General features: G+C 42.0%; 10 protein-coding genes, 1 long non-coding RNA gene, 2 other non-coding genes and 3 pseudogenes across 34 annotated transcripts; 2 read left to right on the top strand and 14 right to left on the bottom strand.

Moving 5' to 3' along the window:
• Positions 1-225,435: 225,435 nt before the first annotated feature.
• On the bottom strand, positions 225,436-242,649 carry ZNF621 (zinc finger protein 621). Of its 6 annotated transcripts, none has more exons than XM_012770214.3 (5): positions 242,271-242,591; positions 241,693-241,770; positions 235,832-235,985; positions 235,170-235,277; positions 225,436-233,467 (listed from the first exon to the last, which is right to left on the bottom strand). In XM_012770214.3, exons 2-5 carry the CDS (start codon positions 241,714-241,716, stop codon positions 232,410-232,412), a joined length of 1,344 nt encoding a protein of 447 aa, XP_012625668.2. In that variant the 5' UTR covers positions 241,717-241,770; positions 242,271-242,591; the 3' UTR covers positions 225,436-232,409. The 6 variants fall into 6 exon arrangements, with proteins under 6 accessions (XP_012625668.2, XP_012625669.2, XP_012625672.2 ...); XM_012770215.3 differs by having other exon boundaries at positions 231,225-233,467; positions 242,538-242,649; XM_012770218.3 differs by having other exon boundaries at positions 231,225-233,467; positions 235,832-235,958; positions 242,538-242,649.
• Positions 242,650-242,704: 55 nt separating this feature from the next.
• LOC105874410 (uncharacterized) lies at positions 242,705-270,567 on the top strand. Its single transcript, XR_001155471.3, has 3 exons — positions 242,705-242,830; positions 251,378-251,581; positions 270,026-270,567. It is a non-coding gene; the product is annotated as an uncharacterized LOC105874410 (long non-coding RNA).
• ZNF620 (zinc finger protein 620) lies at positions 245,071-250,450 on the bottom strand. The gene is made up of 3 exons (XM_012770225.3): positions 250,329-250,450; positions 249,706-249,819; positions 245,071-247,924 (listed from the first exon to the last, which is right to left on the bottom strand). The coding sequence occupies exons 1-3, from the start codon at positions 250,360-250,362 to the stop codon at positions 246,921-246,923; spliced, it is 1,152 nt and encodes a 383-aa protein (XP_012625679.2). The 5' UTR covers positions 250,363-250,450; the 3' UTR covers positions 245,071-246,920.
• On the bottom strand, positions 252,901-268,189 carry ZNF619 (zinc finger protein 619). Of its 3 annotated transcripts, none has more exons than XM_012770207.2 (5): positions 267,732-268,189; positions 267,291-267,375; positions 263,582-263,708; positions 262,900-263,016; positions 252,901-259,653 (listed from the first exon to the last, which is right to left on the bottom strand). In XM_012770207.2, exons 2-5 carry the CDS (start codon positions 267,312-267,314, stop codon positions 258,212-258,214), a joined length of 1,710 nt encoding a protein of 569 aa, XP_012625661.2. In that variant the 5' UTR covers positions 267,315-267,375; positions 267,732-268,189; the 3' UTR covers positions 252,901-258,211. The 3 variants fall into 3 exon arrangements, with proteins under 3 accessions (XP_012625661.2, XP_075862702.1, XP_075862692.1); XM_076006587.1 differs by having other exon boundaries at positions 262,900-263,013; XM_076006577.1 differs by lacking the exon at positions 267,732-268,189 and having other exon boundaries at positions 267,291-267,713.
• Positions 270,568-271,033: 466 nt separating the features above from the next.
• RPL14 (ribosomal protein L14) lies at positions 271,034-572,356 on the bottom strand. 2 transcript variants are annotated; one of them, XM_012770229.3, is made up of 7 exons: positions 572,353-572,356; positions 274,774-274,798; positions 274,150-274,251; positions 273,300-273,394; positions 271,693-271,792; positions 271,538-271,591; positions 271,034-271,363 (listed from the first exon to the last, which is right to left on the bottom strand). In XM_012770229.3, exons 2-7 carry the CDS (start codon positions 274,774-274,776, stop codon positions 271,079-271,081), a joined length of 639 nt encoding a protein of 212 aa, XP_012625683.1. In that variant the 5' UTR covers positions 274,777-274,798; positions 572,353-572,356; the 3' UTR covers positions 271,034-271,078. The 2 variants fall into 2 exon arrangements, with proteins under 2 accessions (XP_012625683.1, XP_075862719.1); XM_076006604.1 differs by lacking the exon at positions 572,353-572,356 and adding an exon at positions 503,243-503,247.
• Positions 296,515-335,545, bottom strand: ENTPD3 (ectonucleoside triphosphate diphosphohydrolase 3). Its single transcript, XM_076006553.1, has 11 exons — positions 335,435-335,545; positions 334,582-334,633; positions 331,010-331,137; positions 322,457-322,574; positions 311,067-311,217; positions 308,459-308,618; positions 307,247-307,474; positions 301,764-302,042; positions 301,473-301,583; positions 300,911-301,048; positions 296,515-297,846 (listed from the first exon to the last, which is right to left on the bottom strand). The coding sequence occupies exons 2-11, from the start codon at positions 334,619-334,621 to the stop codon at positions 297,610-297,612; spliced, it is 1,590 nt and encodes a 529-aa protein (XP_075862668.1). The 5' UTR covers positions 334,622-334,633; positions 335,435-335,545; the 3' UTR covers positions 296,515-297,609.
• Positions 345,305-346,138, bottom strand: LOC105858762 (vesicle transport protein SFT2A-like; annotated as a pseudogene).
• EIF1B (eukaryotic translation initiation factor 1B) lies at positions 402,177-408,388 on the bottom strand. Of its 2 annotated transcripts, XM_076006549.1 has the most exons (5): positions 408,285-408,388; positions 404,637-404,738; positions 403,566-403,729; positions 403,025-403,126; positions 402,177-402,627 (listed from the first exon to the last, which is right to left on the bottom strand). In XM_076006549.1, the coding sequence occupies exons 2-5, from the start codon at positions 404,665-404,667 to the stop codon at positions 402,583-402,585; spliced, it is 342 nt and encodes a 113-aa protein (XP_075862664.1). In that variant the 5' UTR covers positions 404,668-404,738; positions 408,285-408,388; the 3' UTR covers positions 402,177-402,582. The 2 variants fall into 2 exon arrangements, with proteins under 2 accessions (XP_075862664.1, XP_012625657.1); XM_012770203.3 differs by lacking the exon at positions 408,285-408,388 and having other exon boundaries at positions 404,637-404,955.
• MYRIP (myosin VIIA and Rab interacting protein) lies at positions 437,514-772,311 on the bottom strand. 5 transcript variants are annotated; one of them, XM_076006566.1, is made up of 19 exons: positions 771,311-771,542; positions 715,705-715,731; positions 715,410-715,553; positions 625,489-625,710; positions 535,748-535,884; positions 529,869-529,949; positions 525,776-525,873; positions 525,476-525,556; positions 520,743-520,886; positions 507,909-508,062; positions 500,269-500,903; positions 487,724-487,963; positions 482,183-482,245; positions 459,156-459,350; positions 450,265-450,426; positions 445,741-445,845; positions 445,568-445,628; positions 443,504-443,622; positions 437,543-439,682 (listed from the first exon to the last, which is right to left on the bottom strand). In XM_076006566.1, the coding sequence occupies exons 3-19, from the start codon at positions 715,517-715,519 to the stop codon at positions 439,650-439,652; spliced, it is 2,640 nt and encodes an 879-aa protein (XP_075862681.1). In that variant the 5' UTR covers positions 715,520-715,553; positions 715,705-715,731; positions 771,311-771,542; the 3' UTR covers positions 437,543-439,649. The 5 variants fall into 5 exon arrangements, with proteins under 5 accessions (XP_020140717.2, XP_012625655.3, XP_075862681.1 ...); XM_020285059.2 differs by lacking the exons at positions 715,705-715,731; positions 771,311-771,542 and adding an exon at positions 772,015-772,305; XM_012770198.3 differs by lacking the exon at positions 715,705-715,731.
• A 202,600-nt stretch (positions 772,312-974,911) lies between these two features.
• On the bottom strand, positions 974,912-1,073,294 carry MOBP (myelin associated oligodendrocyte basic protein). 6 transcript variants are annotated; one of them, XR_012921019.1, is made up of 7 exons: positions 1,073,190-1,073,294; positions 1,062,701-1,062,778; positions 1,036,833-1,037,042; positions 1,036,289-1,036,579; positions 1,024,807-1,025,029; positions 1,012,974-1,013,057; positions 974,912-976,006 (listed from the first exon to the last, which is right to left on the bottom strand). XR_012921019.1 is itself a non-coding variant. In XM_076006527.1 (5 exons), exons 3-4 carry the CDS (start codon positions 1,037,036-1,037,038, stop codon positions 1,036,324-1,036,326), a joined length of 462 nt encoding a protein of 153 aa, XP_075862642.1. In that variant the 5' UTR covers positions 1,037,039-1,037,042; positions 1,062,701-1,062,778; positions 1,073,190-1,073,294; the 3' UTR covers positions 1,024,750-1,025,029; positions 1,036,289-1,036,323. The 6 variants fall into 6 exon arrangements, 1 of the variants encoding a protein (XP_075862642.1); XR_002223059.2 differs by lacking the exon at positions 974,912-976,006 and adding an exon at positions 1,006,702-1,012,867; XR_002223071.2 differs by lacking the exon at positions 974,912-976,006 and adding an exon at positions 1,006,702-1,012,867 and having other exon boundaries at positions 1,036,328-1,036,579.
• LOC142872924 (large ribosomal subunit protein eL6 pseudogene) lies at positions 993,052-993,983 on the top strand (annotated as a pseudogene).
• A 32,382-nt stretch (positions 1,073,295-1,105,676) lies between the features above and the next one.
• On the bottom strand, positions 1,105,677-1,113,286 carry LOC109730276 (band 4.1-like protein 2; annotated as a pseudogene).
• A 9,330-nt stretch (positions 1,113,287-1,122,616) lies between these two features.
• On the bottom strand, positions 1,122,617-1,128,077 carry RPSA (ribosomal protein SA). The gene is made up of 7 exons (XM_012770192.3): positions 1,127,951-1,128,077; positions 1,126,905-1,127,070; positions 1,125,531-1,125,649; positions 1,124,247-1,124,492; positions 1,123,354-1,123,482; positions 1,123,050-1,123,215; positions 1,122,617-1,122,760 (listed from the first exon to the last, which is right to left on the bottom strand). Exons 2-7 carry the CDS (start codon positions 1,127,035-1,127,037, stop codon positions 1,122,666-1,122,668), a joined length of 888 nt encoding a protein of 295 aa, XP_012625646.1. The 5' UTR covers positions 1,127,038-1,127,070; positions 1,127,951-1,128,077; the 3' UTR covers positions 1,122,617-1,122,665.
• LOC142875412 (small nucleolar RNA SNORA62/SNORA6 family) lies at positions 1,124,036-1,124,188 on the bottom strand. The gene has a single exon (XR_012922768.1). It is a non-coding gene; the product is annotated as a small nucleolar RNA SNORA62/SNORA6 family (small nucleolar RNA).
• On the bottom strand, positions 1,125,724-1,125,874 carry LOC142875413 (small nucleolar RNA SNORA62/SNORA6 family). The gene has a single exon (XR_012922770.1). It is a non-coding gene; the product is annotated as a small nucleolar RNA SNORA62/SNORA6 family (small nucleolar RNA).
• An 11,597-nt stretch (positions 1,128,078-1,139,674) lies between the features above and the next one.
• Positions 1,139,675-1,152,203, bottom strand: SLC25A38 (solute carrier family 25 member 38). 4 transcript variants are annotated; one of them, XM_012770190.3, is made up of 7 exons: positions 1,151,549-1,152,201; positions 1,146,180-1,146,301; positions 1,145,319-1,145,403; positions 1,144,401-1,144,580; positions 1,143,953-1,144,121; positions 1,142,200-1,142,366; positions 1,139,675-1,141,014 (listed from the first exon to the last, which is right to left on the bottom strand). In XM_012770190.3, the coding sequence occupies exons 1-7, from the start codon at positions 1,151,615-1,151,617 to the stop codon at positions 1,140,892-1,140,894; spliced, it is 915 nt and encodes a 304-aa protein (XP_012625644.2). In that variant the 5' UTR covers positions 1,151,618-1,152,201; the 3' UTR covers positions 1,139,675-1,140,891. The 4 variants fall into 4 exon arrangements, with proteins under 4 accessions (XP_012625644.2, XP_075862626.1, XP_012625645.2 ...); XM_076006511.1 differs by lacking the exon at positions 1,151,549-1,152,201 and adding an exon at positions 1,147,850-1,147,976; XM_012770191.3 differs by lacking the exon at positions 1,151,549-1,152,201 and adding an exon at positions 1,146,408-1,146,931.
• Between the last annotated feature and the right edge of the window lie 1,230 nt (positions 1,152,204-1,153,433).

The raw sequence follows: 1,153,433 nt of genomic DNA, 5'->3' as shown, positions 1-1,153,433 counted from the left end.
ATAAGGAGTCATTTGGATAAATTACAGAATTCCACATGAGTATATTTAATAATCCCTAAAAATCAGCATCTTGGATATCATTTAAGGATATGAAAATAAATTTACTATATAATCTTAAATTTTAAAAAGGAGGCAAAACTTTATGTGCAGAATAATCCCAGTTTTGCTGCATCTCTGTACATACATGGAAAATAAGATGAAAGAAATCCTAAAATGTTAGTAATGGTTATATCTGCCCCACGAGATTGATATTGACTTTCCCCCTCATTTTACTTCTCTCTAGCTTCATAATTATCTGTAATATACAAGTATTATAATTTAAAAAGTGTGAACAATCAATAAATTAAAATAACATACAAATTTATTTTTAACATTCCTTGAACATGAAGAACTACCAAAAAAGCAGAATAGTGAAGCTCATGAAATATTCGGAGTGCTTTTGAATGTAAACATATGCCGCATACAGTTATTTTGTCAAAACCATTTTGCTTATTTCTAACTAATTCATCTTTAACAAGATAAACAGGATTTCGGGAGGATCTAGCAATGATCCATCTGCAAAAATCACTGGATGGTTGGTTCATGTCTGCAATTTTCTATACTTATCTTACTCTTCTCAAAGCACTGTCGGTGTTTGGGAAAATGATTTTGTGAAACTTGGTAAATTGCTAGGTAAAATATTTCCTTGGATAATGGTGTGTCTGACACTTTAAACATCTGAAAACTCTCGGAGTTATTAGATCTCAGGTAGAGGAGGTCAGATGATGTCTCCAGAGATGTCTCCCATTAGCAGAGCTTTGAGTGATGTAAAATACGAGGCAGGGGGCGGAGAGAAAATGGTCGGCTGCAACTGCAGAATTCTAAACAGATATTTAGAAGGAATTTCCAAAGCAGAAGCTTAGTTCCTGCTTCTATAGAAGTGAAGGGAAGCAAATTGATTCTGCAAGGGAATAGTCCACCCTTTGTGAGGAGATTTCTAATGAACCCAAATTCTATTTCTCAACTTCTTTTTTTTTGCTTAAATTGATTTTAAAGGTTTAATTTTAGCATTTTTGAGTCAAATGCATTTAGAAGTTAATGTATGGTTTTTTTAAAAAAAATTGTTAGACTCATTTGGAATGTAGTGATGGTTTTTTACATGTACTTCTTCAATTCACCCGGAATGTACTTCCTCTTTTTTATGTAAAATCTTTAATACATCTAGAGTGAATATTAATGATTTTATTAATAATCATCCCCACTACCATTTATCAGCACTTGCTACATGCCTGGAATTGCACTAACTCCCTTTACACACATCAGCATACATCACTGGCTTTAAACCTCACAACGCTATTCAGATTTGGGATCTGAGCCTCAGAGAGTTTGAGCAGGGACACAGCCAGGGACGTAGACTTTCTGCCTCCCGAATAGTTCATTCCCTTAAAACACCCTGTTATAATGCCACCTGCACTACGGGCCAAATTGCTACATTGGACACGGTTCCTTTCTCCCATTTTTGTTTGGTTTATTGATCCGCCTGTCTGGTCTTGCATCTTACTACTTCAGCAGCTGATATGACAAGTCTCCCCGATGATTCTACATAATCAAAACTAACCTTGCTTATTCTTCCAGAAGATTTTTAAAATCACATTTATGTTTTAATTATCCAGGTAATATATACTTCTTATTGGCTATTTAGGAAGCGCACATAAGCAAGAATAGGAAAAATTAAAACCACTTATGAACCTACCCATCCAGAGATGATCACTGTGATAGCATTTTCGCGTGAATCCTGTTTATTTATTGTCTGTCTCCCTTCATTAGAATGTAATCTCTTGTGATCCCTGTTGCACCCCTGGGATCTATGTAAAGGATGACATGGTTCACTGTCCAGATCACTTGTTCAGGACCGAGATACTCATTACTCAACCTGATCAGAGAGCTGGCTCACAGATGAGTCCTCCTCTAGGAATAGCCTTCAGCCAAAGGGAGTTATTCTTCCAAGGTTACATCTCCTCCACGGGGGTAGTCCACATCCAATTACCTGTCGGTCTGGGACTACAAAGGCCCAGGCCCCTCACCCCAATTTGGAGCAACTCCAAAGGACCATTTCGACTCTGTGGGATTGACTGATGCCCATGATGTCCTGCTTCCCTAACTCCCCTACAGATGCTATTCCTGGGACTGCTCCCCAGTAAACTTCCTGCAGACTGACACCTGCCTCACAGCCTATTTCGGGGAATAGGACGTAAGGTAATACGGAACAGTGCCTGACATGTGGTTGGCTAAATAGTATTTGTTGAATGAATGTACATAAGATTCCCCAGGGGCTCCTTCTTCATTCTTGGTGCCTTTAACTCTTCAGCAGTGAAGGAGAAACTCCACTGGGCTCCCATGAAGTCAGAAGAAGTCAACCATTCGCGTGCAACCATGAACATTGCTTCAACGTCTTCCCATCGTTGCCTCTTCTACCCCTGATGAAGCCAGGAGTCCCGTCCACTGCTTGTTAACAGCCCAACAGTGCCCAGAGACAAGATCCCAACTTGGCTACCATTTCTAGGTGTCTCTGGATCCTACCTCCACTAGTCTCCACAAATGTTGAGGCTTATGATCCCTACATACTGGACCTAGGGAATTTACAGAAATGCAAATCCTGCTGATCTTGCATTTCCTGGTCTCTGCCCCTGCGGCATGGGCCCTGGATGGGTGGGGAGAGTGCTCCCACCTCAGTGTTTTGAACAGATAAAGGCACTCCATGATGAAAAGGGCCTGGAATCTCAACCTTCAGATCTCAGGTTCATCCACATGGCCACTCTGGAGAGCATGGCCTGAAAACAGGATGGTTGTGTTGGGGCAGGAGTAGGACAACCTGGAAGCCAACACATGCCCCAGTTCTTGGTCAAGTCTTCACCTACTCTCCTAATGAAATGGCGCTCTGGTTCATCCGAGGTTAGGATACCTATGAACAGAACATGAAATTGGAGATTCTGGATCTATTAATGTATGGAAGCGTGTTCTCAGGGGAAGAGAATAAAGGAAACAGGGCAGGGCAGGAGGAGGAGCTAAATGAAGATGTGTTTTCAGTGGGAGTCAGCTTCAGCCTGAGCAGGGAGCTCTGGGGCATGAATTGCATCACAGAGCTATCCCCACTAGAGGTAAAGCCTTTCAACCCTCATGCCACCTGGTCACTGGCTATGGACTATGCCCAGGAGAGAAGTAGGAAGCCTAAGCTCCTAGACAAGGCAGCTACTGGTCAGTCAAAGGCAGTTCTCTGGAGAAGGGGTAGCTGTGAGCCACTAGCAGCCAATATTCTCAACAGCTGGGAACAGGTGCACCAACAGGGTTCACTACAGGGGCCTTTGCCCCCCTCATAACAGGTGGCTTCCATCACAGTGATCCCTGTCTTTCAGACATATTTTAATAATTTTGCCCGAAAAGGGAAAATGTTAGGCCTCCATCACATTTCCCTAGACAGCTCCTCTACTCTTGTATACATGCAAGATACAGGATAAATAAGCAGATGGAGGCTCTCCGCCCACCCTCCCTCTCATCCTCTTCCCCCTGACAGTATCCAAACTCCAAATGCTCATGGCAAATCTGCTTACAAAACCTGGGTCCTTAGCAAAGAAGACTGGGTAAATTTTTAACAACTGGCTCTCCAAAGAGAAAAGCACTGGTTTGTAGCATTTGCTGCTTTCTGTGGTGCAAATACTCCCACATGGCCAATTTCAAGCTTTCATCGTAAGATACAATGCATATAAATAATCTCATGAGCATAGAAATAGTAAAATGTGGTAAAATAGGTAAGTGATGAATTTAGAATATGTATTATATTTTTCGTTTTTTATTATTTTTAAAAAATCTATGTACCATATAATGGACAGTTTAATGAATTTAAAAACATATATAGATTTGTGTAACCATCACCATAATCAAGATTCACAATATCTGACCTGAGCCAGCTCTGGCATGCCATTGCCTATTCCCCAGTTTACTGAAAACTGTTGTATAACATGTGCACGTGTGCGTTCTCTCAAAACATTTTTGTTCATTCATTCAAGAATACGTTGCATGCTAGGATACAATAATGAGAACAAAACTAATCTCTGCTTTTATGGAAACAGGCATTAATAATATAATCACACAAATAAATATATAATTAAAAACTGATTTTAAAAAAAGAGTAGGGAAGTGCTATGAAGGAAAAGCACAAGAAAAAATTTCTAGAAGTGGAATTACTGGGTCAAAGAGTATGCATACTTGCAAGGCACTGGCGTATGTTGCCAAATTGCCCTGCAGGCAAATCATTCCAATTTACATTTCTACAAACATTGCATAAGCAATGTACATTTTCTCTTACTCTTGCCAAGGCTATATAGTATCTTTTCCTTAGGTCTTTTTATTTTGATAGGTTAAAAATATTTGTTTTTTTTATTTTGCATTTTTAATTATATTTTTATCTTCCTTTTTGGCTAGTCTTTCCATTTTTTTTATTTTAGCATATTATGAGGGTACAAATCTTAAGGTTTCAAATAATGCCCTTGCCCCCCTTCCCCCACAAGTCTGAGCTTCAAGTGTGACCATCCCCCAGACGGTGCACATCTCACTCATTATATATGTATATACTCGCCCCCTTCTCCCCCTCCCACCTGCCCAATACCCAATAAGTGTAATTCCTATATGTCCACTTAGGTGCTGATCAGTTAACACCAATTCACTGGTGAGTATATGTGGTGCTTGTTTTTACATTCTTGGGATACTTCACCTAGTAGTATGGAAAATACTATCCAGGAAAATACAAGATGTGCTATATTACCATTGTTTCTTAGAGCTGAATAGTATTCATGGTATACATATACCACATTTTATTAATCCACTCATGTATTGATGGGCACTTGGGTTGTTTCCACAGCTTTGCAATTGTGAATTGTGCTGCTATAAACATTCGAGTGCTAGTGTCCCTTTTGTAGAGTGTCATTGGATCTTTTCGATAGATGCCCAGTAGTGGGATTGCTGGATCAAATGGTAGATCTACTTGTATTGCTTTAAGGTATCCCCATATTGCTTTCCACAGAGGTTGAACTAGTTTGCAGTCCCACCAGCAATGCAGGAGTGTTCCTCTCTCTCCGCATCCACACCAACATTTATTGTTTGGGGACTTTTTGATAAAGGCCATTCTTACTAGAGATAAGTGATATCTCATTGTGGTTTTGATTTGCATTTCCCTGATGATTAGAGATGTTGAGCATTTTTTCATATGTTTGTTAGCCATTATTCTGTCGTCTTTTGAAAAGTTTCTGTTCATGTCCTTTGCTCACTTTTTGATAGGGTTGTTTGATTTTTTTCTTGCTGATTTTCGTGAGTTCTAAGTAGATTCTAGTTACCAGCCCCTTATCAGATGTATAGGATGTGAAAATTTTCTCCCATTCTGTAGGTTGTCTGTTTGCTCTCATGACTGTTTCTTTGGCTGTGCAGAAGCTTTTTAGTTTGATCAGGTTCCATTTATTTATTTTTGTTGCTGCTGTGATTGCCTTTAGAGTCTTCTTCATAAATTCTTCATTTTGTTTTTAGATATTTTCTATTAGATTATTCACCTTTATCTTAAAGAATTGGGAAGCTTTGTATAATTTGAGATAGGGATCTCTTTTACGTTATCTGTATAATAGGCTTTTGAAGAAGTTATATGTACTTCTCAAAAAGGAAGAAGTTAAAAAATATGTGCATGACCTATAGGGTCTGCAGGACATGACCCAAATATACCTATCCAGCCTCATACCCCCCCTACCATGTATTCCTTACCCTCCTCACTCTACCCACACTGACTGTATTTTAGTTCCTCAAAAGCCCCATGGAGTTATTCAGTTTTAAAATTTGTGTACATCAATAATTTAGTTTCAACTCAATTCAAACTAGTGTTATACTTGAGCTCCTAACTTTTCATCTTCTCCCATTTGGTTGAACTAATAGTTTCTATAAGAATACATGGATTGGAGATATTTTGAAGAGTTTATTTATCTTATAAAGTCATATATGCCTTTGCATTTGGGAGGCACTTTATTGGATATGAAATTCAGAGATCACTTTTTCCCAAAGCCTCTAGACATGATGTTCCAGAAGTTTCTGACACTTAGCCTTGAAGAAATGAGGCCTGCTAGGATTTCTTGTTGTTGTTCCACATGACATCATGTAGGATTCTTTTTACTCTTATAATTCAAAAATTATAATTTAGATGTTGTCTTTATCCAACTGGTAGAGTTTTATCCTTATTGGTTTTGCCAAATAAAGAATGGGTGCTTGCAAGTTCCATGCAGAGATCTTCCTTCAACTCACTAAAGTTTTCTTCTGTTTATATCATTAATGGCATATCTTTAATTATTGTTTTGTTTTCTTCTGTTATATCATTAATTATTGTTTTGCTTTCCTCTATAACACTTACCCAAATCTGAAAGTACATATCTGTGTATTTGCTTCTCTAATATTTGTTTAATTTGACAGCAACTTACACGGACAAAGTAATCACATTTAATATGTTCATCACAGTCTATGTGGCACCTAGCACAGTGCATAGCAGTTCGTTGATTGCACAATAAATATATTTTGAATAAATGAGTGTACTAATGTTGTTTTCATTCTATTAGTCCTTGAATCCTTTTTAAGCAAAACAATTTTCTTTGTATTCATTATTCCATATTTATCATTTTTCCTTTCCTTCCATGTCACTTTTTAGTCCATTTCTCTGCATTCTGGGAGAGTATTTCCAGTTTATCCTACACGTTACTTATATTTTCCTTGATATAACTTCTTTATACATAACATAACTTCTGATTTCAGTGGAAGTATTGGTTTTGTTATTGAAATTTTGGTTTCCGACTAGCACCTCTTTCTCACCAATTCCTCTTTTATTTCATTTTCTTTTCTTCTCTTCCTGTTGCCTTCTCATCTTAGCCTCTTACCTCTATGACTTTATGCTGTGGATTCCCAGAGACTCCATGCTTAGCACTCCACTAAAAATGCAAACTAATTTCTCACTTTTTTTTCTTCTAGGTCCTATAACAGATAATTTTCAGAGGGGTGCTATTTCCCTGAACCTTGTAGATACAATTCCGTTTCCTCATTCTTCAGTATGTCTTTCAAGAGTTTATATGCTGGTATTTTTCTCTCTATCCCCAAACAGGATACATCCATTGACATGGGGGTGAATATATCCCATTGTTTTCTCTCAAATCTCTGTCTGAAAGGCAAGTTAATGTCAACACCAGCCACTGCATTTTCCAGTTTGGGAAAGCCTTTCATACAGGGTTCTACATGGCCAGTTCTCTGTGTTCTAAATAATGTATCCCATGAAAAACAATTCTTGGTGTAAACTTGTGTTAGGTTTGTTTTTTGTTCTCTGTACATCAAATGGTGTTTCTCTGGTGGGTATGACACCCCTCAGAATTGATTATATCATTTCCATTATGAACTTTATCACCACTGTCATCAACTCAACCATCAACATGACATATTCAGTTAGTGTCTGGGGTTTGCATTCTCTGCCTGGATGTGGAAAGATGGGGTCACAGAAGCAAGGTGGGCACAGAGAGGAGGGATTGGAAAATGAAGATTAAAAAAGGAAGATAATTCTTCTTGCTTCATGGAAAAGCACACAAGGAGGCCAGTGGGCAATGGCCCTGGAACTCTGGTATATTTGTTATTAAGTATTTACTCATTTACTCATTCTCAGGCTGTCTCTGTTTTATCAGAAAAGTAGGGAAATTATCTTTAGGGTACTGAAATCAGAAAGGATTTATTGGTCCTGATGTGGTGGATCACACCTGTAATCCTAGCACTCTGGGAGGCCGAGGCGGGAGGATCCCTTGAGGTCAGGAGTTCAAGACCAGCCTGAGCAAGAGTGAGACCCCTGTCTCTACTAAAAATAGAAAGAAATTAGCCAGACAACTGAAAATATATAGTAAAACATTAGCTGGGCATGGTGGTGCATGCCTGTAGGCCCAGTTACTCAGGAGGCTGGGGCAGAAGGATTGCTTGAGCCCAGGAGTTTGAGGTTGCTGTGAGCTAGGCTGATACCATGGCACTCTAGCCCAGGCAACAGAGTGAGATTCTGTCTCCAAAAAGAAAGAAAGGATTTGTTGAAGATGACTTCCCCCACCCAAATAAAGCATAAACTAGAAGAAAAATAGAAAAAAAAAGAATGATAAATTTTATTACTACACAGAAAGTAAAACTTACATATAATTATAATCACTTTAATTAAAGTAAATAGACAAGCCACAGACTGGGAAAAGATATTTTCAATACCTATGCCTGAGTACCTAAAAAACTTGCCTTTTTCTTAGAATGAGATTATCAATGCAATAGAAAAATGGACAAAAAATTTGAGCAGGTAATTCACAGAAGAAAAAAACCAAATGGTTGAAAAACCTAGGATAAGGTGTTTAGCTTCACTAGTTATCAAATAAATGCAAACAAAAATGATGAAGTACTTATTTTACATCTATCATTTTGACATTTTAAGTCTTATAATACCAAGTGTTTGCAAGACTTCAGATAGCCAAAAATCCTATTACACTGCTGATCAAAATATAAATTGTCACAGCTCTCAAGAAAGCATATTAGCAATATGCTATAAAAACCAAGTTGTACTTAAGCCTCAACAGGTATATACTCTAGCTATATGCTCTGGAGCTGTGCTTCATTCACAAACTAGAGCATGCATCAGAATCACCTGGAAGGCTTGTTAAAACACAGAGTGCCAAGACCAATCTTAGAGTTTCTGATTCAGTAAGTCGGAGTGGGGTCTGAGAATTACATCGCTGACCAGTTCCCAGATGATGCTGATACTGCTGGTCCAAGGACCACACTTTCAGAATCGCTGCCTTTGCAAAACTCTCACACATATGCACAAGGTATATGTACAACAATGTTCACTGTAGTATTACTGGTTACAGCAAAACAAAACAGGAAACAATCTCAATATCCATCAATAAAACAGATAAATATAATGCAATATATTCACATACTGGAAAGAATTCTACAGTTTAAATGACAAAGCTAGATCTCCATATAGATTCAGAGTCACAGACTTCCTAACCAGTTTTAGAATCATTTTGTTAAAAGTCATTTTGGTTGCATCATTTAGTCCCTCATAATTTCATGGATTTGTGTTGTCTCTCTTTTGTTTTCATTAAAAGGGTCAGAATATTTTCTTTTTTCTTGTTTTTCTTTTTTCAGAGAACCAGCTTTTAAAGGTATTTATCAGTTCTTCTGCTTTTCTACTTTCTAATTAATTAATTTCTGCATTTTATCATCATTAATTTCTTCTCTCCATTTGATGTTCTTTTTAGAACTTATTGAATGGAATCAGGAGCGCAATTATTTTCATTGTGTTGTTTATTAATGACAGAATTTAGGGCTACTGATTTCCCATTTGGTAAAGCTTTGGGGCCCATTCCACAAATATTGCTACATTCTTTAATTATTCCTATTGTCCTAATTATCATTTGAATTTTCTCTTTGACTCGAGTTATTTAGAATAGCATTTTTTAAATTCCCATGTGTGTAGAGGTTTTTGTTATTCCTTTCAAGTTGTGGCATTGTGAACAAAGAGTGTGGAATGTTGTGTGTGTGTGTGTGTGTGTATTTTATATGCAGTAAAAATAATAATATATTCTGTGTTTAGAGAACACAGAGATCCTTGGATACTTAGCAAATAAACTTTATTAATTTTATTATTCAAATTCTCTGTATCATAATTAATGGTTTGCCCAATCTTTCAAAGACTGAGAGACATTTATTAAAGTTTTCCACTGTGTAGAAAAAAATATATATTTATATATATTTGACTATACCTAGTATGAATATTAAAGTTTCCTTTTAGTCCCTCTTGGTATTTTTTTTTTATCTACAATGATATTTTTCTGAGATCAGTGTAGTGACTGGTTTTTTCTTATTTGCAGTTGGATGACATATGTGTACTGATTCTTTTAATTTTAAACTTTTACTGTGTTTCTTGTAGACAGTTTATAGCTGGGTTTTGCTTCAGACTGACTCTGAGCATTTGTATAATTAAACAGGAGAGTGTAACTAGTGTTGACATTTCTCAAAGTGGTCTCCTTTCTTCTTTGATCTCATTCCTATTTTCTGCTTTATGGGCTCTGCCTGTCCAGGGTGCCACAGAGGGTCATTGCTTTGGACTGAACTGTGTTCCTCTAAAATTCATATGTTGAACCCCTAACCCTCAATATGACTATATTTGCAGATAGGGCCTACCAGGAGGTAATTAGGGTAAATGAGGTTGCAAGAGTAGAGTCTTAATCCAATAGGACTGTGGCCTTATAAGAAGAAAAAGAGATACCAGAGCTCTACCTCCACAGCCATACGTGTGAGGAGGCCACGTGGGGACACAGCGAGAAGGGGGCCATTTGCAAGCCAGGAAGAGAAACCTCAGGAGCAACCAACCCTTCTGGCCCCTTGATCTTGAACTTCCAGCTCTCAGAACTGAGAGAAAAGGAACTTCTATTGTTTACGCCATCTAGCCTATGGCGTTTTGTTATGGCAGCCCAAGCTGACTAATACAGCCACACTAACATTAACACTAACATTAATGACCCAAATTCATGAGCACTTGACCATGGTAAAACTTAATATAGTCAACATCAAAGTTACTTTGATTTACAGTTCTGCTCTTATCAAATGCGTGTTACACTGATTCTTGGTATCAGTTCAATGTGATGACATCAAGCTAAATATACCCTCAAGTCTCAAAAAAAGTATTTGACATAGAATTTTACTTACTAATCTGCCTAATCTTTCAAAGATTACTGCCTAATCTTTCAAAGACTGAGAGTCATTTATTAGAGTTTTCTTATGCCATCTAGCCTATGGCGTTTTGTTATGGCAGCCCAAGCGGACTAATACAGCCACACTAACATTAATGACCCAAGTTTATGAGCACTTGATCACACCTATTCACGGAAGACTGTGGTTTCCCCTCCAAAGACCTCCTCCTCCCCCAGTATTTGTAACAGTCACCAGGGAGCATCTCATGGGCTTGTTCTGCAGGTACTATGCAACCCCACAATCTCTCCCTGGGCACAGGTATTTCCCACCAACTTCTGCGGCTGCCCCAGCCTTTTCGATGAACACTGCAGGCTCTTGGCAGAGACTGGCAGGGTGACTGTCTTTTTTCCACCAATGGCCCCAGGACACAGGAGACTCTAAAATGACTAGGACTTTGTGTAGCTTGTAGATTTTATCCACTTTGCAGAGAACCAACTCAGAACATAGCCAAAAGAAATTAATAATAATAATGTATATAATAAATAATCATACATATGTTTTACTATTTTAATATAAAAATATGAATACATGCTTATTTGAAATTATATATTATTCTGTATTATGCACCTTGTGTAAAATAATGCTATTATTTAAACAAAACAACAATGGAACTAGCTAACCGTGGCAATTAGCAAATAACCATAAGACAAATAAAATAAATAAGTTAGCAAATATAATATTTTTATAACATTTCTTTTTTTCTTCTGACAGAGCAACTTATTGAAACTCCTTTTTTAAAAAACTTTTTAATTGATATTTACATTTTGTATGTTGTGTATTCTTAAGATACAAATGCAAGACTTTTGAAAAGGAAAACATAATACAGCAGTACTAATTAAACAGATATTATCTATATTTAATAAGTGATAACAATGAGGTTTTTCTAACAATTATCACTTATATTTAATAAGTAATAACAATGAGGTCCCATGATACAGTAGGATATTTTTACTTTTGCTCTTTCTTTCCCCATAATACTTCTCTGAACTCCCTGCAATCTTTAAGATAACTTTCTTTTCTTTTACCTAGTGGTAAAACTTAATATAGTCAACATCAAAGTTACTGTGACTTACAGTTCTGCTCTTATCAAATGTGTGTTACACTGATTCTTGGTATCAGCTCAATGTGATGACATCAAGCTAAATATACCCTCAAGTCTCAAAAAAAGTATTTTACATGGAATACATAGAATTTTACTTACTAGCAACAGCAGGTTTTTAATATTTTTTTGGCATATTATGGGGGTACAGATTTTAAGGTTTCAATAAATGCCCATCCCCCCCACAAGTCTGAGTCTCCAGCATGACCATCCCCCAGATGGTGCACATCTCACTCATTATATATGTATATACCCGCCCTCCTCCCCCCTCCCACCTGTCCAATACCCTATTACTGTACTACCTATGTGTCCACTTATGTGCTGCTCAGTTAATACCAATTTGAACAGCAGGCTTTTAGATTTATAGGAATTAGTTTCCAGCTCTCCAAAACAGACCTGTAGTTACTAAGTGGATGGACGGACATTTGTGGAGAGCTGGAAACCAATTCCTACAAGTTGTTCTTGCTCTTTTTGATGATAAAATGTATCACTTGATGCATGGTAGAAAGTACAACCATTTGTTAAGACCTGAAAAAATTTGTACTACGTTATAATGGGTCGACACATCTGTTACCAAAATTTCCCATTTGTTTCACCCACAAGACATTTTAACTGTATTTAATTACAACTTTAATCAAGGAAACCACGCAATTTTATATAGCAATCAAGAGAATGAAATGATAATGCATGTTTGTTTGTGTGGTTTGCCCAAGTTAATTAAGCAGGTCTTATTTTCAGCTAAGCTTTATTGTAATTGGAGATGAAAAATCATTTGATTGATTTAGAAGTACTTGTCTATCTCATCCCATACTTGGAAGACTCAGTCTCCATCTGTGTTTTCACTTCTTCTCCATCATGCTCAATCTAAAATTCTTTCTACATATCATGTAGCATGCTATGTTTTGATTCTTATCTCCCTCATTCAGTTATATATGTTTTTGCATCTTTCATTAAAATTACACAGTCAATGTGCCTTTTTCTTTCCAGTCTGCGTTATGCTTGCATTTGTATTATAATCATTCACATTTTTATTATCTGAATTCTTAGAAAACATGGTCATACAATTCATGATGTTAAAAAATTAAACTAGGTCAGACACCCAGACTGCCAAAATAAGCACCTCCATCAATTTTCTCCTCCAAAACACAATTAAAATGGTGGCCAAAAAAAATGCTAAAATCCAAGTTTTCAGAACACTACAGATTAATCAAAACCTTGCAACAACGTGAAGATATTTACTTATGAAAAACTGCTTACCTCAGTAAGAATAGCAGAGTTCATGGCATTTTAACTTAACTTACTTCTGTTCTTGTCTTCTCAGCTCTGCAGTAGCCTTGAAAATCAGCAGCTTTGGGACCATGAAAGCTGTGAAAACCAGCAGCCATGAAGTCAACATGTGCTGGGTTTAGAGCTCCTCCAAAAGTCCCACCCTAGAGCATTGTCACAATTTCATCTACCTTATAGCTCCTTGTAGAAACCTCATTTTGCAGAGTGTTGTCATTACTTGACTTCATTCAGAGCTCACTCCACAGGGAAAGCTCTATCCCCAGAAGGTTTGTCAAAACAATCAGCAATAATTGTTTAACATCACCATTGCCGATGGCCATAATACCAGTTGGGGTAAACAAAAGATTGCCTCAAAATTAAAAGGAAAATCTTAAGAACAAGATGTCTATAGGGGCCTTGAAAATCTCTAACATATTCCTGGTGATCTAAAAAGATGCACGCATATGCCGGGTTGTGTGTACGTCAAGAAAAGACTTCAGAATGCCCCAGTCTCTCCCCTCTGGTGAACTTGAGGCCCTGAACTAGTAAGAGTTAAATTCTAGGGCAGATCTGTGAACTCCCTAAGTGTTTAAAGGCATGACTCTACACACACAGAGTCCCTCAAAAAAAAAAAAATGAGAAAATGCATTGGCTCAAGGCATGTAAGAAAATCTCTGACCAAATATTAGCTGACCATGAAGTTAACTGAGCAGAAACTTTACATACTACAGAAATATAGACAATAGCAACAACAACAAACCCTTGGGAAGGGAAGGAACTAATTTACAAATTTGCCACATTATATTATTTAAAATGTCCAATTTTAAATAAATATGAGACAAACAAAGAAGCAGAAAAGTGTGATCTATACAAAGGAAAAAAACCAATAAATATAAATTACCCCTGAGGAAGGCCAGATGTTTTACTTACTAGCTAATGACTTTAAATCAATAATATAAACATGTTCAAATAACTATTTGAAGAAATATTTCTAAATAAGAAGTGTTCAAGAAACTATTTCTAAATAATTAAATGAAAGTATGACAGCAATGACTCATCAAATAGGTGATATCAACAAATGAAGAGAAAGTGTTTTTAAAAGTATCAAAATACAAATCAAATGAAAAATCACTATCAGCATTCAACAGCAGACTTGAGCCGTAAGAGTAGTCAACAAACTTGAAGAGAGGTCAGTGAAGATTACCTCATCTGAAGAATAGTAAGAAAAGAAGAAAATGAACAGAGGCTCAGATACCTGGAGGGCATCATAAAGTATACTAATGTATGTAGGATGAGAATTCCAGAAAAGAAGAGAAAGAGAAACATATGGAAAGAATATATGAAGACATGAACCAAAACTTTCTACATTTGATGAAATCTTTAATCTATACATCCAAGCAGCTGAACAAACACCAAGTAAAATAACCTCAAGGAAATCTCATAGCCCAACTGTTAAAAGCCAAAGTAAAAAAAAAAAAAAAGAATCTTGAAAACAGCAAGAGAAAAACACCGCATCACATAAAAGGAATCCTCAATAAGATTAACAGCTGACTGCTCAACAGAAACAATGGAGGCCAGAGGGCAGTGTAATGACATATTCAAAGTCCTGGGGAAAAAAAAGTCTGTCAACCAAGAATTCCACTTTCAAGAAAACTATCATTAGAAAGGGAAAGAAATTAAAACATTTCCAAACAACCTACAACAGAGAAAATTCATCAATAACAGATCTGCTCTACAAAAATAACAAAGGGAATTCTTCAGGCTGGAATGAATGACCATGAGATTGTAACTCAAATCAACACAAAGAAATAAAGAGAACCAGTAAATGTAATTACATAGGCAATTATAAACAGCAGTATAAACACATTTTAAAAATCTTTTCTTGCGTTACCTGATTTAAAAGACAATTTCACAAAGCAATTATACAACTGTGTGGGTGGGCTTACAATGTATAAACATTTAATTTGTAATAATAACACAAAGGAAAGTAGATAGAACAGAGTTATATTGATGCAAAGTTTATACATATTAGTGAAATTAAGTTAGTAATTTAATTCAAACTGGATTGTTTTAAGCTAAGATGCTAATGGCAATTCTCAGGGCAACCACTAAAAAGAAACTCAAAAGGATATATTTAAAAATAAATTAAAATCCTATATTAGGAAATATCTCTTTAAAACAAAAGAATGCAGTAATGGAAGAATAGAGGGAAAAAGTTATAAAATATATGGAAAACAAATAGCAGCTATAAATCCTAACTTAATAATTATATAAAACATAAGTGGATTAACCCCTCCAATTAAAAGTCAGGATTTAGCAAAATGAATTTTTAAAAAGCATGAGCCAACTACATGTTGGCTACAAAGGTCCCACTTTATATTGAAACACATAAGTAGACTGAAAGGAAAACGATGGGAAAAGATAAACCATGCAAATAGCAACAAAAAGAGAGCAGAAGTGTTTATACTAATATCAGACAAAATACATTTATGTCAGAAATTGTTACTAGAGACAAAGAATAAATTTTATAATGATAAATTTTTAATGTATCTGGTAGACATAACAATTATAAACATATATGCACCTAACAACAGAGCTCAAAAGTATAGGGAAAGAAACTGACCAAAAGGAAGGCAGAAATAAATAATTCAACTATAATAATTGGAGACTTTAATACTTTATTTTAAATACTGGTTGCAACAACTTAGGCAAAAGACCAATAAGAAAATAGAAGGTTTGAACAAGCTATAAACCAACTAGATCTAACAGAAGTGTGTGTGTGTGTGTCTTTCCACCCGAAAACAGCAGAATACACATTCTCCTCAAGCACACATGGAAATTTTTCCAGGATAGACAATAAATGTAAAGCAAACATCAATAAATTTTAAAGAACCTATGCAAAATATATTAACCAACCATAATGAAATACAATTAGAAATTAATAACAGAATGAAATTTGAAAAATTTACCAATATGTACAAATTTAAAAACATGCTCCAAAATAACAAATGAGCCAAACAAAATAACAAGGAATTAGAAAATACTTTGATATGAACGTAACAACAAAACACAACAAATGAAAGCTTATGTAATGCAGTGAAAGCAGTGCTCAGAGGGAAATTTATAGCTGTAAACACACACACAAAAAAAAGAGAGAATGATCTCTAATAAATAACATTACCTTTCACCTTAAGAACCTAAAAAAGGAAGATCAAATTTAACTTAAAGCAAGCAGAGGGAAGGAAATGACAAATATTAGAGTAGAAATAAATAAAATAGGTAAGATAAAAATAATAGAGGCCAGGAGCAGTGGCTCATGCCTATAATCCCAGCACTTTGGGAGGCCAACACAGGAGATTTGCTTGAGGCCAGGAGTTTGAGACCAGCCTGGGCAACATAGTAAGACCCCATCTCAAAAAAAAAAAAAAAGGAAAGAAATTAGCTGGGCATGGTGGTGTGTGCCTACAGTCCCAGCTTCTTAGGAGGCTGAGGTGGGAGGATGGTTTGACTATAGAAGTTAGAGGCTGCAGTGAGCTATAACCATGCCACTGCACGTCAGCCTGGGTGGCAGAGTGAAACAATCCTTTAGCTAGATTGACCAAGAGAAAAGGGAAAATTCATGTTACTAAAATCAAGAATGAAAGAGGGAACATTACTACTGAGGGGACCTTAGAGTAATAAAAAGGATTATAAGAGAATATTATGTACAATTGTACACCAATAAATTAGGTAACAGAGATAAATGGACAAATCTCTAGAAAGACACAAATACCAAAACTGACTCAAAAAGAAATAGAATATCTGAATAAACCTAGAACAAGTAAGGAGATTGAATTAGTAACTTAAAATTTTTCCACAAAGGGAAGTTCAGACCCAAATGACTTCATTAGTAAATTCTACCAAACATTAGAAGAAGAATTAATACCAGTCCTTTAAAAACTCTTCCCGCCCCCCCCCCAAAAAAAGAAGAGGAAGGAACACTTCCCTAATCATTCTATGGGGCAATATTTGACTGACACCAAAACAAGGCAAAGATAAAAAATAAAATTACATCCCAATCTCCTTCATAAATGTAGATACAAAATTTCATAACAAAATATCAGCAAACAGACTCCTGCAACATATAAAAGTGACCAAGTAGAATTTATCTCAGAAATGTAAAGTTGTTTTAGCATCCAAAAACCAATGTAATTAATTAATGTATACATTATAGAATAAGGGACAAAAAAATCACACGATAATCTCAATAAATACATAAAAGAATTTGATAAAATCCAATATCATTTCATGATTTAAAAAAAAAAAAAATTCATTTCTAAGGTACTGAGAAAAAAAAAAAAAAAAGAAAAAAAACAGAAAAAAAAAAAAAAAACAGTCACCAAAGTTTAAATAAAAGAGAACTTCCTCAACCTGACAAAGGCCAACTACAAAAAACCCACAGGTAACATCACACTTAATGGTAAAAGACTGAATTATTTTCACCTAGGATCTACAGCAAGACAAAGATATCCACTCATGCCACTAATAGTTAACATTGCACTGGAGGCTTCAGCCAGGGCAATTAGGCAAGAAAATAAAAGAAAAAATATCCAGATTGGAAAGGAAGAAGCTAAACTATTTCTATTTGTAGATGACATCTTGTATATAGAAAATCCTAAGGAATCCACAAAACACTACTAGAACTAATAAAAAATAGTTTAGTAAGATTGCAGGATATTAGAACAGTATACAAAAAAATCAATTGCATTTGTATATATTCCCAATAAACAAAAATAAAATTAAGAATATAATTCCATAGCATCAAAGAGAATAAAATACTTGTGAAAAACTTTAATAGAAGAAGTGTAAGACCTATCCACTGAGAACTGTAAAGTATTGTTGAAAGAAATTAAAGAACTAAATAAATGAAAATGCATTCATGTTCATGTGGCAGAAGACTAAATGTTGTTAATATGGCAATACTTACAAAATTGGTCTAAAGATTTAATGTATTCCTTATCAAAATCTCAGATGACTTTTTTACAGAAATTGACAAGTTGATTACAAAATTCACATGAAAATGCAATCGATCCATAATGGCCAAAACAATCTTGAAAAGGAAGAACAAAGTTGACGAACCCATATTGTACTTTCTAAGCTTACAATAAAGCTATAGTAATTAAGAAAGATTGGTACTGATATAAGAGTAGACATACAGATCAATGGAATAGAATTGAGAGTCCATAAATAAACTCTTACATTTATAATCAATTGATTTTAAACAAGGGTGCCAAAGTAATTCAATGAGGAAGGAATAGTCTTTTCAACAAATGGTACTGGAACAACTGGATATCCACATGCACAAAATGAAATTGGGCTTCTACCTCACATCATACACAAAAAATTAACTCAAAATAGATCATAGGCCTAAATGTAGTAGTTAAAATTATAAAACTCTTACAAGAAAAATAGGAGCAAATCTTTGTGACTTGAGTTAGATGATGGTTTTTTATATATGACACCAAAAGCATAAGCAACAAAAGAAAAGATAAATTGGACTTATCAAAATTTAAAACTTTTTTTCAAAGAATACTGTCAAGAAAGTATTAAAAGGCAATTCATAAAATGAGACAAATATTTGCAAACCATATGTCTGATAAGGTACTTGTATCTAAAATATATAAAGAACTCTTAATGAAACTCAGTAAAAAAAAGACAAATAACCCAATCAAAAAATGGCAAAGGATATGCATAAACATTTCTCCAAGAAAAATATACAAAAAATGGCCAATAAGCACATGAGAAGATGTTCAGACTTATTAGCCATCGTGGAAATGCAAATCAGACTAAAATGAGATATCACTTCATACTCACTAGGATGGCTGTAATCAAAAAGTCAGAAAATAGTATTACAAGGATATGGAAGAAGCAGAATACTCATACAATGCTGGTGGGAATTTAAAATGTTGCATCTGCTTTGAAAAACAGTCTGACATTCCCTTAAAAGATTAAACATATTGCCATATGACCAAGTAGTTCCTCTGTTAGCTATAATATCCAAGAGAAATTAAGACATATGTCCACACAAAAATTTGTACACAAATAGCAGTATTCATAGCAGCATTATTCATAATGGCCAAAAAGTGGAAACAACCCAACTATCCATCCACTGATGAATGAGTACATAAAGTATTTCCATACAATGAAATATTATTTAGCATAAAAAGGAATGAAGTACTGATAAATGCCACAACATGAATGAACCTTGAAAACATGATGCTAAGAGACAGAAGCCAGCCACAAAATACCACGTATTGTATGATTCTATTTATATGAAATGTCCAGAACAGGCAAATGAATAAAGATAGAAAGTACGTTAGTGGTTGCCTAGGGTATGTATTGTGGGCTGAGGGTAGGGGAATTGACGTCTAATAAGTATGGATTTTCTTCTGGGGTGATGAAAGTGTTCCAAAATGAGTTTGTGATAATGGTTGCATAACTCTACGAATATACCCAAAAGTAGTGAAGTGTACACTTTAAATGGGTGAATTTTATGATATGTGAATTATATATCTATAAAACTGTTTCAATAAAACTAGCACTATTTCCATACAAGGCCCAAGAATTAATCCAAATGCAAATTAAAGACAAACTGTTAATGCTCACAATTACAATGCACTTAAATCGCACATTAAGCCCCATCACTTGGGTTGAGGCAACAGGAAATGACCCGTTGTTGTGAACAGCAAATCATGGCTGCCAAAATCATCGAAGGGAAAAACCTGACAGCACACATGAAAAGTATCAATTGATACTCAATACCGTTTTGTTATTACCTACAAAGCTGAGCAAAAAAAAAAAAAAAAAAAAAAAATACCGTTTTGCTTTCAGCCCCTATTTTTGGGACTGCTGTATAGATTTTGTATTTCTTCCAACTTTTGCCCCTGTTGACTAAATCAAGACTTTTCCTACTTTATGGAGGGGTTTCCTGCTAAATCAGGATGGTCCCGGGCAAACTAGGATGGTTGGCCCCTCTACCTGGGATGAGTAAAGTAGAAAAAGGTCTTTCTTTTCCTGTGTCATGCTCTGGGTGAGGGCATCAAACTGGCCCTTAGACCTTAGTGTGTCTTGCAGAATCTTTATCCCTAAGGTATCCCATCTTCTTTGTCGCTCTCATAAAAGAGGCTTTTCCTTCTGTGTTATCTCTTTATTCTAGTTGCTCATTTTTATTACAATTTTTATGTCAATATTCCTAAATGAGTTTGATCATCTTCAAAAAATTTCAAAATAACGTTTTCAAGTTTTATTTTGAAATTATTTACCTGAGAAATCACCTGGGCTTGGTGATTAGGAAATGTTTTACTCTTAATTTGTTTTCTGATTATTGGTTTGTTTAGAATTCTTATCTTTTCTGGGGTGAATTTTGCTAATTTCTATGCCTTATAAGACACTTAATCATTTCATCCAGGCTTCAATTTAATTTGCTCCTAGGTTTGCCAAGCATTCCCTGAAACTTTTTTAATGTCCTCTTTAGCTCTTGTTAATTTCCCTTTCTAATGTTTTCTTCATCTCTAATGTAAGTGGTTTCTGTTTTTTATTTATTGTTTCCTCTTTTTATTGCCTTGAAATTTATTGATGTTAGCTTTTTTCTTTATTATTTTTATGCTTTTCATATGTTACCCTTGATATTTTTTCCTAACTTCTGGAATACATTTGTTAATCATTTGTAGTTTATAATATATATGTTTATGGCTTTATTTTCCTGTGAAATCAGTTTTGGTCATCTTCCATTCATTTTGAAATGCTGTGTTTTATTATTGCTAAGTTCTAGAGTTTGTAATTTTAGCTTCAATGTTCTCATTGACCCAAAAACCATCTCAGAGGAAAATATAGGGTTTTCCCCCTAATAGTACATTATCAGATAACTTAACTACTCTAATAAATATGATGCTGTTTATTGGTCTGTAATAAATAGTATTCATCACGTTCAATGTATTTGTGAAGATCCTGGCAGGAAGACAGTGTGCTGAAAAAGATTTAACTGAACAGAATTGAAGGAGGAAACCATGTATAGAGGTGTGGGCTGGTTTAAGGGAACAGGAAAAGGTGCTGATATGTCCAGGAACTAGCAGCAGTGGAGTTACCACCCCCAAGCCTGAAAGGGACAGGGGTTTGGGAGGAATGTATCTGGATCCTGTGAAAGACAGAGCCATGCAGGAGGGACCACCTAGAGAAGCTGCCACTTTGAAACAGCAGGAATGGAAAGAAAAGGAGGGAATAATTACTCCACGCCCTCCACCTTCCACCCTCTGCCCACTCCCAGTGGCTGAACACAGTCTGAAGGCAGAAGACTCGAGAACCCAGGAGATATGGTCTGTAGAGATCATCCACAAAAGGACACAAAACGTGGTTGAAAAGAGAGGAGAAAAAAATCTGGGAGCAAAAACTGGGAATAACCAGCACCTCAAGTAATTATCATTCTACTCACACTTAAACATCAGGAATAGATGTAGACTGTATTAATGCTCTTGTGGTGTACCAATGTGATGAATTCTTTTTATAGCTTTCCTGATTTCAAAACATTTTTGCATTCCTAGAACCCTGAAACCTGCTTAGTCACAATGCATATTCTTTTCACTATACTTTTTGAGTTGTAACCTATTTATTTAGAATTTTTATATCTGTACTCATAAATGAGATTGATCTATGACTTTATTTTGGAATGCAATTGTCATAGTTGAGTACTAGGATTAAACATACTCTGTGAAATGAATCAGAGGAGATTTTCATGTTTTTGTGTTCTGAAATAATTTATACAGCAAAAAAAAAAAAATTGATTCCTTAAAAGTTTTTTACAAAATTACTCAATCATGTTCTTACTGGGAACTGGGAACTTTTCTCTCAGGTAATTCTTGGATAACTTTTTAGGGTCTTCCATAAATATTGGTCTGAACAGGTTTTCTACTCTTGAGCCAATTTTGATCATTTATAAATTTCCTAGGAAACAGATCCTTTTCCTGGAGATTCATTTTTCCCCTGGTAGATTCATGTTTTATTTGCCCAAACTTAGGGGGTTAAATGGTCTTGGTAAAGGGTTTTCATGTCTCCCAGGGTGGCCCATAGGGCTCCTGTGATCACAGCATGGAGCAATATCCTCAAAGGCTTGGTTAAAACAGTTAACACACTTAAAGGGGGTTTTATCCTGCAGATAGAATTGTTCAGGCATCTCTGCAGCTGTTGACAAATGTGGCACCCCTGCAGAGCTGACCACATGAGAATGTGCTGGAGCTGTCCTTCCAGAGAGATTCACCATGTGGTTGCATAACCTCAGCACCTGCCTGCCTTGGAAACTGACCTCTGGAAACGAGCTGTGATTTAGCCTTTCTGCTAAGCAAAAGCTATAAGGAAGTAAGTGTGTGAGAGGAGGAGAAAGAAAGGGAAGGAGGGAGTACCTGCACACGTGAGCCTTGATCGAAGAATGATGTGCCTTCCTTGATGATCCTTTCCTGCCAGCCTTGGTTCTGCCACTTTGGATGTGTCATTGTGAGTGACCTTGCTGGGCTTCAGGTATTGGACTGTGAAATGAGAGGTTCTGAGGCCTTCTTAGATTTATGTCTCTATTAACAGATCCCCCCAGGAGTAAGCTGAGCACAAACAGGTTTGTACCTTACCTTCGGCATTCTCTCTCTCTCTCATGAAAAACTGATGCAACTGCATTAGTGACAGTGTCTGAGATCTGAGATCTAGTTCAGGAGAGACCAAAAGGTCCTTTTCTGTTTTCCATGTGTCTCCCCACCAGCCTGCCTTGGACTCAAATTTCTCCCATGCAGGATTTAAGGCATCAGCAGCCTGAGCAAGAATCTTGTCCCGAAGGAAACACCTTTTGAGTATTTAACACCTTCATGTGTCCTAATGCATCCAACTGGCAAAGTTCTTAGGTGACAGGATGTTTTTGACGGGGAGGGAGAGGTCTAGTGCATGGACCACTGGAGAGAGCAAGCCTGGAATGACAATAACCACAGTTGCAGGGGATGGGAGGGGAGGTGTGCAATTGGCAGGCAGGTGACAACATGATGTATACTGGGCTCCTAGCCCAAGATGGAGATAAACTACAACACTGTCTTAGCTCAGGAAGCTAGAACAAATGATCACAGGCTGGGTTGCTTAAAAAACAGATATGTATTTGTCATGGTTCTGGAGGCTGGGAAGTCCAAGAAGGTGCTGGTACATTTGGTTCCTGATGAGGGCTCTCTTCCTGGCTTATAAACAGCTGCCTTCTCATTGTGTCCTCATGTGGTCTTTCTTCCATGTGTGAGTGTAGAAAGAGAGAGAGAGAGATCTATCTTCCTCTTCCCCCCAGGGCACTCATCCCATCATAAGGACCTTACCAGCATGACCTACTCTAAACCTAATCACTTCCCAAAGGCCCCATCTCCAAAAACCTCCACACTGGAGGTTAGAGCAGTAATATATGAGTTTGGGGGTAGGGGCAGAAACATTCAGCTCATAACAAACACAGATTAGCCTTACAAGAGTTTAAGGATTGTTAAGCATCAAAGACTCTAGCAATGTAGCACAAATAACATGGTCTTTAGAAGCCAACAGAGCTAGGTTTCTTTCCTAGCTCTGCCACTCACTAGTAAGTTATTAAACCCCTGTGAACCTCTTTCCTCAATTACAAAACAGTAATAATAATGCCTATCTTTAGGGCTGATAGGAGAGTTAAATGAGATATCATTTAAAAAGTACTCAAGCACAGTGACTGGTGTGAGTGAGAACTTTATCAATATATCTATTATTATTAATATAATAAATCCCAGTTTGCCACCATCCCTCTCTAGAAGCCATTTTCAAGAATTTAATTAATTACAAGAATGTTTGTGTTCCCGCTGTGCTGGTCACTCTGGAGTCACAAGGAAGGATAGTCCCTGCCCTCAAACAGCTTCCCATCCAGTGGAGAAGACAGTTTATACACAAGCAAGTAAAATATAAAGCAAAACAAGCATAAGAACCAAATAGAGGGGTGCCAGCATATTGTGGGAACGCCTAGGAGGGAACAATGGGCTGTCAGGGTGGGAGTGGATGAATGGGCTGGGGAAGGATTCTTGGAAGAGGCAGCATGTGAATTAGGCTGCACAATCTGATACGGTCATCTAGTCTAACACCCTTGCTTTACAATTAGGGGCCCAGACAGGTTAAATACTCTCCAGCTCAACACTCACTCCCACACTGAGCACAGACCATGTGTCAGTCCCGGGAAAGCTTGACTGCTGAGACCCCACAGTAACCCCAGAAGATGAGGATTCTTGCCATCCGCATTTTACAGATGAAGAAACCAAGGCACAAAGCAACTTGTCCAAGGTCGCATAGCCTGTGGGTGGTACAACAAGAATTCAACCCCATGCGGTCCCCTCCACAGGTGCCACTGCTGCCTGTCTTAGTGACAGAGCCGGAGCGTGGGCGCCCAGCTCGTGACTGAAACCCTGAGCTTTCTCTTTCTTTTACACGGCCGCTCGTCAGGAGACGAGAAGTATCTCAGGAGGTGAAGGGTTCTGGGAGAGTTCTCCAGGCTGAGGACAGAGCAGGAGCAACAGCGCGGAGACCTGAGGGGTCAAGTTTTTGGAAGAGGGCGGGGACAAAGGTCAGAACAAAGTTCATTGACGACAGGCAGCGGCGTGGGTGCCTGCGCCATCACAGTCTGACAGCTCGGGAGGGGAAGAAGAAGCCAGGGACAGCCACCTGTTTACACTTCCTCGAGTAAGGAAAGGCAGAGAGTGATCCCTCCGGCATCAGAGGCTCCCCGTCATCCTGGAGACCACAGAGCTATGAAGAAACCCCCAAGAAACTCTCAACCTGCTCCTTACCTGAGTTTCCTCTCTGTGTGAACCTCTCAACTCCCCACACTCCTGCTGGTCAGGAACGCGGGAGTCACAAAGGCTCAAACTTCGCCCCCATTCCTTTGTTAATTCTATTTGTAAAATTATTTTTGAGATTGTCCCCTGTGTTAGTGCAGCTTCTCCAAGAAGCAGACAGCGAGAACTTTTAGTAAGGGAAACACCTACGAAAGTCAATGCAGGGAAGCCAGGAAAGCCGAAAGAGCTCTCAGGGCAGGACGCAGGGTGGCCCTGAGGGAAGGAAGGAGGGAAGGAAGGTTGGGAGGAAGAGCCCTCCACTGCTGTGTGGTGTAAGAAAGGTTCTGCAAAGCCAGGGGGTGGGCAGGGGGGAGCCAACAGCACCAGGAGAGGAGCTCAGGGTCTTCCAGGAACATTCCTGCACTTGTATTACTGCCACCATCAGTGACCGGCTGACAGAGCCCCTGGGAAGCACAACCTCAACACAAACACAAGGTTGGATTTTTAGATCATGGCAACAGTGCACCTGGTCAATTACGCTCCCTGTAATTGGAGATCTGTGAGTCTAGACTCATGGCCTCCACCATGTGAGGCCAGACACATAGGTCCTCAGCAAGTCCTGGCCCAGCTCAGACCCTCCCAGTCTCTGGACAATCACAGTAGATGCCCAACCGGTCTCCCTGCTGCTAATCTTTATCCTTCCAAACCTATTTCCACACCGCAGTCAGAAAGACCTTTCTAAAACACAAATCTAACGTGTCAATCCTCTGCTTAAAGCCTTCAATAATGATTTTACCAATTCCCTTGAAATCTATAAATGGAGCTCTTGCTTTGAATAAGAGATTGATTGAACATTTAATCAAACAAGATGTCCTTGAACTAGTAACACGTACTTTATCCCAGCGCTCTGGTCTGGGTGAAATAAGACTCTATCGAGACTGAAAAATACAATTTAACTGAGACACTTAGGCATTGCCTTTACTGAGAGTCATCAGACTTCTTGCTAATCTCGTTGAGGAATTAAAATCTTTGTAAAATGTGACTTAGTTAAGCTTATCAGCAGCTGGCGATATTACAGCAAAAACACAATCAAACTGAATACTACATTCTCAGTTCTTAATTTGGAATTTTGTTGACCTTGGGATTTTCTTATACTTTATGAACATCCTGCCATCTGGGATTCAACAGGGTAGCATCTTTTGGAAATGCTATTAACTGACTCCACCTATTCATGTGGTAAACCAATAGTTGGCTCACAGCAAGACTGCAGGAAGGTCTTGCCGCAAAGCATGAGAATGACAACGTGGCCTCCATTATTCACTCCTCTCCTCGGGAACACAGTGGAAACCTCTATTCTCATCTGGGTAGTTAGAAACATCTGTAATTTTTGGGACAGTTGGAGCCTTACACTAATCACAAGCTTTTATCTAAAGATGAGACCATAGTTTTAATTTTTGCTCTGGTCTATGCAATGCCGAAATCCTTTGACTTAGTGACACACCTAGAAGGAGCAATTTTTAATATGAAAATTGGAATGCCACAGTAGGTCCCAAATCTAGACATCCTCAGGGTGATTATTTTGCACCGTTAATTGTGTGAAATACAAAATGGGTTCATAATGTAAACCGAATATCATTTCTAATACAAAGGATGTTTTGAGTCGTTCTTCAGTATCAAGACCAGTTCATATTGGTTCCCAGAGATATCACAGTTTCTCCAAAAGATACACACCATATTAGTCTAGTCATCATACAAGTGCTTCTTCTAGGAAATGTCCACATGGAAGCTTGAAGAAATCCTAGGTTTGATGGCCCATTATTAATCCCAATATTGCAAACATTCACAAGAATATGTCAATGAGCTTATGATACTGGTTTCTAATATTTTCCATGATCAGGAACTCATAAAAGCTATTTCAGACAAAGAACTTGCTGACTGTGATAGATTCTTATTTAAAACTCTCCAATCTACTTAAGATTGAAAAAGAGAGGACTGAGATTCCTAATCCCCTACTCCTTGGCCACCTGCGTGCATACACCTGCTGCAGGTTCCTAGAGGATAAACAAGGCAGAGGCCAGTGTGAGGAAAATGTAAGCTTTCTCTTACTTTGGCCCCAAAACTGCATAGGAAGAGTCCAACCGTGGTGGCTGTGCTGGACCACAGGAGGGTGACAAGGACAAACTTTCTGTCTCTGGCCAAGGGCTATACTGAAAGCAGGCTGTGATCATTTTATGTGTTGACTTGGCTGGGCCACGGCGCCCAGATATTTGATCAAACGTTATTCTGTATGTTTCTGTGACGTTGTTTTGGATGAGATTAACATTAAACCGGTGGACTTTGAGTAAATCACATTGCCCTCTATGATGTGGGTGGACCCCTTCCAATCAATTTAAGGCCTGAATGAAAGAAAAGACTGAGCTCCCCCAGGCAAGCAAGAATTCTGCCAGTACGCAGACTTCAGACTTGAACTGCAGCGTCAGCTTTCCTGGGTCTCCAGTCTTCCAGCCCACCCTGCAGAGTTTCAACTTGCCAGCCTCCAGATACTTGCTTGCATGTTCTCTCTCTCTCTCTCTCTCTCTCTCTCTCTCTCTCTCTCTCTCTCTCTCACACACACACACACACACACACACACACACACACACACACACACGCAGGTTCTATTTCTCTGGAGAGCCCTGACGAATATGTAGGCCAAGAGGCTTTCTTGAACTTTCTCTCAGGCCCACATCTGAGAGGGGAAGAGTAAATCCAAGGAAAACAGAGCCCTGGAGGGGAGTTTTTCTCTCACTAGGGGCAGAGCCTATTTGGCCTGAGCTCACACTTCGGGGGTCCCAGGGCAGAGGGCGACTTCCCAAGCAGGCGTTTGACAGTGCAGTGTCTCCACTCCAGGGTGCTGTGGCCTAATTAGGTACTAGATCCACGTCGTCTCAATGCCAGGGCCACCAAGATGCCTTGTGCTGGATGCTTTTCATTCGCCCCGTCAGATCCAATCTCCACTTGTCTACACAGCGTCTGCCAAGGAAGCTGACCGGTGTGAGCTATGTCAGCAGGTTCTCTCGCCCCCCAGACCACCAGCTGGGCTCAGCCTCTCACCCAGCGGCCACTGCCCCTGCCAGGCAGTCCTCCCCAGGGAGCCTCCCTGTCCTCGGATTCTGAAGGTCTCTCCCTCTCCTTGACCCTCCAGGGACAGCAATGATGCCCTGCTGTGTCTAACACCAGCTACTGCACCAGCCCTTGTGCCTTCCTGGGACCATCTACACCTTTGTAAGTCATCTCTTTTCAAAACTCTCCTCAAAGTACCCAATTTGAGTGTTTTATCTCTTTTCTGGAAAGACCTTGACTAATACCCTGCCCCTATGAGGATGATCAGATTTAGCAAAATAAAAATACAGGATGCCCAGTTAAAATTGAATTGCAGATAAACGACAAACATTTTTTTTTAATATAGACAGGTCCCAGTAGTCACTGATTATCTGAAACTCAAATTTAACTGGGCATCCTGTATTTTATCTGGCAACTCTAGGCTCACCATCAACTCTGAAAATATTTTGGGAATCTTGGTGAACTTCAGCTGATCCCTGAAATACATAAGGTTAAGAACAGCCACAGAATATTAGTCCCCGTGATGGTTCTAATTTGCAGAACTGTTCTCTCAACTGTACAACTCTCCCTTTCTGTGTGTGTGTGTGTGTGTGTGTGTGTGTGTGTGTGTGTACATGTGTGAATATATGAAGAGAAAAAGGAAGGATGTGAGGGAACATGACAGCAAGAGGAAATAAGGAGAGACAACCTAGAAAGGAAGGTTGGTGCTGGCTCATCAAGAATCTTGACTCCAGGGAGGAGAAGAAGCTTCTTCACTCTGTATGATGTTCCCAAACTCTTGGGTACCAGTAAGAGCTCTGCTCCCCTCCGAGTCATGCATACTACCTTCCATCTTTCATGGTTAATTCTGATGAATTTGGCTATCGAAGGTTGTTTTGTCTTAAAAAAAAATCTCCTGAGATTTATATCAAAGGATAAAATTGGACTCTGGGAATTGGGCTATTTCTACTAACTGTAAACCACATTTGGATATTATTAATATTTCATGTTATATTTGGAGAACATATTCTTGATAATAAGATGAGCTAAAAAGACTCAATTTAATTCTCCTTTTCTTACTTTTTTCTTGCAAAGACAAAAATGAAAGAGAGGAAGGGAGGGAGGGAGGGAAGGAGGAAAGAGGCAAAGAAGGAAGGAAGAAGAATTAGAAAGCATGTATAATGAATTTGGGTAACTCACATACGTATGCTGGAAAAAATTTAAAAGTTTTAGCTCTTGTAATCTGTACTGAAAAAAATCAAAACATATAATCATCAGAATAAGTTATTATTTTTTGCAGCCTCCAGCTATTATAATTTCACTGGATACTTTATAAGCAGTTGTTGTTCTGGGAGATATTCCAAGCCACCCTCCAAGATTTCACAAAGAAAAATTTGCTACAAGTCTAGAGAGTGTTTGATGAAGTACTACCGTGACTATCTTTTCAGTCTTTGACCCACAGGCCCCTGCGTGGGTCTGTGAAAAAAGGGAGAGTGGGCTGTCACGTGGGCAAGGAGGATAAGCAGCCCTTTGTGCCTTCTGAGTTGGATTTGAAAAGAAATAGCTTAATTTTCCCGCCTTCCATGGTTCTCAAACCGACTTCAGAGATAGTTTTGGGCAGTGTGTTCAGGCAACGACTTCTGGTTTCGGTGACTGGGCAAACGCCACACTCTGCCCCTCCTAAGCCATACCCTAGAAATGATAGAAAATGTTAAAATAATTTGTTACATATCTACATAAACACATTCAAAACTAAGAGGAGGGGGTTGCAATGGACAAAAAGCTCTGAGAAACTCGTGGACAATAGAAAGCAGAGTTGCAAAGGAAGACAGGAAAGAGGAGCACGCAAGACAGTGGCCCCAGGAAGAGCAGGTAGCAATGAGGTGGAATCCAAGATCACGTGAGCCCTGGGCCCCAATAGCACTCTTAGCAGGGTACTGCAATGGCGCCAGTGCATGGTGTGCCCGGGCTCTCCTCACCACCAGCCAGACCTAAGGGACCCCGTCAGAAATGTGAGTGCTGGAGCTCCAGGCAGATGGTCAGAGCCCCAGGCCTTCCTGGGACTGGCCACAGCACCCTGACAGTTCGTGAGATTTGTGATTACCTGGCCCCACCACAAACCACCCTAGAAATGTCCCCAGAGGTCCCCTTAATCTGTGCATAGACACCAGTTTGCCTTTGTCTGAGAAGTCCAACTCCTTGAATCGTTATGTATCAAAGTTCCTCCTGTGTGCCTCCTGGCTTTACGCAATCTATAACACTTCAGGGTCATTCCTTAAAACGTTAGCCAAAACCGTGCAAAAGGCAGAGCCCACTGGTGACTACTAGAAGCATTTCTCCAGGTTCATGAGTCGTCTTCGAGCACTGGTTGGAGCATCTGTAAATCATTTCCCTTGCAAACATTTTTGTTTAGCCAATTTACTAGCTGTGTGAGCTGCACCATCATTTAGTCACGCTGAGCCTCAGTTTCTTCTTCCTACCTCATAGCATTGGTGTGAGGATCAAATAGGATAATATGCTTTGCACAGTGATTGGAATATAAGAGTTCAATGAATGTTCAGTTATTATTATTATTTTAAGCATTTGGGGTAGTCAATGGTTTTCCTGGGATTTAGTCTTCCTGAACACCTCCAAGCTCATGTCTTATTTTCTCATACTCCTTGGCTGTACGCCCTCCGGCTATCTTTTCCTTATATCCTGCAAAGGAGAATATATATGAGAACCTCGTGTATGGGCACATGTCTCTCTGGAGGTGCCTTATTCTTGAATTGTAATAATTTTATTTTTACAGACTCCATTTTTTTCTCATGTCATGTCACCATTGAGATCCTCTAGCCACAGGATTAGACTCCTTTTTTTAGGTGTTTCAGAAATCTGTCTTCTGATGTCTAGCAACCATTTTTTCTTACCATCCTCAGTGTTTTGCTTATGAATCCCAAGTATAAAACGATCACATTATACAAAGCTTTTATCGCTTCCATTCTGCCACCTAGCTTTTCTTTGGTGGCCACAATCAATTCCAGGATAACTTTTCTCCCCTCGAGGCTCCCCCTTGCCTGGCTGGGAGTTGAAGTGGTCAGAGGGCACTGCAGGAATGTTCTCTGTTCCCAGCAGAGTGGGGCTCACTGCAGCAGGCTGGAGAACTGACACTCCAGTCCACCCCCAGCACCAAAACCCCTCACACAACATGTTCTTCCCACCTCTTAGTCTCACCAGAGTGATCTCCACCATGCCTCTCCACTTGGATCTGCGAGTTTCTGGGTCACCTTCTTCTACAGTGTGACCCTGTGTGCCATCCTTCTGTATACAGCACCCTTCCAGCTGTATTTCAGATCACTTATTTATCAGACCTGGATGTATTGTCAAACCTGAATGTTCCCTCTTTATGTTAAAATGTTAGGTCGCCTTGATTTTCCCTGAGCGTTAGTGCTCTTCCTTTGGTCAAGACCCAGTCTAGCTTCCTTTTTATCAGGTAAGCAAGTCCTCATGGAGCACCTTTCCCCTTTTCTTCACGAAATGCCTTCCATCCCTAGCCAGGAACTCCCCACTCTGCCCTCAAAGGCCACAGTCCAGGGAAGAAAGGCCGTCCCCTTGCTGATGTCAGCTGTCCACAGCCCACACCCTCCAGGTATTCCTTGGGTGTGACCAGTGAAAGAAGTGGAAGTGGTAGTCTCCAATCCTTCAGTCCTTTAGCCGGGCTTTTGGACTCCAAGGTATATGCCAATTAACCCCGAAAGAATCCACGTGCCTCTGTAGAATGGGGAGCAGCCTGTCTTTTTCCATCAGACCCCCCAGGAAATCAGCCCAGAAGACCCTAACAGGCCCACCACGTTGCCTGGATGCTTGGCATTCCCCTACACACCAATACGTCCTACTGTGAGCACCTGCCACTCTCAGCCTGAGGATGTGGATCAGTCCACGTGGGAACAAGCTAGAAGTGTTGGGGCCCTCAAGAGCAACCATCAACCAACAGCAGAGAAAACCCCTGCTTCCTGCCTCCCTTGTGGGCCAACTGTGAGCCCGCTCCACACTGTTTTCCAAAGCTCCCCAGCCAGACTCACCCCAGTGACCCATCGTGGCAACTTGCTCAGAAAGAACTTTCCTTGCCTCCCTGTCTTCCTCAGTTCTTTGCAATACCATTCCCAAATAAACTACATGCACTCACATCAGTTTCAGGATCTCCTTCCGATGAACCCAGATAAAGACGGGCGCCTGCGTGGGGCATCTGTTCTCGTCAGCCTTGTTACATACCAAGCAAGTTTGCACCACAGCTGTACACTGTATTTGTTTCTCATTGTGCTGTAACAAATTGCCATAAACTTACTGGCTTAAAACAACACAAATGCATTGTTCTGTAGGTCGGAGGTCTCACCGGGCTAAGCTCAAGGGGTTGGCAGGGCTGTTTTTTTCTGGAGGCCTCAGGAAAGAATCCATTTCTTTGCCTTTTCCAGCTTTTAAATGCCACCTGGATTCCTTGGCTGTGGTCCCTTCCTCCGTCTTCAAAGCCAGCAGCATGGCATATTCAAACCAATCAGCATCTCTCTCTCTCCTCTCTCTCTCGCTCTCTCTCTCTCTCTCTCTCTCTCTCTCTCTCTCTCACCCTTGCCTCCTTTCTGTAAGGAGTCTTGTGATTACATTGGACCCATCCAGGTAATCCAGGATCATTTTCTCATCTACAGATTCTCGACTTAATCTGCAAAGTCTCCTTTGCCATAGAAGGTAACAGATTTGCAGATTTGGGGGATTAGGATGTGGATGTCGGGTGGGGGTGGGGGGTTGTTATTTTGCCTATCACAGATATTCAGAAGCCCAAATTACAGCTGTGAATAAGGAACTGTTACCACCGTTTACCCTGCAGGGTCTATGTGAACTATGGATGAGCGCCCCAGACTCCGGTCTCTCCCAAATCCCCCTCCACAAGCAGCAGGTGGGCATTGTATTCCAGCTTGCCCAGAATAAGGCAGGCTAGCCTGCTGAGAGCATGCTGATTTCTCTAGCCTTCTCAGGGTCGATTTTCCCACCTCTAAAACAGAAATAATTTCATCTATTTTGCAAGGTTGTTAAACGGTTTAAATGAGATAATGTACCGTGTTTCCCCGAAAATAAGATCTTCCCATAAAATAAGCCCTAGCAGGATTTCTAAACATTTGCGCAATAGAAGCCCTACCCTGAAAATAAGACCTAGAGATGGGCGTGGCTGTGCAGCTATCTGCACAACCCATGCATTTCGTCACGGAGCAGTAAAAAAGATGATCAGCCCTTCTCATCTTCCCCATGAGAGCTCTATTGCTCGACATGAGAGATTGGGGGCAATAGTTCTAAAGGAAATAGAGTCACAAGAAATTCAGGATGGAATTCGGGGTTTGGAGAGTTATGATGATGTTCCAGAAGAAGACAACATAACTGTATTTGAATAAATGTAGATTGTTCTACCGTACTTAAAAAAAAATAACACATCCCCTGAAAATAAGCCCTAGGGTGTCTTCTTGAGGAGATGACCCTGTCTTATTTTCGGGGAAACACGGTAGTTAAAATTGCTTGTTAAGTTATTTTTGTCTCTTGAGGCTATATGTTTATTTTAACTAAGTCTACACTTATTATGTAATGGTGGAAAAAAAATTAAGCATCTACTTGAGGCCCAGGAAATTTGCCTTTGCCTCAGTTGGTTGTCTTAGGCTTTAGGGATACCAAGATCACCCGTCTAATGACTGCATTTTCTGTTGTGCAGCTGCCTTTCCAGAGGATTCTAAAACAATTCCCTCTTCCTGGTGGGGTAACCTCCTGTCTCTCCTTCCAGGGGGAATTAACTCTATTGTCTGAGTAAGGAACTTAGGGCAATGGGGACTAGTGTGCAGCTAGTCATATGGCAAGGAAGAGAGATTCAATCAGGGTCTTTAAGCACACGAGGGGATGTTATCCAGAAGATTAAAAAGATTGCTCCCCCTCAGAGTCTTAGGGTCTTCTCCAGTGACTGTCTGGCAGAGGACACAGATTTTGCCCCTCCGCCTGGCCCAGGGCACAGAACTGGGACTAACAGGTGGAAACTCTGGGAAGGCGAGTTTCAGATCAGTCCAAGGAAGGATTTTCCAGCATCTAGAGCTGTTTTGTAACAAAGAGCTTCCTTTGGAAAGTAGAGCTCAGCCATGCACGTTGCTAGAACTGTTGGCTCTGCGATGGTTTGAACATCCAAGCTTTGTCTGCCCACTCACAACTTTTTCTAGGGGGTGCTGTCCTACCCAGCCCTCCCACGTTTCGGTTCTTATTTTAAGCCACTAAGTTTTGGGGTTGTTTGAAATGCACCGAAATCCAAGTGATAGGATTTTCTAACAATAATTCCAGCCACGTTTACTTGCCTCCAGGTCAACAACCCAATCCCTGTCCCTGCTCAGGACTTTAGGAATTTTAACCTTGATTACGTTCATTTCTGAGCACAGCGCCTCTCCTCCAAGCTTTTGAACTTACACGGAATTATACCTGTTCTTTTTTGGCATTGGGAACACCTGTGTGCTTTCCCATCTTTTCTCTCTCACCCTGGGCATGATCTGGCCTCCTTCTCTGTGCAGCCTGGACCTGATGCTGGTTGCTAGTGACACTCTTTTGACAGTATCCTCAATATGCTTCAGGCCTACCTGCCTATTCCACCAGCTTCTGTCTTGGGTCACCCAACCTTCCACGCTCTCTGCCCCTTTGTGGCACATGATCATGCTGATTGGAGTCATAATAAAACAACGGTTTCTAATGTCAATGCCATTAGTGCTTGTATGCTTTTTTTCTTTTCTTTTCTTTCTTTCTTTCCTTCTTTTTTTTTTTTTTTTTTTTGAGACAGAGTCTCACTCTGTTGCCCTGGCTAGAGTGCCGTGGCGTCAGCCTAGCTCACAGCAACCTCCAACTCCTGGCCTCAAGCGATCCTCCTGCCTCAGCCTCCTGAGTAGCTGGAACTACAGGCATGTGTCACCATGTCCGGCTAATTTTTTCTATATATGTTTAGTTGGCCAATTAATTTCTTTCTATTCTTAGTAGAGGTGGGGTCTCACTCTTGTTCAGGCTGGTTTCGAACTCCTGACCTTGAGCGATCCGCCCACCTTGGACTCCCGGAGTGCTAGGATTACAGGCGTGACGAGCCACCGCGCCCAGCCTATGCTTTTTTTCTGATCCTCTAGCAATAGTGTTCCTCTCTCAGCAGAAAAGTATATGTGTTTTTTTTTTTAATATATATATATATATATAGCAATCTTGAAGCTATCTGACTTTAACTTCCTCAACTTTCTTCACTCATGCCTAGGAACTGACCTTATCTCTAACAACCTGAAGACTGTGAGGAACAGGTGTTCCTTCTGCTGCGCACAGATAATCCCTACACTTAGGCTCTTGTAAAAATATAACTTTAATTGTTCTTTTTCCTGATTATAAAAGAAACCCACGTGCTTGTAGCAGTAACCCTGCTCCTCAAAACAGCATGTCAAAACGCACAGTGAGGAGCCCTGATGTTTTAGGAATAGCATGGAATCCATTCTCATTTGGACCAAAAAAGTAAATTGTGTACAAACTTGAAGATTTTAATTATTATCCATGATACGTTATTTGTGACACTTCACGAATGACTGTGACGCCTGAGTTCATCTGGAGGATCAGTTCTTCACGTGCACCTTGTTTTTTCACAGCAGCCCACAGGAGGATCTGCTAGTTGCGGAATGGCGGCCACACTCTCTCACACTCTGCTGCTGGGATGTGGTTTTGGAAACTCCCAAACCCTCCTTCTATTTTGGGATTCTACTTTTAACAACTTATTCCAAGGAAATCGGCAGGTGTACACAGATATACATATAAGTACACTCTCCATAGGCTCATTCATACAGGTGAAATACTGGAAACAACTTTAACGCCCATCGGTAGAGTCTTGAATAGCAACACCAACAACCGTAATGACCGATAACTTTTGAGGTCCAACTACTTCCCATTGATAGGAACGATTTTAGAACCAAAAAGTTTAAAGTAAAAGAATATATGACTACTATTTATTTACAAAAAGATTATATTTATATGGAAAAGGCAAACTCACCATTTCCAAAACAAAGTTACCTCTGAGCTTGCCATTCTTCATTTGGTTTCAGGGTGGCCTTAATGAATAGGGGGCTAGTGGCAAGTCACATGCAGAGAGTGGAATTTCCAGCCTTCGGTTTTAATTAATTCTGACCTATTGTCTATATAATGACTTCTACTGTGCAGAACCAAGGTAACGGTAGAGCGGAGAGAAAGCCAATTGTGCTGAATAAGAACATTTGCTAAGGAATAGTGATCACTGAGGGCGAATGATGCAAAAAAAAAAGGAAGAAGAAGAAGAAAAAGAAAACTTTTGAGCAGCTCCTACATGCCAATCCCTGTGCCCTGACCCCTTTACAAACTTATTTAATTCTCACAAACATTCTTTAAAGGAGGGACAATTATTATCTCCATTTTGCAGGTGAGAACATTGAGGAACAGAAGGGATAAGTCAATGGGGCTAGAGCTGGTAAGGACTTGAGCAATCTAGCTCCAGAGCCCCTGTTCTTCAGTAAGTGCAATAAATATTATGCAGTCATTTAACAAGGCATGAGAAGATGAAATAAGCACTAGATACTAATCAGTACATACATTATGATTCCAATTTATTTAAGTCTATATGTACTTACACAAGTATATTCATGCAGGGGGCGTGTATGTGTGTTTGAAGCATGTGTATATGCACACAGAGAATAGTTAAGCACAAAGAATGGAAGGATCTATGGACAGAATATTTTAAAGTGGCTATTTCCATGCACATGCAGAAAGCAGTCATAATTCCCAAGGACTTGTTTGCTGGGCTTCCCACAATATTCCTGCTGGGCTAGGGTACACATTTCCAGAGGCTAAGGAACATTTCCAGAGGCTAGAGTACATTTCCAACTGCCTGACACCCAGGAACCCACATCTCATTGCAGGGTCAGAAAAGGTTGTCGTAGCCAACACCAGCCAAGGTAGAAGCCAAACACTATGGACCAAAAGAAAGAAATGAGAAACCAAAGGTGGTGGCAGAATTCTAAGGTGTCCCCACAAATTCTCACCCCCAGGGTATACGCCCTGTCTTAATAAGATGGGGTATCATTCCTGTGACTAGGTTGTGTTAAATGACACAGTGGGCTTTCAGAAAGGAAGATTATTCTAGTGGGTCTGACCTAATCTCATGAGCCCTTAAAATCTGGGTTTAGAGATCAGAAAGAGGGGAAGTAAGAGACTTGGTGTGTAAGAAGGAATCAGCGCAAGGAAGATTCTCCATTGCTGACTTGAAGACAGGGACCGTGTGGCACACAGTGGCAGCTGGCGGCAGGAGCAGAGAGCAAATTCTGGTCATCAGCTAGCGAGAAGATGGAAGCCTCAGTCCTGCAACAGCCAGGAACTGGATTCCGCCAACAACATGAGTGAGCCTGGATTTTCCTCCCAGAACCTCTAGGTAAGAAGAACACCTTTAATGTGAGGCCCTGAACAGAAAAGCCAGTCCAAGATGTGCTGGGATTTCTGACCTGCAGAACCATGAGGGAACAAATGGACATTGTTTTAAGCTGCTCAATTTGTGGTGATTTTTTATAGAGCATAGTGAACTAGTTATATCAACCCACAGAGCAAGTCCAGAACCATCAGTGGGTGCCAGCTCTTGCTATGGTGCTCAGTGACTCTCAGTGACTCTCAGTGAGCAGCCACTGCCACCATGGGGACACCAGGGTAAGAGGGAAGGCCCTGGGTATGAGGCAAGGTAGGGGAATTAAAGTGAAAAGGAAAGGGAGGCAAAGCAGGGTTGCATCGACTGAGCAAGGAGAGGGACAGAACCCAAAGTTGTCATTGGGACTCTTGGCAGGAAAGGGGGCTTCTTCCTTAAGAGCAGGCAAAATGCTTGAGATCATTATCTGAAGGAAGAGAAGTGACTACCGTGGGTTTTATGAGAACATATATGCATTGGAGCTGAAATTTTTTAGATGAGTATCTCAATAGGAAGGTGGTGTTAATAGCTAACATGAGGGAGAGAGAGAGAGAAAGAAGAGGAGGAAGATGAAAGCAGGGAGCTAAAAGGAAAACAATAAAGAAAGTGTCCCCAGTATAAATGCCTGTACCATAGTCTTTAAGCCATTTCCATTAATGTGTGTGTTTGGGAAGCAATTCAAAATAACACAAATACATTCTTTTTTTTCCTAACCCAATTGTCACTGTGCAAATTTTTATCAGTGCATACTAAATTAAAACCTTCCTTAACACCGAAAAAACCCCACATATTTCTACTTTAAGTTAATTAACTTTGTAGAGCAGAAGTTATGTTATTCTTTAACAGTCTTGATAGATCCGCCATGACAGTGGCTTAACACGTTTTCCTTTTATTAGAATGGAAGATCCCAAAGACATAAAAGAAACAGGTATAAAAAAGGTGGTGTCCCCAGAATCTCCAAAACACAAACCTTTCCCAATATTAAGCAACAAAACATCACTTAGGTCGGGACCTTTAGAAGCGAAGCCTGAGACAGGAATTCAAAGGTCTCCAGGAAAAGGAGCAGGATGGAGTGAGAAAGGAGCTAAGCTAGGATGTGGTCTCAGCCTGGCACTAGCCTCAGGCTGATTCCAGAGGTGTGCCCTGAAGGATTAATTGCAGTATAAAGTTGGTCCAACCTTAAACCCCAGAGCTGGCCTTTTGTATCCCTATATAAATTAGTCAGGGGCTGCCTTTTGTGGGTGAGATGCATAACCTCAGGTTTAGCCAAGGGCAATTCTCTGGAGAAGAGAAAAGCCCTCAGCAGCCAAGTTCACAGCAGCTGGGGACAGTGCACCAACAGGGAAGGGAATCTGGGTGGGGCCTCCTTCCAACTGGGAGTAGAGTTTGAATCTTTTTCCCAGGGCACCAGCCTCAAGGTAAATCAGAAGCAATTAGGAACACCTAATTCCATATGCCAGAAGCATGCAGATGTCCAAGCCTGCCAGGACACTCTGTGCACCTGCAGTAGACCTGGCATTTGATTGTCCCCCCCCTTTCCTAAGGGTCACAGTCATCACAGTTCTGGCCCTGATTTTTCTGCATTCCTGTTGAGGCCCAGTCCTTGTAAAGTTTTCGGAGGCAGTGAAAAGAAAAGACAGACAGAGAGAGAGAGAGAGAGTGGGGCCAAACATTGTGGCTTTATTGAGTGCTCCCGGGCGAGGTTCATGGGTCCCAAGAGAGGGGGGCCTGAGAAGTCGCATCCATTTGGAGGGGGTTAGGGCTTTTATACAGTTTGAGGCAGGCCGGGGACTTTTGGTGGGAAGAGCTGGGGGTTTTCCACTGTGACCTTCGGTAGTTATTGAGAAATAGGAGGGGTTGGCGCTATTTGCAGAATCCAGGAACCGAAAACTTTCTTATCTGGGTGGACATCCAGGTGTTATTGTTTTCAGTGGGGCCTGGCAGTTGTCTTTGGAGGGTCTGGTTTTGTGAGCCTTTTCTTTTTGATCTAGGGAGGGGAGGGGGGCCCTGCCACCAGCCTACAGTCCTCTCCCCACCTTAACCCTGGCTTAGGGTCTCTGGCCACCAGCCTGCTCCAATGTAGGTGCTGTGTCCTGGTGAGTCCTCATCCCTGCTGGGATCTGGGAGACTGTAGGAGTCTTTAGACTTAGGAAATAAATCAGAACCTTAGAGCCTGAGGGACCTTCAGAGACTCATGTAGTACAACTTGTTGTTTATAGTGGGAAAGGACCTCGCCACATGGCTGGTTCAGTCTGTTGCCATAGAACCCAAGAATTTTGTAAGCACCAACTGGCTCAGATGTCCACTCCTAGTCCAAGTACATGTGGTCAGGGTTTTAAGGGACTGTGAATAGAGCAGGCAATGAACACATCCCCATCTGAATCAAAGGCAGCCTATCCATTCTTGGCCCTTCTGGCCAAGAGCTAATCAAATTTTCTTCCTCAAACATGTGAGCTGAGATGTACAGAGATAAGGTTAGCAAGGATGGGTATTCCCAGCACTCCAAAAAAAGATGATGGCATAGAGAGAGACCAGTGGCGGTCACGTTGTATTTCAGCAATATTTACAAGTTGGGTATATTTATGGCTTAAGGGGTATTCATATAAGGACATTTATAATTATGAAGGCAACTGTGAAAAATGTATACAAGTGTCTGTTTGCTATTACTGATCTGGGCAGCAGAAAACCTGGTTCCTAGTCCCCCATACTGACATTTTGGTAAGGTCTTTTAAATACCCGGCTACTTCCACATGACAATTAAGCAGTTTCTCAATTTCAAAAAAATCTAGCCTGCCTGTGAATTGAGTGAGGAATGGTGGAATTTGTCTAAGGAACTCAACGGTTTAATGCATTTTGCCATGGAGATTATAGCTGCTGCAGCGTGGGGACAGTGCTGGCCTGAAAGAAGACAGGCACTCCTTGAGCATTCTGTTCAGGCAGCCACCCATTATCCAGGGGGTGGATGATCCAGTTTGGGGATTTTTCATGCCTCTGGCTTCTCCTCCCTTCCACTGTCTGCCCTTTGGCCACATTACAGATCAAATTAGCATGTCTTTGAGAGGATTGAAGGGGAAGGGACAGGTAGAATTCAAATTGGTCAATTTTGTAGCTTGTTCACTGCTCTAATACACGAGATCAAAACCAAAGGCTAACGTGGGGTTTGGGATTATCAGTGGATTATATTCAATCTATACCAGACCTCCCCTCCATTACTAGAGAAATTGGAGTCTGATTTGGACTCACTGCATTTCACATGGGTGCCTGAGCTCAGCACACGGAGGCTCGTCCAGAATCTCAAACACATATATGTTAGAAGTTTGGAGCTGGAAGGGGCCGTAGAGATGATCCAGCCTTGGAAAATTAAGGCTCAGAAATCTGAAGCCCACGAGATGGTTGCCAGTAGCAAGTGAACCACTTGAAAGAGGATCTGAAACCAGTTAACTTTAAAATCATGTAACTGTGGCAGGTTGATATGAGAAATATTAATTAAGTGCACCCCTTCTCGATCTTCTGTGGCTTCTCGCTGGGATCCCCCAACTGGAAACCAAAATCAAGATCATCTATGGCTGCAAAGATGCCCCAGCACTGAGAGCAAATGATCCCTGACCCTAAAGCTGCTAAAGAACACAGTTCAGAGTGCGGGACTGGACAGACTCCATGCAAAAAGATGGCAGGAGACAAAACCAGGTTTTCCCTCTGCCTGACTTGAAAAGAGCAGAGTTCAATGTCAAAAATGAGAGGTCAAAAACAAAAAAAAAAAAAAAAGGAGAGAGAGAGAAGCCATATATTCCATGGTATACACACAGAGGTTGTCATCGTCATCATTGTCATCATCATCATCACCATTATAAGGGAGGAGCAAGAAATAGGAGAGGATTTTTTTTCATGCCTCATGGGATTTGGGGAGAGCCGAAAAAGAAGAAAAAGGCCTTTTGCTTCTCCCCTGGAGGTTTCTGATGGTGGCGGTCTCACCAAAGTCCCCAGCGGGAGCCTGCAGCATGTCAGGGCGCTGCTGCGGGGAGGGACAGGAGGCAGGCAGCAGTCGTTCCCCAGCCGCAGAGTGGTGGGCAGCTGACTTTGCAGGACCCGCAGCCATCAGTGGAAAGAGTCAGCAGTTGCCGGGGGAGCGAGGTAACTCAAGGAGGTGCACGTCCAAAAAGGGCGCAGTTAACATGGGGGTGGGGGAAGGGAGGCATGGCTGATCTGATTCTAACTGAGCTCTTTGAAGACAAGATCACCCACTGGCCACACCCAGGGAATGACATGAGCAATGTGTCACAGCAGGGCTGCCGGTGTCCAGCCCACCTGCCTGGGAGAGCTGGCCACCACCCTGGCACCCAAGGCAGAGAGGAGCCAGCCTCTCCCTCCCGGCGCACAGCCAGCCGCCACAGACCCGCACCCACTGCCCGCTCCTGAGAGCCCACGTTAGCTCAGAACCAGGAGAAGAGGCAAGAAATCCTACAGTGTCATTTTGGGCTGGACTGTGAACAAATTACAAGTTGTGCATCCTAAGTTGACCCTAGGACTAACTGGAGCCATTACATCGATTGCAGGAAGTTTCCTGCTGCCCAGTAGAACTGGGGCTTATTCCTTGGGGAGCTGTCTCTCCTCGGTCTCCTGAAAACCAAGCAAGAGAATTTGGCCTCAAACTGTAGCTGAAGAGACAGATCCCCTACCCACCCCCACCCCCGGGCCTCTAAGGACAAACTGGGGGGGCGGGCGAGAGGGGTCTGGTATTCAGTACGCACCTGTTACGTCCCTGCCCCGTAGTGAGCACCTTCAATATCCTTAGTGCCCTCGCTCCTCGAAGTGTCTCTGCAAGGAGGCGGCTGTCATCCTTGTTTTAGGGACATGCAACCAGGACCTCTGCAGCTACATGGGATTGACATATGTGCCTTGGTGATGCCAAAGCCCTTTCCTCTTCCACCAAGCTGTCTGGAGACAGAATTTATCAGAAAGGCTGAGAAACACCCTCAACCCGAGCCTCATCCCTCCCACCCACCCCCCGAACACACACACGCCCTGGGTGCTTTAAGAGTAGGACAGTCGGCAGCTGAGCACACAAACGCAGCCCTGTCTGGGAACAGGGAACCCGAGGGGATGCAGCAGTGGCCCTTGGAGGGGTCAGTGACAGCTGTGTAATCGGGGAAGTGCCTTGTCCAATCGAAAGCCCACCCTCCCTTTGAACTATGCACAATCTCCCCCAGGGTCTGGGTTGAGTTTTTTTTCCTTGGCAAATGATACCGCCCTGTTGGGAGGGCAGCTTGCTGCGCTTGGCAGTGTTGACACAGCAGTCCCTGGACACGTTCCGGGAAAGCAGGCTGGAGCATGTGAGATGAATTTTCTCCTGAACTGTGTGGTTTCCAAAGTGTCAGAAAAACAAACTCGTAGAAGTCTGTTTGGCTGGTGTGCATGTGTAGACCCCCCGCCTTCCGGAGTTGCAAATGCTGTTGGCCTTCACCCCTGTTGCTTTAAAACCAAAATAAAAAAAAAAAAAAAATCCAAGTCCTCTGGTGTCTGGTTCCCTGAAACCTGAGGCAGCGTGGACAATGGGAGCCCTTTCAAGTCGCAGCTCCAGCTGCCACGTGACCGTGCCTTTGTGCGGGGAGGGGAGGCGAGTGGAGGCTGCCTCTGTGTCTGGACACTGGGCCGTTTCAGTGTCGCTGCGCTGCCAGGCCGCTCCTCTCCGCCGCCTGCCTCCAGGCCCTTGGCTACCCCTCTTCCTCCCAAACATCCAGTTCCTGTTCCCAAAATAACTGCCCACAGGAAACCGCCTTGACGCGAGGCCTGTGTAGTGCATGAATTCCTCGCGACCCCTGCAGAAATGGAGAGGCTGGCAGGGCTGCTGGAGGGAGCAGGAAGAGCCACAGCCCTGCTCAATTTGCAAGCTGGGATGCCAGGAGGGCCATCAACGCCCACTCCTCATGCTCCTCCCTCGAGATAACTTCTGTTTTTCCCATAAAAGCAAGGCCAGGCAGCAGCCCAAGTCTAACTCCTTTCATTGCTTTTCCATCCTTCGGGAAAGGAGCTCCAGTGTGTTTGACCTGCAGATGAACTGTCTGGTCATGCCTTTGTTCTCACCAGGGACTGTGACTACCTGGCCACGGGGCAATGGAAGCGCCCCAGCTGCAACCTCCTGCTCCCCCACATCCCCACTTCCCATGAAATGATGCCAACGAGACCTCTTTCTTGCACAAGAGAGAGGTCTCTGCTCCTCCTGGCCAGGGAGCGAGCAAGAGGGGCTGACTCTTGAGTCAGAGTCCTGGGAGGGAGTCACCCTCAGCACTCTTTGTGACAGGACACCTGCAAGTGGGCCACTCCTGTAGGTTTCCATCTGTGTAGCTAAGGTAAGGGTTATCCAATTCTCTCAGCCAGTGGTTCTCAGCCCCAGCTGCACATTGGGATCATATGGCATCTGGGTACCTTTCAATACTCCTTCTTCCAAACCAAGGAAGTAAGAATCTGCAGAAGGTAGGGCCAGGCATTGGTATTTTTTTAAATTCCCCAGATGGGTCCAGCGTGCAGCCAAGCCTGAGAACCACTGGCTGAGCGGTCCTCAAACTCTGATGTATATAAGAACCACCCAGATTCTTGTTGAAAATAAGTTCTGATTCAGCAGATGTGAGCAGGGCCTGAGATCCTGGAGGCCCAACCACGGGTGCTGAGCCTGAGGGTCTTGGCCCACACCTTGAGCAGCCAAGCTGCAGGGGACCTTAAGAGTCCCAGATGCCACCCTGCACCTCTCCCTGGTTGGATGGGCAGAACCCATGAAGAGATGAGATGGGAGAGTCCATAGAGGACCTGCAGACTTCTGGGTCTTGAAGGGATGGCTGAGACGGAAGTCACATCCATGCATTTCAGAAATCTTGTCAATGGTGCAGAGACCTGACGGTCAGTGCGACCTGGACAAAATGCAGGGGTGGAGTAGAGTGTAAAGATAAACCTCACCCTTCAGAGCTGGAGTGAGAGAAATGGCATGGTGAGGGATCACCTCCTGCCTGCCAGCTCTTCACCTGAGGCTAAGCATGGTGACAATCTTCTGCTGACACAGCTGAGTGACATACAGCTCTGTTTGGGGTTGTCAAAAGCCATCTGGTCTGAATAGGGTCGTGGGATCCCAGGGAGCTTTTCCAATGAAGAATGAGGCAGAGGTGTTCCCTTGTCTCAGGGAGTCTCAGGGTCGCACGCATGGGTGACGTGCTCTGCCGACAACAGGGAAATTCTTTCTGCTGCCTATTTCCTTTCTGATTCAGAGTCAGTCACTGCCTTAGAAAATAAAAATAGCACCAAATAGCCTCCTAACAGGTTTCCCAAAGATAACAGCCACAATACCCAGACAGAGCCTTTGAAACACAATAACCAAGCATTCACTAGCTCAACCCTTGCGTCAGAAGGACCAGAGCAAGAGGCACTGACGTGAGTGGGATCTAGAAATCAGGACTCTCCCCCAGCCCCATTTTCTCACTGTTAAGATGGGAGTAACAAAAGCAACTACCTCGTTAGATTATTGTGAAAATTAGACAGTGTGTGTAAATAGCACAACACCTGGTAAATAGTAAATGCTAAATAAATGCTAGCTGCTATTATAATTACAATCATTATTATAATCAAAATAATAACTCTCATCTCATAGGATATGGAAACTAACATAATGCTTAGCACATAAAAGATGTGCAATAAACACTTGCTAAATCTAAGCAAAAGATAGGTTAAGTTTTTCTTCTATGCCCTCTTTTCCTTTTTTAGGGTATTTATTTGCCTTCGGTTGGTTTTCATCTACCTGCTTCTCCCCAAACCCAATCACCCTGAAAATGCAGAGAGAAGGTTTCAGATGGAAATTCCCCTTGGGAGAACTGCAACCAGCAGACCTGCCTGCTTTATAGAGATGAGATCTTCCTGGTGGGCAGGAGGAGGAAAGAACATGACGTGGGTGGGAGGGTAGCACTTATTTACAGAGATCCTGCAAGTGAAAAGCTCAGTACCAGGTGCTTTGTAGGTGCTATATACTCAGTCAATCCCAGCATTCAGGAAAGAGCAGCATGGATTCATCTGCTCCTTAAGATGAAATACCTCCCTTTTGCACCATAGCACCCTTTACACACATCCGTGCTCTCAGAGTATGGTTTGAGGAATCATTTCTTCATTGCTGGAAGTGCCTGCCTTTACTGGAAAACACATCTTTCCCTCTTAGGTCTCAGAGGAGTAAGTCTGGATGGACTTCAGGGGCCAGCAGGCTCAGAGCATCTCCTTGAATCTAAACACAGAAGAAGACTCCTAGGGAAAGGATGGGGCTAAGGGGTGCCATGGCCCTGAATGTGACGGCACAGGGCACAAGGGCTGTGGTCTGTCCACTCAGAGTTCTCCTCCTTCCTGGGAACTGTGTGTAGGAGGGTTCTGCTTTCTGCCAAGCTAAGTCTGTGTGGCTTGAGACATTTGGGAGTGAGAGGTAGTGGGCAGGACTTCTGAGACCACAGAACTTCAAGGGAAGAGAGCTATCTGTGAGGGTTAATTTTAGTCAACTTGACTGGGTTAAGGGATGCCCAGATAGCTGGTAGAACATCATTTCTGGGGGTGTCTGTGTGAGTGTTTCTGGGCACTATTAGCATTTGAATCTGTAGACTGAGTGAAGAAGACTGCCCTCCCCAAGGTGCCATCATCCAATCCATTGAGGCCCAGATAGAAAAAAAAAGACAGAGGAAGGCTGAACTAGCTCTTTGCTTGAGCTGGTACTTCCATTTTCTCTTGCCTTCGGACATCAGTGCTCCTAGATTTTGAGCGTTCAGACTCAGACTCAGACTTATGCCGTTGGCTCCCCTGGTTCTCAGGCCCTTGGGTTTGGACTGAACCTACATGACTTGGGCTTCCAAATTGCAGACGGCAGACTGTGGGACTTCACAGCCTCCATGATCTCATGAGATAATCCCTCATAATAGGCTTCTATCTATATATACTCTACCGGTTCTGTTGCTCTGCACCACCCTGACTGATACTCCACCTGAAGGGCATGGTGTGCTTGGCCTTGGTTATCAGAGGGCGAGTGATGCTGAGCACGGTGTGATGGCTGTTCCCAGGATTTGCCCGCAGCCCCAGGGATTCATGTGTGTGCTGGAAGAGAGGGCGCCATGAATGAAAATGGAAAGGGCCGTTGAGTGAAGAGTTGAGGCTCTGGAGCACAAGGAGCCCAGCTCTAGCTCTCCCCACCTCCACGTGGGTCAGAGTGGAGGGCTCCCTTGATCTCCTCCATGGTACCACAGACCAGTGTGCACTTTGTCACGTGGAGGGTGGTAGCACTATCTTTGGCCGTGGGGGAACAGGTATCAGTGTGGGGTGGAAGCAAAACCTGGCAGAGGTGGCAATGTCCAGCAGGTGTGGCTGTGCCCAGGAAAGGCCACGGTGACCAGTAGGAGGGGAGGATGGAGGTGCCCACGATGCATAAAAGTACCCAGTGGAGGTGGGAGCAGTGACCAGGAGAAACCCCAATGACCAGTGAGTGGAAAGGACAGAGGCACCTCACAGAGGCAACTCTCTGGGCCAAGGGCCAGAGAGAGAGGCAAGGGAGCCTGGGAGACGTTGTGTGGTAGCTGGATGCACTTGGGCTTGGGCTCCCAAAGGACCCCCAAAGACATAATACGGGGAGGCTTTGCCAGGAGCTGAGCTCCTGTCTTGGCTGGTGGTGGGTGGAGTGATTTCTGTCCAAGTTATCTCATTATTAACCCCAGCCTGGCTGGCACAACAAATGCTGGAATATTCATCAACCCTCCAACATCACTGGGATGAAGACTGCTTTTTGTACATGGCCTTGAACACAGCACTCACCCCTCTGTTCTCTCTCTCTCTGGCCCCCTTCTCTCTCTCTATCCTCCCTCCCTTTATCTCTTTAGACTTTTATCTGCCTCCATCTTTGTCTCCATCCCTTCATTCCCACTCCCATCTCTCTCGTCCCTGTCTCTGTCTCGTTCACCCTCTCGTCCATTCCCCACACAATGCCTGACTCATGGTAGGCATTCAACAAATATTTTTTAACTTCATATTATGGAAAATTTCAAACATACACAAAAGTGGCAGAATAATATAAGAAACATCCATGCGCCCATCACCTAGTTTCTATAAACTTTCCCTGACATCCTCACCAACTTCTCCTCCCAGGTTATTGGAAAGCCAGCCCAGACATCCCATCATTTCACCCATAAATATTTCAGAAGTTGTCTCTATAAGAGCGCTGTAAAAACATAACCAAAATCCCATAAACACATGCAAAAGTTAGCAGGAATTCCTTAGTATTATCAAGCATCAAGTCAGTACTTCAAATTCTCCCAATTAATTACATTATTTTTTACAGTTTGTTCATTCAAATCAGTATCTAAATAAGATCCATTCATTGTGTTCTGTTAATAATTCTCACAATTCTCTCAGGTCCCTTTTAAGCTATTGGCAACAAATATTTTTTGGCTGGCCTCATCTCTTTTTGTTTCTCTGTGTCTTATTTGTTTCTCTGTATCTTACTGTCTCTCTCTCTGCCTCGTTCCCAGGCTCACATGCAGGCTCACACTCCAAAAGAGTTGGTAAGGGGGTCTCAGGGAGTCCTGCACACACCTGTGGCTGAAAATGTATGAACTTGGATCTGAAGGAATAAACAAGGTGCCTAGCTTAAATGTTAGTGCAGCTTTTCCAAAGCACCTTCTGCTTTCTTTGTGCCCATTCAGCTGGCTTACTTGAGACCCTCTGGTTATTGAGTAGTGATTCTGGAGGTTTCAAGTCCCAGAAACCTACACATAGGAGACAGCTAGGACCAAAGCCAATTAACGAACATGAAGACTGAAAAGTACTGCACAGATGTCCATGGTGTTCGTTACTTTATCTGTTGTTCCAAGTAAAATTTCCAAAGGCTCGCCCATCAGTGAGTTCCTAAAACAGTGTCTATAAAGAAAGCTGTGGCGTGCTTGTCAGCCAAGTGCTACTTCACGTCAATCATAGGGACAGCACTCAGTTTTGAAAGAAATCTTGTACAAAGTCTTAAATTGCTTGTCAGAGCTGGAGGCAGCAAACCCGGTTTCTTTCCATTCTTTTTAGCAGTGAAATTCTTCTTTGAATAAAATCTTAATGCAAAACTCAACTAAATAAGGCGAATAAAAACAGAACTTAGTATGTATGGGGTGGAGGGTGAAATACGAGAAAATAACTTAAAGCAGAACAACAAACACTGACCTGACCAGAGTCATTTTGCAAAGGAGTGAACTGTATCCCAGAGTGGAACCCAAACCAAGGCCCCAAAAGAGCCTCTACCCAATCCCACTTACCTGGTGAGAGTCCCGGGTGAACAGATCTTCGCTTGACTCCTGGTCCACACGTTTTTCTACCACGCCCTGCTGACTCTTGCCTTCTCCCGTTGGATAAATGAGAACACGGAGGCTGAGAAACATTGCATTAGAAAACAGCCAAGGTTCAAATTCATAAAGGAAAAATGCAATCCACTAGGAGGTCTTGCTGTGCATTCGTCATGGAACAAAGGGCAGAATTCATCTCCACCCACCTTATTCCTTACAGGCAAGTTCAGAATTTCTCAGAGACCCTGGGTCTAGGGCTTTTATTTATTTATTTTTTTCTCAAGTAATCCCTTTGGAAAGTGGTCAGAGTTAAACAGTGATTTTGGAGGTTTCAGATCCCAGAAACCTTGAGCTGTGGCTCTTTTGTTTCTCAGGAAAGAACCTGTTGGTTGACTCTTTGGCAAATGACTAATGGCAGAATGACTTTAGAGTCCAGTTATCAAGGTCAGAATCGTTAGGACGTGAGTCTGCCTTTCATGGGAGTTGCCCGAGCTTGTGGGAAGGTGAGTCCGGTGTGTCTGGCTACCGGAGTGGAGAGTCAAAGGTGGGAACAGTGCCCACCCTTGGTGGAAAACAGTTGCCATGGACCAACTGGAAATGGAAATGCTGAGTGATGAGGAGAAGCTTGCTGGATGAGAGGCACCTTGGATGCCTGGTTCACAGCTACACACCTGGGACCTTAGAAAGCCCCCACGCAGCGTAATTGTGAACCTAGAAGAGACTCAAGGTTCTTGCTGGCCACACACGTGCATCTCCAGGGGTGCTGCCAGTGAAAGCTGCAGAGGAGGCAAAAATCCTCTGGTTCACACTGAAGGTTGACTGTAGGTAAGCTTGGTGGAGAGTTATTCTGTGCAGCTGAGGGCCTTGAGAAAAGCACCTGACTCAGCTCAATATTGGATTCAGTTTTGAGGACCCGGGAGCCATACTAGAGACCTGAGCATCAGGGCCACCAACACTGAGTATATATCCAGATCCATCACTCTCTAGCTGAGGGACATTGGGACCATTATGGACTTCACCTGCTAAGCCTCAGTTGCTTCAAATCTGTAAAAATCAGGACAATGCCACCTACCTACTTCACGGCATGTTTTCATAGTTCTCTCTCAGCAACCTTGCTAAGCTGGTCTTGTGTTGCCTATTTGATCAATGAAAGAACCAAGACCCAAAAGGGTCTACCCAATCCCACTTACCTGGTGAACAGATCTTCGCTTGGATCCTGATCTATATTTTTTATACCACCCCCTTCTGACTTTTGTCTAATATCCAGTTGGACAAATGAGAACACAGCGACTGAGAAATAGTGAATTAAAGAACAGCCAAGATTCAAATTTATAGACAAAGAAAGTAGACTAGTAGTTCCCTGGGGCTGGGGTAGGAATGGACATTAATTATAAACTGACACAAGGGATCTTATTGGGGGGCTGAAAGTGTTGTAAAACTGATTTATAGTGATTATTGTCCAAGTCTATAAATTTACTAAAAATTCCTGAATTGTACACTTGAAATGGGTGAATTTTATGAAACGTAAAATATACTTCAATAATGCTACTTAAAAAGCCAAGATTATAAAATATCTATTTGCTCAGAAAGAATTATCTATTTTACCAGTCATATTTGGAAGCAATTAGTATCAGTCTTTTCAATATTGTAATTATTGACTTAAAAAAATGGACATGTCCACTTTCCCCTACAGTAACCATTAGCAACACAGTTAATATTGGCTTCATTTGGTTTTCCTCACTGTGAGACCAAAGGTTGGCAGCCATGAGATTGGTCAATATTAGAAGCATCACATGTAGACAGCTGGAACAGGGTGGCACTCTGTGGGCTCTCACTAATGGCAGGGTTAGAGACCTGGGAACTGCTATGTACCCTAGGATCACAAGACAAGTAATTACTATTAGCAGTCTGCAAGGCTGTTGTGACAACGAGCAATGCCGTACGAAAGCACAGACCACCGTGCCTGGCACTCGATAAATTAAGGTCATTAGCATTTTATACCCCAAAGCTACTGATTTAAGTTGTGCAGCAGAAACCCTCACCCTGACCCCACATCCCCAGTCTGGCTAGAAAAATGCTGGCCTTTTAGGGGGCTGCCTTCCCATCGGTAACATGTGGGAGAGAATATTCCATCACTAATTCTTGCCTGTGAAGGCAAAAGAGAAGGGGAAAACTCCAAGCAAGGCTGTGTTTTGCAGAGAGGCCGTGCTTGCCGCACTGCAAATGTGCCGTTTGCGGTTAGTGATTTCTGATGGTGGATTCCGCCCCTCCGTTTGATTAGAACTGAAAAAATTGAAAGAGCCACTCTTTGTTGTGGTTGTTTAAAGGAAGTGATTTTTGCGGTTTGGTGACCCTGGTTCATTTTTCAGAGTGGCTCGGCCGCACATCGGCGCTGGTCGGAGCCTTGGTAGGAACTGCCGGTTTACATGTTGCTATGTGGCATGGCGCAGTACTCCGGCTCTGAAAGATATTAAGTGTATCTTCAGGGTCTCAGAGGCTGACACTGTTTGAAAAGCTATAAGCTTTTCTTCCTCTTGGCTTTGATAGCAATGACCGTTGACCTAACACCAGGAATCCTGTGTCTCCCTTGCAGACTGAAATCAGGATTAAAGTGGGAAAGCTTGGGGGCCCAAGTGGCCAACCACATGCACACTCCAGGGGTGCCATTCACATTCCTGTCTCTGTGAATGGAGCCTGCAATGCTGACCCTGGACGCCCTGGCAGAGGGAGAGGGGGGCCAAGAGCTCAGAAATGGCTGATTGGACTTCTCTGCTCCAGAGTCCTGTATCCATGGGTCTGGGACATTCTTGTTCCTCACTGTACTCCATGCGGCTGCTCCCCTGCCACTATGGGGATACTCCTGACATGTTTTAAGAATAGCCCTCCTAAAGCGCTCTTGTGGGTTTTTTTTTTTTTTTTTTGAGGTGTCTTTATTGAGTGTCTACTGTATGCCAGGCACTATATCGAGCAGGCGCACTACTGTTAGCTTATCCAGTTTCACAACAGCCAGCTGTGGTTTGTACTCCTTCCTATCCATTGCAGGTCTCAACAGGGCTGAGTATGTACATATGCAAATATATGTGTGTATATGAATTTATATACATGCATATATACATACCGTGTGTATCTGTGTGTATGAATATCCCAAATTGTAACAACTTTATTAGCAGAAATTATTATAAATTTTTCTCTAAAATACAGACTCAACCCTCACTGCTATTGCCTATGGAAGAGCTGGGCGGCAGAAGCCTTTCGGAAGTGGAGCTCAGCAACCACTGGCTCCCGGCATCCTCTCCAGCCTCTGGCTCCAGCTGCTTCCGTGTCTGCCAAGCTGCCAGGGGGGAGGGGAGAGCCAGAGATCTGCGGTGCTTCTGAAAGTTCTGGTAAGATCGTAGTAATTTGGTTTTTGCCAAACCATGCACTCCCACGGGCACTGGGATCTCACTCCCTTTTCTGCAATCGCTACTGAGCTGCCCATTTCTAGAAGCTCCAGTGAGTGGCGACGGATCTTTCTTGTCCTGGTGATTCCATGTGGTGAGAAACAGGACGCTCGTCCCTCCGTGTTGTCCTCGGTGAGGGGTGCTCCATGGCAAACTGCCTGGGCCCCTGGTGGCCAGGCTCACCACAGGTTACAGCACTCACAGCACCCTCGAGGGGGTTGGGCCTGGCACTTGCCCTCAGGGTGGTGGATCTGGGTGTCTACTGTGTCTGGGAGCAGCAACCCTTTCTAATGAGTCCTTGAGAGAATCCAGCTCCCTGGCGCAGGTGCCCCCCAGCCCTCGGGGAGCCTGCTGCCCTCTCCTGTATTTCCTTTCCTCTAACTCAATTCACCTTCGAAACTTGATGACAAGTAGGTGACTGGCATTCCAATCCCTTTTCTCCCAGAGTTTTTATGGCTTCTGGGAAATTTTTGGCCCCAGTGTGTTAGCAAAGGGGATCTGCCCAGCTTCTCTGGGCATCGTCTGGGCCCCAAATACTAATGGACATGTTGGGAGACAGTTAATGCTGGCCTCCACTTACCTCCATGTTCTGACTCCTAGGCTTTACGTCCAAAGAATTTGGTCTCTCAGAAAACTAAGGCTCCAAGAGGTTAAGTCGTTGGCTCAAGACAGCATGAGTTTATCCAGGGCTTTGCATCACCTGACATTGTTTTTAGAACTGACTGTGACTATAAGAGAATGACCTCAGATGTGTTTGGGGCCCTGGGTACCACCTGGGTTCCTGCACAAGCAGGGGAACAAGGATCTGAAGACAAGTCGTGTATCTGGAAGGTGACCTCAGAAAGCAGCAGTCGAGGGAACAGCGTGTAAGACAGAGAAGCAGAGGCCGAGCGGGGTGCATTGATAAGCCCGTTACCATGGGAGCAACCAGGGCTCGGGGGAAGCTCTGGGACTGTGGAGAGAGGTTCTCAAACTGGTGTGTGCATCGGACTCTCCTGGAAAGGACATGAAAACACTGAACTGCTGGTCCCCCCAACCTCAGAGCTTCTGATTCAGCAGGTCTGAAATGGGCAGGCCTGAGAATTTGCGTTCCCAGGTGATGCTTACTCTGCTGGCCCTGGGACCACACTCCCAGAGGAACAGGGAAGAACATGCCTCAGGGCGGTCCCATGGGAGTAAGGAGCTGGGTATCCACATGCCAGTTCTCCTCTCTCTTTGGCTGAAGGCTGCTCCTGGGAGACTGACTCCCTGGTGCCTTGAGTACCAGCCGCAAGGCCCTGCAGCCAGGGAGCCCTCAGGCTGAGAGTACCCGCTGGGCTGTAGGGAGCCACAGGGCACACAGGCATAGAGAGTGCTGGGAAATGGGGGGACAGGGGGAGGACAGCCACACCACCTGAAGGAGCAGTGTATCGCTGTGCTAAAATCACAGTTCTGCTGGAAGATTTCCAAAGTCATGCCTGTCTTGAAAATCTCCTAGTTCTCTGTCCAGAAAAGCCCTGCAGGCTGACCATTAAATCCAAGTTACCACATTCAGTCACAGCCTATGGAAACATTGAGCCCCGGGAGCAGAGCTCTGAGAAAGCGCTGATGTTCACATTTGTCTCCCCTGCCCAGTTCTTCCCTGCAGGATGCTACTTTGCTCAGGCAAGTGCTGCACCCAGAGTGCCAGGCATTGTGCTCCAGTCTGCTCAGGTTCCCCAGGATAGGAGTCCTGGGTGGGGCCCTCATCCCACTGGTCCCAGGCACCAGGCTCATTGCCTTCCTTTGCTTCCTTGGCAGGTGTATCAAGCATTAATGAACCACTTAGTCTCAATCAAGGAGGACTATAAAACTATGCATTTTCTTTTAATGAGCTATACGGTTAAGATAATAAGCTGTTTAATCTTTTCATTTGGGGTAGAATGATGTATTAGGGCAGACTCAATTGTTCTCCTACCTTCTACCCTTTCCCTGAGCAGCCTGGCAGTGATCACTGACTGCTTGAGCTTTCAGAGCACCTGGGCATAAAAGACAAGCCTCAGTTCCCCCACAGTCCCGAGTGTCAGAGATGTGGAGGCTCCTGCAACTCATATAGAGGAAACACAGGGGACTAAGATTCAGATAAATAGATCTAGTGGGCATCTACACGTTTGTCTTCCAAAAAGCCAGACCCCACCCCTTTTGTTGGAAACACTTCCCCAGTTTGCTTTGGTAATCTCACACCTCTCCATTCTTAATCCCAGTGGTTTGGAACAATGAGTTCCACCTGGTCCCCGGAGAGCCTAATCAGCATATTTCATAACACTGCTCCAGTGATTGGCTCAGAGATGAGTGCATGAACTAAGTCATCCAATCAGAGTTTATCCTGGGACTTCTGCTGAGTCAACCAGGAAAGGGACATTTTTTTTTTTTTTTTTTTTTGAGACAGAGTCTCGCTTTGTTGCCCAGGCTAGAGTGAGTGCCGTGGCGTCAGCCTCGCTCACAGCAACCTCAAACTCCTGGGCTCGAGTGATCCTTCTGCCTCAGCCTCCCGAGTAGCTGGGACTACAGGCATGCGCCACCATGCCCGGCTAATTTTTTTATATATATATCAGTTGGCCAATTAATTTATTTCTATTTTATAGTAGAGACGGGGTCTCGCTCTTGCTCAGGCTGGTTTTGAACTCCTGACCTTGAGCAATCCGCCCGCCTCGGCCTCCCAAGAGCTAGGATTACAGGCGTGAGCCACAGCGCCCGGCCTAGGAAAGGGACATTTTATGCTGAACTTGGAGCTTTGAGGATCAACATCTGAAGTTACCAGGGGCCACCACGAGGGAGATCCCACCTGAGAACGAAGGCAATCTGAGGGGAAACAGGGCCAAGAGGTGGAAAGAGGCAGCTTCTCAGGGGTGTTAATCAAGAGCCAGGGTCCATTGTACTCGGTAACTGTGCCTACCCCTAGACTTTTCAGCAATAGAAGCCAATAAATTCCCTTTTTTCCCTCAAGACATCCTGTGTCTTGTTTCCAAAAGAGTTGAGTCTATCACATCTGTGTTCACATTACACCTTGCTCCTGCCATAGCTAGCTGCATAGCCTTAAGTAAAATCCTGCCCTCCACCCTGCAACCAAGACCTCCACTCCTGCTGTGCCTCTCAGGGTCACTGGCCAGTGGGGACACTTCACAATTTGAGTTCCAGTGCTATGCCATCCTGCTGAAAAGTAGCAGAAAGTCCTAAGACCAAGATTCTGGATCTGTTAATTCACTTGGTACAGCCCTTATCTCTGCAAGGGCCACACTATGATTACAATTGACCCATAAACTCAATGGTGCTTTGGGAAAGCTCATAGCGAACTCTTTCATTGTCAAATTTTCCCTAATATCTATGGGTACGAAGTCTCATGCTGGCATAAATAACTGTTATCGTTTAACTTGTCTTCAAATCATGGTGTGGAGGGTCAGAGCAGTAGCAGAACCTGAGAATATATTTTCGAGTGAATCATTGGAGGGCCCACACCTTCACTAACCATTGCTTTAAGAGAAGAGCAGGGGACTTGGGCTTTTTCTATGCCCATCTCCCTGCAGGGACCATCTCTCCTGCTCCTCCAAGTAGCAATAGCTTCTCCTCCTTCGAGTGTCACTCCCAGGTAGCCCCGTTTCTGAAGCCCGTCCACACCCTTCTAGGCAAGACCAGATGTTTTCTTTGTTGGAGCTCCTCTTCTTCTTCCCTAGGAATCCAGAGAGTGAGTAGGGAAACCAAAGTCATGGGCCCAACCCTTCCAGGTCACCCTGTGGCCTACCCTGCCATCTTTGTGTTTCCTTTGTCCCAAGGAAGACCTGGCCTACTTCAAAGAAGGCTGTGTGTGTGTATGTACAAGCACACATACATGTATGTGGTTCCTCTTGCTCACAGTGCCTGCAGACCTCCCCACACTGTCAGAGGGTTAGGAATGAAGGTATAAGTTGGGGCCATGCTTCTCATAAAAGTGTCAGTCACTTACAGATCTGCTATTTGTTGCCACTGGGATAAAAATTTACTTTGTTCCTCCTGCCCTGCAGGAATGGCTGAAGGTTCTTTGCCTGACACCTGACCAACCACCCAAGTTTTGTGACGACAAATCTCAGAGCCAGGTCACCGTTGTCCATTCCCTATCCTTGCAAACAGGAATGTATCCAAGGTCACACTTCCTTCTTCAAAATATGCATCCACCTAATCAGATGGAACACTGCTGGATATCAGGTTTGATCACATTTTTACATCCAAGTCCTAATTGCTTTCAAATCTTAATTAAGGAGTCACTAATGTATGGAGACTTGGGGACCCTCAACATCACATTTTCCCTCTTTTGTAATTTGAACCCTCAGTCTCTTCCAAAATCTTATTTCCTCTAAGCCAGGGGTCCTCAAACCTTTTAAACAGGGGGCCAGTTCACTGTCCCTCAGACCGTTGGAGGGCCGTTGAGAGTGTGGTGCACATTCCACACATGCGCACTGTGGGCCTGGGATGAGATGGCTGCTGCTAAGCAGGACAGGCAGCGGCAGCAAAAACACCCGGCGGGCCGGATAAATGTCCTCGGTGGGCCGTATGTGGCCCTTGGGCCATAGTTTGAGGACCCCTCCTCTAAGCCTTGAAAAGATCTGATAAGTTCATAGTAACTTAATTTAACATGTTTAATAACTATAAGCCCTTCTTCCCTTTTTCAGGGGGGGAGGAAACTACCAAGTATCCCAACTTCATTGTCCTATGTTTAGGGTCCTCCCATGAACCTTGTCTCCCACCATAGAAGCCAATGAAACCATGCAGGTAGGGCACAGGCAGGTGCTCCAGTCTTGGCCACTCACACACCCCCACTCCCCACTTCTGACTTCCAGTTGGAAGTTAGTGACTCAAAGAAGCAGAGGCAGAGGATAATTTCTTCTGATGATGGTGGGTGGATATGATATAGACGCAGAATCCAGCAATCAGTTACCAGTAGCAAAGGCATCCCCAGCAGTCTCCTTCTGTGGCTCAAGATTGGCTGTGACTCTGTCAGTGCAGCCTCTGTCTATCCACATCCCACCCCCAAGCCTGATTCTCTAGACCTCTCAGGAATCCTGTGAGCTCCCCAACATCCCTTGACAAAATCCTTTTCCTGATTATGCCATCCAGAATCCATTTCTGTCACATGCAACAAAGAACCCCAGGAGTGAGCCTGCTAGCTGCTATCTCTTCCTGCCTCCCTCAACGGAAGCCCCCCCTCTGTCCCTTGCTGTCGTAGCCCCTGGGGATCTGCCCATCTCTCCTAAGACAGCCAGCACATGTGTCCCCAGCATTACTTGCTAGATATCACATCACACTCAATGAGGTGCACTTACCTGTTTATTTTTTTTTGCCAAAAATGTCGCCCAAGCAGGTCACTGAGAGAGAAGAGAGGATGCCTCTTGCCCCAGGCTGTCCCACACACTCAACCTACCCTGCCACGACTTTCTCTATGAGACTGGGTCAGGGGCAGCTGGACATTTGTCTCCAGGTCCGTCGAGTGAGCTGTTCTGTGTCACTGCAAAGAGAGGCAGTGATGGCTTGGCGTACAGACCTGAGAACTCTGCCCGAAGGCCTCGCATGCTGAAATGGGTCCAGCTTACTCACAACCCAGCAGTGTTCAAGCCAAAAGGGGCCCAGGAGATCCTCTCATTACGTTTTTGGGCAAAGTGAGGCCTCCAGGGAAAGTGGTTTACTCTGAGTCACATGTCAAGTTAGCAGCTGCTAATGCTAGACCCCTAGAATCCCTCAGCCCAATTGATCAAGCATTTGTAAGACCCTATCAACCCACTAAAATCCTTTTCTTCTTCATCAAGCTTTTATTTTCCTCCATTTAAACAGATCTATCAATTAAATTCTCTTCTTTCCAGGGGCCAAACACATCTGTCTTCATAAAAATAATTTCTTAATTTAAAAAATGTTTAGCAGAGATGATTATACATGATTTTCTTTCTTTCCAGTCTTTACTTGTTTTTCTAGGATCCTATCAAAAGCTTCAATTTTTGCAAGGGAGGAACAAGAATACATCTTCTAGCTTAATTGCTTGGACACTCTGGAAAGAAAGTCCACTGATAAGGGATACTTAGCCAGTGCAGAAGCTTGGGTGCTCTGCTAATCCCCAAGTTTCACCAACCCAGAGACCTAGCAAGCATTTGGATGCATTTGATAATTCAAGCCAAGAACCACCCACTCTGGGTCTAGGACTCTCTGAGAGCAATAACTCCTTCTGATTCTTTAGAGAAATTGCAGGAGGATGCTAAGGGTAAGAACAGATAGGAAAGAAGGAGGGAATGAAGAGTCAGGCTATACCCACTTGGCTTGCTTTTTGGCATCTGGTAAGCACTCTACAGCAGTGGCTTTCTGTGAGATAAGAGCTGGGACACAAATGAGAATCTCAGGTGGGACAGGGCAGGGACCCCTAAATGCTTCTCATGCATAGGCATGCCACCCTACCAATAAGAACCACCACTCTATGGTATTGGTCATATCTGCCAGTCAAAATCCTTCATCCTCTTCTTGAACTTATCTCATGAACATAGGAGCCCAGGGAAGAGTGTCCAGGACTGTGAATCAATTTGCTGTCTCAGAAGAAGAGTCAAAAGATACAGGCTCCTTCCATCCACCCAACTTTGCAGTTGGTCTTTCCAACCAACTCCAATCTTTGGAGATCTTTGGCAATTCGGCAGGAAACTAAGTGCGACAATTACTGATTAACTTATTATTTGTGTCCTACTTACTGCCACAAAGAACTCAGAAGAACTCACAATAAAAGCACACATGGCAGTTTGGGAAGACTGCAATAAAGATAAGAAAGGGATGGGGTATTATGTGGAGAAAGAAGACCATTGTTCCATTTACTAAGGAAAAAAGTTGCTTCAGCTGAGTGGTAATTTATCTTTGAGCTTCCTGGGATCAAGGGTAAAAGGGAAACTTGATGTGTTCTTTATAGGCTTGTTGATCAAAAGATGTTTTATCAATGGAGATCAATAAATATACATACAACTGATTCTTTTAAATAGTAGTACAATCCATAGTATGGATGCCCCATAATCTATTCATCCAGTCACCTATTGATGGATTGCAAGTTGTTTCAAGTTTTGATTTTTTTTTTCTTTTTGTAGCATTTCCAGAAATACTTCGATATCTACAATGCATTTTCACAAGAGAAAAGCTAAAAGGAGAGACATCTATTGATTCCACTTTTAAACAGCGAGCACAAAAAATTGACATATATGTATGTGTCTGTACATGGCTGTGTGGCCTGGAGAAATATGTGGAAGGAATCGTCAACATTGCCCGTGTTTGTTGTCAGGTAGAATTAGGGTTGATGGTAAGCAACAGAGACTGGAAAGAAAGGTGAGATGTAAATAAGACAAACGCTCATTTCTCCATAAGGAAAAGAAGCCGAGGCATTCCAGTAGGGTGGCTCCACAAAGCCTCCGGGGACATAGCCTCCTTCTGGGTCACCGTTCCACTGTCCCATGATATGGCCCTCTTCTTTATGGTCTGACCTTTGTCCTCGTGGTCCAAGATGATTGCTAGAGCTCCAGCCATCGTATTGACATTCAAGGAAGCAAGAAATAAGAAGAGAGAAAGGATTGCTTTTAAAGGAGGCCTCTCAGAAATCCCATGTGACAAGTCCACTTACATTTCATCAGGCACCATTCAGAAACACAACCGCATGTAGTTGCAAAGGAAGCTGAGAAATGTAGCCTTATCTGGGAAGCACCGTACCAGCTAAAATGTGGGGTTTGTTGAACTAAGATGAAGAGACAATAGGTGCCGAGGCATCTTCAGCAGTCTCCACAATAGCCAACCAGTGAGGAAGGCAGCGTATCCAAGAAGGGAGGGTATCAAGGAAGGGAGGAACCAAGAGGCAAACATGGAAATCGTTAAACTTTCTCTCTCTCTGCGTGTTACTTTCCATTCCTTCGTTAGTTGCAGTGTAAATTTCTTAAAAGTCATTTTGGAAAAGTGTAAAAACATTGTTAAGGAGCAATTTCTCCATAGGTCTTTACATAAAATTCACGGAACCGCCTAATGAGCCGACAGCTTCACCGGATTCGAAAAGGCTGGGAAAGGCCCAAACGCGGGACCGTCATGGGCAGTGCAGAGTCCCCAGGGGGACCTTCCATGGAGGCACGAACGCAGGCTGCCTGGGGGACCTGGTCTGAAGGGGGCTGAAGCTTGCAGCAGAATGGGACGCAGGGAGGGAAAGACTGGCCGCTCAGACTCTGAACTCAGGATTTCCTGGGACTCATCTGACTTTCCTCACCGAGATAGGTCCACCGAGCCTGCCCAGGGCAAGAGCAGTGCTTAAAGGCTGATAGAGAATATGGGATGGGGAAAGTAACAGTACCAGGTTTGGAGTCCATCGTCAAAACCACTGATGCCCCAGAGAAAACGAGTTATATGGGCATGTCTGATCCAATCCCTCATTTATACGTGAGGAGCACCCGCAGTCTAGGGGGTAAAGGGCTTCACCATAGTCCCCAGCTGCTGCTGGTAGAAACACATTAGAACTCAGACAACTCGATTCACAGATAGTACCCTCATCACTTTGCGCCATGGCCCTTTCCTTTCCCCAAGAACATCTCCATGGGGAGCAGCGGGAACTTCGTCCATTCTTGGGTTCTTGCCGTGGAAATCCTGACTCCCGTATGGATGCCCGGACCCCAAAGTGAAACGAACTGCTCCCTGGCTTTCTCCTGCTGGGTCCCTTTCATACCCTTCATCCCCCAAAAGATACATGGCAATTTGGGATCTGGAAACAAATCTATGTTAATTTCCTACGGCTGCCAAGACAAAGTATCACAAACTGGGCACCTCAAAGCCATGGAAGTCCTTTCTGTCACAGCTCTGCAGTAGCAGCCTGAAGTCGAGGTGTCACTGGGCCGTGCTCCCTCTGAGACACTGGGTAGAATCTGTCCCTGCTTTGTCCTGGCTGCTGGTGCTGGCTGCCAGTCCTGGGCATTCCTTGCTTTGCCTCTGTTGTCACATGGTATTCTCCTTGTGTGTCTCTTCTCTCTTGTAAGGACACCGGTCATACTGGATCAAAGACCTGCCCTACTTTAGCATGATCACACTATCATTTATGTCTTAATTACATCTGCGAAGACCCCAGTTCCAAATAAGGCCACATTTACAGGAACCAGGGTTAAGACTTCAACATACTGTGTTTCCCTGAAAATAAGACCTACCCTAGCAAGATTTCTAAACATTTGCACAATATAAGCCCTACCCCGAAAATAAGACCTAGCGATGGGCGTGGCTACGCAGCATATCTGCACAACCCATGCATTTTGTCCCAGAGCGGTAAACAAAACGAGCAGCCCTTCTCATCTGCCCCATGAGAGCTCTATTGCTCGACATGAGAGATTGGGGCCAATGGTTCTAAAGGAAATAGAGTCACAAGAAATTCAGGATGGAATTCGGGGTTTGGAGAGTTATGATGATGTTCCAGAAGAAGACAACTTAACTATATTTGAATAAATGTAGATTGTTGTACCGCACTTAAAAAAAATAACACATCCCCTGAAAATAAGCCCTACGGTGTCTTCTTGAGGAGAAATAAATATAAGACCCTGTCTTATTTTCAGGGAAACACGGTACCTCTTGGAGGGTCACAATTCAACCCCTACCAAACCCTCTGAGGGTCTTCCCTAAAAGCTTTGTGTGCCTGCTGCACCTCAGGCAGGCTGGGGCCACCAAGAGGATCACACTTGATGGAAGGCCACAAAGGACATAATTAGAAACTGAAATAATTTGAAATTAGATATTAATGCTGAGAGAAAAAGGAAGGGAGAGTGTTCTGAGGTGCCTCCCATTCCCAAGCAGGCAACAGTCGCCCAGGGGTGGGCCTGACCCCTTCCTCAAGGTTGTGAGAGACACAGCCTGACAGTGGGCACAGGATCCTTTCTGCAGATGGAGACAGGACAGGAACGGTGAGGACAGAATCCCTCTAACTGTCTTGGTACAGAGGTTGGAGCTTCCCAGCCCTGGCAGCCGTGGGGGTAAGGAAGAGGATGAGGTGAGATCAGGGGGTGAAGGGACTCCCCCAAGTCCACAGCAGAAGGCTTCCTGGGGCAGAGTGAGAACTCTCACGCCAGGAGCACTCAAGCAGTTGCCAAATTGAATTCAGCCAGTGTGAGCTGTCCCCCTAAACTGCATATATCCTGCCCCGATCCTGGGCCTCAGTTTCCCTGACTTCTAAGTAACAGATTTTGATCTCTAAGGTCCCTTCCCAGTTGGGAATTTCTGAGCTCAGAGTGAGAGCAGAAGAATCTCGGGGGGCGGGGGGGATGTCTTTAGTGGATTTCCATGGACACACAGCCCAAGAGGGGGATTAGGGTGGATGGGAGGGAGAGAATCAAGCCAGGAAGGGGAGGAACCAAACATGTCTGGTCTCAATAAATCTAGCCTTAGCCTAGATGTACTGAGGGCAGCTCTGTAGCATAAATCCCACCACGGAGAGAGTTAAGGAAGGGCTTTGTACCCCTTTATCAGTAAGTCATTCTCTGTGGGCTGCCTTGGAGGGCGTGTGCATGCCTGCCGGGTAGGGTGGCTCTGAGGGCAAGCCTCCAGAGAAGGGGGCTGCAGGGAGCCACCCCAACCCCTTACCCCAGCAGGGGATGGTGAACCGCCAGCCACCAATGCCAAGGAAATGCAAACATGCATTTTCTTGGACCTCTGCATAGAAAATACCTGCTGAGAACAGAAGAGTGATTCTGCATGCTGGGAAGCCCTCCCTGTTCAGCCAACTTATATTACTGAGCCCCTGCCACCTGCCAGGCACCGTTCTGGAATATGACACTTGGTTTCCCGAAAATCACAGCAAACAGCCTCATATGGTTCCCCCCCGCCCCCGGTCCCTGGCCAAAAACAGCTGAGTCCCTGCCCCAGGGAGACCCTGCTCACAGAGGAGCTACCACCAGCTCTCAGTAAGCATCTCAAGGGCTGCAGAGGACGAGACGAAGAGCAGCTCAGACCTGCACACATTGAGTTTTGAAATGCCTGCAGCACATTTGAGCAAAGATGCTGTCGCCATGCTGGTACAATTTGGAGGCAAGTCTGGCTACACTGTCCAGGAGTTCCTGGCCAGGAAGCCTGCTGTGCAGCCAACTGTAGCCTCCATATGCTTGAGCAAATTCCACTTGGCAGGTGGAGAGGGAATGCTCGCTGGGCAGGCAGTCCTTTGCCTTCAAAGCCGGGTGCGCCTTCCCTCTCACCTTTTAACTTGCGTCTCTGCTCATATCTGCAGTCCGACTTCTGTGGGATCCATTCCAAAGGGCCTGGGTGCTCGCGCCTGGCCAGCCCAGAACCAGCTTTTGTGTCCCCAGAGGTCAGAGAAGGGGTGACGTGGGTGGGGGACGAGAGCCTCAGAAGCAGGGCCAGATCAGGGTCCAGCCAGGAGGGAGGGGCTGCGTCCGGCAGGGAGGGAGGGGCCGCAAGAGATGGGGGACCACCGCAGCCCTGTGAAGCCAGGAGGAAGTTAAAACAGATTGTTTAATGTTTCTTTTTCAAAGCTCAAAGTCCTTCCTGCTCATGGAACAATAAAGGGGACGCTTTCAGAAGCAGGGAAAGTGGCCCGAAGCCAGCGCCGTGCTAGTGAGAGGTGGGCAGGCTTGGGGCTCCCGGAACAGATGTCGCTCACAAAGCACCCACTGACATGAAAACGAGATGCCCTCGCTGGGGAAACCAGACGTTATCTGGTGGGTTCGTGCATGGCAACAATTTCAACTGCAAACTCAACGTGTTGGTGGCTCCCTGACAAAGATCAGCCTCAGCCCACGATCATGTGCTCACAGTTCTCTGTCTCTCTGCCCTATGCCCCCACACATAAACACACACACGCACATATAGGTACCCCAAATCTAAATGCATATATGTGTATATATTTTTTTTTCTCTAAAATATGGACCAGACCACTTGCTGTCTTAAAGAGAAAAAGGCCCAATAGCAAGACATCTAGATGGCCATTAGTGTGTATTTTAGGATGGTTTTGTCATCCCAGGGAAAAAATAAGAGACAAGACAGAAAAAGACAATAATATTGGCCCCACCATTAACAATTTTTGAGCAATTAAAATGTTCCAGGTACTGTACCAAGCCTCTCCCTTTGCATAATCTCAGTTCCCCACAGCAACCCCCTGATAGAAGGATTGCTAGTATTTTGCCTTTTACAGATTGAAGGACCCAGAGCACAGAGGAGGGAACTCACTTTTCGAAGCATCACACAGCTAATCCACGTGGGATTCCAGGGCCAGTTCCGGCCACTATATACTATAGGCGCAGACACCAACATAGCTCTGCTTCATGCAAAAAGTCTTTAAAAGCAGTGTCAGAAAACAACTCTTACAGGCAAAGCCCAGAAATAAATGGAAGAAAAGGGCCAGGATAGAGAGGGGCTAAGGATGGAGAGAGTGGAGAGAGAAAATAATTTTGTAGCAAAAGGAAGCTGAAGTGAGGGACGGCGTCTGGCCAGACGAATTAGCCCGAAGCTTCCTGGGAACCGATGCCAAGGAGGACAGGCAGGGAGTGGCCCAGCTCCACCTAATAGGAGCATCTTAATCCAATCTGCCAGAAAAGGAACTTTCCCAGCCTTAATTCCTGAGATGGATTTTTCCTGGAGTCTTTCTTATTTAAGGAGGCTGATTCAGATCTGTTGTTATTGTTGCAGCTGTTGAGGAGGAGGAGGAGAATGGTGATGCTTGTTGTGGTGGGTGCCTTAGTCCCTTTGGGCTACTGTGACAAATTACCATAGGCTGGGTGGCTTAGACAACACACATTTACTTCTCGAACTTCGGGAGGCTGAGAAGTCCAAGATCAAGGTGAGGGCTCGCTTCTTGGTTTGCAGACGGCATCATCTCATCGCGTCCTCACAGGGCAGAGACCAGAGAGGAAGGGCAAGCTCCTGTGTCCCTTCCGATAAGGGTGCTAACCCCCATTCGTGCGGGCTCTGCTCTCATGACCTAACTGCCTGGCAAAGGCCTCGCCTCCTAGAACCATCACATTGGAAGTCAGGATCTCAACATATGAGGTTGGTGGGGGATGGGAGGGATACAAACAGTCCATACCAGTTGGCATTTGTTAAGAAAGGCCTTTGTGAAAGATTGGCCCTAACATTTTCGGGCCACAGTGTTATGGGCGTACGGTGTAGGTCATCACTTATCCGGGCAGTCATAAACAGGACTGGGTTACTTGTTCTCCTTCACTCCCTCCACCCTCCTTGCTTCCTCTTGGAGGAGATCTTCTCATGTCTCCTCGGGAAGGGACTTCACGTAGTATGTGTCTGAGGCTGTGTCTCTCTGGGAATGTCTGTTTCCCTATTCGCATTTAAATGATCACTTAGATACACACAAAATCCAGATGTGCAGCTATTTTCCTTCCAGACTCTGCAGACAGTACTCCATTGTCTTCCTGCATGCCAGGTGGCAGGTGAGAAGTTTGATGTCTGTTTAAAGTGGACTCTTTTGTAGGGATCTGTTTTCTGTCTCTGGAAACTCCTATGTCTTGGCCGTGTTTAAATGTCAGTGTACTATGTCTACGTGTATGTGCATGTGTGTGAATCTAGCCTGTTTGGTGCACCGTGCAGCCATTTAATCAGAGGCCTCAAGTGTTTCATTAAATCTGGAAAATCCTCAGTCATTAATTCTTCAAATATTCATTTTCTCCCCTCCATGTACTCTTTCTGGGAGTCTTAGAAAAAATGTCAACATCTCTGATTCAAGGCTCCATACGGTTTTCTCTCTTCTTTTCATGTCTTTCTCCTTTTCTGATCCTGTCCATAAGATGAGTGACCCGAATGTCACTCTCTCTAATTCATTCTGCTGCTGAGCTCAGTGTTCTTCCATCAGTCCATTAAGTGCTTTATTTTAACAATTATGTTTTTTGTACCTGTTACCTCTACTTAGTTTTCTTTATACCGTTTATTCCTACTTTCTGACCTCCCTGAGGATATTTATTATGCATATTTTAAATTATTCTTTTATTTGTCCCATTAGTTCTGCTCCTCCTGCACAAGTTGCTCCTTTTGTTGGGTTTCTTAATAGCACACCTATTCCTCAGTTGTCTTATAACTTCTCCTTGAGAGTACTCACCCCACCCTAGGGATTGTCACCTGGCATAGCTGGGACTGTCCACCTGGCCTGGGACAGAGAGCTCTCATTTGTGCTCCTCCAGGCACCTCTTCATGGCAGAGTCCTTCCTGTCTTCTGGAACAAGGACCCAGTGGGGAATCATCTACCCCAGGCAATGCAGGAGGGAAGAGACACTGCTGCAAAACCACCAGTGTCTCTTGCCACTGTCACCCCACCCTGGAACCCTACCTCATTCACTGTCCTGGGGTTTCCTCCTGCAGTCTGTGTTGGTTTCTGAGATCCAGCCACCTGTGATCTGCTTCTGTGCAGTTTCTAGGTTTGGGCATAAAAACACAGCAGCCCATTCTGGTTGCCACCCCTAAGTATGAGCCTGCCCTCCAGGCCTGGAACAGTCTCCAGCTGCCAGTGCTGCCCAGCCTGCACCTGGAACCTTCCAGAACAGGAGGCATTTATGGAAGCAAGCCAGAGTTTCTCCAGGGCTCTGATACCTTTGAATGAACCAGGACACCAGGGGGGCTGATCTTGTCCCTACCGTCCCCTGACATTGGCCTCCAGAGAATTGCTCTGGGAAGCTACTGTCCCGCTTGGCAGTGAGTGATGCCCTGGAATCTATTACCTGAGAAATTTCTTTCAGAGTCAAGCACACAAATCTTTACTTTTCCTAAGAAACAGATATGTTGTGTTCTCTCTGATAATAAGAAATATATGACTGATTCCTTCCCTCTTTCTACTTTGGCCGTTCTAAGGGTCAGAGCCAGAACTAAGGCATGATTCCAGCACTTACACGGAGACTCATGGCCTGCGTGTTTGGGTTTCTTTCCTTTCTATTCCTGACTTCTTATTATCAGGTCTTGCTGACCTTTCTGCCTGTCTATTTTATTTATACCCCGATTGTCCAAAAAATTAAGCTCACTTTTAGAGAGCCACAAAACAGGAAAGAAAAAGGCAAAAGAGGTGATTGTTTCTATTCCCTAGACCTGAATTTTTATTCTAAGCTATATCTTACCACTTTATTGTATGTGTTTCTGTTGCATGTTAACTCAATTCCACTGTGGAATGAGGCTGAGAATATAAAACATACACACAAAATAAGAATACATAAAGTCTGTGGAGCATGTCTTTGCAAGCAATCCTATAAAATACCGAGGCGTTCCCCATGCGTCCGTCTATCACATTCAGCCTTGATGAAAGTCAAGGTCTGCCACTCCGCGGAGTGCCCCTGATCTGCAGCCGATCACAAAGCTTGCAGAAGAGCAGTAATGATGCCCACCCCAGCCTGGTCTGGTGCTCGAGCAGATACATCTCACAGGGCAGAGAGTGTCACTGCTCACACTTGTTCCTACCCCAGAACTAATTTCTTATTCAATAGGGACGCTACCAAGCCTTTGTGAACAAGGTATGTGCTTGTTAGGGGAAGAATTTGCACTGAGGCTCATGCTCTTTCAGCCCATTCGCCTGCCAGCAATAGCTACACGGGGTGCAGGGTGCCAGGGAGGACATAAACTCATCCAGGGGGCCACTCATGCACGGATGGGGAGCCGCTCTCAAAGCCACATGAGAAGTCCAGGCACTAGTTGGAGTGCTGTGATTTTTCCCAGGTGTAGGACCCATTGAGATGCCAGGCTGGCCCCCAGCTGGCCCCCACGGGCTAGATTTCTCCTGCAGGTAAGCATGCAAAGCACCCATGGGCTGCCTGGGAGCTCGCTGCATCCCGGCCTCTTTTCAAAGCTCCCTGGACATGCGAGTAGGTGGAAGGCTGTGTGGATCCCGGTTGGAAACACATGCCCCTGAGCACTAGAAAAATCACTGCTTGGGGAGTTTAATAGGAACAGACAGCTGCTCCACACTGGCCATGCAGACTCTCCAGGAACCTTTTCGGGTGAGATGTCTTCCTCCTCAAGGCGTAGGTCAGGGAAGGGAGCCAGCAAGAGTCCTGGATGCTCAGGAAGAGGTGCGGGGGCTGTGTTCTAGGCCCAGATTTGCCCCCATGCACTGTCATCGGTTTGGGCCTTTCGTGTCTTGGTGTCTCCTTTCCCCCATGTGTGAAGCAAGGGCGGCAACTCCCGAGTGCAAGGTTTGAAGACTCGGGGAGAAACATTGAAGGAGTCCGCATTTCTCAAAACAGATCCATATTTATAAATCAGTCTCATTGCTTTAAATGAGTAATAGGGGAGATAGAAATATTAATCAAATCCCATGGAAACAGAACCGCACATCAGATTCTGAACTTGGTGCACAAGGAACCCTTCCTATTTGTGGGAAATAATCCATAAGCTGGAGAATCCTTTTGAAAAACACGTGTCCACTCTTTATTGATCTGTTATTTTGGTTTATAATTTGGCACTCTGTTTCTCCTTAAAGAGAGGCAGATAGTACGGGGTGTGGTGGTTCACACCTCTAATCCTAGCACTCTGGGAGGCCGAGGCGGGAGGATGGCTCAAGGTCAGGAGTTCGAGACCAGCCTGAGCAAGAGTGAGTCCCTGTCTCTACTAAAAATAGAAAGAAATTACCTGGACAACTAAATATATATATATATGTGTGTGTGTGTGTGTGTATACATATACATATATATATATATGTACATATATATATATAAAATTAGCCAGGCATGGTGGTGCATGCCTGTAGACCCAGCTACTCGGGAGGCTGAGGCAGAAGGATTGCTTGAGCCCAGGAGTTTGAGGTTGCTGTGAGCTAGGCTAATGCCACGGCACTCTAGCCTGGGCAATAGAACTAGACTCTGTCTCAAAAAAAAAAAAAAAAAAAAAAAAGGAGAGGCAGATGGATTGTACCTTGTGTGAGAACCTGGACCAACAGTTTCACAGAAACAATGTTCTGTCAGTCTGTGTGCTTTGGAGGTTAAGCACTCAGGATCTGGCAGCAGATAGATCTAGGCTCAACCCCAATTTCATCTCCTTCTAGCTGAGCCTTAGTTTTCATATCTGTAAAATGGGAATAATATCCACTACATAGGGTTATTATGACAGTTCAGGAAAATAATGCAAGAAAAGCACTTCAGACAGGGTCAGGCCCGTAGTAAATACTCTGAAAATTGTAGCAATAAGAATTCTTGTTAGAGCAGAAGGTCCTGCTACTACCACTATCTCTCTCTGTCTCTCTCTGTCTCTCTCTGTCTCTCTCTCTCTCTCTCGTGCACACACACACTCACACATGCACACACACACAATCACATACACACCTGCACATCAAATAAGAAAACTGAGGAATTTGAGGAAACTGGATCTCACTGCTCATGCATGGCAACACTGGAGATTCCAAGCTAGAATCTTCTCCTCTCTTCTCCCATGCCGCTCCATCCTCCCAGGTCTGAGTGTGGAGATTCAAGAAAAAAGCATCAATTCTAGATAATTGGAGTCTGTTCCTGTAATCATGCCTATAATTTTCAGAGGAGAGAAGTGGCAGCTTTCTATGTACCTAGAGAGCTTTATGCCGTACAAATTCTTCTCTTCACAATGCCTCTGAGATCTCCCACTCTGCAGTGTCAAACCCCAAATCCCCTATAGCTCCAGTGCCCTTCCACCTCTCCCAGAGAAGGCATCTGCCCACAGGTTGACCTTTGGAAAATCCAGCATCCTGGGCACATGGTGCCACCCATCACCTCTCCCTGCCTTTCCAGCTCTGCTCAGCACAAGGCCTGCAGGTCCCATTACCAGCTCCAAAGTGAGCCCGGATCCAGGCGGGGGCATGTCAGGAACTCCAGGCCACCAGCTGGTGGCATCAGAAAATAGTCTTGCTGCCCTGAGGTCAACAAAATGCAACCTTTCCTTGCCCCAAACCATGACTACCCAGTCCCTAGCTGGGCTTCAGCCTTAGTTTCCTAAGAATACACCCATCACCAGGCTTTCTCCTCCCTACTGGACACATACAGAGTCCCAGCTCTTGGCAGCTTCCTTTCCTAGAGACTGGACTTGATTTCAGACCCTCTGGGTGCATCAACTCCAAACTGGATGTTTTGCTTTGGTTATTTCCAAAGGCGACCCTGAGACAAAGACCTGTGGGAAGGTGGTTTGTTTAGGAGATAATGCCTGGAAACCCTGGGAGAGGAGGGGAAGGAGGCAAGAAGAGAAGAACAGTCTAGAAAGCGTGGGCTAATGAGCAGGTTCCGATTGTAGGCACCTGGAACTCAATCTGGCCAAGAACCCTTGGCAAGACAGTGGAGAGCATGTCCCTCAAAACTAGGCCACCAGGAGGTGAAGAGGCTGAGATATGCATTTACCAGCTCCCAGCTCGCATCAGTTGAGGGTTGACCTTCGGAGAATGAACTCCAACCTTTCCACCCTCTTTGCATGCTGGCAGGTAACTTCTGTGGCCACGAAAGGCCCCAGGCAAAGAGAGGTTAGGGGACCGGAGAAAGGAAGGCATCGGGCTGTCAGAACTGTCACCTGAAGTTGCAGTTGACCTCCAGGGTGATGTATGTCCAGAATTGGCAGCATCTGCCATCATGAACAAACTTCCTGGAATGATAAGGTTTTTCCCTGAGCTGGGAAGAGCCCTTTCTACCGTAAGCTTTTATCATGCCAAGGTTTCCCCTCTACTACCCTGGCCTTGATTTTTGTCTCTGAGAGAGAAAGTGAGAAGTTGAAAAAGGAAAAAGTAAGAAAGGCGACACCATCGTAGTTTGCAGACAGACCCCCTCTCGAATTCCACTCCACTTTGATGTGTCGGGCTTCTGTCTCAGGCTAGCTCCCCAGAAGAGACCCTGAGATGACCAAGTGTACGCGCTAGTGGTTTATGAAGGGAATGTTCCCAAGGGAGACTTATAAGGAAGCTGGGGAAGCCAAGGAAAGGTGTTATCTCAGGCACAGTCCCTCTGGGGGTGGCCTCTGCCTGACCCTGTGGGGGAACGCTGAGTGAGGCAAGGGAAGTGGGCTATTGTCTTCCTGCACTGTTGAGTCACAGGCCAGGCCACTCCACAGGGGCATAAATTCCCAGCCCCTTCCACTTTCCACTAGTGCAGGCAAAGTGAGTGTCACCAGCCCGGCCTCAGGTGCTGACCACAGGAAATCAAAGTGCACCTAAACGAGAGCCAGGGGATTTGAGGGGAGCAGGATGGGGCACCACCATTGCCTGCTATAGGTTGCAGACAAAATGGCATCTGAACAACAGGTCTTGCTGCTTGGAAAAGGTTTGGAAACTGCTGGATGAGATGATCTCTGAAGGGTTTCTGTTTGGTCCTTGTCTAACTCCAAGCTCTGAAAGTCTGTAATTCTTCAACATGGAACTACACACCACATGGTTTTGGAAACCGAATGCTAAATTATCCCATCAGGACGGGAAATAGTTCCTAAATCACACCCTAAGAGTGCCTGAAGCAAAGGTCCAAACATAGCTGGTAGCAGCAATTTTCAGAAATCTAGTCACAAACATATAAGAATTATTGAATCTACCCATCAGAGACGACACTCAGAAAAGTAGACATTGCGGCTGGTTCCCACACTCTCCTCAGCCCTCTCTCTTTCTCCTTTAGAGATTTTGGCTAATAATAGAAAGTGAGTAGGTGCTGGTTCCCATGGTGCAAATTTTTCTTTGTTGATGGTATATATTTTTATTTCATTTCCATTCAGTAATTCTTCAGAATCAACCTTAAGATATGCAAAAATGAGAAATGAAGATGAAGTTGTTAGATGTTAAAAGTATCTTGGAAATGATATTTCTAATCCTGTCTTATTCTGGGTACAACTTGGAGGTTGGGGTAAATTTTCTTGATCCTTAAAAAAGATAAAGGGACTGTGTGGAAGTATCCCCTAAACTATCAAAATATTTACCTTAAATTTTAAAATATTTAGTGAGTTCACCATCCCATGCGTGTTTATTCCTGACATACTGTTATAGTACATGACATAGTCAAGCTTCCTCAGAAAACGAGGGATTTTAAAGCCTACATTGGAAATGTCTTCTGTTTTTAGTTTTCTGGAAACATTTTATCATTGGCAAATAGAACGATGTTAAAGGAGTTTGTTCATTTTGACTGTGCATAAGAAAATAAACCTGCTCTTTCTTAATTGCCAACAGGAAAAAATTCATGAAACACATAATGGAATGTCAAAACAAATTAAATTCCCGCTCCCACTCCTAACTACAGTACTTTGTTTAAGCAACAGCTAAAACTTGTGAAAAGTGAGAACTTAGTGATAGTAATTCCACTCATCCATTTAGCCAGCAATGACTGAGGGTCTTCCATGTGCCATCATTGTCCTGGGTGCTGGGAACACAACAGAGAACCAATCTCCAAACCTCCTTCAAACCTTGCAATATTAGTCCCGTTATTTTCTGAATTTGGCATACATATTGGAAAGATGTTTCCATTTTTAAATCTCTGCCTGCTGTTCTGATGAATAACGTTCTCCCAGGTTCCCAAAAGGAGAATTAATTTGGTGAAACAAATCAGTAGTTGTTTCACTCATTGTTATGGTAATAGAGAAATTAGGTTTTTAATTAAGGCTGAGGAAGCCTGGAAGAGTAGTAGACAAATAAACACCCACATGATTTGATGCGGAAGCGACATGACAAGTCCTCTTTTTTGTTGTGGTGTCTAAAATCCTTTCCATTAGATCATTCTGTAGGTTAAGGCAATTTATTCAGGAGGTCCCACCTACATGCATTTCCTGCCTTTGGAAATATATTAACATCCACAGACTTGGCATGAATGAGGTTTTAGTATCAGCCATTTTTAGGGAGGTCCACTGCAGATATTGCTGTTTTGCAAATGAGTGGACATGCTCTGGTCACGCAGTGTGAGCTGGTGGCAGGACTCAAATTCAGGCAGTTTGATTCCAGAACGCTCTGACACTTTAACCTGTATTAACTTTTGCAACACAGAGAAAGGGGCCGGAAGTGTCCAGTACATTTATCACCCATTTTATTTTTTGAAATCACTACAATATTTGGAATTACATGAGGAATGCATGTTATTTGGCATTAGAAGACAAGGAAGAAAGAGGAAGAGAGGAACAATAAGAAATAAGAAAAGAAAAGAAAGAAAAATGCAAAAAAAATCATAAAACCTGCTCTATTTCCACTACCCATGCACCATACATCCTCAGTGGGGGTGATGTATTCCCTGAGAGGACAAAAATTGGTCCCCATGGGGAGAAAAAAATTACTCTTTATATATATAAAACACAGATATTCATACAGTACATAGATAGATTTACAGTGTATCTGTGGTAAAAAAAAATCATTGAGGAGTAAAATTAGGGGAAAATATGTAAAAAGGCTCCTTGAAGGGGGTGATAATTATTTTTAAAAAGGTTGAGAAATACTACTATAGCTATAAATTGTAATATATTGGTAGCTATCTGTACAAATTTTTCAATGCATGCTATGGTTTTTTATACAAAAATGGGATTATGTGTATACAACCGTACCTTTCCATGTCAACAAACATCCTTCATAATGATAATTTGTACCACTTACAAACTTTGTATATAGTATCTATCTATAAATATATATCAATCTTTACATATAGTGCCTCTAAGTACTATATGCACAAGAATCTCATTTGATTCTTTAATAACTGTGTGAACATAGATATTTTTATTATTATATCCATTTTACAGTTGAGGAAGCTGAGGTTCAGAGAGGTGAATTAACTTGCCCAAAAGTCTCTTAGCCAATGTAAACAGTGAAGCCAAGATTTGAATTCTATGTCTTAAAATCTAAGGTTATTGTGCTATTTTTTTCTAACCTCTTGAACAGAAAGCTTAGTTCATTTATTTTTAAGTCTTTTTAAATTTTCTAATAAAAATACAAATTTTCCTCACTCATCACTTGGCCTTCATCCCAAAGTTTGTATAGTTTCTCCATCAAACAGTTACAAGAAGACCTTCCCTGCCCTTGCGAACTTGTTACCAGGTTCAAATAAGATACTATTAGGAGAAAGGACCTTGCAAAACTTAAAGAGGTTTCTTTATCACCTGACCTTGTAGCTTCTTAAATGTTGTTGATTCTCTATCCCTAAAGAGACCCAAATAAATTTTGCCACGGTCCAGGCATGAGGAAGGAGGTTGTGGCACACGTGACCTCCCAGGTGAACTCCTTTTCCTTATTCTAGACCCTGTCCCCAGCCTCCAAATCCCAGGCTCCAGTTTACAGCATGAATGTGGTGGGAATTGACTGTTGATTTAAATCAGCAATAGGCAACTGACAGCAAAAAGGCCTTGAGACAAAATGACAATAAGAAACATTAGTCCGTTTTGACCATGAGTTTTATTAGAGATTTTTTGTTTTGTTTGTTTAGACTGTTTGGTTTGGTTTGGTTTTTTGAGAAGGAGGAGGTGAAGGTTTTCTGTTCAGCTCAAGCCCTGCAGCCATAAGGCAGGAGGAGAGAACCTGTTTGCAGACAAAATCTTGGGTCCACAGAGCCATCCTCCCTTTCTTGAACCCTGAGTCCTGCGGAGTGTCTAAGAGAAGGGCTGGATGTGTAATTTGACTCTTCCCAGGCAAGTCACTCCAGATGCAATGGCAGCCTTCATCCCTGTGGCCACACTTGAAGTCAGTGTGGTGACTTTGGGGGGCCTTCCCCACTGCCCTCACCACAGGTCATTCTTGCATCCATCTCAGCCCAGTTCAGTGAGAGCAGTGCAAGAAAACATTCTGGTATCTTGTGAAACTTGTTCAGCTGTGAATTTGGCTACAAGGGTTGCCATGGCAACCTGAGCAGCTACATTGGGGAGGAGATGTATTTCCTGCTGGAGTGTGGCATGTGTGTTTGTGTGTGCACATGAGTGTGTGTGTGTAGCACAGAGGAAAGAAATAGCATTACTATCCAGAAGGCGCTAGTGACTCCACATAGAGCCCTGGGGTAGTCCCACAAGCCATGTCCCTTGTGTCCACTCGAGTGTACCACAAACTCAATTGCAATTGCAATCTCAAGACAGCATGAAGCCAATCTTTTTCAAATTGTCTAGATTAACTCTGTGCATCTGGAAATCTTCTCCTTGAAGTATGTTTCTTCCAAGTTTTATTAGAGTATAGTTTCCTCATAATCTCTCAGGCCAATGAACCTGCAGGTATCCATGGATGTATGGACACCATGCCTGTTTACTTGGAAATGTTGTTAGTGGCAGGTGGCAGGTATGCCATGACTGCTTATAAGAATTGCATGTGTCTTTGAATGGTTAGAATTTCTACAGAGTGTATCATCAAACACGCTTTATGGACTCTAGATTTCATGCAGTGCACTTAGTGTGTAAGGATTTCTGCATTCTCAGAGCTTCTTTATGTAATTAAAGAATGTTATACACCTTGAATAGCATTTACTTAACAATACTTTAAACTCTCAAGTGCAAAAAGTCTGAATCATATGTAACTGCAAAAATGTGGAAGAAAGGCTAGATAGTAGAGATCTTAAAAATTAGAGATAAAATAAAACTCTACACAGATCCCTTTTCTCTCAAGATTTTAATAACAAGAAATTCATTAGGTGCTTATGATGTACCAGCCTCTGTTCTGAGCAGTTTATATAAACTCCCTCACTGAACCCTCACAATAACAACATAAAGTAGATATTATCAGTGCTATTATCTCAATCTTAGAGAATAGAAAATGCAAACACCAATGGAAGTTGCCCAAGTCACAAGGATAATAAATGGTGAAACTGGGATTCAAACCAGGTGGTCTGGCTCTACCATCCAGTCTGACAACCCCACCCGGGGTTCCTCCCCAGACCAGGGCTCTGCCCCGGGCACTGTCCTCTGTTGCCCTCTCTCTAGCTCCCTGGCTCTCTCCTCCTCACCCCTCCTACAGATCCTACTTCCCTTTGGGTAGGAAAACAATTTCTTTCATCATCACGCACTCCTTCAGAAATTATTGTTTAGGGCATATGCTTCGGGCTTCCAGTATTTGAGCAATCTAGAACTTTAAAAGTCTTATCTCTCAAAGTTACTGCATCTGCCATGAGCTTCCAAAGTCTGTTTCAAAACCCAAAGCTGAGCACTGGCTCATCTCTATCTCCACGTTCCAGCCCGCTCCGGAGGAGATAAGCCTTAGCCTCTCGCTCTGACTGTAGCGGAGGGAGGAGGCACCCTAGATTAAAATGAATTGGCTAGAATGAAGGTAGTGCAATTAAAATTTCAAATGTTACTCCTCTCCATGTTGCATCTGAGAATAGCGAAACTGCTAATTGCATTCGTGAGAAATGCAGGAATAAGTAAACGGCATGTGTTAGTATTTTAACTATTCAGATGTGCTGCAATGGCAGACGTTATTTGAAGTAAAGCTAATAGATTTACAAGCCCTCTCTCTCGACATCCACTCTTCCTTTTAGAACTAAGTTACCCCCAATTTTAGCCACAAAGCCACAGACAACATTTCCCAGCCTCCCTTGAGCTCGGCGTGGCCATCTGCCAAATTCTAGTCCAGAAATGATTAGTGTGACTAACTTCCAAGTCACATCCTTAAAAAGGGAGCTGCTTGCTCTCCACTTCTTCTTTCCCACTATCTGAGGGTCAGATGCCACAATCTCAATCTCAGGGACATGTCAGTTTGACCACGCCAACAAGACCCACACAGCTTGATGGGACAATGATAAAAGGACCTTGGGTCCTTGGTTACCCTCAGGCAGGACAGCTGCTCTGGGCCACCCACCAGTTAAACCTGCTGCTTATCTTTAATGACAGAGAGTTAAAATGTCTCCTTGTGGAAGCCACTGTTATTTTGGCCTCTCTTAGTAGCCAAACCAAAATCTTGGTTAATAAACCATCCGAGATTGGAAACATTTCTAAAGCATCTGTGCTTTAGGCTGCTGCACAGCCCTGTGCTAGCCACTGGGGCGTGACAGAAACAGGGCACAAATTCCTACCATATGTTGTCGAATGGAGAAAACTAGACCCCCACGCAGACAGTTGTGTGAAAAGACGATGCAATAAATAGCATGACAAAGGAAAGGCAATGACAGGAGGGTGCAAGGGGTTCAGACAAATGCAGGACATCTGAAGGACAGATGATTAAAAAAAAAGACCTGGGATAAAAGGTGGGACCTGACTCGAGCTTCAAGGATTGGGTGGAGCCAGGCCATGCACAAAGGAGAGAGCAGGGGACATTTGGGCAAACAAAGGAAAGTGGAGACAGAGTCTGTGCAAGGCTGTGGGCAACGAGGGGACTGGGGAGAACAGGCCAAAGGAGCGTGGTAGGGCATGGGAGGCCAAGTTGTGCTGGCTGGTCTTGAGTGTCAGTCTGTGCAGTGAGGACAATTGCTCTCCAGGGACAGGAAGGGTCTCCTCTGCCGGGTGCTGCTGCTCCTGTCAACGCTGACGTCCCTGTAGTTCTTTGTAGCTTCCAGAGAGGGAATCACCGAAGCCTTCTATGGAACCTGCCTCACCCGCCTACCCTCACTTTTTATCATTCCATTCATGCCAGCCCCTGTGTCTCTTTGCCTAAAGGCTCCCTCTGGCCACCAGAGCCAGCGATGCCCACAGGGTCCCCATAGCTGGTGCCCTGTTGGAGCACCAGTGGGAGGTGGTGGTTAAATACCGCAGCCCCCTCATCCCGGGATGGAATAACGGAGGCGCGTGTTCTACACCGGCTCCCAGAATTCCCCAGGCCGATGAAGCCCCAGATACCCACAGAGGTGAGCGGCTTGAAAATGTACCTTTGATTGGCTTCCTTCCCTTCCCTACATAATCATGTCCCTGCTGTCCCTGGGTGTGTCCCAGCATATCGTCTTCCAGATAAACTACCTTCCTTAGAATCCTGATCTCAAGATCTGCTGCCGGGAGAGCCTGGCCCTGAACCTGAAGGCTGTCCTGTGTTGGCTTCACTCAGACAGCACAGAGGCCAAGACAGTGTGAGACTGACCCTGCGGGCCTCACAAACACAATGCAGAGAGCCAGTGAAACCAACCACTGGGCTCAGGTCACACTGGTGACACCCAGTCACCACCCTGTCCTTTCCCTCCAGACAAGCGGTGGCCTGTCAGGGAGACTGGCCTAGCACTAAAAGGCCATCTTCAGATCCATGTTTAATTGCCTCTTCTTCCTCCATCAGGTAACATCCCTTGGTTACAAGAAAGCATCATCCCCTTCTACCTGCATCTTCTCAGGAGAGGAATTAAAGAATCCTTGGGGCAGAGACTAAAGGCTGTGGGGGTTGGCCTTTCAGCCCCCTCTGTCCAGGATTTCAGCCCTGAACAAATAACAGGGAGTCCTGGGGGTCCCTCAGGACAGGAGTTCATGGCAAGGGTGCCCGTGACTTCAGGAGACTCAAACCAACACACTTCCTTATTTTGCCCCTCAGTGACTGCTTGAACTTAGGAGTAGAAGGAGTCAGTTAGACGTGCATCCAAGGGGTCAATGTGGGCATCATACTGGCTAAACAAAACAGGGAAATGGGCCCATCTATGTTCCTCAAATGAGGCCATGGAGTCTCTTATTTTAAAATGCAGAGCAGATGTTTCGCAACAGAGTGGGAAGTGCCATGACCTGGGAGATCAAGGTTACTACTTCCCACTTGGTGGCCTCGTGACCTAGAACGGGTCACAGATTCTCAGCCACAGGACGTGGCACCAGAGAGAACCATGGAGAGAAGCCACCCAAAGGCAGGGGAGGATGAAAGACCACAGGGGTGAAGTGAGGCTCCCAGCCTCCCCCAGCAGCCTCCGGCAGGGCTGGGACTTGAACCCAGTTGTCTGCCAGCTAATGTTCTTTACACACCCCACGGCTTCTTCTCCCTTCTCTTCCTGAAGCTTCAGCTGCTTCTTCTGTGGTGTGAGGATAATGACAGCACATGACTTTGTGAATGACCCCTCCAAATTCCATTCCACCCTTCCTCTGTTGAGCAGTTCCAATATGATTTGAAAAATTGATCCTTGCTCTAGAGGTAAGCCCGGGTTGGTCTCAGCCAAGCATAATAACCCCATCCCCTTGCCAGTGGTTGATTCAGCAACCCAGGCCTAAGCTAATCGGCACTGGCGTTCCCTTGGTACACAGTTACTGAATAAAGCTTGGGCACACAGTCTTATTGGATAAGGTTGGACCGAACGGGGTTCTGTTTCTTTCTCTCTTCCCCTCTCCAAATATAAGGAAGAAAGCCTGCAGTGCTGACCAAGATCAGTACCCATCCTGCAGCCTAAATTACTCTTTTCTGGATAATTGTGAGATTAAATGAAGCAATGCAAGTGCAGAACTCAGCACAGTGCATGGCCCATCATAAGTGATCAGACAACAGCAGCCAACCATACAGTGGCACTCGGTCTACTGCTGCCTTGGCACATAAGGAAATTACCAGACAGTTCCATTCCACTCTATCTCGGTCAAGGTATAAGATTCACCTGTATTGCTCATGCCATGCAAACAGTTCAAATTCACCAGGCTCTGTTCAGAGGGGCTGCAGAGGGCTCTGGCGGATTGGCTTCCAGCCCCAGACGGTGGGCTGGGGGGTTCCACACTTAAGGGGAAGTGTGTACAGCTCCTTCCACCATTCCTCACCCTAAATACATGGGGCCCTTCTTCTCTCCCTCGCTCTGAGCATCCACAGTCCCCACTGCACCTGCCTCCCCAGTCTGCCTTTTCCTCTCCTGCCCACCAGCCCCAGCCTTACCTGGTTTGGGGAACAGAACATTACTCTGCAGCGTGTGTCCTAACTTTCCTGTTGGTCACTGTGGCCTACAGCTTCCTCCAGTCTCTGTTGCTGTCTCATTGGGGGAAAGAAAAGCAGCTTTCAGAGCATCTATGAGAGAAGAGGAGCAGCTGGCAAAAAAAAAAAAAAGAATACACACCGTTAGATTCCCCACCCTTTTGAGGTGTTCAAACATTTAAAGTATCTAATCACATTGTTTGGCTCATTACAAGGACCTAAGTCATAGTAACTATTATTGTTTGTGATAGATTTATTGCAAAAATAGCCCTGATTCCATGTTTCTTCCTGTATCCATGCCCTTCTGTAGCTCCTTCCATTAAGAGGTGGAGACTACTGCCCCTCCCATTGGATCTGGGACAGCTTGAGACTTGCTTGGGCCAACAGCATGTAGAAGTGATAGAACACCGGTGCTGAGTGAGCCTTCAAGTGGCCCCGCATGCTTTTCTCTCTCAGGACACTGCCCAGCTGCCACGACGATCAGCCAGCCCAAACTGGCCTCCTGGAGGATGAGAGATCGTGCGGGGCCAAGACAAGTGACAGTAGATGCATAAGCTGAAATCAACAGAGCCTGGGCAAGATGAACAGAACTGTCCAGCCAACCCACAGATTGATAACCTGAAATAAGTATTTATTGTTGCATGCCACTGAGGTTTTCCAGTTATTTTTTCATGCAATATAATTGTGGCAATAGCTAGCTGATGTGCTATTTGCTTCTTATTATTAATATTATTGACAGGCAGTTGACTAAAGAAGAAAAAGTAATTTTGTGTGCAGGCTGGCTGGAGACTGCTCAGGCAGACGCAGAGCATCCTGTCCAGTTGGCCTGGGACTGGGAAGGGGGTCGGGAGGGGCCCAGGAAGGAGAGGGCAGCACCTCCTGTCTGCAACTGTGGCCTTCCCAAAGTTCAGTGCTCTGCAAAGTTTTGCTTACATGAACATCTCAAAAAGAATCTTGAAAAACTGTACACCCTTGCATATTTTTAAGTTCATGAGTAAAAGTTTTCATTATAAGTTTAAGTGATTGCAAGGGATATAATTTTCATTTTACTGCAAATATTGACATTTAAAAATAACACTATCTGTCTTAAATTATTAAAGGGAATCTGGCGCTCATAATGACTTCATATCCATCAGCATCCAATTTAAAATATATAAATAAGCTCATCTTTACTGTTGAGAAATGTTTACATTTTCCCCTTTTCTCCTTGAATTCATATTTCTTTTATATTTCCTCCACAAACCTTTACCATAATTTAATATACTTTTAAACTTTGAAAATATTTTATTGATCACCCTATCATACATTAAAAATATATTAGATATGTACATTTCATACATTAAAAATGTATTTTATTCTTGTGACCTTAAGGTTCTTCATGCTTAAAAAATTGCTTCTGGATTTGAATTATCACACAACTGATCAAAACTGCATTAAAATGCTACCAATTTCGATCATTTTTTAAACATAAAAAGTTAAAGATAATTAGAAATGCATCTCCTAATGAGATGAAATATGATCTAACTTTTCATATGCACTCAATGAAAGAGAAAGGTATATTCTGCTAAAAATTAATCAGTCTGAAGCTAGAATAATATTATTCTTGTTAATAGGAAGTAGAAAATATTAAATATTTTATATGGCAAAATACAATGAGCAATAGCTATCACTGGATTATTTCATGATATGATTTCATAAAATGGATTTTAAATTACCTTTTTGAATAACATGCACTGCATCTGAAACAAGTCACCTACCATTTTTATCTGCCTGTTTCATTTGATGTATCTTGAAAATTGCAAACGTCTTGGAAAACCTTACAGTTACATTTAAATTAGTCAGTGTCAGTAACCTATATGCCTGGGCTATACTTTGGTGCTCTTCCTTTGAGCTAAAGACCTGGCCTAGGATCAGTGCTGAGTGTAGTGGAAAAGTTCTGCTTACATTTAAGTACATTTGAAAGGGCTGTGTCCTTTTTTCCCCCTAGCATTCAATGTTTCTGATTGACGCTCCCTTTGCTTTGCTGTCATTGGACTCAACTTCGAGAAAGAAAATGTCTTGCCTCTCACCACTCTGACTACCATACGTGTATATTCAGAACATCCTAATGTTTGTCAAAATGCTGTTTTCTAGGCCATCTTCTCCCTTAACATAAAGTACACAAGATGGGGAAATACAGAATCTTGGCTAAACTATAAAGAACTCTTTCTCTTATTTTCCCCCCATTCTCCCTGATGTTTGCACACCATGTGGCAATACTGCCACAGTCAGATTCAGAGTGAGTAAGGAGTGTGTGTGCCTGTTTTGCTTCTTTTTAAAAAACAATAAAGTGAGACAACAGATGTTATAATCTCAGAGGTGCTCTCAGGCAAAGCAAACCAGAGAAATATGTGGATGGAAATTAAGGATCTGTAAATTGGTTCCCTTAATATAACCCATGCTCAATACCCCTTGGAACTTTTTCACAGGACTCTACAGTGGCTGCCCGCCTTCAGTGGGTGCTTTCCTCTCTTTACAAAAGACTCTTCCACTCATTGTCTCATTTGATCCTGCCACACTATGTTAAGGGGAAAGGCAAAGACTGCCATATCTATTTTACAGTTGCGTAGACAGAGCTAGGGCATATTGGGTGACTATTCTGGGGCCATGGGGCCTTGGCCAAAATTAAAATAATATTGATGAACTATTCAGAAAGAAATGTATCTAGATAGGTAGATAGATAATAAGTAATTAAGTAATTCTTGTTAGGAATAAAATTTTCAGCATAGGAAAAAAGAAAGAAATATAAAATTAAAAGATTTAGTAGAAAGCCACATAATCCTAAATTTAGAAATGAGAAAAAACAATATGAACTCACGACATATTTTTCTTTCTAAAACATGCCTGTTTCCTATCTCTGTCCTTTGGAAGGGTCTAGAAGCAGTGACAACTCAGTAGCAGTGAGCACCCCTACTGCCTCCCTAACTACTGGTTTACAATAAGCACAGAGGATAGAGGAACATGCTAAACAACACAATGAAAATGCAACCAGCTAAGACAAGAATATGGAAATTCTACAGGCCCAATGCTCTGATTTCTTTAACAAATAAATGACATAAGAAAGTGAGGGGAAGGGTGTTAGAGATGAATGGTAAATCAAATACAAGGTGTAGACCTTGTTTGAATCCTCCCTTAAACAAAATACCAATAAAAAGACACTTTTGACACAGTCTGGGAAATTTAAATACAGACTGCTTAATAATAGTATTGGGATTATGAAAAATATCTTAAACTATTCAAGATAAGTGCTTAAGTATTTACAGACAAAATACTATGATGTTTGGGATTTGCTTTGAACTAATGCAGCTCTGTGAGTGGGAGGCAGGGAAGGATAGGCTGGAAGAAATAGCAACTAAGTAAATGTCATCTTATAGGGCTCAGAAGGAAGTGCTCCCCCAAAGAGACTCAACCAAGCCAACACTGCACACTGTGGGTGCCTCTTCCAGATCCCCTACTGGGCAGGTACACCCATCCGCCAGCAGCCGTGAGCATTGGCCCCTGCCCCTTCTCTGGAAAACTGTCCTGGGCCAGCCAAAGAGCAGCCATCTTGCCACCGCCATCAACCAATGACTTATTTGCACAGCGATACAAACACAGGCGCCCTTGCCTCAAAGTGGGAACAACTCTGGTGCAGTCCATACCCCAAAGCTCCCAGCAGGATCAGGCTGAAGCCAACTCCAGCCCTGACGACATCCATTTTAGTTCTGTCACCTGCCCCATCCTACTTCCTTCCCTCCCTTCCTCCTGAGAGCTCTCCCCCACTAAGTCACATGCAGGAAAACCCCATCTCATGATCTGCTTAGGACAGACGTGGTCTGGAGCAGAAGGCGAGGTTGTTCTACATGGGAAAGTAAAGGATAAAGCCAAGAACCAAAACCAAGTAAGACTGGAAGTATTGTAAAGAAAAGACTAGGTGTGTGTGGTTGGGGCATGGTGGGACCAGTTACACTAGTAAAATAGGAGGGCCTGAGGATAAGGATGTCAACAACAGAAGGAGACTCCCTGTACCTTCAAAGTCCCCTTAGAGCTCCCCGATGCAAGCAGAAAAGGAGCTTCTACCAGTGACCTTTAATTCCAGGGGACTAGACAGGCAAGGGGAGGGGAGGCCAATAGAATTGCTAAGCAGCATTGTGGCAGGACTTCACCTCGGGCTCCAAAGATCTTTCCTCAGTGCCCAGAAAGTGTCCCCAGACCACCTTGGACCTCACCTTCGGGATTCTCCTGACCCTGCTACCTGACTATAGGAGGCAGTTTTAGTTTTATCTGCTCAGAACAGTACTCCTCTTCTCCTCAGAAACGTTCCTTCAACCTCTTCTAGTGGAGGCTGCCAAAAATAGTACCGCACCCCAGACATAGTCAATTGGTTCAGACAGAGACAAGCACATTCTTAAGCCAAGACAATCAGGGCTAAAATTTTTAACTTAAAAAAAAAAATGAAAGTATTTACTATTTTAACTAGGTAATACGTTCAAAAAATCAAACTGTCAAAAAGAGAAGGTATACAGTAAAAAGTCTCGTTCTCTCTCTTTCCCTAGTTCTCCCATAACCAGGCACTTCTTAGGGCAAACTTCCATAGTTCTTTGTGCATATACGAGCAAGTACAAATTTATTATCCTTCTTTTGTCACACAAATGGTGGCTTAAGGTGCACATTTTCTGCTCCTGGATTTTTTTTTTCTTTTAACATTGTATCTTGATGGGATCTTTCCATATCATTGGATGAAGTACTTCCTCACCTGTATTTTTTAATAGGAAAGCTACAGAGTATTCCATTGAATATATGTACTATATGCTATTTAATTGGTGCCGTTTAGATGGACATTTATGTTGTTTCTTGTCTTTGCTATTTCAACCGTCATTGCAGTGATAACGTTGAACATGCATTGTTTTGCATGTCTGAGAATATTTGTATGATAAATTCCTAGAAGTGGGATTACTTGTCCTGATGCATAGTGCTAATTTCCCTTTCTATGGGTTGGACCAATTTTTCACTCTCACGTGCAATGTGTGCAACTGCCATTTCCCATAGCTATGTCAATAGACAGTGCTATCATACTTTGAGATTTTGCCAAATCTGACAAGTTAAAAAATGGCATCTTAGGATAGTTTTAATTCTCAGCATCTTTTATCTTCGGGCCGGACGACTCCAAATGCTTGCAAAGCCGTAAGGAGGGAACCCCATATCTCAGCTGTGTGGAAAAGGCCAGTTTGGAAGAAGGCCAATTGCAGACAGAGAGGAGCAGAATTGAGAGACAGGATGGCGGGTCCCTGGTTCAAGATGCCTGGGCCTCCCCACAATGGGCTACAGTAGCCAGTGACACCTCCTCTTTTAATTTAAATTGGTTCAAGCCGGGATTCTGTTGACCCACATCCAGACTGAGGGTGCACAAGCAAACCCATCAGGCTACTGTGATCTTGTTACCAGGTAGACCTGCCAACTGCTTGGCCAAGGAACCAGGACCTTGTAAGATGTTGCTATAGGTACAGTACAGCCACTTTGGAAAAACATTTGATGGTTTCTAATAAAGTTAAACATACACCTACCCTACAGACCAGCAATTCCACTCATAGGTATGTACCCTAGAGAAATGCCTACATATGACCCCCAAAGAACATAACTGCTTTGGTCATAATAGGCAAACATTGAAAGTTGTTACCCAAAGGCCCATCAAGAAGGCATGACAAAAAAAGTGAACTGAGCTACTTCTTTTAATGGGAGAATGAATTACCGATACAACAAAAGAGAATCTCACAAACATAATGTCAAGCAGAAGTCAGACATAAAAAAAAAAAAATGCATCCTACATGATCAGATTTTTATGAAGTTCAAGAAAAGGCATAATTATATAATCTATAGTGATGAGGTTAGAATGGTTTTTGTCCCTGCAAGAAGCATTACCTGGAAGAAGGTATGAGGGTACTTTCTGGGGTAATGGAAATGTTCTATATCTTGATTGGGGTAATGGTTACACAGGGAGATTTGCAGCTGTCAAAATTTATCAAAGTGTACTTTTTTAAATGATATCTCAATTTTTTTTTTAAAGTAAAAGAATATTATCAACAAGAAAACAAGCCTTTGTAGGGAACAGAAGTGGAACATCTCAGAGATCACCATTTCTAGCAGCTGTAGGTAACACTGAATCTGTCCTCTTTGGAGACAAAAGCCCCTATGGGTAGAAGTCTCTGTCCTTATAATCTGCACACACTTTGCCATGGATACTCAGTGGCTGCACAGCTCTCTGGGAGCCTCCCCCAAACCAGCCTTTCTCACATGGTTTTGCTGCTCAGACATCTGTCCTCATCTGCCAGACAGCTGAGGTCCCCAAGAGGGACTGGTGTCCAGGCCAGCCCTGGCTCTGGTCACACAGACTCACATCCCCATCCTGGCTGCGCCCTCGGAGTCCACGTGAATGGGATGACAATGGGCTCCCTTGTTGGATCATTCTGGGGATTACAGAAGCCAGGGTATGAGGTCTGACATTATCCATGCTGTACACATCGCAGCTATTTTACTATTTGTAAACTCGTGCTGACTGAGTTCTGAGGCCTTGGCTTGCCAGGGTGAGCAAGGGCAAGGGAGGGGCTGAGGGAGAGAGGGCAGGGAGTTTTCGTGGTCACCAGGCTGAGTCCTTGAACATTATACCCCCGGATTAAGTAAAAGCTCCAGAGCAGAATTCATTGCACTTGGTTCCCACCCTCTTCCAGTAATTAGAGGGTAATTTGGGATAGGAGATTTGTATCAAGCCTCATTTACACCTCCCTGCAAATGCCTTTAATCCACCTTCTTCCCTTCCAAGAGGGAGGTTGGAGGAACACCAAGGAGAGCTTGGGGAGAAGGAAGGCTGGGAGGATGACAGTTCTGAGGGGCTGGGAGGGTGAGAGGGAGAAGGAAAGCAGTGGAGAGAGGTTCTAAAGGGAGATGAGAAAGCAGCAGAGACAGGGCACCCTCTATGCAGCTGGGAAAAGCGGGGTGCAGCAGCAGAGCCCTAGGACTGCGTTGCACGGTGTAGGAGCCACTAGCCCATGTGACTACGGAGCACTTAAAAAAATGTGGCTAGTGTGGCGTAACTCTATTTTTAATATTATTTCATTTGGATTGATTTAAGTATAAACTGAAAACCTAAAGTAGGGTAAAACTATTTTCCTTTGAGCACAGCTTTATTATTACCTATTTGATATTTTTTAAGTTAATTGTTAAATTTTATTTTACCTGATTATTTTTTTTTCTTTATTTTAGCGTATTATGGGGGTACAAGTGTTAAGGTTACATATATTGCCCATGCCCCCCTCCCCCCACGAGTAAGAGCTTTTTAACGTGGCCACTACAAAATCGTAAATGACATAACAGGCTCATCATGTCCTATTTCCGTTAAACAGCACTGTCCTAAGACACCAATGTACCTGGCTCCCTTCTGTCCCACCCCCTTCCAGCAGACGGCATGGGGTTGCGCAACTTGGAGGTCGTTCTTCTATATGCATCAACACTAACCCTGTTCAAGTGAGCTCTGCTCTTATAGTTTGCTCATCTAACCAAGTCATCCACTCAGAAGTTGAAGGAAATAAACAAACAGATAAACAAGCCCAAGAAGGAAGCAGGACCCTGGGGGCGTGTTACCTCTGTGTGCCTTCCCCTAAGTGCAGTAGGAAATCAGTCTTAACCTTTACTGAGAGGAGTGAGGGGGGCTGATTTGCATTTTAAAACATCACTCAGGCTGCCCCAGGGACAATGAACTGCTGGAGAGAGAGTGACAGTGTGGCCCCATGGGTAGGCCTCTGCAGCAACCTAGGCAGCAGCTAGTATTGGTTGCTATAAGTTGACCCTGAATAGAACTTTGCATTAAACAAAACAAAGCAATGGGAAAGCAACTATAAATAAGTGTCATCTTCCCCCAGCCTCAGTGGTAACTTTTTCTGGTACATTTTTCAAAAAAGGTGGCATGTCCAATATCCCTTCTGTGTTGTCCTCTCTGCCGCAGGCACCTTCACACTTACTGGTCAGCCCTGGGATGGGCACCAGCCTCCTCTGTCACTGTCCCTGAGCAAGCCCCCTCGGGGAAGGGTTGTCCTGACTGCTCAGCTCTTCATTCCTGTGACTCCACCAGCCCCTGTTCATCAAAGTCTCAGCCTCCTTCCCCTATGCCCAGCCTCTGGTTTCCAGGCAGGATTTGCTGCATACATAAGGTTAATTTCAAAGCAATTCATTGATAGCTGCATAGATATCCAGCCAGACTACACTGGGAGGGAAGAAGAGGGATTCTTGCACCATGTGTGCCATTGTTTCTATAACATAATATAAAAAGCTGGTGGGAATTCCATTTGGCCACTTCAGCACTTCTCAGTCAATGGTTCTCAAATATAATGTGCGTGAGAAACACCTGGATGTTTCATAAAATGCACATGCCTAGGAAACAGCTGGCAAAGTCATATGGGGTAATTAGGGAGCATTTAATATAGAACTATTTACAAAAGTGTGAGAATGATTAAAGGAAACCGAGGACAGTACAAAAGTGGGAGCTGTTGCCATCCCTACATCTCAAGGACCAAATAAGGGAGCCAGAAGAGAAGCCTTGCTGGAGAGACCCACCTGGAAAAGCTGTGGGCTCGAGCAGAGGGGCAGAGCAGAAAGGACTCAGGGGAATAAAGACCAGAACCTCACTCTCTTCCCACCCTCTGAGTCTCTTTTGAGCCTTTCATTGGCCAAATCCTACCAGAAGGCAGCCAGCGAGGGAGCCCCTGGATAGAGCCCATTCAGGTCACACCAGCCCACCTTCCAGGCCCAGACCAGCAGGGAGAAGTTTGGAAAGTGGACCTGAAAAGACAAACAGGAAATATCCACCCCGTACTGTACCCAGAGCAGGAGTGATTTGCAATCTGCTAACTGCATTGGATTACCTGGTAAATTCTAGATGCCATGGCTTAATGGCAATATTGGCAGACTGGAGATGAGCTAGATAAGGGTGAAGAGGGCACTGAAAATCATTTTAAGAATGATTTTATAAAAACAGGAATATTTAGTTTGGAGACAATAAGATTTGGGAGGGATAACTAGTAGCTATGTGGTTTAAATGGTTTGACCTGAATTGACCTGCTTTGACAGGTTTTACTGGTTTGAACTGCTCTACAAATGCATGTCAGGTCTCTACTTCTTCTGATTAATTACTTAAGTAGACTCAAACCTTATTAACAGTTAATTCACTATGCTCCCCTTGCGGCTTCCCAGCCACCCAAACTGGATTGTCCAAGAATCCCAGGGGGTGACTCGGTCACAAAGGAGTCAGCCTTCCCTGATGCTGCATAGAGGGACCTGGAGTCTGGGTGCCCCATGACAACCACTGTTTCTCACTGCCACAGACTGGCTGTGGGGGCTTAGACTCCCACTACCCCTTGCATGCTCATCTGCAGATAAGGTTCCTGTGCAAGTATATGGGCTTACAAGCTTGGGCACCAAGGTAGTCATTCTTTCAGTCCACATGCACATCCTCCATCTCTTCCCCAGGGTGCAAACAGGACACAGGGTGGTTCTAGCCCCTGCCTCATGCAGGCTCAGAAGCACCATCTCTACTTCTTCTCCTTCCCACTGCCCACCTGTCCAACTCCCTCTGAGCCAGGGGGCCTTATTTCCAAACCTTTACTATGCAAAACATCTCGAAAAAAAAAATGCTTCTCTTTTGAACACTGAGGCTACTTTCCCTACACTTAGCCTTTGGAGAGAGCTGCCCTCAGAGGCAGCAAGGTGGTTTCTAACCCAGCCAGTCTGTGATGTGGAAGATAACTTCCTCCCACTGAGGAAGGCAGAGAAAGTATAGTCTCTAGAAGGCGCTTTATTGGTGACATATCACGGAGCCTTCCAACACACGTTAACAGAATGACATCACAGGGCTCCTCGTGTATCAGGGCCACAAGGGCAGAAGGTCCAAGAAGTAAAAGGTGACAGATTTCAGTTCAGCCCCAGGAAGAAATGTATAAAGAAAGCTGTTCCAAGGAAACTGGCCCTTAGTGTGTTTGGGAATCTTGCATGTTGATCACTAACTAAAGGGTAGAACTGGATTATCAAACAAAATGGTGTTGTGGACAATGGCTGCTTTTGAAGGAGAAAAACGTTGCATTTAATCTAGGCTTAAAAATAAATAAAAATCCAGAAGTGTGAAAAATGCACTAAATATTTTTAAAAGAATATAAAAGTCTAGTTTAAAAATTAATTTTTAAGTTATTTCACAATGGAGAAGGAGTTTCTATGAATAAATACAATGTAAGATTGTAGATCTTAGATAGGAAGATTTAATTAACTATGTAAAAATTTTAAAGATCTGTTCATCAAAATCCAACAATAACAAAATGAGAAGTCATAAACTGGGAAAGAAATATAAAAATAAACGTGAAAAACAAAGGCTGTAATTTAAGTCATACAAAACTCTTATAAATTGACCTGAAACACAATATCACACCAATAGAAAAAAAAAATGAGCAAAGGAAACATAGAGTTCAATCACAGAAGAACGAATATAAACGACCATTATAAGCATAGAAAAAAAGACATTCAACTCGTGTGTATCAAAGACATATAAAACAAAATAGTGGTGAGATATTATTTTTCAATTAGGAAATTGACAAGTTTTTAAAAATGAGAAAGTAGGCCAAGTTTCAATAAGAGAGGGCTCTCCTATTTAAGAAAAAGGGGTTAGTTTTGCTAAGTTCCCTGACCCTGGAAGAGATTGAAGACAAGCTGGCTACCAGCCATCAGCGATGTGGCAGGGAGGGTTCTCAGCTGCCTGGAGGTCAGGGCTGGTACCTGCAAGCTCCCCTCTGCGTGCGTGTGTGCGTGCGAGTGTGTGTGTGTGTGTGTGTGTGTGTGTGTGTGTGTGTGTGTGTGTGGCTTCCAGTGTTGCGTCCCAGGGCTGGATTTCCACATAGCTGACTTGAGGGTATAGACTTTCTAGAAAAACAGGCTCTCCTGGACCTCACTTTCTACCCTTTCTAATGCTAATGACTCTCGTGCTTATAGGTAGAAACTTGTCCTCTAAGCACTAGCATATGGAGGCATTGACGATCTAATTAAGGACTGGGCCCAGTGGTTAGAGATACTATGATATAATACACGCCAAAAAAAGAAAGAAAGAAAAAAGTCTGCCTGTATTCCCGTATTCTCTCTGCCCAGCCCTGAGTAGCAAGTGGTGAGTCAGCACACGAAGCCGAGCAAGAGGGTGCTCAGAAGTGTGCCCAGTCAACCTGGCGTGGCCTGAGCAGCTTCCTGCATTCTTCCAGGGAGGCAGATTCAGTAAGCAGCAGCTACAGCTGCAAACCAGACTTAATTCATCTTTCCTTAAACAGTAAAATGAGTCTCTCTGTCTTCTCCACTTCTTCCCTCTCTCACCTTCCTCCTCCACCCTACCCCCTTTCTCTCTCTGTCAATATGCACCGATATCTATCCTATACACAAGTACCTGTGTCAGGGTGGAAATACTCCAATGTGTGCAGCTCTCTCATTGATTCCCCTCTAGGCTGTCATTGAACTGCAGAGGCCGGCCCCATTCACTCCTGTGCTCATCCCCAATAACGTTAATCTTTTCTCTTCCACCTCAAGGTCAACTCCACTCTTTGACTGCATCTAAACATATTGCATTTTAAATATCCTAGGTATTAGTTGCCATTTTTGCTAAGGTACTAACGTGTTTCCCCGAAAATAAGACCTACCCATAAAATAAGCCCTAGCAGGATTTCTAAGCATTTGCACAATAGAAGCCCTACCCTGAAAATAAGACCTAGTGATGGGCGTGGCTACGAAGCACATCTGCACAACCCATGCATTTCATTGCAGAGCAGTAAAGAAGACTAGCAGCCCTTCTCATTTGCCCCATTGTGACAGCCACTATCCCAGAGGTGACCAGAAAGGTGCGGGCAGCCCCACAAACAAGGTCGGCTCCCCGTCAGGTCTGGGCCATCCTGTTTGTGCTGCAAGCTGAGGCTTTGAGGGGAAGATAACACATCCCCTGAAAATAAGCCCTAGGGTCTTCTTGAGGAAAAATATATATAAGACCCTGTTTTATTTTTGGGGAAACATGGTAGTACCAGCCCCTACAGGATCCACCCCTAACCCCAACCTCAAGAAGCAGGGCACACTTTTCTTGGAATTCCAGGACAAGTCCAAACCCTGAAGAGTGCTGCAGAACTCAGCTGGGAAGGGGAATGTTCTGGTTATCCCCTGCTGAGAACACCAGGGACCTTGACCAGCTCTCTTTTTCTCTCTCACAAACTCAGCCTCCCGGTTCACCTGTGCTCAAACATGTGTCAATCAACAGAGCCCAGGAGCCCCACACTACGCAGCCAGTTTGCAGGTTACTCAACTTCTGGCTCAATCAAGACCTGGTTAAGATGTTCAGAAGCCCTATCCACTGAACTATTTAAAATGTCACTTCAGGACATGTGTCAAAGAAAAATAATAAACATACAATACATGTTAGAAAATTGAATGAAGTTCTGATTTTTCCACGTAACTTCTTTAATTTTTTTAAAAGAATAACAAAAAAGATGTCCTAGTTTTATGTTAAACCACCCTAAGAAGTCATTCTTATTATTAAATTGTTAGTATGTTGTTGGACTAAACTCAACTTGGTTATGGTATATTTTTGTATTAATGTGCTCTTGGATTTACTGTGTTTAGGCTTTTTTGTGTCAGTGTGACTTTAATTAAATGGTGTTTGTGTGTGTGTGTGTGTGTGTGTGTGTGTGTGTGTACAACTTTGTGGGGATTGACCTTGACAATGAAAAAGCCAAATTCTGTAAAATAATTTAAAGAGGTGTAGTCTCAGTCAAATTTGAGGACCATGACCCGGAGCCACACCCAACGAAGCCTTGAGCAAGTGGACTCACTGGGGTTGGGATGCAGTTTGGTTTTATACATTTCAGGGAGACAGGAATTACATGTAAAGTCATGAATCAATACATGGAAGGTATACATTGGTTTGGCCTGAAAAGGTGGGACATCTCAAATGAGTGGGGGAGAGGGCTTACAGGTTACAGATGGGTTTAAAGACTCTTGTAATTGGTTAAAAATGAAGCTTTGTCTAAAGGCTTGGAATGTTTAAAGATAAGGAGGTCCGTTAATCAGCGACAAGCCATTGTTATGTAAATTGAGGACCTGAAGGGTGCTTTTTGTCTTGAATAGCCTTAGGTCTGTTTTGGGGTTACTAAGGATACCTACAAGTAGGGAAGAGGGCATGATGAGGCATGTCTGACCTCCCTCTCTTGGCCAGCAACTCAGTTTTAGGGTACCCTCTTGGCCAGGAGAGGGTCCGTTCAGTCAACTGGTGTCGGGGAAACCTTAACATTTTATTTTATTTTATTTTATTTTATTTTATTTTATTTTATTTTATTTTAGTTCACAACATCAATATTATGTTTGCTTCACGAAAATAATTTGGAAGTTTTTCTTTCTTTTCTCTGTCTTGAAACAGTTTAAATGACATTGAAATGATCTCTTCTTGAAAGGTTTTGGACAATTTCTCTTGAAACCATCGGAGCATGAATACTTTTTGGAGGGCAGCTCTTTAACAACTTTCTCCATTTCTTTCATAGTATTTGGTTTGTTATGATTTCTGTCTTTTCTCAAGTCAATTTTGGTAAAGTGTATTTTCCTAGAAGATTATCCATTTCCTCTAAGTGTTCAGATACACTTACACAGAGTTGAGCAAAGTACTCCCTTGTGATTCTTTTAATTTCCTCTATATCTGTTTTATTTTCACTTTTTAAATTTTGTATATTTTGCATTCTCTTATTTTCTTTTTCTGTATTAAGATAGGTAATGATTTATCTCCCTCATTAGTGCTGTCAAAGAATTTGAACCTAGGTATATAATTTGTTTTATCATTTTTTTGTTTTACAATTCATTATTTCTCCTCTTATATTATTCATTCCTTCCTTCTAATTGTCTTAGGTTTATCTTGTTATTTCTTTCAAACTTACTGAGTTAGATGCTTAATTCATTTATTTTAATCCTCTCTTATTTTATTGATACACATTTATTTAAGTAGAGAATTTTATTCTGTATACTACTTTAGCTATTGCCCATAAATGATGATATGCAATATTTTCACTTCTGATACTCTTTATTTTATTTTATTTTGAGACAGAATCTCACTTTGTTGCCCAGGCTAGAGTGAGTGCTGTGGCATCAGCCTAGCTCACAGCAACCTCAAACTCCTGGGCTCAAGCAATCCTTCTGCCTCAGCCTCCCGAGTAGCTGGGACTACAGGCATGCACCACCATGCCCGGCTAATTTTTTCTATATATATTAGTTGACCAATTAATTTCTTTCTATTTATAGTAGAGACGGGATCTCGCTCTTGCTCAGGCTGGTTTCGAACTCCTGACCTCGAGCAATCCACCCGCCTCGGCCTCCCAGAGTGCTAGGATTACAGGCGAGAGCCACTGCGCCTGGCCTGTGATACTCTTTAAATTTTCTAAAATTTCAGTTTGGAAAGAAAAAGAGAAAGAAATCTTTATGATGCTATCTTCAAACTTTTTTTTGGTATTACATTATGCATTTCCACTACATCATTTCCTTGAATCTGTCTGGAACAGACATCAAGAAAGAAGGGTCTAAAACCATCACACTGTTTCCATCTTAATCTTCTAATGATGGTAAATAGAACATTGAGGCAGACCCTAGATGGGCAGCTATGTGAGACTGTCCCTCTCTCTCTCTCTTCCCTGCCTTCCCTCCCTTGCTCCTTCCCTCCCTTCCTCCTTCCCTTCTTTCTCCAGGATATCTTGGTGAACAAGGGAATGTGGACCGGCCCAGAGCCTGACCTTGGGAGTGAACTAGTTATGTGTTAGGACCTGTCTCTTCTTAAAGCCATTTTGTGGCTTCTGGTATATTCATTCTCTCCCTTTTGTTCTCTCTGATATTCAATGCGTTCTCAAAACTCCAGCCAGCATCAGTTACTGTAAGGAAATCAATCCGTCTAGTTACCCAGTCAATAAATGTTTATTGAGTACCCACCACAGTGCAGCCCTGCGCTGACACTGGTGCCCAGGGCCGGGCAGGACAGGTGGGCAGTGTCTCCCCCCAGAGCAGGCAGCCTAGGGGACTGCTGCGGCAGGGACTTCTCCAAAGCAGAATGGTGGGTGTGTAGCAGGAGCACTCTGCTTAATGGGCTGCATGATTATCTGGGGGGGTAGACTGCCAGTGACTACACGGAGAACGAGGCCCCCTAACGCCACCAGAGAAGCCCCCCTTGGCACAGCGTGTGATTTTGACAGAGGAAGTTCCAGAAGCAGGGAAAGTGGATGGGAGAGGTGTTTACCCGACCTGTGGTAGCTGGGGCCTCGGAGGGCTTCCGGAGGAAGTGCCTTTTAAGATGAGGCTTGAAGGATGATTGGGAACGAGTGCCCAGAGTGACTGACGGGAAAGGGTGACCCAGGAGGGGGGAGCCCCACGTGAGAAAGCCCAGGAGTAAAAGAGGGACAGTATGGCGACTGTGAAGAAATGGAAGATTTTCAGGGGATGTGACCATGAGGAACAAGGTGGGAGCTTACGAAGTTCCTCCAACAAGTCAGGTCTCCTCAGTGGGGGAGCAGGGAGTGTGGGGGCCGCTGGCTGTGGGAGGGAGAGGAAGGAAGGGAGAGAGGCATTCCCAAGAGGGAATGGGAGCTCAAGGAGGAGGGAGGAAAATGTCCCCTGAGTGTGGAACCATGCTTCATATTCAGAACGAGGAAGTGCAAAGAAAACAAGAAGACTGAGAAAAAGCAAAATAAAATATGTGGAGTCCTGACGCCACCTCTTTGTGGAGGCATCTCAGCTGCTGGTGATGCCAGAGCCTACGACTAAAACACAACAGCCCAGCCTGGGAGACCGGGCACATTTCCCAGCAGACCTGAAGGCGGAAGCAGGATACCTGAGGCTTGGATTGTTATTTTTTTTTTTTTCACCTCCTTCTCTCTTCTTCATCTGACTCAGCTGAGGTGGTGTCAGAAGTCTCGTTTGGCCAGAACTTGTGTTTCTGCCGCAGCCTGCGGAAGAGAAAATCCCTGAGGTTCCCGGCCCACCTGGCAGGTCTCTGACAAATGGCCATGGCCTGCCACTGAGCTGGTCTGGGCCATGCCGGTTGGCTGGGGCCTTTTCAGAGTCATGGAGTTATATAGAGGGAAAATACCAGGTGGCACAACCCCCAGGGAAGGAGCCAAGCTACTCCAACACTCAGATGCCCAGCACTTCAGTTCTCAATTGTGAATCTGAAATCTCAAGCCCTTGAAACTCTGGCTCTGCAAATCCAGGGGGTCGGGCAGGGAGGAGCTGCTGGGAAACAGTGGTTCTGTTGTGAGGTGGCAACGCGCTGGGCGTGAGGAACAGCAGTGGGCAAACCCACTGGGGTACAGCCACGTTCCTGAGAGAGAGAATGTGTCCACTTGAGATCAACGTGATGATTTTTAGGTAACATACTGAAAAAAAATGTGAAATAGGTATTGGTTTCACTGTGTGTTTAGAAAAAATTTAGCATATAAATTCTCTAACATCACTTCTTTAGGGTAAGGCTAAAGAATTCAAGTTAGAATGCGGGTCAATTTAAAGAGAAATTTTTTTTTTTTAAATTTCAGAATATTACAGGGGTGCAAATGTTTTGGTTACATAAATCGTTTTGTACCGTTTGAGTGAAAGGTCCCTTATCTACTTTTCCCTGCTCAGGCACCCGTATTTCAAGATGGAACTCTATAGCCAAGCTTGCCAAGCAGTCCAGGCCAACAAGGTCAACACCTTAAGTAGTCTTCTCCCCTCCCTATCTGATCCGTGACTGTGGTGTCCAGAGGACCCTGCTACAGTCCCCTACAGGCCTCGGCAGCCTATGGGGGAGCCCACTCCTCCGGCTTTCCTGGGTGCAGCCTGTGTGGCCATTCATATGGGTTGGATCTCAGTGTCTGAAGCTTTCCCAGGCGGGTGTTGCATGCTGCTGACAACTCCACAGTTCTGGGGTCCCAGGGATGGTTTTGCTCCCACAGCTCCAGCTCCACTAGACATTGCCCTGGTGGGGGCTCTTCCTGACAGCTCCAAACCCACATTTCCCCTAGGGATTGCTATAGTGGGGGATCCCTGCGGTAGTATGTCCCTGGGGCAAGTCTCTGCCTGGTCCCTCAGGATTTCTTCTAGCAACTGGAAGCTGCCCTGCCTCCATAGCTCTTGCATCCTATGGGTCTACAGAATCAACACGGTGTGAATGCTTCCATGGTTTACAGCTTCTACCTTTCAGAGCGGGGGGGGGGGGGTGCTTGAGTCACGGCAGGGGCAGCTGTGCAGCACTGTGCTAGAACCAGAGAGCAGAGGCTGGGGGCCCTAGGCAGCAAGCCGTGGAGGCCACCCTTAGTCTGATCCCTAACACTATTCTGCCTTTCTAGGCCTATGCGCCTGTGATAAGAGGGACAGCCTCAAAGATCTCTGAAATGCCTTTGAAGTCCTTCTTCCATTCTCCTGATGATTCTTTCTCTCTGTGCTAATCTCCTTAGCAGAAGGTCGCTGAGCCACACCCGTGGTTTCCTCTCCCACATCTGCTTTTTCACTCTTCATGTGGACAGGCTTAGAGTTTTCCAAATCTTTCCACTTTGCTACCCTTTTGATTAGAAATTCCATCTTTAAGTCATTTCCCCCCCTCCCAAGTTAATGTAAGAGGTTAAAAGTAGCCATGCAGTAGCCTGAATGCTTTGCTACTTAGATATTTCTCACCAGATCTCCTAATTCATTGCTCTTAAGTTCTGCATTTCATAAAGCCCTAGGGCCTGGACACAATGCAGACAAGTTCTTTGCCAGTTTATAACAAGGATGACCTTTACTCCAATCTCTAATACTCTGTCCCTCAGTTCCATCTGAAACCTCCTCAGAATGGCCTTTGCAGTCCATATTTCTACCAGCATTTGGGTCAGGACCACTTCACCAGTCTCTAGGGAGTGCCAAACTGTCCCCACAGCCTTCTTGTCTTCTAAGCCCTCACCAGATCTAGACTTTTTCTAGCCTCCTCCTATGAATTCTTCCAGGTTCTGCCCATTACCCAGTTCCAAAGCCACTTGTACATTTTCAGATAGTTGTCATCAGCAACAACCCCACTTCTCAGTACCAATTTTCTGTCTTAGTCTGTTTTTTGTTGCTTATAACATAATACCTGAAACTGGATAATTTATAAGAAAGGAAATTTATTTCTTACAGTTCTGGAGGCTGGACAGTTCAAGATCAACAGGGCACATTGGGTGAGAGCCTTTTTGCTGGTGGGGACTTTACGGAGTCCTGAGGTGGCACAGAGCATCACATGGTGAGGGGGCTGAGCATGCTGGCTCAGATCTCTCTTCCTCTTCTTATAAAGCCTCCCTTCCCATTCCTGTGACAACCCATAAGTCCATTAACCTATTAATCCATTAACCTATAAATGGATGAATCCATTCATGAGGAAAGAGCCCTCATAACCCTATTGCCTCTTAAAGGACCCATCTCTCAATTACTGCCACATGGGGATTAACTTTCAACATGAGTTTTGGAAGAGGCAAACATTCAAACTATAGCATCATCCTGGCTTTTGTGGGACTGAGGGATTCCCTGGGACACAAGACTTTCATTGTTAAAACCAGGAAAGCCGAGTGGGTGTGGTGGCTCATGCCTGTAATCCTAACACTCTGGGAGGCTGAGGCAGAAGGATTGCTTGAGCTCAGGAGTTCGATCCCAGCCTGAGCCCTGAGCAAGAATGAGACCCTGTTTCTTCTAAAACTTGGAAAAATTAGCTAAGTGTGGTGGCATACACTTACTACTCAGGAGGCTGAGGCAAGAGGATCACTTGAGCCCAGGAGTTTGAGGTTGCCATGAGCTGGGCTGATGCCAGGACACTGGCAGGACACTAGCCTGGGCAGCAGAGTGAGACCCTGTCTCAAAAAATAAATATAAAATAAAATGTAAAAAAACTAGGAAAACCCTGGGCAAACTGGGATGAGTTGGTCACCCTACCAAATGATGAGGGTGGATGTCATGCCCTAAGAAACTCCAGCCACAGAACAGCAAAGTCACCTGAGGCAGAGATTAGACCAGAGGGAATGTGCTGAGGGAGGGAATGGCTGGAGGGAAGACCCTCTCCAAAGAAACAGAGCATCTTCTCCAAGATGAATTGCCATGTTAAGAAAAAAAAAAAGGATGTTGGAAATTAACTTGGGACTTCCTTGAGGGGTTGAAGATTGTAGGGAAATAGACAAGGTTGAGGATTCCCAGCACCCAAGCTAAAATCAGGAGATAATCTCCGAGGCAGTGAACTGGGAAATTCTCAAGAATTAAATGAAGATCAGAGTAGTCTAAAATTTCCAGTGACTGAGGGATGCCCTAAAAAGATTTCTGGTTGATTAAAGCTCAAATTGGCAGGAGAACCACAGAGCCAGCCTCGGAACTATCCCATTGATGGGTCCCTTGCCTTAGTTATTGTGGCTTCTAAGATTTCTCAGTTCCATGCCCAAAACATTGTATATCCACTCCCATCCCAGTTTTCTTTATTTTTACTTGAAAAATATCCTATTTTAAAATAGCATTATTTTTTTGCCCGTAAAACTCACTTGAAAATAAAATATAACTAAAATACACTATATTATAGTTCAAGCTTTTGTCAATGTTAGAAAATCAAATAATAGCCTGCCCCCAGGACCTGGTACAAGAAGCTCTCATTCCCCCAATCTCTCACTATTTTCACCTTCAAACAGTTGTAGGGAAGGTGGTGGCCCACAGGCCTACCAGACTGGAACAGGGCTTCCCATTGCAGAGTCAGGATGGGACCTGCCTTTTCTGCTAAAATTTCATGGAAATAATAATAGCAACATTAACTATTATTTATCGAGAATGCACCACCTGTACCTGGCCCTGGGCAAGTAAATTAACTCAAGTCTTAGATGTCAGATATTTCATGGAGATAAATTAATACCGTCGTGTGCTGCATAACCATGTTTCCATCAGTGATGGATCACATGGGAAGACAGTGAGACCTCAAGTCATCACCTGAACACTAAGTGGTAAAGTCAACAACTACAACTCTCTCTGTAGCACTCCCTATCTAGAAGGAGGACAATTCCCACAATCCCACTGGAAATTGCTTTCAGAATGCTGACTACAGTTGTGAAATCCCTGTTGCCCATCAGTGAGGGAGCAGAAATTATTTGGGGGAGCCTCAGGGAAAGGCCCACTGGGGCATGGGGCCAGTGACCAGAGGTGAGTGCTACTCTCCAGGGGCAGAGGCACAACCACATGTCATGCCCTGCAAACTCTAAGGCTGCATCTCCAAGGTAGGAAGAGTCCCCAGCAGATGGATGGGATCACATGCCTTCCAAAACTCAGGTTATCGACACAGCCATGCATGTGTTGTCGATATCTGTGTTAGAAAGGAACACTAGCTATGTTTGCTTCCACTAGAGATGGAAAAAAATACTTTTTTAAAATAGTTTTTTTTCTTATCATAAAATTATATGGCAAAATTATCTTTCTATATGTGAAAGATACAGAAAAATAGAAGGACCTATCAAAACATGTAGGTAGCATGCAATCACCATGATGAGTACAACTATAAGGAATGTATGACTAGAGAGTATTTTTTATAGTTTTACAATTATATAAAACTATATAATATGTTGACACTTATACATTTAAATATGTTAATACTGTTAAAAATTCAATCAATTCATATAAAGTAAAACCTGCCATGACCATTGGAGAATCACTTCTCTGTCTAGACCTCTCCCACGAGGTAACCTCTATTACAAGCTTAGTCAGCAACCTACCAGAATTTTTGCTTATATTTTTTATGTTTGTCTTGTGTGTGTTTGAAAATAATAATAGTTCTACCAACAGCAGCATTATACAATTTGATGTTTTTAACTTACCATGTCCTGCAAATCTTGCCATGTCAATTTATACAGATCGACCTCATTTATGTAATAGAAATGCCATAGTTTTAATAACCATTTCATAATTTTCCCAAATAGTGCAGCAATGAGTATCATGCAGGTATGTGTCTGTACCCAGGTGGTAGTCTTTCTCTAAACAAGGTACCATGAAATAGAATTGCTTAGACAAATTGCACATACATTTTGAATATGAATATGTACTACCAAGTATCAACCAAAAAGGCTACATAAACTGACATGCAAGAATAAGTGTATGTATTTTCCCTCATCATCACCAACACTGAATATTATTGATCTTGTTCATGTCTGCCAATCCAATAGGTAAAAGTATGGATGTATAGATACAAATGCAGATTTTTTTACGTTAGTTGTTGTTTTAGTCACTGTTCAATTGGGAAAACAGAAACCACACTAGTTATGCTAGCAGAAAGAATTTGATATAGGTAATTGGGTAAACAGATGTTGGAGGCATATGAAAGTCAGGAAGCATGGCCTGCACAACTGCAGGAAGCAGGTCCACCCCCAAGGCTAAGGAAACAAAAGGGAATATCTGTGGCTCTAGAAAGCCAGAAACTTTGAGAGCCAGGCTTAGGCTACAGAATGAGGTTCATTGTCTGGAATATGCAGACGGCTCAGGAGTTTGGAGAAGAGGACTCCAAAGCCAGAATTTCAAAGGCAGAGCGAGAATCCTTACCTGGCTGCGGCAGGTACTGCTCAGGGGTGCAAGGAGGTTGGCTCTGGGAGTGTGGAAAGAATCTTGGGAATGAGCCTCATGTTCCTGCAGTGCCACAGGGAGAAGCAGGAGATGTAGAATAAAGGGAAGATCCCTTCTTCCTTCCAGTCCTTCTGGCAGAACCTAACGGGAATCCAGCTAGCAAAAGAGAAATGCAGTTTACAGAATCCCAGCTCCAGCATCACGAGCAGAGTAGAGTGGATTTGCAGCTCGGATAGCATCTTAAATTCACAGCACACTGGTGGAGCTGAGCATATTTTCACACTTTTATTAGCTATTAATATTTCTTCCATGAATTTCCTGTTTCTATGCAACCGCCAATTTTCTTAAGTGTAGCAACACATTGACTTGTACGAATCTTCCATCCATGGTGATAATCCTTGTTTTATATATATACACACACACAGTATATGCATAGATATACACTATATACAAACACACTGTGTATATACACACATATGTATGCATATATGCATATATAGAGATTAGTAAGGTACACTTGTATATATATGGTGTATATATAATATTAATATATACATATATAGGAAGATATGTGTAGGATAAACACTAACCAGGAAAATAAGAGAAGGGACAACAAGAATGCTAATACGTTTGTCTTTCTGTCATCCTCCAGATCAGTATTTGCAGAATTTCTTCTGCTTGATTCACCTCCAATTTCTGTTCTGGGCAGCTAACGTCTGCCATGGAAATCACAAAAAGCAGTAGTAGCCTTGATTTATAAATAAAAAAGTGGCTATTTGAAAATACTACTAATTTATTTAAAAGCAACTCTCACAAAGCAGGTGGGAGGTTGATGCATGGCTGGTGGAAATCCAGGGCGTCCAGTCCCTCACCCTGGCCCCACTGCAAGTCCTGCTCTGCCTTTGCTCTGACCTTGGCAATGGGACTCCAGAGGAAAGTGTGGGAAACCCAGAGTCACCTGCCCAGCCAGAGGGGAGTGTTTCTGCGTAGACATTTGAACCAATCCCGACCCTGGAATGTTTATATGGGAGAAATTCTGAAAAAGACAAGTGAGGTTCAACCACTCCCAGTTGGGTGTTTCTTCTCTGGGAAAATGAAGCTGCAACTAATGCTAAAGAAATAATCATATTTAAATTTGAGGAATTAAAGAGAGAAAAGAAGCAGAAGCAGTAAGAAGTTATCTTCCGGCTCAAAAAAACAAGGTCAGAATTTCTTGGAATAAAGCTAATTAAGGGATCTAGAAACCTGACTTAAGCCATGATAACTGGCACTGGAGGCCTCAGCCCGGAGCAGGGCCCGGGACAGCCACGCACAAGTCACCCACATGCTGGAAGGAGTGAGCTTGGATAGGAACATTCTAGATGTCCTCTGGTAAGGTGTATTCTTCATGAGGCACTTGTGGAAAACGTCATGTCAGGGCTCAGAAATATTCAAGGGAATTCCCGCAGTTTGCCAAGAATCCTTTCACTCCCTCCAAGAATTGTATCTGGGTCCTTCGCCAGAGGGAAACGGGAAAGACAAAAAGCACAGAAAATGCAGTTCCTCCTGCTTTGGGTCATAAGAGCCAAACTTCTGTCCACAAGGAGCCAAGGACTCCAGAAGTTCCGCCTCAGATGAGTTAAGTAGCGAAATAGCTGAAGAAAGAAAAATGAAAGTGGTGGAAGTGAGGAGGGACCCTTAGAGTAACTATAGAAGAAACAGATCACCCAGAACCAAGCCAGGATAGAGCTGCTAAGCAGGGAGACTCAGGGAGAAGAGCCACGCCAATGCACGGAACTCGGAACAGATGGAACAGCAAGTAACCCACACGTCGAGGAAGGGACATCTACTTCTGACAATAGTGAGGAGGGAGGAAACCATAATGACCAGTGAAAATACTGGCAATCTAAGCACCAGTTCCTATGATGGCACTCTGTTACAGAGTGTCAAAATATTTAGGCAAATCTGAGTTAAGAGGGAAAAAAACTACTGTACAATTTATCCCCTAAGAACAAAATGAGGTCAAATTCTAAAGTACAAAGTTGACCATCTTTTTGAGACTTCTGTTGGAAATATTTTGTTGTTTTTGTGTGTTTTTTGTTTTAGATGACAAGTATTTGATCAAAAGTCTAAAGACAAAACCCAATACATGAATGTATTAAATAGTGCTTTAAAAAAAAAAAAAAAGGACCAAGGAACTCTGGGAGGAAGAGAGGTCTGAAGGGGAAAGCCCCACCATAAACATGACTTATTTCCTGAGAGTCCAGGACCAAAGCCTGGGCCAGAGCTCAGGGGAGGTTGAAGAGACCACAGTGGCAGGGTTCCAGCATGGTCTTCCAAACACAGTGATTCACAGGAGTGTAGGAAGAAAATGGTAGAGCTTCCATTTCTGTCTATGTCCAAAAAAAAGGACAGAAATTAATACTGTGAATTATTAATTCATACATGTCACCACAGCTCTATGGCTTGACTCATTCTCCTGCACAGAGATCAACAGGAGAACCCATCACTGTCATTGCCCTGCAGTGTGACCGGTCAAGTGGATAGACAGAGTATACTGTCTAGTTTCAAATACTTATGAAATAGGCAAGTGACTTAAAAACCATTCCTGTAAAGAAACAACTATTAAAGATAATTTTAAGTATAGAAATACAAGTGAATAAGAAAATGGCCCGGCTGATACTTTTTGTCCCTTACTCTCCCGTCTGCTAACCACAGCTGTCGTTGGATATTAAGCATTTGAAATGTTGCTAGTGCGGCCGAGGAACTGAAGTTTAAATTTTTTATTCATTTTAATTAATTTAAATTCATGTTTAAAAGCTGACATGCAATTCCATTATTATAAAAACCTTTAAGTACATTTGGAACCGCTTGAGTATGTGAATCTATTCTGGCAACTATAGAGTTAGCGAAACCAAAATACAGATTGAGAATTTCCAATGATTTTTTTTTTTTTTAGCATTGGAATTGAGATGTGCTATAAGTCATTAAAGATGGTAAATTCCAAAGACTTGGTGTGAAAAATAATATAAGATGTCTTATGAATAATTTTAATATTGGTTATATGTTGAAATGATCATGTTTTTAATATTAATACATAAAAATTAATTTTGCCCTTTAAAATTTTTTTTTGATGTAGCTACAAGAAAATTTAAAATTATATATGCAGCTCCCATTCTATGCCTATTGGACAGCACTCATGGAGAGGATGGGTTGTTTACCCTAAACCAGATTACTCACCCCTGGCGGCCCTAAAAGGTCTTGGAAAACGTACAACCTTGTTGACCTCCATTGGAGCTCTTTGTTGCATAGCAAGATAACCAGACAAACAGAAAACATACCCAACATGGGTAAAAAAAACTTCTGGGGTCATTTCCTCTGTGCCAGATGTAGGCTGCTAATTACTATCATTTCTATCGGCAAAGCCCTTCAAACTTTAAAAAAAAAAATGTAATTACTTTTACCCTGCCCTTCCCCTTCCTATCCTATGGGACTATTATGAATCTAAAGTGAGAAAACAATGATAAGTGAAAGTGCTGTGACTTCTGAACCAGGGATGATTAAATATCAGCCAAGTATCATCTGCCAGGCCGGGCGCAGTGGCTCACGCCTGTAATCCCAGCACTCTGGGAGGCTGAGGTGGGCGGATTACTCAAGGTCAGGAGTTCGAAACCAGCCTGAGCAAGAGTGAGACGCTGTCTCTACGATAAATAGAAAGAAATTAATTGGCCAACTAATATATATAGAAAAAATTAGCCGGGCATGGTGGCGCATGCCTGTAGTTCCAGCTACTTGGGAGGCTGAGGCAGGAGGATTGCTTGAGCCCAGGAGATTGAGGTTGCTGTGAGCTAGGCTGACACCATAGCACTCACGCTAGCCTGGGCAACAAAGTGAGACTCTGTCTCAAAAAAAAAAAAAAAGTATCATCAGCCAAGCAAGCTCTTTCCCACACGTTACGTCCTCTGACCTTCACGACACTCATGTGATAGGCGATGTCCCCATTTCATAGGGGAGGAAACTGCAGCACACAGAGAGAGGTCACGTCCCTTCCCCAAGGCCCACAGCGATAGCCAGTAGGTGGTAGGGTTGTCATCCAGCCTTCTGTGGTGACGTTTCAGGGAGCCGTTGACACTGAGGGAGTGGACAAGGGACAATTTTCAAATGAGAAGCTGAGTCTGGAGGTTTCTCTGCCCCTCTGATCTGCAGGCTGCCCTCTCCAGGCCTTGGGGGGCTCAACAGATCCCATGACGGCTGGGGAAGAACAGCGGGAAGAGTAAGAAAAACTTCCTGAATATATTCATTGTCCTTCCAGACCTTTCTGTTGGGAGGGCTGGCTCTTGGGAAACAAGACCTCTTATTCCCAAGCTGGCTCTGCACACTCAGGTGTGCACCCAGGTGGCACCAGCACAGCCAGCAGCCACTTATTTGTCCAAAGCAACAGTTGGCCCTCTAGGGCTGCTTGAACCTCTGGCTGTGGAGCCACCCTCATTCTTGCTGCCCACAAGAACGAGCCGCCTCAGGTTACCTTCAGCCCCAGATGCCTGTTTCTTCCCTTCCCCGGGCTTGACCAGTGGGAAGCCTGGCAGGAGTGGTGGAGCAGGACAATATTCACTTCCAACAGCCAGTGGTTGTACACAGGGCCCTTCCCAAGCTGTGGATTCCAGGGCCAGCCCTCCCCTTCTGAAAGGTAGTAGTTTGACTTGGAATGAGGTGCACCTACACCTGCCAAGTTCAACACGCAGTGGAGACAAACACAGCTCTGTCCCCAAAGGCCCTGCCTAAGGCAAGGCACAGACAGGGCAGTTCATCTGGCGAACAAGGCCGTGTGGGCCAGGCTCCAGCTCAGCTGGACGGAGGTAGGAGAGGGATGGGGAGGGCAGGAGGGGCTGGGAGGGAGGAGAGGGTTCAAGTTTCCACTGCTGCCTACCCCCTTTTTCCATCTAGATACTTTTTTCTTTGGCCTTAAAATAACCCCATAAGTTTTGATTGATTTTTTTTTTTTTTTAACTCATCCTCCTCAGGGAGGGATTTCAGAAAAAGAGGCAGGTTTCCAGGAGCTGGAAGGCCTGGGAGTGGAGCAAGCTCGCCCACGCCCACTCCCTTCCTCACCAGGCACCCGCAGCTCAGCCAAGGACTTCCTTCCCCTCCCCGGACTTCCTCCCCTCTCTCCCACCATTTCACCCAGGGGGAAAAGACACCAAGTTTAAAAGAGATTCAGCTGAAACCAGCGTCATCCCTGGAATGTAAGAAGAAAGTCCTGCTAGAATGTCCTACATCTCTGATTTGTGTGACCTGGGGGCAGAGAGAGAGAGGACAGAGCAGACAACAGACAGGCCACTTCTGGGTGGCTCCTGCCCCGCTAGTATAACCAATGGCTTTGGTCTCCTCCAAGAGCTGGTTAAAAGCTTTCATATCAGCTGACTTGACTTTCAGCCCCTGCTCTCTAATAGAGATGAATAAAAGACCCCAGGTAATCACCCACTCACCTAGATAGCAGCCACCTTTATAACAAAAAGTGTCTGTAGGGCCATTTCTGGATTTGGCAGAAGCTGATCTGGGACACTAAGTGGCTTTATAGTAATAGTTACTGCTGATCTTCATTAATTATTAGATAGTTACTAGTTAAACCAGTCCTCGCACTTCTAATAGCAACTTAATGGTTATTTATTAAACTCCCTCCAATTATGACTGCTTAGCATGTCAGAAAGCTGGGGGGAAAAAACCCTAGATAAACCTGGGAAGAGAAGTCAGGCACTAGTATAATGGGTGACTTTGCTGAGCTTAACAAAGATCTCAGGCAGAAAGCAAATTTAACTGAAGGAACAAGGCATCCTTTAAATAAACCATAGATTGAAATAAATGCTAAATATACAGAGAAGACCATTGCACAATTCAACAACTCCCTCTTCTAAGTAATTTAAAATATTACAATAGGCATGTTTTGCACTTGGACTAAGTATCACATAATTCCCATTGTGTGGACAAGTAAACTCTCATATGTACATATTATTTATAAGGCTGTCAACACAAAAACCTGTATACTGTACCCTCCAGGCAAGTTAAGTGATTTTAATCCCTAATATTCACCAATCTTAATTTTCACCTTATGCTGTCTTTAGAATTTAACGGCTAAATAGAGATGAGGTCCCACTGTGCTACCAGGAATACCTGCCCTGAGATTTTACTGCATGCCGGACACCTTACAAACATATTCATTTAATCCTTAGAACAGCGCTTGAGTTTTGTTATTATCTTGATTTTACAGATGAGGCACTGAGGTTGCAAGAGGCTTAGGGAACAAGTCAAGTTCATAGGGCTAAAAAGTGCCAAAAACCAACACTTAACCAATGAACATCAAACTCCAGATTCCATGGCTTAATTTCTGTGCTACCCTTTCCTAGTTTGACAATCAACTAACTTGTTGACTACTGATGTAAAGTTTTAGCTCTCCGATCAAGTTTTCTGATTTAGGGGAGCAGGTATTGTTGGGGCACCACCCAGTTCCCCTCAGATTCCATTGACTGATTCTTTGTTCACCTCCCCTGGCTTCAGTGAGCCTTTGCCTTTGCGTTAGTCCTATTGCTTCTGTAACAAATTGCCACCAACTTAGTGACCTAAAACAACGTAAATGTGTTATCTTACAATTATGGAAGCTGGAAATCCAAAATGGGTCTCACGAGGCTAAAGTCAGGGTATCAGCACGGCTCCATTCCTTCCAGAGGCTCTAAGGGAGAATCCCTTTCTCGCCTTTTCCAGCTCCTAGAGGCTACTGCATTCCTTGGCTTATGGTCCCTTTCCATCTCCACAGCCAGCAATCAAATCACTCTGGTGTCTGCTTCTGTTGTCACATCTCCTTCTCTGACTCTCCTGCATTTGTCTTTCACTTATAAGGACTCTTGTGATTACACTGGGCCCAACTGGGCAATCCACAATAATCTCTCCAGCTCAAGATTCTATAAAACATCTGCAAAGTCTCTTTTGCCATTGAAAACAAGGTATCCACAGGTTCCAGGCATTAGGATGTGGACAATTTTGGGGGCCATTATTCTTCCTGCCACAGCTTCTAATGGCTGCAACTCTTTCTCTCTCTTCCAAGGACTTCCTTTGGGCTACTGACACCACTGTTCTTATAGGGATGGAAAGCTAGAAGTCCCTGTTAAAGCTACCAAATGTCCTGGGTTGTCCCACACTGAGAGGCTTCCTGGAACATGGGACTTTCAATGCTAAAACCAGAATAGTCTTGGGCCAGCTAGGGTGGTTGGTTCCTCTATCCCAGAATGGATCTTAGCCAGTGACTGACAGTGGTGGGTTATGAAAACCCAGCTCCCTTTGCCTAAAGTGTGGACAAACTCTGAGGAATAATTTACACTTCAGAGTTCCCCTACAGGCTTAGGCTTTAGCTGCCAACTTTGCTTAAAATGATACCCTTGCTGGCTTCTCTCCCTTCTCTGTCCTGCTTTCCCACTTTATTACTAGATTCTACTGGGAGCAATTCCTTAAGGAATCACCTGCATACTAATGTTCATCTCAAGGTACGCTTCTGGGGTGACCAGTCAAAGGAGAAAGGGGTAGAGTAGCTTTGTTATCTTTTATTCAACAAATGTTATTGAGCTTCTGTAAGGTAACAAGCACTAAAACCAGAAATGAAATGTCAAACAGAAGCTAGTCTCAGCTCTCAGGAAACTCACAAAGTAAGGAGACAATAATGCAGGGTGCTAAGCACCAAGAGAGGCATTCAAAAGACACCAAGGAAAAGCAAAGGAAGGGCACGGATTACAAGGGGAGAGGCGGGGGTTAATGGTTAAGAAGCTTAGACTTTCTCTAGAAAGCCGTATAGTGCCATTACATGAGACACAGATATCAACAAATTTCTGCAAGTCAGAAAACAGGTAGAGGAGGAGTGACGGAGAGTCGTGTGTCTACCTAAGGGTCTACCCAAGTTAACATTCTAAAATCTGATGATGCCACTTACCTGCTTAGTGTCATCCAGAAAGATCGCTCTTCTGGTAGGACACCTCAGTTTAACTCAGAGCATTTATCACATATGTTTACCTCCTCTTCCTTCTTTTACTTTTACTGCGCAAATTCACAGAACAAAGAGAAATAGAGACGTCGGCAGAATATCAACCAATTGTTGGTCGTCATTACAGGAATGGTAACTGAGTTGGCATTCCAAAGGAAACTACCAGATAAGTTGTCTGCAGAGGAAGACTCTAAAAACAGGAGAAATCTGTATTAAATATAGTTATTCTTCTAGCCCTGTATCCCATTCAAAGAAAATGAGGTTTGGTCCCTGAATGAATTGAAGCCAAGAGTTTTAGGACTCAAGATCTCAAGCTTGGGGAGGCTCAGAAATGTGATACAGGGCTACAAAGAGGTGGATAATAAAAAAAACCTATGTTCTGAAAACTCTATTTCCCATTCCCAGTTCCCCTCACACAACCCTCTCAATAAATCAACTATAAAGCACAGACAGGAGATGGATAATACTTGTCTTGAGAAATTGAATGTCTCGAAGGAAAAGACCTCTATCTAGATACTGACATTTAAGAGTTTCCTACCTAACAATAAAGCTTGACCATCAACAAGCCCCATACATGGACCAGAACATTCAATCAGTTCTTTCATCCCTTTGATGTCTTAAGTATATACTAACCCCCAAGGATCACAAAATGTTTGCAAGAAATTCCACAACATGAAAGAGAATAAAACCAAACAGAAAAATAGGTGTTAAGAGGAAACAGAAATAGTTTGGGAAACTAAATACTCATTTAAAAACCTCTCTGAAGGTAGAATAGAAAAACCAAGATGGAAAATAGAAGAGAAAAGAAAATTAGGGAATCATACTAGAAGGGCCAACATTTGAGTAACAGGAGTTACAGACAGAGAACATAGAAAAGAGAAAGAAATTTTCAAAGACATAATTAAAGAAGTTCCCAGAACTAAAAAATAAGCCAACATAATGAAAGGTCCACCAACAGCCTAAAGCAATGAATGAAAAAGGATTCATTTCAAGAGGCATTATGATAAAAATTTCACAGTCTCAAGGACAACGTGTAGATTCCAAAGCTTTCAGAGAATTTAAACAGGTATGTATTACAAAGACCACACTGAAACATAGGAGACATAGGAGGACTATGCTGCAAATATTTGAAGAGAAATTATTCTCAACCTAGAATTCTATGCCTAGGCAAACTATCAATCATGTGTGAATATAAATATATATATTCATGTATGCAGGCAACCTAATGACTTATATCCCCCATGCCTTTTCTAAGAAAGCTACTCCAGATGTGCTTCAAAAAAAAAAAAAATTAAGCAAAAGAATAAATTAGAAAAGAGGAAAAGGAATTAAAAAAAAGAAAATTAAGCAAAAAGAAAATATGGAACTCAAGAAAGAGAGTATCCAAAGAAGAATGACCATTATGCAGCAGTTTAGAGAGTGACCATTTAAGGACAAGCATGCAAGTGGAACTACTGTTCTTTGGTTGTTTTCCTTATGCATTCCACTATCTGGAAAATCCTGTTCATACACTGACAGATACGATGAAGTATTTGAGAAAAACGTTAAGGATAGGTATACAGAAAAGTTAGCAAATGGAAAATGGGACAATATTAACTCTGGGAAAAAATAAGAATGGAAATATAATTATAATACCCTACTATACTCTGCAATAAACAATTATTTCACAACCCTAATCATGTAAACCTTGACTATTGAATAAAGCAGACAAGCGTGACATATAGACCGAATAGGGAGAGGTATATTTGGTGTTGTGGATTGAATTATGTCCAAAATCCATACATTGAAGTCCTAACCCCTCGTACCTCAGAGTGTGACTGCATTTGCAGATACAGTTTTTAAAGAAGTAATTAAGGTTACATGAAGTCATGAGGGTAGGTCCTATCCAATGACTGGTGCCCTTGTACAAAGAGGAGAATAGGACACAGACTCACATAGGGGAAGCCCATGTGAAGACTCAGAAGAAGATGTCCATCTACAAGCCAAGGAGAGAGGCCTCAGAATGAAACCAACCCCACTGACACCTTGATCTTGGGTCTCCAGACTTCAGAACTTTGAGAAAATAAATTTCTGTCATTTAAGGATTAAGCCACCCAGTCTGTGGTACTTTGTTACGGCAGACCTAGCCGACTAATGCAGTTGGGAAAGTATAAGACAGTCACATCTTCATAAATTATAATACAAAGTCAATATGCTAAAATGTCCAAAATTGATAAATCAAGAAATGTAAAGCTAAGCACATTATTTTAAATAAATAAATATAATTTTTAAAAGCTAATAGAATTTAAAGAGTTATCTCTGGGGAGACAGATGGCGGCTGAGGGTTCACACTACAGTCCCACAATCCACAATCTTAAACTCATAGAGCCAGTTGTATTTTAGAATTCAGATATTTTGTGATTTTTAAAAAGCAGTATCATGTACGTGGTTATGGTACTTCCTTCCATCAGAGTATGGAGAAGCACGCCATAATCAACACAATATTTTTGCAATGAGACTAAATTTAGGTCAGATTTTGACACCAGTATGAGCTTTGGTGCCCAAAGTAGCAAAAAAAAACAAAAAACAAAAAACAAAAAAAACAACAAAAAAAAAAGTTTTCAAAGCTTTTATTTTTAATTTAAAAAAGAAATGCACCCCAGTGACTGTAGACTTGTGTTTGACATTTTTAACTGTATATAGTACTTTGATAAATATCAAAACCAGTGGGGCGTGGTGGCTCACGCCTGTAATCCTAGCACTCTGGGAGGCCAAGGTGGGCGGATTGCTCAAGGTCAGGAGTTCAAAACCAGGCTGAGCAAGAGCGAGACCCCGTCTCTACTATAAATAGAAAGAAATTAATTGGCCAACTAAAAATAAATAGAAAAAAATAGCTGGCGTCACGGCACTGACTCTAGCCAAGGAAACAGAGTGAGACTCTGTCTCAAAAAAAAAAAAAAAATCATCTTTCAAAAGATTATTCTAGTAGAAGAGAAGAGGGAGACTTGGCAGTGGGAGCTCACCTGGGAATAAGACCAGAGTCAGAGACAAATGACAAGGCTGATGGGATCATGAGGTGCCCAGATGGAAGGACCTGAACTAAGGCAGTGGTGATTGGTAGAGAGAGAAAGAAATGGATTTGAGAGATATTGAGAAATAGCATCACAGCCTTTGTCAACAAATCGAACAGGACAGGTGAGGAAGAAGGAAAAGTTCAGGACAAAGCTTGGGTTCTTGGCTTGGGAAATTGAATAGGTGGAGCTGCCTTTTGGACAGGGTTCCTAGGGGAGTGAGCAGGGAGAGCAAAGTAGGGATGGGGTTTAGGGATCCAGCCCTTTGCTTTCTCTTCTCAAGGACATCTTGTCTGAAGGGATAAAATGGCCAGGCTCCTGGAGTCAGTCCCCAAGACCCGAGAGGCAGCTAGCCTGGCTGGAGATGCCCCTGGACGTCCTCTCATAAGAAAAGGAAATAGCTTCCCAGAAAAGCCAATTCTAGGGTTCAGTTAATGGCTCAAGTGATAATTGACAACTCCCTTTGATAAGACAAGCTGAAAATGATTCATTTTCTCCTATCTGCACAGATCAAAATTGAGGAAATTGTCAGAAAGAAACTACCACTCAAAACAGTGCCAGTGTTAAATTGTTTCAGGGGTGAGTTCTTTCCAAATCAAAATGCTATTTAGGATATATCAGACAATAAGGAAAAGAGGAAAACATCTTCACTCTTTTAAGGACACGCTGACATAGTGCTGCTATCAGAACTCATCCAGGATATTTTTTTAAATACTCCAATTTTGGTAAATATCCATGAAAAGTCTAAATATAGTAATAGTGATAGAATCTAAGAGTATCTTTTTAATTAATTTAAAATCAAGAAATCTAGTAATATATTTCTTCACATTAATTAATAAAAGGAGGAAACTATGTAGTCTTCTTAAGAGAGCTCCAAAAAGCATAACAATCTCATTTTTAATTCAATAAAATTAATAATATATACATATACAAAGTCAATAACTTATGACTTTCTTAATGATAACACATAGCATTGGTTAAAGTTCCAAACAATATAAACAGGCTAAACAATAAAATAACTAAAAAGTAAAATAAGTAGCATTAATATTCTAAATGAGAAGGCAATTTTACCATTATTTGCAGATATTGTCATTGCATTCCTCAAAAACTAAAGACAACCAACTGAAAAACTATTGGAAATAATAATCAAATTGAATAAAGTGATCAATTACAAAACAAATGAAGAAAATCAGTAGGTTTCTTACATACCAAGAATAAAATTCCAATTCACTTAGAAAATGCAATACAAAACCAGATCCTACTCACATTAATATATGATATTAATTATATAAGGAAAATCCAACAAATATGTACATGATCTGTAAGACAAAAACTATAAAATTGTGTGCTAAGTAATCTAAAGGAACATAGGACTATATGGAGGGGAATGCCATGTTCTCAAACAGGAAGAGTAAAAGATGTCACTTTTTCCTAAATCTGTAAATTGAACCGCTGTCAATCAAAATTCCGAGACAAATTTTTTAGAAACTTGACAAAATGATTCTAAAGTTGACCTGGGAAAAGAAATGTGTAAGAAGAACCAGAATATTCAGAAAAGGAGACTTGAAGAGGATTTGCTCTATCAAATGTTAAATGTTCTTTGATCTAGAGTTATTAAACAATGATGAAGGAATGGGTAGACTAACTAACGGAACAAAATAGAGGGCTGTGAATTTTAAGGGTGGACTTTCAAATCAGTGTGTCATTGAGAAAAATTAATGTATATAATTACCTTTCTTCTTATATAAAAACAAAATCCTTAAGTTTGCTTCCTAATCAAGAACTTTCTCTTAAATCTTCAAATGCTACCTAGAAAACCCAATGTAAGCTATATTATTTTATTTAATTTTCAAATACAAACCTATGGAGGTAAGTGTTATTATATTTTCTACTTAACAAACAAAGAAACTGGAGACTGAAAAGTTAAAGAAACTTGCTCAAGTGGTAGGTCTGGGAATAAAAGCCCGGTTGGGACGTCTCCAAAGCTCATTCCTGCAATCACTTAGAGGCCTGTTCCTAACCCAGTCCCTCATTGACCTCACAAGGTAGAGACCAGGTATACCCCTTCCAAGAGGTTATCCTTGGTGAGTCATGTCTATAATGCTGGCACGTCATGACAAAAGCTAATCTTTCCTTAACCAATGCAAGATAATTACAGATAAAAATACCTGACACGTGCATGGGTTCTGCTAACTATAAAACATTTTATCACTGTATCACACCATTTTTAGAAAATGCCAATTTTGAAATTCTATCTCTGACCACACGTGCTGCACCAGAGGATGTTAGGTAAGTTATTCAACTGAAAGTGGTTCATATTGCCCTGCCTGCCTACCTGCAACCACCCAGTGAGTCGCCATTAAGCAAATGGGGCAAGTCTGGAGTTCTCAACTTCACCCAACAGCCCCAGCAGATCGATTAATCTCTTTCCATGAAGTCTTTAAAGATTATACCACCAGGCCCTCTCATGTGTACACAGCCCTAACAGTGCATTTGTCACCAGACTCTAAGGATCTTTCTGCTTCTCAACTTACGGAATCTCTGAGAGCAAAAACTAATATTTACATTCTTGAAGCCTGTTGAAGCTGCCTGGCACTTAGTAGGTATTTAATATTTGTTGAAAGAAGGAGTAAGAAGATAAATGACTGATAGACAAATGGATAAAGGAGTTACTTCCTCAGACTAGAACAGAACAGGAGACAAATCCCAGAGAGGACGCGAGCTGACTGTGAGAATGGCCACTTGCCTGTGGCATCTTCTCATTCATGGAGCAGGACTGGGGCGCTCCCCTGCTCCCCTGTTACATGCCTTTATCATTGTAACACGCTATGCCACAGATACTTTTTTACGTGTCTGTTTTTCACGCTTTGACCTTTTGCTCCTTCTCAGAAGGGACTGAATCTTCTTGCACACTTGTATCTCTAGCAGTGACATCAAAGTCGACAGCAAAGTAGGAACTCGGTGCTTACTGCATCAATGCATGAATGAATGATGGAATGAGTTTTGCTCTCCTACTTTATCAAAAGTCCAAGCACAAGACCCAGGATGACAGCCCTCTGACAGGGCAATGATCAGGGGCCCATGCATTTTCTGCAGTTGACTTGGCCTGAGGCTCCCTCCTTCTCCCCTTTGGGAGGTCCAGGAACACTAGACAGGGGCTGACAGCACTGGGGAGGACCTTGACTCCACTGGCTAAAAAGTGAGGTAGCCATGGTGGATCTGGCCCAGGTGGCAAACACTGAACATCCTTCAGGTCCCCTTGGTCATTCAGAGTTGTGGCCAACAAAGGAAAAACTGTGCTGAGATTAAAAAACAAATTAAAAAGAAACAAAGCTTAAGCATGCAGCTTAGCTGCAAGCCAAGAACTCTTCCCTCTTAAACAGAAGTTGGGGCAATGGGCATCACCCCAACCTTCAGAGACTGCAGCTGCTAAGTCAGAGTGGCCATCTGGAAGGAGAGTTCTTCATTTCTAGCTCTGCTATCAGTCAGAGGAGGCTAGACAGCTCAACTAGAAGCTGGGGGAGAATTGTTATTGAGTGTTTTAGAAAATTTTAATATTATTATAATTATAGTAAGTATTTCTATTACTTAATCTTAAAGGGCCTAAACTTCTCCTATGCCATTGTTAGTCTTTGCTTTGCCAATAGTGGTCTTCCATCACTAGTGATAACCTAGGACATTTGTGGAATCAATTTGCAGCTGTATTCTGTTCCGTATTTTAACTGCATTAAAAGTCCCCAAGAAATGTATTAACCAGGATTTTTTTAATAGCAAAAAACCTCTTATATATCAAAAAAATAAATTCAAGTAGAGGCTACCACTAGCCCTTTCTCTATAACCTAGGAAGAAAGCAACAGTTCAAGATGCTCTCCAAAGACCCTTCTTTATAACTGATTTAAATCCCTTATATCAAACCTAAAGCACCAGACTACTAAGTACCCCAGACTACCACTTTGTCTGTGGTAGGAGTTAAGAGGAATCTATACCCAAATCAATATGAATGGAATTTGGGATGTATAAAACTATTCTTTGTGCATGCATGCAAACACAATTTTTCCATCATCTTAGTAATATTTCAAATTGCTCTACAGCTCTTTTCTTCTAATATCAGCTAGTACTGGATCTTTTACTTCTTTTCCAGTATTTTTTAATTCACTGATCAGCTTAAGTCTTCCATAAACTAAGGACAAATTCTACTTAAACCTATAACTACAAAGACTGATACTAAAGAAGATACCAAACCTCTCACTATAACCACAAATATAAAGGGAGACGCAAGATCACTGGACATTTACCCAAACAGGATTTTTTTTATCAAACCTTTGGAAGTATGCAGAACATTTACTCACACCTTCTAGAAACAGTGTCCTGTTCTATCTCTATGTCCCAGAGCATGAGGCGTAGCCATAAAATGCATCCTTGTCTTAATTTCTTGCCTAACGTAAGTACTGTTTCATTTGCTTTTTCTACTATTTTAGTACTTCCATACACCAAACACCAATTCTGGTCTATACTAGTTCCTGGAGACATAAAAATGAGTAAGATGCAGTCCTGGCTCTCTAAAACACAGTCAAACAGGAAAGATAAGATGCATGCAAATAAGATAAAAAAAAAAAAAAGCTGCACTCAGAGAAGAACGCTAGTTTTCCACAAGCTGGCCATGGAAGCCAGCACGTCTCCTGCGGCTGGTCCTATCACACAGACCCTGTGATTATCCCCATCTTTCAGATAAGGGGACTGCTGCCTGGAGAAACCATGTCAGTTTCTCAGGGCCCTAGAACCGGGAAGTGATAAGAGTATGTCACAACAGGGAGAGAAGAATCAGCTCAGTCTGGGTAATGCAGGAAAGACTTTAAGGAGTGGGAAGTCGTTGGGCTGAGTCTTGAAGGATGAGCAGGAGGCTTCGGGGTCAACATTTGCCTGGCTGGGAATAGACAATGTTGTGGGAGGTCAAATATCTAAAAGAGCTTCTTTTTAAATTAATTAATTAATTTTTTAGTTCAGCAGATTATGGGGGTACAAATGCAATATGCAAAGGTAGCGTATATTGCCCTTGTTCCCCCTCCCCCCTCAAGTCAGAGCTTCATGCGTGTCCATCCCCCAGTTGGTGCGCATCACACTCATTACATATGTATATACCCATCCCCTACCCCACCCCTCCCACCTGCCCGACACCTGATAAATGTTATTCCTAAATGTCCACTTTGGTGTTGATCAGTGAAACCAATTTGCTGGTGAGTACATGTGCTGCTTATTTTTCCATTCTTGGGATACTTGACTTAGCAGAATGGGTTCCAGCTCTAACCAGAAAAATACAAGAGGTGCTATATCACCATTGTTTCTTATAGCTGAATAGTACTCCATGGTGTGTGTGTATATATATATATATATATATATATATATATATATATACCACATTTTATTAATCCACTCATGTATTGATGGGCACTTGGGTTGTTTCCACATCTTTGCGATTATGAATTGTGCTGCTATAAACATTTGAGTGCAGGTGTCTTTTTTATAGCATGTCTTTTGTTCTTTTTGGTGTTTGTTTCCCCATTTAGCCAAAACAAAGAAAAAAGATCACTAAAGAATTAAATGTTTTGAAATAAGGTATACATGGAAGATTCTCTTCTAACACCCTTTCACCTCACTGGATCATCCTCTTTTCTGAAAATATAAGCATTAGGGATTTATTCTTTTGGGCTAAGGTAAATTGTTTGGTCTCTGGCAGTTGCCTATTAAATGCCCAGAATGAGACGCATGTTACTTATTATTAACACTAGCATGAATCGGTGTATCAGCTCAATGCCAGCCCTGGACATTGACTGCCAGTTTCTATCTGGCTGACCTCAGACAGCTCCTTAAACTGTAAAGTGGGGATGATAATCACAGTACCTGATAGGATTGGTGCAAGGATTAGAGAGAATACATGCAAAGCGCTTAGCACAGTGCCTGGCACTTTGTACGCATTCAGTAAATGTTAGCTAATCTGATAGTTAACAAGACCCTGAAGAAGGGGAAATTAGAGGGAAAGTGAATGAGGGGAAATCATTAAGGGCTTATTGGGGGAGACCATTACTGTCTCTCTGGAACTGGGAGTCAGATACAAGGACACAGGGGTCAAGAAAGCAGAGATTGGGCAAGGGGAGACAAGAGGGTCCCATCCATAGTATGGTACTGGGTATATTTCACATGGTTACATGTTGGTTTTCCCAAGAAACTTATCAGTCTTATTCATTATTGTATCCCCAGCACTCGGTATCCACTAGGTGCTCAGTAAGTATTTGTTGAATGATTGAATAAATGAGGGATTACCTTGTGTATTGAAAGATAATACACATGCATGCATAGAACAAAGATAGGAAGGACACACCCTACAATGTTAATCACAGTTACCTTGGGTTCACAAGATTACAGATGATTATTTTTTTCTTTGCAATTCTCTATTTTTTTTTTCAAGTCTTCTGCACCAGTCTTCAATTACTCATATAATTAACAGTAGGAAATTACCGGACAGTTCTTAGTTTTCTGCACTATCCGAGGTTAGATTGTTCTAAGTTTTCCTCAAGCAGGGTACTTTAGGAAACTGAGCTTCTCAAATTCTATTGTGCTTACAAAGCATTCGGGGGATCTGGTTAAAATGCAGATCCTAATTCAGCAGGTCCGGGGCAAGGGCAGGGGCATGGGCAGGGGCAGGGGCAGAGAATCTGCATTTCTAACAAGCTCCCTATAGACTAATGTAAATCAACCCCAAGCCAAACATACATGCAAGAGAGCAAAAGTAGGAAGAGGAAGTGTGCTTTTGGGCAGACGGCATCTCATCCCAAGGCCAACGTGACGGATTCTCTTTTGCTCGCTTTGTCTATTGGGAGCCCAAATTGTTCAAGAGAAAGGATTAGAGTCAATTAAAGCCCTGGGGATACTCATATTTTCTCAACAAAAGGAAGGGCTGTCACGGACCTGGCTCATTTTGTTTTACTCTGTCTTCCATTAAACACCACCGCTGTTGCTGTCAGTCGAGTTCTCTTTAGATTAATGTCTCCTAAATTAATTTTGTGTTCAATAAGCCTCCACAAATATGTTTGTTCAGCAGACCAAATTGGACCCTTCGATTTAACTAAGGATGGACGCGCAGCTACACAATACCCGTCCGCGGTCACATGCTGTCGGCGGGGCTCGTTCATTAGTCACTGTCACCGGTGGTGGCCACTGGTCCCTGCTAAGCTCCTCCAGATAATCAAATGTTGCTCCTATTGAAACATAATCCTCCCCGGAGCATAGAGGGGCATTTTCTAAATTGGCTGAAGAGGATTACAAAGCACTGGAGAAGAAAATAAGTAAAAGTGAAAGCAGTGCTTAATTTAAGCATTTTTCTGACAGCAGCAAACCTTCGCTTTCTGTAGCCCTCATTTTTGTACAGAATGTTTAATACACATGCCTCTCACCCACCTTGGCCCACCTCATTCTCATAGTCTATTCCAACGCTGCTAAATCCTATTACAGAATTTGGAGTTGGCCCCGAATTCTCATTTTGCAGATAAGGAATCTGAGGCCAAGAGAGGCTGGACAACTTTCCCAGAGCCCCTCATGTTTTGCCCTCGACACCAGGGTTTCTTCCACAACCTCTAACTCTCTTGCTTAGTTTAATTGCTTGAGAGAACAGCCTTGGGAGTGGACAGACCAGGTTTCTCTTTATGCCGCCATCAAAGCATTCCTTGTTAACAGCTTCAAACATCAAATGGTGCTTTAACAATAATAATAATTAAAAACAGTAGCCTTTGCTTTTTTACGTTACCTTTCCTAAGCATTCACGTCCTAGCGTGGGTAGATTGAATGAGCACGATGCCTGGGACACATAGGAGATGTGACATGAGAGATACACAAAGGGCTGCACCAGAGGCGGGGCTGGGACCTCCCAGGGACGTTGGGAAGCAGAGCAGCTCCCAGGGATGACTTGGGGTCTTGCTTGGCAGCACCACAGGGATTCACTTGCATTGCTCATGTAGCTCGGTGTCCAAAGGCCATCCAGGGGCTGGGGGTCAGGCAGAGGCGCTCTCCTTCCAAACCTCCACAGTGACCATCCCTGTGGTCCACAACATAGGGTAGAACAGAGCGGGTCAAAATTCATGGTCATCCTCACAGAATTGATATTCTGCATTCCACTGTGGTGTTTTTCTTTTTTAACAAATCAACAGTGATCCATATATCTATAAAAATTATTCTTCGATCCAGCAATCCCACTTCTAGGAATCTATTCCAAAAGTACACTGGCAAAATAAGAAAAGATATGTGCAAATAACTATTAGCTGCAGCCTATTTATAGCTGCAGAAACCTGGAAACAATATAAATGCCTGTCAATAGAAAAAGTATTGAATAAAATATGGTATATCCACATAGTGGAGTGTTGTGCACCTGTCAACGAGGAATAGTTCTAGAGAGTGTAAGGAAGTGGTTGCCAGGTTAAATGTTTATGTGACAATTTCACTGTAGTAAAGTTTTCATAGTTCCTAAAATGTGGTAGATATAAAGACATACATATCTTTATGATATGCATATTTTTAAATGGAACATGGAGAGAAAAGGGATAAAGTTTAGGCTTCTCTGAATATATCCAGTTTTGAGGATCTGAATTCAAGTCATGTGAAAATTTACATAATTATAAAACAAAACTAAATTTTGAAAAAGCTATTCTTAAAATCAAAAGCAAAATTAAACAGATGAATGTAGATGTATAACCATCGGTAACATGACCCCCAAAGAGAAACTATTCTAATTGATTTTAAATTATCTGTACACCCCTAGCAGTATATTTCTTAAAGTCAGAAAGAAATTGCAAAATAATTTTTCAATTGTGTTCAGTAATCACCTTGTTGGTGAGGGTATTGGTATTATTACTGTTAGTCTATCAGATATATATTGTAACCGAAAGAGGATGGAGGAAGTGGGAAGGGAGAGGGAGAGAGAGAAAAAAAGAGAAAGAAAGAAGGAAAGAAAATGAGTATTTAGGACAGTGTCATTGAGAATCAGGTTGTTTGGTATGGGGGAAAGGAGATCCAGTTGTCAGATCAGTGAGATTTACTCTGTAATCCTAAATTTGAGTTGATAGTATCAATGTAAACTCATAAAGTATAGTATTTTACTTCTTAACTTTTTTTTTAACTTTTTTATTTTGAAGTAATTATAGATCCACAGGAAGTTGCAAAAATAATGCAGAGATGTCTTAGGAACCCTTCACCCAATTTCTCCTAGTGGTTAGTTGCTACATAACTACAGTGCGACATCAAGCCAGGAAACTGACATTGGTACAATGCATGTATATATAGTTCTATGTCATTTTATCAGGTGTATGAATTTTTGTAACCACCGTCACAATCAGCATACAGGACTATTTCATCGCCACAGAAATCTCCCTCACGCTAACCCTTCATAATCTCATACCTACCTCCTCCCACTCAGCATCCCCAACCCCTGGCAACCACTAATCTGTTCTCCATCTCTGTAATTTTGTCATCTCAAGGATGCTGTATAAATGGAATCGTACGATATGTGACCTTTTGAGATTGACTTTTCCCACTCAGCATAACGCTCTGGAAATGCATCCAAGTTATGTGTGTCAATAGTTTGTTCCTTTTTATTGATGGTTAGTATTTCCTGGCATGGTTGTACCACCGTTTGTTAAGCCATTCACACGTTAAAGGATATTTTGGCTGTTTCCTGGTTTTGGCTATTACAAATAAAGCTGCAGTGAACATTCATGTTCTGGTTTTTGTATGGACACATAAGTCTCATTCCTCTGGGGTCAATGCCCACGAATGTGATTGCTGGGTACTTCTGTAAGTGTATGTTTAGTTTTTAAGAAACTGCCAAGCTGTTTTCCAGAGTGGCTGTACCATTTTACATTCCCATCAGCAATTTATGAGTTTCTTTGCATCCTTTCTTTGCCAGTGTTTGGGATAGTCACTATTTTTTATTTTAGCTGTTCTAATAGTCCTATAATGATATCTCATCGTGGTCTTAATTTGCATTTCCCTAATGACTAGTGGCATCGAATATCTTTTCATGTGCTTATTTGCCATCTGTATATCTTTCCCAGAGAAATGTCTCTTCGTGTCTTTTGCCCATTTTCTAATCGAATTGTTTGTGATTTTACTGTTGAGTTTTGAGAGTTCTTTATATATTTTATATGAGTCTTATGTAGTTTGGAAATATTTTCTCCGTATTGCTATCTTTTCATCTTCTTAACAAGGTCTTTCACAGAGCAGAAGTTAAAATTTTGACCAAGTGCAATTTATCTAATTTTTCTTTTATAGACCATATTTTAGGTATTGTGTTTAAGAATTATTCACCAAGTTATCGGTCCCAAATACTTTCCCCTATGTTTTCTTCTAAAAGTTTTATAGTTTCATGTTTTGTATCTAAATCTATGACCATTTTGACATACTTTTTAATGGACTTTATTTTTAGAGAAGTTTTAGGCTCACAGCAAAATTGAGTGGAAGATACAGAGATTTCTCCCATACTCCCTGCCCCTACAAAAGCACATGCAAGTTCTGATATATGCTCTGGTATCAGCACTATGTCAGTGTCTTTAGAAGAATGTAGATGCATTTCTTCTTTCTGTATTCTCTGATATGTCTTAAAATAACATAGGAAGTTTAATTTTGAAATAACTCACCCCCGAAATGATTTAAAACTGGCACTTATTAATAGACTTTTTTTTGAGTAGTTTCAGGTTCACAGCAAAATTGAATGAAAAGTGCAGAGATTCCCCTATCCCCACAAATACATAGGCTCCCCTATTATCAACATCTTCCACCAGAGTCGTACATTTGTTACAATTGATGGACCTGCATTGACACATCATTTTCATACCAAAGTCCTCAGTTTACATTAGGGCTTATTCTTGGTGTTGTGCAATCTACAGGGTTGGATAAATATATAATGACATGTATCCACCATTATAGTATCATACAGAATAGTTTCACTGCCTTAAAAATCCTCTGTGCTCTACCTATTCATCCCTCCATCCCTGCTAACTCCTGGCAACCACAGATCTCTTTACTATCTCCATGGTTTTGCCTTTTCCAGAATGTCATATAGCTGGAATCATACCATATGTTGTAGCCTTTTCAGATTGGCCTCTTTCTCTCAGTGATATGCATTTGTTTCCTCCATGTCTCTTCATGGCTGGATAACTCATTTCTTCTTAGTACTGAATAATATTCCACTGTCTGGATGTACTACAGTTTACTTATCCATTCACCAATGAAGGACACCTTGGTTGCTTCTAAGTTTCGGCAATAATGAATAAAGCTTTAATAAACATCCATGTGCAGGTTTTTGTGTGGACATAAGTTTTCAACTTCTTTAGGTAAATACCAAGAAGTACAATTGCTGGATCATATGGTAAGAGAATTTTTAGTTTTGTGAGAAACTGCCAAACGGTCTTCCAAAGTGGCTATACCATTTTGTATTCCCAGCAGCAATTATTAGGAGTCCTGATTTTTCCTCCACATCCTCACCTGCATTTGGTGTTTTCAGTATTTTGGATTTTGGCCATTCTAACATGTGTGTAGTGGTAACTCATTTTTTATTTAATTTGCTTTTCTCTGATGACATATGACGTGGACCACCTTTTCACATGTTTATTTGTCATCTATATATCTTCTTTGGTGAATTGTCTGTTAAGGTCTGTGGCCATTTTTAAATCAGGTTGTTTTCTTATTGTTGCATTTTAAGAATTCTTTGTGTATTTTGGATAACAGTTAATTATCAGATATATCTTCTGCAAATATATTCTCCTAGTTTGTGGCTTGTGTTTTTATTACATTGACAGTGTGTTAAGCAGAACAGACTTTTTTTTCATGATGTCCAGCTTGTCAATTCTTTCTTTCATGGATCATTGCCCTTGGTGTTGTATTGATTAATAAAAAGTCATTGTAAAACCCCAAATCATCTAGCTTATTTCCTATACTAACTTCTAGGGGTTTTATAGTTTTGTGTTTTACATTTAGGCCTGCGATCCCTGAATTAGTTTTTAGATAAGGTATGATGTTTAGGTCAAGGTTTGCAGACTTTTGTGGTCCCAGCGTTATGTTGAGGCCTTATACGAGACAGCCACCCCCCAGGAGGGGCCCCGGCCCTGTCAGCCGGTCACTGTGCCCCTGTGACCATCAGGGTCTGTGTGTTCGCGGGGAAAAATCCTGAGTGAACACCAGTTTTGGTGTTTGCTGAACCCCTTTTGGTTCCTACTTCAGTGCTGCATTGGCCTTTGAAGAACCCGGCTTTCTGGGCCAGCTCAACAATGCACATCAATACATGCTCTGAACCCTTTCTCCTACGTTCAAGATGTTTAGTAAGGAAGGCTGTTCAGGGTACTGGTGTCCTACTGCCTGGAACAAGAGTCCCCACCCCTTTTTGATATGTTTTATATTCCATCCTGTGTTCCTGCGAAACCCCACTCCTATGAAAATCCTCAGCTTCCTGTAATGCTAACTCACCGTGAGACCACGTGACCACTTCCCCGCCAAAGGCAGTACTTGTGGCCCTGAGCTCAGTTGGTTTTTCCTCACTGTCTTTGTGCCCTACACCTCTTCCCAGCCTCTCTCTCCCTCTCTCTCTTTTCTGATGACTTCTTTGTTAGTTTGCCAAAATAATTTGACTTAATAAGAATAATTACATTCAGTGATTTGGATGTGTGGGATAATAGAGGGTTGCCACAAAGGAACTGACAGAGCCAGGCAAAGCTCTCAGTCCAGTGATCTCTAATCAATGGACACAAATTCACAGGCCGAATGGTTAAACATGCAGCCCTTAGGCTGCATGTTTAACCCATAGGGTGGCCATGTGTATCTGTGTGAGTGTGAATGTCAGGGTTACTGTATCACAAGTGCAGTTGGGTTGAGCCTCCCAGAAACCACTGGAGTTCACAGAGTGATCATTTTATCATTAATACTGTGTTTCCCCAAAAATAAGACAGGGTCTTATATTTATTTTTCCTCAAGAAGACACCCTAGGGCTTATTTTTCAGGGGATGTGTTATTTTTTTTAAGTACAGTACAACAATCTACATTTATTCAAACATAGTTAAGTCGTCTTCTTCTGGAACATCATCATAACTCTCCAAACCCCCAGATTCCAAATTTCAGGAATTCCAAGAAATTCCTGAATTTCTTGCAACTCTATTTCCTTTAGAACCATCAGCCCCAATCTCTCATGTGGAGCAATAGAGCTCTCATGGAGCAGATGAGAAGGGCTGCCCGTCTTCTTTACCTCTCTGAGATGAAATGCATGGGTTGTGCAGATATGCTGCGTAGCCACGCCCATCACTAGGTCTTATTTTTGGGGTAGGGCTTATATTGCGCAAATGCTTAGAAATTCTGCTAGGGCTTATTTTATGGGTAGGTCTTATTTTCAGAGAAACACGGTACGTTAATCAAAGGACAGCCTGACTTCCACCAGAGTGTTTACCTCTGCAAACATCTTGCTGGGCACATTGTGAAGAGGGGTAACTGAAGGTAAGAGCAGCCTGGACTTTGGTCTCTCACCCAGCAGGCTCCCAGGCTTTCATGACTCCACCTTGCTCCCAGCCACAGCTCCCAGCTCAGGAACCATGGCTTTGTCTCACAACCAGACAGACGCCCATCATCAGGGTGGAGGGGAATAACTAATGAGTGTCTGTGAGTGGGAAGTGAATGCAGTTCCCGGTCCAGCTCATTTCTGCTATATGGTGAACCCAACAAGAAAAGTTGGGTGATCTCCAAGGGCCACAGGAATCCAGAGCAAGTTTCTTATACTTCATGAATCCATTTTTTTCACTGCTACATTATAAAATGTTCCAAAAGCCAACAGATGCCTAATAGGGGCTGTGTTGCCTCACACAAGATTTTATTCCAATACCAGCTTCAGCAAGTCCAAAATTTGAATCCAATCCCAGCTCTGCCTCAGCTTTCTTTCTTTTTTTTTTTTAATTTCAGCGTATTATGGGGGTACAAATGTTAAGGTTATATATATTGCCTTTGCCCCACCTGAGTCAGAGCTTCAAGCATGTCCATCTTCCAGACAGTGCACACCACACCCATTAGGTATGAATATACCCATCCCTTCCTCCCCCTCTCACCTGCCCGACACCTGATAAATGTTACTACTATATGTGCACATAAATGTTGATCAGTTGAAACCAATTTACACGTGGTGCTTGTTTTTCCATTCTAGGGATACTTCCCTTAGTAGAATGGGCTCCAGCTCTATCCAGGATAATACAAGTGGTGCTAGATCACCATTGTTTTTTGTGGCTGGGTAGTATTTGATCCAGCAATCCCATTATGCTGGGCGTCTACCCAAAGGGAAAAAAAAGACATTCTATAAAAAAGACATCTGCACTAGAGTGTTTATAGCAGTACAATTCACAATTGCAAAGATGTGGAAACAACCCCAGTGCCCAGCAATACGTGAATGGATTAATAAAATGTGGTATATGTATACCATGGAGTTCTACTCAGCCTCAGCTTTCTTACCTGTAAAACAGAACCATGACAAGATAATGTGCTTGAAAGGGCTTCATATGTAAGGCGCTCCACAAATGATCATTGTGCTTCATTATTAATTATTGCCATGACATCAACATAAGATTTGTACCCTGGAAACCAAATCCAGTACTTTTAGAAGAACCTGTGAACAGGGACTCTTGAACTTTAGTGAGAGTCAGAATCATCTGGAAGGTTCGTTTCTAGACACTCCCCCCCCACACACACACACACACCCCAGAGTTTCTGATTCAGCAGATTTGGGAAAGGGCCCCAAAATTTGCATTTCTAATAAGTTCCAAGGTGAATTCATTTTCTATTGCTGAGTAATAGATTACCACAAATTTAGCAGCTTGAAAAACTCACATCAGTGTCTCACATTGGTGTGGATGAGAAGTCCAGGCACAAGTTAGCGGGTCCTTTGCTCAGGTTCTCACTGGGCTGGAATCAAGGTGGCAGCCGGACTGTGTTCCATTCTGGAACCAGGGTCCTCTCCCAAGTTCATGTGGGGCTGTTGACAGAATTAAGCTCCCGGTGTAGGATATAGGGCTCTGATTTCCTGCTGGCTGTTAACCAGGGAATAGAGGTCACCTTCATGTCCTTGCCATGCAGCCCCACCAAAGGCCTCTAACAACATGAGGATTTTCTTTATCTTGAGGCCAGCAGATGAAATTTCTTTCACGCTTTGAGTTTGTTCTTTTAGGAAGGGTGCAGCTCAAATAATCTCCCTTTTGATCAACTCAAAGCCAATTTATTAGGGATCTTAATTATATTTGCAAAATTCCTTCTTCTTATAATCATGGAAGTGATATCCCATCATATTCACAAGTCCCACTCACATTCAAAGGAAGGGGATGACACAGGGCATGTCCACCAGGGAGTCAGCAATTTTGGGGTATCTTAGAATTCTGCCAACCGTATCAGGTGACCCTGATGATTCTGGTCCAAGAACCACACTTGAGACCACTGCTTTAAAGAAACATCTAAATAAATACACATTTACGTGATGATGATAACAGTGAGTTTACAAAAACAATGATTATATAGTTCTGGATAAAGATTCCTAATCAAAATGACAGAGTTTAAGTAGAAATTCATCCAGTACACTAAACACTTATACAATTCTTTTAATTATGAAAATATCTTTAAGCTCAAAAAAGATAAGCAGGACCAGAAACTGGCTATAAATATGCAGCAGCAAGTGGTGGCTCAAATCGTTGGCAGCTAGACTATGGGGTCATAGATAGGCATGGAGGATTGAGTTCAGCCTCTCTGGGGACCCCCCCCTGCCTGAGCTCTGGGAAGCACTCGAAGCTGTCAGCTGGGCCTCAGTTCCATTACATGTTTCCCTAAGCTTAGGTTGTACCTGTGCTTCCTGGTTTCCCTCCAGAGCTACTCTGATCACCCCTTTTCAGTAGCCTTTGCGTATTCCTCTCCTTCCAACCTCAGGAAGTTTCTCAGGGCTCTATCCTGAGGCTTCTCTTCTCATGTGCCATGTTCTTCTAGCATATTCCAACAGAACCCGTAGCTCCAAAGATCTTCTTTGTGTTGAAATTCTTCGGTCTTTATCCCCCCCTCCAAGCCTCTTTTCCTAAAGGACAGATGCATATATGCAACCACCTCCAAGACAGCACCATCTTCATGTCTTCTAGACCTTCAAACTCATCATGTCCAAATTGGAACTCATCACCTTTCCTCCCACCAAAATGTTTCTCTTCCCATATTTCTCATCTCAGTGAATGGCACCATCATCCACCAAGATGTTTCAAGCAAACCTGGCATTTTCCCTTGGCCCATCCCTCCTCCACACCCCCTCATCTAACTGATCACCACCACCTATCAGTTCCACCTCCTAAACATCTCTCCATCCATCCACTTCTCTCCCTTCCATGGCCACTCCCATAGTCCAGACCATCATCTGCTCTTGCCTGCATCATGAAAATGCTCTCCTCACCATTGTCTCTGCCTCCATTGTTAATTTCTTCCCATCCAGGCTCCATTTCTTAGCCAGAAAGATCCTATTAAAATGCAAATCTCATCACCTCATTCCTCTATTAAAACTTTCACTGGCTTCGCACTGCTCCTCATGGTAAAGTTCAAATTCCTTACCAAGGCTACCAGATCTCCATTACCTGGCCCCTCCCTAGCTCTCCAGTCCTGCTCTTGCCAATCCCCACCCCACCCTCTCTAAGGCAGCCATGCTGAACTCTTGTTTATTCCTTCCACGTACGACCCTCCCTTCCTTTAACTCCTACTCAGTTATCAGGTCTTGGTTTACATATTCTGTCCTCCAGAGGCCTTTTCTGACTTCCAGACATGGCAAGGAGCCCCACCAAATATATCACAGCATCCTGTACTTCCCCATCAAATATTATCATATATTACCATGTTTCCCTGAAAATAAGACCTACCCATAAAATAAGCCCTACCAGGATTTCTAAGCATTTGCACAATATAAGCCCTACCCCAAAATTAAGATCTAGTGATGGGCGTGGCTACGCAGCGTTTCTGCACACCCCATGCATTTCGTCCTGGAGCAGTAAAGAAGACAAGCAGCCCTTCTCATCTGCCCCATGACAGCTCTATTGCTCGGCATGAGAGACTGGGGCCAATGGTTCTAAAGGAAATAGAGTCGCAAGAAATTCAGGATGGAATTCAGGGTTTGGAGAGTTATGATGATGTTCCAGAAGAAGATGACTTAACTATATTTGAATAAATGTAGATTGTTGTACTGTGCTTTAAAAAAAAATTAACACATCACCTGAAAATAAGCCCTAGGGTGTCTTCTTGAGGAAAAATAAATATAAGACCCTGTCTTATTTTTGGGGAAACACAATATATTGCTGCAGGTGCTGAAAGCTCCTTGATCTAAGACACAAGGCCATCATCTGATACTCTTCTGTGTCCTCAGTGCAGCCACTGAAACAGTGGGTAAACTATGTCCTTCTGGAAGTTAGTAAGTGGCTCAACGTCCCAGAAGCAGTTCTTTGCTATATCCACCATGAGAGGTGTCACAAGTACTGAATTCCTTTAGGAATAAGGACACAGTCACTAGAACTCAAGCAAGCAGAGAGGTTTTTCCTTGAGTGAAATATGATTTTAATTTGCACAATATGCACATTTATAATAATAATAGCTACATAAGACATGCAATAATAAGTCCTTAATGCTAACCTGGGGCAAAATATCTAATACAAATTAAATTGGCTCTGTTCCTAGGAATTTTAGTATATTGCATTGTGGATTTTTAGCCAGAATTGTACAGAGTATAGCTGATTAATATTCTAATTAAAATCAGAATGGGACCATAGGAAATTGTTGGTTTTCCCCAGTAATGAATAAATAAAAGCCTTCCCAATAAAAGTAAGCTCCCAACAGACATCTGATGGACTGTAGGAACTATATAGCAGGCCTACCCAGAAGATCACAAGGCTTTGAAATGCTGATGTCTTCCAATCCACCCTATGAAGCCCTCTTAACCATGGAGGTATTTTTGGTCTTTGGAAGATGCTAGATGCATGCAATTGTTTTCTTTTCTTCTATCCTCCAACATGAAGAAACCATCCCACTCATATTCTTGAAGGGGCAGCTCAATACACAATATTATTTTGGCTAGCTTTTAGCCATGGATGTTTGGAACAGGCATGTGTACTTGTACCAAAATGGGCCGATCCAAAGGGTACGTGAACACAGGAAGCTGAGCTAGAAGGCCAAATGGCCTTCAAGCCTGAGGGGACTCCGTGAGAGCAGCCTTAGTAAATAAGCAGGGGAAGGCAAACGTAGCAGTTGTCACAGCAGAGATAAGAAACCACGAGGACCCAAATGTCGGAGTGAAATCGGACTGCACAAAATTGCTCAGAGTGCTTAAAATAAACTCTGTTTCGCTTCAGCTACCTTGAACAGTTCTCTGTTTCGTTGCTATCCAACACCTCCTAAGGTAAAGGGAAGTCGTGGCACAGGCTGTGTGATTTCCTGCCCAGGTTCTCGGCGCGTCACCCCTGCCTGGCAGAGAACTGTACCAGCGCCTTGCACGAGGACAGAGGTGATGTCCCAGGGGAAACTGGGAAGGATTGTGCAGCTGAGCAGAGCAGCAAGAGTGAGGCGACAGAATCAGTAACAAAAGGACCTCAGTGACTGCAAATACGAGTAAATCCAACAAGAAAAAGGTCAATATAAAGATACATAAAAGATCAATATAAAGTGTGTAAAGATCCACACTTGCACTGGGGTAAAAAAAAAAATCAACGAGACACTTTAGGAAGAAGGGAGGAAATGGAGAACCAATGTGGCAATGACGCATGTGGAAATGGCTGAGGGGGTTAGTTGGAAAATATGTGTGACTTGGGGCACCAAACTCTTGAATTCAGCAACGTCTCTGTGCACCTACTATGTGCTGGGCCCTCTGTTAGGTGCTATCTATCCACATGTCAGAATTTCAATATGGCCTCTGAAAATCTAAAAAACACAGAAAGCCTCATTTTCAGCAAAGTGGTTGAGAAAAAAGAAGGGTTTAAGAAAGTCCCAAACTTAGCAGGTTCAGCCCTTGCCCCTGTAACTTTGCATCCTCAGTCTCTTTCATAGCTATCAAGACCATCAATTTCTGCTTCTTCTGGAGCTTCCTTTTTTTTTTTTCACATTTTTATTTTATTTCAAGAAAATATGAAAGTACGAAAATTTTGGTTGCATTTTATATCTTTGCCTCTCCCTAGCAAGGGTTAGAGGTATACCCTTCCCCTCCACAATGCTCACCACATCCCTCAGATGTGGGTCTACCCCCCAACCCCCGAATCCCTGGTGAACACCACCACCATTTGAGCACCATAGTGTTAATCGGTCAGTACCAGTTCGATGGCGAGTACCTGTGGAGCCCATTTTTCTGATCTTGTGTCACTTCACTTTGAATAATGGGCTTAAGCTCAATCCAGGATAATATAAGTGGTGCTAGCTCACTGTCGTTTCTTAGAATTGAGTAATATCCCATTGTAAACATACACCAAATTTTAATAATACACTCATGAATTGACGGGCACTTGGGTTGTTTCCACATCCTTGCAATAGTGAATTGTGCTGCCATAAACATTCGGGTGCAGATGTCTTTATAATAGAATGTCTTATGCTTTTTTGGATAGATGCCTAATAATGCTATTGCTGGATTGAAAGGTATTTCTATTTTTTGGAGCTTCCTTTTTTTATCCTTTCAGCAGATGTCTTGGTTTGGGTTCCCTTAAAAGCAGATGCCGAGGCAAGGATTTCAGTGCATGCGGTTGATCTGGAAGGTGATCCGGGAAATGCTAGTAGAGTGGGCAAGTGGAACAGCAAAAGAAAGGCAGCCATAGTGTCATCAAACAATCTACTGCTGGGACAACTAGAGCTCAGTCTCAGTGGGGAACTCTGGGAGCTGGTGCAGGACATGCATCTCAGAGTTCCCCTGATTAAGGAGTGAGGACTCTGGGCATTTATCCACCAACTCAAGGGTTGCTTCCAGAACATTGATTTTCTGGCTTGCCTTGCATTTAGGCTATGTGTTCAGGGCCAGATAAAAAGCCCTCAGACAGAGATTCACAAATGTCACAGGAGCAGCCTTTGCCTTACAGAGGTAAATTCTGAGGGAATGGGTCGGGGCACTGATAACTACAGAACCTAAGTTTTCTTCAGGATTAATCATCCTCTCCACAGCTGCGCTCTGTGGCCTAGGATGTGGATCAGAAGATGGGCTGATTCGTTTACAGCAAGCAGAAGATGGCAGAATTAGGAGTATGAGAAAGAAGAAGTTAGAGAGTGGGTTGTGCAAAGTTCTCACTGCCATGTTGCGGGAGAAACACATCTGGCAAGCTTGTAAGGTCCATTTATTCGCCAGAAGCACAAGTGTCCCAGGGTCTCGGCATCTAGAGTCTCCACCTAAGCAGGCTGTTCATTTTATAATGTGATTTAATGAGCCCACAGGGCCCTGAGATCCCGAATGAATTGACTAAAAGCAAAATTCTTCTTTCCTGTTTCTTCATAGAGTCCTTGACTTAGCTCTCTTTTGCACATGAAATTAAAAATACACGTGGATTTTCAAAAAAAAAAAAAAGTTGATTTTTACTTGAGCTAGAGGAAAAGGAATGTGGTGATTACAGGAAAAAAAATATATATATACATATAAAAAAATAAAAATCTTCCTAGTGTGTATATTTTTAAAAATCACTTGTGGGCAATAAAAATGGGCAACAATCCAATTTTTTTTTTTTTGAATAATTGTCTTCATGTCTAAAGAAATGCTCCGTTGGAATTTTTTTTTTAATATGGAAGTAAAAATTCTTAGAAAAAGTCTTTTTCCTCTTTCCCTTCATTCCTGTTCCTGATCCCAGCCCGACTGGCAGCTTCCCTTCAGCATGAATTAGTTCATACACACAGGCCTCTTTCGTGACACCTTTCCGTTGAAGGCCATGTGACAGCCTTCAATTTCATCCTACCCAAATTCGAAACACCAGTCTCTGCTGTGCATCTTTTCCACATATTCTAGTCCAGCACTCCATGGATGTGGCTGCCACATTTCCTTAGTTATCCATATGTCCTTTCCAAGTCTCCATCACCGTCCCAGGCATTAAGCCCCCCGAGGAAAGACTGTCTTACTGCCTCACCCACCAAGAACAGTGGTTCACGCCACCTGAGGACTACGGTGTGCTCCACCCCGGCAGGTGCTGTTCACGTGGAATACCATGAAAACAGAGCCCTGAAGTTGTAAACAGAGCCCTGGAGTTGTATCAGTGCTGAGCAATATCAACCCAAGATTGCCACTCAACGGTGACCTTGATGGTGAAGTCACTTTTCAGTAGCAAGTATGACAAACCCAGTCACAAGGAGGAAAGCATACGGTTTTCCAGGGGAGGCAAGATCTAGGAAAAGCTCAGAATGAGATGGAAATTCATAGATCAACTAGTGCAGCTCCTTCATGTGACCCCCGAGTGGTCCAAACTCAAAATGGCTCACACTTCATAACATCCTTCAATTAAGCTTGGAATTGTGGACCTGGCTGCTGAATATTCTAGAACATGTCTTCTGCCTCATCAGTCTTCAACCCCACACCCCTACCATCTACTCCATCACCCCTACCCCATACCACACACCTTGCCATGATTCGTAAGCCAACTGTTACCCTGTAGGTGTGCAGGCCTACTGTGGCCAGAAATTCTTCAAGAGAAGCCTGAGGCTTCTCTTGATGTTTTTGTGAAATTTCCCGACTTTAAAATGTAGTGACCTAGGCTAGGCGCTGTGGCTCACGCCTATAATCCTAGCACTCCAGGAGGCCGAGGCGTGTCGCTCAAGGTCAGGAGTTCGAAACCAGCCTGAGCAAGAGTGAGACCCCGTCTCTACTAAAAATAGAAAGAAACTAATTGGCCAACTAAAAATATATAGAAAAAATTAGCCGGGCATGGTGGTGCACCTGTAGTCCCAGCTACTCGGGAGGCTGAGGTAGGAGGATCGCCTGAGCCCAGGAGTTTGAGGTTGCTGTGAGCTAGGCTGACGCCACGGCACTCTAGCTTGGGCAACAGAGTAAGACTCTGTCTCAAAATAAATAAATAAATAAAATGTAGTAACCTAACCTGGGTGGCCTTTAAACATTGTGTATACCAAGCAAAGCCAGCTCTGGCCAACAGTTTGCAGTCTCTGCCTTGGATGGGAGACCCCACGAAAGAACCAACCCTTCCCTGTCACTCAGCAGCTGGGTGGTCTCTTATGAGTAAGCATCTCTGAGCTTTGATTTCTCCATTTATAAAGTGAGAAAATGGCATCTTTTTTGAAGGATTTTGTTAGAACTGAGCTACTACAGATAAATCATATAGTGTAATGGCTGGCACTGCCCATTCTCAATAAGGGGGCTCACTCTCCTTTGCAACTGAGACATAGGGGTGCTGGTAGAAGACATTCTCCCCAGAAGACTTTCCACTCATTCCTTTCCCTATTACTAGAGGAACATGGAGTTGTCTTTAAGCAGTCATCCTTACCCTAAATCAGGGCTTTTATAAATCAGAAAATTTGGTTTTGCGTGCTTTCTGGTATAGGACAGCAAGAATAAACAAATAAGCAATAAAAATAAAAGGGGACATGTCCTTACTGGTAGCATTTAAACAGAAAGCATAACAGTTATGAAGATGAAGGCAGTGTGCTTATGTCAGGCCAGGTTTACAAGAAGGTCACACCATAATAAGTGTGCTCACATACAATTTACCAAGCCCTCCTAAGTGGCCAAGGTCAGAAGTCAGCTGGCAGCTGAGAACACACACATGTTTTCCCTCCAAAGGAGAGTGGGTCTCTGCCTTCAAAAGGATGGAGCTGGGCTGTGTTTAACTGTTGACAACATAATAGCAGGAAGTGGGGCTAGGGCTTAGGGTCAGGGCAGAGGCTGCTGGGACTCGTGAAATCCCCCTTCATTGACCCCCTTCCTGTCTCCCTTCTCACCAGGGATGTGGGATGTCTGGCAGCCGTGGGACATTTGAGCTCAGATTCAGGCCTGGGTTACCCGTCGACCCCCCTGTGCCCCATTCTCTTGCCTATTTGGTGATGATTTTCATACCTGGATCGTCATGGGCAGAAAACACTCAAAGCTGCATTTTCTAAAGTCAGCTGGCATTCTGGAGCACAATTGTCATAGGGTCAAACAGCCTGTGACATCTCAGTCCCTGCCAGGCTAACATGTTTTCTAATTTAAAATTAAATGACATAGAGAATTGGTGACCCCTGTGTGCCCACCAGCCCCTAACACTCGGCCTTCTCACAGTGAGCACTCAATAAATCATGGTTATTGGATAAAGCCAACTCTTGGCCAGAGGAAATGATGGCTTATGAAGAGAAGTAAAGCCAACATAGAACAGAAACTGGTCTTCCCCCAAAGCATGAATTTACTCCTTTTTTTTATTTTGTATTTCTTACTCACTAACAGAGTCTCTCTCCATTGGTTTGCTCATTCATTCATTCAATAAATATGTTTTGAGCACCTACTATATATCAAACATGCTGCCAAATTCTGAGGTTCGAAAGAGGGTCCTCAGTTAAGGCTGTATCTACCCTGTGGCCCCCAGAACCATAACTTCAGCCAGATCATCTGTCGTGGACACCAATCTATGAGGCTTGTCTGTCTAAATCAGCCAGATGTGCTAGAAACAGTTTTGTTCTCAATTTCACTCCGTGCCGTGCTGACACAGTGTGAATGTCACTTGGTTTGGCCAAATTGAAAGCAACTTCAAAAAGGAATGGGGCATTTTTTCATGAATTTATCATTCTTTGGGGCTATGAGTTTATTTCATTTTGAGCTGCCAACTCTGGAGCCCGAAGCCTCCACTTGAGATATGCCATTACTGTCCTAGGCCAGTCTGTCACTGAGGAGAGGTGATCAGTGGAGTAAATGTGACAAAAGCTAGGAACTTGCTGGTGGCCCATAAGCATCATTTAACCACAGTCTGAAGCATGAAGAGCATGAAGAGAGTGCTAAGGCCAGGTATAAAGCCAATCAGAGAAGCATAATTCTTGCAGACAGTCTTTATCGCTCACTTATATCCTGGGCACTTACTTTGTGCCATTCACTGTGCTAAGTGTTTTACAACTGCATTATCTTCTACAAACATCGCAATAACTCTATGGTTGTCTTTCCCGTTTTATAGCTAAAGAAGCTAAGACCTTCTCAAGAGGTTAAACACCTGCCCATGGTCACAGAATTAAGAAAAGATGGACCCAGGAATCAAACTCGAATTGCCTGAGTCCTGAGCCCTGGCTCTGAGCCACTCAGCTTCTGCAGCTCTCCCAAACATGTCACCTCACTTGGCAGCCAGAGATGGGAACTACAGCTCAGATCTCACAGGTCCAATGGGCACCATGTTACAAGAGAACAGAGCACAGACACACAACCCCTGGTTAGCAGAGACACAGGGAATCTGGAAGGACCACAGCTCCTACCTTGGAGTGCTCCAAGGTACTGCATCATGACTCAGATCTGCCCACACTTCCTCAGCTCTGCTGAGCACTTCGACTAGAGATAGGAGCCTCTAGAGAAATGAAATCCCAAGTGCTGAGTCTGAACATGCCCTGGACCCTCCTGGGAACTAGCTTCATAGGGGAGGAGCAAATACTCATGAAACTTCCAAATGCATTTGCCCGATAATTCCATTTGTGTCCTCCTGATATTCCCGCAATCATGAGAAGGTTATTCTTTGCTACACTGTCTGTAACAATAAAAGAGTGGAAACAATTCAAGTGTTCATCAAAAAGGGACTGGCTAAATTAATTATGATAGCCATTTAATGAAATACTACATAGCTGTGAAAAAGAATAAAGAAGCTCTCTATGGCGTCTAAGATTTCTTGTTAAAGAACATGTAGAAGAGCATTTTAGTATGCTATCTTTTTTGCAAGGAAAAAATGTATACATGCAGACACACACACAGTCAGCCCTCCATATCAGAGGGTTTCACATCCACAGATTCAACTAACCATGGATGAAAAATATCTTTTTAAAAAGCAAAAAAATATATAGTACGATAATAAAAATAATGCAATGTTTTAAAACCTATACAATATAACAATTATTTGCATAGCATTTATATTGCATTAGTCATTATATAAGTAATCTGGAGATGATTTAAAGTACATGGGAGGATTATGCAGTTTATATGCAAATATGACACTATTTTATATAAGGGACTAGAGCATCTTCAGATTATGATATCTGCAGGGGGACTAGAACCAATCTCCCTCAGATACTGAGAGACATCTGTACATGATATACATAAATATGCTTATATTTACATTAACTCTATAGAAGGATATAAGAGAAGCCAATAGACATGGTGCCCCTTTGTGTATTAGGGGAGTGAGTAGCGGAACTGGGGGCTGGGGTAGAGTGGGCACTAAATATCTTTTCATAACGTTTCGATATTTGAACCATGTGAATGAATTATTATACCTATTCAAAAAAGGATGGCCATCTTGAGCCCCACTAAAGATGGTTTAGTGGGGCTGAACCTTTTTGAGGAGTCAGCCACATCTGGTCGTAAACAAGTGTGTGGCAGACTATATGTACACAGATTTGGGGAACATCTTCTCTGCCCTCCCCTCTCCATTGGCTCAGATTGGAATATTCCATCTGTTCTGGACTGAATGTTTATGTCCCCCCAAAATGCATATGCTGAAGCTCTAATCCCTAAGGCGATGGTGTTTGGAGATGAGGCCTTTGGGAGGTGATTACGATTAGATGAGGTCGTGAGAGTGGGGGCCTCGGGATGGAATGAGTGTCCTTATAAGAAGAAGTACCAGAGAGGTTGTGCTCAGACTCTCTCTCTCTCTCTGTCTTTCTGTCTCTCTCCCCCCACACAAAGAAGAGATCATGTGAGCATACCAAAATAGTGTCCAGCTACAAGCCAAGAGAAGAGGCCTCAGAATGAATCCAACATTACCTGCATCCTGATCTTGGACTTCCCAGATTCCAGAACTATGAGAAATAAATTTCTGTTATTGAACCCACCAAGTTTCTGGTGTTTTGTTGCAGCAGCCCAACCAAACTAATACAGCATCTGTATTATTCAGCGTGGGCCAAGCAACTATGAATAACAGACCCAAACATGTAATGGCCTCACATAGTAAAAGTTTGCTTCTTGCTCACATACCTGGTAGGATATTCAAGTCAGCAGGTGGCTCCCCTCCCCACGGTCACTCAGAGACCGGGATCCTTCCATCTAGTCCCCTCCACTCCCATTCCCTAAGGCCTAGATGTCATCTGTACCCAACTGGCAGGAGAAGAATGAGTGCAGAGATGACACACATGCTCACATGCTTCCTAAAAGCCTTGGCCCGGAAGTGGCACAAGCACTTCCTCTCACATTCTATTGGTGACAGCAAGTCACGTGACCACACCAAGTGTGAGTGACAGGGGCTGGGAAATGCAGTTGTTGGCTAGGCAACTGGAGAGGAAAAGAGACATCTACCCATCTCTGCTACCATCTCTTTCTCCATTACTAAAGGAATTCTGGGAGGGTTACCAGGCATCAGTCACCCAGGTTCCGAGGAGCCTTTAAGCAGTCCCTGAGGATATAAAGGAGACTTTGATGCAGTTTGGCCCTGAAGAAGCTCATCTCCAACTGGAATGAGGAAAGCAGAGTTCAGAGCCACGGGGCTAGCGGGAGACCTCTCTTACCCTGAGCCTCCACGTGGCCCAGTGTAGAAGATCAGAATCACTACCTTTTCCCATCACCCATCTCTGATTTTTTTCATTAAAGCTTTCTTATTCCCCTCAGACTTTCTCTGTTTAGTTTGTCTTCTATTTTAACAGGAAGAAGGCCATTCAATGACTGTGTGCATGTGTGCATGTGTGCATGTGTGTGTGTGTCTTCGTGAGTCACCTGACTCCAATGCCAGCACTCATTTCCACAGGCATGGCTTCCTTACACCCCAGTGGACAAATGCAGATCATCCTCCTACCCCGGCTGTCCAGTGCCTTCACATGTGCTTACACGCATATGCACATACATGCACTTGCACGCATGTCTACGTGCATCCATGTGTGTGCCCTGAGCTGTGATGTGGTCATCGCTGTGTCCGAACCCAAGGGAGCACAAGCAGGATGGTGCAAGGGACAACTCGTCCACGGCCATGCTTATGTGCAGGAAGGAAGAGAGAAATGCCTCAACGAGTACCTGAGGGGCAACAATCGGGTAGATTTTGAGCTATCTCTGCCAACAACCTAAAGCAACACAGCTGTGATCTAGTCCATGGAATTCAGCAGGTGGAAGCAACAGATGCAAATTCTGAAGGTTGCTACATTAAACTAGAGCAAACGAAAGCTAAATTCAACCAGACTGTGAAACTCAAGAGTTACTTGCTTTTTCACCACCAAGGGCCCATTTAATTATTTATAAACATCACATGGACTCATGTTGGCAAAAAATTTTTGCCTCCCAGAGAAATTACATTTGTTAGATAGCAATGTCTTTATTTCCCCTGTGTCTTATTAAGCAAAGACATATGCAGCTGCCAAGCAGGGTATCTGATCACTCATTTGTTCATTCAACAAACATTTACTGAACCCTTACTGTGTGCCAGGCACTGGGGATAAAGCAGAAAACGTGGCAGACAAAGTCCCTGTCCTCCCATTCTTACCGCAGAGGAGACAAATGTTAATCAAATGATCTTAGACATGTAAGTGCAAATTTGAAAGGAGAATAAAGGCAGCCGTAAGAGTGTCACAGGTGATGGGGCTTCAGGGAATGTGTCTTGGCCTAAGGGACACCTGAGCTGGGACAAGATCCTCAAGAGGTGTGACTGTCCTATGTTTAGTAATTTCCTCTAAAAGAGATGGCAATGATGCTGGTAATGCCCACATGTCTACTCTGTGGCAGATACTAGGCTGGGCCATTTCTCTGCACTATCTCAGCTCCTCCTCTCTCCCTGCTTCCAGGTGGGTGACCTGCTCCCTGATTATTACAGATTAGGAACCAAGGCTCCAAAAGTTTCAGTAGCCCGATTGCATCTTATGGTTAGTAAGAGGCAGATCAGGGAGCCAAGCCTGGATCTTAAGATCCTAAGGGGCCCTTGCTCCAAGACTGGAAGGAAAGCCAGGAAGGAACAGGCACTGGCTCTCGCCGTGAAGGAAGGGTGGATGCACCCAGGTGGTGTTCAGAGGCTTAAACCCCCAGAGAGAAGGGCATGTCTGAAAACCATAACCACACAGGCCCCGGCATCACTCGAGCAACCACATGTGTTTCCCAGGCTGCAAACAGGTAGCACGTGGGAACAGCCCGGCCGAGGAAAGGGAGGTGTCTTTTTGTACAGATTTCTGTAAAGCGAAATCTGTGATTTGACAGAATTTGACCTTTCATGCTGAGTCCTTTGCTGGTCCCATCATCGTTTCTGGCAGGACTCTCAACCTCCCATAAAAAGGAAAGTGTGACCTATTTTAAAATTCCTCCAGGGAAAGAGTCAGCATGTTGCCATGGCAACCGATGTGGGCTCTTTTAGGAGCCCTGCTTGGTTCTTCCTTCGGTCTAACCTACTTCCGCCCTGATGTAATTCAAAGCTCGTGTGCTGGGCTCCCAGGGGTGGAGGAGCATACAGAAATGGTTCCCCGCAACCACACCCTCCCGCTGGTCCCCTGCTCCAGGAGAGCTTTCAAGAATGGAGAAAGGATAGGAGAAGAGACGAGAATGTAGGTTGAAAAGGAGGAGGCAAGGGAACAACAGAAGGACCTTTTCACCCAAAAATGGAGGCATGGCTTAAAAGGGTTGGGCACTCCCTAGTCTTGCAAATTTGATTCTAATAGGTGTAACCTTTGCTGACACCGTCCCTCCACCTTCCCCTCTCCTGACCACTCTGCCTCCCTGACCCACCTCTCTACTCGTCCCTCTACCCTCCAGGAACTCCTACAGCCCTGACCGAGCTGGGTTTCCTAGTTTGTCTTTAGCTTCTACTATACATGCTTCCTGTCACCTTTTCTCAACACCAGGATTCCTGGAGTTAAGAGCCCAAGACTGATGTTTCCCTTTGGCCACCATATCCATGCACTGGAAGGCACACATTTCTTCTGATTTCAAAGACAGTTTCAAGTCTTCTTTCCCCTTCTCCATGCTATTGAGTGCCTACCCACTCCCCCTTCACCTCCTCTCCCTGCAGAGAAGAAATATTTGCACCAGTGGGTATCACAGCCTTAATGGAAGCACCAGGAGGCAAATTCCTTCTATACTGGACCTATCCAAAAGGTGGGAAGAAGATCTCTGGGGGAAGTAAGGGGTTGACGCAATTGCTTTCCAGAACTATTTGACTTCAGATGACCAAGCACAAGTCAAATCGGCTTAAGTGAAATAAAGGGGGAGAGAGGAAATGTATGGCCTCATTTAACTAGAAAGCCTGGCTCCAGCGGCTCCAACAATGTGGTCTCCATCTTTTAACTTGATTCTATTTTGGATCCATTCTTGGCAGGCCCTCCTACATGGTAGCAAAGATGACCACCAGGTGTCTACCCTACCCTGCCAGGGCTGCAACTCCAGCAGGAAGAAAACACCACCTGTCCCAGAGTTCCAGCCAGGCCCCAGGGCTGACTCTCCTGGGACCAGCGTGAGTCACACGTCAAGCCCTGAACCATTCCCTTGGCCAGGCCTGTGTCATGTGTCTGCTCCCTGGGGCCGAGTAGGTAGAGTCACCCCTGCAAACTTTGTGACCTGGAAGAGATTAAGAGGTGACATCCCAGTGCAAAATCAAAGGCTGTTAGCAGAAGGAGGCGGCATGGAGGCTGGGCTAACAAATACAACAGATGGCCACTGCCATGCCGAATCCTCTCTTCCCTCCCTTGTTCTCCTTCAGAATAGTAGGACATGGAGTTGGAAGTGTCTCCCCCTCGAGAAATATCTTTAGTCCTGAAGGACTGAGCAGAGCCAGAGTAGAACCTGTGCTGGGAAAAAAAAAAAAGATGTGAGTCACCTAAAATTGGCACTGACCCTAAGTTTACAAAGGGAGGAGTGAATGGGGTCTCATTTATTCATTTTCTCATTGAAATCCTCAGCTCTGTTCCACCTTGAGGGCTTTCTCACTAGCTGGTCGTTGCCAGCCAGACTTTGCAGACATCAGAATGTTTTCCTTAATTATATGTCTGTATTTAAAAAAAATAAATAGTGGTGCTTATCACTCAGCCTGCACATGGGGACCTGGATGAGCCCGCTGACGCAAAGCAGTTTCCAAGCAACTTGCGGAGGCTGGCGCCTAATGCGGCAGCTGTGAGATTTGGGGGGAAAATAAAATAAAACCCATGGAAACTCAATGTGGAACCAATTTTGATTGGTTCATAAAGGCAGCCCAGGGTCCTTTGGGAGGTTAATTCCATCTCGAGCTGATCGGAAGGGGCTTGTTTCCAGACAGCCAAGGCCTCTCTGGTGTGGGATGCTTGATAAGTGGGTTTCTGGAGGATTCCAATAAGCACTTTGTCCCGGGGAGACCCGGCACTGATGACGAGCGATAGCAGAAATGCTGACGTTCAGAAGCAGGAGAGGCTCAGGAGGTGTCAGCAGGCAACTCCAGGGGAGACGGGAGGGGGGGATGGGCAGGGCGAGGTCCCCTTGTGCTCCCCTGTCACAGCGTCACTCTGCCCAAGAGGAGGGGAAGGCATTCTGAGCTGGGAGGATTAATCATTCATACCCATAGGGCAGACCTCACCGTGCAGAGAGAGGGAAACTGATGTAATGAAAAAGTGCATGGGCTTTGCCTTCAACGAGAACAGCATGTGCGTCCTGCCCGTGACTCTCACCATCTGTGTGACTCAGAGAGTCATTTAACCTCTCTTTGCCGACATTTGTTAGGGGGAAATAGTAGGAAATATTAGGGGGAAATATTAACAGGGTCTTTATGAGTATTAGATGAGATAATGACTATAAAGCTCCTCTTCCCTAGTAGGTGCTCAGCAAATACTTATTTGTTCCCTTTGCCTCAAAATACCTCTACTTGCCAGCCTCAATGCCTTTTCTGACACTTTCTCTCCATCATCGAAATTCTCATATCTGTTCAACAGGCAGCCTGCTTAAGGGCTGCTACATGCCAGGCACCAGGGGCCCAGCCCTGGGCCTGGAGGTGCTCACAGCAGTGGGAGCACCAGAGGAGGCAGGGCAGGGCAGGGCAGGAGAACAATCAGGTGGACAATCGCAGGGTGTTGACATGAGTGCAGGAGGGAGCACGGTGGCATATAGGGTGCTGGCCAACCACAGGCATCTCCAGCTGGAACCCTGCAGGGCAAGGGGTAAGCTGTGAGGGCCTGCTAAGGAGTTCGTGCTTTATCTTAAGTGCAGGAAAGTGAAAGAATCAACATTCACTTTAGAAAAATCACTCTGGCTGCTGGGAAAAAATATGGGTAGGGTCAAACTGGAGACCAGGCTATAGTATAAGGAACTTGGACTGGAGCAGAAGATGTCAAGGCCAGACTCATCTCCCTTCACCCCCCAATCCGCTCACCAACTGTATTCTCTCACCTCCTGTATCCCTGCACCACCTGTATCCCCTCACCTGGACCATTGAAGGGCCTGTTGGCCTGTCTGTCAGCTGCCAGTGCTGGCATCTCTTTGCCTGAGGGCCACCTCCTGCCCTAGCTTTGCTACCCACATACCAGGCCAGAGCAAGGCTTGATTGCAATAAGTGCATAAATACTCTTACTTTCTCACCCTGGGGTGGGATGACTCTGAGACACATGTCTGCCCTGGCTTCCAGAGCCCCTCCCCTGGGATTAAGAGCCAGCTACTCACAGCAGTGGCTGAAGAGCCAGTGCACTGACTGGGGCTCCTTCCCCTTCTGTGACTCACTTTCCCCCTTGCCCACTGGAATTCTCTTCACTTCCCAAATAAACTACTTATACACACATTCTTGACTCAGGTTCAACTGCTAGAGTAATCCAAACCAACCAGGTTACTGAAGCTTTCCTAAGAGTGATTTGGTGTTAGGGAGGAGACAGAGGGCACTGGGGTTCACAGGAGAACAGACCTTGGGGAGGAGTTCACCTGTGTCTCCTGCTTCACTCTGTTCTGCTATAGTGATGTGAAGGACCAAGTGGGAACTGGGAAAATCCATCTCAGGCTCCACACATGTCACCATTTGGCTCTACAGAACCCCCTAGAGCAGTGGTCCCCAACCTATCTGGCATCAGGGACTGGTTTCATGGAAGACAGTTTTACCACAGACTAAGGGAAGAGGGGGCTGTGGGTCAGAGCTCAGGTGGTGATGCAAGCAACGGGAGCGGCTCTAAATAGAGATGAAGTTCACTCACTGTGTTTACCTGCCTGCTGTGCAGCCCACCCCCTTACCTACGTTTCATGGAAGACGATTTTTCCATGGATAGGGGTGAGGGTAGAAGATGATGAGGGGACAGTGGAGCTCCACAGCCTGGTCCCTAACAGGCCAGGGACCAGTACCCATCCACAGCCCAGCAGCCCTGGAGCCTTGGGATTACAGGTGGATCTTTGGGGCACAAGGCCCTGCCTTAAGCATCTTCTGACATTCTCTTCCAGCTGATGTAGCAGAAGAACACTGAGTTCCTGGATTACCAGCTCCCAAGATCCTCCCATGGAGCCATTTGCAAGGACAAGAACCAAGTTCTGGAAGGAATTTAGTGTCAAAAAAAATTTTTTTTCAAGCTCCATCATTTGGCCCTCACTCATTTGCTAATTCGGAATTCAGTAAATATTTATTGAGTGCTTCCTGTGTGCCAGGCCTCATGGTAGGCCCAGTGGATATCACCTCCAACAAAGCCAGAGGTTCCTTTGCTCCCCTCCCATCCAAATGAACAGCTGTGGTTACTTTCCCCTCTGGGTTTTCTGGGCCATCTGTCCAGTTGAAAGTAGTAAAGGCAAACCCCCTCGGCTCCTCAACATGAGCTTTATCTATTCCTATGGCTCAAAGAAAAAGGTCAATCCTCCAATATCATTGAAAAATTGGCAAATGACAGTTCACCAAAAGAAAATCAATGACTCTTAAACATATGAAAAGATTCACAATGTACTTATAATAGAAAAGTTATCATCAGCTCATCAAAGATCAAAGCACTGATTATCACACTGTAATGTGGAGGGTGTAGAAAAACAGGTACTTTCATATATGGCTGAAAGAAGTGTAAATTGTAAAATCTCTGTGAGGGAAATTTGGAAACCTCCTTCAATAATACAAATACATAATGCCACTTGATTCCAATTCTAGTAATTTTTCTTTAAGGGCCAACTCACACTTGTGAACAATGATATACGTATAAGGATGGGGTCATTGCAACATGGTATGTCTTAGCAAGAGAATGGAAACAAGCCAAATGGTAATCAACTTGGAGATGGTTCAATTAATTGTATGTCCATCAAAAGTTATAGTATGCAGCTGAAAAAAATAAAGGAGGTATTTATGTACTATAAGGAAAGATCTCCAAAATTTAGCATTAAATGTTTTATGGTACACTACAATATGTAAAACATGTTACCATTTGTTATATGTATATTCATTTGTTTGCCTATGCACAAAATATTTCTACACAGGAAATATCTAACATTGCCTTCAGAAAAAGATCTGGATGGCTAGATATAAGAAAGATTTTTTATTGTTCTAAATCCTTCTTTATCTTTTGAATTTTTGAAGCATGTGAATGTATTGTCTAATTTTAAAGTTAGAAATAAATAATAAAATTAAAATTAAATAAGTTTAATCTCTTGAAAATAAATTCCCTCAGATTCCTACGACATTAACTAGGAATTAGGGTAGTAAATGCTAGCTGTTGTAACAACCAATTCTAAATCTCAGTAGCTTAATATGACATAAACAGCTCACTTTCAAGGTGGATACAGGTGGATACAGATGGGGTACTCCCTTCGGGTCTGATTCAGTCTTGTGGCTCTGCCATCATGGCCTCAGAGGTCACTGTGGTTTCACTCAGCTGGCGGATGAAGTAAAAAGAGAGTTTGAGAAAGCATACTGAATACTTAACCACCCCAGTGCAAAAATGACACTCATCATTTCTGCTCACATTACACCTGTCCAGAATTGGTGATATGGCCTTATCTCAATACAAGAAGGCCGAGAAATGTGGTATTCCTGTACGCTCAAGAAGAAAATGAAAGGGTTTGTGGAACACATAGCATGGATACTGCCACTAAGGATCATACTGGGCCTCCACGATGACCATACTACCATTTTGGAGATTCTGTTGGTCTTTTCCTTAATTGACTCCTTATATCCGTTAACTTTTACTGAATAACAAATTACCCAACACTTGGTGACTAAAAGCAACAACGATTTGTTTAGCTCATGATTCTGTGGGTTGACAATTTGTGCTGTGCTCAGATGGAGGGTTCTTCTGATCTCGGCCCACTTGTGCCTCTGTAGCCAGCTGCCAGGACAGCCGGAAACCAATGGATGTAGGTTAGCCTCATAGGATGGCTGGTCTCTAGGTAACATGATCTCCACTGTCTCGCTTGCTGACCTGGGCTTGTCACGTGGTGGCCGGTTAGTGTTCCAAATGGGTGAAAGCAAGAGCTACAAGGTCTCCTGAGGCCTATGCTCAGAACAGGCACAGTGTCACTCCTACCACATTCTATCGGTCAGCTTAAGCCAGGGGTCCTCAAACTTTTTAAACAGGGGGCCAGTTCACTGTCCCTCAGACTGTTGGAGGGCCGGACTATAGTTTAAAAAAAAAAGCTATGAACAAATTCCTATGCACACCGCACATATCTTATTTTGAAGTAAAAAAACAAACGGGCAAAAACACCCACATGTGGCCTGAGGGCCGTAGTTTGAGGATGCCTGGCTTAAGCCTACAGGGCCATCCCTGACTCAAAGGGGGAGGAAATAGACTCTGTGCTTTCAGGAGAGGATCTGCAAAGTCATATTGTAAGGGGGTGTGAATACAGGGAAAGAAATAATCATGGCCATGTTTCTCATCTACCATAGTTCTGTTCAAAGGTCTTTGGGTGGGGGGGATGACTTACATCCATGCCTAGGCCTTCCTGGATATAGTTTCTGGTGAAATTGGTAATCAAAGACATCCTTCTGCTAGAAATGGACGGATGGGACTACCCTCACTCTTCCTGATATCCAAGTGCAGTATCCACGCAGATATCTTATAGATAAGTTTGATAATAATAAGCTAATAATAAAAATCATCGACTCTTAGAATTGTCCTTAGAGATCATTTAACCTACTGGTTTTTATCTTATGCTACAAGGAACAATGTAGATTCCAAGAAGGTGGCTCATGGGTTCCCTGAGGGGGAAAGCAGATAGCAAATAGCAGTGCAGAGGAACCCTGGGGCTCCCCACCCAGATCATCCTCATGTTTTAATAACAAAGAAGCTATTAGCCACCTTATTGCAAAGATCCTGCTTCTCCTTATACAATTGTTCCCCTAGAACTGCTTGTAGTTATTTGGACTCATTCAACTTTGACCACCCAACATCTCTGGGGAAACCAATATATGTTGAATGCCTACTAAACACCAGATTCTGCCCTTCAATACAGAGCCCGACTTTCTCTGCCATTAGTTTTAAGGGTCTTTCAAATTTCCTCTCCATATCTACCTTTATCTTGTATACCTACTTGCCAATGCCCAAGTTCCAAGTCTTCATCCCTGCCCCATTCAAGATCCTTTCCTGCTATAGTGAACATCAACCTTCTTTCTAAAGCTAGGTGCCATCCAGTTCTATACTGCCTCAGTCAACTCTCAGTCTGAGTAGTAGACATTCCCCAGTAAGTCCCCAATATTCCCACTGTCCATCTACAATCATATCTTTTATTTGCTAACACCTACCCCAGGCCAACCTATTTACAACATAAACTCCAGCCAGGAATCAGGGCCATTTCTCTTCAAGCCTGGTCCTCTTTCGCTCACATGATATAATCTCATTTCTGCAAAGTCCACTGCTAGATGAGAAATTATAAAAAGATTAATAGGAAGTGACTGAAATCTTTATTTTGAAACAAAATTCCCACAATGCAACATGAGGTCAGTTGCTATGAGACAAATCTGTACCATCTGATCATCTGAAATTCTATTCTGGGCTCTGCCATCGACCCAGCCAGAAGCATTTATTGAGTCACTTTGTCTCTCTGGGCCTTTTATTCCTTCTCTATTTCCTATGGGAGTGGGCTGCCAGTTGCCCACCACCTCTCTAGACTTCTAACTCCCAGGCAAGCTGATCCGAAATGCTGGAGAACAGAGATGCTAAGGGTCTATATAAATTTCTCCATCCCAAGAGAATGTTGGGACTGCCTGGCTAATTCTAAGGTGACTGACTGATACTTCTTATCCATTGGGGCTCTATAAAGGTCAGATGTTGGTTCTCAGCCCTAATTAGCAGGCAATGGGGCAGACTATCTAGCTGGTCAATCCAATGAGGTTCCTATATACATTAATAATATCTACCTCCTACCTCCTTATCACTGGGTGTTAAGATATTTAATGTGAAAATGGTTTGGAAATAGTTCAAGTGCTATACAAATGTAAGGAATTATCACTCTGATTATTATGATGCCTCATCTCATTTTTTCTCCTATTTCAGAAGTAATATTATCCACTAATTGAGTCTAAATAGGAAGAAGAGACAATATTTTATACTGGAGACCTTCCAAATAGTCCTCTGGAGGCCAAAGACCAAAGCAGGTATCCGCATAGATGAGCCTAAGCAGGCAGGACTTCTTAACCACAAACAGAGAGGTGCTTATGGTGGGAAGCTAAGAAAGCACTGCCTCATGAAGCTTTTTCCTGACAGTCAATTCTAGTCAAAGCCAGTCAGGACCAGTCAAGACTGGCCAAGACTGGTCAAAGCCAGTCACATCCAGTCATGGCTAGTCAAGACTGGTCAGAGGCAGTCATAGCTGGTCAAAGCCAGTCATAACCAGTCAAGACCAAACAAAACCAGTCACTCTAGTCAAGGCTGGTTAGGGCCAGTCAAGGCAAGTCAAAGCTGGTCAATTCCAGCCAAAGCTCATCATGGCTGGTCACAGGCAGTCAAGACCAGTCAAAGGGAATCTTGGCCAGTTTAGACCAGGTAAAGCTAGTCAAAGCTGGTTAGGGCCAGTCAGGCTAGTCAAGGCAGGTCAAAGGTAGTCAATTCTGGTCAAATCTGGTCACAGTAAGCCAAGGCAGTAAAGACCAATCAAAGACAGTCTTGGCCAGTCAAGTCTGGTTAAGGCTGGTCAGGGCCAGTCAAAGATGGTCAAGACTGGTTAGGGTTAGGGTTAGGGTTAGGGTTAGAGTTAGGGCTTAGGGTTAGGGGTTAGAGTTTAGGCTTGGGATTTGGGTTGGGGTTGGGGTTAAGAGTTGGGGATTAGGAATTAGAGGTTGGGGTTAGGGTTTAGGGTTAATGTTAGGTTAGGGTTTGGCTTGGGATTAGGGTTGGGTTTAGGATTGCAGTTAAGTGTTAGGGCTGGGAGTTAGGGTTAAGTTTAGACTTTTCTATTGCCCCTTTCCATTAACACCCCCTCTCACTTCCTGCTCCCTTGCCAGCCACTATTCTGACCTTTGTCACTGTATCTCAGCTTCTTCTGTTCTTTCACTGTGTAAAAATGGAATCATAGGGTATTTCTTTTGTGTCTTGCTTCTCTAACTCAACAAAATGTGTTTGAAATTAATCCATGTTATTGTGAGTAGCAGTAGTTCATTTCTTTTGGTCCTGTGGAAGATATTCAAAAGGCCATATAATATATAAAAATATGCTTGTGGTCATCAATCATCAGGGAAATGCAAATTAAAACCACAATGGGCCGGGCGTGGTGGCTCACGCCTGTAATCCTAGCTCTCTGGGAGGCCGAGGTGGGCGGATTGCTCAAGGTCAGGAGTTCAAAACCAGCCTGAGCAAGAGCGAGACCCCGTCTCTACTATAAATAGAAAAAAATTAATTGGCCAACTGATATGTATATAAAAAATTAGCCGGGCATGGTGGCGCATTCCTGTAGTCCCAGCTGCTCGGGAGGCTGAGGCAGAAGGATCGCTTGAGCCCAGGAGTTTGAGGTTGCTGTGAGCTAGCCTGACGCCACGGCACTCACTCTAGCCTGGACAACAAAGCGAGACTCTGTCTCAAAAAAAAAAAAAAAAAAAAAAAATTAAAAAAAAAAAAAAACCCACAATGATATATTCTTGAACACTAACAAGAATAGGTACAGCCAAAGACTGACAATACCATATGTTTATGAGAATGTGGAGTATGCATTAATAGAACTCTTAGATACCATTTGTGGCCCTGTAAACTGGTAAAACCACTATGGAAAACAATTTCTAATAAACTTAAACATTCACCTATTCTGTGAACCTGGAAATTCCATTCCTAGGTATTTGCTCAAGAGAAATGAAAACACAAATGCACAAAAAGACGTGTACATGAATGTTCATAGTAACTTTATTTATAAATGTCTCAAAGTAGAAACAGCTTAAATGTCCATAAATAAAAGAACAGATAAATAAATTGTATATCTAAACAATGGACAAGTCACTTGATCTCAACTGGGCTTCGCTTTATGTTAAGAATAATATTTATGCCACATAGATGGTTATTAGATGAACAGTATGGGTAAAGGCTTACAAATATAGGATTTATATTTTTTGTTGCTGCATAAATAAGAGAAAGACTAAGAAAAGTTAGGTTAAAAAAAGACACAAACTAACATGCTATAGGCTGCCAACTCTTAAACCTGCTCAAAGTTCTCATCTCCAGATCCCATTTCTCTGACTTACTGCAAGCAAGAAGCAGCAACAGCAAATAAAACCATTTTCCCCCCTTCTAATAAAACATGGTAACCAAGAGGGTTTGCTTTAGAGTCTTAACTTTGAGGAAACAGCCAAATTGCCTGCATATGTTTAATCTGCTTAATGCAGATATCTTAAAGTATCTACTTCTGCATCCTTTGTCTTCTGTTTTATTATGAAATGGCTCATCTTCTGTTTCAGTCAGCAATCCACCTCAAAACTCTTTAGAAACAAGCAGGAAAAGAATCTCATGAACCCACACACGCACATACACACATGCACACACACATACTTATGTACATATGTTGCCTTCTCCACCTCTGAATACATGGAAATCTACATATTTTCTATATCTATGTACAATAAGCACCATATTAGGAGATATGTCACTTGATAGCAAGCATCCAAGTGAGGTTCCCCCAAGTGGGGAGCTTCTTTCCTTATTCTGACAATGCTGTTCTTGCTCCAAACATTGTTTGGATCTTTGGAAACCATGTGCTGTGAAGAACTGTGAGAGGAACAGAGTCTGTGGAATCTGGAAGAGAAAAGCCTGCTCTTAAATATTTCTAGAGTCATTATGTGAAAGAAAGAATACATTTACTGTCCCCATTTTACAGATGGGGAAAAGGAGTCACTTGAGCTCAGGCAGTCTGCCCATGACCCGCTTTACCCTTGGCCCTCTGAGAATAGAATGGGACAGACAAATGAGGAAGAATAGTAATGTGCTCCCTCTCCCCCCGGTGTTCTGGTGGATAAGTCCTGGCATGCAGTGGATACCCAAGGAAAGAGTGCTCAATCGGGTCCAGGGTGGGGATCAGGGAGTGGTAGGTATCAGAAAGGACATCATGGAAGAGCTGCCTTGCACAAGGAAGGGACTTTAGAAGCTGATTCAGCTCTTTGCAGATCATGGGCTCTTATTTTCTTTTTCCAAGGTAGGTTCAGAAAAAACCGGGTAGGATTTGTAACATCCTCTTCCTCAGTCGCTATCAGTACCTTTGTCTGGTCCTCAAAGGTCATTTTAATTCTCTTATGGTAGATGGGGGTATTGGGCACAGCCTCGGAAAATGGGACCAATACAGGGATATAAGTGGGCTACCAATGCCTTCTTCCCTCTGCCTCCCAGACTCCCAAAATCTACCGTCAGATCTTTCTTTCTGTAGCAGTCAGGAGGCCGGCCAAGGGGAGAGAGAGTATGTGTGTGTGTGTGCTAGAAAGAAGACGGGGAGGGAGACCGAGGCCCGGGAGCCCCTCTCTCCCCCAGCCTCGGAGCATCCAGCCCGAGCACACAGGACCAAAGCTGCCTGGCCCCTTTGATCGGGACCCCATGCTGTGCCTTGTTCGGGGAATTTTTAAATTCTCTTTCATATTATTGAGCGGCTCCCCTCCCCGCCTCCCATCCCCGAGTCACGTTTTAGGATTATTGGGTCCTTCTCCTCATTGATTTGTTTTTCTGACCTTTGTAGTAGATACAGAAATATATGGATGGAACAAGAAAGGAAGGAAGAAAGGCGAGGAGGGGGCAGCCTGAGCAGCCTCCCTCTGGAAGGGAGGGCGCACGGTGAGGGACTTGGGTCTGGCCACATTTTACAGCAAAAAAGGCAGGTGGATGGCAGGTGCTTGGTACCCAGTAAGGGAAGCCGGGCTGGGAAGGAAAGGCCCCTGGCCACTGGTGGACAGCATAAGGCTATCCCTCACATGCATTCCTCACGAGCACCAGAGGGTGGCGCTATGGACACCTGGGCCTCTATGCATTTGCTTTCCATCAAAAAGACTCCTATATCGGCTTTGTTTTTCATTCTTTCAGGGACTACCTACAGCACCCGCTCCATGCTAGGCTCAGTGCTACAGGCCAGGAGTGCATGAGCTCTTCCCCCTCTCTCCAAGCCTATTGTATTAAACCCCATGTCTTCAAGCCAACCACACCTGTGCATGCTCCACTGTCAACACTGAGAAGAGAGAGGAAACGAACATTTGTGGAGTGCCCACTGCCCAGCACTGGGAAAGGCATTTTATTTGTGTTATAGGATGCTGAGCAAGACTTTTCGTATTGTTCCAAAAACAGAAGGAAGGACCCACAGCTGAATCACCAACTGGAAGGCAGTGCTGTTGTGAGCAGTGATTCCTCCAGAGAGGTGTGAGTCTGTTCCCACCTGGAAGCCAAGTGAGAAAGCTCCAAGATCTGGGATTGCTGTAAGACACAGAGTCTGGCCCCTCAACCCCTAGGGATGTCTTGGGTTCACCCTGGCAGGAAATACACCTGGAGAGGAGGCACATGGCAGAGGAGAGTCCAGAAGAGCCCACACCTCATCTGTTTGACAAGGTGGATGATGAGAATCCACCAAAGGTCAAGTAACATCGTGGAAGGTGGCTAGACTGGACCTGTCTTTCCTGTGGACCCACCCGGGCAAAGGGAGGCGGTAGTGACAGCAGTGACAACTGAGTGGAGGTGGAAGAGGGGAGTATCCATCAGGGAGTTACCCAAGTCCCCTTGCCTTTACCTTTCAGCACACAATGCCTGACCTCCAACTGCCAGCACCTGTGTCTCTTTGTCCGCAGGCTTCCTCTGGCCACTGAAGCCCACTGTGCCCACAAAGAAATGCTGGGAAATGAGCAACCCCAAGAAGCAGCCCCTATTCATTGACAGGTGGGTATTGGCATATAAATACCCCAGCTCCTTCATTTGGATAGAATAACTCCGAGTCTCTTCCTCTACACTGTATTAGTTACCTTTTGCTGCGTAACAGTCTACCTCCCAAACATAGCAACTTAATACAACAATAAATATTTATGTCACAGTTTCTGTGGGTCAGGAATTCAGGAGCAACTTAACTGGGTGGGTCTGGCTCCAGACCACTCATGAGACTGTAGTCAAGACGTCATCTGGGGCCGCAGTCAACCGAGGGCTTGACTGGGACTGAATGATCCGCTTCCAAGATGTCTCATTCGCCATCTAGCAAGTGCGGCTGTTGGCAGGAGGCCTAGGTCCGTCATCGCATAGACCTCTCCATAGGACTTCTCCAGCCTCCTCAAGATGTGTGACTGGCTTCCCCCAGGGCTAGTAATCCAAGAGAAAGAGAGATCAAAGGGGGAACAGCAAAGTCTTTTATGGCCTTGGCTCAATAGTCAGATGCTGTGTTAATTATCTCTTGCTACCAAACAAACTACCCCAAGGCTTTGCCATTAACTCACAGTTTCTATGGGTCAGGAATCTGGGCACAGCTTTCCTGGGTGCCTCTGACTCAGGGTCTCTCTCAAGGCGACAGTCAAGGTGTTGGCCCAACCTGCAGGCATCTCAAAGCTCAACTGGAGGAGCATCTACTGCAGGCTGGCTCACTGGGTGTTGGCACCCTCAGTTCCTCACCCTGTGCCACTCCAAAGGGCAGTTCACAACACGGTGGCTGGTTTTTCCTCAGAGCCAGTGAGAAAACGAGCAACAGAGCACAAGTGAGAAGAAAGACAGGGTCTTTCTGTAACCTAATCTCAGAAATGACGTTCATCGCCTTAGCCATATTCTACTGGTCAGGAATGAGTCATTCCTATTGCTAACCAGTGGCCCACACTGGAGGAAGGGACTGTCCAGGGGTAGGACCACAGCAGGTAGAGATATCTGGGTCATCTCAGAGGCTGCCTGCCACAGATAGCACGTTCTATTGGACACACAGGCCACGCATGTTTTTCGCTGCTGGGCAGAAAATTACACAAGGGCATGACCACCAGGATTTGAGGAGCGCTGGGGGCCAACTTGAGCACTGGCTCCCACAAAACTGTTCCACGCTCTTCCCCAGTGAGATTAAGCAGCTGTTGATAATGCATCCTTGAGTGTCTGCCTTACCTTTCCTGGTTCACCTCCCCACTCGCCTACCGGTCTTTTGTGGAGTCACCTCCCAAATAAACCACTTGCACGTGAATTCTTGTCTCAGAGTCTACTTCTGGAGGAACCCAGACTAAGACAGAGAGTGAGACGTTAAACCAGAACTACATAAAAGTGCTTGTGTATGAATGTGTGTGTATGTGTGTTAGGAACTGATGCACAAAATTCATTTCTTACTCCAGAATGCAGCAAAAATGCGAAAGCTATTGTAGTAAGCACTACAGCATTTCACGGCAAGAGTGTTTTCATTTGACCTGATGAAATCTAGAAAGACAAGGCCTTAAAGGAGATTCGGAAATATGAAAAGTTGCAGAGTGTGATATACAGCCAAAGCCAACAATGTTCAAAATTGGGGCTATTAGTCCTCCAATGAATTCCCCACTTGTCTTCTGGAACTACAATTTTATTTCTACCTGCTCGTCGCCTTACTCAAGGCGCCCATATACTGCCTGGACTCCAGCCAAGCCTCATGCCCAGCAAGCGTTTCTTACTTTTGTTGGGGAGAATTGCTCTGTGACCAAATTGTAGAAATGAAATGCAAAAAAACTTCATAGCATTGTGGGGGGGTGGGGGTTTCGCGGAGCAACCCAAGTCAGTTGAAACAATTGTACATTTTCAAAACTTTGCATTTTCCAAAACTCACTTTGAGACTGACTTTAGATAGGCAGGTACCAAATGACTCTTGACCTCTAAGCACCCCCAAAATGCCCAGGAGACATCAAGGCCTTCCAATGCACTCCATCGTGAGTCTGTCAAGGCTGGCTAGAGGAGCTTAAATCCAAATTAATTGCTCCGATATCTCTAGCTCAGAAGTTGGGCCACAGACACACTCATCAGCATGCGACAGTAGCACTGTTCCCACAGTGAGAAGAAAAGGAACCGGGATAATGAGGACAGTAGATAAAAGGGACACCATGGAGGAAGATCTTAATTGTATCTTAATTGAGTCACACACTTTCTCCTTTATGCAGATGCCAGCCTTAAAGTCAAAAAGAGAGTGGCCTATCTACTGGGGTGCTTCCTGTGTCCCAGCCATGGCTGGTGTCCGAGGTCAATACACCATGGCAATTGACTGACAAACCAGCGTATCAGTTAACTGTTGCTGCAATAATGCTGTATTACAAACCACCCCAAATCTTAGTACTAATACCTCGTTTGCACTCGTGCATCTGCAGGTCTGTGAGCCTATGGATCTGCAGGTCGGCTGGGGCTTGGCTGACCAGGCTGGGGTTTGGCTGAGTTGCTCTGCCTCGAGCTTACAGATGTAGCTTGCCTTGGCTCTCACGGAAGCTTGGCTTGTATCTCCTCCACGTGCATTCCTTCCAGGGACCAAAAGGAGATGTAGCTTCCAAGGGGGGAATGCCTCTCTGAGAAAAAGCAGGAATAGCTGAGGCCTCTGAAGGCCTGGGCTTGGAACTGGCACACCTCACTCTGCCCACGTATCACGGGCCAAGCCCAACGTCGAAGAGTGGGGACCTACATCCTCTCAGTGAGGCCACGGCAAGGGTGAGGGTGTAAGGCAAAGTAAAGGACTCAGGGCCAGTAATCTCATTGACCAAAGCCTGGGTCTTGCCCCAAACTCAAACCAAAGTCATGCTGACAGTCACTACGGAGTTCCCACCTATTTGATGCATTTTTGGTAACTGGGAAGTACGGAGGTGAGAATGATGCGTTCACATGCCTGGCCACCACAGACACAGGGAGACGGCAGTGGCACACGCCACCCACTCACTGCCTGTGCACGGCAGAATCAATCCACATAGAGCATTGCACTCGGGGCCTGTATGATCAAGTCGGTTATTACTGTTGTCTGAAGAGGCGTGGCGTTTCCTCTGACGTTGGAATGCAAGGGCGATTGTGGGTTATGTGGTCATTCCCAGGGAAAGAAGAGAAAGGCCTTTCTTCAAAGACACATGTGCGACTCTACGATCATGAATGTTTCCTAGCCAGCCCATTGCTTTTACTTTGGCTTTGGCCTGTGTGGTTGGCTGGAAAGGCTACTTCTGGAAAGGAAAAAGTCCTCATTTCTTTACTGACAGTGGAGTAAAATATCCCAAAAATAATAATAATAATAATAAAAGCCTTTGACTCAGATTGCCAGAAACATAAAACTATCCCAGACCGCTCCAACCTGCATAACTTGGAGTCCGTCGTTACAAATGTACTTTCCCAGGCCCCACGAGCCGCTGGCTGGGTGTGCACAGGGTCACAGCACACAGACTGCAGGTGGTCCCCGGCACTGGGGGACCCACCCAAGGAGCAAGTGGGCGCTGAATTCCGGGCTGTCCTCTGCTTTCCAAGCCAAGCACCCAGGCTAGGGGGCTGTGTTATGCCAAAGGAAGGGGCACCTTTGACAATTAATCTGCCCACAAGGGGCACCTTTTGGTAATTCACAGGAAGATGACTCATGAAAGGGAAGTTTATCGCCTTGAGAGTCAGATGTTTGACACTCCCAGATTTCCCAGAGGGCCTGGCGCGATGTGGTACATTGGATTATTCTTCCGACTCTTCACTACCCTACCATAGCGTTATGCATCCATGTCCTTTGCTACGTGACCCCACAGCACCCCCCAATGACGAGGCAGGATGTATACCCATGCCCCACTGACAATGGCTTGGTCATGTGACTTGCTTTGCGCAGTGGAACGTGGGTGGATATGAAGTGAGCAGAGGCATTAGATGCACTTGCTTTGTCTGGCTTGGTCTCTCGAGCCTCTGCCGTCTGACGCGAGAAGGGCGAGCTCCCAAGGAGCCTCTGGCGTCAGAAGGCAGAGCCCCACGGCAACCCACACTCGGAAGCAGAGCCACATTCACTGCCCCCCCCTCCCCAACAAGCGAAAACAATAAATGTGTGCAGTTCGTTATGCTGAATCCTTGCAATAAAAACTGCCTGGTGCACGTGGCCATTCAGGGAGTGGGATAGACTCTTCCCTCAAAGGAACCTGGGTAGTCCAGCTAAGAGAAGGCATCCAGGGCTGAAAACAAAACATAATAGCCAAATAGATATTCTGCCAGAGGACAGATTGAAACTGCAGACATCAGACCAGAGTGAGTGGGCCCAGAAGAGAAGTTGGAAATGATTCCTAGCCAGGTGCTGGAGCTGAGTTTCCAGGGCTTTCCAGGCCTGAGGCTGGCTGCGAGTGAGGAGGGCAGTTGAGAGCCCTGAGCGTGCTCAGACTCTGCCATACCAACCTAGGTGGCCCCAAAGTGGGTGCAGCCCACTGGAGCAAAGGCCACCATGCTGGGAACCATGGAGGGACAAAGAAGGTTAGAGCAGGGCTGTTGCTCTATAGCCCTCACCTTGCTTTCAGCATGGAGCACTGCGATGAACTCCAGCACAGTGGGAGTATTTCCACGAAGTCAGCCTGTTTTTAATGACGGCTGCACGCCGGGCAGTGCTGCCACCTCCCTGCCTTGTACGATGTCGATGGCAGCTCTGTCCAGCTGCAGTTGATTTGGCCCTTGCAAATACAAATGCATTTCTCACCACTTGTAGCAATGAGCTGAAAAACATTCAGGCTTCATTGGCATTGGAAATGAGAAAGAAAGGGAATTCCTCTACGATACTGCTTCCAACCCCAGATGAAATGCCAAAATAAAATGCTTAATTCCCAAAGGTCAGTTGGGGAAATAAGCCCATGTGCAGTCTGTACCACGCTTGGAAAGAAAGAAGCACACGATGCCCAATCTATGAGTGACCTCCTTTGCAGGCACGGCTGTCCCAGACTCCAGGGCCAAGGACAATGACATCCGGGTTCACCCCATCTGAATCTGTTTACCACAGAAGGAATTTCTTTACTAAGAACTTTGTGAATGAAAAGATTCTGTTAACAGGAAGCGGACCAAGCCAGGTGCTGTAGTTTGTGGCTATAATCCCAGCTATTTGGGAAGTTGAGGCAGGAGGATCACTGGAGCCCAGGAGTTTGTGACCTGCCTGGGCAACATAGCAAGATCCCATCTCAACAAGGACAAAAAAAAAAAAAAAAAGAGTAAGTGGGCCAACACCATGAAAAAGAAACTTACTACGGTCTAGTAAAATGATGCATATGAAGAACCCATCACTGGGGTTTTCACATGAGTCACTGTGAATCCCTAAGCAATGCCTATCCCTTTGAGATAGGTGTCACCATTCCTGGTTTAGCGTGTGCAGGAACAGAAAATCAGAGAGGTGACATGATTAACCCTACAGCTAGTAAGTGAGAGGGTCTGAATTCAAATCTAATGCTAGTCCGACTCCAAAATTTATATTTATCCTGTTATGCCAGACTGACATTAGTCTTAGTGTTTTATATAAATACATGTAAAACCTCAGTCTACAAACACAGGTGTGCAACAAATAAAACTTTCTTCAGTTTTCTGTTACTCAGATTGATTTCTCTTGCAAGCTCATTCCACCAGAGTGATGATGACTAAAATTCAGGCGATCGCTTGCCCCAGCCCTTCCTAGGGTCGTAAGAAGGCCACTGGGATGCGCCACACCAGGTCCCCGAAAGCACCTGGCTGGTTTCAGCCCAGCTGTGGAGGACATGCATGCTGCCAGCGCCCAAGTCAAGCACGCACTGCCATGTACCTGTTCTCTGCTGCATTGGTGGCAAGGTGCCCCAGCTTCCCAGCCCTCTGGGAAGGCAATTTTGAGGCTCATCCTTCAAGGGGTCCCCAGAGAAACGGAGCTCCAGTTGCTCACAGCGGTAACTCGCTCATTAATGCCTCGTTTATTGGCTTTTCCTCCTTCCCTGACTCACTTGTCTCACTGCTCACTTCTGCTTCCCCGGATTGCTCCCCAAATAAGCTCCTGGCACATGCATCCTTGTCTCGCGCTCTGCCTTCAGGGAAACTCAAACTGAGACAGTTGTCTAAGTTCCTGGGAACATCCCAAGGGCCAAGCCATAGCAAGGTCAGGATGGGATGGAACACCTGATCAGCAAGTCACCTGTCCCCTTCCATATCAGCTAAGAAACCCTCACCCCATCATCTGGGCTGCACAAGTTGCTATTGAGTTGTCATTTGTCGCAGCCCTATGGCTTCCTCAGGCCCAATAGCCTATTTCTGGGCCATGCTATATGGAGAAGGGGGGAAGACGACAGAATCTCTCTGCCAGGCTGTCTAAACACAGAATGGCCACATGGCATTCCCACCTCCTCAGGACTCTACCGAGGAAACAGAACATAGCACTCATCTGCCTGTGTTGGCTTCAGCTGCCTCCCCGATGCTCCACGGAGAAACAGAACTGGGGTTTCTCTCTCTAAGACTACAGGAGCCTGTGCTTTCTTCACTTCCTTCTGGCCCTCTTCCTCCCCACCTCTGGGAGAAGACTTCTCACCTCAAACACTCCACTCTCCCTGGTGGTGGGTCTCCTGAGCATTTTGTCTATGCCCAGAGGCCCTTTCATCCCCTGAGAGCTCCAGTGTGGGGAGCGCAAAGTCAGGAAGAAGTTATCAAGCTGCATTCTGCTTTCTGCTTGTCACTTTTGTCTCCTGAAACAATGAACTCAGAATGGCCTTCCAGGTTCTTGAAGAAGTAATACAGCAGGAGAAAGACTACAGTAAAAATGAGGGAGCCGAAAATATAAACATCAGTTTATATTTTCTTAAATATCACCCATCTACATTTATGCAACACAGTAAAAATAATCCATAGTATATTGTGGTCCTCGTGTGAAATCCCAGTTTTCCTGCACCAGGTAATTGGACACCCTCCAGGCATCTCTAGTGTTCCCCACCGTCCTGGGCTAGCTTCACCCTTTTCTATGTTGGAGGAGAAGCACAAAGAAAAAAGGGAAGGAGCAATAATCTGAGGTAGCAGTTCAGGCTCACTGATGTCCCCGGGTTGCATTGTTCCATATATCTTTCTACTTTTCCCTCCGCCCCACTTAGATTGGTGATTTATTGTCTCTTGGTCACAATATAGTTGCTGCAGCTACAGGTATTATTATCCCCATTCAAGGGAGGAAGAACATAGAAGTGAGGGCCTCCTTTGGGCCTCTCTGCCCCCTCTCTGTGTGCTTGGCAAGCACACAGAGTCTTGCCCACTGGTTCCCATAGCACAGAAAAGATGAATTAGGTTAGAGTTGTCCCTGGATTAATTTTTCTCTTGACTTATTAAAAGACTCTTCTATTTTACAGGCCAACTAGGCTTCTTTCCCCTTGCATCACTTCCTCAGCCTGCCTAGACCCCGTGTCCTGCCTCCCATACTGCCCACCCAGGCCGTAGCCATGACCTCACTCTGGGATGTCTCCTTCAACAGCAAAACTTCTCTTTTTGCTTTGTCTTGATGTTTTTAACACACACACACACACACACACTCGCACATAGGCAGGTACGCCTACAGTGCCACACATGCACACAAGCAGATGTGCACAGATACGCACCTAGGCAAACACACACACAAACACACACACGAAACCCTGGAGCTCTCAAGGAGAATAAGACATTCCCATCTCTTCCCCCCATATCCCTGGTGGGCCCTTCCCTGTGTGCCTTCCTGTCCCTGCATCCTCTTCCATGGTAGTATTTATGCATTTTCGTTGCCCTGCCTGGGGACAGTCACTTGTGCCAACCCACAGACATCAGCCAATGCCAGATAAATGTGGTACACAATAATCCTCTCTAATAACATCCATGCACCACAGAGAATCCACGAGGGTGTTGGGAAGAAGCAACAATCCACACTTGGTTTTATTTTTCCAGGTTTCCCATCCAATGCTGGGGTCCAACCGTCTTCACTTCTGCTGCTCACTGCTCAAAGCAGAGGCCCCGCTGATCTCACTTTGCCATTCCTGGGTGGCCCTTTTCAATGACAGCTCCTGCCAGATTGGGACACTGTTAGAGAGTGCTGTGATGCCCCAACTGGTGACGCCACCTTAGTTGGCAAGTTGGGCCAGCCCAACACATGCAAGAAGAGAAGATGTGATCATTTTCCCCTTTTCTACACAGATCCATTGCCCTCCTATTTAGAGAAATGGGGCTTTCTCTCTCCCCTGTCTTTCTCTTTATTGTGAGATTTCAGAATTGCTAAGGGCCAGTGACTGCTATGCGCCTCCTGTTCCTCCTCCTTTGTAAGTAGGGGTGCCAGTTGTGACCATCTTGTTCCTGTGCCCCCAGCCTGAGCCCAGGGCCTAGCATTTTTGTTATTGCTGTGCTGTTGTAGTCATCCTGGGCAAGATGCACCTGGCATCTGAAACATCCCTGCTACCCTATCTTTCCCAACATCCCAGCGAGACCATGACTCTACCTTTCAGCAGCAACCACACTCTGTGTCTGTATGAGGCTTCCCACAAGAGCCCTCGGCAGCATCCAGTAAGTCTTCTCATTTGCTCAGGATCCAACTTCCAAAAATATGTCTGCAGCATGCACCAAAATAATCTATGCAAGGACAGGGAATGGAGATACAAAAGAGCTAACACGAACAAGCCAGATTTGCCCCTTTTTAATCCCTTGAGAAGCAGAATCATGTTTCTACCTCCAAAAAGCAGCCAGCAGCCAACCTGTCCTGCAGCAGAACTCAGATGAAGAATTTCACATGGCTTCCAACAACTGTCTATGGTTCAGTTGACAAGGAGACTGGCCTTGATTTGGGAGTGGCAGCACCAAAGGGGTGACCTCATACTCCAGGGGGGAAGGCTTTGAGGGGAGCCAAGCAGGAAGGGCTGATTGAGAGGCTTCCTACACTATGGGCAGACAGTGAAGGGAAGCTGTTTACAGCCAACACCTACATGCCATGTGGTTCATTTCTCCACCAGATGGCCATTGGTCTCTTGCTGGCCACCTCATTGCCCCTGTGAGCCAGAGGAACAACCGGCCTGTGTATGTATCCAGGTTTTGCACCATATGTGGGAGCCAGAGAGGAGAGGGGCAACCCAGCAGACGGAAAGGGACAGACAGGAAATTGAGCACCTACTGTACACCAAGTTAACCTATAAGCCGAACTTTCCCACCAGGTATTGGGAAACAGAATGTTTTTAATGATCCTGGTATCTCCCACATCATGGGTATTTTAAAAGTATTAGTGAAATTGAATATTTGTTAAAGTAGGTAAAATCTTTGATCTAGGCCTAGGAATCATTTTACTTAATCATCACAGCCATTTTTTTTAACAGATGAGAAAAAAGATCCAGAGAGGTTAGAAATACTGGTTGAAGTCACACAGCTAGAAAGTGGCAGCCCTGGCATTTGAATTTGGATCTTCCTGACTCCCAAAAACTCCATGGGAGAAGGTATTGTGGGGCCTGGGTTCTATATTTGACAAGGTAGGATATGATCAAAAGCAGCTAGCATGAGTAGCCCATGGAAAGATCTAGTCATAAAGAAAGTCAGGAAGCCAAAGTCCAGAGGTCATCAGGACAGCAAGGGATCAATAGTTTACGAGGCAGTAGCACACTCTGAACTTGTGCCTCCCTGATTGAAATCTTCACCGGCCACCCTCGGGATAAAGTCTAAACTCCTTAGCCCCACATTAGACCCCTTACGTCATCTTCCCAAATGCCATCTCACCCCACCCGTCCCTCCCTATGGCCAGCCACATTTGAGTCAGGGAATGGTTGCTGTCCCTAAATGTGCCACACCTGTCCACCCCTGTGCCACACCTGTCCACCCCTGTGCCGCTGCCTGAATTATCCAATGCCCAAGGGGCACAGCCTCAAATGCTGCACAGGGCCCAGTGTTGAGCATGTGTGCCTGGAATTGAAAGGTAGAATCTAGGCTGTGGCACAGAACACCTGTGTGCTCGGTCCCCGCCCCGGCGGGGCATGGGTGAGCCTAGCAGCGGGCTCCTGCAGAAAACACTCTGGGGACAAGTTAGCCAGGACTGGCAGCCTCGGGTCCAGTTGGGATGGTGCCAGCAGGGGTCAGGCAGCTCTCAGGCCCCACAGCCTGCCTGGGCCATTTAGCCAGGACCTCTAGTCCCTGCCTCCCTCTCTGCTAGGTTGGGAGGCCTCAACCTTCTATAGTCTTTCTTTTTTGTGTTTTTTTTGTTATTTTTTTGAGACAGAGTTTCACTCTGTTGCCCGGGCTACAGTGCCATAGCGTCAGCCTAGCTCACAGCAACCTCAAACTCCTGGGCTCAAGCAATCCTTTTACCTCAGCCTCCCGAGTAGCTGGGACTACAGGCGTGTGCCACCATGCCCGGCTAATTTTTTCTATATATTTTTAGTTGGCCAATTAATTTCTTTCTATTTATAGTAGAGACGGGGCCTCGCTCTTGCTCAGGCTGGTTTTGAACTCCTGACCTTGAGTGATCCTCCTGCCTCGGCCTCCTAGAGTGCTAGGATTACAGGCGTGAGCCACCGTGCCCAGCCAACCTTCCATAATCTCTCTACATCCTCTCTCAGCCTTCCTCCTACTGCTGCCCAAGTGGCTGTGTGTGTTAGTCTGGGTTCCCTGGAAACCAGTCCCCAGAACAAGGACTCGGGCACAAGGAATTTACTTGGGAGAAGACCTCCGGGAAGTAGGAATGAGGGAGGAAAGGGAAAGTGAGATGGGGAAGGGAGAAAGCCAGTAAAGTGTGCATTGATGAGCAGGTTACGAGGGCTTGATGCCGCCAAGGAACATTCGAGGTAGCGAGGGGGACATGCTCAGAGTCTTCCCACTGGAGCATGGGAAGCTTGCTGTCAGTGGGGCATTCATCCACCCACTACCATCCCCACTGCTGGTGGGCATGAAGGAACAGCTCTTTGGACAGGGCAGGGTTCCCAGAGAGAGAAGCAAGTACATTCAGTACTCCACGCCAGGCTCCCTGTGAGGTTGGAGTTCAGCCTTAGAGAAATTACACCTCCACAGCCATCAGCAGGTACAACAATAAAATAATCACTTCCAGTTTTGTGGCCTTTCCTGTTTCCAAAGTGCTTTGAATGACATATGTCATTCTATGTAGCTTTTGAAGCAACTCAAGGAAGAAGGTATCACAATCTCAGTTTCACAGATGGGGAAACTGAGGCCCAGAGGGTCCACCTGCTGGGAAGTGGCAGTTACAGCAGGAAGATCAACACTGTTCTTACAAACCCATATGACAATGCCCAATCCTGTTTCCATTCATTCCTCCTGGGGGAGGGGAGAGATGTGCCTAGTAGTAACCAAGAATGTGCCCTTCTCTGGTGGCATTTGGCTGGTTGCTGGATTAGTGACAGGGCCTCCCAGAGGAGGCTGATCTGGGAAAGGACAAAGGTAAAGCAGGTGATGCCTGAAAACTACTGGGAATCGCAGGGGCTTACAGACCAGTTTGGCCACACTAGGCAAGTCCCTTCATCTCTCTGGGAATTCCATCCTCCTCCTAAGCAGAAGGCCTGGCAGGAGGGAGGTGGGCCCAGCAGGACAGTCACTAGGTGCCAGGCAGGAAGCAGGAATCTCAGTCAGTCTACATGCCTGAGAGCAGAGTGGTGGGGCAAAGCCCACTGAGCTAGATAGCAGATGAGCTGACCATGCACCTGGGGGCAGAATGGAAGCCTAGAGGAGGGGTCAGAGGGCTTCACAGGAGAAGGGACCCAAGAACTTATCCTTAAAGCACAGAATCAGAGCCAAGGGGTGGAAGTCCTGATCTCTCCAAGATCAGGGTCTTACAGCCCTGACTGGGTTTTTCTAGCCTCCCACAGTGCCTTAGCCTGGGGTTCCCTGGATGCATTTAAAGAGGCCCCAGGATGAAATGAAAATGGGCCCTATCTCTTCCTCTGATCATTGAAAATGGATGTACCTGACCAGTTGGTTTTCAAACTGAACCTGAGGAGGGAGTGGCAGAACCTGAGGGAGGACTGGGTTCCCACCCTAGAAGCCCTCTACTTTTGTTTGGCAAGGCTTTCTCGTATCATTCTGTAAAGCTGAGCTCCCCACCCCCAGACTGTTATCCTTCCGGGCCTCACAGCAGGAGGGGAGCATCGGGCCAGGGAAGCTTCATCTGTTTTTACAGTCTGAGCTGTGCCTCCTGCCCATTCAGTGTGGGCACTAGATTCTCGTAGGAGCACGAGCCCTACTGTAAACTGCGCATGCGAGGGATGGATCTAGGTTGCACACTCCTTATGAGAATCTTATGCCTGAAGATCTGAGGGGGAGCTGAGGCGGTGATACTAGTGCTGGGGAGCAGCTGCAAATACAGATTATCATTAGCAGAGAAGCTTGGACTGCACAATAAACATAATGCTCTTGAATCATCCCACGGCCAACCCCTTCCCTACCCTCCCTTCCATGGAACAATTGTCTTCCGTGAAACCGGTCCCTGGTGCCAAAAAGGTTGGGGACCGCTGCTGTAAAGAATGGGTTGCAAGGCTAAGAATGCTTGGAACCAATGAGCTAAACAACCTTGAAGAATCTTTGACTCTAAAATCTAGGCTGTTTTAGAAAAGCAAACATGGCGTTCCTGTGGGATGAAAGAGTATTCCTTGGAAGCATTTTGCTCCTCTCGTTGTTGGCGTCCTGGTGCCATTTAGATTGGTCTAAATTTGACTTCTGGCATTCTTGGAGAATAACTTGCATGACTGCAGGGAATGGGGGCTCTGAACTCACCAAATGTGGTGATCCTGGGCAGGTTCTGAGGGACATTAATGGCTCTCTTTTCTGCCTCCAGTACAGGAAAGTGGTAGCAGTCATCAACAGCACTCAGAACTCTGAAGCCCTTTTTCCCAAACTGGAAATCCTCATTTCATCCGCAGAGTCACCCTGAGAAGCAAGTGCTGCTCACCCCACTTTCTAGACGAGGAAGGTAAACCTCCAAAAGCTTGAGTGGCTTGACTCACCCGAGGTCACCAACCAACAGGAGAAGAGCAAGGAGAATAGAATGTGTGTTGCTGGCACCACGTCCATGTCCACTGCTCTTCTTGAATATGTAGGTGAATATGAAAGCTTTGGCCTCCAGCTGTGTAGCAGCTGCTGTGGGTCCACACAAGCCCTACCCCTCACCCCTACCATTTCAGTGCACGACTGCCCAACTCCCAGCTGCTGGCACTTGCATCTCATTGGTTGAGGGCTTTCTCTAGCCCCTGGAGCCCCTTGCCCCATGAGGCAGGCAGAAGTGCAGGGGAATTTATCACCTCCACTCCCATGAGCAACCAGTCAGTCACCAGTGGCCAGCTCCCCTACCCTTCAGGTGTACCATCTTGAAGGCATGTCCTACATCTTACACTGTCTCCCAGAGTCGCCCGGCCGGGTTAAACCCCAGTTGTGCACAGTGAAAACTTGCTTGATAACATGCCCTTTATTGTCTCCTTCCCTCTTATCTCACATCCCCACTCTCCTACAGGTGTTTCCTGTGATCACCTCCCAGCTAAACCATCCCCACTGGAATCCTGGTCTCAGGATCTGCCTTTGGAGAACTCAAACCAAGGTACGCTACCCTATGGTTAAAAGGAGGGCTAAAAAAAAAAAAAAATCAGCTGTCTCTCTTTTCCCAAGGTTTGCTGCAGATTTATGAGACCATAAAGCCTGAGAAAAGAAAGGAACCTGATTAGAAGCATATACCAGCTTTATTCAAAACCCATAAAACATGCTGCACCCCATGCAAAGTGTACTGTGCAGCCATTTTTAAAAATGAGGAAGATCTCAATATGCTGATATGAAACCATAGCCAAGATATATTGCATAGCGAAGAAAGCAAGTGACAGGACAGTGTGTTTAGGAAGCTGCCATTTGTGGATTTTAAAGGAATTTATATACATATGTATGCAAAGAATATCTCTGGAAAGATATACCAAAAAAAAAAAACCTGAAAAATGTAGGCAGCCCCAAGGAGACACTGGACCAATACTAATCCCTTTTCATTGTTTATGCCAGCTTTACCACATCTCCATATTACTTTTTTAAAAAAGGAAAAAAGATAAGGAAAAACACTAATAAATGAAACAAAAGTGCTCATGAAAAAGAAATCTATGTGCATCATATTTAGCTGAGGAACAGTTGGTCAGGAGACCCTAAAATCTGCACTTCGAATTAGTCCCCAGGTAACTCCAATGTCAGTGGACTGTGCTTTGGGAAAATCTACCATAAAATGCTGGCCCCTCGTTGGACTGCCAGAGACGGGCAGTGCTGGGAGTGTCTGCACATCACCAAGGGCTGTCGCTGGGAGGGCAGCATGTTTGCTCAGCATGACACTTAATGACACAGGTACAAACCACTTCCTTTTCCTGACTCACCTCTCAGGCCCATGGCCACTATCTCTCTGGATGATGTACCTTGGTAGCAGGTTATTTGGTTTGTTTTTTGTTTTTGTTTAGGTTTTTGTTTTTGTTTTGAGACAGGGTCTCACTCTGTCACCTAGGCTAGAGTACAGTGCCTGGATCACAGTTCACTGCAACCTCAAACTCCTTGGCTCAAGCAATCCTCTCAATTCAGTCTCCCGAGTAACCTCCAGGACTACAGGTGTGCACCACTATGCCTGGAAAATTTATTATTATTATTATTTTTTTTTTTTTGAGACAGAGTCTCACTTTGTTGCCCAGGCTAGAGTGAGTGCCGTGGCGTCAGCCTAGCTCACAGCAACCTCAAACTCCTGGCTCAAGCAATCCTCCTGCCTCAGCCTCCCAAGTAGCTGGGACTACAGGCATGCGCCACCATGCCCGGCTAATTTTTTGTATATATATATTAGTTGGCCAATTAATTTCTTTTTATTTATAGTAGAGACGGGGTCTCGCTCTTGCTCAGGCTGGTTTCGAACTCCTGACCTCGAGCAATCCGCCCGCCTCGGCCTCCCAGAGAGCTAGGATTACAGGCGTGAGCCACTGCTCCAGGCAGATTGTTTTGTTTGCTTTCTCCTTTTCCTCTGCGAAGGATGCTCCACTGATACAAACATTGAGCAAAATTAGAAGCAGCTTAATTTTAAAAAACAGGGGAAGAATGAAAATCACAGGCAGCATGAAATCTAAACTAGAGCCCAATAGACCTTTGCAGCAACCTATACAAAAAACAAACAAACAAACAAACAAAACCCAAGTGGAGACAAAGAAAGCAATGACAATTTCCAAGTGGATTTAAAATTACCTGGACATCGGTTCATAAAGTGAAACCACCACTAGGCACCCAAACTTGAGGTGATGGGCGAGCTATTAATGAATCTTGGGATTCACAAAATTGCAGTGAACACTGGGAAATAAGAAGCCCTCAGTAAATTTGATGCAAAAAGTACGATTTGGTCCATAAGGTTGGTTTCCTGGAACTGAGCAGGGAAAAGAAACAGGCGCAGAGGAAAGCAGAGGAGCTGCTTGGGAGCCAAGCTGCAGTGTTCGCTCACACAGGTCCCAGTTGCCTGGAACAGCACAGTTCTCCAGCGCTGTTTCATGAGCTGTAGCAGGCACCCTGCTACAGGACATTCACTAGGTGAAGGCACCAGGAGCTCAATCAGCCCTGCCCTCTTTTATCTGCCCCCCCCCCCCCAGAAGAGAAGAGCAGGGAAGGAAGATGGGGTAATCAAATAAAAGATGGATGCTCAGAGTCAGTGATCCAGCTCGGAGCTGGAGCCGGGACCCCACTGGACCCCAGGCCCACAGCAGAAAGAAGAGCAAAAGCCAACTTTGCCTCAACCTGGTAATGAGCCAACCTCATTATAAGATTAGCTGCCAGGATGAACAACACTCTCTTAATAATGCAGACATCGCTATGACAACCACCCACTTTGCTACCTAAAGATAACTTCATTAGGTGGCCATATTTCCTTGTTTGAAAAGAACTGCTGTTTACTGTGAGTTCCGCCATTCTGCTGCTCTGTGACACTTTTGGTTTCGTGCGGTGTGTGCTCCCCGCACGTGTGTGCCAGCAGGCGCGGTGCGTGCACGTGTGCACGTGTGTGAGTGCTAGTGTGCCGCAGGGCTCTGCAAAGAGCCGGGGCCCCCAGGACAGTCCTGGCTTCAGGGATATCATCAGCCAGTTCTCAGGGTTGGTCAAATTTCTGCCACCCAGGCGTGCTGACAAAATTATTCAGGAAGACAGGCTTGGCCAGGATTAATACTGTGATTAATTATGGTGGGAGTTTCAACACGCGAGTGCATGCTCCGGAGAGAGTCGGGAGGGACGCGACAGCCCCCCCGGCCCGCCTGTCTGCCGGCTGGACAGGCCCGGCGAGGAGGATTTTGAGCCGGGAGCCGCATGGGCCTGACGGTAATGAGAAATGAGAAAAGTGCTGAAAAATTGATGGCGCCTGCAGATTGCGCAGGCTGGCGCACAGCAGGGGGCCCCCTGCAGCCGGCGCGCGGGGTGCGGGTATGCTAATGCAGGGCGCCTGGGCCTGGGGAAAGGGAGGAAGAAAAGCCGGCACAAAAGAGAGAAATGCAAATGACAGGCACAGAGATCAGTGCTGAGAATCCGGGATTAACTGCGCCGCAGAGCTGGTGTTTGCCCGAGTTTAACCCTTTCCCGACCATGGCAGGGCTGCAGTGCGGGGTGCGGCAGGGGGAGCTCTGGTCTGGATCTGGGCCCAGGACGGAGTGTGCGTGGGAGGGAACTGGAACTGGGAAGAACCAAGAAGCTGAAGGAAAGAAGCGGATCCCTGTCTGGGTAGTGACTTCTTTGAAAAGGGGGGGGGGGTGGGGGGGGGAAGCGATGTCTGGGGTTGGAAGGGAGTAGAAACTGCAGTGGCCCAGCTGACAGTGGTGGCCCAACAAGCACTCAGCAGAGCTTCTACAGAGTGGACCAGTGGGAGAGGAGGCCAGGAAGAGGTCGTCCACAGGGCAGGAAGGCCCGTCCTTGATCCGGGTGGCCACTGGCTTGAGCCGTAATCCCAAGTATTGAAATCCAGCAAGATCAAACTCCCTAGTGTCTAAAATCAGTGCCAGATGGCTACGATGTCATTTACATTGTGGTGTAAACATAAGATGTGTGCATTTTACTGAATCTCGGTTACATTTCAATCAAAAATGAAAAGAAGGGGGGAAAAAATGAGGCTGGAGCAGAGAGCCGGTGGAGAGCCTTTCAGACCTCACCTTCCCGGGGAGAGAAGCGCTTGCAGGGTGTTTCATGAACAGCGGCTGGAATCCCGAAACACAAATCAAGGTCTTGGTGCTATGCTTTAGAGTGTGCACTCTCTCTCTCAGAAGGTCGCCAGGGTTTGTACTCCCAGAGAGGAAAACACTTGCTAAAACATACGTCCACCCATCCTCGGCCCTCCTTCCGGGGAAGCGTGTTGGGATGAGAGGTCAGTGGTCACCCCCCAAGGAGCCCCAGCCGGTGGTGTGGGGTGCTGGTGCTTGCTCCAGCAAGGAGGAAGAAGGGGGCTGGGAAACTCAAGCTGGCAGAATCCCACGTACATGTGGGCATACCCGGAAAGATGCTAGTGCCACACAAGGGTCACACTGACAAAGGGTAAAAACCATATATGTATGTCAGAGGAGAGAGAGAACAGAATCAAAGAGATTCCATTTGGGTAGTAAAGTTCAAGTTATTCGGGTGTCTGTATATTCATTTTTTATGTCTGAACAACTGTATATCCAGCTATTAACAATATTCCCCTCCATGGGATGGAAGAACTTGAACTTTCTCAGTAGTCTTTGAATATTTTTTAATAATATTCAAGTCTTAGGAAAGAATAGCTCCATTTTGAAGGGAAAAATAAAGCAGCAAAGTAAACGCAAGTCAGGGGAAGACTGAATCCGGGAAGCAGAAGCCAGGGAGGGCAAGGAGACCAGCGCTCCGGGACTCTGCACGCTCCTCTCCGAGAGTCTCTGGAAGACTTGCAGCCCCTGTGGCCACTTCAACCCCCAGCCCCAGCTCTGCCCTTCTGGTGCCCTCCTTCCCCTGGATAAGAAGAAAAGGGCCGACTGCAGTGGCTCACACCTGTAATCCCAGCACTTTGGGAGGCTGAGGCAAGAGGATCGCTGGAGCCCAGGAGTTGGAGGTTGCAGTGAGCTATGATGGTGCCACGGGTGACAGCGTGAAATGCTGTCTCTAAAAAAATAATAATAAATAAATAAGAAGCAAATGTCCTTAACCTGGCAGGGAGAGCAAAGAGTTCTGGGCGAAGAGTCTTCTCCAAGGGTTTTCTTGCTTATAAATGGCACTATGACATTCCTGCCTGTGAGCACAGAGGTTGCCCAGCCACCTCCATGGAAGCATTCCACTCGGTCCCATTATCAATCCGTTTTTCGGGTGGAGGCCTGGAACTACAGATCTGGAGGAGACTGTGGAGATTGCCTGTGTTGGGAGCAGAGTGGGTGTGGAGGTATTTATGGAGGGAGTATTTATAGACCACCTGCTCTGTGCCACGCTGTGCAGGACTGTTTGTGCACAGGACTTCTGCCCAGTTCCACCTCATCGTTTTCCTGATAAGGAAACTCTTGTGAGCGTCACAGGCAACCTGCCTGCAGAAACCCACTGGAGGGACTGTGGGGAAATGGCTCTCCGCCCCGGGATGTGGTCACACCCTCTGCATCCCATCTGCGCGGGTGCCGTGCCTAGCACAGGATCCAGAACAGAAGCGGAGGTTGTATTGCTGTCGTATTTTTTTCCCCTTGGGACAAACAAAATAAGGCAGATTGTTTATGCTACAGTTCCTTTGAACCAGAAATTGCAGTCTTTGCTCCAAGAGACAAGAGGATTAGAAAACATTTTAAACGTCCTCCTTTTCTCCTTTTACTGCAAAGCTCCGATGAACTCCAAACCCAGGGGTATTCACTGTAGCACAACAGATTAACCAAATAGGACTGGGGGAGTCTTTGGGGATCTTTTTCCTTTGCCCAAGCCTCCCCCCGTGAGGACAGGGCTTGGGGGGAGCTCGGGGAAGAGGCTGCTGTAGCCGAGGCGAGCATGGCTTCGCTAGGCACAGCAATTATTTTAAAAACATCTGGAGCATGAAATTTTAAAACAGCGGAATTACAGCGGGTCGAGTTGGTGCCTAGGATATTTCTCGTGCGGGGCCATGAGAAAGGCCTGCTGGGAGGGCTTCCGGCTGGTGGGATCTGTCCTGTTCCTCCACCCGTGCTCAGGCAATGGCCTGGCAACTCAATCCAATGGGTGCCACTCCCTCCGCCCTTCCCTGTCCTTCTGACTCCCAAACGGGAAGAGATCCAGCAAAATCACAGAGGATTGCTGATGGGTCGGCCCCATGGAACACCAGCCCAACTTTTGTTTTCAGTTTCACATATATGTTCAATTGACATTAAAAAAACAAAAAAAACTACGGTTTGTGACACTTTTCACTAACTCCTTACAATGAAAATTGGAAAAAGAAAAGGATTAAGCAATTCCCAGCTTTTCAGGAGTAAAGGTTTACACCTCGCTGGGAATGGAAAAAAATCATTTTTACAGAAGAATCGGCTAATAAATACGAGCGGAATGAAGGAATTAGGAAATTCACCAGTTTGCAGCCCTAAATGGAGTAAAAGATTCAGACAAAGACCATCAGTGAAAGTTAAAGCCTTTAGATATTAGAGTAGAATAAAGTCATTTTTAGTTATATAAAAGTGAGAAAAATCACCTCCCATCTGTCTTTTTTTTTTTAGAAAGTCACTAGGATATGAGCTCAGACACAGTAAGGGAAGAGACAGAGGCTGTGGGAAACAGCAGAGCCAACCACGAGAGAGCAAAGTCTTGGAGAAAGGCAGTTGGCCCAAACCAAAGCCTACTTTGGAGGCTGAGGCTGGAGAGATTTTAATGCTTCCCATGACAATTCGGACTTAAGGAGACAATGAAGGCAAACAATGGAAAAGCAAAAGAATAGATCAGTTTTTTTTTACTCCAGGAAAAGAAAAAAGCAAAAAATTGTTCCAGGAAGTTAGTGCACTAGCTGTCTCTGCAGGCAACAGTGTTTCCATAGTCACAACAATGGAATCCCTTTTGCTGATTTTCAACTTTTAAAATTGACCAAGAACAAACAAGAAGACGGTAGGGTGAAAGAACACAATACAAACATCCTCCACCTTGACAATGTAGACATCTAAGCACAGATAATGGGAGTGGAAAGGGGTAGAAAATTGTAGGGATGTTAACACCTTCGTCTTACAAAATGAGGAGTCAGAAGACGCTGTTATTGACCTAACAAGAAATAAAGTGCAAACAAATCACTGAAAGTAACAAATGTAAGGCATAGAAAAAAATGAGTGATATTATGTCGGGCCATCGGGGAGAGATGGGGAGGAGGTGGAAGGGAACTAAATCTTCATCTGTCATAGCGGAAGGACAGTAATTAATGCTCAGAATCGATCAATCTATAAATTACAACGAAACATATCTTAAAATACAGAAGTAACATTCAGAATAAATAGCTAAAAGTGTTATTATAATAAAGGTTGTCTATGAAGATGGGGGTTGCGGATGGGAAGGAGGAAACAAAAAAGAGTTGTTTCTCTTTATAAGCCTTTTTGTACAATTTGATTTTTTAACCAAGCACATGTATTACCTCAGTGTTTTAAACCCATAGTAAAAAATGTAGTTAAAAGAAATACATCAAACAATTAACTTGGGGATTATTGTCATCCTATGGATGTGTATTATCTTGATTTTAACTCTATTGACACAGAATTAACAAAATTGCAACCCAACAATGAATATGGGCATTATTGATACCCATATGTATTGGGTCTTCCCACTCTCAAATCAGCATGTCTCTTAAATTATTCATGTTTTCTTTTATGTCTCTCAGTAGAATTTTTGTTGTCTGTTTATATATTGCTTCTGTATATTTTTTGTTGAGTTTATCCCTAAGGCCTTTATATTTGTATTCCTACTTCGAGTGGGATTTTTAAAGTAAGATTTATAAGTGATTATTGCTGACAAGGAAAAACCATTGATTTTGCTATTTTTAAAATCCCCCTCATACTGTAATCTTACATTATTATAAATAGTCTTTTAGTTGAATCTCTTATTTTGTTTTGTTTTGTTGATAATATCATCTATGAGTAATGATTAGCCCAGCCCTAATTCTACTTATTCCTTTGCTCTATTCACTCCATTTTTTTCATTGTTAAATAACAGCAGCAATGGAGAGCATGCGTGTTTCCTCCTTGATGTTAATGAAAGTACGACTAAAGTTCCACACGAGCAGGTTTTGAGCTAGCTGCTGTCAGAAGGTGACAATCTGCAGTGGTCACTGCAAGAGGGAGCGCTTTCAGATCAGACTGCCTGGTCCTGGGTCAGACAGATCCACCATTCACTTAGCAGGATGCCCTTGACCGATTACCTAGCATGTCTACACCACAGTTTCCTTGTCTATAAAATGGGATGACAGTGCCTACGTCATAGGGCAGTTGTGCCCATTAAATGAGATTACATGTACAAAGCACCTATAACAATGCGTGGGCAGGTCTAATCCATGGTACTTTCAAGAACCTGACTAATATATAACACTCGTTTCGTATCATCTTGTTAGAGTTGGCCTTTTATCAGCACCTTGAGGCCATTTAGGATCCTGACTCTGTCCTCCATTTTCATGGTTTCTATTAGTCCAGCAGAGCTTTGCAGATTCCCTGGGCATTGGGTAGAACGTTGAGGTGTTGCATTCATTCTACATAGGAGTCATAATTGCCACCCTCGTTCCCTGTGGCTCCTCTCTTCTCTCTTCTTTGTATCCTATTGAGAAAGGAACAGGCGCTTTAAAATTAGACAGCCCTGGGGTGAAATCAGAGCTTTAGGACTCACTGTGTGGTCTTAGGCAAGCTCTTAGCTTCTCTTGGCTTCCAGCTCCTCCTCTCTGAGTAGAATGAGAATGTCTCCCTCACGAGGCTGTTGTAGAAACTAGAGGGTGAACAGGAGTGCATGCCTAGCCTGGCACCTGTACCACACCTTCTTCATTTCTTTCCACATCTCCACCCAGGGCTCCTTTGTCCAAAATGAGAAGTAAGGAGGGGCCTGCAGGTGGGAGAAAACCATGCCCCTGTGATTAAGCACAGCTCCACTGCAGGTAGATGCGATTTGGTCTTCTTTCCAGGCTTAGTTTGGCAGAGAGTCAGGTATGTTGGCTCCCAGTCCTGGAACAGCAGCTGAGCCATCTTGGGAAATGCTATCACCTCCGAAAAGACAGCAAGAGTACTATTCCCTTCACCACAAACAGCTCTGAGTCTTCAGCTGGGGAACTCAGTATGTAACACAGAGAAATAGCTTCCTCCCCTGCAGAGATCAATTCTTTCTCAGCCAGAGCTGTTCAAAGCCCTTAGACCTTCCAGAAAGGCACCCACAGCTCTATGTAAAATATTTTTATTAATATTTGGACAAGACAAAGGAATGCATTACCATGCAGCCCCATCTGCAAGCGGCAAAGAGACACTGAAATCACTCTGAGTCACACCAAGCAAATGCCACAAAAACACAGACAAAAGCCCTCCTGCTGCCTGTCTTGGTTGACAGAATACCAATTATCAGCATCCATGGACCCATCCACTCGGGACACATATGAGCCTCTGCTTTGTCCTGCTTGCCAAGCCATATTCACTAAGGACACAGAGAGGAGTGTGGACATTCTGACCAACAGTGAAGCTTCAGCCCCAGATCCAGATGTTCATGCCAGCCATCCTTGCCAGGTTTTCCTAAGTGGCTTCTGGAGCCATTAGATCCCTCTTGCTCCATGTACAGCAGCATCCTTTAGCTGCCTCCCCCTCCTGCCTCCTCCTCCTCCTCTCTGATTGGCCTCAACAACTCACCCAAGCCAGAGACCTGGTAAGACCTTCAGATCCTTTCTGTCAGCCCTTTATCCAATCAGTCACCAAAGCCTTTTTGGTTTGGCTTCTTAACTCCCACCCAAATATGTTTATTTCTTTTGCCTTCTTCTTCAATGCTTCCTGAATTACTGCAACAGCCTCCTGGCTGGTCTCACTGCTCCAGCGTCTCTCTCTCTCCAATCCATATCCACAAAGCAGCTAAAATGATTGTGAGTTTTTACGCTACCACAAAGGACTTGCCTTCCGGGTGAACTCCAAGTCCTTAGCATGGCCTATGAGGCCCTGAGTGATCTTCCACTGTCCACCTTTCCCTGCCCTCTGTATTCCCCCATTGCCCCACTGCATATAGGCTGATTCTGCACCCATCATCTTGCTCCCAAGTGTTCCCACTGCCCCCAGCCACTGTCTCCGGGCTAACTCCAGTTCATCCTCAGACTCAACTTGAGTGTCATATCCTGGAAACACTCACACCAAATTTGCTGCGCTGCTCTGGGCTCCCAGAGAGCCCTGGGCTGACCTCAACAGTAGCATTTACTGTAATTCCTTGGCCATTTCTCTGGTCTTAGCTAGACTGTGAGCCCCTTGCTGGCCAAGAATTGATCTTATTCCACATTGCACCTCCAACACAGAGTTCTGCAATAGCGAATACTCAATTAACATTTATTGAAAATACTCATTTCATTCCTCAAAGCAAGGCACTGGCAAAGCAACCTGCTGCTACTCACATTTGAAGAATACATTACTGTTTACAAAGCACATCCACTGCCTTTGTTCATCTGAGCCACAAAGTAACCCAATTAAGGTGGGGCAAGATGGCTCTGTTTCCATTTTATAGGTAAGAACAATCGAACTCCTTGATATGAAATTTGAAGCTCAAAGAATTTAAGTGACCTGCCCAAGATCATGAGCTGGTAAACAGACCAGTTTGTCTGTTTGTATGTCTATATGTTTGTATGTCTATTACCGGAAGTAATAATGGAGATGACAGCAGCCATCATTCTTCAGCACCTGCTTATGTGCCAGGCTCTGGCTAGGTGCTTTACAGGTGTCATTTTGTTTATTCTTCTGAACCTTAGTCTAGTCTTCTTCCTGCAAGGCTGCTGAGTTTGTTTTGACCACCAGGGACATCAGGAGGCTTTATTTCCAAAGATAATTTTCCCACTGCAATAGTATCCAGGGCCCACCCGTGGTTCCCATTCAAATTGAAACCATAGAAGTTCCATGTCAAAACAGATGGCAGCTCACCGTTCTACCCCACCCACTAGAGCCATCTACTTACCTCCAGTTAGTTGCCTAGTGGGTCCCAAGAGAACAGGGCCAGGAGGAGAAGGAGGAAGGGGTAATACTGCTGGGCCGGGGAGCAGACCAGGTTGGAGACAGGACAGTCACAGCAGATGCTGCCATCTTCAAGGACAGCTGAGCCCATGGAGAAGAGGTGAGTAGGCACCAGAGACTGGGACACCAGTGTCACAACTTTACCAAAGACAGGTCCTGCTGAGAGTCAACATGTTGACCATGGGGAGAGAGAAAAAAAGCTGTTCTGTCCAGGATAACAGAGGCATGAGTGGGTGCCAAAAATAAATAAATAAATAAAACTCAAAAAATAAATTCAGTGATCATCCCTGTAGTGGAAATTGTGTTTTGTCTTCCCAACATTTTTTTCATCCCATATCTATGGTGCAGTTTCCAGGTTGTTTGGGGGAAAATTTTATCCCAATCTAGAATTTGGGCAGGGACATGCTCTCATTGTTTTTAACCCAACCAGCTTAATCCTATACCTCTAACAAAAGTATAGTTTCAGTGTTTCCATGCCTAAGCCAACCAGCTCATGGCATTTCCTTGGTCTGAGGAATTGGTTCGGGAATGTGCAGATGATCCAGTTCAGGCCATTAAGACACGAGTGCAGGACTTTGAAGGTTTCCACCAAGGACATTTGCTCACTGTAAAAAGGTGCACTCGTGGCAGTCAGTGCCTTCTTCTCCTCTGGAGTACAATCGCAAAACCCGGGGCAGCTGCAGGCACACGTGCACCATGAGGGAAGCCCACGTGAGGATGAAGCCTCCACACAGGGGAAGATCCAGCTGTAATGATTTTGGAGGAGGCACAGTTCCAAAGCCACCGTGATGACACTCTTTCTGATGCCCACCTCCCTGTGGACCATTTTTCAGTAACGTGAGGTGACATATTTCCTGACACTTTAATAGATAGACACCAGATAGAGACATGTACTCAGATATTTGCCACAGAAAACATCCAACAGATATAATCCTTTTACCAATAAAAGGGTAGAGATCCTTGCAGGAATGTCATGGCATCCCAAAAGTAAGAGAGGCATAATAAAATATTGGCATCGTGGGAGGTGATGGTTAAGGACAGGGACTCAAACTGTATTCAAATTCCAGCTATATGCCAGGACACACATGTTAAAAAAAAAAAAAAAAAAAAGAAGAAGTAAAAACAAATAAAATAATAATAAGAAATTCCAGCTATGACATTCACTAACTCTGCTACTGGGCATGTTACTTAACCTTTTGAAATTTCAACTGCTTCACTGTGAAATAGAAAGAATTCTTACTTCATAGGATGGCTATGAAGATTAAATGAAATCATGCCTGAAAAGACCTTTGCACAGAGCCTGGTGCATAGTGGCAGTAGTTGCTGTTGTTTAGTAATGGCAGTAGCGATGGCAGTGGTGGTGACAGTAGTTAATAGTCATAATTATTTTACCTCCATAAAACCTTCAAAGTCATCCCATGTGTTGCTCTGGAGGTGTTGATGGAATTTAGAGTCATCTGTGACTCAGAGTTTGAGCTCATTGCACCTAACGGTTGAAACTTCAGCTTTTTGCAAATAGATGTAAATCTCAAATGAAATATTGGACAGCTTTAATTAAGGTGATCAGGCTGATTAATGATTCCCTCTGGGCAAGTGCTGAGGCACCCAGAAGTGGAGCAAGGGCTTTCTAAAACACACACAAGGTAGGCTGGGTGAGGTGGCTCATGCCTGTAATCCTAGCACTCTGCGAGGCCGAGGCGGGTGGATTGCTCGAGGTCAGGAGTTCGAAACCAGCCTGAGCAAGAGCAAGACCCCGTCTCTACTAAAAATAGAAAGAAATTAATTGACAAACTAAAAATATATATACAAAAATTTAGCCAGGCATGGTGGCACGTGCCTATAGTCCCAGCTACTTGGGAGGCTGAGGCAGTAGGATGGCTGGAGCCCAGGAGATTGAGGTTGCTGTGAGCTAGGCTGACACCACGGCACTCACTCTAGCCTGGGCAACAAAGTGAGACTCTGTCTCAAAAAAAAAATAAAAAAATAAAACACATGCAAGGCGATCCATCCACCAGTTTACCAATGACACCAGCTCCTCCCAGGAAGTTGGCTCTCTAGGCTGTCCCCCATCCAGGATCGCCTGGGCTCCTTTGCACCCACAAATACATCCACCTATCAAAAGGGAAGACTGGGCCACCAGACCTTGGTGATTTCTTTATTCTGACTCAATTCTTCCTCTGCAAGAATTGAGTGAATGGATTGGGAATAGAAGTGGCTGCAGGGCTTTGGGGTAAGGAATTCAGATTCTCACTCTGTTTCACTGTAAACTTGAGTTAGATAAAGCCCCAGGACTGAAAGTTTCCCGCTAAATCCTGTGGAACGTAAATCCTCTCCCAGACCTGATCTTGCCCTCGGCAGCCCTCTCCCAACCCTTCCAGATGGGAAAAGGAGCAAAATGTATATTTCTTGAGGATCACCACCTTGGGCGAGGCCTTGTGCTGGGTATAGGGACTCCAAGACTGGGAATCAGAATTTGAACCAAAGAATTGCTTTAAGGATTAGACGAGTTACTTTGTATGCTTAGAGCAGTGCTTCTCAGACTGTAGTGTGCATACAAATTACGTGGGGATTGTGTAGAAGTGCAGATTCTGATCCAGCAGGTCTGAGGCGGGGCCTGAAAACTTGCCTTTCTTATAAGCTCCTGGGTGACGCCAAAAATTCTGGTCCAAGGACCACACTGTGAGTGGTGAGACTTCGAAGGCTGCCTCACTTAGTGAGCTTTATGTGTGGGAGCTATCATTGTATGTGCCCAGTAATTGTTTGATGAACAGAATTAAACTGGAATTTTTAGTCTGATAATAGAATATTCAGCATTCTCATTCTCTCATCTTCTTTAATTCTCATGACTCAACACAGTAGAGATTCTTGTCTCCACGTACAGTTAAGAGACTTGAGGCTCAGAGGGTAACCTAAGGTGAACAACTCTCCCAGTTTGCTTGGGATTTTCCTGGTGTTAGCACTGAAAGTCTTGCGTCCCCGGGAGCCCCTCAGCCCCGTGCAAACTGAAAGGGTTGGTCACCCTAGAACTCGCAAGCAGTGTACTTGCATTCAAAGCCTGGTCCCTGAATTCCAAAGGTGTGCTCTTTGCTAAGGACTGGCACTGCCTTGGGTGTGTGTATGTGTGGGGGAAGGGTGCAGATGAGGAGCTTCTAGATTCTGAGTGTACTTCCCCTGGCTTTTCAAAAACTTTACCTTTTGTAAAATAAAACAAGTATACACAAAAACCCATAAAACAAAAGAATAACATAATGAATTACTATAAGCCACACACTCCTGTAATTACCTATGTCAAGAACTAGAACTTGACTGGGCACGGTGGCTCAGGCCTGTAATCCTAGCACTCCGGGAGGCCGAGGCGGGAGGATTGCTTGAGCTCAGGAGTTCAAGACCAGCCTGAGCAAGAGCGAGACCCCGTCTCTACTATAAATAGAAAGAAATGAGCCAAACAACTAAAAAATAGAAAAAAATTAGCTGGGCATGGTGGCACGTGCCTGTAGTCCCAGCTACTCTGGAGGCTGAGGCAGGAGGATTGCTTAAGCCCAGGAGTATGAGGTTGCTGTGAGCTAGGCTAATGCCACGGCACTCTAGCCTGGCAAACACAGTGAGACTCTGTCTCAAAAAAAAATAAAGAAAGAAATAGAACTTGCATCTACATGAGAAGTCTCCCTACGTGCCCCATCTCAATCCCTATGTTTGTCTCTCTCTAACAGCAACCATTATTCAGACCTTTCAAATAACCTCTTCCTTGCATTTCTTTAGTTTTATCACCCAGGATGAATCCCTAAACAGTATAATTTAACTTTACCTGTTCTTTAATTTATTTTACACATCCTTTAAGTCTTTTATAATAGTTTGTAGGTTTCTTCTCCATCCCCTCTTTGTTCCCTTCTCAGTTTGTTTGTTAAAGAAAGTTGTATGACACATAGAGTTTCCCAAAAGCTGGTTTGCTCTTGTTTTTGTTTTTGCATCCTCTTGGTATAGTGCAAAATGTGCCTCTATTGTCTGTACTTCCTGTAAATGGGCACCTGAGTGCGGAGACATGACCAAGTTTGATTTTGAGGGGCTGGAGTGTGCTCTTTCATCAGGGGGTGTGTCGTGTCTAGTTGGCTCCATCTCTCGAAAATCATAAGTAAAGGAAAGAATCGATCTTTTATCCTGTCTTTCTATAGAACTATTCCACTAGGAATAGTAGTAGACAAAAGGAAGTGTCTCTTCAGAGAAGTACTCCAGCTAACAAATTGAAAAATAAATGATAGAACTAGAATATCATCATTTTTCTACCCTCAATTAATCATTAATGTATCATTATGTCATAATGAAATTCAGTGACTAGGAGGGGATCTGGTCTCCCCAGCTCCCATTCAGTGACATATTATACCAAGGGAGGGCAGTGACAGTCCAAAGTCACTTGGCTTAGAGAGAAGACTGAACAAAATCCCAACAGTTCATCCCAGAGTTCTGGGTCCTGTATACAGACTTTGTGTGCAGATCCATGTCAGGGTACCTACAGATGTTGTCTCTAGCCTCCACTCTCCACATCCAGTGATATGCTCATACACTGTAAGAGATGGTCTCCAAAGATGTTCCCCCACAAGCCAGTGAGCAATGCCTCCCAGTCAGTATTCATGTTCTTATATAGTCACAAACACACACACACACACACACACACACACACACACACATTGAATCTAGTCTGAGTCTGTGTAACCAACAGAATGTGGCAGAAGAAACACTGCCTGACTTCCAAGGCCAGGTGATGAGAAGCCTTGCAACTTCAACCCTGTTATCTGGGAACACTCATTCTGGGGAAATCCTGGGCCACATCATAAATCTAACTGTGCTGAGACCGCCATGCTGTGAGGAAGCCCAAGTTTAGCCGTGCGGAGAGAGGCTGTGCAGAAAGATGTCCAGCCAACTCTCAGCTAGTTTAGCTCTACCAACCCAGGAGTTAAGTATGTGAGTGAAAACATTTTAGACATTTATGCCCCAACTGATGCCACATGGAGAAAGACCAGGGAACCCAGCTACTATTTAGAATCTAAGCCCTAGATATATGGCCCTAGTCAAATTTTCTCAGCCACCTCCACCCGCTTGAGCTACCCCAGCTGAAGCCTCATACCACATTGGAGCAGAGATAAGCCAACCCTGCTGTACCCTGCCCAAATTCTTGACCCACAGATCTGTGAGCAGAATTGTTTTACACTATTAAGTTTTGAGATCATCTGGTACAGCAATAATAACCAGAACATACACATAGAGTTTACACATCCATAGGCATAAATTAGTTTCCTTCTGTTATCACAGGACATAAGTGTAAATAACCTCTTGGAACTAGAAATCCCTTGATTCCTTGTTGGACAAGCTTCCAAATGTCAGAGACCAGGTCTTTTTCTGGCTCTCCATTGCTTTCCCCACCCCCTGTGCCCCAGTCTATCTCTAAAATCTCTCTGGGCTGATTTACCTTTGGGGGTCCTAGTCTCTTATCATCTCTTTATCATTTATACTTTTTCATTTATCTCTTCTCTGTCTACCACAGGTAATCTTAAGTTCCTTAATAGTGTGAATACTATCATATTTTTATTATGAAATATTCCATATATACTAAAATATATAATGTATATGTAAACTCTAATGCATTATAATGAAACAAACACTCTTGAATCTACCTGCTACGAACTTAAAAAATGAAATAGGAACAACAGAATCGAAGCTCCCTGGAACCCTGATGGCAGCTCCCACCTTCCCATAGAGGTATCTGCTTTCATGATCTTTGTGTTTGGGATTCCCTGACTTTTCTTCACAGCTCTGGTATTTCAGTGTGTGAATATCCCATTCTCCTGTAATGGCCATATGTATTTTTTACTATTAAACAGTACTTCTATGGACTGTCTCCTGCTGAGTCTGTCCCCTGGTACATGTACTTCTGCAAGCCAATCAGTTTTTCACTGTTATTTCTCTAGTGCCTTGAACAGTGCCTGAAATTATAGGTATCCAATAAAATATCAGATGAATGAATGAGTGACTATGTCTTCCAGGCTTTCAATATTCTTACAGATTTTCTTTTCTGAACTAATGATTATCTAGAGAAATATGTTAAAATGTCCTACTATGATAGGGATTTTGCAGTTCTGTTGAGTTTTGTTTAACATATCTCAGAGCTATATTATTAAGTACCTAATGGATTAGAAATATTATGCCCTCCTAGTGGAACTAAAACTTTTATCATTACATAAGAACTCTCAATCTCTAGAAATGCTTTTTTGATCACAATGTATTTTGTGTGGTATTAGTATTATTAAATCTGCTTTTTGTTACTATTTGCCTACTATAGTTTTTACTACTATTTATTTTCAAACTTCCACTCTTTTTCTTTATAATTAGTATATACTTGAGTTTCTTTTATGCTAGTCTGGTAATCTATGTCTTTTAAAGAGTTTAGTCTATTTACATTACTGCGATTACAAATGTATTTGGATACATTTCTACCGTCTTATTTTTTGCTTGCTATCTGTCCCATTTTGTGCCTTGTGTGTAGATATGAGTGTATGTGTGTGTTTTCTCTTTTGAGCTCTTATTTCTAGTTGATTCAAAGTCTCACTCTGCTTATTTTCAAACCTTGCAAATAATGGCATTCAGGCACCAAGCCCACTGGAGGGCCAATCCGTGTCCACAGATTCACACAAGATATATTTTCTCTTTTACCCAGAATAAAGTTAGGCGGAGATAGACGTGTTTTCTTGCATTTTGCCTCTACAAGAGAGTTTTTCCTGGTTTAATTTTTACTAAAAGTGTAGCCCTTCATATGGAGTGGAGGAAAGACCCTAAGCCAACTCCCCTCAGGCTTGGCACCTGTCTTCCTCCACGTCTGTGGCTACAGATGCCTCCAGACGGACGGCCAGTGACATCAGAGCTCACTCGTTCCCACTCTCACTGCATCTTCTGGACTCTGACAACTTCCTTCATTTTCTTGCAAGGTCCTCCATGCATTTAAAATCACGTTTCTTATATTTTATCTAGCCTTTTAGTCCTGCGGTAATAGAAGGGTTTCAGATCTTCTAATCTTCCATTTTACCAGGAACAGAAATCTTTTTCTCTAAACTCTTCTAAAGATGATAAATTGTTACCTACGCTTTATAGCAAGCAAACTACCAAGACTGTTTGCCATTTTAAAGGGAATAAGAGGTTGGATATTAGCCACCTTGAGGTGTGTGGAGGCTAATATTGCTCCAGGGACTTCACCAGCAAACACTTAGAGGAAAATGGCACCATCAGGAAATGATTCCAGGAAGGTACATTCCTAGGAGAATTTTCTTCTTGGAACAGTGACAAAGACTCGCTTCCAAATATCAGGGGGAGATTTCTCTATACCCCATGTGTGATAAATAAAATCACTCCACTAAAGATCAATGTAATGATAATAGTGGTTACAACAGCTTAATGTTTCATAAATGTCACTGTTTACAAAGCACTTCTATTACGCTTATTTTATGTCCCTTTTAACAAAAGGACCCCTGGGTTGGGGGCTACGGGCAGGAGCACCCGGGCACCATCCATGGAGTCAGGAGAGCCAGCACCAACAGCAATAACTTAGCAGCTTTTTTTGAAGAAGGCTTTTGACAAGCCACCTGGACTCCAAACCTCTGTTTTCTCCTTTCTTTACAAGTTTATTGTCATCACACTGGGTTCTGTGAGGACACTGGAGCTCTTTCTGGGTCACCGTTTTTTGCTAAACTCAGAGTTCCCATGGTCCTGGCCTTCCAGTGTATTTTACCATAGATTCAACCCAAGTCCATCAAAGTTTATATCCAGTAGGCTCCTTTCCTCATTAGCAGCCCACTTCCCAGGCTTTTAAAGCAGAAGAGGATTACTGGGAGACAGTCCAGCAGTGAACTCTGTGACCCCTCCCCTCCCATCCCTTCGTCCTTCCATCCCTTGTCAAACCACAGGCTCGCCAAGTTCTCAGGACGCCTCTGGTGCAGGGACAATGGCCTTGTTGGATGAAACTCTAGCTTAAGCAGACCGACCCTAGGCACCTACCCATCAATGGCCCCCACTCTTGCTCTTTTTGAGCAGGACAAACATAGAAAAGCAGGGGTTGGGTTGGACTGATATTTCCAGAATTGTCAAGAATCACCCATTGTCATGCTCCACATTCCACATGGCTGGCGTAGGCTCTTTATTCTTTCAACGATCTAATTCTTGACATTAAAAATGAGGGACATTCACTTGTCTTTCCCTATCCAGAAATCTTCAATTCCTCTCAATCTTACCCCACCTAGAACCTCACTAAATGTTTGGACTTTTCCCTGATACCCTGACATGACTCAGAATATTCCAAGGCATGATTATTACATAATCACCTAACGTGTCAATATTGATGTTCAGTATTTACTCGCCCTCAAAACATACCACAATTCCAGTTTCAATCAGAACACAAATATTGCCCCCCCTCCAAAAAAGTTAGATGCATAGAAAATGTGAGGAAACCAAGATCATTTACACATATAAAGAAACTTAGGCTCAAAGCGGGTAAGTAATTTACTCCAGGTCACATGGCCCCAGGGTTACAGGACTATGACACAAACTCAGGCCATCCAGTGATGGCCTGAGTTCTTAAAAAAAAACAAAACTCCACTTTATGGAGAAAATTGACTCTGATAATATGAAAAGGCCAAGGTTTTACCATGCTGCCACAAGCTGGGTGAGCATCAATTTTGTCAAAACAATGGAGAGAATAAAGGAAGGGGGCAGGGGGGAAAGTCTCCTTGTTAAGTGATTATTGTCTTTGATTTATTTTCAGTATGGGGCTTTTCACCTTTCAGACCCCCCATTCATCTGAATTAGAGCCAACACATATATACACCTGAATAATCCAAGAGCAATGAATGTATCCTAAGAGGGCCGGAGAAGTCACTCTACATAGAAATGCACCATCCCAAGGGTGCACCATCCCAAGGGTGCAGTGCTCTCTCCTGAAGTGTGTGTAGGAGGAACACAAGCCAGCCTGCTGAGGACTCTGTCCAGAAAAACTCAAGGCCCAGATAAGCAGAGACTGCCCGGTGCCCAGCCTCCTCTCTCTGGGCAAGGTGGCCTAGGTCAGAGAACAAAACATGCACCTGTCCCAGGGCTGGGTTGGTTCCTCCAGTCATTTAGGCAATGGCTTATCAAGAATCTGGCACCTTTAATTAGACTGAGCCATGAACCAGGAGTCAAGAACTCAACCTTCAGCCCCACCCTACCACTGACTCACCAGCCAGTGCCTTTGCCCTCATCTCCTGTCCCCCCCACCTCACAGAAGGTGGAAATGGCTGCCTGCCCATTGGCATATGATAAAAAATAACAGCAACGCCAACTAGCATTTACAAATACCCTCTATGTGCCATGTATGTACTTCGCATACATGAACTTAATTTGCCAACAGCTCTATGAGGTGCTGATACTCTCACTGTCCAGATTAGAAAACCAAGGCTCAGGGAGTTGGACGACTTGGCCCAGGCCATGCAGCTGGCTGTAGGACTTGGATTTGAACTCAGATATATCTGGCACTAAAACTGCGCTTCTTGCACTATGCCATGGTGCACTCACTGTCGCTCTCACCTTAATCACAACAGTCTCCTTCCCCAGAGAAGAGCAGTGGCCCTGTTGGAAGACTGGCATTACCACTTTTTCTTCCCTGTCTTTTCTTCCTCCATTCACCAGCCATCTCCCTCTAGTGGACTTCAGTGTTGGAATCTGGGGCTCGAGACCCACATTTGGGGAGTGAAGCCCATCAGTCCATCTTCATCTCATTGTGGGTTGGGAAGACCATGTGCTTATTTATTTTCCAGGTGATGCCCCTGTTCTCTTCATAGGCACAGATTGAAAAGGATTCAAAGGAGGAATTTCAGAGCATGTGTCTGTTACATGTTTTGTTCTGTCTACAGCATGTAGAATTTACACGCATTTAAAACAATCACCTCCAACTGCAGAGCACCTTCAGTTAGTTCTCCCAGCTGCAGGTTGCCATGATGCAAGGTTGCCTCCCACCCAGTCAAATGATATTTAGAACAAACACTCCTTGGGATATTTGCAAAATAATGTGATGGGAAGAAGAGCTCCCTGGCCTCAGCTGCTATGAGACACTGGAGTCTAGAGTGCCTGACACAGCTGCAGCCCATTGCCCTCGCTCATGCTCTCCCCCTGTCCACGTCTGGCCACTGAGACCTTCTTCACCTGCTCCCAGGGATCCCCAAGGTGGAGGCAAGAGCTATACGTCAGTGGTGCCATTTGCACAAAACTCAGCATTTCCAGGACACACCAAGCTGCCCACTTCAGAGTCCCAAAGACTTGACGGTAAATTCTGGTAGGCTAAATGAGGCAAAATGGCGCCACATATCCTTGTGTAGGGAGCATCACCCTTACTGGGTCTGGCCTGAACCAAACCAGCCCCAGAGCCAGAGCACAGTCTCTGAGAGTAAATGGTACTTAGGGAAGGTGTAAATATTTGGGGGGCACTAACCACAAAGAGCCTGTAAAAGTTTGTGGCAGGGTGAAAAGACTTCTTTTTATCCTATTCCCTCTGCCTTCTCTCTACTCCCATTCAACTCAGCTTTGCAAGAGAATAACCTAGGAGTGACAGCGTGCTTAACTGGAGCCAGGACCCTGCCTTATCAGTTCATCCCAGAAATCTCTGTAGTGCAACTCAGAACAAGAAGGAAGTAAACCATAAAAAGAGAGTTATAATGGACGTGAAATAAAGTCAACATATTGTTTATGTGAGGAGTAGTCACCCTTTCAGATAAACCTGAAGGAAATTAATTCTTATCGTGGTGAGATGTATTTAAGGTAAAATAAGCAACAATTCGGGTTGGAAGCCCTTGCCCACCAACAGTCCATATTAGTCAGGGTTTTCCAGAGATGCAGAACCAACAGGGTGTGTGTGTGTGTGTGTGTGTGTGTGTGTGTGCGCGCGCACAAGGAGAGAGAAAGGGATTTTGAGAAATTGCCTCACGTGATTGCGGAGGCTTAGCAAGTCCAAAATCATCAGGTTAAGGCAGCAGACGGCAGACCCAGAGGAGAGTTGCCACTTGAGCCCAAAGGCAAAGTGCTGGCAGAATCCCGCAAGGGACATTCTTTTCCTATTAAGGCCAACATTGCTGCTTCCATTCCTCTCCCTCTACCCCATCCCTCACACGGAACCAGAATACATTCCCATCTTTGACAGAGCCAAATAACCCAGGTAGAGGGGAAAATCCTACTGATGTGGAGAAGATACCTGAGACTAAAGTGCCAGGCATGTGTTAAAATTGGCCGGGTGTGGTGGCTCACGCCTGTAATCCTAGCATTCTGGGAGGCCAAGATGCGGGGATCACTCAAGGTCAGGGGTTCGAAACCAGCCTGAGCAAGAGCGAGACCCCATCTCTATTGAAAATAGAAAGAAATTAATTGCCCAACTAAAAATATATAGAAAAAATTAGCCAGGCATGGTGTTGCATGCCTTTAGTCCCAGCTACTTGGAAGGCTGAGGCAGAAGGATTGCTTGAGTCCAAGAGTTTGAGATTGCTGTGAGCTAGGCTGACACCCAGGTAACAGAGTGAGACTCTGTCTAAAAAAAGGGTTGGGGGAATTAAGGAATGAGGGAGCACTGAGGAACAATAGGACACAGAGGTCTAAATGGGACATAGGCCCCACTCAAACACCAAGGCAGTGAAGGCTCATGCCTTGATCTAGACAAGAAGCACACCATCCAATACACATGATGTATTTACACACATGGGATCACAGTATTCATATGGCTCTATAACCATATAGCCAAGAACAATCTAGATTGGATGACAGCTAACTGAACCCCTACATTCAAATACGTGAACGAGCCCAGCCAACATCAGCAGAGCCACCTAGCTACCCCACATGCAAGAGCAATAAATGCTCAGCGCATAGGCACCTGCAGTCTTCCAATTGTTACGCAGCATGTGTGTGTCCACAGATAACTGCTATACCTACATTCCAAGTCAAGGACTGGATGACAAATGCAAATGCCGACAGGGAAAAGCAGGCAATGTAACCCAGTGAAGAGGTAAAGTGGAGTCTACATTGAACTGGAAAACACATGTGCGTGCTCAGTTCAGTGCTGCCAAATGAATTTTTCAAGAGAGATGCAGATTTCAGTTTTTATAAGGGATGTATTGTTTTACATGTTGCCAATACATTTTGTTTTCCTTGGAAAGTTAGGCAATAATAACAGAAATGCAAATGAAAACTGCACTGAGATACAATTTCTCACCTATCCAAAAATTAGCAAAATACAGATGTTATAATATATTCTTTTGGTGAAGCTGTGGAAAACAGGCACTTTCATATACCTGTATTGCTAGAAGGAATGAAAAATGGTCTAACTCCTATGAAGGAAAATTTGGAGATATCTAGTAAAATCATACAGTCATTTGCCCTTTGACCCAGTAATCAGATTTCCAGAAATGTATCCCATATATGGACTGACAAAACTACCAAACTGGTATATGCACAAGGCCACGTGCAGCACTAATTATAATAGCTAAGACAGACAACAATCAAAATGTCACAACTGGGGACTGGTTGAATAAATTATGGTAAATCCATATGATAGAGTACTATATAACTATAGTAAGGAATAAGTAATATATCCATATTCTACTATGGCATAATCTCCAAGATACATTGTTAAAGTTATTTTAAAAAACTAGGCTTAGAAAAATGTGTATCATATTCTACTATTTCTGTAAGAAAAGGGGAAATACATAGATAAAAATATTCAAATTTAATTTTTTTTTTTGAGACAGAGTCTCGCTTGTTGACCAGGCTAGAGTGAGTGCCGTGGCTCAGCCTAGCTCACAGCAACCTCAAACTCCTGGGCTCAAGCAATCCTTCTGCCTCAGCCTCCCGAGTAGCTGGGACTACAGGCATGCGCCACCATGCCTGGCTAATTTTTATATATATATATATATATATATATATATATATATATTAGTTGGCCAATTAATTTCTTTCTCTTTATAGTAGAGACAGGGTCTTGCTCTTGCTCAGGCTGGTTTCGAACTCCTGACCTTGAACAATCCGCCCGCCTCAGCCTCCCAGAGTGCTAGGATTACAGGCGTGAGCAAATTTAATTTTTTTTAATGGAAGAATGAACCATAGGATTTTAAAGAGGAAAGGAAAGTATAGAGTAGATGAGACAAGAATAGAAGCTAGACTTAGTTGAATATGTTTTAGTTTTTAGATATGACTTTGCTGCTATGTAATTATTTTACAAAATTTTAAGACAAAATTAAATTTTAAAATATTAATCCCAAAGTATTTTTAAAAATCAGATAAATGTGTATCTATTTTGGTGGTATAACAACACAGAGAGAAGCCATACAGATTTGACTGCATGCCTCTAATGGAATGCATCCTAAACACAAAAAATACTGCAAAAGCAACAACAAAAAGAAGAACTGTTTTCAGTAATAATATTGTTGGTCACAGAGTGTGGTTTGCTATTCTGAAACTGTTGTAGGCCGGGCGCGGGGCTCACGCCTGTAATCCTAGCATTCTTGGAGGCGGAGGCGGATGGATTGCTCGAGGTCAGGAGTTCAGAACCAGCCTGAGCAAGAGCAAGACATTGTCTCTACTGTAAATAGAAAGAAATTAATTGGCCAACTAATATATATAGAAAAAATTAGCCAGCCATGGTGGCACATGCCTGTAGTCCCAGCTACTTGGGAGGCTGAGGCAGCAGGATTGCTTGAGCTCAGGAGTTTGAGGTTGCTGTGAGCCAGGCTGACACCACGGCACTCACTCTAGCCTGGGCAACAAAGGAAGACTCTGTCTCAAAAATTAATTAATTAATTAATTAATTTAATTTAATTAAACTGTTGTAATGGTGATGTGGGGTACAACTACTAATTAATTACATGCTATTCTAATTCTATCATCCATGCTGGTGTTAGGAACAAAGATTCTGGTTGTGGGAAGAAGGAAATACAGATCAAGACAGAAGAGGTTACATAAAACCAGGTAATCTTGAAACTGAAAAGGAAGCATTGGTTCAAATTCATAACGTACGTAATCTCACAAAGATAGAGAGATACTCCTTATATTTCCTAGTTCTATCCACTCCAGAGGACTAGAAACAGTGGCAATGTCAATAACAATGAGCACCCCTTAGCACTCACATTGGGATGTCTATATGGCATTTTTCACTAAAAAGAACCAAAGCTGCTTGAGAAACAGCAATTTCAAATCTAGCATGTGAAATATACAAGAGGAGCTTGAAACATCTAATGGTGTCAGAAAGCAAGACAATTATCAAAGATACCAGGGTTATGCCAACTTGGAAGAGCTCCTACTGGCCAAAGGTGAGACAATGTGAGCACCAGTGATAATATTAATTATATTAATAATAAATAATAAAAATTCATAATCATCATTGTGATGAAGTAAAATACATCAAATGCGCTTAAGCCATGAATTCACAATGATTTTTAATAAGACAATTGGGAAAATTTGAACTTCGGGTATTCAATAATATTAAGGAATCTAGGAGTAATAACTGTAATTGAGGTATGCTTCTAAAAGAGTCCCTATATTTCAGGGATAATAAATACAGTCGATTCTCATTATTCACAGATTCTGTATTTGCAAGTTCACCTGCTCGCTAAAATTTATTTGTAACCCCAAAATCAATTCTCCTGGGGCTTCACGGTCATTTGTGGACAAGCGCAGAGTGGCAAAAAACTGAGTTGCCCAATGCGCATGTTCCCACTGCCCTATTGTTTCAGCTGACATGCCATAAGCAAGTGGTGGATTTAATGCCACATTTTTCACATCTCCGTGGTTTTTGTTGGTGGCTTCACTGTTTGAAACGGCCCCCAAGCATAGTGCTGAAGGGCTGTCTAGGGTTTCTAAGAGCAAGAGTGCTGTAACGCCCCTTACGTTCAGGCATGAGTTATAGTGCTCTTGGGTGAGTTCACTGTTAATGCACCAACAATATACACTAGATAAGGAATCTTTAAGCAGAAACATAAAGCAAGGATTGATTGATTAGCAAAAATGTGACCAGAGGCTCACGAGAATCCAACCCTGTATTTCCCGTAGGAGGAATGGTTCAGTATTCACTGATTTCATGTTTGCAGTGACTTAAAGCATAACCACGACAAGTAAAAGAATAGACTTTGCTAAAAGAATAGACTTTTGCTAAAACCGTCGTAGAATTTATGGAAACACCATGCAAAGTGAGCAACATATTTCTGGTGGCCTGGATCTGGCCCTCAGGACCCCAGGGGGTTTTTTGCCTCAGGTCTACTTCATGCTCCTCAACTACTGCACAGTGCAGAATTTTCTCAGACTTTCCAATTACTCCCCTATCGATAGACATTTGGGCATCCCCCCCACCCCCAGTTTTTCACTATTATGATCAGTGCTGAGCGAACATCTATCTGCACTTGTGCAAAAGTTTCTCTGGGGAAGACCTGGAGAAGTGCAATTGCTGAATCACGGGGTACACGCATTTTACATTCTAATGGGTGCTGCCAAATTGCCCTCGAAGTGGCTGTACCAATGCATGCCCCCATCAGCAATGTGTGCAAGGCTGGGTTTCCCACACTCTTGCCAACCCATAATTCTGCAAGTGTTTTTGGAACCGGAATCCTCCGTGTGAGAGACACTAATGAGGTGCTGGGGGTGGGGAGCAGGCAACGCAAGATGTAAACCGCATGAGACACGCAGCACCGGTCCAAAGACAAGCGACTCAACTCTCCAGAGGTTCACCAAAGACTCGTGGAACAGCACCATGGAAATAAAAGCAAGCAAGAGATTTTCAAATCTCACCCAGTGGCTCATTTATGTTAATGTAATCCATAAAAAAAATCAGTTAATTCGCTTTGGAGTACTAATATGTACTAAGATAGGACTGACAGGTCTAGCCCAAGACTATGATGAGGAGAAACCCTGTTTGTTTAGTTTTAAAACAAATTACAGTTTTCCTTATTATATACGCATATATATTCAACCACATGTACCTAAAAACAAAAAAAAAGTGCTTTAAAACATTCATACCATTTAGCAAAGCAACTCTTTTCTGCATGTATCCTAGAGAAATTATCCGAAAATTTCTAAAAATTTAAGTGCAAGGATGTTTATTCATAGCATTGCTTACTATCCTCCCAAAATGTAAACTACTCAACTCTCCAAAAAAAACCAAGAGAGGCCGGGCGCTGTGGCTCACGCCTGTAATCCTAGCTCTTGGGAGGCCAAGGCGGGCGGATTGCTCAAGGTCAGGAGTTCAAAACCAGCCTGAGCAAGAGCGAGACCCCGTCTCTACTATAAATAGAAAGAAATTAATTGGCCAACTGATATATATATAAAAAAAAAAAAATTAGCCGGGCATGGTGGCGCATGCCTGTAGTCCCAGCTACCCGGGAGGCTGAGGCAGAAGGATCACTCGAGCCCAGGAGTTTGAGGTTGCTGTGAGCTAGGCTGACGCCACGGCACTCACTCTAGCCTAGGCAAGAAAGCGAGACTCTGTCTCAAAAAAAAAAAAAAAAAAAAAAAAAAAAACCAAGAGAATTAGTTTTAGTTAAATATAATAGTAAACTATTAATTCAATAAACTGTTAAATAAATTGAACTATTAGAACCATCATGAAATGATTTATTTGTTGCCATAGAAAAACATTTGGAAGGTAGTATTGTTAGGAAAAAAAACTACTGGGGGGCAAGAGCATTGTTTGAAACCTTAAAATTTGTACCCCCTTAATATGCTGAAATAAAAATAAAACAAAAAATAAATAAATTAAATTAAATACCATAGCCCCAAGCAAAAAAGAAAAAAGAAAAAAAAAACTACTAATGTGTATCCATTTGTTTATTCACTCACTAAATACATACTAAGCACCCACTGTGTGTCAGGCACTTTACCAGGCTCGAGGGACCAAGACATAACAATTGTAGGCAAAGTCCTGCCTTCAGAGAGCTAAGCTGTCTTTTGTTCTTCTTGCCTGCTTTGTGGACTATAGACAGGTTTCTCCAGCATGGATCTGAGCAAACTACTATTTTTTTTTTTTCTTAAGCTCTTTGTGATTTCACAAGCACTGGTATAGATTGCTTCTACTTCTTAGACTATGTATGACTGTAAGTTCCACTCCATTAAAGTGTCTCCTTTCTAATATCACAGTATTTAGACTAGCGGGAAAAGAGTTTATCTCATCCGCAGAACGAGCAGAGCAGAATTCCTTCTCCCAGCGCCATTGTCTGAGGGAAGGCATCTAGAATAGTGGAAATACCATGGCGGAGGGGTCGGACAATCCCAGCTCAGAGTCCTTCTCGGGCACCTGATTTAACATCACCCAGCTTCAGTGTGACCATCTCTGAGATGAGCACTGTGGGATTCGTGCCAAATGAAATCACAACTATACGGTGCCAAGACAATGACTGGCACCTAGTAGGAACTCTCTAGATGCTACTTTCCTTCCCATCTTCTGTTTTTCTTGTCAAACATTGGTCTCTTTGACAGAAATCATATGAAAAGGAGTGGGATGAATGACTTCAACTGGGATGTTCATTTTCTATTTCTGTTTCTTTAACTTTGAGGAAAAGAGTAGTCTGGCTTTACCCACAGACTCTCCGAAAATATTCCTCAATACTGTGTGGTGGTTGGCAAGTGATCAGATTCTACACAAATAGATGTCAGCACAGCACTTATCGTGTGTCGGCCCTTATCTACTTCCAAAATACAAGTCCCTCATTTCCTGCTTCCAGTTTCTCTTCAGTGTATGCAACTAGAGTGTGTAGGGAAAGCACAGTGGGGGTGTAAAGGAGAGGACCTGAAAGGGAACCACAGGCACACGACTCATACTGACCAATCAGACTATTCCATCCACCTGGCCCCAGTGATGGGCTCAGAGGCGTGCAAATCAGTCCAGTGGTTTGCAATTCTAAGATTTTTCTGGCCAAAACCAAATTCTGTTCTTTCTTCTAGGGTTGTTCAGTTTGAAGAATATAAGCCTGGAACTGCTGGGAGCTACTGCGTTGAGACAGTCTGCCTGAGAAGAAAGCAGAGCCAAGTGATCGCTCTAACGATGTCTGACTCCTCTGGGTCCAGCCATACCTGAAGCCTAATCCATGCCTGGACTCCAGTTGTATGAGATTTAAACCTCTCTCTCTCTCTCTCTCTCTCTGTTGAGGTCCTCATTAAAGAAGACCCTGAAATAAAGATTTATATGCAAAGAGTTTATTTGAGACATGATGTCAGAAAACACCAGTAGGGGGATGGAAAAGTAGACAGTGAGAAGGCAGCCAACACCACTGCATAACTGAGCAAGTAAGAGCTAAAGGGCAGCATGGGCCCAGCCCACATGGGAATTCTGGGGAACCTCATGGAACACACATTTCAGAGCCATCCCACCCAAGAGGCAAGAGAACTGGGGTAGTAATGCCTGTCTCCTACCCGTCCTCGTGTCAGGCTGCTCCCAGGGCTCATTGGTACCCTCCCTTCCTGGCTGCTGTGAGAACGAACAGAGCAGAGTCCTCCAGCAGAGAGACAGGGACTGGCAGTCAGCAGTCAAGCCGGTGTGCACAGTGTCAACGAGAAATTGGTGGGATACTCTTGTTTTGTATTCTTTTTTTTCCAGGAGGAAGAGGAGCATTAAACAAGACTATTTGCCATTTGCAAAGGAAAAACATCTGGACTAACATACACGATACTTCACCCAAGTTAGGGGTCAGCCTAGGTGAGCCTACAATGTTTCTGGGGTAAAATAGCCCTGGGTTTCTTCTTTAATCTAACACCATCCCAGATATGACACCATCCTGGTTACAGGAGAAACCCTTACCAATATCGTTTGTGTCCCTGCCCCCACACTGGCTGTGATGGCAGCCAGCTTGATCCCAAGACATCCCAGAGTGGTGGAAATGGTCAATCTTGCAGCCTTCCAGAGTCGCCCAGTGCTCAGGAAGCCAGCACTACCTCTCTGGGTCCCTGCTCCATTTAATGCCCCATGACCCAGGCCCTGCCCTGGACTAGGGTGACACCCGCAATAACCTCAGTGGGCCACCAGCAGGCCCAGGGGCCTCTTGGTAGCCAGCTGCCCAGAGCCCCTATCTTCAACATGCCTCGGAAGAAGCAGAAACCTCCCACCAAGGGAGCCCGGAAAACAGTGGCCCCAATCCTCCTGTGGCACAGGTCTGAGGGGTAGGGGCCAGGAATCCAGACTGCAGCCCTGACAATTCTCTCTCTCCCACCAAAGAAGGATGCCTGGGATGGAGGCAGGAAGTACAGCACATGTGTCTTCTTCTATAAGCTTGCTTCCAGCTAATAAATATCTTTTGTTTGGATTGTGAACGAGATCTTTCTTTTCCATTATTTTTTCTAAGTGGTTACTGTTGGAAATAGGAAAGCTATTGATTTTTGTACATTTATTTTGTAACTGGCTGCCTTACTGAACTCTCATTATTTCTAATAGTTTTTCAGGTCAGTTCTCCCACGGGGGGGGGGGGGGGGAGTTTAGGTGATGTGACAAAACTGATAAAAGCGCATGAAATCAGCCACTGCCATTCAATTTGTCCTAAGATGTGTATAAAATCAAGGTAGAGGCCGGGTGCGCTGGCTCATGCCTGTAATCCTAGCACTCTGGGAGGCCGAGTCGGGAGGATCACTCAAGGTCAGGAGTTCGAAACCAGCCTGAGCAAGAGCAAGACCCTGTCTCTACTAAAAATAGAAAGAAATTAATTGGCCAACTAAAAACATATATAGAAAAAAATTAGCCAGGCATGGTGGCGCATGCCTGTAGTCCCAGCTACTCAGGAGGCTGAGGCAGGAGAATCGCTTGAGCCCAGGAGATTGAGGTTGCTGTGAGCTAGGCTGACCCCACGGCACTCTAGCCCAGGCAACACAGTGAGACTCTGTCTCAAAAAAATAAATAAATCAATAAATCAAGTTAGAAACAAAATTCCACCTTTACTACATGTGAGCCATCTGTCCCCACACACCTCACTTCCAATATCTCAGTGTCCCTCCGCCTCACACCAGCTCTGGGGAAAGGCCACTCCCCTGTGTGGGTGAGAGAGTGTTTGTGACCAGACTCAGAGGTGACCAGCCAATGTCCAGCCTTCCTGGAGGGTCAGGCCTGGGCCAGGTTCCTAGCTGTGAAGAGAGGCGCAAGGCTGGGGCTGGCCCCTCTAAACCTGACCCCAACCTGTCCTCCACCACCCCAGCCCTTCCACAGGCATCCAGTCCTCCACTTCCCAAGCAGTCCTCAAGTCTCCCTGAGCACCAACCGTGTGCCAGGTTTGGGAATTTGATTATACAAAAGGTCTAGTATCGTTCCTTCCTCAGACGACTTCCAATTATACTCTCACGGGTGTTTCAAATTTCATTTTACCAAAATGGGCCTAGACATTCTTCCATATACACTTTGTCATGGATTCAGACTTTTCTCTTTGGAAAGTGGCGATGCAGTCAACACACTGCCCAGACAACCTCCCATCCCTTTTGCAGTTGCTGCACAACCCTCCCCTGGCTTCCGGGCGCTCTTGCTCCTGCCGTCTGCACCTGCTTCTCCCGTGGGAGGCTCGAGCTGCTTTGCCTGCAGCTGCAGAGACTGGAAGTGCCTGGGAGCCACTGCCCACCTAAGGCCACTGACGACAGATGGGTTGCATCAGACCCTGAGATGGAACTCATGCTCCAGAGCAGGGGTCCTCAAACTTTTTAAACAGGGGGCCAGCTCACTGTCCCTCAGACTGTTGGAAAGTGCGGCGCACATTCCACACATGCGCACTGTGGGCCCGGAACGAGTCGGCTGCTAAGCAGGACAGGCAGCGGTGGCAAAAACACCCGGCAGGCCGGATAAATGTCCTCAGTGGGCTGCATGTGGCCCTTGGGCCGTAGTTTGAGGACGCCTGCTCCAGAGCTTCCCTGAAGGATCAGGATGGGGATGCCCCTGCAGGGCTTTGCCTAGCTCTGGCCCTGTCCTTCCTGACCCCCTTACCAATCCCCAGGGAGCACTTCCTCCGTGCATCACTTGCACATAAATCCTCCGTTCAGGTTTGCTTCTGAAGAACTCGACCTAAGACACAGAGCAAACATCTGACCTTCACTGCCATAGTTTCCCACCCAGCAGGTTGGAATAATTAGAAAGTCTCTTGAGAAAAAAAAAAAAAAAAGATAAGGATTCTGGATTGAATTGTGCTCCCCACAAATTCATATGTTAAAGCCCTACCCACCCCCTCCCCAGTGTGATTATATCTGGAGACATGACCCATAAGGAAGTAATTTAGGCTAAGTGAGGTCACAAGACAGGGGCCCTGCTCCAATGGAATCAGTGTCCTTATAAGAAGAAGCACCAAGAACTGACTTCTATCTCTCACTCGCTCACTCTGTGCACACAGAAAGAAGTCACGTGAGGATACAGCGAGATGATGTCCACTTGTGACCCAAGAGAAGAGGCCTAAGAATGAAACCTACCTTGCTGGCACCTTGACCATGGACTTCTGGCCTCTAGAAGGCTAAGAGACACATTTCTGTTGTTTAAGCCACTTGGTCTATAGTATTTTGTGTGGCAGCCCAAGCGAACAGATACAGACTCCTGCACCTGCTGTCTGGCTGGAATCCTGGAACCACCTTCTCAGCCTCATTCAAGTGACTGGTCACCAGGATCTTGTCCCACGTAACAAAATTACTGTGGTTCAGGAACAATTCTGCCTCACTCCCTGGAAAATAAAATAAATCAAAGCCGTAGACCAGGGGTTGGCAAACTTTCTCTGTAAAGGGCCAGATAGTGAATATCTTAGGCTTTCTATGCCATAGAGTCTCTATTTTAACTATTAATACTCAGCTCCGCCACTGCAGTGCAAAAGCAGCCGTGGACCATATGTAAAGAAATGAGTGTGGCTGGGTTCCAATAAAACTTTATTTAGAAAATCAGACCTCAGCAGGTAATAGTTTGCTGACCCCTACTACAAACTTTTTGAGCTGAAAAGGAGGTTAGCAAACCTTTGGATCCACCCCAGATTGTGAAGACAAGGACAAGCACAGAGGTGGCAGGGACTCACCTGAGGTCTCTCAGGGAGTTAGTGGCAGTCAGATGAGAAATGGACATCCCCACTCCTCACTTCTGTTGTTCATAATGGTAGTTTCAGTGGGCAGGGCTCAATCATACACATGTATGCATGTTGGCAATAGAGGGTGACACGATGCCCCAGGAGGGGAAGGGTAGGACAAAAATCAGCAAGAAGCCAGGCATTGAGACAGCCAGCAGCATTTCTACCTGGGATCAGTCTCCAAGCTGAGCTGGCACAGGCAGGGGCAGAGCCCTGCTCAGAGACTCTGACATAGTGACGATGATGCAGATCCAGGAGCTCCAGGACCCTGTTGTTCTTCTAAGGAAGATGCCAAGCTGGCCTCCAGCTGCCAAAGACCACAGAAAGGGGCCCCAGGTGCTGCGGAGCAAGGGGTAAGGAGGGAGCCTCGGTTCAACACCGACATCATGACTGTAATGCTCACCTGCACAGGTGTGACTCGGTTCATTCTCTCCCAGGCCTTTGCTTTAGGCATAAAGCTGTGGGTTTATTTTGAGACACCAGCTGCGTAAACTCGACCTGTCGGGATCTGTGGCCTCTCTCTCTCTCCCCCCATCTGCTCTCATTGCCACAGACCACGGGGCTCAGAGAAGAGCCTCTTGGCAGATGCAGGGAAGGGAGCAGCTATTCTATTCACGGCAATGACCGTCCTGGCGCTTCAAGACCCGTTAAAACCCCCAGGAGTTGCCTAGGGCCCCTCACAAGTCTGGGCCCAACGAGTACTAAAATCCCCCAAGTCCTAGCCTCAAGTTTCAAAGAAAGAAATTTACAGATGTGGGAAGGGAAGAGTAAGGGGAAGGACACATTCTGTTTGGGACTCTGTTCGGCCACCTCAACACCGAGGGAAAATGAAACAAACATACCACCAGCACCCTAGAAACAGATTTTCTTTTAGATCTTCGTATCAACAAGATTCCGGTCTTCAATCATCTCAAATTAAATAAAACCTAAGCAGCAGGAGTTATTGTAGATATGTAGGGGAAAGAAAGGAGAAGGGAGAAAAAAAAAGAGAGAGCTTTGTACCACGTGACTTTTATGCTGCAGAAACTTAATGAGAAACACACCACATTTCCAGAACCCTCTTTCTAGTCAGGGCTCCTGCTGAGATAAAAGGTCACAAGAAGAGAAGGAGGGAGAGGGCGGGAGCTTGGGCTTGGAGCAGGGAGGCACTTTTATTGCAAAGTCGAGCCCAAATTTCATACAAGCTGCTATCGGGCCTGATAGTCTAGACTGATTATTTTCTTTGAATGCCAGATGTGAAGGGCTTTCATAAAGGAACCTCAAACATCACCCATTTAAAAACAAATCGACCCAAGCTGCATTCACTGCGCAAAGGAGAACTTTCTATCCCAGACTCTGCCGAGCCCGGCCGCCAGAGGCCTGGCCTGGGCAGCACGTCCCGCTGCTGCCCCCTACAGGCCAAGAGCCACAAAGCGGCCGGGAAGCAAGCCCAGGCCTCTGCAAATCAGGGGAGACTTCCTGTCCATCCTGCCCAGGGTGGCAGGAGAAGGCTCCTCTGCAAGGTGCCAGACTGCAGCTGGAAGGACTGAGCTGGGTCTGAGCCTCAGCATTACATGTATTGTCTCGTTTAGTCTTTAACCCTGCAAGCTGGAGACCTCAGTCCCTTTCCCAGACAAGAAATCACAGGTCCTGAGAAGTTGAGTGATTTGCCTGCTGGATGCAACTGGTTTATCCAGTATTGGCATTTGACAACAGTGCCCCTTCCATGACCTTATGTGCTGTAGCCGTCAACACCAAGATTCCCATCTCAGGGAAGAAGGAATGATATAACCAGAGCTCCCATACCCAAACTGGACCAGACCAGCAAGGAGGATGGTCACAGGACCAGGCCTGGGGAGTGGGTGGGAGTGGATGGAAGTGGGGGAGGAGTCTTTGCATCCCTGTTGCCTCAGGCTGGGTGTAGTCCTGCTTCGGGGGATGGTACCCCAGCTGGGTTGTGGGGAGACTCCTTGATCCCAGGCCCCTGCCCTGGCTGTTTTGGCCTGTGCCCCATAACACAGGGACCAACTCTGTAAACACCAGTGTGACCTCTGCCCAGACACTTCCCATTTGGCCGCAGCTACAAATCACAGTGTCGGACACTGAGGATCAGTGACCTTCAGAAGGGCTGGGCATACAAGGGCCTTCCAATTGATTCATGTTTAATCTAGTGTAAAGGACCTCTGTCCCTGTGGCCTTCGTAGTCCCGGCTGTCACCGGAACAAGACCAGACGCTCCGGAGAGCATTTGGCTTTCTGCCAGTGGTATTGGTTTAAGACTCCGTAGCGTCCCCTTGGGTATTCCTTCCTCTTCTGAACCTTCCTACATGGCCCACTCTCCTCTCTGCCCTCATCTCTCAACAGGGCTCCTTCTCCAGCAAGGCAGGGCTGCTTGCCACGCCTGGTGTATGCCACACTCTTCCACTGAGTGCCTTTTGCATGAGCTGCTCCTCTGCCTGGAAGACCTTCTGCCCCTTCCTCACTTGGCTGACTCCAACTAGTCAGACAATTCTTCCGACCTCCCCTTTCCAGCATGGGCTGAGTGTCCCTGCTCTGAGCTCCCACCTCACCCCGACCTGGGCATCCCTATGACATTGACTCCCCCATGCAGTCACTTTACCACTGGGCCGTCTTCCTGCATAGAGCCTGGCTGGAAAGCACTTAGCAGATACCGGACTGGTTCCCTAATCGCTCCGCATCTGCACGTGACTGCCCATGTTCAGGAACTGCACCTGCTGCATCGGAAACTGGGACTTGAGACCTGACCACGGAACTAAATACTTGCCTTTGAGATTGTCCCCAGAGAAAGAGAAGAAGTTTTCTTCTGGCCCCGCCCCCTCCCTGGGGCACCCAGGGAAAGGGGCCAAATTTATCATTTCAGTATGATTTGGCCAGAGGCACCTGTGGGGCCCAGGGGGGTGGCCGACATAGAGAGATGTCACTGAGCTATGGCTCCAGGTCCACCCTGGCCTGTCTGACCCACCAGAGCTACCTCCTCCTGGAAGAGTTGGCCAGGGTCATTCATATGCACAGCTGGGCTCTGGAAGAGGGCTCCTTATAGAGGCTCAGTTCCTTTTGTTTTCTCCTGGAGAATCCTGCTGAGTGATGCTTTGTGTATCTGTATATTGTTCCTGTGTAAAATGGAAGGATATAGCAGTGCAATGTATTAATATCAGTCATTTACACCTTAATGAAGGCAAATGATTAGAATCCAGTCTTTGAATCCCAGATCTTAGGACCAAAGGGGACCTTAACAACAAGTGCCCTTTCTGTCTGTCTGGCTTCCTTTCTTGCATTTGGTGCTGGTGCTGTAGCTTGATACATTTACAAAATATACCCCCTGCTCATCACCCTTTTCATACCTCCCCACCCTTTCCTGATCAATTTAAAATTCGAAGACTAACCATGAACCTTGTAAAAATAGGCATCCCTCCAAGAAATTACAAAAACTGAAAAGTACCATATCCAATGCCCCTCTGGTATATGCCCACCTCCTGGATGAAGCTCTTGACCCTGGGAAGCTCCCAGACCCCCTTAGGCTCTTTGAGACAGGAGAAAATGGGAGGTGACACCTCTCAAGTGGTGAGGACGCTGCCACCTGAAGAAAAGTGTCTTGTATTTTCTAATTCTGTATGCCTAGCATGCTTCCAGTCAACAGGCCCGAACAGGGCAACAACACATACACCCTGGAACTGTCACTGTCCCCAGCAGAAGCCAAATGGTACCAGGGGTAGAGGACACCCTCACCTATTCCTCATTCCTGCAAAGGCAACTCCAACCCTACCTGCAGTAGGACACACTGAGTGCAGGGCACCCCCATCCCGCTCATCCAGCTCCCCCTCCATCCTCTCCCTCTCTTCTCCTCCATCCCAAGAGAGTGGGGAACAGCTGGGCCCTAGCAAAAGCCTGGAGGCTGGAGGCGAGTACAAAGAGAAGTGAGAACCACCGGGAGGACCACTTTTAAGCCTCCATCTGGTAGCAAATGAAAACGTGGAAAGTAAGGCACGTGGTTTTCCACGGCAGCAATTTGTCTTTGATCAGGAAAGGCCAGTTGGGGTAGTAGCGAGCCCTAGATTTCAAAGTTTTGAAGCCACAAACTTGAGTTTGAAGTCCCCTTCTGGTAGGGCTCCAGAGCTCCTGCCTTACAGGGGGTGAGGAGCCTTTTGAATGATGAAGCACTTGGAACCATGCCTGGCTCAGTACACGTGCCATCTAGGAGGAGGAGGCATAAAAAGCGTAACAGAACACTTGACGCCGTAAGTAGAGCCACAGTGAGTATATAGAGCACTTTACAGTTTGCAAAGCTCTCTTGGTACTGTTATTTCATGTGATGCTCACAGCAGCCCTAGGAGGCACCAGCCATCCCATGTCACAGATAAGAAAGCTGAAGTTTCAAAGTGGCAAGAGATTTGCTTGTCATCCACATGGATTTCCCAGTGGCCATCAAAACGGTGCACCCGGAAATAAAAAAAAGAATAGGTCTGATGAGCTCAACTAGAATTTGGCCATCGGAAAAATCTAGAAAGACACCCCTTGCAGGTTGGCACTAAGCACATATGGGGTCTTGTGGGCACAAGACATACAAGGAAGGCAAAGGGTGCCATAATCTTTCCATGGCCCTAATATAGCTGTTTGGGGGCCCCCACAGGTAAACGCGGGCAGAGCAAGCATGAGAGCCCCGGCCCCTACTTCCAGCTTTCCTGCTGGTTTCAGGGCACACACAACTCATGAGGCCAACAGTGATATTCAGCCCGAGATTTGCAAAAGACCTAGGCAGATCTCAGCAGGCCTGCAAGTGGCGATTGTCATCCTGCATGTGTCCAAGGCTTCCTGCCTCTGTCACAGTTTCCGTCAGAGATACCAGCACAATCAATCACCTATGCCCTGTCCTAGCGCAGCCTCAGCAAAACCCTCAAACCGCCGGTTTACGCCTGCATCTGAGCCCCACCTACTGGCGAGTGTTGGGCATGGCGTCCAAGTGTGCATTTTCTTCCAGGACCACCTCCCTACATTTAGAGGCATTTAATGCAAAATGGACACTTGACTCAGCACACCTGTGACCCTGATTCTTTGTGATCCTGTCCATATAACCTGCCCTGTTCCAGTCCCTTAGCTTTATGTGTGCCTGGAAGCTGGAAAGCACTAACCTGGCTAATTGTAAACCTGGCCAGACGCTGCTTGAGGCATCCTTCCTCTTTCCCTTAAAAACTCAGCTCTGTGATGTTCCAAAGGCTTGGTTTAGGCTAAATTAGCAGCCAGATGGCATAACGTAAAGAAAGGAAAAGTAGGTATCCAAAGACCTGGGTTCTAATTTCACCGTCTCTACCAGAGAGCTAGATGGAATTGGATAGGTCATCCAAGCACCCCAAATCCCTGCCTGTAAAACGAGGATAGCAATTCCTGCCTTTGACATCACATCATGCTGTGGTGTATGTGCTAAGCAAACACGTGGTACTGCTCAGCAAGAAGCCAGAAAATCAGCCAAGAGAATCTCTGCATTAAGAAATGAGCAGCAATCCGTGTGCCCTGCTCTTCTTTGCTGCTGGTTGCACGTGCTGGTTTCTCTGCCTGCCGTGCCCTGCTCCCTGCTCCTGGCTAACTCCTCCCTCACGTATTGCCTCCTCCAGAAAGCCTTCCCTCACTGCACCCCAAGGCTGAAATGGGGACCCCCACCTCTGGGCTCCCATCACTGTTAGGGATCTCGTCACACTTTGTTGTAATCATTTGTTTCTTGTCTCTTTCCCTAACTAAGCTGTGTGTTCTTCGAGGGAAAAGAGTATGTCTTTTTCACTCTCGTATCCCTGCTGCCCAGCACAGAGCCCAGTGTGTGACAAGCTCTCAATCCTACTTTGTGTCGAGTGAGTAAAAAAAATGAACTAAATAAACAAAGTCTACTCCAGGATCTCCAAAATGTTCTCCTATGTATTGTTCTAGAGGCCTGCTTGTTTCAGATCTGTAATCCACCTGAAATTGATTTTGGCGTATGTGAGACATACAGGGAAAGATAGGCTTTTCTCTATATAGATATACAATTGACCCAGCACTTTTGTTCAAAAGAGCAACTTTCCCCTCACTCCACTGTAGCGTCACCTTTGACATAAATCAGGCGACTGCATATCATGTGGATCAGTTTCTGAACTTTTTTTTTGTCTTCATTGGTCCAGTTCATCATCCAGCTTTCTAAGACAAAGATTCTATTACATACTTAATCTGTGCGGATAAATAACAAAATTTAAGCCCATAGCAACTGGAAGCTATGCCATGCCTACTTGAGAGCCTGCATTGTGACAGTCGAGGAGGTGGCCAGGCTATGAGCTGAGGATGCAGGTGAGCAGGAAGCCTGGGGTCCCAACCAGGAGAGGGCTGTCAAGGAAGGGAAGGTTGTAGCCAGCGCTGAGAGTCTGTCACTGTAATAGGGCCCAAGCAGAAAGGGAAGCTGGGGAGGCAAGTCAGGAGGAGCTCAGGCATTGCCTGAAATCGTTGACACAGCCACGGGAACCATGCACCACCCAAGGCTGAATTCACTAGTGCCGACTATTTTGGCACCTGGTGCTTAGCCCCACAGGGAGCTTTTAGGGAAGCTCCCTACTGAGCAGCTCAGGGCATCAAGGGTCTTCTGACAGCTGGGGCTGGGAAAACTTCATGAATTAGGGAGAAAGAGATGCTGAGAAATGCTTCAGTTTCTCGGTGCCCTCTCTAGGAAACTCAAATGAGTAAAGAAGTCCCAGGTGGGGACTGTAGGGATCGAGATGACACATGGCCCTCCTAAAGGGGCAGCTGTCACTCAACATCAGCCAAGTACTGCCACATAGAAATGGGGCCCTGAGTCGTCAGCTCTTCCAGTTTTACAAGTGAAGCCGCAAATCCAAACTTGTATGCTAGATTTTTAAGTATTTCCAGCTAATTTTTTTAAATTGCAAGCTCTGTGTGAGCCAAGTAAAACATATCTGCATATCATATCTGACCCTATCCAATTTACTATTTAATTGATATCTTTGAAACCAATAGAGGAAGAAATGAATTCTTGAATTCTTGAGTCCTGGATGAACCTACAGTATTGTTCGGGTATTAGGAAAACAATGTGGAGGAGGTGTCCACTCGACCCTGAGACAATTTATTGTGAAAATGATTGGGAAAAAAATAAACAGAGACCCCTGCTGGGCTACTTCTCTGAGTCTAATTGCATTTTAATAATCTGAGGCTGATTCTGGAGGTAATAATTGTTTGGTTCTCACATTGGGTTTGTGTTGATTATTTTGGAAAATGTGTCGAAGCTTATTTTATTTTCCAATCTTGTACTACTTTAATGAAAATTCATTACCCACAGAGCTTTCTGAACTGGAAATGAAATTGAAAATATGCACCTGTGTATAAACAGGTATGCTAAATAAACTCTTTTTACATGAAATATTGGCTCATTTTGATGAAAAATGAATTAGAAAATATTCGGCCTTAGAAATAGAACAAAAGCCCATGGAAACCATAAGTAAATAAAACCACATGATTTTAAGGGTCATTTGGGACACCTGTGGTGTAGGGGGAAAGCATCAGGTTCAGAATTAGAAGATCTGGCTTAAGTCTAGATTCTGCCCTTTGAGGGAAATTACATAACCTCTGGATGATAGGATTCTATTTCTCTGCCCCACTGGAGTCATTCATTTGTCCAGTAAAAATGAGCAGAAGTGAATGTGTCAGTCTTGGGTGAAGTTTCCAGAGCCTATGCAAGCTTTTGCTATGCTCTCTTTTCCTTCAGCCACAGCAATCAGCAAATTCCAGGTGGTGGATACTCTGTCAACCAGAGTTCTAGAATGAAAATAACAAAGATGCAGAACAGAGTTCCAGACCAACCCATGATGCACATGCATATGAACAAGAAATAAACCTGCACTGTTCTAAGCCACTGAAATATGGTGAGGTGTTTGTTACTGCAGCACGGCCTAGCCCATTTCAACTGACAACAGTCTGTAACGTTCAGATTCCTTATTGTAAAATGAAACTTACAAATGCCTACCTTATGGCATAGTGGTACTCATTACTTCACCTAGCAATGAGTACACTGGATTACTCATTTTTCTACATATGGAATGTATCTCATGCCCTCTATTTCCCATTTTATATTTTAGATATAAGAGTGTGTTGATATGTTCATTATATTATGAGTTTGCTTAAGACAGGAATCCTGTCTTTTTATCTGTCTACCTCAAATAGCAAAGACAAAAAATGAAGCCAGCAAATAAGCTGTATTTCTCTTGGAAGGAAAACAAATTTGAACAGGTTGTACAACTGGTTAAAACAGGTTTATTGCTCATGAGTCACCAAGTAAATGCAAACTAAAAACCTCAATGAGATATAATTCCATGCCAATCAGAATGGAAAATCAGGAGTATTGGCAACACAAAATGTTGTCGAGAATGTGGAGCACGTGGAATTCTCATACACGGCTGGTGGGGGTGCAAAAATACACACCCACTTGAACACCACTTTGGCAGTTCCTTCAAAAGTTAAATGTACACTTACCATATGATCCAGTCATTCCACTCTTAGATGTGCATCCAAGAGAAACCAAAACATGTGCCTGCTGTTTTAACCTATTGCTGTGTAACATTACCACAAACCTAGCAGCTTAAAAGAGCATGCATTTACTATCTCACAGTTTCCGTGGGTAAGGAGTCTGGTGTGGCTTAGCTGGGTCCTCTGCTTCAGCATCTCTCACGAGACTCCCATCAAGGTATTGGATGGGGCTCACGTTCCATCTGAGGCTTAGCTAGAGAAAAAATACACTTCCAAGCTCACAGATTGCCGGCAGGATTTAGTTCCTCAAAGACTCTCAACTGAGGGCTCAGTTCTTTGCTGGCTATTGACCAGAGGCCACCCCCAGTTCCTTGCCATGTGGGTCTCTCCAAAGGGCAGCTTAGGTCATAAAAGCCAGCAAAAGAATCAACAGCATCTACTAGCAAGATGGAAGTTACAATCTTATGTAACACAATCATGGAAGTGACATGGCGTCACCTTCACCATATTCTATTGGTTAAAAGGAAGTCACAGGTCCCGCCTGCACTGAAGAAGAGAGGATTGCACAGGGCACAAGAAATTGAAAGCAGGAACCATTGGGGACATCTTACAGTCTCTTGCCACACCCACACAAAGACTTATACACAAACGCTCATAGCAACCTTATTCAAAACAGCCCCAAACCGGAAACAGCCCGAATGGTCATCAACAGGTACCTAGAAAAACAAGTTGTGTGAATACACAACAGAACATCACTCAGCAGCAAAAGGGAATGGACTATGGTACACACAACAACACGAATGAATCTCAACACATGAATGAATCACAACAACATGAATGAATAGACACGATAATAAGTTTTTTTAAAAGTCAGACATAAAATAAAAGAATGCTCATAATATATTTATGCATTGTTCAAGAACAGGCAAAACTATTCTGCGGTGATAGAAATCAGAATAGTGGCTGCTTCTGAGTGGTGGGTATTGACTGGAAGGGGAAAGGAGAGAGCATTCTGGGGTGATGGACATATCTTGTTTTGGCGGTGGTACACAAGTGTATACAATTTTTAAAACTCGTCAAATTCATAAGATATGTGGACTTCAGTGTATGCAAATTATATGTCAATAAAAACTAGGCTTTAGTCCCTTGCCATGATAGTAGGTTTTTTGTTTTTTGGGTTTTTTGCTTGAAGAATATTTATTCTGGCCATAAGCTACAACAATTCTAATTTTCAAATATTTACTTCTATTGAGAGGGAAACATGACACAATTTATAACAGCACAGGGAAAAATGTTAGCAGAACAAAACATTCATGAAGACATTTTGCAATATAACCTATAGACTTTTAAAAATATTATTGAAAGATAACAGCCAAAAAGGAGGCCTCTGCTCAAAGATGGCTCTAAAAGTGTGAGGCTTTTTCTATGATTTTTATTAATAATATTCTTATTAAATACAGAGCACAGACAGCATTTTAAGTTAGTGTGGGCTTTTGCACCCAAAGCAAAATACATCATTCCAAACGCCATAAGAAAGACATCCTAGGCTCAGCTTCCTGCTACAAAAAGAGACAGCATTTGGTGGGGGCTGGAGAGGGTCCAATCGCTGGACGGCCCAACCGTGGCGCAGAACCGCAGCCCAGCTTGAAGGGCCAGATGCGAAGGGGAGACTAAAATGAAAGCTATCAACAGAATAAAGGAACACACAGGCAGGAAAACAGCAGGAGGGCTGCAGAAATAGAGGCAAGCACAGGGAAATATACCAAGAACATGAAATGTGCTGTTACTGATTTGCATGCCGGGTTGGGTCAATAGACATTATTTTTTGGAATAGAAAATTAAAATGGGGGAAAAAAATTTTAATGAACACGAAAAGATGGCATGCAGGCATATTCATGCTAACCTGGGAATGAGACCAATCTCTTCTAGTGAGAATTAAATTCCAGCAAAAAGACAGGGTGGTATGTGAATAAAGATGCATTTTGAACAAAGAGAAGAAATGGTATTTTGCATTGAGAGATATTATGTGTCCTAAGAAAGCTAGTGGAATCTTCAAGCATGATAAACACACATAAGGAAAATAGGTGCCTCTTAATGTTCATGGGCTGGAAACCCAGGATTAAAAGACAGAAAGCATGGAAAGTGGTATTTTTCACCCAAGGTCCCTGATGTAGTCACTCTTTTATTCCACACACATTTACCAATCCTGAACAAGTACCTCCCCACCCACTCTCTGTGCTTTTCCCTTCCCCAGCAGCCCACTACAGGTTCATAAATGCTCTCCCCCAACTCCTCACCCCTCCGACACAGGCAGGCCCCAAACCCCCGGTGTTCCTGACTCAACCTGGGCCACAACCCCCAGCAACCCCACTGGACTGAGGATCAGAATATGTCAGAGCATAATACATGCTGATTTCTTTTAGATGTGACAATATAGGGTCTTTTTAGACCCCTTGTATTTTAGAGTCACCTACTGGAATATTTATAAATGAAATAATATGGTATCTGAGTTATGCTTACAAATAATACTAGGGAATACTACATAGTAATAAAAAGTTATGACCACACAAATGAATCTCACAGACAACACTGAGCAAATAAACTGGACCCCAAAAAGAGTATGTACTGTATGATTCCATTTATATGAAGATCAAAAGCAGGCAAAACTAGCCTTTTTAGATATAAGTGAGAATACAGGCCACCTTGCAAGGAAAGACAGTGAGAGAAATCAAAACACTGGCTATCTCTGAGTGACAGGTGTTGACTGGAAGGGGACAAAGGGAACTTTCTGGGCTGATGAAAATGTTCTATATCTTGCTTTGGTGGTGGTACATGGTATATGTAATTGTCGAAACTCATCAAATGCTCAAGATATGTGCATTTCATTGTATCCTAATTATATTTCAATAAAAACCAGATTTAGTAATTATTTTTTTATCTTGCAGAACAGTTATTCCAGTTATCAGTTTTCTTTATGACTAATGCTATGGAAATTCTCCTTGTGCATTAATCTTTGTGTAAGCCCATAGGCATCAACTCTCTTTGCCAGGGAATAAATGAGTGAAAATAATTATACCGTTATTTGGCTGTGAGAATGATTCCATCCTGATGCTTAGAAAGTCACAGATACTTAGAAAAGCCCAGCGGAACTTTGTCACTGACAAACCACCCAATTTGAAATCTTTCTGAATCACCTTTTCATATGATATATGTCAAGGAAAATACCACACAGAACCAATGAATATAAAACAAATGATCACCCCGGAGAGTAGTGCAAATGTATCATGTGTAATGAGCCAGGGAAAGCCCAAATCCAGCCATCTCCAGAAAGCCAGAGACCTCTATGCCCTTCATTGCCAGGCACTGGACAGGTACAGGGTAGGTATGACCTGTACACTTCGTTTACAAGTCTGAGGACTCTGAGAATGAACAAGGAAATCGTGTCCCCAGAAAAAACCTCAGCCTTGGAAACTAAGTACATTTTGAAAATAAACATTCAGTAACACAACAGAGAAACTGAAAAGTTTCCCAGTCCAGAGATTAACGGCGGATTGCCTAGAGGGTCATCCTACTCAAAGTTTACCTGGCTCTGAGTAGCAGGAGAATGTAACCTGAGATTTACCAGGCTCCAGCCTCAGCCTGAATTTATTCTTTCTCTCCCTGGTGTTGTTTATAGCTCTATTGGAAAATACCTAGTAGCTTTCACCTGACTGCTTTGTCAATCTACTGAATAAATAGAAGTTTGCTGGCATTCTGCAGCTATTTCACCTGCCAAGGGTAATTTAGTAGAATTATAAAACTTGATTCAGTTTCTGTCTCGTGTTCCACTAATTATACAGATATCATCTATATTTAAAACTCAGGGTGATGACTCAGGCAAGAATCGTTGAAAGTTCAGTGAGGAACAGGATATTTACATATACCTAAAATATCTCCCACAAAAGTGAACATGAATGACAAAAAAAAAAAAAAAAGTAATTTAGTGGTGGAGAAACCTGGTAGACACCACCTTAACCAAATAATCAACATTCATATCATCAGTAATGGATGCACTGAGAGACAGTGTAACTTCTGGGATATTCTGGCCAAAATATATAACCCAAATCCCAAAATGAGAGAACCTCAGGCAAATTCAGGCTAAACAATGTCCGCCATGAGAGACAAAGAAAGGCTAGAGAAGTATTCCAAATTAAAGGAGACTAGAGAGACGTGAAAGCTAAATGCAATGTGTGATCCTGACTTAGGACTAAAAATAGCTACACAAGACATTAATGAGACAATTCGTGAAACTGGAATATAGACTGTAAATTAGAAAATAATACTATTAACACATCAATGTTAAATTTCTAAAATGTGATAACTATATTGAGATTACATAAATAAGAAAATGTTCTTATTCTTCAGATATACCCATGGAAGTATTGAGGGGTGAAGGGACATGATGTCTGTAATTTACTTTCTTTCTTTTTTTTTTTTTTTTTTTGAGACAGAGTCTCCCTTTGTTGCCCAGGCTAGAGTGAGTGCCTTGGCATCAGCCTAGCTCACAGCAACCTCAAACTCCTGGGCTCAAGCGATCCTGCTGCCTCAGCCTCCCAAGTAGCTAGGACTACAGGCATGTGCCACCATGCCCGGATAATTTTTTCTATATACATTAGTTGGCCAATTAATTTCTTTCTATTTATAGTAGAGACGGGGTATCGCTCTTGCTCAGGCTGGTTTCGAACTCCTGACCTCGAGCAATCCACATGCCTCGGCCTCCCAGAGTGCTAGGATTACAGGAGTGAGCCACCGCGCCCGGCCTGCAATTTACTTTCAAATGGTTCAGAAAAAAAATGTGTGTGTGCATATATATATATATAGAGAGAGAGAACCAAATATGAAAATTGTTAATAAATGGTGAATCTGTGTGAATCTTTTTTCAAAGGAGGTGAAAATGAGGGTGGAGACCTAACCAGATCTCAGTCCCCTCTCCAGGTTACTAGCGTATCAGAAAAGTCAGAAGACTTCTTGGCTGGTCCCCATAGGATAGGAACAAATTGAACTATGCTGTGGGCCCCTGTGTGTCCAGCTAGATGAACTGAAACAACCCAAACCATCTTTGTCTTTTCCCTTTGTTCCCATGACTGATGCTGTTCTCTCTCACCTAACTGTCAATGGAGGGATAAAAGCTACTCTAGTTCATTATCACCTTTCTTATAAAGGCAATTTCTCAAAATCTGTGCAAAGGTAAAATAAAGGGGTAAGCAACATCTAGTTTTGCCCCCTTCTCCACTAAAGAGGAAAGACTAAATTAACTGATTCTCACACTATTCACTTCCCTTTTGGTAAGGACATTTACCTACCAATATACATGTGGTTAATTTTTAAGGCATTTTTTTGCTGCATGTCCTTAAAGTAATCATATAATTATAGGAGTAGTTTCTCCAATTTATAAACAAACTAGCATCTGTAGGAATTATTTGTCTGTATTTTAATCTACAGTGAGGTCTACTTTATAATTTATAGCTCGTGACTCTCTATATTTACTGTTTAATCTTCCAGTGACATCAAGCTACAGCATGAATTATGATGAAGGCAATAAACTATTTATACAAAGATGTTTTAGTAATTTATTTATTTAAAAAGCACTTATTGAAAGCCTTCAAAATGCCAAGCACTGTTACTTATTTGGAAATCAGCTGTATAAATTAGACATGTCAGCCAATCACAAACTATTTACTTTTGGCTGATGGCTATTTACTGATGGCTACAGGTTCAAATGAGAACCAACAGTCAATGGACCTTGGTCACCACCTTTCAGCATCAAGATCACAGAGATCTATCTCGTTATTCTGTTTGGGTTTCCACATGAAGCTAGAATTGGAGAGAGAAAGAAAAGTCCAACAGCCCACACTCAAGAACTATACTGACTGTATCAAATCCCAGCCACGAATAATCCATGTTCAACGTAACACAGATCTAGTTCCTAGTTTATTAATATAGTTCCAAGTGCGGCCCCTCAACCAAAACCATACTTCAAAGAACAAATCCCTTTCATTAAGTCGGGTGCAGCAGAGAAAGATGAAGCTTTTCTTGCCTCCTTTGGTGCTTAAAAAAGAGCAATCTTGAAATCAGAAGGTCGCAGGTTCCCTACCCAAACATAAGGCAGAGGCTTGCAGAATGGATATTTTTAAATGATCAAACTATGTCCTGTCTTAAGAGACACAATTTGGAATCAAAGGCATAATTATACTGAAAGTAAAATCATGCCAAAAAGGTATGCAATGCAAACAGTAACTATAAGAGAGCTGAAGCAAAGAGACTTCAAGACAAAAAGAAATATTGATTCTGTGGTGTAAATACTCCAAAAGAAAAAAGAAAAAAAAATTGAGATAAAGTAAAACATTTTATAACATTAAAAACTCAATTCAGAGTGGAGAAATAATAATGATAAACATATATGCACTTAACAACAAAGGCCCAAAATATATAAACCTAAAACTGACAGAATTGAATAGAGAAAGAGATCATTCAATAATAATAGTTGGAAACATCAATACTCAACTCTAAATAATTAATAGAAATCTAGACAATCAGCAAGAATATAGAGGAATTCAACAATGCTATCAACACAATCTAACTGTCTGTTAGATATCTATATCTAACAGATGGTTCAATGAACGACAGCACAATACACATTCTTTTAAAGCCCACAGGGAACATTCTCCACAATAGATCATATGCTAGACCATAAAACAAATCTTAATGAATTCAAAATGGTTGAACTCACACAAAGTATGTCCTCTGACCACAATGGAGTTAAAATAGAAATTTAGCATCAGAAAGAAATTTCAGAAATCCAAAAGTATTTTGAAATTAAAGGACACATTTCTAAATAATCCATGGGTTAAAGAAGAAATTGCAATGAAATTAGGGAGTATTTTGATCCAAGTGAAAATAAAAACACAACATATAAAAATGTATGAGATGCAGCTAAAGTGGTGTTTAGAGAGAAATGGTTGTAAGTGCCTATATTAGAAAAGAATAAAGGTCTCAAATCAGTGATCTAAGCTTTCACTTTAAAATTCTAGAATAATCAGAATAAACCAAACTGAAAGCAAGTATATGAAAGAAGGTAATAAATATTGGCACAAAAATTAGTTAAATAGAAAAAACAATAGAGAAAATCAATAAAACCAACATTGATTCTTTTGTACCCCCTTAATATTTTGAAATTAAAAAATGCCCATCAGAAATGACAATTTAGTAGTTTAAAAATCAAAAGAGACAAAACCAAATCTATGGATCAGGTTTTGAATTAGGGGGAAAAAAACAGCTTAAAAAAAGGACATTTTGGGGAAATTTTTTAAAAAACTGTAAGTTAGATGATATTTTCAAATTACCAAATTGCTAGTACATTTTCTTGGGTGTGAGAATGGTAATGTACTTATGTAAGAAAATGTCCTTAAAATTCTCAGGAGATAAAGCTGAAGAAGTTAGGGGCGAAGTGATATATGCAACTTACTTTCAAATGATTTAGGAAAAGATATATACATATATACATGCATACGAAGATAGCACAAAAGTGGAAAAATGTTAATAGTTATTGAATCTAGCTGGAGGGTATGCAGGTATGCATTGTACCATTCCTTCAACTTTTCCGTAGGTTTGACAATTTTCAAAATAAAATGTTTGGTTAAAAATATTCCAAGGACCACATCTATTTGCTTTAAAATGGATCTTGAAGAATCTCTACTTAACAAGCGAGTTGCACCAGTAAAATAATGCTATGCTATCCTTTTTATTTTCTCCATACCTCACTCCAGTGCCCCAGCACACTAGATTTCCTTCAGTATTTCAAATAAGCCATGTGCCTGCCCATCCCAGACCTTTGCTTTTTTCCCTCAGTTTCTCCTCTTCGCTGGCTTCTCTCACAATACTCCATACCTTTCCTTCAAGTGCTTTATCAAAACTGTTAACAACGTGTTCAGTTATGTGTTTCACCATCTGCCTCCCTCTAAAGATTATAAGATCAAAGAGGGTGAGGACTTGTTCACCACCAAATCCCTAGTCCTAGTGCAGTGCTGGCACATAGTAGGCACCCAATAAATATTTTTAAGAGAACGAATCAATGAGTTTGCTTAGTGGGTCCACCAATGTGTCCTCCACTATCGCGAATCTCACTATTGCTAGGAAAGCACCACTTTATCTTAGAGGAAGTTTGTCTCTAAGGAACAGTTACTATTTTAGATTCAGGTCTGCTGGTGATCCCTGGAGGACTCTGCCAGCCTATTTCTCCATATCTCCACAAGGGACCTGGGTTTTGGGGTAAGGAGAAAATCAGACAGAAGGAGCATACAGTCATTTAGGGGGGAAATATGTGAACAGCATGGTAAATCAGTCAAGGATAAGGCAGAAAACATACCGAAAAGGCTCATCCGATGGATCATACTAATGCTTACTGCAGCATCTGGCATACTGTGGATGTGCCAGGGTGATTAAGAAAATAACTTAGGATTTGTTTTCCTGATTTTGCTGCTGTCAATCATATCGAGGAGTGAAAGTTATTTTTTTTCCTCTCCCAGGGAGGTAGCCAGATATCTCAGATACTAAAATCTAGACCTTTTCATTTCATGGAACAGTTAATAAGTGTTTGCATTTCTAAAAAAAAAAAAAAAGAAACTGCAAATTGGAATCTACTGACATGAAAACAATCCCTAAAAATAGGCATTTTCTGTTAAAAGGATAGGTTTATTGGGGAAATTAACTGGACTCGGGAGAGGATGCAATGCAGGCTTTGTGCTTTTCTGGTTGAGGAAGGAAATCTAGAATGGAAATGTTCCCTCAGGGCGGGAGAGCGGTGGGAGGGAGGGAGGGAGGGAGGGGGGCATGAGTCACACATGTGCAGAGGGTCTGAGTGGCAGCCTCCAGATGAGTCTGCCCACTAGTACTTGGGAGGACAGAGCTGTGAGCCCTGCAGTGTGGCAATTCTGTGGATAGGACCTAGTAATCTTAAGAAGCAGTCCAGATAACTCTTAAGCACATTCAAGTTTGAGAAGCACTAGTCTTTAGTATGCTTCCCATTGGGGATTTTAAAGAATTGTGTCTGTGTGCACTATTTTTTTTTTTTTTACTTTGCATTTATTTTATATTGATTTTACCTTTTAAAGCTATGTCCAAGAGAAAATACAAGATGCAGTGTGATCAGAGCTCCACTTCTCTGAGACACTCTGGGCGCCGCCCTCTGCCATCGTGGCTAGCTCCCAGGCTCCCGGGATGGCTGCGGCAGCTCTAAACACCACATCCAGATATGACAGTCCCTAAAGGCAACTTCCAAAGTGTCTCTCTTGTAAGAGTAAAAATGTGTCTCCCTGAAGCCTCTAAGAATCCCTCCCTTGTATGTTATTGGCCAGAGCTGCAGCACATTGCCATATCCTATGAGGCGTCCTCAAACTATGGCCCCGCTGGCCACATGTGGCCTGCCGAGGACATTTATCCCACCCGCTGGGTGTTTTTGCCACCGCTGCCTGTCCTGCTTAGCAGCCGACTGGTCCAGGGCCCACAGTGCGCATGTGTGGAATGTGCGCCGCACTCTCCAACGGCCTCCAACGGTCTGAGGGACAGTGAACTGGCCCCCTGTTTAAAAAGTTTGAAGACTTCTGTAGCTGGTCAGAAAGAGAGAGAGGAACCGCATGAGGCTTGGACCACGTGGCATTTGGCCCTTGGAGATGCCTCTTGCTCTGCATGGCTAATGAAGGGAGGGAATGCTGAACAAAACTCGGGTAGAAGGAAGAAAGAGACTGGATGTTTTGTAGACAACCAATTGTGGTTGCCACATGTTTGTACCGCTCTTTATAGAGTGAGCTATCAATTTTAGATGGAATTTGCTGGATTTTTATTGTGATTGTTGAGGATTTAGCTTTATTACATCTCACCACATTCTACCCCTCTCCCAATATTATTAAATCATAAATTTTGGTTATAATAAAATGTAGAGTTTACATTATGATGACTGTGTAAATATTAGTTTCCAAGCTAGATTGTACTTTATAATTACATTTTCTTTCTCATGCAACTTTTTGCTTTTCCTGTAATGCATAGTTGCCTGAATTTTTTTTGTAATTCGCTTTGTTTTTTATGACCCCTTTCTCCCACAGACCTGTCAAACAATAATTTTTCCCAACACTTACTGAAATGAGTCAAGCAATCTATCAGTTTACACTTTTTCTTTTCGTTTTCTTTTTTTTTTTCATGTCTCCCTCCCCCAATCCTTTATCCTTCTATCACTCTCTGGACTGGCTGCTCCCTAACCCCAGTATGGTATTGCCTTCTTGGGACTGCCTTTCTTCTCTTGTGCTGAAGCCCCAGTTTCCTTAATCCCGTTTGTTTTTTATTATTTCTTCATTTTTCTGAAGCACATATTCTTATGATGATTAAATTATTTAGTGCCTGAATGCCTGAAATATCTTTATATTGCTTTTTTATGTTTTATCTGGACAAATTTCAAATTTTTAGAAGAGTTGTAAGAATAATATATGAAACATGTGTTACCCTTTACCCAGATTTACTTAACTAACATTTTGCTCCCTTTCCTTAGCATTTGCTTTCTTCTTCCCTTCTTTCTCTCTCATGAATGGATGGATAGATGATACAAGACAGTTGATCAATTTTTTTTTCTAAAATATTTAGAAGTTACACACATTATGGCCCATTACCCATAAAATACTTCAGTGTATATATTTCCACAGAACATTCTCTTACATAATCGCAATACAGTTATCAACTTTAGTAAATTTAACATTGATCCAATGATTTTATCTATTGTCTAGATTCTAATGTTATAAATTGGCCCAATTTATGTCTTGCCTGGACAAATTTCAAATTTTCAGAAGAGTTGTAAGAATAATACATGAAACATGTATTATATGGCAATTTATTTTTCCTCTAGTAGAAGATCCAGTCAGATCAAGTATTGCATTTAGTTGTCATATCTTTTTAGTTACCCTAAATCTGGAATAATTTTCTCAATCTTTGTCTTTTATGACATTCACATTTTTTAATACAGAAACTTCTTTTTTAATAGAACGTACTCCATTTTGGGTTTTTCTGGTACATCCCATGGTTAGATCAGATATTCATCTCTAGTTAGAACGAGTGTAAGTGACATGATTTTCTGAGGTCATCACATATGGAGGACACAATTTCCACCTATCCCTCATTGGTGTTTAATTTTGATCATCCAGTCAAGATGCTGCACCATTTCTAGATAGTAACTGTGCTTTCTCTTGTATCTAATGCACTTTCCATGGGTAGACATTTAAGACTATACAGATTTTTTTTTCTCATTAAATTTCCCTCTAGACAGAGCCTACATTGATGATTCTTAACTGAAACAAGCTTTATTATAATGGTTGCTAAATGATGATTTTTCTGACTCTAGCACCCCCAGTACATTTATCAGTCAGCACATGGCATTCTACTTGCATTAATTTACTTTCGATGGATAATTTGTCTAGGGATAGAATTCTAGATTGAAAATAGTTGTCTTCAGAATTTTGAAGGCGTTGCTCCACTATCTTCTCAGCACCCCATGTTGCTCTTGAGAAGTCTGATGCCATTGTAAATCCAGTTCCTTGATGTGTGATCTTTCCTTTATCCTTAGTGTTCTGACATTGTATAATAATGTGACGGGATAAGAAAAACCGTTGTCCTTTTCTCCTGGAGGACCTCATCCCAGTTTTTCATCGTCCGACTCCAATTCGAACTGGTTGTTGCCAAGGACAGGTGCACAACTGTCTTCTGTGTCCGACTCCAATTCGAACTGGTTGTTGCCAAGGACAGGTGCACAACTGTCTTCTTGCCCCTTTACTATTCTGTGAATATTGGATTTTCCATTTCCTAGACACCAAACCTTTCTCTTTTTTGGTTTACTCCCTCATTTTAATGGCCCACACATTCTGTAGTACTGTGTCTCAAGCATAATGTTAATACAAAAAAAAAAAAAAAGTTGCTAAATGATACACAGAGACTATTTACAATCACCATACATGGCTATCTCCAGTGTCACTGGTAAAATAGCATCTACATAAACTTTTTTAATGTAAAAAGCAATACCATATATAATTTATATACTAACTCTGGAAAAAAATGGAGGGAAACAGAGAGGAGAACAACAAAAGAAAGCCCTGCTTTATCTGAAATACGTTATTTCTTTCATCTTTAAAAAATCTGTAGAAATATACTTTCTAAAAAATCACGATTGTACAAGGTATACATCAAAGTATTTTAAAGAGATTTAAAATGGAAATTTCCTAAATGTTCAATAATGAGACTGCTTATATAAACATTAATATAAATAAACCCACGCAATGTAATATTATGTAGCCATTTAACATGATATTATAGATTATTTGTTGACTGGGATATGTGAATGATATTCTTCTAATTGAAAAAAGGATTTTGTGATAGAATACGCATACAATTTGTATATGCGTTTGTGTGTGTGACTTGTGAGAGTGTATTCATATGGGCAGTGACCAAAGTATTAAAAATGGTGAACTTCAGGCACAGGTACTTTCCTAGGGAAGTTTTTTGCTCTAAGTATTTATTCCTTTCATAATTAGAAAATAACTTTTAAATTTATTATAATTTTTTTAAATTTTTTTTTATTTCAATAGATTTAGAAAGTGCCAGTGTTTTTTGTTACATAGATGGATTGCATAATGCTGAAGTTAGGGCTTTTAGTGTACCCATCACTAGAATAGTGTACATTATACCTGATATGTGATTTTTTTATCCCTCACCCCCCCCTTCAATTTAAAAGCCTCTTTATACAATCAAGAGGTTGAAAATGGGCAATCTATGCAAATGATGTAGACACCTCTTCTAAGGTGTTTATAAAACAACTAAGCATCTTGTTTATGGAAAACGAGAGATTTGAGAAGTACAAGAAAACTGCTCTGTTCCTAGCACATGGCAGCTATAAAGAGAAATTTCTTTCCCAGTAACAGGCATCATTTGGCTTCAGATTTCTGCTGCCTATATATTTGACACTCATTATTTACACTTTTACAATCTGACAGACATCACTCCTTCCTCAGTTAACCAATTTGCTAGTAGTCACTGAAGAACGAATACCAACTAAACTGCTAAGCCTGCCTGCAAAACAAGAGCAAGGAAAGAAAAAAAACCTACTCCAAGTAATTATTTGAGACACCGAATAACTCCTGCTATTCTTGAGACTGTAACTGTTAGAAAGCTAACATCAGAGCTGAGAGTAGGCATCAAAATACCTCTGTCCCTAACCACTGCAGCCGTCATTTCATATCTCTGAAGTCTCATTTCTGAAACAAAAAAAAAAATCTAACCTGCAATGCCCTGTGCTTAAATATCAAATGGGAAATGGTATCGGGGAAGTATACATTTTTATCCTTATTAAAATCCAAGGTGACAAAATAAAAAAGAAAAAATAATTAAAAAACAAAAACCAATAAATAAATAAAATTTAAAAAGGAAGAAAGAGAAAAAAAAAATCCAAGGTGATTTTGTGGAGGTGGCAAATGGAGTAGATTGAAAATTTTGGGCCAACTGACATTTCCTATAACACCTGACAAATCCATTGCCACTAGTAAGTAAATCAGTAGAAATGAAATGTAACATTGGTTACTGGGTCACTTAATAGAAAGGCATGAGCCCTCCTTACAATTGGTCTCCATGTAATAAAGTTGTCGGAATGTTTTCTTTAAGCAATATAGTTAATCATCTGGCTTTTAACACGATATGACTTTTACATTAAAGCGAGCTGTATAACTTTTCTTGACAGCCATGAAATAAGATATTAATACTAATGTAATTTATGGAGATGTTAAGAGACCAAATTTTGTAAAGAACAGACATAACCCAGATATTGCAGGCTCAGTCCCAGACCACCGAAATAGAGCAAATACCATAATACAGGGAGTCACACAGAATTTGTGGCCTACCAGTGCATATCAAAGTTCTATTACATTATACTGTAATCTATTGAGTGTGCAATAGCATATCTTTAAAAAAGGTACACATCTTAATGTAAAAATACTTTATTACTAAAAAATGCTAACGATCACCTGAGCCTTCAGCAAGTCTTAATCTTGTTGCTGGTGGAGGGTCTTGCCTCTGGGTTGACAGCTGCTGACTGATCAGGATAGTGGTGGCTCCAGGTTGGGGAGGCTCTCGTAGTTTCTTAAAATATAACAACAATTTAGTTTGCCAAATTGATTGACTCTACCTTTCATGAAAAATTTCTCTGTACCATACAATGCTGTTTGACAGCCCAGTCTACACCCAGTAGAACTTCTTTCAAAGTTGGAGACATTCCTCTCAAACTCTGCCACTGCTTTATCAACTAAGTTTATGACATATTCTAAATCCTTCGTTGTCATTCCAACAATGTTCACCACATCATCACCAGGAATAGATTCCACCCCAGGAAACCACTTTCTTTGCTCATCTGTAATAAGCAACTCCTCATCCATTCAAGTTTGATCATCGTGATTGTAGCAATTCAGTCACATCTTCAGGCTACACTTGTTATTTCTACCATGTCTGCAGTGACTTCCTCAACTGAAATCTTGAACCCCTCAAAGTCATCCATGAGGGCTGGAATCCATTTCTTCCAAACCCTGGTTAATGTTGATATTTTGACCTCCTCCCATGAATCATGAATGTTCATAATGGCATCTAAAATAGAAAATCCAGGCCAGGTGATCATGCCTATAATCCCAGCACATTGGGAGGCTGAGGTAGGAGGATCACTTTAGCCCAGGAGTTCAAGACCAGACTGGGCAACATATCGAGAACCCCATCTCTACAAAAAAATCAGGAAAATTAGCCAGGCATGGTGGTGTATGCCCTGTAGGCCCAGCTACTCAGGAGGCTGAGGTGGGAGGATCACTTGAGTTCTGCAGTTTGAGGTTGCAGTGAGCTGTAATTGTGCCATTGCACTCCAGCCTGGACAACAAGCAAGACCCAGTCTCTAAAAAAACTAATAAAATAATAAAATAAAATGGTAAATGCTTTCCAAGTTTTCAATTTACTTTGTCCAGGTCAATCAGAAGAATCACTATCTATGGCAGCTATAGCAATATGAAATTTATTTCTTAAATAAGATTTGAAAGTCAAAATTACTCCTTGATCCATGGCTGGTTTTGTTAGCAGCATGAAAACATTATTCTCGGCCAGGTGCGGTGGCTCATGCCTGTAACCCTAACACTCTGGGAGGCCAAGGTGGGTGGATCGCTCAAGGTCAGGAGTTTGAAACTAGCCTGAGCAAGAATGAGACCCCCATCTCTACTAAAATAATAGAAAGAAATTAATTGGTCAACTAAAAATATATAGAAAAAATTAGTCGGGCTTGGTGGTGTGTACCTGTAGTCCCAGCTGAGGCAGAAGGATTGCTTGAGCCTAGGAGTTTGAGGTTGCTGTGAGCTAAGCTGACACCACGGCACTCTAGCCTCAGCAACAAAGTGAGACTTTGTCTCAAAAAAAAAAAAAAAAACAAAAAAAAACCATTATTCTCTTTGTACAACTCTACCAGAGCTCTTGGATGACCAGGTGTGCTGTCAATGAACAGGAGTATTTTGAAAGAAATCTTTTTTTTTCTGAGCAATAAGTCTCAACAATGGGCTTAAAAGATTCAGTAAACCATGCTATAAACAGATGTGCTGTCATCTAGGCTTTGTTGTTCCATTTATAGAGCTCAGGAAGAGTAGAATTAGCATAATTCTTAAGGTCCCAAGGATTTTCAGAATGGTAAATGAACATTGGCTTCAATTTAAAGTCACCAGCTATAAGAGAGTCAGCTTGTCCTTTGAAGGTTTGAAGCCAGGCCTTGACTTCTCCTATCTAGATATTAAAGTCCTGGATGGCATCTTCTTTCAAAAGAAGACTGTTTCGTCTCCATTGAAAATCTCATTTTAGTGTAGCCACTTTCACCCATTATCTTAGCTAGATCTTCTGGAGAACTTACTGCAGCTTCAATATCAGCACTTGCTGCTTCACTCTGTACTTTTATGTTATGGAGATGGTGTCTTTCCTTAAACCTCATGAATCAACCTCTGCTAGCTTCCAACTTCTCTTCTGCAGCTTCCTCACTTCTCAGCCTTCACAGAACTGAAGAGAGTTAGGGCCTTGCCCCAGATCAGGCTTTGGCTTAAGAAAATGTGACTGGTTTGATCTTCTATCCACATCACTAAACCTTTATCCCTATCAACAATAAGGCTGTTTCACTTTCTTGTCATTCATGTGTTCACTGGAGTAGCACTTTTAATTTCCTTGAAGAACATTTCCTTTGCATTCACAACTTGGCTAATTGTTTGGTACAAGAGGACTAACTTTCAGCCTGTCTCAGCTTTCAACATGCCTTCCTTACTAAGCTTAATCATGTCTAGCTTTTGCTTTAAAGTTGAGAGATGTGCAACACTCCTTTTACTTAAACACTTAGAAGCCATTGTAGAGTTATGAATTGGCCTAACTTCAACATTGTTGTGTTTCAGGGAACAAGGAGGTCCAAGAAGAGGAGCATATACTACATTTATCAATTAAGTTCACCATCTTATATGGGTGCAGTTTGTGACACCCCAAAACAATTACAATAGTAACATCAAAGATCACTGATCACAGAAGACCATAGCAGATATAATAATGAAAAAGTATGAAATATTGCAAGAATTACCAAAATGTGACACAGAGACATGAATTGAGCACATGCTGTTAGAAAAATGACACTGATAAACTTGTTCAATGCAGGGTTGCCACAAACCTTCAATTTGTAAAAACACAGTGCCTGTGAAGTGCAATAAAGTAAAGCACAATAAAATAAGGTATGCTTTGATAATCATTAATTCAAGATATTTTAGAAACAAATACCTGTCTTCAGACCAGAAGTAGATGGCAAAGGTGGAGGGTGTTGGAAAATTTGTGGGCACTATTTGGGAGTGAGTTCCTAGGATTTGGTACAGGATGAGAGAAGTAGCAGGAAAGAGAAATACCTTTTATATTTTCTCAACTATGCCACTACTTGATCTTTCTATACCTTCTCTCTAATTTTGTATAAAATGTGTATATTCCTACACAGTGTATTGTTTTAGATTTTTTAAATTTCTACAAATCATATTACAGCATTTTCTTTTTCTTTTTTGAAACTTAGGGGGTTTTTTTGTTTGGAATTTTTTTGATCTTTGCTTTGCTTTGCTCATTTTGATGATTATATATAATCTCTGGTAGCACAAAATCCTCCACCTTGACCTTCAAAATTATCTTAGCTATTCTTTGTCCTTTATCCTTCTATATAAATTTTAGAATCAGTTTGTTAAGTCTCTCTCTCACACATCACATCACACACACACACACACACACACACACACACAGGCACACACACAAACCCCTATGGAACTTTGGACATTGCTTTTAATTTATAAATTCATTAGACAAAAATTAAAATCTTGATATAGATCTTCCCTATCCATGAATATAGTGCATCTTTCAGTCATTTAGGTCATCTTCAATGCCTATGATAGATATCTGATCATTTGTATCTATCCAAAATATCTTGAAATCCCTTCCTAACTTTAGGACCTCTCTACATTACAACTCACTTTTCTAGCTAACATCCAAACACTGTATTTCCCAGAAGCCCCTGCCAATTGGACATACACATATAACTAACTTTCACTAAACAGGTACACCCTTGCAGAAGATAGAAGTAAAGATCATAAGATCCTAGAGTCTCCTGCCAAAATGATTGTGGGGGTATTTTCTTTTTCTCCAGAATATGAAGCAAACCTCCTGGCGGTCCAGTCCCTCTTCAGTGGGGGTGGCAGTCCAGTGGCAGGCACCATCAGCTACTGGGTTTCCACTGGTACTATGGCTGGTCATTTTTCCTGGCTTCCACCTATGTGGCATCCCAGCTTAGTCCCCTCTTAGAAATTTTGTAAGACAATTAATAGTAGGTGGAAAATCCCCTTCAGCTTAAACCAAAGTGAATTCTGCTGTCACAAGTTAATACTCACACAGAATTGGGAACCAGAAGTGGGTTACTGAGTGTGACAGAATCTTTAAAAGGTGGACTTGCTTAGTGGAACTGACTGAGAATATAGTGGTGAAGGATCCGATATTGCAAGCTGAAAAGTAGATGAGTGAGACAAAGTGGCCACAGCACTTGGGGGCCCAAATTGGCTCCATGTGTCTTCTCATTCCGGCACTGGGCTGAAGGCACAGCCACTTTCGGAAGCTTGCTGTTCTCCAGGAGAGGGCAGAAACATAATCATCAGCTGAGTATGAGAACCGAGGAGGAGGTGTTGGAGGTTTAGGAAGGAAGAAGGTATAAAGTAGTAGCCTAGGAAACGGGAAAGTTAAGTGGACTCCAGACATGCAGTATGACCGCCAGGAAGCATTAAGGGCCTACTTGGAGTTACTGGTCGTGAATTTAAAGTGAGACAACTCAGCATGGTATTAATAGCATGTCTTTTCCTGATCACCTTCGGTGGCAAGGGTGCAGCAACAGAGAGGGCAAAGAATTGAATGTAGTCAGAGACGGGGTTTTGTCAAGTGAGCATGACAAAGCAAAAGAGCAAAGGAGTTAAGGGAGACTGTGTGGGAATCACTTAAGAATTGACCATGGAATTTAAGCTGGATGGACAGATGGAAGAAGGACAGATGGGCGTGACAGAGGCAAAGGACAAGCACATGGGAAGTGAAAGCAAAAAAGGAGGAACAATGGAAGTGAAGGACTTTTAGCATCAGGACTCTAAGGGAATAAATTGGAAAGACAGGTCATAGAGCAAGATATTTAAAGTGGTGACATTACAGAGGGGGTGAAGTGTTTGGCAATAACAAGACCCAGGATATGATCAAAGGAGTGAGAGGTTGAGGTAATATGAAAGACCAAAAATAAATAACAGTGATATTGGACAGATCATCTATTGAAATCACCAAGAAGACAGAAGTGTTATGTTGAATATATACAATTTTAAGTTAATTACATCTCAGTAAAGGTAAGGGGGAGCTTTATCTTTTTCTTATAAATTTGAACCATCTTTTCAGATGGTATTGGTTTTAACCTATTTTAATTGTTGATAAAAATGCTGCCAAATCTGGTTTTATATTTTTTTTCAGATTTAATAAAAAAGGATAATAAAAAAACAAGAACAGGAGCAAAGCTCATATTTAGTTATAGTGAAAGAGATGTAAACTGCAGCAATTCTGAAGTATACCTTATAAGACAGAAAAAAAAATTTTAAATATTATTACTCAAGCCAGTGTCAAGATAAACTGGGAATTTTATCTGTACTGTCAGTAAAATTACAGATGGTTACCACTTGGGGGAAATTTATTATAGTTCTGTGTCTTCTATGTATTATAAGTCTTAAAAGTGCCTTGTGTTAAAATCATTTCCCTTTTTGTTACAATTCATTAAAAAAGAAGATACTGACATTATTAAGGTATCAATGAACACTGTCAAAATAGAGAAATGATTAAAAACATGATTCTCTAAGTAATTATATTAGGTATCGATTAAACTATTATTCCATGTATAAACATAAGCCAATGTTTCTCATATAATATTAAATAAAAAAGCAAAATATGGAGTTGTTTAAAAATAAAAGGTAAGAAGGAAATGACGAGATTGACAGTCGGCCTAAGGGGAAATCTTCAAGGAATGAGGGGTGTGACCCAAAGGTTAGGTAGGACAGCCTGATGGTATGAAGATTCCAAAGAAAAACAAAGAGGATTCAAGACGTCTGATATTTAGGAGTGTGAAGAAAAATAACCACCATTTCAAAGGGTTCCAGGAAAGCGGTATCCTCAAGGGACGGCGGGTTTTGGTTAGAGGAAGAAGGTATGGGCAACGATCAGAGATGTTGAGGATACAAGGAATTTTGTTAGCAATGGATTGTCAGTGGCACAGAGCTGAATAAAAAGTGGCCAGGAGTTGGAGACAGGTAACAGATGAAGACAGAAAGGAGAATGGACAGAGATGCAGGGGATTAAATTCACAGGAGGTGGGGGTCATCCTGGGAATTCAGGGCTCCTTGTGGTACCTGAGATGAACAAAAAGGGCATGTTGACTCTGTCCTGATAGTCTCAATGATGGGAAGGCTGAGACTGGAGGATAATATGAAGAGGCATGGTTTGGAGCTTTCCTCTTCATTTCTGCCAGTAGAGGCCCGAGGAGAGGTAGCTTTACTCCAAGCACCTGGGGCTTCCTCTTTACCCGTGCTGATGAAGGCATGGAGCCCTTGCCTTCAATTCTGGGAAATCTCCTTGAACGGTTACTTTGATGATTTCCTCCTCTCCAATTTCTACGTTTTTCTCTTTTTAATACCCATCCCACTGTCACACCACATATACTAGACCTCTTTTTGCTTTCACTTCTTTTTGTTACACTTTCTGGGTGATTCCCTTGACTTTGTTTTCCAATGTTTATACTGAGTGTCTCATTTCTGATATGAAACTTTAGATTTTTAGAATTCTTTTTCTCCTCTGAATTTTCCTTTTTTATAACATGGTATTGTTACATGGATGCAAATATCTTCACTAATTCTAGGATTTTTAAGTTTTCTTTTTACATAGCCTGTTTCCTTCAAGTAGGTTTTTTTTGTTTTGTTTTGTTTTTTTGCTTGCTTCAGCCTCTTTCATATCCTCAGCTATTTGTTCATATCTAAGAATGGCATTTAAAGCTTTTAAAAGCTTCCTGGAAGCTCTGTGTGCACAGCTAGAACTTCTTGATAAAACCATTTCTTTGGAGGAATCTGAGATTTTAGTATCATTGGTCTTTTCTTTTGACTTGATCAGATTCCTCAAAGAAAGTTTTTCTGATTTCCAGCCTAGAAGAAGTCTAAGTCTAGTTGGCAGTGTTCTGGATAGATGTAGGGCTAGAAGGTTAGAGAGTGAGGGAGAAGGACCTAAGATTCAGTGTGGTACCCCGACTTTCAAAATTCCTATTTTACTGCTCCAGAGAATGGAGACAAAGGAAGCAACTTGAGAATCTAAGTGACTTCTAAAGACTTTTAGCCAAGTCTCCTGTTCTTAGCCTCTCTAGTACCCCCTACTTCCAGAGGTACCTGAATCCACACTATTAAGCCTTTTTGGGAATTCTGCCATATACGATGGCTGCTCACCATCCTCCAATATAGCTTAGGCTTCATCGTTCTCAGGTCTGCTGACAGTTTGAACTCTTTGATCTGCTTCCTAGCTTCCAAAGTATTATCATCATCTTACTTTTGCTGTCCTCGTGAGTTTATTTCTTTTACTCTTTAACTGTTTTAGTGAGGTTTCAGGAGGACATGAAGGCTAATCCACAAGTTCAACCAGCATCTTCCCCAAAAGCCCTATTGTGTATCTTATTTCTGCTAAGTTTATTTTAGGATTTGGGGTTTTGTTTCTTTGCCTTCATTTTTGCTTAATTTTTATTTTGTTTCCCACCATCAAGCACTACCTCCAGCTTCCCAAATTAAGCTTTCAAACTCTTATTTTCTAAAGAATGCATCTAAGATTGTAAATATTGCTCTGAAGACCACCTTTTGCCACACCCCATAGACTCTGTTATGTCCTATTCTTACTGTTGTTCGGTTCTAAATCATCTCTAGCATCTATTTTGTACTCTTTAACCCAAGAGTTATTTTGAAGTGTACTAACTTTATAGTGGAAAAAAAAAATCCTGATTACTTCAGCCAACAAGCAACAGGTAGCCAATGTCAACCCCTACAAACCTTCTAACAGTGGATACACCTCAAGAAATCTTCACAAGTCACATCAGATTTCTGCCCCTTTCCTGACATGCCATATTTCACTTGGTTTTCTCTCTTTTTCTAAATTGATACTACCCAAACTACTTTTTTTTTTTTTTTTGAGACAGAGTCTCCCTTTGTTGCCCAGGCTGGAGTGAGTGCCGTGGCGTCAGCCTAGCTCACAGCAACCTCAAACTCCTGGGCTCAAACAATCCTGCTGCCTCAGCCTCCCGAGTAGCTGGGACTACAGGCATGCGCCACCATGCCCGGCTAATTTTTTCTATATATATATTAGTTGGCCAATTAATTTCTTTCTATTTATACTAGAGACAGGGGTCTCGCTGTTGCTCAGGCTGGTTTCGAACTCCTGACCTTGAGCAATCCGCCCACCTCGGCCTCCCAGAGTGCTAGGATTACAGGTGTGAGTCACCGCGCCCGGCCTCAAACTACTTTTAGAGGTCTCTCTCCTGAAGATCCACAGTCCCTCCCAAATCGTTTATCAATGTGTGCTTCCCAACAGTTCATAGCCCTTTTCTGTTTAAGGCATTATCTCTCAAAGTATGATCCACACTTAAGATCTGGCCATCACCACAGATAGCCAAAATCAGAATTTCCAGAAGTTAGGCCAGAAAACTATTTTGTAAGCATACCAGGTAACTTGGACATATGGTAAAATTTAAAAAACAAGAATGTAAAGGTTTTTTTATTAATTGCTATAGAGAAACATCTAGATAGCAACAGCAGCACAAGAGAAAAAAATGTATGGACGCTTCCATCAATGTTTAAGACTTACATTTATATTAGTGCTAATAAATGCATAGTTCAAGTTTCTTCTAGTAACTCCTTCACATCATCTTTTGCACAGTTGTAAAGGATTCTCATCAAGGCCAATATCAAGAGCAACCCAAAAATTCCCCTTCACTAACCCACCACATAAGCCTAACCACTGTCCCACTTTATTTCTAAAAATCAATTTGGAGGCTTATTCATATTTCCCCCAACTTGGCTTTATACCATTGCTTTTCTTTGTTTAGTAATTCACCAAATTCATGTTTACAATTCAGGCTATCTGAAGAAAATAAAATATAAAAGTCAGTGCTCCCAAAAAGAAAAGCAGAATGCCCACGAAGAAAAATTTACACAACAGATGCAACAAAGATAAATACCTTTGTGTATATTTACTTAGGAAACAAAAGTTAAAGGCAACATCGCGATATCAAGAACAAAACTCAAGAAAAAAACCCTTTCATGGTTAAAGATGTGACTGAACACGATTGCTATCAATCATGTAAATGATTGCTATCGACGCATACTTTTTTCTTTTACTGTTTATTTCACATTATCTTTTGCATAGATGTTTGGGATCCTCAATGACCCATGCCAAGGACAATACAACTTTAACATACCACCTAACCATTGACTCACTAAACAATCTGCACTAATTTCTAAAGTCCACTGCTGGAAACTTATTCCAATTCTCTGCTCCCACAGGTCTTGCTGTTTCTCCCAGGTTGCTTCTCTCTAATCACCATGTCCTAGTCCAAGGATATCCTCCTTCCCAAACTTCACTAACACATTAAAGTGTCTTCTCAGCACTTCTAACACCAGCAACCCTACGATGCAGACACAGCCCCTGTTGCTCAAGCCTGAAAGGGACCAATTCAAAGGTTAAGTATTTCCATTTTCTACCCAGAAGAAGAGAATATATTATATAAACACAATCTTTAAACATATATAGATTACAATGCTGTCTATGCTGAAAAAGTTGCAACGAATTTAAGGTGGGGGAAAAATACAAATGAAACTCAAATTAGGTTGAAGATTTGTTGGGTAGGAGCCATGGGAGTCCCAAGATAAAGCTCATGAGGGGTGAAAAGGGGTCAGAATAATCGGGGCAGGCTTCACAGTGGGAGTATAACTCTGGAAGACATGTACTATTTGGGCAGGGGAAGAAGGTATTCCAGATGTAGGCAGCAGCATGAACAAAGGCCCAGAGGTAGGAATGAGCACAGCATGTGGAAAGGTGAGAGAAGGCACAGCCATGGCTGGAGCAGAGCATGACCCCTGGAGAAGAACAGGAGATAAGGCTGAAGAGGGGCACTGCGGACTGGCCAGAGATGGCCCAAGAACCTTGACAGGCTTCTTCTCCATGGGGTGCAATTTCTGATGTTGAACAAAACTTCCATACCACTTGAAGGCTTTCCCACACACCTTACATTCATAAGGCTTCTCCCCAGTGTGGACTCTCTGGTGCTGTATGGAGGCTATTTTCTGAGTGAAGGCTTTGCCACACTCCTTACATTGGTAGGGCTTCTCTCCAGTATGTATTCTCTGATGGACAATAAAAAGTGACCTACAACCAAAAGCCTTCCAACATTCCTTACATTTATAGAGTTTCTCCCCGGTGTGTAATCTCTGATGCTGAAGGTATGCCGCACTCCTACGGAAAGCCTTTCCACACTCCTTACATTCATAGGGTTTCTCTCCAGTGTGGATCCTCTGATGCTGAGTCAACGCTGTGTTGGAGCTCAAGCCTTTGCCACACTCCTTACATTCGTAAGGCCCTTCTCCGATGTGGTTTTTCTCGTGTACAATACAGTCGTAGCTGGACTTGAAGGCTTTGCCGCATTCCTTACATTTAAAGGGCTTTTCTCTAGTATGACTCATCTGGTGCCGAATAAGCTTTGAGTTATATCTGAAGATTTTCCCACATTCTTTACATTCATAGAACTTCATTCCACCTCGAAGTATCAGATTTGGATTTAGACTGAAAGTCTGCCTCACTGCCTTGCTTTTAAAATCAAAGTGCTGAGAACCATTTCTGCGAAGTCCTCTTACTGGCGTTCTGTGCAACTCTGTTTCTTCAGAGGCTTCCTGCTTTATAACTGGCTCTTCCTTCATGATCCAGGACATGTCACCTGACCAGAGAAACCACAAATATTCCTAGTTACTGAACTAAAAGGAAAACAACAGAGTTTAGTGGTCCTAATTTTCTGTTGTAGAATGTGATTTTTAAATATATGCCCATGAAATGGCTACAAACATCCATAAAGGAGGATCAGAGAGACAAAGAAAAATAATGACATACAACTGGAGAAGTGAAGACACAGAAACAGACCAGGAAAGACAGCCAGGAGTGCCCCTGTAAGGAAAGCTGGGAAATGAACTAAGACAGCTGAGATGGGAAAAAGGAGAACCTCAAGAATGAGAAGGAAATGAGGGAGGAAGAAGAAAGAATGAGTGAGATGGCCGGGCGCAGTGGTTCACGCCTGTAATCCTAGCACTCTGGGAGGCCGAGGTGGGCGGATTGCTCAAGGTCAGGAGTTCAAAACCAGCCTGAGCAACAGCGAGACTCCATCTCTACTATAAATAGAAAAAAATTAATTGGCCAACTAATATATATAGAAAAAATTAGCCGGGCATGGTGGCGCATGCCTGTAGTCCCAGCTACTGAGGCAGCAGGATCGCTTTAGCCCAGGAGTTTGAGGTTGCTGTGAGCTACGCTAACACCACGGCACTCACTCTAGCCTGGGCAACAAAGTGAGACTCTGTCTCAAAAAAAAAAAAAAAAAAAAAAAGAAAGAAAGAAAGAAAGAATGAGTGAGGTAAGAAAGATTAGCAAGAAATAGAAAAAATTTTAAAAGAGACAGAGACCCATAAAAGGAAAAAGAGATAAGAGACTGGGAAGAGTAGAGGAATAGCTCTAGCATTATAAGAGGTCTCACAGACTAAGAAACACAAACCAGAAAAAAAAATGGATCCCAATGCCTGTGATCCAGGAAACCACCCTAAATTCAAAATACTGTCCTAATCAATCTATTTTTAAATATTCCACATGATAAAAAATGACTTTTCAGAGAGTCAGCTGGAACAGAAGTTGGCCAGAGAACTGTAGGCCACTGTGGTACCAGTGCTAAAGAAATCATGACATACAAAATCACAGCGTGTGTGAGAAGAAAGGCTTGGAAACTTTCTTCCAAGAGAAATGAAAATCTAAGTAATCAAAATCTTCCAAAACTGGTAAGCCAGTTCAGGTTAATTTTAGGTGCTGTGTGTGTGTGTGTGTGTGTGTGTGTGTGTGTGTGTTGGGAGAATATTCCTAGCCTTTTCCTCTACAGTCCCATCTACGACAAATACAATGCAGATATAAACACTATGGCAAATGGAACATTTCAGTGACTTAGATCCCAAAAGGGCAAATTAAAGTCACTCTTTTTGTTGCTGAAGGCCTAAAAGTCAAATTCATAGCTGTGGCACAAATAAATCAGTTTAACTCACATACTTAAAGTTGGCTGAAATCCCATTTCTTTGCAATGAAAAATGGCACAAAATTAATTTTCCACTGGCAAGTGAGAAGAGAAGTGGTGGTTTAGGAGCTACTGAGTCATAGTTTCCTGCTTAGGAGGGCAGTGACATGACTGTGAGGACAGTGTGGGGACATGCACACCTATAAGTGCTTTTTCCAGGATTAGGGTAGGAACGCAGTGGGAGGTCAGAGAGTGCACCCAGTATTGCCTTATAAATGACGGGGAGTTTGGTTCCCTGTGGCAGAAGAAATAACTTCTTACATAGTACAGGAAGACAAAAGAAGAAACACAATGGCTGGATCCTTTTACTCACCTGGACTGATGCTGCTCAGAACCTCTGTGTCCCAGGGATCTGGACCCAATGGTGCTTCCCCTTTCTCCAGCTGGGAGATCAGAACAGGTTTGAGAAATGGAAATGCTACTTCAGGAAGAAAAAAAGACAGACAAATTGAGGGGAGACATCCAGGGCTGTTCTGAGACCTCTCTCAGCCCACCCTCCACTGGGCTAGTTGAGAGGAAAACAGAACACCCAGGAGACCAAGTGAACTACCGAGAGTGTTCTAAGGAAAGGGTCCAAACTGTTGGTCCACAATGAAGCCAGGGAGATAGGATTCTCCTCAGAAAGAAACCTTACAATCTGCCCCTGATTTACAAGAGGGAAACTCCCTCAGGAACAAGGTATGTACAGCTCCCCTGGAAGACCCCTCCCCAAAGAGGAGGACCAACATCCCCAGAAAACTGGAAGGGCTCACCTACAGGGGCAGTAAGAGTCCTTTCCCTCAGGATCCAGAACCATACCCTTCCCTGGGGTGCATGGAAGTCCAGGTTTGAAACCAAAGGGAACCAGGGATTTCCCTACCTAGCATCTCCCCAAGCTGGTGATTACAGAACTCTCCTCTGGAGGCATCAAACCTAAGGGTTACTAGAATCCCCAAAACATCTGAGGAAGACATTAAACTATCAGAGAGACCTTACCCAAGGAAGCCACATTTGCATAATTCTCCAGCATCACCTCCCTGTACAGGGCCCTCTGCGCAGAGTCCAGACTGGCCCATTGATTCTGGGTGAAGTACACAGCCACGTCCTCAAAGGTCACTGGCTCCTGAAACAACAGGTTTCTGCTCAAGCCCTGAGTGAGAAGCAGAAGAGGCCAGCCTAAGCTGCAGGGAAGGGATAAACCTGCCTGGGTCTGCAACTCTGAGCCCCACGGAAAGTGTCTTCCAGCAAGAACAGCACCTAGTACCCCAGCCAGGGGTCAGCACTCAGCCAGTGTTCCCACTTTCAAATGGGGAACCCTAGTATTCTCCCATATGCACACCTAGGGGGCCCCAAACTGCTATCCCAAACTCACAGACAGACTGGCCTCTGGGTACTCTTTCCCTGGTAACTTCATCAACATCTATGTTTCTGGCTTCACAGATCTGTCCCTCTGGAACCTCCTACCCTCATGTATACTCCCTAATTCTATCACCTTATTTTCTATGCCCCAATTGCATCAGACAGCTGCCACACACCCTGTCTCCACACATCCAAAGTGCACACAACACACACAGGCCCCATTCGTTCCCTGCACCTATCTTCTCTTTGATCTTCCTCAACATCACCCATGACATGCAGAGGAGCACTCAGAAACATCCCCAGTATTTTGCAAATTTCTCTTTTCCATCTTTCTGCCTTACAGAAAGCTGGCTCTCTTGAAAGAACCCTGCAGCCTGCCTATTCTGGCCCTCCTCTCTGAACCACCTGCCTTCAGAGACAGGTTGACAGTGCCCTGTCCCTGGGCACAGATCCATCCCCCAGTCTTCTGAGCTCCATCACACCTACCAAGGCCATCTTCTTCCCTAAGTATGGCCCTCTCTGACTTCCCCTGGGCCCATCTCCATCTTCCCAAGAGTAAAGGCAACTAATACTTATAGATTAGCCCCTGTGCACCAGGCTCTTAGGGGGAAATTTTAAATCTTGTATTTCATTGAATCGTTACATCACATATGTGAAATAGGAATTATTACTCCCATTTTCCAAATGATACAACTAAGGCTCAAAAGATTAATTGGGCCAGGCACAGTGGCTCATGCCCATAAGCCCAGCGCTTTGGGAGGCCAAGGAAGGACGACTGAAACCAGCCTGGGCAACACAGTAAGACCCTGTCTCTACAAAAACTTAAAATAAAAAAATTAGCCAGCATGCCTATAGTCCCAACTACTCAAGAAGCTGAGGCGGGAAGATCACTTGAGCCCAGGAGTTCAGTGAGCTGTGATCACACCACTGCACCTCCAACCTGGGTGACAGAGCAAGATCTTGTCTCAAAAAAAAAAAAAAAAAAAAAAGATTAATTACTTTGCCAAAGATTACACAGCCAGAAAGTGGTAGAGTTGGGACTTCAACCCAGATCTGTCCAACAACAAACCTGGGCTCCATTCACATACCAAGCTGTCTCCCACAGTGGGCTCACAAACTTCTCCAGAAACATGGCTAACCCTGAACTTCATCATAAATTGGTGTTGCCCCAACTCTGGAGAACAGCTTCTCAAACTCCCCAACTCCCCATTCACTCCATCTTTACCATACTTCCTCCAGGCCACATGGGACCCCTCCCCCAATTTGGACTGGTGGTCAGCTCTTTCAAAACTGTGCACACCATGCTGCAAACCAGAGCCTCTGAATCTGAATCCATGAGGCCCCAGAGCAGTCCCAGATGGTGTCCGCTGGCTACTTTCTCTGTTTCTACAGTCAGGATAGTGCACACCGCAGAGACCAGGTTCTCACCTTAGAGGGGGTTTCACGACCTGTGCACCTTCTTACCTTGATACCCCCACAGATGCTTCCACCTCCATGGAGATTCCCACTACCCTATGCAGTCAGCCTTGTTCTTTTCAGCCACTGAAAATGAAATTACTTACCAACAGGGGCTACAAGCAAGCACCTAACTCTAGCATGTCACATTCTGACTTCCAGTAACCCCTAAAGCAGCCTGTGTCCTAGAGTTAGTACAGGGGAACAGGGAGAAGAGAAAGTGGCTATAACGACTATTGAAGGAAGGAGGGAAGAAACATACATACACCAAGGATAAATTCTGGCACCCCAAACAGCTCACAGCAGCTCCAATGGCTCTACACATAGGTCCTCATGAGAGGAGTTCCTTCAAATCAAGAGCAACTTGAGAACTAAGATTTAAAGGAGAGATTGAAAGGGAAAGATCAAATTTAGTTACTCCTAAAGGGAGAGCTAGAATTTAAACTGGGCAATAATGAGGTCTAGAGGCCCCCCAAAATAGTGTGAGCAAAAATCCAAACAGCAGACTGAACCATGTTGCCCTGTAATTACTGCTTCAACAACAAGCATTAAGGGCTTCTGAAGACAGCAGCCACAGGCTCACAGGTAAAACCAAATGTCACCTGCTCTTACAGCAAGTCCAACCTCACTCCCTAACATCTCCAGAGCTTCTCTTACAACTTTCTTCTCCCAGCCTACCACCATCAATCTCTTCCTCCCCAAACTGTCCTTGCCTATCATCAAATGTCCTCAAGTTTCATGAGTCCTAAAAAATGCATAATATTAAAGGATAAATTGACTGTTTTAAGGCAGTTAGGTTTTGGATATCTTTTTGTTCCTTCTGTGGCTGGCCCCTATGTACCTTACCATATTGTATTTTTCTCCATAGTATTACTCATCAGTGTGTATTACTACACATAGTCTATCTCCCTCCAAAATGTAAGTCCATGAGGCAAGGATTCTGTTTGCTCATGACTGGTTTACTAGCACACAGTACAGTGCCTGACACATACTAAATGCTTAATATACATTTGCTAAAAGAATTAATTTCGAAAATGGTTTGACCATAAACAAAATTTTTTAAAATTTATGAGGAGGGTAAGAAACCAACAACAAACACCACCTTAACAATAAAATGCCAAAGCATATCCATTAAAGTTGATGGCTGATAATTTATCATAAGCTGAGGTTCTACTTTCTGCAAAAGACAGGAAAAAGAGCATAAATATAGGAAAAGAATGAACAGAAATATCTTTGCTTGAAGATGAAATTACTATCTGCCTGTGGCTGGGCATGGTGGGTCACGCCTGTAATACTAGCACTCTGGGAGGCCGAAGGAGGGGAGGAGGGCGGATCGCTCACGGTTGGGAGTTTGAAACCAAGCTGAGCAAGAGCGAGAGCCCCCATCTCTACTAAAAATAGAAAGGAATTAATTGGCCAACTAAAAATATATAGAAAAAATTAGCCAGGCATGGGGGCGCATGCCTGTAGGCCCAGCTACTCGGGAGCCTAAGACAGGAGGATTGCTTGAGCCAAGGAGTTTAGGTTGCTATGAGCTAGGCTGATGCCATGGTACTCTAGTCCAGGCAACAGAGTGAGACTGTCTCAAAAAAAAAAAAAAGAGAAAACTATCTGCCTAAAGATGTCTATGAGCCAAGAAAATAAATAGAAAACATTTACAACTGACAAAATTCACTAAGTTATCTAGATATATGAAGAAGTAAACCAAAAGTATTAGCTTTCCTAAATACTATCATAAATAATTGGAAAATATAATGAGAAAAAATAAGATGTTATTCATACAAAAATAGCTACAAATAGGCCTAACAGAAATGTGTAAAACCAGGATGGAAGAAAATTAAATGGTTACTAAGATACATAAATAAAGAACTGAATATATTGGAACATACAGTGTTTCTGAATGGGAAGAATCAAATTTGTAAAGAAGTCAATTATCTCCAAATTTACCTGTGAATTCGATAAAATCCACCACTCTCATTTATTGCTAGTAGAAATACAAAATGGTACAGCCACTTTGAAAGACAGTTTGGGGCAATTTCTTACAAAACTAAACATACTCTTACCGTACAATCCAGCAATCACGCTCCTTGGTATTTAACCAAAGGAGTTGAAAATTTTTGTCTGCCCAAAAATCTGCACAGAGACATTTATAGTAGCCCAGTGCCAAAACTTGCAAGCAACCAAGATGTCCTTCAGCAGGTGAATGGATAAATAAACTGTGGTACATCCAAATAGTAATGGAATACTATTCAACACTAAAACAAAATGAGCTATCAAGCCATGAAAAGATACGAAGGAAACTTTAATGCGTACAACTAAGAGAAAAAAGCCAATCTGAAAAGGCTACACACTGTATAATTCCAACTATTATGGCATTCTGCTAAAGGCAAAACTACAGGGAGAGTAAAAAGATCAAGCGATGGTTGTCAGCAGTTAAGGAGGAGGGAGGGATGAACAGGAGGAGCACAAGAGATTCTTAGGGCAGTGAAACTATTCTGTATGGTACTATATAGTTCAGTGGGAAGGCACTGAAAATTTTAAGCAGGGGGGACGTGGTTGAATTTATATTATTAAAGAGATTTTTCCAGCCCTTCATGGCAAATTGGTTTGGGTGTGAGTCAGTTAAGAGAATATTGCAGTCCAGGTAAGATATTAATTACTATTTTAATTATTTGTTTTTAATAGTCTTTATTTTTTAGAACAGTTTTAGGTTCACAGCAAAATTGAGTGGAAGATACAGAGATTTCTGATATACTCCCTGCCCCTACATACACATATACAAATTCTGATATAAGTTCAGATACAAGTTCTGGTATCAGCAGTATGCCAGATACATGTCATTACACATTTGTCCAAACCCATAGAATGGATAACACCAAGAGAGAACCCTAATGTAAACTACGGACTTTAGATCAGACGATGACATGTCAATGTAGGTTCATTCCTTGTAATAAATGTACCACAATAGTGCAGTATCTTCACAGTGGGGGAGGCTCTGCATTGTGTGATGTATATGGGAGGTATATGGGAAGTAACTCTTTGTGCTTTCTGCCCAATTTTGCTATGAACCTAAAATTGCTCTAAAAATAAAATCTATTTTTTAAAAAGTGCCAGTTTTAAATTGTTTCAAGGGTCAGTTATTTCAAATTCAAACCTCATGTGCTATTTAGGACATATCAAAGAATATGGAAAAAAGGAAAGCATCTCCATTCTTCTAAAGACACTGGCATACTGCTGATACCAGAACTTATATCTGAACTTATATCAGAATTTGTACATGTGTATGTAGTATATCAGAAATCTCTGTATCTTCCACTCAGTTTTGCTGTGAACCTAAAACTGTTCTAAAAAATAAAGACTATTAAAACAAATAATTAAAATAATACTTAATATCTTACCTGGACTGCAATATTCTCTTAACTGACTCACACCCTTCCAAACCAATTTGCCATGAAGGGCTGGAAAAATCTTTTTAATATATTAATATAAATCCAACCACGTCCCCCCTGCTTAAAACTTTCAGTGCCTTCCCACTGAACTAGAACAGAAACCAAAGTCTTCACCATGACCTACAATACCTGTGCTTACTTATCCCATCGCATGCTGACCACTTTCTCTGACCTCTTCCTGTTTCTGGAGCATACCCAGCTTTCTCCCTCACTTCAGGGCCTTTGCATCTAGCATTTAGAATATACTGAAAGAACAATGTTGGTCTCACTGGGATACATCCACAATTTGCGGGACAATCTCTTCAATGAAGAATTTCTCTGGCTTCAGCAGGTGACTTTTTAGAATATGATCTGGATTTCCACATTCAGGAAGAATTTCTTGACTTGGGCTCCCTTTCTTCCACTTAAATCTACACATCCAAGGTCACTACTCTCCATGCACAAAACTTTTGTTACCCCTACCATATACTTACATCAGTCATAATCCTAGGGATAGACTCAAAGGAGAAACCACAGCTTGGTCAAGTTAGGCCTCCTTCGGCCTTTCCTGTTAGCCAATGTAAGTAAAAAAGACTGAAAGGAAGCTCAGCTCACCTGAGGCCAAGTTGTTTGAAGCATGATTGAAGTCCCCTGGCTTCATACACTGTCTTCTGGGTTTAGAAAAGCAAGATCCTTAAGAGATAACAGAAGAAGAGCCATAAGTGCTATGGACCCTGCCCTGCGTCACCAAAGCAACCTCCCTGTGTCCACATTTCCAGCACTGGACGGAGATTCTTTAGGCCCCCTCTGGCTGTTCCCACACTGACAGACCCCAATCTCCTTTGCAATTGTTCTGCCTGCTCAGCCCCAAGGGCATTCTGACCCCCGTTCAAACAGAGGAAATTGAGGGATAAAAGTACCCTGACCCTAATGTCTTGGGTCTGTACAAATGTAAAGAGTTTTTACAGAATGCTTACAGGGACCATAGCATTGGCCCCAGAAAGAGTGCCTCTGGAGAGGAGGCAATGAATATACCGCATTCAGAGGTAGCTGAATGCAGATTAAGGGTAAAAGACTCAGTGTCTCAGTGGGTGATGCTGACCAGAGACTCAACCCAAAAGGGGTCTTAACAAACACTGCATCAAGGGAAGCAGGAGACCCCAAACATCAGAAACGTCCACAAACGTCAATACCGGGCGCCGCAGGAGGCTGTCGCGACAGTTCTTTAGGGCAGAAAAGAAGATCACGCCGCGGTGGCCAGGGGCTGGACCTCAGCTCTAGAAGGCCGCATAGCCACCTCGGGCGGCTTCGGCGAGGCCCAGATACCCAAGTTCCGGGCGAGGGAGGGGCGGGCCGCCATCAGGACCAAGTTCAGGGGACGGGGAGGTTGACCAGCCTCCAGAGACCGCGAAGAACCCGGCACCAGGCGAACCTAGCACGCAGAACTCACTGATACCCACGCTCTTCCTCTCAGAACACCGAAAAGCTGGGTATCTACACGCCGATCCGGAAGGACGGGCGCGCGACCGGGGGCTCTCTAGGCCCCCCGGAGGCCACCCATCTCGGTCGTCCCCGCGGTCCAGCCCCACGTGACTCGCCCCACCGGGCGGAAGTGGCCGGGCTGCTACGGCGGCCTCTGGGTTGCGGCGCTCTCTTTGCTCGTGTTTCCTCCTGCGACAGCGGATGGTACAGCTTCGGGCTGGGAAGTCACAGCACTGATACAGCCTGGCTCTACCCAGACCTCGGCCTCTAGGTAAGAGTGGGGTCCCAGTTAACGCACGGCCCCTCAGCTGTCGGCCGCCTGTACTTCGCGGGTCACCTGAGGCTGTGCAGGTGTGGGAGAATGGCGCCTGTGTGTCATCTCTAAGAAGCCCAAACCAGGAATCCTGCCTGGTCTTGAAGAAAACCATGGTTTCTTGCCCTTTTAGCCCTCTCCCTTCCTAGGACTTAGACGTGCGTGGACCTTTTAGGCCAGATTCATTTAGCAAACAAAATAACGGTGAATACGGTTGCCAGGCATTCTCTGTACACAGGATGTGTGCTATATTAAAGGATTTTGTCCTGTATTGACTTTGACAGGACACCCTAAATGTCCTGTACTTAGCTTTTTCCAATAAATTACAAAAATTCATAGAGCTATTTTTCTGCCTAGTAACGGGCGCTTAAATAAACTTAAATGGTAACACTGGCTTTAAAAAAAAAAAATCATACTTCCACAAATAAAGATCTGAACAATTCCTTATAGTCTCTCCAGTAAGTTTAACTACAGGAAGACAAAAACGGTGAGGAAGAGAGGCTGAGACTTAAAAGAATTTATTTTTTATATTCAGAAAAAGAAAAGACTGTTCTTTGCCCAAAGTCCCAAGTCCCAACAAACAAGAAAAGAACAGTCTTTTCCTTTCCTGAATATAAAAAAGTTGTTCTTTTAATGCTCAGCCTCCCTTCCTCATGGGTCAAAAAACAATATGGTTATCAGTTCTCCACCAAATATCTATAGATTAAATGCAATCAAAATCAAAATCCCAGGAGTTTTTTGTGGTTTTTTGAGACAGTCTCACTCTGTTGTCCAGCCTAGAGTTCCGTGGTGTCAGCCCAGCTCACAGCAACCTCCAACTCTTGGGCCCAAACAATCCTTCTGCCTCAGCCTCCCGAGTAGCTGGTACTACAGGCATGCGCCACCATGCCCGACTAATTTTTTCTATATATTTTTAGTTGTCCAATTAATTTCTTTCTACTTTCAGTAGAGATGGGGTCTCACTCTTGCTCAGGCTGGTTTCAAACTCCTGACCTTGAGAGATCCTCCTGCTCAGCCTCCCAGAGTGCTAGGATTACAGGCGTGAGTCACCTAGGCTGGCCCTCCAGGTGTTTTGTAGAAGCTGAAAAGCTGATTCTAAAATTCATATGGAAATGTAAAGGACCTAGAATGGTCAAAATACTTTGACAAAAAACAAAGTTGGGGACTAACATTATATGACTACAACACAGTAGGAAATAACAGTAATTAAGTCAATGCCTTAATGGCGTCAAGACAGACAAACAGATCAATGGAATGGAATAGAATCTAGAAACAGACCTACACATATATGGACATCTGATTTGCAACAGTGGTACAAAAGCAATTCAGTGGAGAATGAATTACTTTCAGAAAATGGTGCTACAGGCTGGGCACAGAGGCTCATGCCTATAGTCCCAGCTACTCAGGAAGTTGAGGCAAGAGGATCACCTGAGTCTAGGAGTTCAAGGGTGCAGTGCACTTTGAACACATCTGTGAATAACCACTGTAATCCAGCCTGGGCAACATGGTGCTACAATAGGATATCCATGTGAAAAAAAAGAACAGTACTTAGATCTATACCTCACACTCTATACAAAAATTAACTCAAAATGGAATGTAAAGAATATGTAAAAACCTAAATCTATAAAACTTCCAGAAGGAAAAACAGCAAAAAATCTTTGTAAACTTGGGTAAGGCAAATATTTCTCAGATATTATACTGAAAACATGATGCATAAAAATACATACTGATAAATTGGACTTCATCAACACTAACATCTGCTTCTCAAAAGGCACTGTTAAGAGAATGAAAAGACAAACCACAGGCTAGAAGAAAATATTTAGAAATCACATATCTGAAAAGGATATGCATCTCAAACATATAAAGACCTCCCAAAGATTAATAAAAAGAAAACCACCCAATAAAAACAAAGGCCAAAGATATAAACAGACACTTCATCAAAGATACATGGAAAATAAATAAGCACATGAAAGTATGCTCAACATCATCAATCATTAGAGAAATGCAAATTCAAACCACAACAGGTTAGCATTAAACAATTGGAATAGCTAAAATTTTTTAAACTGACAATATCAAGTATAGACAAAGATATATTAGAAGTGATGAAACTCTCATACAGTGCTGGTGGAAACGTACAATGGCACAATCTTTTTTGTAGAACAGTTTTGACGATTCTCAAAAAGTTAAATATACACCTGGCCTGCCTAACGAACTACCCATTCCACTCCGGGTATCTATCTAAGACAACTGAAAACATATATTCTTACAAAGACTTGTTCACAAATGTTCATAGCAGCTTTATTTATAATAGCAAAAAACTGGAAACAACCCACATAGCCATAAACAGGTCAACAGATAAACAAATTGTGGAAATACCAATACAGTAGACTACTACTCAGCAATAAAAAAGGAATGAACTATTGATATATGCAACAACATGGGTGAATCTAAAAATAATTACCCTGAGTGAAAGACATCACGCCAAAAAATAAAGGAAAACTAATCTAAAGTGACAGAAAAAATTAATCCAAAGTGACAGAAAGCAGATGAATGGCTGTCTGTAGAAGGCCAAATGGAATGGATTACAGAGGGACACAAGCAAATTCTGGGGGAGATGGCTGTTTATATCTCGATTGTGATTGTTGCGCTGATATATTAATAAGTCAAATCTTATCAATAGCATTATAATAATAGGTCACACTTTATTATGCACCAGTCACTATTTGAAGAACTTCTTCATATATTAATGCATTTAAGCCTCAACACAAATCTATGAGGTAGATTGACTGTCATCCCCATTTCACAGACAAGGAAATTAATACACAGAGTTTCTGTAACTTAACCAAGGTCACACACTTGGGTTCAAAGTCTGCCTGGCTCTGTATTATTAACCACTACCTTGTGCTTCCTGCAATGGTCAAAATCAGGCTGCCTGCAAAATCAAGCTGATGCTAAAACAAAACACATTTACACCCTCCTTCATGTCCTTAGGTAAGAGAAATAATGGTAGGTTCTCTCATGATCATAAAAAATATCTAGATGGAGTTGCAAGAAAATGTTTCCTTCTTTGAGGTCACTTGGAACAGCAATGAGATGAATAAATTTAAGACAAATAGGGCCTTGCATCTGACTCAAAGGGTATATACACCCTGACTTTTGCAAAGGCACAGACTGCAATTGAGTAGTGAAGGCTAACTGTAGAGTAAGTAGGGTGAGTGAATACTGCACCAGAGGTAGGCCTCTGAAGTCTGCACCCTCGTAGGGATGTCCTCCAAGATGCATATGGCTCCACAAGGACTGGGCCCTTCTGTTTTTGAATTTAGGAGAATTCAGATATATAGATTGTAATAGGGTGTCCACATATCTGTCTTTTCATTTCTTGGTTTATCTCTTGTTTAGTGTTGCACATCTGAGAAAGGATGCATGGGAGATAAAGGTTTGAAATCTAAAGGGTAGGAAACGCCTTTATTCTTTACTACACTCGAGGGCATAGAATTCTAGGGGGAAATCATTTTCCACTAGAATTTTGAAGGAATACACCATTTTCATCTAACTTTAAGGTTGCTGTTGAGAAATCTAATGCCATTCTCATTTCTGATCTTTTGGTTTTTTCTCTCTAGAAATTTTTTACGATCTCTTCTTCAAACCTGGTGTTTTCATAATTTACAGTGATGTTCTTTATGTAGGTTTCCCCCCAATCTATCTTGCATATCCTTTAAATCTGGAAACTTACATTTCCTTTTATGTTTGTAAATTTGGGAGTTGTTTTTTTTAGTTTTTTCGTTTTTTTCTAACTGTAAAGAGAGTTCATGGTGGGGAGACAAGGGCTTACAGAATTTGAGGAACATTTCATGATGGAAGCCAAGAGTCTGGATTAAACATATGACTGACTGGACAGGTGGAAAAGTGGACATTAAAGATATGCAGTCATGTGAACAAAAGCATATGGTTGAGAATCAGCACAGTCCAGGAAAGATGGTGAGAACACTAATAAACAGCATGAAAACAGAAACAAGGAGAGGCACAGTGAGCCTAACTGTGAAGAGTGCTATGCTTGTACAGATGCTTTCTTTGTGTGTAGTTTCTGATGCAGAATGAATCTTCCACACCAGCTGAAGGTTTTCCCACACACCTTACACTCATAAGGTTTCTCACCAGTGTGAATTCGCTCATGCTGAACCAGGGTTATTTTCTGATTGAATGCCTTCCCACACTCCTTACATTCAAAGGGCTTCTCCCCAGTGTGAATTCGCAGATGCTGAGTCAAGGCGGTGTTGGAGCTTAATCGTTTCCCACACTCTTTACATTCATAGGGTTTCTCCCCGGTGTGCATTCGCTGATGGACAGTGAAGCTTGAGCTACAACTGAAAGTTTTCCAACATTCGTTACATTCATAGAGTTTCTCCCCAGTGTGGAACCTCTGGTGCTGGAGGAAGACCGAGCTGCTACTGAAGGCCTTGCCACACTCCTTACATTCATAGGGCTTTTCTCCAGTGTGGATTCTCTGATGCTGAATCAAAGCTGTGTCTGAACTTAAACCTTTTCCACATTCTTTACATTTAAATGGTTTCTTTCCAGTGTGAATTATCTGATGCCGAATAAGTAAGGAGTTATATCTGAATTCTTTTCCACATTCTTTGCATTCAAAAGACTTTTCACAAGTGTGACATTTCTGATGTCGGTGGAAGTCTGCCATTTGACTGAAATATCTGTCACATTTTCCACATTCATAAGATATCTGACCACTAGGAATTGTTTGATTCATAGTGAGTTGTGTGCCAACACTAACATTTTTCCCTAATTTCTCACACTTGTCTCCACTCTTGATGGCACAGGTATCACGAAACCTGGTTGATCCATCTGTGAACCCTCTCCTCTTTGTCTTTGTCTTAATTATCCAATGACCCTGGGGCTGCTCTAGGCTGCTCCCAAAGTCAAGGTACTGGGGACCATTCCCTGGCAGTCCTCCCAATGTCAGTCTGAGGGACTCGGTTTCTTTGGACGTGTGTTCCTTTGGAGCTAATCCTTCCTTCTCGGTCCTGGTCTGATCCCCTGATATCACAAAGAGAAAATACAGTGTCAGCCCCTGATATTACAAAAAGAAAATACCTGTGCTGAAGGGGAAACAGGATCATGTGGTTCTAACATGACCTGAGTATATGGATATTTTCTAATATGCCCGCAAAATGACTACCTAAGATCACCACATAACAGAGCCCCATGAGTGACATGAAGACTCTATCAGAGGCCGGCAAGCAAGGCCAGGAGGCATTCCCATAAAGAGTGTGAATGCTGGAAAACAGCAAAGACTGTTAACTAGGGCAGAAAAACTGAGAGAAAAGTGAATGGTGTGGGTAAAAGTGCAGACAAAAAGAAGTGACAACTAGAGAGACCCTTAGGTGGAAGGAAGACCACTGAGACGGGAGAAGGGGCAGGTCAAGCAGCTCAAGCACTTCCAACAGTCTCCCAGGCTGAAATTCCTTAACAGCTGCTTTCTAAAAAATATTATCCATGTCATATAATCTTTGAAAGGAGAAGTGATCTCTACCATCAAGCCAGCTCTGGTAAAGTAGCTGGCCGATGCTGTGGCGGAGGGACCATGCCTGGCAAACACCACAGCGTCCAGAAGGAAAGGAGAAGGCTTGGAGGCTTGCCTCTAAAATAAGAGAACTGGAAATACGAAGAACTCTTCCAAGAATAGACACAAATGCCAGAGAGGACCAGGTAATGATTCTTGCCAGTTTTCCTAAAAGGTCATATGGGACATGCATTTGTTTAACACATCAGTATGAAATGTGAAATACTAAACTAACATCATAATAAGGGAAAACTAAAAGCTATTTTCCCTCCACTATTGAGGATTTCTGCAGACTAACAAAATCTTCAGCACTGGGCCAGGGCAGAACCTCATGTGTTCCTAAGCAAATTGTTCAGAAAATATATTTTATCCAGATAGCCTAAAGCCCTGAGGTCATATCCAGAAAGGCACAACTTTAACACAAGACTGAGGGGTGCGTCAGTAATGGGCATTCTCTGCAAAGAGTCTAAAGAGCACAGGGAATTGTAACAGGCAGAAAAGGATTCAAGCAGAGTAAGATAAGAAAATACAGTATGTTTTATTTTTAATCCATGTATCAATAGCTGTCAAAATGGGAAAGCTATTCACCTTTAATTTACAATAAATTTTGCTTTGAAAGTTCAGCTTTTAAAAGAATTTTTTTTTAAGTGTCTGTGGGGGAAAGATGAAACAAGAATGGCAAGACACTGGCGTATGTTGAGGCTAGGTAAGGGATACTTGGAGTGCATTATGCTGGTGTCTGCATATGTTTGAAATTTTCCTTTATAAAAATGACATTTTTATTATGTGTTAAGTCAGTGCTTAGAAACTCATAATTCGGTTTTCACAGAATTAATGTACTCTATGATATACAGAAGGCTAGATAGGCTGCCAGAGGCCCATTTTCCCCATAAGGTGGCTGACATCCTCATGACTACAAAAGCAATTTGGTGGAAAAAAATAAGATGTTTCCACATGACCAAGAAGGAAACAGCTGGTTTAAGTGCTGTTCAGTCAGACAGTCTACCTTGGCAGGTTGTGAGGAGAAGGGGCAAAGATGATCATGCAAAGAAATCTTGTCATCATGCCTGTCTTGGAAGAGACTGTGGCCCTTCTGCATTTGAGGTAGGCTACCACCATGAACTCACAGAATCACATGTAATGATTCCATAGGAATGAAAAATCTCCCAAGAGAAGAAACACTCTAACACATTGAAATGTGAAAACAAGAATGGAGGCTAAGCAAAAAAGGCAGCTGATAGGTTACCATGCTCACCTGGACAGACACCTCTGAGGACCTCCCTGCCTACAGGTTCCCGGGGATCGAGGGTCCATGGCAGTTCCCCTTGCTCCAGCTGGGAGACCAGTACAGGTCTGTTGAATGGAAAAGCTGCTCAGGGAGAAAGAAACAGATACAAAAAGGTAAAGGGAATCATGAAGCAGGGTCCCCTCTCAGCCCTCTTTATCTTTCTCTGCTGAGCCAGGCAGTGAGGGATAAAGTGAAATTAGGGAGAAACTTAACAGTCTGTGCTCTTAGATGTCAGAAAATTCCCCAAAAGGGCAGCAGAGTCCCAGAATAATCCCATATTCACATGAGGGAGTCCTAAGTGGTCTTCAGAAATCTTGGGAGACACAGGCACAAGAGGCTTTGCTGAGCTCCCAAGAGCTCCTAATTTCCCTCCTTGATTGGGGTACAGCCCCTCCCAGGGTTGGAGGGACAGCTGATTTCAAAACCTGGGAACACCGGGCTCTTCACACCTAGTAACGTCTAAGGGGCTCACCCCTCAAGGCAACTTCCCCTGAGGGTTATTAGAGACCCCTTTCTTCTAAGGAAGAAGGAAGCCAGGAAGCTCAAAGGGCAGAGGCTTACAAAAGCAAGGAGAAGAGATGTCTTCTTACCCAGGGAGGCCACATTTGCATAATTTTCCAGCATCACCTCCCTGTACAGGGCCCTCTGCACAGAGTCCAGGCTGGTCCATTCATTCTGGGTGAAGTACACAGCCACGTCCTCAAAGGTCACTGGTTCCTGAAACAACAGGTTCCTGCTGAAGCTCTGTATGAGGGCAGAGGACAGAATAAGTAGTAGGGTAAAGACCTACTGGGTCTAGTGGTATTGCCAAGAACAGCTATTCAGTACCCTGCCAGGGGCAAGCCCTCAGCCAGCACTGCCCCCACCAACAGGGGAGCCCAACAGTCACTGTACCCCTTTGTGATCATCCCCAGCAAACAGCTCTGCCTTCTCCTGGTGATCTCTTTGTCAACTCCGCTCTGCCTTGCTGTGTGCCCATGTGTCCCTTTGGGCTCCTTTCCCCAGTGTGGTTTGAGGTGTAATTCACCATATTAAAAAAGTAAAAAAGAAAAATCATATGATCATCTAAATAGAAAAAGCATTTGTCAAAATGCAACATCCTATTCTCTCAAAAACTCTTGCAAACTAGGAATAGTAGGAATAGAACTTCCTTCACCTGATAAAGGGCATTTATTTAAAAAAAAAAAAAAAGTCTACAGTGAATATCAGACTTAACAGTGAAAGACTGCTTTCCACCCTTTAATCATGAATAAAACAAGGATATCTGCTCTCACCTATTCTATATTGAAATGAAGGATCTAACCCGTGCAATGAGGCAAGAAAAAATAAATGGCATCCAGACTGGAAAGAAGTAAAACTGTCTTACTCATAGATAACCTGTCTATGTAGAAAATCCAATGGATACTACAAAATAATTATTAGACTTGCTGTACCCAAGTAAAGCCTTCTCCAACTTTGTGTATAGGGGTGAAAGGGGTCTTCATGGTACGCAGTGATATCGATTTCCACATTTCAGGAGAATTATTTTTGGCTGGCTACAATCGCCAAACCAGTCCCCATCAATCCGCACGCTCACTAGTTTTCCCCATCCCAGGCATGTCTTAATAGGGGCACTCTCACCTCTCCGCCCCCCTCACAGTGACGGAGGCACACGGGAAGCCACAGGCCTAGACAACTGAAGAGCTGAACGCAGAGGATGGAGGGTCGGAAAGGAAGGCAACAGAGGCCGAGAGGATGCTCGCTCACCTGGCGCCAAGGCGTCTGGGGCATGGCTGGCGGCCCCGCTCCTCACACTCCCTCGGGGTTCCGAGAAGCGAGACTGCTGAGAAAGTAAGAGGCACAGGTGAGACTGATGCTGCCTCGCACCCGCAAACGCCCTCTGCCCGACCTGGGTCCCTCTCCGTCCGGCCACCCCCTCGCTCCAAAAGCACAGAGGTTGGAGAACCAGGTAGAACACGCCCGGGAGAAGAGAATCCGTTACCCGGACCCCGACCCCCTTCCGCGGCCGCCGCTAACCCGCGCGGCTCAGGAGCAGAGAAGGCGCGGGAACCGCCACCTGCCGCCGGCTCTCGGCCGGAAGTGCGCTTTACCATTCCCTTCCCCTCTAGGAACCTGGGCAGTTGCCCGTCTCTGTGATTCCCTACCCACCACTACCCCCCGCGGCTCCCGCAACCGCCAGTGCCCCTCCGCCTGGCGACAGTACTGGCCACTCTCCTGCCTGGGGTCCTGCAACACCCCCACCTAGGAGCTCCTTCGGGGGGTGCCGTCCGGCCAGCTCAGGCCACAGAACGGTTACAGTCCTGAGTTTTCTGGCGCTTGTCGCTCTGGCTGCCCTTCTAGGTACTGAGGTGGCCATTGCGCCACATGTGTGGAAGCCGCCTGGGTTCTGTGGCTGCGCTGCAGCAGGGGGAAGAGTGGGCGTTGAAAAGTAGGGCCCAGCACTCAAAAGGCCAAATGTCCAAATGTGCATTGACCACCTAGGTCCAGAAACCTAGCAGCACTCCTCTGCCAGTCTTCAAAACCATCCCATGCTCAAAGATTTCTCAAGGCCCCTCAGAGCTAGACCTGTCAGCGGGATAACTTGATAGTTGCGTGACCTGCAGCAAGTTTCTTTGCCTCTGTTTCTTTGTGGATTAAATGGGTGTGATGGTGGTACCAACCTCAAGAGGCTGTTCATGGTTAATTAATTAAATGAGTCAATGGATTGGCTGAGTATTTACAGTAGTGCCTGGCACATAAGAAGTGCATGTAAGTTTGTTTTGTTTTCTAATTGTGTTATCTGCTTTTGAAGACACAAAACAGGTGCTGCTGAGGCTCCAACATGTGGCACGGTTTAGGGAAAGGGCTGTTAATGTTTGACCTATCTTATCCTAAAGCCCTTTCTTACCCTATACCCAGATGTCTGTTCAGGCCCAGCCTGGAGACAGATGTCAGTCAATGATCCAATGGCCTGCCCTGTGAATACTGGAGCCTTGGTATTAGATTACATTTCTCATACCTTGGGATGAATACTGTTCAGGCTCTGCCTCTGCCAGTCTTCAAAACCACTCCATCCTCAAAGACTTGTCAGGGCACCCTACTGCAGAGCTAGACCTGTCAATTTAATAACCAGCATGATTTGCCCTCATTACATATTTGTAAACCAAGTAAGTGTCTCCACTCTCACCCAAGACATTTTTATTGGAGGGTGAGTCAAGGCAACTTTGGAACTTAAGTTTTTTCCACACTGTGTCCGTTCGTACAGCTGCCCTCCACCATCAACTTTTCTGACACTGAAGAAGGTGGGTGTTTTGATTGAAAACTTGTCCACTTCTTACATGAGTATGATTTCTCCGCATGTGGCTTATCTGGTGCTGTGCAAGTTCTCAGTTGTATACAAAGGCTTTTCCACATTCTTTATAATTGTATGGCTTTCTTCTAGTGTGAATTATTCAATGTTGGTAAAGGACTGACCTTAGATTGAAACATGTGCCACATGAAAACCAGGGAGAACTATTAACCAGAATTGAACCAGTTGGGGAGCTATAGCCAGATAGCCAACCTTGCAATTCCTGAGCTCTCTACACACATATATCCCAAAGAGAAAGATCCAAGAGCCACAGAGAGTCACCCTCACTAATCCACAGCAAGAAGTGCCTGTTTACCCCAAAGAAAAAGTCCAAAAGAAATCAGGGGAGACCACATCCCCACTTCCCATAACCCCACCAGCTCTTCCACCGATGCCTGGCTGTCACAAGCCATCAATAAAGGAAGAGCTGAATGTACAGAGCTGAATGCAGGGACCTCACTTTGACATTTGAGCCAAAAAACATTAATGGAGTATGATAAACGCCAAGGCATAACTATCAAAGATAAGTTTCTAAAAGCCTCCAGAGAGGAGAGAAAAACATATCCTGAAGCTTTGGTTATCTTAGTTGTCAGGAGGCATGGAACAACAGAAGGGAAGAGGTTGTGATATAAGAACTTAGCAGCTAGCTACACCTTCTGAGTGTCTGATCAGCCTGGTTAACCACCCTTTCACCAACAGCACAAGCCCTGGAATCCCCATTTATATTACTTGACCCAGGCCCCCTGGCCATAGGAGTAGACCAGAAGTAAACACCTAACCTAAACTGGGCAAATCATATTCTCTCTCCTGCCAATTTTTAATTAAGTCTAGGAGATTCTAACTCAGTTTGGGCTGGTCTCTGGAATGGAGGTGTAAACTTGGGACCTCTGGCAAATTCTACCTGTGCTTAAGAACAGAGAAAGCAGGAAAGCGAAGGAGGGAGGGGGGATCAGAAGTGAGGAAAGAGCTGAGCCGGAGCCTGAGTATGCTGACTATTGTTCTTCACTGCTTGGATTTTCCAGGCTCCAGACCTGGCTGCATTCTTGCCTTTTGGTGGCCAGGTACACACAGGAATCCTTACAGTAAATCAAGTGTGCTTATGTTAATTCAAGTAGATTTCTGCCATTTTAAAACAGATTCCTAACATACTTAGCTAAGTCACTGGTAAAGGCAAAAGTCTGAAAACTTCACAACTCAGGTAATATGATACCCATACACCTTTTCTAATGTATGAGTTTATTTTACACATTTTTTCCCATCATAAACCACTCATCGCCCTTGTCAGAAAATTCCTGAGTATTAAGTGCCAGACAACCTGGCAACACTAGTCCCTGCATTAAAAAGAATGATACCGTATTCCTCTATTTTTAACACCTAAAGTACCACAGAGGTTATGTACTAACATAATATGCCTTTGGGGTTTTCTGTCATCATCCTGATGAATAGCCTCTATCTTCGTTTTATCCATACCAATCTTCTTATCAATTGGTCAGTTGTTCACACCCTTGGTATCCTCTGCTAAAAATGCTTTTTTATTCTGTACTACAAGGCCAGTCTGAGAATTTTCCAAATCTTTTCACTCGGCTTCTCTTTTAATTATAAATTCTGTCTTTAAATCAGCTTTCCTCTCTCATTTTACTATAAAAGTAGCCATGCAGCAGTCTAAATAAATGGGCAGTCATGCAAAATGGGCAGTCATGCAAATCTTAAACTAGCAGTAGAGGAGGATATGAACTGTTTTTACTCACATTCACTTCATATTACTGGCTTATTATAAAGAAAACAACTTAGGAACAGCCAAATGGAAGAGACACATAGGGAAAGGGTTGGAAGGACAGGGGAAGACCTGTCATGCTCTCTCCAGATGCACCACCTTCCCAGCCCTTCAATGTGTTCACAAATGTGGAAGGTCTCTGAATCCCCTTGTTTAGGGTTTTTACAAAGGTTTTATTCCATAGGCATGATTGATTACATCACTGACCACTGATTAACTCAGTCTCCAGCCCCTCTCCCCTTCCCAGAAGTTGGGGGTGGGGCTGAAAGTTTGAACCCTTTAATCGTGCCTTGGTCTTTCTAGCAACCACACCCCATTCTTAAACTATCTAGAAAACCTCAACCACCAGTCATCTCATTCGCCTACAGAAAGACACTTATCACTGTGGAGATCCCAAGGATCTTAGAAGCTCTTGTGTCAGGAACCAGGAACTAAGACCATATATTATAACAAAGGATGCTCCTATCACTCAGGAAATTACAACGATTTTAGGAGCTCTGTGCCAGAAACTGGGAACAAGGACCAAATATATCTTTCTTATTGTATCACAGTTTCACAGGGGTAAAGGTCAGTATATTTGGATAGAACCATTTCACTTTCACAGAAAATAGAAACTCCTTGAAAGAATACCATGTTGGAATTTAAATTAATGTATGAGTTTATTTTTACACATTTTTCCCCATTATAAACCACTCATCGCCCTTGTCAGAAAATTCCTGAGTATTAAGTGCCAGACAACCTGGCAACACTAGTCCCTGCATTAAAAAGAATGATACCGTATTCCTCTATTTTTAACACCTAAAGTACCACAGAGGTTATGTACTAACATAATATGCCTTTGGGGTTTTCTGTCATCATCCTGATGAATAGCCTCTATCTTCGTTTTATCCATACCAATCTTCTTATCAATTGGTCAGTTGTTCACACCCTTGGTATCCTCTGCTAAAAATGCTTTTTTATTCTGTACTACAAGGCCAGTCTGAGAATTTTCCAAATCTTTTCACTCGGCTTCTCTTTTAATTATAAATTCTGTCTTTAAATCAGCTTTCCTCTCTCATTTTACTATAAAAGTAGCCATGCAGCAGTCTAAATGCTTTGCTGCATAGATATTTCTTCTGCCACATATCCTAGTTCATCATTCTTAAATTCCACCTTACATAAAGTTCTTGGCACGCAGACACAGGTCAACCAAGTTCTTTGCTACTTTTTAACAAGGATAGCATTTGCTCCAGTTTCCAATACCTTGTTCTTCAGTTCCATCTGAGAATGGCTCTTTATTGCCTATATTTCTATCAATATTCTGGTCACTACCATTTAAGTACAGTTGACCCTTGAACAATTTGGGGCTTGGGGTGCCAACCCTTGTGTCATCAAAAATCTGTGTATAAGTTTTGACTCTCCAAAAACTTAACTATTAACAGCCTACTGTTGACCTTACTAATAGTCAATTAACACATATTGTATGCTGTATGTGTTATATATACACTGTATTCTTATAATAACGTAAGCTAGAGAAAAGAAAATGTTATTAAGAAAGTCATAAGGAAGAGAAAATATATTTACTGGTCATTAAGTGAAAGTGGATTATCACAAAGGTCTTCATCCTCATCATCTTCATGTTGAATAGGCTGAGGAGATAGAAGAGGGGTTGGTCCTGCTGTCGCAGAAGTGGCAGAGGAGAAAGAAGTGGAGGAGGTGAAAGGAGAGGCAGGCACACTTGGTATAACTTTTGTTGAAAATAATACACATATTAGTGGACCTGTGCAGTTTAGACTCATGTTGTTCAAGGGTCAACTGTAATTTCTAAGAAGTTCCAGACCTGCTCCCCAATCTTCACTTCTTCCAAGCCCTCACCAGAACCACCCTTAATGCTCCATTCAGACAATACAGGCTTTTTCTGGTCTGCTCCTCCAAATTCTTCCAACCTTTACCCATTATTCAGTTCCAAAACAACTTCCACATTTTCAGGTATCCGTTAGAGCAACAACCCTACCTACTTCTTGCTATCAATTTTCTGTCTTAGATTCTGTTTTGTGTTGCTATAACTGAATACCACTGGGTAATTTATAAAGAATATAGGTTTATTTAGCTCACAGGTTTGGAGGAAGGGAAGTCCAATTATCAAGGTGCAAGCATCTGGTGAGGGGTTTTTTGCTGTCATGACATGATGGGAGACATCACGTGGTGAGACAGAGCAAGTGCATCTCAGTTCAGAATGCTCTTCCTCTCTTTATAAAGCCACCAGCCCCAGGATGGGCGCCCTACCCTGAGGACCTTATCTAATCCTAGTCACCTCTTATAGGCCCCTCTCTTAAAACTGTTACAATGGGATTGAGTTTCAGCATGAGTTTTGGTGGGGACAATCAAAACAAAGCAATTAGCATGCTTAAAATACTTCTTGGTGTTCCCAAAACAGTTCGTTATGAAGTTCATTTAAAAGCACCACCAATCACAAATTGAGATTTAATCCTAGGGGATCTGGAGTAGATGTGAGAACATATCCAAGTGCCTGTACAATAATTCATCAGGAATGGACTCCCTGCTGAGGCAGGAGCTACAGAGAGTCACAGTGAGGTTTCTCCTCTTTGCCTCTGGTCCTCACCAGCGTGATCCCAACAAGGTCAGTCTATGTATAATGATAGAGATTACTATACTCAGATGCCTACCCAAAACTGCACAAGCCCAAGTCACTTTTTAACTTATATATTTGAGTGGGCACTGAAATTGAAAAAAAGATATGAATGGGAATAGAAAAGGAACCCAAACTGAAAAACCACATCCCATTCCAATCAAGTTTAAAGACATGGTTTTACGTTATTACTATCTGTGCCAACTCATCACTTCATTTTCTTTTCACGTAGTTATACAGGGCCCTCATAATAGTCACTATCAGGATAATAAAACTCCAAGGCTCAGATTCTCCCCACAGTGAATGTTATCACTGGTCCACCAAATGGCCCTCCTTAAATCCTAAAAGCAATCACTGCATACTTTCTCTGATTACCTCCCTCCACAGGCTTTGTATTTCTTCTATATTTCTAATTATTATACAATGGCCCATCCCATCATAATGCCATATCCCCTAAAACCTAAGGTGTTCTGCAAACTCATCCAACTCCAGTAGCCCCAGAAGGCAGATGCAGACTCATAGCATAAACCAAAACTGTATACTGTAAATAGCAAATATTGCCATTTCCTACCCAGGGGATAAAAGAGAGTAATCAAGCATGGTCCTTCAGTCTGAGAACTTAAAATGAAGTTGGGAAAATAATAATGACTTATATAAGACAAGACCAATACAGACATGATCAAGAGCCCAGTGGAAACCCTGATAACTTGAGATGCAATGGGAGTTGAGCACATGAGGGAACTCACGGGGAGTGAGACAAAAGATTCAGCCTATAAGGAGATGACTTCACAGATGAAACGAGATCCTGAAAGAAATGTACTATTTGGACGGGTGAAGAGTTGGCCATTGCAGGTGAAGAGAGCAGCAGGAAGAGAGGCACAGAGGGAGGAAGTAGTTCGGCATGTGGAGAAGATGGGGGAGGCCCCGGTAGGGCTGAGGCAGAGCACACACTCTGGTGAGGCAAAGGGGAGAGCACTGGAGAGGGGCAGTGGAGCTTAACTGCAGATGGCCCTGTACCCTGGACAAGTTTCTTCCTGATATGCAACTTCTGATGCTGAATGAAACTTGCACTCCATTTGAAGGCTTTCCCACACTCCTTACACTCATAAGGTTTCTCCCCTGTGTGAACTCGCTGGTGCTGAACCAGGGTGATTTTCTGATTAAATGTCTTCCCACACTCCTGGCATTCATAAGGTCTCTCCCCAGTGTGGATTCTCTGATGCACTATGAAGCGGGAGCTACAACTAAAAGTTTTCCAACATTCATTACACTTGTAAAGTTTTTCCCCAGTGTGGAACCTCTGATGCTGAAGAAATACTGAACTGCGGCGAAAGGCCTTGCCACACTCTTTACATTCATAAGGTTTCTCCCCAGTATGGATTCTCTGATGCTGAATCAGGACTGAATTAGAACTGAAACCTTTCCCACACTCCATACATTCATAGGGTTTCTCCCCAGTGTGAATTCGCTCGTGGATGATGCAGTCATAGCCACATCTGAATGCCTTCCCACACTCCTTACATTTAAAGGGCTTCTCCCCAGTGTGGATTTTCTGATGCCGAATCAGTTTTGAATTGTAGCTGAAGGTTTTCCCACACTCTGTACACTCATAGGGCCTCTCTCCACCATGGAGTTTCTGATGTTGAAGAAGGTGGGAATTTTGACTGAAGGCTTGCCCACATTCCTCACACGAATATGGTTTTTCCCCACTGTGAATTTTCTGATGCCGTGACAGTTTTGAGTTATATCTGAAGGTTTTCCCACATTCTTTGCATTTGTAGGGCTTTTTGTCAGTATGAATTCTCTGATGCTGGTGAAGGTCTGACTGGGGGTTGTAGTAACTACCGCACTCACTGCATTTATAAAACACCTGTTCTCTAGGAAGGCCCTGCTTTGTAATGAGATGTGTGCTGACACTACTGCTTTCTTCCAATTTCTTGGCTATCCCCTCTCTTTTAATAGTGGAGGAATTAGGATCCTGGACTGTCAAACCTGTGCAATCTCCTTTCTTTAAGTTTGTTTTCTTCTCTGTGTCATATAACTGTGACTTCTCTAACCTGTCCTTGAAGTGAGGGTACTGGGGACTGTCCATCAGCCCCTCCGCTGGCAGTCCATGAGACTCTGATCCTTTAGAAATGTTCAGTTTGGGAGCTTGTTCTTCCTTCTTCGTCTTGGTTTTACCACCTAACATGATAAAAAGGAAACATAACGGTCCCTTATTCTTTATGTCAGAAGGAAAAGGGAGAAAGCATTATCAGATTGTGTTAGACACATGTACTTCTGGAGAAAGACAGAGCTACCTAATGGTGCCCCAAAGAGAGAATAAAAACACTGGAGGGCCGGGCACGGTGGCTCACACCTGTAATCCTAGCACTCTGGGAGGCCAAGGCAGGTGGATTGCTCGAGGTCAGGAGTTCAAAACCAGCCTGAGCAAGAGCAAGACCCCGTCTCTACTATAAAAAAAAAAAAAAAAGAAATTAATTGGCCAACTAATATATATAGAAAAAATTACCCAGGCATGGTGGCACATGCCTGTAGTACCAGCTACTCAGGAGGCTGAGGCAGCAGGATTGCTTCAGCCCAGGAGTTTGAGGTTGCTGTGAGCTAGGCTGACGCCACGGCACTCACTCTAGCCTGGGTAACAAAGCAAGACTCTGTCTCAAAAAATAAATAAATAAAAATAAATTTTAAAAAAAACACTGGAGGAGGAGAAGGTAAGCAATGCTGTAAGGATGACAAAAAGAGTAAGGACTGCAAAAGCTGTTACTTAAGGAAAATAGATAAAGGCAAATGGGGATGGGGTACAGAAGTCCCAGGAAGCGGAAGCAATGAAAAAAAGCAGAGGAAGCTGAAGGTGAAGAAAGAGATCTCTAAACTGAAGCAGAGAGAGCTGGATAGGCAACTCTAGCACCACATGGTACCCAGAGGGCTGGGAGATGCTGTCTATAACAGTGGATCCCAAGGCTCAATCAAGGCATGAAACCTGTCAAAAATAATTGAAAATATTCTGTAATCTTTATTTTTTATGTACTTTTTTAAATTATTTTTTGTAAATCTCTTACATTTAACATTTACAAAGGGATTTCATATTCGCTATCTTATTCTTACTTTACTTCCTACAAGAACCTTGTGAGGAAAACACAGGTATTACTTTTATTTTATTTTATTCATTTATTGTAGAGATGGATTTTGCTATGTTGCCTGGCTGGTCTCGAACTCCCTAGCTCAAGTGATCTCCCACCTCAGGGTCTTAAAGTGCTAGGAATACAGGCATGAACCACCACACCTGATTCAATATTCTGTCATTTTTTTTTTTTTTTTCTTGTGGACGAGGTTCTGGGGTCCAAAGACAGGGGGGGCCCCAGAAGTCGCCCAATATTCTGTCATTTTTAAAGAGATATACTATATCACAAGCCTGACTAGAGAGAAAGTAGTTTGTAACACTGCTGGTTACAAAGGATTCATAAGAGGACCACAATTTCAAAACCCAAATGCTGTCCTCTGGGATACTGACCTCTGAAAGGGGAAAAGACAGGCCCAGTCAAGAACTCTGCCCAGACTGGACATGGCAACTGGGGCAGGGTGGGGAGCTCATGCTCTCCCTGTTGGCACTACAATATAAAAAGGTTTTTTGCCCTTTCAAGCACCAACAGTCTGACAAGTAAAACTTCTACCTTAGTGTTTCACAATACTTGTTGACTATGACTCACATTTTAGATTCTAATCCAGTACAGACTTGCTTACATAAGCACACAACTAAAACAGAAATAAGTTTCATAAAACACTATCCTTAATAAGAGTGATGCATTCATGACAGATTTTATACTATTTTGGTTTATTTTATTTACACCTAGTACAGTCTAATTTTTTTCTTTCTTTCTTTCTTTCTTTTTGAGACAGGGTTTTGCTCTTTTGCCAGTCTGGAGTGCAGTGGCATGATCATAGCTCACTGCAGTCTTGAACTCCTAGGTGCAAGCAATCCTGTTACCTCAGCCTCCCAAGTAGCTGGGACTACAGGTTCATATCACCATACACCATACCTGGCTATTTTTTTATAGGCATGTGGTCTTGTTATATTGCCCAGGCTAGTCTCAAACTCCTGGCCTCAAGTGAACCTCCCACGTTGGCCTCCCAAAATGCTGGGATTACAAGCATGAGCCCTTGTGCCTGGTCCAGTCTATTTTTAAAATGCTGATCACAACTCACAGATGAGTTGCAACCCAGAGTTTAAGGAACATAGCTCTAGATTCTCAAGAACAGTGGTCTCAAATTGTGGTCCTGGGACCAGCACCATCTGGAAACTTGTTAGAAATGCAAATTCTCAGGCCCACCCCAGTCTACTGAAATAGAATCTCTGGAGGTGGCACCTAGCAATCTGTATTTTAACAAGCTTCACAAGTAATTGTGATACACACCGGAGTTTGAAACTTATTGAACTGAAAATAAAAGAGGCAGATTGAGGTTATTCTTTTAATTACTTAAGGCTGCATAGTCCCATGTGGCTACCAGCCACACATGTGGCTATCTAAATTTTAATTAAATTAATTTAAATGAAATAAAATTAAAAATTCAGTTCCTTGGTTGCACTAGCCACATGCATATGGCTAATGCCTACCACATTGAACAGTGCAGATATCTAACAATCCATACTATAGAAAGTTCTATTGAATTAATGCTGGGTTAAAGCCTTTGGCAAGCTAAACAGACAACAAGTGGATGTGGCAAAGGGAAATACTGAGAACTGCAGGAAGGCTACCAGGAAAGGCTCTTCATCAAGATACCGGAAGTGCTAAAGTCAACTTAAAGGCACTGATTAAGATAGAAGTGGCAGGAAACCAGAAAGGAGCATTGGTTTACAGAGGCTCTGAACAGTATAAAGGATTGAGAGTATAAGAGGAGGGCAACTGAATGAGAAAGGCTATAAACCAAATTTCTGAATGGTTCTTTACATTTACCTCAATCTAGTATCTTTCAAAAAAGGAAACCATTCATTTCCAATACATAAACAAGCCTTCTTTCAAAAACTAATTTATAATTTAGTGTTTAAGAATTCAGAAAAAGTTCAGTTTAGGAATTCAGAAAAATTCTATTCTCATGTACAGTTTCATACATACACGTAAAAATGTTACAGAAACAAGTTTTTACAGTATTGTGTTTATATTCCTAAGATGACCAACAGAAGCCTATTTTCACGACAGGAGTTTGAAACTCTTTAGCTTTACAAAGAAAAACAACAGAAAATGAAATGGCTGGACTAATCTTCTCCAGTTTGGGGTTGAAGCTCTAGTGAGCAACTCTTCTCTGAATAAGAGTGACTATTTTCATCCCTACAACAGCCATGTGACAGGAGAAAAACCTCTTTTGTGTTAAATAATTGAAAGAAAGGAGGAGGCAAAGCTGGAATGAAAGATGGTAGGTTCTCCTGCTCACCTGTGCACATGCCTCTCAAGACCTCTCCCCCAGCAGATGTCCAGGGGTCCAGGCCCCATGGTGCTTCTCCTTGTTCCAGCTGGAAAATCAGATCTGGCTTGAGAAGTGGAAATGCTGCTAGAGGAGAAAACAAAAAGGAACAGGAAGCTGAGGAGAATCACCACTGGCCTCCCTCAGACTACCCTCTGCTTTGTCAGGTAAAAAAAAAAAGAAGTGGATGCCCCAGGAGACTAAGTGAGGTCAGTGAGGAGAGAATGTGGGGAATCTAAGGAAGGGCTCAAAGCTTATTCTGGCCTCTAAGAGGACAGAAGCTCCACAGTCACTGGAGGTGTGTACATGGGGGTCCTAGGAGACTCTCACGCATAGCAGATGGGGCCAAGGTCTCCTCTGGAGAACTGGAAGACTGGAGATGGTGCACCAGGAACCTTCTCGGTTCTCTCTGTGCCCAGAGGAAAGCCCCTTGAAGTGGAGTCCCCACTAGGAATCAGAAAGAGGGGGGTCCTGTTAAAAACCAAAGTGAACCCAGCCCTTTCTCCATCCAGCTATGCCTAAAACTGGGGATTAGGGAGTTCAGCTCAAAGGACATCATTCCTGGTGGCATTAGAGATCCCAGGGCTATTAAGGAGGAATCTAGGAGCCTCTAAGGGCAGAAGCCGAGTTTCAAAGAGGAAGGAGGACTTACACAAGGAAGCTGCATTTGCATAATTCTCCAGCATCACCTCCCTGTACAGGGCCCTCTGCACAGGGTCCAGGCTGGCCCATTCATTCTGGGTGAAGTACACAGCCACGTCCTCAAAGGTCACTGGCTCCTGAAACAACAGGTTCCTGCTCAAGCCCTGCATATGAGCAGGGGGAAGGACCTGAATTGCAGGGAAGGGATAAATCTAATAGACTCCATGGCTCTGAGCCCCAAGGAAGGTTTATACTGGTGGGGAGAGACACACAGCACCCTAGTCAAGGGAAGCCCTCAGCTACTTTCCCACTTTCATGTCCACACCTCTGGGGCTCCAATAATAATCAATAAGCACACAGTCCAGCACCTGCTGTTCTCTGCTTGGTGATCATCTCAACCTATGTCTGGTTCCACAAGCCAGGTATATTTTTCTGGCATGTTTTTTAAATCAACCACAGCGGGTACCTGTCTTTTTCAACCTGCCTCCATCCATCCTGAAGTACCTGTCAGGACCTTCCACTCAGCTTCTCTCTGGTTTTCCTCCTCCACATCTTCTCCTACAGACAGAGGAGTAATTCCAAGGGGGATATTCATTCTGGATATTTCTCCCTCTTTCTACCACCTTGCTGTATCAGAAAATGCTGGTTCTCCCTTGAAGGCAATGTACAGTGTCACTCCCTCATCTCCTAGCACACTTGACTCCAGGGACAGGATGGCAGTCTCCCATCTTTGTGCCGAGATCTGTCCCCTGATCATCTAAGCTCTGCCAGACTTGCCAATGCTGTCCTCTTCACCATCTGTATCTCTCTCTGCCTCCCACTAGAACCATCTCCAACTTCTCAAGGAAGAAGGAAACCATCACGGGTTGTTTAGGGCTGTGTGCCTGTGTCAGTTACTTTTACATCAAGTTGTTCAATCACAATAATACATCTGTGAAGTAAGAATTATTATTCCCCTTTTCAGATGAGGATTTTATTCCCCTTTTCAGATTAAGTCCTTTTTATCTAAGTATCTATTACAGGGTTGTACAAGGAAGCAAAAACTTCAAAATGAACTAACCACTTTTATGTAAATTAGTCCTACTATAACATTTCTCTCTGACTCACACTGTACTCTATCCCAGTTCATCATGTTAGCAAGCTTCTCTTTGTGCTTAGTCTCTTCTGGGTGGAAGAAAGATATCTCCGGAAGTACTAGAAAATCCATAGTCATCATTGTAAAGATTGGTTTGCCCAAAAATCATCAGTGGATGCTAAATCTAGGAAGAAATTTGGATGAGAAGCACAATATTTGCATGACCTTAAATGTCTCCCCATAAATTACTTATTAGTTGCAAAAGGAAAACAGTAACTATACAGTAAAGAAATCAGATAACACATAGACAAGGAAGTTCATATATGGCTAGTGTGACTGAGGAACTGAATTTTTCATTTTAATTGATTTTAATTTAAATAGACACATGTAGCTCGGGGGTAGTTTATTGGACAGTACAGAACAGATACTTCACTGACCCCAAATGTTAATGCTCTTACTTCCTTCAGAGTCAACAGCTGGGAACATGGACCTCACCTTTCCTCACATTATGCTCTACCCCCCACACCTCTGAGACAACTCTCTAATTATCAATGCATTCTTTGGTTCTTTGTTTCCTAAAACATTTAGCTTCTCAACATCCTGTTCCATCCATGATCACTCTGCTTCTCTCCATTGCTTGCACTTACTCCTTTCTCCATTATTAGGTGCGGCTGTTGATTCCCCTGTATTGGAAGCAGGTTACAGAGGCAGCACAGCATAATGACAAACAGCATAGACATTTAGAACTCTGTGGTTCTCAATATGGGGGTAATTTTGCCCCCCAGGGGCTATGTGGCAATGTCTGGAGTTGCCACAACTGCAGCATGGTGGTGGTGGAAGTGGTACTAGCATCTAATAGATAGTGGCCAGAAATGTTGATCAACATGCTACAATGTATACCCAAAATAAAGAATTGCCTGGCATGAAAAGTAAATAGCACCAAGGTTGAAAACCCTGCTCTAGGGCCAGACTCCCTAGGATCAAATCCCATCCCTGATACTCATTAACTATGTGACCCTGGATGAGATACTTAACCTTTTTGTGCCTCAGTTGCCCCATTTGTAAAACTGGGATAACAGAAGTAACTATCTGATAGGGCTCTTATAAGGGTAAAATGAGTTAATATGTACAAAGCACTAAAACATCACCTGGCACATGATGTCATATAACCTCAGCACTTATTACAACCACAGATAAGACTGGGGGAATTTCCTAGAAGATTCTAAATGACAAGTATTCCTCATAGAAATTAGATCAAAGATGAACAGGTGTGTGCATCTGTTTGCGTGTGTGTATATACTCCCTTTCTTCCTTAGTAATAGAACCCTAATTTTACTTGAGGTTGCACTCAGCCCTGGCAACTAAGTGAGGCCAATGAAATGCAAGTATATTATCAGTGACTTCTAGAAGCTTCCTAAAAAAGAAAGGTTCAACTTTTCTGGCATCTCCTCTTCTAGCTGGAATGCACACGTGATGGCTAGAGATCAGTGGCCATCTTGAACCATAAAGTGGCCTAGAGCATGTGAGACAGTGCTAGGATGGTAGAGCAGAAAGATAGAAAGAGCCCGAGACCAGGATAATAGTGGAGCTGCTACACTAGTCCTGGACTGACTCTTATAGACTTCTTTGGCATGACAGAGAAGGCTCTACCTTATTTAAGCCACTGTCACTTGGGATTTTCTTAGTAGAACCTAATCCTAAGTAACTACTGTACTTCAGACAAAGCACTAGGAGAGCAGCCTACTCCATCCAGATGTTTAAACATTTCCTGACTTATAGGAACTAATTTTGGCTGAAGTGCTCAAACAGACGTAGGTGGTCCAATATCCAATATCCACAAAAAGGAGCACATACACATTGCTGTTAAGTCTTTGGGATGGAGCTTTCTCATTACATATGTTCATTACATGATACACTCAGCTTCTCATTACATGATCTAGAACACTGGAGAAAAATCCAGTGACATCATCCACTATCACACAGAAAACTCTGGAGGGACACTGCTCTCACTGCTGCATGAATTTGTGTCAACAAAGGATACAGGCTCTCATAGAGTTTATGCTGCCATCTTTGCAATGGGCTAAAGGCACTGACTTCAGCTCCAAACTGAGCGTTCCTCCAAGAATACACCTCCCTCATCAATCTACACCTTCCGAATGCTCCCAGTTACAACTGGGTGGTCTGCAGGGCAAACTCCTCCCCTGGGAGTGCCTGTTAAATATCAGAAGATGGCTTTCCTCTGTGTACTGTGATGCAGACAAGCACTCCTCAAATTTTAACTTGCTGATTAACTCCCTAGATCTTGTAAAAAACGTAGATTCTGATTTAAGAAATTGGGAATGGGACCTGAAATTCTGCGTACCAAGCGCCCTGGTGATGCAGAAGCTGCTCATCTATGAACCACATTTTGAGTTTTCATGGATGCTGATTCTCATTTTCTAGAATTCTTTCCTTCTTTCTGAATCAACTCAATCCTCCCAAATTTACCTACTCTTCTTCATCAACGCTCCTAGCATACTCCTTTGCCATACTCTATCGATGGATGCAAAGCTCAGCACGGGACTGGCCAAGTCAGGCTATTGAAGCTGTAGTGACCTTTCACATCTGTTCTGAATATGGAAAGCTGGAAAAAAGCTCAGCTCACCTGGAACCATACTGTCTGGAGCATGGCTGATGACCCCTGGCTTCATGCACTGCCCTCTTGTTTGTAAAAACAAGAATCTTCAGAGCTAAGAGGAAAGAGAACCACAATGAGATTGATTCCGTCTTGTTTCCCACACTCTCCACTTCTTCCTCTCAGTCTCCTGCCACTATCAATGGAAACAGATATTCTTAGGACACTTTGCCTGTTCTCAACCACCCTCTCCACTGATTCGTAGGATCCTGCAAATTCTCCCTTTGTACATTCTCCTATAGATCTGCCTTGTGAAGATGGAAATTCCTAGAAAGAATATCTGTGAAGCAAGAGTCAAGAGCTGCAATGGATTCATGACTTTTAAGAAAATCCTTTGCCCTATTATGAATACATTACTAAGTAGATTATGCTGAATGCTTCTAGTGATCGTGGCAAAGACCCAAAACGAGCCTCTAGAGAGAAAACAGGATAACGGGTACTCTTGAACCAACCACGGGCTGCAGGACAAAATGCAAGTGGTGATCTGGCTCCAGGTGACAACGGTAAGACGTGAAAGCTGCAGTCAGGGAAGCAGGCGACCCTATAGTCATGGGCCCTCCGCCCTGAGTACCGCGAGCCAGACAGGACATCAGGCCAGCTCTTCGGGGCAGGAAGGTCGATTGCGCCTTTGAGGGCAGGGAGGTGGGCCCGGGCTCTGGTCGGCCACGCGGGCCCCGAGGGCAGTGTCTGCGCGGTCGCAACGCTGGACCTCCAGGACACGGAGCCGGGTCAGGAAACGCCTGGTCAGGGAACCCGGAGTCACTCACCCCGAACGCCCGCAGCGAAGGCGGAAGCATGAGTGGGCTGCGGTCCCTAGCGCCTCTCTAGGAAGTCGGGAGGCTGGCCCTTCTCTATGGTTTCCAGCCCCCAGCCAGACTCCCACCCCTCCCTTCCCCACGACTCCTAGGCACTTGGTATTTTATTAATTATTTTCGCTTATGTCTTGGCACTCCAACCAGAAGACAAATTCCTCAAGGACAGAGTCCACATTATTCTTGTTATGCTCTGAATTCTGGCTGTAGCGTTTACTAGCAGTAACTTAACCTTCTGATGGGTTTATAGCCCCTGTCTCCCACTTAATGGCTGATTTACTGGACTGTGTGACCTAAGACCGATGGGTCTGGGGTCTCATTGTCTGCCTTCCTGGCTCCTGGCTCCACCGTTTATTAACCGTATGGACTTGCTCAAGTTATACTTAAGTCTTTGCTTCAATTACTCAAGGGAGAATGGTACTAGTTTTGAATTTATAAATTCAGTGGAGTCAGTTCATGTAAAACACAACATTTTTTTAATACCATATCTAAGTCAAAATAAATGCTAAATTATTGCTGACATTATTACTCCTGTGTGTCATCGCCACTCTCCTGTAAGACACTTATCTCTTTCTCTAGCCAAGATAAAATAATCATGGCAATAGAGCCTCCTATTGGCCAGGCACTATGCAGATAGATCCGAAATGGAGACCTGTTTCAAATTGCCTATTGTTTATTTCTGCTTGACTACTCCACAAGAGCCTGAATTCAAACTGTTCCAAACTAATCTTATCATCCTTCCCGTTCCTCTTCCTCCTTCCTGTTCCTTCATCCCGCTGAGAGGCACAAGTTTGCATCAAACCAACCAAGTCAATCATCTGGGATGACTCCCTCTTCTGCATCTTCTCTGCCCTGGAGAAGCTACTGAGACAGCCTAACCATTTCCCTGGTCTCCAGTCTAGCCCCCTCCAATCCTTCCTTCCACACTGCAGCCGGATGATTTGAGATGCAAATCTAGTCATGACACTGTTTGCTTCTTAAAACCCTTCTGGCTCTTTCAGATAGCGTCCCTAAACTTTTCAGAAATTTCTGAAATGGGAAGTGGAAATAATCAAAGGGTCCTTCACTTTCAACTATTGTGTTTCATTATGATGTATAAGTGTTCATAATTTAGTCCAGATTTTTTAAAAATCAGCTAACTAGTAGAATGAGGTAACCTTTTAGGTACTAAAGGATAAACAGTATTTCAACCAACAGATGAGAGGGAAATAAGTAACATGAATTAGAGGACATGCCAACTACCTGAATACCAGAGGCTATTGAAGTACAAGCTAGTAGAGGTTCCCTGAAAATCAAACTAACTTCCTAATTTTGTCTATAGAGCCAGTGTAGCTCGACACAATTCAACCTAAATTACTGAATACTTAATGTGTGGGAATAATTGTGGCAGAGGTTGAGGATATGGACCCCACTTTCCCAAGCATCTCATTTGACTCATCTGATCCTTGCCATAATATAAGGCAGGTATCAGGGTCCTTATTTTTCAGATGATGCCCATGAAGGTATTAATACAAGAATGATTGGGGGCTGAATGACAGGATTTAAACCTAGATACGACTTTGAAATCAGTATTCTTTCCCTTTGCCATCCTCCCTCTCTAATGAGGCTAACCAGACAAGTGTGCAGTTTTCTATAATCAAAGTGAACTTTTATGTACCTGGGTATTTTAATAATTTTCCAATCTCTTTTCCCATCTTTCAACCCAATCCAGATTATGCTGCTAGACTGACCTTCATGAAGATTACTCCCTTGCTCAAAAATCTATCATATGGCTGCACCTTATTAATTTTACTTTCTAACCTTTTTCAGGCATCTTATGCCTCAATACTTTCCTAGAAGTTGCTTAGACTGGAATTTCCAATTTCCATTGTTCCATATTATACTATGTTCTAGGTGGTTTGAATGCTGCATCTACTCTGAAGCTTTCTCATCCTCTGAGCACCTCATGGACTAGAGCCAAAGGACCTTCAATACCACTGGCAATCTGACAGAAGTGCTCTCACCTTTCCCTATTATAGAGGCTATTACATCATTATCACTTGCCTATTATCAATGAAGCAAATTAATGTTGTGTACTTATCTCAGTGGAGGTCGGAAGCTACCTTTTGTTTAGAAAATGATCTTCATTTTAAATTTATCACTAAATTTCCAAGATGTATAGCCTTATAGTATTTAAATCCATCCAGGATGCTTCAATGTCCAAAATTACTAAAATCTTATAGAGGTAAAGAATCAAAAACCCCACTTACCATAGAGGTCAAGTGAAATGCTTAAGACCAAAATTGTTTCAGATTTTGGAATATTTGCATATACATAACATCCCTGGGGATGGGATCTAAGACTAACCATGAAATTTGTTTTATATATTACCTTATATACAAAACTTTAACTATTTCTTTCCTTGGGGACACTGAATAAATTATATTGTGTGCCTGCATTTTGTGTTCAACCTGCCATGAGGTCAGACGTGGAATGTTCCACTTGTGGCACCACGTTGGTGCTTAGTTTCAGATTTTGGATCATCTCAGATTAGAGATCCTCAAACTGCGTAATTTATATACTTGTCTTGTTCTCCTACAGTTTATTTTTATGAGAAAATATCCTAGGACTCTTGAGCATCAAGAGGCTGGAAACTTTATGCCTTTATGAGTTTTATAGTTTAAAAAAGGCTAGAATTTTACCTATTTACAGGAGAAAAAAAATGTCACTTCGTGTTCTAATCAGCGATTTCCCATAAAAATATTCACCAGTTACAACTTTGTGATGGCCTTGTACTACATCTCCAAGTCTGGACAGAGACAGACTCAGGAATGGATATTCTAATGATGCTAACAATTCTATCAGTCTGCCTTCTAACCCCCAGCCTCAGCAAGAGGCTTTTAATTCACAAACTTAAGTAGATTTGCCAACATGTCAAAAAGAACCTTTATTACTTTTATAATACTCTTATGCTTTCTTGCCAGATGCCTTTGGAGCAGGGGCTTTCTGGGCTGGAGCTTTTTGACCCTTTTGAGCTTTCGCAGGAGGTGCTGCCTTCTGGCCTGTGGCTTTCTGGGCAGGAACCTTCTGGGCGGGAGCCTTCTTGCCTGCAGTGGTCATCTTTTTTGCTGGAACTTTAGCAGCAGCCGCTGCAACTGCAGCAGCACCCTTAGCAGGTGCTTTTTTGGGAGAAGCTTTTAGGAGAGCTGCCTTCTGAAGCTTCTTAACTTCATTCTTGATTATTCTGTTCCTCTGAAAATTGTTAATAAGAAAGCATTTATTGTACATACATTAAAAAAAAAACTCTAAATTCTCCCTTTTCACATGAAGCACCCCAAAGACCAGCAGTTTAAAATGGGATTTAGCTACTGGCTCCCTTCTCATCCTGAAGCTAAGTTGCACAAAAATACAGATCTTAAAACTTACCATTTTCTTGGCCTTCATAACTTTAAAACGATCAAAGTCCGTCATCTTAGCTTTCTATTTAAAAAAAAAAAAGTTAAAATTATCCCTTTTGTACTATACTGAATCCTCTTTAAAAAAAAAAAAGGCCCAATATTCAAATGACCCCAAGTCATTACCCTTTCTCTGGCTTCAATCTTCTTGGCCCATCTTGTGGCTGCCCATTTTGTATTTATATCTGCCTTCTGCCAGGCTTGTCGGACATACTTCTGGCGGGCACTATAAAGAGCAAAGACCAAAGATTAAGGAATCAGCTTTGAAGACACACAATCAAGGACAGCTTTTTATCTTGAGCCAAACACCCTTTGTGTTACACTTCTAGTTTTAACTGTCTACATAACATACAACACCTGGCACACTAAGTCTTTTAACTATTTGAATAGTATTCACTAAGCCAGGATAGATTATGATTACAAGCACAATTTTAACCAAAACTGCAATCCAGTCCATTTTATGGAATCAGAAATGACCTCCAACCATATGTAATTCCACTTAGGGTAGTACACATGTAGAAAACCATTTCCTTTTCATAATTAACAAGGCAAGTTAATCCTTAGGCCTGTTTTTATCTTTTACAGTCATGATTTGTGGCCAAACATCCTTAAAAAATAAAACAAAACAAAAAAACCCCTGGTGCATCATTCAAGGATCTAAGACAGAGAGCAAGAGCACCCGGAGAAAACAGTCACTAGAAAGTCCAGAAAATAAGTCACGTGAAATCCCTCTACACCAGGTGTCCTCAAACTACGGCCTGCAGGCCACATTCGGGTGTTTTTGCCTGTTTGTTTTTTTTTTTTTATTTCAAAACAAGGTATGTGCAGTGTACATAGGAATTTGTTCATAGTTTTCTTTAAACTATAGTCCGGCCCTCCAACGGTCTGAGGACAGTGAACTGGCCCCCTATTTAAAAAGTTTGAGGAACCCTGCTACACAATGAACTTTGACAAACATCCTCAAGATTCATCCTTAATTGTGCCTCAATGTGACAGTTGTAATACCACAGCACAGACGTGTTCACTCCAGGTTGTTCAAGTGGGAAGTTTTCAACAACCAATACTGGAAAGTCTCTTATCATGCACATACCAGTACTATTTGAAGTGCATGGCATACTTTTCATCCTGCTGTTTATATGTATGCAAAATCAGTTCAGGGCTATCTTATCTGTAAATAGCCATGTTATACTATATACTCCATTTCAACCAACTGTCACTGTAGATTGAGATAACTTTATAGCAACACATCAGTGTTTTAATTTCCATATTAAAAAAGAATGACTGCTCAATGTTCCAATTCCCTAAATGTAAGCTGAGAACAGAAGCTCTTAAGTTAAATACCTTATACCTAACACACACTTAAAGGTCACTTAATGATAGCCAGAATCAGAAGACATAAGACTTAGTATTTGTTTTAAAGCTAAAAGTTACTATGTTCAGTGGAGAACACAATTTCTTATTTTTATTATGTGAAAATACTAAAGAAAGGGGGACCACATGAAAAGAGGATGGCAAGCCTGAATAAAGGCAAAGCCAGAAAATTACCAGGGTGGAAAAGTGACTATATGGCATTTTAAAAATAAATGCCTGTTTACTTCTATAATGTAAATCCCTTTTCTGAATCTTCTGTAGTGTTTACTATATTCTCAACGTAACAAAACTTTTTGAATTAAGACAACTTTTACTATTATAAACAATAGCTTGGATAGGAGTGATGATTGGTGGATAGTTACCTGTGTGGAAACTTGAGGATGAAGTCAGTGAGCTGCATGCATTTGAAAGGCATGGCCTGTCTTCTTACCTGAGTGCAAGGTCCATCAACCAAAGCCTACAGAACATAAAGATCAAGGATCTCAGTGCAAAAATATAAAACAGCAATTAAAATGGACAGATATGCTATATGATTATTATTCTTTTCAAGGCCATCAAATCCACATTATTATTTAAACAAATTCCTCAGAAAAAACAAAGATTGCCCTACTTTACAGTAATCTTATTTAAAATCTATTTGAATCATACAGCTTTACTTTTATACCATTAAATGCTTCTTTTTTTTTTTTTTTTTTTTGTTTCTTTTAAACTCCTAGCCTCGAGAGATAAATGCTTCTTTAAAAAGTTATGAACTACCACCACTAGTAGTACACCGTGGAAATCAACCACATGTAATTTGCCAGGCAACTTTAGATCTTTAATCCCTACATTTCCAACAACTTTACGTTCGTTCATAAGCATTATTCAAGTCCTTAATTTGCTGCTCTCAAATACTGACAACAGCAAACGCAAAAGGGCTTTCTATGTGTCTGGACCTGTTCTAAACCTACTTCATACATAGTAACTCATTTAAACCTCAAAACGTTTCAGCCTATCATTGGCTAAAAGCTCTGACCAATTTAAGTAGCTGAGGTAATACCAAAAATCCAGTAATAGCTAACTTAAATCTGTGCTTGAAACCCCTAACCTACCCTGCCTGTTTCCCCAATAATAAAATAAAGCTACCACTCATAGCATTCTCATCTCGATTACCATCTATAGTGCTACCGTTCACTGCTATGTTTAGTAAAAAGTTGTGATAATTTCACTTACCCTATTTTGATCAATAACGTCTACAATCGCGACCAGCTTTCCGGCATGAGGCCCAAAGGAGACATAGGCCACTCGGCCAACCTCCACGAAGCGCCTGAACACCTAACGTGAGGGAAGAAAAAGACAGCGAGGCTTACTTAAAAACACCCATCAGTTTACATAACTTTCTGCAGCTTAAAGACCACATGGCTAATTGCAGCGAAAGAGTGTTGAATGGGAATACGCCTGAACACCACGGGCCAACCTGGATAGACCAAATCTGCAAACCCGGCGGCGGCGAAAGCCCGGCTCCTGCCACCTCCTGGACTTTGGGGGCTGCACGACACCCGCCCGCCCCCCAGGTTCCGCCTAGGCCAGGCCACTGACCGCCTCATCCGTCCAGCTCTGGCGGCGCCGGCGGCACGCACGCGTGGCCCAAGGCGACCCGGGCCTGCCGGGCCCTACACGCGCTCACCAGCTCCCAGTCCGGGAAGGGCCCGAACCCCGTGCACGGACTTCCCGTGCACCCTCACCACGCGCTGCCCAGGACCCTCTGGGCGCCATTGCGCGCCTCAGCTCGCCCGCCGAGGTGGAGGTCTAGCGGCGTGGTAAAGCAGACCCGGAGCCCGCGGCAGCAAGACTCACCATGGCGGCGGCGTTCGGCGAGAAGGAAGAAGGCCCGCCCAGCCGTGCGCATGTGTAGACGGTCGCCCCGCCCTTACGCTAACGAGCCTGCGACGTCGGCACCGATTGGTTGGTGCGTGCGTGCTTATGCGCGCGCAAGCTGAGTGACAGAACATGGCGGAGCCGGCTGGGGCAGGGTTTTTTTGCTCAGACCTGTGCGGCGAGGTTGGCTTTAGTGACTGGGACAGGACAGTTGCCGGAAAGTCATCTCTTAGTAATTTAGGGTAAAGAAGAGCACAGACGCTATACCTTTCTTTCAAACTCTGTCCGCATCCCACTGGACTTCCTTTTTACTCTTCTGATTTTTGCTTAAATGTGTTAGTAATTCGTGTCTTAGCGCTAGGTTTGTTCGCTCCTCACGTTTTCTCCCTAAGTAATCCCAGTAATTTTGTTAATCTTTAAAGTAATTAAAGAAACGTTGCTAAACTAGTACAAATAATTCCCGTAAACCTTTCTAGATTCTCCAGGTTAACATTTTACGTTTGCGTTACCATTCTGTCATTTTTATCTGAACCATTTGAGGGGAAATTGCATACAAGATGTACCTTTATCACTACATTCTTTTTTTTTTCTGAGACAGTCTCTGTTGCATGTGCTAGCGTGCTGTGGCGTCAGCCTAGCTCACAGCAACCTCAAACTTCTGGGCTCAAGTGATCCTCCTGCCTTAGCCTCCCTAGTAGCTGGGACTACAGGCGTGCGCCCGGCTAATTTTTTCTATTTTTAGTTATTTGACTAATTTCTTTGTATTTATAGTAGAGGCGGGTCTTGCTCTTGCTCAGGTGGTCTCCAACTCCTGCGCTCAAGCAGTCCTCCGATCTCAACCTCCCAAAGTGCTAGGATTATAGGCGTGAGGCACCGCGCCTGGCCTATCACTACGTTCTTAAATGTGTGTTTCCTAACAACAGAAGACAGTTTCTTACATCATCAGTACATTTATCAAAATCAGGAAATTAATATTACTACAGTACTATAATCAACAGCCCTTATTCAAATGTTATCATTTGTCCTTCTTATGTCCTTTGGAGCGAATGGGAAAAGAAAATTTTTCTCCTGGTCCATGATCTAATGAAAGATTACAAATTGGCATTTAGTTATCAGGTCTGTAGTTTTTAACTGGTAGTTTTAGATTTACCTGTTAAATCTGTAACAGTTCCTAAGCCTTTCTGGGTCTTTTATGATACTGACATTTTTTGTTTTGAGACAGAGCCTTGCTCTGTTGCCTGGGCCACAAAGCCATGGTGTCAGCCTAGCTCACAGCAACCTGAAACTCCTGGGCTCAAGCAATCCTCCTGCCTCAGCCTCTGGAGTAGCTGGGACTACAGGCATGCGCCACCATGCCCGGCTAACCTTTTCTATATATTTTTAGTTGTCCAACTAATTTCTTTCTATTTTTAGTAGAGACAGGGTCTCACTCTTGCTCAGGCTGGTCTCAAACTCCTGACCTTGAGCAATCCTCCCTCCTGGACCTCCCAGAGTGCTAGGATTATAGGTATGAGCCACCACGCCCAGGCGATACTGACATTTTTTTTTACAAGTACAGGCTTGTTTTGTGGACTGTCACAATATGGGTTTGTTGGAGTTTTCCTCGTGATTAAATTCAGATCATTAATTTTTGGTAGAAATGCTGTGTCCTTGGTGCATCACATCAGCATGTTCATATATGTTTTTTTATATATATATATATTTATTTTTATTATTATTATTTTTGAGACAGAGTCTCGCTCTGTTGCCCAGGCTAGAGTGCCGTGGCATCAGCCTAGCTCACATCAACCTCAAACTCCTAGGCTCAAGAGAGCCTCCCATCTCAGCCTCCCAGAGTGCTAGGATTCCAGGCATGAGCCACGAAGCCCAGCCTTTTTTTTTTTTTAAAGAGAATGATCTGGCCCCGTTACCCTGACTGGAGTGCAATGGCTATTCACAGGCCGGATCATAGATCCAAAATCTCACTCCAAGACACCGTCCTAGCTTTTCTCTCCTGCCATTCTGCGTGTCTCACCCCTACCTAGCTACAGCTACAGGTCCCGCAGCTTTTCATGCAGCTGAGCCCCTTCCTCTGCTGGAATGTGCTCCTCACAAGCATCTCAAGACCCTTCCTAAGCATCCCCAAGGAGTTTTCAGTGTCTCCCAAGCTCCATTATAATGGTAAGATAACTTCCTCCAACCAAGACTTGTTTGCCTCCGCAGGTTGCGGACATACAGGAATGAACAAAATAACTGTTAGAGGCCACAGATGACAGAAATCAGATGACCAGACCCGGAAAGCGCAGAGCTGTACTACGTGACTTCCAGAAGGTCCTCCCTGCCCGTCGGATCACGGAGAGGGCAAGATGAGGACGAGGCCAGGAATCACGGTGGCGCCCAGGGCTTGCTCCCTGTACCTGTGGCCTCCAGCTGAAGAGCCACGCCCCTTGCGTTAGACCCCCATCGGTTCTCCCAATTACCGAGAGGAAGGGCAACTCGAGGATGACGCCAGGCATCAAGAAGGTTCTCTGGACGTGCTCTGTAGTTTATTAGGCCTCTACTCACGCCCCAGTCGAGCGTCTGATCCCCAAGAGGAAGAGCGAGGCGGGTTCGTTCCTATGGCAAATGTGGAGGCCAGGAGGCACTCCGCCTGCAATGGGAAACTGCACCCCCTCAATCCCTGAAACCGCGCCCTCCTGCTCTTGGGTATGAGTGGCAGGGTGGGTGCCGAGCTTGGGGTCCTGCCTTGGAGCGTAGAGCAGAGGGCTAGCACCGGTCCTTGAGTCCGGATGGGAGACACAAGGAAAAGTAGCCTCATGCCGCCCACTTCCCCGCCGTGTCCTGGAGTCTCTGTGGGTGTCCACGAGGCCGGGACGGTCTGTCTACCTGTAACCAGATCCACTCTAGTATTTCTGTCAGCCTGAGCTGAGTAGATGTGTCTTGTGTTTTTTCCTCAGTCACTGGAGATGGAGGCTTTGGTTTAGCAGACAGAATGTCCAAAGAGAAAGTAAATCAGCCCGTTCAAGAAGTGAACCCCCCCAAAAAATAACAAAAAAAGTGAACTTTAGCCACCTACAACCCTGACTTACGTTCTTGATCCTATAACCTTCCTGAAATGTGAACCAACTCTAGTTATGACCAAATTGGCATGGTAGCCATGTACATGATTACCTGGCAGAGTGAGCAAGTGCATGTATATTTAGGAGTGAAAAAAATATGTGTTGTATCTCTGTTTTCAAAATTTGCAATCTTGGGAACCCTGAAGCTGAGAAAGACAGTGTCCATGCCAGGTAGCCTAAGACCACCAGGAACAAACCAGTCAACAAAATCAGATCTGTTGCTCTATTGCAGTCAGGGAGACTGTGCACCAGAAACACCATGGGGCATTTAACCAAAGGAATGAAAAAATAACTTTACAGGATTTTTAAGAAGTGTGAGGTTTAGATGGAACTTAAATGAAATAGTTTTGATAGTCTCAAAAGAAAGCAAGACTGTAAAAAGGGGTCAACATCAGGCCTAGACTGCAAAGTGGACCCACGATCCTATTTCTATGAAAGTTTCCAGAAACTCCTTTTCTGAAACTTTTTTTTTGCAGCTGGTTTGTAAATCGAAGCTGCTTCTCTGTTAAAGTGGCTTAGATCCTCCAAACAAGAGTAAGGTGTTTTTATTCTTACTGACAAAATGTCAAACAGCAAGTTTCTCAAAGTCTTTGATTTTAGAGAGCAAAGTTTCTTGGTGAGTGAGAAAGCAGTAGTCAGTCAAAGAGAGTTATCATGATACTTTATAGATGTAGCACATCCATGGCGGAAATATTTTTCTTAAGTTTGAGCAGCTGTCTTTATTTGTATTTGTTTATCTTGTCTAATGAATAACTATGCAGATTTTTCTTTCTCAGACTGAGCTAATTTTTACTTACTCCCTAGAAATACTGATGGCATAGCAGGAAGATATTCTGAGGATTATATCAATGGGTAAGTTCTAGGTCTTTCCTGTTGCAAAGCAGGAGGTAAACTCAAACCACAGGTGATGACACACTCTAGGATGAGAAAGATGTCCATAATGAGGGAGACATTAGCCAATTAAATCACAGAAACCTGAGTGACATGCAAATGAAGGTCATTTTAGCAACTCCAAGGTTGCCCACTTCCAACTTCCAGTTCCAGGAGAGGCTGATGGGCTCTAGAACAGGTCAGGACTCTTGGGATGCAGTGCTCAACACCTCAGTAACACAAGTTTATCCAGTACTTCAAATGCCTGGATGAGTTTTTTTTCTGGTCTGTACTTTGTATTTAACAGCCAAAGTGGTAGTGTTGGTTTCTGTGTCTTTGAAAAATTGGTCCAGTGTCAAGAAAATACTTGAGAAACAACAAATCTAAGGATCATGGAAAAGTGGTAGCAAAGATGGAGGTTTTTGTTGCCTTTGAGCATAAGAAGCTGTGGATAGAAGTTGTCATATCCTAAAGAGATCATTAAAATCCCTATTATGTTTTATGTCTGTCACTCAAAAGACATGAAGTTATCTATGTTTTTCCTCTCCTTGGCACAGGACAGATAGCCAGCCAGAGTTGGCTGTTTTTAATGAGTACAGCCTCTAGGACTAATGACTTGTTATTTAACCATGATCCTGAGAACTTAGGGTTTTTGTTTGTTTGTTTGTTTGTTTGTTTGTTTGGTAAGCAGAGGAATGGTGTTTTTTACTGTACATATTTTTGTGTCAATGGGCTTCGAGAACAGGAGCCAGAGATCAGCAAGCAAAATCAAGATCTTTGACATTCTTCACATCATCAACAATAGGTTGGGTAATTTATGGTAAAACTGGGTACCCAAGGTGGAGTCACTGGTGTATGCCACATGCCTAAAACAGTGCCTAGAGTAGAATAGGCCTTCCACAAATATTTTCTGAGGGAATGAATGAATAGCCAGAGTCTTTAAACATACTAAATATCCATCAAAAGAGATCTGCTTAAATAAACTAGCCTACACAACTGCTGAAAATCAGCAGGCAAATCACCTACTAACTATACTGATAGAGAAGGCTCTCCAGGTTAGGAATGGAAAGTTCTGTGTGTGCTGGAGTCTTAACAGCACTAGAAATAGAACCTTGCTGCAAAGAGCTTTCTGAGAGTCCTGCTAAGTAGGGGGAAAGCTCCTGCATCACCATGGAAACACCTCTGCCCAAAGGAATGGCATTACCATAAGGACAGATGCTGGGTAATGCAGTGTAAACAAGGATACAGAATGAGTGACAAGCGCATTCGGGGAGAAGAGATGCAGACACAGTGCCATTTGGAAGGAATCAATATGTATTAATTCAGCAAATACTGAATGCCTCCTGTGTTCCAGAAACTGTGCAAGGCATTGAGGACATAGCAGTGAACAAAAGAGGCAAAAGTTCTGCCCTCGTGGAGTTTTCATTCTATTGGGTAGATACAGACAATAAACAAATATACAGTGTTGCATATGGTGGTAAGTGCCACTGAGAAAAAGCAGAAGGATAGAGAGTGCTAGGGTGAAATTAATGTAGGAGAAAAGGGTAGCTATTTTATTTTATTTTTTTTAGACAGAATCTCACTCTGTTGCCTGGGCTAGAGTGCTGTGGCATCAGCCTACCTCACAGCAACCTCAAATTCCTGTTCTCAAGTGATCCTACTGCCTCAGCCTCCCAAGTAGCTGGGACTACAGGCATGCTCCACCATGCCCAGCTAATTTTTTCTATATATTTTTAGCTGTCCAATTAACTTCTTTCTATTTTTGGTAGAGACTGGGTCTCACTCTTGCTCAAGCTGGTCTCGAACTCCTGAGGTCAAACAATCCTCGGCCTCCCAGAGTGCTAGGATTACAGGCGTGAGCCACTGCGCCCAGCCCATAGGATGCACTTCTGAGATTAAGTTATAAAAGACTAACACCTCTCTTTCTCTGTCTCTGCCTTTCTCTCTTTCTCTCTCCCAACCCCTCTTCTCTGCTTGGTTGCTCTGATGAAGCAAGCTCCATGGTGTGAGCTGCCCTGTGCAGAGGACCATGCAGCAATGAGGGCAGCTGGCCAGACAAGAACAGAGTCAGCCCGTGGTACAACAGCCCTAAAGAAACCAAATCCTGCTGGCAACTGCCCAAGTGAAGTTGGAAGCAGATCCTTCCCCAATCGAGCCTTGAGATGACTGTAGCCCTGGCTGACACTTGGACTGTAGCCTGTGAGGGACCCTGAGCTAGAGGAACCAGCTAAGCTGTGCCCAGGCTCTTGACCCACAGAAGCAGTGAGATGATGCTGTTATTTGAGGCCACTAGGTTTTAGGGTATTTGTTAACACAGCAACAGATAACTAATACAGCTTCCTGCATGGTCTTCCTCCTTCCAGTCTTAATGCTACAGTCTGCTGTCCATATCACAGCTAAACACATCCTTTCAAAACATGAGTCGGGGTGGCTCATTCCTGTAATCCTAGCACTCTGGGAGGCCAAGGCAGGAGGATTGCTTGAGCTCAGGAGTTCGAAACCTGAGCAAGAGCAAGACGCTCATCTCTACTAAAAGTAGAAAATTTAGCTGGGCATTGTGGCACACTCCTATACTCCCAGCTACTCAGGAGGCTGAGGCAAGAGGATCACTTAAGCCCAGGTGTCTGAGGTTGCAGTGAGCTGTGATGACACCACTACACTCTACCCAGGGAGACAGAGCAAGATTCTGTCTTAAAAAAAAAAAAAAAGTCAGATCATGGCAGATCTCTGCTCAGTGGCCTGCAAAGGCCTTCACAATCTGTTCCCTTTACCCACTCTCTTTCCTCATCTGCTATCACTGTACCCCTTGCTCGTTTTTCTCCAGTCCACTGGCCTCCTTGCTGTCCTGCAGGCATGACAAGCAAGCTTCTGCCCAGGAGCCTATGCACTGTTTGTCTCCTCTGCTAGGACACTCTTCCCTTAGACATTTGCAGGGCTGGTTCCTTCAGCTCCTTCCAGTCTGCTAAATGTCACCTTCTCAGTGAGGTCTATCCTGGCCAAACTATCTAAGGTCTAAAACAAAATAATTTACTCCTTTATTACATAATTATTTTATTGTCTGCTTCCCCTTTTGTCCCCACTAAAATTTAATCAAAATTTGATCGCTGGGAAAGCAAAAAACATTGTTTTGATCTTTAATTGCACCCAAGCGTCTCAAACATTGCCTCATTCAATTCCATGCCCTCAGTAAATACTTGTTGAATAAATGATTCAATAATTTATTATTTGTGAAACTAAATCCTGCCTGAGGGGTTTGGGAGCACCTTGTTGAAATAGCAAACACAAAGTTCTATGTTTTTAGTTGTGGCTGGTGCAGAATTATCCATGATGTATTTGGAACCAGGTCCTGTGTCTTGGACTCAAATATCTGACCTGCAGATAATTATTTTGCTGTCCTACACCTTTGACTTATTTCATCTCAGCTCTCCTGTAATCTAGTCTGTATTACTAAGGTTGAGTGAGAGATTCTACAATCCAAGGAAGACGTATAACCATGATTAAGTAAATCAAACCCATAATAATATTTCGTGTTAAATGTAGCCAATATCTAAGTATTTGTTATTAAAGTAGCTTTAATGTTTAAGAGCATCTAATAGATTCATCATGTCATTTCAAATTAAAATGTGTAACTGATATTAAACTTTGGATTTTAAGTTGAAAAGTTTATGAGAATTTGGTTAAATATGTCGATCATTTTGGGATGTTTAAAAGAATTTAATTTACTACGTTATAAGTTTGATGTTTTTGTTTTTTCTATGAATTTCTTTAGTGCTTATAAAGGTTTGTTAGGTTTGTAACTCTGTCCTGTCAGGCACATGAAGTGCTTGAAAAATTAAAATAAATGACATTTATGAAGGAAATTTAAACATTGCTGGGAATTTACTAATGATTTTAGGTGGTACCAATGTTTCTGGAATTTTAATCTCTTAGACTTGATTAAACAATCATAGAGCAAGCTAAAGTTATTGTTTCTAATTTATATAAAAATTACTGTATGTAAAGTAGAATAGTATGATTTATAAGTTAAAATAAAAAGTTTAAGAAAATCTATGTTTTTAAACATAAAGCTTTAAAAAATGGAATATTATTTTAATGGCTAGTAACTCTCCAAATCCATTTTTTGCACAAAAACCCTCCTTGGACATTTGAAGGAAAAAAAAAAAAAACCCTCTCTACTGACTACTTTGAAAGCATGAATTTGAAGATACATCCACAGACAGGAGCTTGAGAAGGGTAAAGACATTGAGAGCCCGGAAGACTTCAACAAAGACATAGGGTGCCATCTGAATGAGAAGTTGATTGCACTCAATTCTGGTCACCTGGGCATCAGAGGTGGCATCAGGCTCAGGAAAGACATCTGGAGGGCAACGGCAATGACTGCAGTGGTGAGGTAATTTGCACTGATTTTTTAGCTATGAGTTATAGAGTCTCTCAATAACTGTGGCTTAAACTAGTCAAGCATCTATTTCTTAAAAACCAGACATTCTAGTATTAGTACTATGGAAAGAGGCAAAAGCAAATATCAGGAAATAGATACTTAATACCCCACACCTGTGATGTAGGCAGCAGTGAGCTAATGAAGATGAAATTGGATATCTTACAACTGTAATCTGGAATGGCACAGTTGAGAGGTGTGGAAGTGACAGTCGTAAACAATCACTGAAGTGTATATGGGCAAATATGGGCTTGTTCCTTAAACGTCACCAAACTCTATCTGGGGTTTATGTTCAAAATCCAAAAAAGGTCATTTAGCGCAGATAAGTATATTTTAGACTCAGCATGTAAAAAAAAAAACCTGAAAATCCCAAAAACTTCAGAATAAATTAACCTAAGAGGAGGTATGCACAGAAAATATATATTTGAGTCTAAAATTTTTTTGTAATTCCACCAATGGCATATTCCTAGAAGTTATTAACAAGAAAAACCATATAACATTGAAATAAATGGCTTTGCTTACATAGAAAGCAATTTTCATGTACAAAATCCTAGCCTGGAAGTTCTTGTCCACATAGTTACCATTCTATTTTTTTAAACTTATTCTCTCTCTCTCTCTCTCTCTCTCTCTCTCTCCCTCCCACCCTCCCTCTCCCTCTCTCTCTCCCTCTCCCTCTCTCTCATATACCTGAAATAAAATCCATAGATCTTAAGTGTACAGTTTAATGAGTTTTTACAAATGTATATGTCCTTGTCACCATCATCCAGACCAACATAGGACACATTCCATCACCGTATTAAGTTCCCTCTTCGCCTAACCCACTGGGATCAATCACTATTGTGCCTTCTGTCAGTATAGATTCGTCTTGCCTGTTCTTGAACTTCACATAGATGGAATCATACAGTGTGTATTCTTTTGGGTCCGGCTTCTTTAATTATGTCTGTGAGAGTTGTTTTAGGTATTAGGAGTTCAACCCTTTTTATTGCTGAGTAGTAGTATTCCACTGCATGAATACGTCACCATTGTTTATTCATTCTATTATTAGACATTTGGGGTTTTCCAGTTTGGGGCTGTAACAAATAAAGCTGCTATGAAATTTCTTATAAAAGTCTTTGTACAAATGGATATAACTCCATTGTCATTTTTCAAAAGTTTTGTCTATTCTGGGTCCTTCGCATTTCCATATAAAGTTTAGAATCGACTTGTTAACTTCTATTAAAGAAAGACTGCAGGATTTTGATTGTATGGACTCTATAGACCAATGTGGGGAATTTCCTAGGTTAGGATCTCTGTTAGACTCTAAGACAAAGAATTACATGCAGAAGGTTTACTGGGAAAAGCTTGTAGAACTGTATCTGTAATGAATGGAGTGAGGGACGCAGAATTGAGTATAAGGAGAAGTTAAACTGCAATGCAGTTGCAACGGAGTTCTCAGCCAGCTTCTCAGGGAGCTCTGCAACTAGGATGGCCCTTCAGAGTCGTCCTTTATAAGCCCCCCCCACCCCCAGCCATGCCCAAATCACTGACATCATTAAATGCAGGATTCCCCTGTGGAGGAGGTGTAACCTTGGGCCAGGCAGCTCTCAGACCAGACAAGGACAGGGACTCTCATGTGAGCCATTTGCAGTCAGTGTTCTCATGTGAGCTGTCTTGCAGTCAGTGTTCTCATGTGAGCGGTTTGCAGTTAGTGTTCTCATGTGAGCTGTCCCGCAGTCAGTGTTCTCATGTGAGCGGTTTGCAGTCAGTGACTCATGTGAGCTGTCTTGCCGTCAGTGTTCTCAGCAGCTAGGAAACGAATGAGCAGACACTGGGCCTGATGCTACAGCACCTACTGCTTGGAGAATTGACAATAGTGACAATTAATTATTGTTAATTGACAAGTCACAGTGGCTCTTGCAATCCACAAAAAATTATTGCTCTGTCTGTTTTTAGTAGATCTCCTTTAATTTCTATCAATTCATTCAGTATCACAAACTACACTTTTTGTTGCTTTTTAAAAGAAATTTTCAGAGAAAAAGCTTTTTTACCTCCCACAACTCGTAAGTTTCTTGACCAATATGGCATTTCATTATAAATTTTTCTTTTTAAATTTTTTTCTTTACACACAAAGACCCTCAGTAAATAAATTTTTATTTTTAAATCAAAGGTATGCATGTACATAAAGGATCAAATATTAATAGTGTGTCTCCAAAAACTGCAGTTTCCCCTCTTTCTTCTCCCTAGACCTCTTCCAGAGAGGCAATCACTTTCACCTCATTGAGCTGATTATTTTTGTATCTACCTACATGTCTTTAAACTGCATGCTTGTGTGGCTTCTTCATTTATGAGTTTCAACCGTTATCTATTGCTTCTCCACTGTGGAAGATGAATATCTATCTATCTCTCCTCACTCTAGCCACATCACACACACTTGCTCTTTGAATATAGTCATATTAGAATCTTGGTTAGAGCAATATGAACTATTTACATTCAAATGTCTGTGTAAAGCTACTCCCTGATAAGCATAATAAACCATGTGTTTACCGCACAACTTTTTGTTTTATCTTTAAAATTCTTTTTGTTTTCATTTGCTTTGTATCTGTGATCTTTTTTTTTTTCTTGAGACACAGTCTCACTCTGTTGCCTGGGCTAGAGTGCCGTGGCGTCAGCTGTAGCTCACAGCAACCTCAAACTCCTGAACTCAAGCGATCCTTCTACCTCAGCCTCCCGAGTAGCTGAGACTACAGGCATGCACCACCATGCCCGGCTAATTTTTTCTATATATTTTTTAGTTGTCCAGCTAATTTCTTTCTATTTTTAGCAGAGATGGGGTCTCACTCTTCCTCAGGCTGGTCTCGAACTCCAGAGCTCAAACGATCCTCCCGCCTCAGCCTCCCAGAGTGGTAGGATTACAGGCATGAGCCACTGCACCCGGTCTTGTATCTGTGATCTTAATTATTTAATCTCAAACTCTTCTCCAATTATTTACATCTCTTCTCAAAATATTCATTTACATCAAATGTAAAACTTTTAACAATTTCGTCTTTGCAAAGGTGCTTCTCTCAGAGTAGACTGAGTTGCTTCATTCTGTGCTGGTTCCTTCTACACCTTCATCACCATCCTGGAGATTTCCTTCCCCTCTCCTCCCATATTGGATCTGCTCTTTCCTAGAGCCCAGCCTTACTTTTTCTTGGTTTACTCCCCTTTTTTGGGGGAATACATCTCAGTTAGCTTCCTCTGAAAGGAAGCTATCTGAAAACGTCTCTCTTCTATTCTCACACTTCATCGATGGTTTTGCTGGGTACAAAATTTTAGTTTGGAAATAATTTTCCTTCAGAATTTGTTCCATTGTCTTCTTGCTTCCAACGTTATTGTTGAGAAAATTAAGTCTGTTCTCATCTTGTATGTGGCCTATCTTTCCTCCCCTCTGGAAGTTTATAAGGCCTATTCTTATTCTGCTAATGTTCTGAAATTGTATAGTATTTTTGTTTTGTGTTGTTTTGTTTCATTTGAGACAAATTCTCACTCTGTTGCCCAGGCTAGGGTACAGTGGGGCATAGCCTACTGCAGCCTCCAACTCCTGGGCTCAAGCTATTCTCCTGCCTTAACCTCCAAAAGTGCTGGGACTACAAATGTGTGCCACCAAGCCCAGCTAATTTTTAAAGAAATTTTTGTACAGATGAGGTCTAGCTATGTTGTCCAGGTTGGTCTAGAACTCCTGACATCAAGCAATCCTCCCTCCTGCAGCCTCCCAAAGTGCTAGGATTATAGGTGTGAGCCACCTTGCCTGGCCTGAAGTTTTATAGTATTGTGCATTGATGTGAAGTGATTTTTATCCATTGGCCTGGGTCCTTTCAATCATTTCTTTCCATTCAGGTTAAAACTCTTTATGTATTTCAAGGGTGATTCTTTCCTGTTTTTTTTTCTGAAACTTGTGTTATCTAGTTGGAGGTTTTTATGGGCTGGTCTTAGTATTTTGACTTCTCACTCTTTTTTCTGTTTCTTTGTCTTTTTTTCTCTACTTTCTGAAGGTTTTTCTCAATGATATCTTTCAACCCTTCTTGTGAATTTTTAATGTCTGCTATTCTGTTTTTAACTTCCAAGAGCTGTTTCTTTGTTCTGAATATTCAACCTGCACTTTAAAAAAATTGTTTGTAAGATAGAGAGGGTGGCATGCACCTATAGTCCCAGCTATTCGAGAGACTAAGGCAGGAGGACTGCTTTAGCCCAAGAGTTAGAAACCAGGCAATAGGACCTGTCTATTAAAAACACAATTGTTTCTGTTTCATAGATGCAATATCTTTTCTTATTTCTCTTATGATATTAATGAGTTTCCTCTTTTGTTTAAAATTTTTTTCTCCATGCATAATTTCTGTTTTTTTCCAGTTTTCTTTTTCCTGTTATTTATAGTTGGTTTGGCTCTTCATCTATATAATCTAGCTAATAGGTATTGATTGGCAAGCTATTGAATATATAAATCTGGAGTTAAGAGGACAGGCTAGAGGATAAAAATTTTATACAACTAATAAAGCTGAAAATTAAATGATGTAATTTGCTTAGCACAGAGTCTGGAAAAGAATCATCATTCAAATGTTAAATGTCATTTTATTTTATTATTTAATGACTGCATACAATATATATTAATAACTGAGCATATAAATGAACATAATTTACCTACCCATTCTTCTACTGCTATTGAACATTGGGTTTGCTTTTTACTTTTTACTATTATATAAATAGGATGATCATGTTTGTGAAAACAGCTTTAGTCATATATTTTTAAACTTTCATTATGGAAAATTTCAGTGGATTCCCTTTGAAAGAAAAAAATCTCTTTTATGATCATTTGGTTTCAATAATTACCTATATGTGGTCAATTGTCCAAACATATTCATGTTTAATGGACAACCTTGTTTTTATCTATATTGTGGATATAGATTCTATACCAGTGCTATCCAATAGAAATATAATGTAAACACAAATGCAAGCCATGTTTGTAATTTAAATTGTAACTTAATGTAGTCTAAAATTTTCTAGTAGCTATATTTTAAAAAGATTAAAGAAACAGGTGAAATTAATTTTAATAATTTATTTTATCCAATATATTCAGAATATTACCTCAATATATAACCAATTTCCAATAATTTCCAAGTTATTAATGGTAGATTTTGCTTTTTTGGTATTAAGTTTTTGAAATCCAGTGAATGTGTACTTTTATTTATTATTATTATTATTTATTTCAGCATATTATGGGGGTACAAATGTTAAGGTTATATATATTGCTCTCCGCCCCCCCCCAGTCAGACCTTCAAGTGTGTCCATCCCCTAGACAGTGCGCATGGCACTCATTATGTATATATATACCCGTCCCCTCCTCCCCCCATCTGCCCACTGCCCCATGAATGTTACTCCTATACGTCCACTTAGGTGTTGATCAGTGAAACCAATTTGCTGGTGAGTACATGTGGTACTTATTTTTCTGTTCTTGGGATACTTAGTAGAAATTTTTTATTTTTTATTATTATGAATACATAATAGTTATATATCTTTATAGGATACATGTGATATTTTGATTCGGGCATACATTGTGAATTAATCAGGGTAATTGGGGTATCCATCATCTTCACACATTTATCATTTCTTTGTATTAGGAACTTACCAATTCCACTCCTTTAGTATACCTTATTAATTATAGTCACTTTGTTGTGCTGTCAAATATTATTCATTCTATCTATCCGTTTAACTATATTTTTGCACCCATTAACCATCCCCACTTTATCTCCCCCTCCCCAATACACTTCCCAGTCTCTGGTAACTGTTATTCTACTATCTGTCTCCATGAGATCAATTGTTTTTAATATTTATCTCCCACATATGAGTGAGAACTTGAAAGAGTTGTCTTTCTGTGCTTGGCTTATTTCACTTAACATAATGTTCTCCAGTTCCATCCATGTTGTTGCAATGGTAGGACTTCATTCTTTTTGTGGCTATATAATATTCCACTGTGTATATATACCATAATTTTTTTATCCATTCATCCCTTGATGGACACTTAGGTTGATTCCATATCTTGGCTATTGTTAATAGTGCTACAATAAACATGGGAGTGCAGGTATCTTTTCAATATATTGAATTCTCTCCTTTGGATATATAACCAGCAATGGGATTGCTGGGTCATATGGTACTTCTATTTTTAGTTTTTCGAGGATCCTCCGTGATGTTCTCCATAGAGGTTGCACTAATTTACATTCCCATCAACAGTGTATGAGGATTCCCCTTTTCTCCACATCCTCGCCAGCATTCATTATTGCCTGTCTTTCTGATAAAAGCCATTTTAACTGGGCTGAGATGCTATCTCATTGCAGTTTTGGTTTCCAGCATATATTTTACATTTACAGCATATCTCAATTGGACTAGCTAAGTAGCCGTCTCTACTAAAAATAGAAAAATTAGCCAGTTGCAGTGGGCACGCCTGTTCTCCCAGTTTCTAGGGAGGCTGAGGCAGGAGGATCACTTGAGCCCAGGAGTTTGAGGTTGCAGTGAGCTATGATGACACCACTGCACTCTAGCGGGGCAACAGAGTGAGACTCTGTCTTAAACAAACAATAAATAAATATAAAAAAGATTTCCTTAGAATAAATTTCTAGATATGAAATTGTTGGGTTGAAATATATGCTTTTTAAAACCTTGCAGCATATTACCAACTACTTTTTCAGAAAGTTTATACTAATTTACACTCTCATCAGGAGTATGTGATGGAGCCCATGTCAACCCCATAAAGAGTGTATTTTGATTCCTGACCATGGTTCTGAAATTCAGAGAAAGGCAATGAGACTTTCCCCCTGTGGTGAGAGGTCAAGTTCCAGTGATGATTCAGAGTTAAGTTTTAGGTAGGCAAGAGCAAAGGAACAAAAGCAGGGGTCATCTGGGTACAGTGGCATGAGCCTGTAGCTGAGGGCAGGAGATTCCCTTGAGCCTAGGACTTTGAGTCCAACCTGGGCAACATAGTGAGACCATGTCTCTGAAATAAATAAATAAATAGCAAAGACCTCTTGGGACACCACTTCCATTTAGAAAAGAAGAAAGCAGATGACAGGCAGTAGAGGGGAAGTAAGAATAGTAAGAATACCAACATACAGAGACACAGACTTCTGGCTAAAGATAGCTGGTAGAACACAAACATCTAATGGCATTCCTTCCTGACATCCTACTAAAACTATGATGGGACTTGCCTTAGCTGCTTGGCTTGTTTATCTTTTCATATTTAAGGCGACGTGATAAAAAGCTGATTGGAGGTTTTGAGTTACTGATTCAAGCTTCACTGTCGGATGAAGTACTGGGGAAACTCCAAATGTCAGCACACCTGTGTTCTTTCTCCTGGGCTGCTTGGATTGCCCATAAAAGAAAAATCATTCAAAGTCCTGCCCAGACAGTAGTCTGCCCAGAGTTAGTCTAGAACCTGGGCGCTGATGGGATTAGCGGGATTGGGGTCTAAACACTGAATATGCCCTAATTCTCCTAATCCTGCTGTTTTGGTCTGACTCCTCTACCCTCAACTGTGCCTTGTACCTTCCAATTTCTCCGCCTGAGTTGGGAAGAGGCAGTCACTCATCAGCATTGAGTGGGAGAAGCGATCTAGGAACTAGTGCTTCTTAGGCAGCTTTCAACTAATCGTCTGTATTTTGTGCTTACTAACCCAACTTTTGGCTGGACCCAAAGCCACAGATTCTTGAGCTTTTTAAGAACACTGCTGTTTAAACTGGTTGATTCTTGATTTTCCCCTTGATTTAGGATTATGCTTTCTTGGATCTGCTAAGGCAATTACCCCTGGTCTACTGGGTTTTCAGGTGCCAGAATGTTACTGCTGTTGTCTTTTCTTCCTCTGCTTGTGGATCTGTGCTTGTGTGAACAGTTTTTTCCTTTTGAAAGAAAGTAGTCTGGATCCCAGCCTTCCTCCTACTAAACCCCCTCCTCCTGCTGTATTCACATCTCCCTTAGTAGTAACTCCAGTCTTCCAGTTCAGGCAAAAATTTTGGAATAATCTTTGACGACCCCTTTTTTTTCCTCTCCCATTCCACATACATCCATCAGCAAATGTTGTGAGCTCCACTGTCACATAGATGCAGGGTCTGACCACTGCTCACAGCCTCCACTGCTACCTGTCTGGTTCAAGCATTTCTCACCTGGATCATCATAATTGCCTACTAATTGTTTTTCCTATTTCTGCCCTTGCCTCCTTCATTTTTCTTTCTGCAACTAGAGAGTGAACCCTCAAAACAGGAGCTAGACATCACTCCTTTGTTCAAAACTCTCCAGTGGCACCCCCTGCAAAGTCTACTCCTTGTTAATTCTCTGACCTCGTCTCCTACATCTTCCAGTTATTCATTCTGCTCTAATCACACTGGCCTCCTCCATGTGGCCAGAACCTTGAACACGCTACTGCCCTGGGGGCCTTGGCACATGTGGTCTCCTTTGTCTGCAATGCTCTTCCACTAGATATTCAGATGCTGCCTCCTACCTGTTCTTCCTGTCTTTGTTCAAATGTCACCTTATCAGAAAAGACTTTCCTGACCTAATAGCAATCCTCTTCATCTGCTCCTGGCACTCCCAACCCCCTTGCTCTGCTTTATTTTTCTCCAGATGAGTTATAATCCCCTGTCAGGTGCATATTTAGTTGTCAGTGTCTGTCTCTCCCAGTGGAATGTCAGCTCTGGGAAGGCAAGGACTTTGTCTGCTTTGTGCATTGGTGGAGTCACCTAGGCAGGATCCGACTCAGAGGATGAACTCAATCAATATTAGTAGAATGATGAATGAATGAATGAATTGAATTAAACGACTATGTTAAAGGAAAACGAGGTCTAAGAAGCTTAGGCCAAGGCCACACAGCAGTGTACAGCAGAACTAGGATTTGAACCCACGTTTGTGATGTCTGAGCTTTAGCACTTAATCATTTTGTTTGATGTTTGGGAATAATGTTTATGGAGGTCTGAAAGTGCTAATGGTATAAATGCTATGAAAGAAGTAAAATATAAAATTGTAACTGCAGCATGATCTTAACTACGTCAAAATGTGTGGAGAAAAAGGTGCCAAAAGAAAAATACCAACCATAAGGCAGTGAGATTCTGAGTTTTTTTAAAAGCATATTTTAAAACTCCTTATTGTAGAAAACTGTGAACGTATGCAAAGGAGTCTTGAAAACAAAATCCACAATACCACTATCCAATCTAAACAAAAATTAACTGGAATACTTGATATCATCCACTGTTCAGATTTCTAATTATCCCCTTATTTTATAACAATAAAAATATATTTGAACTAATGATTTCTTTTCAGAATCTTTAATTAGAAAAATAAAAATGGCTTGACCTGAGAAGAATATTCTCCATGTCCAGCAGAGGGCCTTCAAGGCTCATGTGTTTCAAGAGGAGAGACGTTTGTCTCATTTTTGTTACAGTCTCAGTCATTTAGCTCAGTGCTTAGCACATACCGGACTTTTGGTGAAAGTATGATGAGTGAATGAATGAATAAGTAAATGGGTAAAATAAATACTTTTTAAAACTTGTATTTATTGGCCACACTATATGCTAGGCATTGGCTAAGTGCTCTATTTTCTCTTAACTATCCCGTGAGGTAGGTTTTATACCTATTTTATATATGAGGAAATGAAGGCTCAAAGAGATTGAAAGACATTATGAAGATCATAGAGCTAGCAAATAGTAAATCCTTGAGTTAACCCAGATCTGTAAGTTTGTTTTTAAAGTGTCATATAGGACATACAGAAAATGTGTTAAAGGTTGAAGAAGGGAACAGCTGTAACCACTTACCTAGTTATAGAACATGGCCATTGCTGTTATAGAAGGAGTGTTTGTGTCCCTTGAAATTCACATGTCAAAGCCCTAACCCCCTCTCCACTCCCACTGCTCCACTTGACCAGAAAAAAAAAAAAGTCCTAACCCCCAGTGTGATATTTGGAAGTAGAGCCTTGGGGAGATGATTAGGGTTAAATGAGGTAATGATGGTGGGGACTTTGTGATGAGGTTCATGCCCTTGCTAAAAGAGGTACCAGAGAGCTCCCTCTCTCTATCTCTTCCTGTCTCTCTCTTTCCCTGAGAGCTCAGAGAAAAGGCCATGTGAGGATACAATGAGAAGCCGGCCCTCTGCAAAGCCAGGAAGAAGGCCCTCACCAGGAACCGAACTGGCTGGTGCCTTGATCTTGGACTTCTTGGCCTCCAGAACAGTGAGAAAATTAATGTTCTGTTTTTTAAACCACACAGTTTATGGTATTTTGTTATGGCAGTCCAAGCAGGTTAAGACTCCGATTTCTCCCTTTCCAAACACAACCTCCGTCTTCCCCTAAATATAAGAGTAATAATTTCCTTGCTTTTCTTTAGAGTTTACCTTCTATGTTTAGTTTTGCCTGTTTTTGAACTTCATATCAGTGGAATTATGCCACGTATTTTTTGTGACTTGCTTTTCACCCTCAACATGATGTTTGTAAGATCCATTTATACTGAGCATATATTTGTAGTTATTTTGTTTTCATTGATGTATGGTATTTTCTAGTACAGATATATCACTGTTTATTCACCTGTTTCATGGGATGGGCATCTTGATTGTTGCTAAAAACATTCTTGGATGTGTATCCTGGTATACCTTAGTTAAATACCTTGTACTGGAATTTCTGGGTCATTTGGTATGTATATTTTCAATTTTATTAGACAATACCACAGTTTTCCAGAGTGGTTGCATTAATTTTCATTCCTACCAGCAGTGTATGAGAGTTTCAGTTGTTCTGCAGCCTCACTAACACTTGTTATTGTCAGAACTTTTAATTTTTGCCAAACTATAGCCATACACTGTTATTTTATTGTAGTTTTAATTTGCATTACCTCAATCTATTAATGAGATTGAGCACCTTTTCATATGTTTGTTAGACATTTAGAGCTTTCCTTTAGTAAAGTGTCTTTTCAAGACTTTTGCTTATTTAAAAAAAATTGGATCATCTGCTTTTCTCTCACTATTGTGTGAAAGTTCATATAATTTGGAAACTAGTTCTTTATCAGCTATATATGTTGCAAATATCTTCTTCCACTCTGTGGCTTGTCTTTTTACTCTTTTAATGGTGTTTTTTGATAACAGAAGTTCTTAATCTTAATGTGATCCAAATGTATCAAGTATTCTCTTATGGTTAATGCCTTTAGTGTTTAAGAAACCCTTCCCTTTACCCAAAATCCTAAAAATGTTCTTCAACATTCTTTTCTAAAACCTTTATAGGTTTATCTTTCACATTTAGGTTTTTAATCTACCAGGAAATGGTTTTTGCAAATGGTGTGAGGAAGGGATCAAATTTAATTTGTCTCCATAAATATATCCTATTGTCCCACATGTTTTCTCACTGCTTTGATGTGACAGCTCTGTTATAAATCAGGTGTCCACATGTGAATGGGTATGTTGGAGTACAAAATTCTAAAGCCAAACTCCTAACTACTACATGCTGCTGCCCTTCTATGTGAAAGGAAACATGATGCAAAGAGTTTTAGACTCAACTAGGCCAGAATCTCGACCCCCGACCTCCATCTCCAAAAACACCCATTAGCTGAGTGGTACTGGCATGTTCTTTCACCTCCAAGCCTATGCCTTTCTTACATGGTTGTTGTAAGTAAGAGACATGATTTGTGAGACCTCATCACTTTATCTTTACCACATATTTCAAATGTAAGCACTTGCTCTGGCTGGAGCTTTGGGGCTTGGGATTCCATAGTTGTATTAGTTTTCTGTGACTATGTAACAAATTGCCACAAACTTATTGGCTTAAAACAATGTCCTTTACCTGGCAGTGCCACAGTTCTGTAGGTCAGAAGTCAGGGTGGGCTCAACTGGGTTCTCTGCTTGGGATCTCAGAAGGCTGAAATCAAGATATCAACTGGGCTGGACCCGTATCTGAAGGCTCTGGGGGAAAATTTGCATCCAAGTTCATTCAGGTTGTTGGCAGAATCCAGTTCCTTGCAATTTCAAAGACTGAGAGATTCCTGTTTTCTTGCTGACTGCCAGCCAGGAATTGCTCTCACTTTCTAGAGGCTGCCTGCAGGCCCTTTGCACGTGGCGTCTTTCCATCTTCAAGCTGGCAACGGCATGTCCAATTCTTCCCAAGCTTTGGATCTCTCTGACTTCCTGGCCTGGAGAAAATTCTTTGCCTTTAAAGAGCTCAGGTGATGAGCCTAGGCCTACCTAGATAAGCTATCCATTTTAAGGAAAACTAATTAATAATGACTTTTGTAAATCCCTTTTGCCATGTGCTAATGTAATCACGTAATCAATCTCAGGAGTAACACCAGAGGGTGAAGGTGCTGGGGACCATCTTAGAAAGTCCTCTCACCATGGTAACTAGATATATTACTCGGACTGCAGGTTTCATGATGATCCACCTGGTTAATATTTTGATTTGTGTCATAAAACCTAAAATACTTCATCAACTTATTCCAATTTCCTAAATGTATCAGCAATGTTGACTAGGACTTGCCTTCATAAAGGCTTGGCCCTCTTTCCTGCACAGACATGTTTTTTTTCTTGCAAACTCTTGGTGATTTGGATGTTATTTTTATCTACCTCTATAGTTTATTGCCCATTTCTCAGTCATTTATGGAAACAACCTCAATCAACAAATATGAGTAAATACTACATTCATAGCACTTACCCAAATCCAAAATCATACCTGGAAAGGTGTTAAGCCCATAATAGTTGTTTCTTAGATGTTTGTTGAATGAATGAGTGATGTATGACAGGCTTTGCCCTTAAGTAGACTACTGTCTACTTTAGAAATAAGCCATATATATACACACTCAAAGATGAATAACAATCTATGAATTTATGTGACCAGCTTTGAAAAAGTGATCCAGGCGCTAGATCCTAGTGTGTATGTGCAAGGAAAGCTTTGTGGAAGACATAGAGCTAGAAATGGACCTTGAGAAATATGCATTATTTGGGTGGGTGGAAGGATGATCCACAGTCCGGAAAGGGAGGACGGTGTGGGCAAAGGTGCAGTTTGGGATGGGAGCAGCCATTTTAGGTGAGGCTCGAGATCTGAGTGGCAGGTTATCAAACAAGGTACAGAAATGTTTGAGTCAGTTATCTTAAGTACCCAAAGGTTTATCAAAGCAAAGGAAGTTTGAACTCTCTGGAATAAAGATAATATTAATGGATAGTGTTCTTTATTTGCTGGGAAAGTTTTAAAGAAAATTCTGTTAATTAAAACGAATTCCTCTGATAAATGCTATGTTGGGTTCTTAGGAGAAAGAGTACCATATGCAAGTTAACAAACACACACACTGCAAGTCAAAATAAAATATGAGTTCTTTATTCCATATTCAGCTAACAAACAGCTATCTGAAATCATGTTGAGTTTTAGTTTGTAGCCATTGGATTTGCTGGGGTTCTTTCTCGTCCCACTTTGAAGGTAATCCTGCAGCTTCCTTTTCTATCCCCAAAGTCAAGAACTATGGCTACTATGCAGAGAGCTCTATGCTCTAGGAAAGTAATAGGTGAGCAAATCATAGAATAGGATGTCTTATGACAGTACCAAGTTTACCTGTGGGAATGGTGGGAAAAATATATACACCATGAGAACAATGGAAGGCAGCCCTTTGCTAAGCAAAAGTCTAGCAAAGGCAATCAGATCTGGAATGCAATAACTTCGCTAGGTGTAAACGTGTTTTGTAGCAGGGCACACAGATATAATGGTGAGGTGAGGATGATGACACACACACAGGCTCCAATCTAGTGACCAGAGCCCTGAGTGGGGATTCTACTTTTAGAATGGCCTGCAGTTTTCTTGGAGACCTTGTGTGTGTCTGTGTGCTTCAGGTCCTACCTGCATGACAGAAGCCTGGCCACCGTCCTTGGGGAAAGGATCCTTTTCCCCCAGCTACCATCTTCTACCAGTCTGAGGGCACTCAGTGCTTATGGGCTTGCTAGAAGAAAGTCTTAATTAAGGCCCAATGGGAGGAAGCCATGAAATGCGATATTTGCCTGGACCAAATGCTTACTGGGTGTCTTGCTGGGAGCGATACTGAGGGAGGAAGATGGAAACCAGCTCTGACGTCAATTATTCAACATTAAACTGTATATTCTCAACTTACTCTTTCTCTGGGGGACTTGAAATAAAGGGCCTGACCTTGATGGCCTGTCTCTTCTCTGTTCCTCAATAGATCAGCAAGTGGGTCGGGGGTGGGGGGGTCTCTGGAAGAGCAATGTGCACAGAGCAGCTGGGGGATTCCCCAACAGGTGCTTTGGCAGAAATCATTATCCAAGAGGCACATGTTCTAGGTGTTTGATTTTTAGCTGTATTTCCTAAAGGCAGCCACTTTACTTGCATTGCCTGGTGCCACTCAGGCTGGTTCTGAGTAGCCCTTGGGCTCCGGGAGCTGCTTTGAAGGCTCAATCAGAATCTACCCCATGGTCGAAGGCATGCTCAGAGTGCCTCTTTTTCCTGGACACCAAACACAGGTATGCAAGAAATACCAGACACAGCAAGGCTGCTGCGGTGAAGAGGGCGAGGATGCCTACAAAGACAGGCGGCTGTATGGGCAGGCGGATCAGGGGGCTTTCAGCTGGGATCTGGTTGGTCAGGTTGAGCATGTATCCCAGAGACCAGCCTATGCTGCTGTTCCCCACCTGTGGAGTAGAGGAGAAGACGGCTCAGTTCTCAGAGCAAGCCTCCGGCCTGCAATTACATACTCAGCACACCACCATCAACCTCACAAAGCTCCTGCAGGAAACTGTGGCCCAAGGAGGTGAAAGGACTTGTCCAAGTTCAGACAGCACACCCTGTGGCCACAAAGGCTTGGGGGTCTCGCCTCCAGCAACGGAGAGAAGACAGTCAAAAAGAATGAATCCTCACAAGCTTGCCACAGCCAGGCATGAGGAAGGCACAGTTAATGACAATGAAAGTATCCCTGTTTTCCAGGGCTATCTCCCTGTTGTCCAGTGTTTGTGGCTAGAGAAAGAGGGTAATGAGTGGTTTACTAAACCCAGGACCAGTTTCTCAGAACAGGGAATCAGTCCAAATGGGAAGCAGACTTTGTCGATTTCTTGTTAGTTCCACCCATTTTTGCTTTACATGTTTTTAGGCTGGTTTATTAGGCATATAAATGTTCTGAATTTGCAATCTTTGTAGTGAGTTGAACTTTTTATCATTATGTTGTAACCATGTCTATCTCAAATGAGGTTCTTTGTCTGAAAGGCTATTTTGTCAGATATCAAATAATTACATCATCTTTCTTTTAGGTGGTGGTTGACTGATAATTTAAATATATTTTTTTAAACTTTCTATCTTCCACATCCTTATGCTTGAAGTACAAGTGTTTCTCTTATGAGTGGAAGCTACTTGGTTTTTAAAAATCCAATCTGGCAATGTCTGTCTTTTAATTGGTAGGTCTAGTCCATTTATGATTATTGTGATTATTGGTATATTTGAACTTCTTTCTAACATGTTACTTTAAAATTTTTTTTTTTTAAATAGAGTTTCACTCTGTTGCCTGGGCTAGAGTGCTGTAGCATCAGTCTAGCTCACAGCAACCTCAAACTCCTGGGCTCAAGCAATCCTTCTGCCTGAGTCTCCCAAGTAGCTGAGACTACAGGCATGTGCCGCCATGCCCGGCTAATTTTTTTCTATATATTTTTAGTTGGCCAATTAATTTCTTTCTATTTTTAGTAGAGATGGAGTCTCAATCTTGCTCAGGCTGGTTTTGAACTTCTGATCCTGAGCGATCCTCCCACTTTGGCCTCCCAGAATGCTAGGATTACAGGCATGAGCCACCACGCCAGGCCTAAATTTTTAATTAGTGCTATTTTTCAATATATTTTTTCCCTTTCTTGCCTTAAAAATGATAGCTGTATGTCCACGTTGACATTTTTAGTTTGCGCTTATTTATGTCCCTGTATCTTATGACCCCCCTACCATACCGCTTTCATGTTGGGTATTTTCTATACTTGGGCTATATGGATGGATTTTTCTCTTTTATTTAGTGTTAGTTTTCTTTTTTAATATAAGCTTTAAGCCACAACATCATTTATTCTTACTTCCCGTATTTTTGTAATATCTCCTGGATTTAATTGTCTTCTGGATTTAATAGTCTTCTTATTTGACTGCTTCCTCTAAAAATATTTTCAATATAAGTTTTATGTGGCAAATCTTCTGAAGTCTTTTTACACCCTTACGTATAATTACTAATTCGACTGGATGTAAAATTCTTTATGATTAAAGGAAAGAAACTTTAAACCTAGGAGGTTCTATCACTCCAAATCCGTATTCAATGGGAAGTCATTCTCCCTTCTTATTCTGCATTTTACTGGTAATTAGATTCATTAGAAGCTAAGCTTAGAGACTACATGCCACCAATAGTCCTTATGTCTCCAGACATCCTTATTTTTTATAGATGACTCAATTTTATTTAGTAAAAATAGACAGTCGGAGGCCTAAGGCAGGATATTGATTGGTTTAATCTAATTATTGCCAAAGCTAGTATTGAACAGGCTGACTCCAGACATCCTTCAGGCTTCACATCTGCTATTCCTGAAATGAGAAAATCTTCCCAGAATCTGGGGAATGCAGCGCTGGCTGAACATATTTGCAAGGCTGAGTCCTGCCTGAAAACAAGGTCTGAAGGTCCCTTCACTGTCACCTGGTGACAGCTGTGATTCCAACTTCTGACCATTCTGGTTACTTGATAATCATTTATATCTATAAGTGATATAATACATCTATATATTTTATGGATTTATAAAACACTGAGCTAATAAGATCATCCCCATTTCCCAAGTCTTTGTCAGTAAATACAGTGACCTCAGGCTCATTCAAAGACAAAATTTTTGTTTAACGCTAATGTAAATCTCTTATGCTCTAAAGCCTGCATCTTACTCTGACATCTCTGTAAAATGAAGAATAATTAGGTACTATCCTCTTGACAAAGTTAAGTTATATTAATATTTCAAGCTTTTATTCAGCATGAAAAGTCTCAGACCCTTAACATATTTATCTATGAACTCAACAGACATTTACCAAGCACCTACTAAGTTCTGGCTCTTGTGTTGAATGTTGGGAATATGAAGTTAGTAAGACAAGTCCCTGCCCTTGAGGACCTCCCTGATCACTGGCCCTGGGCTTCCAGTCCTTTTCTCACCTGGAATGGTCTCCTGTGAGCAACCTCTCTAAATTCCCCAGGGGCACTTCTCTTGGGAAGGACTCAATGTGATCAGCTTCTGCCCATCAAGTTTTGTTGTTGTTTTTTGTTTTTTTTTCTGTGAGACAGAGTCTCACTCCGTTGCCCGGGCTACAGTGCCGTGGTGTCAGCCTACCTCACAGCAACCTCGAACTCCTGGGCTCAAGCAATCCTTCTGCCTCAGCCTCCCAAGTAGCTGGGACTACAGGCATGCGCCACCATGCCTGGCTAATTTTTTCTATATATTTTTAGTTGGCCAATTCATTGCTTTCTATTTTTAGTAGAGACAGGGGTCTTGCTCTTGCTCAGGCTGGTTTCGAACTCCTGCCTCGAGCAATCCGCCCACCTTGGCCTCCCAGAGTGCTAGGATTACAGGCGTGAGCCACTGCACCTGGCCCTACCCATCAAGTTTAAATCACCAATACCTTTTTACTTTCTACCTTTCTGGCACATGCATACATACATACAAACCTCTCTTTTGGGAGGAAAAGGAGAAAAAGATTTGTGCTTTGACTTACTTCTTTTTTAAAATGTATCTGGGACCAGGTATCCTCTGTGAATTTGTATACATTCACAAACAGGTGGTAGATATAGTTGGCGGAGAAACAGTAGGAGCGGGCGTACACCTCATCAAATTTGGGGAGCAGGAGAGGAAGCTGAAAAGGGGATTTAAAACATCTGAGAGGCAGGGAAGGCAGCTATGTTTTTAAATGAGCACCTTAGATCAGCGGTCATATTTTAAAGAATCTTATCACTCAGAATTTCATAATAAAATGGCCAAACAATACAATTATGTAATATAATAATTAAAATATCCCTATACAATATCACGGAATAATCACCTCTAAATTCACTGAGTGCTTGTTGTGTGCCGAACACTGTTCCAAGCATTGTGCGTGTGTCTATAACACTGATGCACACTGCATGCGTGACATAGATGTCCTTATGACCCCATTTCATGGATGTGCTAGAAGGAGCACGAAGGCCAAGTTCAGAATATACACACACATGCACACACATGGAGTAGATTCTGCTATACTTTTTTGTACTGACACTGATCATTTCTCTTTAAATACTGACCTGACTCCAATCCTGTGAGCAGAAACTCCAGGTGCTTGAGTTGAAGGTATCAAGGGAAAAGCTACCTGAAAGATTTAAAGCACTGGCTGTGTAGTAGAATCCTGCAAAAGCCTGTAAATAAATAGTACAGAAGGAAATCAGTCCTCAGATTGGGGTATACTATGGAGGTTTTGGGGTGAGGAATAAGAAAGTGGGTAACGGGTCAGCAGAAGAGAAACAGAAAGGCAAGAAATAAATATTTGATGGGGGGTGGGGGGGAGAAAAGAATCTTCCAGTGGGCTTTGCTCTTACCACAAATTTCCCTTTAACCTTTGGCTGATAAATCCCATCAGAGGAACAGGTTTCTCGATCGTGGCAAGTTTTAAAGTCAAATATGGAAGCCATCTTTTCCCTACAGAGCGATGGGTCTCCAGTTCCTTCAAAAGTGATGATCTGGTCAGGGTTGTAACTTGCTGGCCTCTGGTTCACTGTACACAGGCTGTCAAATAGGTGGCCCATGGTGAAGTTGGTGCTATAATTCCGGGGGTAACAAGGGTTGGTGAGAGGGCTTTTGGTGGTAGAGTTCTGTAGGTAGAAGAGTGAGGTGTTAGAAACCACTCTTTTGTGGAAGACCAAGTATTCCCCTTTTGCAAATTCTCACTATGACGACCTTCCAATGCTAAGAGAGGAACTGAAAAAATAACACTCTGCACCAGCGTGTACCTGATCCTAGGTTGTCTGGATAACTCAAGTAAGGGCAGGAAAGGGGTATGTGTGTAAGAGATGGTTACCCTGTATCAGGCACAGTACTAGGCTCTCTCTCACATTATGTGATCCAGCCCTCTGATAGCCCTATGAAGCAGGTTTTATAAACTCCATTTTGGTGAGAAAACAGGTATCTTAAGATTATTGCATCACTTTAAATAGAATATTGTCTATCCATGTAGTAAAATAACCCAAAAGGTACAAATAAACGTATGAAAATGAAGTCTCCCTCTTACCCACTTCCACACACAAGACCCCTCTCTGGAAACAATTACTATTATCAGTTTTGGTGTGTCCTTCCAGAGATCTTATATGTACATGCAAATATATTTCCTTCTCTCACCTCTTTTCTTTTTTTAGAACCATAAATTGTAGCACTTAATATATCCTGTTCTGTTCCTTGCTCTTCTTATGTAAAAATATATCTTTGAAGCTCTCTGGGAGGCCGAGGCGGGCGGATTGCTCGAGGTCAGGAGTTCGAAACCAGCCTGAGCAAGAGCGAGACCCCGTCTCTACTATAAATAGAAAGAAATTAATTGGCCAACTAATATATATAGAAAAATGAGCCAGGCATGGTGGCGCATGCCTGTAGTCCCAGCTACTTGGGAGGCTGAGGCAGAAGGATTGCTTGAGCCCAGGAGTTTGAGGTTGCTGTGAGCTAGGCTAACGCCACGGCACTCACTCTAGCCTAGGCAACAAAGCGAGACTGTGTCTCAAAAAAAAAAAAAAAAAAAAATATATCTTTGCGATCTTTCCATTCATTGTACATGTAGAGTGGCTTCTTTTTTTTTTAGTGATTGCATAACATCCTACTGTACAAATAAACCATAAGTTACTTAAGGAACACCCTCTAAATGAACATTGAGGTAGTTTCCAATCATTTTGCCATTGCAAACAAATATCCTTGTCACATATAAATCTTTGATCCATTTACAATTTGTTTGATATAAAGACTGAGGTAGGGACATGGCTTTACTTTTTCCAGATGACTATTCAATCTTTAATCTACTGGTGCAAAATACTCTCTTTATCTTATGCTAAAGTCCTAAATGTATTTGGTTCTATTTTATGAACTCTCTTTTCTAAGGAATTGGATTTGAACTCTGTTCAATTTCAAAGCCACTAAGGCATACAGTTTCCCCTACAGTAAAATTTTGACTCAGACATTTAGCCTAACTCTTTCATTTTACTGATGAGGAAATTGAGATATACATAAAAATAATGAAATTATTTGACAATGGTCAGTGACAGGATTCTGCACAGAATCCTATAAAAAATTCAACACTCATCCAATACAACTCACATGAATGTCTTCCAGAAAGATCTTCATATAACTGGGGAGGAGGTGAACAGTCCCCTTTCTGCCTCCATGGTGTGAAAAAACAGTCTATGATTTTAAAAAATTATTATATCTAATTTGTAGCATATCATATCTGGGTTACCCAATGGCTGAAATATTGGTTGGAAGAAAAAAAATCAAATCAATCAACTGCTTATTTAGTATCTACCCCCAAATCTGACTTATACTTTTTCAATGATCAAGAATAGTATAAATTATTTCTGGCTTACCACATAGATGAAGCTCTGTAAATATCAGTTCTCTTTTTTCCTCTTTTGTGTTTGAATTATTTGTTAAGGCTTTTTTTTTTTTTTCTTTTGAGATAGAGTCTCGCTTTGTTGCCCTGGCTAGAATGAGTGCCGTGGCATCAGCCTAGCTCGAAGCAACTTCAAACTCCTGGACTCAAGCAATCCTCCTGCCTCAGCCTCCCGGGTAGCTGGGACTACAGGCATGGGCCACCATGCCCGGCTAATTTTTTCTATATGTATTAGTTGGCCAATTAATTTCTTTCTATTTATAGTAGAGACAGGGTCTCGCTCTTGCTCAGGCTGCTTTCAAACTCCTGACCTTGAGTGATCCTCCCACCTTGGCCTCCCAGAGTGCTAGGATTACAGGTGTGAGCCACCACGCCCGGCCTAAGGCATTCTTTAAATATAGTTTGCCAGTGTGCCAAGTTCAGGTACTCAACATTCAACAATCTTCACCAATCTTAGTGTTTGCAGGGAGGGCACTGTTATGAAAAAGTAAATCTGAGAGTAAAGGTGCACTAGAAAACTACAGCACAATCTGATCTTAGAGTAAAATCAGCTAAAATTGGAAAAAAGTGATAGAAACTATTCTCAATAGTGATAGAAAGTGTTAAAAACATACAAAAAGAAACTACATTTAACAACAATGGATCAAGAAAGACAAGTAGTAGCAATTCCTTTGCCCCATGAATGAAGTCAGGAACAATGCTGTATACTTTGTATATGTATTTTTTAGAAATTAATAAAAAGAGAAGTGCTAATATAAATATAAAAACAAATGAAACAACAGTACAGGACCAATGATGTTATCTGCAAATTTTATTGAAGGATATAAGGTAAGAACTAAATAAATGGAAAGATATTTTATAGTTCTGGATAGAAATTCTTAATATCAATAAGCCAAATTTTACCAAATTAATGTATACATTCATGCAATTGTAATCACAATCTCAACAGAAAAACTTTTTGGGGGCTACTATTTAAAATTATTTTGAAGTTCAAAATAAATGCCTGAGGCCGGGCGTAGTGGCTCATGCCTGTAATCCTAGCACTCTGGGAGGCCAAGGCGTGAGGATTGCTCAAGGTCAGGAGTTGGAAACCAGCCTGAGCAAGAGCGAGACCCCATTTCTACTAAAAAAAAATAGAAAGAAATTAGCCGGACAACTAAAAATATATATAGAAAAAATTAGCCAGGCATGGTGGTGCATTCCTGTAGGCCCAGCTACTTGGGAGGCTGAGGCAGAAGGATTGCTTGAGCCCAGGAGTTTGAGGTTGCTATGAGCTAGGCTGACACCATAGCACTCTTAGCCTGGGCAACAGAGTGAGATTCTGTCTCAATAAATAAATAAATATATGAAAGGGAAAGAAAGAAAGTGAATGCATGCCCCTAATGTCTAACATGCTGTCAGAGTGAGACTTGAGCCATAAGGCGACTGGAAACTCATTAATAAGAAAATAATCTGCAGATTATATCTCTAGGTGTCATTCTCACCACACTATGTAGTTCCTTATATTACAGGAAATGCGACCCAGACTGGTGGAGTTTACTCAGCCAGTGTTCGTGACGCAATAATTTTTGTGAACCTTCCTGAGTCAGGGTTTGGAAACACATATTTGACCCATGAAAGCATTGGTCAGGCAGGTCTGGGCATGCATTTGTAGGTAAGCCCTATCACAGCTGGATCCCTCTCCTTAGATGAGTCAGAAGTCTCCAAGGGAAGAGCCACCCTATCGAGCATCTAGATGTTACCAGGCAAATTGGAGACCTCACAGTCCCCGTGACTGTGACAGCCTGGGGGCTCACTCCTCTGAGTCCTGAATTCTCAAACCTACATGAGACCTCAGAAAGATGGAGTATTTACTTCTCTACTAAGGACCACTGGATACATAGACATCACTCTTTAGTAACTGTTGTAGGAGCACACGTATAGACAGACAGATAGGCAGACACACACGCACTGCTCAGGGCCAGCCAAATTTAAGAGGTTAGCCTCTCTGGCCCTCACTCACCCTGGGAAAAGAATGATTTCACCTTAGCCTCCACCTTCCACCCCTGCCAGGGCCAGAGCTGGAAGAAGGGACATTAAGTATTGTGGAAATAAAGGAGTTGGAGAAAAGAGGACTCTCCAGGGTTTCTTTCCTAGAAGGGAGCGTGTTGGCTGAACTACTTCAATGAGCAAGTGAGGATAAGTGGTGATTACTGAGACCCCCACTGGGGAGGGTTGACGGGGTTGCCTGTGGGTTGGATTTGGCCGAGTGGGGCAAGGAGTGAGAGTTGGCAGGAATCATGCCAGAGTAGCGAGGGCTGTCTGCAGGGTTCTCATGTCTGTCTTTCCTAGGCAGTGCTCAGACTCTCCTGATAATCAATGTCTCGTGCATGTATGACGAGGTGCCTGCCTTTCCTGGGAGACTCGGAGAGAAGTTTTGAGGAGTGGCCAGAAGGGGAGGGTGAGTTCCCACAACCCACCCTGCATGAACACTGAGTAAATGCAGGGGTCTGAAGACGTGAGTTCTGCTGTGGACGACACTTCCGTGAGCCAGCTCCATTCTTCTGCAGGCTAGTGTCTGGGAAACACTGCCCCTGTCCTCAGTTACCAAGGTAGATTGCAGGAATGGGGGTGAACATACTGATGCCGTGTCCAGTCTGTTCACAGGCTGACCCAGCCCTTGTCCCCCAGCCCAGGTCCCATCAGAAGCCAGGATCTGTGCCTTCCGGTTGTCCTCATATCCCACTAGTCAAGGCCCCTCTCGTCCATCTCAGCAGCCCAGCCATGGCGGAGACGGATGTACCCTAAACACCGGAGCAGCTAGTCCCTCACTGATGCACACTGTGTAATGTGGAGTTTACATTAGCAACAGCTCTCCAGCTGGTGCTGGAAGCAGCCTTCTGGGCCCCAGAGCACTTACCATATGAATTACTGACCAACATGATGGAATTCGGTTGCTGTAAAGTTCCACTATCTAAAGGGCGTGTGGCTTGCCTAATATAGACCCATCTAAAAGGAAGCTGGGCCTGGGAATGGCTCTACCCTCTCCCTTTTCAGCAGGCATTTCTCTTGTGACCACTAAAAGTATTTTGTCTGCACCCAGGGGAGTCTCGAAATTCTCAGGCTTATTTAGCAACTGGTTTAAAACAGTTTGTGCTCATAAAGGGAAGGGATCTCAGGTCCTGAATTATTTACAAAACATGTGGAGCTCTGGAAAGTCCCTGACTTCTTACTCAAGTTTGCTGGAAGTGGTCAAACAAATATATGTAGAGAGAGAGAGAGTGCGTAAGAGCGAGCGAGTACACTTGGACCCCCAGGAGTAAATTGGAAAATGCTATTATTTCCATCCACCTTCCATTTGGACAATTGGAGTGGAAAGGACAGACTCCAGGGCTCCCTCCCCTCGGCTCAGACCCTTGTGGGAACACCTGCCGCCTCCAGCTGAGGTACCTGTAGGAGCATTGCCAGAAACCTCTTCTCGGCCTCGTTCCGGCCGTAGCACTGGAAGCTGTGTGTGTAGAGCGCATACGCGTAGCCGTACAGGGACACCTGTGTGATGTCACTGGTGTTCAGATCCACCTTCTCTTCTGCCACGAAGGATATTTGAGTGGAGGCACCGCCTAAATCCAGGGCCCCTGTGGTTTCCACGCCATGCGGGTGCACCCACATATGCCAAAGGTTCTTCTGCACAGTGGGGAAAGGAAGTGAGAAAAAAGGCCAAAGGCACCATCTCCATTTGCCCAGGGTTCTCCACCCAAGGCCCATCTCCTATTACCAGGAAGTGTGACGGGGAAGCATTGGGGGCCAATCCTCTCCTTTTCTTTCAGGGTGGCGAATTCGAATGCTATGGGAGCTGGGCAGGTAACATAGACGAGTACTAAATGAGGGAAGATTGGGTGTCTAGAATAGGGACTGGTAGGAACTGTGACAAAACTGGTGAGTCCCAAAGGTACACTGTGTTCCCACTGGTTGTTAGCATGCAGGAATGTGAGCCCATTGTGACCAGTCCCTCCAATTTTGGTTCCACAGTTCTGGGTAAGGTGGTCAGAATTAGCTAGAAATGTGGATTTTTGTGTGAAATTTCCCAAGTGTTAACTGTGGGTAATTAATTTAAAATTTTAAAATACATTTTAGGGGGAACAAAATAGGTGTTGGGCAGGACGTGGTCTGGATGCCCTCGTTTGTGCCCTCTGTAATATGGTGGTTGTCTCCTGGAGTTGACTTTGCACCTAACGAATGTGGGGGTTGTGTGTGCAGAGACTGAACTGTAGGAAGGCCTGAGGACACAGAGGGAAGACTTCCCTCTGTCTCTGGGGACTCAGGGAAGCCCACTGCGGGCTCTATAAATTCCACGGCTATGGAGCCTCTTGGAAGGGTCATTCCCCAACTGCCCTTCAAAATACCCATAGCCCAGTGTTAAATTTAGAACCCACCCCTTCCAATTTCATACAAGCTAGTAAAGTGATGATATTCCCTCTCCCCTATGCATTTGGTCCTGTTTATGACCCATGTTTTTTTCTCCAGCTATTCGCATCTTTTCTTATCTATTGTCTCATAGGTGTTTCCCTAACACATTACATAATAGGAACGATACAGGACAGATGTCTACCACTCACAGGGGATGGGATAAATAGTAAGGTTAAAAACCATGCATTTGTTTCCACACACCTCCAGGAAATTTCCCATTAAATAGTTGGCTGTAATCCATCCATATACCCCTTCCTCTTGCCCAGAAATGATTTGAGCACCCCTAAAATCAAAGGGCTGGGACTTGAAGTAGCTTTGGATGCTCGCAAGGACTTCATTAGCTGCTGTTTCATTTTGCAACCTATGCAAGGCACAGAACACAAAAGGCTGAGTGCCCAGACAACACAGTCTCAAAATCCGTAAGTCTCGCTCAGGTGCAAATGTAAACCTCCCCACCTTCCTGCTGGCAGGGACGATTTTCCAGATGTGTGCAGTACATAGCAACCCCTTTTGCAGGCTGAAGACTTCCAGGGCAACCGCAAAACTGGGATGCACTTGTTACCTGTCAGACTGCCAAGCAGGAAAATAGCTTTCTGTAAAAGAACAATGTGTTCTTCCCACCCCTACCTGTTCCTGTTCCACTCTCCAGTGATCAGCTAATCATAAGAGCCTCCTACTTAATTGCCATTGCTCTGTGTCAGATCAGCAGAGGAAAGGAGATTGGTGAAGGCATAGAAGTGGCATAAGTAATCTCTTGGAGGCACCATATAAAGGAGCCCTCCCTCATCCAGCCAGAAGGAAGAGGAGCTTAGGAGGAATGGGGAAAGGAAGAGGGTTGAGTTTTCTGCTATTCCTGTGTCATCATGACGGGATATGATGGTCACCATGGCAGTCGGTGAACTGAAAAACCATTGGTGTGGTGACTCACAGAGGAGTGTCAGCAGAGCATTATTATATTCCCCATGACACAGTGTTAAGGCATCCATCTGCTGCCATTCCACCCTAGGAAAGAAAGCTCATTTGGGAGATTACTTCCCCTTTCATCAGTGGATTAAGAAAGCCCAGGAGCACTGGATCACTCTTGGCTCAGGAAGAAGAGCATTGTGAAATTGAGACAAGTGGAATTGATGCCAGTTCGGTGGCAAATTATCACTGCTTGGAAGATAAGTTAGAGTCTTCCCAGTTTTATCAATTCCCATCACAGCTGATTCTCATTAACTTTTTTTTTTTAATTTTAATTTTCTAGTAATTAAAATATCAGGCCAGGTGTGGTGGCTCACGCCTGTAACCCTACCAGTTTGAAAGGCCAAGGCAGGAGGATTGCTTGAGCTCAGGAGTTCGAGACCAGCCTGAGCCAGAGCAAGACTCATCTCTACTAAAAATAGAAAAATTAGCTGGGTGTCATGGTGTGTGCCTGTAGTTCCAGCTACTTGGGAAGCTGAGGCAGGAGAATTGCTTGCGCCCAGGAGTGTGAGGTTGCAGTGAGCTACGATGACACCACTGTACTCTACCTGGGACAACACAGCAAGACTCTGTCTCAAAAAAAAACCCCAAAACCGAAAAAACCCAGCTAGTTCCTCAGAAGAATAGATCATCATCAGAAAACAGTTTTACAAGAAGGAGTTAATACTTAATCCTAGTCAAAGGAGACATCCATTTTTCCCTGAGGTGGTAACCTTTCTGTTCCATGGTTTTTGTCATGGGCTATAAACTGCAGAGTCTTTTAATTACTTCTCACTGAGAGATTAGGGGGAAAACAACTAAGAAAGTGTCAGGTTCTTAAGAACTGTTTTTATAAGGAAGAAAAGGCAGAAGGAAGGAATTCATAGATCATTTCTATTATAGGTAAACTGAATAATTTTGAAATATATTCCAATGAGCAAAGAAATCTGACTAATGTCCACACTCTATGTGGTTGGCCAGGACATGCAGGATATGAAGACAGAAACAAGGGTAGGGAATCCCAAGGAAAAGACCCAATCCACTGGGGAGTGCTTCATGATTTCTTTTTATGATCATATAAAAGTGGCTCTGTTTGTTGTTCCTTTATATTTTCTTCATGCCCAGACTTACACAACTTTACATGATCGGAATCGTAGATAGAGCGCCTTTGAAACAGAATGAGTGTCATCTGCTTGTGACAAAGCCTTATTTCAATGCTTACAGTGGCCTCTACCCTGAGCAGATTTAAGCTTGGTATTTCTTTTTGGAATAATTTCTCTTTTATTTCAAGGTCAAGGAAATATTATAATGGAGAAAAGACATTCAAAAACAAAGCAACGGGGCTAAAAGTCATGGCTTTTAGAAGGAACTAATTGATTGAATGAAATGAGATCTTTGTTTTGAGGCAACTCCAAAGGCTTTGATTGACATGAGACACAGACATTCCATTGCTTTAAAGCAGAATTCAGTGACATTTTATATATGGGCAGAAGGTACATAGCTGTGGGTTGCACTTACAACGGAACTTAGCTGGTTGTTCACAGATGTCAAAATCCCAAGTGTCAAAAACAACTACTTTTCTAAAGAACCAGAGGTAACCCCCATGAGAAGATTTCACATTACCTCATTTTCCCCAGTGTTTTCGGTAAAATCACCAAGGAGATTTTAGAACTATTTCCTTACTTGTTTCCTTCTGGGTATTAAAGACTCAAAGTTTCCCAACCTTTAAAGCCCAAGCTTAGGGCATAATATGGGTTTCTTTCTCTCAGGTTTGTTCCCCAAAATAGAGTTACATTCTTGGCAAGGCTCTACACATTCTTGGCTATTAATAGGTCAAATGGGCTCCTTTGTGGCGTTTCGCCTTTACCTTAGCAAGCGCATCCCAGCCGTGGCTCCCAGGTGAATGCGAGTGGATCCGTGGAGGTGGGCTGGAACCTGCTCCTTGACTCTGTGCATGCACTCCTCAAAGGCTTTGGGGGTGTCCTGGGGGTTTTTCCCATAGCTGGAGATCCCAGCGCCTGCAGAGCAAGCAGGCAGCACTTTGTCAGCATTCCCAAGAACCAACAATAGGAATACAGCTTTTAAATAAAAAACAAATTGGCGTTGGAAATTATTAACCCAATGATTTGTTAGGGGATTGAAAACAGGTGGATGTACTAAGTCCCGTGTGGTCACACTGATCAGTCCATTCCCAACCTCTGGAAGGAATGAATGACAAAGGTGAAAAAAGTAAACCAGAGCCTATTTTAAAAGGATGTGTTCATTGTGGAAATTTTAAATATAAATAAAAGTAGAGAGAATTGTATATCGAACCTCATGCACCCCTCTCCCCGCTTCAACAACAGGCAACTCTTGACTTCAGCTATGCTCTTTCCTGCTCACTCCACAAAGCAAATTGCAGACATCGTACCACTTCATTCCAGTATTTTAGTATGTGTCACAGAAGGTAAGAATTCTTTGAAAAAATCATAACTAGAGTTCCATCATTATGTTTTTAAAAATTAAAAATAATTTCCTAGTATCATCAACTATCTAGTTATGGTTCATATTGACTCCATATTCATTCTTATCCTGTCTTTCAGTCCTCCTCTCCCTCCCTTCCTCCCTCTTTCTCTCTCTCTCCCCACTCTCTCTTCTGTATGAATCAGGGTCCCAACAAATTCCATACATCGTAAGCTCACGTCTCTTTTAATCTATTGGTTCTGCCCTCCCTTTCTATTTTTTCCTTGTAATTATTAAAAATGTCCTGGCAATTTCTTTGTCCTGCAGAGTTTCCACAGTCTAGAACTTGCTGATTGTACCACACAGTCCAATTAACATCTTACTTGGCCCCTGGTATTTCCTATACATTGTTAATTGAATGTTAAGGCTTGATCAAATTCAGGTTTTAATTTTTTCAACAATCATACTTTATAGGGATTAATGTGGACTTATAGTAGGAGGCCCCATAGTGTCTGATTGTCTCTCTTTATGTGCTGTTAGCAGTCATCACTTAGCATGGCTTAGAGCCATGATTGCAATAGCAGTTGCAAAATGATGAAACTTTAATCTTATCTTTTGTTTTTCATTTATTACCTAAAATACTTTCATACGAGAAAAACCTTCCCATAATTAACTGTTTAGTTACTCTATGGTATGGTTTATACAGGGAAGGCAGGATAAGTACTTGATTATTTTACTTTGTTTACCAGCTTTAAAAGTATGCCTCATCTCTTCAGCATGCCCTAATTTTATTTATTTATTTATTTATTTTGAGTCAGAGTCTCACTCTGTTGCCCAGGCTATGGCATCAGCCTAGCTCACAGAAACCTCAAACTCCTGGGCTCAAACAATCCTCCTGCCTCAGCCTCCCTAGTAGCCGGGACTACAGGCATGCGCCACCATGCCCGGCTAATTTTTTCTATATATTTTTAGTTGGGCAATTAATTTGTTTCTATTTTTAGTAGAGACAGGGTCTCGCTCTTGCTCAGGCTGGTTTCAAACTCCTGACCTTGAGCGATCCACTGGCCTTGGCCTCCCAGAGTGCTAGGGTTACAGGCGAGAGCCACCGCGCCCAGCCAGCATCCTTTAATTTTATCAATGAAAGATTTTGTTTGTTTTTGTGGATCTTTAGGAACATATGACTTTTAAAGACATTTGATGTGTGTTGATTGACTGCAGTTATTTTTATTGAGGGTCTCATCTCTGGCCAGTGGGGTCCTCTTCAACAAGACCCCAGAAGCTTTGGGGGCTTCTTTGCTTTCTGAGCAACTGAATGTATCAGATGACTTTGTACATTTCCTGCCCCAGGTCTGAAATCGGCTATTTCTCTGAGGAGCCCTGGTTCCTTTTATTGAAAAGTGGTATTTGGTGTTCAAATCTTGGAAGCTAGAGTGCTTGTTGCAAATCTTTTCAGAAGACAGGCCTAGGAAAACTTTATTTAAGAGAATACATACACCATGCACTCTGGGAGGCTGAGGCGGGTGGATCGTTTGAGCTCAGGAGTTCGAGACCAGCCTGAGCAAAAGTGAGACCCCTGTCTCTACTAAAAATAGAAAGAAATTATCTGGACAACTAAAAATACATAGAAAAAATTAGCCAGGCGTGGTGGCCCATGCTTTGTAGTCCCAGCTACTTGGGAGGCTGAGGCGGTAGGATCACTTGAACCCAGGAGTTTGAGGTTGCTGTGAGCTAGGCTGACACCACGGCACTCTAGCCCAGGCAACAGAGTGAGACTCTGTCTCAAAAATAAATAAATAAATAAATAAATAAATAAATAAGAGAATATACACCATGAACTCTTATCAATAACTTCCAATTCAAATTCAAGACTACAGGATTACTTTAGTTAACCTCTTTGATCTTACATCTTTACCTTCTTTTTCCTATGCTAAAAATCATGATTCCCAGCAAAACTAACATAATTCATTTGCTTTATTTCACAGTCTACACACAACAGTGTCAGTATAACAATACCAGCACTGCCACCAACAGTGTGATTATTTAAAACAGTTTGAGAATTTTTTAACAAGTTCTTTTTGTCCTTAGGGTATATCCCACTAGGGAAATACAGTCGAATTACCATATTTAATCATTTAAAAATATTCTTTCTATATGGTTATGCCAACAACTTTTTAAAATTTTTTATTTATTTTTTGTTCTTTTATGAATTATCATTATGTAATATGCTAACAACTTGACATAATTTGTTTCATTTTGCTTTTGAATTTTAGGAATTGTTTCTTTAAAAATTATTTAGTTTTATAGTCATCAAAATAGTTACATAGTTCTAAAATCAAATCTACAAAACTAGGTATAATCAGAGACATCAAGCTCCTAGCCTTGTCTCCTCTTCCTATAAGTAGTTTTTTGTGTGCTCTTTTTTTTGAGACAGAGTGTCACTGTTGCCTGGGCTAGAGTGCCGTGGTGTCAGCCTAGCTCACAGCAACCTCAAATCCCTGGGCTCAAGGGATCCTCCTGCCTCAGCCTCCCGAGTAGCTGGGGCTACAGACATGTACCATCATGCCCAGCTAATTTTTTCTATATATTTTTAGTTTTCCAGCTAATTTCTTTCTATTTTTTAGTAGAGATTGGGTCTCACTCTTGCTCAGGCTGGTCTCGAACTCCTGAGCTCAAACAAGATTTGCCAGCCTCAGCCTCCGAGAGTGCTAGGATTACAGGCATAAGCCACCACACCCAGCCCCCTGTAAGTAGTTTTTTAAATGTTTATCTAATGTGTGTTTAATATAAGCAAATAGACATATATTTTGTATCACCCCACCTTTTAAAACTTACTATATATACCTTTCTCCGCTTTGCTTTTTTGCATTTAACAATATTTCCTAGCGACCATTCCACAGCAGTATGTAAATGTTCCTCATCCCTTATATAGTTGCATTGCATGCTGTTGTGCGAATGTAACTTAATTTATTCTACCAGTCCAGGATCTGAGTTTAAATAAGTCCTAGTTTAGCAGAGAAAAAATATAGGACAGATAAGGAAGATGGAGAGAGTGTAATCCCTCTGGAAACTTTCTTGGTCTGTTTGGAATTGTTAGAGCCACTGTCTCCTTCCACTGCCCTTTCTCAACCTTTTCCACTCATCTTTCAACGACCACAAACCATTAAAAAAAAAAAAGCCAATGACTCTGATTACAAGTTTTGCTTGGATGTGTCCATTAAGACGCACAGACATGTGGATTTCATCCGCAGTGCTAGAGAAGCAAGGACAGGCTTTCCCAACCTTGGCCAAGGACAGAGCCTCTGATGCTGTCATCCCTCCTGGGGGAACAGCCTCCCACAACAGACAGATGACAGCAAAATAAACCAGGGGCTTGAGGAGCATGGCAGCTTCATCTCAGGAGTTCAGAACTGAAGGAGCTAGTAAGAAACTCTAATAATAATAACAACAATCAAATAAATATGTGTGCATATATGTATTTATGTATATATTTTTCTTTTTTTTCTTTTGAGACGGAGTCTCACTCTGTTGCCCAGACGAGAGTGCAGTGGCATGAGCCTAGCTCACGGCAACCTCAACTCCTGGGCTCAAGCAATCCTCCTGTCTCAGCCTCCTGAATAGCTGAGACTACAGGCATGTGCCACCATGCCCGGCTAATTTATATATATATATATATATATTCTTTTTTTTAGTTTTCCAGCTAATTTCTTTCTGTTTCTTTTAGTGGAGACGGGGTCTTGCTCTTGCTCAGGCTGGTCTCAAACTCCTGAGCTCAAATGATTTGCCTGCCTCGGCCTCCCAGAGTGCTAGGATTATGAGTGTGAGCCACCATGGCCAGCCTAATTTTTAATGTAAAAATATACTTTAGAAAAAGAAATTTTTCCCCTCTGGAGGGGAAAATTGTGTATGATTTACTTCCATTTTATTTATCTATATTTTCTGATTTTCACACAATGAAAATTATTATTTTGTAATTAGAAAGTTATTTAAAACAAGACATACAACTTTCTCAGTAGCATAAAATGTGAGATTAAGTTCTCTGTATTAACACGTAAGTCAGGTAAATTCCTATGCGATAGATTACTTAATGGGGTTTTCTTTATTTTCTTTCCAAAATGTCAATAAATCCAACAAAAGCAACAAAACTATGCTGGACATCATGACAGTGTTCATGTTACTCTAATTCTTTCCTGTGAAACTTGTAAAATGAATCCCCATACACTGATCATTCAGCTTGACCAGTTAATCAATATATAGCTAATCTTATTTTCATTGACACTCTCCTTTTTGTTCCATCCTCACTAGATTATTGTAAAGAAAATCCCAGGCATTTTATCAATTCATCTGCAAATATTTTAGTATATATTTCTAAGTGATAAGAACTGTTAAAAATATAACCATGATACCTAAGAAATTATTACACTTTAAAAAAAGTCCTTAATATCATTAAAGAGACAGTGTTCAAATTTCCCAGAATACAGCCTGAGCAACATAGCAAGACCTTGTCTCTAAAGAGATAAAAATAAAAATAAATAGCTGGGCATGGTGCCCTGTGCCTATACTCCCAGCTACTCAGGAGGCTGAGGTGGGAAGATCACTTGAACCCAGGAGTTTGAAGAGTTCAAGGCTGCAGTGAGCTACAGTTGCATCACTGCACTTCACCCTGGGCAACAGAGCAAGAAACCATCTCTAAAAAAGCCAAAACAAAACAAAACAAAAAACTTTTCTGTATAGCTCCTTTGAAACCGATACCAAAGTCCATACTTCGCATGTGGATGATAAGTCTTTTAAGATTCTCTAATCTATAACAGTTTTCCCACCCTCTTTTGCTTCCTTGGCAGTTATTTATTAAAGAAACCATATCACTTGTCATGGAGATTATCTCTTCATTCTGGATTTCACCGATTGTATCCTTGAGATGTCATTTGACATGTTCCTCTATGTCCTATATTTTTTATTGAGTGGGAGTCATGTTTAGAAATGTGATTATATTCAGATTTGATTTGTTTGGCAAGAGCATGTAGGTGTACTAGATTTTTCACCATCCTGGGAACATATCAAGTCTGTCTAACTTCCTCGGTTATAACCTGCCCATCAGCCTTTCACTTAATGGCTCACTTCTTCCTTCAAATACCATGGATTTGACTTCTGAATTTCCTCTCCCCTGGCTACCATTCCTTCTAAGTTCCTTTGCTGGATCCACTGATGATCAAGGCCATTGATGCTCATGCATCATCAGCCTACATGCTTCCTATCAAATTCGGCATAAAATCATGTTGACCTTCAAAACACCTTTCAAATCTAAGTACTTCTCAGCCCCTTCCCCAGAGCCTTCCTAGACCAAGGCTTCTCAACCTTGGCACTACTGATCATTCTTTGATGCGGGGGCTGTGCTGTGCATTGTACAATGTTTAGCAGCATCCCTGGCCTTTACCTATTGGAAGCAAGCACCATCGCTGGTCATCCCAGTCATGACAATCAAAAAGGTCTTGAGGGGTGAGGGGGGCATGGACAATATAAGTAACCTTAACTCTTATACCCCCATAATATGCTAAAATAAAAAATAATAATAATAAAAACAAAACAACAACAAAAAAAGGTCTTGAGACATTGCCAGATGTTCCCAGGGGGGCAAAATCTCACCATGTTGAGAAACACTGGGTCAAGGCCAAAATGACCATCACGTCTTTCACTTGTACTGCTTTAATAGCTGTTAACTGGTTTCCCTCCTTCTAATCTCAGCCCCTGACTATGTGCTCTATGTCAACAGAGTGATCTGTTACAATTGCAAGTCACATCGCATTAGTCCCCTGGTCAGAATCTTCCAGTAGCTCCCCAATACACGCTGAAGAAACTTCGTTTGAGTCAAAGTCTAATCCCTTGCTACATCCCAAGGCCCTGTCCTTGGCTATAGCTTCAGTCTCGTTTCTCACCTTTCTTCCAGCCACACTGGCCCCTTGGCTTTTCCTAGAACATGCTGAGCAGCGTCCCCCCTTGGCCTTTCCCTCGCCATGTCTTCTGCTCGGCGTGTTCTTCCCCCAGACATTTATTAATACTTGGCTCACCCTCTCATCTCACTTTTGTCTCTGCTCAACTGTCATCTTCTTTGTCATTCCCTGAGACTCCTGTCTAAGATAGCATGACAGCTCTCTATTCTCCACCCTGCTTCATTTCTCTTCACAGCACATCTCCCTTACGTCTTAGACACACGTCTATTTTTTGTCTGTTTGTAATTGGAATATAAATTCCATCCTATCAAACAGCAGATATTTTGTAAATTTTGTTTATTTCTGAACTCCCAGTGCCAAGAACAGTTCTTGGCAAACAGTGGGCACCTAAATACATGTGTATTAAATGAATGAATGAATGAATCAATCGATCCATGAGACTTTTCAGCCAACGCATACCTCTATAGTAATTATCATGTAGTCCAATCTGGGGCAAACAAAATGCAATCTGCTACAGCTGGGCTCTGGAGAGTAGCTGGCGAGGAGCAAGATAAACCTTGGGGTATGTCACCAGAAGGCCTATTTGCATAAGATCCCTCAAGCCTGCTAAGGGAAAAAGGAGATCGGGCTCACAAGCTCCTGGGATACTGGGATTTACAACCCCATGAAAGGAGCATTGAGATTATCATTTCAATACAGGGAGAGAGGTTTGAACAGACGGCACAAAACTTACTCAAGGCAGGACAGAAGCAAAAGACATGTGCCTCCGCTGGGGCTCTGGCCAACTATTGGCAAAGGATGCTTTTCCATGCTATGGTGACCTGTTCCCTGAAGCAACTCTTCCAGGCATTTCAATGGAAGAAATAGTTAAGTTTAGGCTTCAGTGGAGCTTAAAGGATTTTTAATCACTGGTTTAAAGGAAAGACATTGTGAACATCCCTTGGGGGTAAAGGCAGCAGCAGGCATGAGCACTGCAAAAGAGAGGCATGCAGGGAACTAGGCTCCCCAAGAGGAAGGCTTCACCACAAGAAGCCAAAGCTGCAGACACAGCACAGGGAGCACCAGCAATGAACTCATGGAAAACAGCAGCAACTGAGGGTTGATACCTATCAGGGACCCCCAGAGAAAGAAATTTCTGAGCGCCTCGGCCTCTGGGAATCACTACTGGGTAAGCAAGCATTCACCACCCCGTCTGTCTGCCCAAGGCAGGGGGGTCCTGGGAAATTTGCAACTGAGAAACCAGAAATCCAAATTATCCTTGGAGAAGCCACATGTCTTGGAGGGGATGACACTTGCTGAACTTCAACTCTGTAATTTAGGCTTTAGTTAGTGGTCTTCTGTTCATTCAGAGTATATATGGATCCCTGAGGCTACTGTGATCAAAGAAGGGAAGATCCATTTATGGATGTGCTGTGGGTTCCATGACTCTGTGGGCCCAGGAACCCTTCCCTGAGGGACTGCCTGTGACCCTTCCCCATCAAAGTCCCACCTCTCCCTCCAGAGCCATCAGGACTGACTTAGCTGAATTGCTCTTATAAGTCTAAAGACAGAAATCTTGTAACTATGGGACAGAGTAGCCATTGGCAAGAGGATCAACAAGGAGATCTGGATTAAAGTGTCCCATGAATAATAACAGCTAATACTTATTAAGCACTTACTGTAGGCCAGGTATTTGCTACCTGCTTTACATATATTTTGTCATTTAATTTTTAAATCACTCCTATAGGGGTAGGTAATACTATTATTATCTGTTGGGTTTTTGTTTGTTTGTTTGTTTTTTCATTTTAGAGGGTTAAGCCTCAGAGAGGTTAAATACCTTTCCTGAGTTCACATAGTAGGGATGAGGTGAAGTCTTAATCACTATCCTCGACTATTCTCTCTTTTCTTGGAGTGGATGGTCTCTCTTTTCAAAAGAAGCATCCTGTTGCCCTCTTTCATGCTTTGTGGTAAGGAAATGGCTCAGACGTTAGCTGAACAGACCTGGGATCGCTGGATGAGGTCAGAGCAAGGCTACTGCTGCCTGTGTCTTGTGGATCACAGTGAAAGCAATACTGAGAAAACATCCCCTGTTGCGGTAACCCAAAGACGTGCTAGGCAGATGCCCCTTCAAATAAAAACATTGTGCCAGCTGTAAGCTCCTTCAGGGTTTGCCTCAGTTGCAGAGAGCTGCCTTGCTCAAGATCTTGCTCTTCCCAGAGTAGTAAACACCCAGTGAGTGATGGCAACAGAGGTATTGCAGGCCAGCCACTTCACGCCATTTCAACCCAGCACAGAGTAACTGATTGCTGAAGATTCATCAGGCCTGCATTGAAGTTTGACTTTTTTTTTGGTCCAATCCTTCTTCTGCCACCCTTCCTGCTGCAAGAGTGGGTCTCTAATAACTAACCTGCATCCCAAACTCTGTCTCACTATCTGCTTCTAGATAACCTAACCTGCAATACCTAGGGAGCATCTCCTGGCTGCCCACCTGGTTATCCAAACTCAAAGAAGTTTGCAAAGAAGACTCTTGGTCTCTCTATGGACAAGGCTAACCCTGCCTTCCAACTTTTTCAGTCCCATGTATCCCATGAACTTACAGTATTCAGGCAGCTCACTGAAGGAAATGAAGGAGGCTTTTGGGGGCTAGGAGGATAGGTCCAGAGTCTTGAACCTGCTGTCCTGTGGGCTAAAGAACACCCTGAGCACATTCAGGACATGCTGGTTGGGAGGCTCCAGGCCAATTCAAAGATCCTAATGCTCTAAAGAGGAAGAGGGTGGCTTTAAAAAAGGCCTACACATATACATACTCACTAACTGGGCTTGATTATGTGGACTGAAGGATTAATCGTAAAGGGCAAAATTATAATATTTTTGTTTTTTGAGACAGAGTCTCACTTTGTTGCCCAGGCTAGAGTGAGCGCCATGGCATCAGCCTAGCTCACAGCAACCTCAAACTCCTGGGCTCAAGCGATCCTACTACCTCAGCCTCCCGAGTAGCTGGGACTACAGGCATGCATCACCATGCCCGGCTAATTTTTTCTATATATATTAGTTGGCCAATTAATTTCTTTCTATTTATAGTAGAGACAGGGTCTCACTCTTGCTCAGGCTGGTTTCGAACTCCTGACCTTGAGCAATCCACCTGCCTCGGCCTCCCAGAGTGCTAGGATTACAGGCGTGAGCCACTGCGCCCGGCCTATAATACTTTTGATAGAAGAATATCTTTATGACCTCAGGATAGGAAAGGATCCCTTAAATAAAACATACAAAAGAGAAAACCCAAAGGAGAAGATTGATAGTTGTACCTACATAAAAATTAAGAACTTCTATTCAGCAAAAGACATCACAAAGAAACTAAAAAGACAAACTATAAAATAACTATAAGAAGATATGAACATTAATATATTAGCAAAGTATTCATATTCAGAATATTTATGAGGAATTTCAATGAATCAATAAGAAAAAAAATCAAGCAATTCAGTAGAAAAATGATCAGAAGACATGAACAGACATTTCACAGAACACAAAAAAGGCCATAAATGCATGGAAAGATATTCAGTCTTATTAGTAACCAAGGAAATACGAATGTCCATCAACAAGGAAAAACGAATACGCTATAGCTACTAATATCAACGCAGATGATAAAGTCCAATGTTAGTGAACAAAGCAAATTACGGAAAAATTTATGTTTGATCCCATTTATATAAATATGTTGGATTTTATTTTCAAAAACAGGAAAAACTAAATAGATGAGACAAAACTATAAAGAAGAACAAGGAAACAGTTAACATCAAATTCAGACTATGCTGTTGGGAGGCAGGCAGTTGTATGGAGCCTCATAAAGACCGTGATAATATTCTATTCCAGGGGTTGGCAGCACATGTTTACCACCTTTTCTGTACAGCCTGTGAGCTAAGAGAGTTTTTACATTTATTAATTATTTTATTTTTTGAAACAGGATCTCACTCTGTCACTTAGGCTGGAGTGCAGTAGCCTGAACGTAGCTTATCGCAACCTCGAACTTCTGGGCTCAAGCAATCCTCCTGCCTCAGCCTCCTGATATTTTTTAATGGTAGAGAAAAATTAAAAGAAGAATAGTATTTTGTGATGTGAGTGGTGTATGAAATTCAAAATTTCGGTGTCCATAAATGAAGCTTTACTGGAACAGAGCTACGCCCATTTGTTTCCATACCAGCAATCCCCCTCTGTATTCACCCCCAAAATACACAGCCACTCCTTAGCCCTGTTGGAAGACAATTCTCCACGTGTCTCATGTCTCTTGTGTTTCTGCACGTCTTATGAGCAGAAGTGCTGATGCCTTTGTTCCAGACTATCTTTTTAAGGATGTGTGCATAGCAAGAAGCCTTGGAAGACAAAGATAGTATTTTCTTACAGAGCGAAAGGCAGGCATGCTCACTGCCTATTATAAATGTTTCAGGTTCCCTAATCTCGGGCTTCCTCTTCTTTAACAGAACCCACTGCATGGGCACGTACTATCTGGCCCTCTTTATATCATCCTGTGCAAATTGGGAATCAGAGAACCAGTTCAAGAAAATACCGATACTCTGACTACTGCTATTATTGTAATAAACTGTCCTTTGTTTCTGACCCAGAAGTCTGCTCTCTTCCAGCACCCATAAAAATATGGCAAGGCAAAAAAAAGATCTCAGACCATTCACAGTTCTTGACACTCAGCCCCCACGTTCACAGATGAGCAAAGGTTACTCCAAGGAGTTGCAGCACTAATACAAGATCTCATGTTTTCCTTACCACCCCCCCCATCCTATCTCATTCCCTGCCTTCAGCAGCTTCTCAGGATCTCTCCAGGTCTCCAAAGGACTTAGGACTCCACCTTGCTTCCCTTTGGGCCTCCCAGACATTTGGTTCTTACCTTTCACACTACATTTGAAGGTTTGACTGACCACTCCGGTATTATTCTCCTTCTCTGCTGGCCACTGATACACGTAGACTGTGGTTCTGGAAGACCCGGCATCCAGCACGATTCCATACTGGATGAAAAGGGAAGGAAGAGTCAGAAGCGAGCTGGGCCCATCTGAAGACTCCTTTCCCAGTGGGCACCGAGAGTCCTGAGTACTGTATGCACACTGCTTTGCTTAGGTTGGGGCTGACCAAGAACAGAGAACTATTTTCTCCAAACCAATTTTGTCTCTGTGGACTGCAAGGGAGGAGGAGGAAGTGAGGCAGGGCGGGGTTCTAGGGCAGGTTCCAGTCTTGGCCGTGCATTAGCATCACCTGGGAAGCTTCAAAAACTCCCAGTGCCAACGGTGCACCCCAGACCTATTAAATGAGAATCTCTGACAGTGGACCCAGGCATGGACAGGTTTTAGAGCTCCCCAGGTGATTCTAATACGCAGCCGAGGTTGAGAATTGTACTCCGTGGATCTTGCATGCGAAGACCTCATCCAGACCTGTAAGGTGAGGACAGGAGCCACAGGGGTCTCAGGAGGGAAATGAATGCTCAGTCAGCTGAATGCCTTCTGGTCTCCACACTTCTAGGTTTATATAGCCTGGCAATAAACAGCCAAAAGAAAACTACAGGAAGAAACCGTAGGAAGTTCTCACAATGTTAGAGACATGTTAATACCTGCATCAGCCCTCAGAATTAAAGTATCCAAAATAAAGGAGAAAAAAATGAAATACAAAATAATATCAACATATTGCTCCCACTTTAGTAATAAATATGCATGCGAACAAACAGACGGGCAGGTGTTGTTGGGCAGTGCTGGGGCCGGCTGCACACAGGAGAGCAGGCTGGGAGCCCTGGACAATCTTGCCTGGCTTGGGGCAGGTACCAGGGAGCTTCATCTGAAGGTGTGGCCCAGCCTGGGCCCTGGATCAAACCTGACCAGCGTTTAGCAGCCTGTGGAGATTGGAATTAGTGATGCTGATCTAAGCCCAATGTCCAATTATTAGAGTTATCCCAGGCCATCCAGAGACCTGCAGGGTAGCAGCCTCCCCCACCCCACCATCCCACTGCTTCCATGGAAGAAGATGAAGTTGGGTCTGCAGGTAGGGTGACTCAGGTGGAATCTCGATTTTACAACACTGGGTGAGATGCCTAATCTCTCCGAGTTCCCTCATCTTCAGACAACTTACTTTCAGAAACAAATAGGTGACCATACGCCTGACACTTAGTGGCTGCTCAATAAATACAGTCTATTATGAAATATAGAAAAGCCTGCCAAAAAAATTAAATAAAATTATAAAACAAAGAGAGAAAAGAAAAGCAAACAACACCCCTCAAATCCAACTATTTGTTTTAACCTCTTGTTATATATCTTTTTATACATATCTGTTTATGCGTTTAGATATATATTTTTAAATCAACATGGGTTCATATGGTACATAGTTGTTTTTTTTTTTTTTGCAATGTTCTTTTCTTTTTCTTTTTTTCCAGACAGGGTTTCACTCTGTTGCCCAGTCTGGAGTGCAGTGCCATCATCATATCTCACTGCAACCTCAAACTCCTGGGCTCAAGTGATCCTCCTGCCTCAGCCTCCTGAGTAGCTGGGATGACAAGCCTGGGCCACTATGCCTGGCTAATTTTTTTTTTTCTATTTTTTGTAGAGATGGTGCTATGTCATTCAGGCTGGTCTTGAACCCCTGGTCTCAAGTAATCCTCTTGCCTTGGCCTCCCAAAGAGCTAGGATTACAGCATGAGCCACTGCACCCAGCCTGCAATGCTCTTTTCTTAACAATATATCATTTTTCTCTGCCAGTAGAAATATCATTATTTTCATACATTCATAAAAATCCTGTGAGATATAGAATAATTTATTCAACCAATTGCCCGAGTCTAGACTTTTAGATTTCCAACGTCCTACTACCTATATTATAAATGCTTGTTTCATTTGAAATGGGACCAAATAAAAAAAATTGCCCCAGCTTCTGCATCATAGCGTCTCCTTTATATTGAAATAGGATATCCTGTGTACACTGGCATTCGAACTTGGACGGCCTCTTAATCTCAGCCCTCCGGTCTGATGAATGTTGTTGGGGATTCTGACATGACATCCCTCTGTGCGAACAAGGGTGGCATTGTTCGCTATCTGTCCCAGGCAGAGACTCACAGTGAGATTAAAGTGCAGGTTGAAACTGAAGACAAGAAGGAAACCAGGCACTGAAGAAGTCGGGGCCTCCAGATTCTCAGTCTTCTTTCTCTCCTCCCTCCTGCCGACCCGAGCACCACTACTCCCACCAGCCCTGTCATACCTGGTGCAGACCCATGTGACAAGAAGAGAGAGAGAGTAGACAACATTGCCTGCCTTTCCCTGACCCTTTATTGCAACTTTTCACAAAGGATGCATGTGTGTCCCCTGTGTACACAGGCCAGGGCTGCCGGGCCAAGATCAGCAAGAAGGAAGAGTATCCATTCTCGCTTGTAAACTCTGACTGGCATCCAGCTTTCTCCAGGGTCTGGAGCAGCCAGACTTTGCTCCCTGAGCCTGGAGAAGTGGCTGCCTGTCCAGCACCTGCCACTGTGCTGATGTGGCCCAACCTATTTCCAACTAACACAGATCTAGCCCCGGCATCATTCACTGACATTCTCAAAAGTGGAAAAATTGGTCTTTAACCAGTGTTCAGAGCTTATTTGCCTAAATCACTGGAACTCAGTGTGGTTTCATTGGGGAAAGGGGGATGGGAATGAATTATTTTCAGTGCAGCTAAAGAGGTGATGTTTGGATGAACAGTATTTAGTAGCCCTCTGTGTAATGCAGTGTCAGAAAAAAGGCATGGCTTGAATGTGGATCTGAAGACCCACTCAGTGGGTTAACTGAAACGAAACAGCCTTCAGTACCAAACTCCCTGGTTCAACACTTAAGGAATGTGTGATCTGCCAAAAGCAAGAACAAAGTCATAAGGTCAACTTTATTAGATTTGTTTGTTATTATTATCACTATTTCTATAATAATAAGACCACTAGTAAATAGTATTAAACATTATTGAGTGCTTATGCTAGGCAGTGCACAAAATGCTTTAATAAGTGTTTTTGCTTTGTTTTGTTTGGTTTTTTGAGACAGAGTCTCACTCTGTCACCCTGGGTGGAGTGGGGTAGCGTCAGCCTAGCTCATAGCAACCTCAAACTCCTAGGCTCAAGTGATCCTCCTACTTCAACCTCCAGAATACCTGGGACTACAGGTGTGCACCACCACATGCAGCTAATTTTTTGTATTTTTAGTAGTGATGGGGTCTCGCTCTTGCTTAGGCTGGTCTTGAACTCCTGACCTCAAGCAATCTTCCTGCCTTGGTCTTCCAGAGTGCTAGTATTACTGCACCGCACCCAGCCCTTTAATAAGTGTTATTGGCTTTATAAAGGTAGGTGTTGTCATCATTCCCATTTGACATATGGGGAAACTGAGGCTCACAAAGCTAAGTATATGCCCAAGATCACAGACCTGGGAATAAAGCATGGGCTTAACTGACTCTAAAACCTGTACTCGCAGCAACCATTCCTTCACTGAGCTCCAAGGAAACCAAGTCTAATGGGATGATTGTTCAGTATCATGGTGCCTGATAAGGTATTGCAGACTTCCTTTGTTTGGACAGAAAGTTCCTTGAAAGCACACTCTTAGTTAAGTGGTGTGCAGAACTGGCTGGATGGGAGGAGGACCAATTTGTATGAGGGGGCTGGGGTTTTCTGAAAAAGAAGAAACCAATTATCCAACTCTTGCTCCCCAAGGGATAGACCCAGCTGGGCCCCAAGGCACTAGAAATCCAGGCTGATGAGCAAGGCCCAATGAGGGTTAGAAGAGAATGGCTTCAACACAGACTGGCGCAGTGGTTGTGCTTTGGAGAGGACTGGCTGAATGTGGGAGTGTAGACTAAAATGACCTGTAATCTTGGGCCCAGCATGGGGAGCTAGTGTAGCCTGAGCAGGCCACAGGGGAAAAGCCTGTCCCTGAAATGTAAAGACTATGCAGGACCCGTCTTCAGCAGTGACATCATGTGTCTGCGAGAGGCAATGGCAATGGGATATTGGTCATTGGTCGGAGATGCTCCAAGGCTCTTGGATGTTTATGATTGGGGGTGGGGAGGGCGAAGCCTCAAGTGGAAGATATTGGACTTAATGAGAAAAAGGCAGGTGGGGGCCTGAGTGAAAAGTAAAAGTGATGGCATCATGTTTACCCTTCAAGCTTGTGGAGCAGGTTAGACCAGTAACACAAGCCACTGGAGACATTTTTACCCCTTGACTGAGTTTTAATAGTTCTGCTCTTAAACTGACATAAACCAAGTTTAGGCAAGCCAAGATTGGATTTTCTTTTTTTTTTTTTTTGAGACAGAATCTCACTGTGTTGCCTGGGCTAGAGTGCTGTGGCGTCAGCCTAGCTCACAGCAACCACAAACTCCTAGGCTCAAGCGATCCTTCTGCCTCAGCCTCCCAGGTAGCTGGGACTACAGGCATGTGCCACCATGCCCGGCTAATTTTTTTCTATATATTTTTAGTTACCCAACTAATTTCTTTCTATTTTTAGTAGAGACGGGGTCTCACACTTGCCTGGTCAGGCTGGTCTCGAACTCCTGAGTTCAGACGATCCTCCCACCTCTGCCTCCCAGAGTGCTAGGATTATAGGCATGAGCCACCGTGCTGGCCCAAGGTTGGATTTAACAGCCAAATAGCCTTGCCTGAGGGTCTCATGTGACATTCCAGGGCCCTCCAGATAGGCTGATGTGGAGCTGGCCCCTCAGAACCAACTGTCAGCTGCACATAAAGGCAAGACAGGGCTTTTGGTACAGAAAACATAACCATGACAAACAATTCAAGAGCCCTCATATTCATTCAACTTCACCCCCAGCACATACTGCAAAACAAAAGGAGAGAGTCTCTCAATACCCCAAGAAAAACTATGTGTGGAACTCTCTTCTTCCAACGCTGTCATTCTGTTTCTGGTTCAACTGGCTCAGAACATCTGTGTTTTCTTACATTTAATCCACCCAATTAAACAGAATAGACCTTCTGAGTCAATCTTCCTACGTTATACAAATTTCTGTCCCCTGCAACTGTGACTACGGTCTAATAGCGAGATTCTGAAGAGATTTAAAATCTCTTTGAACTGATACGGTATTGCAGACTTCCTTTGTTTAGATACAAAGTTCCTTGAAAGCATACTCAGAACTATTAATATCTGCTAATCAGTGGAAGGTATGTCCTCTAGTCCCTCCAACCCCTTGCTTAAGGCCACTATTCTCTGCTATTTTCTTTCCTTTATGCCAGCTTTGCTATTCTCAATCTATATGACCATGAGAAGCTCTTTGTCCTTTCTGTTTCTCTGTCTTGTCATCTGCAAGATAGGGATAATAACAATAGTATTTACATGGAACAGTCACTGATGTGTCCCTGCCTATATCCCCTCACATCTTACCACTGTGATGTGTAACCATCTACCCTCCACCTGCCTGCAGGCTTCTCTAGCGGCCTGGGCCCACTCAAGCACACAACATGCCAGAAATCCTACAGAGTTAACATCCCCCAGGAAGCAGACTTTCAACCAAAGGACTGATGGAAGTACACATACGCTCTTGAGTGGGACAGCTGTGAGTCATGTTTCTATAGGCCCCTTGATATGGGATGACTCTAAGGTGAATTCTGCACTGGCTCCCAAGGTCCCCGGCAGGACTGAGTTCCAGCTGCCCACAGTTCTACCCGCTGTCCTCTGCCCGACCTCCTCTCACTTCCTAGCATCATCCACAGATGATTTGCTTGCACCTACATCTTTGATTAGGGGACCCCAATGTAAGACAGTGGCATTAAACATGTGTGGTGCCCACTGGTCCCGTCTATACTGCCTTGGGATCTCTACTTTCCTCTACTCACTTTACCCTTCCAGTCTTTCCATCCAACTCCGCCAGATCCTCCAGCATGAACACAGGACTTGCCTCTCACCTCCAGAATTAGGTAGAAGCTATCAGCTGCTAACTGCCTTAACCAGCGCATCCCTAATATTCGTGAGATCCAAAACAAAATTTTATAAAAAGAGGCTTTTATCCTACCCCATCACGCCAAACCTGTTCTCTTCCCACCCCTAGGAAATCCAGAGAGGACCCTACGCACCTGTGTGTGGACAGCTCGTGTCCCACATCCATGCTCTGTCTATGCCCCCTGCAAGCAGCTGCTTCTTGGCCACCCCTCAGACCAGTGGTGAGGTTCACCCCTGGGAAGTCCACATAGACCCTGGATTCTGAGGTCCAAGGCACCACAGCATGTTCCAGAAGGGGGAGTATGGGCTCTGGGGAGGCACATTCCTTTGTGTCATGGAGAGAGGTGAAGCTGGAGTGCAGCTAGAGCTGTTCCTTCTGAAATGTGGGGCCCAGGGCAGGGGCCCCAGTTACTGAGATCTAAGGGTGGTACTAGCCTTAACTCTCCTCCTGCATTCAACAAACATTCCTGCATCTGCATCCATCCTCCCCTCCTTCCCTCCTGGACAAAGCAGGACATGTTCTCCCATCAGAGGCCAATATCTCCTTCTGGGGTCTCCATTCAGAGCTCAGGATCATGGAGAAGTGAGCAGCTGTGAAGAGAACCCTGGCCTGGAGCACAGAAGAGACCAGGTTTCAGGTCTGGTCTTGCCATTCACTGGCAAAGTGGTGGCCACAGTGCTTGCTTTGCCTACCCTCTACGGTTTGCACAAGAGCTAAATGAGATAGATCAGGAAAGAGTGCTCACTAAACTGAAAAGCACTATGCAAAGTGGAAAGAGATACCACTCTTAGTTGCAGTCCCAATTTTATACACAGTAGTTTACAGAAAAAGGCAGTGCCTGGAGCATGGGAAAACAGCTTCTCTAGGCCTCAGCTGATGTCTCTGGACAACCAGATAATTTGTTTTCCTCTCATCATTGGACACTTGCATAAGCCCCCCCCCCTTTTATTCACTTTATTTATGAGGGTGAGATTCTTAAATAAAATATTCTGTCAAGAAACCAAATGCCATCATCTAAAGGAGATTTCTCTCTAATCCTTGAGGAAAGTAGCCTCAGAAAGTTACATCAAACCCATTCAAGGAGCAGGTGATATATTTTATTTAAAAATAATGTTAGTTAAGTAAAAAGAAATTATCACTATACTATATTTCTTTTTTTTTTTTTTTTTGAGTCAGAGTCTCGCTTTGTTGCCCAGGCTAGAGTGAGTGCTGTGGCGTCAGCCTAGCTCACAGCAACCACAAACTCCTGGGCTCAAGCAATCCTCCTGTTTCAGCCTCCCGAGTAGCTGGGACTACAGGCATGTACCACCATGCCCAAATAATTTTTTCTATATATTAGTTGGTCAATTAATTTCTTTCTATTTATAGTAGAGACGGGGTCTTGCTCTTGCTCAGGCTGGTTTCGAACTCCTGACCTCGAGCAATCCGCCCGCCTCGGCCTCCCAGAGTGCTAGGATTACAGGTGTGAGCCACCACACCCGGCCTATACTATATTTCTTTTATAAATTTCTATGTATTTCAAATATAGCCTTTGAATAGTCACTAACAGCAGGAAGTTACAGAAAGGACTTGGGAGGTCAAGTGTAAATGCTAAATGAGATTCAAATAACACAGCTGAATTACTTGGTCCCTATGGCCTCCAGCTAAGAAGGGTTTGTACATTTTTAATGAGCCAAAAAATGAAGAAGAGTATGCAACAGAGACTATAAGTGTTCCTCAAAGCCTAAAATATGTACCATTTGGCCCTTTACAGAAAAACAATTTGCTGGCCCCCTACCCAAAATGATTGAAGGACACACTGACTCTCTTCACCTTTCATTTGTCAGCCCCTCATGGTCTCACCTCCCATCTCCAAGGGCATCCTCAGAGCTAACGCTGGGGTGGTGTGTTATTATTCTCAGCCTAACAGGAATCATCTTAGAGACTATTTGGAGATGGGCTTACCAAAAGCTGAGAGAGACCTATGGGCCTAAGCAAAAGGACCTGAGTAATTTTTGAGGGGGAGGGTTGACGGGATCATGGCACACGTGCCAGACTCAAGAAAGGTGGCACAAATACAGCTCAAGGAGACCTTCTCAAGTCCTTGAGTTTTTGTTCACCCAGCTTAGACCAGAAGAGGGGCTTGGGTCTCCTGGTCTTTACTCTTGATCAGAGTTGTGTGGTGGTCTGGGGGAATGGATAAACTGGTAAAAATGGAAACTGCACTGACTGATAAATCTTTGGTCGCCATCTGCAATTCTTAGCTACAAGTTTTAGCTTTGGTTTCCACCATCAGAAGTCAAAGCAAGAGCACACTGGAGAAGGTGTCACCACCCTCGATCTGTAGCCTCAAACATTGCAAACCCAGCATGTCCACACCTTCCCCCTTAGGTCTTACCCCTCCTTATCCTGGCTCCAGCCAGAGGCAGGGGGAAAGGGTTTTTTTTTCTCCTCTAACTCACGATTTTAGAATAATTGATGTGATAGCCCATTTCTTCCTTTTGGACACCAACTGCTTCACACTTACCTTCAGTCCTGGAGGGAGGACCTCTTGCTTATGGATCTGGATGACCGTGATGCTCACGAGCACCACAACACTCACCAGCAAGAACACCAAGGCGACGATGGCTGGAGTGCGGCAGAGGGCCTTGAGGCCTAAAATGAGAAGACCCAGAAGACACATGACGGACAGGTAGCCACCAGGCACCAGTCTCCTTTGTGCAGTTCATGGACTGGGCCCATAATCGTGTGCAAAAACCACTTTCTCTGGCTTTAGTGAGACTCTCCACTTTAAGGAACAGTAGCAATTGGGTTCCAATATCCATTTCTTCTTCCTCCAAAATTGTGGACTAAAACTGTTTGCAGGGAGGGTATGCATGATCTAGTTTCCTCATAGTTCCTAAAGTGTTTTATACATATTGCTGGTCATTCCTGAGGTGAATTACAATAACATTTGGAGAGTCAAAAAAAATCCCAGTATTTATTAAAGCAAGTGATATATTTCATTTAAAAGTAATCTTAGTTAAGTAAAAAGAAATTAGTACTATATTATACTGAAATAATTTCATTTATGGAAAGTTCTAAAACAGGTAGGTAACAGAAAATGGAACAGTGATTTCTTGTGGGTTTGGGGCAGAAATTCACAGGGAAGAAACATGTGGGCACTTTTTAGGAGTAATGGAAATACTTTATAGCTAATACTCTATAGCTATTGTAGGAAATGGGTTAGGAAGTGGGTCACATGTCACTGCCTGAGCTCTGCACCACTAGCCCCCAACTCATGACACCCCCTCAACCCCCAGGCCGTGGAAAAATTGTCTTCCATGAAACTGGTCCCTGGTGCCAAAAAGGTTGGGGACCACTGCTCTATAGGACAGTGGAGCATACTGATGTGCACATTTGACAAACTCATCAACCTTTCAAAATTTTGGGGGGAAAACTTGAAAATCAAAGTAAACCAGCTCCTTAGGCATAATTTTCCTTAAAAAAAAAAAGGTTCTTATAAATTGCTCCCATTATCCTAAAAAATATACCTTTGGAAATCAAGAACACCCAACTTAGGGACACAACTTAAGATTGCACTGAATATAAATTATACCTATTTTTCTTAAAAAAGATAAAGAGACATTCAGTTAACATATTTACTAAATAACAGACTTGGTAGAACTATTAGGGTGTAAATGGAACCTGAATGGCTGAAATATGATAAGCACTAATAGAAAGATCACTGGATTCAGAGAATCCCAGTATGCTTCTCATCAAATGGCTATTTAAATGTAAATTAATTAAAATTAAATAAAATAAAAAACTCAGCCCCTCAATCTCACTAGCCACATTTCAAGTGTTCAATGACCACATGTAGGTTAGTGGCTCCCATATTGGATATTGCAGCTATAGAGCATTTCCATCATTATAGAAAGTTCTATTGAACAGCAATGGGGCAGATCCTGCCCTATTCCAGAACATTTATTCTTAGATCATCATAATCTATGCTTTACCCCTTCATTATTTCTATAAGACATTTTCCTAGAAGAAAAAAAGGTACATACATGCTACCATGATAGAGTGAGATTCACTCCCAATATCCAAGCAATCACAACACTCACTATGTGGGGAGGGCAGGCGTGCAGTGGGTCTCGAAGGCTCAGAACAGCCAACTCTTCTGCCCCATCTGACTCCCCTGCAGTGCGGATGCAGTCACAGACACTTCCTGATGTCAAATTGCTCACTTAACACCTCAATTTTCCTACCTTGTAATTAAGAGTGTAAACTGGTATAGCATCAATGGAGGGCAATTTGTCAATCTTTATCAAACTTGCAAATGAACATACCATCGGACTCACAATCCCACTTCTGGGAATTTATCCCACACAACTAACCTGACATGTATAAAATGACATACACACAAGGTTGCTCATTGCAGAATCATTTGTAATAGCAACTGGAGGGGGAACCAACTACCTTGGAGTGGACCTTCAGAGCATCTGATCGGGTCCTAGATCACTTTTCTGTGATTCCAGATAAAAGCACATGAACCAGTTAATCCACAGAGGTAAACTTTTTTTTTTTTTTGAGACAGAGTCTCACTTTGTGGCCCAGGCTAGAGTGCCGCGGCGTCAGCCTAGCTCACAGCAACCTCAAACCCCTGGGCTCAAGTGATCCTCCTGCCTCAGCCTCCCAAGTAGCTGGGACTACAGATGTGCACCACCATGCCTGGCTAATTTTTTTTTTTTTGGATATATATATTTTTTAGTTGGTCAATTAATTTCTTTCTACTTTTAGTAGAGACAGGGTCTCGCTCAGGCTGGTTTTGAACTTCTGACCTTGAGCGATCCACCCGCCTCGGCCTCCCAGAGTGCTAGGATTACAGATGTGAGCCACTGCGCCCGGCCAAGGTAAACTTTTTAATCAGCTTTCAAGGAATGTATATGTCAGTGTCAGTGATAGAGGTTTAAGGGTTTTTTTCCCCTAACAAGACATGGTGGAGATTTAATCTGCCAAGTTAAACTTGTCCTTTGAAAGGAATGTAACATGTTAGTCTGTATGTGTGATGTTAAAGTATCTGTGTTAACATTTCAAAGTGTTGTGGGGAAAACTTGGAAATCCAAGTAAAGCAGCTCCTTCAGGACAATTCTTCTTTACCAAAAAAAAAAAAAAAAAAAATCACATAAATTGCTCTTACTATTCTAAAATCATGTCTTTTTAAAAGACAAGAATACCCAATTTAGGGGCATGACTAAAGAACGTCTATCCACGGGGCAGGGGGTTGTGATATGTAAGCAGTTTCCTGACCACAGCCACGTGGCTGGCCTCCTAAGTCCCCTGTGTTTCAGCAGTTTTCAAGTAAAAAGCTATGATTACCTTAAGCAAACCCTTGCCCCAGCAGAAAAGCTTATTGCAAAGCAAAATTGACCAAACCAGGTCTCATTCATTTAGGAAATACAGCCTAGAGCTGTGCTGTCATTAGGGCTGGACAAACACTGTAATTGCAAGTTGCCTACCTGAGCGTGGAGAGGCCAGAGCCTTCTGGGCTTCCACATGAGCGACTGCAAAAAGTGCTCCAGAGGCAGGCGGGGCACGCTTAGAAGTGTGTGTGTGTGTGTGTGTGTGTGTGTGTGTGTGTGTGTGAGAAAATTCCACACCGATGCCTACAGTATCAGCCATAACAACACTGACCCATGCTGGGGGGGTTGTGGGGGTTGTGGGCACGGTGCCAGCAAAAACATTTGGATGGAAATACAGGAAAAAAAAAATCCAAGTACCGTGTAATTTATCACAAAACCAACAATACAGTATTCTAAAACAAATCGTACATACAGCTAGGTAAGGGAAACGACAAAGGCCAAATTAATGGATTATACAAACCGGAAAAACCATTTAAGCGAAACATGCATGTTAGTCCTTGTTTTGTGTGGTTTTGATGCAAAGCATTACTTTTATCTGAGGAATGCCGGTGGCAAAGCCACAGCGAGCAACTTTGTCTCAAAGCAATGAGGTTAAACAGTCATTTGTAGGGGAACGTGGATGAAAAACTGTGGGCCAAAGCTGGAATTCTCCTCTGATTTGACAAAGAAAACCACCTTGCTGAGAGTTACAAACCTGCTTGCTCATATGGTTGGCGGGTCAGCACGGTGAACATCTTTTCTCCCAGCTGCAAGAGAGAGAATGTAGAAAGAATGTCAGTATGTCCACAGCCCCTGACTTCAGAAATTCAAAACTCTTGCACTTAAAACATTAGCCCACTCCAAATCCTCCAAATCAAAACCTCCTCCAGGGAAAGGTGAGCCCAAATCCAGAACTTCAGAGAAAGAATCAAAGCTGGAGCTTAAATTCTCATGTCATCTCCCCAAGGCCAGGAAAGAAAGAAATATGGGTTTGCTGAAAGTTTAAACTGAAAAAAAAAAATTTTTTTTTAAGTCTACCTTTTTCTGCAGATTGTACCACCTGAACACATGCCCGGGGCAGAACAAATCTTCCTATTATAAACAGTCGCAGGGCGGTGGCAGGGCTTTTCTTCAAAGCACACCAGCCAGGAAGGTTTCTCTGTGTGTTCCCGGCCCACGAGCCGGGAGTCGCCCTTTAAAGACCCGGCAGGGGTATCTTTAGCCGTGGCTGGAAACAACTGCAAAGGGATGTCCGGCCCCTGGGATCCAGCGCCCCTCCCCGGATTTGGGGGACCCCACTCTGGACTTTGTCTCCCCGCAGCCGCAGGCACCTAAGCGCCCAGCGCATCTCCAGATCCGCGCGGGCACTAGGTGAAGGCGCGCCCACCCTCGCCGGCGCGGCAGGGACCAGCTCCCCGCCGCCGCCGGAGGATTTGGGGCTGGCGTGCTTTGGTCCCTTCCTCCCGCCCTCTGGGGAAATCCGATTCCATTTCCTTCCCTCCGAGTTCTCAGCCTCAGGCAGCCCCCAGGTCCCCCGGAGGCTGGCGCGCCCGGTCCCCTGTCCTTACCTGCGCGGCCCACTGGGAGGAGAGGAATAGCGCTGCCGCAGTGGCCGCCCGCGGCCAGCGCGCAGGAGGTGTCAGCCGAGACCTGGGAGGCGGCGCGGGGCGGGGCGGCCTCCGCTTGGGACCGCCCCCTGGGTGACACCGCCAAGTACCTCTGCACCTTTCTCCTCTAGTTCCCTCCAATTCACGCCCAGCCCTGGGTGGGAGGGCACGAGAGAAGGCGAGCACCTCCTGCCCAAAGACCAACCCCTGCCTGCCCCGAGGGTCCACCGTCCCCCTCCAGGTCCAAGCCAAACAGCACGTCACCTCCCTTCTAGTTCCCTGCATCCTCACCTTAACCCGAAGTAGGAGGGAGTGAGGCCTTGACCCAGAATCCTGCAGGGTGAGGGGGTGAGGGGAGAAATGGAATGTTCACCGCCTTCCTCCGTCTTCCATCTGTGTCAAGGCCGAGAACCTTTTGAACTCTCTTCTGGTTTCCTTCACTGTCACCCCAATGCTAGATGGAGGGAAAATGGGTCAGGGCCAGGCAGGGACTGGGCACTCCATGGGGCATGCATGACCTCAGTGGGTGGTGGCCCCTGTGGAGGCAATGCCCTCCCCTACCCAGTTTTATATGGGTGTCATTAGGCCAAAATTCAGACAAGCCTGGAAGAGGCCAAAGATGACAAAAATGCAGCACGAGGACTGCAGTGATCCAAATACCCCAGGAGTCTGTTTCTAATGCTGCAGCAGGCAGCCTCCTCACCCTTCTGAGTGACCCGAGGGACCCTTGGAATGATCCCATCAAGAGGCCTAAGTGAGCTCTGTTGGACCAGAAGGGGGTGGGTGCATCTCTTGCAGGAGGGGCTGACTCTCTGTGGGGCGCAGTGGAGTCAAACACCCATAATGCTGGGGGTGAGGCCAGTAGGCAGGCTGGTCCCTAAGTCACTTGGGCCTGGAGCACAAAGTAATGCAGAGGCATTCCCTTTCATATTTAGCAGAACCACCTTGGCTGTGCCCAGGAACATTCTCACTGGTTACTGAGCAATGCTCTCCCCTACCCAGTTTTATATGGGTGTCATTAGGCCAAAATTCAGACAAGCCTGGAAGAGGCCAAAGATGACAAAAGTGCAGCACGAGGACTGCAGTGATCCAAATACCCCAGGAGTCTGTTTCTAATGCTGCAGCAGGCAGCCTCCTCACCCTTCTGAGTGACCCGAGGGACCCTTGGAATGATCCCATCAAGAGGCCTAAGTGAGCTCTGTTGGACCATCCCTCTTTGTGGTTCTTGAATGTCTGGAAGAAAGAGCTGAGGACCTGGCTATGTCCTGGTCCTGTCTGCTCTTTCATAGACATCCACCAGTTTCCTGTATTGTGCAGGTGGGGCCTTATGAGACAAAAGGTCCTTAAGATAGAATTGCCCCTACTTTGAGACCTCTGAGCCTGGAGAGGTTGGCCCCAAGCTGGTGTGAGTATGCATGTGTACGTGCAAGGGCACTGTGGTCACCCATCCAGAGTTGGATGGAGATGGGCCCTTGTTGGGGGATTGCTACAAGGTCTGCACTGGGAGTGTCAGACGTTCAGTGAATGCTTGCTGAATTACAAGACTTGTTCTCTCTGAAAGCTGTAGGCCAATGAAAGATAAGGCATATGACCGAGAGCCAAGGGTCCTTGTGCACTGAGGGGGCCATAGCCCACAAATGGCTGCTGACGCTGCACCCCAGACCTGAGGCCAGTAAGATCAGCTCTCAGGGGTGAATGGCTGACCTTAGAATCCCTAGCGATTTCCCAGGGACTGGGAAAAGTTTTCCTGGCTTAGGGGGCCTTGAAATGCAGTTGGTGCCAGTGTCTAAAAATAACAGCAATCCAGTCCATGCCAGTTTTCCTCTCTGCTTGCCTCCACCTACAGACCTCAAAAGTGCAAGCACCAACCTCCTTTGAGAGTCCTGTAGTCTCTACCTCTCCTTTTATTTTTCCAATTTTTCCTGGAAACTCTGCTCCAGGCACTGTCCAAACTTCTTTGCAGGCACGTCATTCACTCAAAGGCACCTCCCCATCGAACCTCCACACATAAGAACACACAAACACACATACATATGCACACAAACCTTTATGGTTTTTTCCTGATTATAAAATAATATAGAGTTGCCCTACCAGATATCAAAGCATATTACAAAGCTACAGTAATTAAAACAGCCTGGCTTAGATATAGGAATATATCAAGAGATCTAAAGAACCAAAAAGATAGTCCAATATCAGACTAAAGGGTATACAATTTAGTATAAGATAAAGAGAAAGTTGAAAGAACATATTATTCAATAACTGATGTTGAAACTAGTAGTTCATCATTTGGAAAAACAAAATCCCAATCACTCATCACACGCAAAAATAGATTTTATGATAGATGGACTACAAACTTAAATATACAAAAGAACTTAAAGTCCAAATAAAATATAAAAGAACACTGTTTATGATCCTTAGGAAGGCACAGTCTCTTCTAGCATGAGATTAAAGCAGAAAGATAAAGCTAACAAATTTGAATTCATAAAAATGAAAAAATACTGCACGGGAAAACAAACAAAAAAAAAAAACAAAGATAAATTGTGGGGAAGAAAATATCTAAGGATGTGATAACAAAGAGTTAAAAACCATGATATATAATGAAGTCCTACAAACATATAGAAAAATGTAAGTATCTAATAGAAAAATAGATTTAAAAATAGAAAAATAAATGATATGCACTGGTCAATTTACAAAAGAAATAGGCAATGGCTGATAAACATGACTAAAATGCTTAATCTTATTACTTACCCAAAATTGTGAGTTAAAAGTTTAATATCTTTAAACAATATTTAAAAAAACGTATAAGTTTTGCAAAGTTTAAAAAGATCAGCAGTGGCCGGGCGGGTGTCTCACGCCTGTAATCCTAATTTTCTGGGAGGCCGAGGCGGGCAGATTGCTAAAGGTCAGAAGTTCGAAATCAGCCTGAGCAAGAGCGAGACCCCGTCTCTACTATAGATAGAAAGAAATTAATTGGCCAACTAATATATATAGAAAAAATTAGCTGGGCATGGTGGTGCATGCCTGTAGTCCCAGCTACTCGGGAGGCTGAGGAAAAGGATCGCTTGAGGCCAGGAGTTTGAGGTTGCTGTGAGGTAGGGTGACGCCACGGCACTCATCTAGCCTGGGCAACACAGTGAGACTCTGTCTCAAAAAAAAAAAAAGAAAGAAAGAAAGAAAGAAAGAACTACTTTCTAGTTGAACTACAGTTTACTCATCTCTAAAATAAGACATCAGGGGTCCTCAAACTTTTTTCTCAGTGCATACAGAATCAAATCCTCCACATGACTTAGAAGATCCTGCAAGGTGTGGTTCCAATCTCTCTTTCCAATCTCTGTCAGCCCCATGCTACTTCATCTTCTTTTTTCTTTCTTTCTTTTTTCTTTTTTTGAGACAGAATGTCACTCTGTTGCCTGGGCTAGAGTGCCGTGGTGTCAGCCCAGCTCACAACCTCAAACTCCTGGGCTCAAGTGATCCTCCTACCTCAGCCCCCCATGTAACTGGGACCACAGGTGTGCACCACCACACCCAGCTAATGTTTTTAAACACTTTTTGTAGAGATGGAGGTCTCAATATGTTGCCCAGGCTGGTCTCAAACTCCCAGCCTCCCAAAATGCTGGAATTACAGGCTTGAACCCCCACACCTGGCCTACCCCCATGCTTCTTCTTAACTTAAAACTCTGAAGGCCAACTGGCCTTCTTTCAGTTCTTCAAATGTACCATATTTACTCCTGCCACAGGACATTTGCACGATATTTCCTTTGCCTGTAGTGTCTGCCCATTTTTTTCTCCTTCCCTAATTTGCTCAGTCACTTCGTGGATACCTCCCTGACCCTCCCCAATCTGGGTCATACATCCAACCTGGGTCAGGTCTCTTAGTTATACGCTTCCTTGCCAGGCATTTCTTTCTTGTGGCTAGGGTTTCATGATGGTCATTGTAGAGCAAGTGGCACCTGTTGCCTAACAACAGGAGCAGAAGTCCCAGGATGTTAACCCACCTCATGGTTTGCAGGTGTCAGGGTCATCAAGAAAGATAGGACGGGCACACTGGCACTGGATGGAAAACACAGTATTCACATAGAGGAGAGACACAGCAAGATTAGCTTCAATACTGAGTGTTGCTCCCCCCACCATGGCCAGCAGGTCTCACCCCCCAGCTGATGCAGGGAGATGGCCTGTCTGTACCCCTCTTGTGCTGCAAGTGAATCTCAACACCCCATTCCCCATGGGGCCTGAACCATGGAAAGCTGGGGGTGTGCTTAAGGGCTATTGACCCACATAGTTAAGCAGAACAAAGAAGTACACATTCCCCCCGGAACAGGGAAAGATATTACAAAGCAAAGAGATATGCCTAGTACAGACCGTGACCGTGCTTTACCTCTATGCAAGAAAACGTTCCAGGCCCAAGGCCACTCTTATGCAACCACGCAGAGGGCGAGAAGTTGTGCATAACTGCCCCTGATTAGTTTTCCTCTGCCTGCCAGACAGTAAATCACATGCAAGTAAAAATCGTGCTGTTCTTACATTAATTTTGCATTCTCAATGCCTAGCACAGTCAAGTACCGAGTGAGCACTCAATAAATATATGTTAAGTGAATGGGATCCTTATTTTTTGTAGTTGAATTTTTTATTTTAATTTTTTTAGTGGATACATATTTGTACATATTTATGAGGTACATGTGTTATTTTGATACATGCATAGAATGTGTAATGATTAAGTCAGGGCATTTAGGATATCCATCACCTTCAGCATTTATCATTTCTTTGTGTTGAATTTGATGTGATGGTATTTTGTTGAGGATTTTTGCATCTATGTTCATCAAGGGTATTGGCGTATAGTTTTCTACCTCCCTCTCTCTTTTCTTTTTTCTTTCTTTCTTCCTTCCTTTCTTTTTTCTTTCTTTCTTTCTTTCTTTCTTTCTTTCTTTCTTTCTTTCTTTCTTTCTTTCTTTCTTTCTTTCTTTCTTTCTTTCTTTCTTCCTTTCCATCTTTCCTTCTCTCTCCTCTTTCTTTCTTTCTTTCTTTCTTTCTTTCTTTCTTTCTTTCTTTCTTTCTTTCTTTCTTTCTTTCCCTCCCTTCCTCCCTCTTTCCCTCCCTCCCTCCCTCCCTCCCTCCCTCCCTCCCTCCCTCCCTCCCTCCCTCCCTTCCTTCCTTCCTTCCTTCCTTCCTTCCTTCCTTCCTTCCTTCCTTCCTTCCTTCCTTCCTTCCTTCCTTCCTTCCTTCTGTCTCTCTCTCTCTCCTCCTCTCCTCTCCTCTCCTCTCCTCTCCTCTCCTCTCCTCTCCTCTCCTCTCCTCTCCTCTCCTCTCCTCTCCTCTCCTCTCCTCTCCTCTCTTCATTTCCTTTCTTTGTGACAGGGCCTCTCTCTCTGTGTGTTGCCCAGGCTGGAGTGCAGTGGCATGATCATAGCTCACTATCATCTCAAACTCCTGGGCTGAGGAGATCCTCCTTGCTCAGCATCCTGAGTAGCCAGGACTACACACGAGAGCCACCATGCCAGGTTATTTTTTTATTATTATTATTTTATGTAGACACAATGTCTCACTCTTACTCAGGCAGGTCTCAAACTTCTTAGTTTCCAAAAGTATGAGGTTTGGGAACTAAATTTTTATAACTGATTTAGAGTTTTGTTACACTATTAGAAATTATGGTGTGTGCAGTATTGACCTTTGATGGTTCTTAAGACTTCTTTTATGGCCATGTACTGGTTCAATTTTGTAGCTATTTTATTGAGCTTGAAAAGACTTTTTAAAATTCAATTAAAAAATTTGTATACAGTAAAATTCCATTTTTAGTGTATAGTTCTATGAGTTTTAGCAGATACTTAGGGTCATGTAATCACCACCACTATCGGTCAAGATAGTCAGACTGTTTCCATCCCTCCCCAAAATTCCCTTGTACTGATCTTTTGTGGTCACTCCTCCCCCACCCCTTGCCACCCGGAAACCACTGATTTGCTTTCTGTCCCTTTAATTTTACCTCTTCCAGAATGTTTTACAAATGGAATCATACAGTATGTGACCTTTTGTGCCTGGCTTCTTTTACTCAGTATAATGCATTTGAGATTTATTCATATCGTTGCATTATTAGAGACAGGTGCAGGCTGGCCCATACCTAACAGCATCTCTCAACAATTCATTAGCTTTTTTGTTGCTGAATAATATTCCATTGTATAAATATGCCACAGTTTGTTTATCCATTCACCAGCTAAAGCACATTTGAATGGTCTTCAGTAACACTGTATGTTTTAAATTATTGGTAGTAGAATTCTATATTTGTCCATTATATGAAGCTTATTGGGTTGTTTATATTTTCTATAAATTTAGAAAATTCTTGTCTGTTGAATCCATCACTTTTGGGAGATATATGTTAGTTATAACCTCCTACTATGATAGTATATTTGTAGATGCCCTCTTTGTAACCCCTGTGATGTTTTGTTTATGCATTGAAGTCTGTGTTATCGGATTTGTATAGGTGCAGGATTGTTACCTCTTCCTGGTGAATTGTTCCTTTTTTCATTAAGCACCGCTCCTCTTTACTCCTAATAATGCTTTGATCTTCAAGTTCTTTTCATCAGACGTAAGTACTGCTATGCTCTTTGTGTACCAGATACGTTTCCCACCCTTCTCTTCCCTGCTCTGGCCCGCAGACTGAGCCACCCAAGCTCTCTTGCCAGCTGCCTTGCTGTGAGATTGCCAATGGGAAGCTGGAGACGGAAGGGTGGAGAAGGGAGAGGTTAATTACCTCTAGCCCGCTCTGGGCCGCGCTGTCTGGCAGGAGTCATGTCCCTCTGTGACTGCAGCTCCGGTGGAGAGCATCTGTCCAGAGCTTTAGCAACCTCTGAGCTCTGGCAAGACCATTCTTCCCCTGTCCCTTCTGGCCTGACAGTGACAACAGCTTCTCCTCTCTGTTTCTTGTCCTTATTTTATTTCCTTAACCCTGCTTCCCTCTGTATGCCGCTCCTAAAGTCTTTTGAACCATCTGATCTGGATTCTGCTGAGACCCAGGCCAATCTACATGGCTGATTTTTTTCCCATCCTTTCACTTCAACCTTGCTGTGTCACTAGGTTTTGTGTGCCTCTTAGCACTTTTCCATTTCTAAGGTAAATTTGTGATTACCGAAATATTTTCATTCATTTTTTTAGCAACTTATTTAGTGACCTGTATTTACTGGGCTTATATTTCTTTTTCTGTCTTCTTTCCCCCTTTTTCCTGCCTCCCATAGGGATCGCTTGAGTTTTCTTTATTCACTAGTTTTGAATGTGTGCATTCTAATTTTATTCTTTTATTGGTAACTCTTTGGTTTAACATGTATGATTGATGTAACAAAGATATAAAATGTATGCTTGGTAACGATAATCAATATCTTTATTTTACTCTCAAACAATACATGGTCTATATATAGAATGCACTCATTCTGATCCCCCTCTACCATTTTCAACTTTTGTTGCTATGTATCTATTGTATCAGTCTGCTCCTGCTACCATAACAAAATGCCACAGACTGGGCAGCTTAAACAATGGAAATTTATGTTTTCACAGTTCTGGAGGCCAGAAGTCCAAGATCAAGGTGCCATTAGGGTTAGTTTTGGTGAGTTCTCTCTTCCTGGCTTGCAGATGGCCATCTTCTCCCTGTGTCTTTGCAAGGCCTTTTCTGTGTGTGTGTGTGTGTGTGTGTGTGTGTGTGTGTGTGTGTGTGTGTGTGGACAGGGACTGCTTTGGTGTCTCTTCCTACTCTAGTAAGGACAGGAAATTTATCAGATTAGGAAACCAGCCTTATGACCTCAATTAACTTTATCTCTCTAAAGGCCCTGTGTTCAAATGCAGTCACACTGGGGATTAGAGCATCAACATGTAAATATTGGAGGAGCACAATTTAGTCTATAATATCTATATATTTCTCTTTCTGTCTCTTTCTCCCCTGACATCTTCCCCAGCACCTTAAAAAAAAAAAAATAACTACACCTGACATCCACTCCCCAGTGACTTTGATCTAATCAGTGATTTTGAGATACTTTAACTTTACTTTTGTATTTTTTTACTTTTACAGAAGTAGTCAATTATTTCTTATTTTAGGATAGTTTTAGTTTTATAGAAAAGCTGCTAAAATGTTACAGAGTGTTCCTGTGTACCCTGTACCCAGTTTTCCCTGTTGTTCACGTGAGTGTGGCACATTTGTCATAGCAAAAAGTCAGTATCAATACATTATTATGAATCACAGTCTATGTTTATTCAGATTTCTTTAGTTTTTACCAAATGTCCCCACCTTTTTTTTTTTTTTTTTATCCCAGGATCACATTCAAGATGCCACATTACATACAATCATCATGTCTCTTTAGGCTCCTCTAGATTGTGATCTTTTCTCAGATTTTCTTTGTTTTGGATGACCTCGACAAGTTTGAGAAACAATGGTCAAGCATTTGGTAGAATGTCTTTTCATTTGGATTCGTCTTGTGTTTTGCTCATGGTTAGACAGGGGTCATGAGTCTGGGGAGTAAAGACCACAAAGGTGACGGGCCACTCGCATCACATGGTATGGAGAGTGCATGCTGTCAACGCAGCTTGTCTCTGATGAGGCTGAGGTCACTCCCCTGCCTGACATCGTCCTTGGCAGAGTTCTCCACTGCAATGTTACTTTTTTCCCTCCTTTTCCAAACTGTGCTTCTTAGAAGTCACTATGAGCATCCCACACTTCAGGCGTGGGAAGTTTGTTCCACCTCTTGGAGAGCAGCATATCTATGTAAGTTATTTAGAATTCTTCTGTACAAGACATTTAATGATTTATTTTTACATTCAACTGTTACAATTACAACCTCTTTGCTCTCCATTGCCTCTATTAAAAATTTTTTACTATGGAAATCTTCAGCAATGTACAAAAATAAAGAAAATAGTGTAGTATAATCTAGCTTTGATAACACTGTCAACCTTGCTTCCTTTATACTTCCTCAACTTTTCCTTTTGCAGCCTTCTAAAACAAATCTCAAACATTATGTCACTTCACTGGTAAGTTTCACTGGTAAGTAAACTGAAAAGAAAATTAAAAAATAACTCCTATTCCCTTCCACATCCAGAGTTAACAGTAATTGTATATATAATTATCATCATTTTATAGTTGGTTTATTTGAATCAGGATCCAAACAATGTCCATATATTGCATTTCATTGTTATAGCTCTTAAGTTTTCCTAAATTTTATTACAGTCCCCTATCACTACCCTTTCCTCCCACATGTTGTTGATTTACTGGACAAACTGGGCCACTGGTGTTCTAGATGGTCCCACATTCTAGATTTGGCTGATTACTTTCTTGTGGTGTCATAATCCCACAAACTTAATAGTTAGATCTAGAAGCTTGATTGGACTGAGGTTCAGTTGTTTTTGGCAAGAATACTTTATATGTGGTTCTTTGTATTTGCTATTTATTATACCATATCACAAGGTACATAATATCTGTTGCTCTTTTTGTGAGATGCTAAGATTGAGCAGTGGGTTCAATATTGGCCTGATTCTTGCATTGTACATACTTCCCATGAACCACTAACTGAAGGGCTCCAGAGGATTTTGATGATCATTTCCTAGATCCATTATTTCATCAGGCCTTACAAAATGCTTTGCTTTTAATTGTATTATTTTTGTTGACTAATTTCTTTTCTGCAAGCATTTAATAATTTAATCAAGCATGTAGTTTTTACCAGTATACAAAATGATCTTAGTACATACAATATGGTCTTAAACTGTCACTGTAGTCATTTTTGGAGTGATTATTTTATCAGGAAAAGCATACTTCACCAAAAACAGAGTATCAACATTTGAATGTTCTTTTCCACAAGTTTCTGATTTTCAACTTAGAAGAGAAGAGGACCATTTAATAACTGCATCCCTTGCATATGGGATGTATGACAAGCTATACCAGGTCAATGATAAGAACTGCAATATGCAGAATAATAAAGTCAGTCCCTTCTTATGCCACCAAAGAGCAGCACAGAGGATAAAAAAATTAAAAAAAAAAAAAGAAACACAAAAGCATAAAAATTCTTGCAATCAATCTTCTTGTTTCAAACATTTTCTTCAGTTTCTTCATGAGTCTTATTAAAAAGCATGTATTGGCCGGGCGTGGTGGCTCACGCCTATAATCCTAGCACTCTTGGAGCCCGAGGTGGGCGGATTGCTTGAGGTCAGGAGTTCGAAATCAGCCTGAGCAAGAGGGAGACCTCGTCTCTACTATAAATAGAAAGAAATTAATTGGCCAACTAATATATATAGAAAAACATTAGCTGGGCATGGTGACACATGCCTGTAGTCCCAGCTACTCGGGAGGCTGAGGCAGAAGGATCGCTTGAGCCCAGGAGTTTGAGGTTGCTGTGAGCTAGGCTGACACCATGGGCACTCACTCTAGCCTAGAACCAAGTGAGACTCTGTCTCAAAAAAAAAAAAAAACATGTATTGGCTAATGCAGCAAGATCTCCAAGGATATAAACATTGCACAAAGCTTTATGCCACCCAGAAGCCACAGCAATCCAGTTCCAAGAACAGAAAATACCACATACAAAGCATACGACACGTTCTTTCAATCTGGAGTTGAACCTAAGGGACAAGGCATCCAAGACTTGCATGGTGGGTCAGAGTCTGTTCCTTGTCATCCTGGCTACTCAGGACCTGCAGCAGCTTCTCCATGACCCTGTTCCTGGGCCACAGTGCTGGTTGCTCTCTGTACAGCCCCTTCTGCCTACCAGGAAACCTGGAACCAAACCCCCATCTGATTTTTTTTTTAATATAAAGAAGAACTTTCATTTATCAACTATTTGGTTACCTTGAGATACATTTTGTACAGGTGAGGCAGGATAAATGATTTTTACTTTGCATCTGTATATCAATCAATCACATTATCTACATAATTTGATATGTCTCAATCATTTTCAGTCTTATTCATACTTAATTGCTCAAATTGCTCTCTATTAGGTCAGTGATAATCTCTTCAAGCAGGCTCTTGTATCTTTTTTGACATCTCTCCATTAGTGTGTTAAATAACTATTGCTGTATAACAAAATTACTCCAGACCTTAGTGACTTAAAATAAGTGGTTTTCATCTTTACTCTTGACTAATAATCTAGTTGGTATAGGATTGAATGCTGATAGTTATTTTCCTTCAGCACTCTGAAGATATTAAATTGTCTTCTGGCATTTATTGTTGCTGATGATAAGTGCTATCAGCCTAATTATAGTTCCATTTGAGATAACCTATGCTTTCTTTTTGGATGGTTTTAAAGTTTTTCATCATTTTTAATATGTCACTTCAGTATAATGAATTAGTAATTTGGTTTAATTTTTTTCTCTTCGACACTGTGTAATTCTTTTATATGAAAATTCATACCTAATTTTGGAAACTTCTCAGCTTTTCTCTCTAAAAATATTACCCCTGCCTTATAGGTTCTATTCTCTTCCTCTGGAATGCCAATGAGAAGCCATGTTGGGCCTTCTTCTCTCTCCCCCATGCCTTTAATTTTTAAAAAGTGTGTCTGTGTTACATTCTGGATAATGTTAACAAAAAATTATTCTGACACTTGTTAAAACAGTAAGGAAGACTCTACTGAAGACTATTGCAATAGGAATCATGACAATTGCAATAGGAGAGAGAAGTTGCACTCAACTCCAAACACAGCAAAGACAGCTGGAGATCTACAGCCAACAAGCAAAGTGAGGGGGTCAGGGGAAGGATAATAAAATGACTCACAGGAGACATCAAGGGTAGGAGGATTCTTGATTAACTGGCCTAACAGGTTTTTGCTAAAGGGAGGCTAAGGATTTATACATCAAAGATGGGGGATGAGGAGCTTGATCAGCTATCAAGAATTGGGGGATGACTTAGCAGGATCATTGCTAAAACTGGTCTAGGCTAGACAAAGACAGAATGGGGCTAAGATTGGGGCCTAATCAAGAAGAGGACTCAGAGAAGGCTGATTATACTTTGATCTAGGATAAAGTCTTTATCAATAATTTCCTTCTATCAATCTTCCAGCTCAATAATATCCTCTTTAGCTGGGTCTTTATAACCTAAATTAGTCAACAATTTAAAAAAATTTATTACTACCATGTTTTTATTTCTAGAATTTCTGCTTGCTTTTTTTTTCAATTCTGTTTAGCCTTCCTTTTTTTTTAAAAAAATTTATTTATATAAATTTAAGGGGTACAAGTGCAGTTTTGTTACATGTATATATCGTGTAGTGGTGAAGTCTGGGCTTTTAGTATACTCATCACCAACATAGTATATATTGTACCCAACAGGCAATTGTTCATTCCTCATCCCCCTTTCAACCTCCCACCTTTTGGAGTTTCCAATGTCTATTATTCTACTCTGTATGAACATGTGTACCCATAGTTTAGCTCCCACTTGTGAGAGCATGTGGTCTTTGATGTTTCATTCCTAGATACTTCACCTAGGATAATGGACTCCAGTTCCATCTAAGTTTTTGCAAAAAATATTATTTCAGCCAGATATGGTGGCTCATACCTATAATCCCAGCACTTTGGGAGGCCAAGGCAGGAGGATTGTTTGAAGCCAGGAGTTCAATACCAGCTTGAGCAACATAGGGAGATTCTTCTCTACAAAAAATAAAAAATGGCCGGGCACAGTGGCTCACGCCTGTAATCCTAGCACTCTGGGAGGCCGAGGCGGGCGGATTGCTCGAGGTCAGGAGTTCAAAACCAGCCTGAGCAAGAGTGAGACCCCCGTCTCTACTAAAAATAGAAAGAAATTAATTGACCAACTAAAAATATATATACAAAAAAGTAGCCGGGCACAGTGGCACATGCCTGTAGTCCCAGCTACTCAGGAGGCTGAGGCAGTAAGATCGCTTGAGCCCAGGAATTTGAGGTTGCTGTGAGCTAGGACGCCATGGCACTCACTGTAGCCTGGGCAACAAAGTGAGACTCTGCCTCAAAAAAATAGATAAATAAAAAATAAAAAGTTAGCGAGGCATGGTGACATGTGCCTGTATTCTCAGCTACTTAAGAGGCTGAGCCAGGAAAATCATTTGAGCCCAAGAATTAGAGGTTGTGATGGCACCACTGTGCTCCATCCTGAGTGACAGAGTGATACTCTCTCTCTAAAAAAATAAAAAGACATTATTAGATTCTTTTTTCATGCCTGAGTAGTATTCCTGTGTGTGTGTGTGTGTGTGTGTGTGTGTGTGTGTGTACACATCACATTTTCTTTATCTAATCATAGGTTAATGGGCACTTAGGTTGGTTCCATATCTTTGCTATTATGAATAGTGCTGCAATAAACATGAGTGCAGGTATCTTTTTAATATAATGATTTCTTTTCCTTTGGGTAGATACCCAGTAGTGGGATTGCTAGATTGAATGGTAGATCTATTTTTAGTTCATTGAGAAATCTCCATACTGTTTTCCATAGAAGTTGTACTAATTTGCACACCCACCAACAGTGTATAAGTGTTTCATTTTCCCCACATCCACACCAATATTTGTTATTTTTTTTTACTTTTTAATAATAGCTAATCTGACAGGATTAAGATGGTATCTCACTGTGGTTTTTATTTGCATTTCCCTGATGATTAGTGATGTTGAGCATTTTTTTTGATGGTTTCTTTTTGCAGTTTGTATGTCTTCTTTGGAAAAATGTCTGTTCAGGTTCTTTGCCCACTTTTAATGGGTTATTTGTTTTTTTCTTGTTCAGATGTTTGAGTTCCTTGTAGATTTTGGATATTAGTCCTTTGTCAGATGCATAGATGTAAATATTCTCTCCCATTCTACAGGTTGTCTATTTGCTCTATTGATTATTTCTTTTGATGTGCAGAAGCTTTTTACTTTAATTAAGTCCTATTTGTTTAATTTTGGTTTTGTTGCATTTGTTTTTGAGGTCTTAGTCATAAACTCTTTGCCTAAGGCATTGAAATGAAAAGTTGGTTCTTTGAAAAGATAAACAAAATTTGCAGACTGCTAGCAGATTAACCCAGAAAAGAAGAGAGAAGATTTAATAAGCTCAATCAAAAATGAAAAGGGAGACATTATAACTGATAGCACAGAAATATAAAAGATCATCTGAGACTGCTATAAACATCTCTATGCCCACAACGTAGAAAACCTACAGGAAATGAATAAATTCCTGGAAACATACAACCTTCTAAGCTTAAATCAGGAAGAAATAGAAATCCTAAACAGGCCAATAATGAGTAGTGAGATTGAATCAATAATAAAAAAAAATTCCCAAGAAAAAAAGCCCAGAACCAGACATATTCACAGCTGAATTCTATCAGACATGCAAAGAACTGCTACTAATTCAACAGAAACTGTTCAAAAGATCAAAAGAAGGGAATCCTCCTTAACTCATTCTACAAAGCTGATATCACCTTGATACAAAAGCCAGGAAAGGACGTGATAAAAAGAGAAAACTACAGAACAATAGCCCTGATGAACACAGATACAAAATCTTCAACAAAATACTAGCAAACTGAATTGAAGAACACATCAAAAAGGTAATACACCACGATCAATTAGGTTTTATTCCAGGGATGCAAGAATGGTTCAACACATGCAAATCAATAAATGCGATTCAGCACATACAGAATTAAAAACAAAAACCATATGATTATCTCAATAGACACAGAAAAGCATTCAATAAAATTCAGCATCCCTTCATAATTAAAAACTCTCAACCAACTAGGCACAGAAGGAACATAGCGCAAAATAATAAAACCACATATGACAAAACTGCAGCCAACATCATATTGAATGGGGAAAAGTTGAAAACATTTTCCCTAAGAAATGGAACAAGACAGGGATGCCTATCCTACACCTATTCAACATAGACTGGAAGTCCTAACCAGAGCAATCAGGCAAGAAAAAGAAATAAAAGGCATCCAAATCAGAAAAGAGGAAGTCAAATTATCTCTGGTTATGATATGATCTTATACCTAGAAAACCCTAAACACTCCTCCAAAAGACTCCTAGATTTGATAAATGAATTCAGTAAAGTCTCAGGTAACAAAATCAATGTACAAAAATCAGTAGCATTTCTATACACCAATAACAATCAAGATTAGAACTAAATCAAGAACTCAATTGCATTTACAATAGCTACAGAAAATTTAAAATACTTAGGAATATATTTAACCAAGGAAGTGAAAAATCTCTGCCCAACAAACCTACAAAACACGAATTAAAGAAATTGTATATGACACAAACAATTGGAAAACATTCAATGCTCACAGATTGGAAGAATCATTATTGTGAAAATGACCATACTGCCCAAACAAGCTGCCAATTCAATGCAATTTCTATCAAAACACTAATGTCATTTTTCACAGAATAAGAAAAAACAATCCTAAAATTCATATGGAACCAAAAAAGAGCCCAAATAGTTAAAGTTATTCTAAGCAAAAAGAACAAAGCTAGAAGCATCACATTACCTGACTTTGAAATATACTACAAGACTGCAGTAACCAAAACAGCATGATATTGGTATAAAAATACACACAGAGATCAATAGAAGAGAATAGACAACATAGAAATAAAGCCATGTACCTATAATATGGACAAAAACATACACTGGTGAAGTATACTCTATCCTTCCTTTCTTAATCCTAATCTGCAATTTTTTGTATTTATTTCTAAGTACTTCTAGTACTAATTTATTTGCTGAATTAGCTGATTTTGCTTCATAGTGATATCCTTCCTTTTACTCTTTGCAATCTTTGATCATGAAGTCATCTTCTGAGTGGATTGTTTTCTTAGTGGAAGTTTTGTGGACTCTGGGTTATGAATTTCTCTATAATTTTCAATTTTCTTTTGCAGCAGGCCTAGGGACCTCAAGGATCTTGGTCTGGGTTTCATATAATTTCTTGGCTTACATTTTTGGCACAATACAGATATATAAATTCAGACTCTTTATTGGAGTATGACACAGGCCAAGGGTTTTGATTTCTTGAAAGTGACATTTTTTTCCCCCAACTCATGGTCTCAAAAAGAAGTTTCCTTGCTTCTTTCTTGGTCTAGTAGATATAATTTTTCAAGCAAACTTATTAAATGTAAGGAAGTTCTTACAAGATCTGGGATTTATATTGGGGATTCCCTCCAGCTATCTTACCCTCATGTCTCTTGGAATTCCATCAACCAACCTTTAAGGTCTTTATTTGGGTCTAAAATCCCCTTGGGCCACAGTGACTTTGAGCTTATGCTTATCTTTTTGGCCTTGAATTCTCTCTCTGTTTATGTCACCTGGGAATTCCCTTTCCTTGCTTTGACTTCAGCTATGTATTAACAATTTGTTTGTTGTCATGTTTTATGCAGCATTTCTATGTATTTGTCTGGGAGAGAGAACTTTCCACATCACCTCAGTCTCCTATATCTACAGAAGATCTAACTCACTGCCTTTTGTTCTCTTCTATTACTTATCCCATGGTGTCTGGTGTTAAGTGATAAATGTCTTCTTTGTCCTCCATTAGACTGCAAACTCCTTGAGAGCCTCTTAGTCCCAGTTCCTACCTTGGAGCATAGTAGATGCCATGTTTATTGACTTGGACTGAGCTGAATTCCTGCCCAAATGTCCAGATTCACCTGTTGTGAGAGCCTCAGATAAAGAACTGTTATAATAATTACGAAGCAGCTGACTAACCAGTATAGTTAACGTAGGTAGTCAGAACTGTGCTCTAAGGACAGGCTGCTGTGAGTTAATGCTACATTCCTTACCTGCAGGGTGACATGGAGTTACTTATTCAACTCCTTGTTGCTTTGGTTTCTGTGTAAATTCCTTATAAATTACTCTGTCTATAAAAAGATTTTTTGAGGATTGTATAACTCACAGAGTTTATTTAAAAATAGGGTTTTTTGAGGATTATATATATAACTCAGAGTTTTTTGAGGATTAACTAACCAAATGATGTAAAGTACTTAAGGCTTGACACATAATAAGGGCTCAGTGAATATCAGCTTCAGTGTTATTTTGACCTGTGGAAGGTGGTTTATCATTTGGTAAATCAATTTTTTCAAGAAAACTAAATAATGTTTTAATGATTGTGACAGTTACACTGAGAGTTGTAGGCTCATCTGATTTTATGAAATATCCCCAAATAATAGTAACATTAAAATATACACATGTATATTCTTACACATATCCACTTTGAGAAATACAAAAGAACATGTCAAAGAAGAATTTTCATCATTAATCCCTTCTCTCTCATGTCCATGTATTTTTGAGATTCTCTAAGTCTAGTTTTCCCAGGGTGAATCTAGGATGCATATAGATATTTACGAAAATTCCAGCCAATCCCTTTTGGGAAATTTTTTAAAAATTGCCTAAACGATCAATTTTGATAACAACTCTGCTAGGAATTTTGTAAAAGAATTCAAAATTCTTTGGCCTTTAAAAAGGCCAAAGAAAAAAGAGTGAGAGAAATGGATGAATTGCCCCATTGAATTCATTTCTTATAGCTAGGCAATCATTTTTTTTTCTCTTTCTGAAATTAGCATGTTTTTATAAGGAAGAAAATAGGGTGTCCATGGAAGAGGAAACCATCCTCTTCCTATCCCCTCAAGGTCCAAAGACCTAGGTCTCCTCTCCAGGAGGACCTGTGAGCCCTTGTAAGTGTTCCCTTGGCTGAAACAGATGGGGTGAGACATGTTATTGCCTTCGTATTGCCTCTTAGGATAAAACTATTTTTATTAATTGTTTTTATTTTGGTTCACCATTTTTTAATAATTTGGGGTTATGATCCTTTCACCTTATAGTTCACTTGTTAATGAAGGGACAGAAAAATTTACAAAACGTTTGCATAAAGGATTTCATTTTCTGAACCCTTATAAATTTAAAAAGTGCAGATATTGATGAGTTCTGGCATAAGCCCTCAGTCCTTTGTCCCAGCCCTTTCTGTGCGACCTCACAGTATTTTGCTATATCCAAGCCCCAAATGAGCCACAGTTAGAGGTTTTAACAACATTAATAATAATATTACTATCAGTAGATACGAGGTGGGGTGTGTGTGTCACTAACATGACTCAGCTCAGGAGCCCCCATACCCCCAAGTATAATTGCAGGGTGTGACACTTCCACTCCCAGGGCCCTCCAGGGGCACCCCTGGGTGTAAGTTCTCTCAGATAGGAACAGGACAAAGACCCACTGCAGCGATGGTCTTGGCTCCTTTGAGAAATCACCAGTTGATGCAGCCAAGGTGAGGTTCTGGCCTGAGAAGTTCTCCTTTCAGAAAAGGTAGACAGTCACCTGGAAAGACCTCAGTCTTTGAATGGCCCCTTTCATAGTGATCCTGCACAACATGACTGTAAGGGGCACGATTCGTGAGGACTACAACCAGGGAGCTGTACAGCTAGACAGCCAAACACCATGGCCTGGTGGTGGCTGTGGCTAGGTGCGCAGCTCCCAGAGCTGTGGGGTTCCCCTCACTCCCTGTTTCTTGCCTTTTTATCTCCATAACTTCAAAATCAAATCCCAAGCTTGGGTCCCCAGGTATCCACCTCTTTGGGCCATTTCCCGTACATCTTTGGGACTGTTTGAAGATTAAATTCTTCCTGCCCTTAGCAATGGTGAACAAGTTGTTGGATGATAATGATTCTGTTTCCAGTACTGATTGGCCATTAAGGTTATTGTATTTATCAATAAAACAAGAACAATAACAGCAACGAATATATATATATATATATATATATATATATATATATATGCATACACACACATGCACACATACATACACATACATATGCATACATGTACGTGTACATATATTGAATACAGCATAGAGTTTTTTGTATCTAGGACTAAAAGAGATGTAGGGAAGGAGCATCTGGATGAGGCACATTGACTAGCCCCTTTTTATGCACATTGAGGCATAAAGAGATTAAATGACTTGCCCAAGTTCATCCAGCTTTACCAGGTATTAGCTGGTGGAGGTAACTCCTGGTTTGTCTGACCCTGTTACGGTGCAATCGTACATTATCTCATTAGTGATTTCTAGTGAGGGAGGGGAAAGGGTAAGTTTATTGAGATATACTTTATATATGGTAGAGTATAAATCACAAATTCTAAGCGTTTAGTCTGATGATTTTTTAATGTGAAACACTACCTAGTTCAAGAGATAGGACATTTCATCTCTCCAGAATGTTCTCTCATACCTCCTTATACCCTCATACCAAGGGTAACCACTATTCTGATGGCTATCACCATAGATAAGCTTTGCCTGTTTTCAAACTTTCTATGAATGGAATCACACAATATGCACTGTGCCTATGGCTTCCCAGTCTGGGTAATGGGTGTGCACATGTCAGTGCAGGCTCACGTGCTGCTGAGTCTTGTTTGCTGTTCTTGGTGACACGTTGAATACAAAACGAGAAATGAACAACATGCACTGCAAATGGACGTGCTGAGTCACGGATGCTCTGCAATCTCTAATTGCCAGGTTTGGGGTATGGCAACATCTTGAGTGAATTGACTACATTTATATTTGTTCTTGGCACAAAAAATGAAAATCGATGCCTTGGCGGACATGATCTGTTCAGTAACTTCCGTTCTTTAATCACATTAGATGTTCATTTGGAGACAAAATAACCTCCATTAGGACAGCACTGGTTGGCTAAGTGCTTTATCCCACTTTATCACAATGCAGGCAGGCTGCAGAATGTACTGTAATCCCCAGCTTTTCAAGGATGAGGGCCACCTCTTGTTTCTCCTGTCTCTTTATAGCTCTGTTCTGGATAGAAACACACCCAAAAGAAAATGAGAACTGCTCACCACTGGTCTTGACTTGGGCAGAAGGAGCTTGCTTTTCCTCTTTCTTTTCTCTCCTCTTTCATTATTGTTACCATAAGTGTCGGTATGGGCAGAAAAGATAAATACTGCATGTCTCACAGGCTGTTTATTTTTTATGTTCTAAAGACAGTGTAACTAGGTGGCACAAACTGAGGCACTGTTGTTTACAGTCGTGTGACGTGGGCAGGTGACTTACCCTTTTTGTACCTCCATTTCCTCAGTGGTAGAACGAGGACAGGAATAGCACCTGCATCCTAGCATTGTTGTGAAGAGTAAATGAGCAGTGCATTTATGTACATATATAAAGCACCTAAAACAATGCCTGGCATGTAGTAAGCTTTCAGTAAATATAAACTATTATAATTATAGGAACACTGCTTAGGGCCTATGAGTTCTTCATGCAAATATTTCAGACTGGAAAAAAGTGTATTGGCTTTAGGATATAAAAGGAAAACTACAAATAAAATCAATAAATATTAAATAAGTTTTATTGCAGAGACATTTACTACTCATGAATATCTGTGGGCTTTCCCACATTTTCCAGTCTCCTTGCCATTAGACAGAGCCTGTGGCTATTTCTGGCCATTGGGTGAGACTGGCGGTGGACTTTGTTATTTCTGGTATGAAGTATTTAAGACTCAGTGCACAGGCTGGGTGTGGTGGCTCACACCTGTAATCCTAGCATTCTGGGAGGCTGAAGTGGGGATCATTTGAGATTAGGAGTTTGAGACCAGCCTGAGCCAGAGTGAGACCTCATCTCTACTAAAAATAGAAAAATTAGCGGAATATGGATGGTGCTGTGTGCCTGTAGTCCCAGCTACTCAGGATGCTGAGGCAGTAGGATTGCTTCAGCCCAGGAGTTTGAGGTTGCTGTGAGCTAGGATGATGCCACAGCATTCTAGACCAGAGGATAGAGCAAGACTCTGTCTCAAAAAAAAAAAAAAAAAAAAGAGGAAGGAAATAGCAGAGGATGTAAACAGGTGGAAGACCATACCATGCTCGTGGGTTGGCAGAATCAACATTGTTAAAATGTCTGTACTACCCAAAGTGATCTATAGAGTCAATGCAATCCCTATTAAAATACCATCATCATTTTTCACAGATATAGAAAAATAATTTTATGCTTCGTATGGACCCAGAGAAGACCTAGTATAGCAAAAGCAATCCTAGGCAATAAAAAAAAAAAAGGGAGGTATCAATGTACTGGACTTCACACTATACTACAAGGCTATAGTAATTAAAACAGCTTATTACTGGCACAAGAACAGGAACATTGACCAGTGGAACAGAACAGAGAACCCAGATATAAAACCATCCTCTTATAGCCATCTAATCTTTGACAAAGCAGATGAAAACATACACTGGAGGAAAGAATCCTTATTCAATAAATGGTGCTAGGAAAACTGTATAGCCACATGTAGAAGACTGAAACAGGACACCTTTCACCTCTCACAAAAATCAACTCACTCTGGGTAACAGACTTAAACCTAAGGTGTGGAACTATTAGAATTCTAGAGGAAAACATTGGAAATACTCTTCTAGACATTGGCCTAGGCAAAAAAATTTATGAAGAAGACCCCAAAGGCAATCATAGCATCAACAAAAATAAATAAATGGAACTTGATCAAATTAAAAAGCTTCCACACAGCTAAAGAAACTGTCACCAGAGCAAACAGACAACCTACAGAATGGGAGAAAATTTTCACAAGCTACACATTGATAAAGGGCTTATAACTAGAATCTATTTAGAACTCAGGAAAATCAGTAAGAAAAAAATCAAACAATCCTATCAAAAAGTGGGCAAATGACATGAATAGAAACTTCTCAAAAGAAGACAATAATGGCCAACAAACATGAAAAAATGCTCAACATCTGTAATCATCAGGGAAATGCAAATCAAAACCACAATGAGATATCACTTATCTCCAATGAGAATGGCCTTTATTTTATTTTATTTTTTTATTTTTTTTTTTTTTGAGACAGAGTCTCACTTTGTTGTCCAGGCTAGAGTGAGTGCCGTGGCGTCAGCCTAGCTCACAGCAACCTCAAACTCCTGGGCTCAAGCGATCCTCCTGCCTCAGCCTCCCGAGTAGCTGGGACTACAGGCATGCGCCACCATGCCCGGCTAATTTTTTTTTATATATATATCAGTTGGCCAATTAATTTCTTTCTATTTATAGTAGAGACGGGGTCTCGCTCTTGCTCAGGCTGGTTTTGAACTCCTGACCTTGAGCAATCCGCCCGCCTCGGCCTCCCAAGAGCTAGGATTACAGGCGTGAGCCACAGCGCCCGGCCGAGAATGGCCTTTATTAACAACTCCCAAAATAATAAATGTTGGTGTGGATGTGGAGAGACAGGAACACTCCTACATTGCTGGTGGGACTGCAAACTAGTTCAACCTCTGTGGAAAGCAATATGGAGATACCTTAAAGCAATACAAGTAGATCTACCATTTGATCCAGCAATCTACCCAAAAGAACAAAGGACATTCTATAAAAAAGACACCTGCACTTGAATGTTTATAGCAGCACAATTCACAATTGCAAAGATGTGGAAACAACCCAAGTGCCCATTAGTACATGAGTGGATTAATAAAATGTGGTATATGTATACCATGGAGTACTATTCAGCTATAAGAAACAACCATAATATAGCACCTCTTGCATTTTCCTGAATAGAGCTGGAACCCATTGTACTAAGTGAAGTATCCCAAGAATGGAAAAATAAGCACCACATGTACTCACCATCAAATTGTTATTAACTGACCAACACCTAAGTGGACATACAGAAATAACATTTATCAGGCATTGGGCAGGTGGGAGTGGGGAGGAGGGGATGGGTATATACATACATAATGAGTGTGATGTGCACTGTCTGGGGGATGGACTGCTTGAAGCTCTGACTTGAGGGGGGAATGGGGACAAGAGCAATATATGTAACCTTAACATTTGTACCCCCATAATATACTGAAATAAAAAAATAAAATAAAAAATAAAAATTAAGAAAAAGAAAAGACTCAGTGCATGAGTCTCCAGCTTCTTCCTTTCTAGTTGTGAAGATCAAAGAGGTCACCTATACTCAATGGTACAGCTACAAAATGGTAATGCCTTGTGAATTCTCAGTTCCCAAGGAACTGTGCACATGGAGCAGAGGACCTTCCAACTACACTCACTGCATGTTCAGTGAGTCAGAAATAAGCTTGTGCTACGTTAAGCCACTTAGATTTTTGGGATTGTTTGTTGCTTCAGCATAGTCTGGACTAACCTAACTAATATAAGTGTCTACCTAACATAACATGCCAACCACTCAATTATACTCAGCTCAATTCAACCTGGCTCTTCTTTAGTTGGATTAGATTATATAGAATGAAGGCTTCACAAAGGCAGGGGTCTTAGTTTTGTTCACTAATATATGTCAAGTCCCTAAAACAATGCCTGGAATAATATAGATGTTCAATAAATATTTATGATATGAGTGCATTAAAAGATTTGATAAGACTTTGAGTGAGGCTCTCAAAAACAAGAATGTTTAGGACTACAAAAGTCTTAACATAGTTCAGATGGGTTTGGATACATTCAGCGGTGCTGGCTATGTTACATGTTGATGAGAGAGAACTCCAATTCTTAGGGTCCACCCTACAATCCAACTGATGAAATGAAAACAAGATTCAGAGGCGGATGAACCACATTTCATCCTCAAGATCTTTCTCGTGTTCTTCCATTTTCAAATTCCTCTGTTTCCTATTATTTTTTACAGAGAAGACAGAAGAAAATGCATTCCTTTGAATAATGTAATTTAAAAATTACTCCAGAGCAAATCAGAACATTTTACCTTAAATTTTTAGTTTTAATTGTGAGGTAGTATGTTGTTTCTAAATATAGAAATGTCAAGCTCTGGAACAATCACAGTAAGATTATATTAATAATCATACTGACAGCTGCAGTTATTAGCATGAGCTCAATGCCAAAATTAAATCAGACCATGGATAATGGGAATCAAAGAAAACTAAGAGTGGGACTAAAGAAGTTGATATATTTTGGTGCTTCTTTCTTTGAGTTAGTTTTTATTTTGAAATTGTGAGTCTAAGTTGCTCTTCTGATACAAGAAAAAACTATGATGGGATAAGGGAAAGGTATTTGTTGGCTTCAGAAAAACCAATGAAAATGTAGGACCTTGGGAAATTTTTAAGTTTCTACCTTTTATTCTTATAACAAGGAAAAGATGATACAACTATATTCAAACATTGACAGTATTTTAAAAATATCTTTTCTTATTTTATTGTCTATTTGCTGTTTTTGTTTGTTTGGTGAACTGGGAGTACATATATCATTTACCCATTTTTTTCGTACTAGGATGTTCATCTATTAAGTAAATTTTTTTAAAAAAGATAAAAGATTAAAAATATGTCTTATGTCCAGAGACTTGTGTGCTGGTGAGGTCTTTAGAGGACTGACAATCTAGATTGCTGCAGGATTCAGAAATAGATGCAGTCCGGCCAATGACAATACAGCTGCTACTTTTGGTCTTGGTGGCCACACTGTGGGGCGCCCGGCCCAGGAATTTGCAGGCGAGGGCTGATCATCTCAACATCTGCATGGATGCTAAGCATCACAAGGAAAAGTCAGCTCTGCGCACAAGCTGCATGAGCAGTGCAGTCGCTAGAAGAAGAATACCTGTTCCTCCAGGACGCCCAAGAGGATACACCTTGCCTGTGTAGAGTCACTGGAGCCACTGTGGAGACATGGCACCCTCCTGCAAATGGCCCTTCATCCAGGACATCTGCTTTGGGAAATGCTCCTTCAGCCTGGGGCCCTGGATCCGGCAGGTGGACCAGAGTGGGTGCAAAGAATGGATCTGGATGGGCCCCTGTGCAAAGTTAATGAGAAAACTGCCACACCTATTACTGGCACAAGGGCTGGAAATGGATTGCAAGATATCACCAGTGCCCAGTGGGGGCTGCCTGCTACTCCTTGGATTTCTACTTCCCCACACCTTCCACTCTGTGCAATGAAAGCAGAAGTTACTTCTACAAAGTTAGCAACCACGGCAAGTGAGTGGTTTCTGCAAGTAGATGTGGTTTGATCCAGTCCAGCGCAACCCTAATGAGGAGGTACAATGCTGCAACCATTGCACCAGGGCTGCCCCATGGGGCAGGACTCTGCTGCTCCTCATGCCCTTCACACTGCTCGGGCTTCTCAGCTGAGCTATTTCTACCTCTAGGACACCTGGGCATCCCAGCCCCTCAGCCCCACAGCTCCCAGGCCCTCGGTTCCTACCTGGGCCCTCTGGAAGACAACTTAAACAGATACCCCTGTCCCCCACAAAGAAGTTGTGCAAAAGGGTATATGATGGAAAGTAAGTCTCCCTCCAATGACATTCTGTATTTTAATTGCTTCTTGTTAAAATGGGAATGTTGTTAATAATGTCTGAAACATTTTCAGATTTTGGAAGGTAATATTTCTTTTTTTGACTAATAGTATTTAAATTTTCTTAATTTCCTGGTTTCTTCTGCAAAATCACCCAATATACTGGTGTCCATCTCCCATCAAAACTATGCCTTGCATGGTTTTCTTTTTTTTTTTTTTTTTTTAAGGGGGTGGGGTGCTCCTGCTGGGTATCTGAGTTTCAGGTGCAAGATCCTGTCCACTCAATGTCATCTTCCAGGGAGTTTCAGCTCTTGTTTTCCTGCCCTTCACCCTGATCCATGCTCTTTAAACTCTGTGGATTTGGTTTTGCTGCTTTTTCTTTGCAGAAAGCATGCCCTCACTTGTTTTACTATTAGTGTTTGGGTTTGGAAAAAAAAGAATTTTTTTCCATGAAAAAATGGAGTTAAATTATGATGGCTAGTTAGGAAGGAAACTGCACTAAGATGTTGAGAAATGTTTGGGGAGATCTTATAGAAGGAGTCTTATCTGAAGGAGAAGGGAGGCCCTAAGTCTAAAAAGGGTGGTCAGGCTGCTCCACTGAGTTTTTTATGACCAAACCCTTTCACGGCTTCATTGCAGGAGATTATAGATGAATGCTGCGGGAATCTCCTAGAAACAGTCTGGATTCCAGGAATCTGGTTTGGATGTTACATTTGGTGCCTGGTGGTGGCTGAAGACCTCTGGTCCAGGCAGAATGATCAATCTTAAATATGAACCTATAGCCAAATTTGAGCAGAGAAAAGCCACCAACAATCACAATAGATGGAGAGAGAAAAACCCAAACAACAGCAATAATAAAAAATAATCAGAAAAAGAAACTCAGAGAAAACTAAGACAATGCAAGCAGCAGAAGAAAAGATAAAAAAAACAAACTCTACAATCATTATGCTTCTCAGAGAGATTTGAAGATACTGTATCAATTAGGCAAGAAAGAAATTGCTATGGAACAGGAACTATTAGAGCACATGAAACACTCTGCTGGGCCTTTAAAGCATGATAGAAAAAGTGAAGAATTTAATTAGCTGTTTGGAAGACAAAGACGAGGGAATCTATTAGGATATATTATAAAAAGATAAAGATGTGGAAAGGGAGAAAAATGATAAGAAAATTAAAAGAGCAATCCAGGGAGTATGGTATTCCATAAGAAGTTACAAAAATAAAGCAGAGAAAATGGAGGGAAGAAATTATCAAATAAATAAAACAAAAAATTCCCAGACTTGGAGAAAAGGAACATCCAGATTAAAAGTGTTAAATTGAGTACCCAGCACAAGGGATAAAACAAAAAGCAGCCAAGGTATGTCATTGTGAATTTTCAAAGCGTTGATGATGGAGAGAAGATGAGAGAGAGAGAAAGAGAGAGAGAGAGAGAGGAGAGAGAACAGGTCACTTACAAACGAATGGAAATCAGATTGGCATCAGACATCTTAATAATAACACTGACAACCATATTGTGAAGAAGACAGTAAAATGATGCTTTAAGATCCCTTTTATGACCAAATAAAACGATGATAATGGTAATAAACAATTCCAGTGTACAAACAATAGCTAATATTTATTGACAATCAAGTGTCAGGAACTAGGCTAAGTTTTTCACATTGATCTTCTCATTTAATGTTCATAACAAATTTATAGGATAACATTATTATTATTCCCATTTCACATATGAAGAACCTGAGATACAAGAAGATTAAGTAACTTGATCAAGGTCAGCTTTGGAGGCAAAATGAGAGTTTTCAAAAATTATAAAAATATTTAGATTACTCATCAATTGATGAGTGGATAAAGAAAATGTGGCATACATATCCTATGGATTACTACTCAGCCATAAAAGGAGTGAAATAATGTCTTTTGCAGCAACCTGGATGGAGCTGGAGAACATTATCCTAAGTGAAGGATCTCAGGAATGGAAAAATAAACACCAGGTGTTCTTGCTAATAAGTGGGAGCTAAACGATGAGTACACACAGTCATAAAATGGTGTAAAGGACATTGCAAACTAAGAAGGGGAGGGGGAAGGGGGAATGAGGGATAAAAACTTACCCATTGGGTACAATGTACACTACCTACTCTGGTGGCGGGTACACTAAGAGCCTAACTTCAGCATTATGCAATTCATCCATGTAACAAAAACACTTGTACCCACTTCCCCTTAATATTTTCAAATAAAAATTTAAAAAAATACTTAGATTATGCAGTGAGGTGTTAATGTTATAGCTAGCCTACAGGGTAAAGAGAGTAAAGAGACAGAAGAAAAGGATAAAAACAAGAGGATTTTACAAAGACTACTACATTTAAGGTATGAAGGATCTGTCAATCCGAGATAGAAAGGGACTTTGTATCAACTGTTAGTTCTGTTTCAGCCCTATGCTACATGAGCCAGACTGTCTGATACTTTGCATCCACTTTGACACTAGGCACAAAGACAAATGCTCGTCTACTGAAAAGCAACCTTGCTACATTGAAATGGGTTCTGGTCGTGAAGGAAGCGTATTTACACCTCGAGCCTCCACTTACCTTGTAGGGCAGCAGAGGGAACTCAAGGGAAGAATACTCAGGGTGTTTTGGCAGCCCCTGGAGAGGAGGGAATGTCCCTTGAGGAAACAGTATTTAATTTATCTTTTTCCAAGTAGAACTGTGTTGGGATCAGAGTCACAGTGAAAAGTTAGTGCAAACAAAGGAGGCTCTTAGGAAGGGAATGAATCACCTTAAAAGCTGCAGCTGACAGTCAGCATTGACAATCTCAGGATAGCCAGGATAAAAAAAAAAAATCCTGGGAGAAATTTGATGCATTTGAAAAAATTAGACATGTAACAGATCTATTAAATCAATTGAAACAATAGCATAGAAACATAAGCAAATGAAAACAGAGGAAAAGTAGAAAACTACAAGAGGAAGGAAGCACACTGTAGAACTACCTGACTCAGGCCGGGTGCGGTGGCTCACGCCTGTACTCCTAGCACTCTGGGAGGCCGAGGCAGGAGGATTGCTTTGAGCTCAGGAGTTTGAGACCAGCCTGAGAAAGAGTGAGACCACGTATCTACTATAAATAGAAAGAAATTAATTGGCCAACTAATATATATATAGAAAAAATTAGCCGGGCATGGTGGCGCACGCCTGTAGTCCCAGCTACTCGGGAGGCTGAGGCAGCAGGATTGCTTGAGCCCAGGAGTTTGAGGTTGCTGTGAGCGAGGCTGACGCCACGGCACTCACTCTAGCCTGGGCAACAAAGTGAGACTCTGTCTCAAAAAAAAGAACTACCTGACTCATCAGTAAATAATATTTAAGTTGGCTATTTATCAAATCCAAATACCATACAATCGTATTGTGAAGAGACAAAAGGGAAGCTGGTGGTTACAGTGTGTAAAAGAACTAAACTCTCTAATGCTGTAATCAGAAATTAACAAACCCTCTCTAAACTTGGTAAATCTCGAAGAAGCAATAAGAGCATCCTATTAAAAATGTGAGCATGGGAAGCAGATGAAAGAGTTGAAAGTAGATGCTTCAGAAGAAGGGAGGTAAAAATAGGACAGAGAAATGTCTTTTAATGCTATTGATTTATACATTCTGTACCTATATTATTTTATTTTTAAAGTAGACAGTAGTTTTGAATGTTTCAAAAATCAAATGATACAGTAGAAAGTCTGCTTTCTTCCCTGCTCCTTAGTTCTGCTCTGCAAAGCAACCAACATTTTTTTCTTATGTATCCAAAGATGATTTGTTCCTATTGTTTCTATTAAAATAAATAGTTTAAGCGGAATTGAAGCAAAAAGAAAATCTGCCAATTTTCTCGGTTCTCACGGTTCAATAAAATAAATTTAATCTCAGTGCAATGAAGTAACTCTCATAGAAAGGTAATAGAAAGTCATAATTCTTTGAAACCGTTGATAGTAATCCATATCTCTGTTTAATGAAAGTTTTTTTGGAAAAAAATAATTATGTCATTAAATTAAAAATCAAGAATTTTTTTTTTTGGACAGAGTCTCACTTTGTTGCCCAGGCTAGAGTGAGTGCCATGGCATCAGCCTAGCTCACAGCAACCTCAAACTCCTGGGATCGAGCAATCCTCCTGCCTCAGCCTCCTGATAGCTGGGACTACAGGCATGCACAACCATGCCCGGCTAATTTTTTGTATATATGTATTTTAGTTGGTCAATTAATTCCTTTCTATTTTTGGTAGAGACGGGGTCTTGCTCAGGTTGGTTTCGAACTCCTGACCTTGAGCAATCCACCCACCTCGGCCTCCCAGAGTGCCAGGATTACAGGTATGAGCCACCCCGCCCAGCCTTAAATAAACCAAGAAATTTATAGTCGTTATAACTCCCCTTTCTTTCTCAGAGATGTGAGCCACAGATTTTAATTTTTCTGTATGTGCTTCCACTTTCAGAATGGGAGTATGCTGACTTCAAGTCAAATGGTGTACTCTTAAACTTGACAGTAGACCCCTCTTCCTGAGCTAATGGTGAGTTTGGCTGCTGGTTTAGCTAAAAGCCAATTACAGATATTGGCAAAGACAAGATGCAATTTTGAGGCAGCTGAATTTGTTATTAATCACGGTGTGTTTCATGCAGTGCTTGGTAAGCAGTTTTCCCTCAGGACGCTCAGGATTCATTGCCAACCATATCTAGTGGGTAGAGGAGATGAAGCTGGGGAAGGGGGAGAAGGAGGGAACAGCATCTCAAAGACTGTCCCGTTTCATTGCAGAGGGAGGCAAAAGCAGCCCAGTCCTTATAATTCCAAACGATCATAATATCGTTTGCTATATCCGCAACAAAGCGGGATCCAGATCTGCCAAGGATTCATTTATTCAATGGTTCAAATATTAAATTTATTGAATATCTACCACGTGTCAGTGCTGGGCTATGCTCAGGAACTATAAAGCAAGGCAGACAGAGGCTTATGGGCAAGATGCTCTTTATTTTTTGTGATGCCAGCTAACCCAAGGGCTTGATGGAATCATACATTTGGGAGCTAGAAACTCCCTTAGAAGTTGTCTTTCCCACTGGGGACCAGTGAAATGAAGCCATTGGCCCAGAGGATTTGTAGAACTGAGATGAAAACCAGCTTCCAACTTCATGCAACAGATGATTAAAGGTGTAAAAAAGCTGTAAACCATGACGTTCCACAACTCTTTTCATGGTAAACGATAAACTCTTTTCATAGTAAGGTTCTGGAAATGGGATCAAATGAGCTCCTTGACTTCTGGCCAGTTGAACAACACATGGAACAGCTCTGCCAAGGAGAAGGGAATGGCCCCCATAGGAACCTCCCTGACCCTTCCGGCCAACTGTATGGCCTGTGGGAGGGGACGTGCTGAGGGGTGATCACAGTGGTAAAAGCTTCAGGAAGTGATGGATGGACAATGGAAACTGTGAGGGGAGAAACCAGGAAGTGCAACAGCCAGAAATAAAGTCAAGTCCCAAGCGACATCCATGCACAAGGTGGAAAAAAGAAGGCAAAGTATATGGAATGAAGGGACCAGTTGGGGAGGACTGATGCTCACTGTGCACTGAGGAGGAACAACCAAAACTGCTGTGTTCACAGGTTTCTAAGAGAATGGAAAGTGCAGTCCTCAAGTGAAAGGTGTATGATTGACCTTACTCACCACAAGGACTGGAAGCCTTTTTCTACTCTGTCAAGAGCTTCTGAACCACACTCTGGGAGGCCAAGGCAGTGGATCAATCGCACAAGGTCAGGAGTTCGAAACCAGCCTGAGCAAGAGCGAGACCCCCGTCTCTACTAAAAATAGAAACAAATTAATTGGACAACTAAAAATATATAGAAAAAATTAGCTGGGCATGGTGGCGCATGCCTGTAGTCCCAGCTACTCGGGAGGCTGAGGCAGCAGGATTGCTTGAGCCCAGGAGTTTGAGGTTGCTGTGAGCTAGGCTGACACCACAGCACTCTAGCCCAGGCAACAGAGTGAGACTCTGTCTCAAAAAAAAAAAAAGCTTCTGAACCACAAGGACTAAAGCAATCGGGCATCTTTTGAAAGTCAGTGGTAACTGCAATACACTTTTTGAACAGAAGTAAACACATTACATACAATTTTCAGAAGTAAGAATGAGGAACCTAAAGCCCTAAAACATGCAATTAATAGAATATATTCATTATCTCAGTACTGATGCTAATCCAGCTGCAGGGATCGAAGTGAGGGTGAGGGAATGAGAGAAAGAAGAGGAAATCTGAAGAGAGGAGGATAGGGTTTAGACAGAAGTAAACAGAGAAGGAAAGAGGTGCTGGGTAGAGACACAAAGAGAAATAAAAGGGAAGATTGCAAAAAGATGTGCTTGAAAGAGACAAGTGAAATCTCAAAGGAATAACATGACGATCCCTCATTAAGCCTTCCTCTTCCAATCCCTGTAGAGTCCAGTCTTCCTGGTTCTCCCATTAAGGTGAATCCAGCCCTCCAGCTCAGCATCCACACCCACCCCCAAAGGATCATTAAAACCTGTTTTCTTTAGTTGGTGCCCACCTCCCCAGACTTCTACTGTCGTTTTCTTTAAGCTCTTGTGCCTAAAGAGTATTGTAAAACTATGCATCTTCGTCATATTTTTAAGTTAACATCTACTTTTTTCATTTTGAGATTAGATAATTGCAAACGATATAATTTCAGTGTACAAATACTATATATGAGCCTTAAATATATTTTTGGCAAAATGTTGTAGTTGCAGATTGAGCTTACTCAATTTGTGGGAATGTCTCCCATACCATCTAACAGGCAATGCCAGTCCCCATGGTCAAACCCATGCACCAAATCAGGGTTACTTTTTCTCAGAAGAGGTCTGGCTGCATTTTAAAGTTAAGATAAATACACTATCCCTGCTCCTTGGCAGCCATATTACTGTACAGAAAAGGTAGAACCAAAGTCTCCCCCAGGAACAACGCATTTTCTACCTTTCCATTTTTTGGATGTCCCAGAGGTATTGATGCCCCGGGACAATTCCCACTGGAAACTTTGGGATATGTGAAAGATGAACCATTTCTTGGTATATTGGCAGAAGGAGAAATAGAAGATCACAAGCACCTTCCCTGGCAGATTCATGTTAGGAAAGAGTACGCAGGCAGTTGAGGGTCTGGAAATCCTGTCTGTTCCCACAAAGCCCTTGGTACCATCCAGGAGTGTGAGAACCCCATTCTGAAGGTGGCCACTTACTGCCCATTGCCCTGCCATGTTCTGTTCTTCTTTGTATTGCAGTCCCCCTTCTTCCCCACTTCCTTAACTCCTGTGTCTGTCTCCTGCCTCAATCACTTCTGGGAATATTCTTCCTGTATCTTTGCCTTTAAACTCTGCCTTCCCTGTAATGTCTACAGCCTTCCCAAGAAGTGACTTTGTGTTCTCTCACAACTCAGGGCGGGGAAGTGATTACTATTGTTTCACCCCACCCTTTTGCAGAAACCCCCGCTCTGTTGCTGGTGGGAATATAATTTGGCACAATCTCTATGAAGGACATTTTGCTAATCTTTACCAAACTTACACATGGACACGTCTCTAACCCCAAAATTCTACTTCCATAGATTTATCCTTATGAGGAGTTTAGGGCCAACTACAAGGGTAGAGGGTACAGTGTCCATGCAAGATGATCTTCACTTCTGACGCAAGTTTAGAGGGTTCCCCAAACCACCCTCAGGTTTGATAATTCACTAGAAGGGCTCGCAGAACTCACCGAAAGCTGTTATACTAATGGTCAGGCTTTATTACGGGGAAAGGACACAGATTAGGATGAGCTAAAGGAAGAGAAACACAGGAAGAGAACCCAGGAGGGTTCCAAGCATAAGCTTCCATTGTCCTCTCTCCATAAAGTCAGGACGTGTTACTCGCTCAGCATCAGTGTGTAACAATGAGCATGGTGCGTTGCTAACCAGGGAGGCTTACCCGAGCCTCAGTGTTCAGAGTTTTTACTGGGGCTCCATTACATACGTGTGATTGATGGATTGCCCCGGTGATTGAACTCAGTCCCCAGGTAGAATGATATGTGTGACCCAAGGCCCCCACCCTAAGTCACATCACTGGTCTTTCGGACATGGCCAGCCACCCCACTGAGACTGCTGGGCATGGGCAGCTCCACCCTAAGGTCTGGTGTGGATCAGCCTCCACCTTAAACAAAGACCTCCTATCAAGTGTGACATAGATTACCTTTCAGAAGCCAAAGGCAAAAGTCAGACCCTCTCTTTAGGCAAGACTAAATTCTTTACTTGGCAATCACGTGTATGCATTCACATGTGTGCAAAATGACACACACATAAACTTGCTAACTGTAGCACTGTCTGTCACAGCAAAAGTTTTGAAACAACCTATCTCACAGCAGAGTAGTAGTTGAACAAATTGATATTTATCCAATGTGATGTTGTTTGGTCAGAGAAAAAGGATGAGAAACTTCTTCATGTGTTGATATGAAGCAATATTTCGCTAAGGAGAAGGACTAGTATTTACTGCCATTGTGTAAAAAATATACATATTTACAAATTTGCTTGCAAAAGCATAGACTAGCTCCAGAAGGGTAACCAGGAAGTTAATAACATTGGGCTTGTCTCTAAGGAGAACAACGGGGTGGTTAGATGATGGGCTAGGAGGAAGACTTTTAATTCATACCATTTTATGTACTTTGCATTTGAAGCATGAAACTTATTATCTACTAATAAGTAAATTAACTTACAGTTTCAAAAAAAAAAAGTCCTGCTTTTTTGAGATTTCCCCTTCTTGTTGGCTGCAGATTTCTATAATATACCCAGCATCAAGATAAGGAAGTTTCCTTTAATTCCTGTTTTACTAGGAGATGCTTTTTTAAAAAATTAATATAGGAATGAGTGTTGAATTTTATCAAATGGGTTTTCAGCATCCGGTGAGATAATGTATGGTTTTTATTCTTTAATTTCTTAATGCACCAAATTACAGTAACAGATATCTTATTATTGAATCATCTTTCCATTTCTGGAATAAACCCATGATATATTATTCTTTTAATCCCCTGCTGAACTCAATTTGCTAGGGTTTTATTAGGATTTTTTTTCATCCATATTCTTAAGTAGAATCAACCAATCACCTTCTTCTAATTAACTAATTTTGGTGTCAGGTTTATGTCATGTTCATAAAAGGTTTGGAGAGATATCCATCTTTTTCTAGGCTATAGAACAATTTATGTAGCATGGAAATTCTCTGGTCTTACTTAATCATTTAGCCCCAGGTGCCTTGTGTAGGGTAAATCTCTGACTGCCTTTTGTTTTCCAGTTATTTTTCTCTCTCGAACCAATTTTGATCATCTCTATTGCTCTGGATGATTACCCATTTCCTCTATATTTTCAAATTTACTGATATAAAATTTCACATAATTGAGTTATTCTTTTTTTTTTTTTTTTTTTGAGACAGAGTCTCGCTTTGTTGCCTAGGCTAGAGTGAGTGCCGTGGCATCAGCTTTGCTCACAGCAACCTCAAACTTCTGGGCTCAAGCGATCCTCCTGCCTCAGTCTCCCGAGTAGCTGGGACTACAGGCATGCGCCACCATGCCCGGCTAATATTTTTCTATATATATTAGTTGGCCAATTAATTTCTTTCTATTTATAGTAGAGACGGGGTTTTGCTCTTGCTCAGGCTGGTTTCAAACTCCTGACCTCGAGCAATCTGCCCGCCTCGGCCTCCCAGAGTTCCAGGATTACAGGCGTGAGCCACTGCACCCGGCCTGATTTATTCTTAAGAAGAACTCTTCCATCTTTGTGCTTGTTTCCCCTTTCCTACTCCCAATGTCGTTTGTGTGTATGCATGTGTGTTTCTTGGCAAGAATTTATAAAAATACTTTTAAATTTAAATTTATATATTTTTTTTTAAATTTTGGGGTGGGGCGCTGCAGTCAGGAAACAATAGGTACACTCAAATTGGATAGGGATTCTTTGCAAAGATGTGGGCAGGGTATAGTGAAATGCTAGGGGCCATTAGTGGGAGGCAGCATCGCTCCTAGATGTGAGCAGGTGAAGGGAGGCAGCAGTGGCCAGAACCCGGGAGAAGAGGGTGACGGAGGAGGCCTCCTGGTTGGGGAGCTCTCATCTGACAGTGAGAAACACGGGCAGGTGCCTGCAGAGACTGATCTAGAGGGATAAATGTGCTAACCTGGCTCTCAACTTACTGTCTCTCACAACTGCAGCCAGCACTCCCCTTCGGAGATAGATAGTCCATAGAGATCCATCTCCCGGGACACAGGACAAAGACCCCAGAGGAACAAGTAGAAGACGTCTGGTGCAGGCTGTTTTTGTAAAGAGCAAGGGTTTGAATGGATCTGTACTAATTTTTGTTTTTATTATAGTTTTTTACTTTTATGTTTATTAATCTTTTAAAAAATGTCATCACTTCTATTTAATTGTTCTTTTAATAGATTATTATTTTTTAAAATTTTTTATTCTAATAAATTCATAGAAAGCTAAAAATTTTCCTCTAAGTACCACTATATTATATCACAGGTTTTTTTATAGCATGATTTTCTTTCTTTTTTTTTTGAGACAGAGTCTCGCTTTGTTGCCCAGGCTACAGTGAGTGCTGTGGCATCAGCCTGGCTCACAGCAACCTCAAACTCCTGGGCTCAAGCCATCCTGCAGCCTCAGCCTCCCGAATAGCTGGGACTACAGGCATGCACCACCATGCCCGGCTATTTTTTTCTATATATATTAGTTGGCCAATTAATTTTCTTTCTATTTATAGTAGAGACAGGGTCTTGCTCTTGCTCAGGCTGGTTTTGAACTCCTGACCTGGAGCAATCCTCCCGCCTTGGCCTCCCAAGTGCTAGGATTATAGGCATGAGCCACCATGCCCGGCCTTTATTTCTAATATAATAATTTACAGTTTCCATTTTTTCTTGTCCTTAGACAAGGAATTATTTAGAAAGGTTTCTTTTTCTTTCTTTCTTTCTTTTTTGGGGGGTATGATTCCATTTATTTAAAGTCCAAAACCAGGCAAAAGTTCTTACCTTTGGTGTTAGAAGTTAGTACATTGGCTAACTTTGAGAGAAGAGGGATTGGCAGGAAAAACGATGAGGACTTCTCAGAAGCTGGTAATATGGTGATTATATGAATGTGTTCACTTTGTGGGACTTCACTGAGCTTATGTTAGTCTGCTCAGGCTACCATAAGAAATATAATAGACTGGGTGGCTTAAACAATGGAAATTTATTTTCTCACAGTTCTGCAGGCTGGGAAGCCCAAGATCAAGGAGCCGGCCAGTTCGTTTCCTGGTGAGAGTTCTCTTCCTGGCTTGCAAACGCTGCCTCCTTGTTGTGTCTTCACGTGGCGCGGGGGCAGAGAGAATTCTGGTGTCTCTTCCTTTTCTCACGTGGGCACCAGTCCTACCAGATTAGGACCCTGCCCTTATGACCTCATTTAACCTGTGTCGCCTCCTCGCAGGCCCTATCACAGTCACATTGGGGGTTAGGGCTTCAACATGTGAATTTTGGATGTGACACAGTTCAGTTCATAGCAGAGCTTTTCATGTATGAGCTGATCATTTTCCTGAATGTGTGCTACACTTCGACTTTAAAGAGTTGATTCAGTAAAGTGGAATGAAAGGGAACATGATGAGCATCAGATATCTGAGTCCCATGACCACAGCTGCTTGTGGAGGAAACACAGGGACCACATAACCCACTTGCACAGAGATGGGCCAGTGCTCACGGCCAGTGGGAAACTCAGTCATGCCCCAGGCTGGGCTCTTGGCATGACTGCCATTTCTTAGGTCAGTGACAAAGTACTCACTGTCCCTGCACAGAACACTGTCCCTCATCTCCTCCCTAGCCTTCTGCTTCATTGAACTGATGATCTCCTCTTTCACCAGAGCCTGGCAGCTCAGAACCGAGAAGATGCTGGAGGGCGAACCGTGGACTATCACCTGGCAATCACAGGCAGACACCTGTTGGGAGGCCTCAGGGCAGGGTGAGGTAGAGCGAGAGAAGGGAGGAAGAAGAGAAAAATAGAGAAAAGTGTTTTAAAATATCCAAGTGGAAATATCTTTTAAGAATATTATTTGGTTGTTAATGTCTAATTATATTGCACTCTAGTCATTAAATGTGTCCTAATAACTAGAGCTTTTTGAAATTTATTGGCATTCCCTTCGTGACCTAACACATGGTCAAAAATTCGTTAAGGTTCCATCTTAGCCTGAAAAAAGTGCACATTCATTCCGTAAGTGTTTACTGAGTGCCTACTGTGTGCCATCGCTGCTCTAGATTCTTGGAATCCATCAGTAAGCAAAACAAAGGTTCCCATCCTCATGGAGCTTTCATTGTAGTGAGAGGAAATGATAAGCAATACTATAATGTCATATGTGCTATGCAAAGTGACAAATGTTTTCCAAAATAATAGAATTGGGGGGGGGAGTGGGATGGGGGTGCAAGGTGATGGTTGAAGTTGCAATCGAATATATGGTGGTCCGAGTAGGCTTCATTGAAAAGGTGATGTGAGATGTAAGGGGAGACGAGAGTGGTGTGTATGTGTGTGTTGCAACTGCAATTCTCAATGGGCAAAGTCATCTTAAAATAGAAGAAAGCATGAGATATTCGCCAATACTGTTCATTGTTTACCTGCAATGGATATTCTAATAGACATAAGATTTTGTCCATTACTGAGACAAACTAGATTTGAAGTTTTCAGCTCCTATTTTATTCAGTTACAAGCTTTCAGTTACAAATGATTGATGGCAGTAATTGTCCTGACTCCATCAGGCAGTGCTTCCATTTTTAGGAAGCAAAGATTTCCTGGCTGATGTGACACTCTCCAGCTGCCAAGCACAATTTATTGCATTCAGCCTCATTCCTTTAATGTTTCTGACAGACTCCGGGCGTTGTTGAGAAAGATTCAGGTTACACTGTGGTTTTAATATTATTATTATTATTTGGCCTAAAATGATCATTAAGGTCCTAGAGAAGGCCTAGAGAGAATTTAAATCCATCTCCCTATATTATTACATTATTTTGCTCTCCAGTCATATCACTTAACTAATTGAATGAAAGCTGTTATTCAATACATTCATAGGTATTCTACATTACCTAATGAAAAATGTAATCAACATCATTCTCTCTGTAGTGACACTGATGGTGTCCAACCCAAATGCCTTCACCAGGCCAGGGGACCCACCCCAGCTGCTGGGAGTGCTGTCGACTAATGGCTCCTAGCTGTCCCCTTTCAAACAGAATTGCTCTGGCAGAAGAGGAGCCATCTGGCCTGGAATATTTCACCCCCAGCCTGCCCAGGGCAGCTCACAGCCATTGAGTGACTAACATGGCCCACGCTTTTGCCTCACGCTGGGACTATCTCTGTGGTACAATTGATGCTCCAGAGCTTCCCATGAGATTAGGCTGAAGCCAACACAAGCTGAGACCAGTTCCTTCTTTAGCTCTTCCCCTGCTCCATTCTATTTCCCTTCCTCCCCTCTCTTCTAAGAACACTGCGTCCATGAATCACGTGCGCATAATCATTGTTTTTCAGGCTCTGCCTGGCTATGACATTCCCCTTACAAGCTGTTGTGTGGGGGTTCGTGAAGAAGACAGGAACTAGTCTGGCTGGAGTCACAAAAAAGTGTTCAATATATTGACTTTAAGATGCAAAGTCCACGAGGGCAAGCGAATGTCTATTTTTTTTTCTAGTGTAGTCCTAGCACTTAGCACTTAGGACAATGCTGGGCACAAAGTAGATGCTCAAGAGATATCTTGGGCAGTTTGTACTGCTTTGACAAACTGCCATAAACTGGGTGGCTTATAAACACTGAAATTGATTTCTCACAGTTCTGGAGGCTGGGAACCCTCCAGAATCTCTTTTATAAGAGCAGTAATCCCATTCATGAGCCCTCATGACCTAATCACCAACCAAAGGCCCCACTTCCTAATACCATCACATTGGGAATTAGAATGTTAACATATGAATTTTGGCGGGGGACACAAACATTTAGTCTATAGCAAGAGACATCATGAGGCCAGCCAATGTGGTATATTAGGGCAAACTTTATGGAGTCACTTTTATAAAGATACACAAGATACGACCTCTTGTGGTAGAATCTCTTGTTTTTGTCTACCCTGCAATCTTAGTTTTTATTCTGGGCAACCCTCTTTGTCTTTGGGTTCAGGTGGGGCTGACCTTACCCCAGCCACTGCCTAACAGTGGGGACAATACTGAAGATATTGTTTGAGCTCCTAGATTCAGATGTGATTGAAGACAACTATAACTGTGACTGTTTAGTTTAATGAAACAATAAATTGTCTTCTAGGCCGGGCGTGGTGGCTCACGCCTGTAATCCTAGCACTCTGGAAGGCCGAGGTGGGCGGATTGCTCGAGGTCAGAAGTTCGAAACCAGCCTGAGCAAGAGCGAGACCCCATCTCTAAAAAAAAAAATAAATAAAAAATAAAAATAAAAAAATAAAAAAAAATAAATTGTCTTCTTATGCATAAGGTAATTTGTGTTGTATTTTTGGCACATATGACCCAAACAGTCTGAATTAATAACACATGCCTCTATTTATATTGCAAAATATAATTCCTTTCAAGCCACCCCATCCTTGTAACAGCCTACATCCCAAACAGCTGGGTTGGGGAGAGAAGATAGCTAGGAAGCCTTTTGATTTTTCCTGCCAATTGAGATTCTTCCAGGGGAGGTATATGTCCTCAGGCATCTTATCTGATGTGCTCTGTATCTTTGATCAGCACCTGAAAACCTCCACACAGATCAAAATACTCTATTTGACATCCGGGACCAGAAAATACTGCACAGAATCCTAAAGCAACCTTTCCAGTGTTTACTTCAGAGAATGAGAAGTAGGAATTGCATTGAATAAGTTCAGATAGATTTAATTTAAATTGTTTAATAGATCAAGAAAAATTATCAAACCAACAACATAAAATGTGTTTATTTGTAAGCTTTGATGAATTTAATCTCCCTAAGTAAGATAAACGAGTAGAGCCAACTATGTTTAGCTCCCCATTGGAGTAAGTCTTAGGAGGAAATAAGTGAGTAAGCCACAAGCCTTTAATTCTGATGTGTCAGCCACGGCCCCAGTGAGTTCCCACATGGATCCAACAACTGAACTTGAAGAATGTGGCGGCAGCAGTTTATTTATAGTACATGAGGGGTCGTCAAAGTCATGTCCACTTCATACCACGTTCATTGTTCATTATAACCAGAATCCTGCGATGGGAAAGCAAGTAAGATAGAGACAGTTGGTGCCACTGATTCTATCTTTGGCTTATTTGCTCTAGCACTCAAATGACTGGCTTCTTTTCCCTTTTTAGTTGAGCACTTAATTTATTGAACCATATGGAAGGACAAAGGAGAGTTTTGATAACCATTTCTTTGGCCCAGATTTCTCCAGCTAACTCAGAAGTGCCTTCTAGAATACTATGGTTTGCCTCAACTCCATTTGAATATCTTCTTTTAAGGCATATTCTATCTGAAAATATTTTGCATTCCTATGAAGTTGCCTGATAGACTCTGTGGGAAAGTTTTTGTTTTGCTTTGAAAGTAAATGAGAGAAATTGATTCCATGTCAAGTTAAAGGTGGAATAAGGAATTAATTGATTTTCAGGAATGAGTTATAGAGCAATGAGTATGCCTTAATAATTGAGTAGAAGACCTTAAGGTGAAGTTTAGGCCAGAAAAGCAACAAAAATGTCTATCTATGGAGTGAGTTCCAATACACACATATCTTGGTAAAAAAAAAAAAAAAATACAAGAAGCAGCCCAAATGTCCACAAATGATGATGAATAGATAAACAAATTATAGTACATCCACACAATGGAATATTATTCAGCTGCAGAAAGGAAGGAAATAGTGATGTTACAAGGTGGATGAACCTCAAAAATCAGGCATGAAAGGTCACATGTTGCATGATTCCATTTATATAGATCAGCTCATAGAGACAGAAAACCAATTTGTCATTTCCAGGGGCTGCAGGGAAGGGCATGGGAAGTAACTGCTTAATGAATATGAGGTTTCCTTTTGAGGCAATAAAAATGGTTTAGAATAAGTTAGAGGTGGTGGCTGTACAATATTGTGAATGTATTAAAAGCCACTGAATTATTGACTTTAACATGGCAAATTTTATGATATGTAAATTCCATCTGGACAATAAGAAGTGACAAGAAAGGGTATTTCCACCTTTATTATCAACCTCATTAAGGAGCAGGACAGGGACAGGCACATTTCCTGGGCTTAGTGAAGGTGTTGCTATCCCAGGCTCCATCCAATCAGGGCAGGAGGAACCTCTGGTTTGTGGCGTGATCAACTTGGCAGCCCTCCTGGGACCCCATTCCTGAGCAAAGCTGCTGGGTGCATGGCCCCACCACCAGGAGTTCCTATCTGTTCCTTGCCTTGAACAATTTGCAATGTGACATCCGCTAATTTGTGCTGAACTCTCAAATTGGTATGCCTCAAAAAGTGACCAAAGTAGGTGGGAATGACAGTTTGAGGAAGGATAATTGTGAAGTTGCCAGAGGATGGTGACTAAGAGTAACTCACTGAATGCTTTCACACACTCTCAAACACTAATTGTGGGAATGCAAATGGACTCAAACACCCTGGGAGGCAATTTGGCAATGTGTTCTCCAAGCCTTTAAAATGATCATATTCTTCGACTCAATTATTGCACGTCTACAAATTTATTCTTAGGAAAGAGATGGTTGATTGGGCCCAAAATCAGCTATATGAACACTCATTTCAGTGTTATATATAATAACAAAAAATCGGAGACAACTTAAAGCCCAGAAAAGTAGAATTATGATATATAAGCGTAATGCAATACTGTTTTAGTTATCTAACAGCAATCATTTATTATTTCTCAGAAAATCTGTGGTCAGGAATTCACACAAGAGAGAGTGGGGATGGTGTATTTTCGCCCTGTGAGGTCAGAGCTGGAGAACTTAAAGGCTGCAATCATGAAGTTGTATTTGCTCACATGTTGGCAGCTGCTTGTATCAGCTACAGCCCCAAGCTGACAGTCAGCTGAAACAGTCCCATTAGCCTTTCCACATAGGCTGGGCTTCCTCACAATAGGGTGATTTGGTTCCAAGAGTGAAAAGAAAGAAAGAAAGCCATGCTGCCTTTATGACCTCGTGTTGGAGGCCACTCGGGCCTCATCACCCAAGCCACGTTTTGTTGTTTGCAGTAGTTGCAAAAATCTGGCTAGGTTCAAAGGGAGGAAACAGAGACGCCACCTACTGGTGGAGGCACGTCAATGTCACATGGTAAGAACAGCACGTGGATGGGAGGTAAGTGGGTGTGGGCATCTTTGGGATATTCCACCTGCCCGTAACTAAGCATATCTTGAAAGAATAATGGCATTGGAAAACATCGATGATATACTATTATGAAGTAAAAAAAAAATCAGATTACAAACCAATATGTACAGTATAATCCCATTTTTAAAGAAAAAGGTATAGAAGCAAAATATTAACAATGGTTCTGTCTAGGTTGTGGGATAACAGAACAATTTATTTTCTTTCTTATTCTTTTCTTTATTTTCCAGCATTTCCACAATAAACATGTATCGATTTTGTAATCAGATAATAAACAAAAAATAAAATGAAACACCTAACCAATATTATTTTTCAAAAGAGCAGCCACACTGCCCTGGGCACTTCAGAGCATCTTTACCTTGTGGCATTACGTGTCTCCTGCCCCCAGCTCAGAGGACACTGGCTTTCCTCATGTCCAAGGCCAATCCTGTAGTTAGCACTCCTTTTTTTTTTTTTTTTTTTTTTGAGACTGAGTCTTACTCTGTTGCCCAGGCTAGAGTGCCGTGGTGTCAGCCTAGCTCACTGCAACCTCAAACTCCTGGGCTCAAGCAATCCTTCTGCCTCAGCCTCCCGAGTAGCTGGGACTACAGGCATGCGCCACCATGCCCGGCTAATTTTTTCTATATATTTTTATGTGGCCAGTTAATTTCTTTCTATTTTTAGTAGAGACGGAGTCTTGCTCTTGCTCAGGCTTGTTTCGAACCCCTGGCCTTGAGCGATCCTCCCTCCTCCGCCTCCCAGAGTGCTAGGATTACAGGCACTCTTGAGCCCCTTCTTGCTTTGTTAAGGGACTTTGCTCAATTGGTTACCCCCTTTTCCCTGTCCACTATCTCCAACTTCTTCTTTACTATTGGCTCTTTCCTCTTTGTTTAAAGATATTCTTGAGTGCCCAAACTTTAAAAATGAGAACATTTCTTTGGCCTCAATAATTAGTGTTCTATCTCTGTTCTGGAAGGAACCATGTACACTGGCTTTATTTTCTGACTCCCATTTTTTTTCTCAGCTTCCCACAATATGCCTTCTGGCCTCACTACTCAGTTTAAACTGCCCTGCAAAAGGTCAACCATGGCTGCCTGATTGACAAATCCAGTGGAACCCAAGGTCGCAAACCGGGGGACTGGGGGTGGGCTCTGGCCCATGTATGAGTTTCTCTTGGGCTTCCTAGTGTTTTAAAATTTTTAAATTGATTCCAACATTTAAATATGTTCTAATATTTAAAGAACTATTTTCCTTTTTTTTTTTTTTGTAATTACTCCTATTCCAGAATGATTCCAGGATTTAGAAATTGGGGAAGCCCATATAAAAATGTATAATTTCAGCCTCTCTTTAAAAATTGGAAGAGCTGGCAATACAGGTCCCACCTTCTTGCATGGAAACAGCCTCTTGAGCAGACTCGGAGCTACCTCCCAGAGAGGATACCTGCTCTTTAGGACTCTTTGACCTCACTTGGTTTGGCCTGTAGACATTTGTAGATTTTGGCCTGTAGACATTTGGTCACTCATTAGCTTTGGCCTATGGATATTTGAGTTTGAGACCCTCACTTTTAGTAAAGCTAAGTTATAGATGTCATTATTGAGGTTAAGACTAAAATTGTGTCTCAGTTCGAGTTCTTCCAAAAACAGATACTGGGACTGCGATTTGGGTGCGAATAGTTTATTTGAAAAGTGATTCCAAAGAGCCTGGTAAGAGAGGGAGAGAGTGAATCGAAGAAGGATGGAAGAAGCCAATAAAGGGTGCATTAATGAGCAGGAGGCCTGGGCAGGCAACTCGGGCTCCATCCCGCTGGGGACCTCCTGAGAGACTAAGTAGAACCAAGAGGTGAGGAAGCCGGGCTATTTCTCCCCCAGCTCCCGTCCCTCATTGGGTCCCCTCCTGGGGCACTCACTCCCTGGCACTTCTGGACAGCCCTGCGTACCTGCCCCATGCTCCCATAGCTGAAGAAGGCCCTCGGTCAGGGAGAAGCAGGGGTGAGGGGAAGGAGGCTGCGGGCCCCCATGGCGACTGCGGGTGACTCCAGATACACGGAGGGCAGGGCCCTGGCCGCTCTGCAGAGAGCTGCTGTCATCTCATTTCCACGGGGCCTGGCACCAAGTCAGCGCTGCATGTATGTGAATGGTTGGAAGCTCTTGTTTTTCGCGTGCTCATGCTGATGATGTCTCATTCGGAAATGAGATGAATTTGAATGAGTGATTGCCTAATTCCAGTTTGTTCAAGTGTGTGTGTCGGGGGAGGGGGGTTCAGGCAGAGGTCGGGGGAGAAGAATAGATGAAAGTGTCCATCCTCTGCCCACGGGCAGGCCATGGCTTCCTTTGGGAGCGTGCTCGTCGGCTCCCTGAGTACAGCATTGGATTTAACAGTCAGGAAAATCTGTTTCTACTGGGCGATGCCTCTGGCTGTTCTTCTGCAAGGTCCTGGCCTGAGTCCAGGCTGCTGTGGCACCGATTCCCAGCAGCATGTGGCCACAGGGACAAGGCGTGAGTGAATTAAAGTTTAATTAAAGGCGAAACTCCAGTGTGGATGGCGCTGCCTGTCTCCTGCTGGCTAGTTAGTGCAGGCGAGGGCTTGAAAGTGCAACACGAGGACCTCCACTGATGTCAGACCTTTCTCCTGGGTGTGTGCATGCGATGACCGGTTCTCTTGGGAAGTTTTGTGGGACACTTTTTTCCCCCATCTCCATTGCAAAGAAATAAGAAGATGCTGAAAAACCTGGCAGTAGAAACAAAGAATGCCAACGTGGGTGGACTGAGGCAGCAAATGCAGAGTGGCTTCTCACAGGTTGGTAATCGGACTGTGCACCATGACTTCCAGGCCCCTCCTCGGGGCTGTCAAGCAGCTGTATTTGAGAGACCTGGCTGGTGGGGGTTGAAAAGCGTTCCCGGGGACAGATGACTTTCATGGATGTCAATGAGCATTTGGCCTTATGGTCCCCCAGGTGAGGTGTGCGTGTAGAATGGAGGAAGATCCATTCCTGCAGCTTCTGTCCCCTGTAGGAGGTGTACTCAGTTCTGCAGCTTTGGACTTCTATGGCCAGTCCATCCAGAGCACAGCCAGGCTCCAGGGACCTTGGCAAACAGTGCATGGTTGTTCGCAGTCATGTCAACAATGCTAGTAACAATAACAGCAACGTTGGACAAGCACTGGCTGTGCAGAGCACGTGCTTAGACCCTGATACCCTTCATCGCACCTACTTGCTTACTCCTCCCACAACACCGCAGCCCAGGGGACGTTTGCTCCTTCCTCCCAGCTCTCAGAGCCTGACAATTTCTCACAGTGCCAGCTTAGACGCATCTCTGGCTTGGCCACGGCTCCCGCCCTCCTCAGGGCCTCTCATGATGCCTCCTTGCAGACAGCTGTGGTGCCTGCTACCTGCTTGATTATTTTCCTGTTTCCCATCTCAAATTTCTGAGAGCAAGAGCATCCCAATCTGCAAACACTGAGGCTTACGCAGTCCCAGAGATCCTGTTTAAGAAAGGATAAAAACGTACTGATGTGTGCAGAGTGAGGTTCAGGGACTTGGAGGAGGCTTGAACAGGTGAGGGCCTGAAAGGTTAAAGTGCATTTGTTTCAGGGTGAGCCAGCCTCCGTTAGAGTCTAACAATATGTTGTTGTTCTGGTGGTTGGGGTGGGAGTCGGGTGACATGCCCTGGTACCAAGCCAGTTATTAAAAATCAGTGCATTTGAGCGTGACTCCTCTCTCTGATGTTCTCCTCTCAACCATGCAGGGAAGCCAGGCCTTTCAGGGTAGACTCAGCCATCTCCCCATCTCACGTAGCCCATGTATCTTCATCCAGAAGCTGGACTTGGAAGGAAACTTCCCTGGGGCCTGGGGCTAAGTACCAAGTCGCTGGAGTTCTACGGGAGGAGGGGCAGGCAGGAGGTGGGGAATGAGCAAGTGATCATTTGGTGTCCCACATGCTTGATCCCATGTGTACAGCTTCCTCTGAGATCTCTTGGGGATAAGGGGTGGCTGGACCCAGACAAATTTGGGGCATTTATGGGGCTCTTGGGCCCAGGCCAAACTGCCATCTTAAAACTATCAAAACCTTTTTATGGTTCCTAACACCCATCTCTGAGGATTTCCCTAGAAAAAGTGCCCGGAAGTGAAAAGGTCTGAACATTTTAAGGGGCTCGACGTGTCATTGCATTCACATGAAATTCACTCCAATATCATTCCAGAAAATTGCACCAACTCCCACTTCCTGCAAAGAGGATGCATGTTTCTACTTCACAGCATCCTCACCAACAATGGATGCTACCGTTTAAAATAATTGTATTTATTGCTTTTATCTGCATACAAAAGTAGTAACGATGTTCTTTATAAGATCCAAATGTGGCAGAAACATACAACGGAGAAAAAGAAAGTCCGCCACCCTCAACCATCCAGATATTACCACCACGAACAGTTTGGTGAATATTCACGCAGATTTCTTCTGTGTATATACGGAGATGGAATTTTTGGCTCTTGCTTTTTCAACAAAAAAATGCCATGCCAGATATACTGCTTAGAAACTATCGTTTTTGATGTCCCATATGGATTTCTTCTGGGCTTTCTTCTCTATACATTTTTTTTTCCCAAAGAAATCTCATTCATGTGTGGCTGTAAAAATATTCCGTGGGCTGATGCCTTCTGAATTATGTCTTCTCTGAGCTCCAGGCTTAACAAATCCAACTACTTGCTGGACATCTCCCATAGGATGTCTCTTCGGCCTTTAAAACTTACCATGTTCAAATGAATTGCTGTTTCCACTCCTCAATTCTATCTCTGCACTCCAGCCTTCCTCATTTTAATAATGTCACTCCTAGCCACCCAGTTTCTAAAGATCTAATCCTGGGAGTCATCTTTTCTTTGCCATTTATGGCCAACACAACAGCAAGTCCTGTTAATAATTCTATCTCCAGAACAAGCCTCCCAGAAAGCCACTTCTCTCTCTCTTTGCCACTATCATTCCACCCGGACTGGTGCAGTAGCCTCTAATTGGTTTCCCTCCTCTGTCCCTCCTCCTGTATGTTCCTGTCTCTGCTAGCAGCCACAATCAGCCTGCTAGAATGAATCAAATCATGCTGCTCCATTGCTTAGAGAGCAGCAATGACTTTGAATAGCACTTTTGCTTCTTGCCGTGGTCTCCGGGGCTCCAGTCCATCTGCTGCCTCTCTCCCTCCACTCCCTCATACAATTCTCCTCCCCATCCTTCGCTCTAAGCACGCTGGTTATCTGAGTTTTCACGGGAGGACGTTGCCAAGCCCTCTTTCTGAAGCCTGCAACCTCCAGCTCTTTGCCTGCCTAAATCCTTTTCAGTTCTAATTGACTTAACCGTTCTGTTGGTTGTTACAAGATTTTCAGTGTTAGGAACCATAGTACATTGAATACCTGCATGCATGCCATTTCGTTCCATTGCCTTTGTTCCATTCTTTCCTTGGTATCGCTTCTCAGAAACAAAGTTGCTAAGAGGAAAGGGACTTCTTATGTGAAATTGTGCTACGATAATGATAAAATGCCGGCACCAAACTGTGGTATCTTCACGATTCTGCTGATTCTCCTCCTTCCACTCATCCTCCCAGAAGAAGAATTAGACCCTAGACAAAGAGTGATGTGCACGTGGCTTCCCATTGCCAAGCAGGAAGCGCTGCTCTCTGCTGTCCGGGAGTGCAGATGCCCCTGGGACGGAAGCCGGGACCACCCCGACCCCAGGCCCCTGTCCTCTGAGTTAGGGGCTCTGTGGGGATCTGTCTGGTGACTAGTCTTCCCCACCTCCTCTTACTTCCATCTACCACCAGGGTGTTGGAGCTGCCTTTCTAGGCTTCCTTTGGGCCCACCTTTACCCTAGAAAAAAAGGAAAATGCTGCCATCCCAGGCAGACAGAAGGTACCTTTCTCTAGTTTCCAGAATGGAGGCAGATTTATATATATATATATATATATTTTTTTTTTTTGAGATAGTATCTCACTCTGTTACTGAGGATAGAGTGCAGTGGCCCCATCATAGCTCATTGCAACCTTGAATTCCTGGGCTCAAGGGATCCCCCTGCCTCAGCCTCCTGAGTAGCTGGGACTACAGGTGCGTGCCACCATGCTCAGCTAATTTTTCTATTTTTTTTTGTACAGATGGGGTCTCACTATATTGCCCAGCTTGTTTTAGAACTTCTGGCCTCAAGCAATCCTCCTGCCTCAGCCCCCTAAAGTGCTGGGCTTATAGGGATGAGCCACAGCTCCCAGCCCATATTTTCACATTCTGTAGGCCAGTGATTCGAACTTGCCTGATCTCAATAACTCTTCTGAGCACTTGTTAAAAATGTGAGCCCCATCCCTCCAGAGACTCTGGATCAAGACCTGGGAGGCATGGATCTCAAGAGTTTCTGTTTCTTCACAGCGTCCCAGGTAATTCTAACGATTAGACAAGTTTAGCAAACGACCCCGTAGGTTGTTTCCATGGTGAACTAGAAGTGGCCCTGGGCCTTCTACTCCAGTATTTGCACTGCCATTTCATGCATAACTCTCACACCTCCTGAAAATCGTGACCAAGCACCTTCTATGACAAGGCATTGAGTCCGGAGCCATAGATGTATTATCTTGTTTAATGCTGATAATAGCCATCGTGATGCTAAGAACAATTATCTTTAAGTGACTGATGAGAAAACAGAGGCTCTGAGAGATTAGCTTGACCAGATCACACAGCTGGAAAGTGACAGAGCCTGAGTTTGAACCCAGAGCTCCTAATTCCAAATCCTGGGCTTCTCCGAAGTGACCACATGGACTCCTGGCGTTACACCACACTGCACTGCCATGAGCCCTTGCTCCTCTAAGTGTGGCTGGCAGATCCATAGCACCAGCGCCACCTTGTGACAGCTCGTTAGAAATGGAGAGCTTTGCCCACTCTGGGCCTCTTTGAAATATGTTTTTGCTTTTAAAGACAGGGTCTCACTGCATTGCCCACGCTGGAGCGCAGTGGCTATTCACAGGTGTGATCCCACTGCCGATCAGCACGGGGGTTTTGACCTGCTTGGTTTCCGACCTGGACTGGTTCGTCCCCACTTAGGCAACCTGGTGGTCCCCCGCCTTCTGAGGGGTCACCATATTGTATTTTAATGGAATCACTAGCTGTGGAGGGATTTGAGTACAGGTCACCGGAGAGAGAGGGAGAGAGAGAGGATGAGTGTATGGGGTGTGTGAGCTTGTGCACACAGGGATATGTGTGGCTTGGAAAGGTCTAATAGCTCAAAGGTACCATGCCCTCCCTCAGATACCATCACTTCCACATCCTGTTTTACTCTGTTGGAAATTTATTCCCAACTAAAGACTAACAATTTTGACTCTTGAAAGTGAGTTTTGGGAAGACTGCTCACTTGTGGTCCAAAATCAGTCAGCCAAGTGACTGTGCCAAGGGAAGCATCTCGGGGATGACCAAGCAGCTCCCTCAAACACAGGGACATAGGGGACAAGTGCTTCTTCCTGCTGTGACCTTTGGAATGAGTGGTGTCTTTGGCAGTGCATTGCTGGACATTTCTCTGCACCTTTTTAAACCAAAGTTTTTATTTGAGTGGCTGGAGTGCCTTATGTTTTTTTCTGGAGTGCCTGGAGCATCTGGGAGTTTAGGCAGTATCATGATCTCTCAGCTTTTCTGACTTTGGGGCCTTTTCTCTAAAATAAACTCAAAAGCAAGCAAGCAAATTAAACGGCAAATGAAATCGAAGCCCCGGTCTTAAACGTGTAAATAGCGCCATCTCTGGGCCATACGTGGGTACTGCACCCGCCACTTTTCAACGCGTGAAAGCGCAAAATAAAACTGGACCTTTATGGTTAAAAAAGCAAAGAGATCCCTGCCACACTGTGACAAATGGAAACACCCAAGACGAATGAGAAACTGAAAAGGAAATTCTGTCTTTAAGGAAATCAGTTGACATCTGATTATTGCCACATAAAATGTTTGCATTGAGTTTGCCGCAGCAGGGCAAATGAAGCGGGTTGCGGGGTATGCTGAGAGCAGCGCGTATTCCTGACGGTTTTGAGCAGGATGCATAGACCACAGAGCCCCCCAAGGAGTGGAAATCACCTTACTAAACAGACAGTGGAAAATATTTCTAAGTGAAAGAGAATGAAAACTATGGGCTGCACAGGGGAAATTTACACCCTTAAATGCTTACAGTTCTAAAGAAGTTAAAACTTAACCAGCTAAGCATCTAACTTTGGAAGGTACAAAAAGAACAGAAAAAAGAAAAGGGGAAGAAAGAAAATTAATAATGATAAAGGGCAGAAATCAATGAAACAGAAAATAAGCATATAATACAGAGGTTAGAGAAAGCCAAAGAAGTTGGTGTTTTGAAAAGTTTAAAAAGTGATAAGCCTCTGGCAGTACTGACTGAGAGAAAAGAGAAAAGGCACAAATAAGAATAAAAGAGGCGAATAAGAATAAAAGAATTACAGAGGAGGCTCAAGGTCAAAGCTCACCCTTTGCTTACTGAAGTCCACTAGTACGCAGTGGGCCGCTGGGCTCTGCCAACCACCTCATGCGTTGATTTTTGTCCCGGGGTTCCACGGCCCTGCTTGTAAAGAGACAATTAAAATTCCAGACCACACGCCCTCACATTTCCACATCCTTTTCCTCTTTGATTTCCATGAAGTTAACATGACCAATGTTTTCTCCCTTGATAGATAATAATAAAAGCTAACATTTATTAAATGCTTATTGTGTGCCAAGTTCCATGCAATGTAATCCCCACAACGAGTCCCCGAGGTTATCGGGGTCATGTCCATTTCACAGAGAAGGCGATGGAAACAGAGGTTTGGGAGACAGAGTGACCTGCCTCCCATTGCACAGCCAGCGTCCAATGGCACCAGGATTCTGACCAGGTGGTCGGGGCTCAGAATCTCTCTTGGTCACAGAGGGGGCTGGCAGAAGAGCCAGAGCAGAATTTAGGCCTTTTAACAAAAAAGTTCTCATGACACCAACACTGCCAGTATCAAAATGGTAACTCTAAATGGTGGCTTTGTTGCTCTCCCTCTAAACTGAACAGGGATGTTCTTTGCAACTCTAGATGAATTAGATGCAGACACTAACAAGGCCCTGACTACCTGGGGAAGGTGTCTAAGGCCTTTGAGGCCAAGCAGCCTCTAACTCAGGTCTTTCCCCCCCACCCCCGCCCCAGGCCTGCTTTGGAAATGTCTCTTTAAGACAGGCGAATCTCATGCACTGTTACTGGGTTAACCTACTTATAGGGACTTCAGCTTAAAATGCTGATGCCACCTTAGGGAGAACTGTGGCATTGCAAATGCTGTTTGAATTGGAATGAGAGGCTTAACCAAAAGTTCTTGGTTCTGAAACTGCCTATATTAAAATAATGAAAGGCCCTAAGTCAGGAATAGTGATAAACGTCTGATTTCTGTAGAAGTATAGATACAGCCGAAAGTTAACCAGCCATTTTTCTCCAACTTCCCTACTGCTGTAACTGCTTACTGCTTAAGTGTCACATATCTTTGACAGGTGCAAGATTTGCGACTTCCCTAACTGCATCTATAGATGACATCGCTATTTGTACAACCTAAGACTGGCCTTTGAGATATCTACCAGACTCTCCATTTGGAGGGACCAACTGACATCAGCTGAACCAGTGGCCCTGCGTGGGAACTGATCCAACAAATCCTGTGACAGACACCCCGCCCCCCCCCAGCTCCCACACCCAGAAACTATCCCAGGCAAGAAGGCAATCTCTGCTTCTCAACCCTATGAGTTCAATCCCCAGCCAATTGGCAGATCCAATTCCCTAGCCCTTTGTTCGCCAAACCACCTTAAAAAATTTATTCTAGCCCCCAAATTCTCAGGGAGATAGATTTGGGGAAATTTCTCCCATCTTTTACCTGGTGCCTTATGATATTAAACCCTTTCTCCACTGCAGCTCCTGCTGTCTCGGTATATCAGCCGTTGTAGGGCAGCAGGCAAGGGACGACCCAGCTGGGTGGGACAGGTGACAATTATATGAAGGAGCCATGCATTGAACTGTTACCACCCAGCTAGGTCCCTTGTGGCACATTGAATTCAGGCCTGGCAAAACCCTGGACTTCAGACCAAATTTGTTCTACCTCTTGTCTTTGTATGGTTAAGAAAGTATAGTTAAGTATAGTTAAAAAGGGATGTTTTTTCCATCTTTCAATAGTGGGAGCAAAAATCAAAAGAAGAATAGTATTTTGGGACAGGTGACAATTATATGAAATTGAAATTTCAGTGTTTCTATAAATAAAGTTTTATTGGAGCACAGCCACACCCATTCATTTATATAGTCTATGGTAGCTTTCTTCCTTCAATGGCAGAGTTGAGTAGTTGCAGCAGAGATAATACAGCCTATGAGCCTAAAATCGTCACTACTAATATTTACAGAAAAAGTTTGTATTAGAATATTATTGCAGAACCTAAATTTAGGCTGGGTGTGGTAGCTTACACCTGTAATCCCAGCATTTTGGGAGGCCAACACAGGAGGGTTACTTGAGAACAGGAGTTTGAGACCAGCCTGGGCAACATAGTAAAACCATTACTCTACAAAAAAAATAAGAATAACAAAAATAGCTGGGCACAGTGGCATGTGCCTGTAATATCAGCTACTAATGAGGCTGAGGCAGGAGGGTCATTTGAACCCAGCAGTTCAAGGCTGCAGTGAACTATGAATATGCCACTGCACTCCAGCCTGGGTGACAGAGTGAGACCCTGTCTCTCTTTAAAAAAAAGAAGAAAGAAACTTAGATTTAGATAGAGACCTCTAGCAAGCAAAAGAATATTTTCAAAATAAATGTTAACTTTATGTTCATACATTTTTAAATTCTCTCTTCCTAGCAGAGGAAAAACTAATCACTATGAGAAACTCTGCAAACACACAGCTTACTTGGGTTTTTTCCTGGGGCAATTCTAAGCTCAGGCATTTTGGGAGGAGGATTCTGGCTCAGGCTGGGATTTCAGGAGCCAGGGTGGGTGACAGAGTTGGGTTAGGTAGCTTATAGTATTAGTGTAAAGATGAGATTGGGATGCTATGAGCTGGGAAAATGGCTAGGGCCTTCAGGCATCCTGAATCAAGCTCTCCCCTCAAGGTTCTGGAGAGAGACCTATGCATGGGACAGAGCCCCACACATGGGAGGCAAAGTGACACTTCATAACCAGCTGAAATGGAAAAGACATAGACTAGTCAAAACAGTCTCGAAAATGAACGAAGTTGGAGGACTTATACTTCCCAATTTCGAAACTTACTACACACCCACAATAATTAAGACAGTGTGGTTTTGCCATAAGGATGCTTACACAGATCAATGGAATAGAATCGAGAGTCCAGAAATAAACTCTTATTTATGGCCAGTTGATTTTCAGCAAAGGTGCTGAGATGATTCAATGGGGGAAAGAATAGTCTTTTCAACAAATGGTGCCAGCACAATGGATTATCTACATGTGCAAGAATGAATTTGGATTCCTATCTTATACCAATACTCAAAAGTTAACTAAAAATGGACCAAAGACTTAAATGTAAGCGCCAAAACTATACACTCCTCGAAGAAAGCATAGGGATGGAGAATAACTGCTAATGGGTACGAGGTTGATTTATGGGGTGATGAAAATGTTCTACACCTGATTGTGGTGATCGTCATACAACATATGAATATACTAAAAACTATACAATTTAAATTGTTGGATTTTACGGTATGTGAATTATATCTCAATTAAAGTGGTTTGAAAATTCACCATGGCAGTGGCCTGGATGAACCTGGGTCTGAGGGACCATGATCAGCCTGCCACTTCTCCGTGATGTGGAAGAAACTTCTTCAGGGCAGGAATCAGAGGCCTGAGTAGGAACACCACACCTTGCCATGATGTCTCATCAGGACTCCACATGTTCCTTCCTCCCTTCTCAGCCTGTCTCTCACACGTTCCTTCCCCCAAGCAATTCTCCAAACTGCCCCAATCGAATATCTGCCCGTTCAAGGGTAAGCCTGGGATGCCCCTCTGATTTGCTTAGAAGGATTCCTGGAGCCCAAGCTGCACAAGATAACAAGTCCACATTCTTTAGTGTGATAGCTAAATGTCTCTTTAACCCAGGGGTCCTCAAACTGCGGCCCACCGAAGACATTTATCCGGCCCACTGGATGTTTTTGTCACCGCTGCCTGTCCTGCTTAGCAGCCGACTAGTCCCGGGCCCACAGTGCGCATGTGTGGAATGAGCGCCGCACTCTCCAATCCAACGGCCCTCCAGCTGTCTGAGGGGCAGTGAACTGGCCCCCTGTTCAAAAAGTTTGAGGACCCCTGCACCACTTCGGAACCAGCGTCGACTATAGTCAGTGGCCACAGATGAAGGCGCACAGCCGAGCGTCGACTTTAGCCGACAGCCATGATATGACTTTTCTAATTTTTCATTTATCAAAATAAAATTGTGAACATTTAAAAATAACGTAATGGAAACATATATGTATGTGTTACCTATTCTGATTTACATTACAAGTAAAGCTGCTTGTGAAGTAAAACAAGCTTTCAGTGCTTTAAAGCTTTCCTCATCACACGAGAGCAAAATGGAGTCGTCGTCAATGCACAGCACAAACTATCGTGGGGACCGTGAGTGCTGGCTGTGGGCAGGGTTTCACGGCCGGTGAGCGCCATAAGGAAGTGGTGAAAAATTTGACCCCTCTGCAAGTCCTCTGCACCTCTGCATTCTTTGCTCTGGAGGCAGAAGCAATGACCAAGTGGCATTTGCTGCATGACCCCAGTATCTAGCTCGCTGCCTGGCACAGGGAAGAATGTGGCAGCTCCTGTTTGCTGCTGCTAATGGACTGGGGAAATCCAAGCCTCTTAGCTTGGCATGTCCCAGGCTGACCTCTGCTTCTCTCCTGATGGGACCCCTTTCGCTCCCCATTCTTGCCAGTCCTGAGGGGCTCACCCTTCCAGGACAGCATTGCTGACTTCTTTGGGGCTCCTTGAGCTCTGCACTCCCAGCTGGTCCCTCAGCCCGTCAGAGTGAGGGCTCCTGGCAGGCATGTCCTGGCCAAGACAATGCCCACTTGGGCTCTTCCTGGTCATTGCTTCTTAATCTGCTCTCACATGATACTCAGAAAGAAAGCCTGGGGGAGCTGACCTTGTAAATTTAGTCAACACCAAGAGGACATTTACTACAAGTCAGGCAATCTAGTAGGCACCTTCTAATAATTCTCACAACTACCCTGGGAAAGAGGGAATATTATAACCAGTTGAGCCTCTGAGAGATTGAGTGACTTGTACAAGTTCTCACATTTCTGGAGGACACCTGGGATTCAAACCCAGGTCTACCTAGCTGCAAGGTTTGGCTTCTCTGAGCTGCAATGAAAACAATTCAAGTCTCCACACCGGGAGTAGGGGCTATCAACCACTGTAGGAAGAACAATTAATGAAATGAGAGTTGTTAGTGAGAGGGAAAAATCAACAAAATGGGTCATGAAATATAATGGACAGATTTATTTTCCACTTTCATTATAAAAATATTAAAGTAAGAATGAAAAAGTAGAAGGTTACACACTAAAATTACAGTGATTTGTCTGCATGGTGGAATTACAGGAGTTTTTTTTTTTTTTTTTTTTTTGCATTTTTCTGGACTTTCTATGTTTTCCGAAAGATCTGCAAAAACCACACATTACAGAGATAATATAATATAAAGAAAAGTTTGAATCTTTCATTTAATGATCTGCAGTTCTAATACCCAAAATATGAAGTTGTCTCCCTTTAAGTGTAGCTAAAGAGAATTTATATTTTTCCTTTTTTTGAAAAAGGGTGATATCATACATACTTTTCCAAAATTGATTTGCACAAAAAAGATAACCCTTTAATATATGTTGAAAATATTTCTTCTTAGTTTGTTTTTGTCTTTAAACTTTATTTATTGTCATTGTTTTAGGGTTTTTCTTGGCTTTTCTTAAAATTTCAAAACATTAAGTGGGTACAAATGTTTTGTGTTACATGGATGCACTGTGTAATGCTGAAGTCAGAACTTTCAGCATTCTAGCCACCAGGACAGTGTTCACTGTACCATATAGGTAGGTTTTTAGTGTCCTTTACATCTTTTTGTGCCCTTGTGTACCCATCATTTAGCTCCCACTTATTAGTGAGAACATGTGGTGTTTGTTTTTCCATTTCTGAGATACTTCACTTAGAATAATGATCTCCAGTTCCATCCAAGTTGCTGTGAATGACATCATGTCCTTCTTTGTTTATGGCTAAGTAGGACCACATTTTCTTTATCCACTCATAAACTGATGGCCACTCAGGTTGATTCCATATCTTTGCAATTGTGTAGTGCTGCAACAAACATTTGAGTGCAGGTGTCTTTTTGATAAAATGATTTCTTTTCCTTTGGATAGATACCCAATAGTGGGATTGCTGGATCAAATGGTAGGTCCACTTTTAGCAATTTGAGGAATCTCCATAATGTTTTCCATAGAGGTTGGATTAGTTTGCAGTCCCACCAACAGTGTACAAGTGTACCTTTTTCTCTGTATCCATGCCAGCATCTGTGGTTTGAAATCAGATAATGTGATGCCTCTAGATTTGTTCTTTTTTGCTTAAGATTGCTTTGGCTCTTTGGGCTCTTTTTTGGTTCCAAATAAAGCTTAGGATTATTTTTTCTAGATCTCTGAAATAAGATGTTGGTATTTTGATGGGAATTGCAATTGAACCTGTAAATCACTTTGGGCAGAATGATTTTTTAATGAGGTTGCTAGCAATCCACAACCATGGGATGTTTCTCCATTTGTTTGTGTCATCTGCTATTTCTTGCATTAGTTCTTGTGTTAATAGTTCTTGTAGAGATCTTTCACCTCCTTGAACAAATATATTCCTAAATATTTTATTTTCTTCATAGCTATTGTAAGAGGTATTGAGTCCTTGATTTGACTCCCAGCTTGACTGTTATTTGTGCATAGAAATGCTACTGATTTGTGTACATTGATTTTGTAACCTGAGACTTTGATGAATTTATTTATCAATTCTAGGAGTCTTTTGCTGGAGCCTTCAGGGTTTCCTAGGTACAGGACCATATTGTCAGCAAACAGGGATAGTTTGACCTCCTCTCTCCCAATTTCTTTCTTTCTCTTGCCTGATTGCTCTGGCTAGGACTTCCAGTACTATGCTGAATAGTGGTGACAGTGGGCACCCCAGTTCCACTTCTTAGGGAGAATGCTTTCAAATTTTCCCCATTCAATATGACTTTGGATGTAGGTTTGTCATATATGGCTTTTATATAATAATTTTAAGGTATGCTCCTTCTATGCTTAGCTTGTTGAGAGTTTTTTATTATGAAAAGTGCTATATTTTATCGAATGCTTTTTCTGCCTCTATTGAGATGATCACATGGTCTTTGTTTTTGCTTTTGTTTATGTGGTGAATAACATTTATTGGTCTGCATGTGTTGAGCCATCTTTGCATCCCTGGGATAAAACCCACTTGGTCATGGTGGATTATCTTTTTGATGTGCTGTTGAATTCAGTTTGCTAGTATCTTGTTGAGGACTTTTGCACAAATGTTCATAAAAGATATTGGTCTATAGTTTTTTTTTTCTGTTGTGTCGTTTCCTGGCATAGGTAGCAAGGTGATACTGACTTCATAGAATGAGTTAGGGATGATTCCCTCCTTCTTAATGTCATGGAATAATTTCTATAGGTTAGGTGCCAGTTCTTCTTTGTAGGACTGATAGGATTCAGCTGTGAATCCATTCAGTCGAGGGCTTGTTGTTGTTGAGAGATGTTTTATTTCCACCTCAATCTCACTGCTCATTATTGGTCTGTTCAGAATTTCTATTTCTCCCTGATTCAGGCTTGGGAGGTTGTGTGTTTCCAGGAATTTATCTATTTTCTCTATGCTTCCTAGTTTGTGGTTATAGAGGTTTTGTAGTATTCACAGATGATATTTTTGTATTTCCGTGGTATCCACTTGTAATATCTCCTTTTTCATTTCTGATTGAGCTTATTTGAGTCCTTTCTCTTCTATTTCTGGTTATTTTGTTTATCTTTTCAAAGAACCAACTTGTTGTTTGTTGATTCTTTGTATGTTTTGTTTATTTCCATTTCATTTAGTTCTGGTGTGAGCTTTGTTACTTCTTTTCTTCTGCTGGCTTTCAGTTTGGTTTGTTTTTCTTTTTCTTTCCTTTCTTTAAGTTTTGTTACATTCTTTCTGATGTTGTCTGTCTCTTTAGCGACTTTTTCATTCATGTCCTGAAATATTTTTTTAGCTTCTTTGTGTTGGTTTTCAACTTTATCTTCAATCCCATTCATCTTATTTGCCATCCATATTCTGAATTCCATTTCTGACATTTTGACAATTTTCTTTTGGCTGGGGTCTGTTGTTGTAGATCTATTGTGAATCTTTGGGAGTGTCAAAACAGCTTGTTTTTTCATGGTGTTGGAGTTCTTTTGCTGGTTTCTTCTCATCTGAAACCTCTTTTCTCAGTTCAGGGCAGACAGGTTTGCGGTGCACCTGCTCTCCTTTGATGGGAACTCCTCTTTTTAGTGAGAGGAAGGAGAGGTCCCTAGATGGTGCTTTTGTGTCCTATCTCAGAAGATTGATCCTGCAGGAGAGGGGCAGGTGCACTACATCTTGTAATGAGGCTGCTCTGCATTGTTCCCTTCCCCTGTGGCTGTCACAGTCTAAGCCGGTGCTGGGGGATCTTCTTGCAGAGTGGTGGGTTGGTCCCCAGGCTGCTATTGGAAGCTCAGGCGGGGGGCTAGGTGAGTCCCTCTCCATGGAGGTGGGCATTGTGGGAGATTGCTCTGCCGGGTCTCCCTGTGGCAGTGGCAGTGGCTGCTGAGCGAGGCTATTTAGGCAGTGACCACAGGTGTCAGGACTGCAGGCTCATACTCCGCCCTGGTCCAGGTAGAATGGTGGTATATGGTGGGAGTGGCTCGTGGCTAGCGGGTCTGTGGAGATCCGGATTGTAACTGTGGCATCGTGTGGTGCCATGGGGATGTGGTCCCTGGTCAGCATGCAGGGCCAGGTGGTTTATTCCCCCCGTCTGCACGCAGAGCCCTGGGGGCTGGGCTGCTGGATGGCTGGGGCTCTCTCCCCACACAAGTCCTGCTGAGGCTGTTACTCTGAGACTTCTCAGGTGGCATCAGCGTCCCCTCCATGTAAATTCCCCAGTGGGGAGGGGACTTTCAGCTCCCAGTCACAGGGTGTGTGAGGACATCTGTTCTCCCTGCCTCCTCCCCGGCCCGGCAGGGGTGACGTGCAGATGGTGTTGTAGCACAGCCGATCCTTGTGCAGACCGGGTGCTCTGGACCCAAGAACTTAGAATGGTGCCAGTCACAGTGACCCAGGAACAGAGCCAGCGGGTCCCTGCTGAGCCTGCCGTCCGGTGCAATGTTACTGCAATCTTCAAGCAATTCCCTGATCAGTACAGAGGACTGTGGTGGTACTGGGGGCCCCCTCACGGCCCAGGTCACAGTGTCCACGGGGGGAGCATGGGGCCTGGACTTCTCTTCTTTGTCCCTTCCCATGTGTAGGGGTCTCTCTCCCTTGAGTACCTTCCGATCTTGGTGAGTGGTTCTCTCCGTCTCCCTCTCCACTCTGAGCATCTCTGAGCTTACAATGCTCTCTCCAAGAGGGTTCACCTATATAGGTGGGCATCTACTTGCAGCTTGCAATTCTCTCCTTGAGAGCAGCATGTGCAAGCTTCTTCTAGTCCACCACCTTCATTCGTCACCCCCTTTGGCTTTTGACAGACAGAAATTTAAACATTTTGTCAAATCAAGTAATTTTTTACAAACCATTCTTGCTCCAGACAAATAAATTAATTTATAAAGGTGTAGACCATTGAACATTTAGAAAAAAGGGGAGAAAACCCTTCAATAAACATGATGGGTGGAACGAATCATCGTCAAGGAGAAAAGGCTCTTCTTTCTGATTTGCACAAATGCTTATATATATTCTAGAAACTAGTTCTAAAGCTTTTGTTGGTTTTAGGCATTGTAATATCGTCTCTCACCGTCTGTTAGTTTGCCTAGTGGGTTTTTCATGGAACAGAAGTGTTTCATTTTAATGGATTCAAACCATCAGTTTGTCCCTATAGCTTGCATTTTGAGGTCCTGTTTAAAAAAAAACAAAACCCTTTCTTCCCATATGCATAACACCATTACTCACAATAGCCAAAAAGTGGAAGCAACCCAAATGTGCATCAATAGATGAATAAATAAACAAAATGCGGCCTATATATACAATGGAATATAATTCATCTTTAGAAAGGAAATTCTAGCACATGCTACAACATGGAAGAACCTCGAGGACATTATGCTAAGTGTAATAAGCCATTCACAGAACAACAGATACTGTACTATATGATACTGCTTATATGGGCGTTTGTAGTAGTCCAATTCACAGGGACAGAAGTAGCATGGTGTTTGCCAGGAGCTGGAGAGAGGGGAATGGAGAGTTGCTTAATGGGATCAAAGTTTCAGTTTTGCAAGGTGAGAAGAGTTCTGTAGATGGACAGTGGTCGTGGTAGCACAAATGTGAATGTACTTAATGCCACTGAACTGTGCATGCAGAAAGGGTCAAGATGGAGTCGGTGAGCACGTCTATCCTGCTGCCTACAAGCCGGTGCTGCTCTGGCAGGACGAGGCTCCTGGAACCTGGAGAACTGCTTCAGCAGCCCTATGAACCGACCTGAGGCCTGTGAGCCAGGAAGAGGTGAAGCGCGGCAGGCACACACTGCCAGATGCTGGCTATGAGCTTGACATTTGCCTCACTTCAGTGCAGAAGGGGCTGATACAGACTCCCGGAACAGTACTGGATGTCATTGACCAGATGATTAAATATTAGGTTGAGCAATTTTATGGATGGTGTTGCCATCTACTTAGATGAAGCAGACTGCACAAAGAGTTTTTTTGGGGGGGAGGATGGAGTCAACATTTCTACTTCCACCATGTTAGTTTTGAGATGCCTGTTACACATCCAAATGGATGTCAAGTGGGCTCTTTGTTAGCTGAAGGGAATGTGAGATCAAGAGAGGTTTCCTTTCTTCTATCTGAAAGATGGGAGGTACTAGAGAATGTTTCTATCTGATGAAAATGATTCAGAAGAGAGGAAGAAATTGATTCAGAAGAAAGGAGATAATTACAATGGTAATGCACAGAGCAGAGGGGACGGTACCCAAGATACAAACGGAGGGGGCTTGTTCTGATGGGGTCAAGTGCACTTCACCCATTGTACAGGAAAGAAGACAAGAGAGTATGCAACACTGCCTCAGATGGGTAGATTTGCAGGAGGAAAATGAGGAGATTCTAATATACAAAGACTCCACTTTGCACGTTGGAGGATGGCGGGTGAAGGGAAAAGGAAAAAGAAAACCCATTGGTTTTTCTCTAGCTGTCTCTGTATGTTTTGTGCAGGTATGGAGTAGTCAGGTGGTTGGGTTGAAGAAAGGCTGGACTTTTGAAAAATGAATACAAATGAAGGAGAGAGGATCAAGGGAGAGGAGGATATTTGCAAGAGTGTGATTGTGATGGTAACTCACGGAATCTATGCTGGGTCGTGAAGTCTGCGAAGAGAATTATTAAGAGCTGATGTATGTTAAACTCTCAGAGCAGGACCTACAATGTATGTGTTGAAAAGAAATTAGCTATTTTTATTATTAATGCAAGAGAAGTGAAAAAAATGAGGGCCAATGCTTGATAGAAATGTAGAAAGGCCCAAAGGGTCTGTTATGAAAGAGATAGTAAGTTTTCTAAAGTAATGCCTCTCAGCACCTCTGGAGGGAGGATTCTCTAACTAGGGGCCCATCTGGTGATGCTGCTATTGATTCATGTAGAATCAAATGCCCAGAAGTACCATTTGCATGTTACTACCCAGCTCTCATTAGCCCTCCCCTACTTGCTCAGGTGAGATCTGCCAGAGTCTCTTCAAGGGAGTGTATTAATGATTGGTTTTCCAAATGAGTCCTATGCTAGGTCTCTCGGGCCTTAACAGAATAACATCATGCATTGTAGCCTTAAGGGATTTTAGGGAATCCAGTCATTACTTTTCCCAAACGGAAGTCTTCAGGTGGCCTTCTAGGTGGGTGTGCCTCTCCAATAGCCAAAAAGGTGCATTAACCTGTGTATTGGTCAGAGGTTTAAATTGAAAGCACTATATATTTAGTGTGTGTGTGCGTGCGTGTAAAAACTCCAGATTGCATTCCTCAACAAGTGACAATTTAGGATTCTTGATTGTTTTCTAGTTTAATCACCCATTCCCTGAAGGCCATAAACAGAAGTCTCTGTTTACATTTAAATTAAATCCCTTCTAACAACACTGTGATAGATAGCAGGTGAGGTGACTTTATAGCTCCCCGGAGTAAGACCATGAAAACATAATTATTGTCTCTCCCAGGTAAAAAAGAAAATCGCAATTGATTTTTATGGGTTACAATAATAAAATATTGACTAGATCAATTTCTGGATCACATATGAGGGATGACAAAATCAAACCTGTCAGCTGGTGTTTTAATGATGACTGCAACAACTTAAACCTTTTTAATTTACGTGAACTGTGAGAAGCCATCCAGTTTTTTTAAGTGGCCACAAGGGGGTGCTGAGGGACTGCATACTCGCACTAATCAGCCCCTCTTCTTTAATAGCATCATTCCCTGGGTAGCCTGTGTTTCATTTCAACACTCTTGGTCTACCAGGTGGGTTGCTCATGGTGGCCATGCACCATGTCCCACCTCTCCTGTACTATTCTTCCCGATGCTGGTAGCTTAATCTCAGTATTGGGCTAAGGTTTCCTGAGTTTTTGACAAGTCAATGGCAACGATGCACTCAGAGTGGACGGTTTGTGACCAGGGAGTGGGTAGACCTTATTCCTACTCTCGGGGATTATACCTCCCACCAAATCCTTCTCTGGGGGTGTCTTTCCCCCAGAATGTGTCGTGGTTGACAAGGATAAGCTAGAAGGGTAAGGATTTTGAATGTTTACAACACAAAGAAATGATAAATGTTTGAGGTGATGGATATGCTAAATACCCTGATTTGATCATTATACCTTGGGTATACATGTATTGAAATCTCTATCCCTGTAAATACGTATAATCATACATATTTATTACATATGTATTGTAATAAATATGTACAATTATTACATATCAACTAAAAATAAGAGAAATAAAAATAATTTTTTAAAAGTGCTTTCTGATTCTGTCTCCACTGCCCGGATGATATATTTATTCCTTGCCCAACAGACTCAGGAGGTGAGTCTGGGGTCCTGATAAGAATGGGTAAAGGACACATGGAGACAAACCCATGGGTTAAAGTTACCCCAGGCTGGAGGCCCTTCAAAACCTCCTAGGCTAGAATAGAGAGCTGCAGCTGCAACCCAGCACAAGACCTGAGATCACTTAGATTCCCTATGGGAGATTTTGGCTTTTAACTTTAGACCCCTTTTGTGCCTTGAATGACTGATACCTATCTACATGTAATTGCTTTCTGCAAGGAAAAAGTTTGTAGGCTGTTCATTAGTTTGGGACAAGGCACCATCATGCCATCAGTTCACAGGGAGCAGAGCTATAGATTGACCACTTAACAGGTGAGCCACCTAACCCACAATGACATACTCACAAGCCAATGCTGAGTTTAAATTCGCTGCATGTTTCGTCTGACACAATAATGCCTAGATTAGGAACATGCAAGGACAGTTGAGCATTCCCTCCTCTTATTGGCACTAATTCCTCTAAACAGTTCTCCAGGAGGAGGAAATACAACCATTCCTCTGACTTACCCTCCCATGCTTCCATCATCCAGATAAAAAAGTACTTAGGTGCCTGCATGGCCACATGAAAGGAACCTGAGGGATGAGGGCTTCTTATATAGTTTCACTCCTGCTTAATTCTAGCTGATTCACTTGGCCCTTGATCCCAGACAAGCACAACGTCACTTGGCTACTACCTGCTTGTCAAGTGATCCCAATCCACCGTAAATGAGGACTCCCTTAATTTCAGTTACAGCAGGACCACGCCTCCCTTTTCTCTTCCACGTGGACCTCTGGCTTGCCAAGAGGAGTCCTCAGAGGCCCAGTAGAACTAGTGTGTGGGGGCGATCTAATGAGGTTGTTTCCTGAGCTGTAACTACCCATTTCATTCCATTAGCTGGATCCCAGCTGGTGGCATACAGAAGCCTACATTAGCACTCTGTATTTCTCAAGTTATTTTGGTTAACTGCCATCATGACTAGGACCAGAACTGTTCCTTCCATGATCAGAGCCACTCTCTATCTAGGATGATTAAAAGGACAGCTCTTGTTACTCCAGTTCCTAAGCAGGTAGAGGCTGCTTCCAGGGTGCTTTCCCTGCCTCAGGAGTGCTTAGACTGAAAGGTAAGACAGTACTGTTAAGTAGCACCTTACTCCAGGCTGTGCCTCAACCAAAGGTCCTAATTTCCTATGGCCTCTACCACATTTACAAGTCCAGGGACAAACTTGCTTGTCCTCTACTTGGTATCTTGCACTGTGCACCCTGAAGCATAAAACCAGAAATTGCAGGTCAAAATCTTCCCACGTGGAAGGCAGAGGTAGTTTGGCTATTTTCCTGCATCTGTAAGACATACTCTATCTTCCCTCCTCAATTACACAATGCCTCCTAGTCTTTTGTCTCCAAAGCAAAGACCAGTTAGCCCTGCTACCTTGCTCTTAGATACTTCTGAGGCTCCTAGTCAGACAGCTTTTCCGAGGGAGATGACTCCAAGTTTATCCTTTCAGTAAAATCACAGAAATATGTAAATGTTGTGTACTTTATTTCCATTGCTTGCTCAAAGAAGGGTACATGACCTGTTTTTCTCTTAAGGATTGAGACTGCCCTATAGGTGACAAGTCCAATCAGGTGTCCAGGGCTCATAGGCTGGAGGATCCCAAGTGCTCCTCACAAAACCCAGAGGCAAGTTTTGCTCCAGGCTTTTTATCCCACTGACTTTCCAGTGGCCTGACACATGAAGTGATTACTAAGAGCTTATCTATGGGTCCCGGGATGAGGGGTGTTTTTCTTTCCCTCTATGAGGCCTTCCTCAACCACCTTAACAGAAGGTAATTCTTTTCTAGGCACTAGCTCAGCTCTCAGCAAGTGTATTTATTTAGGCAACACTTTAATGTGAATGTTAATGTTAGTTTTTGCTTTACTATTTCCATAGCACTCCTCAACTAGTGACAGAACCACTACACAATGTTACAGATAAATAAGAAGTTTACTAGTCAGTTGGAAATTTCTCCCAAATCTCTTGATCTTCATCAAATAATACTGGTGTTTTCTGGAAATGAACTTACCAAATTTGGCACTATATTCTGGTATACTCACCTCTTAATAGTCCTCGATTGGAGGAATGGGGTGACAAAGTAACAAACCTATCACTTAGCGCCTTTAAGAGGCAAACTTTGTGGGAACTGATTTTGTTTTCCCAAAAGCAGCATCTCAAAATAGAGGCAAGGCCTCACTTGGTACAGAATAAATTGATCTAAGTGATAGACTTTGTTTACACCATTGTTGTTTTAATGTAGTAAGCTAAAAAGTTTGCACTTGTAGATGCATTTCTTTGCCTTGGCTAAATGGTTTTGTGGCATGGTTTGTACAACTGAGCATCTCACTACTGCTCAACAGAAGGCAGAAGCCTCGAACTCAAGAGGATGAGCCGCACAAATCTCACAATTAAGAACTACAAATTATATTTCTTACATCACCAACACCACTGGTCATTTTCACCCACGGATCTCCCTTCATTTGGTGAAAACACATACCAAAATCATGGTGTAGTGAAAGGACACGGCTTTTCTGGCTGGAAGCCCAGGCTGACATCCCAACTGTCACTTTCTAGCACTCCCGGGAAGTTAACTGGAAGCCCAATATCTTCTATCACCACCTACCCTTGCAACAAAGTGCCTGTGACTAAATATATTTTATGTTACAAGCCTATTATAATACCTGGCACTTGGGGATAGACTATGTTGGCAGCCTTGTAACACAACTGATAAAAGAACACATATAAAAGAACTCTATGTGCTAACACCTCAAAGTTTAAATGTCGTACTCTAAAAAAAATTCAAAATTATATTCTGATAAATGCTACAACTTTTAGTTGGCTTCAAGGAGTAGTGGCTCTGGTGAAGTTTATACTCCTGCTTCTATTCTTATTTCTAAGTCAGTAAATGAAAAAAACACAAGCTACATATAACAAAGGTTCTCCTCTATCTCTGGGAATAACAGCTGCTGAAGCCCATCAGAAGAATATTTGTAGAATGAGAACTCAAATTATGAAAGACAAAACATAAGTGTATTTTACTTGCTTAGATTTGGGAGCATAACTGCTCACGAAAGGATTCATAGTTTTTTTTTTATTGTTAAGCTGCAACATACATGGTTTAATACAACAAAAAACATTTAATCAAGTGAAAAGTAATAAACAGAACAATAAACAAATAAACACTCAAAACAAAATATTTTCCATTGGAAACATGTTAAGATGAATACGGGGTTTTGTTACCATCTTACTGCAATTTTCTTATGTGTTACTAGCCTACATACCCCATGTTTTCTGTAATCATGCAGATGTGAATGGAAGTTTGAATGATTAAATAAATGAGAAGTCCGTTTACTGCAGAGAATCATTTCACAAGGCAGCCAAACTGGGTTTAGAGAACAGAATTATTCAAGAAATTCTTCATGTATTTAGGTTCGTTTAGAATCCATGAACCTTAAGCTGTTCCTCCTTGACAATGCCAACCTGTAAAATAAAATTTAATTTAGCAGAATCGCTCTGAGGAATAAATTCATTCCTAAGAAAACATGGAGCAGTCATTAAAATGCATCAGTTAACAGCTTACTGCAACACTGTTATCTGCAACAAGCACTGTTAATAGCCAACAATTCGACACATATTTGAATACTTCGTATGCCAAGAAACACTGTGTGTATATACAGATATGATCAGATCATTCTAACGACAAAATAAAGCAGATAAGGCTCTTTGCTTTCAAAATAAGTACTAAATCTTTATTTCACTCACTTACCTAATTTACTCCACTCACATGATTTTTACTAAGTAGGAAATAATTCCTGTTGGCTTTCAATACAATTTTAGAAGCAATCTCAAGTTATACAAAAAGCACCTAATCTCTCACCTCCAAGAGAAACTGGCAAATGTTTTTCCTTTGGTCACCTTGAAGCTGAATAACCTCTCCGTATTCAGGATGCTCAATCACAGTACCATTACAGGCAAATTTCTGGAGAAGTACATAAACGTGCAACATAATTTAGTCAAAATACAATGAGGTTTTGTTTCACCACAAGAATAAAATCAACTATTTCAATGGGCTTGACTATATTAAAGAAACAGATTTTGTTTCCCATAATCCATAACACTTCCAACTTAAGTTAACTTGTAAATGAATCATAAGGTCACATAATGATTTTATGTGTAACATCAAGAATTAACTATTTTGCATTGTTTTTTAAAGTCATGCAAATTGTTTTTGAAGATGGGAGACCATACTGGGAGAATAACCACATATCTGTGTGCTAATTACAAGAACGAAAACAACTTTCTTGGGTCCAGTCATTTTCATCCACACTGATATATTCAAGTAAAGGTGTGAATCATAATCCAATTCTGAGATGTGCGTCAATAACTCTATTTTAATCCATTCTTCCTAACCCCTTTACCTTTTTGAAAGCTTTCACAAGTTTCTTTTTGTCATAATCATCTGCAATGCCCTGAACAGTAGTCAGTGTCTTTCTGCCGTTCCGTTGCTGGATTCTTATATGAATGTAATCCTCAGTCCCTGCCGGGAGTAAGTCGTCACCCTTAGTTGCATCAGCAAAGGGGTCTGCAAAGGGACAGAAAAAAAACCCAAAGTTGAAAAATATTGTTTAGAAAGCACTTTCCAGAATATGGCACACTACAAATCAAGATAGTCAGCAATGAAGGTTCTAGTGCCTTTTTTTTTTTTTGCGGGATGGGGGTGGAGTATTAATAAAGCCACCAAGGTACTCTGAAAAAAACTCAAACATTTAAACAAGTATGTCCCTTGTAGAAAAACGTTGGTATAGGTAGATAATGTTATTGTTGAACACCGTCCTCTAACGAAAGAGATATATAAATCCTTAATTTTACAGCCGCTATAAAAATGTGCGTCATCTGGATTACATTCTGATGAAACCAACAAACGCTCAAGTATGCCCACCGCAGTCATTTAACTGCAACTCTGCCTTGCAGAAATCAAAGATACATCAAGAAGCGTAATTTTACCAATTAGGATGCAAGCAGAGAAGCCTGGACCACCACTGCCCCGTGACCGACCAGAGGCTCGTATCTGCATCCTGCACTACATGTCCCCGAGCGGTGCTCCCAAGCGGCTCTGACCGCGAATGGACGCCGGTCCCCCAGCCCCCTGTCCCGGCTCCCCCTTTGCGAGTACACGGGCTGGTCCAGGAGCCCGGGAGCAGGCCCGCCGAGGTGTCAAGGGGCCGCAGCGGAGGCAGGAGCGGGGTCGGGACCGGGCAGGGCGGCGCGGGGTCCGCAGCCGGCGCTCCGGGTCCAGCGCCGTCCTCGGGGAGGGGGTCGCCAGGGGCCCAGTCGCCATTTTCTGGGCGCCGAGACAAAGCCCCACTTGGGGTGCGGGGAGGGCAGAGCGGGGGGCCCTCGGGGCGGTGGTCGGGTCGTGCAGCGGCGGGCGGCCGTCCGAGCGGCGGACCGGGGAAGGCCGGGGGGCGGCGGCGGCGGCGTGATCTTACCGAAAGATTGGAGGTTCTGGATAGTGGACATGCGATACTAGTGTGAGGCCGGTGAGGGGATAAAATTCCTGCGGGGCCCGCCCGGATCACCGTGTCAGGAGGCTGTAGTGGCGAGAAAACGGAAATAAATAAGGAAACGCTTCGCCCCTGGGTTGGGATTCGATGGAGCGGCGGCGGCGGAAGCCGGGAGGAGGCAGGAAGAGGCGAAGGAGGAGGCGGAGGAAGAGGCGGCGGCGACGGATGCGGAGACGCGAAAGAAGAGGCGGCGCTGCGGCTTCTCCCACAAAATGGCCGATGGAGACTATTTAGCCGCGCCCGCCGCCCCTCCCTCGTGACCCGCCCGCGCCAGGCATCCTGGGACTTGTAGTTTTCCAGAGGCGGCGGAGCCCGGAAAGCCTGAGCAGTCCAGCGGGCTGCCGGGACCGCAATTCCCGTCAGGCAGTGCGCCTTCCAGCGCCGGGCGGAAGGCCCGGGAATGGTTCGGGCGGCTGCCTCGCCGGCCAGGTGCAGTAGGATTGGGGGTTTCTTCCCCGCGAGCTCGTAGGCCCTCCGTGACTGTTCTCTTGCGGTGCAGCCGCGGCGCGGAGGGCGTGGTGCTGAGGGTTACTCTCTCTCAGTCACCCTCGAGGCCACGGGTAATGTAAGTAAAATCGGGCTGCAGGAGCAAAGCAAGCCCTCTAGCCCCAGCTTTCGACTCTTTGGCTGCATCTCAGCACTGCCTGCATCAAAATTCCAGCCCCCAGTTGCAACAGCCGCGTTAGTCCCCGCCAAGACTGGGGAGCTGGGAGCCTCTCTTCCAGGGTTGGACGGGACCCCGATTCCCTAAGCGTGACGGATCGGAAACTCCAGCGTGCATCTCTGGAAGGCTTGATAAAACAGACTGATAGACCCCAGAGTTTCTGTTTCGGAAAGTCTGGTGTGTGACCCGAAAATTTGCAACTCTAATAAGCTTCCAGATGATACTGATGCTGCTGGTCTGGGACCACGCTTGAGTACCACTGCGCAACTTCATCAGGGGCTTGGCATCTAGTGGGGGCCAGATGTGTGTTAACAGAACACACCAGAAAACCAGCCTGTCTGCTCCTGTTATGTACTTCATAAGGTCCAACATAGAACCTCAACAGGGTTGGTGCCAGGTATAAATTGAAGGTGAGGTCAGCAAATAGGTTAATTGATGAAGAGTCAGGTACTAGAATTATAATGTCTTCTTATCAAGTCACACACAGAAAAACAAATCCAAGACTTTGAGAATCGGCTCACCCCAGTACTGAATTGTAAAATTTGGTTGGCTTTCTTTGAAAGCAAAGATATAGACTAAAATTTAGAGATTCGTTAAGTGTTTTTGGTGCCATGGCAGTCCTGTGAAGTCTATGGACCCCTTCTCAGAATAATATAAATTATTTACTTTATATCCATATAAATTATATACAAATTATATACTTTAAATCCATAAAGTAAAACATGTAGGATTACAAAGGAAACCAATTATACTTAAATTAAAAACAATACATTGATAACATAGTCTGTGTTTATTAATGTGTTAACAAGTTGTAGCATCAGGTTTAATAGCTACGATAATTTCAAAAAGGTGATAAAAACAAAAACAGGCGATAAAGAGATATTTTGAGATGTCTGTAACATCAGAAATGTAATGCGTCTGTCTCATATAAGGAGAGTCAGCAGAAACAATAAGTGAAGGCTCTTAGAGCCCTAATGAATTCAGATTTTGGAATTATCAGATGTAGAATATCAAACGATTATGTATAAAATTTAAAGAAATACCCAGGTATCTCAAATAAATGAAAAAGCAATAAGAAAATCTCTAAAATAAGCAGTAATACATAAAATAAACCAAATAGAATTTTCAAAAACAAAAAAAGAAATGTAATGCGAAAATATCTGTGATGTCTGTTGGTGCAAAGTGATATGTGCATCTAATATTTCTGTCATGTTGCCTACATTCATAATGGAAGGAAATGCTAAATTTTGCTTAGAGATCAGTGAAAATGCACATACGATCCCTTTACCCCATCCCAGTTTTAGGGATCTCCACCACCGCAATTTGGACCAAGGATCTGCAGAGCCCAGGTTAAGAATACCTGGATCTAATAGTTTTTTGTGATTAACAGTGATAATAGGTGCCATTTATTGAGTACTTACTATTATTATATGTAATATTATTAATCTTCATTGCTATTCTATAAGGTTAATATTACTCTATGTAGCAGATAAAGACTGGAGGCTTTTGTAGGTTAATTTGCCTTAAAAAGTCAAATTATTAACTCTCAGGAATTTAACTACATTTTTGTTCTTCTAACCCTGATTCAAATGGAAAACACTTTTCTTATCCCAAAGGTGTAAAGTTCTAGAGCTGGTTCCAAAATGTCTTCATAAAGTAATTTTTAATACTTGAAAGTAATTTTTGCTTTAAAGTAACTTTTAATACTTCAATTTTATACTCTAGTTTCTAAGTGGTTTTTAATATTCTAGATGAAATACAGAATAAACAAACTGCATCTCCATTTGTTTGCTTTCTTTCTTACTAGATGCACATAAGTATTTTGTATACATTGTTTCTTAGAAATAGCCAAGGATGGTCCAGTGAAGAAAAAGTAACAAACATAGAGAAGATTAAAAAAAATTCTAGAAATCTTAGAGTTTTTATGGTCATGACTCCTGTCAGGGTCATCCTTTCTTAGACCTAGTGTTTGTATCAGAAACTTCCAGGAGCTCAGAAATCTTTAATCAAAGCCAATATGAATACAGGTTAGATACAATTGTGGTTATTCTCTTGAGGCTGTCTGACTCTCTGGTCATTTGGAGTCTTTGTATTTAGACCTGCACTGTTAAGTATAGGAACTGCTAATTAAATGATGTGCTGTAAGTATAAAATATATAGTGGCCTTCTGAAGACTTAAATTGCCTTAATTTCACCTATTTTTTCTTTTCAAAATGTGGCTACTAAAATTTTGAATTACATTGGCTTACATTCTGTTTATATTAGCGCTCATTTAGAGCAAAGGAATTTGATCTATATGTAAAGTTCTTTTTCTTTTTCTTTTTTTTTTGGAGATAGAGTCTTGCTCTGTTTCCTGGGCTAGAGTGCTGTGGTGTCAGCCTAGCTCACAGCAACCTCAAACTCCTGGGTTCAAGCAATATTCCTGCCTCAGCCTCCCAAGTAGCTGGGACTATAGGTGCACACCACCATGCCCAGTTAATTTTTTCTATTTTTAGTAGAGACAGGGTCTTGCTCTTGCTCAGGCTGGTCTCGAACTCCTGAACTCAAGCGATCCTCCCGCCTTGGCCTCCCAGAGTGCTAGGATTACAGGTGTGAGCCACTGCACCCACCCTGTGAAACTGTCATAAATAGAAAAAGCTGAAATGTTTAAAATCTAGTATTTTTTAGTTCTACATGATACCAGCCTAGTTTAAGGTGATTATTTCTTGCCCTACTTCAGAAGAGAGTTTAGATTACTCAAAGAGAACAGTAGTATTAACTAAAGGAATCAGAGAAGATAAACAGAATCATTGAAAAAGAAAAGCCCCCAAAGCCAGAGGTAGACCCCAAATCGGGCTCTAACTTCCTAGCAGTTAAGACAGAGAGGAAATCTGCTAGAAAACCCATATGTCTACAAGATAAAAACATACCAGTTGTGCAGGAGGAATAGCTGTGCCTAGCCCTGAGCCACAGGAGGTGTTTTTCTTGGGGCCTCATAAAGGGGACACTGTGATGTAGTGGGCAGCATCCCCAGCAGTTGCCTACAATGAAGGCAATGGTGGGGTTTATGCCGCTGTTGCTTATATCTGCTGGTCATGAAGACAGGTTATTTGGTTAGAACCTTGGGTCCTCATCCATCCGTAGGTTGCCTGCTGTGGTGAACATGTGATAATGTACCACTTAGATTTCCTGCTTCCGAGAACGCAATTAACAGACATCTCCAGGTGCTGCACTCTGAATTCAACATGGCCTTCTGCGGAAACTTCCCACTGAGCACAACGAAGATGCTAACGCAGGCCTGTTCTTGAGAGATGTAGGACTCCTCTGATGGGGGACTCTGGCTCAAGCAGTTTCCATTGGCTTGGCTGACTGTGCTAGTCCGTTTTCATTGCTATAAAGGAATACGGGAGGCTGGGTAATTTATAAAGAAAAGAGGTCTATTTGGCTCACAGTTCTGCAGGCTGTACAAGAAGCGTGGGGCCAGCATCTGCTTTTAGTGAGGGCTTCAGGGAGCTGCCAGTCATGGCGGAAGGGGAAGGGGAAGCAGGTGTGTCACATGGTGAGAGAAGAAGCAAGAGAGCAATGGGAGGGGTGCCGCACTCTTAAATAACCAGCATGAGCTAATAGAGCAAGAACTCACTCATTACCCCAGGGTTGGCACCAAGCCATTCATGAGGGATCCACTCCCATGACACAAAACAACTCCCACTGGGCCCCATCTCCAACACTGAGGATCAAATTTGAACACAAGATTTGGAGAGGACAAATATACATACTATATCATGGACTTTTTCTTAGATTTGTGCTGAAGCCTAAGATTCTTCTTATTCCTCTGTCCCTCACAGGGTCACCACTTCTGGCTCTTTAATCTTTTCTTCACTGGTGTTGCCCTCAATAAATCTCTTGCATAAAAAAATAAATAATTTTTTTGTTTGTTTTTAAAAAAACCTCTTGCATATCTAAGTCTGTCTTGATGTCTGCTTCTCCACAAGGACCCAAATCGATGCATCTAACTCCAGACAGGTTGGTGAAGAGAAAATAGGTGGAAGGAAAACTCTGGTTTAAATAACCAATTATTACTGCAAGACTTTTCCTTCAAACCCTAAAATCTTCTAGTGAGCTGTTTTGGGTTTCATGAGGCTAAGAGAACTTTTTCATAGCCCAGATGAAGGCCTAAGGGCTTCTATATAAAAGGAGCCTAGGCAGCCTTTTGTTTTCCTGGGTGTGTACCCTAAAATAAGCCCTTTGTACCTTGCATATCTCATGGTAAGAAAATGTGAACACATTGAAGGGCAAGAAGAATATTTACCTAGTACTCCAGGGTCTTTTTACTGCATTAGTGAAATGGTAAATCACTCTTCCCAAGTGACCAGTCAATGAGACTGGTACTTCCAGAGACCAAATGCAAAGAGAAAACCCAAAGAATGAGTGTCTGATTCACATTCTGAGCCTCATAACTAGTATTTCTCACTCCTCAGCTTTCAATGAGAGTTAAGTAGTTGAGTTTAATGCTACACGTTCTGGCTGGAACCATGTTGCCACGTGGTTAGCAACTTACATGGTACAAATAAACAGAACTCATTTGCACTCTACTTGTCTAAAAGACAATGATTATTGAGCCAGTGTTTCTGTAGAATGGATCAGAAGACCTACAGAAGAGAAAGTCATAACCTAATCCTATTTCCTTCTCAACCATGTTACTGGGAGACGAGTGGGGAGAGGTTAGTGAATGGGCTGTGTGTGTGTTGGCTCTTCGTTAAGAATATTGATAGTGACAATGATCAATGTGTTGGCAAATAGCCCATTATTTGTGGCGTATCACAGAGTATAATGTTAAAAACAAAAAGTATGCGTGTGCTAAAGAGTCAGTACTTTTTCTTATTTTCAGGGAGTTTGTGGATCTAAAAAAAAAAAGAGTTAAAACAAGGCAACATGTAATCGTGAAGCAAATATCAAAATAAAATCTCAGGGATCTGGGAGGTTGAAGACTTAATGGAGTTAACTCATGAAATATGAGGAAATTTCCCTTAGGCAATTAAATCTCCAGTGGTGATCTTAGTGAGGAGGGAATATGGATACATGGGCATGCCATTTGACTTCTAGACTCAAGGAAGGAGCAGAGAGGCGCTCAAGTTTTTCCCCCTCCGTTCTATCTCAGATCCTTCCTTTACAGTTCTTGACAGCAAAAATAAATAAATAAATAAGTAAATCTTTGCTGTCACAAGATTTATATGCACTCCCTCCTTAGGAAATGACAAGTATGTACAGTGTGAGGTGCCTGAGGCAAACAGGCCCACCCATTGCCACCCTCTCTCTGTATCCCTGCGCAGGCATCCGTCTGCTCCAGGGCGGATGCAGTATAGCACATTTTTTTCCCCCTAAAGGTTAAGTTGTGTCTGCTTTTCAATGAGACATGACCTTACATTGCCAAATCCATTCCTGGCAATTTATGCAACTCTCATTTAAAAATAGATATTCTGGGAATCACATCTGTTTAAGTGGAAGTAATTTATATCTTTCTTTCGTTGTTTCTTTCTTCTTTCTTCCTTTTTTTTTTTTTTGAGACAGTCTTCTTCTGTCGCCCAGGCTAGAGTGCTATGGCATCAGCCTAGCTCACAGCAACCTCAGACTCCTGGGTTTAGGCAATCCTTGTGCCTCAGCCTCCAAAGTAGCTGGGACTACAGGCAGGTGCCACCACACCTGGCTAATTTTTTCTATTTTTAGTAGAGATAGAATCTTTCTCTTGCTCAGGCTGGTCTCAAACTCCTGAGCTCAAGCGAGCCTCCAGCCTCAGTCTCCCAGAGAGCTAGGATTACAGATGTGAGCCACTGAGCCTGGCCAATGTATATCTTTCTTATTGAAGTAAAGTTAGAAAATATGTTTGTTTGAATATTATTAATTGTGGGGATTTATTATGAATGAACCTGGGGACTTCTGATTAGATCTTGATCATAATCTCAGTTGATCTGGAAGTGGAACCTTCAGTCTTTTTCTGTGACCACAGAAATGTTTATAGCTTTAATGATAAATATATAATAGGCCAGGCATTGTTGCTCACACCTGTCCCAGAACGTTGGAAGGCCAAGGTGGGAGGATTGCTTGAGTTCAGGAGTTTGAGATAATATATAACAATATGCCTTATCTAGATATTAAAACTAGATGTTGAAAGGGGCGTACTGAGCAGAGGGGGATTTCAGAAAAGAAATCTGTAGGAGGAGGAAAGGATATCAAGGTCAGTAGAAAGAAAATTAGTTGTCTTGGTAGATAGATGAAAGAAAGAAAGGAGAAAGAAACAAAAGGGAGAAAAAGGCAGGCAGAATTTTCTGTGGAAAGAATTGCATCCATGTGACAATGAAAGTGAGGAAAGCCAAGAGCACGGTGGACGCTTAACCAAGTAGAGTTTAGGTCTTGGTCAAATAGAGGCCAACCCATTGTTTTTAGAAAGGAAAATAGCTCTTGTATTTCATATGAAAATTCAGATTTCTGTTTTCTCTTAAGAAAAATATAAATTTCTAGATTTCTTTTTTTAAATCAGTCAAAGCCGATTTATCGATCCTTCACTTCTGATTGCCCAGGCCACGGGACCCCCTCCTTGTGTTATGGAATTATGATGAGAAAAACTATCAATGAATTAAGAAAATAGTCAATGTGGAGCCAGATGTGATCTAGATTGTTCCACCTTAAGAGATATTTTGGGAAGAGTTCGTGTTAAGGCAAAGGGTGAAGTCATGAAGGAAAGAATGTGCCTTTTATATAAAAAAAGTTAAATTGTACCTTTCTGCTCAAGAGAGATCTGGTGCTACAGAACTTTTGTTTCATCTTCTGACTTGAGTTAGTCCAGCATAGGTAATAAATCTTGTAATTGTCGTTCTTTGTTGTTTTGCTGTTCTGTGTACTGAAATTTGTTTGGGGCATAGACTGATGGTTGCTACCTAATAACTTTTATCCCCTTCTTTCTTAGTAAAACAGAATCCCACTTTTATTCTGTTCCGCAATGTGGCCAGGTAAAGGACTAGTCTATGTTTCACAGCTTTCCTTGCTAGATGTGGCCAAGGAGATATAAGTAGAAGTGTGAAATGGGTTTCCCAAAAAGACTGTGGTCTTCTTCCATTGTCTTATAACAGAATGCCTGAAACTGGGTAAATTTTTAAGGAAAAGGAATTTATTTCTTAGAGTTATGGAGGCTGAGAAGTCCAGGGTCAAGAGCTGCATCTGGTGAGGGTCTTCTTGCTGGTGGGGGCTCTCCGCAGAGTCTGGAGGTGGCATGGGGCATCACGTGGCAAGGGGGCTGAGCGTAATAGCTCAGGTTTCTCCTACTCTTACAAAGCCACCAGTCCCTTGGCTGAGCACTGTGGCTCACGCCTGTAATCCTAGCATGCTGGGAGGCCAAGGTGGGCGTATCGATCAAGGTCAGGAGTTTGAAACGAAGCCACCAGTCCCATTCCCATGATGACTCATTAATCCACTATCCCATGAATGGATTAATCAAATTAATTTTGAGCAATCATGATGCCCTCATGATGCAATCAAATCTTCAAGATGCCACCTCTCAATACTGCTATGTTGGGATTAAGTTTCAACATGAGTTTTAGAGAGGACAAATATTTAAACCCTAGTAAATGCTTAAAGGAAGCTGACTCAGTTGGAGGAAGTGCCCGTGTTGCTATTCCTTCTTATTCCTTCCTGCTTCCTGGAGAGCAGACATGGTGCTGGAAGTGCAACAGCCACCCTAGACCTCGAGATGACCTTGCCCTATGCATGCACTGCAGCTGGTAGGACAGAAGGACAGAGGGAGCCTAGGGCTCTGGACTGCCCATCTGTGCACTTGTTATATGTGAGGGAAGAAACTCCATGTGTTTAAGCCTCTGCTTCATTGGGTTTCAGTTAAAGGAAATTGAACCTTACCCTAGCCTGAAGAGCTCTGCTGCCTGCATGCAAGTCCAGGCCCCTGAGAAGTGGGGCAAGCACTCTCCTAGTGCTGCATAGTGGACTTGTGTGTGTCTTGAGTCACTTTCCCTATCCTAACCATGATCCAAGAGACAAGGGCCAGCTCAGCGTGGGTCATAGGAGCATGCACTAGATGCAAACTGACAGTATGTGTGTCTCTTCATACTTCAGAGGCCACGGGGCAGGGCAGATGTCCATTAACTATCTCGGGCTCATCGCGTCTCTTCAATAAACAACAACAGTGACAGACAGTGTCCAGCAGGATTATTCAAGGGAAGACAATCAAATTTAGCATTGTTTATCGTCTGCCTTACAAACAATGCACCTGGACTCTTACCATGAAGTTAGCAGTGGAATTCCTAAAGGTCAAATTTACAAAGTCTCAAATCGAATAATCATTTTGTTGGGCTTTTTATAATGTGATTAAGTATTGGAAGGTTGACATATGCCATGCCAGCTGGCATATGTGACTGTACCCACACCAGTTGTTGTATTATTAAAATACTTTCATACAGGTTGGGAATACCTATTGCCCATCCTCCCTGGCTCCTCCCTCTGGCTCTCCCAGGTCATTATGTGAACCAGCAACTAACAGCAAGCACCTTCCTGGACTTAGTTGCCATCCATTTGCAAAGTTAGTCATTTGAGCCCACAATGTCATTATCCTAGCAGTGTGTTCACTGCTGCCCAATATTTGTCCATAGTTTGACTGAGACAGTATAGAGGGGTATTGCTCCAAGTATTCCACAATCCACTCTTGGATCAAATCAGATCATCAGAGAAACTGAGAATGTATATTGTATTTCAGTTACCCCCTGCCACTCCCCCCATCCCCTTGAGAACTGGTCTTGCTGAGTTGTGTTTTGGGGTGACGTCATCAATCTGTGCCGGGAGACAGGGAGGGAGACAGTACGGATGACGCTCATTGTCATCTATCTCAGGAATGTTGCCAAGGATGTGTTTTTTGTTTTTGTTTTTGTTTTTTATATCACAGTGTCAATTTATAAGGATCCTTAGAGAAATGCCTAACTGGTTTTGGAATCAAGAACAATTGTATAGAAACTGTTCTCTTTTTAACCTCATAGACGTCTCTAGGAATGTCCAGTTTTTCCTTCTTCCTATCTTTGTAAGTAGACTTATATCCATTCTGGAATAAGGCAGAGAATAAAGAAATAAGTCAATGAAATAGCTCACGCCTGTAATCCTAGCTCTTGGGAGGCCGAGGCGGGCGGATTGCTCAAGGTCAGGAGTTCAAAACCAGCCTGAGCAAGAGCGAGACCCCGTCTCTACTATAAATAGAAAGAAATTAATTGGCCAACTGATATATATATAAAAAAAATTAGCCGGGCATGGTGGCGCATGCCTGTAGTCCCAGTTACTCGGGAGGCTGAGGCAGGAGGATCGCTTGAGCCCAGGAGTTTGAGGTTGCTGTGAGCTAGGCTGACGACACGGCACTCACTCTAGCCTGGACAACAAAGTGAGACTCTGTCTCAAAAAAAAAAAATATAAAAAAAAATAAAAATAAAATAAAAAAAAAAGAAATAAGTCAATGAAATGAAATATATCATCAATTTAGATAAGGTTATGAAAAAATCAAAGAAATCTAAATACATAGGCATGTTACATTTTTTTTTTCCTCAGTGGAATTTCTATTTTTTTTTTTGAGACAGAGTCCTGCTCTGTCACCTGTGCTAGAGGCTGGAGTGCTGTGGTGTCAGCCTATCTCACAGCAACCTCAAACTCCTGGGCTCTACCGATTCTTCTGTCTCAGCCTCCCGAGTAGCTGGGATGACAGGTGTATGCCACCACACCTGGCTAATTTTTCCTATTTTTTGTAGAGACGGGGTCTTGCTCTTGCTCAGGCTGGTCTCATACTCCTGAGCTCAAGCAGTCTTCCAGCCTTGGCCTCCCAGAGTGCTAGGATTACAGGCATGAGCCACCACGCCTGGCCGAATTTCAATATTAACTTATCACAGACTTATACTGAGTAATAATTGTGAAACTCAATTTTCAAAGTTCTGGAATAAAAATAATAACTAACTGAAGAAGATACTCTCTTTAAATTCACATGCCCATGGACTTACAAGCTCTTCCTTTTATTATCATATTTTTTTTTTTTTACAAATAAACACTTTAGCACAGTCAAGGCCTTGCAGAATGAAATTTGAACTTTAAGGTAAACGCAATGAAAATGTTTCTGTAGGCATTGTTTTAATTTTCCTTTTACCAATCTCAGGGAGAGTCTGTTCTTTATAATTTTCATAAACTTGTCATCTGGACATATCTAAACACTATATCTTCTGGGCTTACCTTTCCCTTTTTTTCTTTTATTAATAAATGAATTCAAGTCTCGTCCCATGTATCTCTGGGATGTCCTGTGCCCTAAGATATCTAAGGCTTCCCAAGGGACTGCCATTCTTTTTGGTTATTTCCTACTCTAAATTCTTATTCTGGCTGAATTCTTTGCCCCAAAGATAATCACTTTTCTTCTTCCCTCCCTTATTTCTCAAAACACTACTAACAGGGTTATTGTGCATAGCACTTTTCTGGAAAAATTGGAGGCAGCTGGGGAGGCTGCAGCACTGTACAGAAAGGGGCTCAACTTAAAGTTCAGTGTTAGGCGTCATTTCCCTGGTCTTGTCTATTACAAGGAAATGACCTTCTTTCTCCTGGGACCCCTCCTGCTGCCATGCTGGACCTCCTCCTCTTTTTGTTTTTTGGGCAGCAAAACCATTCACTAGGCAAAGATTAAATTTTTCTGGTACTGTAGTAACCTGCACAGTAATTTAACTGCCTCCCTCATCTCCCTGCCTATCTCAGAATAGAGGCCTTTGTATTCTGGGGTCTCCAATACCAAATCATGGCAACAATGACAAATGGTGGCAGTGTTTCACATTACATTTTGCTCTAAGTTATGGCAAAGCAAATTCCTGAGTAGGGCTCTCTGTGCACCAAACAGGACACATGGATTCTGAGAACTTAGGATTTGTGAGGAGGAATCTGGAAACAGTATTATAGTAATAAACAAAGGCCGGGTAGCTCACGCCTGTAATCCTAGCTCTCTGAGTGGCTGAGGCGGGCGGATTGCTCAAGGTTAGGAGTTCGAAACCAACCTGAGCAAGAGTGAGACCCCGTCTCTACTATAAATAGAAAGAAATTAATTGGCCAACTAACATATATAGAAAAAATTAGCGGGGCATGGTGGTGCATGCCTGTAGTCCCAGCTATTCGGGAGGCTGAGGCAGAAGGATTGCTTGAGCCCAGGAGTTTGAGGTTGCTGTGAGCTAGGCTGGCACCACAGCACTCACTCTAGCCTGGGCAACAAAGCGAGACTCTGTCTCAGAAACAAACAAACAAACACCCTTTTATTGATATTATTGAACTGTTAGTAGGGTAGCTAATCAGAAAAGTCAATTAATGTGAAGATTCATAAAAAGAATCAATATCTTATGTTTTATATTTTATTATATGTCATTTGCTAATCTTTTGATGTTGGGATAAGGTTTTTTTTTGATAATTGGCTTAGTATTACAATTGGAATTCTCTGGTGTCTCTCTTTCATGAATTCTACCTATAATACATGTATTACATTGTCTTTTTTAATTTAAAATGAGAGCTTAGGGATTTTTTAAAACTATGAGTGCAGATCTACCTAGATTTGTATGATTATTTTCCATCAATATTTATATTTATCTCATTTGTACATTACTTGATCACGATTCTCTTTAGCTATTTGCTTTTATCTAGTTTTTCCAAAGTACTCAACTTATGTATTCTAGAAGGTGACAACTGTCTTTCTTTTTTGCATTCATTTAATCAGTTTCATTATCTTTTAATTACGTAATTACAATAGCATATACAACTGGCATTAACATATTCGGGAGCAAACACATGGCTCCTGGTGAGCACGTATTTCATGGTGGTGTGAGGGCCCAGCTAGGCAGTGGCATGTGTATGTGTGTGTGTGTGTGTGTGTGTGTGTGTGTGTGTGGTTCCACAGAAGGAATGGAAGACATTGATTAGTTTGCACAGTTGGTTAGTAGAGGTCCACTCCTAAAGCTTCTATCAGAGCAGATTAATAATAACAATCAAAGGCTGCAGGGCCAGCCATGCCTATCAGGTATATGACTTCAGGAATGTAACACCACTTCTCTGAACCTTAGTTTCATCTGTTAGTTGGGAAAAAAACAATATTTGCTAAATCTACCTGCTATGATGTTCAAATGAAATAATGTATGTGAAAGCCCTTTTTTGAAATAGCAAACTATTGTAAAAAAAAAAACAAACACAAAAAACCATAAGGGCATTTATGCTACTTTGGGTTTTATTTTATTAGCAGCATTTGATGCTGTGGGGAAGTATTTCCTTGAAGTCTCTCCTGTTTTCCTCATTTGTTTATGATGACCGATATTCCATATTTTTAGCTTAACTGCAATCGTATATGAAGGAGAAGGCTAAGTGACCTGTGGATTATTGTCTTGAATGTGAGTGGCTTTTTCTCAGATATAAATAGCAGCCTTTCCGGATTCTATTTCAGAAATAAATTTGGTTCCAGTTACAAGTTAAGACGTGTGATGGTTGACCTGGCAATATGATGATGGCCCCCAAATAGTAATAAGCATTTTCCTTGACATTATACATACATTTCAACATCTGACACTTAAGATGCTGATGGTGTTTCCTAGACATACAACCATTCTGGCTAAAAGTCTCCAAACCACAGTGTTTTTGTATATTTTATTTAATGAAGGGAAATAAGGTATATATCAGTATTAATTATGCATAGAAGGAAGCTGAGGCTAAGAGGAGTTATGAATCTCATTTAGGCTCATAGGGCTCTTAGCAAGTGGTTGGGCTGAGACATGAGTCTAGGGCTTCTGATTCTAAATCTCTTCATGTCTCCAGCTCAAACTCTCTAGATGACAGAAATTGGATAGATATACCTAAATGATTCACAGAGCTGGAGCAAACAGTAGACATACTGGATGTCTGAAGAGTCAAGAAAATAGGAATGGGCTCATTTTTAGAAGTATGCTGATTATATTTACAAATAACATAGTCCTTAAGATTTTCTCCAACCTCCAGAAAACTTTTTGGGTGAAGGAAGTACCTTTAAATTTAAAGCAAAGGTCCATTTTTTTTTTTATTGTGAAAAAAGTATAGTAAATACACTATTTATGATTCCAAACATTTTGGATACTCTGTGGTATCTAGGTCAGTTAGAAAAAGTCAGTACAAATGTCAACATATTATCATGAGAACTTGGTTGTTATATCTATGGTTTATATTAGCAATGTGTGATATAAATGAAATACTTGGGACATTGTAAGGTAAGAAAGATTTGACTCTTGTAATTATCATTAAACAGAGTAGATACTCTATTACAGCAAAACTTATTATTATGAATATTTCCATAGGCCAAAAGTACAATCATGTCCCCAGAAACATACCTACCTACAATGAGAACATGAATAGTAAGTCATTAAAATTAACAGTGATATAAAAAAAAAAGGGTTATGGTATCTTTAAAAGGAGGAAAATGGTGATTGAGTTAAGAGGGCAAATTAAGCATCTTCACCATAAAAAAATTCCTAGTAATATCAGAAAAGATATATTTTTGGAAAGAATAAATCCAGCACTGGTCAAAAAGGATGTGTCATCAATAAATCAGGCATCTCTTTCCTCTTGATGGAGAAAAACAGATGGAAATCAATCAATGGTGGAAACTGCATCCCTAAACTCTGGTACCATTGGATTGTTGAAGGTCAACAATCTGAGGAAATATGAGTTTGAACCTAACGTCTTATATTCAAGCAAACTAATGTGTAAGAAGAAAGGCAAAATAAAGGCATTTTAAAAATATATAACAACGCAGAAAGTTTACCCCTACAGACAATATTGATGACACACTCCGGAAAAATAAAATACAAACCCAAGGAAGAAGAAGACATGGGATAAAAGAGATATACGTTTATTAAGAAATCAGTAAAAATTGTGTTATATCTAAATTATATTGGTGTGTAATGAGTTTCAACCTAAATAACAGACAGAAAGAGGCTCTCTTAAACAATGACATTTATTCAGGGAATGGACATTGCTGTGATAATACTTGTGCCATAGTAAACTACAGGGATATTCAGGGTGGTAAAGGAAGACAGTGGTTTTTAATGGAAAAGTGAAGAGGATTACATAATTTTTGTTTTGAGAACTTTGGCTACAAGAATCAGTAACAACGGTGGCACCAGTATGATGTTGGACAGGCAGTTTCTGGGCAGATATCCTTGTAGAAGCATTTTGTGCATGAACCACTCCCCTCACCCATGGCTTTCCTTGGCTCTCTTTGTTGGGATTTTCGTTTTCTTTCTTTTCTTCTTCTTCTTGTTTTGTTTTGTTTTTTGTTTTTTTTTTTTTTGCTACAAATGATTTTGTTTAACATGTCAGGGTTCTTAATGCAAGTGACTCCATTTTGATTCTTGAGACAATTTTCATGTAAGAGTGAAATATATTTTACTGGTAATTTCTAAAAAAGTAGAAATGTCATGCATTTTTCCAACCCAACAAAATGTAGGAAAGAGGAGAACAAAATCAACAATAAAGCATAGTAAGTTAAAAAAATTAAATCATAATAAAGAACTAAAGAGTTTAAAATTATCAATAATTACAAAAAATGTTAATGTGCTATATTTTTTCTATTAAAAGGCAGCCTTTGGTTTAGGTTAAAAACTATCTCAAAACTTCATCTGGCTGCTATTTATAAAACACTTGAGGCCAAATGACAGATTGATTGAAAGAAGGATTGAAAAATTTATTCCAAACAACTGCTATTGTGAATGAGGGTAAGACAACATTACTATCAAGAAAAAAATGAATTCAACGAAATCACATTAAACAGAACAAAGAATAGTTCATATAGATCAATGTTATGCTACCCCAAAAATATTAGTTATGAAATTTGATATTCCTAACAACTCCTCAGAATATACATAAGGCAAAAAAAGGGGAAAAATCAACAAATTTGTAATTCTTGAGGGAGACAGTAAGACATATGTTTCATAAATGGACAGATAAGCAAAAATTAAGATATAGGTTTTTTAATGATGCAATTAATTTGTTCTGATAGACACAATGCAAAGCATACCAATTGTTTTTTAAAAAAAAACCATGACTACCATTGCATAGGGCAGTCAAAAACAAAAAAAAAAATAAAAAAAAAAAAAACAAAAAAAAACCATGACATATTTACAAAAATTGATTATGAGTTATGTATAAAGAGAATCTCCCACAAAATTTGAAATGTAGATATCATATTGGATATATTCTTTGACCAGAGTTTAATAAATTAGTTATTAATTATAGATGGTAGCTGCAAAAAAAAAAAGTTTACTTGGAAAATCTTAAAAATATATGTTTCTAATTAATTTTTAGATTAAATAGAAAATTAAAATTGAAATCATAAACTTTTAAGAATTTAATTTAAAAATGAAAGGACTACATATCCAAACTTAGGGGATGCAGTCATAGCAGCAGTAGGGAAAAATTTATAAGATTATTTGTACTTATGAGAAAGTATGGACAATAAATGGACTGTATTTTCAACTCAAAAGCTAGAAGAAGAACAAGATAAGTCCAAAGAGTATGGAAAAAATAAAGAGAAAAGCAAACAATAATTTACAGAAAACAAAAGAGTAGTGATCAATATAATTTATTGATAAGTAAAAAAACAAATTTTGTTCTTTTAAAAGACTGTTAAAATAGATGAACTTTTGGCATTTGTGATCAAGAAAAAGGAGAAGGCTTATAAATATAACCTTGATAATAAGGAAGAGATATAGCTCTAGACATAAATGACTTTTAAAAAATTATGAGCATGCTTACCCTTATAGGAATAAATTTGAAAATCTAGATGCAAAGGATCATTTTTCATAAACTTCTATAATTGATTTATAAGCTAAAAGGTAGAAAAATATTCTTTCCTAAAAAAAAGAATCTGGCCCAAATAGTTTTACAGTCAAAAAAACATGGAGAGCTTTCCAACTTATTTAATAATGCTAAAGGCAAATAAGACATGGTAGAGATAGTTAACAATAGCATCAAAATAATAAAATGCTTAGAATAAATTTAGTGGAATAATTGCAAAACTCTTAAAACTACAAAACATTCTTGAAAGTGAACAAATAAATAGGTTAAATAAATAAATGGAAAGACATGCTATATTCATGGATCAGAAGACTTAATGGCAGTGCTTCCCAAATTGACCTACAGATTCAACACAAAACCTGTAAAATCCCAGCTAGCTTTGTAGAAACTGACAAGATGATTCTAAAATTCATATGGAAATGAAAGAGACCCAAACTAGCCAAAAGAAGGGCTAAGTTGGTAAACTCACACATTCTTGATTTCAAAACTTACTAGAAAACTACATTAGTCAAGAATGTGGAACTGGCATAAGAATAGACATCTAGGTAGATGGAATAGAACTGAGGGTCCAGAAATACACCCCTTACATTTGATTTTTGCACAAGGGTGACAAGACAATTCAAGAAGGGAAAGAATAATCTTTTCAGACAACGGTGCTGGGGACAATTGGATATTAACACGCAAAAGGCTAAAGTTGAAGGCTGTCTCACACCATATAAATAAAATAATTCAAAATGGATCATAGACCTAAATATAAGAGCTAAAACTATAAGAAAACTCTTAGAAAAAACCATGGTCATAAATCTTCATGACCTTGGAATAGGCAACGTTTCTTAGATATGACATTAAAATACAAGCAATAAAAGAGAAAAGGAGGGCCGGGTGTGGTGGCTCACGCCTGTAATCCTAACACTTGGGAGGCCAAGATGGGAGGATTGCTTGAAGCCAGAAGTTGGAGACTAGCCTGAGCAAGAGCGAGACACCATCTCTATAAAAATTAGAAAAATTAGCTGGGTGTGGTGGGACACGTGTAGTCCCAGCTACTCGGGAGGCTGAGGCAGGAGGATTGCTTGAGCCCAGGAGTCTGAGGGTGCAGTGAGCTATGATGACACCACTCTACTCTGGCCTGGGTAACAGAGCAAGGCCTTGTCTGTTCATAAAAGGGCAAATTAAACACTTTTATACTTCAAAGGATATTATCAAGAAAGGGAAAAGAACCCACAGAATGGTAATAAATATTTGCAAATCATATATCTAATAAGAGAGTTATGTCTATTAATATAATAAAGAACTCTTACAACTCAATAATAAAAAAATATCAATTAAAAATAGGTAAAAAGCTTGAATAGACATTTCTCCAAAAAAGATATAAAATAACCAATAAGCACAGGGAAAGATGCTCAACCTCATTAGCTATAAGGGAAATGCAAATTAAAATCACAATCACAATGAGATACTTCACACCCATTAGGTGGCTACATTAAAAAAGGCAGAAAATAACAAGCATCGATGCAGTTGTGGAGAAATTGGAACATTCATCCCCAACTGTTGGGAATGCGAAATGTTGCAGCCCCTTTAGTCTGGCAGTCCTTCAAAAGGTTAAACATAGGTTTATCATATTATCCATCAATTCCAAACTCAAATATACCCAAGAGAAATGAAAACCTTGATGCTCATAAAAACGTGTACGTGGATGTTCCTAACAGCATTATTTATCATGGGCAAAAAGTGGAAACAACCTTGTGGTGTATATGCAACATACAATGATATTCATCCACAAAAAGGAGTGAAGAACTGATGCATGCTACAATATGGATGGGCGTTGAAAACATGATACTAAGTGTAAAAGAATCCAGTTACAAAAGACCACATATTATATGATTGTGTGTATGTGAATTGTCCAGAATTGACCAATAAAGCGAGACCGAAAGTAGATTAATAGTTGCCTAGATCTGGGGATGAGTTTGGGGGAAATGGAAAATGACTGCTAATGGGCATGTGTTTTCTTTTTGGGGTGATGAGGATATTCTCAAATTGGTTGTGGTAATGGTTACCCGACTCCATGAATATACTAAAAACCATCGAGTTCTACACTTTAATGGGTAAATTACGTGGTATGTGAATTATATCTCAATGAAACTGTTAGAAAAAGTAAACAAAAAGGCTAAAACCCAGTTTCAGTTATTCCCTATCAAGATATTAAATTTTATTTTTTGCTTTTTATTTTAATATCTTGTATTGGCAAGTCAAATCAAAAGTGTATTAAAGGAATATTATTAACACAGAAATGCTGGGATAATTGATCATTACTAAGCATATTAGTATAATTGTTGTAAGACAGAATTTAATATATAAAGATTTAAATATGAGGATTTTTGCTATTTTTCAGGAACAAAGGAGAGAGATGTTTATAAGCCAGGGGCTGGGCAACCCTCCACACCCCAAGTCCTTAAAACATTGAAATGACAGCTTTTAAAACTCAAATAGAACCAAGGCCATTTCTAAGAGTTGCCTTCTAGTCAGTAAGGTTGGAGGGGCTTGGATCTCTCTGAAGGAGCATAAAGACTTAGTGACACTCAAGTAGGGAAGATGGAGACCTTGTATCTCTCAGGTGGGTTAAGGCTCCTTGACAGTCAGTGTGGGAAAGAAAGTTGAACCTCATAGTCATAAGTCAGCCAACTGCAGAAAGACTGTTTGAAAAGGGGCGCTGAGAATATACATTTGAAGAAGTTGCATAGTGTATCATTTTGTTGGAATTTTAGCTTTTCTTGCCTGTGGCCATACCACCCTGAGTGTGCCTGATTGCATCTGATCTCATGAAGCTAAGCAGGGTCAGGCCTGGTTAGCACTTGGAAGGGAGACTTTAGCTTTTCTAATTAGACACGAAACACTATTATATTGTGAAGACACTGATTCTTTCCTCCCTCAATACACTGACAAATTAAATCATCTGCTCCATGGTCATCTCAACAAATGCAAAAATGTGTTTGATTTTAATTGATCACCTGGTTCTATTCTCCAAGGACACCCCACCCCCACCCCTTTATCCCCCAGTGAGGGAAGGGCCAAGGACGACAGTGTGGGTGTTATATTATCTCATATAATTTCTAGAAGCAGGATGACACAGGGGTTGTTGTCTCTTATTTCAGGGATAGAGCAGTGTCCTTTCCCAAGTCTTAAAATTTATGCTGATATTCTGAATGTAATAAGTTTCCCTGAATTCTTAGCTCACTTTAACATAAGAGCTACTTTATCGATTCTATTACTCTTTTAACTGAACCATCAGTTTTTTTTTTAAATATTCAATATACCCATATCATAGTCTGCCTATCATGATATATCATCCCAGACCAACCATGCCGTTACACTGCAATGCTGCACAAAGCTCTGATGACAGCCACATTGAGATACAAACCCATGGTGAAAGCCTGTGACATTAAGTCCTCATAAATTTTATTTAGTTAATTTATATAATATACTTCATGTTTTGTTAGTTTCTTATGTAGACGATTGAGTCTACATTTGCAAGACTTCTCAATTTAATTTTCTTGCTTATTGGAAAGAATTTATTTAGTGGAATTACAAGGCTGGTGAAACCAGCACGCCTGATATTCAGGTTCCTTTTTTGATAAGATTGGATCTCATCTAAGCAAACAATAAATAAACATTCATGTGTTAAAATAGTAGTAGCTTGCATTTACTGAGTGTGTGTTACGTACCAGGTCAGAGTTTAAAGTGCTTCACCTGCAATATTTCTATTATTATCTAGCCTCATTTTACATTCAGGACCACAAATCTCAAATGGGCAGTCACTTGGGCTGCACTTCTCACTGCCTGTCCTAGGATGTTCTTTTGCTCACTCTCCACCATGATGACTTCATGCATCTCCTCTCTCCCCAAACCCAGCTCCCTCCGCTATGTTCACTCTCAGTGATGACCTCACCCAGACTGTATTGAGAAAACAGGAACAACCAGATAGGAACAAATGTCATCCAGCCGCCACATCTCCAAGTCTTCCTGCGTTTGCACCCCTGCTCTCTGCCTTGCGACTTGTTACAGTGGATGAAGTGTCCCTGTTATCCCCTTTTGCCTTCCCAAGGACATTGCTCCTGTCAGTATCCCCTCTCTTTCCTGCATCTATGATGTCCCCCTGTCAGTAGTATTAGTTCCATCAGGATGCAAATTTTCTAGACCCTTCCATCTTAAAAAACAAAAGAAAAAAACTTTCCTTGACCTTATATCCTTTCCTTTCAGGACCTATTTCTTTGCTCTTCTTCTAAAGAGGTGTCTACAGTCACTCTCTCTAGTTGCTTGTGATCCATCTCTCCTCCACCCTCTCGGCTGCTACACTGAGGTCATGCTTGCCCAAGTCTGCTTGACCTCCATATTGCCAAGACAATGACATTTCACAGTTTTTTTTTTTTTTTTTTTTATCTTATTTGACACTTTCCACAGTGTTTGACAAAGTGAATGACTCCTTTCTCTTGGGTTGTAGGATATCACCCTCTCTTGGTTTTCTTCCACATCATTGGTTACAGTATTTCCAACTCCTTTGCTGGCTCCTTCTCTGTTCAGCCTGTGCCAGGGTGATCATTGAGATAGGAGGAAAAGCAGGAGGTGTCTTGGAAGCCAAGGGAGGGAAGTGTGCATTCCAGAGACTGGGTTTAGGAGAGGCAGTCACCAGCAAAGGACTGTTGAATCCAGTGGCCTGATCAACCTTATCATTGCACTCAGTGGCGTCGTGTTGTCACCATGAGGGGGATAGAGCCAAAACAGAGGAGGTAGCTAGGTAGCTGCTCCCAAATATTCATGAGACCAGGGAGAGTTTCAGATCACTTCCACTGGGCTTGCACTGATTGCAATAAGCCACCAGCAAGAAGGAAATGTAGCATTAGAACTTGCCCTTGAGTTACAGAAAAATAAAGATGGAAAGAAAGTTATTCTGTATCAAAGATATCTTTGAGGAAGGGAAGCAAAGGAGGACAATTAAGTAAATAAAGCCATTCAGCCTTGAGAAGGGAGTAGGACATGGAGAGAGGGCAAGAAGACAGATTAAACTAAAAAAAAATCTATTCCAGTTCAGCCCATGGTTATTCCTTTTGAATACTAGATCTTTTTAATAATAGCACTTCTTAATAGAAACAAGAGAATTTGCAGAGCTATCAGTAATAGGAATGAATTTGGAAGGCAATATCATTGCTTCTTCGAGTACAATAAAAGACCCCAGGCAATATATCAGAAAATATTCTCAATAGCATTTTTCATGGTAACCATGGCAAGCGATTTCTTGTAGCTTTTTCTTATAGGTGATTAAGAGTGAAGACCTTCACCCTCTTAGAAACAGGGATGTATCTGTCAATCTCAAAACCCAAATCTGGCTTTTCAAAGTAAACACATTATTTTCTATGTAATTGCTATAATTAGCTATGGGAACATCACTGACCCATTAGCAGAAAAAACAGGTGGAATGAGATTTGTCTTCATGCTTGAGCGAGGATGTTGTGAAAATACACATTTTTAGCCATAAACTCAGTCACCATGTTGCATAGCTGAGATGCTAAGACCCAAATAATGGCAGAAATGGCACAACTGGTCCACGACCTATTTTAGTTACTCAGAATGATAATTTTAGGAGGCTTTAAGATAGCTCATGAAAAAGTGTGGAGATTGCAAAATCAGTTCAAGCAACAATTTGAGCAAACTTAGAGCGGAAGAAAGTTCCTCCCTACATCTGTTCCAGTCTTTCAGCTAATGGAGCTGCCTCTGACCCAGCACTCCTGGAAGGAAAATTGGGGCCTTTCCACACTCTTTTTCCCCTTCCCCCAGCCCTGGCTCTTTCTACTTCTCTTCTGAGTCTGCTTCCAATTCCCAAATACCTACTTTCAGCCTCACTCTTGTCCTGGGCTGGGCAAGATGGAGCGCTTCCTCCAGCTCCATCAAACTGCCCTCCAGGGAGGTCTACTATTGGGGTCTTTCATTGTTTCTATCGTTGTTGTTGTTGTTGTGCTAAGTGAAAATGGTGAAGGGTTTGAATTTCCTCTCTAGATTGATATGGTACAAAACAGAGGCTGCGACAAGGAAGCAAAGACCAGAAACCCTTGATCTCTGTAAGCATAAACTCCCAGGCTTTGGGGAAAGGCTTTGGGCTTCACAGGAAATAGAATTAGGGGTTTGGACCAGTGCAGGTTTGAACCTAGATTTTGAGTGTCATGGAGCCTACCCACCCCAATCAGCTGGGTTGCACCAGGATTCTCCTGGGCTAGGAAAGGATCAGGGACTATCGCAGAAGAGGTGACACGTTAGCTGAGCATTCTTGAGGGGTGGGTAGGATTTTCGGTGTCAGAGGGAGGCATTCCAAGGGACTGAAGATAACGTGAGACGATGGAGAGTTGAGAAAGGTTCTGGCTTGAATGATTTGTGACCCTCAGGGGGAAAATGGGGCCCCGCCAGGAGCTGTGGTCTGAAATTCCTGTAGGGTTACAGCTCCGCTCTGGCGATGCCTGGAACAGGCTTTCTGACCACATTTAGATTTGCCTTTTCAGTGTGTGCCAGGAAGTCCATTTTCCCTTGCAATCAAGAGCACAGTGGAGGCCAAGGGGAGCATCATCCTGACTACTTCAAGTCAAAAGTGGTGACTTACTCTTTTGTCATCAGACAGCTGGGCAATTGATGGGCACCAAGCTGATGCCTGGCAGAGTGACATCAGCAGAAGCTGTTGTGCCCAGACAGTCAGCATTTCAACAGCCCGGGGCCATGAGGAAAAACTGCTACTGGACCTAGGGAAGACAATGACAGTGTCATTTAAAGACAAAGAAGAACCTCAGTCCTGCAGAACGGAAACAGCATCCTATTCACCACCAGGGTGGCTCTGCAAAGACCAAGATCACCACTGGGGTAGAAATGCTCATTCACAGAGTCTGTCCACAGTAGAGCATTCATTACACGTAGCCCATGTTTATGAGGACAAATAATGCTTGCCCAGCCTTCTCTTTTAAAGACTGGCTTTAAAACTTTCTGGCTTCCCAGTGGATTTATCATGAAATGAATGAAATACTGGGGAAGAATAAATTAGAAAGGACAGGCTCTGAAAGTGCAAATTATTGTCATTACCAGGAAATAGGAAAGGGCATGTCGAGGATAGAGCAGTGGAAAACATTTACTACCACCACTGCCTGCGTATCGCCCTTTTGTCTTCCATTAAGTAATTGCCATCGTGCTCAGTGAATGAGGACAGCAATTACACGCCTTATCATCCTGTCACCTCACCACCTGATGCTTCATGACTCTGGGCCAGCATTGCTCCTTGCCATTGATGTAGCATGCAGAGAGGAAGGTGGCTCTCGCCACCTTGAGACTCACAGTCCTGTGTCCTCAAACCCCCCTGAACAGTACAAGGGGCCATCTGGGAAGTGCCAAGGGCAAGCCAAATCGCCCTGATTATGGCCGGGTACAGACTGGACTCATGGAACGTCTTGTAACAGTAACAGTCACTCTATCTTAAAGCTCACTAGTAACTCTTTCTTTTACAATGCCTAATTGTGTGCTTGCTTAAGAATTCCAGGAACTGGCTTTGAGCAGTTAACTGAAGAACCAAGATTGCGGACCATCCCCTAAAGGAAAATGCTGATCAGTTAACCTTCAATTCTGTGGTGGTCTAGCTGGCCCCAGCCGAACTGCCAGACTGCCTGGTGGCCGGTTACTCAACACAACCATTAGAAACAAGACATACTGACCTGCGTGTAGCCAGCCCCTCCCAATCCTCCTCCCCCTTTAAAAACACTCTGGCCAGCCTGAGGGACTTGGGATGCCTTTGGGACATGAGTCTATCGTCTCCTCAAGATACCAGCTCTTGAACAAACCTGATTTTCTTTTAACCAACCTGATTTTCCTTTCACCAGCCCCTCTCAAGTTTGGCTTTTCGAGTGGCAAGCGGAGGAGCCTGCTTTTGGTTAGAGTTTTAAGAGTTGAGAGAAGAGTGGATGTTCAGTGCACTTTTCCTGCGCAAGTAGGCTTTGCAGAGATTCTCAGGTTGCTGGGCTTGTAAACTACTGCCCCTGCTGCCTCTGTTGAACCTTGCTAACTCAACCTGTGGCCAGCAGCCCTGCCATCGCCTGGAGCTTGTTAGCAGTGCAACATCTTAGGCCCCACCCCAGGCCTGCTGAATCAGAATTTGTTTGCATGGTAAAGTTTGAGAAGCACTGCCTTAAATCTTTCATCTTTACCAAACATGACAACTTTGATATAAAACATTTTTTAAAAAATATTTTAGGACTTGGTTCTACCAAGCAGGATCCTTCTGATAACTTCTTTGAGTTTTTCCATTGTTTGGAAGTGGATGTTAAAGTTTTCCAGCACCTATAAAGCTCTTTAAAATGCAAGTCCATTTACCTGCATTTTTTTCATAATTATAACTCAATTGCAGAGACAGAAGGCTCACACAAGCCAACTGTTCCATAAAATGCAAATTTTGTATGGGAAATACTCCCCCTGGGATAAAACAGAGTGGCTGTCATGCAAGAAGTGATTTTTAAAGGAACATACAAAATATCTCCTGTGCTTTAATTTTTTTATCAAAAATTTTAATGAATAGAGGATCTTTTGTGAAAGACCAATACACACATATGAAGTGTGTGTGTGTGTGAGAGAGATCCTCCCAAAAATGAAACAGAAGCTTTATATATAAAGCATGAAATGTTAAAAACAAACAGCTCAATAGTTTGCTTATACATCCTTTATACTGACACATGACTTTTGATATTCACTAATCATCAGTTTGTCCCTAACACAATGATAAATCTAAGGTGATGAAACTAATTTTTCAGGTAGCATAGCTGTTGCTACAATAATGCTGCACAATAAATCACTCCAGAACTCAGTGGTTTAAAAGAGTATTTATTCTTGCTCATACATCTACAGCTTGGCTAGAGTATCTCTGCTGGTTTGGGCTAGGCTCAGCTGAGCTTGGCTGTTAGTTGCAGGTTGGGTGTGAATCCGTTCCTTGGGCAGTGGGCTTCCTGTGGTACATTCTCATAATGGGAATGGCAAAATGGATGAGTGGATGAGTCCAACTCCATAAACACATTTGAAATCCACTATGTAGTTCTTGTGTTAACAACTCATGTAGCCAAGTTCAAAATCAAGGGTTAAAGAAGTACGCTCCACCCTCAAGAGGCAAGTCACATAGCCAAGACCAACTTCAATGGGGTGAGGTAGTAAACTCCTTTCAGGGTTAGGGGATAAAGGAATTGCATATTTGCAGAACAATAATATATTCTACCACAAGTAATAAAATTGAGACAGTATTTTGCACTATAGTAAGTCATGATGCAGATATTTGGATGATTTCCTTAGTCTAAAGAGAAAAAGGAGGAAATAAGCATTGAGTACCTATGACTACCAAGCATTCTGCTGAGGACTTTCTCATCTGTTATTTCATTTACTCTTTTAAGAGCACCACTAGGAAGATATTTGTAACCTCATTTTACAGAAGAGATGACAGGCCACAGAACTGGTAAATGGCGAGTCTGAGAGTGGAGCCTAGTTTTTTCTGGTAGTCTTGAAATGCTTTGAATATTGGGTTATATTTCATTTATCATGACGAATCAAGCACTCATTTCTTGGGAGAGAAATATGGTTTTCACACTGTGCCTATTTACCCCAGAAAATAAGAAGAGTTTTATATTTTTTTATGCATATAGTTGCTCACCTGCCCTCTTCTCTTGATACTGATTGTTCATGCAGATGGGTCAGTCAACACATGGTTTTGGGGCTGTGGCTTAGGGAGGCTGAATGCTCATGTGACTTGCATGTGGCTGGACCCTTTTCTGTTCTACATTTCTTGCAGTCATATGGGAATGGGGCAGGGGGAAAGGATGGGGAAATCAGGAATTCTGGCCAGGAAATGCCTCCCTGTAGAGGATTTCACATGGTCTGCTAATGTTGTCCTTTTTAATCCTTCATCTCCCCATCTGGAGTGCCTGGCCATCTAAATGTTAGCTTGTTTGCTATTAATGTTTAGCAAACATTATTTTGCCAGGCACACTAACGGTAGTTATCAACCTAAAATGAGGGACAGAGAGACCAACTCTCTAAAGCAAAGAATAGCAGGAGACTGCAGTCCAGGATATGCATCCTTTGATGAATGGTAGGCACATCCAAAGGGGTTGGGGCAAGGGAAAAGCTTTTAAAGACAAAAAGGAGAAATCCACATAAGCTGCTTTGAAACAAAGCCCACTGGTTACAGGATCATGTTGCAGGAGTTGGCGTTAGCTCATTGATGGAGACAGCCATTGTTAGGTGAGTGTCCCTTGGCAAGCAGCTTGTCTGGAATATTGTGGTTTTGAGGACTCCTTCCATAGTTCCCATCACAGGCGCACCTGTGTGAAGGCCGCTCCTTCATGGCCTTTTGGCTCCATTTTGTTAAGGTTGCACATTAGTGACATTAGTGGTTTTGATAACTTCCGTATTCCATTCCCTCTCCTGGCCCACCGCGCATACACCCTTTTCTTTGGAGACAGGCTCTTGCTTTCTTTGCCCCACTTAAAGTGCAGTGGTGTCATCATAGCTCATTGCAACGTCAAACTCCTGGGCTCAAGCAATCTCCTCCTGTCTCAGCCTCCTGAGTAGCTGGGACTAGAGGTGCATGCCACATTTCCCAGCTAATTTTTCTGTTTCTGTTTGTTTGTTTGTTTTAGAGATGGGATCTTGCTTATGATGCCCAGGCTGGTCTCAAACTCCTGGCCTCAAGGGATCCTCTCACCTTGGCTCCCAAAGTGCTAGGATTATAGGAATGAGCCACCGTGCCCAGCCGTATTTTCCCCTTTTGATTAAGATCTTTCTCCAAAAGAATTACCAATCAACCATTCTGAAATTAGGTTTGATTGTCCCTTGACACCAAATGGACCTGTCCTGGTCGGTCTGATTCCTCACTGGAGGGAAATGTCTAGCAATTAGGAGTTGATGTTAAAATGCTTTTTAGCCACACTCGAGCAAGGAAGAGCCAGAAGAAGCTCTTAAGCTAAGGTCTGCCTGGAATGCCTTGGCTAGAGCCTCAAGGCTTTTAAAAGCCCAAGATTCCTTATAAAAAAGTTCCAATAAAGCCAATTTTAAAAGAGCCTAGATGGCCAATGACCAGTCTTGTTGTACTTCATGCAAATAATTGGGCCAAGTATAATAATACTAAAACTTATTTTACAAATAAATTGGTCCTACTATGGTTTGTCTTTGGTAGAAATAGGGGACTGGAGAGAGAAAAATTATGTTTCCAAAATAAACTATAACACACCTGTTATTAGAATCCAATCCTGGCCTTTGTTTTTGAGTTTTTATTTTTTGCCTACAATTTGGACTAAATCCTGAATTTCCTGGCTCCAACAAGTGTCCCCTTAACAAACCTGGATATAATATATTAAACATTTTATTCTTAAGGATCCCTTTGGGAATAAGATCAATTTTTGTGGGACTACTTAAACTAGGAATTATAATTATCTAGACATTGGAATTTCTCTTCCTTCTTGTCAAGGTCTGTACCTGTTGTTTGTTTCTTATTTTTAAAATCAATATCCTCTGCTCATGAAATGATTATGCAATATACACAAGAGTTCCCTGATCCACCTGTGTGGCCCCACAGCCTGGGACCCATGAATATTTATAATTAAGTGTGAAATAATGTTATTCCTCAGACTGAGACCCGTGCCCCTAGTCAGCAGGAAGTAGATGGAATGGCGGTCACCTGTAATTCCTCATGATGGAAGAATATACACAGAACAGTGGTGATTAAAAAGTTGATGAAACTAGAAACAAACAGAAATTCTTGAGCTAACAGGATGGCAGATGAGAAAAGAAACAACTTGCTGAAATGCTGGAACTCTCTCCACTTGTAAGATATCAAAAACTGGCTGAAATTGGTTGGAACCATTATGGCCAACTAGAGCCTGCACAGAGCTTGCTGATGTCACAGTCCAAATTCCCACCACATGTTTCATGTTAACTCCTCCCAAATTTGCACATGTGACCCATGAGGAGGCATGAAGAGATAACTGGGCATGCCCGAGGACTTTCCTCCCACCAATCACCTAGAATCTACCCCCCAAAACTTTTCTAATAAAAGCACTGTCTTAAAGCCAGCACAAGGAGAGAGATTTGAGCTAGACCCCTGTCTCCTTGGTAGACAACTCACCATAAAAGCGTTTCTTTTGTCAGGAACCCAGTGCCATGGTATTGGCTTTTCTGGGCATTGGGAGGTGAGTACCTTTTGCTTGGTAACAATATCTGTTCAGGGAAACTTTGGTTCTGGAAGATATGATGCTATTCACCAGTTCCATTTGGGGCCTCAGTTTTCTTGGGTGTAAAATGGGGTTGCTGTGACCTTATTCAGAGAGTTGTGAAGATTAAGTGACGCTATGGTATAAGGGCTCAGCAGTGCCTGGCACATGGCAGGCGTCCAGTCATCATGACTGTGCTTCCTCCCTTTCCCTGTTACCAAATGGGCTGTTTACCCAGGTTTTTCCTGGGCCTGTAATTTGAATCACAAATCTAGGTGCCCCAGCAGTCCCTGGGACGTGTGCTTGATGGATATCTGTGTTTCCCTGTCACCCGTCTTCCTCTGCCAAGCTCCGTGTGAGTTGGTGGTGCCCACGTGGTCTGCACCTCCCCTCCACGCCGCTGCTGACTGGCGGCAACATCTGCAGCGTGAGTCCTTATAAGTGAATGTTCTCATCCATCCTGTCACTATTCCCATCCTTGCACTTATAAACATTTTTTACTGTATGCCACATAACATTGCTAGTTGTGGTTCACTACGTGCCGATGCAGTCTGATTATTCTGGAAGTTGTCTGAGTGAATTATCACATGAAGTATGTGGATAGCATCGTAGCTTGCATTGGGCTGGGTTGTTGTTCTATGAAGGACATGTTCTCTCTCAAATTCCTCTTTGCCTAGCAGTGCAGTTAGAGATAGCCCCTTACTTGCATGGGGAAGGAAGGGCTAGGCTCTCGAGTCTGCCAGAGCCTCCTTTAAATCCCAGCTCTCTGGCTTCCCAGATCCTGCAAGCACCAGTTTCCCTGTGTGATATGGGGAATAGGATGATTTGACCTCGTATGCAGAAGATAGGAGTTCACTACTTTTCACCGATTGTATCTGGGGTATCCCAGGTGCAGGTGAAGTCTTTTAAAGCAAACACATTCCTTCCCCCTAGGTCTGAGGTTCTCTGAGTGTGGTCCCTGGATCAGCAGCATCAGGATCAACCTAGAGCAGGGGTCCTCAAGATGGCCCATGGGCCACATGTGGCCCGCCGAGGACATTTATCCGGCCTGCTGGGTGTTTTTACCGCCGCTGACTGTCCTGCTTAGCAGCCGACTATGTGCAGTGTGCATGGGAATTTGTTCATAGTTTTTTTTTTTTTAAAGCTATAGTCTGGCCCTCCAACTGTCTGAGGGACAGTGAACTGGTTCCCTGTTTCAAAAGTTTGAGTACCCTGCCCTAGAGCTTGTTCGAAATGCAAATGAGAAACATTGCGGTGGAAGCCAACAATCTGTGCTTCGACTAGCTCTCCAGGTGATTCTGATGCACGCTCACGTTAGGCTGTTACTGCATCAGGCCACCAGGCAGAGAAGGCTTTTGGTTTCTGTTAGTATTTTCATATACTCATTTATTTTACATTAGTGGAGGGTTCCTAGTTGGGGACGTCAGGGACCAGAGCCTGGCTTCAGTGTTCCGGACATGCCAACCTCAGAGACACAACAGCCTCCGCTGAGCCTGCAGAAGACTAGGAGAGTCACTGTCCTGCTTCCTGCTCAGCTGTGCAACCCTGGTGGAGGTTGGCAAGGTATTTCTCCACTGAGGTCCAGGTTTACCTCCAGGGTCTAACTCAGGATTCTTAACTTGGGCACCATTGACATTTTGGGTTGGAAAGTTCTTTGTTGTGGGGGGCCGTTATAATTTGAATATGTCACCCAACTTTCATATGTTGGAAACGTAATCCCCAGTGCAACGGTGTTGAGGGATCAAACCTTTAGGAGGTCATTAGGTCATGAGGCTCTGCCCTCATGAACGGATTGATGTCGTTATTGCAGGAGTGGGTTTGTTATAAAAGCGAGTTCTGCCCTCTCTTGGCTCTTGCACATGCTCTCTTATCCTCTGCCTTCTGCCATGGGATGATCTGGAAGGAAGGCCCTCCCCAGATGTGGGCCCCTTGACCTTGGAGTTCTCAGTTGCAAAGAACTTGACAGCACTGTGTTCATTCCCTAGCACTTTGTGGAAAGCAGAATTTAGAAGCAATGAACCAGGATATCTGGAACAAGAAATTTCTAAGCAAAATATTGAAGGAGCTGTGTGGTTTCTTTTAACTGCTTAATGGTAAAATGAGAGAAGAAAGGATTTAAAGACAGAATTTGTAATTGTAAGGGAAGCAGAATGGAAAGATTTGGAAAACTCTCAGCCTGGCCATGTCAATAATAAAGAAACATGTTCAGGAGTGAATACTACGGGTATGGTAAAGAGACCACTTGATGAGAAGAAGTATAGATAGAATGAAGCCCAGGTTCTATTTACCAAGGCAAAGAGAATGACCCTTGAGGCATTTCAGAGATCTTTGAGGTAAGCTACCACCTTAAAGGCAAGGTTTCCAGAGAGGTGCCCATGGGACTTCAGCATTCGCTGCCCAGCTCTGGCTCAGGGCTCTGGTCCCCCAAGTCCAGCTCAGCGCCCCTCAGCTGCCAGGGCCGTGGCTCCAGCCGGCCCAGGTGTGGCTAGTGCTGCCCTCCAGAGGGCGCAAGCGGTAAGCCTTGGCCGCATCCGCCTGGTGCTGACTCTGCAGACCCGCAGAGCACACTGGCTGCAGGTGCCATGGCAGCTTCCACCTAGACTTCAAAGAATATTGCAGACAGCCCGGGGGGCCCAGGCAGAAACCTGCCGCAGCGGTATGTCATCTGAGAGAGTTCGCACTAGGGAAATGCCCAGTGGAGCTGTGGGCGTGGGACGGCCACAAAGACCACAGAACTGTAGAGCTACCAGTGTGCAACCAGTTGGGTTTTGGACTTACTTGGGACCAATTTCCCCTTTCTTCTTGCCTATTATTATTTCTCCCTTTTGGAATGGAAATGCCTATCCCTTGCCTGTCCCACCACTGCATTTTGGAGTAGATAACTTGTTTAACTTCTCAGGGCTCACAGCTGGAGGGAAATTTGCTTCAGGATAAATCATACCTTAAGTCTCACTCATATCCGATTTAGATGAGAGCCTGGACATGGGACTTTTGAGTTGTTGCTGGGACAAGTTAAGATTTTGGTGGCTATTGGAATGGAATGAATGGGAGAGAATGTTATGGTTTGAAAGTTCATGTGTTGGAAATAATCCTCAATGCAACAGTGTTGAGAGGTGAGACCTTTAGAGGTGAGTTAATGTCATTATCATGGGCTTGGGTTCATTATTGGGAGACTGAATGTTGTAAAAGTGAGTTTGAAAACCAAATACTGCATATCCCCAGTTATAAGAGGGAGCTAAGCTATGGGTGTGCATGGTCATACAGAGTGGAATAACAGTCACTAGAAACTCTGAAGATCGGAGGGGGATGCGGGCTGAAAAATTACCTATCGGGTGCCATGTACACTCTTAGGGTGATGGGCACACTAAAAGCCCAGGCTTCACCACTACACAGTTCATCCACGTAACAAAAAGCATGTACCTGCTACATTTATTGAAATTAAAAAAAAGATTTTTTAAAAGCCCTTTTGCTCTCTTGAACATGCTCTCTTGCCCTTCTGCCATGGGATGAGGCAGGAAGAAGGTTCTTGCCAGATGCAGGCCCCCTTGACCTTGGGCTACCCAGACTCCAGGACTGTGAGAAATAAATTTATTTATTTTTTTAATAAATGGCCCAGTCTGCGGTACTCTGGTACAGCAACCCAAAACGGACTAAGAGGCCATCTGTGTGCTGTAGGATGTTCAGCAGGATCCTGCTCTCTGCCCACTGGATGCCAATAGCAGCACACCCCTAGTTGTTAGCACTGAAAATGTCTCCAGACACTGTCAGATGTCCCTTGGGCAGGGGGCAATGTCACATCACACCTTCCATTGAGAACTCCTGGTCTTACTTGCATGACCACTGGAGTAGAGGTGGTCACTGGGAAATTCTGCTGTCAGGAGAACCTGCAGTAGAGGGGTGAGCTATGTAACTAGAAGGAAGGCTTCTAATCGCGGCTCCTCCAATTACTTAGCCACGTGACTTCTCTCCCTACCCCCAACTCACTCCTAGTCTCCCGAAACCAAAAAGTCACACACACACACACACACACACTTTATTTTCATAAATGACTTTTACTTCTTTATCATTTCTCTTGACAGTAATTCTTGGCAATGTGCATATAATATGAAGGGAAGCAGAACTTTCAGAAGTCATCAAAGATACTGTCCTGTTGTCCTCATTTTCTCAAACCATTAAAATATTTTCATTTATAAAAATTAATCTAAATATAAATATTGACACTAAAGATCAAAATCACTTGATGACAAAATAAGTCTTCTGGAACTATAACATATGCTTATGGTTTTTAATAGTAAATTAAATCTTTGCACTTATTTGGCACAAGGAAACCTTTATAAAAATTCGAATGCCACAGAGCAGGCTTCTTCTTCTTTTCGTTTTTGTTTTTGCAAGGCTTACACAGTACACGTTTTTGTCAAAGGAAACTGAGTATTTTAACACTGTAACACAACAATAGTTGCTGTTCATGCCTCTTAAAGAAAACATTCTATTTGGAAGTCAGATCTTTTTGTTGTTGTTGTTGTTGTGTTTTTAAAAATTTGTTGCTTGTTTTGCTTTGAATCACCCCAACAGGAAAGTCAAAGATTTGCTTATTTCAGAGGAGTTGTTTCTGTTAGATAACACATACATGGCATCAGCAAGGTGTATTATTGGAAGAAATGTAGACCCCCATCAGGAGTGGCTCATAGCACACAAATTGGCAGCAAATCACATAGCAGCGAAAGAACACAGAGGTTGAAAACAACACAGAATTAGGCTTTTGTGAGGCATTCCAATTATAACTAGGTTAAAGGTGTGGCTTTGGCAAATTAATCTCTCTGGCCCTTAGTTATCCAATCTGAGACATGGGAATAACAACTGCATAGGGTTGCTGTAAGGACTAAAATGAGAAGAACATGGCCTCCTTCGGATCAGGCACTTAACGCTCATTAATCACACTACTCTCTTGCCCCCCCATCTTTCATCTTCTTCTTCAGATTCAGAATATATCAGGAGAAAACAGTTTTTAAAAAGATTGCTAATGCCCAACTGAGCAAAATTCAAGTTCCATTTGCTTTGATAAGCACATTCTGAATAGTCATGCATTTGAGACAGGTCCAAATAGACCACAACCGTGGAGTTAGTATCAACTCGTGTCCATTACATTCACAACTTGTCCTTGCTTTTCTCATGCCTGTAAATTGTCTAAGCCTATTCCCTAAGCATTTTTATCTTTAAGGTCATTTTACTACTTTGATGAATACTTATATTGGGGAATAAATTTTGGAGGACAAAAGTGTTCTTGTGTGGTTATATTTTTCAATAATTCATTTTTTAGATGTGGTCATTGCTAAACTGCATCGTGTTGATTCTGGACAGTGCCCTAAAGTTGAACCAATGGTGGTCTTTTTCAAGCCCCTCTCCCCTTCAGAGTGGGGAAACTCAGTGAGCCCATGGAAGAACCTTACATTCTTAATGAGACATTGTTTCACACGGGGGTGTGGCATGGGAGAGTCAGAGCTTTCCATCCTGTGGCTGGTGACTGCAAAGCAATGGGAAGGACAATTGGTAGCGTGGTGAGCTAAGGCTTAGCAGGAAGCAGGTGGCTGAAGGGAGACCTGCAGCCTTGCTGGGGAGCAGTCCCCAAATTAGACTGTCCCTCGTGCTGACTGCAGGGGCTGGCTTTTCCCTTAGCATTTATAAGACAAAGATGCTTGCGAGAGATTAATAAGCATTGATGATGAATTCAATAGTAACCTCCCCTTTCCTTCCCTCCACCCCCTCCCAACAATTTTCCCTCAGACAAATTATTGACGTGAAATTCTAGTTGAATCAAAGGGATTAAAACAAAAAACAAAAACAAAGATCTTAAAGTCAGCACACAGTAGCAAAGCGAACAGGGAAAAGATGCATCTTTTGAATGTGGAGCTCTGTTGTTGGAAGCCAGCGTCTTGGTTTTTCTGTCTTGGATTCCCCTGGGAGCCTAAGGCAGAGAGTGGGCAAGACCGCGATGCTCAAGTCTGAGACGGCTTTCTGGGTGAGGTATCAGGACAGCCCTGTGACGGTGCCCTGCGGCTCCCCAGGCCTTCTCCTCAGGTGGGAATCCGTACAGTAATCGATGGCTGTTGGGTCAAGGCACTGTCGTGTACGGCCGAGGCAGTGGGTCACTGGCAGTGGAGTTCCATGGCGTTAATACATCACAGCTGACTCCAGCGTGGGCTCCTGCAGTGAGACACGGGACACACTGTCAGCAGCCACGTGGCAAGAGGGAGAGGAGGCAATCAAAAATAACGTTGACTGCTTTGTATATCAAAAACTATTCATGCTCATTGACCAGTTAAATATTTTACATCATTTAAAAAGTGATGTCATTTTTTCTTAATCCACCCGAAATTAATTTTGGTATATAGTAATTATTTAACTTGCTTGCTTTCCTACCACCACCTCAATAGGCAATTTCCCAATCACAGTTCTTTGTTTCCTTAATAATCTATACTTTTTCTTCTGGCTCCTAATGCTTTCAGAAAGATCATATAACACATCTCGTATGTGCCTGTATCTATTTCTGGGCTTTCTATTCTATTCCCTTAATCATGTTTCTTTACAGCTTTTGTTTTGAAACCTGGCAGGAAAATCATTGCCATTTTTGCAAAATGCTTTTGTCTATTCCTTATGATTTATTGTCATGTGAACTTTAAAGGAAATTCCACTGAGATTTTTATGAGAATTGGATTAAGCTATACATTAATTTGGGAAGAAATGACTTATGGAACTATCGATGTGATTTATTAATTGATATCACGATATTTAAGGTGTCTTTGCATTCCTACATCTACCTGGTAATTTATTATTTAATGCACTACTGTGTTTAATTTGCTAATATTTTAATTCATATTTTTCATCTCTCTGAAAAAGTATAATTAGTGTGTTTTGTGTGTATCTGTGCATGCCTGCATGTGACTGAACATGGGGCACATGCACATGCTTACCAGACATGTTAGGCTTCCATAGTCTGGGTTCTGATAGTTTTATAACATTAATCTTTTAGCCTTCAATTTTTTAATGCTCTGGAATATTTTCTATGTAGCATGAGAATTAACTATTTCTTAAAAATTAATCAGTAAAATCATTTGGCCATGGAATCTTTTTTGGAAGGTTTAATAAATTTTGAAATTTCTTTTCATTTCTTAAGTCAGTTATTAGTAATATTCTGGTTTGATTCTGATGTTATTAGTACTGAGTGTTTTAAAACTTATTAGAATAATTTTAGATCACACTGTATATTTATATAAAAATTTTATATCCTATTATCATCTCTTAATTTAATGTTTTTCTTCATGTGACTTACAAAAAAATTTCTATTTTTTTTTCCAGATAATCAACTCTTGAATTTTTGATAATTTCTATAGTTTTCTGGTCATCATTAATTGGTTTCTGTTTACCTTTGATGTCTGGAACTCAATGTCTAGTTCATTTGTTTTGCCTCTTCCTTCTTTAACAAGGAAGAAAATATTTCATACTATGAATTTGACTTAGTACAGTTTTATATGTATCCTGTTTGCTTTGATATATATAATGTTATTTTCTAAGGGCTCTGTGGATTTGCTTTTTTCTTTAATTCAATAGTTACTTTGAAGTATGTACGTGAGAGTGTGCATGTTTATGTGTATGCATAGTTATAGATATATGGGTACAAATACTGTTTAACTTCCAAGTAGGGTTTCAGCTTAACTTGTGTTCTAATTTCCTAGATTTTCCCTGTCCATAAATAGCCACCTGTGGCTATTTATGTTAGATGAACTAACATTAACTAAAACTTAAAAATCAGTTCCTACAATTCAATAGCCACATTTCAAGTGCTTAATAGCCACATATAGCTAGTGGCTATTACAGATGTAGAATAGTGCCATATCATTATACAAAGTTCTATTAGACAGAATTTCTCTAGATTATGTTTGGCATTGTGGTCACTGAAGGTAGTTTTACACTTTCTACTTTTTGGAATTTATTGAGGTTTTCTTCGTAAGCTGGTATAAAATAAATTTTTATAAATGGCCCATTGATACTTGGAAAGAAAGTGAATTAATTTGTAAAGTATAAAGTTGAATAAATCTCTCTCTTTTTTTTTTTTTTTTTTTGAGACAGAGTCTTGCTGTGTCACCCAGGCTAGAGTGCCATAGCGTCAGCCTAGCTCACAGCAACCTCAAACTCCTGGGCTCAAGCGATCCTCCTGCCTCAGCCTCCTGAGCATTAAGACAAAGATGGCATTTACCATCAAATCCTTTCCTTTCTTTAGTTCTGTTCATCAAGGGACTACAGGCACATACCACCATGCCTGGCTAATTTTTTCTGTTTTTAGTAGAGACAGGGTCTCGCTCTTGCTCAGGCTGGTCTCAAACTCCTGAGCTCAAGCGACCCTCCCGCCTCGGCCTCCCACAGTGCTAGGATTACAGGCGTGAGCCACCGAGGCTGGGCAAATAAACCTTAATAATTACAGCTTAATTAAATTACAGCTCTTAATTAAAGCTTAACAATTACACTACTTAATTCTCGAATTTGTGTTTACTTATGGTATAAAGGCTGATAAGGGAGTTTTAAAGTCACCAACCATTGCTACATAATTGTATTGCTCTATTGTGTGCCTAACTGAGAAAGCCTCATGACTTAACTACCTTATTTTAGCAAAATTAAAACATCCTTCCTCCTTGTTTTCTCTCAATGCTTCTTGTCTTGGATTCTCCTTTGGCTGAAAGTAATATTCCTGCCCTTTCTTTTTTATTTTTGTTTAGCAAATATTGTCCATTCTTTCATTTTTAATCTCTCTGTGTTACTTTAAGGTCATTTGTTTCATTTTAAAAAGTAACTTACTGAGGTGAAATCCACATAACATATAATTAACCATTGTAAAGTGAACAATTCAGTGGTATTTAATATATTCACAAGGCTGCACCACCACTATCTTTATCTAGTTTCAATATATTTCCATGACTCCAAAGTAAAACCCCTTGCCCATTAAGTAGCTTCTTTCTATTCTCCCTCCCCACAGCCCCTGGCAAACACCCACTTATGTTCTGTCTCTGTTAAAGATAATTTATCTTTAACTATCTTATTTATAACCAATTCCTCTCCGACCCTGGGGGTCTGCCCTTTTAATGTGGTAATGCATCTTTTTAGCTGCTTGGAGTAACAGCCAGGAGCAAGGTGAACAGACTTTAAAAGGTCAGGGTCAGTGGCTGACCAATGAAGGAAAGGCAGTGAGTGGCACTGTGGCCATACAGTGCCTAAGGGAGTAGATGATCCTTCAGAATGATGTGCCCACCATTGAGCTATTACTTGGTGTTTCTGTGCTCTTGAGACAGGGACAAAGAGGGGCAGGGGAGGGATGGGTGATACATAAAAGGCAACAGATTGTCCTGCTTCAATCTTGTCATCCCAGACATGATCTATACTCAACATAACTGGTCACTGAGACAGCTTTGTTGGATCATCATTTCCTATATAATCAGCATCAAACATTTGCCAAAATGCTAATACATATTTTGGTTTTTAAGCAAATGATCCATTAGCCCCCTTTATATGATAGTGAGAGTTTGTGCAAATTGTCTACTGCCCCTTCCTTTGTCACAGTTAGGGATAGCTGTTGATTTTTTTTTTCAAGAATACAGCATTAATGGCTAAAAGGAAATTTCAGGAAGAGTGAATATGGATGGAAAACAATAAAAACTCGTACATCTCAACCATACCCTTATACTCCTGTGCACATATATTTTTATTTCTCTTATATCAAAACTGGTTCCTACAAGGAGCTGGAGATATAATTGAGAGGATATGCCTGCATTTTAAGACATTAGCAATGCTACAACAACAGGCAGGATGTTATTCACCTTTTTCAGAACCCCTAAAAGCCAGGGGACCATGAGACCATGCAGGGAAGATGCTCTTTGGGGCTTTGATGGGGGGCCGGGGTGCAGAAGGAAAGGCTGCAGAATGGAGATACCATCCACAGTGAAGGTGATGAGCATTAAGACAAAGATAACATTTACCATCAAATCCTTAGTGGTGCTTTTCCTTTCTTTAGTCCTGTTCGTTGAGGAGCCTTGGAGAATGAAGTTGCGGTTAAATGTTTTAATGGTGGTCACTGAAGATGTCTCAATTTTTTCAGCTAAAAGGAAATAAATGGGAATAAGTGTTAGCCAGAAGATGGACTGATGGTTAAGGAAAAAGAACAGGTGGCCAGATTACTTAGGCTTTTATTCTTGGCTTGGCATCTCATTCTTGTACTATGTTTGATGCAGAATCTTTTTATTTCGTGTTTATTTTTATGATTGACCAAATAAGTCAAGGGATCATTTGTAGCTTTCTGGGAAAAAGTAGGTTGGAAATAACCCAATAGAGTCCATAAATTCTTATTGACAATTCTGAAGTATAAAAGGCTGCAAATATTTATAACTTGGGAGCCCAAATCATCTGATTACAAAACGTGACCTGAACTGACATGTGGCTATTTAAGGTCCTTGTCCATCTCACCAAGCATGAATGTTCTCGTGCTTTGCTGCAAAGACATCAATGTGTTTGGTCATCAGATGCTGCCCACACGCCAGGGGGGGGTGTGTTAAGAAATATATAGTACATGTAATGTGTGCCATATTAGCTTTATAATGCCCAAGAAATTGTGAAATACATATGGGCTCAAGCATTTCAAATAAAGGATTATAGACCTGTGATAAATTTTAACGGTGTAGGGTTTTATAGAATATAAAGTAAGCATTCAATAAATTTGTTAAATGATGAGTGCCAGAACCAAGGTTCAAATGCACATCTTCTGAACTTTCTATTCCTCTATTTGTAAATCAAAATTTCTCTTGTGGCTTCTGAACCCAGGGAAACTGTTAAAAATGTCCACTGGATAAAGGTGACATGACTGGCATCGCTGGTGTCCCTTTTAGGTTGGACGCTGTGGCAGATGCTTTTGGTGTTCTGTCTACTTCTCCCTGACAGTCACCACCATTCCAGCACATGCCAGCAGATCCTATCATAAGCACCAGCACTTGCTCTTGGCTTATGCTGGGGCAGATCAGAAGTGCCAGGGAGGTAGTGCCCCCAGAAGTCACCCTCAGCCAGTGATGGACTGGAGCTAGAGGACACACACCCCATCTTCCTCCCCTTTAGGCAGGAAACTCTGAGTTTCTTTCTCAGAGTTTCCAGGAGGAGTTAGCTTATTGACCCAGAGAAATAACCAACCAACCAAAGTATTGGCCCACCTTCCTTCTCGGAATCATGTCTCTCCTCCCCTACCTGTGCTTCCTGGAGTCATGTCCCAAATAAATTATTTGCAATCCCATCTTGTTGTAGGGTTTCTTTTTTCTCCCCAGAATATTACAGGGGTTCAAACACTTTGGTTACATAAATTGCCTTTGCATGACCAGAGTGACAGCCACAAGTGTGCCCATCCCCCAGACAGTGCACACCACCTGTTAGGTGTGAATTTATCTATTCCCTCCTCCACACCCACCTGCCCGACACCCGAAGAATGTTACTTCCATGTGTGCACATGTGTTGAGCAATTAGTACCAATTTAATGCTAGTAACTACATGTAGTGCTTGTTTTTCCACTCTTGTGATACTTCACTGAGAAGAATGGGCCCCAGCTCCACCCAGGATAATACAAGAGGGATTAGCTCACCATTTTTTTTTGTGGCTGAGTAGAACTCCATGGCATACATATACCACATTTTATTAATCCACTCATGTATTGATGGGCACTTGGGTTGTTTCCACATCTTTGCAATTGTGAATTGTGCTGCTATAAACATTCAAGTGTAGGTGTCTTTATTATTGAATGTCTTTTTTTTTTTTTCCTTTGGGTAAATACCCAGTAGTGGGATTGCTGGATGAAATGGTAGTTCTACTTTTAGTTCTTTGAGGTATCTCCATATTACTTTCCATAGAGGTTTTTTTCTGGGGGGACCCAAGTCAAGATAGACAAGAGCGATTCTGCGTGAGAACTCTTCATTAGACCTGGCCTTCAAACTCAGATCTCTGAGTTACTCACAGTAAATGATTCAGGCTGAATTTTTGGTAGCTCTGTGGTTTTCATTTAAGCATACCTGTCACTGGCGGAGCAGGCAATTTCCTCCTCTGCTGCCTTGATGTGTCTATGGTTTGTACCTACACATAAAACACAGTGCTCAATATACTTTTGCAAAGCCAAAGATATCTTATCTTCTAAATTTTCCAGGTCATGCAACAGCCCAGCAGAGGGAGTGAGGGACAAACACACCTGGTTCCTTTGCTTCTCAGCCCGTTTTTTTGTGAGGCGCCCACACGGTGCTATGTTTAATCCTGCGATGGTCAGGGCTGAAATCCGGCTCTCGATATCAGAAATCTTAATGCAACAGAAAGACAGGATGGGCAGAGAGAAAATACAGATGGGGAGAATCTTTGTTAAAAGTATTACTGAGTTTATAAAGAACAAATCTGCTTTGATGTATGTTCGTTCATTCGTTCAACTTCTACCAAGCACCTGTTTAGAGTGTATCGTGGGAAGATAAAATACAAGCCCTTTTTTATAAATTTACATTTCTTTTTTCTTTTTTTTTTTGAGACAGAGTCTCACTTTGTTGCCCAGGCTAGAGTGAGTGCCGTGGCATCAGCCTAGCTCACAGCAACCTCAAACTCCTGGGCTCAAGCAATCCTCCTGCCTCAGCCTCTCATGTAGCTAGGACTACAGGCATGCGCCACCATGCCCGGCTAATTTTTTTTTTTTTTAATTTTTTCTATATATATTAGTTGGCCAATTAATTTCTTTCTATTTATAGTAGAGACGGGGTCTCGCTCTTGCTCAGGCTGGTTTCGAACTCCTGACCTCGAGCAAGCTGCCCGCCTCGGCCTCCCAGAGTGCTAGGATTACACGCGTGAGCCACCGCGCCCGGCCTATAAATTTACATTTCTAATTTGGTAGCTATAAGCATGTCAACAACCCTGTCAGAGTGTGCCTAGGGATAAATGGAAGCCTGGGGACACTATGGGGACCCCGGCCCAGTGCCACTGGACTTAGCATTGGGGCGGGGGTAGGATGGTCAGGGAAGGCTTCCTTAGAAGCCAACACGTAAACTGAGCTTAGAAGAGCAGGTGTGATTTATAGGCCCTGCTTCCTTCTTCCATAACTTCATGAATCCAAAACCATAGCACCAGGTTTTAGGAGGGAGCCCCAGCAGCCCCTGGTTTGAGCCCATTAAGAGGCCAAGTGGCTTTGAGAAACTCCCTCCCCTCTCTGGGCATCAGTTTCCTCATTTATAACACGGGAGGGTCAGAGAGATAACTCAGATTTCCTTCTCGCAGAGTGCGAAGGCAGAAACAGAGAGCAAGAGCCCACTTAGTTCCTGGAGAGGACCCTGGACCGTCCCTGTCCCCAGACATGTAGAAGATACTGTCCCTGCCCTTAGGAGAAGGGCATTTCTATGCGGCTGGAACCATGCTAATCTAAGTATGTTAAATCTAAGAACTCATCCAAGCCTCAAAATAATTCCATGAAGTAAGTGCCTTCTCTTGGTTTCACAGATGACAAAACTGTGGGTCAAAGGGATAAGTGATAAACCCAGCCTCTCACAGCTGGTCTGGGGCAGGGCATGGAATTAATGTCAATGGCCATGCTCTTCCACGTTGCCATATTGTCAGAGGACTTGCCAAGGCCTGGCATGGGGGACACTGGAAGAGGCAGGAAAAGGCCTGCAGATGCGGGGGGAGGGGCAGGGATCTGCAGAGATGGCACGTCCTGGGTGCCACTATCACATAGTACCCAGAAGCCAGGCCCAGCAGCCAGCATGTGTGTGCCTGACCCCTGAAGTCTCCGTCACCTCCTTTCACCTTCCACAATTTTGTGCTGCTCAGGACAAATTCTTATTTTGCCGTCATTTACTGAGGGCTTCCTTGGACAAAGCCTACTGGGATAGGTGCTAGAGGAAGAGCAGGGACAAGAGCTCAAGGGTCAGAAAATTTAGGGACGCCTCCCCTACCCCTGAGAGGTGGCAGCCTCGATCGGAGAAGGAGTGGGGGTAGGTGAAGACCACGTCTGTGGCAGCTGGTGGCAGGGTGCAAGAGCTGCTCAGTAACCAGCCCCAGAAGGAGCCATCATGAGCCCTGCCCCTTCCTGGCCCCCAGATGCCTTCCTGGTCCTACTGCTCAGGTTTCACCTTGAGAGTTGCATTCCTTTGGTTTATAGACCAATAAACTGCACAAGCCTCTGAGAAAAGTTGCAGGCTAAGCTTTTACCAGTCACTTGTGACTGGTGTGGATTAGATGCCCACATTCTTCCCTGGGAGCGGTTTTGTCGGAGAGCCTTGCTCAGAGGGCTCTAGGAGAGACGGTCAAGGCGAAAGCAAGCTGCTGACCTGACGTGCTGACTGTTAGGTTCTAGAATTAAGAAGCTTTAGTCCATAAGACAAAGGACAAAGAAAGAGGAAAGGAGGCCACTGAGGGCTGATTTTGCCTATATTTTGTTATCTCTCTCTATAACTTCATTCCTAAGACTGCATGCCTAATGAGCCATGGACTTGCCAGAAGGCGATGACCGATTCAGCTCTGAGTTTCCCGGGAGCCAAAGCCAAGAGCCCAGTGTAGGACTCTGTGTCCACAAGATAAAGACCAAGTACTCAGAAGAGCAGCTTTTCCTGACACTAAGAGTTGAGAGAGACTGTCTCTAGCAATGCTCCTAGAAACCACCTTGCATGACAGCACTCTTAGCACACTCCCCACAGGTCACTCTGCAGCCTCCTTCAGCACTGGACAATGACAGTCTGTCCCAAAGGTAAACTCTATGTTGACAACATCCTTAGAATCTGTCCCAATCCAGGAGCACAATTTAGCACATCTATCCTCCTCCTTCCTGTAGGATGACCCTCCTATCATCATATATGAATCCCTCTGTGACGAGAGACTAGACTTTGGATGAGAACAGACAACAGGGAGTTGGAAGTTTTGTTCTCTGGCAGCAGCTCCCTGTGCAGGGAGAGTCTCCACGTGCCTGGAGGCCCTGCTGAGACATCTGCAGAGCTGACAGCAGGGTCCACAGTGTCCCATGCAAATTAAGGACTTCCAGGTGAGTGCCGGACCAACACCTTTCTCAGGAAACCACACAGCACAGTCTGGCTGAGAACGTGGGCTGTGAGGTCAGAAAGACTTGGGTCAAAAGCTAGATTTTATTATTTTCTAGCTATTGAAAGTAGCTTTGGGCAAGTGGTTTAACCTTTTGGAGCCTCTGTATCCTCAGATATAAAAGGAGAATAATTAGCCACTTCATGGGCTTGCTGTAAAGATTAAACACAATAATGAGGGAAAGCACAACTCCTGGCACACAGTAAGGCTCTCTGAACACTAGGTATTTATTATTGATAACATTATCGTTATATTTAAAAATAAATAATAAAACAGGCACATTTAAAAGCATGCAAAATGGACATTTGGGACAGACACTAGGATTTTCTGCCATAAAACATGGCTCTAAGAAGTTAAGTGTAGAAAAATTTGGAAGCGGGAATAACTAATTACCCAACAAAACCCTCCAAACCTCCATAAATATTACTTCCTGCTACATCATCCAAGAAGTATTTGCTGCACAACGTGCCAGAAAACAAATAATTTGATTCTGCTGTATATAACTTTGACAATAAATTGATCTAGTCTTGGAGAAATTTATGGAAAATGATCTTTTTGAGGAGAGTTGCTCTTCAGTCATTCTTACCGATGATGAATAGTAGTCAACAGGGCCATCTGTCTGCTGAGACCATTTCTAGTCCACAGCACTAACCCATCCACGGAGCGGAGAACTGTACCCTCTCATTCTCAAGAGTGGTTCGTGATGTTAAGAGTTGTGATTTTCTTTAAATTCAAAGTATTTCCTTTTAAAAATAAATGCCACCTGAGAGTGTCATCTTCTCTATCCAGAGGTGGTTTCTATTGACCACAATTCCCCAAGGGTGCAGTTTTAAGATGCAGAATCTATAGAAACATCAGTGGATCAGAGGTCTATACTGAATTTATGCTGCAGAGACCAGTGTTTCTCAAACTCAAGTAATACCTGGGCCCTTTTAAGGAAAAAAAATTGTCATGGGTCCCCGAGACTAGGTATATGCCTACAGACTCCAGTTGGGGAGTCGGTGGCTTAGTCCATGGTGGATTTTGATTGACAGAGTCTAAGGCCAAGGGAACATCCATAAAAACTGCAAACAGGCTTCTTCACAAAGTTATGGAGATTACAACAATCAGTTCTGAAATAGCCATATCTAAATCCGGCTTGCTCTTCATGCAAAATATTGGCCTGAGAAATCTACACTTCCAATCTCATTCATTTATTCATCCCATTTTTATCAAGTGCCAAATCTGTGTTAAGTACTGTGCTAGGCACAGGGTTACTGCGGTAAGTTACCTGCTAATCCTGTCCTCATGGAGCTTTTAGTCTATAACAAGGAAACTGGCATTAAATAAGTAATTAACAACGTGATAAGGGTCAGATAAGGGTGGTCTTGGGGTGGAATGGGAACCTGTATAGCAAGGAGACCTACATATGGTTCAGGACATTTGTCAAAGAGGAAAGTGGCATAAGGTTTTACAGGGAAGTTCATTATATTATCAAGGCTATAATTTGGGAGAGAAGAGGGCTGTACTTTAAAAAAATGAGTATTTGGGGGATTCCACCTGGAAGCACCATATCCATGCAAGTGTGGTGGAGTTGATGGCAACTGACAGATACCATGGCTCCCTCTTTCCCCCTGGGGACTCCCATCTGAGCAGAGAGGAGAGTTCTCACCTGGAGCTCAGCATGGTGGACCTGGGCTGCAGCCGTGGCCACCTGGTCCTCCAGATCTGCCAGTTGGGTCTCATCGGTGCCACTGTGGATGCAGCGGGCAGCATCTTCCAACTCAGTCAGCTGGCTCTCCAGGCCGTACACGGTGCCTGCTGCCAGGTACACCTGTGGGGAAAGAGCACTGCCTATGAGCTCAGGGCTGCAGCCCTAGCACTGGTTGGGGACCTTTCAGGGGACCCTGGTAATTCAGGGGAGTGAGAAAGAACTGGGCTGGACACTGGGGAAAACTGATTTGGATAACATTTAGCGACATTCTTCACACTGAAGTGGTAGCGTGGAGTCTTGCCATTCCCCCACTGTCAACCATACCTTCCCTCCCAACTTTCCTGGAAGGAAAATGTATTAGTTGCCTTTGACAAAACAGGACAAAATACATGACATCAGCTATGTAAACTGTAAATTGGTCCAGTGACTATAAAAATTAATATCACAAACAAAGAGGAAAACTCATAATCGAGTTTTGTCAATAAAACTTTTGGCTAGTATTTGGTGATTAAGAACAAAATTCAGAAAAACATGAAGGAGGCAAAATTAATTTAAAATAATTACACATTTTGAGTAAATTCTCTCTGATTATCTTCTGTTTTGCCTGAAACAGGGTAAGGGATTAAAATGAACCTGAAATCTGTTCAGGTTCAGAGCTACTGAAAACTGGAGAGCAAATCAGATACAAGAAGTAATCTGAGATAAAGAAAAGAAATATTTCGACTTATGAGTTTGTAAGAGGATTCCCATAAAAGTGAGCAAACAGAAAGTAAAATCACTGGAGTAATTCCAGGCCAAGGGATGTGGGCCACGGTGAACAAGACAAATGCTCCCTTGTGATGTGATGAAACAACTGACAAATCAGTAATGTGATGAAACAACTGACAACCCAAGGAACGAGATGCATCTAAGGAAGGGGATTACTTAAAGAGAGGTTCTTGAGGTCTGATCGACGTATATAAAGTCCTAAACCTGTAATCATAGCAATTTAGAGTTGATTTGAATGAAATGCACGTAACAGTTTCAACTTGAGTTAAAAACATAATGGAGCTGAGATGGAGCCTAGAAGCTCAGACACATGGAATCACGCGCAGGTTTTGCACTGAGCCTTGGTGAGGGGAAAGAGCCCTGAGATGCTCCTGCTCTGTCGTTCGCTCGGTGTGACTCACCCGTCTGCGTTAAAACTGGCCATTTTGCAAAACATTTCAACGTGGGGCAAGGCAGGTACCGGCTCGAGGAAAGAACACGTGACTGTGCTTGATCACCAGGCACAATTCGCCGGGCTGTGGGAGCTTCCATCACAGCTGTCACAGTAAGACATCACAGACTCAGCAGTCACACAGGGGGCGATAACTGAATGTCTGCTGGGAACCTCTGTGCTTCTGTTTGCCTTTGGTTTTTTTTTTTATATATATATATTTTATCATATACTGAGTATTAGAGAGGTTCTGTTTCTCAAAGATCTTCACGATTTAATTATAGCCACCTAGTCTTTGTTTTCAAAACAAGAATTGGTTCTTTGTCGTAATTAAGAGGATGAATAAATATTTCAAAGGTATCTGAGTGGAGACATTACTCAAAAAATGTATCTCAAAATTTCTAAAGTTGGAAAACTTCCCTTCAGAAGGTAAGAAAAATTAAGGAGAGGAGAGAGAGAGAAAGAGAGAGAAAGGGAGAGAGGGAGAGAGGAGAAAGCAACGGCAGTTTGAAGTTTATATTTTGGCTTACGCTTTTCCCTATTTATACCAAAAAAGTAATTTTATTTTAATAAGGTAATTTAAAATATAAACTTGCAGTTTTGCACAATGAAACGACATTTGGATTATTTAAATGAAGTAAGTGTGGCAATAGTTAAATGTAAGTAACTTGACATAACTTTGGCCTTAGAACTTTGAGTTTACCAGAAACACATAAAACTCAATGTCATCCCACCCTAGGATTGTACCAGCCTAATTGCCATTTACATCTTCAATGTGGCCATCCACTAATGTTCCTTGTTTTTTTTTTGCCAAGACAAAGCAATATGAAAAAAGCTCCAAGCCCTCAGCCAGGCCAGGATGTTCGTCATTTACTTTGTGTTCCCTAAAAGCACCAGAAGGAAGGACAGATTCAGTGGTTTGGCACTGACACCAGCTGAATGGGAATTTACAGCCAAAGTGATGGTGCCCAAAGGACTGGAGGAGGAGGATGATGATGATGATGATGATTATGATGATGATGACGACGACATGGCATGTATCTACTGAGCCAGGGGCTGAGCCAAGGGTTTTATGCAACTCATTTACGCCCATGGCAATCCTTGTGCATGTTAGTATTATACTATTAAAATCACTATCTTAAACATTTTTAGAAGAACATTTTATGTCCTAGGAAGGTTCAGGGGTTTTCTGAGGTCTCACAGCTGGGAAGTGCAGGAGCCTGGAACTGAGCTCAGGAGGCTGATGTCTGACCCTATGTCTTTATTCTCCTTGCCCTACTTGCCCTAATCTCAAAATGTTATGACATTTTACCTTTCAAATTCTAACATAAGGTGCTAGAGTTATTGTGGTTATAGATGGATGTAATACTTGCTGAGTGGCTGGCTTGACATAACAAAAGTGAACAAGCCATATGATGAAAATGCTTTGTAAAAAAAATAACACATCTGAAAAACGTTCATCCGGAATTGCTTGCTAGGGGCCACTTTTGGCGAGAACTGTGGTTACCATGTCTGAGTTATCTATGTCCTCTTTACACTCTAGCCCCTGATGTCCCTGACCCCACTGACAAGCCTTTCTCAGAGTGGTGGTTCAAGGGATGAGAATTGGTGTTCCCTTAAGACAAGACTTTGTAGTCAAACCCTCTAGGAAAGAGATTTCTTTACTGTAAGACTCTCAGAGTCTTTAATATGCCAGTATGTATCTCACTTTTCTAGAAGCATATGCAAATTTCCCAAACTTATTTGACTTATTAGGTAGGTATCTTGTTGGACTTAGTAGCTTCCATGAAACACACTTTAGGGGACTAAGAGAAGATCATAACTGAGAGCATTCCTTTTCTTGTTGTCTGAGGGCAGAGCCACCTGAGTAACTGTGACCACCTCCACAGGTTCTTGTGTCACGTCCTCTCGGTGCAGTGGAGGTCGTAGGAGAGCCTCAAGAAGGAACAATATCCTCTGCTTGGTCCTGGATTTGGTGGCAGGGCTGGGCTCCCCAGGGGGCAGTTCCACCGTGTCTGCTGCCACTGGCGTCGCTACCCATGCGATACGGGGCAGAGCTAAAAGGGAAGGTGGGACTGCCCTCCACTGCCTCTGTGGGTGGGCACTGTGGGTGACCTGAAGTTGCCTCTGTCATTTAGCAAAGATGAGAATGAGGCAGGTTCTCAGACAGCGGTGAGAGAGAGAGGGAGATGACTCCACTCTCCCCTTACAACCTTGTACAAATCCTGAAGGTGGCCCGCTTCCTACTGTTCACACCATGGGTCTGAGAATGGTCATGCCAGTTGTTCTCTGTTGATCCCCCAGGTCCATTTTCTACCCTTCTCTGTCCTGCTCTGCTCCCCGGGTGGCTGCCCTATGTGAACCTCATTCATCAGGGCTCCCCGGCTGGCTCGGATGGGTTTGGCCAAGGGAGTCACCAGCAGGAGATTAAAGGCAGGAGTAGAAAGAAGAGTGTTTCATTCCCTTCTCTCTCCCAGTGTGGGCACCAGGTTCTGGTCGCAGTAGGATTTGGGCCCTGGTTACACTGCTGAGCGGTGGTAGCAGCTTCTGCCCAAGGAACTGAGCCCCACTGTGTGCTCTGTGGACACTGGTGGTAGCCCAAGGTCGCTCCTGCCATAAGGGGAGACAAGAGCTGATTTCACAGTGCTAACACCAGGCAGCAGGTAAGAAGCCTCAGAGCTGAGAGACTAAGGGAATTCTAAAATACCGTGCCCTCCCCTAATGAAGTGGGGTCATAAGGCAGTTTATGAAAACAGGAGATTGGACATGTGAAAGTAACATTTCCTCATTTTATCTTCCGTAGCTCTGAAACCTTCGCAAAGTATATCTAAAGGTGAACATTCTCTACCAAATGTTCTCTTTTATCTTCCAGTCCTGGTCTGCGGTAACCAGTGTTCAGAAAGGCGAGAACAGTGTCGCCGCCGTTTCTATTTCTGATGGTCCCGGGGTCCCCTAGCACAAAGGAGAGCAGCAGCCGAGGAATGAAGGAGCGAAGGAGCACCGCTCTGCTCTTCATAACTCGGACGACAAAAGCCGAGATTCGATTAGATCAGCTGCGCCCGGAGGCCAGTTTAGGAGCCAGCCCTGGTCCTTTCCTACCGCTCAGCTAATGTTAGTGTGGCAGCAGACGCCAGGCTCTGCAACGCGCCACGGCTCTGTGGATCTGCTGAATCAAAGAGAAGAAGAAAAGAGTCCTTCCTTCTGTGACTCAAAAGCCCATAGAACTCAAAGGAACAGAGATGGAGTTTCTTCTGGGGTGAAATGTGAAAACCTGAATGTGGGGGAGGGAAGCCAAGAGAAGGAGGCAGTTAACTCCTTGGGGACAGGAGAGGTGTGGGGTGATGCAGGACAGGGGAGCTGCCACCCCCAAACTGGCCTTTCAGCTGCTCATCCCCACTGGGGCAATGGGGCGTCTGACATCTTGAATCAGTGGGTAAGTGGATGTGTTTTGAATTGAAAGCGTTCATGAACCCAAGAAAAGAAACATAATATACAACAAAAGGATCTTGCAAGATGAAAACTCAGACAAGGCCACTGCATTTTTTCAACATGCTTCTTGGAGGCGGGGGGGAAAAAAAAAGCAGCAAACTGTCTTTGCTTTAAACGTGCCATGAGAATGGATCATTGTGTCATTTAAATCCAGATAGTCATGCATTGTTTTCTTGCTACCATACTTTGTGATAAATACATTGCTTTCCTGGCGTACCCTATCTTTAACTTTTTATTCTGTGTGTCCTGGATTAGGGCCGTCTTAGCACCATCAGCATTAAAAAAAGAACTGTGTTATAAACACATTTGAAGATCAGAGACCCTGCACTTCAGAAGTGAAATGTTTCTTCTTTTGAAAAAGGGCTTCACTCCTCTGATGGAGTCACACGTCAGCTAAAGATTCGCTCTGGGCGAATCCTCTGTGCCAGGCTCTGGGCTGAGGGCTGGGGCTACAGGAACTCATGCAACTGGTCCCTAACCTGGGGGTGATTTAGTCCCGACCCACCCCCCCAACATTTGACAATGTCTGGAGACATTTTTGACTGTCGCACTAGGAGGGCACTGCCACCGGCAGCAAGTGGGTAGAGACCAGGGGTGCTGCCAAACATCCTACAATGCGCAGGACAGCCCCACACAAAGCGTTACCCCACCCAAATGTTAGTAGTGCCGGTCTAATAGGAGACAGATGAATGAACAGAAAGGACAGCAAATGAGGGAAGTGGCAGAGAGACACACAATTAGGTTTCATGGGAGCTCAAAGGGAGAGAGTCTGTACCTTTTAAAGAGAAATATTGGCATTTTTTTTTTAATCTGGAATCATTTTGATTTCTTGTTTCAATCACTATCAAAAAATACCTCTAGTAACAGTTCCTAATTTCTGGGAACATCCTTCACTAGGGTACCCCAAAAGCAGGGTGACTCTACTGGGTCTACAAAGATGGAATCACCTGCCTTGATTTGATGCCAGCTTTGGGAGCCAACTGGGGACGGTGACTACGGCCTGAGTGGCTGATGTCCAGATCTCTCGGTGTCACCCCTGGTCTAGAGTTTTGCAAAATTCTCATCATCAGGCATTTACTGAAACACTCAACAGTGATTGTGGATATTTACATATAATAATCTATCATACTCTTTCTTGCCTCACAAGTCAGAAGGATAGAAAAATCCACTGCCAGCAGACACACCAAACCAAACATCCATAGAGAGCATTTACCATGAATGGAGCTTGCGGGACCGGAAGTGGCTCTGGGTGAGTGAGTGGTGAGTAAATGTTAAGGCCTACTGTAGATTGTACAGACATTGTACACTTAGACTATACTAAATTTATTTAAAAAGTATTTTTCTTTAATAAATTAATTTAATATAATGTTTTTACTTGATTAACTTTTTTTTAGCTTGACTCTTGTAATAATACTTAGCTTAAAACAGATACATTCTACAGCTGTACAAAGATATTTTCTTTCTTTATATTCTTATTTTTAGAAGCTTTTTTCTATTTTTAAAATTTCTAATCTTTTTTTTACCTTTTAAACGTTTTTGTTAAAAACCAAGACACAAACACACACATCAGCCTAGGCCAACACAGGGTCAGGATTGTCAATATCACTGTCTTCCACTTCCACATCTTGCCCCACTGGAAGGTCCTCAGGGGCAATAACACTGGTGGAGCTGTCATCTCCTATGCTAACAATGCCTTCCGGAATATCCCTTGGAAGGCCTGCCTCCTGCTGGGGGCTGTTTTACAGTTAACTTTTTTTTTAAATATAAGTAGAAATAGTACACTCTACAATAACTATAAAAAAAAAGTATACTATAGTATACATATAAACCAGTAACGTAGTCTTTTATTACCATTATCAAGTAGTATGTCTTGCACATAATTGTACGTGCTATACTTTTATACGATTGGCAGTGCAGTAGGTTTGTTTACACCAGCATCATGTGTGAGCAATGCATTGTCCTATGACCCTACAACAGCTACAATGGCACTAGGCCATAGGAATTCTTCACTCCATTCCAATCTCATGGGGCACTGTCACACATGCGGCTTGTCATTGACCAAAACATCGATATGTGGCGTGTGACTATAATTGTATTTGCAAATACCTTTTCGGAAGTATAAATTACATGGAACTGAATCTGAAGAAACGTAAATGTAAGCGCTGTCTCCCCCCCCCCCCCCCGGCATATTTTGATTTGATTTTGCCTTCAGAGATGTACAGATTTCCTCAGGGGACCAGCGGACCTGGCTGGTGGCCTGTAACCTTCCTACAGTGTTGAAGCAGGTCTGAGCACCTTCTCCTTTACCCCTTCCCTCCTTTCCAGAAACCCCCTAGATCCCACCTCCCTGTCCTGCAGCCCAGACCCTCAGGCAAGGCTGCCTTCTGGCAGGAAAGGAGCTGGCCCCAGGGACGGGCCGGCCAGCCTGCATCAGGATCCTCTGACGGAGCAATGAGTGAAAACGGGAAGACCAAGGCAACTGTGACTTCCGGGCCATCCCACCTACACTTCAGTGAAAACAGGTGACTTTTCAACAAAGCAAAATCACCAGCAGGACTTATTTTATTTCCTTTTTTTCTCAAGTGTCTTCCTCTTTTTTTTTTTTTTTTTTTTTTTTTTAGACAGAGTCTCACTCTGTTGCCTGGGCTGGAATGCCATGGCATCAGCCTAGCTCACAGCAACCTCAAACTCCTGGGCTCAAGCGATCCTCCTGCCTCAGCCTCCCGAGTAGCTGGGACTACAGGCATGCGCCACCATGCCCGGCTAATTTTTTTCTATAGGTTTTTAGTTGGCCAATTAATTTCTTTCTATTTTTAGTAGAGACGGGGTCCTGCTCTTGCTCAGGCTGGTCTTGAACTCCTGAGCTCAAACGATCCACCCACCTCGGCCTCCCAGAGTGTTGGGATTACAGGCGTGAGCCAACACTCCCGGCCAGGTGTCTTCCTCTTGAAAACAACAAATGCATTTCTTGTCCCAGGATGAGAAAAAGAGCTAGGAGTGTTTGTTATTAAGGTTGGGACCACTTTTAACAACTTATTCTTTGGTGTCTAGGAATGGGATCATTAAGGGGGTTGGCTGATGACATGCCTGTCAAATACAAATAAGACTATCTCATTTTTATTGGATACTGATTTTGTGCCAAGCACTGGGCTAAATGTTTTATTTCCAAAGACGAAATGTAATTTTAAATATACTTGATGTTAGGCATTTTCCTCTTGGTCAGCCAGGCCCACCAGCAATGGCTAGTTGGCCTCCTTGTGGAGGCAGAGGGTGAGGACAAGGACAGGAATGTGGGGGAGGGGTGATGAGGCAGAGTCTGGGGTCCAAACGTGCTCACAGGGTAATGTAGGTAATGCAATAGGGTCTTTGTTCTCAGAGTGCTTAGAAAATTCTGGCGTGGGGTGTGGTAGCCTCAGGAGGCAGGAAGTGGGCTATGTTCCTGTTGCTAATGGCACAGGGAGGCTTGGGTGATTCACTGGAAACAGAAAAGGTAGATGACTGTGTTGGTATCTTGTCAGGGAATCAGGGAAGACAGGCAGGAGCAACCTAAGTTCTTTTGGCCACCACCCTCCTCCCCACTGGGCACTGACAAAACTCCACCTGGTCCTCTTGGCTCTCTGGTATAGCAACTATATACCCTCCTCCCTGCCCACCAAGCTGCACTGTGCTTTTGATCCCAGCAGCTCACATCTACACGGACAACTGTCTTTGGGCTACTGGAGACACGTCATCACCTGCATGCAGAGAGACCGAAGTGCCTGCTGGCTGTCGGAGGAGCCAGTTCCTACTTTGCCTTAGGTGAGGACAACTCTGAGATGTAACTTACATTCCAGAGCTCCCTGCAGGATCAGGCTGAAGCTACTCTTTGTGTAAAATCATATCCTTTGCTTAGATTCTTTCCTCTCCCTTCCCTTCCCCGCTGCTCCCTTACCACCCCTCCTTGGGAGCACTTTCCTAACGAGTCACTTGCATACAAATAAATCCCCATCTATCTCAGGGTCTGCTCCTGGGGAACCAAGCCTGTGACCCTTCCTGAGAACATATTTACTGCGGTGTGGTGACAGTGTGTGTGCGCGTCCTCACACTCCTGGTGGTGAGCTGCAATGTCATCAGCTTCCTCGAACACATTCACCCTTGACGGGGCACAACCACACCCTCTTACGTTTTCTTCCAGGGAAGTCAGCTGCTCGTCCAGTCTCACTTGGTCTGTCCCAAGAGGAAATGTCCCCTTCTCTCTGTCAGGAGGGGCTGGTGGGGACTCCCAGGGCCCCGTAGACTCTGCTATCAGCTCCTCTGTGGCGTTGATAACTTTCAGGACTTCTGTGGAGATGTTGCAGAGAGAAACAGCAGAATACTTCTGTTTGGCCCAATGACAGAAAGGGACAGAAGACAAGAACAGCACATTAACAACGACACAGGAATTCTATGTTACTGTGACACTCGTCATCATGAGATCGATTCTGTAATTCCACACACAAACACCAATGGGCCGAAGGAATGAGGAGATAAAAATCCACGCAGCGATTGGACTTGGCCTGGTTTCTGTGAGTCACAATGAATTAATTCAGATTCTTAGGGATGGAGGGAGAAAGGAGAACCAGAGTAGAGGCTGTATGTCCTCTGCCCGCTGCAGATAGTTTAATATCTATTGTCTCATTTTCTGGGTGATATTCTACTTGCTCAATATAACTTCAGTCGTAGACTCTGTCAAAGTGTCTACACTGTGGTCCAGTGGGTAGCTTTCTGGACTGGGAGTTAGGAGACCTGGGCTCCACATCTGGCTCTAACTTTATCCAGTTACGGGACCTTGGCCAAGTTATTTCCCATTTCTGGAAGTCATGTTCCCTATCTCACGCCCATTCTCCCTTGCTTTCTCCTACCATGGAGGTGATCGGAAAAATACTCTATTTCCCAGATTCCCTTGCAGCTTGGGGTAGTTCTGTGACGTAGTTCTGACAGTGAGCCTGGAGGAGAGGCCTACTGCGGGGTTTTCTAGAAGAGCTTTTGTTTTCCTAACCAGGGGAATAGATGCATCTGATGCCCTCCTCCACTCCCAGCTTATTTTTGCCTTGAACATAGATGTGTGGCTTATGAGCCAACAGGAATCCATTTTTAAAAAGGCAACGTTGTCCATATGAAAGCAGATATGTTACCTTTGTCTTAGAAATAAAACATATATTTAGAAAGTTCGCACCTTATTTGGTAGACTTGGTGTCTTTGTATGTCTTTTGAAAAGAAAGACATATAATGGAGGGGTTCAGGAAAAGAAAGCTAGGGCACACGATGGAAGAGAAAGTGTGACAATTTGCACACTTATCCCTTTGATCACATGTTCAGTTGGAGTCAGGGTGGAGATCTCTCCTTCTGTTTAAGCATCTCTTAAGTCTTTCTCATTAGTAACCTTGACCTTCTAATGACCCTGGACTATTTGGAAATTTGTATAAATGGAATCCCTGTTCTCCTGGCATACTTGTGGCCCCATCCCATCCATTGGCACAGTGACATATGTCCTGGCCCCTGAAGGCATTTGCATTTGCCCTTAAGTCAGAGTGGGAAGTCCCTGGCAGCTGGCTTGAGGAGAGCTCACAGTTTCATCTGGAAGGTTAGAGACCTGGACCACTTCAGAAGAGAACTAGTCTCCAGCTGGCAGAAATGACTGAAAAAATTATACGAAAACTGGACAAGATCTCTTAGTTGATTGGTTGATGTCCCAGTTTGGCTTTCCACTGGGAAATGCAAACTGGAATCCACAATAATTTCCCACCTGTAGGAATTTCTCACCTGTGTTTCTTGTCTGTGACCTAGGAATGGGCTGTTTGCTTGGACTCAAGGATGGGAGTAGACAGTGCACCTACTGGAGTTTGAGCTAACTGGGATTTAACTAGCTGTAGGACAAGAGCAGGGTACCCAACCTCCCCAGTTCCTTAGTGTACTCACCGGCCAATAAAAGAAATCAGAAGATTTCTTACAGGGCTAATGCTGACTTGTCATATAAATGTCCTGCTTCCTGCCCAGGCTAGAGCAAAGTGGAAAGCACTTTCTACAACTATGTTAAAAAAAAAAGCTATATTTAGCACTGGGCGGGGATTTGTTCAGATGAAAAGCCGGTGGAGATTCAGAGGTGGCTGACAGGGAGCCCTGTATGTGGGAGAAACAGAAAGCTCAAGGATCTTTTCTGATTCTGTTGCTCACAGCCCCAGAGGGACGAGCTGAATGGCACAAATGAAGCATGAGTCAGGAGCCCAGCCAGGGCAGTCCACATGGTAGCTGACTTGAGTCCAGATGTTAATCGCAAGACAGATCAGATTTGAGTTTCATGATAGCAAATAAGGGAGAGGCGAAGGCGTGGGGACAGTCAGCTGACAGAGTAGGTGTCTACTTCAGAATAGGAAGGTGTGCCCCAGAGACACTTGTGACCAATGGACCCACAGATGCTGGAATGAAAATGGCTGATAAACCCATGCAATAAAATCCAACCTTCTGGTGATCAAAGAAATGCAAATTGAACAACAAATTTATTAATGCCAGATACATGCATGATTCTCTTTAAAAATGGCAAGTACATGCTCACATGCCTTTGGCATGAACAGAGCAGAGCATGTGCTTTAAGTTGTTGATCCTCATGGGATGTGTGTTTGCTCTGATGCTCCCATGCTCTCAGTCTCCTGATGACTGATGCTCAGCTCTGAGAGCCCAAGTGTCCACTTTTAGGGTTCAGCCTGTGTCACAGCCCCATGGGGAACATCAAATCCATAAAGTCAGCTCCACAACCATGGGGGCTGGAACAAACAGTCCACCACTTGGAGAACAGAAGACGATAAAAAGCCACCCATGTCACAAACCCACAACAGAACCACGTGGAAAAGAGTTACAGAAAGGTAAGATGTTCTGACTCCTCTCTGCCCGAGGTAGAGTTTCTGCAATTGCTCATCAAGGAAGTTACAAAACTAGCGTCAACCTTACCAAAGACTCACACTCCCAGTCTGGCTCATAACTGACAACGGTACCAAAGAAGACCTTTAATAATAAAGTTATCTGCCATTCCAAGGCTGGGGCCCTGCCACAGTGGCCATTTCAATGGATGCCAAAAAGAAGACAAGTTGGGACCCATGCCACAGACCCCATTTTATTATTTCTTTTCTCTCTAGGGACTGCAGGGCAAAGCAAGACTTCCTTGTTTTTTGTCTCACGTCCCAGAACTTTAGCCTTAGCAATCCTTCTATCTTTTCTCCACGCACTTTCTTTTTATATAAAACATGTTGCCATAAACAAATTCTTATTCCATTTACTCCTCCTGATAAATTATTTTCTAATGACATGCAGAATGCAAGGTATTGCCCGGGGAGATCCTGAGCCTGTAGAATTCTAAAGAAGAAAATATTTTCATTCTAAACACTAGATGAACCTGCTTATTAACGATCTCTGCAAATTCTCCTGAGCTTTCCCCACTGTTATGATTCATTTCAAATCTTTGTGCTGGATAAAGAAATGCAAACTCATTTTGAGCTGGAATAAACAGGAATGCTCCTTTACCAGAATATCTCAAGCCTGTGAACGTGAGAGCCTCAGGAGCATGTTCTAATCATAAGACGCCTGTCTTCATAGGGAGAGAGACCACTTTGGAATTAAAGAGGGGGGACTCCAGCCCCAGCTTGCCCCTGGCGCTTATGTGTGTCTGTCTGTCTCATCTGGGCTAAAACAGAGTCAGTATCTGGCTGCATGTAGAGTGCTGGCCCATGCCACAGGTCCTGCTATCTACTTATGTAATTTGATATAAGTCTTGATATAAGATAATGTGGGAAAAAAAACTTTTGAGGATCAAATGATGTCTATAGGTGTCTGGGGCAGAAGAGAGATTTTCCTAGCTCCACCTCAGGGACTGTTCTGACACCTGTAATAAGAGTAAAAAGGTAAAACAGGTAGAAGCTGAAGTGACATTGACATTTGGGTTTGGGGAGATACAGAAGCAAGCAGCATGCTCAGTGTCCGGGGGTCAATCAAGAAACAGGGAGGGACACTGGCGAGGGAACCGCCACTGCAGGGTCTTGCAAAGGACCTCCTTACCCGTTAGGCATGGTGGGCACCCAGCCTGGGGCCCATCATTCTTTTAGGGGCCCATGAGCATATTTTACTTTCTTTTAAAATTGCGGGGAAAAGAACGAACTCTTTTCTACAGAAACATGTCTTAATACATATTAGCATATTAATATTTATAGCAACAGTTATAAAATAGGATATTTTAATGTCTTTTATGGAGGAAGGGGCCCATGAAGGCAAAAGTGCGTAGGCCCACCAAAGTCACGAATTGCCCTGGTCTTGCTGCCTGGAGCCCGTCTGTGGAAGGCACTGGGCAGGATCTGGTTCCCAGAGTGGCTGGGCGGCGGGTGAGGCCTGTCCTTCCGGGGCTGTGCCAGCTCCAGACGTCAACAAGGCCCTGAATGGGCATCTGTTATACAAGGGGGCTGTTCATGAGCACACGGCAGGACCCTCCCCCAACCCCCCCCCCCCAGAACAACAGAGGGAGACGATGGGGGCTGCTGTGGTCCTGTGGTTTCCCACTGGGGACTGATGCTAAATATGATCTCCTCATTTGCACACACACGCCCACGAGTTCTGGGACATTCAGGTTACACTGTCTGTGTGACTTTGGGAAAATAACTCAACCTCTCTGAGCCTCAGCTATGGAATGGAGATAGCACCATCTAGCTCGAGAGGCTTTTCAGAAGAATAAGACAGCATGTGGCAGGTGTCCATACGGTATCTGAGTCCAGAGCTCTGGGCCCCTCATCGAGCACCTCCTGCTGGCCCTGCAGGCCTGTTTCCTGGCTGGAGGTGGGCGTGTTATTGGTGAGGGCCTGGTGGCTTAGCGCCTCTCATTATGCATTGTACTCCTGCAACAGCTTTCCTTGCCTTCTTATTGTTTCCAAGAATGAATGCTACCATTACCCAAAAAAGTTAAATTTTGCTGTTCTTTGTTTCCCAGGGTTTTTTTCTTTTGCAAAATTAAGAATATTTTAAAAAGAAAAAAAAAGCCATTTTTTTTTTTTAATTTTTTTTTTTTTTGAGACAGAGTCTCACTTTGTTACCCAGGCTAGAGTGAGTGCCGTGGCGTCAGCCTAGCTCACAGCAACCTCAAACTCCTGGGCTCAAGCGATCCTCCTGCCTCAGCCTCCCGAGTAGCTGGGACTACAGGCATGCGCCACCATGCCCGGCTAATTTTTATATATATATATCAGTTGGCCAATTAGTTTCTTTCTATTTATAGTAGAGACGAGGTCTCACTCTTGCTCAGGCTGGTTTTGAACTCCTGACCTTGAGCAATCCGCCCGCCTCGGCCTCCCAGAGAGCTAGGATTACAGGCGTGAGCCACCGCGCCCGGCCAAAAAAGCCATTTTAATGTACTGTTGCCTACCACCACCACAATTTCATAAAGAAGGGATAACTTAACACCAAAAAGGAAGTGTATAATTACAGAATATAGAAAAGTCTGTCCTAAAAGATGACAGTAATCAACCTATCAGAGAGAGAAAGAGAGAGAGAGAGAGAGAGAGAGAGAGAGAGAGTTAGTTTTATATTTCTCGTTATTTCCCAGTTCCAATGACTAACAAGAAAGATGAGAGAGGACCCTGCGTTTCCCTTTTGGCGGGAGCAGACTGAACCATAACACACTGATACGCAATGAGAACAAGGAACTGGGCCCTGCAGGGGAGGCAGAAGCAAAGAAGCCACGGGCCCATCCTTGGAGAACAGAGCAGGCAAAGGTCAGGGGATGACAGCAGGTAGCAAAGACAAGTCCAACCCTGCACTGAGAGCTACAGGCTGTGGACCTGCAGAGAAGACAACCAGGTCTGTTAGCAGGTGACTCTGCAGTGAGGTCTGGAAGCACAAGAAAGATGCTGAGTCAGTGGCGCTGTGCCCAGGGTAAGCTGTGGGGGACAACACAGTGGCCGGTCCTACAGTGCGTTGATGCCAGCCTCAGAGTTTGAAGGGCCGGGGCTTGTACTGCTGGCCACGAGGTGCCACTGCAGGTTCTTGCTGCAGTTGTCATCAAGAACTGTCCTTTGCAGAGCGCTACGCGCCAGGCTCTGGGAGAAGCACTTTATTTGCCTGGCCTCATTTAACGCTCCTAACCGCGCCATCATGCAGGTACTGTGATCACTCTCTCTGACAAATGAGGACCTGGCGTTGAGAGAGGTGGTGTGGTTCGCCCTAAAGGAGCCGGGATTTGCACCTGGGTCTTGCCTGATTTCAAAGCCCAGGCTCTTAGCACGCTGGCATGAGAGAAAACCTGTGCTTTAGGAAGGTACTTCTGACCGCTACAGGAGGAACAGATTTAGGGGAAAACCGGAGGCAGAAAGAAGTGCAGGAGACTATAACGGCAGCTCAGATCAAAGGTCACAAGGCCAGAGTGGGGCAGCTGTAGTAGGGACACGATCATCAAAGGTGCAATGTTTTGGGAGGAGCACTGAGAACACACTGCGGCTGCAGAGTGTGGACGAGGGAGATGGTGAGGCGCTGCTGTGCTTTCCAGCGGGTGAGCTGGAAGAAACTGACACATTAAGCGCTTAAATGCCAGGAGGGAAGGAAGGGCTCATTAGGCATTTGAAATAAAGAAAACTGTGACATTTCAAAGCTCCTTTTCTTACAAACCAAGACATTGGGTGATTACCAAATGCCAAAATTGGAACAGAGTCCAAGTCATTTATTTGGTTTTTATTTTAAGTTCATTATTTTTGATGTCAAGTTACTTGGGCTGGAGTGGTGGTGGTGGTGGTGGTGAAGGGATACAATCTTCACAATTGGCTTCAGTAAAATCAAGACATTGGTAAAATGTGTGTCCCTCCATGTTTCTTTCAGCTCATGATTAATGAATGTTCTTTAGGGGGACAACAGGGACAGGGGGCATCCCAAGCAGCAGGAAACTTTAACAAGCATGATCTTGGCTGGGCATGGTGGCTCACGCCTGTAATCCTAGCACTCTGGGAGGCCGAGGCGGGCGGATTGCTCGAGGTCAGGAGTTCGAAACCAGCCTGAGCGTGAGTGAGACCCCGTCTCCGCTAAAAATAGAAAGAAATTAACTGGACAACTAAAAGTATACAGAAAACATTAGCCGGGCATGGTGGCGCATGCCTGTAGTCCCAGCTACTCGGGAGGCTGAGGCAGGAGAATCGCTTGAGCCTAGGAGTTTGAGGTTGCTGTGAGCAACTCTAGCCTGGGCTACACAGTGAGACTCTGTCTCAAAAAAACCCCAAAAAATAATAATAAAAAAAAAAACACACCAAAAAACCACAAGCATCATCTAAAGACATGTTTGAACAGAGAGGGGTGAATGGAGGAATGACAGGCAAAATTGAAAAATCTTGTAGTAGCTCAAGTTGCAAAAAATAAATATGGGGCCACACCTTCTCCTTTTGCTGGAGAGGCTCCTTCAGGCGGGAGGAGAAGAAGGAAGGAAGGAAGCCAGCTCATAGTTAATGTGGGTCCGTCCTGTGCTTCTCATTAGGTGTGAGAAGTATGACTTCAGGCTTCTCGTTATTTCGTTTAACCCTCACAACCACCTGGCATTGTGGATATTTTAATTCCATCTTCAGAGATGGAGAGACTACCTGGCTCCCTGAAGAAGACACAGAGCTGGGATTCGAGCCCAGAGATGCTGGTCTCCAAAGCCCGTGCTCCTTCCCACCTGTCACCCCACCTCCTCCACGTGCATAATCCCCCAGACCCAGTGGAGCGTGGAAAGTGGCGGTGAAACAGAATCTGAGTGCACAACCACACCCGTGAACACAGATCAGCAAGGGAACGGTCACCACAGCGAGCCCCTGGGTCAGGCTGCAGCCTCTACCAACTGACGCCAATCAGAATAAGCGCATCAAATTGGCAAGCCGGCCACCAAGCCGCACGACAGAGTTTGCGGTCTAGCCGGGGACGAGCTCCTGTTCGGAGCCTTCCAGTGCAGCCAACAACCGCCAGACTGAAAAAGAAGGTGCTGTATCACAAAGTCTCAGCGTAATCCAGACTCCCAGTGCACTCACTACTCTTGTCTCATGTTGTAGACGCTGTCATGGCTCTATGACATGCTTCCATCAAACTCCCAGAGCAGGCAAGGACATTTGTCTAAATGCCTCGATTTCATGTATTTTTTCTTCTTTTCAAAGGTAAGTAAGAAAAGAAACTCCATATGTCCTCCTAAATAGCTGACAGAAATCTGCTAGAAAAATTCGGTGCAAATATGTTTCAGTTCTCATGAAACATAAGGCACTCTGGCGATGCTGCTAAAACCTGTCAAAATACATTCTCCATGAACAGACTCATGTCCCTGAGGAGTGACTCGATGCAAGAGGGTGGCACAGAACTGTGGAAAGAAACTGGAACATGAACTTAATAAATTAGCATGTAATAAACTGAAGCAATTACACGTAACAGAGATTGGAGGAGAATTGACTTCCAGGAAGGCATGGGTTCTTCAATCATTCAGGTCTTGATGGCCAAGGCCATTTATGAAAGAATTAAGATTTTCCTTTTTAAATGATGACTAAAAAATAAACTTTTATTTATTTATGTATTTTTGAGACCGAGTCTCACTTTCTTGCCCAGGCTAGGGTGAGTGCCGTGGCATCAGCCTAGCTCACAGCAACCTCAATCTCCTGGGCTCAGCAATCCTACTGCCTCAGCCTCCCAGTAGCTGGGACTACAGGCGTGCACCACCATGCCTGGCTAATTTTTTGTATATATATATTTTAGTTGGTCAATTGATTTCTATTTTTGGTAGAGACAGGGTCTCACTCAGGCTGGTTTTGAACTCCTGACCTTGAGCAATCCTCCTGCCTTGGCCTCCCAGAGTCCTAGGATTACAAAAAATGAACTTTTAAAATGAACTTTTTAAAAGTGTACTATCTGTAGTTTAGTTCCAGAATTAAACCCGTGTTTAATTCTGCATGTTTCCCTGAGGTTATTTTTTGTCCTTCCTTGGTGGTGTCCACTATTGTTTGATGTAAGGCAGTGGTCCCAACCTTTTTCAAACCAGGCACTGGTTTCATGGAAGACAATTTTTCCATGGACCAGGGCTGGGGGAGGGGACAGGTGGAGCTCAGGTGGTGATGCGAGGGATGGGGAGCCACTGCAAATACAGATGAAGCTGTGCTCACTTGTCTACCTCTCACTTCCTGCTGTCCCCACCCACCCCGTTCTTAAGTTTCATGGAAGACAATTTTTCCACGGACTGGGGGTTGGGGGAGGTGGCAGAGCTCTGCAGCCTGGTTCACAGCCCAGGGGTTGGGGACCACAGATGTAGGCCATCCAGGCACAGTCACATCAGGGCCTGGAGAGGGTGACAGAGGAAGGGAATGCTAGGGCTGTCACTTTTGACCAAACCTGCCCCGGCAGGTGCAGAGAAGACAGCTCTTTTCTTGGTCCAGGAGGTGATCATGGACATTGATCTTTTTTGCACTCCCTCCCTCATTCTTCATCTACCCCCCGAACTTGTCAAGGTCATTTCCACCCCAGGGCCTTGCATGTGTTGGAAAGCCCTTGCTTTCGATCTTTGCCCTTTTCCTGCTTGCCCTTTGGGTCTCATTCAGATGATACTTGCTCAGAGAGCTCCCAACTGTCCAGGACTCTTTGTCTTCTGCCCTGCTTAACCTTCCACTTAGCACTTAGCACTATTGGACACCTTCTCCTCTGTGTGTGTACATGTTTCTCAGCTGTCTCCTCCAATAGAAGGTAAGTTCCACGAGTTCAAGGTGTTTTCTTCTCTTATCCATACTGCATTGCAGCTCCTTGAACAGCTCAATAATTACTTGTTAAATAAATGGTGAATGAGCAGAGATTTATACTCCAGAGCTTGTGCTACCACCTGTCACAAAGGAAGCTGGGCATCTCTTTCTTGTTATCTCCCATGTCTATTGTTGGGATTACAAACCAGGGGAATCTATTCAATCCTTCATTGGAGTAAAAATTAAGGACATTTCCTTCTCACCACATCTCCTCTCTCCCTATGCCCCAAACAAATGAACTATTACCCTAGCACCATTTATTAAAAAGCCATCTTTTTCTAACCAGGTGTGGGAAGTTGGTGGGAATCATGAGTTAAATATATTTTAGGCTATTCTTTTGGACTATTTCATTAGATTTTGTATCAGTATCCCACATGTTTAATTACTGTGACTTTAAAACATATGAGTAATATTTTAATAGATGGATCCTCTTCACCCCTCTTTTATTTTTTTCTAAACATTTAAAAACTATTTTTGGCTGTTTATTCTATCAGATGATTTTGATTTTTAGAATCTTTTTGAAAAGTTAAAAAATGTCTGGTTCGGATTTTGATTTGAATTACATTAAACTTCTAACCTAATTTTGGAAGAATTCATCTTGACACCATCTTTCCTTCCAGCAAACTGCTAGGTTTCTGGGAGATTTGCAGTTTTCTTAAGTTTTAACTTCACATTTTTTTGCTCTTATTATGGATGGAATTAATTTCCATTTTATCCCTCCATCCCTCAGTGTGGTTTGAAATTCATATGTAGATTTTAATTCACGGAAAATTAACGGCTAGGAGAGAGAGAGAGCAAGAAGGCTGACTAGAGACATTGTTTGCCAGAGTGTCCCAGAGGGAAGGAAGGTTTCAGATAAAGGAGAAGGGGGAATGGGCACAGCTCAGTCATAGTTCAGAGGAAGAAGTGCAGGAGCCTGCTGGGGACTTCACGGAAGGAAACTGTGAAGCAGCACAGGAAAAGAAAAAAGAAGAAAAGGTATCAGTGAGGATCAAACCCAGAGAAGGTTGGGCTCCAGTGAAGGGGTAAGGGGGATTCTGTTTCTCCTTCCCACAATCCTTTGATAATCAGCAGGCTACTGAATTGTTTGGAAGCTTTTCCATCCTTATGAGCCCAGGCTCCACTGCAACCACTGAATTGTGTGGGTAACTAGTGTGATCCAAGAGTTTGGGCATTCTGCGCAGGCTTCCTTCCAAGGAGAGGGACTAGAAGAGCCGGAGTCCCGGCTATCTTCCATTCAGACTCTTCTCCTTCCCTACTTCTCCCCCATCCACTGTAGCTGGGAGGGCAGACTGAGACTTTTGGAGAGGCTGCCTCTCATCAGCTGTGGCCTCATCCAGTCTGGAGTGTCCATGGAGAGTGGGGCCCACATCTTTCCCCTTGTGGACTTGCAGTGGATCCAAGGGTGGCTGGTATAGGAGTTCCTTGCCTGCTGGCACTCCCTGGAGACACATGTCAGTGAGTTAGACATGCAGGTTAAATCCTAGGCCCCCAGGACTCAAGTGGTTGCTAGGGGACACAAGGGAGAGATTTGAGAGCTTGACTCGGGAGGTGAGGGAGCCCATGTAGGCAGAATGGATAAGAGAGTACAGTGTGGGTCTGAGCCTTGGCCATCTGATGGAACATTCATCTCTCCACAGGAAAGTCATGCTGTCAGACTAGGGCAGGTTCCCTGGCATGAAGTTCCCAGCTCATGGTGCCATTGCTGCTGAGCATGGCATGTTTAGGCACCCATTTGCAAACAGACACAGGTGGGAGACTCTCTGGGCAGGGGTAGCAAGAGAGGGGTGGAACTTACTCCCAGAAGCCAGTTAGTGAATTATAGACAGCCCCTCTCCTACAAGCAGTCTTTCCAGTTTGGAGAGACCACTTCAGCCCCCTTCTAGCCACTTTTCCCAGATGCCTGGGAAATGACCTTTGAGCCCCGCTGAAACATTGCAGAGCCTTCCAGGCTCATCCAACCCCACCCAGTCTTACTCCTCCACCCACCTCTGCTGTGGTGGAGAATAAGCAATCCCCTGGGAGCTACAGGCCCCTTCCCACTGCTTAGGGTATTCAAGTACTTCTCCTAAGGGGCTAGAGCCTATTATAGGCACAAAACAACATCTCTGAAGTTGGCTGTTTCCTGCAAGCATCAACCACTGACAGGGAGAACAACCGTATAGCTCATTACAGCATCTACTGACTCAATCAATCAGGGCATGGCCGATTCTTACAAGCACCACCCATCAACTCAGAGATTAGGTTGAGGGTCCTAATACAATTTGCATTGCTGGGAAGAGGGGAAGACAGCAAAATAGAAGCAACATGAAGGGGCACTGAGTTTTAGGAGAGGAATAAAAGTTGTAGGTAGCTTGAGCTATGTGTGTGGGGTCTCTCTTCTCTACCACAAGAGACATTGCACCGGAGAGCAGAAATATGGTAACTGCCAATCCCAGGTTTCCAAAACTGATACCATCCTGATTGCTCTGGTGCATGGAGCCAGGTCCACTCGGGACTCAGCCTTCCAGCAGTAGCCTTTGCATCACCCCTGCTGGGCTGGGGGCGGAGCAGACAGAACAGAAGCTCCCGTGTTGTGCCCTGTGACTGGGGGCTAAGCACATCTCCCCTGCATGGGATCTGAGCAGAGGAACCACCTGGGAAGCCTTGGGTGACAGCTTCAGTGGGTTCTAGGTGTGGAGGGAAAACTTTGGATGACCAGTAGCTCCAGCCTGCCTAAGCAGTCCCTGGGACACTGAGACAAATCCCTACCTCCACAACTGGGCATCTAAGTCTCTATGCTGGCAGAACATATGTGTGGTTCTTCCCCCATAATCTCCAGAGCCATTTCTGAAGCTCTTTCTATGTCTGAGCCCAAGGCTCTACCCCTGTAACTCCAGGGCCCCCAATGGGCCAGCAACACCACCCCTGGGATTCCAGAGTTGAGCCTGGGCCCCAATACCCCACGATTGAGTCCTGACAATTACTACTAAGCTGGTGGAAACTCCCAAGGTCCAACACTTCACTCAGGACCCCCAAGCCATGAGCAGCCATTACTCCTGGACTTGGTTCAAGCAAAGGCCCACTGCCTGGTTGTCCACAACCACTGCCTAAATGGACTAACTCATCTGCCACTGTCACCTCCCCTGGGTGACCAGAGGCAGAGCAATCCTCCACAACAACAGCCATGAAGGAGTGGGTCTGAACCAGCCCCCAACATGAACTTCCAACAAGCTGCGGAGCAACCCTCCACCCCACATGAAGATCATCCAGTACTGGCTTGAACTATAATAATTACAGGGAAATGGGTTAAAACAAAACAGCTGTTTTACAGGCTCTCAGTGCACCTGTCCCTCTCCTGATGGGTCAACATTACCAACACAAAAGCTCCGTTAGGGTCCTCCCCATCCCCTAATGAAACTCCTCCAGCAAAGGAGAATAGGTGTCCTGCAATCTTATTAACCCAGAGCTGAGAGAAGAGGAGCCAGATGAGAAGAAACCAGCAAAAGAAACCCTGGCTACATGAAAAACAAAATAGTTCCACACCCCCAAGGGAATACAATGAAGTTATGGTAGTGAATACCACCCACAAGGAAATTGCTGAAATGACAGAAATGGAATTCAGAATATGGATGGAAAATAAGATGAACGGAACTGATGAGAAAGTTGAAAAACAGCAAAAAGAAGCAAAAAAAAAAAAAAAATTTAGGAAATCAATGAAAAATTTTCCAAAGAGCTAGAAAACACAAAAAAGGATATAACAGAACTTAAAGAAATGAGCCAATTAGGGAATTTTAAAATGCAGCAAAAAGCTTCAACAGACTAAACCAAGGAGAAGAAAGAATCTCAGAGATGAAGACAGGGCTCTCGAGATAACCCAGTCATACAAAGAGGCAGAGAAGAGTATAAAAATGTCTGAGCAACCACTGAGAGAGATATGGGACTATGTGAAGTGAACTAACATTCAAATTATAGGGATCCCTGAGGGAGAAGAGCGAGTTAAAAACATAGAAATCCTATTTAAGGGAATTATTGAGGAAAATTTCCTGGTAGTGACAGAGATTTGGACATACAGATACAAGATGGACATCAAACACCATGAAGATTCATGGCAAACAGGAAAACAGGACATCTCTAAGACACATAGTAATCAACCTGGCTAAAGTAAAAATGAAGGAGAAAACTCCGCAAGCAGCAAGACAAAAGCAACAAATAACCTACAAAGAAAAACCCAAACTAACTGCAGACTTCTTAGTGGAAATCATAAAGCCAGAAGGTAATGGGGTCCCATCTTCAATCTTCTTAAACAGAACAATTGTCAACCTAGCCTAGAATTTTGTATCCTGCAAAACTAAGTTTCGCGATTGATGGAGAAAGTAAGTTTTTCCAGACAAGCAAACACTGAAGGAATTTGCCATGACCAGATAAGCCCTGCAGGAAATACTCAGAAAAGCAAATACACTAGTCAGCACAACAGATACCCACCAGTCATGCAAAATGTAAATGGATTATTAGATATAAAATCACCCACCCCACCCCCAAACTCACAACTCGTATAAACCAATAGCATAAGAGGTAAAACAAAGCAATAAGGTACTACTCAAGATGATGAACAGATCAACATCCCACATATCAATTCTATCACTTAACTTTAATGGTCTCAATGCTCCTCTCAAAAGACATAGACTAGCTGAACTGATGAAAAAACACAACCAAACTATCTGTTGTCTTCAGGAAACTCATCTAAGTGATAAAGACACACACACACAGACTCAACATGAATGGATGGAAAAAATACTCCACACAAATGTAAATCAAAAGAGGGCAGGTATAGCCATTCTCATATCAGAAAAAAAATTGACTTTAAGCCAATAAAAGTAAACGAAGACAAAGATGGTCATTATATAATGGTAAAGGGAGCCATTCAACAAGAAGATATAACAATTCTAAGTATATATGTACCTACCACAGGAACACCCAGATTCATAAATCAAATTTTACTAGAGTTAAGCAAAGAAATAAATAGCACCATCTTAATTCCTGAGAACGTCAACATCCCACTGATAGAAGTGGACAGATTTCTCTCCACCAGCATCATATAATTAAAAAATATATAAAAAAGAAAAAAAAAAAGAACTGAACAGATTATCAAAGCAGAAAATCAGCAAAGAAACACTGGAGTTAAATAGGACTCTAGAATAAATGGACCTAATATTTACAGGACATTCTACTCCAAAACTACAGAATACACACTCTTCTCAGCAACACATGGGAGATTCTTCAAGACTGATCATATCTTAGGCCACAAAACAGGTCAGAACAAATTCGGAAAAACCAAAATCATACCATGTATCTTCTCAGACCATAGCAGAATAAAACTAGAAATCAATCACAGGAGAAACACTTAAACCTACCCAAAGTCATGGAAATTAAACAACCTACTGTTGAATGATTATTGGGTTAAGACTGAAATTAAGATGGAAATCAAAAGATTCTTTGAACTGAACAATATAGGGGACAGAAGTGATGAAAATCTATGTGACACAGAAATAACATTCCTCAGGGGAGAATTCATAGCCTTAAATGCCTACATTAAAAAGACAGAAAGATCACAAATTAAACAACCTAATATCATAGCTTAAGAAACTAGAAAAGGAAGCACAAACCAAACGCAAAGCCAGCAGAAGAAAAGAAATAACGAAGGTCAGAGCAGAACTAAACAAACAAACAAACAAAATACAAATGATCAACAAAGCAAAAAGTTGGTTCTTCTATGTAATCTTGCAAGATTAACCAGGAGCAGAAGAGAAAGGACTAAATAAGCTCAATCATAAATGAAAAAGGAGGTATTACAACTGATACCACAGAAATATAAAATATCATCCATAAATACTATGAAAATCTCAATGCACATAAACTAGAAAACATAGAGGAAATGGAAAAACACATAACCTCCCAAGACTCAATCAGGAAGAAATAGAATTCCTGAACAGACCAATAATGAACAGTGAGAATGAAGCAGTAATAAAAAAAACCTCCCCACAAAAAAAATCCCTGAACCAGATGGATTCACAGTTGAATTCTACCAGACCTACAATGAAGAGCTGGTACCCATATTATGAAATTATTCCATAATATTGAGAAAGAGGGACTTGTCCTCAACTCATTCTATGAAGCCAGTATCACCTTGATACCAAATCCAGGAAAGGACCACAACAAGAACAACAACAAAAGAAAAGAAAACTACAGACCAATATCCCTTAGGAATATAGGTGCAAAAATCCTTAATAAACTACTGGTGACCTGAATTCAGCAGCATATCAAAAAAATAATCTAACAGGACTAAATGGGTTTTATCCCAGGAATGCAAGGATGATTCAACATATGTAAATCAACCAAATAAACAGAAGCAAAACCAAAGACCATAGGATCATCTTAATAGATGTAGAAAAAGTATTTGATAAAATCCAGCACCCTTTCATGATAGAAATCATCGATAAACAAGGCATAGAAGGAACATATCCCCAAATTATGAAAGCCACACAGGACAAACCCACAGCCACATCATGCTGAATGGGGAAAAGTTGAAAACATTCCATCTAAGAACTGGAAGAAGACAAGGGTGCCCAATGTCACTACTACTATTCAATATAATGCTGGAAGTCCTAGCCAGAGCAATCAGGCAAGAGAATGAAATAAACGGTATCCCAACTGGGAAAAAGGAGGTCAAACTATCACTCTTTGCTGATGACATGTTCTTATATCTAGAAAACCCCAAAGACTCCACCAAAATACTCCTGGAATTGATAAATAAATTCAGCAAAGTCTCAAGATACAAAATCAATGTGCATAAGGCAGTAGCATTTCTATATGCCAGTAACAGTCAAGCTGAGAGTCAAATCAAAGACTCAGTATACCATTCACAACAGCTACAAAGAGAATAAAATACCTAGGAATATATTTAACCAAGAAGGTGAAAGATCTCTACAAGGAGAACTACAAAACATTGAGGAAAGAAATCACAGAGGACACAAACAAATGGAAAACCTATCATGTTCATGCACTGGCAGAATCAACATTGTTAAAATGTCTATACTACCCAAAGTGATTTACAGATTCAATGAAATCCCCATCAAAATACCAAAATCATAGTTCACACATCTAGAAAAAATAATTCTACACTTCATTTGGAACCAGAAAAGAGCACAAATAACCAAAGCAATCTTAAGCAAAAAGAACAAATTGGGGCCGGGCGTGGTGGCTCACGCCTGTAATCCTAGCACTCTGGGAGGCCGAGGCGGGCGGATTGCTCGAGGTCAGGAGTTCAAAACCAGCCTGAACAAGAGCAAGACCCCGTCTCTACTATAAAAATAGAAAGAAATTAATTGGCCAACTAATATATATATATATATAAAATTAGCTGGGCATGGTGGCGCATGCCTGTAGTCCCAGCTACTCGGGAGGCTGAGGCAGAAGGATTGCTTGAGCCAGGAGATTGAGGTTGCTGTGAGCTAGGCTGACGCCATGGCACTCACTCTAGCCTAGGCAACAAAGCGAGAGTCTGTCTCAAAAAAAAAAAAAAGAAAATAACAAATTGGGAGGCATCATATTACCAGACTTCAAACTATACTACATGGCTATAGTAACCAAAACAGCATTGTATTGATACAAAAATAGATATATAGATCAATGGAACAACAACAACAAAAAATAGAGTACTCAGATATAAAACCACCTATCTATAGCCAACTGATCTTTGACGAAACATTCAACAACGTACACTGGGGAAAAGAAGCCCTATTCAATAAATGGTGCTGGAAAAATTGGATAGCCACATGCAGAAGAAGGAAATAGGACCTCTATCTCTCACCATTCATAAAAATTAATTCAAGATGGATAAATGACTTAAATGTAAGGCCATAAGAATTCTAATGAAAAATGTAGGAAAATCTCTTTTAGATATCAACCGAGGCAAAGAATTTATGAAGAAGACCCCAATGGCAATTACAGCAACAACAAAAATAAATAAATGGGATTTGATTAAACTAAAAAGCTTCTGCACACTTAAGGAAATAATCAACAGAGCAAATAGGCAACCTATGGAATGGGAGAAAATATTCACAACCTGTACATCTGATAAAGGGCTAATATCAAGAATCTACAAAGAACTCATGCAAACAGGAAGAACAAAACAAACAACCCCATTAAAAGTAGGCAAAAGACATGAACAGAAGCTTTTCAAAAGAAGATAGACAACTGGTCAATAAACATATGAAAAAATGTTCAACATCACTAATCATCAGGGAAATGCAAATCAAAACCACAATAAGATATCTCCTTACCCCAGTTAGAATGGCTTTTATTAAAAAGTCCCAAAACAGTAGATGCTGGCATGTATGCAGAAAGAAAGGAATGCTTATATACTGTTGGTGGTACTACAAATTAGTACAACCTCTATGGAAAACAGTATGGAGATTCCTCAGAGAACTAAAAGTAGACCTACCATTTGATCCCACTACTGGGTATTTACCCAAAGGAAAAGAAGTCTCTCAAAAATACACCTTGCACTCAAATGTTTATTGCAGTACAATTCACAATTGCAAAGATGTGGAATCAACCCAAGTGCCTATCAATTTATGAGATTAATAAATGTGGTATATGTATACCATGGAGCACTACACAGCCATAAAAAGGATGAATTGATGCCTTCTGCAACAATTTGGATGGAACTGGAAACTATTCTCCTAAGTGAAGTATCTCAAGGATGGAAAAACAAATATCATATGTACTCATTATTAAATTGGAACTATCCGATGAACACACATGTACAGAGAGGGAAGTAAAACTCAGTGGAAATCAAGCAGAGGGGAGGGGTACAGAGGGGAGGGTCAAATACCTACCTATTGGGTACAATGAACATTATTTGGGTGATGGGCACACCTATAGCTGTGACACAAGCATTACAAAAGTGATCCATGTAACCAAAAACATTTGTACCTTCTTAATATTTTGAAAAAAAAATAGTAGCTAAACTAGAAACCTCTAAAATGGGGAGTTCTACTGTAAATCCCCAAACCACTTGAGCCATACTGTGTAGTTATGCCAAATGATGTGAATTTATGAATATACCTGTTAGGAATAGACGTTTTCTTTGAATAGAATGGATTTTTTATTTTGCATTTAATTGCATTCAAGGTTGCTGTATTCTTTTACAGGCTCTTTATACTTAAGGTAAATGTTCATGATTTGATCTCATCTAGGTCTTTGGTGCTGCCTGGGGACTTCTTATTTCTCTCCGTTGTATTCTTCACATTCTATGCAATAGCTATTTCAAACTCTCTTTCCAATCCCGAAACTCCAATTCCACTATCTCCTCACTTTCAGAAGAAAAACTTGCCTCAGAAAGAGATACGGACAGACAGATGGATGGAGGTAAAAAAACAAACAAAACCAAAACAAAATATAGGACATAAAGCAAAACGTCCTCAACTTCCTGATATTAAATTTACCCACCTACTGGAAACTGGACCGATCTATCTTAGCTATTCCAGTGCCTACATCCCATCTGTCATCTGGACCTCATCCCCTCATTTCTCCAAGAATCCCTTATTATTGGACACTTGGGCTGTTTCCAATGTCTCTGTACAGTGCTTGATAAACTGCATTGTCATAAACCCTTGGCTGCTTGTTCAGTTTTTCCTTAGGATAAATGATTGAAAGTACAATTGCTGGATCAAACGGTGTACACTCTTCAATTGCTTTGGGTTACCAAGTTCTAATACATGCTCCTACTATTTTATGGGCAGTACACCGCCTGTTTTTCTGAACTGTTGCCAACACTATCATTCTTTTTAATCATCCAATTTGTTAGGCCAAAGTGGCATCTCATTATTTTAATTTGCATCCTTATTGATTGTCTGAGCAAATTATAAACTTCACCCTGTTCTTGGCCATTTTTCCAGTGCTTCAATAGTGCTGGGCACATTGTGACACTGAATAGTCATTGAGTAAAAAAAAAAAATCAATGTGCCAACCATATGGCAGGTTCTGAGCTAGGTGTGAAATAAAAATTGTAATATAATTGAAGTTAAATATTTTTTCATATGCTTATTGACCATTTACAGTCTCTTTTTTGGTGACTTACCTGCTTATGTTTATTACTCTTTATACATTGGTGTTATAAAGATACTAATTCTTCGTTATATCTTTAGGCAATGTGTCCTCTTAATTACTGTTTTGCCTCTAATTGTATGGGTTTTGTTGATGAACATAGGTTCTTAATTTTTATACAACTATGTATTAATATTTTAGTCTTTTAAGTTTTCTGGCTTTTGTTCTGCTATAAAATATTCATCTATAATTTATTCTAATAATTATATAGGTTCTTGTACTTAACATTTTAAACTCCTGCCAATTGAGAATTTATTCTTGTATGTGGTATGATGTATGGATTTAGTTTTTCTCAAATGATTAAGCAGCTTGTACTGCATAATTTGTTTAATCTATCTTAATCTTTTTCCACTGACATTAAATGTACTGTTGTCATGTCATATTATATTTACATTGCTTTCTGTATTTTCTATTATGTTTCATTAATCTGTTTGCTTAGTCCAGTGTTAGGACTGCTCTTATTATGGTTGAAATTTTCTTGAACTTACTGTGTGTCTTACACAATAAAATTCAACCTTTAAAGGCATATAGCTCTACGAATTTTGACAAATGCGTGGAGTTGTGTAACTACCACCAAATCAAGATATAGAATAATTCTATCACACTAAAAAAAACTGTCTTCTGTCTCACTTTATATCAATCTTCCCCCCACCCCATTATCTTGCAACCACTGATATGTTTCTTGCTCCTATAGTTTTTCCTTTTCTGGAATGTCATATAAATGGGCAATACATAACCTTTAGAATCTTTTTTTGGACTCAGCATAAAGCTTTTAAGATTCTCAATGTCATTGCACCCTAAGTGATTCATTTCTTTTTATTTCCATGTAGTATTCCATTGCATGAATGTAACAGTGTGTCCATTTACCAATTGATGGGCATTGGGGTTGTTTCTGGTTTTTGGTGATTGTGAACAGAGCTGTTATAAACATTCTCAATCCATCGTCTGTGTGTGTGTGTGTGTGTCTGTGTATGTGGATATAGGTCTTCATTTCTATTTGGTAAATACCTAAGAGTGAGGTTGTTGGGTTGTATGCCAAGTGTTCAACACTGTGTATACTTTTGTTGCTACTGTAAATAGGATTTTCTCTTTACATTTTCTGAGAGGTTATTGCTGGTACATAGGAAGTCTTTGCTTGTGTATTACTCTTTTGTGATAGGTTACTCTGCCAAACTCATTATTTCTAACAATCTTTTTAGTTGATTTTATTATCTTAATTCAGAAGTCTAAAGGCAGTAATACATCATTGCAATTCTTTCTTCTACTCAATATTGGTAACTTTTATTTCCTGTCTTATTGCATTGGTGAGAATGCCAAACCGATGTTGAATAATAAAATAACAGAAGACATCTTTTTCTTCTTTTTTGTCAATAATTATTTTTTAACTTGGGGTGTACAGATGGGCTTCATGTGATCGGTGACTCTCCAATTCCACTCAAATTATTTTAATTTTTTACACTTTATGGAGAGAGGGTTCATAACGTTTATCAAATTCATTGAAAGGTCTGCAACCCACAAAAAGCTACCAGCCGCTGCTGTGAAGTTTTTATCTTCCTATTTTATCAGAAACAGTTGTTCAACTTTATTAGCTGTTATCTTAGAATTTATTCTTCATTCAGTATTTATGAATTTCTTACTATATGTCAGACATCAAGCTAAGAATTTAATGAAATAAGCATGTTTTCCTCTCCTTACCTGTAAATATAATGAAAAATGTTAACAGATTTCTTGAAATTGATATTATTACATTCCTAGACTGAATCCTACTTGGCCACTGTAAATTATTATTTTAATATGTAGTTGAAAACAATCTGCTAACACATTGGGGATTTTTGAATGTTTGTTCACAAGTTATTATGTGAATTTTTGGTGGTGTGTAATTTTTGCATTGGATTTAGACCTAGGCCTTAATTAAATAAAATGAACTGGAATGTTTTTCATTTTTTAAAAATGCTCAAGAATACTTTAAATAGTATGGGAATAATTAGCACCATGAATGTTTAATTTCATTGGTAGATTTCATTGCCAAAGGTACCTGAGACTAGCTTCTTTCTGAGGAATAATTCTTTGACCACTTTGGCAATTTCTTCTACGGTCTGTTCAGGTTTTATAATTCTTTTAGAATCAGTTTTGCTCATTTACTTCTTTAGAAACAATCAATATTTTCCAAATAGTTATCTATTATTCACTCATAATTTAAAACAAATCTTAAAACCATATATTTTTTATTTTTTAAACATGTGCATGCTAGTTTAACAAAATACATATTTATATAAAAGCATTTATAAACTAATCTCTTTGCCATGTATTTCTTTGATCAATAATGAAATATTATGATATTCATGATGTTTTTTGACATTTAAAATGAGTTATCATCCAGAAAAAAAAATCTAGGATTTAGTTGTGGTGTTTTGAAATGCCTATTTTTTATTATACTATGGAAGTATCTTTCTATTCCACTGAGAGATTTTCTCCCCCAATGGAATATATGCTGATTGTTTCCAAGAGCCATTTTGACATCAGTTGAGATTATTATGTGCTTTGAAAAAAGAGTACTTACTAAATGATTTGTTATAACTGTGGGGGTTCCTGGTATTCACTTTATTTTGCATTCTCAGAAAAAAATATATTAGTTGTGATGTGTGATTCTCTTAATATTGAAAAATCCAGTTTGCTAGTCTTTTCTTTAGGATTTTGGTATTTGTGTTGGTAGGACAGACTGGTATACATATTTTTTTCATCTCTAGTTGCCACCCAGAAATGTTTTCCAAGAGTGCAATCTCTCCTATTCTGTAGAGCTTCAGACACACAGTATCTTGCTTCCTCTCCCCTCTCCCCACCCATGGTCCTGCTTCTCCAGGGCATCTTACTTTTGGGCTTCCCTGGAGTGAGTGCTCTGAACTAGTACCTTGCTTTTAAGACCTTTATACTCACAACCTTCTAGAGAGCAATTCTGCTTTTCTCTCTTCAAACCATATCTGTCCTGTGTCTCATTCTACTGCTGTGGCTGGGGTGATATCTTTTTCCTGGCCTTCCAGGTAACACCTGCATTTTACAGAGGCTTGAAGGAATGGGTGCATTGGAGTTCTGGACCATCTTTCTCTAGTACTCAGTTCATCTTTTCTCTAGAGAGGAAGCTATTCTACCGAAGGCCCTGTGATCCAGGAGACCTCCTAGAACTCTGCCTGGCAGGCTCCCCACCCCACAGAACACAGCTGTAGGAATGAATGGTGCCAGAGAGAGCATGAGTGAAATGAAACCTCCTCACCTGTTCAAGCACTGTGGATAAGAGCTGTAGCTCTAAGTGGACAGCTAAAGCTTCTCTTTTTTCCTAGGGCAGCATTTAAATAGAAAGTTGGAAAAGAGGTGTTAATTCTCCGATAGCCATAAGGCCTACTGAAATCAGTATAGCTTGGAAATTACAAGTCAGTGTCTAATACTACATTCACTCTAGCAACAAGTGAAGATGAAGACACTCTTCCGGAATAAAATGCTCCCTGAGATGAAAGGCACCGTATCCTCATGTGAATGGTGAGTTATTTTATGTGAGACACATGTGGACAATAATACCTGATTTTATGTTAACACCATGACATCAACAAAATTTTTTTCACAAGCACATTAAACTTGAGAAACCCAAGGCTCTGGGTTTTCTCAGACAACAGTCAATAAATCTGTCTCCTTCACCATTGACTAGCATCGTGTTTCCATGCGGCCTAACTTTAGTAATTGGGAAGCAGCCATTAAAAGATGCACAAACTAATCTCTTGTTTTGGGGGAAAAACATTTATTTGTTTAGAGAAGTCCCAGTACTTTGATGAGACTCATTCTATAAAACTATAAGTATGGGCGATGTTTGCTGGTTGGTGACTTCCTTGTAAAAATAAAGCACAATGGTTCAGCTGCTTGTGATAATAAACAAAGACACTTTAAATAAAAATGCTCTAAGGACACTGTGTGTACCAATTTGACTACAGTGAAAGAATTCGCTGATTTGGGCCTTCAATAAACACTCATGTTTCAGAAGTTTGACATACAGGACATCTCTTGTCATATAAATAGTATTGTAAATGGTACTTACATTGAGAAACAAAAACCTATTTAATCTGTCACATATCTAGAACCTTGGAATTTTGGAGCTAGAAGGGACCTTGGGAATTGCTGCTCCAGACCTGGAAAGATTAGGGGGTTTGTGGGAGACTTGGCCCCTGTATGTTGTCTCCAGACTCAGGCCAGGAATCCTTGGCCCTTCTTGCATGTTTTTTTTTTTGGGGGGGGGGGCAGCATCTGCATCCCTAAAGACAAAAAGAATCACTTCAGCCAGGACTTTCCTCCAGAACCATGAGCATGGCCACCTGCACAATGATAGAGGAGAAGCAAGTGCTCCTTCCACGGCTCTGAGGACCACGTGGTTTGGAAGGCTGACCACAGGTCTGGAGGAACCAAGTTGCTACTTAAAGAAGGAACAAGACCCTTTGGGAAGCTAGCTCCCAAGAGGCTTTTGGATTGGTCCCAGGCTCACTCATCAGCTAGTTAAAATTCGGATGGCATTGACCATTCTTAAAAGAGTCCAGCAAGCTGGAGTCTACACCCCAGTGAGAGCTACCTGTGGAGACCAAGCTGCACTCTCCAACCCACAGACACGCCAGGGGAAAGATTTATGGGCGAGGACACGATGGCTGTGGAAGCTGGGACAGGGACTCGTAAAAGGCAGAGTCCAAGGTGTTGGAGGGTCCGGGGGCTCAATCCTATGGACGACAGCCCCACTTCCCTTTGGCCTGGCTGCTGTGCAATACCCCAGCTCAGCTGCTGAGCACACGATGGTGGCTTACTCATCCGTGCATGAACTTGTTCGCTTGTATAGTGTATATAGGTTTTTCTCTGCCAGCATCAAAGATGAAATTGAATCTTTCATACCCAGTGTATCGCAAGTGCAAAGAAATCTAGATATCGGCAGACAAAACCTTATCTGAGCTCCAGAAGAGGCAGCTCATTGTAAAGGAAGAATCCTGTGACTTGAGGCCAAGCAGGTTGGTGATGCAGCCTCCTCCGCTCTGAAATATCCAAATATCCAGTCCAAGGGAGACAGTTAACCTAACTGTAGGGATTACTTTGTCTACATCAAAGGTCTGAATCCAATCAAGAGAAAGTAAAAATGGCTCTTCTGCAGCTGGACAGGATTCTGAAGGCTCAGTTCCTAGATGGGATGTTCTACTAAGGACACTGAACTGCCACTGTTGTCACTGTGTCTATGGGTGGGTGTACACACCTTCCTCTGCTCTGGCTCCCGGACAGCAGAGACAGTGGTGGAGGCCCTGGCTGAGCTCCGCTCTGTCTGGTGTGAGGCTTCTGGGTGGGATAAGGGCCATCAGAAGCCCTTTGCTGTCTGGATTTTCTCACTGCTTATTCACAATACTGAAGTGAGCACTTGTGATTTGGGAATGCTACATTTTCTCCTGTTCGGTTACTTCTTAGTCTGGGCTACCCCCCACCCCCACACCGAAGCTGATCCTGAAACAAGGATTTGCGTGCATGTGGTTTATTTGGGAGGCAATTGCAGGAAATAGTGGCAGAGGAACAGGGAAGTGAGAGACAGGGAAAGAAAGGGAGTCAGTAAAGCCTGCTTTATCAAGCCATTTATCACTGCGGGAGCTAAATCTGCTGGGCAAATTGGGAAGTCGATGCATGGCTAGTGCCTCAGAGTAACCACACCAACTGGGGGCAAAGGAGCTGGGATATTTACACCCTTCCCATCAGTCACTGGTTACGGCTGCTCCTGGGAGTGCTATTTCTTCAGTACTTCCAGCTGGTCTCTTGCACAGAAAGAGGAGCTCCTGCTGCTTGGAGAAGGCCCTCATGCAGTTCGATTGGGGCCAGTGTGCACTACCAAAGTAAAGAGACAGGGATGGAGCAGGAGCAGTTTCTAGAATAGTCACATTAGTCCAGATCCACTCCCCAATCAAAGGGTGTGTGTACGTGTATGTGTACATGTGTGTGTGTGTGTGTGTGCACATGCATGTGTGTGTGTTAGACCAACCAATAGTGGTTGGATCATGAGGATGTCAAAGTTACTCGGATCCTGAAGATGACAACCTGGGGGTCTGATGCCTTGTTTCCCTACTTGCATTCTGCACAGCATGAAGGAGCACCAAATGTGGTTACAGAACTACAGTTTGACACTGCAAGTGTTGATTGGGAATTGGCGCCACGCTGTTCCTTCGGTACCAGCAGATGGATGTTATTTCATGACAGTGAAGTTTGTTTTCCTTGAGATTGTTAAAAGGGATACAATAATTAAGATTTGCTGGGCACCTGCTATGTGCTAAACCCTACACTACATAATTCAATCCTCACAACTCTATAAAGGGGTATGATTATCCCCACTTTGCAAATGAGGCCAGAATGTATTTATTCAATCAACAATGAAAACCTGGGCTGGGTCCTAGAGATCAATTAACAACCAAGATAGATGTGAGCCTGTCAACATGCTGGGAGCATGCACAGGGACTGCAGGGCAGCTGGGGCTGCTGAGTGCAGAAAGGACTGGGGGGTGGTGCAGAAAGGTGGTGGCAGGAAGGGCCTGGAGGGACAAGAGACCGGTTAGGAGGCAGGGTAGAGTAAGCAGGCAAGAAATGACATTGGCTTGTTCTAAGGAGTGGCAGCGAGTTAAGACATTAACTAAAGTCCACAGAGTTTGCAAGCTGCATGGTTGTATTTCAAACTCTAAAACTTATCTCTATACCCTTCTGTTTTAAAATAATATTCAGCATGTAAACCTTTATTTCTGTTTTCCTTTAACCAGAGTAGTCCCTGCCTTATGGGGAAAATATGTTATCTTTTTTGTTTGCTATATGGATTTTTACATGCAAAAACAGATATCCGGTTGAATATTTAATTCATCGATTCATGGTAGGTTGGGGGAGCAAGACTTGAAACTTCAGAAGCTGATGCATTTGGGAGTCTGAATAAAGGCAAGCCTCTTAATTTCCTGCTCAGTGAGGGTGTGGGTCAGGATGGGGAGCTTGTCCGAGTCCCCAGGATTTTTCCCAGTGGCTCCTCCTTTCCCTGCTCACATTCTGCCTGGGAGAGGACATGCAGGTGATGTCTGTGCCCCCACAAGGCTGCTCCCTGGAGACTGATGAGGGGTGGCAGTGAGTGACTCATCACAGCCTGGCATGCCGCTGGGACAGCATGAGTTTTTGGAGCCTTGGGACCACCAGGCAGCAAAGCTGGCAGGACATAGAGCCATTGTAAGAAATAATGTGATATTCTTCAGTTACCATCTGGCTTTCAGCTCTAGCATACAAATGTGACTATAATGCAGCATCAGTTCAAGTAACAGAGCCCTTTACCACTAAGGAAAGAGCAAGCTGGAGTCTACACCCCAGTGAGAGCTGCCTGTGGAGACCAAGCTGCACTCTCCAACCCACAGACACGCCAGGGGAAAGATTTATGAGCGAGGACACGATGGTTGTGGAGGCTGGGACGGGGACACGTAAAAGGCAGAGTCCAAGGTGTTGGAAGGTTCAGGGGCTCATTCCTATGGACGACAGCCCCACTTCCCTTTGGCCTGGCTGCTGTGCAATACCCCAGCTCAGCTGCTGAGCACACGAAGGGGGCTCGCTCACTGGTGCATGAACTTGTTCGCTTGTATAGTGTATATAGGTTTTTCTCTGCCAGCATCAAAGATGAAATTGAATCTTTCATACCCAGTGTATCGCAAGTGCAAAGAAATCTAGATATTGGCAGACAAAACCTTATCTGAGCTCCAGAAGAGGCAGCTCATTGTAAAGGAAGAATCCTGTGATTTGAGGCCAAGCAGGTTGGTGATGCAGCCTCCTCCGCTCTGAAACTTACTAGCTGTGAGCCTCGGGTTAAGAACTTTAATGGCTCAGCTTCAGTTTGCTCATCTGCAAAAATAAGCAGCATCTATTTGAAAGGGTTACTTAATGAGCTAATTAACATATGTGCAGCACCAGGCACAGAGGGGCACTCAACAAATCTTAGTTTTTTCCTTTCCACTGGAGGCAGGTAGGGATGTCCTGACTCTGAAGTGACAAGTATAGCACAAATGTGCTTAGAGAAGCTGCAGAGGAAACCCAGGCACATGCCAGAGGACAGTGGGCAGAGCACTGACGGGGTAAGGGGCTGTGAGATTCCTTTCTGCCAGAGGTAAAAACTGTGTCCCTTGAACCCAGGGACCACCTAGGGACAGGAGAAGACAAGGGGCAGTGGTTGGGGCTTTGGGGACCTTAAGACATCAATGCTTTTTGTTTGTTTGTTTGTTTGAAACACTGGGATTCCATATAAGGAAAGGATTCTGAGGCTAAAACAAATAAGCAACCCCAAATCTGAAAACTGCAGACATAAACAATCTAGAAGGCCACTTTGAACACAAAGACCCTATGGACAAATGCCTCATTATTGATTAAAAGAGGGACTGGCTAGATGACCTCAGATTATGGGCAAAATTCTTCAGGGAGTTAATGGGGTGGGACATAACACTGCTCTTGACCAATGAGAGAGATCAAGGGTATTAACAGACGTGAAGCAGGGAGCTACCTTGATAAGGATAGCAGAAGGAGACAAGAGGTCTTGGAGCCTTCCGGTACATATGGTACTATTTCCTGATTGTACCATCCAGCAGGATCAAGAAGGGTTCTCGTGGGCTCTCCCAAGTGCACAGGAATGGGCATTTCAGAGAGAGCGTTTTGGGGACCCAGCACTTCTGTGCAGAGACAGAGAACCTTTCCCCAACACCCCAGCTGCAGAAGCGCAAACCATCCCCAGGTGGTGTCACGGCCCTTACCTTCTTCAGCTCTTCCTGGACGCTCTGGCTGTTGTCCTCAGAGGACAGACTTTCCTTCTGGTTCTCAGATTCCGTCTTGGGTTCGGACTCCTGATCCTCCCCTGAAGAAGTCTCCTTTTCACTCATTTTCATCGCTAACTCATACAACCTGTTTCTCAGTTTCTCCTCCGTGGTGTCTGTGGGAGTCCGGGGGTGCCGAGCCCCACTGCTGATGTCAGCCTCCGGCACATCACCCAGCACCTAAACGACAGCCAGAGTCACAAGGTGAGGACCCCTCTGCCACAGTCATGATGCTGCTTCTTCCCAACAACCTCTGCGTAAAGGAACAGATAGTCCAAGACAGTCTTACCTGGTCTGCTCTCTCTTCCGGTAGATTTTTACTTTTACTTTCTCAGATGCATGCATTTTAACACTTTGTTAAAGGGTTCGGGCAGCTGAGCATCTGCACTCAGAAAAGTGCTTGAACTCATTCAGTTTTTTTTCATTTACAGAATACTCACTGAGCTCCCCCGACTGCAGCACTGTGCTAAGTGCTGACGCCAAACCTGGCTGGCTCCTGCCCCCGTCAGCCCCTAATGGAGGAGACACTCAACCAGGTGTCCTCTAACTACGGCCTGGGGCCATACGCGGCTGGCCGAGGACATTTATCCAGCCCGCTGGGTGTTTTTGCCGCCGCTGCCTGTCCTGCTTAGCAGCCAACTTGTCCCGGGCCCACAGTGCTCATGTGTGGAATGTGCGCCGCACTCTCCAATCCAATGACTCTCCAACGTCTGAGGGACAGTGAACTGGCCCCCTGTTTAAAAAGTTTGAGGACCCCTGCATCTAAACCTTTACATACAAACTTAAAAAAAATTGATACATAATTGTACAAATTTATGGGGTACATGTGATATTCTGATACATGCATACGATGTGTAAAGATCAAATCAGGGTAAATGGGAGATCCATCACCTCAAACATTTACTATTTCTTTGTGTTGGGAACATTCCAAAATCTAGCCATTTTGAAATATACAATACATTGTTAATTGTAGTCACCCTATTGTGCTATTGAACATTAGAAGTTATTCCTTTTATCTAACTGTATTCCTGTAACCAATAACCAACAGGGGGGATGAAGATAGGTTGGGTACGTACTAACTTTTCACAGTGGTCAAGTGGAAAGATGAGTATGTGTGTATGGGGGGGTGGAGGGTTCTGATCGCTATTTCATCATCTGGGAATTATTTTACATTATTACTCACCAATTATTCCCAATTATGCTAAAAGAGACTATAATAGTAAATCAAATAATGGAATTGTCTAGAAGGATGATTCAATAGTGAAATAAATCATCATCATTTTGAATCTGCTTTTAGCTTTCACTGCACACAATTGCAAATTCAAAACTCATAATGGCAATGAGAAGAAAACTGACAGAGAACATTTCACAATTATTAGATGACTCAGAAGATGCACTCAAAGAGGAAAACAGCTCTCTAGATTCTAATAGTGATGGTGAAATTGATTGTATTAGTGAAATCTCAGATGAAGAGTCCTCAGATGACAGTGTCCTAGGGTTAATTTTCTCAAACTCAAGAACTGATGACAAATATTATTAATAATATTGATAATAAAAAAGAAAGACGGTATTTTCATCCAGTTAGTCATTACACAGGAAGGGCTTTATCATGCAATATTATGCAACGAGAATCTGGACTATCCTATCTGCTAAAAAGATGTGTGACAGGATCTTTCATCCTTTATGTTTGTGCATCAAATTTACTTGATATAGTTTGTAATCGGATAAATTCTGAAGGCAGATGCCTATCCAAAGGTGATTATAAGGAAATAGAAATGAAAAAAAAATGACTGAATTATTAAAAGAATCTATTGGAAATGACTTATTTTTCCTGGTCCTGAGTGAGAATCAATAATGAGGGCAGAAGTACCCCGTGCTCCCAGCATGCTTGAGAAGAAGGAATCCCTTTGCCTGGGAGGTGGGGACAATCCACAGGAAGAATGGCCTCTAAGCAGGTTCTCGAAAGATGAGAAACATTTTAATATGTAGTCAGAGGACAGGCATTTTTGATGAGGAAGCAGCAGGACCAATAAGACCCAGGTACATGAAACCATCTGGCATTATTAGAAGACTAAGGCCCAGAAGTGGGGAGGGCTGGTATGGAGAAATCAGGCATAGGTCAGACTGCAGAGGGTTAAACATCAGCCTAAGAAATGGGGCTTTATCTAGCAAGTATTAATAATTTTTCTGCTACTGTTTGTATGCACTAAATTAGCCAGGAAGTCAGCAACTGGCTGCAAAATCATACCTGCTGACGTTCCCTTATCCTCTCCACTCAATAGATTTAACATGTTGAACTGTCAATTCATCTTAACTCTAGTTTGCTTTGCGTTAGCTTTGGCCTAATTATTCCTAGAATATACAGACTGCGAAACACCAATTGATATGGCTAAAATGGTTCATCCAAAAGATGACATGCGCTTAACATGATCAGTCCATGTTTCACATCTATTTATTTAGCACATGGGAAATTATGAAGAATTGGTGTGATTCAGTTCATATTCAGCAAGCAGGTTTTGAGCACCTACTATGTGCCCAGCCTTGTGCTGGCCACTGGGGCTCACGGGTGAATGACACTCTTCCTGCCTTCCTTCCTTCCTGAGTTCACAGTGCAGTGGAGAGAGGAACATCTAATCAGATCACTGTGACACTAGGGAAAATACATTCTTGCAAGGGTTTGATGAGACTCAGAGGAGGGACCCTCACCTGGTTGGTTGAGATGGATGCTGTCAGGAAGGGAAATTAGAACAGGTGATACCTGAGCAAGTCTTAAAGAATGGAATCCTAAAAATTATCAAGACATATGTCAAGTTTAGTTGAGTGGCAAGAATCATGTTAACGCTAAATGTTGGTCCTAGAGTTCACAGAAATCTCTAATCATATGCACACAGATCTGACTCCCAGGAGATGTGATACCAGAAGCATAACTGGACTCATCATTATTAAAAGCCACCAGAACTTCAAAAATAACTTAGTAATATTTGTCCATATAATACTTATCAAATAGATTAACAAATATTTACATCTCCAGAGAAAATAGTTGTTTTCAGCCTGCAAAGTGTTAAGCAATCCCTGCCCTATGTTATAAACAAACATTTTCTTTTCTCATGTGCTGATTTTAATGTCCATCTCCATGATAACTGGGACAATAAATGCTAAGTCGGGATCTTGACTAACATGGCCTCCACGGATGGGGCTCTGTGGATCCCTGGCATTGTTTGCAAACTTTGGTTTGTAGGGACACTTTTCTAGGGGGAGTGGCGTTCCTGGTTTGCATCAGATTTTCACAAGGGATCCATGTCCCCTAAGCACTAAGAAATATTGATAAATCTACTTCCTAGTAAGACAGGCAGTAAGAAATGGGTACATGTTACTGATGGGGAAAAGTCCCTGCAGCCCCAGAGGAGGTGCCACATATGCATAGCCCGCTGCTGATTGGATATATATGTATGCTTATTGCTGATTGGGTGCTCTTTCAATCCTGCTACTGATTGGTTGCTTTTGAATCCCACCGCTGATTGGACAAACCTCATGCTGAAAGCTGATTGGTTATGTGTAACCCCACAGAATGTATAAAACAGGAGAAGAACAAGGAAGCCGTGCTCAGCATTTGGCGGCATGCCCCTCTGAGCCCACTGGTGAAATAAAGGCTGATTCTCACTCTCTGTGTGCTGCTCGGTTCTTTCCCTGGCCAGTCGCTGTAACATTACTTCAACAGGGAATGGGAAACTTCCAGCTGAATTCAGAGAGAGGAGGAGAAAAGAGGTTGGTATTTAGAGCCTGCTGGGAACTCAGAATTGAGAGAACAGAAGGGTGCTGCTGAATCTCCAGCCTGAAGAATATGTTCTACTTCAAAGTGACCCTGAACATCAAAACAACTTCACCCGAACACTAAGCATATGCAGTGTGTTGGACGGTGACTCAGGCAGGTCACTGAGAAAATGACGCGTTTTTTCCCTTTCTAGTCTCCTATCTGATGGAATTAGACTATGCCATTTGTTGAAAGGGAAGCAACTTATCCCCCAGAATTGTGACAATCCCATACAAAGTATCTGGAAAATTGCTAGCCTGGGCTTTTCAGGCCAATGTTTACATGAGGAACAGGCAGCATTTAAGACTTATTTTCATACTGACCACAATTGGTCTGTCACTTTGAGCAGAAATCTGTCAGAAACAAAGCAACACTAACAGTGGGTTTCATCCATGTTTTTTCTTTGCCTTTGGGTTGTGATGGGGGAAGATTCTTCTGAGCGACCCATGAACTTGGGTGTGACTCAGAACCTGGGCCTCGAGCCAGCCTGAGAGTCAGAATCAGCAGGGAGGGTTTCCTGGCAGCCATGGGAGGACGTTCGGGGTGGGGGCTGGGATGGATGGACTGAGGAGTGTTCTAGACCCCCCTTTTTTTCATTGGCTTCTAATGCGTTGCTGTCCTTTTTGCGTAAGCTGGGTTTGGGTCCCTCCCATATGGAATAGAGAGCTCAACGTTTTCTTTCTTGGAGTTGACGTGGTTTTATTGCTACATGTAAATAAAGGCTTTAATGATAGCCCTGCTATTTAAGATCTGCCCCAAAGGAGGCCCAAAAGAATTTAACTCCTATAATACTAAAGTAACCATTTGTAGTGGATGATCCTTAATAGCCACAAGACTCCTGTTTAAAAATCCTATACAGAGAGGCTTCCCAGGCTCTAAAACCTCCCTCACAACAAAACTTTGTTGTGTCTATTCATATTTTTCCCTCCTTTGTCAGAAAACCTAGCATATTCATTAGATTTTCAAAAGGGCCCATGGCAATATATATATGTATTATATTAATATTTAAGAAACACTGTTATTCAGCAAGTGTTTTGCTTTCCAGACATGTTCTCTGCAACCAGTTTATCTTGGAAGGCCCCTCAAGCAATTCTCATGCCCCCAGGGAATCACTTGGCAGAAACTTGACCGTGATTTTTCTTCTGCTGAGTTCCAGGTTATTTTTTTGTGCTCGCTTAGGCTGCTGTGGAAGTGGGAGAAAGAGGCGAGGGGTGGGGGCAGCCTTACCTCGGCTGGAGCAGCTCTGCTTTCAGCCATATTGCTGTTTACCTTCTCTTTAGATTTCATTTACACAGAGGCTCCACGTCTAAAAATATTTGGAAATCAGTGGTAGAGGATTGAGGGGTAGAGGCGAATGATTGCTCCTTGGTCTGTGTACTGGAGCGAATTAAAATACAAATTTTGGGCAGATTTTAAGGCCTTTCCTTGGGACATGATCTTGGCACACTTCAGAGGCAGGTGTGCCTGTTGGGAGCCTCAGTGTTCACGGGGGAGAGGGGTGTCTCTACTATCCCCAACTCGGCGTTCTCCCAACATGCATAGTCTCTCGAGCACTTGTCAGAGAGCATTCCCTGAACTCAGAGTTCCATAATACTCATGAAACAGGGCTTGGAGATGCAGCCATCCCTCCTCTACATATCCCCCAACTCGACTGAACTGTGCCTGCTAGGATGTGCTAGTCAACACCATGAGTGACATGAGAAGCGGCCCCCAAAATATGCATTCACTGGAAGCAGTTTATAGCAGAGGGTGCTGTATTCTGGATCCTTTCCACAAGGATCCACAAGATAAACTTCTCTTGGATCTCAGCTCCAAAAGTGGCATCCTTTAAAGAAGAGGTTGATTGTTCTATGGGAGCTTCCACGACTTGGGAAACTGCCGATTTCACCCTCCTTCTATTGTATTCTAGAAACTCAGAGCCAAATTTTTGGGATCTCTAGCCTAGGATTAAGACCTCATTGCATCCATTTTGTGAACTAACATTACTCCTGGTTTCAACTTATCTTCCTACCCTGGTTTTACCTTTGTCCTACTTTATTTTTCTCCTGTTCATATTTATGTAAACCATTTAAAATTATTTCTGGAGCAAGGCATAAACATATTAAATAGGAGAATATTTACAGATTATTAGTTATAAAGAATTGGTAGCATCTCAATATGGCAAGAAACTTAATATATTTTTAAAGAATAATTAGGACCTCGAATGCTAGACAGGGGCAAATTTATTCCAAGGAAACAAGTTTCACTAATGAGTACAACCAAAAATGAAACACTAGAGGAAACTAAAATAGCAGCCTCCTGCAATCCTCAAGTCTCAATCAACAAAAAATTAATCAGCAGGTTTCCATTTTAAAATGGCATCTGGCAAACATCTCTCATACAAATTTTCCACCAAAATTGCGTGGGAAGATACAGAAAAAGATGAAAACTCACAAAGCTTAAAAGCCATGGAAGTCAGCTTGTTGCCAGTCAATGAATAGGAAAAATTTTTAATTAAATACAAGGTCCATGGAAATGGACTGAAAAAAATCCACTGGGAGACCCATCCGCTCCCTCTTCTGAGTAGTCAGAAGAATTGTTGACCCTCCTGTTGGTATTCTCTTAACCGCAGACCTTGGTCCAGAAGTGTAAGATAAATGCTCACCATAAAACAAAAAAAACAAACAAAAGCACAACAGCTGAGCCTTCTATTGTGTTGGTGGGACTTTCTAAGCATCCAACCATCAGCCTTACTCCTCAGTGCCTCCCTGTTTTATAGCTACTTGGAAAATGTACCTACCCCAAAAAACATTTAGGTGGATAGAAGGAAGACTAGCCATGCTACCATGCTGCATCATAGGTGGTGTAGTCATTAAGCATAATCCTAGGGCAGAGACTACAAAAACCATGCAAAGTGTACAAGGGTGTTTGTTGTTTTCCATTCATTCATTCATTCATTCAATGCATATTCAGCACTGTGTGTAGGTTCTTAGACATCTGAAGAAAGAGACACAGAGCAAAGCAATAAAAGTAGGAAACGCCTCTTGCTTAGTTTAAGCTAGCAGAGTGGAAATGATTCAAATATGGTAGATATTGGCAAACAATGGGGGTGGAGATAGCATTATCCTCATTCATGAACTATTAATAGACAAGGCTATCATGGAACTCATGGAAAACTACTGCAGAGCAAAGGAAACCAAAGTTAACCTGAAGGTGTTCCGTGAATTTTACCAGCAACCAAGACACAATGTCTGATAGCCAGTTTCACATCCTTATTAGGGAATAATAATATGAAGTTTCAATGAAGAGGTGTAAAAAGTTCTAAGGGCTAAGCACTTAGACTAAAAGACTATAGGATAAGATGAAATGGAGACACTGATCAGACAAAAGACTGCAGAAAAATTGGAAACATAGCAGCAGGATTAGACTTGCATTTGAAGATGGTAACAGGAGAATTAACATTGGGAAGTCAAATAAGTGATGTGGAGGACAAACTTCAAAAGGTCTCGGAGAAGGCTGAGGAAAAGAGCACAGTGGGAAAGCAGTAAGAGAAGATGACAGATATGATCTCTGAGTCAGTGGGTGGAAGCAGAAAAGAAGCGGCTGTCTGAAAGGTAGCTTTGTCTATGTGATGCTATGCATGAGAAACTATCAATGTGGTAACTGGAACAGAGTTTATATGAAACACTGATTATGAAAATCAGTGTCCCTGTAATCCTACCACTCTGAGAGGCCGAGGTGGGAGGATCCCTTTGATGTCAGGAGTTTGAGACCAGCCTGAACAAGAGCGAGACCCCATCTCTACTAAAAATAGAAAGAAATTAGCTAGACAACTAAAAAAATATATATATAAAAATTAGCCGGGCATGGTGGCGCATGCAGCTACTTGGGAGTTTGAGGCAGCAGGATTGCTTAAGCCCAGGAGTTTAAGGTTGCTGTGAGCTAGGTTGATGCCACGACACTCTAGCTTGGACAACAGAGCAAGAATCTGTCTTGATGAGAAAAGTATAAGAGCTTTGAAAAAAATCTATAAAACCTCACTGAAAATAAATAAATGGAAATAATAATATTTCTTAGATGGGAAAGCTCAATATTATAAACATATAAATCATTTCCAAGTAAGTACATATATTTAGTGCAATTCCAATCAAAACTTGAATAGATGTTTTTTGTAACTTGAATAGCAGATTTTAAAAATCATCTGAGTAAGGGACTGAGAAAAGCCAAGACACTTTCAGAAAATGGTAACATTATCAGCAAAACCAACAACAGTGAAGGGAAGACCACCCACCAAGATACCAACATATAGTTCGAAGTTATTATAATTAAAATAAAGTACATATATACTACTATACATGGGACTTATAGATCAGTGGAAGAAAATAGAAAGTAAAAAAACAGGCTCATGTAAATAAAAGAAGGTTAATGTATATTAAAGGGGCATCTGAAACCAGCAGATAAATAATGCATTATTTCATAATGATTTGGTAACAAATGCTTAATTTGAAAAAATGAAAGCTAGCTCTTACCTCATATCTTCCAGAAAAGTAAAATACAGATGAACTAAAGGACTAAATGGAAAACACAAAACTACAAAGCACTAGAAAAAATTTGAAAAAATTCTTACGACCTTGGGGACTAAAGGCCTTCTTAAACACAATATGCAAAAATAATAAGGGAAATATTGATAAATAATGAATAACCAAAATAGTTGATAAATTATTAACAAACATTTTTGTATGTAGAATATACTTAAAGTTAAGGCAAAAATGATAGACAAGTAGAGAGTATTTTCATGTATAACCATCAAAGAAATAAAATGCATAATATAATTATAAAATAAAACTCCTAAAAATCAATAAGAAAAAATAGTCCAATAAAATAGATAAAAATATAAATGTGGCTTTCACAGGAGACAAAATGCAAACAGCTTTAAACACATGGAAAAAAATGCTCAATCTCAGTAGTAATTACAAAAATGTTAGCTAAAATGAAACTTTTTTTCTCACATAAAATTGGCAAAAATTTAACAGACTGACAACACTATTGTTGACAACATGAGAGAACATACTCATACACTGTAATGGCTATGTAAATTGCTATGAAGTTTTGATTAATTTGGCAATTCTACTTTGTAATTAAAGACCCATACACTCTTCAAATTAGCAATTACACTTCTTGTTTAAAGACATTTTGCACAATGATATTCTCTGTGGCATTGTTTATAATAGCAAAACACTGAATAAGTCTTAAAATATTCATCCTTATGGAACAGTGGTGAACCAAGGGGCTCAAGAGGCAGGTGCCGGAAGCCACCTGACCCAGTGGGGAAGAGAACGTCATCATGAGTTTTCCTTAGAATTGTCCGGGCACGGTGCAAGGTGATAATAAAAGATGGCCGTGTATTGGATTTATTTTAAAATTCTCTACAGGAAATGCACCCCCCCTCATTGCCCGCACCCTGGATGGACTGCTCCCACCCCTATGGTCCCCGCATGGTACCCCATCTCGATGCAATCTTTTGTAGGCAGAACACATAGATCTGTGTGCACCGACACCACTGTCACTTACTATTAGGAGAAAGTGGTGGACGAATATGGAAAACAGGATGTCAATTTTGCTAAGACAAAAAATACATTTACTGAACTATATTTCCAAAAGTACTTCATGTACATGAATGCTTAAAGATCTGTATGGATTCCCACCAAATCCACTTGTAGTCATTTGCGGGGAGGTGAGAAGGATTTAGGATTGTGGTCAAGGGGGACAGCACCTGTATGTTGTAATATTTTTAATATTATGCTATATACGTTTGTTTTATATCATTTATTTATATAATATAAAAGTTCATAATTTAAATATATAATTTTATTTTCTTTATTTTGGGGGGAGTCGAGAACTGCCCTGGTAAACCAAATGGAAGGGAGGATGCCCAGGGCCAGGTTTTGATGTCTCTGGAAGCGTAGCACCAGCCCCACCTAGTGGGGAGGAGAAGACACTGCCACTTGCTCAAGGTTGCTCCCAGGATGGCAGAGGTAACCCTGGTCCCAGGGCCTTTCTGCTGGTCCGTGCCTTCTCCCTGTCAATGCCTTGCAAAGTTTAACACCAGAAGAGAACTTTCAAGCCACTCCAGAATACATAGAAAGCTTAAGGGACCTAATAGATTGGGAGATGTGGCATTTTATATCTGCAAGTTAGGCACGCAGACCACCCTCAAGAATATACCTTGAGGTAAGTCACCCAAAGTGTCTGGACAACTGTCTCCACTGGAGCTAGATAATGATGATTCACAGTTGAAGCAAACTTTTTATATTCATCCTATGATCATAACAACCCCATGAAGCAGATTTTTAATGATCTGTTTTACAGTAGAGAAAATCAGAGCTTGGACCAAATAAAAAGACTTTTTCTAGGCAACGTATTAGCAGGTCAGGCAGGACATAAGGACCTCTGAGCCCACAGCTATACTCATGGTGGCCTCAGGACCAGGAATCTGGCTGAGGCCTTCTTGTGGCAGGCACTGGTGATGTTCCAGCTTGTGGGTGACAGTTTCTGGCCCACTGATAGTTTCCCATTGCAAATCTAGGTCTCCCTTCTTCTCCACCTCAGAGATTTCCTAGGTATCGCCTAAGCAAACATGGCTGTGTATGGAATTGAGGCCCAACCTGGGTCAGGACAACCCTCAATCACTGGGAGATGGGAAACCATGGATAATGATCCCTGTCCCCTGGTGGGAGAATTCTTAGCTTGTCAGAGGGTGGGGCTGAGTGGGACTGAGCCCTGGTGCCTGCGGCCTACCTCAATTGGCCTTTCTCACTTCCCTCTCTCTCCCTGGAGTCCCTGGGATCTCCTCCCACATAAACTGCCTAGATCTGATTCCTTGACTCAGAGCCTGCTTTTGGGGGAACCCAAACCAAGAGTGTAGGGCATGGTAGCTAGGTACTGTGGGAGCTGCAATCACCTGTAGGAAGTGGGTGCGGTTTCTCCAGGAGCGTAAAAAGTCAAGTTCATGGTAATGTGATCATGACTACATGCCTACTAAAGGCAGTGGCAATGTAACTAGATTTTTCCATAAGATTCTCAGCTTCAGATATTGCAATCCACTGCTTATATGAGGTTATTTAAACTTTCCAGGCCACATGTGTCACTTCTGAGTTAGGAAAACACTGCAATGGGGAGCCCAGTGGGGCCTCCGCAAGGTTTGGTATGGGGTCCACAGTAATGTGCAGCTCTCACTGGAAGGGGCGAGGGCTAGGCCACCACACAGTCAAAGGCACGGGGCTGGGAAGGAGCAGGGAGTAGTTAGAGAATATAAAGTTAATCTGCCTAGCACTCTGGGAGGCCGAGGTAGGTGGATTGCTCGAGGTTAGGAGTTCAAAACCACCCTGAGTAAGACCCCGTCTCTACTAAAAATAGAAAGAAATTATTTGGCCAACTAAAAATATATATACAAAAAATTAGCCGGGCATGGTGTCACGTGCCTGTAGTCCCAGCTACTCGGGAGGCTGAGGCAGTAGGATTGCTTGCACTCAGGAGATTGAGGTTGCTGTGAGCTAGGCTGACGCCATGGCACTCACTCTAGCCTGGGCAACAAAGTAAGACTCTATCTAAAAAATAAATAAATAAATAAATAAAAATAAAGTTAATCTGTTGGGAATCCATGAGCTGTCTGAAATTGTAAGCAAGGTGTGCATGTCTGTGTATATACAAGTGCATTTTTCTATGAAGAGAATTCCTAGCTTTAATCACATTTTCAAAGGGGGTTCATGAACTAAACCACGTGGGCAGAGGCACTGAGGATCCTGAGGAGGGGTGTGATTTCAACAAAGAATCACAGGACGTTAGTAAACTGTGCCCTGAGTTACTATATTGAAATAATGTTTACTGAGCCCTTGTGCTGTAGCTAGGACAGAGCTTAGCTCTTTATGACATTATCTCATTCGCTTGTCAGAGCCATCCTTCGAGGTGGGTCCTAGTGTCATCTTCATTTTACAGACAAGGAAACTGAGAACTAGAGAGATGCCTTGCCCAAGGTCACAGAGTTGGATTTGAACCAAGTGAGTCTGACTCTAGATCAGGGGTCCTCAAACTATGGCCTGGGGGCCACATGCGGCCCGCCGAGGACATTTATCCGGCCCGCCGGGTGTTTTTGCCACCACTGCCTGTCCTGCTTAGCAGCCGACTCATCCCGGGCCCACAGTGCACATGTGTGGAATGTGTGCCGCACTCTCCAATGGTCTGAGGGACAGTGAACTGGCCCCCTGTTTAAAAAGTTTTAGGACCCCTCCTCTAGATCCTTCACCCTTAACCCTGACCCAGTGGGCCCTTACGCGTCAGTGCATGGTAGAGTCAGCAGGAGGGCTTGTCGTGATAGACACAAGTCGGCCCCATCCTCAGAATTTCTGATTCGGCAGATCTGGGGCAGGGCCCGAGAATCTGCATTTCTAGTGAGTCCCCTGGTGGTATTGATGCTGCTGGTCTGGGGGACACCCTTTGCAAACCACACTTTGAATTCTAAGCTATCCTCTCCAAAGAGGAGGACACAGGGCCCCAGAGAGTTGATGTGACCTGTCACTCAGCTACTCAGCAGCAAAACCAAGATGAGAATCCCAGGACTCTTTATGCCACTCGTGCTTGCGTGGGGGCACCCTACTTTAAAAGTGTGTGCACGTTTGCACGCATGCAGTTCTGTTACCTGATGTATGTCCTGGTCCTGATGGGTGCTGGGGGAAAGTGGCTCCTTGCTTGGCTCCTCCGAGCCCACTCGGGCCCTCCTCCACCTCCTGGCCCGGCGGTCTGCAGCGTGGAGGGCCTCCTCTGGCTCGCTGCTGTCTGAGGTCTCCCCGCTGGCCACCTGGGGGTTGAAGTTCACGTCCAGCTCCCCCTGTATGCGCATCTTCTCAGCTGCAGGGGTCCTGGGTGCCTTCCTCTGCAACCAGGACAGTCTGGCCCTGCGCCCGGCCTCCCGGGAAGAGCCTGCCGAGGAGGTCTCTGAGTCAGAGCACATGGCCTCGGGATTGGGGGAGAGCCCAGAGGAGGGGGACGCGGCTAAGGGGCCTTGGTCACAGCCCTGGGCCTGCATGGGCTGAGGCTGCAGGTTCCTGGGCAGGCCCCGGGACTTCGGGCGCAGCTTGCTCAAGGCCTCACTCCAGTCGAAGTCTTCCTCGCTGTCGGAGCCCATCTCGTCATAGGCGGACGCCACACTGGAGGCCACCTCCAGGGCCTGGAACGTCCCACTCTTGGGTTTGGCCAGCAGGCGGGTGGGGGGCAGAGCACCATCCTTCAGGGCCACCCAGTTCCCATCGGGGCTCTGCAAGACTGGGGCCAGGTCTGCAGGTGGAGAAGAGAAAGGAGGGAGGGGCTGTTACCGCCTTAGAGCAAGGGGAGGTTGCCGCCGATCCCCTCCCCATGACTGGCTCGTGGGGGTGCCGTGGAGCAGCTGCCTTCAGGAGCGTGCACGTAACTACGAGCAGAGCTGCAAGGTCTCCTGGAAGTCCCTTGAAGCCTCACAGGGCCCCAGTATTGCACAGATGGAGAAAAACTCACAGATCTGGTTCCTATTTCACGTGTATCTGGGTAGACGCCACCTTGCTCTGCTGCCCTGGGCTGGCTTGGACAGGGAGGGGAGAGGGCTGCAGGTGGCAGTCCCAGCTTCTGGCTCTTTGACCTTGGGCCATGGTTTGGTCTCTTGTGTCCTCAGTTCCCCCTCATTGATGGGAAATAATTCCACCACCTGCCCTGGCCTACCTCGCAGGGTAACACGTCTGCCCTTGGCACCTTTATAGATCCCACTCACAGCCTCCTGAGATAGGCATGTGAGTCTATTTTTAACTCAAGACACATGCCATATTCTGGAAAGGGCATGAAGCCAAAAGAGGTTGGTATTTCCAATCTCATCTTACAGATGAAGAAACAAAAAGAGAAGCAACTTGTCAAAGGTCACAGAGCTGCTAACTGATCGAGTTGGGATGGGGGCATCTTCTATCCTACTCCAAGGCAGCTCTGGGTTACGGACTGCGCCGTGGGAGCCCTGGCCAGCTGGAAAGGTCCGTGCAAGAGCAGGCTGGAGTAGGGCTTCATCTGTGGCTCTGGTCTGGATTGGTCTGAACCGGGCTCAGGTCTGTCCCGAGCATCTGGGATGATTGGTGGCTGGGCCCCGGTGGTTGACCTGCATGCTGGGGGGTGGTAAAAGTTGTTTTGTTTTTGCTGCAGGCAAACAGGAAAAAGTGTTTTTTGTGCCTGTGCATGGGGCGTGGGGAGTAAGATGACATGGTGTTCCTTCAGTTGTGGGTGCTGGCCCAGCCCTGTGGCCTGGGACACTGCAGCTGCCAGCAGGAGCTTTTTTTTTTTTTTTTTTTTTTTTTTACCAGGTCCCTTGCAGGGGTGTCTGAGGGTGGATGACAAAGGACCCAGGGCTTTGGAGGGACCATTCCCCAACTTGTGTTTGGATGCCAGCTTCTAGGCTTGAGGCCTACAGGGACCAGAGCTCTGCTGCAGTAGCACCTCCTACTTCATGCTACTTAAAATACACAGGTTTTCTACCAATTGAACGGCTACCGCTCCATATAATGAAATGAAAGTTATCAGTACTTCACAGTGTTGTCCACAGAACATTGTCCTTGCTAGGCCTATTTTAGATCCGCAGCCTTAGGGGAGTTCAGATATTGGCGGAACATGTTTTCAACTGAGCAACCCAGTTCTACCCCGTGTGCCTGACTGTAGCTTGCACTGGCAGGACATCGAGTTCCCTTTCTTTGAGAATCAGGAAGTGGGGCTTTCTTTGCCAGATGACGCTGGGCCCCAGAAGTGGGTTCCTGGAAGCCTGAGGCCATGTGCCCGGCCTTTCTCCTGCTGCTCCTGCCCCCTCTCCATCATCTCTATACAGTGAGCCCCAGTGGCCCTCCAGCACCTCAGCCCCATTGCCCCTGTTTCCCTGGAGCGTGTCCTTCTCCACCTTGGGGCATCTCGTCTCTGAGCCCGCCTGGTGTGATGGTCCTCCCTGTGTTCCCTGTTCACACGCACACTGAGCCATCCTCCAGGTGACAAGATCTCTGTGGCAGGGCCTGGATCTCAGCCATCTCTTCATTCTCAGGAGCAAATGGATCCTGCTGTGTCCCAGAGCCAGCTTGTGCAATGGAAAGACAAGTGGCCTCCAAGCCAGAGAGCCCGGGGGAAACCCCACGCAGTTGCTCAACAGCCGGGTGATTCCCTGGGCCTCAGTTTCCTCGCTGGTGGTGACGAGGGCACAGCTAACGCCTCACGGGGCTGTCGTGAGGACTGCATGAGGGGATGCTCCTAAAGTGTGGCACCCATGCCCGCTCAGAGCAGATTGGCTCTTGACAGCTCCTTTCCCTGTGCCCATGAATGGACGATGCTGTTTAGTGCGGGACAAAGAACAAGACCTCTGGATTCAAGTGGATCCAGAGCTCATCCTCAGTTACTAAGTTTACTAGCAAGTGACCTTGGTCAGCGAGCACTGCTGAGCCATTTCCAGCCTATCAGTGGGGTCAGTGGGACCCACCTTGGCTGCCATTAAGATTATCATGAGATAACATATGTAAATCACTGATCACAGTACCTGCTACATTGAGCACTCTCAGCTATTTTACCTTATATTTGTTAGATTGGATTATAGTTCTTAGTATTTAACATCTGATTATGAATCAGCACCCATGTACTCCATATGTATGTACATACAGAACAGATATATATACACACACACACACACACACACACATATGCCTTATATATAGCTTGTCACTATTCAGTATGATATATTAATATCTATGCAGCAACACTGTTTTCATTGACTATATAAACATCCAGGAGAGTGGCTAACCAGGGTGTTTATTACCACTTGTACTCTATGGGCTCTACTCGTGTTGGTGGTAGCAGCAGGTCTTCCGAGAAAATTATTTTCATTTTGCTGGCGTTTTCCCCGTGCTGGGCCCTGAGGCCGTCCATCAGATGGTACAGGTTCTCAGGAACGTTCAGGCTCTCAGGGAAGCTATTTGTGGCCACTAAGTGGCAATATTGATTTTCCCCATGGGTGCCCCACCCCAAACCTCGGCCCCTGCCATTTCAGTGCACGTCAGCTGCCTTCTACATGTCAGCAATTGCAAGTCTTTACTTGAGGCTGCTCTGGCAGCTAGAGCCTACGTCACCTGCCCCAGGAGCAGCGTGGAAATGCTCAGGAACCACCTCCTTTTGGAAGCAACTCTCAGCTAATACCTGAGGAGTTGGTGGCGAAATACCCGGTTCACCTGCCTGGTAGGTGTTGTCTTCTATCCTGGCTCCCAGAGTCTCCAGCAGGGACAAGCTCCGGTCACTGCAGTGGGAACCTGCTTGGTAGCAAGTCATTGACTGCCTACCTTTCCTTCCTCGTCCTATGTCCCCTCCCCTCTCTGTGTGTTTTCTGGGCTCACCTCCCAAATAAACTACAGATCCTCAAAGTCTCACATTAGGGTCTGCTTCTTATAGAAGTCAAACAGAGACACCCACAGGTATAAGATGCGAAGCAGACCCAGTGCCCAGCTGGGGTGCATTCACTCAGAGAAGAAAGGGAAAGTCCTTCCAACCTTACAATTAGATACTAAGTCTGCTTTCTGGACCATCTCCTGAGACTCTCACATTGCTCCTCAGTGGCACATTCTTGGCTTTCCTTACTTGAGGAGCTGGCTATTCTGTGCTCTGAGCTTTGCAAAAAAACAAAAAGCCTTTATTCATTTATTTTTTAACACTTAAACTGTATTAGTTTATTTTCTTGGTTGTCTAGTCTGTACCCAGCCCTGACCATCAGCTCCTTGAGAACAGAGCCTCGCCTTCTTGGCTGCAGTACCCCCAACCCCTGGCCAGCTCTAAGCCCCATCCTGGGCACATAAAGACGACTTGTTGGCGAACACAGGCACCAACAGGCTGCAGGGGCAAGGCTGGGCTCTCGGTGTGCAGCTGCCAATGAGCCCTGCTGTCTACAGCTTCTCCTTGGGCCTGGGAGGAAGCTAAAGTGGGAAATCCCCTGCTAATCCCACTCAATGCCTGGCTCTAGGGTTGACCATGTTGCGAATATGGTCCCTGGACTCCAACTCTCACTACATGCTGGGACAGGATTCAGTCCATTGCCAGCTCCTGTCTTCCCTTGCCTTTGACAACCCCAGGTTGCCATGTGCTTCTGGGGAAGCTAGAAGTTGGCCAACTTTTATCTCAGCAAAAATCCTCCATCCTTCTTAGCAAAAACAGATGGATCCCTGAATACCCAGCCCTGCGAAAACCTTGGCGGCTGTCAAGCTGCGTCATCAGAACTGCTCAGAGTGGTAACTGGGCTCCAATGCCACTTTCTTGCAGTCTGCCAGGAGCATCTCTCTGCGGGCCTGTTCCCCCATCCTCTCTTCCCTCCAAACTCCTGCTCTTTCATCATCATACAAACAATTCTCAGTGAGCAACTCCAGAACAGCGGCAACGCCTCATCTTTATTTCCCGAATACTGATCACAAGCTATGTATACAACAGATGCTCAATCAAGGTCTATCACATGAACGTGTATTTTGGGGAATCCATGAGCTGCCATATGCACTGTCCAGACTGATGGTGGAGTTGCTGCTGTTTGCCCTAGCAAGGCTGCCGCTGACTGTGCCTTAATAGCTCCTGGGCCAGCCCTTCTCCTGAGGCATAAACACAACTGCCAAAAACAGCCCAGGGGACAGTAACCGTGTAAGATGACCACCACTTCTGGGACTCCTCTGTTCTACACTTCTGCTCTAGGGAGACTGAACAATGCCTCTGGGAATAATTTTCTTCCTGCTAAACACATCAGACATCCCTAAACACCTCTGGGGGCATGGATATTTTAGCATATCAAGGGCTGAGCATTCCTCAGAAAAACCAGAAGTTTTCTACTGAAGTGCTTTTATTTTTTATTTTAATTCTACATCCTGGGACATGCATAGATTTTTGAGTAGAGCATGAAATCTTGTATGTGTGTGATGCTGCTGAACTAAGTTTTATGTTTATATAGAATTGATAAATTACATATAGGTGCCTAATTTTACAGAAAAATATATGCAAAATCATGTTTTGAAAACTAAATTCCCTTGCAAATTTATTAGGAATGCTCATAATCCATCAGGGAACTATTTTGTGAAATAGTGTCTCGCAGAAGTTATTATAACACTCTATAAATTTATCACTTTATAAGTCTGAATTTTAAAATGCTGGCTTTCTGTTTGTTTTTATGGTAGAGAGACACTTATTATCATCAGTAGTTTAAAAAGCCTGCAAATTGGAACTATGATGTTTGGATTTGAGGACCAACGCTGGTCATGTTAGCTGAGGCCTTGGGGTCTTGAACAAGTCACTTAACTTCGCTGCCAATTAATATTCTCATCTGTCAAACAGGACAATGACAGTGCTTAGCAATGCTGCTGGAGGAATAAATAAAATAGTGCCTGCATATGGACTCTGTATGCTACAGAGTGATTTTTAAAAGCTAAATATTATTGTTTATTGAAGATCCATTATATGATATTCTCATATGCCCTGTGGAATCTAAGGGTCCCTTCTCTGGGGGAATTTGCAATTCGGAGAAAAAGAGAGGGAAAGAGAGAGAGAAGGTGAGGGAGAGAGAGAATATGAATGAATGAATGAATGAATATGAATATGAATATGCTGGGTAGATGGGGTAAAGAAAGGTATATCTAGAAAGGAAATGCACTTAAAAAACCCCACAAAAGCTATATCCATAAATAAAGAAAATATTGTGTGCTACACAATCTCTGTAATGTCATGATTCTGCAGTTTCTACTGATAGGTACTGAAAGGTTAACAGAAATGATCACTTTTGGAAAATCTTTGGAATGACAATTAAAAAATATTTAATGTTTTCTGATTCTTTGCATTATGATAACAATGGATTTTATTTATATAGCTGTTGGTTAAATCTTTTCCCTTTTAGAGTAGAAATGATAGCATAATCTTCAAAAGCTTATTTCTAGGGTGGTGATTTTGCTGTTAATCTCTTTTTGTCATTGTTCAGGAAAAGGGTCTGGGTCTGACAAATACCATGGGATGAGAATACTGCTAATGGTTTCCCCACGTGAGGACAGATGCACCTGGCTCCTGCTATCCAGTGTGTGTATCTAGGTGAGGACAGAAACAGGCCTGTGCTGGGTTGGGGGGCCCTTTACCCAGATAGCTGTGTGGTCCGAGAGACCCCTGAGCACTGGGGCCTCGTGGCCCTGAGCTGTCGCCCACGTGGGTCCAGGCATCTCACAGCCCTGTGATGTGTGGCTTCAGGAAAGCGACTTGGCTACTTTGAGGATCTCTTCCTTCTGAGGGACTACATGACTCAACAGCGTTATAAAGGATGTGTCCTAGACATTAAAGACTCTCTGAAGAGGTGAGTTTAACTGCCCCATGTAGAGGCAGGACATTCTAGGAGAAGGACGCAGGAGGGGCAGAGGCACAAGTGCCCCGCAACGCCATCCTCACGTGTGGCGGGAATAGACACATCAAAGGCCCTGAGCCACGCTGTGTCTGCTCAGCCAGGACTACATTTCCCAGGCCCCTCTGCGATGGGGGAGAGGGATGTGACGAGTTCCTGCCCACAGGATGTGAGTGGGTGCCCTGTGCCCTTCCCCACTGAGGTGGCTGGGAGGCGGGAACCCTGCCCTGCCCATTCTCTCTTCTGCCATCTGCTGGCCGAAGGTGGGCAGGCCGGCACTGGACTCAGAGGCCCCAGAGGACGACAGAGCCCTGCAGGGCTTCCCACAGGCCAGGGACACTTGCACTGCACTGCTGTAAGATGAAAGAGAAAAACTATCATGTCCAGCCACTGGTATGTTTGATTTATTTGTTATAGCAGCGAGTGTTACCCTAACATATCCAGTTTCAGAAAGGATGACACTCTTAAAACCAGATTGATTCTGGGACCCAAGTCCCTTTGAAAGCTGAAATGCCCCGAGAGGCTGCTTTTGTGGTCCACACACAGAGCAGGCAGCTGAAGGGGGGCGTGCGGCAGGGGGATCTGAGCACACGTGCCCAGCAGCCCTCACTGTCCCCCAGGTGTCAGCACGGAACATGGAACACAGGGGCCATGGAACACCGCAGGGGCCTTCATGCTGCCACAGCAACTAGGAAAACTGCCTGGGTGGAAAAACTCAACCACAATATATATACTGCGTGCCGTGTGGGTGGCCTCATGGCCTGGCCCAGCGGCCCCAAATGGCACACACCAACTCAGACCTACGGGGAGAAGAGCCTCGTGACCGCGCGACAGCCGAGGAGCCTCCAAAGAGCACTTGTGGAACCCACAGGCCAACACAGGCTGCTTAAAACAGTTACTTGTTTCGTCCAGTCTGTCCACGCTCTTCCAGCCGGGCAGAGCAGGCTCCTCCCTCGGGTGCTGGCCCTGGTCCCTCGGTGGCCTTGACGCCGCCCCCAGCGAAGAGGTCTTCAGGGCATCTTCTCCGGTGATCGAGAACGCAGACTGGGACCGCTGCGGAGAGAGAGAGAGGAGGGGTCAGCTCGCAAGGCGCGGTCCCTGGGAGGAGCTGGCAGCTTCTGGGGCAGACCCCGTGCAGCGCGAGAAAACGTGCTTGACGGTAATGCCCCCGCTCGTGCGAACCTTAAAAGCTGCACATCGGTCGATAATGCCACATAATAGTACACATGGCTCCGTGCTTACTCCATTGCACAGCGCCAGGCCTGCTAGAAAGCGTGAGAGAGGCAGTGGAACCCTACGGGGCCAGCGCTCATGTGGCACTTTCTTATCCAGCCATTCTTCCGGCCAACGTTTGTTAGAGTTAACGGTGCAGGATGAGATCCTTGCTCTGGGACATGCAAAAATGAAAGCATCTTCCCTCGAAGACCTCCAAACCTGCGGAGTTCCAGTCGTGTAAATACAAAGTTAGGGCACAATGTATGTGCCGTGATAGAGACGTGAGAAAAGTATGGTCGGTCTGCAAGCCCAAGACGAGCACAACGCGGTCCCATTTAGCCCTTGAATCCAGGGAAGGAAAACCAACTCTAAGGAAAGGCGGTAGAAGTGGGGATTCAAATGAACGAAATTCTGAATCTCAAGAGTTACATACAGAGAATATCAAAGAGAAGGAGACCAAGTTTTTTCCTTTGTTATTTAACGAAGGACTTATGTTTTCTTATCTATTTTGTTCTTTTCATACTGATAAACAGGAAGGAAAAGGCATATTCACAAACTCACTGTGAGCACCTGTGATTACAGTGTCCACAAAGTGCTGACCCATAGCTCAGGCCCCGACCCAGTCTGCCTCGCCTGCTGGCAGCCACCAGCAGCCCCTTCCACCCAGCGGGAAACGAGCTCCCTCACTGACCTTCTTTCTTCCCTACCACAGCTGCTCAGAACAGGGGACAGAGGAGAGCTCTCCCGGAGGGAAAGTTTGGGCAGGGCCGTGGAGTGCTTTGGGGCTGGACTCAGGAGTCAGCCGTGCCTGGGCTCCAACACCAGCCAGTGACTGAATTCTTTGAGAAATGTGATTACTTTTTTTTTCTTTTTTTTTTTTTTTGAGACAGAGTCACGGTCTGTTGCCCAGGCTAGAGTGCCATGGCGTCAGCCTAGCTCACAGCAACCTCAAACTCCTGGGCTCAAGCAATCCTCCTGCCTCAGCCTCCCAAGTAGCTGGGACTACAGGCATGCACCACCATGCCCAGCTAATTTTTCTATTTTTAGTAGAGATGGGGTCTCGCTCTTGCTCAGGCTGGTCTTGAACTCCTGAGCTCAAGTGATCCTCCTGCCTTGGCGTCCTGGAGTGCTGGGATTACAGGTGTGAGCCACCACACCCAGTTTGAGAGATGTGAACACTTAACCTTGCCCTGCACTCATGGTAAACTGTAAGATAAATGGTACCTTAAAAAAATGGTGTAAGAGTTTTTCCAACATTTTCTTCTAGGGAGGGGGGTGGGTAAATTCACAACTAATGGGGGCAGAGCACACTGTCTGGGGGGTGGGCACACTTGTAGCTCTGGGTTAGGTGGTGCAAAGGCAATATATGTAACCAAAATGTTTGTACCCCCATAATATTCTGAAATTTAAAAATAAAAAAAATGGTGTAGGAGAGTAACGAAGAAAGCAAAAACTAGCACAAGATATTTGAGTGACATCACTAAGCCTTACAATTGGAGTCTGGGGAGAGGAGGATGCACTCAGCTGCCTTGCCCCCTAAGGACTCTTAACCGATCTGAGAGAAGACACAAAGGCAGGTGAGGATCAAAGCCCAGCAGGCCAGGCCAGGGTGTTGGGCTCACTTTGTTGGAGAGTGTTGGTGTAGGCCGGTTCAGGGCCACAAAGAGCTGTAGGCAACCTCTACTCCCACCCCCAATCCCCCACAAGAGCTTGGGGTGATCTAGGAGGAAGATGGGCTCACAGAACAAATGTGGAACCCTGTAAGTTGTGTACCAGGGGTCATAACCTGTCTCCCATCCTGTGAATCCAGTAAAGAGAGCAAGATGGGACTACAGACCCACCTGCCTTTCAATGGGGCCGTCACAGGTCACAGGATGGTGCAGCCCAACGGCGGTGAGCTCGCCCCATCTTAGCAATTCCACAAGACTCTGTGTTGACAGGATTCAGTTCAACCAGGCCATGACCTGTGGGAAACCCACTGACGGCCCCTTTCCCCAAGCTGGGCTGGGGTCCTGGGCTTCTCTATGTTTTGCATGTGCTGTACTTTACTCTATTACAAACATCTGTTTTCTGGCCTGGGTTCCCCACCAGACTGTGCAGCAATTGAGAGCAGTGAATGTCCTGCAAATGGGGACATCCACACCCCCTGGCACAGTAACTGGTACAGAATCGGAAATCAATGAATGTTTGCTATGGAGTGAATGGCTGGATTTTCAGAAGTGCTAAAATTTTTCCATTTTTTGCATAGGCCTGAGATCGTTTTCTAATAAAAAAGAAAAAAAAATTAATAATAATTGAAAAAAATTTTCCATTTTTTTTAAACTAACTTCTTTGATAAAATTGCAGAGTAGGAGAAAGAAAGAAAAAGTAAAAATAAGCCCACCGTTATCTCCACTTACACCCTGGAGAGCAAGGTTTTGCTTGGAGGAGAGCCAAGCTAACACACATATTAAGTGGCTTTCGGCCAAGTGTCACCTGCTTCTCCCTGAGGGCACGCCAGGCACTGACCCTGCCTCCAGTGTCCAGAACAGTTTTGAGGATGCCCCTTGACAACAACTGAGGTTTTCACTGGGTTAGGTACTCAGAGAGCCGTCTGCGACTTTGCTAAATCCTATGACAGATAATAAGCAGCTTTCAGAGAGGACAGAGATCGAGGCTGGTGGTCAATCGGAAAGCGGAGTTATTAAAAATTAAGGAAAACATCCTTCTATGGCAAACCCCCGTGCATCGGTGCTGATCCCGCCCGGGACTCAGCAAGGCTTCTCCTCCTGTGTGGTCACACGGACCTGCCACATCTGTCATAGTTGTGCGCTGACCGCAAGCTCTGTGAATGCAGGGACGGCCTTTTGCGTGTGACCTTCAGCTGTATGTTGGTGACTACATCTGCAGGATGTTAAGACCTTGTTCCAGTCCTTCCACAGCTGACAGCCCCATTGCCACGTGCAGTACGACTGCAGCCTCCCAGACCCCATTTGCTATGCTCTGGTCTTTAAAAAAAACTATAAGTTTCTCACTGTAAATCACTGAATACAAATTTTTTTTAAAAAAGGGGAATAAAAGATATTTAATATTTCACTTTGCAGTGCCTCAAACTGTATTTTATGTGTATACATGTGGTGACTGGGGTCCACTTTATGGGACAAAAATGCTCCCCCGTCCCCTACAAAAGCCAAGTTCCTCTCTGGTCCCAACAGGGAAGATGGGTTCTGTGTTTTTCACAAGATAGTTGGGGATGCCAGGCTTTTGTAATCTATTTCGGGAAAACCATTGTTTCACACTAATAAAAAAACCCTATAGCATAACTATCACAAAAGGTTCCCCCGAAACTGTCTCCACCAGGTCCCAGTCTCCAGCCAGGGTGGAAAAGCCACAGGTCTGAAACCTACACTTGGCTTTGCCACAAATTCACGGCAATGAGCACATGTCCAGCAGATGGCGCCACAACAACACTTTTCCTCGCCAGCGAGTTCAACTTCTATGGCTCCCACAAGTGATAGGATTACTTGAATTATTTGCTTATTACCCTGGCTGAGTCCTCCATGCCCACCCTTTCTTTCCCACCCACAGCCTCTGCTTGTCTTACCCAGTCTAGGGTCCATAGAAGTAGCACAGCTGGTAACATCTGGAAGGGCTGGCCTGAGTTCCAGTGTCTGGACATCTAGGCAAGGAGGCTGCTGGTGGGGGCCGAGGGGAGGGGTCCACGGGTCCAGGAATGTTAGCATGTCAGGAATGCCTTGCAAAGACAGACTTGAGGATTTGAGATTTCAGATAGGCCCTGCTCTTTTATTCCTTAGGCATCAACTAATGGGTGATATGTTAGGTAGTGGGTCAATGCCAGCTCTTCCTCCTCTTGCTATGCAGGATCCTGGGGGAACTTCAGCTGTCCTAAGCCTCAGTTTCCTCACGTTAGGGCACCAGGTACCATGTATGGCACAGAGAAAGCACTCAATAAATATTAGCCAAAGGAAGACCCTTTATTAAGCCCTAAGGCTGAGCCAGTGCAACATGTCCACTCCCGATCTGATTGAGCACACATGAGTAAACTGAGTCAGGGCTGAATAACTTGCCCAAAGCACATGAGTGGTCAAGGGGAAGAGGCAGGGTTGAGCTCGGGTCTGTCTGGCTCCTGGTCGATGCTCCTCTGTGCTCTCTTGCCTGACAGCCTGTGCTGAAAGCTGAGGAACAATGTGCTCCAATCCAGCAGGACTTGCCACCTGCACCAGCCAGCTCTGAAGCTCTGGGTGAAACACCCAGTGCAATCATCAGTTCCCTTTGTTATGCCTCCCTTTGCAGTCGCTGCATTTCCAATGTGGGCAGCAGCAATGTGTTCTACCCGTATCCCCTGGAATGACAGATTGTCGCTACGATTGCTCTGATGATCATCACTGCCAACAGGACAGGCTCCTGGAGGTACCCACCATGGCTTCAAAACAGTCTCTGCTCTCAAAGAGCCCACAGTTAAAAACAGGGAATGAATGCTTTTAGTATCAAGGATTTGGGGGAAAATCAGTAAGAGTGGTCATATGCATAAACCACAGCTTTGCTTTGGGGTTTTAGGGTCAGACATAGGCATTACATTCAGTCCCATAATCATAGCAATGATAAAAAGCACTTTAGTTCTGCACTATGGCCTTTCAAAGGAGAGAGTCAATGTGAGGGAGGAAATGACAGAGACACAAAGCTAAAAGGGTGAGGAAAGTAGGAAGGGACCAGAGACAGAGCAGAGAAAGAGTCAGACAGAGATTTATTTTGGTCAGCGGGCACAGAGTGATTGTCTGGCCCCTGGTGATTGATAATAATCGTTATCACTATTATCAATAGCATCACTGTATTATTACCGAGACGCCTTTTTATACATATGCACCCAAAGAGGCATGAAATGAATTATAACCCCTGCACTGGTGCCTTTTAAGATATTGCCTCTTGAGGCTTTGAAAGGCAGGTTGCATTGACTTCCCTGCTGGCAGAGAGCCACACAATGAGGGAGGATATTAAAGACAGAACAATCACACTGAATTTTCTTTCAAGAGAGTGGATGAGACACCTGGCTGGGGATGACTTAAGGCTGGGTTTCATGGCTAAGTCCCAGTAGTGGGGCCTGCAGCATTTGGGGCTTCTGCACGGTTATTCCCTGAGCCAGAGGTGTCCAGGCCGTGGGAGAACCGAAGGAAAAATAGGAAGCGTTACCAGGAGGCTACAGGTCTGGGATCCTGTTTTTTAAGATATCGTGAAGATGTCATCCTTGAGGCTGGCAGCCTGTTGGTATCCCCTGGGAGCTTCTGGTAGGAATGTGGATGCCCGAGTTCTACCCAGACATCCAAGTGTATTCCTGCCTTTATGTCCTCTGTTCATTTCTTCTTCTTTATTGAAACCCCTGAACCAGTGCTATGCAATACGGCTTTCTGGATGACGGAAATGTTCTACATCTGCCCTGTCACCACCAGGCACAAGTGCCACTGAGCGCTTGAAATGTGGCCAGTGCGACCAGACAACTGGATTTTAAATGTTATGTAATTTTAACTAAATGGTCACTTGTGGGCACTGCATCAGACAGTGCAGCCCCAGGACTTCTGAGCTGAAAGGGACCTTGGAGATCACTGAACTCACTGATCTCATTTGATAGAGGAAGAAGCAAGACCAAGGGATTTGGGAGCAGGAAAGAGATATTCAAAACCTGGCCCCACCAGTCACTAGCTGTGTGACCTTAGGCAAATAATGTTGATGTGTTAGCCTCTGCTTCTTCATCTATAAAATGGGTCTAATAATACCTGCATCCCTATGGTGTAGTGAGGAGTAAAAGAAATGATGTGATGGGCAGACATGGTGCCTGTTCATTAGCCAACAGTTGCTGCTGTTCCTTTGCCACATGGACCTCAGCAGCAGCCCGAGCCATGGCCGTCATGCTGCACAGCCCCGGGGCACCCCTAGCATTCCATTCTGTGTGAATGGGGCTCCTGGAGGTGTGCCATATGGTGGCTTTGGCCAGGGTCATTCCCTTTCAGGTCCTAACTCCTGGACCTGAAATTGATTCCTGGACTTAATTCCTGGCCCAGAGGTATGAAATCCTGGTCCACTGTCCCAGCACAGGCTCTTTTGTCACAGCAGACCAGGGCCAGGTAAGGCAGCAGCTCAGCCCACACAGGTGGCCACAGGTCTGGGCGGTGTGCCCAGCCACGCTGCAGGGAGCTTCTGGGAAAGCCGACCCTTGCCTACCAGATGTGCTGGGCCTGCTATGGTGGGATGAGAGGGGAGGGGTCGGGGGCCCTGGACAACAGAAGTCAGGCCAGTGCCTCTGGGGGACAAGACACAGGGAACCACCCCACATGGAGGTCTGAAGGCGGGAGAGGAGGGCAGCAGGATGGACAAGGACAAATGGAGGAAGGACTGAAAAGGGGTGGGAAAGAGGTCAGGGCATGAGGGGGGCCCAGCTTGTCCCCGTCATCCCTCTCGGGGTATCTGTGGCTCATCTTCCTGGGCTGGTCAGTGTGAGGTCTGTGGGTTACCTCGGTTTCTCTGTTAAATATGGATGGCTGCAGCCAACGAGGGTGGAGGAGAAACTCAATTGTGCCACCTCAAACAGTGGTGGGTGGCCTTTGTCCCCAGAACAGCTAGGACTTGGTGCAGGCCTTTCTGCACGAGCCAACTAATCAAGACTCAGAGCGTTCTTATCATCAGGGGCTAAGTAATGTGCAAACTCTCCATCCAGATGATGTTTTTTTTTTTTTTTTTGAGACAGAGTCTCGCTTGTTGACCTGGCTAGAGTGAGTGCCGTGGCGTCAGCCTAGCTCACAGCAACCTCAGACTCCTGGGCTCAAGCGATCCTCCTGCCTCAGCCTCCCGAGTAGCTGGGACTACAGGCATGCGCCACCATGCCTGGCTAATTTTCTATATATATTAGTTGGCCAATTAATTTCTTTCTATTTATAGTAGAGATGGGGGTCTTGCTCTTGCTCAGGCTGGTTTCGAACTCCTGACCTCGAGCAATCCGCCTGCCTCGGCCTCCCAGAGTGCTAGGATTATAGGCGTGAGCCACCGCGCCCGGTCCAGATGATGTTTTTTTTTTTTTTTTTTTTTTTGACACAGAGTCTCGCTTTGTTGCCCAGGCTAGAGTGAGTGCCGTGGCGTCAGCCTAGCTCACAGCAACCTCAAACTCCTGGGCTCGAGTGATCCTTCTGCCTCAGCCTCCCGGGTAGCTGGGACTACAGGCATGCGCCACCATGCCCGGCTAATTTTTTATATATATATCAGTTGGCCAATTAATTTCTTTCTATTTATAGTAGAGACGGGGTCTCGCTCTTGCTCAGGCTGGTTTTGAACTCCTGACCTTGAGCAATCCACCCGCCTCGGCCTCCCAAGAGCTAGGATTACAGGCGTGAGCCACAGCGCCCGGCCCCAGATGATGTTTTTTAAAAGCTCTAATCACAGTGCTTGTCTTTAAAATAAACCAGGAGCTACAAATGGTCATTTACAAGGGTGTGGGTCCCAGTGTTTTTGCTGGGACCTTGATCATTACATTCTCCTTCCTTCCCAGGTATCCTGGGAACCAGAAGGGAAGGGTTCAAGCCCAGGCCTTGACTAAATCCCCACAAATTGATGCATTCTGCCATCATTCGGCCATGGCCCTGCGTCTGCAGGGTGCCCCACCACACTCCCAATGCTGAGTGTGGAAAATCCAGAGCGTACATGAGCACTGACAAGCATGAAGGGGCTATAATGCAGGCTTCTCAAAGGGGCACACCGTGCCAGGCACCCAGCTGGGCACGTAATAGATTTATTCCCAGATCCAGGCTGTTTTGCCTTGGGGCAGCTTCCAGTGAGTGTAAGTCTGGATGGAGGAAGATAAAGCATGTACTTTTTCTTGACCAATATTGTTGACAAAAATATGCTGTTTACATATTACAAACCAAGGGATGGTGTGAACTCAAAGGGAGGGCATAGGAGGGGACACTCCCTGATAAAATGTCCAAGTTAAAGGTTAAGGTTGTAATATTAGGAGCCAGCTCATGATCTTGTCCCTTCTGTAAGGTACCTGTACCCCCACCAAGCACATGATCTATATATGGTTATGGTGTTTTGCCAGAAGACGTGATCACCTAAGGGGGTGGGTGGATCAGAATCCTTTACAGGGGTTTTCCAAACTACAGCCTCATGGTTCTCTCCCACTCCCCTCCTCCCACAAAAGTAGATTCAAGCCTGGGGAAGGTGGACATATCTAGCCAAGTGTTGTATATCAGAAATTCGAAAGATACTTTTGAACAGAAGGCAAGGGGTTCCATTAAGCCTTATTTCTATATCAAAATCTAGAAATAAAAAAAATTCTACTATTTGCTTCAAGAAAAAAAATAGGGCCAGGCGTGGTGGCTCATGCCTATAATCCTAGCACTCCGGGAGGCCGAGGCGGGTGGATCACTCAAGGTCAGGAGTTCAAAACCAGCGTGAGCGAGAGTGAGAATTTCTACTAAAAATAGAAAGAAATTAATTGGCCAACTAAAAATATATAGAAAAAATTAGCCAGGCACGGTGGCATGTGCCTATAGTCCCAGCTACCTGGGAGGCTGAGGCAGGAGGATCACTTGAGCCCAGGAATTTGAGGTTGCTGTGAGCTAGGCTGATGCCACGGCACTCTAGCCTGGGCAACAGAGTGAAACTGTCTCAAAAAAAGAAAAGAAAAAGAAAAAAAATAGGTATGAAATGCTTAAGTTCTCTCTACATTGATGTCAAAGCTGCAGCCATTAGTTATATTATGCAGGAGGCAGGCATTTGGCAAGACAAGACTTTCTGATATGAAAATCAAATCCCAAGAGGTGTTTGTTTTAGCAAACCAAATGGGAATTCTGTGAGACTCTGGATTGTATCTCTAAATATCTTTTTTAGGGAAAAGAGCCCAGGGCCATGCCTGCGTCCCAGGTGGACTGAATTCTTTCCTTGGCTGATGAACCAAGCAGGAGATTCCTCTTGGGGAGGGTCACCGCTGTTTATTTTAAGCTGCTTTTGGCCAGGGCTCGGCTGAGGAGTGTGGATAAGACACATCTATTGTCCTGCTGTTGAAAGAGGAACTATTGCCCGTGATCACTGCTGCGCCCACTGCCCTGACTCATGGTACAAGAGCCCACTGTTCCACATCTCTAATGACATACAGAGAGCGTCTGGTCTCTAGGAGGTGGGAGGAACACCATTTCCAACTTCAACCACACGCACAGCGAGGAGAGACCCAGTGACCCAGTGGGGGAAGCAGGCATTCCATGGTCAGAACTTCCCTAGGGAACCGGAGACAGCAGAGCATAGGAAATGCTCAGGACCAGGAGATCCACACTCTAGTCCTGGAACCCACTTAGTCCCAGTGGCTCGGGCTGGCTAGGCCTCAGTTTACTCCTCCGTAAAGTGGGAACGATGCAGGGTGCTCTCACATGGTTCTAATGAAGAAACACGTGCGAAAACTCTCTGCACATAGTTTATAGAAAGGAAAGGTCCAGCTAGATGTTATTACTGTGGACCTTTGGCCATCCCTCCGTTATTGCCAGCATTACTTGAGCGTCCTACGATGAGCCAACCCATCCTCCAAGCCTCTCTTTTCACGGTTTGCATGAGAACGTTAGCTGCTCTGCAGGGCTGCAGTCAGCTGACGTGAACAGGAAAAATCGGGAAAGGGCTGTTTATGGGGAGTGAGGTCTCTTCCGTGCAAGGGGAAGCAGGACAAGGTCTGGGAGGGAGCTTTCAGCCGCTGGTGAAGGGTGACCAGGGCAGCCCTGAGATGTAGTGAGTGGACAGAAATATTCCAGTGGGTGAGATGAGATAAGGGAAGAGAAGGGAGCTGGCGCCCCCTGGCTGTGTGTGGGAGGGAAGGTGACAGGGTGGCTGCGAGGGCCCAGGGTGGGGCCGGCTGGCGGGGGAAGGTGCCTGTGAATCAGAGCAGGGGGCAGTGGTACGCCCACAGCTGCCTCTCTCTGGACCTGGGGCTTAGCTGACCAAACACGGTGAGGTACAGCTCATGATTCACAGCAGGTACGCCTTGATGATCGTGACCTTGATTTTGAAGTGCAGAAATAAAGGAATGATAGAAAGAACAATAACTATCATTTGAGGGACGAAACCTAGGTGCTAAGTGGCCGGATGTCCACTTCTCAGTTGGTTTCCTGCCGCTGTGCCCCGTAGTCTCTGTTCCCCAGCCATGTCATGGCTATTCTCTGCCTTGAACTTGTCAGTTTCTTCCTGCTCAGAGCCTCCGCGAATGCTCTTCCCCCTGCAGGAGTGCTTTTCCTCCACTGCTCCCAAATCTCTCATCCTTCAAGCCGGGCTTTCATGTCACCTCCTAGGAAAGGCTTTCCCTGTTCCCCGACCAAGCTTTTACCTATCCCAGTTCTCCCTCCACTCCATCCTCTTGATAATGGTTACTAGAATTTGTACCCCTGTGTTTCCTTGTTGACTTATTTTTGATGTGTCCCACCCATAGATTATGGTGGAGTCTGCTGTATCTGCAAGAACACCTGTCTCTGCAGCACCTAGCCTTGCATACAGTTGGAGCTCAATAAAGAATGTTGACTGCAAAAGGAATCCTCAGAACAGTCCTTTGGGGCAGGTCTTATTATCCTTATTTTATTTTATTTTATTTTATTTTATTTTATTTTATTTTATTTTATTTTATTTTATTTTATTTTATGACAGAGTCTCACTCTATTGTTCTGGCTAGAGTGCCGTGGCGTCAGCCTAGCTCACAGCAACCTCAAACTCCTGGGCTCAAGCAATCCTCCTGCCTCAGCCTCCCAGGTAGCTGGGACTACAGGCATGTGCCACCATGCCTGGCTAATTTTTTTTTCTATATATTTTTAGTTGGCCAATTAATTTCTTTCTATTTTAGTAGAGACAGGGTCTCGCTCTTGCTCAGGCTGGTCTTGAACTCTTGACCTTGAGCGATCCTCCCGCTTCAACCTCCCAGAGTGTTAGGATTACAGGCGTGAGCCACCTCACCCAGCCATATCCCCATTTTATAGACAGGAAACCAAACAAATGTTTGGTTTCAAACATCTGTTTGAAATGAACTAGTCAAGGCCAAATCCCATCCCAGGAGTGGCAGAGGCAGAGCCCAAGCTCCCTGTTCTTGCCTCTGACCCTTTGCTCAAGGCTCAGTCTGGGGTGCCATGTAGATTCCCCCTTCCATGAGCCCTCCTGAACTTGACTCTTTGAGTGTGCAGAAAATACTTCAGAATGGCTCCCCAAATGCAAGGTGACCTGCACCTGCATCCTGAGCCCGGGAACGGCAGGTCTGATTTACAGACCTGTCTCGATGACAGGCCGTTTGAGGGACCATCCAGCAGGATCTTCCTCCAACCCCCCTGCCGGAAAGGCCTCTCCCTTCTCCCAATTCCAAAGCCATTTCCAGTCTCAATCTTACAACTAAGTACCTAATTATGAAGTCTCCTGTTATCTGTTTTTCACCAGTTTTAGCCATAAATCTGCCTTGCTAACCAGATTACAAAGTACTGGAGGGCAGGGACCTAGTCTTCTACTTGTGTTGTTCTCCTTGGTGCTGAGCACAGGACAGCAGCAGCAAAACAAGCTGAGAACATGTTGACAAGGGAAGGTCCTGCCGATAAATCAATGAAGTTTAATCTCTGATAAAGCCATAGCGATACTCCTTGTCACCCCCTGTATCTGGTGGCTGGTGAGGACATGGGGAGTTCATGCAGGTGATCCGTTCTGGAATTGCAGTCTGCCACGTGCGGCTGTACACACCCTTTTCTCAATCTGCTCTCATAGGGATGAAGGCCACTGGGCCCCTGTGGCTGGCAGAACCAGAGCCCTGCTGGCCAGTCCCTTGGTTCCTTGCTGAGCCTGCGCACAGAGCTCCTTTGCCAGCGCTCTGCTCGTCCTCTGCAGAGCCGACGTGAGCCAAGAGCAAAGGATTACATGGACTTGGGGACTTGCAAGCAGCCCCAGACCCTTGGGCCACAGGGAGGCCATGAAGCTCTGTGTGTGATTCAGGGTGACAGACAAAAAGGTTGGCATCACATCGTGACTTCCCAACCATGTCCAGATGTGACCATTTTGGTGGCTGCAACGGCAGTGGCAATTTTGTAGCCGCCACTTAGTATCAGCAAATGACCTAGGTTGTAAGAATACACATGGCTCTCACGAAGCTACCCCTGCCCCCGCAAGGACTCAGGACAACCCTGCTCAGAATGAATACAAAAATGTAGCCCGTCGACATTTTGACTTTTCCTAAATTCGTCTCTATGTAAAAAACCCACCTCCGTATCCATCGATAATCAGTTGTGCTTTTCCTTTCTCTCAGCTTCTGTCTCTCCTCTCTCACCCCTCCTGCTCTCTCTCACACTCACCTTCTCTCTCAATCTCTCCCCCTCTGTCCCTTAGAATCCCTTACGCTGGCCAGTGGGCACCTGAGTCAACTACGGATGCTTAAGCCCCATCCGGTACAGGTATACCGTAGAGCAGCTCTGATCAGCATGCGGAGGGCGTCGGTGTGGGGGCTGGGCCAGCACTGCCCGGGTGGGGGGACTCACCCAGAGGGTGGCGGAAGCTCGGCGGCCTCCCAGGCCCACTGTGGTCCCTTCATCTGGGGCCTTGGCGCTGCAGCTCTGGGGCTGTGGCCACTCCGGCTCTTCTTCCACTTGCTGCTCGCTTTTGCTCTTCTGTTTTCTTATGATCTGTGGGGGACGGAGGGAGCCAGTTAGCAGAGAGGCCTCCAGATGCCATGTGGAGTTAACTGGGGACCGTCTCTGGAATTTTTTTCAGCCGCTGTAAAGCTTAATTTCAACTGAACACCAGCGTGTTTTCAGATCTGCTTTATAACAGCACTACTATAGCCTTGAACACTCTAAGCCAGGCGTCCTCAAACTACGGCCTGTGGGCCACATGGGGGTGTTTTTGCCCATTTGTTTTTTTACTTCAAAATAAGATATGTGCAGTGTGCATAGGAATTTGTCCATAGTTTTTTTAAAAACTATAGTCTGGCCCTCCAACGCTCTGAGGGACAGTGAATTGGCCCCGTTTAAAAAGTTTGAGGACCCCTGCTCTAAGCAGTTTACAGTTTACAAACAATCCTTCTGTGATATTAACAGCTTCTTCTATTTATTAAGTGCCTATCATGTGTCAGACTCTGTGCTAGGTACCGTATATGCTTTACCATGTTTCATCCCAAGAGGTACAAGCTATATGATTCTCCTTATTTCACAGATGAGAAAATAGGCACAGGGAGATTAAGTCAAAGCCACCCAGTTCATAAATGGTGGAGCTGGATCTCAAACCCAGAGTCTCTGGCTATCAGTCCTGACTTTGGGAAGCATCTGGAAGCCCCATCGAGGAGGCAGAGACCCAGAGTCATCAGAGATGGCTTCAGGTCCAGCTCTCGGCACCACTTGCAGGGTTGGCAGAGCCGTTTGGATTTACTGAGTCCATCTGTACAGAGGTCTCTGGGCTCTCAGCTTCCTACAGGCAAGCAGCAGCCAAAACACCGCTGAGACACCAAGATGCGCATATTCCTCAGTGCTCTTTTAGGACACACAGGATGATGAAAGGGAAGGCTGAGAGCCACGGAGAACAGTGAACTGAGGTGCCACACCCAGGGACAGACCTGGGGTCTAATCAGGGCACAATCCCCACAATCCCCACAATCCCCATGGCAGGGCGGGGACCTGGCCATGTTCCCCAGCAGGATTTCAGAATCACTGAGAACGAGTGACCTCCTACGCCTCCCGTGCCTCCTCTCTGCGGGGGAGTGGGGTTAGTGCCACTTCCCTGTTTCTCTTCCAACGCTATATGTTGGGTATATAGGGGGAGGTAATTTGTTTGCTAGCTTCACAGATCTCTAGCTGAAAAGCAGCTGAATTTGGATAGAATGTACTTTGAATCATGACCCGATCAGACACTTAGGGGTCTTTTAGGTGGGGTGCATATACCTGCCATGTGGATGGGACGTGAATTATTGTGACCAAAAGGGAAGACTGGAGTTTTCAACACTCCCTGTATACAGCCCTTTGTTTTGTGACTTTGCAGTCCCTCCCCACACAGGGAGAATGTACTTCCCAGCCCTCGGCTTTTGGCTCCACTGTGTGACTTGCTCTGGCCAATGGCACGTGAGGAGGGTGTCAGCAACGTGTGCCAGGGGCGAGCCTCAGCCTTGGCAGGCACCGCCTGCCGCCTCCTGCTCTCTGGGGCTTCTAGCATGGTCACAAGTGGTTGACGTGCCTTGGATGGCTCCAGAGTGAACATGCTGCAGCTGATTTGGCCCCAACCCACAGCTTCAAGTGGAGCTACTGCAGATGCATGAGCAAGAAAGAAATTGTGGTGTGATAAAAAAGATACACAGATGGCCCCTGACTTACAATTTTCTGACTTTACGATGGTGTGAGAGTGATATGTATTCAGTACAGTATTCGACAAATCACATGAGGTATCCAACTCTTTATTATAAAGTAGTCTTTGTGTTAGATGATTTTGCCCAGCTGTAGGCTAATGTATGTGTTCTGAGCCTGTTTAAGACAGGCTGGGCTAAGCTATGATGTATTAGGTGGGGGTTAGACGTATTAAATGAATTTCGACTTACAATATTTTCAAGGTAGGGTAGATTTACTATCTGGAGGCAATCCCATCTATTTTAAGTCCAGGGGCATCTGTATTGGTGTTTGACCCCAGTTCCTGGCACAGAGCTTCAAACCCCCCAGGAAGTATTTGAGTGATAGGAATGTCTTTGTTATACTACTAGGGCGATTGAAGGTGGGGGCCTTAGATTACTTCTAAGTTTGCTAGGACAGGGGTCCTCAAACTTTTTAAACAGGGGGCCAGTTCACTGTCCCTCAGACCATTGGAGAGTGTGCACTGTGGGACTGGGATGAGTCGGCTGCTAAGCAGGACAGGCAGCGGCGGCAAAAACACCCGGAGGGCCGGATAAATTTCCTAGGAGGGTGGCATGTGGCCCGCAGGCCGTAGTTCGAGGACGCCTGGTCTAGGATGAAGGCTGGCTGCCAGCAAAACCAAGTACACAGTACATGATTAGAGAGCTGCAATTTTCTGCTCCAGCCCCTTACCTTTGTGGAGGGGAGTGGGATTGGAGAGTGAGCTCGATCAGATGCCCAGTTGCTTAATCAATCATGCCTACCTAATGGAGCCTCGATAACAACTCTGCAGCAATGAGGCGCAGAGAGCTTCCTGGTTGGGGGACACGCTGATGTGTCAGGAGGTGGCTCACACAGAGGGGGCATGGGAGCTCCGTGCACCCTTGTCCCCAGACCCTGCTGCCCCATGCATTGCTCCCCACCTGGCTGTTCATTCGTATCCTTTATATTGTGAGGGAAAAATAAAATCTCAGGGCCTCCAATACTCATTATGCAGCAAGAGAGACCGGGCTGGGAAACTGAGCCACGCAGCACTGCCACCAAATGGACAGCTGTGATCTCACGACCCAGCGCCATGACTTTACGCGTAATCCAGTTTCCCACGACAACCAGGCCTTTTGCCTCTCCCGATGGCTTTCCTCACGGATTGCTCATGGGGAAATGCTTTGTCAGCCCTAAACCTTTCAGATATACGGAGTCTATCCGGAAAGCATCCAGCCATCGTTCACATAACGAGAACGGTTTGTGCAATAACGGTGTAACCCGGCAGCCAAGGAGAGGGGACTGGAATGCGCATGCGTGAACACAGTGACACCCTCACTGTACTGGGGGGACAGGGGCAGGGTGGCGCTAGACGCTGTGGAGTGAGCCTGTGTACTGTGTGGCCATTGCTTTCGAAAATGACTAAGCAAGTAGAACAGCAGCAATGAGTGCAGCGCAAATAAAAGTGTCGCACAAATGCCTCAAAGATGCTTAAGAATCTGCTGAAAGTGATCCACGTTCTGGAAGGCCTGCAGCAAGCAGGACACCTCAGAATGTTGAACACGTACAGCTTAGGTTAAGAGACTCAGGGAGAACTATGTGAGGTGCCAAGGTGCCTACTCTGAGGCGTCACTGTCCTGTGTACAATGTTTCTTGTATCTTCTTCAATAGATGTCTCTATTTTGCATATTACATGGCTGGACACTTTCAGGACAGACGGACAGACCTCGTGTATCCCCTATAAAACAAATGTGTGCCAAGTCTAACCTTAGGACTGCAACGCAAATAAACTCTTGATCTTGACTTCTGTTAAGTTTCACACTGACCATGTCAGTGACAAGCTTATTTCCACAGATCCAGACCAACGACAGATGAGACCAGTCACTCCTCTGCCCACCCTGAGCAGACTACATAATTGTCTTCCTCCCTCTGCTCCCTTCTGAATGTTCACCTTACTTTATGTGAAATGCAGATTTGCCTGGCACTGATTAGAGCCCCACAAGAGGGTGACCGTTTGTCTCACTGTCTATGGGTGTCCTCTCCCCTTTAGGTACCTGTTTCCAATCCCCATGGGGAGAGCCCAGGGCCATAGACGCTTTCGTGGTCTGTGCTCTTCCCACGCGCACCCTCAGACTTTGGCTTAGTAAACTTGAACTGAGTGTGACTCTCGTGCCCAGCCACTTATTATTTAAGTTATCAATATTACACTGGTGACTGACGGTAAGGTGCTTTCCTGAGTTCTGTGAGTTGTTCCAGCAAATTGTCGAACCTGAGGGCCTGGGGTCATGGGAGCCCCTGAATTTGTAGTAGGTCAGGCAGCAAAGTGTGGTGACCTTGGGATCCCTGAGACCTGTGGATGGCGTCTGATGTGGGGACGGTCTTGTGGGACTGAGTCCTTAACTTGCAGTGTCTGCACTAGCGCCAGGCAGTCAGTAACCAGAAAGGGATTGAATTTCAGTTCTCAGTTGGTGTCTGAGAACTGGCTGTGGAAGATAGAGAGATGCTTGTTTACAGCCACAGAGTTTTTGGGTGGCTGCTTTCTCGGAAGTAATTAACTGGTACACTGTGTCGGGGACAGCTTAGGGCATGGAGGTGACAGACTGCAAAGCATCTTCAGCAAGAGACTGTATGGGAAGTGTGCAAAGGGATACAGTCACACACACACACACACACACACACACACACACACACACACACACACGAGCAGCCTGCTCAGTGCCAAGAATTCCTGAGTCCCCACCCACCCACTAGCTCAATCCCAAAAGTGACCACATTCGAATTGCTCACAGTCTACAATGCAATGCAGCCCCTGTGCATGGCCCTCTGAGCACAAAGGTGAAAGTGAGAGGAAGCTGTGCAAATGACATTCCCCACGTTTGCTCTGCACAGGGACCCGGATCCCTGCTCTGCGGCCCACCTACCTTCTGCAAGATGGCTGTGGCCAGCTCCTCCGTTAGCTCCTCCTTGTGGTCCCGCAGGTAACTGGCCTCGTTCTGCTTGTCCTGCAGAGGGAAGAGAATGGCCGGGTGCTTGGGTGGGTGTGGGGGGCCTCGGCAGTCCCTTTCTTGGGAGAGACCTGCCCACAAATGCAGAAGGAGGTTGGGGATGCACTCGTTAGTCCAGGCCGTTGGGACACTGATTTCCCTACAACCTGCACTTCCTCCTTGTGGCCGGGACCCCGACCCACACCTCCCCCCAGAGAGGAGCAGGGGAGGCCCTACCAAGCTGTCCCCATAGGCTTCTGCTTTGGAAATTGCTTCCTCGATGGCCTCTTCAGCCACCCGCAGGGCCACAGCCAAGGTGTCCATCACACTATGTCCTAGACAGGAAACAGAATGCAGAGCACTTTCTTAAAAGGAAATGACCAGTAAAATGATCGCTCCACTTTGAGCTCCCCTGCTTAAATCCTTCGGGGGTCTAGGTTAGCAAGTTTCAAACGGGTTTTGTTGGCACATGAGTCCCTTACCCTTCCCACCCACCTCAATACTCCTCCCGTGCCTCATTCTGCTGCTGCCAACTTCTCTTCCCAACTCTTATCGAGTTCCTCCTCCCTCTGGTCTCCTGCCCCACGACTGAGCTGGTTCCTGGGGACCCCAACACTTGGCCTAAGGGTTCCTCCTCTAAAAAATCTCAGACCCCTTGTGCCCCTCCCTGTATGTCTGACTGAGGTTCTGGGCTTGCTTTCATGGGAGGCAGAAAGGCCCATTCCCATAGGTCATTTTCAGAGAGCAAGAATTGATCATATTCACTGTTGTATCCTAACACTAAGCACCCGTCCAAGCACACAGAGTAGATTAAAGATGAATGAACAAAAGGGCTTCATATAAGGAAGTAACAGATCTTCATCCACTTTCTCAGATAAAGATCATGTTTTATTTTGTGCATATAATGTGTCATTGTGATGATGGGAATAAGAGTTATTAAATGTCCTAAGGGCACTAGGGTGTGTCTATAATCCAATGCAAATACAAAATCCATGGAAGAGTATTTTTAGAATATAAACAATATCAATAACAGCAATACTGGCCAACCTCGCAGAGTTCGACCACATGCCAGGCCATAGGCCAAGAGTTCCACATACACGATCACAATTTATCCTGACAACAGTCCAGTAAGAAGGCACCATTTTACAGATGGTAAATTTTTTGAAGCGCAGAGTGGTTAAACAACTTGCTCAAGGTCACACAGCAAGACGGTAAGAGTGTTAATATTTGAATTTGGTACTCAGTCTCCAAAACCCTTCATTTTAACCACAAAACTGAGATGAATACAAGCTAACATGATTTTAAAATATAGTGCTATCATGTTTTTGGCGAACATATTCTTTTTTGTTTATTTTTCATATAGCACAAAACGGGAGAAAGTATCTCCAGATCAAAGGACTTCCCCAGGTGACAAAATTCTTTTTGGAGCTAAGTGCTTGGCAGAGTTCTTCTTTCCTTGAGCTATTAGATTTTAGCTTCATGCTTGTGAGAATTTCTATTATCCCTCTCTTAGGTCGCTCCAGAAGTCCAAATCACAACAGATGCAGGAATATAGGTACTCGAGGGCTGGGTGCCTGGGTCTCCTTTTCCCCAGTTTCAACCTCCTGTTTCCATTTATAATATCTAGTCATGTATTCTTTAACACATGCAAATCTCCTGTAAGCTGCTGAAAATTCTTTGTGCAATGAGACAGGGTGTAAATATAGCAATTCATTAATTAATCACTCACTCAATTAAAAAAAATAATGCAAGTCTCTTAGACTCGTAAAGATGCAAATGTGGACAGAAAATGGCATTTGGCAAACATAATAACATCAATCTCTAAAACCAACCCAGTTAAGGTCAAAGTGATCCAGCCCGCTGATGAGGACAGGGAAGGATGGCCAGGACAGTCACGACAGAGCCATGTAGGGGCAACCCACCCTGGGGCTCTGCACACTGCCAGTGGCTGATTGGACAGTTTTCCCAATGTTTTTATAACTAGATCCCATAAAATCATTACACTAAGTGCTCTCTGGAGATAGACACTATATCTCTCTTATTTCTCTTCTTCAAGGTAGCTACCAATGCATTTTTTCACAGAAGAGGTCCACACATTTTCACTGAATCAAACAAACTTTTACTGAGGGCCTCCTGTGTGCTAGGCTCTGGTGGACAAGCTGAGTCCCTGCTCTCATGGCTTTCCAAGCTACTGGGTGATTGATTAGGCACGTGAGTAATCACTAAGAGGCATGCCTAACAATCCCCATGACCGGAATAGTCTCCAAGTCCCAGAGCTCCCTGGAGAGTAAGTACCTGGGGCCACACCTAGAAAGGCTTTGGCTGCCATGTTGACATATGATTCTTGGATGAGAGTGATGTGAAACAGTGGCTGAAAACTGAAGGCTCAGGTCAGTGTTTCAGGTAGAAAAATTGGTGTGGGGGGGTGGTAAAGGAAGGTTAAGAAGGCAGGTAGCTGAAGTTCAGAAGACCAGTTAGGTGGTGGGATGGTTAAATTTTATGTGTCAACGTGGCTAAGCTATAGTAGCCAATTATCAAACACTAATCTGCCTCCGAGTGTCGCTGTGAAGGTTATTTTGTAGATGTGGTCAACCTCTACGATCAAGCTGACTTTATGTAAGAGTTACCCTTGACGATGTGGGTGGGGCTCATGCAATCAGTTGAAAGGCCTTAAGAGTAAAAACTGAGGTTTCCCAGAGATGAAATTCAGCCTCAAGACTGCGGCATCAATTCCTGCCTGAGTTGTTAGCCCTACCCTATAGATTTCAGTCTTGCTGGGTCCTCATAATTATACAAACCAATTCCTTAAAATGAATCTGTGTGTGTGTGTGTGTGTGCATACATACATATGTGTCTCCTACTGGAGAACCTTGACAGATAGTCACTGAAATTAACACTAAGACAGGAGATTTTTGAGCAGGGAGGTGCTCAGGTCATGGGCTTCAGAATGAAAACAAAAAGGATGACACTGGAAACAGAGCTGGGTGGAAGTTGGGAGACAGACTCAAGGCAAGATACCTTTTGTTGTTGGACCTAAGTGGCTAAGGACCTTGATTAGGACATGCTTAGGTTAAGAATCCTATAGGATCTTCAGGTGCCAATGGACAACCATTAGAGCTCTGAGCCTAGAGCTCTGAGCTGAAATTAAGGCTGGGCATTTTAGGCTCAGCAGAGGTACAAATGGAGGCACACGGAGGCTATATGATGGTGTGTGGAATCCTATGGAGAAGTTGCAGGCAGCAAGGAAAACAGAGGACAGAGTTTTCATGAGAAGGCACCTATATTAGTTAGGGTTTCCAGAGAAACATAAGTAATAGGTGCACGTGCGCGTGTGTGCGCGCTCTCTCTCTCGCTCTCTCTATACACACACATACACACACACACACACACACACACACAGATATAGACCTACTATGGGAATCGGCTCATGTGATCATGGAGGCCAAGAGGCCCCCCGATACACTGTGTGCAAGCTGGAGACCCTCAAGAGCAGCTGGTGTAACTCAGTACCAGTCTGAAGGTCTGAGAAATGGGGGAGCCATCGGTTTACCTCTTGGTGCCCTAAGGCCCAAGATCAGAGCGCTGATACCTGAAGGTCAAATAAGATCTGTCACCTCCAGAAGAGGGACAGCAAGTTTGCCCTTCCTCCACCCGTTTGTTCTATCTGGGCCTTCGGCGGGTGCATTGGACGCTGCCTGTCCACACCGGTGAGGGTGGATCTTCTTTACTCAGTCTATGATTCAAATGCTATTTTCTTCTGGAAACACCCTCACTGACACAGCCAGAAATGATGTTTTGCCAGTCATCTGGGCATCTCTTCACCCAAACAAGTTGCCACATTAAAATGAACCATCTCAGCACCCATTCAGGACGCACTGGTTATCGATATCTGGTGCTCTAGGCAAGAGTTGAAGTGATGAACAAGGTTTTACTTGAAATGGGAAAGTTTGTTTTGCTTTCAACCACTGCTCTAAGGAGACTATAATACTGGTATAAGCAGCAGTAAATCTGTAAATGATACATTCTTTAGAGGAATATCTTAATATGAGACGCACAAGTGAGTGGATTTATTGTTTTGTCCAACTCCAGAAGAACATTTGCTAGTTGATTGCAAAGTATCACGTGGCTGGGTAGTGAATGCAGTTCTGTTGGCCACACTTGGATATACCCACCTATTTTTTATGATGCATTTACACAATTGGCAATAATAAGATGACCCATGGAGACTCACACATAGCAATGAACAGTTGCCTTCATGGATAACAATGCAACTGAAAGTGTTTCTAGTCTTCCAACTTCCCAGTAATTGTAAACTCTTAAGCAACCTTACCTTCTGATTGTCTATAAAATGTTGAATCACTGCCAGAAATGCTTCCTTCATTCTCCAGGTTTGACTCAAAAAAGCTTCCTCCTGGGGGTGGGGTGGGGTGGGGGGAGGGGAGAGAGAGAGAACCAGTGAGCACTGATGTCACTGTGTCACTGAATTGGCAGACCCTGACACCCACTCATTAAGTTAGCCTTGAAAATGGGTTTAGGGAATCACTGGGCCCCACAAAATGCTACCATCTTTGACCTGTTGCTATTTTCTTCTCACATTGATTCCTGGTGCAGCATTGTTACCATCCCTAACTTTCTTCCAACACCTTCTCTGAAGGCAGTATGGAGTCAAAGACAGAACAACGAAGTCTGGGAGATGTGAGCTCAATTCCTGGACCTGCAAATTACTAGTTGTGTGATGTAGAGCAAGTTATTTAACCTCTCTGACACTTGGCTTCCTTACCAGAACAGCAGCAATTACAACAGCACTCTCCCCGATGTGTAATGAGCCATGCCACACATCTTTAGCCGGAGTCCACAGCAATGATCCATATAGCTGCCTTTAGCTAATGATTTAACTGTCACCATCCTCTTCTATAGAAGAGAGTCCATGTGAAACACACCCAGAGGGAGGTAACATAAGCCATGGTCTTTCACCTTTTAAGGCCTACTGTCTCTTTTCTGGTCTTCTCTCTCTCTCTCGCTCTCTCTCTCTCTCTGTTTTTTAAGAGACAGGGTCTTGCTCTGTCACCAGGATGGAGTACAGTGGTGTGATCATAGCTCACCGCAGTCTCAAATCCTGGGCTCGAGAGATCCTCTTGCCTCAGCCTCCTGAAGTAGCTGAGACTATAGGCATATACCACCAAGCTTCACTAGTTTTTTTTTTTTTTGTAAAGACAGGGGTCTCACTATGTTGTCCAGGCTGGTCTCAAACTCCTGGCCTCCAGCCATCCTCCTGCCTTGACCTCCCAAAGGGCTGGGATTATAGGTGTGAGCCACAGTGCCTAGCCTGGTCTTCTCTTAGCTGAACACACAACCCTAGTCTTAATTCCAGTCTGGGCAGAGCAATTAGTTTTGCCCTTCTAAAGTGATTTTTAAAATTTGTGTTCCCATATTAATTCATCAAATGAGATCTTTTAAGGTCAGTATAATGGCTTTTTAAAATAATCACTGTACCCCAGTGCCCATGATGGCATCTAGAGAGAGTAGGTGACTCAAAAGAAATTATTGGATTAGAAGATGGTTCAAAACACTGTTTGACAGAACCAAGAAAATAAATGAGAGTCTACTGTGTCTTAGCTCACAAAGGGACAGATGAGATTGAAACTCGGCAATAGGCCTTACCTTCATATAATACACCCTGTGCTTTCTTGGATGGGTTCCGTGGGGAACTCTAAAGGTATAGGTATTTGCTATCGGTATTTGGAGCAGGATTAGTAGATGCTGCTTTTGCAAAATAAGCTGTTAGAGTGCAGCTAATTCTGTCCTACTAATGCAGCTGTCCTACTAATTCAGCCTGACCATATGCCATTGTCTCTCTGTGTGTGTTTTTTGACCAGGCTTTTGAAAGCCTTTCAGAAGTCTACTTATTTTAGCTCTGTGGCCTTGAGCAAGGGACTTTGTCTGCCTTGGTCTCTGTTTCCCTTGCTTACAAAATAAAGCTTTGGGATAAGCCATCTCCTCAGTTCCTAGGCCATACATACGTCTAACTGCAAATACTTCAGTTTATCCTGGCTGTAGCCAGTATTCATCCATTCGTCCAGCAAACAGTCCACGAGCACCTGGAGCCAGGTGTTGGGAGTACATTGGTGAGCAAAGCTCTACCCTCCCTGCCCTGGCAAGCTTGAGAGTCTAGTGGGGGAGAATTCATTAATCAGAGACATATGAATAAATGTAAAATTATAGACGTGTTAAGTGTTCTGATGGAGTGATTCACAGAACAGCGGAAGTGTGCAGCAGGGAAGACGGCCCTGGCCAGTGAGGAACCAGCCAAGAGGATGTAGGGAGCAGAGAGCACCCAGGGCCTGGCAGGAGCTTGCACAGAGACTGGCGGTGGGAGAACGGGGCACAGCGAGGACTCAATGAGAGGCAGCTGAGGGGAGGGGAAGCTGGCGTGAGGTGACCTGGGGGGACTCAGACCATGAGGCCACAGTGCTCACATCAGCGTTTCCATCTTTGTCCCAACAGCCATGTGAAGCTACATTAAAGGTTTCACAGAGGTGACCTGGTGTGGTCTGAAAGCACACTGAGGCTTCTGCGTGGAGAACAGCCTGGAAGGGGGTGGGTGCAGAGTGAGGAAGGGCAGGACAGGGAAGCCCCGAGGGCAGCTCACGTTCTGGGGTTTACCTGTGACGGGAAAGACAACGGCAGGGCAATGAGTGGAGGAGAATGCAGTCAAGGAAGAGCTTAAGAAGCAGGAGAGACTCTGGTTGTGTTCATGAATTCTAGTTAGAGAGAGGTTGAATGGGTACGAAGGAGCGACCTGGCTTGGTGGTGACAGGGGTCAGATGCAAAGACCAACAGGAGGGGCAGGCAGCAGAGAAGAAGGACAGCATCCCCTTTCAGCAGGGCAAAGGGCGCAGATGAGGAAGGCCATGCAGGAGCACCCTGTCAGCCACGGGGAGGAGGAGATGCGGTCATTCTCTCGAGAGGATGGGGAGGGCAGTGGGAGGACAAGAAGAGAGAAGATCTGGAAACATCTCTGGGAGACGGAGCTCACCAGGGCGTGATTTTAAATCTAGTACAACACTGCTCCCTCTGTGTTCCTTTAAATTCATAGGTGGGAGCGTCAATGTCCTTTAGGATGACGTGATTTTCCCCAGGGGCAGAAAGCAATCGAATTGTTCTGGAAGGCACTGACTAAGCCGCCAGTCAGAGGAAGCTCTGACTCCACGTGGCTCAGCATTTTCAAAAGATCACATGTGTCAATCAAATCCCGGATGGAGGATGCAAGAGACCTTTTCAGGAATCATGTCAGAAATAGATACAGAATGATAATAAAGAAAAGCATAGTTTATTTTTCCCCACTTTATTTATCCAGTACTAAATAAAAGCATGTTATTTATCCAACTGTCTGAAGATTAGGTATATTAATCATGGCCACTTTACCTTTTCATTTAGTGCATCTTTTTAGGATAACTGTTGAAAATATCAGATAAGGGTCTACCAAATAAGCCACGTGAATACATTACCATTGGACATTGTATTATAAATACGTGTACTTGTCTGACTTCTCCACTGGGATTTTGGCTCTGAGATGGCACGGTCTTGCTCATTTTGTTCACTTCCAACTCTTAAACCAGGTACATAGGCACGCAGTAGGTGCTCAATAGATGTTTACTGAAGGAGTAAATCTTAGATTTATCTGACAAAATGAATGGGTCTCCTTGTAGGCCTAATCTGGCCACCTGCTATGAGTTGCAGTAGGAAGGCTAGCTTGGTAGGGCTGGGAGGGACCCATGGCAGCACAAGGTGTGTATGTGATGAGCCACCCAGAAGATTCTGTGGGCTAAATGCAATTTCGGGTGCTTTTAGGGCAAACTACACTGGTTTGCATAGTGGAGACGTTTCTCAGGTGAAAGGAGTTTGACACCCAGAGCCCTGGAGCACAGCACATCCCTTGTGCCCTGCAGATTTTCCATATTATGACAATCAAAATTCTGAAGATAAGCTGAAGAACTCTGCTGAACTAATTATTGTGAAGTTCTAGCTGAGGTTGTCAGTTTGGGCTGTACTTTAAAATAATCCAGGGAGTTTTTTAAAAAATATATATACAGGATTCTACCTTCAGAGATTCAGAAGTAATTGACAGAGGGGTGGCAAACAAGGATCCTGGGTATGGGGACGTTTATTCACAGCTCTCTAGGTGATTCTAACGTGTAGTCACAACTGAGGATGGCAGATGGCACACCTACCATGGGTGCTGGGTGACAGGTAGAAGCTAATGCTAATGACTCTCTAGTTATCTCACACGACCAGGAGGCTACGTAAGCACTGGAAGATTTCTCCATACTTGAGGTCTACCTAAGCTTCTACGTGGCTTACAGAATACATCTCATTGTTTTATGATTATGGCTTTACAGGTTTAAGTACCAACTTAGTAATCATCTACTGCCTGCTTGTCTTCATATTTATCCAAACGAAATCTTAGTTTCAGTGGGGATACCAATCCTATTAAAGCAATGGATCCTAACATTTCTATGAAGTGTCTTGGTATCCATAAAATGATTTTAAGATTCAACTAGTGCAACATTGAGGATCTAAGATATGCCAGGCATCGAGCTACGCTTTGGGGAACACAGAGATAAAGAAGCTGCCGCCTGCACATGATGGTCCGGCAGGAGAGGCAGCTGTGTCAACCGCCACCTGAATGCAGTGCGATAAGTGACCGTGGCCCAGGTGAAAGAAGTGGCGGATCACAGCGGGCCTGGCACACACATTTGCTTCTGTCGTGGCAGATCCTTATCCCTAGCAAATGATTCTCCTCTGAAAATGACACTTGCAAATTTCCAAGCCTGCCCTAGCCCACTTGGGATTCAATTCCGACTTCTCCTCCTGTGGGGCCTCAGAGAGAAAGGGACAGAAATGGAACTCGCGCTCTGAGCTGCAGGATTCTCCACACGTGCTTTCTTTTTTCCTCATTCTGCATTAAGTGGTGGAGAACACCACTTATGGGATTTGAATTTGGTGACATTTAAAGGGGCGCCTAGGACAGACCCGAGGATGCACAAGAGAGTGAGGAAAGGATGGGATACACACGAGTGAGCTGATTCTATTCTGAGAACTTTCTTGAGACATCGCTTTGGGTTGAAAAACTGGTGACGGTATGACTTTTAAGCTTTATTTCTCTTTTGTCTCCATTCCTAGGGAAACATTTTTTAGAAAAATCAGTAAAAGGAAGATAAAAAATAATGTGGTAGGCTTCGGCACTGCTCTGGTAGCTGTAAGCCTTCCTTCCTGCGCAGTTTGAAAGGCAGAGAGTCTAACAAGCACAAAAGGCCCTAATGATTCTCCATGTTTCATGTTTCTATCCTATTTTTCTTGTTGTCTAAGTGGCTGGCATATTTTTAGATCAGACACAACCAAAGACTTTATTGAGAACACAACAATGTAAAATAATGATGATGAAAAAGCTCCAAATGAGATGAATGAGATTTTTTTTTTCTTCCTCCCTGTTTCTTATGGATAAAAAGCATCTACCTGTGCTAGCAAAATGATGAAAAAACACTGCCACTAGACTGAAAAACATAGCCATTTTGGAGGACATGCTGTTCCTATTCTGACAACCATTCCTTTCCACTGGTTGGTCTAACAAGACTAAAGAACATAATTTCTCACTCTAATTAACTTGGTTGTCTTAAATGTATAGAAATAGCACAGGTAAAATTCATCCTTCAGGCTTCTGGGAGGAAGCTGACATTTTTCTACCTCTCCCATTACATTGAATTCCGGGGCTGGTAAGAATAGAATTTTGGAGCACAAAGAAAACGGAATGGAGGGTATATCCTCCAAGGGCAGATATAGTCTCTCTGTAATCAAGCAAAAATAATTTTCTAACGTTTTAGTCATCAGGGGATGATGATCAAGAATCTTTCATTTCTAGGGGTCTAGCACTAAAATATCCACAATTTGTAGAAATACTTTTTGGTCTTTGCAGCTCCTAACAACATAAACTCGAGCTCAGTGGGGATGCTGGAAGCTGGAACCGAAAGAATAAAAATTTGGGAGTCTCTGGCATTGGTCCTTCTCTTTCTGCTCCTCACTAGTGCCAGATATTTGAGCAAATTTCCCTGTTCTAGATAAATGTGCCTCAGTTTTCAGGGCCTCCAAACCAGGCCACCTTCTACCCCACCAGGCCACCCAGACTCCCAGAGCAGCCGGCAGTGAGAGTACCTAGAATGTCGAAGCATGCCCCACTCTCCAGCCGGTGTTTCCTGTACAGGTTCTTAAGGACCTTGGCGCTGCCAAAGCGCTTGAAGCGGCTCTTCACATTATTGTAGAACCATTCCAGAGACTGGGTCCTCAGAAGCCTAAGAAAAACAGAATTAAACAGAAATTATAACAGTAAATCGTAAATTACAAAATTGCTGCAATGCTTCCAGCTCCTTCCAGCAAGATGTGGGGTTCATTTCTTCATCCCTGGAATCCAGGTTGGCCTTGTTGACCTGCTCTGACCATAGAGTGTGCTGGAAGGGATGCTGCGTGAGTCCTGAGCCCTGCAGTTTCCTCTCTTGGGGCTCCGGGGAATCCTGCAAGCATCGCCAGATGAGTTAGCCCAAGCCGGACTGCTGTGTGGTGAGAGACAGTTGGGCCAACCATCTCTCTTGCCCCAGTCATAACCAGCCAAGCCCCAAGAAAGGTGAGTGAGGCCATCAACCATTAATTGACTGGAGACACATGAGTGGCCTTAGGTGAGACCAACAGAACCATCCATCTGAGTCCCTCAACAAAGCAGGCCAATACATGCTTTCCAATTTAAGCCACCAAGTTTTGAGGTGTTTAATAGTAGGCTTTGTATTTGATACTCTTCCTGCATTAACAGCATTTCTAATCCAGCTTGGGAAAATAAAAATCACAAGTGAGACAGCAAGATTCTCCAGACTCTTCCTCACTGGGACTGACGCACTGTGGGGAAGCAGTTTCCCGGTTAGTGCCATAGTGGTTGGTATGAAACAGTGACAAGATTCTCCTCTTTTATGCACAGTAAGAACATATTTCTAAAGCCCTTCAATTTTAAGAACAGCTTGTATTGTTATTTTTCTTAATATGGATGTAATAATATACACTTATTTTAGAAAATTCAGAAAAGCAAAATGAGTATAAAGGCTTCCAATTCAATAGAGGAACAAGCACACATGTAGCTGCTCTTCCTCCCAAATCCTCAGTGAAATGTGAGAAGGTATCCAAAGGAAAAGAAATCTATGAGAGAGATTTTTTTTTTTTTTTTTTTTTTTTTGAGACAGAGTCTCGCTTTGTTGCCCAGGCTAGAGTGAGTGCCGTGGCGTCAGCCTAGCTCACAGCAACCTCAAACTCCTGGGCTCGAGTGATCCTTCTGCCTCAGCCTCCCGGGTAGCTGGGACTACAGGCATGCGCCACCATGCCCGGCTAATTTTTATATATATATCAGTTGGCCAATTAATTTCTTTCTATTTTATAGTAGAGACGGGGTCTCGCTCTTGCTCAGGCTGGTTTCGAACTCCTGACCTTGAGCAATCCGCCCGCCTCGGCCTCCCAAGAGCTAGGATTACAGGCGTGAGCCACAGCGCCCGGCCATATGAGAGAGATTTTGATAGGGTTGTTTGATTTTTTTTTCTTGATGAGTTTCCTGAGTTCTATATAGATTCTAGTTATCGGCCCTTTAATAAAATGTGGTCTATGTATATCATGGAGCTCTACTCAGCCATAAAAACCAATGGTGATACAGTACCTCTTGTATTATCCTGGATAGAGCTGGAGCCCATTCTACTATGTGAAGTATCACAAGAATGGAAAAACAAGCACCACATGTACTCACCAGCAAATTGGTATTAACTGATCAACACTTAAGTGCACATATAGTAATAACATTCATCGGGTGTCAGAAAGGTGGGAGGGGGGAGGAGGGGATGGGTATATTCACACCTAATGGGTGCAGTACGCACTGTCTGGGGCATGGACATGATTGAAGCTCGGGTGGGGCAAAGGCAATATATGTAACCTAAACATCTGTACACTCCTAATATGATGAAATAAAAACAAAATTAATAAAAAAAGGTTTGAAAAGGAACAAAATATTTAAAATGTTACTCAAAACTTCAGGTGCAATAGTTATAAGAAAATGCCCCAAATGCTGCTGATGCAAATTCAAATCATTATACATAGCAAGGTTCAGCAAACAACAAACAAAACTGATAACGATGACACTAAACTGACTTTAGTTTGTTGGTAAAAATTAAAATCCACGAGAAGAAACTCAAGATGACCTTGGTGATATATGGATATATGGGGAACTGTAAGAATGTTTGTGATCTGTGAGCTTTGCTTCCAATTTGTGTAGAATACAGAAGGAGAAGCTTCAGCGAGCACTGATAATTCACTCGATAGCAGTAAAAAAGAAAGGATTTCCAGGTCTTTCAAACAGAGGGACTTCGAGCAATTGGTTATATAGATGATGAAAGTGCTAAGCCTCCAAGCAGAGGACAGGGAGGCATCTCAGAGACTAGCATAGGAGGAGCTGCTACCACCCCAGGGCCAGGTGGACAAGGGAGGAGGCAGTATTACCAGGACTAGTATCCTGGCACCAAGAGCTGGGGCCACCAAGGAGGTATAGCAGCCACTAGAGATGCTGCCCGACGCAGAGATTGGGGGGACTACCCTGTACCCAGTCTGTTCTCTTTCTCCCACATGCCCACTCCGCTCCATGCCCTGTCGTTGGCCAAACCGAGAAGGGGCCTATCATAATGCTGCCCGCGGAGGTTCAGCCTCCCAGGAACACAGAACGGAGCAGGGGAAAGGCAAGGGTGGGAAAAGCCCTGCGTGCACTCTAATAGTATTAGATCATGAGCACCAGGTTCCAGGGACCTTCATCACTCGCTTCACAGGTTATAGCAAGTGGCCTTCATTGTAAGTGGAAATCTAAGTCTACAGAATTGTGCCCCATTTGCCCACAAGAAGGGAAGAAAGGAACGGTGTCTGGAATCAGTTTCCAGCCTATGAAAAGCATCTCTGTGCCCCAGAACATGGGCTGGGCATCAGGGCGTGTTACCTCTCACCACCTGTGTGACCAAGGGCAAGTGACCAACCTCTCTGGGTACCGTTTCCTTATCTGCAAAATGCTGATGCTCATATGTACCTGGCAGAGTTTTCCGAGGGATCATTGACCTAAGATGCTTAAGCATCTACTGCAGAACTTGAATATAGTAAGCACTTAGAAAATCATAGTTATTTCATTTAAGAAGAAACAAGATATCCATTTAAGTTATAAGAAAAGTCTTTTCTTCTAAAGAAGTAAAACACAAAGTTGCTCTTCTGATATAGGAACCACCATATAGGGTCGGTAGAAGGATGTTGGTTTATCCATTAGGGCCAATAACTACCATGTTTCCCCGAAAATAAGACCTCCCCATAAAATAAGCCCTAGCAGGATTTCTAAGCATTTGTGCAATAGAAGCCCTACCCTGAAAATAAGACCTAGTGATGGGCGTGGCTACGCAGCGTGTCTGCACAACCCATGCATTTTGTCTCGGAGTGGGAAAGAAGACGAGCAGCCCTTCTCATCTGTCCCATGAGAGCTCTATTGCTCGACGTGAGAGACTGGGGCCAATGGTTCTAAAGGAAATAGAGTCGCAAGAAATTCAGGATGGAATTCTGGGTTTGGAGAGTTATGATGATGTTCCAGAAGACGACGACTTAACTATATTTGAATAAATGTGGATTGTTGTACCATACTTAGAAAAAATAACACATTCCCTGAAAATAAGCCTTAGGGTCTCTTCTTGAAGAAAAATAAATATAAGATCCTGTCTTATTTTTGGGGAAACACGGTAGCATCGATTTGGGACTCAGATGTTTGTCACATGTCTTCTGAGAGCAAAGCTGTGCAGGCAGGTTCCCTCAGTGACAGTGCGCACTGTTTCTCCTGCCAGTGGAGGTCTGCAGAGAACTTTCCAACCCGATCTGTCACCTGCCAATGGCAGCTCACCCAGCCGACTGCCCAGCATGGAGGAAAGGCCCCAAGCGGTGGTCTTGTTGTCAGAATCACTCCATCCTACTCTGCTTAGTGAGACTCAACGCTTAGGAATTATTATTTCTAAATAGCTCTTTGGATACAAGGTCCCTAAAATAAACTCAAGGTATGATGACACGATTCCCCAAAAACAAAACAAAAATCCCAACAATGATAAAAACATTTTTTTTCTCCCTCAAATTTTATCCTAGGCAATTTATTTAACCTCTTAGAGGTTCTGTCTCTTCATGTACAAAGGAAGGTAATAAATATTTCATCAGTTTTTATAACGATTAAATGACATAATGCATTGCAATCACTCAGTGCAGTCCCTCGCCCAAGGCACTGTAAATTTTAGTACACGTTATTTATTATTATTAACATTATTATTTCATCCTAAGCCCTCATTCACTCTTTTTTGGAAGGATGAGGGCATAAGCAATAAACAAACAGTAAAAATAGACTTGGCCGGAAATGTGTTTGATTCCTACATTTCATCTTAACCAAAAAGTTAGATTTTTGGGTGAAGGTGTTTCTTAACCTTTAGTGGTTCTTAAACTCGAATGTGCATCAGGGGCTTGTTAAAACTCAGCGTGCCCGAGAACAGGCATTTCAAACAACTTCCCAGGTGGTGTGACGCTGAGGGTCCAAGCACCACACTTTGAGAACCACTGGGCTCAAGGATAGATTTGGCAGGTTGTGAAGAGCCCATGAAAAGACATTACTGATTTGACACTGCGGGGAAAACAATAGAATATCATCCAGGTGTTTGTAAAATCAGAATCCTTCAGCCTTGACAGCATGAAGGCCCTTGAGCACCAAGTCAGAGCAATCAGCTTTGAGAAGTCAAGAGAGGCTGAGAGTCCGGACGGAGAAGAACAGCTCTCATGCTGGGACCCCTGAGTGTGTCACTGGGAATTTGCAGACAGGCGTGGCTCAGAGGTGGGAAGTGCCAGGTTCAGCTGATACATGACAACTGCCATTAGTGGGGAGCATCTTGCTAAGGGTAAGGAAGCCAGAGCTGCCAAATAGCAAGGAGGAAGAAGAGCCTGGGAGAGAAGTGGGGAGACGCCTGCGTGATTTACCTGCAGCTGCTCTTGGGCTCTCTATGCTCAATGGCCCCGATCTCTACAGCAATTAGAGGGAGGTAGATAAGGAAAGTGAGGCTGAAGGAGGTGTAGGACGCTCAAGGTCACACCACTAGTGAGTGGCAGGGCTGGGATTTGAGCTCCGTCTGGCCACAGAGCCCCATGTTTGCACCAGATCACACATACCAGGGGTATAAAGTGTCAATACACCCTGCGCTTCCCGTATGCCAGGTCTGGACGATTAACCTAGTTCAGCCTCTCAGCAACCCAACGGGGCAGGTGCTTCATTAATCCCCATGTCACAGGAGGAGCCAGCAGGTCCATAACCCACCTGAGGACACACTGCCAGCAAGAGGCAGAGCCAGGATGGGAGCCCCACGCCGGGCTCTAGAGCCTGTGTGCTTCACCACTGTGCTGCCTCTTTCGTATACGGGAGGGGTTTGAAGAAAGGAAAATTAGCCAGGCAGAGGTCTGTGTCTTGTCCAGAGTCACAGAGGAGATGACAAAGCGGCTGCTAAAGAGTGCTGGCTGGCAGAGCAGCCGTGCCTTGGTGGGCCGAGTTGGGCGGGGGGTTTGTGTGCAGACACCCTCACTGCCCTGCTTCCCAGCTGCTTTCTGCTGATCTGCTTGACTCACTTCGGATCCAATCCATTTCCTTCCTCCCCATGTCTCTGCCAGAACATCTCTGCCAAGCCTGCACCAAATCCTAAAAATTCTCCTTGAAAAGCCAGCCTTTCTCTCCAGGATTGTGCCTCCCCAAGAAGCCCCGAACAGAACCAAACGTGAGCGCAGGGAGAAGGGTGTGGGCTGGCATGGGCACAGGGGATGCTGGGCTCTGGTCACGCCGACCTGGCTCTCCTCTGTCTCCCTGCCACCACCAGCGCCAGCTCTGGCCATGGTGGTGATCGGTCCTATTCCTTCTCCCAGTGAGCTGACCAGGCTTGGAAGCGCCTTCTTCCTCAGACAGAGCCACTCATGGTCGTAAAAATCAAAAGAATGCTGAAGTCACAGAGAGCACTCAGAAAGGGCCTTCAGTGTAGCAGAGGATTCTGGCCCAAGCGAGTCTGTGATTTGGCTGTGTCCGTGGTTGGGATGCCCTGGAGTCAAGCTCAGACGGAAGTGTCTTCTGCTGGGATGGGTGGATTAAAGATGGCCGCTCATTCTTTGCGACCCTTCCCTTTGAGAGGTGAAACCTAAATTCCCTGTCCTCTTGGAACTGCGCTGGTCTTGGTGACTTGCTCACTCAGTGGATATGGCAGAAGTGATGCTCTGGGATTTCTGAGGCTTAGTCGTAAGACATCTTGCACTTCTATCCCAGGCTGCATGGAACATTCTATCTGGAAGCTCCGAGTACAGGGCAGTTCTCCAGGTGACCTTGGACCGACCCAGTTTTCCCCCCTTTCTTGACTGTGGTTCTCAAGAATAGCCATAGAATGTGCTGGGAATGCACCATTCTGAGATAGGGAAGATCAGGCCTGAAAACCTTGGGCTGCTCCATGTGGGGCGCGGTGACAACGCCATTACAAGATGGCGCTGATTTCCGGTGGCCCGCCTGTAGTAAACAAGTTCAGCGCATGCGCAGAGTAAGTCCTGGCCTGTTCTATAAGTATGCATATGAAGGATCTTAGCTTGGCCTATCAGTAATAACCCTCGCGCGCTTTTAACCTATCCCCATCACTTCCCTCCTTCCTTAGAGTATATAAGTGTGTGAGAGCTTGTGCTCAGGGTCTTCAGCATCATGTAAGTCTAAAGGGAACCCCATTAAAGCACTGTCAGAAGAACTCCAGTTGCCGCGTCTTCCTTGCTGGCGAGGCGGGCGCGACAGCTCCAGTCTCCACCTGGAAACAGAACGTGCTTCAACACTTTAGCCTAGCAAGTCAAGATGCCTAGAGGCAGGCTGCTTTTCAGGGTCCCTTAGCTGTGATGCAAGCGGGGTGCACACAGATAAGACTCTATCTATCCCGGGCAGCTTTGCTGAGTCTTGGAGGGCTGGATCACAGTGAATCCTAAGCTTCTGTTGTCCCTTGCTGTCTATCTGTGAGTAATACACCAGCTTTGCATAACCTGCGTGTGGACACCCCGTCTCACCGGACTTAGACAAATAGGCAGCCAGTGCACAGCAGACCTGCTTCACACCGGGCTGCCGTGCAAGAGGTGGAGCTATCCGAGTCTGCTGTGCTGGAGAGACCACATGGCGAGTCGACGGAGAAGCTGCACACATGGAAGGAGAAGGATGGCTGGCTGCCTCCAGCTGCTCCACCCACAGCTGCTGTGTCCTCCCAGCTGAGGCCCCATTTTCAATTAAGAGAACTGTCCATGTTTGGAAATATCTCCTGACCAAGTGACGATCTTAAATAATTTTTAATTAACTTCAGCTTACTAAAACTTCTTTCTCAAGATGTCAGGGTGATCGGTATTGTTAATAATAAAAAAAGAATCCTTAAGTACACTTCCAAATTTGGATAATTTGCTTGCACTAAGCAAAATTCCCATGAATCAGTTTTAGAAGAGCCAAACATGATGCTGATTTTTAATTGCAAATTATTGATACTGGATGCTGCTTAAAACTATGTCAGATATAATTTCTGTAGGATTTAAATCATCACAATACTTAAGAGCCAAATCACTGGCTGCTTTTTATAAATCAGGTATTTATGGAAAATAACTTTTCTCAAGTTAAAAAATCTAAAATCTGAAGGTATTTTATTTCTCATATCTCCATTTCACATGTAAAGTGAGGACATCTCTAATCTCCTTAATTTCTATTTGATATGCACTTTTCCAAAAATAATTGATACTCTTATCTAATGATTCATACATTTCCAGTTTCTTTTGCATTTATTTTCAAACTCATAAGGTATCTTCATAACTCTTGTTAAAGTTTTATATTCATTAAGCAGTCTTTCAGAGTTACATTCTCATTACTTACAGCTCTCAATTGAAAATGAGATAAAGAGTAGATTTTGAAAACATTATTGATGAGTTGGCTTCCATTTTAGGCCAGGAAAGCGATACTATAATAAATTCTGGTTTTGATATAATATTATAATATAATATTCAAACTTGAAATCATGTTTTAAGTTTAATATACCTACTTCCCAATTTTTCAATATTTTTTTCAGATATTTTAATATTTGAGAAACATTAACCCTTAAAAATACATAAAAACATGAGATGGGGGCATATTTCTTTTGGTCTCAGTCTCTGATATGGCTCAGCATGGCATTATTGGAATCCTGTGTATACTTAAAAGTTATATATTTTGTTCATTATGAATTTTTTGCATTGATCTTGAATTTTAAAAATACTATATCACCATACTATTTGTCTTGATTACTGAGATTTTTGGGGTCCAAGGGGAGTGCCCCAACCACAGCCCTGACAAGACAGTGCCACGCTGGCACTAGTGGGCACCTGGTGGGAGACAGCTTTGCCAGTGCAAAAAGCAGTGGCGCCCAGAGCAGCTAGTGGCCCAAAGAGCACAGCAGTGGTACCCAGGGGACTAGGGTGGTGGATGGATGTGCGGTGTCCAGATTGTACCAAGGATGAAGGAGCAGCAGAAAAAGAGAGAAAAAGACTCACAGATGCTACTGTTAATAGTCAAGACTTTTGCCCTTTAGAAGCTTCCAGAAATTCACAGTGGTGGGGTGAGGTAGGAAAAGAGCTTCGTGGGAGGCTGGAGTCTTGCATTAAAAGGGATGAAAATCAGTGAAACACTATTACCTATAGTATTACCTATATAAGGGTCTGCATGAGGATATGTTTCTGACCTGGTCTGGAAGTGGGTGTCTCAGGGCACCCCCCTTCTCTTCTAGGACTCTCCTAGGTGTTACTCTCATGGCTTGGGCACAGCCGTGCACATCCTCTCTGCAGCCACTCCGGCCTCAGCAGGACCTGTCCAGCTGTCCCCATCTGGCCCTCCAGGGGCCCTCTCTAGACCTAAGGCCACTGGCACTGACCTTGCCCTGAACTTTTCCATCCCCAGCTGGCCTCTATAGCTGTGGCTCCACCCTCGTGCTGGATTCGCTCCTCTCTCTGCAGTTCAACGAGTTTGACTCAGAGTTAGCCAGGCAGTTGTCAAGCCCGGGGGGATGGGGAATGAAATGGTTTCATTTAGCCTCAGTTGTTTGGAGGCAGGAATGGAGTTCATGGGAATATGGCTTTTCTTCTGTTTTCTTATTTATAAAGCTGATTGGGATGTACTTCTTTTATTTGTCAGAATCAACTTGAAGTGAGTAAGAGAATTTAACCGTGCTTATTTGGAGAGCTGCTGCTCCTGCTGTAGCTGCAGCAATTTGTACTCTGAGCCAAGCTGGCCCAGAAGGGCAATCTTGCATCCTCCCAGCACTAATCGGTACGATCTGGGGACCAAGATAGCAAAGAACAGCCAGCCCATATGGATTCTTTCCTCAGCCTCATCACTCAGTGTGCGGCCTTGAAGGCATCAATTTATCCTTCTGCACCTCTCCTCCTTCCTCCTCAGAATACAAATGATCACAATTTCCTGCAACCAAATTTCCAGGGACACATAAAGGCTGCACTGGAGGCTGCCTCACTGATGTCCTGACACACTGATGTGTGCCTATTTTGCTCTGATAGCATCTCCACATTCATATCAAAAATGTGTGTAATTCCCTTTTTGGTTTATTCATCTGTTTGCCCAATGGCAACATTAAGCTATATAGTGTGGTGTCTTCCCTTTAAATTAAGTTCCTAGCTCGTTGTTGGAGCAAGAAGATGATCTGATTACTGTTGAAAGTAGCCAAGTCTGGACTTTAGCTATAATAGACACACAATATATTACTGTGAAAATTAAAAGGCAGGGACTTTGCTACATTAAGTGAGTAGTTAACGATATCATAAAAACTTCACTGTTCATTCATAGTAAAGTACTTAGGTTGAGGCTGCAGTGTAATTAACACCTGCCACTTACTGAAGACCTATTACGCACCTGCCTCCTTTCAGTCCTCAAAACAAACTACTAGACAGGTGTTATTTTGTGAAAACAAAAGCCACATAGCTGGTTAACGGTGAAGCCAAGGGCCTGGCTCTTTTTTGTCTACTAATTTTTAAAAATAAAAATGATTAATACATAGGTCATAGGATTTAAAATTTAAGTCCCCTGCTCACCCATGTTCACTATCCCTCCATTTCCTATCTCCAAAGGCAAATAATATTATCAGTTCCTTCCTTACATCTGAACACACAAGAAAGTACTAAAAGATATTGCCCTTTGCTCTTTTTCTGTATAAATGGCAACACGCCATTATACACTGTTCTGTATTTGCTGTTTTCATACGAACACATCCTGGAGATCATTTCTTATTAGTAAATAGGTTCTTTATTCCTGTTTAGGGGTCCTTAAGTGTTTCACTTTATGGCCATTTTATACTTTATTTAACCTGTGCCCTACTGATTGATATTTAGATTGTTTCCTAATTTGCTATGACATCAGTGCTGCAGGCAATGGTCTTTAAACCTGTCTCTTTGCATATGGGTAAACACGTCTGCAAGATAAATTCCTATAGATAGAATTGCAAGGCTGAAAGGTATATGCAGCAGGAACTTCACAGATATTGCCACATTTCCTTCCATGTAGGTTATTCCAGTTTACAGAATCACAGCAACATAAAAGCATCTTTGCCAGCGTGGTGTGTTATTCAGTTTTTTTTATCTTTGCCAATCCAATCAGTGAACACTGGTATGCCACTGTAATTTTAATTTGCATTTATCATATTATAAAGGAGGCTAAGCATTTTTTAAAGAGCTATTTGTGTTTCATTTTCTGAAAATTCTCTGTTCGCTTGTCTTGTTATTTATTAGGTTGGACTTTCTTGGATTTAAAGGAGGATTTCTGTGTTAGGAAAATTAGGTTTTGCAATATAAATTACAAATAATTACCCTGAATTGTCATTTGCCTTTGATTTAGTTAATGGTTTTTTTTTTGACATGCAGACAATTTTTAAAAAAATTTTTATGGAGCTTCTGATTTGGGGTCACACATGGTAAGGCCTCCCATGATTTCTTTTTTTTAATTTGGTTTTATTTTTTACACTAAAATCTCTGGTCCAAATGAAATTAATTTTGATGTCAGATATGGGGTAAGGATCCAAATTTACTTATTTTTTCCAGATGGAGCTAAGATTTGAATCAAGGTCTGGCAACAAAGCTGCCTTTATATCCATTACATGCTAAGGGCTGCTGTTCCTCTTCTGCTTCTGTTGTCACAGGCTGTACCAGGAAATCAATGTCCTACATTGATGATAACGGGTGAGACTTCTGCGAGATGGGCCAATATTTATTCTTGAGGGAAGAAATGGAGCCAAGGTATGTGGAGGACACTGGACATGGATAGTAAATAAAAGATTTCAATTTGGAAATCTAACAAATAAGCACATAGAAGTGGGAATAATCTGCAAAGAAGTGGAACATATGTGGACAGAAGTTTACCCCAACCAGTGGAGGATAAGAGCTAAATGATGGGAGTTTGTGATATAATGTAAGGGGATTTAATTTGCATAAGCCCAATAGCTACAACGTGGCTTTGATAAAAATCACACGTTGTAATTTGAGACTGTCAGTTCTGTTTCTGATTTCCAGTGCCCAGGGTCACTGTTATTACTCCTGTTCTGATTTGATATGACCTGTGCCTTTCAGGCCCTCTGATTAACACATTTAGACTGAGTATGTAACATTTTCATTAATTAGCAAATTTTCCTAAACTGACCACCCAAAGGTGGCATAGTTGCTACAAAAATTTCAAAAGAATAAACATTTATTTTATAAAGTGGTGAAGGATTGAAAGGCAGATGTGTTCTCACTGGATGCTACAGTCCCATTGGCAGCAAACCGTGAGCAGGCCACAGCCATGGCCGAGCTATGTGTGCAAGACTTTTGAGACCATGACGGCAGAGAAAGAACACAATGGGAGAGAACAATGAAGAGTGCTACAGCCTCCATTCATTCCAAACTTACGAAACCATGGAAGAGGAATCAGTAGAAACATGTTTTGGTACGACTCATGAGAAAAGGGCTTCAGAGCTGAAATAACAGTTTAACTGAGATGGCAGAGAAAAGCCTTAACAACTTCTCCAAATCAACCAATCATTTTAATGTTTCATTGGATACACTTGTGCATTAATTCGTGGCTGACTAAGAACCTGCAATGCCCACACAGGATATGTTCTGTTTTCCAGCCCTGTAGTGCACATCCTCTACAGTCTGCCAAAAACCAAGACGCCATACTCTAAACCCCTAAGTTCAAAATGGTAGCTTTCAACCTGAGGCAAAGACCCAGACAGACAGGCTTACGCCTGCTACTCTAGACCAGACGAAATGGTGCCAAGGCAAAGATTGCTGAATTTAGAGAAAATAAATTGTTAGAAGCAATGAGCCTTCTCCTTACTCTACCTCCCGGGGCAAGAATAATGACAGAGGTCCTTACATATATATTTTGGAGGGGGAAGTTTCATAGAGTAGGGGATGGTTTCCAGTTACAAATTTCTGAAGATGGCAGCACTGGGATGAGTCTTATGCTGGTGCTCATCATACTCAGGTGTGTGAGTGGGGTTGGTGGGGGGATGGCGGTAGTGGTATAAGTTGCTCCTTGGGGAATTTAATACCATCACCTCCTTTCCAAGGCCTACACATGGCACAGAGGAGGGTGTGAATGCTTCTGCTTGGCTGACGTTAGCTGGAAGGTAAGGGTGCCAGGAGATCCCAACATCGGGGCAAGAAGATCTGTGTCACAGAGTTGTGACTGTGCCCTAGTCAGGGTCAGGCAAAGGGCGTGCTGGAGACCCTGAGGGACGGTCAGCCCCAGGGAGCCTGTGGAGCCAGTGAACGCTGCAGTACCTTCTTTAGTGACATTTGAGAATTCAAGCTTTTCATGAGTCCATGCCAATTTCTACTCCTGTTCTACCTAACCTTGATCTTGTGCAGTTGTCGTTATCTGCGTTGCAATGAGCTGTTTCCATAGCAGGTTGAGGAGGGGGCAGGAGGGCTCAGAGTTCAAAGCTCAGGTTTGGTGTTCTCTATGTGGTCTCTTATGGAGCCCACCTGGGGAAACTGACACTCTGTCATAAAATAGCCAAGTAAATTCCACAGCAAAGCACCAGTAGAAGAAGGATCTATGAACATGGGATCAGGAATCTTGCTCCAAGTTTGTTCCTGAGTCTAACTTTTTGAGTGACCTTGAACTTTATAAATCTGTGGTTCTTCTTATATAAACTAAGAGGGTAGAAATACAAGATCTTTAAGTTCTATTCTATCTCAGTTCTTAGATTCTAAATCTGCATACCTGCTTTAAAATACTAATTTTATTTTAAAACTAAAAATGTAATATACACATAAAGTAAGGAGGAACCAAACACTTGTCCTCTTTGGATGACAAATCTCACATCAGGGGCAACTTTTTCTTGGGTATCTTCCAAGATTTCCAGGTGTAGATAGAAATACATATAGTCATATGAGTATTTCCACGTCAGCACACATAGAAATACCTCATTCCCTTTCTCCCCTCCCTGTAGAATATTCTACAATAGGTGTCTATCAGAGTTTATTCACGTATCATAGTTTATTGTAAATGAGAGACATTTAGAATGTTTCCTAGTATTTTGCCATTCTAAACAATATTGCAATGACTATTTGTAGGCATATGTGTCTACACCACGTATTCCTAGCGATGGAATGGTTAGCTCAAAGGTTATGTGCCATTGTAATTTTGATCGCTACTGCCAAATTGTCCTCCAGAGAAAAAGAGCTGGGCTGATTTACGTCCCCAGAGATGACAGCACATTCAAGCGCTGCTTCCTCCATCCTGTCAGCACGGAGGAGCCATCAAAGCTCTTGATGTTAGCTAATCTAAAACAATTTGATATTTCGTTCTTTTAATTTGCATTTCCTTATGAGAGCTGTTAAGCATCCTTGCAGAGGTTTCCTCTTCTCTGAACTTTGCTCCCTTTTTCCTTTGTTGGTTTGTTTGCCTTTGATTTATGAATATTCTTAACTAAGTCAGTGCTTAATTGTTATATATATGCTAGCCTATATTTGTAAGATTGCCAATGCCCCAGCTTTTATCTTGTCATTTGTTTTTTGACATTATGGTATACAGTCCTTGTCATTTAACGACAGGGATTATGTTCTGAGAAATGTATTGTTAGATGATTTCGTTGTGTGATTATTATAGAGTGCACTTACACAAACCTAGGTGGTACAGCGTACTACACACCTAGGCTATATGGTTTAGCCTATTGCTCCTAGGCTACAAACCTGTACAGCATGTTACTGTACTGAATATTGTAGAAAACCATAACACAATGGTAAGTATCTGTGTATCTAAACATAGAAAAGTACAGTAAAAATACATTATTATAATCTTATGGGACCAGCATCGTATACATGGTCCATTGTTGATCAAAATGTCATTATGCAGCACGATTATATTGTGCCTTGCAAGACAGCTTTAAATTTCACATTGCCAAATGATTGCTTTCTCTTTAAATTTTATAGGCTTTATATATTTCCTAAAAAGGATGCTTCCAGACTAAGATTGTAAAAGTATATTCTTCGATATATTCTTCTAATACTTTCATACTTTTACTTTTTAACATTTCAATCCTTGGACCATCTGGAATTTATTTTGATGTAAACTGAGATTTAACTTTATTTTTTTTTCCAAATGGGTAACCAGTTGTCCCAGCATTATTTATTAAATAACTGTCCCATATGGCTCTGAAATGTCACTTCATCTATTAAATCTCCCCATGGATTGAGGTCTTTTCTTTTTACATTGTTCTGAAGGTCCATACATGTACCAGAACCAAACTGTTTTAATGACTGTAGCTTTATAATAGATTTCAATACAGTATCTGGTAGGGCTACTAATACTGAATTTCAGAGGAAAAAAGTCCACTCTCAGGCTGGTACAACAGTCACAAAAGTGGCCCTGTGGATCATGAGTCCACCTGGTCAGAACCAGAAAGAGGAGCCTGTTGACCACATGCAATTTCCTGATGGTCAGCCTGGCTCACGCTACCAACATTCACTTTGCGAGATGAAAGATACTGAGGCACACATGCTCGGACCTAGGAGGGCTAGATGAGCCTGTAGGTCTACCCTCTCCTCTGACACCTCCAGAGAGGCTGTGACTTCTCTGAGTTCCCACGCCACTACAGTGACCCTGGGACTGTGGGCACTCAGGCTCAATGATGGCCAAACTATGATGAAACATTCGGGTTGCCCCCAAAACATAGCTGGCCAGTAATGACTTCTACCAGCTTTAGAAAGTGATGGGCTAAAGCCCTGCCCAGCATGCTGCTACTGGAGTAGGAACTGGAATGGGTTGATAAAGATTGGATTGGCCCAATTCAACCATTCCTTCCTTCCTTCCATTGTGCTCACACGCATTTACTGAGGACCAGCATGAGTCAAACACTCTTAAGGCCCATGTGTGTTGCCCATTTGTCCCTTCCTCCTCCTCTCTTTCCCCTCTTCACTCTCCCTTTCTCCTTTTATTCCACCCCCCACCTGCCAAGAGACATTCGTTTCTCTATTCCTAGGGAACTCAACTGTGTTTGTGTGTGTTTTCCAGGCTTAATCCACCAAAGTCCCTGCTTTCACTCCTACCTGATTCCAAACACATGTAATCAAGGCTGGTATGAATGGTAGGACAAACACAGATGGATTCCAGGACTTTCCATCTCTGGTCCAGACCTTGTTAAGAACCCAGGGGTACATAGAAGCAATGCAAGGAACAATCAGCTAACTCCCCAGTCTGTCTACTGACCTTAAATATCTTAAACCCTCACTTCTCTGACCTGTGAGTGAGGCGATCGACACTTGTATTTTTAATAACAAGTAGCAAGCACACAGAAAAAGACTTTCAGGTCAGGAAGAAACCTTTGAGATCATCAAGTCTGCTCAGAGAGGTGAAGTGGTTAGCTCATGTTCACACAGCTAGTTAGCAAGATCTAACTAGATCTGCGGCCCAGATCCACTGATGCTGGACTAGGGTGCTCTCTCACCAGGGTATGCTTTCTCTTAACTCCTGGAAACAGGAACCATTTGCTTGCCTTCTTAACACAGTAATTACTCAACTATTTATTATGCCATGTACTTGGGTAACTTTTATTTTTTCCCCCAAATGTCCTTTATATAAAACCTACAGAGAACCCCAATATATCAGATAAAAGCTGAACCATAGTCTCAAAGTGTGGGCCAGGAACTCAGAGCCCACAAGCCAGGCCCAGGAACACCCCAAAGAGTCCCTGGGGCTCCTGTACTGTCACAGTCCACGGTCACCGTCAACATCATTGATGACTCAACAGTCATGTTAACATACTGCCCCCCCCCCCCAACCAACTCTACAATTCCTTATACATCACACAACCTTTTGGTGGATATGCTAGAAAATGGGTCTTTAATCTTTTTTTTTTTTTCTTTTACACTGTAAAGTTAGTCTGTGTAGCTTCTAGGTGAACAAAAAGATCTCACCTCTGTGTCAAGTAGAACTAGTCTCTGGAGTTTAATGCATTTTAAACATTTTACAAGCGACATTTGCTGAAGCAGTTGATCAAGTGATCAAGACACGGGATTTGGTTTTCTACTCTAGGGCAATTAGCTTAGCTACAAATGATCTGGCCTCAATGCTATCCAAACATTTCAGGTGGGCAGCCTTTCTGTTAAATATTAATAACTTGCTGCTTCTCTTCTCATGAACCAGCTTAAGCAGGTGATGCTGAGAAGGGACCTTGAAACCTACATAGACAAGATTGCCTTCTGCGAGAGGCTAGGTCCTAATTTTGGCATTCTCAGGTGTCATATTGAAGGTTTTCCATTTCTTTGCCTCAATACTCTGGGATTTTTTTCTTTGTTTGGATGTGTAGAAAGGTCTATCTGGAAATTGAGATGCCCAAGTGATCTGTTTGCATTAAAAAATAGATGAGTACACTACACAAACGTACCCCCAGCCCACATACACACCTTCTTTATGAACTGCAGAGTACCATGAGACATTTGTGGTTATTTGAGAATAATCACAGAGAGGGACCTCAAGTTGAGATTAGAGAAGGGTGGTAAAAAAGAGAGGAGAGCAGAGGTCTGTGTTTCTGCAGTGAAGCTTTGGAGTAATGAAGGAAGCTAAGCACCACGCCCCTGGCCTTGGCCATGTGTGCATGGGCCTGTGAGAAGAGGGGCTACTGAGAGGGGTCACAGGGAACAGAGCACCCAGGCCTCCTGTGGGGGGCAGGAGAAGTGCCAGGTGCCTGGAGAGAGATGTGTGGTCCCCCTGGGCATGCACGGGCCTCCTGACCTCGGCTGTGCCATGCCAAGGAGGTGAAGCAGAGTCACCCATTCCTCTCCAACCTCAAGTGTCTCGGGCATCTTTGAGATCAGAAATCAACATTACTTTTACTCATCATTTTTCTTGTTCACATGACTGGTCCTCTGAGCTTGCTTCTTTTAGCCTTGGCCTCTTGCCTCTAAGCTAGACTTGCTTCATACAGGACATTTCCTCATGGGCTGGAAGGGCAATTTTCCTACAATTCTCTACAGGGGCAATGCTGTCTATTATGCTCATAAGCACAGGCTGGCTTCTGGGCAAAGCAAGCTGCAGATGGATGCAAATGTGCCCTTTCTAAGGCAGCAGCCACAGATCAGAGAGCTTTTCAAAGTCAAAATCCTGTGGTCTCTCAGGGCCTCCTTCCCTCCATTCCCCGTTAAGGCTCCGTTCCCCACAAGTCTGCCTTGCCCCAAAAGGCCCAGGCTCTGGTGGGCAGAAGTGGGTAAAAAATGAGGTGACAGGCCCCAAGGCTGGCTGTGCTTTCGCTGTGCATGGTGGGCATCAGGCAGGCAGTGTTGGTCCCCCTTGTCATTAGCTGCCCTTTGTCCCCACACACATCTGCTCTCTATTCTTGCAGGCACTGCCTAGGCAGGCACTGCATCCTGTCCAGCTCTATCCTTCCCAGTGCTGAGCACAGTGGGTACTCCATGACACTCACTGTATCAAGCTGCCACCATCACCACTTCCAACACATGTCCCTTCAATGCAGGGCACTGGGGATTGGGGACACAAGTAGGATTGCTTCCCTGCAGCAGGGTGCACGGGACCCTTCCTCAGCCACAAAGACAACCCACAGCAAGATTTACTAGCATCAAACGCACAGCTCAGGCCAAGTCCTAGAGCAGTGGGGCTGCAGCGGTCACTACGGGCTGGTCCGGAGGAGACTTTGAGCACATGGAGCAGGGAGGCTAGGCATCATGACCCGACACAGTAGAAATGCAAGGAAGAAGGGCACAAGGTTTATTTGAAATGGAGCGTGCATTTTTGTGAGCTGCATGTTTGTGAGCATATCCCTCCCAACAGCAATCTTCCCCAGCTTCTTGAAAGGTGACGACTCTGGGCCCGTCTGCTCCCATCTCTCCAGGCTTTTGCCCCCAATTCCTTTCCCCTCTCCCTTACACCGTTGACCTCTCAACTGGCACCTTCCCATCAGCACGACCTATATTAAGTGTCTCTTCATCAGTTAAAAATGAACATACCAAAACCTCCATCTTCTCTCAGTCCCTACATTTCCCTCTGGTTTTAAAATACAGGTTTGATTGTTATTCGGGTATGGGGAGGCCAACAGATCAGGAGGCGGCTGCCATTGAGAAGGTCGTCTGTTATACTCACAGGCCCCGAGAGGAGCAGGTACACCATAGGGTGCCCATGGGGCAGCTGCAGGGAGGTCGGGGGCAGAGGGGGTGAGGGGAAAGTGTGAGCAAGAGCTTCATTGTGGTTTCCACGGGAAGGGATGGATGAGACAGGGTAAGAAGATTAGGGTTGCCTAGTTTGAGTAATTTCAGTGGGCTCTGGGCGTAGGGGTGTCTCTGCGTGACTGGTACTTGGCCCTGAGTATGAGAGCCCCACAGAGGAAGTGGTGGGGTATGGGCTCCCATTGGCTGGTCTGCATCAGAAAGACACACCCACATGTGGGTCATTTACTATCTAGCATCTGAAAGGCACACCCACGTGTGGGTCATTTACTATCTCTAGGGATGGGCAGTCCCTCCAGCAGTAGCAGGGCCCTAGGTGTCAAAGCATCAAATGCAGACACTAGAACACGTGGTTATCACATCTTTGTCCTTAGCAGCCAGGACTCTTATGGCTCGTGACCGCAGTTTTAACTTCTTCACTTCCCACTGCCTCCTCAAACAATCCAGCGTTCGTTCCGCTGAAATTGCTCTTGCCAAGGTTCCAGGACCTCCTTGCTGAATCGAAGGGTCACCCTGTTGATCTTAGCTCACATGCAGTTTCAGCCCATAGTTTTATGTGTGTGACTTCCTCATTGCTTCTGGAATGCTTTCCTCCCTTCATCTTCCCTGATGCCCTGACTGCTCCTTCTCCAGCTTGGCCCTCGGTGAAGACCCCTTCTCCACTGCCCTTCTGTTGAACATCAGCACTCGCAGAGCCCTGTCTCTTATGACACAAGGAGTAAGGTAACTCAGGGCTACACCTGTGGCATCAGCTGCACCCTCTGTGGACCCGTCAGCCCTGCTCATTGTATAACTGCACTCTGCCTCCCGCCTCCCACTCAACATGCCTCAAATTCCACACTCTTGTCTTTTTCACACAGCCTGGCTGTGGCCCTAAACCCCTATCTCAAGGACCTGTTGTCTTTGACTTACTCCCTCTCTCACAATCACAGCTAACTCATAACTGACTGCTGCCTTTTCCCCCCCTGCATGTTGGCTGAAACTACATCGTTACATCATTACATCATTTCCTCTGCAAACACTTAACTTTCCGCTGTCACCATCTCCCACCTGGATAACCGTGCAAAGCCTTCTAACCGACCTGCTGGCCCGGCCTCTGCCCTCACTTTAAGGTAATTCTCCATGCTAAGGTCAGAATGGCCACTCTCCAGGGCAGGGTGCTGATGCAGTCAGTTCTGCATTTTGGAAAGATGGCTCCTTATTAACTCAGGGTTAATGGCAGCTTTAAAACTTTCTATGAAGGCATTTGCTTCTCAATCTGGCATTGTGTCTCTCCATCAGATGCACCTTCCATTACCCTGGCATTAGACCTGGCACAAAGTGCTTATCAAGTCCAGAAAGGGCTTGTCAGCATGACTTAAAATGCAGTCAGTCAGTCTGGCACCTAGTACAGTACCTGGGGTGGTTTTTTGGGTCCTTTTCCCTAGCAGTACATTTGTTTAGACTGTAATTCTTCTGACTGCGATGCTTTCAGCTGGCTGCCTTCAGGGATATCTATAACGTCGCTGTGGCTGGAGACGTCTCGCAGTCTAAAGACCGGGGCCTTGCCTTGCTGTTTCCTCTGCCTCCCATATTCAGCTGGGCTGACTCCTGCTCTTCATCTGACTCAGCCCAGTGACAAGCTGTGTCTAGAAGACCTCCCAGACTGAGTGAGAAGCACCCCCCCCCCCCCCCCCCCCCGTGCTCTCGAAGTCCCTTCTGCCGATTCCTATTAGGGTATTCATTATGCCATACTAAAACTTCCTGTTTTCTGCCTTTTACACAATGTTATGGCAGGACCTGTCACATAATCTGTGGTGGCATGAGAAAAATTAAACCGAGGGCCCCTTGTTAAGAAATTATTAGCAATTTCAAGATGACAGCAGCAGAGCATTAAACCAAACCTCAGGGCCATAAAGTGGCTGTAATCCCATGCAGCCATGTTCTCTGCTGTGTGCTCAGGGTGTGGCTGTGGCCTGGCACCCAGCAGGCAGTCAATGACCATTTGCAGACTTTAAGAATGGCACAATATGCAGGCGTTACACGTGGTTGTCATCATCTAATTTTTTAAAAATTGAGAGCATGGGCTTCAACAGTAGTATAATATATTGATAAAGCATGTACAAAGTGATAAAAATATCAGTTGTCATCATATACATCAATAGGGTTTGCTGATATTTAACAGCCAGATGCTTGGGAAAAATAAAAAAAATCAAAATCCAATTATATGTTGTTGACAGGAGACATGTCAAAAAAAATTATAGAGAAGATTAAAAATGAAAGAAAAGGCTGGAGGGCACCAAGAAGACGCAAAGAAAACAAAGGGAGAACAAATCAGACAAAATGAAATTCAAGAAAAACCCATTAAGTAACATAGATGGTTCTTTTCCCATTGATAAAAGTAATAAAACATGATAAAGATATAATGGGCTGAATAATAAAATTTACACATATAACACACAATCTGTTAGAAAAACAGATTTTTTTTTTTTTTTTTTTTTGAGACAGAGCCTCACTTTGTTGCCCTGGCTAGAGTGAGTGCCGTGGCGTCAGCCTAGCTCACAGCAACCTCAAACTCCTGGGCTCAAGCGATCCTCCTGCCTCAGCCTCCCAAGTAGCTGGGACTATAGGCATCTACCACCATGCCCGGCTAATTTTTTATAGATATATTTTTAGTTGGCCAATTAATTTCTTTCTATTTTTAGTAGAGACGGGGTCTCGCTCAGGCTGGTTTCGAACTCCCGACCTCGAGCAATCCGTCCGCCTCGGCCTCCCAGAGTGCTAGGATTACAGCTGTGAGCCACCGCGCCCGGCCAGAAAAACAGAATTTTTAAAAAATCACAGTAAGGGACTTCAAAAGCTCTCTCACCCTTTGACAGATCAAACAGACAAATGTAAGTAAGAATGGAGAGGAAGTGCACACTATCAGCTTGATTGAAAAATATACATAGGAAAGAATGTATAAAATTCGATACCTTTGAAACAGAAAGGGAACTTTTCCCCCCCAAAATATGCAAGAAAGATTCATACAAATAAATCACATCCCAGCCATAAAGAAAATTCACTAGACCACCCAAAGTGGACACTATTCAGGCAAAGTTCTCTGCACAAAGGCAGGCATTATTAACAAACTTACAAACATGAAAATTCAAACCACTTGTACATTAGATCCCCACCCTGCCCCCAATACAAAATTCCTCTTAAGTAACTTGTTTATCCAAGAAGAAATAGCAAACCTAATTGTGCTACAGAGTTTCCTGCAGTTTACGTTCTTTTCACACCTGGGTGAGACTGGCACGGGTGGCCTGTGGTCAGCACAGTTGATAGTGCAGACATCAGACTGTGCTGCACCCAGGACAGCCACTGGGAGTGTCCAGGTGCTCCCTGACCCTGCGAGGACACTGCTTTTACACTGTAACTCTTCCAGCCATGACCTTTTCCAGCCAGTGCTATTCAGGGCTACCTATGGGAGCGGTGAGACCATAAAGCAAAGGATGACTGGCACAGAAGTCCAGTGAGCGATGACCTTTTTGGGAAGGGAAGGGGGATGTGAGTGTGCTGAGGTTGTTTTCCTTAACCTAGATATTCCTTTTATTATTGTTCTTTAAGCTGTATGAATACATGTCATACACTCCTTGGTATGCAAGACACATTTCACAATTAAAACTATTTTTTTTTTTTAAAGTAGAAAAATATTAACCATAGTTGAATACATTGCTTAGCTGGGCATGCAAACACTGAATCATGATGTAGTTTCCTGAAAAGTAAGGGGATGGTATGGAAGCAGCTAAATCCTCTTATTCCACTGAGAAGTAACAGATAATGCCTAAAACCAATCAATTAACGAGCAATAATATAAGCATGCTATATAGATATGTGGAGGAAAATGTTATCGTGAGAATAACTGAAAGAGTTAAAACTGGTTCCAGGGATGGGGTAAGGGTGAGAGGAGACGGAAGTAATGAAGAAAAGTTGAAAGGCTGTTTTTCAAAATAAGTCTTAATGCTTTACACTCTGCACAGACATCTTTAATAAAAGTAAAAACTTAAAAGCATAGTGTAAGTTGTCTCATTGTAGGGAATAACAAAAATACACCTTCAAGATAAGTTTAAAAACTAGTATTATGAGACTGCCTTTTTGTGTCTTGGGTTAAAAATCTCAGTGACAGAACTATACATAGATTCAAAATAACTCAGAGGAGCAACTGCTGTGCTGGGAAAATTGTGACTGACTCAGCGTGGGTCTGATGATGATGGGAATGTTAATGTCGAAGATATAGACCAAGAGTAGAACTGGTTCATGAATGAGAAAGGAAAAGGCAAATAGTTTCCAATTAATACATGACTATACATAATGAGTGCTCTTAAAGGCATACATATCACTGTGTTAGATTTATTTTATAGGTAGACATTTGATTACTTTGTCTATACTTCTAAAAGGTTAGGTATCAAGGATGGACACAGGAATTCTACTTTTGTTCATCTTCTCATTGGGAAAATGGGGAATATTATTTTATTTGGGGTGACTTTATATTCAAGCAAAAATGGTCTACGTTTTGGGTTTCTGTAAGTTCTAAGTATGGCACTAAAGGTAGAAGTCATAAAGAAAATGATTGAGATATATTACCTTATAATTTAAAATTACCGGAGAAATTTTAAAAAATGGTAATAGCTAGACGTGGCCAGCATGTAGCCCAACAGGAACTTCCATGCTAGGGGAATTTGAGCTGGTGTGTTCTTCTAGGAGAGGGACTTGGCAGTATGCATCAGGAATCCAGCAAAGTGCTAACAGGTAAGGTATTCAGACTTATGGACAAAGATGTGCACAAGGCACTTCTTCACAGCTAATCACCAAAGTGTTCATTATATATTTAATAATAAGATGTTGCTTAATAAACTATATCTTTACCATAGCATACTACAATGGCATACTGTAATTATTGTACTTAGATGAATTTTTTTTATATAAAAATATTGTATAGGAAAGGTTATTAGATAATTCCTACCAATTAATAACCCAATTTTCTAGATAAACAAAACAAGAAAACCCAGAGTAATGTATACTTTGAGACAAAATGGGAAGGGTGCACACTAGAATGTTATCTGTGATTATCTACAGGTAGTGGGATATATTTGACATCATATTTTCTCCTTGGTATTTTCCTATTTTTTTTTTTTATCTATTCTTCTGTGGCCAGAGTTTAGCTTTGTGTTAATATTACAAACAAAAAACGTGCATGTCCTTTCTGATCCTAAGATTCCCAGCATTCTGAGTGTGCACATTAGGGGGCAGCTCACAGGTGCTCTGCCATTTCATCTGGGTCTGAGAGGATGTGCCGGACTCTCCTGGGGCAGGCAGTAGGGAAAGGGTACCCAGGCAGAGCAGACGCTGTCAGAAAAGGCACCGTGGCACTGAAGCACCTGGAGGGACAGGGGCAGAAAGCGAGCTGGAATCACTGCTGTGAGAAGGTGCTAGGTGAACATGCTATCAGCCGAGGTTTGACAGGCAGCTTGGAGCCAGGTGCTGAGGGGCCTTGAATGTGACGTTGAGGGGCTGATGGAGAGCCCTAGAAAGTTGCAGAGCAGCAAGATAAGAATAGTGGTGATACTACCGCAGGTGACCTCAGGAGGTACTGCTTTTCAAACTTCTGGTTGTCATTCATGAGTGGCTCAAGACCGTCATTAAAAACAAACAACTAGAATAGAAATACCTGAGTGCTCAGCTTATAGCAACGGTAAGTAGTGTTTTGCCAAACTTTTGCTTTCTTGTACAGGAGTTTTGTCTATAAGAGTGTGTATGTATCTGCCTCCTGGATTGTGACATTAAACAAAACTTCTTTTGTTTTTTTTTTTTTTGAGACAGAGTCTCTCTCTGTTGCCCAGGCTACAGTGAGTGCCATGGCGGCAGCCTAGCGCACAGCAACCTCGAACTCCTGGGCTCAAGCGATCCTGCTGCCTCAGCCTCCCGAGTAGGTGGGACTACAGGCATGCGCCACCATGCCTGGCTAATTTTTTTCTATATATATTAGTTAGCCAATTAATTTCTTTCTATTTATAGTAGAGACGGGGTCTCGCTCTTGCTCAGGCTGGTTTCGAACTCCTGATCTCGAGCAATTTGCCCACCACAGCCTCCCAGAGTGCTAGGATTACAGGCATGAGCCACCGTGCCCGGCTAAACAGAACTTCTTAATGTGGGTCAAAAAAAGTTTGTAAGTCACTGCTGAAGCCCCATCAGACTAGCACCTCCCTCCTCTGGGGTGCACATGTAACTCTGAAATGCCAGAGTTGACCCTCCTGGCTGCCAGAGATAAGTGACCTCTTGTGCCATTTCCACAACCTGATACTGTAGTTTCCCAGGGGGGTCCTCATCTGGCTCAAATGCCACCATCAGGACCAGGAGTCAAGGATTGGGCTTACAAATTGAGCAAGGTAAATTAAACCCACCCATTTACCTCTGCTCTTTCCTAAATCCCATTAAAATACAAATAAGACACAAAAGCCGAAAAACTCCTACGGAGACACAGCAATAATACCTAGGAAGCTGGAAAGCAGGCGAAGCCTAGTAAAGGACTCGGCACGCTGGAGAAGCTAAACCCTGACGCCGCAGTGGGGAACCCTGATTCGTACATCAGAACCCCATCAAGGCTCAGGAATTGCAAACGTCGGTTACCTTTGGAAGTGGGAGCGCAGGTAGATAAAGCACTTAGGCCCTGGGTCTCCTTTTACACTGTGTCCCTCATCAGTGGAAGACTTGAGGTTCACTCAAGTCTTATATAGAGGGAGTCTGAGACCAGGGCTCTGAGATGCAGGGTGCCCACAGGGAACAGATGGGTCGATCCCCACCACTGGATGCTAGATCTGGCATTGGTCCCCAGCGGCCACTGGGGCTCCGCTACACTGACTGTCAAACCTCCATTCCTAGTGGGAGACTGGAGCATTCCTCTGTGGGGAAACTGATCAACTCTAAAGAAAATGCCCACTGAAAGTTCCCCGCATAAAGCAATCCAGCCAGATCACCATAGGCTGAAGCCCAGCAGTCAATGAGCCCCACTCAGCCCTACTGACCCTCAGATCAGCTTTCAGTGCATCTCTCTTAAAGATGAACTGACAGTCCTGGGTCACTGGATCCTTGAGCAAAGTTGCTATCATTAAAGACAAACACCAAAATAAACAGAAAAAAGAAACTCAAAGGAAAAGAAAACTTCAAGAAATACTAGTGAGAGAATACATTGCAGGTATGAAGAAACAACATTACAGTAGAAGGAACAGACAAAAATAACTCTTAGAAATAAAAAAAAATTATTGTGGAAATGAAACATTTAAGAGATAGGACTTATGGTAAAGTTGAGGATATCATCTGGAAAATAGGACAAAGAGAGAAAAAAGAAAAGAGGAGAAAAAAAGAAAACTAGAGAGTTAACCTGAGAGGTCTAATATTTGCACTCTAGAAGAAATAAAAGGAAATGGAAGAAAGAAAATAATCAAAGAAGTAATTCAAGAAAATTTCCCAAGCCTGAAAAAGCTGTGTTTCCGAAGTGAAATTTTTATAAATAAATAAATAATAATAATAATAAAAGGCTCAAGTACAATGGCAGAAGGAAATACCCAAATGAAAGCACCACTGGTTAAATTTTATAATATTGGGAGCAAAGAGAAGATCTTACAAGCTTTAAAAGAGGGGAGAAAAGCCACATACAAAGGATCAAATATCAGAATGCCTTTGGTCCACTCAACACCAATATACCAAAAACTGTTTTTTTATAGTCACAGTGATAAAACACTGAAAACTGATCTAACAAAGACTATATTATAACTACACTGGGAAAATGGAAGAAAGGATGATTGTATGTGTTGAAGGCATTAAAAAAAACCCCTTTCACATAAGGAAATAAAGAAACAAAATCTAAAAGCAAAACTACAGTATAAACATGCTATTTAAAAATTTGAAAGTAAATACCAAAAGGAAGCTAAAAAGTTGAAAATGATATTTAGGAAGCAAGAATGAGGCTGGGTGGGGTGAGAAGTTAGTTTTTTTCCCAACAAAGCAAGAGAATTATGTTTTATAGTATATACATTCACGATCTCGATTAAAATAAAATTAAATAAATAAGAAAAAGATCTGAGGACGTAGTTCTTAGCTTTAGGACCCTGAGAAATCTCCTGATGTCTCTTCTGCCTGAGAGAGGAAGCATCATGTTGTGACTGCTCTGTGAAAATCTAATTTTAGACAGTGGAACCCCCTGTCATGTACTTGTCTTGTCAGTTGCCACGCAAAAAACATGTATGTAGGGTTAGCTACATAAGTTCATGTCCGTAAACTCACATGCAACTTTGCCACTCCCTGCAGGAATAAACTAAGGCGTCCAGCCCCAGCTCAGAGATGGCAGGTTTGCGGCGAAGGCAGCCACAACTACAACCCTCACTACGTCAGCTTCCTGTTTTTACCGCAAAAGAATAGAATCCCACCTGTTTTCATAAAGCAGTCAATAAAGAGAGAAGAAACACTTTTTTTCACCCATATTTTTGAAATAGAGCCAATAATTCCAAATGCCCTTTATAATCTATTTCTTAATGTTTACACAGACACTCATATGCAAAATCCTAAAAACTGACGCACCGAAAAGGACAAAAATGACCCAGCTCTGTAGGAAAACATCAATCAGGCAGCCTATAATAAAGGATTATAGTAAATAACCATAGTACGCTATGAAATAAAGGACAAGTCAACATTGCTTAATTTTTTAAATTACCGGAACCAGTGTTTTTCTTTCTGCCAAGCTCTTCTACCCAGATTTAGCTCACTTGTTCCGAGAAAGAATTAAATGCCGGGATACAGGTGATGGAGCCCCCAAATCTTCACTCCCTGTCCTCATGGCCAGAAAAGCCCAAAGACAGGGTAAACCGGGAATCCTTCTTGGGAAGAGACCCGGGGCTCTGGGCAGAGAGCGCTCCCAGAGGGAAGGAACAGCACAGTGCTACTGCCTGTTTCTATTACCAGCTTCAGAAGGGAGGTGACGGAGAGAGAGCCGTGAAATCTCAGACAACCAAGCTGAGAAAAACCCATCAACACATGTGCGACGGGGAGGGAGAGGCACCAAAGCTCATTTAAAGCTGCCCGGTTTAATACAATTTTGTATTTTGTTTTGTCTTTTTTTTTACTTTCTTGTTTTGCAAATTCAATATCCTGTGATATAGAAAACCCCGAGATGTGTGGATTCATTGTGTGCTTGCTTGTCAGTCACAACAGACCAGGGGGCTTGCTTTGCTAAATGTTCTCAGCACAAACATGCTGCACATGGCAACAAGAGACTGGACAGAGGGAAGGCAATGATTGGAAGAGAAATCTCTCTCAGGGGAATGTTTTTGGGCAGGGTGTACTTCCCTGTGGTATGGGTACAAGAAAAGCACAAAATGTGTGTGCACATGTTTTTTTTTTTTTTTTTTCGAGACAGCGTCTCATTCTATTGTTCAGGCTAGAGTGCCGTGGCATCAGCCTAGCTCACAGCAACCTCAAACTCCTGGGCTCAGGTGATCTCCTGCCTCAGCCTCCCAAGTAGCTGGGACTACAGGCATGCGCCACCATGCCTGGCTAATTTTTTCTATATATATATTTTAGTTGGCCAATTAATATCTTTCTATATTTTAGTAGAGACGGGGTCTTGCTCTTGCTCAGGCTGGTTTTGAACTCCTGACCTTGAGCGATTTTCCCCCCTCAGCCTCCCAGAGTGCTAGGATTACAGGCGTGAGCAACCACGCCCAGCCTAGTGTGCACGTTTGACCCCATTCATGTTGACTCCAGTGCACGTGTAAACATACAGTGTGATGGGGTGGACATGACCACTTGCTGGCTCTGTGACCACAGGCAAATTATTTTGCTTCTATAAGACCTCAGTATTCTCATTTGTGAAATGGCTATCATCCCCACTCCCATCCTAGTTTCATCAATTTGTTAGAAGGACCTAAAGAGATCATGCTTATAGCGCACCAAATTACAATGCTTTTGCACATTCTAGTGCTCACATATTAGTGCCCTCTCATCTGCAAAGTACTACTACCAATAAGCACAGATAATGTTGTTCTCAGACCACACACATTATGAAGGACCTATAGAACAGGAAGAAACTTGTTATTTGTATTCCCAGGCACTTGCTTGAAATATGCCCTCTGCAATGTCCATCTTGTTCTAATGTGGGTCTCCCTCCCTTCTACATGGGAAGGACAAATTCAGGTAGCCACTAGAATAAAGTTCTACAAATAAAAAAGCTGCCTAATTGCTCAGTGCAATTCTAAATGCCAGTTCTCACCTGGGCTAATCTGGTCTCTAAAACCAGTGTAGGTTTTTCAGAAAAGATTCTGTTCTGGTGCTGAATGGAATGTGAATTATTGACTTGAAATTTCTGCTCAAACACACACACACACACACACACACACACACACACACACACACACACACCCTCAATACATGCCTGAAGACAGCTGTTTTCTTTACCTGGGGACAGACTGCAAAACTTCAATACTAATTCCAGATTAGTCATTTTCCTCTGACCTGTAGGAGGACCCATAGGTGCATGTGTGTGCATATATATATATACACACACACACAGAAAAAAGAAGAGAGAAGAACATTTGATCAGAAAGAATTGGGGAAGCTTCTCTCTAAAGGATGTAGGCATGATTTTGAAGAATACACATATCCTTTTATTGTGAAGAGGTTGGCAGAATATTCTGCAAGTCACAACACTAGCTTCCCTCTGTGGGTATCTGTGCGTGACTTAGAATGGTCACGAAGACTCGGGGCACTCCGCTCGGAGCGCACCACTGTTTATGTAGAACTTACCTATTAATAGAAAAAGATTGACAGATAAACATATAAACGAGGGTGGTTAAGGAGGAAAGAAAGAAATTGGTTCTCTTCTGCCCACTCCCATCTGACCATATCCTCTGCTAATGGGTCCCTGTCTTCCAGATAAATGCATATGTGCAAAATTGTGCTCACGGTTTTATGGAATATACTGCATTAGTAGGCATGGCCTCCTTCCACATACGCAAGATAGAAACACAAACTTTGAAAAGGTGCACGCCTCACTCATTTTCTTGCAAAAATCAATGGCCACTTATTACAAAAATGGGAAGATTTTATATTCTGCAAATAAAACGTGAAGTTAATGTGCCTTAATGTAGGGGTTCAAGCGTGAATCTCAAAAAAGGCTGCTGCTGTTGTTCCACTTGAAAAATAAGTTGAAACCCTGGGTGGTATCCGAAGGGGCCAAAAACAGGTCACCCAACCCGCCAATCTATTCTGACTTTTCAATTTGGCGGCCAAAGGGCTAATGATTTGAAAGGGAGTGTGGTAATCGACAGGGTCAGACTGTCCAGGGTTGCTCTGACAGAAGAGGGCAGATGCAGAGCACCAGGACTCTCCCACACTCTGCCTGCTGAATCCCTGTGGCAACATTTCATTCTCTTTAAGTCCCTGAGCTCATCTTCACCCCTGTTGTCCATGTTGTCACTGGCGGATCACAAATCCCTTTTCTAATCACCAAATAGTTTGAGCAGAAGGGACCGCCAAATGGGTTCTGCAGCATTCCCAGGCCTCTGCAGATTTCTTCCTACAAGGAAACTCACGAGGCTCTGAGCTCTGGGAGCCACATTGTGGGACACGTCCTCCAGGAATGGAAATCGTGCACGTTTGCATCCGGTCCCCACCTCCAGAGTGGGAGCCTGGCCATGCACCATGTGCATGGTGGGGAGGAGGGGGTGCTTTTTATTTTATTTTAGCATTATCTACCGTGGTGGACTTCAGGGCTTTGAATAGCAAGATCTACTCCATCTGTATACAGCCAAAAATATCTCCTAAGATGAGCCTTGAATAAATTGCTTTGAGAGGAGACTTTCTCTTTTTTTCTCACCAGAACTGAAACCACTGACCAGGATTCAACTGAGCACTCCACAACTTATCCTTTAGAAAGCCTGCAGACTTCTGAGCTCTTTTGAGAGCACCCTCATTTAGAGACACGGAGCCAGCATCACCGAGTGTGAATCCTGACCCTTCAACTTCCTAGCTGTGAGAGCGTGGGCAAGTTACTTGACCTCTCTTTCCTTAGTTCCTGCATTTGTGAAAGGTAAAATTCTGCATTTCCCCTGCCTATGGGGTTGTTATGAGGGTAGCTGAGCACTCAGAACAGAGCTCAGTAAGGACTAAGTGCTCACTGATGTTAGCAATTATACAGAAAAGTAATTTTCTATTCCCATACGCTTTTTTTTTCTGTCGGGGGAGGTTGCGGTGAGTTTTATTTGCAAAGACAGTGACTCAAGGTCCAGGCTGTGAAGAAGTTGAAAGCTTCCATGGCAACAGATGAGCCTTTTCTGGGTTGCTGGAGGGGCCGCTGGTACCCAGGCCAGCTGAGGCAGAAGGCAGAGTCAGAACGATGGGTGGAACCTTGTGCTGCACCCAAACACTCAACCCGGGGCTGTGCCAAGCAGCACAGGCTTTGCCAAGCTGCATCTCAGAATGCCCAGATTTCCTTTACAGTTGTTGTTTTGCCTGGTAAAGAAAGTTTTTATCATTTCAGAGATGCTGATGCCTTTGCCCCATGTCACATTCTTGCCCATGCTCTCAGCCCTGCCCTCTGAGGTGGGGGCCTCTGGGAGAACCCGCTGGGCTGAGCCCCATTGCCCCAGCTCCCCTGGGGCTGGTCCAGACATCCCTCCATGGAGTCCTTGGCAAGAGATCATGCAGAAATTCTGGCCAGGGATGGCCACTGCTGTGTTCCAAGCTGAAACAGATCCGTTAAAAATGATCTTAGATTTCTTTGGCCATTTAGCTGAGGATTTTGTAGAAGGAAGTCAAACTTATGGACTCAAAATCATCTGCACATAGACGTCTCTGCATTGGTTATTCATGCCACCTTTGTCAAATGCTACCTGTGACTTCATCCTCACAGTGTCACTCTTGCTACACTGTGAGGACCCGGGACTGGGAGGTGCACTTGAAGTCTGAGGAGAGACATGGGGAAAATACTGGTCCAGAGAGCTGGGTTCCATCCCCCCTCTGTCGCTGGCTGTGTGACCACGCCCAGACTGCTTCCGGTCTCTACCCACGGCCCTCTCATCCAAGGCACCACGTGAGAGTACGAGTCCACCTGTGAGGCTGGAACACCACTCTGGGATGTGACTGGCATTTGGGGTGTATCTAGAGGTGGAATGGCCTGAGAAAACCCAGGGAGGCCAACCTTTGAAGGGACAGTGGTTACAGGCATGGTCTGAGGGCTCGGGGTTGGGGTGTGGGTGTGTGTTGAGGTCTGGGGGGGGAAAGGAGAGTTGAGTAGAGTGTTATGTTGTACAGAGTGTGGAGGGGGAGTGAGAGAGAGGCCGTGTACATCGTGTGTGTGTGTTTATGTGTGAGAGACAGAGAGAGAGACAGGGGCTTGTGTGTGTGAGGAGAAAGGTGGGGAGAGGAAGGGGAAAACGAAGGAGAGGAAGGAGGGAGGAGGCCAGAGAAGGGTCCACAAGTATGTGAGAAAGATGCCAGGAGACAGCACACTGGGAGAGAAAGGGAGGCGGAGCGGGAGGAAGAAATGAGGTGTGGGCAGAGACTCACCCTCTCTGCCCTGGGAGGATGTCAGGATCTGTTCATGGCTGCAGGTCTGACAAAATCTTCCCTGGAGGGATGTGAGCGACAGGGAGTCAGGCTCCACCCCTGCAGTGGATGCCAACAGTACTGGGCTAGTCAGGGTCGGCGGAGGTGTGAGGTCAGTTTGGAAAATTTCAAAAGGAGATCATAGTAGAAACCTGGCTCTTAAGGCCTGGCATCCATTTGCCTTCTTCCTGGTAAAACCCCATATGTTTGTGTAATTCCCTCTCCCCTCCCAGCTGACCTCACTCTGAGCTTCCAGAGTGGTCTTGTTTTGTTTTTGTTTTTTTTGAGACAGAGTCTCACTTTGTTGCCCAGGCTAGAGTGAGTGCCCTGGCATCAGCCTAGCTCACATCAACTTTAATCTCCTGGGCTCGAGTGATCCTCCTGCCTCAGCCTCCCGAGTAGCTGGGACTACAGGCATGCGCCACCATGCCCGGCTAATTTTTTGTATATATTTTTAGTTTGGATCTTGATTTCATCAGGGTGTCTCCCCAGCCATGGTGATTAGACCTCAAGTCAGACCAGTGTGAGCCATACCTAGCTAGGACCTTTGCTCAGTGCTTGGGAGTGGTGTGATTTCTGAGGCCGTGTGGCTGAGATGGGGGGCCCAGAGCTCTGGCCATCATCTTGCTATTGGGCAAAGTCTGAAACTGCGGTCCGTCTGCAGAAAGCAATAGGGGAAAAAAAATCTGAGTCCTCAAGGTATAGTTTGAGCTCTGAATCCAGCCATACCTGAAGCCATACTACTTTGGAACTTCTTCGATTACACAAGCTGATGCATTCCCTTTCCTTTAAGCCACATAGGGCTGGGTTTTCTGTCACTGGTGATCCACAGAGGTGTGGCTGTAGCAGAGATGAATGGGATTCCCAAACACCTACTGAGGATATGCAATGTCCTGGGCAGGAATAGTGACAGGTGTGGGGGAAGGAGGTGACAAAACACAAGGCTCTTGCCCCTGGGAGACCCCCAGTCACCAGGGAAGGCAGGTGTCTCAATAAGAAACCAAAGTTTCAGCAACAAACATCCTGTGCTACAAAGCAGAGCGGGTGGACGGCATTATTCCAGAAGCCAAGATGGAGGAGTTAGGGTGTGAAAAGGTCACTGGGTAGTGAACACTGGCTTAGAGACAGATGGGCCCAGCCCTGAATCCCAACTCAACCTCTCCAAGACTCCATTTATTCACAAAAGGGGGTGGTAATAGTCTTACAGGATTCTTGTAATAATTCAATAATCAGCCATTTAAGACTTATTTGTTGAGCACCTACTATGTGCCACAAACTATGGACAACAGGAGTGCAAAAACAAAGAGGGAGCCTCCAGTCCAGTGGGGGTAAACATCATCAGATGGACACAAGCTTGCTGGATGGCCATCTCTGATGATGGAGCTGTGGTCACGGAGGGGAGGACTGAAGGCAGGAGAAGAATGGGAACATGTGAAGACGGAGAGAAAGGGGAACTTTCCAGATGGAGGAGACACCAAGTACAAAGGCCTTGTGGTGAGAGGTCCTGGGAGAGCAGATGGAGAGAGACCCCTAGGAGAGAGACCCCCAGGAGAGAGAGAGAGGAGAGAGGGAGGGAGAGAGGGGAGGAGGAGAAAGAGAGGGAAAGAGAGGAGGAGGAGAGGGAGAGGGAGGAAGAGGAGAGAGGGAGGGAGAGAGAAGAGGAGGAGGAGAGAGGGATAGGGAGGAGGAAGAAAGAGAGGGAGAGTTGGGGAGAGAGGGGGAGGGGAGAGGGGAGAGAGGAGAGAGAGAATGAGAATGAATATAGAGGTAGAAAGCAGGTGGGCTAAATCCTACAGGCCTTTTTTGGATATTAAGAAGTTATGTCTTTATCCTAAATTTTTTTTTTTTTTTTTGGAGTACAGCTATAAGCCACCATGTCCAGCTAATTTTTTTTTTTTTTAAATTTGTAGAGATAGGGTCTCACTATGTTGCCCAGGCTAGTCTCAAACTCCTGGGATCAAGCAATCCTCCTGCCTTGACCTCCCTAAATGTTGTCTTTATCTTAATACCAAAGAAAAACATGAATGGTTGCCTCTGGACAATTAGGAGTTGGAAGCAAATTGCTGTTACTTGTTTTGCATCCAAAGACAATGGCGTTGTGGCTATGCTGACGGCACAGACTGGGAAAGAAGCAAACGATGACAGGCTCGGTGCATCTCACCTCTGTTTAAGCAACCGCAAGACAAGGGTGGGCTGCAGCACTGGCGGTGCAGGTGGGGGTGCACTGCTACCCCAGTGCTGGAGCAGGAGCTGCTAGCAGAGAATGGTCAACTTGCTCCCAGGGTCCCCCCAACAAGGCCAGAGGTACCCGGGCTACACCCCAGCTCCACGGGGGATTCTGGAAGGGGGTTATTACTAACAACAAAGCTGTAATGTGCCAAAGGCCCGGACCTCCCAGAACAAGAAGCCAACTTGCAAAGTAAACTCCTACGGTGGGAGCACCCAAGGCAGATTAGCTAATGGAGGCCGGTAGTAGTAGCTTCATGCCCCCAGGTAATCTGAGTGGCATGGTGGAAAGATTATGGGTTTCAGAGTCAAATAGACTGAGTTTCAAATCAGTGCCTTTATTAGCTGCGTGACTTTGAGCATGTCATAAACATTTCTGGGCCCACTTTGTACCCGGTAAACAAAGAATAATACCTACCATGTTGGCATTTTGGGGATTTGTTGAGCTAACATACACAACATGCCTAGCACTCAGGAAATGTACCATGACTTTTAGACCCTTTCTCCTTCCTTTCACAGGGCTCGGGTGACCCAACTGAGCTACCTGAGAGAAGAGGGACCCAAGACAGCCCCAAGCACCACAAAAAGCATTCCAGAGTAAAGCCCTGGGGTTTTCCAGAATGTCCCTCCATCAGCTTAAGGACTTGCCTGCCCAAGACAAAATTCCCTGGGGAGAAGGATTCGAGGAGTCATACCCAGCCCTTATGGTATGGGGGTGAACACCTTCGGCTGTGAATCAAGGAAAAGGGAGAGAGCCCAGGATGCGTGCAAAACAGCTGGGAGAGATGGCAGGGCCTCCGGGATGCAGAAGAGGAAGGCAGCAGGAACCCCAGGTCTGCATCAGGAGTCAGTGGCAGTGTCAAAACGTCTGGGGGAGAAGATCTGTAGTCCCAGGTGTATCCCCCCACCTGTCATCCAGTGCGAGGGGCTCCGTGTCCTCTGCAGGAGCACAGAATGGCAGGCCCAGGCAGGAGACAGTAAACATGCTGCACAGAGAACACTCAGGGTCCATTTCAAGGCCTCCAGTGCCTCTGACAGGCATTTATAGCTTCTGAAATGCATTCTAAGGTGTCTTTTTGCAATGCCATCTCTTTCCATGCAAATTCAATACTTGGCACCATTACCAGAGAGTGGAAGGTGAAGACTTCCTTGGGAAATTTTAGTGCAGGGATGCTCCTTCTGGGTGGTTCTGGGAAGAGTAAGAGACAGTGGAGACAGAGCTTTTGCCTTGTCTGAAATCCTCCTACCCCACCTGGCCCTTGATGCAGCTTCAACAAGAATCCTACAGTCTAATATCTAGATCAAGGGCATTATTAGAGGTGAGAATTAGAAGTGACAAGCAAAATGCCCTGTTGCCATTATGCTAATACTCATTAAACCATTCCTGTCTATTGTTTTAGACAAAATACAAGCTGGCTAAGAATATACTCGGCAATTGTCTGCTAAAATGTGTGTTTGGAGATTTAAATTAGACAACAAAAGGAGGTCCGGGGTGTCCTTGATGTGTCATACAACCGTTACATTGTCTGTTTCAGAGAAATAGCATATTCTTTAATTGAAAAAAGAAAGTGGCCGGCACTGGAAGGAAAGGCTTTATCAGGATGGAGTGTCTGGACCAGGAAGCCCAAACTCCAGAGTCTCGCCCCATTAGCCATGACCCTCCTCCACCCTAGCCTCTCAGTTAAAAGCTGGCCCTTCAGTGGCCCAGTTGGGGATGTCCCTAGGCGAGCAAGCCCATGGGCCTATGCCAGTCTGGAATTAAGGCTCCAGAGCTACAAAGCAAAGGTGAAGGCAGAGGGGACCTCCGGCTGGCTTGGCTCTCTGATGCACTGGAGCCTGCTTCCTGCTGAGGGCTACCATCTTCCTGCGGCAGGTGCCAGGTGTGCTTGCTTATTTGGAAACACACATTTCGACCTCCAAACTCCCGACCTCCTGAAGTCTACAGCCAAGAAACCATGATTGAAAGAAAGAAGAACCCTCTGCCTCTTTAAGACCCACCTCTGTTCCACCTGCATGTTTGAGGACGTAGCCTACTTAAGGATCCAAGGTCAATCACACTACAATGCAAGTCAACACTGCATGTCCTTGATACCCATTCGGGAAACACACCCCAAGTACTAAAAGAGAAAGGTGCAGATATATGTGCTGCATAAAATCTCACCTTATGGCCTTTTATTTCTGAAAGACATTCTGAAATATCCCTGGGCAGAGAAATGCATGAGCCAGCAGGTTTGACAGACAAAGAGTTAAAAATGAATGAAGTTGGTCAGCTGAGTTAGGTTTTCCTTTCTTAAAACTGAAACCCTATCCCGTAATACTTCCTGTTGCCTTGCTCTGGGAGGCTAGCAACCATCCTTCATCAGAAATGGTGACAGGAGACAGTCCAGAGGGTCAACAAGGAGTGAGGGTGTTTTTCAAGGACTTTAGCCTCACACCCTGTACCAGGTGGGTCACTTGCCAGACACAAAGTCAAACTGCCCCACTGCCCCAGCCATGCCTCTTTCCCCAGCTGTCTTAGGGAATGATGATGCTAATTCCAAGTATATGGTGGTGTCTGGACACAATCACCACCCTGCACAACTTCGGTGGGTCTCAGCACAGACCATCTGTCCAGCTCCTCATGGGCCAGTGCTCTGGGGAATGTGTCACAGGGCTCCCTGGTCATCATCATCCTCATGGGGGAGGCTCAGACAGGCCAGGGGTTTTGTACAAGGTCTCAAAGCTCGCCAAGCAAGAAAAATGTCTGACCAGAAATGAAACTGCATATGTTTATTTTTCTTGATGAAATTTTGAGTTCAAGTATTCACAGAGTGTTTTTCAGCACACAGTAACGTCATACTAGGTACTTGTTGATAAACTCTTGAGAGAGACTCCCCCAAGGTCAGAATGAAAGGATTGAGAGAAGCACCTTTATATTATCAGCAGAGGTGCACGCAGTGTAGGCTGTGACTTTCCTTGGCCTTCTCCCATTGAAATAGATTCGCAGGCTCTTGCATAACCACATATACCTTGGCCTAAAGATCCTGCACATCATTTTAGAAAAGAAAATAGAAATCTATAGAAAATGGTTTTTAGGGAAGCAAATGCAATTCTGCATAAACAATTCACTGCCAAGGCCATTACAATATAATAAGCCAGCAACATCCAACAAAGAGAGGCACTTCCTTTGGAACTAACATATAAAAGCTTTATGGTAATGATTATATTCCTGAAAACCTCAGGAAAAAAATAGTCTATAAAGTCTCACATCTCCTTGTTGCCTTTGTTTGTTTGTGGCTCTTGTTTGAGTTGGTTTTTCCAGCCACAGACAAGTCTAATAATCATTTCTAGCATTTAGGCATAGTTTATCTAGGACCAAAATTCCACTGCTATGTGAATACCCCCCCCCCCGTCTCAGGCCCAGGACAGCCTGCATGGACAGCTACCAAACTCGAAGATGGCTTTAGGGGCTGTAAATGAAAAAGGATGACGTTATAACAACCTTTGTCAGCATCCATTTCTTCAGCTACAAAATTGGAGCATTGGCTCCACATACCTCATGGAAAGCCAAGAGGTCAAAACAACATAATGCGAGCAAAAATGCTTCTTAAATGTAAGCGCTTAATAATGTATGGCTGCATACTTCTTAAAGTCCAGTTTTGGATTAGGTTGGCATTGAGATGCCTAGTTTCCTCCTCCAGCCCCCGATGGGTGTCTACACTGGGGGATCCAGGCTCCACATTTGCACATCACCTGCCCCACAAGCCGCTGATCCCCAGGCCTGCCTCCCTGGGAATGACACCAGTGTCCACCCAGGTGCCCAAGCTGCATTCACAGCATCACTCCTCCCTCCCCTCACTGTCCGCATGCCTAGATTGCTCTCAAATCTATCTGCGTCTTCCCATTCCTGTGGTCACCACCACGTCCGGGCCCCCACCCCCTGCCATGACTGCGGCAGCCTCCTTCCTGTCTTCCTGCCTCCACACAGCAGCCAGAGCCATCGTCTTAAAACCTGAATCTGAGCATGTCACAGCTCTGCCTGAAACATCTAACAGCTGTCCTCTGTTCCCCAGATAATCAAGAACTCCCCACCAGGGCTGAGAAGGCCCTCTGGAAGCTGGGCCCTGCACCCCCCACCCCCCAGCCCCAGGCCAGCTCGTCCCTGCTGTGGCAAAACAGGCTCCAGCCATAGGGACGGCTCTGGTTCCCTGGCTCACAATAGCTCAGGGCTCTACACAGCTTGCCAGGCGTCCTCCCGCGCTAGCTCTGCATGGTCACGGCGGGTGCATTTCTGTCTCCCATACTAGACTCTGAGGTCCGGGTAAGCAGGAGCCTGACCCTGTTCAGGGCTGTCTCTAGCTCACGCACGGTGCCCGGCACAAAGCAGGCACGGCCAGTATTAGCTGAATGAGTGAATAGAGACTGGTGAACATTCAGCGTATATTAGGGTAACGATTCCTGGTTCTCAGGTGACAGGGGACTCCCCAGCTCTACTGAGCACAGTGGTACTAACTGATGTCCTTCAGCGGCGTCTTCCCTGCTGCACATTCTGAGCCAGTCCCGACTAAAACGAGAAGGGTAGTTTACCAATAGCCACAATCACTTGAACAATTGGGGAAAAAAATTCTGAGGACTGAAAACCAGTAAAGATTGAGGAGTTCCAACATCTGTTTTTGGTAACCCCCCCTTCCCACCCCTACCTGCTGGCTGCCAACCAAACCAGGCGCCGACAGCCCTGGGGACCCCTGCTATCTGTCCACAGCATCACTCCTTACCACCGCCAGGTCAAGCAGCCCTTCGGCCTGGGTCTCGTTCTTGGTGGCTGCCCACCAAGGGCATCCTGCCCACCCAACTTCCAGATAAACACAAGACCAGAGTGAGGCACAGGCAACCCTATGTCCCTGCAGAGGCACCCCCACCTGCCAGCTGGTCACAGAAAAAATGACAGTCCCTAGCACAGTCTCCCATCTGAATGCTTCTTGGAAACACCCTCCCCCCCCCTCCGCCCCCCCCTCCCCAGGCAGTGGCGTGCTGGAGCAGCTTGTTCTGGCCCCAGAGAGCTGACTCTGTGTTCAGTGATGACACGTTGGCAGCCTGGCACTGTACAGCTAGGGATATTTACACTGCGGAAATGGGCAAACACTATCAACCAAGCCTCCCTTTTCCCTAGAGTGCCAGTTGTTAAACACTGGCCAGCACATTGCTGATCGCAGGCCAGCCCTCTTGCTTTGGCTTTTTAACTTGTCACATTCGCGCTGGACAGATGCCCTCTGCCACAGGACTAAAGCCTGCTCTCCCATAACACCGTCCCTTCTTGAAGCAGACGTTTCAGTGTGTGCTCTTGGTGCTAGTTACCTACTTGCCCATCTCACTCCCCAGTGATAACAGCGGCAATAATCACAGCTAACACCTATTGGTGCTCACAACAGGCCAGGCGCTGGGCTGAGCCCCCTGCACGCACCTCTCACTGCATCTCCTGCGCAGCTCTGTGAGCTGGGACTGTTCTTACACTAACTTGACACAGGGCAAAGTGAGGCTTTTGAGCAACGCCCAAGAGTAGGTGGGGCTGGCGTTTGAACCCAAGCCAACCTGGCCACATCACCTTTTCACTGTAACCACACTGGGCCACCTGCCCCACTTGAGACCTCTCTCCATGGGGACAATCACACCTCTTTGTGCGTCCAGCACTAATTACTGTTGTTCTACATCCATCCATGTGGCATTGGCATGAGAGAAGTTAATTGATAATGCTTTCTGAAACACTATGAATTCCCCAAATGCTCTTGGCTATTGTCCTGGGTTTAGGGCATGTGGCTGGCTTCTCTCATCTCCACCCCAGTGTTCTGAATCCAACCAGCCTCAGTGCCCACTGAGATCCAGGTGCTGCTACATTCTGCCTGCTGGACTGAGGCTCCCAGGGGCCAGAGCCATCAAGTCACTTCTCTGAACTCAGCCTTGGAAATCAGGAGCTTCCACCATTCTGGAAGTTTCTGGAGCATACTGGGGGTGCCCTGCAGTAGGCACTGGGCTACCTTGTTTATTCTTCCTAGCATCTCCCCAAACCAGCATCATCTCTGTTTGATAGGTAGTGGAACTGGGGAGTTAGTAAGGGGACAGGCCAGGATTTAAGCCTGGTATGTTTGCCGGCATTCTTTCTGGCCACAGGTCCTGAGTATGAGGCAGGGTGCAGGCATCTAAACAGCCAGGGGAGACAATTCACACTGCATGTCCCGGCACCTGGCCCAAGCACAGCAAGCACGGTGTGGTGACTGTCACTTGGACTGCCAGGCTCCAGGGCAGCAGCCCCCTCCGGTGTTGGGCAGGGCTTGCCCAGTGTGTGAAACTCCTACTACCATAGTCTTCTCAGCCTTTGGAAGGCAGCCTCTACACAGCAAAAAAGCAAGGTCTTAAACTTTGTTTTAATATAGCTGCCAAGAGTAGTTCCGGTCACTTATGGAATCAAATACATTCCGTCCGAGTAGTTGTGGAACACCCTGGTTTGAGTAGACTTTTCAGACGGTGAAAAGTTATTGTCCTGGAGTCTGGACTGGGGCTCTGCTAGGAAGATGTAGAACTTTACAAAAATTCAGAAAGAGAATTTCCCCAGATTTTTGCAAATCCTTCAGCTATTTCTTCTGCTACTGTTTTTTATTTTTCCATGATTCTCATTCTTTTATGTCTCTTTTACTGCCTTCCTGCGGGTTACTTAAACATTTTTGAGGATTCCACCCTGATTCACTTATAGCGTTTTTGAGTGTATTTCTTTGTATAGTTTTTATAGTGGTTGCTCCTCTGGGTATTATAACACATGTGAGTCCCTTATCACAGTCTATTTTATTTACACTGTTCCACTTTGAGCAAAGTCTAGCAATCTTATTTTCATTTAGGTTCCTTGCCTTTCCCTCTTTTAAATATCATTATCTCAAATGTTAGATGGTGTTACAATTTTTGTTTCAGTCACCCAATATGATTTATGAAACTCATGAGGAAAAAGATAGTCTACTGCGTGCACCCATACTGTTTGTTCTTTACATATTTGCTTCTTCCTGGTGCTCTAACACTTCCTGTTTTATCAGTTCTCTCTGTTTGAAGAACTTCCTTTAAGCCAATCTTTAAGGACATATCTGCAACTACAAATATTTTTAGTTTTCTTTCTTTGGGGAATGTCTAGATTTCCCCTTCTTTCCTGAAGGATGGTTTCCCTGGATACGGAATTCGCAGCTGACCATTCTTTTCTTTCAGCACTTACAAAATGTTGTGCTACTTCCTTTTGGCCTCCATGGATTGAGATAAGAACTCTGCTGTCGCCTGCACTGAACTTCTTCTACAAGTAAGGCATTGTTTCTCTATGGCTGCTTTCAAGATTGTTTTCTTTAGCTTTTAGAAGTTTAACTATTATGTGTGTTGGCACAGATCTGGATGTATTTGGCTTCCCAAGTCATGTGTCTATTTTTTCAGGGTTACAAGGACACATTCTCATTATTCTCAGAGAATGACTTTTTTCTTCTCAAAATCAGCCAATGAATTTTGCTTTCACTTCCCTTGAGTACCACCCACAAGCCTTATCCGGCAGTTTCTGATTTTCTCCATTCATGCTTAAAAAAACCCTTTACTGCAATGAGAAGTGTAGCTGAAATAATTTTATGCATGTGATTAGAAGTGACATCCTTGTCCCAGGAAATGCCACCCTCTGGCATACCTGCAGGGACTCAGCGTGGCTTCCTAGCTGGAGTCATCAAAGTCAGGGCATCTGGACTGCAGACCCCTTACAGTGAAAGACATGAGCGTTCTTGTCACGGGGAGCCTCTTAACCGTGTGACAGACGCCGGGCTGGGCACAACTCCTCCTTTCCCTAACCCTTCAGCAACAGCGTGAACCGAGTTTCATTAATTCTCATCTTACGGTTGAGGAAGATGGTGCTTAGAGATGCTCAGTAATGGGCCGGTGGCCAGTCATGCAGCTGTTAAGTCACAGAACAGGGTCAAGGTCCCAATAAATTCTTTTTTTGAGACAGAGTCTCACTCTGTTGCCCAGGCTAGGGTGAGTGCCATGGTGTCAGCCTAATTCACAGCAACCTCAAACTCCTGGGCTCAAGCGATCCTCCTGCCTCAGCCTCCCGAGTAGCTGGGACTACAGGCATGTGCCACCATGCCTGGCTAATTTTTTCTATGTATATTTTTAGTTGGCCAATTAATTTCTTTCTATTTTTAGTAGAGACTGGGGGGTCTCGCTCTTGCTCAGGCTGGTTTTGAACTCCTGACCTTGAGCGATCCACCCACCTCAGCCTCCCAGAGTGCTAGGATTACAGGCGTGAGCCACTGTGCCCGTCCTGGTCCCAATTAATTCTTTAAAAATTTATTTTATGGTAGCATAGCTTACATATAATAAAGCACGCTAATATTAAATGTCACACTCAATGAATTTCTACATATGTCTACACCTGTGAGACCACTGCATAATCAAGGTATAGAACATTTTCATCATTCCAGGAGGCTCCTCATGTCTCCTCCAATTCAGCAACCTCTCCTCTTCCTAAGGGAAATCATTATTCTTATTTCTCTCATCACAGATCACTTTGACCATTTTGGAACTCTACACAGATGGAATCATACAGTACCTGACTATCTGTGTCTGGCTTCTTTGGCTCAACGTTATTTCTATTTATCCATGTTGTTGCATATATCTGTAGTCCCTGCTTTTTCATTGCTATATAGTATTTCATTATGGTAATTTAATAACATGCGACAGTTTATGTACCCAGTCTCCTGCTGATAAACTTTTGGGTTGTTTCCTGCTTGGGGATATTACAAACAAAGCTTCTGTGGACAGTTGTGTGCATGTCTTTTTTGGACATACATAATCTTACAAAGGCAGCGGACATTCTTCTTGCGGCAAGTTGTTCCAGTTTTGTCTCATTTTGTTTGTTTGCTTTTGCTACAGAAAAGAAACTTCTCTTATTTTCAGTCATGGGGTACTGGGAAGGACGAATCTTACTGACTTAAATAGGATGATGTCTGAGTAGGTTCTTTTAAAGGGTTCTCCAAGCAGTTTTCAATCTCTTTTTGGTGAATTATTGGAAGCAGGGTGATAGGAGATTATTCTTACCTCTCCAATAAACACATACCTGGGAACACACCCTCACCCCTCCCCACACTTTGTACCCTTGCACACTCCGCATTGCTTTACACATTCCTAAATTCCCAGCAATATCCACCAACCACCTCTCCTCCCTTCCTCCTGCAACTCATGCCCTAGCCACACGAGTTCTGCAGCCCCTGAAAAAGACACACTCTTTCATGACTCTGCACCCCATTTTAGCCCTCCTATCTGCCAGGCTCCACCCTGCTTCCAAATCCTAGTTTAGACAAAATCTTCCCTTTTCTATTTTGCAAGCTATTAGAATTGTAAGTTGGATGTAAATACAAAATAAATAAACCTAATACACACAAACATACAAAATTTATTCATATGAAACTATACAACAGAGTTTTGTTCCCTAAAGGTGATTTTTCAACATAAAAGACACATTTTGATACACAGAAAATTTATAAAAGGTGAGAAGCAAATCACTCATGTTTGATAATACATAATGACCAAGACATAGCTCACCTGTTGGATGGTGTGTTTCCCAAAGGGAGAAATACAAGCTAAACTGATCAGAAATAATGAAAAACTTTTAGTGCTTTATGATTACATCTGCTGAAAGGCACAGCTGCCAAAAAGATTTTTTTTTTTAAATTTCAGCATATTATAGGGGTACAAATTTTAAGGTTTCAAATAATGCCTTTGCCCCTCCTCCCCACAAGTCTGAGCTTCAAGTGTGACCATATCTCAGTGGTGCACGTCTCACTCACATTACTGGGCATCTACTCAAAAGAACAAAAGTCACTCTATGAAAAAGACAACAAAAAGATTTTTTAAAAAAATTTTGCCATATCCCTTTGATCATCCAACCAAAAAGCTTTTTTTTTTTTTTTTTTTTTGAGACAGTCTATGTTGCTCAGGCTAGAGTGCCATGGCGTCAGCCTAGCTCACAGCAACCTCAAACTCCTGGGCTCAAGCAATCCTCCTGTCTCAGCCTCCTGAGTAGCTGGGACTACAGGCATGCGCCACCATACTCAGCTAATTTTTTCTATATATATTAGTTGGCCAGTTAATTTCTTTCTATCTATAGTAGAGACGGGGTCTCACTCTTGCTCAGGCTGGTTTTGAACTCCTGACCTCGAGCAATCCGCCTGACTCGGCCTCCCAGAGTGCTAGGATTACAGGCGTGAGCCACCACGCCCGGCCAAACCAAAAAGACTTTTAAGAGTTATTCAGCTTATTTGGAATTTCTTACACTTCCTGAGTCTACAAGGCCACCCCTAAATGTCTCTTGACGTGTTCCATTTTAGAGGCTGGAGTGGAAGTCTCACTCCTCAGCCTGAACAAATTGCCTAAGAAACTCATGTTCCTCGAGAATACAGGTGTCTGTGTGGTTCCATCTGGGTGACACTGAGGCTCTGGATGTTACTTGACTGGGGCGCTAGAGGCCTCTGGAACAATTCTTTAGAATAAATTAAATCCTCTTTTCTTAATTATCTTATATCCTCAGGTCTGCTGTTGTAAACTACAAGCCTCTTCAATTGTTTCCTTACCAACTAACCCCTAAGTACTCCCTGCTGCCGCTGCCTTTGGATTGCAGACGGCATAATATTCTCTGCTGCCTTTATGATAATTCTGAGAGCAATTCGCACCCCAGACAGGATTCTGAAGGCAGTATAGCTTACACAGCGCAGGCTGAAGTGGCTCACTGTCATGGCAAATATGCTGGCCCTCCCAACAGGCAATGCTGCACCGAAGCCTGCCTTCTCTAGGCCATTCGATCCTGCTCTCCAGCGAGAATTCAAGCAATTTAAATGCATTCCGCGGTGTGCTTTTTGGTCTTGATTTCAAGAGCTGTTTGTAGTCCTAAGAATGAATAGCGTGTTATCTTTTATATTTGTTCCTGCTGAACTTAATTGTTTACACGCTGAATATTGCCTTGTCCAAATTAGGCCTTGTTTCTCTAAGACCAAAATGAAAGCTGCCTTTTCATTTTGTTGATTGTTTCCTTTGCTGTGCAGGAGCTCTGAGGATTTGCATTTTATTTATTTATTTAATTTTTTTTTTTTTTTTTTTTTTTTTAAGACAGAGTCTCGCTCTGTTGCCCAAGCTAGAGTGCCGTGGTGTCAGCCAAGCTCACAGCAACCTCAAACTCCTGGGCTTAGCGATCCTTCTGCCTCAGCCTCCCGAGTGGCTGGGACTACAGGCACGTGCCACCATGCCTGGTTAATTTTTTCTATATATATTTTTAGTTGTCCAGATAATTTCTTTATATTTTTAGTACAGACAGGGGTCTCACTCTTGCTCAGGCTGGTCTCGAACTCCTGACCTTGAGCGATGCTCCCGCCTTGGCCTCCCAGAGTGCTAGGATTACAGGCGTGAACCACCACGCCCAGCCTACATTTGTTTTAGATATCTTCCTAAACTGATGTGGATATTATCCTTTGGCTAGTCTGTTCTTATGCTAGGAGACCTTTGTTTCCATTTCTTAACTTGCTGTTCTGTGGATGTTTTTGAGGGAACTTTGAATTTTTAACCACAAGTCTCATCCTAGGCCCTCTTCTCCCTTATTTTTTCAGCTTTATTGAGGTATCATTGACAAATAAAATTGTATGTAAAGTATATAATGCAATGATTTGATATACGAATATACTGTGCAATGATTACCACAGATCAACTTGATTAATATATCTATCACTACCACATAGCTATGTTTGTTTTTTTTTTTTTGTGAGAACACTTAAGATCTACTCTCTTAGCAATTTTCAAATATATACTACACTGTCATTATAATAGTTACCATGCTGTGCTTTAGATCCAAAGAACTTGTTCATCTTATAATTGAAAGCTTGTATCCTTTGACCAACATCTCTCCATTTCTCCCACTCCCCAGCCCCCACCAACCCCATTCTACTCTCTGTTTCTGTGTGACTTTTTTTTTTTTTTTTTTTTTTTTTTTTTTGAGACAGAGTCTCACTTTGTTGCCCAGGCTAGAGTGAGTGCCGTGGCGTCAGCCTGGCTCACAGCAACCTCAATCTCCTGGGCTCAGCGATCCTACTGCCTCAGCCTCCCGAGTAGCTGGGACTACAGGCATGCGCCACCATGCCCGGCTAATTTTTTGTATATATATTTTTAGTTGGTCAATTAATTTATTTCTATTTTTGGTAGAGACGGGGTCTCGCTCAGGCTGGTTTCGAACTCCTGACCTTGAGCAATCCGCCCGCCTCGGCCTCCCAAAGTGCTAGGATTACAGGCGTGAGCCACCACGCCCGGCCCTGTGTGACTTTTTATTTGTATTTTTTCAATAACTGTCAGCATTTATATTTCTTAGCAAACATGAAAAAAGTGGCATGCACATCAACAATAATGTAAGTATCCCAAATTGTAATCTTTTTTTTTTTTTTTCAGAATATTATGGGGGTACAAACATTTTGGTTCCACGTAATGTCTTTGCCTTGCCCAAGCCAGGGCTAGAGGTGTGCCCTTCCCCCATATAGTGTGGTCTGTCTCCATTAGTTGTGAGTTTACCCACCCCCAAGTGTGACTTTTTAAAAAAATGTTTAAGTTTCCACAGATAACTAATATCATACAGTATTTGCCTTTCTCTGTCTGGCTTATTTCACTTGGCATAATGCCCTCCAGTTTCATCTGTATTGTCACTAACGGCAGGATTTTCTTTTTTACTGTGGATGAATAATATTGAATTGTGTATGTGTGTGTGTGTGTGTGTGTGTATGTGTATTTATATTTTCTTAATCTATTCATCTGTTGACAGACACATACCTTGATCCTTGTGAATAATGCTGCAATGAACATGGGAATGCAGGTTTCTTTTTGACATGCTGATTTAATTTACTTTGGGTATATACCCAGTAGTGGGATTATGGGATAATATGGTAGTTCTATTTTTAATTTTTTGAGGAACCTCTATAGTGTTTTCCAAAATGGCTGTACCAATTCACACTCCAACCAACAGTGTACAAGGACTCCCTATTCTCCACATTCTTGCTCACATTTGTTAACTCTGTCTTTCTGATAACAGCCCTCCTAGGAGGTGTTATCTCATCATGGTTTTGAAATGCTTTTCCCTGACGGTTAGTGATTTTGAGCACCTTTTCATGTACTGTTGGCTATTTGTGTATCTTCTTTGGAAAAATGTCTATTTAGGTCTCTTGCCCAGTTTTTAACTGGATTGTTTGTCTTTATACTATTGAGTTGCTGGAGTTCCTTATACATTTTAGATATTAACCCCTTATCAGATATATGGTTTACAAATATTTTCTCCAATTTTGTAAGCTGCCTTTTCATTTTATTAATTGTTTGCTATGCAGAAGCTTTTTGGTTTTATATATTAATAGTCCCACTTGTTCATTTGCTCTTATTCCCTGTGCTTTTGGTGTCATATCCAAATAATCATTGCCGAGACCGATGTCAGGAAGAACCCTCACTTTATAATTCATCTTTGCTATGCTCCTTCTATCCCTAGGTGCCATCTTTGCACTCAGAGCCCCTGATTTCTGGCCAGTTCCCCATCTGACACACCACTTCAGAGGTACCTCAGACTAACTTATGCACAACCAAATCAGTCATCTGCAACTTGTCCTCAACCACCGCACCTTATTACTGTTCCTAACTCCATATGAAACCACTCTTCTTTCCAGAGAGTACACCAGGGACCCAGGAGTCATCTTTGTCCCCCACTCCTCGTCCCCCAATAGCTAATTCATTCCTCTCATCAGCAATCATTACTAAGCACCTTCTGAGCACCAGGCACTATGCCAGGTGCTGAGGATGTAATGAGGAGCAGAAAGAGACATGGAGCCTGTATTCAAGGGAAGCAGGCAGAGATATAAAAAATGCTAAGCAAATAACCAGACAAGTAAATGTTAGTTGCAAACTGTGAGATATAATAGGATGAAAAAATTGAAGAGCTGAGAGAACACACATTGGGGAGCCTCATGGGACCATGGAAAGTTTTTGAGCCATGGAAAGTTTCTTCTTTCATGAAGAAGACATCTGAGCGCTTTCTCAAATTCTTTTTTTTTTTTTTTGAGACAGTTTCTCTCTGTCACCCCAGCTAGAGTGCAGTAGCATCATCATGGCTCACTGCAATCTCAAACTCCTGGGTTCAAGCAGTCCTCCTGCCACAGCCTACTGAATAGCTGGGACTACAGGGGTGCACCTGCACCTATGATTTTTCTATTTTTTGTAGAGATGAGGTCTTGCTCTTGCCTCTTGCTCAGGCTGGTCTTGAATTCCTGACCTCAAGTAATCCTCTTGCCTCAGTCCCCCAGAGTGCTGGGATTACAGGCATGAGCCACCACACGTGGCCTCAAATTCCTTCACTTCTCTCCCCTGCAACTCCCCAAATTTACCCCTACAATGGGGTACTGCAGCAGTCTCCAGACAAAACTTCCAGCTGGAATGTAGGTACCACAAGGTCAAGTTCTGTAGAACTCTCAAAGCCTAAAAAACAGGGCCTGACACAGAGCAGGTGCTCAGCAAATATTTGCTGAATTAAATGGTGGAACTTTTTGAACAGGCCCAGATCAGGCCTTTGCCACCCTCCATCCTCACCCTTTTCCTATTCTCAGGCTACATACTCAGGCTGAGTATCGACACACCCCAGGGGCTTTGCATATACTGTTTCCTCTACCTAGAACTTTCTTTTCCCCATCTACTTTGCTTGTTCATATCTACTCAACCTTTAGATCTCAACTTAAGTACTGGGGGGCGCCTTGCCCTACTTCCAGTCTAGACCAGGTCTCCTGCCTACAGAGGCTCACATCTTTGTGAGCTTCTCTTTCACAGCACTGGTTGCTGCTTGAAAATATCCATTCATTTTAGTGGTTGTAGGACTGTTGTCACTTTCTCCCACAATGCTGTAAACCCAACGAGGGAAGAATTGTGTCTGTTTTGCCAACACTGTATCCCCAAGGTTCCAACACAGTGGCTAGCACAGAGTAGGTGCTTAAAAAATTATCTGTAGATTAATAATACATTTTTAGAAAGTATGAGGCATGGCAAGAAGATGGGGAAAGAAAAGGCCTGAGTCACCAGACTGAGGTACAGAATGAAAGCTTAAAACCCAATCAAATGGGAGACACTCCCTTGCTAAGAAGGAGCTCTAAGTACTCCCATCTGGGGCCCATCCCTGGTGAGCTAACACTGCTTTGGATTCTAGACCACTGTCTGCTTTTCCAAATTAGCTGAGACACGCTTCACATGTGATCAATGCTTTCCCTCTCTTGCCTTTCCGTTCAGATTAAAATCATCTTTCAGAAGTGTTTGGAGACTGTTTATCTGACACACTCTTGCATTTCACGGGGCCTGAAGGATGGGAGCTTCCGAGAGAGAAGTCATCCGCTGTCAGCCCTGGCTCCCCAGCCCAGTGTATGAACTGGGGCTTTGCAGGAAGAATCTGGGCTGCTTTAGGCTTCTAATGTCCTATGGACACTGGCATTGTGCCTGGCATGAGGCAGGGACGTAACAGTCTCCTCTGGAATGAAAGGAAGAGGGGAAACAACTCTTTTCGCCACTTTCTGTTGCCAGGTGAATTCTGAGTCTGTTATTTTATTTTATTTTTTGGCTCTACATTTCTTTGGTGGGTTGACAGATGGTGTTACGTGCCTGTGCTTTTACTACAAAGAGTAACAGAGAACGATGATTATGGCATCTCTCTGCTTTCTCAAGGGGCATAAACGTCCCTCTGGAGAGCAGCAGCCAGTGAGTGGCACCAGGAGGAGAATGACAGAAGGGAGTTACCATGATGGACACTGGGCACTTTCACAGTGTCTCCTTTTATCTGCACTGGAACTCTAGGGGGCAGGGATTACTCTCCTTAGTTTACAGATGAGGAAACTGAGGGGCAGAGATGAGAAGTGATGGGCCGAGGGCCACACAGTTGGTAAAACTAACATTCAAACTCCAGGTGCTCTGACGTCAAAGTTTGTGTTAGAGGTGAAAGAAGGACCAGAGACTCTTTAAGTTGGAAAAGTCCTTTTCAGCCAAAGGCTGCAGGGGCCAAAAGGGTAGAAGAAATTCTAGAAGTAATTGCTTCCTTAGGGGTTTCTCTCCTGGCTGTGCTTTGAACCCTGGACTCTTCTCTCTCTCTCCCAGCTTGTGAAACCCTGAATTGTATTTTTATATCCTAGCATCTAACAGTGAGAAAATATTATGCTAAAAATATAACAGCATCAAAAAGCACATAATAGGAATAAATTTGACAAAAGTGTTCAAGTCTTTTATGCTGAAACCTATAAACAACTTCTGGGAGAAAGTACAGAGCTAAATAAATGGAAAGTTATACCATGCTCATGTATTAGAAGACTCAGTATTATTGATATGTACATTCTCCCAAAGTTGATCTGCAGATTTAACACAGTCCCAATCAAAATCCCAGAGAGTGTTTGTGTGGAAGTTGATGACACAGTTCTAAAACTGATCTAGAAATGCAAAGAACTTGAATAGCCAAAGCAGTTTTGGAAAAGAAGAACAAAATCAGAGAACTTACATTATCTTCCCTTGAGATTTATACCTCTAATAATCAAGACAGGTGGTACTGTCATAAAAAATCAACAAAAGGATCAATGGAACAGAGCAGCAATCCCAGAAATACATCCACATGTCTGTAGTTATATGATAGTCGACTAAGGGACCCAAAGCAATTCGATGGAACATCGATGTTAAAGGAACATCTTTAACAAATGGCGCTAGAAGAACAACTTGACATCCATATTAAATTTTATTGATTTTCTTTTAGAAAAACTTTCAGGCCAGAGGCAATAGACATACTGGAGAAGTCACTTTATTTTCTTTATCTGCAAGAGGAGCAGGTTTGCTAAGATCATCTGAGTCTTGCCCACAAAGCCTGGAGAGGCAGGCTTTTAGGCTTGGGTCCTGTGCTGGCAGGCAGGAGAATCTGGATGCTCAGTGGAACTTGAGTGTGTAGCTAATGGAGAAGCAAAGCCATAGTTAGGAGAATTGCCAAGGTGGTAACCCAGAGAGCCGCAGCATGGGCAGTGACAAGAGCCAGGTGGGGTCATCACCAGGAGGAAAAACAAGAAGAGATGAGAGAAGGGATCAGAGGCTGGCTGCAAGCTCTGGAGGCTGCATCCCTAAAGCAGGATGGCTTGGGGTAGCTCTTCATAAAGTATCCTGCAGGAGGAGCTACCTCTGCCCTTGGCCTGCAAGGTCTCAGCCAGGTCTGGTATGTAGGGAGCCTAAAAAGCTCTAGACCAAGTGCCTTTTACCACTTCTACCATGCTTTATTATTGTTGCAGACAGAAATTATGATGAAGAGAAAGGGAAAAAGGAAGAAGGAAAAATAAGTAAGGAAACAACAGAGCCTGTGTCTATTCTGCTCACGTCTGACTCCCCAGTGCTGGAACCCAGTGCTTTGTAGATAGCGGCCACTCATTAAACAGGTGTTGGATAAATGACTAATGCTAATAAATGCTAATGACTAGCATGGGCCAGCAAGAGATTTTGTTTTCCAATCTTGGCACAACTCGAATGTCTATAAATGTAAGGTAATGCTCAGCTTCTTCGAACTGGGTTCCTCGCTCAAATGATCCAACATTATTATGGACTGTTTTACAGGTAGACACTTTGATGCTAGTCTGATTTTTACCTTATTAAGTGTCTTATTGCAGAAAGAGTTATGGGACCAATTCCCTAAATTTATCTGCAGGGAAATGCAGCTGACTTCCTGAGAGTCAAGATGAAAAATGTCTCCACTACACACATGTCATTTCCCTTCATCACTGGGAAGCTCATTTCAAGGAGACATGTAAGGAGGGTGAGAGAGTTACTTTTTCTGTTTTTGTTTGTCCTCAGCCACTGTAATTAGCCATAAGATTTATGCTTTAAATAAGCTGGTAATTAGGTTCTCATTAGAACTATATAGTTACTAAGTCCTATGCCTAATGATCACAGGAAAAACATACAGAACAGTAAATGCTAGAGAGATGCCTTGTTGATTTCTGGCCCAGAAAATAAATAATTTTGACGTTCATCATTTTGGGTAATTACACATAAATTGACTAAGCTATTAATGAAAAACACACACAAGAGACAGGTGTCTGAAATTTTGAGCGTGCTCAAAGCTGTTGGGATTGATTCAATGTGGACTTCTCAGACTGGCAGGGAGGGAGTTACTGATTTCAGTCACCAGCTCCTGCAATGGCCTACTGTGAGGTTCAGAAATACCAGGCTGATGTCCTGTCTTGGCTATTGTGAATTATTCTGCAATGAACTTGGAGTGCAGATATTTCTTTGACATACTGATTTCAAATCCTTCGGATATACAGTATATTCAGAAGTGGGATTGCTGAATCATATGCAATTCTATTTTCGATTTTTTGAGGAACCTCCATATAATTTTTCATAATGGCTGCACTAATTTATATCCTACCAAAAGTATACGAGGGTTCCCTTTTCTCCATACCCTTGCCAACACTTGTTATCTTTCATCTTTTTGGTAGTAGCCATTTGGTGGAGAGAGAAAATGTGATATATATACACAATGGAATACAATTCAGCATTTAAAAAGAAGGAAATCCTGTCATTTGCAACAAGATGGAACTGAAGGTTGTCACACTAAAAAAATAAGCCTGGCACAGAAAGACAAATACTGCATTATCTTGCTCGTAGATGGAATATAAAACAGTCAAACTTATAGAAGCAGAGTAGAATGGTGGTTATCAGAGCCTGGGGTTGGGGGAATGGGGAGATGTTGGTCAAAGGATACAAAGTTTCAGTTAGACAAGAGGAATATGTTTTTGAGAACTATTGCAGAGCATGTTGATTACAGTTAATAGTAATGTACTGTGTATTTCAAAATTGCTAAGACAATAAATTTCAAATGTTCTCACCATAAAAAATAAGTATGTGAGGTGATGAATATATTAATCAGCTTGATTTAATCATTCCATATTGTATACATATATCATAACATCACACTGTACCCTCATGAATATATACAATTATTATTTGTCAATTAAAAATTAAAAATAAATTTTAGAGAAAGAAATGCCAAGTTGGGTCTGAGAGAGTTTTCTAATACATTACTAACCGTTATAGGCCGTTTCATAGATGAAGGGCTGATGAAGATGCCGTTGTGATGGATGGAATGAGTAAATCTAACACAGCCTCAATTAATGAAAATGGACTAGGCAAAAGATGTGATTGAAGAGCATGGTCCTTCAGAAAAGGTGATTAAATGGCCCACCTACTGCTTCTGGCAATAAAATTTCTAAGCTACAGCTTAGCTTCTTAGAACTCCAGGAAAAGAAAAGATCAATACCTTAAAAGAAGAAAACACTCAAGAAGCAGCAGTTCTGAATGGTGTTTCATAAACGGAAGAAGTTCCTAGTTTACAGTTATTTTACATCATATTTACAACAGTGCTGTGCAAGCTTGCCAAAGATGGAACACAGACCGCCAGTCTGTACGTCGCACTTTCAGTTTCTCCATTTAATTTTAGGAAGAAGAAGGATCCTGAAGAAATCATATGTTAAACATAATTTGACATCTACTGTGTTGTAAAATACATCATCAATGTAACATTAAAAGAAGTTTCAGGCTAAAAAAACAAAAAAGAAAGAAAGAAAGTCTGAGGTTGAGGGTATCTGCTAAACCTGGATAACCCTGAACAAGAGTCAAGAGAAACAACAGATAGCAGAATCAGATCAGCTAACACCTCCGATATTAGAATTATCAGATAAAAATAAAGTAGCTGTGTTTCATAGGTATAAAGAAATAAAAGAGTATTATAATAATAAGCAAGGAACATGTGATTATAAGATGATCAATCAGAATTGAAAAGAAGCAAACATAATTTTCAGAAATGAAAACAATATTTATTTGAAACTGTAAACTTGATTGATAGGTTATACAGCAGATTAAACACAACTTGATAGAGAATTAGTGAAACGAAGGACAGATGTAAACAAATTATCCAAAATGCAGTACAGAGAGCCAAAGTGAAAAGGCAATATGTAGCAATTCCAAACCTGTAAGTACTTAATAACATGACCTCAAAATGTATAAATCATAAAAAGACAGAATTACAAAGGTAAACAGAAAAATTTATTATTGTAGCTTTTGAAATGCCTCTCTTAGTAATATTTCAAAGAGTTTAAAAATTGAGCAAGAACATAGAATATTTGAATAGCACAATATCAAGCTTGATCTAAAGATCATACATAAGATACTCTACTCAACAATTCATAAATATATATTCTCTTCAAGCACCTGTGGAGTATTTAGGGAAGTTAAACATGACATGGGCAAGTCTCAGTAAATTTCAAGCCCTGGTCTCAGAGCACAATGCAATTAAGTTTGAAGTCAATAACAAAAAAAGATTAGAAAAGTCTCATATTTTGGTAATTTAAAAATACATTTTTAGAGAGCACATGAGTCAAAGAAAAACTCAAACTAGAAATTAAAATGAAATAAAAAATAAATGAAATAAAATGCTTAGAATTGAATGATGATAAAAAGATTATATATCTAGTTATTGTGACATATAGAAAGGCATTTAGTGAGAAAAGAAGAAAGGCTAAAAATAAATGATAAAAGCACCCATCATCAGAAATTAGACAAAGAGGAGTAGAAAAAGCCCAAAGAAAGTAGAAGGAAGGAAAAAAGGGAAGAAATTAGAAAACAAATATTTAATAGAGAGAATGCAGCAAGTTAGAAGTTGCCTTTTTGGAAAAAAAAAAAAGATTACCCTCTATATTAAAAAAAAGAAAGAAAGAAGGTACAAATAGTTATAAGCATGTGCTAGAGATATAGACAGATGGAGACAGAATTACAAAATTAGAGAAAGAATAAGATGATATTATAAACAACAGTTTGCAAGTTAATTGGAAAGTTAGATGGAATGAACAAATTCCTAGAATATGCACCTTACTAAAAACCAACTCAAGATAATATAGAAAATATGAATAATTCTATACTCATTAAAGAAACTGAATGAGTAGTAACATTTTTTTTTTCCTAAATGAAGCCATTAGTTTCAAGCAAGCAAGTTCTACTACAAAATTAAGGAACAAATAATTTTATACACTGCACTTTTCTAGAAAAAAAGACACAATGCCCTACTCAATTTATAGAGATAGTGTAACATTAGTACCAAAAACCAAAATCCGACCAAGACAAACAACAGACTCAAAAATTACAGGCCAATCTTACCTATGAACATAGGTGTAAAAATCCTAATAAACATAAGCAAAGTATAAAAAGACAATATGCAACCAAGGTGAGTTTGTGCCAGGAATGCAAGTTAGTTTAATTTTTAGAAAACTAATTAATTCACCAAGTTAAGGGAGAAGAAAAACAATCTATTCATGTTAAAATCTCCTGGCAATGTAGGAATGAATAAAAGGGAACTTGATTCATTTGGAAAAGAAAATCCAAAACTCCCTACAGCCAATCTCACACACTGATGAAATAGTAACAGAATTTCTCTCAAGATCAGGAACTGTCCAAGATTGTTGGTGATGACTAATGTCATTTAGCTTTTACTAGAGGTTCTGGCCAGGGCATTTAAATGAGAAAAAGAAATGAAGTTTATAAGGAATAGGAAGGAAAAAAAGAAACCCTGTTCCCCCCTCCCTTTTTTTTAATATGGTAAAAATAGTTTTATAGAAAACCCTGAAAAATCTACATATAACTACAATTAATTTTTAAAAAGGAATAACATAAGACTCACAGAGTTATTATATTTGGCTATGTAAGTATCTTCTCTCATGAAATGCTTGTACATAATATTACATACTTCAGGCTCCCTTGGCCCTAGCCTTCTGAACTTGTCTAACTGTTAAATATTCATACCTCAGGTTAGCTAGCACACATGCATTCCCAGATCCTCTGCTGGTTTTGCAAAGGCTCTTGGAATGAAAGGTTCTAGAATCTCACAGAAGGAGAGTGCACCTAGCAAATGCATGGTACCGGGGCACCTGTTGCTCTTACTTATATACAGCCAGAATAAGCCCTGATTGTTTCAGCACCTGTGTGTGATCTGAAAGCTAAATATGCCTACTTTAAGGTCAGCACTGGGATGTCTCTGACAGAGGTGTCAGCTACCAACAGGACTCTGGCCAAGTGGGTTTTGTGGCAACTGATGCTTCAGAGCTGAGTTTTCCTGACTCAACATAACAATCGTATAGGTCTCCCTCAATATAGGGTCACAGTCCCACTGGGCACTGACAAGTTAGAAACATAGATCAAGGACAGCTTCGCTGAGAATGAAAGGGACCACTTAGTTAGAGACACCATGTCGTCCAGTTACCCAGACAGAATAGTCCTGGTATGGTTATTGGTCCCCCATGTAATTAAGGGCACACCTTTTATTCTCAACAGTGCCCCATAAAGCTTCACTGATAAATTGTGTGATTTTCAAATAATCAAATTCTAGATACGACATGTTAAATTCCTTCATGTCTACTGACAAATGACAATGGAGTGAGTCTGGCTAGCTTCTGTCCTCTTTCTCGGCTCTTTATGGCTAAATGAGGGAATCCAGACCTTTCTTCCCCTTCTAAGATCCGTCACGTTGCTTGGCCTCATCTTCACGCTCAGAGTTCAAAATGCTATGGAAATGAAGCAAAAGTAGAGAACTGAGAGGTCCTGGAGGGAGTAGAGTAGAGCTTGAGGTCTCCGAGCATATCCCGCTTTCCAAAGGAACCCCAAATCGTGTTTTGACAGGTGGAAGTCCTAGCACCCCCAAATATCCTTCAGCAGAATTGGCAGTCCATAGCATCTCTTAAAATAGGGCTCCTCTCTCCACAGCACAAGTCGATTCTTGGCAGAACAACCTGCCTGCTGCAGCATAAGAAGTGATTTTACAAGTGCTAATCTGGGAGGCTTGGGGGCGAGGAAAGGAGAGGAGACCACTAGAGTCTCTCTTGCAAGCAGATGAAGAGCCTGCAGGAGGCTCATCCATCCATAACCACCAGCAGGAAGAAGGTTTTGAATTCAGCAGTGTTTTGGGATAGATACCACTTAAATTTCTAACCTACATTTCAAACTGTGGTACCAAAATCACTATAAAAACAAAAAGGCTTGTGGTTTTATTTTACTCTCTAATTGAAATGAGAAAGTCACCCAACAGTGCACTGTAAACTGTCACCTGCATTAGCTAATGAGATGCCATCTCTGTATTTATTATAATGGCTCAGTTTTTAAGTACCACTGTGGACAGCTACCTTAAAGTACATTTACTTCACTAATGACATCTCATTTTATTAAGTTGAGAATGGTGGCCGGGCACAGTGGCTCATGCCTGTAATCCTAGTACTCTGGGAGGCCGAGGTGGGAGGATCGTTTGGGCTCAAGAGTTCAAGACCAACCTGAGCAACAGCGAGACCCCGTCTCTACTAAAAATAGAAAGAAATTAACTGGACAACTAAAAATATATAGAAAAAACAAGCTGGGCATGGTGGCGCATGCCTGTAGTCCCAGCTACTCGGGAGGCTGAGGCAGGAGGATCGCTTGAGCCCAGGAGTGTGAGGTTGCTATGAGCTAGGCTGACGTACGGCACTCTAGCCCAGGCAATAGTTGAGAATGGTGTGTTATATCACAAAACTGTATATTTCCTTTTTCCAGCTTAAAAAAATAACATTAGGCCGGGCGCTGTGGCTCACGCCTGTAATCCTAGCTCTTGGGAGGCCGAGGCGGGCGGATTGCTCAAGGTCAGGAGTTCAAAACCAGCCTGAGCAAGAGCGAGACCCCGTCTCTACTATAAACAGAAAGAAATTAATTGGCCAACTGATATATATATATAAAAAATTAGCCGGGCATGGTGGCACATGCCTGTAGTCCCAGCTACTCGGGAGGCTGAGGCAGAAGGATCACTTGAGCCCAGGAGTTTGAGGTTGCTGTGAGCTAGGCTGACGCCACGGCACTCACTCTAGCCTGGACAACAAAGTGAGACTCTGTCTCAAAAAAAAAAAAAAAAAAAAAAAAAAATAACATTAGAGTTTTAGAAGTATAGAAAACTATAAAGAAAAAGCTGGGCCATAATCCTACCCTCTAGATAATCCTTGCTATTTGGGGGGGTGGGGAGGTCAGGGAAACTTTCATATGGTTATGTCCTGGGGACTGAGAGCTGAATACCACAGGAACTGATAGCCGGAAGTCACTGCTCCCCTTCTTCCCTGGAAACTGAATTTTAGCTATGTGGCTTTCAGTCCCCCGCCGAGCTAAGTGTGGCTGTGTGATTACACTGTTGACAATAGAACGGGAACACAGGTGGCGTGCCTCATCGCGCAAATCTGCAAACACTCTGCAAAACACTGCATTGTACTCTTTAAAGGGTGAACTCTATGGTGTGTCAATTATATCACAATAAAACTGTCTAAAAATACAGTGTTGAAAAAGTAAAAAAAGAAAAAAAGTAAAAATTAAAAAAAGTAAAAAGAAAAAGTACCTTGTGGCTGTAAAGTAGGTTGGAATAGCGTATATCAAGAACTTTTTTTATAGATGAAATGAGCAAGTGAAAAGTACCTAAAGAAAGAGTCATGATAAATGTAATGGAAGTGGGGGTCAAGGCAGGGGACCATGCGTGGCTCCTGTACCACCCCTGCCAGGATGTGAGGGAGAAGAGATACGCAGGTGTACCCATAAAACGTGTGATGATGTCTTTTCTCTTGTAAAGGAGCTGTGGTACTCAACTCACTGCTCAAACCATAATCCTTCTGTCCCGTGGGTACCAGCTACCCATATACTCACTTATTTAGAAAGACAGAATGATACTGCTATGCATTTAGAAAGATGGCTTCGTTTCTCAGACATGTTTTGTTTTTTAATATAGTAAGAGGGTGGGTGAAGATCGGGCTGTGCCTGCGTTCTGTGGCTGGTGACACAGAGCAGCGTTTGCAAAGTGAGCACCCACGAAGGCACGGCGCATGGCGGCCTTCCTGACAGCACACGGTGGAAATCGACGCATTAATGGGAAACTAGCAAAGGTTTCCCAGTCTGGAACTAAGCTGGAGATGATGTACTTTGACTCACTGAAGCTCAAGGGTGCTGAGACTGGGGTATTTTTCCACTTGTCTTGTGCATAATTTGGATGTCATATCCTTGATGGATAAGAAGTTGATTCCATTTCACATATCCCCAAGGTAGTGAAAGGATTAATGAATACAGTATTTTGTACAGAGTTCCTTTCCCACTTTCAGGACTAAATAGTCTTTGCTAGGAGAAAACCGTAGACGATACATCCTCAACAGTAACGTTGGTTTCAGCTTAGCAAATCTGATACTGTATCCCCAACCATCTCAAGAGGCTCATAGAGCCTTTGAAGAAAAACAGAGGAGAATATTCAAAGTCCTTGAAATATTGTACTCTCCTACAGCAGGATACTGTTTTACTCCCAGAAAAATAGTGAGAATTTTAGAAATGAGAGAACTTGACATTGGTGAGTTTGTGCTGCAAGTGATGTTTATTGCTGGTGGCAGAGTAATTTTGCATAATTCTGTGAGAAAGCAGCATTGTACTATTTAAGAAGAGTGAAAAATATATATAGTCTTGGAACCCAGAGTTCCAAGAGTTCTACTCCTAGAGTTTTTCTTAAGAAAAGAACCAGAGGCAAAAGGACATGTGACTAAAGATGTTCATGGGGACGTCACCTGTAGTTGCAAAATAAAAATGAGAGAAGAAAGACCAATGTTTAAAATCAGAAAGTGAGTTAATAAACTGTGATATAATATGATAAACTGTTAACCCTTTGCACTCGCTTGCTTTTTTCTCGATTCTTTTATTCTACTCGGGATTTAATTTTTTAAATACCCCAGATTTTACAAAGAGTTGCAGTGGAATAAAAAACTGGAGTTTCTTTTCATACAAACTTACTTATTTGGATTTTTTTATATTTCAAATTATTGATACATTCAAAGAGTAATTCTAATCTCTATAATTTTTGCTAACCATGTCGAGTCACACTCAACATCTGAGTGTAAAGGGTTAAATATGTATTTAAATAACTATGACTATTGTATATAAACGTGGATAAAAGTTGATGTGTTTAAGTAAAATGGTAGTAAAAGGGAGATGTTACCATGATCATCACCATTTAAAATATGGGTTTATATGGGTGATAACACGTAGAGATGATGATAATTCTATTAAGGTGATGGGATCATGGGCAATTATTCACCACACCTGGCACCTGACAAGCACCCCATAAATGTTAGCATTGAAATTGTCATCAGCACCTCTTAGGCCTCATTTTGGGGTATCTAGTATGCAGCAGGAAGAGGAAAAGTTAGGTTTAATGTGGACTTGCCCCCTTCCTACCAGAGGAAAAGCTAACTAGGTTTCTGAGTAGCAATAAGGCCTACTGTGTATTCTGAGCACAGTACCCAGCTTGACTCAGGAGACCCTCACCCTTCTCTGTGCTCACAGAAAACCCACTCAGTATAGTCTACTGCGGTTGCTCAACAGAACCCTCCTGGCATACTGGAGGGAATAGCTCTTCTTGGCCTACAGATATCCCACAAACTATAAGAATTGCAGGCAGGCCCCATAGTACCAGAGGTCACTAGCAATCCCAGTCATTGTGATAATCAAAATTATCTCACCAAAGATGCTTCTGAACTCCTCCTGGACAATGATATTGACCCCACGAGAACCACTGGGTCCATCTCCCACCCAGACCCCAGATTTGCTTTACAACAACAGCATCGAACCTTTGCTCAAACCTATCCACAGGTAGGTAAGTGATGCACATCCTTCCGAATGCTTGCTTAGTTTATATAATTTCTACATTGCAGATGTGAGTCTAGTTCTCTTCTGGGGTGCCCAGAGTTAGAATTATTCTTTACTATCCTCAGTTTTGATAACCTCTGATAATCAATAGAATATGATTAGGTAATTAAATATGAAATGTCTGATTTCAAATCAAAAGTGTAGTTTATCATATCTCAAAGAAGCAGCAGTACAATCAATCAAAGTATGCACCTAAAATATCGAAACAGGTCTGCCATCTTAGCAGTGGCTTGTTTATACCAGCGGTCAAGAAGCCTGGAGAGCGAGTAATGATGAAATTGCAAAAGGTATTTTCCACGGCTTGTTGAGGATTAAATATTTTTCCTTGAAAGAAGTGGTCCAAAGCCTGGAAGTCTAGGCTGGACTAGTATAGTCCAGTGGTAGTCAGTTGGTGCAAGGTTTATTGAATATGGTGGATGACTGTTTCCAAGTCCAGCCTTTGTAGTTTGAGCAGTGTTGTTTGTGTGACGTGTGGTCGAGCACTGTCTTGCAAGATGATTGACCTGTCTCCATGGACCAATCTCAGCTGCTTATCACAAGCATCCTCATGACTTCATCCAGTTGGTTGCAGGAGACATGTGCTGCATTTGATTGACTAGGTTTCATGAAGCTACAGTGGATAATACGAGCGCTGGACCACCAAACAGACATTATTAGATATTTTTGATGACGATTCAGTTTGGAGCTATGTTTTGACACTTCATCTTTATTCAATTGTGCCAAATGCTTGGGATTGTCAAAAAGGATCCATTTTTTTATCACACATAACAATATGGTGTAGAAATGGTTCACCTTTATGTCGTTTCAGCAAAGAAAGGCAAGCTTCTAGACAATTTCTCTTCTGACGCTTAATTCATGTGGAACCCATCTATCCAGCTTCTTTACCTTACCAGTTTGTATGGTCCAATATTGTTGGAATGGTAATGTCAAACCTTGCTGCTAATCCACACATAGGTTGTGATGGATTCACTTCCACTACAGCTTTCAGCTCATCATTATCCACCTTGGTTTCAGGTCACCCACATGGCTCATTTTCAAGATTAAAATCACCAGAACAGAATTTCTCAAACCATTGACATACTGTGCATTCATTAGCCACATCCTTCCCAAACACTTTGTTGATATTTCGGGCTGTCTGTGCTCTGCATTGGTTCCATGACCCATCTCGCATTCGAAAACAACACGAAATTTTGACTTATGCATGGTTTCACAAAATTTGCTCCAAAAAAATTTTGCAAGATAATCACAAGCCAGAATGTGCATTTGAAAGGCTGAGGATGTATGTACCTTCACAATAAAAATAAAACAAAAAGTGTCAAAGTGAAATGTCAGAGATACCAACTTTTAAACCTAGTACTTAAGGAAATTGGACATTTTATACTTAATAACTTTTCTTGGCCTAGTTTTAATTATTTTTTTTCTGAAAGGTTCTTATGTGTTTATAATGTTTTCTTGATTACATAAGTAATAAGTGTTGATTATCGAAACTTTAGAAACTACAGAAAAGCAGAAAGGATATAAAATTTGCTACTACATGAAGAGATGCCAGTTTTTTTATTGAAACACATACAAACACACACTACTTGTACATGTAACACATTTTCACTTGTAACGTAGAGGGATATTCAGCAGGAATACATTAAGCACAAGGGCACAGCGATGTGAACTGCTGAAAACATCTTAGACAAGGACTTGTATTTTAATCATCCATTTGCTCCTATTAACAAAACCTGCATCCTTATCCAAGTGAGTGCCTAGACTTTATTACCTGTAAATTACTTGGAATGCAGAACCTTTTTTTGTAATGAGATTCCACCGAGTACATTTTAACACCTCTACTTAATTACTGAAAATATTCAACTAGACTATGAGTTAGTAATCTGACATACACTTACATTAGAGGTACAACCTCAAGAGGATCACAGGTTTTCATTTATGTCAGGAGGTGTAAGCAATGGATTAAAATTCTTATTAAAGTGTTGAAACCAGCACTCATCAGCAATCTCAGTTCCACCCCAAGCAAAAACCCTGCCAACACCCTTTGAACAGGAGTGGGAATGCCATAGAAATAAAGGAAAAAAGACTGAAGACTGCACTGTCTCCCAACCCGAGGTGCAATTTGGGAAGAGATACCCTTTAACATACCAGGATGGTTTTCTTAATGGACCTGTGTGTATTAGAGCTTCCAAAGAAGAATCTTTCCTATTTGCTGGGTGAAGGGGCAGGACAAAGTACAGGTCGGTGGGGAACACTGCAAAGGACTTCCTGGGGTCAGTTGAGAGGTCTCCTCCTCCTTCCACCTCTACTCCTCTGAAACAATGAGCAACACTGAAACCCTAAATCCAACTCTTCTCCCACCGTATAGCCCTCGGAGGTGTGCAGAAAGGCGAGGGGTCCTTCTCCACCTCCACAAGGCCTTTTTCTCCTAGAGGGGATGGCAGGAGCTTATCTGAGCTAGTAGCACAGCTAAGGCTTCATTTATCCATTTCTCTGGGTCTTTGTTCCACCTAAAAGAATTGCTGATCCACAAAACACAGCCTGGGCTCCGAGACTTCAGTTACACCTTTGCTGGGAATCTGCGGTGTGCCAGACACCGTGCTAGAACTCTGCGGGTACAGAGATGAAGGCGACAAGATCCCACTGTCAGGACGCAGCAGAATGAGGTTCAGCCATGCCCTGAGAGGAGGAGGGACGGCAGAGCCACATGCTCCTTCTGGGCATAACGACTTGAAATGGAAGGTTTGTGCAATCCTTTCCCCAGTTATAAAAGCATCTCCCTTTTGTCCTAAAACTGTCATCCTCTTTTGGATGCCCATATGCTGTGACCGTTTCCGGCCTTTTTGCCACCGTTTTCTTATATCTCTTTCTCCCATTTCAGGCACACTGATGCCACTTCCAGATGAACACCCTGAGGTCCCAGCTTCGAGGAGTATAAGCCTCAAGACTGACAACAACATCCGCCATGTGCCACTGACAGGTGGAAGGTACATATAAGAAACACAGGAAATCCCTAGCAGGGTGTTATGGGTTGAATTATGTCTGCCCCACCATCAAAAAAGATACATTGAAGTCCTAACGCCTAGTACCTTGGAATGTGACCTTGTTTGGAAACAAGGTCATTGCAGATGCAATCAGTTAAGTTAAAATGAGGTCATACTAGAATAGGGAGGGGCATAATGCAATACGACCGGTGTCCTTATGAGAAGATGGGCCTGGGGCACGTGGAGAAAGAAACGCGCAGGGAGAGGGCCATGCGACCATGAAGGCAGGGACTGGAGTGACGGAACTGCAAGCAGAGGAACTCCAATGATTTATGACAAACCACCAGAAGCTAGGAAGGAGCAAGGAAGGACCCCCACTCCCCAGGTTTTGGAGGGAGCACGACAGTGCCTACACAGTGATTTCATGTGTCTAGGCTTCAGAACGGTGAGGCACGCATTGCTGTTGCTTTCAGCCACCCCGTCTGTGGGACCTTGTTGTGGGAGCCCTAAGCGACAAAGCACGGGGTCAGTGTCACTCGTCTGTAGGGGATGTGGAAGTGCGTGGATCATCACCCCGTAACTAGCACTCAACCAAGGACCATGGCTGTCCCGCTGCTTTTAACAGAGTGAGGAATTAAGTCACAGGGTGAACATTCACTTTCCCAAGCAACACAAGCTTACTTGTGCTTTTCACAAACAAGATCAACAACTACCTTTGTGGGGCAGTAGGAGTCGCTGCTAACGAAGCCAAGGAAAAAACCCAGTAGCTCAAGGAACAGAAATGTCAACCTGACCCAGGCATCCCAGGACCTGTATGGTTTGAGGACATCTGTCCTTGCCTGTCTTGCTATGAAGCAGTGTTCCACAAGCTTTTTTTTTTTTTTTTTTCATGGTTGCCTCCTTAAGAAGCATTTTTTTTTTCCTGAATTGCCTGCCCTGTGAAATTTTAATACGGCCATTATACTGCCTACCTGTGTATGTACTGTATGTATATCTGTACTTTATATATAACAAGAGCAAGATTCTCCTTTCCCTCCAAAGGCTAATTTTTGTCCCCTTGAAGGGATATAGTCCTATCAAGAATGCACACCCTAGAGCCAAATATCTGGGTTTGGATCTTGCTCCCGCCCTTTCTTGGAACATGACTCTGGGCAAGTTACTGCCTCGGTGAGCTCAGCTTCTACACCTATAACAGGGGTGCGCTCTCCACCTTATAGGACCACACATAATAACGTGGACAGTATTGATGCCTCATCAGGACTCTTCTTTGCAATCTCCTCTCTGCCCACAACCTAGATTGAGCCCTCATAAAATTAGTCTTGCAAAAAGTCTGCCTCTTTTTTCCTGCTCTTCACTTTGTCCAGTCTGCCTTTCCCTCCTGTCCTCACTTGCTGAACTCCCACCTTGTATTAAGAAAAGCCCAGTTCATGCATAACCTTCCTCTGGGGCTCCCTAAGCATTTTGCCATTTCCAACATAACACTTTTCACTCTTGCACAACTGCCCCCTCACAGACCTTTCTCCAGCTTACCACAGAATAAATTGTGATCTATTAATCTCCTTAACTTTGGCCACATAGGCAGGCCTGGGAACTTTTTGAAAGGGGTGAATTAGTTCCTCTGGTTATTAGAGAAATTTCAAAAAGATCAAAATCTCTACCTGGTTCCTTTCCCAAAAAAACTGTCATATCACCCATGCAAAGATGTTTCAAGAAGAAAAGAGAAAGGAACAGCATGAATAAAAAAACAGACCAAGAATTCATACCAAAAAATTATACTACAAACAATGCAAGTGACAATTTGAACAAACAGTTCTCCAGAAAATCAGTGATGGGCCGTTAAGAGTTATTACTTTAGCATATAGTAATATGCTGTATAGGTCAAACTCAGCAAGCATTCATAGAGGAAATAAGTGAAAAAGTATGCTGCTTTACCACTACATACATCAGCATAAATTTCCAGGAACAAGGACTCTCTCTTCCATGAACATGAAAAATGATCAGTTTCAGGAAATTTAAAATTAATAGATGACTATTCTCCTATTATCCACATACAAACATTGCCAATTGTCCCAATGTTCTCTATAGCTATATTCCTCTACCTTAGGAGTTGATCAGGGACTAGGCATTTCATTTAGTTGTCATGTCTCTTTAGTCTTCTCCAATCCAAACATTTTCTAGTCTTTCTTTGTCTTGTGTGACGTCAACATTTTGAAGACTTCAGGTCAGTTATTTCTTATGATGTCCCTCAATGTGTATGTTTGATGTGTCCTCCAGATTTATTCTGAAGTTTGGACAGGTAGATTGTCTCTCGCAAACAGGAATACACTTTACACCAACTTCTCCTCAATCTTTGTTCCTTCAAATTCTACGATCTAGTCAAGAGATCCGGCAGTTTTACAGCTTTTCCACAGAAAAGCCCTGCATAACATGGGCTTTTTCAAGCACACAGTAACTTTCTTTGACCTGTGGCATTGGGGTGTGTAAAGACATCTCAAGAGCTAATTACCCAAAGTCAGTTAAATGAAAAATGGCACATAATGGTACCAGCACAATGAACTCAATTGAAGTTATCATTTCAAGAGCAGTCACCTTTTACACAAGGCCAAGTCTACAAGTGAACAGGCGATTATAATTACAGTTTATGCTTTCCATGGTGCCTGGTAAGCATATTTTGATATTGCTTTTAAGACACACTCTGATTTCAGGAACATTGTAGAAACCCAGGCATTTTATAATCAAGTTAAAAGGATCTAGAGTTAATCTTATTTGATCCTGAGTTGATTTTGGTGCCCAGAGATTCTGTATATATCTCATACACATTACACATATTCTAGAATTTAATTTTATTTTCAAATAAATTATATTTGGTACCATTTTTACACCAAATAATACTTTAGGGTGGGCACAGTGGCTTGCACCTGTAATCCTAGCATTTTGGGAGGCTGAGGTGAGAGGATCACTTGAGGTTAAAGAGTTTGAGACCAGCTTGAGCAAGAGTGAGACCCCATCTTTATAAAAAATAGAAAAATCAGCTGGGCATGGTGGTGCACACCTGTAATCCTAGCTACTTGGAAGGCTGAGGCAGAAGGATCACTTGAGTCTAGGAGTAATAATAATAATGCTTTAAAATCTTTTAATATTATCTTTCTCATTTCAATAAAAAGTAGGGTCATGGTAAAAAGAATCAGGATTATAACTGTGCAAACACAAACAGCAAAAGAAAGGAAAGAAAGGGAAAACACAGAAGGAAGGATGAAAGGAAAGATTATAGACATAGAAGAAAGGCAGAAAAGCAGAAAAATAGAAATTATGTAAACAAGAGATAAAGAACTCAGTCTGGAAGTCAAGAGAACCCAAGAAAAAAAGAAAGTTTCTCTTGAGGATTTTGCACTATGGAAAATTTAATATTAGAAAATCATGAACTCAATAAGTACTCAAGAAATTGAAGACAAAATGATAAACAGAATGGCATAAAAAGGTCACATTCCAAAGAAACACACTGAAGATAAAACATCACTATTACAGAACTACTGAATACATTATTAAATAGAATCATCCATGAACAGAGTAGGTCAGGCTGAAAGTCAAACTATGGGCATAAATAAAAGACTTGAAATAATAATCAGAAGGAATACATAGGAAAATGAACAGGTGACTTCAGAAATTGAGGATAATAAATATTTAAGACAGATGAAAAGTATTCAATCTAAGGATAACTATTGTTTATGAGGTCAAGTGAGCAACACATGAAACAAAAAACATATTCAGAGATATAGTAGCAGGAAATTTCTTTGAAATGAATGGGAGATTGAGGCTGCATATCCAAAAGGCACGATATATTTCAATTGAAACTATTGCCACATAGCGACTTAACAGTGGTGAAGTTACAACTTCATGTGAACGGACAGAACTCTTTAGGCAAGTAGGCAGAAGTATGTTGGAAAACCAAATGGGGAAAAAGTCAGTCTGACTTGAAGTTTCTCCAAAGGAACATTCAATGCCACTCATGGGGCAGCATCTACAGTGTTCTGAGGGGAAGAAAGTGTGACCCAAGGGTACTGTTATATACAGCATGAGGACTATACACGATAACATTGAATTGCATACTGGAAATCGCTAAGAGAGCAGAATTTAGGCACTCCTACCATACACACATGCACACAGAGTAGCTACACGAGATGACGGATATCTTAATTTGCTTGACTGTAGTAATCACTATGTATATGTGTATCAAACATCATGTCGTATACCTAAAATTTATACAAAACAAAACAAAAAAGGATACTATTAGGCAGGTTGTCATTAAGAACATAGGCAGACATTCTCAAATCCAAAAGAACTCAGGGATCTTTATGGGAAAAAAGCACAACTCCTGGATAACAGAATCCAGCCAATAAGACAGACTGATGGAAAAGCCTTGGTTAAAGAACTAGCACAAACTCAGTGCCAGGAAGCAGTAGAGCTGCGTTTTGGCCAGAATAGGATAGATACTGGAGCAAAGAATCCTTAGCCCTCAGTGGCTTCGGTCCTGAAAAATTTATTTCATAATCATCACCTACACTCATGTTATATTGGCCCAAGAAATCATATGGCCACACCTAACCTCAAGAAAATGAAGAGCCTTCTCTCTGCATGCCTGGAAGGAGGAGGAAAAATGATGGTGAGCACTGACAATGTCTATTTCAGATAATATTTATAAAGGTCTAAGAGGGAAAAAAAAGGGTGATCACAGAGTTTTATACATTGACAAGTTTTTAAATTTTCTTAAAAAAAGTAAACTAAAAATGAAAGCAACCAACCAATAGGTTTAAATTCAAGATAATGACCCCAGGGATGGACACATGTATTAAAAGGTTGACAACAAGCACCAGTTCTCTTTACGTACAGGGTGCAGAGTAGTAACTGCTGCTCTCCACTGTTGGCAAGCATGGATCTGGCTTTTCTGTGGCAAGAGTGGCAGAGGTCCCAGTGCCTAGTTCCTCACTTTGTGGTGCTGGCAGTTAGTTGTGGGAGATCTGTACGTTGTTGGAAGGAACCACAGCTGAGGTGGGTCATCTATTAGCCAGAACTGGGAAGAAGATCTCTGATTTCTACGGCCTCCTGCAAGTTTTCTGCTTCTTGCTCTCAGCAGAAGAAGCAATTCCTTTGCTGGGTCAGTTCTCCAGGTTGTTCCCAGAATCCTTTATGGAAACTTGGCCCGGAGTCTGCCCCTCCAGCCTTTACAGCAGTTTGCAAGCACCCAATTATCTATATTAAAAACCTTCCTTCTCAAACTAGATAGACTGGCTTCCTTTATTAGTAACTGAACTGTGATTGATACATTGCCTCAAATCATAGACTTACATCAATTTCAGCTGGATTAAAGAATTACATGGAAAGCAAATCTTTACAAATTCTAGAAAAAAAATGTCATATAATATATTTGTACTCTAGGAGTAGGGAAGGAGCTCTTAAAAAACACACACAGGTTCTAATAGAAGGAAAAGATTGAAAAATTAACTATATTTTTTTAAAAAGCAAGAAAGTGACAGGCCATAGTCTGAAAGAGGGCATTTGCAGTACAAAAAATTATAAAGGGCTGGTATTCATAATATAAAAGGAACTTCTACTTTTCATCCAGAAAAAGAAAAAACATAAAAATGAATAAAGTTTACAGATAGGCAACTCATCAGAGGAAATATAAATAGCTGAGAAACATATATAAAGATATATAAGTTCACTTACAAAACAAAATGCAAATCAAATCTTAACCTGTATTATGTTAGGTAAATGAAACTAAAAGCATTATTTTATACGTATCTGATTTTCAAAAATTAAAAATACATAGTAATACCAACTGTTAGCAAGAATGTGACACAATGGGAACTCTTATACTGATTTTGAGAATTTAAATTGCTATATTCCTGTTGGATAACAATGGGGCTGTATCTAGCAGAATGGAATGTGTGTATATCCTATAACTTAAAAATCAGTTTTAGCTAAGTACCCCCAAAAAACTCTTGTGTGCATATAAGAGAAATATATAAGAATGAATATCTTGCTGTTATTTTTTTGTCACAGCTAAAAATGAGAAACGACCTAAACATCCATTGATAGGAAAACAAAATAGTGAGATAGTCATATAATAGAAAACCATATAGTAATGCAAATGGCTACATTACTCAGGATAGGATAGGATAGGTTTTAATATACTAACCTCCAAATCTCAGTTGACTTAAAAACAAGAGATTATTATTTTTTTTTGCTCACATTACATGTTGAATGTGGTTGGCAGGAGGCTCTGTTCCATACAGTCACCCAGAAACCAAGGCTAGTGAAGACTTCACCATCTTATATAATAGCTGCACAATCTGAACACAAGGCTTTCAATGTAGGCTTTTAAGGAAGGAGGAGAGAGAGAGAGAAGATGCACTGGTTAGTTGCCTTGACTTTAACATGACACGTGAAACTTCTGCTCCAAGTCCCTTCCAGAACAACCATAGGGCTTCAACCCACCTGCAAAGCAGACTGGGGAACATGGGGAGCCTCTCTGCCACATAAATGAGTTATGCATGTCAAGATGGATAAATATGACAAAGTTGAGCAAAGATTCAAGCAAAACTATACAGAGCATAATACCAACTACATAAAGGTAATAATAAGCCAAATACTATGTACTGTTTAAGGACTTGCACAGTTTTGTTAAAAGTATGAAGAAATTAATGAATACAAATACCAGGTGCAAAACAGTCGTTGTCTCTAGGGAAGGGAGGAAGATGCAATTAAAGAAGAATACTCAGGGACTTCCATGGGTCAGGTAACTTTTTAGTTCATAATCTGGGTGAAGGATCTATAAGTATTTGTTCAATCATTCTTAGTTCTCTTTGTATAATTTTATTATTACATAGTAAATTTAAAAAGTTGCATATTAAAGAATGTATTCATATTGCCAAGTTAAAAAATATTAGCTGCAGGATATTAACTCAGCTTGTGATTAAACAGTTTATTGAACAGAAGAAAAATGAAATGCATATTGAGATACCATACAAATAATTTTCACTTAATGTATATATTGAAGCTATAATCATATATATATATATATATATATGTTTTAGTTCTAGGGACATTAAAACTTAAAGTAATATATACTTAAAGTTATTGAATGATGATTTGAGTCTTAATATTCTCAAACATTCACTGGGCAATCCTATGGAATATTTTAGAAGGTGCCTAAGTCTTCTCATTTGTTGATTCCCAAGTGGTGATATTTTTAACTGCCTTAAGTCAATGCTGGGAAAGAAACTATGTGAATTAATTATAAAAATTAAATTATTTTTGCTGTGCTAAAAAAGATGTACTACAAATTGAGAAAATGCCTTTATGCTCATAAGCAATAATACTGTGTTGAATATTTCATAAGGCAAAGGAAGTTATCTATTTAGCAACCTCAAAATGAAAGCAACATAGTAACATTATAGCTCCCGGTTATTGCATCTAAGGCACTGCTAAGTGATTTATATGCTGTATCTCTCTTTTCCTTTACAATAATCTTTTAAGGAAAGTATTATTATTTCCAAACTCAGAAGGGTTGAATTATTATGCTTGTCCAGGATCACACAGAAAATAAGTGTCTAATCCAGCATTCAAACCCAGATCTCTCTGACGCAGAGCACAGGGGGGACTTAATGAATAGATTCAGGATGGAACAGAGCCTCAAGAGATAGCCAGGCTCAACTCCTTCTTTTGGGAGGTGTTGCTAATAGGAAAATTCTGGGCTTTCTGTTAACCCAAGTTTGCAGTGTAGAGGATCATGACCTTTTTGGTACTATCACTCCTTGTGTGCAGCACACTGTGCCAGAGGAAGTAAGGATTCTGGGATAAGGATGGTCTGTGAGGAGCCACTGGGGCCACCGAGCAGGACTTGCCAGGAGTCACCAAGGCACACAGTTCCTGTGCTCATGGGTCACAGCACCTTTCTCCTCACCAGTTAGCCTAAGACACTCAGTCTGCCTAGATGAACACACACAGCTGCTCGTCACTGTTCCAGTCCACTCAAGGGCCCTGCTGTGTTGGAAAAGAGACGCATTCCAGTTATCCTTCTTTGATTTTCAGTCCCTTTGAAACACCAGCTGCCTTAGCCCTAAAATGCAATCCCAGGAACAAGCCTGTTGGGATGAATCAGGCGGAAGAAAAAAAATATGAAGAACACACTGGCCTGAGGCAGCCTTTGCCATAGGACTGTTCTCCTCTGAAACCTTAGCTCAGGCTCTTTCTGTGCTTCCAGAACCCCCCCAGAATCCAAAAGATAAGGGGCCAGGCGTGGGAGTGGAGGGAGGGGAGAAGAGCAGAGGTGGACAATGGGGGGGGCTGCGGAGGCTCACACTAGCGTGGTCCACAATTGCTCTTCAGGGTCCCTAGAGAAGCCAGCGACACTATGATCATCCCATCAACAAAAGCAGTACTTAATAACAGTCACTCATATTCATTAAACACCTAAATGTCAGGTACTGAAGTAAATTCTCTCAATCTTATTCTCATAACTTCAAGGGGTGGGTCTTACTCCCCCTACCCTTTGCACAGTGAGTGGTGGATTGGGACTCAGATATGTAATTACAGAGTCTGCTATTTCCCACATAGCACATACATGGGCTACTTCAGTAAGGTACCCAGCCTGCTTCATTTTATGATGCACTCTGTTTTTTTGATCAATTTAATCTATTAAAACTAAAGCTGTTTAATGAAATTTAATCCGTTTAACCTAAGTTATTTAACTTCTTCATGCCTAAATTTCCCTATAAATAAAACAAGGACAATCACAGTTTCTACCTCCTAGTATCATTATGAATATTTAAAGAGTTAATCTTTATAATGCTGCCAGGGCAGTGTCTAGCACATAGTGTCATATAAGTGATTGTCAAATAAAATTCTCTCTAAATAAAGCTTGCTTCTACAGCAGCTGGGACAATGGCCATATTTACCCAGAAAAGAAAAACAGGGGCCCAGAGAAGCTGTGGTTTAGGAAAGACTGCAAGGCCAGGCAACCAAGAAGATTCTAGCTGTGCTTTGGGGTGTCAAAAAGGGGGCTGCAGGCCGCCAGCTTGGGGCCAATGGTCTAATGCCAACAAATACTTAGCTGAAAACCAAGCCCATGAGTTCTCCATTCTTCTCTATCAGGAAAACTGACAGTAAAGTTGGAAATTGTAGAATAAGCACTGTTAGGAAGGAACTGAATCACAAGATGTGTGGGGTGGCGGTGGCAAGGGAAATGCCTTGTGGCTCTAACTACTTCATGCTAAATTACAACCCACGGAACAGAAAGAATGCCCAGGCTGGATTCTCAAAACACTGCTGGTAATCTCCAAAGAACCACAGGTGCCTCTTGCAACTCCTGGCTAAGCTTTCACTACATTCTTAGTGGGGAGGGATTAGACGTTAACATCAAAATTCCACTGTGCACCATGCAATATGAGTTGAACTGCAATGATATTTATATAAATTCCAATAATCATATGTGGTTTAATTTAGTCCATGGCATAGCTTCAGTCATTCTTAATTAATTCTCTGCTTCTGTATTATCTAGTTAAAAAAGAACCTCTAGCTAATGTTAAAATTGGAATCTATTTTGGGGCTTCCAGCTGATATTTGTTGCCTAGCCAGACCCTGGTCCAAGACTGGCTGGAGGGTAGGAGTTATTTCTCTTAGTAAAAGGCATTGCAGCAAGGTTTATCAGGCCTGGAGGTAACTCTACAACCAAGATATTTGAAAATAGTGAGGCGCTATGAACCGGTAAAGCATGATTTTAATGGGGATTATCCTTTGTGGGGCTTCTTCATGTCCAAGGTGTGGTATGGTTGAGTAACGGGAGGCAAACCAGAGAGATAGGCATGTTCTTCCTCCAGAAAGTCATCACACATCTGAGTCACAGGTGCTTTTTATGTTTTTGGATTTTCCTCCCCGTCAAATGATGACAAGGTATTCAACTGTTGCCTCAATTTTAAAGAATACTTTCTATTGATTTTTTCCTCTTAATTTAAAAGCATCATCAATTAGGGGCCAAATGGGGAGCAGTCCTTATGACCACAGCTTGTCTTCCCTTCGATAGCCCCTTTTATTTCCGCACTTGAACAAAAGATAAAATTTCCCATTTTATTTTTTTCCCTAAAACCGTAAAGCACATTTGTGGCATATCTAATACCACAGCTTCTTATACTTTTAGGAGTTACTGATATTTTCATCTTAATGCCACTAAGACATGTCAAGCACTGAAGTGGTTGGTGAGTATGTACTTGGTTATAATATAATGATATACTATAATTATATGCTAAAAAAATGATGCTGAGGAAATGCCTAATGGCCTCATGATTGGGTACAAAAATGTAAATACCAGAGTTTAAAACAGTTGAAAATGTAGCAAATTTTCCCCTACCATATCAATGAGCAAAACTGATGATGACATCTGCTTAAACTGGTGACTGTTAAAAGAAAATCAGCTAAAGAACCCATGAATTCTTAAATACCCCCATTTCTCCAAGGCCAAAAAGCATGGTCTTTCTGGTAGTATTCCTTGGTCCACAGATCTTTAGTCTCTGGTTGATATTTTCTCAGGTGCTAAAATCCCCAGTAATTTCAAAATATACACTGTGGTGGACACTGACCAGTGCTATCCCATCCACACCCCACTTCTTTCTAGCTAATGTCTTAGCTAAAATTTCCCAGTTAGTTCAGAATGGAAATGTGCATGGGTCCAGGTGACAAGCCACAATTGGTATAAGCTGAGGGTTGGCAAACTTTTTCTGTAAAGGGCCAGAAGTAAATATTTTGTGTTCTAGAGGCCATCTGGTCTCTGTCATAACTATTTAACTCTGCTGTGGTAGCTGAATGCAGCCATAGACAATATTTAAACAAGTGGACATGGCTGTGTTCCAATAAAACATTTTTATAAAAACAGGTGACAGGCCTGATTTGGTCTGTGGGCCATAGGTTGTCAACTCCTTCATCAGTTAGAAAATCAACATTTTTCTTTTTTTTTTTTTTTTACTTTGAACAGGTATTTCTATCCCACTCTACTTCCCTTACAGAATTTTATTTTAATGTCATATATTTTAATGCTTAAATCTTTTATCACCTTGTTATTTTTGTGCAGAAATATGTATAATACATTCAATTTAATAAAATTTTTAGAGCCACAGGCTCAAAGTATCAGAATACTTATTTTGGATTGAGTTATCAGTTTTGATTATTATTTAAGATACAATTGATAAAAAAATATTAAAATTTTTGATGAGTAGCAACAAAACACAAACATATATATTTATTACAAATGCATTTTGCAATGAGCTGGTTTTTTAATCAGTTCTTTTATGTGTAAATGAATATTATTTATACATGAATGAGATGGCATTCAGCACTAGTTTTATCCTTTTTTAAAAAGTGTAATTCCTGAGGAAACTTAGTCCCATAGATGGAAATGGAAGCAGTTTTTTTTTTTTTTTTAGCAATGTCCTTCAACTTTGAACTCCATCTGAGTTATATGTCAAAAATCACACAGCAATCTAAGATTCAATATTATTATTGGTGGTCACTTAGGTCTCTCCTTCAATTTTGTTGAAAGCAAAGAATCAGAAATTACCTGACATACAAAAGTAGTTTATTCCCCATTTGTTAGGGGAATTTTGCCGTCTTACACCAATACCAATTTTTAACTGCCTCTCTGTTTGGTGCACTCTGGAGGTTTCTTCATCTGAGACACTGAGCTACACAGTCAGATTAAGGATGAGCAAGGGCTGTGTTTTCCTTTGCTATGTAAGAGAAGGACAATTATGTAACGAGAAGTGCTTCTTGGGACAAATCTGTGTTGGAAAGGACACATGGAAGCTGAGGATTTGGAAACAGATTCCATTAAAATGATTTGCATGATACATGAAACCTGCAGCAAGTCTGCGTAGCTTAAGTTGAAGACCACTGGTCAGAGGAAAAAGCAGGCTGATCACTTCTGGACCTGCATCGGATGTGTGTGTCTCAAAAGATTTATCCTAGGCCGGGCGCGGTGGCTCACGCCTGTAATCCTAGCTCTCTGGGAGGCTGAGGCGGGCGGATTGCTCAAGGTCAGGAGTTCAAAACCAGCCTGAGCAAGAGTGAGACCCCGTCTCTACTATAAATAGAAAGAAATTAATTGGCCAACTAATATATATAGAAAAAATTAGCCGGGCATGGTGGCGCATGCCTGTAGTCCCAGCTACTCGGGAGGCTGAGGCAGAAGGATCACTCAAGCCCAGGAGTTTGAGGTTGCTGTGAGCTAGGCTGATGCCATGGCACTCACTCTAGCCTGGGCAACAAGTGAGACTCTGTCTCAAAAAAAAAAAAAAAAAAAAAAAAAAGATTTATCCTAGAGTCAGAGCTGGCAAAAATATATGACAACACTAAAGCCGGGTGCACTCCCATGGGTCAGCACTGGCTCATCAGGTTGTAATGTAAATCCAGAGCCCAGGTACCTTTTTGCTTGGGACACACTTCTGGAACCTAGTCAGCCTGCCATAACTACTGCTGTAACATGTTTGCAACACTGCTGGCCTTTACACAAACACCGTTCATACCCTCATCCCAGCCCTCAATGTTACACGTTTACTCTTCTCTTTGTGGCAAGCACAAAAATGAGGTTTATTGAGCAGAGAAAGATAGGATTATAGGGCAAAAGCAAGATATAGGTTTACAGAACATGACACATATGCCACAGAAGATGACCAGACCCACTGTTGCAGAGAAGGGAGGGCAAAAGGAAGGGGCCAAAAGGTGCAGCACACAGTTAATGAATGTAGCTGAAGCTCTTTCTGTTTGCTATGCACCGGGGATTTTAGAAAATCTTGAGCCCATGAATTCTTTTTCTTGCAGGTTACCACTTAATTATTGGCTAAGCCTGCCAATTTCAAGACATTACGTTTAAGTTAAGTGTGGAAGGTTTAAAAAAAAAAAGCACACAGAAAATCACAATGTCCCCATCTTAGCCCCATGCCAGGAGGGTCACCTAGCTCTTCACCATCTTGGCCCCAAATTTCTACCTTTCAGCTCTAGTTCTATAATCTCTCCTGTATCAGTTATGGTTCTTTAGGATCTATTTTAAGCAGTAAAAATGAGCTCTGGATAACTTCTGTGAAAACATAATTTAATGGAAGTATCTGGTGCCTTAAAGAATTGAGAGAAAGCCTGAGTATCCAAGACTTGAGGTGGCAGGACCAAGGATCCTAGTAGCAGGAACTCATGGTTAATGTCTTGTCACCTACCTCTGGAGGACTGAGCTGTAATTGTCCTTCTTTGATGTGCCACCCAACCCAAGTTTCAAATTTCCAGCCTCTTTGGCTGATGGGCCCATCTACGAACTGAGGTGATCTATCCTCCAATATTTCAGTATCCTAAGTTTTCTTTTTTTTCCCCTTAATTAATTAATTTATTTTTATTTCAGTATATTATGGGGGTACAAATGTTAAGGTTACATATATTGCCCTTATATCCCCCACCCCGAGTCAGAGCTTCAAGCATGACCATCCCCCAGACAGTGCGCATCACACTCATTACGTATATATATACCCATCCCCTCCTCCCCACTCCCATCTGCCCGGCACCTGATGAATGTTATTCCTATATGTGCACTTAAGTGTTGATTAGTGAAATCAATTTGCTGGTGAGTACATGTGGTACTTGCTTTTCCATTCTTAGGAATACTACACTTAGTAGAATGGGTTCCAGCTCTATCCAGGAAAATACAAGAGGTGCTATATCACCATTGTTTCTTATAGCCAAATAGTACTCCATGGTATACATATACCACATTTAATTGATCTACTCATATATTGATGGGCATTTGGGTTGTTTCCACATCTTTGCAATTGTGAATTGTGCTGCTATAAACATTTTAGTGCAGATGTCTTTTGTTCTTTTGTAGATGCCCAGTAATGAGATTGCTGGATCAAATGGTAGATCTACTTGTATCGCTTTAAGGTATCTCCATATTGCATTCCACAGAGGTTAAACTAGTTTGCAGTCCCACCAGCAGTGTATGAGTGTTCCTATCTCTCCATATCCATGCCAACATTTATTTCAACACCCTGCAGACAGCACAGGACAGATCCTCCAAATAGAAAATTAATAAAGAAATAATGGACTTAAAACTCTAGAACAATTGGGCCTGACTGACATTTATAGGACATTCTACTCCAAATCCATTGAATATATGTTCTTCTCATCAGTTCATGGGACATTCTCTAAGATTGACCATATCCTAGGACACAAAGCAGCAAGTCTCAAAAAATTAAAAAAAAAAAAAGAAATTATACCATGCATCTTCTCAGATCACAGTGGAACAAAAGTAGAAATCAACCCTAACAGAAACTCTCACTTCTACACAAAAACGTGGAAATTAAACAACCTTCTGCTGAATGATTCTTTCATAAACCAGGAAATCAAGATGGAAATAAAAAAATTCTTTGAACTTAATGACAAAGGAGACACAAGTTATCAAAATCTGTGGGACACAGCTAAAGCAGTCCTGAGAGGAAAGTTTATGTCCATAAATGCCTATATCCAAAAGTCAGAAATATTACAAACAGACAACCTAATGAATCGACTCAAAGAGCTGGAAAAAGAAGAACAGACCGACCCCTAAGTTTTCTCTTCTCTCTCCTTTGCCCAAGTCAGTGCCTGCTTTACTGCCACAACCTGAATTTTCCCAAGTGCCACCAGCCTGTGGGGAAATACACATACATAGGTCACCTTAACAGCTCCAATGGTGCTGGTTTCGTGGCCCTGCCTGGATGAAGTCTCCACCCCAACATGTCTCTTAGTTCCTTCTTGGAGCCCTTGGGAAGTCTCAAAGAAGCCACTTATGTGCTCCCTTTCCAGGCCCTGCTAATGGTCCATCTGTAGAGATGCCACTGGGCTAATGGCCCTCCTGCTGGGACCTAATGTCCTGTGCAAATATCAAATCACTGTCTGGCTTCCCTCCCTGCTCCCAGGGCCACTCACACTCCTGGCACCTGAGCTTCCTCCCCCACAGGAGAAGGCCTCCCTCCTGGATGTCCATATCACACACTGTGCCGTAGGCTGCAGCACCACACGACTGGGTTCCCCGTGCACAGTGAAAATAGCTTCTACCTGCAGCCCCCTCTCTAGGGCCAGGCAAAGAACGCATACCATGGGGTCTTCCCATCCATTGCTCTCCCCTCCACCTCCCATATCGCCCTGTCCTAAGTTACTCAGAATCCACTGATTTCAATTAATCTTATCTGAAAACTATATTCAGAGCAATATCCAGACTAGTGTTTGACCAAATATCTAGGTAACGTGGCCCAGCCAAGTTGACAAAATTAACCACCACAGTCCCTTATGCAAACAAGCTCATGTTAGTAAAAACCGATGGTTGTTAGCCTATAAATATATCTGAAATGCTCAGACATTGTGGATATTACAGATTTAATAATAAGCCTGTTAAACTTTGTATGTCAAGGCAAAACTTTCTTCTTCCTTTTTTTAAAGCCTAATAAAAGACATATCAAGAGGCCAGGGGTTAACCAAAATAACTTAAAGGTTTAATTGATGCCCCTAGTGTGCAATGTCATAGTCTGTACTTCCCCTAAAAACACAGACTTCGAGGGATTCAGTGTTTCATTGGATACCATTGGCCCATCCCCCCGTGGGCCAGCAGGATGAGTGTTAGAGCTGAAAGAACACAGGTGAGACGGACGGTAAGGAGCCCAGAATGCTAAAGGGGACGGTGCCAATGTTGTACCCACAGGCTGTGAGGCCACTATGCTACATTCCCCTTCTCTGATGGTCACTCCCGGGTCCAGGAAATGCAAGTGTGTGGCTAACTGCCTGTGGACACAAGAGCCATCAAGAGGAACAGAAATCACCACCATCCTTTTGAGGTGAGGGAGCCCAGGCTGTCCACTGCTCTGAAGACTTGAAATGCAGTCCGGGTGGCTGGCTGAGCGAGGAGGCTGCTGAGCAGTTGAAGGCAAGGGACCTGGAGCCCAGGCTGTATTCTTGGGGAGACTGTAGACAGACTCCTGAATTTGGGACTAACAAACTGACCTTGGGCTAGCCACATAATCATTCCAAGCTTCAGGCTTCCCTGGCTCCATGAGGGCTAATCTCCTGCCTTTCACAGAGTTCTTGTAAGGATTAGATAACATAACTCATTTGAAAAGACAAATTCAATCCCATACCCATAGCAGGTACTCTTGATATCTTTATTTATTTCATCTGTCGATATTAAAGAACTAGTGAACAACAACAACAAAAAAATAGATGCTTAGCTTTCACTGGGAGCAATTTAAATTTTGAAGAATTCCCATCTGCCACATGATTTAGGTCACTTTGACAACGATTCCGACTGAGTACTGTGTTCACGGTCTCCATGGAGATCTGATATAGACAGAGTGGTACCTTAATCTAAAGTGCCATCAACTGGGACTTCAAAATATATATCCCCTTTGATGGGGCCATTTTCCCTGAGAAGCTGGGTGGTTTTAGCCCTGTGGCTTGAAGCAGGGGGAAGAGCAACACTGGGGTGATGGAGAGGATTTGGGAATGAGGAGGAGAGGAATGAGCAAGGCCTACATTTCTTTATGTCCATTTTATTCAAAGCTGGTTATAAAAGCCTGCATTCAAACCCCAAAAAACTTGGAAGCTAAATGGAAAATAGAGGTAAGAAAAAAAATATCATCCACAAAGCCTAGCTCCAAAGAATAATTACTCTTAATAGCATTAATTGTGTATCTCTTTACTGTCTGTTTTCTATTTTCCTTATTATACAGTGATTATATAACATGTACATTTTTATAATGAAGTTTTTAATCTAACATTTTAATATAAAAGTTTACCCCTGCTAACAAAATACACACAATTTTAAAGGTCTCATCATATTCTGTCAAGTTGAATGTGTCCTAATTTACTTCTGCCACTCTCCTGCTGGGCACTTAGATTATTTACATTTTTTATTTTATAAATAATAAAGTAAAACTCATTTTTATACAGCAGTTAAAATTATTCTGTTATAGGGTTAATTATAAGTTCTCAAAAATAAAATTACTGGTTAAAAGTGCTTGGGTATGTTGAAGGCTCTCGATACTACATGTTGGTAAAAGGTGATGCCCATGTAGACTTCACTAGCAATGGAAGAAAAAGCCTTTTGCAATCCACCCTCATCAACACTGACAGAGTAATTGTTTTTAAAAAATATCACTAATTTAATAAGAAAAAAGATTCTACTTGAAGCATTCTACTGTGGAATTTATGCCAAAAGGATAGAATGCTAATTTATGAAGCACGTGGGCTGTGTGAATACCAAGTAATAAAGTGATCAGATTGAAGTAAAGAATATTCAATTCCAAGGGAAAAGAAATGAAGCCTTACATTTTCTCAGGAAAGCCGAAGCAAGTTCCACAAACATAATGAGAAAACATGTTTTGATTTTAGTTTACGAGAAATTTTTTTTTCTCTCGCTCCTGAAAACAATCTTCAAAATTGGTCTGTGTTAAAGGTAACACAGGCAGACCTCGGAGATACTGTGGATTTGGTTCCAAACCACCATAATAAAGTATTGCAATAAAGCAAGTCACACAAATTTCTTGGTTTCCTAGTGCATATGAAAGTAATGTTTACACAGTACCTTAGCCTATTAAGCGTTGTGTACACAAAAATGATGTCTACACTATACTTAAGTCTATCAAATATGCAATACCATTGTGTCTAAATGACAATGTATATACCTTAATTTAAAAAGTACATAATTCTTAAAAAATGCTAATGGTAAATATAAGCCTTCAGAAACTCATAATCTTGTTGCTGGTGGAAGGTCTTATCTTGATGTTGATGGCTGCTGACTGATCAGAGTGGTGGTTACTGAAGGTCGAGGTGGCCATGGCAATTTCTTAAAATAACAATAAAGTCTGTCACATCAATTGATTCTTCCTCTCATAAAGATTTCTCTGTAGAATTCAATGCTATTTGGTAGCATTTTACCCAGAGTAGAACTTCTTTCAACGTTGGAGTCAATCCTCTCAAACTCTGCTGCTGCAATATTTATCAACTCAATTTGTGTAATATTCTAAATCCTTTGTTGTCATTCTAACAGTGTTCACAGCATTTTCACCAGAAGTACATTCCATTTCAAGAAACCACTTTCTCTGTTCATCCATAAGAAGCAACTCCTCATCCATTCAACTATGATCAAGAGATTGCAGCAGTTCAGTCACATCTTCAGGATCCACTTTCAATTCTAGCTCTCTTGCTATTTCTACAACATCTGCAGTCACTTCCTCCACTGAAGTTTTGAACTCCTCAAAGTCATCCATGAGGGTTGGAATGAACTTCTTTCAAACTCCTGTTAATGTTGATATTTTGCCCTCTTCCCATGAATCACAATCTTAATGGCATCTGGAATGGTGAATCTTTTTCAGAGGTTTTCAATTTACTTTGCCCAGATTCAACAGAGGAATTACTATCTATGGTCGCTATAACCTCATGAAATATATTTCTCAAATAATAATACTTAAAAGTAGAAATTACTCCTTGATCCCTGGGCTGCAGAACGGATGTTGTGTTAGCAGGCATGAAAACAACATTCATCTTCTCATTCATCTCTGTCAGAGCTCTTGGGTGATGAGGTGCTTTGTCAGTGAGCAGTAATTATTTTGCAAGGAATCTTTTCTCAGAATAACAGGTCTTAAAAATGGGCTTAAAATATTCCATAAACCATGCAATAAACAGATGTGCCATCATCCAGGCTTTGCTGGTCCAATTATAGAGTGCATAGAGAGTAGATTTAGCATAATTCTGACGGGCTCTAGGATATTCAGAATCATAAATGAGCATTGGCTTCAACTTAAAGTCACCAGCTTCATGAGCTCCTAACAAGAGAGTCAGCCTGTCCTCTGAAGGTTTGAAGCCAGGCATTGACTTCTCCTCTCTAGCTATGAAAAGTCCTAGATGACATCTACTTCCAACAGAAGGCTGTTTCGTCTACAATGAAAATCTGTTGTTTAGTGTAGCCACCTTCATCTTACCCAGATCTTTGGATAACTTGCTACAGCTTCTCCATTAGCACTTGATGCTTGACCTTGCATTTTTATGCTATGGGGACAGCTTCTTCCCTGAAACCTCATGAACCAACCTCTGCTAGCTTCAAATTTTCTTTTGAAACTTCCTCACCTCTCTCAGCATTTACACAATTGAGAAGAATTAGGACCTTGCTCTGGATTATGCTTTGGCTCAAGGGAATGTTGTGGTTGGTTTAATCTTTTATCCAGATTGTTCAAATTTTCTCCCTGTCAGCATTAAGGCTGTTTTACTTTCTTACATCATTCGTGTATTCACCAGAGTAGCTTAATTTCCTTCAAGAGCTTTTCTTTTGCATTTACAACTTGGCTAAGTGTCTGGAGCAAGAAACCTAGCTTTGTGCTTATCTTGGCTTTCAGTATGACTTCCTCACTAAGCTTATATCATTTCTAGCTTTTGATTTAAAGTGGGTGACAAGTGACTCTTCCTTTCACTTGAACAATTAGGATTATTAATTGGCCTAATATCAATGTTATTGTGTCTCAGGGAGCAGGGAGGGCCAAGGGGAAGGAGAAAGATAGGGGAAGGGCCAGTTGGTGGAACAGTCAGAGCACAGCCAACATGGATGGATTAAAGTTGCCACATATATGGGTGCAGTTCATGGCACCCCAAAACTATTACAGCAATAACATCAAAGATCACTGATAACAGATCACCATAACAGATAGAATAATAATGAAAAACTTTGAAATACTGCGAGAATTACCAAAATATGACACAGAGACATGGAGTGAGCACATGCTGCTGGAAAAATGGTGCCAATAAACTTGTAGGACTGCCACAAACCTTCAGTTGTGAAAAATGCAGTATCAGCAAGGCACAATAAAAAGAAGTATGTCTGTAGTACAAAATGACAAAACTCACAGGGAACAGTTTTTAATAATGAAGCAAAATAAGCACTAGAAAGCCAATTTGTCCCCAAGGAAAGTAGGGAGGTCATTCTTTTTTTTTGAGACAGAGTCTCACTTTGTTGCCCAGGCTAGAGTGAGTGCCGTGGTGTCAGCCTAGCTCACAGCAACCTCAAACTCCTAGGCTCAAGCAATCCTCTTGCCTCAGCCTCCCGAGTAGCTGGGACTACAGAGGCATGTGCCACCATGCCCGGTTAATTTTTTGTGTATATATTTTTGGTTGGTCAATTAATTTCTTTCTATTTTTACTAGAGACGGGGTCTTGCTCAAGCTGGCTTCGAACTCTTGACCTTGAGCAATCTGCCTGCTTCGGCCTCCCAGAGTGCTAGGATTACAGGCGTGAGCCACCACGCCTGGCCGGGATGTCATTCTTGAGTCAATTCAACCTGAAATGACAATGGCTGATGTGTATGAGCTGGGCTCACTCTGAACAAAGTTCTGTTTCCTGCAGAAGACCTTAAAATGCAACTACTATATGTCCTTATTTATAATGTTTGAATGAATCTATACAATATATTGTCAAGAAGATATATTTACATATAACAAAAAATAGCAAAGGGAATGATTCAATAGTTTCTCATTTGCTATATAGCTTCTAAAATAAATATTAACAATTCATCATTCATTCTATAATAAATTCATTTAATGTTTTTTACTCTACCAAAGCTAAAAAGTTTAAACTGATATTGACAAACAGAAATACATTTTAATGCAAAACAGATGGAGCAAAATGACTGATGAGGAACCAACCATATGATTATAACTACAGCAATGACCATTACATGGGAATTTTCATTTAAAATTCTTAAAATGCTTTTAATGAACTAAATAAATAGAACAGCAGGACATGTAGACTTTTTTCATTGAGATTAAAAGAAATTATAGATTATCAACTTTTTTTTAGTGACTTGATACTCTGAGCCCTCTTCTGATGAATCTGTGTCGTAATCTGACTCACTCATTTAGACCTGCATCATAGGCAAGCCCAGTACGGATATTAATTATTAATTATCAGTATATCAGTCAATTATATTAATTATCAGTATGGATATTAATATTTACTTCTGAGGCTATGTGCTAATATTGTCACATGAATGTCAGCCCTCAACTCTTAGCTCCATAATTTTCTGTGGACAAGAATTATTTTATTATAGTTATTCGTGGCCTATAGTATCTCAAGAAAATATATACTTGTGGTAGCCATTAGGTAAGCAGCTAGAAATTAAACCGATGCAACAAAAATGGGGTTAATTTGCATAAGGAAAGAAAAAGTACACCGTGGGTAGAGGGGAGAGAATATGGGTCTTGCTAAAGTGGTCATCTGTGCAGTTTCACAGAGCTGCTATCGACTAATGTACTGAGATTTCACACATACATGTATGTACACACACACACACAAACACACAAAATGTGCTCTTCCTGGAATCTGACATACACAATGTTTTAGAAACCTACTTGCTTGAATATGAATATGATGGAAGAACGGCACAAAGATTCATGGCTGAAGTTATTCACTGCTGACCAAGGAGGCATTGCAGATCAACTGACAGGCAGAGGGGCCCCTAGACAAAGTGGACGGCAGCACAGTGGGCAGTCCACACTGCCACCATCCAGCCTGAGGCTGGCTTTTGCCAGGGTAAAATATGCATTTAAAGTCTCAACAATCTGTTGTAAACTATTTTTCAGCTTAAAAAAAAAAAATCGGGCAGGTTTTGGAAGTTGTTATTTATCTGAAATTTTTCATACTTGGTTCAAGTCAAAATATTCCTTAAATGTTTTACACGATGAATTTGGCTATGGCTCTTGTGTGCAATGCTAAGGGTTTATGCAGTTGGCTGCTCTACTATGAATAAAATAAACTCTTCTTACGAACCCTTCAAAAACCAGGAACACGATCCAGCTACAACATAAAAGACTGTCGGCCCCCAGGCCGTACATCTGCAGTACCGTGACCCAGATGTACTTCTCCGTCAAATTTGGCCTTAGAGAAATTTCAAGGAGCAAAAATGTGCCATGTCTCATGGATTTTTTCCCTAGACAGTTTCCGTTGACTTGAATAATATGGAAAAATAGGGAATGGACTAAACTTCTCCATCTGTTTTGGTTTCAGCCAACAATAATTCCCAAACCCTGGAAACATCCCTGAAGACATAATATGAGATTAAAACAGCAACATTCCCAATCTCTCCTCAGTGTCCCTTTTTTGCCAGCTTTGATTAAACAAGTGTGGGTGTGCTCTGAGCTAGACGCACAGAGGGTGGAAGACTACTCATTAACCCCCCACTTCCTTAAAAAGCGCATACACTAGTTTTTGCATGTCTTTTCAGGTATCTTTCTATGAATGGTCCTTTATTTCCTAGTGTTCTACTTCTGAACTCAGGAGCTGCTATGCAATGTTGATGGATGCAATGCAAGATTAAATTAACTGGGATTACCTTCTCATTAACTTGTTAGAATTATGAAGTGGAAATTTAAAATGTAGCCTTAGCAGACATTTTCTGCCCTCTTTACAACTTATTTTTCAATATCTGGCAATTTCTTGCAGTCATATAGTATAAACAAAACAGTAAAGGATTTGAATCAGAAGATCTTCATCCTTTTGCAAAGGAAGGTTCTTCCCTTTGTAAGAGAGATGATTCTGAGGTTGTGCACGGGAATGCAATACGTCATTTAATTATAACTAATAAAAGATCCCCACATACAACTTAGGGTAAATGTAGGGTCCAGAGGCTGTGACTGCATATTTTATTGCTACTAACCGTATTAAATTTGGAGATTTTTCTGACTCAGTGGAAAAAGGAAAAGAGAAACATTGAAAGAAACAAAACTGTAGATACTAATACTTCTTTCCATTTATGGGTGAGTATGTTGAGGCACAATAAAGAATAGCATATTTAATAACTGGTAGGGTTTGAAATTTCAGTGACTGCACCACACTCTGAGGATCAAACCCAGATTCTTCTCATGAACTGACCCAATGACTCACCATCCTCCCACTGCCAGCGTGGTCTGCTGCAGGTCCTCCATGCTCCTCGGGGGCACCTGCCTCTTTGCTCATGCCACACCTTATTTGACAATGCCTCATGATTCCTCCTCTCCATTGGAGTTCCATCTGGGATTCTCTTTTCTGCAGAACCTCTTTAGGATACCTAATACTCCCTGGATCCTTTCCTCTTTAAAATTCCTAAAGCTTCATCTTATACCATGCCTCTGGCTGCTACTGGACATTGTCCTGTTCTAATTTTGGCTCACGAAGACCCATGTGCCTTCTATGCATCAGGGTCTGGTGTTACAAATGTAGCTGAAGAAGACAGGGTCCCTGTCTTGGTGGCATTCACCACCAGCTGGTAACAAATGCCAGGGTAGCACAGTGGTGCCATGGCCAATGTTTGAGCCCAGTGCTGTGCAAGACTCACCCAAATTGCCGGGTGCAGAATCATGACATTCAGTCATCCCACACTCTTCTACTTTTTATTTCTGTCACCTCCTGACCTTCTAGCTCCTCCTTCTCACTCAAGAAAAACTTGCCCCCTACCTCACTCTTCACCTCCATACCACTATCACCACCTGGTCATTTCAGAACCCATGGGTATTAACTTTTCAGTTCCTTGACATCCTTGTCTAGACTTCATCTCCTATTCCCAACAACTGCCCAACTAATTCACTTTGGAAATCACTCATTCAAACGTCTTCCTCCCTGCACAAAATTTTCTTTTCTTCTGATTTGCTTTGTTAAGTACCCATTCTGTGACAGTTCTTCAACTTTACCAGGGACTTCTGGTTGACTGAGCCCCTCACATCCTCCCCATCCATCCATAGCACCTTCTGTCTTTACTTCCCTCATCGTCCAGAGTGTGTCTGGACTTTCTTCGCTATCTAATAGCCTAAACTCCATCACCCTCTGACCTTTCCCAAACCCCTAGAAAACTCCCAACCCAGTAATAAACCAACTGTCTACGCTCGTCATGTTTGCACTTGGGCAGGTGAGTGTGGCTGGAGTGAAACATGCCATGGGAAGGTTGAAAGCAAACAGACTCATGATTAGTTACTAGAACTTGGCTCAAAAGCCTGGATCTCTAACTCCTGTAATGCCGATGTCAAACCTACTCTGATTATTTCCAACACCCAACTCTCTTGTTCTCAAGTGCTTGGCCCTAGCCCACCCTTTACTGAGAAATGGAAGGCACGGACGAACCGCTGTCCATCCACCACTCCCAAAGACAAGATCATCCACATCTGAGTCTCCTCCATCCCCTTGTTGTCACAGGGTGTCTCCTCCTCCCATCAAGCTGCCTTGTGGAGACGCGGCTATGTTCTTTGCTCTGAAAGTCAGACGCAAGACCTGGGCAGCAGCCAGTCCTTGATACTGGTGCTCAGCAAACCACTTTTTGCCTCAGTTGGTGTCTGTGGCCTCCTTTGTTATTTACAGCCCAGAGACTGACTCCTTGGAGACCCTGGGGGAGCACAGCAGCTGTCTCCACTAACTAGTTCTATGGGAAAATGCTAGGACTTGATGTGTTAAAGAATATAAGTAAAAAGAACAAGGGGAGTAGAAAGGGAATGATGGGAAAGACAAGGGTGGCAGGAGCTCCTGAGTGCATGCTCTCAGGGCCAGCCAGTCTCAGTCTTGCTCACTGCAACAGGCATTATGGAAGCAGAAGATCCGAATCATAATGTGCTCTACAGATGCTAGCATCCCCACAGACTTAAGAATTCCAAGGAATTCCAGGTGCTGGCCTATCAAACTCATTAGTTTGTAAATACACAATGTATCCAAGAAATGCTCTGCTGGTCGCTGAGGGAGGATAAGAACTGCCATGCTAACCATTTCCTTCATGTGGTGGTCTTCATCTTCCCTTTCACAGTATTAACTCTTTTTTTTTTAATCTTTTATAATCCTGCTTTGATTTCTTGTCCTCTGTGAAGCTTTCCCCAAGCACTAGGGCCAGTCACTCCTTTCTCAGTGTCCCCCACGGCCAATGACAAATTGGTCAGGGCACGTGTCAACACAGTGAGACCAACACTCACAAATCCCATCATCACCCTACACTCCGAGTCACTAGCACTCTGCCTAGTTCACCATCATGTTTCCAGCACCCAGCATAATTGCTAAGAATCCAACATGCTTCTGGAAGGAATGAATGAAAGGATGAGACCAGATGAGAAACTGCAGAAGGATGGATGAAGCACGAGGGAGCTGCACCTTCAATTCCAAGACCTCTCCTTTCTACTTACACCCAGGGCTCCCTGAGGTCTTCCTCTCTGTGAAGGTCAGTGGTCATCCTTAACCAGTACACATCTCTCCACAGCAATCCTTCTGCTGTGGTCTATACTCCGTGCTGATCTGTCAATCCCTGCTGGTCCTACCTGGCTGAAGGAAGTGGCGGGTGCCACCAGCACAGACCCTGGGGGTGCGCAGGTCACTCACCTCGCTTGCTGGCAGACGCAGCAGACCCAGGCCTTCTCATGCTTCTGGTAGGAGCAGCAGCTCTTGCAGACGTTGAACTTGCAGTCCCCACACTGGCGCTTGGTGTTGACAAGGAAGGTGAAGGGCGAGCAGCAGCGCATGCAGCAGTGCTCCACGAACTGCTGGTGCTTCGAGAGGATGCTGCACTTGCTGCCTTCCTCATCCAACTTCTGCTTCAGCTCGCTGAGAGATGGCAGGGGAGAGGGGAGCAGAGAAATAACACATCAGGTTGGGTCTGTCTCCCCAAGGCACCTCACCCTGACCCTCCCTTAGGCCAAGCTACCAGATAGGACCTTCCTGTAGAACAACAAAACTCAGAAAGATCAACCACATAACATGATGTCTAGAGAGGAATGCTAATGGTGGGTCAGTTTTTTGCGCTCCTGTATGCCATTTTTTTCTAAGAGAAAAGCATGAACGCCTCATTTCTTATATTTCAGAGACTACATGGAGACACAGATCATTAAAAAACTAATAAGCACATCTTTAAAAAACAAAACCTTTAACTTAATTAATGCCTTTTTAAAGGAGCAAGAGATCACTTATGATAAAACATTAATCCTCACAACAGCCCTGCTGGGAATATGATAAATACAACCCTGGCCCTATTTAACATTCCTGGAAACTGAAGTATCCAGGGATTTTAAAAGCTTTCAGATCAATGTGAGTCAATAAGAATTCTCTGGGTGACAGCAGATCAAGGCACTGGTGAGTCAGAGTTGGATACAAGACGATTTCCTTCTTCCAAAAAGCTCACGGTCACACTGGGCACATAGCCAGCCATGTTAATGCATAACGTGATGGTGCATACGTTCTTCCCTGTGGGAGAGGGAAAGGAGAATCCTTGAAAGATGAGATTATGCCCCAAACAGACTAAGTTACCTGGGAGAAAACTAACTGAAAGTAACCAGGTTACTCTGAATTGGTAAGTTTGAGTTGTTTGTCCTGCTACAAAACTGAGGGCCCACAAAGAATGGTAGAAACATTATTTCTTTCTATTGCTATTATTTTTATTACTATTTTACTATTACTATATCATTATTATAGTAGAAGTAAAACATAGACAATACCTACTTACTATGATTCAGCCTGTGGTTTTTTGACTTTCCAATGATATGAAAACTCAGGACATTCAACACAGAATAGGACCCAGAGAAGACCCCATATAGCAAAAGCAATCTTTAGCAAAAAGAACAAATTGGGAGGCATCAATTTACCTGACTTCAAGCTACACTACAAGGCAATAGTACCTAAAACAGCATCGTACTGGCACAAGAACAGAGACCATAGACCAATGGAATAGAACAGAGAACCCAGATATAAAACCATCCTCATGTAGCCATCTGATCTTTGGCAAAGCAGACAAAAACTTACACTGGGGAAAAGAATCCTTATTCAATAAATGGTGCTGGGAAAATTGGATAGCCAAATGTAGAAGACTAAAACAGGATTTGTATCTTTCACTTGTCACAAAAATCAACTCATGGTGGATAACAGACTTAAACCTAAGGCATGAAACTATAAGAATTCTAGAAGAAAATGTTGGAAAACCTCTTATTAGACATTGGCCTGGGCAAACAATTTATGAAGACAACCCCAAAGGCAATCACAGCAACAACAAAAATAAATAAATGGGACCTGATCAAATTAAAAAGTTTCTGCACAGCCAAGGAAACTATCATGACAGCAAACAGACAACCTACAGAATGGGAGAAAATATTCTCATGTTAGACTTATATTTTCAATTCCAGTAGTGAAATTGATGGGTCATATGGTAACACTATGTCTAACCTTTTGTAAAACTTCCAGACTATGTTCCAAATGGCTGCACCATTTTACATTTCCACCAGCAAAACATGAGGGTTCCAATTTCTCCACATCCTTACCAATACTGTTATTATCTGCCTTTTGATTACAGCCACTTTAGGAGGTGTAAGGTGGGATCTCATTGTGGTTTTGATTTGCATTTCCCTAATGATTAATGATGTTGAACATCTTCCCATGTGCTTATTTGGCCACTTGTATACCGTCTTTGGAGAAAAATCAATTCAAATTTTTTATCCATTTCTAAATTAGATTATTTGTCTTTTATTGTTGTAAGAGCTCTTTATATATTTTGCACACAAATCCCTTACCAGACATATAATTTACAAACATTTTTCCTTTCTTATATTAAACTTTATATTTTATTAGCATTTTAATGTGTTTTTAGTAAAAGAGCATCTTACCAGCTCATCTCATCCTGCTATTAGATTTAGAAATCTATGCATGGTTATATAACCTCTTTTTTCACTTAACAACATATCATAAACATCTGTCCACAACAATTCAAAGGGTGTGTGCAGATTTGGCTGTTGGGTGCCCTTAGCTGGCTCACACATGGGGCTCACACTGCTCTGCATAGCGCCCAGTACTTACTGGCAGTTTAAACACTGGATAATAAGGGGAGGCTGAGTCCAGTATTGGAAAAGAAGATTGAGGCTGAGTCCAGTATTGGAAAGGAAGAACCTAACAATTCTACAGGCCAAAATAGCCTATGTGCAACTTGGCTGAATAAAATGTTTACAGGGAGACAGAAGAGGGGTGTTTTCTCAAGGAAGGAAGATGTTATTAAGTCTCTTAGATTTAGAGCAGAAGTTGTGCTCGTTCACTGACAGCTCTGAAATCTGTCAACAATATAAGACAGCCTCAAATTGACTGGCTTATATTGATATTTCAGAGACACTAAATTAAATGGGATTAAATGTCCAGGAAGGAAAGTCTTTGGGGATCAAAAAAGCTCTTTCAACTCAATCCACAGGATCACTTGAGCTTCATGAGTTCTGTTTTCTAATACACAGGACTGCAAATTCCAATGACATTTTAAAACTCACTGGCTTGTGCCATGTCCTCCAGAGTTTACTCTGAGCAAATGAGGTGTTTTGAACCACAGGCTCAGTGGAGGAATGGAATGTCATTCTTCTGGGCCATCTGCTACTTATTAGACTCTATTGCCCTGTAGTATTTCATCAAAGAAGTCATTGGGTAGAATTGAAAAGGATAACTTATGGTGGTTAATTACAGAATCAACCAAGAATCATGCAAGGCAAGCTACCTGCTTTGAAATGTCCTGGGATGAACCAGGCCTCCAAATGGTCAGCCATGTGGAAAAGATGGATAGATTTAGTGTCAGAGGCTAGAGTACAAAGCTGGGCTCATCATTTGCCAAAAAGCTCCCCATCCCGTTTTTCCAAACAGCACTGATAATTCCTACTTCACAGGGTTGCTAGAGATTTTAAATGAGTAAAGCAACAAAAAGTAAATACTAGTTATTTTACTGGGTTAGTGAGAAATCCAGTGGTCTGAATATCTATTACCTTTGATCACACTTATCTACATTATCAAGAAGGTTTCTATGGCAGTATCTGCACATGAATACTCAACACTTACTTGTTGCTTTAGCATTAGGTAACAGTGGGTGTGACATGGTATCACACTGTGGTTTTTCTTGCATTTCCCTAGTAGCCAAAGATGCTGAACATGTTTAGTCTGATCTTTGGCAATGTCCTCTAACATCTGATTTAGTCTCCTCCCGATAGATTGTTTTACAGCAGGCATCTTAAAAGCCTATCAACATTTCATGGTCTCTTATTCAGTCACCATGCCAACTCTGATAGGTTGCTAGTGGGTGAAGGACATGCTATGTGTTGAGAAAAGGCACACAAGCTCAATGGGGTTAGTTGTCGTGCCGAGTTAGCCGTGCCTGCCATGGAAAAGTGATGGCCATGCCAACTCTGATAGGTTGCTAGTGGGTGAAGGACACGCTATGTGTTGAGAAGAGGCACACAAGCTCAATGGGGTTAGTTGTCGTGCCGAGCTAGCCGTGCCTGCCATGGAAAAGTGATGGCATGTGTGTCACTCATTTACTATCCTTCAACTCATTTATCAAACGGATGGCAATTCTGATCCATAGCTATGAGCCACCCCTTGATGGTCACAGGTACTACTGCTTAGATGGTGAATCATTCACTCAATTGGTCACCTGCCACTGTGGGCACTGGGGAGAAAAAGAAAAAAAGACATAGCCCCTCCTTTCACGAAACATGTATTCAGATAGTGACAAACTAAGCAAAACAAAATAAGTTGTGAAGCATTCTATTACAGAATAAGTAGGGTGCTGAGACCAAGAATATAACATGGGGACCTACTTTAGATATGATGATGAGAGAGGCTTTCCTGGAGGAGGTGGGGTTCCAGCTAAAACAATAAGCTGGGAAGGTGCTAGCCCAGTGGAAGACTCGCATCCCCGGCAGAGGGAGCAACAGGAGAAAAGAGCTTAATATTTGCAGAAGGCAGAAGCAGAATAAGACACAGGCTCTGGAAAGAAGTCTGGATTTTCTTCTAAGTGCAAAGGGGAAACTATTGAGGATTGTGAGCAGGGAAATGTCAGCCTCTGCCAGGTGAGGCCTGCCTCTTAGAGAGTCTTGCAAGCTTGGAAGTTTGGGGCATGGAGGTGTGGGAAGTGCTGCAGTCATCTTGGTAAGGATGACCGAGGTTTGGACTGGGCAGGAGGAGGAGAGATGGGGGAAGTGGGCTGATGCCTGGCGCCCCTTCTCAGGGCCCAGAGAGGAAATCAGGTTTCTGGCTGGTGTAACTACACAGGGAGAAGGAACAGTCGTGTGGGCAGGGGCTGAGGAGCAGTGCCAAGGGGACACCTGGGTGTGTGTTTCAGCAGCTCAGAGGAGAGGGCAGGGCCAGCTGTGTGAGTTTGGGAGTCACCTTCATAAACATCTTCATACATATGAGAATGATGAGTCACCCTAAGGGACAGTGTAGCAAGGTGGGGAATAGGGCCTGGGGACCAGCCAGGAAAACTCAGGCAGAAAGGCGAGAGATGGGAAACCAGACAGAGAGACTGGGGAGGATGACAGGGCAAGAGGCTATTTCGAGAAGGGGAGTGTGGATGACTGTCGGCCATGGGGACAGAGATGTGTCCACTGGATTTGGTAGCATGGAAGTCAGGGGGGACCCTGACCAGGGCAGTTTCAGCGGGGGAGGTGGGGCTGGAGCACGGCTGTTGTGGAGCAAAGAGTGATCGTGAGGTGAGTGGTGGCTCCGTCAGGGAATCCTTCTTCCACTAATGTTATAAACGCTTTTAAGAGCCAGGCTCCAAAGCGGGCAGCTCAATTTACAGTGTAACCATGTTCATGATAATTTCAAAGTATGTTTTGCTTTTAATTTGCCATGGCTAATACCACCCTCCTACTGGGTAATTTCAGGCAGAATCATTTTGCTGCTCCCTGACTGTGTTATAAATCAATCAATCAAGGCTAAAAGAGCTCAAGATACTATAGATCTATGAGGAAAGAGAATAAAAATGTAAATACTCCCTCTGAATGTTAGAATGAATGACACACACCGATACCAGCCGTAATTGGAGAAGACCATGTATACATAATGAGTGAGATGTGCACCATCTGGGGGATGGTCATGCTGGAAACTCAGAATTGTGGGGGGAGGGGGGAAGGGCATTTTTTGAAACCTTAAAATTTGTACCCCCATAATATGCCAAAATAAAAAAAAAAAAAAAGAAGGACTTTTGCAGGTCTCGTTAGCCCTGGGAGCAGAAGCATTCGCTGTGGCCCTGACAATGCTCTAGGGCCTCATCAGCCTCGAGTTTTGTGGACCACGCAGCTAACACGGAAGCCACAAGAGGCTGAGAGGTGCTGGCTCTGCTCCTCATAGCTACAAATCACCCCGCTCTTCTAAGCCTGGGTTTCTTTTTTTTTTTTTTGGGCAAAGAAGGGTATCAGCAGCTTTCTGAAATGCTTGTTGCAGAAATAAATTAAAAAACGACCTGAGTTGTGCTACAGGTGCCTAAAAAGTAAAAGCAGTCACACAAACATCTGGAATTACATCGGTTCAAACCAGCTAAGCTTCCACCCCACAACGGGTGCTCAGAAAAGGCTCTCATCTCTCCCATCAGATCTTCTGGAATATTTAGCCAAAAGCTACTAGTATTATACAATTTGCCAATATGAGGTCAACTTAGTGATGTGATTGAAAAGATGGTTTGGACAAAAATATCTCTAATTACTTTTTTAAAAACTGCCATTTTTTTTCTTTTTTTTTTGGTCTCTGGGAGGTGAGGGCGGTGAGCATAAGAATAGTTACAATTCTTTCTATATCTTGAAACATTTTTGCTAGTTGCCATCTCTATATAAGAAGAATAATGAGTTTAAAAAAATTTGAGGTCACTGAAGAGAGCCATAGTTTATACTTAAGTTCAAACTGTAATTGTTGAGGAACTTATAGACACAATTCAGTGGAAAAAGGGGCTGCAGGATGAACGCACAGATACATAAATCGCTTCTACAGAACCCACTGAAATAAGTAAAAATAATGGGAACAGATGTATAATTCCATGTTTAATAAAACTAAGAAATTCCTACAATGTTTCTGCCCTCCCCTAACATGGAAGATGTTGAGTGACATTTAGATGTCTGGAGGAAAGACAGCGAAATCAAACACCCACCCATCTGACCTTGAGCATGTGAAGAGTTCTGTAGTAACGCATGAGAGCGCATTAGAGACATTACGATTCTTTTCTTGAAAAGAACATGGGAATGGCTAGGTCACAAGAAAGCTGGGACTTTCTTACCGTAGGACTCATATCAACATCATGGCATATTAGAGCTTTGCTATAAACCCAGACCGTTGGCCAGGAGCATGTGAAAAAGAAAAACCAAAGGGCATCTAGCCTACAAGAGGGGACACACTCCCAAGTCTACAGGCTCATCAGATCCAGTGGGGAAACCTGTCGAGGAAGTTGCCAACTCTCCCTGCTCACTCTGTGCCCGCCCTCCAGCACCATACCCCCCCCCAACAACCATCCCCAGCTCCCTCTGCCCCCCTAACCCTCATGGCAACATGGGGAAGGCTCCCCTGGAGCCCTGGGGAGTCCACAAAGCACAGTCTGACAACCACTGTCCTCATGACTTATTTTCACAGCTGTAAACAGGTCAACCATACTCCCCACCTCGAATCAGCCACAGTGCATGGGACGGCCCAGGATCCTTCTATCAAGAGCTCTGAGTAACTTCATTTGAGCAGCAGCCCAGGAGGAATGGGGGTGTGAGGGCCAAGAATAAAGGAAGCTGGCAGAGAATGCTCCAGATACACGTGGAAGAAGCCTCCTTTTCCATAAAGGCACATTCCACGTGTCTATTTCCTCCTCCACACCCACTCCCCTGTGTGTGGCCCACTTCTCCTTCTGTGTCAACTCTAACTTAGACCTCGTCAATCTTAGAGAAAGGAAAACTATCCTCTAAGTCTTAACTGCCAAAACACAAATGAAGAAAATGTCCCGAAAACCATGAATCACTGATGACCCCATGACACTCCGTTATGTTCCATGAAAACTGGCACACGTCACATATTCTCGTTTTTAAAAACCAGAATTAACAGCATCTAGTCTATAAAAACAATTGCCTTAGTTCCCTCTGGGAACTGGGAGAGGGATCTGGAAGAGGGACTAAGGCTCTTTCTTGCTTTTCCATGCTCTCCTCTGTGTAGCACAGGGGGTGGGAAGCGTGGAAACGACACCTCCCAGATTCTTTTGCCTGCCAGTGTCGGTCAAGTTCTGCTTGTGGGAGTTGTTCATGGGAGGCTCAAAGGTAGAAAGTGGAAGGTGGGAAACGCCATTTTTCTGCTTTACGTTCTGATAGAGACAAGGGACTGTGGGTGAATGTGGCCTCCATGGCTCCTTCCTGGCGGTGGGGGTTCCTCCAGTAGCAACGATGGCAGCGGTGGCGACATCATCAAGCAGGTGCAGACTTGCAGGATCCCAATTATACCCTCTTCTCCTCTAGCCCTGAAGGCAGAGCAGCCTCCCGCTGTTACTGACCTCTGGGTGACATCAAGTTCTTCCCATTGTTTCCCAGCTCTAAGACTTGTGTGATTCCTTCCCCAAATTAAAACCCCTCTACAGGACATGAGGTATCTGGAGGGTTTCTGTCTGTTCTCTTGATGATTCCCGGACTGACACATCTTTGGAGAGCTGAAGTCACAGGCTGTCAGATCCAAAGATTTTTTTATTATTTTTTTAAAATTCGGGATATTATGGGGGTATGAACATTTTCTTAAAGTCCCCATTCCATGTGGCCTCCTTGGCATCTGCACTCATGTCGTTCTCCCGACAGCAAGGACCCCCTCAGAGCCACCCGGTTTTCTCTTCAGATTGATTCATGTTTCATAATATTTTCCCCAGAGTTTGTTCCTTGGTCCTCTTCTTTCCTTGTTCTACATCCATCCATTGAGGAATGTAACCATATATGGGTCAAACCACTGTTCCTGTGCCCAGGGTTCTCACACCTCTGGTCTCACATTTTCTCCTAAGAATTGTATTAATAACTGGGTTAGGGTTTTTCCCTAGGACTTGTAATCGCTAATATCTTTTCCAGGCTACTATCTTATGTGGAACTAAACTTCAAATGTCTAAAACTGTATTTATTATTTCTACTTTCATATTTTTCTCCAAAGGGTATAATTTCTATCCAGAGACCCCTTTGGAATCTTAAGAGTCACCCTCAACTTTCTTCCTCTTTTTTACTTCTGCTTTAAATCTTGCACCAGATCCTACCCATTTCTCAATAAAATACTCTTAAACACATCTCCCCTGCTCCTCCAAGTACCACACTGAATTTCAACCATTTATGTGCCTTCAAGGGGACAATGAAGTCCTTAGAGAGGAGGACAATGGTGGCCCCTTTGTCCCTAGTGCAGAAGGACTGGTCTTATCACATGGCTGGATGTGTAGGTGGTCCTTTCTCCCTAAACACCAGTGCAGCCAATGGGCAAGGGATGACAATGAAGCATGAGCATTGGCCAGAGGAAAATAAAAACTTCCTAACAATGAATTGGTTGGATTTCTAACATTATGGAAAACATACAGGCAAAGCAACTGAACATTTGACCAACTGCTATGCATCTTTCGATTTTGATCATACATAGGGTAAGACTTTCTGCCCGCTTTTAATTTACCTGAAACAAAGTACCATAATAGGAAAGTTAAAATATTCAGATATACATAATGACCAGTGGTTCTCAAATCTTCATTCCCACTAAATGATAGGATTCTTTTTTTTTCATTTCTGAATAAGAGATAAATATATCAGAATTTAAAATGTTTTTATCCCTTGTGTATTAAATATACACAATCCATGTACTAACACATACAAATAAATGTTTCCAGAGTCCAAGCCTTTGGCTGAGGACAGGCACCTCCCCCTCCAGAGTTGCTCAAAACCTGTACCACGTGGCATCCACAGAAATAGATGTTTTTGCCCTGGAGAATTTTCTTCCTGTTGTTGAGCTTAGTGATGTAGATCTGACCTTGAGCAAAAAAAAATCTATCTCCCAAGAGAAATGAAACTGCCATCACTCTCTAGGTTGTTGTAAACAAAACAGAAATGTTCCAGACTTCATTCTGTCACTTACCTAGGAAGAACACAAGCTCAGAAGATCTCTAAGCTCCAAGCATCACATATTTTCTGACATTTAATGCATCGAGCATTGTACGTGAACTCCTACTTTAATTCTATTAATATTTGATTTATCCCTCTAGAAGAGAATATTTGTAAAGGTAAATGTCAGGTTGTGGAGAGGTGCCAAACTCCGCCGGGGATGCACAGTAGCTGCCAAGCCAGTTACCCTCTGGTGTTTGTCCCCATTGATCCTCTTGGCCTGGAACTTCTTCCCCTATTACTGCACAATGAACCACCTTCTGAACATCTGGGTATAGAAAGGAAACTATCAAAAAATCAACAGAATATTTTTTTAAAAGCATCTTAAAATATTATATTTCCTTGATATCTCCCTTGCCAGGACAAGAGGAGGTGAAGACTTGCTTGCCTTATTCATATTTTCATAAAAAGGAATGGGAATCTCCTTTATGGAATGCCTACTCGGTGGCCTCATTTGGCAGAATGAATCCCGACAAAGCCCTCTGAGGCAGAGGAGGGGCTCCCCGACCCTTTGCTCAGCTTGCTTTCTGGAGCATGTTCACATGTGGCTACGTTCTGCATTTGAGTGAGGAGCACCCCATGGCATGGGTGCAACACCCTTTGCTTGCCCAGCCTCCAGAACTGCCGCTTGTCCGCGCGAGCACTTGACAACAGCACATTGGCTACAATGCTGGAGAGGTATTGTAGCAATACCAGCTTTCGAAACACAACATACAAATACTCAAATTATAAATTAGAAAAACCAGAGGGGCTCAGAAGAGTGATTATATACTTTACACATAAAGTATATTATTTGATAGATTCACAGCTCTTCCTGGGTGCATCTACTGTACTTGAAACTGATATTCTGTACCTACAATGTTTGAACTCAAGGAAAACCTTGTGATTCCTAGTACAGCCCTTTTCATCCCACAGAAAGTTAAGCAGGCCCAATATAACAAATGCAAGATCACACAGCTTGGTTACTTGTCTGTTCATGTCTTTAATGTTCATCTTCACTTGAAATGTAAGCACTGTCACGTTAAGACTTGTCAAACAGCTGGGGACCTTAGACCGAGGTACAAAACTCAAAAGATATACGTAATCAAGTACAAATTCTATTTTTAGAAATAAATTAAATTGCATAATTTAAGCACTGCTGTTTGTTGGCTCTATCACCTGTCTAAAAATTAAATAATAATAGATAAGAATAAATTGGTTTAAACATAATGATTCAAATACAGAAGCAACTTAAAAAAATCTTAAAAGATACCAGTTTAAACATGTATCCTCATCACTTCACAGATATATTAATTGTTGTGCTTTCTAAGTCAATTTGAATGTTCAAGAAGTTTTTCTTTCCAAAACAGAGTATCTCTAATTAATCTGAATCACTTATAACACTACTAGTAACTCACACTTAAAAAAAATACATTTTACCTGTGTTGTTTAACAACCAAAAAAAGGATTGAATTGGTTCTTTTATTCTTAGAACATTTATTCATTCTTTTGTTTATTCATTTATCAAACACTTTAATATTAGTGTTATTAATATTTTGTGCCTGGCTCTCGGCCACGTGTTGGGAACATAAAGCCTATCACAGCTCGCAGCCTAAGGGAGTACATAAACATAAAGACACAGCTAGAGAACAAAGTCCGAGGTGCTACAGACAGGTCCGTAAAATGCCAGGCAGCAGAGGTGGGTGGTCAGGGAGGTGGCGTGGGGTTCACAAAAGCAGCGGCGCTTGAGCTAGGTCAGGAAGGGTGCACGGGAGTTTACCAGCAGGAGAATGGAGGAGGATGCTGTAGGGAGAAAGGACACCTTGTGCAAAAGTGGAAATACATAACTCGACATGGTATGTTTGGGATGGGGTGAGTGGTTGGTTCTGTGGCTGGAGTCAGAAGTAGAGGATATTCCATGTCCTTGCAATAGTGAATTGTGCTGCCATAAACATTCGGGTGCAGGTGTCTTTATAATAGAATGCCTTATGCTCTTTAGGGTAGATGCCTAATAATGCTATTGCTGGGTCAACCCAAATGTCCGTCAATTCATGAATGGATTATTAAAATTTGGTATATGTTTACGATGCAATATTACTCAATTCTAAGAAACGACAGCGAGCTAGCACCACTTATATTATCCTGGATTGAGCTTAAGCCCATTATCCAAAGTGAGGTGACACAAGATCAGAATAATGGGCTCCACATGTACTCGCCATCAAATTGGTACTGACTGATTAACACTATGATGCTCAAAGGGTGGTGGTGTTCACCAGGGATTCGGGGGTTGGAGGAGTAGTCCCACATCTGAGGGATGTGGTGAACATTGTGGAGGGGAAGGGCAAACCTCTAATCCTTGTTAGAGAGAGGCAAATATATAAAATGTAACCAAAATGTTAAGAAAAAAAGAAAAACAAACATTTGTTGGGTGTGGGGCAGTTGGGAGGGGGAGGATGGGGTGGGTGTATACATACGTACATAGTGAGTGTGATGCACACTGTCTGGGGGATGGACACGCTTGAAGCTCTGACTTGAGGGGGGAGGGGAGACAAGGGCAATGTATGTAACCTTAACATTTGTACCTCCATAATATGCTGAAATTGAAAAAAAAAAAAAGAAGTAGAGGATAAAAAGCCTAGGGGGAGGGGCTTTGTGGTTGGTCCTACAGGCCCTTGTATGCCACAATAAAGAATGAACATTTTGAAAAGTAAATGATAAGAAGACAATCATGGTCTTCACTGGGCAATGACACCATCAGACCTGTTTTGAAAGGGGAACTCTTAACACACAAGAGAACGGATTAGGAGATGTAGCTGGATCAGAGGGGGGACACTGGTTAAACCTTTTCAAAGGAAGAGGCAGTGAGGGAAGAGTGTAAGGCTTGGTGTCCTCATTGCACCTTTTGAGGAAACTGAGGCCCAGGGCAGGGATGGCCACCCAGGGAGCAGTGGACTCTGGTGTGGCTCCATGTCCCCTGTGTACAGGGCCCAGGTCCTTCCTACTGCCCCATGTCATCCTCAGAATGCCAACGGGAATAGTAGTTCTGCTCCCAGGACCCTTGGGATGTTCTGCTCAATGCCTGGATGCTTGCAGGGAAAAATATGCAAAGTGCAGTTCAAAGAAATTTAAAACCATTACTATGTAAATTGTACAAACTGTTTCACATTTAAAATGTTTGCTTATTAATTTTTGAGATTTATTTGGAAAAGGGATAAAATTCAAACAAATTATACCAAAGGAGGCTTTTAAGACAGTATTTGAATCTTGGGAATTCTGCAAATATTTACTAATCACTCATAACTTTGTTCACATGGGTAAAAATGGCAAAAGCTATATTTAAATAAAAATCTTAAATCGTCACACAGTTTCACAGGAAAGCAAATCCAAAAAAAAATGCCCTAAGAGAGATCTGCGTTTTCCTCTCTTTATGAAAATGAGGTTATGGTTATGAATAAATTGAATGTTTATGTTACATCAATAGAGTTTAGTGCTTCTGACACTGGGACCAAGTAGAACAAGAGCTGCGTGTGGAATATGAACTAGACAAGAATGAGGAAAGAAGTGAGAAATTAAGCATTATTTCATGTTTTAAATGAATCAGTTGCTCACTGGTGCTCAAATGTGCCTACCTGCCTAAATCACGATGTGTAACTTCCATGAGTACAAAGAACTTTCACGGATACTGACTCCATTGAGTTGTACAGTAATGATGTATGGCAAAGGCAGGCAGCTTCATTTCTTCATTTCACAGGTCAAGAAACCAGGGCACGGAGAGGTTGAGAAATCCAGTATCACAAAGCCAATGAGTGGGGAGGCCACTCATTGGGCTTGGACCCAGGCCCACCCCAGAGCTCCGGACTCTCTTTCCCACAGCAGCCCACCTCCCATTGTTGGTGAGACACCACAGGAAACAACAGAGGGTCTTTCTCTCCATCACATCGCTGCTGGGTGAGGACCCATGTTGTAATCGTTGGGGAAGGCTCCAGACAAGGAGAGTCTCCCAGTCCTGAACCTGCAGGGCACATACACAGCTCGGGCTCCTAGCATTCACAATAATATATCTGTGACCTCTTCTTCTACAGGAATAAAAGGTTTCAGCCTTCTAGCAGAGACCACTCTGCACACTTGCTTCTCCCATATACCACAGAAGCAAGGCACTGTTAGTGTTCTTAGCAGGGAGCGATGAATGGAAGTGCAACACTGTGATTCCTCCTGTTAACCCCATGTCCTGCTTGCCCTGCCCAGACTCCACAAGCAAAGATGCACAGTGGAGACGGGTGTGAGGAGGGGAACGTGGGGTCGCCAGAGAGAAGCTGTATAGGCTGGAAAACAAAGAAAGGGTGGACATAGCTAACAGCAACAGTGCAGGCAGGAAAGGCAAGAAGAAAGTATACCAGCTCCCTTGCTAACTGCAGATCAGATACTCACTGAGAAGAGCTGGTGGGGCAGGGAAGGAAGGAAGTGTGATGCAGGTGGGATGTGGTTCTCCAAAGAAACACGACCAGCAGAAAAGAGACAGGAAACATATACATATATACATGTAATATACATGTATGTATACATATGTCTATATATAATATACATAATGAGTATATATAATATACTCATATATATAATATATATATTATGAGGAATTGGCTCATGCAATTATGGAGGCTGAGCAGTCCCAGGATCTGCTGTCTGCAAGCTGGAGACCTAGGGAAAAGCTGGTGGTGTAATTCAGTTCCTTTATTAAGGCCAGAGGACCAAGTGAGCCAAGGGCTTAAATCCCAATCCAAGGGCAGGAGAAGATAAGATGACAAGTTCTAGCTCAATCCACGAGGCAGGAAAAAAACAAAAAAACAAAAAAAAAAACCAGGTGCATACTTCCTTCTTCAGCCTTTTGTTCTATTCAGGCCCACAAGAGATAGGAAAATGTCCACCCATGCTGGGGAGAGCCATCTACGTTATTGAGTCCACCGATTCAAATGCCAATATTATCTGGAAACTCCTTAGCAGATGCACCACACCCAGAAATAACATCTTACCTGGGCACCCTGGGGCCCAGTGAAATTGACACTTAAAATTCACCACCATGACATGCAACTTTGGTGAGACAAGAACATAAGATACTACACTTGGAGATATCTCCATGGACTTCAGTATTCCAAGGTTCCATAATGATTTAGTTTTATTTCATTTTAATACACTTAATTACTTATAAAGTTGTAATAAAAAACGACATGCACACTGGAACATGTTATGTATTAAATTTTAATATTTTGAAGCTATCCGTGGGTTAACTTGAGCTGCCAGTGTCATTTGCCACTCTGTGCTACATGGATTCTGAAGAAAGCTGCTCCTGTTGTCTATACTAGACTGAAGACTATGACCCAAGTTGTAGAGAGTGGCTGTAACAAGTGTCACCATGTATAAGTACTTATCTGTATGTATCCAGATCTACATGCTAGGAAATCAAACAAAACATACATACAGAAACAAATGGATATTAACATGAGTATAAGACCACATCTGTAAGTCCTAATTTCAAATAGTTATGCTTATTAATACGGCTTCATTTTATTTAATCAGTGGAATTCATAAGTAAATATACAGCTGAATGTATAAAGTAAATTTACAGAATAAAATACTGCTTTTATATGTTTTACATACTAGGAATTGGCCTGAGGTTTTATTTTTAAAATGGGTTTCTCCTTCACTTAGATTAAAAGTCACTGAACTAGGAAACCTGGAAGCTTAATAGCTTTTGAGAGTTTTCATTTTGTATATTTATTTACTTACATTTTTCACAAAAGAACTTCTAGAGCAGAGGTGGGGATTGTTTATTTTTTGTATGCTCCAGGATCTCTACTTTCCTGCTTCTATCTATAAAAGTTGGTGCATTAAACAAGAACAGAGAGAGAGGAATCAGGACAGAAACTGCATCTGTTCTCAGCTGCTGCAGTGCTCTGCCGCCCATGAGCTTAATCACAACATGGCAGTTGTCTGGGTCTACTACACATGGGGCTTGGGCAAACACAGTGGGAAGTAACACTGCCTGGAAGAAGAGGGAAAAGCTCAAAGCCTGGCTTTGACATTGGTGCTAAGTTAAGGTTAGATATGTTTTACTTTTTGGTCTATATTCAGAAGCCTAAGACACTGAACCCAGAAGAAAAACCCAAACCATGATTAACGGTGAACCTAGGTCACTGCAGAGGAGTGACAGAAAGAGGGAAGGGAAGCTACCCATTCTTCCCTTCTTAATGACGGAACCCTCGTTTTTAGCTGGGCTGATACTTCCCAGAATAAGACCATGTTTCCCTGTACCCTTTGGAGCTAGGTGGGGCCATGTGACGAAGTCCTGGCCCATGAAACGAAGGTAAAAGTGATGCATGGGACATGGCGAGAGCTCGCTGAGCTAGGAGGGGCACTGTTTTGTCTTTCTGCCTTTCCTTCCCCACCTCGCTCTTTGCTATGGTGGCTCAAGCTCCAGCTACCATCTTGATCTGTGATTTGACCTTGAGAGTCTTAGATTAAAAAAAAAACAAACACGCAGATTAAAAAAACCAAAACACCATACAGGTATTAATTAGGCAATAAGTGAAATTTGAATATTTATTGTAAATTAAATAAGAACATTTATCAATTTGGTTGTTTTACTGTTTAAACAAGAGTATGTCCTTATTCCTAGGAAACAGGTACTAAACTGTTTAAGGGTAAGAAGTATGATTTCTAAGCTCTCAAATGGTTAAGAAGTATTATAGATAGCAAAAATAAAGGAAATATTGCAAAATGTTAAAAATGAGAGAATATTGATCATTGTTGATCATACTAGAGTTCTTTATAATATTCTTAAATTTTTTCTACTAGTTTGAAATTATATAAAAATAAAAATTTAAAAATTCAACAACAACAACAAAAAAAACCATAGGATTTCGGGTCCCCGATGATGTGGGGGGAGCCAGTGCACCAGTTCTAAAACCGCCCCTGAATTTCTTTTATGTGAAAGATAAATAAACTTCTATCCTATTTAAGCTACTGTTATTTGGGGTTTTTCACCTATATGTAGATCATACTAACTCTGAAACAGTAGGACAATGCCAAGGTCAAGTAGAGTAAGAACGAGGTTAGGGTGGAAAGGGAAGGCTGAATGACAAAGCAGAGAGCAGCAAGATGCAGAGCAAGATGGAAGAGAAAGGAAAGCAAGGATGGCACGAGAGGTCCAGAATCCAGACCAGGATTGGGCAGCCCAAAAGACTGAAGACCTCCCTCTGAAGTGGTGGCAGGGCAGGGGAGGTATGTCAGCAACCACACTGGTCTGGAGAACCACTGCAAAGCACAGCGTGGCATGTGGACACGTCCACGCCCACCACAGAGTGAGATGGGCCATGAGGTGGATCTAAAAATGACCCTGTTCTCGAGAAATATGCAACAGAAATGAATAGAAACTTCTCCAAAGAAGACAGAATAATGGCCTGCAAACATATAAAAAAAATGCTCAACATCTCTAATCATCAGAGAAATGCAAATCAAAACCACAATGGGATACCACCTAACCCCAGCAAGAATGGCCTGTATCAAAAAATCCCAAAACAACAAATGCTGGCGAGGATGTGGAGAGACAGGAACACTCTTACACTGCTGGTGGGACTGCAAATTAGTGCAACCTAAGGCATCTTTACATGGGCTTCTGAAGCCTCCTGGCCTCACTGGTTCATGACAGGCTGTCCTGTTCTGCTCTTAGAACCAAGTGGAAGCAAGTAGATCTGTCTCTCAAGAGCCCTCATTTCATAGGCCGGTAGGGTTTGGAAATGGTCACTGCTACCTGTCACCCCAGTGGCTCCCACCCACCAGAACACGTAGGCAGCCAGGGCTCCTCTGCCTTTCCTCTTCCTTGCCAGGCACTGGGCGTCAAAGGAAGCTGTCACTTTGGCTGCCACTCTCAAAGGCCAGCTTTCCATGACTGCTTGGTGGCCCTAACTCCTCAAGTCTTGGCACTGCTCTTGCTCCTTGGCCTTGCTGTCCGGCACCATTCCCAGCAATCTCCTAGCTCTGTGCTTCAGAACAACCAGGGTTGCCTCGTTCCCTCTGGCCCTTGCCTGCCTGTACATATGGTTCGCTGCCTGGGTTGCCCTTGAGTGGCTGCCATCTGCCTAAGATCCTCTCATGTGCTGTCCTTTCTTCCAAGCTCCCAGGACAGCATCCTCTCCCTAGGCTCATCCTCCCTGGGAGAAAAAAAGGAAAATTAGTTTTATTAAGAAAACATTGCATGTGGAGGACAACTGTTGGCATCAGAAAGACCTGGCAAGTTATTTCAACTCTCTGACCTCAGTTTCCTTCTCTGCAATGAGGTCAATGATGCCTACTTTGCAGAGTTGTTGGAAGCCTTGGAAATGAAGTATGCATTCATAGTACCCATCCTTCACAGCCATATGATAAAATCACTGTTTTTATGGTTGTATTAGCATTAGCATCAGAGTGGCCATTAATGGGACCACTGAGAGATGCAGTCTCTGTCTAGGATGTAATACCTGCAGTGATGCAGGGAGTTTTTGACCCCAGGAAACAGCCCTGTCTATTCAGAAGACGTGTATCCTCCTAAAAACCATCTCAGATTGCTTTGCAGCAGAGAGTCCTGAGCCTCCATTAGCAGGTGGCAGTCAGTCACCCGCCACTGTGGTGGCTGTGCCCAGAAGAGGGCCTCTGCAGTGGCAAGGTATTGCAGCCTCCACGCCTGGCCCATGCAGTTCTGGATTTGCTGCCTGCCTGTCACAGCTCTGACCCTGCTAAAGGTCTCACCCCAGCAGGAAACCCCCTGTGTTGCTATGTCTCCCCTTTCCCAGCCCCACTCATATGCTTTGGCTTCCCTGACGTTAAGTCCTGTGACCCCCAACCCCAGGCCTGGGACAGGGAAGGCAGGAAGAGCTTCAAGCAAGGAGACAGAAAGCACACAGGAAGCAGGCTGACTCAGTGGGGCACCTGCCAGAAACACCATACCAGGCCTGCATCCCTAAGGTTGCCCTGGTCCTGTCTGGGCACAAGGAAATGAGAAGACAAGAGGCAAAGCTGACCGCAGAGAACCCAAAATGGTTTTGACTTCTTGCTCCTTTAGCAACACTACTCTGGGGGGTTGATTGGAATAAGTGTGTGTGTTCTGGTTTTGGAACTGTCAGGCCTCCTGAGGTTGAGTGTCCACTTGGGGAACTGTGATGTTAGGAGTCCTGCAGGGCCCTGCTGTAATTACCTATATCACTGAAGAGCTATTCTCCCCTAGCTCTGTCTTCCAGCTCACATTCTTCCATGTCTGAGCTGGCTCTTGACTCTACAATCACAGACTGACAGCACAATATACTCTCTCCTCAAATGATTCTCTCTCATTTCCCTGGAGAGAAAACTGGGACCAAATTGGAGATTTACACTCTGGCTGAGCCAGAGAACATGGGCTGAAGTTTAATACAGAAAAGACCATTTGGGAAAGAAGGACAGCATTAGTTTAATGGCCTAAATGGGCTCTGACTACATATGTTTTTATTAAAAATATGTTAGAAGGTCTGCCCTGAAGCCCGCATCTAAATTTATCCATTGCTTTAAAGTTGATACTGAATAAATAAATTCATAGCTTGTTGAAATTTCTATCTTTGGCTTGTATAAATGGATCCTACATAATTAATGCAGTCCTTTATTAAATAAACATATATGGAGATGGCTACCTTGTACCATGTGATATTCTAAGTGCAGAGAGGTTCAAAGACAAGAAAAAGACAGAGCCACACTAAGCAACTACTACAGAGCATGACGACCCTCCCCAGGGCCCCTCCCAGAAGGGGAAAAAAATCTATGGAAATCTATGGAAAAAATCTATGAGTGCTACTAAACTGGGAGAGCCAGATACATCTACAAAAACATTTTTAGAGAACCTATGTGACAGTTAACTTTACATGTCAATTTGTTGAGGCCATGGTACCCAGATATTTGATCAGACAGGTCTGGATGTTCTTCTTGTCCAGGTATTTTTTAACAAGAGATTAACATTTAAATCCATAGCCCTTAAGTAAAGCAGATTACCCTCCATAATGTGGGTGGGCCTCCTCCAATCAGTCAAAGGTCTTTAACAAAACAGAGTGACCTCCCTGAAAACGAGGGAATTCTGCTAGCAGGCTGCCTTTGGACTCCGACCGCAACTTTTTGTGTGGGTCTCCAGCCTACCAGCCACTCTGCAGATCTGGGACTTGCCAGTTTCAAAATCACACGAGCACGTTCTTTAAAATAAGTCAATCTCTCACACACATATACTACTGATTTTGTTTCTCTGGAGAAACCACTATAGCCTGCTCTGGGCCAGGAGCTACATTCGACACTGCACACATGTACAGAAGAAACTGAGGTTCGCGCAGGTTAAGTCAATCTTGTCTCATCATGACATCTGTGACGGACAGAGAGAGGGAGGGTCTGAACCAAAGCTGTGTGCACTGAGGGGAGAGGACCCCTGAGTTAAAGGCTGAGCGCGTTCATGTGCTGTAGGTGTTTTTCTTCCCTTTCCTCCCACAACCTCCCCATTGGATCTCTTGTTTTAAAAGGACTCTCCACATGTGTGTCTTTTTGGTCCATTAAACAAACACAAAAGCAGAGGACAGCCTGCTCTGTAGCTCGTTGGGGAAGGATGGTGGCCAAGTCTGCAGTCCCCTGACAACTGATCAGCTCTATTTTGAAACTGCTTTCTCCATGGCTGGAAGCATTAGCCTGTACAGAATTCTGGCAAAAATAGAGGCTGCCTCTGTCTCCAAGTGACCACTGAAGACTAAACCAGTATCACTTACTTCTCCAAAGCAAAGACATTTTCCCCAAGCATTTGCTGAGACCATCACACATGCACGGAGATGAGCAATAGGCCCTCACAACAGTGTGTCACCATTCAGTTTGGCTAGTTAAGGAAGCACAGCCACAGCAGGCTTCCATTCCACCCAGGAGCTAGCCTCATGCCTTAAACAGTGCCCTAAGTGAGTGCAAATGCTCGACAATGAATACTGCAAACACAAAGTATGCTATAGTCTTGGAATAACTATTAGTCTTTAAAACTGCCGGGCAGTGTGATTACTGTTTATCATAAAACCTCCCAGAAAGAGTGGGTGCTCACAGATTCCTGAAGTGAGAACACAGATGTCATTTTCATTAACACCTCAAATTCAACAGGTTTTAAATTTTGGGTCAGTCTTTGCAAAACTGCGTCTCCCCTGGGCATCCCAGGCCCAGTCAACGGCTCTTCCACTGCTCAATGCTGAAGCCAGAAACAGGATGTTTTCCTGGTCCTGTCCACCCCTTACCTACCATAGTCCATGCAGGTCTGCACATCCTCACTCCTAACTGTGACACATCTGGAATCCATCGCCTTGTCCCCATCTTTGCTGTCACTCCAGCGTCCATCCTGCCTCATCACCCTGGGGACAAATGCAACAGCCTTTTTCTGAACTGTGGACACTACTTCTTCTTCCCCAATCCCTTCTCTAAAATGCAGCAAAATGGACCTTTGAAAAATAAAAATCTGACTGGGTTACCCACCTGCTTAACATGTCTCTGCAGATCCCAATTTCTCTTTGGATGTGTAGGAGCCCACCTGGCCTGGTTAGCCCTCAAACTCATCCTCCCCCCACAGCGATGCTCCAACCACAGGCTCCTTCTGTCTGTTCTTTGAAAATGCCAAATTCTCCACTTCTTTGGAGCTGTCTTTCCTGATCCCTCTCTTCCTGGAAGCTCCTCGCACCAATGTTAACTCAGCTGAAGTCCACTCACCACCCCCTCCGTGGCTCCATGCAAGGCCTTCCCTTGTCTCTCAGATCAAATTAAATCCCCTTGTGATTTTCTCCATGGCATCTGAATTTTCTCCTTTGCAGACTTTCTGCAATTTGTAGTTATATATGTGTATGAATATTATATATTTTGGAATATTTTGTGAAACATCTATTTCTTCACTACAGACTCAGTTACAAAGGAGATTTCTAAAGTATTGCATGATACTCTATACATGGTGTTGCAAAATATAGATGAGACACTCAAAAGATGAGCATGAATTGGGTCCAATACAACTGGCATGCTAAAACGTGGGCTGTTACCAGTGAGAAACACAGCTAATGTCCTATTACTAAGTATTTCACTTTGGTGTCCATGAAGTCAAATTCTATTGTTTCGAATCACTTGCCTATGAAGTCTATTTTCCGTGTTTTAATACTTTCATCTATATCATTTTGAAAACCATGATTGTTGCACCTTATTAATTTTGTGCATGCACTTTTACCTTGGAACAACTGACAAAGAGTAAGTGTGATGGCCAAGAAAGCCAGAGTATTAGCCTAATTAATTGTAGAAATTCACCTGAAGGTAAATCTAGGCTGGAGGCATATACACGTGTTATTTCATTCGTTTAACAAATATGGACTTAGTCCTGACTTTCTCAGAGCACTGTGCCAGGTACTATGGGTTACACCTGCTGAGACAGTAAGACAGGAGCCTGCAGTGTGCAGGAGCAGATGGACATAAGACACACACAGCATGCGGGGATTAGGAAGGAGCAGGATGTGGACCTGCCTGAGTGGGCCGACAAGGGGTGCCCAGGCTTAATGGCCCACAGCACATTGCTGACCCCATAGCATGGCCCTTTTCGTCTTGTCTCAGTACCCTAGCAGAGGATAGAAACCCTCCCTGGGCATCACAGATTTCTTTCTGGCAAGGTTTCTGCTTTGTGACTCTAATTTCTATCAAATGAACACTCTCTATATTTCCCTGGTTCCCTGGACTAGTGTAAGTCCCTCAGGTAAGGGTAAAACCTGTAATACTTTAAGAGTTGTTTGGAAGAAAAGACATCAGGGTGGTACAGAATGTCCAGACAAGCCTGTGCTGAAATCCACTGGATTTAAACATGTTCATGGACACCTAGGGGTTTAGAGGGGCAGGGCTCCAGGAGGGCTATAAACTCTCTGACATTGGAAGTTTTTGCATAGTAAAAAAGTCATTAGAAAGGAAAGATGGCAGGTGGGCATAGCAGGAAGTTCATAAACTTCACAGTAAGAGAGGGTTGCATTAAATCAACTGTGTAGCACTTACCTGGCCCTGAGCAAATTATCCATGTATAAACCTCTTATGTCCTTAGTTTTGGTGTCAGGAAAACAGCATGAGTTATACCACGTGGCCAGCGATCAGAGCATGAGCTTTTCAGCAAAGGAAGCAAGAATACAATATACCGATATTAAACAAATGCGGGTCTGACCTGGTTGTGGAAGCATCTTCACTCATGCCTAGAGTGCCAGACTTGAGAAAGAGTATATATAGAAGAGATAGCCACAAAAGTAAAGAATTGCCAGGCCGGCACAGTGGCTCACGCCTGTAATCCTAACACTCTGGGAGGCCGAGGAGGGCGGACTGCTAGAGGTCAGGAGTTCGAAACCACCCTGAGCGAGACCCCATCTCTACTAAAAATAGAAAGAAATTAATTGACCAATTAAACATATATATACAAAAGAAAAAATTAGCCGGGCATGGTGGCGCATGCCTGTAGTCCCAGCTACTCGGGAGGCTGAGGCAGCAGGATTGCTTGAGCACAGGAGATTGAGGTTGCTGTGAGCGAGGCTGATGCTACGGCACTCACTCTAGCCTGGGCAACAAAGTGAGACTCTGTCTCAAAAAAAAAAACAAAAAAAAAAAAACAAAAAAACAAAAAAAGGAATCACCAGAAGTTTTTATAATGAGGAAAAAGTACATTAAGGGAAGCCAGACCGTTGTCTCCTCCTCACCCCACAGTGCTTCGTCCACAGCTGCCACTGTAGATGTGTCCTTTCTAGCCTAGCACACTTCCAATACTTGGAGCTGGCCAATTCCCAACTCTGGTCTCCAGTTCTGAAGTTGTTCTGAACCAGCACAATCCTGAGTCAAGAGACTCAACCCATGTACAAGGAGGCCTTTGGCGTCCTTTCGTTTCTGGGACTCCCCACACGGAGTCTCATTCACAAGTCTGTTTCATCCTCTGCCCCCTCTCTCACCTGGACATGTCCACTCTCTATAAAGCTCCTGAGGACACCTCACAGGCTGCACTCAGCAAGAGGGCACGGATTCCCACACACAGCCAGCTGAAAATGCTGTGCAGGTAACTGGCTTGTTTTGTATCTCAATGTGTAGCCCCACACCATTACCATAATTATTGGTTCCTGCTCACCTCCTTTGACTCGTTTCCATTTATCATCCTCTTCCTGACTCTGTTCTTCCTACACATTCTTAAGCTCTAAAATTTACCTGCCTGAAGTTACAGTAAATCACTTAAGATTCATGTAAACAGGTAATTTGGATGACTTATATGTATTAATGGGAAAATTAAGCCTATATTATGACAGCCAGTAAATGCTATTAATAGAATTTAGGCTCATGGTGCTATTAAAAATATATATACACATACATATGTGGATATCTATATCTATAGATATAAATATAGAGAGATATAGATATAAATATCTATTTTATATATACATATATGTGTATATATTTTATATATACATATAGCTATATATATGTGTGTATATATATATACATATGTGTATATATATATATAGCTATATATATGTATATATATACACACACACACACACATGTTGGTCAATATGTATATCCATACCTACATATGCATATATGTATATATTTCTTTTCATAGCATACACATACACACAGCTTGGATTGGCTATAGTTTCCCTCTATTATCCTAATGTTACCTCAAGCTGCTCACCTGGTCTAAGCTCTGTCGTGAAGCAGGGGGTGGGGTTATGTTGTGTTTATGTGCAGGTCTTGGTAGTGGCAGGGAAATCCTGCAGTGTGGTTTCTATATGACTCCTTCAAAATAAAATGTAAAATGGGGCAGGGGGATTGTTCTACACCATGGGACAATCTCCCATGTGTTCTTATGCCTCAAGTTCTCAGCTATGTCTTAGTCAACATTGATCAAACATCTTCTACATGCTTGGCCTCATGCCAAAAGAGTAAGTCACCACTTGTACCCTTGAGGACGGACTGACATGCAAGCCACAACCTGCAGTACTTCCTAGAGAGTGAAACTGAGAGCCTCAGCTATGTGTCGTGTGAGTTCCGAGGAGCTGGCATCACCCTCCACGGGGCTTCTGAAGCCAGCAACCTGGTGTCCTGCTGACTCCTCTCTTACCCTCACCCACAGTGTCCAGTCAGTCACCATGGCCTATTGGATCTATCCCAAAATATCTCTTGAATCTGACCATTGCCACTGTCACCACCCTGGTCCAAGCCACTATCATCTCCTATTGCAATCACCTCCTCTCTGGTCTATTCCAGTTTGGCTGCCTGTCCAGTCACAGGACAGCCAATAGGACCTTTCAGAAATGCCCATATGATAAGTACCTCCCAGGCTTACACCCTCGCAATGCATGGCCTTCAACTCTTCTAATTCCAGCACCTGTCCCAGTGCCTGACACACAAAGGTGCTTTGCAGTGTTTGCTGAATGAATGACTGATGGAATTCAGTTGTAGTTACGTGGTTATTCTCTGACTCAGGAAGTGAAAGACTGAATGATTCCCACCATTTCATTATGACACAGAACTGCATGAGAACAGTAAAATAAGTCCCCAAACTGTTTCAGCACCACCAGCTGTACTTTCCACTGGAGGAAACGTGAGGGCCTGAGAAGAAAATCTCAGCATGTGAGTACACCAAGTTGTCTCTTGTTATATGGAACTGTCTCCAAAAGTTTCCACATCCTTTGCTATATCACAAACTCTTTGTCTATTGGCTCTGCCCACTGAGCACACATTTTCTTATCGTGAGTCTATAGGCAACCACTTGCACAATTTTTGCCAAATGTACATATCAACTGTATTACTATTTACTTAATATTTTTACCTCAAAATTTTAAATATCTCACTTTCATTAACTGTAACCATTTACATTAATGAAATATTGGAATAGATGTGTTTGTTAATTTTTTTCTAATATGCATTAAAACACAAACATAACTATTAACATAAAAACAATTTTCAGCCATGCACCACTCACATCCATCTGGCCTACCAGCATTGGACCACTCCACAGTTTGGGAAACATTAATGCAAAGAATTTATGAAAACTGTCACTTGAAATGCAGAAAAAATATGTTTTCCCAGGTATTCAGATCCATAGTAGGAGAAAGGAGAAGGTAATCTACGACGTTTCTAGTCTAAGAGCACGGTTAGGAAAAATGAACACGCATGACTAACTTTCACCTATGAAGACCTCGCAGAAATTAGAGTCATGTGGCTGTGGGCTGGCGGGGCTGTCTGTGGGGATGACCCCAGTGCATGGGGAGGGGATAGCAAGGGAGCTTCATGTCAGTCTCACTGGCTATCCTGGCTTTTACCAAAAGGTGAGGTAGCCTGGCTTTTACCGTACAAGATTAAGACTTACAAACAATTAGGGAAAAAAAAAAAAAAAAGAAACTCACAAATCAAGTGCCTCAAGTATCTCTTGGATGTGAAGCTGTGTCAAGATCCAGTGTCTGTTTTCATACAAGTCCAGGGGCCACCTCTGGACATTTTCAAATTTATTTGTGTAATTTTATAGGGTACAAGTACAATTGATGTGCATTGATTGTGCAGTGGTCAAGTCAGGGGCTTGGGGTATCCATCACCTGAATAACAAACATCGTACCCATTAGGTAATTTCTCACCATCCACCCCTTTATGTCTCTCCTACTTCTGAGCCTCCACTGTCTACCATTCCACCCTCTACACACACGTGTACACATTTTTCAGCACCAGTTATGAGAATATGCAAAATCCGAATTTTGGTGTCTAGCTTGCTTCACTGAAGATAATAACCTCCAATTCTACCTGTTGCTGCAAAAAACATGGTTTTGTTCTTTTTATGACTGAATAGTATTCCATGCATGCACATATCATATTTTCTTTATCCAGTCATCCATTGATGGAAACTTAGGTTACTTCCATATCTTTCCTGTTGTGAATAGTACTGCGATAAACATATGAGTGCAGGTATCTTTTTGATAAACTAATTAATTTTCCTTTGGGTAGATACCCAATAGTGGGACTGTTGGATCAAATGGTAGTTCTATTTTTAGTTCTTTGAGAAATCTCCATATGATTTTCCATAGAGGCTGCACTAATTTACAATGCCACCAATAATGTATAAGTTCCCTTTTCTTTGCATGCTTCCCAACACCTGTTATTTTCTGTCTTTTTAATAATAGCCATCCTAACTAGGGTAAAATGATATTTCATTGTGGTTTTAAATTGCAGTTTTCTGATGATTAGTGATGCTGAGTATTTTTTCATATGCCTATTGGCCATCTGTATGTTTTCTTTTGAAAAATGTCTATTCAAGTCCTTTATCCACTTTTTAAGGGGATTATTTCTGTTTTTTTGTTGTTGAGTTGTTTGAGTTCCTTATATATTCTGGATATTAGTCCTCTGTCAAATGCATATTGCGCAAATATTTTTTCCCATTCTACAAGTTGTTCACTTTGTTGATTATTTCTTTTGTGGTGCAGAAGCTTTTTAGTTTAATTGAATATCATTTGTTTACTTTTGTTTTTATTGCCTATGCTTTTGAGGTCTTAGTCATAAATTCTTTGCCTAGACCAAAATGTCCAGAAGAGTTTTCCTTAGGTTTTCCTCTAGTACTCCTATAGATTTGAGTCTTACATTTAAATTTGTAACCCATCTTGAGTTGATTTCTGTATATAGTGAGAGATAGGGGTCTAGTTTCATTCTTTTGCATATATCTATCTAATTAGGTCCATTTTGTATAGAGTATAATCTAAGTCCAATGTTTCTTTGTTGATTTTTTAAGTCAATGATCTATCTAATGCTGTGAGTAGGGTGTTGAAGCCACTCACTATTATTATGGCTATCTCTCTCTTTATGTCTAATAATATTTGTTTTATTAATCTGGGTGTTCCAGTGTTGGGTACATACATTTTTACAATTATTACATCCTTTTGCTGAATTGATCTCTTTAATATTATATTAATATAATGACCTTCTTTATCTCTTTTTACTGTTTTGGACTTAAAGTCTGTTTTATCTGATATAACAATAGCTTCTCCTGCTTGTTTTTAGTTTCTGATTGTGTGGAGTATCTTTTTCCACCCATTTTCTTTCAGTCTATGTGTGTCATTACAGGGAAGGTGAGTTTCTTGTAAGCAGCATATAGTTAGTTGAATCAAGTTCATTTGTCCATTCAGCCAAGTTATATCTTTTAAATGGATCACTTAATCCATTTATGTTCAAGATTAACATTGATATGTGAGGTTTTGTTCCTGTTATATTGTTAATTGTTTTGTAAATGCTTTGTTTCTTTTTCTGTCTTTGTGGTTCAGTGAAATTATGTAGTGGCACCATTTGATTTTTTTACTTCCTTCTTTGTGTGATTATTTTACCAATGAGTTTTATGCTTTCATGTGTTTTCATGATAGTGAATGTCATCTTTTCTTTTCCAATTTTTGGACTCCATGAGTATTTCTTGTAGAGCTATTCTAGTGGTAATGAATTACCTCAGCATCTCTTTTTTCATTTATGAAGGTTGATCTTGCCACATATAGAATTGCTGGATGCCAGTTTTCTTTTTTCCTCAGCACTTTGAATAATTCGTGCCATTCTCTTCTGGCCTGAGGTTTCTGCTGAGAAGTCTGTTATTAGTCTGATGGCGTTTCCTTTATAGGTGATTAGATGTTTTTCTCTTGATGATTTTAAAATTAATTCTTTCACTTTGACTTTAGATAGTTTGATTATAATATGCTGTGGTGAAGTGTTTTTGCCATTGTATTAACTATTTGCCTGCAGATCACTGAACCTCCTGTTTCTGGATGTCTCATTTTCTTGCTACACTTGGGAAGTTTTCATCTATTATTTTGTTAAATAGTTTCTTTAAGCCCTATGATTTCTATTCTTCCTCAAGAATACTGATAATTTGTAAGTTCTTTTGATTTATGTAGTGTCAAGTGTCTGGAAGCTTTGTTTATTCTTTTTTAAAATTTTTGTCTGACTCAATTATTTCAAAAGAACTGTCTTCAAATTCTGAAATTCTTTCTTCTGCTTGGTTTAGTCTATTGTTGATGCTTTAAAATATACTTTGCATTTCCTTCAGTGAATTTTTAAATTATAGAAGTTCTGTTTGATTTTTCAAAATATATATCCTGTGTCCTTGGAAGGTTTCTCATTCATATTCTGAATAGATTTTCTAACTTCCTTGTATTTATTTTCAGATTTCTCTTGCATCTCATTGAGCTTCTTTAAAATCAATTTTTGAATTCTTTATCTGGGATTTTGAGGGTTTCTTTTTAGTTAGGATCAATTGCTGAAAAAATATTGTGTTCCCCTGAAGGTTTCATGTTACCTTGCTTTTTCATGTTTTCCATGTCTTTTTGTTGATTTCTGTGTATCTGGTTTAACAGATGCTTCTGATTTTTGCATTTACTTTTGTTGGGGGGGTACTTTTTCTTGAAGATATGACTATTATATTGCTTAGGTAGGGCCCTTTGGCTTTGCTTTTGAGTGCATGCACTGGTAAAGACTCATTGATTTCACTGGCTATAAATAGTATTAGGAGTATCTCTTCTTTCCTCACTCTGTTAGGATGCAGTTATTGGTGGAGGCTGTGATAAAGTTGTGCTAAGGATTGAAATGCCAGATGGGCCCATCTTCAGGTTTTAGTGGTAGTGGTGGTGATGCACATCTATCCTTGTGCCCTGGGAAATTGTATGTTGGCACCTGTGTTGGTGTTTCCAGATAGGCTGATTCTTGGGCCTCTGGGTGGCTTTCTTGGATATCAGTTGTAGTAGTGGTACACCCGGGGTGGGTGAACAGGCTCTCAAACTCCTGGGAAGCCAGTGCGGCATGGGCAATGGCAGTAGCAATGGTGGTAAGATGCTCTTCTAATTCCCAATCTCTGTGTGCTGATGTTGGCAGTGGATGCAATGGGCCATGCAGGCCAGCCTCCAGGACAGCAGGTGGCACTTGCAGGTGGGAGCCAGCTGAGGTGGTAGCAGTAGGATGTTTGTGCCTGACCTCTGTCCCCTGAGAAAAATGTTCAGGTGTCCTAGGTGGTGGATTGGGTTGTGGAACCTTCAGGACGCTGGATCCTACACTCTGTCTCAGAGGGTGTGGTGAAGCCAGGAGCAGCTGGACAAGGCAAGCTTGCACTTAGGCTCCCCAGGCATATGCACCAGCTGTGGTGGTGGGGTGGGGTGGGGTGATCCTCAGGCCCCTGGCTAACTGCTCGGGTGAGGAGTGATCATCACTGCACTGAGGTCCTGCCATGAGAGGTTGGAGCTGGTCCCAGTAGCCACAGCCTTTGGTGGTGGGTGGAATACTCGTGTCTCTCCCATGCCCCAGTCCCAGCAGGGCTCCATCCCCAACCTTGGCTGTTGCAGCCAACCTGGCTGTTCAGTAAGACCTGGGAGTTTGTTCCTAGTTTGGAACTCAGCTACAGGAAGTCAGAACCCCTGCCCAGCTGAAGACCAAGCCTCCGTGGCAAATCTTGTCCTGCTCAGGTCCCAGAGGAGTTGCATGCTTCCAGCACCAGCAGCTGCAGCCCACATCATGCTTGCTTCTCAGTCCTGTTTGTGGAAACCCACCCTCACTCACACCCCGACTCTGCAAGCAGCGGTTCAAGTCTCCCTAACACCCAGGACTGGAGCTGCTGGTTCCCAGGACCATGCACAGTCTGTTAAATGCCAGGATCCAAGAATGTTGTCTCTTACCTGCAGCCACACAGGTCCCAGAAAGGGCGTGGGAACCCAGGCACATTCCCTCCCTGGAACAGTTCTTTTTCACAGTCTCCTGGCTACTCCCCAAGTCAGAATAAGGGCTTTGGAGGATCAAAGTGCTCTCCTGTGACCTGGATTACACTATTCCCCAGCAGGAAAGTGAACTGCAGGAAGACACACACCCTCTCCTGTGTGGGGATTCACTCCTGGTTCCCAGCCAGTCCCAGCCGCTCAGGCTGTCCATTTTCCTTCTCCTTCCTAGATTTCAGTGTCACCTGGTGCTTCTCTGTTGAATTCACATGTTTCCTCTTGGATAATGCATTCAAAGTGTGATTATCTACACATTGTTTTTGGTTTTTCTAAGTGGGCGAGGCATGCCTGAAATGCCTGTAGTCACACATCTTGAAAAAAGAGCTCTGGACATTTTAAGAGATGGACAGTTCCTCTTTGGTGATCGAAGAACTTTCAGGAGTATTATGTATGGGTTTTTGGCTTGACCACTATGACTTTAGAACTTAAGACACAAGCCAGCCACCCCATAGGAAGGACTCTTTCCTGGGAAGGGCAGATGCTGTTTGCAGCACAAGCTCTACACTCTTTCTAACTGTGTTGCTGAAATGAAATGTTGACAGTAATTTGCTCGGAAACACTCAGGATTGTCTTCATGGGTGGCAACGTCTCAAACTGCAATAATCAAGGTATATACATTTATTTATAGTTTTTATTAATCTCCTTTTGAAGTTCTTTTTACATTTTTAAATTCTGTGCCTCTGCAACTCAATTTTGTTTGAAAAGAAGTGTTTATCCTTTATGTTGTTACCCATTGAGCAGGCAAATTAAAAGCAGCAGAAACATGATTGAAAACGATGTCATTCTTTAAGTGAAATCATGCTAAAGAAAGTAACGGGAAGGTTGGCAGTCTTTGAAGGCTAAGAAGGGAGAGCCCACAGTGAGGGTCTTATAACCCAAAGGAGCCCCAGGAACAGCCTCCCAGGCCCTGAAACACTAGGGATGACTGCTCTGCCCATAGATCGGTCATGGCTGCCCATGTGTAACATCTATTTAATGGCTTTAAGAGGGAAGACAGAGTAGTAAATTCAGTGGTAGAAAGATGAGGCAGTTTGCTTTTGACTGCTTTTATTTCCTCAATGAATTAATAAAAGGTACAACTATCTGAGAGTGAGAAGGTGACAAGGATGAGAAGGATTTAGGAGACAGGACAAGGTGTGAGTTACAGACACTGAAGAGTGGAAGAAGGGTTGGCTAGGGAAGTGATTTAGCATCGCCAGGCAGGGCTCAGGGCCCACAGACTCTTGTGGTCAGAACTTTAAAGCAGAATTAGTTAGTATGATGGTCCATTTTTCTTCATCTACACTCAGCTGCTCAGATGCAGAGGGAGGAAAGAGAGTGATTGGGGGTTAACCAGGGGTGGAGTTTATCAGGTGAGTATGGCTGAAGGACCCTAGGGACTTTAATGCAAAGTGCTATGTTTTGAATGTATTCCCCCAAAACCATGTGTTGGAAACTTGTAACAGTATCAAGAGTTGAACCTCTAAGAGGTGATTAGGCCATGAGGGCTTTGCACTCAAGAATGGATGAATGGGAGTGGGTTCCTTATCTCAGAAATGGGTTCCTTATCTCAGAAATGGGTTCCTTATAAAGGATAAGTTTGGCTCCCTTTTGTACCTCTCTCTTGCCTCTCTCTGCCCTTTGCCATAGGAAGACCCAGCAAGAAGGCCCTTGCCAGACTCTGGCCCCTTGATCTTGGGACTTCTCATCCTCCAGAATAGTCAATAAATTCTTATTCATTATAAATTACCCAGTCTGTGGTATTCTGGTATAACAGCACAAAATGGACTAACACACAGAGGAACAAATACCTGATGGATCATGGAGTCCAAGCTAAGTAAGTAATAAGGAAGCCAGAACAAGGAGGCGTCCTTGCCAATGAAAAAGTAGGAGTTGCTGGATCCTAAGGACAAAGGATTATTGAAGTGGGGCTATTAGAACACAGGAAGTGGGGTCAGAGAATGGGGTACTTAAGGTCAAGAATTCAGAGGCTGGTCATTATTGAGAATGACAAGGACTAGAGAAGGACCACAGACAGGACGATTAGTGGAAGGCAAAGAACTGAGAGACTGGTGCCAGAGGGTGACTGCAGGAATGCCGAGTCACCAAAGTGGAGCGGGAAGGCCATGGGACTAACGGGCAAGACTATGGTGGCGACCCAGGTAATAAGGTGTTCTGTGAATGAGTGGGGCTGGCTACAAGGCTGACAGATGGCGGGGACAAGATGGGTGGTGGGTAGTACATTCAGACAGCAAATGCTTCAAAGGACCTGGGGTCCTAGTCTAGATAGAATAGGCTCAGAGTTATAATGGGGAAGTGAATAAACAGCCATTTTTTTCAAAAAGATGCAACAAAGCTATGTCCTTGGGGGAGAGGCAGGCTTCAGAGCAAAACAATGAGGGCAACACTCAGAGAGGAGCTGAGGACAGGGGCCCCTGCTGATGACAGTGGTGAGCTCCAGTGGGGAGAGCAGAAAGGTTTGGGGGGGTCGAGGTGGCAGAAGTGGAGTCAGAGTAGAGGCTGAAACGCACTGCATGGGGAGAGAGTCCAGGGGTGGAGGAGGCTTGGCTTTATGAGGGATGAAAGGTTTGATAGGATGGGTCCTGGAGGCCCCTCGGGAGGCAGTGGAGAAGGGGTTCTGATGACAGCCTCCCTCTCAAAGATCACTCTCTTGGGATAATTGTGGTGCTAACACTGGGTGTTAGGCAGTGTGAGGTGGCAGTGGTCTGATACTTCATCGAGCACAGAAAATCTATTCAATCTCTCTTCAGCCTTCAGAAAGTGGAAACGTTGAAGCCAATGGTCCTTCCACTAGGTGACAAATTCATTTTGGAAGGTTAATTCAACAAATACTTGTTGAGCCCCCATTGTGTGCTATGCACTAGTTTAAGCACGTAGACTATATCTGTTTACAAAAGAGAGGATACAAGGATTCCTGCTCTCAGGGCACTTACATTGATTACACTACATACTGAATAAGTAAATTATTTAGCATGATAGAAGGTGATAAGGGCTATAGAAAAAGGAAAAAGTAGAGCAGAATTAAAGGAGACCTGGAGTGTTGGTGTGTGTGTGGGTGCAATATGAAACAGGGTGGTCAGAGTGAAAAGGTGACATTTGAGCAAAGACTTGAAGGTGGTGCAGGGAAGAGCATGGCAGGAAGAGGGCACAGCCAGTGCAAAGGTTATGAAGTAGGAGGTCTGCCTGTTGTGCTAGAGAAACAATAAGAGCACAGAGTGGCCACAGCAAAATGAGCAAAGGGAAGAATAGTAAGACGATAATGAAATAATTAGGAATAAATGCAATTAAGTAAATGGGAACTATTTCTAGAGAAAGAATTCACGTCCACACGGACAGCATCACATTATACAAAAACAGCTCTGAGTTGGAAGTCAGAGCCAAGGCAGGAGTAGAATTCAGTTGTCCTTTTTCACCACGAGACAGTGAACAAGTCATTTCATCTCTATGATTATGAGTTTTTTTCTCTGAAAATGAGAAATTGGAGCAGAGAACTCTCTTAAGTTTCCATCTGGTTCAAAAACTCAAGCCTCGAGGGAATAAGGACGTATGTTCTGAGGGGAGCTGGTTGCAGTGGTTTGCCTTTGGAGGACACTAGAAGCTCACTGAGACTGAAGTTTAGCTCAATCTTCACTACAGTTGCCATCCGGCTGCAAGAACTACCTATTATCCTCAATTAACAGTCACTCAGAGGCCACTAGAGGGCAGCCCTGCACTTAGAAACTGGAAAACTGTCTACTTGACAATGGGAATGTGTCACCTACTGGCCCATGATGACCAGAACAATCAGAATGAATAACAAGACACTCTGAAAAGCTTTCAATAGAATTTAAGTTTTTCAACATTTATTTACTCTGTAGCCTAATATCATAACAATTACTACCAGCCCTTGAATGCCTGATTTTTAAGCCTTTCGCTTAAGCCTCGAAATAATTCTATGAGTGGCGAGCTACTCTTACTGTACAGATAGATAAGAAAGCAGAGACCCACAGAGCAGAGCCTGAGACAGGGATTCTTGTGCACATGATTTATTATTGTAAGATGTATTGCCCTCAAAAGGAGGAAGCAAAAGAAGCAGGCTAGGAAAGGGGAGGGAGCCTAGAGCCTCCCGAGGGGAGGCTCCTCCGAGGGGAGTCCTCAGAGCCACTGGATCTGTAAAGAGGGACTGGGTGTGGCACCATAGCATCCACTACGGAGCATCTTGTCCAGGGATACTGCTGGTAGGTGTCACAGCACGACTTCAAACCCAGGTCTGTTTGCCTTTTACACCTCATGTTCTCAGGGAAGTTGAGGAGGAGAGAGATTTGTTTGTAGCTGTCACCAAGGTTCTCATACATAAATGTATAATTAATTACAATAAAATCAATAAACCAGGAAAAGAAGAAATGAGGAAAAGAAATAAAAGCAGCAGGAATCAAATGTAATCAGAATGAGGATGTCCTTTTGGGGACATTTGTTCTGTCTCTGTGGCAAGTTTCAGGTCAGCTTCAACATTTAGATGCATTACCAAGACATAAACCCAATTCCTAGCTAACAATAGAAAGTAATAGAAATTTTACTGAGAGGTATGTGCAGAAATGGAGGTGTAATGCTGTACATCACACTGAGAAACTTCCTTTTGAAAACCTCTCCTTAAAACATCTCTGTTCGGGCCAGAAACATCTTTTCCCTGGTGTGTGTAGGCTGGCCCGTCCTGCCCCACAACCACTCACTATTTTACAAGCACAGCCCTGGAATGGAGGTGCAGAGACCAGGGTAGTGTTTGGGTCATTTGCTGCACAAATGTACTAACCAGAAGAGATCCTTTACTGCTTTCACTGAGCACACCAAAGTGTCCTTCAAGCTCCCTGGCAGCCAGAGCAAAAAAGGAAAATGCGGTAAATTATATAATTTTCAGTTTCGCAAAGAAGAAAGGAAGCTCACAAGTTCCTCACAGGAGGCATTATTTCCTAGCACCTAATTCTAAATAAAATCTCTCATGTGGGTGTTTGTACTGGGGAATCAAAGAACATGAAGATTAATGTCTTCAAGTATTTTCTAGAGCATGCGTTCCCACTAATGTCTATCTTAGAGCTCTTTTTATCTCCTTTTTGGCCCTCATCATAACCTATAATTAATGGTTTTGTGTATCTATTCATGCTGCTCACTTGCCAATGGTCTCCTCCACTGGAATATCAATTCCATGAGGACAGAGGCCCTGTCTGGGAGGCTCAGCCCTGCATCTTCGGCCTCCCCCAGGGTCCGGGGGCGGGCTTGTCAGCTATTTGTTGAATAAATAAATAAACAGAATAGATCAAGCGTCATGGTGACGTGATGTGGCAGAAGAGGATTTAGTAACCAATATTAGCAGGGTCAAAACAGTCCAGCATAACAATTGAAACCTAATAATTTATGATGGAATCAGTAATTCATATTACTCAAACTTTAAGTTTAAAAACTATGTTATACAGCAAAGAGGAATGACTATATACACATCTACACGATAAGCAAAGGGGATAGTTTGATCAAGTAATTCAACATTGCTTTTCGTTTTGTTTTTGATTTGCTTTCCTCCATTACAGCAGTATTTCCTATTTTCCTGACTTGATGGTTAATTTAGTGCAGCACATATTGCACCGGCCCTGGTAGGGATAAAGGAACTGGATCACATAAAGGTGAAATGTCATCCAAGCCCACTTTTTCAAACATCAGAAACCTGTATTTCAGGTTTATATTTGGCAATGATATTTGGTTATGGATTAAGCCTCGTCAAAAGCAAATTTCAAAAAGATTTCTGAAGAAGTTTCTATGATTGCTTTAGATTTTAAATATATCTAATCTTTGGTGAAACACCTAATACCCATTCGATGTCAAAACAAATGCTTTTCTTTCTATGATATGTCTAAAGTAACATTATTCTAGGCAACTGAACCCTATGGAAAATGCAATTTGACATATCCTCTTATCTATGAGTTCGACATTACAGGGTAAATAATCCCAGAGAAGTTTTTGACAATGCACTATGATATATTCTTGCTTCGGAAACCAGAAAGTGTTTTCAAGATCCCATTTTCAGGAGAAATGAGGCCTAGTAATTGGGACCATGAGTCAAGCAACACCCCCTGACAAAATTATGTAGCAGATATTAACAAGGTACTTCTTCCTCTATAAAATACTTTTTAAGATGAACAATCTTTACTATTTAGTTTTTCCTACTAGATATTTTATAATGGTGAAATTACTAAATTTGTTATGAAAATATTTTGTGCAGTTCCCAAGAGACTTGGCAAGCCCCGAGCTGCTGAGACACAATGATCAGCAATTGTTATTTAACACAATCGAGGCCATCAAGTGTTTGCAAATAATGTTTAACAGTGGCTCGTAAATGGTTCCACTGGTAATTTCGTTTGGTAAGAAAACTGGCAATTCCATTAACAAAAGTGCCGAACAATATCAGGGGATCAAAGCTGTATACAAAGGTCCAATTTCTCATCCTACGCAAATACATATGATGTTGCCAACATAGACGGGTGTTGCTGCCAGTACAGACTGTGAAAGGAAAGATGAGTAGGCCCATAGAACCCCGTCCAATGCAAGCCACCAACTCTATTCCATTTACTTGGAGAAACTTACCCAATTACCACTCTCTACTGAGCCAATTACTTTCTCCCTGTTCTGTATATATCCCTACTAACCAGCACTCTGACACTGCTCTGTCTGCCATTCTAGGAGGCACTTTCCATGTGTCATTTCATTTAATACTCTTGGAAACCTAATAAGATAGGCTTGTCCTTATACAATAGATGAAGAAACTAATTGAGGCATCATCCTATAATCATATACCTGCATGTCCACTTCCTCTTCTAGTATTTTGAGTTCTTCAATAACCACGTTTTATTTTTCTTCATGTTCTCCAATGCAATAAGTTCATTTTTATGTAACCTGCCTATATTTCCCGAGCTCCTCCTATTAGCCAGGGGCCTCCCCAGACTGACATACAGTGGGCCTTCCATGAACATTCGCCGGTGTGTTCTAACCCCCAGCATTAAATTAGCCCTTAGCTATATGTCTTACACATAACATATGCTCCTGCAATTGGAAGAAATCTGGCAGATAAAATTGTCTCTTCAGGAACTTGGCAGTGTTTCAGATCTAGCAGCCAGGCTAACAATGAAAACAATTCAAAACATCTCAAAGGGAGGATCACAATGTCATCAACAGAGGGTCTTTCTGAACCAAGACCCCAACAGCGTGCATAGTAATGGTCTCCCACAGTGCCAGGCCATGCAGGAGGCAGCTGTCGTTTTGACAAAGAACCAGATTGCCATACCCTCCCTTGATTTGCTATAATGAGACCCCAAGTGCTAAAATAGAACATAAAAAAGGGAAGAATGTAAGGAGAAAAAAGTTAATAGATATCAAATAATAAAAAGAAGTATTAATATTGAAAAAATTTGTGAAAATAGCCCGGACAGCAGAGACATCTAAGAGACGAACCTGAATATAGAAAGAAAGGCAATGTTAACAGGTAAGACTATAGCCCAGATAAGGAGGGCCACTGTATTAAGCAATCTTTTTTTTTAATTTATTTCGCCATATTATGGGGATACAAATTTTAAGGTTTCAATAAATGCCCTTTCCCCCCTGCTTCCACAAGTCTGAGTTTCCAGCATGACCATCCCCCAGATGGTGCACATCTCATTCATTATGTAAGCATATACCCGCCCCCTTCCCACCTCCCCCCTGCCCAATACCCGATTACTGTAGTACCTATGTGTCCACTTAGGTGCTGCTCAGTTAATACCAGTTTGCTGGTGAGTATATCTGGTGCTTGTTTTTCCATTCTTGGGATACTTCACTTAGTAGTATGGGTTCCAGCTCTAACCAGGAAAATATAAGATGTGCTATATCACCGTTGTTTCTTAGAGCTGAATAGTACTCCATGGTATACATATACCACATTTTATTAATCCATTCTTGGATTGATGGGCACTTGGGCTGTTTCCACAGCCTTGCAATTATGAATTGTGCTGCTATAAACATTCGAGTACAGGTGTCTCTTTTGTAGAGTGTCATTGGATCATTTGGGTAGATGCCCAGTAATGGGATTGCTGGATCAAATGGTAGATCCACTTGTATGTAAGCAATCTTTTTTATGTGAAATTAAAAAAAAAAAATGACCTCAAATAATCTCTTTTTTTTTTCTTTTATCTTCAATTCTGGGCCAATTTCAAATGGGGACAGTACTTCTGATTACATTTGGTAAAGAAAAAAAAAAGATTTCAAAAGTCATACCATAAGTCAAGTTTAAACTTAAAGTAAAATTCTGTAACACTTACAGATTTTTTATAAATTTGGTAAAATACACATAAAATTTACCATCTGAACTCTTTTTAAGTGTACAATTCTATGTATGGCATCTAGGACATTCATATTGTTGTGCAAGCATCACCACCATCCATCTTCATAACTCATCGCATCCTGTAAAACTAAAACTCTGCACCTATTAAACAATAACTCCCCACTCCTCCTTCCTCTCAGCCCTGGCAACCACCGTTCTACTTTCTGCCTCTATGAATTTGACTACTCCAGGCACTTACAGATCTTTTGAATAAAAATGTAAGACAAGAAATGTGAGTGCTCCAACATACACTGATAACACGTCCAAAATACACAATGCTGTTTATGTAGAAAACGTAACTGGAAATCGAGCCAGGACGAGGCAATTAATGCAGCAATGAGTCTTAGACTGAGCAACGAGCATTGATCCAAAGGCACCCATGATATGAGATCAGACCAGGCACCAGATCCCACCAGGCTTTGCAGTCCTTTTCAGGCATTTGGGTCTTATTCTGAGTGACATGCAAGGTCACTGGAGGGTTGTGAACAAAGAAGAACATTGTGTTATCTGTTCTCTTAGCATCTATAATGAATGGCGTTGGTGCCACACCCAGAGCTCCTTACACCTTGATGCACCCATTCTCTCAGTTGCTGTTCCCCTTCTCTGAAAAACTGCCCTTGGCCTTATGAGAGTCTCTCTGCCCAGGGGTCATACCAACCCATCCCAAGTGATCCTGGTTAACCCTGGTTCATGCTTGGTTGGCATTCGGGAACAGCTACAAAAGGCCAGCCCTTTGCCTTAAGGTGGGACAACGCTGTGGTGCCCCAGGGCTCCCCATGGGGTTGGAGTGAAGCTCAGTGCGTCTGAGACCACATTACTGCCCTGCCCTACCCTGCTTCAGACACTCCCCTTCCCTTGAGAACATTCTTACAGTAAATCATATACATCTGATCCCTGTCTCAGGCTTTGCTTCTAGAGTAGGCGTCCTCAAACTATGGCCCGCGGGCCACATGCGGGCGTTTTTGCCCGTTTTTTTTTTTTTTTTTTTTTTACTTCAAAATAAGATATGTGCAGTGTGCATAGGAATTTGTTCATAGATTGTTGTAAACTATAGTCCAGCCCTCCAATGGTCTGAGGGACAGTGAACTGGCCCCCTGTTTAAAAAGTTTGAGGACCCCTATTCTAGAGAACCTGATCTAAGCAGCATTCTGACCCTTCTCCTTCACACACTGTGTTGCAGTTATACTTTTACACTTATTTCTGCGACTCTTCAGCTAATTCCTGCCTTCCCCATTGCAGCGTGAAATCCTGTGCCCACCAAATACAGCAACCACATTCACTGAATGACTTAAACAGATCTTGGAAAAAGATCTTTTCACCACTGGCTTTATTTTTCATTATGAAAGTATCGTGTCGATGCTATTTAAAGGTGACAGAGTATGTATGTGGTTGCTGTGTTCGTGAAAAAAATAATCAATTGCCGATTTACTTGCCATTTTAAAATTACCTATTAAATGCCACGAAATCAAATGTTGCCTGCATCCTCCAGTGATTGTGTGACCGAAAGGTGGTTCATCTGACCGTATCTGCCACACCAGCTACTTGGTTTTAATTACTAAAACACTGAAAATCCTATGAGAGACAAACTCATTAAAATCTGGGTTGAAAGATGGGCGTGTTGGTGCACACCTGCAGTCCCAGCCACTAGGGAGGTTGAGGTGGGGCAATCACTTGAGCCCAGGAGTTCAACACCAACCTGAGCAATGTAGCAAGATCCCATTTGTAAAAAAAAAAAAAAAAAAAATCTGGTTTGAGTGCTTCACACAGCTCTACTGTGTGAAAAACTTTAGGACTTAGCATTCCACAGCTATCAAGTCATTATTTTCATTCAACTGTCAACATTAGTGCACAATGAAGCCCATCAGACATTTCTATAAAGGGGCTTCCCAACCCTCTGTGAAATTTCCTCCTATATAATTTTTCAAACGTGGGAAAATAAGCAACTCCTACATCAAATACCATATTGAAAGTGGAAAAATTCTACAACTTAGACCATAAAAGAAGTTGTGGGTCTAGGTGATATAGCTAGTAACATTTTTAAAAATTCAAGACAAACTTCAGTAAAACACATAGATAAATTGTGAAGCACTTTTTTTTTTTTCCCAAACAAACATCTTTAGCAAGATTATGGAAGTAGCCACCCAGATTAGAGCACTAAACTCACATTTAATGGTGTGATCAAAGCTGTAGTCTGAACTGATTTCTTGGTGATCTTAATAAGTCCTGTTCCCAATCAGTACATAGCCAGGCTTACACCAAATTTCTGGGAAGACTGTTCATGTCAACACAAACATATGGCACTGAGGAATCATAATCCTAGGCAGAACATTGAGTCCATGTGTTTACAATGTGAGAGAGCATGCATTTAATCAGGGAGGGGCTGCAACTCACTCTGCCCCAAGGTCACGTAATGACAGGCAGGCAGACAGACTGCTGTGGAAGACACCTACCACCCTCCGCAGTGCTCATCACCCCCTGGTAACCTTCACATCTCAAACCTGTTCAGAACTTCATACCAGCACCCTATCCGGGCAGCATAAAACCCCCAGTGTTACATGGGTCTGATATACACCAATGCACAAAATACAGCTTGTCTGAATTTCTCTTTTTATGCTTGAGGACTACGATAGCCATTGCTAATTTCATGAGTGCACTGTATGCCATCCCAGGTCTCAGTTCAAGGGCATCAAAGGGGACTAGCCCTCATCAGGAGCAACATGGTTCGAAGCCTGGCTCTAGAACCACACCTGAAGGACTAAGGGTAGCAGTTCTAAGTAGGTAATGAACTCTTCTCTAAAGCATCCTGTTGAGATGAGGCTTGGAGAGCCATTTGGGGTAACAGATGGAGTTATTTTATGGATCCCTGAGGACATCTACCCTGCCCAATACCTCAGACACACACATATATATAGGGGGTCCACAGACATTGATGAATGGAGGAATTCCTGTACAAACCCAAAGGAGGGGAAAGCTGGACCCTCTAGTAGCAGGTGATGACCTAGGAAAGAGGAGAGAAAGATTTTTATATATAAGAGACCTGGAAGGTTGGGTCTGAAGAAAGAACAAAGGAAGAGATCAGAGGATGCACAGAAAAAGAAGAACGAAGAAGAAGATGCACAGGATAGAAAACTAAAGGTTGATCTAGAAATTAAACAGCCTTAAGGTTTGCAGATTTGATTCTCTCCATGTGCTCACTTGCTCCATCCTCTCAATAAGTTTTATGCAGAACTCCACTGCACAAGACCAGCTTCATCCTAGCTGTGTTTAACCCAAAGTCACCATGCCAAACACTTTTAATAGAGGCAGTACTTCCCTCCCATGGAGGTGGGTGCTAAAGGTGGTCCAGCCTGTGAGAGCGAGCCCCACCTTGGCTCTCTGTGCACTGAACAAATGTCAGGTTGGGGTCTAGTAGAGCAGAGAATGCACCTTGTCAGGAGCATAGTTGTCCAAGAAGTGTTAACGATGCCATTGTCAATGGGGAGGTTGTATAACTTACCTGTAAGTTTCTGGGGGCCTGGTTTAGGTGACCCCTCCCCATTCCTTCCCCTGAATGATCTGTTCTCAGAGTGCTGACTAAGCCAAAGCCTGGCCCGAAGGATCTGCCCTCCTTAGGCCTCCCAGGCCTTGGCAGGGACTCCCCTTAATTCACGCCTCCTCTGGTACTTCCAGAGTGTTTTCTTTGGATGTACTCCTTAGTAGATAAGGTGAGGAGGGAAGTAAGCACTTTTACTTACTGCCACCTTTTTAAAAAACAAAATAAACTATTTTATGATTAAAGGAAATTTGGCAAATAAAGTACAAGTGAGCAAACAAAAATTACCCAGAATAATCATTTTTAATATTTAGGAATAGTCCCTGCAGACCTTTGCAAAACTCAATACAAAAATACATATACGTACTCTCTGTGTGTTTACAAAATTAGTCTTACTATATATATGCATTTTATTATCTTTACTTCCAAAATACAAAGACAGTATGATAAACAGGGTCACATGAATCAGTTGAATGGGGAGAGAAGATTAAGATCTGCAGGGCATGGATTTTTTTTTTTTTTTCTGGTCTAAAGGAGATGCCCACCAATGTAATCTAGCTCTACTGCTCCTATGAAAAGAAGGACCCATTTCCTTGTTTCAGAGGAGAAAACTGAAAGGAGGAAAAGCAGCAACTGACAAGCAAGTACAACACCTGTCTCTGTTTCCTAATTCATCTGCGTGAGCTTCCCATGTGTTCTCATTTCCATCTGCCAAAGGGCAATCAGAACATGTCCTTGTGTCAAATGATGTTGAGAAGGTTCAAAACAAGAATATCAAAATAACAAGAATCTGATTGGGACTTGATACTTTTTAGAGCATATTTATTTCCTTATTTTGTTCAGCATAATCTGGAATCACAAAAAAATGATATTTATGATTTTTAAAAGTAATTCAGAATCATAATAAAGTTCAGCTTCACGTTAAAATTATTTTGTGTCACTGATACTTTAAAATTATATCTCTCTGCTGGTATGGCTCTATTTTCATCCAATAAAACAGTTAAATTAATATGCAAATAATTGCATACTGGGAAGAACAGAGGTACTGATAATAATCACATCTTCAGTACACTCTGAATAAGAACTAAACTGCCAAAAATCACTACCTCAGAGAAGAAACCACTGTTGTTAATAATTATTGCCATTGAAAGAGAAAATTCTAGGGTGAATATCTGTATTTATTCCAAATTGTCTTTGTGAGTCATTAAGTCTTGCTCATGTGAATATAAGATATTATAAGAAGTAATTGCAGTTTAACATGGTGCCAGCATTTTGTAGCTCATAGTCATAGCAATGCAGATACCGGATACTGTGCTTTAAGGTGATTAATGCTTAGGAATAGCAAAGACCCATAACTGTCAGTTATATTTTTACTGGCATTTTATTGCTCAGGAAGGTTGTAAATGTCAATTCTGCTTTACTCTCGGAAGTGGAAATCATGCATTTATTAGAATTCCTTAACTGGCTTTATGGTCAACAGATGGCACATGAATCATTCATAGGTGTAATATGATAAACTGTAGCAAAACCTCCGACCTGGTTTTATTCACAGCCAGGAGTCTCATCCATGCAGATGGCATGAGGTGCCTGTCATAAGGAATGAGTAAGAATTTCATTCAAAATCAGTGCGCTATTGCTGGTGTCCCCAGGAGCTTGAAGTTACAGATTTCTTACATGCAAAGACAACAGATAACTTTTGAATCTTCTCCAAGATGAATTTTTAAGATGTTTCCATCTGGCTTTCTATTTGACTTATGATCTAATTGTATTTTTAAATGGAGCATAGCAATGTCTACTATCTATCTAGATACTATTATATCTGTGGCAAATCATAACATGTCACCCCCAAATATGTCTCTTTATAACATAAGGACTGTTGAGCTGAAGGTAAATAAGAAGCAGATGCACCAAAGCTCTCTGCCCTCCCTCTATGTGCCTAAAATCAAAACATAAATTGAGAGAGACCGAAGCTATCCCCTTTCCCTTTCTGCACAGGAGAACACAGGGTAACCACTGAAGACAGGTTTAGACCATTCCTGACTTAGAGATGGCACCAGAGGAATCTACAGGAACAAGCTTTACCAATCATCTTTTATCTTTCATTTTTTGCATTCCCACAAGTTGCTGCCCCACAAGCGACCTTTTCCTTTGTCTTGTTACTTCGCTAAAAATGTATTGTTTTTTGTTGAAATTGCTATATAACTTCAAAGCCACCTCTTTGATAATTCCTCTTTCCCTGAGTATCTCTCATGTATATATGAAATATACATGTTAACCAATTTCGTTTTTCTCTTGTTAATCTATTTTTTGTTGTTTTGTTGTTATAGGCATCTGTTCCAACTATGAATTATGAAGGTTAAGAAATTTTTCTCCCCTACATATCTATAAACCCTCCTTATGTAATCCTAAATAAAATAAATTACAGACGTAGACACATTTACTACTTCACAATGTTATTATCTGCCTCACACAGTTTTTATGAAATCAAATTGTAGTAATTGTGAAGTCAGGTAATGTGTGTTAGTCACAATTTATTCCCGCTGATCCTAGGTCTTTTGGCCATTTTCTCTGTCACTGAAATCTCCACCATGAGGTAGGTAGGACGAGAATGGAATTCAAATTGAGGTAGTTCACTGATTTTCTTTTTTATCCCTGGCAGGTAGGAAAAAGTGGAAATGTATGGCCATAAGGAACACCCGGAGAAGACGAGAGTTTTGTCTTATTCATGATCAGAGTTTAGGTTGACACACACACATATCTATGCATATACATATATATGTAAGATGCTACAGTCATCCTGAAACAGTTTAAAATGCTTCTTTGAATCTCTTACCTCTTTTCTCTATCGGCAAGTGAACCTCATATCTATGTTATGAATTAGTTGAGATAATAGTGGTGACAATTAGAATAACAATAGCAACTATTGTACTGAATGCCATCTATCATCCAAAGTAATTTACATATACTATTTGCCCCTAAGTAACCCAGCCATATAACTATGATTATACCATTTTAAGGTGAGGAAACTAAAGTTCAGAGCAATTACATAGCGTGTTCGAGTTCGCACACCTGGAATTGCTGTGTTACATGAATGGGGGGCTCACTCCTGTGGATCCAATCTCCACAATGCCTTCCAGCTGGCTGACATGGGGGGAATCACTCCAGCAGACTCCTGGCTCTCTGATTTTTGGTGGGTTCAGCCATTGGGGAACCCCAGCAGGTGACTGGGGGGAGAGAGGGAGGTGCACTTTTAGGGGCAGGGTACTGTATTTCTTTTTCCCCAGCTCCTTCTCAAGAGGACAGTTTTCATCCCTTAACCAAACATCACAGCACTGTTGAGGGCAGCCCTCTGTCCCAGACTTTCTTTCCAGGCTTCTAGTAACCTCTCCCTCCCCTAACCCCTGAGATTAAGGATAAGAATGGCTACAGAGTACTATAGTATCATTTGAGGTTTCCCTAGAGCCTGTTCACTCCTTTATAAACAGGACTTTTTTGTTAACCCCTCCTCAAATTATCCTAATTTGGGTGTACCATTTCCTTTTGGGACCCTAACTGATACCTGTGCTAGTCACTGCGGCTTGCTCTGAGGATGTACAGTCTGTGCCTTTAAGAAGCTTTTATTCTTGAAGATGGAGCAGAAGTAAACAACTAAGTGGTCTTTCAGTATTTTCAAATGCACAGTATCTGAAACCCCTTTTCTGGTAAGTGTTGGAGAACCTCTCCTTCAATATCTTCTGTATTCTTGGTAAAACTCTGGGTGCCCTCCCCTGGCTTCTAAAGTGTCTGGGCTTAAGCCCAGCTGCATTCGATAATCACTTGGCAATGGATGCACTCTGAGGAGCCAAGGAAAGCCCTCTCAACTTATTAGACACAGCCCTTCAGAAAGGCTGGTTCTGAGGAGCTGGAGAGATGACAGAACATGCGGGGGTGGTCTTACCCTGAAATCCTGGAACTATCCAGCCACCTGCCAGACTTAGCTACAGGACAGAGCAGCTCTGTGACAGCCAAATATATCATCTTTCTAATGTCCTTTCCCCCAGCCAAGGTAAGAAGGACTTGAACATTTACTTTCACAATGTGCAATTTCATTGCAACAACTAAAGGAACAACTGCTTTCAACTGATACCAAACAAACCTAATTTGGCATTAATCTGTATTGTTTTGCTGATTTTGAAATGTTTTGCATTTAAATGCTGTGATGGTCAATCTTAAGTGTTAACTTGGCAAGGCTATGGTCTCTAGTTTTTCAAACACTAAGCTAGGTGTTGCTGTGAAGATATTTTGTGATTAAAGTCTATAATCAGTTGACTATAAGTAACAGAGTTTATTTTTAGATAATCTGGGTGGGCTTGATTCAGTCAGATGAAAGGCCATAAGAACAGAACTGAGACTTCCCTGAGAAAGAAGAAATTCCACCTGGGAGTGCAGCCTTGGTTCATGCCCGAATGTTCCAACCTGCCCTTCCTAATGGCCTGCCCTATGGATTTCAGCCTTGCCTGGCCAACCCCATAGTGAAGTAAATCAGTTCCTTACAATACATCTCTTAATATGTATCTCCTACTGCTTCTGTTTCTCTGTTTCACCCTGACCAATACAAATATCTACTGGGAAGATCAAAGAATTGAGATTTTAAATATATTCTTAATTGCTATAATTAATAATAAAGCTATACTAATTCAGGAGTAGAAATGACACGGAAAATCATCAAGCAGCTCCATTCAGGAAAAGTGCAAATTTTAAATTGAGAGAAATCACATTTAGTTCTATAAAATGCTTTTTGTTTTTTCTTTTAAAGCAATTCAGAGTTATGTGACTACCAGAAAATGGTCTTAAGGAATGTATAATGAAATCATCTAATAAGCACACCTGGAGGCTTCTGGGATCCACAAATACGTACATAAAAAAAGTAAAATCCAGTTGGGTCATAACAATTTAATAGGTAATATGTACACTTATGGGATTTATGGGAAGACATAAAAAACAAATTACAAAAAATAACTTCTGCTAACTTTGCACCTGTACATAAAATACTTTATCAAACTATTATTCTGTGGCAAATATGAATTTTATTATAATTTTATAGACTTAGTGGCAAATATGAATTTTATTATAATTTTAAAATCCATAGTGTTTCAAAGGCTATAGTGTTAAAACATCATGAGTTTTTAAACTTATTACCATAATTAACAAATACACCTGCCCTTTTTCTTCTCAAAACTAGAAAATGTCTATATCAAAATGACCCAAGATATTTGTTCTTACCATGATTCTCCAAGCAGTTATGATCAGATGAATACATATAGTAAATGAAGATTTTTAAGAAAAGTTTTAAGCATCTTCAAAAATTGTCATCTCTCATAAAAAACTGTGATGAAATTCTACTACAGTCTATGGTGTGCTCCAAAGCAGTATGAAATTCCAAGTTTTTCAAAGATTCCTGACAATTTCTTGAAAAGCCAGAACCTCTTCTGGATGATGTTTTAGTTGGACCCTGACACAAGGATTTTTATAAACAGCATTGCAGCCAGCCTGCAGAGTGATTGTGTCTGCGTTTAACATCTAAATAAGACTTTGCCATGAGCTAAAATCAACCTGTGTTGAGTTTTTAAAGAGGGGAGCAAAGACTTTGACAGACGTTAAGTATTTATCTGTAACAACCTAATAACTAATAGAATAGGCTCTTAGAAAACAGAGAAGTGAGTTGTCACTTTCAGGCTGTAATGACAAACAGTCGTGAGGGGCTCCATGCCTCAAGTCTCTTTATTGAATGGTCCAAACCATAATATCTTACTGTCTTTTGGTTCAAAACACATGGCAGCAATTTCTTACCTGCTGTACTATCATGAATACCATTTTAAACTCTTCATACTACTTAAAATATTTTGGAAATAGTAAAATGAAAGGTTTTTTTTCTGAAATAAAACAAACAATAGAATCCAAGTTGCTCATAACACTAAGAGCTGAAAATTAATCAAAGAAAAGAAAGCTAAAGAGGATGAAAGTAAATATTTTCCTATTTCAAATGCACCAGGTGGTACGCTTGGGTAAAATGTCAGGCACTAAAACAAAAAATGAATTTAAGTGCACAGCTAAAGAAGAAATCTCAAATATTAAGAGTTCTTCAGCACCATATACTGCCTCACATAGCGCAAAGGAAATAAAAGACACTAAACTATTTTAATACTGAGTTTTAAAATTATGAATAATAATGTAATTGCCTAGACATATAATCCTTCCAGACTATTCTCCATCTTAAACATAATTCTAAAATAACTGATCTTTGAAGATACAGGGTTCCAGTATATAATATGAATATTCAGATTTTTTGGTAAAATAAGCAGTACACAATGAGCAAGATCAAATGGAAAAGTATTGCTTTACCTTTAATACAAATAAGTCATTAACAGAAATATAAATATACACATGTTCACATATACATTAATATTTAACTTTGGGCACATGTAGAATATCAAACTTCTGGTATATTTGATTGAAGGACTAAGCTTTATGTTTATGTGATCATGTTTTTATATTTAAATATCAACACACAAGAGAGTACCTGAGAAGCAAGGTACCATCCTGTATTTACATGTGAATTCACTAATCCCAAAACAACATCGGCTGTTTTATTCATCTTTGCATCAATAGTACCTTGCACACTTGAGGATACTCAATAAAAATCGGATGAAGGGATAAGTGGATGAATGCATACATATATGAAAAGATAAGGGGAGGGAGAGAGGGAGGGATGGATGGAAAGAAAGAAATCAGATAGGCTGAATTGAAAACAAAGTGAATGTTTTCTCCACTCCTAACATTCTAACACTTCGAACATCAGTCTTGAACTGTTCATAAGCTCATTCCTCCCATCATCAAACACACCCCTGATGGAGACAAGGTACAGAAGCTGACTTTCCCAGGCAAAGGCACACCTGCCATCTCATTTAATCTGCACAGCTGCCAAATCAGGTAAGCACTGCCCATTTTCTAGACAAAGAGACCATACGTCCTAGCCTTGGGTCACTCAGAGCGTGCTAACACTGGATTCAAATCCAGGCTCTTTATAACACAAAGTTTGTGTTTACATTTCTGTAAATGATATAAGGCCCCTCTCATACATGAGTGATCCTATTATTTGCACATAATTTTATTAATTTACTGTTGCTTTGTCTTCTGCCTGCATTCTCTCATAATACTGAGTTATGATAAATGTATAATATAGAACTAAACTGGAAAATATAAAAATCAATTATGCATAATTCTACCGTTCTAACACAGAAACTTACAAGTAATTTTTGGCTTCTATATCCAGCCTCTTGGCCAAAAAATGGGCTGGCAGATTTTCTTCCATCTTCCTACACAGTGATTCTGAGACACGGCCCACACTCAGCAACGTAGGGCTCTAACACGAGGCCTCAATTTCCCCAGGCAGAGTGATGCCTTTGCTCCCTCATGCAAGTCCTGGAAAGGCCGCAGGTGGGGGTCACTCTGCACCTGTGCCTTCTGTAGGGGTAACTGCACCAGAGCTCTCAAACTCCCTCCTTCTGCAATGCAATTGAGGCCCTTTTCAGGGAAGATGTGTATCTCTGGACAAGCAAACCTTCTTTCCCACAGGGAATTTCCACATGAGAACTAACATTACAGATCATTGATTTTAATCACTTCATTGACAAGCAAAAATGCTGCAGCCCAGAGAACAGGTAGCCATTAGTGTTTCTGGGTCCTTCCCCACCTCCAGAATATTTTCCAGCTGGTTGACAGGAAATTTCCTTCCTTTCAACAGTCACTCAGTTCCTTAAACAATGACAGTGCAGAGTTAGAATATGACGACAACAACAGGCTCAGGAATTTAGACACAACAAACAATGACATTTACTTACTGAGGGATTACCATGTCTGTCAGGTGAGGCCTAAATTGTTCATATGCATAATTTCACTTTCCCTCCTAATCACCCTGGGACGTGTGGTGTTGTTATAACCATTTTACAAATGGGCAAACTGAGGCTCTGAGAAATCAAGCCACTTGTTCAAGGTCATACAGCTAAAAAGAAATGGTGGACGTGCAGTTTGAACCCAGATGAATTCAGGGGTTAGACATCAAGACATTGATTATCATGCTACGCTACCCTGCTCTTAATTTGCCTTAAGAAATCTGAGTCTCGATTACCATGCTACACTACCCTGCTCTTAATTTGCCTTAGAAAATCTTTTAAGAAAGGCCATTCATCCTCTGTTCATGAAACAGAATCATACAGTGACCGTTTTAGCCCTGCTGCTCCACTCACTCAATCTGCCACCAAATACCCTTAAGCTCCGGACCTACCTGAAACGCTTGCCTTTAATTCCCTTTAATTTCCCACTCGTTGACCTAAAGGCCCTAATGCAAGACTGACTGCTATAAGGAGAAGCAGATTTCTCACTGCAGAATAGGAAAATGTGTCTTGTTAAGAGAGCTAATTTCAAGAGTAGACGTGATGTATTTCAGGACTCAGCGATGCACTTTTGTGGTCCTCTGACATTAGATACCTCAACTAGAAATGGAAGCATTTGTCCAACATCCAAATCTGGGGTTTTCCAGAGAGTGTGGCCAGGAAATGAGGGCAGTGTAGCTGATCTTGTCCTTCAAAGCCAGTGCCTGACCCTTGGGCCTCAACCATCCAGACCCAACATGTTCCTTTCCTGGTTGGACTTCCAGAACACCAGAGGAAAACAGGACTTGAATGGTGGGAATCTCCATTGATTCACTTTAGAGTTACATTAGTTGATCTGTTCTTGTTTCTCTGCTCATACTCCCTTTGCCTTGTCTAAGTTGAATTATGATGACAGCAGTAAGCCCCTTCAGATCATTTCTAAAGTGAGATTGAAGTATAAATGAATAAAGTCGCTATTGTCAGGAAAATATGTGTGCGTCTCTTTGCTCTCTAGGTCTGCTGCTACCATTTCCTCTCCATCCACAAGCACCATCCTAGCTTCTCCAGCAAAAAGCTCAAGGAAATTTTGCCTGGAAAACAACATGCATGGGAAACTTGGTCCTTGATTTCAACCCTGGACACAATGTTCTAAGACGTTTTTTTTTTTTTAAGTGAGATTTCCTTCCAGAATTCAACTTGCACAGGTCTGCCAGATAAACATTTTGGATTCAAACAGTAGTTAGGGAAACGTTTGTATGCTCAGATTTGAATGAGAAGAGGAAACTGCTGTGGTGGAGAGATTGCAAAGTGCCATTCCATTTAGCATGACATTAAAAGAGCAGCAACAATCAAAGTTACACTTCTCCTCACCATGAGGTTCCTGTCTCTACAGCACACCCCTCATGAGGGGGAGGCAGCGATTTTCAGAAGGAAGATCCAGTGTACAATGTGCTTCCTAAGAAATGCAATTGTTTAAAACCAGCACTGACTAAAGTGGCTTATGTAAGCCCACATTTGAGGCAACGTCTGCCTCTGTCTTGATTCCCTCATTAGCAACCTGTTATGGCTAAACTGCCACATGGTGATCCAGAATACTCAATTCCTTTAAGTTGTAACTTTGCCAAAAAAGAAATACCCAACATATGTATATGGTGCCAATAGCATTGCTCTGATTTATAAGCTAGTCATACTTGTTTAACTGTAAGAATAATGCTGTCTTCATATGCTATTATTTCTCTGCAAAGCTGCATGGATTTTTTTTTTTAAGTTTTCTAAAGTTTTCATGGATGAGGAAAGGAGAACATGTCAATCTGTTGATAAACTATAAATGTTGTAATTAGGGAAAAAAGGAAAAAGAACAACCATAATTGTCAGCAGGAACAGTTTTCTGTATGCTACTGCTAAACTTTGCCTCCCCAAGCAAAATTAAACAATTGCTTTATTATTAACTGGGCTCATGCTTTTTATAAGAAGGTGTCAGGAATAAATGCTCAATGAGAGTTGATTCCCACTTTGGATGTGACAGGCTTTGGGGAGGTGCAGGAAAGAACGAGAGAAAGAGAAACACTATAAACAGACTGAACAGGAGTCAGGAGGTGAGACTACTGGTTTTCACTGCTCACTGATTTCTAAGACTGAAACCCACCAACTCTTATGATGTTCCCAAAGCCAGTAATGGCAGTGATAATGCCAAGACCAAGAGAAGAGGGAATGGGAGTTGTGTGAAAGCTCAGAAAGCTGATGCCAGTTCTTTCTTTATCTACTATACCCAATAAGCAGTCTTTTACCCCTACTTTTTGTAGCTAGCATCGTAAGTGCTCAATTCAACCTCTTTATATAAGGGTATTAGAGAGCACAGGAATTAACTCTTTATCTCTGCACTAAGTTGATAAGGAAATACCAACCATGGTACCAGATAGGAGCACTGCCACCTGGAAGGAAAACTATTCTAGACATCCATCTTTTGAACTCTGCTATCAGTCATTCAACCTATAATACTTATATAATATTTAATAATACTTAATTGTTTAATACTTAAGCTTTTCATTTCTGCACACAAATCTACTTGCTGTTTTTGTGATACTTTTGAATATCATAAACTAAGATATAGTAAGTTTTCTTGAGCTGATAAGCCTGCTGCAGATTTTATTAGTGGTAACAAGAAGAAAAATTGGTTTTCCATAAGCTTCCTAAGAATAGAGGGATTAATCAATGAATTAAAAACACCATAGTGCAGATTATCTGTAATGGCAGAGGGAAAAAACTCTGCAAATTCTCACTCCAAAAAGTGACAATACAACTGAAAAATTGTCAGAAACAATGCTTTCAGGACTCTGGAAATGGACCAAAGGCCCAAACAAATCAAAAAGCATTTAATTCAAGTAGAACTACTGAGCCTTGGCTGGAGTCTGTGGGGGTTTTCACATGGGACTGTTCCCCTTACCTCACACCCCGCACACATACACACCTGCCTGCTGGTAGTTCTACCAGGGTGAGGCAAGCCTAAAAACCTGCAGTTTCACTGCAGAAGGAAGCCAATTTGATGGAAAGCAGAGCACAGCAAAAGCTCATGCCCTTGGCCATTGTCAGAAATAGCAGCGGCCCCAGAGGCAAAAGAACGGGGAAAGACAATGAAGCTGTGGTCCTACTTGGGACCACCAACCTACAGACAAGCCAGGAGTTTAACAAGCATGTCTGGGTCCACCACAGCAATGAAACAGCTGTGGTGGACCCTGACAAGCTCCCATATGTTCCTGGGGGTCTGGGAGGCTGTGCACATGCGGAAGGCTGCACGCACAGTCAGGAGAGACTGGAAAGTCCCTAGCTATTCCTACTTTCCTGTCAACCAATAATGCTATATCCAGCAAAACTATCTTTTGAAATTAAAGGCAAAACAAAAACATTCCCAGAGAAACAAAGAATGGTAGAAATCACTGCTATCAAATCCTTCACAAACTCATCAAGAACAAACACACTTCACAGTGTATTGTATGAAGTCAGTATCACTTTGATATCAAATCTATACAAAGATTTCATACTTTAAGAAAACCACCTCAGGAACACAGACCCCAAAATCCCTAACAAATATTATAAAACAAACTCAGGAAAATACAGAAAGGATTATATACCATGATTAAGTGGGATTTATAACAATTAAGAATCAATTAATGCGATATACCATATTAGTGAAAAAAGGACAAAAAATCATTTTTATAGGTACAGAAAACACATTTCACAAAATCCTGCATGCTTTTATAACAAGAGCTCTCAACAAACCAGGAATGGAAGAAAATTTCTTCTCAGCAGCATTATTCATTAGTAGCTAAGGAGTGGAAACAATCCATTGAGTGAAGGGATAAATAAAAATTAGGAACATCCACGAAATAGAATACTATGTAGCAACAAAAGGAAATAAATAAATCATATATGCTACAACATAGATGAATTCAGGAACAACATGCTAAGTGAAGGAAGCCATGTGCAAAAGATGGCATATTATATGATTCTCTATATATGAAATGTCCAGAAAAGGCAAATCTACAGAGAAAATAAGCAGATTAGTGGTTACCTGGGGCTAGGGTGAGAAGACACCAAATGCAAATCTTTTGAGGATAATGAAAATTTTCTAAAACTGGATTGTGGCAATGATTGCATAACTGTTTAAATTTACTAGAAATCATTGAATTGTATACTTAAAATGGGTTAAATGTATGCTATGTACATTATATCATAATAAAGCTGTTTAAAAAGAAAAACATCAGAGTGACTAAAAACTGACAATGTTTCAAAGATGGTGATGAAAACCTCTTCCCACACCGTGAGAGAAGTTTCGGTGGAAGCAGAGCCCTTTGTCAGAGTGCTCTGGAATAGGGGGTCAGCACACTAGACCCGTGGACTAAATCATGCCCACCGCCTGTTTTTGTACAGCCCATTAGCTGAGAATGATTTTTACATATTTAAGTGGTTGGGGAAAAAACCCCAAAAGAATAATATGATGTGAAAGTTACATGAAATTCAAATTTAATGTCCATAAATAAAGTTTAATGTCCATGAAAGATGGCTATGCTCATTAGTTTAGATATGATCTACAGCTTCTTTTGTAACACAAAGACAGAAATTGAGCAGTTCCAACAGAGAGCTACAAAACCTACAATAATTATCTGGCCCTTTACAGAAAAAATTTGCCAACCCCTGTTTTAAAGTAGTGCTTCTCTATTCTGAATGCACTTTAGATTTACTTGGAAGCTTAAAAAAATGCTCCCAACTGAATTCCATCAACCTCCCTCCCCTTCGCCCAACCAAGCTATCTAGGTGATTCCAATGTTTAGCCAGGATTAAGAGTTGCTATTCTAACCTAATGGGTGCAGTGCACACCATCTGGGGGATGGACACACCTAAAGCTCTGACTCGGTGGGGCAAAGGCAATAGTAACCTAAACATTTGTACCCCCGTAATGTGCTGAAATAAAAAATAAAAGTCATTGCCCTATTAAAAAAATAATTGCTGTTCTAGATCATCCATCAAGCTAAAGTCAGGGGGTTTGAGTTTTCTTGTAATACACTGACATCACATCAAGGTTTGAAAATTAGTAAACAAAACAGATTCAGAACAGCAATATAGACCACTGGCAGGTGAAATGGGCCTGTCTGTGATACAACTACTTTGTTGTTCTATCTCCGTAAAAGAAGGGGCTCATGTGGCCACTGTTTCTCATTCAGTGTTTCCCAAATATGTCAACTGAGTTTATCACTAATAACCAGTCTCTCTATGCTAAACTGGGCCAGAGAAAGGATTTCTGCTAAGAGCACTAAACTTGAAAACAAAAAGGTATAATTGGTAAATAACAGAGAGTGCCAAGATCTTGATGATTCCATTGCTCTTATTTTAAATGTATGTATCATGTAGCCCAGTACAATCAACAACTGTTGGGAAAGTAAGTGCAAATGGATGACAAATAGCATATATGGTAGATTAAATACATCAGTGGACACCAGTTCTTCTCGGTGCCTCTCAGGGAGTTATCAGCCTAACCCTGAGCCATGACCTCAACATCCCTTACAGCCTACACTCATGCTTTTCTTGGAATCCTGAGGCCATTACGCTGTGAAGCAGCTCAGGATGAGAGACCAAATGGAAAGAGAGAATCAGTCATACCAGTTGTCATAGCTCAGATCAGATACCCAAAATTTAAAAAGTCACTGTGACACTGAAGTGACAGAAAGCTTGAGAGACAGTGATCTTCTCATCTTGGAATTCATAATAGTTCAGACGTGAAAAGCTGGCCAAGGTCAAATGCATAAAGAGACCTCAGGAAAGTACATTTTTCTAAAACATATGAAAATATATGCATTATCGAAAAGTCAAAATCATGATGGAATGCAACTTAAAAAAGGAATAAAAAGGCCGGGCGCTGTGGCTCATGCCTGTAATCCTAGCTCTTGGGAGGCCGAGGCGGGCGGATTGCTCAAGGTCAGGAGTTCAAAACCAGCCTGAGCAAGAGCGAGACCCCGTCTCTACTATAAATAGAAAGAAACTAATTGGCCAACTGATATATATATAAAAAATTAGCCGGGCATGGTGGCGCATGCCTGTAGTCCCAGCTACTCGGGAGGCTGAGGCAGAAGGATCACTCAAGCCCAGGAGTTTGAGGTTGCTGTGAGCTAGGCTGACGCCATGGCACTCACTCTAGCCTGGACAACAAAGCGAGACTCTGTCTCAAAAAAAAAAAAAAAAAAAAAAAAGGAATAAAATATATAAATAAAAACAATTGATGATATAATTGTCAATGACTTTGATAAAAAGGAAAGGGGATAGTATCTTAAGTAACCAATGTGGCTGCATGGAAAATTCTCTGATTTATTCATTTATCCATTCATTCACGCAAACAAACATGGAATACCTATCTATTATGTTCAAAGTGCTTTGCTCTAATTAGGCCATATATTTAAAAAGCACAAACTAAAGATGGAAGAATTCATATTTTTGAAAAGTGTAAAGATAAAAGAATATAAAAGTTAAATGGCAGGGATCTATAAGAACATTTACATAAAATCTCAGAATTAGTTAAGACATTCAAACTAAATGGTGTCTGAAATTATGTTCTAGGGCAATAGAAATAAGAAACAATACGTGACATTGCTTGGGGCAGATGGTAAAATGCTAGGTAACAGATGCTAGAGAGAAAATCAAAACTCTTCAACATCTTTTTCTCTTTCATCTTCTTTATGGAAGAGACTATTTTCTAGTTAAAATAAGAAACTGGATCCCAAGACAAGTGATAAAATTAGTTAAAACAAAAAAAGCAGACAGGTACTTTATACTGACTTCAGTTGCCAATTGAGCCAAATCATATCCCAGGACTCCCCCCAAAAATTTGCAAATGTGATAACAAACCACTGCCTGAGGTTAGGCCTTAAGAGTTCTAAATTAGATCAATGTCATTCCACTTTTCAAAAGATAGAAGAGAAGGAGGTTGATTCTGTTTAAATATAAAGTTTAAAATCAATGCCTGATAAAATTCTGGAAAACAGTTAATGAAACAGGTGACTAATGAGTACTTTGGGGAGGGAGAGTGGATTCTTAAGAGTTAGGAATTACTAACAGATGATTATTTGTGTAGCATTTTATGTAGCAAAGGGTTTTTTAGACATAACATCTTCTTCAGTCCTCACAACACCTCAGTGAGCTATAGGATTTTACTATCATGATATAGATGAAGAAATCTGGGTTCTTAAACACTGAGTATGGTATATTCAAAGTCACACAGTAAGTGGCTAAGTTACAATTCAAAATCAATTTACACCAAACTAACTTCCTTTCCGATAGGACAAGAGATTGTGATAGATATAGTATGACTCAATATCAGCAAGACATTTGACCAAGTTTCTTTAATATGTCTTCAGAAAAGACAGAAATTATAAGCTAGATTATGGAATGAAAAAGGGACCTTATCTTTTTTTGGATGTCTCAAAGCATCTCAAATTCAACTTTTCCAAAAGCAAATTCATGAACTTCTTCTTCAAACCTGGCTCTTTTTTAGTATTTTTCTTTTTAAATCTCAATGAAGGCATCCTGTGTATTTCAGAAACTTGATAGATATTATTAACATTCTTCCTTCCTGATCCTATAGCCAATACAGCATCAAAGCCTACCAATTTCATTCTGAAATCTCTCTCAACACATTTAAGGTATTATTGATCTGCTGCTGACAATCAGCTATCAGTGCTATCGTTACTCCTTTGAAGTAAGTCTTTTACCTCTGGCTGCTTTTGAGACCTTCTGGTTGTCTTTGGTGTTCCACAGCTTCCCTAAGAGTAGTCTAGAGGTAAATTTACTTTTTAATACCCTGCTTGGGAATTGCTGGGCTTCATGAAAATCTTAATGGGACATTCTCAATCAATCTCTCTTCAAATATTGCTCTAATGCAGTCTTTCTTTTTCTTTCTAGAACTCTGGCTAGCCCCACTTGCTGTATCCTCTCTCTGACTCTTAATCTCTCTTTCATATTATCATCTTAGTTTCTCCCTACTTTATTCTAGATTTTTAAAAAAATTCATCTTACAATATACTAATTCTCTCTTCAGATGTGTTTAATCTGCTATGTAAGCAGGGTTTTATTTACATTATTATTTCATTTTAATGAGTTCTTTTTGTTTTTAAATTTGTTAGCTCTTTGCTCATATTTTCACATTTATTTCTTTAACATAGTAAGCAATTTTTAAATTATTCTGTAGTTATTGATTCGAGTGTCTATGTATTTTACGGACCTGGTTCTGCTGTCTCTGGCTTTTGTTTAAACTGCCTTGTTTCCCTAAGTAATTAGTATTTTTAAATATAAACTGCTCAAATTTAAAAAATTTCTCTGTAGAAATTTTTTGAGGGCTAGGATGAAGGTGGGTTCCTTCCAGAAATAATCTGCATTGGAGCTGTAGAACTCATTGTCTTTGGGGAGGTTGTTCTCAACCAGTATCTAATGGTTGAGCTACTGATGGTTCACTCAGCTGATGTATTACATTTTCAGTTAATCTTTCCCCTAGAAAATGTATATTTTTCTGAAAAGTTCTCCATTACATTAAGATTTAACATGTATTCAAATAGAATAATTTAGAGCAGTGATTCTCCATTCTGGCTTCACATTAGTGGCACCTGGGTAGTCTTCCAAAATTCTACTGCCCAGGCCAGTGAAATTAGAATCTCTAGAAATATGTGGGTTTTTTTTTTTTTTTTTTTTTTGGTAGCTCTGAAAGTGATTATTTTGCGAAGCCAACATTGAGAACCACTGATCTACAGCAATGTTACTCAAACTTTAAAGTACACGTGAACCACTTGGGGATTTTGTTAAAATGCAGATGATTCACTAGGTCTAGGGTATGGCCTGAGAGTATCCATTTCTAACAATCTCCCAGGTGAAACCACAGAGGCTGGTCTGTGGGCCACACTTTGAGTACCAAGGACTTAGACTAGTTTTCCCTTGTAAATTTTAGTCTCCTCTGTACCAATGATTATATCCCTGTTCTCATTCCTGATGTTCTATAGTTGTTCTTTTTCCTTTCTTTCCTTGAATAGTCTTGTTGGAAGGTTTTTCAGTTTTTTTTTTTTTTTGGCATTATATTTATTTTCTTTTTTTCAGAAAACAGGCTAGTTGGATTTTAATTTGCTAATTCTGCTCTTTTCGTTTAAATCATTCATTTCTCCTTTTAGTTTTATTAATTCCTATCTCTTATTACTCCAATTTTCCTTTTGTTACTGTCTTCTTTGTTCAACTTTTGAATCCCTAGTTCAATCATTTCTATGCTTACCTTTTTAATAAGGAAATCTCTAAAATGAGATACTTTCTCTTAACAGCCCTGGTCACATGCTTTATAGCATTGTCATTAATGTTTTCTAAGGAGTGTGTAACTGCAAAGTTATGCAGGAGAGAACTTCTTTTGTTTATACTTTTGTGATTAAGTTTTAGTTCTGATGCTCTGTGATCTAAGAAAGTACAATTTCTAATTTGGATTATTTAATGAGTTTTTTAAAATGTTGGACTAATACACACTTAAATCCTTAAGTTTTATTAAATTTTGAAAAAAAGTCTGTATATTCACTGTAGATTACAAAATGCCATTTACTTCCATTATTTCATATTTGTGGGGCCAGAACATCAGTCATTCAAAATCTTGTACTTCAGCTTGAATATATGCTCTTCCTATCCTGAGTTGTTCTAACATTCTCCTACTATGGAGTTATGGGAGAGCAAGATCAACTTCAATGATAACCTTACAAGATGCCCTGGGACTAGAAGAAGAAACAGTAAAATGTGGAATTCAAGATAGATCCTTATGTTCAGGTCCCTTTCCCACCTGGACGAAGCAGGCTCACACACTGGTGGACTTGAGCAGAACTGACTACAGGATATTGAGAACCACCTGTTGGCTACTGCAGGAATGGCTAGCTCAGTCTAGGGGACAGGATCATCTACATGGCTGCCCTCTTCCAGGAGTTTGGAAGCTGCAAGGATCTTTTCTTGTACTGAGTGAGCTGTGGGTCTTCAGGTCTGCCCACAGTGGCTGCACCTAGAGGATCAGTCCCTCAGCCTAAGAGTATCCTCCAAACAAGATTTATTAATCCTGTCCCAAAGTATCATCACAACCCACTTACTTTATATCTGTGTGACCTGTTGCACTGTTACATATGTGCTAATGTCTCCAGCTGAGCATGTCTATTCTTCTTAGTATTGAAATTGTTTTTATTAAAAGCAGGGTCTGGGGCTATGTTAACCCCATAGTGTTGTTTACTTCTATATACTTATAGGGTATTCATTTTTAAATTAAAAAGCCTACTCTTTCCCATTTAATGCTTTTTGCCTTGAATTCCAATTTTGGGAGACATTAATAGCACCACCCCAACCTTCCTGATTAGAATTTACTAGTGGGTGATAGCTCTATATTCGTTTTCTCGGGTGGTGTAGAAAATCACCACAAACTCAGTGACAACACTAATTAGCTGCTGAATTTATTCCTTCACAGTTCCCATGGGTCAGGAGTCTGGCACTCGGCATCCCATAAGGCTGAAGTGAAGGTGCTGCTCAGTTGCACCCTCACATGGGAAGCTGGAATAGTAAAAGATCTGCTTCCAAGCTTTGTCAGGTGGTTGGCAGAACTCATTTCCTTACTGTAGGACTGAGGTTTCTGCTGTCTTCCAACTGTCAGCCTGGGACTGCTCTCGGCCCTGGCCATGGGGCCCCTGCCTCTTGGCACTGCAGAGACTCCTCTTTTCACACTTCTCTGACCTCCCCTTCTTAGCAGTCAGAGAAAGCTCTCTGTTTTTAAAGGGCTTGTGTAATAAAGTCAGGTGCATCTGGATAATTCCCCTTCCTTAAAGTCAGCTGTATCATGTCACACCATGTAATCCCCGGAGATTTATATACACCTCCGGTCCCCAAGCCCTGGGCCATGGATCAGTAGCAGTCTGTGGCCTTTTAGGAACTGGGCCACACAGCAGGAGGTGAACAGCAAGCTAGCGAAGCTTCATCTGTATTTATGGCCACTCCCCATCACCATCTGAGCCCCGCTCCTGCCCCCTGCCCCCACTATCCATGGAAAGATTGTCTTCCATGAAACCAGTCCCTGGTGCCAAAAAGGTTGGGGATTGCTGATGGACAGCATGTACCTGGGGGTAGGATGTGTGTGTGGAACTTCAGGGCCATTGTAACATTCTGTCTACCACTGTGTTCATTTCTTTATCTTTTCAATGTCACTTTGTTTAAGTGGGTCTCTGGTATTCACATTGACTTTGCTTTTTTATTACATTTGAGAGTCTTCCATTTTAAATAAATCCGTCCAACAAATCCACATCTACTGGGATAAAATACAGTACTGGGCCTCTTTGAGTCCTCTTATCTTGTGCTTTCTGGCTGCTCCTTTGCTTCTGTACCACCCCTCCCCAACACCTTCTCCTCTTGAGATCTAAGCTTTTGTGGATCTTTTTTCTATTTCTTTGGTTATTTGGAAGTAATATGTAATATTTCAAATTTCTCATAGCAATTACCTGCATACTTTTAAACCACTTAATCCTATTTTCTCTATCACCACAAAGAATTAAACACTATCTAAAGATACGCCTATGAGAATTTTCCCTCCTCCTCTTCTCCCCCAGCAAGTTAAAAGACTCATAGGCTTTGTACTCAGATTACTAATGCTTTTCATAATTTCTTCTCTCTTAAGAACTATTTTTGACATCATATTAAGTTGTATTAATATAATCATAAGACCAATTTTTTAACATTAACCAAATTTTAAAGTTTTCATTACTCACCATTTGTTTTATATTTCATTTTCTTTTAATCTGAGGTCTCTTTATTGATTAACTTTTTAATTGACTAAACAATTTTAAGTCAGTCTATGATCTTGAATATCTGAGAAGTGCTTTGGGTTGAGGACTGCAAGGTACTTCCCTGTTTCTGGCTTACTGATGAAATTCCTATTATTTAGAGGCATTTGGGATGTGGTTAAATACATTAGCATAATTGTGGTATCTTGGGCCAAAGATATATTCTTAAGGTAACCAAATAAAACCAGGCAGGCATCCCTGACTATCTGTGACCCTTAAGCATGTGGGTTAATTCCTCTGGTCTGTACTCCTTCCTCATGGTTAAAAGGGGCTCAGCCAGACCATCTCTGAGACTCCTTCCAGCTGTGCCAGTCAGGAGCTGATGGCATTCATACAAATATCAATATTTTATCAACATACTACTCCATAAAAGCAGAAGGATTAAGTTTCAGCAAAATATTAATAGATGCTGGGCACAGTGGCTCACGCCTATAATCCTAGCACTCTGGAAAGTCGAGGTGGAAGGATCGTTTGAGCTCAGGAGTTCGAGACCAGCCTGAGCAAGAGCGAGACCCCATCTCTATCCAAAATAGAAAGAAATTAGCCAGGCATGGTGGTGCATGCCTGTAGTCCCAGCTACTCAAGAGGCTGAGGCAGAAGGATCGTTTGAGCCAAGGAGTTTGGGGTTGCTGTGAGCTAGGCTGATATCACGGCACTCTAGCCGGGGCAACACAGTGAGATTCTGTTAAAAAAAAAAAAAATATATATATATATATATATATATATATATATATATTAATAGAGTTTACTTACATGTGTTTATAGTCTCAGGGTCATACAGTGATGGACAGAAAATATTAAAATGAATATTTCTCTTAGTGCTCTGCTTAGAAGAAAATGTGGAAACTCACAAACAAGTACATAGTTACATTATTTTAAAGTCTAGGGAAAAGGAAATAAACTTTTGATGAACTTGTATTCATCCAACAATATCACATAGCAATTATGACACTTCTGAGTGTTTTATAGCCTGCATCTGCAAATATTTTGACTAGATTTTTACAATGATATGGCTCAAAATTTAGAAAGTATAAAAAGTTTTACTTCCCTTCATTCTGTCTTGTAGCTACCCCATTCCCCTCCCCACACTGAAAGATCTTGGAGATCTTTGTATTATCAGTATAGGACACTCCCTTTTTCTTTTTTATAACAACAGAGCATTGCATTATCTGGATACACTATAGTTGATTTTCCCAATATTGTATTGGTGTATATTTTCAACAGTGTTACAATTATAACCTCAAACATATACCATTTCAAATGTGTGAAATATATTTGTAGTATAATTCTTGTAGATGAAATCACTAAGTTATAGACTACACACATTAATTTGATAGTTATAGTCACATTGCTCTCCAGGGAGGGAAGAGCAGTTTATACTTCCACTGAGTAATGTATGAGCCTACTATGGCATGACTCCTTAATAGTTCCAAAGCAAACCATAGTAATTTCAGATTCCTATCTTCAGTTTCTTTTTGTTTGGTTTTGTGGTTTGGTTTGGTTTCGTGAGGGATGAGAGAAGAGTCAAATAGGCCCTGTTTTATGCCCCAAACTATCTGGATTTCTCTCTCTTTCCCAAACCACATGAGTACTGCAAAACACACACTACTGCTGCAAAGCTTCACTATCTTAGGACTTATTGAAATGATCAGAAGCCAGAGTTCATTAAGTTTGAGTGTCTCTACAAAGCCCATCTAAATGCAAACTGCAATACAACTGCAGCAGAAAGCTGGTGAACTCTTGGCCCTGTGAATCAATGCCTTATAATAAGCATTGATTTCATAGGGCTCTGAAGGCCCTAATCTTATTGCTAATAAAAGAAATCCCATCTGGAACTTTCCTACAATGCCTAGATATTAAATAGGGCTTTTGATGATTAAGCATAAGAAAAGTTAATTAAGAGGTAATTCCAGGGGAATGCACGGATCTCACAGGACAGTGGTCTTCCACTGGATAACTTAAGGAGACAAGAAAAAAAAAAAAGCAGTTATTAAAATTTGAGCACTAGACAGAGTAACCAAAACATACAGAGTGATAATGACCCAGGCCTACCTTCGATCAGCCATCATCAGCCAAGAGCTCTCTCCCAAAGCAAAGCTCTCTCTGCTTAAACCCTAAGAACATGCTCTAAAACCAGGACCACTACATGGTAATTAACATGAATCAATGGTGAAGTGTTTTCTGTTTATTTTTCCTCATTGAATGCGGCTATCATAGAACTTTAATAATATTAAATAGAATAATGGGTTTACAAAAAACCATAGAGCAAAAGACAGTGTTGTCATTAATTATGGTCAGCCATCAAAGCAATTATGCCTAAAAGTTCAATGAGCTGCAGCTCTTCCAAATCAGAAAGAGAAAATTTCTAGAGCATTAAAATCGCTTCATATCCTTGAACCCGGTCTGAGTCATGGGTGCCCTAGATGAGTCTATAGAACACGAGAGTCAAAGTTCAAAGTCATTGGAACCAAAAGTGTGCTCATGGTGAAGCCATGTCAACTGCTGGAAAGCTGTTCTAGAGCAAACAAGTATCTTATTTAATTTTTTTAAATTGGAGGTTATTATGTTAAGTGAAGCTAGGCACAGAAAGATAAATATTCTCATGTTCTCACTCATTTACGGGAGCTAAAAGAGTGGACTTCATAAAGATAGAGTATACACTGGTGGTTCCCAGAGGCCAAGAAGAGCAGAGGGAGGGAGGGATGGAGATAAGTTGATTAACAGGTACAAACATGCAATTAGACTAAAGAAATAAAACCTAGTATTTGATAGATCAGTAGGGTGATTATAGTTAACAATAACCTATTGTGTATTTCAAAATAGTGAGAACCAAGTAAGTTGAATGTTTCCAGCATAAAGAAAAATGTTTAAGGTGATGGATATCCCAATTACCCTGATTTGATCATTACACATTATACAACAGTATCAAAATATTACATATACTATAAAACACATCTATTATGAATCAATTTAAAAAATAAATTTTTTAAAAAAGAAAAAAACCATCTTTGTTGATTGAATTCATATCTAAAATGCAAGGAAAATTTGCTAATTTCTATTTCTATAAAAATCCAGAAACCATATGTGTCAGACCTAAATGATCAAAGCTAATTCCTGGCAGATATATAAAACACTGATTGCAGCATGGTTCGTATAACAACATTTTTATTCCCACACAAAGTCTCAAGAGCTTACTGTTTATTGGAGTTAGTGGTGGTCTTTTCCACCCTCCATGCCTTACACACAGTGAGAACGAAGGAAACTCCAGTGATACGGCCCTCTCTTGTTATTCTGACCTGCATCGAACACACATTTCCTATTCTGAAAGCACAGAGAGGTACTAAGTCCACGGGGCTACTAACATTTTTATGGCATACATGGAACTCGGCTCTATTTGCTTAATCAATGGTAAACAAAAAGCCCTAACCAAGCAGCACTTGCCATAAAGAACTCCACACAGGGTGTGCTCACTTGAATGCTGTCCACAAGTTTTGTTGACACAAGTTTCAGAAAGATCAGATGAAATGTTTCGCCAGCAAGCAAACTGGATGGCTAACTTGCATGACCCTCTAGAAACCAACTTGGTGGTGTTTCTCAGCAGCCTGGAAAATTTCATTTCACACATGTAAGCCAGTAATTTTATTTTTAGGAATAAATCTGAAGGGAAAAAGATTGGAGATGATGACAAAATTTCATAATATATGAGGATGTTCATTGAAGCATTCTTTATGTTATAAAAATTGCAAACAACCTAAATATCCAGTAATCAAGGAATAATTAGATTCAGATGGATTCCTATGATATGATGCAATGGGATGCAATATATGATATGCCATGATATTGCGATACATATAATACAGCCCTATCTAATGATGTGGGATACTGTTTAATATAGTATTAAGTGGAAGAAAACTATATAGAATGCCAATTTGTTTAAAAATCTGCCTACTTTTAATACACACACACATACTTTTAAAAGACTACATTTCCCCCATAATGGCATTTCTTATACTAAACTGCCAAGGTACTCATCTGTTTTGCCTTCTACTCTCTCCCCTCCATCTTGTACACCCCTACATATGCACAGAGTGACCCCAGCCAGACGGTAAGTGATGTAGGATCTTATCTATCCTGTTCACAAACTTTTCCCCAAAGTACAGCAATGCATACCAAGGAGCTCAATAAATACCCCCTAAATGTGGTACCTGGTAATAAATGCTGAATATCTAAGAAAGCAACTTACCAATGTTTTTACAGTGGTTATTTCTAAGGTGTGAGATTACATGTAATTATTTTTTTTAAAAAACTTCTATGTCCTTTTCCTAGTTTTCTATCTTGTCACATGTTTATCATCAGCATTTTTAAAGAAATGAACTTTAATAAACCAAATTATGCTTATTTGCTTTCATATGCATATTTATCCCATTGTTCGATTTAATAAATGTTACGTACAAACAATGAATAATGTTTCACCATCCATCCAAGTAGATTGAAACATTTGAGTAAGAAGAAATCATCATGTACCATTAAAAAGTAGAATGATTAATTTTCTCTCTGTTTAAGATAAGTGAAGAAATGGGAGCTATTAAATCCATAAATCTGACAGAAAATAAGACATGCCATTGAAAAGAGAACAAAGCCAAGAACATGTTCTCCTTGTTAGCAAAAGATCTAGTACAATGTTCAAAATTCTTCTACTACACTCTACTTAAAAACAAAGAGAACCGTGGTTTGAACAACATAACCCAACATTCCTTTGGAAAATAGAGCATAGTACTCTCTACAACACTGCCTTTTCCTTTCCAATATCCTTACCTACCTTACAAAGCAGATTTAAAGTTTCGAATGCTACCTACAACTATTCGACTTTTTTCATTTAAACACAAGCATACGTTCGTTAAAAATTTTGCAAATACCATACAGAAAAATGACTCAGAATATGAGCACCAAAAAATAACTAATGACATTATTTTGTGTTATTTCCATGCAGATTTATGTATGTATGCTTCAACTGTGTTAACATACATACACACATAAAAATGTGTACTTTAACAAGTACTTTATTGACTAATACTTATCTACTACTATATACACATTAAACACATTTTATTTCCCAGTGTTAGTGCCCTTACTCATCTTACAAAGAGGGGGCTTTTCTTACAAAGAATTAGGATAGACTGATAAATAACATATATGTGTATGTATCTGTACACACATATGCACACATACATATCCATTGATACCCACATATTATACACAGTCAAGGATTATATTCTCCCTAATTCTACTTCCAGGATAGATCCTATTTTATTAATACAGACTCATTTCCTCACTGGAACATTGGCTGCTATTATCCATGTCATCATATTACCTTGCCATTAATCGTTACATTATGGTTCTATGATTTTTTTAACATCATAATTCCAAATCGCTTCAAAACCATTATAATTCTAAGTTAGTTTTCCTTAATATAGGCACCAAAAACATGAAAGGAAAAATGATCTTTTTCGAACTTATAAATTCGGTTTTTTTTCTTTACAAAACTAATGTAGGCACTTTGCAAAAATTCTGCAACTACAAAGGAGGCTGTAAACCCACCCACTATCATATCATCCTAAGACAATCACTATCAGGCCTTTGCTTTTTTCTTTCTAATCTGCACACACGCACGTGCATGTACATGTGTGTTTTACTAGATGTAATTCCAGTGGTCATAACATTTTATGTCCTGCTTTATTTTGTTAACTACTCAGCCCATTTTTCCATGCAGTGACATAGTCCTCATGTGCATCCTTTCCAAGGGCTATAGAAAGGACTGGATCATGCTAGAATGTTGCCCACTCTGGCTGTGTTCCTACTGGGAGGCTCTGCTGTGAACTGGCTGCTCTTTCTCCTGCTGTCTGATGGAATTGGCCTCTTCCCTCAGAGCTTGGCCAGAGAAAACAAAGAGATGAACCAAAAGCGAGCCAATTTTGTGGCTCATTAGGAAATTCATTAATGCAATTTGAAGCCAAAGTGAGATTTGGGGGCAGCCTGCAATTTTCTGAGGCCCCCAAACGACATTTTAAAGTTGGCTCATCAATTGAATGGCTGGCATTTGAGGTTTTGTTAAAACATTTGACACGAGGGCCCACTTAGGCTGACTGAGATACCTCTACAATGGACGCAGGGCTGGCCAATGTGGGCCCTCACTCAGGAAATGAAGCATCTCCTTTGAGGAAGGAAGGACACCAAGGTGGGAAGAGCATGGTCAGGCAGCAGGGCTCAAACTTTCTGCCTTGCCACTGACAAGATATAGGTGTCAGACCCCCCTCCACGCGTCCGTTTTCTCATCTGTCATACTAGCACCTACTAACCACCAGAAGGGCTACAATCAAAACAGAAAATACCAAGTGTTGGCGAGGATATGGAATAATGAGAACTCGCATACGTTGCTGGCCCACGAGTGTAAACTGCTTAGGAAAATTATTTGGCGACATCTGCTCTAGCGAATGCATGGATGCCCTATGACCCAGCAATCCCACTCCTGGGTCCAGACACAGCAGGGTCACTGGAAGACGGAGTTCTCACAGCAGAAGTATCTGCAACTGGCCCAAACTAGAAACTACCGAAATGCCCACAGATAGCAGAAGGGATCAGTGCACTGAATACTACACAGCAACTAGAATAAAGAATCCGTACCATGGGCAGCATGTGGGTGAATCTTACAAACAGCATTGAACAAAAGAAACCAGATTCAAAATAGGCAATATTTATGTTTCTATTTATATAAAGTTCAAAAATAGGTAAAATTAATTTCTGCCACTATAAGTCAAGATTGGCATTATTTGAGGGAGTAATGACAAAAACAGGACATAGGAAGGCTTCCAGGAGTTGGTCAGTTTCCGCGTCTTGCTCTGGGAGCTGGTTACACAGATGTGTTCAGTTTCAGTGTCCTGGGTGATACCAAGCTTCCTGCTTTCTCCTGGGCATGGAGACTACCATTTAGCTAAGGCTGCTTCTAGAAGCTGCTTCTGTGGCTTCTCATCCCTACTTCTCATTCATCCTCCTCCTTCTCATTTGAATTTTACTTTCTCTCTCTTTACAATTTTATGACTTAATTCAACTGTAGTTCTAAAATATCTCTCTTTCTCCACAAAAGCACATACCTATCATATACAGCGTATATAAAAGGAGTTTAATTCTTCCCCGGTTAGAATTCAGGGAAACTGAAAGCTCTTAGTGCCACTAAACAAAATTCAGCATTGTTATGAAAGTTAAAGTCAGCAGTGGCCATAATTTAGCAATTAGTTTAACCTGTCCTTAGCAGCTTTCATTTTTCTTATTAAATCATATCGTACAGGCCTCTGGCCATTTTGTAGCTCTTATCTGAGTCCCTTTAACCAGTTCCCTTCTTATTTGGGCCCATATACAGAGGCCTGGCCCAAGGAAAGGCCATGTTGTATGCTACTGGACAAATTCCAGTTCTGCTGATTGACCACGGGCCTCAAATACATAAGCACCAGGTGGCCCACGGCACAGAGACTCGTCAGAGTAAAGAGCAGGACTGTGTCTCAGCCCTGACTCAGAGGCTCCCCCCCACCCCCCGGCCAGGAGGTCCTGGCACAGAGAAGACACTCTGGGAATGTTCACACCCTTTTCCTGCTCAACAGCAGGGAGACAAAGAGCATGAACAAAATGCACTGGATCCCCACCTCAGAAATTGTGGGGAAGGCCAAGTGTCAGAGACCTTGACTTATAAGAAAAAAGATTATTTTTCAATAAGAATAACATACCAGTGATAAGGAACACCCTTGCCAGTATCCTGTCCCCAGTTTTGCTGAAGGCAGCTCTGTGTGTCTTTGGAAGATGAAAACACCAGGGTCAGACTGTTGTTATGACAGAAGCAGCCAGATTTATGCACCTGATTTTAAATACCGCTGATAAAAGAAATGCTTAACATGGGTGTACCAGGATACAACCATGGTGGATCACACCACGCAATGATCTGACAAAGAAAGGGCAGGAACAAAGAACAGGTCTAGTCTGCTGTTACCTTTTTCAAATTGTCTGTTGATCTCTTAAGCTGAACTGTTTATTCTCAATGGTGAAAGTTAAAAGCCAAGAAAAGAACAGCATGGTTTGACAGAACAAACCTCAAGACTCTAGTTTCTCGTTCACGTTTTTCTCTTTGACCTTGTGCAAGGCACATGCATAATGCGGACGTCTCAGACAGCTCTTCCCTAACGTGGAGTGGATGCCAGCTCTGTCCCTGCTGAGCCGGGTGACACTGAGTCAGTGACCTCACATCACCAAAGCTTTGTTTCAATGGGGATCATTAACTTTCACTGGAGATAGCAATTAATATGAGAATGAAATTAGAACAGGTTCCATAAAACACTGAATTAATAAGTTAGATCACAAAGGCAGGTGGGTTTCAGGTTCAAGCACCTGGAGAATGACAACTTGGACTTGGTCCAGTTACTTCACTTCAGTGCAAAGACATACACATACATATACATTTAAGAATTAATGTTTATAGCAGCAGAATTCACAATTGCAAAGCTATGGAAACAACCCAAGTGCCAATCAATTCATGAGTGGATTAATAAAATGTGGTATATGTATACCATGGAATACTACTCAGCTTTAAGAGACAATGGTGACATAGCACCTCTTGCATTTTCCTGGATAGAGCTGGAACCCATTCTACTAAGTGAAGTATCTCAAGAATGGAAAAACCAGCACCACATGTACTCACCAGCAAATTGGTATTAACAGATCAACACCTAAGTGGACGTATAGGAGTAACATTTATTGGGTGTCGGGAGGGTGGGAGGGGGGAGGAAGGGACGGGCATATACAACCACAACGAGTAAGAAGTGCAACGTTTGGGGGATGGACACGCTTGAAGCTCTTACTCAAGGGGGGAGGGGGGGCATGGGCAATATAACTAACCTTAACACTTGTACCCCCATAGTATGCTAAAATAAAATTAAAAATATGCCAAAAAAAAAAAAGAAGTCTCCCAGAGAGGTGGAGAGAGAGATGTGTAAAAAAAAAAATTAATTAATTAATTAAATATTAATCAGCAATGCTCAATGGAGTGATTAGAGCTGTGGGAGGAACGTGCATGTAGAAGGAGCCCAGAACTGCAAGCTCCCAGTGGGGAAGTCCTCGTGTATTACAGTGAAAGCATTATTTCTGCGTCCTGCAGTTGCACTGTCTGCCTCCTGGTTCTACCTGTGCCGCACAGCTCCTCGAGCTTCAGTGCAGCGTGCCTGGCTGTGCACTCAGTGCAGGCCGACGTGAGCATTCTCACAGAGCCGCCATTATTTGAGAGCTGGCAGTCCGCCCTACCACGCCTCGCTTGTTTCTTGGAGGCACTGGGGCTCCCAGGTTGTAAGTGCACAACTGAGCCGTGGGGTCGCCCTTCAGTGGCCACTCTGCCATCCCGGCCTCCCCCACGGCTCCCTGGAGAGGCTGCACTGGCCACACTGTGGTCTGAGCTCCTCCCAGGAAGGGACTCTAGCCAAATCTCCTGCAGATGTTAATCTTCAAGATCCAGAAAGAAATCGGAATTCCTGGGACTTCTTGGGAAATCCCAAAGTCATAAATTTCTTAAGTACTTTCAACATCCTGCATACTTTTCACTCATTATTATGGATATCTAAAAATGTGTTTGACAAAAAGACATGGCAGCATCTGCAAACTTTATAGCAGTATTAAACACTGGAAAATAGGGATGGAAATTATTTGATAGTCCTTGAATAATGTGATATTTGAATCTCCTAGCAAGGTTCACAGTACTATACAGACTAAGGTGTTGAAATTGCCAATTTAAGGACTTATTTTGTTTCCAAAATTTGTTATATTTTGGAAAATCACTCATAAGATCTGTATAAAGTATATTATGCCTATACATTCTTAATGTTTACTTATTTTTGCACAAATGACTCATTTTGGCAGATGAGGCCATAAACACACACTTAGAACATGGCCAGTACTGACCATTTCTCTCCTAGGTGCTCCTGTCCTGATTCCTAGAAATGTCAACCTTCACCTTCAACTCTGTGCGTCAGTGTTTTCTTTTCTTGCTTTTGCTTGACATCAGGGAATTCCTTCGAACTGACAGCATCTTTATGTTGATTGTTAGGCATATTTCTTGCAGGAAATTAATTATCCAATTAATTATTCAATTTCCTTAATGGTTATAGATAGAAGTATTAAAATTATCTATTTCATATTGGATGACTTGTGGTAACCTATACTTCTTAAGAAACTGAAATTATCGAAGTTCATCTAAATTTTCAAAATTTGCATACGTAGAAATATTGACAGTATTTACATTATTATTCTTTTGAGGTCTACAGGCTGTAGTGATACCATCTGTGTCATTCGTGATACTGGAAATTTGTGTTTTCTGTCTTTTTTGTCAATCTTGCTAACGGCTTGTCATTTTTTTTTTAATCGCTTTGAAAAACCCACTTTTTTTTCATTTATTTTCTTTTTTGTTTTCAACTTAATTGATTTCAGATCTGATCCTTAGTATTGCCTTCCTTCCGCTTCTTTAGGTTTATTTTGCTCTTTTTCTAGGTTTTTATATTGGGAGCTTAGATTATTTCAGATTTTTCCTCTTTTCCAATATATGCATTTAGTACTATAAATTTTCTTCTGTGCACTGCTTTGGCTGTTTTCCATAAATTGTAAAACACTGTATTACTGTTTTAATGCAGTTCAATAAACTTTTTATTTCTTCTCAGACTTCCTCTTTGACCCATTGGTTATTCAGAAGCGTGTTGTTTAGTTTCACTGTGTTTGGAGGTTCACCCCATTATCTTTCTGTTATTGATTTCTAGTTTAATTCCATTGTGGCTACAGAACACACTCTATGTGATTTTACACCTTTTAAATTTGTTAAGGTTTGTTTTATGGCCCAGGATATGCCTCTTAATATTTGTTATGTTACCATTTGAAAGTAATGTATATTCATTCGCTGTTTTGGGGGAAAGGGTTCTATAAAAGTCAATGAAATCTTGTTGCTTGATTGTGGTATTGATTTTTTCTACATCCTCGCTGATTATCTGTCTAGTTCTCCTATCCATTTTTGGGGAGAGGTTGTTGAAGTCTTCATCTCTAACTTTTTGCTTGTCTATTTTTAGTTTTAGTTCTATCAGTTTATATTTTATATATTTTCAAGCTCTGTTGTTTGGTACATGCACATTTAGCACTGCTGTGTCTTCTTGGTGACTTGACCACTTTATCATTATGTAATGGCCCTCTGTTTATAGTGATTTCTTTTGTTGTTCTGAAGTTTAGCTCATCTGATATTGATAAAGCTGCTCCTGTATCAATATCAGATGATCTATTTCTTAAAAACTCCTGTTTACATGATACATATTTTTCAATATTTTCACTTTCAACCTACCTAGATCATTTGAGATGAGTTTCTTGTAAACAGCCTATCACTAGGATATGTCTTTTTATCCACTTTGCTAATTTGTGTTTTTAACTGGTGGGCATTTATTTGGGTCACTTGCATTTAATGTCATCTATGTTAGGGCTTAAACATGCTATTTTTTTCCTGTTTTTCATTTCATTGTTTTCTTTTTCCTGCTTTCCTGTGGACTATTTGAACATTTTTTAAAATTCCATTTTGATTTATGTAGAGTGTTTTGATATATATGTCTCTTTGTATAGCTTTTTTAGTGGTTGGTAGGTATGACATTTTATATACATAAAATGTCACAATCTACTAGTATAGTCATTTTACCAGTTCAAGTTAAGTATAGTGAGGTTACCTCCCTTTATGTCCCTTTGCTTTACCCTATTTACAATATCATTGTCTTAAATATTTCCACTACATGCATTTATAATAGAATCACTTCAGGCAGTGTTATTTTTTATTCAACTGTCAAACATAATTTAGAAAACATATTCAGAAGAGAATAAAGAAAGCTTATTGTATTTTTATCAGTATTTTTGCTTGCCATGTTTTTTCTTCCTTCTTAATGTTCTAAGATTTCTTCTATTATCACTTCCTTTCTGTTTGGAGAACTTTTAAAAACCATTCATTTAGCAAAGGTCTGCTGGCAACAGAGGCTTCCTTTTCCTTCATCTGAAAATGTCTTGATTTCTCCTTCATTCCCGAAGAATATTTTCACTAAGTATAGGATCCTTGGTTGACAGTGCTTTCCTTTCAGCATCTGAAAAATACATGCCATTTCTTTTCTGGCCTGCATGGTTTCTGTTGAGAAATCTGCTCTGTCATTCTAATTGTTTTCTCTCTAAAGATAAGGTGTCATTTTACTCTCAAGAGTTTTTTGGGTTCATTCTGTATGATATTCACTTAGCTTCTCTTTTTTTTTTTTTTTTTTGGTTTGTGTCTATTGTCAAATTTGGGACGTTTTCAGCAATTCTTTAAGTACTTTTTCAGCTCTCTTTCTCTTCTGTAATTCTAATAATATGAATTTAGATCCTGAATTATAGTCCTACAGGTTTCTGAGGCTCTATTCATTTTTTAAATCCAATCTACTTTCTCTCTATTGTTCACATTAGGTAATTTCTATTCTTCTATCTTCTAGCTCACTGATTCTTTCCTCTGTTCTTCTATTCTGCTACTGAGCTACCATCATTGTATTGTTCAAATCTAAAAGTTCCATTTGGTTTTTTTAAAAATATCTTTTATTTCTTTGCTGAAATGTTCGTCTTTTTTGTTAAAACTTTTTTTCTCCCAACATGCTTGAAATTACTCATTGAAGCATTTTTTTTATCATGACTGATTTAAAATCTTTGCCTGATAAATCCATTCTCTCTGTCATCTCAGTGTTGGCATCTATTGACTGCGTTTTTCATTCAGCTTGAGATGTTCCAGGTTCTTGATATGATGAGTAAATTTTTACTGATGCCTGTGCATTGTATTATATGTATATTATGTTCTGACACTCTGGATCTCATTTAAACCTTTGTTTTTAGCTACCTTTCCCTGACATCACTCTGGATTTGTTACTTCCAAAGAGAGGCAGAAAGTCCAGATTTCCCATTTGGCCTCTGTTGACACCCGAAGATGGAATTCCTTGTTGCTGCTGGGTGGAAATTCTGGCTCCAACACGGTCTCTACTTCCTCCGCAGCAGGGCAGGCCTCATCACTACCGGGCAGTGGTGAAAATTTGTGCTATCTACTAGGCTTCCTCTAATACCTCTCTGGCAGGAATGAAGGAAGGGCACCTTTTTTCTTCCAGGAGCATGTGAAAGTCTGGCTCTGCATGTGGCCTCACACCATAAGGCAAGTGGAGGGCTTGTTATCGGCAATTAAGGAAAAAAGTCCCAGCTTCCTACTTGATTTGTTTTGGTAGGCGTGGAGGCCAATGATTGTTTTCTATGTTGTTTGGAGTATAGCAGTTATTATCTAAAAGTTTTCTGTCTTGTTTGGCTATCTCTTTCCTGGTCCTTTGTCTTCTGTTGGCTTTGAAAGATGAGAGCATTTTTGTCTATGACAATTCATATTTCCAGGTTACCAGCTTTTTCACCTCCAAGTCTCAAACATATGAGGCAAAAAGAAAACCCATGGAACTCAACACCATGTCATTCCTCAGTTACCAAAGTACATAGCCAGTTCATGGTCTTCTTATATTTGTCTTAGATACAGTGTCCAAGTGTTGAGTTATACTGAGTGGGAGGAACAGAAAGAAGTATGCTTACATCTTCCTAGAAGTGAACATCAGCCACCTGTCAGCATTTTTACAAAGTACCTAGAGTTGGACTATAATTTCCCACCTGAATATGTGTAGATGTCATAACAAGTTGCAAATTCATTTCTCAGTTTTCAAGATTCACCCCGCCAAAAACCAAACATGCTTTAAATGATGATTATTAGTATTTAGTCAATATAGTGGGTTTAAATATTCACTTGAAAATAGTTGGGGAGAAGGGTAGATCTCCTGTCATTTAACTGTCTACCTATGTGCACTAAAAACCAAAAACTAAACAAAACACATACTGTCTGTCATATTTATAGAAACAAGATGAGTCTGCCAGTGCTAACTTGCTACACTGCTTTATGCAACATGCTTAATTCCAAGGGGCTTGAAATCCATGTTTATGAAAGGAGCAGCTTATACCTGAATGAATTTAGGACTGATTTCTAAGTTTCGCTTTAGCTCTAAAATTCCATCACTTATTCTGGAATATTCTCTGTCTACTTTGGAGAGGTATCTAAGGTTTGATAATGTCAGTTCTCATGACAGGCTTCTCACGGCTAAAGGGAAGGCATAAATTCAAGTGAAGTTCTGCCGCCAGAGGCATGGTTGTTGTTCCCAGTAATAGGAACAGTTGACCAGAATCACCTCTATGTTGGGTGATCAAAAATACTGAGCCTCCTAATGACACAATAGAGCCTATTCCTTCAAAGTGAAGGGACTAGAGGATGAGGACTGGCCCTTAGGATTCATGAGGAACCAGCCCAGGAAGGAGAGCCTCCCTAACTATGGGTCTACGACATGCATGACTTTGGAAACCACCTTGGAGGCAGAAATGTTTCTCCAGGAGAAAACAAACATTCTCAGTAGCTGCATCCCAGGCCAATTAGTCCTGCTGGGCTGCCTGCGTGTGTTCAGAACTTCCACTTCACATTTAAAAGCCTCCCTTTTGTATTTAAGCTATCAAAGCAGAAAGTATGATTTTTCTCAGAAATTCTCTCTTCATCTGCCCACTGACCTCATTCTCTACTTTATATAGAAATGCTTTGCTTCTATCACCAAAATGCAACAGAAGCTACCAAACAGATCCTACAGAAGGTATGCAGGGAAGCAGAAAATGCATGGAACAACTTCCCTAAATAAAAGGCATCGGAGTATCCAATTCTACCGGGGGGGGGGGGGGGGGGGGGGGGAGAAAAAAGCTTCGGCAGCTAGAATTCTCCTCTGGCCACAAGCTGGCACCTGAGTGAATATACAAAATGAAGAGAAACATCAAAAGTCTAAATAATGAAGCATCAGCTGTAAAATGAACACCAGCATTTACTTCTGCTTGTAGAAAAACACTTAATAACAACAACAACAACAAAATAGAGAATGTACTTCCCTTTACGAAAAGCCAAACCACAAAATCATGTGAATGTACTAAACAGAAATGAAAACGTAAAGGTAAATATAATTATGTAATTCATAAACCAGATCAACCAGCCAGGAGAGAGCCACCAAGAGTTCTTCCCCTGAGTTCTTATGAGTCTTTACTGTGTTGCGGGGGCAGTCCAAAGGGCTTTCATTTAAAATGAGGGTTAAGACATTTAACCCTCACAACGTGCCGGTCAGGTGGCCCCAGCAAGAAGAAGCTGACACAGAATGGGGGCCCATGAGTCCCAACCAGCAGGGACACGTGAACTCTCTGGGGGACTTAAGGAGAAGGAATCTCTGGGCTAGGGCGGGAATCTCCCCATCTGGGAGAAGGAGCTCATTGCAAGTCACCCAAGAGTCAGGGAGAGGTTGTTAAGGAATTTCCTTAGGTATCAGCTTTGGAAATGGACCAGGAGCTGGGCCTGTTGGCTTCAGGAGCTGGGTAAGGAGGGCAAAGCAGCTGCAGCCCGCAGGAAGGGGCCTGCTTCCAGGCACTGAATGAGGAGGCTGTCACTCCAGCAGCAGCACAGGAGGGGTGAGGAAGAAACTCTGAGCCCCACACTGTTCGTCGGCGCTGACCTCTGCTGTGTTTTCAGACCATTTCTGGCTAAATGATTGTGCAATGTGCCTGAATTACTGTGTTGGTGAAAGCTGCTTTTACAAATTGCTGTGGAAACGTTCCTCCTTACTCCCTTTCAAGTCCTGAATTCTATGCACACATAATGCCAGAGAAATGTTTTCTGAGGCCACAGGTCTGAGGAATGAAGGTCAGGCCAAGAATTAGTGCCACAAAGCTTCATCGGGGCCCGGCAGTTGAGCCTCTGACATTTGCAGTGGGAAAGTAAATAAGATCAGGAATTTAGAAGCACAAAAGCAACCTAGTAGAAAATTGTTATTAACGAATATGGGATTACAGGGAGAGTGTATCCAGGATATCCAAATTGGTAACTGTAGATCTTCGAAGGGCCACAGATTCAAAAGCAAATAAGGGCATTAGTACAATTTCCTTTTTCTAAATTGCAAGCACATTTACAGCACCAAACTCTCCCGAAGGCAGACGCCCATAGGCTAATGTCTGATAAATTTATGGTGCCAGAATGTCATACGAATTATGACTATGGGGCCATTCTAAAGCCATATGTTATTACAGAGGTCACGATGGTCAGTTCAACCATTAACTGAAGAGAAACATGAAAGGGTTCATTCTATCCAGGGAGGCACACACTCTCTGCTGTGATATGGCATGAACACAGTGTGCTTCCCTTTCAAACTATATAATAAAGCCAATACCAGGGCATGACTCAGAGGCCACTGAGATGACAGTATTTCATAGCAAAGGCCAATATATGACTAGTTAGCCTAAACTTTAGATGCCTAAAGACTATATATTAAAAAGGCACATCCCTAAACAAAATTCCCAGAAGCTTGCTTTTGAGTTTTATAAATTCCAAACTGCCTAACCCAATATTCCAGTCCAGTCCCTCACTGTCCAATAAAAATATAATATGAGCTATATCTATCTATCTATCTATCTAACTACTGTAAAACTTTCTAATAGCCACATTTTAAAAAGTAGAAAAGAACAGGTGAAATAAATTTTAATAATACATTTAATTTAAAATGTAATTGTAGAAACATTTCAATATGTAATTAATATAACAATGTATAATCAATATTAAATTGTTCAGATATTTTACATTCTTTTTTCATACTTGATCGTTGAAATCTTGCATGTATCTTACCCTTAGGCTACATCTCAATCAGATAAGCCATAGTCTAAGTGCTCAGTGCCACCTGTGGCTAATGGCTACAATGTCATCCCAACTTCCCACTCCCCGTACTCTGACTTAAACCCTACTATTCCTCATCCCTGAACATACCCCTTTTAGCAAGCAAAGTGCCAGATTTTCCAAGATGGTCCCAATCTCACCCATTCTGTCCCCTGGTGCAAGATTTTCCAAGATGATCCCAATCTCGCCTATTCTGTCCCACAGAGCCTGGGTATCCTTGTTTTCAGTATCGAGGGCACTGTGCTGCTCTGGCTACTGGCCCCAACTTTAGGGCTACTCTGCCCAGCTTTGAATCCACCTCTTACTACGTGTAACCTGAGCAAGTCGTTTAACATTTTTAGAGCCTCAGTTTCCCCATTTTGAAACCAGATACTAATAGTGTCTTTCCCATGGTGGTTAAGAATGAGAGCAGGTGGCTGAGCGAGGTGGCTCACGCCTATAATCCTAGCATTCTGGGAGGCTGAGGTGGGAGGATCCCTTGAGGTCAGGAGTTTGAGACCAGCCTCAGCAAGAATGAGACCCGTCTCTACTAATAATATAATAATAGAAAGAAATTAGCCAGACAACTAAAAATACATGAAAAAAATTAGCCAGGCATGGTGGCACACACCTGTAATCACAGCTACTCGGGAGGCTGAGGTGGGAGGATTGCTTGAGCCCAGGAGTTTGAGATTGCTGTGAGCTAGGCTGGCGCCACGGCACTCTAGCCCGGGCAATAGAGCAAGACTCTGTCTCCAAAAAAAATGAAAGAAGGTGATATTCCTGGAATACCAGGCTCTTGTAACATTGTTAGTAATAGTGGAAGTAGAATAATCCACAAAGCAGTCTCTTCCTCCTCTGCCCCATTATGGGTCCTGATTTGAGGTTGGGAAAACATGTCCCCTTTTCTGTGCTTAGTACTTTACCCAGGACACCCCCTGCTGCCAATACCTGTGCTTCCATCTACTGAAAAGTCCTGTCTGTCTTCAAGGGGCAAATCAAATGCACCTCTCCTTCGGGACGTCTTTCTCTTTTCCTACCTCCCTCCTGTGAGACGGAGGTATTCCCGTGGGTCTGCCTTAATGTTTTTACATCTCACCGTCTGTAGCATTCTATTTATTCCCAGAGGACTCAGCTCACTTTCTGGACTCTTCCCCAAGGGCTGAGGCCTTTATTAAATCTGTTAACCCTTCGCTCTTTCCCTGTCCCTTTGTCCCCTTTATATTCACCCAGGGGGCTCCTAACATGCAAATTTATCATTTTGAATCAAAGGATGAATATCCAACAGCTTTAATATATTTGGCCTTTTCACTATTAACAAAAATACCAGTAAATAAGTAAAAAGGAGATTTTTAAAAAATCTTGTGATGTCCCTTCTGTCTTTAAGATCGATCCTCTCCACCCTCCTGCCCACTCCCTGTGGTCTCCCCACCTGCCTTCCATGAATCCCCCTGTGCCCCCCAGTTCTGTTTCCTTGTCCTTGTCTGTCTGTGTTGCTATAAAGGAATACCTGAGGCAAAAAAAGGTTTATTTGTCTCACGGTTCTGCAGGCTGTATAAAAAAGCACGGCACCAACATCTGCTTCTGGGGGGGCTGCTTCCACTAAAGGCCAAAGGTGGGAGGCAGCCAGCTGTGCAAGAGACCACATGGCCAGAGAGGAAGCAAGAGCGAGAGTGGAGGGAGGTGCCAGGCTCTTTTCAACAACCAGTTTCTGCAGGAACTAAGAGCCAGAACTCACCCCTTTGAAAATGACACCAGGCTGTTCATGAGGGACCCGCCCCAGTGACCCAAACACCTCCCACCAGGCCCCGCCTCCAACACTGGGGATCAAATTTCAGCAGGAGACTTGATGTGGCCAAACAAACCTTATCCAAAGTGCGGCACTCCTACTGGGCCTTCCCCTATCACAAAACGCTTCTCAAACAGAGCTGTGTGGGAATTCCCACTCCACCGTGAAAGGCACCTGCTCTCAACTCGCCTCTGACTTTTCAGGGCTTTGCCAGGTGACTGGCTGGTGACCCTGATCTCCCAGTGCTGTGGAAGGATTTACCGCCAGTGAGGCAGCAGACTCACTCACTGGACAGGTTAATGCCACAGTGTCAGTGCCGAGTCCCAAGAGCTGCAGAGGGCCGGCGGGATGTCAGTGAGTGAGCACACAGCTGTTTCATAAGCCATAAGGCGTATTCATTCCAACTGAGTGAAGACAAGGTGATCCAACTTCCAGCTTCAAACAAGGATATAACCAGGGGTGTTTATTAATTAGATCCATTTGAGTGTCCAAAACAAGGAACAGGGAGAACAAAGGAATTTTACTTTTTGAGATAGAAACGTCTTGAAAACTTAAGTTCTTATGATAAAATGTTCATTTGCTTAAAATGAAAATAAATCTTCGATGAAGAAAGATCACTAACTCATTTTATTAAAGCACTGTGTTCTTTCTACTTAAAAAAAAAAAAAAAAAAAACACCCGGTGCTTAATCCTTACAGGAGTTTCTGTATAACACAATGGAAACATGAATTATTTCTAATTTTGAGAGAGGCTTTGCTTCCTCACTGTAGATCTTCCACACACCCTGGCAGCTGTTGTTTATTTCCTCACGACACTCAGACCTGACCTATGGGGCATGGAAGAGTCCCCTTGGAGGTGGCAGAGAGGGTGTGGGCCACATCAGCAAGTGAGTAATGCTGCCATGATGGGCAGCAGAAACACTTCTCCAAGTGCATTTATTTCCCCTTCCTTAACGCAGGCCGGGGGAGGAGTTGACACGCTACCACTGCTGGGCTGCAGCGGCCAAGCTCCTGAGAGACAGGCGTGCAGGAAGCTGTCTCCCACTCACTGCCCTCCCCTCCTTTCCTTCCCTTGGCCCTGGCCAAGCCTGGCCCGGGCGATCCTGCACTGTACCCTGTCAGTTCAGTAAACCCTGACCATCCATGGCCAGTCTCAGTTACGGGAAACAATGTCATCAACTCTAACCCCTGCTAGCCCACAGACCAAGCCATTAGAGTACCGGCAACCTTTGGAAGTCATCCACATGCTAACTAGCTTTTGGCAAGCACATATTAAATGAGAAATGTTAAAGCTTAAAGAGGCTATGTCATCAACGACTCCAAGGTTCCATGTGAACCCCAGAGAACTGTGCAATTAAGAGCTATTTCTAAAACTGCTTTGTAAACGTGCCTGACACTATAAAAATCACAGGGCATAAACTATGACTCTAGCTGACGTCTGGAGATCTTTCCATAAGTGTCTTCTGCTACATGAGAGGCCACACGGCAGAAGACAGGAGCCCTGGCATCAGGAAACCCAGGTCCTGTCCAGACTCTGCCGCCCACTGCCCGTGCACCCTCGGAGCCTGTTTCTTTATCTACAAAGTCAAGGGTCGGGGCATAATAAATACTCTGCTCCCTTTTAGCTCTCATAAACTGCATTAGTCAGAGTAATGTGATGTTGCTATAACAAATAAACCCCAAGGCCTCAGTGACTCAACCCAACAAACTCACACCATATTCCTACTGATCATCAAAACTCTCCTCCATCCAGCGTCTTAGGGACGAGGCCCCTCCATCTAGCGATGCTACGTCTCTCCGCGGGGCCTCCCTGGGCCACCAGAGCAGGTGAAGAGAGGCAGTGGAGGCACAGCTCTTAGGGCCTTGGCCCAAAAGTAACACAAGCCCCTCCTCTCCCGGGAAAATTCCAGACCTTGCCCCACAGCCCCCACCTCACTGCTGGGGTCGCTGGGAAATGAGCAGGAGCACAGGCGATATTTGGTGAGCACCATTTATCTCTGCCACACAGACGACACTCTATTTACTTATTTTAATAACTTGGTTGATTTATGCATTCATCTGAACAGATATTAACATGATGTGCTACCGTGCAGAACCGAAGCAAAAGTTCTTACAATTAAGTCTGCAGGATACACAGAAAGGCAGAGAGAGAGGAGGGAACAGGGACTCTAGGGATGAGCACCAAACCAAATGCCCCAAACCCAAGTAGACACAGTCCATGCATGAGGAACGTGGGAGCAGGGACGACGTCTGAGTCACAGGCCATGCTCCCCGGGAGGGAGTTAGCACAGGAGACTGGTGTGCTCATCCATCCCAGGCCTCCTCTTCCTGAGTCCCACGGGAAGCACTTGGGGTCCCACAGAGAGAAGAACAAGTCTAACCACTCCCACCCTAATCCCACTGTGCTGAGATGAGCTGCCCGCCAGCCTGCGGACAGCTAGGAAGCTGTCTTTGGTGTTTCTTCCTCCAGTCAGGGCCTCTCTTCCATGGCTTCATTTCTGCCACGAACAACGTTATCAAAAATCTGCTTGGCTGGGCGCAGTGGCTCATGCCTGTAATCCTAGCACTCTGGGAGGCCGAGGTGGGCCAATCGCTCTCAAGGTCAGGAGTTCAGGACCAGCCTGAGCAAGAGCGAGACCCCGTCTCTACTGAAAATAGAAAGAAATTAATTGGCCAACTAAGAATATATAGAAAAAATTAGCCGACATGTTGGTGCATGCCTGTAGTCCCAGCTACTCAGGAGGCTGAGGCAGGAGGATCACTTGAGCCCAGGAGTTTGAGGTTGCTGTGAGCTAGGCTGATGCCACAGCACTCTACCCCAGGCAACAGAGCGAGACTATCTCAAAAAAAGAAAACAAAAATCTGCTTGTCCAAAGCTGCCTAAGAGTACCTGGTGTGCTATAAATACCATATTCAAATTCTAGAAAAAATAAAGTAATTCGGTAAGATTTCTGAACATCATGGACTTAAATGAAGCATATACACCTCATCATTGTTTCCTACCATATGAAGATTACTATCTTCTTATTTTCTACATATCTATCCTCATATCTTCATATGAAGAATTTTCTAATGGAGAGAAGAAAGCAATGGAGAAACTTCATATGTTATGGATGACAATTTCATTACTGGGAAAGCCCAACCGCTGCAGACAAGGTTTGAAATACTGTTTTTATACTAAATATTAATGATGTTTCTCATTGAATCCTGTTAGACATTCAATCCTGTTCGACACGTCTTAAAGAGACCAACACTGAGAGAGGCAGAGAGGGCAATCCAAGCAAAGCAAAATGTAGGAACCTGAAAGTCCACAAAAAGATATGTTCTCAGTGGGCATCACCGAGGCCTGGGACCGTAGAGCCTGGGAACAGATCTGCAGCAGAGAGAACAGAGCCCATGGCACGGCTGCCTCGCCCCCAGAGGCTCCTCAACAGAGGCGAAGAGAAAGTCAGGGCAGTTTCCAGAAATGCCGCCTTTCCTGCAGGAAGGACAGTGTTGACGTACAGCAGTGGCCCAGCCTGTGCGGGAATCATTCTGATCTCTGAGGCTCAGTGTGTAGGTAACCAGCCTGAGGGAATCTGCAGCAGGCGGACTCGTACCGAGATCTGTCTGACCCCAAGCACGCTCTGTGTACCTGCCGCACACGGGGACAAGTGTCCCGCCTCTGCACGCTCCCCAGCATCCTCGCATGGCCTTGACTCATGAGCAAATCACCGTGACATTTGGGTTCCAGGTGACAGACTAAGCAAACGCTTACTGGCCTCCCCTCCCCTCCCAAGACTCCTTTAAAATGACAGCAAAGAAATAAAAGCATAATTAATTCATAACAGTGAAGAGAAAAGGAGGAGGGCAATCAGCCACCTACTGATTTCAGTAAAGTTCTGAAAAAGAGAGAGTAGGAACAGCAAGCAGTATTTTCAATCGCGGTTATATAAGGCTGCTCGCTCATTGGTTTTCAACATCTAGAATCAACCTATGAACAAAACAGGAGAGGTTCAAAAATGTTTTCCCAGCAGCATGTGAACGCCCCCAGCCGCAAATGTGTGACAGTAAAGGTACTGCAGGGAGAGGTGGGGGGAGGGCGGGGGGCGGGCAGGAGGGGGCAGGCCTGTGGCTTAGCTTACACACACAGGGACACCATGTGCACATTGCACGGTTACAACCAAGAAAGGACGGCAAATGTTGGTGGAACGAGACTCAGAGCGCTTTCTGTTATTTAAGTTTGAAGGATGTGACCAACAAAATAAAAATCCAAGCCCAAAATAATAACAAAACTATTAAGAAACAAAAGATAAGGGTAGTATAAGTAAGTGAGCTAAGTCTCCATCATTCATAGCACAGAACTGAAAGAACGTCTAAAACTGACACACTGAGATACAGCAACAGAAGCACCCGTATAGATTTATGAAGGTCATGCCATGAGGCCCAAAGGATGAAGAGTAAAAATCACAATTGCAAAGATGTAGAAACTACCCAAGTACCCATCAATACATGAGTGGATTAATAAAATGTGGTATATGTATACCATGGAGTATTATTCAGCTATAAGAAACAAAGGGGATCTAGCACCTCTTGTATTATCCTGGCTAGAGCTGGAACCCATTCTACTAGGTGAAGTATGCCAAGAATGGAAAAATAAGCACCACATGTACTCACCAGCAAATTGGTTTTGGCTTACCAACACCTAAGTGGACATATAGGAATAACATTTATCACCTGTCCGGCAGGTGTGGGGGGTTAGGGGATGGGTATATACATACATAATGAGTGCCATGCGCACCAACTGGGGGATGGACACGCTTGAGGCTCTGACTCGAGGGGGGGGTGAAAGGGCAATATATGTAACCTTAAAATTTGTACCCCCATAATATGCTGAAAAAAATAAATATGTAAAAAAATAAATTTAAAAAAATGATGCAACATGGAGCAAAGGACTTGGGCTTTTCATTATAAGGTCTTCTTTACCATTTTATGCCTTACTATTTGCAGGATTTCATCTGATAAAGAAAAACAAAAAATAAACTAACCAAGTATAAAATGGACTTTCCTATGGATTTACCTGATTAGTCTAGATGAGATTCAAAGACCCCGGAGGTAGGAGCAGGGGTCAACGTACTTTTTGTCCCCCAGCATCCTCCATCCATAGCTTTAACGCTATTGTGTGTCTTGGAGGAATGCAGTCAATACTCACCCTACCGTGTTTGCAAATAAGTCCCTCCCTCACTGCCTGCTATTACATGTCTATCACTCTCAGGCACCTCCAGCCCTCTGTACATATATACAGTCCTGCTACACACACAGCTTTCATGGGAGTACAGGTCCCATGACTCACATCTCCTGCGCTGGGGAAGTGCATCATGTTACTGATGTGGGGTCAACAGAATCGCTGTCCATAGGAAGACCTATGACTACACCTACATGCAGCAGCTGATGTGTAAGTGCCAACTGTGAGGTCCCTGTGCCCGCTGTGAGCTGCGGTGGGCAGCAGGGGACAGCAGCAGTCCAGAAGGAATGGGAGCTATCACTCTCCCCACAGGAGAGAACACTTAGCTACGAATAAAAAAGAAAAAATACATAAATAGCAGAATTGGGAAGGAGACCCAAGAGAACAAATGCTAAAAAGACCTTCTTAAAAGGGAGGAAAATTATAACAAATCTAAGCTCTACCTTTAATTCAGCCTAACTATAAGAACAATAAATTAAAAGGAAAACTATTCCTAGAGACACCCGCTGCCATTTTTGCCTGCTGATTTAAATCAGAAATGATGACAAAATTAAGAGACTTAAGATTCAAAACTGGCCAGGCATGGTGGCTTACGCCTGTAATCCTAGCACTCTGGGAGGCCGAGGCAGGAGCTTTGCTTGAGGTCAGGAGTTCGAGACCGGCCTGAACAAGAGCGAGACCTTGTCTCTACTAATAATAGAAATAAATTAGCCAAACAACTAAAAATTAGAAAATATTAGCCAGGCACAATGGCGTGTGCCTATAGTTCCAGCTACCCTGAAGGATGAGGTAGAAGGATCGCTTAAGCCCAGGAGTTTGAGGTTGCTGTGAGCTAGGCTGATGCCATGGCACTCTAGCCCGGGCAAGAGAGTAAGACTTTGTCTCAAAAAAAAAAAAAAAAAAAGCTTCAAAACAACCAAATTAATGACTTGACCTTGTTTGTATTGTTATATGAACATATTCCTGTATTCATAAAAAGAAGACCATTGGATAAATTTACTGGATACTAGATGATATTAAGGAATTATTTTAAGAAGGAAGGGAAAGAAAAAACACAGTTATGAAAAGGCTTTACCCAGTCTAAATAACTAAGAAAACTTGGAAAATGGAATCCTGGCTCCATGCCAATTAACTGTGTGATTCTAAGCAAGTTTTGTGATCTATTTATTCTTGGGTGCCTCTGAGTAAACTGGGGCCCATATTACAAAGACTTTATTGAGGAATCAATTAGATGAATTGTGCAGAGTATCCAGGGCAGTGCCAAGTTCACGGTGACTGCTTTATACCTTTCACTTCTCTTTCCATGAATTCTTCAGCCCCACGACCTCTCTTTATATTACCACGATGTGTTCTGAGGACAATTAATTGTCACACTTCCACCATCTATTTATTTACTATTCTGCATGTCAGCACTAAAGAACAGATCATTATAAACACTGGATAAGCTCTACACCCAAGACATACCCTCACACACCTAGCCAGAGTTTCTAGGTAAATAAAGAACAGCTGGTGAGGAGAAAAGAAAAGTAATTCAACACTGTAAAAGAAAAGAGTCTTACATTCATTAAAGCAAACTACTTTCTATAATTCTAAAATACTTGCAAAATTCGATTCAAAAATACTTTCTATAATGCTACTTCCTAGACTCTTTCCTTTGCGCTCAATCCAAGCAATATGGAAAAGCGAGCCAAGTATGTGGTGATTTCAGTGGTTTTGCACTGGTGTTGTCTTAATAATCCCTTTTCTACCCAAGAGTAAGATTCTTTGCTGAAATCATTCACAGTGTCACCCCCATTTGCTAGGTACCTACCAAGTCATGTCACTGGTCATAGGCAGAAGGACAACAGTGACAATTGTCTTCAGAGAAAAATGTCACTACCAGGACCACAAGTGGTACGGTGGCCAGCAGTCCCTTCTCTTTGGCCACTGATGATGGTTTCAACTACCAATTTTCTCCCCAGCATGAGCAGGTTCCCGCGGCCAAGCATTTGCACAGAACTGCAGTAGAGCTACTGACTGCTGTCCAGTAAGACTACACGGCCTCACCAGAAAGATGGCGCCCACCTTGTCGAGGCTACTATAGTGGCTACTGCATAGCCTTTAAAGAGCCAGAAAGCAGTTCTTCCACACAGACTGCACCTGGCTCTGCAGTGATGCGAAGGCAGATCTCCACCATCAGAACAGGACACTGAACACAGTCTTGGCTTACCCATATTTGAATTTCCAGGAGGCAAACCATGATATATAGATAGTCTTTATGATTGAAAGAAAATATTAAGAACAATTCCTCAAGCCACATATGAAGTTGGCCATGTGGATTGACAAGCAATCTGCATTTTATCCATTGGTTCCACAGATATTTAGGGCACACCCACTAGGTGCCGGGTCCTGTGACCAGAAATTGGAGCACAAAAGTAAGACATGGTTCTTGCCCATGGTCCAGCAGAGGAGAGAAACTGAATGATGCAGGAAAAACACACACTTCCACGAGGAAACTGGTCTCAACCTAAAATGGTGACCTCAAACTGTAAGCGGGTCTTAGTGTTCCCTAGCAGCTGTACTATATTTCCCTGCTCCATCTACTCTATCATTTAGGTGACTTTTTCCATTACAGCGTTTAAATCTCCAACTTGGACCTCCTACCTGATCCCCAGTTGCATATATATAAATGCCACCTTGATGCCTCCTTCGAATGTCTAATAATCATCTCAAATTGAAGGTGCCTAATACAGAACTCTCAATTTTGCCCGAGTACCAACTACCCTGGTTCCTCTGTCTTCTCTATTCAGTGAATGACAACTTCATTCTTCCAGTTTCCCAAGACAAAAATCTTGGGGACCTCCTTGACTCTGTTCTATTTTATATTCCATATCTGAACATGGAAATGCAGGATTGTGCCAAAGCTCTAGTCAGCTTTCTCACTTGGCTTAAAAATGGCAAATCTTTCCTACCCTCAAAAATGGATTATTTTCCTTTTTCCCCTGGAGAACCTCAGAGTTTATGTTTCTTGACAATGGTACCTCTTTACTAGGCTATATGCACCCTGGTATAGTCATCTTTATTTCCACCAGGTTTTTTTTTTTTTTTTTGGCCTCACATATATATGCCTGTTTGATGGAAGACAAGAAATCTGTTAATTAAGTAATGAATTGATTTTTAAAAGCCATGTGCTAGGTATTGTTCTAGCTATTAGATATATAATAGAGGGCAAAACAAGTCTTTGCTTAGTGTCTAAGAAAGAAGATGGTGATGTGAACAAACTCACGGAATCCCAAGGAATAACAGAGAAGCTAATAATGACTCATCACCAGGTTTTAATACCCTAAACCCAACACATGATCTCATTTCTATCACTCTGGCTTCTTCTAAGTTTAGGCAGTTCTGTCCAATTGAACTGCAACAGTATTTCCAAGAGCTTTCCACAAGGAAATACCAACCAGAGAGGAGTCAGAAGATTACCTCTCTGGGCCTCAGTTTCCTCTTTTATAAAATGAGGTGGGTGGTACTGGGCCAGGTGATCCAATCCCCACCTGATGGTAAGTTTCCTTGTATCTGATCTTTAGGGCTCTTTTCCTGTACCATGGCAGCTGAGACTTCCAACAAAAGATCGTACATATGTGAGTCTAATTCTCCCAAGAATTGTTTACTTAACACTTTGGTTATTCTTCAATAAGACCTGCTAACAGGAAAATAACCCCAAAAGGAGGCTCAAGACAGCCACCTTCACCACAAACTCCACTCACTCTATAGCCAACGGCAATTTACAGAGTGAGCAGTCCCAGCAAAACCTTGACTGGGAGTGTGAATAGTCACATTTCTGAACTGACATTATGATGCCCAGCGTTGAAGCTGGCCAACCTTTCTACGGAGGACGGGGCATTCTTCCCTTAAACATCTGTGTGTGTCCACACTGAGGGCTAGCAGCAAGGAACACTCTCAGGCAACCTGTTTCATTTGTCCACATATGGTGCACTGTACCCGGCTGAGTAATAGACGCATCTCACCTTAGTCGTTCTTCTTCTTTTTTGCGAAGATTGAAGTCTCTCTGCACCACCTGGAGAACATGCTCTGTTTCATCATCAGTCAAACCAGACAGGTCCAGCTTCCTCCCCATGATTCAATACCCAACGCAGATGATGAAACAAGACCTAGGAAACCAAAAGGAAAGACCACGAATTAAGAGCAAGATAAAAGCTCCACGTGGACAAAATCAACCTATTTTGTTAGTAAAACAGAGTTAAATACAGTGTTTATATGTTATTTATGTAGGGTAGTATCTTTCTCTGCACTAATACTCACCAACATTTACAGATGACTTCAGTAAGGCTGCAGAGAAAAAGAGAAGGTAATTGAGCTCAGGAGTTTGAGGTTGCAGTGAACTGTGATGATGCCACTGCACTCTACCCAGGATGACAGAGCGAGATTCTGTCTCAAATAAACAAATAAATAAATAAAACCCAAAACTGACACTTTGGGCAGGATGATTAAAAAATAAATAAATAAATCTAAAAGTAAATAAAAATAATTGAATCTATATAAATCATACTTAAAGCAAATATTTGAAATAGTCAATGACTATACTGAGAACTATAATAAAAAATAACAATAATGATTTTAGTAGATTTACTACTATTGATTGGACATCTACTATGTTTCCGGTGCTTTAGTTTTTCTCATACATATATATGTATATAGTCCCAAAAAATCCTATAGGTAATCATTACCACCACCACTTACAATGAGCAAACTCAGGCTCACAGTGACACATTCTAAGACAATAACAACCTGGATTTGACTGTGTCTTGGTCTGACTCAGAGTTCATGCCTTTGCTTTACGCCTTCTGTAAGATGCAGAGTGAAACTCTGGACTTCAGGTTTGAAAACTTGGGAGGTCCAGAGTGCACTGGCCCCTCTTTCTAGCATGTAATTACTAAGCACAGGAGATCCCAATACTTGGTTGCTGTTTAAATGAAGGTTATCATCCCTTTTCATTTCCAAATAATGGCAACATACATAGAGAAGGGAACATTTTTCAATCCCCAAGAGGCTTTTGCTAAATGATTTAAAATCGTATGACTGTGTAATACAAACTAATCTCAAGATTTAACCAACAAATCACAACAGGAATTCCAGCTATTTAAAAAAAGATTTTTTTTTTTTCACTTCAGTAATGCAACTGATCAAAAATAAATCATCTTCCACTTTGCCCAAGCGATGCTGGGGTTGAGAGCATGAAGAAACCTAGTGCACCTACTGGTCTCAGCAGAAGTAAATCACAAGTAAGACTCCACTCTTAGGCTGCAAAGTAAGAGGGGGGAGCTTCATTAGCTGCTATCTTCTAGCTTCCTGGCAAGCAGAAGGAAACAGACTGGAAGGCCCGGTGAAAATGCAGACTGATTCTTCCTTTAAAACACCCCATCAAAGGTGATAATGACACTTTGGAGTTTCCCAGAAGGTGACATATCTCTCCCTTTTACTCCACTTCTCCTATTTTGGTTTCCCAGAATTCTAAATGAGATTCTACGATGCCCAATTAGTGAAAAACTGAAGTGGCAGCTTTGATTATGTCAAATCTAAAAAGGAATGATCAGGACTGGTTTTTAGAAGGAAATAAAGGAGCTCTACATGGACAAGGCAGAGAATAATGAGAAAACTTTGCGGGGAAATGGTAAAATCTTCTTCCTTTTTCTACAATGAACACAATCAGCTTCCCTGTGCAACAAGTGAAATAGCGTCTTATTGCTGGAACAGCCTCACTGTCCTTAAGTCAGTCAGGGTCATTTAGGCGTGAGAAGTGCATTTAAGTTTGAGAAAGTGCAAACCTAGGAGAGGGAAGAGGTTTCCAAAGACACACAGCCAGTTCAGCTGCTCCTGCCTTCCTGACCCCAGCTCCTGCCCCTTGATTTCTTTGGCTTATATCTAACCAAGATGATAACTGAGAATATACTTAGTAATGAGGAAATTAATACCACTTCAACATTTAATTATATCCCCATTTCCCCAAAGTGTGCTTCTTAGTTTATTGTTCCCATAAGCCAGCTCAGAAATAGGGGCTCTGTAGTGAAATAAATTCGAGAAATGCTTCAAATTACATAGCACTCTTGGGGCTAAACCAGACATTTAGCTTACTGGACCCTCCAAGAAGTCTGTCACTAAAGAATCAGTTTGATTTTTGCTTAACTCTGTATTCTCAAATGTATTTGTCCGCAGATAAACACATTTCCAAACCTTTCAAGCATATCAAACCTTATTCTTTGATAACATCTACCTCTACACATCCAAAGAAATGGCTGTCTTGGAAACTCTGCACTAAGTCAAACCAATGTTGACAAACTGCAATAGGTATTCTAACATAATTACTGAATTGATTTAGCTATGTTTTGGATGTAATCAACATAAGAAGTGACAGAGTTAGATGAGCTTCAGAAGCAGCTGGTAATTTAAAAAGTAAGGTAAGTGGATACAACTTTAAAATTAGAAGACCAAAACATAGGTGGAATCGTCTATGCTATTCTTGGCTAATACAACTAACACGAGGAAGGACATAAACATTGCTGCAGAACGCTGGTTAGCACAAACCTTGCAAATAATAATAATAATAAAAAGCAGAAATTACAATAATACTAAATACATAATGGCAGGTTTATCATGAAAGGTCAGTATCTACGTAAGTGGCATTTGTAAAGCCACCTAAAGAAGGGTCAAGGACAAATGCTTGAACGGGATTTTCAAAAACCCACAGTACATATGTATGTGTGTATGTTATGTGAGATAACGTACCCAATATAGAGAGAAAAGTAAAAATATTAAGTTGAAATATTAAATGTGATAAAGGGCAAATATTACTGGGGCTTCACTCCTTGACCATGGCATGTACATACACAGGTTTTTCTCAGGACTTTCTATCCTGACCTGTCGTGAGCTGGTAAACTACCAATTGCTCTACCAATTGCCGGTAACACAATCAAAAACCTGGTATTAAAAAATCACCTCTTGTTATTTTTCTTTTTCAAAACTGTCTTGATAACATTGTCCATCTATGTCCCCAGATGAACTTTAAAACTGTTTTACCAAAGTAGGCGTAAAAGTTCAAATGAACTTTTTATTAATTGAGAAATCTATCAATTGATTTCGGAAAGAACTGCCATCTCTACAATATTAGGTCTTCTCATAAAGGAATCGAAAATAAACAGAATTTCATGCAAAATTGTGTGGAATAAACTGAAAACAACAACCAATGTTTTACTGCATAAACTTCTTCTCCTTTTTTTTTTTCCAAGCCAGAGTGCTGTGGTGTCAGCCTAGTGCACAACCTCCTCAAACTCCTGGGCTCAAGTGATCCTCTTGTCTCAGCCTCCCAAGTAGCTGGGACTACAGACATGTGCCACCAGGCCTGGCTAATTTTTACTATTTTTGGTAGAGATGGGGTCTCACTCTTGGGTCAGGTTGGAAGCAGAAACTTTAAAAGTTCACATAGCAAAAAACAATATGAATAAAATTAAAAGGTGAGTGACAATCTGGGGAAAACCAGAGCAGATAATTGTCCTGATATGTTAAAAACCCTTTTAAAATACTAAGGAAAATATAAGACTCTCTAAAAGATAAAATAACAAAGCTCATGAAAAAAGAAATTTACCAACCATCAATGACAAAACCATTGTTAAAATATCCCATATCACTAATAACCAAAATACTGCTAATTATACTAAGTTGTGATTTTTTTTATTTAATAAGATTCTGGGAATACAGATACTCATATATATTAATATGGGAAGTATAAATAACTATAAATGTTTTAGATGGTAATCTGGCAGTAATTAACAAACATGCTTAAATACTGACCCATCCATTTCAATCTCTTTAAGAATTTTCTTCAGGAAATTGAAAAAAATGTGCAAAGATGTATGTTCAAGGATGTTTACCTCAATGTTGTTTATTATAGAAAAATATTGTAAATAAACTGAAAATCCAAAAGTAGAGTAGGTTATGGTACAAACAATGCAGTATTTTGTGTCCATAAAAATGTACTTAAAGGAAAGACATTTATGACATATTAAAGGAAAAAACAGATGGAAAATATAGCATATAGTTCACCAAAAGCACATGTTAACACAAGAATGTGCACTGCAACACTATTAATAATAGACCCAAACTGGAACCTATGCAGATGTCCATCAACGGAAGAATAAATTGTGTTACATTCACCCACTGGAATATTACACTGAAGTAAGCATGGATAAATACAACTGCATATAAGAGTATGGATGTATCTCACAAGTATTACGTTGAACAAAATAATTTAGACACAAAGTACACACTGATGATCCCAATTATACAGAGTTCAAAATCATGCAAAACTATTTCGTAGTGGTAGAAGCAAGATAGTGGTTACCCTGGGGAAGGAAGATAATGGCCAGAGGGGCCAGGCACAGGAACTGGTGATGTGTCTTGATCTCGGGGCTGAATACATAGATGTGTTCAACTTGTGAGAATTCATTGAGGTGTATATTTATGATCTGTACATGCTTTATGTGTATTCCGTGGTTCAGTAAAAACAAAGTACAAAATACAGTGTGAGTAGCACAATCCCATGTAAATAGATAGAAATACACTGAAAGAAAATCACAAAAATATTACCAGTGGTTATCTCTGAATGATAAAATTTCATATGATACAACTTTTAAAAATTTGCCTTTGCATATGCTTTCCCTTTCTTCTACTGTAAACATTATTTCAATAAATAAACAAAAGTTTTCAAGAATATGTATGAGAATATACATCCTAGTGTTATTCAGAGTAGCAAGATTGATAAGGCAACTAAATATCTAATGATAAAACACTGATTAAATTTGCTATGCTATAGCTCTAAGGCTACTACACTGCTAAAAATTGATGTATTGTTGACATGAAAAAATGTCCACAACATATTTCTGAATGAAAATAATAGACTAAAAACTATATAAAAATAATCTCAACCTTTTTTCTAAAAAATATGTGTGTGTGAATTCCCTTGAAAATAACTGAATAACCATATGCCAAATGTTCACAATTATCATCTCTAGGTGATAGGATTGAGGTGTATCTTTATTGAGGTTTATAATTTTTAGTTATTTATTAGTTTTTGTTTACTTATGTTTTATAATTTTCTCTTAATGAATATATTAATGAAAAATAAAGATTATTTTGAAAACTAATAAATGCTAGCAATAATAATACAAGAATAGCTCAAGATTATACCATAAGTGGTCTTGACATTATGTTGAAGGAGAAGACTGATGCATGCTATCATATTATAGGAAACAGCCATAAAACTAGTCACTACTGAATGATGACAGATTTCACATCAATTTATAGTTGCAGAGACCATAAAACAATAAGAGTCACTAAACCAGCTACTAAAAACTTCCATTCCAGGCCCTGAAATAATGCCTAATGGCTACTCTATTAACATCAACTGGTGAATGAACTAATATTAATTCAGGTTCTTATTATGCTTCAAGAACCAAAGAGTACTCACATCTCAAGACTGGAAAAACTTTGAAAAACCTGGGGATGAGCAAAGGATAATTGGAGATTTTAGTGTAATTAATGCAAATATGAATAAATATCTGAAAAGGCCAAGAAATAAAATCATACTGTTTAGTCTCAGGCCATCTGTAAACAGTATAATTCACAAAAATCTAGAGAACAGAAAATCACCTATAGAACAGTTTTGCGGTGTTACTTATAAAGCCATACTCCCACTCAAGACTGAATTGCGTTTTAATTCAGTGTTTGGTCAAGTTTGATTACATCAGTTGAGACAGGAACCAAAACAAACTCTTAACCATTCTCAGCTTGCAAGAACCTCTCAAAACACAAAAATGAAGGGTTCATTTAAAGGCTTGCCATATGACACAAGGGAACAGTGTGCTTACCTTACTGCATTTATTTACCTGAACACTCACAAAACATTATGTGAGAGGCATTTTATTGCAAGTGCCATGAGAAGTTATCCATACCATCCATTCTATTTTTCTTAAGTTTTAAAAAATTTTATATGGGGTCTCACTGTGTTGCTCAGGGTAGCCTCAAACTCCTGGGCTCAAGTGATTCTCCCCCACCCCAACCTCCTGAATAGCTAGGATTACAGAAGCATGCTCCTGCCTCCCATCCTATCCATTCTAAAAACCAAAGCAGGAGGTAGGTTATAACAAACTGGTAGACGCTTAAGAGCAGTTGTTCATGAAAGATTTTTCTCATATTTTCCAAGTTCTCTGTAACATCATATTACTTTTACAATTTAAAAATTACTTTTAGAGCTATTCAAATAATCATCCTTCACAACTGATTATTCAACTTTCAGAACATAGTACAATTTACCTCTATAACATAATAGAACAAAATTCACACTCTTTGAAGCAATCTGTTCACTCACTAGCAAGAGTCAGGCTAAAATTAATTTATATACTATTTTACTGACACAGATTTACATAAAATCTAAATTTCCAGAAATGCACTCATATAAGATGCTCTTTTAGTGCCCACCTTAGTCCCCAACTGAACCCATATGTGTTTTAGGGACCAGTAACTCTGGCCATGCAACTTCCAAGATGGCCTTCCTCTCACTCACCATGCACAGGAGTTAGCCCTTAATTCCCAAGAGATTCCTTCTTTAATTGTATTAGTCTGCCATCCCTACCCATCTCCACTCCATAGCCTCTGCCTGACTTCAGGCTCTCACCAGTTTTCACATGGGCTAGGCAAGAATATACACAGTTAACTTATATTCCAAATCTTCACCCTACAGTCATCATTCCCAGAGCCAGGGTAATGATCTCTATCCATATATAAAGTAGATTAAAGAAATAAATTTTTAAAAATAAAAATATTAGAATAATTTTATTAATATTTGTATAACTTTAGGATCACAGAAACTTTCTAGAGGACAATAGGAAATGCATAAATGTATGTATTTGCCTTTATAAAATATGCATTTGTCTGTATAAAAATTTAAAATGGCATAACTGAACAGGTGCATGTAAACCTATTAGACCTGAGCCGAGAAAAGAGGATTCAGATGAGGAAAAAACAGCAAAAGAACCCCAGTAACATGAAAAACTAAGAGTTTGATACCCCCAAGGGATCACAATGAAGTTACAGTAGTGGATTCCACCCACAAGGAAATTGCTGAAATGACAGAAAAGGAATTCAGATTATGAATGACAAATAGGCTGAATGGAATTGAAGAGAAAGTTGAAAACCACCAAAAGGAAGACAAAAAAAGTATTTCAGGAAATCAAGGTAAAAGTCACTAAAAAGTTAGACAACATAAGAAAGGATATAACAGCACTTAAAGAAATAAGAGTCATTTAAGGAATTTCAAAACACAATAGAAGGCTTCAACAGTAGACGAAACCAAGAAGAGAGCAGGTGTAGCCATTCTCACATGAGACAAAATTGACTTTAAATCAACAATAGGAAAGAAAGACAAAAATAGTCATTATATAATAGTAAAGGAAGCAAAAAACCTAGGAAAATCTTAATATCAAACTGAATGATACTATTATAAGACAATATCACTTATGTATACAAATGTAAGTATCCTGAATAAAAATATTAAAACTGAAAAAAAAAAGAAGACATAACAATCCTAAATATATCTGCACTTAACACATGAGTTCCCAGATACATAAAGCAAATTCTACTAGATCTAAGCAAAGAAATAAATAGTAGCATCATAATTGCCAGGGACTTCACCACCCCACTGTCAGAGATGGACAAATCATCAAACAGAAAATAAAGAAAGAAACACTAGACTTAAATGGTACTCTAAAATAAGTGGACCTAACAGACATTTACAGAGTGTTCTATCTACAAACTACTGAATATACATTCTTCTGATCAGTACATGGGACATTAGCCAAGATTGATCATATTGTAGGCCATAAAATATGTTTCAACAAACTCAAAAAAATTGAAATCATATCATGTATCTTCTCTAGGAACAGTGGAATAGAACCAGAAATAAATTCCAAGAGAAACACTCAAATTTACACAAAGTCATGGAAATTAAACAGCCTGCTGCTGAATGAACAATTACTTGGTCAATAATGGAATTAAGAAAAAAATCGAAAGATTCCTTGAACTAAACAATAAAGGGGACACAACCTATCAAAATCTATGGGATTCAGCAAAACATTTCTAAGGAGAAAACTCATGCCTTAAATGCCTACATCAAAAAGACAGAAAGATCAGAAATTAACAATCTAATGACACATCTCAAGGAAGGAGAAAAGCAAGAGCAAACCAAACCCAAAGCCAGCACAAGGAAAGAAACAACAAAGGTCAGAGCAGAATTAAATCAAATGGAAAAAAAAATACAAAGGATTAACAAGACTAAAAGTTAGTTCTTTCAAAAAGTAAACTAAATCAACAGGTCTCTTGCTAGACTAACCAAGAACAGAAAAGAAAGGACTCAAATAAGCTTAATCAAAAATGAAAATGGTGACATTACAACTAATACTACAGAAATACAAAACATCATCCATGAATACTGCATAAATCTCTACACACATAAGAGCATGCAGAGGAAATGGACAAGTTCCTGGAAACACACAACATCCCAAGGCTCAACCAGGAAGAAACAGAACTCCTGAACAGACCGATAATGAACAGTGAGACTGAAACAGTAATAAAAAACCTCCCAACAAGAAGCAGCCCTGGACCAGATGGATTTACTGCTGAATTCTATCAGACCTACAAAGAAGACCTGGTACCTATAATACAGAAATTATTGCAGAAGGAAGAAATTATAGAAATCATTGCAGAAAATAGTGAGAAGGAAGGAACTCTCAACTTATTCTATGAAGCCTGTATCACCTTGATACCAAAGCCAGGAAAGGGCACAACAAAAAGGAAAACTATAGGCCAATATCACTTGTGAATGTAGATGCAAAAATCCTGAATAGAATACCAGCACACCGAATTCAAAAGCACATAAATAATCCACCATAACGAAGTGGGTTTCATTCCAGGGATTCAAGGATGGTTCAATATACATAATTCAATAAATGTGATTCATCACATTAACAGAAGCAAAAACAAAGACCATTTATGATCATCTCAATAAATACAGAAAAAGCATTTGACAAAATCCAGCACCCTTTCATGATAAAAACCCTCAACAAACTAGGCATAGAAGATACATATCTCAAAATTATAAAAGCTATACACAACAAAACCACAGCCAACATCATGCTGAATGAGGAAAAGTTGAAAGCATTCTCCGTAAGAACTGGAATAAGACAAGGGTGCCCACTGTCACCATTTCTATTCAACATAGTACTGGAAGTCTCAGCCAGAGCAATCAGGCAAGAGAAAGAAATAAAGGGTACCCAAATCCGGAAAGAAGAGGTCAAACTATCACTTTTCACTGATGATATGATCTTGTATCTAGGAAATCCCAAAGACTCCACCAAGAGTCTCCTTAAAATAAATTCAGCAAAGTCTCAGGATATAAAATCCAGGTACACAAATCAGTACCATTCCTATGTACCAATAACATTCAAATAGAGAATCAAATCAAAAATTTAATATCATTCGTAATAGCTACCCAGAAGATAAAACACTTAGGAATATACTTAACCAAGGAGGTGAAAGATCTTTACAAAGAGACCTATGAAACACTGAAGAAAGAAACTGCAGATAACACAAACAAATGGAAAAACATATCATGCTCATGGATTGATAGAAACAATATTGTTAAAATATCCATACTGCCCAAAGTGATTTATAGATTCAACACAACCCCCATCAAAATATCAATATCATATTTCACAGGTCTAGAAAAAATAATTCTATGCTCTGAACATAGAACAGCCAAAGCAATCTTAAGAAAAAGAACAAATCTGGAAGCATCACATTACCAGACTTCAAACTATACTGTCAAACCTATGGTAAAGAAAATAGCATGGTATTGGTACAAAAATAGAAACATAGCCCAATGGAACAGAATAGAGAACCCTATAAAACCATCTATCTATAATCAACTTATCTTCTACAAAGCAGGCAACAACAGATATTGGGGAAAAGCAGCCCTATTTAATAAATGGTGCTGGGAAAATTGGATAGCCACATGCAGAAGAATGAAACAGGACTCCTTTCTCTCGCCACTTACAAAAATTAATTCAAGATGGATAAAAAGACTTAAGTATAAGGAAAAAAACCAGAAAAATGCTAGAAGAAAATGTAGCAAGAACTCTTTTAGATACTGGCCTAGACAAAAGAATTTACTCTAAGACACCAAAGGCAATTACAGCAATAACAAAAATATTAGTAAATAAATGTGACTTGATTAAATTAAGAAGCTTCTGCACAGCAAAGGAAATAATCAAAGAGAAAGAGAAAGAAATAAAGAGTACCCAAGTCAGTAAGGATGAGGTCAAACTATCACTTTTCGCTGAAGAGCAAATAGACAATCTACAGAATGAGAGAAAATATTCCCAAACTATAATCTGATACAGGGCTAATATCTAGAATCTATAAAGAATTCAAACAAGTAAGCAAGAAAAAAACAAACAACCCCATTAAAGAGAGGTCTTAAGACACAAACAGAAGCTTTTAAAAAGAAGATAGACAAATTGCCAAAAAACACATGCAAAAATGCTCAACGTCACTTATCATATGGGACATTCAAATGAAAACCATAATGAGATATCACCTTACCCCTGTCAGAATGGCTCTTATTAAAAGTCCAAAAATAATAGATGCTGTCATGAACGTAGAGAGAAGGGAACACTTATTCACTGTCGGTGGGTCTGCAAATCAGTACAACCTCTATGGAAAACAGTATGGAGATTTCTCAAAGAACTAAAAGTAGACCTACCATTCGATTCAGCAATCTGACTACTGGGTATCTACCCAAAGCAAAAGAAGCCATTTTATCAAAAAGACACCTACACTTGAATGTTTATTGCAGAAAAATTCACAATTGTAAAGATGTGGATTCAACCCAAGTGTCCATCAATTCATGAATGGATAAACAAAATGTAATATACATATATATGGTATATATATGCACACACACACACACACACGCATACACACACGCATACACATATCATGGACTACTACCCAGCCATAAAAAGAAATAAACTGATGTCTTTTGCAGCAATTTAGTTGGAACTGGAGACCATTATCCTAAGTGAATTATCTCAAGAAGGGAAAAACAAACATCAGTGTACACTCTAATAATTTAGAACGAATTGATGGGCACATTGGGCATAGAAAGAAGTAAAAATCATTGGAAATCAAGAAAAGGGGAAGGGTGAAAAAAGGGAGGGGTAAAAACCTACCTCACAGATACAATGAACACTACTCAGGTGATAGGCACATATGTAGCCCTGACTAAAGCATTATAAAAGCTACCCATGTAACAAAAACATTTGCAACCACTTAATATTTTGAAATTTTAAAAAATTTTCAAAAAACATAAATAAAATGGGATGACTAAAGACATCATAAACAAAGCCAACAAAATCAAAGTCACTGTACAATCAAAAGAAAAAACAGAGAAGGTATGTGTAACTTTTAAGAGAAATGGTTAACAGTCTCGATATTCAAAAGCTCTCCAAAATTAAAAGAAAAATGACAATTAAATATTAGCAAAGGATATAAAAAAGATGTTCAATCTCATCAATAGAGCAACAAAAATTAAAATAAAGAGATATCATATTCTGCTCGTCTTGAATTAGCAAAATACAGTAAGACAGGTAACTCCAATTGTAGCAAGGCCATGGGGAAATCAACTCTTTCATTTATTGCTAGTGGAGAGAGACAACTTTTCAAAAAAGTAGACTGCATGTCAATTAAATGAAATGCCTTTAATCCAGCAATACCAATTTTCTAAAATGATCTTAGAAAAATCAAAGCATCTGAATGTAAAGGTGTATATAAATCAATATTTATTATAACACTATTTATAGTTGCAAGTATCTGAAAATAATCTGAATGTCTATCAATACAGAATGATTGAAATAAATGTGCTACATCCATTCCCCAGAATATAATGCAGATATTATGCAGAACGAGTTGGATCAATTTTCACTGATACAGATGGATGCTCATGACAAATAGTTAAAGGAAAAAAAACTTCTGAGTAATATGAATACCATAAACTTTATATACCATAAAGCCTATATATATATATATGGGTATATATGCTTTTATATATATACTTCTGTATAAAAGTAGAGAAAGATGTTAATGGAAACATCAAATGTTAATATTAGATATTTTAAGAATGCAGTTTAGAATTAGTCAGAAGATTATGCAAATTTTCTTCATACTACTCTGCATTCTTTGACTTTTAAAATAAATATGCATTACTTTTTGGCAGCTTAAACAAAATCTAGACTGATTTCTAGTTTGAACGTGATAGTGTAAAAGTATTTCTCCCTTCTCATTCTGAAAATCACCCAAAAAAGCAACAAGGAAAATGAGAAACAAAAATGTAAGTTTCACCTCAGCTAAACCAGGAGACAATTAAAACTACAGAGACCAAATAAAAGTGGAAAGGCCTTTAAAATAGAGAGAATGGAGTGGGAGGAAGCAGAGATAAAAGGCTGCAGACAGAGCTTCCTGCAGATGCAGACCTCAGCAAGCACCAGCAAAACTACTCTTCTCAAAGGCAGGGGACACTACCTGAGGTGCCAGTCCTTGTTTGAAACAGGAGGGGTTGACCAGCTGACTCAATGAGCTTGTACTGACCCAGTTTGTTTGTTTGTTTGTTTGTTTCCCAAAAACCCAGTGACAATGTATAAAGAATCACACATAAAGAAGACACGTTTACTATCAACAGTCTTCCTTTTGTGCAGTAGAGGAAAAGACATTTTTTTCATCATTCTCTCCAAAAATAAAATGTAAAACATAAATCTTACCTTCTGCATTGGCTTTGGCGAAATAAAGATCAAACATAAAAGAAAAGTCCAGCTAGCCTGAACCACACCCCTACTGCCCATGAACCTTCCACAGATAGCTAGCTATTCATGAAAAAATTAAATTCTTTTGATGATGAGTAATACAAAAGAAAGAATTTAGGAACTATACATAAATCCTAAACTGAAACAATGAACAAGAAAGGCAAATAACAGGTGAAGATCTCCCATGGTAAAACATTCAATGGAGCAATGGAAAGAGTGACCCAATATTTTTTAAAAAATTAAAAGCCTAATGGTATAATCACTTCCATAAATGAAGAAATAAGGGGAAATATTAAAACATGAAAATATGAGTTGGTAGAGTTTGGGCAAGTTGTGCTGAAAAATAATGACCACTGCAGAGATTATGCCAAAAAGGCTGATACAGGGAACTGAGAAATTACTGAAACTAAGTAAGAGACACGGTAGAAAGAGAAGGTGAACAGATGAGAGGAAAGGGGCCAAAATAAATGGAAAACAAAGAGTTTAAAAGATTGGGGAGAATACTATAGATATGGAGGAAAATCAGAAGAGACTCCCAAAAGAAGGAAATGGAAAATATTTGAACAAATAAACAATTCATGAAAAAAAAATTTTTTTTTTTTTGAGACAGAGTCTCGCTTTGTTGTCCAGGCTAGAGTGAGTGCCGTGGCGTCAGCCTAGCTCACAGCAACCTCAGACTCCTGGGCTCAAGCGATCCTCCTGCCTCAGCCTCCCGAGTAGCTGGGACCACAGGCATGCGCCACTATGCCCGGCTAATTTTTTTTTTTTTATATATATATATATCAGTTGGCCAATTAATTTCTTTCTATTTATAGTAGAGACGGGGTCTCGCTCTTGCTAAGGCTGGTTTTGAATTCCTGACCTTGAGCAATCCGCCCGCCTCGGCCTCCCAAGAGCTAGGATTACAGGCGTGAGCCACAGCGCCCGGCCAATTCATGAAAATTTTGAGACTACACTGGGTCCCAAGAAAAACTGATTTTTTAATTTTTTTAATCTATAAAAACAATGAGCAACATAACCATATCTTATGTTCCACACCAAGATAACTCAGAACTGGATCTATAACTTGAAGGTAAAATAAAAAAATGAAACCATAAAGGTAATAAAAGAAAACAGAGATTTCTTTGACAATGTCAGAATGGGAAAAGCATTTCTCAATATGATATAAAATTCAGAAACCATTAACAATACCAGATGAATTCCATTTAAATAAAATATAAAATATCTGCATAATAAAAAGCATTACAAGCAAAGTGGAATGACAGAAAAAAAAATTTGCATCTCATACCAAAGACAAAAGGATGATTTTCCGCCAACATAAATTCAACAACTGGATAAGAGAAAAAGAGCAAAAACTCAATACAAAAATGGACAAAGTGAAAAATAGCAAAGGAAATAGAGTCCACATAAAGAAATATAAATGACGAATCTATCAAATATATAAAAAGAGAAATGTAAATTGAAAGATACCTTTTTCACCTACTGGATTTGCAAAGATTGAAAAGCTTAGTATCACGTTGTGCTGGTAAGTCTGTGAGGAAATAGGCACTCTCATACATTGCTGTTAGGAATGTAGAACTAATACTGCCTCTAGGGAGGGCAACCTTTGTAGCCAAGAAACAAAAAAGATGAATAACCTCTTTATGAGCTAATATGGAAAGTTCTTTAAGAACTTTTATACTCAAAGGGTTAAGTACCTTCGAGTACTGGATGAGGCCCACCCACCCTGTACAGGGAAATCTACTTTACTCAAAGTCCACCCATTTAACTGTTAATGTAATCCAAAAAGACACCTTCCCAGAAAGTCCAAAATAATGTTTAGCCAAACATCTGGGCACTGTGGCCCAGCCAAGTTGACACATAAAATTAACCATCACAGTTGTGTTTTCTTTCTTAGGTTTATCATTGTATGCCGCAGGGACAAGTAGGAAGAAATGAGTCTGTACCAACTTGTCTGGATTGTGGTCTATCCCTTTCATTTTATAAAGCATGGTTTTGCTGGTTTCAAAATTCTAAGGAGACCATTTTCTCTTAGCACATTCCTTAGCATTGGAAGGATATCATTCCACTGTCTTCCAGATGTTCTACTGGCTTCTGGTCTAATATCAGCTACAACCCATTGTCTGCCTTTGGTTCTCTGGTTGCTTTTAAGGATTTAGTTTTGATTGTTCAGGAGTTTTAACATCATGTGACTAGAATTTGTTTTGTCTTGTATTTTTGTCTTGTAGAGAGCATCTTGAATCTGCACATTTTATGAAACCTCCATCAGTTTTAGAAATTTCTCAGCCATTTTTTATTCAAATTATATATCTTTTTTCTTCTTTTCCCTTCTATGACTATAATCATGCACATTAGTTAGACCTTCCTACTGTATTCCTCAAGTCTCATATTCTGTCTTCTGGTTTTGCATCCTTTTATTTTCTTATACTTCATTCTGGATATTTTTCTGACTTAGGTCAGAAATTCTTCAATTGTTTATTCATTTTCTCTTCAACTCTGTTTAATTTGTCATTAAAGCCATTTTAAAGTGTTTTTTTTTTTAATTTGGTAACTATATTTTTCAATTCTAAATTTTCCATTTTATTCTTTTTTTAGTTCTCGTTTTTCTGCCTAAATTTGCAATCTTTTCCTTTACATCCTTGAGTATCGTAACACAGTTATTTTTAAATCTGTGTCTGAAAATTCATTATCTGGGGACTCTATAGGTCTGTTTATGTTTTCCATTTTCTGCTTCTTTATATTCATTTCTTCTCATCTCCATTTGCACCCAGTTATTTTTTATGCATTTTGGGTTTGCAAAGTTGAGGTCTATGATAAAGTGACTTTCCTCTAGAGAGGATGTGTATTTGTTTTTGTCAGGTGCCTGCAACACCAGCAAGCTGGGCATGCGTTAGTAATTTCAAGACTGAGATGATTTGAAGCTAAGATGCAGTTCCTGTACAGGCCTTGTACATTCAGCTCGTGTTTACTTCAATGGTGAAACCTGAGATCTCAACCAAAGTGAGGCATTTTCAATAGGGTCCCTCTTCTTATCAGGCCCCTAATTCCCATCTCCCTAGCACCAAGAAATGGTCAAATGTGCTACTCAGCTTCATAAACTGTCAGGTTTCTCTGGGGAAAGTTGGCCCCAAATGCTGATCTCACCCCCTTGGGCCATTGTGCCCCTCAGGTTCTGGCCCATTGAGTCTTCACTGTCTTTTTAGCTCTCTAATGCCTTTGAAGAGAGGTATTTTATTATTTTCCCCTCATATTTCATTCAGCTTTTCTAGTTGTCCTCAGTGGAAGGGTAAGTTCCAATTGCCTGATCTGCCATTAACAGACATTCTCTTCTGCTCTATTAAATGTGGGGGGGGGGGTATCGTATATGATTATGGTCCTTTTGTTGTGTAACACTGTATTCCTGATTCAAAGTGTATCATAGCAGACATACCATAGTTATTAGAAGCCAGGGACAGTTTTAAGTACTTTGCAAATTTAATTTACCCTTCATAACAACATCAGGAAGTGGGTACTATGATTATCCTTCATTTAACAACAACAAAAAAAAATACTGAAGCAAAGAGAAAGTAATTAATTTTCCCAAGATCACTCAGCTTGTAACTGCCTCCAAAGACCATGCTCTTGACCATCAAACACAGCTGTGCCTAGTTTACATTACTCAAAATTATATTCATCAACCAGCCAGAAATATTTAATAATGCATAATTTTATTCTAGCAAATAACAGAAAATTTAAATAATATTTAAAATAATTTTAAATGTCATTTTGGGGCTCTAAATCTCTATTTTGGTACCCACTGTTAGCAAACCTACAAGACTGGTGATACGATTTAACGTGTCTGGCTGGACAAGCAAAGTTCCAGCACACAGGCCTAATATATCCTTTTATGAGATGCAAAAGAGAAGGGTGTTCTGGAGAGGATCAAATCTGCTCCGAGCATCTAAACTGAAACTGGGCCACAGGGAAAAGAAATTAACATGCAAAACATCAATCACTTGCACCTTATGGAACAGAAATTCTTCTAACTGGGCATAAACCCATGAGACTTCAAACAAGAGAAGGACGACTTCAGTACATCACTCATGATGCACTGGTAAAGAGCTAACAAGAAAAAAGGGAGAATGTTCAGACACCATGTTTAATACTTATAAATCAGATAAGATATTGTAAAATGTGAAGGATTAAATTTAACAAAAATGCTTCTAGTCACGCGTACAAGATTAAAACATTCATTTTCTATGATGTCTCTCAAAACTGTAGAAAAAGGATGGAAAAGAATTCTAAAAAGTTATTTTTTAAAAAGCCTCAGGAACAAAGAAACAAGAGAGGAAAAGATAAGGAGATGAATGGTGTCAACAAAATTGTAAAAGAAGTGCACAGATAAAGAATAACTGACTTGGCAGCCTAAAAAAACCTAAAATCCAAGTTTGTGGAGTGGAAAAGCAACAAGATAATGCTAATTTGTTCTGAAAAAAAAAAAATCAGGGGGCACCACCAGTTTCCTCCATAAAAGAGGGTGAAGGGTGACGTAGAAAGGTAGCTTCCTCTCAGGAGAGACTGGGCAAAAGAAGCTCTGGACTCAAAAACCCAGGGCACACTAAGGGTGCAATGCAAAGTCACACTGCAAACAGGAGGACTTGTTAAAAATCTACACCAACAAGAACACGGAGGCCTCTGACCCACTTCCCACACTTGGTTCTCAAGGTAATGGCATTCAGGTTATACCTGAGCCAGAGATTAGGAGATTTCCTTGAGGAAAAACTGATGTGTTCAAATGGAAGCCCCTGAAGGTGCTGCTAACTTTGGAGGTTCCCCCTAGAAATAGTTTGCTTTATCCTATGGTGAAGCCTACACATCACATCCATATGAGCCAACTGAATCATATCCATATGAGCCAATCCATATGAGCCAATCCATATGAGCCATCCATATGAGCCAACCTACCTTCCCACACACTTGGAGTCTCCAATTCACATTTTATTGTTTACTCTTAAGTATAAGTAAAGAGCCCAAGATGATAAGATATTTGAGGAAACCTCCAACATGAAAGACAACAAAACAAAATGAATAACAGAAGAAATAGATATAATGCTCAGATTGGAAGAAAGCTTTTTTTAAAAAAAAGCTCTGAAACCATCCAAATATGGAAGAACAGATTTATTTCATGCATGAAAAAAATAACAGGATGCTAAATTTAAAATAAATATTTAGTCGTGAACAAGAATAAACTTAATTGAAAACACGACAATGACAATAAAGAATTCAATAGAAAGCTTGGAAGAGAAAATTGAGGCAACTTCCCAAAAAACGTAACAGAGAGAGGGAAAACAGATGACTAAAGGGAGAAAATGGAGATGTAGAAAGAGATAACAGGATGAGGAGGAATAAATTATTTTAAAAATGCAAAACATATCCTAAAACTGAGAAATATTAATTTCCAGATTAAAAGAAGCCACTGAATATCCAAAACAATGATTGAAAAATGACATCAAAGCATTATCAGAGAAAATTTCAGAACACCTGGGATAAATAATAACAACAACAAAATTGGCTATCATTTATTTCATTCTATGGGTAAATAAATGCTTAAATATTTACATGTACTGATCCATTTAATCATCACAGATGTAAGGAGATAGAAACAATTATGAAATCCATTTTGCTGACAAGTAAATGGAGATAAAGAGAGGCCAAATAACGTGTTAAAGGTAACACAGCTATGAAGTAGGAGATGAATAATGTGAAATGAACCAAGCTGTCTGGTTCCAGAGGAGACCTCTTAGAACCAGCACTGTTTTCACTGGCAACAAATATAGAAACAAAGTCAAATTTTCCTCAATGATGAGATGGCAGAATAAATTTGGAAATACCTATACCTTGGAAAGTTACGTAGCTATTAAAATTGAGTTATTCCAAGTGAGTTCCTGTAATAGAGAAGTTGATTGTATCAGATTAGTCCTCCTGCAAATAACAATTATAAACTATGAAAAAATATATAAAAATAACTACTTGAAGGCACTAGAAAGAAGCCAAATGAGGACAGAAGTTCAAGGAATTTGACCCTTAAAAAAAGGGAACCATACTTACTGGGTAACGTCCATATTTATAAGGCTTCCCCAATGAAAATGGTCAGCAGTCTGTGAGCAGGATGACTAGAACTCATGGAACAGCAGAGGATAGGATTCAGGGTCCCTAGGGTAGCTGGAAATTGAGGTGGCAGAGGAGGCCCAGGATGGAGGGAGAGCCAGAGGGGAGCTCCACAATCTACCTTCAAATCCTTGGCTGACCCCAGAACCGTGTATATGTGGGAGAGATTCCAAACAGCCCAGTTTAAAGACATACACAGAACAGTGACAAATCTGAGCAGAGATTTCAGCTACTGCCCTTCACAGGGAAGAAGAGTGCAGAGTTGAGCACTGCCAAGTTAGAGGGTCTTGGTAAATGCCTCTAGCTTCCCCAGGAAACCAAGGAAGAGCCATATGTTAGGAGAAAAGACTATGTTTCAGGATTAAGGTATCTATGCCAGGTCTACAGGAAAAACCTAGAAGACCTTCTTCCTAACAAAGTAGAAAACCAAGCTCTATAAAATCAAGATGATTTAATAGCCTTAAAGAAGAAAACTCAATGCTTTTTAGAAGAAAACTATAGAAACCAGGGTCTCTACAATAACTCCGCCACAATGTCCAATATATAATCAACAACTGCTAGTACATATGAAGAAACAAAGTCACCCCAGTATGAGAGAAAAAGGAAACAGACCCTGAGATGACCCAGATTTGGGGATAAGCAGGCAAAAATAAGACACAGGAATAAGACTAACAGTTTTAAGAGCTATAAATGAAATAAAACCATTTCCAAAAAAAAAAAAAAAGACTCTAAAATTGAGTTAAAAAAAGATAATCAACTTTTTGTTCTACATATTTAAAACAAAAGGACTCAAAAGATAAAAGTAGGAGGATACACAAAAATATATCAATATTTAAAAAGCAGAAGTTACAGTATTTGTATCAAAATCAATTTGCTACAAAAAATTTAAATTGTTTGATAATCTATACACTGAGAGAGAACAGAATTTGGTATGTCTACATCCATTGATATTGCCTTGGTATACTGTTTGGTAACATCTTTTAGAAAACAAATGTGATCTGGAAATAAGATATATTTATATATATATATACGCACACGTATATAAGTGTGTATGTGTATGTGTGTGTATATATATTATATGTATATATATAATATACATATATATACATATATGCATATATATGTATACATATATACATACATATATATACACATATATATGTATATATAATATATATATATTTTATATTATAAAATACTCATTGTGGACCTTCTGAAAGTACCAGGTGTATACTGCTGAAAAATCATACCACATTGCAGAGACAGAGAGTTGGAATTATTAAGCAGTAATATTCTTTGCATTTCTCTATGTAAGTATGTATTAACTTTATAATCAAAATAAATATACTATTCATATTAGGGGGAAAAAGCAAATGAAAAATAATATGGTTTCTGAAAAATAAAGCTGAAACATGACAGAAAATTCATCAGTAGTCCATATTTTATAAATGAACCTCCAGGGTCAAGTACACAGAGATACAAAATATTTTTAACAATAGCTCTGAGCATCCATGGTGTGTGACAGCTGCATACAACTTTATAGAACATATAACAGACTGTACTGGGCTCAATTTTTGCTATATATTTTATATCATACATATATATATATAATGCCTGCCACTTAGTAAGCATTTATTATTCTCTTTATGTTATTAACACTTGAAAATGATTTTTGGAAAGTTAAAAAAAAATAATTCTAGATGACTCAGACATAATTTCTCCATTATCATCACATCCTTTGGAAACAATTTCTCCACTGGCCAAACATACAAGTCTAAGTGATGTTAATGACAATGATAATAATCATCTAACATTTTTTGTGGGAACGTTTTATCTGTGGTAGGTTCTGCTCTAAAGTCTCTCAAGAACTCTTTTGTATTTATTATATTTCCTCTTCTTTCATTAAGGGAAATGGAGGCACAAGAGTTAAATAAGTTGCCACTGTCACTGGGCGGGTGAGTGCCTGTGCCAAGCTACAAGTTGGGAACACTTGGCTCCTGAATTTAAGTTTCGAATCTATTCACTATTCTACCTTGCTGCTCAAGGGTGATTTATAAGAATCAATCACGGCTGGGCGCTGTGGCTCACGCCTGTAATCCTAGCTCTTGGGAGGCCGAGGCAGGCGGATTGCTCAAGGTCAGGAGTTCAAAACCAGCCTGAGCAAGAGCGAGACCCCGTCTCTACTATAAATAGAAAGAAATTAATTGGCCAACTGATATATATATAAAAAATTAGCCGGGCATGGTGGCGCATGCCTGTAGTCCCAGCTACTCGGGAGGCTGAGGCAGAAGGATCACTCGAGCCCAGGAGTTTGAGGTTGCTGTGAGCTAGGCTGACGCCACGGCACTCACTCTAGCCTGGGCAACAAAGTGAGACTCTGTCTCAAAAAAAAAAAAAAAAAAAAAAAAAGAATCAATCACAATGACCAAAGCTTTCCCTTCGTGCATACAAAAATGATTTTAAAAGTCCATGCTGTTTTCAGATTTAAACTTGAACCACAAGCCCGCATTTATTTAAATTTTAAGTGAGTGACATTCCAAATTGCAAACAATTTTCTAGGAAGCCCTTGGCTAAACCAAAAGATCTAACGTAATCGGCACATATTCAAGCACTGTGTCCTATAATCTTCCTACTTGGAGGTTCTCAGAATACAATCTGTCTCTCCCAAAGCTATCTGCTTCTCAGATTAACCCTCACTGGCTTCCAGCATAGGATGAAGCCACAGAGAACTGAAAGGTCCCAGAGGTTATGTGTCATTAAACCCCAGTAAATCTCCAGCTGGTCTGACAGCCCACCTATACAAGAAAGTAGACCAGAAAGAATAATATCCTCAGCCGATGCATAAACTTTATCATTTCTTTGGCAGGAATTAAGATGAGAAAACCTGAAGACATGAACATTGTTCATTTCATAGGAAAATACTTACTAGTCAATATGTCACCAAATACAGTGTAAGTTAGTACAGGTTACTGCAGAGAGCCAGAGAAAAGCCCTGTTATCACTTTTCCCTTTTTCCCAAGGAATAATGAAACATCTACTGAAAATAAGCTCATAAACAAAGACTGGTTGAATTTGGAGTTCTCACTGGAATAAATGCAAGTTAGGGAGATGAAAAGAAGAGTGATTTTATTTTAATCTAAAAAAATTTAAATTTGAATTTGCATCCAAGTTTATATTTTGGTTTCCTTTGCCTGCCTTCATTTATCGGAATTAGGAGAAAGACATAAACACTGGGTGGAAATGCCCTTACAAATAAATATTTCCTAAAACAGATGGAAAAGTAAAAGCCAAAATAAAAGAAAAAAATCCTTATTAACCTTAAGGCAGTCCTGTGGCCAGAAGGAGAAACATCGGTTATGAAACTCAGGCTTAGTTCCGGCTAAATAAAAACATTAATCTATTTGCATCATTTAAGAATTCTGTGCCATGCTAGTTGTTAATTTGGAAGCGAATAGTGATGCCTACTGCAACCTGATCTGGTTTTTTCTGGCATCCATATCCCTGAGTATTATTCAGTTTGTGCCAGGTATTCCCTTCTTCCCTCTTTTAGGGCAGAATAAAGACATTTCAAAGGATTGCCATTAGCTAAAGAGGTTTCCCAGGAACAGGAAAAAAACAAACTTCCTGGCTTGAGATCCCAGGCCCTTCCTGCTTAAATGACCTCTGGCGTGCCCATGTCCTGGATGTGAGTGTGACTCCCCTCCAGTCCTGCCAAACCACCTGCCGTCCCCTCCAAGCACTGTGGGCTTCAGGCCTCTCTCACCATGTCACCTGTGCAGCTCCCCAGAGTCGGGGTACAACTCTTCCCTAGAATAGCTTCCTTGACCAAGCCAGGTGCCTTCTTTTCTACCTCCCACCCCTCTGCCTTTGGCACATCTCACAGTCGTCTGCTAATAACAGAACTCTTTGAAGGCTGGGGCCACACACTGTTAGTATTTGTTTCCCTAATGCCTAGGCAAGAAAATAATGAATGATTCTTTTTGAGGGTGGTGGGGAGTTTGGGGGAGGTGCTAGTACCTTGATTTATCAGAGACTGCACTAGATGCTGTGGGTAATGTCACGTAACACTATGATAGGTGGAATTATCAGTCCCATGTTACAGATCGTAAAACAGATGTTCAACTTGATTAAACAACTTTCCCGATAGAATGCCAATGTAAGTCAAAGAAGTGGAGTCAAATTCTGTTTTGAGTTTAGACTCTAGGCTCTCTACCCTCCTATTTTGAAATAATAAATCCTTAACCTTCTCTCTTCTTAGGCAGATATCAGAATTCCACTAGATCCTGAAGCCAACGCCCAGGTGACATGACTTTGCACCATCCTAGTCACTACTTTATTTTTTTTCTTTTTTTTTTTATTTTGGCATATTATGGGGGTACAGATTTTAAGGTTTCAATAAATGCCCTCCCCCCCACAAGTCTGAGTTTCCAGCATGACCATCCCCCAGATGGTGCACATCTCACTCATTATGTATGTATATACCCGCCCCCCTCCCCCCTGCCCAATACCCTATTACTGTAGTACCTATGTGTCCACTTAGGTGCTGCTCAGTTAATACCAGTTTGCTGGTGAGTATACGTGGTGCTTGTTTTTCCATTCTTGGGATACTTCACTTAGTAGTATGGGTTCCAGCTATAACCAGGAAAATATAAGATGTGCTATATCATCGTTGTTTCTTAGAGCTAAATAGTACTCCATGGTATACATATACCACATTTTATTAATCCATTCTTGGATTGATGGGCACTTGGGCTGTTTCCACAGCCTTGCAATTATGAATTGTGCTGCTATAAACATTCGAGTGCAGGTGTCTTTTTTGTAGAGTGTCATTGGATCTTTTGGGAAGATGCCCAGTAATGGGATTGCTGGATCAAATGGTAGATTCACTTGTATCGCTTTAAGGTATCTCCATATTGCTTTCCACAGAGGTTGAACTAGTTTGCAGTCCCACCAGCAGTGTAGGAGTGTTCCTCTTTCTCCACATCCACACCAGCATTTGTTATTTGGAGACTTTTTGATAAAGGCCATTCTCACTGGATTATTCACTACTTTATAAATCTTTACAAGTTGAATTTCTAAACATCAGCCAAAATTTGAAGAGTTTTAGAGGGTGAAGAGAGGTTTCTCGTAGCCCCCAAATTTAAAACATGGTGTTTACTATGCTCAGAACAAGGTGACTTCTGCCTACCAGGCTTTGATCAATACAAGTAGTTCCTATAAAGTTGTACTTGCAGTATAGACATGTTATTTTTTCCTGGACAATATCCACCACAATCTCCTAACCATTTGGTAACACCACACAACTTCATTCTTGGGAACTTCTACTCTCACATTTCATATTGTCTTGGGGGAACTATCTATAGTTAGGCTTTTGTCCTGCTACCCAAAATATAAGCAGAGGACTCTCACTAGGTCGATTAGACTTTCTCCTCTAAAATTTGAATTCCGTACCAAGTAACTAAAAGAGTGTTTGCAGTTAGAGCTGAGTAATCCCAGTGCTCCCAATGGAAAGGATCTCCATCTGTTCTTCCCACCAAGTGCTAAGATTCTTAAAACCATCTTGTTCCCCTCTCTCTGAGGCCTCCAAGTCTCTTTCCAAAAATTCCCTTGTTTTGCTTGAGTTAGCTAAGTGTTGCTCCTGTCCTTTGCAATCAAAAACTCCAAGTGGCATGACCACATATATATAAATGATACGACTCTTGTTTCCTCGCTTTCTCACTTGAAGGGGAGCTGAAATCATCTTCCAGCCATTTTAAACTGAAGCTTGAAGACATCAACTGTTATTACCAAGTATCCATAAAGCTTTTTAAATCATTGATTTGAAAATATTAGTATTATAAAAAACAGGAACAGATACTAATGTTTATAGTATGCATTCTTGTGTGTTGGGGGGAGGAGATGAATAATTCAAGTAAAAGGGAAATAACAGATAAAGCTGCCTTCTGATTTTCACAAACAAAAAAGCATAGTCTATAATAACCACTGTATAAATCCTCACCTGAGTAGGCATAGACATAAACAGTCCCCTTCTTCCTAGAAGGAAACCATCTTACAGAGATTCAGTAACTTACTAATGGTTACAAATTTAGTCATTCAAATACAACTGGTCTCACTGCAAAGTAAATGCTCTGCCCACCACCATAAGACGTTACCTCCAAGTAACACACTTCATTACAATTTACCCCAAACAGTTCTAACATTATTTAACTCATTTCTTAGCCTCCTTGTTTAGCAGTGCAGTAATTTAAGCTGCCTAAAATCAGTAGAAATGGATCCTACCCTTCTCTATACCTAAGTCCTTTTATGGCTAATAACAAGTCTATGTGTATAAGAATTGCTCCATCAGGGAGGAGGACACAAATCCAAAGGGTTGGGACAATCCACAAACTGTGCCACCACCCTTGAATAATAAAGAGAATTTCAGCGTATAGGATTCAATGTTAAAAATAAACTGCTTTAGAGATTTGTTTGATAACAATGTAAATGTACCTAACACTACTGACTATACATTTAAAAATGGTTCAGATGCCAGATTTTATTATGCATATATTACTATAATTAAAAATACACACACATATGCACACGCACATGCACATGTATGTATGCACACACATATACACTGACTATATTATTTCCAGAAGCAAAAGTCAGTTTTGTCTTACATCGACTTGGTGGATTCCACTGAGGAATATGAAGCAGGTTGTCTTCTGCCACATGCTCTAATGAGCAAATCTTTACCTCCCAGCACATGACATCAAGCTTTCAGAAACAGACACAGCTTGGTCTGGAAAGGTCAGCCCTGCTGAACTCAGAGCAGCAGTACTGTCAAACCGGCATCAGCTGGAAGACTAACTGAGATTGGTCTAAGGTACAGAAAGAAAAAAGAATGAAAAAAAAAATGAAGAAACTGTCAGAGACCTATGAAACATCATCAAGCACAGCAAAATATTCCTAATAGAAGTCCCAGAAAAATAGGAGTGATAAAAAGGGACAGAAGATGATCTGAATAAATAATGGTGGAAAACGTTGCAAATTCAATGAAAAGCATTAATATGCACATCCAAGAAGCTCAAAGAACTCCAGGTCGGAAAAACTTTAAAAGATCCACACCTAGACACATCACAATCAAACTGTTGAAAGCCAAAGAAAAGACAGAATATTGAAGCAATCTATGTTCATCAGAGTTATTGGCCTGTAAATTTCTTTTCTTGTAGTGTCCTTATCTGGTTTTGCTGTCAGTGTTATGCTGGCCTCGTAAAATGAGTTTGAAAGTAATCCTTCCTCTTCAATTTTTTGGAAAAGTTTGAGAAGGACTGGCATTAATTCTCTACATGTTTGGTAGAATTCACCCATGAAGCCATTTGCTCCCAGGCTTTTCTTTGTTGGGAGGTTTTCGGTGACTGATTCAATCTCCTTACTCATTATTGATCTGTTCAGATGTTCTCTTTCTACATTTTTCAGTCTCAGAAAGTTGTATATTCCTAAGAATTCATTTATTCTAGGCTAACAAATATATTGGCGTATAATTGTTCATAGTAGTCCCTCATGATCCTTTGTAATTCCATGGTGTCAGTTGTAATGTCTCCTCTTTCATTTATAGTCTCATTTATTTGAGTCTTCTCTCTCCACCCATCCCCCACTTGGTTAAAGATTTGCCAATATTTGTTCATCTTTTCAAAGAACCAACTCTTGGTTTCATTGATCTTTTCTATTGTTTTTCTAGTCTTTACTCATTTCCTCTCTAATCTTTATTATGTCTTTCCTGCTGCTGATGTTGTGCCTAGTTTGTTTTTCTTTTTCTAGTTCCTTGAAATGTAAAGCTAGGTTGTTTATCTGAAATTTTTCTTGTCTTAATGTAGACATGTCTCACTATAAACTACTCTCTCAGAACTGCTTGTGCTGTATCTCCTAAGTGGTGGTGTATGGTAAAATATAAAGAAAAATCTCAAGATTTTTTTTTTTATTTCCCTTTTTGATTTCTTCTTTGATCCATTTGCTGTTCAGGAATGTGTTGTTTACTTTACATGCATTTGGGAATTTTCCAATTTTCTTCCTATTATCCATTTTTAGTTTCATATCATTGTGATTGAAAAAGATACTTGAAATGATCTCAGACTTCTTGAATTTGTTACAACTTATTTCATAGCCTAACATATGATCTGTCCTGGAAAATCGTTCCATGTGCCCTTGGGAAAAATGTGTATTATGCTGCTGTTAGACAGGAATGTTCTGTGTATGTCTGTTAGATCCACTGGGTCTATAGTGTTGTTAAAATCTGCTCTTTCCTTATTGATTTTCTGTCTGCATGATCTATCTATTGTTGACAGTGGGATGTTAAAGTCCCTTCCTGTTATTGTACTGCTATTTATTTTTCCTTTCAGCTCTGTTCTTACTTTATACATTTAGATGCCCTAATACTGGGTGCATAAATATTTATAATTTATAACTTCTTGATGACTTGACCCCTTTCTCATAATATAATGACCTTCGTTGTCTCTTATGATCATTTTTGATTGAAACTGTATTTTGCCTGATGTAAATACTGCTTTCTTTTGGTTACTGTTTGCCTGGAATATCTTTTTCCATTCCTTCATCTTTCAGCCTGTGTGTGTCCTTAAAAGTGAGTCTCTTGTGGGTAGCAAACCACCGGACCTTGGTTTTGTTTTGTTTTTTTATACATCCAGTTACTCCACGTCTTTTGATTAAAGAATTCAAGCCATTCCATTTACATTTAAAGTGATTACTGACAGGTAAACTATAACAAAATAGGTATTTTATTCATTGTTTTCTGACTATTTGTAGATCTATTCTTCTTGTCTTCCTCTCTTGCTATATTCCTATGCAATTTAAAGACTTTTGTCATGGTATGATTTGATTCCTTTCTCCCAATATTTTGTGTATCTGTTACAAGTTTTTCCTTTTTTGGTTATTATGACACTTACATAAAATATAGTATATTATTTTAAACTTAAAACAACTTCAATTATGTACAAAAACTATGCTTTTACTCCTCTCCACTCACATTTTAGGTTATTGTTGTTGTAATTTACATATTTTATGTGTGTCTAATAACAAATTATTGTAACTATAGTTATTTCTAACACTTTTTTTTTTTTTTTTTGAGACAGAGTCTCACTTTTTGTTGCCCAGGCTAGAGTGAGTGCCGTGGCGTCAGCCTAGCTCACAGCAACCTCAAACTCCTGGGCTCAAGCAATCCTTCTGCCTCAGCCTCCCGAGTAGCTGGGACTACAGGCATGCGCCACCACGCCCGGCTAATTTTATATAAATATATTAGTTGGCCAATTAATTTCTTTCTATTTATAGTAGACATGGGGTCTTGCTCTTGCTCAGGCTGGTTTTGAACTCCTGACCTCGAGCAATCCGCCCGCCTCGGCCTCCCAGAGTGCTAGGATTACAGGCTTGAGCCACTGTGCCCGGCCTATTTCTAACACTTTTTAAAAAACTTTTATGTCAGAGTTGAGAGTGATTTATGCACTACCATTACACTATTAGAAATTCCTATAGGCTCTCTTCACTTTTCCTAATTCATTTTTTCCTTTTGCTCCTCTGGCTAGAAAATTTATATCACCTGTCTTAGAGTTCACTGATTCTTTCTTATGCTTAATTGAGTCTACTGTTGAAGTGCTCTATTGAATTTTTCAGTTCAATCACTGTATTCTTCACCTTTAGGATTTCTCGGGGGGTTATATCATTATGGTTTTTCTTTGTTATACTTCTCATTTTGTTCACGTATTATTTTCCTAATTTCAGTTAGCTATCTGTGTTTTCTTGTTATTCATTAAACTTCTTTAAGGGAATTATTCTGAATTCTTTTTGTCAGTCAGCTCATAGAGATCCATTTCTTTAGGGTCAGTTAGTGGAGCTTTTTAAGTTTCCTTTCATAGCTTCATATTTCCTTGATTTTTCATGATCCCTGCATCTTGCATTGATTTCTGCACATTGAGGAGTTAATCACCTTTTTTCATGCTTCACACTTCAACAGTTCATCCAGCCTGAGGTACTGGATGGGCCAGTTGATAGCATCTGTGGGCATGTTGTCAGGGTATCCAGTTTGGCAGTTTCTGCCCATCCTCTGAGATTGGATAAGGCTGTCAACTGGGCTCTTTGGTTGAGCAGCTCTGCTGCCCGGGCTCTACATTCAGAAGGGGCTGTTGGCTGGGCTTACCTGTTTAGGCAGAGATGCTAGCTAGGGTCTGTAATTGTCCCTGGTTGGGTGGGTCCCCAGGCTGTGCTCCCTAGCAGGGTGGTGCTGCTGGCTGAACTATGTGTTCACTTGGGGCTGCAGGTTAGGCAGTAACTGAACTGGGCCTCAGGTTGTGTTCCACAGTTGGACAGGGCCATAGGCTGTGCCCTGAGGTTGGGCAGAATCATTGGTTGTGTTCTCTCCCTGGGCAGGACCACTAGGTATGCTCTGTGGTCCATCAAGGTTGCTACCAGGCTCTCAGGTCAGGTAGGCCTGTGGGCTGTGCCCCATAGTAGGACAGACCTACACACTGGACTCTACAATCAAGTAAGGCTGCTGGCTGTGACCCAAGGTTGGACAGGATCACTGGCAGGGCTTCCTACATTTGTTTCTTACTGTTTCACAAATCCATCTTATTAAATGTTCAATCTATAGGATTTTGTTCAATGCCTGGTTCAGGAGGTATGGACTACATGGATGACTGGGAAAAAAAAAAGAAAGAACAAAAAAGTCCCTCTGGCTCCAGGGCACTCTAGCTAACAAATGGCTGTCCCCAGTCATTTCCTGAGACTCACATTCTACCAGAGACCCCTGTACTGCAGAAGGAGCTGACCAGCTCCAAGCCTAGCTATGCCAGGAGCCCTTTGTTTCCTAGAGTCTGGATGCCATCACCCCAAGACTACTAGACACCAGCTCCTATAGCTCCTGTGACCTCCATCTAAACCCCTGCTTCTCGGATATCCCATGGAGATTCTGAGCTCACAGTGTTTAGGCAAAACTTCTTAACCTACTAAACAGAAGTGACAACTATAATTTTATTTATGACAAATAAGAGTAGGTCTGAAAGTTGAAAACTGGAGGGGAGATTTCATTATGCCCATATTTGTGAGATTTGATTGCATTTTCTTTTTATTAGATCCTGGTGGAAACCTCTTCCAACGTGAGGATGGTAAAGGTGTAGGAACTGCTTCCATGGCCTCTGCTGGCCATACTTGGTGGCAGCAGGTCCTGTCAAATCATTTTGAATGGTATTAGATGGGTACTCACACACACACCCTGAGCACAAAGTGGCTGGAGTTAGCAGGAGTTGGGGGGAGGGAGAGGACAAGGGGACAGGAGTTATAACTTCCTTAAATGAGAATTATGGTCTAAACCAGTGGTTCACAACTGAGAACTATATTATTATCTTTCAGGGCACATTCAGCAATGTCTAGAGAAATATTTGGTTGTCATAACTGGGGATATGTTATTGGAACCCAGTAAGTAGAGGACTGGAATGCTGCTAAACATCCCACAATACAAAGACAGTCCCTCCCCACAACGAAGAATTACTACATCCAAAATATCAGTAATGCCAAGTTCCAGAAACATGGGTCTAAACCGAAGGGCTTACAAAGCATGTGTGGACCCTTGCTCTGTACCTCCCAGTACTCCCAGGTTCATGGGGTGGGGGTGAGGGACCTTCTTTGCTGTCTCTATGCAGTGACTGAGATCACCACAGAGACTCTGGACTCTGAAATCTCACACATACATATATCATACATTATTGGCAAATAAATGGCCTGGTTTATAAATCTTGATTTTATTTTTCTTATTTTATCTTCAGTGACTGATCTTGGAGGAAACAAAAAAAAGGCCAATGTCTGTATCAGAGCCCAGACTATTTCCCTGCCATCTTGACATTAGAGAGCTGCCGCAATCCCCTATTTTGTTTCCTGGCCATCTGGACACAGTGGAAGTCTTGCGTGAAGTCCACCCTGCCTTTTGGGATTTCTGTCTGCTTCCCATCCTTTGGGTGTTTTAATGTTAATCCCCTTTGCAGAATACCACTAATGAACACTCAATAAAAATACACAGCTCTTCAGCTCACTGAGAATTTCCCCTTCCATTTCAACTAGATAATGATGCTCTTTGTTCCTTCCACTATATAAAATTCTGGTATATTTCTTCTGTCTGTAATAAAAGTACATCAAAATAAAAGCAGGCAGCTGGCTACATTTGGAATACACCACATAATTATACTAGAGAACATAAGATCATGAAAAAATATACATTAAAACCTCACTAATTCAGACTTCCCCAATTCTGAATTTGTGATCAAACACAGTAGTCTAAAATCTACTGTTCCATTTGTTCTCAAAATAAAAGGATTAAGACAACCAATAGTAGATAAGAAAAGAAGAATATTTACCTTCCCAAGAGAGTAAATTATTATCAGGTACTTACTTAGAAGTATCAATTTATATGTAAACACCACAATTACACTGTAAGCAAATAACAGCTGCAGAGCCTGGATTTTTAATATGCAAACCTCAGAGGGTTCTCCTAGTCACAAATGATGTGACTTAATCCCATGACCCAGGGTGAGTCCTGCTTCTTCATACTTTCATTTTTAGAAAAAAGCCTGGAGCAGCTGGAAATAAAGGACCAATGGAGAGTGTGGTAATGGCTACCTGAAGAATGGGCTAGTGCCCTGAGGAGGCAGGGGGAGGGCAGGGCCCAGAGCATGCTTGATAGACACCTCAATAGATAGCTCCCCCAATCCATGAACCACCATTGTTCCTGGACCACAGTGAACACAGTTACAAAGAGGGCTTCTTGGAGATGCTTGCAGTTTCCTCCAGACTAGTCCTCCCACCATATCCTCAGATATCCTCTGGCTACTCTATACCTCCTGCTGAATGTTTCTAAGACACACACTCACACCCTTAGATCTCCTACTCCAAGAAGAGAAGCATCAAGATACTACTGACCTCTTTGCTTTCTGGCTCAGTAACTACAGGAATGTCACAGTGCTCACCCTGATAACCTCCAAGTTAGACACATGACCTTTTAAATTGTCTCTTAGTCATTTAAGTTTATTAGAGAAAGGACATTTTAGGGACAGTAAACATGTTTTATTCTTGGCAGTTGGTGGTCCTCTCCTACCCACTCTCCTCTCGCACCCACTCTCCTCTCGCACCCACTCTCCTCTCGCACCCACTCTCCTCTCCCACCCACTCTCCTCTCCCACCCACACTCCTCTCCCACCCACTCTCCTCTCCCACCCACACTCCTCTCCCACCCACTCTCCTCTCCCACCCACACTCCTCTCCTAGCCATACTCTTCTCCTATTTTACCTTTTGTGTCAGTGGTCAGGCTTTCCTTTTCCCCCAGACTTTGTCTTCCTCACAGCTCAGTCTTATTAGTGGGAGAGCCATCCCTCCACACTGTAAAGAAAGTCTCATCTGACTTAGATGACATGGAGCTGCAAAAAAACCTGAAGAGCACTGACAGCCAAGGACAAAAAATCTTCAGTTTATTGCCCCCAAAATGACCTCCCTCTAACAAATTTAAACAACTAGGAGACAACTTACAAGTTCACATGTATAATTTACAAGTTATAAGGGTGAGCACCATGACATGCTGGTAGTTACCAATGAACCCCCTCATCATCTCCACTCAAGGCAGCTGGACCTGTCACCCCAAGCCACCACTGCATCCCATGCTCTAGAGCAAGAGTCCTAAAACTACAGCCTCTGGGCCACATGCGGGTGTTTTTGCCCATTTGTTTTTTACTTCAAAATAAGATATGTGCAGTGTGCATAGGAATTTGTTCATAGATTTTTTAAAACTGTAGTCCAGCCCTCCAACGGTGTGAGGGACAGTGAACTGGCCCCCTGTTTAAAAAGTTTGAGGACCCCTGCTCTAGAGAAAACCACTTGCTGATATCATCCTGGCACGGTCTTTCAAATAAATGATCAAAACCGTCTCATAAAAATTTAGTTTTTTTGATGGCTTCAGTATTTAGACTCAGATATAAACATTTAGTGCAAAGGTGGTTTGCTCTATTTTTATCTAACATGTGGCCACCCAAAGCATCGTGGAAAAATCTCTTCCCTCCTCCCACAGTCAATTGGTACTAGAATATGGGAGGATGGTGAGGTTGTGGAAAGAGGGTGAGGAAAGTCATAGCAGATCATTTTGATCCTTTGTCCCTTCTGTCTGTTCCTACTTCAATGTTTTATGGTTTACCTGAGACAGATAGATATTCCCTCTACATCCTAAGAATGTGTTCCACAGAATAAAAAATTCTGCCATAGACTCATAGAGCTGGAAGAATACACAATTAAAAAGGATTAACTCCCGTCTTTGAAAATATGTAATTCCTGTGCATGATAGAAAGGCCCCTGGCATAATTTTCCTAGGTCTATCCTTTTTGTTTCCAACTCCTTCGTAACCCAGAGCCCTAAATCACAAACTCACTATGCCTCCCTCCGTCCGCTTAAAAAGTTAGAAAAAACAAAGTTAGCAATATTCTTAGGGAAGAGATGGTGTTAACCTGGAATTACAGTTTTCATACATTTGCCTTCGAAAACAAGAAAAAGTGTCTAGTAGTCAAAATATGGATGATTTTTTTTTTCAAAATATGGATGATTTTAAAGGATAGGAAATTAATGTCAAGTGTGTAATATGTTTGTGTGTTTGATATGGATTTCTGATATGCCTTGCTTTTATTTCACCTTTAAATATTTACCATCTGAAATAAATCATGAGAACTCTTAAACAGGTTAACCACCTTTCTCAGATGGGTTGTACAGGTACTCTTAGCAATGTCATGTGACTCTGCATAAACAATAATCAGTGGAACTTGCTTTGCAGAGGAAAGGCAAGACTTCTTCACTACAATAGCAGAAAAAGTAAAAAAGAATCAGGATAGACAAAGGGAACTATTTAATATCCCAATTTCTTTTAAAAATGAGTATAATAAAAAAAGAATACAAATAAATAAAAATGAGTATAACTTATTAAAGGGGGACTGAAAACTTTGTATTTTGATAAATGTTTAAAATGTCAGGCTCTCGTTCTCTGCAACCCAAAGAAAACTAAAAAATACTTTTCCAAGTTTTGGCAAATACAGTACATTCAGTGACATATTAGGCTGCCATTAGAAACAGCATTTACGACGAGCATTTGCAATGGCAGAAGAAAATGCTCAAGCGATGCTGAGTGGGAAGGCAGGCAGGACATAACACTATATGCGGTATAACTTCAGCACTGCAGAGAGGCTTATCTGTGAGGCTGAGCTCTGACTCACAGTCTGGCAGTCTACAACACTGGAAGGCTGCTAATTTGTTCTCCACCCCCAATCATGAGAAATGGTAAAGCAGAAGGGACAAGATGGCTTCTGATCCTAATAGGAACCTCCCCCCAACCACCACCACCACCCACGGCAGCTCACTGGGCTCCAGCAACACTAGCAGGTTGGAGGGAGCGATCACAGTGCCCTCAAGCCCTCAGTGGTATTACCACTTTGGAAGGCAGGGAGGTGCTTAGCATGAGCAAGGCTGGGTCCAGGTGGGAGCTGCGAGAAGCTCCTTGCAGAGCTATGTGACTGCTGCAGCCTTCTTCAGGCACAGTTTGCTCCTAAACAGAGAAAGACTCTGGGACTTGAAAATTCTTGGGGTTAGCAAGGGAGCGTGGTCCTGCATAGAAACTACTGAGGCAGCAAATACTGCCGTGAACTCCAGCCAGAGAGGCGCAGGGAGAGCGCATGTGGAAGCATTCGCACATAAGGAGGAATGAGTTTCCAGCAATAAAGCAGATTAGGACAAAGTTGTTAGAGCAAGAAGGCTGGGCAGCTAAGAGTCCAGGCCTGCAGAAGGTAGAAGAATCATCTCTGTACGTATCAAACTCACCCAGAACCCTGAAGCAGTGCTATCAAGCAAAGGAGGATAAAGAACTATGACCAGGGAGGTGCTTGCTGAGGGCAAAGGGAATAGAGGCTGGCTAGTGGAAGAAGGTAGTTCTGGATACCATCTATGACCATATAACCAGTTACAGAAACAGAACTGTAACGGTCATGAGTATTTCCTCCTTATTTTGTTATGAATATGTGTGTGTGTGTGTGTGTGTGTGTGTGTGTGTGTAGCAAATATCTTTGTTTTCTTCTCTCTTCTTTTCTTATCACATAGCATAAGAAGTACTGACTTTACAGCACAGGATTTAAGTAGCGTGAACTTCACATCCTAGTATTTAAGTTATGAGATACCAAGAAGAAGAATAAACAACATCCCAGGACTTTGCATCCTTTTCCGGGGAAAAGGTTAGTGAGTTTCCAGTTGTGTGCAGGACAGTTTTATCATGTTAGGTGGAAGTTTGACCTCATTATTGTCTTTATTTGGAGAGTAAGTATGGCTTAAGGAGACGCATATGGTTGCCAAGTTAATAAGGGATGGATTTGTGAAGATTACTTTTATGTGTCAACTTGGAAGGTGTTTTTTTGATGAGATTGGCATTTAATTTGGTGGACTCTGAGTGAAGCAGACTGCCCTCCATAACGTGAGTGGACCTCATCCACTCAGTTGAAGGCCTGAATAGAACACAAAGACTGACCTCCTGGGCAGAAGGAATTCTCCAGCAGACTGCCTTTGGACTTTATCAGCACCATCGGCTCTCCTGGGTCTCAAGCCTGGTGCTGCCAAGCCCACACTGCAGATTTTGGACTTGCCAGCCTCCATAATTATGTGAGCCAATGCCTTACAATAAATCTCTTCCCACACATACACACATCTTAATGGTTCTGTTTCTCTGGGGAATGCTGACACTAATCATAATAGAATTAAAGGGAAGGGCTCAGGAATCAGCAGGGGAGTATAACAAGGGAGGATAGTAGGTAGCAGAGTCCGATGACAGTTTTTGTTTTGTTGTGGAGAGGTGGCATCCGGGCCGGGAGGACACCTCTGCCACCTGCAGGCCCAGTGGTAGCTGGACAGAAACAGCACCTACATGAGAGGGAGAGAGGGGAGGAGGTGAAATGAACATCAGAGAAGATGATGCTCCAGGGGATACTGGTGGGTAACTGATCATCCCAGAACTTATGGGAGAAGAGGACAGGTAGGAGACAGGGTGAGATGAGGGAACATACAGAAGTGAGTGGGGACCAGAGTCCAAGGGATGCAGAATGACCCAGGAGACCTGGGCTTCTTGTAGGGATGGATGAACAGGGATTAAGGGACCAATGAGATTGGTCCTGATGGTACCAAGGCAGATAGTGTTGTGAGCTGCGATGACTGGGGTGAGAAAGCAGGAATGAAGCTTTGCCAAGAGCAGGCAGAGGTTTGGGGACCACCGCCCTTACTTCCTGTTGAACACTGAGGGAACTCTTTCAACTTCTGTGATAGTTGTAGTCTAGCTTGTCATTTTAAATGCTTCAAAACAAAATTTTCCAAAACACCCACACACTTTAATTTTCTAGTACATCCTTTAGAAGGTACAAGACTTATATTTGATCTGCATGTTCTAGAATCATTCTGTGACTGGAGGAAGGTTGTCTCATTCTGCAATGAACTTAGATCAGATTTAAATTAAGCACTTTTATCTGTTCATTCAGATTCAGGAGACTATTGGAAATATGCATTTCTTGAGAGTTTCTGTGTAATAGGCTTAGTGCTATAGAGCATCTGTTCTCAGGGCTAACTTACAAAAAGCTGGCTAGATCAGAGCATCTGAGCTTAAAAGAAAGCCCACAGCACCAGAGTCCTTCAAGCCTCTGCCCCCACTCAATTACTTGTGGATTGATAACATCTATTTGTTGATTAAGTAATTGAGTTGAGATCAGCCTACTAAAAATTACTGGCTAAATTTCACCAAGTCCCACCATGCGTGCTGTTACTAAGACAGTGCCAACTATTGTGTGACAAAATAACCAAAAATGCCTACAAAGCACTTAAGATTCAATATATGACTTTGAAACTCAGAGATGCATGCTATATATAAACAGAAAATGGCCCCAATTACAGCCTTCAACAAGCTAAGAGAAGACAGAAATACAGATAATCTTAAAGAAGGAAAAATAAAATGTATGCAAATAGTGAACTCTAAGTGAGGAGTATTTTTCAAATATGTGATAAAAAAAAGTCAAATTCTAAACCAGCTTCCTCTGTACTTCAAGCCAAGCATCCCAAGGACAAACACCTGTGCCCAAAGTAAATGCCCACTCCAAACCAGCCCAGCAGTACCCCGCCCAGGCCCTACAAGGTTAGCACGTGGCCTCTCAGCTGCAGCCTCATTCACAACCACCACAGTTTAGTCTATTGTTTCTCTGGTGGATTGTCTCAGATATAGTCTAGGGCTGTTGTTATAATCATCGTCATCCTTTAGCCTCTCAGTGAAAAAAAGAGGCTTGAAGCCTCATGGGACCTATGGAATTTGGAGATAACACCCAGCACCTACGAATGTTCTGTCTGTTCTCACCCATTTACTAAATAAACTGTAAGGCAGCCAGTATTTTGAGTGGGACCCAGAGCAAGAAGAGGCTCAGAAGCAAGTTCAGGCAGCAGCTACTCCATCCTTGGGGTTGTGAATGACCCAACAGATCCAGTGATTTGTAAAGTGTCCATAACAAACAGAGATGCCACCCAGGACCTCTGGGAAGCTGTGGGAGAAGCAACTGCAAATGCTTATAAGGTGTTAGGACACGGCCACACCCTCCTCTACAGATGGTAGTCTCCTTTTGAGAAATAGCTCATGCTTGCTGCCAAGCCCTGGTATAGAACACCTGACCGTGGGACATCAAGTAGCCATGTGACCTTCTGGCTCGCTTTCTGCTTAGTTTGAGGCTAGATGTGTACTGCAGGCGTCTGCTAGAAATGGTATACAAGGAATGAAACTCAAGCAGTTCCGGAAGGTATAAGCTGCATGGGCAGGTGACTCAAATACTCCTGTGCCACCTATGCCTGTGGCCTTGTCTCTTTTCCCTCAGTTCACACCTGTGTCCTTATGGGAAGTTCCTTTATGATCAGCCAATGGAAATGGGAAAACTTCAAGCCTGATTTACGGATGATTCTGTGAGATATGACTGAGACCAACCAGAAGTGGACAGCTGTAGCATCACACCCCCACTCGAGGGTGGCTCTGCAGGACAACAGTGAAGGGAATTTCTTCTGGGGGGGGGGCAGAAGTTCAAGTGGCATGATTGACTTTCCACATTGTCTGGACTGAGAGATGCCCAGAAGAATGGACCTACACCAATTTGTGGGCTGTAGCTAAGAGTGTGGCCGGATGGGAAAGAACCAGATTGAAAAACATCAGTGACAAGGGGGCCAGGGAAGAAGTGTGTGGATGGATTTTTCACAGTGGGCACAAAGCAGTGATATATGAATACCACGAGGTAGCTCAAACACATCCGCCGCAGAGGAAGCTCTCAGTAACCGGAGGGACAAAACGACACCTGTGGAGGTCAGTCAGCCTCTTCCCCAGTGCTAGTTCGATGAGCCTTCGTACAAAATGGACATAGCAGCATGGTCCAACAGCCTGTCCCCGTGGCCCCAACAACAAGGCTATGCATGAGTCCAACTTCATGCACTTACCCCTTCCAGACCTCATCTGACTGTCACCGCTGCTGAGGACCTCTTTCCAATAGCACATGGCAGGAAACCAGTCAACCACATGGCGGCAGAGTAATCGCACTAGTCCCCCTCTGTCACAGAGTGGGTGGTGACTTCTCCATGGAATAGACACATACAGATTCGCCATCTCTGCCTGTTAATACTCCTGCTTGCGCCATTATCCATCACGCGAGATACTTAACTAATTGTCACAGTTTCCTCTTACCATATTGCGATTAACCAAGGAACTCAATTTATAGCAATCGCACCCATGGGATTCATTAGTGTCGCCAATGTACCGTATCACCTGGGGAAGTGCGAGAATGATCTACTGATACCTTTTGGTCCTCCAGTTTCTACCTCTGGACCAGAGGATTTCAAATTTGCCTCTCTGATGTGATCCTTTTTTATACTGTGGTTTCTTCAGAGACCCAAGGCCTGAATGCAATAAATAAGTTTCTTTTTCTCTTTCTTTTCTTCCTTCCTTTCTTTTTTTTCTTTTTTTTTTTTTTTGAAGCTTCAATATACTGAAAGGTGAAATAAATGTTTGAGATAGACTGGAGTGTATGTTTTCAAAAGAAAACAGTCTCAAATATAAAAGCTTACAACAAAGTATTGTGCTCAACTCGGCCTTTTGAACTGTGGCTGTATTCAAACACATATAAGCAATAACATTATAAAGAGATTTGGTCCTAGATAATATCCTATTAGATAGATAACAAAGAGGAGTGTAAAATTGCTTTAGGCAATAAAAAAAAAAAAAAAACTCCAATTCAGTGCCATGGCAGGAGGGAAATTATTTAATGATCTTTAACATTAGCCTGAGCTACTGTGGGTTTCACAAACCCAGCTCTATCCTTTGGTAATACATCTTCCACCAGCAGGAGGTTCAGAGACACATACTTTAATTAAAGTTAGCTACTTCGAGGATAATTAGGAATTCTATAAACAAGATTACAGAACTTTTAAGCATACCCTAACCAAAATAGCTGTAGCTTTATTTTAAACAAAATGGCTGAGCAATTTGGGAGGAACTACCAAAGGCTGGGAAGGTTGTTTTGTTGAGCAGTAATGCTCATGGATGTTTACTTCAAATTGGATAGAAATGAAAAACAAATTTCCTTCGCTTTGTTTTTCAAAATCCAAAGGTAACACCCTAAAGGCATAACGTCAGCAATGTGGCCAGTGGAATCTGCTACACTCCCTGCCTATTGATTCTAAATTCAACAAACACTGCTGAGCGCCCGCTTGTACCCAGAGCTACGCCAGACAAAGGAGAACCCAGAAGCAAGGTGTGCAGCGCTGACCCTGAATTTCCAGACTGGGGTAGGTGACAACTCAACAACGTTTACCTCCATCTGGCTCAGTCGGGGCACCCTTCCTACCCCAATCCTGTGTACCTCTTTCTTTTGGAGCCTCCAATCTGCAAAACGGTTGTCAAAGGGTAACAAACCCCCAAGTATACACCAAAAGGCGTCCACAACAGCTCTCTCTGCCCCTCTCATTCTTTTGAGTTTTTCTGGAGCTTTTGTGAGATTTTTAATACCCCACCATCCCGCCCCTAAAAAACTTCTCATTAAGAAAACTTGAAAGATATTATTAATAAATGCTATAGGAAAAAATTAATCACTCTGATATCATCAAACAAACACAACCACTGTTAACACATTGGTTCATTTAAGTCTCATTTCTTCCTCTTTTTTTTTTTTTTTTTTTTTTGAGATAGAGTCTCACTTTGTTGCCCAGGCTAGAGTGCTGTGGCATCAGCCTAGCTCACAGCAACCTCAAACTCCTGGGCTCAAGCAATCCTTCTGCCTCAGCCTCCCAAGTAGCTGGAACTACGGGCATGCACCACCATGGCCGGCTAATTTTTTATATATATTTTTAGTTGGCCAATTAATTTCTTTCTATTTTTAGTAGAGACGGGGTCTCACTCTTGCTCAGGCTCGTCTTGAACTCCTGACCTCAAGCAATCCTCTTGCCTCGGCCTCCCAGAATGCTAGGATTACATGCATGAGCCATTGTGCCTGGCCTCTCCCTCTCTTTGTAGTTGGTAGTGGTGGTGGTGGTTGTGTCCTAGTTTTACACAGAAGTATGCATTTGTTTTCACTAAACACTTTATCTCAAGCATATTTTCCATATTAGCACAACCACTTTTAAGCATCACTCCTAATAGCTGCATTATATTTCATCAAGTGGATATATTTACTGACCTACGTCCCTAGCATTGTACATCTGGGTTGATTCTAATTTTGTGCTCTTTTATAAAATATTATGATAAACATTTTTGTATTTAAAGAGTTTTCCACATTGAGGATTTTTTTAAAAATTTTTTTTAGAGATGAGATTCTCACTATGTTGCTCAGGCTGGTCTTGAACTCCTGGGTTCATGCAATCCTCCCACCTCAAGCAACTGAGAAGCTGGAATTATAGGTGAACACCACCACAGGAAAAGATTTTTTTCCCCTATTAGGCTAGATTCCCAGAAATAAAATGACTGGGTCTTAAGTTAAAAATATTAAGGCTTCTGTGACACATTGTTAGGCATCTGTCTGAAGGGCAACATATAAGCAGTGAACCCCCTGCACAGACAAAACTGACATAAAAGACGACATTCCCACTGCCCAGTCGTCTTATTTGTACATGCTCATTGGGGGCACTGGTTTACACTAAAATTAGTTCTTTGCTTCCACAATGAAACCTGAACAATTTTATAAAGTCTTTAGACATGTTTTTGCTGATAACTGGAAAGTTTGTAGTTAGTTCCTATTTAACAGGTGAATGCTATATGCTCTCAACTCCTCATGCTACAGAGTGCTGGCATTTTCTTAAAATTCACTGTCTTTACCAAATTTATCTTATGTAAGTATTAAGTAAGTATTGAGTATTAAGTATTGCCTGTCCTCCCAAGGCCCAAAAGCTTATTTTTGAATAAGAACAGTGAGTCTGAAAGAGGAAAAAAATGCAAGGTCTCAGTCTCTGTATCTCTGGCAACTAAGTGAATTTCTCATGTTTCTTAGAGGAAGAACAGAAACAATGCGAGACATCCATTTCTACTAGCAGGGTAATTATGTTAGGAGTTCTTCCATGAATGTGGAGAAGAATCACTGGATGAAAATTAATGCCAGGTGGTTACAACCACGTTCTGGGCTGTAAACCAGGATTCCTCCCTATTCAGAGAGGAGACACTAAAACCATTTCCATAGAACAAAGAGAGAAAAGTCGTGCATGCATGACATAGAGAACAACACAAGGTGAGAGGCTGGGGAGTGCAAAAGGAACAGCAGGGGAAGAACTGAAGAGAGCTAGAACCTTTCTCTGGATTAGGCTTTGCCTTAAGAGAATGTCGTTGCTGGTTTGATCTTCTATCCAGACCACTAAAACTTTCCCCAAATCAGCAATAAGGCTGTTTCACTTTCTTATCATCCATGTGTTCACCAAAGTGGCACTCTTAATTTCCTTGAAGAACTTTTTCTTTGCATTCACAACTTGGCTGTTTGACACAAGAGACCTAGCTTTCAGCGTACGTCGGCTTTGACATGCCTTCCTCACTAAGCTCAATCCCTTCTAGCTTTTGATTTAAAGTAAGAGGTGTGCAATACTTCCATTTACTGAAACACTTAGAGGCCATCATAGGGTTATTAACTGGCCTAATTTCAACTTTGTTGTGTCTCAGGGAATAGGGACACCTGAGGAGGGGGAGAGAGACAAGATAACACCAGTTGGTGGAGCAGTAAGAACACACATAACATTGATGAAATTTTGTCACTTGCATGGGTGCAGTTCGTGGCACCCCGAAACAATGACAACAGTAGCATCAAAGATCACTGATCACAGATCACCATAACAGATGTAATAATAATCAAAAAGTACTAAATGTTGCAAGAATTCTTAAAATGTGACACAGAGACGTGAAGTGAGCACATGCAGTCGGGGAAATGGCACGGACAGACTTGCTTGACACAGGATTGCCACAAATTTCAATTTGTGAAGAAGCACACTCTCTGCAAAGCGCAATAAAGTAGGGCCCAATAAAACAAGGTATGCCTTTTTATGGATATTGCCAAGACTAATGCAAGAGCAATGCTGGAGACAGTGGCAAAACCTGGAGATGAAGTCTTCATGAAACAAGGAGAAGTGAGCTTAGAGACTCAGGGACTGAGTAAACAGAGATAAAAGGTATGATAAGACGAGTCCTGGGCCACTCAAAGGAGCATGGTGGTGGTGGGACCATGAGTAAGGAGGAGGAGGAGAGATGGGCGTCTTGGGTTCCCTGTTGACCAGGTCTGTGGAGGAGGCGGAAGGCCAGAGTAAGTGTGATCTTTAACCCAGAGTGACGGCATCCTTCTGAACCTCACCAGAGAAAAGCAGACTTACTACAAACGGGCAGGTACCTTTTGGCCCTTACAGAGGGGGCTGGGGTTGTCTGAGGAAGTTCAGTGTTACCCAAGCTCACAAACACCTACTGCCCTTTATGACTGGGAAATGTACAAGGTCTGGGAGAGGGGGTCTTAGAGTACTTGGTCCCTTATTTGTTCCCTGACTTTATTATACATTAATAAAGAACCCAGAACGAGACTGCCTGATCAGTCTTCTCTGATCACTAAATTCCTGTAAATAGAGAAACTATTTTATGTATGCCTAATGTGGTTAAAGAAATAAGAGTTTGTCAAAATGTAATGAATAAACAAGAAACTATAAAAATTATCACACAGATTTGAAAAAGAACCATATAAAAACCATACAGGTATTATAGATCCCATAAAAATTTTTTAAAATAGTATTTAATGGAAACACTGTGGACGGGTTAAAAACCAGAATAGATACAGCAAAGTGGAGAATTAGTAAATTAGCAGACAGAGCTGAAATACTAATAATAACCCAGAATGCAGCACTAATAAAGTGAAACATGAAAGAGAGGTTAAAGGTCACATATGATCTAGGAAGAAGGTCCAACACACATCTGTCAGAGTTTCAGAACTAGATAGTAGAGAAAGGGGGAGAATATTCAAAGACCCAACCGCTGAAAACCTTCCAGATCACTGATTAGATATCAGTCCTCACATTTAAGAAGCCCAGTGAATCCTGAGTGGGAAAATTAAAAAGGAACCCATTTCTACACATGCCATAATGACATTCAGAACAACAAAGACACACAAAAGGTACTAAAATCAGCTAGACGGAAAAGATAGATCATTACAAAGAAACAATAATCAGATTGTTAGGTGAATTCTCAAAATGCAAGAATGGAAGTTGGAAGATAGTAGAATAATGCCAGCAAGTTATATACCATGTGAAAAAAGTAATAAAAAGTCTTATTCATGATGTTTTTAAAAGTTTGGCCTAAAATATCAGACAATATTAATATATAATTTGGGGAGGAAGGTGATCAGAGTTAAATATAAAGTCCTTGAATTGCTCATAAGGACAGGAATGAATCTGATTCAGTTTAGATGTTATGGTAAATATTTATGTTAAAATTACTATATAATAAGCACTAGAAAACAGAAATGGAATATAAAGCCTTTGAATAAGTGGAGGAGGGAAAGGTAATATGGGATTGGAAAGGAGGCCAAAATCAATACCAAGAGCAGCTAGAGTAAGTATGTGGAAGTGGAACTAGCAGAGAAAACAAATTAAAGTGCTAAAGTAAATCCAAATATAGTAATAGAAACACTGTAAATAAGCATAACTTTCATAGTCAAAATTATAGGTTAGGAAAAAAATAGAGCAACTTTATGCTGTTAAGGACAGTAAAGGGATAAGAAAAAGATAAAGCAGGCAAATACTAACCAAAAGAAAACTAGTATATTAATAGCTCTGTTAAACACAGACTTAAAAATAAGAGGCATTACCAGAAACTAAGAGGGTTGTTTCATGATGGTAAATACTCAAACTGAAAGCACCTAATAACATGAAGCTTCAACATACACAGAGCTATATTAAAAGAAGCACAAAATGAAATTGATAAATGCACCTCTATATATTTCTTCCACAGTAAGTGATGAATCAAACTGCAAAAATCAGCAAGGAAAATGGAAGATTTGAATAGCACAATTAACTAGCTTAAGCTAATGGACAGATATGAATTACTGCAACCAACAACTTTCTCTTCAAGAAATCATGGAACATTTGTGAAGAATGACTATGGAACAGGCCACAAAACAAGTGTCAGCGAATTTCAAAATAAATAAATAAAAACAAATTTCAAAGAACTGGAATCATGTAGATCACATTCTCTGATCATTGTGCATTAAAATAGAAAAAGAATTGTTAAAAATTTCTAGAAAAAAGTATCAATAAGTCATATAAGAATCAAACAAGAAATCATAATGAAAATCTTAAAAATTTACCTGTGAACAATAAAAAAAAACTATACACCAAAAGTTGTGAAATGCAAATATTGCTAAAGCAATACTTAGATAAAAATTTATAGTACTAAATGCTCCTAAATGCATATAAAGAAAAAAGGCCATAAGTTAATCATGTAAATTTAAGAGATTAGAAAAACCAAATAAACCCAAAGAAGTAGTAGAAGGAAAGAAATAGTAAAGATGAGAACAGAGAGTAATAAATAGAAAAGAATGACAGACTAGAGAAGAGAAAGCCAAAAGTTGGTTCTTCTGAAAAGAAGCAGTAACAATTCTGGAGAGAAGCAGAGAGAGAAGTAGGGGTGGAGGTGGTGGCAGGAAGTGCGGGCTGTCTTTGCCGGCTTCCTTATCCCACTGCTACTAGATGGGGCTTGGGAGCTGCACTCCCAACATGAGCCCTTGTCCTCAAGAAGTGGTCTTGACTGAGCATGCCCAGCACATTCATTTCTATGCCTCCTCCCTTGTTGCCCCGACTGATCTCGCTTCTTCTGGCAACCTTTCCACCTTGTTGGAAGCAATTTTAACTATCTCCAGGTTTGCCAAAAGTGGTCTTTTTATTTCTCCTTCTCTTTGCTGCTTTTGGACCTGGTACAAAAGAGAAGGGGGAAATGTCCTCATTGCATCACCGTCCATAGAAAGTAGGGGGTGGCAGTGGCCATGGGAAGAGCAAGCATCACCTGTACCTGGAACCCATGGCAGGAAGGATTCAGACAAGGGAGCCTTCAGAGGATCTCCACGGCACTCAGGGGCCAGACCGCAAGATCTGCAACCCTTTGGGGAGCCACCTGACATCCACTAGCTGAAAAATCGATTGGTGGGTTCGGCTTTGAACAAGGATGCAATTAAAACAGCATTTCTGATTTTTCTTCTAATTAGTTGTAAAAGAAAGAGATTAACCTCAAGTACTCTGCTTACATGTCATTCTAGCAAAATCAAAATCCCTAATGATTAATAAATTGTTTCTCAAAAGAAGCAAAACAACAAAATGGCATTTACATCACACAAACACAAAAGCAGCACCTGTCATATTTTCTGAGACTGCAGCGACATAAAGCAAAATGATACTGGAGATAGACAGAGGTTTTCAAGAGGCAGTCAGGAAGAGGTTTGGACTGGAAGTGCTGCTTACACAGATGGGGCTATCTTCAGAGAAAACACAATGGAAAGAGTCTTGAGTTATTTTTCTTTTGCCCAATGATTCCAATAGAACCCTGTCATCTAGGTTTCCAAGCCTAAAATATGAACCTGCCTAAAAAATTGACCCACACGCTTTGAAAATAGTTACATTTCACACGAAAAAGAGGGAACCTTATAGCAGGACCTCATTATCTGAGCTACCACGGGATTCGGTGTCAAATAGCCACTTTAGATCTGAGGCCACAGGCACCTCTGTGCTCCAGGCATCACGCTCCTCCCCTGGGCACACACGTCTTGTATCCTCTTCCCCAGCGTCTGCTCAGTAGATGAAATTGTCAGCCCACAGTACGGATTTGTGCATCCCAGCGGCGGGTCGCACATCTGTCTCGGCAGTGGTGTTACACACTGTAAATCACAGCCACAAAATGACATTCCATAGAGTGTTTTTCTTGCCCCAGCTGATGACACATAAATATATACAGAAAATTTAACTCATAATTACCTATGGAAGGTAATGGTTGAATAAAAACACCAAAAACAATTTTCTAAAAGCTTTCAGGCACGCAGTTTTCATAAAGCTCTTTTTACTCTCCTTGCAGAAATGCAGAGTTCATTCTCGGGGTAAGTGTGAGAGGGGTGAGGTTTCTCTTACTAAAGCGTCCATCCAGCCTTTCCCTCAACCAAGTCCCTCTCTCAGCCTTTTCCTCACTAACCTGCTGGTGGTGCCATGCTGTTCTGGTCATCCTATAACCAGCAATTGGTCACATAAATGTAGAGGACTGACATATATTTTCCTAGTTTAAGAATTAAAGTTAGTGAGTAATGTATGTGTTCTGCCCAGAGTGTTTGAAAGTAATCTGTTTCCAGACAGGCTCCCTGTGATAAACAAAGGTGTTGCCTAGAGGCATAACAAAGGACCTGAGTTGCAAGTAAGCAAGAGCTTCCCCACCCCATGGCATTGGGGGTCTGGAGGCCACACAATTAACACATTGTTCCTGTGATTGCTGCGTACACCCCATAAGATGGCTGGTTAGTCAATGACGGGTAAGACCCCTCAAGGAAGGGGCGACCTAAGCCAGGCACAGCTGCCGGGGTTCAGCAGAAGATCTTAGGGGATCACCCTAAGAAAAGCTGGGGATGAGAAATGGCCCCTGTGACTTGCTTTGCTCATCCTTGCTAATCTCGGTCCATGATCTATGCCTGGCGCCTAGAGCAACCACCTGGAGATTCTGAGTCAGGGGATATCTGCTTCCCTAAGGCTATTCCAGAATTTATGGCCATTGCTGCAATGCCTGGGTGGTTACGTACAAGAAACTAACTTTAATTTTTTAGAGCATAAAAATAAAATGGACCTGGTGTATTATTACTCGAGTCAACCGTTTGTATGTGTGTCTGTGTTTTTCTTTGTGTTCTGCGTTTGTGTTTTGTGTTCTGTGTTCATCCTCCATCCTGTAAACGGGCCATGATACATAAACTCATTTGCATTTGGGTGATAATGACAGTGTTACTTTGGAGTGACCCCAACCAAGGTCTTCTAAATTTTAAAATAAGAGAAGATGAAAACGAGTTAATTATCCAATGGTGGAATCCACGCCCTGGAATGGGTGAGGTGGGGGCCAAGCTGGACAGAGGTGCTTTCCTGGTTCTCCTTAACAGGTGCTTAATCTCCTCTCACAGTCTGCCCTGATTGAAGGCAGCACTAAATAGCTGACCACTTAAACTCTTACCAGTTCTCCCAAGCCAGGTAAATATTTGTATGATGTTTATGATTTATATTTATATACAATCATTTATATGGTGCAAGATTCAAAATGAAAAGGCCTGAAACCTCTGAGCTTTCTAAATTAACTTTAGGATATTTATATATATATAAATACACACATATGTACTTTTTCCTTTAACATCTTTGTTCTTCCTTCTGGAGTGTATTTCCTTAATGAGACAGATATTATCTGTCTACATTGCTATAGGAGTTTAAATAAGTACAGCCACTTTGGGTAGCAACTTGGCAACGGATGGTCAAATTCAAAGTTTATATAAAAATCAAACACTGCAATTCCATTTCTAGGCATATATCCTCAAGAATTTCTTGTGCATGTACATCAATAAATTTCAAACATGTTTACTGAACACCTATAAGTAAAAGCCAAAAATATATACAGAAACAATCTAAAGTTTACCATAGAGGAACAGATTAATAAATATGATAATTTTACATGGCAGAATGGTATTTAGCAGTTAAAAATACGAACATGATCTGAGCTAAACAACAGGATAGTTCTTTCAAAAACACTAAGTGATAAATGCAAGTCACAGAATGCACAGGGTGTAAGAGAGACAACTCCCGTAGATAATTCCATAGTGAAGTTTGCCATGAAAAGCCGATAAACACACAGATATTTTCTGCCTCACCAGTAAAGAAAAGCGAAGTAAAAAGCAAGATTCTGGGATCGTTCCTTTTGCCTAAGAAACTAGCAGTGTTAATAAATAATCATATTTATCCAGGGCAAGGCATGAGGATCTGGCACATGCAAACACTACTGACGGAAAAATAAATTTATAAAGTTTCCTGGAGGGTTATTTGAAAATACATATTAAAAGCTTAAAGAAACGTAAACAAATTTTGACAATGTAATTCGTCCCAAGAAAAATAGAGAATGTACACAAAGACAAAGTTACAATAAAAAATCTAAAGTGCCTAATGCCAAAGAATGGTTTTGTTGAATAAATTAGGGTAAATTAAATAGATAATAAGGAGGATGAAAATAATGACACAGAAGAATAATTATTGGCATTAAAGTTGCTCATATGGTGTTGAATTTAAAGAAGCAGCATCGCCTTATTTTCGTTTAAAAATTATATTCATGTGTTCCTTATTACACAAGGATACTTGTTATCAGAGAATAGTCACTTAAGGGGAGTCCACTTAAAATTTCACAGCAAATAATGGGAAACACAAAGGTCTGACTAGCATTATATTTTAGGAAAATAAAAAAAAGAAAATACATTTTATTTGATATTGTACCAAATTTTAACATAATTACAACTTCAGACTAGTTCTAAGAACTGCACTGTCCAATGGGGTAGCCTTAGTCACATGTGGCTACTGAACACTAAAAATGTGGCTAGTCCAGTTGAAATGTGTGGTGGTTATAAATACACACACTAGATTCCAAAGACTTTATATAGCAAAAAAGGAATTTCAAATATCTCTTTAACAATTCTATATTGATTATATCTTAAAATGTATCCAAAAGTATATTTGACATATTGTCTTAAATTATATTACTAATTTTAATATGTTAAAATTAGTTTCATCTTTCTTTTTACATTTTTTAATGTGTCATCTAGAAGATTTTAAACCATGTGTGTTGCTAGTATCATATTTCTATTGGAAAGTGCTATCTTAGAACAAATCAAGTTTTCATATTTGGGGCATAATTTTCCAAGCAAACATAAAGAAGAGCACAAAACGTCATTCAATGAGCATTTGACATTTTTGACAAGCTCAGGAAGAGCATTATTGTTGCACAAAATTATTTGAGGAAGGGCATCAGAAGAACTTTTTCCTATTTTATCATGCAACTCATATTCTTCCGAAGCATGTCCTCTCTCCATTACCCTTTCTCTTTTTCAATCCTTATCAAGTTTTAGGCTACCAGCAAGCCATTTGTTCAACGATGAGTAAGTGTTTCCTACAGATTGTCAAGTCAGTTTTATCAACTTCACCAAGGCCTCCACCTTGGTTTGCGATTCTACTCTACAATGGATTTGCTCTTTCCTGTCCAATAAAAGTCTGTATCATCAGGGAGCAATTGACCCATAAACAAAATGGTGCTTAGGTAGGTAGACACCCATTAGTGTTAGGCTAAGACATCACAATGGAAACTAAGATGAAGTGGACAGTTCATTAGTGAATGTCTTTATGTGATGATACCTCTTATTCTTATGAAGGCTCACAACTAGTGGGTTCAAAAAATGAAAATTTAAAAGGTCTATATTTGTGTACATGATATCAAATGACCTCTGGGCAAAAATATACAAAATTTCAAGTGACTGAGTGGTGAAAATATAGGTGATTTTTTTCTTCTTTCTGTTTGCCTGTATTTCTACGAATATTAATATAGTATATTTTATATTAACACAATTAGGTTAAATTTAACTTCAAATTCCAGGTCAAATCTCACCTCCTCCATGAACTACCCCATTTGGACAAATCCTGCCTCCAGTGAAGTCTCTTCTTTAGAACTCCAAATCAATGCTCTTTGATAATTTATTACTAACTGCATTGTATAATTACAATAATAATTAACATTTATGTGCCAGGCCCTGTTCAGAGTACTTCATATTTACTAGCCTTTTAAACCATTAGCCACTCTGATCTTTGCTCAAGTCATTGATCCTCAAGTAGGAGAAGAAAAAATACTTCTCTGAAAGGGGAGTTCACTCTCAGGGTGGGGTGCCAGTATAATTTGAAAAAGCTTAAAATATAATTTTATACTTGGAAATATATATAATGTTCTCATAATATAAACTTTGGAAGGAAAACTCAAAATGGATTGATATATTTAATAATTAAACTTAAATAGATCAAAGATGTAGAAAAGGAATAAAACTTAACACAAGCATGATTTTAAAAACAAAGAACACTATTAGAACACAAAAGCATAAAATCTCTTAGCATTAAAGGATACCTACCCCAAACTTAAAGCAATCATCACACTCTCAGCGAATATTTAAAAGCATTACCAAAGTCAGACACTAGACTAGGAGGTCCACTATCACCGTTATTACTCAGCATGATGCCAGAGGGTCTAGAAAGTGGAATATGCCAAGAAAAAGACACAAACAATTTTAAAATATGAGAAACGAAATCTTCACTATTTGTGCTACATATGGCTTTCTACAGAATATCTAGGAATTCTACCAACAAAGATGCATTATAGAAAATTAACATATAAAAAGTTGACCCCATTACTATACATTGGCAGTACAGTAATCAATTAAAAAATGCAACTGGAGGGAAAAAGATCCCATTCACAAAATCAATAAAACCTGTAAGCAACTAATAAAAGGATAAGTAAAATGTGGTATATATAGAATGCAATATACCAATAAAAACGAATGACACATACTACAACATAGATAAACCTTCAAAACATTATGCTAAGTAAAAAAGCCAGGCACCAAATATCATGCATTGTATTATTGTATGATTCTATTTACATGAAATACAGAGAATGGGCAAATATATTGAGACAGTAGATTGGTAGCTGCCTAAGGCTGGGTGTGTGTGGCAGGGGAGGGAATTGAGGAATGACTGTTAATGGGCATAGAGTTTTTTTTGCAGATTCAAAATGTACTAAAACTAGATTGTGTTGATGGCCGCACACCCTGTGAATTTACTAAAAAACACTGAATTGTAAACTTTAAATGGGTGAATTGTATGGTATGTGATGTATGCCTCGATAGAGCTGTTAATTAAAAAATGACAGCAAAAACCTATAAGGTACCTAATACAAGTTCCAGATCTTTATGGAGAATATTATAAAGTTTATAGAATGATCTGGGAGGAAAAAAGACTTATAGAAGATAAACCATGTCCATGAATGGGATGTATCACTAGTGAAATGATAAAAAAAAAATCTCCCCCAATTAATCCTACAGATTCAATGTAAATGATAACATGAATTTTCATTGGAAAAGATAGATTCTAAAATTGATGTTGAAGCCTTAATTGTCAAGAATAGCCAAGAGAATTCTAAAGAAAAGGAGTAAGAATGGAAAATTTATTATAAAGCTTTAATAATTAAATGAAATGGTATTAGCTCCAGAATCACACACACACAAAAAATGCATAGAACACAGACAGACCCAAGAATACAAAAGAAATTGGCATGTGACAGAGATGGCAACATAATAAATGAGAAAATAATAAACTAGTCACTAAATGATAATGGAACAAATGGTTTTCAACATAGAAAACAGACCCCTGCCTCATACGATACAGAAATATAAATTTCACGTGAGTTCAAAGACCTAACTATGAAAAAAACAAAATTTTTCCAGTATAAAAATGGCAAGGCATAGAAAAGAAAACTTGAAAACCAAAATATATTTAAAAGATAATTTCTATGGGAAATGTAAGTAAAAGAGCAGTGAAATACATTCCATGCTTATCAGATAAACCAAAAGGAAAACATCTGATTAACAACAGTCACAAAGATACGGAGATACAAGAAACTCTGTAACACAGTACACAGTGGGGGCATAATCTGCAGCACCTCACAGAGCTGAAGTAGAAGATGCATGCTGATGTAAGCATATCCTACTTCCCAGTTAGTCAATTTCTGGGGATATGTACCTTAGACACACTCTTGTACATTTCAACAAGATCTTAGCAAGGATATTCCCTGCAATATTTTTTTAGCAAAAGGCAGAAACATCTTATTACCCATCAGTGGGGAATATTTAAACTCTGGTATATCAAAGGAATATTACATGCAAATTTACTAAAATCAATCAACTAGCTCTACAATGATCAATATATGCTAGCAACACATGCAAAAAAAATATTGAATGAAAAAAATCACAAAAATAGATAAGACAGGGCTCCATTACCTAAAATTTTAAACACAAAGTAAAACTACACACTCAGACCCAAGATTGCAGGTAGCAGGGACTTGACCCTCAAGTTCTTACCCTTCACTGTCTGGCTCTCCCTCTTGCTTATTGAAGAATGTTCTATTTCCAGCAACCCCATACTTAAATTTAAGTGGCTGCTACACGCGAAGTGCTAGACTGGGTGCCAGGGAGGACAAAAGAATTATGCAAATCTCCTCCCTCCACCCTGCAGGAGGGTACAACTCAGCTCAGGAAGTTACCTCAGAGACATGGTTCTTAATCCTCACTTTAGCTGGCACAGTATATAAATTTAGAAAGAGTGTTTCATTTTTGAGGCTTGGTTCCTTTATCTATAAAATGAGAAAGCCACCCTCTTCCTATTGTGATGAGTAAATCTATATAGACTGCCTAGTACATGGCAAACACTCCACACTCTTGGTGATCACAGGCACAGCAGCCACCAAGTGAATACAATCTTCTAAATGGCAAAAGGTGATTGATGAATGGGAGGAGGGCACTGGTGGGTGCTCTTAGCCTTCTCCACACCTGGATACACCATCCCCACCTCCTCCCTATAACTTGGCCGAATGAGAACTCCTTCTCTCAAACCTTTGGGGGGATTCTGGGTGAGATGAGACCCACAGGATCTCAACCCACCTATCGTTGCTTCTCCGTTGACCCTCTTTAAAATCCCAAGAACATACCACCTTAACTCCACATGCTGAGGGAAAGGCAATAGTGTCTCAACTCCGCCCCTCTGCAATACACACCTGCTCCCGACCCATGAGCCATCTCTTTAAAGAGCTGGGGTACAGTTCTATCCATGGATTTAGTAGTAGAGGCCAGAGAGGGGGGTTGTCTGTCTGATACTGGAAAACAGTATTTGGAAACCATGTTTGGAGATACTGAGCTTTTGGATTTTATTCCTGGGATTCCTTTCTGAGAGTGAGGGCTTGTCTTGAGAAAGGACAGAGGTTTCGGCTCTCCAGCCAACGTGGCGCCACCATGTGGCAACAGCACAAATAGTTCATAAATCACTCAGCTTTGAAATTCTGTGATTCTCCATCAATCTTTAACTTTGAAAATATTTCCTTTTTTTATGTTTCAAATGAGAATTCACTCATTTTCTTCTTCATCCATATTTTAATATCATACTATTTTATATCAGCATTATTCAAATTCACTCTATGGAAAAGTTCTTTGGGGGATAAACTGGCCTCCATTTATCAAAGTCAACATTGTTCCTTCTGGGGTCAGATATAACCCACCACCAAAGAACTGATGATCATGGTGAGGCGGGACAAATAACTCATCCCCTGCTTGGATCTTAAAACCAAATTCTTCCTTCTAGTTTTCTGTTCTAGCTTAGGTAGAACTACCCTTGGTTTGCATTCATAAAAAAGGAGGTAGAAAATTATAAAGAAGTCTCAATTTAGTTTGGGAACTAAAATGCTAAAATAAATAATAATAGTAATAAAAATAAAACTTGCCTTATATAACTAAGCAGGATGATGGTTGCCCTTGAGGGATAATCCCTATAGGGAAGGATAGTCCCCCTACAATAGGGGGATTAGAAATATTCTAGGTCTTAATCAGGGCACTGGTTACCCAGGTGTGTTCAGTTTGTGAAAACTCAATTGAGTGTACGCTTTCAGAACTGTACTGTTTTATGTTATTATACTTCAATATAATGTGAAGACAAATCCACCAAGGTCTGATCAGTCATCCCTCTTTAACTTGCCTTTGAGACAACAGGCTGCGCAAACACAATGGTAACTGGGAAGGCAAAAGCAGGGGGATGTCCGGTTTTCTGAGGCACTTCTCAGCCACTGTGACTCCCTCTGGGTAGGGAGGAAGGAGACGGGACCCAGTGTACGCTACCGCTAGTTCAAATTACTGAGTGCAGCTAACACTTCACTTCCTTAAAAGTGAACAAATCCTGGAGCCAAACTCCCCCTTTCCCTACCACACGCACAAACAAATGAAACCCAGAATGCAAACAGAACCCTGCTACAAACAAATACACACCATCTCCTCAGAGAAAACACACACACACACACACACTGCCTACCCCCATCCCTGAGAGACAATCTCCAGCCCCACAGACATGGCTTCCAGCCCACAGAGACCGCCCCCCCCCCCAGATTAAGGTGGGGGGGGCTAATTAAGAGAGATGCAGTTGCCCATGGCCAGGCAAGAAACATGATCAGGAAGATAGAAACCAGTAATTTCAAAGTCTTATTAGCAAACTACATTTCTCTAGGAAGAGGATTTTGAAATCTGCAAATAGAGCCCCAGATGTTGCTACAAAATTCTTTACATCACCTCTATTTCCTTCCACAGTCCCAGATCCTTTGGACCGTCTTCCTTCTACTTTGTAATATAACCCCAGTGCATTTGCACATCTGTCACACCCTCTGAACCCCAAGTACTTTGGGAAGATTGAAAGGCAGCAATCATTCCATTGTATAAATGAAAAAGTTCAGTCTCAAACATGCTTGTCAATCATCACAAAACTAAGCAGTCATCTATCTCATCACTGAGTTTCAGAGTGAGGGTAGCTGAGTTGGAGGGATAAGGTGATAATGGCAAGAGAGGATAGCTCTCTCTGGCCAAAGCCCTGAGAACTCCCCACAGCCCCAAGGGAGCTGCCTTAAGGGATCCGGAGTTAAGGAATCCCACTGGAACCTGGCCTCATCCTCCCCTGGGAAAGTGTCAAGCAAATGAATAAATGCAGATCAAGGAGTCAGGGGAGGGGAGGGTAGAAATGAAGCCAGATCAGGTGTTTTCTAGGAGCAGGTGGGAACCATCGTTATTGAAAGCAACCCACAGCGTACTCGCTTTTCTTAGGAAGTCACCTAGGGCCAAACTGGTGTGTGCATTTAAAAATCTTTAGGATACATACTTATTATCATCGGGGACGGGGCTGATATCAGGGGAAGGAAGAGGAGCAAGACGGATCTTAGAGCAGACATCTAGCAAACTCCCCTGCCCCGCCGAGACCTTAGTATATTAAGTGAGGGTAAAGGAACTGCTCCAAATGCTGCATGTCCTAGGGTTCCCACCACGGAAGAGCTCCGCTCCACGCTCACCCAGAAGGTCCCCCGCGGTGAACTCCAAGCCTCCGTAGAGTACCCTGGGACCGGCTCTCTACCTCTTCTAGTCTGGCGGCTTTGGCGGAAAAGGAGTACGAGGAGACTGGGACCAAGCTGAAGTGACCGCCCCCTCAAGAGCGCGCCCCTCCCCAGGCAGCCCTGGGGTGGGGGCCAGACGCGATCCACCCGGGTTCTAACTCAGTGCACCGACCGTGACCTTGAGCGAGTCCCTAATTAGCTCCGTTTTACAGAAATTAAGAGTTCGAAAGTGCCCAGTCCGCCGCGCCGGGCTGCTGCGGGCGCTCACCAGCTGGTCTCAGGCGTCCCGCCGGTGCGCCGGCAGCGCAGCGGGTACGCGGTGAACCGCAGCCCAAGCGCTACGTGGCCGGCCGGGATCAGAAACGAGAGGGAAACGCAGAGGCGAGCTCCAGCCAGACAGCGAGAGAAAAAGGCGGTTCCGACTCTGCGACGGTCCTCGAGCAAGTTCAAGTCACACACACACACACACACACACACACACACTCGCACGCCCCTCCGCAGAGGAGGACTGGCCGTGCCCCGGGGCCCTGGCTCAGGACGCGCACGGGGTGCGGGGGAAGGTGAGAGACCTCCACACACCCACCTCCGAAGTTGCTGCAACGGGAGGCGGAGAGTGGCGCAAAGCTGCGGGAGGGGAGGGGAGAGGAAAGGACGGTACTCACACGGGGTGGCCAGCCTGGAGCAGGTCTGCGGCCAGGGTCATCGATGGCGGCCGGGCTCCAGCCGCCGCGCCTGGGGATGCCCAGGGCACCTGCCGCAGCGCGGCGCGGGCTTGGCAGGCTGCGGGCAGCGAGGCGGGGGCGCGGGTCGGTCTGCGCGCCAGAGCCGGGCTGCGGCGCCGCGGGCACTCGGCAGCCAGAACCGCAGCCGCAGCGGGAGCCCCGGCAGTGGGCAAGAGACGGGAACGCGGCGGCGGCTGCGAGGGAGGCGCCCGCGCCGCAGGCAGCCAAGGCCAGCCTGGCCGCAGCCGCCGCCGACACCTGCTGGCCCCGCCGGCCGCCAATCAGAGGCGCCGGGAGCGGGGGAGCGTGCAGAGGCGGGGCGGGGGCGCGTGCTGGGCGCCCGGCGGGAGGGGCGGAGCGCGACGGCGCCTGCGCCAGGGCAGGGGGTGCCTGCCGGGCCGGCTCCTCTGGCACCCAGGGCGCGCGGGCGGCACGCGCCGGGAGGGGCGGGGCGCACCGGGAGGGGGCGGGGCGGGGCTGCGCGCGCCCGGGGCGGGGACCCGCGCCCCTCCTGGGGCTCTACCCCGCAGTGCAGTGCGGTGTTGGGTCCGCAGCCGGGGACCCTCCAGCTGCGACTTTAGGTCATGCTCAGGTTTCAAGTAAGGCTTTTCCCGTCCTGTGCCTCTGAGCTCCAGGGGCCCGGACCCTCCCAACTGCGGAGTGATGGGTCACCAGAATCCGGGGCCTGCCTTGTTCTAAAAACACCGTGGTCCACCGGCGGAGCCTCGCCAAAGCTGCCGTGGCGCTCCTCCAGGGACAGCTCTTCTTCATTTCACAGTCCCTGGGCATTTAAAGTCGCCGTGGTGACCCCGATCTGGACTCCTTTAATTTTCCTATGAATTTACTGTGCTAGCGACGCTCACTCATTCAACACACATAACCTGGGTTCGCGCTGGCTCAGGGGGTTGTCCAGGCTAACGCGCGCCCAAGTGTCCTGAAGCTAGGGAGCCCGCGCTGTCAGAAGGGCGCCCCAAGACTGCTGCAAGTGTGGAACGCATTCGGGCTCATGCCAGGAGTTCCCGGTCCCGGAAGAATGTCTGGGAGTTGAAAGGTTCCACTCCAGGCCAGGGTTTCAGTGAGAGTTCGCATCCATCAAGCACGGGGCTGGGAATCTTCCTGAGACCCACGGCCTCAGCCCTAACAACTGGGCTGTGCAAACACATTGTCAATTTTAGCTGCAGGGTGGAAGTGTCACTCCATGAGAATAAAGCATTTGTGGAGCTACATTGGCGATTTCTAAATCCCTGAGCATCCTCTCAGGACAGCGGGTTGAGGCAGTTCTCTCCGTGTAAATTTGTGCAGAAGAAATAAATGGCTTATTTGCAGATCACTCCGCAGCAGAAAAATCAAACAACTAAAAACAAAACAAAACCTCTAAGAAAGGAACTCAGAAGGTAAAGGGGTTAATTTCTCTAAAGATCCAGTTTCCTCCCTTGAAGGGGTTTTTTTATATCTACAAACTGGTAAAGTGGAAGAAAGTTTGTTTTTATTTTATTTACATGCCACTTAAATTCCATTTGTCTACGCTTGGTTAGCATTCACATGGAACAAAATTCAAGAAGTACTAACGGGTACTCAGTTAACAAGACTCCCTCCCACCCTTGCTTCCCAACCTCTCAATTCCTCTCCCAGGAGGCAGCCAATGTTTACCCGCCTAGAGAAAATCTACCTCTACACACATTTGTTTAATGTTCCTATTTTTACCTTTTTAAATACAAAATGGTAGCATTTGTTACACAAGCTATGCACAATGTTCTACACCTTGATCTTTTCCATTAACGAAATATCATAGAGTAATTCCATATCATTACCAAAACAAAATTTCTTGTTCTTTTACAGCTAAACGGTATTCTGTTGAATAGGATATGTCATAATGTATGTAAGAGGCCCCAATTATGGTCATTTAGATTGTCTCCAATCTGTCATTATTGATAATGCTGCAATGAATAAGTTTGTTCTTGCATAGCTATGTATATGTGGGAGTACAAATAAAGAATAAATTTCTAGAATTGGAGTCATGGGGCTAAAAGTGATATGCATTTATAATTTGGATAATCTCAAATGCCCTTCATAGAGATGTGAACTCATGACCTCACACAAGGTATGCGATTACCTACTTTCACACACACACTCCTCTGGTAGTTCTGAGCCTGTTTGCCCTCAGATCCATTCCTAGAACTGTGCTTTGTGGGGGCTAACTTCTGCAGGCTGCATTTTCCAGACTCCCCCATCAGCTGGCATCTTGCTGCTCTGGCCAATGGGATGCAGCAGTAGGAGAATGGAAGGAGGGAGGAATAGAGAAGCCAGGGTATTTCTCACTCTTCCCCTTCTGCCTGGGTGTGGGCATAGAAAGGGTGTGGAGGGCAGCAGCTGCTCCTGCCGGGTGGCTCTCAGTCCTGTAGAACGGTCTCACTATGCACCCAGCTCCCTGGGCTCTGGCAACACCCTTTCTTTTGTCCCTGGGGTCTGGTATTCCGCAGTTGCTAGTTGCTAATTTCCAGGGGCCTCACTGTTTTCTGGGACCCTCTCAGCCTCTCATATCCTCTGGGTAAACAACTCCATGTTTTAAATTCCCTTGATTTGAAATACTCCAAGTGGTTTCTGGTTTTCTAGTTGTACCCTGACTGATAACACTCCTCCATTCAGTATGTTATCCAACTTTCTGATCTTTGCCAGTCCAAGAGGTGAAAAATAATTTTGGTAGTTTGCCTTGCATTGATCTTATTAAAAGTGAGGTAGGGCCGGGCGCGGTGGCTCACGCCTGTAATCCTAGCTCTCTGGGAGGCCGAGGCGGGCGGATTGCTCGAGGTCAGGAGTTCGAAACCAGCCTGAGCAAGAGCGAGACCCCGTCTCTACTATAAATAGAAAGAAATTAATTGGCCAACTAATATATATAGAAAAAATTAGCCGGGCATAGTGGCGCATGCCTGTAGTCCCAGCTACTCCGGAGGCTGAGGCAGAAGGATTGCTTGAGCCCAGGAGTTTGAGGTTGCTGTGAGCTAGGCTGACGCCATGGCACTCACTCTAGCTTGGGCAACAAAGCGAGACTCTGTCTCAAAAAAAAAAAAAAAAAAGTGAGGTAGACATTTTTACATATGATTGAGAGCCATTTGTATCTCCTTTTCATTTTAACTCTATGTTCATATGCTTTGCGCATTTTTTTTCTTTACCTTTGTCAGACTGATAGATTCTTAATGTGGAAACAAAGTCTTGCCAGTGAAACATTTCATCAAAACATTTGTTTAAAACTAAGTTTTCAACAAGATTTTACCTTAGGGAGCAGTGTTCAGTCAAAAACCAGTTGATTGCTATGGAGGAGAGAAAAATAATAGAATAAGATATTTTCTATTTTGATTTTCTTATTTTGTTTTGGTGGATTTTGATAATCCACCTGGATAGACAAAATGAACTTATGTTTAATGATGTTCATTGTTTTGCATTGTTGCGATAAGCATATTGATTATTATATATAATATTATTATATATAATAATTATTATTATATATTATTATATTATTATTATTTTATTATTATTATACATAATAATAATAACAAGCTAAGTGGCCTTTTCCCTACATATCATGTAACCATTCCCAATCATTACAAAGAGAGTTTCCCCTCCCTTCCTACCTCCCTTCCTTTCTTTCTTCCTTTTTTCCTTCCCTCTCTCCTTTCTTCCTTCCTTTCAGTTTAACATTTCACTGAATAGGATATGTCACAACTTAGACAAGAGATCCCAAGAAGTCTTAGTTACAAGTAACAGAAACCCAACTCTAAAAGACTTGGGCATAAAAAGCAATATACTATAGGCTCACTTAAATGCAAAGTCTAGATGTAGGTCTACCTTTAGACACATCTGGATTCTGGGGTTCAGGTGATATCAGTAGAAATAGAAGTACAGTCTCAGTCTCCCTCTATTCTTCCATGCTCTCTCTCCCTCTCTCTCCACCACTCCTCTCTGTCTTCCCCTGTGGGCTTCATTGTTAAGCTGACCTATTTCGCATGTTGGCATCTGACAGCTCCAGGATTGCCTGCTCCTCAGTGGTCAGGATCCAAGAATGAGGCAAGTCTCCCTCTTCCCAGAATGTACAATTTGCCCAAGAAAATACTTTCGTCCTGCTTCAATCATGAGTCCAGCCCTTGAGCAGTCTCAGACTGGACTGGGGTGTTCTAATTATTGGTGAGTAAACAAGGATGGTGAAATGGACACAGTGGTTAAAGCAAATCAGTTGAAAAGTTTACCATGGTTTGTGAACATTTTCCTACACATGCCTCCTGACAGGTAAGCCACATGTAAACACGCATAATCATTTTTGTCCAGACCTTCTAAAGACTTCAGCTTCTGCAGGTGGATCTCAGGCCAACAGGGTAAATGTTTGAATGGAGAATGTCAAAGAGTTATTTTGCACATGGGCTCATGACAAGAATGGGAGCTGGGTTCAGAGGTTATTTGACTTTATGCATGTGTTTGCAAAGCTGACTTCACATGTAAATCCACCTCTTTACAGACTCTCAGAATCAAAGTCCTAACATCTTAACTAAATTACAAACATTTTAGAAGAAAGACAAATAAAGACAGAATGGTTAAATGATTTGAGCAAGGTAACAAATGAGACAGGAAGGAAGTACAGATGGAAACCCAGAGACATGAATGAAAAAGAGCTCAGTTTCCTATTTGAGGTCCTTTAGGTCAGACACAGCCTTAATTCTTCACCAGAGCTGCTATTGATTTCTTTTTGACATTCCCTGTGAAAGGCTTGGCATCTGAAGATGATTTAGATAACAATGTGCCTGGCCCAAGATGACCTAAAATGCCACCTCCTCGATTACCCAACCCGAATGGTCATCCAGAGAAATGCTGCTGAATTCCAGCCATCTCCCCCCACCCCACATGACTCACAGGCAGCACTTGTTTTTCCATTTTCTGCATGATCTTGACCTCTGTAAGGAGTTTTAATAGATTCTTCCCTTATCAAAAAGGGCTCTTTGACATTTGTGTGCATGAGGAACTGCATCACATCTTCTTTTAAAATGCGAATCAGACAGTTCATTTCTTAGCCAGAAGATTGATGAGTTTATACTGGCAGGAAGAGGGCATGTTGCAGGAGGATTCTGGGTAGAATTAAAAGAGCATCAATCACAAGTCCGGGTTGCCGGTCTGAGCTCATCACTTCCTGGCTGTGTGACCTTGGGTAAGTTACTTAACTTAGCTGAATTCTAGATTCCCTAAATATAAAATATGGCATAATCCTCTCTACCACCCTGTAAGATGGCTATTAACTGATACAGTGTATGTGGAATTGTTTTGCACATGAGATTTATTATATGTTAGTTATCTAAAAATTATTTTAACCTGGAAAAATGAGTATGTAAAGGAAGTTTCTATGCCATTATGTGGCATTTTTTTGGTATATAAGTGGTGAAATAAAACCTTCACTCACTACTTCTTTATCAGCCTAAAACATATCTCTACATCTCCCATGCCACTTAGTACTTGCTATGTAGTATTAGCTATTTGGGTATATCGCCAATCTTCCCTACCAGACTGGGAGTGCCTTGAAGTTAGAGCCATGCCACAACTTTGATTCCTACAGGGTGCCTGGAACATTATCTTAATAAATTGTAGATATTCCATATTTATTAAATGAAAATAAAAATGTATCTTCATAATTTAAAGTGTTTGTTCTGTGAAAGGCCCTATTAAGAGGATGAAAAGACAAATTACATACTGGAAGAAAATATTTTCATATTGCATATCCAACAAAGGACTTGTATCTAGAATATGTAAAAAAAAAAAAAAAAAAAAAAAAAAAACCTCTTAACATTCAAGAGTAAAACAATAAAACAAAAGCCATGTAATCCAATTAGAAAATAGGCAAAAAAGAAAAAAAAAACATGAAAAGATATTTCAACCAAAGTATACACAGCTGGCAAACAAGCACATGAAAAGATGTTCGACATCATTAGCCATTAGGGAAATACAAATTAGAGATGTAAGGAGATATTTGCGACACCTATCAGAATAGGTAGGGAAAATTAGTGACAGCACCAAATGTTGGCAAGGATGCAGAGATGTGTGTCACTTATATTGCTGGTGGAAATGTAAAATGATATGACCACTCTTTGAAAATAGTTTCACCATTTCCTTTAAAACTAGAATTACATTTAACATACAATCCAGGAATTGCACCTGTGGACATTTATCCTAGAGAAAAGAAAACTTTTATGACACAGAAGCTGTACAAAAATGTTTGTAGCAGCTTTCTTTATAATGGCAAAACTAGTAACTGCACAAAGGTAAACAGTGAAACAAACTGAGGTAGATCCATACTGTGGAATACTGCCCACCTTTAAAAGAAACAAACTACTGATAATGCAATAACCTGGATGGATCTTTGGGGCATTGTGCTGAGTCTAAAAAAAGCCAGCCTATGATGAAGGCTATATGCTGTCTGATTCCATTTGTATAACATTATTAGAATAACAAAATTACAGAGATGGAGAACAGATGAGAGGTTGCCAGGTGTTAGGGATGGGAGTGGGGGGAGCAGGAAGTAGGTGCGGCTATAAAAAAGTAGACTGAGGGTTGTTTGGTAACAGCAGAGTTCTGCATCTTATTTTACTTCAAAATAAGATATGTGCAGTGTGCATAGGAATTTGTTCATAGTTGCATTTTTTTAACTATAGTCCAGCCCTCCAATGGTCTGATGGACAGTGAACTGGCCCCCTGTTTAAAAAGTTTGAGGACCCCTGAAAGCCTGAATAAGATCTCTGCAAATTGAATAGTTCGTTCTCTACCACTCTGCAGATCTTAGACAGACTTTGGCCTTATATAACCTCAACATGACATTCTGCCATGGTCTCTTACACATAAATCTATTTCGTTTTTTAATGAGGCTAGATAATTAAGTCACTACTGACTAAAACCATTAAATTTTTCCTATAAGTATGCCACTTCATTGAAAAAAATGTACATAACTTCTTTAGGGCTGCTCCAAAATTTAGCATGCCTTGCTTTCTTTGTGGGTATGTAATTACAGAATTTACCGCACACAAAGAAATGATTCCTGATGTTTATATGAGCTGCTGCTCTGAGCTCATTAATTTATATCACTGCCTGTTTTAGGTTAGTCTGAGATAGGAATCTAGGGACATGTGATTTATTGAGGAGGTGCTCAAGGGAGGAAGGGAGGGAAGGAAGCATTATAGGAAAAGGGAAAGTGGTCTAAGTTAGACTTAGCTTCAGCCTGAGCCCCTGGGGAGCTCTAAGCATGAATTGCAACACAGAGTTGTCCTACGTTGAGGAAAAGTGACTGGCTTTTGCAACCTCAGGGTAATCAGTCATGGGCTGCTGGCTGCTCCTGGTGAGAGTATACTCCTCTCATGCAAGGTGGCTTCTGTTTGGCTGAAAGCAATTCTCTGAAAGGGGCAGCTGTGAGCCATTAGAAGCCAACACTTAGAGCACCTGGGAAAGGGGTATAAGTTCGGGAAAAGGTATCTGGAAGGGTACTAGCAGCATCCACTACACCACCCTCTCTAAATCTTTGTCAAGTAGGAGTAAATTAGTGGCAGCGCTAGGGGTCAGGGAGGAATGCCATGTATACCCTAAGAATCTGAAGAGCTTAAGATGCATCGGTTTGACAAAATAGCCAATAAAAAATGTGCAAGGGATGTGACTAGCCCACACAGAAGAAACACACATAAACCACTAACTTAGAGAAGATGTTTAATCTCGCCAATAATAAACAAAGTGAAAAGTAAAACACATTTTGTTAATTGAATTTTTTTTTTGAGACAGGGTCTCACTCTGTTGCCCAGGCTAAAGTGCAATGGCACAATCATAGCTCACTGTATGTTCGAACTCCTGGGCTCAAGCGTCCTCCAGCCTCAGGATCCTGAGTAGCTAGGACTATAGGTGTGTGCCACCACACCCAGCTGATTTTTAAATTTTTCATAAAGCTGGGGTCTTGCTATGTTGTCCAGGCTGGTCTCAAACTCCTGTGCTCAAGCGAGCCTCCTGCCTCCCAAAGTGCTGGGATGACAGGTGTGGACCACTGTGCCTGGCCTGTTAATCACACTTTTAAAAGGAGAAAAAGATTGAAAACATTCTACATTGGTGAGAGTGTGTGGGTAAACAAGTATTCTCAAATACTACTGGTGGAAGATTTTTAGAGGTCAACGAGATCTAAAATATAGAAACCCTTTGAGCCATTTGTTGTACTTCCAGAACTTTGTGCTACCCAAATACTAGCACAGATACAAAGGTATTTGCAGATGGCCTTTTCAACATAATTTATAATATTAAAGAAATGGAAATGTCTTCAAGTTTATGAACTGGTAACATATAAAAATAAGGAATTCTATACAGTCTCTAGAAAGAAAGAGGTGAATGGATGCGTATTGACATGTGGGAAATGGGCCATAGTCTAATGTAAGTTGTCTGGAATGGGTGTGGAGGTTGAGGGGAAAGTTACAAAATACTACATACTACAGGCTCATGTTTGTGAGGAAAAGAAAAAGAATTTATGTATATATAAAGTCTCTGTTCCCTTAAAGAAAAGCCAGAATACATATGCCTTGCTAAGTATTTTGTTATACATACCATGTTTTCCCGAAAATGAGACCTACCCATAAAATAAGCCCTAGAAGGATTTCTAAGCATTTGCACAATATAAGCCCTACCCCGAATATAAGACCTAGTGATGGGCGTGGCTACGCAGCATATCTGCACAACCCATGCGTTTTGTTGCGGAGAGGTAAAGAAGATGAGCAGCCCTTCTCATCTGCCCCGCGAGAGCTCTGTTGCTCAATATGAGAGATTGGGGCCAATGGTTCTAAAGGAAATAGAGTTACAAGAAATTCAGGATGGAATTCAGGGTTTGGAGAGTTATGATGAAGTTCCAGAAGAAGACGACTTAACTATATTTGAATAAATGTAGATTGTTGTACCATACTTAAAAAAAATAGCACATCCCCTGAAAGTAAGCCCTAGGATGTCTTCTTGAGGAAAAAATAAATATAAGACCCTGTCTTATTTTCGGGGAAACACGGTAGATGTGTACGTACATGTAGGCATATATATGCAACAAAACAAAATCTTTAGCAAGACTAAATATTTCAGTATTCTTTCCTTCTTTTCTTTAAGGGAGCAGTGTCTCTCAGCAGGAGCAGAGAAGGAAAGTTACCCCAAAGTAGACTGGATTTTTCTCTGAGGACTACTGAGGAGACTTCCTTCGTTGTTGTTCTAGGGCAGGTTCTGAGAAGCAGAGCCTGCAACAGGGACTCACTTGCACAGGATTTACAGAGTCGGTGCTCTCGGGAGAAGGGGAATGGCAGTGGGGAGAAGGAAGGAGCTGCACAGAGGTGTGGTCTCCACTGGAGATGAGCGCCTGGATGATCCCATGGTGTTCTCTGGAGCATGAGTTTTGCCATGGAATCGAAGCAAGTGGGATCATCCTTCTGCATTCTTAGGCCAGTCATCCATTGCCTTCCGTCTGGAGTTGGAGTGATGAGAACCTGGATGAAGTAGCTCCTGTTCCCAGAAGGTAACTCTCCAAAGAAGGGGGCCCTTGAGAACCATTAGCAACCAACACAGCATCTGGGGGATGAGGCACCTGCCTGATAAAGGGCATCTGGGCAGGACGCCATAAGCAAACGCTGCCGTTATAGCGTAAGCAAGGTGAGTAGGCACTCATGGTGTTCGACTCTTGTATCTTGGGGTAAAAGGGGCAAGGGAGTTCTTGCGAAACAGAACCTTTTTGACCAGATTGAGGTTATCCTTACTGGATTTGAAAACTGGTCCCTAAAGAGGAGATGGATCAATTTATATGATGAGTAGATGGATGCCCTAGCCTTGTTTCTTGAGATTTAAAGTTAGGAAGACCAGTTGGGGAGTAGCAAAATGACTGCAGTTAGGGCCCCTGCTGGCACTTCCCTGTGAATCAGTGCTATTTCACCCTCCAGGCAGAGGTGTTAGACAAGAGTGGGGTTAACCCAGAGGCATGGACTCAGCAAGTGGAGGATGAGCTGAATGTCAGCCGACATGTGTCCTCCCAGCCAGACACCTGTATGCAGCACACAGCTACACAACTGGACAGAGTAGCTCTGACCCAACGAACACCCAGTGAAGATAGGGGAAAGGAGGCCACTAAAGTAAAGTTGCTTCGAGAAATGAGAAGGCTAAGCTTGTGAACAGGCTCAGCACAAGGACCGAGTGTTTACAGTCAGAGTGGGAAGGATGGGAGACGGCACAGAAGCTGTGAGTATGGCTAGAAGCCCCAGAAACCAGCCTCTCAGGGACAGCGGTTGAGCATGGAAATGTGATCAAATAGCTGTGACCTCAGCCCTCAGCACAGGGATCCACTGTGGTCTACACTAGCAAGGGCATCCAGGTAGCAGAGAGGATTCTCTGAACCCACACCACACAGGGCCGGTCCTCACCAGCCCCACCACGAGGCAGCAGACGAACACGATGCACAGTCTAATTCATTCTGCTTGCTGTATGAAGAACCAGGATGGACTCCATTGGACCTAAACTTCAAGAGCGAAATTTTGATTTTTCTGCTCTTCAGCAGTGATTAATTAAAAAAAAAAAAGACGTGACCATATGTTTATCTTGAGTTGATGAAGCAGATCATATTGGGCTAAATAGAAATAGAAATGTGGAGAAAAAATTATTATTTCTGGTAAGTATGGTATTTTTCTCTGAGGCTTTTTAAAGAACAATTAATATTTTATTATACAGCTATCCGTTCCCTACTAAATAGCGGCTTTTAGAAAGCTTTGTTGTTTTCTTTGGTAAAGTTGATTCTATTAATATTTTGAAATGACAATGCAGACATAATAACAGGATCTAGTCATTCCCTGACTATGGTGCCCAGTAAGGCATCCTGATGCTACTGAGAGAGTCTGATAATAACAATATTGTTTTATAGGACTACATGATTACTGACTTGCAGAGTCTTGATTTGTGACTCTCTTGCTAGGATTTTTCTTACTGTAAATCAGGTCCCTACAATAAAGCCTGACTTGGTGCATAACCTCCATAACCAAATAAAATTACAATGCTTCTCTGAATCCTGAGCCAGTTGAGATCCGTAGCAGCTGACTCAGAAGCAGCTGTGCTGAGGATTAATAAAATTAGCAGTAATGCCCGGAAATTTAGCCAGGGCCCTGTGTGTGAGTGTGCACCTCCTTCATAACAATCTTCAAACCCTGTGGGATGGTTTGTCATGATCTTATTCACTGAATCTTAGCAGTAAGTGTGCTGTTGAAATGGAAAAGTCAGGCATTACCAAAGAGAAGGAGACAGAGGCACCTGCCCTCTGTTCTTCCACTGCTGGCCCTCCACCCCCTGCTCTGCACTTTCCGTATTCCATTGCACTTGTCACCCTTGCACCCACTGTAACTTCCTTGCTCTGTTTGCTATTCGTTGCTCGTTCTTTAGAACATAAGCTGCATGAGGGCAGGGGTCTTTATGCTGCTCACTGATACCACCAAGTGCATTGGACAGAGCCTAGCACACAGGAAGTGCTCAATAAATACTGAATGAATGAAGATGTCAGACAAAATGCTCATCCACCAACATTCACATTCAAACGTGTTCAGAGGTTTCCATGCACATTAAATATCCATACTGTGTTTTTTTTTTTTAAAAAATCAGAGGACCTGAATTTTCATTTATTTTAAAGTTTCTTTGAGAGCTGAAGAATCTTTATGCTGTGGCAATGATATTCCAGCTCATTGATGATCTCTCCTCTCGGTAACCCCCTCTTCACCACCCCCTTTCAGGCAGAGCCGACAGGCTTATGGCTCTAGAAGACAAAAAAGTGGATCCTGCTTGGAGCAGAGTGATCCAAGGGTAAAGAAGAAAGAGGATATAATATGGAAGAAGCTTCTATTATATAGGGGAAAAAGAGAGAAACATCCTTTCTTTTGGGAGAGCAAGAGAATAATTTAGAAGGAATGTGAAGAGAAAAAAAGACATTATTTGGTTCTTCGAAAGATTGAGGACTGAATCTTTCTCGGACCCCAGGGGATTCAGAATGGGAAACATGGGAGGGTGGAGAGAGGGTGGAAATGACACGGCATTCGAGGCGAACAATGAAAGCAGAGGGGACTAGCATGGCTGAGACCCTGAGAAACTGAACATACAAATGAAGGGTGACCAGACCACCTATGACAAAAGAAGTCTAACCCACAAGCTCTGGAGTGATCAGCCGAATGGTCAGGACTTGGTCAATGATTGCCAACTTTCCTATTTTTTATTTCCCTCTTCCAACTCAGGACCAAAGAGAGAAAACCAAATACACTCCCCTAATCAATCACTCAAGGTGCCTTGCTTCTAGTTAGTCCACTACCAGCTTCACTGTGCCAGCAGCCTCCATTGAGAGCACACCTGCAGCCTTCTGTTTCGTCCACTTTCTGGCATGTAGTGGATTCTTCTGCTTTTATGTTGACTCGTGTCCATTTTGAATGTAAGTCTACCTTTCTCATACTAGAAGCAGAGCTCAGTTGCCCCTGATAGTTTTTTATTCTACACTACACCCAAATGGCTCAAGCCAGTGGCCAGAGATAAGAACTTAGAGGCATCTCTTCAGCCTACCAGATTGGTCTCCCTGCTTTCTTGCTTCCTTTAAAGGGACAATGTGAACTTCAAATGACCACACCCCGTTATCATATATATACTCTGAGTTGCCATGTGTGCTCTCCTCACTCCCTGCCTGACTCTTCATTCCTGCCTTATGTAACCAGGGCTCAGAGAATTGCCCTCCCAACTCATTGCAACCCTCCCTGCCTAAGATCTGTAAGCAAAAAAATCTTTAAACTTTTTTCCCCACTGTGGTTGTGCATTGGATTTGTGCCTTCCATCTAAAAAAGTAGCGGGCTGCCCCAGTCCAAGTGTTCCCTGGAAGGCCTGGGAGAATGCAAGGTTGGGCTTCTAATTACAGAGCAATGGTCAGACAGGCATAAACTGGATGTGGGTCAGACAAGAGCCACAGAGCTTTTGCCCATGTGAGGGACTCCCTGGTCATGGGTCAGAAAACTAGGCATTAGGCTATCCACCAGGTAAAAGAAGTATCCTATTAAAAGCACACTGTAAATACCATGTCCAGCTCCCATTCATTTCTTTTTAGGACAGGGTTGCTAACCACTCTGGTACTGGAACACTCATTTAGCTGGGGGCTTTCAAAACACAGGGATGAAAAAGAATGTCCTGATCGCACCAAGAATGGCAAACAAATTGGAACTAATCACAAAATCCAGGTACTAAGCTGATAATAAATAGCTGAGGATCCCAACACAGAGAGTGTGGGGTTCTTTTTATCCCTTTTCACTCTATTTTGTGCTTCTGTTTTATGTAGTGCTATCTAAAAGTGTTGTTTGTTGTATAAAGGAGAAGCACAAGGTAGAACACAGGCACAGGCCCTATAGTCTGTTGTTAGAGCTGGCTTCATGAGCCAGTGAGTTCATAGTTCTCACCACACTAGCCCCCGTGTAGGCAAACTTTGCCAAGTCACCAGTAAAACTGGATGAAGTTCTCCTTCTATCACAATTTTTTTTTTGTTCTGAGAGCTAGACCTCGATCCAAAGAGAATGTTCTCTTTGGTGCATGTTCCCTTTAGTTTTCTCCCTGCTGGAGGTGTCTGTCCTTATGTCTGCCTTCAGAAGCAGCCAACCATCAGGTCTCAGATACAATGTGCATTAAGTAAGGATAAATTCCTGGACATATAACAACCTATCTAGATTGAACCAGGAAGACATACAAAACCTGAATAAACCAATAACATGTAATGAGATAAAAGCAGTAATAAAAAGTCTCCCATCAAAGAAAGCCTAAGACTTTGTGGCTTCACTGCTGAATTGTACCAAGCATTCAAAGAACAACTAATACCAATCCTACTTAAACCACTCCAACAAATCAAGGATGGGAGAACACTCCCAAACTCATACTACAAGGCATGCATCACCCTATACCAAAATCAGATAAAAACACAAGAAAAGAAAACTATAGATCAATATCTCTGATGAACATAGATGCAAAAATCCTCAACAAAATACTAGCAAACTGAATTCAACAACACATTAAAAAGATTATTCATCATGATCAAGTGGGATTCATCCCAGGGATATAAGAATGGTTCCACATATGCAAATCAATCAACATGATACATATCAACAAAATGAAAGACAAAAACCATATGATCATTTCAATTGATGCTGAAAAGCATTTGATAATATTCAACATCCCTTCATGACAGAAGTTCTCAAAACATTGCGTATAAAGGTAACTTATCTCAATATGATAAAAGCCATATATGACAGACCCACAGCTAGTATCATGTAGAATAGGGAAAAACTGAAAGCCTTTCTTCTAAGATCTGGAACAAGACAAGGATGCCCATTTTCACCACTGTTATTCAACATAGTACTAGATGTTCTAACTAGACCAATCAGGCAAGAAAAAGAAATAAAGGACATCCAAGCTATAAAGGAAGATGTCAAATTGTCCTTTTTTGCAGACAATATGATCTTTAGGGAAACCTAAAGACTCCAGAAAAAAACTGATAAACTGATAAACAAATTTGGTAAAAGTTGCAGGATACAAAATCACCATACAAAAATCAGTAGCATTTCTATATATCAGCAGTAAAGAATCTGAAAAAGAAACCAAGAAAGTAATTGCATTTATAATAGCTACAAATAAAATAAGATACTCAGGAAGAAACTTAACCAAAGAAGTGAAAGATCTACATAATGAAAACTATAAAATATTGATAAAAGAAATTGAAGTGGACACAAAAAATGGAAAGATATTCCCTGATGCTCTGGGGTTGGAAGAATCAATATTGTTAAAATGTTCACACTACACAAAGCAATCTACAGATTCAATGAAATCCTCATCAAAATGCCAATGACATTCTTCACAGAAATAGAAAAAAATGATCCTAAAATGTATATGGAACCACAAAAGTCCCAGAATTACCACAGCCATCCTGAGCAAAAAGAGTAAAACTATAGTAATCACATTACATGACTTCAAATTATACTACAGAGCTATAGTAACCCAAACAGCATGTTACTGACATAAAAACAGACAAATAGACCAATGGAACAGAATAGAAAACCCAGAAATGAATCCACACACCTATAGTGAACTTATCTTCAACAAAGGTGGCAAGAACATACAGAAGGAAAGGATAGTTTCTTCAGTAAATGGTGCTGGGAAAACTAGCTATCCATATGAAGAAGAATAAACTAGGCCCTTATCTCTTGCCATATACAAAAATCAAATCAAAATAGTTTAAAGACTTATATCTAAAACCTGAAACCATGAAAACTATGAAACTTCCAAATGAAAAAAAATGAGGAAATGCTTCTGGACACTGGTGTGGGCAAGGACTTCTTGAGTAATACTCCCAAAGCACAGGCAACCAAAGCAAATTGGACAAATGGGATCACATCAAGCTAAAAGGCTTCTGCATAGCAAAGGAAACAACCAACAAAGTGAAGAGACACCCACAGATGAGAGAAAATATTTGCAAGCTACCCATCTGACAAGGGGTTAATAACTAGAACATACAAGAAGCTCCAACAACTCAATAGGAAAAAAATCAAATAATCTGATTATAAAATGAGCAAAGCATCTGAACAGACATTTTTTTTAAAAAGCATGCAAAAGGCCAAGATGTACTTGAAAAAATGTTCGACATCATTAGTTATCAGAGAAATGCAAGTAAAAATCTACAACAAGCTATCATCTCACCCCGGTTAAAATGGCTTTTATCAAAAAGACAGGCAAGAACAAATGCTGGCAAGGATGTGGAGAAAGGAGAACACCTGTACACTGTTGGTGGGAATGCACATTAGTGCAACCACTATGGAGAACAGTATGAAAGTTTCTCAAAGAGCTAAAAATAGAACTACCATATGACTTGGCAATCCCACTGCAGGTTGTATATCCAAAGGAGGGGAATTCAGTATATCGAAAGGATATCTACTCCCATGTTATTGCAGCACTGTTCACAATAGACAAGATTTGAAATCAACCTAAGTGTCCATCAGTGGATGAATGGATGAAGAAATTATGGTACATATACACAGTGGAATATTATATAGCCACAAAAAGAGTGAAATCCCACCACTTGCAACAACATAGTGGAATGGAGAAAATAATGTTAAGTCAAATAAGCCAAACACAGAAAGACAAATCTCTCATGTTCTCACTCATATGTGGGAGCGGAATATCTGATCTCATGGAGACAGATTAGAATGATGTTTATTAGAGGCTGGGAATGATAGTAAGGAGAGGGTGAATAAAGTGGGGATGGTTAATGGGTGCAAAAATATGGTTAGATAGTCAGAATGAAGAATATTTGATAACACAACAAAGTGACTATAGTGAGCAATAAGTTAGGGTATACTTTAAAATAACTAAAAGAGTGGAATTGGAATGTTCCTAACACAAAGAAATGATGAATGTCTGAATCAATGGATACCCTGATTGCCTTGATTTGATTAATTCACATTGTATGACTATATCAAAACATCACATGTACCCTATAAAGATATACAACTATTATGTACCCATAATAATTTTTTTTAAAGACTAGACTTATTTCCTAGTAAATCTTCTCCCCCTTTGTCCTCTAGTTGCCTCTTACATATAGCTCTTCTCTTCTCCCTTATATTTATGATCTCTCTCCTTCCACACTTCTTTAAATTCCTCCCTCTTCTTGCCCTTTTTCAGACCCTCTACCTTTTCCTACTCACTCTCCTAAGACCCCAAAGTGTCATTTGCCTCTTTAGATCCACCCCGCCAATGAGCCTGGTATGTGTGTAGGCAACTGCATAATTTAAGCCTTGGTCCCAGGCTTAATTAAGAGAGATATTTCAGGATTTCCTTAAGCCCAGATGAGGACAGGTGCTATTCACAGAAGGATTCAGACTTCCTTTGGGTGCATGTGTCCCAGAGTTACCTGAACTATATCAATTTGTACATTTATTGGTCAAAACCTCATATACTAAATCCTGAATGTCAAAACCTGATTAAATTATTCCAGAAGGGGATGTACAGAATCCCCTTTCCACAATAAACCTGGGGTCACAAAAGGACCCCAAATTAGGGCAAAGTCTCCTAAAAGATATACCCAAAATGTTTTCAACAAAAACTGATTGAACCTTAGTTCAGTCACACATGTACAAGAAAAGATATTCAATCATGTACACACAATTTGGCTACTTATGGCCCACTCCCCGAGGGACACATTAGTTATCTCCCTATAATCTGGAAAGCTCTGAATTTAGAGATTTCAACTCTATACTAGCCTACTGAGTGCAGAGATGGCAAAATATTATATAGGACTCATGTATGATACCCAATCTTACCACCAACAGCTTAAGGCTGTCTTCCCACAATATTTTTCTAAACAACCTCTTCATGATCTTCAATTCTTATAATTGGTTCTAAATTTGAATTTTACAATATTCATTGGATGATGGACCAATTACTTGCCACCTGGAAGGAACTAACAGAGATCCAAATATGTAACCCAGCTAATGTAAGCCTTGGTTTCAACCTCCTGCTATGTACAACTTCTCTCTCTGGAATATCCATATATCTCCTACCAGTTATCACTTCCTTTGAGGCCAGGGTGCTTGGTTCCATTTGCTTCAAACTAATACCTCAGGCACTTTAGGAATAGTATTCTGAGACTTATCTGTGTACAGAGTTACTAATTCTATATATATATCACCAAGGCTGGAGGTTCTAAATCAGATGTAAGCTTCAAAACAAGGCCATCTTTGATTATTTAGGCACCCTACCTGGGGGAATTATTGACTCATTTTTTTGTGGGAACAAACAGAACAATATTCCCAATGGTGGAAATCATACAAATAGGAGGTACTATAAAAAATTTATCACTAATTTTGGCAGAAGTTATTAATGATACTACCTTTGCTCTAGATGAAATACAGATCAATATCAACTCATTGGCATAAGTATTGATGGAAAACTGTATTGCTCTAGATATCTTGTTGGCTAGTTAGGGTGGTGTCTCTGCCATTGCTGATACTTCTTGCCATACTGGAATCAATGAAAAGCACAAAGGAGAAGAGGCTACAGACCACCTCAAGGAAGAAGCAGCTTGATTCTTGATCCTCATGGCCTGTGGGATTTGTTCACTTTGTCTAGGTTGGGCATTTTGGGTTCCCGGTTCCGAAGTATCTTATAGGGACAATTAATTGTTCTTCAGAACAATTCTTCTTGTTCCGAAGTATCTTATAGGGACAATTAATTGTTCTTGTTCTTTGGTCATAGTGGCCATGATACTGATCTATTTCAGTCTATCCAGATTCTAAAATACTACTCTGTAGATACCCTCTTGTCAATGTGATTGCCATGGTGATGCAACAACAAAAATATGCAAGAGGGTCTTTACATGCAGTTGACCATGGAAACAACTGACAATTCCCCAAGCAGTGAAGATCTGGATCTCTAGTCTTCTCTGAATTGGTCTGTCTCTTGTACGTGCAGAGAACAGCCAAAGGGGGGATTTTAGAGGCTGAATTTACAAACAGAAAATGGCCAGACCATAGGTAACTATGGAACTTGGACCACCAACCTCTGCAGGAACTACCCAGGACACTAAACCACAACCTCTGCAGCAATCCCCCAGGAACAATTAGCAATTGGATAATGACTGCCAGCTTCTCTACTTTTTGCCCCTGTTTCCAACTAAGGACTAACCATGGAAAGCCAAATATGCTCCCTTAACCAATCACATAGGATGTCCTACTTCTAGTTAGCCGACCTATAGCGTCCCTATGCCAACAACCTCCCATAAGGACACACCTGAAGTTTTCCCCTTTTTCTAGTATAAAACTTTCCTATTCCCTGGCCTGCGTTTGAGTCTCTGCCAAATGCAAGCGGTGGTGGTTGACTCCTTTGCTATTGCAAGCCCTGAATAACCTCTGCTCATTCCCATTTGAGTGGTCTTTATTTATTTCCACATCCTACCTCACACTTTGGGAGCAGGCAGCCTTACATAGGTACCATGTGGCAACATTGAGAAATTGCAGCCAAGTCAGAATGGAATTGTGGCAGATTCACGGAGAGAAAGAACAGGAGATGGCATCCTGATACTCCCCTGGCTTTTACACAGCATGGAAGCGATCCATAAATCCCTGTTTAATCTCTGTAAAAGAACGCAGAAGGTACTGAGAGTTGAGAGCCAGCAAGCCCACAGGGGACACTGTTGGGAGGGACTAGGGTATGTGCTGTTGTAGGGGATGTGAGAGTTTTGGTTAGGATGTGGGATTTGACTGTGATTCAGAGGCTCTGCCAAAATAATAAGAGCTAAAATGGGCTTAGGTCATCAAAACAAAGACTTCAAATCCTTACCATGCCAAGAACACTGTATCCATTAGGTTATGCTGTGTAACAAACTGACCCAACACTTAACAACCCTACCTTGAATAAACATGTCCAAACAATGATACAAATCCTTTCCTTATGTTTTCAGAGGATACCTGAGATAAGGCTGGGATGTTTAAAAACAACTGAAAACTCGGGGGAAATGGAAATAATACAGAGTACTGTTATTTGAGACCAGGGTTTCTGAACTCCATTCTACAGAATATCAACTTGAAGGGATAATATAAGGTGCTCCATGAGAAAAATGTCTTGTGGTTGAAAGAAACTGGAAAATGGTACGTACCATACTCACTCCATAAAGAGACTGAAATACACATGGGCTTCATGAAGACTCGGAGAAGTCCTGCAACAGGCCTGTCCAACTTTTTCTAACCCAGTGATTCTTAAGCTTATGAAAGCATGGAATGCTTTATTTTAGCATACAACAAATATTTTATGGGCAATCACACCCTGAACTATCAGTTTGCTGGTCTAAATTGTATTTCACCACTTGTGAAAGGGGCCACATAAGGCAGAGAGACTGCTGGGTCTCTCCTTTCCCACTTCTCCTTTTAGCTTCTGCATGATAGTTGCCGTCTTCAAAGCCCTAGGTGTTACAATACTCAATACACTTACATTTGTATTTTTATGATTTATGATTACAAAAGTAACACATTCTATTGGAAGCCTAGAGAACATAAGGAAATATGAAAGAGAAAAATGCATCAAAATATCTATCTTTGGAGGCTCAAAAGTAATGTAATATTTTGTGATATGCATGTGTATACACACACATGCACTTTAGGAAAATTATGATATGATACATCTCTATAAATAGTTTGCACTTAGCAAAATAGTATGTACACTTTCCCATGACAATTAATGTTCCTTAGAAACATTATTTTAACAGCTACAAATTATTCCATTCTATGGATGTATCATAATTCATTTCTTTATTCCTGAGTGCTTACTCGCTGGGATTATTCGGTGAATACCAATCACAAAACCAGTGTTTTAAGAGAAGGAATCTACACAATCTTCATCACCTGCTGAACAATTATTCACCAGCACTGCCAATTCTTTCACTGGATTTCCTACTCATACAGCATGCCCACCTCTTAGTCGTCATTATTTCTGTGAATAAATGAATTCAAGTCAAGCACATCCACAAGTCAGCCAGAATAAATCAAAAGGCTGGAAGACAGAGTTTATTAAGGAAGATTAAAGGAAATAGTATTTTTTTTGTCCATCATCAATTCTCTCTGTATTTATTATTCAAGCATATAACAAGATCTCTTTCTTCATTTTTTGCTTGTTATCCTTCTACTTTCCATAAAAGCAGACATCTTTCCTATACTGTGTGCCATTTCATAATACGTGAGAGCATAACTTGGCTGACAATAAAATTCCTTCATTTCAGGAGAAAGGAGCTCTGATATGCATCAAGGATATGGTAGAAAATAAGTTATCCAGAAATGTAAATGTGAAAGCATCCAGAATGCCAAATTTATCTTCAATAGACTTTTTTTTGTTGTTGTTGTTAGTGATTGTCCATGTTTCAAATCATGCAAGTAGACTAATCAATAGATGACTGGCTCTGGCGTCTGTGGTTAGACAGGATCCACACAGCAATGAATGATCAACCAGCTGGAAAGATCACAGCAGCTGAACTCTCACGTCAGAAGCAGTGAGATGAGAAGCACTGTGCATTGGACAGCTGTGGTTTTCACCTTTTGGGAATCATTGCTTTCTTATAATCCACTTCATCACCCCAGCTTCTGGAAAACACCCAGGTGCAGCACCAGAGCATCCAACCCCCTGCCCATAGTGACTGCTTTGGAGGTGACTCAAGGGGTCAAGTTTGAGATTCATTTCAGGGATATTCATTGAACTATTGAGAAAAAGAGGCTCCTGGTAAAACTGAACTTGACACAAATAGAACAAACACTGGAGGTGTTTACAGTCATCTTGCCTGAGAACCATGGTGAATGCTTGCACAAGAAATCCCTCCAAATTATTTTGTTCATGATTCTGTGGGATGCCAGTATGAGCTGGCCAGACCTGAGTGGTTTTTCTGGTTTTGGCCAGACTCACTTCCTACCTCTGTAGGCAGCCCCCTAGGTTATCGGGGCCTGGCTTGTCTAGGATGACCTTACCTGGGATGGCTGGTCTCTGCTCCAGGGGGTCTCTTCTTATCCAGCAGACGAGCCCAGGCTTAGTTACAGGAGAAGGAACATGGTTCCAAAAAAAGTAAGTGGAAGTGTGCAGTGTCTCTTGAGGCCCAGGCTTGGAACTGATGTGGCCTCACTTCTTCCATGATCTATTAATCAAAGTCACAAGGCTGGATCTAAGGGCTATGGAAAGAGACTCCATTTCCACATGGGAGGAGCTGAAAATTCATATTACATGCAGGTCTAGATGTAGAGAAGGAAATACGTTTGGTCATTGTTGTAGATAATCTACCATAGTCCATCTTCTGGCCACAATTATTCATGCCCCTCCTACATGCAAAATATACTTACCTCCTACCAGAACCTCCTTCTATCTGGGTTGGAGTCCAAGCTTTTTGGATGTACATCCTGCCACATGAGACTTCCCATGATGAGAGACCATGAACTAAAGAGATTAGTTATATGCCATCAACATACCCAACAATCAAACAAGTGAGAGACCGGGACAGGATAGCCACAAGAGATTTCCCCATTCAGAATACTCTGTCCACAGCAACTCACGCTGTGAAAACCCTTGTCTTAATGAATTTCATGGACCAAAGGCCCTCATCGTGGACCAAGGAGGTTGCAGAAGTGTAGGCTGAACAGAAAAGTTGTAGCAAGAGGCTGGAGGTAGCACTGAGTGAGGCATTTTTTAAAGGAACTCTCATGTTTCTGGTTTCTGCAGATGCTGATATACAAATTCTGATTCTAAGTGACTTGGCCAGATTCCTATCTACATAGCAACAAGGATTTTCTGGTAAATCAAACATTCATGTATTTTTTATTAGCACATGATGCCTTTTTTGAAGTTGTTCTTTCCATTTTAAAGCGATGAGCGTACTCCCCAAATCCTGATATTCGGTGCAAGATTTGATAAGTGAAATATTTGCTTTCTGTTTTATCATTAATCATTTGGGGTTCTCTATAATTTTTTTTCTGTTTTCCACTAAGTCTAAATGATTTTGGTCAATAAGCCGATAGCTACTTAATATATCCTTTAATTGAGTCCTAGGATACATTTTTATTACATAAAGATTTTCTAAAGCATAGGCAGCTTTTTAAAATTTTTAAAACTTCTATTGAAGGATAATATACATATAAAAGTATGCATATTATACATATATAACTTGATGAATTTTCTAATTGAACACATATGTAATAAACACACAGCTCAAGAATATTACCAGCATCTAGAAACTTCCTTGTGCCCACTTTCAGCCACTATTCCTCTAAGATAGAGTTGCTCAATCCCAGCACTCCCAACATTTTGGGCTGGAGAATTCTTGGCTGTGGGGAGCTTTCTTGTGCATTGCTGGATGTCTAGCAGCTTCCCTGGCCTCTATCCACTGGCTGCCAGTAACAGCTCTACCAGTGTGACAACCAAAAATCTATCTCAAGATAGTGCCAGATATTTACTGGGGACCAAATCATGCCCAGTTGAGAACCACTGCCTCTACCTTAACCACTACTATGACTTCTAATAGCATAGATTAATTTAGCCTGTTCATATATTTTGTACAGATGAACTCAAACACTATACTCTTTTGCATATGGCTTTATTCTCAATATTATATTTGTAAGATTCATTCATGATTTTAATATGTAGTTATATACTGATCATTCTCTTTGTTGTATATTACTTCATTGTGTGACTGACTATACAATTTATTTACACATTTGACTATTGAAGACCATTTTGGTAATTTCTAGTTTTTGATTAATACATAGTTTTGAAACTCATTTACTTTTTATCATACCTTATATTTTAAACTACATACCATACCTTATTTCCAAAACAACTTTTTTTTCAAGTTAAGGAATCTAAAGTTTGGAAATTTTGTCAATCTGGATCAAATCACATGGTAGACATGATAAGTCAACTATTTTTTATGATGATAGTTTCATAAGAAACTTACAATGGGGCCACTGATCCTGAGAATAAAGTTAGGATAGGGAAGAGGAGTCCAAATTCAGTGCAACCAATATTTATTGAACTCCTATGACTGCAAGGCACTGTTTGTGACTCTAGAAAATGTGAAAATGAATAACAAGTTCTGTACCTTAGAGACGTTTGCAGTTCTATTCCAACTGCTGGCCAGTGTTTCTCTCCTGGGCTGATATGGTCTGATGGTACCTCCTGCTTAGAAGTTTGCCTTTAATAAGAAGATCTGGTCAGATTAGCCCAGAGGGATTCTGAGATGGACAGCTAGAGTTGTACCTACTCTAGGTATTTACTTAAAAGTGGGAGTCTTAGACTTATAGCTCATCCCACCAGGGTAAGGAAATAGGGAAGGGTTTAGAGCAGAAATCTTTCCACAAATAAGCAGGGTACGAATTGCAGGAGGAAATGTGCCCTGTCCCCAAGAGAGACCCTAATCACAGGAGAGACTGGCTGGGGCATGGGAGGAAAGATAACAGACCTAGCTCCCAGGAAACCCAGCTAACAGAATTAACGCTCTTAGTGATGTACCACGGATCTTTATAACTATGTCTGAAAGTTCATTTACATTCATAACACACATCCTAGTAGACAAAGAAGAATGTGAGTCTAGAGAAAGAATGACTCTGCTGGGCTTCTGTCTTTTAAAAAATAGGCTAATTTGATCTTTAGTAGTATCAAGCAAATTGGGTGGCTGTCCTTTTACAAAAAAAGTTTCATTACCAGTATTCTATAAAGCATCTTTGTCTCTTATCTGTGCTACTGAAATATTTCCTTAACTACAACTTTAGTACAATGGAAAATAAAGGCCAATGTAATTGGTATCAGCCTTCTTATTTATCATTCTAAACTTCTGAGACTTTTACCTCCCTTCCTCAATTTATGTTTACTTGTTACTACTTCACACTCTTGAAACTTAGTACTAGTTAGCAAATTAACCAAATGATTATACTGTGAGTTTTTTGATTAATCTCTTGATTAAGATTGCATTATAATTATCAAATTACAAATATAAGAACTAAAGAATTTCAATCTGATATGGGAAGATTTCTAAATTTTCTTTTAAGTAAATCAATAGGAATTAGAGGAATACTTTAACTTACTATACCATGTGCATACCCATTATTTAATAGATTGGTGCATAAAACTGGAGACCTTACTTCCAAGAAAATTTTAGATGATATTCGTAAAAATGATATTGCAACTACTTTACTAGGCAATCCTTTAAGCACATGGACTAATTCATTAGAAAAGCAACAAAGCAAAACAAAACAAAACAAAACCCACAAAGCTTTTTAATGGTCCTATTCTTGTGCAGGCAGGAATATGTCCATCCTCCCTAATACCACTCACCTACTGCCAATTAACTAATTATAGAACAATGAGACATTGAGTAACTGAATTTTAGGTCCTTAATATTTAAAAACAAACCTTTTACTTTTGTTTCTTGTTTGTCAGGAAAATCCTGCAAGAACGCATTTTTATCGTACTTATCCATCACATGCTAAACTAACCCAGAACAAATGTACAAGACTCTCCATTGAACTACTTGTGCCTTCCCATTAATCTGATTCAAGAAACTTTCACTGCAAAGGATTTGTAACAGGTTATCACATGATAACAGAAATGTTTTCCTCTTTAAAATTCTTGCTTGTTTATTTGTAAACCCCAATATTATAAATTATCTTAATAAGTATGCTTATTATTTAAAGGAAACTTGTGCATCTTTTGGTAAAGCAAAATGTGTATCTATATTCTCTAAAACATTACCTGCACATATACATCTGTGTGTGTCTGCACATTTAGAGTACCTACTTATCTATCTGATATGTATAATTATGTGTGTCCATATAGACACACACACACATATACTCACACGTAGTATATATAACATATATATGTATTTACATACATACATACATACAATGGTTAATTTTATGTGTCAACGTGACTGGGCTACAGGATGCCCAGACATTTGGTCAAACATTATTCTGGGCATCGGCTTTTTTTTTCCTGCCTTAGGACTTTACTGAAATATCAGCTATTCCTGAGTCTTAAACCTGTTGGCCTTTGGGCTGGAACTGCTCCATTTGCTCTACTGGTTTTCAGACCTTCAGACTTGGACTGGAACTAAACCATCAGCAATCCTAGGTCTCCAGCTTGCTGACTCATCCTACAGATCTCGGGACTCGTCAGCCTCCACAGTCCCATGAGCCAATTCATTATAATAAATCTCTTTGTATTTATTGGTTCTATTTCTCTGGAGAACCCTGACAAATACACACGCACATATACACAGACATATGGCAGCAAGTGATGGCTAAGGGCATGGACTCAGTCAGTCTGCTTAGGTTTAAATCCCAGACCCAGGCAGTAACAAAGGTAAGTTACTTACCCATTGAGTGCCGCAGATTCCTCATCCTAAAATACGCATAATATTTGTATCTGTTTCATAGGGGTTTTATAAGGGTTAAATGAGCTTTGCACAGAGCTCAGAATAGCAGCCCAGCCCATGGTAAACACCACGTAAATCTCTTCCTGTAACTACTCTGTGTGTGCTTGTGTATAGAGGGGATGTCAATATTAATAATTACCCTCTCCTGTATCTCTATTACACACATCCGGATTTCTGCATGCTATATATTTTTTTTAATGAGGGAGATATATGTACACTTAAAGATGGTCAGAAAATTGCCTAACTGTACTTCTTCAGGTTAAATAAATCTAACTTTTGAGTTTTGCCTCAAATATTTTATATTCCAAACTCATCAAATCTTTTCATGCATTATTTTCTTGAATCTCCCTAAATTTCCAGACCTCTAGAGCTGTAAAGTGTCCACAGTGTTCTAGTTGGGACTGTGAAGACTTCGAAGGGCTGTGAGGTCTTCAAAGGCTGAGACCGGCCCCAGTACTCGGCTCACATCCCTGGGGGCCTCATACTTGGCCCTGCCGGAAGTGTGCGCTCTTTCAGTGCTACCTGGTGCTAGCACCCAAGGTTATAGACCAGCCGTTTGTCCCCTGGCTGCACATTAAAATCACCAGAAGAGCTTCTAAGAAATAGCAAGGCCTAGGCTCATCCAGAGCAATTAAGTTAGAATCCCTGGGGATGTGGCTGGACAGTGCAATGTCTTAAGAGCTCTCATAGGTGTCTGAAATGCAGCCAGGGCTAACCCTAGCACCAGCTAGAGAGGACATCACCATCAAACCTGGACAAATGTCACCTGAGCTGAAGCCCCACTCAAGATTTCCATATCACGACCCCGCTGCAGGAAAGGATCCAGTAGTGCACATTCCTGGAATGTGGGAAGCAATGTCTTCCTAATTCCTTCCCAGAGAAGGCAGTGGACAGCTTCCTGAGGCTGTGCTCCCTCCCTGGTTACCAAGTGACCTCAGAAGTAGCTGCACAGTGAGGCTGGACATCGTGCTTTAGAACAACTGCTCTTAAACTTTACTTCTGTTGCCACATAGGTGATGGAAGACATTCATGCACGTGACACTGTCCTGCTGTGATACCCCAGCAAGGCTCAATCCCCAGCCTTAATTCTATTTAAGGAAGTATTTTAAAACATGAGTTAGTGACAGTGACACTATTATAGGAACCATTTGGGCTGTAATTAAACAAAGTAATGATTTGCAAACTTAGGTAATGTAGTTACTATTCATTTATTCAACAAATATTCACTGAATGTCTACTCTCTTTAGTCACTGTTCTAGGGGCTGGGCATGTAGTAGCTTTTTTGTAAGAAGGCAAATTTCTTGCTGTCATGGAAATTAGATTTTAGGGTAATTACATTTTAGTGAGGAGTCAGAAAATAATCAGACAAACAAATACATACGCATGAGAAGGAGGATTATGGGTAAGTGTCAGGAAGAAAAGAAAAGGAGGAGAAAGTGAGAGAGAAAAATCAAGAAAGACTTCTGGAGGGGTTGATATTTAAACAGAGAAAATTGAAAGAAATAGGAAAACGAGCCTCTGGGCATTGGTGGAAAGGGTGGTCCAAGTGATTGCAAAGATGGAGGAGGGAGCCTGCTGTGTATGTTCAAAGACCATCAAGTGGGCGTAAGTGGGTGGGTGACCAAGGGGGAGAGGATAGGAGGTGAGTCTGAGCAAGAGCAAGGGGTCTAAGAGTCTTCAGGGCCTTGCAGGCCTCTCTGAAGTCTCTGGATTTGATTGTCAGTGCAGGGGGAAGCCATTGGATGGCTTGAGCTAGGGAGTGTTCAAACTAACTCTGTAAAAGGATGGTTCAGGCTGCAGGAGCCCTGTCTGGTGGCTACGACAGCAGTCCCGATGAGACGTTGGTGACCTGCACAGGGATGGAGCAGAGGAGGTGGAGAGAAGTAGCAATAGTTTGGATATGTTTTGGAAGTAGCATTACTAGGACTTACTGATGGATCAGACAGAGGTGTGAAAGAAAGAGAGAATGACGGAGATTGGGAAGCTGTGTATTGAGGTGAAGGATACTGGGAAAAGGTAGTGTCAGAGTGAAAATCAAGAGTTCAGCTTTGGATGTGTAGGATTTGAGATACACGTTAGATACCCAAGTAAAGATATCAAGCAGACACTGGACACTTGAGCTGCAGTTAAAAGGAGAAGTTGGGTCTGGTGATCCATTCAATAGTCAATTTGATAGTCATCATTATAATATGAGATGATATATTTACCTGTTTACTTATATTTTGTCTCTTTCTCCCCCAAAAATGTAAGTTTCAAGGAGACAGAAGATTAATCTGTTTTACTATACCACCAGCTCCTAAAACATTGGCTGGTGCATAGAAAGTGCCCAATAATTATTGAATTAATGAAAAATTAGATATTAGTTCATGGCAGTATAAACTTCAGTGAAAAAAATAGATGCCATTGTTAAGTGCCAGGGGCTGATGTGGTGCATGAGTTGAGACTGAGGGGTGATCACTGTGCATTTCAGTCGTCAAGAAAATAGTCTTGGAGTAGGCTGTGCATTATCAAAGAATGGGTGAGGGGAATCCGAAGTGGTGTCAGGTTTTGGGGGAAATGCTGAATTTGTAGTAGAATATATTGAATTTGAGGTGACAGAAGAACATTTGAATTCAATGGAAAGACATTTAAGTTAGTTCTTTGGGTGGTTTGGGATCTGCGCTCACGAAGGACAGACACTAGCACTTCTCCTTTCTGAAAATAGAGCCCGCAAAGCTACATTAGGGCATTGGACTATAAATGTGTATGTAACGGGAACGTGAGCAGAAAGGGCAAGACACCAAGAAACCATTGAAAGGGTTTCTAAAGTAGCACTTCTCCAAAATCTAATGTGCCTATGAATCTCCTGGAGAGCCACTTAAACTGCAGATTTTGATTTTGTAGGTCTGGGCTGGGGCCTGAGCTTTTCTGTTTCCAGGGAATGGAGATGCTGCCCTTCCTGCGACCACATTTTGAGTAGTGAGGTACTAAAGTCAGGTGCTGAACCAAAATGAAAAGTTTTTCAGAGGAAATAGCTAAAAACCAGTGACATGGTTCTTAAACTCCTCATTGACATTAAGGGTATACTAGAGTTGGGTCGCTGGCCATGGGAGGAAATGTTTTTTAGCTAGGACTTATTTGTAGGGTGCTGTTCATGTGCTGTACATAGGGGTACAACGTGGAGGGGCATCTCTCCTCCATTTCAAGTCAAGGGAGAGAATTTCAGGGGAACTCTCCACCAGCATGCTAAGTATCATCTACCATGGGAGAGACAAAGTAGATTGAGGTCTGACCGAGAATACAAAAGGCAAGATACAGGCTGGTTAGCTGCCCTCTGACCAGTTGAAGTGGCTGCTTAGTAATTAGCCTGTTCACCCATTTATGAGGGCAAAGAGAAGGCAACAGGTCGGAAAACAGGTTAGTAGGCAGGAGGAGAGACAGATGGGAAAGACTGCAGAAAGCCCTAACTAGGAAAGTAGGGAAGATTTAACTTTCAGTCAAATTGGGAATCTAGATTATTGTATAGGACTAGAATAGTAAATTCTGAATTGAAATTCTACGTTTTATTTTTAAATGACCATAGGATTTTTTTTTATTACCTATGAGAGATCAGAAAGTAATTTACTGAGTAAGTTTTCACCCAAGGGCAGAGAAAATTTCTCCCACTGAGAAAGCTTTAAAGAGACAGTGGGAAATAAAATAAAACTGGTTTATGGTCACACCCATGAGTTTTGCTCATTCAGTGTTTTGCTGACAAAAAAAAATGGATTCAAGGGAGAGAAGGAAAGTCAGCCTTGGATTTTCATATCTGTGACAATTTCCCCTTTCATAATGTTTTCATTGAGTTTCTTTGATGTGACAATGCATAATGAGATTATTTTCTAGCTGCTAATCCTCTCAGAAATCTTGGACAATCCTTTGCTGCTAACTCTGCTCCCATAGATTAACGCTATTGTGTCTTGTGTTCATACTGTGCATAATTTAAAGCTTCCTTTTTTTTTTTTTTGAGCCAGGGTCTTGCTCTGTTGCCTAGAATGCAATAGCATCATCATAGCTCACTGCAACATCAAATTCCTGGGCTTGAGCGATCCCTCTGCTTCAGACTCCTGAGTAGCTGTGACTACAGGCATGCACCAACACTTCCAGCAAATTATTTTAATTTTTTGTGCAGATGGGGGTCTCACTATGTGGCGCTGGCTAATCTTGAACTCCTGGCTTCAAGTGATTCTCCCACCTCGACCTCAGGTGTGAGCCACTCCACTTGGCAAAGCTTGCCTTTTTGTAGAAGAGACTTGCTAGTTCCATTTTCCTTTGGACAGACAACGGCAGTGGAAGGAGCCGCCTCTCCCAGGTCTCATAGCAACTACAACACTGACAGATATTTTCATATCCTGTGTACATCAGAGTTAGAGTCATTTAGAGATCGTAATTGGCTTTTATTTGTGATTCTATAATAAGGCAACACCTCATTCTATAAAATAGAATGTTCCATGGAGCTTAGCAGAAGAGTTTGGCTTTATAGGCAGAATAAGGGCTGAGGAAAGCAGAAACAGAGAACAAAAAGTTGATTGGTCACTTCAAAGTTACTTTCCTTTGTAAAGTCTACCACAGTGGGGACTTCTTTATCATGCATGCTACAACTGGCCTGATGGTGGATTTGGCTATTATCACTCTCTCTCTTGATTTCTTGGAAAATCAGATAAACAACTTATTTTTGCTTGGCGGTGTGGAACTTCAGCATGAGTAATTCCAATTGATTTGGTCTGTTGAACCTAGTGCAGGAGCTCAGTCCAAATCAATGGCCTCCTTTAAATTTTCTTTAATAGGACAAAGGCTGGCTTGGAGCAGTTGTGTTTCTTGCACTGTCATCCATACCCAAGGAGGCTATGAAGATGGAGAGCTAATGAATACAGGTGTTCTTTGTCTGGCAGTGCACATACACCCCCGTGAAAAAAGAATATAAAATCCTAAGCCCCCCCCAATCAACTGAACAGACTTCCTCTTAGCCAAAGTGACTCCAGAGAAATCTTAACAACTGAGTTCCTGGCCATGATGGGAGGAGAGATTGGGCACACCTCATTATACCCTCTCCCTAGCTAACCAACATTAGATCTTCTTTCCTAAGGGTTAAATAGAAACCAACTCTTTGGAAAGACTTGCTCCATTGCTGATTTCAACCAACTGCCTGAAGCTGTGTCTCCCTTTTATTGTTTTGACACACAGCTGACCAGCATTCCTTCCTGATAAGAGGCTACCAACTATGCAGTCCTGTCCTCTACTTCACCTTTTTTGTATAGGGCCTAATTGTAATACATTTAAATGTTAAGTCTCCAAAGCATGGATTCCAGCCTGCAGGCCACAACCCTTTATGAGAAATTAAGCTCTCTTTTCCAAAGTTATGAATCTCATAATTCTTCAGTTGACACCTGACACAAATAGAAAATTTTGTTAGGTAGCAGGCACAAAATCTGAGAGTGATTATGGGTGATGGAGGAGTGGATGGAACCATATACCCTTCTCATTATGCCTTTTCTGGAATCCTCTGTTTTGGCTCTCAACTTATGTCTCATGCACCAGCTACACTAAGATTTCTTGCAGCCCCAGCGCATGAAGAGTCTACCTCAGTGTCTCTTCTTCTCTGAGAGAATTCCTGATCCTGTTTCTTTCAGGCAAGGTTGGCCAAGTGAGACAACCCTCTGAGCCTCCAACACTTGAGACAAAACTCTATAAGGGCTTACAAGGGCTTTTCTCTCTGTGTGGTCGGTCATTCCTGGTGCATTAGCAGGTTTGTATGGGAAGGAATAGCCTCCTATTATTGGGTAGTTTTTCTTTTATTGTATGTTTACTATGTGGCTAAGATATTATTAGGTTGTGCTGATAACCTAAACTTAAAAATCTCGGGATGAAGAGATACTAGATATATAGCAAAGAATCATGAAGGGGTCACAGTGTCTAAGAGCAGATTGTCAGCAGGTGAGTTAAGAGAGGGAGATAGCAACCAGATAGCAGATATCCCAGGCAAGAGGCCTTCCAAGTTGCTCTAGTCCTTTGATTCTACAATGGCAGTATCTTGGCCTGAGTAGCTAGAAGGCATCTATATTTTTTTCCCAACAGGCTTCCTTAGCTTTCCTACTGCCTTAGCTTTCCTATTGCCTTAGTTTCCTATTGCCTTAGCTTTCTTATTGCCAATATTAGACACTTGACTCTGGGTTTCAGCTTCAGTGAGGCACTGAGTACCATACAAACCCCAGCAGTGTAAACTTAGCAGAGACTCACAGTTCTGTCTTTACAAGATTGTACTAATATTTTTAACAGCTTTATTGAAGTATAATTGATACATTACTCACTGATTTTAAGTGTGTATCATAGCATTCACCCATTTTAAGTGTCTGGTGGTTTGTAGTAAATTTAGAGTTGTTTAAACATCACCACGATCTAGTCTTAGAATATTCCTATCACCCCAAAAGATCTACTGGCCCATTTGCAAACAGTTCTTCTTCCCATCCCCCCCGCCCCCCGACTCAAGCAACCACTAATCTATTTTCTGTCTCTATAGATTTTTCATTTCTGGACATTTCATGTAAATGGAATCATAGAATATGTAGTTTCTTGCATTTGGCTTCCTTCACTGAACATAAAGTTTTTGAGGTTGATTCATGTAGTGGCAAATATCAGAAGTTGGGTCCATTTTATTGCTGAACAGTATTCCCTGGTATGATTTTAATGGACATATTCTTTGAACCCATGAGATATATGATCTCAAAAAGATCATTTTTCTGATTTGTAGGGAGAAACAAATATTTTGAACTAAGACCTTCCTGAATAATGGCTATAGATATGGCATGAAAACATCCTTCCTACTTACCCCTAATAGAGTTTGATATATATCTACTCTAAAAATTAATTTTGCCATTTAGCCAGAATCATTTGGCCAGAACAAACACACTTATATGCCAATGCAGCTGTCATGGGTGGAGACAGGAGGCAGGGAAAGAAGGACAGCAGGGGATCTGTACAACTCATGGACTAATGAGTACTATAACTGCTTTAATACACAGACACAGGCACAGGCACACATTAACACAAACACAAAACACTAGTTATACACATAGAAATACACACAGCAAAACAATGAGTATACACCCACACAACTCCAAACACACAAAAACATTAGCTTTCTCCCAGCATTACTCACTCAGAATGCAGAGTATCTTGATTTCATTGAGGGTGAAAATAATGATATATATTTTTTCCATTTCAAAATTGTCAAAGACAAGAAGATACTGCTCTTCTTGGAGATAACATAGGTCAGATACTTATAAAGAATAGGTTTTATGTACTAAGGATCTCAAAAAATATAGAGAGACCAAATAAGTCATCAGAAAATAAGTACCTTATTTGGATCATTTATCCCCTTTGCTTATTGCTTATATTTTTGAAATTATGTTAAAGAGAAGATAACAAAAGCTATCTTTTCCCTATTTTTAAGAGTTACATGGTATTCCATATACTCATGTACTTATTTATTTTAAGTCCCCTTTTATATATATTTAGATTATTTTCAATTTTCTGAATAATATTTCACCTTTTATGGATATTTAAATGGTTTGCAATTTTCTTTTAATTAACATTCTTTACATCTACCCTTTTTGTGAGTGAGAGCATTTCTCTAGACTGTATCCCTAATTGTTGAATTGTTCAATATGGAATATTCCAAGTTAATATCTTGATAGATGTTCCAATTGCCTTCTAATAAGGTTGCACCAATTTACATCCCCACCAACTTTTTAAGTAAGTTCCCAGGTCCACAAATCTCCATTATTAACATTTAAAACTTTTTTTTTGCTAATCTGATATTATCTTTTTATTTTTACTTGCATTTTTCTGATTATTCAGAATATTCTCATAGAAATATTGGTCATAGATATTTCTCTTTGTGCTTGTTTTTATATTCATATACTTTGTCCAGTTTTGTACTAAATTATTTTATTTTCTCTAGTTGATTTATAGAAGCCCTTTATGTTTTGATTATATATATAATTTGATATTACTGCTAATATGTAATTATGTTTTAATTTTATGTTACATATTATTGATTGATCATATTATTGCAATAATCATATTATTATTATAAATATTTTCTTCTAATTTTGTCACTGTAAGAATTATCTTTGTCATGGGGTTTTTTAATGTAAAATTTTTTTTCCAAATAATTTTCATCATTATCAAGCTTTTCAAAAAACCTTTTATCTTGAAATAATTGTAGATTTAAAGTTGCAAAGATAGTACAGAGACTTCCTGTACACTCTTAGCCCAGCTTTTCCTAATGTTAACATATTGTGTAATTATTAAACATTTGTCAAGAGTAAGAAATTAACATTGGCATAATACTATTAACTAAATTACAGATTTTACCCAAATTTCCTTAGTTTTCCCACTAATGTTCTTTCTCTGTTCCAAGATCTTATCCAGGATACCATGTTGCTTATGGTCATCATGTTTCACTTTTCTCCTCTAATCTGTGGCTATTTTTCAGCGTTTTCCTTATTTTCATGACCTTGACACCTTTGAAGAATACTTCCCAGGCATTTTGTGGAATGTTTTTTGATTTTGGTTTGTCTTATATTTTCTCATGATTAGACTGAGATTTTGGATTTTGGGAAAAAACACCACAGAGATCAAGTGTCTTTTTTCTTATCACATCATATCAGAAGGTACATAATATCAATATGAATTGTTGCACATGATGTTAACCTTGGTTAAGGTAATGTGTCCCAAATTTCTCCATTGTAAAGTCATAATTTTTCCCTTTCCATTCTATGTATGTCAGAAACAAGTCACTAAATCCAGGCCATCCTTAAGAGGAAGGAAATTAAGCTCCACTTCATGGATGAGGGAAGAAAATGTACATTTATCATTGAAATTTTTCTGTGAAGAAGTTTTATTCCTGCTCCTCCATTTATTTATTTAATTAATTTTTCATTTGTGTCAGTATGGCTTTATGAATATTTATTTTATTCTTTGGTTATAATCCAATTTATTGAAGAAATTTGAATCTTGGTGGCTTCAAATTTATCAACCTTTTACCTTATGTCTTTGGTGTTTTACATCATGTTTAAGAAGGTTTCTCCAACCCTAGTAAGAGTATATTTTCTTGTAGTTTTCTCTTTGATAATTAATTATTTAATCTAAAAGTAATTCAATATTGTGTACAACATGAGGGAAGACCATAAATTTCTTTCTTTCGTATTTATTTGTCCTGATATCACTTATTAGCATTTCCCCCCCACTGATTTGAACTGCTAACATTATTAAATGGTGAATTCTTTTTGTGTGTGAGTTATCCATTATGCATTTTTCTACTTCTATGAAAATTCTACATTGTTTTGATACTGTTACGTTACAGTATGTATTGTTATCAGGCAAAAGTCTTCCACTTCTTCTTTTTTCAAAAGAAACCAGACACAAAAGGCCACATGCTGTAGGATTCTGTTTATATAAGATGTCTAAAATAGGCAATCCACAGAGACAGAAGGTAGATTAGTGGTTGCCAGAGGCTGTGGGAGGGGAAAATGGAGAGTGACTTCTATGGGTATGAGGTTTCTTTCTGCAGTGTTGAACAAGTTATGGAGTTGTTACCGAGCAATCAATGGGCTCTCTGCCCAATGCAGGTAGAAGCCAATACCACCGCACCAGCCTTTGAGAAAAGAAAAGCTTTATTGCAAGTGACAGGAGAAGGAGACAAGAGGAAACACTCAAATCTGTCCCCCCAGCTAGAAGCTGGGTTTGGCTTTATAAGCATAGGGTAATAAGCCGTGATCTGATTGGATCTTGCAATGAAGTGATGCGGGGAGGCATAATTTGACTGGATCCTACCACGTGTGGTGTCCACCTCTTAATTCAGTCCCCACTCCTTGGTGCTGGCACTTAGGTTCCACCTATGATTGTATGCTGGTTCATCTGGGCATGCTGTGGTTACATGACCTTCATGGACCTGGGGGTCCATGGCAACTGAAAAATAACTCATGACTTTGTTATATAAAAGTTGAACCAGATTGGTCTGATGTGGTTACTATCTATAGTGGTGATCTATACATAACTTTGTCAATATACTAAAGACCACTGAATTAGACACTTTAAAAGAGTAAACTTTGTGATATGTGAATTATACCCCAGTAAAGTTATGATTAAGAAATGAAGCTGAATAATGGGTATAAGGTTTCTTTTTGAGATGATGAAAATGTTCTACAATTAAACTCTGATGATAGCTGTACAACTCCGTAAACATACTAAAAAAACCACTGAAATGTACACTTTAAACAGGTGAACTTTATGTTTGTAAATTATTTATCAATAAACTTAAAATAAACTTAGAAAATTAAGATAATTCTTTTGGATTCTGGTTAACACTGCATTGAATTTAATCATAGATTAATTTGGAAAGAACTGTTAGCTTTAATTATTGAGTTATTCCACTGGGAATGACAATTGTCTGTGCCATTCTGGATAATTGAACTGCTTCCATCTCACAAGTCCAGCACATGTTCTAAGGGTTACTTATTGTTGTTATAGCTTTTATTTCCTTTGTAATAAACTTCTTTTTCTCTTATATTTTCTGATGTATAGAAAATTATTGAATTTTATGTTGATTATGTTTCTGCCTACCTTATTCAATTATCTTATTGAGTCTCTTGAATATCTAGGCAAAAGGTCATATCATCTACAGATGGAGTTTAATCTATTCCGAAAAATATTTATATCACATATCCTTATTTCTTGTGTTATTGCAACAACAAAGATCTGCTAGTAACCTTGAACATTAAAGAGCTGACCTCTCTTATTCCTTCTCCTTTATGTCTACTATTTGCTCTTGGTTGCTACAGATAACTTTCTTTTTTCTTTTCTTTTCTTTTTTTTTTTTTTTAGACAGAATCTCACTCTGTTGCCTGGGCTAGAGTGCAATGGCATCAGCCTAGCTCACAGTAACCTGAAACTCCTGGGCTCAAGCAATCCTTCTGCCTCAGCCGGCCAAGCAGCTAAGACTACAGGCATGTGCCATCATGCCTGGCTAATTTTTTCTATATATGTTTAATTGGCCAATTAATTTCTTTCTATTTTTAGTAGAGACCGGGTCTCGCTCTTGCTCAGGCTGGTCTCGAACTCCTGAGCTCAAACAATCCACCCACCCAGCCTCCCAGAATGTTAGGATTACAGGTGTGAGCCACCAAGCCCCACCGATAACTTTCTTAAGCAAAAGTAATTTCCTTGCATCTCTCAGTATAAAAGTAACTTTTCCCTTTGCAATTGAGAGGTAGTTTGTAAAAGGAAGGGGAGATAATTTGAGACCATGTGAATATCCTATTTCCCAAGAACTTTTTACCTAATGGTCTATTGATAATTCTTGCCTACATCAATTATTACATTGGGGTTTAAAATTATGTTTTTCTCCCAATTCTATTATTCTTTCTACTTCTATTAGCTAGTATTCTTCTGGAAAAAGCAATAAAAAAGCAGTTTTTCCCTCAGATTTTTGAGTCTCTATTTTTGAGTATCATTGTAAACTCACGGATTACTTTCTAATTCAATGTTTTCTAATTCATTATTGTCCTTATTCTCATTGGTATTCAAATTTTCCCATAATTGGTCTGACATGGTCCTTTAAGTTAGCTCTCATGTTTGTTTATCATGTCTCTATGAGTCTTTGAGAACTTTCTTATTTTCTGAACACAACAAAATATCCAGGGCTCTTCTTGTATTTCCCAGCTCCAGCTGTGCAATAAGCCATTTTCTCAAGGAATGTCAGGTTCTTTTATTAGAGAGTGATATTTAGAAACCAAGATCTGCACACTGGGTGTGCTCACTGCTATTGCTGTGTCATAGCTTTTAGAATCTCAGTGGACAGAGCTAGGAAATATACGCATATATGTATAAATACACACACATTTCTGTCCATCTATTTATCTATTGCCTCTGTATTAGATACCATGAGTTTGTGCTGATACTTGCAACTCCAGTCCAACATCACAGACTTCATTTTATCTACCCCATCCTCAATAGAGTTACTTATTTGGTCAGACTTAAAATGTATAAAAAATAGTTTTAGGATTGCTAATACATACCACTGTGGGGTGGGGGAAAACCTCTTTACTAACTAGATCTAATACAATATTTGTTTACTTTTTTTTTTTTTTAGTCTAAGGGCATGGAGTCAAAATACTGCATTAAAATGTTACTTGGATGAGTTCTTTTTATTGTCCCCTCCAATTTGGTTATGTTATTCATTTGAAATACAGTTAGAAACATTTGTTTTTGTTTGTATTATTACAGGATTCCCTGTCATCCTTGCTGATTTTTAAATTTTATTTTTTGTTTATATAAAACAAAAACATGATCCCAAAGTCAAAATTATACCAATCCTTCCTCTCATTCCCATCAATATCCTTTAGATAAACAGTTTTGGTAGTTTTTGGCTTATCTTTTCTTCTTGTCCTTTTACTAAAATAAGCAAAAACAGATATAGTGTCTTGTTTCACTATTTCTCTTACAAAAAAGTAGATTATATCCACTCTTTTGTTTGATTTATTCACTTTAACAATATTCTATCACTACATTATTAGCAGCATTTCCACTTTAAAAGGCAAAAATGTAGGCTGAGAAAGGTAAGTAACTTCTCTTGGCTCACAAAGCCAAATGGAAGAAGTAGGAAAACAGACTTGTGCACTGATACTTTTAATTTTTCTTCTAGTCTTCTATTTTGTTTGTATTTCGTTTATAATTCTCAAGTTAGGGTTAACAGGCACAAATGGTATTGACATTTTTATTTTCTGGAAGTATTACTGTTTCCCAGGAAGTAAATCCCAGCTTTGTTCAGAGAAGTTGATGATACGTTTAATGAGCATTTGGAATAGCTGTAATAGTTCCTGTTGTGGCAAAGCTTACTTCTTCAAGTTTATTTTTTGAGAGTTGAAAATATTCAGCAAGATTATTTGCTTCCTTACCATCCCACACTCCTTCTGTTTATTCCTACTTTAGGCTTCCCAGCTGAGATACATATTGGTTTCAAAATCTTTACAATTTAATGTATTGGAGAGTTGACATTACCACCAAAATCAGAGCAAGTACAGCTATTGTGTGGTTTCTTCCTTTTTTTTTTTTTGGAAAAGAAAAATAACACTTATATTCTAGCAGAAAAATTATAATTTGTTTATATCAACACAAAGGTATACGTGTGGCAACACTATATTTTACTAACACACACATTCATCTAAAATACCCATCAATCATAGGAATAGATTGAAAAGGGGAGAGTAACCCAGTCAGTATCAAAATCTGGGCACCCACTTCTCAGCACATTGATTAATTTTCTTGTCTTTAAGAGCTCTTAAGCTTATAGCTTCCTTTCTTCACTGTTCAGCCTAAAAGACCCTAGCAGAACAATATAAAGCCACTGTAAATATGAAGTTTATCTCCAGAACTAGAGTATGACAACATGGTCCCACTTAAGTCATGACAGAATTTTCTCAATTTGCAATATTGGATACACTTAGATCATCTCTTTTGTGAATAAACAAACTGAGAAAAACCACATGTGAAAAGGATTAGCAATTCAAAGGAAGGAGTCTAATTTGAGGTATCAAAACAAAGGTCCCCTATAAATTTGAATTTCTCTAAGATGTATCTTTATATACTCAGTGATATTCAAGATCAACATCATGTATAAGATAAGAAAAATCCAGATAAGAAAAAATTGCCTTATAGGAAAAAAATATAGTCACTGAGTTTTAAAATACAATGGATCTCTTAGATTCTTGGTTATAATATCATATATTATTAGATAGATCTTGGACAATGATACTGTATCATCATACATAGTAATATTTTTGCTGTCTTTCTAGTAGTCTAATATTTATAGCTGTTCTTCTTTCTCTTATCTAATTATAATGGGCATTAGCTATATTATATACATTTGTTACATAATTATAATAATAAGGGTTCATAAATTGCACCTGCCTGTAACTATTTATAAATAAGATTGGTTTAAAGCCTCCCTCCCTCCCTCCCTCCCTCCCTCCCTCCCTCCCTCCCTCCCTCCCTCCCTCCCTTCCTTCCTTCCTTCCTTCCTTCCTTCCTTCCTTCCTTCCTTCCTTCCTTCCTTCCTTCCTTCCTTCCTTCCTGTGCTATTTGTCAGGTTTTGGTATCTGAGTAATGTTGGCTTCAAAAAAAAGAGTTTGGAAATCTATTTTCCATGCCCCAGAGCAGTTTACATTAAGACTAATAGTATCTCCTCCATTTCTATGAGAGCTAAATAAGATAATACATATAATGATCTCAGATCAGTGGCTGGAACATAGTAAGCACTCAACTAATATTATCTATGATGGGACATGGGAAGACATAGGTCCCAGGAAATTTTGTTTGCTTTCAACATGAGTGACAAATGCATGATTATTGAAGTCAGTAAAAGAGAAGGGTGGCCCAGGATTCTTCCTAGGGAGGGAAGTAAAATAATCATTGCTTCAAATCCAGTCATCAAAAGACAAGTAATAATGAGAGTGTATGATTCCAAATGAACACATTGGAAGAGCCAAGACCTAAGTCATTCCAGTGCCTCCATCTTGCAAAATGACTAAGTAACTCTGTCATGACTGTTCCTGGTACTCACTCAGATCCCACTAATCAGCTGGTGCCCCCATTTCCCAGGTCTTATGAGTATGAGCTGCTAATGACTCACAGCTCCCCTTTCTCCAAATGATACCTTTAGCTAAAGGGAAGCTGCCTTGCCAGGAGGTTTCATCCCTTGCCCCAGGGCAGTCAAAAGCAATGACTGAGGGACACAGGCATTCAAATAGCTAGCACCTGGTCTCAAAGTAGGACCAACTCTGTGGTGCATTTCCCACTCCAAATCTCCTGTGGGATCAGGCTGAAGCTGACTCCAGCTGAGATCACTTTCTTGCTGAGCTCCTTCCCCCACCTGATCTCCTCTTTAAGAGAGCCACTTAAAGGGAGGAGGTCCACAGTCCTGTAGCTGTGGATGTTGGCAGGTGTTAAGAAATAAAGAGTGAGAGTTGCCCTGAATGAGGCAAGGCGGAGAATTTGTTATTTGGGATCCTGAAAGGAAAGAAGGAGAAAGGTACCTAAGGAGCCTAGTTGGAAGCCAGCCAGCCAGTGCTCTGAGCTGGACTTCTGCTCTTAGCACCCCTGCAAGCTTCACCCGTCATGCCTGTGACTTCACACCTCGGTTCGTCCCATGTTCACTCTCACTGTACACAGCCTCTCTATCTTTACACAGCGTGACTTTCAAAACAACCTCACCAGCATCCAGAAAACATCCCACTGACTTCTTTCCTTGCAGAAAATCATAGCAACAGAAGCTATCATATGGTTTTCTCACTTAAAGAAAAAAAACTATGTTTTAACAGTTAGAAAAATTATATTTTGTCTCTATATGTATAAAGTATACGCGTGGCAATATTGTCTTTTACTAATATAAATAGAGTTCTGTGCAGGAAAGCAGGTTATGACTGTAGATGTCATGTCCTTGAGGATGCCCTTGGCCTTTGACAATGACAAAGGTCATAGTCTTCCCTTTTCACATGTGTGGAACATCTCCTGCCAGAAGTGGGGATGTTTTATGCTTTTCAAAGCAGTAAGTATCACACACACAAGAATGCAATGTTCCCAACAAACCTCTGTGGTAGGGATAACATATGGAAATAACTTTGTTTTTCAAATGAAGAAAAAGTCAGTATGGTGTTTAGAGCACAGGCTCTAGAATCAGCCAGCTTTGGGGTCCAGTTTTGAGAGGAGGATACTCTTGCATATCAGATAAGCTTGGTGTACACATGCCTGTGTGTGTATGTGTGTTCCTTAAAACATAATTTGACAAATTGGCTGTAGATCTGTTGGCTTTGAATCAAATTCCTTAGAATTCACTGGTTCATTCACCTAGTTGACAACCATTTGTTGAGATATTGGATACAAAGCTTTGTGAAGGAGGAAGAAGGACACAGGCTAAACTCACAGAGTCTAATCTTGTTAGGGAGACAGACAATATACAAGCAAACACATACAAGAATCTTGTATTGAGATAAGTGCTCTGCAGGAAACAAACAGGATAATGTGAAAGACACTAACCTGCTTTGGATTTGTATCTGGGGGAGTTTTAGTTTGGGTTTCTGCAGAAACAGACTCTGACACAGAGCTTGGAGAGCAGGTGGTTTACTTGGGAGGTGCGGAAAACACCAGTAAGGGTGTGAGGCGTGAGACAGGGAAGGGAAAGCAGATAAGCACGGCTGTGCCACCAAGTGGGTTACCCCTGTGGGTACCTGGAGCTTAATCCCCTGGGGAAAGTCTGGAGCCAATACAGAACTCAGACCTCAGATTTATTCTACTTCAGTAGAATAAAAGTAGGAACACTACTTCCTGCCAATCATGGATTTAGGGCTGCTCCTGGGGGCGTTCATTGGCCCATCTCATGTGTGCTGGCAAAGTGAATTCTGGAGACCAGAAAAAGCTCTTGGCAAAGACAGGCAGGTGCTGCCAGTTGGAGGTTGGATGGGCATGCTCTGAAGGGGTGGAGGGAGAGGGTGGACCAACACAAACACCTGCTACAGGTGATGACGCAAAACCTCTGTTCAAGTCAACAGGAAATTTCTCTTGGAATACATTATTCAAAACAGGAACTTAAATAAATTTATCTGTAGCTGGGATCCTTCTTAAAGAGTTTTTAAAGACATATGAGATGCAGATACAAGACCTAGCATTATTCTAGCTCTGTTAAACTGTTTTTGGATGCGGCACTTAGTGATTGGGAAACCAGAAGTGCTACTGACAAAAGATGGGTTGGTGGCTGCTTGGACAGAAAGGTGCTTCGAAATCTGCTGTTCCAGACTCGCATGGGAACTGGAAAGACCAAGAAATACAGAAAAAAATCCTGAAAGAGGGTGAGGGACAAAGATAAAAATAGTAAATCCTTAGATTCTTCCTTCTTTGCCTGTCATGCGTGTTCTACCGGGGGGGGGGGGGGCGGGGGCACAGGATTCTGAGAGCAGGAAAGGCAGACTGTGGAACAGAGACAGAACTGCTCACCCAGGGAGTGGGGCACTGCAGTGCTCAGACCACCCTCGCTATCAGGATGGGGGTGGCCTGCACAACATGAAAACCTGGGGGAGGTGTCACCTCTGCAAATGCCTTCTAGTGACACATTCTCTCAGGGCCTGCGAATTGAGATGTAGAGTTGTTATGGGAACCACAAGGGGGTTTCGGTCCAGGTCCAGTTGCTCACACACAAAGATGCAATTATTGAGATAACGAGGATTGCCAAGGAAGAAAGGAATTTTTTTTTAATATGAAAGATGTCTTTTCAGAGAATTGGAGAAATTGCCTTGAATCTGTCTCCCCAACTGATGGACACCATAGGCCTTTTAAAGGAGGGGCCACGCACAATGGGGCAAGGCATGGCGTAACTAACAAGGGGCTATGTGCATTGGGGACAGGTTGTGGGGATGGTGAGTCTTGGTGTCAGGAGGTCTGCCCAGGGGGACCTCAGAATCTCAACTCCTTTGTCTTGCAGAAAATGCACCATTTCTGGGAAGCAACTCAAAACATGAAGTAGTTAGTTAAAGAGGAGTGTTCCAAAAAATATATAAGGGTCATTGAAATTTGTTCATGGAGCCTGTTACAGAGTGACCAGCTCATCCAAGTTTATACAGGACTGTCCCCATTTTAAAATGAAAATTCCTGGGTCCTGAGAACTCCCTCAGTCCCAGGCAAACAAGGACAGCTGGTCACCCTGGCGAGGAGGAAATTTCTGGATCTCACAGCATCCACTGTGCTATTGTTAATATTTGTTTCTTGCTGATCAAATATATTAGTATAATTCCATACCTTTAGGGTCTTCAAGATACGCTTGGGAATGACCAGCAGCCGGATTAGTCCATTACATATATCCTCATTAAACAAAGCCAATTACTCAACAAAATTCTTAATTAGGGTTGGTCTTCTGTCCAGCAATGGAAAAGACCAAAGCAGCACATACTTAATTCACATTTCAGGATGCATGCAATGGCTCATGCCTATAATCCCAGCACTTTGGGAGGCTAAGGCAGGAGGATTGCTTGAGGTCAGGAGTTCAAGACCAGTCTGAGCAACACAGTGAAACCCCATCTCTACAAAAAAAATGTTTAAAAAAATTATCCAGGTATGGTGGTGGGCACCTGTAGTCCCAGCTGCTTGAGGATTGCTTGAGCCTAGAAGTTTGAGGCTGCTGTGAACTATGAGCATGCCATTGTACTCCAGCCTGGGTGACAGTGTCAGATCCTATCTCAAAGAAAAAAAAGAAAAGAAAAGAAATTTACACTTTATGCAAAACAGTTGAATGTGCTTTTACACCCAATATTCAGTTTACTTTGCAAGAAACCAAGCACTCAATTCGAGAACATTTAAATGTTATTGCAATTACTTATTTAATTGTGACGAATTTTCCTAGGTATTTATGTGTCAAAACCTAAAATATCAACAACTTCAATCCCTTCTGTGATATGCTACACTTTAGAATTGCACTGAGGATATGCAAGGCCTAAACCAGCCCCAATGCAAAGCATTCTGATTGCATGCTCAGATCCCACTGTCTCACCATGGCACCTTCTCCATTTATATCACAGAACACAGTTTATATATAGATCCTCATGGATACTTTTCTTTCGGGAACTAGGAAATGCTCTAATATAGATCCTGGAAAGATAATGAAAATTTTGACTTGTACATCCTAGTTACTCAAGTACAGGCTGCTGGCTCTTCTGGGAAGGTAAGGTTAATTCCCAGGTGGGCAGAATAAGGTTTCAGTTGAGGGTGGACACTTCCCTCAGTGGAGGTGGGTTTTTAATAGCCTTTCATTGCAATTCAGAGTAAAAGAGGTCATCTGAGATGAGAAGCTTGAGTTTTGGTGTTTCAGGAAACATGCTGCTGAGACAACACAGAGTCAAGTTCATTAGCCTTACCCTGAAAAAACTCACAGGCCTAATGATACGAGTTAATAATACCTGGTACATACAGCTATTACCTACCTGAATCCAACACAAGGAAAAATACTATAACCTAAAAAGAAACACTTAGGGCCTACTTTTTGGTGCTACCACCTCCTTGAAAATGGGATTTCTCCTTTGATAGCCAGATGGGGTGTGGCTCCTAACTCCATCTAGGCTATGTGCCCAAATGAGAGAATTATGAATAGCTATACTGTTACTCCATCATGATGGAGGTATAGGTACTAATCAGAGTCAGGCCTATTGCTTTCTACACAATAGTTTATCTGAGCTTCTGTAATCTCCCTAAATTCTGCTCTTGGGCAGAGTTTCATGAGAGAGCACTTAAAGTAAAATTAAACATTTTTATCTCTAAATTACTTAATTTATATTTGTATATAATTTATGTTTTACATTTATTAATGTTTTATTTATTTAAGTTGTTTAAATTAATAATCAACTAACCAAACAAATGTAAACCAACTGACCAAACAAATAACCCTCAAACCAAAATTGGAGATTCAAATCTATACGCATTCAAATAAAGTTTTGAACAGGGTCCTAATTCCATAACAAGCACCTGGGATCATGGGATAATCATGGATAACTGACCATGGGCCAGTCAATGGGTATCATGAGTAGACATACCCAACTTTGAGTGAGAGTGGAAAGGAGGTATCTTGTGGGTGAAGAGGGCATGAGTTTTAGAGATAGGAAGTCCTGTGTTCAAAGTCCTCCTCTTCCTCTCCCTAAAGTTGGGGATCTTGGGCACAATACTTATTCTCTCTAAGTCTTGCTTTTGTCATCCATGAAATAAGTGCAATAATACCTACCTTACAGTTTTAGTCCAAAGATGAAATGGAGTGATGGATATATAGCAATGTGAAAAATATTATCTTAACAATTGGCAGTGTATTTCTTCTTAGCTGAGAGAATTCATCTCTCTTTGTTTAGGAAACTGCCTTAATAATTTGCTTGGGGTGAAAGGGAAGGCTTTGAGGTTTTATATTGGTAGGAGCCAGAGGCAGAAGACAATTAAACTCTCTGAGAAGACAATTAAGCTCTCTGAGAGCACTCTGCAGGGCTTCCAGGGTGAGGAAGATCAGTGGGTTCTGAAGGAGACAGGGAATGGGAGGGAGAAGAGGGGGCAATCGAGCAATGAGGTAGATGGATGAAAACACCTAGACAAAGGATGGCTAATGTTCCATTTTCAGTTGTTGCTGCTGTTATAAAATCTTCTCCATCTCTCCAGCCCTCCAGGGAATTCTGCATGGAAGTCCTGGGTAGACAGTTCTTCTGAAGCAGGGACGGGAAAAGGCTGGCACCATGTATGTTTGTGGTGAAGGTCAAGAACAGAGGGATGGGCAAGACGTTCCATAAAGTGAACCGACTTACGGAGCAGAGCTAAGATCCAGAGGCAGCCCTGGAGAATGTGGAACATGTGTGGCATGACCTCTTTTTTTTTTTGTCCTGCAAAATCTGCGCTGATAGGGACCTAGTGAATGAGCCTGTCTTTCAGGCTTGGAGGGGAATCTAGCCTATAATCCTTACTGACCCAGCGAATACCCTCCCAGGGAATGAGGGAGGCTGGCTATGGAGTGAGTGTGGTGGGGCGTGAGGGCTGCTGCCTGTTCCCTGAATACCACTACTTCCATCCCCCCTGTACCAAACCTGCCCTCAACTGGGAGGTTTGTGCCGTTCTTATTCCAGTAAGCAATCGGATGCTTACTGTGGCTGTGGCTTCATCTAAAGCCACCAAACACTGCTGCACAGGTGGCTCGACTGTGGTGTAAATAGTGCCTCCTGGAACCCTGTGAGGAGCAAGGCTGAATGTATCTCCTTCTATCATAATGGGGTGGTGGGAGCAAGGCCAATGTTTTCAGGTTCTGTGAAAGTGCAGATGGTCTCTCCTTCCCCTTCTGCTGCCCATCTCCCCACTTCTTCTCTCCTTCAGTGCCCCCTCTAAGCCCCCTTTCTTCTGTAGTACCTGACCTACTCCAGGGGCATCCTCAGCAACCTCCACCCCTGCCGCAAACAGCAGGCCCCGCCTTTGCCTGCATCCAGCTGGACGTTGGTGGGCAGGCTCCTCTGTGCAGGTTCCCACTGGCCAGGGGGAAGGGGCGCGAGCTGGGTCCCCTAGTGGGGAACATGGTGACTGATGCTCCTAGAGTTCTGTCTCTCTGTGAGCATTAGCAGCAGCCAATTTTCTCCTCTTTGAGGTCTAATTTTTTTCTAAAGACATCACATACCTCTTAGAAGGAATACATATTGCTCCTGTTTTCCAGATTTTGACCCTGCTCGGGCACGTGATAACCCCTGCCCTACTAAGGGAGCCTCTGCCACATCCTGTAGACATCCCATTGTCTTTTCCTAAAGAAGTTGAGTAGGAAAAATCCTGACTTCTCACATACGTTTTCCATCTTGGGCTTGGAGTCTGTAACATTTTGCTGTGACTCTGTGCATATTTTCTCTGACAAGTCTCTAGCATTAGTATGCAGAGTTTTAATAAGCAAATGCTGCGGAAAATACTTTTTTTGCAATATGCATACCGTAAGTTCAAACACAGCCAGTGAGGTAGTTCTTCCCTCCTGCCTGTGCTTTTACCTTTATAAATCTCGTCTCAGCTACTCCAGTGAAACTTAACCTTTACTAATTGATTTCATTTTCACAGGCACTCGAGTTGTCACAGAAGACTAGTTTTTACATTTGAAGGTCTTTGGCTGAGGAGAGGAAAGGACTCTGTGACTGCTTTGAGGCCACCTGCAGGGTTCTGTCACAGGAGCTGGGGCTAAGGTAAAGCGTAACGTAAGCCCGTAGTTCAGTGTGTTCCCTGTTGTTTGATATATAAACACTTATGATCCTGAGGAGAGAAAAGGATGAAAGAGGCAAGTCTGAGGGTCTCACATGCCTGCTGCCTGTGTGCCCACAGTCTACTGTTCATATTCCACTGCCCACGTACCCTTCATTCATTCATTCATCTATTCCACAAATACTGGGAGCAGACCAAGTGCTCATCAATAGGTGAAGTTATAGAAATTGTCATAGTCCTCAAAGGACTGTAATACTGTCACTTCCATGCATTTTTTTTCCCAAGAAATATTGACTAAATATCTACTTCCACTATGCTCTATACATTGGAGATACCATGATAAGTAAAACAGGTAGAGTTCACATGTTTATTGTCTCTGGGGTAAGAGAGACATAAAACAAATACATATGCATTTAAAATGTGATAAGGCCCTGGAGGGAAGAACAGAAAGTCATGGGAGAGAATAACAGGGGACCTAATTTAATTTGAGACACTTAAACCACCACCTGATCAAGAGTTATACAGGTGGAGTGGAGGAGAAGTTTTCCAGGAGGCAGTAGAAATGAGCTGGCCATGTCTGAGTCACAGTGAGGGTTCACGTGGCTGGAATGGGGTGAGTAAAGGAAAATGGTTTTGTTCACCCACAACACTTCTGACACTACATGTGTGTGGGTTTCTCCTACGCCATCCAATTCTCCAACTCCCTGGACACTGGCAGGGTGTCCTATAGTGCAATTCTGACACTAATTACCTGGAGCTGGTGCAGACCCCAAAGGTGAAGAGCTCATTCCTTCCTACAAGACTGCCCCCACGTCAGATGCCAGTCACAAGTCCCAGGTTGTCAGCTATATCTCCAACCAGCTGGCTGTAAATCAGGAGTTCCTACAATGCCTCTTCAGGTCTAGCTGGTAATGTGTTACAACAACTCATAGAATCCAGAAAAACATTCACTTATATGTAATGAGTTATTATAAAAGACATTACAGTAGTCCCCCCTTATCCTCAGGAGGTTCATTACAAAACCCTCAGTGGATACCTGAAACTGAAAATAGTACTGAACTCTATATATACAATGTTTTTCCCCATACATACATACTTATGATAAAGTTTAATTTATAAATTAGGCAGAGGAAAAGATTAACCATAATAACTAATAGTAAAATGGAATGATTATAGCAATATACTGTAAGTTATGTGAATGTGGTCTTTATCTCCCTCTTTCCAGATCTTATTGTATTATGCCCCTAGTAACTAAAAACATGGAAATCAAAATCATGGATAACAGGGGACTACTGTACAAAGGATCTAGTTGAACAGCGATATGAAAAGCTATATAGGGCTAGGTCCAAAAGGGTCCCAAGCACAGGAGCTTCTGTCCCCATGGAGCTGGGGTGCACCACTCTCTGGGCACCTGGATGTGTCCCCCAATACGGAAGCTCTCCAAACCTAGTTATGGAGGGTTTTAATGGAGGTTCCATTACATATGCATGATTGATTAAATCATTAGCCATTGGTGATTGCACTGGATCTCTAGTTCCTCTCTCCTCCCCAGATTTTAGGAGGTGGGACTGAAAATTCTAACTCTGTAATCATATGGTTGGTTTTTCTGGCAGCCTTGGTCTAGGTGGTTGAGGGTAGGGACAATATGTTATACAGTAACATAGAAATACCTATTCTGAAGTATCTAGGGCCCAGCCACCAGCCATCATTAGCATGCAAAAAGACACTTATCACTCTAAAGATTCCAAGGGTCTTAGAAGATTTTAGAAGGTCTTAGGAGACAGAGTCTCTTTCCTGCTTATTTAGGTTGGCAGAATCCCTTGAGGCTGTGGGCCTGAGTTCTCCAATTCTCTTTGCTGACTGATTGTTGAAGGCTATTCCCAGCTTGTGGTCCTCCTCCTCTACCTTCAAATCCAGCAATGGCTGTCTGATTCCCTTTCATGCTTGCTCCAGTCTGGTCTCTCCAACATAGCCAGATTAGGTTCTCTACTTCTAAGGACTCATGTGATCAAGTTGGACCCACCAGATTAATCCACGATAATCACCCCATCTCAAGGTCTGTACCTTTAATCACATCTGCAAAGTCCCTTTTGCAATGTAAGGTAATGTAGTATTCACAGGTTCTGGGGACCAGGGCATGGACATCTTCGAGGAGCCATTTTTCTGCCTACTACAACTACAAGCCACTGTAAACATTAGCATACAGTTTTTTATGTGTGCACATATGCTTTTATGTCTCTTGGGTAGATACCTAGGCGTGGGATTACTGGGTTACCTTGTAAGTCTGTGTTTAACTTTTTAAGAAACTGCCATACTGTTTTCTGAAGTAGCTGTGACATTTAGTATTTGCACCAGTAAAGTAGGAGGATTCCTGTTGCTCTGTGTCTATCTCTATATTGACACATGAAATTGTTTCAGCCAGAGTTCCATGTTTAATATCCCCTAGGGATAGCTTTGCTCTCTCAATCCCCTTTCCTAACTTTTCACATTCTGAATGCACTCTAAAGCCTCTCTAGAGGTGGTAGTTAGTTGTCTCTGGTTGGTCTTCTTATATGGCTAACGTTCCTGTGGAACAGGGAAGTGCTGGACATAGTTCAATTCACTCTATGTCCACGGTTAAATTTGATTCTGAGAAGCAGTTAAGGTTTCTGTAATATGTGGCCTTTAATATCTGTAATTGTTCAATCACTGTCATTGATAATCATCTTTCTGTGGAACAAGAAGTGACTTCCCTACACCTGCTTCATGATCCAACAATTTCATACCTAGATATTTACTCGAGAAAAGTAGTAGGACTTAGGCTCAAAAGGACAAAAATGTTTATGCAATGGAATACCACTCAACAAGAAAAAAAAATGTGCTGATGCATGCAGAAACTAGGACAAATCTCAATGACATTATGTTGCACGAAAAAAACAAAAGCCAGACGAGGAAGAGCAAGCCTTCATATTAAGTTCAAGGACAGATCAAACTAGTCTATAGTAACAGAAATCATAACAGTGGTTGCATCTGGAGAAGAAGAATGAGGGAACTTGCTGGGTCAATTTGGATGCAAACACACGTTAAAACGAATTAAACCATGCACTTAATATTTGTGCATTTTATTATATATAAGTCATAGCTCAACTCTTAAAAAACCTAAAAGCTGATAAAAGAATTAAAAATTAACTAGAAAAGAAATGATGTGTTTAAGAGATGATTTAGTTTTTTCTCACGTGGTAAAGTAACAACTTATGGAAAACCATTTAGAAAACAAACCAAAAATATGTAGACGAACAAAGTTCCTGTATTCTGAGTGTGTGGAAGGAAGATTTCTCTTGGAAGACATCAGGTACTAAATGACACAAATGGCTCAGTCATACAAAGCTGGAGGCAGAAGCAGTTGCAGGAACTACATTCCATTAAAAAGCTAGGGTTTCATTTCAGGTGTCAAATGATGTCTAGTACGAAGTCTCCGACTCAATCTTTCACATATTCCCAGTAACATACTACCCTCCCGTAAGTGCCCCAAACTAGACTGATTACCAGGACCAAGGAGTTTTTTTTTTCACCAATTTTAAAGCTCTGGGTCAGAATATAGAATAAGAATCAAGTCATGTTTCCCACATTAGGGCCTGGATGGAGCACACTGGCCATGAAGCAGCAAGTAAGGGAAACACATGCTTTCTTCCCAGGGCCAATCCTTGGATCAGAGCTTTAGGAGCCCTAAAAATAAAAAAATTAGGAATTATCCTTTCTTGGCTTGTTGAGTACCCGCATTATATCCCTGAGAAATTCTCTATACATCCTCCCAAACTGCAGCTCCCTCCCCCTACTCACTACCCACCACCAAAAAGGAATGGAGTCCAGGAAGGGTGGGCAGGAGTAGAGATTGACCAAAAGAGCCCTGGAATCCATATGTGGCAGAGTTTCTTCCCGGTACAATGCTCTAGCTGTTGAGAATGCCGTGGTCCCTGTGCAGGGCAGGAATAGGAGGATTCCTCTTTGGTCCAGGGAAACCACCTTTGCGTGAAGACTTGCTAGACCATGAAAAATGGTGCTAGGATCAGGTACATCATCCAATGTCCACCAATCCTGTCTCTTAGAAGGAAAGGCTAAGTGGCCGAGCGGTGGTCTGAGAGAACCCCCCTCCACATAATCTCGCATAATCTTTTTAAACACATTGTGCAGATGGAACTGTTCTTACTCAAAATCAATAACTTTATTTTGTTATTTCCATGTAATTTTTAGGGATTTTAGACAAAACCATATATCCAATCTATCATCTTGACTAATCCTTGCTTCCTTTAAAATAACATTCGCATCATTTTTGTGTGGTTATTTTTTTGCTTGCAAATACTGTGTTGTAATGATAACTTTACATGGTTATAATGAAAAGGAAAGAGTTTTAGTTTAGCTGGATGGTGTTGTTTTGGAATATACTCAAAAAATCCAATTTCTGCATATCATAATAATGCCATAGTGATTCTACTTGTAGGTTACCAGCTTTGTGAAATGAACAAAGCTTATTCCTTATAACAAGCTCCACTATGCAAAATGCTGTCTCTGAATGTGCCAATTAATACCTGGAAGAATGGTCCGTGTCCCTCTTTCCTGTTTCTATGCAGGCTTTCACCTCTTGCTTTAAAGAGCCACTGAGTGGGTCTTTCTTTGAACCAAAAAGAGTTCAAGAATGACTAAACTTTCATGCATTTTCATCTATTTGGAGAGAACCATCTGTCTTTATTCCATTTCTGCACAATTGCAATTACATTATGACAGTTCCCAAGCCTCAGAGATCACGATTTTAAGGTCTTGATTGTTGTCCTTTTCATTGAAAGTGGCCCAGATAGAACTGGGCTGAGAGGTGGTAATGAAAAAATGGAACAGGAAAGCTTTGAGTAGTATCAATAACTAACTAGGGAGCTCCAGCCTGTGCCTGACACTTCCCTGGGTCTTGGGATGCATAGATGTGTAGTCAGGGTCCCCACTCTCAAGGAGCACTTGATTTCAATGTGTAGACAGCACTTATAATAAGACATGTTGCTAACACACCTAAAGGCTACAGCAGAGGCACAAATACAGAGAGGAGAGAAAGAAAACCAAGGGCCGTGGGCAGCCCTGAAGAAAGGCCACAGAAGGAAAACATCCATTATTTCCAGTTGCACTGGCTGCCCACATACACATGGAGAAGAGGCTGCTTGTTTCTGCAAAGTTCCTGTAGTAGATATTGTTGGTGCCCAGGTCCCTGTATCTGGCAGGCATCCCCCAGCTGCTGCGAGTGCTGGACAGCTGTTACCGAAAGTTCTGCACTTGTCCCCGAGGTTGCATCAGAAGAACTAGGACAAGTGGTTTGAGAAGAAAGAAAGAGGAGTTTATTAATTTGCCAACAAAGGAGGAGGTTGTCAGACTCCCATCTCAAAGTACCAACGTCCTGCTTCTGAGCAGAAGTACGGAGCTTTCCAAGGTCCTGATTCATCCCATCTTCAGCTAAGACAATCTTGTGACTTCCTTCAGGACAATTCCCTTGAGCCATCTCCTGTGACACAAAGGAAAAAGGACACTCCCCTTCCCCTCCTGACCACTGGCCCAAGACAGGGGTATAGGCTTTTAATTGTCAAAAAGGGTAACAGGATTTTGAAGAGACAGAAAACATCTTTACTCTTTTTCAGGCCATTTTCTCTGTTACACCCTTGTCTCCTGAGACTTCCCCTCTTGGGCTGCTGGATTCCACTTGTGGCAATGCCTGGGATATTTTGCCTTTCCTGACAATGGCCTGCAGCCAGTCCCTGACTGATTCGGAGTACAAAAGGCTGGCCCCCTTGCCTTGGGGAAGGAACAACTCTGTGATACAACGCATACTGCCATGGGATAAGGGCGAGGCTAGACTTCAGCTGAACTCACCCCTTTGCCCAGCTTCTTTCTCTGTCCTTCCTGCTTTCCTTGGGAAAATGGGGGCTCTCTCACATTCCTTTACATGACAAGCCACCTCAGGCTCTGCTTTTTGAAAATAGTGTAATAGAGTTTCCTATGTTTACTCTTCACTTGTTGGTTGTTTGGCTCTCAAGAAAAGATCCCTGAACTGGTTGAAGGTGGAAGAGAGAGGGCAGAGTTGGGAAATAATCTTATAGTGGCATGTCTCAGCTCCACACCCTTTTCTAAATGAAAAGTCCACTGTTCTAGGAAGAAAGCCTTATGGACAAAGGACATGGGACGGGGGGAGTTCATAAACAGAAGGCTGGCTTCCTCCAAGAATACTGGGGAATGTTAAATGAAAAATTGCTTAAAGTTGAAAATGTAATCAACTTTGAGTGCTAGAGGTCTCAAAATTCACTTCCACAGCAACAAAAACATGGAGGGAACTGAACTTGTAATCAATGTGCTTATAGTGCCTTTTGGCATTTTAACTTCTTTTTTAAAAAGTAAGTTTTATTATTTTATTTTATTTTTATTTCAGAATATTACAGGAGTAAAACGTTTTGGTTACATGAATTGCTTTTGTACAGTTTGAGTCAAAGTTATAACTGTGTCCATCACCCAGATACTGTGCATTGTACCTGTTAGGTTGAATTTACCCATCCCCGCAACCCCCTACTCACCTGCTTGATTTCCTCTGAATTGTACCACTATATATCCATATGAGCATTGACCATTTAGTTCCAATTTAATAGGGCGTACATGTGATGTTTGTTTTCCATTCTTGTGGTACATCACTTAGGAGGATGGTTTCCAGTTCCATTCAGGTTGTTATTTATTTTTTTAATTGACAAATAAACATTCTATATATTTATGGTATCCTTTGGCTTTAACTTCTGGCTTTTACAAAAGACTTAACTCTACATGGGAGGCTATCCCTGAGTTCCACATAGGTCAAAATGCTCCTTCATTGGGACACTTGCCTGAGGTCTCTCACAGGGATCTCCTGAAACTAGAAAGATGTTTTCTAAGAAATGTCCTAGGTACGTAGGAAGGCAATACAGAGAACTGAGTCCATGCCAGTGGAGCTTTCTATCTCTGAGCACAGGTGGAGGAAGGCACTTTCAGTTATCTCAGATGAAGTGTTTTTGTATGCATTAGTGGCCCTTCATTAAGAAGATTGGAGCAATTAATGTTATCCTGATTAATGAAGCTAAATTAGCTTTCTAATCTCTAATGCATCTTCCTTCTTGCCAGCAGGCAAGAATTTGGAACTGACTCTGTGCAGCCCACCAGGCACACTCTCATACAACGCTAGACACCTGCTGTAACTGCTTTTGGCAAAGTCAGGCCTGATCAGTCTGTGTGAAGATGAAGCAAATCCAGCATAGGTTGTGAGGGCATGGATCTAAGTGAAAGTTCTGACTTGGTCATCACGAAGCCTCCGTTTATTCATATGTAAAATGGGAATGACTACAATATCATCATTAGAGTTGTTTTAAATCAATGGTTCTCATTGTGAGGTTCCCCAGACAAGCAGCTCGGGGACTTGTTAGAAATGCAAAATTGCGTTCCCCGACCCCAATCTACAGAATCATAAATTCTGAGAGTAAAACCCAGAAACCCATTTTGTCAACTCTCCAGGGCATTCTATGCATGCTGACGTTTGGGAGCCTTTGTTCTAAGCAATTGTTCTTGACCCTGGTCATTCGTTATAATCATCTGAGGAGTTTTAAAAGCATACTGGATGCTATGTTCCAACCCTGAGAGAGGGGTGGGGCCAGGTTTTCATGTTTAAAAGTTACCCAAGTAATTCTAATGTGCTACCAGCATTGAGAACTATTATTCTACAAACTGAGATGGAGCAGGGACACCCCCCCTCCCCGTCCCTTGGGGGCCTGCCAGGCCCCCCAAGCATGGAAACAAAAGAGAAATCTTGAGCTCTTTCAAAGGATATTCTAAGCACCTAGCTAGACTTGAAAAGTAAAGGAGCCACCTGATAAGCAAGAAGATAGTAGCAATCACCTCCCAAGCAAGCCAGGGTCACAAGGTGTTTGGGTTTCCCAATGGAATATTACTCAATTATAAGAAACAACAGTGATCTAGCACCTCTTATATTTTCCGAGATAGAGCTTGAGCCCATCATCCAAAGTGAGGTAGCACAAGAACAGAAGAATAGGCTCCACATGTACTCACCATCAAATTGGCACGGACTGATCAACACTATGGTGCTTACACGGTAGTAATATTCTCCAGGGATTAGGGGCTTGAGGGGAGTAAACTCACAACTAATGGACACAGTAAGCATTGTAGAGGGAAAGGGCATGCCTCTAATCCTTGCTTGGGTGAGGCAAAGTCATAAAATGTAACCAAAATGTTTGCACCCTTATAATATCCTAAAATAAAAATAAAATAAAATAAAATAAAAGAAACTCAAAGATAACATCTTAACATATGTCCTTGAGTTGTTTTTCAGAAATTCTCACCAAATGGGAAATGCCAGACCACTATCACATTGACCTAGGATAAGAGGGAACTGAGGAATGAACTCTGACCACTGTTCCTTGTTTTAAATTTCTTCCTGTGGGGCCCAGAGTCACACCCAGGGGTCAGACCAATGTATAACCTCCATGGATTGATTTAAGATTGTGCCTACTAACTCTGTTTTTCTGAAATATACCCCTGCCTTTAAAAACCCTCACTTGTAAGCCATCTGGAAGTTCATATCCTAAGCTGCCCATTCTCCTTTCTTGGCACCATGCAATAAAATGCCTTTTTCTCCCAGCAAAACATCTTGGCATCAGTGTCTGGCTTTACTGTGCTGGGTGAGTGGACCTCAGTTCGGTTTGGAGACAAGATTAAGTGGCTTGCATAGTGTGTAACATATATTTCCCAAATGCTATTTATTATTTAGTTATCACTAGTGATGTTGGTGGATAGGGTGGTGGGTGTCTCTTGGACAGCTGCATTTATTGGGTTCTCCTCACTTCTGCAGGAAGCTGCAGCCCACCCAGCTGCCTGCTGAGTGTTGAGCTTGTGTCGAGTTGCAAAGTGGAAAGGAGTATTGGTTTTAGAGTAAGTTAAGACCTGGATTTGAATCTGTGCTCTGCAAATTCACCTTAGGAATGTCTCAGAATCTCTCTGGGCTTCAGAGATGTCATCTCTCAATTAGATGACACCATTTTTACAGGGCAGCAGCAAGCACTCTGATCCATCTCTCCTTTCTTTCTTTTTCCCTTTTTTTCTCCTCGTCTGCCTTCTCCCATACCCTCTCTCTCTCTTTTCCTGAGTTCTATGACAAGTGACATTCTAGTCATAGATGCATCTTGTTGTTAGCTTAGTTTTTTCCCTGGATCCCTAAAAATGTCCCCATGCAAGAGAGCAAGCCTGGGCACAAAGGAACCTCCAAGACCCTTGGCCCTCCTCCATTAAAGCCTCCACCAGAGTGAGTGCCAACTCCCCTGAGCCCTGCCCTCACTCATCTCATCTCTTTAGCATAGAAGACCTTCCAAGGCAAAAGGCACTTCCTGCAGGAGAGGAATGTGCAATGATATGCCTGTAATCTTTTTATTTGTTCTACCAAATAGCAAACTCACATTATGGGGAAGGGTATTAGAGGCCCATTTTTCTATGATGTCCTCTTATGTCCAAATTCAAGTTGAGATAGGTCCTCCTGTAGATCAGAAGGGTGAGGTATTAGTTTTCCTAACAGGCTAAAATCCATACCTAAAGGGCACTGCTGATCAAATTTCACCTTGTGCAGTCTTCAGTAACAACCTCCAACCTCTTTCCTTTGGTCCAACAGTACATTTTTGATCAAGAAAAGAGGAAACAGAAGAATGACCATCAAGCCTGAAAATGACATAAAGCCAAGAAGAATAGGAAATAAGAAAACTGAGCAAATAAACATAATATGCTCTATGTTACTCTAAATTGACCCCAGGAATGTGAGTGGGGAATATTCTAGTCTGTAGGATTTAAGATTCAAAGACAAGGATATCATTCACTTCCTGGGACACTAAAGACAAGACACAGGGCACACACCTTTTTTATTTTTTAAGTCTCTTCTTTTACTAACATCTGGTTTCTGTCTGAGCATTGAGACATATGCATAAAACCTGGGGTTGTAGAGAATACCAGATGGTGTTCGTGCCTCTCTGCATAGGTCCTTGGACCTTACTTACCATTTCAATTCAGGCTGGCCAACTTCCAGCTGCCAGCATCTGCATCTCCAGCAGTTGGGGTCTTCTGCCCCCATGTGCAGAGCAGGTTGGAAGTGTTTGTCAAGAATTAACATAACACCCTTCCTTCCCAAGAGTCATCAGCCCCAGGTGGGTTAACTCAGTGTCTTCTACACTGGTTCCCATAATGCCCCAGTGGGGTTGAGCTCCAGTGACCCACAACAGTCACTTGCTTAATAACAAACCCTCCACTGGCTGCCTGCCCTGTCCATCATCTCTTAAGTGGACAACTTGCTTCAAACCCTTTACTCCATGTCTGCTTCTTGGGAACCTGAACTAAGATACAGGGAACCCTAAAGTTGCTGGGTGGTCACCCACTTTCAGTTGGGGTGCGGTGGGTCCTGCTTTGCTGAACTTATCATCATAGCTTAAGTCTTAAACCTGAGGCTACTTGTGGGAAAGCCTTACTCTTTTAGCCTTAGAAAGAGTTCATTTTCTTCTTGTCTACCATCTTCTATTGCAGGCAAACAAATTGAGCTCTTGAGACAGGCATGCCCTTATAGGAGAGATAAATTTATTACTGCCTATTGAATTAGGAAGGAAGTTGACTGCTTGCCCTGCTTCTCTTAGCCTTTGTTCTGAGTGATGATTCATGTCTCAAGTGTCTTCCCTTGGGAAACAATGACTTAGACAACAGTGGCTTCTAAAATTCTAGTTCTGGGGAAGGCTAAGGCATACAGCGATGTTATCAAAGTGCAGCCATTCAGCTATAATGAATGTTATGGAATAAAAGATTGGATTTATTACAGAAACTGCACATTACCCAATTGTGAAAGGACCCAGGGAAGTGATGTTTTGGAAGAGAAAGTCATGAGGTCAGAGAGTAAGTCCTAACTAGACCTCATTAAGCACAATTGAGTGGACAAGTCAGAGCTTACAGGGAGCTCTGACAATAAGACAAACACATCCAGTTACCCAAGTAGGACTGTCAGGGAGAGAAAGCTGTTGCCTCTGTGAGGCTACTGCTACCACCTCTGCCCTTTCACAGTCAAATTGGTGAGCTGGGGTTGCAGTTGGTCCCAAGGCCCAGATGTTGGGAAGAACTACTGGACAAGTGGAGGAGAATGAGGACTAGCTGGAGTTGGCTGAGCACCTCTGCATCCATCTGTCCTTCTATCAGACCCCAAAGTCCTTCAGAGAGAAATGGCTATTGCTTTACTTCTACCCCCAAAATTGTACTCAGGTTTCTTTTTTAACCATTCCTATCTGGAGTCACTCCGGGACAGGGATTCTGAGCAACTTAGTTCTAGCCTGACAAAGTCAATGATAGAATGACCCAGCATAGTCAGGTAGAATTTGTACGCCAAATGACCTACCCCAGACTTTGACCAAGGCTCAGGCTGTCTTTGTTATTGTTTTTATTTGTTTGATTTTTTATTTTTTCTCCTGTCCTCAAACTTGGAGGATTATTTAGTACCAGTTTATCTACTCAAAGTGCTATGTGATTCAAAGATGAATTCACTAGAATAGTGATTCTCAATTAGGAGGATTTTGCCCACCAGGAGACATTTGTCAATGTCGGGAGACATTTTTGATTGTCATGACTACAGGTGGGTAGAGGCCAGGGATGCTGAACATTTTTCATTGAATAGGAAAGGCTCCCACAAGAACAATTACCTGACCCAAAATGTCAGTGTACCATTGTTGAGAATCCTGCCCTAGAAGTAGAAGCCTACTACTAATTTATTCAATTCCTTTATGTTGCTTAATTAAGCACAATTAGAAATACTAAAAAAGAATAAGAAAGCATCTATTAATAACCATGGGTACTTGTCTACTTCCTTTACCAAAAGAAAAAAAGAAGATTCCAAATCTAAACTTTTGTGATAATCACAAGACTCTCACATTGTCTTTTCCTAACTGGATATAATAATGACATCATTCTTTAATGCATCTCCCCTAAGATGTAAGCTTTCCTTGGTACCTCAGACCAAACCAGATCCACACTAATCACTCCCGTAGCACCCTGAATTTTCCCTTTTCATTGTTGGTCATAATGACAACCAAACACTTACTAGTACAATCATTGGCTTGCAGCCTACCTGCTCCACTAGAATGTAAATAGCACCTCACGTGGTCTGCACAACCACTCTATGAGGAACATATTATATTTTACAGATGAGAAAACTGAGACTCAAGAGAGGTTGAATGCTTGTCTGAGATCACCCAGATAACATGTGGAGGAATCCAACCAACATCTGCTACAGTAAACAGTCACAAGAACCAATAAAATATTACTACCACAAACAACACAAGTGGAATATCTGTTTTTTGAGTGTTTTCCCTTAAGTATTTAAACGATGGTTCTGCTGAAGTCCCTTCTGCCTGCAGATCTGTGGATGGAAGCAGACCCTGTTCCCAGACTCATCAGCCAGCGTATCTGAAGTCCTTTTCTAAATAGCTGTTAGTACGAAAAATGCAAATGAGAGTGTCTTAACTGCAAATTGCTCCAGCCCTACTTCAAAACCTCCCGTGGTGACCAAGCCAAAATTTCCTCCTAAGCAGACAAAAGTGCTGGCTCCTCTGTTTTGGAGCTTGGCTGCTACCTTGGCAGGGAACCGAGCCTATGGCAGAATGACGTTGCTGTGCTCACTTCAGGGCATCCAAGACTGTGGTCCTTGCTAGAATCCGCCTACAGAGGGCACAGCTGCGAATGGGGGCCTCTGTGTCTGCTGAGAGTGCAGGACCGAAAGCCTTGTCATTATCTTTACAGCTGTTTCTGTCAGTGAAAATAAAACAGGCACCAAGACAAACATAAACATACACACACTCATATATACATGAGGATGTATGACTGTATAGTCTTCACATTGCTAAGAAAATCAAAGCCTCTAAAAATGAAAGTACAGCTTCTGGAAGATATTGATCTTTCAAATTTCACCCAGTTACAGTTTAAGCATGCCTGGTGCCCTGTTATTCAAGTAGGACTTTCTTATATTAGGGTAAACCAAATGAAATCGACATTTTCATAGGTTAAAAATTATAGACAATGTGGTTTAATCTAATACATATTCAGCAAATGGCAGGGTGAGGACACAGGCAGGAATGCCTTCTCCAGAAATGGGGAAGCTGGCAGATCATGCTGGGAGGATCTTGAGAGGGAGGTAGGGGGACAGGACTTCGCAACTATAACTGTGGCAAGAAATGCAAAATAACATGCTATCTTGTCAAAAGAGCAGGGCTGATGTTACCGAAAACTAAGCCACTCGTCCACATGGCCAAAGAAAAACAAAGACAAGTGGTCTGAGGAGGAAGGAAAGAGAGTTTACTTTGCCAGCAGAAGAGGAAAAATGGGAGACCTTCTCGTCTCAACATCCAAATTTTTCCTGCACACTCACAGAAGTACAAATCTTTTAAAGGAAGGGATCTCAACTTCAGGTAATTACTGTTCAGCTACAGCTGATGATTCTGGTCAACCCAGAATGGATTGTCTCCACTGAAGACAATCTCATGACCTCTACCCCATCTCCCTTTACCAGGTCCAGCTGGGCCATCTCCCGTAGCACAAATAAACAAAAGACTTACCTGGCCACTCCTGACCCCTGGCCTGAGGCAGGGATACAGGCTTTAGTTCTCAAAAAGGAGTGGAGGATGTCTTAAAGAGACAGAAAAACTTTTTGACAGTTTTTTCCAGACCATTCCCTGTGTTAACACTGAGAAGAAGGCCAGCCTCAAGTGTAAAGAGTTGGGTTGTTTCTAAGCTCCTGACTGAGGCCGCTGGGCCAGAACCTGTTGTGAGATTCATTAAACTACAGCTGAAAAAGAAAAAGCATCTACCCTGCAAGGAGCGGAGTCAGACAAAGGGGCTACTTGCTGGAGAAGGGTCAGAGAAAAGTGAGATTCAAAGGGCTGGGCTGACCCTCAGGAAGGAGCACGTCTGCCCCCTACAGGCTGATGGCAGGAGAAATGTCAGCCGAGGACGGGGGAGGGGAGCCACAAGGAAAGGCAGCCCAGATGGTGTGTTCTTCCAGGAAGCAGGTGGCGGTGAGGTGTATGAAGAAGGCTGGGATGGGGGAAGAGTGTTGAGTGACTTTTTGGACTGGGAAAGGTCCAGAAGAGCTATCACCACAAAAATAGCAGAAGACAATCAGGAAACCTGGGCTCTTGTTTCAGACTTGCTTTCAACTGCTGCTCCCCCTGGCAGACGTTCTCTGAGCCTCAGTTTCTTCATCTATAAAATGGAAGTGTGTTTCAGTTTCTGGGTCAAGGTCACCTAGCAGAAGATCAATTGTTTGCCAGAGAGTCGTTCCCTGGGGAACAGAGAGTGACATTTTTATTTACCCACCCTGAGGATAGAATTTTCGGGGTGATTCCAGAAAACTGAGCCATGACACTCAGGCACATTTTAATCTGAGTAGATGTCTTAGCTTCCTAAAGCTTGAATCCGACTGCCATTGCATTTGCTGGCAATTCCTTTGTTCATTGCTGGCCACTTTGAAACACAGGCCTGTGATGTAAGGGACATATTTAGGACTCATTCTCTTTTAAAGACATCTTCGTGGCCATAAATGAAAATAGAAGCTCACTTTTCAGAGGGCAGGAGAAGAGGCACCCTGCACAGCAGGCTCTTTCCCCTGGAGACTGCTGCAGCAGCCTCAATTTGGATTCAAAGCAGACTTCACCATGGCACCCTGCAGATAGATGCTGTAGCTGATGCCAAAAGCAGATTTTTTAAGATGCATTTTGCAACCTAGGATTTGTGTGTAGGAACAAGTTAAAGCCTACATGGTATACAGGAAGCCCTTATTTATACAAAACACCTCCTCTTCATTTAGGAATTAAGTTGATCCTAATTTTCAAAGCATCTAAACATTAGTATATAGTTATGCTTGCTCCGAATTTTCTAATTTTCAAAAGTACACATTTAATGCCGGAAGCTTAGCGAAAACACAAAGGAAAATAAATCTCCTGGCCCCATCATCCAAAGTTAGCCATTATTTAAATTTGGTATCTAACCTTCTAGTCTTCCATTTACTCTGCAGGTATTTACAGAGTGACTGTTTATTGACAGCACCTGCCAGGCACTGTACTGTGTGCTGAGGAGAAATGATACCCGAGAGTTCCATTTTTTCTTTTTCTTCCCATTCCACACTGCTGTTTCCTGTGGGCATTTGTAATGGAACAAGAGGCAACATGGCCTTGTGAAAAGAGAGGAGCACTGGCCTCAGTCCAGTCTTACAGATTTGTTGCAGGATAATGAGGAATAAATGTAAAGAATCTGGCACTGAGCTTCACACTTGGCAGGTGCTGCATTGACAGCAGCTATTGTTACTTTTTATTATTGGTATTTTTAAGGAAGGGTTCTTATTACCAATTGCAGCTAATTTTAGTTGTGCTTCTACAATTGTTCCAAATGCAATTTTAAGTACTGAAACTCCATCCTTGCTCTTCCCAAGGAGGATGTTGTACTCCAATGCTGTCTCCATAGCTCTTGCTGCTGTGATTATTTTTCCCCAGTAATGACTTTCCTTACCATCTTTAGGTGGCTTCAGCTTTTAGATTCTATGTCTCCCGCTCAGCCCATTGCCTTGCCTTCTACCCATTGTGGAGGTGGGGGTTGGAGTACACGTTACACTTCACTCCTATGGGCAGGAGAGTGACCGCAGGTGGGTCATTAGTTAAATTATAAAGGGTGGCCTCTGGGGAAGACACAAAGTCATTTTGCTGTGTCCTGTATCCTCCTGCTCTGCCTTCCCCTCTAATTTGCACAAGTCAGTAGTTTTACCATATATCTGTTGGTCATTGTCCATGAACTGCTTCTGGGGAGGGGACAGAACTTCCCAGGCATTTCCAGAGCAAGGTCCCTTGTCCAAAAGCAATTCTTTTCATTAGCAGGGAATATCTGAGAGCCATTAGCAGCCAACGCTCACAGCAACTGAGGGATGGGTCCTCTGGCTTCATAAGGGAGATCTGGGATAGGCAACCTCAACACTTACACTGGTCTGTTATATGGTTTTCTTTCCTCAAAGAACGAATGCAAAAAGGAACTCTCAATATTCCTAAATGCCACTTGTTGCGAGTGATATAACTCAACTGTATATACAATAATTATAACAACGGTTTTCTCTGGAATTCTACTAGGGAAATGTATCTTCCTCATGGTGGAAAGAAGGGCAACCCAGCGACTTGGGTGTGGGCAGGATCGTGTTACATTAAAAAGTGGACAAATTGAATGTTACTCTAGAAAAGAAGGGCATGAAAAAGAAAACGGTTAATGATTTTCATTAAATATTGCCACTTACCACAATCCGCTTTCCTAATACTTCAAAAATTATTTGAAATATTGGACAAGCACATTGAAATAATAGAAAATACTGCATCATACATGTCAACAGAAAAGAACCCAAATTCTGTAAAATAATTAAAGAAGTTTATTGTGAGCCAAATATGTGTGATCATAGCCCAGAGAGTCATGCTCAAGAAGCCTTGTGCAAGTAGTCTCACAGTGGTTGGGTTACACTTTGGTTTTATACATTTTACGTAGACAGGAATTTACACATAAAATCACACATCAATACATGGAATGCATACGTTGGTTTGGCCTAAAAGAGCAGGACATCTCTAAGAGGCACTTACAGGTTATAGGTGAATTTAAAGTTTCTTTAATTTGTAATTGGTTAAAGAAGTGAAGCTTTTCTTAAATACTTTGAATGTTTTAAGTTAAGATAAGGAAGTCTGTTAATCAGAGACAAGCCACCAGACATATACCTGAGACTCAAGTGATCTGTTAAGTAAACTGATAAACTGCAAGTGTGGTTTAACCTTTGCCTTACATGGCCTTAGGCTTGTTAATAATTTTGCATCTTAGTGTTACAAAGAATAACTCCAAAGGGGACAGAGTATAATTAGGTGTCTCTAACCTCCCTTCTCCTTGTGCCTGGTAACTCAGCTTTTTCTGGGGTCCCCATGGCAAGGGGGTCCATTCAGTTGGCTGGGGGTGCTTAAGATTTTATTTTAGTTTACATAAATATGTTGAGCGTTATGCATATAATTTGGAAATAGCTACTGGGAATTTCTAGGTGACAGAAGCTTGCAAAACACACTCACCTTACCTGCATGGGACCCCATTCAGACCCTGATCTGCCTGTAGGCACAGAATCTACCATATCACTTGTTTTGATCTTCCCTATGAGCAGATGCCTTTTTGTCACTATCTCTTCTCCCCATGTCTGTCTCACTTTCCCAATTATATAGGTCCTGATGTCATGCAAGCTTCTTGTCTGTGTTTTCTCTTACTACTTGTGGTCCCATGCCCAAACCCCTTTCTGATTTCTCAAGAAGGCTAGAGAGTGTTAATCCATTTCCTCTTTATTGGTCAAGGCGATGCCTTGGAATCCAGAAATACTCATCATGCCACTTGTTTCTTAAAGGAAAAGGAAAAATCTCTTCTGTACATTTTAGCTAGAGTATTCTGATTCTGCAATTTCCTGGAGTTATTCTAGTTTCATTTTCTGAACCATTGCACCCAACCCATTATGTATGAAATCATATGTCTTCATGTTAAAGTTATCATGCTGTCATTGTAGGTAGGTCTGATCTCAAATAGGACCATTTAGCTCTCGGATTCTTAGTCTATTAGATGTTGCTGTCTTCATTATGGGTGTCTTAGGACATCAAAGTAGTATTTGCTGTGCCTGGCAGCCAATTAATTAAGCAAACCATTAGGCTAGGAGTGAAATGGCCAACACTATTAATTTTCTTGTCATTGTTATAGTGATACTAGATGCAGTAGTTGTCTAGCAACTAAAATATGCAAAGTGCAGATGCAAGGCTGAGCCACCAGTGCAACGGTGAACTGGGCATTGCAACTTGTTACCTCAATTTTGAGATGCTATTTCAAGTGGCAAACAATTAGAAGATAACAAACAAACAAAAATATATAATCCTATGTTCAGTAGCTGAGTAGACAATCCGTATCTCAAACTTCTTGCACACCCCATGCTGAGGGCTATCACTGAGCCAACCACACAGTATTATTAACTGTTTCCCACTGGATGAGCATTTTATGGGAAAATGCTTGGGAAAAATACAGAAAAGTAAAAGAATTTATTGGAGGTACTTGCAAAAAATTTTTTCTCCTAAGCTATCTGATCACATGTGGTCACAACCCATGGTGATAATGCTGGATGGGACAGGTGGTAAAGCCGCTTGAGTCTCTAACATTCCAATCTATCTTCACACTCCAAACCTGAGCCTTGTCCTTTTAGGCTACAATAACTTTATTAGCATTCCAGTAGTGCATGTAATTTTAATAGGTATGCTATGCTGTTAAAGTATATTTATAGTAACATTTTTAGAGGGCTTAAAACTGAGGTATTAATTTTGGATTAAGTCTTAGAGAAAAGAAGGATAGTGGTAGTTCATCCAGTATTTATTCAGTAAGTATTTATTAAGTATTTGCTACATAATAGTTATTATTTATGCACTGGAGACACAATAGTGTTTAGAGCGGATGTTGCTTTATACTTGCCTGCGTGCAGTTTACAATCTAGTGGGGAGAAGATGCCAAGTAAAAGATCACCATTGGATATAAAACAGCAAGTCACCCTAAGCATGATGAAGAAATACTGCAGGGTACTCAGAGAAATGGAGAACGATTGCTAGACAGAGAGCAGGTGCATTCAGGGCAGGTATCTCTGAGAAAAGCATTTAAGCTGAGACTTGAAGAATGAATAGGAGCTAACCAGGTGGGAAGTGAAGGGAAGAACAGCTCAAATGAAAGGAACAGCATGTCTGGAGGCGTAACATTTAAGAAGGCTTTATGATTTTGAGAATCTGAAATTGTAACTGAAGCTTAGAGAACAAGGGGCAGAGTCAAGGGAGAAAGTGCTGAAGTTGCAGGGACTTGTAGGCCACATTAAGAACTTTGTACTTCATTGTAAACCATGGTCAAATGAGTGGAAAGTATGGCTACAATTAGTTTCAAGCCCTTATTATTATTAGGACATTGTAATAGTACACCTTTGTAAGGTGTACTATTAAGAGAAGACACTCTGCTACTGTTGTCTCAAAGATCAATGTAAGAGTACATAGTTCTGAGGCTATAAGGGAAAAACACAAAGGAAAGAGGAGAAGTTTTACAAAGGAAAATGTTTGGGACTTATCAGTACCCTCTGTTGTCTCATAACAGTAGAGGAAGTTTGAGGAGTATTGTTCAAGTCCTCAGACTTGAAGAATTTTCACTTGAGTCACAAAATGAGATTCACTGATCTCATTAAAACATCAAAAGATGTTTGAAGGCCCCTGAACAAATATTCTCTTCCTCCTCTTATTAATTTCTTCTAAGACTCAGGTGTTTGTACAGTGCTGGTGACAAAGACAGAAATGTTGCTATGGATATCTCCCCTCCTTCTTCTCCTGCCCCCCTTCCATGACAGAGGGCTCACAGAGCTTAATTTGGAAAGATCATTGTCCGAATGATACCTTTGCACACTTATTTCTTAGAACCCATAAACAACCATTAGCTCACCTCTGGCAATATAAGTATTTGTCTGATGACAGAGTCTTTCTGCTGTGAAAAAATATTATTGAGTACATTGACCTGTGTTGCTATGTATCATTGAGATGGAAACATCAAATTCTTCTTCTGCATCTATGGAGGGATTCATATGGCTTTTCACCTTTCATGTGTTAATATGGTGAATTATATTGATTCTCTTTAGAAAAACTCCACTTGGTTGTGATGTATTATTCTTTTTACATATAGCTGCATTTGATTTGCTAACATTTGGGGGGGGGTTCCTATCTATGCTGGTGAGAGATAGTGATCTGAAATTTCCTTTATGTCTTTGGTTTTGGTATCAGGCTAAAAAAAAATGAGAAACATATTATTGGAAACTAGAGGAAAAGCCATCTTTGTTATATAATTGCAGAAAACTTAGTTGAATTGTGTACTACACTTGTATGGAAAACAAAATGTGTAAGTGAGGAATTGGATATTTAGCTGAGTATATTTTCAAGTCAAATAGTAAAAGAGTAGCTGATTTCTTCTTACTACTTATAACAAAATACAAGATGAAAGAGATAAGTTGAGATAACTAGAACTGTTAAACAAAAAGAAACTAGGCCTTAATATTTGGGGAAATTCTCAGCATATCCTGATTGTAAAAAAAAAAAGTGCCAAAATTAGGAGATTTGCTGTTAGGAAAGCATGTCCTGGAGAGAAGACTATGAGTGTGGCTGAATAAACTTTTGCTAGTGCTAACATGGTTAGGACTGTGACTTATGGATCTTTTTAAGGATCGCAGCAAAAGCCAGGAATAGAGATGAGATTATCTAGGAAAGGATCTGTGGAGGATTCCCTCATCTAATAGCATAAATCCCCGTGACATACACAGGAGACTCACAAGGTTTCTGAGAATGTTGTACCAGCAGAAACACTGCCAGTTTGGAGTGAAAGGGACAGAAATAGATTGAAAGTATGCCTGGAAGCCAATTAATTAATGCCATCATTGCACTGGTGACTCAGCCTTACGTCTGCACCTTCCATTTTTCAGTTGCTACACAACTACTTTGTCTAGCTTCACTGTTCCAATGACAAGAAAATGAATAATGTTGGCCATTCCCAAAATTCCACAGGCATGAAACAGCCTGATAAAACTACTCAGCTGCAACACCCTTGAAGAAAACGGAAGAATGACTTCACAGCCAGAGCCACAGATGCAGAGGGTGGAGCCTAGAGCCACAGACGACTACTGCCTGGTCTTGAAACATAAAGGAATTACCCTTGCTGGATTTCAAAATGGAACAGGTGACTCCTCTTTTCCTTTCATTTTCTTCCTCTACAAATGGGAATGTCCATCACTGTTACCCTATGCCTGTCCCGCTATTGTATTTTGGAACCAGATAATTTGTTTTCTAGGTTCACAGGTCCATAGATAGAAATGAATTTTTCCCCAGGACAGATCACACCCATAGTCTCAACCATACCTTATTTAGATGACTTAGATGTTGAGATTTGGAACTTATGAGCTGATGATATTTAAAGGAGATTTTGGACTTGAGTCAAACTGTAATGGGTTGAGCCCTTTGGGGATGTTAGGGTGAGGTGTATGTATTTTGCATATGGAATAGATAGACATAAATCTTTGGGGACTCGGGAGTAGATGGTGGGAAGCTGAAAAGTGGTCCCCCAAAAGATAGCCACCTCCTAATCCTTAGAACCTGTGAATACTACCTTATATGGCAAAAAGAGTCTTTAAAGATGTAATTAAGTCAAGGGTCTTGAAATGGGGAGATTGCCCTGCATTATACAGGTGGGCCCCAAATGCGATCACATGTATCTTTATAAGAGGGAAGCACAGAGAGATTTTAGACACAGAGAAAAAGATGATGTGAAGACAGAGAGGAGGGAGATTGATTTGATAGCAATCTCCAGTGATTCAATCTCCTTGAAGATTGGAGTGATGCACCCATAAGCCAAGGAATGCTAGCAGAAGTTGCAAGAGACAAAAAATGGGTTCTCCCTTAGATCCTACAGAGAGAGTACAGCCCTGCTACAGTAATCAAGACAGTGTGCCATTGGCAGAAAAGTAGACAAACAGACCAATGGAACCGAATAGAGAGTGCAAAAATAGAACAATGCACATACAAACAACTGATTTCTTACAAAGGTACAAAGGCAATTCTGTGGTGAAAGGAGAGTCTTTCAACAAATGCTGATTGGATATTCATATGCAAAAAAATACTAACTTTACCATGCACCATTTAAAGTCTCAAACTATGGAACTTCTAGATGAAAATATAGAAGAAAATTTTTGTGACCTTGGGTTAGGCAACAGTTTCTTAGATATGACATCAAATCCATAATCAATCCATAAGAGAAAACAATAATAAATTAGACTGCATCAAATTAAAAAAAAAATCTGCTCTTTGGAAGATTGTGTTATGAGAAAGGAAAAAAAGCCATAGACTTGGAGAAAATATTTGTACATCATATATCTAATAAAGAACTTATATCCAGAATATATTAAGAACACACAAAATTCAATAATAAAGAGACAACCCAAAGAAAAAAATGTCTATATAAACACTTCACAAAAGAAGATATAGGGATGGCAAATAAACTCATGAAAAAATGCTGAACATCCTTAGCTATCATGGAACTGCATATTAATACCTCATTAAAAGCACTATACACCTCCTTATGGCTAAAATTAAAAAGACCAACCACACTACATATTGGTCAGAATATGGTAGAACTGGAACTCTCACACAGTGCTGGTGAGACTGTACAACAAAACTTGTACAACTACTTTGGAAAATAGTGTAGCAGTTTCTTAAAATGCTAAACATAGGCCGGGCACGGTGGCTCATGCCTGTAATCCTAGCACTCTGGGAGGCCGAGGTGGGCAGATTGCTCAAGGTCAGGAGTTCGAAACCAGCCTGCGCAAGAGCGAGACTCCGTCTCTACTATAAATGGAGAGAAATTAATTGGCCAACTAATAGATATAGAAAAAATGAGCCAGACATGGTGGCACATGCCTGTAGCCCCAGTTACTCGGGAAGCTGAGACAGCAGGATTGCTAGATGTTTACACAACAGAAAACATGTCCAAATGTATGTATAGGACTTGTTTGCAAATGTTCATAGCAGCTTTATTTATAATAGCCAAAATCAACCTAAATCTATAAAAAATACAAAAAGCCCTATAGTATAGCCATACAATTGAATACCATTTATTAATAAAAAGCAATGAATTATTGATACATACAGTAATATAGTTGAATTTCAAAGGCATTATATTGAAAGAAGTCACGCCAAAAACAATATTTAGTTTTATATAAAATTGTAGGAAGTACAAACTAATATATAAGTACATAGGAATAAGAAGTATTTTGTATACTAATGTCATTCAATTCTTTACTAATGTCTAGAATATAATAGAATATAGAGAAAATTATTTATTTTCTATACTAATTCATTCGATTCTTTAAACTCATGTATTTTAAGACTAAAAATCATACATTCACTAGTGTCAAACACTTTTTTAATGCTCTATAGATTGTCATTTATTTTATTTAAGGCATAAGATGCTACCTCCCTGATCTGAAAAAGCATTTTTTACTAAGGCTTTAGGGTCATTTGCTTTCTCAATCTTGATAGTATTATTCTGAATTGTTCTAGAGATTTTTACACCAAGTGTAATAATGTATGCTATTAATTTTTTGGATGGGGATGAAGTGGGCTTTTCTCCTCTCAATTAGGAAAAGGATATTATTACATAGAATTTTGGAAAGGAGAACCAAGCAGACTATCTATCTATTTAATCTTTATCTATCTACCTACCTACCTACCTACTTACCTTTCATTCTTTAAATACAAAATTCACTCAGGATGTGCTTAGGTGCTGATATACACACCCATGTATTACTTTTAGTTCAGAAATTCTCTCTTCAACTATCAAATTGACAAAGATTCATTTAGTGAGTGCTAGGAGGAAAAATACTCTAATATATGTTCATGAATATGACACAGTCATTTCCCTTTCATGACATAAACTTTCTTTCTTGTTTCATAAAACATGACAGTATTTTAAGTTTTAATTTGTCTATCACAAGTCATTTTTCCAAAGACTTACTTGTAATCTTCAAAGTGATGGTTCACCTGTTAATTGTATACCTTTTTATAACCACATATTAATTTTTAAAAAGCTTACTTGTCTTTGAAAAAGAGAGAGCTGGCAACATGGTATAAGAAGAGACTACTGGAACAGTTTGATTTATTATTAACAGTGCACAAGATATGTAATAGTATAATTGTGATGGCTAAGAGAACATTCCCATTGTGTGTGTGTGTGTGTGTGTGTATTCAAATGAACTTTAACATTTTTCATAACAACTGGGGTAAAACAACTTTATGAGGTTGGGAAAGAAGATTGGACATACAGATCATATGTGGCAGAATATTGCAGAACAAATACTGAAAATTATAGGGCTATATTATGAAATATTATTTGCTTGCTCCTGGCATATTTGCATTTAATAAAACTAAAGAATTGTTTTCTGATTCCATAATGAATGCTGAGTTGAAAAAAGACATACAGTAAATAAAATGACACAGAAATAATTATATGTCATGGTCTACAAAGGAATGACATGTGTTTGTTAGCATTAATTTTGCAGACATATTACCTTTAGTTGATTCTTTTAATATTGATTGAGTGAATAATGACAACTTCATTGGAAAATTCTGTCTCCTATAAAGAAGAAACATATCTCAGCCAGCTTATTTTTTTGGAAGATAATGAAATTTTTAAAAAGATTGGGTGGATTATTAACAAAAAAAATCCACTGTGCCACTCTTTTAATACCAATTCATTGACTACATAAAAGGATTAGAATTTGACTTTATTGCCTTGAGTATTTTAATTAAAGTTTTATATTTAATCTTGAAGAAGAGGAAATTTTTTTTTTATCATTGAAGACACACTTGTACTTATAAGAGCTCTTTGGATAATAAAAGCAGAATTTATCAGTAAATGATTTTTCCAAGAAATTACTTTTGCCAAGATAATGAAAAGATCAGACTGGGTGCGCATGCAAATTATCATTGGCTTATTGGCCTAAAGCCTGGGTATATTTAGACTGAACTTAAAAAATTAATATTTAGTGATGAAAAAGTTCTACTCGAAAGGTCAGGAAAACATAAAGAAGCCTACAACCTAGAAAGGCAGGACTTAATAGGTGATTTGATTAACATTCCCTAAGTGAATGAATGCATTAGGAAATTTATAAGGCTGAAGATCAAATGGCCAATGGCATTGTCACAGGTACAATGTCTTATACACTGACACTTTAAGTTGTAAATGGTGGAGTAGAGACAGAGGTAATAAATATGTAGCTGAGTTTCAACCAGTATACACTGGTATAGGTATACTATTATTAATAATATTTATTCATGGGGGTCCTTCTTTCTGGGTGGCCTGTGCCTGAGACATAGCTATTGTTAAACATTTTGGATATCACCGTCAGGTATATGCATATGTTCTATGTACTGCATATTTAGTCTCATTTACTTATTCAACTAAAGTTTATTGAACCCTTATTATATGTTGGTGAAATCTCATGTTCAACAGGGAGCTGTAATTTAGGATTGAAGGTGGCCCATGTTGAGGTGAATAGGTCAAAGGGCAGAAAAGATGAATTACAAAGAAATCCAAAAGGTTCATGGACTGTTTGATGAGACTGAATAAAATTTTGTATTTTCCTTCCCTTGTCTGGTTTGTCTATAGCTGTGCAAATGGCTCCTGGTAAGTCGTTCACCAAGACCTCTTCCCACTCCATTTCACTCTACGGTAGTAGCATTCCCCTCACACTGAAACAAGATCAAGCTGCAAGCTGCTATTTAGAAACCAGGTCAGAAAAATAGCCTGATCACATATTTTTCCATCATTCAGGGTTGGATGATGCTGGCTTTTCTCCAGTTAACCCCATATCTTCAGCCTTTAACTTTAAAATCTAAGGGAATATTGATGAGGTTTGCCAGGCTTTTGCTTCCTAAAACCCTGTATCCCCTGAGAAGAGTTTTGTCTCATTTTCTTTCATTTCCTTCAATTTGAAATAAATTCACCTCTATCTGGTTGAAATGTATCAGTGTTGGAGCTACATAAGTCATTCACTCATTTATTTATTCAACAAGTATTTCTCAAGGGCCTGCAATTGGCCAGTCTCTGTTTCAGGCAATGTGAGCAAAACGTAAAAGAAATTCCCAGTATAGCTTACGTTCTGGGGAAAGTAATCAAAACAAGTAAGTATGTAGTAAAGACTCTGGTGATTAATGCTATAGAGAAAAAAAATTAAGAAGAGAAAGAAGATGAGGAATTCTAGGAGAGTTGTTATAATTTTTAAAAGTGTGTCAGGGAAGGAACCATTGAAAAGATAGTGTTGAGTAAGGAAGGATGGGAGACAGCCATGCTATAGCTAGAAGAAGAACATTCCAGGTAGAGAACAGGGCAAGTGCAAAGGCCCTGAGTCAGGCATGAGGTTGGCATGTTTGAGAAGTAGCAAAAAATTTAGGGTGGCTGAAGCAGAGTGTGCAAAGGGGAATTATATAATAGGAATGGTCAGAGAGTGAACAAGGGGGCCCGATTGTAAGGCCTATAGGTCACTGAAAAGACATTGGCTTTACACTGAGTTGGAGGCATATTTGTAAGAAGGTATTGATCAAAGAAATGACATGTCCAATTTATGTTTTAATGGAAACTCTTGTCCTACACTTTGGCCAGTGTGCAAAGGAAAAATCAGCTACAGAATATATCTCTCTGTGATTCCCTCTTTGCCCCCAATTTTGATTGCATTCAGAAGCCTTCAAAAATGTTTTTTTAATCTTTGTTTCTGGCTGTTTTAGTAGTTATTGGTAGGAACATAATCAGCTGCCACCATTCCATTTCAGCTGGAGGCAGAGGTCTGCCCATCACTCTCTACCCACTTATCTTCATACAACTTGTCACCAACTGACACATTGCACATCAACCTGCTGGTCTGTTTTATTGTCCATCTCTCCAAGCTAGGATGTGAGCAATACGAGGTCCTGGCCTTGGTTTTACTCATTGTTGTATTCCATTGCCTACAATATCTAGATTGCTTTGAATTTTTACAATAGCCTCCTAACTGATCTTTCTGCTTCTATATTTATCCCTTAACACAATACCTCTGTGAACCTTTTAGTGTCATGTCATATCTCTGTTCAAAACCCTACAAAGGCTCCCATCTTACTTGGTGTAAAAGCCAAAGGACCCTATAAAGGCCTGTGGAGCCAAATGGTCAGGTTCCTCTAGAACATCCTGATCTCATCTCCATCTACTCTCCCTCTCACTCAGGTCCCATTTATCCTACTAGCCTTCTGGCCATTCTTTAACCATACTGTGCATGTTCCTGCTTGAGGGCTGTTCTCATGTTGTTTCTTCTACCTGAAATGCCTTTCTCTAAAATATCTGCAAGGCTCACTACTTCACCAGTTTCAGATATTTACCTAAATGTCACCTTCTTAACCAGGACTACTATGTACAGTTGTGCATATTGTGCACTGCATAAGTGCAGAAGGTGCCATTCACCTTGTCATCTAAAAGCAACAAGTGACTGAGATAGGACCAGAAGTTATATATGTTCTTCTTCTTGCTCCAGTTTACCAATTGTCTCCTCATTTCTATACTCCTGCTTCACTGAGTTGCCAAGAGAATGAAATGAAATTATGTTAGTGATACTATCCTTGAAAAATAGTATTTTTAATAATTTCTTTTTGTTCTTCTGTATATGAATGTTCAATTTTCTTAACATCATTTATCGAAGAGACTGTCATTTCCCCATTGTATGTTCTTGGCACTTTTGTTGACTGTAGATGTGTGGGTTTATTTCTGGGCTCACTATCCTATTCCATTGGGCAATGTATATGTTTTTATGCCAGTAACATGCTGTTTCAATTATAATAGGTTTGTGACATATTTCGAAATGCAGTATATTGTGATGCCTCTAACTTTGCTCTATTTGGTCAAGATTGCTTTGGCTATTTGGGATCTTTTGTGGTTCTGTGCAAATTTTAGAATTGTTTTTCTCTATTTCTGTGAAGAATGACATTGGAATTTTGATAGGGATTGCATTAAATTTATAGATTGCTTTGGGTAATATGGACAATTTAACAATGTTAATTCTTTCAATCTATGAACACAGGATATCTTTCCATCTATTTGTGTCATCTTCAATGTCTTTGATTGATGCTTTATAGTTTCCAATATACAGATCTTTCACTTCCTTGGTTAAATTTACTCCTAAGTATTTTGTTTTTTGTAACTATTGTAAATTAAATTGTTTTCATAATTTCTTTTTTAGATAGTTCGTTGTTAGTGAAGAGAAATACAAGTGACATTTTTGTATGTTGATTTTGTACCCTGCAACTTTACTGAATTTATTAGTTTTAATAGTTTTTTGGTGGAATCTTTAGGATTTTCTCTATAAAAAATTATGTCATCAACAAACAGAGACAACTTCACTTCCTTTCCTATTTGAATGCCTTCTATTTCTTTCTCTTACCTAATTGTTCTAGCTGGAACTTCCAGTACTAAGTTGAACAAAAGGGGTGAGAGGGGGGATCCTTGTCTTGTTCCTGGATCTTAGAGGAAAAGCCTTCAACTTCTTATTGTTGAGTATGATGTTAACTGTGGGCTTGTCATATATGTCAGCCTGAATTGTGTTTAGGAACATTCCTTCTATACCTAATTTATTGAGAGTTATTTTATCATAAAAGGATGTTGAATTTTGTCAAAAGATTTTTTCTGCATCTATTGAGATAATCATGTGGTTTTTGTCCTTCATTCTATTAGTGATGAATCACATTTATTGATTTGTGTATGTTGAACCAATCTTTGCATCCCAGAATAATGAACTTAAAATAGATTTTAAGAATCTAGACAAGAATCAACTTAAAATAGATGAAAAATTGAAATGTAAAACCTGAAACTGTAAAACTACTTGAAGAAAACATAGGGGGAAAACTCCATTAGTGGTCTGGGCTGTGATTTCTTGAATATAACCCCCAAATCACAGGCAACAAAGAGAAAAATAGACAAATGAGATTGCATCAAACTAAAAAGTTTCTTCACAGTAAAGGAAACAATAGAGTGAAAAGACAACCCACAGATTAGGAGAAAATATTAGCAAATCATACATCAGATAAGGAGCTAATAGCCAAAGTATACAAGGAACTCAGACTGCTCAATAACAAGAAAACAAATCATCTATTAAAAAGGGGGCAAAGGACCTGAATAGACATTTTTCAAAAGAAGACAAAACAGCCAACAGATATATGAAAAAATGCACATCTCTAATTATGAGAGAAATATAAATTAAAACTGCAGTGATATATCAACTGATACCTGTAAGATTGGCTATTAACAAAAAAAAGTAAAGACAAGTGTTGGCAAGGATGTGGAGAAAAGGGAGCCCTGTACACTGTTGGTGTTATTGTAAATTAGTACAGCCAATTTAGAAAACGGTATGGAAGTTCCCCAAAAAACTAAAAATAGAGAACTACCATATGATCCAGCAATCCCACTACTGGGTTTATATCCAAAAGAAAGGGAATCAATATGTTGAAGAGATATTTGCACTCCCATGTTCATTGCAGTGTTATTCACAACAGCCAAGATGTGGCAACAACCTAAGTGTTCATCAATAGATAAAGAAAATGTGGTATATATACACAATGGAATATTATCCATATTAAAAAAAAAACAGAAAATTGTGTCATTTGTGACAACATGGATAAACCTAGAAGACATTATGCTAAGTGAAATGAGCCAGGCACAGAGAGACAAATACTGTATGATCTCACTTATATGTGGAATATAAAAAAGTCAAACTCATAGAAGTAGACAGTGGAATAGTGGTTACCAGAGGCTGGTTTGGGGGAGGAGGAGGACAGTGGAGATGTTGGCAAAGGGTACAAAGTTTCAGTTAGATAGCAAGACTGAGTTCTAGTGATCTATTGCACAGCTCATGACTATAGTTAGTAATAATATGTTGTGTACTTCAAAGTAGCTAAAAGAGAGTATTTTAAATGTTCTCACCACAAAGAAATGATAAATATTTGAGATGGTGGATATGCTAATTAACTTGATTTGATCATTTCACAATGTATACATGTATCAAAACACATTATTCCCCATAAATATATACAATTATTATGTGTCAACTAGATGAAATAAAGATACTTTTCACACGATTATTGCTTTAATCCTTGCATAAAATGCTATGAGTCGGTATTATTATTGTAACCAAGCATAATCCACCGCAGAAACATTAATCTGCATCTCAGCTGTGGGTGTCACTATCCTGTTTACAATCCCCCGGTGACTCATTGGCGTGTTGCTCACGTTAAGATTGCCCATAGAATGTCTTTCACGAATTCGGAGGATTCAGTAGAAATAAGGCACTAGCAGAAGAGTATTTCATCCCCATTTTCACAACTATAGCCAGCTAAATAAATGGAGGATTAAAGGCACTCCCAAAATACAGAAAAAGGGCCTCCTTATATGTCCTTCAAAAATAGGCTGTAGACAATGCCAACAATTACTCATTAATACCAACAATAATATTTCTCTCATCCCTTTCACTCTGTCTACATAACCAGTTCTTATTTTTTTTAGACTGTGAATCAGCTGTCTCCTGTCATAAAGCCGTCTATTTCTGGCTTACAAGGGCTTCGGAAGTCTCGGCTGAGGCCCCTGGTATCGTCTGACAGGTCTCTGCTCACAGGGGCAAGGTTAGCCTCTCTGTGAAGCCTACAGCCACGAGTATAGTTTTTACAGTACGAATAATCAGAGTATCTGGTGCAGTCCTTCCTGCCAAAGCTCTAAAGCTGTCTTTCTCTGGTGTTAGGACCCAGTTTCTGGCCTGTATCTTATAAGAGGCATTTAGGCAAAGTGTGATGAGAGCAGAAAAGCACCTTTTGAGGATAAACCAAAACGACTGTTTAATGTATTACCGTGATAAATAAGATAAAGCAAAATGGAGGACGGTAGACTCCTTTGATGGAAAAGAAAATGTATGTAAAGATCAGGTCAATTATTATCCTGAAGGTGAGAACATATTATAGCTGCTGAGGAGCCTTAACAAATCTCCAAGGCCTTTCAATCCATCCTGCTAAGTAGGCACTACATTAAAAAAAAGAGCTGTCAGAGGAGATTGGCCACTGATTATGATGGAAGCATAGGGGCCTGAGAATGAAAAAATGCTTGTAGCTTGGAGCCCTTGTTAACCAGAGTGGCAATAAAATAGTTTAAGATGAACATAACAGAAGGTGACCTAGGAGGTTTAATTCTTTCATAAGCAAAGAACTTTTGTTATTTCCTTATAAAATAATTCAAGAGTATGACAAAAGTCAGCACAAAGACACAAAATTATCTGGTTCTCAATGGAGAAGTTTTTGCAAAAGATAAGGAATCTCTGTTGTCTAGACAGATTACACAAAGTGTAGAGAACAATTCTTTATGACCTCTTGTTAAGAGCTAACAGAATACTCCAAACTTCAATTTTAAGTTAGTAGTTCTCTTTTTTCATCATCCATAAGCTTCCTTTGTTCATTAATTATAACATACCTTTGTATGTATGCTTAAGTATACATACTAAACAAATAGTTAGATGACACTATTTAAAGATTTCAACTTTAATTTTAAAATAGAATTAACTTTATATTAACAATCATGGCATGTATACATTGATTTTATCTTCTTCTTCTTTTTTTTTTTTTTTTTTTTTGAGACAGAGTCTCACTTTGTTGCCCAGGCTAGAGTGAGTGCTGTGGTGTCAGCCTTGCTCACAGCAACCTCAAACTCCTGGATTCAAGCAATCCTCCTGCCTCAGCCTCCCGAGTAGCTGGGACTACAGGCATGCGCCACCGTGCCCGGCTGATTTTTTCTATATATATTTTTAGTTGGCCAATTAATTTCTTTCCATTTTTAGTAGAGACAGGGTCTCACTCTTGCTCAGGCTGGTTTCGAACTCCTGACCTCAAGCAATCCACCCGCCTCGGCCTCCCAGAGTGCTCAGATTACAGGCGCGAGCCACCACGCCCAGCCTGACTTTATCTTCTTAACTGAAGTGAAGTTAACCTTTAGTTAGAAATTTAAGAACTTCAATACTTTAATCATTTTTAAAACACTGAATTAAAATAAATTGTCCCATAAATACAAGTGGATCTTAAAGGGGGAAACAAAATTTGCCTCTCTGTTTGTGGAAATAACAACCCATCATTGCAGCCCAGAGCAGAAATTTGTGGGGAATGTCATTTCAGAACCATTAGAAAACTAGGTTTGAAATGTGTTTGTTACCTGGAGTGCCCAAGAGTGGAGGCTAACTGATAAGAACTAATTCACTGCTCAGTGCAAGGTGCAGAAATGGCTCTGTGATGGCTCAACATGCCGTAGCATAGGTGCTTGCTCGCTTATGCGCATTGACCCCTGGGAGCTCTTGAAGAAGGGGACCCTTTGTATATCCGACACTTGGGAGCACTGGTGAGGCTGAGGGGAGCTCAGGGGGGAAGCACAGGTGGGGAGTCTTCAGAGAGTGAGGTCAAGCCTGGGCATGCAAGGGCTGTCTTTTCTAAGGATCAGGCTGAGCCCTTACCCTTCCTCAGCTCTTTCCCCTCCCCTGTCCTATTTCCCTCCCTCCCTTACAGTTTTTTTTGTTTTGTTTTGTTTTGTTTTTTTCTGAAAAGCACTCCCTCAGTAAGTCCCATGATTATGAGTCTGTCTCAGGCTCTGTTCTGGGAAACCCAGCTCAAAACAGATACGTGCACGCTTGATAACATGACCCCACTCTGTTGATAATGCAGGACTTCGTAACGCTTCTCATTCCATTGCTAACCCAGAGGCTGAGCCTCCCGGGTTACTATCCCCCTTCCCTTCTCTCTACCTCAGTCTTTCATGAATCCTATTATCAGGGTTCAGAGACTCATCTCTTTGGGTCTAAGATCTTGGAAATAATTATACTCAAAGACCATGTCCCCTGTGCCCTAGAGTGTTATCACACGCTGATCGTGTCTATGGGGAGAAACACCCTAGTAGGATGCCAGCCAGTGCAGAATATGCTCCAAGGGACTGTTTCAAGATGAAAACCATTCCCTTGAGTGGTTTCCCCTTCATCTTGAAAGGAGATAATACAAAATCAAGACAAGAGAGAACCTTGAAACAAACGTTAAGTTCTCCTTTCCCCACAGCTGTCAAGTCTTGTCTGAGTTCCCATCAGCTCTGGCCCCAGAAACCATGCCCCAGCATTTAAATTTCTGACTCAGGCTCTAGTTCTAAGGAGCTCACCTGCTGCTTTTGCTGTTCCCTCTCTTCTTCCCAGAGAAAAGGTCCCAGGATTCAGGGGGCTGGCCTCCGTGAGCCTCAGCAAGGCCAGGCAGAAGCACACTCTCCAAGGCACATTCCCCATTTCTGGCCATGATGACGGAGCAGGGAAAGGAGTGGCTGGAGGCCTGACCCCTATTCTCTGGCTGCAGCTGAGTCACACTCTCAGAAAAGACGATGGAGAGGCTGGCAGATGGGCTGGGCACCTGTGAGGGCCTGTGGAGGCCCAGGAGACTCCAGAGCAGCTGCAAAGACTACACACAGCTGCAGAAGATAATTAGGAGGCCACAAGTGTGCAGCATCTACTTAAATGAGGCCGCTCAGACTGTATCTGGAGACACATGGAAAGATGTTAATGCAAATGTGTCATCACTGCTCCTTTCTAATGGCTACAAACCAGCTCACATCAGCAGCTCTGTGACTGGGAGAAAGAGGGAAACAGCAGGACAGCAACAGGCTTGTGTTGCAGCCAGCCCAGTGTGTGGCAGACCAGAACTGAGGTGGTGGTCATGGGGGTGGTACAAGGGGCAAGAATGTGCTAGAGGAGCCACCAAAGGTTGCCTCATTAACTTTCTTAATTCTTAAGGGGCCTCCCAGACTTCCAAACCATCTTTGGAAGCCCACACATACCAATACCATCCCCTCATCCTTCCCAATAGATTCTCCTCTATTAGCTTCCATCCACAACCTCCTCTATATCAGAGTGGTTATCAAACTTTGATTCGCATACAAATTAGCTATAGGGGTTTGTGAGAGACGCCAATTCTCAGGTTCTTATCCTGAGTCAGAGGAAAGAGAGTTAATTCTTGCTCACATCTCTTAGCCCAAGGGTCCTCGGGAACTAGCAGAAGAAAATTGTCAATAGTTGGGCAGAGAACGGCTGGAGCCGATATATTCCTCCACTGCAGGTGCTTCTCCATTGAAAATACCAAATCTTGAACCATTAGCCTTAGAACTGAGTCTCCTCTGTAATTCCCTGAGGCTAAAGAGAATAAAGGATGAGTTAGGGGGAGACTAGAAGAGATCATGGAAAGAGATAGCAAGGTGTGAGGAAGCTTGTCGTCTCCTCTTAGGTTTGTGTAGAGCCTCACAAATGCTGCCCTAACCTTTTCCAAATAAGCATGACAGGAAGTAGTGTTGATATAGAGAGAAATACACCAAAATATGTGCCAACATGGCGGACTTTGACTCTAGTTCACGTTATCATTGTTCTACCGTATACTGTAGGTCCTTGCTGGATGTAAGACTTTGCAACTCTCAGGTGCCATACAAAGTGTAGAATTATTTTTTCTAGATCTGCAAAAAATGATGTTGGTATTTTAACAGGGGTTGCATTGAATCTGTAGATGACTTTGGGTAGTAAAGACATTTTAACAATGTTGATTCTGCTGATCCATGAGCATGGTATGGTTTTCCATCTGTTTATGTGTTCTGCTATTTCCTTCCTCAGTGTTTCATAGTTCTCCTTGTAGAGCTCTTTCACCTCCTTAGTTAAATATGTTCATAGGTATTTTATTTTCTTTGTTGCCTTTGTGAAAGGTATTGAGTCTTTGATTCTCACCTTGACTGTTGTTGATATGTACGAATGCTATGATTTGTGTACACTAGTTTTATAATCTAAGACTCTGCTGAAATTATTTATCAATTCCAGTAGTCTCTTGGCAGAGTCTTTGGAGTTTTCTAGATGTAAGATCATATCATCAGCAAAGAACAATAGTTTGACTTCTTCTGCCCCCCTTTGGCCAGAGCCAACGGGAACTCAGGCCAGATTTGGTAGCTGTGGGGAAAGGAAAACTTAACATTTGTTTCAAGGCTCTCTCTTGTCTTTATTTTGTATTATCTCCTTTCAAGATGAAGGAGAAACCATTCAGGAGAATAGCTTTCATCTTGAAACAGTCCCTTGGAGCATATTCTGTACTGGCTGGCCTCCTACTAGGGTGTTGCTCCCCATAGACATGGTCAGCGTATGATAACACTCTAGGGCACAGGGGCCATGGTCTTTGAGTATAATTATTTCCAAGATCTTAGACCCAAAGAGATGAGTCTCTGAACCCTGATAATAGGATTCATGAAAGACTGAGGTAGAGAGAAGGGAAGGGGGATAGTAACCCGGGAGGCTCAGTCTCTGGGTAAGCAGTGGAATGAGAAGTGTTATGAAATCCACACATGAACTGAGAAGGAATGATGAGAAGCCTGGAAGGCAGATGACTGGTGTGCAGCAAGAAGAAACCTTACAGCTTCAAGTCAAGGAAGACAGATTTGGATATTTTGGACTTTCTTAATGAAAGGCTATATGTTGTATCAACTTACCTCCTCTGACTCTCTTACAGAATCTTTAGTAAAATCTACATTTGTAGATAGGATTTGGTTTTGGAAAGATACACATAAAGTAATAAATATTGTCACAAGGTTGGCCTAGAGTGGTACCAGAGGCTGGGGACCCATGGCAGATTGAGTAGGAGCAGCACACACAGGTCACACCAAGAATTACTAATACAAGGCTCCTAGAATCTTAAACTATCACATGCACCTGAGACAACTACAATACCTAGAAGACTAGAAGGCCCCAGGAATCACTCCTGAAAGAGACGGACCAAACACATTGCCGTGGACTGGTGTGCTCACAAGGCAAGTGACAATCTGTAAGAAACAAATGCAGCTACAAGTACTAACCTACTCAGGGCTGGTAGTGGCAAATTCTTCCTTAGATAGGAGAGGCTATACAGTATTATAGAGTGTGGTTTTGAAATCAGACACAGGTGGGTCCAAATCTTGGCTGGCTCCAACTTTCTCTAGCTTAGACACGTCACTTTATTTATCCTCAATTTACTTTTGGAGGTTCTGTTGTCCCAACTCTGTTGTTTTTCAGCCAGTCCAAACAACTCTCAAGACTTTTCTCCAGTGAAGCAGACAGTTTTACTAGAAGGCTAGCTTAGCATGAGCTGAAGGTATAAGCGGCAAAGATGATGGCATTCTAACCCATTCTGATGGCACCTCCTGTCCAACCCAAGAATTTGGAACCTCTCCCCACTCCAACTGGAGAAAACTTACTAAGTCTCTATTTTTTTTTTAACTAGCATAGGCATTAAATTATATGGTTTAAAAATAAATATTGTTAAAGAGGGATGAGGGAAACGGAAGGACAGAGGAGGAAGAGAAAGGGAGATGAAGACTAATGAGGCTGGTGGGAGATGAGGGTGTCTTGTGGCAATTCTGGGCTCAGCGGCAGATGTGGAAGGAGAAAAGAGCACTCTGGCAAGTGTGTGGTGGAAACAATTCACAAAGTTGCCGCATCTGGATGTCATACTTAAGGCTCTTGGTCCTCCACTGAGTATACCATGACATGAAGAAAGGATGGTAAGATAGCAGCCATATCACTCCATGGGGCCACCTACCTAATCTTACCTATTTTTTCTGCACTCTGACCCCTCATCTTAACAGTTCTTTTTTGTTACTACAGGTAATTTCCTTGAGTACCATTTTAATATCTCTCTCTCTCTCTCTGACATATACATACACACACATTCATTGGCTCTGAACACACAGCCCACAGTCTGGATCATCCTTAAAAGCCATGTTGAAAAATAGAAAAGAGACAATCAGTATACAAATCATCTTCTAGAAACGTAGAGGAAGTGATCACAAGAGTTTAGAAGTGGGACCATTTGGAATGGAGAAGATCTCTAATGAGTAAAGATTTCTCCCAGCTTTTCCGTTGATATGATACGTTATTTAAATGAAATAGGGGGGAGGGGAGAAAAAAAATAAAAAAATAAAAAAATAAAATAAATAAATAAATAAATGAAATAATGCATGTGAATCACTTAAGTTATGCCTGGCTCGTGGTGAGCGCTACATAAGAGTAGTTGTTACCAAGACTACTATTACTATTACTTGAGGGTTAGGTAATAAACAGCAAATGCAAAAGCCTCATGAGTGTTACCCAGCGGGGTCTGATTTTTCCCTGCACCACAGTTCTGGGGCCCAGAGAGGGAGTGGAGGTTGTCAAGGGAATGCCCTTTGATCTGAGCCCAGAGGAAACCCATTGCATGTGTTCACATTTCAGAGAACAACTCAGTTCTCAACTCTACCTGTGCAAAAATTCTCCAACCCTTCCTTGACCTTGAAAATTTCAGAAATTGATGAAGAAATGGGTGATAAAGTCAAAAGAATCTCTAGGTGGCTTTAAATATGTACCTTTTGTTTGGGGACCTCAGGTTTTTCCATTTTATTTTATTATTTTTTTCTCTCTCTCTCTCTCTTTTTCTGTAGCTCCTCATCAGTAAACTTGAAGGTTTTTCCATTTTAGCGAACTAGAATCATAAAGAATTCAGAAAAAATTATCTAATAAATTGTTTAAGTATTATATAATAATGCTTCCCCTAAATATTCAACTCTTTCTTCTAAATCATCCTTAGATAATTTAGCAACCAAATGACAAAAAACACCTCTACATATCAAAATTGTATAGCATACTATCTAGTTGCGTTGACATTCTTAGCTTAAAGGGCTGATTGATCTTTTTCTTGAATCTATTGATTTAAAGTTTTAATACTTTTTATAATTGTCATATCAAACTGCCAGATGAGGGGCGAAAAAACTCTGTTTAACTTAGTAATGTGACAGAAATTTCACCTGTGTTTTTCTTTCCTTTTTAAGTGACAGAATTTTACCTTGAGATTTTCTTTGCTTTTTATATTATTTATCAAACTATTCTTCCTCCTGTTGAGAATATGGCAACACACCTATCATTCCCTTCCATACAGAATGCTCCTGCAGTACCAGCATTGTCTATTATAACACGACCCATTGTCTATTGCATCATGCCTCCCTCTGTGGATTCTAAACCAATTTAGAGGTCGGAATTGAACCATCGCACCTACTTTGTTGTTACCTGGATTGTAGAACGTGACTTGAATCTGAGGCCAAACTCAGCTTTCCATGACCTTTTTCCACGTTAATGCAAATCTAGAGCTTGCCCCCATACAACAGGGATAGTTCTGTCTGCAACAGAGACTCCTCCACTTACATGGATGAAAGATCTGAGTGTGCCTCAAGCCCCATCAAGTCAGATGAACAAGGGGCCCACCCAGGTGTACGTATCACCTGAAAGGAAGAATGAGGGAAAGAAAATAGCCTGCCTCCATGCAGGTCAGCCAGGAGAAGGGCCACTTCTTATAATCCCATCCATCAGGTAAGTCACTTCTCCTACCACAGAAGAGGGGAAGGCAGAGCTTTTCTTCCTGGATAAAAAGCTGGGAAAACCAAAATCAAAAGTTGATAGGACCAAATTAGGAGTATTTGTAGTAGGAATAGAATGTTCCTACTACAACAGGAGTAGGAATGTTCCCTACTTTACAAAAAAATCATAAATCATAGCAAATGAAGCCTTAAAACTTGCTCCAAGCTCAATACCATCCGATCAGACAATTATGTATTTGTAGAGCCTGGAGACAGTGGAAATTATTTTTCATTTTTCTCCTGGTCTTTCAAACCAATGTTAAACATTCAGATGGAAAGAGCACTATGTCATTGTTTGTTACAAACGTTTAAATTATCCCACAGGTCCTAGGCACACGGGCAAATTCTTTATTTTATTTTTTTCTCTTTCATTTAACACTGAAGGAAAGAATCATTGCCATGTTTGTTTGTTTGTTCACCATATTGTTTTTAACAGATATATCGAGGTGTAATTGACAACAAAGTGACCAGATTTAAAGTGCACGATTTGAGGACATCCATAAAGCAGTCATTGCAATCAAGTTAATCACCCCCAAAGTTTCCTCTCACTGCTTGGAAATCCACCCCTCAACCCCCAGGAACAACTGATCTGCTTTCTTTCAGGAGATATTATTAAATATGTACATGGTATCATACAATATGTACTCTCTTTGGCTTCTTTTATTCAGCATTGATTACTTTTTTATTCATCCATGTGGTTGGTTGTGTCAACAGTTCATTCTTTCTATTGCTGGCTGAGTAGCATTCCATTGTACGTATGTACCACAATTTGCTTATCGATTCACCTGCTGATGGACATGACATTTGGACTGTTTCTAATTTGTGGCTCTAACGAGTGAAACTGCTATGAACATTCATGCACAAGTCCTTGTGCAGATATACGTTTTTGTTTCTTTTGGGTAAATATGCAGGATTATTTGGCTTCTATAGTAAGTATATGCTTAAAATTTAAGGAAACTATCTTTTTCCAAATTGATTGTTATTTAATGAAGACATATTCTGTTTTTTTCTTTTTCTTTTGGACAAATGAAATGAAACCTTTGCAATTTTGCACTTTGAACTTTCTTTGCATTTTTTTACTCTCTTCTTCCCTAGGAAATGTTTGTCTTCCTTTGTTATAGGTCTTCTAGTCTCATGGAATTATTTTTACTCATTACAGCTTCATCCTTCTACTTGCCTGCTTGTCATCTGAAAAATGCAGAGAAGTCACCAACCCTCGGCATCTCAGGTTCAGGGTAGCCACATGTGCCTCAAAGACTTGCTGCGAAGATTAATGAAGATTTCAGGAAGTTTTTGAATAAAGCACCTCCATTGTGGTGGACCTAAATTTACCACCTGCATTTGTGAACAGGAACATTCGGTCAACTGTGTCGACTGAAATTCAGTGGCAGGACCCTTGAGTGGGAAAAATACCCAGACAGAGCAAAACCTCTGCTTTTCAGCTGCATCCTGATCTCCTCCCCACCCCATTCACATCTGTCCCAAGATTTTAGATGTCAAAACCCAGAAAATTCATTTTGCTCTTCAGAGCTCTCACTGACATGTAAGAGGAGATTTCTTGAAAAGCTTGAAAACATTCTTACGAAATCCGTAAACGCATTACAGGGAATGGTGGGGCCAGGAGCTGAGAGGTTGCTGTAGAGAACATAGTCCACGGATCCTTGCTTTCTCACCTAGCATGTGACATTCGAAAGCAATTTCAACTTCCTGTAAAGTTGAGAGTTTTTTTCCTCTGGAAAAACTCTAGAACAAAAATCCGCTAAGAAGATGAATGTGTGAATTACGAACTTCAAACAAGTGTGGTCCCTTTGTGCCAGTGCTTTCACCACTGGGAAGAAAAACTCATTTCCCCAGCCCTCTGAAGTGTGAAGGCAAGCTCCAGGCCTGGCTCCCCACCCGCCCTCCCCACACCAGGCCTCCTCCAGGCAGGAGAGGTCTGGCTGTTTAAGCAGCTGAAGGTGGTTGTGCAAAGCCTGCAGAGATCAGTGAGCAAGCAGGACCCCAACCTGGCGGCCTGAGGGGCAGGGGGTTTGGACAGCAGGCTGCAGAGGAAGGAAGGACTTTATATTCAGTCCAGCTGTCACATCATTGGTGACTCAGAGACAAGGGGAACATTCAGTGGGGGCTGAGAGCTAAAGGCAAAGGGAGCCCTCCAGGGGTGAGTCACTCAGCCCTTCAGAGGCAGCTGGGCCCTCCACCTTCCTTAATGAATTCATCTCCCTCCCGCCCGCCCTGCCCCTGCAAGCCAGCTTCCAACAGCCTTAAAATGATCAGGGATTCTGGATTCAGCTGGCACCATATGTTTGCCAAATTCATCCCACTTCTGTCCAAATATTTTGAAATTTTTCTCTGATGTGGGCAGGAACCTCAAAAGGGTAAAGGCAATAGAAACTCGTTTGTTTATCTTAACACATTGGCTCATTTTCTGCCCTCTCCTCACCAGGCAACAACTACAACAATAATAAAAAACCAAAAAACAATTAGAAAAATAAACAAAACCTGTCTTTCTCATTCTCATTCTGATCCTGATAGTAATTTTCATATTTTTGTGATTTTTTGCAACCCATGTTATCACTGCACCTGCACCATTCCATGTCGTGTGTTCTCACTGGCATTGCCATGGAGGTGGCAAGTAGGTGAGATCACAGAAACATAAAGATGTTTCAAAGTAATGACAATATCCCATTATCTGACATACTAAAGGTGGCCCGGCCTAGAGTTGGCATTTGTTTTTTTCCAGTAGACACATATTTGAACATACATATAATGCAAAAATAAACATTCTGTGTACCTAGCTATCTAGACATACATCTAGATTAGATATAGATATAGATACAGATACAGATATAGATATATAAGTATAGATATTGTGGTGGGTAGAATTTTAAGATGGCCCCCAAGACCCCCTGCTCCCTGGCATTTGCACTCTCTAATTCCCAGGACTGTGACCAGGATGCACTTCACACCTATGATCAGGTTATGTTCCATGGCACAATTACCGTTAAGAAGAATGGGTGGGTCTGACCTAATCACGTGAGCCCTTTGAATCTGGGTCCAAGAAATCAGAAAGATCCAAAGCATGGCGGGTATTCAATATGAAGGAGATTCTCTGCTGAAGATGGAGAGGACCATGTGGTAAGAAATGTGGGCGCCCTTTAGGAGCTGGCCCCGGGCTGATAGCCAGCAAAGAAACAGGACTGCAGTTCTACAACCACCAGAAAATGAGATCTGCCACCACTACATGAGCCTGGGAGCAGATTTCCCTCCATAGCCATCAGGCTATAATTCAGCTCGGTGGTATCTTAATTTCAGCCTTGCAATACCCTGAGTAGGGAACCCAGTCACACCATGTCAGACTTCTGACCTACAGAACTGTGGGCTGATAAATGAGTGTTATATTCGAAGCTGCTAGGTTTGCGGTAATTCTTTATGCAGCAGCACAAAATTAATACAGATATCATTTTCTTTCATTTCAATTATTTCCCTGAGATATATTTCCCAAAGCTAAAATGGTTCTCTTTTCTCTTTAAGCACACCAACCTTGTAATGTCATTTTATTTCCCTAGTTCAGCGGGTAGACATTATTTCTTAAGCAAACTCTTAGATAAACCTTTGGATCATATGACCGCTTATATCCAATTGCACTTAAAAATCCCTCCTCGTTAACACAGCTGTAAGGCCCAGCATAATTTGGTTCTTTGCACTTCTTTTAACTTTTTCTAAATGCCATCCTTCCTGTGTCAGTCAGGGTCCAACTAGAGAAGCAGAAAATGAATCAATGAATGGGGGGGGGGGGGAGAGGGATTTCTAGTTATTGGCTTTCACAATTGTGGGGGCTGGCTAAACAAGTTTGAAATCTATAGGGTAGGCAGTCAGTAAGGGAAGATCATGCAGAGGGGGGTGCTTCTACCCTAAAGCAGAATTTCTTCTCTCTCTAGCTCTCTCTCAGAAGCCTCAGCCCTGCTTCTAAGGACTTCCACCCAATGAAATCAGGATGGTGGATTAGGGACTTAAAGACAACTGATAAGGGACCTTAACACACCTTCAAAGTTCCTTTGCAGCAGTACCTGGATTGCTGTTTGTTGGACTAACCTGACGACAGCCTTAAAAGTCGACACATCGCAAAGCCATCACACACACACTCAAGTCAGTGCCAGCGTCTTGAATCTTATTTTTCTTTTCCTGAAACATCTTTGTCTAATGTTGCTCTCAGGATAATGCTGACCTGAAAACAATGAGTTGGGAAGTGTTCTTTCATCTTCCATCCTCTGAAGCAGTTTATGTAATATTGGTATTATTTCTTTCTTAAATATTGGGGAGAAGTCACCAGTGAAGCAATCTGAATTGGGAGTTTTCTTTGGGAGAAATTTCTTTTTAACTGTAAACTCAGTTTCTTTAATAGATACAGAGCTATTCAGACTTTCAATTTCTTTTAGTGTCCCTATGGGTAATTGTGTCTTTCAAGGAATTTATGTTTTTCATCTAAGTTGCCAAAAGTAATTCACATAATCCCTTACTAACTTTGTAATGTCTGTGTGTTCTGTAGCAATATGCCCTCTTGTGTTTCTGTCAGTGGTATAATAATTTGTGTTCTCTCTCCCCACCTCTTCCCTCTCCCTCCTCAATCTAGCTAGAGGTCCTTATAGATAGGGGCTTATTGATTTTATTGATTTTTCAAATGACTCACTTTTTTTTCTTTCATTTTCTCTATTGTTTGACTCTTTTCTATTTTAACAATGTCTGCTCTTTATTATTTCTTTCCTTCTGCTTTTTTTTTTTTAAGTTTAATTGCTCTTATTTTCTACCTTTAAGGTGAAACTCTAAGTCACTGATTTTATTAATATAACTTTCATCTTCTCTAATATAAGCATGTCAAGGTATATACATTTACACCTAAGGACTACTTTAGCTGATACATTGGATTTTAATTGTCATTAGTTCCAACTCTCTTACAATTTACCTTTAGATTTTTTTCTTTGATCTGTGGGTCATGCAAAAATGTGTTGTTTAATTTCCAAATACTTGGAGATTTTCCAGATATCATTTTATTTTTTATTTAATTTCACTGTAGTCAGAGAACATACTCGGTATGATTTCAATTCTTTTGAATTTATTGAGACTTACTTTTTTTGGCCAAGTATGTGAAGCATCTTTGTGAATGGTCCTTGTGTACTTAAAAAATATTGTACATTCTTCTAAATATCAAGTTGGTTAAATTATTTGATAGTCTTGTACATCCTCTATATATTAATGTTTTAATTTAATTGTTCTAACAATAACTAAACAGGAGTCATAAAATCTCCAACAATAGTGATGGAGTGAATCATCTAGTTCTTTTTAGTAAGATTCTCTCAGTGTTTGTTTCATGTATTTTGAATTGCTGTTAGCAGATGCGTAATGATTTAAAATCATTATGCCTTTTTATGAATGGAAATGTCCCTCTTGTTCTGAAGTATTTGATATTAATGTAGAGATTTTGCCTTTCTTATGACTGGTGTTTGCATATTTTGTAACTCCGCATAGTACACCTTCCTTTTTAATATTGTATCTCTTCATATCTATAGAAGAGTCTTACAATAAAATGTTTCCATTTATCCTCTTCAGATCTTCGCATTATTCTTGTCACCCATTTTGTTTTTACATAAGTTATACACCTCACGATACATTTTTATTAGTATTCTTGGTGTGTTAAGCATTATGAATGAGAAAAAAACTTTTCTATTTAACCACATATTTATCATTTCTGGCAGTCTTTGCTCCTTTGAGTAAATCCAAGTTTCTGTCATGTATTATTATTTCACAGCTGCCCTTTAGGCTGAAGGTGCAGGTGTGTGGGCAATGAACTCCCTCAGCTTTTGTTTATCTGAAAAGTCTATATTATACCTTCATTTAAAAAAGATATTTATTCAAGAAACATTGTTCGAGGTTGACAGTTTATTCTTTAAGCACTTTAATGATGTGGTTGCAGTGGCATCTGGCCTGCATTGTGTTTGATAAGAAATAAGTGCCATTCTTGTCATTATTTCCTATATGTGAGGTACATTTTTTCCCTTTGCTTCTTTTAAGACTTTGTCTTGGTTTTCATTAATTTTAATATGATGTTTCTAGGTATGATTTTCCTCATGTGTATCCTGCTTGGGTTTGCTAAGCTTCTTGGACCTCTGGATTAATTTTTTAATCAAACTTTAAAAAGTTTTAGTCATTTTTCAAGTACTTTTTCTGCCTAATCTTGCTCATCTCCTTCTAGGACTCCAATTACTTATACATCAGACAACTAGATGTTGTCCCTCAAGTCACTGGAGATATATTTTCTTTTTTAGATTTTTTTTCTTATTCTTCTTCCATTTGCATAGGGTCTATTCTTCTGTTTTCAAGTTCACTGATCTTTTCTTTTCTAGTGTCCACTCTATTGATAAGCTCATCAAGTGGGTTTTAAATTTCAAATATTATACTTTTCAGTTCTTGAATTGCTATTCAGGGTGTTTTGTTGTTGTTGTTGTTTTCTTTTTGAGTCAGAATCTCACTCTGTTGCCCTGGTTGAAGTGCAGTGGTGCAATCTAGCTCACTGCAACCTCCAATTCCTGGGCTTAAGTGATCCTCCTGCCTCAGCCTCCTCAGTAGCTCGGACTACAGGCACACAAAACCATGCCAGACTAATTTTTTCTATTTTTAGTAGAGATGGTGTCTCACTCTTGCTCAGGTTGGTTTCGAACTCCTGAGCTCAAGCAATCCTCCTGCCTTAGCCTCCCAGAGGTCTAAGATTATAGGCAGTCTCCTATTAGTTTTTTTTCTTAATATTTTTTATCTTTTTGTTGAGATTTCTCATATGTTCACTGATTCAGTCTTCCTTTTTCTTTATGTCCCTCAATTTATTTACATAAACTTTTAAAGGTCCTTGTCAGCTAATTCCAGCATGTATATTTTCCTGGGATGTGTTTCTATTGACTTTTCCCTCCTCCTGGTTATAGTTCACATTTTCTTGCCTTTTTGTATGTCTTGAAACTTTCTATTGTACTCTGGACATTGTGGCTGTTAATATAGCTGAGAGTTTACACTATGTTGACTTTCTTTAAAACATATTGAATTTTGTTTTGGCCGACAGTTATTTTACTGGTGACTTACCTTCATCCTATCAAGTCTTGGTTTGGGTCTTTATTTCGATAGTAACAAAGAATCCCCACTCTTAAGTTGTGGCCTTCATGGGATCTCAGCTGAATTCCCAGGTGCTCAATGAGGGCGTTCCACTCTGGCTGGCCAGAGCTCTAAGCATCATCCATCTCTGTGTCACCTCCGCAGTCTATTTATCTCAAAGATGAAGAGGATCTCTGTTCATCTTGTAGCCCAATAGCTGTTCTCTACAGGCCTTATAGGGTCTTACTCTGCTATGAACAGCTTCGTATTTGGCCAAACACTTTAGGGGGGGCCCATGAATATTTCTAGGTTGTTTTCTCTGTGCAACTGCCTCTCCTCTGCTTCCCTGAAATTGCATTTGTCCCTGCAGCTCTGAATTTCAGTATGTGCTTCCTTTGCTCAGAAGATGACTGCTGTCTCCTTGTGCTTCCTTCCCTATGCCATCATTTTGGAAGCGTGCTCAGATGGCTTAGGTACCAGGATGAATGTGCAGTTTACTTTATGTGTTTTTTTCCCTTCTCTCAAGGATCAAAGATCTGCACTATCTGTGATCCAAACCTCTGAATATTTCTTTATGTATTTTTGTCCAGTTTTTTTTTTTACATTTAAAAATAATTTTAATAGATTTAAGAGGTACAAGTTAAATTCTGTTACATGTATATATTGTATAGTGGTGAAGTCTGGGCTTTTAGTGTATCCATCACTCGAATGATGGGTCCAGTTTTAGAACTATTTATACCACGGGTGTGATTTTAATACCTATTATCCTATTATGGCCAGAATCAGAAGTTTTTAAGAATTATTTTAAACATCTATAATGTATATTTTCCCATCCAAGTACTAACCGGGTCTGACACTTCTTAGCTTCCAAGATCAGATGAGATCAGGTGCATTCAGGATGGTATGGCTGTAGACTATAATGTATATTATATATCAGATTATTATATCATATATATAGTTCTTCCATCACAGTGAATTACAGTCATTCCTTAGTATCTGTGGAGGCTTGGGTCCAGAACCAAAATCCACAGATACTCAAGTCCCTTGTATAAAATGGCATAGTATTTACAATTAAACTATGCACATCTTCCCATATACTTTAAAACATTTATAGATTACTTATAAAACCTAATACAATGTAAATGCTATGAAAATAGTTATTCTACTATATTTTAAAATTTATATTGTTTTTATTGTTGCATTATTATTTTTCATCATTTTTTGCCCTGAATATTTTTGATCGGCAGTTGGTTGAATCCTTGGATGTAGAATGTGAGAATACACAGGCCAACTGTATTTCCTCATGTCTTGTAATTTGGCATTGTGAAGTAATCCTTAGCGGAAGAACTTTACTTCTGGGAATTCTATGCACTGTGGGTTGAGGGCATATTCTTCCAGGGTATTTTGTCTTTTCTTCTTCCAAGAGCCCCATGAGTATCACTGGAAATTGATACGTTAATTTCTTATCTTGTTTCCTTAAAAAAAAAAAAAAAAGATAACATCAAACCCAGGTAAGGGACCAGGCCATTTTTTGAGTCTCAACAGAGGGATTTTCTTCTTGTTTTTTCCTGCAAACAACATCAAGCATATAAAAAGAAGCATAATATAAGTAGTATTCAGGGAAATACAAAGTAAACCCATAATAAGATGCTACTGAAATTACTAGAGTGACTAAAATTAAAGAGCCTGATTAAAACCAGCAGTGGTTAGGACTGTGAAACAACTGGGACTCTCATGCTTGCTGCAGTGTGATTGGCACAATCATGTTGGAGAAATGGCCGGCGTTGTCTAGCAAAGCTGAACATCCACCTACCCAATGGCTCAGTAATCCTGCTTCTAGGGACATATCTAAGAGAAATGAATGCATACATCTGCCAAAAGATAATAGATTGGTAATTAAGTTGTGGCATATTCATACAACAAAATAATATAGAGTAATGGTAACAAATAAATCACGATTGCATAAAACAACATGGGTGAATCTAAGAGAAAGAGAAAGAATACTGAGCAAAGAAAGCCAGACATAAAAGAACACAGACCAAATGATTCTATCTTTATGAAATTCAAATGGTCATAAAAGTTGGAATAGCAGTGACCTCTGGGGCCATGGGTAGGAGTAGGAGTTGAACATATAGGGCCATAAGGGGGCCTTCTGCAGCACTAGAGGTGTTCTATATTTTGATCTGGGTGGTGGTCACACAGATATAGACATATGTGGAAATTCATTGAGCTGTTTGCTTGAGATATGCTAAGCCTCAATAAAAAATTTTTTTCTGAGTAGGTATTATGCAACAATCTTTGAGGAGTAAAATCTATCTCTAATCTTTGGAAATATGAATTAAACCATTTTAATTTAACTTTGTGAAATTAAAATATTTTTAAGTTCCTCTTCACATTGTTCATTAAAGGATGGATCTTTTCATAAAAACAAAGCAAAACCAATGCCTTGGAGCAAATCAGCCACAAATACTTTAATGCCTCTCCCAAAGTTTTATATTTAGGGTTTTTGCAGTCTGCAGGAGCTAAATTCAACTTCATACTTGAAAATCTTCCTCCTGCCAGATGCAGAATCTGCTGTTTGCCACTGATAATTTAAAGGTGCTAAATTCAGACACTTTCAAACTGTGCTTCTCTAAAGATCGCTCTTCTTTCTATAGATGAGGCAATTAAAAATAAGCTCCTATTCTGTTGTCGCTAGCCCTTAGATATCAAAGTTGAGAACTTCAGGGAAATGAGGTATTTTATGGGGTCAGGGAAAATGTGGCTTTCACCAGGAATTATGTTTAGTTTCATTTATGTTAGATGAAAGATTCATTTTGAAGTTTGCTGGAATCAGTGGTATTTGAGGGTATTTTTTTTTTATTGTGCTCTATCTGGGATGATTCCAAAGATTTCTCAGTATGATTTTAAACAGTATCCATTCTCGAAAGTTCTTGTTGAATCAGAAAAAAAGTCAAAGTTTTTTTTTCTTTATCAGTCATGCCTAAAATAATTCTGTATCCAAAAGCTACAGTGGACAACTATTGCTTTGACTTCCCAGCATGCCCATTCTTCTGGAAACATGTCACTGTTTCCGAGACATGCTCCTACCCCAGGCCCATGCAGTTTCCATCCAATATCCTCCCATGCCTCTACCCTCTGGTCACATATGCTTGTTCCAGTAGCATCTGATTCAAGCCAAGACTCTATATCTGCCTGTCTATCTATCTATCTACCTACTTATAGTTATTTTTGCATTGGGACTAGGAAAGTAAATCAGATTCTTTCCAGTGAAGCATTGCTCAGGAATTGTTGGTGGCTATATTTCCCACCAAAGCCAATACAAAGATGAGCATATGCCTGAGATCCTAGCACAGCCCTTCCGCATCAGGCTCAGAGAACTTCTTGTCTACTTTCCATATGCTCAGATGTATTTACTCCGAGAAAACATGGGCTGGTCAACTGTCAGCAGGAGAGCAAGGTACAGCAATGCTGACGTTGCTCCATTTTCTTAAGATTAGTTTATATTACAGCAGAGGCAGAGAACGAATGAAGGAAAGAATGTGATGTTCTTGTACCACCACGTCATTCTTTGCTTGCCTGATATTTTTAAAATGCAATTTTAGAGAGCAGACAAGCCTTTAATAAAAATAGAGAAGCTGGAATTTGATGTCATCGCTGTCAGTCGACTGGGACATAACAGAGAGATGCAAGTTACTTTGGGGGAGAAACAGTGACCAGTTGCTACCAATGGTGCATCAAGGTGGATAAACTTTTTATTGGTCCCTCCTAATACTGGGGGGTAGGGTGATCCCCAGATATGGTTGCCCTTTGAAATAGTTAAAGGATGCATGCATCAACAACAAAGAACCAAGAAACAATGGAGGGTAACCTCAAATTTTTACCCAATGATATCTTGAGTAGAAAAAGTATTGAATTCTATCTAAAACCCCTTTTTATTGATATCTCTAAAGTTCTAAACCTTGTCCTATAACCTTCTTAAAGGAGCCTCTTAATTAATTTGATGCCTCTCTAAGAGAAATTTTCTCTTCTAATCTTTAACCAGAAATTCCCCTAAAATATCCTGGTGTCATCTGTAGGAAATCTGAGTAAACTAAGAATTCTCATAGGTAGACAATATGAGAGAATGCATGTTGAGTAGTTGGGAGGCATGCGTGAATGTATGCTCATTGCTGAATCCCCAATAGCTGGTGCAGTGCCTGAAATAGAGTAGGTGCTTAATAAATATTTATTGAATGGATGAGTGAATAGGTTTCAATTTTGAAACATGGATCAGTAGTCTAGTCATTTAGTGGTTTTCCCCTCTTTTATTCCTTTGTTTGCATTTGGTGGTCTGCACAAAATTTTTAAATGCAGGGTAGTTTGAAAGTTTTTTGAAAAATCATAAGAGAATGGTCCACTTTGCCCCCTAAATGGAAGGACCATACACATATTATAATTCTTGCACCCCCTGATGGCCATACTGGGATCACACTTTAGAATTAGAAATCAATCAAATTGGAAATAGGACAATATTTTCAAAAATATATATATGGTCTGGATGCTAGACCCAGGCAAGCACAGCCAAAAAAAAAAAAAAAATGTTCTTTTTCAGGTTTTGGCTGTTTTTGATGATCACTAAGAAGTGAAAGATCATTTCTATGTCTTAACACGTTTTCTATAAATTTAAAGGATGACGTCAACAATTATTCACAATTCAAATTAACAGAAGCAATCTTTCACAGCCTACCTTTGAAAATAAGAAAGTCTAGAATGGCAGGAGACTCTCCTTTAATGGATTTTTGAAGAGCCAATTTAAATTTTGATTCCTAGCATTTGGTGATGGGGCAGCCTCAGCAATATTTCCAGTGCACCAGAAAAAGATGCTGGGTTGAGCAGGGCAGGAGTATGGTGGGAATTAGCTGGCCTTTCCTCATCCCAGACTATTCAGTCTTGGGAGACCATAAATCTGTTGCAAGCCACTGCATCATATCCAGAAGTAGAAATCTGTCTCATTTAATATCAACAACAGGTTCATTATGTATGTAGTATGTATTTTATTCTAATTTTGTATCATGTTTTCCTACATTTTTCTAATTTCCATGGGTCTATGACTTTTCATTATTATTTTAAAATTCTAGTTATTAAAATAAAGAATTCAGCCAACAAGAAGAAAGTAAAGAAGAATGAATATTTTAATCTTCAAACAAAAAAATTTAAGTTAATAAAATATTCAACTCATGAAGTCAAGCTAAACAAAACCAACCTTAAAAAGAGCAGGGGATTAATCATCAAGGTTAATAAAGATATTAATAAATTTAAAAACAGATATATTAAGAGAATGAAAAGACAAGGCACAGACTAGGAGAAAATCTTTGCAAAACACATATCTAATAAAGGACCAGTATCCAAAATATATAAATAACTCTTAAAACTCAACAATAAGAAAATAAACAGCCCAATGTAAAAATGAGCAAAAGATACAGTTCACCAAAGAAGATACACAGATGACAAGCATGTGAAAAGAAAATCAACATCATATGTCATTAGGGAATTGCAAATTAAAACAACAACTAGGTACTATTACACACCTATTGGAACCATAACATCTGAAACACTGATAACACCCAATGCTGGAGAGGGTATGGAGCAACAGGAACTCTCATTCCTTGTTGGAGGGAATGCAAAATGATATAGCCACTTTAGAAAACAGTTTGGCGATTTCTCACAAATCTAAACATACCTTTACCATACAATCCAGCAATCACATTCCTTGGTATTTACCCAGATGAGTTGAAAACATGTCCACACAAAAAAACTACATATGAATGTTTATAGCAGTTTTATTTATAATTGCCAAGTCTTAGAAGCAACCAAGTTGCTTGAGTAGGTGAATGGATAGACAAACTGTGGCACGTGCATACAATGGAATATTATTCAGTAATAAAAGGAAATGAGCTATTAAGTTACAGAAAAGCATGAAGGAAACTTCAATGCATATTGCTAATTGAAAGAAGCTCTTCTGAAAAGGCTACAAACTGTATAATTCTAACTATAAGACATTCTGGAAAAGGTAAAACTCCAAAACAGTAAAACGATCGTGGTCGCCAGTGGTTTAGGGGAGGGAGGACTAAATAGGTAGAGCACAAGGGATTTTTAGGGCACCGAATCTGTTCTATATGATATTGCAATAGTAGCTATGTATCATTATACATGCACTAAAGCCCATAGATTGCACAATACAAAAAGCAAACTCTAATTTAAACTATGGACTCATCAATTGTATCAAATGTATACAATCGGGGAAACTGTGTGTCTGCTCACATGTTTGTGCACGCATGTGTGTTAGGAGGCATATGGGAATTTTGTGCTTTCCTCTCAGTGTTTCTGTGAGCCTAAAACTGCTATAAAAAGTAAACAATGTGCGCAAGGACTGGTCCACCTTCACATAGATTTTTTTTCAACCAAACACAGATGGAAAATACAGTATCCATCACCACGTATAACAGGGGGCCGACTTTTCTTTTATGTCGTTTTACAGAGCCAACTCTGGGACTTCAGTATGTGTGGGTATACATCAAGAAGGGGGGATCCTGGAACCCATTTCCCTCATATGCCAAGGGATGACTGTAATAATTTTTTAAATAATTTTCTTAAATAGAACTGATAAATTAGGTCATGCACTACTTCCTTGGTGGGGGAAACTACAGTTAATAAATAAAGAAAAATAGCAAACACTTACTACACACCAACACTTCTGAGTATTATACAACAGACCTATGATGTCAGTACTAGTATTATCCCCATTTTACAGATGAAGAAACAGGCAGAGCAGGTTTGGGTTACTTATTCAGCTCATATAACTTGCCCAAGGTCACGAAGCAAGTGCTGGGGCTGGGTTCTAATCCAGTTCTTGTTGCCCCAGTGCCTGTCCCCTTGGCTACTAAAATGCATTGCCAGAACATAATAAGTGATCCATGAATGTTACCTACTAGTATGAAGAAAGCCCAACAAAGTATAATGAGTTAGAAATTATGCTAATTATGTAACAAATAGATTTGCTAATAATAAGACATCACTCTAGTGATAAAATTGAAAATCTACAAGAAAGTGACATGTGGTGGTGACAGCAGCTTTTGCTGGGGACCCCTTCTTCCTATGGATTTCTGGGAACACCCTTATTTTTCATTGTGCTGTACTCTTTGGCCATAGTTGATTAGTACATAGGTGAGTTTATAACTCAACCTGGATTGATCCAATTGCATCCTACTCTGTTGAGCATAGTTAATCATGCAGACACCTGGCTCAAGCTAGATACCACCGAGTCCCTAGTTAAATAATATAAAATTTGGGACCAACAAGGCTCATCAGTTTCTCTCTGATGCCTGAAATCCCAAGATGTAAAAATTATAAAGGGTCAGCAGCCTCGTTCAACACCAAGTGGAAGATGGCCCATAGAGAAAGAAGATCCCAAGAACAAACAGATACAAACAGTTATGAGAGATGAAGTCAGCATCCTAGTAGTTTCAAATATTTTGCTTATTATCCGGAGTTTTAGTTGTTCAGCAGCTCCTCCATGAGCTACAAGATTTCATTTTGTTTAAGCCAGTTCTAGTTAGATTTCTGTTACTTTTATTCCAAACAGTCCCAACTGTTACTAGTCATTAAAATTTTCTCCACAGTGCTGAGTTTGTTCCTAATACTATAATTCCTAAAATTCTGCCAAGACAAATTAGTGGGGGAAAAAAAGTTGTCAAAGTGCTACTTATGAGGCTTCAGATCTCATGTGATTTTGCCTTTGCATAAAAATGTTTGGGAAACACTTAATTCTCACATTAGTTAAAGTAACATGCAAACTTTTTAAAAAGATGGAAAACCACAAATCATGTTATATAGATTCTATAGCACTTTATACACTTATATTTTTGTATTATGAGCACTTGATAAATTTAACAGCAAAAAAGGGACACATTTATAAGATAAATGTCTTACAATATCACATTTTGAAAGCCTCAATAAAATGCTACTAATAAATCCAAATATAAACATGCTGAACTTTGAAGACTTAGTATGATAAAAAGAATGTAAAATATTTTTGTAATTTTAAAGCATTGATTACATGTTGAAATAATAATATTTTGGATATAATTTGGTTAAATAAGATATAGTATTAAAATTAATTTCACTCTTTTTTTTTTACTTTTAATGTGGTTACTGAAAAATTTCAAGTTACATGTGGCCATTATATTTCTTTTAGATAGCACTGTTGTATGAGATTTTGTTGTATGGTTATACTACAACCCATTTATCCATACTGGGTTGTGGGATTTATAAATGTTCAAAATTACTCTACTGTCATTTTAGAGGATTTTCAGTGGGAGAAAAGACAACCTCCCTCAATTCATAATTTTGAGTTGGTTTAGTAAATGTGTTAACTTAATCTATCCTCAATCCTAATCATCACCCTTCAGTAAGCTACTCAGCAAAAATGATATGAAAATCTTTTATTGTTAAATGTACTAGAAAAAGTTTCACCCTTTTCAAAGTAAAATATTTCCTATACAAGATGCAGTTAATTAAAAAAGTTAGTTCAATGATGATTTGTACGTGACTTTCATGTTAGATTACTGATGACTTAAAACCAATCCTTACCTCCTAGTTACTGTTAAATAAATTATAATCTGCCATATTTTCTGGATATACAAATTTTATGTTTTATTTGTAGAGAAAAGGAAATGTATAAAGATTAAAACTGTAAGTTAATAACTACTATAAAAATCTTGTCATATTCCTTTTTGCTTTTTATTTATGCACATATATGTTGTTTATTAATAATACATAATTAGCCATTAATTTCTCATTGACATATAAGATATTTTAAGACATTGTGTATTCTGCCTTTTCACCTAAAATTATATTGCAATCACTTAAGACATCTTATAAACTATTAAACTAATCCCCTACTTTTAGATATTTGTTCATGAGTTTGTTTGGGTTTTTTTCCCAATTATAATTGATGTTACAATGAGCATGCATAGCTCATCGTGGGCAGTTCCGATTTTTTCCCCCCAGGATAAATGTACAGTGAAAGTACTAAATTAAAGAGTTTGAGTTAAACAGTGCTTTTAAAGTTCTCGAGATATAATTACAAATTGTTCTCTAGAAAGAAAAAAAAAAGCATTAACCCTCCCACCCAGACTTGCATGAGAGTGGCTTCTCATCCCAAAGATTTTTGCCAGTTTGATAAAACAAGAATGGTGTTTTCTTTTACTTTCATTTCTTTTTACTTTGGTAAAAAGTCATCTGCTGTTTCTTCTTTTATAAAATGCTTCTTCCTGACTTTTGTCAATTTTTAATATTTATTTGTAAAATTCTGACTATAGAATATTGGGAAATTTATTGATTTCACGTTCTCTGCTTGGCCATCTCCTTGACATTGTGACCATTGCTTATTTGAGAAAACAAATCATCACTGCATGAATTTTTATACTCCTCTTCCGGTTTCAAGTACTTCCTACTGTAACATGACAACTGAGAGGAAGAGTGTTAGGCAGCGTCATGATCTCATGACCCAGACATTGTCCCTGAATCTTCACTGTCAACTTGGGCATGTTTGCCCTCTTATCTGCTTTCTGTGTCACATAACACTCTGTACACAAGCTCTGAAAGCCAGGCTTTCCCAGCCACCCATGGTTTTGTCATCCCTCCAGCTGTCTATTGCTACCACCAACAACAAAAACAATGCAAGATGGGGAATCCTGGATTCTTAATCTTTCTCTTATTCGTAAGCTAAAATGCCTCAAGCTGGACACCAAAACCAGGAAAGCTACGATACAAATAGAGCTATTTGGAATCGGAGACAATGTCAGGCCATTGTAGAGAATGAGCAATGTTGGATGAAAGATTAGAAGTTTGGGCTTCTACTGAAATAATAGGATTTTCTTTTTTATGACTCTTGTGATATATTCTATTATTAGATTTCCGAATGTCAAATCGTTCTTGCATCCCTGGGTTGAACTTCTTTGTATGTTATTATTCTTTTTTTTTTTTTTTTTTTTTGAGACAGAGTCTCGCTTTGTTGCCCAGGCTAGAGTGAGTGCCGTGGCGTCAGCCTACCTCACAGCAACCTCAAACTCCTGGGCTCGAGCGATCCTTCTGCCTCAGCCTCCCGAGTAGCTGGGACTACAGGCATGCGCCACCATGCCCGGCTAATTCTTTATATATATATCAGTTGGCCAATTAATTTCTTTCTATTTATAGTAGAGACGGGGTCTCGCTCTTGCTCAGGCTGGTTTTGAACTCCTGACCTTGAGCAATCCGCCCGCCTCGGCCTCCCAAGAGCTAGGATTACAGGCGTGAGCCACCGCGCCCGGCTATTATTCTTTTAATGTACTGCTGAATTTGATTTGATAGTGTTTTATTTAAGATATCTCCATCAATGTTTGTGAGAATAATGTGCAGTTTTCTTTTATGCGGCATCTGTCACAATTTGAAGTACTAGCTATACAAAGCAAAACAAGGTAGGTTTTACTATGTTATGTGGTATAGAGACCTTGGAATATTTTGGCCAATATTTTTAAAGGACTTTTATAACACATTTTTAATCATTATGAATTTTAACAAAGTGTTTATTTTTATCTTTTACTCTAACTTTATTTTTACTGATATGTGATAGATGTACATATTTTGGGGATACATGTGATAATTTAATACATTCACATAAATTGTTAAGATCAAATCAGTGTAATTGAGATAAACATTACCTTAAATATTCGTCTTTTTCTTTGTGTTAAAAATATTCAAATTATTCTCTTCTAGCTATTCTGAAACAAACAATAGATTATTGTAAACTATAGTCACACTACTGATCTATTAAAGGCTAGGTCTTTTCTCCTATAGAACTATATATTTATACTCACTAATCAACCGTTCTTTTCCCCCCTTCTCCTCTACCTTTCCTGGCCTCTGGTAGCCACCAAACTACCCTCTATCTTCAAGAGATGCCCTTTTTTACCTTTCACATATGAGTGAGAACATGGAAGATTTGCCTTTCTGCACTTGGCTTATTTTACTTAATATACAGCCCGCCAGTTCCATCCGTGTTGCTGCAAATGACAGGATTTCATTCATTTTTATGGCTGAATGATTTTTTTCTTTTTCTTTTTTCTTTGTTTGTGAATAATATTGTATTATTTATATATGCCCACATTTTCTTTTCTATTCATCTGTTGATAGGCACTCAGGTTGATTGCACAGTTTGGCTATTGTAAATAATGCTACAATAAGCACGAGAGTGCAGATTCGTTCTATTCGTTATATTGATTTCCTTTCTTTGGGATACATACCCAGTAGTGGAATTGCTGAATCATATGGTACTTCTATTTTTATTTTTTGAGGAACCTCCACACAGTTTTCCATAGTGGCTGTGCTAATTTACATTCCCACCGATAGTGTAGGAGGGCTCCCCTTTTCCCATAACCTTTCCAGCATCTGTTAGTCCTTGTCTTTTTGATAAAAAGCCATTTTAACTGGGGTGAAATAATATCTTATTATGGTTTTGATTTGCATTCCTTTGATGATTAGTAATGCTGAGCTTTTTTTTTTTTTTTTTGGATAACTGTTGGCCATTTTTATGTCATCTTTTGAGAAATGTCTACTCATATCTTTTGTCCATTATTTAATCAGATTATTTAGGGATTTTTTCACATTGAGTTGTTTGAGGTCCTTATATATTCTGGTTATTAGTCTCTAGTCAGAGGGATACTTTGCAAATATTTTCTCCCATTGTGTGGGTTGTCTCTTCACTTTGTCATTTCCTTTGCTATGCAGAAGCTTTTTAGCTTGATGTGATCCTATTTGTTTATTTTTGCTTTGGTTGCTTGTACTTTAGAGATCTTAACACAAAAAAAATTTGCCCAGACCTGTCCTGGATCATTTCCTCCAATGCTTTGTTCTAGTGGTTTCATAGTTTCAAGTCTCAGATTTAAGTCTTTAACCCATTTTGTTTCCATTTTTGTATACGGTAAGAGGTAACCATCTAGTTTCACTCTTCTGCATATAGTTATCTAGTTTTCCCAGCACAGTTTGTTAAAGAGATTGTTCTTTCCCTGTTGTATGTTCTGGCACCTTTGTCAAAAATAAGTTGACTGCAAATGCGTGGATTTATGTCTGGGTTCTCTATTCTGGTCCATTGATCTATGTGTCTGTTTTTATGCCAGTACCATGCTAATTTGATTACTATAGTTTTGCAGTATACTTTGAGGTCAGCTAGTATGATGCCTTCAGCTGTGTTCTTATTACTCAGGCTTGCTTTTGCTATTTGGGATCAAGTTTGTTCTTTCTTGTTATTCAGGATTACTTTGGCTATGTGGAGTCTTATACTTCCATATGAATTTTAGGATTTTTTTTTCTGATTCTCTGAAACATGTCCTTGGTATTTTGATAGGGATTGCATTGAAACTGTAAATTGCTTTGGGCAGTATTGTCATTTTAATAATATAATTTTTATACTTTGTGAGCATGCAATATCTTTCCTTCTTCATTTTTTTTTTTTTTTAGGTGTCCTCTTCAATTTCTTTCACCAGTGTTTTATAGTTTTCCTTGCACTTTCTTTTGCTTTTTTTGGTTAAATTGATTCCTACATATTTTATATTCTCTGTAACTACTTTAAGTGGGATTGCTTTCTTAATTTCCTTTTCACATTTTTTGCTATTGGCTTATATAAATGCTACTGATTTTTGTATATTGATTTTGTATACTGCAACTTTACTGAATTCATTTATCAGTTCTAATAGATTTTTGGTGGAGTCTTTAGGTTTTTCTAAATATAAGATAATGTCATCTGCACACAATGCTAATTTGAATTTTTTTTCCAATTTGGGTGCCCTTTCTTTCTCTTGCCTACTTGCTCTGGCCAGGACTTCCAGTATTATGTTACATAAAAGTTGTGAAAGTGAAAGTGAGCATCCTTGTCCTTTTCCATATCTTACAGGAAAGGTTTCAAGTTTTCCATATTCAGTGTGATGTTAGCTTTGTGTTTGTCATACATGGCCTTTATTGTTTTGAGGAATGTTCCTTCTACAACCATTTGTTAAGGTTTTTTATCATAAAGGGATGCTGAATTTTACTAAATGCTTTTTCAGTAGCTATTGAAATGATCATATAGTTTTTGTTCTTGGTTCTGTTCATGTAAGATATCACATTTAATGACTTACGTCTGTTGAACCATCTTTGCATTCCTGGGATGAATCCCACTTGATCACGGTGAATGATATTTTTAATGTGTTGTTGAATTCAGTTTATTAGTATTTTGTTGAGAATTGTTACTTCTATGTTCATCAGTGATATTGGCCTTAGTTTTATTTTTTGGTTGTGTCCTTGTCTGGTTTTGGTATCAGATTAATGCTGGCCTTATAGAATGAGTTTGGAAGTAGTTCCTCCCCTTTAATGTTTTTGAAGAGTTTGAGTAGAATTGGTATTAGTTCTTTAAATGTTTGGTAGAATTCAGCATTGAAGCCATCAGGTCTTGGGCTTTTGATCAAAGGCTTTTCCTTAGTGCTTCAGTCTTATTACTTGTTATTGGTTTGATGAGGCTTTCTATTTTTTTGTCGTTCAATCTTGGTAGGTTGTACGTGTCCAGGCATTTATTCATTTCTTCAAAGTTTTCCAATTTGTTGACATATAGTTGTTTGTAATAGTTTATTATAATTTTTTGTATTTCTGTGGTCTCAGTTGTTATGTCTCCTTTTTCATTTCTAATTTTATTTATTTGAGTCTTTTCTTTTTTCTGTAAGTTTAGATAAATGCTTATTGATTTTATTTTTTCAAAAAAACCCAACTTTTTGTTTTGTTGATCTTTTGTATTACTGTTTATTATTTCTTTCTATGTTTATCATTTCTTTCTATCTACTAATTTTGTGTTTGGTTGGTTCTTACTTTTCTAGTTTCTTGAGGTGGATTATGAGGTTGCTTATTTGAAGTCTTTCCACTTCTTGATATAGGTGTTTATTGCTATAACATATTTTTAAAGAAACAGCTTTATTGAAATATAATTCTCATGCCACAAAATTCACTCAAAGTATAAAATTGAATGCTTTTAGTGTACTCAGAATTATGTAACCATCACCACAATCAATTTTAAAATATTTCCATCAGCCCAGAAAGAAACCCCAGTACCACTCAGTAGTCACTTCCTATTTCCTGTAACCCCCAACCCCTAGCAACCACAAATCTACTTTCAATCTATATAGATTTGTCTATTCTGGACATTTCCTATCAATAGAATCATGCAATAGTTGGCCTACTGAGCCTGGTTTCTTTACTTGGTAAATATTTTCAAAGTCTGTCCATGTTGTAATATGCATTGGCCTTGCATTCCTTTCTGTTGCTGAATGATATTCCATCATATGGATATATTTCATTTTATTTATCTATTCATCGGTTGGTGGACATTTAATTGCTCCCACTTTTTTTTTTTACTATTATGAATAATAGTGCTATGAGCATCCTGAACAAGTTTTTGTTTAGACATAGCTTTTATTCCTTTTGGTTATATACCTATAAGTGGAATTGCTGGGTAATGTGATAATTCCATGTTTAACATTTTGAGGAATGGCTAGACTGTTTTCTAAAGTGTCTGCACCATTTTACATTCTCATCATCAGTGTAGGAGGGTTCCAATTTTTTTTACATCCTCACCAGCACTTGTTATTGTCTGTCCTTTCGATTATAGACATTCAAGTGGGTGCGAAGTGGTATCTCATTGTGGTTTTGATTTGCATTTCCCTGATGATTAATAATTTTGAATACCTTTTAATGTGCTCATTGGCCATTTGTGGGTAACTTCTTTGGAGAAATGTTTATTTAAGTGCTTTGCCCATTTTTGAAGGAGGTATTTGTCTTTTGTTATTGCTGAGTTGCAAGTATTCTTTATATATTCTGGATACAAGTTCTTTATCAGGTTTATCATTTGTAATATATTTCTCTTAAACATTACAAGTTTCAGATGTTTATAGTTATTCAGTTTATACAAGTGTGATTCTTTTAGAGCATAAATATCTTGCTTTCCTGAGATTTTAATTGTTGATAGGGGCAACAATGTATACAATTTGGAAACTATTGTACTAGATTATAAAATATAAATTAATTTCTAAAGATCTATTTTTAATAATGAAGCTTTCCATACTTCATCTCAGTAATTCAATTTTAATAAGGAATGATTTCATTTTTGTGTGTCTTTTAAAAACTAACTTTGTTAATGATACAGTTCTCATGCTAGGATAACTATGTCAAAACCTTTGAATAGAAATTGACAATATTTCCATATTTTAAAAGAATTTAATCAAAACCATACTCCAATTTCCTCTTCTCTAGCCTAGTTCTCTGTGCAACAGAGACACACATCAAAAGGCACCCAGGGCTATGCTTCTAGCATGCTGTACTATGGGAAACAACAAAACAGACTGTGGAAATGATCCCCAGAGCACCTTCTGACACCCAAAATATGCCTTTATTCATTCAATAAATATCTACCAAGTCTTGCAATATGCCAGGCACTCTTTTAGACATTAGAATGACAATGGGAAGTAAAAGCAAATATTGTCTCCACATTATTGGAAAGACACATTAATGCAATAGCCACAAAAAAGAATCCAATTTTAAAATTGTGACAGTGTTGTGCTACAACATGATTAGGGGAGATCAAAGAGAGCTGCTTGGAGGCAATAGGACCTGAGCTTTCTCTGAAGACCAAGCTGTAATTAACTGAATAGCAGGCTGAGAGCCTCTCACTGCTCTGTACCAGCCTTGAGAACTGGAGTGAGATGGGGACAAGTGGGGAGCAGAAGTGGCTGGATTGCTGAGGGACACTCCCTGAACAGGCGGTCCAGGTGAGGTGGTGGTATGGGCCCAAGCATGTGAGTGAAACAGGCTTGGGTCAAATCTCACTCCATTCACCTCCAACTGTGTGACCTTGGGCAAGTTGCTAAGCCTCTCTGATGCTATTAGATGGGAATCATTCCTACCTAACAGGATTGTCATGAGGATTAAAGGAGATGCAGAAATAAAATCTGTGCCTTACCTGTAGTAGTCATTCCGAATATTTTGGGGGGAAATGGAAGCCAGTATGAGACTATGGTGCCAACCTTTGTCTCTGGCTCTCCCAACACACCTCTGCCCCAGGCCTGGGCCCATGTCCCTGATGCCAACCTGGGGAGCCCTGAGCCCCTCACTGCTCACCTTGTTTCCCTTGCTTGAGTTACAACTTTCTCTCTCAAATGCATGTAGCTTTTGCTCCATTGTCCTTTAGTATTTTCTGTTAGAGATATTTATAGGGAATTTTTTTTGGAGTTCTATAGTTTGTATTTTAAAAAAAAAAAAATTTTTAAATATTTGTTCCTTCTGAATAGAAATGCACCATTTCTTCATTATAGAAAGTTTTGAAAATAAAGAAAAAATTATGCACTCATTTGTACATTTATCAAATATTTATTGAATATTGATGAGGTGCCAGGCCCTGTCCTGAGCACTGGGCATGCGGTGGTCAGCAAAGCAGGGACTGAAGCTGCCTTCATGGAACTTGGGCTCCAGTGGAGGAGTACAGGCATCCATCATTAAGGCTCAGAGTCTTGCTTTTATTGGGTATCGGTTTGAGGATTTTCCAGAGTTTCTACAACTTCCTTGGTGATGTCCTTTTATATTGGTGTTGGCGGAGGTCCCCATGGGGCTTGTGAATTATTCTTCTATGTGAAAGGCTTGGCATAGTCTCTATTGTTTTATCATTGTAGAGTTTTGCTTGCAACACAGGATTTCCCAATTTAAATAAAAAAGACATGCATGATCTTTGATCTCTTTGACAGCTTCAACCATACTATGATCTGTAAATTTTTTTTTCTGATTTTAGCATGTACAATCCCTCCCTTACTATGATCACAGCATTCTGCTGGGCCAGCTATATAACAATCAGGTTGATCACACATTCACACCCATTATACCATGCATATTCAATGAAGATAGTTGCTTCTTTATTTCCTATGACTGATCTAATCTGCCCCATAAGTCCTCACCCATTGGATTGCCAGGAAAAAACAAACCAACCTTGAGTTTCCCAGCAAACGGTGAACAGTGTCTCAGTCTCTTCTGGTTTAAATAATTTCCTTTAGATCTCTGAGTTTTGCAGGGGTGTGGGGGTAGATATTCAGGGAGTTTGAAGATCATCTTTCTATCACAGAAGTTCTTCCTTTCTATCTCCTTCTTGTCAATTTGGCAAATGGCTATAGGGGGAAGCTTAAGAATCTATGTTGCATGAGGGAAGAGAGGCTTCTCTGCATCCGTGTCCTGGTTCCTCGGGCACTCTGGTTGAGGTGTTGGGTGCTGCTTGTCCTTGGCAAGAGCCTCTAGCCTCGCTGGAGCCACTGACAATGTGTCAGGTCCCAGCCAGCATTTGAGCTAATAAGGAAGTTCTTTAAATTCATCAGAGACCAAGGCTCCTTCAAGTTTTCTCTTCTGCTATCCTAGGGGATAATCCAAGATGTCTGTTGGAGTTCCAGGTTTTTTTGCTCACATTCCAGGCAGCAAGAAGGAAAAAAGGGTAGGGAAGTGTAGGCCCCTTCTAAGAACGGGTCCAGGAAGTTACACATACCACTTCCATTTATGTTCCATTGGCCAGAATTTAGTTACATGGCTATTCTGGTGCGAGTCAGGCTGGCCGGGACTATTAGTTATTCTGGGTGACCACTTGGCCCACTAATATATCCGAAGGTTCTACTACAGAGGAAGAAGGGGCATATGTCAAGGGTGTTGGTATCTCATTTTCTGCCTGTTAAAGAAGATAGCCCTGAAATTGTGCTCAAATTGATGAGAACTTCATCCTAGAATCCCATCTTGAGGGATTTTTTTCCTGGGACCATTCCTGATGCCAAATATGGTATCAATCAAGGTCCTAAGGAACCACTCCAAGTATTTATAATAAAAGGAATTTAATGCAGGAAATTGGCTACACAGGTGATGGAAAAGCTGAGCCGCCAAACAGGAGATGTTAAGGCAACTCAGAAATTAATCTCTGCAGGTGGCTACTTTCAAACCATTTCATAGCAGAAGCCCAATTTCCCCCTTGCTTGTCATAACCAACCACCCCAGTAGTAGTGACAGTAGTCAGCCCCTGCTCTGCCTGTTGTTTCAATGGCATGGGGAAACCCAACCTGGCCAGCCTCTGTTTCCAATTTAATGGGGCCATTGTGTGTCCCCTGGTGGAAGCGTGCCTTCCCTGGGAATGAAGACCCACAGAGTCCAAGGTTCTAGAAGGGGAAGCAGAAACTCTGACAGCAGGTTATTAAGTGTAATCATGACCACTCCCACTCCCACTCCTTTGTTCTCAAGCTCCGTGTATCAGTTGCAAGTTGAAAATATACACCACATTCTGAAGAACAGCACCCTGATCTTGCAGGGGCTTGTTTTCCAGCTGGCACTGCAGTTATTTTAAAGGCGCAAGTTCTTCTCAGTGATGGGATAGGTGGTGAGTCCAGAGAATTCCAGGGGTGAGAGCCAACTGTCATGCTTCCCATGCAGTGAGACGAGTTCCTTGGTTAGAAGCTATGTTGTGAGGGACACTTGGTAGATTAAAAGGCATTCAGTAAATCCATTGACCCTGGTGCTGGTGCTGGCAGGGAAGGCAAATCCATTCTCTCAATAAGAACCTATTCCAGTGAGGACAAAATCACTGCCACTTCTATGATGAAATGGGCCCAGCGTTATCAAATTAGTGATCCTAGCACCTATGGAAACTTTAATATTAACCTTTCATCAAAATTTCCATTAATGATCACTCCAAAAGAAATTCTTACCTTGTGCATGTGTGTGTGTGTGTGTGTGTGTGTGTGTGTGTGTGTGTGTGTGTGTGTATGCATCTTTCTCTGGAGGAGAAAATTTTTAAGGAAAAAAAATTCAACCTGGAAAATTTTTTAAAGAAAAACCCAGAAATCCTAAATAGTTGAAAGTTTTCAAAAACATGCCTTGCTTAAATATAGAATTATTTCCTACATGCCAAAGTAGGTGGTAGCCTATATCTTTCAGAAAGAGCAATCTGGTCGTTTCGTAGAATTTGAAGTCTTGAGCCAGATATTAAACATCTTGTTGAAAGCGCTGCTTGTTTTAGTAATGTCTTAGCTATACTTGCATCAAGTGGCTTGCCTGGGATGAGGACACCTATCTATTTCAAGTAATTTTATATCTGTGGGAAAAGTTTGCAGCCCATGACAGGGACTTGAGAATTAAGTTTTCAAGGAGATAGTAAAGTTGTAACTTTGGTTTTGCTCTACAAGGTCTTTATATGATATATTCAACCATCTGGACAGAATCTGAGGTTTGGTCATAGCTTGAGATATTCATCAATTTATTTTTCAAGGGAAGTTTTTCAAAAGCTTCAAGGGTTTTCATTACTTTGTCTTAATGTACCTTTGATTTTTTTTTTTTCTCAATCACGCATTTTGCTTTTGTTGGTCACTTACCTACTGAAGAACTGTTCTTAAATAAGCATTATATACTGACTGCGTAGCCCACTGTCTAGATTCTGAGTACGTGCTTAGAGCTGAAAGAGAGCCTCACTGGGCCAGCTATCTCATCAAGAAACAAGAGTATTTAATGTGGCACTTCCCCTTCCTCCAAATAGAAATGCTAGCTAGGGATCCCAACTGACTGGCCAGCCAGGGGCTCACGGTGTACAGCAGAGATTTTGCCCACTCATAAGGTCCACCTCCTAGATTTGGGGTCCAGAGATTCAATGTTATCAATATCCCAAAGATGATCATAGTCCATGCATGGAGCAGGCTTACTCATTTCACACTCTCAGGAGACTGGTGGAAGTAGGCTTTGAGGTTGTTTTTCACTTAACTATGACACCTCTGAGAGTGAATCTGAGCCCTGCAAGTCATTGGATTTGATGCAGAAAATGTCCGGTGCCAGGATGCGGCCGCTTGCCGCCTCCCCATAGCTCTGCATTTCCATGGGCCAGTGCTGTGCCTGGCCAGTTGGAGGGCATGCTATTGGGGCCGGCCCCCACAGCAGAGAGCCGCCCGGGACCCTGCATGCCCGAATACCCCCAGGCCCACGTGCCCCTGCCTATTTCCGCCCACGCTGCTTGCGTGATCCCGATTGGGTAATTTTTGAATCCCACTGTTTTTGATTGGATGATAAAGCTTGTTGTTGATTGGATGTTAAAGCTTGATGTTGATTGGATGTTAAAGCTTGTAGTTGATTGGATGCTTTTTGAGCCCTACCAAGGGTATAAAAGCAGGAGCAGAAGGGCCGGAAGGGGGAGAAGATCGGAAGACGGGAAGAGAGCTATAACGCTAGGTGTGCTGAGCCTGCTGTGGAAGAATAAAGGCTGTTCTCCGACTTTTCGTGTGCTGCTGGGTTCTTTCCCCGGTCAAGAGCTGTAACGCTAGAGCTGTAATGCTAGCTGTACACATTGCCGCAACAGGTTCAGCAGTCAAGTTGAAGTTCTACGTCTGGCTTTGCTGGTCTTCAAGAAGGAGTTTCTGTCATTAATCAGCAGTATAACCTTAGGCAAGGCACATTGTGATTGGAGGATATGACCTAACGTCCATCTTGAGACAATTCTAAAGCTCCCAAATGTGTGTTCAAATGCAGGACCTGCAAACTTACTTGATGTCAACATATGATGTCAAGAAGTTGGTTGTAGAGGACAGCATAGGGAAGAACTTAAACCTGGGACCAAAGCTTGTTTCATTAATAATAAAAATGGATTAGGCTTCAGAGAGATTATACAAGCATGCCCGAGTATCGTTTATCTTAAAACAAAACAAACACTTCTTTCACTCTTTATCAAACACAGATATGGCTACATTTTCTACCCCCTTTAAAGCCAAACAACAAAGTAATTGTGTACACAGACTTTCCACTTCCTCACCACCTGGCTTCTCTTCTTACTTCAATCTGACTTCTCCTCTCCCACTTTCCTGAAATTTCTCTTTTCAAAAATCACCAAGAACCTCCATGTTGCCACATATAAGAGATACATTTCGGTTGTCATCTTGACCTCGCAGTAGAATCTGGTTTAGTTGATCTCTCTGTTTTTCATGAACTATTCCCTTCTCTTGGGTTCCATGACACTATCCACTCCTAATCTTACTGATCACACTTTCTTCAACTGACTCCTTTCCTAGTACCCTTCTCTTTGCTCCTGTAAGGGTTAGACTTTTTCAAATTTCAGTTCTCAACCTATTATCTAACACCCCTCTCCTGGTTGACACACTGTGTTGCCTCTAGCTTAGGTCATGTGCCTCCCCCACTGGGAGTCAGGATTTCAAATCCCCACTAGTTGTACGTGGAGGGGATAAGAAGTTTCCCCAAAGGAACCAGAAGGAAAGTGAGTTAAAAAGCTGGTGAGCAGGTATTTCTCACTGCCCTTAGATTCGTAGAAAAACTTGCTACAGCCCCTCTTCCCATGGTGCTAACCCTACAGAAAAGTGGACCCAAATGCTGAGTTCATCTGTATGCACTCTGTTCTTCTCCTAGATCCTGAACCTATAATTAATTCTTTAATGTCTTGGTAGTTCTCTGATGCCTCCAAACAGATTTATTAATGACACTTTGTCTTGCTTTTCTAGTTGTTCTTAGTAAAAGGCTGGTTTGAATTACTTAAGTACTGTTACCAGAACTGAGAATTCTCAGGATAGAATCTTTGTATCACAAAGAACCCCACATTTATTAGAATTCCTGGTAGCTCAACTCTCAAATCTGATGGCCCATATACTTTAGTTATAAACAAGAATGTCCTCAGACTCTGTCTTTGGTGAAACCACAGTGTTTTTGAACAAAAAGCTCTTTTCTAGACCTGTTAGACACTTTGACAAAAGAAGAAAATGTTGTTCTGTTTCCTGCATTAAAATCCACACAACTCTAAGTAGAATCTGAGTTGAATGTCCTAATTTTCTAAAGGCAGGGTGGCACTGAATCTGTTAACTAAAGCTCATTCTTGATGAATCATCGCTAGAAAGTCTGGATCCCATAACAGTGATTTTACTGTTGATGTAAATAATTTGCAGAGGAAAAGCTGTGGCTCTGTCACAGGTGGTCCAGTTTAATTGCAGACACTTGCTTGGTTTTCAGTAAGCACTGAAAACTCAGGGGGAGCACGAACACCCTCATTTTGGAATATTTAGTCCATTATCTTCTTGAGTATGTGTGCTATTTATTTTTAAGGAAATAGTACATTTTAGGGAAGCACATTTAGGCTATTTAGGGAAGCCATTATACTTTACTCAGATAGAGCTACCTTTGTGTCCAAGAGTCATGCCTTATTATCATCCCACAGAGTGAGTCTGGCCCAGCTTATTAATTCAGGAGAGAGAAGAGGAAGAAGCAGGAGCAGAGGCACGTAAGAGCGAATACAAGCCTCTGTCCAGCAGCCCATGATTGAGATGGGTGAGACCCTGAATGTTGAGACTATATCCACGCTAATCAAGACTTCTGGGGGAAAAAAAAGGTGACGCTTTTTGTCGCTACAATTGGAGCCACCCCCTGGCACGTGTTGAGGATCCCTGCAAGCTCAAAAGCCACTGTGTAGCCCAAGTGGGGAAGTAGCAACACTCAGCAGACTATGCCTGCCATAAAAGGCTCTCGGGCAGATGTCCTTACCAGTTTCTACATTCCTTGGCACTTCTGAATGTCCTCAGGCTCAGCTAGGACCCCCTCCCCAATACAGATGCCCAGTCCTTGCAGTACACCTTTTATATTTGCTAACAAAGATGCCTGTCATCGCCCTTGCAGAGTGGCGTTACACAAAGTCTTATCTGGGACTCCGTGGTACAACTGTGCTCAGCTCCCAAGGATGCAGACTTCCACATGCCATGTGGGATGATTCTCCAGAAAGCTCTGCCAGTCCTTAGCTTCTGAACCACTATACAGGAGTCCTCAAACTTTTTAAACAGGGGGCCAGTTCACTGTCCCTCAGACTGTTGGAGGGCCAGACTATAGTTTAAAAAAAACTATGAACAAATTCCTATGCACACTGCACATATCTTATTTTGAAGTAAAAAAACAAACCGGCAAAAACACCCACATGTGGCCCGTGGGCCATAGTTTGAGGACACCTGGTTTAGAAGTACAGTTGGCCATACCCACAGGTTCTGTATCTGTGGCTTCAACCAACTGTGGATCAAAAATATTTGGGGGGGGGAAAAACAATAAAAAATAACAATTCAACAGTAAAAATAATACAAATTTAAAAAACAATACAGCATAACAACTATGTACATGGTATTAGGTAGTATAAGTAATCTAGAGATGATTTAAAGTATATAGAGAGGATGCATGTAGGTTATATGCAAATATTTTATATCAGGGACTTGAGCATTCACAAATTCTGGTATCCAAGGGGGGTCCTGGAACAATCCCTCATGGACACTGAGGGCTGAATGTAGTTCTGCTTTTGGTATGATGGAGTATCCTTCTAACAAACTAACCCTCCCATAATGGCTAGAAACTTCCCAAATTTGATAAATGACATCAATTTAAAGATTCAGATATGCAGCAAGTTCTGAACAAGATAAATAAGAAGAAAACTATGCCTAGACGTGCAATAGTCAAACTTCTGAAAATCAGAAATTAAAAAAAAAAAGCTGGAGAGAAACCAGAGAAAATGCCACATTATGCACGAGAGAATGATATGAACTATTGCATATGTCTTATCTGAAACCATAGAGGATGGAGGATGGAGGAACATACCTTTTAAGTGTCAAATGGAGAAAAAAAAAAAACTTTAACCCAGAATTTTATATCTAGAAAAGATATTCTTCAAGAAGTCTGGCAAAAATACATACATTTTCAAATAAAATCAGAGACTTTTCTACCAACAGATATGCTTTACAAGAAATGCTAAAGGAAGTTCTTTGGAATGAAGAAAAATTCAAATTCTCCGAAGAAAACTTACATTTTCAGAGTATAGGAAGAGCATTAAAAATGGGAAATATTTGGGTAAATATAAAGGCAACTTTCCTCTCAAGTTTTTTTTTTTCAAATTCATATATCTGTTTAAAATGAAAATTGTGACATCACCTTGTCAGATTTGTAATGCATGAAAATGTAATACATTTAACAACTATAGTATAAAAATGATGAGGAATAACTGAAACTATATTGTAAGATTTTTATGTTTTACATAAATTGTTATAATACCAATATAAGTAGACTATGAACATATGCTGTATGCTACATGAATAGAATTTAAAATTTTAGAGGGATTTTACAAATATTTTGATTCCAACCATCCTAAGGCAAGAAAAGTTTTGATTTATCCCCTTTTTTGGATTTAAGAAAAAGGGCTTAGAGCCATTACTCAGCTGGGACGTGGCCGATTGCCACCTCTCAGTTGTTCATCTCCCCTGCAGGCGCGGTAGATCTCCCCGCCCACGTGCTGCCACCTCCTTCGGCCCAGCACGCTGACGTCTGCTGTCTGCTGTCCGGACTGCGCTGGGTGCTCAGCTGCCTCCTGTCATCTGGCGGGCCTGCTGGCGTGATCCTGATTAGGTAATTTTTGAATCCCACTGTTGCTGATTGATTGGATGTTAAAGCTTGTTGCTGATTGGATGTTAAAGCTTGATGCTGATTGGATGTTAAAGCTTGATGCTGATTGGACGCTTTTGGTCCTACCAAGGGTATAAAAGCAGGAGGAGAAGAAGGAAGGGGGTCAGAAGATCGGAAGACAGGAAGAGAGCTGTAAGGCTAGGTGTGCTGAGCCTGCTGTGGAGGAATAAAGGCTGTTCTCCGACTGTTCGTGTGCCACTCGGTTCTTTCCCACGTCAGGAGCTGTAACACTAGCTGTACACATTGCCACAACAGAAAGAAGAGAGACCTAAATCCTAATTCAGGGCCTGGCTAGTCCATCTTTCCTCTCACTTAACCTCTTCTTGGCTGAACCTTCTGATTACGTATTCTTCTATGTTGTGATTCCATCATCGGAAGCTATTAAAGTCTGTCGTGGGTTGAGTTGTGTCCTCCTAAAATTCATATGTTGAAGTCCTAACCACCAAGGCCTTAGAATGTGACCATATTTGCAAACAGTGCCATTGCAGATGTGATTCTTTAAAGATGTGGTTATACTAGAGTAGGCTCTTAGTTCAATATGACTGGTACCCGTGTAAAATGTGGCCATTTGGACACAGGCATGCACGTAGGGACAACGCCACGTGAAGACTGGAGTTATGCTGCCACAGCTAAGGAACAACCGGAAGCCAGGAGACAGCTGGGCACAGATCCTTTCCTAGTGCTTCAGAGGGAGCATGGCCTTGCCAAAGTCTTCAAATCAAACATCTAAGCTCCAAAACCATATAACAATAAATCTCTGTTGTTTAAGCCACTGGGTTTGTGGTGCTTTGTTACAGCAGCCTTAGCAAATTGGAAAAAAAAAAGTCTATGAGTGGAGTTATTGATCCTCACATCTGTGCCTCTCATCTTTCCTGTACCCCTGTCTACTACCATCATTCCACCACCTCCTCCATTTCTAATGTGCTTCTGAGTGGGCCAGGAAGCAACATCGCCAGGCATGTTAAATTTATCTGAAAATGCAGAGGATAAATCGGCTCTGAGTGGGAAGATGGCAGACTCGAGAACTTAACTTTTTATAAGAGAAGCAACGAGAAGTAAAGATAATTGGGTACTGGTTGACAGATACAGATGGTTTTGATTTGGAAGAAGACTTAGTGACCATCTTTCAATGAGTGATACCCCAGCTCTCCCATCACTAAGACAGAATTGGGACCCATCGAGTGTCCAGAATCCAACCTCTATTTTGTTGTCCTGTCTTGTGATACAGCGTTATTGCAATGAATGTTTCCTGTGAACACTGACTTTTGATAATAAATGTCAATAAGTATTTAGAACTTGTTTAGAAAATAAAATACACATCAGAAAGGGTATACATGAAGCCCACACTTGGAAAGTCAGAAGCTCGGAGACACAAGAAGGAGGAGGTGCCAAAGGTTGATTGTGTGGACAATTTGGTTTGTCCCTTGAACTTCAAAGGCAAGTTGGCCTTATGCAGAGAGCAGTTTTAATAAAGCCTCTCTGTCACTATATGGGGACTTAACTAAGCCCATACAGCCAATTCTTAATTAGATTATTTTTAATAGATAGGTCAATGATTTCTTCAGTAGCAGCTGCTTCCTGTGGTAACCATCAAAATAACTTGGCATACCAACTGACTTCAGAACCAGGTCAGTTTTCACTAACTATCACTGCTTCCAAAAATACTTTAGGCTGATGGAGTGCCTGTCATCTGTGGCCTGCATGCTTAGGGAATAATGAATCCTTAACATCTGGGAGAATTAGAAGTCTTTCCTCTTGATTCATGAGTTGATAAAATGGTGCATTAAGACTTGCCATCCCTAAAGAGAAGCATTTGGCATATTTGAGAAAAAAAAAGTCAACAGCAAACACATTTGGGGTTTAATATTTGCTCCATATTTTTTTTTCTTTTGACATGTACCATTCTCCTTCTCCCAATCTGTTCTATTCCCTGTTCTAATCCCACCACTCCACGTGCTCCATGTCCCAGATGGAAGGTACTTTGGATTTGCTTAATGATGCTGTACTTGTGTTCACACCAGAGGCCATATGGGAGGCAGGGTAGGGTGCCTGGCAGAACCCTAGACTAAGTATTCAGAGATTCAGAATTCTAGTCTCTGCACGAACTTGGAGCGAAGTTATAGGATGAAGGTGTGTGCCCATATGGTGAATTTGGACCATGTTGTAGCTTCTACTACGATTTCCAGCCTGCTGTCGCAGGTGCTACTTACTGAGATGAGGAAAAGGAGGAGGGGCAGGCAAAGACCCCACTGGGCTCCTTCTACACACAGCACACGCTCACACATCTTGGGCGGAGAAATGCCACAAACTATACGCTTTTTAAAAATTAGAATTTGTTCATGGATTACTTGGAAAATGTTCCATTTGTAATGACATTTTTAAAAACCATGGATCGAGAGCCCCTTTAACTCAGGTTTCAGGGAAGTTACGAGCAAACTCCACGTACACACTAACACGTGTGCTTTGGATGGAACAGACTCACTGACTAAGGTTTTCCAACGTGCCTGTCCTGGAGGGAATGAGAATCTCCCTCTCCCTTTATTTAGGCATTTTTTGATCCCCATGCGTTAGAGAATTAATGGAGTGTCTGCTGGGATAGTGTCAGCATCCCCGCACGTCTCTCCACCACATGGACACTCTCCCCACACTAGGTGGCTATAACCCTTTGAAACAAGGCAAGGAAGCGCCTCAAAAAACGGCCTATATTTCCAAGTGAAGCAATCACTAATCCCATAAGTCTGTGTTTCTTAATTTAGGGGGGTTATCATGCCGGATCTTTTTCATTCCCCTCCTGACCCACTCTCCACATTTTTCTCTCTTCTCCATGAGGCGATTTCTACCCACTACCTCAATGGATTCTCTTGTCTTTGGGCTTCCAGTCTGGTTTGACCAATGGGAATGCCTGGGGACTGGATTCTTGGAGGGAGGACAGATAAGGCAGGGGAGATGGGCAGGAGTCATGTGGGAACTTGTGGGCCATGAGAAAGACTTTGGATTTCAGTGTAATATAATAATCTGTGGTACAGTTGCAAGCCAGGGAGTTAATGATCTCATTTACACATGACCAAGATCACCTAGTGCTAGACCTGGCTGAGGGGGCAGGCAGTAATAATTGTGGCTGGCAGATTGGACAGCCTGTAAGCACTCCCCCACTTCACAATCCATCCCTCTCTAATTCAGGGTTTGAGCCTCTTAGAAGAAGGAGAGGGTGAAAGCTCCTGGGCTCCTGGGCAGAGGTACCTCCAGGGTGATGGTCATCTGAGAAAGTTGAGAAAGATGCTAGAAAGGGTTGCTCACACCCAGATTGCAACACCCGTTGCTCTTTTTTCCATCCCGAGATGCTCCTGCCCCGTTTCTTTACTCAGCTAGAGTTGCTCAAGTTGAAGTTTAGGCTTACTATATTCTGCCTAGGTCATATTATCAGCAAACTTAATTCATAAGGCAAAATAGCCCAATTTCTGTGACATATATAAGCACTGAAGAAAAACATACTGAATGGACTATACTAAAGGAGGCCAAGTTAAAGGCCTATTTAGGATTTAAAGTATGTTTAATACATATCCTTAGGGTGATAAGAAGGAATTATTGGAACATGAAGGCCAAACAAACTTTCATAGAAAAGAATCTATTATAATGGAAGTATTTAACATGACAAAAAACATTGTCCCAAATCTGGTCTAAGACAGAACTACTTTTTGTAAAGTAATTAAAATTTTCCTTCTTGGAAGAAAATAGCATTCTCCAAAAAATGCTTTAGCAAGTTTCTTATAATTAATGAGAGTAAGACATCTTCTGGGAAACCAGTGATTCACCTCACTTGATATGGGTTTGCACCTTGTGTGCAAAATCTCACCAGCACCACTATCTAAGGCTTATGGAGTGCCCAGTCTTGCTTGAGATCCCATACCACATTACTCTGATCAAGGCACCCATTTGCCAGAAAGAAAATCAGACAATGATGAGCACATGATCGGAGGATTCATTGGTCTTATGATCACCCAGAAGCAGATTACATAATGGAAAGGCTTAGCTAAGAAGCCAGTTTAAAGATACAACCTATGAGGTTAGAGCCATGTCTTCTGGGATGTGTTATGTGCACTGAATCAATAGATATACAATTCTGTATTGCCAATAGTTAGAAAATATGGACCTGGGAACTAATGGATGAAAGTAGAATTAGCCCTTGTAATCACCTTCAATTACCCAATCATGAAATTTATGCTTTTCATTCCCATAACCTTAGGCTTTCCTGGTAAATTGTCCTGGTTCTCAGAGAAAGAATGATTTCTCCTAAGGATAGACATTTTAAGAGTTCTACCAAACTGGAAGCCAAAGGCAAAGAATAGAGTTTCTGTACTGATAGAATTCATCAACTGTCATTTCCATAAAGAGCTAGGGTGGCTACTTTACAATACAACCGCATACAATGAAATGTCTAGAATCCAGGGAATTCACTGGGTATGATATGCTTGCTCGTGCCCTCCCCTTGAAGAACCTTCCCCTACCATATTGACACTCACATGTAGTCCCCTCCCATGTTAAATACGGGCCAGCACTATGTAACAAATAGGATGCAATGAAAGTAACACTGCAAGACTTTCAAGAGTAGGTCACTAAAAGCCTTACAGCTTCTGAGTTGGTTTCTTGGAACACTGGTTCTTAGAGCTTGAGCCTCCACGTAAGCAGCCTGCCCACTCTACTGGAGAGATCAGATGGAGAGGCCCCAAGAAGACATGGGGAAGGAGAGGGGCCCAGTGGAGCCCAGCATTTCAGATGTCCCCCAAAAAAAGCAGCATTCAAAGCAAAGCTGTCTTAGACCCTCAAAACAAGCTCAGCTTCCAGCTGAATACCATCAAATGACCCTAGTTGACATCACATGGAACAGAAGAATTTCCCATCCAAATCTTGACATAGTTTTTGATCCACCAATACATGTGCCAAAAAAAAAAAAAAAAGAAGTGATTCTGTTTTAAGCTGTTAAGTTTTGGGATGGTTTGATACACAGAAATAGATAACTGGAATACTAGGGCATCTCTTGGTGTTTCTATTATAATCTGCTGATGGTAGCAAATGGGCAGCTGTGGCAACCACAACCTAACTCTTAACAACCACAACCTAGCAGTGGCAAAACACTAAGGGCTGAGGCCTTTCTGGGCTAAAGGTCTAAGTAACCCCATCAGACAAGCACCCTAGGTCAATCCAAATGCTGGCTAATAGGAGAGTCCAAATTCAGTGGTGGAGGAGGGGAATGGTGGATAATGTCGATTATGACCTCTGGACCATTTGCCACAACAGAGGGGATAACCTGTTTCACTAACCCTGTAGTCTTCGGTCTTCCCAGAGGTTCTGACTGGCTTCAACCTTGAAGTTTGGACTCTCTGAAGTTTGGACTTCTACTTCCCCTCAAAGGCAAGCAGCAAGGGCATCTTTTTCATGTAGTATTTAAGGTCACCAGATATAATAGGAGGTTACCAGAAGACTTGAGAAGCATAAAGGGTGAGCTATATCAGATGCCTCCTAGGTACCACTTCAGATTTCCTTGGCCCCACCTGTCCCCAGGAGGATTAGCCACTTGTTTTAGTTCCTTTTGCCTCTGTGGAAACTAACTCCAGGTGGACTCTTTAAACTTCATGCAGGCAAAAAGCAAACCACAACGTCTTACCATATGCCTACACTGTCACTTATTGTTTCCTACCCCAGAGCTTCCCTGTTGATACTGGAGTGTGCAATGTCACAGGCCATGCCCAGTGTTGGCACATGTCAATCCAAAAATGCAGAGAAGTTTATGCCCATTGAGGCAAATCTCCGGTCAGTGGGAGGTAAGAGCCAGTAGATAAAATTATTTTTCTTCCATCCTCTAGATGCATCATCCTAAAATAGTCTTTATACAGCTTATTACAATAAAGGCCCATGAGAATGAATAATGAGTCATGTTTCGTGCCAAGCAATGGTCGACGTGGCAATGCCCCATTGTCTCACCTTTCTCTCTCTTTTCCTACCTCACTCGGCTTTACCCTCTGCTCCCCAGTATACCGAAGGAACAGGTCATGAACTTCTGTCTCCGACCCTGCTTTCTGGGAACACAGGCTAAGGCAAAGGGTAAAGAATATATGAATATACTATGTCAGGTGGATATCCACAAAATTTTTTATTAAAACTGTAGGTGATGTCAACAGGCAGGTGAAGGAAGAGACAGAGGAAGGTGAGAGGCTGAGGCTCCACCTGGTTCAGAAGGAAGACTTGGTATTAATAATCTTTGAAAACTGGTAGGTGAAATCCATGATTATGGATCTTAATAAATTGCAGTCTACATACTTCTCAAAAGAAAGTAATATCTAGCCAATACAACTGAAAAGAATTTTTTTAGGCTGGGCGCGGTGGCTCACGCCTGTAATCCTAGCACTCTGGGAGGCCAAGGCGGGAAGATTGCTTGAAGTCAGGAGTTTGAAACCAGCCTGAGCAAGAGCGAGACCCCGTCTCTGCTATAAATAGAAAGAAATTAATTGGCCAACTAATATATATAGAAAAAATTAGCCGGGCATGGTGGCGCATGCCTGTAGTCCCAGCTACTCGGGAGGCTGAGGCAGCAGGATTGCTTGAGCCCAGGAGATTGAGGTTGCTGTGAGCTAGGCTGACACCATGGCACTCACTCTAGCCTGGGCAACAAAAAGACTCTGTCTCAAAAAAAAAAAAAAAAAAGAAAGAAAGAAAAAGATAAAAGAAAAAATTTTAAACTACACCAAAAGGGAAGCCTAAGGAATAGTTTCAAGAAGTGAATATGTTTATGTTTCAGCATGATCAGAGCTCTCTGGGAAATTTGTACTAAGACTTTGGTTACAACACCAGCCTTGCAATTTAAATGATGATTAAATGGAGATTTACATCCTGGGAGGTGTGTGTTTACATTTCAGAAGGGGATGAAACCCAGGACCATGAAGACATCCTGGGGGTTGTAATTCAAGGACACTTGTCTTTCTTCCCTCTGAAACAGCTACTTACATTCCAAAGAGTAAAAATCTTCTGGATACATTTTCTTTCCCACCCCAAAGAAACTCTGGACGAATTTCCCCTTTGCCTACATTAGGCATCAAAGGTTTCTCTCAGAGGGAAGGAGAAATCTGTCCCTCTCCTATATAAACTCCAAGATTCATATTTGGGGGTTCCTCACTTACAGTACAGCCCCCGTTACGTGTAGAAATGACATCAGACTTTCAGCACTCTGAGGTGGAGAATTCGGGGCAAAGGTAAGCTTATGTAGTTACTGCTGTGAGTAAGTAATAATCTTCCCCTGCTTGGGAAATCATATACCTCTCTCTCAGGGTAATATAAATAAATATAAAGTATCAAAAACAATATATGTAACCTTAACATTTGTACCCCCATAATATGCTAAAATAAAAAATATATATATAAAGTGTTAAAAAAAATAAAATACAAAAAAAACCCTTACCAATAGCATATATGAATTAAGATAGCAGAAATAAGTTCTGATATAACAACATTGTAACAATAATTATAATACAATATGAAAGGTGAGAACTAATAGTCACTTAAGTAGAGCCAATTTCATATAAACAAAACATGGTTTGTTATATATTTTTCTATGATACATACCATAATGGCATTTCCTTTTTACAGACATTTGAATTGTTACAAAAATTTTTGCTATTGCAGAAAGTGAAACTATTATCATCTTTTAAGCAAATCCTTTCATGTATCCTTAATTTTAGCCCATGCTCTTTCCACTGTACCATGTTGCCAAATTTATATCTCACATATATATAATGCTGTAGGTGTTAATAAGGAAATATGCTCAAGACACAGTGTTAAGTGATAAAAACATGTTACAGAACAGTATGTATATTAAATCCTGCATCTGTTAAAAATATATTTATATATCTTCATATAAGCATAGAATATTTCCGAAGTAACACTTTAGCCTGGTTACTTCTGGGGAGTGGTTCTTGAGTATCCAAGGTAAGAGGGGGGAGACTAAATTTTACATGTTTTTGTATAGTTATACGTTTACCACTTGCGTATATTACTTTTATAATTCTCTCATTGGAAACTATTTAGCAAGAACTAATGGCCATAAATACTGGTAGTATTAGAAGCAATAGTAGTAGCAATATTATTACAAGCATCAACACTAGTAAAAATTAGAGTAAGAAAAATAAGAAGCAATAAGCACAGGGCAATTGGTAGCCCTCTTTCCCTTTCCCTAAGAGTTTAGCCTCCTGGCAAAAGTGCTCTGTCTCTTCAAGCTTGGACTGAAGAACTAAATTATCCTGGCCGGAGAATATTCTTCTCCTCTAGCTCTACAACCCCCAAGTCTGCCTGATCCCTGAAAAGATCAAACAATTATTTAAGCTAGCCATATGATCTGGGAAATGTATTTCTTCCAGTGCTTCATCATTATCCTTTGTAGAGTTTACTATTCTTTAGCAATAAGGACTTTATTCATTCTAAAAGTTGGGCAAGATAAGGGGTTAGCTAAGAATAGATAATGTGGATGATTCATATGGGACCAGGCCCCACTCAAAGCCCTGGTATCTTTTGTTTAGTTTTCCAGCATTTATTTCCAATGCCCATTTATGGATTTTCTGCTGCATTATCAAGATAGTCACTTACATACAGCTGATACCTGAAGTTTCTACCCAGATCATCTTTACCAGGTTGGCCTCAAAGGAGGAATCTAAAGTACCTGCTTTCCCTACAGCCATACTTTTCCCTTTATGTACTAGAAAGGAGGTATATTGTGCCAAGTTTGACCTGTACCTGCAGGTTTCAGGCAGCTATTTGATTTTCTGTTCAAGGAGAGCATTGTAACCCTGGCAACTGGACATTATGGTACAGATGGAAGATCTAATATCCAAAGGCTCTTTGATGGGAACACATACTAACACTGTAGGCAGAAACACCTCTTTTTCATACTTTGGCAAGACTCAAAATTGAGCTCATTTCTGCAAAATAGACTCTTCCTCTTCCTGGACACATAGGGTTACTAGTGGTTTACCAGGTTTACTAGCTCTCCCCTCCACCACCCCAAATCCAGCTGGGGGTTGATCTTTAATCCCTACCTAGGTCACAGAATCCAGAAAGTTAGTATGGAAAATACTAAGGCTAGCTAGCATACCATGGTTCCACACACAGAGATAATGGGCTGTAGGTAAATGAGACAAATGCACCAGCTTCTGTGATGAGGTCACTTTCCCTCTGTCATTAGTTTCACATTGGAACTTAGAAATCTTGTCCAGTATTGAAGAGACTTGGATTGGAGTATCAGTCTCACAATAGCTGTGTGAATGTGAGCATGTCGATAAGTCTTTCTTAGCATTCCTCTATTACTATATTTCATCAAGTCAAAAATTGAGCACTAAAATATGGAAATATATACTTCTTAAGATTGATGAAATAATGGTGAGTAAGGTAGGCTAAATGCTATAACAGGTAAACCTCCAAATCTCAGAAGTATAACACAATGGATTATTTCTTGTTCACATAACTCAGTGATTTGGTGATTCATGGTCTATACTCTTTCCGTGGTATAGCTCTGCCCTCATGCAAATTCTCACTCCCCTCTCCCTTTAGCTATGACAGGTATAATTTCTGCTCACTCCCTGTTGGCCATAACTACATGACCATACCTCATTGCAGGGGATCTGGGAAATGTCATCTTCCCATGTGCTCTGCAGGAAAAAGAGAAGTTTGGTGACTACTTAATGGTCACCACCACAGTCTGACACTCTATTTGTCAAACACCCAATTGATTTTTTTTCTCCCATAGAGAGAACACCCTTCAACCTCTTCCACAAGAGAGACAGACAACTAAAGTCCCACTATGACCTTGAGGACAGCTCAAAGCCCATGATCTTTGGACTGATGTAAAGTCCTCCCTATCAGTCCCATTCTTTTAGGATTTAGGCACCTGGCACCAAGTGCAACAGAGACACTGGCTTCAAATTCTGTGTGAGGCACTCAGATATCTTTCTTAAGAAGACAGAAATTTCTGAGCAGCTGGAGAAGCTGGAAGACGGCTTGAAGTCCTGGATATACAACTGGTGGCTCTAAATCATTTGTCCATTAACATCCCCATGACCTCAACTGTAGTCCTATGCTGGTGAGGACTTGGGATGTCAAGACAACATAATCAAAAATGAAAACAAAGAGGCTGTCAAGTGACTTTCTTGAGGGTCACATGGCCAGATAAAACCAACACTTGCAACTCCTCCCATATCTCTTTCTTTTGGTTTCCATTGAGCATCTTCACTCATCCTCTTCAGTGATCTTCTAAAGACATAAATTCTCCTTGCTGAGCAGACTAGACACCTCTTTTCCACAGAACCCTCCATGACAGATAGCAACAGGCCGCAACCCTATGTAATGTAAATGTCCACATGTGAATGTGTGTGTATGTGTATGTGTTTCATTCCATGCTCCTAATGCATTGGCACCCAGAGTGGTTGCGCCATCTCTGTGGGACCTTCTCTGTATCTCCCTGTCCTCATGATGCAGTGAGGGGTGGTCCAGGCCTTGCTTTGCCAGGCACCTGGCACAGGGCCTAGTTACATAGGCATTTCATAAAGAAGGGTCAGCAGTATCTCAAAGGGCAAGGAGGGTCCTACCTTGCCAGAAACAAGGGACTAAGATTGTCCTACTCGTACTTCTCCTCCCCATGTGTTATGTGACCTTGAAAACTTCCCTTCCCTTCTCTGAGCATTGGTTTCTGTTTTGCTTTTTGCTTGAAAAATGAGAAAACTTAACACAATCAATTTGAAAATATCTTGCAAGTAAAATATATCATGATCCTATAATTAGGTTCAGCTGACCTGTTAAAATTGGGTTGGCTAATTGTTTCCCTTTCCTCATAACTTTTGCTCTCTGAGTCTAGAAGCCTCTTTCCCAGATCTTGTAGGTTTCCATTTCCACCTCTAATTACATACTCACACTATCCCACATGATTTTTTTCTGATTACTATTCCTAATATACGCATGCACACACAGACAAACACACACACTCACAAATACTCAGTTCTCTCTAGAACTGTTGGCTAGGTTGCCTTATGTTTTTTCACAAAACAACAGGAACCTCCATGGAAAAGAAGTAATATTTTATTGAATGTCTATTATATAAACAGACACTTCACATTTACCCCATTTATTGATCCTCATAATTTTCAAAGCTAGGCCTTGTTATTTCCCTTGCTACCTAGGAGTCTATGGGGACTCAAAGGGACTAAACTGTTAGCATCAAATCATAGGCAGAAGTGGGATTCAACCTCAGGTTTAGCTGATTATGTCATAGCCCTGCCACCTTCGAACAGTTCGTTTATGTTAGAATAATTTTGGAGTCTTTCTCTTATTAGGTCACAGAACACATATTGGCTCAAGAAAAATCATGTTCCAGAAACACTTAGATTACTGTTGTTTCTTGTTCAGTTCATCCTATTCTTTAACCTCATAGGCACTGCAGCTGCACCGTGGACCCTGTGAGATTAGACAAGGAAGAGTTAAAATACACTATTCTTCAGGCATGGTGGGTATGGTAAGATCTTTATGAAAAACGAGTAAGAGGTTACTTTATAAGCCTGATTTCCACGTATTTGTCTGTTCGCTAGTGCTATGGAAACAGAGGTGGACTGGTGAAGCTTCTTTTATTGGGCATGTTGTCATGGACTTGGTGAGTGACAGAGTGTGGCTCATATAAAAATGTCTAGTCATAGGGAGCTTTCCTGTTTTCATTGGGAAGGGAAAAGTGAAACTAGAAAATATTTGATTGAGAACATGAATTAAAGTGCAGACATGAAAATAAATGCTTCTGTGTTTATAAATGCACCTTTCCCACCCACTCTTAACTATTATAGCTGCTATTTGTTTATTTTGCTTTCAGTGTGAGAGTTTGGTTATTTTGCTTCAGGGTAAGTAGCAAAAACATTAAACAGATTTCTCTCACTTTGTATAAAAGCAAACTAAAGCCACAAAGAATAATGACTTATTTACAAAATGAATGCCTACTTCGGCCAATATACTTTTTTTACAAATGTAATATGTTACAATAAATACCCATTAATATAACTTTAAAAAATAGAATATGAAAAAATAATTATTCATGCCTCTGCCCCCATTCATAAATGACTAATCTTAACATTGTGGTTGATTTGTTTTTCTGTCTTTTGTCCCCTAACATGGGAAGATTTTTAAATACATTATTTGTATTTGTAATACAGGTATAAATATATAATTTAATCACTTGCATTTTTCACCTATCATAAATATGTTTTCATGTTTTTACAGCCTTGGTAAATATTTTTAAAAATAAGGGTACTTTCTATCAATTTAGCACTTTCAGCAGTTTTTCAAAATGTAGTTTTGAAACTTTTTATTGAGGCAAGATTTACATACAGAGAAAGTCACCCGATTTAGTACACAGTTCAGTGGGTTTTGACAAATGCATCCATGAAAATAAAGTAGTTCTAGCTCCAAAAAAATTACTTTCCTAATCGAACCTTCCTCTATGCCAGCTCTGGAAGCCACTGATCTGTGTTTTGTCCCTACGGTTCTGCCTATTCGGGAATGTCATGGAAAAGGAATAATACAGTGTGTAGTTTTCTGAGTCTGGCTGCTTTCACTTAGCTTAATGAATTCCATATCCGTCCTTGCTGTTGTGCGTGTTAGGATTCTCTTCTTCTTTTTTTTTTTTATTTCGGCTTATTATGGGGGTACAGATTCTAAGGTTTCAATAAATGCCCATTCCCCCCTTCCCCCCACAAGTCTGAGTCTCCAGCATGACCATCGGATTCTCTTCTTTTTATTGCTGAACATCCAATGTACGGCCGTGCCACAGTGTGTGTATCCAGTCCTCAGCTGAGGGACATTTGGGTTGTTTCCAGTTTGGGAAACTTATGAATAAAGCTGCTATAAATAGTCACGTATAGGTCTTTGTATAAACGTAAGTTTTCCATATCTCTTGGGTTGTATGGCAAGTATATGTTGATAACTTTATAAAAAAAACTGCAAGTTTGTTTCCAAAGAGGTTGTACCATTTTGTATTTCCACCTGCAAAGTATGGGAGCTCCAGTGGTTCTAGTTCTTCATCAGCACCTGGCATTGTCAATTTTTTTTTTTCCATTTTAGTCATTCAAGTAGATGTGTACTGCGGCATCTCATTATAGTTTTAATTTGCAATTCCCTAATGACTAATGATGTTGAGTATCTTTTCGTGTAGCACCTTTTTATGAGTTTGGCGAGTACAGCTATAATTATAATATCGTCCGATTTTTAAAAACTGGCTTATGCCTTTAACTATTATCAAAAGTAACGTGGAGATATAAAAAAATATATATTTCTTCATAAATGGACCAAAAGACATACAACGTTTTGATAAAACTAGGTTAGTTATATCGAATTTTGTGTCCATTAAAAATATATAAGAAGAATAGAGTACTGGTTTCAATACTGCATTTATTTTTTATTTTGGCATATTATGGGGGTACAAATTTTAAGGTTTCAATAAATGCCCTTTCCCCCTTTCCCCCACAAGCCTGAGTTTCCAGCATGACCATCCCTAGTCAATACTGCATTTTAACAGCTTTGTGAGGTAATTCACATACTATACTATTCACCCATTTAGAGTACACAATTCAATGGCACTAAATTCTATAGAGTGGGACGTCCTTTACTGAAGTCAATTTTAGCACATTTCCATTACTCCCTACCCGGCCACCTAAAAGTCCCATACCCCTTAGCTGTTACACACCCCACTCCCACCCCCACTGCACCCCCTTATCCGTAGGGAACCACTAATTTGCTTTCTGTCTCTGTGGATTTGCCTATTCTGAACATTCCACATAAATATGATCATAAAATATGTGGTTCTTTGTGACTGGCTTCTTTCACTTAGCACAATGTTTTCAAGATTCATCCATGTTGTAGCGTGGATTAGCACTTTCTTTTTATTGTTGAATAATATTCCATTGTATGCATATCATGTTTTATTTATCCATTCATTACTTGATGGACATTTGGTTGTTTCTGTTTTTCAGCTATTATGAATAACACTGCTATGAATATTTGTGTACAAGTATTTGTATGGACATATGTATTTTCAATTCTCTTGGGTAGATACCTAGGAGTAAAATTTCTAGATCATATTTTAACTCTACGTTTAACCATTTGAGGAACTGCCAGACTATTTTCCAAAGTGGCTGCCCCATTTTACATCCCCACAAGCAATGTATGAGTGTTCCAATTTCTCCACATCCTTGTCAACACTTGTTACTTTCTGACTTTTTGACTCTGTTGAAATGACCATACTATTTTCTCAATTTCTCTGTTATGATTAATCGTACCAATTATTATTTTTTCTTTGAGACAGAGTTTCGCTTTGTTGCCCAGGCTAGAGTGAGTGCCATGGCGTCAGCCTAGCTCACAGCAACCTCAATCTCCTGGGCTCAAGCAATCCTGTTGCCTCAGCCTCTCGAGTAGCTGGGACTACAGGCATGCGCCACCACGCCCAGCTAATTTTTTCTATATATATTAGTTGGCCAATTAATTTCTTTCTATTTATAGTAGAGACAGGGTCTTGCTCTTGCTCAGGCTGGTTTCGAACTCCTGACCTCGAGCAATCTGCCCGCCTCAGCCTCCTAGAGTGCTAGGATTACAGGTGTGAGCCACTGCGCCTGGCCAAGCCTATCTTGAATTCTTGAATAAACACTACATTATCATATTCATTTATCCATGTTGAGAAGTAGGGATTTGGGAAGGACAGAAGAGAACACCTTGGGTCTCAGATCAGTATTCCTACTCCCTGATTAGGTCTGAGTCAACCAGGGCCAGAGCCTGGAGATATGAATGGATGGATGTTGCTGGTCACTTTCATCCAGAAATGGTGTTCTAATGCAGATATTTCTAAGGCACCACCTCACCTACCCACAAAGAGATGGAGATGATCTCCTCTCACCTCCCTAGATGGGTCCCTTCTATAATGTTAGTCTCATGGGCTGAGGAGACTTTGAAGTGGAAAGAGAGACGCTTTCCCCAGGGGGTCGATGTGGAGTTGTGCAGGTAGACAGAGTAGGGCAGAGCAACCCTTCCTGCGTCAGAAGCCAGGCTATTTAACATATTGGTTTAAATTTTCAGCACTTAAACTTGCAAGACGTTGCTAGAATAGCAGTATCTATGTTCTGCTCCTGCCACCTGCAGCTCTAAGTCCTCTGGGAAAGACTATGTATGACCTTAGCTATTTGCTCTTTAGTCTGGCCTCCTGCCTCCACCTTACCTTCCACATCTCCCCTCGACACACACTAAATCTGGGTGTCGAGATGTGCTAGCCTGGCTTCTATAGGGAGCAAAGTCAGATGAGGCCCCCTAGAGCGCCAGTTCCCATAGGGAATTGAGGAATGTTAGCTTTGAGGTAAACACTACAGATGGTAAGTCCTAGAGATGCTGGATTTCCCTGTCTTTGTGAAGCAAGATAAAATCCCTCATGACCCTGTAAGTGAGGAGGAATATATATATTGGGCACAGCTTAGGGTCTAGGCAATTGCCAACTTGCAAACATTCTGCCCATTGTGGCCCAAAGGTCCTATCTGGAAAACACACATCCCTACTTGTGTTCCCGCAATCCTTTAAGTATATACACATAGTCCTGGAAATTGGGGGGAGGACAGGTAGTCATTTTGAAGTTAGGCTGGGGCATCGCATGCATCTGCCCAAACCAGTGGAAATCAGCCCTCCTGGGATGACCCCACCCCACCCTTCCCACGTCCTCTATTCTTTGAAGTCTTCTACAGTTGCATATGGGATTCCAAAAACCACCCTGTCACTGCTTTAGCTCCTTTGTTCTGGCTATCCTGTCAGTATTTGACCCAGAAATCCCGTGTCTAAAAATCTTCCAAAAATACGCTGGCAAAAAAATTTGAAATAACCAACTAGTAGTAGTATTTATAGGAAAATCTTTAGGGTCAATATTACCATTGTCTTTGTGTGCAAAGCTCTGGGCATATTTTAGGCACTGAAGAAAGAGCAGCATTAGCATTGCTGGGCAAGATTAGAGAGCAGGAATGTTTTGGATGTAGGCTATTTGGAAATGGAGCAAGAACAAAACCATGAAGCTTAAAAACTCAGCTAAAATTCCTCTTCCTTCCATAAATGACGGTCCTCCTTGGAATGCCCTTTCTGATACTGCTTAACAGCCACCATTACATTTTTAAAGAGCCATATTGATTTTTTTTTTTTCCTTTACCAGAAAAATCCTCCAGACTGAGCAAAGCACTTGCTCTGCCTCTTTCAAGCTCCCTTCAAATGCGGTGCACTGCGTCAGCTCTGTACGCCTCGGTTTGGGGGAAACTCAACTCGGGAACGCTGCAGGATCTCGGCAGAGTACCTGTCCACTCGCGGTCAGTGTGTGCAAATCAGAATCGTGCACATCAGGGACAGTTGGAATTGACTCCAAGTCAGGTCCTGGAGAGATTTGTAGGCTCTTTTTTCTTATGCTAGAGAAAGGAAGATGGATGAAATTCCAGAGCTCTGATTTGCTTGTGTTTGTCCTTCAGACAATGCTTTGTGTGTCCCACACTCGCTCTGGCTGTGAGGGCAGGTGGCTGCTGCCAGCTCTTGCCAACCCCTGGGAAGCCAGATGCTGAATCCTCACCTTCCGTGTTTGCGACTCAGACAGAGCCCAGACACGTAGAAGGTGGCAACATGCATGGCCCCGCAATAACATATTATGAGCCCCAACCCTGCTGGTCTGACCTCATGCTTCCCTCTGCACGTGTGCTAGAAACACCTGCCCATTGAATGACGCCTCTCTGGGAGTGATGGAAAGAAAGAGGCTGTCCCTCTTTCTACCCCTGGGCAGACCGGTGTGGCAGCTCCCCAACTCCGTGAGAGAGGAGGGGAGGCAGGCAACGGGAGAACACAGGAAAGCCAGGCATGTGGAAGGGAAAGCCCCGAGAGGAAAGGCTAGAACCTGTTATCTGAATACCTTTTCTCACCTCCCTCCCTGGAAGTATGGGACCAGGGAAAGGTTAGAGAAAGATCCTCAGGACTAGCAAGAACTTTGGGTTTTCATTCATTCATTCACTTGAATTCTTATTTGTTTACTGTTTACTATTATGACATACAGCAAAGATATACAGAGCAATGTTCTATCATGAAGTAAATACCTATGTAATTACCACATAGGTCAAGAAATAGACCACTGCCAACATGCCAGAGGCCTCCTTAACAATCTCTTCCAGTCCCTGCCTCTATCTTCTTCCCGAAAGTGAGCACTATATTGACTTTTGTGGTCATTTATCCCTGTTTCTCTTTACAGTTGTACCACCCAAGCATTCTTCTGTAAACACTATAGCTTAATTTTATCTGTCTCCTAAGGGGGAGAAAAACACTTTAACTAAGTAGAATTTAAGTATCCGCTTGTGTACAGCTGCTTTGGTTCAGCATAATGTTTATGACATTCATCCTGTTGCCTGTGCTGTTGTTCATTCAATGCCATTGCTCTACCATATTTAAGTACATGAATATACTATGAATTATTTACCTATTTTACTGTTGATGGACATTGGGTTATTTTCCCCAGCTTTTGTCTACTAGGAATAGTGCCGTACATGTCTGTTGATACACATAGCATATCTATGGGGGTTATACTCCGGAGTAGAATTACTAGGTCCCAAGTTTTGTGTATCTTTAAATTTTATAGATTATTCCAAATAGTTTACAAAGTGAATAAGGGTTCCTGCTACTCCACATCCTAACCAACATTTGCTATTGTCAGTCTTTTTACTTTTGGCTATTCTGGCACTTGTTCATTGTTTTTAATAAATATTTTCCTGATTATTGATCAGGGTAAACACTTTTTCATTTCTTCTTTGGGCATTTGTATTTTTTTTTGAGACAGGGTCTCACTTCGTTGCCCAGGCTAGAGTGCCATGGCATCAGCCTAGCTCACGGCAACCTCAAAGTCTTGGGCTCAAGCAATCCTTCTGCCTCAGCCTCCAGAGTAGCTGGGGCTACAGGCACGCATCACCATGCCTGGCTAACTTTTTCTATATATTTTTATTGGAGACAGGGTCTCACTCTTGCTTAGGCTGGTTTTGAACTTTTGACCTTGAAGGATCCACCCACCTCGGCCTCCCAGAGTACTGAGATTACAGGCGTGAGCCACCACACCCGACCCTGTATATTGTTTTAATATACCTGTTCAAGTCTCTTGCCCATTGTTCTTTAGATTGTCTGCCTTTTTCTTATTGATTTGCTAGAGTTCTTTTTATGTGCTGGATATGACCAGATTGTCAGTGCTACGTATTACAAAAATCTGCTTCCACTCTGTGAGTTGACTTTTTTGCCCTTTTCTTCTTTATATACTTATTCAATTTATCTTCTGTAATTTTCTTAAATTTTCTTAAATTTTTTCTTAAATTTTTAAGATAATTTTTAAAAATCATCTTTTGCAATTTATGTCTTTTACTTTGAATTTGGTCTTAAGCTCTTCTTTAATTTATCTCAATAATAATGTGTTAGTTTCTATTTAGACCTCTTGCCCATCTATTGTTAGATTTATTACTATGTATTTGATATGTTTATGTGATCATGAATGGTATTTTAAATTTTATGTCATAGAAAAACAGTTGACTTTTGCTTATTTAATGGTATCTATTGGTGAATAGAAGTTTTCAATTTTAATGAAGTATAATTTATCAATCTTCTTCTACATATTATGATTAGCTTTTTAAATAGTGTATTTATTAAGAGTTTATTTTTTCCCTTCTCCGAAATCATAAAGTTATCTTACCGTCTAAAAGTTTACTGATTCATGTTCTACATTTAGACCTACAGTTCTCCTGGAGTTAATTTTAGGTGCAGTATGATGTAGAGGCCAATTTCCATATTGTCCAGCACAAGTTTTTGAAAAGATCATCATTTCCTACAGTGGCCTGTTTGTCATAAAGCAAGTGTCCATATAGGTGGGTTTGTTTCTGAGCTATCCCTTTTGTTCCATTGCTCCATTTGTCCATTTCTGGGTAAACAACTCACTGTGTTAGCTGATAATAAATGCTGATATCTTATAGAGCAAGATTTTTTTAACTTATTTAGTTTTTCAAAACTAATCTTATCTATTTTTTGTCCTTTATATTTCCATATAAATTTTAGAATTGCCTTGTCACTTGTCACAAAATTTTTAGGGTTTTTATTGGGATTGCATTGCATTTATAGGCAAATTTTAAGTAAACTGATAATTTTACAATATTGAATCTCCCAGTCCATAAACATGATTTATTCCTTCATTTATTTAGCACTTCTTTAATTTATCTCAATAACATCGCATTGTTTTCTACATAGACTTCCTGCCCATTTTTGTTAGATTTATTGCTACATATTTTATATTTTTGTGTCACTATGAATGATTTCTGGAACACAGATACATAATTGATATTTGCTGATTAATGTTTATTCTATAAAGATGTCAAGCTCTGATGACTTTTTCCTGCTTCATCTTGGCTAGGGTGAAATCTGGTCCGCAGTTATTCAGTCAAATACTATTTATTGTGTTATTATGAGGGGATTTTGCATATGTACTTAAAGTTCCTAATTAATTGACTTTAAGTTAATCAAAAGAAAGATTATTCTGGGTGGGCCTAAGCATGGGAAGCCCTTTAAAAGATGGACAGGAACCCTCTCTGAGTTCAAAGAGATTCTCCTGTTGGCCTCAAAGAAAAAACAATCTGCTGTTTACTTCTACAGCTACATGGAAATGAATTCTGCTGCATGAGCATGGAAGAAGCCCTCAAGTGAGACCTCCGTCCCAGCTGGCACCTCGAGTGCAGTCTTGTGAAACCCTGAACAGGGAACCCAGCTGAGCTGTTCCTGGACTCCTGACCAAAGGAAATTGTGAGATAACACAAAAGCAGGTTGTTTAAGCTGCTAGGTTGTGATGATTTGTTATAGAGCAATGGGAAACTAACACAGATTTTGGATTCTTAGAGTCCTGGATATTTTTACACAAATTATATTATTTGTGAATGATATCAGTTTTATTTAATTGTATTCAAACCCCTTCACTTTTCTTTGTCCTACAGCCCTGATTAGAACCTCACAAACAATGTTGAATACAAGTGGTGATAGTGGACATCCTTGTCTTATTTCTCATCTCAGTGAGAAAGCTTTCACTACTTAACCCTCAAGTGTTTTGTTTGCTAAAAGCATTTTGTGGATGTTTTGTATCTGATTAGGGAACTTTTTTATTCTATTCTTAGCTTTCAGAGTACTATTATAAGAATGAATGTTGAAATATATTAAAAATGTCTCTGCATCTATTGAAATGGTCATGTGATTTTTTTTTCTGCTTTATTCGGCTAATGTCAAGGATTTTATTATCTGATTTTCAAACATTAAATTAACCATGCATGCCTGGAATAAAACCATTTGGTCAATGTGTATTATCATTTAAAAAATGTCTGGATTCAGTTTGTGAATCTTTTTTTTTTAATTTCTTTTATTTCAGGAAATTATGGGGGTACAAACATTTTGGTTACTTGTTATGACTTTGCTACACCCAAACCATGATTTGAGATGTGCCCTCCCCCCACAATGTTCACCACATTTATTAGTTGTGAGTTTACCCACCCCAAAACTCCCTACCCCCAAAGAATATACTACTGTGTGAGCACCTTAGTGTTGATCAGTCAGTGCCAGTTTGATGGCGAGTACATGTGGTGCCTATTCTTCCATTCTTGTGATACCTCACTTTGGAGGATGGGCTCAAGCTCTATCCAGGAAAATATAAGAGGTGCTAGATAACCGTCATTTTTTATAATTGAGTAGTATTCCATTGTATACATGTACCATATTTTATTACTAATCTAGTTTGTGACTCTTTACGGTATTTGCATCTCTATTAAAGAATGAGAATCACCTATAAGTTTTCTTTCTTATAATATTCATATCGTATTTCAGTGTCAAAGTTATGGTGGCCTCATAAAATAAGTGGGCTCTTCTCTCTAGACCTCCACCATCCTCTAGATCTTGGCTCAGTCATTCTTCAATATCTTGCTAGCTCCTCTATGCTTTCGAGATTTTTTTTCTTTTATTCAAGTTTTCTAGTTGTCCTCAGTTGTGAGTACATTGCATTTCAAATTACCTACTCTTCCATGATGAAAAGTACAAAGCATTTAATTCTCCTCCATTCCGTAAGCCTACACCTGTTTGGCCTGTCCTGTGTGCTTGCTGCCAATGCATCAACAGTCTCATGCTGAAGGCACAAAAGGAACCATCCATTGCTGTCTAGTGTGGTGAGTTCTCTGATGGAAGTGTTATGTGAGTATATTAAAACTGATGATTTGGAAGAGCATAAATAAGAGGCAGCCAGACAGAGAAAGAGGAAGAGCATTGCAAGCAGAAGAAAGCATATGCAAAGTTCTAGAGCTGAGAAGAGATTACTCTTTGGAAAAGTGCCCTGTTTCATGCTGGCAGGAGGAGAAGATCCAAGTGGAGTACAAGCTGGGTCCTCACTGTGAAGTATTTGTCTGCCGTATATTTTCACTTGGACTTTATCCTAAAGGTGACAAGGAGCCTATGGTGGGTTCTGAGCTGCAGAGTGACACCATATGGCATTTATATTTTAGATAGATTATCCTGCTTGTCATATGGAGAAAGGGTAAGTAGAGGTAGAGGTGGGAGAGCTTTGGAAAATTGTTGTAATGATTAGATAATAGATGATAGTGTCTTTCTCTTGGGTAGTGATAGGAGGTTGGAACAAAGAGGGCTGTGTTGTGAGTTTAAGAAGCCCAAACTGACATGCATAAAGGTGAGGGGCCGTAAGAGAAAGAGTGGAGCTTAATGATTCCAACATTTGTAGTTTAGACAAGTGGCTGGATAAGGGAAAACAAAGCCAGCCCTATTCAATTGCAAGAGGTGGGTTTTGCCAGAAACTAGTTGAAGCTAAAAATGAACAATGTGCATTATTGGCTTTTCTATAAACATGAAACAGGTTAGCTGCAAGATGTGGCTTCCCCAGAGATCATCCTGCTCTCTGGACACAGAGCTCCAAGATCAGGAAGAATTTTTTTCAATTCCAAACATACTGAACACTTGTATCATTCATGGTACTTGGTGTCAGTGACCTGCCATCTAGTAAAACATCACCACCAACAATAAAACCAGTGGAAAGCTGGCCACTAGCCTGGCCCTGGGTCAATTCACTGAAACTCAATTGTTTTTATAAATGAGTAGCTTTTAATTAATCCATCCAACTATCTACTGATCAATCAATGATATAGTAACTGAATAACAATTCACTGTAAACTCTCAGGCAAGTAAGCCAGAGTAAAACAGCTCACTGTGTGATTTCCCCACAAGAGGCAGGGCACGAGTTGGGCAAGTCCTAAGTACAGAATACTATTAAATATAAAATACTGGATTTTGTGCATAAGAGAAATGCCATCCATTCTCATATAAAATGTAAAGACAGGATAATGTAAAAGCCAAGGTAAGGGCAGGGATGGTGCTGATGCAAAACTGAACTTAAAGAAAAGTCCTTAAAAATTTAGCAAACTACTTTTTAGTGAAATGATTCCAGGAAATTAATTGTCAGAGACTTGACCTTCTCTTACCCCTTAATCTTTCCGAACCTGTTTCCTCACCTATAAAAAGGAAGATAATGACAATGTCCACATTGTAGAGTCATTGTAAGTATTGTATAAAATAATAAATAGAAATTACCAAGCACTGTGTCTAGCACATAGAAAGTGATTAACAAATAAGTGATAGCTGATATTATTAACTTGATAAGTGGTTTGGGAATAAATGATATAAAAACCAGATGCACAGATAAAAATCAGTGACTATAGTGTGCCAGGCATTTCCATAAGTTCTTTGTTCAATCTTCACGTCATTGCTTTAGAGCAGATAGTATTAACCTCTGCTTGCAGGTGAAACATGTGAGGTTGAAATAGGTGAAGCACCTGTTCAAATGGTGCAGGACCTGCTTTTCTAATCCAGTGCTGGATCCCAGGGTAGTTTAATATTTTAGTTAAGTCAAGGCTTTGGATTCAGACAAATGTGGGTCTCTTCTGGACTCTAACACCTACTAGCTTTCCCACATTGAGTAATTTATTAACTTCTTTTAGTTTCAGTTTCCTTATCAACAAGGTATAATTATACCTATCTGAGAGGTGTGCAGGTGGTTGTCGATTCCCACTTGGGCTCCCTTCTCTAGCACCCACAAGTGCTCAGTCAAGTATGTTCCCATTAGAGTGGGAACAGCCTCTATTGCCAACAGTGTGTAATGCCACACTTTCTGTAGGTGAAAGATTGTGATTAGCTCTCTCAAGGTTCCTAGGGGATGTTTAGAGCCACATTCCCCTTTCCTGATGCCATATCCTGGCAAAAAAAAGACAAAATGATGATTGCTCAGACTTAGAATCAGGTTTTGTCCCCAACTGAGTCACAATAACATGACCACTCACTCTTCACTGGAGCACTGTCCTTTGTCTTTGTCCCTTGCAGAGACCAGAGGATAGGGTTAGTTTTCCAGATGCCCTGAAGGAAACATACAGTGTCCCAGACTTTTAGATTAGTTCCTCCTCCTTTCTGACCTCATGTCCTATGGTTCTATGAATTACCTCATGAGTCCCACCAAATGTTTCAGGAACCTCAACTACTTAGAAGGCCACAACTCATGTAGCCAGTGACGCAAAAGAGTCAGTAATGTCTAAAACAGACATATGAACTTGAAGCAAAGGCCCTGCCCCCCAAATTAAGCAACTATAATTCCCTAATACCCATGAGCACAATGTTATTATCATTGATTTAAAATGAAATGAAGAATAAAAATAACAAGCACAATTAAAATAAAAGAATAAAATGAATAGAAGGTTAATTTAATCTGCACTAATTACAGACTTTGAGATATCTAATAGACAATATGCATTTGTCTGAGAATGAGGAAACATGAATTATACATCCAGTTTTCTAAACTAGACATTCAACAAGTCACTTCACGTCTGTTGGCCTTAGTTTTATTCTGTGAAAAAATAAAACACTTTTGAAAATGCCTGCCCAGTTTAGCTCCATAAGAAAGGATCTGATGAGAAAATGCATTTGAAAGCATTTAGGGGAAAAAGTGAAAGCATTATATTTATGCAAAGATGTACAATGTTTAGTAAATGTCTCTTACTTTTGCATAAAGGACATCAGACTAGATACTCAGAAGGGAACTTAAAATTTATTAAAATAGAAGACTATGGAAGCCAATTACTGTAGTAAGAAGCAAAAGGGAACTCTGTGTAATCCTTTTCAGCAGGTCTAGACACAGAGCCTTCAGAAATGATGATTATGAAGAGGAAGCATTTATGAAGTTCTGTTTCAGGAAAAGGTGCTATTCTAGCAGAATGAAAATTGTTCATGCCAATTGTGGATTTTAGTTTAGCATGCTAATAGGGTACAGAATACACAATAATAAATTCCTCTCTGTCTCCTACTCTTTGTATCTCAAATGGTTGCTTACAAGAAAATCCTAGAGTACAAAGAAGAGAAGGAAAATCCAAGAAATATTAATTGATCAGAACGCATAAGATACTATTCCAGTTAACTGGATTTTCTTGATTAATCATCAGTGGAAAACCCATGATTTATTTAATCATAAAATATGATTACATTAGACTTGGAAGGATCATAGTAAACATAAATTGAAGAATCTGTACAATGCTCCCTGGAGTGATTCTATTGATCTCCTTCAAGTTCTGTCCTAAGAATAGAAAAAAAGCCAAGAAGATGAGGTTCTGAGGCCCCTAACATAACTATATTCCCAACTTTATACCACAGCAGTTCTATTTTGTATCTGATTAACATTTGGGATTCTCCAAAAGTCATTGAGTCTCTCAAAAATTAAATGGATGGAGCTTACAGATTTTGTAGGATAATAGCAACCATTTAAATTAGAATCTGCTCATACATCCTCCAGAAAATATACAGACCATTAGAAAAAGCTAAGGAAACCACTCTTAAGCCATGCTCTAGCATAATTAGCGGACAGAGATGACTAACATCAATCAACTCTAAGTAGGGGGATAAATATTCAAAACATCAAAGCCAGGGCCAGCACCAGAACTCATACCCAATAGAGCATTGAGCAGAGACCACATAAGAAAGAAGAGCAGAGCTTAGCTGTGATGAAACACAAAATAAAGTACACCAGAAAGAAATATCTCACCCTAAATGGAGAGCAGATCCAAAACCTGGTGAGCCAGAACATTGGTCATGGATAGTATTGAGGCGTTTATGAGGAAATTGAATGGAAGCCATCTGAAAGAGCACAGGATCAAAAGTAGAAGACATTACTTCTCAGACACATGGAAGTAATCAAAAGAGAAGGTATCTCTTGGAATCTTCATAGTAAATGGAAAGAAACAGCAAAAGTTGGAAATTAAGGGTCACAGAGAAACAAACATCTCATAAAATTAAGAAGCTAATTAATCTTTCCTTTCCCTCCCCCAATCAATCACCATTAAGGAAACTGTACTTTAGCAAAACAACAAAAAGTGTGGTCTTGAACTAAGAAAGTTAATAAATTATCCAACTCCTAAGCCCTGATATGTTATATTTGGTACAAAAAATATAAGCATTTAAAAAATGAACAGAAAATGGTAGAAAACATTTATACATACCTATCTTAGAAGAAAATTATAAGTGAACAAAACGTTTCACCTTATGTTTTCTCCTACAAACCAGCCACAAAACAGAACAATAATGTAACATTCCAATCTAAAATATTGATAAATAAACATTTATAATTATGAAACTCATCTTGAAGGAGATATTTTAAACTTATAACAGAAATGGACAAAGGATAGGAAATATGAAATGAGACTTAACCAAACTCAAGAAAAAATTATAGAAAAAAGCAAAATCATCTCAGAAATGAACTAAATTATAAGGTACACAAGACAGAAGAGATTTGTCCAAATATGCAATGAGAAGCATTGAAGAGAGGAATAAAATCATCCAGAAAAAAAGCAAAATAAAGAGCCAAAAAGAATCAAAGAGAAAATAATAGAGATAGAAAACATATTAAAAAAAAAAAAAACCAACATATGTGTGATTGGAATCTCTAAAGAATATTTAAGAGATTGAACAAAAAAGAAAGAAAGCCTGAATCTAGATATTGAAAATTGACCCAAAATGGTTATATTCAAGATAAATCTTATTGAACTTTAAAAATAACAGAAATGTTCTCCAGGTTATCAAGCAAAAAGATGAAATAAGTTTTAAAGAATAAAATCAGATTGTCATTACCTTTCTCCATAGCAGCATATAAAGCAAGATGACAGTGCAAAAACATTTTCAACAAACTTAAGGAAAGAATTGAACCAAGGATTTTATATCCAGCCAAGCTATCTCTTGAATATCAAAGTTTCAAGCATACAGGAATTCATGGAACTCTGTTCCATGAGCTCTTCCTAAGAGAAAAGTTCATCCATTGCAGAGATGACTGGAGAGATTTTTGCAAAAAGACTATGGCAATTATTAAATATATTTTACTGGTAGATATAAGACTAAAAAAGGGTGAAGTTAATGAAATACTAATATATAAATTTCATGTTAGAAATTAGAAATAACAAAAGTATAAAATAAGGAAAGAAGGGAGACAGAGAAAAATAATCTAATGGGGTTGCCACATGAGTAATAGAAGTAAAAAGATATAATTTAAAGCTGAACAAATCATTTAGTAGAAGCCTAAGTAATCAAAGTGAGCTAGGACATTATAAAAGGCATTTGGATAAAGGTAATAACAAAGACAAAAATCCAAACTTTTCTAAATGTAAAAAAAAAAAAAAAAAGCACAACGGTGTAGAGAAAATGGACTACAATGAAATATAATATAATACATAAAAGCATATGACAGAGTTGAGAATAGACCAAAGAAATCAATTCTATAAAAACATTTCAACAATGTAACTCACCTATTAAAATAATACAATTTTGAGATCAACTCACAAAACAAAATTGAACTCTATATAAAACCATTATTCCTAAAATGAGTCAAGAAGGCTAAAAATCAAGGGATATGTACATATGCAGAAGAATGAAACTGTACCCTTATCTCTCACCATATACAAATATCAAATCAAAATGGATTAAAGACTTAAATCTAAGACCTGAAACTATGAAACCAATAAAAGAAAACATTGAGGAAACACTTCAGGACATTGGTCTGGGCAAGGACTTCTTGAGTTACACCCTCAAAGCACCAGCAGGCAACCAAAGCAAAACTGGACAAATAGGATTACATCAAACTAAAAAGCTTCTGCATAGCAAAGGAAACAATCAACAAAGTGAAGAGACAACCCACAGAATGAGAGAAAATATTTACAAACTACCCATCTGACAAGTGATTAATAACTAGAATATACAAGGAGCACCAACAACTCAATAGGAAAAAAATCAAATAATCCAATTTAAAAAATGGGCAAATGATCTGAATAGACATTTCTCAAAAGAAGACGTACAAATGGCCAACAGGTATATTTTAAAAATACTCAATATTATCAGTCTTCAGAGAAATGCAAATCGAAACTACAATGAGATAAATGGCTTTTATCAAAAATACTGGCATTAACAAATGCTGGCGAGGATGTGGAGAAAGGGAAACCCTTGTACACTGTTGGTGGAAATATAAAGTAATATAGCCATTATGGAGAATAGTGTGGAGGTTCCTCAAAAAACTAAAAATAGGACTATCATAAGACCCAGCAATCCCACTGCTGAGTATATATCCAAAGGAGAGTAATTCAGTACATCAAAAGATATCTGCACTCCCATGTTTATTGCACCACAATATTATTCATAATAGCCAAGATTTGGAATTAATCTAAGTGTCCATCAATGGATGAATGGATAAAGAAATTGTGGTACACATACACAGTGGAATATCATACAGCCACAAAAAAAGAATGAAATCCTGCCATTTGCAACAACATGGATGGAACTGGAAAACATTATATTAAGGGAAATAAGCCAGGCAGAGAAAGACAAATCGCACATGTTCTCATTCATACATAGGAGCTAATATTAAAGCAATTGATCTCATGGAGACAGAGAGGATTAAGATGGTTACCAGAGGCTGGAAGTATAGTGGGGAGGGAGGCATAACGTGAATTGTTAATGGGTGCAAAAAATATGGTTAGATAGTTAGGTAGAATGAACAATATTTGATAGTGCAACAAAGTGACTATAATCAATAATAAGTTAAGGTATACTTTGAAATAACTAAAAGAGTGGAAATGGAATGTTCCTAATGTAAAGAAATGATAAAAGCCTGAGGTGATGGCTACTCCAATTACCCTGACTTGATTAATTCACATTGTTTGCCTATATCAAAACATCACATGTACCCTATAAAGATATACAATATACCCATATTAATTATTATGGGCATTAGTATTAATAATTATGTACCCTATAAAGATATACAATATACCCATATTCATTATTGTGGGTATTATTATTAATAATTATGCACCCTATAAAGATATACAATATACCCATATTAATTAAAAATTTAAAAATAAATAAAGGGATGTAGAAAGGTGTAAGAAGTCAATGTAAACTACATGAAAGTACCTGCCACAAAGTTAGCATCAGTGGGAACAAAGGCCCTGTCTAGTGAGTGGAAGACTTACATCCCATGAAAGGGCGTCTGAAGGTGTAGGCCACTCTGTTGAGAAGCAGAGGATCAAAGGTTGTCTTGAAAGCTAGAAAGACTTAAGTAAGTTTACATCCAGCTGGACAGGAGCCAGGAGAGGAGAGCTCTTATACATGTATCTTTGTTTATTTCAGAGAACTAGAGAGATGAATTCTGTAAGCTCACAAGGAGTTTGCAGCCTAGTAGAAGAATGAAGACATAGTACAATTTGGAGGATGTATATTCCAAAAGACAGGTCAAAACAAAGTGCTCTGAAGTACAGGAGAGAAAGAGAAATCCCAGCCAACAAAAAGAGTCTATAAAATCTCCATGAAGGAGATGACATTTGAGATGAGACTTAAGAAATTGTAATGAAAATTCTATTTGATATATAAGAAAAAACCATAGGCTTTAGAATTAGATAGATGATTATGAAAGTCTGCCCGGTATGCTGTATTATACTATACACACTGATTTGTTACTTTTTTCCAACAATATATTGCAAACATTCCACCATATCATTGATTATTCTTCTATAATACAGAACCATTTTAAATGATTAAATAGTATTTCCTTATATTTATTTCACTGCCTGGACTTAATTTATTAATCTAATTTCCTCTTATTATATAATCGAGTAATTTCTATTTTTTCTATATTATTAATAGCATCATAAAGGATATCCTTGTTGCTGTATTTTTGTGCACACACACATTTTGCACACACCAAAGGCAAATTTGAATAATATTGCTGAATTTTTCTTCAGGAAAGCTATCCCCATTTGTTCTCCTGTTGGCTGTGTATGTAAGATAACAAGAAGAATCCTTTCCTGCTTGGAAATGGGTCACATGTTTGCACAGTCATATGGCAGTTTCCTGAGCACTATCATGACACAGGGAGCTGTCATTTTATTACTTCCTGCCCAACACGTAAACTTCATCATAATTCCCAAGACTATTGACAATGAAATAGAATGATATATTCAGTACCCCACATAGAAAGTGCTTACTAAATGTTTCCCATTGCTCTTGTTTTCTTGAACTCAATTGTATTTTTTGCCTTATAGTCTCTTAAAACTGAGTATTTCCATTTTTTAGTAAGTACTGTATTGAAAAGATTGTTTTAGCATACCAAGGCTTGAACTACTTTGATTTCCAGATTTTACAAACTGAAAGAGCAGGAGCATGAACTAATTCTGCATGAACTGCGCTTTCTGTAAAACTTCACTCACCTCCCCTTAACCTGTTGGCTGTCCTGGTGGAAGCCCTCTTGTCTTCACTGGCTACTCTGTTGGGGTCTCACTATGTCCATAACCAACAGAGCTTCCCTTCTTCTCTGTCCTAGCCATTGATCTGCACCCCACTTCCATACTGGCCCCCTTTGTCATGCTCACAACCTCCAGGCAGGGGCCAACTGACTCACTGCCCTGCTAAGTCAATGAATCATAAGCCTTTTTGATCACTGGTGACTCAGCCTTTTTCCTTTTGTTAATATAATGAGGAAGTCTCTTCAAAGAGTCACGATGGCATTCATTTTCAGGAAAAAAATTCACTGAGATCAGTTGATGAACACATTTTTATTCATTAGAGAGAAAGGTCACATTAAGCTGAAAAATAGAAAATCAGAAACTATTTTATAGGTGATATTGGAGGAAGTAAAATAGACCAACGTGTCTTTCTTGAGTGAAGCTGAATTATTCTCTGCTCCCAAGCGAGATGTAATGACTGCAGCCGTGGGTGAATTATTGAACTGAAAATGTGGCTGGATGGTGTGAAAATTACAGAAAGCTATTTAATGTGATTCTAATCTCTGACACATAAGAAGAACGACATTAAAAATGAGTATCTAATAGTGTCATATTTTTATGAAGTAGTCAATCTCCTAGGCTTGAATTGCTTATGAACAAACTCTTCTTTTTTGAATTTCCAACTTTGATAATCTATCATAAAACATTCTTGGAAATAATGGTAGAATACAAAATATATTTAGTCTCTGCCCTTGGTTCCTGTCACAGAAGTTCCTGAAACCCCTGGAATTTCCTGAGTGATAGGAGTGTCTTTTGCTATTTGCAAGGAGCACCTTTGGATCACATAGAGTTTATGCTATCTGGGGTGGTGGTGGGGGGGGTGGGGGGGTGTCCCTAGAAGTCTCAGGATGAAGCTGGCCTGCCACCAGAAAGACCAAGCAGGGCTCATCAAACTTTTTAAACAGGGGGCCAGTTCACTGTCCCTTAGACCGTTGGAGGGCCGTTGGAGAGTGCGGCACACATTCCACACATGCGCTCTGTGGGCCCCGGATGAGTCGGGCTGCTAAGCAGGACAGGCAAAAGCACCTGACAGGCCGGATAAATGTCCTCGGCAGGTCACATGTGGCCCAAGGGCCGTAGTTTGAGGACGCCTGGATTAGAGGGTTGGAACTTTCAGCCCTACCTACCTACCTACCTCTGGGAAGGGGTAGGGAGGCCTGGAGATGTGGAAAGCAATATGGAGATACCTCAAAGTGATACAAGTAGATCTACCATTTGATCCAGCAGTTCCACTACTGGGCATCTACCCAAAAGATCAAAAGTCACTTGAAAAAGACACCTCCACTCGAATGTTTATAGCAGCACGATTCACAATTGCAAAGCTGTGGAAACAACCCAAGTGCCCATCAATTCCAGAGTGGATTAATAAAATGTGTTATATGTGTACCATGGAATACTACTCAGCTTTAAGAACCTCTTGTATATTCCTGGATACAGCTGGAACCCATTCTACTAAGTGAAGTATCTCAATGGAAAAACCAGCACCACATGTACTCACCAGCAAATTGGTATTAACAGATCAACACCTAAGTGGACATATAGGAGTAACATTTATCGGGTGTTGGGAGGGTGGAAGGGGGGGTGTATACAACCACAACGAGTAAGATGTGCAACGTTTGGGGGATGGACATGCTTGAAGCTCTTACTCAAGGGGGGAGGGGGCATGGGCAATATAAGTAACCTTAACACTTGTACCCCCATAATACGCTAAAATAGAAAATAAAAATTAAAAAAATTTTAAAAAAAGAAACTATAAAAAAAAACTCAAGAACAACAAGATTTGGTGAGTTTCCAGGTTGCTGAACATGTGGAAGTGCTGGGAGGGTGGTGTGCCCAGAGAGGACACCGCAGCTCTGCCCCCACTCCTAATACCTTGCCCTGTGCATCTCTTTTGTCTGACTATTCTGAGTTATATCCTTTAGAATAGACTAGAAAACATAAGTGAAGTGTTTCCTGGAGTTCTGTGAGCCATTTTAGCAGATCATGGAAACCAAGGGAGGAGTCATGGAGACTCATGGTTTATAGCTGGTCTGGCAGAAGCCCACAGGACGCCCAGACTTGCGATTGGCGTCTGAAGTGGGGGTGGTCTTCTGGGATTGAGACCTTAACTTGAGAGCTCTGATGCTAACTCCAGGTAGAGAGTGTGAGAATTGAATTAAATTGAAGGACACCCAGTTGGTGTTTGGAGAGTTGGAGGATTGCTTGTTGTAGAAAAACCCCACACATCTGGTATCAGAAGTGTTGTGTGAGAGAATAGAGAAAAAGAATGTGTTTTCCCAGAGAAGCTTAATATGCAAACACAGCACTGTGTGGATACCAAATTAGGAAGACCAAATTTGGTATCTGCTTCTTAAAAGTTCACAGTTAATTGGACCCCAAATTCATGTGTATATTTAATCATCGAATGTTTCTTCAATGTCTCTCATGTAGCAGGTGCACTTTGGGTAAAACAAGACAGAGAGAACACACCTTGTGCCTTCTGGGGGCTCACAATGAAATGGTTTCCAATTTCAAAGTCACACTATAGACGCCTTGACATGAGCCACCTCTTTCAAACACTCTTTCATATTATTTCATTTATTTTTTTTCAGCAACACTGACGGAGGTGTTGTGGTCCTGTTTTTACAGGTAAGAAAACTAAGACTCAGTGACATAAAGTCATTTGTTTAATGTGGTACAGTTAGCAAGTGTTAAGGCTGGGATTTAAACCCATGTTATGTTACCATAAACCCAAACTCTTTTCGGCATGCCATACTCTATATTGTCCCAAGAAAATGCTCTAAAATCTGATTTGATACAAGTTCAAGTGGAAGCTACTTTTTCCCTCTGACTTTAGAATTTACCACCTTAGAGATAAAATAAAATCAGAAGATTTTAGTAGCCAGGCTGGTTGGGTGTGGATTGATGCTGCTTCAGAATGTCACAGCTGCTAGTGTCAATATGAATTAAGGTTGGTGCGACGCACACCTAATGGGTGTGGTGGGCACTGTCTGGGGGATGGACACGCTTGAAGCTCTGACTCGGGTGGGGCAAGGGCAATATACATAACCTAAACATTTGTACCCCCACAATATGCTGAAATAAAAAATAAAAAAAGGTCGATGTTACAGTCCATTTTATGTGTCAATTTGCCTGGGTGCCCAGATATTTGGCCAAATATTATCCTAGGTGTTTCTGTAATTTGGGGAAGGGTAGATTAACATTTGAATCAGTAGACTGAGCAAAGCATTCCCTAAAGTAGATGGACCTCACCCAATCTGTTGAAGACCTGAAATGAAAAAAAAAAAAAAAAGCCAATGAACCCCAGAATAAGAGCAAAGTCTTCCTGCCTGACAGCCTTTGAACTGGGACATCAGCTTTTTCCTGCTTTCAAATTGAAGCATCAGCTCTTCCTGGGCCTCAACCCTGCCAGCCTTCAGACTACACCATCCATTCTCTGGCTTCTCCAGCCGCAGATTCAGGCAGAACACACACCCTTGGCCCTCCTGGGTCTCCAGCTTAAGACTCACCTTGAGATCTTGGGACTTGTCAGCCTCTATAATCACACGAACCAATTCCTTTGTAATAAATCTTTATATGCATGTACGCACGCGCACACACACACACATGCACATCCTCTTAGGTCTGTATCTCTGAGAACCCTGACTAATATAGCCAGAAAGACTTAATATTAAGGAAGAAGGAGAAATCAGTCATGCAGACAGCTAAGCCAGAACAGTGCCTCTCAAGAGAACTTTCTGTGATGATAGGAACGTTTTCTATCTGCACCGTCTGATGTAGCCACTAGCCATATATAGCTATTTAAGCAATTGAAATGGCTAGTGACATTGAGGCAGTCAATTTTTTTAAATTTTATTTTAACCAATTTAAATATATATTTAAATAGCCCTATATGACTACTGGCTACCATACTAGACAGCCCAAATTTAGAATTTCTCCACTTTATATAAACTATTCATATTAATTCTGTGTGTATGTTTGTTTATGTTTGTGAAATATTTACGCATGTCTATAGATATAGACAGAAAGAGGGAGGGACAGAGATGGATATTGTTTATTTTCTATCTTCTCCACTAAAATGTAAGGCCCTTTAAGGTGCAGAAGTTGCCCATTTCATTCTCTATTCTATCCCCAGCACTTAGAATAGGATCCAGAAGGAAATTGGACCTCAGCTAATATTTGTTGAGTTAATGAATTTGCCCACGGGTATTTAATAGTAATATTGAGGAGAAATGCTGCAGATTCTAGAGATTTATATTGGTCTAATTAGGTGTTTTAGAATATTGATGCCTGCCTGTTACATATTTTGTGCCTTTAGTGGCTCTGCATGGCTCTGAGCCAGCTTTCTAGTTTATAAAATTGAGGCAAAACTTTGGGATCTTCAAATGTGAGATACTGTTCTCAGCTCTGGAAAGGCTGAGCTGAGAAAACATTTGGGGAAGCAGCTGAGTGGCGTGAACATACTGAAGAATGTGTGAATCCAGAATAAATGGGCAAAAGGGGAAGACGTATATAAACCTGATCCCACTGTGCTCCTCTAGAGAAGTTTGAGATGCCACTTTGCTATGTCAGCTGGAATCTCTCTGCTTCACAAGTATAAAAACATTTCCAGGCGGTGTGATCTGGCTGGCTCTGTGGCTTTCCATGTTCTCCCTCTTCCTCTGCCTGGAACCTCATGGATTTTTGGTGGAAGGGTCTCCAAAGAGTAATAACCTCAGGCTGTGATGTTTTTATTTCAAACAGAAAAGCAATGCCACCTTGCACAGATGCAGCAGATCTGGGAGCCAAGCATGGGGCTTCTCTGACTGGCTCCCCAAGGAGGAGGAAGCAGAGAGCAAGGGGTAACTTCATTTGCTAAGAAGGATGCTTCTTGGCCTCTTTTTTGCTCCTTCTATTCATAGTATTATACTTGCCCTCCTCCCCTTAAACCCTTCTCAATGGCCAGACACCGCAGATCTGGGATGTGGCCCTTCCAGTGTTGCCCTGAGATCACTAGCATCCTGCACAGTTCTGTTTCTCTGGGAAACCTAACACAAGACAAACATGGGTAGGGAGCTTCGCCCAGGCAGCATAGTAACAGTTGATGTTCTGAGTGTTTGCATTTATTCTGTAGCTTGCATGAAATGAAGGCATCATCGCTTGGGTGTGCAGTGCAAGATGGTAAACCAAGGTCTGGTTTCCGGGGCACTCTAAGACTTAATCTCAGTCACGAAGTCTTCCCCAATGCCACCCCACCAGCACCACCTGCAGGTCACTAGGTGTAGTCCCCTAGCAACCTGGGTGGCCCGCCTCTGGGACAGCACTTGACACCCCAGCCAGAAATGGGGGTTTATTTTCTTCTCCACAGTTGTTCACCATTGGATCCTCCCACCCAAGGCAACACCCAGAACACAAGACATGATCGGGGACAAATGTTTGTGAATGGAAGGAAGAAAGGAAGGAGGGAAGGCTGGCAAAGAGCTTTGATCGGTTATCACAGCATAAGGAAGAGGCTGTCTCCAGGGTCTTCCTAATCTTTATGTCCTGGCAAGGAAATGCCAGCAAGGATGTCCCCACCACATACCTTGCTTTACCATGTTCTCCCATTGCCTGCGTCCCCTCCTCTCTCATGGAGTTGAGGAGCTGCCACACTAGTGTGCCCAGGGGCTGCTGACCAGAGGCTCTGGGGAGAACTCTCTCCGGCTGTGAGGGCACTGGAGGGCAGCCTCTTTCTTTCCATCACTCCCAGAGAGGCATCATTCAATGGGCAGCTGTTTCTAGCACACGTGCAGAGGGAAGCATCAGGCCAGACCAGCAGGGTTGGGACTCACAATATGTTATTGCGGGGCCATGCATGTTGCCACCTTCTATGTGTCTGGGCTCTGTCTGAGTCACAAACACGGAAGGTGAGGATTCAGCATCTGGCTTTCCAGGCGTTGGCAAGAGCTGGCAGCAGCCACCTGCCCTCCCAGCCAGAGCGAGTGTGGGACACACAAAGCATTGTCTGAAGGACAAACACAAGCAAATCAGAGCTCTGGAATTTCATCCATCTTCCTTTCTCTAGCATAAGAAAAAAGAGCCTACAAATCTCTCCAGGACCTGACTTGGAGTCAATTCCAACTGTCCCTGATGTGCGCGATTCTGATTTGCACACACTGACCTCGAGTGGACAGGTACTCTGCCGAGATCCTGCAGCGTTCCCGGGTTGAGTTTCCCCCAAACGAGGCGTACAGAGCTGACGCAGTGCACCGCATTTGAAGGGAGCTTGAAAGAGGCAGAGCAAGTGCTTTGCTCAGTCGACAGAGTCTGGAAGATTTTTCTGGTCGAGGACAGGAAAAATCAATGTGGCTGTTCAAAAATGTAATGGTGGCTGTTAAGCAGTATCAGAAAGGGCATTCCAAGGAGGACTGTCAAGGCCTTGGAGGATGCCATGCCCTAGCTACCCAAGGAGGGGGCACAGGACAAGTAGGAAGGAATGTTCAAGAAAGCAAATTTCCAGAAAAGGTGAGATGCCTTCACATTTGTCTTTCTTCCTCTCCTAAATCACCTTTCCCAGAAGCATTCTTGCCACTCTTGTCCTACCCAGCATCAACAATAGCTTCCGGATCTTGAGCATCTATCCTGAGCCAGGTTTATTCAGTACTCACCCTGTCTCAGGAAATATGCTAAGCACTTCACATACAAACTGCAAATATTATCCCCATTTTACATTTGAGGTAGTTCATGCTCCGAGAGGTTAAGTAACATCCATCTTCACACAGCTAATGAGTAGCGAGATTCGATTTAAACCCGGGTCTGCCTGATTTCAAAGCACATCCTCTTCACATTGTAGCATGCTGTTCCAGTGAGTGTCTCCCTCGAGTAGGTTTAACCTGCTTCTGTAGATTGAGGTTGGTTAGTAGTTTTAGGACTTCTCATAAGGGTGTCACATATCCATGTTTGGATGTGGTTTGGATGTTTGGATGTGTGTTTGGATGTTTGGCTGTGGTTCAGCCTCTAAGCTACCTATGGGGTCAACTCACTGGTCATCTTGGCAAGAATAGAGGGTGCCTGGGGCCCAGCCTGCAAGGTGGTGACATCTTTAAGGAAAAAGTCTATAATTTTCATCTGTGGTGCCTGATCTAAGTTGCCTGACATCTTTGGGGGCTCAGTCTACCAGTCAGTGGCCCTTTTCCCATTTAGGAGAGGGACTGGTGCACACTGGGAATGTCATGTCCAACTCAGAACTTGAAAGGTGATACATACCTGCTTTCCAGCTAACTAACTCTTTTGGTGGTTTTTCTATATCTTTAAAGAAGTTCTGTGTATGAGGCTGTCATCTCTTCCCAAAGATGGGAAAATAGCAGCAGCAAAACTAATGTGCTTTCCGGGAAAAGAGGGAGGAGACGAGAAGTAACGAGCACGTCTGAGAGATGATCAGTCCCTGCTTTTATGGCAGTGGAAGGGGGAAGCAGAACAGCCCTGAAGTTCTCAAACTGGAGGTTAAGAAGAACGATGTGTGTGTGACTAGGGCATTTTTGTTGTGAAGGCTCTCGTATGAATTAAACTAAAGAGCTCCAGTGCCGTGTTGTTTTGATAACAGTATTTTTTTCAGTATTTACAAAGTCATTTTAAATCGGAATGAATCTCTGTAGTGATGAATTTAACATATATGTGGAATGGCAGAATCCACTAAACTCCACTTTTAATTTAACAACTCCACTTAATTTATATCATCCCAATTATTATAATTAACAACTATAGCCCAGAATATGAAACAGTGTTGTTAAGTGCTCATTTCTATAAGACATCTATTGGGAGATTTGCTTTCCAGGAGAAAACATTTCACATAATGTAGCTGGACACACAGAATTTTTTTTTTAAGTTTTTTGTTCCAACTTTTCTCTCCCCTCCAGTATATAAATCCTGGGAGACGGACTGCAGGGTGTTCTTCTCGCTGGGCATTGTCTACAGTAAGGCTTCCTTCAGGAAAGGCAATTCAGGGAGCACTAAGCAGGGCCCTTCCAGAGATAACAATGAGAGATGATGCACCCTTTCCCTGGAAACCCAAGAAGAAATTTCTAGTGGGGGCCTGGCTTTTGCCTAGGGGATCCTCTCTTGGTTTCCCCTTAGTGCCCTAATGTAAAATAGGAATGAGAGCAGGAGTGACTCCATGACAAGCTGCACTTCCTGGAGTAGGCCTAAGTTTCGTTTTCCCCAAAACTTTCCTACTACACCCTTCCCGGAAGTGACGCGGACAACACCCTTCCCCAAAATGGCGTGCGCCACTTTTGAAGGAGCCAATCAGGAGCCTACACGATCAGCCACTTTTAAAGGAATCAATAGACTAAGGGGGGAGGGAGAGAAGGTGTACCCAGAGTGTATAACTTGCAGAAAAGTATAAAAGCTTGACTTATATACCAGGGCGAGGTCCTGGTTTGTAGGGAGGCCACAGCGTTGGTGCTCTGGGACCTGGACCCTAGCTCGAGCTTAGCCAATAAACTCCTTTGTGCTTTGCAGCCTCAGTGATTCTGCCTCTCTGTTCCTGGGGCTGAAGGAAACCTGCTCTAACACTAAGTGACCCTCTGAGCCATAAACTTCACATCCAACATGGGTGGTGGGGCCTAACCAAGAACATTTGCCTCCCAATGTTTGGTGAAAGCCTAAACCTTCTCTGCCCGTGGTCATCTCTCAAACTGCTCAGCACAGAGTGGTGCCCAGTCTGCAATTGCAACACAAATGATTCCTCTCATGGGAATGAGAAACAACAGGACTCTGCAGAGGAAAGTTTTCCGTTTGCAGAAGAATCAAGCTCGTTTTTCTTGACCCCTGTGTCATGAGTGGTCCTGCTCAGAATCTAATTGAAGTCTCTCACAAAGTCCCCATAAGATTCATAGTTTTATTCCTTTTTTTTAAATTGTGAGCAATGACAATAAAACACATAGCATGAAAGTTACCATCTTAACCATTTTAAAGAATACAGTTCACTGTTAACTCTCCATTCTTTCCTACCCTCCGCCCCTGGGAACCACCAGTCTACCTTCTGTCTCTAGGATTTTGGCCACTCTAGGTATTTTATATATGTGAGATCATACAGTATCTGCTTTTTCTGTGACTGGCTATTTCACTTAGCATAATGTCCTCAAGGTTCATCTATATTGTAGCATATGTCCCTATTTTTAAAGCTGAATACTATTCCACTGTATGTATATATGTTACATTGTGCTTATCCATTCCTACATCTATGGACATTGGGTTGCTTCCACCTTTTGGCCATTGTGAATAAACAGTGCTGCAATGAGCATGGGTGTGCAGTTTTATTCCTATTTTTACAAATGAGGACCCTCAGATTCAAAAAGTTGAAGTAGCAGCCTGAGCTCACCAGTCAGTAAGTGACAGAGCATCAAAAAACTAAAATACGTATAGACTGAGGGGATTTCCTAAATTGCAAAGTAGAGTGCAGCTCCTGGGAGTCCAGCTCTTGCAAATCTCTGCCTGAGGCAGAGGTAGAGAGGAGAGCTCTCTGAGGCAGGGCTCCTGGCTCAGCTGCCAGTGCTGCTGGCCTGAGGACCTTGTTCTTTGGGGTGATTGGCTGTGCTCCCACTGATAAAGGAAACCCCCATCTATTAGTTGGACATCAGGCACTGGAGACCCCACCCCTCATAGAAGACCCACATCAGCATAATGTTAACCTGTTACCTGGCCCATCAACTAGTCTATTGCCTGGCATCAGCATAACACTAAGTCTACTGGCTGGAGCATCAACATAATATTAACCTGTTACCTGACACATCAACTAACCTACACCTTATACCCCACCCCTCAGACCACCCCAACTTAATAAGAGTGGGAAAAATTGGGCTGACGGTGCTCAGAATTTGGTGGTGAGGCCCCTCTGAGCCCGCCAGGGAATAAACTTTGATTCTCCAACTCTCTGTGTGCTGCTCAGTTTGTCCTCGGGACCACCCGCTGTAATACTTGCTGTAACACTGTCACAGTGTCCCCAGTTCAGGGCAGGAAAGAACCAAGTGCCAAGGGAGGCTGGGCAGACCCAGAGAAAGAAGCAAGCACCCTAGAGTAGGCGTCCTCAAACTACAGCCGCCCCCATGTGGCCCCCCAAGGACATTTATCCGGGCTGCCGGGTAATTTTACTGACTCTGCCTGTCCTGCTTAGCAGCCTACTCGTCCAGGGCCCACAGTGCGCATGTGTGGAATGTGCGCCGCACTCTCCAACGGCCCTCCAACGGTCTGAGGGACAGTGAACTGGCCCCCTGTTTAAAAAGTTTGAGGACCCCAGCCTTAGAGCATTCCTCCTGGCGGATGAGCAGGAGAGGGTAGAGCAAGAGGTCTGCAGGGGAATGCCAGGTGTGGGGAAGCCTGGGTCTGTGTGTCCTGAGGCGGAAGGTGTTGCTTTGGAGTGTGGTCTCTGGGCCAGTGGCAGTAGCATCCCTTGGTAAATTGCCGAATCTGGGGCCCCACCCTAGACTGGCTGACGCAGAACCTGTATTTGACAAAGGCCCCCAAATAGTCTGCGTGAACACTAAAGTCTGAACGGCGCCATCTTAGAGCAAATGGAGGCGTCCCCATTTCCCAGGGCTAGTGGGGAAGGGAGCCAACTGCCTGCGCTTCCTGTGTCCCCCAGGCAGAGGAGAGCTCTCCCCGCGTGGCTTGGGGTCCTCGTGGGAGATTGCTGAAGCAGATAAGAAATTGTGGGAGAGAAGGCGAAAAGGATCATATTTCTTGAGTAAAGATTCTACTCCTTGTCAGACATACACCTGGCAGATTTATGTCATTTAATCTCACAATAACCCTCTAAGGAAGTCACTGTGTTTTTCACCATTTTGTAGACAAGGAAAAAAATTCAGTGAGGTGAAGTTCTTTGTTTGGGGTCACATGGCTAAGTGGCTACTTCCCTCTCAGGCTGTTCCCAAGAGTGGCTCTTTCCTTCCCTGGCTGCCTTCGAGTTTCAGGTTTGATGTTCGGGTCCCAGGGTCAAGTCCGCTGCCCCATGGTCTTAGGACACTCAGGCAGCATCTACAAGGTCAGCTCTCACTCCAGGGCCATAGGCAAAGGGTGTTTGAATTGAAGGAAGTAAAATGAGGAATAACAAGTGGAGGGAAGCCTGGGTCTGTGTCGTCTGATGAGGACATTCCAGGCATATATGGGACACTCAACAGACACAGTGTTGAATGAAAGAATAAAAAATAAATGACCAAGTTCAAAACCAGCCTGAGCAAGAGTGAGACTTCGTCTCTACTAAAAATAGAAAGAAATTGATTGGCCAACTAAAAACATATATATAGAAAAAATTAGCCGGTCATGGTGGCACATGCCTGTAGTCCCAGCTACTCGGGAGGCTGAGGCAGGAGTTTGAGGTTGCTGTGAGCTCTGCTGACACCATGGCACTCACTCTAGCCACCGTGAGACTCTGTCTCAAAAAAAAAAAAAAAAAAAATGACCAGTCCTTCTCTCCCACTTAGACCCTTGGAGACACTTGTGAGCCTGTTTCCAACTTCCTCCCTGTTTCGGGGCCAATGCTGGCCAGCAGGGGATGTCTCAGAGGCCACTTGTCCACTCCTCCAACACCGTGGCAGCCTCCACCTCTCTGGGAAAGTGGCTGGCAGCTCAGAAACTTTTGCTTAAGGGTACAAAAGATGATTCTGAAGTGGAAACATTAAGGAAAAGTTTTAGATACAAAGAGTCCAAAGATTTAATCCAAGGCAATCACACCCCACCCTATCCCCCCTTTTTTTTTGGTCTCCTGTTTGTCACGAAGCAGCACACAAATTCAATGCTCAATTATGGATTTTATTTTTGTCTGGGTTTGCGCTATAGTTGTATTCTATCTAACCCGTTTCTATGCATTCTATCCAGTTTTCATGCTTCTTCCATGCTGCTGTGGGAGGGAAACCCTGTGTTGTTTCTGTTTGTTCTATTTTCCCTCTTCCTCCCAGTCCTGCTCTGAGAGAACACCCATCTCTCGAGCCCTTTTATTTTTTTCCTCTTTTTTCTCACTGCTTTGCTCAGAAGGCAGCCCAAAGCACACGGAAATCTGTCTTTCTGACCAGAGCAACTGGGAAAAGGGGCCCCTGGGAGCTGGGGAATGTGGGCGGGATGCTGGGAAGGAAAGAGCGTTTCTGTGGGGTGTAGACCTAGCAGTGGAATTACTGGGTCATAGCGTGTGGGTTCTTCCTGTAGTTTTAATTTTCACTTCCCTGATGTAGAGCATATTTCATATGTTTTATATTCCCACATGTGAAGTGTCCATTTTTCTATTGAATTGTCTATCTTTTTTGTATTGCTAAACTGAAGTTCTGTATGTTGTATTGCAAATGTTTTCTCCCACTCTGGGGCATCTTCATTTCTTTCATGAAGTTTTGATGATGAGAAAGTTCTTAACTTGAATGAATCTCAAATTATCAATCTTTTCCTTAAGTGTTCATGCTTTCTCTGTCCCGTTGAAGAAAACTTTGCCTACCCTAAGGTCATGAAGATATTCTCCTATGCCATCTCCTAGAAGCTTAAGGTTTACCATTAAGGTTTAAATCAATAATCTATCTGGAATTGGGCTTTGTGGCTAGTATGAACAGTGTCAAGTGGGAGACCAAGCATCATTTATTGAAAAGATACCCCCCCCCCACTCCACTGCAGTGCAGTGTTGACTCTTGTGACATCCTGGTGGTGCCTATGTACAGGCCTGTCTCAGGACTCTCCATTCTGCTCCATGGACCCATTTGCCCAAACTTGTCTCCTTCGTGGACGTTACACATTCCCCCCATCAGTCTAAGTACTCTCTGAAGTCCTCCTGTTATGACTTTTGGTTTGCAATGTAGAGAGATCTTGCATATATTTCATTATATTTATTCCTAAATCTTTGATAAATGTTATGCAATTGTAAATGGTATTTGTAAAATAAAATTGAATTTTTGTTTTCAGTATTGTTTGTTCCTAGTATAAAGAAACACAATTGATGTTTATACATTGATACAAGAACTTTCAAAATTCACTTATTAATTCTAAGTCTGTCTATAGATTCTTTTGGCCTGATTGGTCATATCACCTGTCAATAAGGACAAGTAATAATTGTATATTTTTCTTTCCATCTTTATATTTTCACCTTTTTTTCTTACCTTATTATGCTGCCTAAAACTGTCAGTGCAACATTGAATAGAAGTGATGAGATCAGGAATCTTTGTAACATTGCAGATTTCAGGGGCATAGGGTTCACTATTTCACCATTTCATATGAATTTGTGCAAGTTTTTGTAATATACTTTATCAGATTAAGAAAGTCTCTTTATATTACTAGTTTTCCAAGAGTCTGGGTGTTGGATGTTATTAAATTATTTTTCTATAATTAAGATGATCTACTGTTATCATTTCTTTGGTTAATGTGGTTAAATTATGTTGATTGATTTTCGAATTTTAAACCAACGTTGAATTTCTAGAACAAATCCAATTTAGAATGATCCTTTTGTATATATTAGTGAACATATCAATATTTTGTATAGGATTTTTGCATCTATATTATGAAGGCATATTGGCCCATAATTTTCCTTTTCTGATGCCAGGTTTTGGTATCAATAGTAAGCTGTCCTAATCAGGAGTTAGGAAGTAAAATATTCTTCTTTTTTCCATTCTCAGGAAGAGTCTGTGAAAGATTGGTATTGCTTCTTAAAAGTTTAGAAGAATTCAGCAGTGAAGTCATTTGGGCTTTCTTTTTTTTTTTTTTTTTTTAAATTTGAGACAGAGCCTTACTCTGTTGCCTGGGCATCAGCCTAGCTCACAGCAATCTCAATGCGTTGAGCTCAAGGGATCCTCCTTCCTCAGCGTCTCAAATAGCTAGAACTACAGGCATGTGCCACCACATCCAGCTAATTTTTCTATTTTTAGTAGAGACAGTGTCTCGCTCTTGCTCAGACTGGTCTTGAACTCCTGAACTCAAGCAATCTTCCTGCCTCAGCCTCCCCAATGTGCTAGGATTACAAGCATGAGCCACCATGCCCAGCCATTTGGGCTTTCTTTTGGTTGGTATTTGCACGGTATAACTTTCTTCCTGCCCCCATATATTTACTATCAACGTTTCTGTGTCTTCACATAAATACATATAGTTGTTTTTTTGTGTTTTTTTTGTCAAGTTGAAGAATCTAATTCTCATATTTAGACTACTTTAGACCCTTTGCATGAATATAAACTGAATTTATAAATAAATACTTTATAAAAACTTGAACTACGTGCTTCAGATTCTTTTTATTCTTCTTTCTTGTCTTTTTTAAATAAAAATTTTTTTTTTTTTTTTTTTTTTTTTTTGAGACAGAGTCTCACTTTGTTGTCCAGGCTAGAGTGAGTGCCGTGGCGTCAGCCTAGCTCACAGCAACCTCAAACTCCTGGGCTCAAGCGATCCTCCTGCCTCAGCCTCCCGAGTAGCTGGGACTACAGGCATGCGCCACCATGCCCGGCTAATTTTTTTTTATATACATCAGTTGGCCAATTAATTTCTTTCTATTTTATAGTAGAGACGGGGTCTCGCTCTTGCTCAGGCTGGTTTTGAACTCCTGACCTTGAGCAATCTGCCCGCCTCGGCCTCCCAAGAGCTAGGATTACAGGCGTGAGCCACAGCGCCCGGCCTAAATAAAAATTTTTATTCTGCTTTTCCCTTCATTAGCTTGTGAGTTATAAACTTTTATTTCTTATTTTTTTAATGGATAAGATAAAGATTTCAGCATGACTTATTTCATTCTAAAATAATTATTTTTAGCACCTTCCCAGACAGTACTAGGCAATTATAGCAGTTTAAGTCCATTTACCACCATCCCATGTTTTGTATTATTCTTGTTGTGCATTTTTAATTCTACAGATATTTCTATCCTCAGAATGAATTATTTGTTTTTGCACAGTCAGTGCTTATTCATGCTAATGTACTAATTTCCCCTTTCTGATGATTTTTATCTCTTCTTACATTTCCACGTTTCCTTCTGGGATAATTTTCTTTCTGCCACAAAACTTCCCTTTAGTATTTCTTTCACTGTAGGCCTCTGGGCAATGAATTTTTTACTTTTGTCATAAATGGCTTTTGCTTCACCTTTATTTTTGAAGAATATTATCAATGAGTATATAATTCTAGGTTAGTGGCTTTTCTCTGCCAAAAGTTTAAAGATAACATTACATTGTGTTCTGGCTTTCATCATTTCTATTAAAAAGATAGCTATCAACCTGATTGCTGTTCTTTTAAATATAATGTGTCTTTCTTTTCTGGTTAATTTTACGGTTTTCCCTTTGTATTTGATTTTCAGCAGGTTTACTGTGTGCTGTAGACTGAGTTGTGCCCCTTCCCCCAATTTTTTTTTTTTTTTTTTTGAGACAGAGTCTCGCTTGTTGCCCAGGCTGAGTGAGAGTGCCATGGCGTCAGCCTAGCTCACAGCAACCTCAAACTCCTGGGCTCAAGCGATCCTCCTGCCTCAGCCTCCCGAGTAGCTGGGACTACAGGCATGTGCCACCATGCCCGGCTAATTTTATATATATATTAGTTGGCCAATTAATTTCTTTCTATTTATAGTAGAGATGGCGTCTCGTTCTTGCTCAGGCTGGTTTCGAACTCCTGACCTCGAGCAATCCACCCGCCTCGGCCTCCCAGAGAGCTAGGATTACAGGCGTGAGCCACCGCCCCCGGCCCTTCCCCAAATTTGTATGTTGAAGCCCTAAGCCCCAATATGATCATATTTGAAAATAGGGCCCTTGGGAGATAATTAGGTTTAAATGATGTCATGAGAGTGGGGCCTTCATGAAGGGATTAGTGCCCTTATAATAAGAGACCAGGGAGCTTGCTCTTCCCATCCCCACACCCCCTCCACTCTCCCCAGCTCCACTCACCCTACACCCTTCACCTCTCTCCCTATCTTGTGAGGACACAGCAGGAAGATGGCCATCTGGAAGCCAGGGTGCAGGCCCTCACCAGCAACTGAATCAACCAGCAATTTGATCTTGGACTTCCTAGACTCCAGAATATGTGAAAAATGTATTCCTATTCTTTAAACCACCAGTCTATGGTATTTTGTTACAGCAGCCAAAGCAGACTAATACTTTATGATATGCCTAAGTGTAGTTTTCTTTGCATCCATTCTATTTGTGGTTACAGAACTTCCTGCATCCATGAATGATTAGAGTCTTTCATCAGTTTTGACAAATTCTCTGCCATCTGTCTTCAAATGTAGTTCCTATCAAATTCTCTTTTTTCTTTCTTAAACTCCAGTTACCTGTATATTGAAACTTTTCACTGTGTCCCATATGTACCTTATTCTCTTGTCTGCATTTTACATCTTTTTTTCTCTTTGCTTCAGTCTGAATCTTTTTATTGTCTTTTTTTCCAGTCATTAACTCTTTCTTCTGTTGCATCTAATCTGCTAAAGTAATAACAATTTATATCGTTCTCACGATTTTATGGTTTAGCTAAGTAGTTTTTCTCTCCTGGGCCAGCATGTCTGGGGCTTAATTGTCTATTATGTACTCACATATCTAAGGTCTTAGTTAGTTAGACCCAGCTGGGATGGCTCGGATGGCTGGGATGGATGGGGTCTCTCTATCTTTGTGGTCTCTCATCCTCAAGAAGGCTCACTTAGAATTTTTCTCATGACAGTCTCAGAGTTCATAATAGCAAGAAAGGACAAGACCAATCTACAAGTGCTTTCAAGACCTGTTTGTATCACATTTGCTAATGTCCCATTGGCAAGAACATGTGACATGGCCAAGACCAAATTTAAGGGGTAGAGAAATTGACTCTACTTTTTGCTAGAAGGTAGTACAAAGAATGTGCATCTGCTTTTGGTGATCTATCAAGATGGAGGGTGGATTAATGAAAAACTGCCAGGGTCACGTGCCTGTTTTTTCTAAAGAAAGATTCCTGGAAACTGCCACAGGACATTTTGCATCTCATTAGCCAGAACTTAAACACATGAGCATACTTAGCTGCAACATAGACTGGGAAAAATAGAAACCAGATGCCCAGTTAAAAGATACACTATTAATACTTTTAGAAGCAGAGGGGCATGAATTTTGGAGAACAGCTAATGATGTCTTCCACATCCATGTCCTTGCTTTCTCTGTCTTATTTCTTAACTCTGGCCAATTTGGGGGCAATGCAAAGAAGAGACATGACAGGAAGTTCAGCCCATCCTACATCCCCTATTAAGTCAGAAGATAAATAGATATTGGAGAAAAACATGGTATAAAATGAGACTGGGTATTTACAAACAAATTTAATTTGTCTGTCATATTTTACTAGTACTGTAAATTATAAGTGGGTTGAATTTGTAGGACCGCACTCTCTAAAAGCTTCCTTATATTCGATATGATGTGACATGGAAGATATTTGGTGTGACTGTTATTATTCTTAGTCAGATTTTTAAAAGATTTGGTAAGAAATCTGAATCAGACACTTGGGAACTTGATGCTGCCACCAATATAAAAGCGGGTAACCTTACCCTGTGTGCTACAGACCACGACAAGGACCGTTTCTTTAAATCGGCTGCAGATTTCTAGCTTGCACTTCCTTCATTAGCAAAAGCAGCCCAAGCTCACGCAGGCCTAACTCTGATCTATTCTGGTTTGTTACCAGCCTGTGACTCAGGCAAGAGCCTGCATTTCTGTTTCCAATTAAGGCTTGATTAGCTCCTAGGCAAGAAACCTGGGGCGCAAAGCTGGCAGTAGAGGAGTAGGAGGATTAAACCTGGTAGTGCAGAACAGAGAGCATCTAGCAAACCCAGGCCATCCTTCGTTTGAGTTTGCCCTGTGCCTGTGACTCCGCCTCATAGTAGCAAAAACAGCAGATATAAATTTTCTAGCTCTCCAGGGGGTCTCTGCATACCTCCCCACTCCTCCCTAGCCCATAAACCATTTATACATGCTCCTGCCATGACCTAGAGGTGATACCTGCTCAGAGGCAATGTTATATACAAGGAAATGACTTAGATTTTGGAAATTAGACCCTTTAGATTTTAATCTGGGCCATTTTACTCACTAGCTGAGCTATCTTGAAGACATTCTCTGCCCTCACTGAGCCTGTGTCCTCACCTATGGAAGGGCCACAGTGAGGGCCAGTTGGCAGCACCGGCCCCCACTCTGGCATGGCACCAGTTGATGTGAGCTGAGTCTCTGCTCGAACTCTCCATCCCGCTTCACTCGTCCTCCCTGGCTACCTGGGATTTGAGTTTGCCAACCCCGAATTGGCACAATGACCAAGCCACTTACTTTTCTGTGTGGCAACTGAGAGCCTGCTGAGTGAAGGAGCTAGCTACAGACACCTTTCCATCTTAGTTCCACCAAGTTCCACCTTAAATATCCCCACTATCTGTGTCCTGTGTATATCCGCCAGTGCAGAAACTGTTGGTGGGAAGAGGGTCAGTAATGAAAGTATTCCTGAAGGTTTCTTCTAAGGGTGGTCACCAGACCAGGAGCAGCACCATTACATTATGTTTGTTAAAAATGCAAATTCTTAGGCCTCTTTGAAACACTGGTAAAGCCCAGGAATCAGGACTGTTTTGGCCAACCCTCTGGGTTATTCTAAGGCGTGTTGCAGTTTGAGAACCAGTATTGACAGTAAGGACCAGAGAGAACACAGGCCCAAATTGGTGACCTCCTGCCTGGGAAATGGGCCAGCAAAGAGATTCCAGTGTGCACGCCAAGGATTGTGGGTAGCCTTTTGCAAAGCTCACAGGTCTCTCAGGAAGAGACCCTTTGAGGACCATGACACACAGCTTCCTCCCGTAAGTCCAGTTCCCTTGGCCTGGTGTCCAAGCCTTTCCACAGCTGACATCTCCCTTTCCAAACTTATCTGCAGGAACTCTCTGTTCTGTTCTAGCTCCCTTTCTTCTCTGTTGTGTGGACACACCCCACTCACCCACATTTCCACTCTCCTCTTATTGTGTGCTGCCACCTTTCACAGAAACATCACACCTGTGACAATCCTTCCAAAATATAAAGATTTGCCTCAGCTTTCCCAAAATGTGTTCCTCTTCAGGTCAATAGTTGTCACTGAAAATCAGATCTGTGGTCAAGTGAATGAAGAAAATCTACTGTAGGAGTCATCAAAAATTTTAATGAATTAACATCCATCATAAATTCCCAAGAGAATGGATACAAGATATAGAATTTTCCAAACAGATTTAAATATGAAACCTCTTTCTGTGAAGGATTTTGAGGGACTGCTTTTGTAGGTCACACCTTTCAGAAAGGCAGCCCTGGGCATGCATTGTATTTCCACGTACTCTCTTGCACAGTTATTTAGGTTGTATTCATAAATCCAGTCTCCTCGTCTAGGCTGATTATACAGCTGTGCCATTGAGCTAACACCACCCTTCATGTATCTTAGGTGTTCAGGAAGAGTTTGCTGCTGCTTTTCATCTGAATAACATTTCAAAAGTAACCATTTGATCTTTATAACATCTCTCTTTAATTGCAGTATGTTGATCTTTAAAGTGCTTTAAGATCCAGATAGGGCAAAGACTTCCTCAAAGGTTAAAAAGTGATATTTGCAGGATGAGCTAGATCAGCATGCGGATGCCCTGATTCCCAGCCCAGGTTCACCTGAGTCTTGGCTAGCTCTCCGGGAAAGAACAGGTCTTAGCATTTTTCCATATGCTTGAGTTGCTCACAGTCAGCAGAGGAGAAAAGAGGGTGTAGGCACCAGCAGGTGCCCGAGGAGCAGCACCAGAGCAGGAATTGTCCAGTTAGAAACTGGTTCAGTGACCTTTATCCTCTCTCCTGATTATTTCTGGCCTTCCTTGCCCAACATTGAAAATAGCTGAATTTCAGCAGGCACAACACAATAATTCTGGTTTGTGAAGAATTCAAGGAGGGGCCTTTCTTTAATAAATACAATGAGAAAGGTGGGTAGGCACAGCAATGAAAAAGTGGGGAGAAGGGACAATGATGGAGTAGCAGCATGAGCCACTCTTGACTTCCCAGTTGGTCCATAGACTTGGTCAACCTCCCAAACCACAAAACACTGGTCAACAAGTCACAAATCACTCTACAGAGCAATGCAACATCTCAGCATCTGAAGAGAGGGGTACACTGGGAACGAGGGGCTTGAGACCTGGCCAGGTTGCTCCACTGCCCAGCCATGAGGTCCATCTGCCCTGGTTCCACTAAGGCAACATGGTGGTAATGTTCAAAATATTATCTGAATTCATTCAGTGAATCTATTTTTAGTACGATGACATACTAGATACTTTGAGATCACCACCATTGACTTCACAACACCTAGATCTTAAAGAAAACTTACTTTTTGGATTGCTGTGCTTACAGGAAGTAGGGAACATCTCCAGAGTTCTCTCTCCAAAAAAAAAAAAAAAAGAACCAGAACCAGAGCTGGGAGCATGGAGGAGTAGCGAATAAGTTGAAGGAACAAGGTTGCCCTGAGGGTAAATGTTGAGAGCAGCACTGTGATTTGCAATTGTGATACAAGTCCTTGGGCCATGGCCAGGAAGGAGAGCTGAACAAAAACATCTGCTTCACCCTAAGCCAGAAGCAATCCTCTGGCTCTCAGCAGAAGCAGCTGCACATTGTCCCAATGGGTTTAAATGACAGTGAAACAGAGTCTCCCTGTGCCCCATGCATCTTCCTTTCCAGGATTTTTGCATCTGTTCTCACAAGCTTATTTTTTAGATAAATTTTATATTGTGGTATCGAACCCCACCACAATTTCATAGATTGTTTGAGAAAGATCGACATTTTTACAACATTGAGTCTTCCTGTGTACAGACAGCATGTGCCAGGAAGCACTGTCTTTAGGTACAACAGTTTCTCATCCCTAATATAGGTCACCACTGTGCATGTCAAAGATGGCTTTGGTGAGGTTAGGCAGGGTGACCTGTGGGGGAGTTGTTGTAACATGTTACTGAAACTAAAAGACATTACATTTAAAGACCCCTTATTCTGGTCATCCCATGGGACAGGTACTACATTATTTGCTGTTGTGGAGGGTACAAAGATGAGTGAAAACTTATTAGAATAGCTACTATCAAAAAAACAAAAAAACAAAATAATAACAAGAGATGACAAGGATGTAGAGAAATTGGAACCTTTGAACACTATTGGTGGAAATGTAAAATGGTATAGCCACTGTGGAAAACGGCATGGTGGTTCCTCAAAATATTAAAAATATAATTACCACATGATCCATTCATTCCACTTTTGGGTATATATCCAAAAGAATTGAAAGCAGAGCCTCTAAGAGATATTTGTACACCCATGTTCATAGTGGGATTATTTATAATAGCCAAAAGGTGGAAGACACCCAAGTGTCCATTGACAGATGAATAGATAGATAAAATGTGTTATAGACATACCATGGAACATTATTCAGCCTTTAAAAGGAAGGGCGCTTCAACACATTTTACAATATGGGTGCACCTTAAAGACAGTATGTAGGTGAAATAAGCCAGTCACTCTAAGACAATATTGTATGATTCCACTTACATAAGGTACCTAGAACAGTCAAATTCATAGAGACAGAAGGTAGGATGGTGGTTGCCAGAGGCTGGGGGAAGGAGAAGAATGGGGGGGATGTTGTTGAATGGGTATACAGTTTCAGTTTTGCCAGATGAAAAAATTCTGGAGATCGGTTGTGTAAGGCTAGTGGTGGGCCCCCTCCCTTCCCTAGATCAAAAAAGAAAAGGCTCAGGAGACCAGACTCACCAAGGACCTGCCAAGGACAACTGCCCCACTGAAAACTACCACACCTGGATAAGAAAGTTTTGGCTCCTGGATTCGGCAAATACAGCCCCTCCTATTTCTCAATGACCACCAAAGGTCACCCCAGCTCTTCCCGCCAAAAGTCCCTAGCCTGGCCCAAATGGTATATAAGGCCTCACCCCCTTCAAAAGGAGGCAACTTCTGGGCACCCCCCCCCCTCTCGGGACCCCAGAACCTCATCTGGGAGTGCTAAATAAAGCCACATGGTTTGGCCCCACTCTTTCTCTCTCTCTGTCTGTCTTTTCTTTTTGCCACCGCCGAGAAACCTTACAGGTTGTACAACAATGTGAATGTACTACGGAACTGTACACTTAAAAAATGGTTAAGATGGTAAATTTTATGCTATGTGTATTTTATCACAATTAAAAATAAAAATGATAAAATTTAAAAATAACAGATGAGTGAGAAAACATGTGAGTGCTCAGGGAACTCAGTGGGGGAAGAACAATGACAGGAGGTATAGGACACAGGCCAGCAGGCTAGTCCGAGATGTCTACAGAGAACAGCTGGATGACATGCCCCCCCCATGGAGGACCAGGAGGCACGGTTGTTAGGGAAGGACAAGAGGCTAACAGAACAGTGGTCAGAAGAGGCTTCCTCAAAGGACAGTCCAAAGACCATAACAACAGTTATTTTATTATTTGGTATGGCCATGGGCTTCCTGAAACAGAAAAATCACTGCTGATTTATGCATTTCCTCCCTTTCCCCATTCCTATATTTGCCCTTACAAGTCTCTGCAGGCGCCCAGACTCTGGCCTGACGTCCGACCCACGCTGCAGCCCGGGCCTAGCTCTGGCAGCACCCGCGGCTCTCGGGTGCACAGTGCACATTTCCCTGCTCCAGAGGCTTCCTTCCATCTCAGAAAGTCACATCGGTAATTCCAATGAACCAAAGCAACATATTGGAAGCCTGCAGGAACTGCGGAGTTGACAATTAATTGGAAGCATGCATGTTGGCATTAAGCATCCAAAGAAATCCATTAAAATGTGTCTAAATATAGTCTAAATATTGGACAAAGAGGCTGAGATGCTTTCAGTAGAGCTCCTGCAAAATGACGACCTGTGAAGTCAAGCTCTGCATCCCAGAACCAACAGTAGTCATATGTGCAAAAAAGCCAATCATACTAAAGCTTTTTCCTTTTGGAAAATACAGTCATTTACTATAAAAATATATTATTTATGTTAACACCAAATGGGTTTGTTATTACTTTATTTTATTACTTTTTAATTACTGTGAGCACATAATTGTTGTATATCTTTATAGGGTACATGTGATGTTTCGATACAGGCGTACACCATGAATTAATCAAATCAGAGAGATCACTTCAGGCATTTATCATTTCTTTGCCTTACAAGCATTCCAGATCCACTCTTTTAGTTATTTTAAAATGTACGATAGGCCGGGCGCGGTGGCTCACGCCTGTAATCCTAGGACTCTGGGATGCCGAGGCGGGTGGATCGCTCAAGGTCAGGAGTTCGAGACCAGCCTGAGCAAGGGCGAGACCCCGTCTCTACTATAAATAGAAAGAAATTAATTGGCCAACTAATATATACAGAAAAAATTAGCCGGGCATGGTGGCGCATGCCTGTAGTCCCAGCTACTTGGGAGGCTGAGGCAGCAGGATCGCTAGAGCTTAGGAGTTTGAGGTTGCTGTGAGCTAGGCTGATGCCATGGCACTCACTCTAGCCTGAGCAACAACTCGAGACTCTGTCTCAAAAAAATTAAATAAATAAATAAAAAATAAAGTGTCCGATAACTTATTGTTGAGTACAGTCACCCTGTTGTGCTATCAAATATTGTTCATTCTATCTAACTAAATTTTTGCACGCGTTAACCATCCCTATTGTATCCCTACCTCCTTGCTACACTTCTCAGCCTCTGGTAACCATCATTCTGCAATCTGTCTCCGTGACATCAATTGTTTTTAATATTTAGCTCCCACATATGAGTGAGAACATGTGAGATTTGTCTTTCTGCGCTTGGCTTATTTCACTTGAAATAGTGTTCTCCTGCTCCATCCATGCTCTTGCAAATGCCAGGGTTTCATTCTTTTTATGGCTACACAATATTCCATTGCATATATTTACCACAACTTCTTTATCCATACATCCACTGATGGACACTTAGGTTGATTCCAAATCTTGGCTATTGTGAGTAGTATTGCAATAAACATGGAAGTATAGATGCCTTTTTGATATACTGATTTCCCCTCCTCTGAATATATACCCAGCAGTGGGATTGCTGGGTCATATGGTAGTTCTACTTTTAGGGTTTTTTGTTTTTTTAGTTTTAGTTTTTTGAGGAATCTCCACACTGTTCTCCTTAGTGATCATGCTAATTTCCATTCAGTGTTACCCTTTCTCCACATCCTTGCCAGCATTTGTATTGCATGCCTTTTTTAAATATATATGCATAATATATTTATTCTTGTGTGAAAAGATACATAATTCTGATATGTACATCCATGGATATTTGCAAAAATACAAAGAATAATAATGTGATTGCACTAGTTTGCAGTCCCACCAGCAGTGTATGAGTTTTCCTATCTCTCCACATCCACGTCAACATTTATTGTTTTGGGACTTTTTGATAAAGGTTATTCTCACTGGAGATATGTGATATCTCATTGTGGTTTTGATTTGCATTTCCATGATGATTACAGATGTTGAGCATTTTTTCATGTTTGTTGGCCATTATTCTGTCTTCTTTTGAAAAGTTTCTGTTCATGTCCTTTGCCCACTTTTTGATAGGGTTGTTTGATTTTTTTCTTGCTGATTTTCCTGAGTTCTAAATAGACTCTAGTTATCAGCCCTTTATCAGATGTGTAGAATTCGAAAATTTTCTCCCTTTCTGTAGGTTGTCTATTTGCTCTCGTGACAGTTTCTAAACTAGTGCAACCTCTGTAGAAAGCAATGTGGAGATACCTTGCAGAGATACAAGTAGATCTACCATTTGATCCAGCAATCCCATTACTGGGCATCTACTCAAAAGAACAAATGACTTTCTATAAAAAAGACATCTGCATTCAAATATTTATAGCAGCACAATTCACAATTGTAAAGATGTGGAAACAACCCAAATGCCCATCAATACAAGAGTGGATTAATCAAATGTGGTATATGTATACCATGGAGTACTATTCAGCTATAAGAAACAATGGTGATATAGCACCTCTTGTATTTTCCTGGAAAGAACTGGAACCCATTCTACTAAGTGAAGTATCCCAAGAATGGAAAAATAAGCACACATGTACTCACCAGCAAATTGGTTTCACTGATCAACACCTAAGTGCACATATAGAAATAACATTTATTGGGCGTCAGGCAGATGGGGGGGGAGGAGGGGAAGGGTATATACATACATAATGAGTGCAATGGGCACCATCTGAGGGATGGACACGCTTGAAGCTCTGACTGACAGGAGGGAGGAGGGACAAGGGGAACATACATAACCTAAACATTTGTACCCCCATAATATGCAGAAATAAAAATAAATAAATAAAAAGAAAAATAAAGTGAAATAAAAATGTATATGTAAAAATAAATCCAATCCCTTCTACTCACTTACACAAACACGCCGACTCAAACAACCAACTTCATCTCTTACACTGGGGAGCTTCACACCCACAGAAACTAGGAAGTACATCCTATAAAAACAGATTTCACGTGCATTGGAATAAAGATGTATAGTTTTCATTATCTAAAGGAATATGTAACTTAGAAATTGGTGGATAAACATGAAAAGACAAAAAACCCTTTCATTTACACATGTGTAAAAGTATGAACTTTAGGCACTATCACCAATTGCTTTAGATTTCTCTTCAGGCAGGATGTAAGAAGATGTAGCTTTATATATGTGTGTGTGCATTATATTTGTGAATATATATATATATATATACACACATAAACACATTAACGTAGATTGTTTTTTTGTTTTGTTTTGTTTTTTTGAGACAGAGTCTCGCTTTGTTGCCCAGGCTAAAGTGAGTGCCATGGCGTTAGCCTAGCTCACAGCAACCTCAAACTCCTGGGCTCAAGCAATCCTTCTGCCTCAGCCTCCCAAGTGGCTGGGACTACAGGCATGCACCACCATGCCCGGCTAATTTTTTCTATATATATTAGTTGGCCAATTAATTTCTTTCTATTTATAGTAGAGACAGGGTCTCGCTCTTGCTCAGGCTGGTTTCGAACTCCTGACCTCGAGCAATCCGCCCGCCTCGGCCTCCCAGAGAGCTAGGATTACAGGCGTGAACCACCGTGCCCGGCCTAATGTAGATTGCTATAGATTTTATGGATAGACATACACAAGTTAGAGGTGATTCAAAAGACATATTGATATTTATATATAGAAATATCTATATATTTGAATGTATATGCAAGAGAAAACCACCAAAACACGCGCTCACAGAAACTCAGGGACACAGAAAAACACACCCACAGTCACCAACAGAAGCCCTCCATTTTCATCAGCAATCCTTGAGCCTTCTTGCCCCCTGGTGGGAATGAAGGGAACTCAAGGGTTTAGAAGAGTTCTTTACTGAGTGTTCCATGGATCTTCGCTGACTCAAAACACCTGGCCAAAGACCTTCAGGGAGAGCCAGCCCAGGTGCCATCACCATCTAAGAGCAGAGCAGCCCAGTTCTCCAACCCTAGTCATGGGAATAGGTGCTCATTGTTTACCCACCCAGGGTCCCAGTTGGCATGATTGAAGAAGATGCTTTTGAAGGAGAAGAAGAGCTAGCTTTCAGCCCCCAGGAGGTGTTTGAAGCAGTGTTAGTTTGAGTGGCATCAGATGGCATGGGAGCCAAGTCCCCCGCCTCCGAACCAGCACAGCTGCAGGAATTGCCCAAGGACTGCAGCCCCTGGGGCCTGACTGCCTTACAAACTCAGTTCAGGCCCCGCACTGTTTTTTTATCAGCTAGTGGTGGGGTTAGCTGGAACTCCTCAGGTTTCAGGGCTGAGGATTTCTCTCTGGCTGGGATGGTCTAAATGCTCCCTCCATGGCACCGGCAGAATTCTGCCCTGTGCTGTGTTCCCCTGTGCCAGGGTGGCCCTGAGTTTTAATGCAAAGTCCCACAGTCACTGCACTCTCCCTCTCTTGGGCACACAGATTCTCTCCCCACTCGGCCTGCTGGCATGGCACAGCCGGGGCATAGGGAAGGGGTGGCACAGGTAAAGCAAGCCTGTCTTTCCTGCCATCTTCAGTGACTCTTTCATTGATAAGGTGTTAAAACCAGGTAGTATGATCGCTTACCTGATTTTTTATTTCTGAAGGTGCTTGCTTGTATACATGGTTGTTGAATTTGGTGTTCGTGCAGAGGGATGATCGCTGGAGGTTTCTATTGGGCCATATTGCTCCACCCCCTCCTACTGTCACTATAAAATGAATTAACATATCCATATTTTTAATGTCTTGCTGCTTGCTAATTTTTAATATGGTAAATATCAATATATACAGTCTCTATGAGGAAACTCTTTTTGGAGTCTTCAATCACTTATAAGAATTAACACAGTAGTCCTAAGACCAAAAATTTGGGGAACCATTGGTGATTGATTGGTGCAGAGGTTCTCCAGGACAAGGGGTAGATGCAACCAGCGGCCAAAGTGTCCAATGTGCATGTGGTTATTCCCGGATTACACCAGCTAGAAACAGAAGAGGACAAACTCATGATGTTGCAAATGTCCACTGCGGGCCTATGACGGGGTAGTGCAGCGGGCTCTGTTTGCGATGGTCACACATTCACATCACACATTCTTACATGCTCACACACACTCACACAAACCTGCACACACGCACATGAAGTCTGCTCATCTTCCTTCCCCTAGTGATTTGTGCAAGCTCAAATAGACCTGGTTTTACTTCCAAAGACAAGAAAAAGGACCCTGTTTTCCTATCATCTTTCAAAACAGAACCACCAAGCAATACTAATTTTGAGCCTACTAGCAATAACTTAAAAGTAGCCCAAGATAAAATTTACTTAGAGGGCAGGTCCATGGCTCATTCCTCCAACAGCTTCCAGCAAGTGCTTTTATATAAAGAACCAGTTTGCCGAGCAATGTAATAGTGTAAATTAGATTATGGGGAAGTCGTTTAAACTTACTCAACAGAATAACTTCCTATAAGTATCTTAAACTAAGAATTTTATAGAGAAAAAATTTAATGCTAATTATGTCAGCCTTAATCTATTTCTTAATGCCTTTCCGTAAGTTCTACCCACTCTATAAAGAAGTTCTAGGCCGGGCGCGGTGGCTCACGCCTGTAATCCTAGCTCTCTGGGAGGCCGAGACGGGCGGATTGCTCAAGGTCAGGAGTTCGAAACCACCCTGAGCAAGAGCGAGACCTCGTCTCTACTATAAATAGAAAGAAATTAATTGGCCAACTAATATATATAGAAAAAATTAGCCGGGCATGGTGGCACATGCCTGTAGTCCCAGCTACTCGGGAGGCTGAGGCAGGAGGATCGCTTGAGCCCAGGAGTTTGAGGTTGCTGTGAGCTAGGCTGACACCACGGCACTCACTCTAGCCTGGGCAACAAAGCGAGACTCTGTCTCAAAAAAAAAAAAAAAAAAAAAAAAAAAAAAAAAAAAAAAAGAAGTTCTATATCTTCTTTAAAGATATAGAATAATCCAGGCTTTCTCTAGTTCTGCTTCTATTGCAGAATTGGTGCGATTTCCATGTTTGCACATCTCATTCATCTTCAGAAAAGAGTATTGAGCCCCTACTTTCATCCTCTATTACTTTTGCATCAGCTATTACTCTACTGTGTGAAAACTTCCTGGGATTCCATTGCAGCCAAGTCAATAAAGCAATTCCACATAAAGAACAGATGGTGAGAGAGTTGGCCAAGATGCGGAGAAAACTCATCAGATAAACGTTTTCTACTTTACTACTCTTTTCCTCCTCCACAACTGTCTTCTTAATGAGTAAAAGTGAAAGATGAGTACCATTAAATCAGTTTCCAACAAAAACCGTTGCCAGGCCTCCGAGAATATGGCTTCCCATGGCTCTGCTCACGAGAACAGGACTCATTCCCTCAGCGCAAGGGCGGAATACAGTGTCTCCTTGCACCACGGAGAAATAGTGGTTTCTTGGAAGTCAACACCACTCTTTTATTAATGTTTGTTTGTTAAAGTAGTAGCAACAGCTTATGTTCACTGAGCACTTACCCTGGCAACTGGAATATTAAATACCTTTTGCATCCATCCCCCAAAACTCATAAAGGATTTGCCTGTGATTATTCTCACTTTCCAGAGGAGGAAACAGAGACTAAAGGAAGTTTGAGAACGTGCCCAAAATAAGGGGGAAAGCCCTGTCTCCCCCAGTCTGACCATTAAGCACCGTGCAGCTCAGCTTCTCTTCTCCCAGTGCCTGGACACTAACATTCCAATCAATCAAGAGTTTCTGTGTTCAGAGTCTGATTCAACTAACTTATTAGGCTTTTGTAAATAAGTTAATATACATTGCTGTTTAACTCTAAATATAAATATAAATAACTTTCTCAGGTCATATTAGCTTCATTTGAAATATGTTTGAGAAAACAGACAGGTTTGTACAATGTCACATAGCTAGAAAGTCACACTGAATGTTTCATAGAGTCAGGCCTTCACTGTCCACCCCTGGTGGACTTGGAACCTAGATAAAAGGGCCACCTCCACACTCTCCCAGCCCTTTGACACCCTCAGCCATAGGAATCGTGGGAGCAGATTGGCTGGGACAATGCTCCTGGCGTCTCTCTTCACCAGGCCCCAAACAGGACTCTGGGGCTCTGAATCTGAGCCAGCCGTCTGGCCCATACCCTTTTATTCCAGAGGTTTCTGAAGGGCAGCACCTTCAGGTGGTGAGCTCCAGTCCAGGTGGGGAGCCAGTGGGGGCATTAGGAGGCCTGGCAATAGGAGGGAAGAGAGAACTGGCCCCAGTTACAACACAGAACTGCCCTCTGCCAGTCTCTCTGCCCCTCGCTGGGGCCAGGGGGCAGTAGTATCTATGCCCTTCTCACAAAGGAAAACGCACTGTGCCCTGGCATCGCCCCATCAGCCTGCACATGTTTTCCTACTCTCATTTTCCTTTGCTCCAAGTCTCTTTTGCTTTTCTCCTTTTTAAATGTTCTTGTTTCCTTTTATTATTTTGTGTTACCCATATTTCTCAAACTGCCCTGAAATCTCCTTCATGAACAAGATAACAAATAGAACAAATGAGAAGAAGGAGGAAGGTTCCCCTTGCATCCTGGCATACTCCAAATTCATGCTTCCTCATCTCCCCAGAGAAAGATCTTGGAGAGTCAGAAAGGGCCTAGTCCTGGAATTTCCTGCCATTGGGAGAAATAGCTGAGGATGAATCCAGACACTTGCATACTTTCAGGAACTCAGCCACAGAGTGCTCAGGAAACTTGTTTCTGGTAGCCCAGCTAGGAGGAATCTGCCCAGAACAGAGGCACTCAGGACCCCCTCTGGACCTGGAAACTCATGGCCTTGGACTCTGGAAGCACACGTGTGGTAGACTGGATTTCTAATCAAGTTGCCCCAACTGGTGAACATCTGAGAGTTGAACATGAATTTGGTGCTTCTCTGAGTGCAAGTATCTGCAGGAAACATGTGGCCATCTATTAAGCCAAAGAAAGCTTGCTTGGTTTCTTCTCCTTTGCCAGCAACAAAATGTACTGTCAGTACAAAACAGTCTTTAGGGAGAGAATGCCTTGGGCACTCAAGACAGAAATCCTACAATGGGCAGGGCTCTCAGCCAAGACATATTTGAATAGTGTTGATAATAGCGTGTGCACCTTTGTTTCCCCAATGCAGCTTTCTTTGCAAGCAGATATCCTGCCAGCTGGGCAGGAAGCCACAATCCACACCACATTTTATGGAGAGGGAGGTTGAAGTGTGGCGCACTCCTCCAGGGCACTAATCAAGGTCATACCAATGGTCTATGATAGAGGTCACCTCCTTCTCTAAGGCTGTATCCTACTCATCCTCCAATGACACCTGTCTTCAGGCTATGCAAGTGCCACATTCACTCACTCTGAAAATGTGCTTACTTGAAGAATCCTGTGATAAATCTTTAAAATGAAATATTCTACTGTAAAGTACACCTACCCATACACATACAATGCACAACTACCCAAGGAAGTACATCCCTCCCCCACATCTATCCCATTCTTACTTTTTCACTATTTATCACTTCTGGTATCACAGAATTCCAAATGGAGGCTCTAGCAGGGTTGGTCGGTTGTCATGAGGTACCTTAGATACCTTTTGGTCCATAGGGAAAGCATCCTATGCTTGGTAGGTTTATGGACTATATCAAAAAATAAGTAGCAATGTCAAAACTACTAATAAAAGTAGACCCATGCCTCTTCTTCTCTTTCTTTTTCATACTGGGTCAGCTAGACATGGTCAGGTTGCCACGGTGAGGCTCCTATGGAAACTGAGTTTTCCCTTGAGATTAATTAATGGAATATTGAGCCAGGCCCATGCAGCATTGTATAGGGGTTCTAATGAAGACTAAAAGCTGCGCTACTCCTGTCCTGGGTAGGCCAGTTGTTACTTCTCTGCCCACAACATTTTGTGGTGGGGACAGTGACTCCATGCACAGTTCCTGCTGACAGGGTAGCCTGAGGTTGGCCAAAGTTGACTAAAGATGGACATCTAACCCCACAGTGGGCTGGGATGAGGTGGAAAGCAAATCCATGGGCTGGGCTGGGCCTAACAGATTTCTCTGTCCAGAATGTGAATTACAGGCCAGGCACAGTGGCTCACACCTGTAATCCTAGCACTCTGGGAAGCCGAGGCGGGCGGATTGCTCCAGGTCAGGAGTTCGAAACCAGCCTGAGCAAGAGCGAGACTCTGTCTCTACTATAAATAGAAAGAAATTAATTGGCCAACTAATATATATAGAAAAAATTAGTCAGGCATGGTGGCGCATGCCTGTAGTCCCAGCTACTCGGGAGACTGAGGCAGGAGGATCGCTTGAGCCCAGGAGTTTGAGGTTGCTGTGAGCTAGGCTGACGCTGCGGCACTCACTCTAGCCTGGGCAACAAAGCAAGACCCTGTCTCAAAGACAAACAAACAAACAAACAAAAGAATGTGAATTACAAAACCAAGCCCCTGTGTTTAAATCCTAGGTCATGTAGAGTCTGGCCCACACTACTATCATGGCAAGCCAGAGCCAAGTCATCTAAATTGTTACTGAGTATCTACTAGGTGGAGGAATCAGAAGAAGCAGAAATGGGAGAGGCCTTGTGGCCCAAGAGCTAGAGACCTGACTTTGAACAGGCTCTGTCCCTGAGCCTGCCTAGACTTTATTTCCTGCCCTTGGAAGCCTATATAATTGCTCCTGTTGGGGTCTCACAAATAACCTCCCTTTTCTTAAACCTACACAAGAGAGATTCTACTTCTGCCTGCTCTATGCACTCCAAGCAAGACAGCTCCTCGTCTCCACTGTGAAGGTGCAATGCCAGTGGGACGTGTGTCAGGCCAGTGACACTGCTGCTGAAAGCACAAGCCTGCCAGAGAGACCGCTGTCTCCTGAACTAATGCCATGCCTTCGGGGACATGGCACAGCCTGACCAGGGACAGCGCTGTTTATGGGAGGCAGAGCTCCTGTAGAAAGTGCTCAAGAAGATATTTTAATAGAAATGAATTCCTAAATCCCCTTCCCTCTCCCTCATTTCAGGAATTTAAAATTAAATAGAACAAAAACCCAGTGCACCTGTTAAAGTCATCACTCTCTATTGCCACGGGAATCAACTTTCATTAAACTTGAAACAGTCTGACGTCAGCAGTGTTTTGGTTCAGACACCTGTTCACAGAAAAGCATGATGGGAAAATATTTCCTGACTTGAGTGTTCCTTTTTAAATGTGAATTTTTATTTCTTTTTAATTATTTTAAAATATTTAAATCTTTTTCTTGATCTTAAAGATCGTGTAGATTGGGGTTGGGGAGGGATGAAGGGTGAGTGCGTCTAAGGATAATGAAATAATCAGTGACTAAAACCATTTTCCCATCATCCTTTGTTCTGAGCATTCTCTGTACCCTTTAAGGTATCCATCTTTTCTTTTTATACCCTAGTCTTTCACTTGAAAGATTTTATTGTATAAAAAGTTCCACAGGTCAGTAAATTTAGAGGAAAATGAGTATTTGGTCCAAAAAAAGGAAAAATAATCAAGATTTTAGTGTTTTTATTTTTTTCTTTTGTAATTGTGTAAAATATGAAAAAAACATAAAAAGCAGAATTTTAATGTGAAAACATTTTTTGCTATAATCATTAGTTTTAGAGGCATTGTTAGTTATCATGTGTGCAAAGTCCATTTCCCACATCTTTCCTCAAAGATCTTCTATTTTTATCATGAATTACCTTTTAATCAACTGTAGGTTATTTAAAATAAATTCCTACAACTTAAAAAAAAAAAAGAAAATGCTCAAGAAGGAAAAGTAAAACTGTCAGAAATGAAGCAATTTAATATATTTCATTGATTTTAGAACACACCTTTTTTATTTTCATGGTTTGACATTCGTAACATCAGAATGCATCCTACCGTCCCTGTCAGCCGGATAGAACCATTGCAGTGGTCATGAGCAAACTCAGCCATGACGATTCACAATGCTGCCACTTCAACAGAGTTATATGCATTGTCAGAGTTAAGAATGTTGACTTTGTCATTAAAAATATGTCCAGATATATTTCACCGTGAGATTTAGCAGCCAAACAAAAAGTCATTGTGTTTGCAGAAAGGCACGGGAATGGAGCACTGGAGTATATATTTTATATTACTGAAGCAAATATTTGTTGTTGAAGGAAAGATTGCAATCTCACACTTCTTTCAGAGCAATAACCAAGTACTTTAGAAGCCCACAGGTAGGAGAAACTGTGGTACGTTTTGTTACTGAGATGAATCTGAAAAAAATGGCTTTTCATCCACCAACACAATGCAACTAAGGAGAAACTGCCTAATCCCTCAAAACAGAAGAAAGTATTGCAAAGCACCAAGAAGCTGGTGCCAACAACGCCAGGGTCCAGACCTTGCATTCCTTTTCTCTTCCTATCTTTTCTCTTCCCTTCCTTTCTCCACCACTTTCTTCCTTCTACCTCCCTGTGGCAGCAGCACATACGTACTGGAAAGAGAATAGAGTTTAGATGAGACAAAGAAATAACTAGGGATGAGTTCAGCATGTTTGCCTACGTGTGTAGGTGCACACATGCATGTGTACATCTGTGTGCAGAGCCAGTGTTTCTTCTCTCATTCCCAAATTCAGGATTTTACAAAGGCCTACAGCACAAGGTCTTTAGATGTAGCAATGTGAAACCATGACTTCCTCTCAATGTACAAAAAAAAAAAAAAATTACCAAGAAAAAAAAAAACATTGCCCTCATTAAAACTTCCTGGCTAAAAATACCTCCATTGCATCTATCAATAAGATAGTTTGATATATGTTGAGATTGGGAATTCTAATATTGCTTTCTTTCAGATAAAATACAATTTAGGCCATCATATATTAAACTCCTGAATTAAAATGCCAACCTTGTCATAAATCAATTCTCATACATTCTGGGATTTACATATGGACCCTGCACCCTGCCTCGCAGACTCATATGTTTACTGCTATGCCAATATCGTACTTTAAATGTCAATAAGTTCTACTTAATAAGTTTAAATGAATGATAAAGCAAATATGCCATCATCATTTTACTTTTCAAAATATTTTAGCTATTTTTCCATATGAATTGTAAAGTAATTTGAATGAGGTAACAAAAATATTGGGATTCTGATTCAAATTGTATTAAGTATACATGTATGTGTGTAAAAATTAATATTTTTGATACTATGTTTTCCCAACCAGGCGTAAGCATATCTCAGTTCAGATTTCTCTTGTTTCTAATGACGTTTTATGGCATTCTCCATTTTGTTTTTGTAGCTTTTTAAGTTATATTATATTTTTGTTGCTATTTAGAATTGTATTTTAAAGTTCTATTTCTAACTGATTGTTGTTTATGTAGAGAAAGCCACTAGTATGCGTGTATAAATAGTTAATACATTCACTTCACTATATATTTTCTATTAATTTCTCATATTGTCAGAGTATCTGGAGTTTTCTAGGTTTGAAATTTATTATCAGCAAATATGTTTTCTCTTCTTTTCCACAACATATACAGTTTCAATTTCCTATATATGAATTAGCTAAAGTTTTGAAAGCAATTTTGAATTCTGTAGTGCCCCATCTAGTTCCTGATTTTAATGGAGTTACCTTTAAATGTGTACTAGTTATGCTGATTGCTGTTGCTTTGGGGCAGAGTTAGATAATGCTAGATATTATCTAGTATTAGACAGAGATAAAAAGGTAAGTTTTACTTTTACTTATAAATACTTCTATTGAGATTAACACACAGTAAAATGCTCAGATGCTGCATAACAAATTATCCCCAAACGGATTAACTCAAAATAAAAACAATTTGTTATTTCTCAGGATTCTATGAGTTGACCAGTATCCTACGGGTTGGGTTCTCCTGCTTCACGTGATGTCATTGGTGACTGGCAGGGCTGGAAGGCCCAACAAGGCTGGCGATTGGTGGGACTGGACACCAGCTGAGACTGCTGACCTAGGGCTCCAGCTCTCCTGGGTGTGGGCCTGCCCAGGCGCTGCATGGGCAGCTGGATTCCAAGGAGGAATGCTCCAATAGGCAAAGGTGGAAACTGCAGCTCCGTTAAGGGTCAGCCCTGAAAGTTACACAGCATCACTTCTTCCTCATTTCGTTCGTCAAGGAAGGTCACATCATTGCATGGAAAGAGAAAGCTTGGGGTGGAGGGAGAGTGGCAGTCACACTAGAAAAGAGCATATAGAATGGGAGGAATTATTACGACCATCTCTGGAAAAACACTTGCCACCCTGATCTAGATATCGAACACATCTATTGTCCTAGAAAGTTCTCATGGGCTTCCCTCCGGTCAGTCACCACCATCCTTGGGCAACTAATGCTCTAGCACCATAAGTTGGCTTTATCTGTTCTTCACCCCATCGAGTACACTGAATCACACACATTTATGCATTTTCCTGTTGCTGAATATTGGCTTGTTTTAAGATGTTGGCTGCTACTAGCAAAGTTACTATGAACATTTTTGTCCCAGTCCTTTTGGGAATATATATTTTCATTTCTCCTGGGCAAATGCCTAGGCATGATATTGCCAGGTCATATGATAAGAGTATATTTAACTTTATAATACTTTGAAACTATTTTCCAAAGTGATAATATCATTTTTGTTTTTTTTTACTCCCACTAGCAGGATGTGAGAGTTTCAGATGCAACATACCCTTACAAACATTTAGTGTTATAGTTCTTTTTCATTCCTTTGACAGAGTCTTTCACAAAGTGCATTTACTTTATTTTAATGAAGTCCAATTTATCAATTTTCTTCAATGGATTGTGCCTTTGGTGACATATCTAAGAATTTTTTGCTTAATCCACAGTCATGAAAATTTTCTCCTGTCTTATTCTAAAAGAATTATAGCTTTATATTTTACATTTAGATCTGTGATACATTTTTTGGTTAATTTTTCTAATAAGTGTGAAGTTTAAGTCAATGTTCATTATTTTGCATGTGGTTGTCTAATTTTTCCAAAGCCATTTGTTGCAAAGACTAACATGACTCCATTGATTTGCCTTTTCATCTTTGTCAAAAATCAATTGGCTGTATCTGTGTGGGTATATTTCTACACTCTCTATTCTGTCCTATTGATCTATATGTCTATTGCTTTGCCAATACTGTACTGTTTTGATTTAGGATAGCTTTATAGTAACTGCTAAAATTGGATAGGATAAGTCTTTCAACTTTACTTTTTTCAAATTATTTTGTCTATTCCAGTTCCTTTGCCTTTCCATATAAACTGTAGAATTAGTCTGTTTATAACACAAAAATTCTACTGTGATTTTTACTTAAATTCCATTAAATGTGTAGATCAATTTAAGAGAATCAACATCTTTACTATGGTGCATCTTTCACTTCATGATTACAGTATATCTCTCCATTTATTTAGAACTTCTTTGATTTCTTTCTGCAGCATTTTGTAGGTTTCAGCATACAGATCCCATAATAGTCATGCTAGATTTATACCTAAGTATTTCATTCTTTTGGAACCATTGTAAATGGTATTTTTTTCTAAATTTTAGTTTCCAATTGTTCGTTGCTAGTATATAGAAATATGATTTACTTTTGTGTGTTGACTTATTTTCCCACAAACTTAGTAAACTCATTCATAGTCTAAGAGGTCTTTTTTTTTCTGCAGGTTTCTTGGGGTTTTCTGCAAAGACAGTCATGCCATGTGCAAAGAGGGGCAATCTTATTCTTCCTTTCTAGTGTTTATGCTTTTCATTTCTTTTTCTGGCCATCATGTGCTGATGGGACTTCCAGTGCCATGTTTAATAGCACTGGTGAAAATAGACATGTTTGTCTTGCTCCCAATCTTAAAGGGAAAGCATCTAGTCTTTCACCATTAAAAATGGTGTCAGCTGGCCGGGCACGGTGGCTCATGCCTGTAATCCTAGCACTCTGGGAGGCCGAGGTGGGCAGATTGCTCGAGGTCAGGGGTTCGAAACCAGCCTGAGCAAGAGCGAGACCCCGTCTCTACTATAAATAGAAAGAAATTAATTGGCCAACTAATATAGAATATTTTTATAATATAAAATATTTTTATAATATAAAATTTATATAATATGAAATATAATATAATATATTTTATATAATATAAAATATTTTTATAATTTTTTATAATATAAAAAATTTTATAATTATAACTAATATAAAATATTTTTCTAATATATAGAAAAAATTAGCTGGGCACGGTGGCACATGCCTGTAGTCCCAGCTACTCTGGAGGCTGAGGCAGAAGGATTGCTTGAGCCCAGGAGTTTGAGGTTGCTGTGAGCTAGGCTGACGCCACGGCACTCACTCTAGCTTGGGCAAGAAAGCGAGACTCTGTCTCAAAAAAAAAGAAAAAAATGGTGTCAGCTGTATGTTTTAGGTAGATGCCTTTTATCAGGTTAATAAAGTTTCCTTCTCTGAGAGTTTGTATAATAAATGGATGTTTAATTTTATCAAGTGCTTTCACTGCACAACTTGCTTGACCGTGTGCAACATATCCAACAGAATATGATTGTGCAGTTTTTCTTCTTTAGACTATTAATATGGTGGAACATGTTGACTGATTTTCAAATATTGAACCAGGCTGGCAATCCCAGAACAAACCCTATTTTGTCATGGTGTACATTTCTTACTATTTTGGGGGGGTTTGTTTGTTAATGTTTTATTAAGAATTTTTACATGTATGTTTATGAGATATATTGGTCTGTGGATTTTTTTTTTCTTACACTGTTTTTTGTTTTGTTTTGTTTTTCTGATTTTAGTATCATGGTAATTCTGGGCCTAATAAGGTGAGTTGGAAATTGCTTCCTCTTGGGTGAGTTGGATAATCTGTGGCTTTTGAGAAAGTGTTCATTTTTATCTATGTTTTGTGTGCATAACTTTTTGACAATATTTGATATATATAATAATAATATATCATTATTTTAATATCTGTAGGATCTTTAATGAAATCTCAACTTTTAGTTTTTCTAGAGGTTTATGAATTTTATTAGCCTTTCAAATAACCAGTTCTTATCTTTATTGATTTTTCTCTACTATTTTCCTGTTTTCAATTTCATTGATTTGAGCTTTTGTGTTTATTATGTCTTCCTTCTTTTTGCCTTGATTTCATTTTGCTCTCTTTTTTTCTGGTCCCTTAAGGTAGAATTTTGGATTGTTGATTCGAGACCTTTCTTCTTTCCTAATATAAGTACTTATTGCTATAAATTTTACTCTAAGTATTGTTTTAGTTGTTTCCCACAAATTTTGATATGTTGTATATTCATTTCCATTCAGTTCAAAATATTTTCTAATTTTTCTTGAGCCTTTCTTCTCTACCCATGAATTATTTATATATATGTTGTTTAATTTCCAAGTTTTTGAACTTTTTTCTATTATCTTTCTGTTATTGGTTTCTAGTTTGATTCCATTATGATAAGAAGGTATACTTTGCATTATTTCAATTCTTTTAAATATTTTAAAATGTGCTGTTTGAGCCAAGATATGATCTATCTTGATGAACGTTCCAATAGCACTTGTAAAAAATGTGTTTCTGCAGTGGTTAGATGGAATATTCTATAAATGTCAATTATATCTGGTTGATAGTGTTGTTTAGGTCTTCTGTATCCTTGCTGATTTTCTGTATATTCCCTTTATGGAATAAGAAAAGGAGAATGTTGATGTTGCCAAGTATAACTGTGAATTGGTCTATTTCCATTTCCAATTCTGTCACTTTGTGCATTATGTATTTTGAAGCTCTGTTGTTAAGTGCATCCACACTTAGAACTGTTATGCCTTCTTGGTGAATTGATCCTTTTGTCATTGTGCAGTGTTCTTCTTTACCCCTTGTATATTTATTTGCTCTGAAGTCTAATTTGTCTAATAATAACATAGTCACTCCAGCTTTCTTTTGATTAGCATTTGCATGCTATATCTTTTTCCAACCTTATGTTTTTAAACACACCTCTGACAAGTTAGTTTCTCATAGATAACATATAGTTGGATCATTTTTAAATTGATTGTCACAATCTCTGAGTTTAATTGGTATATTCAGATCATTTATATTTAATGTAGTTATTGATATGTTTGGTTTTATGTTTACCATTTTGGCATTTTATTTTATGTTTGTTTCTGTTTTTCATTTACCTACTTTCCCTTTTTTAAGAGACTTACAAAACAAGTACTAGAACTAATAAGATAATTTCACAAGTTTTCAGGATATAAAATCAATTACATTGCTATGTAGTAGCAGCAAACATTTGGAAAATGAAATATGTAAATAATACATTCCATTTTTTTAACATCAATAAATATAAAACACTTAAAAATTAATTTAACAAATAATATGAAAAATCTCAAAACTAAAAACAGCAGAATAGTGTTGAGAGCAATTAAGGAAAACCTAAACAAACAGAGGTATATTATGATCAGGATTTGAAAGATTCAATATTATTAAGGTATCAATCCTCCCCAAATTGTTCTATAGATATAGCATAATACAAAATAATCCCAGCAGACATGGTCAAAATTAAAAAAAACAATTCTCAAATGTATATATATAAATGCAAAAGATCTAAACTATGCAAAGCAATCTTGAAAAACAAAAACAATGTTAGAAAACATACTACTTCATGCCAAGCTTTGCTATAAAGACACCTCATCAAGTCAGCATGATCCTGCCTAAGATGGATCAGTAGAACAAAATAGAAATCCTAGAAATGACTTTAACAGTCATTTGGTTTTTCCACAATACATCAAAGCAATCCAATATGTGAAAGGAAAGTCTTTTTGATAAAAGGTACTGGAATAACTGGATACCCAGTTGAAGCTCAACCCCATCACGATAAACAAAATTACTTCAACATGAATCTTAGACCATGTGGAAGCTAAACCTGTATAGCTTCTAGAAGAAAACATAAAGGTATATTTTCATGACTTAGTGAAGACAAAAGTTTCTTAGAAAGGACATAGGAAGCAACGAATGAAAGAAAACAATGTATGGTCATGTGCTGCATAATAATGTTTATTGTACCTTTTCTATGTTTAGTTGTATTTAGATAAATAAATACTTACCATTGTGTTACAATTGCCTACATTATTCAGTCCCAGTAACATACTGTACAGGTTTGCAGCCTATCTGCATATACCATTTAGGTTTGTGTAAGTATACTCTCTGCTGTTCACACAACGAGAAAATTGCCTAATGATAAATTTCTCAGAAGGTAACCCTGTGAAGGAAGTCAGAATCATTTTACCCCAAAATATATTTTCTTGACATATTTTGAGATGGCCGCTCTGGGACTCACAGATACAAGTAATGCTGCAAAGCTGTCTTTTGTGGGGAGAAATTTGCATCTGTAGAGAATCTCCATTAATGCAACAAGTTCTTTCCTTCCCTGAGCTAGGAAAGATTAACTGAGAATCCGACACCTTCAAAGGTCTAAAAAGAAATGTTTACCATCCATTCTCTCTGAGAATGGCTACCTGTATGTTTTCATTTATATAACAAGGCCACATTTGCCACTTCCTTTCATCCTTCCTAAATCTTTCTTGCTGCTTCCAAGCCCCCATTCTTAAAAAAGAAAAGAAAACCTCTGTACCTCATTGGAAAGTCGAGTTTTCATTCTGAAGTCTCCTGTGAATACACATTCGATAAAATAAATTTGTATCTTTTTCTCTGATTAATCAATCTGCCTTGCATCAATGACTTTTCAGCAAACCTTAAGGGGACAAGAGCCTTTCTCCCTACACCTGTCATTAAGTGATGCATGACTGTACACTGCTCACCCAAGGCCAAAAAATTCTACTGTAAAGTTTATCATATGATTTGCTACTGTAAAGATGTATAATTTCCCATAGGTAATGCAAGCACAGGCCACCAAAAGATTATCATTAGGCCTAAATGCAACTCATTCGAACATTCTGAACTATTCAAGTTAAATATCATAAAAATTGTATCTTGAGTCTAAGACATTTTAAAAGATTAGTGTCAAAAGAAAAGTGGTTGTACCTAAAATATCTGTATTAACTTGTAAAACATTTGAGCATTTTCACAACTCTTATGCCTGCCTGGCCTAGACCCTTGGATTCATTGTTGTTATCACTTAAAATATCTTGCCCTTCAAATAAATATCAGGAATTTTTTCCCTTTAAATAATATTATTTTTCATTTTTATTTTTCCCTGTCAATGAAAACAACCATCACTATTTTCATAAACACTCAAAACTAAAAAAATGGTTTAGGCTACATCACCCCACCAGCCTCTATTATCCCACCTGTTCCACAAGTCCTTTCAGGTTTACCTTCCAAATATCTCTCAAATCCATTCTAACATCCTATTCCCCCGTTGGTTTGTTCCAGATGAGATACGTTCCTGTTGGAGCAGCCTTCTAACTGGCTTTCCACCTGCCAGAAATCCATTCCATTGTGAACTAAAAATAAAATCCTAACCTTCCTCCCTCCTCACTGACTGAACAGACCTCTCTTGGCCAAGGCAACCCCAGAGAAACCTCAAAACTGAGTTCCCAGCCATGACAGGATGGGAGGTCAAACACGCGCCATTTTACCCTACCTTTGTTAACAGCCATCAGACTTTATTTCCTAAGGGGCAAATCAGCATTCTTTCTTGAAAAATGATCACCAACCATGAGGTGGTTTAAACAATCTACAGAACGTGCACAGAAAGGGTTGTCATGTCCTTTTTTCACCTATTTGACATAAATGGTGGCCATTTTTTTAAATTTCAGAATATGACAGGAGTACAAATGTTTTGGTTACGTGATTGCTTTTGTACTGCTCGAGTCAAAGTTACAAGTGTGCCCATCACCCAGACATAGTGTACACTGTATTCATAGGTATAATTTCACCCTTGCCCTCTTCTCACTCCACCTGCTTGATTTCTCCTGAGTTTTACTTCATCTGTGCACATGAGTGCTGATTGGTTAGTTCCAATTTAATAGTGAATACATGTGGTGTTCGTTCTTCCATTCTTGTGATGCTTCACTTAGCAGAATGGTCTCCAGTTCCATCCAGACTACTGTTGCAAAAGGTATTAATTCATTTCTATGGTTGAGTAGCACTCCATGGTATACATATACCACATTTTATTAATCCATTCATGAAATTATGGACACGTGGGTTGATTCCACATCTTTGCAATTGTGGATTGTGCTTCAATAAACACTCAAGTACAGGTGTCTTTTTGATAAAATGATTTGTTTTCCTTCTGGTAAATATCCAACAGTGGGATTTCTGGATCAAATGATAGGTGTACTTTTAGTTCTTTAAGGAATCTCCATATCATTTTCCATAGAGGTTGTACTAATTTTCAGTCCCACCAACAGGGTTTAAGTGTTCCTTTCTCTCTGCATCCATGTCTGCATCTATTGTTTTGGGACTTTTTAATAAAAGCCATTCTCCCTGGGGTTAGGTGATATCTCATTGTAGTTTTGATTTGCATTTCCCAGATGATTAGTGACATTGAGGATTTTTTCATATGTTTATTGGCCATTAGTCTATCTTCTTTTGAAAAGCTGTTCATGTCTTTAGCCCACTTTTTAATGGGATTGTTTGATTTTTTTCATGCTGATTTGCTTGAATTCTCTGTTTATTCTGGTTTTTAGCCCTTTATCAGATATATAGCATGCATATATTTTCTCCCATTCTGTAAGGTATTTGCCCTGTTGATTGTTTCCTTGACTGTGCAGAAGCTTTTTAATTTAATCAAGTCCCATTTATTAATTTTTGTTGTTGCTGTGATTGCCTTTACCATCTTCTTTATAAATTGTTTGCCTAGGCCAATAACTAAAAGAGTTTTTCCCAACATTTTCTTCTAGAATTCTTATGGTTTCATGTTTTATGTTTAAGTCTGTTATTCATCTTGAATTAATTTTTGTGAGTGGTGAGAGATTTGGATGCAATTTCAATCTTCTGCATGTGGCTATCCAATTTTCCTAGCATTACTTATTAAATATGGATTCCCCCCCACCCCCCGTGTATAATGTGTTCTGCTTTGTCAAACATCAGATGGCCATATGTGGATGGTTTGATATCTGGGTTCTCTATCCTGTTCCGTTGGTCTATGTCTCTATTTTTGTGCCAATATTATATGATTTGGTTACTATAGCCTTCTAATATAACTGAAAGTCTGGTAAACTGATGCCTTTCGATTTGTTCCTTTACTTTAAGGTTACTTTGGCTATTCAGGCTTTTTTCTGGTTTCAAACAAAGCATAGAATTATTTTTTCTAGATCTGTGAAAAATGACACTGGTATTTTGATGGGGATTACATTGAATTTTTAAATCACCTTGGGTAATATAGGCATTTCAACAACGTTGACTTTGCCAATCTATGAGAATGATATGTTTTTCCATTTGTTTACATCATCTGCAATTTCCTTCCTCAGTGATTCATAGTTTTCTATAGAGATCTTTTACCTCCTTGGTATTTTATTTTCTTTGTAACTATTGTGAAAGGAATTGGATTTTTGATTTAATTCTCAGCTTGACTGTTGTTGATATACAGGAATGCTACTGATGTGTGTACATTGATTTTGTAACCTGTGACTTTGCCAAATTTATTTATCAATTCCAATAGTCTTTTGGGAGAATCTTTGGGATTTTCTAGATATAAGATCATATCATCAGCAAAGAGTGATAGTTTGACCTCCTCTTCCCCCATTTGTATACACTTAATTTCCTTCTCTTGCTGGATTGCTCTGGCTAGCACTTCCAGCACTATATTGAATAGAAGTGGTAACAGTGGGCATCCAGTTCTTGTTCCAGTTCTAAGTGAGAATGCTTTCAACTTTTCTCCATTCAGTATGATGTTGGCTGGGGGTTTGTTGTATATAGTATTTATAATTTTGAGATATGTTCCATCTATGCCTATTATTTTATCATAAAAGAGTGCCAAATTTTGTTGAATTCTTTTTCTGCATCTATTGAAATGATCATATGATCTTTGCTTTTGCTTTGTTTATGTGGGGAATCACATTTATTGATTTATGTAGGTTGAACCATCCTTGCATCCCAGAATGAAATCCACTTGATTGTGGTGGATTATTTTTCAATGTACTGTTGAATTTGGTTTGCTAGAATTTTATTGAGAATTTTTGCATCTACAGTCATAATGGATATTGGTCCATACTTTGCTTTTTTTGTTATGTCTTTTCTTGGCTTTGGTATCAAAGTGATACTGGCTTTGTAGAATGAGATGGGAAAGATACCTTCCTTCTCAATGCTATGAATAATTTCTGCAGTATGGATACCAATTCTTCTTTGTAGGTCTGATAAAATTTAGCTCTGTTCTGGGACCTTTTTTAGTTGGAAGATTTTTTATTGCTATTTCAATTTCATTGCTTGTTATTGGTCTATTCAGGAGTTCTATTTCTTCCTGATTGAGCCTTGGGAGGTTGTGTGTTTCCAGGACTTTGTCTATTTCCTCAACGTTTTCAAGTTTATGTGCATAGAGATTTTTATAGTATTCACAGATAATATTTTGTATTTCTGTAGTATCAGTTGTAATATCTCCTTTTTCATTTCTTTTTTTTTTTTCATTTTAGAAAAATTCAGCCCTCACAGGGACCATGCCTGTAATCCTAGTACTCTGGGAGGCTGAGGCAGGTGGATCGTTTGAGCTTAGGAGTTCAAGAATAGCCTGAGCAAGAGCAAGACCCCATCTCTACCAAAAATAGAAAGAAATTATCTGGACAACTAAAAATATATAGAAAAAATTAGCCAGGCATGGTGGCGCATGCCTGTAGTCCCAGCTACTCGGGAGGCTGAGGCAGAAGGATTGTTTGAGCCCAGGAGTTTGAGGTTGCTGTGAGCTAGGCTGACACCATGGCACTCTAGCCCAGGCAACAGACTCCGTCTCAAAAAAAAAAAAAAAAAAAAAAGGAAAGAAAAGAAAAAAGAAACACTTGACAGATATTTTCCCAACTTATAAATGCCTTCCAAATTTTGCAACTCACAATTTGATAGGTAGTGAATTGCCAGAATCTAGTAAAAAATGTTGCTGAACAACAAGGCAGATGAACATATCTAAAGAAATGTCAATAGGTGGCTTATGTCTCATCCCATGAGCCAGTCATGCTGTTTTTGATAGAAAGCAAGAATTCTTTCCCCCTCCCACCGTATGTCTTCTTCAGCAATCAGACATCTGAGTAACTGTCTGCTGGCTGGGGGCCATATCCTGGAGTGGACAAAGTGTTATACTCTGTCCTTGTGCCTTTATCCCATGTAAGGCTTATGTACCCATTTGGAGCCTAGAACTTCTAGAGAATGTCAGAGTAAGAGGTAGTAGAGAGAAACTGGTGAGGCTCATGGCTTTCTAAGAAGTCCGGGGTACGTAGTTTGAGAACATGAGAATGAGAGAAATAAGATTTCTCCTTGACAAGGCTGTGGAAACAGCCCAAGTGCCCATCAATCCAAGAATGGATTAATAAAATGTGGTATATGTATACCATGGAGTACTATTCAGCTCTAAGAAATAATGGTGATATAGCACATCTTATATTTTCCTGGTTAGAGCTGGAACCTATACTATTAAGTGAAGTTTCCCAAGAATGGAAAAACATGCACCACATATACTCACCAGCAAATTGGTATTAACTGAACAGCACCTAAGTGGTCACATAGGTACTACAGTAATAGGGTATTGGGCAGGGGGGAGGGGGGTGGGGATATACATACATAATGAGTGAGATGTGCACCATCTGGGGGATGGTCATACTGGAGACTCAGACTTGTGGGGAAAGGGGGGGGGGAAATGGGCATTTATGGAAACCTTAAAATCTGTACCCCCATAATATGCTGAAATAAAAAAAAAATAATGTAATACTGTAGAAGCCAATTGGGTAGGAGCTATTGTAATTGCTAGACACTGTCTTAACCTTTCTTACAGAGATTCTCAAAAGGAGGATAAAAATGATCTAAAATTGATTACTGCCTCTTTACTAGCAAGACAGTTAAACACAGACCTCATGAAAGTGAGGGGTCATGGAACTGGAAGGTACCTCATATAAGACAGACACAATAATTATTCATAAGGCAACTAATAAAATTTACAAAATGACAAACCAAAAAAAAAAAAAAAAAAAGATTTCTCCTTGACAGCCAAATTATAAATTTGGATAATGAAATAATGAAAATTTAAGGAGTCAGAATGGATTTCTATTTAGCCAGTCCTCACAGTAAACAGATTGAATATATTATTAATAGTATCTAAAGAAGGAACTCTCTGGGAAGAGGACCTATGTAAGCCATGCAGAAACCAGAGAAACCAGCTGGACACTGGAGAACATTGAGAAGCTAAACATTGTCCGATGGAGAGAAGTTTATACCCAACAGAAGCAGAGCATTTGGGTTGTGGTGCAAACACATCTCTAACATTAAGATGGATAGAGACATGGTGAATCGTTGCTGGTGGAGTCTAAGTATGCCAATGCCATTCTAAGACCACCCCAACCATAAGAGGAAAGCATTCAGCTATGATAGCAGGATGGCACTGAACATTTCTTTTACTTAACTCCCCTTGTTCTGATTCTACCCTTACCAATCAACCTCTGGATTATTTTAATTCCTGCGTAAGACTCCATACAGGGAGTATTTGTGGATCCCTTGGACTTCAGGATTTTCTCTTCATGGCAGAGATTTCATTGCAAATCAGAGTTGGGACTCTGATGATGGTTTGACTTTCAGGTAACTCTGCTACAGGGAAAGAATGTGCTACTACTGATTTGAGACAGTTCTTGTAAATTATTAACCTGATCTATTTATATTACACTTTAGTCCCATTCATGAGTTTTATTAATGTTAAGCTAGCCTGAGAGATGAATCCACTCTCGGGGTGCTCGTAAACTAAGCACAAAAAAGCAGCTTAGGACAGAGCAAGGGGAAGAGTGCCGCCAAGTGGGGCCTCTTTGGGCAGGACCTGTCCTCCATCCCTTAACACGGCTGACATCACCACAGGCCTGGGAGCATATCCGCACCTAGAGGCACCTCTCCACAGGTGGGGGCAGAAAGAAGAAAGAGCATGGTGGTTTTATCATTCCTTTTGCACTTCATCAGTTCACACTGACAGAGAGTCGGGCATTGGGCTAGAGAAGCTCCCAATTCACAGAGTGGTGAGGTCGGAAAACCTCCCAGTGGAGAAGGCTGCTTCTACTCAGGTCTTCGGGCTACAGCACAGGTGTGCAGCTGCACATTGATAAAAACATGACATAACGAGAACACAGAGCGTCTGCTCAGAGTGAGTTATTGTTAGACAGAAGATCAGAAACAACATCTCCCAATTGGTAAAAGGGCCCATGTGCTTCCACAGAGATGCAGCGGAGAAAGGGTGAACGTGTTATTGGAGAATCCAGGATGAAGGGAAGCCTCAGACGGCAGGTTCTGTATACTGGGGGGAGGAGGAGGAAAAATGACTGCCCATTAGGCAGCCAAGCAGAGGACCTTGGGAAAATTAAAATGTTGGATGGGAATTTTTAAATGGTCTTTCTTCCAAAAGCTATGCAAAGTGACTCCTGCATAGCTTCACATCTTTAGCAGAGATGACAAACATCTCGTAGCAGTCCTGAACCTTTTGGGCATCAAGAACCAGTTTCATGAGTATCCCAAGAATGGAAAAACAAGCACCAGATATATTCTCCAGCAAACTGGTATTAACTGAGTAGCACCTAAGTGGACACATAGGTACTACAGTAATAGGGTATTGGGCAGGTGGGAGGGGGGAGGGGGGCGGGTATATACATACATAATGAGTGAGATGTGCACCATCTGGGGGATGGTCATGATGGAGACTCAGACTTTTGGGGGGAGGGGAGGAAATGGGCATTTATTGAAACCTTAAAATCTGTACCCTCATAATATGCCGAAATAAAAAAAAAAAAAAAAAACAGTTTCATGGAAAATAGTTTTTCCACGGCCTGGGGGTGGGGGTGGGGTGTTGTGGAGGAGGGGTGTGGCATGGAGCTCAGATCGTGATGTGTATTGGGTCACGGTCCAGGGCTTGGGGACCACCATCTTAAGGGGATTGGTGTGGAAATGGGTAAAATGGCTGAATCTGACAGCTTGGCAAAGAGGACCACTGATGTCTGAGTTACACATTTATTCATGCAAACCAGTTCTTAATGAGCCCCTGCTATGGGCCTGAGCATCAGACCCCTGCTGAGAGCCTTCAGCAATTCTGCTGCTGTAGGGTGAAAACCAAGCTGCTTAGCTCTAAGGACCTCAGGGTCTCCAAATGCAGTTTTACTCGTCACTCACGGACCTCAACCTGGAGAACATAAGGTGGGAGGACAGTGCCCTGGTGGGAGCCACCTCTGTGCTGATCGCCCCGTCCCGAAGTTGGCAGGCTCAACCAAGTTATTTCCCATTCGTACCTCTACCCTTGCACTGCCAGAGGTCCCAGCCCCACAGCCATCTGCGTTACTTCGCTGGTAAAATACAGGTAGGAGGAAAATAGAGAAAACTAAGACCTCTACCCTTAGTGTAACCAGACCAAGGTCAGGCAGAGGGCAGAAGAAATGATAACGCTCAGAGGGCTCAACAAGCTTCATAAATCTATGCATCAGTATATGGATTTGAAGTATGGTCAGTTGTATGGACAAAACCTATGACATTTCTAATATATGTTGCCACCAAGATATATAGCGCATGCACGATATGAGTATGCACATTACTCAAGTGTTATATTAGTTTCAATCGCTACTGTAACAATCACTGTACTAATTAATTGTAACAAATTACTGCATATTTAGCAGCTTAAACACACATTTATTATCTCACATTTCTCTAGGTCAGAAGTATGAGTTGGCTTGGCTGATCTCTCTGCTCTGGGTTTTATAAGGTGGAAATCAAGGTGTCAGCAGGCAGGCTCATGTAATGAGGCTCTGGGGAGAATCTGTCTCTAAACTAGTTCAGATTGTTGCCTGAACCCAGTTTCTTGCAGCTATAGGACTGGGACCTTTTCTTCTTGCTGTTTATCAGCTCCTAGAAGCCACTCTTGGGTCCTTGCTCTTGGTCCCTGCATCTCAGAGCCAAAAAGGTATGTGATTGTGGTTTTCAGTTGCATTTCCCTGATGATAAGTGAGAATGGCCTTTTTTAACAATTGCCAAAACAATAAATGTTGGCGTGGATGTGGAAAGATAGCAACACTCCTACACTGCTGGTGGGACTGCAAACTAGTTCAACCTCTGTGGAAAGCAATATGGAGATACCTTAAAGTGATAAAAGTAGATCTACCATTTGATCCAGCAATCCCATTACTGGGCATCTACCCAAAAGAACAAAAGACACTCTATAAAAAAGACATCTGCGCTCGAATGTTTATAGCAGCACAATTCACAATTGCAAAAACATGGAAACAACCCAAGTGTCCATCAATACATGAGTGGATTAATAAAATGTGGTATATGTATACCATGGAGTACTATTCAGCTATAAGAAACAACGTTGACATAGCACTTCTTGTATTTTCCTGAATAGAGCTGGAACCCATTCTACTAAGTGAAGTATCTACTAAGTGAAGGAAAAAGAAGCACCACACATACTCACCAGCAAATTGGTTTCACTGATGAACACCTAAGTGGACATATAAGAATAACATTTATCGGGTGCCGGGCAGGTGGGAGGGGGTGGAGGGGATGGGTGAAGTATCTTCTAAGTGAAGTATCACAAGAATGGAAAAACAAACACCACATGTACTCACCATTAAATTGGTACTAATCAATCAACACCAATGTGCACATATGGGAAGTAACATACATAGGGTGTCGGGCAGGTGGGAGGGGGAAGGAGGGGATGAGTAAATGCATACCTAACAGATGCAGTGTGCACTGTCTGGGGGATGAGCATGCTTATAGCTCTGACTTGCGCTGTGCAAAGGCAATCTATGTAAGCAAAGCATTTGTATCCCCACAATACTCTGAAATTTTAAAAAATCTACAACTTAGAGAGCTTGCATTAACCAAGTCCATGTTAATAAAATTTAGCTAAAAGTCTAATTAAATAAAAATAAGAGTGATTTGATTGTCCCCGGATAATCCAGGATAATCTATTTTAATATCTATAACCCTAATTACATCTGCAAAGCCCCTTTTGCTATATTCACAAGTTCTAGGGGTTAGGATGTGGACACTTTCAGGGGGGCCATTTTTTTGCCCACCCCACCTGGCTTATACCTTAGTTTGGTTCCCCAGAAGCAGACCCTGAGATGAGAGTTTGCGTGAAAGTAATTTATTAGAAAGTGTTTCCAGGAAAAACCTGGAGAGGCGAAGGGGAAGTAGCATCAGGAAAGGAAAAAGTCAGGCAATCTGGGGTGCCCGGCAAAGTTCCCCAGGGAGAACTTAGGCTCACCCTTGCAGGGGCTCTGGAGAAAGATTAGGCACACCTCAGGGACAGACAGGGACAGTGGAGTGCTTCTACCCTGCATCCATCCGCCATTGGTCAAGGGCTGATGGGGGTGGGGGGGTGGGGGACATAAATTCCCAGGTACTTGTAGCTCCCCATGGGCAAAGGCCAAGCAGGCCCCACAGCCCCAGGGCAGCTGCTGACAAAGAGGTGAAGTTGCCACTGTTGGAGGGAGAGCACTAGGCAGCCAGCACACACAAGAATGGTAAAGGGAGGGAGTGGATTCAGGTGGAGTGCACCAAGAGAGACAACTTTTCTGGGGAGGATTTCCAGCAGGTAACAGGACCCTAGTGCTGAAGAAATCAACTCTGGCAGGATTACTTTGGGGAAACTAACAGGCGAGGAAGCAAGTAGCAACAAAGCTCTAGAAATCACACAGAAACATAAACCATTCACCACCAGCCACAGGGACAGGGGTTGACCTCTAGGCGATCCAGAGCTGCTGGAGTCCCCACTCCTGGGATGCCAAGAGCCTTTAGCAACAGACTCCTTACCATGAATACGAGGTCTTGATTTTGTATACGCAATTCTTCCAGTCTGGAATGTTCTTGCTCTCTGTTTATCCAAATCCTACACGTGAGGCTAAGCCCAGGCGAGATGCCTTGTAATCACTCCCACTGATGCGAATGCTGCCCCAGCAGCCACCTTGCCGTCCTCTCCCTGACTTGTCACCCTTCACCCACATATTTTGAGGCAGTCTTCACTCAGTTCCCACTTCCCTATTTTAGGTAGAGAAGGCCCTGTACCCTAAACCACTTGACCACCTTTCTTCTGCTTTAAGCCTGGTGAACTCAACAATGCAAACCCTGAGTTTCCACGCTTATCCTCACACTCCCTTCAAATTAACCAATGCAGCGCTATTGCGAGAAACCCACCTAGGTAATGCCCTAGACCCCCTGTACAGGGGGAGCCCACAGCTCCCTCCCTCTCTCTCTCTTGCTCCCCACCCACTGGTTGGGCTCAAGCTTTCTGGACATCCCCTCCCCCCTTTCCATGGGCCCTGCAAGGAGTGCTGTACTCATCTCTCTGGATCTGTGAGTAATACACTTAATTTTTTCATCATTCTGGTCTGAATGGCCTTCACTGTGTCACATGTGACTACACCAAAGGTAACTAAAATACCTAACTTAAAACAAATCATAACACGCCTCCTCCCTCATGAGGCAAATCCTAGTCCCTTCAGCTCTGGAGGACACAGGACCCTGTCAGAATCTCTCTTATGAAATGTATGTTTTTGTATTTTGCACTCTGCTATTTATGGCCATGTCTTACCTGCTTGGCTACATGGTGCTGCTGGGGATTGGGGGCTGTGCTGCATCAGCTCTGGGCCCAGCACCTGGCACAGTGCCCCGCACACTGCAGTACTCAGTAAGCACCCACTGAAAGCCACGTGAGTGGCTCCCCATCAGCACTGTCACACATGGCTGACTAGGGACGATGCGTACCCCCTTCCAGAGCTCAGGCCACCTGCAGGGTTATTTGGGATGCGCTCCCATTCTTTTCTTCCACTATCTGTGCCCATCGACAGCTCATTTCCTGGCATCAAAGCTGACTGCAGCAATTCTTCTCCTCGCTTCCTGTGATTACTCACAATTCTGAATTTTCTACCCTGACCAAGTAGATCTCATCAACCGCATTTCTGCATCTCTAGCGGTTTTTGTTTCCAGAAAGCAAACTAAGGACAGAGCAAAAAAGAGCGCTTCGGCTCCCTAACATCCCAGCAGCAGTCTGGAAGGGGCAGTTGTGACTATTGGTGACAGTAAGTCAAGGAAGAGCCTCGACTCAAGCATTTGAGTTCCAGGCTTTCCTCCACTCGCCCTTTTCCCAGGCTTCCCAGGCTGTGAAGATGGGGTGTCAGGCCTCTGGTCAGCAGAGGGTCAGAGGCTTTCACTCAACTCCACTGGCCTGCAGTATCCCCTTTCCAGACCTACTCTCTGAAGAGCAGGCTTCCCACGGAGCAAGAGAACCAAAGCTGTTCCACTGAGTATGAGGCCAAATTTAGCCCAACTGGGCCAGGCTTTGGAGCCTGCCTCCTTACCACCTCAAAAACCCTGGGAAAATTACTTCTCCTCTCTAAGTCTGGGTAAAAGAATCTCAGCTGCCAAAACGGGGTTCTCATGAGCATCTATCTCATAGAGTAACGTGGTACTAAGCTGACAGGACTGATACATTAATACAAATGCATTAAAAGCCTCTGGGTGCTGCACATGTTCAGAAAGTTCCTCCAGCCTGCAGTTCAAAGAGAATTGCCCCTAAAGTCATTTCCTGAGTCCTTTGAGCAGGAAGGGAATGGGCATATTCAAGCAGATGAGTTTCCTTTTAGCATGGCTGAGCCAGACATGACATGAACTTCATCTATGTACAGTCGTTGATTCATTCATTCGATATACACTTATTGAGTGCTTGCTGCAAACCAAATACTTTCCTAGGAGCTAGAGGCTAGTCTGAAGGCAGGGAGACTCCAAAGCCTGTGATTTCTATAATCCAGGCTAGAAATGATGATGCCCCGAGATAATGGCAGCAGAAGTGAAGATACATACACAGACTTTATTGATATTTGGGAAGCAGAAGTAGTGGATAATATTGTTTATATGAGGGAGAGGGTGTTGGTGAAAGAGGGATGGAGTCAAGGCCAACTCCCACTTCCTAGATGGAGCAACTGGATAGACAACGATGCCAAACACAGAGGTGCGATCCTGGAAGAGGCAGGTTGGGAAGGAGACGAGGTGACTTCAAGTTGGTTAACAATGAGTTTGAAGTGGCTGTGGGACATCAGGTGAGAGACATTTGTCAGATAATTGGGTCTGGAATTGGAAGAGAAAGCTGGGTTCAGCAGATAGACTTGGGAAACACTATCATATAGATGGAAATGAGTGGGACCACCCACTGAGCATCTACTATGCATAGAGATAGAGAGATGGGTGGTCTCTTCCCTCATGGAGTTTACAGTCCAGAGGAGGGGATGGACACAAACACACTGACTGCAGGATGATAACAGTAATAATAGTATTGTACACTGCACAAAGAGGGTACAAAAGACAGTGGAAACCCAGAGAAGGAAGGTATTAATTCTGCCTGGGAAAGTCTGAGAAAGATTCCAATAGAGTTGACATTTGCTCTGAGCCCAAAGGCTGTGCCAGGAGATGAAGGGGGTGAGAAAACACAGAGGCGATGGAAAGATCCAGAAGAGAGTTACCAAAAAAACAAGATCCAAGAAGTGCTGAGCTGTGCCATTTCTACAGGTGCTGGGTGCAGTGGGGAAGAGGGGAGAGAGACATTGCAGGTGGGGAGGAGAGAAATGAGGCTGGAAGGAGGCATATCAGCGTCTACTTTATGCAGACTAAGGGGATCGGTGGTAATTCTGTGGCCACTGGAGATTTTTTGTTTGCTTGTTTTTGTTTGTTTGTTTTGTAGGGAATAAACACAATGAAGTCTGCATTTTCAAAAACTGACCCTAGCAATGTTGTGGAAACTGGATTGAAGGAGAAACCGATTAGAGCTGCTGTGCGTGAGTGAGCATGAGTATATTTTCTGTTGATTTTTTCACTTGCTGTAGAGAACAGCGCTGGAAGGGAGCTAGGGCTCATAGTCCAATTCTATCATTAACGCTTGCTGAGTCTTTATGCAAGCACTTTACATTTGGGGAATTTAGCTGTAAAATGAACTTTACAATAGCTCTACCTTCTTCCATGTGTTCTATGAGGATGCAATAAGAAAATGCATGAAAGACATTGAAAAGTATTCAGTGGGCCTTATGGGGAGTTATTCTGCATGCATGAGAGGACAGGATCTTTGGTGGAATCAAGTCAAGAGGCAGAGATCATATTAGCATAAGAACTCCTCAAAGTTTGGCCATGGAAGGCCATCAAAATTAGCAAGAGGACAGTTTGCTTGTATTGTAGATGTACCTACCTGAAGATTTTGACAGATCTAAGTCTCTAAGAGAGACCTGTGATCTGCCAGTACCCTTCCAGGAAAGAGTAAAAAACCATGACCAATAAGGTCTTTAGCACCTTGAAGAGCACCACCCATAATGACGGATGGATGGTGGTGGAGGTGGTGAGGTTAGAAAAGACCCAAGGAACTTGGCATGGAGCAGAGCAGAAGGGAGAGTGGTGGATTCCTGAGTGCCCATCCTAGCTAGACTTCAGGGGGACTGAAAGGTGACTCAGTGAGAAGAGTAGTTTTTTCTCCCATCTTCTAGAGTACTGCTGTCCAACAGAAATATAATGCAAGCCACATAAGTATTTTCAAACTTTCTCACAGCTATATTTTTAAAAGTAAAAAAAAGTGAAAATTAATATCAATAATAGATTTTATTTAATATAGCCAAAAATATCCAAAATATATTATCTTGACATGCAATCAATATTTTAAAATTGTTCATGAAATATTTTACAATTTTTTCATACTAAGTCTTTGAAATCTAGTGTGTATTTTGCACTGACAGCACATCTCAATTTGGACTAGGCACATTTCAAATGTTCAATAGCCAAACGTGGCTCATGGTTACTGTGTTGGACAAGCAGCTCTAGCCTCCGTGTGATCTTAATCACCTTGTGATCAGTTAACTCTACTTTTTAATAATGGACTGGTCTGTACTTCCAGGCATTGCAGACACAACTGAAGGTTACATATATTTCCTTCCAAGCATAATCATTTCTGGGAATTTTCATTAATGTAACTGGGAAATGGTACATCTGATTCCCCAATTAAAACATACCTCATGCCAATTCCACACCAATATGGTGGAAATTGCCCTTCACCTTTCCATCACAAAGAGGCCACCCCATGTATATTTCAGAGAACAGAAACACAGCTGGGAAGACAACCAAGCAGGGTATACATTAATATAAAGTAAATGCCTGTGAATTTGTCTCCATTTCAGGGATATAAAATATTACTTATAAGTCAGATAATTTGGCAGAATAGAAAATAGGACAATGAAAACAGGACCTTCAAAGGGTCAGATCTCAACCCTGGGTAATTAATCACCACAAGTCTGTTTTATTAAATACAACTTCCCACATTTACCAACTGTGGTATTGGAGAAAGATAAAGCAATTTATCCACTAAAAATTAGTTGGATAACTTTTCTCTCTTTTAGACTAGTGACAGGCTATTAAATAACTGTGTTTGAGATCTTGGTTAATTTTGTGATTAATTTATGTGAAATCATATCTAATTTCATGGTAGTCCTTCCCCATTGAGTCCCCACAGTGAAAATCTTGCTCAATTTTCCACCTGTTTACAGATCCACTGGTTCCTTTGCTCTGGGGAAGATGTGACTATTTCAGTTCAAACAGAGTTGAACAGGTAAAAGATGTGAATTTCCATTTTAATCCTGCAGTATCCAGGAACTCTTTGCTCACTGACCATGCTCCCTCGGACCCAGTGGTTTGGCCACTACAGGCTTGTCAGTGAGGTGGGCATCAGGAATGGAGCAATCTCCTGGAGAAAGAAGAGAAAGTAAAGGGTCAATGGCCTGGCATCTAGGACGTTAGGGGAAGAAAAGGTATTCGACAGCATTTTATAAACTGGAGAGTCAGAAAAGCTGCCTGTGCACATGGCCTTGGCCCATCTATAGGGAGAATAAATGGCCTCACTCATCTCCTCCTAGGGCTGAGCCAACACTGCCTTCCCTCCTTCCCCACGGCCAAATGACGCCCAGAATGTCATCTCTAGCCCCACCTGGCTAGCAGGGCACCCCCCTCGGCTGGCCCACAGTAGAGCTGCCCTCACCACTTTCCGGGACACACAACCAAGGACTCATTGCTATTCCAACGTCTCAGGTCTGGGTGTGAAAGTGACTTATTTTGAATGACAGCTTACCTGGAGACTGTGTAGCTCACGTATCTAATATTTATCCAACTCAGGGTAGCAGGTCAAATGCCCTCCAGAGAAAATAAATGAGAGTTGCCGGCTAGGGTGGGCTGTGATGAACCGGGCGTGTGCCATGCATAGAAGCTGCCACTCCCCAGTGCCAGTGAGCGTCCCCACGGCAGCGTGTGCCCCCACATTGCCACTTTGTTCTAATTATTCAAGAGAAGTGGGAAATTCCATCTTTTAGAAGCAATCATTTAATTTTCACAGATTGGCCTGAATTCACTTTTAAAATAATGCTATGCAGGTTAAACGAAATGAATCTGTAGGCCAAATATGGTTTGGGGGGCACTGATGAGGGGTGTCTGCCCTGCCCTGGGCCTGGGATTAGGTTAGGTCTGTAGAGGGAAGCGTGCCACAGCCACTTTGCTCTGGTCATGGTAGAACTGCTGCTTCCAAGCTGCCTTTTGGTGCAGCAAATTGGCTTACTCTGTACCAGGCACTCCGGGTGTGCGTGAACATTTTGCCGGCTGTGGAATGAGATACCTTGTCTGTGAAAACATCTCTCAGGGTTCTTACAAACCCTGAAGCACGGACGAAGTATTACTATGGCAATTTCACAAAGGAAGTTACATAGCTTGCCAGTGACCAAGTCAAGGTTTACGCTCGGGTCCAGCTCATTCTAAAATTGTTTTTCAATTAGGTTCCCTAGTACTGTTCACCTTTCCGCAGAGCAGAACATAGCAAGAAAGTGACGGAACCAAATCAGCAAATATCAGCAGTTGCCGATTCTGGAAAGAAACAGAAAAATGCTCCTGAGACAGTTAACAGAATAACCAGAAATAAGAAAGATAAAATAAAATAAGATCTAGCCTAGGGGTGTCATCTTGGCATGGCAGATGGAAAGCATTTCATAACTCATATTCAGTTTTTTAATAATTCTACTCTGTATCCTTTTCCTTTCTATACAGTAAATTTTGAGCTTCTCAGACATGTTATTTTTTTTCTTCTACTTCTTCTGCTTGGTGCAAATTAATGAAATTCTAACATTCAGTCTCAGTATTCACAGGTTTTTCTAATAAGTGGTGAGATAAATCTCAAAAAGGAGAAAATGTTCATTTTATCCAAAAGCTGCTGAAAAGTGATACTATCTTGCTTCATAAAATTGTTCTTGCAGATGTTATTTTTAACTTAAAAAGCCATGTAAGAAATTGGAACTTCCATAATTGTCGCTATAGTCTATGAAGGTTAAAGACTATAATGATTTGTTGATTTAATCATTTGCTGCTTTGATAAAAAGATTTACGTTGACATTTTGGGGGAGAAGGGTTGACTGTAAAGGTGCCACACAGAGGAAATTTTAGGGTATATGGTGCTGTGGTGATTCAGAGACATTGAGTCTGAATTGACCCACAGAAAGGTGGGTTTTATCACTGAATAGATAAAGAGAAATAAGAGCCCACATTGACCCAAGTAGAAGCCCAAAGATGTGTCACTAAGCAGTTTAGCCCCCTGCGCTGGAGGAAAGGAAAAGTGGCAATAAGGAAGGTTTTAATAAGCAAAGTAAGAAGGATTAAACAGTATCCTCAGTAAAGATACATGAATTTCACAAAACAAAGCAACAAAAATAAGAATGGCCATTCTTTGCTGAAAGAATACATAATAACTGAATTTTACCTACAAATATGGCAAACTTAATATCACAACTAACTCCGGGCAGACAATTTCTACAGATAGAATTTAAGTTCATATACAGATGCTGCCAAAACTGTGTATAGAAAGAGAGAGAGAAAGAGAATTTAAGTTCATAGGTCAGGACCCATTATCTGGGGACAAGCAAGTAAATAAAAAAAGAAGAGAGTTTTGATTTCAGTTTCTGGGATACCAGGCAGTTCTGCATCTTTTAAAATATAATATGCCCTCATACAACTGTACCATTCTTTTGTTTCTTACTCCTTTCATTCATCATCATACTGGTGAGAATCACCCACCACTTATCAATCCACAATTAATTTATTATCAGTTCTACTGCGTATTAACATGCAGGTCATTTCCAGTTTGGGCTGTTATAAGAGCAATGCTTATTATAAGCATTCTTACGCTTGTCTCTTGGTGCACATGAACATAATTTTTTCTAGGATTTATATTATACTAAGGAATGACAATGCTGAGCATAGAGTGTGCATCTCTTCAAATCCACTATATAATGCCAAACAGTTTTCCAAAGTGGTAGTACCAATTCAGCAGTAAGTGCAAATTCATCATGCTGCCCACTAACTCCATCTTGTCAGATTTTGTGATCTGCACCAATCTGTTAGCTGTGTGATGGGTATACATGTTTATCAGCATTTAGTTACAGTTTTATTTATAGTTTATTAATTACTTTAAGGTTAAGAGATTCTTCATACATTTATTAGCAATTTGCCTTTGCTTTCTTGTGAAGTGTCTATTCTAGACTTTTGCCCAGTTTTTGGTTAGGTTTTCTGATTTGTGTAAGTTCTTTATGCATCTTTGAGATCAGCTCTTTCTTAGTTAAATCCATCTCTCACTCTGTGTCTCCAACATCCACTCTCTTTATAGTAACTAATACAGTCAAATTTATACATCACTAAATTGTGGGTTAGCATTTTTTGTATCTCATATTTAAAAATCTTTCCTTGTGCAGGGTCATGAAAATATTCTCCTATATTATCTTCTAAAATCTTCTAGTTTTCACCTTAATCTATCTGGAACTGATTTTTGTGTATGCCGTCAAAGGGTGTCAAATTTATTTTTATTTTATTAAATGGATAGCCATACACTGTATATTGAACCATACACTATTTATTGGAAAGTCTTTTTCTAGTGATGTTCAGTGCCTCTTTGCTCATAAGTAAAATGTTTATATAAAAAACAGTCTGTGTCTAGACTCCCTAGTCCATTCCATTTAGATATTTTTTTATCCTTGTTTCCATCCCACACTCTCTTGACAACTAAAGCTTTATATCAACTTTGATATCTGCTAAGGTAACTTCTATACTTCACTCTTCTTCAGACTATCTTGGCTATTTTTAGCCCTTTTCAGTTTTGTATACATTTTAAGATCAATTTGTCAATTTTTGCAACATAAGTCTGTTGGAGTTTATAAATTAATCTGGAGTAAATATTTGTAAATATATACCTATCATTTATATTTTTTATATATTGTGTATCTAGCAAATTACAAAATTTGATCATTAATTCGAATGTATCCGTGGTGGATTTTTCAGAATTTTCTATGTGTATATCTGCAAAAATATCAATTTTGTTTCTTTATTTTCATGTCTGGCCAAGACTTCCAGAACGTTGAAGTGCAGTGGTGATGGTGGGCATCTTTGTTTTGTTCTGGGCCTTCAAACATGAAGCTTTTAACTTTTCACTGTTGATAACAGCATTTGCTGTGGGTTATTTGTAGACATGCTTTATCACATTAAGGAACTTCTTCATCATCCATGTTGGCTAATTTTTAACCACAAAGTGATGCTGAATTTTATGAGATTCTTCTGTATTAACTGACATAATCATATGATTATTCTTTAATCAGTGTGGTGGGTCACATGTTACATTAATTAATGTTATTATGCTAAACCAACATTTCTCTTCTGGGATTAGCCAGACTTAATCATTATGTAGTATCCTTTTCATACATGGTAGATTTCTTTTGCCATTTATTTATTATTTATTTATTTAGAGACAGGGTCTTGCCCCTTTGCCCAGGCTGGAGTGCAGTGACATGGTTATAGCTCACTGTCACCTCGAACCCTTGGGCTCAAGCAATCCTCCTGCCTCAGCCTCCCAAGTAGCTGGGACTACAGGTGTGTACCACCACACCTGGATAATTTTTTTTATTTTTTATAGACACAGGGTCTCACTATATTGCTCAGGCTGATCTTGAACTCCTGACCTAAAGTCAGGAGGGCAGCTCCATCTTAAATCTCCCAAAGGGCTGGGACTACAGGTGTGAGCCACTGAGTCCAGCCTATTGGGCTAGTAATTTAAATCCATGTTCATGAGTGATAATTGGTTTGAAAGTTTCCTTTTCCATCCTGTCCTCAAGAGTTTCTGGTATTAAGGTTAAGCTACCACCTTAAGTGAGTTGAGAAGTATCCCCTTCTCTTTATATTATGTGAAATAGATTAGTATATGGATTAGGATTATTTATGCCTTGACTATTTTATAGTTAACCAAAGAAGTTCTTCGGACACCTAGTCTTCTTTGTGGTAATAGAACTATCTAGGTGTTTGCCACCACATTTCTGAATAATGTATTTACAATGCCATTTCTTGGTATATCAATTTCAGAACATTATGTTTTAACTTCCTTTTGAAATAGCTGAGGATTTAGCTCTTACATCCCTCAATCTCACCCATGCTCCCTCTCTTTTGTCTTCCCAATAGAGTTACATCACAATTTTTGTTGACATTTTAATAAACAAAATATTGTCAAGCACACTATTATTTCTGCAGTGAAACATATGAATATGCACATCCAGTGGAAAAATTAAAGGTTATAAATAGCCTCATGTCAATTCAAATCATTTTCTCTCCAAATGAGTCAAGTCAGACCATGTTATGCAGCTAAATGAGCTTTCCAAAAAAGAATCTTTATTTATTTATTCATTTATTTGTATTTATTTATTTATTTTTGAGGCAGAGTCTCATTGTTGCCCAGGCTAGAGTGCCGTGGCAACAGCCTAGCTCACAGTAACCTCAGACTCTTGGGCTCGAGCAATCCTACTGCCTTAGCCTCCTGAGTAGCTGGAACTACAGGCATGCACCACCATACCCAGCTATTTTTTTCTATCTTATTATTTTTTAGTTGTCCAGCTAATTGCTCTTTTTTTTTCTTTCTTTTCTTTTCTTTTTTTTTTTTAGTAGAGACAGGGTCTTGCTCTTCCTCAGGCTGGTCTCAAACTTCTGACCTCAAACGATCTGCCCGCCTTGGCCTCCCAGAGTGCTAGGATTACAGGAAGAAATTTTTTTAAGTTTTTCAACCTTTATGGATTTGGGGATTGCAGGTATCTTCCAGTGCTAAACTTCTAGAGGAAATTGGCTCATATTTTTGTCAATAACTACCCAAAAGGCTCTATCTTGTATCATCCTCTATAATGCTAATCTGTTCTCTCTTGTCTATCTACATTCTGTTTTCCAAAAATTTGGTGAACTCTTTTTGCAAAGAACATCTCCCTTGCAATTCTCTTTGTTCTTACAGGTTAATACTATTTTAAAACCTTTGCTATTAATTTAGCAATGTTTTCTGAGGATTTAGGAAATAAATGTATATAACAAAGCCCCATTTTCAATCTAAAATCCTGGATTTAGTCTTCTTAATGCTGTTAACATTTACTTTCTGAATCTATAGAAAGTAAATGTTGCAGTGCATGCTAGTCTTAAAGAATCCTCAAAGAACACTTTCCTGCCCAGGTTTCAGGTGCTATTTCAGCTGGACTTTGAGAATCTAATGCTGTTTCTCATAGAACTATCTTCAAGAATGAGAATCTCCACACCTATCTCAGAGACAAAAGGTTTTGTTATCTATGTTACCTGTTATCAGGCTACCTCAAGTAAAACTTGCCAGTCTTCTAGGGGTTGGGGCTGAGCTTCAGAGGGAAATGAATCACTCATTATAGGGGGAGTATTAAATAAAACCTCAATGTGGAGGGGGTGAGAGTGAGTCAGGTGGCACTGAGAAGAAGGGAACAGGATAACTGAAAAACCAGGACAGATGTGGAATGGAGTTGACTGGCAAGTCACAACAACCAAGGCTGAGGGGCCAAGAAAACCTTTAAACTGGTTTACCATGAACCAGTCTCTACTGATGGTCCAGTCCAAGAGGGTGAACACAGGGCTGGATGCAGGCAAATAACTCGGTGCCCCTTCAAGAGAATATTCTTCAAATATTTATTCAATATATGCTCAGAGAAAAGGCTGAGTTTGAGGGCAGGGAAGAGTAGGGTGCTAAAATTGACAGCCTCATCCTGTCTTCCCAGGATCTTGAGGAATTCAGCCCAAGCCACAGATTTGCAGAGCTCACTTAGCAAAACAAAAGCTCTGTAGGTAGCCCAATCCACCATTTTTATTGGTCTCCTGTGAGAGCCCAGTGCAGATCTCACTCCCTTCTCAAACTGTAATAAGCAGATTTCTTTCTTTTCAATCACTTGTCACACTCCAGTGATGTTGGTGCACATGACAACTGTCCAGTTAGCCGCTTCTGCCCTGACTCAGGATGGGACATGGCCCTGAGGGAGCTGGACAAGCAAAGCTAGGTCAGGTACACGGGGTGGTTATCTGAGAATTTGGGTCCACCCACTTTAAGTGGGTCTAGAAGAAACTGGGCCCAAGATATTGAACCAAAAGGAATGAGGTAGGAGTGACAGTCTCCTTCTACAACTCAAGAACACAGACAGCTCTTTTCCCTGAGGTCATGGTGTCATGGGAGCAGAGAGGAGGCGCCATCTTGAAGGATGAGTACTGGGTTTCCCAAAAAATAAGACCTACCCATAAAATAAGCCCTAGCAGGATTTCTAAGCATTTGCACAATATAAGCCCTACCCTGAAAATAAGACCTAGTGATGGGCGTGGCTACACCGCGTATCTGCCCAACCCATGCATTTCTTTGCGAAGCAGTAAAGAAGACGAGCAGCCCCTCTCATCTGCCCCATGAGAGCTCTATTGCTCTACATGAGAGATTGGGGCCAATGGTTCTAAAGGAAATAGAGTCGCAAGAAATTCAGGATGGAATTCGGGGTTTGGAGAGTTATGATGATGTTCCAGAAGAAGACGACTTAACTATATTTGAATAAATGTAGATTGTTGTACCGTACTTAAAAAAAACATAACACATCCCCTGAAAATAAGCCCTAGGGTGTCTTCTTGAGTAAAAATTAATATAAGACCCTGTCTTATTTTTGGGGAAACACGGTAGGTATAAACCAGGATAGGAGATTGCAAAATCAGGGAGGCATTTTAATCTTAGGGATGAATAAAACCCTGAGGCATGGACTATCTTGCTTGTGTTGTTTGGTGTGGTCAAAGGGTTAACTGTCAGATGAGGTGACTGGAGGGGCAGGCAGAGGCCAGAACACAGAGGTCACCTGGGTGTTTAAAGGTCTATGTTGCCTTGCTGGGAACTACAGAAAGGTTTTAAGCAGAGAAACAACAGGCTCAGACCCACAGCCAGCTCCTAGAGTACTGGCAATAAGAGACAATCTGGGACGCTCCTCCTGACGAGTCATCAAAATCTATAGTTTCTGTTATCTTTGATCACCACTTCATCCAAACTCAGCCTTTTCTCTGAGCATATATTGAATAAACAACAGAACATAATACCCCAACCCTGGCAGCCATTGTGGAGAAAACCCACCCACGTCCTGCCAGTAGTTCTTGGTGGAGGTCAGGCATCCTGCAGGGTTTAAATGATCTGATGGAGCTGCTGAGTTAGATCTCACTGGCTTGCTACATCTATACCCCTTGTTAATCTACACCCCTTTGCTATGGATTTATGCCTTTGCCTGGTTTTTGTCTTAACTTCAGAACTAAAGTGAATGTGTGCTCGTCCTATTATAATGACTTGGACGGATGTCTCCTCCTGGGATAGAGAATAGAATTTCCTTCTGAAAACAAAGTGGCCAGTGTGTGTTAGATCTACCCCATGAATTGCCTGCTGGTTATGGTGGGTGGGGAGCAGACTTCACGAGGGTATAAGTCAAATTTTTTCACTGATTAAATCAGAACAATTGTTCATGCTGCAGTCCGGTGTCTGAAAAGTTCAGTCAAGCCTCAAGGAGGAATTTCTCTCTCCCGTTCTCCCTCTAAATTTTCCTCTTGACTTTTTCCCTTGTGGAAATGAATGTCATATTTGCAACATTAAAGGTTTTGACTGACATTTCCCACCCTTGCAGATTTTCAAATACAAGCTGTTCTGTTTGAGGACAATGTAACCAAATCCCAGACACACAAATAAAACACTCCTTTTAAACTTTCATGAGATACTCTGTGTCCTTTATCTCATTCTAGTTAACACAAGAATTTAGATACATAAAACTTGAGTCATGTTTATTGGGCAGTGAATTCATTTATAAATAATCATTGCCCTTGGAAATAAAAACATTTGAGTAGTGTGCTCTAATATTTTAGTAGAAAAGTGGAAGTTCCTGCCACTGGTTCTTAAAGGAAAGCTCCGAGGTGATTCTTTTCCACATGCTAGGCTTGGCCAAAGCAAACAAACAATCACATATAAAACCGGCAGCCAAAATCCTAACCAAGCTTCAAAGACTAGCCAAAGCCAGCTGTGCTTGCATCAGGAAATCACTTGCACGTGGCAACTTCTGGGATAATCAAATTAATTGATTTCCCATGTGTTGGAAGGTCCAGGGCACTACCTAATTTCCCTAATAGTAGAGCAGCAGAGGGTGAGTACACAGTTGTTGAGGGATTATACGTTATCTAGATAACCTCAGGAAGACCAGTCCACCATACAGGTTTACTCAACTCACCTTGCCCACCCAAAAGATCTCACTGCCATGGAGAGAGTAAGTGGAACTAAAGCACAGCAGATCTAGAGAAGAGAATTGAGTGTGTCCAGGTGTCCCTGATCAAAGTTTTTGGGTTTGTTTGTTTTAAGTTTATGGATAGGATTATTATTAAGCTTTAATGGGCTGGGGGACTATTTCCCATCTATTTCTTAGTAAGCTCTGAGAACATAGCAGATGGATTTATCTATAAGGAGGCAGAGTTCAACCCAATTTAATTTCAACAAGTGTTGTTCACACAGAATGTGTTTGATTCTGTAGGAAATTAAGAAATGAGCCACACATGATTCTTGCCTTCCCTCCTGGGGCTCAGTCTAAATGGGGAGAGAGGGACACACAAGAATATTTGATCCACTTGACCCAGGGGTCTGCAGACCTCTGACCAAATGTTCTAGAAGCCCAAGGCAGAGCAATTATTTAAGACACAAACAGATGAAGGAGTCTGTCTTGGCTCTCTCCTCACACTGGGCAAACCCAATTTCACAAGCCATGGGGGAAAACTAAAGACAGACTCTGTCTCAAAAAAAAAAAAAAAAAAAAAAAAAGAATAGGAAAGAATAAAGACAGCGAAAGGGAGAGAAAGAAAACCCCTTTGCTCCTAAAATGTAAATGTCACTGCACTTAGGAAGTCCCAGTAAACTGTGGGCCCCTGCACTTGTCCTATCCCTCTCAGTCTCAAACTCTTACTAACACTTAAGAATGGGGGAGGGAGGTGCAAAGCTGTTTCTCTAATTCCAAGGTTTGCTTAACACCTTCCTGAGTATCCTCTTCCTAACATTTCTCTGTGTGTCCAGACTTCGTTGAGTTAGGACCAAGCTAGCAAAAGGAGTTCAAAGCTATATTTGCCAGCAAAACACCTTCAGCTGTCATCTACAGAAGAATCATGTGCTTTGGCAAAAAATACCAGAGTGCCGAGTTAGCACAACACAATTCGTTCCCAGTGATCTGCAAAGGAATTAACCACTTTGCAGAACTTTCCTGCTGATCCCAGTATTTCCTCTTTCCCTTCCATCTAGCAGGTTCTAGGGCTGTGCTGGGGTAGGAAGAGTGCTGACACCAGAGAACAGGGACTCCCTGGGGCCATGCCAAGTGGACTCTCAATGGGCTACAAGGAGCCTTGAAGTGAAACACCTGATTCACCCCCTCCCCTGGATATGATGTGTTTTCAGGACACTTGTCCACAGGCAAAACCATAAAACTACTTTAATTCAAATTAACAAGTTTAATGTAATAGATGATGCTGTTTTGCTAAGGCTAAAATATTGACGTTGGTTTAATAATAAACAGATGTACTTTCTGGAATTGGGTTTTTTGTATTTGTCCTTTTATTATTGAGCATGAGTCATTGCTGTTTTTTCATGTAACAATGATCCATTATTATAATGAACCAATCAATGAAGTCATACAGTCCAAAATAATGAGATTGTATTGAAAATCTTAACAGCTACTGCTAGTACGCTGTGTGGAGTTCATAGCATAAACACAGGATCTGCACAAGCCTTTTACTTTCCATGGGTGGATTTCTGCCTGCTGTGACCAGGCCTTTTGAGTTCAGCTTATCTATCTTCCAGGCAAGGACTCAATCTTCTCCCTCTTTTTCCTCTCCAAATCACCACAAAACTCTTCATTGTACGTGGCTTATTCAGCTCAATATATTGTCATGTACTTTTTACTTGCATGGATGCATTAATTGCACATTATTGTTCTGGTCTCTTCTAGAGCCCAAGAAATGAAAGTAGCATGTACATTCCTCTTTTGCAGTAATTTTTGTTATGTCAAATCAGAATCTCAGTTTTCAGAATGACTTATAACTCTAAAACCTTATTGTGTGGTAATGCTTTCAATTGTGTATTATCCCTGCTGAAGAGAAAATTTGTCTTTATAACATGAGTACAATGGCAATGATAAGTCAACCATTGTCATTTTGACAACACCAACCTAATGTCAGCCAGAAAGACTTAGCAACACTTTGAAAGTTCACGGCTGTCACTTTAAGACAGGGATCACTTGCTACCAACATAATTGTCAACGCGAATGCCAACGCAGCCCTGAAACCTCCTGGCAGAACTGGTTTTGAGTGTATCATCCACATGGCTGAGAATATGGTTAAAATAATCCTTTCAGGACCTTCAGCTTTTGAGAATGTAACATTTTCCAAAATTATCATCTTTGAAAAACATTTTAAATTCTCCTAGAATTCTTCAATCCCCTAGGAAATGTCTACAGACTCCAAAGTGATAAACACCAATATCTGTTACTGTCATTGTTCAGGAGAGAAAATAGACCAGGAGAGAGGAGAGGCAACTAACTCAAGGGCTAACTAACTCCATGCTGTGGCTAAGGCTCAAACCACACGCCTTTCCCATTCCACCCAGCTGTGTCTCTGTGTCACCTGGCTCTTGTATTCCATGAAGCAAGTAAACATTATCAATTCACAGAAGATGATTTTGTTTTGTTTTTGTTCTATTACCAGAGCTCCCTCTAATGGCTGTTTATTTGGACATCAAATTCTTTGGGAAATGGAATTTCCTTGTTCATTTGAAACTGAGAAGGGCTGTTTGGTTATTATCATTGTTGTTTAATGAGTCATTATTTGTCTTTACAACCAAACCATTTGTATCCCACTCAGCCTATAGGTTCTAGAAAAACTTGATATTTCCACCTCTGGGGGAAAAAAATTACATCAGTCTAAGTGAAAAGAAAACTTACCTGATGTGATGGCTGTGATAATTCTATGTGTCAACTTGACTGGGTCATGCAGTGCACAGATATTTGGTCAAACATTATGCAATGAGGGTGTTTCTGGATGAGATTAACACTTGAGTCTGTGGACTGGGTAGAGCAGATTGCCCTCTCTAATGTGGACAGGCCCTGCCTAATAAATTGAAGGCCTGGATAGAACAAAAGGATGACTGTCCTGAAGATAAGAGGGAATTTCTTCGGCTTGACTGTGTTGAACTGGGACATCAATGGTCTTTGAACTGGAACTGAAACATCATCTCTTTTAGAGTCTCAAGACTACCCGCTTTTGGACTGGAATTTACAACAGCAACTGTCCTAGCTCATGGGCCTTCAGATTTGGACAGGAACTACATCATTGACTCTCCTGGGTCTCTGGCTTGCCAGCTACAGATCTTGGGATTACTAATATGAGCCAAGGCCGGGCGCAGTGGCTCATGCGTGTAATCCTAGCACTCTGGAAGGCCAAGGCAGGAGGTTCGCTCAAGGTCAGGAGTTCCAGACCAGCCTGAGGAAGAGCGAGACCCTATCTCTACTAAAAATAGAAAGAAATTAATTGGCCAGCTAAAAATATATAGAAAAAATTAGCCGAGCATAGTGGAACATGCCTGTAGTCCCAGCTACTCGGGAGTCTGAGGCAGGAGGATCGCTTGAGCCCAGGTGTTTGAGGTTGCTTGAGCTAGGCTGACGCCACAGCACTCTAGCCCAGGCAACACAGTGAGATTCTGTCTCAAAAAATAATAAGAATAATAATGATATGAGCCAATTCCTTGGGATAAATCTTTCTATACACACAGACACACACAGACACACACACACACACACACACACACACATCTTGTTGGTTCTCTTTCTCTGGAGAACCCTAATACATTTGATTTCAAGGACCTTAAAGAAAACATGAAAATGTTTAATGTTTTGGTCCTGCTGTTACAGTCAGTAAGCGCATGGCAGTTCTCCTTCCAGCATCAGTCTACCTACCATCGTGGAAGGTTTTCACTAATTAGATATCAAGTCTTGCTGACAGTGAAGAACACAAGAAAACTGAGATCTGCAATCACTGATTTTAAGAAGTATTATATAAAAATGACATAAAACATAAAAGTATATTCAATAAAAGTAACATCGACTCTACTGAGATTGCATTTTACATCTCACATTTACTGTCATATTGTATTTGATCCTCACAGCAATTCTGAAAGATAGAGCAAATATCCTAAGCTCAATATACAGATTCATAACCTGATCCCACAGATAGTAACTGGCTTCCAACATTGTGCTTTTTCCCTGAAAACTGCAATATCACTGAGTCACTCTCTGCTGCACTCCAGTAAAATAGCAACCCCAGTTGCCCTCTACCTACATAGGCTATTGGTGATTTTCAGTCTAAAAGGTGCTGCCCAATGGCTATTTTCTGGCTGACATGGCTCAATAGACCACAGCAGGATGTAAATATTCCAGGCTTAGAACTGGAATTTCTCTTTAGAAAAAACGACTTTCCCATTGAATAGATGTTGATTGAATATACCTCATCACGATACAAATAGGTGATTTGGATCTCAACAGTCTGGATAAAACATTTAAATTATATTTCCCCAACTCAAATGAAACTTCCTGGAAGTCAAGAGGCCTGTTTTAGTGGTATTCGCTCTCCAAAGCCCTTGCACAGAGCAAGTTCTCTGTAAACACTGTTATAAAAATTCTATCACTAAATGATGCAGGCCAGGCGTGGCGGCTCACGCCTGTAATCCTAGCACTCTAGGAGGCCGAGGTGGGCGGATTGCTCAAGGTCAGGAGTTCGAAACCAGCCTGAGCAAGGGCGAGACCCCGACTCTATTAAAAATAAAAAGAAATTAATTGACCAACTAAAAATATGCATACAAAAAATTAGCTGGGCATGGTGGCGCGTGCCTGTAGTCCCAGCTACTCAGGAGGTTGAGGCAGAAGGATTGCTTGAGCCCAGGAGTTTGAGGTTGCTGTGAGCTAGGCTGACGCCACGGCACTCACTCTAGCCTGGGCAACAAAGTGAGACTCTGTCTCTAAAAAAATAAAATAAATAAATAAATGATGCATAAATAACTATTATCTGGTTATCATTTGTTGTGTACCTACTAGATGTCAGGACCTGTGCTAAGCACCTCACATTCATTACTTCTAACTCTTTAAACCACCCTCTTGAGCAGATAATATTTTTCATTATACAGATGAAGAAAGTGAAGCTCAGAGAAGTTAGGTGATGTGTTCAACGTCTCAGAACTGAAAATAATGATGCCAAGACCAATCCCTCATCTGTTTGGTTCTAAAGCCCACATAGTTTCAGCACCACCCTGAAAATTGCCCACTAGTGATGAGAAACAATGTCAAGTTCACAGTCCATAGGAAGTAGATTAACACCATCATGTCAGTATACAATCTGTAGAAATAACCAAATAATCTCATGGGTCGGGACTAGAGCTATCCTATCAGATTTCAGTATCCTGATTAGCTGTTTCTTTGGCTTCATCTGCCTAAGCATGGTGTAAGAGCTGTGTACAGAGCTGGAACACCAAGGAGAAGGTTAAGTATCTTCCCTGGGATATAGAAACATCACACATGTTCCAAGGACCGGGAACAGGATAGGGTCTGTTTCCTCTCCTAGCTGTGTGTCCCGGGTCTTCACTGGCTCACCTGGTCTGAATGCTCCTGGTGGTGATGCCTGTGGTTTTAGGTAGTTGCTCTTAGAACTTCTGTTTTATAATATAAAAGAGAAAGTCTTTGGGCCGGGCGCAGTGGCTCATGCCTGTAATCCTAGCACTCTGGGAGGCTGAGGTGAGTGGATTGCTTGAGGTCAGGAGTTCAAAACCAGCCTGAGCAAGAGTGAGATCCTGTCTATACTATAAATAGAAACAAATTAATTGGCCAACTAATATATATAGAAAAAATTAGCCAGGCATGGTGGCGCATGCCTGTAGTCCCAGCTACTCGGGAGGCTGAGGCAGGAGGATCGCTTGAGCCCAGGAGTTGGAGGTTGCTGTGAGCTAGGCTGACGCCATGGCACTCACTCTAGCCCTGGCAACAAAGTGAGACTCTGTCTCAAAAAAAAAAAAAAAAAGAGAGAGAGAGAGAGAGAGAGAAAGTCTTTGTAAAACAATATTCAGTTTCTATGATTTTATTTACAATCTGTAAATAAATCTAGCTTTATTTAGGGACTCTTACGTACATCTCCAATGATCATTTACTAAGTGACCTTTTGGTTTCTAACCTTTCCTTTCCTAATCACATTTAGCTACCAAAGTTATAGCCATCAGCAAGGGTCAGCACATTTTCACTGTCTTTGAAATCATATTAATATTAATACCTTCAGAAAAAAAATGGCCAAAAGAGGACCTGTCGTTCCTGGAGAAGAGAATTCACTATGTAGCCTTTTAAGGTTATCTTTGACAATTAAGAGAAATCATTAACTAACATATATAGAAAATGGGTTGGCCGGGTGTGATGGCTCACACCTGTAATCCTAGCGCTATGGGAGGCCGAGGAGGGTGGATAGCTTGAGCTCAGGAGTTCGAGACCAGCCTGAGCAAGAACGAGACCCTGTCTCTACTAAAAATAGAAAGAAATGAATTGGCCAACTAAATATACATAGAAAAAATTAGCTGGGCATGGTGGTGCATGCCTGTAATCCCAGCTACTTGGGAGGCTGAGGCAGAAAGATTGCTTGAGCCCAGGAGTTTGAGGTTGCTGTGAGCGAGGCTGACGCCACTGCACTCTAGCCCAGGCAACAGAGTGAGACTCTGTCTCAAAAAGAAAAAAAAAAGAGAGAGTGGGTCATTGATCAAATACTTATCAGTATTTTTAAAACAGTAATTTTAAAACAATACTTATCAGTATTTTTAAAACAATATTTATATTCTGCTAATCAATGCCTATAAAATGAGTAAACTATAAGATAGCATATCCTACCATGTGCTCCATGGAATATTAAGAGCTGTCATGTATAAAAAGGATTCTGTGGTCAAATCAGTTTGGGAAATACTATAAAACCCTAGTTTCTTAGAAGGGTGGAATCCTTAGAGTTTCCAACATGCTAATGAGCACTGTTACTCTATAGAGATGAAACACAATACATAGCTCTGCCCAAAATTGTTCAATCTCAAAACGAATTTGTTTATAATTGAGTGGGGTGAAAGGCTAAACTTTATAAAATACCCTTACAACAGGTGTTTTTAAGTTTCTTGATTTTTTTTTTTTTTTTAGCTGGGACTATTGCACTTTATTTATTTATGTGTTTATTTTTTAAGGAAACTCCTTTTCAGCCCACAACATCCTTGGTGTCTTGTGGGTGCTGTGGTAAAGCACCAGGACAAAAGTGGTAAGTGTTGCTGACCTAGCACATTCTCTGCATAATCCAGCAAGTTGCCAATTGGCAGTGAGTTTCAGTTGGCAAGTGGCAATGTGAATTATCTTGGTATTTTTCTTAAGTTTGTTATAAGCTCCCAACACATTTTTGGCCTGGGGCCCACTCATCATTTAAACATTCTGTGGGAAATCACTTGGGAAGTCACCTTCAGTCTTCAACCTATGGTCTCCTTAGCCAGATCACTTTTATTTAAAACAAAAACAAATGTTTATTGAAGTCATATGCACATTGAAAGAAATTTGGGGAAAATGCAGAAAAAATAAAAACCCACCATTCTGCTACTCTAACACAATCAATGTTAGCAATTTGATGATATCTTTCAGTTGTTTTTTTTTCCCTATGAATAAGAAAGTGTGTGTGTGTGAGATTTTGTATTCTATTTTTCATTTAACTTCTATATTACAAGATTTTTCTAATGTGAACAACGTCACTAATGTTTTCTAATGTGAACAATTCCACTAAGTGGAGGTGAGTTTAGCACTATTTTCATTCATTTAGATAATTTGTATTCTTTCGTTTTGTGCACAGAGATTTTCCCTTAGAAAAAGCTTTCAGAATAATCTTAGAATTGATTTTCTGAAATAATAGCTAGGCCAAGCACAGGGCTCTTTTAAAAGCAGCCATTTTTAAATGTGGGTAAAACAGTCCCTAAGACTTAGGACTAGTCTTTGAAGCGTGCTTTCACTCCCCTACAAATGCATGCCCTCGTCAAATAGTCTTTGGATCATTCAACCAATCCAAGTCACCATAGTTAATCCTGTATGTTTTCCTTGATCAAAACCAATGTGTTTATGTGTATATATCATATATAAGTATGTATTTGTATATGCAATATATTTTTATATAACTTATATGTAAATACATATAAATCTACATTTTAAATCATGGAATGAATAAATTAGAGCTAAGAGCATATAATGTTATAATTTCAGGTTAGCGCATAAGTTACATTAATTATCCCATTTAAGGAATCATTAAGAAGTGAAATCGTCTTTCCCATCTTGCAAGATGGCGGGTGAAAAAGTTGAGAAGAAGCTGGATACTAAAGAGAAGAAACCTGAAGCCAAGAAACCTGAAGCCAAGAAGGCTGAAGCCAAGAAGGCTGATGCCGGTGGTAAAGTGAAAAAGGCTAACCTCAAGGCTAAAAAGGTTAAGAAGGGGAAGCCACACTGCAGCCGAAATCCTGTTCTCGTCAGAGGAATGGGCCGATATTCCCGATCTGCCATGTACTCTAGGAAGGCCATGTACAAGAGGAAATACTCAGTGGCTAAATCCAAGGTTGAAAAGAAAAAGAAGGAGAAGGTCCTCGCCACTGTTACAAAACCAGTTGGTGGTGACAAGAATAGTGGCACTCGGGTGGTTAAACTTCGCAAAATGCCTAGGTACTATCCAACAGAAGATGTTCCTCGAAAGCTGTTGAGCCACGGCAAAAAACCGTTTAGCCAACACGTGAGAAGACTGCGAGCTAGCATCACTCCCGGGACCATCCTCATCATCCTCACCGGACGCCACAGAGGCAAGAGGGTGGTTTTCCTGAAGCAACTCGGCAGTGGCTTGTTACTTGTGACTGGACCTCTGACCCTTAATCGAGTTCCTCTGCGAAGGACACACCAGAAATTTGTCATCGCCACCACCACAAAAATTGATATCAGCAATGTGAAAATTCCTAAGCATCTCACCGATGCTTACTTCAAGAAGAAGAAGCTGCGGAAGCCCAGACACCAGGAGGGTGAGATCTTCAACACAGAAAAGGAGAAACACGAGATTACAGAACAGCGCAAAGTGGATCAGAAAGCTGTGGACTCCCAAATTTTACCAAAAATCAAGGCAATTCCTCAGCTCCAGGGCTATCTACGATCTCTGTTTGCCCTGACAAATGGAATTTATCCTCACAGATTGGTATTCTAAATTTTTACAAAGAACCTAATTAAATAACTGAAAGATTAAAAAAAAAAAGAAGAAGTGAAATCTATTAAACTGATAATGTATTTATTAATGTGAATTAGCTTGGTATTAAATATCATTAAATAAAAAAGAATAATCCAAATCATTGTACTGGTACCTGAATGAATCACCAGGACGTGGGAGTTTTCCTTCACTTTATTATTAATTCATAGAATCCTTCTTATTTTCTTTTAAATGTTTGAAAATCAAAAGTATAAAAATACATACAATGAAATGTTTTCCCAACCTTACCCCTCCTTCACCTAGTTCCTTGTAATACCCTACCCTGAAACAGATAGCCTTCCTTATTAGTGTGCCTCTTCAGAGTTTTTTATTCAATATAAACAATGGCAAATATAAATTCTTAATACTCTTTACACAAAAGGTAGCATATTACACACATTGTTCCATAGCTTGCTTTTTTCCCACTATCGGTATATCCTGGAGGTATTACCATGATGATACTTAGAATTCTCATTTTTTTATAGTTTCATAATATTCCACTTGCATAGATTTACCATAATTTATTTAACCAGATTTCTTTTGATGAACATTTGAATTGTTTCTAATTTTGCTATTTCAAACATTCCGCAGTGAATATCTTGCACATATAGGATTCCCAAAAGTGCAATTGATAAATTCAAAGTGCTATTGATGAATCCATATGTATTTGTAATTTTGATTGCTATGGCCAAAAAGCTCTCAGTATGACTGTATTGGTTTACACAACCACCATAAATAAAATGTAGCAATTTTAATTTGCTAGAGCATGGTCCTCTTCATTATTGAAACCATATAGAAAGAATAATTTAACAAGTGTAGTATTTATATCTTTATGATGCTCAATATTTCTACCAATAAATATATTTTTTCATTTGTTCAGGTCTTCTTTTGTTTCCAACAGGAGTATTTTTAAGTGTTCTTCATATACCTCTCAACAATTTTTGTTAAATTTATTTGTAGGTATTTTATTATTTTGTCGCTATGGTAAGTGGTATTATCATGTAAACTATTATTTTATTTTATATCAAATTATTTTTCAATTCAAAAGCTCTTGATTGCTATATATTAATTTTGTGTCCAACTATTTTAGTTTGAACTCTTATTTTTTTTTCTTTTTTTTTGAGACAAGGTCTCACTCTGTTGCCTGGGCTAGAGTGCCGTGGCATCAGCCTAGCTCACAGCAACCTCAAATTCCTGGGCTCAAGCCATCCTCCTGCCTCAGCCTCCCAAGTAGCTGGGACTACACACATACGCCACCATGCCCGGCTAATTTTTTCTATTTTTTAGTAGAGACTGGTTCTCGCTCTTGCTCAGGCTGGTCTCAAACTCCTGAGCCCAAACCATCTGCCTGCCTCGGCCTCTCAGAGTGCTAGGATTACAGGCGTGAACCACCGCGCCGGGCCATGAAATCTTATGTTGATCGTACAGTTTTCACTTGACATTAAGAGTATTGATTTTCCTGGTATCATCTAGAAATAATGATAGTTTTCTATCTTCATTTCCAATTTTAACTAATTTCTTTCTCTTGTCTATTTGCATTGCCTACTGTAACCATTGTCTATTTTTGCTGTGAAACAAATTACCTGAGATTTAGCAGCTTAAAACACACATGTATCATTTTATAGTTCCCATGGGTCAGGAATCAGGCATGCTTTCACTGCATTCTTGGCTGGGTCCCTGCTGCACAGTTTCTCCTGCGGTTGCAATCATCATATCATCCAGGGTAAACTAGGGTCTCATATGATGATAGATTGACTGCAAAAGGGTCCACTTCCAAGTTCACTTTCATGATCATTGACAAGATGCAGCTACTCAGGGGCTGTTGAATGAAAGACCTCAGTACCTTGATGGCTGTTGGTTGGAAGCTACCTTCAGTCCCTTGCCACATGGGCCTCTCTAATATGGCAGCATACTTTATCAAAGACAGAGACAGGAAGATAGACAGAGAGAGAAGTTACAATCTTACATGGCCTAATTAGGGTCCATCCCCTCACTTTTGCCATACTGTCTTGGTTAGAAGCAAGTCAGTAAGCCAGGCCACACCCAAGGAGAGGAGACTGCACAAGGCTTGGATACTAGGACAACGGGATCATTGGGGATCAGCTTAGAGTCTGCCTGCCACACCGATTAACTATAGTACAAACAAGAGATGATGTGAAGTATCGGTGTCTCATTGAGGAAGTAAATGTTTACTAATCTAAAAACTTTTTGCAATTCAGATAGTTTCCTACTCTTTGCTTTTAAAAAAAATTGAAGGAGAATTTCATGGAATGAACTACTGATAGATCCTTAAAAATACTTTTGGTTGATAGATCATAATATAATTTTTAATTTTTCATTCAAGTTTTCAAAAAAATTGAGTGTCAATATCTTAAAAACTCCTTTTCTCTGTCTATTTATATAAATGAGGTTTATCAGTGCTTTTCTCTAAAAAAGCAAAAAATAGAAATCAAAATGATGCTTAATCCTGACTTAGTCTGACTATAATATTTATCTACAGATAAATGTACTAATTGAAACAAACTCTGTTTATAGTTCTATATAGATATATAGTCCTGATTTTTAAAAGTTTAGATCTTATTTTTAATAACTATGTTTTAAATTGTAGTATATCTATGCTGTTTTAGCAAGTGAAAGTACTAATAACTGTAACAATAACTCAGTCATAAGAAGTTTTTAAAATTTAAAAAATTTTTAAATTTCATTTTGTGTAATATGTGTTCTGCACAAAAATGCAGTAGAATGATGAAAAAAGACTGTACAACATTGACTATCTCACATTCAAAAAAAAGTACGAAAGGAGTGAAATGAAAACATTAGGCCAAAGGAAAAAGACAGTGATACAAAATGTATAACTCTTAAAAAATAGCTTATCCATGTATTTTTTGATATATATTATTTATTAAGGGGCAGTTGGGTTTGTTAGCAAGTTCCACAGCATCATCAAAGACCCATGCTCCTTTCAACCCCCCTTCCATTATCTGTGTTATCAAATTGTTATGTTATTTAGATTCCATTTAACACACATAGAAGAGTGACATAAAAGTGACATCAAAGTTTTACTTTAAAATGTCAACATTTAAAATCTGGTCCATCATAATCTTTGCAACTATTTAAAATGCAGGGGTGGTGGTTATATACTTATAAAAATTATTCTAGATTTGTAAGCAAAAAGACTGAAGAGCGTGCTCTGTGGAGAAAGGAATAGCATGAACTGAGTTGCAGAGATGACCAAGAGGCGTGACATACCGGGAAGTCACAGATAGTTTGGATATCACCGGGATGTTGGGTAGAGTTGAGAGAAGAGTTTGGAGACATAAGATGTACACCATGAAGGACCTTTTGTGTGACACCTAAGAAATTTGGACCTTATCTGAATTGGTTGGGGACTCAATGAAGGCTTTCAATCTGAGGAGAGGTGTGATAGATTTGCAATCTGGAAAGAGCACTAAGAAAGCATATATTATATTATAGCTAGGATTAGAAGGGGAGCACAGCAGCCTGCAATACTAGTTAGGAGTCTACTGCAAAAGTCCAGGGTGAAATTATGAGGCTCTGAGCAGAGACAGGTGAAGGAGAAGCTGAGACCGAAGAGGAGGTGAACTCAGAAGCTTTAACAATTGGTTAGCTGGGTGACCAGAGAGGGAATGGCAGATTTCTAGCTTGCTAATGCAAGAGAAATGAAATTGGAGAAAAAAGAATGACTTATGTTTGGGCATGACTGAAGGTATCGGCAAGACGGTTGGACGGTTCTCTGCAGCCCAGGGAGTGGATCCGAGCAGGAGATGCAAACATGGAAGCTGGATTCTGCTTGTTAATATGTATTATTTTTGTATGATTATTCATAAGAGAGACTGGCCTGTACCTTTTTTATGTATGATATGTGTGTGTATGATATTTGTCAGGATTTAGTATCAGTGCTATAATCTATAGAAATAATATTTGGAAGGCTTTCTTTTCTTTCAAACCCTAGAATCGTTTACAGAGCATTGAGATTACCTGCTCCTTAAAGGTATGGTAGAATCTCATGGTCAAACTGTCATGCCTAACTGACTTCTTAAAAGAATAGCTGTTTATTTATTCAGTTGGAACAATGTGTTTATGTTTCTAATTCCCCTAGGGTCAGTTTTGGTAAATCATATTTTTCTAAAAATATTTTCATTTTACCCAGATTTTCAAAGATTTTTCTCAACATGGAGGAAAGTGATCTATTATGATTGTTTTAATCTCTTTTGTTTTTGTCATTATTGCCCCCATATCAGTTTTTGTTTTATGAATCTGTGTTTCTTCTCTTTTTTTTCTTGATTATATCAACTGGTAGTTTTCTTTTACTTAAGTTCTTATAAAAAAGGAAGGGAGGGAGGGAGGGAGGGAAGGAGGGAGGGGCTTCTGAGTGGCCCTAACCACTAAACCTACTTTTCTGACTGGAGATTTGGAAACTGAGACAGTGGCTCTCCCCTAAGCGAGCTAGCACATGCTCCCTACTCAGGGTTGTGACAAACTTTCTCTTTCATCAACAGGAACAGCATCTCTCAGAGGCATGGTACCTTGAGATGAAATCAAAGAACTTGCTTTGCAAAAAAATTTTTAAAAGTGCCAAATTTATGAGGTTTTCTCTTTTCTACTTCATTAACTTCTGCCTTTACACTTTTCTTTGGAGTATTTTGCTGATTATTTTTTAACATTTTGAGTAGGGTGCTTATTTCTTTGGAGTATTTTGCTGTTTATTTTTTAACATTTTGAGTAGGGTACTTATTTCATGTACTTTCGCTCTTCTTTAATTGATAGAAGAACTTGAGGGTATTAATGTTCATCTCAGCACAGCTTTAGCTATATTCCTTATGATTTGTAGTGTTTTTATTTTCTATGCTTCCTCAAAATATTGTAATTTTGGCTTTTATTTCCTCTTGCACTAAAAAAATGTTGGAGAGAGATGTAAGGGTGATGGTAGTGTTTTTAATATTTATTTTAAAAGTCCTTCTGAGTTTCATTGTTATTAATTTCTTTTTCTTTGTTTTTTTTTGCATTATGGAATTTATGGAGGTTTTATTTGGGGGCTAAAATATGGTCAGTTTTCTTGAATCTTCCATAGTCAGTTATATTCACAGGAATAACAGATCCATACATGACAGTCATGTTTATCTTACTACTTTTGATTTTAAGACTTCTATATCATTGCTTATTTTTTGTCCACTTGCTCTATTGTAAACTGAGAGAAGCAAATTGAAGCCATCTACTGTTATGATCTTTATTTTCTTTCATATCCTATAATTTCTGTTTAATAAATGTTAGCATGCTATTTTGTATACAGATATTCATTACTTTGGTATCAATTGCATATATATATTATTTAAAGAGCACGTGTCCCATTTCATATTTTTTGAGCAATATTCTCACTTGATAATAAGATTGTGACCTTCCTCGCCTTTCTTTAGTGAAGGGGGACATTTTTCAGATATACCTTTGCTTACCCTTTTATTTTCAATCTTTCTGAATCACTCTATTCCAGATGCTTCTCCTGTGTACAGTTTGCTTTGTGATCCAATTTAAAAATATTTTTCTTTTAATAGGTTAATTGAGCCCATTTACACTTAGTAATTTAACAAATACAATTGACCAATATCCTGTTATTATCAAATGTAGGTACTCTCTACTTTAAGTTTTGCAGTTTGTGATCTGTTTATTTTTTATATGTATTTCTTCTTGAGAAGGTTTGTGGGAAGGATACAGTTATCGCAGGTCTATAACTTGTCTCCCCCTCCTTGGGGATGCCTGGGGTAGTTTTAACCCTGGCCAGAACTCTTACAGCTATCTGCTGATGGAATTTGCTAATTTAAACATAAAAGAAAGCGTTGCAGGGTTGGTTTGTACTGAGTTATTGCTTTTCATTTTCTTCTCTTTCTTTTTGACAGCTCACATTTTATCTCCTCCCTTGGGTCCTTGCATTTTTGCTTGGTAATCTTCCTTCCTACTAGCAATCTATTTTCATAAAGGTTTTGTTTTTGTTTTACTCATGGCAAAATATTGGGTTACAATATTTATCTATTGCATTGCAAGTTTTGTTGTGTTTTGGGTTTGTTGTTGTGTGTGTGTGTTTTTTTCCTGCTAATAACCACCAGAGAAGCTTAAGAATTCTCTCACAGTACTTTGTTATGGAAACACAGGGAACCTGTGAACCAGGACCATCCATCAGGAAATCAATGTGCAGGGTGCTTCTTCCTGGAACTGCCTATCTTTGATGGATGAATTCCAGGAAAACGTGACCAGCAGCTCCCCATTACAGGCCTGCATGTTGAGTGTTCATAATGGAGCTTTTAGTCAATGTGGACAATAAATGCCAAGGGCCTGAGGACTGCAGCTGCCAAAACTCTTTTCCTTTCTCCTGATTCAAGGGTTGATTTTATATTACAACATATGGATACGTCTTGGAAAGTTCTCTTCATCTTTGGGAGCATTAATTGCAAATCACACAACAGTTCCTTGTAAAAATGGTTTGCAGGTGTGGTAGTTTGGCTTAGTGGTTGAGAGAAAACTCAGTTTCGAATATCTGCTTTCCTTCTCTTTGGCTATGTGACTTCTCTGTGTCTCAGTAACTTCGTTTGTAATATAACAATAGCTGACCTACCTCATGGTATTGACCAGAGGATTGAAAGAGATTATGTATATAAAGATGTAAAGATCTTGGAACACTGCCTGCTGTGTAATAAATGTCAAGAAAAATGGTAAATATTATTATTTACATTGGTTAAAATATTGATGTGTGAAGCAAAGAAAACTCAATAAATTTATATTTTGAGTCCTGAAGCCCAGGCTCAGTTTCTGCAAGTTTATTTAAAGTACTTTGGTTGTAGACATTTTACCTGTCAAATTTTATTACACTGCATTAGAATTCCATTTCAGGGCACAATGGACTACCTAATGGTGGCACAGGGCTCCTGAGTAGAGCACTTGGGAAAGAAAAGAAAATAAAATATAGAAAAGCATCCGTTTGATGCATTGCAGGTTTTTTCTGGTATTCTTTACCTGGTAAGTTTTGCTGACTTTTAAAATCATATCTTTCCACTGATGCTGGGTCAGCTACTTATCATTTTTCTCAACGTTGCATTAGCTGGATTCTCCTGACTGTCTGTAGGAGGTGGATACTTTTGTTGTTTTGGGTATTTTTGTTTGTTTGTTTTGGTATTTTCTGAGATTTGTCATTGCATGCTGTTCAGCATGCATTTGCAAGGCCTTCCCTTTCCCACTCCCACATGGTTTCTACTCAATCTCCACCCTGTCTTCCCAGATTCTTCTGCTCTTGATACCATGCAGAGTGTGTCTTCATCTACAGAAAGTATACTTTTGAAATTCACTGCCATCAGGCCACCTTTCTACTCACTTCCCTCAAGCAGCTCCTGAGCTTATTTTAGTTGCTTTTGGCAGCCCTAACTTTTTCAATCTTAGATCTTATCTGTCTCTAGTTTTGCTAAAAGGGTGTTTAATAGATTTCCCTGTCATTTCTTGCCTCGTATGACATACAGGGGGAGAAGAAGAAGATTACCAGCTCACACAAACATGTTCATATTGGAATTCCAGGTGTATTTCTCTCCCAGAAGTCCTCGAGTGGAAACCCAATTATGTAGCTCTCATCAAAGAGTTGGCTTTGTCTTTGGGAAGGGAGCAAAAACAATACACATCTCACCGTTTCCCTTCACTTGAAAATGAGCAGGCTTCATTCTGAATATAAACCAGGCCTTGCTCTTTAAACTAGGCTTCCACAGCCTCCCAGTTTCCCTGGACCTTGCTTTTCTTTATTTACATGTCTTAGCGATTATTCAGTAACAACAAGCAGAGTTTTCATTCATTTTTCAGATATTACATATTACTCCATTATATGAATTTCCAATAAAATTAATTTGACAAGTTTTATTAATAAAATGCAAGTCAAGAAATCTTTATTCAAGTTTGAATGTAGAATGGAATACATTAATTAGTGATGAATAACATTCAAAGATAACTGTGAAAGACCTTGCATTTAATGTTCTAATTATACAAAATGTTTATTAATATGGTGATTTTTATCTGCTCTGTCTTTGTGAAAAAATCCATAACCAGAATTCCGAGTAACCATTGATGCCTACATTCCCTAGTCATCTACATCTATAATGTGCCTATCACAAGAGGGGCATCAGGTCATCCTCATTGCAATCACAGGAATATCTATATAGAAGGGAACAATATAAAATGTTGGCATGTGTCACCCAAATGTAGGCCTCTCCTCAAAACCAAAATAACCTGCTATCTTCCCATTTTCTCTCCCACTTGGGTATAGAAGAGACAGAAGTCCTTTTACACTTTGTCACTTTCTACTCATTTACTTTCTTTCCTGCCACCTTCCATGGAAGACTTAAAGCATAAACACACTCGATAAAGTGGAAAACTACAAATATACAAAGGTTGAGTCTAGGAAAATGCAAACTGGAAAAGAAAGCTAGAATATGAACATGTAGGCTACTACTTAGCAAAAGTGGAGGGTGGCAGAAACAGTTTGCTGTTCACCAAAATTTGTTTTCCTTCTTCTTGGGCACATAACTAAGTTACATCCCATCCCCCAGCCTCTCTTGTAGGTAGGACCCTTTGCTTGAATTTCAGCTAATGGCATGTGACAGAAGTAGTATGTGCTACCTCTGGCTGTAGCCCATAAAAACCTCCCTTGTGCATTCTTCCACACTTTGCTCCTTCTGCTTGACCGAGCAGGACGTGACAATGGTGACACTGGAAGTTCCAAACTAAGGATGGCAGAGCCTCTGTCCTCCTAGGTCCTTAAATGACTGGGTGGTGGAGAGGTGCCCAGCAAATCTATGTACCTTCCCAGGACCGTGACCTTTGCCAAGGCACAAATTTTGATCATCTTTCAACCACTAATCAATTTAGGTATATGTGTTATGTTAGCCTAGCATAGCCAAAATAATACATGCCATTGGCACAAAGAACAATAAATCCATATTTTATATTTGGACTTCAGCAGGTCTTTTAACAGGTAGGAAATGGTCTAGACAGATACTTATCCAACAAATTGCTCTTCAGGCCATGCCTGACTTTAGAAATGAATTAGTCCTGGCTTTCAACATTGGAATAGGCCTCAGCTGGAACAAGGCGTTGGTTCATTTTCTGAAGGGTTAAGCTCAGAACATCTTGGTGGCTTTGGCCAGTGAGCCTCAGGAAATTTCTGGATCAGGAGATGTCCAGTTGCAGGACATCATCAGTTCAAAAAACACAAAACTAGCTGGAAATCGAAGAGCCCACGTTATCTGTTTGTCATTGAGGCGAAATGAGGAGGAAGAGCTGTGCTCAATGTCTGGAGTCAGATAGGATGGCAAAATCCAGGACCCTAGGGGACGGCAGGTCAACATGGAAGTCAAGAAAGCCAGTGATTCAGGCTGCCAGAGTCAAATCCCTGCCTCACTTCTTACTAATTATGGAATCTTGGGAGAACCTATTAATATCTCAGGGCTGATTTATTTTTTCTTCTATAGAATTTGGACAATAAATCTATGCATCTCAAAGGGTTGTTGTGAAAATCAAGCAACTCTAAAGGGCTTAGTTCAGCGTATGGCATATAGTAAGCATTCAATTAATAGTGACCATTTTTTATTAAGATGGATGAGAAGGATGACAGAGTAATGCTGGAGGATCTAGCAGGATCTAGCAGAAACCAGGAGCCAGAAAGAGGTGAGAGCCAGGGCTTTGATCAGTACAGAGATTCCCCTCTGAAGTTGTGGCCTATGACCTTTGGTCTTATCCCACCTGGATTTGCAGGTTCCCAACCTGGAGTAGCTTGGCTCTGCCACTTTCCCTGTAACCCCCGGCAACTCCCCAAATGTCCACTACCCGCCAGATGGCATGGAGGAGAGTCCTGGCCATCGACATGGGGAGAGGGTGGCAACAGCAGGAGGGGTGGCCCCTCAAGGCCTGCCAGCCCTGCGAGGGACATCAGGCAGTTTCAATTCGCTGAGATGTACTAGGAAATAGGGGCTGAGGAGTAGCGTTTGCATAGACGTCAGAATCTCATGACCTCTATACACTTCAGCTGCGGGAATTTGGGGTAGGTCTCTAAACCATATATATTTTTTCTCATCTGTAAGATACTGTGCATGATGACTAAATAAGATAACGTGTTATTTTATGAAATACCTAATAGGGCATATAGCAAAGTCAATCTTTATCACACATCAGCGGAAGGGGGAAATGGTATTTATATGATCTGTACCGATAGGCAAGTGGCTAGGCTGGGCATGGAAACAATTTGGTTTATTCCAAAACCATACTTGTGAGCACTGTTGTCGGTTGTGATTAAACACTTAGCAGTGTCCAGTGTGTGGGGGTTGGTTCTGGTGAACGAGGGCACGCTCCATCCAGTTGGGCCTTCTCAGCTGTTATGTTCTAGGGCAGGGGTCCTCAAACTTTTTAAACAGGGGGCCAGTTCACTGTCCCTCAGACCGTTGGGGGGCTGGACTATAGTTTAAAAGAAAACTATGAGGCCGGGCGCGGTGGCTCACGGCTGTAATCCTAGCACTCTGGGAGGCCAAGGCGGGCGGATTGCTCGAGGTCAGGAGTTCAAAACCAGCCTGAGCAAGACCCCGTCTCTATCAAAATATAGAAAGAAATTAATTGACCAACTAAAAATATATATACAAAAAAAATTAGCCGGGCATAGTGGCACATGCTTGTAGTCCTAGCTACTAGGGAGGCTGAGGCAGGAGGATCGCTGAGCCCAGGAGATTGAGGTTGCTGTGAGCCAGGCTGACGCCACGGCACTCACTCTAGCCTGGGCAACAAAGCGAGACTCTGTCTCAAAAAAAAAAAAAAAGAAAACTATGAAGAAATTCCTATGCACACTGCACATATCTTATTTTGAAGTAAAAAAATAAATGGGCAAAAACACCCACATGTGGCCCGTGGGCCGTAGTTTGAGGACACCTGCTCTAGGGGCTGCTCCCTGCGTTCCTGCCTCCCATTCCCTCGGCATCATCCCATTGTCCCCAGAGAGGCTGCTCTCAGCCACAGTTTGGGACTCCTTGCTCTTTCCTGCCCCAGGTGCCTCCTCCCGCCCTCTGTCACAGTCACCATTGCCCCATGCTATGACTCTTGGTTCACCACGGGTGGTTGCACCTACACCCTCTCTGGTGCTGAGCTTTCAACAGTTCCACTCTGTGTCGAACCCTCCTCTGGAACCCTACCATGGCCTTGCCATGAAATGAACATCTGTGCCAGCCTTGTAAAGAAAGCCAGCTCCGTGGAAGTGGCCTTATCTCCCGCTTTGCCCGCCCACAACCCCTGCACTCCATCCACGCGGAACTGCTTGGAGACCCCTCTCGTTCCCCTGCATAGCCATGTAGCCACACACAGAATCACCTCGGCTCGCAATGTCTGGTCCCTGGGAAGTAGAAGGATGGGGCAGATGGGTCTTTATGTCATTTGCAGGCGAGGACATTACCTCTAAGTCCAATAGATAAAGTTCTACTCTTTTGACAATTAGACTCCATTCCCTCATCAACTCTTTCCTGGACTTTTATCATGGCCTCTTAAATGTTTTTTCCTGCCGGCCTCTCCCCACTCAAATCCACCCCCACAGCCTCAGGAATGATGTAACCTACTAAATTGTTCTTAATGATGGAAAATGTTCTGAACACTGTGTCCAGAAGTGCAGCTTCCAGCACTGCTTCCCTGTAAGGCTCAGAGCAAGTTACGTGCCCTTTCTGTGACTCAGTTTCTTCACCTGTAAATTAGACATGTTGGACTATATAAAGTCTAATATCTGTACTTATTCTATAGGATTGTGATTCTAAGGAATCATTTTATGGTCTTCAATGTCTTCCAGGCTCAGATGATGCCCATGCATGGGGCATTTTGACTCCAAAATTTCACCTGCTATTACCAGAAACTATGGAATACATTATACATTCTTGGCTCATGTGTGGTGGCTCATGCCTGTAATCCTAGCACTTTGGGGGACCGAGCCAGGAGGATTGCTTGAGGCCAGGAGTTTGAGACCAGCCTGAGCAAGAGCTAGACCCCTTCTCTACAAAAAATTTAAAAATTAGCCTGGTGTTGTGGCATGTGCCTGTAGTCCCAGCTACTCAGGAGGCTAAGAAGGGAGAATCGCTTGAGTCCAGGTGTTTGAGGTTGCTGTGAGCTATGATGATGCCACTGCACTCTAGCCCAGGTGACAGAGCAAGACTATGTCAAAGAAAGAAAGAAGGAAGGGAGGAAGGGAGGAATACATTCTGCATAAAACTAATGTTAGTGAATAATTAATTCAAGCAAAATGCTTTTGGGTATATAAGAGAATAGAGAGAGACTGACCATAGGATGAGAGAGATGAGGGGTATGGTATGTGTACATCTTGGGATGGAAGGCCTCAGGTATTAGAATTTAGTTAGGGTAGCAAAACCTCTAGCAGCAGACCAAATTTTAGTTTCCAGAAGAAGCCACTGCCTGGGACATAGAGGGAAAGCAAGATGGACATACATAAAGCTCAGATAGTGGTGGTGTGCTAGCCCATTTTGCATTGCTATAATATTAAAAAAAAATACCTGAGACTGGGTAATTTATGAAGAAAACACATTTATTTGGCTCAGAGCTCTGCAGACTGTACAAGCATGGTGACAGCATCTGCTTCTAGAGACGGCTTCAGGAAGCTTCCGATCGAGGCAGAAGGTGAAGGGGGAGCAGACGTATCACATGGTGAAAGAAGGAGCAAGACGGGGAGGAGTTGGTACCAGGCTCTTTTAAAAAGCCAACTCTCGCGTGAATTAATAAAGTGAGAACCCACTCATTATCACAGAGGCCACCAAGCCATGCAAGAGCGATCCGCCTCCATGACCTGGACACCTCCCACCAGGCCCCACCTCCAACACTGGGGATCCAATTTCAACATGAGATTTAGGGGGGCCACACATGCACACCATATCGGGTGGCAAGAGCCAGGAATTAGCAAAGCAGCATCAAAAAGCTACATGATAAAAATCCTCTAATCCCGAGTAAGGAAGCAAAGACAGAGAGGTAGAAGAGTGAGCAGTAGATATGAGTGAATTGTATGTGGAACATCATTTTGACTATGGACTCACCAGCCTGCAACTATAGAAATTAGGTAACATTTTTATTATTTATGCTCCCAAAATGATGTCAAGTCTCCCACCTGTGAAGAGAGAAATTTGAACTCCTCAAAATACCCCCAAGTTTTCTCTGGGTGTTCACAGTGGGGCTGACACACAACATCTAGAATGCCCCAATAATGAATTACCATTAAAGTCCGCCTTTTCTCCTCAAGTCAACATTCACCATCTGTAAGGGCAAGAAGTCTCACCAAGGCCCTGTTTCTCCTACTTACTGAAGAGATAGAGCCTTCTGGATTTTTTTTGACATACATCCAGGCAATAGGTTTTCAGTGATACCCGGGGTAGGATCTCCCAAATCCACAAATTACCTGCAGTGATTTGAAAATCCAGTAAAGGGGGGATGCAACCTCCCTTTTCTCCCTCTCCCCAAAGGTAGCCTCTTCTTCACAGATGTTAGAACAAGGAGTGTAAGATACTGGGCTATAAGGACAATGGACACCTTCCAGCTTCTGTTTACTGCTTGTTTGCTAACCGCAAGGCATTATGAGTACATTATGGGATGCAGAGAAGAAAGACAAAGAACGCGGAAACCGGAGCCTTTCAGCTAGGACCCGGAACAGGTTAGAGCCTATGAGGGGCAGGATGAAGTAAGAATCACTGTGGGGGCGGATGCATGATCAGTATGTAAACAGCTTAGGTATAAAAGGCTCACTAGCACACAAAGGGGGGGTTGGGCCTGCCCGAAGAAGAGGCCACTGCGCTGGCACTCTGGGGGCTCAGAGCCTAGCTGGAGCTAGACAATAAAACTCCTTTTGATAATTACAGCCTCGGTGACTCTGTCTCTCTGTCCCCCTGGCCCTGCAAATCTCAGCTATAGAACAGGAGAGACATTTGTCTAGAGCAAGAAGCTGTCTCGATCACTAGGAATCTCAACTCTTTCACCTCGTAAGCCCCGGGGTGCGTTCTCACGGTTGACACCGCGGGGAGAAGAAGAGCAGGTGACTAAGCAAGGCGAGCCTGCCAGTCCCCAGTGTGCGACGCTGACTGCTGCAGGGCTGGCTCTCTCAGACTCCCACTCAGGTTTTGTGCAAATGTGCTGCGCCAACGCCCCACTTTCAATGCGTCTTCCTTGATCCTGCTGCTCCCGCCTACACCGAGCCCTCCACGGGATGGCCCCACAGCACGGCTCACTTGACCTAATCAGACCCCCACTACCACCTCCTCTGGGAAAAGTAGTTTGATCTCCTAGTCGTGTTTGCACCATGCTGCCCAGTGTTGATGATACACCTTTGCTTAGTTAATTTCCTTCCAGTTTGGTGTAAACCATAGTATGTGTCTAAAATATGGGTTTTGCAAAGGACCGGATGTTATCATAGGCACCGATTGGTGTTAAACTGGCCACTTTCTCACTTATTTTATCTCACTTATTTTATGTTTAGTTCTTACGGACATCAACTGGCATTACATTGATCTGTTTTTCCGCTTGATTTTTGACCATTTGGATGTTTTTAGTGCAAGCGTATTTTTCCTTAGATATTTATGATCAAACTTAGCCCTCCGCATTTTACTTTTGTTTCTTCACTTATTTCCCTTATTTCCTTAATTTTAAAATCTCCTTAGGAGAAGAAGCAACTCAAGTTAAAAAATTGTATTTTTATGGCATATTGTGTCTTTATCTTTCTCCTGTTACTTTTTAAACTGGTTTTGATACTCTCCCTTCACCAACACAGCTTTTTTCTATCTGGTGTTGCCCACTCATTGTTTTCTGTTTATTATCACTGTCCCCTTAACTAACATTTTCTGACATCTATAAAATTCTCTCCCTTGCAGTGAGTCATAGTGAGCCTGGCTGAGGGTAGGGAAGCAGGTTCTGCCTTGTCATGTGAGGGGCACAGACACATGGTAATGAAAATAGCATGGGGCATGAGGTTGGGCATGGGAACCTGCACAGAGTAAATTATAGTTGGATAAATGGCCATGAATAACACAACATAACTTGCAATAGTGCCCGTACACTGATAGTTGATAAAACTCAGCATGACTTTTGGAGGGAAGTTGCCTACTACCCTGTGCAACTGTTGCTGGAAGCACTAAGGAAAAATTGCCAGTTGCTGCTAAGAAGAGAGAAACAATTCTTACAGGTCATACTTAGCATCAAAAGAAATCCTGATTCTCTCCAATCTGCTTGCATCCCTTTCTAGCAAATAAACCACATTTCACAGAGATTTTTGGAATTGTGATAACAGCCTGCAATATGCCCTTCTGATTATGTTATGTTACAGGTTGGTCTCCTTGCATTTGCGACACGTTGCATTTTCAAACTATTGCTTATAAAAACTTAAAAGAAGACCTCACATATTTGGGTTAATGATGATGCTGTTTTTTTCAGTAAACAATTTCAGAAACTCAGGTGTGTGTGTTTTTTTTAGGCAATTCTATTTTATCTTCTTTTTGCATCATTATGGAGTTATGCCTTTCTGATGCCTTAATGCAAACCTTGCTTTCTTTCAACATCTGGAATGCACAGTTTAATTTTCCCTGCCTTGAGATATGGAATCAACTATCTTCCCGAGGGCATTAATTCCTTGTTTCCATAGGGTTGCTTTAGAAGCCACGGGCACTGGGTCTACAAAAAGCTTGTTCCGCATTTGAACTAGAATTTGGCAGGATGACAGCAAAAATATTCAGTAACATAACACTGTAGGGACAGAACAGATAACTTCTCCTTTAAAAAAAACCATGGATTCTTATTGACATTTCCAATTCACCTCTATTTTAATAAGTTCTTTTGCTTTACTCTTATAATAAGAGAGTTTATTAATCCATTTTTTCAACTTTCGAGCAGCTAATTTTTCTTGTTTTCATTAATGTTAACAACCACAAAAAGCTACATATTGTCATTCCAAATCAGAGGTCTAAATTTCAATGCTGATACCCCAAAATTTGGGAGACTCCATATCTTTTCTTCATTCTTGACCCTCAGTTCAGCCATCCTGAAACCGGCCTCACAGGTTGCAGGTCCTATCAATTCTTTGCTCAGCATCACCTTAGCACCAATATCTGAAAGGAAGGAAGCCCCAGCCTCCATCTAGAAGAACACTAAAGAAACTAAGAGTTCAGAACATCTCTGATACATAGATACCCTGTTTGCCTAACAAAAGATAATAAAAGGTGAATATAGCCAAATACCGCATCTCAAAGTTAAAAAAAAAAAATTCTATGCCAATTTTCTCCATTTGAGCTACCCAATTTGAATTTATTTTATAGTCATCCCCTTTATATTTTTTCTCCAACTAGTGCCTTTGTATATCTATGGAGCATAATTTTTAGTAGTAAACTCTAGCTTCACAGAGGCACTTGGGTATATACACTGGTGCACTAGCATCAGCCTGTGCTGATAGACCAAAGTCAGTTTTGCACATCTCTTCCCAATTCTGCATTCGTAGCTTGAAATCAGCATAGTGGAAATATTTACACCATGAAAATTGGCAAACACTATAAATCAGGATTTTTACCCACAGACCCAATTGTTAAGCATTTATCAGGACAACTCTGGGTACGCACCTCATTTTTCGCAAAACCAGTCAAAATGTCAGAGCATAATCAATCAGCATCCAGAATTGTCAGAATCATGTGACAAACATTGTGGTTAAAATTTCTCACTCAAGAAGTTTACATAGAACAGCTTTGGGGACTTTATAGCCTTTCTACAGTATTTACTAAGTAGTCCTCCCCAAAACCAATCCTCTTAAAAGACAAAAAAAAAAAATATAATTGAATTGTAGCACATTTTAGTTGCAATATCCAAGGCACATTACATTTAGCTCTCCACCAGTTTCAAGTAATTTCCAGATATTTGTGATCCATCCCCAGAAGGTTTTATTTCCACAACAGACAAACATAGGCAATTCAGTAATTTCTGGTTATTAACATTTCTGGGCGAATATATAACTTTTTGCATGAATTAATACGCACTGTGCTCTCCCCTCCCCATCATTCCACAGTAAGTGTGTGTCTTCGGGGTGACATGTAAGGTCAGAGCCCAGCAAGCTCTGAGTGTGGGGTCTCACTTGGCCAAAATCTAGAACAGGCTGGAGGATGCTACGTTTCCTTACTGGGGCTGGATGGGTCATTTGTCCTTGCTTACCAGTGGTCTGTCATGTGTTCCACCACCACCCTCACCACTACGCTGTGCCCCACCATGTTATTCCCAGGAATGTAATGGCCTCAGATATCTCACCATTCGAAATTGTTCATAGTAGAGGTTCTCAGTTTGTTGTTTATTTAGCACCTGAATTTAGGCAAGAGAAACAGTTCTACCTGAAGAGTCCATGTAGTTAAATTCTCCTGCCTTTTTATTGGCACTTCCAGGGAGAGCCATGGTCTCTCCAGGTGAGGAAGCCAGGATGCTCTAGCCTCACTCTCCAGCTGCCTTGGACAGTACTTGGCTTGATTTCTCTTTCTGGGATCATGGCAGTCGGAGCCATAGCTCATCTGAGCCTATCAGTCTTCCTCCGTGCTTTCCGGCATTCTCTGTCACCCCAACCCCACACCTTGGACAAGACTTCCTCTGACATTGCCCCCATATTTTCACTTGCGTCAAAATTAGCTAGGTCTTGTTGGAGCTTTGGGCATCTGACTGTTTGGCCACACCAGCTCCTGCCACAAGACTGCTCTTGATGCTCTCACTCTCCTCTACTCTGAGTTTCCCTCTATCCTAATACTGTCCATTTACATTCCTCCACATTCTACAACATTCTATTTTCTTCTACTGTGTTTTCTTACCTATTACTAGAGGAAGGCTTAGGGGTAAGGGTGTATTCCAACTATTTCCCTTTTTCCCTGTGTCAGAAATCATCAGAAGCCACAATCCCAAGTCCAGATCCAAAATTGACCCAAAACAAGTATTTTTGTTTTCTAAGATGTGTAACCTTGAAGACACGCCCGACTTTTCATTGGTCTCCCACCTATCTCTCCAAACAAATATGCATCAGGCTAATATTGTTAACCATTTCTATATAGCTTTCCATTTCTGTTATTCATTCAAAACATGAGTTATTTAAAATCTTCTTTTTTATTTCCAAGAGGATAATTTTTTTTATTTTCTTTTACTTTGTTGTCTTTTTTTATTTTGTTGCATTATAGGGAAAGTGTGAGACTTCATGGCTTCTGCTTATTGGGCAATATGCAAGATAGTATTGTGGGTTGTTAAAACTTATGCATAATATAGCATATTGCATTTATCATCTACTATTTACTTTTTATATTCCTTATTTTATTCTCCAAATTATCTACCTGATGTGGGCATATCTGATTTATTTAATTGCTGTTAAGGATTTTATTTATGAAGATGCCACAATTGATTCACTCATTCTCCTATTGGTGGACATTTTGGCTAATTTCTTTCTATCTCTTCCTCCTTTTTACAATGCCAAACAATGATTCATAGAACAAATTTGTGGGTCTCTCCTTTTTCTATGAATGCAAGTTTTCTCTAAGATGGGGGCCTAAAATCATAATTGCTTGATCACAGGTTATTTAATATACTGCTTTACTAGTATCCCCAGATTACAACCCAAAGATGTTATAATAGTTTATAAATTCTCATGTAGCTTATGAGAATTTTCCCCACATTCTTGCCAATACTTGATAATTTTTTTTATTTTTGCCATTTGGATGGTTGTGCCACAATATCTTTTTTAATTTTTGCACGTCCCTGGAGAAAGACCATATATCTTCAGATTGAAGAAACTTGGGTCCTGAGCAGAATAAATAAAAATAAATCATCATAGTGAAACATCAGAACAACTGAAGATAAAGACAAAAATCTTAAAAGCAACCAAAGAGAAAATACAACTTACTTACCATGGAAGCATGAGTAGACTGACAGCAAATCTCTCATTGACAATTATAGAGGTTGGAAGACAATGGGATGATATCTTCAAAGTGCTGAGGGGGGGAAAAAACCTATCAAACTACAATTGTATAGGAAGCTATTCAGCCCACAATTATTCTTTCAGTAGTTGTATCTCTGTGTCCCAAGTGGCCTTCCCACTTTCTTCAGAAATAGATTCTGCTCCTTGAAAAAAGGTGTGGGTAGGTGCCTGAAGCTTGGCAAATTCCAGCACTTCATGGCCCCAGTAACATGATTGGTTCAAAGAGTAGGCACATAAACAAAGAAGGACAGAAAGCGCTCTGGACACTCTCAACACTTAGACCAGCTCAACCCTGCCCTCTTCATGCTTTGAAAATGCCTCTTCTTTGTTTCTGTCCCTTGCATCTGAGATTCTTAAGAGGAAGCTTTTCCTGAGATTTAAAGAAGTTGGGGAAGGGGTCAAATGGCACTCAGAGAAAATGAGAGAAAGACAGTGAAAAGCAACTTAAGAGGTTTTAATCAGAGTTCATGTTTTAGCTGACTGGAGGTATAGGAGTGGTAGAGAGCAGATGAGGTGTGTATCCCAACCTCTGAGAAGGATGGGAGACAGTGGCAACTACAAAAAGCAACAGATAAAGCATTGGCCATCAGTGGATGAACTTTTGTAGGCCCATCTACCAACACCTTTTCAGCTCAGGAAATAGAGCAACTCAATTTCTCTGTGTACTCTCCCACCACAAGCACAGAAACCCCATGGACCTGAGTGTCCATATGTTGCACATCTGTGCTCTTTTTATTCAAAGTAAAGACAATATAGTCCATTTAAAGCACAGAATTTCAAAACTGGAAAATTTCTTAAAGACCCCTTAATCCAAACCCTTCATTGTATAGATGGGTGAATCAAATATACAGGACGAGTGTTTGGAGTAACATAGCTAGTCATTGACAGATCTAGGGATGGAACGTGGATCTCCTAACCCCTAAGTCATTTCTACTCCCCTGTGTCATACTCTCCCTGCACCCACCTGAACTAAAACCCTGTCATCATAACTAAAGACCCCACAGACTGGATATGGACGGGGTTGGCCATTATAATGGTATATTACTATCACACCATTGTAATAGTCAAATGGAGTTGGGGAAAGATGGCTTGGAGCAGTACCCTGATGTGGGAAAACCAAATGCAACCAGCAATTTGGAGTAGACTCTTCTCCCATATTAATCCCTCCTTGAGTTCACACTTAGCACTTATCCCCCCTACACACATAAAAAAATTTAACTCTAGAAAATGAAGACTTCAATAGACATTGGAGCAGAAAAGAATCAAGATCCACATGGTAAAACTTAATTAGATGTTGCCATCAAGTCTTCTCTGTTCTCTTTTCAAAGTCTTTCTCTTTATATGTCTTATTCCTTGGTGGTCTCTCCCTCCAGCTCCCCACTCATAACTACAAAATCCCCTTCCTTTGTCCAGAGCCCTTTGCCTCTATGCCAGGATTGTAATGCCACTTGGCAAGGCAAAAGTGCTTTGGTTTGCCAATTATCTCACATTCCCCAAGCCTGCCCCACTCAGGAAGCTCAGTTCATTCAGCCAAGGTGTAAGTATAGGGCATGCATGGTTCTCTGTCCAGAGTATGGAATCAACACTTCCTTTTCTCAGCACCATATGGCTTCAAGTATTGTTCTATGTCAATAAATAGAATGAGTATACTCTATTTGATCACAATAGTCATATTTCTGGAATCCAGAATATCTGGAATCTAAGAATCCAGTGTTTTTACCCATTTTCTTAAAATTTTTTGAGCCTTGACTTTCAAAATGCCAACAATTAAAAAACTTACTAATATGTTATGTTTGCTCTTATGTAAAGGTATTAAATTTAGCAAAATAGCCACAATTTAGGCCGCAAGAAGAAATATCAAATTGAGTCTATATTTAGAAATCAGATAATTTTTTAAAAAATCAAGATATATATTAAGTCAGATTATACCAAGAGGCTGATATATTCAAATGGAATCTTACTTTATAAATATTGTGGATACGCCTAAATAGAAATATTGCTCAGGGAAGAGGAAAAATAATTTGTAACATCCAAGAATTTTAGTTTAGTAGATTTTTATTTTGTGAAAGCTAGTTGTTTGTTGTCTTAAGTGAGACCAAGCACCTGTTCATGAGAGTTACTCTGTGGAGTAGTGGCAAGGGACCATGTGGAAGGTCCAACATTGTATCATCTATTTCTAGATACTCTGACAAATGAAGGCAGAGCACTGTAATCCACCCAAAAACCTATTGATGACAGAGGAAGGACCCTGCACATTTCTTCTGCTCTAAGTGGATGACATTTGTTCACACTTGGTCTTAGGCTAGCACAGAGTCTCTGGCTGCAGCCCTTCAAGTGCTTTTTTCCCCATTAGGGCTGGGGCACGTAAGACAGTCACATTTTTGTCTAAATCACAGGCATAATCTTTGAATAACCAATTGAGCTGGAGGGCAAGACCAACCAGAAAGTTTTAGGAAAAAGGGTTGGTAACTTACTGCTAGTCTTGCAGCATATGAGACCTTTTGTGTAAAAGTTGATACTGGGTTCATTTTGAGAAAGAGAATGAGATATTTCTTTCTCATTATTTTGATGATAATTACCTTTCTTACTATCAATATCTTTTAAAAAGGAATTGTAAAGACAGGGCATTTCTAGGTAAAGTCTGCTCATCATAGTAGAGTGGAAAGTATACCAAGTCCACACTCTGCTGAGTCAATGGCATGATGGGTATGAAGACTTAAGAAGTGGACCAGGAGGGGGTTTGAAGCCATGCTCTCGAAGCTGTTTTTATACATTCTGGAGAATGATAGTTGTCCACATCAAATAACTGGGGTTGGGAAAGGAATAGGGATGTAAAGCCACAGTCCTTGCGTTTAGGAGGTTTACATGCTAGTGGTGGAGACAGGAAATAAACAAGTACACAAATAAGTACGAGAGAAATGCAAACCGTGGTAAGAGCTATGATTTGAGAATGATCATCACATTTCTCTGTTTTGCTGTGTGAGTGCTTTCTACATGCCATCTCTGCTAATTGCCTTACGTGTGTTTCCTATTGAATTGTCCCCACCTGTCAGATGAGGCTTAGCGAGCTTCAGTCACCTGTCTAATGTCACACAAGTAGTAACACTCAGCCAGGGATTCCACTACAGGGGTGTCTGTTTCCAGATCCCTCTCTTTGAACCATCTCACATGCCACCTCTCCCAGTGATGGAGAAGGGAGAGTTTCAATGGTCAACTTCCACTTCTGGTGAGAATGTGAGAGCTTCCCTGATCCCACGCTTTTAGCTCACACTCATGCCTACCCTTGAACCCACCTATAATGAGACCATCAACCAATTATAGTGATCACTTGTCACTGTAGGGTGAGAGCAGTGCATCTGTGAGTCATGGCTTCAAGCCCCACGTGGATGGAGGAGAGGGTAGCATAGGAGGAGAAGATGGTAGCATACTCCTAAGTGTGCTCAGCAGTCCTCTGGCATTGTTGCATGAGTCTGGGCATCTAAACCCATGGTTTGGGCCTTCCGCCTGGTGGTTGGAATTTTCATTTCTGAATCTTTACTTATATACTCAATAAATCCCTAAATGGTTTTGTCTTCAATATAGTTTCATTATTTATTCAGTCAGCAAATACTGACCCTGTTGGCCAGTGACACTGATGATGGGACTTGCTCATGAAATTGAAAGCAGACACTTGTTTATCTTTTAGGTATATTATAACTGTAAAAGTGCTTAGTGCTCCAGGATCCCATGAAAGGTGGGTTCCTACAAAACATGCAGACTTGGTTAGTTCCCTAAAAAACTTAGCCCTCCAAGCAAAAGTTGGTTAGTCCCCTAAAAAACTTTAAACAGGGAATCAGACTTTAAGTCAAAATGAATTCTGAAAAAAAAAAAAAAAGAAGAATTCTATATTTAGGAAGAAAAAAACACACACACGCTTGATTTTTTTCCTCTGTCTAAATAGTGTCCTAGTCTAACCAAGTTGGCATTCCCTGTGTGAGAAAGTCACTATGTAACACTGTTCTAAATCAGTCCTATCCCAATGGGGTTTAAAATGTTTAGAAAATAGAGCTGCCTTAAGAAGCAGCTTTATGAAGCCTTGTTGGGTGATATATGTACGTTAAAGTTTTTTCATTGTCACAGACACTTGAGTTTTACAAGTGAGAAGGGAGAAGGAATTAGAGTGAATTTCCAGCCAAATCTCCGCCTAAAATTGGTATTAACTAAACAGCACCTAAGTGGTCACACAGGTACTACAGTAATAGGGTATTGGGCAGGTGGGAGGGGGGAGGGGGGCGGGTATATACATATATAATGAGTGAGATGTGCACCATCTGGGGGATGGTCATGCTGGAAACTCAGACTTGTGGGGAGAGGGGGGGAAATGGGCATTTATTGAAACCTTAAAATCTGTACCCCCATAATATGCTGAAATAAAAATAAATAAATAAATAAAAAGAAAAAAAAAATCTCCGCCTATATGGATAAGAACCATCATGAGGTTTATCAGAGCAGACACCATGACCTCTTGTTGGCATGATTTTGAGCAAAGGGGAGATGGGGGGTGAGGGGGGGAGCACCCACCTCTCCCAGAGAACGTGAAGCATCAGCAGAAGGAAAGAAGCCACAAAAAGGGAAGAATCTCTCTCTCTCTCTCTCTCTCTCTCTCTCTCTCTCTCTCTCTCTCTCACACACACACACACACACACTCATGAACACACTTGGTACCAAATACTCCCACTTCTTTCTTTGGACTCCAGAGATTCTTTTATTAGGACCCCAAGATCTCACCAAAATCAACTTTAGAGAAGAGGACATGTGTCCCATGAGAAGCTGGATTCAAGTTTTGGCTGAGCAGTTTTGAAGACTTAAGACAATGCAATAATAGTAAATTAAAACTGTAGGTGAAAGTGACTTAAGGAGGTAGATTCAGCAGTGACGGAACCAACCCAGTGTAACCTAATGTACCCATGGCACCAGGCCATTTGGGGATTAGAGAGACCTGGAGCCAGAATGCAGCCAGCTGTGGGTCAGCACCCTCCTCAGGGGCCACTGCTGGTGGCTTGATGACAGGAAACTGCAAGATTCAGAGTGGTAGTGGTTTGGGCAGAATCTCAGTTAGCAGCCAGGGACAAGATCTGGAGATAGAAGGCAGTGAGGAGGGTAAAAAGTCCCGGGCAATAAAAATGTAGAAAGGTTGTTAGTAGCTCTCTGCTAGAAATCTATAAAACCAAGATCTTCTGAAAATTAAGTCATAGAAAAACAGATATTGTGATCAGAGATGTATGCATTGGGATGATGAATGAGGAAAGAGATGAAAAACAGTGGCTGGGAGAAGAGGAAGAGGTGGCAGGACAGATGGATTGGAGTGGAGAAGAGGCTGCCTCTCTTTCTGTCCCCAGCTGCTCCCACCCCCACCCCTCACCCATCCCCCTCCCCCTACTGAGACAGCAAGCAAATCAGATAAGATCTCAAGTCTCAGAAAGAAGCTGTGGCTTAGGAAAATGATGAAATTGAAGTTCTGAATAAATATGCTATGCAGCTGAAACTGCTTGATCTGGATCTTCAAATCAGAGGAGAAAACTTATAGGAAAAGAAATGGATGAGATGATTTGGAAAATGAAGAGCCAACTGGCAGATTACCATGGTAAGAAGACAAAATGTCAGGGACATTAAGGGATGCCAAAACCCACATTAACAAGAATTGAAGAAAATATAGTTAGATAGAATAAAAATATTTGATAGCACAACAAAATAACTCTAATCAACAACAAATTAGCATGTATTGTAGTTTAAAATAACTAAAAGTATGGAATTGGAATGTTCCTAACACAAAGAAATGATAAATGCCTGAAGTGATGGATACTCCAATTACTCTGATTTGATTAATTCATGTTGTATGGTTATATAAAAGCATCTCATATGCCTAATAAAGATACACAGCTATTATGTACCCATGATAATTAAAAATTTTTAAAAGGAGTTGAAGAAAACAGGAACCATTTATGTTGTAAGCCAAATAATGAGGTGTCAGCAAGGTATCAGCTGTAAGAAAAAAAAAATTTAAACTTGGAAAATGATTTTTCTTTTTTTCACTGCTGGCAGCCAAAGCTTTAGTTGAAAATAAATGCAAAATCTTGCAGCTGGCAGTAGACATCCTTAATGATCTCCATCAGCAGAGAACTAAGGCTCTGCTAAAGGATCTGACTCAGAAAGCTTATAAGCCAGAAAGAACAGAATCTGTCAGCTGCAGGAGAAAGGGATGTTCACAAAGAATTCAAGAAATGGAGAGTGAGTTATATTGAAAACAGATTATGTAAAAGTCTGTTGGATCGCCATGAGAACAAAAACAGGCCACAAGACCAGGATTTTTCTTCCTGATGCATCACTATTTCTTACTAAAGAGAAGAGAGACACTGCCTTCCCGAGACAGAAATTGCAGGTAGCAAACCCAAAGACTGGTGTGATTCAGAGACCAGAGAAGTAAAGCCAAATCCAGCAAGATCCACTAAATAACTCCCATCCAAAGAGGTCCCTGAAGCCGGCTGACTCCCACGGGAGTCACCTGTTCTAGTTACAGAAGAGGCATGCATTGCAGTGAATTAGTTGTGAAAGGACTCCACTTGGGAAGAGAATGGCATATGAGATGTCGAGAAAAACTTTACCCTCTGATCTACATGCAAGCATGACTTATTTTAATAATTAATAAAAAGTTGCCAAGAATGTCTATTGAGTCCCACCCACTCTGAAAGACCGACTATTCAACTCTCCCTGATAGCGGGCCCAACAGGATATCTCCCATTTCATCATCAATCAAATAGGTTTGTCTGGAGGTCAGTATGAGTTGTGCATAGGCTGTTGCCTGGGCGGAAGAAGTGTTTTCAATGTCTGAAAAAATATCTGCCTCTAATATTGACCCCAGCATGGCTTCATTAATAGAGAATGGTCCCAGAAGCTCTTTCCTTTTGCCTTGAGAGCAGGTTTGGTTAATGCTGCTGTAAATAATTTCCCATCTTTATCGGGAATATCCATCATTAACTCACCACCACAAGGACTTCCACCATCACCTGCTATTTTCTCAAACACGGACCTAGACATTCTTCCCCACCCTTTCTCTCTGATGATTTTATATCGCCTAAAGGACAGGCATCCCTGCTGAAGGAACTTTTAGAAGCTCAGACTGGCTTGCCACAAGAGAGAGCCTTCCTTCTGGACCCCAGTTACTTGAGATTATCTACCCTTCCCTCTACAAAATCCTTGCAGATTTTGGGTTCTAGACCACTGGGTCCCACAGGTTTCCAGCCCCGGGTTATGAATGAACTCTTAACACAGTTCATATGCTTCAAAATCCAATATATGAATGTTACTTTGGTCATTAGACTTAACACTTTTTTAGAACCTACTTTTATTAGTAAGGGATCTTTTTTGAGCCAAATGAATCAAAAAGATTCATTTCTTTTTGAATGAATCTCTATCAGATAGAGAGCTGATTTGATATATGAAGTAAGGCCACTACTTAAAATTGTAGCCTCCCACTTTCTCTACTCTCCTCAAACCTATGTTATGTATTATTAATGTAGTTTATATAGTTAATGTAGTTTATGAAACAGAAATTGATTATAGTGCCATGCTGAATATAATACTGTTATATAAATTTGTTTAAAAATAAAAGTGTAGGAATAATTATCAGGACTATTTGCTAATCTATGTTCTTTTGCTCATCCATACTTTGGATAAACTTAGCCAATTGATGGAAAGTCAAAACACTTAACTTGGCAATAGATGAATTGTTGCCTAAGAGGAAATGAGTAGTCACTGAAATACCAGACAACTGAACCCAAACCTATGATGTAATGCTAAATGGTACACTCCGATGCAGTGACTCATTTAGAAAATCACTAACATAAGGATTCCATCAATATTCGTTGTCAGCTGTGAAAGTGTAGATTGTCAGACTCTTTTGCTCCAGTGGAATCCTTTTGTCTGCATATAATTAGAAGTCAACATAGACCTAAAAGCTACTTTCCTGTTGATTTGGAGGTGTGGCCTGGGGGTCCTGTCGGCTCCACCTCCCTCTTATTTCAGAAGGTGGCATCTCCCAGTACCCCAGGGTTCCACCAAGCTCAGTTTAGAAACTTCTAGGTTGCAGCATGATGGCAGTAAGGTCAAGGTCATGATTTCAATGTCTGTGGGGGCCATGAGCAACCTCTCCCATTTATAAACACAAAACACCCTGTGGTATAACAGGGATGCACAGGTGATGCTCAATTTTAAACAGTTACTTTTATCACTACACTTAACCAATCATTCCTGCAAGCGTGTACCTGTGTTACAAATAAGAAGAGTGAGTATGCAAAAATCTCTCCAAAATGACAACTGTACACCCTGCTCTTGGGCCAATAGTATCACCTTTGTCCACTGAAAATACTTCATTTTACTTAAGTAGGGACAGTCAGCACCTGTTAATGGTGTTATTAATGGGACTGGGATGTGCCATAGGGTAAGGCAGGAAGGCCCCCTAGGACTCTTCCAGCCCAGAGCTTCCACATTCTCTCTTGTAAGAACTGCAATCCCAGATGGACACTGAGCAAATTACTGTCCCAGAGCACAGCCCCATCTCTCTGTAATTTGCTGGAATTTTTGGAGCTTCCCATAGTCAAAGTTTTCTCATGAATCTTTATTTGCCTTTCTTTCTTCAACTCTTTTATCTTCCATCTGAAACCATGAGTCTCAAGCGTAGATCTAGGATTGAGATCTAAACATCAAGCTGTAGGCAAGAATGTAGTGGCAAAATGTTTGTCTTGAATTTTACACAAATAAATAAAAAGAAAATGTAAGTTCATCTGGAGAAAAGATTATGATGATTTCAAAGACATGAGTTGAAAAGTGTTTTCTTTATAATCCTTTCCTCCATCCTCATATCTCTGGTCCCCCCAACGCTAGCACCCCCATGGTGAATAAGCTACCTCATCTCCTACTTTACAATCGAAGCCACAGGTGGAAACTGTCTCAAGTTGCTGCCACTTGCCCTGAAAATCTACCAGAATTTACACTCTCCTTTTCTTCTTCCCTCTTTTCCAGTGAAAAGGCAGCCCTGCTCCATGCCTGATTCCCTCACTGGGCCCCGATTCCTCCCTTTCCAACTCCTGAGTTCTCGGCTCCATCAGTTACCCCTCCCTCCCTCATCACACACCCCCTCTGCCACCTCCCTCAGCTGCACTTGCTGTTCAACCCAGCCATTGTCTATTCCTCTGCTTCCCTTCATGCTCAAGCCAGTTGAGAGAGTTGCATTTACCTTCACAAATTCCTTTTCCTCTCCTCCCCTTTGCCCCACACAGACAGTACCCTACAGGGTCACCAACAGTTCTTTGTTGCTAACTACAACAGATACCTCGGACTTCTTATAAGTATCTAGACTTTTGAAAAATTACCCTATAAAAAAACAACAAGCAAACATTCATTCATTCAGTCAGCAAGTATTTATTGAGTTCTTCCCAGTGCCAGGAACTGAGGGTGCAGCAGTGAACAGGTGTTGGCAATCACGAAGTTTACATTAGGAGGGGAAGAGAAGCCAAGCATTAAACAAGTAAATAAATGAACAAGATCGTTCCAGAGGGTGATAAGTGCTACAAAGACAAACAAAACTTAGAATGACTGAATAGAGAGTAGCTATGAAAACGGCACTGAGTTTTGAAGGGAAGCATCTCCGAGATGACATTTGAGCTAAAGATACCTGTGCAAAGTCTCACAAGCAGAACGAACAGCAAACAGAGAGCTCCAAGATGGGCACAAGTGCGGAGAATGTATGACGACACATCGTTCATTCGTACAAACAGAGAGAACAGAAAGAAGGTGAGAAAGTGTGATCTTTCTGGGTTGGGAAAGGGCTTCTGAATCACAAGTGAAGTGGACCAAGCCCGAAAGAACAAGAAGCCTGTATCCTGGGGCATGGCCTCTCCTCCCTCCATGGGCCTCATAAGTAGGAAAGGTAGGTAGAGAGGTTGGGGAGGAGTTGGGGGAAGGATCCATTGCCTGCATCTTTCACCTTTCAATGCCAATTTTTGGAGCCAGTAAACAAATCAGCCAAATATGGGCTTAAAACAAGCTAGGAAAATTTCTGGAGTGTACCTAGCTGGATCCACTCCAAAACCTCTTCTCCTACTTACTCCCCAACTCTAGGCTGAGTAAGGAAAGTGGCCAAAGAGGGGCTTCTTCCTACAAGGCTATTGCTGAGGGTACCATGGAACCCTAAGGCAAAGCCAGGCCCTAAGGGGGGAGTGCGTTAGAGAACAGGCTCCTCATTATCAGCTTCAGTGGTCAAAGTCCTCGGTGGGTAGGAACTGACATGGGACTTGGAGGGGCTCTCCAGTATTTGTGCCTGGGAGAGAAAACGAGAGCACAAAGATATCCTCCCAAAGCTAAGTTCCTCAACACACACACTCACACACACACACAGACACACACACCAGTCCACAGGAGCACAAGATGATCTAAGTTTCCTCCATTTGACCCAGGGAGCAACCTCCCTCCGGGCAGTACGTGTTTGTGTGTAGGGGATTTGGCAGAACCAGGTGGAGTGAAGGCGGGGGTTTGTGCTTATAGCCCCGATTGAGCACCCATACTTGAAATCACAGTCCTCCCCAAGGTCTGGGGCTGCAGATAGTGTGGGCAAAACAGAGAGGAGAAATGGGAAGTCAACCCCACACCTTTCCCATTATAACTGGGTCCAGACCTTCTCACAATGTGAAAAGGCCTCCTACACAGGAAGAGAAGCCTTGAACTGCTTAACCTCCCCTAACTCTCCTCTTTCCCAAGGCCAAGCTCCTCTTCTATTTTTCCCAATCCCACTACTCTGTCACATGGCAATGTGGAGGGGACAGCCAGGAAAAGCACTGAGGAACCAGGCTTCAGCCTTCCCCAGAAACTTGGAAGGTCATGATCTAGAAATAGAAGCTCTCTGAGCACCCCGTTCTGGTCTATTGAAAATGCTCTGTGGCCATAGGCCTGTGTGTCAAGGTGTGGAGGGGTAGGAGGGCAGCAGCCCTGTGTCCGGGACCACTCAGGAGGGGGTGCAGGGGTAGGGCATCCCTGTGGTCGAAGCCAGATAACTTGCCCAAGGTCACACAGTTTGAAAGCAGCCAGCTCTAGAAGTGGGATCATCCAGAGATAGGCTGGACAGGGCTCTAAGGCAGTGCCTTGGAGTGTTTGTTCTCACCCAGGCTGGGACCAGAAGGTATTCAAAAAGCCCCATGTGAGATTGGAGACAGGGACCTGAGGAGTAGGAGGGGGCTGCTTCCTCATGCCTTTTCTCTTTGCTTACGACAAAGCACACAGCCACATCTGACACATAGATCGAGACGACTCCTACGCTCTCTGGGGGTTTCTTTGCATCTCTGGATTAGGTGGCAGCTTAATATCTTACTCGGAAAATAACCTGAATCTTCGCCAGAGCTCTGAGTATGGGCTGATGTTGGGAACTGATTAATGGCACAGGGAAAGAGAGGAATCCCAATTTGAGAACTCATTACAAGGAAGAAGGTAAAGGACCAAAAGTCAGGCTCAGCAACAGGATGCCAGGGATGGAAGAGGGTAAAGATTTGGAGGACAACATGTGGGCTGGCTCTTGAGCCATCCTGACCCAAAGATCCTGGAGGCCTGTGCACGTCGTGGGGAAAAGGGGACTGCAGGTGAAACCAAAAGAGCTGTGCACTGACTTCTGGAGCCCATAGGTGCTGCTGGGACCACCCCCTGGCTGGAGTTTAACACACAGAGATGCCCCTGCTCACCTCCAGATGGGCTGCCTCAAGGCCCCCACGCCACGGGGGCCATGGGCATCAGCAGTTGCCACATCAGCAGGTGTTTGCCCCTGCGTCATATCTGAAGCCGGATAACTTGTCCGAGGGCAGTTGGGTTGTGAAGCAGGGAGTCCGGGAGCTGAGGCCGTCCATTCACTTGAAATTCCTCCGCGATCACTTCTTCTTTGGGGTTGGCTTGATCCTCCTTTTCAATCTGATTTACAAAGAGAAAGATAAAAATGTGCAACATTGGTGAGTGATGTACACTCTCTCTCTCCATGCTCAATTAATATAACTGTGAATCTGGAGACTGCCTTTGAGGTTATTTTTCTTCTGGGAAATCCAGCCTTAGAATCCTTCCCCTTAATTTCTCAATTCTGGCAGTCTGGCCCAAATTAACACAATAATAATTTTTCCCTGGCCTGAGCCTAAGAAAGATCTTCTTTAAAAGTTCTCTCATTTTTCCCAGCTACTCAGGAGGCTGAGGCAGGAGGATCACTTGAGCCCAGGAGTTTGAGGTTGCTGTGAGCTAGTCTAACTGACACATGGCACTCTAGCCCAGACAACAGAGTGAGACCCTGTCTTGAAAAAATAAATAAATAAAAGTTCTCCCATTTTTATGTATAATAATTATTGCTTTTCTAGTTAATCATTGTAGATTATTTTAAAACAGAAAAACACAAAGAAAATCAAAATACACCCCACTCCTGGGAGAAAAGTTTTACTATGCATAAAGATATGAATGTACATACACATATACATAGAATGTATGCACTCAAATTATAAAATTGTGACCATACCAACATGTTTCTATTTTGATGGGTAACAAACTGTGTTCAAGAAGGAGATAAACAACATCCAATAAAGACATTATAAATATGTGGCCACAGATAAGCATTGCTTGCAAATTTATCCAACATAATAGTCAATGAGATCAATTTATTTAGACAGCAGAGCTCTATGTGATTGCTTTTGAAATGAGAACATGTTGAATAGTTTCAGAGTACCATCAAAGTTTTTAATTTAAAAACCAAACACACACAAAAAAACCCAGATGCGTGAATTAGAAATATGGCACAATCTTTATTCTAGAGACCAAACTTATGGGGATCACAGCTTTTCTTATAATTTGGGAGATTTTTAAAATTAGAAATAAAATTCATATTCAGTTATTAACAATAGCATTTTAAAAAATCTCAAATTATATATTAAGCTGACAATGTTGCTGCCCTTCAAACTGAATTAAGGATACCAAAAAATAAATAAATAAATGCAGAAATATTTTATTGAAACTTATGGAGTGAATTATAGCCTGGAGGATTGGAATGCATTCCTTGAAATTTGGGGAGGGAATCTCTGTACACTTTCTGGATTGCCCCTATGACCCCCAGACATAGGGCAGCCTGTGTGTTTTAGAATTCCCCATAGATGCTGCTGAATATAAAGCCCAGATACTGAGGCTAAGATAGTAGCCCACGGATTCCAGATGTCACCCTGTGCAGTTATCACTGAAATCATGGCATCCCAGGTAGTATGAACATCTAATTATCTAATTGGTACTTTACTGGCTATGGTAGCCACATTGGTGGCAATGGGGGTGGCCAAATTGTGCAGCAACAGTCCCAGAACTTCAAATCAACCAGGGGAGGCAACTGAGTTGGAGAGGATCTGCTAGTAGTTAGGATTAAATGACACAATGTATCCATTGAGTCACAGTTCTAATAATATTCACTTACATATAGTACTACTATAATATTAAGAACTAATGAAATAGGTAGTATCCTCATTTTACAGATGGGGAAAATGTGACTTTGAGAGAATAAGTAATTCAGACAAAGGGCATGCACAGAGCTCAGACTCAAACCTTTTCAATTAATGCTCCTTTCTTTTCAATTTTACTGTCCAATTGTTGGAATGATGCCAGAGTCCTTGCCCTTCTCACTGGCCCAGAGTGGCTGCTAAGTGTGTTTTTAGGCCTCACTCAATCAATAACATCAGCCACGCCCTGAGACAGGCCCTGGGGATGTAAGATTCCCTGATCCTGAATCATGCACATTTCATCCAGCAAGGGAGATGGACACAGGTAAGTGAATTGATGAGCAAGGGTGTCTGAAATATAGCAGTGGAAGTATCAAGGGAGCCCAGGGAAAGGCAACCATCTGCTCACCAAGAAGTATAAAAGGTTCTTAAGCCAAAGGGCTATGTCAAGACTCCTTACCACTGACAGCAATAATGATTCTGTAGGAGAATCATCACAGGAGAGGAGTTCTCTGCCTCCATAATATACTCTACATATCATTCCTGCTGACCAACCCAAAATAGAAAAATACTAGTTCACTATTGTGCAAAAGTCAAGCCCTACATAAAATGTCCTAATTATCTTATTATAGCACAGCTTTGGAAGGTTAAAATTATGAAGACTGCCCATATAGCATAATATAAGAAGTAGACATGTCAGGCCATGTAGGGTTGGGGAAGGAAGTGTCATTAGTCTTTGGCTCACATAGGAACAACTATCCCATAACTGTTCTTCAAGGTGTTAACTCCTTCCAATAAGAGGTTGGCCCTAAATGAGGATTGGAATTAAATCCATAATATAAATCCAATCTCCAGACCTTTGGTGACCATCTGCCATAAGCATTAAGGTGACATAAGTACCTGGTGATTTGGGGCAATTACTAGCACAGTAATTCTATTAATAATAATAATCAGGACCAATTCTTTACATACAAAGCATGTTCATGGTCATTCTCTGTTTGCATGATAGAGCATATCAATCCATGGGTCATGAAGAAAGTTGGGCTATATCTGAAAATGAGGATTTGAAGAAAGCACAGATAACACAACTCAAGAACCTTATCTGATTAAGTTTGGGCCTTAGGGCTCTAATCCCTTTTAAAAACCCAGAAGGCCAATTTGGCAAGACTTAATCTTATTAAAACATTTCTCTAAAAAGTAAATGTTTTAAACAAAATAGCAGTTCAAAACATATACAAAAAATAAGCATTCATATTGAAAAGGAAAATATAAAACTGTCTCTACTCAAAGACAATATGATTGTCACTATAGAAAGAAACCCCAGGGCCTACAAAAACAAAAAAAAACCTAGAATAGGTGAGTTTAGAAAAATCACAGAATATAAGATCAATATACAAAAATCAGTTATATTTTTATATAGTAGCAATGAATAATTGAAAATTAAAATTGAAAATATACTATTTTTAATATCACCAAAAAGCATAAATTCTTAGGTATAAAGCAAACAAAATATGTGCAAGATCTGTATACTAGCAACTACAAAACTAAAAAGACCTAAATAAATGGAAAGACATACCATATTCATGGACTGGACGGCTCAATATTGTTATAGTTCTCCCAAATTGATCTATAAACTCAACACAATCTCTTTCAAAATCCTACCAGGATATATTGTAGAACTTGACATTGAAAATTAATATGGAAAAGTAAAGGAACTAGGATAGCCAAAATAATTTCAGAAATGAAGAATAATGTTGGAGAATTCACACTGATTTCAATATTTACTATTAAGCTACAGTACTCAAATGTGGTATTTGTGAAATGAAAAATACACAAAAAATGGTAAAAATTGAAAGTTCAAAAATAAACCCACAAATATATGATCAACTGACTTTTTACAAAATTGCAAAGGTAATTTGGTGGAGAATCTTTTCAATAAATGATGCTGGAACAATTGGATAACCATACACACAAAAAAAAATTGAACCTCAATTCATACCTCATGATATTTATAAAAAATTAACTCAAAATGGATAATAATATAAATGTAAAACCTAATTTTAAATTTCTGTAAGAAAGTATAGGAGAACATCTTTGTGACCTTGGGTTAAGAAAATATTTCTTAAATTAAAAATTTATTAAAATTTAAAACTTCGATTCTTCACCAAAACACTGTTAAGAAAATAAAAAGGCAAGTCACAGACTTGGAGAAAATATTTGCAAAACACATTTTTGATAAAAGTCTTATATCCAGAATATTTTTAAAGCTCTCGAAGTACAATAATAAGAAAAACAACTCAATTTTCATATGCAAAAGATTCGACCAGACACATCAAATAGGCGTCTTTGGTGGTTGATCCATAAGCTCATTAAAACATGCTTAACTTAGTCATTAGGAAAATGCAAAATTATAACTAAAACAGGATACCACTACACACCTATTAGAACAGGTAAAATTTTGAAAGCTGACAATAACAAGTGCTGACAAGAAGCCCAGATTTCTGGTGAGAATTCAAAATGGTACAACCACTTTGGAAAATAATTTAGCAGTTTCTTATAAGTTTGAATGCATACCTATTGTATAACAATACCAGCCCTAGTTATTTACTGGAGAGAAGGGAAAGCTAACTTTCACATAAATGTTTATAGCAGCTTTATTCATAATTACCAAAACTGGAAACAAATGTCCTTCACCTGGTGAGTAGCAAACTCGGAACTCGGGCATTTATACACGAGGTAGATGTACACACATGGTAGGTGCTTCCATATAATGAAATGCTACTCAGCTATAAAAAGAAAAGAACTACTGACTCATGCACAACATGATTCTATCTCAAAAGCACTATACTGAGTGCATGAAAGAAACCAGACTCAAAACCCTATCTGCTGTATGATTCCATTTATATGACGTCCTGGAAAAGGCAAAACTATATGGTCAGAAAATAGATCAGTGGTTACTAGGGCATGGGAAGTTGATTACAAAGGAGAAGTATAAGGGAATTTTGGGGGGTAATGAAAATATTCTATATCTCACTTGAGGCAATGGTTACATGACTATGTGTATAGAAATGTATGCTGAAAGGATTGAATTTTACCATATGTAATTTGTACCCCAATAAGCCTGATATACATGGGATATGTGTGTGTCAGCATGTGTGTGTGTGTGTGTGTGTGTGTGTGTGTGTGTGTGTGTGTGTGTGTGTGTGTACGTAAACTGCAATGAGGACATCTGGCAAAGCAAGCTGGAAGAGAAGCGCAATGTGGATGTGGAGTCGGATAATTTCACTGGTAATTTTGGAGGTGACAATCTCTTTCCCTCATTGGAGACTGAGCTCCTTAAGAACAAATAATTCATATGCAGCTCTGTTGAGCTGAGTTCAGCCAGCCCTCAGTACAGCCTGGTAGCCTGGTCTCTAATATTCCAAATACACCCCAACCTTCTCAAGCCTCTAGCTCTGTCATTCTTGGGGCATGACTTGCCTCCATCTTAATGCATATTAACGGAGCTCACTCTATCTCGCACAACCAAACAGCTTTTCTGCTCCCATCAAAGTCAGTCCCTCCACATACACTGTGGAAGAAACTTACTTTATCAGCTATCTCCATTCCCTCTCCATTGTTTGTAGCCTCTTCTCAGTTCTGCACTCCTTCCCATCAGAAAGTCAAATTGGCAGACATTCGCGTGAGGGGAAAGATTGGAAGTTAGGGTGGTGCTTAGGTTTCCAACTTGAGTATTGGATGGGGAAGTACTGTTATTTGCTGAGATAACAAATAAGAGGAAGAGCAATCTTTCATGAGAAAGAAGCCAAGTGTAGACAGACTAAGTTTCACAAAGTCAAGTTGATCTGCTGGGTGAGCAGACCCATCTATGAGTTTAATGTCAGGGATGAATTAAGATTTGAAAGTCATCAGCATGCAGGTCATGGCTAGAAAACGAGAGAGGGCAAAATCACACACGTAGAGAGCTCAGTGTGGAACCCCATGGGGCCTCAAGGTTAAGCTATTGGCAGAAAAGGAAACACTCGCAAGTAGACCGAGAAGGAAAGTTCTTGCAGAGAAGTAAAAAGAGGGGAGTAATTGAAATCAAGAGAACAGAGAGTTCAAAGACTGAGTGTATGCGTTGTCAACAAATTTAACACATCGCACCATTGGTAGAAAGCCTGGGCTTGGCATTCATGAGGCCACAGGAAACCATTAGAGCAGACCTACTGCTGGTGCCTTGTACACAGCCCGGCGCCCTTAGCACTTCTGCACACAGCCCGACCTCCAGGTGCCAGCGCTTGCCTTTCTTTTCCTGAGGGCTCCTTCTGGCTGCCACAGCCCACTTGCCATCTATTTGGCAGGCTGAGAGTGTCGAGGAATTAATGTCCCCACTATCAGAGCAGCATTGGTTGACTGACAAGAACTGGTGTATAAATGCCCGAGTTCCTTCACTGCTCAGATGAGATAACTGATGAACTTGTCCTATACTGCTTGCCCACGGTCCCCAGCAAGCCTAAGCTCCAGGAACCCACGGCGGGAGCTGGTTGGATAATGCATTTTCTTATTGGCTGTTTCCCTTCCTTGTCCCTCTTTCCCTATCTTTCCAGTGCTCTCTTCGCCTCCCAGATAAACCACTTGCCCTTGTGTCATTACTTCTGGAGGAGTCTGCACAGAGGTAATTCCAGTGGCGTGCTATGGAAAGAAATCAGAGCACAATCAATTGAAGAGCAAATAGGATTTTCTTTTTAAAATTTGTCAGAGAAGGAAGGAAAAAGGATAGGACAGGTCCAGAGGTGAATATCTGAGTCAATATAAGAGAGCTAAACATGTTGAAAGGCTAAAGAGAAAGAGACAATATAAAAAGGCCAAAGTGATTCGGGAGGTAGATAAATTGTGCAGCAAGACCCTGGAGGAGAAAAGGAGCAGAGGGAGAAAGACCACAAGGGAGTGTGTGTGGTTGGGGAGAGGCTGGCCTGATGCTCTGAGGCTGAGGGCAAGGATTTAAAGACAGAGAAAAATCCTGAGAAGGAGGAGGGGTTGGAGGAGGCAGGCCGGTCTGGGGAGGGCTGGGGCTCATCCATTTGTGGTGGCCCCAACCCATGAGGCTAAAATGCTTTTCCCAGCTGTGCTCAGCAGCTCTATGTCTGACCATGCTCAGCATTCAGGAAACCAAAGAAGCAAAGGCAGATTGTGAGCTTGATCTAGAACTAGGGATTTGTGAAATGAGTGTTGCAGGAGGATAGACCATGTGGTCTAGACCAGGTAAGGACCTATGACCAGGCATAAGCTGCAGACTGGGAAAAAACACACAGCTCCCAGGACTGGAGGCCTTTCTGCTATGCAAGGGCACTGTGCCATAGGGACCACCATGATGCAGAAAGGCCTGCCCCCTGATGGGACACTATGGCTTAGGTAGATCAAGATTCAACAGTTTGGTCACCCAAACTTATAAAAGCAATAATGCAGCTGGAAAGGCCACCAGGGCAAGAGCCTGGATGGAAAGCAAAGAGCTCAGGCTCTTTCCCTGGCTCTGCTATTACCTAGAAAATGATAGCTGAATTCTTGATTTTGTTTGGCTGAAGAGACCAATGATAGATTGCTACTAGGGCATAACCACTGGGATGAAATTAAGTATAATATAGTCCTGCATGGGGATTTTTCCACAAGCATGTAAGAAAAACAACTCTTTCTAAGACATGACTACAAAGTCAGTGTTTTTTACTCAGGGAAATAAAGGGAGGGCCCAGAAAAGGGAAATGGAAGGGCTAGTTCCCCCATTCCTGCATGAAGAAAGGGAGAATGCTCTATATAGTTTTCTGGAAGGAGAAAATGCAGAGTGTATCCCTTCCACATCAGAGCAGCCAAAAGAAGGACAAGTCAAGTCATAGGAAGCATCCAGAAAAATGTTGAGTCTGCATGCCAAAGGGAGCAGGGAGGCTGTCTCTTCCTAACAACCTGAACCTTAGCAGCTGGCCCTGATGGCCGGCACGTCAGTGCACACCTTGGACCTCTCATAGTAACTGCTCATGGGCCCGCACTCTTCTGAAGTGAATTCTAGCTTGTCAATTATAATTGACAATTATAAAATATTTATAACTTCATTGTTTTTTTGTTTTTTGTTGTTTTTTTGGTTTTTTTGAGACAAGAGTCTCACTCTGTTTCCCAAGCTAGAGTGCCATGGCATCAGCCTAGCTCACAGCAACCTCAAACTCCTGGGCTCAAGTAATCCTCCTGCCTCAGCCTCCCAGGTAGCTGGAACTACAGGCATACGCCACCACACCTGGCTAATTTTTTTCTATATATTTTTAGTTGGCCAATTAATTTCTTTCTATTTTTAGTAGAGACGGGGTCTCATTCTTGCCCAGCTGGTCTCGAACTCCTAACCTCAAGCAATCCGCCCACCTAGGCCTCCCAGAGTGCTAGGATTACAGGCGTGAGCCACCGCGCCCAGCCTTCACTGTTCTTTGGAGGTCTAGACAACTCCAAACAAATTCAAACCAACATACAAATATGAATCTTTTCTTCTATAGTTACAAAAGGAAAGTAGAGTTCCTTCTTACCTATGGGTAATGAACCCAATCGGCATGTAGTTATTCAGCTGGTGGTGCTTGTTCTAAATTTGAGAAGCAATGTGCTGACATGCCTAGCCCTGGACCACGGGTGGTCAACAAACCACCAAACTAGAGCTTGCTTCAATTTGAAACTGAACACTAGAGCTTTCTCTGACTCCTAGACACTAAATCCTGTAGAGAGAGTCCCTTCACACTTCTCTCTCTAACAGTTATCTTTCTTGGGCTTTGATTTTTGTCATATGCTAAAGTGAGACAAGGTAATAAATAAGTGGCTGAAGGCAAGAGATCAGGGAGGTGGGACCACTGGACGGGGGCTGAGGGTGGAGGCAGCCAATCTCAGGGCTGTCCCTGGAGGGAACAGCAGCATCACCGAGGAATGGGTCATTCATAGCTATCATCTAAGCCTACTTCATTTCTCTTGATTCCTAGAACTTGATGCTTTCCTATGCACATGGTCTTGATTAATAAGCTTGATAAATACATGCAGAAATAAGTTGTTCTAAGGCCGGGCGCGGTGGCTCATGCCTGTAATCCTAGCTCTCTGGGAGGCCGAGGCGGGCGGATTGCTCGAGGTCAGGAGTTCGAAACCAGCCTGAGCAAGAGTGAGACCTCGTCTCTACTATAAATAGAAAGAAATTAATTGACCAACTGATATATATATATATATAAAAAAAATTAGCCGGGCATAGTGGCACATGCCTATAGTCCCAGCTACTCGGGAGGCTGAGGCAGGAGGATTGCTTGAGCCCAGGAGTTTGAGGTTGCTGTGAGCTAGGCTGACGCCATGGCACTCACTCTAGCCTGGACAACAAAGCGAGACTCTGTCTCAAAAAAAAAAAAAAAGAAAGAAATAAGTTGTTCTTCCAGGCTTCTTTTATGCAGGGCCCAATTTGATACTATATAAAACGTACTCTGAAAGAATGAGTCAAAGGCCCAGACAGCACTGCCCAGTATGGCTGACTGATTAGCCCCCAAACAGCCACCTTGGTAGTTGTGAAGGAACCACAGATCCCCAGCTCTCAAAAGCAGAGCACTGAGGAACCAAGAGGCTCAGCCCAGGAAATGCCTATTAACCCAAAGGGTAAGGACAACCTTGTGAAATCCTAAAATCTTAAAGAATTGAAAGAGCAGAATAAATTAAGAAGAAAATGCCAGGATTTCCTCCTATCAAATATGAGGATGCTACCAAACTTAATCAGGATGTTGGGAATCATGTCAGTTGGTTTCTAAGATTAAATTATTCTCTGGGTTTTGAGAAGTCCTATCTAAGGGAGTTATTAAGAACCCGATAGGCCTTTGTCATGGGACATTATGAATGGAGCCTTTCAGGTCCTCTGTTCCCAGGTAAGGGACAAAGGCTGGAGGCAATGACAGCCTGTGGAGGCACCTTCTCTGATACCCACTGAGATGAGCTAACTGAGGGAGTTAGAACGTGTTGGTACTAGGATCTCTGTTGATTTGATGAATGTAACAAGCAAGGCAGAGCCAGAAAAATCTGTAGGTGAGGCAGAGTTTGCTCTCACTGTCTCCCCTCTCCTTTCCATGTCCTGCTGGAATTCCAGTTGCCCAAAGAGCCATCATTCAACTCATTGTAGATGGTGGCTTTCATAGGTGACATGCCTCCATGGCACCATAAGTGACATGCCTCTTATATAATTAATTTCTTCTGCTGTGCACATTTTCCAACTACTTCCACATATCAATCCCTACATGTCTTAGGGCCCTTGTATCCAGACTCCTGAACAGAGACTAAGTTAATGATTAGGTAACCTGGCATACAACTTTCTTTTAAAGTTTTAGTGACTGGGCAGTGCAGCCTGTTACTTCCTTCACAAATTAAACTCACCTGATCTTTCATCTTTTTAATGCTTTCACTTTGGGCACCATAAATTTGTCACCTTTCACATTTCTTTACTACACAACACAGATAATCTGAATTATTTATATACGGATGATTTAGGTCAGTGTTGCTCATTGTGCAGTCTGTGTACCACCTATGTAACTATATCTTGGGGGAGGAAGTGCTTGTTGAAAATGCAGAACCCCGGCCATTACTAGCAACCCAATAAATCAGATGCTTTCGGAGCATCTTTAATATGCTCCCCAGTTGATTTTTCCTGCTAAATCAGTAAACATCTACACACAGAAATATGCCATGTAGGTGCTGGGTATCAGAGGAGATAAGAGAATCTCAAATTTAGTCAACATCCACTACTAACTTATAAAACAAATTCACTTACAAATATTAAAAGAACTAAAAAGTTGGTGCCCCATACATTGGGGTAGGAGATAAAGGGGAAATCTCTGCACCTTCCCCTCAATTTTGCTGTAAACCTAAAACTGTTTTAACCAATGAAATCTTTAAAAATAATAATAATAATAATAATAAGCTGGTCTACCTGAGATAGAGCAGGGGAACAGGTGCTCTTTGGCTCTCCTTTTCTCTCTACGTGGATCACTTTTCTTATACCATCTGCTCATCCTACCCTAATCTCCTCTGTAAACCCCAAAATTTCTGTGGCAGAGCCAATAACTCTTTGCTCAAGGCTCTTGTAGTCCAATGTGCATACTGATCATGACAATAGGATAGCATTTACACCCCATACTATGACCAACTACTCTCTTATTTGGACCTGGTGAATCCCAAACACCATGGCTTGTTCACTGCCATATTCCCTTTCCCCCAGCACAGAATATATAACTTTATAGGTATGCGGTAACTGCTGAATAACTCAATATGTGGATGAATGAATGCATGAATGGTATTGCCACTAAGATTAACATCAGATGAAATGTGTTGGGAGGATGGAAGAATACAAAGGATGACCATCTCCTTTTACACATACAGACATTGTATTAGAGTCACCATTCCTCCTCTCTCTGAGGCACAGGAAGGAGTCAAGGTAGTCATTTATTCAGTCTGTCCCTGTGGTCAATAATCTGAATTGACAAATTAATGACTTCCTATTAGACAAAGAAAGCAAAGGACACAGCCGCCTGAAGTATGCACCAGTAGCATTTAGGAGGAAACCAGAAGCCACACTAGGTATTTCAACCAGAGGGGATTTAATGCAGGGGGTTGATCGCACAGGTTTGGTAAGACTGAAACAGGGCCACGGAGGCAGCCCGATGTTAGTAAACACAGGAAGCAGCTTACTAACCTTAGGGCTGGGGGAACAAGAGGGAAGAGATGGTGTTACCAGAACCTAGAAGCTTTGACGGGGGACCCCCCACGGCTGGCGCCCGGCCCTCTGACGGGGCTGCTGCGCGGCTGTTTCTTGGCCTTCTGAGGGGGGCGCGGCTTGGCGGGTGGCGGTCGGGCCTCTGGGCGGGGGCGTGGCTGGCGCTCCAACCTCGGAGGGGACCGTGGCTTGGCCGGCGCTCTGACCACCGCGGGGGGCGCAGCTGGCGGTTGCTTGGGCCTCTGAGGGGACGTTGCACGGCGGCTGGTTCTGGGAGGGCCAAAAGAAGCTGGAGGCTGGGGCCGTGGCTCTCCTCCGCCGCTTAAGGGACGCTGGCAGGAGCTGGAAACAGGGAGGAAGGCCCTGCGCCCCCTCCCACGCTCCAGTCCCCCTGGAGTGCCTGGCAGCCTAACCCGGAGCCGACTGGCCGGGGCCGGGGGAAGAGTGGCTTGCAGAGCCCCAGCCCCAGCCCAGCCCAGCCCAGCCCCAGCCCGGCGCGCGCGCGGCCACTGCCACCACCCACCTGGTCTTCTGGCACGCGCAGCAGACCAGGTCCTCCTCCTCCTTCTGGTAGAAGCAGCCGCTCTTGCAGATGCTGTATTTCCGGTCCACGATCTCGCGCTTGGAGTTGAGGAAAGTGAAGGGCGGGCAGCAGTGTATGCTGAAGTGCTCGGAGAGTCTCTGGTTCTTGGAGAGTCTGGGACCCTCCTTCCGCGCTTTCTGACTCATCTTACTGGAAATCGCAGACGCGGGGAGACAGGGGTAGGGACGGAAACGCACGTCAGGCCCCGGCCCCGGGGGGCTCTCTCCGCTCAGGGGGGCCACTCCCTGCTACACCCACCGTCCAAGTTAACGTTCAGGGTGGTGGTCCCACAGAGCGAAAGCCCAGCTCTATGGAAAAGAACTCGAGAAAGAGTCCATTCATGTTTGTGTACCGTGTTTCCCTGAAAATAAGACCTACCCATAAAATAAGCCCTACCAGGATTTCTAAACGTTTGCACAATAGAAGCCCTACCCCAAAAATAAGACCTAGTGATGGGCGTGGCTACCCAGCGCATCTGCACAACCCATGCATTTCATGGCAGAGCCGTAAAGAGGAGCAGCCCTTCTCATCTGCCCCATGAGAGCTCTATTGCTCGACATGAGAGATTGGGGCCAATGGTTCTAAAGGAAATAGAGTTGCAAGAAATTCAGGCTGGAATTCGGGGTTTGGAGAGTTATGATGATGTTCCAGAAGAAGACGACTTAACTATATTTGAATAAATGTAGATTGTTGTACTGTACTTAAAAAAAATAACACATCCCCTGAAAATAAGCTCTAGGGTGTATTCTTGAGGAAAAATAAATATAAGACCCTGTCTTATTTGGGGGGAAACACGGTACTGTTTTAAATTGTGTTTTCTAAGAGAAAGAGGAACATGGACTCTTGTTTTCCTTGTGTTTTAGACACTCATACAGTATAGGGGAAAAAATTACAACACCAAACATGGCCTTGACTAAATAATATTCTAGATTTAGGAAAGGCCTTTTCTCTAAGAAGCAAAAAATAATTTATGATTAAAACCACAATGACCATTCATATCATAAAATACTACACAACAAGGAAAATGAACTACTGTAACACACACCGATATGTTTGAATCTCACAAACATAGTATTGAACGTACTAAGTCAGACACAAAAGAATACAAGCTGTGTGATTCATTTTATATGAGGTTAAAAAGAGGCAAAACTAATTTAAGGTGCTGGAAATCAGAGCATAGTTATATTTGGACAAAGTGGAGCTAAGAAGGGGCACCGGAGAGGTTGCTGGGGGCTGAAAATGTTCCTTCCAGGAATGTGACAAATGCAGAAATAGTCCTCTCTAACACTCCAAAACACTGAAGCATGCAAGGGACTTATGTGACTATTAATCATCAAGGGTCAACACATATACATGGGTAGTGGGCCTATCCTGGATACTGAGAATGTCCTTACCTCAAAAAACTCAAGGTCAGGTTGGAGACACAGACATGCATCATGTGATTACAGCCAACGTTATGTTGACCAACAGAAGTACGTGCAAAGATCAAGGACAACACAGAGAATCCATAGATGGATTCCTTGGAGACAGCACATACTATCTAGATTTTTAAGGATGAATACATTAAAAGCAACTAAGTCACATTGAGGGGATATTTTAATTGTTTTGTTTGTCTACGTGGTTATCCTCTGCTTCAAATGGGAATGAGCTGGGAAGCAAGTAGAGTGCAGTTACAAATACGTTTTCTTTTTGCACCTCCATTTGTGATAGTCCAAGTAATGTGTTACATCCATTATGTGTGTTACAAATGTTCTTTCCCAACGTGTCACTTACTTTTATGCAAAAAATATAGTTTTATGTAATTAAATTTCTTAGTTCTCATTCAGAGTTTTATGTTTTGCTTGGGAAGGTCTTTGCCACTCCGCCATCTTTCAAACATACTCATGTATACCCCATTTTAAAAGAAAATCCTCACTGGATGCCACTCCCACATCTATTTGCCTCCCTCTTACCCTTCTTTCGATAAGCAAAGTTCTTGAAAATTTATCAATATTTTTTTTTCCATTTCTACTCTCCTGTTCACTCCACAATGCATCCCACTCTGGCTCCTGTTCCTTTCCTTCCAAGGAAAAATGGCTCTCCACAGCTCCCCAAAGACCCCCATGCTGCTAAACCAGTCATCTCCTTATTTGGTGCCTCTCTCCAGCTAAATTCTTCCCTTTCTTGTGACACCACATTCTCCTAGATTTCCTCCTCCAACTCTAGACCCTCTTTCTCGATTTCTTTTATGTATTCATCCGCTTCAGCCAAAATTTTTGGTTTTTTATCCAAGACTTTTAATGTTAGAGTTCTTCATGGTACAACAAATACTAAATGATTAATGGAGCTATTTTCACCCATTTAATTCAGCATTTATTACATAGGTTGTGCCAGGCACAGTGCCCCGTTGATATAATGGACACAAAGTGAATCATGCTTAGTCCAGTCTTGAAGAAACTTACCCACCAGCTGGAGATACAGGCAAGTACGTGACTAGAATGCACTTAGTGTGCAAACGGCCACAAAGCTCATTTATTGAGCCCAGATATGTACAAGTCACTGAGTTGAGTAAGGTGATGGATCGGATAAACATCCTGCTCACAATGGACTCACCTTGTAGGTAGAGGAATGTAACACAGACGTCAGTAAGCGCGATACAAGGGCAGTTGTGCTCTGGAACGTGAAGGCGTGCTGACAAAATGGCATGAGAAATTCACAAGAGAGGGGGCGCTACGCTGGGCTGGGGCACCAGGTAAAACTCCATGGGCAGAAACCTTTCATCTGGCCCTAAGATGTGGTCAGCCAGAGATAAGGGATGTGGAGGGACGGGAATGGCTGACACCTAAGCACAGGTGCCCAGGGGTGAACTACAGTATCCCTGAGAGCCCTGCCCGTGTCCGCAGTGCACTGGCAGAGAAGGAGCGGTGCCAGGATACAGGTGGTGCGGTGAGACGGGAGTTACCTGTCACTGGGAAGTGTCCAGCCCTGGTGACTGGGAGCACAGTCAAGCCACCAGCTGATCAGAGGTCTAAATAGGTGAGAAGGAGGGAAATGTAGGATACTATGAATTTAGGGTGCCCAGGACATCCACGAGGAAATAGGCATCCAAAACTCAGGAGCTACAGCTATCATCTTGAGCATTTGTCGCCTCATGGGAAGAGGCACAACCCTGGCCATGGATGAGATGCCTATGAACTGAGCAAGAAGCCAGACCAGGGAAGGCTTCCAGGAACATTGGGCCTACCTTCAAGATGCAGAAGCCAAGAAGGAAGGCGAAGGAGGGCTATTTAGAGAGGCAGGATGAGTAGCAGCCTCTCGGAAGAAAAATGTCCAGATTTCCAGAGGAAGAGATGACCAGCAATAGCCTGAGAAGCCCTTTGTCCAATCGCGCATTATGGGCCAATGAGAAACTACAGCTGACTTACGGGGTCTGATTCATGACAAAGACCCTAAAGATCTGCCAAGCCCCTTCCCCAATCCTACGTATGTCACGAGTTCAGCTCGAGTTTCTCCTCCCGAGGGAAATAATGAAATGCAATGCTTCAGGACTACCCTGCAAGAGTAATTTCTTCAGGTGCCAGGCACATGAAGACTATGTTACTCGGCTTGTCACAAGCAACCAAGGCATCCTCAATCCCTCCAGCCTTATGGGGTCACCTTTTCCCAAATGGCTCAGGTACCCATCACAAATGACAGAAAATCGAGCACTTGCCCCACTTTTCTGAGAAAGAAAGAACTTGGGGTAAGAAGGAGATTTTAAGTCCGCTGTGAGTCTGACTTGCTGCTCTGGCTGAATTCTCAATTCCCATCCACTGTTCCAGCTGACGTGATCCGGGGACCCCACTCTATGCTTATCTGGACCCCCGCCCCAACCCCAGCCATCTCTTCCCTCAGCAGGTGGGGGGAAGGTTCTCAGTTTCCTATTCCACTTCCCTCCCTCCCCGCCTTCCCCACCATGTCCGGCAGGGGGCAGCCTCACCTCTTGCTAGCCATCAATGCCTGGTCCTGACAGAAAACGCAATTCTCTTCCCTGGAAGAACCCTGTCATTGTCCTGTGGCAACCACCAGAAAATTTATCCAGCTTTTAAAATGATATTTTCTCCTTCCCTTAGTGAAATGTTTATATGCTGTGGGAAAAAGACTCTGGCCTAGTAACTCTTTCCCCCTGTAGCAGAAATACAGCATTTAACCTGGGGCACGTGGGTAACTGGCTGTATTTATTACCCCCCAACTCTGCCCAACACCACCCCCCAGTTTAAGAATGCTAAGTCCCACCTGCTAAGCAACAGCAATATACACAAGAGTCACCCTTTCCCAACACACTAGGATTTTTGTAAATTAATTGGAAATACAGGCTGTTAAATTTAGCCTAAAGCTGCCTTCTTGCATATTTTAAGTTTGGCCTAAAGGTTTCTCTGTATACAGTGAACTATAACATAACTAGATGTGTAAACAGACTGTAACTGAAACAGTTTTTACCAATCACAGGCAGCCAGCTGTTCAAACTGTGTTCAAATGAAGCAAATGCCAAGCTGTAACCAATCCAGCTGCCCTATGCCTCACTTCCGGTTACTGTCCACCACCTTCCTTTTTCTGTTCATAAATATCATCTGACCATGTGGCAGCCCTGAAATCACTCTGAACCTGTTCTGGTTCCTGTGGCTGTCCGATTCTCGGATCCATTCTTTGCTCATCTGAACTCTGTTAAATTTAATTTGCCTTAAGTTTTTCTTTTAACAGAACAAATAACTAACAGCAGAGAAAAGAAGTAGCATTTACTGATCACCTATTGTATGGTGGTTGTTATATATACTTTATCTCATCTTCATAGTACGGAATCATGATCAATAAAGATGAGAGAGTCTAAGGAACATGACCAAGTTCACAAAGCCGGTAAGAGGCAACAGGGGATTTGAACCCACATCTGTGGGTTGAACCCACCCCAACATCACAAGCTCTTTTAACCAGGTCCAACCCTACTTTGTACTTCCTGTATACTCAACTCTCTTCTCCTAGAAACAGCAGTCCAGGCACTGGGCCCAGACTGGACTTCAGGAGACTAGAGTTGGGCCCAGGGATGGGATAAGGCTACATAGACTTGTGGGTCTACATCTTAGAGTGAAAAAGACTGAAAGTTGGAAAGAGATCTCTCCAGAAGAAAAAGGTAGAGGGTGGTGTTTGGAGATGTCCACAACAGTAGGTGTCCCTTCCAGAGCAAGAAGGCCCACATGGGGTACCAGAATATTAACCTGGGATGGGTCCTGAGGGATTGTGACTTATTGCAGCTCCTGCCCACCCAGTCCTTTAGTAGATTTGAAATCTATATTCACTGCTGAAAATTGGAAAACTCAGATGGACGAAAATAATACGAATTCCTGAATTCTTACCTCATGGTTAACTACTTGTAAAATACTTTGACATTTTTTCCTTTGAGAATATTTACATGTAAATATATAGTTAATAAAAAGTGGGACATACCTTACACACTGTTCAAATTTACATAATTGGCAAATCATTCATTTTTTAAGTTTTAAAATTATAGACATAATGTTACCCATATTATTCTCCTATGGTTTTTAAAATCTGTGATAAATTTGTAATTAAACCCCCTTTATAGTTCATAGTACATATTTGTATCTTCTCTCATTTTTCTTGAGTAATCTTGTCAAAGTTATCTACTTCATTAGTTTTTTTCAAAAACAATGGCTGGGTGTGGTAGGTAGCTCACACCTGTAATCCCAGCACTTAGGGAGGCTGAAACAGAAGGATTGCTTGAGGACAGGAGTTCAAGACCAGCCTGGACAATAAAGCGAGGCCTATCTCTACAAAAAATTTAAAAATTAGCCTGGCATGGTGGCACACACCTGTCATCCCAGCTACGAGAGGCTGAGGTGATGGGAGGATTGCTTGAGCCCAGGAGACAGGGTTACAGTGAGCTATGATGGTGCCACTGCACTCTAGCCTGGACAACATAGCAAGATCCCATCTCAAAAAAATTTTTTTTTCTTAAAGTTTATGTTCTTGTTCTTTTTCCCTATTAAGCTAAATGCTTCTCACGTACACATTAATAGCTATAACTTTCAATTGTACAAATTTAGCTGCATACCACAATTATAAACATAAATTTTCCATCTGCATTTTTATTCCTTTATTTTTTTTTTCCATTTTCAGTTGGCCAATTAACATTTTGTTTGTTTTTTTTTAATTTTAGTAGAGACGGGGTCTCGGCTCTTGCTCAGGCTGGTCTTGAACTTCTGAGCTCCAACGATCCACCCGTCTCGGCCTCCCAGAGAGCTAGGATTACAGGCGTGAGCCACAGCGCCCGGCCCATTTTTAAATATGGATGCGTTCTTCTGGGATTCAATTATTTTTTAAAATATATTATAAAATTTCCAAATATATGAAATTATTTTTATTACATTGGCTTCCAATTTTAGTGCATTTAGTTTGAGAAAGTATTCTGTATGATAATGATTCTGATGTTTGTTGAGATTTGCTTTATGGCCTAATACATAGTCAACATTTTTAAATATTCTATAGGTGCTCGAAAAGATTATGTATTTCTGGAAACAATCTGAGATTTTCTAATGAAAATTGAAATGTGCATAAACTACAATCTAGCATTTTATCTTTGGGTGCAGCAGGATCTTGGATCATGGCTCAACCTGACAAAGGGAGCCTCACAGTAGAGCACAAAGACTGGGGGGGAGGAGGAGGGAGGGGCAGGGGCGGGTGGACTGAATCCTGAATTACTGTGGACTCACTATTCCAGGCTGCACTCTTGCACTCTGAACACCTTTTACGCGAGACAAACTTCCACTTTGTTTAAACCACTGTTATTTCAGTTACAAGCAATCAAATACAATTCCTAATAGACATACTCTGTTTCCTCATCTAAAAGGGAAGAATAGGCCCGGCAAGGTATAATCCTAGCACTTTGGGATGAGTTTGAAACTAGCCTGATCAAGAGCAACACCCCATCTCTACCAAAAATAGAAAGAAATTAATTGGCCAACTAAAAATATATAGAAAAAAATTAGCCGGGCATGGTGGTGCATGCCTGTAGTCCCAGCTACTCGGGAGGCTGAGGCAGAAAGATCGCTTGAGCCCAGGAGTTTGAGGTTGCTGTGAGCTAGGCTGACACCACGGCACTCTAGCCCAGGCAACAGAGTGAGACTCTGTCTCAAAATAAATAAATAAATTAAATAAAATAAAATGGAAGAATAACAAATAACAATAATACTTAACTTCAGAGACCAGCCTGAGTTAAAATATTAAATAAAACAAAGTCAGTAAAGAACTGAACCTAGCACTGTAACCATGTAAGTAACTTGCTTAAAAAATTCCATTTCCCTTTCACTGACTGAGAATTCATTCAAGCGACCTGTCTAATTCTGCGGAATTCTGTAGACACACTCTATTTATCTCACTGTGTTTCTCTGATGACATTTAATTTAAGCATTAATCACATCTTTATTTACTTTAATGGCTAAAAACAAATCATTATAAACGCTGCATGACATTTTCACAAAGGATCTCACCTATCTGCAGAGCAAAGATAATTGCAAATTCTCCGGCAGAATGAAGAGAAAAATAACTGAATTTGAAACTGTAAAATATAATCTTCTCCAGGCTTTGCAGACATTTCCATAATATCTAAAATTCAAGAGGAGAGCCGGGCGTGGTGGCTCAGGCCTGTAATCCTAGCACTCTCAGAGGCCGAGGCAGGTGGATCACTCAAGGTCAGGAGTTCAAAACCAGCCCGAGCAAGAGCGAGACCCCGTCTCTACTAAAAATAGAAAGAAATTAGCTCGACAACTAAAACTATATAGAAAACTTTAGCTGGGCATGGTGTTGCATGCCTGTAATCCCCTGTGAGGCAGAAAGATTGCCTGAGCCCTGGAGTTTGAGGTTGCTGTGAGCTAGGCTGACGCCATGGCACTCTAGCCCGGGCAATAGAGTGAGACTCTGTCTCAAAAATAAATAAATAAATAAAGAGGAGAGAAAAAGGAGGCAAGTATTCAAGGAAGGAAAAGGAAGTGAAGCAATCCCACATTCCATCAGGAACTCTGCTCTGGCTCAGGCAACCGGTCTGTTCAACACAGGAAGGGACCTTTCTAACTGACTTTGGAAGTTATAAAACTGGGCTCCTTAGGGGGGAAAAATGATTTTGTGAACAGACCACACCTTTTTCTAATTCATGCAAATTAATTAGCAAGCTTAAATCAGTATACACATGCTTGATACTAGAGATAGCATTAGAATCTATAGAACCATGGCAGGCGTGGTGGCTCACGCCTGTGATCCTAGCACTCTGGGAGGCCGAGGCGGGTGGATTGCTTGAGGTCAGGAGTTCGAAACCAGCCTGAGCAAGAGCAAGACCCCATCTCTACTAAAAATAGAAAGAAATTAATTGGCCAACTAAAATTATATAGAAAAAAAATTATCCGGGCATGGTGGTGCATGCCTATAGTCCCAGCTACTCGGGAGGCTGAGGCAGGAGGATCGCTTAAGCCCAGGAGTTCGAGATTGCTGTGAGCTAGGCTGACGCCATGGCACTCCCGCCCAGGCAACAGAGTGAGACCCTGTCTCAAAAAAAAAAAGGAGTAAATGCAGGCCAGGCACGGTGGTTCACACCTATAATCCTAGCACTCTGGGAGGCCGATATGGGAGGATCACTTGAGGTCAGGAGTTCGAGACCAACCTGAGCAAGAGCAAGACCCTGTCTCTACTAAAGAAAGAAATTAGCTGGACAACTAAAAACATATAGAAAAAATTAGTTGGGCATGCTAATGCATGCCTGTAGTCCCAGCTACTCGGGAGGCTGAGAAAAAGGACCACTTGAGCCTAGGAGTTTGAGGTTGCTGTGAGCTAGGCTGATGCCAGGGCACTCTAGCCCCGGCAACAGAGCGAGACTCTGTCTCAAAAAAAAAAAAAATAAGATAGTAAATGCAGGTTTTTTTTCCCCAAAAAATTCTTTAATTGATAAGCTTAATGCCTAGCAACTTTAAAAACACAGAAACTCATATTTTGGTCAAAGATAAACAGGTTATAGAATAAAAATGAAGCTTACTAATTGGACAAAACAGAAAGACCAGTCTGGTCTCTTTTTCTGTGCCATGATTTCTCTCACAATTGCTCGATTTGAGTGGTAATTTGGGAGTAAAGTGGTATCTGATGCCAATGTGATACATAGCTAGAAAAGACCAATAATGGGTGAGTGAAGTCCTTATTCTATAATGTTCCATGGGCTTGTCAAGTCAGTTTTTTCTATTCAGAAGAAGAGATAAAAAGAATGAAGTTATCCCAAACAGTCCTGGAAAGAGGGGTAGAAAAAGATTTAAGAAGGTGAAAGAGGGAAGGGAAGTTTGCTGGGCATGACACCATTTGCAAGGTCACAACGAACATCCCAACGGAGCGCAGACCTTTCCTTTTCAGTTGGTACTAGGTAATTGTTTGGAACATACACATGCTGAGGTTTGGATTGGGGTTCTGGTTGACAAAGCATCTGCTCTCGGACACCCCAGCGTAATTCCTTCCTATGATCTTCACCAGGTAACCGCGTTAAGTCCCAATCCCGTTTACACTGAAAATATCGGGCTACCCGGTCTACCTTGCCCCGGTTTCGGCTTAACTGGTCCAGCCTTGGAAGAATAAAGTAAGGACTTGGGTCTTCTGGCAACCATCAGGTCTTCTTCATAAGCTGGAGGGCCCATTCCTTCTCTTCGTAAATAGTGAATAAACTGGTCTTGAGAAATTCCTTGGTATTCATGTGGTAGATTAAAACTTTGTGAACTATCAGCTGGGGATTCCTTGTCCTCTTGGAACTGCATATTCATCAGCCTTTGTCTTAGGTCCCAGAGATCTGGATCACTTTCTGTACCAGATTCTGATTCACTGACAATGGACTCATCTGTCACTAATACTTCCCCGCCTGGCTTTCTACGCAGCACCTTTCTCTTGTATTTGGAAAACGGGACAGTTCTTCAATTCTTGTCACTCAGATTCCTCAGAACCATGAGCAACGATCTACCCTTCTCTTGTTATAAAGAACTCAACGCGGAGAGGATGGGAGACAAGCTTTCACCTTGACTATCCAGGACCGAAACCCTATTCAAGAACAATATTCTGGCTTCATATATCAAAAGTCCAAAGAAAGACAATGCTCAGTCCCAAGATCTATTAATATGTTATATGGATTAAGAAATGGGATGTTTAATATATACTTAAGAAAAAAAATTTAAAGTTAACAAAGCAAGACATTTCAAATGCATTCAAATTCAGCTTACTTGTGCAAAAGAAGCACAACTTTTTTATTTCTCTATAATCGTATAATTGATGCAACAGTGTTATACAAGCCCACCCCATGCTGGATATTGGCTGGGAAAGAAAAGGGAAGGGAGAGAGCAGCTGAACCTCTGAATTTATAGTGCCTTGATCACTTCTGGTTTAAGCCATCTCTCCCTAGTTTGTTGTCATTTGGAGTTCAGTTCCCCAACAGGACCATTTCTCACCTTCCTCTCTTCCTTCTCAAGGTGAGGAAGAGTGTAGGAAAGTTGGGTATCCTGGTGGCAGTGAGGGAAGAGGCTGGTCTGGGTTGACCTTCTCTGTTGCTCTCTGATATGGGTGCCTTGTCTGGCCTCACTGGCCCTTGGCATGAATGCCACACGTCACTGCTGACCACTTGACCAGACCAAAGCCTCTGGTGACCAGACTCCGACTCAGTAGCCTCCTATTCTGGTCCCGCTGTCCTCTCAGCTCCTCCACGTTTTACTCTGGGAAAGTCCTGGTTCCCATGCATATGCCATCACTATCTTCACCCTTTCTCTGGTGTTAGGCGCATCACAGTGATATCACCCTCTGGACTGTGAATGACCACTCGATGATGTCACTGAGGCCCCAGCTGCCTTGTATGGACAGGGTGGTGTGGACCATAACAGAGCACTGGTCTCACTGGAGAATTAAGAGCCCTGTCCTGGGGTCACTGGCCTAGACAGCATCCCCACCCAAAGCTGGGCTGTCACTTGTGGGTCACACTGGATGTGGCTGAGGGCTGGCCTCCTGAAGAGGCCTGCAGCCTGCCCCACGCTACCCCTGTCCAAGTGTGGTCACTACCCCACACATGCACACAGTTTCAAACCTGTCTGGGTGATTCCACCACACCACATCCCCCATGCCCCACATACACGTCTGCCTCCTTTGCTTCCTCTCTCTCTCCCTCTCCCTCTCTCTCTCTCTCTCTCTCTCTGTCCTTTCCCGTTCTTTCCCATTCTTCTCTGGGTAGAAGGGCTCTTTTCCATTTCCTCCCTCTCTGGCAAAGACTCAGCCTCCATCACATCTTCTTTCTACCTGAGGGTACCAAACCTACGGCTCAGCTTTCTTGGCAGAAAGGACATTCATTTTACATGATGGAGGAAACTCTATGATCTGCGTTGTTTGGCATGGTTTGTGAGCTGTCAGACTGTTTGGAACTAAGGGCTACAAAGAACAAAACTATGTTATTTAAATATTCCTTAAATCACACCCATTGGGAAGCATAAGTTACTAACAATAGCTAATAATAGTACTATTGATTGAGACTTCTCTATGAAGCAGGTACTCTTCTAAGTGCATGACATTTACTAATCTACTTAACCCTAGCAATAATCCTAGGCGGTAGATGTTTTTACTTTCATGCTTATTTTATAGATGAGGAACTGAGGCCCAGAGATGGCAGGTCCATAAGAATCAACACAACTCATGAGTGACCAGTGAGACCAGTGGCCTGTTATGGTCCACACCACCCTGTCCATACAAGGGAGATGGGGCCTCAGTGACATCATCAACTGGTCATTCACAGTCCAGAGGGTGACATCACTGTGATGCGCCTAACACCAGAGAAAGGGTGAAGATAGTGATGATAAGTTATCTACCCCAGGCCTCTTCCTCTGCTGCTGCTTTAAGGAACAGAATGGGAAAGGAGTTTCCTTCAACAACCTAAGAACATGCTCCACAGGACACAGAACTCCCCCATAAATTCACAGAGAGGAGAAGATTCGAGCAAATGAGGCCATGTTCTCTCTAGGCCTTCCCTTTCCTTTTCCCCAACTCCTTCCAATAGCCGGCTGTAATTTCTCTTTAAAACTCACACCACCACCCTCTGTGCCTTTAAATGATTAGAAATAATTGCAAAGGAGGAATAGTAATAGGAGTAACCAGGAATTGCAACTTTTACATATTGGTTTCAAGAACAAGATGAAATATCTAACATTTAAAATACGGAATTATTTCAAAGCATGGAGAATTAATTGCAAGTGCTTAAAATATTTATGAATTTTGAACAAGTTTTTGTTAAACCTTGTCTCCATTTCACAATTTAATATTTACTCTCTGAATATTAACACCCTCGAGAGCAATAAAATTTTTTGACCTTTCATTCTGTGATGAGAGACAGAAGTAAAATATATTTTCAGTAATAATGTAAGAATATGCATGGAAAATAAGTGGAATTTTACTTACTGATTGGGACAGGGGAAGCTAGTAGAAAAATCCCAAACTTAATTTCTCCATATTTCCCAGAAACAGGGGTGGTGAAGAAATTGCCAAAACATAAAAAGTGAAGCCTTGATTACTCTTTATCTTTCCTGAAGTCAGCCTAGCTTATTAAAGAAGAGAAGATGGGCAGGGGAATCTTCGCATATTTGCAAAAATACAATGTAAGCAGTAAGAACTTGGTTTCTATTTAATGATTAATATTCTTATAATTGGTTTATCACAAACATATTAGGCAGTCGTTTGAAGACCAACTGAATATTCGACAGCCAGTTGAAAAGGTATGTGTGAAGAAGTTGTACTGACATAGGAAAATACTTCTGTAATATCAGCTGAAAGCAGCAGGCAGTGAAATTGTTTATCGCATGGCAGCAACTCTGGCAGCCATCCCAGCTGAACCCAGCCAAGAGTCCCTGTGGCAGTCAGTCCTCTTCAAGGGAGCCTACTGCTCTGTCAGGTACCCTCAGTCACCTCCAGAGGTAGCACCCTCAGCAGAGGCTGGGACAGGAGCCAGGGCGCCCTCCGCAGGAGGAGAACCATGCACCCAGATCTTCCCTTGAATAGATGAGACATCAGTTCCCTGGAGCAATTCGAGGTGCTAATTTTAAGGGTGGCGAGGACCCTCTGAACTACAGGTACGAGGTATTGAGACAACTTATATATGACCACAATAGATCCCACCAACAGAGAAGGACAGATGACGTCAGGCTACATGTGTAAAGAACATACACATAAAGTGACTGAAGGTAAATGCAGCCAAATACTAACACTCCATCACTCATCTGAAGACTCACTGGGTACTTCTGGGTGCCAGGGGTGAACAAGACAAAGGAGGTTCCTCTACTCACAGAGATAAGGTACAGAGAAAGAGACACTAACAGATATCTCTCACCTCGTGAATAGTATATACCATGTATAATTGAAATCTGATTTGAGCTCTGAAGGAAAGGAAGTGAGTGCTAGGAGAAAATGTAACAGGAGGACAAACTCAGATTGAGGGGCTAAGGAAGTGTTCTTAAAGAAATGATATTTAACTTGAGATCCAAAAGATAAGTGGGCCAGGCACAGTGGCTAACACCTGTAATCCTATCACTTTGGGAAGCCGAGGCAAGAGGATCTCTTGAGGACCGGAGTTCGAGACCAGCCTGAGCAACATAGATACATGGGAGCCATCCACACGTAGAGATGTGAAGAAAGTTCCAGACAGAGGGCCTAAGAATTGATGTGCTCAAGAAACCTGAGAAGGGGGTGGCCGGAGCACAGTGAGGAAGGGGGACATGGAGGCTGGGGCTCCCAGCATGGCCAAAACCAGGCAGGGCCTTGAAGGTGAGCTGAAGAATGGGAAGAATAGGAAGGCGCTGGAAGGCGAGAGGAGATAAAGCTTCCTGTTTATGGTCCATGAAGATCACTCTGCTCCTTGTAACATATTAATAGACTGGAAGGGGGCACGAGTGGAAACAACACAACCAGTGAAAGATACCAGAGACTTCAACTCTGGCAGTGGCAGAGGAGGTGGATTTTGGAGACAAAATTAATAAGACTTGAGGGCGAACTGGACATGGGTTTGTTGGAAAGGATAAGGCAAGGGTAAGACTACCAGCTTATGGCTTAAACAAGCACCCAGTGGAGCAGTTTACTGAGTGAAGAAGGCCGAGGGAAAGGGAGTAAGAGTACGGTCTTAGACATTTATTTATTCAGCAAATATCAATTGGGGACCCACCGGGTGCCAGACAGATTAAGTCTAAGATGCCGATAAGGATATAAGTGTGGGTGATGCCACCAGTAGATTGGCCTGAGCTAGAAGCATATGCCTCAAAATTGCTCAAGGTCAGAGTAGAGAGAGAGCAGGAGAGGGAACCCAGCAATGAACAGGACGTGCAGACTGAATATAGGCAAGAAAGTGCTGAAATCCCGGACATCTCCAAGAAAACTTAGGTAGATGACCAAACATTTTATTAAGATGGGAGAACAGATTTATGGATGGGTAAAGAGAAGAATCAAAAGTTCAATCTTAGACATGTTCAGTCTGAGAAACTTGTGAAGCGTCCAAGTGGCTGTGAAAGGAAGTGACTGATCACATGGGTTAAGAGATCCCATGTGAGAGAGGGCCACAAATAAATTTAAGTATATTTGACATATAAATGAGATTTGCAGCCAAGGGCACATATAAGAACACCCAAGGACAGAAGAAGTATGAAAAAAAAAAATAACTGGAAAAAATGTTATTCACAGTAGCACTAAGAATCCTGAAATACCTAGAAATAAAGCAAATACTAAAATATGTAAATCCTCATCGGGAAAAATTTCAAAACCTCAGTGAAAGCATAAAACAATACGTGAATAAATAGAAAAATTGTTCATAGAAAGGATCATTATCATCAAGATGCAAAGTTTTCCAAAGTTAATTCATAATAATTTCATGCATTTCTTACTGACATCACCAAAGATCTTTTGAGGCATGTGACAATCTGATCTGATGGAAGAACAAAGCACCAGGAATCACCAAGAAAATTCTAGAAAGAATGACAGGACTTTTCATACCAGATATCAAAACATATTACTAAGAGATAGTAATTAAAATAGTATACATTCGCCCAGAAGTAGACAAGTGGAACAGCAGCATAAAAAGTAGAACTCATAGGCTGGGCGCGGTGGCTCACACCTGTAATCCTAGCACTCTGGGAGGCCGAGGCAGGCGGATTGCTCAAGGTCGGGAGTTCGAAACCAGCCTGAGCGAGACCCCGTCTCTACTAAAAATAGAAAGAAATTAATTGACCAACTAAAAGTATATATACAAAAAAAATTAGCCGGGCATGGTGGTGCATGCCTGTAGTCCCAGCTACTCAGGAGGCTGAGGCAGGAGGATCGCTTGAGCCCAGGAGTTTGAGGTTGCTGTGAGCTAGGCTGACGCCATGGCACTCACTCTAGCCTAGGCAACAAAAGTGAGACTCTGTCTCAAAAAAAAAAAAAAAAAAAAAGTAGAACTCATGAACAAATCCATATAAACAAGAGAACTTGATATATGATAAGGATGTTTTTACAGATTAGTGGGGAGAAGATAGATTCCTCAAACAATGATATAATTCACTTACAAGATGATATAATTGACTACATTAAGGTTAAAAACTACTGTACATCAAAAGGCACAACAAACATGGTGGAAAGATAAGTAACATGAGTAGCTGGGACTATAGGCACACATTGCCAGGCCCAGATAATTTTTTTAATTTCAGCATATTATAGGAATACAAATGTTTAGGTTACATATATTGCCTTTACCCCACCTGAGTCAGAGCTTCAAGCGTGTCCCACCCAAATGGTGCACACTGTACCCATTAGGTGTGTATATACCCATCCTCACTTCCCCTTCCCACCTGCCCGACACCCAAGGAATGTTACTATTGTATGTGCACTTAAGTGTTGGTTAGTTAATATCAATTTAATGGTGAGTGCATGTGGTGCTTGTTTTTCCATTCTTGTGATACTTCAGTTAGTAGAATGGGCTCCAGCTCTATCCAGGATAATACATGAGGTCCTCTAATCATCAGGGAAATGCAAATCAAAACCACAGTGAGATATCACTTAACTCCAGTGAAAATGGCCTCTATAAAAAAGTCCCAAAACAATAAATGTTGGTGTGGATGCAGAGAAAAGGAACACTTATACACTGCTGGTGGGACTGCAAACTAGTACAACTTCTGTGGAAAGTAATATGGCGATACCTCAAAGAGCTACAAGTACAACTACCATTTGATCCAGCAACCCCATTTCTGAGCATCTACCCAAAGGAACAAAAGACATTCTATAAAAAAGACATCTGCACTAGAATGTTTACAGCAGCACAATTCACAATTGCAAAGATGTGGAAACAACCAAAGTGCCCATCAATATATGAATGGTTGATAAAATGTGGTATATGTATATATACCATGGAGTTCTATTCAGCCGGCTAATTGTTTCTATTTTTTTGTAGAGATGGGTCTCACTCTTGCTCAGGCTGGTCTGAACTCCTGAGCTCAAGTGATCCTCCCGCCATCTCCTTCCAGAGTGCTAGGATTATATGCATGAGCCACCATGCCCAACCCAGCATCTTTAAAGAACTCCTATAAATCAATAAGAAAAAGACAACCCAGAAGAAAATCAGGCAAATCATGTGAACAGGCAATTTACAGAAGAGGAAGCAGTGGATGAACCATAAGCATTTGAAAGTACATTTAAACTCATCAGTTATCAAGAAGACACAAATTGGGCCTGGCACAGTGCCTCATGCCTGCAATCCTAGCACTCTGGGAGACTGAGGCTGGAGCATCACTTGAGCTCAGGAATTGGAGACCAACCTAAGCAAGAGCGAGACCCCATCTCTACTAAAACTAGAAAAATAAGCCAGCTGGGCATGGTGGCACACACCTTGAGGGCCAACTACTTGGGAGAGTGAGGCAAGAGGATCACGTGAGCCCAGGAGTTTGAGGTTGCAGGGAGCTTTAGTGATGCCACCGCACTCTACCCAGGGCAACAGAGCAAGATTCTGTCTCAAAAAAAAAAAAAAAAAAGAAAGACACAATTGAAACCGATACCATTCTACCAGAACCAGCAGGTCGGTAAAAGTTAAATAGCTTAACATCAAGTGAAGTAAGGCTATAGACAAACAAGAACTCTCATGCACAGCTGGTGGGCATAAAACTCAGAAGAGCCACTTGAGAGGACAATCTGGAAGTATGTAGTAAAACTGAAAGTGTGCATGTGAAGAAATATAAAATGTATCTTCTAAATATAAAATGTATCTTAGAGAAATCATAATATGTGTGCACAGAAAGGCTTATACAACAATGTTGACTGCAGCTTCAACTGAAAAAGAAACAAAAAACAAAATATAAACTATATGTTCCTTACAGAAATGGATAAAGTGTGGTAAATTCATACAATGGGATTCCGTGCAGCAATTTAAAATAATTAACTGGATCTCTATACATGGACGTGAAACCCTCTCAAAAAACGTACTTTTGAATGAAAAAAGGTTGAAGAAATGACAAGATTAAATAGATACTGTGTATCTTTGACAAGAACCTGGCTAGGTGTTTATTATTATTTGTTTATTTTTATCTCCCCTTACAAAAATATAGGCTGCATGAGAGCAGGCACTTTGTTTTCCATTCTATCTTCAGTACCTTATAGGGTTCTTAGCACATAGAAAGCCTTCAACAAGTATTAGTTATTTTGTGCTTTTGTTTGTAGATATACGCCCATTTGTGTTTCTGTGTATATGTTCTTTTTGCCACTATTTTTTACACAAAGGCATAACGTGTACATCTTACTTTTTTCACTTAGCCACATGTCTTTCCACAGAAACGCAAAGAGCTTCCCCCACTCCTTTTTATAATTGCCTAAAATGCCATTGTAAAACAACTCAGAATTTACTTAACTATTCTCTTGTAAATGAACAGTTTGGTTTCACCCCATTTGTTATTATTACAAGTGATGCTGTAGTGAGTAAAAGTGTACAACCATCATTTTGCACATGTAACTATCTGAGGGATAAATTCCTAAAAGTGAGATCACTAGATAAAAGAGTCTATGCATTTGTAACTTGCAGGGGTTTTTTCTCACTTCAAATCAAAAACTAGAATTGCAGATTTTGATAGATTTTCCAACTTGCTCTCCATGAGGCTTGTACAAATTATTATTCTATAAGCAATGTATGATAATGCCCATTTCCTCATGGTCTTAACAACAAAGTGGCATATCAAACCCTCAGCTTTTTGCCAATCCGATAGGTGAAATGCTTCATAATACAAACTAGATGAAGTGAATCTCACAATGGTCTGAATTAGGGAAGTCTATAAGTATAATTTAGCACATTAGCAGATTAAAGGTAAAAATGATCAGTCATAGATACTAAGAAAGCATTCAATGAAATTTAATATCCATTCATGATAAATACTCTTAGCATAATGGGAAGGGAGGGGAACATCTCTGCCAGTGAAATCTTAAAAACATTTTATCCAGATCAGACACCACCTATCATTACTACTATTCAACACTGCACTTGAAATCCTACCCAATACAAAAACCAAAAACAAACCTGTGAGACTCTATAAGCTATTAGAACTAAAAAAAAAAAACAACAACAAAGAGTCCAGCAAGATTTCTGTACACAAGATCAATATACAAAAATCAAAATCATTTCTATAGAACAGGAAAATCCAATTAGAAAATATAAAATAAAAGAAGCCATTCACATTGACCATAAAACCACAGGGCACCTACAGGTAGAAATATATCTGATGAAGGAAATGCAAAACCTCCATGAAACAATTTGCAGAATCTTTTTGAAGGCTGAGGAAGAAATATTCAATATCATAAGTATGCTGGATATCTCCAAGTAAATCTGTACGTGGAATGCAATTCTAATCAATATCAGATTTTCACATAATTGACAAGATGATCCCATAGTCTTTATGGAATTATGAATAACCAAGACTAGCCAAGACATTTTGAATAAGAAGGTCTTGCCCTACCAAGTATCAACACTTAATTAAAATAGTATTGTCTTGAAAAAAAACCAGTACACCAATAGAACAGGAGAGGGAGCCCAGAAACAGACTCACGTATGTATAGTAGCATGGTTCTTAACAGAGGAAGCATTTTTTTACAAAACAGGAAATGGATGGACCACTCAAAAGAAAAACAGGCCAGGTGTGGTGGCTCATCTCTGTAATCCTAGCACTCTGGGAGGCCAAGGCAGGCGGATCACTCAAGGTCAGGAGTTCGAAACCAGCCTGAGCAAGAGCGAGACTCCATCTCCACTAAAATTAGGAAGAAATTAATTGACCAACTAAAAATATATAGAAAAAAATTAGCCAGGCATGGTGGCACATGCCTGTAGTCCCAGCTACTCGGGACGCTGAGGCAGCAGGATTGCTTGAGCCCAGGAGATGGAGGTTGCTGTGAGCTAGGCTGACGCCACAGCACTCACTCTAGTCTGGGCAACAAAGTGAGACTCTGTCTCGAAAGAAAAACAAACTGAAATTATACCAAAGACCCTAATAAGAATGATAATAGCAAATACACAGCATGAGATACAAGCCAGTAGGGCATTATGTATATAATTCATTTCATCTTCATACTCTCACAATAGCCCCATTCTGCAAGTGAGAGATATGGAGAAGTCAGATAACTCACCTGAAAACAGAGTGAGTAAATGAGGTCCCAAGGTGCCAACCAAGGTAGACCAAAATATTCCTAACTCTGACACTACAAAGCTCCTTCTACCACAGCAAATGGTAAGAGGAGGAAAGCAAGTTATAAAGACTATTTTATAGAATGAAAAGATTATTTTATACAATAACTTGAAGTTATGAACTAAAGGACCTGTGCTGGTATAGAAGAAAATATTCTAACATATAAAATTATAAAGTTTTAGTAATCAGGATGTTTAAATTAAAAACAAACTATAGGTGGGGCATGGTGGCTCATGCCTGTAATCCTAGCACTCAGGGAGGCCAAGGTGGGTAGATCCCTCAAGGTCAGGAGTTCAAGACCAGCCTGAGCAAGAGCAAGACCCAGTCTCTACTATAAATAGAAAGAAATTAATTGGCCAACTAAAAATATATAGAAAAAATTAGCTGGGCATGGTGGCGCATGCCTGTAGTCCCAGCTACTCGGGAGGCTGAGGCAGAAGGATTGCTTGAGCCCAGGAGATGGAGGTTGTTATGAGCCAGGCTGACGCCATGGCACTCTAGCCCGGGCAACAGAGTGAGACTCTGTCTCAAAAACAAACAAACTATAAATAAAAAAATTAGGAAACCAGGTAAATAATAAAAAAAGAGGAATATTTAATAGCTATCAATCATATTACCAATATGCTTAACTCAGTAGTACTCAGAGAAAGGGAAATGACAGCAAAGAAATGTCATTTTGTGTCTGTCTGTCCATCAAAAACAGGTGAAAAAATGACTGTGAAGGGGTGAGAAAGACCCCTAATCAGAGGCCCCAGAGACAGGCTTGTCCATTTGACAAACACTGACTGGGACTGGGCGCACTTGGTGTGAGAACCGTCATAGGCCTGTGAGCCGGGGCTGTCAGAAGGAACCCCCGACTTCCTGCAAGTGAAGAACACACATGGGTGCTTGTAGGAGAGCTATTCTGGAATAACAATCAGGGGTTCAAATGTTCCAGCCCAGGCCTGAACTTTCATCAACATACTGCTAACCACAGCCTTGCAAACACTGTTCAGCCCCAACCCCTCCACTGCGTGAAGAAAATGATCAATTTTGACTGCAGAGTGAATTCATTCCACATTTACCAGCTCCCTTAGAGACCCTCAGTAGTCTCTAAAACCCTACTGTATCCTCTCCCAGGCCAGAGGCTAATGCCGTCTTGAGTGTAGATTTACACAGTAAAAGACAACAGCTTCCGTGTTAATCAGTCCACAGCAGCAAAAACACAGAAACGTAGGACGTGAACATAGGTTTTGACTACTTACTGCATGCTATCTCTATGGATATTGTTATCCATTCGTTCTTGTTTATCCACTTGTCTCCTTGGCAACAATTATATTTACAAATTCATGCAATGAATGTTAAACAGTAGATTGTTGGTGACAAACCAATGCCAGGTAATGGAAAATTCCATACACATATTTATTTGGAATCAGTAGGTTTTTCCACAGAGAGCAGTGCCAAGACCATGAAAAGCATAATAAAGTAAAAGAGCCCTAATTACTTACCTTGGAGTTAATAGTCCATATGGGGACACAAAACAAAGCCATGTTAAATGCCCTCATTGCTTTGCTTTGTTTTAGGCAACAAGGACAAACTGAAGTGGTCCAAGAACCACACTGCCCACAGACAGACTGTCTCATGAAGCTGTGCAAGAGCCCTTCCTCATGAACAAATTCTACCTGGCTCTGGGTATTCTAGGGAAGGGAACAAGTGTAACCTAAGGTTGGTGACCTTAGCACACACAATAAATTTAGAAAATATTTCAGGAGTAAAAACCTTGCTTATTCTGGCAGGGCCAGATAAACATACAAGAAGTACAGTAGTTTTCTGAATGTTCTTTAAACAATATCCTTCATTTTCCTATACCTGAGATACAATATGTGCTTTATGAACAAAGTGGCACCGGAATTGTATGTGAATGAATAATTCCACAATTTTCTACAGGCTATGGGGTCAAGAGAGTGCAACTGATCTCCCTACTTATCCATGGGCTAGCCCTGACTCTAGACTCATGTTTCTCTAGTCTGTCCTCTATGTGGCCATGGGGATAGAGCAAAATTTGTCATATCTGCCCTTACTCATAAACTGCAAGTGTCCCATCAGTTACAGAACCAAGTTCTTGTTTCTTTATTAATATGGCACATAACAGCCTTTGTGATTGGTCCCTGTCCACCTTCCCCTCACCTCCCACACCAGTCCTCACTGGCATAGGACAGAAGCAGTATCCTGGGATCAAAGGATGCATCTTTGAGCATGCTGTTCCCTTTGCCTGGAATGCCTTTTGCCCATCATGTTTGACTGGGGAAAACCTATTCATCCTTAACAACTCAGCTTAGGTCTTAGCTTGTCTAAGGAATTGTCTTTCCTCTGGGTTATCTTTATAACTTACACATACTTCTACTGGTGTACCATGTTATTAATAATGTAGCTATATACCTATGATCTCCGCATAAGCTCCTAGAGGGCAGGGTTTCTGGCTGAATCCTCGGGGTTCTGCTGCACAATCCATTCTACGAATGAATGTTGACTCTGATTGGATTGAAAGTGTCTTAAAAAAAAAACAGGTGCTTCTGTCCCCTGGGATGTTATGTAGGACTCAGACTGGTTTTGTCCAATTCCCAGTAGGGCTACTTTAAGAATTAAAGTTTTAGCATAAAACAGTTTCTCCATAGAAAGCATTATTTCAAGATATGCTAGGTTTTATAATGATTTGCCTTTGTTAATCCAGTGTTTGTGTTGTAAGAAATAAGGATTGTATGTTTCGCCCTATGAAAATGATGGGATTTTGAATGTACACATATGTAGATTAAACAAATCCCCTCTCTCATAATTCTTTCCTGAATGTTGGAGAAGGCAGCCAATCTTCCAGACTGCATGGTTTTATAGAAAAATAAATACTAATTTGGTCTGTAGTCATAGCAGGGCATACAAGAAGAGAACTCAGATTGCCTGATGGGCAGATTTCTATTGCTCCACCTACAACTAGTGGATGGTGTTAACTACTAAGTTGCCTTGGGTTTTCCAAGGGTGCCAGTCTTGGAGAGACAAAGAAACCAGACTGGAGATACTGCTGAAGTAAGTACTGGATACTTGACCACCCCTTTTTCCAAATTTTGTATTGAAGACCATCATCCGAGTCACCGGTAGCAGTTACATTGGTATACTTCCTCAGTTGGATGAAATGTCACTTATCTTTGTGTCATTTTGCAATCTATATGCCTCCATCTTTACATTTACCATATTGTATTGAAATTGTTCATCCATTCAAAACAGCAGTTACTGAGCATATATGGTGAACCAAACACAATGTTAGTTCCTGACAACATGACAGTGAACAAAGACTCTGACCTCAGGGAGTGCACATTCTAGCAAAGAGGACAGACATTGAACAAGTACCATCTTCAGAAGTAATTGTTTAATTAGAGTTATAATTGGTGCCTTGAAGGAAAAAGTCCAGTGGCCAATGATTTTTTTCTTTTTTTTGAGACAGAGTCTCCTTTGTTGCTCAGGCTAGATTGAGTGCCATGGCATCAGCCTAGCTCACAGCAACCTCAAACTCCTGGGCTCAAGCGATCCTACTGCCTCAGCCCTCCAAGTAACTGGGATTACAGGCATGTGCCACCATGCCCAGCTAATTATATATATATATATATTAGTTGGCCAATTAATTCTTTTCTATTTATAGTAGAGATGGAGTCTCGCTCTTGCTCAGGCTGGTTTCGAACTCCTGACCTCGAGGAATCTGCCCACCTCAGCCTCCCAGAGTGCTAGGATTACAGGCGTGAGCCACCGCGCCCGGCTGGCAATGAGTTCTTATAGAATGAGGACCTTAACCAGGATGAAAGGTCAGGGAAGGCTTCTTGGAGGAACGGAGCTGAAGAGTGAGTCAATGTCACAGCAGCAGAGAGAGCAGTAGGCCTAGAGTGTTCGAGACCCAGGGCTCTGAGTGTGTGGTGGGGGGTGCCTTTGAGGACCCAGGACAAGACAAGCATAGCTCCAACATTACATGCAAGAAGGAAAGCGGATCAGGATGGGCTGGAGAGGAAATCAGAGACTGAGTTACTTAGATCTACTAAGACTGGCGTGCATAGTAGATCACACAATACTAAAAGGCAAGCGGAAGCCACTGAAGGATATTAAGTAGGAATGTGTCATAATCATATGTGCATTTTTGTAAGCTCACTTCTATAGCTTTGGGGAAAATGGATGGACGAAGCCCATGAAAGCAAGGAGATCTATTAGAAGGCTATTGCAGGAGGCCATGTGATTAATGATAGTGGTGACAAACTTTTCCAAGAATAGAATCAATAAGACTTGGTGATTGATTGCACATAAGGAGTGGTAAACAGGAGGAGTCAAGGGTGAATCCAAGGTGTATCATTTGAGCAACTAGGTGGGTGGTGGCAGTGTCTACTGGAGAAAAAGAAGGTTTAGGGGAAAAGACAAACACATGAGTTCAGTTTTAGATGCATTCCAGGTGAGGTAAGGTATCTGGGTGGAGTTCAGAGAAGCCTGGCTAGAGATAGAATTTGAAAGTTGTTGGAGTATAGATGGAATTACAGCCATGAGGATGGGTGGGGTTTCCTCAGTGGCAGAATGAGAAGAGACTTTGGGCATTGGAAAAGTCTCATATTCACAGCTTAAGGGAGTAACTGGCAAAGGATAGAGAAGAGAGTTTGAGAGGTAGGAGAGAAACTAGGAGCAGGTGATGTCATGGGAACCAAAGTCAAGGAGTATGTCAAAAGTGGTCAACTTTGTAGAATGATTCTGAGAGGTGGCATGACATGAGGACTATAAGAGTAATTTGATTACGTGAAATAGAAATAATTGGTGACTTTAGCAAGAGTTGTTCCCATGGAGTTGTTGAAACGGAAGTTAGATTCAAGGATTTGTGGCAGGAATAGCAGCTAAAGATTTGGAGAGATAAACTATATAGGAAACTCAGCCCAAAAATTTGAGACTAGAAGGAGGAGAAAGGTGGTAGGTAAAGAAGTATGTGGCTTGCAGAGGCTATTGTGTGGGCGGGAGGTAGATGATTACTTGGTTGTTGATCTGTCTGTGATAATAAGACAAACAAGGGCATGCATAAGTGCTGATTGGGAAGGTCTAGTAGAGAGAAAGAAGCTGAAATAAAATCAGAAAGAGAGGAAATAACATTACCGAGGGAAACCTGAGGAGACAGACTGCAGAGCACACGTGAAATGGTTGGCCTTTGTTAGAAGAGGGATGACAGTTGGCTGTGTGAATTTCTCATCTAACAGCTTCCATTTTCCTAGTGAAATGGGAGGCAAGGTTACCAGCTAAAAATGACAGAGTTGGAGATTTGAGAAGAATAGAACGGGTTTAAGAGAGATTTTGCAGAAATTTGGAGACCAGGTTACCAGGCAGTTTTGAAGGTCTAGTTGAGGTCACTGACCATTAATTTGTAGTAGGATGACTCTACTCCATTGCATTTTTCTCCAGTTGTTCTCAGCAGCCTGGGTGTAGACATGGAGAAAATAGGTTCATCCAAGGTTGGGATGTGCCAGACAATTTGCAAGAGAATAATTAAAGTGATGGATCTTAGAATCTATCAGTAATATGAAGAAAATAGAAGGTAGAAAAGGGTGATTGATGAATGGACAGGTGAATGGATTCATGAATGGATGAGAAGGTGGGAACGAAAGTCAACTTGGAGCACCTAATGAAAGAATAGCTGTAGTAAGATACTTAGGGCAAATTGAAAGAAAGAAATGTTGCGAATGAGATGCTAGATGTTTGCACCATTTGATTGATGGAGTAGATTCAAGTATTGACAGGGGCCATAGCATGACAATAGATGCATGAGCACAGTGGGTAATTCTCTGGAAATGTTTCACTGGCAGAGAAAAATATTTTTTTTCACATTCCTACTCCCCGAACCTAGAATACTGTGAGACACCTGAACATGCTAAAAAGAAACTGTTTAACTCTTATTGAAAGATTTGATTGCTCAGTCTTTTGCTGATTCTACGTTCTACTGTGACATTCTGAATACTAATAATCATTATGCAATGATTTAGATACAGGCCCAAAAGGCTATAAGAGATTCGTTTGTACCTGTATTTTCGTCCATACACATCTGATGAGTAGATCTCCTTTATGAGCTTGTCTTGGTATCATTTGCTTCTTTTTTTCCTAAAAGCGAAGCAGTAAAATATGTTCTGGTTAATTTAGCATCTCGGTTACTTAGGTTACAGTTAATGCAAATGTTATACATGGAGCTTCACCCTCACAATCCCAGAAGGGATCATGATGTTTAATCTACATGCTGTTTGCCCATTGAAGAATGAGGAGGAGGATTTAGTCACAAAACCACATGCAAACTCTTTAAAATCATCTTAATATTACAGAGGGAAAATGCTATACATCCAGTTAATTCACTGTCGTTAAATTACAAATCTGTAGTCCTCTTTTCCATTTCTTCCAGTAAATTTGAGTTTTACATGCCTGATTTTTGCTTGTAACACCAGTGAACAAAATTTCAGAGTCTGGCTCTAAAACTGCAACTCTTCACGACCAAATAAATCATACCAAGAAAGGAGTTAAAGTTATGTCCTTCTCCCCTATAGCAGTAAAAAAAAAAAAAAAAAAAAAAAAAAAAAAAAAAAAAAAAGATGCGTTTTTTGCATTACAAATCAGATGAAAGTCCAATTGGATAAGGCATTACATTGAGAATTTCCAAAGGGTATCAGGCTTGTTTTCGTATGCAATATTGAGGTTTATGTCAGCCTTTCGTCAACTCTTCGTCAGCCTTTAGACCTTTCTTTCTTAACATAGATTAGATTTTGGAAGTGTTGTTTGAATAAAAAGATCTTATAAGATTATGGATTCTAGACACAAAATTACCCACCAAAAGAAACTTGTAATTCTGATTGGTTGTCTTAGTTGATAATTTTTATTCTAGTAGTAATGATGTTTTTGAAAACTCTGTATAATAACTATATAAATCTTCGTAAGAGTTCTCAGTTAAATTGGACAAAGATCACTAGCATGTTTCTCTGTTCCCACCTGCTTGACAGAATACTTGAAATCCTATGATATAGTAGCAAGTGTCGAACTTACACTCCCACTGAAAACAATAAAACTGAAGAAAATATACAAAAGAATTATGTTTAGGCATTGAATGGCAATCATTGCAGGGCTAAGAAAAAGGAAACAAAGGATTCCCTGAGAAAATGGAAACAAAGGATTCAGAGCCCACATTCATCCTGGTTTTCTCTCTGAAATTATTTTTCAAACTGCTGTACAAGAAAAGAGTCAACGCAGAGAAAGGAAGAAACAGAGGCAAGAGGTGGGGAGGGTACTAAGACTGCAGGAATCTCGAAGGGCAGAGCAGAGAGAAACAGACAGTAAGAAACCAATGGGAAGCTACAGTCATGCATGACTGCTTAGTAGCAGGGGTACATTCTGAGAAACGTGTCATTAAGCAATTTTGTCATTGCGCAAACATCATGGAGTGCACTTACACAAACTTAGAAGGTATAACCTACCTATAGGTTATACCTAGGCTATATGGTATAGTCTATTGTAGCTTGGCTGCAAACCTGTACAGCATGTTATTGGACTGAATATTGTAGACAATTGTAACGTGATGGTAAGTATTTGTATATCTAAACATATCTAAGTATTTGTACATCTAAACATATATAAACATATTCTATGTTTATATTCTATAAATATAGAATACAGTAAAAATAAGGTATTCAAAATTTAAAATGGTACACCTGTAGAGGTCACTTACAAATGGAGGGAGCTTGTAGGACTGGAAGTTGAATTAGCAAGTGAGTGGTGAGTGAATGTGAAGGCCTAGTCCTAGGACAATACTGTACACTGCTGTAGACTTTATAAACACTTAAGTTACACTAAACTTATAAAAACTGTGTTTTTATTTCATCAATAAGAAATTAAACTTAGCTTACTGTAATTTTTTGCTTTATAAACTTTTAATTTTTTTAACTTTTTGATGCTTTTGTAATAATACCTTACTTAAAACACAAATGCATTGTACAGCTATACAAAACATATTTCCTTTCTTTACATCCTTATCCTACAAGCTTTCTCCTACTTTTTAAATTTTTTTTAATTTATTTTTTACTTTTTAAGCTTTTTTGTTAAAACTAAGACACAAACTCACATATTAACCTAGGCCTACACAGGGTCAGGATCATCAATATCACTGTCTTCCACCTCCCCATCTTGTCCCACTAGGAGGTCTTCAAAGCCGTTGCTGTCATCAGCTATAACAATAATGCTTTCTCCTGGAATATCTCTTGAAGGACCTGCCTGATGCTTTTTTACATATAAGTAGAAAGAGTACACTCTAACAAGAAAAAGTATATAATATAGTAAATACACAAACCAATAACGTAGTCGTTTATTATCATTATCCAGTATAATCTTATGGGACCATTGCTGATCGTTGACCAAACTATTACGTGGCACATGAGTGTACATAATTTCTCTCGGATATTTGGCGAAATCCAAAGTTGTGCAATTGCAAGGTAAGACTGTGGCAAGCCCAAGAAATAACGTCTGCTAAGTGGCTGATAACCAAGCAGAAATATCAGAGTCCACACATTACTTGGGAAAGATTGTAAGACCTTAATGAGAACCCCAAGCTTTCATGTGAGACCCCAGAGAGATCTCACCGTAGGGCAGGGATCATGCTTAGGCATAAGGGCAAAGATCAAATAGGTCTGCCCTAACAAGGCCTGAAACCAAAACTTGACAGGATCAAAGTGATTCTCCAGTAATTTAACACAACCCAGAATCTCTACAATCTATTATCCACAATGTCCAGCATACAATAACAGATACTGAAGGCACAGGAAAAGCATACTGAAATTCAAGAGCAAAAATGATCGACTGAAGCAGACCCAGAGATTATCATTATTGATATGCTAAAGAAAACAGAGAAAAGATGAACAATGTATGACAAGATGTGGCTTTTCAATGAAGAACAAGAAATTTTTTTAAGAAATCAACCAAGATGTTGGGAAGAAAAGGGAATCCAAGATGGAATGTAGACTGTGATGAATGAATCTGACCATAATAAACAAATCACATAACCACACTGACGGGAAGGGGTAAAAAGGAGATGACTGAAGTAACTTTGGAAAATAGTGTGGATAATCCTATAATAGTAGGATTGAGCAAATAAATAAATATATTATAGGTAAAGAGAATCATATTTCTTGTTACCAAGGAATGAAGTTACAAATGAGGAAAGGAGGAAGGCTAAAATGAACCTTTTGGTACTGAATTGGAGTCACATATGCAGAAATAAATACAGATGTGTGAGTATGTGAGTTAGTATACACAAATATATTTCCTAGCTCTGTCCACTGAGAGGGCTTAGAAGAAGTATCACTGAGTAGCAAATAATGCACCTAACACCCACATTTTGGTTTCTAACTACCATCTGAATACTAGGCCAGATTAGTAAGGTATCCAATAAAAGAAACCATGGATCATTGAAGAAGTGGTTGATTTGAGGCAGAGACAGAAAAAATACAAGTTGATCCTGGAGCAAATTATAATGTCACAAAGTGCTCAGAGAGGATGAGGATGTGTCAAGGGGCACAGGAGCCAATGTGAAACAGCTCCCAATGTCCAAAGCCATTTGAGCAAGAAAATATTAATAAATAGGAATAGTACTGGATTATAAACCAAGGAACAAAATAGGTATCATTTGGTCTCTACTGATATAAATAACTGAATGAATAAATAAATTGGGGTAAAAGAGATACTCTTCCTTAAAAAATAATTCCAATTAATAAATGTAGAAGCAATGAGGGAAACAGAAAATCACTATTGGAACAATACAATGATAATTTTTGCAAGCAACATTCGCTAATGGATGTCAAAATTCATAGGTGAAAGTTTAAGGAGAAACAGGATAATTGCATAGTCTCAAAATATTCCCCCAAAGAAATATTTATTAATTATGAAGAAAAAGTGGTAAGTTTATAGTGGAGAAATCTGAAATATACCACCTGAACCAAATGATTAAGGTTAATATCAGCAGTAATAAGACAGATCATCATCATTTACTCTTTGATATGAGCAGGGCACATCATCTCTGTGTAATTCTTTTCAATAATACATGACCTCAACCTAATCATGAGAAGATATCAGGAAAAAATCCAGTATTGAGCAGTATTCTTCACAAGTATCATGGTCATGAAAGACAAGGAAAGGCTGAGGAAATGTCTGTCACAGATTAGAGAAAATTAAGAAGACTTATTAGTTGCACGACACAGCTATGAAACATACTAAATTAAAGGAGGCCGAGTGAAGGGTACACTGCATGAACTCTGGAAGAGGGCAGTATTGCCCCCAAGAAGATGAAAAGTGATTCTTGAGGCAGGGAAAAAAAAATCTTACTCTTTTTATGTGCAAAGCCCATAATATGTGCAATACATAAGCAAATATACAGTATATCTGTAGTATTAAAATTTCATGGAAGGGGAGAAGCAATTAGAGAAACATGGCTACTCAAGAGGATGATCTATATAATTTAGGTGATATGTACATAGTCAGGAGCCGCATAATGATATTTCAGTCAATGACAGACTGCTTACATGACAGTGATCCCATAAGATTATAATAACTTATTTTTACTGTACCTTTTCTATGTTTAGATATGTTTGGGTACACAAATACTTACAATTGTGTTATAATTGCCTACAATTTTCAGTACAATAACAGGTTGTACAGGTTTGTAGCCTACGAGCAACAGGCTATTCCATATAGCTTAGGTGTGCACTAGGCTAAACCATCTAGGTTTGTGTAATAAGTACTCTTTGATGTTCACACAATGATGAAACCACTTAATGATGTATTTCTCAGAATTTACCCCCATAGCTAAGCAACACGACTGTAATTTGAGTCTGTGTTTTGTTTAATTTAGTGCCATCCATGTTTTCATTACAATAACTTATCTAAGCCATGAAGTTTCAGTGATTGAAGTAGGAACTCCCAAATCCCTTGTTTGGAAGATTCAGAAAACCACCCAAGTTAGGAAAAATGTAGCTTAAAAAGATATTTAGCTCCTGGCTATTGGTGCTTCAGCCATATTTAATTGTACCAATGCATTACAGTTTTTCCTGCCTCGGACATTTGCTATGTAATATTCCTTCTTCCAGAAATCTTTTCCTCAGCTTGCTTTACTTGTGTAATGCCTGCTTAAGAATACAAGATTTCAACTCAAATATGCCTTCCTCAGAAAAAAAACTTTCCTGGCCACTTAATCTAGATTAACTATCAAGCATCCTTACTTTATAATTTTATAGTGTCTGTGCTTTTTCTCCTTTGCTTTTATAGGTGTTTTAATACATGTATTAAATGTGTTTTAGACCTTTTAAGACATGTATTCAATGTGAAATGATCTTGTTTTCTGTATTCTTGGTGCTCTGTCATTTGGGGCCTTGCTGATCCTGGAGAGACTTCCCCTCCCAGGGCTGGTTAATTTCTAGGGAAGGCAAATGGCTCCCCTGCCAGCTCACCTTTCACATACAAACCGTTCACACCTTTCACATGCAAACCAACCAATCAGGAGCTCAAACTCAGCAATTGCCTTCTTTATTGAGCTCTTATAGGTTGAACCACTCTTCCTCCCTTGGAATCACCCTAGGGCCACCCAGCAGACAACTTGGGACAGCTGCTACAACTCCGAGCCCACTGAAATTGTTCCAACTAGCCAATCCTAAACCTGCCTGGCCTGCTTACCCCACCTAACTTATTCCTCCCAGCAAAACCACACGGCAGGCCCCCACCCACGCCTTCCCCTCACTCCTGCTCACTGCCGACCACAGACCCTTGTGCTTACCCATGTGGCCACGGGACCCTTCCCTATGTTCCCCCTCCTCTTGGGAACTATGAGTAAAAAAACTATTTTTTAATGACAATCGTCTCCTGATCTGTTGGCCTCACTATACCCGAATAAAAACAAAATCTCAGGTGTATTTTAAAACAGGCTACATCTTTAACCACCCATAGCACAGCTGATAGTAGGTTTTCACCTAATGCTTTCAGGGTAACAGAAGCAACAGAAGTCACTCTTGGGGTCCACATAAGGGGACCTAATCCCAGGGTCCCAGCCCAGCCCAGCTGACTTCCAAGTTGTGGGAAGCAGCCTAACCCCATCCACAAGACTCTCCTGGCCTTCCAAGTCTTGCATGTCCCGGCTACCAATTCTTTTGTGTGAGTGAGAGAAGTGGGCTCTCCTTTTCCACCCCAGGAGAGTCCTCATGTTCCTTCAGGTGGAAAACATTTTGTCAAACTACAGGGTGACTTCCAAGCCCCAGATGAGGCAGTCATAATAGCTAATTCTACATTTTCCCAGTAGCTGAGTTCCTCAACATTAAATAGCACCATAGGCAGAAACCCAAACTTTTAACCAAATTCCATATTCAGGGGGTGGGGAGGGAGGCAACTATATTTATCTGCCTCATCCAGGGAACAGTCCTGTAAAGCCACAGGACATTCACTGTACTACAAAGATAGTGCAATAGGTTCATCAACTGCCCCACATTCAGATTTTCGATGACTTCCGCGTTTTCTCTGAGAAATAATGGATGCTTTCTTTATATTTGCAAATCTAAGGAATACTTTTTAGTAATTTTTCCAAAATAAAGGAAGTCAGCTGGGAAGTCAGTCTCCATCTCCAGAAAGACAAAACTGCCAGCCACTTCCAAACAGACGTTATCCCACTTACAAAGAAAAGGAAAGTTCTGTCTCTACCAGGCACCCTGCTATAAAACTGTCTCAAGAGGAGGGATTTGAAGTTAACCTTGGTGATGCTGAGGAAATGACCGCAAAGGTTTTCTATGGTAGTTATAGAAAACCCCATCGTACTTGAAGACAGTAGAACCCCTCATCCATCTGAACGCAAACATTTTGTAGACAAGTGAGCTCTGCTCTGCTGTTGCAGACGGGGTGAGTCATACTTGGGTACACCTGTTGCTTCGTTGGAGAGCTATGGTGTATGTATTTCAGTTCAGGTTAGATCCCTTTTGTATGTAATTTCTAGCTGTCTGGGGAGTTTTCCACTGGGCAGGTGTAGCAGGCGATGAGAGTTGAATGGAAACAAGGGCAGGAAGGGCATTCCAGGATGCTTTCTGCCCCGTGCCAGAGGAGGAGCTGGGAAAGGGATTGGAATCGTGATGTCCCAGGCTTGGCAGAGACTGAAATACCAAGAGGAGCTGGTGTCAGTCCATTGTGCCCCAGTGCGATTGAATTGTTACAGTAGATGGGACAGCCCAGTAGCCTTCAAAGCAAGGTACACAAACCCTACAGAGGGGGTCCCAAGATGGTTCGCTGGGGTAAGGAAGACGGGGTATGAGACTTTCCTTTTACATTTGTTGCTATCTAAAAAGATAAAAATGAGATCGTTACATTTAACATGTAATGCATGTATTGATCCTGCCACCCTCACTTTCCCTGATCAATGGATGACTGGCTGGGTGCCCTCACTTGTCCCTTTGCTCTCAGAATACCATAAATTATTGTAAATTGCACCTGGTGAGTGTATTTGTTGATTATATCATCTGATTTTAGCTGTTTTAGCTGAACTTATTTTTATATAAGGAACTAATGTATGACTTAAGACTTTAAGATCATACTAAGGGCTGGGTGCAGTAGCTCATACCTATAATCCTAGCACTATGGGAGGGCAAGGTGGTAGGATTGCTTAAGGCCAGGAGTTCGAGACCAGCCTGGACAACAGAGCAAGACCTCATCTCTACAAAAAAATAAACTAGCCAGGTATGATGGCATATGCCTGTAGTCCCAGCTACTCAGGAGGCTGAGGTAAGGGGATCCCTTGAACCCAGGAGTTCAAGGCTGCAGTCAACTATGATTATATCACCACACTCCAGCCTGGGCAGCAGAGCAAGACACTGTCTCAAAAAATAAAGAGGAAGTAGAAGAAGAAGATCATACTACTAATAATATAAGTCCAGATTAATTTTTTAAGTGGCAGAGCTCACTCTACCCCTACTACTAGAAAGATCTTTATGCTGGATTAACAAAGAGGAAGAAAAACAAGGATAGACTAAGTAAATTTGACATATTGAATTAATTGCTTTTACTAAAAATACTCTACTACTGATATTTTCAGTGAAAACAAATAATTTTTGTACTATTAATAAGTAAAAATTGTTTTTAAGTACTGTTTAATTCATCTTCAGTCCATCTTTTTAATTTCCATTTTTGTAACTTTAAGGTGTATGATATATTAGTAAAAAAAAGCTGATGCATGTTATCCATAAAAAAATTAGTAGGGCTGTGTCATTTTGGGCTCTGCCATTCACTAGCTATGAATAATCGTGGGCTAGTCTCTGGATCTCAATTTTCTCATCTGTAAAATGTAGATAATTATTCCTCCTCACAGATTTTGTTGAGAAAGTTTGTTTTAAGAATGCCTAGTACAGCTTAAGGATCTCAGAGTTTTTCTGGGAGGCCGAGGCGGGAAGATCACTTGAGCTCAGGAGTTCAAGACCAACCTGAGCAAGAGCAAGACCCTGTCTCTACTAAAAATAGAAAGAAATTAGCTGGACAACCAAAAATATATATAGAAAAATTAGCCAGGCATGGTGATGAATGCCTGTAGTCCCTGCTACTCGGGAGGCTGAGGCAGGAGGATCACTTGAGCCCAGGAGTTTGAGGTTGCAGTGAGCTAGGCTGATGCCACAGCACTCTAGCCCAGGCAACAAAGCAAGACTGTATCTCCAAAAAAAAAGGGATCTCAGAGTTTTGATTCCCGTCCCCATAAGAGGAGAGTTCTATGCTGGGATGTGGGTGCTGGAACATTCTTTTGATCAGGATCCTTTTCGTAACATCACCAAAGGTATGCCTCCTGCAGCAGTGCACACATCCCTGCCAACTACAAAAGGATGCCAGTGGGCCTGGAGCAGCTACCCAGGGCAGCTCTTTATTGAACTGTATCTGCTTTCAGCAGATGATTGTGCTTAGAAAGAAATGATTACATTTATGGAACGAATAGTCATAGAGCGGTAGACATGAATCCAACACACACAAAGAATCTAAATTAAATACCTCACTCTAAGCCCATCAAGTTCATGTACCTATCACTATAATTGCCATTTGTAATCCAAGGGGCAGCACTTACACGCTTTTGGTGATTGCTTGGGAATTATCTGTAAAAGCTCTAGATTTTTTAAATTTTTATAATTTTGTGTGTAAGGATTCTAGGTACTCATTTAAAATCCCTAGTAGCTATTAGATAATCAGATCCAAGTATGAATTTGGAGATGTAGGATCTAAAATGCAGACATATTCCTTCAAAAACTGCATAATCTGGACCTAATCATGAGAAAACTTCAGACCAAACCCATTTTGAGGGACATTTAACAAAATAACTGATCTATACCCTTCAAAGCTGTCAAGGTCATGGAAGACAATGGCCATCTCAGGTATGGTTCCAGATTAATAGTGATTAAAGAGACAGGAAAAATAAAGGTAATACATGATTCTAGATTGGTTCCTGGGACAATTGATGAAATATAGATAGCTCTAGATTAAATACTAGTATTTTTCTCAAGGTTAACTTCCTAATTTTAATGATTGTGCAATTTAATCTCAAATGACTCAGAAAAATATAATATGTATATATATATATATATATATATATATATATATATATATATATACGTGGATACAGAAAGAGACAGTGAATGATAAATGCAGTAAAACATTAACATTTGTGTAATTTTTTTGTACTGTTTGAAACTATACTGTAAATCCGAAACAAATTTTGAAATCCACTCGCCAAATCCCTGCCATTCTAAATAATCACAAAACAGCCTATCTGCACACCCAGGAACAGTTTGTTTCCTGCCTCTCTGTTTTTTAAACAAATCATTAAAAATCCTTTCCCCCATTTTCCTCCTAATACTCTAGCCAAGTTTATGAGTTTATTTCCCTGACACATAATTTCCTTTTTCTGTCAACCACAGAACTGAAAACTCCCTGTGATTTTTTTAAAGAGATTCTGTAGCAGACAAAGCATTACTGTCTCTCCACGCAAGGTTGCTAGTCTACAGGGAGCAGAATTCTAAGACGATTTGGGTTTGGTTGTTCCATTAGTATCCAACACACATAAATCCAACTGTATGAGGGAAGAAGTTGTTCCTAGATAAGAAGAAACACTCATTTTTAAATCATAACAAATAGTAAAAGACGAAATTGGGGGTGGGGGGAAGAAGCCTTTAGCACCCTTGATCTAGCTCCAGCGACGCAGGGCTTTGAACCCGAGGGAATCTGAGTCAGGGTTCAGAGCCTCTCCTCAGGCTCAGATAGCTCCCAAACTTAGCAGGAACATTCCAGGAGGGCCATCTGCCCACATCAGAATAAACATGGTGTCCTCTGTTCTTGTTTTCTCCATCCTTTTACATCCTGTCAATCTTGACTGCTATTACAGCAAGTTCTCCCTGGGATTTAATGAAATGGCCAATGCATAGATGCACACTTGCCACTTGAAGTACAATATGGAGCAAAACAAGAACCAGTGGAATCCTCTTACCTTCCAATAGCAGTTGTTGAGTGAAACAGGTTCCACGTCTGCACCGGGTCCCTGAGGGGTTGGGGCTAGCTCAATGCATGCAGAATATATAGGGAGAGATTATAGACCTGGGTTTTTCATTACACAAGGTGTTTTTGATGGGTCCTCAGCCAAGATCCACTTCAAAACAAAAGCTACACAAAGACTACAAAAAGGCCACACAAAGTTTAAACAAAAGGCTAAAGAAAGACCAAACAAAAGCCAAAGAAAGTTTAAACAAAGAGTGAAACAAAGACAAAACAAAGGCCAAAACAAAGACAAAAACAAAGACCAAAACAAAGAGCAAAAGAAAACCTAAACAAAAGCTAAACTAAGCTACAACCATATCACACACACACACAAACACACACGCACACACATATACACACACACTGTATCTACTCTCTAGCCCCTCCCCCACACCCACATTTTCCAGCACCCCCACCTCCCATATCCCACATAATCAACACCCATGGGCAACCTCGGGTCTCATGGAGGCTCATTCCTCACCAACTCCACATCAAACCACTTGCCAGCTCACCCCACCAAGCCACACACCTTCCACCGAAACACCAGGCCACTGTGGAAACCATCCCATCCCGGCTCACCACACCTCACCCCCACACATCACAAGCCATACCCACAAGCCATGAACAGAGTTGGAGTCACAGTGACAAATTCCTATCTTGAGGCTCCTGTTTTCATACTCCATGCAGGTTAAACACCCGTCTAAACTCCCCTCCCTAAAACACCCACATACACACACACCCCAAGACTAACATTCACACATGCAAGCCCTTGCACATTTAATTTCACATGACTCTGATCCAGTCTAGTTAAAACTAAGATTGAAGTTTACATGACAATCACTCTATACATTCAAATTTATGAAAACTTTTATAAATCATATCTCATGGTGGATGGTTTCTGCAAATGATGAACCTCACTCCATTAACATGGTAATACTGGCTTCAGTCTTAGATGTTGGCATTTTCTTATTATTCCCCCAAATTTTGGGAATCACATTATGGGGTCCCATACATAACTCTGTGTTCTGTTAAATGTCATGGGTCTTATAACTCTTTTCTTCTGCTAAATTTTATTTTATTTTATATATGTAGAACTACCCACTAGTGAGTTGAAAGATCAAAGGATACTTCTGAAGCCGTTTAACCAACAGCAGCCTTGTCTCTTGAATTCCCAGAGCACCTTGCATGATGATGAAATATAAATGTCAACATTATCTCCAGGTTTCCTTTTAGGCTCTTTTCTCAGTATATGCAATAAGAATCAGCTTACACCTATAGTCCCAGCTACTCGGGAGACTGAGGCGGGAGGATCGCTTGAGCCACCGGGAGTCGGAGGTTGCTTTGAGCCATGATGACACCACTGCACTCCAGCCCAGGTAACAGAGCAAGACCCTGTCTCAAAAACAAACAAAAAGAATCAGCCAGGAAAGCTTGAAGAGGTAATCCAATGAGACTGCAAATGTTCAGTATAAATCTCATCATGTATTAACTTCATAGTTAATTGAACATTCTTCCTCTGAGCAATGAGTTATAAACCTTTTGCTGGTTAACTCACTCCTACTTCGAGGCCAGCATTTTGCCAGGTTGCAGTGGCTGTGAGTGAGGGCTGAGGACAGCAAGGTTGCTCAGAGAGAGCACAGGCTCTGGAGGCCCTGACACGGGGATAATCACAGGAGCCACCTCATAGGATTAGAGCAAGGACTAAGTTAGTTAAAAGGTGCACGCTGGTTAAAACAGCACATGGCACACACTGTCCTGCATCCATGCCAGCGCTTATGGCCCAGGCCTAAAGACACTTACAGTTGTAAGGATTTGCTTCCTAGTCACGAAACAACTGGACACTAATTCAGGCTATTTAGACAATACAGGATCGAGTGAGGAGATTATAAAGATCCATCTTTACTAAAGGGCTCCTCTGCTTCTCCAACCTTCCCAACAAAGATCCTTAATGACAAATTTTTGTGCAGTCCCATCTTTGATCTTCTACTCCATAAAACATGCAGTGATACACAATGTATGCAACCAAAGTGTGGAGGTTTTGCCATCTCATTTTTTCTTTTTTTTTGAGACAGAGTCTCACTTTGTTGCCCAGGCTAGAGTGAGTGCTATGGCGTCAGCCTAGCTCACAGCAACCTCAAACTCCTGGGCTCAAGCCATCCTTCTGCCTCAGCCTCCCGAGTAGCTGGGACTACAGGCATGCGCACCATGCCCAGCTAATTTTTTCTATATATATTAGTTGGCCAATTAATTTCTTTGTATTTATAATAGAGACGGGTTCTCACTCTTGCTCAGGCTGATTTTGAACTCCTGACCTCAAGCAATCCGCCTGCCTCGGCCTCCCAGAGTGCTAGGATTACAGGAGTGAGCCACCGTGCCCAGCCTGCCATCTCTTTTTATTCCTATTTAAACGTGGGTGTTTATCTTTCCTGTGGTGGCCCTTTCTCTCCCAGAAGACTGCTAGGGAGGTGGCTTCTGAGTCAGGGTCACTTCCCTTAAAGTGTTTCACACAGGGAAAGATCTCCCAGGACTCCAAGTGGGCTCACAGTCAAAGTTAAGTAATCGGGCCAGACGTGGTGGCTCACACCTATAATCCTAGCACTCTGGGAGGCCAAGGTGGGCGGATTGCTCAAGGTCAGGAGTTCGAAACCAGCCTGAGCAAGAGTGAGACCCTGTCTCTACTAAAAATAGAAAGAAATTAATTGGCCAACTAAAAACATATATATATATATATATATATATATATATATATATAAATTAGCCGGGCATGGTGGTGCATGCCTGTAGTCTCAGCTACTCGGTAGGCTGAGGCAGAAGGATCACTTGAACCCAGGAGTTTGAGGTTGCTGTGAGCTAGGCTGACACTATGGCACTCTAGCTCGGGCAACAGAGTAAAACTCTGTCTCAAAAAAAAAAAAAAAGTTAAGTAACTGGCTAACATTACAGAGGATTTCCCCACAGAGACTTTGGCTACAACGGACAATCCCCACGTGTCACATGTTGAACTGTGTCCCACCCCCTCCCTTTGTCCCCCAAATTCCTAAGTGGAAGTCCTCACCCCCATTACCTCAGAATTTCATCTCGTTTGAAGATACAGTCTTTACAGAGGTGACCAAGGTAAAATGAAGTCATTAAGGTGGGCCCTAATGCAGTATGACTGGTGACCTTGTACAAAGGGGAAAATTGGACACAAAGACATACTTAGAGGAAAGACAATGTGAACCCACAGGGAGAAGACAGCCATCCACAAACCAAGGAGGGAGGCCTGGAAGAGATTCTTCTCACAGCCCTCACAAGAAACCAATCCTGGCCGGGCGCAGTAGCTCATGCCTGTAATCCTAGCACTCTGGTAGGCCGAGGCAGGCGGATTGCTCGAGGTCATGAGTTTGAAACCAGCCTGAGCAAGAGCGAGACCCAGTCTCTACTATAAATAGAAAGAAATTAATTGGCCAACTAATATATATAGAAAAAATTAGCTGGGCATGGTGGCACATGTCTATAGTCCCAGCTACTCAGAAGGCCGAGGCAGCAGGATTGCTTGAGCCCAGGAGTTTGAGGCTGCTGTGAGCCAGGCTGACGCCATGGCACTCATTCTAGCCTGGGCAACAAAGCAAGACTCTGTCTCAAAAAAAAAAAAAAAGAAAGAAACCAATCCTGTCCATACCTTGACCTCAGCCTTCAACCTTCCAGAACTATGAGACAATACATGCCTGTTGTCTAAGCCCCCAGTTTGTGGCACTTTGTCTTGGCAGTCCTAGCAAACTAATACACCACAGTGCCAATGAGCACTATGTTAATTAGCTTTTGCATGTATCAAAATAACATTTGTGCAAAGTTATAACAAAATTAAAAGGCTTATGTTGAAAAACAGCTCCTGTGCCATCTCCCCACACTCCACCATCCCACCCACGGGAGACCACTGCACTTAACTTTTCTTTTTAGCTATTTCCTCTATTTATTTCCATATTGCTAAATAATTCACACAAACAGCCACTTACATACTCATTCATGGCAGGCTACTGGCTTCCTTTTGAGGGTGTCGTTTTCTTACATTCTGCTTTTTCCTCTCCCTTTTGTTTCACCTACTGAATGTAGTTAGAACAGTCAGTATTCATATTATTAGACATATGTAAATTTTATTTCCTACAGAACCTTGTAATGAACTATGATTGCTTCCTCTCTTTGTATAATTTTCTTTTTCCTGAAGTTTTAATAATGGTTCTGGTTTTGCTTTTATTTAATCTGCTTAGTTTTTTATTTACTTATCACTCATTTTTTGTAAGTACTCTAACAGTTCTGTCAAATATCTATGACGAGTTTTAAACATTCTAATACATTGAGTAATCTTTTATGTCTATTGCCTTCTGTGATCCTCTGCCTTCTTGCTGTGGTTTTGGACCGGTTGCTCTCCAGGCCTGGTGCAGGCCTGGGTCTTCCCTGCCTTGCTCTGATGTGATGGATCACCTTGTCCTGCATCCCACGCCATCCTCATTTTGGTTTGCACCTCATTTTCCTGAAACACACCCTCCAGTACCTTTCTTAGAAAGGGTATATAGAGAGGTAATTTTTTCAATGCTTGCATACCTGAAAACTCCTTTATTCTACCATCACACTCGATTGCCTGTTTATGTGCAGAATTCCAGGTTGAGAATGATTTTCCCTCAGAAAAACAATGTGGATGCATTGTTTTATTTTTTTAATTATTTGATGTGATGCATTGTTTTTCTATAATTTTTCTTCCAGTGCTGGTTTTGAGAGGTTCTAGACTTTTCAGATTCCCATTTCTTTGCCTATGACTTTTTTTTTTTTTTTTTTTTTGAATCTCTGGAAATGTTCAAGATCTTATTTTAACCCTGTTTGGAAACTTCACCACTTTACACCTCAATGTGAGTCTTTTTTCATCCCCACTTGGTGGACCTCTTTTCATCTGGAAATTCATAACATTCCATTCTATAAATGTTTTGTTGTTGTTATTGTTTTTACTAGTTTGTTTCTTTCCATTTTCTTTCTTCTTTCTGAAATTTCTATAATTTGGCTATTGAACTATCCAAATTGATACTCTAAATTGTTCCTCATTCTCTCCTTTCCTGGTTTCCAATTCTTTGACTTCTTGCTTTATCTTTCGTGAAGTTTTCTTATTTTATTCATTATACCCTTCTTATTGAATTTTGTATTTCATTTTGACAATTATATTTTGAAATTTCAAGACCTCATACTCATTTGCTTACTTTTCCTTTTTCAAAGCACCTACTCTAAACTCTTGGGGGATGTTTGCTTCTTTGTTAGTTTTGCACCTTGCATTGAACTGGTTTGATAACTCCAGGCTTCTTCATCCTGGTTATTTGTTTTCATCTCTCCCCTTCCTACCCTTTGTCCAGTGATCTTTCACTGTCCACTGCTGTTTATTTTATCTTATTTTATATATTTTTTATTTTTATTTTCATTTTTTTGAGATGGAGTCTCACTCTGTCACCTGGGCTAGAGTGCCCTGGCGTCAGCCTAGTTCACAGCAACCTCAAACTCCTGGGCTCAAGCAATTCTCCTACCTCAGCCTCCCGGGTAGCTGGGACTACAGGCATGCGCCACCATACCTGGCTAACTTTTCTACTTTTAGTAGAGACAGGGTCTTGCTCTTGCTCAGGCTGGTCTTGAACTCCTGACCTCAAGCGATCCTCCCACCTTGGCCTCCCAGAGTGCTAGGATTACAGGCGTGAGTCACTGTGCCCCTCCTCCACCGCTGTTTAACAGCCAGGCATTCAAGATAACAACTGGATGCTCCATGGGCCCATTGCTGGGGACACAGGGGCAGCCGCATTGGCCCTTCATGGACCAACCTCAAATTACAAGGAGATGGAGGATTTTCCCATTGGGTCATTCAGTTACTTTGGTGAAGAGCAATCTGTTTTTCAGGCTCTTGGGGTAGGGAAGGTAGAAGAGCTTAACTATTTTGCTGTTAATATTCTGTGATCAGAATGGGCAAGGAACCTGAGGACCCACGTGAGTGTGAGGACTTTGCTCTTTGTGTAAGCCTTGCCCATCACCCCTGCTCCTCACCGTTCCTGAGTCTGGGAATTTCTCCATAATAAACTTCCAGTGGCACAGCGAGTTAGTGCAGTGAAACTGAGAATCCACGCGTGGGGTGCAGCTTCTCCATGCTGCATCCTTGCATTTCATCCTCCACGAAAGCATCCTTGCTTTGCACTGTACCTGGAACCTCCACGTGCATGCCGGGATCCTCAGCGCTGCTTCCGAGAGCTTTTCTCGGGCATCGCCCCTGCAAGCCCCCGAGTGGTAACTTCCTCTGCTCCAGGTGAGTTACCATCCTCCATCCACTTTTTATCTCCCAGAATTGTGTTATAATCTCTCATCTTTTGGTGTCTTCTTTTCTTTTTTCTTTCTTTTTTTTTTTTTGTTATGCTTGTCTTTGTATTTATTAATGAAAAGTGAAATATCACCCATATCCACTTAAAAATAGGCAAAAGACATTAACATTTTTTCAAAGAAGATATACAGGTAGCCAGTAAACACATGAAAAAATGTTCAATAACATATCAGAAAAATATAATCAAAATCATGGTGTCTTCTTTTCAATGGGAGTTAAAAACCTTTTGGGTTTTTTTATGTTTTTTTTTTTATTTCGGCATATTATGGGGGTACAGCTTTTAAGGTTTCAATAAATGCCCATTCCCCCCTTCCCCCAAAACCTTTTGTTTTTAAATGCCCTACTGCCTTTATGGAGTAAAATACGTTTTAATCCTTTGTCCTTTTAAAATATTTTTACTACTATAATTTTAGTGATATTTTGGATGGGAGAGTAGATAAAATAAGCATGTGTAGTTAACCTGCCACTGTCTACCAACCAATGGACACAGTCGTTGTTTTTATTGAGATATAATTTCTACATACCATAAAACTCACTTGTAAATTTAGCAGATTTTTAATATATTCACGAGGCTGCGGAGCCATCACCACTCTGCAATTTTATAGCATTTTTATCACTCTATAAAGAAACCCCAAACGTATAAGCTGTCAGACATGATACTATTTTATGTGGACACACAGAGAAAAGTCGAGCATAAAAAGGGTTAGAGAGAATGGCACACATTTTGTTAGGGAGGTTATTGACAATGAGTATAAAATGAGTGAATTATTTACAGAAAAAAGTTAAAGAAAGGAGATGTACAGCCAGGTGCAGTGGCTCACGCCTGTAATCCTAGCACTCTGGGAGGCTGAGGCGGGTGGATCGCTCAAGGTCAGGAGTTCGAAACCAGCCTGAGCAAGAGCAAGACCCTGTCTCTACTAAAAATAGAAAGAAATTAATCAGCCAACTAAAAGTATATATAGAAAAAATTAGCCGAGCATGGTGGCACATGCCTGTAGTCCCAGCTACTCAGGAGGCTGAGGCAGAAGGATTGCTTGAGTGCAGGAGTTTGAGGTTGCTGTGAGCCAGGCACTCTAGCTTGGGCAACAGAGTGAGACTCTGTCTCACAAAAAACAAAAAAAAGGAGATGTATATGTCACTGGTAAGATAAGAGCACCTCCCGTATTTCACCTAAAATCTTAAATGTACATAAACTCATATGCACAGTTAGACAATTACTGTTGACTTAACAAAATTCCTATCAAAATATGTGTTGTAAAGGTTTTTGTTTTTTTTTTTGAGACAGAGTCTCACTTTGTTGCCCAGGCTAGAGTGAGTACCGTAGCATCAGCCTAGCTCACAGCAACCTCAAACTCCTGGGCTCAAGCAATCCTTTTGCCTCAGCCTCCTGAGTAGCTGGGACTACAGGCATATGCCACCATGCCCAGCTAGTTTTTTCTATATATATTAGTTGGCCAATTAATTTCTTTCTATTTTTATAGTAGAGACAGGGTCTCGCTCTTGCTCAGGCTGGTTTCGAACTCCTGACCTCGAGCAATCCGCCTGCCTCGGCCTCCCAGAGTGCTAGGATTACAGGCGTGAGCCACTGCGCCCGGCCATAAAGGTCTTTTTTTATTAGGAAGCTAAAAGACAGGCCATAGATTTTTCAGTCACAACAATGCTATCTTTCCTATATAAATATGAAAAAGTGACTGTTTTATTTTATAAATGACTATAAGACCATTTAATTATTGGAAGGTAAATAATCATGAATTAGTGGATCGAATCGAAGATAACTAAAACCTAAACAGTTCCTCCATTGCTCTTCAGCCCTCACTTTCTGTGTAAATCTGTCTCATGCAAGATGTTGACCTCAGCCTCACACATTTTTAGCTGCACAGTTCCAACTTTCAATGGTAAACAGAGGAATATGATACCAACTGAGCTGACAGCCACTCAGACAAAGCCTCTGTGTGTTCCCAAGCTCTGCACCCAACATCTCTGTCTCTCCCTCGGCTCTGCTGGGGCCCAGTCACAATTGTGTTCTGGCCAGTGGTGACCTGCGTAATAATGTACATCGTGTTCCCTGATTAAGGGACTGAGTTTCATCCAATTTGCTGTGTCGAAACTCACTCTGTAGGAGCCATACCTCTGCTGTTAAACTTCCTGGGCCCAATCCATGTATCGGATTCCAGGTAATGTTGTCATGAGAGAAGGAGAGTGTGGATGTGGGTGGCAACATGCAAAGATTCGAGCAAAAGAAGAAACTCGGGATAAGAAGGTGTCCGTGTGACATTAGCATGCTGCCGTGGAAGAGCCCTGATTCTAATTACTGATACCAGTTATCCAGAGACAGGAAATACACACAGTGAAGCAGGACCGCAAGATTAATGGACACAATCTTTGAAAAAAAGAAAATCATCTTTGTTTTAATTCTATGCTCACCAAGCAGCCAAGCATTCTCCATTTTGTGACCGGGTAGTTTGTTAAGAAAGTGCCTTGAGAAAATCATCAATCCCGAGTAATCTGTGGCCATTGTGAGTTAATACGCCAAAATTAATTATCAGGCTCTGTTTTTAAAAAAATGATCACGACTCTGACTGGACACAATCAGATCTCTATAAATAAAAGCTAATTTCTCTAATATATTGGCTCTTGATAAAGTAAAAATCTGATTTCTGATCCTGTTGATCTGAAGTCTACAATAAAATATAGACAGCACATGTGGCTAAGCTGAGAAGAGCCTGTTTTTAATATAATCTTTTTTTGTTTTTTTCACCCCAAGTTGCTGTTAACACTCTCTCACTTGCTTGAAGTCTCACTTCTCAGCTGGTGGCCTGCTATGAGGAAGACCCGTGCCCTGTCTTACAGTATGATAGAACCAGGCTCTCTCGTGAGCTGGCGTGGCCCATCTCAGCAGCCCTGCCTTGTCCCCTCCACTGGGCAGATTTCTCAAAGAGGGCTCTGAGTATAACATGAAACCTACAGAATTTCTTTTTAATATTAATACACAGAGGCCGGGCACGGTGGCTCACGCCTGTAATCCTAGCACTCTGGGAGGCCGAGGCAGGCGGATTGCTCGAGGTCAGGAGTTTGAAACCAGCCTGAGCAAGAGTGAGACATCTCTACTATAAATAGAAAGAAATTAATTGGCCAACTAATATATATAGAAAAAATCAGCTGAGCATGGTGGCGCATGCCTATAGTCCCAGCTACTCAGGAGGCTGAGGCAGTGGGATCGCTTGAGCCCAGGAGATTAAGGTTGCTGTGAGCTAGGCTGACGCCACAGCACTCACTCTAGCCTGGGCAACAAAGGGAGACTCTGTCTTAAAAAAAAAAAAAGAGAGAGAGAGAGAGAGAATTTCCCATGCTATTTAAAGTAAAGAACAATGTCTTTCCATTTGATAAATAGAAACATCAGAATGAAATTGGTCCTTGGTCAAACTGGTATATTAAACATTTGTTATAAGCAGCTGCTATTTGTAAGGAAGATTCTCAATTCATTCCAAGTAAAATAATGGTGGTAACTTAATTCCTCCGGTTTGTCTGTTGTGTGATGTCATTCTGTGACATTGTCCCCTCTCACACAGTGCTGTCTGTATTTTCACAGCGACCATGGCAAATGGAGTGACTATCCAGCTCCAGAGTTGTATTAGAAGTTTCAGAAATGTTTGGAAAGTCAAAAGAGGCTGTATTTGCACACGAGTGCGTTCACACCACATCTCTCCACCTCTCTTGCTGTTCTTCTTTTTTTTTAATCTTTTTATTTTATTGTATTATGGGAGTACAGGTGTTAAGGTTATGTATACTGCTCATGCCCCCCTCCCCACTCGAGTCAGAGCTTCAAACGTGACCATCCCCCAAACATAGCACATCTCACTCATTATATTTGTATATTCCCATCCCCTCCTCCCCCCTCCCACCCGCCCAACACCCGATAAATGTTATTCCTATATGTCCACATAGGGGTTGATCTGTTAATACCAAATTTACTGCACTCGAATGTTTATAGCAGCACAATTCATAATTGCAAGGCTATGGAAACAGCCCAAGTGCCCATCAATCCAAGAATGGATTAATAAAATGTGGTATATGTATACCATAGAGTACTATTCAGCTCTAAGAAACAACGGTGATATAGCACATCTTATATTTTCCTGGTTAGAGCTGGAACCCATACTATTAAATGAAGTATCCCAAGAATGGAAAAACAAGTACCACATATACTGACCAGCAAACTGGTATTAACTGAGCAGCACCTAAGTGGACACATAGGTACTACAGTAATAGGGTATTGAGCAGGTGGGAGGGGGGAGGGGGCGGGTATATACATATATAATGAGTGAGATGTGCACCATCTGGGGGATGGTCATGCTGGAAACTCAGACTTGTGGGGGGAGGGGGGAAATGGGCATTTATTGAAACCTTAAAATCTGTACCCCCATAATATGCCGAAATAAAAAAAAAAATACCAAATTTACTGGTGAGTACATGTGGTGCTTGTTTTTCCATTCTTGAGATACTTCACTTAGTAGAATGGGTTCCAGTTTCCTCCAGCTGAGCGAACAAGCTGTGACGGGCACAACGTGGAGCTCAGATGACATGTCATGCAGCACTTCAGCATGTAAAACTGTGGCTCCCAGACTCTGCCAGGAAGCCACAGCAAGCTCCCAGGAGTGCTATGGAATATTTAAAATTTCAAGAAAAACGCAGTACTCAACCTCTGCCCAACCCCCTGTGAACCACTGGCTTGAGATAGTTTACCATTTCAACAGCATATTATACTATGTTCCTTTCGATGCTGTCACATTTTTATGAAGCTGAATTTTTAGAAATTTACTTGATATTAAAAAAAAAGTATTGCAGGAAAATCAATGTGGAACAGGAAGTAAAGATGATGGTGTCAAAATTTGATTCCAGGGCTAGGTGTAGTGGCTCACGTCTGTAATCCTAGCACTCTGGGAGGCCGAGGCAGGCGGATCTTCTGAGCTCAGGAGTTCGAGACCAGCCTGAGCAAGAGTGAGACCTCCATCTCTTGTGTCTTGATCATGGTGGTGGGGAGGACCTGCATGTGTTTGTCAAAACTCATAGAACTAAACAACAAAAAGTGAATTTTACTGTATACAAACTGTATCTCAATTTAAATTTTTTTTAATTAAAAAGAGATCCATTCTAAAATAGGAAAGGAGAGACAAAGGAATGTAAAACAGGCAAAACAAATGGAAAGTGCAAAGCGAAATGAACAAAATGTATTGCCTTAGTCCATTCTGGTTGCCATAACAAAGTACCACAGAGTGGGTGGCTTACAAACAACAGGAATTTATTTCTCACCATTCTGAAGGCTGGAAGTCCAAGATGGGGATGCCACCATGGCTCCAGATGAGGGCCCTCTTCCAGCTTACAGACTGTTGACGGCTCCTCGCATCCTCCCCTGACAGAAAGAGGGCAAGAGAGCTCCCTGGGGTCCCTTTTATGAGGGCACTAGTCCCATCCATGAGGGCTCCACCCTCATGACCTGATCACCTCCCAAAGTCCTCACCTCCTTATACTCAACATATGATTTCAATCTATGAATCTGGGGGGGAATGCAAACATTTTGTCCATTGCGCATATCAATAATTATATCATCTACAAATGGATTCAATGTGCCAAGTAAGACAAAATTTCTGATTAGGTAATAAAATAACACTCAGTGTTATGCTGTTTCTTCTCCTGTTCTTCACTGACCTTTCAGCTTTTTGCAGAGAGAAGGTGGGGATGTGAGAACCTCCGTGCAGAACTGCTAGAATCTGCAGGGCCACACCCTCCTGGGTCTCCACCTTCTCAAGGAACCTGCTGGCAGCCCATCCTCCATTCTCAGCAGCTGCCCTCCTCAGCCAGGAGTTGCACCAGGCTGTCACAGTCACTGCCGCTGGCAGCCAGGGGTCTCCGAGGAGGCCTCTGCTGGATTCACACCACTACCTACCAGGATTCCCCGAAAATAAGACAGGGTCTTACATTTATTTTTCCTCAAGAAGACACCCTAGGGCTTATTTTCAGGGGATGTGTCATTTTTTTAAAGTATGGTACAACAATCTACATTTATTCAAACATAGTTAAGTCGTCTTCTTCTGGAACATCATCATAACTCTCCAAACCCCGAATTCCATCCTGAATTTCTTGCGACTCTATTTCCTTTAGAACCATTAGCCCCAATCTCTCATGTCAAGCAATAGAGCTCTCATGGGGCAGATGAGAAGGGCTGCTCATCTTCTTTACGGCTCTGCGATGAAATGCATGGGTTGTGCGGATGCGCTGCGTAGCCACGCCCATCACTAGGTCTTATTTTCGGGGTACGGCTTATATTGCCCAAATGCTTAGAAATCCTGCTAGGGCTTATTTTATGGGTAGGTCTTATTTTCAGGGAAACATGGTAAGTCAGGACTCCCAAAGGTTCATTCTCACTGCCTCCAGCAGCCGGGACACCTCCTGTTGTCACCGCTGCCCTGACCTCCTTCCAACTGGCACCCCTCCACAATTTGACCTTGGTCACTTAGCCTCAAGTTCACTTTCCAAATCTAGACAATGGAGATGCTGATAGGTACTAGTTATTCTTAACCAGTTAATTATTCTGAGTCAACTTGTTATTCACAGGATTAAATAACCTTGTATAAAGAACTTAGGCTGGGTGTGGTGGCTCACGCCTGTAATCCTAGCACTCTGGGAGGCTGAGGCGGGTGGATTGCTCAAGGTCAGGAGTTCAACACCAGCCTGAGTGAGACCTCGTCTCTACTATAAATAGAAAGAAATTAATTGGCCAACTAATATATAGAGAAAAATTTATCTGGGCATGGTGGCACGTGCCTGTAGTCCCAGCTACTTGGGAGGCGGAGGCAGCAGGATTGCTTGAGCCCAGGAGTCAGGTTGCTGTGAGCTAGGCTGACGCCACGGCACTCGCTCTAGCCTGGGCAACAAAGTGAAACTGTCTCAAAAAAAAAAAAAGGAACTCAGTACTCTGTCTTTTGCACCGTGAGTGCCGGATAAACATGAGTTTTCCTGCCTCCTCTTCTTCTGAACTCGATATTATAAGAAGTTGTGTGTTTACATTTACCTTTTATAAATGCAAATAAGGATGCTGGTTGGTGAGAAAGAATCCAGTATTTGTGGTTCCCTACTCTACGTCTCACTGCTGAACCTTCACGTTGTCCTGGGCTACAAAATTAAAATAGCAGATTTTCTCCAGAAAAGCTATCTGAAAGCAGGAAAATGTGCATGGTCTTATAACAGGAGACAGACAATATATGTACAAGAATAATTTCCTCATTTTCAACTCAGATACTTTAGACAAGTTTCATTTAAAGCATATACAATCATGCACAGCATAACAATGTTTCGGTCAACTCAGCATATGACAGTGGTCCCATAAGATTATAATGGAGCTGGAAAATTCCTTTTGCCCAGTGCCTATTTGGCATGTGATTGATGTAAGGTCATAGCACAATTACTCATGTGTTTGTGGTGATGCTGACATAAACAAACCTACTGCACTGCCAGTCATATAAAAGCATAGCACAGGCCGGGCGCAGTGGCTCACACCTGTAATCCTAGCACTCTGGGAGGCCAAGGCGGGCAGATCGCTCAAGGTCAGGAACTCGAGACCAGCCTGAGCAAGAGTGAGACCCCATCTCTACTAAAAATGAAAAGAAATAAATTGGCCAACTAAAAATATATAGAAAAAACCAGCCGGGCATGGTGGCGCATGCCTGTAGTCCTAGCTGCTCGGGAGGCTGAGGCAGAAGGATTGCTTTAGCCCAGGAGTTTGAGGTTGCTGTGAGCTAAGCTGATGTCACGGCACTCTAGTCCAGGCAAAAAGTGAGACTCTGTCTCAAAAAAAAAAAAAAAAAAGTATAGCACATACAGTTATGTGCAGTATATAAAACTTGATAATGATGATAAATGACTATGTTAGTGGTTTATGTAATTATTATTCTATACTTTTTTATCATTATTTAAGAGAGTATTTTATATACCTACCCAAAAAAATTAACTGTAAAACAGCCTCAGGCAGGTCCTTCAGGAGGTATTCCAGAAGAAGGCATTGTTGTCATGAGAGATGACAGCATGTTATTGTGAAGCCTCAGGCTAATTGCTTTCTTTTAGTTTATGTATATTGCTTGTTTTTAGGAAGTTGGGTTGAGCGGGTGATCACAGTAAATTTGAGGAATGAAACAAAAGGGCAAGCGCATAAAGGGCCAACCAATCAATGTAATTGTCAAGCGCGTGGACAGGTTATGCACCTAGGGTATAAAGGGCTCTGTCCTACAGTGCGCGGGGTCTTTTGTCCCAATAGAGGCCTCCGTATCGGTGCTCTGGGACTTAGACCCTAGCTCGAGCTAGTCAATAAAACTCCTCTTGATGATTTCAGCCTCAGTGACCCTGTCTCTTTGTTCTGTGGCCCTACGGTTTCCTGCTCTAACATTATTGCACGTGAAGACCTTCCAGTGGGACAAGATATGGAGGTGGAAGACAGTGATATTTATGATCCTGACTTTGTGTTAAGCCTAGGATAATATGTGTATTTGTGTCTTAGTTTTTAACAAAAAAGTTTAAAAATAAAAAATTTTGAAAATAGAAAAAAGCTTCTAGAATAAAGATATAAAGAAAGAAAATATTTTTGTACAGCTGTACAATGTGTTTGTATTTTAAGCTAAGTGGTATTACAAAAGCAGTCAAAAAGTTAAACAAATTTTAAAAGTTTATAAAGTGCAAAATTTACAGTAAGCTAAGGTTAATTCATCAATGAAGAAAGAAAATAATTTTTTATAAAGTTAGTGCAGCCCAAGTGTACAGTGTTTATGAAGTCTACAGTAGTGTACAGTAATGTCCTAGGCCTTCACATTCACTCACCTCTCACTTCACATTGACTCACCCAGAGAAACTTCCAGTCCTTCAAGCTCTATTGATGGTAAGTCCTCTACATCATTACTTTTTATCTTTTTATACTATATCTTTACTGTATCTTTTCTACGTTTAGATACACAAATGTTTACCATTGTGTTCCAATTGCCTACAGTATTCAGTCCAGTACGCGCTGCACAGGTTTGTAGCCTAGGAGCAACGACAGACTACCCAGGGGTCCTCAAACTTTTTAAACAGCAGGCCAGTTCACTGTCCCTCAGACCATTGGAGAGTGCGCACTGTGGGCCCGGGACGAGTCGGCTGCTAAGCAGGACAGGCAGCGGTGGCAAAAACACCCGGTGAGCCACGGCATGTGGTCCACAGGCCATAGTTTGAGGACACCTGGACTATACCATATAGCATAGGGGTGTAGTAGGCTATGCCACCTAGGTGTGTGTAAGTACACCATCCTGTTCGCACAGTAGCAAAATCACCTAACGATGCATTCTCAGAACATAGTCCCATCATTAAGTGATGTGCGACTTCATGTTCTTCATGCATATTATCTCACCTATTCCCCAAAACAACCCTATCAGGTAAATATCTTCATTATTTCCATTTTACAGATGTTGAAACTGAAATAAAAAAGATCTTCAGTAACTTTCCCAAAGTCACGAAGTTAAGGAGTAGAAATGTGATCTTAACTCGGAAGTCTGGCCCAATCTGTTCCGTATTCACTGCACTGTATTGCCCCCTTGTGGCCACAAGGAGTGAGTAGGGACAGCTGAAAGTAATCACCGGCTCAGAGGACGGTGGTGTCACCTATTGGATGAAGAGTGCAGGCTTCGGAATGGGATTGTCCTAGCTTTCGGTCCTCGCTGTCACGTGGCAACTTGGAGACTAAGTTCGATATTAACCAAGGCAGCTTCCGCACTCCACGAAGGCCCACAAGCAGCTGTAACTGGGTGACAAGCTTGACAGAGGTGAGCAAACATCCCAAGGGCTTGGGACAGGCACAGTTTATGTCTCATTTCCCTGTATCCTTTTCTGGTTTGTCATTTGTCCATGATTTTCCATGTTGTAACAAAGTATTGTTCTTGACCGCTGCATTCATATAAGCCTGGGTGGGCCTGGTAGGCCCCCGCTGTGTACATCCACCTGGGCCACGACCTCGTCTCCTCATGGTACGTGACACACGTGCAGTGGAAGTCAAAGGAGCTGTCACTTAGGCATGTGCAGTGAAAGATTTCCTCTGCTCCTGCGGGATGCACCAACACCTCCCTTTAAAGGACAGCATTCTGAGCACCTGATGAAAGTGTAGAGTATGCTGGGACATGAGGACCCAGGGACAGTCAATTCCTACTTGTCTGAGATGGTGATAAAAGCAAACCCAGGTGCCGTCCCTGCTGGCAACTTGAGTGCCGCCCAGAGGCACAGTAACAAGTACCTTGGCGTGTGGAATGCATAGAGCCGGCCTGCCAGTTGGTGGGTAAGTGGGAAATGTGGGAAATTGCAGGTAAAGAGGAGGAAGCTGAGAAATCATGCCACAAAGAAGACAAAGAGTAGTCGGATTGCTTTTGCTACACTGGTTTTATCATTTTTCTTTATGATGTAAATCTACAACTATTTATTCAACTGTCTGGCAATGATTTTTGCATTTTGCGACAAAGCTTTTGATAGCAATGAGCTCAAATGAACAAAAATCAAAGTTGAATTGAAAATTAAATGTTGAATCTCAGTTTCTCCAGAAAGTTGGTAATAAATGTGGAATTTGCACAAAATGTGTATAAGCATTTATTTTTCATGTAGATACTGTGGTGATTCACCGATCCTCCCACCCCAAAAAGGATAGCAATCTGCTGAGAAATCCACTTTAAAAATAAGTAGGGGCCAGGCGCGGTGGCTCACGCCTGTAATCTTAGCATTCTGGGAGGCTGAGATGGGTGGTTTGTTTGAGCTCAGGAGTTTGAGACCAGCCTGAGCAAGAAGGAGACCCTGTCTCTACTAAAAATAGAAAGAAATGAACTGGACAACCAAAAATATGTATAGAAAAAATTAGCCAGGCATGGTGGCACATGCCTGTAGTCCCAGCTACTTGGGAGGCTGAGGCAGGAGGATTGCTTGAGCCCAGGAGTTTGAGGTTGCTGTGAGCTAGGCTGATACCACCCATGGCACTCTAGCCCTGGCAACAGAGTGAGACTCTGTCTCAATAAATAAATAAATAAATAAATAAATAAATAAGTAGATATTTTTAAATGACTGGACCCTAAAATGACAGTTCAACATGTGCGGCTACAGAACATGCATTTACAGATCACACCATGAAGGTGACTTTTCATTTAGATCAAATGATTGTTCTTTTAAATTAATTTTGCTCATTTTTTTTTTGTCTTTTTTTTTTTTCCAGGTGAATTGGTGTAGGAGATTTTGCTCATTTTTTTAATGTTTGGTGCTAATCATCAAATTTTAGAAATGTTTGAGCCTTTTGAAAAACTACTTTGTAAATCAAACTAAGTGACCTTCCTCACTTTTATGAATGAATTATTTTAAGTTTTGATTATGTTTTTGTTTAAAACCAATTGAAACTCTTTAATTGAAATATTCAATGAGTGGAGCACCAAAAATCTTTGGGTTTTGAAGATTTTAGCAAATCACAATGATCATCAAACCTGAGGAACTTGTTAATCATTCCCCCACCTGCCCCAGCACGGCTCAGTTTCAATTCTGCACGGCCTCCCAGCTCTCCCCAGTGCCTGGAACCCCACCAACCATAGCACTTACCTGTTCAGTGATGTGCCCTTTACTGGCCTCGTTTCCGTCTTTGTCCTACTTTCCCACTACCCTGCCTGTGCTTGCTGGGATCACCTGCCCAGGAAATGACATGTATTAGAATCCTTGTCCCTGGCTCAGCTCCTGGGGGAACCCAGCCTAACACAGTCTTCCTGTGAGGCTCTCCCCCTTCCTTTCCTTCATATAACAAGAGGCATCATGGAACCTGGAGTGACTTGTCTGCCTTCTATAGGAAGTCAGATGCCACATCCGGATCAACCAAGCCCTAGGTCATCCTGAACTTTTTGGCATAATTTAGCCAAGTTTTTGCTTCTGTTTGCTGCTGAAGCTTATGCCACCAGGGTTTCCTTGTTTCTGCAACGAACTACTGCTCCAGCAAGTCCATTAACAGTTGCTGCAACTCAGGACGCCTCCATAAAAAGGTGCTGAAAGTAAGGCAGGAGGTTCTCTGTTGTGGGGATATCGAACTTGTAGGATTGACCACATCAAAAAATGAAAAGAAAAAAAAAAAACTTTGAAAATGGCATTTGATAGGGGTTATACTTCTAGAGGAAGTCTTTTGAAAAATAATAATTATAGCACCTTTGCTTTCATGTCACTGGTTGTTAAAAATGAATATAAATATGTATTTATTACCTTGTTAAAAGTTATGGGCTTCTTACAAATTACCAGCATGTGGTAAAATGACTAATAGATTGTAATGATATGTATCCCTTTTTTCTTATAAATTTAAAGATTCTTTTTTCATTAACTAAAAATGTAATGCTTACAATTATTCTATAAATTATTATTAAAATAAATATATAAAATATTTCTATGGAAAATAATAGTCAAACACTAGTTTTGCATGTCAAACTGCCAGGAGCGGATACATTTTTGAGCATTTCAGGGTTGTTCCTGGGAGTCGTTGGTTGTCTTAGTCCATTTTATGTTGCTATAATAGACCACTTGAGAATCTGTAATTTATAATAATCAGAAATGTATGGGCTCACAGTTCTGGAGGCTGGGAAGTCCAAGATCAAGGGACCAGCATCAGGCAGAAGATGGAAGGACAAGAGAGGGCAAGAGGAGGCCAAACTCGCCCTTTTATAACAGCAACAATCCCACCATGAGGGTGGAGCCCGCACAGCCTCATGGCCTACTCATCTCTTACTACTGTTACAACAGCAATTAAATCTCTACACGTGCTTTGGAGGAGACAAACATTCAAACCATAGTGGTAGTCAAAGTTTCAGTTAGAAACTTTGGAGGAGTAAGTTTTGAGAATTATAATCAACAGTAATGTGTATTTCAAAATAACTAATAGAGTAAATTTCAGATGTCTCATCAGAAGAAATAAATGAGGTATCTTTATATGTGAATTAGTAGGATTTAATCATTCCACATGGTATACCTATATCAAAACATCTTAATGAAACGCCTGTAATCCTAGCACTCTGAGAGGCCAAGGCGGGCGGATTGCTTGAGGTCAGGAGTTCGAAACCAGCCTGAGCAAGAGTGAGACCCCGTCTCTACTATACATAGAAAGAAATTAATTGGCCAGCTAATGTATATAGAAAAAATTATCCGGGCATGGTGTCACATGCCTGTAGTCCCAGCTACTCAGAAGGCTGAGGCAGAAGGATTGCTTGAGCCCTGGAGTTTGAAGTTGCTGTGAGCTAGGCTGATGCCACGGCACTCACTCTAGCCTGGGCAACAAAGCGAGACTGTGTCTCAAAAAAAAATCTTAATGTACCCCTTATATTTATATAACTATAACTTGTCAATTAAAAAATGTTAATTTTTTAAAGGTTGTTCTTAAAGGTATCTAGGAATAGTTTCCGGTTAAATAACTCATTTTTCAATACAGAATTAAGTTGGAAAAGCTAAAAAATATTCACAAGATTATATGTGATCAGATTTTAAACTTTTTTTAGAAAACCCTTGTTTTTTGGTCTATGTTTCTGTCTATCATCGTTCTAGTCATCCTTATATCACCCAGCACTATGTGGAATTGACATGAGAAATCCCTACCTCAATGTGGCAAATCATGTTTACATACTTAAAATGGGGTTTGTGTCTCCTCTTCTGTGTGTGCCCCTTTTGGCTCAGTTCAGCCTTCTGTTACCTATGTATTACATATAGTATTATTATATGTATTATTATATAGTATCAAGCATCTCGAATATTTTATGTTGATGGTGATAATGTGAGCATTTAAAAAGTAACTAAAGGAAGAAAGAAAGAAAGAAAAAAGAAAGGAAGGAAGGAAGGAAGGGAGGGAGGGAGGAAGGAAGGAAGGAAGGAAGGAAGGAAGGAAGGAAGGAAGGAAGGAAGGAAGGAAGGAAGGAAGGAAGGAAGAGAGAAAGGTACATGTGAGCCCTTCAGTCTGAGCAGTCATACCAGGGACTTATCTCTTATGTCCTGTCTCCCCACCCAGCACCATGCAGTGCTTTATGAAGTGGGGTCACCCACGTGGTCGGACAAATCTCCTGCGTTAGCAGAGGATACTGTGAGGGTATAAAAGAGGGCACTGAATTCAGCTGGGAGCGAGTAAGGAACTCTTCCTGAGAAGAGACTTCCGGGCTGATTCTGAAGGAATGGGCAGGGACACACTCAGATCCCCCATCCAGTCTGGCCTCGGGGGCCCTGTTCAGGGGTGGATGGGAAGAGAGGAGTGTATGGAGAGAGGACCCAGCATGCCCAGGGCAGAGGTGCTCACAGAATACACCTGGTTCTTCTTCTGTCTGTCTCTTTCTGTCTCTCTCTCTCACCCCTCCCCAGTGAAGGAGCCCTGGTTCCTTTGATGTCTTTGTCTAGACATAAGGACACTCTTCACTGAAGCAGTGTCAGCATGACACAGTTTCTGGCAGTGGGGCAGGCGCTGCTTCTATTGAAGCTGCGCTTGGCCATGGATCCAGGTAAGACCTGCAGGCTTGACAAATTCTTCCAGGCTCTGCTGAGCTCCTGCAGAGCCCCGTCCAACAGCACTGTGAAATGGCGACCTCTCGGTTTCCTCCAGCAATGAGAGCCAGCTGCCCCGTTTGCATTATCTCAGACTCCATCACCTTCAAACGCATGACCTGCAGTGTTCCACAGGGCACCCCCTCCTGACCACGACCTCCATCATCCTCAGGAGTCCCAAGGTGATGGTCCCATAACTATCAATGATGAGGGGACAAAGGACTTCATTTGGATATTGAATTCATCTAGCCTCTGTATTAGATATTAGTTTTTGAGACAGGGTCTCCCTCTGTTGTCCAGGTTGGGGTACAGTGACACAATCATAGCTCACTGCGGCCTCCAACGCCTGGGTTCAAGCGGTCCTCCCACCTGAGCCTCCCAAAGTGCTGGGATTATGGGTGTGAACCATCACATCCCACCTATATATGTTTTTGGGGGGGGTGTTTTTTGTTTGTTTGTTTTTGGAGACAGAATCTGACTCTGTCACCCTGGGTTGAATGCAGTGGCATCATTGTAGCTCACTGCAAACCTCAATCTCCTGGGCTCAAGCCGATCCTCCTGCCTCAGCCTCCTGAGTAGCTGGGACTCCAGGTTCCTGCACCAAGACACCCAGCTAATTTTCTATTTTTAGTAGAGATGGGATCTCACTCTTGCTCAGGCTGGTCTTAAACTCCTGACCTCAAGTGATCCTCCTGCCTTGGCCTCCCAGGGTGCTAGAATTACAGGCATGAGCCACCACACCTGGCCTTATATGTGTGGTTTTTAAGAGGAGAAATTAGGAAAGGAATCATTCCTAAACATGATACTTTCATTTAAGGAAAATCATTCAGAGACTAAGTGAATAAGAAAAACAACTGTTATCCTGTAATGAGTTTTTAGTTTATTATTAGTTGTGAGAAATATTCAATTTTTTAAAATAATATAAACAGATTAGGCATGTATTATATAGTAAATTGTATAAATGTGCAACAGTCCTTTTGATTACTAAAGGAAAAAAATGTTATGCGGGAATGTTTGGAGATTCTAAACATATGCATACCCAACCCCAGTGACACATGGCAAAGCAGCTAAGTCCTCATGTGTGTGGCTACAGACTTGTGCTTGTGAAACCAGAGATTGTAGGCAATAAACCCTGAAAGACAGGGCTCACATCCAGACAGGCAAATAAAGAACTTGCCACATCTCTCTGCATCTGCAGCATCTTTGTTAATCGCACAATCACACAAAGCATGACTTTGCATTCTAATTACCACTGCCATCGGCCTTTGCCCAGACCCGAGTGTAGCAGGCCCCCATCATAATCATTTTATAACATGAGGTTCTGGTCTCACAAATTAGTAACATTTTGTATATTATTAAATTGTAGCGATTAATTTTTTAAAAGCAAACACAAGGCCACAGATGAAGATCCAACAATTCTTTGGTTGAAAATACAATCTTCATTTCAAGAAACCCACTGCGGAGGCTATATTTTCTGGTCAGTATTTTTGTTTGAATATTTGATATTGGTTAAGTCAGTTTTTTTGCAATTTGCAAGGTTGAGCATAACGTTGTGGTTAAAATTTTAAATATATAAAATTTAAGGGGAAAAATCTCTTATTTTTTGACCAAGCTTCAGTAACTAGAAACACTTTTCTTTCTTGTTTTATTTATCCTTCAGCCCCACTCACCTTCCCTTCCCCATATGTGCACACATTTTGTGTGTGTGTGGTGGGGGGGGAGCGGTTCTGGAGTTTTAAAATCAAATCTCAGCCATTATCTTATTTCACCTGCAAGTCTGCACTATACATTGTGGGTATCTCTAACAGATCATGACTTTTTCTTAAATTTATTTCAGCATATTATAGGGGTAAAAATGTCTAGGTTACGTGTGTTGTCTTCCTCTCCTCCCCCCCCCACCCCCCCACCCCTGGAGTCAGAGCTGCAGTTGTATCCATTCCCCAGACGGTGTACACAGCACTCATTACATATATTTGCACCCATCCCCTCCTCCCCCCTCCCATCTGCCAGACACCCGATAAATGTTATTCGTGTATGTCCACTCAGGTGTTGATCAGTTAATACCAATTTGCTGGTGAGTACATGTGGTGCTTATTTTTCCATTCTTGGGATACTTCACTTAGTAGAATGGGTTCCAGCTCTATCCAGGAAAATACAAGAGGTGTTGTATCACCGTTGTTTCTTATAGCTGAATAGTACTCCGTGGTATACATATACCACATTTTATTAATCCACTCGTATATTGAGGGGCACTTGGGTTGTTTCCACATCTTTGCAGTTGTGAATTGTGCTGCTATAAACATTCAAGTGCAGATGTCTTTTTTATAGAGTGTCTTTTGTTCTTTTGGGTAGATGCCCAGTAATGGGATTGCTGGATCAAATGGTAGATGTACTTGTAACTCTTTAAGGTATCTCCTTTTGCTTTTCACAGAGGTTACACTAGTTTGCAGTCCCATCACAGATCATGACTTTGTAAAGTGACCACAATGCCATTATCTCACCTAACAACTTAACAATAGTTTCATAATTACTTAATGGTGTTACTTAATTCAAATTGGCATTACAGGAAAGAACTCAGAGGGTAGTTTATGTGCTATCAAGAAAACACAAATTGTCATAGGATTTTGCTGCTGTTTCAAATTCACCTGCTAATTTTTTCTGTATGTTCAGTGAATTTTAGGGGGGAAAAAAAACGGGCTGGGCGCGGTGGCTCACGCCTGTAATCCTAGCACTCTGGGAGGCCAAGGCGGGCGGCTCACTTGAGCTCAGGAGTTCAAGACCAGCCTGAGCAAGAACGAGACCCCGTCTCTACTAAAAATAGAAAGAAATTAATTGGCCAGCTAAAAATATATAGAAAAAATTAGCCGGGCATGGTGGCTCATGTCTGTAGTCCCAGCTACTTGGGAGGCTGAGGCAGGAGGATTGCTTGAGCCCAGGAGTGTGAGGTTGCTGTGAGCTAGGCTGATGTCACGGCACTCTAGCCAGGGCAACAAGAGTGAGACTCTATCTCCAAAAAAAAAAACCAAAAAAAAAAATGACGAAGTTGCTCCTTTATCTAGAAATGTTGAAGGAGGGGATATATACAAAAAGAAAGTTTCTCCTATCCTTTATTTTAAATTAAAATGTTTATGCTCTTTTTTGTGAATTTCAGAACACTGCTTAGGATTCTGCACACACTCAAGAGGATGCATTCACGCTTTGTTCTTTGAGTTGGGGAAAAAGAGGACCCCCCCAGGGTACTTGAGCCTTCATGAATAAAATGATGCATTTTCTTGCAGTGTCAATTTGACTCAATGTACTATAGAGTAAATCTCATATTTTTAAACAAAAACCAGAGTGTTTAGAGAAATACCATTCTTCCTTATTTGGGTTACTAAGTTAATGAATAAAAATAAAAATCACCACCCACCATACTGAGGGATATCTTTATTAGCTGATTCATTTCAGTGTGTTTTCAAATGAAGAAGCTGCCTTACGTTGTACATAATCCAGCATGCATGCAAAACTCAGGGGAAAATCCTAAGTGTCTTTAGTCATGCTAGAACTGAAGTCTTTGCTATGTTGATCAAAATAAATAATTACAAAATCAAACAGTCCAGAAATTAGTAGGCTGTCCAAAATACATCTACCTGCATTTAATAGGCATAAAGAGTTACCTTTATGATTTTTTTTAGTGATGCAGTGAGTACCAGCTTTCAAATATGTCAGCATGAATTTGTCATTGCTGCTTGCTGTGCACAATGGCTGATTGGTATGAATTTGCAATTACCCAAAAGACAAATTAATGGATAGAACGTCTCCAACAGCCATGGTTCAGAAAAGGTGTATGAGATGTGAATGAGTAAACCGAGTAAACTGTGAGTTGAATGTTACAGTTTTCAAAGCTGAGCATTCAACCCCTCCTTCCACTTTTTGTCCTACAAAATACATTGCAAATTTTATTGCCTTTCTTTATAAATATTGTATGTATTTAAGGCTTTTTCTTTTTTTTTTTTTTTTTTTTTTTGAGACAGAGTCTCGCTTTCTTGCCTAGGCTAGAGTGAGTGCCGTGGCGTCAGCCTAGCTCACAGCAACCTCAAACTCCTGGGCTCAAGCAATCCTACTGCCTCAGCCTCCCAAGTTGCTGGGACTACAGGCACGAGCCACCATGCCCGGCTAATTTTTTATATATATATATTAGTTGGCCAATTGATTCCTTTCTATTTTTATAGTAGAGACGGGGTCTCACTCAGGCTGGTTTTGAACTCCTGACCTTGAGCAATCCGCCCGCCTCGGCCTCCCAGAGTGCTAGGATTACAAGCGTGAGCCACCACGCCCGGCCTAAGGCTTTTTCTTGACTTGCTTAGTGTTCTGATTTCCTTTCACTTCAAACCAGTCGGGATTTTGTGGAATAAGAGAGAAGTCTGTAATATTTGTCTTTCTAGAAGCTTGAAGATGGAAGAGCTCTTCAAGTATTCAGCGCTTTAGGTATATGTTCCCCTGGCTTGCGGGTTACAAAGGATTCAGATGTTTTTCTTTACTCTTTGCATAACAAGTATAACTTATTGATTATAATATCTGTCTTTTCAATTCAGTCAGTTCTTGTTTTCTAGGAATAGTGGAAAAAGCGGTGGTTTCAAAGAGCTCTTTAGTTATTGGTTTCATGGAGAGTTTACTTCCCTAAGCTGAGCAAAGATGGTTTATTATCTGAAATTATTGAATTCTGGCCACTATTGCCCCAATAACCAGCACAAAATCTGTCTCCTTATGGGTTCCCAGTGCTATAGGTTTTGGGTAAATGAATGATCGAATCAATATTTATTGTATTGTTATATAATACATAGGTATGGTGGCGCATACCTGGAGTCCCAGCTACTTGGGAGGCCAAAGTGGGAGGATCACTTGAGCCCAGAAGTTCAAGTTTAGAGAGAGACTCTGACTCTAAAAAGCAAAAAATACAATAGGGCAATAAGGTAATCCTCATTTTGTGCTTTTAGATGTTTTAAAAATTGAGTAATAAGGTGATTTTAATATTTCTGAAACTTTGATCACTGGAAGGCGAGACAAAGTAAGCTTTCTAAAATTGCCTTCTTTGGCAATAAATGTGTAATTGGAGTGTGTCTTTTGGGTAGAGTTTTACCAGTTCTGAGAGGGATGCCTTTAGTGAGTCTTGTTTGACATACATGAGTGGCTCACTGAAGAATTTATTATAAGTAAAAATAAATGGAAATGAATATATCCATCTCTTTAATAAAACTCTAAGATTATATGAAAAATAAAAATAAGGAAAGTATATATAGTTTACTAGAGACTTAAAGTAATAAAAAGTGGCTCATAGAGTTTTTAAAACAAATGAGTGGGAAAGAAATGCAATACACATTAAAAAAAAAAAAAAGAAGCCGATAAGCAGTCGAATTAAAGGGAAAAGGCAGTAAAAAATAAAAAGAAGCATATTTCATTATGATAAGTGGTAAGATCTACAGTGGAGATATAAAGAATACAAATCTTTATTCACCAAATAACAATAGCATGTAAATCTATGACCTACAGGTAATTCAAGGAAAGATCCAGAAAAAGAGAATAGCGAGTGACTCGAATTCACTTCTATTAGACCTCAGAAATCAAATGTATAAAAACAATTAAGAACATATATTTGAATGTAATTAATACTTCAATCTAATCAGATATATATGGAGCTCTGTTCTCTAGTAATTAGAACACAACTTTCTTTCAAATGCTCATGTAATACTCCCCAAATTCAACCATTTGTTGAATGTTTTATACCACAAAGAAATCTTCAACCAACTCCAAGATTTAGAAGGAAGACAGAACACATCAACAATGCAATGAAAATGAAAATGAATAGCAATTTTTTTTTTTTGATACCAGTAAAAAGCACACTCAAACAACACTTGGCCAACGAATAACTCAAACTACAACAACACGTTGCCCAGAAAATAAAAACAATGAAGCTAATTATGTAATTTATAAGAATTTTATTATACATATTACTGAACAAGAGTGAACCAAGATATGTGACTTAGTAATTCATCTGAAGAAGTTTAAAAACAGTAAATGAAATTTGAAAAAAATCAGAAACAAGAAAAACGACGACAATTAGAGCAGAAATAAGAATTTGGAAAATAGAAAACTAATATAGAATAAAAAAATAATTTAAATGTTACCATTGACCAAACTCATTGTGTAATAAAGAATTAGCCCTACCCAAAGAGAGGTCTGGCCTTGGCCTTCAGCTCCTGGGTGGTGACCTCTAAGTTCTGGCAATGTCCTGCCTAATTAAGAGTGTCTTTGTTTATCTGGGGACCTTGGGCCACACCAGATGGTCTCATAATAATTTACGGTGGGGTCTTCAGACCTCACAGCGTCTGCTCTACATCTGGAGGAGCAGGAGACTGAAGGCCAGCCACGTGAGCAGTTAACTATGTCTTCATGACCAGGCCCCAGTAACACTCTTGGGCGAGCTTCCCCAGCTGGCCAAACTCCGTACTCCATACATACTGTCACACGCTGCTGCTGGGACACTTTAGCACTGTCCGTGATTCCACAACTGGGAGAGAACACCTGGAAGTTCCAAGTGCAAAACTCTGCTGGACTCTGCCCAATGCATCCCTTCCCTCGGCTGATTTTAATCCGTGCCTTTTCACTGTAATAAACCATAACCACGAGTATCACAGGTTTCGGTGAGTTCTGTGAGTCCTTCCTGGTGGATTATCAAATGTGAGGGTGATCTTGGAGACCTCCCAAACTTGCAATTGGTGTCAGAAGTGAGGGTGCTCTGTGTACTACTCCCTAATGCTGCACTAAGAGAAAAAGCATGAATATGCATAATTAGAAATAAAAAAAAGGAATGTGAGCATAATATTAATACCGTAGGGAGTGGGGCAAGGATCCCTCGGGATGCAATTCATAGATGCTGCAGTTCTCATACTCATATCTGTACTGGGGTCCTCTGGAACCTGTCCGCAGAGCGCTCCAGAGAGAGAGGGTCCCCTCTGCAAATCACTGTCTTCAAAGGATTAATTTCCCCCTCACTCATAAACTCATATTTTCAAACTGATATTCCAAGTTCTTCCAGGAGGTATAAATACAAATTTGCTGTTTTTCTATAAACGTCAGAATTTAACCACTTTGCTCAAATTAGTACAAAAGTAGGGCAGTTTGAGGAATGTAGTAAGGTTCGAATGATGGCAATTATAGTAACACAAGTTTTCAATGGATTTGGAAGCATTTAAAATATTCTGTCATTCCGTGAGGCTGAAAGCCCATAGGGACCTTGTGTGCAGCCAGCAGACTGGAACTCCTCTCTTGAGGTTGAAGGGTGGAAATTTCCAGTGCCAACAGTAAAGATAAGAAACATCCTGGGCTGGGATAGGATATTGGTTAGAACCAGAAAGCAAATGGGGCAAATGCTCCAAGATATTCACATCTCTAGTATCCTATTTAGGAGGTGAATCTAACATTCTAATGTCTATCAACTGATGAAGAGATTTTTTTTTAATGTAGTATATTAATATGATACAATATTATTCAGCAATAAAAAGAAATACAGTATTGATACATGCTACGACATAGATGAACCTTGAAAACATTATGCTAAGGAGCAGAAGACAGCCACAAAGACCATATATTGTATGATTCCATTTAGGCATGTCTGTAGAGACCAAAAGCAGATTAGTGGTTGCCTAGGGCTGGGAGTGAGAATGTGGGGCAAATAAAGAATAACTGTTAATGGGCACAGGAGTTCTTTGTGGAGTGAAGAAAACTAGGGAGATGGTTGCACGACTCTGTGAGTATATTAAAAACCACTGAATTACACACTTTAAGTCAGTGAATTGTATGGTATGCGAATTATATCTCAATAAAGTAGTTTAAAAAAACAGGAAATCTATAATAAATGATGTATAAATCAAAGGGACATACTTAGGTGATGCAATGATAAAGTCAACTAAGGTGTCACAGGGTAGGAGTTCCGTGACCTCAGGGAAAAAGAAAATATTGGAGCGCAGTTCAACACATGGTATTATTTTAGAAAACTGTATATATATGTATAGATTTATATATATGTATATACATATATACACATATATACTTGAACTAGATGAGGATATATCATATATGTCTTAGTAATATTAGTGAGCTGAGATTTTTAAAATTTTGTGACACAGTGAATTTCAAAAGTGACCCTAAAGTCTTTTGGTGGCTGCGATGGGCCTGCTCTTGACCCACCTGGGAAGATTTCTAAAGTATCAAGGAAAACACCTCCCCTGACCAGGCCTGTGCAGGTTCACTGGGGCCTGTGGCACAGGAAGTCTCTCAGTATATCCTAAGGGAGTCATGGAGTCCTCCACCCCCACCTGTGGAAAACTGGACAATGAACCTGTTTTCTCAATTTTCTCTCTTCAAAGTATGTCTAGAGTCCACTTAACAGCAGGGAAGAGGCCTCTACATGCACTTCTGTGGGTAAATGAGAGATCTAAAGAAATGACTGCATCCCTCCTGGGCAGTCACACCTCTCTGCTCCACCTCCCGATTGTGCTGCGAGACAGGCCCACAGTGCAGGTGTGGGTGCAAGATGGCCTCACCTTGGCCCAGGGCCTGTCAGGCACACTGGACAGACACCTCCACCTCCACACACACCAACGCTGGCTCAAGAAGCTACCTCCCTTCCACACAGACAGCTTGCCTGGCCAGAGCTGGCACTGAGAACCCCCGTCCTTCTCAGAAATCCCTGCCCCCACTACTCAGGGCCATTGGACCAGCCCCTCAGCCACCAGCGTCCACACTGGGCCTTCCCTACCATGCTTTTACCCTTACTTGGGGCCTGGCATGGTGGCTCACACCTGTACTCCCAGCACTCTGGGAGGCTGAGGCAGAGGATTGCTTGAGCTCAGGTGTTCGAGACCAGCCTGAGCAAGAGTGAGACCCCCATCTGTACTGAAAGTAGAAAAAATGAGCTGGACACCGTAGTGTGTACCTGTAGTCTCAGCCACTCAGGAGGCTGAGGCAGCAGGATCACTTGAGCCCAGGAGTTTGAGGTTGCCGTGAGCTAGGCTGCCTCCATGGTACTCGCGTGGGCAACCGAGTGAGACTCTGTCTCAAAAATAAATAAATAAATAAAACCAAAAACACCCTTACTGGGAACAGCAGGTGCTCCTCTGAGCCCCTCTGAGTGGGTACCCTCCTCTCTGCCCTCAGACCCTGTGAGCTTCCTGCCTGCCTCGCCCAGATGCACACTGCACTCGCCACAGGATCCTTAATAAGGACCCGCTCCCTGGAGATGAACCCTACATTTGAAGTTTTCCAGGACTTCCTTTGCTCCCTATGCTGCCCTGGTACGTTGCTCTTTTCAGACAAACAATCCAATTCTGATGCTGGTAGCAAAAGCACACATGTTTATTTCCCAGCCAGAGCCAGAAGGCAGTCTCCTTGGATGAGATGGGAACAAGGTGGAATGTCACATGGGAAATAGGGGCTCAAGGGAGTATGGGGAGGCCTGAGGCATGGGTAGGGTGGAAAAGGGGGCACCAGGCAGACGCAGGATATAGAGGGAGATCACAGCCCCCAGCCTGCTAGTGTTCCCCCAAGAGTGCCTCTCCCATACCCTGGCAGCGTGGAACACTGGACCCTCAATCTACCAAACTCAGGGATCCAGCTCCCTCAGGGCCCAACCCTGCCTTGCCTGAGATCAGAGCCCTTCCCTATGGCCTCGGGCATCAGGACACAGGGCAGGACAGGAAGTCAGTGCCCCATGAATCCAGTCCTGCCTTGCAGGAGGGGTCTGGTTTTATCAGCACTCCCGCCTGCCCCTCCACAGGGCTAAACACCTCCTCTATGTTTTATCCATGCTTTCCCACCCACTCTACCTCTCAGACTGGTGGAATGGACCCAAGAAAGGAGGAGAACAGGAAATCAAGTATGAGCTCTCCTGGGCGGGGGTGGGAGAGAGCTTTTCCTTTTGGAAACCATTCTGAGGCCTGAGAAAGCAAGTGTCACCAGGCCTACTGGCCAACGTCCCCTCTCTAGGAGCCCTTTGTGCAGAGCTGTGAGCTGGGTCAGGGGAAGGTGGCACCATTTCTTTCTCCTCCACCCCATCAGAGGTCCCTACCTGGGGCTCCTGCCACATCCCCATCTGGGACACTCTCCCCCTCCTCTAATTTGAAGCCCAAGGCCTGTGGGTGAGCAGAGGACAGAAGACACCTCTCAGCTTCCAAAGCGGAGACCCGCAGTCTCACGATGGGGCTCTAGGCTGTCTTGATTTGGGAGTGGGCTGGAGAATGAGCAGGGTGCAGGCCTGGGGGCGGAGGAAGGGCAGGAGGGAGGCCCCAGTGCTCAGTTTTTAATCAGGAAGATCCCCCCCAATTTTCCTTTCTTTCTTAGGGGCAGAGAGTTCAATACCGTCAGCCTTTTAGAATGGTCAGCAGGGTTTCCCGTGCGGACAGAGGGACAGTCACCACAGAAGCCCAAATCCCAGTGCAGGGGTTGGACCAAGAGGATGACATTGTTGCCAACTTTCAGTTTCGGTTTAAATTCCACAAAGGAAAAGTGGACCTTAAGGAAATGGACTCGTATGGTTAGCAAATCCTTGCCAGAAAGAAAACTTAAATAAGTTTTAAAAGCACAATTATGTGTGCCTCTTTAAAGCCAAGTAAATTCAACAATGGCAGAAGGGGTCTGAAGCCACCACCTCCTGTGACCTGGCTCAGCCTGCTCGAGAGCCTGTCACTTCCGCCTAGCAGGACAGGGCCACCAGGCCAGGGCAGGACGGGGCAAGGTGGCCTGGGAGAGGAGGTTAGTTACCTGGGACAAGTTGGGGGCGGTGCATTCTCACAGAACCTAGGACACCTCCCGGAGGGTAGGACACTTGCACTTCCGAATCTTACTGCCTCTGGCCCACTGTAGGACGGGCTGAGCGAGGGATCCCTCCACCGCCCAGGAAGCCCCGCCTGGCAGAGCCCCGCCCCCAGCAGCACTTGCCACGGCACACGGGGACCCTGCCTGAGCCCCCACAAACAGCAGGGCCTGGGAGAGGCCGACAGGGCCTCCAAGGCAGTGGAGACTTTGCAGTGTTGGTGGGGATGTGCCGTGGTGTTCCTGCGTGTCGCCCGCGTCCCCAGAGTGGCAAGGCCTGGGAACACAGGAGGCCGAGGCGTAAGGAAAACGGGGAAGACTCGAATGGTTTACTTTCCAAACAACGGAGTAATAAAAGAGGCTTATGGTTTTTCCCCATCATAAATACTGCTTTTAAAAATAATTACTTTCAGTTGTGTTTCATTATACCAGTTATACACTTGCCTTTGTTCTCTCTTTAATCATAAGCCCCCGGTTGCCTTTAATACCAGCCACAACCCCGGTGCCGTCAAGCCCTCCCCAGCAGTAGCGGCTACTGGGACGCGTGTTCCCAGGGTTTTCATTGCTCTCCAGGATTCCTGTGTATGCGCCTTAGCACAGGGCAGTGGGGTCCTCGGGAAGTCGTTAGGGCCGTTGGAGGGGGCCTGGGGTTCTTTGGGGAGAGGCTGGGAACCGTTGGGGGCTGACTGGGGGCCGTTGGGGCTGCAGACGGACGCACTGAGGGAGGCCACGAGTGCACACAGGACGGGTCCCCCGGGGACAAACGGGACCAGAAGGTGGGGGTCCAAGGAGTAGGTGCCGCGGGAACGCCTCGCCCACAGGCGCCCTGACCTGCAAACTTCGCCCCCATCGGGCGCCCCAGGGCTGAGCAGGCGGACCTCCGGCGGCTGGCACTTCTGCAGGGCCCGAGGCCTGAGCTGATGAGCGAGGACCCGGGAACCCGGGCGCCCCGGCGCAGACCCCTGCCTCGGACCCTCTGCGGGCGGCGGGGAGCGCGCAGAGCGGGCCGCCCCCGCAGCGCGGAGCGGGTCTTGTCCTCGGGAGAGTGCAGCCTGCACGGGGCTCAGCTTGTCCCCGGGTCCCAGGCCGTGACTGCTCAGAGCCAGGAGGCCGCCTCCGGTGGGCCGCGGCGTCGGCGGGAGGAGCGCGGGACTCGGGACTGGACGCTGTCTCCCGTCTTACTGTGGTTGTTTCCCGACCTGTTTGAGCACAGGCTCCAGTTCTAGAGGTTGTGAAGGACTGGGGCAGGGAACGCCTCTGACGACTGATAGCTGGGGACGTGGGCTCCAGGTCGCCTTTGTCTGCTTTCTTAGATAATCTGTCCCATCCAATATCAGGAAATCCCTTTTCCTTAGGATTGCCTTTCGTCTCCTCTCATCCTCCATAGGGGCAGATTGCTGCCCCCTATATTTGCTCATGCTTTGCCGTACCCACACGTTTGCGCAAACCCTCCTATCCTGATGCTGAGCTTGGACAGGTGACTTGCTTTGGTCAATGGGACAATAGCAATGGTGATGCAAGAGGAAATTTGAAGATTGTGTGCTGCTCCTGGAAATTTGACTCCCTACGAGCAAACCTTGATTATCCTGGTAGATGACATAGCCTGGCCCGCCCGGCACCCCTAAAGACCCAGCTGAAAGAGAAGCCATCCAGGATCGCCCAGCTCCCAGCGGACCTGCCACCTGACCCCAGACGTGTGAGTAAGCTCAGCCCAGATCAGCTGGGCCTGGTGGACTCTTGAACTAAACAAGCGCTTTTGATCTGAGGTAGATGGTTACACAGGTAGTATGTCACTTAGATACTGTGCAAAACTTTAGGTCAAATCTCTTTTTTCTGCCCTCACCTCTATCCCCAGCTCTCTGTCCTGACCCTGTTACTGGGAACACCACGCCTAGAAGAGGCCCAGTAAGGTTTCTAAAGAAACATATGCTAACATTTCTCACATGGACCTCCTGCGTCAGAATTGCCTGGAGAACCTTTTGGAAATACTGAGTTCTGGGCATGCCAGGAATCTTGGGGAGTGCAGCATGAGAATCTTCAATTTGACCAGTCCCTCTGTCCCGCAGGACACATTTTAACAGTCTCCTTCCTCATCCACAGTTGTGGCAGTTTCCTCACTTGGTGTCGTCCAGACGTTGACCCAAGAAGACAGCCTCGGGGAATCTGGAGGACATGGTCAGCACTGATGAGAGCTGGGGAAGGAAGTCCGGCTTCCCCACCTCCTCCCCTCCTTGGGTGGCTTCTCTGCTTCAAGCCACTTGAGGGCTGACTTCGCAGGACCAACCTTCTCTTGGGTCGATCCTCACCACCCGGGAACCTCTGGAGGCTGAAAACAATGCTTGAACAATCAAGGTGAGGTCTTGGAAATGGACTTCCCACATTTGAGTTTGAGTTCAGGCATTAACTAAAGGGAAGTCCATTTTACAATAATTCCCTCTCTACGGTGCTCCTGAGCTCACTTTGCTAAGAAAAGGAAGCCCAAGATTCATGCCCTAAAAGAATAAAATTGACCTTCTCACTGCCCTGTATTTGCCATCTCCCTCCTCCACTAGGACTACCTGCCACTGCTTAACCTGGCATGGGCTTTTCCGAGTACTGGTTTAGGGTGAGTGCTCAAAAGTCCTTGCCAGCTGCCCAGCTGAGTTCTCACCACCTCAGGCTATGTGCTTATGGCTGGAACACTGAGGACCAAGGCTGACCCCCATGCCTTGGAACAAAGAGATTATGTGAGCCTGAGATGTCCTGAACCTCAAGATCCAACCCTGAAACATAGGGTTTCTCCAAGTTGGGCTTAGATCAGTCAGTCTTACCACTTTGACCAAGAGCTTTTCCGCCAAAGGCCTCGACAGACACTACTGGGCTGCCCTTAACCACTAAGATTTAACCGCCTCTGAACTAGGGCAAGGCAGCTTCTTAATCCCCACATTAAAATACACAAGTTACATACAAAGGCATTAAAGTAAATAAAAAAGATGGAATTATGAAGACCTGGTTGTGGTGATGGTCACAGATCGTCCACGGGTGGCCCAAGCCATAAGCCTGCCCGCCCCAATGCTGTGTCTGAATGAAATGAGAGGCCTTTGCTGTCTATTCTTTCAAGTGGTTCCAAGCCCGTTTTCCCTTTGAATATTAAATATCCCCGAAAGCGATTTTGTTCTACTGAATTCCTCCATGCTTTCTAGCAATGACGTACTTGGGCCTTAAGATTTCGTGACATTTAAAGGCTCTTTGCTCAGTAATATTTATGGGACACATTCATTCACAGACAGACACTCTTCTTTTAAGTTGGATTAGAAAATGCCAAGTGCAGAAAAGGGACCAACAGAGGAATTCTGGGATATGAAATGTGACCACTGAGAATGTTATCACTGTTTTTTGAGAAGGAAGAGAAGAAAGGAAGGAAACATTCATTTTGTGCCTGCCGCATGCTGCCGTACCCTGTGGTTGGTCATTTAAGGTTTCCTTTGTCCTTGAACAGGATAAGACACATTATTATCCTTGTACATGTATGGTACATGTATGGACATGGATAAGAAATGTGTTTGTTTCCTTGTTTGAGATGATTGCCATGGAGTGCCAGTGGGGTTACAGGTGATTTTAATTAACTCACCTAAAACCATTTCTGGTTCTTCAAGTTAGAAGACAACTGGATTTTATCCAGGTTTTAGCTATCCTGCTTAAGGTGGACTGAGGTTGATCACAGGATAAAAGCTGCAAAAAATAGGAAACTGGACCTAGTGACTTTCTTCTTATGAGTCAACTCTCTTCTGGAAACCTACCTACTTTTGTTTTCTCCCCACTGTCTTCCAGCCATAGCTTTTTATACTTTCTCAAGAGTTTTCGGTGGTTATCCATGGGAGGCTATGTCTAATAGGAGCTGCTTGACCATTGCAAAAGCAGACCCATTCTGTTAGCACAGTTTTAGAAAATAAGGTTAGGTAAAGTTTTATGACTGACTCCTAAGTTAGAGACTACACTTGGACAGAAATATTGCCCTTTAAGTGGTCAATTTGGGAGGTTATATGTGAATTCTAGGAATACTTCCATTGCTCAAAATATGTTTGGGACCCCTTGCTGGAAGTTTCCTTTGAAGCCAGCTTGGAAGTTCTGTAAGAACTTTGCCTCATTCCTATGGAGTCAATTTCCGTTTGGCACCTCAAATGGTGCTAATGCAGTTTGGTTGCAGCTGTATTCACCTTCACATGACAAATGCCTTTCTAATTGTCTTCTCTCCTAGTTACAGAGTAAGTTCCTAGAGGATGCGGAAGGCTTCTAGTTCTCTGTCAGATCCCATAGTGCCAGCTTAACGCAGGGCACCTGGTGAGTTTTTTAGCAAATATCGTTGAATAACAAAATTACAAGATGCAAGAGTTACCTTATTTTTCTCTTTATTTTTGCAGCAAGCATGGCAGACAGTGGCTTTTTCATTTGTTTATTCTGTGCATAGATAATTGCTGGCAAAAGGGACCCACTTTCCGGTTCATGGAAGAACGCTTTCTGACAAGTCAAGCCTTGCACCTTGCAGCTTCTTCCTGAATATTCATGTCAAAGCGGGTTAGCAATTGCTCTTTACCCCATTGTTTTTTTATTTTTTTAGAGAATAAACAAACTTTATTTTATAATAGTATTACGGAAAGCAAAATGTCATTGAATACAACTTGAAGCTGCTTTAAATCTATTCTGGCATCATCACTATACATAGGATCAAAAGCAAGGGGGAAAAATGTTCAATACGGTTAATAAATAAAAACTCTCAGGGCTGGAAAGTCAAAAGGGTCCAATATGAAAAACATCCCCGGTGACATTCTCAAACATTGAAAAATTTTTCAAGACGTAAGAAATGCTTTTAATCTGTGTCAGTATTTTCTCATACAGTATATTTACTGCCGTTGGAAAACTCTATTTACCGTAAGAATTCCATGGAAAGAATCTGGAAGAAGGAAAGGTACCACCTAAGCTCGTCACAGAGTTTCCTTTTCATGCAACAACACCTGTTCAAGCAAACAGCCCCTTACCAGTGTGGGCTTGCTTTTGTGCACTGTCATTTGATCAAAATGAGCCATAAAAAGCAGGTAGTTGTGCACGAAGTAACTAGGAAACAAAAACAGAGCCCCTTAATTAAAAAAAGAGAAGTAACTAATAACAATTAAAAGTGATTATAAAACAAAACAATATATTAATGGGCGAGAACAATGTAGACCAGAGCTGTTAGGGTGAGGTTTGGTGTTGGCATTTTAATTCTTCAGGCTTGTGGTCATTGTTACTGGTCATAGCATAAATTCTCCAGAGTAGTGGTGGGGCATTAAGACTCAGAATGGTCAAAATTCTTCAGGTTCACAAAGTCGAATGTTGTTTTAAAAATGACTTTCTGGGCTGGGTGATGTGGCTCACGCTTGTAACCATAGCACTGTGGGAGGCCGAGGCAGGAGGATCGCTTGAGCTCAGGAGTTCAAGAGCAGCCTGAGTAAGAGTGAGACCCCTTCTCTACTAAAATAGAAAAATTAGCTGGGCATGGTGGTGCATGCCTGTAGTCCCAGCTACTCAGGAGGCTGAGGCAGGAGAACCACTTGAGCCCAGGAGTTTGAGGTTGCTGTGAGCTAAGCTGACACCACAGCACTCTAGTCCAGGTGACAGAGTAAGACTCTATCTCCAAAAAAAAAAAAAAAAAAAGAAATGACCTTCTTACTTTAGTCTTCTTTTTCCTCCTCCAAGCTTTTTTCATGAACACCACAATTCTGATTACTATGCCAGGATGCTGCTCTCTGGTCTCTCTGATCACTTGAGCCAGCACCTTCTTTATTTGGTCATGATCACTAACTGCCTCTCCCGTGACCAGGACGTGTTTGTCAATTCTTGTCTCACACACGCCACCTTTTCCAGTCTTGGTGGTTGTCGTCGACACGGACTCAGGTGTGACGGTTTGTGCGGTTGGTAATGTGCCTGAATCCCCATCAGCCTCGCCATCAACCTGTGCAGACTCAAATGTGATGGTTTTGGTCTCAGTTTGGGTAATGGGGACTTCCCTAATGGAGATTTCGGTCCTTTGTGAGGCATCAGAAATTGTTACCATCTCTGTTTTTAGCACTGGTGGCTTTCCTTCAATGAGTTGCAAATGGGGGGCTTTGGTTGGGCTGCTCACTTCCCTCCTGCCACCCCATCTTGTACCACAGCAGTGCTGACCACTTCAGCGCCATATGCTGAGATCTCCCCAGCAGAGACAGGACAATCCTTCATAAGACTGGTCAGTCTTATGACTGACGCCAGTTGGAGCTCCATTAAGACTCCTGGAGACCCGTTTACTAGAAGTGCTCTCAGAGTGAGGTACTGAGGCCAGGCGTGGTGGCTCACGCCTGCAATCCTAGCACTCTGGGAGGCCGAGACAGGCAGATCGTCTGATTTCAGGAGTTCGATACCAGCCTGAGCAAGAGCGAGACCCCATCTCTACCAAAAATAGAAAAAATTAGCCAGGCATGGTGGGACATGCCTGTAGTCCCAGCTACTCAGGAGAGGCTGAAGCAGAAGGATTGCTTGAGCCCAGGAGTTTGAGGTTGCTGTGAGCTAGGCTGACGCCACGGCACTCTAGCCTGAGCAACAGAGTGAGACTCTGTCTCAAAAAAAAAAAAAAAGTGTGGTGCTTGCCTATCTATGAGGGCACTTGCCTGGAGGGCCTGTGCTTGGGGGAGGCCGCTGTAGCATAATTTGGACCCCAAGGTCAGGAACTTGGCCTTTGGTGGCTGTTTAAGCTTGTAGAAAGTGTGATGCTCCATGCATGCTTTCCATAGCCTTCTCACTGCCCAGTAGTTTGGCAGTTTGCATCTAACAGTACTCTCAAACTGTTCCATCTCTGCAGGCCCAAATCTAACGTTGAAGATACTGAGCATATGGGACATTTTAAAGATGTTTGGCCAAGCCAAATGATGGAGTGTGAGCCCGTCTTTGCAAATGAGGAGGCCGTCTGCACACACCCAGCTTGACATCCGCGCCTTCTGAGCTTTGGCATCATGTGGGTCAACACCATACATGGGAAGTCTCTTTGCATCGTCTATAAACCTATAACCAGCTTGCACTGGAGACAAGCCCCTGTGGGTTTTGCATAGCCCTGCCACCTCCTCTTCCAGCTCCTTGGTCTGTGTGGGGGCAAACTAGTATTCACTGAGGTCAATGCTGCCAAGAACGCCTGCGTCACAGTCTCCAAGTTCAGCCTGCAGTGTGTAGGTTCCCGGGAAGGCACGAGTCCAAATTGAGCAGGGCAGGCAGCCAGAGGCAACGTCCTGCCGGAGCCGAAGGCACAACAAGTATCTGGTGGTATCGTCAGTCAGTTGAAAAGGATAACAAGGATAAAACTTCACATTAAAAGTGAACAGCCAGGGAAGATTTCACAGTTGTCTCTATTTTCTTTTTTTTTTTTGCAGTATCTAGCCAGTTTTTCTGCTCGGGATTTTCCTGAAACATAAGTCCAAAGTATCCTTCTCCAGGAAATTGAGGTGTTCACACACTTTGTCAAATAACACTTGTCCCTTAGCATGTTTCTCCAGGTCACAGCTGTATTTGGTGCCATCCAAGAGGATCACTTGGTGCCATCCACGGGGATCACTTTGGTCTTCGCAGTGGCTTTTGGAGAGGCCTTCTCTGCTTTTAGCTCATTGCTCTGCGCTTACTTGGTGTCTCTTTTTGCTGCCTCTCCTTCTGATTTGTCTTCCTGTATTTCCTTTACCGTCTCCTCATCTCCCTCCTCACTTCTAATTCAGCAGGCTGTGTCTCAGCTCTGCTCACGGAAGGTTTTTCTTCCTCGACTTCAACCTTAATCTCCCAGTTGCTTCCTCTGAGCCTCTTCTTCAGCATCACGCTTGGCCTGTCTCTCTTCTTCCAGAAAAGGTTCCTCTTTATCTAAGACCTGTTCTTCCGCGACAGCATGGGTAGGCTCTTTTTTTTTTTTACCTCCTCCGTCTTTGGCCACTAATAAGGTCTGTGACTTTAGTTTCTTAAGCCATGGGGGTACGAATGGAGAGATAGGCCCTCCTCTCACATCTGCCTCCTCTGTGTGTCCCTGTGTCCCGGTGGTGTACGCTAGTTTGGCTTTTAGCTACAGGAGAAGGCTGGGGACCTTTCTTAAGATCAGACAACTGATTCCTCTGGGTTTCTGCCACTTCTTTAGGTTGATCCTTGGTGACATCTGCTGCTCACTGGTCAGAGTCCTCTTCCACTCCAGACGCAGAGCCTACTTCAGTAGTCATGGTTACAGTTTATGCTGTAGTCTCAGGCCTACACCCGCTATTTTCTCACGTGAAACCTGGGGTGTGGGGGGGGGGAAGTCACATGAGGACGCCCGCCAGGACCCCAGCCCCGGCGTGGCATGAGGAAGGCACAGCCCTCTATACCTGACTGAATTGCAGATAAACAATACTGAAATGCAATTTTTCACGATCAGCTTAATAATTAAAAGATTATAGATTATTATGAAGATGAATAGATTCATGAGTAATGATAAATTGAAACCTGCTGTCTCTTGTTAGTAGCTACTAAAAATACAATTTAGGAAAATTTTTTTTTTTTTTTTTTTTTTGAGACAGAGTCTCGTTTTGTTGTCCAGGCTAGAGTGAGTGCCGTGGCTTCAGCCTAGCTCACAGCAACCTCAAACTCCTGGGCTCGAGAGATCCTTCTGCCTCAGCCTCCCGAGTAGCTGGGACTACAGGCATGCGCCACCATGCCCGGCTAATTTTTTTATATACATATCAGTTGGCCAATTAATTTCTTTCTATTTATAGTAGAGACGGGGTGTTGCTCTTGCTCAGGCTGGTTTTGAACTCCTGACCTTGAGCAATCCGCCTGCCTCGGCCTCCCAGAGAGCTAGGATTACAGGCGTGAGCCACCACGCCCGGCAATTTAGGAAAATTTAATGTTTTCATTTTAACATCTTAAAATGTCCCCTGCCATTTGATTCTGTTAACCCCAAAAATGACAGAAATTTTACAGTAAAAATTTTATAAAATATTAAAAATAGAAAAATAGATATATGCACTATTTTGAAGCCACTTAATAGCTTATTATGTAGCTAATATATACAATAGCTACAAAAGCTATAATACCATGGAGAAATGCTTACTATAAATTCTAAGGGGAAAAGTCAATTGGCTATGTAGTGTGTCTATAGTTAGTTACTTTTGCCTGATTACATTTTCTGATAAGTTCATTGCCGTGATATAAAGTAGTGGTGATAGGGCATCCATGTCTTGTTTCTGTCTTTAGTGAAAAATGCCTCTAGAATTTTTCCATTGTATCAGGTATCTATTGTTCAGTAACAATCTCTCTTAAAGCTAAGTTGATTGAAACAACAACAGTAATTTCTTTTGCTCACAGACATGCACAGAGTTTAACAGAAATGACTTGTATCTGCTCCACAGGGCACTAGCTGAGATTGCCCCAGCTGGGACTGGACAATACAGATCACTTACTTGGCTGGCCACTTCATGCTGGCTGTCAGCTGTGAGTTCAGCTGGACTGGGGCTGGGACGGAGGCTGGGGACTGGGGACTTTGGTTCTTGTCCATGTGGGCCTTTCCTTAGCTCTTGGCTTCCTCACCAGATGATGGCTCCATTCCACGAGCAAATGTCCCAAGTGACCCAGGCAAAAGGTGATGATATTTTTATGCTTTATCTTTGATAATCACGTAGTAATTACTTCCGCTGTACCTTATTAGTTGAGGGAGTTGCAAAGTTCCATCCAGAGTAAAAGGGAGGGGACATAGGTTCCACCCACGGGGTAGTGGCAATGTCATGTTGGAAGATGAGCATGTGGGATGAGAGACATTTATGTTCTAAAGCTGATTTTTTTGTTTATTTATGCATTTACTTATTGAGCATGAAAGTTTATTGAGGGAGGACAAGATAGGTTTACAGAGCAAGAGCAAGATACATTTGCCACAGACAACGAATGGATCCCTGTCATAACAAGAGGGCTCAAAGTTGATATATTAACTGCTCTCATTAACAAAGATCTTGAAATACCTCATCTTCCATGTAGCCTCTGTGCTCTTTGTATATATTTTTGCTGAATGTTTTTATTTTACTTTGCTTGGTTTTTACCCCATAAATTAGACATTTTGGGGTTAGACATTATGCAGTATACTGTTTGCCACCAAGGAATACATCTCTAAACAATATAGCTTACCTTTCCTGATTTTGAACTTTTCATAGATGGAATCAGATATTACAAATAATTTTCTGTTATGCTTTCTTTTGCCCAAAGTTGTGTCTGTAAGATTTGTACATGCCATTGTGTGTAGCTGTGCTTTGTTCATTTTCATTGTTGCCTGACACTTTGTGGTATAAATACAGAACGGTTTATCAACTATACTGTAGATCCTGGGCCATTTCTAGGTTTGTCAATTAGCGTTCTTGTCCACATATCCTAGTGCAAATGTGCATGAGTTTCATTGGTGTATACACCCAAGAGCAATAATGCAGATGCTTATGTTACTAAATAATGCCAAACCATACCCATATATACTCCCACCAGCTAGTTTGAGACTTCCTGTTCCAAGTCCTTATTACCATAATCTGATTTTGCCAGATTTTTTTTTCTTGTCTATGGTAGGTTTGCAGTGGAAAACAACACCTTTAATCCTACCTTAATCTCACCTTACGGCATGCTACCTTTTTAAAGTGTAAGGGTGTTATCCCCTTCGGAGTCTGCCCCTTCAGATACATGGTTCATCACTGCTTGAGGTTGTTGTACGGAAGTGTTTGCCTCAGTATACAGCAGACCAGAGACAGAAAGTGCCTACATTAGCACAACTCTACAGCCTTCCATTTCTGCTTACAGGCTGGCTAAATCTACCTAGAGTTCTTGTGTCTCACAGGACTGTGCTTAAAGCATCCAAGAAAGAGTCACATCATCATTCTGGGTCTTTCCTACCATTTCCCTAACGTCACAGATTTGGTCAAATTTTGACCTATCACCCAAAGTAACACAGGCCCCCAAACCTGACCAAACATTTTACCACCATGAGGCACCAGCCTGTGCCCAGTTAAAACTCAGGGGCTTTATTACTATGGAAGAAGGGAGGATGCTCATTGGTGTGTGCCAGCACTCCTGGCCAAAGATTCCTTCTGCCTTCACTTTCCTTTTTCCTTATTAACTTTGTTTTTATTTATATTGTCCTAATTCTTGAGCAACAGAGCTGGGTTGACCATTCAACCCAGCTCTGTTGGGTTCATTTTTTTGTTGTTGTTGTTTTGTTTTCTCATTCTATTGTCCTCTAGCTGTCACTGTTGATGGGAAAGAGTCAGGTGTCCTTTTTCTTCTTGGCCACTTTCAAGAACACTTTTGTTTTTGGTATTCCCATGATTCCTCAACAATGTACATAAAGATGGTTTTTAAAGAGTTATCCTACCTGGTACACATTAGGATTCCTGAATTTGTGGGTTCATGCACATTTTAGAAAATTCTCGGCCCTATCTATTTGAGACTGACCTTCCCCATTCTCTCTCTCCTCTTCTCTGGAACTCCAATTAGATTGTTTGACTCTCTCATATTACCCTCACTATATCATCCCTTTTAAAATTTTTATCCTCCTGGCTCTATTCCTCTTATGAGTAATTTCTTCATATATTTTTCTAGTTCATAAATTTTCATTGTCTAAACTGCTCATTGAGTTTTAAATTGTGATCATATTTTTCACTTCTAAATTGCAAAAGCATATTTTCCACTTATATTAATAATTAGACATTGTTTTAAAAAGACGATTGAACAGAATTCTATCTATAGGAAATGATATACACTAATGCCAAAAGACATCCTCTATGAGGGACTTTGAAGCAAATGTCAAACTAGCCCATTCATTTCTTCAGGCTTTCAAGCCTGTGCAGGGTCCTTGTGCGGCCATGACCTTGAAGACTAGTTTCCCATGCTGAAAGCTGCAACTTTGCAAATCATAAATGGAAGACACCCCTTGGGTTGTGAAGGGGTGGGAGGAAATGAAGAGGTCAATAGTTGAGGAGGGAGTGGAGGGCCTTACATTGGGGATATGATGATGAACACTTCATTGTACCAGCGTGAGCTGAACTGGCCACCCGTGGAGAGGAGAGAGTGCTTCTTGGGCCATTGTCTTTCGGTGAAGGTGCAGCAGGCGGCAGAACTGGGGTAGATGCCTGAGTGGTTATAACTTTTCCCTTGTCCCTAACTCATTTCCAAAAATTTCTATAGGAGAAAAGAGAGAAAACTTAGGTGAATTTCCCATTGGTTGGGCAGTGGAGGTGTGCACCACTCACACAGCATGGACTCAGGAGACCTCATGGCCTCTGGGACAGGCCCCAAATCCTCATGGGAACAGAACCTCTTGAGGAGGCTCCACTTGGTGAGGCTGGGCTGAGACTTCTCCCCAGAGGGGTTTCTTGGCTCTCATTTGATTCTCTCCAGTGATTCTATCCCTTTGTCTCCCATTTCTATAGCCTAATGCCTGTGATTCTTGTTTTAGACAAAAGCTTTCTTCATGTTTCCATTGTCTTCACTTCTGCTCTCATAGAAAATAGTTTATGTATTAGTTATCCGCCTCTACAATAGAAATGTAACTGCCCAAGGTCACGAGCTTGGTCTTCACTTATAGCTCTATCCTCATTGCTTAGAATACTTAATATTTGTTGAATGTTGAGTTCTTACTACTTCACTGGAGATTGCAAAAGTAGGACTAGGTAATTCTGGGACTATTCCTAAGTAAGGCTTGCTGAACTTAGCATCTTTAGAGGTGCAGCCAGTCCTAACTTATTCAATGAATAGAATATTTTGCATGTAGGTTTGAACCAGGTTTTTCATGGATGGAGTTTAGCAACTTCATCCCTGCCTTGTAGAAAAGGTCTGGATTGCTCAGGCTGCGTCAGAAACCCCATGAAGACAGTGATATTTAGCACTTGATATCTGTGTTAGAATATGGGTTGAGCTGTTTCAGTAGGATCCCTAATAATAGTCTCTTAAAAGGATACAATTTAAAATGTCTCAATTACCTAGGAATTAAATTTACCAAAGAATATGCAAAACCCCTACAGGAAAAATTATAAAATGTTATCAAGGGACATAAAAATGAGAAAATGGAGAGACGTATGGATTGTTCATGGATTGAAAAACGGAATGTTGTAAATCAGCCAGTATTGCTCTAAATTATAGAATCAATGCAATTCCAGCAGACTTTATTGTGGAACTGGACTAACCCACTGAGTTGGCTATAAAATGTATATGACAATGCAAAAGGATCGGTAATGGCCAAGACTCTCTTGGAGGACAGAAGGAAGATGGGAGGATTGTCCTACCCTATACCACAGAGTTCTTGTAAATAGGAGAATGTGGGAGCAGCCCAGGGACAGACCCAGAGCAGGGAGAAAAATACAGAGGCCAGGATCATACGCTGCATGGATGGACTCTGGATTTTTGAGAGGCAGCTGTTATGAACAGTGAAGAAAGGACGCTGAAAAAGTCAACCGAGGTATCACAGGAGCAGGAGCTCTCTGACCTAAGAGAGGAGCAGGGAGGGGCACACAGCAGCTTTCTCTGGTCCTGACACTTTTTCATTTCATAACCTGTGTCATAGGTATAAAGGTTTTAATGGGATTCTTATCCTTCAAGAATGTATGGCTATGTCTTTCATAATTATCTGCATGTATATTTTACAATTAAAAATTATTTTTAAATTAAGTATTGACAATGTGATACATGGGATGAGTATTTGCTACATGCCCGGACCCAGGCTAATTGCTGTATACGACAATCTCATCGAATCACAACAGCCCCACCATCATTCCCATTTGAGAGTGAGGCCACTTTGGGCCAGCGACATGGTCTCCTGCCCAGAGTCATAACTAGGAATGGGCCAAAGAGCGCTTTCATCATCCCAGGTGTGTCCAGTTCCAAAGCCCACACTCCTAACCCCTCACCATGCAGCACATTGTGTCGATGGTGATGCAATGGCCAGAGTCCTCTTACAGGCCACCTGGTTATATGAGGGTGTCCTTGGTGCTAGGCCATGGTGCAGACCAGACCCAGTCCCACCAACTCACCAGGAAACCACACCCAGACTGACCTCAGGGAGAGCAGTGCATTCTCAGAACACCTTGTGAGCTGCAGCTTTGACCTAGGAGGGAAATCAGTTAAACACCCAAGTAAGCAAGTGATGCAGCCATTGGGAGGTGTCCTCTAACACATAAGGGGGCACTGTTGGTCCCTCGGGGAGCCTCGGGCTTGCCAAATGGAATTTACCTCTCCAACTCTAATAAAGTCTCTCAGATTTATTCTTTTTTTAAACTTTTAAATTTATTTTTAATTATTTTATTTATACAACTAGCAAATTGTAACAATCACTTTCAAGAAGGCCTTCTGATTGATGTTTGGTCCCATGTTTAAACTTAGTTAAACCACCTTACATATTTTAAACTGAATGAGTAAAGTTAATACAATAGATTTTCTTTTCTTTTTAAGCACTTCAGATACTTTGTAAATTCTTAAATTATCCTATTAAATCCATTAAATTAAACCTATATGTAATCTCAAATCTTTTTTTATTTCAGCATATTATGGGAGTACAAATGTTAAGGTTACGTATATTGCTCATTCCACCCCCCCCCCCGAGTCAGAGCTTCAAGCTCAGATTTATTCTTAACCACTTTTTCTACTAAGTACTTAGTAGTATCCACCAAGTGTCAGCTTGTGTGATAGGCCCATTTCAGTGGGGATATTCGGTTTTGCCCTGGTATTTGGGGTATATTAGAAAAATGTGTTTATCCCAGAGTCTTATGAAATGAGGAATCCATAAGGTATTTACAAAGGAATAAGAAAGGGGCAGCTGGCCGGCTCAGGTGGCTCATGCCTGCAATCCTAGCACTCTCAGAAGCAGAGGCAGGATTGCTTGAGCTCAGGAGTTCGAGACCAGCCTGAGCAAGGACAAGACCCCGGCTCTACTAAAAATAGAAAAAATTAGCTGGGCATGGTGGTGCACATCTGTCTGTAGTCCCAGCTACTCAGGAGGCTGAGGCAGGATCGCATGATCCCAGGAATTTGAGATTGCTGTGAGGTAGGCTGATGCCATGACACTCTAGCCCAGGCAACACAGCAAAGAAAAGAAAAGAAAGAACAAATTCAGTACAGAATTTTGTGTGGGATTCAGATCTGTATAAGCATGGAAGACAAGCCGGGCGTGGTGGCTCATGCCTGTTATCCTAGCACTCTGGGAGGCCAAGGCGGGCAGATTGTTTGAGGTCAGGAGTTCAAAACCAGCCTGAGCAAGACCCCGGGTCTACTAAAAATAGAAACAAATTAATTGGCCAACTAAAAATATATATACAAAAAATTAGCCGGGCATGGTGGCGCATGCCTGTAGTCCCAGCTACTCGGGAGGCTGAGGCAGGAAGATCGCTTGAGCCTAGGAGTTTAAGGTTGCTGTGAGCTAGGCTGGCGCCATGGCATACACTCTAGCCTGGGCACAAAGTGTAACTCTGTCTCAAAAAAAAAAATAAATAAATAAGCATGGAAGACAAACCCTTAAGGAACGAATCAAGAGTTGGAAGCTGTGATAGGAACAAGTGGTTTTTTTTTTTTTTTTTTTTTTTGGAGACAGTCTCACTGTTGCCCAGGTTAGAGTGCCGTGGAGTCAGCCTAGCTCACAGCAACCTCAAACTCCTGGGCTCAAGCAATCCTTCTGCCTCAGCCTCCCTAGCAGCTGGGACTACAGGCATGTGCCACCATATCTGGCTAATTTTTTCTATATATTTTTAGTTGTCCGGCTAATTTCTTTCTATTTTTAGTAGAGTCTGGCTCTTGCTCAGGTTGGTCTTGAACTCAAGCGATCCCTGTTTGTTTCACCTACCTCAAGCGATCGATCCTCCCACCTAGGCCTCCCAAAGTGCTAGGATTACAGGAGTGAACCACCACCACACTGGGTCTGAGAACTAGTAGTCTTAAGGCACATAGTATTCACAGCAATCTGCATTTTTAAGATGAGGCTGAAGAAGGCAATCTAATATTTCTGGGAAAAACTGTTCCTATGTGGAAATGGAGAAGTGTGGCTCACAGGAGAAACCAAATGCAGTGCCAGGGAGTGAAGGCAAAAAGGGCTTCCACCTCACCTTAGTAATGGCCTCATGCTAGGTACAGGCCCACAGCAGTCCTTAAGACTGAAGGCTACTGACACCAATGGAGGAGTTGCCAGCTGGCAGGCTGCCAGGAGCATAGAGATTATCCTTTATGAGCTACCCCATCCACAGCAGGTGGGCACCATTAGGAAAGAGAAAACTAAGTTGAATTGGCTAGTTATCTCAGACTGAAACAGTTTGAGTAGACTGGCTCTGCAGCCTCAGGGAAGCCACTGAGTCCCAGAAGGGTGGGGTGACTGCAGATCTGGGCCAGAATCCATCAGCAGCTGGTGACACAGGGGACCCTATCTAAGGATGTGAAGAGGGAAGACCCAAGACAAGCTAAACCCAAGCAGGAAGTGGATCTGTTGAGAAATCCCACCTAGGGTATCCTGGCTTCCACTAAACATAAACACTCCCAAGGTTGCATAACTGTCCCTAATTTCGAATTCTAGAAAAAAGATGCTGTTTGTCCAACTGTTGTGGGAATGCCACAAAGCATGAGCCAGAGCCAACAGGCTCACAATAAGGCCTCTGGGTTGGAGACACTGGGCACGAGGACACAAGGCTAGAGAGGCAGGTAGGTTTGTATGGTACCCAGGTAGAAGTGCAATCCTGGGGAGGTCAGCAGTTGTCAGATGGAGTCACATCTGTGATTTAAGTTTTCTACAATGTATTTAAAAATACAGGAATGACGTTTTCCTACCCTTTGTTCCCTAAACAGCATCAACCTGAGAAACCTCCGTATTTCTGAAAACCAATTTCCTCTAAAACTGGGCTCTATAGAATTTACTAATACAATGGTAATAGTCAAGATTATCAGGGATTTGGGAAAATATTCCTGGGATTACCACCTATGTATGTGCAAATACTTACATCTATTTTTGGGACACAAATTTCTTTACACAGAAAGGAATCTTTCAGTAATGTTGTTAGAATAAAAAAAATAAAAAAAAAAAAAAAAAAAAAAGAAAGGAATCTCAGGAAAACCAATACACTTTATCTACAGTGTTTTAGAAGCTGATATTAAGACATGTAAAAGGGCTGGGCATGGTGGCTCATGCTTGTAATCCTAGCACTCCCGGGAGGCTTAGGAGGGAGGATTGCTTGAGCTCAGGAGTCCGACACCAGCCTGAGCAAGAGGAAGACCCCATCTCTACTATAAATAAACTAGCCAAACTAAAAGTAGGAAAAATTAGCCAGGCATGGTGGCACATGCTTATAGTCCCAGCTACTTGAGAGGCTGAGGCAGGAAGATCACTTGAGCCCAGGGGAGTTTGAGGTTGCTGTGAGTCAGGCTGACACCATGGCACTCTAGCCCAGGCAACAGAGTGAGACTCTGTCTCAAAAGAAAACAAATAAATAAATAAGACATGTAAAAGCAATCCCAAATACTTTGATCTGGAATTTAGAAAAATCAACTTAAGTGGACACAATTTTTAGAAACTCATGTTTATTTTCCATTAACCTTATTTCCATTTTTAAGAGTTTGTAGAAGAACTTAAGACCACTCAGTGGTTGTTCCCACCCATTCAGTGGCCTGAGCAGTGGGAGCTGCAGACCAGTCTTCCGTGGCAGGCTGGGCGCTCCAGTCTTCTGTTAAGAAAACACCAAAAATAGCCATCAGCTGTGTTCCCAAAGTAGCATTTTCCTCACCCCACCCCCAACAGCAATCTATCAGATATATATTGGATTCTGTCAAATATATACCAAAGACTAATGCCAGCACATTCCAAAGGCACCTGAATTCAACTTGTCAAGTTATCTGCAGCTATAGCACATTGGATAAAAGCCTCTTACTGCTAGTGTAATGGCCACAGAGATCATTAGAGTAAACCTTACAAGTTCCAAAACACCAGCTTGATGCACTTGTATGGACACATACCAGTGGGGAACTGCTGAATAGGCACAGAGGGCACCTGCACGCCTTCAGACCAGTCTGCAACCTCGGGCTGAGTAGCAGTAAACTCAGGAGCTGGAGCTGTCCATTCACCCTGAAACTCCTCTTTGGTCACAGCTTTCTCAGCGGCAGCTTGCTCTTCCTTTTCAATCTGGTTATTTAATAAATAAATAAATAAATAAAGCAAGCAAGCAAATTCCCTCACAGGAACAAGTTTTGCTCCCCAGAAGCACAGACAACGGTGACTTATTTGCTCATGTGACCACAAGCCTTTGTCAACAAAGCTCACCTCTTCAGGATCTCTGTAGAAGTAGAGATCAGGCATGACCTCCCACGGGTGTTCACGGGAGATGGTACCACGCATGCGGAGAACTTCCCGGGCCAGCATCCACCACATCAGACCCACAGAGTGAGCCCCCTGCAAGAATACCAGGTTATTGAACAGTGACACTTAGTCAACTCTAAACCACAAGCACCTCCTAGTTTGTCTCACCTACCCCCACATCATCTAGGTCCCTTCATACTGAAAGTATAATAAACATATCTTAAAGTGCTATAACAAAAAACATCCTATAAATCAGGGGTTCTCAAATTTGCACACTGGAAATCATGGAGATTTAAAAAAACCTATGGTTTATGTAAAAATGGCACCTAAATGATCAGATCATGCTATGCAACTAAACGATGCCTGGGAACAGTGCCTGAACACTGGCCATTTAAAAAAAAAGTCTGGGTGATTCTAATGTGCATCCAGGGTTTTGTGGCCAGTTACAAATACCAATTTGAACCACACACAACCCACCTTTTAAGAATCTTATAGCAAGATTCATCAAGTTGGTCTGAAAACAGAAAAGCCATGTAATATGTAATGCCTGAGAGGCGTAAGCAGTGCAAGAAACAGAAAGGCAGGAGAAAACACAGGCCATTTTCAAATGTTTCCATCTCTTCTCAAAGCTGTTATGCATTAACATACTTGTAGCAAGAATTACTATCAAACTCCACTCATCGGGCAGAGACCCTTGTGGTGTTAGCGAAAAACTTGCCCCTCGTGTAGCACACTACCTACACTTGTGAGTTCATCGGCCAGTCGGTGGCCTCAACTCCAAGCTCTAACAATGTGCACAGGAATGCCCATTTTTCTAGAATACTTATTTGCAAACTCTAGATTGTTAAAGTCATTACCTTGTTGTTGCATGGGATGGCAATGTCCACATAACGCAGAGGAGAATCTGTGTTACACAGAGCAATGGTAGGCAGGTTAACATAAGACGCCTCTGTGAGAGGCTGGTGGTCAGCCCTGGGGTCAGTAACCACCAGAAGACGTGGCTCCCGGAACGCTGCCTGGATCTGGTTAGTGAAGGTTCCAGGAGTGAAGCGGCCAGCAATAGGAGTGGCTCCAGTGGCAGCAGCAAACTTCAGCACAGCTCGCTTTGAAGAATTAAATCAAGAGTTAGCAGCACTCCAGAGTTCCTATGGTTTCATGAGAACTCTCCATGTGCTGACACCCAGTTCTGTAATCACACAAAGCAGCCTATCTAGTCAGAACCCTCAAATACCCTTTCCTAAAAAAATAAAAGCATCAAATTAAACACTTAAAGCAAGATCATTTCCTGTATCCCTTCGAAAAGGAAGACAGTGTTTCTCATATTATACCAAACACCTATCAACACTGCTTGGCCCAATCTAGATAATATGTAAATTGCTGAAGCAAGCATGTGAGTGGTCACTCAGTTCATTCTACAACAATTTAAATATCCTAAAACTACAGGGTTCCAGTCACAAATAACCCCCCACAAAAACACTCTCATGGAAACTCATCTTCTTGCTGTCAACATTGAAATAGAAAAGGACAGTCTTCCTATGTAATTTTTAAATTTGTCAAAATCCAGGTCATGGGGTAAATGAAACCCTTGTTGGAACTCCTATAAATCGGTGGGGGAATGGGGAAAAACAAGAAAGAACTCCTATAAATAAATTTAAGAGGCTGAGTGTGGTGGCTAATACCTGTAACCCTAGCACTTTGGGAGACTGAGAGGGAAGGACTGCTTTAGCCCCAGGAGTTTGAAGTTGCAATAAGCTATGATGACACCATTGCACTCTATCCCAGGCAACAGAGTGAGACCCTGTCTCAAAAGAAAAAAATTAATAGCGTCACTAATTTTCTCAACAGAAAAATAAAACCTTTCTGAAAATGTTTGCAGTTGACTTCAAATTTGTTCCAGTATTTCAACATAAAAATTTTGACTACAAAAAAATGTGATGAGCCAATTTAATACAGTCATCTCTAGATATTAAGTGGCACAATGTAGTACAAAATGAAAATATGGAAGTTCAACACTGTCAGATGGCAAGATATATATTAAAAATGTTGAATGTTGGCAATTCCTGAAGAGTTATACTTTTTCTATATATCCCAAAATGTCCATAAGCTTTATGTCTATAAAAAATAAGTACTGTTCCACAAACCTGGCCAGTATTCCTGGAGGATATGACACTGACATCAGCAGGGTTTTCAATGGCAACAATGGCACGAGCTGCCAACAGAAGCTTCTCCCAGGTCCTCTTCAGATTTATGATGTAGATGCCTAGAAGAGGACAGAAGGATTTGTTAAAAACTTGACCTAGTGATGCAAATGGACATTCTTCTAAAAAGTTGAGTGTATGTGACAGAGAGTACTATCAAACTCCAGTCATAGAGGCAAGCTCTACTGGTGTTAGCGAATGTCCTGCCTTTAATGTAGCACACTTCCGACACTCAGAAGTTCACTGGCCAAGGCTGGCCTCCACCCTGAGCTTTAATAGTGTGCAGACCCTATTTAGTAGGCAAAGTCCATCTTTTCCTTTCTCTTGCCTTTAATGAGACCCCCCTAGGTTCCTACAGGTTCTTATCCACTTCCTGGCCTCTTGCCACTCTTCCCTTTATCATCTGCAACAATGCATCTGGCTCTACAGCATGCCACTCCAGGCTTAAATCCTCCAGTGGCTCAATCTGTAAGCTAAACAAGTGCCTTAGCCAACTTCATGCCTTTCGCACTCTCATCATAACTCACTTTCTCTCCTCAATCCTTCCAAGCCAAACTGTTTTTCCCAACATTTGCCCTACTTTCCTCTCAGAATTCAGTTCAATAATCCTGTATCAGTAACTATGAAACAGAAACAGGCCGGGCGCGGTGGCTCACGCCTGTAATCCTAGCTCTCTGGGAGGCCGAGGCGGGAGGATTGCTCCAGGTCAGGAGTTTGAAACCAGCCTGAGCAAGAGCGAGACCCCGTCTCTACTATAAATAGAAAGAAATTAATTGGCCAACTAATATATATGGAAAAAATTAGCCAGGCATGGTGGCGCATGCCTGTAGTCCCAGCTACTTGGGAGGCTGAGGCAGAAGGATTACTTGAGCCCAGGAGTTTGAGGTTGCTGTGAGCGAGGCTAACACCATGGCACTCACTCTAGCCTGGGCAACAAAGCGAGACTGTCTCAAAAAAAAAAAAAAAAAACAAAAACAAACCAGAAACATATGGAAGATAAAGTTATTAGGAACTCAGCCAACGAGCTTCCTCATTCTCACATCTCACACTTTTGACACAATCCAAGCCCCATAACTTGGCAATTGTCATACTCTTCCACTGGAGCCCAGAAATCTTTCCTCCTGTTAACAATCAGAAAACATTTAGTCTTAAAGCATGTTCCCAATCTAGGGAATCTCATTTCATTCACCATTTAGCAGAGAGTCCTCTGAGGCAGATGTTAGATAGAAATTACCTCATTCAGTAGCACTCATCAGAATAGCAGGGTCAAAATTTGTAATTATAGCTGGAATAACAAAAATTAAAGCAATGACTGACCATCAGTTTTCCTTTTGTAGATGTACTGTTCCATTTGGAAGTCAAGGTTGGTGCCACCTAAGTGGGTTCCTGCTGCAAGGAATTTGAGGACATCCTCCTCCTTCATTTGCAGGACATCAAGGGCTCCGGACATCGTGAAAGTTTCCCTTTAAGTTACGACGGGAATCTGGAAAAAAGTAGTTAACAATCTAGTTGTTTTCATTCCAATGGTTAAGTGGGATAAGGGTGCACCCTAACATATAAAGCCAACTTCATATTTAAAAGCAACCGAGAACTGTATGTCAGGCAATAAGCTTAGAGAGCAGTGAAGAGTAAGATACAACCAAAACGTTAACAGAGGCCCCGTAGACAGAATTGCAGCAAATCTTGCTGAGAAAAGTGTAGAACCCAGTTAATGCAACTAGACAAGAACAGTCAACTGATATTCAACACCTCTCAAGGTACACAGAGTTTAGGAGTAGCTAATGGATGAGCAAGGGTAAGAACTAGAAGTGAAATGAGCAGCCGGAGCAGCCATGTTTGAGGTATACGCGAGCTAAGAAAAAGTAGGAAAAATGTGAACTGGTTTCAGGTTATTTCCAAGCACATTGCAGGTAGGCGCTTCGGAATTACTTCGCCGTGATATCATAACTAGTTTGCCTCAAAGCCCTGCCAAAAACCCTAACTCCTGATCAGCAGGGCGCGACCGGGAAAACCTGACCAGCCGAAGGCGCCGGTACGCCAATTGGCTCCCGGGCCTCGACTCACCGCCGTGTCGGAGCCCCAAAGAATGGTAGCAGAGCTCACTAGCCCGCTTTCTGCACCCCCGCAGACCCGAACCCCAGCTCCGTGCCTCCGCTCGAGCGCGACCTTCGCCCACCCCCGGGCACTGTGGGGAACCTGCAGGCCCGAGCCCGGCCACGTGCGGGCCGCCGGCCTGAGGCGGAGCGCGCCGAGAATGAAATACACCTGGTCCGACCGGCCTTCATCCCGAGTCTCCGCACCCCTCATGAGCGCAGGGTTCTGGCAGCCTTGGAGGATGCCTGGGACCCCCAAATGGAACTCACCCAGAACAACGCCGTATGGGCCCCTTCCGCGGGTAGCGTGGAAAGGCCCGTCGGCCGGATATGACGTCCTTATATACTCCGTCGTCCGCCAATGGCAAAGAAGGCCAAGCGGAAGGAGGGCGGAGCCGGAGGGCGCGTTGCCGGGACAGGCCTGCTCCTTCCGGAAGGCGGGCTCGTGGCATTGGCTGAGACGCCTGAGGAGGATGGCGGGTCCTGGGGGCGGCGTGGTCCGAGCTGGGGAAGCTGTGCCTTCATGGCTTCCAGAACAGCAGTGACGCCCCGTGCCGGGTCTCACCCCATTTCCCGTCCAGAAGGCGGGCCTGAAGCTAACCAGCCAGTCGCGGAGCTCTTACTCAGCCGTTTGAATTCGAACGACTCCTCACCTAAGCTGCACTTTCCTTACCTGTATCTCGGAAGGTGTGTTCAACGCAGTAAGCCTGAGTGTTTGGTAAACAAAAGCTGGAGAATTTATTTTCATTTTCTGAAGAACAGTTTAGCAGGACGTAATTCAGATTGTAGATGTTCACTTGCGGGAAGTTTACCTGGAAAAAAAAATTAAAAGGACAAGACCGCCAGATCATATATATAAGACCTGTGGGGTTTTTTTGGTAGAAAAAAAAAATTGTAATGTCCATCAATAGGAGTTTAGTTGTTAAAAATTTGATTTCCTGGCCGGACGCAGTGGTTCACACCTGTAATCCTAGCACTCTGGGAGCCCGAGGCGGGCGGATCGTTGAGGTCAGGAATTCCAGATCCCCATACTAAAAATAGAGAAAATTAGCTGAGTCCCAGCTATTCGGGAGGGTGAGGCAGGAGGATGGCCTGAGCCCAGGAGTTTAGGTTGCTGTGAGCCATGGTAATGCCTCTGCACTCTAGCGCAGGGATAGAGCAAGACTCTTGTCAAAAAAAAAAAAATGACTCCAATACAATACAATGCAGCTATTTAAAAATAATTAAAATACGTTCTATGATACAAAAAAGAATTGCACATGAGGGTGATTATAGAAAAAAATGTGAATCTTTATTTTTTTTTATTTTTATTTTTTTTTAGACAGAGTCTCACTTTGTTGTCCAGGCTAGAGTGAGTGCCGTGGCATCAGCCTAGCTCACAGCAACCTCAAACTCCTGGGCTCAAGCGATCCTCCTGCCTCAGCCTCCCGAGTAGCTGGGACTACAGGCATGCGCCACCATGCCCGGCTAATTTTTTATATATATATCAGTTGGCCAATTAATTTCTTTCTATTTATAGTAGAGACGGGGTCTCGCTCTTGCTCAGGCTGGTTTTGAACTCCTGACCTTGAGCAATCCGCCCGCCTCGGCCTCCCAAGAGCTAGGATTACAGGCGTGAGCCACAGCGCCCGGCCTGTGAATCTTTATTCATTAAACGATTACTATAAATATATACCCAGTAGCCAAATTGTTAATAATTATACAATAGATCATAACTCTGGCTGCACTTAGAATCACTTGGAGAGTTTTTAAGCATATGCCCAAACCCAAACCAAAAATACATAATTTTTAAAAATAGTTCCCAGATAATCCTATGTGCAGCCTGGTGGCTGAGAACCACTGATGTAAACATATAGAAACTGGGTGATTTTTATCTGTCATTTTTTAGTACTTTTGAAATTTTCTGTGAGGCATACAGGTTGTTTACAAATTGAACTCACTGGAAATTTTTTTTTCTGGTAGAGACAGGATCTCTCTATGTTGTCCAGGCTCAAGTGCAGTGGCACTTTCATAGCTCGCTGTATCTGCAAATTCCTGGATTCAAGCCATCCTGCCTCAGCTGCAAGTAGCTGAGACTACAGACATGCCCTACCATACTTAGCTAATTTTTAAATCTTTTTGTAGAGACAAGGATCTTGCTGTGTTGCACAGGTTGGTCTCAAACTCTGGCCTCAAGCAGTTCTGCCTGTTTCCCCAAATGCTGGGGTTACAAGCATAAGTTACTACACCTGGCCCCCACTGCATTTTTAATAGAGCTGACATATAAAGAAAGGAGTAAACTTAGTCATTGTGGCTTTAAGCTTTCCTAGACACTGCTGAAAATATCTGGAGACATTTTAGTTCTCAAAAAAAAGACTTAAAAATAGCTATCTTAAAACTGAATGGCTGGCTTTTATGGACAGTTTTTTGTTACTGCAGGACTTCTCTAGGGGCCTTCTGGGGAACCCTCAAAACATCTTAGCAGCTCCTTCTTTTGAGTACTTACATTATAACCACCAGAACATGGTACAGTAATGTTTAAGTGTTTGTTTCTTCACAAAATCATAAGACTTTTCCCATAAAATGACTTTAGCTTTTCCCAAGTGGAACAGCACTTGGTTTTTATAGAAATGAAGTTTAAGGACATTTTGGGATATATTTCTTGGCAGGGAAATGAATTGAGTAGTGTCCAGAGATGAAAAATCTACTTTAATGGTTGGAAACCACAGGGAGAAGGCCTTGCCCTGAGAGGCAGTTGTCAAAGAAGGACTGTAGATCCCTAGCTAAGTGTCTTCTTCCCTTTCTCTCAGCCTCCTGGTCCTCTGTACAAGTTTCTTCGCCATTTTTTATCCATGCCCACTTTTTTTTTTTTTTAATGGCTTCCCAAAGGCCATCTTGTCCTCATCCTTCCTTCCCCCCATCCCCATGCCCACTTTTTTTTTTTTTGAGACAGTCTTGCTTTGTTGCCCAGGCTAGAGTGAGTGCCGTGGCATCAGCCTAGCTCACAGCAACCTCAAACTCCTGGGCTCAAGCGATCCTGCTGCCTCAGTCTCCCAAGTAGCTGGGACTACAGGCATGTGCCACCATGCCCAGCTAATTTTTTCTATATATATTAACCAATTAATTTATTTCTATTTATAGTAGAGACGGGGTCTCGCTCTTGCCCAGGCTGGTTTTGAACTCCTGACCTCGAGCAATCTGCCTGCCTCAGCCTCCCAGAGTGCTGGGATTACAGGTGTGAGCCATCGCACCCGGCCTCCTGTGCCCACTTTTGATAAACAAAAATCTCAGAGCCTTCCTTTAGCAAACTTCAGTTTCTGGGGTTTATATTTTTTAAAAAACCTGGACATAATTTTTTTTTTTCAAATACAAAGTTGTGCTAGGAACTGTCAGTTTTTGGGGGCTACATTTCACATGGCATTGGGTGGCAAGGAGAGCTGCTGTTCTGACTTGAAGCTGAGCATATAGAGACCTGGAACATGAGGCACCTAGCTGACCACAGGCATCAAGTTCATCTTGAGCACCTTCCCACCTACCTTTCTACACCAGATTTCCTTCTTTCTCCCCCCTACCTGTTTGGTGTCCAATGTCTTCTTATAGCCCTCTTCATGCACTTTACCTATAATTACTTAAACAGTGTTCCAAAACAACTTTCTCCTTTGTCCCAAAGCTCTCATTCCTTCAGTTAAGTGGTACGGTATGGTCCCTTCTGTTTCCAAATGCATTTGGTTTACAACTTTGCTTTATCACTTGGCACATTCTATCTTGTATTAGTTCATGCACTGAAATTGCAGATTCACCACATGCTAACTGTGACTCTGAACCTGGGAGGTTAAGTTACTTAACCTCTCCTAGGAAAAAAGACCTGTTGATATTTCAGCTGCCAGCCAGCCCAGATTTCCTTGTATCTGGAAATCCTATAGGATGCAAGTAAATAGAAAAGGCTCACTGGATGTTCATATTTTCTGAGCCAAAGAAACATTTTAATACTCTATAAAATATTACATATCAAACATCAGAATTCAAAGGTTTAAAAATTAAATCACATGTATATTTATTTAAGGAAATCATATTGGGTGGACATGGCAGCTCATGCCTGAAATCCTGGTACTTTAGGAAGCTCAAGTGGGAGAATTGCCTGCGCCCAGGAGTTTGATAGTAGCCTGGACAACATAGCAAGACCCTGTCTCTACAAAACATTTAAAAACAAAATTAGCCAGGTGTGGTGGGGATCACTTGAGCTCAGGAACTTGAGGTTACAAGGAGCTATGAGCAGGCCAATGCACTGCAGCCTGGGAGACAAAATGAGACCCTGTGTCTTTAAAAAGAAATCACATTAATTAAAAAGGACACAATTATCCCTGAAATGAAGACAGGCCTGGAGATTCTGTGTTGCTTCAGTCAATTTGGCCCACAGTCTTCAGAGCATTCTCACCAAACACCTGCATCCTCACACAAGCCCAACAGTCTTAAGCAGCTGCCAGCTTGAGCTAGGTTCAGGAACAGCCATATCTGCAGGATGTTCATGAGCAAGTTCACTAAGAACTTAAAAGTTTACAAAAAAGTCCAGTTGGCTGAGTTATCAGAGTCATCTAAACCAAATCTCCCTGTATATAGATGGGGAAACTGAGGCCCAAATAAAGTCCAAAGTTACACAGGAAATTGAAACATAATTACAATTAAAACTCATGCTTGGTCCAATCTGTTACTCTAAAAACACTGGTCTTAGCCAGGCATGGGACACACACCTATAGTCCTAGCTACTTGAAAGACTAATGTGGGAAGATCACTTGAGCCCAGGAGGTTTGAGGTTACAGTGCACTATGATCATGCCACTGCACTTCAGCCTGAGCAACAAGGTGAGACCCTGTCTCTACAAAATAAAAAATATAAAAATAAAAACAGTGGTCTACATACAGATTTTCTTTATGGTGGGATGGCATCCAAGTTGCACCCTGAAAAATGCACTGTATAGAGAAAGTATACAGCAGGGGTCCCCAGCGTTTTTGGCACCAAGGACCAGTTTCATGTTAGACGATTTTCGCATGGCTGGGGGAGGTGGTGAGGATGGGTGGTTGGTGGAGCTCAGGCAGTGATGCGAGCGATGAGGAGTGGCTGTAAATACAGATGAAGCTTCGCTCACTCGCCTGCTGCTCACCCTTGATTGCTTCCTTGTTGCTAGACTCATGTCTAAATTTAAGGCATAATCAGTGGTCCCCAACCTTTTTGGTACCAGGGACCGGTTTCATGGAGGACAATTTTTCCACAGACTGGGGCTGAGTGGCAGGGTGGAGGGGAAGCTCTGTGGCCCAGTTCCTAACAGATGAGTGACCAGTACCAGTATGTGACCAGGGGGTTGGGGACCGCAGGTTTATGGTGAGAAAGGGCATTTCAGGCAGAAAGACTGAACTATGATAACATACCCAAGAATGTTCGTTCAACAGTCATTAATCCCAGCCAGATGTTGTGAGTGGGGATTATTGAGGGTAGGTAAATTATCTGGTATGGCCAAGACCCAGGACAAACAGTACACAGGTAATGTTGGTTAAAGCCTTATAGAGAAGAACTTGGCATATTCTCCTAAGAGAGTTTGGAGTATACTCTGTAGGTAGTGGGAGTCAAAGGATTATCAACAATCAGATGGATTTTATGAGGAGATTTAGGGGAAACAGGATGCCTTCCAACTTGACTTAAAGTGGCAGTAAGACAGATATCCAAGTAAGTGGGGATGGCTAGCAGGTGGCACGGAGGTAACAAAGCAAGGTCTGAAAAATATATAACAGAATTATATATAACAGAAAAATATATAAAAAAATAAAAATATATAACAAAAAATATAACAGAATTAAAAGACAGGCATCTGTCATTCACTAAATGTTCATCACATGGCTTCTCTGTCTTAAGTGATGAACAAGATACATGGCTTCTGCCTCACAGATCTTACAGCTGAAATGGGGAGAGAGAATAACAGCTACCACACAATCATTTAAGTACAGTGGTGCTAGATGCTAAAAAAAGAAAAGCATAGGGTTTATGAGCACTTAGAAAGAGCTGACCTAGCATGAGGGGTTGCAGTAGACTTCCCTGTGCAAGAGATGCTTGAACAAACCTTTCACGGACAAAAAGGATTTACCTACATGGGGTGAAAAAAGAGTGTTCCAGGCCGGGTGCAGTGGCTCATGCCTGTAATCCTAGCTCTCTGGGAGGCCGAGGCGGGTGTATTGCTCAAGGTCAGGAGTTTGAAACCACCCTGAGCAAGAGCGAGGCCCCATCTCTACTTAAAAAATAGAAAGAAATTAATTGGCCAACTAAAAATATATAGAAAAAATTAGCCAGGCATGGTGGTGAATGCCTGTAGTCCCAGCTGCTCGGGAGGCTGAGGCAGAAGGATCGCTTGAGCCCAAGAGTTTGAGGTTGCTGTGAGCTAGGTTGATGCAACGGCACTCTAGCCCAGGCAACAGAGTGAGACTCTGTCTCAAAAAAAAGAATTATTAAATGATAAAAAAAAAAAGAAATGATGCAAAATGATAACCATCTGTACTATGTTACAAACTCCCACAGCTCTTTACAAAGTCTATTATGTCTTCCTTATGGCAAAAGCACACGGATTTAAACTTGACTTCATTACAAGTGCTATTTTTACTGGTTCCTCATGTAGATGAAATTCAGTGTGCACCACTCTTATTATTCACCTGTAAGACAAAAACACAAACTGTTCAAAAGACATGAAGCCCTGAGCAAAAGCCTTTCAGTAAACCCAGCAGAATTCAATGACTGCACCAGGTAAATAATACTAACATTGTGGTAAGGAGTATGTTCCAACAAGTGCTTGGAATTTACCTGTTTCTTTAAAAGTTAAAACGTAGACATACTGTATGAACCAGCTATTCTACTACTTGTTACCTACCCAAGGAAAACAAAAACATATGCGCACAGAAATCACTAAAATGTCCAACAACAAGAGAATGGATAAACAACTTGTGTTATATCCATGCAATTGGATAGCACTCAAAAGTAAAAAAGAATGATCCTTTGATATATAAAGCAGCATGAATGAATCACAAAACCATTATGCTGAGTGGAACATAACAGGCCAAAAAAATACTGCATAATTCTATTCACATAAAATTTTAGAAAATGTAATTTATAGTAACAGTGGATCTGTGGTTGCTTGGGGATGGGGATGGAGGCAGGGATAAATTATAACATGAGAAAACTTTTGGGGTGATGGAAATATTTGCTTATCTTGATCATGGTGAGGTGTCATGTGAATACTTACATCTGTTCAAATGGTTCCTTTAAATATGTGCAGCTCATACCTCAGTTATAGTTCAATAAAGTTGTTTTTTTATTTTTTAATTCTTTAATTTCTTTTTTTCCTTTTTCAAGGAAAACTCTCCGAGAATAGCAATGAAGTTGTTTAAAAAACCCACAGAACATATCTGTTAAGTGTAGGAACTGTAGTCACCCCTCAGTATCCAAAAAAGGCACTGGTTCCAGGTCGCCCCATACCAAAATCTGTGCATGCTCAAGTCCCTTGTGTGAAAGGACATAGTGTTTGCATATAACCTAGCTACATCCATCCATATACTTTCAATCATCTCTACATTACTTATAATACCTAAGTCAATGTAAATGCTTTGTAAATGGTTAATACACTGCATGTTCTATTTGTGTTTTCTAATTTTTTTAGTTTTTAAATACTTTCAATATGTGGTTGGTTGACTTCTTGGATGTGGAACGTGCAGATACGAAGGGCTGTCTGCATACGGGAGTTTCAGGGTTGCCCTCTCAAAGTAAATCTGGGTTACGACTACCGTCCTATAAAGCTCGGCAATCCATCTGATCCAGTGTTCTTCAAACTGCAGGTTGAGGCTGGATAATCAGTCAAGAAGTCAATTTAATATGCCGAAACTAGCATTTTTTATGAGTATAAAATGGGATATAGTAGAAAATATTAAACTACATCGAATGTAGTAAGCACAAGTATTGTTTAGGAATTAGTGTTTGTCACATATTTTTAAAAACGTATGTAACAGATCATAACGTATTATGTGTTTTATCCTAAAATCTAAGTTCTTTTCACTTTAGTGCTTCTAAAATCTGGATGTGCTGTATAATCTCTGCTGTTTTATGGATTAATTGGTAGCTTTTTTTTTTTTTTTTTTGAGACAGAGTCTCACTATGTTGCCCAGGCTACAGTGCCATGGTGTCAATCTAGCTCACAGCAACCTCAAACTCCTGGGATCAAGTAATCCTCCTCCCTTAGCCTCCGGAGTAGCTAGGACTACAGGCATGCGCCATCATGCCCAGCTAATTTTTTTCTATTTTTAGTGGAGATGGGGGTCTTGCTCTTGCCCAGGCTGGTCTTAAATTCCTGAGCTCAAGCAATCCTCCTGCCTCCGCCTCCCAAAGTGCTAGGATTACAGGTGCGAACCACTGCACCTGGCCCAGTAGCTTCTTTTTTTTTTAATTTTTTTTCTTTCTTTTAAGCAATCTTAAGCAGCTTCTTTTTTTGATGACATAAAATAATGGTACATCTTATGTTCAGTGCATTAGATTTGATGAAATACAACAGCTATTTCTTCCTGTGGATTAAGGCAAATAACAACAGCTAAGGGTCTTATCAAATGGATGATTAGAAGTTTCTCATTGCTTTGAAAGTTATCAGCAATGGTACGTCCGGACCATGGGTTCCGTCCTCAGAACAGATTCTAGACCAGAAGAATGAGTCTGATGATTGAAACGGAAGAACTTTAGACTTGGCTGAAAGCTGGCAAGTTTCCACAGATTTACCAAACAGGATCAAATAAAAGATGGCTATTCATTAGACAAGAGGAGTAAGTTCAAGAGCTGTATTGTGCAACATGGTGACTATAATTAATAACAATGTATTGTATTCGTGAAAATTGCTTAGAGAGATTTTAAATGTTCTCACCACAAAATAATAGGTATGTGAAATAATATGTATGCTGAATAGTTTGACTTTGCCATTCTACAATTTGTACATATTTAGGCCAGGCCTGGTGGCTCATGCCTATAATCCTAGCACTTTGGGAAGCCAAGGCAGGAGGATCACTTGAGGCCAAGAGTTAGACCAGCGTAAGCAAGAGCAAGACTCCATCTGTCTCTACAAAAAATAGAAAAATTAGCCTGGTGTGTTGGTGCATACCTGTATTTCCAGGTACTCAGGAGGTGGAAGCAGGAGGATCACTTGAGCTCAGGAGTTTGAGGTTGCAGTGATTTATGATGACACTACTGCACTCTAGCCGAGGTGACTCTGTCTCACAAAAAAAAAAAAAAAAAAAGAAAAAAAAATTCCAAGGAGAATCATTTACAAGTCAATTTCTATCCATTAGGCTTTCCTAATAATCATTTGCTGCTCCTCAAAAGAATTAACTACATTCCCCATCTCTCCACTCTCCTATGAAAAGGAGTATATATAAGCTTCTGTATCCCATTGGGTTATTGGGTAATCATTCTGCAATTCCACCATGCTATGCACATTAAAATAAAATTTCATATGCCTTTTCTCCTGTTACTCTGCCTTTGTCAGTTGATTTTCAGTGAACTTTCAGAGAGTGAAGAAAATTTTTCCCTTGGTCTCTACAAAGACAACATGGAACAAAAGTGGGGAGAGCAGATGCTGTCCTGGATTAAAGAGATTTAGAAAACCAAATGCCATGTGTGGATCTTATTTGGATTCTGATTCAAATAAACTAATTGTAAAAAAAAATTATTGGCTGGGCGCGGTGGCTCATGCCTTGTAATCCTAGCACTCTGGGAGGTCGAGGCGGGTGGATTGCTCGAGGTCAGGAGTTCGAAACCAGCCTGAGCAAGAGCGAGACCCCGTCTCTACTAAAAATAGAAATTCATTGGCCAACTAAAAATATATAGAAAAAATTAGCCGGGCATGGTGGCGCATACCTGTAGTCCCAGCTACTTGGGAGGCTGAGGCAGCAGGATCGCTTGAGCCCAGGAGTTTGAGGTTGCTGTGAGCTAGGCTGATGCCACAGCACTCACTCTAGCCTGAGCAACAAAGTGAGACTCTGTCTCTAAGAAAAAAAAATAATAATAAAAATTATTCTGGAAACAACCAGGAAAATGTAAATATAGATATGTAAAACATTTATTAAATTTTTCCAGGTAGGGTGATGACATTGTACTTGTATAAGAAAATGTCTGTAAGTTTGAGAGATGTATATGGAAGTAAGGAAGGGAGAAGTGGTGTGAGGTCTGGCGTCTGCCTTTAAAAGCTTCATAAAAGAAAGGAAAATGGGGGAGGGGTGGCAGAAAGTTCAGGGACACAAGTGTGGTGAAATCTTGCCAACTGTTCCATCCGAGTGATATGAATGATGGGCCAATATACCATTTGCTCTACTATTGTGATGGTTTGAAATATTTCATCATAATATGTTTTTAGAAAGTGTGTATAATGCAGCTTGAAACCTTTGCTTCTATGTCTTCTTTTGGCCCTTGCCCTACACTGCATTATCTTTAGTCACCAGATGACTGTTTTCCTCCCACAAAACCCACCTCTAAATAATGTGTTAAGCCAAGGACAAATTATATATATTTAAAATATATATACATAAAAATAAAATATAAATAAAAATAAAAAAAAATTTTAAAAAACAAGCAAGCAGTGGGCAGTTTGCAAAGCCAACTAGAGCTCACTAGCTACTTCTTGAGTTAATACAGACTTTTTCTCCTAAATTTATGTTTATTTCCCCCCTCCCCACCCTAAAACCCCAAATGAAGATCATATAAGGGGACTCTGGTGGCTGAAATTCACCTGCCAAGTACAAGGAGAGCAAATCTCCATTGGGAAGAAGCTCACACCTCCTGGTCTCATCTGTGCCCCTCTCTCCCAGAGACCTTTCTGGCATTAGGCTCTCTGGGCTACCAAATGAGGGTCAGTGGAGGCTGAAGATGCCCTAGACAGGGCATGGAATACCTTGCCCCAGAAATCCTTCAGAGGCAGCCACTCATCCATCCGCCTTCCCTCCCTTCCGGTCCTCAGTGCTTCCGCTTCCCACAGCACAAGGTCTCACAACATGCAGGTCACAGCACAGGTGGCTCAGGTGCTGGCCTAAATATGCCACCATGAGATTAGGACCTGCTTCACCCTGTCCCATTCTCCTACCCAAATTATTCTGAATACGACAATTTATCCTAAAACCTAAAGTATTATATAAACTTTACTACAAATCATTAAGTAAACTTAATATGTATGTTATGGGCTGAATTGTGCCCCCCCCAAACAGATACATTGGATCCTAACCCCTAATATTTGGGAATGTGACCTTATTTGGAAATAGGCTCTTTGCCGATAAAAGCAAGTTAAAATGAGGTCATGCTGAGTTCGGATGAGTCTTAATCCAGCGACTGGTGTCCTTTAGACAGACACAGAAACACGGGGAAAGGCTTTGTGAACACAGGCAGAAAGGAACACCAAATATTGCCAGCAACCATTAGAAGGTAGAACAGGAAAGAATGATTCTCCCTAGAGCCTTAAGAGAGCATGATCCAGACTCAGAGAATAAATTTCTGTTGTCATGAGGCTAATACAACATATGTTCCAGAAACTCACCACCACCCTAAAAGGTAGGAAATATTAGTATCTCCATTTCACAGGTACAATTTCAGGATGTCTAAGTAAGTGGAAAGCAGGCTTTTAACTTGGCTGCCTGGATTAAAGCCCATGTTCTTAACCAAACATCCCCCACTTCTGCTGCTTGGACAAAGTTATGGCTATTTCCTAAATTTGAAAGAAAAACTTGAGTACCCAACTAGAATAGCTATAAATAATAAAACAGACAATAATAGTTGTAGACGAGGATGTGGAGAAACTGGAACTCTCATATCCTGTGGCTGGGAATGTAAAATGGTGCAGCCACCTTGGAAAAGTCTGGCAGTTCCTCAAAGTGTTAACCACAGAGTTATGACATGATCTAGCAATTTCACTCCCAGGTATATCCCCAAGAGAAATAAAAACAGCTGTCCACAAAGACACTTGCACATGAATATTTATAGCAGCATTATACATAATAGTCCCAAAGTAGAAACAACCATACTATTCATCAACTGATGGATAAATAAAATATAGTATATACACACAATAGAATATTATTCAGCCATAAAAAATAAGTATTGTACCTGCCACATCGTGGATGAACCTCAAAAACATTACGCAAAGTAGAAGCTAGACACAAGAGACTACATGTTGTATGATTCCACTTACATGAAGTATCCAGAAAAGGGAAATTTATAAAGACAGAAAATAGATCTGTGGTGAGCTGGCCTGGGAGTGAGGATTAATTATATGAGATCTTACTGGGGGATGAAAATATTCTCAAATTGATTTATGGTGATGGTTACACCATTTAGTAAAGTTACTAAAAATCACTGTAGACTTGAAACAGGTGAATTGTTATAATATGTAAAATAAGGCTGTTTAAAAAAAAATAGGTTTTAGGGACTTATAAAGGTCTAGAGCCAGCCACCCTAGAACTATTTTGTGATTTTAAAATACAGCAATAACACTATTTAGGTTTTCCCAACAACTTTCAGCAATATAGTACTTCACTTTATTTGAACTTTAGTTGGAAAAAAAAATGTCAGAACAACTTACAGGTTAAACAGTACAGGGACCAAAACCAAAAAATTTTATTTGGACATTTAGAAGCTAGGAAGCCACTGTCCCCATTCTCCAGAGCCTCTGAGAAGTTGACTAGGAATCCACTAAATAAGGACATCTTTTCTTCCTCATCCTGCCACCACCTCAGAGTCTTCAGCCTGGTGACAATGACTCCTCCCCTCAGATCCAGTCTTCCCCAGCTGTAGCTTCTCAGGCTTTGTGATTCCTTGCCCAAGAACGTCCCCAAGGAGGCACCACGGTGTACAGTGTACGGTGGGGAGACTAAATCAGAGCTGCCTGACAGAGCTCTCCCTAGAACCGCCTTTGCAAGTAGCCTCGAGGGTATGCAAAGCTTTCTCCTAACTCCCCTGTGTGCTGTGTGTATTGATGGCTCCTCTTCTGGGAGATTCTGAAGGCTTGAGTCAGGTTCATCTATTCTCTCCCTGAATGGGGTTACCGAAGGCAAAGGCAATGCCATTTCTGCCTGGTTTCCATACAGGTCTACCTCTTACTCCAGGATAGTGAGAAGCAGCAGCCCTTGGCAGAAACCAAGCAGGGCAATAGATTCCACCCTTTCCCAGCGCTCTCTTGGTCAGGACTTCAGGCCCATCTTGGCCATCATCTCTTCATACACCGTCCATGCCATTGCTGCCATCAGAGTTCTGCGGAGGGCCCGGGGGACACCGCCTTGGAAGAAGCCACGAAGTCCATAGTCCTATGATGAAGATAAATGTCAAAACTTCAGAAGCAAAGCAGTGTATACAATTAATTATCTACTTGGTACCAGAGTGAAGGTCTGTTATCCCATGTTTGAGCCTTAGTTTCTAAACTTCATGCCAAAACTATGAATAATGGGTCCAAGGAGATAATCGATCAACTTAAAATAAATTTTTTTGTGTGTAGTTGCGAGGCTTTACCTTGTTAGGCCTGCCATCTAGGGGAATTTCTTAGCTGAAAAATCTTTATGCAGGGTGGCTGTGTACAGTGGTATGGTTTGTACACTGCACAGAAGCACTGAGCCCCAGTAGCAGATGACATGCAGACAGATGTCTGCTTGCCAAGGCTTGGATCCTGGATCCAGGCTGAAGGAAAAGGTGTCTTCTTGCCCTTTGTCTATCAAGAGTACCTTCTTGTAATTCACTGTATGCTCTTGGTGGCCCTAGCTTTGTAAGAATTAAAGACCAAAAACCTCTTTCCTCCTCCTTCATCATCTCGACTGATTTATAATTCACATGTACTGAAGAATATATTATTTTGAAACTTTATGATTTTCGGTATAGAGAAAGAACTGAAATAGTGTGAGGAATGTTAGATTCATAAATTCATATTTATCTCTAACAAGAATACCTGCTTTGTGTTCCAGAAAGACCAACACAGTGGTTTATAAATAGTACTCTAGTGCACTTTTTAATCTTCAATAATACCATCTCTGTCCATTTGTATTAGCACAAACTACTAGAACAAAACAATGTGTTTATGTTTTTCCCTCCTCGAACACAGTATTTTGTCCTAGATCTTTTATTAGAGTACTAAGTCCTACACAGTAGGTCTGGGGTAGAGGTCAGCAATCCACATGTTTAACAAATATCACAGGTGGTCCAAATATAAGTGCCTCCTGTCCTCAAAAAACATTTTTCTTTTTTTTTTTTCTTTTTTGGCAACACATTAGAATCACTGAAGAGCATTAAAAAAAAAAAAATGCTGGGCTTCATCCCCCTAGAAATTCTGATATAATTAGCCTAGATTTTGACCTGGGAATGGGGAGTTTTAAAAGCTCTGTGGGTGATTCTAATATCTATGAAGGATGAGAACTACAGAGAGAGAGACAGAGACAGAGAGACAGAGACAGAGAGAGAGAGATCCTAAAGCACAAGAACCAATACTTATTCCACAGTCTTACTTTGAAAATGAGTGTCACTGCTTGGCCAATCCACTGAAACTTCACTGGGGAGAGCTGCATATGAGTTTTGATAACATCTGCAGGTTGAGTTGCCAGTGAAGCCAGAATACCAGCAAATATCCCACAGCCGAAATTCACAACAGGAATAAGCGTTGCATCCAATTGGTCTGAAATAAAACAAAGGCAACGTGCAGTTATAAATGCAAATGGAACGATGGAGTCAGAAAAGCACCTTTTCACAACCCCACCATAATAATTGACTCAGGCATGAATCATTAACCTATGCAAAAACATGTGGGTCAAAGAAACACCATATTTATATAGAGTCAAAATTATCTTGAGTTTTCAGGGGACACACTGGGCAGACAGTACCTTAAGTAAGTGATAAAGTGTTATCAACACTCACAATGGGTGCCAGGGGTGAGGAACGTAGGGCCTCAAGGCCACATGTGGCCCTCCAGATCCCCAAGTGTGGCCCTCAACCGAATCCAAACTCCACAGAACAAACCCCTTCCCTGAAAACTCAACTAGTGTATCTTTGTGGGACGAAAATTTTGAATTTTTAAAAAAGGATTTGTTCTGTAGAATTTGGATTTGGTCAAAAGGCCACATTCAAGGTTCCAGACAGCCACATGTAGCCCCAAAGCCACAGGTTTGCCTCCTGATATAAGGCAGTGAGGATACAACACCACTTATATGGTCCTCTTGCTAAAAGTGTAGAACTGAATCTAACCATGAAGAAACATCAGATAAACTCATACCGAGGTATAACTGGCTTATACTCTTACAAATAAAAAACAAAAACTGCTATAAAGTATACTGTTGGGACAATTAGAGAAATTAGAATATAGACTATAGATTACAGAACTTTATCTATGTTAAAGTTCCTGAATTTGATAATAAGGCTGCGACCTGCAGAGTTACACCTCCTGGTGCCTGGGGAAAAGCAGGAAATCTCCCAAAGCACTCCAACTTTCCTAATCGACCTAGTGTCAATTCCTTGCTCGAGTTATCCATAGACACCTTACTAAATGCTGGTTCATTCATGGGATGTGTCGCTAGCAACACCTCGCAACACCTCGCTCTGCTTGGCTGGATGTTTACCACCCACTGATTTTGCCTCTGGCTAGCCCAACACAAACTTAGTAGTAGGGAGGGCTGGGACGGGACTGGGTTTGGCACCTTCATTTCTACCCAAATGGAGGGCTCAAAACCACATTAACTTGGGAGTACAGCAAGGGAGGTCAAAATAATATTTTTCTTCAAGCTCCTAACCCATCAGTGTTTCCCAAACCTGTCTGACAAGAATCACATCAAGTGCTTCCTGAAAAATACAGACTCCTAGATTGCACCCCAAACTTTGTCATCGAGGAGGCCTGCGATGAGATCTAGCAATCTTAAGATCAAATTTGGGAAGTACTGTTGCAAAACTGTTGCAAAGACCTCTGCAAAACATGCTTTATTTCCCTCCCACCCACCCTACCCCCACCGCCAAATTATGGCAGTATAAGTACTCTTTGCCTTAATAGGATGTCAACTCCAAAGGGCAGGGACCGAGTCTGTCACATCCACCTTTGCCTCTCAGCACCCAGCCCAGGTCCTGACACAATCCTGGTAGGGCTCAGTTCTTAAAACTCTGCTAAGAGTCTGGAGCTGCTAAGAAAAACAAATATTCTCATATCCCAGAGAAAAAAAGTGAGGATCTGGCATCTCAGAGATATCTCTCTCCCACCACACCCTCCTGCATCCGTACCGTGGGGCACTATGTTTTTGGTCTGGTTGTAAAACATCAGGTAGATTCCTGAAAAAGGCGCGTCACGAAGGAGAGTCGCTGTCAAGCCACTGAAGAGGCCCCGGTGCCCCTCGCTGCGATAGATGCTCCTCAGGGCGGCGTAGATACTGTCATAGCCATACTTCCCACTCTGCAAAGGGAGCACAGAACCAGTGGCTGGCACGGGGGCCTTGCATTTGAGCACCGAGCCAAGCAGACTGCAGGTGATGTGGGATTACCGGAGCACTGTGATTACATGTGGGATTACCAGAGCATTCACAAATGGCTTAGCCTGCTTACACAAATGGGTTCTCTGACCACACTGGACTCTATGTTAGATTATAACTTGGAAGTTGACATAGTGGTCACTACCCAAGAGCCCAGTGGCTCCATTTAACCACCCCCGAGGCCCTAAAGCAGGCACACTCACCTCGTAACGTGTCTTGACCACAGTGATAGGCGACATGCAGACTCCTGCAACAGAGCGAGAGCCCACCCCCAGTATGACCGACTCCAGGGCAGTCGGGGGATGGCCTCGCAAGAAATACTGCTTCAAAGAGTAGAGAGTGCCAAAGTAGATTCCAACACCAGGGACACATCGCACAATGGACTGCAGAAAAAGTCAGCGGGGAAAAAAGAAATCAAAAGACCCAACAGTGTAAGATATTGTGTTAGCTGGGTTTTCCCAAAAGACCCCAAGATGACTTGCATGCAAGTACTTTATTTAAGGTGTGGAGGGAGCACCAATAGGAGAGTGAGGGAAGTGAGATGGGAGGGAATGCAGTCAATAAAGGGCACTTATTGATTGCCTAAAAACCAGTTACTGTGTGGGCAACTTAATCCCTTTGGGGAACCCTGGGGATCGGTGTAGAACACACCTCAGAGTCACCCCTCCACCTGAAGGAGTAGGTTTTGAACATCAACTCTCATCTTTCAGTGGTTGAGGACTGCTGTGGGTTTGGAGTGGGCATTTAATTTCTTGGTGATTCCTTCCAGCAAAGTGAGTCCCTAAGACCAGAAAAGGCCTTTGTGCAAAGAAATTCAAGTGTGGCAGTCTCGGCCCACTTTCACTGGAGTGGGAAGGGCCAGGATATCCTGGAGGGTGGGGTGCCAGCTGCACCCACTGTAGAGACTAGGCTAAACTCAGAAATCTTATCTAAGGCGTACAGATGCACCACTCCCTAAGCCCTCAGACAGAAGTTAGTGATAGTGTGAGAGATGGGCAGGAAGACCACGTGGGGACTCCCGTCCTTCTCTCTCGGATCCTTAAGAACTAGTGAAGTGGATGACAAACGGTTGGTTAGCAAAGGAGTAAGTGCAAGAGAACCCAGACCAGAAGGCAGCTTACAGGGGACATCCCTTTCCAAAGGCCCAGAAGACTCTCTGTGCGAACCACCTTCAAGAGTATAGCCAACATCCCAACTCGTCTAGACCTGAAGGCAGACAAAAAGGAGAGAGGGAAGAAAAAAATCACTTACATCACTTCCTCATGAAAGAATTCCCCACCCAAAGATTTTTTTTTTTCTTCCCCTGGGTAGAGTGCTGTGGCGTCATCATAGCTCACTGCAACCTCAAACTCCTGGGCTCAAGCGATCCTCCTGCCTCGGCCTCCCCAATAGCTGAGACTACAGGTGCACACCACGACACCTGGCTAATTTTTCTATTTTTAGTAGAGACGGGTCTCATTCTTGCTCAGGTTGAAGTTCCTGAGCTCAAGTGATCCTCCCGCCTGGGCTTCCCAGAGTGCTAGGATTACAGGTGTCAGCCACTGTGCCCAGCCTCAAAGACTTCTTTGCATAGACTCTTTTTTAGAACATTTAAGCATCTCTACAATATATCTTGGGGCTGCTCTGAATTCCTGTGTGTTCATGGTTTGGTACACACGCTTATTTGTCCATTTACACTCTAAGCAATGGGATAACCTCCCATTTAATATATACTTTGTATACTTCCCAAAGTGCAGAGCTCAATAAAAGGGGTGGGGGGCACAAAACAGGCTATCAACACTGGTATTATTTCCAGAAAACCACCCACTACTCATACCGGGCAATACGGTTATAACATCACAAGCTAGCACAATAAAATGCAAATGCCACCAAGACAGATCCCAGGGAGCTGCTTAGGAAAGGACCCCGTTTAATAAACAGGAAACAAATACGAGAAGTTGTTGAAAGCAGTTCCTGAATGCAATGTGGGCAGCAAGCCCTACCCAGGGTCTGAGGGCTGGAGAGTCTGCAGGCGTGTTTTCAGGAGATCCAGAGGTTGGAAAAGGAGGGTAGAGCAGGTCCCACTGATGGAGCCACACAGGAAAGCCTTGATCGCCGGATGTAACTGCAGGGCGAGAGAACATCGTGTCAGCAGCTCTGCCTGAGCAAGCCTCACCTTTCTCCACAGCTGGACCAGTGAATTCCTTTAAAAGTATCCCTCGGAAACTCACCTGGTCATGCCTCATGCTATCTTCATACCTCAGAGAAGGAAAAAAGGTAGCCAGAAATGAACAATACTGGAATCTGGAATGTTGGTGAGGACGTTGTACACTGCAAGAGGTGTGTCTCTCTGGTCTTGGTACTGCTAATAATTGTGCTCCCACTGAACGACACGACACGTCTATTTCCACATCACCGACCACACTTCCCTATCTGTCCTGACTCCAAAAGTTACTGGTCATCTCCTTATCGTTGCAAAAGCAAAATCAACTGAACGTAGTATTTTAACTATTGGTTTCCAGGCTCCCTTAGCTGCAGGACCTGTAGGTATTTTTGCTGGAGCAAGCCAAAGCAAATGAAAAATTAAGCTCGGCCACAAATAAGTGCCACTTCCTGTATAATCTATACATTCCCTTTGTTTAAAACCTTCCCCATCTCTTATACCTAAGACCTAGGCAAATCAGACGGCTCTAAAGACCAGTGTCCTTCCGGGCTTGCTGCCTCTCCTTCAACCCACACACTGTCACATGTGCCGCCTAATCTACAGGCACCACCCAGAAGGGTAGAACTCCTTCAAAGACTAACTGCACCTCCCCCAAGCACATTCCAGGAACCTCAGCTCCCAGCACCGGTGTTGCCACTACAGGACAGGGTCCTCCTTCCCGGCCCCTAGAACTCGGTAGAATCACAAATGACTTTGACAAGGCACTTTTTAAAAAACCAACCAGAAAGAAAAGCCATCTTCTCCAAACTTTGGCAAATTCCAGCCAAAAAGACCGTCTCTTTCCTTATCAAGTAGCATTTGCACTATTATTTTTTAGTAAATGACATACTATAGCCCTAAAACATTAAGATGAATATAAAGTGTCCCATTATACACATCACATAACTACTTATCCAGAACTGAAATGTTTATAACCTATGGTATTTGCTTCACAGAGGAGATCATTCCAAATTTTAAGCAAGGAGCAAGTTATAACTGTAATTCCTTACAAGACTGTTTGTTGGGCGCAGACTAAGTTCAGCTAATTAAACACTGGAGCTTACAACCACATCCCGATAGCTTCTAAAGTATCATGGGGGGGGGTTGATTTTGATAGGTCTGTTTTGGCATCAATTCCCTCTCCCTCAGAGGTACCCTGCTCTCTGCTAACCAATATTCTCAGGAGTTCTGTGTTTCTCAGCCTCTTCCTAGACTTTGTGGCATCAGTGAGCCCTGATTCCCCACACACTGGGCCTATCTCCCGTTGGCATCTCCTCTTTTGCTGGGAAACATGCTCCAGAGCCTCTGTTTTTCCAGCCCAATGTTACACCATCTCCATTCACTCTGGGTCAGTCACTCCTCAGGCCCCCCAAGTCTGCCCTCAGCTGATCTCCATGAATGTAGTCTCTGATGGCTCACCAAGGACCTGTGCACCTCAAGACCCCTTTCCTGTCCCTGTCCTTATCTTACTTGGCCTCCCGGGTGCATTCCACGTGGCTGAGCTCCTCTCTGGTTTCTGGTCTCTGGTTTCCCTCTCTTCTTTCCTCTTCTGACTGCCCTTCAAATCCCCTTTTCTCTGCCTGCCCCTCTGGCTGCTCCTCTTATCTCCTCTCAGGGCAGCCTCACCCACTGGTCTCACAAGTGCTGATAACACCCACATCTCTCTGCAGTCCTGTCTATCTAGTATCCCAAGGCCTCAGTCTCCCCTGCAGTGGCCCACAGGTATCTCACATTCAACATCAAAGTAGAAACCTGGTCAACCATTCTCCACACACCTGCCTCTCTTCCAATCCACACTGGGTTACTTCAAGTCCCCAGGCTAGAAACCTGGGAGACATGTAGAATTCACCATGCCTGCTGCTTCATGACCAAGTCCTCCTGATTGAGCCCTCAGTCTTCCCAGTCTGCCCCTGCCCCATCCATCCTCACCACCTCCATGGTGTCCAGCCTCAACTGTGCCAACTTACCCTCCACTCTGCTCCCAGAGCAGCACTGGACAAGGCATCTACACACACCACTTCAAAATCTCACACCACTCTGTGAGCTAGGTATTTTAAACCCATTTTACAGATTAAACTGAAGCTCGGAGGTTACAAATGTGTCCTGTCATAAGGTTTGAAGCCATTGGCCAGGGCTGAAAGTTTATGTTCTTTTCATCATACCCCCTAGTCTAAAGTTAAATCCAGGACACCTGTGGGCCGCACAGGGACATTCTACCATTGACCACTGCTCATTCCTTGAAATGCTCTCTTCCTTTGGCTTCAGAGATTAATAGTGTCCTGGTTTTCCTCCCATTTATCTAGCCTCTCCTCCTTTAAATGGAAATGTTCCCCTGAACCATGGCCCTACAGCTTTCATTTCCATCCTTTTATCCACACTTGCAGCCTCTCTCGGAGCTTCAGACCATATAGCCACTTACTCAGATGTCCCACAGCCACCTCAGATGGTATTTCTCAACCTGAACTCGGCTCTGTCCCTTGCCTCCAACCTGTTCTCCTTTAGGGTGCCCCATCCCAGTGCATGCTTGCCATTATCTATCCAGCCACCCAAGCCAGAAACCTGGGCACCATCCTTGACAGCCTCTCTACCCTTGCTCATTCTACCTCCTAAACAGCTCTGAAATCAATCCTGGCTCAGAGCCCTGCCACATCTAGCCTTGGTGACTGCTACCACCTCTTCACCTCATCTCTGTGACCCCTCTAAGCCACTTTCTACCCTGCAGCCAGAGCCATCTTATAAAACTGCAAATCTGACCACACTGCTTCCAGGTGCAAAAACGTTTCAATGATAGACAATGTTTTGTACAATTTTAAGTTACCAGTGTAAAAAAGAAAACAAAAGATGGAATGAAAATACAGGTAGTGATAAATGTATTAGGAACTACAAAGTATCACATAAATTTGTCATTTATATTCATTGAATTAATTTAAAAAAAAAACAACCAAATTAATACCTTTTAGTTGTTCCATATTCCTCTCAGGATAAAGTTGAAACTGCTGGCTTGCAAGGCCTTTTGTAAATAATGCAGCTCCTGCTTACCTTTCTGGCCTATGCTCTCACCCTGCCACTAACACACTCTTGGCCATAATGGAGGACTCTGCAGGCTGGGCATGGTGGCTCACTCCTGTAATCCTAGCACTCTGGGAGGCTGAGGCAGGCGGATCGTATGAGCTCAGGAGTTCAAGACCAGCCTGGGCAAGAGCGAGACCCCGTCTCTACTAAAAAAAATAGAAAGAAATTAGCTGGACAACTAAAAATATATAGAAAAAATTAGCTGGGCCTGGAGGCACATGCCTGTAGTCCCTGCTACTTGGGAGGCTGAGGCAGGAGGATCCCTTGAGCCCAGGAGTTTGAGGTTGCTGTGTGCTAGGCTGATGCCATGGCACTCTAGCCTGGGTAATAGAGTGAGACTCTGTCTCTTAAAAAAAAAATGGAGGACTCTGCCTTTCTCTCACCTCTGAAAACTCTCATGTGTTGTGTCTCTGCTCCCTAAATCTTCCAATTCAGACTCAGTGCCCCACCCCCTTATGACTAAGGGTCTAGGAGTAGACTCTAGGGTAAGTGCTGTCACAACTCCTGCCTGTCTTATGCATAGTGGTAACTCAAGAACTAACCTGGAAGCCTGGTGCACAGTATGTGTTCAACAGTGATAAATCTTCTGAGCAGTTCTCCTAGGTGCTGCTTCCCCAGTGCTCCCACAGGTATTGTGTGGAATCTGTTTTAAGGCTGCTGGCCTTCACCCACCCCCACCGCTGATTGCAGGACATATCTTCTTAATTGTCTTTATTTTCACAGCACAGCGATTGGACATTACTGGCTCAATAAATAATTCTTAAATAAACAAATAGATCCCATAACTTTTGTAACTTTGTAATTTTCCAGGCCCATCAGCACAGAGCAGATGCTATTTTATATATACTAGAAGTATAGATCAACCTTTAATAGGCAAAAACAAAACCAAAAAAACAAAAACCGAAAAACAACAGGTAATACTGAATGGGCTTAAGATTTTGTCAATAGTGGATGGCACGCATCCTTTTGAGAGTTTTTAAAAAATAGTTCAAAGGAAAATGAGATTAATAATCCAGTTTTGTTTTGTTTTTAAGGGAGAGAGGGGAGGGCAAAACCAAGCAATAGACACAACACAAAGGGAATGAGTAGCACTAAAAAGTTAGCAAACTGCTTCCAAAAGCAACTCCTACTGCCCTTAAAAAAAAAAAAATTCCTAAATCCAATTCAGATCTGGAGGCGAGAGCTGGAGGGCTCAGAAAGAGGAAAAGGTAAGCGGGTTTTCAAAGATGTCAACTTAGAGCCGCTGCCTTCCCCCTCCAAGGATATTTTAAAAAGAAAAAAATAGTCCTTATACAGCCCCCACACACCTGCCCCGGGGCGCAAGGCCGACCACCGAGAGAAAGCTGCCACTCCCCGCCCGAGACCGGGGCGCACCCCCACCTGCACCCACCAACAGCAAAGACTGTGCCAGACCAACCTCCGGGATACCCGCCAACCCAGCCCCGCCTCCGCCTCCGCCAATGGCGACCCGGCGGCCCGACCACAACAACCAATCCGGACGCCGGAGGGGCGGGGCGTCGCCCGAGTTCCTCCCCGGGTCGCGGCCGGCCGGAAGCCGGGGACTAAGAAGGAGCCTTCCGGCCTGCTCGCCGGCCTCCCCGCGCTGCCGCCCGGCGCCGGGGCGGTTTGGGGCCAGCTCAGGCACCGACGGTCCTCAGACTCGGCGCTATTACCGGACCTTGCGATAACCCAAAGATCTGCCAGATCTGCCCGAAGATCCCACCTGTCACTCCGGGCAACCTACTCCACGCAACGTCCGGCAGCCACGCACCTCGCAGAGGCCGCGCACACTCCGCTGACACACCCCCTTGTTGCCGCTCCAGCCCCGGCAATTCCGCAGCTCTCCACCCAGACACCGATCCAGCCGCCTGCCGGTCCCAAGGGTCCGGGCGCAGCCCCTCTCTTCTACCTCCCGCCTCCCCGTCCCTTCTCTAATCCCTTTAAACTCTATCTTTCCCGCCAAGTCCCCAATTCCGCCCGCATCCGGGGCGCGCCAGAGGTCCCCCGAGGGTCCCTGACCTCAGCAACCTCCCCAATTTCCCCTCCCGAGCCGGCGGTCCCGGAACCCCTGCCTGCGCTTCCCCGCAGTTCACTCACCATAAGCGTTTCCACCGTGTCTCCGACATCTTGGGGTGGCAGCAGCGCGGGCCGGGACTTCTGAATCATCGGGGAGGAGGCCCGCGAGTGCTCCGGGCCCAGGGTGCCGTCGGTGGGCGCTCGGGCCTGGCCCTGCCGACCTTGAAAGGAGGAGGCCAGGGGACAGCGGCAGCCAGGCGCCGCGTCTTAGGCCGCGGGCTCGCTGACGTCTGCGCCCCGTAAGCACCAGCCGCCGGGGGCCCGGACCTGCGCGTCTCGGCGCTGCGCGCCCACGGCCCGCCCGCGCGTGGCTGCGAGCGCCGAACTGTCCTGCCCCGGCAGCTGCTCGCCGGTCTTCACCCGGCCCGCGGACTCCACAGCTCTGCACTCCTGCCCATCCTGCCCCGCCGCGGGCTTCAACGCCGTTGATTAGGGCCTGTGCGCCCGCGGGTGGAGGAGGCCGGAGGGACGGGGTGCACGGGGAGCTTTGCTTCCGGGGAGGGACGCTGGGCAGGCGCCTGGGGAGCGCTCCTAGCGCTACCTGGTGAAAACGCCCGGAATTGCAGGGTCCACGGCTCCCGGCGCCCCGGGCTTGCTGGGGCACCTGAGGAACTTCGCCTGTGGGTGGAAGGTCTGGGCGTATTTACGAAAGTCGACACCTGCTCTGCCCAGTGCGACAGCCACCAGCCGCCTGCGGTTGTCGAGCACTTGAAATGTGGCTAGTGTGGCGGAAGAACTGTTTTAAACTTTATTTAACGCTAATTAATTAATTATATGAAAAACTGAAGCAGTGTGGAAAGTTTTTTGAGACAGTGACTCCCTTTGTCACCCACCTGGAGTGCAGTGGCACGATCTTAGCTCACTGCAGCCTGGAACTCAGGCGCTCAAGCGATCCTCTTGCCTCAGCCTCCCCAAATGGCTAGGACCACAGGTGGGACCCCACTACGCCTGGCATGACTATTGTTTTGACAGGACTACATTTCCCTTTAAACCTAAAAATTTAGCCTAGGAATTGATATGTACTTTATGTATAAACTACACAGCAGATATCTAAGACTTACAAGGAAAACTATCTCATTAATAGTTTTTATATGTTGACATGATATTTTGAGTATATTTGGGTTAGATGAAATACATTATTAAAATTAATTTCACCTGTTTCTTTTTACTTTTGTAGTGTGATTACTAGGGCATTTAAAATTTCACATGTGGACCACATTATATTTCCATCAGACAGCGCTGGTCGATGGTTAAAATTCTAGTTTATGGCTCATCTGGACTCTGTCAATAGCTTTTGTGGGTTCCCAACTTCTCACTATGCATGTGTGGCTGGCCCATGGAAAAGTATTACTGCAAGCAAGGATCCTGACACTCATGTTGGAAATGCAGGCACACACTTTCAGTGGCCCTGGGAATCTGCAGAATAATGTTTGAACTTTTCATAGCGTCAGTGGAAAAGAACCTACTATAAAATAATTTAAAGAGGTTTATTCAGAATATGTGTGGCCATGGCCCAGAGAGCCACGCCCAAGAAGCCTCACCATGGTTGGGTTACAGTTTGGTTTTATACATTTCAGGGAGACAGGACTTATGCATCAAGTTGTAAATTAATACATGGAAGGCGAACGCTGGTTTGGCCCCAAAAGGTAGGACATCTCCAAGTGGAGAATTACAGGTTATAGGTGGGTTTAAGGATTCTTTGATTTGTAATTGGTTAAAGAAGCTTTGTCTAAAGGCTTGGAAAGGTTTAAGATGAGGAAGTCTGTTAATCAGAGATAAGCCACCCACACTTAAGGGATCTGTTAAGTAAATTGATGCCCACCAGGTGTGGTTTAAGCTTTGTCTTGCATAGCTTTAGACCTGTTAATGAGTTACAAAGGATATCTCCAGGAAGGGAGGGGGGCAT

The sequence above is a fragment of the Microcebus murinus genome, chromosome 1, assembly GCF_040939455.1.
Source record: "Microcebus murinus isolate Inina chromosome 1, M.murinus_Inina_mat1.0, whole genome shotgun sequence".
Taxonomy (NCBI): domain Eukaryota; kingdom Metazoa; phylum Chordata; class Mammalia; order Primates; family Cheirogaleidae; genus Microcebus; species Microcebus murinus.
The sequence above is the reverse complement of the archived record's forward strand: the minus strand, read 5'-3'. Positions and strand labels throughout refer to the sequence as shown.

What these genes read in the sequence shown, in the direction of transcription:
- EIF1B (XM_076006549.1), bottom strand. Translation starts at nt 404,667, where the DNA reads ATGTCCACTATCCAGAACCTCCAATCTTTCG. An exon ending in CCAGAACCTCCAATCTTTCG is followed by an intron (nt 403,730 to 404,636) that starts GTAAGATCACGC and finishes GTCCCTTTGCAG; the next exon opens with ACCCCTTTGCTGATGCAACT. An exon ending in TTTGCCAGTTTCTCTTGGAG is followed by an intron (nt 402,628 to 403,024) that starts GTGAGAGATTAG and finishes TTTATTTTACAG; the next exon opens with GTTGGCATTGTCAAGGAGGA.
- ENTPD3 (XM_076006553.1), bottom strand. Translation starts at nt 334,621, where the DNA reads ATGTTCACCGTGCTGACCCGCCAACCATATGAGCAAGCAG. An exon ending in TCCTCCCTCCAGGACTGAAG is followed by an intron (nt 322,575 to 331,009) that starts GTAAGTGTGAAG and finishes CTTTTCATCCAG; the next exon opens with TATGGAATCGTGCTGGATGC. An exon ending in AGAGGTTTCTGGCAATGCTC is followed by an intron (nt 302,043 to 307,246) that starts CTACAGGTACCT and finishes TCACTCTTCTAC; the next exon opens with CTACAGAACTCTACCACCAA.
- ZNF620 (XM_012770225.3), bottom strand. Translation starts at nt 250,362, where the DNA reads ATGCTGGAAAATTATGCAAATGTGGCCTCCCTGG. An exon ending in TGCAAATGTGGCCTCCCTGG is followed by an intron (nt 249,820 to 250,328) that starts GTAAGAAGACAT and finishes CTCCCTGAGCAG; the next exon opens with CTTTTCCATTCAACAGACCT. An exon ending in CCTCAGAGGTGTCTGTCCAG is followed by an intron (nt 247,925 to 249,705) that starts GTGAGCATGGTA and finishes TTGTGATATCAG; the next exon opens with GGGATCAGACCAGGACCGAG.
- ZNF619 (XM_012770207.2), bottom strand. Translation starts at nt 267,314, where the DNA reads ATGCTCCAGACAGTATGGTTCCAG. An exon ending in TCCAGACAGTATGGTTCCAG is followed by an intron (nt 263,709 to 267,290) that starts GTGAGCTGAGCT and finishes CTGTTGTTTCAG; the next exon opens with GAGCCAGTGACCTTTGAGGA. An exon ending in TGCAAATGCAGCTTCCTTGT is followed by an intron (nt 263,017 to 263,581) that starts GTAAGTCCTCCT and finishes TTTCTCCTCTAG; the next exon opens with CAGCATTTCCACTTCTCAAG.
- MOBP (XM_076006527.1), bottom strand. Translation starts at nt 1,037,038, where the DNA reads ATGAGTCAGAAAGCGCGGAAGGAGGGTCCCAGACTCTCCAAGAACCAG. An exon ending in TGCGCGTGCCAGAAGACCAG is followed by an intron (nt 1,036,580 to 1,036,832) that starts GTGGGTGGTGGC and finishes TGGCCCTCCCAG; the next exon opens with AACCAGCCGCCGTGCAACGT.
- SLC25A38 (XM_012770190.3), bottom strand. Translation starts at nt 1,151,617, where the DNA reads ATGATTCAGAAGTCCCGGCCCGCGCTGCTGCCACCCCAAGATGTCGGA. An exon ending in TTTGGAAAGGGATGTCCCCT is followed by an intron (nt 1,144,581 to 1,145,318) that starts GTAAGCTGCCTT and finishes CTTTTTCTGCAG; the next exon opens with TCCATTGTGCGATGTGTCCC. An exon ending in CAAAAACATAGTGCCCCACG is followed by an intron (nt 1,142,367 to 1,143,952) that starts GTACGGATGCAG and finishes GTTTTATTTCAG; the next exon opens with ACCAATTGGATGCAACGCTT.
- ZNF621 (XM_012770215.3), bottom strand. Translation starts at nt 241,716, where the DNA reads ATGCTTCAAACAACTTGGCCTCAG. An exon ending in TGCAAATGTGGCTTCCTTGG is followed by an intron (nt 235,278 to 235,831) that starts GTAAGGTCTCTC and finishes TTCTTCCTGAAG; the next exon opens with TAGCATTTCCATTTCTCAAA. An exon ending in TCTGAGCAGCATCAGTCCAG is followed by an intron (nt 233,468 to 235,169) that starts GTGAGTAAAAGG and finishes TTCTCTGGTCAG; the next exon opens with GTGACATGTCCTGGATCATG.
- RPL14 (XM_076006604.1), bottom strand. An exon ending in AGATTGAAGCCAGAGAAAGG is followed by an intron (nt 271,592 to 271,692) that starts GTAATGACTTGG and finishes TTTTTTAAATAG; the next exon opens with AAAGCTAAGATGACGGACTT. An exon ending in TTATGAAGGCCAAGAAAATG is followed by an intron (nt 271,364 to 271,537) that starts GTAAGTTTTAAG and finishes AACAATTTTCAG; the next exon opens with AGGAACAGAATAATCAAGAA.
- RPSA (XM_012770192.3), bottom strand. Translation starts at nt 1,127,037, where the DNA reads ATGTCCGGAGCCCTTGATGTCCTGCAAATGAAGGAGGAGGATGTCCTC. An exon ending in CCATCCCATGCAACAACAAG is followed by an intron (nt 1,123,483 to 1,124,246) that starts GTAATGACTTTA and finishes GTATTCTTGCAG; the next exon opens with GGGGCTCACTCTGTGGGTCT. An exon ending in TCTACAGAGATCCTGAAGAG is followed by an intron (nt 1,123,216 to 1,123,353) that starts GTGAGCTTTGTT and finishes TTAAATAACCAG; the next exon opens with ATTGAAAAGGAAGAGCAAGC.
- MYRIP (XM_020285059.2), bottom strand. Translation starts at nt 715,519, where the DNA reads ATGGGGAGGAAGCTGGACCTGTCTGGTTTGACTGATGATGAAACAGAG. An exon ending in TGACTTCCCTGGAAGAAAAC is followed by an intron (nt 450,427 to 459,155) that starts GTAAGAGGGTGT and finishes CTTTCCCCACAG; the next exon opens with GTGTACCTGGCAGCAGGCAC. An exon ending in GCACCACTAAGGATTTGATG is followed by an intron (nt 439,683 to 443,503) that starts GTAAATGTTATC and finishes GTCTCACTGCAG; the next exon opens with GAGCCCACGCTGGAGTCAGC.